Source organism: Notechis scutatus, chromosome 3 (assembly GCF_049901735.1).
Source record: "Notechis scutatus isolate UNSWTSFEM ecotype Mainland chromosome 3, rNotScu1.2, whole genome shotgun sequence".
NCBI lineage: Eukaryota > Metazoa > Chordata > Lepidosauria > Squamata > Elapidae > Notechis > Notechis scutatus.
Window position 1 is genome coordinate 190222991 of NC_142011.1, and position 1100837 is coordinate 191323827.

A 1100837-nucleotide genomic window follows, 5' to 3' on the forward strand; every position below is an offset into this window, starting at 1 on the left:
CACTTCAATTCTATCAAGAGAAGATGAATGGCTTTGGGTTTTTGCCGCCTCGCAGGGCCTGGCGATGTTTCATTTCTGATTCTGGATGGTATCGCATTGGTCCTATGTTAACCCAAAGCCCAGAAATGAGACAGTGGGATCCAATCAATTCCTGCAAGATTATAGGGTGTGTTACCTTGCACTTCTTTTCCCAACCTCATCCAACTTGGGACTGCTCAGGTCTCTTTTGGGAAAAGCTCTGACTTGGCTAAGTCCTCCCACTTTGAAGTTGCAGGTTCACATTACTTCATATATGAATTGGTATCAAACTGGTGTTCCACCTAGACTGACAATTCTTGCTTGAGGAACAGATGGCAGTCATGGCTAGAGGGCCTTTACCCAGAGTCATTGTATGCACTAATTATTCATTTTCTGGAGCAGGAAGTTCAGAGTCAATCACTCTTTGGTCATTTTCCCCTTGGATTATAGCAATGCACTGTAAATGGGACTATCCTTGATGGTCATCCAACTGATCCAGTATGCAGCAGTACAAGCAGAGTTGGTGCTTCTAGGTTCACTCGTGTCAGAATTCTGTTTTATGAGCTGATTTCACCTCAAGGTTCCTTCTAGGTGTAGTTCAAGGTGCTGGTTGTCACCTTTAAAGCCTTACATGGAAGGAGCCACATTGTTTGTAAAACTGCCTCTCCTGGGAATATCTGCCAGATCCACAGCTCAGTAGGCATGCTTTAGTTCCTTTGTTGTCACTTTATTGAGACCTCAGAAGCATGCTATTTTTCTACAACTTCTACCTTGTTGAACACCATTTCCCCAATGATCTTACAGGCTCAATCCTTTTTGCTTTCTGAAAGGTCATAAAGGACTTTCTGTCCAGCACCAGGACACAAATGGAATGTGTGGGATTGACTGTTGGGAGGGTAACTAAGGCACCAGGTTTGTTTTATGTTTTTAATGGGATTTATGATTTTATTGTTACTGTGGGTCTCTCAGAGCTTTGCTTTAAGATGCATGGGCTTATTTTTTTAAAAAAAAATAGATTAATTAATGGCATCACAATTGAAAATATCAGTGATAAATGGAAACAAAAGGAGAGTTACCTAGAAACCAAACCCTTTGAACAACAATTATTTTCTTAAATCTGAATAATACAGAACTCAAAGCAGTCTTCAGATAGTTGAAAGACTGTCACATAAACGTGAACATGAACAGAAATGTCTGAATGCCATCTTATTTGGTCTCGAAGACACCAACAAATCAGACGACATCACCAAAGTTTGCAATATCATAAGGAACTCAAATACAACAAACATCTCTCCTGAAGATATCATTGAAATAACCAAAGATGGCTCTGTTCCTATCACCACTTGCACCACTTGGGTGCAAATACAATGACGGCTCTGTAGCCCCAAGATTTTGTAGAGTTGTATGCAAAAATGAGTCTAGCAAATGCATATTAATTCATACAATAAAGGCCATTGTAAAAACCAATCCCAACCACAAAAACTTCACTCAAGGCCAGACTTATCCATGCTGCAAAGAATCCGCTCCTGTAAACTCTGCGCAGAACTCAAAAACCATCTAGACAATGGAGAAAAGGACCTGTACATTGACTACAGAGCTGATTGCATCAAAAGAAAGTCACACAACCCACAACTCCGCATCCAACCCCACCCCATCCAATCCAACATCACTCAAAACTAGGCATGCACTCCCCTAACTACCTCTATTCCAACCACAACTGGCCTTAAATGCAAGCTACTCAATGCAAGAAACCTTGTAAATAAAATACCTGAATTTCTCCTCTTACTAAATACAGCTAAATTCGACATTATATTTGTCTGTGAAACATGGCTCAATGCATCTCTCCCTGACTCCATTACCACAGTAATAGACTATCATATTTACTGATCAGATCGTGAAATCCATAGAGGAGGTGGTGTTGCTATCTTCTATAAAAAGTCCCTACATCTAAAAAACATCCAAGTTACCCAGGAGCTTGCTATTCCTGAGACCATCATCTATGAACTGTCCTTAAATATCACATTTCAGTTCTTACTATGTTACAGAGCCCCTGATTATGACATCGAATATGCAAACAAGCTAAATACATTAGTTTGTAAACAACAAACTAAAAGACTCCAGGTCCATCCCACCCCTGATAGGACCTAATGGTAAAGACTGCAACAACAACACTATTAAAGCCAACATCTTTAACACATTCTTTGGCTCAGTATTTGTAAACAGCAATGGATCATGCCCAGTATTTCCTAGTTGAACCACAGACAACTACAATGATCTAATACATATCACTTTTACAGAAGACATTGTTGAAAAAGCACAACGCAATCTAAAACCATCTCTATCTATTGGACCGGATGGAATATGTGCCTACTTCTTAAAAAAGCTATCCAGTGCCATAGCCGAACCTCTAAGCGTAATCTTTGAAAAATCTTTCAGGACCAGCTCCTTGCCAAAACTATGGTCACAAGCCACGGTCATCCCCATCTTCAAAAAGGGAGACCCCAGCCTAGTTGAAAATTACAGGCCAATCTCTTTATGTTGCATCACCTGTAAAGTCATGGAATCAATTATTAACCAATCCATCATTCTCCACTTAGAAACGAACAACCTATTCTCTAATAAACAATTTGGTTTCAGGAAAAAACTATCATGTAATCTGCAACTCTTACACTGCAAAAACATATGGACTACACAACTCGATCAGGGCTAAGCAATAGACACAATCTACATAGACTTCTGTAAAGCCTTTGATTCAGTGGTACATGACAAACTACTCCTAAAGCTAAAATATTACAGTATCTCTGGACACCTGCATAGCTGGATAGAAGCATTCCTGTCAAACAGACAACAAATGGTCAAAATTGGGAGCGTCCTATCAAATTCTGTACCTGTCAACAGTGGTGTCCCCCAAGGCAGTGTTCTAGGACCAACTCTTTTCATACTCTACATAAATGACCTCTGTAATCATATCAAGAGCAACTGCATTCTCTTCACTGATGATATAAAGCTATTCAACACCACAGACAATACTGCTACCCTTCAAAAAGACCTTGACTATGTATCAGAATGGTAGAACAAATGGTAGCTTCAAATCTCAACAAATAAATGCTCTGTCTTACATATTGGCAAAAAAAATCAGAAAATAAAATACAAGCTGAATAGTCAAGACCTTGTTGATGATCCAAACTCTGTCAAGGATCTTGGAGTACTCATCTCTAATGATCTAAGTGCTAGAGGCCACTGTAACTACATAGCCAAAAAGGCGTTAAGAGTTGTTAACTTAATCTTACATAGCTTTTTCTCTGGTAATATTACACTAATAACTAGAGTGTACAAAACATTTGCTGGACCAATACTCGAATACAGCTCAACAGTCTGGAACCCACATTATGTATCTGATATTAACACAGTTGAGAAAGTCCAGAAATATTTCACAAGAAGAGTTCTCCACTCCTCTACTCGTTGCAGAATACCTTATGCCACCAGACTTGAAATTCTAAACCTAGAAAACCTTGAACTACGCCGCCTTCGGTCCGATCTAAGTATAGTATATAAAATCATACATTGCAATGTCCTACCAGTCAATGAATACTTCAACTTCAACCATAACAACACAAGAGCAAACAATAGATACAAACTCTAGGTTAAGTGCACCAAACTTGATTGCAGGAAATACGCCTTCAGCAACAGAGTGGTCTATGTCTGGAATACTCTACCTGACTCTGTGGTTTTTTCCCCAAACCCCCAAAACTTTAACCTTAGACTGTCTAGTATTGACCTCACCCCTTTCCTAAGAGATGTGTAGGGAGCGTGCATAAGCGCACCAATGTGCCTACCGTACCTGTCCTATTGTTTCTTTTATTTTTTATTTTTCTTATATGTATCCATGTATTCATAATTATGTTTTTACTTATACCTATTATCTTGTAAGCAATTGACAAAAATAAATAAATAAAATAAATTAAAAAAAAAAAAAGGAAATATATTTATTTTGAGTTGCTTTAGAGGAAAGGACCAGAACCAATGGATTGAATGTACAAGGAAATAGGTTCAGAAAGAACTTCCTGGCTCTATGCGCTGTCATCCAATGAAACAACCTACAAAGTAAGTCCTCCTTTACTTGCAGACTTCAACTACTTTAGCAGGTGGATAGTCATGAATCATAGATGCTTTACTGAATACTAGTGAACACAGAACCCGATGATAGATCATATGACTTCTAACATACTTATCTATTCCATTATTTCACAAACTTAACTTGAAATACTGAGAAAAAAAATTGCTATCTCACTCCAAGTCCTACCATAAACCTAAATTCTACACACACTAGCACTACACTAGCAGCCTGTGATTTGCATACTCTTCTGAACTATTCCTGAAGATAGAGACTAGTAAAAAAATATGATACTTTCACCCTTGTTTCTTTTCTGTTAGCTCACCAGAGGCGGCAGCAAGGCTGTCAACCTAGACAACCTAGAGGTTTTTTTTTCTAATAGGACCTGAATCTCAGTAGCTAAGACTCTGGATGAAGCAAAACTGCATTTTCTTTCAAGAAACAATTGTTTGGCAGTGGAATGGTTCATTTTGGCTGAGTTTGGTTGTTTGCTTGCAAATGTTTTATTTCCCAACTAAGTACTATCATTAGTGCTAGGGAATATGGTGTTTTCTTGCTGTTTATATAGAATGTTGGTCAGTGTGATTTTCTCCCTGGAAGTTCCTTGATTAAGGTATTGTTTTCTGCTTGATTGTTTGCCTGGTGTTAATCTCTGCTTATCTAAGTGTTGGCTGCTGGAGACAATGTGTTCTGGTCTTTTTTGTTTTCTTCTTAGCTTTTTTACTGTCTCTTTGTATAAATGTGGTTTATTTCTCTATGTGTCCATTGATGGCTGATCTGTTTGAATGCAAGGCTTCCAGGAATTCCCTAGCATTTTTCAATATAGGTTCATCTAGGATGCTCACAATTTCCCGGCCAAAAACTCTCCTGGCAGTACTTACGACTTCAATGGAAAAGGAAATAAAACAGTACAAATCTGTGTTACTGCGGATTTCGTGGAAACATAGTAATCTAGAGCTGCCTTCAAACTAGCACAGAGTCTTCATCAAAATTCTCTCATTTGTTCCGGAAAAAAATGCTTTCTGGACTGCTGCTACAATCAGACAATTAAAATCTCCGCCTCCCACCACTCCCACCCAAAAAATCAAACCAAAAAAACAGCCCTGCTTCCTTATCATTCTGAATAGTAAGCAAATGGAAAGTTTGAAAACTATTCAAGTATTTTTTTCTAAACATGGGCTGGCTATCATTCACTACATAGTGGGAAATCAATTTATGAAAATACTCCCCACTGATTTTTTTTTAAAAATGTGCTTGCATACAGACATTCCTGGACCAAAAGAAGAATAGCATTTATCCTTTTTAGCTATCTTCTGCTACCATGTGATGTTTACTTATTTGTGAAATATTCACCTTGCAAAAGCATAATGATTAATACCGATATGTTTTCAAAAAATGAGCAACAAGCATGAATTACATTCCTGCATTTTTGATACCTGCTTTTAGAAATTCAAGAACCTGTCCACCATCAAAACGGGAAACCCTGGATCCTTATTAACATTTGGATGAATTGTACATGGAATTGCTTATTTTATTATTGTACTTTGCAACTGCCTGGAGTTGCAAAGTGTGTGTGTGTGTGTGTGTATGTATATGTATGTATATATAATGTAATATATTTTCCAACTATAGAAGATCATTTAATAGTAGGTTTTCCTCTCTGAGAGGAAATCAGAGAGGAAACCTAGTTTAAAAAATATAGTTATTATAAATAGTCACATAGCTGTTGGCTTGTTTTAATTAAGTTCATAATAAATTTAAATTTTAAATTTATGGCATGGAGCTTTATGACTTATGGGATGTAGAAGTGGCATATTCAATAGCATCAGTGGAGGGATTTGGATTAGAATCAACACATGGGAGAATGAATATCACCATAACGAGATGGTACACACAATATAGCGCATGCAACTACATCTTAGTTGCATATGTTGCTGATATATGAAGATGTTTTGCAAAAAAGTCTTATTCCATGGATAGCTAAAGGCAGAACAACAACACAAACAAATTCACTGTAACTTACTTGTTAATTGTTGCCTTTGAACTTAGGATAGACACAAAGAGAATTTATAGAATTATTTTTTAAAAAAATCCCCTCAAAAATCATCTTCCTTTTCAAATCCTCTTATAACATAAATTTTACTGCCAAGGCAAAGACTAAAAAAACCAATAACTGATTTTCCATTTGCTAAGAAAATGGCAGCCCTGGATAAGAATTAAAAGCCATCCCCAGCTCTAAAGCAAGATATTTCTTGCTCAAAGCAACAAGATTCATGGTTTGTATAGTCTGATTCAATGACGAGCAAAATGCCCAAGAAGTTAATCATCCATTTACCTACAGGATTCATGACAGTGATTTCCATCATCACTGCCATCAGTGATGAGGGAAACACTTTCATGTGACACATTTGCAATGTTTATGGCAACAGTGGCCATATTTATCCTTCAACATCCCTACTTGGTTGTTTGGTATAGGATAAATATGCCATGACAGTACACTATTATTTCAACAAGGTCATGGAATATCTTTCTGAAAAGACTTCTTGTTTTTCATTTCTTTTTTATATGTTTGCCTTGGTAGAGTGATGTGAGGAGGCAAGACATTTTTCTTCCCTCCCCCCACTTCTTGGTGGGCCATATGGAAACAGAACTGTACCTGTCACAGGTTGTCAGATGTATTGAATGTACAATGAAGTAATTCTCCAGAGAAGACACTGCAGGGGCACAGTGCTTTCTTTGAGGACGTTTTCATTAAAGTATAACAAGATCCCTGGCAGACATTCTCCCCATGGTAATTATATTCCAATAGATGTGATGGCTTTCCAGGATAGCAAGCAATGCTCCGAGACTTCTCATTGATGCCAACTTGGCATTTGCTGCTTGATGATATTAAAATATTTCCAGAACTTGGTTGAAATGTACACTTAATCCATTCTGGCAATGTTCCTTTTACATGCCGGTAGCATAGTGATTATCTTATTGGACTGGGACTTAGGACACTCAAGGCATTTTATTTTCTGAGTGACTTTGAGTAGGCACCCTAAAGAATTTCACAAGGTTGTTCTATGCTCAGTGGAATTTAAAAGATACAGACTTCAAGAGCCAGTGTACGTATGATCAGGCACAATGATGCATTTTTAGTCAGTCATGTTGGGCCATTTGTAGAAAGGGCTTTCACAGTCAATGAGGGAAGGAAGGGGAAGAATTTGGGGGCAGGACAGGGGAGTCTGGTGTACCAAATTATATGTACATAATTTTTCCTCCAACATACAGGTCTTAAGATCTTTTCTCTCTGGATCCTAATCTTAATTGTTCAGTTGATTTAGAATCCCACGTTTTCTCTGCAGACTGTTCTTGTTTTTTAAAGAGAGTGTCTTTCATTTTCCAGGCCATGATTAGCAGGTCCTCAATTTAACAAATGAAGGTATTGGTGCTTCCGGTTTGTCGGCCGCGAGCGGCAGGGATTTGCGAAGCTGCGCGATCCCTGCGCGCTAGCCGTTTTTGGGGCTCCGACCCACACGGGTACGGAGCTAGGCTGCCCTGCAGGGGCAGCTGAAGGTAGGGGGATCCGGAGAAGGGACTGGGGTGTTGCAGACCCCCTCCCTGGCCGGCAGAACCCCTTTTCCCAGGACGGTGCAGCGGCGGTCCGTAATGGCCGCCACAAAGAAGCTGGCAGCCGGGTAAGAATGCGCAGGAGGAAGTGGAGAAAGTGATTGAGAGGAGAAAGTTTTTCTTGGCTCCTAGGACTCTAAGACATATTTAATAAAATTCCTGAAAAGTATGACTTTCTGAATAATACCTGCCAGAAGAGGAAAAAAGCGGCTGTTTGAAGGTGCTGAAAGGATAGCTTTCCCTCTTTTCCTACGGAATAAATAACTGGATATTAAGAAACCTATTTTTTAGGTGGAAATTGGTTTTAAGCGATGAGTGGGAAGAGAGAGGATTAAAAAGAAAATATTTGTATGCTAAGACTTTGTTGGAGCAGATGCCTTAAGGATTTGAAGACTAGAACATATTGTAATAAGATTTTAAACAGATTTGGACTTTCTTTCTCTTTGATTGATATTACCCCAGAAGGAGAAAGTGAGAACTCTGCCTTAGTTTGGACTGATTGATAACTTTGGGACTGTTTTATCTTTTTTATTTTCTTTTGAATATTCTGGTTGTTGTAAGAAGAAAGAAGGAGAAAAGAAAAGAAAAGATTTATAATGGCTCTTTCTGTTGAGGAACTAAGAAAAGAATATGAACAAGCAAAAAAAAAATGGTAAAGATGGTGTGGAAGAAGCTTTCCTTTTCTTAGAAATGGCGCTTACTAATTATCAACAAACATTACAACAGATGAAGACAGCAGAGGAACAAGAAAGAAAGGAAGGAGCCATCTTTAATGAATCTCAGAATTTGATCCAGAAAGAAGGAAGAGAGAAAGAAAAGAAAAGAAGAGAAAAGAAGAAAACTAAAGGATTTAAGGACTTAAGATCTAAAAAAACATTTAAGAAAGGGAAAAATAAAGTGCAAAACCAATATGATGATAGTAAACAAAGGGGAAAAGGAATACGACAGAGAAGGGAAGCCGGTAAGGCAGAGGCTAGAAGAAGGGGGGTAGAAAGGTTTGTTGGGAGAAGAAAGAAAGGGAAAAGGTGGAGAAAAGCTACAATGTTTTGAAATTAAATGGAAAAAAGGAATTTTTATGGATAATGGATAAAGTATAATTTTTTTTTTTTTAAAAAAGATTTTGCAAGGTACATAAGATGAGATGGTAGTATTGCAATGGTTTAAGAGTTGATAAGAGATTAAAATGTTAAAATGTTTAAAAATGATTGGCTTTAAAACTTAATAATAGGAGAGGTTTAGAATATTGTTTTAATTAAAGAGTTTAATAAAATTATGGTATTGATGTTATTATAAAATTTTTATTATAGTATTTTTTTTTTTTATATTTGGATTTATTGTCTAATTATGCACTTAATTGTGTTGGATGTATTAGTTAGATAGAATGTACCAAGCAAAATCTGATTGGGGTTAGATATTATTTTAAAGATTAATTTGATTAACTTAGGGGAGATAGAAAGGCATCATACTCTGATTAATGATTTCAGGAGAAACTGATTTTCTTTTTTTCATAAGGAATGAGACAAAGGGATGATAAAAATGGACAAAAGATACAAATATAATGATTCAAACTAAGATGATTAATTAAGGTAGAATTAAGAAGTGTGAAATATGTGGAGAAGTTAATATAGAAGGCTTAGAATGGTAAATAAAATAAGTAATGATATGTAAGATGAGCATGAATATAATTGAAGTCCATGAAGAGAGAGACACCTGGGTCCAAGTTACTTTCCAAAAAGATTTTTTTATGTTTTGTGTGTTGTGTGTATATGTCTTTTTGGGGGAGAATTAGTAAAAACTTGTAGAAATATAGAATGAGAATAATGGTAACTAAGTCAGAAAGAAACAGATGAAATAATAATAATGATATTGAATAAGAGTAAAGAGAAGTAAAGAGAAATTGAATAAGAGGTTTTGGTATGTTATATGGAAATGGTTTAAAACAGAATCATAATTTATCTGACTTGTTAAATTTACAATGGAAAAAGGTTTAAACATGTAATGAATAATGATAATTTGTGTGTTTTAAAAATTAATAAAACTTGTTTAAAAAAAAAACAAATGAAGGTATTTATGCTTACAAATAAAGGTATTTATGGTTAGATCTATTATGGTCTACAGAAATGACAATTCATATACTAAAAAAACATTTCAGCACAAACTCTGTTCCGTGTGTATTTTTATGCAATACCTCAACACAAGAGTTAAACAGCAGGGTTTTATTGTGAGGTCATGATGCTTATGTTATTGTTTTGGAATTGTCATGGTTCAGAACTGAAACTGAAATGTTTATGTGTGGGTTGGTGTCACTCTCCTAGCTTAGTGCTCCTACCCTGTGGTGGGCTGCTGCCTGGTTGGACCGGTTCGGGGGAAACCAGAAGCTGTGATCACTGGCTGGGCCACCCATCCGCACCTGTGCTATCCTTTCCATTTATAACTAACTTTCTGGCTCGTTCCCTCCACCCATTCTGCCCAGCTGAGTTCTGCGCCATTCCTGCTGTATTTACCAGAGTTGCCTGAGTTGATTAGTTCTGCTTCACTCCCAAAGGGGCCTGTGTGAGCGAAGCGAGAGCGTGCTCACAACCAGAAAACTGGATGTTAATGTAAGTGTAGCCCACCTCTGTTCCTACCACCACTTGGACCTCATTGGCCTTTAGTTTCTCCATACTCTTAAGTTCTGCCTACAAACCATTATATTTGTCTAGCTTCTTATATTCCTTTTTCCTGATCTTGCTGTCACTTGGCACCACCAGGTCTATCACTACAGCTGTCTTCTGGTCCTTGTCTACTACCATGTTGTCTGGTTGATTGGATAGTACCTACCTGCCTGTCTGGATCAGGAAAAACTATTGTATCTTAGTTGTTTTATTTTTTATGATTTTCTGTGGTATCTCCCATCTTGGCTTGGGAGCAACTGGGGCTGGATCCGTCCTGCAGAGTGCTTAGATCTGGCCCATGCGGCTGCCCTGGAAATATTGAAGGACCAGCCCGAGGGGCTTCTGCCAGTGTGTGCAGCCCTCTGAGCTCCATTTTCACTAGCAAAGGTTTGCAGGAGGTTGTCACAGCCAAAAATGGAGCCTGTTTTTGCTGGTAGAGCACTCAGGCATCCACAGTTGCCCCCGACATGAGTGACATCATGCTGGCCAGGCCCAACCTTCCATGCCCAACCCAGCCCCCCAAAATCAAACACAACCCTGCTGCAGCCCTCAATGAAATTGAGTTTAACACCCCTGATCTAGACCATACACATTGCAGATGTTTCTCTACCCAATGCTAACTACTTTCAGTATTTGCTGTTCATGCCTGCATCTTATACCCCACCACTATGTGTTGAACTCTCTCTGAGGCCTCTGCATAGTTTCACCTTGGGTCTTGTTTAGTAGTTTTGTATTTCTATGGCAAAATACATATACATACTCAGGCATACATACCAACATATATGCAGACAGATGAATAGCATTAGGTGAAGCATTTGGAAAATATGTTTTAAGTTTAGAATAGAATAGAATAGAATAGAATAGAATAGAATAGAATAGAATAGAATAGAATAGAATAGAATAGAATAGAATTCCTTATTGGCCAAGTGTGATTGGACACACAAGGAATTTGTCTTGGTGCAAATTCACTTTATTTAGAAGTGAAACACAAACTTTAATATTTTAATAAGCAGTAGAATGTCTTACACTATCAAAAGCTTAGGTTGCCCAATTCTTGGTTTGACAAGTTTTATCAATGAGTTGCCCTTTTATATATTTTTTCAGCATAAGAGCTTAGATTAACTCTTCTATAACTCTTCTATAAAATACAGAAAAAGTAAATGTTCTCACATAAAATTGAGAGTTTTGAGCATAAAATGAGCAGCCCAAACTCTATAAAGCAATTCTCATTTCCCTCCCACCCTGAATATAATATCCCCCTGAGTGCAATTAAAAAATCCATGCCAACATGCCACATTTTTATCTCAGGTCAGATATTATCCTGAGGCACATAAATCCTGAATTCACATATTGACAAATTGGCTTTGGGCCAGTTTACAAGAGCAAAAAGGCTCAGATGCATTAAGAACTTGGCAAACACTTTTGGTAGTGCAGAAAATATATGTCTTTACTCAGATCATTTACAGGAAAGGTCCAATCCAAACCTGAGAATAAATGCACCTATGTTGATGCTTTTTTCTTAAAGGTATTTCTTCTTTCTTTCTTTCCTTCCTTCCTTCCTTTCTTCCTTCCTTCCTCCCTCCCTCCCTCCCTCCCTCCCCTCCTCCCTCCCTCCTCCTTTCTTTCTTTCTTTCTTTCTTTCTTTCTTTCTTTCTTTCTTTCTTTCTTTCTTTCTTTCCTTCCTTCCTTCCTTCCTTCCTTCCTTCCTTCCTTCCTTCCTTCCTTCTTTCCTTCCTTCCTTCTTTCCTTCCTTCCTTCCCTTCCCTCCCTCCCTTGAAAAGAGATTGAAAAAAAGACCTGAAAGCATGAATAGAAGAGATGATGCCACCAGACTGTCAATTATTTGGAAGCCTGCACTCACAAACAAAAAAATCTCCACACCACAAGCCAGGCAAACACCTGGGCACAAAAGGATCCCCCCTGATACCTCCAGCTCAAACACACCCCAATCAGGTACCCAGATGAAACCTAGCTTCCTAATCAAGGATAGCTGTCCATTTACTCAGAGCTAAGCCCACTAAAAGCCTCCAATACAGGAAACACAATGTTGCCAGCCAATCAAGACAAAAAAAAGCCACAAAACAGACAGAAGATATTAGAAACACCAATCAAGCAGAACACAGCAAACTCCAAGACCAATAAACACAGACCAAGACTCCCAACCAACCAGGATGAAGAAAAAAACCATTCTGGCACAGCAGTAGGCTAGCCCCAAATTTAAAACTGAAACGGCTGTGAAAGTCTGACTCACAGATGAACACAGTACAGAAGCCTGATGATGGCATAGGATTTTCTCATGCAAACTAATTTCCATCAGCAACACAACTCTTTCAATATAACAATAAAAGATTATTTTTTTGGTAGGCTTGAGAAAAAAGGAATTGGAACAACAACAACAGCAACCAGAGATCCAATATTGAAATATATTGATTATGGAAAAGATCTTGCAAAGTCATCCCAACAGTTATTGGCTCATTAGGTGGATAAACAATTTTTTTAACCAAAAAACCATAAATATTTTGACTATATCAATTGTAAATGTTGATACCACTTATTATATCTTACGATATTACTCCTAGCAGCAACTGATTCCAGTAAAATATTTGATTCTTTTCATTTGCTCTTTGTATTGTATTAGAAATACCCTGTGGTAAGATAGGTGGTCAATACATTTTATGAATGAATGAATGAATGAATGAATGAATGAATGAATGAATGAATGAATGAATTCATTCATTCATTCATTCATTCATTCATCCATCCATTCATTCATTCATTCATTCATTCATTTATGGATTAAAAAAAATAAAATGATAACAATGTGGACAAAAATTCCAAATCCAGTCTGAATATCTGGATGACTATGACAACGAACCATAATCTCAGCCATGGTGTACCCAGACAGAATCTGCAAAAACCATTTCTAAAACTCTGAAGGTTTCAGTTTTGGAAAAAGCTGAGAAATGCAAAGAGAAGACAATGTAACTAATACAGGTAGTCCTGAACTTACAACATTTTGTTTAGTGAGAGTTTGAAGTTAGAATGGCACTGAAAAAAGTGACTTATGATCATTGTTTACACTTACAACCATTGCAGTATCCCCATGGTCATGTGTTCTAATTTAGAAGATTGGCAATAGATTCATAATTATGACTGTTGAGGAAAACCAGGATCAGGTGATCCCTTTTTGTGACCTTCTGACAAGCAAAGCCAAAGGGGAAGCCAGATTCACTTAACAATTGTGTTATTAACTTAACAAGTGCAGTGATTCACTTAGCAACTGGGGCAAAATTCACTTAACAAATGTCTCACTTAGCAAGAGAAAATTTGGGGTCAATTGTGGTTGTAAGTCGAGGATTTTTTGTAGTACCTTTAAAGAATTGCTTTTTAAAATGTTTTGATTAAAAAAAATAGAAAACTCTCTGAAGTTATATTCAAGTTAGCTTAGGAAACTCCAAAGATATCTGGGGTGGAGGGAAGGGAGAGAGGATAAATCTCACCTTTTCCCCATGCAGATCGTGCTATATAGGCATGAAGAAATTCAAGAGAAAGAAGCGTAACCGTGGAGTCCTTGTGCTCTGTTGATTGAACTTGATTGTTTACTTGCAAACATTTCATTACTCAACTCAGTAATATCAGCACTAGTGAATGTGGGGTTTGCTTCCCACTTATATACAGTAACTTGCCCTGCTAATGTCAGTATGTAGTTTTCTCCTTGGTAGTTCATTGATTCAGGTATTGTTTTCTGCTTGTTTGTTGGTGTTAATCCCTACTTATCTGCTGGAAAGAATGTGGTCTTTTTGTTTCCCTTTTTTATTGCTTCTTTTTAATGGTGTGTAAATATAGTTTATTTTCATCTGCCTACTGATGGCTGAATATCAGCTTCCAAGAATTTCCTAGGGTTGTTGAATTGAGCTTGGTCTAGAAAAAGGGACACAATGACTCAGTGGCTAAGACCCTGACCTTATCAATCAGGAAGGTTTCAGTTCAGCAGTTTGAATCCCTAGCACTGCATAATGGAGTGAGCTCCCGTTACTTGTCCCAGCTTCTGCCAACCTAGCAGTTCGAAAACATGTAAAAATGCAAGTAGAAAAATAGGGAGCACTTTGGTGGGAAGGTAACAGCGTTCTGTGCGCCTTTGGCATTTAGTCATGCGGCCACATGACCATGGAGATGTCTTCAGACTGCGCTGGTTCTTCGGCTTTGTAACAGAGATGAGCACCGCCCCCTAGAGCCGGAAACGACTAGCACGTATATGCAAGGGGAATCTTTACCTTTAGAAAATGTAACTTCTTTTTTGTATTCAAATGCTGAATCTCCTAATCTTTCTTCTGTTCTTCATAGGAAGGAATAGTAGCAGATCTTGATAGGAAAACAGCTATTAGAGACAGGAGTCAATGTCAGATATATACTGCTGATCATTTTCCTCTAGTTTGTACTTTAATTTGAGTTAAGATTTAAACAGGTAGTTCTGCTGTGCTGTTCTTGGAGAAGTGTTATTTTTAGCACATACTTCACCAAGTTCAAAGCAATCTTAACTGTTCATCTCAAAAGACCCATAACTTTAAAACAATTATTAAAATCATCCTCTTTTGTACAATTCAAAGGAACGCATGTTTGCTTCAGTGCATATCCATCATTTTCCTTCTGTTAACTATTTTCTTTTTCCAGTCTTATTTTATAGGTAGCTGAAACCTGAGTTGCTATTATTTTTAAATAGATGGGACTATCTTCAAATTTTTTTTGTTATCTAGACTAAGCTTCAAATAACCAGTTAGCAACTGCTCAGATAAAACAATATTTCAATCCTGAGGTCTGTTTGTAAGTCAACACACATATCTAGTCATTCACTCCTATCTGTAATTCTTTTTATGTCATGTCTTACCATGAGCAGTTTCTATCAGGCACCTCAAACTGACATTATTGATGTCACATAGAGCTTTAGTCCAAATATTAAACCAGTCACACACACACACACACAAATACCAAAATGCTTCTCACAACCAAGGATTTGTTTATTGTTTTCTAAGAGAATTTAGGGATAATTCTGGTTGCTTACAATGCTGAATGACTAATGTATGGCACTATCTGTCTAATTAGGGTTCCAGATCTGAAGTTTCATACTCTGATTCATTTCAGTCAATTCAGAGATAGTGTGGTCTAACTTACCTTCTTGTAGTTTATAACAGAAAACAGAGAAATTAGTGGGTTCTGTTTGTTTATTTTTCAGATGATAGAATGACTGTTCTATGACAGTTGGAGTTTTATTCAATATTAAAATGTGCAAAGGACAACCGAGTGGAAGGAGATTGAGCTATCCTTAACTAGAATACTTTTGCTCAGATGCAGAGGAAAAGGGTTTGTTTCATTGATAGTGAAGTATTGTTAGCCACAAATCCAATTGCATTCTCTATATGGAATGGGTAGGAATGCCATCTATATCACAGTTCATAAAAATATCTAAAGCTATCACTGAAATCTTAGTATAAGTCTATCCATCAATTTCAGTTTTTTCTGTTTTTTCCTTGATGGAACATTTGATTCTTGCAACAAACAAAAATAGATCAGAAGACATATTTGGGGTAACAAATTTCTTTAAATGTTTTGTGACTTGTGGTTTACTTCATCAGTTGAATGAAATGACTAAATGATGCATCTGAGGAAGGGAAGTATAGATCACAGAAGTTTATGGCCTTTAACACAATATGTTAGTCTGAAAAAGTGCTACTGTATTTCTTTTATTTTTGGGCTGCCACAGATAAATATGGCTTTGCTTGTGTGTGTGTGTGTGAGAGAGAGAGAGAGGGGGGGGGGAGTTTGGTTTTCCTTTAATATTTCTTTATTGGACTTATTTGACTCTAACATACAATTTAAGGAGACTATGTACAGGCCATTGAAGAAATAGCTTCAGGGAAAAAGAATGCAATAAACAAACAAATAAACAATAATTTAAATGTATAAAAGGGCTTATAACATGGCATTTTAATCCATGTTGATAATTATGTAATGACTCTATGGCAAGAGAAGGCAATCTGCCCACTTTTAACAATTTGGTACGTAATGAAGTGAAAGAAATGTTTAACATTTCTGATGAGAAAGGGATGAATTTCTCCACTGTACAAAGTAGAATGTGGGTAAGAAAATGACTTTGAATGGGAAGGGAGAAAAAATAAAAACTGTTTGTTACACAAGATTTAATCTTCACTGTTTGCAAGAAAAAATTCAAAACAGGTCATTCTGAATGGAGAGAGACCTAATAATGTGCTTATTACCTTTTTTTTAAAAAAAGGAATTCTAATTATAACCTTGATTATGCTGCAGTTAATAAAGTCCGAATCACTAAATTGATCTAATGATTTGTGCTCTCTTTGAGTGTCAATACCATCTAATGAAAGCACAAGGATTAATTAACTTTGGAAGATAGAAGCAAATTTATCAGAATCATTAGGAAGCTTGAACAATAACAACAAAAGAATAAAATGGGAAAATTGCTTTTTTTATTACTTCATAAAATACGCACAGCTTCTATTACAGAGTAAAAAAAAAATCTGAAACCCCATACTGCTGGCTTAATCAACATGTGTCTTATGTGAAAACATTTAAGATTTTTTTTAAACTCCTCAATTCAATGACCCTTAGTCTTCCTATGAGTTTTCAAAACAAAGTAATAGCTCTTTCCAAAGTTTTGTTCTATATAAAAATATTTATTCATACTTGATAACAGATAGCCAGGCAAGTGCAAGAAGTCCCAAACCAGGACAGAGTTCAAAAGTGCTACAAGTTTATTTCATACTATCTATACATGAGATCTGAACAAATTAGTGTCAGATAAGAGTCAAAGCTAAGCTTAAATTTCTTAAGGGGTGTAGAGACCCAAAACTGATATTGCATTTGACCCTGTCCTTCAACCTATCCATCTTCTACACCACACTTACACACATCCTGAGTGACATCAAACTTCAGCATTTGGAGTCATCACAAAACCAAGGAAGAAAGTACAACCAATTGTGGGAAGAAAGAAGAATCTGGTGAACAAAAGAAAAATACATAACAACTGAATGTGGTTTGCTTAGAACAAACCAAGAAGACAAAAATGTACCAAAATCTGAGATAAGATAATAGACTTTATGATTTTTATAACAATATCCAATCTGTTCATTAATTTTAAAACCATTTTTCTTCCCCACTGCTTCCAATATCAGTTTAATATGATACAAAGTAGCAATCACCAAATTTCTTTTTGTAAAAATAAGAAAATTACTAAGAAAGTAAGAAACTGATCATATAGTTTTAAGTGTTTTGAAGTACCATTATCAGCCATCTGATATCTGGCATTAGATTATGGACTTCATTAAATAAAAAGCTCTCTAGGCTCAGGTATATATCACAAAGTATTTCAAGCTAAAGCTGCTTTTTAAAAAGACAACTGAACTTTCTTTGTTTTTCCTTGAAGATGTTTCACTTCTCATCCTAGAATCTTCTTCAGTTCAGAACTGAAGGAGCTTCTTGGATGAGAAGCAAAACATCTTCAAGGAAAAACAAAGTCCAGTTGCCTTTTGAAAAGGCACTTTTAGGGCAGTGGTGGGATTCAAATTTTTTTACTACTGGTTCTGTGGGCGTGGCTTGATGGGTGTGGCAGGGGAAGGATACTATAAAATATCCAGTCAGAGGTTCTCTGAAGTACTCAAAATTTCCACTACCAATTCTCCAGAACTGGTCAGAACCTGCTGAATACCACCTCTGCTTTAGGGTAACTATGATCACTGGACGACTGAGAATCTCCATAGACGTTACAAGCCAATGGTATGAAAGTTAAAAAAAAATGAGATGTAGGAATTAAAAAAAGCTTTCTTATAACTCTAAGTTGTACAACCCAGATATGCTCTAGCACCATCATCATACATCTTTTAACATTTGATGGGTGACTAATAAATTTTACAAATAAATAAAGAAAACATATTTCTTCCCATAAATTAGGAACATAGTTTTTACATTTTTAAATCTGATTCATAATTTTAGGAGGATATTTAATATGATGCTTATCTGGATAGAACAGTACAAAAGTATTCATGTTTCACTTGAGTGCACAGATATAATACAGGTAGTGCTTCTTTAGCGACTATTTAATTTAGTGACCATTAACAATAGTGATGAAAAAGTAACATTATGAACAGTTTTTGCATTTACAATTTTTACAGACCTGTAAAGCAAAGTAAAGCTGAAGTAAAATCATAAAATCATGATGCTTCCCTAAGCAATTGCTTTGCATAATGGCCAAGTTGCTTGTTCCAACTCTGGTCATTAAACCAGGATTACCTGCATGTCTTTCTCTCTGGCATCATTGTTACTGTTGTTCATTACTAAAAATAGGACAATAAATATATGAATTACCATTGAAAATCAGTATGTATGTATTTTAGCATGAATAGTCTAGCTACAGTAACAATTCTGTTGGACTGAAGAAAACTGACTGGTCCAAGGGCACCCAGCTGGTTCCCATGTATAAGGTGGAACTAGAACTGAAGCTAGCCTGGTGCTTTAACTACTAGATCAAACTTTACTCTCTTTCTTTCTTTCTTTCTTTCTTTCTTTCTTTCTTTCTTTCTTTCTTTCTTTCTTTCTTTCTTTCTTTCATTTCAAAACTGAAAGCGCTGCATTGTACAGTTAGAGGCCAGCTTCAAAATATCTTCTTCCTGTTCATTGCTGATTTAATTTAAAATGGAGAAATAATCCTATTGTGGGGAGAAATATCCATGTAGTTTAGGTCCAACCTGGAAGAAAGACACTAGAAAAACAGAGGTTGATTGGAAAGAAGGCTTAATGATGAATAGAATCACCAAGCACATAGTTCTAGTGCAGCTGACAAAAAGGAGTTGAGAGTGTAAGGGTTTTTATATCTTCTCTGGGCTTTACACTTGAGCTTCCTTTCTTCTTTTGGCGGTTGTCAGATTCCTATGGGGTCATGTAGGGGTTATTTAGGGATCATAGCTGGCTCTATAGGACAAAGAGGAAATGCAAATACTAGGTTTTTGAGCTCTCAGGTTTGGTTGAAGTATGGACTTCTCTGAGGTTAATGCAATTCCTATTATGGCTTAAATGGTTCTGTTTTGGCTCTTGGGCAGGGGCATTTGCTTATGAATTGAAACTTGTTTTCTTTCAATAAGCTCTTTATCTCTTAAGTGCTGACATCTGATATGGGCTATTAAGAAAAGGTGGGGGCTGCTTTCTGCCTCTAAAAACATTTATCATTTAGGGAAATATAGTATTCTGCCTTTTAAATATTCCTCAAAATATTTCAGTCTTCTAGGAGGAGGGGTAGATGCTGATTTTCTGCACTATAATTTCTTATCACATCAAACAACCTCAGATGCTCATGTTAAATGAGCTTTCTCAGTTTATAATCTCAACTTGTTTTGGCTATTCTATCCAGAATGGGTGACTTATTTAAGTTGCATCTGGTAGCACATTTATACAGCAGAATTTGTTTTTTGCTCAGTGGAAAGATACTGCCAGGCTTGGTCTCTTGTTTTCTTCCTCTCTCCCCTGTGTAGAAAAAGAGAGTTCCCGGTTTTGCCTTTGATAGAGGAGCATCCAGACAAGATGGAACTTTTCCTGGAATAGGAAAATGCTTGTTCCTTTGAAAAATGCACAGGCTGCCTAACTTTCCATGTAGCTATGGTACATCTGATTTAAGGCAAATGTACCCTTTGTTTTATGGACTGTGTCATTTCTATTGTCTCGTAGTACTATTGTTTGTCATGGATTGTTTACAAGCTGACTGCCTGGAGAATACACACTCATGTCACATAGGTTTAAAGAACCCGAAGTGGTACTTCTGCTCCAATATATATCCCCAAGAGGGTGGAACAAGTGACCATCCGATCTATCTTTTTCTCCCTCTGGCTGTTGTAGATCCTTTGTTTTCAGATATCAGATAAAATGCCTATTCCTTATTTGTACTCTGTCCAGGCTTCCAGTTACTGTCATGAAAATAAGTGAGTTTAAGATGGTTGATAAAATTCTCTGTGTCAGGGCAGGGGAAAAAAGGAGATAATCTGATTTTACTTTAAAGAACCCTTGAATATTCCTCAGGTTTTCTTTTTCCTCTTTGAACATACTCTAATATATTCACTGTGTTAATCTGAAAGAAAAAATTCCCAAATAATTTAACTTTTAGGCCAGAGGTATGTTTCATATTGGCTGTAAATACTGATAATAGATTATTTTGACTTTAAAGAATAGGCTTTTGGGGAAAGGATTGTGTTAAATACAAGGTTAAGATCTGTACCATCAACAATGGTAGAAATGTTTATTATTAACTGTAATAGTAGCAGCAGTAATAGGAGAGAAGGAATCATGGAGTAGGGAAAACAGCAGAATCCTTTTGACTCCTTTGCCTTTTTAGGAATAACAGAGTTGGAAGAGACCTTGAAGCAGAGGTGATATTCAGCAGGTTCTGACCAGTTCTGGAGAACCGGTAGCAGAAATTTTGAGTAGTTCAGAATACCACCTCTGACTGGCCCCTCCCCCATCTATTGTCTGCCTCCTGAGTCCCAGCTGATCGGCTGGGTCTTCTTTTGTTGCCCTGCACAGGAGAACGGAGCTGGAAAGCAGGTTAGTGGGGTGGGCTAGAAATGGAGATTTTACAGTATCCTTTCCCTACCATGCCCACCAAGCCACACCCACCAAGCCACACCACACCCTTTAAGCCACACCACGCCTACCAAGCCACACCCACAGAACTGGTAGTGAAAATTTTTGAATCCCACCACTGCCTTGGAGGTCTTCTAGTTTAACTACCCACTCGAGCAGGAGACCCTATTTCATTCCAGACAAATAGCTTCCAAATTGTTCTTAAAAATCTCCAGTGATGGAACACATAAACTTCTGAAGATAGGCAGTTTCACTGGTTAATTGTGCTCACTGTTAGGAAATTTATCCTTAGTTCTTGGTTGCTTCTCTCTTTGATTAGTTTCCACTCATAATATCTTGTTTCACTGTTTGGTGCTTTGGAAAATAGTTGACCCCCTCTTATTTTCAAACTACCAGAAGGCAAGACAAGAAACAATGGATAATCTAGATTTAGTCAAAATCTGCCTCACCTAGTGGGATGTCAAACTCAAGGCTCAGGTGCTCGATCTGGCCCATCGGATGCTTAGATCTGGCCCGTGGGACTGCCCTAGAAACAGCCATCTGGTCCACAGTGCCTCTGCCTGCAAAAATGGACTTTGGGAGGGCCTCATACGGCCCTCCCAAGTTCCATTTTCAGCTGCAATAGCTTCCTGCTACCCTCTGCCAGTGAAAATGGAGCTCTGGGGGGCACCTCCAAGCTCTGTTTTTATTGGCAGAAGGCGAAAGGAGGCCATCATGGCTGAAAACAGAGTCAGTAGCCCATTTTTGCTGGCAGAGCACTTGGGCCACCACAGATGCTCCTGACACAAGTAACATGAAGCTGGCCATGCCCACCGCAGCCCCCAAGATCAAACACAACCCTGATGTGGCCCTCAATGGAATCTACACCCCCTGACCTAGAGCAACCAGATCATTTTGAAGATAGAAATGTATTTGCATGAAATTAATGAATGGTATATATACCGGGTTCTCAGCAAGCTGAACCACCCTGAGTAGAAGCAGAACTAGAGCTTATGTACCTTGGGCTTGTTACATTGCCAACATAAGAAAAAGGAAAAATTGACAATTACATCATAGCAGTAGAATCCAAGCGGCGGATCCGCGTAAAAGCAAGGCTCGTTCTTGCAAGGGATCCGCTGTAAATCCAAGTTAGAATTTTCTGTCCCGAAGTTGGTTGGGGAGACGACGGGCAGTGAGGGAGGGAAAAATTCGGAGGAGACACCGCTGCCGCTACCACTGCTACCGCTTCGCTCTGGAGAGAGAAGGAGGAAAGCCCGAGGAGCGCCAGAAGGAGGAAAGCCCGAGGAGCGCCGGCCGGGTGAATCGCTCCCTGAGCGAGAACGCTCCAAACGTGGCTTTTTCCCCAACTTTGAGAGTTTTCCCCTCAACTGCTGAGTGAGAACACTGTGTTACAACTTCCTGTTTACAGAGTAATAGCGATCTGCTATTCAAAAAGCGATAAATTCCTCTCATCAGCTGCTAGTAAAACAATCAACCCATTCCTTGCAGACTCCTAATACTACCTCATTACCTCAAAACTTACAACTTTTCTACCTCATCACCCATATCAACGATTAGATAATCAATTTCTATAAAATATTTTATTAATGGTTTTATTAATTTATTGTTTTTAATTGATTAGTGTGATTAGAGTGTTTAGTGCAAACAGTGTGATTACTGACTAGATTAAAATATCAAAATTCATGTAATTTAATTGAATAGCAAAATCATTGATTTAGTGAATTTAAATGAACAGTGTGATTAATAATTAGTGTAATTAATTGATTAGTGATTAGAGTAATTAATTGATCAGGCTGATTGTTGCTCAGGAATATTATCTGACTTGAGAGATTACTACAATTGATTGTTTGATATTGTTTGATGTAATATTGGCTATATAGATTACCCAAAATTGTTCCTTTAATTAATTCAATCAACGTACTATTTTACCAATCCTACCATGCCAAAAAGTAAATCCTACGTCAAACCACAACCTAAAGAGAAGATAATCCCCACCAATGAACCACAAGACTCCTGCACATGCCTTAAATGCTACAAAAATCTAAAGGATAATAAATACTCCATCATATGTTCTCTGTGTAAAAAATACACTCATCATGACTGCTTGGGATTACCTGAGCAAATGATTAAATACCTAGAATCATCCAATGAGTATCCATATTTCTGCAAATCATGCATACCCAAACTGGATCTGTCTGAAAGAGATGATACCATCGAAACCATTGAAACATCCCCAATCATCGAAACCATTAAAACATCCCTCAACACCATAGTAGCATCCCTGGACGCCGTAAAAGAAAGAATAACCAACCTTGAAAAAAAAGACACAACGCAAAAACCTGAACATCAAATAGCTACAAACCACATCTCCACCCATCAACCACAATCCAATCCAAAACCCAATCCACAAATAAACACAACCCAGACAAATATTGATATCCCAATCCTCATCAGAGAAGCTGTTGAGCGTGAGCAGAAACGTCCAAATGCCATCTTATTTGGACTAGAAGACATCAATGTCAATGATGACATCACAACTGTCCGAAACATCATCAGAGATTATCAAGCATCAACCATCTCCGCTGATGAAATACTTGACATTTCCCGCATCGACCGAGAGCTCAAAAATAGAGACGGCTCTGTGCCCACGCTTGTGCAGGGTCATTTGCAAAAACGAATCAAGCAACGTAAATTCATTTATACTATAAACTCACTTGCCAAAACCAACACCAACCACAAGAACCTCCGTTGCCGCCTGACCTAACCATACAGCAACGTGCCCGCTCCCGTGTACTCCGCATCGAACTCAAAAACCGTCTAGACAATGGAGAGAAGGACCTGTACATTGACTACCATGCTGACTGTATCAAAAGTAAGCCACGCAACCCAATTCTCAACTTTTACCCTCAACCACAACCCTACCTCAACCCATCCACCATCACCCAAGACTAGGCACGCGCCCCAACTACCTCAATTCTAACTACTGCCGGACTTAAATGCAAACTACTCAATACAAGAAGCCTCGTGAATAAAATACCTGAATTTCTCATCCTCCTTAATACGGCTAACTTCGACATTATATTTGTCTGTGAAACATGGCTCAATGCATCTCTCCCCGACTCCATTACCACAGTAAGAGACTATCATGTTTACCGATCAGATCGTGAAAATCATCGAGGAGGTGGTGTTGCTATATTCTATAAAAATCCTTACATCTAAAAATATCCAAGTTACCCAGGAGCTTGCCCTTCCTGAAACCATCATCCTTAAATATCACAATTCGATTCTTACTATGTTACAGAGCACCTGATTATGACATCGAACATGTAAACAAGCTAAATACATTACTAACATGGGCTACATCCTGCCCATACCCTTTTATCTTTCTTGGAGATTTCAATCTACCTCATATCGACTGGACCCTAAATAATTGTACAACTGAAATCATACACACAACCTTCTACAATGCTATTACAAATCTGGGACTGGAACAACTAGTAACCAACAACACTAGACTAAACAACTGCCTCGATCTCATCTTCTGCAATAGTTTGAATTTAATTTACGGAATACAAACTAAAGAACCCTTTTCCAGCAATGACCACAATATGATTGACTTTTGTCTCAACATACGTCCACACAAAAAATCACCTCAATGATGTAATCCCCAATTATAACTTCAAAAAAGGCAACTATGATCTTATAGACAATGACCTCTCATCCCTTGATTGGCAATCTCTATTCTCTGGATGCAATACCGTTGAAGACCATTACAACATATTCTTACTTGAAATCAAAAGAGTCATCATACTATATGTTCCAACAACAACTCCCAAAACAAAACAAAAAAGAAGATTACCCATATCAATAAGGAAACGTCAATCCAAAAGAGATCACTCTGGCGGAAAAACAAATCTGGTCACGTTGCCAATTTCAAAAACCGATACAAAAACTTATGCCACCAGATAAAGACCGAATGCACCAATTATCACATTAAACAAGAAGAAAACCTTCTAAGCACCAATTCCACCCGTGCTTTTTACAATTTTGTAAACAACAAACTAAAAGACTCAAGGTCCATCCCTCCCTTGATAGGACCTGATGGTAAAGACTGCAACGACGACACCATTAAAGCCAACATCTTTAACACATTCTTCGGCTCAGTATTTGTAAACAGCAATGGATCTTGCCCAGTATTTCCTAACCGTACCACAGATAACAACAATGACCTAATACATATCGATTTCACAGAAGACAATGTTGAAAAATCACTACACAATCTAAAACCATCTCTATCTATTGGACCGGATGGAATATGTGCCTACTTCTTAAGAAAGCTATCCACTGCCATAGCCAAACCTGTAAGCATAATCTTTGAAAAATCTTTCAGGACCAGCTCCTTGCCTAACCTATGGTCACAAGCCACAGTCATCCCCATCTTCAAAAAGGGAGACCCAAGCCTAGTTGAAAATTACAGCCCAATCTCCTTATGCTGCGTCACCTGCAAAGTCATGGAATCAATTATTAACTAATCCATCATCCTCCACTTAGAGACAAACAACCTACTCTCCAATAAACAATTTGGTTTCAGAGAAAAACTATCCTGTAATCTGCAACTCTTACACTGCAAAAACATATGGACGACACAACTCGACCAGGGCAAAGCAATAGACGCAATCTACATAGACTTCTGTAAAGCCTTTGATTCAGTGGTACACGACAAACTACTCCTAAAAATAAAATCCTATGGTATATCTGGACAACTGAATAACTGGATAGAAGCATTCCTATCAAACAGACAACAAATGGTCAAAATCGGGAGAGTCCTATCAAATCCAGTACCTGTCAATAGTGGTGTCCCTCAGGGCAGTGTTCTAGGACCAACTCTCTTCATACTCTACATAAACGACCTCTGTGATCATATTAAGAGCAATTGCGTTCTCTTCGCTGATGATGTAAAGCTGTTCAATACTACAGACAATACTGCTACCCTACAAAAAGATCTTGACTATGTATCCGAATGGTCAAACAAATGGCAACTTCAAATCTCAACAAATAAATGCTCTGTCTTACATATTGGCAAAAAAAATCAGAAAATAAAATACAAGCTGAATAGTCAAGACCTTGTTGATGACCCAAGCTCTGTAAAGGACCTTGGAATACTCACCTCTAATGATCTGAGTGCTAGAGCCCACTGCAACTACATAGCCAAAAAGGCATTAAGAGTTGTTAACCTAACCCTACGTAGCTTTTTCTCTGGCAATATCACACTACTAACCAGAGCATACAAAACATTTGCTAGACCAATACTCGAATACAGTTCATCAGTCTGGAACCCTCATTACGTATTTGATATTAGCACAATTGAGAAAGTCCAGAAATATTTCACAAGAAGAGTTCTCCACTCTTCTACTCGTTGTAGAATACCTTATGCCACCAGACTTGAAATTCTAGAACTAGAAAACCTTGAATTACGCCGTCTTCGGTCTGACTTAAGCATGGTATATAAAATCATACCTGTCAATGAATACTTCAGCTTCAACCATAACAACACAAGAGCACACAATAGATACAAACTCAAAGTAAACCGCACCAAACTTGATTGCAGGAAATACGACTTCAGCAATAGAGTAGTCAATGTCTGGAATACTCTACCCGACTCTGTAGTCTCTTCCCCAAACCCCAAAAACTTTAACCTTAGACTGTCTACCATTGACCTCACCCCTTTCCTAAGAGGTCTGTAGGGGGCGTGCATACGCGCACCAACGTGCCTACCGTCCCTGTCCTATTGTTTCTCTATTCTTTTATTTTTCTTATATGTACCCATCTCATGTATTCACAACTATGTATACACTTATACTTATTATCTTGTAAACAATTGACAAATCAAATAAATAAATAAAATAAATAAATAAATAAATAAATATCTTTGATAAACCATCCAATAGAAAATTATTATTTCTTATCTCTGTCTATTAGGTTCATATGTTAGCCATACTATCTTTGAGATATGGTCAGGGAATATAAATAATTTGGTATACTGGACCCATAAGATCCTAGCTATGTCTTCTCCCCATCTCTCACTCATGGTCAATAATGTTTTCTTGCCAGGACACTTTAAGCAGTTCCTATATTGAGGTGGGATGGGATGTCTCATAGGTTTGGTAGTGAATGCAGCACATGTATAGAGGGGGAACCTTTAGCCACCACAATGTTGTCCTTTATAAAAACAAGAAAAAATAAAACTATATTTTCTTGCTCTAAATAAAGATGATGAAAACCCATTACTCACTTTCCTCCTGAAACTGTTAATAATCAGATCACTAATGAACAGTGGTGGGATTTAAAAAAAATTACTACCAGTTCTGTGCTTGGTGGCAGGGATTGGTTTCTACCAGTTTGGTCCGGTTCTATAGAACTGATTGTTACCATTCCCGGTAGTTTGGAGAACCAGTAAATCAGGTTCTGGCTAGCCCCACCCCTTTCTGCCCGCTTCTCTGCTGCCTGCCCATCAATCCTTATCATGCATGCATGACATTGCATGCATACGCAACACTGCTGTTTGCAGCCTGCTCTTGCACATCCACCAGGCCAGCCATTGCTGCCTGCCTTTTGTTGCAGCCCTGCCTTTACTGATCTCCCTGGGTGAGTGAGGCTCTGCAAGCCCCGGTCGCCTTCCCCTCACTTGCCTTTTGCTGTCACCACTGGTCGCCTTCCCCCCACTTGCCTTTTGCTGCCACTGCGGTCACCTTCTTCCCCCCACTTGCCTTCCACCAAGGAACAAGTGGAGAAGCTTGTATAGGATCTGGCCAGGTCAGCGGCTGTTTTCTCACCTGCTGCTACACAGCAGAAAGCTTCCAAGTCCTTCCTCTCCCATTAGAAATGGCTGCCTGGCAAGCAGAGAAGCAATCCAGGTTGAATCCTACTTCTTTCTGCTTGCCCGGGAGCCGTTTCTGATGTGGGGGGGATTCAGAAGCTTTCTGCTGTTTGGGGAAACTTTTGTTCTCCCAAAAACAGCAGCAGTTGATAGAATAGAAGCAGCCGCTAACCTGGCTTGAGCCCCCATATGGTCCCTCCTGCTGCTGTTGATGGGAGGCAAGAGTTTCCCAGTATAACAGAAAGCTTCCAAATCACCCCTCCCATTAGAAACAGCTGTCGGGCAAGCAGAGAAGCAAGCCAGGTTGAATCCTGCTTCTCTCTGCTTGCCCGGGAGCCATTTCAGAAGGTGGGGATTCAGAGGCTTTCTGCTGTGCTGGGAAATGTTTGTTCTCTGAAAAACAGCAGCAGGAAAGAACATGTGGAGAGATTTGTGTCAGCAAGGCACCCCTTGATTGAGTCCAGGACAGCTGATGGTGGCTGCGGGGAGCAGAGCCTGGAAGCCCCAATGCACTATGTGTGTGGCCACATGGATGGCAGGGCAGGATGGACACGGACTGGTCTCGGAAGCACCGATGCCACCAGAATCACCATTGCCATGTCGCTGCTGCTTCAACCCCCACCCCTGCAGGTATGGTGAGCGTGAGCTTCGGTACGGGTGACCGACCACCTCAACTGCTGCTCCCACTGACTGTTTTCTGTGCCAAGAGTGTAGGAGAGAGAGAGAGAGAGAGAGAGAGAGAGAGAGAGAGAGAGAGAGAGAGAGAGAGCAGCCCTCTTGGTACGGAAAAAAAGTCAAGTGTCTCTCCATATTCCTCTTGCCACGAGTAGCACCTTTAAATTTAGCACGCTTCACTAATGAGGAGGAGGGGACAAGGCTGCTCATAGAGAAAGCAATATGGGGAGAGGAGATGCACAACTTTTCTCTGTGCTGAGCTGCTCTTCCCAGTGACTCCAGACTGTTTTGTCCAGCTAAGATTAGATCAGGGGTCCCCAAACTTGCTGGCTGGAGAATTGTGGGAGTTGAAGTCCACAAGTCTTAAAGTTGCCAAGTTTAGACTAGATTATCAAGGAAGAGAATAACATGCAGCAGATGCCTAGCAAAATTTAGTAATACTGCAGATTGGTTGTTTTCATTGAAATCAGGTGCAAGATAGTGATTGTAGGTAAATTATTGGACAGTTTAGTTTGGTATTTATTTTAGTAGGCTGGTTTTAGAAAGCTAAACAGGAACAGACCTGGTAAGTACTTGGCTGGAAGCCAACACAAAATAGGGTGTGGGGAGGAATGGGGTTGGGGAGGAAAGAAGGAAGATAGGATAAGATAACTTTTATTGTCATTTTTTTACTGTAAGTACACTGGCACACATTAAAAGTGAAATATATATATATACATATCCATACACATAGGTAACACACATATATACATGCTACATACACACACACAAATAATTGCCCATTTTGAATACATAGTGGAAAGGAAGAAAAAATATTGGATACATATACACAAATGTGTGTGAAAAAACTGCAAAGAAATAGGATTATAAAAAACAGCTTCCAATCTTAGCAGTTGTAGATGAGAGAGAGAAAGAAAAATGAGAAAAAGAGAGAGGGAGAAAGAGAAAGAGAGATGAGGAAGAAATAGAAAGAGATGAGAGAGAGAGATGAGAAAGAGGGAGAAAGAAAGAAAGAAAGAAAGAAAGAAAGAAAGAAAGAAAGAAAGAAAGAAAGAAAGAAAGAAAGAAAGAAAGAAAGAAAGAAAGAAAGAAAGAAAGAAAGAAAGAAAGAGACAGAGATACCTGTTTAAAAGAAAATAGAAAGATGGCTCTTTGAGTGTGTAAGGTTGCAGACCCCTGGGTTAGGCAAACACCATGGTTATTAAGTGAACCTTGTGGTCATTAAGCAAACACTGGTTGTTAAACAAGTCCATTTTCCCCAATGGGCATTTTTAACCAGAAACCAGAAGGAATTGTTGGAAACTAGCAAAAAAAACATAGAAAACCTCAGTCACAAGACTGTGTGGGATGTTGTAACTGGTTATAAGTGTGTGTGTGTGTGTGTATGTAAGGCTGTCAAAACACCAAAAACAGGTCAAGTAGCTCTGGAGAGGTCAGTTGTAAATTAGAACACTTGCTAAGCAACTGGCCATTAAGCAAGGACCACCTTTATTTGGTTTGCCAGTCACATGGCCACCTAGCTATGCCTACCCTAGTCACATGGCCACCTAGCTACACCCACCCCAGTCACATGACCACCTAGCTATGCCCAGTCAGTCACATGACCACCAAGCCACACCCACAAATTAGGCCACACACAGAGAAACAGTTGTTAAGAAATTTGAATCCCACCCCTGTTTGGTGGGCATGGTGTGGCTGGGTGGGCATGGCAGGGGAAGGATACCACAAAATCCCATTTCCTCCCCACCCACTAACCTGCTTTCCAGCTCTGTTCTCCTATTCAGGGCAACAAAAGAAGACCCAGCCCATCAGCTGGGACTTGGGAGAATAGATGGGGATGTGGCCAGTCAGAGGTGATATTTGCCGGTTCTCCGAACTACTCAAAATTTCTGCTACCGGTTCTCCAGAACTGGTCAGAACCTGCTGAATACCACCTCTGCCTATGAACAATTTAAGTAGTTTCCCCCTCATCTCAATTTAATCAGTGAATCCTGTCATACCAAGCATGTTCTTTAGAACTATACCCATCTGACAAGAGAAACACAGTATGTTCACAACTACAGTTATGCTGTTTATAATGGTGTGGCTGTATACTTTGGTATTGCAAAGCTGTAATTCCAAGCAATTGTCCTGAAGTCATGCCTTGCTGACATTTTTTGTGGGATATTTATCGATAATATGTAGACAAAGTTTGAAGAGAGGACAAGAGATAAACACTTTGTCACTCTTCATCAATGTCACATTTCTAGATTATTGCTTCATTCTTGGTGTTGCTGCCTCCTATATTATTGTTGAAGGATACAATAGCACTGCAATATAATCTCTCCCAAAGCTATATTTTAGACTCATTGGCATAAATTCTATACAGATGATTGGAATCAGTGGTGGGATTCAAATTTTTTTTACTACTGGTTCTGTGGGTGTGGCTTGGTGGGCGTGGCAGGGGAAGGATACTGTAAAATCTCCAGTCAGAGGTGGCATTTGCCGGTTCTATGAACTACTCAAAATTTCCGCTACAGAACTGGTCAGAACCTGCTGAATACGCCCTCTAATTGGAATCATTCTGCAAATTCATTTTATAAAGATGATTGTAGTTATTATAAGGGCTACTGCAGTGAAGCTTAATGATTGCAGCTACGAGTAAAAGTATCATGCTTTTTTTTTTTTTTTTAAGACAAAGCCATTTAATGGAACCAAAACAAATCGCCAGTGTTGATTGTCTTAAAGTCAAGAAACATCTCTTTTTCTCACACATAGCTTTTTCCAGTAATGAAGGTTTCTAAAGCTATGCGTGTGTCAAATATTAAATCTCTGAGTTACATTTCATGCAAGACCTCTCAACTATTTTGATTCCTGACCATATTTATAATAATATCTGGCCTCCTAAATTCAAATGGACATGCAGTACATGTTTTTGATGTTCACCAGACACAGTGAAACTCTTTTTTTATCAAGAGTTCCAACAGCACATCCAGAAAAAAGAAAAGGCAGGATTGATGTAGTACAGGGGTGATGTCGTCATGGACCATGGGCCATGTCACATGATGTATTAGGACCCCCCCTCCTTTGCTAAACCCGGGCAGGCGGAGCCACTACATGAGAGTTTGACACCCCTGGTGTAGTAGTTAAAGACACCAGGACAGAAATTGGGAAATTGTAACTTCTGGTCCCATTTTAGGCATGAAACCAGCTGAGAAAACTTGAGCCATTCATTGCTTGGGCCCATCATTCTCAACTCTCAGAAGAAACAATGGCAAATCACTTCTAAAAATATTACCATAGAAGCTGCAGGAACCTGGGAGGCAGTTGCAGGAGTCAACACTGACACAAATGGGAGAGGGAAAGGGAGAAGGAGAGAGGGAGAGCAGATAGATTTTCTCCATGATGGCTAGTTCCTAATCTGGTCTTTCAGATTTTCCAACAGTTCATCTTTATTGCTTTGGCTCAAAATTCATACATTTTCAGGTATCAACATTTTAGTTGATGTTTAATTATCTCAATTTTAGGATTGCATTTGTGTGGAAGTTTAGTGATCTCATATTTTTGGACTTTAAAAAAAATAACTTAAACTTTTAATTTAATGGTCCCATGATCATTAACTGGGAAGGGTCCTCATATACCATGTTACACTCAGTCATCATGTTATAAATTTCTGGCTTCCGCAGTGGTTCTTAGTAGCTTTTGAGTAATACAGAAAAAGAATGAGCAGTATTGTTTTTATAAAGATTTAAGAAATTAACAATTAATTATAAGTATGCTAGATGCTATTATATCAAAACTAAAATGGTTGAGTCCACAGAGAAATTTCAATAGCATGGGAATGGCATCTAATTTTTTTTCTTCCATTCAATCATGTCCAATTCTCAGACACTGTCTGGACAAGTCCCTGCAGTTGTTTTGGCAAGGTTTTTCATAAGTGGTTTGCCATTTCCTCCTTCCTAGAGTTGAGAGTGTGTGACTGGCCCAAGGTCACCCAGCTAGCTTTCTGCCAAAGGCAGAACTAGAACTCATGCTCTTCAAATTTCTACCCTGATCCTTAACTATTGTGCCTAACTGACAAAATTACTTCAATGTAAATCATGGTTTCTGTTTGAAGGCCATTGCCACAACCAAAGTATTTTCTCCAAGTTCTAGTTAAGGACAAAGCTCACTTCTAAATTTCATGTATCTTGGAATCACCACCTGTATGTCCTAATAAGAATGTTTGTTTTTTTTGCCAATGTGCAAAGAAGCAATCATACCCCACCTCATGTGCACAAATGGGAACAGTGGAAGTAGTGTTCAGTATTTAGTATGTGGAATAGATACCAACAATTGTCCAGTGTATTTAGACTATTTTCCCTTTATGTTTTTGCAAATGACGGGTCAACTTTCCAGATAATTTCTTTGTAGATTATTTTTTTAGCAGCAAGAATCCTAAATTTGTGCATACTGCTTGCCTAAGAACGAGACTTACATAGGATTATTTCTCTCCCTTCATTCCCATTTCAATATTCCTTGGATATCCACATGCATTATCTCAGTGTAATTTTTTCACTCTCTATGTTAGGGAGCATCCTGAAGCTTGTGCACTAGCACTTTCATTTACTGAAGCATAAAACACCTAGATTCATAAAAAGACTCCTCAGCTTCTTCTACTTGGCCTTCCAAGTCTTTTAAAAAATACTTCAAACTTTGTGAGTCCTTTGGGAACTTAGTAGCAAATAAAAATGAGATGACACTATATGATTATTGCCATAGTGGTTGGGAGGAAGAAGAAACTCATGCTTTGAGGGTTGTTGTTTTTTTGTTTTGTTTTTTTAAAAAAACATTTTAAGGCCAGAATTTGATTGCAAAAGGTTCACAGCAGCCAGTTTAGAAAGCCCATCACGACAGAAGAACAGAATGCAAGAAAGAACACATAACTAGATAAATTCAAGCTAGTAGGCCATCTGGCCCCATGCACAGCTGGTCTTATTTTCTTGCTGCTTCCCATTTAATTCTCTGTGGGAGTGAAGTTTGGATCAATATTTTGAAAAGGTGAAAATTACAAAAGGATTCCATTTAGCAGAACACCTTTAAAAGGGCAGTTAGGGTTTGTTGAGGTTTATGCTGTGAGGTTAAGCCCTGCATTACACAAGTACAGTTAAGAAGGAAGAAAGCAAAAGAAAACATTTGTGTTTTTTCTTCTTCGTTCTTTCATACTGTTCAAGATCAAGGTACTTCTACATAGCAGTAAGCAATGTGAGATTTTTTACACAGCAGTGTTCTTCGGACTGGAGTTCTTCAGGCTTCATTTGCTAGACTTCCCAGCCAATATAGTTACAGATAAGTTACTTCTGTATAATTCATACTTGCAATCCTTTGAAGATGCTGAAATGCCCAGGTGAGGTGAGAATCCTGAAAGGTGAATTCCAACAGCTCCAGGAGGCATCCTGAGGAAGGTAGCTTGGTAGCCCAGCTGAAGAAAGTTGAAGTTTTATATCCAGTTTTATAACTTCTTGTTGTCCAGTACTAAAATCACCTTTATTTGCAAAGGATTAGATATCTTCTTGCACTTTGCCTTGTTTCTTTTGAAAACTCTATCTTTTGACTTGAGCCAGGAGTAATGAATGAAAATCTAGAGTATAACAGAATTAGTAGTTCCTGCTTTACATTTACAAACTATTTTAAAAAAATATCTTCCTTGCCAGAGTTTGGACAGTGGGGAGTTTACATTTCTTCATAGGCTTTTAAGGCTGTAATCCTACAATAGTTACCTGAAAATGAATTTCACAGAATAGATTTGAATGTGTATTTGAATAAACAGGCAACAACATAGGGTCTTAAGGGCTTCTGTCAGGTACTAGATTTTATTGTGAATTAAATAAATTTATTTACAGATAGAGAACAAATGCCAGTGGGTATTTTTATTTATTTATGCACTTAAGAATTCTCTTATTTGTATCAGGTGATTTGTATTTTGAAACAAGGCAAAAAACAAACAATTTCAAGCATTGTCTAGAGGTCCATGAGGTTTCACTTGGATGAGAAAAAGAAAGCATAGATAATACTAGCTTAAATTGACAGGATGCACCACACTTCTTTATTCCCTTTTCTTCTGTAAATCATCTCCCTTCAACTCATTCTGTCAATATTTATTTTGTGGTTTGATTCTCATTTATTTTATATAACAAAACCACCTTAACTTCTTCCATACTGGTCACTCCCATTTCTGTTTAATACATATTTATTCAGCAACTGTTCATTCTTGAGTCTATCTCTTCTTGTTTCTCTGGAACAATAATGTGACAATTCCATGAAAAAGCACTGCCTTACAGCCTTCCTGAATGTTGGTGAGAAAAGGGCTATTCTTAATCTCATGGTGCAAATTATTTCAAAACAAGGAAGACTTCTGGTCTTCCAGGCCTGAAATATTGTAGAAATATTATAGAAATATTTCAGGACTGTAGAAATAATAATATACCAGGATTAGATTTGATGGATATGATTTATTACAGTAACTTAAAACAACATCTCCTTTTTATGATCCTGTAATCCCTTAATTCAGAGTAGAGTCAGGGCAACTGGATGGAGCTGAGTTTTTACTGGCCAGATGCCCTTCCTGACACCACACAGAGTTTGCAGGAGATTTTTTTTTGTAACCTAGAAGTGAAACATCTGCCAATATCTAGGATTGAACTCTCAGCCTTCCAAATGGGAGGTGAGCATCTTCACCACTAGGACACCATGCCACTCAAACTTAAAATAATATATCAGGATAAAATGTCCAGATGGCTATACAGTATAAAATAAAAACACTCATTAATGTAAGTAAAAAAAAGAAAAAAGAGAGGAACATTATTATAAATTACAAAATTGTATAGCATGTAAATTTCAATTAGTATGTAAACTCTAATTAAGATGCCAATAGCTATGACACAAAATACAACTAATTTCCTGGAATCTTTACTAAACTGATGACTTTATAAAACTGTGTGCCCTGTGACAGAAGTTTGGAAAAAATGTTTAGAAGTGATGAAATTGAAATAGCAGTGGGGTGTGACATAGAAGCTCTGACACCTAGGAAGTCAAGATCTTGAATTCTTGGTTTTAACTTTATCCCAAGCCCTTTCCAGGTCTGGCATGTATAGAATACACATGTAAGCAAATAAATAAATACATAAACAGTAAATCTGCAGTAAGCCTGATTAGATGAACTTTGGTATTTCTATGTAAAAGTGTGTATGTCCAGGAGCATGACCTGTGCCACAGACTGTGCTCCCAAAATTTGCTGGAACCATTATTTTAATTGACTTATTCTTCAGTGGGCTTTGGCAAAGATAGTGCCAGTTCTATTTGAAAGAGAGCATTGAAGTATGAGATTCAGAATGTAGATCTCAGCAATTTAGATTCTATTGATTCTTGTACAGGAACATTCTTGTATACATTACATTGTGCACAGTATAAGATAAAACTTTGCCTTAAATTATTTAATTGGAGCAAACATCTTAAAATCTATAAATGCAGCATAGTAAGAATCTCACAGCATATTTGGTTGATAGATGCTGCAAGTAATGCATTGATTCACTATCAAAAAGCCTGATTGGAAGTCTGCTTGTTCCATTGGTTAGAATTTTCACTTGGATCATCTAGTTATCAAGCTTTAAAGAGATAAACCACATATAAATTATTATCCTGAGCAAGATGATGAAATAATAGTTACCTGAGTTGATCTTATCCCCTTTCTTACATATTTTAATTATTATTGAGTTTGTTACTCCAATATTTGGAGGACTGAAGGGAGGTTTCAGTATGGGTAAATAAAGGGGTCAAAACAGAAGTTCATAATTTACTGTAATTCTGGTGGAGTTGCATGCACTAATACAATATATCCAAGGACTTTGCTTGCCATTTTTTAACTGATGAATTAAATACATCATTTCCAAATTCCTAAATGGGAAACCAATCTTGTACAGAATTAACAAGAAAGTAGTGTCGATTCCTGTCTATGGTTGGTATGTAAAATAAAAGTTTCTGGGGGCATTAACACTATGTTCCACTGTTGAAGAAGCAGAGGAAACAAAGCTCCAGAACAAAGATGGATGTTGGCAGGGTCCTTGGGTATGAAGGCCATCAGTAGGAACACCTTGAATTGGTTGCCTGCTGCCTTAATCACTAGACCAAACTGGGTCTCCAAAGAATATTTTCTGTCTATTTGTTATTAGCAATAGATGTTGAAATGTATAGATTAGAAAGAACTTGATTGTTTATCTGATGTTTTTTTCCTGCTTATGTTGGGTTAGTTGCTGGAGGTACCATGCTGTTTACTGGACTTTGGGTTACATCTTTTAAATGGCATTAGGATGGAGTTTGTCTTTATTTAACATATAGCCAGAAGTCAAAGAAGGAAGCAAACATCCCAGAGCATATCATCCCTTGCAACCAACACCCAGATAAGCTGAAAGCTGGAAAAATTAGGGAAGGAACCACACTCCAATCAAGGAATATTGAAAAAGAAAATATAGCCCCAATTAAAGCAGACTGGGCAAGTTACTATGCTCAGCAAAACCCATTCTCCCATATATTGATGTTCCCTAGCCTGGTAACAAAATATATTCAGGAAAATAAACTCAGAAAATACCAAGAATTTGAGGCACTGCAGTGTTAAGGGAGGAATAGTGAGACTCTTGTACTGTCTGTCTCTTAAGAGATCTTCTTAAGGAGAATCTTATTTTAGGGGAGAAGAAAGAACGAGGTCATTTTGTTGGCATAAGTTTGATATCAGATATATTAATTTAAATGAGCAAAATATCATTAAGAATGCACACTGTATTATTGGCCAGAAACAAAATTAATTCAACCATCTCCAGCTCATTGTAGATTTGCAATGTCTGGCTATTCTGAGTTTAAATGTGCTGATTTTCTCCCATTTGGGAATTAGCAAAGAGAATTTTCAGGTGAATTCCAGCAAGATAAAAGTGAAAAGCTTCTTAGTTAGAAAGTTTAGTGAAGTTTTTGTTTTTTTAAAAAAAATAAGGAAACAGGACTCAGCAAGAGGTACTACTAGCACAATAGTAATGGCAGCCAGGCCATTATGGAAAGAAATAGAAAAGAAAGAATCAGAGGCTTTATAAATACATTGATTTGGAATCAGCTACCTACTGGTAGCCAGTGCAGGTCCTATAAGATTAGTTTAATTTTTCTGAACTAAATGTTATCGAGCAAGTAGCTCCATTTTTTTTAGTAGGTTAAGCTTCTGAATTATTTTCATCAGTAGTCTCTTGTAAAGCAAATTGCAGTAATCAAGCTCTTAGATGGAAAAGTTACTTTTGCTAGTCCTTCCAAATCCAAGAGTGTTTTCATCATGCATGAGTAATCATTTTCCCTGTCAAACACAATTGTCTTGCACTTTGTGATCATATTTATTGATTCATCTTACAATCAACCACCTGAAAACTATTCTGGATCTCATCCAACAACAGCATTTTATATCCTATTTCAGACTTTCTTATTTCTTTCTTTCTCTTCCGTGTTCATTTTTTTCAAGCAGAAGAGGTAGAGAAACAACAGGGTCAGCTCTGGTTATAACTTGGAAGAACATCAGGAAATTATAGCCTGTCTGTCTAAATAAACAAAAATAAAGAAAATGATAAAGCACTTTTTTGTAATTGCCAAAAAGCATGAACATGCCAGGACTTCCAGAGGAGGAATGGCAGACTGAAGACATCTCTGAAAAATGGAACCAATGCCTATGGCAAAGAATGAAGAGCTGGTGAGTTGACTGGTTCTTTGGAACTTCTGGAAAAGGAAAGGATTGGAGATTGCCCACATATAGCTGTTCCTCACAAAAAGACTACAGGATAGTGGTGTCCCACAAGTTTGAACGCTGCTAGATGATGGGAATAGCCATCTTGCTCACAATAGGCTACTAAAGGATATTAAAGTTGCTAATTTCAAATATTGAAACATTTACAGTAAGATTTTGCTATTTATTATAAATAGCTTCTGATGGAAAATAGATCTTGTTTTGGTTTTTTTTCAAGACATAACAAAGATTAATAATTTCATGATTTTAATAATTGGAAACATTAGGAGGAACTAAAGATTTTAGGTACAGAAAAAAATACTAACCTAAAATGATGGAAAACATTATATCAATGAACACACAAAGGATACTTTTGAAGAATGGAGTCAGAATATGGTAACCATAGTATCAACAATATCAATCATGATATCTGCTTTTATGGATAGATGTTATTAGAGTAATAGCTAATGTTCAACAAATTTTATCTGACAAGATAGAAGTGGTATCAAAACTTAATTTACAACTATCAGGTAAAGAGAATAATTTAGAAAATGATGTTTCACTGGCTTTACAAAAGAAATTGACTGGGGTTTTAAAATTTAAAAGGGAAATACAAAACACAAACTTTGTGAGTGACAACTTTGTCAACTTTTTCATATTAGATTTACAAAGGAGGCTTGTTAAAGCCTTGAAGAACTCTGTAAGAAGGAACAAAGTAGAAATGAAATTAAATATCTAAGGGATTCCCACAAGGAAGAGTGGGTCAATTTATTCTTCAAAGCACCTGAAGCCAAGACAAGAATGGATGGAAACTAATCAAGGAAAGAAGCAACCTAAAACTAAAGAAGACATTTCCTGACAATGAGAATAATTAATCAGTGGAACAACTGGCCTCCAGCCGTAGGCACTCCAACACTGGATGTTTTTAAGAAAAGATTGGACAACCATTTATCTGAAATGGTATAGGGTTTCCTGCCAGAGCAGTGGTTTGGACTGGAAGACTTCCACCGTCCCTTCCAAATCATTATAGTTGTTGTTGTTACTAAGTATGAAATTGTTAATGAAAAGACTATGAAGTTGATTTATTTGATCAAGGTTACAAGAATATATGTTGTTACTTCTGGCAATTCTTTATGAATTTTGCTGACACCAGTAATGAAATATGATGTTTTATAGATTTGTTTATAGAGATGATGAGGGATATAGGATGAAGAGATGATTGTTTGTAACTTAGAGGAGGTGAAGAGTCATTAAATTTGTTTGTACTATTGTGATGAAGGTTAGAAGTTACTTTATATATTTCTTTTTTTACTATTGTATTCTTGCTTTTATCTTTTTTCCTTCTTCCTTTTGTCTTACATTCTTAGTTCTTTTTATTATTTTCTTTTTCTTTCTTTTATATTTTGCATTTATTATATTTAATATATCTCATTATCTCAAGTTACACTCAGTTCGAGTAAGATTTTACTATCTTTATATCTGTTAAAAGCTAATAAAAGCATATAGCCTACAGACAAAACCAGCTCATACCAGCCAATTTGTCCTTTATTAAATTCTAATTGTTTATATATGAATAGGCACAGACTAATTTTTGTATCACATTCATAAGAAAATACATCTACCAGAGGTAATATTACTTTGATTTAGTTTGTTTACCTTTTACCATGTTAGATAGACATTATCAAAGATGCCCTTAACCTTCTCTTATCTTTAACTTGATGCTGTAATCGTTTCATCATTTACAATGCAGCTGAATGATACTCAGAGCCTAAAAACTGCTCAACAAATTATTGTAGGCAAATGTACTATTTCTTATTACAATGTTAAGTTAGTAATATATATAATTATACAATTAATTTATATAAGCCAATCATATTATAAATTATAGAAAGTATCATCTGGCATCTGTAATCCCTAACGTATGTATGACATGTGTATAATTGGAGCTTTACTTGGTGTCTGAATCTTTGGAAAAAAATATCCCAAGAAATAAAAGTCTCTATTTGTAGATGTAAATATTTAAACTATGCACACATACACACACAGAATCATTAAAAATTCAAGTGAGTTTCTAAGCAAACACATAACCCCCCCCAAAAAAATCAATTTTACTTCAAGATTGATAAAGGGATTTAGAAGAATTTCTATGTTAATACATTTAAGGTATTTCAAGAAGATGAATTACTGGCATTAACTTTTTTTATGGAAAAGACAGTCTCTTGGATTTTTGTGGTTGTTATATTATGATGGGGCTGAATAATTTCCCTGATTTCTAGCCTTATCACTGTCTCATATTTTCTCCTTTTTCATTATCAAATCACTAGTTTTGCTTACACGTAATGCATTAATTTCAATATAGCATTGTTATTTTCTTCTACTCCCCTTCCTTACTTTTCTGATAAATAAACAACAACAGCAACAAAAAAACACCAGCCTGATTTATCTGTACCTGGTCATGCAGTTATAATGAATTATTCCTCTTCCAGATATGTATGCAGCCTACAGTGTATAATCAGAATGGAATACTATATCTATATTTACTTTCAACAACTTACTAAGAATTAGATAAATACAGTAGTTCGTTATGTGGGCTGGCAGTTTCTCTCAGCATCCTTTCTCTCTTCAGACTCCCTTGAACATCATCTGTGTTCTCATCTGTTTCATTCTTCAGTTATCTTTGGACCTCTACTTCAAGAGTCTTGCCTGAGGCTCTCCTGCAGCCAACAAGCCTTCAACCTCCAATACAGTCTAGAATTATTTTTGGTTTACCATCCATTTCCTTTGACCTCATCCTCTACCTCTCTTTTAAGTCTTCAGCTTTTTTTTCTCCTTCTTGTGAGGATCGCTGCGTTCTCTACTGTCAGTGAGAAAATGTGTTATCTCTTGTTTCAGCTTCTACCAAGTAAAATAGTGTATACATTTGCTAAGTATGTGACAAGATCACCAACAGCCCTGGGCTTGACATGCTGACACTGTCATTATTAGAAACCAACTAGTGTGCTTTTTTTTTTTTTTTAAGTGTATTGGAAGGAGAAGAACTTGTCATGGTTATACTTGACAAAAAGGTATATCAGATAATTGTGATTTTTATAGCTATGCTAACCAGAGTAGTCCTAAAAATAATGAATGTGCCGCAGTGGTGTGGATTTCAATTGAGAATAACTTTTTATAAATTATATTTTGACATGTTTGCTCAGGCTAAACTTTTTTTCTGTGAAAGAAAAAAGAGAAGAAGCTCAGCAGGATACAACAAAGTAGTAAGCAGAGGTAACTTTTATCCTGTATCTACCTTAAAAAAATGTTGACCAAAACTCAAAAAGAGCAAAGTACCTTTTTCTCTCCTATTTCACTACTTTCTTTCAGGGTTCATTTTTATGCTTTTTCTACAAAATCTTTTAAGATAAAGAAATACATTAATAAAAAAAAAAGACGAGGTTTGTATATTAATCCGTTAGATCATATTTTGGAGCACTAAAAGAAACAGAAAGAAACATTTTTGAAAAAAGGTAATTAAATTTCTTGTTTCACTCTGTCAACTGTCCAACTTGTGAACCCAAAGTACAGAAACACTCTCAGAAGCTTTGAATTCCCCAACATAAAACTTTATTGGATATACCATCTTGATACTGAAGAGCAAAAACTACCTCTGATTTTCCCACACAAAAGCTTGCTTAGTTAAACAATAGCTTCCCTTTCTCCCCATCCCTGGCTGATCACATTGTCCAATGATGAAATGTTCTTTTGTGATGGGAACAGTCTGTCTCTTTCTAAAGCACCTGCAATGGTAACCTTGATGGTTGTCAGGCTCTGACGGTCCATGTACACATTCTCAGCATTCTATTTCACCCTTCTTCCCCCCACCAATTCATTGGAAAGTTGAAAAGCATTAAGGTTTGAAAGAAGCAAGGTGGTTCAATTTTGACACACTCATTCTATGCATATAAAGGTAAAGGTTTCCCCTGTTCAGTCCATATATTCTGTTTATTTTTTTCTCTGAAGTATTTTGATTATTTTTTTTAAAGTGCAACCCTCAGCCAAAACAGGACTAAATTAGTAGCGCACAGATAAGCACATAAGACCTCAGAAACCATCGCCATCTTCTAACCATCTCAAAATGTTACTTTGATGTTCATTCTATTTTACTGACAAGCATCTCTGTTGCCACTTAAAAAAAAAACTTTTAAAAAGTTAATCAGAAGTTTATGAAACACATTTCTGTCAGGAATTGTCTTCTGTGTACTATACTATTATTTCAAAATCGTTGATCACTTATGCTCAAATGGAAACCACTGGGGAACTTTCTTTCTCTCTGTGAAGATTGCAGAGAAAATAACTTTTTACTTGTCTATCGAGAGGGAAGTGCAGACTGCACAGATGAAATTATAGGCTTACATAGAGAAGGAAAATTTAAAGAACTGAGGCATCTACAGCAATGTAAGCATAAGAGGAAAAAAGAAACAGCTAGCAATCTAAATTTCATGATTAAAAAAAGATTTGGGGAACTGTTGCCATTTAAAAAAATGGCACTAAAAGCCTCCAATACAGGTACACAATGTTGCCAGTCAATCAAGACAATAAAAGCCACAAAACAGACAGAAGATATTAGAAACACCAATCAAGCAGAACACAGCAAACTCCAAGACCAATAAACACAGACCAAGACTCCCAACCAATCAGGATGAAGAAAAAACCATTCTGGCACAGCAGTAGGCTAGCCCCAAATTTAAAACTGAAACAACTGTAAAAGTCTGACTCACAGACGAACTCAATACAGAAGCCTGATGATGGCAGATGAGATTCTGCCGAAACGTTGCTACAACTTGAAAAGCATAACTATAATGATGTGGGAAAATACCTGAACAAAGCTGAATACCATACATACATACATACATACATACATACATACATACATACATACATACATATTCAAATCAAATCTCTCTCTCTCTCTCTCTCTCTCTCTCTCTCTCTCTGTGTGTGTGTGTGTGTGTGTGTGTGTTAAAGCCTACAAACTTGAAATTTGGGACCTATGTTCCTCTTGGCTTCTGGGTGCTCACTAAGAAATGAATTTTTGAAATGACTATCAGAGCATTAGTATTTTGTATATTATTATTAACATGTTCTGATGCTAAGGAGTTCTACTCCCCCTCCCCACCTGAAAAGAAATATGTTCCAAATGTAAAACACAAGCAGAGGAGGGGAGTTTCAGTTTCAGTTTTAATTTCATAGCACCAAGCAGCTGTAGTACAAAACAATTGAGCTAAGTCACTCCCAGGCTCCTTGCTGTCTCCTTCTTGCTCACACAGGAAATACTGTTTCAATTTCCAAACAGCCCTCAACTCTCTCACACACTGACAGGATGCTAGCCAGATGAATACCGATGGATGCTGGTAGGCAGAGGCACAATTTTTTCCCCCTCATTTTTCTCCCCAAATACTAAGCCCAACCCCATAGTTTCGTAGAGAAGTACATATCGAGTTAGTTTTAAAATATGATTATAAGTGATAATTCAGTACTTTGTTTGGCTTCTAGTATGGAGAGAACATTATTATAAAGATTTTTTTTAACCAGATAAATTAATCCATAGAGCAATTGGAGGTCCCCATTTTCTATAACAGCAATCTTCAATTCATTTCTACTTTCTTCTTATTTTTTTCTAGTATATATTGTTAACTTGACTCTTGCAGTAAAAGGTAAAAAATAATTGAAAAGAATTCAATTTTTAAAATTAACTTGCAACATATCTTTCTAAAGAGGGGAAAAAGATTGACACTTTTAAGATAGGATTTATTACATTTTGGGAGATTGATCCAATTAAGCTCTAATAAATCCTTTCTCAAAAAATAAATCCTCCTGCTTGTCATTAATTTGTGCCATCAAATAGTTGGTGGATTTTTTTTTTGGCAAAATGAAATGTCTATTAAGTACTGAAATAAACAATCATTAAACAATGATAATCCCAGTCTAATTTTTAAAAGGGCAGTTATTTTACAATTTATCATGCCTAAACCATGATGGGAAAAAGAATCTCTTTCAATAGAAACAATTTAACAGGAGAATTATGAGAAACAATTTTAATCAAGACTCTATTGATGACAGGGATTTCTCTGAGTTACTCCATCTCATTAAAAAATGTATTAGAATAAATTAAAATTAAAACAATTAAAATAAATGCTTGAAAATTCATGTCAGTGGTATTCACAACTTTCTATGGTCTGCATAGCTTTGTATACATTTTTCACAAGTCCATCAATATCAACAGCAAAAAGCTGAGATGGAGCAGTGGTTGGAATGCAATATTACAGGCTAACTCTGCCTACAGCCAAGAGTTCGATCCTGACCAGCACTAGGTAGCCTTCCATCCTTCTGAGGTCAGTAAAATCAGGATGCAGATTGTTGGGGGCAATATGCTGACATTATATACCTCTCAGTGAGTGCTACAAAGCAGAGGTCCCCAACTCCTGATCCTCAGCTCAGTGTCAGGCCACAGCCCATTGGGAACCAGGCTGTGGAAGTGGTGAGTGAGTGCACACATGCAAAGCTGCATTTGTGAAAGTGGTACATACACATGAAACCATCCCCTCATCCCCCCACCACTGCCATATGCACCATTCCACTGAGCTGGAAAAGTTGGGGACAGCTGCTGTAAAGCACTATGAAGCAGTATATAAGTCTAAGAGCTATTGCTATATTGATCGTTAATGAAGCACAAGATTTATATTGTACCTATGGAATAAAGATCCTTTAAAGATCATGGAATGACTTAAATATTTGTAATTAACTACACACTACCGTCACCACAAAATATTTTTTAAAAAGATATAGGTATAGAACAACATTAATTGCAAAAGGCAGCTTCACTTGGAACAGTTTACATCCTGTGGCAATACCTTTAACCATCAAAGAACAACATCTGCTTATCCCAGGTTCTTGGGAAGGTAGATAAATATAGGTAGATAAATAAAGATCTGCCTGACTGTGCAACCAATGATCATCATCATTGCAACAGCAGCAGCAATTTTGCAGCTAAGTAACCATCTCTTTTGCTTGTGGGATTTGCTTATGATTGTTATTCCTTAAATGGATTATTTTTAGATACAATATACACAGCACATTGTATGTTTGAAATGGAATTATGAATTTGAACCTTGTATTTACAACTATGCCTATTTAATTTAAAATCCAGAATTTCTCAGAAATGATTGTTGAGGATGAAGAGAAATGATAAATTGATAAAGTCTCAGATCTCAGATCTTCATCTGGCAGTTTAAATCCATCCTGTTAAATAATGCATTAATGTTGGTGGCATTTCTACTTAATCATAATGAGCTCAGATTATGTAAGAATTTTTAATAGGGTACTTTTCATTTTAGCATTGAATAATTGCACAATTAATAACTTCTTCTGGTGGTATTTGAAGATCATTTCTAAAGCAAGTCACTGGGGAAAGTTAAAACATTTCCACTGATAGTGTTGATGATTGAAAGCACACTCATGCTTTCCATTGTGTTTGGAAAGCTCTTTAAAACAATTCTTCAGAATATAATCATTTATGGAAAGGTTAGAAATGAGATATCAGTAGAGGTCTTTCCATTTCATTGTTCATCCTCTTAAGATCTATATAGACAGAAGTTTAAATATGTGACTGTCACCAAGGATAGTAGCACCAAGATCAGCAGAATATTTTGTTTGAAAATTGGCAGCAAGCCCACCATCAACCTTTGGAGAAACCATTTTGTAATACTGTATATTTAAGGTATGCAGTTACCCAGTCCTATAGTTCTTTCACTAAGCAACATTTTGAGGAGTCCTTCCATGTGATGCCTATACACAAAGGTCTAGGTGAGTTGAACAGGGTGGGAAGTATTGTAAAAGTAGTCTACATGTGGAATTTTCTTCCCTCTCAAAAAGCTGGTCTTCTTGGTCTTCTCCTGGCAGTAAAACATCCATTTTGTCTTACAATTCTGCATTCTGTTGTGAGTATATATAATTCCCTAAAATCAGATTTCTCCATTCTCCAGTTCCAAATTGGCAAGGTAGACCAGGAACAATCAGCAAGATACTAGATCTACTGAAGTCAAAAACCTGACTCACCATAGTAGCTCAATAAGGAGTTCATAAAGTCTAAATCTATTTTTTTTTTAAAAAAAGCAAAAGTTTTCTCTGCCCAGTCATGTCCAACTTTAGGAGGTGGTGCTCATCTCCATTTCGTAGTCAAGGGAGCCATTGTTGTCATGTGGTCATGTGACTGGCATGACTATATGCAGAGGCACATGGAATGCTATTATCTTCCTGTTGTGACTGGAAGGGTTGAGCCTGCTGTGAGTTTTGAATCTGATGCATCTGAAGACGGAAGGTTTGGGCCTGCTGTGAGTTTGGAGTCTGATGTATCAGAGGACACAGATGTGAGCCAGGAGGATGAGAGAGTGTTGGAGGCACGGTCATCTCCGGAGCCTTCCACTTCGTTCATACCTCAGGTGTCAGCAGCTGATTCACAGAATGAGGCAGAGGCTTCGAGTGATGACAAGACTGACGGATGTTGGCTTGATTCTAGGACTAGAAGAAGATTGAAACATCAATCACAATCTGAAAGGAGACGTCAAGCCAGAGATTAATTAGAGAGACTGACACGCCCCTCCAGGGGATATAAGGAGGCGTGCTGGCTCTTAATCTTTGTTTGAAGCAAAGTGTCTTTTGATCTGGAGAATACATCTGACTCTTTTGGCTGCAGCGTCTTGATTTATAGTTAGCTTGGACTTGCCAGACAGATTCCAGGAAGACTGCCAAGGACTGTGTAAACAGAAGCAGTTAACTCTGCCCTGTCTGTGTTTGCCTGTTTGAGCAGTTGAACTTTGGAACTTTGGATTCTCACCTGTGGATACCATCAAAGTGGTACCTATTTGTCTACTCACATTTGCATGATTTCAAACTACTTAAATTGGAAAAATCTGGGACAGGAAAGGATGCTCACTCCATCATGATGTACTAGGACTCAAACTATCAACCTTCCAGTTGACAAGCCCAGCATCTTAACCAATAGGCCACCACCCTCTTTAATTCCATATAGTCTGAAGCAAATATATTGAAAATTACTGGTGGAATTAGATTTCTATTTCCCGCTGAGATTTATGCTTTCTAATACAGACCAATTGAAGGAGGGAGTTTAGGAGGCACTCTTCCATCTTTGCTGTTCAGGAAAACCAGATGTAGCTGGGAAGGTGTTAAAAATATCACCAAAAATATCACCAATTTTACCTAGGCTATTGCTGTATAACCCTGTTAAAAAGATTATAGCTAAGCTAGTTGCCAGGTTTCTCAAAGATATTCTGGCTAGGTAATTCTAGGTATTCTAAACAATAAGCTATAAAATGAAGTTGTCATCTATGTTTCAGCGAAGGAGCAGTTGCATTTAAAATTAATTTATCAATAGATCTACTCAAGATTACTTTGAGATAGCACTGGGCAAAATTAAAAGAAAAATGTAACTTAATTGCATATTAAATTAATTAATTAATTACAATGTGTATGTACTGCCTTAATCTATATGACTTTGCTGCAGCATAACCATCCTGGAAGAGACAGATTTGGTTTAAGGAATTGCCAGTAGAGATTACACGAGCAACCCTAAATGATCCAAAACAACTTTTTCAACTTAGATTCAAAACTCTATTCTGTTCTAATGTAAATCTGTCATCTCTAGCAGTGATTAAGCATCACTAACAAATTGGTCTGTACTTTATAGTCAATCTGATCGTATAACTCTGAAAAAAAACACCAGAATCTTAAAACTAATCTATACATTATCCTTAATTAGGTAGTAAATTAGATTGCATGTTATTTTTTGGGGGGACTGTATGCATTAGAATATGGAGTGGAATGACATTTTTTTAGGTTGTTCTTTACTTAATTAGCATACGGTTACAGGTGGGTCTTATTGAATGAATATAATTCCCTGTAATTGATAATGATCCAGACATTTTTTTAATGAAAGTGTTGATAAATGATAACAGTTCTTATTCTAACCAGGCTGGACTTTTCAGATATCTTGTCTATTGTGGCTCATGACTTATAGGTATGTTATGAAGTCACAATTAATGAAAACACAGATGCCCGTCAGGTGCAACAAACTCACATCAAGTTCAAATTGGTTTATTACAGGCAATGACTAGCTTAATTTAGTTACAGGCTGAAGCAGTCTCATTTCTGATTAGTGCAAAAGTGCATTTTAACAACCCATTCTCATTCAATTTAATGAATGAGAAATTGCTTTTGAAATTCTTTTAAAGGAGAAGAGAGTTTCCCAGAATTTCTTACATTCTAACACTAATTTAGTTACAAGGTGGCCAAGATGTGACTATAAACGTTCTATCCTTAATTATACAATTATTTCTCCAATGATTTGCATTTGCTCCTGTTGTCACTCTTGTTATATCCCAAGAAAAGCTACCAGAAAAGTCTACAACTGGAGAAATTTAAAACATTATCTACATTCAGAATAAGAGAGTTGGAAAGCACCTTGTAGGTCTTCTAGTCCCATTCCTTGCACAAGCAGGAGACCCAATACCATTTCAGACAAGTGGCTGTCCAGTCTCTTCTTAAAAGCCTCTAGAGATGGAGCTCCCATAACTTCTGAAGGCAAGTCATTCCACTGGAGGGAGAGGAAGAAGAAGAAAATGGTTCACTTCTCATCCAAGAAGCTTCATCAGTTTTGATGGTGGGAGGATAGAAGGATGGGTACTGACAGTTCGGGGGGGAGATAGGTTTTGATAGGATAGGAGAAAATGGAAACATCGTATCTCTTTGCAATCAACTGGTCATTAGCACTGTCTCTGAGAGCTGTTGAGGCCAAAGCACCTTTGAGACAACCGTGAGAATCTCCACAGACAGATAGTAGCTATCATTTAATAGTATTAATGCAAGCTTTTTAGTAGTGGCAAATGTTCCAAAGAGAACTGCACATCATGGTTTGGTATATTAACATATCATACTACAGTACATCATCACATGGTTTGATGGTTTTAGCTCAGCCTACTATATGAACCCAGCAATTATGATTTGTACAGTATGGTTGATAGTGTAATACAATATATAAACTCATATAATTGTAATTTTGATCATAAACCTTGAATAAACAAAACATGACTTAGCACATTGGTCAAATCAGGCCAGCTATGCTATAAGACAAAGATTAATTGATACCAAGAAAAATCCAGGTTAAGTAATGCCTTTATTAACATGAACTAACATGGAATGGAAAAGTCTTCTGAATTCTCCAGAACTCTTTATCAAACAGGATGCTACAAAAAAGAGCCTATTAGAATCAGATCACCTATAAATACAAATAAACAACCAACCAAATAGTTATCAGGAAATAGGAAAAAGCAAGAATATTTAAAAATTGGCCATGAAGTTTATAGCTCAGACAAAACAAACTGAATATATTTGTTGTTGGTTGATAAAATCAGTGTTAGGTTTCTCTCACAATCAAGAAAAAAAAAATATCTGCCTTGCCCAGCTCTGAAACTATAAACCCATTAGCCTCCAGTCTATTTTCACTACCAGCAAATCCACACAGGCTTCTGCCTTAATAGAGTTAATATAGTTCATGGACATAAATGGCTGGCCAGCTGTGGTAGATTTATTTAGTAGGCATGGTCTTAGGCAAGGAGCTCTTTTTATAATTAATTACTTAATACATATGTTTTCTAAGTTGTGCATCATTAATATTGGGAGGGGAAACCCACTAATTGCATCTATGGTCTTAATAAGAGTATCTGGAGATAAATGTGTGTTAGAAAGGGAGCACAAAACATTGTGTTAATTAGCTTCATTATGGAATCATTGCTTTAGCATTGTTAATTAATTTGCCTAATTGGAAAAGTGAAGTCATTGTTATTAGAGCAGCACCACTCATTCAGTTGAAGGGCTTGTGTGGGTGTAGGTGCTGCAACCTCCTTCAGCAAGCAAGTCGTAATTTCAGTAGAATATGAAGGAATATAAAATAAGACAGTAAGATTAAAGAGTGAAGGAAAAGCAATATCTCATCAATAGAGGTAATTTAAATGAGCATCCTGAGAGTAAGCCAAAAATAAACAAGTCTTTGAGGTGAGCTAGAAAACTTTTAAATAAGAACTTCTTCTGAATCATCATCTTTTAATGACCCCATAATCCCTTGTGGGGTTGAGTCTCACAGTGGTGGGATTCAATTTTTTTTTTACTACCAGTTCTGTGGGCATGGTTTGGTGGGCGTGGCAGGGGAAGGATACTGTAAAATCTCCAGTCAGAGGTGGTATTTGCCAGTTCTTTGAACTACTCAAAATTTCCGCTACCGGTTCTCCAGAACTGGTCAGAACCTGCTGAATGGAATACCACCTCTGTGGTCTGGGCAACTGAATGGAGCTAGCAGAGTGTTTTAATGGCTGGATGCTCTTCCTGTCACCAATGTGGAGTTTTGTTCAGCAGATATATTCTTAGGGTGCCCAGAGAGAGAAATATCTGCCTCTACAGAGGATTGAACTCATAGCTTCCTGATCATGAGGTGAGAGCTCCACCTCTAGGCCACTGCACCACTCTGAGGAACTTCTTCTGAATCGGGAGTGTTTTCTAAGCATGTCACAGGATTTTTATCACAAATTTCTTCCCTGACATGCATGTGCATGTCAAAATACTTGTAGAAAAAGGATGGAGCTTGCACTATAACAGGTTTTGTTATTTGTTCTCTCTTTTTCCTCTGCTATGGAAGCCCATGCTTCAAAAAGAAGATGCAAGATCAGGATCACAAAGTGGTCTGTCTTGGAACAAAAATTAGAACTAGTGATTTGAGACTGTAAATATTTGGATGGCTAAGAAATGGCATAAGTGATTATTTACTTCAGAGCAATTTTGTGTTATAAGGTACATGTCACCATACAGACTTTTAGCATGTGCAAAATAGATGTTGCATCAATAAAAATAAAGACATCTACAGACATGATGTATATACACAGAAAAAATCCATATACTACTAAAACTCTTGTTGTCTTTAATTGCTGAAATAGGGCATCAACTTGATGTATGATCTATGTTGCTCATCCATGTGCCCTTCCTGACCCTCATGGCATTTCTGGTGCAAATCCACAAACTCTTACCAACCCACATAGCACCTGTTGTACACCTCCAGATAACTTATTGACTTTCATACCTACACATCCCCTTGGAGGTAGGTAGGTAGGTAGGTAGGTAGGTAGGAAGGAAGGAAGGAAGGAAGGAAGGAAGGAAGGAAGGAAGGAAGGAAGGAAGGATTTCTAAAATTCCCTGCCAATTCCCCACAAGTAAACACAATGGGAAGCTGGCAGGTAGACAGTTGTCACTTCCACTCCCACTGACTTTTGCCCTCCCATGGTCATTTTCTTTTTATGTTTAGGTGAGAAAATGATTATCTGACAGGGCTCAGGTTGTCTAATGGTTAGATAAATACATAGCCATAGCCATAGAGATGCTTATCATTCAAATTGATATCTACTCTGGGTAACACCTCCAGTCTACCTATCTCCATGCATTCTATGTTAATTTATATTTAGTTAGTATTATTTTGTTCCTTGAATTTGAAGAGATATCCTACATATAAACTAAGAAATTATTAAATCTCCCAGATATAGTATGATTTAGTTCTATTGCATATCTGGGCAAACATACAGATAACAGACAGACAGACAGTCAGACAGACAGACGGATGGACAGACGGACGGACGGATAGATAGGGAGACAGGCAGGCAGGCAGGCAGATGCCCATCTATCTATTCTTTTATGGAGTATGCAAAAGACAGAAAGAGATAGCAGGCTAGATGGCAAGGGAGCATATCTAAGATTAGTTTCCATAAAAACACTGTTCATTTTATATTTCTATTACTTTCCATCTTCATGAACTATCTTTTTATTGTTCTTACTACAGTGATACAGAGATATAAACTAATATCTCTAATATGGATGCCTAATAAATAATTAAATACTGTTATTTCAATTATGTCTTAATGGAGACTATTAGGAATATGTTCTAATTTACATTATAAGATTATTTATAACTCCGTATTTCTACATGTTCACTATAACAGCAGATCAGGTGCATTCTATCAGTTCTGAATCCTGAAATGATTCTTTTGCAAAAGAATGTTATTTTATATTTGATTAAAATCATTTAGAAAATTGAAATATTAAATATAGTTACAAATACTTCTATATGAGATGGAATCCAGGTATTATTAAAGTTCCATTGTAATCCGATGGAAATATTGCCATATCACAAACCTGATGAATGGTCCACTTTGAATAAAGCAATATTTTCTTAATCATGGTAGTATTGAACACTCAGAAGCCCTGAAATATTTGATTTTCTCTTCTATTTCAGAACCGTCAATACTACCATAATTAAATATATATATATACTTAAGCCAAATGGAGATGCTTTGCCAAATGTTTGCTCTGTGGTTTTTTTTATTAAGTTAAAGTATATGCATAGTTGGGGATCACTGCATTAGTAATTGAAACTAAGGCAAACAATAGGATGCTATCCAACCTGGATATTGTATGAGAAATACAGCCAGCTGTAGCTGGAATAAGGGTTCGTCTATCTGTACTGTTGGAAGCAATAAACATACATAAATATTAGATTGCTTTGGTTGGGTTAGGTCAAGAGAAGAAGAGAGAATGAGAGGCAGATTTTCCCAGTATGAGCTGTTTTTGATTCCATGGACAGTTGAACAGCAAGAAACTACTGAAAATTTGCTACTGAATTTTTTTTTTTTTTTTTTAGCTAACTTGCAAAGTGAAAAAAAAGAGCATTGAATATCCCATCTGGAACTGTTAGTAAATGCATGTCCAAAAAGAACAGTGAACACAAGCTTTTGAGTTATAATTGATAACCGAACAAAAAAGACAGAATATTTCAGGAAGGCATTTCAACATGGTTTGAGCTCTTCAAAATACCTTGCAGATGGCATAAAATCTAGTGCAAATTGTAAGGGGTTTATGCTTCTTGGCATTTAGGAAATCAAAGCAACAATGAATTTAAGAAAAACCTATTTTGGCTTCTGCCACATCTTCGTCCATTTTCTGTCCATACATTTCTATTCTGGAAATCATCCTTGCTTCGAGGAAGTCATATACTACATTAAGAATCGCTCCGTCATACATTAACTTTGTTGTGTTTTTTTTCCACTTCACTCATTTCATTCTTCCTTCAAATATTTGTTTTGCAATTAAAACTTTATTCATTCTCTTCAAATCTTCCCAAGCATTTTTCATACTTGTCATTTATTTTTGCTTTTGGTCCATGCTCATTCAGCGTTTATTCATGGACTGTCTTAAGTACTCCAATTCCTGTCTGTTCAACTTAGTTTGGTGTTCTTGGCATACTCATTTCTCATTTCCATAACACAAAGTGAGCAGAAACATTCTCTTGCTGCAATTTTGCCTCTCTCTCTCTCCCTCTCCCTCCCTCTCTCCCTCCCTCCCTCTCTCCCTCCCTCCCTCTCTCCCTCCCTCCCTCTGACAAACATTTCTTTGCAATACACCATATATTATCACAAGCATTATACTAGTATTTGCATCTTACAATTTTTCCATTCATTTTCCCATCATTAGTAAACACTCTCCTAATACAACAGTTGACTTACAACAGTTTGTTTAGTAACCATTCAAGGTTACAATGGCAATGAAAAAAGTGACTTATGACCATTTTTCACACTTATGACCAGCATCCCCATTGCAGCATCCCCATCCCATGGTCATGTGAACAAAATTTGGATGATTGGCAAGTAACTCATATTTATGATGGTTGCAATGTTCTGGGGTCATGTAATCCCTTTTTATAACCTCAGACAAGTAAATAATACCTTATGCAGAATACCTTAAGCCACCAGACTCGAAATTCTAGACCTAGAAAACTTAGAATTATGCCGCCTTTGGTCCAATCTAAGTATAGTATATAAAATCATACATTGCAACATCCTACCTGTCAATGAATACTTCAGCTTCTGTCAATGAATACTTCAGCTTCAACCATAACAAAAAAAGAGCAAACAATAGATACAAACTCAAGGTTAATCACACCAAACTTGATTGCAGGAAATACGACTTCAGCAACAGAGTGGTCAATGTCTGGAATACTCTACCTGTGGTTTCTTCCCCAAACCCCAAAAACTTTAACCTTAGTCTGTCTACTATAGACCTCACCCCTTTCCTAAGAGGTCTGTAGAGGGCGTGCATGAGCGCACCAATGTGCCTACAGTCCCTGTCCTATTGTTTCTTTTATTTTTTCTTTTATTTTTCTTATTGTATCCATGTATTCATAGCTATGTTTTTACTTATACCTATTATCTTGTAAGCAATTGTCTAAATAAATAAATAAATAAATAAATAAATACATACATACATACATACATACATACATACATACATAAAGTCAATGGGGAAGCCAAATTCACTTAACCATGTTACTTATTAAACAGCTGCAGTAATTCACTTAACAAGTGTGGTAAGAAAGCTGTAAAATGGGGCAAAACTGACTTAACAACTGTCATACAGAGAACTCACTTGTACAATCTTTTACTTTAACTTGAGTTTTTTTTGTTAAACATATTTTTTACTTTATAAAACATAATTTTATAAAAATAAAAACAATACAAATATTAGACAGGACACAAAGAAAATAAGGAAGAATAGTGAGTAAGTAAAAAAGAAAATAGAAAATAGAAAACAGAAACAAGAAAAGAAAAAGACTGTAAGAAGAAGCTTCCAATTCTTTTGACAGTAGTTATAAATGCATGTATATTTTACCCTCTCTCTCTAAGGTTATTTCATAATTTTCTTCTTTGCATAGGTTACCATTTCTAATCTTCAAACCTATAAATCATTTTTCTTTTTCCAGTAAAAAGTCCATAAGTGGTTTCTAGTCACTGACATTGATTCTGCTTTATTTCTGTTCTTTCTTTTTTTTTTTTTTTTGCCATTCATATAAAGAAAATGATTTGTTCCACATTTAAAGCATTCTATTACCTTTTTATCCTTCACCAGTTTAGTCCTTGTATACCACCCAGAGTCATTACCACGAGATAGGCCACTATATAAATCATATAAGAAAATAAGTGATTAAATAAATAATATGCAGCCGGCTTAATCATGTTTTAGATTTATATTCATTTTTTGTATTTTCTTCTTATTCCATCAGATCCCCTAATGCTATTCCTACATGTACATATACATGTATAAGTATAAGTATGTGGAACTCATATTTAGTTCTTCTCTTATGTAACAAGTAGCTATCACCAAATTGATGGATGCTCATTTTAATACACACAATCTAGATGACACCATTTCACAATTTCTGACACAATTTTCAGCCTTTTGATTCATAATTAAACTGTCAACTTCAGTTCCCTGAATATATTAATCAACTCCAATCTACAATGTCAGATCAACTGTGTTCAAATATACTATGTTCTTTTTCCATTTCATTTGTTAATTCATGTCTTTATCCATATTATATACTGTCTCAAAGTTCACCATATACCATGAATATGAGACCAGAATTTTAGTTGCTAAGTGATCTGGTTGTTAAGGGAGTCCTCTTGCTACATTTTCCATGTAACTCCAAACCTTCATTAAATAAATGGTCATAAATCAAGGATTCATCACCTTTTAATGACCCCCATAATCCCTCGTGGAGTGGAGTCTGGGCAAAAACTGAGTATTTATTGGCCAGATGCTTTTCCTGTAACCAATGAGGAGTTATATTCAGCAGATATACTCTCAACGTACCCAGAGAGAGAAATATCTGTCTCTACTTATGATTGAACTCACAGCCTCCTGATTGTGGGGTAAGAGCTCCACCTCCAGGTCACCACACCACGATTAAGGATTAACTTACTTAAAAAAAATACAGCAAAGATAAGATAGAAGTTAAAAGGAGATGATTTGTTGCTACTGACAGAAATGTTAGACAATGAGGAGCAGTGGATGGATTTAGAATTGGGGCTCTCTGGACACTCATAGAAACAGAAAACAAAACTCAGAAACTAACTTAGAAAGCTCAAAGTAAGCCATGGAGCAGATGCAAGATACACATATATGAAGAGAAAAGAGTGCAGGAGGAAAAACCAGGAAAAGAACGATGTAAAAAGGAGAGAATAAATTAGTAATAAACAAGAAGTATAAGGCAAAGAAATGTATCTTTTATGTAGGCTGAGAGCATGTGCACCAAAACAAATTCCTTGTGTGTCCAATCACACTTGGCCAATTAAAAAGTGTGTGTGTGTGTGTGTGTGTGTGTGTGTGTGTGTGTGTGTGTGTGTGTGTGTAATGGTTGAAGAAACAGCAGCAGGCTTGTTCAAAGTCAGATGAAACTTGGGGAGATATAGCAGCTTGCTTCTGTGTCACCCGCTATACAACTTAGAGATTCTAATGTATTATTATATTTTTCAGTCATTTCCTGAACATAAAATTTATCAATTACTTTCCTTGATTTGACCTCTGTTTACCGTTATGTGCCACAATGACAAATGATAGAATTGGAATGCTGCTAAGAGGTGTGTGTGTGTGTGTATGTGTATGCGTGCATGCTTTCCCTATTGCTGATATACTGATTAAAACAGAGTTAGCATATCTGAAGGAAATGTTGGTGAAATGTTGGAAATGTTGCTTTATGGAGCAGGCTGTCCTAAAAAAAGAGGTTGGCCCCAAGGACGGGATCCGACCGGTATAACTACCGGTTCTGCTGTTCTGCATCGTACGTGCATGCACGAGTTCCATGAGTGCAATTTACGACCTGCTGAGCTGCCTGGACAGCTGAGCAGCGCTGCATGCGGGTGCGCAGTGGTTGAAAAAGCCCTTTTTTCTTGCTTTTTCAACCACAGCTATGCTGCAGAAAGCAGCTGTGGTTGAAAAAGCAGGAAATAAAGGACAGGGAAGAGCCCGGGCGGGCAGGTGGGCCAAAACAGCAGCAGACACAGAACCGGTTCTGTGTCTGCTGCTCTTCAGAGCTAAAGGTTCTGTAGAGCTGGACAGAACTGGTAGAATCCCACCCCTGGTTGGCCCCATATCCTGAAATCTGATTTTTTTTTCCAGAGGGGAAGGTGAGACATCTATTTGATTGGGGATTTTTTATTATATTTTTGGTTTATGATTTTGGGATTTTATAAATACAGCATTTAGTTCCCACCATGGAAATGTAATTTAAATGCTTGTATTACTTGTAATTATTGTAAACTACTAAGAGTCTTGCGACTGCAGCAGACATAAATATGATAAATACTTTTAGCTTAATTATTAAACTAAACACAGTGTCATTATTTCAAATGTTGTTTAATAAGTTTGGTCTTTTATCAAGTTAACAATTGCATTTCTATTAAAAGCTTTATATGAATTCTGGCTTTGATGGTCCCTAGACCAGCGGATTAGCAAAGCCCTGAAATATAAGGAACCTGGGTGATCCAAATAAATGGCATTCCATCTGCATTCTAACCACTATGCCACAACAGCTCTGAAGGAGTGCTCATGGAAAAAATGAGGGGTAAAAATTAATAATTGAAATAATAATTTAGCCCTTCCAGTAAATAAAAGCTGAGATATAGCTTCCTAAGCTTCTACATTCATAAAGGTCATAGGCATGAATTCTATCTATCTATCTATCTATCTATCTATCTATCTATCTATCTATCTATCTATCTATTTACGTCTGTCAACTTTCTTAACTCCTCAACTGAACCCTGGGCTTTGACCCAATGCATCACTTCCTGTTCTGAGCTTTCCAAGATCCTTAGAATGCTATGCTCCACCAAAGCCCAAAAGCAGTTCTACTCAGAGTATAATCCTTGTCCTAATTATTTTATGATCCTCAACTAGATCAGAGACCACACTGAAGCCTTTCAGAGGATGTATATTACCCTCTGGTCTAACAAAAAAAAAAAGAAGAAGAAGAAGAAGGAACAGAGAATATATCCTGCTCTAGTCACTAATTTTACAATCTTAAATGCTACCTGTGACATTTAAACACTATAACCCTTATGGCAATCTTGTTTCATAAGAGCTAGACATGTTTCCCTCTGTGTCAGACTCTACAGTTGTAATCATCAGAGGTTTTTCATTCATTCTCTTTTGTGATTTGGCTCTTTCCAGAGGCACTGGGCCGAGCCATTGACTCTGAATTATTTTTGCAAAATATAATTTATTCCCAAATATGGTACTTTTTAAATTACTGTCTTAATTGTTTGTACTGTTGTTTTAACCCTTGTAGCTTTCCACAGACTATACAAGTAGACAGCCATAGAAAATGAATGAATGAATGAATGAATGAACAAACGAATAAACAAACCATATGCGTTACTTGGAAACTGCAGAAAAGCATATTCCAGCTAGGCAAGAACCCACAGGAGATGGAAATATTTAAGCAGATAGATTGCCAAAATTCAGTAATACAGTGCTTTGTATTGCATGAAACCTCTCTTTTTGAACAAAGGGCTTAGCACCTAAACACATTCATGGACCATGTCACATGGAGACCAGATTCCAATCTCGACTTATGTTCCTAAGAATGATGTGTTGAAGATTATTCAGTTTGCATCAGCATGAGAATGGCAGCTGTTGTATTAAGCTAGGAATAACTAAGCAAAAGTGTTAATTAGTCTAATAACCTGAGTTTCTAACAGCTGCTGTTGATTACTCAAGAACAGTAGCTGAAATAAGTATTAGTCCCACCCCATGATATAGCTTCATCTCATTCCAGTATTAGCTTACATTTATTAAATGGAAAGCCAACTTATTTATGCCAGTTAGTTATTCCTCATAAATAAAGTTGTTTTATAAAGTGTTTATTAGAATCATGGGTAAAAATATCTTTCACTTACAAAGTAAATTAACTGTGAAAGTGCATAAGCTTTAATTTAAAATAATTTATGCTCAATATAAGCCTTGTAATTTTCAGGGAAAAGTAATTTTATTTTTTTCTCTTTTGAAGGTATTTATTTGCATAGCTTCTGCTGGAATAGAAGTTGGTCCTAAATTTGAGAGCAAATTCCCACACATAATCTCCCCAAAAGGAAACTTTTAGCATTTATTGGATTAATTTTCATCCATCTTGTTGCCAAACCTTCTACAAGCAGGTTTTATACATCTCAAGGTTCATATATCCAAAAGGAAGGAAAACATGCCACATCTAGTTGCTGAATTTTCACACTTTTTACTTTTAGAAAAATAATTAGAGTAGAAAAAAAATTGCATAGACCTATGAAGATATGAGTACAGAAAAAGTTTTAAACAACACCAAGTTTACTGATCTAAAAGGGGATGAATTTCCTAGTGCAGAGAGGGTTATTTAAGCTAAAGTTGTCTTTCTTATATAACAGGTCTCCTTAACACAACATTATATAAATAATCCAATTCTAACCCCATATCCTACCTCTACCTGATTCACTATAATTGCATAGAATTACACTGCATAGAAACTCCATGTCAGGGGTGCAACTTCAATTCCCAGAATTCCCCAACTAGCATGGTTGGCTGCAGAATTCTGGAAGTTGAAGTCCACAAGTCTTAAATTGCCAAGGTTGGACAACCCTGGCATAGAGTTTCTATGCTCTGTGCCAACATAATTAAAATGAATCAGATAGAGGTAGGCAACCTCTTGCATGTAAATTATTCTATTATTCTCTTCATGCTTTCCTTTTCTTATGCTAGACCTCCAGTCTGTGTCTATCAGCTTCTATTTCTGTTGGATTTTCAAGTCTTAATTCACCACTAACCATAATCATTGGGTAATTTCCTACCCAATATAACACCAACTCCTCTCTCCCTAGTTTCCAAACCACCAATCTTTGCTTCTAAATTCTTTCCACAAAGCTTTGCACCTCTTTTGCAACTTACTGAAGACCTCATGAGAAGCACAACTGCTTTGTTATAAGTATGTGTGAATATTATTTAATGAAGTAGCTTTGGAGTTTAGTATAATCCTAAAACTTACAAATTGCAAATCAAAGGGGGAAAAGCAGTATCTAGAAAAAAATCTTTTAGTGTTTTAATGCATAAATGCTTTTTGTTGATGTTGTTAATTCAAGCTAAACATTCACTTGCTATAGCCTTGGGAATTATAAATCTACTAATATCAATCTGTGAACTAATTTAAGGTGTTGGCTGTTCACAAATTAAACAAGAGAAGCAGACAACTAGTAGTTAAATCTGCAAGCAAATGTGTTAGCTCAAGTATAACATTTCATTTTCACAATATTTGGAAGTTTCAGTTCATTTGCTTCCTCTTTGACTTCCAGTATGGTGAAATTTTTCTTGTGCTGAAAATTGCATATTGACTATCAATTTAAGAAACCCTACCTTCAGAAAAGTAAGGAAAATGCATTAAATTAGCTTGGCGGAGTTCAGTGATAATTAGTATAGTTTAAGAGTGTGATATGCAAATTAGCAATGTTTCAAGAAATTAATTGTAAATGAACAGATTATTTTTGTTAAAAAAAAACCCAGAACCATGGGATAAACTACAAATGAAAAACAAAATATAAGTGAAGCACTTTAGTAAGAATCTTTAATATCTGACTTGACAAAATAGCAGAGTTTATTAAGATAATTTGATGGTGCTTCTTTTTTACAGGGTAATAATAACCATACTGCAAACAAATAATCTCCAAGGCCAAAAGTATATATCAACCAAATATATAATTATTAGGAGTTAGGAAAGCCTCAGATGGCTATTATACTGTAATCATACTAATTGTGTATTATTGAAATACACAAACTATAATTGACATTGGAATAACAATGGCTGTAAGAATAATAAAAAGGCAGTTTTTTTGTTTTGGAATAGGCGACCGGAATTGTAACATAAAAATTTAGGAAGTGTTCTATGCATACTGAAAATTGCATACATACTTGTGCCATCCCTTTATGGGTAAGAAATATAATCAAAAGAAAGATCATAAAATAAGACTCTTCTCATTACCTTGGCAGTAGTGTCAGTGTATACTGTAAATATATTTCAAAAATGCAAATGAAAAGGAAAATATGGCTAAATCTGGTGTACACCAACTGTTTTTTTCAATATTACTGTATCTTGCAAACCATTCTTATTTCCAGCACATCCATGTATTACTTCACATGTAACCTTTTCTTCCTTAAACTCCTAACCTCTCTCTTTTTGAAGATCCCTACAAATATATCCAACAATAGCTTTCTTGGCTTCCATGTGTTATCAACCCCTTAATTCTTCATATGTTTATTTTGCTATACTTATTCACTATATCTATCCAGCAACAACTTCATCAATCTTTACCCATCCTGTCATTTCATTTGCTGTTTGAACATATATTTACTTTGCTATTTAATCCTCATTCCTTCTTTCTATTCATCCAACCCATTCAAAATACCTATTTCATTTTTGTCACTCAAATTCATTTTGTACTTGTTTATTCTTGGCCTCCTCATATTGTTTAGCACACACGTTTCCTAAATTTCTATCGTATTTAGTGCTTCTGCTTATATACCAAAGTCTCATTCTACAGAGCAAAGAGATCAGAAATTTGTCATACACAGCCATTTTCAGGTCCATCAATATTCAGTGTTTGTGAAATACCATGCCAGTACTTTTATAATGGCATATTGAAAAATGCATCTTACCAGGATTCAAGCTGCACTAATTGTCATTACATATTTCCATCTTAAATGTTTTCAATCCAGATATTTCCTATTGGATCTGTATGCCTTCTCTGGGGGGGCTAATATTGAGAGCCTCTATTTTTATCAGCACTAGATTATCCCATTGCAATTGTTCAGGCATTTGGCTACCAAACTATAAGTAAGTTTTCTTTTTATTATTATGTTTAAATAAAATTCTTAAATTGCAAGGGGTGAGGGCTTTTTTCTTCTCATCTCCTCAAAAGGAGACAAGGCTATTGCTGTGTGGACAAATGGTGCTGTTGTAACCAAAACCTGACTTAACTCAATCAAATTACTTTTAAGGTGTAACATAAATTTATTAAACATGTGAACACCTATAGTGTATACTGAGTTTCCATTGGCAGCTTGCTGAGAAGCTCTGAGTAAAACCAGAATCACAATTTACGTACATTTGGCCTTGTACATTACAAAGACAAGACAAGGAAGAATGCAGAAAACTGTAAATTATAGCATAATATTGGTCCTTTTTTTTATAAACAACATCTGGGTGACCTTCTTATGATATATCCCTTCTTACTATGACAGCATGTTATATTATCTTTGAGATATAGTCAGTGATTATATATGTAGGTCTAGGTATGTTCGGGTCTTTTCCCGTCTAAGATTAAGAGTATCTTGGCGATGTTTCAGTGAGGTCCCACTCGCCATCCTCAGGCTGGTGCTTTCGGCTTTGTGCCAGTGCAAGCAGTGTGTGATCGGAGCTGCCATCTCTCTATAAATACTGGTGGGGGGTGGGGGGGCTGGTGTGCTGGGCTGGTTGGCTGCACTGCTGCCTCTTGATTGGTTGATGGAGTTGATGTTGGTATAATGGGCTGTGTGATGGCCTTGTGAGTTTTGTTGGGGAGATATCCTGGAACTTGTGCTGTAATCTCCTGGGTCGTTTGTTTTGTAGTGATCTTTTTTCCATTAGCCTCTCATGTTTTAATGGCTTGGGTAATGGGTTGTGTGATGGGCTTGCGAGTTCTTTTGTTGTGGTATCCTGGGTCCTGCATTGTAATCTCCTGGGTTGTTTGTGTTTTGATCTCTTTTCCATTAGCCTCCTGTGTAATAACGGCTTGGGTAATGGGTTGTGTGATGACCTTGTGAGACTTATTGCTGTGGTATCCTTGGTCTTGTGCTGTGATATCCTGGGTCATTTGCTGTGTTGCAACTTCTTGAGTTCTTGTGGTGTAATTTCCTGAGTTTTCTGATATCCTGAGGATATCACATCAGAAAGTACCCGCAAAAACTTAAGAAAACTCATATATATATATATTCTTAAGTTTTTGCAGGTATTTATATGTATGGTATTCAGTTTTGTTCGGGTATTTTCCCACGTCATTATAGGTGTGCTTTTAAAGTTGTAGCAACGTTTTGGCAGAATCTCATTTGCCATCATCAGGCTTCTGTATAGTGTTCGTCTGTGAGTCAGACTTTCACAGCCGTTTCTGATTTAAATTTGGTGCAAGCCTACTGCTGTGCCAGAATGGTTTTTTCTTCATCCTGATTGGTTAGGAATCTTGGTCTGTGTTTATTGGTCTTGGAGTTTGCTGTGTTCTGCTTGATTGGTGGTTCTAATATCTTCTGTCTGTTTTGTAGCTTTTTTTTTTTTTTTGTCTTGATTGGCCGGAAACATTGTGTTCCAGTATTGGAGGCTTTTAGTGCGGCTTGGCTCCGAATAAACAGACGGCTATCCTTTATTAGGAAGCTAGGTTTCATCTGGGTGCCTGGTTGGGATGTGTTTCAGCTGGAGGTATCGGGGGGGGGGTCTGTTTGTGCCCAGGTGTTTGCCTGGCTTGTGGTGTGGAGATTTGTTTGTTTGTGAGTGCAGGCTTCCAGATAATTGACAGTCTGGTGGAGTCATCTCTTCTATTCATGCTTTCAGGTCTTTTTTCAATCTCTATGGCTTCTCTGATAATTCTGTAGCTGGGGTTTTCTACAGTGGCTAGGGTTTTGGTGCCATTGAAGTCGATGCTATGACTTATGACATAAAGACTGAACTATGCACCCTGACTAAAGTACTGACAGCCAACAGCTTCCACAAAAGCAAAATCACAGGCCTGATCCACAAAAACACACTAAGACACAATAGAGACCTAGAAGATGAACAGACCTATGGAACAGCTGTTCTGCCCTATATAAGAGGTACTACAGACAAAATCAGTAAGATACCACACAGGCATCACATCAAGACTGCCTTCAAAACAGACAGAAAAATAGCAGCCATCCTAAGAAACACCAAAGTTAAAATTGACCTGGAAAACCAAGGCATATATGAAGTCCCCTGTGCATCATGCCCTGCCACATATATCGGACAGACCAATAGAAGAATAAGTACCTGCCTGGATGAACACAAAAATGCAGTTAAAAAGCTGGAACAAACTTCCTCACTAGTCCAACACATGAAAGCTACAGGTCATAGCATCAACTTCAATGGCACCAAAACCCTAGCCACTATAGAAAACCCCAGCTATAGAATTATCAGAGAAGCCATAGAGATTGAAAAAATGACCTAAAAGCATGAATAGAAGACTCCACCAGACTGTCAATTATCTGGAAGCCTGCACTCACAAACAAAAAAATCTCCACACCACAAGCCAAGCAAACAGCTGGGCACAAACAGACTCCCCCCCCCCCCGATACCTCCAGCCCAAACACACCCTACCAGCCACCCAGATGAAACCTAGCTTCCTAATAAATGATAGCCGGCCATTCACCCGAAGCCAAGTCGCACTGAAAGCCCCCAATACACGAAACACAATGTTGCCAGCTAATCAAGACAAAAAAAAATGCTACAAAACAGACAGAAGATATTAGAAACACCAATCAAGCAGAACACAGCAAACTCAAATAAACACAGACCGAGACTCCCAACCAATCAGGATGAAGAAAAAACCATTGTAATAAAGCACAAGGGTAGCACCAAATTTAAAAAGAAATGGCTGTGAAAGCCTGACACACGATGAAGACGAACCCTATATACGAGCCTGATGAGGGCAGATGAGATTCTGCTGTAACGTCACTACAACTTTAAAAGCACAACTATAAAGATGTGGAAAAATACCCAAACAAAGCTGAATACCATACATATAAATACCCGTGAAAACTTAAGAAAACATATATAAACAAGAAGTCATACATATTATATTTTTATGACTTTTTGGGCCACTGGTTCCTGTTTGATTCCTCTCCCTGTCACCACTCTGGGTTAATTCAGCTTACTTTTATTACAACACAATATTTTATTACAAGGGCAATTTAAGCATATGGGGATGGTCCTTTTACCACTACAATACAAAATTATTATGGTTAGGAGGTCATCATCATCATCTCATCTGCCTAGTTTCCACTGAATAAATTGTACATAAGTTTGTAACGGTATTGTCTTTTTCACTAGTCAGTGTTGAGAAGGCCAAAGCATTCCCATCTTCTTCTTGGAAGATGAATGCTGAATGCTAGAAGAAGGAAAGTACAACATAAGCTACAACAAGAAACTGTGCCACACAGCTAGATAAGAATGATGGTTTTGAATGTCTTCTTTCTTCGCTGGCCAATTTAACATCCTGTCTTGCAAGTTGATCTCTATGCTCAGCAACTCAGACATTTGTCTGGCCTCTAAAGACATTTTGCACAGATATAACCATCTTTTAGGAATTTTTTTTTTAAATTTAAAAATGCCTTTGGATTAGAGAATTATTATATGTGTCTGCTCTATGGTTCTGTATTATTTGTTTTATTATATTTTAACTTTTGGTATGACAACACGTAGCTGGTTTTGTGTGATCCTGAAAGCTATGTAGTTTTCTATATTTTTGTGTTCAGATGGCTTTGTCATATTTGTGGCGTTATGCTTTTTAGAAACATTGGGCCGATATAATAGTAGCAAAATCTAAGTATTAAAAAAAAAAATTCTGTTAAGAAGATTTCACAAATTGCAGCCAAACTGCAAAATGAGTGCTTTCTTTATAATAGCACCACATATATTTTTTATTCTATCTCTACCACATGTTGAAGTATTTCTTCACAGTTCTTCCAAACTGAAAATCTATTAGAATGAACACAAGATGTCACTGGGGAGTTTGTTTGAAAGTTGCAAGTTTCTTAATCAAAGCAGGGCATTAGAATAAATTAGATAGATTTCATTTACCCAAGTATCAACTTAATAACTGAAAACTCTGAACAAGAAGGTGCCTTTCAGTTCCCAGCCCCACGCGGTTCATTAGGTGGAATTATAACATAAATACCAAATGTTCTGAAGGATCTTAGAGAAAGTAAAGTGTACAATCAAATCAGATAGCGAATTAATAATGGAGAGATGAAAGGGACTGGCCATCAGAGCACAATTTATGGGAAAGTGTTCAATTAATGTTTAATATAACACAAATATACTGATATGCTTAAGTAATGTTAAGGAATTTTTCAACTTTCATATACTATCATTTTATCATCTATGGAGATTTTTAGTCACCCAGGTCATGGTTTTCCCAAATGTTCTTTTTCAAGAGGCAGTTGGACTTTCTGGTTTTTCTTTGAAGACGTTTCACTTCTCATCCAAGAAACATCCAAAACCAGATAGTCCAGTTGCCTCTTGAAAAAGAACCTTTGGGACTGTCATTTAATCATTCGATGGTAACTTTCTTCCTCCTTTTTTCTCCAACATATAATATTAAAACCCATGAACCAAACTGAATAGTCTACAATGGTGTCATTGAAGTTAATTGGACAATTTGTTACCAAAGGCAGGTAGTTCTCAACTTATTCATTTAGTGACTATTTGAAGTTACAATGTCATTGAAAAAAGTGACTTATGACCATTTTTCACACTCACACCCTTTCAGAATCCCCATGGTCACATGATCAAAATTCAGACACTCAGCAACTGGATTGTATTTATGATGGTTGCAAGTGTCCTGGGATCATGTGATCACATTTTGCAACCTTCTGACAAACAAAGTGAGTGAGGAAGTAAACAACTATATTACTACCTTAACAACTGCAGTGGTTCGTATAACAACTGTGGCAAGAAAGCAACAGAAATTTTAAGCTCAATTGAGGTTAAATTTGTGGACTACCTGTAAAAACTGAAAAACCATACATGCTGCTTATAAATTATGAATCTGCAATCATATTGGGACTGCAATAATAGCTAGTCCCAAGGCACTTCACAATCTGGGATGAATGATAATAAGATACTCGTATATCTATTCTAGATAAGACGGGTATTTACTCTATCCATTCATTTTATTCCAACAAATATGATGAAGAAGTGTAACATAGTTAACAACCACAGCTTATTTATATGTTCAAGATCATACCTCTGTTTATGCCACACTATCTGCCAACCTAGACAACTTTTCTTTCTTGCCAACATTGTATGCATGGTCTATGATTAAAATAAACAATTAAATAAACCTATAAACAAATATTAGAGTCATCTTTTATCTAGATTGATAAATGACTGTGGAAAGGAACAGGAACATATTATAACAAATAAAAAAAATGATGCTGAAGACAATTAATAAGACAATTAGTAATTGTCTCTTATAGTATGAAGTTAGCCAAGCATCTCCAAGTCCCTCCCCCAAAAAATCTTACTGCTGAGTACTTGCTAAGAAAAGTACTTGCTAAGTACTTGCACTGCCAAGAAAAGATCCTGATGTCCATCCTTTTTCAATAACAACCCAATATGTTTTACTCCTAGGTTCAGGGTTGGGCTTCAAAAATTTTAGCAATGTGTTCTCTGCCCTATTGCTGGGTGGGTCTGGGTGTGGCCATGGTGTGCATGGCCAATCCAGCCTCCTGTACCATGGGGGGGCATTTTTGCCTTCCCTGTGCTCCAGAGGCTTTCCTCGAGCTTCCAGGAGGACGAAAACAGCCTCCATGGGCTCCAGAGGCTCTCTGGAATCTGGAAACAGGCCCATTTCTAGCCTTTCTGAACTTCCAGGAGGCCTGTTTTTCACCCTCCCTGAGCCCTCAAGAGCACCCTACACTTACCAGCATCCAAAACAGACCATGTGGGGACTCCTGGGAGGGGCAAGGCGGGGTTGGCACGGCCAGCCAGGAGTGGGATTTGGGGGTTCTCCAAACTGCATAGAATCTTAGCTAGGGACTTCCCTGAACCCCTGAGAACACCCAGCAGCCCACCCCTGCCCAGGTTTGGACGTTTTTTTAGTCAATGTCATTTTCAAACTGGTTTCAACAGGAAAATAGTCAGAATTAATAGACAAACATTTTCATGGCTCTTAAAGTTGCATGTGCAGAACTGATTCATAATAAAACTTTATAGATAGTATGTTGTGCATGCAATACGTCTTGTATTGCAAACATGTTAATTCCAACAAAGTCTGGCCAAATGCAAACTTGTACTTGATTTATTTACCTTTTGTATTCCAGGTGTTCCAAATTTCTGTGCATCTGGCCATTCAACCTATAAACCTGCTTTGGTAAGCTAAAAGAGAATTATGGCTCAATATGCCAATATAAATTACACAAGTGAATTAAACTTTGCATAAAATGTTCTAGGGTGAAAATTCAACACTTTAGTCAATATGCCACAAGAGTTTAGAATACCTTACCTAAATGATAGGTCTTAGGCTTAACTATAAATGTTGAATATTTACAAAATGTGTGAATAGTTTAACAATACAAGATAAAACTGTCTTCCATTATAAAAAAGCTCTAATACGGTAATCCATTTGTTCAGTTCTCTTCAGCAAGACAATCCAACTTTATTGAATAAAAAATAAACAAACAAAACTAAAGACAATGAACCATTATAAATAGATGCAATCATGCTTAGTGTACTAGAGCTAAGAAAAAGAATTACTTGTTTTCCTGCCCCATGCTGCTGAATGCTTCCAAAGAGTTTGGGACTGGCAGTTAAACACTACAACGGTTTCCATGCAAATTAGTTTATTGGATTCATTAGGTATCATCAGATCATAACTTGCAGTCATGTAGAAATTCTTCCAATGTCCAAACTTTGCCTTTAGTAGTGTGAAAAGGTGAACTCTATCTCATGGTGTAAGAGCAAAAGAAACCTCCTGCCGATGCTGGGGTCCAGACAAGAATGCCAAAACACTCCCCCTGCCCAACCAGAGATTAACCCAGTGGCCAATCAGGAGTACAGATGTGACCACATGACATGAACTACATTTCCCATGAAGCATTCCCTTAAGGGGGAGCTCTCATTCCAAAACTAAGCATCCACTCCAGCCAGCACACTTGTCTTGCAGAGCTAATAGGTTCAGGCAACCCAATGTTTTCAAAGTTTAAAGATCATGTCTTCCAAATCTTGCTCCTGTTAGGGAAATGGTATATTTAGTGTTAGAGGCTAAATGCTGAAACTAAGAATTTAAAATGTGATGGCAGGAGAAAATTGACATAAGAAGCACAAGTTATTTTTTTCTCCGGTAAAGTTGTTATGCAATTTTTGTGTGTGTGTGATGAGCAAGTTCATATTTTATTGGAAGTTAAGCAAAAACAAAATAACAACAGAATCCTGTTAGTCATAAATACTCTCCCATCTGAATCACAAGAAATTGAAAAGCTAGTTTTCTTAGGTTTTCACGTATGTACTCTTTTACGCCAATGAAATAGCTCAGTTATTACTGTATGTTGTAATCTATATTTTCTCCCAGCTAAATAATACAAGGAAATAACTTAAAATACATTTATTGACTCCAGGATAGAACACGGTTTACAAATTACCTGCAATTCTAATAGCCTGGAAACAAGTAAACTCATGGTCAATTTTCGATACTGAAAGGGCACTTTACTTCTTTCCTTTCATGTCTTGCTGTGATGAAAAACCAGCTTTAAAAGTGAAAGTTTATAAAGTTTAGTGAAGTATATTAGAGGAAAAAGCACACTGATGAAGTTAGGGTATATTATATATGCTTACAGTTTTGTTATACTCTTTATAATCCATTGATGGGAAATAATCATTTGTTTTCTAAATTATGCACACTGATCTGTTGCTTTCAAGTTTGAATGATCTGGAGAAAAAAAATCTTTAATGGATTGCAGTTGAAAACATTTTCAAAATTTTGGCTGGTCTGAGATAAGACCTCACAGAAGCACATGCATAATATTTCTTTAATGCTTCTATTGTGCTTTCAAAGTTATTTAAACAATTTCATTATGATCTATCTAGCCCTATCTGGCTGAGATCTGAGACATCTTTTTCCCATATATAATTCCAATGAATTGATCTGTGATATCTTTTCTCATATGTAATTCCAATTAATTAAGACAAACTATAACAATATTTGATAATATGATTCCATTATTTGTATGGGGAAACCAAAAAGTCTTCTTACTCATAGGGAGCTATGATTATATATCAGAATGGATTCTATTAGGCTAATTCTGTGGAGATTTTTAGGCAATTGAACAAGGCACACCCACATACACACAGAGATAGGTGCTATTCAGTGTAAAGGCATTAACTTCTATATGATATATTTTCCCCAGTTATTTTAATTTTACCATAATACTAACTGTGTTTTGTGAAATCTTTAAAAATGATTGTTTTAATTACTTTCAGAAAATCATCCAAAAAGGAAACAAAGAACAGCTAAATCAGGGATTGCCACAAAGAAGAGGTAGTCAAGCTATTCTCCAAAGCACCTGAGGGCAGGACAAGAAGCAATGGATGGAAACTAATCAAGGAGAGAAGCAACCTTGAACTAAGAAGAAATTTCCTGACAGTTAGAACATTTAATCAGTGGAACAACTTCCTCCAGAAGTTGTGAATTCTCCGACACTGGAAGATTTTAAGAAGAGATTGGACTACCTTTTGTCTGAAATGGTATAAGATTCCTCTCTAAGCAGGGGGTTGAACTAGACGACTTCTAAGGTCCCTTCCAACTCTGTTATTCTAATTCTAATAATTCTAATTCTAAATTATAGCAATGTGCACATGACTGATTCATTAGCAGAACTGTATTCATTTAAGCCCTTTTTAAAATAGCTGACATATTGCTTACTGTAATCTTTGAATTACAGAGAATGAAGGAGCTTCATTTAAGAACCTGTTACTACTTTAGCAACTGCAGTGATTCACTTAACAACTGTGGTAAGAGAGGTCATAAAAATGGGGCAAAACTTACTTAATGAATGTCTCACTTAGCAACATAAATTTTGAGTTCAATTGTGGTCGTAAGTCAATGACTACCTGTTTTTGTGTGTTTGAAATATTTCTCATGCATGGCATCAAAGTGTGAAATGTTGAAGGTAATTGTTATATGCAGTTGGTAAACAATAGAAATCTTTTTTTGTATTTTAGGATTATAAAAGAAAAAGTGAAAGATCTTTCTCTAAAATTATAATACTGAGATATGGAGAACACGCTCAGAAGTCACAGAATAGTGCAACAATGCCAGGGACAAAACTTATAATTAGGAAGCAAGTTAATGGAATAAGGACAATAGGTTCACAGTATGTCAATGTCTGAAATTTCTAAAATAAGATTTGAATGGTAATTGAGAATCATTGTAGGAATTATTAGCAGAACAAGTCTGGACTGGTATTAAAGAAATTATTTCCTGTCCTGTGAACAATTTGATTGCAGAAAGCATTTAACATTTTCCATGGTGCTTTTACTGCATTTCCCCTCCTTCTTTAAATTATTGAATGGGTAAGTAATTCATTTTGATTCATTTATAATTGCTGAGAAGCTAACATTGCATTATTTACAGAGGATAAATCTCCATAATGTCCAATGGTCATTAAAAGAAAGACATCAATTTAATAAAATTGACTTGTATCATTATCAGTGTTCCTGGAATTATCTTTAACTTGAGGTAACCATTCAGACTAGTTTGCAGATTAGAAAATACTATCCTAAATGATTTATATCTGAGAAGATTGAGGGAATCTTTCAACTCAACTTATCTATTTCTATTTTTAAATCTATTTTCAGAGTGCTGTCTGAGAGAAGACAAGTTATATATAAATGAATTTACAGAAATTTGTTACACATTCAAAACAAGAAAAGTTAAAAAAATCTTCAAACAATAATTAATTACAATTTAGTAACTAATCAACAATGGTTCTCTTGTCCAATATAAAATGAAACAGTTAAAGGGTCATATTGAAGTCAAATGAAGACATAAGCTAAGGAAGTTCACCTGTTTCAGTCATGTTATTAAGAAGCTGATAGGATAACAGCTTTGCTTGCTGAGAGTTAATAATACGGTATATATGAGTTCACTATATAGAACACTGGTGCAAACACAGATGCATTAAGAACAAGAGCCACCTGTTCAGTTATTTTAGAAAGAGTGGAATAATGAAACCATCACTTACCATCTATTTATTCAGGTGATTGGCTGCTGCCTTTGACATTCACAAAGATACCTTCCCTTTGTCCTTGAGTTATACTACTATATATTTCTATTTAAGTTAAACTGATAATTTCTAAATGTATCTCTAAAGACTTTGGCATATACAAATTTGTTGCATAGCCCTTCTCTCCTTTTGTTCTGTTATTTTTTTCTGTGCAATATATCCTATTTTTGATGAAGCATAAATAATTACATACACAGCAACAAAATATTTCCGTGACAAAGAGAAATAATACCAAGAATAAAATGATTAGAGATGGAACGGACTTCCATTGTTGTAGAAATCAAGTCTGATTGGAAGAACAGGTACACAGTGGATTTTAAGGGATTTTGTTTATTTAAATGACAAAGATTTTTGTTGTATCTGAGGGGGACGGGAGAGATAGATAGATAGATAGATAGATAGATAGATAGATAGATAGATAGATAGGCAGGTAAGCATAGATAGATGGATGGATGGATGGATAGATAGATGGATGGATAGATAGATAGATGGATAGATAGATAGATAGATAGATAGATAGATAGATAGATAGATAGACAGACAGACAGACAGACAGACAGACAGACAGACAGACAGACAGACAGATAGACAGACAGACAGACAGATGAGAGAGGGGAGGAAGATACCTGTAGGTAGGTAGATAAGTACCGTGTTTCTCCAACAATACGCCCCCCCCCATAGGAAGACCCAGCATGTTTTCTAGGCATAAAATGAAATTAAGCACCTCACCCCAAATTTAGGCCTAGTTTAAAACATGCAAAATTGTGGGAGGGAAGGCAGGGGGGAACTTGCCATTAGGAGTGCCCCATGGGCAGCTACGCCTCACCATCAGCCTCTCCAAACACCATGGTGGAACACGGAGGGCTCCTTACCCCTCCCTTACCAGGTCAGCAGGAGGGCAGCGTCGGCGTGGATGTCTGGCAGCGTTTCAGCCACTTCTCAGCCCTCCGTAGCTTCCACGGTTCCCCCCTGTGCTGGCGCCTCTCTCGCCAGCGCTGTCTCCAACAACAGCATCTGAGTCGCTCCCGCTTTTCCCCCATCCCCATAACAACAGGAAAAAAAAACAGAGCCTCAGGCTCTGCAAGTTTGCAAAAATCCCGGTGCGCAGCCCGTTCCTGCATTCCAAGTGCCCAGGCTGAGCTGCAGCTGTCCCTCTCTCGCCAGCGCCATCTCCAATAACAGCGGCAGCAGCGGCAGGAACCATGGAAGTTATGGAGGCAGCTCCCCCACCCAAGAAGGCTGGAGCACCAAGGGTAGCAGCAGCAGAGACGCTCACTCGGCTCTTCTCACTCCCACCCAGCCACTCAGGATTAAACCAAAATTCAGCATGCGGCACTCCCAGGTACCTCAAAATCTTTTTTTTCCTGTTGTTACGGGGACAGAGGAAAAGTGGGAGCGATTCAGACGCTGTTGTTGGAGATGGCGCTGGTACGCGGGGGGGGGGGTTAATTCACCCCCGAAAAGATGTCCTAGCCATTTTTTCGGGGCTCAAAAAAAAATAAGGTCTGGCCTTATTTTGTGAGAAACACGGTAGGTAGGTAGGTAGGCAGGCAGATAATATCATACTTTTTATGGATTAAAGGACTTGCCTTTATAAAGATAGTAACATTGACATACAAACTCACACAAACCCTAATTTCCATAAGATTTATGCAAAGTGATCCTAATTCACAGTGTCCTATTTCCATTGCAGACCGAATAATTTTATTTACAGTTATTACTAACAGATAAGATATTCCTATTAAGGCTACAACTTATGCAAAAATCTCATTTTCATCCTGGAGAAGAGTTCAATGAGGAGAAACAGTTGCTCCATCTCAAAAAGAAAATCAGAACACTGATTCTGCATTGATCTGGGTGGTCTTAAAAGGGGCAGAGTGAAGGTTTAAACAAGCTTTTCAGGTATCTATTTCTTCACCTAGCCTGACCTAACACCATTGAAGAATCTAGTATTATCTCATTTCACTTTGGATGGGTAAGCCCAGAGAGCTTTTATTTGGAGGAAGGGAGAAGAGGAAGAAATGGGTCAAAGGAGTTGTGAAAGAAAAAATATAAGAATTACATTGACAACAAACAAATTAATACAGTAGTTGGATGTGACACAGCCATCTCTGCATGGTGAACTTCTTAGCGTATATAAACTGAAAAGAAACTTTTAAAAACTTGTTTAATAAATAGATTCAAAGGACTTTTAAAATATTGTTTAATCCAGAAAAAAAGGTTGAAAATTTCTAGTGTTGCTAGCCAAATTTATAACATAGTTCCAAGTTTAGTTGGTAATCTTTATTTTATTTTATTTTTTTACAAGGACTGCCTTGTGGGGGCTTAAGACAGAATTACTGCATCATGCACAGATATATCAATTTTTTTAATAGAATGCAGCAGATGAAAGGGAAAGGAAAGGCTGTAGCATACTTTAGCTATATGTGCAAACAAGCACTAAAATATGCGGCATCAGGTTGTCCCTGTAAAAATGACAAATGAAAGTTGAAAGAATAACTGTGAACATAACTGTCCTACATTCTCTTGGGCTTCCTAAAAAGGAAATATGGAAAATGGTTTATGCATATGAGAAAGACCTTTAACAAGACTTAAGACATGAATCACTAGAGATTAAAATTTATTTTTCATTGATTATTTTAACAGGCTGCCTATTCCAGAGACTATTTCAACAATGGTTTCTTCTAAAAGGAGTACATCACAAAACATAATGTTGATGAACAACCATGTTTAAGAGCCTGGACAATAAATCCAAAGTCACTCTCATTTCCTTCTCAAATCTGATAGATCAGAATTTAGTATACTATGTTATCTGTCATGTATACTGACATCATTGGTTTGAGAATCTAGATACTTTGTCAAGACTTTATCCATGTGGTATAGATGAACAATTAAATCCTTTCATGTGCTGAAATATGAATAAATATGAGCTAGCAATGTGTGGCAGCAGCCAAAGTCAATGCAATCCTAGGTTGCATTAACAGAGGGATAGAATCAAGCTCATGTGAAGTTCTATTACTGCTTTACAAAGCCCTAGTAAGACTACACTTCTCACCACATTATAAAAAAAGATGTTGAGATTCTAGAAAGAAAAGAGAAACAAAAATGATTAGGAGATGGAGGCTAAAACATGTGAAAAATGGTTGCAGGAATTGGGTGTGTTTAGTCTAGTGAAAAGAAGGACTGGGGGTGTGTGTGTGAGACATGATAACAGAGTTCCAATATTTGAGGGGCTGCTACAAAGAAGAGGAGGGGTCAACCTATTTTCCAAAGCACCAGAAGGCAAGACAAGAAACAATGGATAAAAACCAACCAAAGAGAGAAGCAAGCTAGAACTAAGGAGAAATTTCCTAACATTGACAACAATTAATCAGTGGGGTGGGATGGCCTTCAGAAGCTTGGTTGCTCGATCACTGGAGGCTTTTAAGAAGGAGAGTGGACTGCCACTTGTCTGAAAGGTAGAGGAAATCCTGCTGCAGTGGGGAAATTGGACTAGACTAGAGGACCTCTGAGGTCCCTTCCAACTCTGTTATTTTGTTCTGTTTATTGAAATGTAGAAGCTGGACTCTCAGGAGGGAGGGGATACATTCCAGGGGAATAAGAGACAACTTAGTTCAGATAGTTTGTATCAGAGAAGATTATGTCTTGGTGTGGGACAATAAAGAACTCTGCTTGGCAGAATCACTATGTGTCTTCCTTGATTTTTGAGCCGGACAAGTGAAGCTCTCTACTATCTGCATCTGACATATATTCTGTGAACTATTACGGAAGGGCTATCTTCACCCTCTTTCATTCACACAAAATATCTGGATTGAGCTGCCTTTTATTCTCTGAAATGCATCCCCTTCCTCCTGGGAATCTAAGCCTTCCATTACATTTCATTACAGGTATACAGTATATTTCATTTTATCTGTGTAATGTTGAAAGATAGGACTGAGATATGAATGAGCCATGGTGGTGCAGTGGTTAGAGTGCAGTACTGCAGACTACTTCTGCTGACAGCCATCTGCCTGCAATTTGGCAGATCGGATCTCACCAGGCTCAAGGTTGACTCAGCCTTCCATCCTTCCAAGATGGGTAAAATGAGGACACGAATTGTTGGGGGCAATATGCTGACTCTGTAAACCACTTAGAGAGGGCTGTAAAGTACTGTAAAGCAGTATATAAGTCTAAGTGCTATTGCTATGACTGCCCTGTTTGTGGCAGAATCAGAGGCTTGGTGATGTAGCTCATCCACATAAATATTTTGATAACAGGAAAGCTCACTGTCATGTTTACTTGGGATTTCAGAAAAAATCCAGAATAATGAGTCAAGAAATGCCTGAAAATTTAAGTGGATAGTCAGTTCAGTGATACCTTTTGTAACAGTTCAGACAGAAGTAAAAGAGAACGATTGTTTTCATGTAATGTAGCTCATGTTTCTTTCTTAATACCTTAATATTCAATCTTTATCCAGACTGACTCAGTCTTCAGTGACATATGTACATGACATCTGTACAGTGTATGCTTTGATGTCAAGAATGTCAAGGATGACATTAACAATATTATTATACTTGGATTATGAGTTTTCAGCATATGGACCAACAATGTGCTGAAATTGGTCTTCCAATATTTCAAAAGTTTTCTTCTGCAAAAGAACTTTATATTTTAATACTTCACTGTCAGGGCAGTTTTGGCTTTCCAATGACATTTTTTGGTTGTGTTTCCGAGCTTAGCCTGTTGTGGTGAAGTTACCAAGATTTCTTTTTTGTGGTTGTTACTTTTCTACTCACATCTCCATCGCTTTGCATCTCCTGATCTGCACACACATCCTGACCCAAAAAAGCTCTATGTTTTTGTCATAATTCCTTCACTTGGGATTTAATTAAAGGAAGGCAGAGTGGTGGCACAGCACTGAAGAGAGTTGTGCAGTGAAACACACTCACATCTATCTCTCAAACACTTCCAGGTAAATGAAAGAACTGTAACTTCTCTTGCAAATGTCAAAGGTATCCTTTCCTTAAAAAAATCAGAAGCAATTTTTCTTCTCATCTTAGTGAATGAGAATTCTGGCACTGTAGATGGTCTTACAATTTTTTGTTTCTTTTACAAGGAGTACAAACTTTGAATTTCAAACTAGCTAGCCAAAAAATGACTATTTTTCCCTTAATAGTCTACACATATGGTCTATAGTATTCTAGTCTGGAAAAAACTCTGGGCAGGTTACAGTATAGTACAATAATTTAAATACAGTCTCATAAAAAACAAAACAATTGGAAAACAGTAAACTCAGATGAATCCAAAACTTACCTACCTACCTACCTACCTACCTACCAATCTTGCTTTTCTTCTTTCCTTCTCTTTCTTATTGAGACACTGTGAAGGCTGGTCTTTATTTAAGGAAGCAATGCATAGAACTGAAGATTAGCACAAGGTATTCCTAATTAGCAAATGCCTCATTTAGTGACCAATCACAGTTACAGTGGTAATGAAAAAATAATTTTACAATTAATTATTCACTGCTACCATTTTCCCCTTAGAACAAGAGATCCCCAGAATCAAAATGGGACAATTTGCTGCAGCCAATTTGCCGCAACCAGGTCACCATGTCCTACTCACCACAGGACAACTTGACATGGCCAATTCACCACAGGACAACTTTCTATGGGACAATTCAACAATTCAATTTAATTATTTTAAATAATTAAAAATGTATTTTGATTTTTGTTATTCACTTTTCATTTTGTCACTTTGGCACCCTTTCTTTAGTGCTTCTAGTCCAGGGGTCTCCAACCTTAGCAACTTTAAGACTTGTGGACTTCAACTCCCAGAATTCCTTTGGCTGAGGAATTCTGGGAGTTGAAGTCCACAAATCTTAAAGTTGCTAAGGTTGGAGACCCCTGTTCTAGTCCACTATTTCTTCAGCATTAGCGTAAGTCTTGTCCTGTGGTGAGTTGTCCTACAATGAGTTGACTGTGGTGAGTTGGCTGTGGAGAATTGTCATAGACCCAATTTATGCATGCTAAAATTCTTTTTATTATAAGGTTACAGTAACAGAAACTTATATATAAGTATTATTTATATATAAATGTTAGTATAACTCTCAGGAGGACTGGAATCTGGACGTAAAAATGCAAAGATTCTGTTACTGCAACCTTATAATAAAAGGAGTTTTGGTATGCATCATTTTTGGTTTCAAAATCTAACTATACCACCATCACTCTTCAAGAGAACTAGGGGAGATGCTTTCTCAAAGTACATTTCCATTTCAGACTCAAGTTTCTTTTGCCTGCCTATTGTCTTTGTTGCTCTCCTCCTCTTCCTCAAGGTTATTGCTACTGCCCATCACTGGTAATTAGAAACTTATTTCAGCACTGAAAAGAAATAGGGAACAAATGCAGCTTTCACAGCAATAGTACAAAACAGGCAAACTGAGTGGTACCAAGTACTGTGTGGCAATTTAGGCCAGTTGAAACTTCTGATAGTCTTCAAGGGCAAGCCTTTGTACAACACATTGCAATAGTCCAACTGGGAAAGAACCATCAGCAAGGCATTCTGTTACATTTGAACTTTTTGAGGCTAATCAAACATGTGTAATATATTTGGTCATGTCTGTAAACAAGTTTGCAAAAACAGCACCAGATATGGAGCGAGGGATTCATTTTCATGTAAAAACGGAATGAACCTGCAATGATAAAATCAAAATGTGGCAATAAATAAAACATTGGGAGAAATAGAGAGAGAGAGCTGAACCCAGGAAAAATATAGAAGTGTAGAGGAAGAGATAAAACACAGGAACAACCAGAGGTATCACTTAGTGGAGAGAATTGTCACATGGAATTGTACAGGGAAACAAACAATCAGGACCAGATGAGATATGGATCAACAGCTTTCAAAGAAGATAAGAACTTTGAAAGTTCATGTAATAGTCAATGAAAGTCTAAACTGATGCAGAAAAGAATTCTGAATGCCTATGTTTCCATTGAATGTGTTTAAATATAAAAGGTAAAGGTTCCCCTAGCACACATGTGCTAGTTCTTTCTGGCTCTAAGGGGTGGTGCTCATCTCCATTACAAAGCAAAGAGTAAGCATTGTCCGAGGATATCTCCATGGTCATCGGGCCAGCATGACTAAACGCCGAAGGTGCAGGGAATGCTGGTCCCAAAGTGGTCCCTATTTTTCTGCTTGCATTTTTACATGCTTTCAAACTGCTAGGATAGCAGAAGCTGGGACAAGTAATGGGAGCTCACTCTGTTACACAGCCCTAGGGATTCAAACTGCCAAACTGCGACCTTTCTGATTGACAAGCTCAGCGTCTAACCACTGAACCACTGTGTCCCTCTGGTGTATAAATATAACCACTAATAAATTATCGCCCTATTTTTGAACCAAGATTATGTACTATGAACCCCCACCTGCTCTTTTCTATCCCCTATTAGGTTAGATAAATTACAACAGCAGATGTGGCTCATTAGGGGATTTGAAAAAAAAGGAAAGAAGGAAATAACTGAAGTCCTAGACATCGTATGAATGTTATTTGCTTGTTTCCTAAAGGACAACATGTTTTCCTTTATTGCATAAAATATTAATGGTAACCATTAACCCTCTTTCATTTCAAGCAACAAGAACAGATACTGAGGGCCAGAGTGCACTATTGGGATTAGAATAGATTATAAAGTAAACAAGTGGAAAAAATACATGGTCATTTAGATGAGCCAAAATATCTGACTGGAAGCAGGTGTGAACTGGAAATACATTCTGCAATTTCTTAATGTTCACCTAAGACACATTTCTTATTTGTGACTAAACCCTTACGCAAGGTAAAGTAATCGAATTCCCCATTCCATATGATAAACTTTGGATGATAAGAATCTGAAATCATATCTTCCATATTTAATTGGTTTCTGACAGCAATTGATCATCATAACTTATTTATATTCCTATTTCACATTTTTCCTTTGAAACATTCATGTAATCATGTAATAGAAAGCAATTCTAAATTCCTGGTACAGTTCAGAATTTGGAACGATAGAAAGGCAATATTTTCTTCAAGCTCCTTCTGATGACTTGCGCATAGCATCATCTTTGACAAAAATAGAAAAGAGTTTGCCATGACATTCCTTTATATCTAGCCCAGGGGTGTCAAACTTGATTTCATTGAGGGTTTTGTTTGACTTTTGGGAGTGGGGGTGTTGGCATGGCCAAGGAGGCCTGTTGTAGCCCAAATGCCCTGCCAGGAAAAGGGGCTCCTGAGCTTTGTTTTCGACTGCAACAGCCTCCTGCAACCCTCTGCCAGCGAAAATAGAGATCAGGAGGGCTGTGCACTCCTGATCTCCATTTTCACCAGCAGAGGAACCACAGGCCTGTCCTTTGCTGCTTCCAGGGTGGCCCTGAAGGCCAGATCTAAGCACCCCGCATGTCAGATCTGGCCCGCAGGCCTTGAGTGACACCCTGATCTAGCCTATAGCCTACTTTTATTGAAATTCAGCTAGACCTGGCCCAACTTAACTTCCAAAACAAAAAATTGCTAAAAGCTGACAATCCTGAAATAAGGATTCTCAATAGAATAAGTAAACAGCAATAGTACTTATATATTGCTCCATGATTCTTTACAGCATTCTCTGAATTTTTTTATTTTTTTTTACAAATGTTAGCACACTGTCTCCAATAATCTGGGCCCTCATTTATTAATGCTGAAGGATGGAAAATGTTGAGATAGTCAGTATTGGACACCAGGCTATGGACAGAGTTAGCCTGCAGTACTGCATTCTAACCACTGCGCCACCATGTCTCAACTCTAAGTAGTGTTAAAACATAAATTATTTATTTATCCAAGACTTATTCTAACCTTTAACAAATAACATAATAACTAAAGTGTATATATAGAGGGCCTTTTATTGGTACAAATTATAGAAAGAAATATGTTGGCAAGATAGTGATGACTTCTAGAAATCAGGGATAATATTTTAGTGCTAGACATATTCCATAACCGCCATATCCAGTTCAAAGGTTTGTATACAAAATCCATTTTACACATATAGTAAAGCCATAGAACTCTGAAAATCATCTCTGAAACCTGAGGAACTATTCACATTCTTTGATTACACACACACACACACACAGAGAGAGAGAGAGAGACAGACACACACACACACACATATACTGTACACACACATATTTCGATAAGGTTCCTCTCTCTGAGATGATGAGCTACTTTTTACTGAAATTCAATTCCTTTGTGGAGAAAAAGAAATAGGAACATAAAGGTGACAATGGTAAAAGCACTGATGGATTTTTTTTTCCCAGCTTAGTTTTTAAGAAAAAGAGCAGATGGTAACTTCTTCAGAGACAGTGTTCATTCCTTGAGGGGGAAATGAAATGTTGCAACATTTTACCATTGCACTGGAGCAGATAATTAGGCAATCAAAACTATTAAAGGCTGACAAAGTACAAGAATTCAATGAACTTTTCTTTGCTTCATTGTGGTAGCAGCTGTGACAATTCAGGTACAGGGAGAAAACATAAGGCACAGCAGATTTTAATGATTCTGAATATTTCTATTTAGAGCATGGTGGTCAACCATAGACTTCATTTCTCTGTGATGGGAGAACTTGTTTTATTATGTGAAGCATGAATATCAGCAGAAAATAAGTTCCACTGAATTCAGAATGTGTGATCCTATAACAGCTATAAGTTACGTTCACACATGGTTTCTCAAGAGATTATCAGTTTTACTTCAAGATTGAGGAATCAACAATGAGGCAAAGGAATGTAAACAAAGCAAAAACTTGCCTGTAAGGTTTGCTTTGAAATAGATTGTCAAACTGGCGGCCCGCAGGCTAGATGTGTCACACTCAGGCCACACCCACCCATGAAGGGGGAAAAAAAACATTGCATTATGATGGCAACGTGATGTGGCAAGTTTGACATCCATGAAACAGAAGAATCATCTTACATCAGTCCAAGTTAAAGAGAGCTGAGGCAAGGTTGTGTTCCACTTCAAAGGTCAGAGGTTCAAGGGTAAAATCAATATGAATGTCACACCTAAGTCAAATATTGTTTCCAACACTGAGAGCCCAACTCCGAGATGCTTCTTAAATAAGGCTGCAGCAAGTTGTCAATATTCAGTAGATTTATTATAGGGCTGTCAAACTCACAACGTCATGGTGGTGTCATGTGACATATCAGTACTTTTTCCCCTTCGCTAAACCGGGCATGGGCGTGGCCAGCGCATAACCCATCCAGGCCGCAGGTCGGAAGTTTGACGGCCCTGGTTTATCCCTTAGTTTAACAAGGAGTCTAATAGACATTTGCTGTTCTGCTCTCATCAATACTGCAGAAACAAGGAAGATTTACATCATCTCAACTGACTTTTCCAGCTGCTGAGGTGGTGCTGTATTTGAGCAACCTAATGTAGTTCCTGGCTTTGTCTCTCCTAAGCCTAACATTCCACAGGCTCAGATAAAACAGCTTCCTCAAGGTCAGATTCAGAAATTGGGTCCTGAGTCTGTCCTCAGATATATATTCTAGGTATATGGAATTGTAGCTTACATTTATTTCTCATATCAACAACAGTTTCCAAATCAGTAATTTCAGGCTGATGACAATAGGGGGGGGGGGGGGGGGGGGGGGGGGGGGGGGGGGGGGGGGGGGGGGGGGAGATTCAGTATGCAAGAAATTTAATGAACAGATTAGGAATCAGATTTCCCATGACAAAATATGTAAAAACACATTAACTTTAATTTACATATAAATTCAGGGTGACTCATATGTGAATTGGTTACAACAATTTATTAATTACTTTAAAACATTCACACACTTCATATAGTGCTAAAGATCTATTAGGTATGTCTGAGATTCTGTGACACATGTGAAGCACATAGTATCTCTTATTTAGCAAAAAAAAAAAAAGCTTGCAGACTACTTGCAGATAAAAATTTCTCCTGAACAAAATTGTTATGTTCTTCATTACACAAAGTTCTTCTTAGATGCTAAATAGTTGGCATTTTAGAATTGTATAAATCTTCTATTGAGAAAGGAAAATATTAGTTGAATTAATCTTCTTCTGTTCTGTTTCTTGAAAGAGCAGGACAGCCATTAGGAAGTTCCTAATTAATATTTTACTCAGATACAGATTAAAATTTTCTATATTCAACAATTATTTTTCCTGCATCACAGCAAGAAATCCAGCCATTTTGCACTGATGTATATGTATACGTAGGCATCTGGATAAAATGTGTTTAAAATTCACTGAGAAAATCAACACATGCTTACTCCAATTTAAAAGAAAGTTATATTGAAAGTACAGAAAGAAAATTCTTTGAATGTAGAAAGCATTGGATTTTAAGAAAGCATGACTTTAAGAAGGAAAATGACTGTATCAAATTTAAAATGTCACCTTCATGTTATATTGGTCATACAAAAAGAGTATGTGGTTAGGAATATTATTGTCAAATTAGCTTATTAAATTTCCACTTTCTTTTTTACTCTCCTTTTAAATTACTACTAATGAAATAAAAAAGATAGTTGTCTGTTGTGCTCTGAATAATTTTTAAAATGTATGCCACTATAAAGGGAAATTATGTTCAACAAAATTACATAAGAGATGTAATGGATGTAGAAATAGCACCAAAAAGACACACAGTGTATATGGAAAAGGAAGTAGAAAATCATACAATAGTTTGTATATTTTAACAAAAGTCAAGTAGTTTTAGGCATCATAGAAAATGATATATAATTAAAATGGTTCATAGAATTGATGTATATTTAAAAACTGTGTGTGCAACACCATTTCTTTAGCCACAAATACCAATGAAAATGAATCTAGGGTTAGGGTTAGGTCTATTTCGAATCAATGCCAAAAATGAATGCTAGGGATGGATTTGTAGAAATTTTATAAGGAAAATAACAGTTACAGCTTTTGGTTCGGAATTGATCATAACCCACAGCAAATTATATGGGAAAATTCCATTGCCGAATATGAATCAAGGGATAGGATTAGGATAAGGATTGGGATTACCTGGAATCATGACCAAAAATGAATGTTAGTGATGGATTCTTAGCGGTTTTCTAAGCAAAGTAACACTTACAGTTTTTGGTTCAGAACTGAGTATGAACCATAGTGAATTACATGGAAAAACCCCATTCTAAATGAATATAGGGTTAGGGTTAGGGTGCGGGTTGGGTTTAGGTTTAGAATTATGGTCAAAAATGAATGTAAGGAATGGATGTTTAAATGTTTTCTAAGGAAAGGAACAGTTACAGTTTTTGTTTCAGAGTTGATTGTAATCCTCTGTAAATTACATGGGAAAATCCCATTGCCAATTAAAATGAATCTAGTGTTAGGGTTAGTTCTACTTGGAATCACGGCCAAAAACTAGTGTTAGGGATGGATTATTAGATGTTTTCTAAGGAAAGTAACAGTTAAAGCTTTTTGCTTGAAGATGAGTATGAACCACAGTGAATTACATGGGACAATCTAAATGAATCTAGGGTTAGGGTTAGGATTGGGTTAGATCTACTAGGAATCATGGGTGAATCTAAGATTTATTTTAAACCCTGGATCACAGATGCATATTTAAATTCATGGATTGCTGTGAATTGCAGTGAACAGTGGATACACACTACTTTGTTTTCTGTGATAAAATTATTTTTCTTGCTATGATAGATCTGTGAAAATTTTCTGTTATCAAATTTCTGAATGAGGATTGTAATTTTAGATATTCAAAATTTATTTATTTGGCTAATGTGAAATCTAAGAGCTTGCAAGTCCTCTTCCATTGTTGTTGATTTATTTATAATCCTAGATCAAATGCACATGATAAAAAGGAGGAGGAGGAGGAGGAGAGGAGGAAGAGGAGGAGGAGGAGGAGGAAAAAGTAATATTCTACATTAGCTACATTAATAAATCAAGACAACATTAACATTAATACTTCTATTTGAATGTATTTAACAAATCTCCATGTGCAGAAGTATCATTAAAACAGTGCATTTCACTATAATAGTTATGATTTTTCTGGTGGTAGATGGATTATATAATAATCTTATCATTATATCTAAATTAGAATGGGGAATCAGAGTGGATAGTTAATATAATAGGACCACATGTGGTATCTTTATTTCTTTCTTTATGTTAATATATGACTATATTTCCTTTCTAAAAATGGAAGGGATAAGCTTCTGGATTGGCTAAGAAGAAAACATCTTGATTCAATGTGCAAGCAACAGTTAATAGCTGGCAGCTGTAAAGATTGTTATTAACCCATCCCCATAAAATGGAAGGGATTCTTCTCAAGTCTTGTGGACATTATATTTCCAACATTGTTGGATATCAGCTTTATTCTGCTCAAAAACTACAGCAATCAAAAATTATCCTGAGACCCAGCTTGGCTGAAAATCATTTTCATTTTTGGTCTTCTGGAATAAATCATTCAGAAAGGATAGGCTCTGAACTTTTCATTTTTCAGATTATTTCAGTTTGGATTGCATTTTGAAAGAAGCAGCAGATAAACTCTAGGGAAAATGTAAAAAAATCCTGCCTTAGAAAAATAATACATACAAATATTTATGTGATTTCTTTTTCCCATCCTAAAGCAGGATAGAACTTTAATTATTGATAGTGAAGATAATGAAAGCACATAAAAGTACTGGAAGGTAAGATGCAAAATGTAGCAAAAATATATATAAAGGGCATAATCAATTATTGTGTCATCTTCCATATGATCTTGAAAGTTTGGGTCTTTTCCTGGCATTGTAAGAGACCATCTCTAGTGCTTAGAATAATGATATATTGGATTCAGCATTGGATATGTTATAGGCTTTTGTTTTATTTTTGTATTTTCCCTTTTATTCTTTAATCCTATATTGGCTGAAAAGCATCAGAATTTGAGAACTGGCCATCCACCCATTAAAATTTGATAAATAGAAAAATGCCTAATAATGTTGATGTCTCAGCAAGCCACAGCATCTGGCCAACCTTCTCTGACCTCCTAAGCTAAGCAGGATCAAGTGTGATTAATACTTGCATAGGAAATCTCCAGGAAATATTCAAGACTGTAGGCTATGCTAGAAGTTGAAACAACCTTTAAGAACAGGGTGTCAAACTCGCACCATCATGGTGTTGTCACATAACATATTGCAACTTTTCCCCCTTCATTAAACCAGGTGTGGGCGTGGCCAGCGCGTGACACATCCATCCCGCAGGTCGTGAGAGGAAAGCATGGCAAGCTATCTCTCAGCTGTTGTCAGTAAAACTACCGTATTTGCCGGCGTATAAGACGACTTTTTTGCCCTGAAAAAGATGCCTCCAATTGGGGGTCGTCTTATATGCCGGGTCGTCTTATCGCCGGCAAATAGTAATTGGGAAGCACTGCGGCTGCCCGCGGCTGAGGCACTTTTGCGCACCGTGGAAGCGAATCCCGTGAAGCCGAAAGAGCAGCCAGCCTTCTCCCAGCTCCCAAGGAAGCGAGGCTCGCACCGCCCGAGCTCCGCTGAGGTATCCGGCTGGGGCTGTCAGGAGTTGTTACCGCTGGCGCGGCTCGCGCGCTCCAGTCCCGCGTTGCCTCGGGAAGGAAAGGCAAAAGCGCGGCTCTTCCTTTTGCCTTTCCCTTCCCGAGGCAACGTGGGACTGGAGCCGCGCCAGCGGTAACAACTCCTGACAGCCCCAGCCGGATACCTCAGCGGAGCCCGGGCGGTGCGAGCCTCGTTTCCTTGGGAGCTGGGAGAAGGCTGGCTGCTCCTTTCAGCTTCACGGGATTCGTTTCCACGAAGACAAAAGTGCCTCAAAAAAAAAAAAAAGTGCAAAAGTGGAAGGCGTGCGGAAGAGGGGCGAGTATATAACAAACTATATTTTGAGTGGAAATGTTGGGGGTCGTCTTATACGCCGGGTCGTCTTATACGCCGGCATATACGGTACATGAATGTAGTCATAAAGTCATCAAATGTCAAGTTCAGCATGAAGGAACTTTAACTTTTTAATATGGTTGACAACTATTTTGGATTTTTAAACAAAAACATGTATGTATGTTTAAAGATATAAATAACTCTCATGTTCTAAAATACCTTCGAGAGGATATATAAAACTAATGTGAAGTGGAAACAATTTGCATTTTGCTATTTGGCCAGCATATGAAGCATATTCACGTTCTTTTACAAATTGATGATTGTATATGACATTTTATCCCCTTAGTGCCTTTAATCTTTTATTTTATTTCCTGACATTTTAAAATAACCGAATTGCTAATTATGAGCTTCACTTCCTAGAAGCTAGATTTCATTATATTATAGAATAAATTTCAGAAATTGCACACAATATTTCAGAGGAAAATTATAGAAATAAAAGCTATCCTGTTGACTTTGTCTGTTAATGTGAGAAATATAGCTTGGATAATAATAATTAGGAGCAACAGAGATAAATTATTTTTTTCACACTTTGGCATGCATATTACTTACCACACATTGTTTAATGATGAACCTTTTCAGTTTACAATGTAGTCCTTATTTTTCATTCTCTCCTGTCAGTTTTCAATTACATTCCTCTAATTAAGGTTACAAAAGTAAATTTGAAGTTGAAGATATCAAGGGAAACATCTTTATTAAATCAAATTATATAAGATGCATCACTATCCTTATAAAGTCTAGAATGCATGTCAGATATTTCCTTTTGTCTTGAACATTGGCCTACTTGAAGAAGAATATGTTTTATAAAATCATAATCTCAGAATTAATATCAAAAGTATATAATTAACATGGCTCATAAGTCAGAATTTAACACTTGAGACAGTGAAAGTTTAGGAATTGATTACAGTGATTCAATGAGGTTTATAAAAAGAATAATGTTCTTAATAACATTTGCAGTTATCTTACTAGCCATTTTAAAACCATCTTATGACTCCATGCTTCCTCAAATCTATAGGTCTCTCAGCCTGCAAAATGACTTCAGTTGAAGCCATACTTACTTCTACTTCATTTCTTGGTTGCTATTCAAGGGGAGAGGGAGAGTATGAGGGGGACTCACAAATGTGGTGCCTTAGCCAGTTAGCCATAACATATACCTGTCAGCATGAAAACCAAGGTCATGTCAATGCACACCTGTTGGAGTTTAGCGGGAACCTACATTTGGACTGATTGGCCCATGTGACCTGAGAGACAAAGCGGGGTGGGGAGGTCTCATTCTTTTAACTATCCCTAAGTGTGGGAATAATTTAGAGCTAGCTTCACCTTTCTAAGTAATGAATGGATAAGTAATGAATGGATGAATGGATGAATGGATGAATGAATGAATGAATGAATGAATTCTTTATTGGCCAAGTGTAATTAGACACACAAGGAATTTATCTTGGTGCATGTGCTCTCAGTGTACATGAAAAGAAAAGATACATTCATCAAGAATCATAAGGTACAACACTTAATGTTAGTCATGGGGTACAGATAGGCAATCAAATCATACTAGGAAACAGTAAATATAAATCATAAGGATACAAGCAACAAAGTTACAGTCATACAGTCACAAGTGGGAGGGGATGGGTGATAGGAGTGCTGAGAAGATTTATAGTAATAGTAATGCAGACTTAGTAAATAGTTGGACAGTGTTGAGGGAATTAGTTGTTTAGCAGAGTGATGGCATTCAGGGAAAAAAAACTATTATTGTGTCTAGTTGTTCTGGTGTGCAGTGCTTTATAGCGTTGTTTTGAGGGTAGGAGTTGAAAAAGTTTAAGTCCAGGATGTGAGGGGTCTGTAAATATTTTCAGAGCCCTCTTTTTGACTTGTGCAGTATACAGGTGCCGATATGATGAACTCAATAAAGGATCTCTTGAACCTGAACAAAGTGTCAGAGTCCTGACTTCCCGGAGTTCATTACTTGGAACGACAACAAGATCAGCGCAGTGTTTCTCAGTCTGGGCAGCTTGAAGCTGCAAAGGTTGAGAAACATTGTTGTAGATCACAGGTGTCAAACTTGCTGCGTTACGTTGCCGTCACATGACGTTTCACAATAGTTTTCCCATTTGCGGAGCTGGCATGGGCATGGACTGCATGTAAAACATCTGGCCTGCAGGCCACCAGATTGACAATCCTGCTATAGATAATTGGCCCTTTAAAAAGGAATGATTCTTATTCTGATTTTCTGAAAATGGTGGGGGGGGATGTACTAGCTGACAGATGCAAGCCTAATTTTAGGGAATGTATCTGTATGAAATTTATCTGAATGTAAGAAAGTATCCATCATAAACAGATATAAGAGAACCTACGCACAGGAGAAAACCCAAGTTAACTCTTAAAATTGCACTGGCCCTTATCTGCACTAAGTATTTAAATCTGAATAGACACAGTATTCCTACAACCACTGCTATTGACTTTAGTAATTCTAAACTATTTTTTATAGCTACAATTTCCTAAAATGCAGTTTCCAGTCATCATTGTCTCTGTGGGAACCTGACAGAAATAGTTGAAAGAGGTGAATCTTACAAGAGAAAAGAATATGAAAGAGAGAGGTACTGGAATTCAATGACTGCCATATATTCATTTCAAAAGTAGAATAGGCTTCTTCTCTTTTTTCTCTAAGAGCATGGTGAGAATCAAAAAATAGAAATTTTAAATAGGATATTGTTATTTGTTTTTTATGCATTTATTCAAGCTGCCCATCTCAGTCAATGACTCTGAGAGGCTTATAATTAATTGTAATACAATTATTACAAAACAATACACCCAAAGAGTTCTAATGAGGTTTATTTCTCAAAAGATTATTAAAGGGGTTCCAATTACATTAGTTACATTCTTCACAAGAGTATGCATAACCAAATAAACCAATTCACCATGTGGCAACATCTAGCTCAGGGGTGTCAAATTTGCCTTGTCACAGTGTCATTATGTGACGTACTGCGACTTTTTCCCCTTTGCTAAACCAAACATGGGTGTGGCCAGCACATGATGCATCCAGACTATGGGCCACAAATTTGACAGCCCTGATCTAGCTGATTTTGAGTCAGTCCCACTAGCATTCGGATGAGAGTCAACCGTGAAAGTCACAGGTTAAAGTGGAAAATCACTTCCTTGAAAAAAAAAACCAAAAAACAGAAAATCTCTTCCTTATTCTTGCAAAAAATAAAAATAAAATGCATGGATGGATGGATGTGTCCATGTAAGTTACCAAGAGACAAGCTCAATGGCAACATTAATTTAAAATCAAGCAACTGGGATCCCTTCTTCTAGAGCTGAGATGGGGAACCATGGCCTCATTATGACTTGTGGACTTCAACTCCCAGAATTGCTGAGCCAGGTGGCTCAGCAATTCTGAGAGTTGAAATCCAGCAATTAATTAGAACCCCTTTAATAATCTTTTGAGAAATAAAGCTCATTAGAAAGTTGATGTCCACAAATCAAAAAAGGACCATTGTTCCCTACCCCCATAGAGCTTTCTGGAATCAAATAATCAGATGATAATTCTATCTTTTGGCAAGCAAAGTTTATGAATTTAAGGTAACTGGTGACATGGTATTAAGACATATCAAGATGAATGCCAATGCAATTAGTGTTTGAGAAGTTTAAAGTTACAGTTTGAGCTCAAATCTGCATGAAATCTATTTGCATGGTACCCTGCTTTGTCAAGAGGCAGCAACTTTGAAGCCCATGACAGGATAAGTGAATAGAAATGTATATTTGTCAACTTGAGTTGCGCCAAAAATAGTTGGCATGGGCTACTTTTAATTAGGAGTATGAAATAATCTTGATAGTGGTATAATTAAAAGTGTGATATTTTATGAAACACCATGTCTTTCATCCACTTTTTTCCTTGAGACATTATTCTGCCTCACACTGAGAAATCCAAAGGAGATCTAAGAAAAAAAATATGCCATATCTATTGCAGAGAAAGACATAGAAATGAAAAAAAAAGGAGAGAATGGAAATGGATAATGAAATAGGTACTCTTAGTCTGATAAACTTGTGTTTTTTTCATTCTCTCTTCTTTCCCACTTATTTCAAATTTGCAAGACTATATACACCCTTCACTGAAATAATTGGGACATCTACATCTCACCAGGGTGTTGTTGCCATCTTTTTTGTATTACATAATCAGAAATCTATTCTGTTTTCTGTCATACAGAATTAGAATGTAAACAGTAGAAAATATTCAGATGCATGTGCAACCTGAAATAGGTTTCAGTGATATGTATGTTGACTTTTCACAACTAGAAAAGGAATATAAAATGAACATAAAGTCATTCTAAACCGTCAGGCCTGTCGTATAAATTTCTAGCATTTAGTGTTTTCCCATCAGTTGTTTTCACAGCTACAATCTTCCCAAAGAACAGCTTTTCTATATTGTAAAGGAGGAATAATTAGAAAATAATCTGAAGTTGAACAAATATTGTAAATTTCCCCAGTTAGTGATCCAAATAATGTGTGGCTAAACTCTTCTGATTGTTACAAAGAATATTTAAGAATATATCTAACAGCTGGCAAAAATGAACATTTGAAAGAATTGTATAAAATGTACAATAGACACATTTGACTCAGCCTATATATAAAATGATTACACATGCATACATAAATACACAACTACACATAGTCTAACTTCATCATTTTTATTTGGTTGTTTTGTTTTAGTTTTCACACTCATGTCCATGGGAGTGAATAAGAAGCAGACAAATTTGTGTCATTTCTTCCTTTACTTTTTTTTACTACTATTAAGAAGCCTTTTCCAATATTAAAGAATTTTCATAACATTCAACTACAGCTATTTTCTGTAACATAAATGCTTTATTCTGTGTATTGGCTTCTGAGTAAGAGAGAAAATATCTTGGTCTTCTCCTGTACAGATTTCAGCCATGTTGCCTCCCACCAGAGGTGAAATGCTACTGGTTCAGCCCAGTTCAAGTGAACCGGTAGTAAAAAATGCTATTGGTTTGAGAGAACTAGTAGTAAAAAAATGCTACCGATTCAGCTGAATCAGTATTTCCAATGATCAGCAGGGTGACAATCAGCTGTGCGGCATGATTTAAATTAGCTGGAAAGCAGGAAATCATGAGATTTCTTGCTTTCTAGTTAATCTAAATGGTACGGCACAGCTGATTCCCCCCTTCACTTTTGTACTTACCTTGGAAGGCTTCAAAAATGCTTCTTTTTTCAGCAGCCAGGAGGCTTCCCTGAGGCCCACTAGGCCAAGAACGGGTTCGGGGGGCGGGGGGTGCTGTGAAAGAAAAAAAGAAAAAAAAGACTTTTTAACACCCCCGGTCACATGACCACCTGGACCCGCCCACCTAGCCATGCCCACCTAGCCATGCTCATAGAACTGGTAGTAAAAAAAAATAAAATTGAATCCCAGACTTCCGGTTTGAAGGGCTTCGGCGACAGACAAAAATCCGTGATCGTGCGCGGTTTCTGTCTGGGCTCGCCTCTGGAGCGCCCCAAGCCGGCTGGTTTCAGGGCTAAGCCACCCTGTAGAGGTGGTGAAGAGGGGGGAGACCACCAGCAGGGTCGAGGAGAGCCGCATCTCTCCTCCTCAGCTGGCCATTACTCCCTTTCCCGAAGGCGGTTGCAGCAGTGGTCAGAAATGGCCACCACAAAGAAGAACTCGACCGGAAAAGAATGTGCAGGAGGAAGATAAGAAGTGAAAGTTTTGGCTGACCAGGTTAAATTGTAAAAGCAACAACCAAGGTACCCTGGAATTTAAACTTACAAAAAATAGCATCGTTCCCAAAGAAGAGTCGGAAGCAGCGAAGGAGAGTGAAAAGGGAAATATTTGGCTTTTTTTTTCTTCTCTCTCCTTCCCTATACTGACAACTAAGAGACTTAAATAAGAAATTGGAAAAATCTGCTTTGACATCAATAGGCACTTAAGCTGAAAATAAAACAAAATGCCAAAGGGATAATAAAGATTTCTGGACATTAAAAACTTTCTTTTTCATAAGCAGGAAGGGAGAGAAGAAGAATAAGGATCTGGAAGAGGGCGGAGACTGCCTGGAATTAAAAAGAATCTAAAGTAAAACTTCAACAAGACTTCTAAAAGATACATTTTAACTGAAACTTTGCAACTAAATAGTAACCCCAGGAAGAGAAAGTGAAAAAAAAGAAACAGCTTGCGTGTATTTGGATTATTTGGTGATCTTTGGATTTTTGGTTATTATATTTGAATGACTAAAATCAATCGGGTGGTTGTTTAAAAATTTATACAATGGCACCACTTCTGGATGAATTGAAAATGGAACTTAAACAGTACAAAGAAGATGCACAAGAAGTGAAGGGTTCTTTTGGCTTCGTTTTTCAATTCTTAGAAATGGAGATTTGGAACTATGAGAAACAACAAGAAACATCTGCAAAACAAGAAGACTGGGACAAAGAACAAGTAATTTTATGTGGGGAAGAAAAAGGAAAGGGGGGAAAGAGAATGGAGAATTTAAGACTTAAAAAAACAACCAAAGAAAAGAAAAATAATTTGAAAAATAAGTATAATACTGGAAAGCAACAGAAAAGGGGAATACAGAAGAGAGAAATAGAGGTAGAGAGCCAAGGGGGTAAAAAGGGGAGAGAGAAGAAGAGAGGGAAGAAGGAAAGGAAAAGAAGTTACAAAGGACCGGAGCAAGATATAGAGAAACAGGACCTATTTAGAGATAATGGGTGAAAATCTAACTGAAAAAGGGATTCTGTAAAGGTACATAAGATTGTATTGTTATATTAGTAATAGAAATAACTTTAGAAAATTGGAAACAACGTATGATTAAAATGAGGGATAAAATAGTTAGTGTAATTTAGTGAAATGTTTGTGAATAAAATAAGTGAAATAAAATAAATGAGAAAATTGAATTAGGAAGGAAAGGGAACATTTTAATTAGCTAATGTTTTATAAAATATAAGTGAAGTGGGGGGGAATTAACTATGGAAAGCTTATAATTGTTCCCATAGAAGTATGATATTTAATTGAAAAGTAATGTTAAAGATGTTATGACTTTAATGAATATTAATATTAATGATAGAATTGACTTGGAATGGAATGTTGTTTTAATTATAAACATTTATATTTTTTTTTCTTTTTTTAAGAATACAGTGTGTATTTTAAGAATGTACCAAGCAGAATCCGAATGGAAGTTATGTATTATATTGAATGTTATAACTTTAGGGAAAAGATATAAAGGCGTCATACTCCAATCAGTAACTACAAGAAAAATTTTGTTTAATGAGAAAAGATAATAGATAATTGAAACAGGACAGACAAAAAATATAAATACAATGATTTGAATTGAGATGAGATAATTAAAATAAAATTGAGAAAATTAAAAGAGGGGAGAAGCTATGCAGAAAATGTAAAATAGTAATAAGATATGGAATAGAGTATAAAAATGAGCATGAACCTGAATTTGTGTCTGTACAAAGAAATGTAACCCGGGATTATGCTGCTTTCAAAAAAGATGTTTTATTTGTATTTTTTTTCTCTTTGTGAAAACTCAAATAAAACTTACAAAAAAAAATTGAATCCCACCACTGCCTCTCGCTCTTCTTCATAAAGCCCCTCTACCTATTCCAGAATCTGATCATCTTCACTGTCCTTCTCTGAACTAGTTTCTATTAAATCCTTCTGCAGTGTAGTGCACAGAACCATATTCTCGTTGTTATCTGTCTCTGAACCATGGTAACATTTCCCAATATTTGTAGATTAAAATTTTAAGCATGTTTAAATTGTGATATGAAAGATGGTGCCAAACAAGTGGAGATGATATTCATTCTTGTTTCGTGTAACAACTTGGAATGGTGAAAGAAAAGATACAGAGATATAAGTCTTCTCTGCTCTGCTTTCATTTAAATCATAAGTTGTTTTCAGAATGCTTATAAAAGAATTATTGATATATTGAAAGTGTATGTGTCAACCATAAAGAAAAAAGTTATTTCTTGATAAATCTATTAGAATATGTACCCAAAAAAAGATCTGGCTGGGCCATTATTCATTACCATTAAAATAGATAGACTGGCATCAAGATGCTTTCTGGAATGAAATGTTAGACTTAAGCAGTGATATGTCAAGTTAACATAAGCTGAGGCCTAGCGGGAATCCAGGAATCAAATTTTGAGTAGATGGAATGAATTGCTTCTCTTCAACATTGATTGACAATAACCTTTAAAAAATGTTTCCCTATCTTCAAAACCCTAAGGAAAAAATAAGTTAAAGAAAAATATCTTCTTTCTAATATCCTAGTTATATAATATGGATAGGAATTTTTAAAAATGTTTAAAACAAAGACAATCAACTTGATCCAAAACCTGAAATCAACAATTGACCAAGACAATAAAAACATCACAATCTCTTCAGAATACTTGGTCAAAAGATGAAAGGAAAAATTCCAAGAAATCTGAGGAAAAAGCAGAGTGAACACTATAGTCATAAAATATACAGGTATACTTATCACAAAGCATAGACAGATTGCATTAACCTTTGAGACATAACACTTTGCAAGCTGATGGCTTTTTAGATATTCAGTTTTGTTCCCAAGACAGATCTATTTACTTAATGACAGTTTCTGTGGAAAACACTGGAACTGAAATGCTTCAAATGCTTTAAATGAGCATGGCAACCACAAATAACCATTGATAGCATTGGTAAATTATTCATAAATAAACAATGTCTTCACTTTTCTAGAAATTCCAGAAGGAGGATCAGCCCTGAAGCAAAGTATATTGTATCCCTAAGATGGCAAATATTAAATTGAAGAAGGTTAGCATTAAGGGTTTCAACCAATTAAACTAATAGCTCTGCCATTATAAGAGTACCCTCCATGAATATATTTCTATGTGTCACAAAAGCTGGTCTATTGCCTTCAAGTGCAGTAGAAGACATCATAGTCCTTTCCATTTTGAAATAGAAGTTCTATTCTTCAACTACCCTTCCATGTTTCTTGATGTTAAGAATAGGAATAGAGGTCTGTAAAATTATAATATTCAAAACCTATTATTTGCTATATAGTAGTTCACTATTCACCAACAAAAGAAGCCACTAGCCAGAAGGGCAGAAGCAGGTAACAAGAATAACTGGTGAAAAATTGGATTACTAAAGTATATTGACATAATAAGAAACTCAGGCTGTCATGGAAAGTTGAATGGTCCAGATGGAAGCATGTTACTTAACCAAAGCCATTTTTACAGTGATGCAAATTCATTCCATCATACTATACTGAGAAGCATTAAAATGATGGATAGAGCTAAGGAAGTTTTTAATTTCCAGGTAAATTTGAGGTAGAAACTCCTCATTTCAGGTATGTCTCTCAATTTTAACTAACATGGTGAAAAAGGGAGGTATGGATGATTACACAGAAGAAAAATATAACACCAATGGGATGAATTATTTTGTGATTAACGTGTCTGCATGATTTTGTGAAAACCAGGGAAGCTGCAAAATACTAAGTACAGAATATAATGTTTTGCTAATTGTAACAAATTGCACAGATAAGTAAACTGTAAATTAAGATTTACATGAAGGAAGAAAAAATTAGTCACTATTAAAAGGAAGGGGAGGGAAAGAAGTAATCTACAGAAAATGAGAATTCTAAGACTGGAGTGTCATGTCAAGCAGCTCATCCAGGAAAAACATAGATGGCCAGACTGTTTGGTGCCTACTGTTTTCCAATTCCACATAAGGTAAAAAGATGCATTCCTGGCACAGAATATGAAAGGCAGGTATTTCCACCTTACCAACCCAGTAATTGCATGAAACCAACCTGACAAATTAATTACTTAAGATGTGCATCTGTTCCTGTTAACTAGATAATAAATCATATATTGACTAAACAATGATGGTGGAATATTGAAAAAAAAATCTTCAGCAGCCTTCATTTCTACTTTGGCTGCTGGAGGAAATATGTAAACATCTCTCTGTAATCAAACTTTGCTTTAAAAAAAAATCAAAGCCACATAGAAACAACAACCTCGTGGGTAATCTTCACTGCCTTCTCCCACCAGGTGATCCCTCTCACTAGGTTTCTCTAGAGGTTTATTAGAGAAATCATCTTGTCTTTAAACAAACACTGTGGACCTTTTCACATCCCTCCTTCTTTCTCCTTTTGCCCTTACTTCTGAGATGCAGCTATATACTGTATATCCCACAATGAAGCCTCCATCTTAATGCCTGCCTGCCTTTGACGCAGGAGACATTGAATCAAAGTTATCTAGTAGGAAACCTACTGTATTTTAAATAAATGAGTCCTATGTTGGGATAAATGCATATAGGTTGCAAGTGTATGGATAAATATAACAAAAGATGGACTTATTTATACAAACTACAGTAGGTTAACAAAAAAGGCATGATAGTCACATATATGTATTATAAAATAATTCCCTTTTCACTGTTATAGGTAGTCTGTCCTTCCTCAATCCCAAGTCCTCTATCAGAGGCCTTGTAATTTAAGGGTTCTGTGACATTCCTAACTGGGAATAGGAGGGTTTGAAGAGTTTGAGGAGTCTTAGATCTTCCTATCACTACACTCTTCTGGATAGTTACATTGTTCCTGGGATCACTTGAATAATGTTTGCATTAGATAATTGTTGTTGTTAGTTGTGAAGTCATGTCCGACCCAGCGTAACCCCATGGACAATGTTCCTCCAGGCCTTCCTGTCCTCTACCATATTCTGGAATCCATTTAAGCTCACACTGACTGCTTCAGTGACTCTATCCAGCCACCTCATTCTCTGCCGTCCCTTTCTTCTATTGCCCTCAACCGTTCCCAGCATTAGGCTCTTCTCCATTGAGTCCTTCCTTCTCATTAGGTGGCCAAAGTATGTGAGTTTCATCTTCAGGATCTGGCCTTCTAAAGAGCAGTCAGGGTTGATCTCCTTTAGGACTGACTGGTTTGATTGTCTTGCAGTCCAAGGGACTCTCAGGAATATTCTCCAGCACCATAGTTCAAAGGTTTCAATTCTTTAGCACTCAGCCTTTCTTTCTTTCTTTTTTAAATTTTTATTTAAAAAATTTACATTAATAAACAACACATAAAACAACAACACATATAAAAACAACATATTTACAGTCTTTGTGGTGATGTGACATCAACATTTCCATTTAAGTTGGCATATACATATTTACATTATTTTTTATTTCTACAGTCTAACCAATTGTACCATTTTTCCCATACAGTATAGCATTCCATGTTTTCTCTATCTTGTGAGTCTAATGTGAGTTTGACCATTTCTGCACAATCCATTATTTTCTTTATTATCATGCTATCTGTGGGGATACTTTCCAATTTCCAACTTTGTGCATGTTATTCTTGCCTCTGTTAGTACATGTATTATAATATATTTAATTTCTTTCTTAAATACCCCTCTGAGTTTCCCTAAAAGAAACATTTCAGGCCTAAGTTCAATTTGTGGACCAGTAATTTCTTGCAACCATTTCCTTATTTTATTACAATATTTTTTTTGCTTTAGGGCAGGACCACCACATGTGAAAGAAGGTACCTTGCTTATTTTTACATTTCCAACATTCCGGGTTTATGTTAAGGTGTATTTAGCCAGTCTTGCTGCTGCTAGATGCCAATGGTAAAACATTTTATAAAGGTTTTCTTTATAGGCAGCAGCCATTGTTAATTTATAGTTTGTGTTCTACAGTTTTTCCCATTCCTCTAATTGTATGTTATGACCAAACATATTGTTGTTTATTATTGTAACAACATATACTTGATACCTTTTTTCAGTTGTATTTTTTCAACTTATTTTTAAATATGTCATGTTTTTTTCAATACAGGTAGTCCTTGACTTATGACCACCATTGAGGCCAAAACTTCTGTTGCTAAGTGAGACACTTGTTAAGTAAGTCTTGCCCCATTTTATGACCTTTCCTGCCACAGTGTTAAGTGAATCACTGCAGCTGTTAAGTTAGTAACACAGTTGTAAAGTGAATCTGGCTTCCCCACTGATTTTGCTTGTCAGAAGGTCAAAAAATAGAATAGAATAGAATAGAATAGAATACCTTTATTGTCAATGCATTCTACAAATACAATGAAATTTGAAAGCTACTCCAGCACAGTGTCCCAAACACCACATCACAATCACACTACAGAGTATTTAAAAATTAAAATAATTAAAATAATAATTAAAAACCTAGTCTAAAACCTATCTAAAACATATAGTAAGTTATATAGTTTAAAAATGCCACTATATACATAGGGCTAAATCACATATGCATTGTTTGATTCAAGACAATTATTGCCTTGGAAAAGAAGGTGATTGCATGACCCCGGGACACTACAATTGTCATAAATATGAGGCACTTGCTAAGCATCTGAATTTTAGTCACAGGACCCTACAGTAGGCATGCTGCAATGGTTGTAAGTGTGAAAATCGGTTATAAGTTCCTTTTTTCAGTGCTGTTGTAACTAAATGAACTGTTGTAAGTTGAGGACTCCTGTGTTATGCCTCCATTTTGTTCTTTTTGAATTCTTTTCTCTTTTTCTGTTACTATTTTAAAAGCAATAAAAGTATTTTTTAACCTTCTGGTAAGAAGGTACAACCTCCTTTGGAACAGGGGTCTCCAAAGCTGGCTGAGGAACTCTGGGTGTTGAAGTCCACGAGTCTTAAAGTTGCCAAGGTTGGAGACCCCTGCTCTGGAACATTGAGATTTAAATAGAGGAGGGGACTGTGATGGGTTAGTTACCTGCAGAGCTCCCATTGGCTCACTGCACGGTCACTTGTCTTCAGAAGATGGAGAGGAAATCATCTTGATCCTGGCACAAGGAGGGCGGGCCTAGACTCAGCCAAAGTCTCTTAGAAATGGTGTGGAGAAAGAAGCGACTAAGCAAAGCCACACATAAATAGCTGATTGTCCTCTCTTAATGTGAGAATGCAATTCCCTTTTGTAACCATAGCAGTTTAAATACATTGCTTTACTCCCCATCTTTCAATGGGCTCTTTATGATGTCGGCTCAGTATTTGTAAACAGCAATGGATCATGCCCAGTATTTCCTAGCCGTACCACAGATAACAACAATGATCTAATACATATCGATTTCACAGAAGACAATGTTGAAAAATCACTACGCAATCTAAAACCATCTCTATCTATTGGACCGGATGGAATATGTGCCTACTTCTTAAGAAAGCTATCCACTGCCATAGCCAAACCTCTAAGCATAATCTTTGAAAAATCTTTCAGGACCAGCTCCTTTCCTAACCTATGGTCACAAGCCACAGTCATCCCCATCTTCAAAAAGGGAGACCCAAGCCTAGTTGAAAATTACAGGCCAATCTCCTTATGCTGTGTCACCTGTAAAGTCATGGAATCAATTATTAACCAATCCATCATCCTCCACTTAGAGACAAACAACCTACTCTCCAATAAACAATTTGGTTTCAGAAAAAACTATCCTGTAATCTGCAACGCTTACACTGCAAAAACATATGGACGACACAACTCGACCAGGGCAAAGCAATAGACGCAATCTACATAGACTTCTGTAAAGCCTTTGATTCAGTGGTACATGACAAACTACTCCTAAAAATAAAATCCTATGGTATCTCTGGACAACTGAATAACTGGATAGAAGCATTCCTGTCAAACAGACAACAAATGGTCAAAATCGGGAGCGTCCTATCAAATCCAGTACCTGTCAATAGTGGTGTCCCCCAGGGCAGTGTTCTAGGACCAACTCTCTTCATACTCTACATTAACGACCTCTGTGATCATATTAAGAGCAATTGCGTTCTCTTCACTGATGATGTAAAGCTGTTCAATACCACAGACAATACTGCTACCCTACAAAAAGATCTTGACTATGTATCTGAATGGTCAAACAAATGGCAACTTCAAATCTCAACAAATAAATGCTCTGTCTTACATATTGGCAAAAAAAATCAGAAAATAAAATACAAGCTGAATAGTCAAGATCTTGTTGATGACCCAAGCTCTGTAAAGGACCTTGGAATACTCACCTCTAATGATCTAAGTGCTAGAGCCCACTGCAACTACATAGACAAAAAGGCATTAAGAGTTGTTAACCTAATCCTACGTAGCTTTTTCTCTGGTAATATCACACTACTAACCAGAGCATACAAAATATTTGCTAGACCAATACTCGAATACAGTTCATCAGTCTGGAACCCTCATTACATATCTGATATTAGCACAATTGAGAAAGTCCAGAAATATTTCACAAGAAGAGTTCTCCACTCTTCTACTCGTTGTAGAATAACTTATGCCACCAGACTTGAAATTCTAGAACTAGAAAACCTTGAATTACGCCGTCTTGGTCTGACTTAAGCATGGTATATAAAATCATACATTGCAATGTCCTACCTGTCAATGAATACTTCAGCTTCAACCATAACAACACAAGAGCACACAATAGATACAAACTCAAAGTAAACCGCACCAAACTTGATTGCAGGAAATACGACTTCAGCAATAGAGTGGTCAATGTCTGGAATACTCTACCCGACTCTGTAGTCTCTTCCCCAAACCCCAAAAACTTTAACCTTAGACTGTCTACTATTGACCTCACCCCTTTCCTAAGAGGTCTGTAGGGGGCGTGCATAAGCGCACCAACGTGCCTACCGTCCCTGTCCTATTGTTTCTCTTATTCTTTTATTTTTCTTATATGTACCCATTTCATGTATTCACAACTATGTATACACTTATACTTATTATCTTGTAAACAATTGGCAAATCAAATAAATAAATAAAAATAAAAAAAATAAATACCTTGAAGATAAAGAGTTTTTGGCTGTTGACCTTACTGACATTTCTGCCCTGGGAGCTGTTGTTTTTCAGCTTTATCTCCGCAGATTCATACACGGGCTAAAGCAAATAGCACCTATTAAGCTATTGCTAGTTTAGTGAGTAGACTCTAGAGTTTCAAAGAATCATATTTTTGCTTTGAGCATCTCTCTGTGTATAAACTTGCAAAAAATGCTGTGCTTCAGCAGCCTTGTATTTTTGCTTTGCAGCATTCCTAGTGGGAGGTTTCACACATATAAATTAAAACAAAACTAGGTGGTAACTGGTTGGCCTAGTTATTACCTTTGGGAAAGGAAATGTTTGTAAAATACAATACTTTTTGGACTGTGTTCTGTAAAGAAACCATCTTCTTAAAATGGAGTTATGATGATATCCACAGAGACATGGTTCTTTTATGCAGAAAAAAGTGCCCGTAAGATATCTGCATGGAGAAGAATATGGTATGAAACTGAACATTTCTTGATGTATAACTTATGCACAGTCATTTGACATTTGCTTGGAATAAAAATGATCTTCGCAATATGGGTTTCAAGAAAAAAAGAACACGTTAGAAAAAATAGCAGATGGTAAAAAAAGATGGCTCATTACATTAAATGTATATAATTTAGCTGTTAGAAACTAGAAGCCTTATTTAAGGAAGGTGGTTTATTCCATTTTCTTTGTGGTTAATGCTATTTGATGATGGCACTTACCAAACAGCAGAACATAAAGGGAATGAACAGGTGAAATTACAGATATGTCAACTAAATCAAGATGGTAGGTAAGGGCCCTTGATTGATTGATTGATTGATTGATTATCAATTTTGCATCCCTTTTCCATGGATGTTTCTAGAAATAAGTCTCTAGAGTTTAGCTGTCCATAAAGATCAATAAATGATTTGTTAGCTTATTTTAGTAGAAAACCAGTTTCATTTGTACCAAACAACAGTGTTTTGAAAATATTATGTATGAAGTAATATTATGGTATATATAATAAAATATTTTCAATGTTCTATTAGATATATATACAAGAGAGCCAGATTGGTATAATGGTTAATACATCAGGCTAGAATCCAGGATATTATGAGTTCTAGTCTGGATTTAGGCACAAATCCTGCAGGGTGACCTTGTGCTTCTCTCTTTCTTTCTCTCTCTCCTAGCTATAGGAAATGGCAATCCACTATCAAAATCTCACCAAGAAAAATGGTGAGATGGCCCAGGCAGTTGTCAATAGTCAAAATAGACTCAAAGACACAAAAACAACAAATATGTGCTTGCACACACACACACACACACACACACACACACAGAGAGAGAGAGAGAGAGACAGAGACAGAGACAGAGACACACACAGAGAGAGACAGACACACACACACACACACAGAGAGAGAGAGAGAGAGACAGAGACAGAGACAGAGAGACAGAGACAGAGACAGAGACAGGCAGGCAGGCAGGCAGACATATGGCTTAAAAGTCCAGAAGCATATTTTATCCTTATTATGTCTGCTTATGATCTATATATTGAATTAAAACTCTTTTTCCATTTAATGAAACATTGGTTGAAAGGAGAAAGAGTCTGTTTTGTAACTTTTTTTTATAGTTCCAAAGGTCTTTTCTCCCAACAATTCTAATCTCTAAATGTTTTACCATTAGAAATATTACAGTTTTAATTGATCCATTGGTGCAATAAGAAAGAGCTAATTAAGTGAAGTAAAATGAACAATTGCATATCATTTTCCTGGAGATAATAGTTTGCTACTGCTTTCTTCTTGGATTTCTTTTTTAACTTCACAGTGCAAACTTCACCCTTGGAGTTCCTACTAGTCATCTATCTGAGCCCTATTCAGATCCAAAACTGATTGATTTTGCTTTCTTTCAGTCAACTAAGGTTGCTTAGATGCTGCTACCTATTTTAAGCAAGAAACAGTTTTCTCTTAGATTTGTGAATAGACCAGGGGTGGGATTCTACCGGTTCGCACCTATTCGCTAGAACCAGTTGTTAACATTCTAAGCAGTACAGAAAACCAGTTGTTAGAAGAAATTACTGGCCTAATCCTGTAAGGAAGGCAGAAAGGAAACATTCTGGTGTTGCTTACAGAAACTGCCTCTCCGTTAACCCTTATTACATTCTTGGCAGGACTAGACTTCCTGTCTCAGGAACGTCTCTGGAGTTTTTTTTCCTTCCTTTGCTGGTACATTGGTTGTGTGGAGTGACCATTCAAAGTTACAATAGCACTGAAAAAAAGTGACTTATGACCATTTTTCACACTTACAACTATTGCAGCATCCCCACAGTCATGAGAGGCCAGGTGAGGAGATGCGTGCCCAGTGGTGGGTTTTTACTGGTTCTGTCCACCTCTGTAGAACCGGTTGCTCCGAAGAGCAGCAGACATAGAACTGGTTCTATGTCTGCTGCTGTTGTGGCCCACCCCACCCCCCGCCTGGTGACCTTTATTTCCTACTTTTTCAACTGCAGCTGCTTTGCACGACATAGCTGCAGTTGAAAAAGCAGGAAAAAAAGGCTTTTCCAACCACTGCGCACTTGCACGCAGCGCTGCTCAGCTATCCGGGCAGCTCAGCAGGTTGTAAATTGCACTCATGTGACTTACGCATGCGCATACGATGCTAATAGACAGAACCGGTAGTTATACCAGTCAGATCCCACCCCTGTGTGTGCCTCGATGTGAGTGATATTGAGTTGGCCACACTCAACCAATAACATGATCACCAAGCCACGTCCACTCAGTCACATGACCACCAAGCCACGCCCACCAACTAAGAACCGGTTGTTAAAAAATTTGAATCCCACCCTTGGAATAGACCAATGGTTGGGCAAGAAAGACGTATTTAGTGCTGAACAAGAATGATAAAGAAACACCAAAACAATCATCCAAATAAACAAGGAATCAAACACCTTACAAAAAAGTAGATCAGACTATCTATTTCCCTGGTAGTTTTTATGAGATCCCTCCTCATCAAGAGAAACTAAGACTTCTTCAAGAGCTACAGTACTCTGGAGTATTTAAGTTTATCTTGAGTGAGTAAATGACGAAGTTCTGTTATGGAGCATTTTAAAATATTTTAGAAACAATAGAAAAATTTGTCTGGACAATGAGATACCTCTCCAAATGCTTTTATAATACCCTACCTGTGCAACTAACTTTTATTTATTCTAAAAACTTCCCATATTTGTTTTGTTTCAATTTCCATATAACTGGAAACTGCTCAACAAAATGAAGTTTTTTGGGGAAATAGAAAAAGAAGTACAGGAAATACATGTCTGACTTGCATCAGTATGTAAAGAAGACTTGCATCAGTACGTGAAAGAAATAACAAGTTTGGGGGAAGTTATTTTAGCAATGACAACATAACATTAAAAAGGATCATCATCTAATTTTCTGTTTGAGGGCTCATATTATCCACATCCAGTTATCCTTAGCCTGATGCTCTCCTAAATATACAGTATTTCAAATCCAAATATTGCTGGCCAGCTTGGGGGGAGGGGCTTTAACCATGCTAGAAAAGAACATTAAGACTTATAGTCTTTCTACATTTTGAGAATATTAGTGGGTCCCCAGCAGATATCATCAAGCAAAATTAATTTCAACAAATCTTGTATATTAAAAATAGAAAAGAAATATGTTTTGAAATTTCATATAAATTTACCCATAGGTTATATAACCTACAAAATTATTACATGCAAGATCAAATTCATAATAGCTGTAATCCTGACTGGAGGGATAAAAAAAAAATATCCTATGTTAGAAGGTGGCAGAGCAAAATCTGTCATGGCAGTAATATTACATCATATTACTAAAATATGATATTATTAAAATCATATACTTCTTCTGAAGTATCCTTCTAAACCTGTGCTACTAACTTAACTCTTACTTGTTCCCAGTGACAGACAATTGGTTAATTTGGGGTCTGGTAAATCTGTAAAGCAATCTTACTGACAAATAAATTGTCTATGAGTAGATGAGTCTAACTGGGTTGCATTAGTTTCAGCAGGTAAACACAAAGTGGACCTTCAAGAATTAGAGAGTCAGTTTGGTGCAGTGTTAAAGCATCACTCTAGAAACTAAGAGATGTGAGTTCTAGTCCCATCTCATGCCAACTGAGCAGTCATTCTCTCTCATTTCTAAAACATTGCCAAGAAAATCGAAAGGATTTATTAGGCTATCACTAGGAGTCAACACTGACTTGAAACCTCTATACATGTATAATATATAGTTCAAGAATTAACCACAGCAATTTGTATATTTTATCTCTTTCAAATCCCAATTAAATATTTGATTTCAATACAGGTATAAGTGACTACATTGGATGACTGCCCAAATGTTACAATTTAGTTTAATTGTTGGCTAATTTTTAATTTTTAGTATAATGATCAGGCCATGTCCCCAAAGATTAGATTCAGGTAGAGAGGAAAAGTTCTATAAGTTTCTATAAGAAATAGTTAAATTTTAAAAAAAGTTATCAAAAACATTAATCTTTGCGGCTTGGTGACCCAGCTTGTGGGGGGAGGGGAATCAACCTGTGTGAGTGGTGGGCTGGCACATGCACATGCCTATGTTGCTCAACTCACATGAGTGATAGGTTGGCATGTGCACGCAGCTTGACTAACACAAATGGAGGGCTGCTCAATTGCAAGTCAAATGTCAGCTTTGGAAGCCATATTAGCCCCAGAAACTTCCATGCTGCCACATTCTTGAGCGTGGGAAGTTGGGAGAGGGGATTTCATGAAGTGTATGTGGTTAGAAATAATAGCATTCTTCTTTAAAGTTAAGGTCATGTTATTCCTGCACCTGGCTGAGGAGTAGTAGAGGGGATGTCTCAAGCTGGAATGGAAGGTGATTGGGCATGTGATGGAATGATGGGTGCAGGGGGTTGATTTGTACTTTTTTACTTATTGGAGGAAAACCTGGAACTGTGATAACCCGGGGCATGGCACAAAGGCAACACAGTCACATAAGAAGAGTCCCTTTAATACCTTCAACTTTGCCCCCAATGTCCAGTTATCTTTGGCTGGAGAAAAAACTCTATCAAAAACAGTCTTTAAGTGGAGGAAATTCAGTCCAAAAACAAAATACATATAAACTGTAAATAAAAATCCATGCAAACCACGCTGCAGCAATTAACTGGACAGGGCAGGATAAGGAATTGCAGACTTCAAAGGCCAACAAAATACACACAGTTGGGAAGACGCCAGGAACCCAAATAAGCCTCGACCATAAAAGATAACTCACTATTTGCTTCCCACGAGTTGCTGTGTGCAACTTCCCTTTTTAAACACTGTGTTCCCAGCTACAGCTAATAAAGGGAATCAGGGCTCTTTCCTCCCCCATAAGCCACGCAACTCACATTGCTCCCTTCTCCATTCCTCCCTGTATGCCCTAGGATGAAGAAGGGGTGGGCCTGGATCTTCATCTGAATTCCCTTTGCCTTGCTCTACCTCTCCCCTGCTCTGCCCAGCCGGACTTTGCCCTTCCCCAGTTTCTTCCACAGCCACCGGAGCCACACTCCCACTCCCTGTCAGCTGCTCAGCCTCCCCTTCGGAATCAGATTCTGACAGGGACATGACAGGAACTTTCAAAATCTGGTTTTCCCAGATGTGCCAGTATAACTACTCTAATAAAAGGAAACTTTGAAAAAGTGCCTGTCTCAGAGTTTTTAATTGGTGTTGGGTTTTTCTGGAATGCTGACACTAAACTGTGCATGCATGGACATGCACACTGAGCCCCCACTCAAACAAGTTGAGCTGTGCATGTTGTGTGTGCATCAGCCCATGACCCAGTTGTGAATAGGCCATGAATCGGAGGTTGAGGAATCCTGATCTAAAAATTCTTTATTTATATTTCAGGATTTTTGACTTTTGGCCTTTCAATAATATGTTAAATTATATTGCTAGGATATAAGGCTGTACAAATTGAATACATACATACATACATACATACATACATGCATACATACATACATACATACATGTATACATACATAAAATTTTAAGTACCCTAGTATTGCTGTTGCTCTTGTATATTGCATCATTTATATAACATTTTAATGTATGTTCTGTATGAATTAGTTGTAACTTGCCATTAAAACTTTTTGAATTTTATTGGAAATTGTTTCAAAAAAATAATAATGGGAAGCAGGGTTAATATGTGTTAAATGAGCACCAACCTCAGTTTGACTATAATTGATAGCAAGTTTTGAGGATGCTGTTTGACTAAGAATGATAACATTCTATACAGTTCACCCTTGGTGTGAAAAATAAGAATCATGTCATCAATATTAAGGAGAAAGAGCTCTTTCACACATAATTTTGCTGGGAAAAAAGTACTGTAGTTACCATTCATATACAAAGCAATGCCATTTGGAATTATATTAACAAGAAAAGGAACAAATTATGGCTTTTTTTGAAAAGTGAAATGCTAGGATAGGATGCATCTTTAACTTAACATGAAAACATTTACAATAAACTTTTCAGAATTTGGCAATACCATTTACAGCTTTATAAAAGCCCTATGCCCTACAATTAAGATAGGAAGTCATATCTTCTTCTTCCTAGTGTATTCCCACAAATGCAGACTCCACTTTTCGGATCATTGAGCACCACTTTGCATGGTCAGATGCATCTCCAGGAAGCAGACCTGTGGCTTGCATATCTTTGTTGATGGTGCTTTCCATTTCTGTTTTGGATGCCTGCAAGGTCACCAGCCATTGACTTCTAGTTGTTAGGCAGTCTTGGCAATGGTGGGAGGTGCTGCTCTCTGGGCATGTCCATATCAGTGGAACTAGCCTTCTCTCATCTTCTCTATAATTGGTGCCACACCAAAATTCTGTTGAATGGTGTCATTTGTGAAGTGGTCAAGAAGGGAGATGCCCAATATCCAACACAGCATTCAAATTTCCATGGCATGGAGATAGTTTTCGGTCTCTGTTGTTTCTGCCCAGCATTCAGTGGCAAACAGATGGGATGGTTATCTTGTAAATCTTAGATTTAAGACAGGTTGGCATTCGTCTGTCACATAGCACACCAGTGAGTTCTCGCCAATGCATCCAGGCTGCATTCACCCTTGCTCGCACCTCACCATTGATGTTGCCATTGCCTTGAAGATGGGATCCCAGATACTGAAAAATGTCCACCTTCTTTAGGTTTTCTCCATTGATTTTAAGTGTTCCAGGGGTGGTAACAAACTCTAAGTATTCGGTTTTCTAAGATAGGTAATCATATACATTTGCTAAATAAATAAGTACATATAATGCTTTGTTTTTTAAAGATTGTTCATTCCTTTTTTGTGCTACAAGGAAAAGGCACTGCTGCACAAAATATATTCCAATGAAATACTGGATTCAGAAGGTGCATCCAGCAGCTGGTTGTTTCTGATCATTCAGACACTGAGAAATCTGGTCTTGGGAACAGTGGCCTTGAAAGCCCTCTGTCTCCACCAGTCTCGGAAGGAGAAATTCAAATTACCCTATGATCCCTTTACTGGATCAGACTGTACTCTTAAACAATATTAAGTATTTTGTGAAATATTCCTGGTTTTGCTTCTCTGGAAATAATTTCAAGGTTAGAAATATGATCCACCAATGTTCCAATACTGTTGTGTTTCAGAAGCATTATCAGAATTCTCAGTGGAGGTAATAACTGTCTTTATTGTGGCTTTGTACATTTTATTATTGCAATAAAATATAATCCAAGTGTCCTAGCGCCTGAAGTTCAGTGAACTATTATATTTTTCCTTTTGTCTTTAGATTTCTAAAGTTTTCCTTCTTTGCTCGCTCAGTTAACATTTTTCATCTATTCCTCTTCTGTGAATTGGGCTCATCTCTTTATGTTTGTTTCTTGGAATCAAAAGTTCTGTCCATCTGCTTTTTCTGTTGTCTTCATTCTCTTTTTTTCCTTTCTGAGCTATTGCCTTGAGTTTCATCCACCAAAATTTTCTTTCTCATTTCTTTCTTGTCAGTTATTATGTGCTCCCTTTTTAGATACCCTCTTCTACATGTCCATAGAACCTTTGATGAAAAGACAAATGTGCAAGAAGTATAACAAAAACAAGCTGTCCCAAAATGGAGGATGTTAAGTGTCTTTGAAGTACAGAAAAAAGCAACAAAGATAATAGGAGACTGGAAGATAAAACATAGGAAGAAGGGTAGCAGGAATTGGGTATGTCTAGTTTAATGGGGGGAAGCATTGGGGATAATATGTTAGAAATATTCCAATATCTAAGTCCACCACAAAGAAGAGAGGGTCAACCTGTTTTCCAAAGCACCTGAAAGCAGAACAAGAAGCAATGGGTGAAAACTAATCAAGGAGAGAAATAACATAGAACTAAGGATTTCCTGACAGCTAGAACAATTAATCAATGGAGCAAATTCCCTCCAGAAGTTCTAGGTGCTCCAATATAGTGGTTTTTAAAGAAGATATGGGAGAACCATTTGACTGAAATGGTATAAGATTTCCTGCTTGAGCAGGAGATTAGACTAGAAGACCTCCAAAGTCACTCCCAACTCTGAAATTCTGTAATTCTAATAAAATAGGTGATACTACCATGGCAACTGGCCTTTATTGGTTATGAGAACCAAGACATTTCAAGATTGTTCTTAGGATTATATCTTTCCCTCTCTCTTTTCATCTCTCCCCTTTTCAATGAAAAAAAAATGAGAGGAGAAGTGGATGATTGTGATATCTTAAAAACATTTTACCAGTGGTGGGATTCAAATATTTTTACCACCGGTTTGGTGGACGTGGCTTGGTGGATGTGCTTTGTGTGCGTGCACACACTTTGTGTGCACGTGTGTGCCAAACTCACACTTTGTGCAGACACAGAGGCATTTGTGCAGGTGCAGAGACATTCTAACTCACCTCCTGCAAGCCTGCACGATCCCGGTCACTTCACCAGCTGCCGCACAGCACTCTTCTGTGCCGCGCAAAGCAGCTGTGCTTCAAATTCAGAGGATAAAGGTGAGTATGGTAGCCCAGGTTGGCAGGTGGGCCCAACAGAACCAGTTTGGTCTCTGCTGCTCATTGCTGCTACCGGCTCTGCAGAACCAGGATGAACCAGTAGAATAGCACCACTGCATTTTATCCCATGTTGGCTTTGCTGGTCTTTAGCAATAATAGAAGGGTGCTTTCTACTTTGATAAAGTAACTGTTCAGTGACATCTGCATCAAAAAAAAGTCAAGATGTAAACTCTATATGAGAGACCAAAGCTCCATCCCTTTTTCTATTATCATACCTGTAATTGACTTCACTTGAATTGCTGTTTTCTTCATGAACTCCCCTGCAATTTGACCAAAAACAAAGGTAAATGTTCCCAAACAAAGAGTTTGGGAAAAATAGTTAATTTTGTCACTTTTGGATAGTCTAATGGTGATTAAATTAAAATAAATGACCAACTCTTTCACTACATAAGAAATTAAACAAAAATGGTTGATATTTTTCAAAATAACTCACAGTGAGATATTTCTTAGAGTGTGAAAGTATTTCACGGTGGAAGATTTGAAGGATTAATATTGGAATTTCTACATAGTATAGAAGCAATAACTGGTGGAATAAGAGAAGAGTCAGTGCAGAAGATACCTGGTTCTTAGCACCAATTATTAGGTTATTTGCAATATGTAAATAACAGTTAATTTTACCCCTCTGCAAATCACACTTGGAGAGCCAGTTTGGTGTACTGGTTAAGATAGTGGGCTAAAAACCAGAAGACCATGCATTCATGTCCTTGTTTAGGCACATAAACAGCTGGGCTTACGTGACCTTGGGCCAGTCACTTTCTCCCAGCCCTAGGAAGGAAGCAATGGAAAATAACTTCTGAAAAACCTTGCCAAGAAAACTGCAGGGACTTTTCCAGGCAGATTGCCAGAACTGGACAAAATTTAATGGAAGGAAAAAACAAACAAAATCAAGCTGATCTCAATATAGGATTTATATGGACTAAATCATATTTGCAAACCTCCATAGATGTTAGGAGTGCTATATAAAAATAACAGTGGTAAGTATGCTTCCAATGGTATATGCATATCTATCTATTCTTTCTGCATAAAACCTCACTGAGCATCTTGTGAAGTAAATTACGACTTGTTTGTCACAAATGGCAATCCATCAGGGACATGGTGAACTAGTTGTTTTATGCCTTAGATCCAGCAATACAAGGCTTTTATTAACTAGTGTGTCATCCTACAAATTCAGTGAGCAGCATCGGAAGATTCACCAACAGCATCTTATGGAAGTTTGCTACCTATTTTTCCTATTGCATCCTTCCTGTGATATGTCTTCCCTTTTCAAGTATTATATTCCCTTGTTTCACTAGTACCTACTTTCTGAATTATCTTCTCTAAAGTTCATCTGTAACATCAGGGCTGATATCACATCCCTCACCACCACCACAAACCTCCAAGCTTCCCTTGAGCTACTTTTGATGATGTATTTTGATGTCAGTCCAGCGAGGAGGCAGTCACAGACTGAAACTTTCACTTGCTTTAGCTTCAGACTATTTTTGTCTTCCCCCATGGTCTCCTGTGACCCTTTTCTTTCCAAAAGGTAAATATGCTTTTTGGGGAAACAGAAACACAGATGTACAAGATTCTCACTGAGTGTTAACATGCATTTTGTCAGATCCTTTGACAATTTAAATTGTATCTTTGAAATAGTTTTATTAGCAGCAGCCACTGGCCTCTTACAGTCAGTAATTGTCTCAACAGCCTCCAGTGACACCACAGACATTATTCTTGTGCACATATTCTCTCCATCCCACCCTTTCCTGTCAATAAATCATTTATGAATAATAGCATCTGTGGATGTCTCTCTCCCCATCTCTGCTGCTAGCCATTCTTCATTGATCAGATCTCTCCTTCTTAAAGTCCTGTTGCAGACCATGATTTAAAATTACTGTCCTGAGAGATCACTCTCTCTCTCTCTCTCTCTCACACACACACACACACAACACACACACTTTTTTGTTGTCAGTTGATCCTATCAGAAAATATATGACTCTTCTTTCTGCACCTTGATTATCTGCTTTCAAGCTTCAGGCCAACCAATTGAAAAGAAAGCTGAGCTGGTATCATGTCTCCTGTTCTTTGCAGTACGCTCCTGATATTCTCTCATCTGTTCAGCTTCACTGACTTTGGCTGCCTGTCCTCTTATGGAGCTCTCAAATCAAGCTCAACAAAGTCATGAGTATAACTGGGTTCCCTTAAAAGCAAAAGAAGACATGTTAAGAAAGCAAAGGAAAAATATTTACTTCATTAACATCACAGTATGATGATGAATAATCATGCCTATATCATCCTAGCAAAACTGAAGGGCTGCTACAGAGAGGAAGGGGTCAAGCTATTTTCTAAAGAACCTGAAGGCCAGACAAGGAATAATGGATGGAAACTGAACAAGGAGAGATTTAACCTGGAAATAAGGAGAAACATTCTGACAGTGAGAACAATCCACCAATGGAACAGCTTGCCTTCGGAAGTTGTGGGAGCTTCATCACTGAAGGCTTTCCAGAAGAGATTGAACTGCCATTTGTCAGAAATTGTTATATGGTCTCCTGCTTCAGCAGGGGGTTGGACTAAATGACCTACAAGGTCCCTTCCAACTCTGTTAATCTGTAAACTGGCTATCTTGTCATTTCTGTACCAGCTTTTGCACTTCAAAGGTTTTCACAGTTGAGATCCACCTGATATAAATACAGATTCTCTTTAACTATTGAGATTCCCTCCTTCGTGTTCTTTGACCTCTGTGAAAGGAAAGATAGCTATCACCAACAGAACACCCCAAGAAGACCCTTGAAACATGGAATTCTTCTCCAGATAAATCTAGTTCTCTCAACACCTATCAGAATTTCTAAGGGATTTTACACTTCTTTTAAATGGCTTGGTTTTTGTATTTTGTGTCTTCTTCTATTCTATTATTAATTTTGGGGTGATATATTGTGACACCTTGCCTAAATCAACATATCCATATCAAAGCAAAACTATGAATGCATTAGATGTGCTTGTTTCTTCTAAGAATCCTTTGCTTTTGTTAGAACTGAAGTCTTAGAGAAATCAGGTTTTTCCCCCCAGTAGTGTTGACAGCCCTTTTAAATTTAACATTCTTTGAAACAAGCCATTCCACAGGAAGAACAGAGTCTCTTGTGTCTTGCCTGAAAGTTCTGAATACTACTTATTTCATTCATGCATGTTCAAAATTGTCTGTTACCTTTGTGGAAATCAGTTAATTATGAACGAACAGAATTTTGGAATAAATTCATCTCACCAGTATTTAAAAAGCCATTGAAAATATCAGTTGCACATATTCCACGATCTACCAGCCAATGTAGTTCTATGAACAAATAATTATTGGAAATAGTGCAGTGGCTGAGCAGTTAAGATGCTGGGTTTCTTGACTAGAAGCTTGGCAGTTGGAGACCTAAGTACCATGTGACAGAATGAACTTCTGTTACTTTCTCCAGCTTGTGCCAACATAGCAGTTCAAAAGTCTGCAAATGCAAGCAGATAAATTGGGAAAGTAACAGAATTCCATGTGCCTGGCATATAGTAATTGTCATTGAACAAAGCTGGCTCTTTAGCTATGAATCAGAGAGGAGCACACCATCTAGAGTCAGACATGGCTGGCAGGGGAAACCTTTACCTTTACTTTAGTAATTGGGAAAATAAAAAGGAAATTGTAAAGTACATAACAGAAAATTAAGTGACATCATGAAATAATGTAATTTAGGATCTGGCTAGGTAGGTAGTGTTAACTGAACCCTGAGGGAAGAAATTAGCAATAGCAATAGCAAAAGCACTTAAACTTATATAATGCTTCATAGTGCTTCATAGCACTCTCTAAGCAGTTTACAGAGACAGCACATTGCCCACACAATCTGGGTCCTCATTTTACCAAGCTTGAAAGAATGGAAGGCTGAGTCAATCTTGAGCTGGTGAGGATCGAACTGCTGGCAGCTGGCAGAATTACCCTGCAGTACTGCATTCTAACCACTGTGCCACCATAGTTGGACCATTCAATATGAAACAATTCTAGGATCAGGATACCTCTGAAGATACTCTCATTATCACCTGAGAGAAACAGGTAGCTACTAGCTTACTAGTGAAGAAATTCCTGAAAATCTGAGACTTAAAAAAACTCCAAACATCTCACATCAGAAAGATGAGTTTTTAAAACTTTTAAGCTAAATGGAAACAATATACAGAATTAGTCCACAGTGAAATGACAGTACTAGTTGTCAGCTGTTTATTGATTGTAACTTAAATACCTGCTATTACCTTTAATATCAGATGATCTGGAAAACTGTCTCTTCCTTTATATATCTGTTGTCAGGGGGGGGGGGGGGGGGGGGGGGGGGGGGGGGGGGGGGTTGGGGGGGGGGGTGGGGGGGGGGGGGGGGGGAGTAGATACCTTGTTGAAGATGTGTCCATTCTCATTTATCTATGGGTCCTTGGTGTCCTCTGAGCTTGGTTGTTTGCTTGTAGATATTTTATTCCTGACTAGATAACATCTTCAGTGCTAGAAAGTAGTGGGATTTGCTCTTTGTTTATATATAGTAGCTTGCTTTGTCAGTTTTCTTATTGAAGGTATTTTTTTTTCTTTCGTAGGTCATTGATTAGACTGTTTGTTGCTTGATTGCTACTCATTTATTGGGTTAGACTGCTCACTTATCCAGTACTAAAGATAGAACTTTCTCTTGGCTCATTCATAGGCTGCAGAATGTACTTTCTTTGCTTGATTCTTTGGTCAGAGTTATAATTATTAACCTTTTCTAGGTTTATTTTCAATTTATATTTTAACTTAATGGATTTCCCCACCCACCATGTTGCTGGTTCTTGATTTGTCCATTCTCATTTATCTATGGGGTCCTTGGTGTTCTCTGAGCTTGGTTGTTTGCTTGAACATATTTTATTCCTGACTCGATAACTTCTTTAAATGAATCAAATAACGATCCAGGTAGATGAATAAATCTTTCAAAATTACCATTGTTCCATAGTAAAATCTCCTCAGATGTTCTAGGCTGAAAGGCCAAAACAAGTTCCATGCTTAGGGATAAAAAAGATATGAGGGACTCAGAATTAGGGTTTATGTGTTTTAATGGAAATACTTCATCACTGATGGAAAATTCCATCTCTATATGGTGTGTAAAGGCAGAACTATGTAAAGCATATGTAAATGACCCTCCAAAACTGTTGTGCAGTGCAGCATAATAGCCATGTCTTGAAGTTTCAGTAAAACCACTTCCTGAAGGCCATTGCCTGATCTTTTGAGCATGCATTCACATGTAAAGAAGGCTCTTTGGCCAGGATTGCCTCTTGGACACTTCTAGTAGGGTTGCTACTTCAGGAGTGGTAAATATTTGTTACATTATTAGCAAAAATAAGCTAATAATGAGCTAAAGAGCTCTTCAAAGTACGCTTGAATCTATATAGTGCAATATGCAAATTTATAATAAAATCATATTTTCTCTGCCTCTCTTGACCAAATAGAAACTCACAAGATACCATGTAATCTAATTATTGTCCCAGCACTGTGAAATGTGGGTTTAATGAAATAATTTAAGACAGGTGCTTTTTCCTTTGGAAATCCTTAGGAGTCTCTTTACTGATATTGGTTGGATGGATGGATTTTATGTCATTAAAGACAATAAAACTTGCAGCCCATGAGAAGATCGAAGGGGATTTATTTTTATTTTTTTTTGGGGGGGGGAGGACTTGACTATGCATTTTTTTTCTTTATTACTTCTCCCTTTCTTCCTGTGCTGCCTCTGAATGATTAATTCCATGAGATTTGTGCCAAGCACATAAAACAGAAAAATAAAAACAAGTAAAAAAAAAGGTAGGCTGGGAAAAAGCCACTACCAAAACAAATGCAACAAACTCAGGACCATTTTTTATCTGAAAATCTAAGAATTATTTCATTCTATAGCTGGAGAGAGAGAGAGAGAGAACAATACCTGCTGTCTCGGCTAGGCACAAATATTGCTTTCAAAGAGAGCTGCAGCAAATGAAAAGTTGACAAGTCTCAGCTCTTTCCCACCCACCAATATGCACATTGTCCAAGCAGTTCATGTTGTTGTATTTCTTCATTAGCTTTGAAGTTGTAGGAGAAGGAGTGGCAGAATCTGGGGACAGAGTTAAAAGAGGGATCAGTCTAGAATTCCTATGTAGCCACAAACAAACTAAGTCTAACCCCCCCACACTTGAATCCCACTAACCCTTATCAACCTCCAAGCAAGTGCTGATCATTAGTTGAGAAAATTCCTGTGCAGGTTTTTAACAATAAACCAGTTTAATTGGACCTTCACATATGAACTTGTTTGTTCCCACCTGACAGGCAGTCTGACAATATTAAATAAGAGTACGATACCACTTTGTAACTTTTAATTCTTTAATTAGATTAGATTAGATTAGATCAGTGGTTCTCAAACTTTTTCAGTCCACCGCCCCCTTGGTGCAATAAACTCATCCTCAGTGCCCCCCACCCAGGGGTGGGATTCAAATTTCTGTGGGCATGGCCTAATTTGAGGGTGTGGCTTGCTGGCCTGTGACTGGGTGGGCATGGATTGCTGGTCACGTGACTGGCTGGCGTGGCTTGCTGGCTGGGCATAGCTTTCTGGTCACATGACCGGGTTGATGTGATTTGGTGGGCATGTGACTGGGTGGGCATGGCCAGGTGCCCCTCTTCCCCTTCTCCAGCCCCCTGCAGCTGCCCCTCTGCCCCTTCTGCAGTCCCCTGCAGCTGCCCCTCTGCCCCTTCTTCAGTCCCCTGCAGCTGCCCCTCTGCTCCTTCTCCAGCCCCCTTTGGCATCCAATTTTGCAATGCCAACCTCCCCGGGGCAGCGATGCAGCCGACCTCACCCTCTTTGCTTCAACCCAAGGTCCAGTTCCATCTGGCCAAGCAAGGGGAGGTACTCTTCACATGCTCAGAGACTCCCAACTTCAGTGAAGCATTTCACCCATCTTTATGCTCCGCCCGGGAGGAGGAAGGTGTGCGGAAGCAGCCCAGACCAGTGGAGGCAGAGGGAACGATCGCTTGGAAACTAAGCAAGCAAGCAAGCAAGTGCAGGGCTCAGTCGGAAGAACTGGGATGCAGAGGGAGGCTAGGTTCTAGGTCCAGGACAGCCACGTAGAGCCAAACCGAACCGAGCCATGCGCCTTGGAGAGCCGCAGCGGTACCCACCCGCATCCTGCATACAAGCCCGGCTGGCTGGAGAGGCGGAGGCCGGGCGGGTGCTGCATGCTCCCTTATTCTCCTCCAGGGAAGGGGGCCCTAACACAGGACCACCCACCCCTTCCACTGCCTGCCTTGGGAGGGTTTTGCTTTCGGACCTTCTGGCATGCCTCTGCTGCTTCCACCAGGGAGGGCAGCCTGCAAGCTAAGGTGCCATCTTTCCACCACCTCCCACCTCTCCCCCCTCCCGGCTTGGCAAGACTCACCACACGCGGGTTCCGCATTCAAGGTGCCGACTACGGAGCAATGAAACAGTCAATGGGCTGCGTGGCCAGCAGTCAGTGAGCCTACGGGGCCGGCACCTCGAACATCCCCCTGCCACCTCTTAGTGCCCCCTGCTGGCCCCCTTGCCTCTTACTGCACCCCTAAGGCATCCCACTGCCCTCCAGGGGTGGTACTGCCCACTTTGGGAACCACTGGATTAGATTAACAGAGTTGGAAAGGACCTTGTAGGTCATCTAGTCCAACCCCCCGCCCAAGCAGGAGACCCTTCACTCGTGATGGCGAACCTATGGCACGTGTGCCACAGGTGGCATGCAGAGCCATTTGTACCGGCACTCGAGCTCCAGGCAAACTTACCTCACTGCACATGTGCAGGCCTCACAGCTGATTTTTGGTAGGTTTGAGTCATTTTTTGGCCTCCCAAAGGCTTGAGGAAGGCTTCTGCAGGCTTTGCAGGCCGAAAACTAGCCCTGTTTCGTCACTTCCAGTTTTTCCGAAAACACCGGAAGTGATGAAACAGGGTTAGTTTTTGGCCTGCAAAGACTGCAGAAGCTTTCCTCAAGCCTTTGGGAGGCCAAAAACCGCCTCAAACCTGCCAAAAATCAGTGTGAGATGCAGTGCAGGTAAGGAGGCAGTGGTGGGTGGGTGGGGATTGCATGCACTTGTGTAGGGGGCGTGGGGGGACGCGCATTGCCTTCTGGGTGCTGGCACACGAGCGCGAGTGTACAAGCATGCACACAATTTTTGGCACAGGAGCCCAAAAAGGTTAGCCACCACTGCCCTACCCCATTTCTGACAAATGCCAGCCCAATCTCTTCTTTAAAGTCTCAAGTGATGAAGCTTCCACAACTTAACACATATTATTATTTTTCTACCTTTGTTTATTTGCATGTCTTGGCTCCTCCCCCATTTCTTGAGTTGTAAAGTTTGCTAGGTTTTGCCCATCTTCTATTGCCCTTTCATATCTATAATGAGCCTCTGTGAGAAGTGTTTCATCAGCACAATCACATATCATATAATTCAGCTATATGTCTGACCTTCTAGATGAGAGATGATATCAAGATCTTGTTCCAGTGCCTAGAGTGTGCTGGGGTCTGGCTAATGAGGACAGGGTTAAACAACAACAAGAGTAGCTGTGAGTTCCTGCTTGGGGGAATAACAGTTTTATTTTCAGCTCTGTGGGATAGGATAGGCTTCCCGACTTTTTGGTTATATACTTTTGGTGACATATTCAGATGAGAGCAATAGTTAAAAAAAGGAAAAAAAAGCAAAACAGAGAAGAGGAAAACCTGTGAAGAAAAGACTGATACCAGTCAACAGTTGATGCTTGGACTGGCCACATGGCATGTCTCATGGTATGCCCACATTGGCACTACAACTCTGGCAAATTTGGACACTTTGTGGCATAGGGACAGTCTATATAAAATGTTGCCACAAGTTCAGGCTTTTGACACCTAGTTCAAAATGTGAATGGCAGAAGAAAAAGTTAAAATTAGCTGATCCATGTTCCCAAAGGTAATTAGCAAAAGAGGTCACTATGCTTATTGCTCAAAATATATCAAAGTAACCCCTCCCAAGTTCATTGAAAAACAAACAAACAAGAACTCTCAACTAATTGAATTTCAAAGCAACTTCTTTTCATGTAGGACTTTTAATTTTCCCAGCAGAAGTCCTGATAATGTAGTTGTTAAGAGTGTTTGCACAATAAAGGAAATTAATAGTTTAATTTCAAGGGAATATGTAGGGCTAATTATTTAAATATGGGAATAGATTGGAAATCAAATGAAAATAGTTGTTTGTGAATCAACCTGACATCTGTTTAATTGCTGCATTAAAGTTTTGTTTTTATTAAGTCTAAGGAATATAAAATTAAATCAAAAGTCTACCTGGAGATTTATAAAGGAATACATTGTCAATATAAGAAAATAAATAAAAGAAAATTAGTATGTTTCTGAGGTTATGAGCTATGGTGTAAACATTGATCATAGATAGATAGATAGATAGACAGACAGATAGAGAGAGAGAGAGAGACAGAGACAGAGAGACAGACAGACAGACAGACAGACAGAGACACACAGAGAGAGAGTCACAGAGAGACAGAGACAGAGAGACAGAGACAGAGACAGAGAGACACAGAGAGAGAGACGGAGAGAGACAGAGACAGAGACAGAGAGAGACAGAGAGACAGAGACAGAGAGAGGGAGAGGGAGAGGGAGAGAGAGGAAAATAAAATGTCCAAACTAGAACAAAGAAGGCATAAGTAATAATTATGCATTTGCTTCTATAGTTTGAAATGTATAATCAATTGCATTATCTATTTAGCAATATTAGAAAGATATTATTCAATAGCAAGTATACTATAAAATAATACTAAAATCTCATATTACTAATGCTTCAAAATACAAGGCTTCCTTCACACTAAAATATTCTTTAACTCTTCAACAATTTCCCATGTGCAATTCTGAGATACTTTTCTAGGATCTCAAAATTCACAGAATTCACATTTGTTGATGTTGTTTATATTGCATTTTATGTTTATATTGTATTTTGTCAGCTGATCTTTCCTTGAACATTTAAAAGAATCCAGAGCTTGTTTGTGCACAGAGCCACTTTACAAAATATCTCTTTTAAAAATCTATTTTTCTTTTTCTTTTCAATCTTTACCTGAACTTGGGGGGGAGAGAAGAGATTGCTGCTTTTCAGAAATCTATTTTTCAAGTTCCTTTTTCAGATTTGTGCAGAAACTTAAAAAGTCAGGTTATTTTGATAAATAACAAAAGGATGCTGTGCTTGCATTTCCATGAGTTTAAAAACATTTCCTCTTAACCAATTTTGAAGCATGGATAACTCTGGCCTTAAATTCTAGAAAGTTCTTTTATTTTCTACAAAATGCATCGGCAGGAAGTAGACTAAGAGAACTATGAATTATTTGTATTTTCTTTATAGAATTTTTGCTTAAACTTGGAAGTGAGCTCATACAAAAGGTATCTGGCAGTCACAGTTTTCCATAGGAAATAAATCAGTGTGCTATATGCTTCTTATATAGAAAGTAGGCAAAAATAAGACCTATGATAGGAATAGACATTATAGAATAGTGTTTTAAGGCTAGGCAATCTTTACATATTATTGAAACTTTATTTAAACTCTTGTTAACTTGAGATTTGTGGAAGAAATTCATGATCTATTGGTCCAGTTCTGCAAATAATAGATTTGGGAATGGCTGGGTGAACCAACCATTGAGTGCTATGAAGGCTTCAGTAAAATAGTGAACTCACAGAGAGATCATGTTTTAAAAAATGCAGCATCTTTTCTTTTTCTCATTTAAAAGGTACAAATGCTGTAGATGAGTTTTGTATCACAATTACATTTATTCCCAGCCTTTCTTGGGGCATTTTGTGCTTACAGTTGCCCACTGAAACCAGACATTTTGACACCAAATTTCAGAGACACAATACTGAGATGCTTCATGACTTACAAATGAAGTTGCTTGTCTCTGGTATTTGTGTGTGTGTGTGTGTGTGTGTGTGTGTGTGTGTGTGTGTGTGTGTGTTCAAGTCAGTCCCTATAGTTTTCTTGGAAGATTTTGAAATGGGTTGCCATTTCCTTCTTCCTGGGGCTGAGAGAGAGTGACTGGCCCAATATCACCTAGTTGTCTGTGTGCCTTAAAACTCAACTAGAATTCAGAGTTTTCCAGTTTCTAGTCTGATGCTTTAACTTCTACACCAAACTGATTCTCACATCTTTAACATACACAGCTCAATTTCTGGAAGTCTTAATATTTGACCTTAAACAGTACCCTGCAGAACTCAAGCAATCTCCAATAAAATCATCAGAAGATCTTACATTTTCTAGTTTTATGTTGGCCCCACTTCTACCTCTTGTATAGCCATTGCATGGGGGATTTCATTTCATTCTTGGCCTTCAGCACATTGTAGAAGTAATTCAGTTTAGTACCAAATCATTTCAGCTAGGTTCTGATAAATTACAATGTACTCAAAATAGTACTGGGGGGGAAATATGAGAATGACATTGTAAAAGGGAAAAAAAATGAAACAAGCAAATCAGGATTTCAAGGGGTAAATCATCAAGGCATCAGCTTGAAAACTTTTTATTCCAAACTAACTATCATACTAATAAAAGGCAATATTTTTTTCAAAATTGAAAAACCGTGGTTTTAGAAAATGTCTTTTCTCCACTACCCCTTAAAGAAGTTAGTTTCTTAAGTATGTAAGGAGGATGTATCAAATGTTTTAGGGATATCTGAATCACTGTGCCTAATGTACATGTCTAATAAACTCTGCCAAGTTTTAGGAAAAAAATATGGCATCAAATTTTGGTCAAAGAGTTATTTAGACAGCAATAAAACAAATTCCATATTTGCTTTATTGGTGGGTTGGATTAATAACAAAAACTTCTTCTTTGGATCCAGGGCATACTCAGAGAGCAGTAAAACTTCAGAGCCTCTATTTGTTTGAATTAAGTAGTAGGTCTCAAAATTATGATCTCAGACTAATGCCTCAGTATCACACAGCATGTTTATAAAGTTATTTACAAATCTTAATTTTTGGCAAAGAAAAAAACCCTAAATCTAACATTTCTAGAAATCCAAAGCCTGCTTTAATTTTTTTATTAGGAAATTGTGGCTTATTTTTCACAACAATTGAACAGCTTGTTAATTGCCCAAATAAAGTACATATATAAATGTGACTGCTTTGGAATTTTTATTTCTTAGAAATTAACTCATGGAGATCTCTACATTTGTAGTCTTCAGATGTGCAACTTGTAGAGAAAAAGGAGTCAGGACTCACTGTTTATGTCTGCTGCAAGTTTAACTTTCACTTGTCATTTTTTAGCCCCTCATACAACATCCAGATACCAGTACAGTAGAAGGGGAAATTGTTTTATAGCTACTTACCTTGGTCATCTGAGAAACATGCAATGGCAACAACAATGATGCAAATAATATAGATTTGATTATACTGAACTTGGCAATGCAGTTCTACAAATGTTGAGTTGGGTGATAAATATATTGTGTTCAATAAAACTTATTTCCAGTAACGATAGCATCAGACTACAGTCCTTGTACCTCTAGTTTACCCCTGCCTATACTTGGAGTATTTTTCTCAAATCCCTATACTAGCTGGGATTTCTTATTAATGTGCATCCAAAAATGAGATCATGTGCTCAAGTTTCAGAAGTCAGTCAAGATTGGCAAGATGTTATGTTCCACTGGGGCTGATTTTTTAAAATAAAATAGAGCCTTACTTGAATGAAGTCCAGTTCTTCAGGAGTACATGGTCACAATCATATATTGTAAGGTGGGGCAACAATAGGGAAGTTGTTTGATAGTTGCAAAGGTGCTTTTTCTAGAGCCAACTGGACTTTCTTTGTTTTTCCTTGAAGACATTTCACTTCTCATCCAAAAGCTTTTTCTTCAAACTTCTGAAGAAGAATGGAAAAAAAAAAAAAAAAAAGGCCAGCTTCAAGAAAAAGTTTCTTGGATGAGAAGTGAAACATCTTCAAGGAAAAACAAAGGAACTTCAGTTGCCTCTTGAAAAAGCATTTTTGAGACAACCATGACCTGGATGACTGAGAATCTCCATAAGACAAATTGTTTATCACTTCCTTCTTCAGGATATTTTTTTCTCAATTTTTCAAGCGTGGGATTCTATCACGTGCAAGAAACCAGAAACAGGAGTAGCATTCAAAGCAGTAAAGGTTTATTTCCTGCTACCTCTAAAGAACGTAGGTTTCTTATGGGAACAGAAGAACTCTAAGCTCTATAAAGGTCACCTTATAGATGAGATGAGAGGCATAAAAAAATGTAATAAATAAAAATAAATAAATAAAACTGATGACACATTTAAGTTGGCTTTCAATCTCCACCTGCTCATCTCCTACAGATTTCCAGGCAAACTCCATTATAGAAACTAATCAAGACCACTTCTACTTAGTATGTGGATCAGCCAAATCAGCGAGTTTTTGCCATCAAATTGAATACATAGTGAACAAGTGCTTTTTGAGAACACATAGCTTCAGCTTGAAATCTTATACAAACTTCTTGTTGAAAGAATAAAGGGCGAATTTATTGTTTTGGGATTCTGGGATTAAGAGGAATGGAAAAAGATTAAGACAATAATTATTCAATAGAAAGAAGAGTAAGGCATGGTTACATGTTTTTCCCCCATTTATTATGTCCTTACTATTTATCTTCTTTCTATCTCTTCTTTGTTGGTCTTGGGTAATTTTATTACACTGAAAAAAACTATAATAAAAAAGCTTTGATTTAAAAATGAAATTTATTTAAAAGCCTTCAGCTTTTATTTGAAAAGAGAGAAATTCTTAGGACTTTCTGAACACAAGAAGAATATTGTGAAAATGCAAAGAAAGAAATCAATGGACCTTGTACAAGTTTATCAATCACAAATTGTATTTTCTAGTTTGTAAGAAAACATAGCAGATAGTTCCTATCTTTCATCCATGTAATTATTTGTCATTTTATTTCTACTGATATCCAACTGTTTCGGTTCTGTACTCTAACAGTGGAAGAAGAATCATTCTTGGGTATTTTTCAGGAGCAATGCTTTTTACACATTTTTTTTATTACTAAAGGCAAAAATTAAATCTTTGACCAAAACTATCACTTATTTTCCTTGCGTTTCACAGGATGTTGTGCATCAACTCTAAGAGTAGTCATAGAGAGCCAACTCACACAAATAAATTTGTATCCAGTTCAGTTTTGATCTTTATTTACACTTTCAAACATTTCTGCTGATTTTCTCTTTAGTTTAGAGAGTTGGCTTCCTGATCATTATGTTTCAAGTACATTCATTGATGAAAGACAGCAGGGCGTACCCTTTTCCATTTAGGTTCCACAAACCATGACTGCTGCTTTTGACTGCTATGTTAAAATTTACTTCTGTGTTTCTTTAGACTTCATTCTCATGCAGCATGATGGGAAAGAAACTGTTTTTAAAAAAATAAAAAAAGATTAAATCTCAAAAATGAAATATGAAAATGACATGGTCAAGGAGATTGTTTGTGACAACTCAGAGTTGCATTGTTCAAATATTTCTCCAGTATGTGTGACATTTCTTGATTTTCCACGTTTCAATGTATTTAGTGAAGATAAAAATAAATTAACAAACTCCTCCCATGAAGAATGACAGCCAGGAGAACTTCAAAGAAATGAAACAATGGATAGCTTTTGTATCTTTCAAAAGTAGAGGAATCTTTGTAGCTTTGTAGCTTTCAAAAGTAGCTTTGTATTTTTGTATATTTCAAAAGTAGCTTTGTATTTTTGTATCTTTCAAAAATAGGGGAACCTCACAAAATCAGTGGAACAGCATGCCTTTAGGAGTCATTGATGCTTCATCACTGGAGGTCTATGGAGATTCTCAGTCATCCAGATCATGCTTGTCCCAAAGCTGTTTTTTCAAGAGACAACTGGACTTTCTAGTTTTGCTTTGAAGATGTTTTGCTTCTCATCCAAGAAGCTTCTTCAGCTCTGTTCAGTTCATCACTGGAGGTTTCTAAGAACAGCCTGGACAACCACTGGTCTGAAATGGTATAGAGTCTCCTGCTTGAGCAGAGTGTTGGACTAGAAGACCTCCAAGGTCCCTTCCAGCTCTATTCTAAATCTCATAAAAATAAAATTATTGATAATAAAAGTGGCAAGGAAATAAAACAATCAGATGCTATGAGGGTGGACACTGAGACACAAGAACAGCACAGAATTACAGATTTGGAAGGCTCAAAAAGATGCTCCATCCGTTTGAATGCCCTATGCAATATAGACATCTAGCTTTCCCAACAGATGAATGTCCAACTTCTGTTTGAATGACTCTTATGAATAAGATTCATCATATTTTTATGAAATAAAACATTTCATAATTCTATTCAATTCTAAATTTTTATATCCTGTTTAATCTTTGCATTTCTGGAATTTAAATTCATTATATGCCCTACATTTTGAATAATAAAGAAGAAGACATAGAAAAAGTATTGATTTTTTTGTTGTTGTTACTGTAGACCAGTGGGATCAAACTTGTAGCCCATGGGCTGGATGCATCACATGCTGGTCATTCCCCCCTCCTGGTTTAGCAAAGGGGGAAAAGTTTCAATACACGACAATGTGTCATTGTGAATTTGACATCCCTGCTGTAGACTAATACAGCTCTTCTATAATGTTTACAAATTCACTTTTAGGCACCCCACATTTAGACACACTTGCCATGCATCCTATAGAAGCCTTGTTAAGATCTTTAATAGTGTCAGTAATACAAACATAACATCAACACTTTATCAGACCACAAGCACATGCTTTTGTTACTAGTACATGTTCTGAAGCTGGTCTGTTTTATATGGATGTCTCTACTTCTTTTTTTAGAGGTTTAATTGTTTTTACAATGTCACTGTCAACTTCTTCTAAAATGCAACTTAATTTTCTCACTTGGATAATTGTTCACGTTACTTCTTGATTTGAAAACTTAATAGAAAAACATCTTCCTGTTCTAAATATTGTTTTTCTTTTACTTGGACCATTATGGAACTGGAATGTATCCTATATTTCAGGTAAATACTAGAAATGTGACAGAATCCTCCCATCTGCTAGGCACACATTCATTGGCTTTAGTTTCATAAATAAAATAATATCCCACTAGAGCAGTGAATCTGTTGTCACAAGATTTTTCTGTAAACAAATGCTTTGGCATCTTGCTGAGTGATAATATTGAGGTATTATCCCTTTATAAACATTATATTCCTGTAAGAGCCTATACTTAATAAAAACCATTTTACATGTACTGGTCCCTCAAAAAGCAGAACCATTTCATTGCTGGGAAGATAATCCAGTAGGTGATTTAGGTAGCCTAATATATTTCATAACACTTCTTCCTATTGCCAGCCCAAAATCAGTGGAATTTAATTTAATTCTGTGCTAGATTAGAATAGAATCATAGGGACAGATGGTACCTTGGATGTCTTCTAGTCCAACTCTCACTACAGGAGTGATATCAGGAGTCCTTATACCATTCCAGACAAATGGTTATCCATCTTTTCATGAAAACCTCAACCGATGAAGCACCCACATTTCTGGGAGGCAAACAGTCCCATTGATTAATTGTTCTCACTGTCAGGAGTGAGAACTAATTTCTACTTAGTTCCAGGTTGGATCTCTCTTTGACAAACTTCTACTCAGTGCTTTGGAATATAAGTCAACCCACTCTTCCATGTGAAAGCCCCTCTGTTTGATTTGTATGTGGGTCTCAGGTTTGGTCACACAACCAAATCTTCATGACCATATGAATGGCAAAAGGGTTGGGGGTCAACATAATTGCTGAATAGATAATGTATCAGAGGGCAGGAATGACAGCAGAGAAAGCATGCCTCTTATTATCTGCCAGTTGATAGTCCTTGGCTATGGGATCCATAGCATGCCCAGCCTACCAAACCAAATTGGACAAGTAGAAATAACTGAGAGAAGACAATCCCTCAGGTAACCTGGTCCCAAGCCATGAAGGACTTTACACCTAGAAAACACATTCATATACAAAGGAATGTAATCTTATGGGACTCATGAAGGCAGCCTTTTTTGTTGTGGTATCCCACTCTTTGGAATATTATTAGACTTTACATTGGTTCTATTCTTGCTAGCCTTTAGGAAGGGTCTGATGATGTGGTTGTGCCTCTGTGCTTGGCTGGTGAACCTCAGCAGAAACTGTCCATGAATAGGACAGTGGGAAGTCAAAAGATGGATCATGAGTCTTCCTAATTTTAAAGGTGCTGCAACCTTTGATAATATTAAAGAGCCTTTCCCCAAAAATTTATCTAGATGCCCTGTAAGAAAACAGCACAGATCTTCTGGAGTCTAGACTATATACACAACAATCACCCCATTCATTCCTTGCCCATAATAGTTGTGTAAAGGGATTTAAAGCAATACTTTGAATTCATGCCTTTAAGTTGCACTCCTAGCATCTCTTTAAAAAGCTTTGTGTTTGTTGTTTTACTTTATGCTTTACATTATGCATGCACTTAGTTTTGAGCTGTTTAAGAATTCTCCAATGGTTTCTCCTTTGCATGTTTGTAAAGTTGGACAACAGATTTTCTGTTTGTCCTTGAGACTTTTGTTTTCTTCAATAAGTTTTTGTTTGAATTTTAAAAGTTATAAACTGTTGAATCTTTGCAGTGCTTAATCATTTTATCTTCCCAGAAGTAATATTCCCACTGAGTTCTCTTCAGTCTTGCAAAGTTATTTCTTAAATAAATAATTTGATCCCCAAAATATACTTTTCCTGGAAAACTGCATTAGTCAGTATAAAGCTTTTCTTCACAATGCACAACTTTTCTTCACAATTTATAACAATGTTCACTATTGGAGAAACATATATGCTTTTCTTGTCCCCCTTTTCAAAGACTGTGCTAGGTTCCATTATTTTCAGAATAATCCAGTTAAGAAATCTTTAGGATTTTATGGAAGCAATTTCTTTATTCCTAGAGTTAGAAAATCCATCTAACATTGTACACATTTAGTGTTATGCTTGGAAGGCAAGACCACTAGTTTTATGCCTTTGTTTTGGTGCAAGTTCAAATATTTATTTTATTTTTATTTATTTATTTTGATTTGACAATCACTTACAAGATAATAGGTATAAGTATATACATAGTTATGAATACATGAAATGAGTACATATAAGAAAAATAAAAGAAACAATAGGACAGGAACGATAGGCACGTTGGTGCGCTTATGCACGCCCCCTACAGACCTCTTAGGAAAGGGGTGAGGTCAATAGTAGACAGTCTAAGGTTAAAGTTTTTGGGGTTTGGGGAAGAAACCACAGAGTCGGGTAGAGTATTCCAGACATTGACCACTCTGTTTCTGAAGTCGTATTTCCTACAATCAAGTTTGGTGCGGTTAACCTTGAGTTTGTATCTATTGTGTGCTCTTGTGTTGTTATGGTTGAAGCTGGAGTATTCATTGCAATGTATAATTTTATATACTATACTTAGATCGGACTGAAGGCGGCATAGTTTTCTAGGTCTAGAATTTCAAGTCTGGTATTCTACAAGGAGTAGAGGAGTGGAGAACTCTTCTTGTGAAATATTTCTGGACTTTCTCAACTGTGCTAATATCAGATACGTAATGTGGGTTCCAGACTGATGAGATGTATTCGAGTATTGGTCTAGCAATTGTTTTGCATGCTCTAGTTAGTAGTGTGATATTACCAGATTAGGTTAACAACTCTTAATGCCTTTTTGGCTATGTAGTTACAGTGGGCTCTAGCACTTAGATCATTAGAGATGAGTATTCCAAGATCCTTTATAGAGCTTGGACCCTCAACAAGGTCTTGACTATTCAGCTTGTATTTTATTTTCTGATTTTTTTTTGCCAATATGTAAGACAGAGCATTTATTTGTTGAGATTTGAAATTGCCATTTGTTTGACCATTCTGATATATAGTCAAGATCTTTTTGAAGGGTAGCAGTATTGTATGTGGTATTGAAAAGCTTTACACCATCAGCAAAGAGAATGCAGTTGCTCTTAATATGATCACAGAGGTCATTTATGTAGAGTATGAAGAGAATTGGTCCTAGAACACTGCCTTGGGGGACACCACTATTGACAGGCACAGAATTTGATAGGACACTCTCAATTTTGACCATTTGTTGTCTGTTTGACAGGAATGCTTCTATCCAGTTATACAGTTGTCCAGAGATACCATAAGATTTTAGTTTTAGGAGTATTTGTCGTGTACCGTTGAATCATCATCATACATTGAATACAATTGAATTGAATTGTACATTGTATATTGAATCATTGTACATCTTGGCCTTTTCTAGAGTTTTAAAACAATCTATCCAGTTTTGCAAATGATCCCACTTTACCCTATTATATGTAATGTATCATCAATGAAATTTTGTAAAACTGGATTCTGGATTTTTGTGTATACAGTTGCTTGAAGTTAAATCCCTCAGATCCCTGCAGGTGATCCAACATAGAGAGTTATCCTTTCAAGCTTTTCTGCTTTTCAACTCATCATACCTACCAATAAATTCACCATGAATATTTCAACTGATATCCACATTGTCCATCACCTGAATGTTACACCCTGGAATCTCCTATTATAGTTCATTCATTGACTGTCAGACAAAACCAGAAGCATATGTGCTTATCATACCCCTAGCATTCTACTAGATTAGTATAGAATAAATGACTGACTGACTGACTGACTGACTGACTGACTGACTGACTGAATGAATGAATGAATGAATGAATGAATGAATTATTGGCCAAGTATGATTAGACACACAAGGAATTTGTCTTGGTGCATATGCTTTCAGTGTACATAAAAATGATTTGTCAAGAATCATAAAGTACAACACTTAATATAGTCATGGGGTACAGATAGGCAATCAAATCATACTAGGAAACAGTCAACATAAATCGTAAGGATACAAGCAACAAGGTGACAGTCATACAGTCACAAGTGGGAGGGAATGGATGATAAGGATTGATGAGAAGATTAATAGTAATAGTAATAGTAATATAATAGTAATATTAATAGTAAGTTGGACAATGTTGAGGGAATTATTTGTTTAGCAGAGTGATGGCATTCAGGAAAAAAATGTTCTTGTGTCTTGTTGTTCTGGGGTGTAGTGCTCTATAGCAGGGGTCCCCAACCACTGGGCCGCAGACCGGTACCGGTCCGTGGATCACTTTGTACCGGGCTGCAAAGAAAATAAAATAAAAAAATGGCGGCTTTCTTCACGTTTGGTGAATGCTGCTGGGATCAGGGATCAAGGACACAAATGAAAGAAGGGGAGGGAGGAAGCAACCAAAGCCTGTCCTGCTCTCTGGCTCAGCGGCTTTGTTTTCCTCCCGCCTCGTTCCTCTCTCAGTCGCTCTCTTGCTCCTCCACCAGCCCAGGAAGAAACTGCTTCAAAGAAGCTGGCAGGGTGGCTTTTTCTGTCAGCGCAGCTCCTCCGAAGCGCCCATTCACCCCCACCCCGCCGCCCGCACGCGGTTCAATCCAGTGCTCCGTTCTGCCTGCCTGCCTGCCTGCCTTCGTTTCTGGTTGTTTGGGAGCAGCTTCGGCTGAGAATAATAACTATTCGCCTCTTTTTATCAGCCGAAGCTGCTCCCAAACAACCAGAAACGAAGGCAGGCAGGCAGAACGAAGCACTGGATTGAACCGCGCGCGGGCGGTGGGGTGGGGGTGAACGGGCACTTCGGAGGAGCTGCGGCAACAGGAAAAGCCACGCTGCCGGCTTCTTTGAAGCAGTGTCTTCCTGGGCTGTTGGAGGAGCGAGAGAGCAACTGAGAGAGGAACGAGGCAGACAACTGAGGGAGGGAGGGAGACACCTGAGGGATGGGGCTGAGGAAGGCAGGGCCGAGAGCCGTGGGCCGCCGCCGCCCAGCACTCAGTTTTGAAGGCGCTCCTCAGCCCGGCACAGTTCCTGAATCTGCAGTTGAAACCCTCCGTTTTAAATGTCCCAATAGAAGAGAATATCTGTCGCTCAGGGTTGCAATGAGGAGGTATTGGCGCTCCCTGAACTTGGTGGTTTGCTGGCAGACGTTTTATTACCCAACTAGGTAACAACATCAGATGTTACCTAGTCAGGTAATGAAACATCTGCAAGCAAACCACCAAACTCGGACTCCCCCCCCCCGGTCCTTGAAAAAGTGTTTCTGCTTGAAACTGGTCCCTGGTACAAAAAAGGTTGGGGACCACTGCTCTATAACATTTTTTTGAGGGTAGGAGTTGAAACAGTTTATGTCCAGGATGTGAGGGGTCTGTAGAGACTAGATATGTACAAGAAAGGCTTCATGACATGTAATCTTTGCTGGTGGAAGTGAATGAGATTTATTGCAACACATATCCACACACATTCAATAAGAAAGAGTTCACCTTATGTAGTTTCAAGGGAATATCCAGAAAACAGGAAGTCTCTGCTGTCATGTATATTTTATTTATTACATCTGCTCAAGCATTTTATGCTATCACCCACACACTTGTTTTCACTGGTTCTCCTACAAGATCCTTCCAACTGAAACCTACACATCTTGTTCTTTTATCATTTGCAAGCAATATTCCGCCAGAATTCCAATATGCATGACCTTAACTGTCCTTTAGTTGACCTGTAATATTGCTGGGTCAGACATGAGTTGCTACATTACACTTAATTGTTAATTTTCTTATCTCTGGTTGCCGTCCTCTGATTCTCATTTTATACCATAATTAATTTCCTTATCTCTGAAAGCTTGTTCCTGCAGTCTTGTCTGGCCTTATATTTTGGTCACTCTGCCCTGCAACATGGCCTAATATTTCAATTACATCCTGAGTTTTAAAATATCGAATTCAAGGGTCTTGTGATGAGCTGGGGCATGGCACAAAGGCAACACAGTCAGAGAATAAAAATGAGTTCCTTTATTAGCTCCAACTTTATTAGCTCCAACTCATATCAAATGACCTAAACGCCAGAGCTCACTGTAACAGCATTGCCAAAAAGGCATTAAGAGTTGTAAATCTAATCTTACGAAGCTTCTCCTCTGGAAATATCAAATTGCTAACAAGAGCATACAAAACTTTTGCCAGACCAATACTCGAATACAGTTAATCAGTATGGAATTCGCACTGCACATGAGACATTAATACAATCAAGCAAGTCCAGAAGTATTTCACGAGAAGAATACTACATTCCTCTGCTCATAACAGAATACCCTATATCACCAGGCTTGAGATTTTGGGTTTGGACAACCTTGAACTACGCCACCTATGGTTAGACTTAAGCGTAGCACACAAAATTATCTGCTACAATGTCCTATCAGTCAATGACTACTTCAGCTTCAACCACAACAATACAAGAGCACACAACAGATACAAACTCAATGTAAACCACTTCAAACTTGATTGCAGAAAGTACTACTTCAGCAACAGAGTGGTCAATGACTGGAATGCACTACCTGACTCTGTTGTTACATTGTTTAACCCCCACTCCTTTAACCTCAAACTAACCACTATTGACCTCACCCCATTCCTAAGAGGTCTGTAAGGGGTAGGCATAAGTGCACCATCGTGCCTACCGTCCCTGTCCTATTATCCCCATTTATTTGCACCTATTTCCTGTATTCTTATTCATGTTTATACTTATATCTATTATCTTGTAAGCAATTGATAATAAATAAATAAATAAATAAATAAATAAATAAATAAATAAATAAATAAATAAATAATAAACTTTGCCCCCAATGACCCGGTTACCTTCCGGGCTGGAGAAAAACTCTCCCACAAACCTGTACCAGCCTTTAGCTGCAGATAGTCCAGTCCAAATGTTGTAAACTAAAAATGTTAAACTATAAATCCACCAAGACAAAAATTAAGGTAATTAAATTTGGCAGAGCAAGATACAGGGTTCCAGAAGTGAAGTAACAAGGCAGTAAATCAAACCAGTTGGGAGGATGCCAGGAACTCAGATAACTGCAGCCAAACACAAGATAAACTCAATGTTTGTTCCCGACAAACACTCCTCCCAACTGGTTCTCTTTTAAACTCCCTCCCCAGGTGTGCCTTGTGAGGGAAATCAGGACCCTTTCCTCCCTCATAAGCCATGCAACCCACATTGCTCTCTTCTCCATTCTTCCCTGTGTGCCCTGGGATGAAGAGGGGGGGTGGGCCTTGGTCTTCATCTGAACACCCTCTCCCTTGTTCTACCTCTACCGTGCTCTGCCCAGCCTGACTTTGCCCTTCCCCAGTTTCCTCCTCAGCCAATGGAACCACTCTCCCATTCCCTGATGGCCGTTCATCTTCCTCCTCAGATTCAGACTCCGATGGGGGCATGATAGGTCTAAATTAAAGTCTTCACATTGCCCTTCTTTTTAAAACTGTTCTAACAATACCACCACCCCTTTCCATTCTTGTGTATTTTTGTGACATGTATCTAAGGAAGCATCCATTTAATAAGCTATATGCTGCCCCCCCCCCAATAAAACAGCAAGTTGATTCTTCAGTATCACAATTACAGTTCATGTTGGCTGTGAAAGAGAGGCATCAAGAAATCCATTGCTGAAAAAAAAAGGACTGGAATCATGACCAGTGATACACACCCCTTTAAGAACTCTTTGGACCTTCTGAGTGTGACTACAGATAGTCTTCGACAAACAATCATTTGTTTAATGATTGTTCAAAGTTACAACAGCACTGAAAAAAAGTCCCTTATGACTGATTCTTTCACCTTCAGCCATTAAACAGTGGTCATGTGATCAAAATGTGTTGCTTAGCAAATGGAATGTATTCATAATGGTTGCAGTGTCCCATGATCACATTATCAGCATTTGCAACAGTCCCAGGGGAATTCCAGCAGCAAAGCCAATGGGGAAAGAGTGGTTTTGCTTAGTAACCATGCCATGTGCTTAATGATCACGGCAAAAATGGTCATAAAATTGGGTTTGATTCACTTAATCACATTGTTTAGTGACAAAAGTTCTTGACTACCTGTTTGCATATAAGAAGAGTGACCATTGGAAAACCTGAAAGACTATGTTGGGGATACTTCATCAATTGCAATAGCAGTTAGACTTATATACAGTGCCTTACAGCACTTTCTAAGTGGTTTACAGATTCAACATATTGCTCCCAACAATCTGGGTCCTTATTTTACCGGACTATGTGAGTGGTGCTGGCTGGTGCTGACTTGTTCGAGAGTTGGCCAGGCTGCACATGCATATGTGCACAGCTGGACTTGCATAAGTTGAGCTCCTTGTGCATGTGAATGCACACTGGTCTGCTGCTTTTGTAAGTTAGTTAGTTTACTTTATTGTCATTGCACCTCATACAACAAAATTAAATGCCATATTCAGTGTACATCATACATAAGAAAACTATAAAAATAAAACAAAAACACACAGTTGAACTGTGTGCATGCACATGCACATGCATGCCAATCTGTCACTTGTCACTTCAGTTACAAATAGGCCATGGACCAGTAGTGGACTGTGGCTCAGAGGGTGTGGGTCCCTGCTTTAGCAATAGCAATAACACTAAGACTTATATACTACGTTACAGGACTTTACAGCACCATCTAAGCAGTTTACAGAGTCAGCATATTGCCCCCAACAATCTGGGTCCTCATTTTACTGACCACAGAAGGATGGAAGGCTGAATCAACCTTGAGCCTGGTGAGATTCGATCTGCCAAACTGCAGGCAGTCAGCAGCCAGCAGAATTAGTCTGCAATACTGCAGTCTAACACCTGTGCCACCATGATTTTTAAACCATCTATCCTCAATTATAATTGAGGCCACCTTTTCCACCATTTTATTCCATTAGAATCAGAGGCGGTATTCAGTATGTTCTGACAAGTTCTGGAGAACTGGTAGCGGAAATTTTGAGTAGTTTGGAGAACCAGCAAATACCACCTCTGACTGGCCAAATCCCCATCGATTCTCTGCCTCCTGAGTCCCAGCTGATCAGCTGAGTCTTCTTTTGTTGCCCTGCACAGGAGAATGGAGCTGAAAAGCAGGTTAGTGGGGTGGGGAGGGAACGGGGATTTTGCAGTAACATTCCCCTGCCATGCCCACCAAGCTACGCCCACTAAGCCATGCCCACTAAGTCACACCCACACAACCGGTAGTAAAAATATTTGAATCCCACCACTGCTTAGAATGCTCTGATACTGAAACAAACTAAGACACCACCATGTTTTGGGAATAAAGGCAACTTAGTAAGTGACCATCCTGATCGAGTCTTTTAAGTTAAGAACTTTTCAAGTTGTTTATTAGATGGAGCTTTGAGTATCTGGCTTTTGATAGCTAGTAAAGGGTCTTTTTTTGTTGTTGCTTTTTCTGATGGCCTTGTTGACACATTGTACTGTATCACATGTGCTTTCCCTTTGTACCATGTCTCTATTGATCAGATTACAGCTTAAAGGAATTTAGCTGGGAAAGAAAGTTAAAAGAAAGAACAAAGCAGACTGGGAAATAATTCTTCCTAAAAGCATATCAGCTTATTTCTAAACCTCTTATACTTCAAGCTTTTTAGTAAACTTATTTTTATTTTTTAAAAAGTATTTACTTCTCACATTTTTACACAGTTTACAATGGTTTAAATTTAACAAAAGTTTATTTACATAAAAATGTGCTTTACCCCTTCCAGTTTGAGTTCCTTCAGCGACAGACAGAAATCTGCGATCGTGCGCGGTTTTGGTCTGGGCTTGCCTCTGGAGTGCCCCGAGCCGGCTGGTTTCGGGGCTAAGCCACCCCATATAGGTGGTGAAAAGGGGGGAGACTGCCAGCAGGGTTGAGGAGAGCCGCATCTCTCCTCCTCAGCTGGCCATTACTCCCTTTCCCGAAGGCGGTTTCAGCAGTGGTCAGAAATGGCCACCTCAAAGAAGAACTCAACCAGAAAAGAATGTGGATTCTTGGTTATTGCATTTGAATGTCTAAAATTAATCGGGTGGTTGTTTAAAAATGTATACAATGGCACCACTTCTGGATGAATTGAAATGGAACTTAAAAAGTACAAAGAAGACGCACAAGAAGGGAAGGGTTCTTTTGGCTTCATTTTTCAATTCTTAGAAATGGAGATTTGGAACTATGAGAAACAACAAGAAACATCTGCAAAACAAAAAGACTGGGACAAAGAAGAAGCCATCTTTAATGAACAAGTAATTCTATGTGGGGAAGAAAAAGGAGAGGGGGGAAAGAGAATGGAGAATTTAAGACTTAAAAAAACAACCAAAGAAAAGAAAAATAATTTGAAAAATAAGTATAATACTGGAAAGCAACAGAAGAGGGGAATACAGAAGAGAGAAATAGAGGTAGAGAGACAAGGGGGTAAAAAGGGGAGAGAGAAGAAGAGAGGGAAGAAGGAAAGGAAAAGAAGTTACAAAGGACCAGAACAAGATATAGAGAAACAGGACCTATTTAGAGATAATGGGTGAAAAGCTAACTGAAAAAGGGATTCTGTAAAGGTACATAAGATTGTATTGTTATATTAGTAATAGAAATAACTTTAGAAAATTGGAATCAACGTATGATTAAAATGAGGGATAAAATAGTTAGTGTAATTTAGTGAAATGTTTGTTAATAAAATAAGTGAAGTAAAATAAATGAGAAAATTGAATTTGGAAGGGACGGGAACATTTTAATTAGTTAATGTTTTATAAAATATAAGTGAAGGGGGGGAATTAATTATGGAAAGCTTATAATTGTTCCCATAGAAGTATGATATTTAATTGAAAAGTAATGTTAAAGAAGTTAAGATTTTAATGAATATTAACATTAATTATAGAATTGAATTGGAATGGAATGTGTTGTTTTAATTACATATATTTATATATATTTTTCTTTTTTTAAGAATATAGTGTGTATTTTAAGAATGTACCAAGCAGAATCCAAATGGAAGTTATGTATTATATTGAATGTTATAACTTTAGGGTATATATTGAAGCCTAAATAAGAGTTAAATGGATAAACTTAAAAGATATAAAGGCGTCGTACTCCAATCAGTAACTACAGGAGAAACTTTGTTTAATGAGAAAAGATAATAGATAATTGAAACAGGACAGACAAAAAATATAAATATAATGATTTGAATTGAGACAAGATAATTAAAATAAAATTGAGAAAATTAAAAGAGGGGAGAAGTTATGCAGAAAATGTAAAACAGTAATAAGATATGGAATAGAACATAAAAATGAGCATGAAATTGAATTTGTGTCTGTACGAAGAAATGTAACCTGGGATTACACTACCTTCAAAAAAGATGTTTTATTTGTATTTTTTTGTGAAAACTCAAATAAAATTTACAAAAAAAAATTTGCTTTACAACGAGAACAAATTATAAACAGTGGTAATAAAACAATGTAAAATAGCAACCTCAATTGTGGAAAATGTTTGTATTTCATATATTCCTAATTCTGTATTCCTGAGTGTTGAGATAATGGATCAAGAAAAGAAATCAATTGCATTTTTTTTACTTTTTAAGCAATGCTTCTTATACTAGCCCAACACACTGTTGTTCCAGAACACGTTATTTTCAAAATCTTATTCAAAATTGAAGCAAGGCATTTGGTTTCTCCTGTTCTTCCCAGGTTGGAGAAGTATATCAAGCCTTCAGAAAAGGATATATTTGTATAACTTTGGAGAAAAATGTAGCTTGATCGGGATTAATAATATAAATTATGGTTATAAATTAAAATATAAATTCTCCCTCTCTTTCTCTCATCTACATATCTATTTATGTCTATCTGTGTTTCTGCAACATAATTTAATATTTCTGGGAATGGCAATTTCAGAACATTGGTAGAAAATTCATTCTGATTAAAGCAAAACTATTTAGATAAATCTGCTTCTATTTCCTGATTTTGGCATGAAAGTCCACACACATTTTCTAACATTGTTTCTATACCAATTACTAATATCTTTTTGTTATTTGTCAAATAAATATTTTTATTCTTCTGAGACTATTTTCCCTTTAGAACTGGACTAACCTACTGTAAATGTGAAAGAGGTAGCACTACAAACTGTGCAGAGCAGCCCATTGAGTAAATTATTTCCTATCCTGACATACCACTATGTTTTTCTCTTTCTGATATTTATTGAAGATTAACAGAAATGTAAAGAATTTATATTCCAAGGTAGAAGTAGATTTCCATGGAAAATCTAGGAAAGTGATTGAAATTGAATTAGCCTTTGGAAGTCAAGCACTCTAAGCATTTTTAAATCCAAAAAACTTAGGGTTCTCATACAATGTTCTTTCTATTGTGTGATTTGTAGATACTGCATGTTAACCTATGAGAGAATAACTCCAGGGAAGTTGCAGTTTTGCAAACATCCACCAGATAGAGCTAATATGATTCTATCACAATTAAAATAGCCACAGTTATATAAATAAAAGTATTCTGGTTTTTGGGCTTAAGTAAGCATAAAGTTACTTATTTTTTCTCAACTAGCTAATAGTGCCCAATTTTTCTCCATTCAGGTGTACAACATATTGTACAGCATTCTTAATCATAAACCAACTGTGCTGATTTATTATAAGGAACATCAATACTCATGTTGTTGGAGGTTTTTTAAAAAAACAAATCTACAAGGTAATAATTTTGTTAGTCTATCTGAAATATCATAATCATTAAATCTATATGTTCTCTAAAACTTTCATCAGACTTTATGTAATACACACACACACACACACACACACACACACACACAGATGAACACACAGACGAACTCAATACAGAAGACTGATGATGGCAGATGAGATTCTGCCGAAATGTTGGTACAACTTTAAAAGCACAACTATAATGACATGGGAAAATACCCGAATAAAGCTGAATGAATACCATACCTGTAAGTACAAAACAGAAAACAAATATGTATGTAAAACTTAAGAAAACAAATATATGTATGTATGTATGTATATATGTATGTATGTATGTATGTATATATGTATATATATATATGTATGTATATATGTATGTATATGTATATGTATATGTATATGTATATGTATATATGTGTGTATGTATGTGTGTATAAATATATATATATATGGTTATTCGGCTTTTCTCCCATGTAAGATTGGAAGTATCTTGCCGACGTTTTGATGAAGTCTCATTTGTCATCTTTAAGCTTGTGTCTTCGGCTTTGTGCTTCTCGGAGTAATGTGAGCTTGCAGTTGCTTCTTCCTTTTAACTGCTAGTGGGGGTGTGACTTGATTGGGTGGGGGCTTGGCTGTGTTCTGATTGGCTGGGGGTGTGTTCTGTTCAGGTGGGGGCTTGGTTGTGCTCAGGTTAGTCTTAGTTGCCGGGGGGATTTGAGCTGGTGAGATGTGGTCCTGTTGTTTGGCTTCGCGTTCGTGGTTGTGCCACATTTTCATGGTGGGCATCCGTTTGCTTCATGTATGGGTCAGAGGGGTTTGAAGCGGGTAGTGATGCAGCTGCGGTACGGCTTCTGGTCCGTGGTCGTGTCTCATCATGTGTGTGGGTGTGAGTCTGCTTTCTACGTGGAAGTGTGGTGGTAGCATCTTGTGTGGCTCTCGTGGGTGTGGGTCTGGTGTCATTCTTCATGTTAGGTACTCATTTGTTAATGAGGGCGGGTTTCCAAATGGCTGGTAGGCGGGAGGTATCATCTCGTTTATTCATGCTGTGTGGGCGTTTTTCTATCTCTATGGCTTTTCTGATTATTCTGTTGTTGAAGTGTTCAGTTTTGGCGATAGTTCTGGTATTTTTAAAGTCAATCTCATGTCCTGTGGCTTTGAGGTGTTGGACCAGGGAAGAGGTTGGTTCTTCTTTTTTGATTGAGTTCTTGTGTTCTTCAATGCGTGCACTTATTCTTCTGTTGGTTTGTCCGATGTATGTGGTGGGACAGGCAGTGCAAAGGATTTTGTATACTCCTTGGTTTTCTAACTCGATTCTGTCTTTAGGGTTTCTTAGGATGGTGGATATTTTTCTGTTTGAGCAGAATGCTGTCTTAATGTTGTGTTTTTGGAGGATCTTGCTGATTTTGTCTGTAGTGCCTTTTATATATGGGAGGAGGGCTTTGCTGTTCTCTTGTTCTCTGTCTTGGATTTTGGTTGGAGTTTCTTTTTGGATTAGGTGGGTAATCTTCTTTCTTTGGAATCCATTGGCTGTTAGTACATTGCTCAGAGTGTGTAGTTCAGTTTTTAGGTGTTGTTCGTCGGCTAAGCATTTTGTTCTGGAGATGAGTGTCTCAGCTACAGAATTGATCTGTGCTGGGTGGTGGTGTGAGAGTGCGTGTAGATAGCAGTTTGTATGTGTTTTCTTCTGGTAGATGGTGTGTCCTAGGGAGCCATTGGATTTTTTATATACTAAGACATCTAGGAAGGGAAGTTGATTGTTCGCTTCTGTTTCCATGATGAATTGTATTTTGTGGTGTAGGCTGTTGAGGTGTGTGAGGAAGTTGTTCAGTTTTTCTTTCCCATGTGGCCAGATTATGAAGGTGTCATCTACATATCTGAGCCAGAGTTTGGGTTTGTGATCATATTTTTCTAGAGCTTGTGTTTCAAAGTGTTCCGTGTAGAGGTTTGTGATGACAGGTGAGAGGGGTGATCCCATGGGTGCTCCTTCTATTTGTTTGTATTTTTGTCCATTGTAGGTGAAATATGTATTGGATAGGCAGTGGTTGGTGAGATCTAGGATGTGCTTGGGGAAGTTGTATTTGTTTTGGATGGCTGTCAAGGCTTCTTTTATAGGCACTTGAGTGAAGAGGGATATGACATCGTAGCTCACTAGTAGGTCGCTGGGCTGTAAGTTTTGTTTCTTTATGATCTCAATGAACTGGAATGAGTTTCTTACATGTGAGTTGATGGATTCTGCATAGGGCTGTAGTTGTTTGGTGATAAATTTGACTAGGTTTTGTAGAGGTGAGCCTATGGAGCTGACTATTGGTCTAAGTGGAGTTCCTTCTTTGTGTATCTTGGGGAGACCATAAAGCTTCGGGCATCTGGATGATTTCTCTCTGGGTATGATTCTTTGCTGGATTTCTTCACTGATGGGGGAGGCTTTTATTTTGGATCTGGTGGTTTTTTTCTAGGTAGGTGGTGGGGTTTGTATTTAGGGGTTTGTATGTGGGGTCTAGGAGTAGGTTGTTTAACTTGGTTTGGTAGTCAGATGTGTTCATAACCACTGTCGTGTTGCCCTTGTCTGCTGGTAGGATTATTATGCTGGTATCTTCTTTCAGGTTAAGTAGTGCAGTTTGTTCTTCTTTGGATAAGTTGCTTTTGGGTGGTTTGCTGGTGCAGAGGATGTTTGTGATTTTGAGTCTGATTCTGTTAGCATCATCAGGGTTGGTTTTGGTCAGGCTGGTTTCAACTCCGCATATAATGGTTTCTGTGGGGATGTGTTTGGGAGCGACAGCAAAGTTGAATCCTTTCGAAAGGACATTGGTTTCGGCTTTGGTGAGGATCTTGTCTGAGATGTTGTGCACTATTTGTTTCATGTGTGGTTGTGAGGGGGGAGGAGTTTGTTTCTGGCGTTGTTGTAGTTTTCCGAGTTTGTTGGTGGGTGTGTCGGTCTTGAATGTGGTTTGTGTTTCGGTTCTCCAGACAGCGAGTTGTTTGGATTTGTCCCAAAGTGCGGGGTGAATCTTGTTGCTCAGTTTGAGGTGAAGTGTGAGGAGATCTTTGTTGATTTGGTCTAGGAGGAATTTTTGTGTGTGAAGATCATTTCTAATTAGGGCCAATTCTGTTCTTTTTAGGATGCGTTTGGTGGCTGCTGTGTTGGCGTGGAATTTCAATTGGAAGCTTATGGGGATTAAATTTTGATCTCAGCAGTTGCGTAGGAATGCGAGGTCACATAAAATGGAAGCTCTTTATCTCTTAACCAAAGATCCATATACAAATACCCATGAAAACCTCAGAAAACATTTGGGGTCTTGATTTGAAATTATACTTTTCATCCTGCTATTTGAACTGGATGAAAGTATGGTGTTGCTGTGAAACTGAAGGTTTTTGGAGTTAGAAAGACATGGCTTATAATTTGGCTGGCATGATCCATGGTTTAGTAACTGTAAAAATAATGTAGATTTAAAAAAAAAAAAATTCTGTCAGACAGGCCATACTGAAAATATGGAACAAATATAAGTCTAGGTTGTGCCCAAAAATATCTTTATGGCTGTCAGCGCAGGAAACAATTTATAGGAGAGAAATGATTATTAAGCATAAATGGTTAGATGGTTGACTTACTTTAATATATTAGAATTTTATCAAGGAGAATGTAGACAAGGGAAGAAATGTTGGTCATGGACCTTCAATGGTTATCATTCATACAATTATTAGAAAGATTTAAAGCAGATAAGACTTTTTGGTTATGAACAATGTAAATTGAATTTGAACTGGAAATGTACAAATGATGAATATGTTATTCCTAAAGTATATCCACTTTTATTAAAATATAAAACAGAATAATAAGTGAAAGAATTTATGATATAATGGGACTAAAACTTTGCTTATAAATTGCAAATGGTTGGTGTGGAGAAAAATATGGTTGAAAGGATTTAAATTTAAACCATGTTATAGTGCTAAAGATAATTTTTATAATGATGTGTAACTGATACATATCATAGGAAAAATTGTCTAGCATGTATAAATATTTTCCAAAGCTATGCCGGCTATCAGCAAATTGGGATATTTCATTATGCTTGTTTGATGTGTTAAAAAGTAAGATCCTCATCTGCAATATTGTTTTTCAGCCTTTCTATAGAACTATAGAAAAATAAATTATTTTAATGTTGCTACCATGTGTTGTAAAAGGCATATTTCAGGTTGCTGAAATTTATTTTTCAGTATATGTATGCTGTATAATAGTGTATTGTTGGGGGGCATTAGGTATCTAATTTCTTTTCTCATATTATTCAAATATCAAAAAGAACATCATCAAAAGTAAGCAAGCTGTTCTTGTGTCCCAATATTCAAAACTGTAATATCTGATTAGGAATACAAGTGCTAACATTTGTCAAACAAAACAAACTGCAGTGTAATTCTCTTGATCGTTCAAGAGCCTAGCAATTGCTTACACATAAAATTTAACTTTAAAAAAGAACTTCTATTTCAGAGCAATTTTATACAAAAAAATCAAGTAAAAAATCTGATCTTAAATGTCTATGGAGATTCTTAATTATCTAGGTCATGGTAGTCCCAAAGGTGCTTTTCTAAGAGGCAACTGGATATTTTTTGTTTTTTTCTTGAAAACATTTTGCTTCTCATCCAAGAAGTTCTCTGAAGAACCTTCTTCAATGAGAAGTGAAATGTCTTCATGGAAAAAGAAAGTCAAGTTGCCTCTGTAAAAAACACCTTTGGATATCTGATCTTAAAATTCACTATGATTTGCATTAATCTAGTGAAGCTTAAATGGCTTCAGTATGCTAATGTATCAGCATGAGCAATAAGTGTCACATGAAAATAAATTAAATGTATAAATATATATACTGTTTTTTAAAACAAAGACATGGTGTCAGCCAGATTTAGAACTGACGTAATAGTTTAAGTAGTTTAACTACTATTGATTTCAATAGGCTAAGGTTAGACAATCAGTGGTGATGAAAAAATGCATTTAATTGTTATTTTTGCCACAATCAAGTGTCATAGTGGTTGAAGTCATCATATACAATGAGGGAAGGGCATGACATATGGAGAAGGTTATGATTTTCTTTTCTTTTCTAGACTGAAGATCCTTTCTTCCTTCAATTATGTTATGACTATTTAAAGCTTTGTAAAGTAGGAAACTCCTATAGAATTATACATGTCATTTTGTCTTTAGAGTTTTATTATTTTTGGTTTTGTTGTTATGTTTATGTTTCTGATTGGTGAACATTTTATCTATGAACACTACAAAAAGTCATATGATTGAGGTGGTATAAAAAATCTGAGGGAGAGAGACATAGAATGGAGAGAGAGAGAGAGAGAGAGAGAGAGAGAGAGAGAGAGAGAGAGAGAGAGAGAGAGAATACAAATCCAGGATGGGATTCTGCCAGTTCGGACTGGTTTGGACGAACCCGTTGCTCTGAAGTTCTCTGCAACGATCATATGGGCCCAATCACCTGCCCCTGAGCAGTACTGATCAGCATAGAAGAATGGATTGCCATTCTTCAGCTGTGTTACTCCCCTGAAGTAACATAGCAGGTAAGAACTTTTGCATTATGCTGACACATGCACAGTGTGCATTAGGAGCGAATGCACATGATCACCAAACTGGTTGTTATACTGGCAGCATCCCACCCCTGAACAAATCCATACAAAAGAAGACCAAATCTGCAATTGTTGATATATATTATTATGCATTTTAGACTGGACTTGAAATTCTAGTTTCCTTCTTGGTGAAGGAAACATATAAATTGTTCTATCGCCAGAACAAAGTAGACTCGAGACCGGAGTTGAGTTCAGCTCTTTATTCAATTGTCAGTAACTTCAACTAAACTCGAGCCGCGGCAGCCTCTTTTATAGCGGCTGCTCGTGGCTCGCAACCAATGGCATCATTTTAAACCTCCCGCCATTTGGGCGGCCAATTGTAAACTACCAATCGTTAGGCTGTATTGATTGTCCAATCGGAACGTAGTATTACGAGTATGCAAATGTCTATATACAATATAAATAATATAAACAAAAGACTTTGGTGACTATTTTGATGTCACGAAGACTAAGGAATTCTGGACTCTATTTTCATTGCAAAACCTAAATGGCAGAAGCAGCTATTCTTCAATTTATCTTCTGAAATCCATTCCAAGCATTTATTTCTTGCTGCAGTAGTGAAACCCTGCTTGGGAATAAAATACTGCAGTTTCAAGCAATGATTCCCTCAATGTAGATGGTGACTTCCATGTCTCCAAAACATAGAAGAAAAATCTTTTTCTTTACATTCCTTTTCAAAATGGTAGGATGGTATTCAAGCTCTGTATAAGCCTGAACTAGCTTTCTCTTCTTCCCTCTCACATACATTTGTGAGGAAAGAGGAATGGTTTATTTATTTATTTGTAAGTGGACACATAGGAGAAGATCTGATGCTCTCATTTAATGATCATTTTGCAGACAAAAAGTGGAAACAGACTAGGCTGATTATCTAGTAGGGCTGCCCTCAGAGAGAAAATGTCAAGAAGAATTTCCAGTTTTTTTTTGCAACCTGCAGGGATATAAAAGAAGCTTGAGAAAAGCTACATTAAGACAAGAAATATCCCTTTCTTTGTTTCCTCCTGACTTTGAAGAAAGAAATCGGACATTTTAAAAATGATATCCAGATTTTAGTCTAAAGAAAAAGAATTCACTTTTCCTACTACATACACATTTCTAAATTTTAGTGACCATTTTTAGTTCTGTGAAAACATTTTATTTTATAACCTTGCTGTGTACTTAAAATATTTAATGCTTACTTGCAAGTTTATTGCATAGATCGATTGATCAATCAATAATTAATTATTAAAATAAATGGGTTTTTTTCCTTGCCCTAAACAAAAGCCCAATAACATATTTTTATTCACCCATATTTATGTTATCATTTTAGAGGCTATGATACTGAAAAAGATACTCCTTTCTTAAAGTATTTTATTTAAAAACAAACCAAAACAGAGCTAAGTTTGACGAAGGTCATAAGGACAGAAAATGCTTCCTTTCCCCTCACTTATTTTCTTATTTTCCTTATAAAGTATGTTTTTTTTTATGCATGTGCATTTTTGTTAGTCTTGAGACTACATTTGAAAGACAGAAAATATGTAGGTTTGCAAATAATAAATTACATCTTTTCTTGGCAGATAAATTAGAGAAAAAAAACATTTCTGAGAATTTCCCTGGGGAAGAACTATTTTCTAATCTTTTCTCAGAGTTCAGCATTGACAAGAACCAAAGCTGGAAATTTCTACCTGCATGCCCCACTTTTATCTCATATGCCTTTGCATATATTATTCTTTTATTCCATTTGAAAGTCTGAATTGTGTTCATGGATGAAACTGTAAAAACCATAAGGCACAATATGAATAAATAAACCATACTGATATCAATGGATGTTAAGAAACAATTAACTTTTTCTTTCTTATGTCAATTTGGTGAAAGTACTGTGCAATGATTAAAATAGTTTTTTCTTTATTAAACATTTATTTAAAGGGTCCTTGCTGCTCTTTGAGCTTGGTTGTTTTCTTGCAGATGTTTCATAACCCAAACTAATGAACATCATCAATGCTAGTGATGATAATCAATGCTAGCACAAGAACTGATGAATTTGCCTGGTTTGGGTAATGAAAAGTCTGCAAGAAAACAAATAAGATCATAGAGCATTAGGGACCCCTCATTTCAACCCCACAAATTCTACAAATACTCTCCTTTATGGCAACATATATTTATTAAATTTATATGCTGACCATCTATTGTCACATGAGTCATTCAGTGTTTCTCAGTTGGATATGGTCCATTGCATGTTTTGCCATCCAAACAAAATAGATATAACTATCAGAAGTGTACATTTATCTGATGTTGGATGTGGAAGTCCTGAAATCATCTACAATAGGTAGCAAAATATAAACATATATAGGCTAATCCATCAAAGAAGTTCAGAACTTCTTATTTGTATCTTACAAGGACAAATCTGCTTATACAGTGGAACCATCGGACTATTTTTCTAATGTGTTTAGGATCTAGAACATCGGCAGCAAAGACTCTTTGGTTGTCTTCATCAAAATATATAACCTGAACTGCTTAACCGTCATTATCCCTTCTTCTATCTGAAGGCTGCCTCAATTTTATTCTATTTGGAAAGCCTGTTTCTAAACTAGTCTCCCAGTCACAAGTGTTGCCAGCCTCTTAATGATCTAATACTTTCCATTTCCTACCATCCTATTATCATATTGCAAGGTCAACACCCACTACAAATTTAATATCTTTGTCATCCAGGTCTTCCATAAATGCTCTTACACTTTTTTTTTCTTCCCTCAATTGTTGCTGTGCCAATATGGCAAGCTCATTCATTATAACCTTTAAAGATACCATTTTTGTGCCCAGACAGGTCTTAAAAAAACAATACTTTTTTTTTGCATACCAAGACTTGCCAGCATAGCAAGTCAGAAGGTGATTTATATAGGCCGTAGGTAACAAGATAAAGCTTTACACTATTGCTTTATGCTCAGGTGTGTGTTACTCCCATTGTACACTGTCATTTTATTTTGTACTTGTTTATAATGTCATGTTTTTCAAGTTAGATAAGATTTTTCATTAAATTCAGCTTATACATTGTTCCAAATGGTTGTAATTCTATTGCACTGAACATATAATGTACATTTCTGGTGGGTAAGGTACATTTTGATGGATGGCAAAGTCTGCAAAGAGCTGTATTCTATCTGAAAATATTGAACAAATTTTCCTTTTTTTTTTTTTTTGATCTGGGGTGTTGTTTAGGTGTGTCTTTTTTTTTTTTTTTTAAAGCTTTTTTGTAGCCAACATTTTAAAGCAACTGCTATTAAGTCAGATTCTGGGGCTTTAAAAAAAATAAAAATTAAATTGTCCACTTCTACCATATACATAAAAGTATTTGGATGTCATTATTTCCTAAAGAAAATGTACCCTTAGGATTTGCTCAGTTCCTTGTGACTTTATGGCATATTCATAAAATATGGCATATATCTTTTTCTTAGCAAAAATATGTGGTTTGCTATTGTTCTTAGATGTTTTTGGATTCAACAATTTGGTTTAAACCTTTGAATACTTTAGAGGTATCTTATCCAAGTCCTAAATAGTTGTAATCCCACTTTGTTTCTGAACATCACTTAGTCAAGTACTACCACTTGATGAGATTGTTGCTTATTAAATGAACTTAAAATATGACATTTGAAACAAGGATTTTTTATGATAATACCCTTAGGTTTAAAAGGCTTCATAGTTACAGACTCTCATGTCTGAAAGCTCTAGTTGATCAAAAATTTGAGATTCAACCCTCCCCTCCCCTCCAAATATCAAGTAGCTTCTGAATTATGTCATTCTGTAAGATTAATAAAAGGTCCAAGACCATGATCCACTCTACAACTTCTATTAATACTGCATTTTTAGGCATGCATATTCAGCAGTACATCTCAATACGTTTGGCAAACCATATTCCACTAAAAATATATGTACTGTAGTTGTATTCTATTCTCTGCATAGATTTATATCAAAACAAATTCATTAAATTAAATTAAAATGTTTCTTTGATGAACACTGCCTTTATAATATGCAAAGTATTTAAAATGTTTTATGAATTGATGCTATAAGAGTATCTTTGGACAGGTATTTGGTAGAGATGAGGAGAAGAGGAGGGGGGTTCATGGTGGCAGTAGCACAGATGCAGAAAGACTGAATATTTGAGACAGATGACATTGTTTAAATCCAAATTCCAACCATCAGAGCACAAAGGAAAAAGGATAGACTTATGCAATAGCAGTGAGGTTGGAAAATCCTCTATTTCTATAATTTTTCCCACTTCAGTGCCAGAAAAAAAGACCATTGGAAGAATATAAGATGGACAGTGAAAAAGATGCACTGAAGCTGTATACAAAGAAGGCTTACTGAGTACTGGAAAAATGAAACTGGGATAAAAGAAAGGCTGAATGATATAAATGGTGTCCCAAAATCACCTGTAGCACCACATGAACACCATCAACATTGACAAAATCACTTTTGATCCATTGGAGAAGTCATTTTTACTTTGGAACAGCTTACATCTTGCAACAATACTTTAATATCTTTAAACAACATTTTGTCTATTCCAGTGGATAAAATATTTAAATCCAGTCTAAACTTCTGAATAACTGTGCAACCAATCATAGTAATAGTAATTGCTATTATCTATCACAAATAGTGTTGTAGTGGAAGCTCTCATGGAATATTACCCCAAAAAAACCCATCACTTTTAAAGATTTAAAAAAATCTGACAGATCTCTTACAAATATAACAGACTGCTGAACAGAGTTCCCAAGAAGCATTAAACATTCAGTAGCTTAGATTGCATAGTTAAATCAAAAGATGTCATAAATCAGATATTGACTTCTTATTTGCCATTAAGTGAGTGGCTACTCTTAGTGACCACATAGCTATTTCTCATGACTCCTCTCTTTCTCTGTTTCTCTCCGTCAACACACCTTCACCTTGATATAATCAAATCAAACTAATGTAGATTTCTAACTAAAACTCTTTATCTATTCCTTGGAAGTAAACTGATTTATAAACAAAAGGTTTCTCTTTGCTTTTCTGAATTTCTCATGTTCTTCTAGTATTACAACTTTTATTGGAACCTCCGGTACAATAATATCTTACTTCTTTTTCTTCTAGCTGTAATATGTCACTTCTTGATTCTCTCCTTCCTGTCTGAGAACTTGCAACCATTTTTTCCAATATATATGTATATGTATATGTATATGTATATGTATATGTATATGTATATGTATATGTATATGTATATGTATATATATATATATATATATATATATATATATATATATATATATATATATATATATATATATATGTGTGTGTGTGTGTGTGTGTGTGTGTGTGTGTGTGTGTGTGTGTGTATGTATATATATATGTATGTATGTGGATCTTTGTTATTCGGGTTTCCCACGTAAATTGGAAGTATCGGAGCGCGTTTGATGAGTCTCATTCATCATCTTCAGGCTCTGTCTTCAGCTCTGTGCTTCTCAGAGTGAAGACAGAAGCACAGCACAGAGCTGAAGACAGAAGCCTGAAGATGATGAATGAGACTTCATCGAAACGTTGCCTAGATACTTCCAATTTTACGTGGGAGAAAACCCGAATAACCAAAGATCCACATACAAATACCCACGAGAACCTCAGAAAACAAATATGTATGTATGTATATATATGTATATGTATGTATATATGTATATGTATATGTATGTATATATGTATATGTATATGTATGTATGTGTGTGTGTGTGTGTGTGTATGTGTGTGTGTGTGTATATATTTCACCTGAATAGGGAAGGGTTAAAAAAATACTTTTTGCTACATGTTAGAGTTTATGTCTGAGAGGATGTTTATGGTTTGTTTTTTGTATTTACTTCAGACACCGTCTGTCTATCATTTTGAGTAGTTGACTGTGAATGTCAGACTTGAAGCATCTCAGAAACAGTTTTTAAAATATAGAACTTCTCTATCCCTGGATACCAGAATCTGAACTTCATAGATACTTCAGCCATTTTTGAAAGGATTATATATTCAGTTACAGCCTTCTTTCTGATGTTTCAATGGAGACAGAGTATGCTATGTGAATATTTTTGTAATCAAACATGTTATTTATTTTACTCATGGAACCCTAAAATGGTAAGAAGTAGAGCAGATTAATAACTTAGGAATGCATGCTTGCCACCTTTAATTACAAGGCATTGCTAAATTAGTGAAAGCTAGAAGCCATTTTAGCACACAGGACTAGTTGAACAGTGGGTGGATTCAGATTCCTTATGTTGAATGCAGCTTGATTTCCAAGTCAAATGTGCCTATGTGATGGATCTGTGTGGCACTTTATCCATTCTAGTAATAGAAAATATATTAAACTTAACAGTATCATATACTTAGGAGCAATAGACTCAGTATAGTCAACAGCTGAGTGTTTCTGGCAAGAAAAAAAATGCCCTGCTATCAGCAAATCCATACAACATTTGTGGCTATTTTCTTGGCTTTATAAACCTGTGCCCATCTTTTTCTTAATAAGGTTGGCTGTGTCCAGAAGTTTTAATGTGGCCTGGAAAATATTTTCTAGTATCTATAAGGTTTGAGCACCTGCCTTCATAACTCCTGAGAACTTACCTCAAATACATAATCAAGGATTAAAAAAGTATTCTAGAAAGTATTCAAAGTGTGCACATAAAGAATATATTAAAACTAGTTGCAGTGTCAGTATGTATGTGGATCAAGTATCATTTACTAAACATTATCTCGTAGGATAATCTCAGATAAAACCACTGAGGAATTTATGTTAAATATATGGAAATTAAAGTAGGAGATCAAATGTGAAACTTCTTTGCCTACGGATACCTGTAATTATGCAAAACAGCACAGTGGTTATCTGTCATAGCATGATCCCAGCCTTCATTCTCATCTCTCTCTACACATATACACAAACATCTTTGTTGTGATTAAAAAGGCTAATTAATTTTATAATTAAGGGATTCAAAACTTCTAACATAGTTAATAATTTTCAATGAAATGTAAAAAAGAAACAAAGAAATAAAAAGGTGTTTCTTAAATCTTCCACGAACAGATTATTCTATAAATTTGTTGATTTTCTTAATAGCATCTTCCCAATGTTTCTGGCTTATCTTATTTTGTGTGTTTTCTTCACTTTAATATTAAAACACAGTTTATTTTAATGAGTCTAACCCAAGCAGATTATGATTCAGAATGTTTATACACAATTTGGTTTTGGAAGCAGCACTGACATAAGCAGTCTAAAAATAAAATCAGAAAGGACCAAACCAATCACTGGACATATTTGCTACAGAATTAAAAAATATTGTAACATGTAATCAAAATCATAAACATATGCTGGAAAATTGTTTTAACAGAAAAAATTAACTCCTCCCAAATCGATGTCACAAAGAGTTTTACCTGATTTAAAAATATTAACTATGCACAATTAATATAATTAATTGCATGTAATTAAAAGTACACTGCTCAAAAAAATAAAGGGAACACAAAAATAAGACATCCTAGGCCTGAATGAATGAAATATTCTTATTAAATACTTTGTCCATTACATAGTTGAATGTGCTGACAACAAAATCACACAAAAATTATCAATGGAAATCAAATTTAGCAACCCATGGAGGTCTGGATTTGGAGTTACACTCAAAATTAAAGTGGAAAAAAACACTACAGGCTGATCCAACTTTGATATAATGTCCATCTTGAATTCCTTTCCCTTCTACAGACTCTCCTGACTACCAGAGATTAGAACTGTGACCCTGATGAGCAAACAAGCATTTACCATTCTCCCCAACTGAAGATACATCTTCAGTAAATGAGACTGTTTGCTGACATTTTTGCACAATTGTTGTAGCCACACAGTGCCAGCTACTTTCTTGCATGAATAAATGTGATACTCACAGGACTTCTGTTCTCTATCAGTTCTTGTAATGCCATATTCTGCTGTCTGCTTGAACAAATCTTTCTGTGATTTTCCCCCAAAGTACCCTTATCATTTTGTAATATAGGTCATTCCCTCATTGGTGATTTATATGAACTCTGAACATCCTTCAGAAATTGTTGTGCTGATTTAGCAAAAAATAAGAAGAGGCTTTGTATCAGCTCAATGTTGCTGTAAAGACATTTTAAGAGACAAAGACCACATAGGCCAAGAGATTAACTGAATCAACTGATCAGCTGGAAAACCCTGTAGAGATTCTTTTTTTGGAATGGAGCTGCAGAAAATATATTAAGTTTTTGTCTTTTTTCTTTTCTTTCCAGAAGACCTTCCTAGAAGATATTTCTCTCTCCCTTTCTCTCTCTCTCTTTGTGTATGTGTGTGTGTTTGTGTGTGTTTCTTTTAAAGAGGAAGTGGATGGCATTGTAGAACTAGAGAGAAAATATTCCAGTAACAGTAAGCACAATTTGATAGAACATTGTGGATGTCTCATTAAATGGAAATAGGTAGATGACATATCCATTAATAAAGAAGCTGCTATATATAAAAAAATCAATTTCCCATTCGACAGGACACTAGTTAAGTTATTTCCTATCAGATTCTCAAGTATAACTGGCTTTTGTCTATCACACCAATCTTTTTTTTTTTCCTGAGCAACAAAGTATAATAAAAATGAAACTATGGGACTGCATTGTTTCCACTTTTATTTTCTACCAAGCTGATGTTGTATTCTAGAGAACAACATCTTCCCACTTATTTATGTCTTTTAATTCATCCCACTTAAACCTCCCTATAAATCATTTTATCAACATCTTCTCTGTGATTTAGCCTCAGGCTTCATGTTTGGTGGTACACGTAGTGTTCAGTTCTCTTCTCTTTTTTATATAATCCAGCAAACATTTTGAAGATCAACTTTAAATGGAGACTAGGACACAGGGAAATAAAGTTTAATTATGTTTAAAATTTTGAAACTGATAAGGAAAGATTTAAAATTCCAATTTGTGATGATCTAGATCTAAATTAAACTATGCCTTATCTAGAGTAAATAAGTGAAGAAGGAGGCTTAACACTAATACATCTGAAAAGCAATCAATCTGAATCTTACTTGGAATTATTTTTCAACCGGGGCATGGATCAGGCAGTCTTTTTATATTGAAGAATTATTTTGAGTGTTTCTCCTTTCTAAAATAGGAAATAGGGCTATCCTGTGTTGACTAGGGTTTCTCTGATCTATCTCTCGTTCTTTAAGTAATCATTTTATTTCAATATATAGGTCTCTCTTTGTGTTACAATCAAACTCAAACTGGTTTAGTACTATAAATCTAAAGTTTATTAGAAAAATGAGATCTTATAAACATATGTCCCTCCTTTAAAAATATCTTATTTGAGATAGTGCAATGCTTACATTCAAGCAAGTCTGGATGTTCCACTCATGCAGAATATGATACCTCGTTTTGGGGACCAGACTGTAAGAAATTGGGCTATGTAAAAAAAAAATGATATGACAATGATTTGATGAAATATCTGAATTCATTCTCTTTCTAAACATCCATCATTTCTAAGCATCAAATAGACTCAAAACCTTCTGAAATAACCTGGAGAAACTTAAGTTCCAACATAGGCCATAAAGTAGTAATTATTCATATCACGGCTAGAGAAAGTATGTAAAGTTGAATATTCTCAGCATTCAGCAATTCTCAGTTAATATTTTTAGTTAAATATGTTAAATCTCACTCCTATGATTTATTTCTAGCTAAATAAAATATAAATCACCTGGCAGACAATAAGTTATCCACATTGGCCATAAATATATAGAGAGACAGAAAATGGATAGAGAATGGACAAGAATATTTTCATTATTTTTGACAGATTAAGAGTTTGGACACTGTGCAATTCCTAAGCACTTTTGAGAGAATACATATTACAATTTTGTGTAAAACAAATAGCCAGTGGAACCTAAACACTTTTTCTTTGCCAGGAGCAACAGATTGAACACATTGGACACTTTTCTCTATTTTGGAACTGCAGGTTATAGTTTTATTTGGGAGTAGTTATAGACAAATATTTTCAATAAAGTATAAGTGCATTTATAGCTCAGGGTGGAAATGAGGGGGTCCTTTTTTGCTCTTTGAGCTTGGATGTTTTCTTGCAGACATTTCATCACTAAAACTAGGTAACAAACTATAGGCTGGTAGGTGTGACCATTCCCACCACCACTGTAAGCCACTACAATATAAACTGAGAGCAAATGTTACTCCTTACTAGCATTGATAATTATTTAGTTTGATACTAAACCATCTGCAAGAAAACAACCAAGCTCAGAGAGCACCAAGGATGCAATTATATTTTCCATTCAAAAAACTCACTTTAGAGAGATGGGCAATTTGGATGTCTATTTAGAGCTTTGAATACTTGTTCTAATAGTCATTGTAACCTATAAATACATTTAACATATACTATGGGCAGACATTCATACATAAACATAATTTTTGTCATATTTTCTTTTTTATGTTTACAAATTAATACTATCAATTGTGCTATGGAAGATATACTGGACCATTAGAAGAATTATAAAGAACTCTATGGACTGATTGAAAAAGCATATGTTTTATAACAAATATATTTTTCATAAGCATACAGTACTATATCTTTTATTTTCCAAAAACCTCTTAATAGAATAATGTGCCAGTTTATGCATAACACGGAGGAAATGAGAAATGCATCTGTCAAAATATGGAAGGCAACAGTAATTTCCTTCCTGCTGATTTACTTGCAGAAAATGTTATTAGCTGTTCCAAACAGCATACTGTATGGATGGTACTAAAGTCCAAATAAACAGATAATTTATCTCAAAACTCTGGAAAGATTTCCAGAGTTTCCTGATATATTATATTCATAACAAGGACACTCAGACAAAATTAATATAATCATAAATATCTGCCTTAACTATATAGAGGTGTTAAACCATAAAACATTGCTGTCTATGTGATACTATACCCAGGAATGATCATAGAATAGCAAAATAAGAAATCTTTGATAGATCCCTTGAGAATCAAATCCTGGTGTAGCACGATTACACTACTTTTTTTCCCCCAGTAAATCAGGCTGGGAAGTTAATGTTCAAAACTTACAGTTCAAACCCATTAAGCCAGAGTAATATGACTCAAGATTTACCATTTGGTCTAATTAGACCTTTTAATATTTCAAAGATAAAAAATTGAAACCATCTATATGCTTCTAAGGTTTACATTTTCACATTATGCATTGTTGCTTAAACATTATAGATAGATGTCCAAGGATTTCTTCTTCTATAGAATACAATCAGACATGTTTTATTAACTTGCGCTAAACTATACATTATTTCAAAATATACTCAATGTCATTGTATACATCAGCATGTCTCTGTAAGACTGACTAAACTGTGAGGGATGCCTCAATGTCTAAAATAATTTTGGTTTTTAAACATAACTTTGATCTAATTTGAATTGGAAACTTTTCTAGAATTAAAATTTCATATCTGGAATTTGGTTTCTAAGAATTGGAATGATGCTAATGACTTAGTATCAGGGATGGGATTTTAGCGGTTCGGACTAGTTCAGGTAAACCGGTAATTCCAGTGAGCACCCACCCACCCCTGCTCTTTCCTGTGCTTTCCTGTTTTTTAGCACAGCAGATATATATTTTTTAGTTTAAAGCTCAATTGAGATATATGGATTCTATTTAGAAAATAGATGTGAAGAATTCATGGAATGGAGTTGGGATGGCTGAATGGAACTGAGCATTTGGTAGTTGGATGCCTTTCCTAATGCCTATGTGGAGCTCACAGCAGATATTTAATATTTGCACGCTGACAGTTGTGTGTGTGTGTGTGCACAAAAATCTTTATGTATAAATAAAATCCAGTAAAATTGTAAGCTGCTCAGAGTCACTGAGTTGGGCAGCTATGGAAATAAAATAAAATCAATCAAAATGATGAACAAATTAAAAAGTAAAATCGCTTCAACAAAAGACCTTTTGAATCTAATTTATGTTTTTTTTAAAAAAGAACTACAGATATCAGAACACTTGTATTAGTAAAAACTATTATATGAAGGTAAACTTTGTTCTGTAAAATGTGTGGTTATTTTTAAAATGATTTTATCATTTTGTACAACCATCAAGTAAAAATAGCTCCATATTTACTGTTAGCTATGATCATCCCCAAATGGGTAACAATTGTTTTTATCCTACTTCATGCTTCAACCTCCTAAGGGAATCCATTTGTCTGATTCTGTTATCACGTTAATATAAATGTTGGGGATGGATTAGATGGATTAGCTAAATAGCTATATAGAGATCCATAGGTTAGATAGGCAGTGATATATAGTTGATTAATAAATTAGGTAAATATTCCTGCTCTGGAGCTCTGGACAATTAAATTGGAACTAAAGAATCTGAAAGAAACAAGTTCAATTTATCTGCTCCACTTCAAAGACATGAAAAACCTGATTGGAATTATTGAACTTTACCTTGAGATCAGGGATATGTGATAGTTTTACAAAAGAAATAATTAATTTGAAGTTCTGCTACAAAGATGTTTAATCTTCCAAAACAAAACCAATTCTCTTATTTTTTTAAAAATAGCCAAAAGCAAAGCAAAGAAAGAAAAAACTATCCGAACTTGATTCATTTGAATAAAGCTAATAGGTTTTCTTCCTAGTTATTCTTTTAAAAATGACCTGTCCTGAGAAACAATCCACCATTTCTGTCTGTATGATTATGTTCATACATTATAAACCTTACCACTACAAATGTTTTGATTTTACCTTTTATATTTATTATCTTTATGTGATTGAATATTGATTTATATTGTTTTATATATTTTATTATGTATTTGGCACTTTGTGATTGTAGATACTTCAAGAAGCTCTGGTATAAGAAACAGAATACAAAAATAAATATATTATAATACAATAACATTCCTTTACTTAGACTTCTTTAGCACTTTGAATTACTGAATGGAATTTTACATTATATCTGCCCATATTTTATAAAGGAAGGACATAAAACAAAAATTGGATTATACTTCATTAATAAATTCATTAATAAATATTGCAGTCATGATCCTTCTTTATCTCTAGGACAATGATCATTGGCAATTATTTGTTATGCTATTTTTCCTATGTACATACTTGCATATATTGCTCATTTTTTAATGTTTGATTGCATCACATATTTAAAGCAGATACTTATGCCAGATCAATTATATTCAGGATTATAAAAATAATGTGGGTGGCTGCCAACCTTGAAAAATTGATAATTTCAAGTTCATGTATTATTTACAAGGTTTGGCTACTTTTCCAAAAATTTATTGGAAGCAATTTGAAGTATTTTATTATCAACAGAATGATGATAGAATAATGCTGTAGATTTTGGAGACATTTCTGTAAGGGTTAGAAAAGAAAAAGCACCAGATATTATGGGAAGGGTGAGACATCAGACAGCAGTACTGTTGAGACTAACTATCTTTAGAACTCCTAAAGGTGCTTTTTCAAAGAAAAACAACTGGACTTTCTTTGTTTTTGCTTGAAGGTGTCTAGCTTCTCATCCAAGAAGCTTCTTCAGAACAGATTCTACAACTCACCAGCAGAACCTATTCCATGCAACGGTAGCTTCAGTCTTTGTCTTCCAAGGAAGCAGGTTCTGTTCTGAAATAGACAAAAAAAAAAAAAAATGTGTCAGCTCCTGAAGAATGGATCCCTGTGAAAACAATTGTTGGGCTTGTGGGAAGCTGTCCACCCGCTTCCTAGAAGAATGAAATATGTTGGTAAATATTAAAAAGGCAGAATATTATATTTACCCAAAGGGACAAATGTAAAAATACGTTCTTAAAGACAGAAAGCAGTTTCAGTCTTTCTTACTAGCCCTCCCTCCCCAGCATATATGTTGTGCCCATGAAGAAATATTAGGCCAGCCTATCTACAAAACAAAAAACAAAAAACAACTTCAGCTCCATCATGATGGGATTAAGAACAGTACATGTTCCTTCAGGACATAATAGGATCAACCCACTGCCATTTAGCAGAAGATACAGAGCTCACTACTTTGCATTATCTCCTAAGGGCATTTCAGACATTGCACAAATTCCCTAGCAGCAACTCTGAAACTTATAAAAATCCATATACTCATCAAACCAATTGGTCAGCTGCACCAGAACCACAAACCCTGGTGGTTCTATTCATCAATAAATGGACCTTCTTTCCGATCAGCCTCCAGATTCTATGTTATTTCCAGCATCTTTCTCCCAGCTTGGAACTGAACCAAGTGGATTTTTCTTCCAACAGGCTTGTAAATGTTGAACCACAATCCTTAGTATTCCTTTCATTGGCCATATTTACTACAGAGACTGAGAGTTTTAATTCAGTAACATTTGGGATGCACAGGATGGCTTCCTTGGAATAGACAACATAGAACCAGGAGGGTAAATAATTTGACCTAGTATTTCTCAACCCTGGCAACTTTAAGGTGGACATCAATTCCCAGAATTCTCCACCCAGCATGAAATGATCTCTCTCTCTCCCGCTCTTCCCCCTCTCTCTCCCTCTCCCTCTCTGTATATAATATATGTAACTTAAATTTCTTTGCAAAATGTCTTTAAAACCCAGTTCTATTTGTGGGCAGAGAAATTGGAGGAACCATCTCATGAAAATTCTCCAGATGCAAGGGAAAGATAACTTATCCAACCATTTTTAAAGCAGGACATACTGTTAGAGTAACAAAGCACAAAATGTGTCCCACTGATTTTTCCCCTTATCTTTCTCTAGCAACAACTGTGTTAGCCAGCATTTTTTTTTTTTTACCCTCTGTGATATTTTGAATAAAACATTTTAAGGGGCTGTTTTGAACCTTCTAAAAAATATATGGAAGAGAGAAGAAATTGCAAAGTGGTTTCCTATCTCTAAAGTAAAGATTCCTCAAGTCCAGCTTGACTCTTGGTCATTTCATGTTGTTTTCTTAGTAAGATAAAAAAAAATGGTTTGGTGTGCTTTCCTCTAAAACTTAAAAAACAAAAATTCAAGCTATGGCATTTCCTGGTGGCTATCCAAATATTTAAAATATTTTATGAAACGAGCTAAGGTTGGCTTGCTATGGCCATCTGGATTATGTTATTTATTTGTTCAATTTATATAGCCACATGTCTCACATCTAGTTCTTCCTCCTTCCTTTGATCACACCATCAAAACCAAGAGACAATATTTCCAAGTTTTAGTGCTTTTTTAATGTTGGGAGGAAAATAGATCCTTCAGACCACATAAATGTTAATGCATATAAAATTTCCCTAAAATAAATCAAAGTATACCCTTATTCTTCATGTCTGCGATGAACTGTGGCACTCAACTGGAAAATGCATTTGATCCCACATGCATCTGCTGAGACCACAGAAATTTGCCCACTAAATCCTACAATGCTCAATCAACAGAACTTATGTAAGACTACTGTCAGATATATTAATACATGTTAGTTGATTTGAATATTTACACTAGCTGAACTTAATGCTCATTTTCTTACTGTTCTTTGACACAATTGCAATCTTGTTTATAATAAATAATAGCTTTAAAATATCTAGTGACACTTTTTAACCACATTTGGCACACTGGAGAACTGATGATATAAACTTCAAGATTTGTCCTTCTACTGAATATAATGACTAAATACAAACATTTGATATGAATTATATAGCACTATTTCCAGCCAACAATGCAATGTTGGATTCTTATCAATGTTTCCAAAATAAATAAAAATACTTAATGGAAATATCAGACACACTTAGTTTTTTTTTTAAATCATCATCATCATCTATCTGTAGGATATAAGTGATAAACAGTTTTTAAAGATGTAAAGCTTTCCTATATTGTCCAGATTGTCAATGTGATCTTTTTAACTAGTAGTAGCTAGCCACATTTCTTCAGCTGTATTTCTAGCTTCAGGCAGAAACTAGCCATGGTTTTGCTACCTGGAACCAATTTATCATCATTTGTATCTGCTTATGACTGGGTAAAGCCATTTGCTTTAAATATTAAAGTACCATATCTTCTTAAAGGCTCAGGAAAATAATCTGGGAAAATTGCCATGTTTTCAGAGCATACATATTGCAAGTAAATGCAGCATTATTAAGAAAGCCATTTTAAATATATCCTGTAGAGTATATAACTATAAAACAGGTTTTCTTTTTCCTAGTCAGAAGTATACACGTAGACTGAAATAAATGTTATAGTAAATAAAAGGATGGCTCCAAATGTGTGCTCAGTGCTATCCCACCTAAAATCAAGAATTTGCCCATTAGCTTTCCCCCACTGATCAGTTACTCTGAAAAGCGGTTCTAAACAGTGAGTAGTAACAGAGTGTGGAATTGATCTACATTGAAAAATTCTAACGTTTGTTATTAAATTTGATGGAAATTTTGCTTTAGATATTTTTCAAAGTGGAGACAACTTCAGAGAAATTCTGCCAAACATGAACTGAGTTTGAATTAAATTATAATGATTAAAGTGCAGTATTTGTGCAACTAATTGGGTTATTATTTATCTATTATTTATAAAATGTATTGGCAGCTCACCTTACTACAGAATAACTCTTAGTTGGATAATGCATTAAATGTATGTGTGTGTTTGTGTGTGGTGGTCTGCAGATATTTTCACTTTCATACTTCAATGATATTCCAAGAGAAGAAATCACGAGGAAACTTTCCTTTGTTGTTGTTTCTCCGTGAAAACAATTGTTACTAAAAAAGAAGTATATATACTTCCCTTTAGAAATTGCTGAAAACTTTCTCCTTCCTGTAGAGAAATCACTGACTCAATTTCCCCACCTCAGATGTTAGATTTTTTTAAAAAAGGTCATTTCTGCCTGATTCTAATTAATAATACAGTAAGCCAAGCCTGTTGTTTAATGAAGACCAGACTTTTCTTTTCTTTTTTGTTAGGGAAATTATAAAAGTTATCTGTGGACACAAGAGACCTCACAGAACTGTTAAGATTTCATTTAAGCTGAAATGAGATGAAAGTCAGGGGAGAAAGGGACACAACTGGAATAAAATGCAATAACCTGCAAATGTGAGAATAGAACAAAGCTACAATTTGATCAGGATAAAACACAAGCTGAGTCAATGTTCTCAAAATGAAGGAAGAAAATATATTAACAGGAAGAAAAAAAGGTACTTTGGAAATATGAGGAAGGGAAGGGGAGGTGAAGGGAGGACAGAAGGAAGGAGGAAAAGAATGAGGGAGGGAGGGAGGGAGGGGGAAAGAAGGAAGGATTTTCTTGTTTCTTAAATCAATAGGATGAATTAGCTTAATAGACAAGTAGATAGTATTTTAACCTTTAAAAGGAAGTATCAAGGGTCAGAACATCAACATCAGAGCTGATGCATCAATACTGCATAAAAACGATCTAGAAAATGCAAAGAACCACATTTTGGTGTGTATAATAGTTTTCAGCAGTTATTGTGTACAATCAGAGTGATCCATAGCTTTTTTTTTTTTTTTAATTTTCAGCTCATTAGTCCCAGCAAGAAAAAATGTATACATTCTGGATAATTTTTCTGCAATCATGTAGCTTCTTCGATGTTTCATCTAATACAAGGAAAAATATACTACAGTATTCACGAGCCAGTTTAAATCTAACCACATGCAATGCAGCATGGTGGCTGAGTGGTTAAGATGCTGGGCTTGTCGTCTGGAAAGCCAGCAGCACAGGTTCGAGACCTGAGCTCCATGTGATGGGTGAGCTCCCATCCTTTTTCCAGCTCCTTCCAATCTAGCAGTTCAAAAAGCATACAAATGCAAGTAGATAAATAAGAACCACTTTAGTGGGAAGGGATCAGCACTCCACACTGTCATGCTGGTCAACTAACCATGGAAATGTCTTCAGACAACTCTGACTCAATGGCCTTCTGGTCTGTGGTCGTGTCTCATTTTCTGTGTGGGTGTGAGTCTGCTTTTTACGTGGAAGTGTGGTGGTGACCAGAAGCCTCACTGCAGCTGCATCACTACCCACTTCAAACCCCTCCGAGCCATACATGAAGCGAACTGACCCCCACCATGAAGATGCAGCATGACCACGAACTCAAAGCCAACAGCAAGATCACAGCTCACCAGCTCAAATCCCCCAGTAACTAAGACCAACCTGAGCACAACCAAGCCCCCACCTGAACAGAACACACCTCCAGCCAATCAGAACATGGCCAACCCCCCAACCAATCAGAACACAGCCAAGCCCCCAACCAATGAGAACACCTCTTCCCTGGTCCAACACCTCAAAGCCACAGGACATGAGATTGACTTTAAAAATACCAGAACTATCGCCAAAACCGAACACTTCAACAACAGAATAATCAGAGAAGCCATAGAGATAGAAAAACGCCCACACAGCATGAATAAAAGAGATGACACCTCCCGCTTACCAGCCATTTGGAAACCCGCCCTCATGAACAGACGAGTACCTAACATGATGAATGACACCAGACCCACACCCACGAGGGCCACACAAGATGCCACCACCACACTTCCACGTAAAAAGCAGACTCACACCCACACAGAAGATGAGACACGACCACAGACCAGAAGCCGCACTGCAGCTGCATCACTACCCACTTCAAACCCCTCTGAGCCATACATGAAGCGAACTGATCCCCACCATGAAGATGCAGCACGACCACGAACTCGAAGCCAAACAGCAAGATCACAGCTCACCAGCTCAAATCCCCCAGTAACTAAGACCAACCTGAGCACAACCAAGCCCCCACCTGAACAGAACACACCTCCAGCCAATCAGAACATGGCCAACCCCCAACCAATCAGAACACAGCCAAACCCCAACCAATGAGAACACACCCCCACCCAATCAGAACACAGCCAAGCCCCCACCCAATCAAGTCACACCCCCACTAGCAGTTAAAAGGAAGAAGCAGCTGCAAGCTCACATCACTCTGAGAAGCACAGAGCTGAAGACAGAAGCCTGAAGATGATGAATGAGACTTCATCGAAACGTTGCCTAGATACTTCCAATCTCATCTGCCATCATCAGTCTTCTGTATTGCGTTCATCTGTGAGTCAGACTTTTACAGTTGTTTCAGTTTCAAATTTGGGGCTAGCCTACTGCTGTGCCAGAATGGTTTTTTCTTCATCGTTATTGGTTGGGAGTCTTGGTCTGTGTTTATTGGTCTTGGAGTTTGCTGTGTTCTGCTTGATTGGTGTTTCTAATATCTTCTGTCTGTTTTGTGGCTTTTTTGTATCTTGATTGGCTGGCAACATTGTGTTCCTGTATTGGAGGCTTTTAGTGCAGCTTGGCTCTGAGTAAATGGACGGCTATCATTTGTTAGGAAGCTAGGTTTCATCTGGGTGCCTGGTTGGGGTGTGTTTGAGCTGGAGGTATCATGGGGGATCTGTTTGTGCCCAGGTGTTTGCCTGGCTTGTGGTGTGGAGATTTTTTTGTCTGTGAGTGCAGGCTTCCAAATAATTGACAGTCTGATGGAATCATCTCTTCTATTCATGCTTTCAGGTCTTTTTTTTTTTTTTTTTTTCAATCTCTATGGCTTCTCTGATGATTCTGTGGCTGGGGTTTTCTATAGTGGCTAGGGTTTTGGTGCCATTGAAGTTGATGCTATGACCTGTGGCTTTCATGTGTTGGACTAGTGAGGAAGTGTGTTCCAGCTTTTTAACTGCATTTTGTGTTCATCCAGGTGGGTACTTATTCTTCTATTGATCTGTCCAATGTATGTGGCCGGGCATGATGCACAGGGGACTTCATATATGCCTTGGTTTTCCAGGTCAATTTTATCTTTGTGGTTTCTAAGGATGGCTGCTATTTTTCTGTCTGTACTGAAGGCAGTCTTGATGTGATGCCTGTGTAGTATCTTACTGTCAATTATTTGGAAGCCTGCACTCACAAACAAATATATATATAACGTAAGATTGTATGTGCTTCTTAGAGTGATATGAGCTTTCAGCTGCTTCTTCCTTTTAACTGCTAGTGGGGGTGTGACTTGATTGGGTGGGGGCTTGGCTCTGTTCTGATTGGGTGGGAGTGTGTTCTCACATCACTCTAAGAAGCACAGAGCGGAAGACACAAGCCTGAAGATGATGAATGAGACTTCATCGAAACATTGCCTAGATACTTCCAATCTTACGCGGGAGAAAACCCGAATAACCAAAGATCCATATATATATATATATATATATATATATATATATATATATATATATATATATATATATATATATATATATATATATACACATACACACACACACACACATATACATATACATATATACATATATACATATATACATATATACATATATACATATATGTCTCTGAGCAGTAATTTTATATTGTTTCACTGCTGAAAAACAAGAAAGAAATGTGTGCAATTATATTAACCAGTATTTAATGAAACATTTGGGGATCCAAATGCATACAGCGAAATTGTCAAAATATTTAAACAATGGTTCAAAGGCTCACATAATTACCTTATCCATTTGCAAATATTCTCCCATAAAGCAGGGAAGATACTACCTAATCAAACAGAAATAACAACAAAGCATTCCTGCCAAGAGCAAACTGAGTCAGTTCAGACAAGGAACTGCAAAACATAATGATACGAGAAAGAGTTTTTATGGATAAAGATAGCATTCATCCAGTTTTTATGGCATGATTAGGAGTCACATTTTTTTTTACTTATTGGAAAAAGAATATCGCAGAAAAAGTAATAAGTCTTGAAAAGTCATTTAAAACACTATATTACCATTTGAATATACAGACTTTTTATTTTGTTTTGCTGAGCCATAGTAATGGCAATGTTAAACTTTCAGAAACATTGGTTAAAATTCCCATTTCGTTTCATTTATCTTTCTTGAAATACCTGACTACACTGGGTCATTAAACTATATTTTTACGTAATGGAAAACGTCTCCATGACATTTTAAAATCTGACTCACAAAAGCATATTGAAGAATAGCTAAACATCACTTTTTAAAGCAAGGTTGTAATGTTACTGGTTTCCCAATTTTTAACTTTTGTGAATAAAGAAGGAATATCCTTTACAAAACAAGAAAGAGGGTTAAACTGGGAAATAATAAGAAGTGGGCATTGATTTTGAGTCATATCCTGTCCAACCTAGACATGCAAATACTAACCAGAGATTAGTCATCAGGTGATGACTTGATTTATCCTTAATTAAAAATAACTATAAAAGTACATTACTCTCACATCATCTGCCTTTTGATGCATCAAAAAAAAAAAAAAGATTCTTTTTGCAGCAGAAGCAGTGTGCTTAATGCCATGAGTTTTATATCATGAATTTCCAATTCTTGGCAGGAAAATGCATATCTGGATCCTAGAAATTATACTTCCATTCCTCCAAACATTCCTATGTTTTGTCTTATCTGTGTTATTCACTGTTCCCACCCAGAGTGTTTCAGGAGTTGAAGTTGGAGAATTCAAAAACATCAAGATAACATCAGGCATGTGATGGAAACACTGCATGTGACATGCATAAAAAATGGTGCAGGGAATAGAAAACTGCCTCAGGCAGAAAATTAAGATGGTGGTGCAGATAAATTGGGCCCCCAGATGTTGCTGATTTACTATTCTCTTGCTTGCCATTTTCCTATTTGAATCATAGAAGTATTTGGAAGGCCACATACTATATCTGAAAGTCAGAAGGAGTCTGGTAATACCCCTTTCCATTATTAAACTTTATTAAAAGGCATTTGATTTCATAAACTGCAGCTCCCTTCATCAGATAGATGTCTACTTTCTGTTCTGTTATGTTCTGTCCTGGAAATCAGTAGCATTAAAGATTCTGAGAGAGTTAAAAGTGCCTAGGTCTACTGGTCTTCTCAGTCTGTAACTTATCCTCAACCCTTGGAATTTAGAAAGGTAAAGAAGCACATATATAAATCAAGGAATCCTGACTAGGTAGGTTTCCTGCAGCTCACTTATTTCATTTCCTAAAACTATGCTGGAACCCCTGTATGAATTAAAAGCCAGTATTGTGGCAAAGAAAAGCAGTTGCATTTTTCAATTACCTTTATTCAACTCTATTGTATTGTTCCACCTTTTGTAAAAGGATAATATATGACATTCATTTGGTACTGATGCTCAGGTATAAAACATGCCCTCTTATGTCATTCTCTCACTGGCAGTTTGCAGTTTTCCTGGATTTCTACATTTCAGTAGTGGTCTGAAGAAAGTTGATTAACTGGTCATTTTTCCTATACAATATCATTCTGGAAGGGTTTTTGGATCAAAAAATGCAGGTAGAGAGGCTGCCAAGTTGTGTAATAGATGGTGGTGGTGCTAAGACAGAGATACACAGCCTCCTTGTCACCATAAAGCATCAAGGAAAATTTTAAGACACAGCAAAATGAATTTCTGTTTCTTTCTGACAGAGATGCACATAAACAAGCAACAGGAGCCTTTGTAGGAGAAGATACTTTTCAAAATAATAATAATGAGCAGACAGCAACAGACAGCAAATGTCATATCTTACAAGAAGGTAGAGAAACAGTGAACCACCTAGTTAGCTGCTGCAAGACGTTCTCACTAACTGACTACAAAGTAAAATGATGATGCTTTGGAATATCTGCAAGAAATACCATTTGCCTGCAAGCAAGGACTGGTAAAACCATAAAATAAATAAAGTCCTAGAAAACAAAGAAGTCAATGGCCTCTGGGACTTCAAGCACATGCCACATAACACCACACATTTAACAACTGTTGATAAGAAAGAAAAAAAGTGCTGTAGTACCTGGAAACAGCACGATAATAGAAAGAAGTAGGAAAAATTACTTCGTGCAAAGACCTGCAAATAGAAGTGGAATAACTGTAGCAAAAGACAGCAAAGATATTACCAATAGTACTAGGTGTCTTGGGTGCAATCCCAAAACATCTGAAGCACTAGCATTCACCTTGACAAAATCACCATCAGTCAATTGCAAAATGCAGCTTTACTCAGAGTAGCTTATATCTTGCAAACAATATGTTTAACTCCATCAAACAAGCACACCTGCCTATCCCAGGTCTTTGGGGAGGGCTCAATAGGTACGTAAAAATGCCAAATTCAGTCTAAACAACCAGCTGACTGTGTGATCAACAACAACAACAACAACAACAACAACAATAATAATAATAATAGATTTGTCATACTACTATGAAAAATGTACATTTTGTTGCTTCCTTGCAACCCTTATTATATAAAAATGACTACCTTGGTTTTTTCTGGGTGAAATTATCTATCTATCTATCTATCTATCTATCTATCTATCTATCTATCTATCTATCTATCTAGACAGTATTTTCCCCGATGCCATCACTCTGCTAAACACATAATTCCCACAGCATTGTCTATGCCTAAGGATAACTAACCATGTAGCAGGACTGAATTACTATTATCCTTCTTATCTTTCCTATTCCCTATTCCCACTGGTATCTTATAACTATCACTTTGTTAGTTGCATGTTATGATTTAAGATTATATCCTATGATTTATGATTTCTCATTCTATTGCTTGTATGTACGCTGAGAGCTTATACACTGAGAGCTTATACACTGAGAGCTTATGCATCTGAGACAAATTAGTGTGTCCAAAATATTCTATTCTATTCTATTCTATTCTATTCTATTCTATTCTATTCTATTCTATTCTATTCTATTCTATTCCATTCCATTCCATTCCATTCTATTCTATTTAAATTGTTATATAATGTGTACCATATTTACCAGACTATAGAGTGCATCGGAATATATGCCGCACCCACAAAATTTTCAAAGAAAAAAATATTTTTACATATATTAGCTGCACCAGACTATAAGCCGCAGATATATACATTGTGAAATGAGATATTTACACAGAAAGAGGAGAATGCTCTTCGCATGCGGCCAATTTTTGTGAATGATTTCTCGCCGCCGGTCATCCAAGCCTCCCACTCACCTCGGAGGGCCGCTTTAAATGCACAATTCACACTGATGTCGAGTGGCTGCAAAAACTTAGTTGTACCTCCAGGAACCACAGCTGGAATTGAATTTGTTCTCTTGATGGCTGCTTTCACAGAATCTGTTATATGGGCCCTCATACTGTCCAAAACAAGCAATGATTTTTTCCGGTGAAAAAATCCTCCCAGGTGCTTACTGTAGCACTCCGTCAGCCATTCAGTCATTAGGCTTTCTATCATCCATCCTTTTTTTGTTAACTTTAACGGCTATGTCTTTCGGGAGTTTTTCTTTTGGCATAGTCATCCGCTTAAAAATCACCATCAGTGGAAGCTTCTGTCCAGATGCGGTGCAGCTCAAAACACACGTGAAATGCATTCTCTCGTGGCCAGTTGTTTTCACCATAATGGATGACGCTCCTGTCTTGTTAACAGTTCTAGTTAGAGGCAGGTCAAACGTTAAAGGTACTTCATCCATATTTATGATGTCACCTGGTCTGATGGAATTCTCAGCTAGTTTTGTTTCAATAAATTTGTGGAAGTTGCAACTTCTTCCTCGTAGTCGAGAGTTTCTGACAGACAGTCATCTGTGCCCTGATGGACAGATCTTTTCATCTCATAAATCTAAAACACCATGATGGTCCACCTTTAAAATCTTCAATACCCATTTTGCTAGCAATTGTTTTAGCTTTCAGTCGGATCTACACGGTGGATATACCTCGGCCGTCTGCTTTCTGTGTGTTCACCCAGTCCTCAAGAACATTTTCAAGTTTAGGCCATCTGCTTTTATGACCTCTGAAAGCCTTTGTTGTCCTTTGGCATTGAATCAGTTCTTCATGCTGCCGTCTCCAACATCTCACCATTGATTCATTAATGCCAAGCTTACGTGCAGCAGCTCTATTTCCTTCCTGGATAGTCATATCGATTGCTTTCAACTTAAAAGCTGCATCATATGCTTTTCTTCATGTACTTTCCATGATGAGGGTGTGAAAAATATTTTGCATTCGTGCGTGTTGTGCTGCTTGCGTTGAGTGCCGACGCAAACTACCGGTAGCATCTTCTTCTTTGCATTGACCTCTTGTGTCTGTCATGTTTTTGCGCCCCCTGATGGTAGTTAGCGAAGAAAAATCTATAGATAAGCTGCATTGTTGTACAAGCCGCAGGGTTCAAAGCGTGAGAAAAAAGTAGCAGCTTATAGTCCGGTAAATACGATATGTTACACATTTTATTTCAGACTTCATGGTGGCATATAGAATTATTTCTCCTTTTGTATTTACTTACAACAAACCAGTGATGTAGGTTGGGCTGAGGAGAGGGGATGGTTCAAATTCAGCCTTTAACTGATTTGGAATGTGGTACCTATTCGAAGGAATTTACAGAGAAAGAAGATTTTGCCACCATTACACCAACAATTTCCTAGGCTTTCTGCTGACTGCTAGATATTTATTCCTGAACACTAAACTTATCTCCACTCCTTTCAGGTGACTGCCTTGTATATCTTTCCTCTGGGAACCATGTTGTGAAAAAGATACAGTGAGATTACAGCTTCTGAATTAATCAAAGTGAGTGACCACTCTTTTGGGAATGGAACAGAAATATATATTATTAAAGGCAAAAACAACCACCACTGTTTGGCACCAAAATGTTTCTTTGTTCAGTCATGAGAGACTTATTTTTATAAAGCTGATGGGAAACCATGTGTGGCCCTGAAGATGCTGTGGTTGAAACATTTGTTTCTGTCATCTCTTGCTGGCAAAAGAAAATAAACTGGTAGTAAAAGATTCCAATAGAAGAGAATGTATGTAGTTCATTGTTAAATTGTGGAGTCCTGGGTGCTCCCTAAATTGGTTATTTGCTTGCAGATGTTTCATTACCTGACTGGGTAACATCATCAGGTGTTAGAACTGCTGCCTATTTATATATAGTAGCTTGTGATATAAACAATACAATGTATATAATGTAAGGATCACAACAGCCTCTATGTAGGACAGGACAGGCAGGCAGAAGACTAACAAAGCTCATCCATGAACACCAACAAGTCATCAGAAGGCACAGTGAAAATCCTTAATCTCATAACATATGGAAAGACCGAGTTGAGTTTCCTAATTTCAGATTTTATCCTAAAGCAGATTAAGTCCAAAATGCTAGGCAGCACCAGAAGCCTGGCATTCAGACAAATCAACCATCAATTGACACAGAGAGATAAGTCACATGTATGCTGTATTCAAAAGAGAACATACAAAAGCTAAGAAGGAAACAAATAGACCAGAACACATCTTCTTCAGCAACCAACACCCAGACAAACAATAAAGAAGAAAATAATGGCCCAATCAAGGAACTACTATGGAGAAAACCATAGCCTTATTAACTCATCATCCCCAACAAACTGGCAGGCCAGCTACTGTATTTAAATAAGAATAAACCCCACACTCACTAGTACTGATGATGTAACCTAACTAGCTTCAAGCAAATAACCAAGCTCAGAGAACATTCCATACTAAAGGATTACTAGGTAATTCTAAAAGGTTTAGAATTTGAGGAAGTGACCTGTCCTTCACACAATCAGTGGTGTGTTTTGGAGAAGATTATAGCAGAACAGAATTTTTTGAAAAATTCATTGAATCAGCCTTCCTTAGACAGAAAAGTCCAATGAGCAATGGTTCAGATACATCGTCTACAGAATAGCTTTGGGAAGCATGATGCTGTTAGCGAAGATTAGAGAGAAGGAAAGTTCCAGTGAACTGTTAAAAAAAAATTGGGGAAGAATACTAATAAATATGACAAAAATTGGAAAAGCAAAGCTCTCCCTCTTTTAAAGTATTTATTACTCCTGATAAATTATTAGGAGTGAAAGACATGAACAAAGTCATATCTGTTTATGAGAAACAAATATTGTATATTCATTGTATTACTGACATCTTGCAGAAGATGTCAGTAAGAAAAATATACCCTCCAAAATATATATTTTAAAAATACATTAAAAAACACAGAAAAGGCAAAGCAAACATCCTTTAAAAAAAATCTCAGATTGGATCAAACAAGCTTTATATTGTGGCAAACAGGAAGATGGGAGAAAATCTAAAACTGACCAATCTGCAATCCTTATAGGGAAATTAAAAGTAAAATATCAGTTTCTTCTGGAAGAGGTTCATTTCTTTCTTTTTATCTTTATCTAGATGGATTTCATTCTATTGACTTGTTTTTATCTTTCGGATTTTTCAGATTATGCTGCATTGTAATGCAATACTATTGATTAGGTGCCACCAAATCAGTGCTCACTCAAAAAAATAAAAGACATAGTTTTTCTCCCTGAAAAAATGCAATGTCTGTGTGTGTGTGTGTGTGTGTGTGTGTGTGTGTGTTTTATGAAACTGTTGAAAAGATACGACTGGAATGCAGTAGCAAATTGTTCTATGACTTGGGAATGGCAAAACATTTCAATCTAAAATTCTCTTAAAAGCAGCTGGTTATCCTTACAAAAAGTATTCTCCATCAATGTATGTTTTATTGTTTGGAACAAAGGAACTCCACCCCCATTGCAGCCAATGTGTTATCAGTCAAGCTCCATTGTTTCCATAAGAATCTTTTAAAAAAATGAGTTCGATCAGATGAAGGCCTTTCTAAATATACATTTTGTTCCCACCTTGGCAGAAGAGATGCCTGTAGGAAGCTGTTTTTCAGTGCAGGGAGAATATGTTTTTTCTCTGTTCAAACAGATGCTTTCCCCATTTTATGCATGATAACACGATTGCACGCATGTATCTGATAAAGAGCCATCCCAGGTGATGCAGAATGGAAGAACAAAGGGCTCTACAAGCTTCCAAAGGAGTGCCTCCATTTGTTGAATATCTGAGCAAAGGACCCTTTCACCTTACCTCCTTCCTCAGCGTGGCCTGTCCCCTGCTGTCATTTTGTTGCCCTTGCAAGATAGTTCTATCCAGGTGAGACCCAGGAAGTAATCTCCCAAGAAGCAGATAACCTGCAGTCCACTGACCTTGATAAAGCATTATCCATCACAACACACACACACACACACACACACACACACACAGAGAGAGAGAGAGAGAGAGAGAGAGAGAGAGAGACCAAAGCTTGGTTCTTATGTTACTGTTTACATCAGTACAATTTACAACAAATTTACATCAGTACAATTTAGATTTATATGTATTTAAATGAGAAATTGCAGTTGCATCCTTTCCCTTCCCATTCACTTTCTCTTTCTCTTCCTCTTTCTCCTCCCCTTTTCCTTCCTTCCTCCCTCCCTCCCTTCCTCCCTTTCTTCCAATATATTTTCTGAAGTGTGGTTTGAACAATAAGCTTCATGCTTCATATTTGAAAGAGCAAACATAGGCATCTAAACCTCAGAACCAATGGATTCAAGATATAAGTTACTTGGCTGTGCCATTTTATTCTGGCATATATGTCATATCCAATGGCATTGCTTCTACACTTATCAGCCTTTGGGTATTCTCAAGCTTTGGTAACAATTGCTAATCTCAATTTTAATTTATTTTTCATTATTTTCCATTTTTAGTTTCATCCTTAGAAGCTCTGTTGAAATACAGAAGCTATTTCCAACTATTTGGATTAAACATGGATGAAATCTTGATAAACTGAAGTTCCAGTGATGTCAATACATCTATGTTAGGCTAATCTAACAAATTACATGGACCATTTGATATAAAGTTGCAATCCATCTTGTATCTGTTATAGATATTTTTCTTTTGCTCATTGTTATTTTTAATATTATTGGTAAAATATCAGCAGAAGAAGCATTTGATGCATTCTAATCAGTGGTGCCAACAGGATAGGATCAAAAAAATCAACAAGGCATCACAATATTTTGATCCAAGGACCATGTATTTTTATGTATGCCCTGTGACTGTGTGAAATTAAATTGTACCACCATGACCATCGATTTGACTTTTTAACCATGCCCTATGGACACCTCTGATTCTTATTATAAATCTGCTTTGATCTGGCCTCCATTCTTGAAATCCTTTAAAAATGTTTTTCCTCTAGTACAGGGGTGTCAAACTCACAGCCCGTGGGCTGGATATGTCACACTGGACACCCCTACCCCCGGTTTAGCAAAGGGGAAAAATTGCAATACATCATATGACAACAACATGACACATGAATTTGACACCTCTGCTCTAGTAGTTTAGAAACAAATAGTTTGTCTACATGTTTAGAAAATCATCCTACTCCTATTCTTCTGCTCTTGCTCCTCATCCTCCTCTTCCTCTTGGTTGAAACAAATCCAAATGCAACTGGGAAATTCTTAGTTTCCGAGAACATGTACCTTTTTAATGCTTCAAATAACAGTGTGTTAAAGAACAAGACATTCTAAAAGCTGTTTGGTGATTTATCTCAAGATGGTGATAGAAAATCTTGGCAGGATAAATGACTGGCCTCTGGGAGATTAAACGTAAATGCCTTTCAGGTATAAAAGTCAATCATTCAACTGAGTGAGAATACTGACACTGAGAATAAACCTCTCTGAATTGCTGGCCAAGGGAGATTACCTCAGCAATTCAAACAACACCCCTGATGAACCTGAAAGACAAAAATAGTGGAGTACTGTAGGAACTTGTAAGATAGCGGTGTCAACTCATCAGAAAAAGGGCCTGAAGCACTTATTTATCAGTGTGGTGGATACCTCAAGGAAAAGGATAGACAGGACCACTACCTGACAGATTCATGGAGAGATATTCATAATATGTACCACCCAAGTTTGATTTTTTTTCTGCTGTGCAGGAAAATATATTGAGACTGGTTCTTTCTTTCTCCAATATTGAGAACACATGGAATGGCCAATCCATATTCAGTCTTTCTCATATGGATGGAAGCTTTGATAAGAACCAATGAAGGAAGGATTCCTTTGGTAGCGACAGACTGCTTATGGAACTATCCGAAGTAACAAATTCCAGATTTTTATTTCTTTATTCTTTCTAGATTCCAATGTAGGTTTTTTTAATGAACTTTTAATCCTTTAATTCAGGATAGAATTAGGTAGAATCAGGGTGACTGAATGGAGCTGAGCATTTAATGGCTGGATTTTCTTCCTGATGCCTTCATGCAGTTTGCAGCAAATATTTTCCCTTTGCTCCCTGAGGCCTTCTTTTTTACTCCACCCAATTCCTGCAATAATATCAATATTATTATTCCCTACTGGGAGGTATCGCAAATTCTTAAATAAGCAATTTTATTTTTTTCCAACACTTTGAATAGAAATATTTTTTGCAGGATGTTGAATATCCTTTACATTTCCCTGCTCCAGTCTTCTAAATGTCAATTCCCAGAATTCTCAGCAATGGCTATGCTAACTGAAGATAATATCTGTAGCTCAGGGTTTAACTATGGCGTCCTTGGTGTTCTTTGAGCTTGGTTGTTTTCTTACAGACATTTCATTACCAAATTGGGTAATATCATTACTTACAATAAAATGTAAGATAGCAAGAAAACAAGACTTCTTGAAGCTGAAATCCATACTGTGAGAAGGCAGTTCATTTGGGTAAAGTTTGGGGAGGAAAATTTTAAACTGACATGTCCAACTAGCATTTTTCACAGATCTGGGACTCATGTTAAAATTCCATACCATAATAAACAATGGAACAATTGGGACATCCTGGACCACAGCAGATTAGATTATACAATAGATTAGATGAGATGAGATTCCAATTGCAAAAGGAATGTGTTCTTGATGCAATCTCAGAGAACATATATTTAACAAAATCCTTCTTAACATAGAGCTAATATTCAACAAAAAGTCATTTTTATAATCATTTTTTCTTTTCCATTCTAAAGTGCTGGCCATATGCCTTAGAATCTCTTCCTTTAAAAAGTTGTATCCTCACTAATGCTTATGGATTGGATTAGCAAAAAAGCAATATGTAATTTTTTCAGAGAAAATTGCAAGAGAATCATTAAAATTTATGACTTCTGGATGATAAAGACATTTCACTGACCAATTTGAAGTTACTTACCTTGGCTTCTTTAGATGGCTCATGTCCATTCACAGTCATGTTCTTTAAGAATCTAGACATATTTTTTTCCTCAAGCAGCAGCTATGAAGAGTTCTTCTGAATGAATTCCCGTTTTTGTCAGAGATATTATAAAATAACAGCAAATCAAAGCATAATTTGATTTTAATTTTAGGCATAGATTTCCAAATTGCTATTAATTTCCTAAGTGTTACTTCTAATTGAGAGTTAGTATAGTTTATAGTAAAACTTTTGTGGGTGTGTATACAGACATATGCATATATGTACATACAGATATATAGACAATATAGATGATTTATGATAGATAGATAGATAGATAGATAGATAGATAGATAGATAGATAGATAGATAGATATGATATAGATATAGATAGAGTGGTATATGTGCTTCTTATTGGCAATATATTTGTGAGAAACTACATGAACGTTTCCCATCTGTTACCTAGTTGCCTAAAAGTCCCCATACATATCCCAGAAATAAAATATATTGGTCTTCCAGATGTGTTGGATTACATTTACAAATAATCCTAATTAACGTGCTTGAGAATATTACTACCAAATGATGGAAAGCTATAGTCCAACACCTCAATATCAGTTTAAAGGCTGAATAAGGTACTTCTAAAAGCTCAAGTTCTGGAAGGATGAACTCTGGCTGCTGAAGGCCAAATAATGCAGAGGTTGGGAAGTAAGGAAATACATTTTGCAGATTGGAGTGATAAGTCATGTTATAAAAGAAGCTTATACAAAATCACATGAGCTCAGAACTTGCTAAAAATTCCTCCTTATTTTTACTGTTGCATTATCAACCAGTCAGTGCAGAAAGAGTCGTTTTGTGAATTATTTAGAAGAATAAAATTAACTCACTAGCTATACAATAGTACTCACTGCTGCTTCAAAAAGATAATTATGTTTTGATGCAATATTATTCTGATACAGGCTTTGGGACAAGCAACTGAACTCTTCAATGCTAAATAAGGGATATCTTTTTTTAGTCTATTTACCCAGCACTTCATCATTAAAGTGACATTATGCAGGCAGGCAATATTTCTCCCATAGAACTTTATGGAGTGAAGAGCTTTTGGAACTTTATGGCACTTTGTGAAGCAAATACTGAGGTCCAAGTGTCATTATTGCTGCAGACACATTAACAAAATATCTTTTTTTTTTTTTTTTGAGGGACAACTGGTGTAAGTCACAATCATCTCAAAATAATAATGCATGCAGCTTTGCATCATCATACAAATGATAAAAAGTATGTCCTAGTGATAGAAGGATGCAATTTGCAAAATGCAGGGTCATTTGATTACATCTGACCCTCTCCATAGACCCTCCCACCAATTCAAATTCTCATGTATCTCTAAGTTACTATCCTATTTTTGCCATCCTTAAACAATCAGTAAATACTGAGTAATTTTCCACAACAAGCTTTATAAAAGCTGTGCTTCTTCCTAATTTTTAAAATAACAAATCTTTAAAAACTCAGGAGATTAGATTTGGAGTAAGTGGTTATTATACATGTCCCTAATTTCCCAGCTATTCTTAATTTTAAGTTCAATGTTTATTTCTTGATCCAGTCTCCCAACCCCTGGAGAAATCAGACACTCAGAACATCTACTGATGATAGAAAAGTGGCTCAATTAGCATTTTTCTGTTATGTCCAATTTAGTTTATGTCCCTAAATCTATATTCCAATCAGAACATTGACTAAAATTCAGAGTTTTGCAATACATCTTTGGACTGTTTCACAAAAATGTGTATTGTAGAAAATATAATTGATTAGTGTGATCTATTATCAAAGAAACATTTTTATAAGCCATGCATTTTTTGGCAAGCACATATAGAATTATATAAAATCGGGGGAAAAATCTATCAATGATCCACAAACTAGAAGGAAGAAGGAAGGAAGAGGAGAGGGAGGTGGGAAGAGGAAGGAGGAGGAGGAAAAGAAAAGAAGAAAGAAAAAAAGAAAGAAAGAAAGAAAGAAAGAAAGAAAGAAAGAAAGAAAGAAAGAAAGAAAGAAAGAAAGAAAGGAAGGAAGGAAGGAAGGAAGGAAGGAAGGAAGGAAGGAAGGAAGGAAGGAAGGAAGGAAGGAAGAAAGAAAGAAAGAAAGAAAGAAAGAAAGAAAGAATTTGATACTATACTCATCAGTATATGCCATGCAGAAATGCTTTAAATTTATTCCTAGAATTTAGTCCCTTTTCATTTTAATCCACAGATCTCAGTTCTCCTTTTCCATTCATTCTATTTGGTAGAGCTGTGCAAATTTCTGAAGGGGTCCTTCAGCTTGATGAAGATTTATGTGAAGTAACCCTTCCTAGAAGCTTTGGTACACCCCATGTCACTTCTAAACAGTGGAGTGAACACATCTGTTTGCTGAAGGAAATAGCTTTCTGTGGATTCACAGCAGCTCATTTTCCACAGAGGAAAGCATAAAAAAAGGATGCTTTCCATTACAAGGGAGCTTCAATGAATGAAGCATGTAGCTTATCTAGTCAAATTACACTTGCCTCATGCTGCTATTCCATCTGATGGAATCATCATCTGTTGCCACAAGCAGAGGGTATACACAGAAAATTCACTACAGAAAAGATAGACTTCCCATGACTCATTATGACTGGGAATAAAGTATATGGAAGAAACCATAGCAGCTAATACTTTTTGGGATTTAAAGATATTGATCAACACTCTGATCTGAAGTCTAGAAAGTCACATGGCTTCATACCAGGGGTGTCAAACTCACGTCACCAAACTCACGTCACCATGATGTATCGTGACTTTCTTTGACTTCGCTAAACCGGATGTGGGCATGGCCAGTTGCATCTGGCCCACAGGCTGTGACTTTGATACCCTTGCTTTATACTATCAAGAAGTTTATGATTTGCTTTTAAAATGGGGAATTAAAAACTCATACACAAAGTAAAACTATCATAATCTATAATAATACTTAATCACCATCATGCAATATTATCTCTGTATTTTAAAATATTTACTTTGTTTTAACATTTCTTTGAAAATGTTACTCATTTCATTATAGTTATTATAGCATTTTTATGCTTAATATTTATACAGAAACATTTCTATTTTAATTAGAACTGCAGTTTATTTTAGTGCTTTGTAATTTATGGGTTTTTTAGAAAAGCAGAATATATAAATTTCATCATCATCATCAATGTTTCTTATCTGCAATCTTTGGATATTTTATTTTATTTCTGCAGCAAGTACTTCTGCCTCTTCCTTATCCTTTTCTTCTCTCCTTCTTTTACATAGTGATAAAATACAATTCTTTATTAGGAAAAGGCAGAAGCAGTAAATCGATTTCTGCCAGATCACAAAATCTTAAATAGTAAGGCGGCTGATAAATGGGACAATCTGCATTTATTGTAGGAACAGGACTTGCAGTACAAAATTAATGTTCATACCTGAGAGAAATATTTCCCATGAATTAATGATATTTCAAATTTCCTTTACTGTTTAAGTTGCTCATTGGAAAAAAAATATACGTCTCTAAAGGCCAGTTTTAAATTTGGAATTTTGTCACCCACAATATGTGAGAAATGAGTACACATTCCTCTTTGAGCTCAAAAAAATGTCATTTTTAGACCTGTTCTGCGAAGTGCCCCCTTGAAATTTAATCTCCTAATCTTTCTCTCTCAGTCTAAGTCTAGACAATAAACATAGTGCAAAAGTCCTCTTAGACTGCATCTTAAAGCTGGAATGAATTAATATAGTCTCCAAGACAGTCTACAACTCAAACCTACTTACATACAGGGTTAAGGGATTTTAGGCTACTGAATAGGCGAACTTGCCATTGTTAACTCACTGCAGCCAACTTACCATGGCCAATTTGCTGCAGGAAAACTTGCCACAGGACAATTACATATATTCAAAGGTTAAATTAGTTTCAACTGTGTCCAGAAATAATAAAATAAAGGAAATCAATCTAGAAGTACAAGAATTACAATAATTTTAACAAAAATATGGTCATCAATAATAAAAGTAACTAAATGAAATGATTAATACAGCACTGAATTGTCCTGTGGCGAATTGTTCCACAGTGAGTTGGCCATGACAATTTGTCCCATGGTGAATTGGGGGGTAATATTTACATAGAGGTGCACATTTACATAGAGGTGCATGTTCCATAACAGAATGCATTTTTGTAAATTAATAAATGTATGAACTCTTCCTTTACCACCCTTTAGATAGCTAAAACCAATAGACTTGGGCTGCAAAATAGAATAGAATAGAATAGAATAGAATAGAATAGAATAGAATAGAATAGAATAGAATGAAAGGGGAGTGAAGGGAAGGGAAAGGAACAGGAGTAAAGGGGAGGGGAGGGGAGAGAAGAGAAAAGAGAAGAGAAGGGAAGGGAAGGGAATTCTTTATTGGTCAGGTGTGGTTGGACAGACAAGGAATTTGTCTACTCATGATGATAGCATAGAGTTGGTGCTTTATTAGATGTTTTTGTTGCTATTTGTCTTCCAGAATTTGCAACTCGGATTTACAAATAATGCTTTCTGCTTTCTGAAACATGCATCAATTCAGATCCTCCAAGATCAAAATTGACTGTACTGTATATAATAAGAAGCTAGATAAAATTCTTGACTCTGGGATCTGCCCAGAATTTAAAAAGAAAAACAGTAAAGCTGGATTTAGATTAGTCGAGTTCAGATTTAGACTTTGTTAAATCCACATGCAGTTAAACTAAAAAAAAAAAAAAAAAGAGGTTCTCTGTAACAACTGGCTTGGGGTTGTTGCTTTGTTGTTATAGATATTGCTCTTGCTTTGTTCTTTTGTTGTAATCTGATCAATGGTTTACATTGTGGTTTCTAGCTCACTTTTATCAACTCTCTGTCTTTGCCATAAAGAAGCAACTTGCAAGCAAAACTGTAAAATGGAAGGATTATGGTTTTCTTCAGGGAGACCTTGAATGATATTAAGCCTCTGATTCATTTTTTTGTATCCCACCTTTATTATTTTATAATAACTCAAGGCAGTGAATATACCTAACACACTTTTTTTCTTCCCCACAACAACAACCCTGTAAAGGTGGCTTGGGTTGAGAGAGGGTAACTGGCCCAAAGTCACTCAGCTGACCTTCATGGCTAAAGTGGGACTTAACTCATGATCTTTCACTTTTTAGCCTGGTGCCTTAACTGCTAGACCGTACTTGCTCTCTGTTTAATTGGATTAAGCAGCAAAACAGCATTTTGTTTTTGTTTTTAATGTTCTATTTTATTGTCTCATTGAATACACACAAATAATAGCATTGCTCAGTTGGGTATCTAGGTTCCAAATTAGTTCAGTCTGAGTGAAATGTAAGTGTTCTCCACTAATATAAGAAATGTTGACAGTTTTATCTGCAAGTGTTATGCAATTTTTCCTCTAAGAACACAGTGCTACTTTTTCAAGATGACTTAGAATTAATTTCCTCCCACATTGGAAGATGTTGCTTTAGATCAGATATTTGCAGGAAAATGGTCTAGCAATCTGCAGTTTCTGCTATGCCATTTGGCTCAGCAATTTGGTAGAAGGGACTTCATCAGGTTGGCTGCCTCTTCAGGAATCACATTCCACATAAGATGTCCATATATTAGATAGCAATAAAAATATCTGTCAGAAACCAATAGCTAATCAAAGATAACTGTGACACCCTATTAATATAAAGCTTCATTAGCTTCATAATGCATCTTGCAAACTTAGGGTAACCTCAAATAAGTTGGTTAGTCTTTGTATGGGCGACCATAAAAAAATACCAGGGTTATATCTTGGACATTTTAAATTGCAAAAACCAAGAACAAAAATATAATAGCCTATAAGAAAGCAATGTCAAATCACTTGTGCATTGTTGCCAAAAAAAATTACACAGACTTGTCTAGGAAGTCACTCGGAATCAAGCTTAACCTGAAGCATCTCTAATCCTCTATTTCACAGAGATAAAGGTAGAGCAAGTGTTTTTAGAGAGACCAATTACAACAAAATCTCAGTTGCCAGACAATTGAATAATGTGATGACAATGAGCATGCTGGCAGAGTTTAAAATGTTCAGCTATAAGAAAATTGCACTGAAACTTTGAGACATTGAAAACAGAGCTCCATTGTTGGTTTCCTCTTAAATTATCTTGTATAATGCAAATCACAAGAGTTGAGGATGGGAGATTCTTATGATATTAACGCTTCCATTCCCTCAGAACAAACTTTTCAGTCTAAGTCTCCAGGGCCAATTCACTTTTCAGAAGTCAAGATTGTATATCAGCTCAAAGGTATTGTCAAGAGGTACCAGGTGCTTTAAAGAATATCTCTGTGAAATAGAGGATTAGAAGACTGTCATAGAGAGCTTGATAAATGGGTACTTTGCCAATAAGTCAAGTCACCTTGAAAGGGCTTGAAAGATACAAAGCAGGAAAGAATACGTGGAGCATGAGGGCTCAAAGGGGAAGGTGAAAATCTGGTTTTACTATAACAGGAGAAATGAATATTTCTAAAAATGCTATTTAGATTATATTTATTATAGTTTATCCAGTGTTTCTCAACCTGAACAAATTTAAGGTGTATGGATTTTAACTCCAAAAATTCCTTTGCCAGCATATTGGCTGGAAAATTTTGGGAAGTCCACATACTTAAAAAATTGCCAAGGTTGAGAAACAATGGTTTACGCCCTAGTCTGAAACTGAAGAACCATACATTGCTTTTCTTCTCCAATAATTCTGAGTGACAGCTATCAAAGTCAGCCAAAAAAAAAAGGTGATGAGTAACTGAGTAAGAGCTACCAGAAACACTCATGACTCCAGAGAAGTGCAGATACAGAAAGTAAGACAATGTCTCAGCCAGTCCTTGAGTATTGAAGATTTGTCTTTAAATGAATCCAAACTCCAGCTCCTCTTTAGGACAATGATGGTTTATTCAAAATATCAGCAAACAACAAATACTCTAATCAGGCAAGAATGGCTAAAAGCCAGGGAAGGTAAGTGTTGGGGTTGAGTTTGCTCACTTTCCTTTTACTATCATTATCATGAGGCACATCCCACCACACCCAGGCCTATACGCAGTTCTAGATCTGACCACACCTAACCTATTATTTATAAATTCTACTAACCCTATAACATGTCTACATCCCTAACCTATTCCGACCCTCACTAACTGATCCCCACCTGATGCCACCTTCACCATGTCTTAACTCAATGCTTAATTACCACCTATATGTGCCCCAACTTCCTCTAATAATATGCATCACATCAATACATGAAAAAAGCCATTTCCAGCCCTTCAGTTGTTTCAGAATCCATCCTTTATCCCACAGTTGCTTCAGAATCCATCCTGCAGCTCACAGCTCTGCTGAGTCGTTCTAAAGCAACCTTCAACATCATCTGCTAGCACACAATACAGATCCGTCAGCAGAGCTAAGGTGATATTCTCTTGCTGCAAGGTGTGTTAGGAGCTGACGGCTCAGTAGCTAACTCAGAGCCCGACACAATGATTAGCAAAGAAGGCTATAATGCTCCAAGTTCTAGAAACAACCTTTCACAGAAGGATTGAAAAAAGCAACAGCAATGTCTTAATAGGGTTGGCATGGTATACTTCTTATCATTCAGCCTATCCTGGTGTTCTCTTTACTAGTGTTGGAAGAAATATCCTTCTGGGTTCAGTTCCAAGTGGGGAAAAAGACAGTGGAGGCTGTTAGGAAAGATGGTTTAATGGTGGACAGTAGGACCACATGGCTTGAAGCTCCAAAGAAGGATGATCACATGCTCCAAGGTGAAGGAAAAGAAAAGGAATGATATGCTAAGAGTGCTGAGAGTTTTATAACCTTTGTTGGGATTTGAATTGAAGCTTATATTCTGATTGTTTGTCAGACTCCCATGGGGCCATGCAGGGGCAACTCTGTAGGCTTTCCTGAGTTCCAGACTTGGTTGAGCTTTGCTGGATGATGCACTGAAACGGGCTTTTGGCAATTGCTATAACTTTACCTGGAGATCTTTGTTATGTAAAGTATTCTGGCCCAGGCCTTAATGGCCCACCCATTAACAAAGGTGGGAGTGAGTTTCTGCTTCTGAGGTGAGTTTCTGCTCTTGAGTTTCTACTCTTTGTAGGGGAAACATTCTGCCTTTTTAATATTTCCTAGGATATTTCAATTTTCTAGGAGAGATGTGGATGCTAACTTCCTACAGTAGTTACCCTATGATTATTACTCTAATACAGGGGTGTCAAACTCGATTTCATTGAGGACCATATCAGGGTTGTGTTTGACCTTGAGAGGCCAGGTGGATAAGGCCAGGGTGGACATGGCCAGGGTGGGTGTGGCCAGCTCAATGTCACTCATTGAGACCGTTTTTGGCTGTGATGGCCCTTCCAGCCTCCATTTTGGGCCACGACAACCTCCTGCAACCCTCTATCATGTGGTCTCCCCAAGCTCCATTTTCATTGGCAGAGGGTTGCAGGAGGCCATCGTGGCCCAAAACAGAGCCCAGGAGGGCTGCGTGTAGCCCTCCCAAGATCCTTTTTGCTGGCAGACACACCACAAGCCAGTCCTCCACTGTTTTCAGGGTGGGCCATGGGCCAGATAGAAGCACCCCATGGGCCAGATCTGGCCTCTGGGCCTTGAGTTTGACACTCCTGCTCTGATAGAATTCTTACAGTAGACCAGGGGTCTTCAAACTTGACAGCTTTAATTCCTCTTCCAGTCATGTTAGCTCAGGAATTATGGGAGTTGAAGTCCACAAGTCTTAAACTTGCCAAGTTTGAAGAACCTTGAAGTAGACATTCTTTTACCAAATTGTGAAGTACAAGGGGGGGAAAAGGCATTGACTTCTGACTGTTTTAGCAGAGTACAAGATAAAAACAATCCAGCCTCACCTTTTTGCTTTTATACATTAATATATAACTAGCCATTTATATAACAACAAATCTATTTGATCGACAAAATCAAAGTTTCATGAATTGGCAATTTATGATGATTACAGTGTCCTAGGGTCATGTGATCACATTTTCTGATCTTCTGACAATCAAAGTTAATGGGGAAGCCAGATTCACTTAACAATCATATAACTCTTACCCTAACTCTGATTTAACAAATGCAGTGATTAAATTAACAGTTGTGGCAAGAATGGTCATAAAATGGGGCAAAATTCACTTAATAACTGTCTCACTCAGCAAGAGACATTCTGGGCTGGTAAATCAAGGATTTCCAATTTAGATACATTGAGACATGGGGCTCAAAAATGGGACTATAGCTACATACATTGATAGCAGTGACGTGCCTTTTAATCAGTTAATTAAACAATAAAAACCAAAAGATGACTATGCTAAAACAACATCAAAATAATTAAAGACTAAAACAGCAACAGCAGAAGCCATATTTAAATAACACTCATGAGTTCCTTCAAAAGTAGGCTGAAACCTATGTCTTACGCTTCTTTTGAAAAACCAGCAAGGCAACCAATGAATTTCCTATTTACAACTTCTAAAAATATTTGCTATAATGATTCATCTTATGACAAGACATTGTCAACTCCAGTTGTTGATTACTTTTTGACAAAGTTTCCATGATGGCACTCAACTCAGGATGTGATCTTCAACAGAAAAAATATTATTTAAGAGGTGGACCTAGGACACATAAGGCTGTAAGCATTAACTAAATCTTTTTTAGCAGTCTGAAATATTATTAGCAAGCATTTCTCTTCAATGTGTAGTATTTTTCTTATAGCCAAATGCTTTCTTCAAAAGGCTGCCAAATTTACAAATTTACTCTTTTTTTTCACTCTTCTCTTCTTCCCATGTACAGTGCCATGTCTATTAACAGTGCTAAATAAAACTTCTTTGGCCATAACTCTAACCCTGTGAAGACAGCATGGCTGGTATACTGAGCAAAACAGAAAGTTGGCCTTTTAAGCAATAACTCCAGGAGTAATATGACCCTATTCAGCGTAGATCATCTAAAGTCCGGCCTTGTGACAATTTACTTCCCTGACAGTTTTCTATTTCCCCTTTCTTAATTACCACATTTCTCACTGGGATATTTTGTACTGGTCTTCTCAGGTCGGATTTTTTGTGTGTGTGAATTGGTGGCATTTATTTTCCCTCCAAAAGACTGGAATTAATCTAGTCTAGTTCATTACCCTCATACTTACTCCAGTTGTAATATTGCTTGTCTGGCAAGACAGTTACTTCCTTTCCTTCTAAGTCATTAGTTAGTTTACTATTGTGCTCAAAAACAAAACAAAACAAAATGAGATTGTATTCTATAACTGACACCATATGCTCAGTCCTAATTGGAATATTTGAGTAGTCTAGATATTTGTTCTGCTTGTATTAGCATCTTAATGTGGCCATGGAGTCGAATGGGTAACTTTCCATTCTGCATATTTTTAGCATCTGAGTGCCTCTTTTTCCATGTAATTTGTTGGAGTGAAAGTAGAAATAGAAACCTGATTTTGGCTCTCTGCACCAAACCAATTACATTCTAGAAGCAGTTGCATTTTATATGCTGAACATGCTTAAAAATAAAATAAATAAGGACAGTCTTGATCTAGCCAAACATTTTCAACTCTCTACCGGCATTTGATTGGCTTAGAAAATAGTCCTTTTATGCCAAATCTAATTGAACCCTGAACACTAATTTATTTCAATGTCTGAAAGTTAAGTTCCCATCAAGAGAAATGGGACTTAATAAAGTACTTCTTTGGGCAAGAATTTGCTTGTTGCAGGGGTTGCCCTATGTGGTGTTTTAATGTTTCCTGTCATACGCCTTAGAAAAATTAGATGGAAACCAATGTAGTTATGTGTGGTTTCAAAAGCTTTATCTCCCATCTTTTAATTGTTTGCTTGTATATTGATTGATTTAACCATGCATTTTATTATTGAGACATATATATTTGTTTGCATAGACTTTGGAATGTGTACATGCCATTCAACAGAACAAGTATATTTCCTTTTCATTCTAAATTGTTTTCCTTGTAATTGTTGTTCCCTCCCCATACTGTTTTTCCTCAACAGTGAAATAAACAAACAAACAAACGAACAAGTGAGCTGTAAATCTGTGTGACAAATGGTGTAGCGAGCTCTAATCCCTTTCCTTCTATTTCACTTGTCATCTAATCTCCTGCACCGGCTAAAACAGCAACATAAACTCATGTTTTATATAGGTAGGGTAGCCATGCCTATGTTAATGACTGAATAAATTGTCACTCTGAAATATTTGACATGATGCTCATTTGCAATTTTTCAAATAATCCAATCAGCCATTGGAAAAAGACAAGGCTGCACTATAATGCTCATCCAAATCTCTACTTTTAAGGGGCTTTCAGGAATGACATAACTCTTTATAATTCTCTGTCAAAACATATTTTCAGTGAGGGGAATATAGCTTGGTTGACATGCCACACACTGCAGTCCATGTCAGAGTCATATGTATTCCCTTACAATTCTGTGATTACTTTAAGGAGACAATTGACTTGTATGGTTGCAAGCACTGTGCCTCTGTGAAGTTAATTTTGTATGGAACTTTTTCTAATAAATATTTTGGTTTTGAAAAGGTGTCCTGGGAATTCCATTTTCAGTGGTATTCTCAGGAGACTTTTTCTAAACCAAAATGTTTATTAGAAAAATTTCCATACAAAACTAAGTTCCCAAAGGAAAGGAGCATGCAATTATACAATAGTTGTTAATTTAATCTTGCGTAGCTTTTTCTCTGGTAATATTGCACAACTAGAACATACAAAACATTTGCTAGACCAATTCTCGAATACAGCTCATCTGTCTGGAACCCACATTGCATATCGGACATTGATATAATTGAGAGAATCCAGAGATATTTCACGAGAAGAGTTCTCCACTCTTCTGCTCACAACAGAATACCTTATACCACCAGACTTGAAATTTTGGGTTTAGACAACTTAGAACTATGCCGCCTTTGGTCTGACCTAAGCATAGTACTTAAAATTATCTGCTATGATGTCCTATCTGTCAATGACTACTTCAGCTTCAACCACAATACATGAGCACACAATAGATACAAACTTAAGGTTAACTGCTCCAAACTCAATTGCAGAAAATATGACTTCAGCAACAGAGTTATCAATGCCTGGAATGCACTACCTGACTCTGTGATCTCTTCCCAAACCCCCAAAACTTTAACCTTAGACTGTCTACTGTTGACCTCACCCCATTCCTAAGAGGTCTGTAAGGGGCATGCATAAGAGCACCAATGTACCTACCATCCCTGTCCTAATGCCTTCTTTTATTCATACCCATTTAATGTACTCATCTGTACCCATTTCATGTACTCATAATCATGTTCCTAATTATATCTATTATCTAAAACATGCTTGACAAAACAAACAAATAAAAAACAATAAAAGTAAATAAAAAATAAATAAATTTGAATACTCAAGAAAAGAAAACAAACTGATGGGTCATCGAAAAGGTCAATCCAAAGTTCCACTCAAAGCACAAATGATCATCCTCAAATTATCCTACTTCTAACACACATTTTCAGATCTAGCAATCTGAAAAGGCTCTAATGCCGGGAAAGGTGGAAGGAAAAAGAAGAGGATACCAGCAGCAAGGTTGATGGACAAGTCATTCACAATGGGGATGACTGCATTATTGGAAGACTTGAAAGAACAAGTAAGGAATAGTTTGTCATGCAGAAGACCTATACATGAAGTTGATCAGAATTAAAATAACTTCATGGCAGATAATCAACACACTCTCTCTCTCTCTCTCTCCCTCTCTCCCTCTCTCCCTCTCTCCCTCTCTCCCTCTCTCTCTCTGTATATGTGTGTATTTGTACTATTGTTGTGAGCTGCAGTTGACTTTGTCAGATGTATAGACTGACTAGACTCATGACAGATTTAAATTGGGATGACATAAAGGAAAAAAAGACACGCTGGTTAGGCAGATTCAAGTTAAACATGGGATAAATTGATGATGATGAAAAAACATGATGATGGTGATTGACAAATGAATGATGGTGCTGTAGTGGTCATGGATACAATTTTTTTTAATCTGTTTTCTTCTCAGTGTATATATAAAAAAGAAATCAGATATTAGTGGACCTTTTCTTTATGCTATCTATTCACAAAAAAAACCATTTTGGTAGGGTACACCATATGTGATGGAAACATTTCACATTAGGACTTTCATATAAATGTTTCCAGCTAAAATGTTGCCATCATATCCATAAGGTAGGAACAAATTATCAGATATATAATGTTTAGTAAATATATATTTCTACAGCATGTTGATTTGAAATATAAAGTATTTTCAACTGATAATTTACTGTGAAATTGTGATTTTCAGGGAGCTTGGGGAAAGACCAAGATTTCTTCATAAAAAGGAATATTGGCAGTATCCTGGTGACTAGCCACATCATTTGCCAATAAAGGATCAACTGCCTATGATTTTCTGAGGATCACATATTCATTGATTGTGTGAAGGGTTCTACATATATACCTAATATATAAGATATTGTTGTGTAACGGGATCCACTAAGGACTATAACTTATACGTAAGAATATTTTGCATATTAATTGTACAAAAAGTGATTTGGTATGGATTTGTTCCCTGAGCAAATGAGATGATGAACCTATTTCAATATAGGTTCCTCAATTGTGGGACAATCTTCATTTTGCTACATCTTGCAATACATGTCTAAATCAATTTGTGTAAAGCTTAATGGGTCACAAATTTTCTGGGATACTATAAATCATACAAACGGGATGCAATTCAAAAAACTGTTGTGTTAAATTGGAAGGCAAAGGACAGGACAGATAGTTATCTACAGGATTTTTTTAAAAATGTGCTTAAGTTGGGTTTGAACCATTGGGACTTCTATGGACACATCTACGCAGTTTTCTTGGAAAGTGCATGGAAGTAGATTCCCATAGTTTTCTTCTGGGATGTTTATTTCTCAATGTAAATTGTAGCAGTAGGATTTCCTGGTGGCTCCCATTGCAGATCTATTTAACTTCCAAGCCCAAACAATTATTTCTTCTATACATATGAATGAATATAGATATATATGGCTGTGAAAGCCTGACTCACAGACAAACACAATACACAAGCCTGATGATGGCAGATGAGATTCTGCTGAAACGTCACTACAACTTTAAAAGCACAACTATAATGACGTGGGAAAATACCCGAACAGAGCTGAATACTGTATGTGTGTGTGTGTGTGTGTATGTGTGTGTGTGTGTGTGAATATGTAAATGTATATGTATATAAAACAAACTATTCTAAAAATACAAGTCAGACAATGGGAGGAAGTAACAACAAGAGATAAACCTCTCTTTTAATTTTTTTAAAATATTGAGCAAACAGATGCAATTTTCATTGATATGTTCCTCGTATATTTTCCTTGTCGTCCAGAAGCTTCTAACTCTCTCATTTCCATCACATGTAACGTGAAACCGATGTAATGACAACGTTCTGAAAATAGAAAGTAAAATGATTCGTCAGTTTAACTTTTCAAGTTATTTTTCCAAAGAGCTGAAAAAAAGACCCTTGTGTCTATTACAGAGCAACCTCTACACAAATTGTTAATGCACAATTCATTGAACCATTTGTTTACTTGCATCTGTTTGGCATTCTTACCAAGTCCCTGTCTGGTAAACTAATGAATTCAGAGTGTTTTAATTTTCTCCAGTTACTCATTCCATTTCATGGAAAGAGATATATTTATCATTATTAATTTAATCAATGTCATTTATATGTCTTTTTATTGCAATGTAAATATTCATTATGTATTTAGGAGATTTTGGAGGGTAGCATTTTTTTAAAAAAATGCTAAAAGCAAGATTCCAGTTCTTTTCTTAGTAACTAATCCAGCAGTCTATTCATAATTTCTAAAACATTGGCTCAAAAATGTTTTTCAGTTGTTATCCGTATTCACTTGATAAATTACCTTTGCCTTCTTACACATATTCAATGTGTAATCAATGACCACAGATGTGTCGGTGTTTTGGAGTATACATTCGGTGCAGTACACTTTCATGATATGGCATAATGCTGTGTTCTAAGGAGACAGACACCCTTCACAAGAATTTTTTTTTCATTATGGAAACCTAGTCATTTGGGAAATTTACTCATCCCCAAGATTTTAGTAGATGTTCAGTATTGTAGGTTGATGGACCCACCCACCCCCCCGTGTGTTTGCATGGACTTGCCAAATCTCTAAGTATTGTGACATAGTCATTGCACAGGCACAAAAAATCAGTTTGGATGAAATAACATTAAGTTTATTAAACCATGAAGGATAGGGGAGGCTAAGACTGAGCTGGCTTATCCTTAAAATCCTTTAGTAACAGTCCAAGCAAGCATGGCTTGTAATCATCTAAACCAGCTGAAAATCTTGTAACTTTGCAGCACAGTCCTTCTTGAGGCCAGTAATCAATTGAACTATAAAAGCATTCTTACATGCAGTTTCTACAGCAGTCAGGGGTGAATGGATTCCTTCTATTTCAGTCAGTATTTATTCCATCAATTCACTCTGCCCCATGTTCCATTCTGCACCAGATATGTCTGTAATTAATTTTGGAATCAGTACATACAAAATTTGTCACAGCTTTTGCTTAGCTTTGTTCATTTTCTCTCTCACACTCTGTCTTTCTCTCTCACACTCTCCCTCCCTCCCCTCTCTAACTTCTGTACAATGTATTGATTCTGTATTGATGCACCTCAGTGCTTTTTTGCCTTAATACAGCATTGTATATGTATTGTATATGTCAGTATTTGATATTGAAATTTGATAAATCTATACCATCCATATCTATCTATCTATCTATCTATCTATCTATCTATCTATCTATCTATCTATCTATCTATCTATCCATCCATCTATCCATCTATCCATCTATCCATCCATCTATCTGATTCTGAAGCCTATTATATTAAACATTGAGATATATTAACTGCATATAATTTATATGAATTGTCTAATCAAAGGTGAGAAATTGAACATTTGCCATGCACATACACACACAGGGGGAGTGGGGCAAATGCACTAACAAATAATTTAAAATGATATTTCAATCTAAGGATTATCTCATCCTGAGGATCAATGAAGGATATTCCAATAATTTATTTATTGGGCTTGTCCTAGAAAGATAAACCTATGACCGTTTCTTTTCAATTTTTAATGTAACTATTATCATTCCAAGACAAAAATATATATAAATGTTATAATTTTCCTTAGGGAATATAACCACTAAATGTAAAAAGGCAGAGATGTCATTGGCACATACTATAGATCTGGGGAGATATATCATTTACAACATTCATAACGCTTCCTGAACTTTGAAGCAAGTGTTATGGCCTCTGAATTTTTCATCAGTTTGGCCTCAAATCTGAGCTACAGTACAAAATTACTCTGCAACCTCTCTGCCATCAGTTCAGCCTCCAAAACCTTTCCCACATGCTCTCCTTGTTCTCTTTGTAATCCATCTGTGTTAAATCCCCATGGGATAAAAAAAAAAAAAACCTGTAAGTGTAGTCACAAATCTTTAACTACTGTTACCAGGCACAGAAAATTCTGCCCAGGAAAAGAACATCTACAGCTTTTTGGCAATGTTTCAAAGATACCCCTGAATATAGGAATATTTTATTATATTTCTAAACATAGGAAAGATAGGAATAATTTGAAAAGCTCCTAGAAACCACAGCAATCTTTAAATCTTATTTCCAGAAAATGACATCTCAAGTTGTGTCTCCAGCCCTTGCACAGCCTTTACAGGCCTCAATTTATCCCAGTTAGAGAGCAAACTATATATTCTGTGCCACTCATTTTGTTCACGTAGCTCCTGGAAAAAAAGGACTAGGAATTCATTTCTTGGACAGATGGAATAACATTCTCTATAGCTTCTATCCATATATTTATTTATTTATGGAGATCTAAAAGGAACAGAACTCCTCATCAATTGTAGACAGTTTCAGAATCTGAAAATTATTTTGAGAATTTGTAGACTATGAACCAAGGGCATCATATCCTACATTAGGGGTTTGTTTTTGTTTTGGTGTTAAAGTCAGTATATATATCTGGGTTTGGTAAGAGAAAAGCTACTAATACCCTCATTTATTCTTAGTGCGTGTACACAGAATTACTCCATGCAATAAAACAGTGAAATGCTATCTTTTTAAAAGGATAAAGCAAGGTATGATTTCATCCCAGCCTGCCATCCATTAAAGGATAATGAATAAGAATTGCATTGCTGTTTATGCAATGTGCATTTGTTAGAGGCATTGGGAAACAGCTTTGTCAAAAGTCATTGAAAAAGGACAACCATAGTAGCATGGAACAGTGCCACTTAGCCATCATAGAATCATCCTCATATCACTGTTCTAATTGTGCTTGCTTTGAAATCAGCGCCATGCTGTTCAATGGGACTTATTCCCATGTAAACCATTTTGAGCTGGAGAGGCCAGTTCATCTTTTCATCAGACAGAAAATGCAAAATTGGATGCCAATCTCGGAAATATATATATTCCCCCAACAGCATCTGGTTCCTTGGCAATCAATTCCAGCAGTTGCTCTGACTTTTTCCAAGTGCCCCTGGCTCTCAGATCATTTATTCTGATGGTTTGTCTCTACTACTGACTGCTCCTGCTTAACCCCCTTTTGTTCCTATCGTCTTGTTCAGAGTCAGCTTGTGTTGTATTGATCAAATATTTGTAGCATGGAGAGAGCCTGCAGAAAACTTTATTTCAGAGTTTCTAGACTCACCTTTCCACTTTCCTTTAATGGAAATAAAAATCAGACATGAATGCTGCAGGTGATACATGAAATCAGTCATACTCAAAGCCCTTGTAAAAAATACAGCGGATGTTTAACAGAGCAGGAAAAGCAGGCAGTTCGTAGCTTCTGCAATACTTTCCAACCCTTTAACCAGCAGTGGACATATATCTGTATGAATGTGACATATGACAAGGAAGCAGAGTAATAACATAATGACAGAGTTGGAAAGGACCTTGTAGGTCATCTAGTCCAGTCTCCCACCCAAGCAGGAGACCCTACACCATTTCTGACAGATAGCAATCCAGTCTCTTCTTGAAAGCTTCCAGAGATGAAGCTCCCACAGTTTCTGAAGGCAAGCTGTTCTATTCATTGTTAGTAGACTTATATCGGTGAAGGAGGTGGGATGTGCCAAGTCCACAGTTACATTTGCTGCTGTCAGGCTAACAAACCAATCTTTTCTCCTCTTTGTTTGGTTTTTAATCTGGTTTTTCCTCCATGCCAAAGCTTGTCCTGTCATCTGCTGTTAGGTCTTGGAAAGTGAATCCTACTGGCCAACAGATTGTTCTAACATTCTGTTGGGCTGGAAAAAATAAAAATGACAAGTAGGTAATCTTCACATTGTCTTTACTTCTTGACACCCCATTGACTAGTGTTGCAATTGGAGGTGGTAATGTATTTATTCTTTAAAAGTAAGATGGATAACATATGTTGCTCAGAGCAGAGCTCATACTCTCATAAGAAGAAGTCCTACGTTCAGCACATCCACCCAAAGAAAGAAGTACAAACATCTTTATTTTGAACTCTTCCTGGGAATCTTTAGCTGAAAGCATTTAAAGGGAAAATAAAGCAGTCAGCACTTGGCTGTCCCTCCTTGCAAGCCTTAATTCATGCCAAAAAGAAACCTAATTTTCTTATTTCTATTTCTAGCTAAAATCAGTTAAGGGCAGCTTACTGCAATTGGTATCTTTCCTTATAGTTCCTTGCTTTTCCTTTGACAATACATTTCATTAAATAATAAAATTCATTAAATAAATAAAAATACATTACCATTTCATTCAAATATAATTATGTTGCTATTTTTGAAGAGTCTCTGAGTTTCTGAATCCCAAGGCTTTTCTCATTAAACAAATTTTCCCTTGTAGTTACTAATTGGAGTATGCAACCTTTATATCTTTTAATTTTCTCTATTCAACTCTTATTTAAACTTCAATTTATGCCTTTAAAATTATAACATTCAATACAGTACATAACTGTATTTTCCCATGTCATTATAGTTGTGCTTTTAAAGTTGTAGCGACGTTTTGGCAGAATCTCATCTGCCATCATCAGGCTTGTGTATTGTTTTAAATTTGGTGCTAGCCACATACATAGGACAAACCAACAGAAGGATAAGTACCCGCCTTGAAGAACACAAGAATGCAATAAAAAAGCTGGAATACACTTCCTCACTAGTCCAACATATGAAAGCCACAGGTCATAGCATCGACTTCAGTGGCACCAAAACCCTAGCTACTATAGAAAACCCCGGCCACAAAATCATCAGAGAAGCCATAGAAATTGATAAAAGACCTAATAGTATGAATAGAAGAGATGACTCCACCAGACTATCAATTATCTGGAAGCCTGCACTCACAAACAAAAAAAATATATACCACAATCCAGGCAAGCACCTGGACACAAACAACCCCCCCCCCAATACCTCCAGCCCAAACACACCCCAGCCAGCTACCCAAATAAAACCTAGCTTCCTAATAAATAATTATCAGCCATTCACAAAAAACCAAGCTGCACTAAGAAACCCCAATGCACAAAACACAATGTTGCCAACCAATCAAGAACACAGCAACTCGAAGACCAATAAAAACAGACCTAGACTCCCAGCCAATCAAGATGAGGAAAAACCATTCAAATAAAGCAGAAAGCCCACACCAAATTCAAACCAAAAATGGCTGCTAAGCCTGACACACAAGATTAAAAATAACCCAATGCACAAGCCTGAGGATGGCAGATGAGATTCTGCCGAAACGTCCCTATAATAAAAGCACAAATATTAACATGTGGGAAAATACCCATTTCTATTTCTAATATAACAATACTATCTTATGTACCTTTGCAGAATCCCTTTTTCAATTAAATTTTCACCAATTATCTCTAAATTGGCTTATACTTTCAATCCTTATACATTTTCCCTGTTTCTCTATATCTTGTTTCTGTCTTTTATAACTTCTTTTCTTTTCCTTCTTCCCCCTCTTCTTCTCCCTCCCCTTTTTGTCCCTTTGTCTCTCTACTTCTAATTCTCTCTTCTGTAATCCTCTCTTCTGTTGCTTCCTAATATTGTAATTATTTTTCAAACTATTCTCTTTTTTGGTTGTTTTTTCACATCTTAAACTTTTCACTCTCTTTCCCCCCTTTCCTTCCCCCCCACATAAAGTTACTTGATCATTAAAGATGGCTTCTTCTTTGTCCTGACCTTCTTGTTCTACAAGCATTTCTTGTTGTTTCTCATAGTTCCAGATCTCCATTTCTAAAAGTTGAAATACGCAGCCATAAGAACCTCTTCCTTCTTGTGCATCTTCTTTCTGTTTTTTAAGTTCCATTTTCAGTTCTTCTAAAAGTGATGCTATTTTAAACACTTTTAAACAACCACCCGATTGATTTTAGTCATTTAAATCCAATAGCCAACAATCCAAAACTCACCAAGTAATCCAAATAATCCGAAGCTGTTTCTTCTTGCTTCTTTTTTCCACTTTCTCTTCCTGGGGTTCTATTAATTTGTTACAAAGTTTCAGTTAGAATGTATCTTTTAGGAATCTTGTTAAGGTTTCACTATAAGTTCCTTTTAGTTCCAGGCAGTCTCCTCCATTTTTCCAGATCCCGCCCTTTTATTCTTTCCTTTTCTCTCCTTTCCTGCTTTTAAAGGTTTTTGAGTATCCAAAGGGTTCACAAATAGTTTAATGTCTGATCTAAAACAGATGTTTAGCTTACATTTGCAAAAGGATTGTAGCTTCAAAAGAATTTGGAAAAGTCTACTTCTAATAGATATGTGAAAGTTGCAGTTCAAACTGATCAAACTCCATTTTCTCCCAAGTAGGTTATTGTTGGATTATGTATTACATCTTGTAAGTTTTTGTCTTTTAAATCTCTGGAAGTTTGGCTTGTTCCCCCAGGCAAAGGAAAAGAAAAAGAAGGAATCCCTTGCTGTGTGCTCTAATTGGTATCAACCACCAATTGGGACAAATTTCTGTTTCTGATGCCACCTGTAACTCAGTGGGTTGCTAACCTGAAAACCAATACACTTAATACAACACCTTAGTTAGGGGTGGCTGTCACCTATTACCTACCTTAAATCCTGAAATGAGATCCATATATATTGGATTACTCAATACATTCATTCAAGTTGACTAAGCTTATTTCTTTAGGCTATGAAAGGCTTCTTTTATGAAAAGATCTTATTTTCCAATCAAGAGCAAAACTGGAATGTGTTAAACAGATAAATCAATGCCCCAGAAAAGACTTATTCAAAAACATAGAAATTGCTGAATTTTGAAGGTCAGTGGGTGCTCTAGGCACTGGAGTTCAAAGGATATTGGGGAACATTTTTAAGAAGCTCAGTTCTTAAAGAATAATTTCTCTCTAGAGAAAGTTGTATAAACAAAATGGGCCAATGAGTTGGTTTAACAGAAGTCAGCATCTACTCTTCCAAGGGGGTAATGGTTTGCCAGAATTTCTTTGCATTTTTGACATAATACAAAAATTTATTTTATAAACCTTTGAAGTCATATTCATTCAGATTCAAATTAGGATTATTAATGATAAATTTAGATAACAAATCCCAATATAGAAATCATATTATTACTTCTTTTAACCACAAAACGGATTCCTAATTCTATAGAGAATTATCAGGGTATCACATTTTACAGTAAAGTGTGTTCATACTTAGGAATTGTATCCTTTATCAAGGGAAAAATACAGAGAATCTAAACAGTTGATGGATTTAACAGAAGGGTTTGTTTCCAAACTTAGATAGTTTCACTACAAACCTATTCAATTATCCTGGACATTTATGAGTCCACAATTCAATTAAACAAACTACATTGTTTTGATTAATTGTTTATTTGCCATCAAATCAATGTTGACTGTTAGTAACCATATACAATAGATAGACTTCTCCAGAAGAATTTGAACTTGCTCTTGCCCCAAACATGTACCCATCACTACTGTAATATTTTTTGTTGAGAAGGTAGTTGGCTTAGAGCAGGGGTATCAAACACAAGGCCCACAGGCTGCATCTACCCCACAATTTGGTCAGATCTGGCCCACAGGGCTGGAAAATGTAAGGTGCTGGTCTGCATCACTTTGGCTCGGTCTACCCAATGCAAAGAAGAAACATCGGGTCAGCATAGCCTTGGCTCGGTCTACCGAGTACAAAGAGGAAACATGCCAGCAGTTTGGAGAGTGGCGTCATGATGGCCATGCCCACCCAGTCAGACATACCTACTGAGTGGCATCAAGCTGGCCATGCCCACCCAGTCAGCCCCATCCACCCAGTCGGCCACTCCCAGTGAGTGGCATCAAGCTGGCCAACACCCACCCAGTCAGCCACACCAGCCCAGCCCCACCAAGGTCATCCACAGTCCTGATGCAGCCCTCAATGAAATTGAGTTTGACACCCCTGGCTTACAGTTTCAGTTGGACACGGAGGAGAAAGATTAACTGAACCATTTCCCATTGGGATTCAGATGGGAGCATAGTGCTGAGATAGCTTCGGTTAATGAACTCTGAACATGTCAAGATTAAGTGATGCTTCCCTACTGCTCTCCTTGATGTATTTGGGACCTTCAACATCATCGATGATAATATCCCTCTTCAACCAGTTGAAAAGACTGGGAGCGGGACACATTATTTTGTGGTGGTTCTTCCTCCTCCAAGGCTAGGTCCGGTTGGTGCTGTTGGGAGAAGAGTGGCCAAGCCCTAGGAACCTGATTTGTAAGATGCTTCTGAGCTATAACCTTTTCCCCACTTTTTCAATACCTACATAAATTCACTGAGAGAAGTCATCTGTTGTTATGCATCATTAGTACACTAATGATATCCAACTGTATGTCTCTGATCCTGAATGTCAAAGTGGAAGTGTTTAGGTTCCATACCAGTGTTTGGATACTGTAAAAAGAACATCTTCTGCTCAACCTTGCCAAAGTGAGTGAGTTCTAAGTTCTTGGGTATTGGGGAACTGGTGTATATTCATCTTTGGTTCTATCTGGGCTGGTACTATCCTGTTCAGAATCTGGAGTCTCCTAGACTTATAGCTCCTGTTTAAAAAGATGCAGACAGCTGCGGCCAGGGTGCATGTTGTGTACCAATTGCACCCATTCCTAGTCTAGGAAAACTTGTTCAATCCTTAGCCATTTCCCAGTTTGAATATTGCAACATGTTCAGTTAGTACCGAGGGCAAGTATAAAGGCATTACCTTACACTCATATGACATCACTACTCTGAGTTACTTTGGTTTCCAGTAGGTTTCCATGTATAAATCAAGGTGCTGGTCATCATCTTAAAATGGCATAGGATGTGGTTTACAAATTTATTTATTTATGAATTAAATTTGTGTGGGTGCTCATCTCACAAAATGATATTCTGGGTGGCATACAACAATGTAATAAAATAGCCCATGTATTTTAAAAAAGTATTTATAAAATTATAAGAAACAATAAAAAACACATATTATGAAACAAAACATGCCAACAAGAGAAAATAAGAAAAACTAACTTCTATAATGTAGCAATGGGTTACTTGCTGGACCACTTTTTCTAGGCACATCTGATCTCTTCACATAAAAGGTCATAATACAGGTTTCCTATTTTAAACTTTGCCATCCCATGAGAGCTAGGAATCATTCCTTTTCAGTGCCTACCCCTGTACTATAGAATGAAATCCTCTGCCCCAATATATGACAGGATTTTAACTGTACTTTATTTTAGAAAAACTGTTAAAATTGTCCATGGAGATAGTCATCCAGATCATGTTGTCCCAAAGGTCCTTTTTCACATGGCAATTGGACTTTCTTTGTTTTTGGTTGAAAACATTTTGTTCTCATCCAAACGGCTTTCTCAGAACAAAGAAAATCTAGTTGCCTTTTGGAAAAAAGCACATTTAGGATCGTTAAAACCTGGCTTTTTCTTTAGGAATTTGGAACTAGGTGACTGGAGTTCCTGTTTTGGTTGTTTAATTATCACATTTGATCACCATTTTTATACTGGATGCCTTTTTGATATTGTGTGGTCATTTGTTTATTGTTTGCCTTTGTCATATACCATCCAAAGTCACATTGTTTGAATTGGGTGGCCCTTGATATCCATTAAGCAAATAGAGTTTATTAAGTTAAATAATTTTACAGGCTGCCTAGCTGCCAATGTCTTTGGGTGGCTTACAGTTAAAAACAAAAAAACAAAAAGATGAAAAAAGAAAAGAAAAGAAAAAGAAATATAAATCTTGTCGCACTAATGGGACTAGGTCTTTGAATAATGTGTCAAAATATGATACTTTGGGCTGGTAATTTGTACTTCAAATAAGAAGACTGCATTGATTTGTTCTATGATCCATTTGTTTGTTTTCTCCTGGTCTTCTCAAGAGTCTTCTCCAACACCAAAGTTCGGAAGCGTCAATCTCTCTTCTGCTTCTTCAAAGTTCTAGTTGTTTTCTGTGCTTCTTGGCATTTCTTGACTAGAATTTGACAATCGCTTGTACTTTCAGCTATCAAAATAGTGTCACCCACAAAATGCAAGTTATTGATGCTTCCACCTCCAATTTAAAACTACACTGATCCACCCAGCACACACATTAAATAGAGAGTATACTGCCTTGGCTTACACTTCAGAGACACTGCTGCTCGATCAATGGATTTGCTTGGTTTAAATAGGTAGCAGGGATGAGCACACCTTCAGTGAGCCTGATGAGAATATATGTTGTCAGTATACACTTCTAGTTTTTCTTTCCTCATCCCTCCTTGGAGCATTCTTTCCAGAATAGCAGGACAGGGGATGGGCTGGAACAGGGGTGCACAACCCTCGGTCTGTGGACTGGTACAGTCAGTGGTCTGAAGGAAATTGAGCAATGAAAGTAATAGGTGAGTGTGCAAAGCTCTAGTTTGCATGTGCAAATCCATCTCCCCCTCCCACCACTGCCGCTCTTGCCAGTCCATAAAGCCAGGATAGGAGTATGTATTATAACGCTGAATTAGATTTCTTTTAACCAATCAAGCACGTTGTTATGCAAAATGAAAAGGAACACCAAGATGGCAGGTATTAAATCCCTAATCACATGAGGCTGACCAGAAAGAAAATATAAGCCTAGATTATTTAGTTTATCATTCCACGTTCTTTATTAAAACTAAGCTCAGAATTGGAACAAGACACTTACCTGTTTATTAGCAGGTAAGAATGGGACTTTCTGCTTGGGGGAAGGAGAAATTGGTATTAAAAAAAGGCAGGATGGTTGAATTGCTATCCGTTTTGCACATCTATTAAATTGTATCCACACTGGAAGAGACAAAGTATCAAGGTTGAACCACTTTTGAAATGTTTAGATCTTATTACTATTCAACTTGCCAAAGAACTGGGGAGAGAGAAAGGGAGAAAGAATGCAAATGCGCCAGAGATGGATTGTGAGAGCCAAGAACCCATCAAGGCCACTGATGCAGGTGTCTGACAGAAAAGTGAACCGTTCTCAAAACAAAAGGACGATTTATAATTGGACAATGTGACCAGCTAAGGGTGAGAAGAAAAATAAGATATTGTTTAACCATATATGCATTTCCCGGGGAAAAACAGAGTTGGTTTTGATGCTTTAGTACCGAAATGGTGTCTCCAATAAAGTTTTGCTTTTGGGATTTCAAAGTTCCTGAGAGTGTCTACTTTTCTTGGGTTTGCTAATTAGACTGTGGACACAAGGTTTCAATTGCGTAATTGTAACTAGCTTCTTCACTCTTTTGGCTCCCCAACCGTGAGAATATAAAACATCAGATTATTGCCATTGAATGTTAGATATCTGTGTTTTCAGATCAAAAATAATATTTACCTATTCTGGATCAGAAATGAAGGGGCTGTGAACATTGATTTTAACTATAATAACACCACCACTCTATTTTATAACATAACTTAGAAGGAAAAGTACTTTCCACTTAGAAGGAAAAGTCTTTTTTCTACTCAGATTGTGGTGGATAATTTGAATGTTAAAATATTTATTGAAAATGCAAGGGCTTAATGAAAAATATATCAAATGGCACTGTGTTAACTTGATGTATAATAAATAAACAGCAGTGTTATCACAATTAGATTTTTCCCCCTTTCATGCCTTGCAGCATGTGTTAATATTCATTGTTATATATATTTATTTTCTACTGAATATTTGTACTGCAAACCACCAATCTTCTGAAAGGCAACACAACCAATTTTGACATTATTTTAAGTGAACTACTTACAGGGTAAGTAGTGCTACAAAACTTATCTTTATTTAATTTGAAGCAATACTGAGTGTGGAATAACAGTAAGAAACTTTTTTGGAACTTATATCATTAATAAGCTGATTCAATAACTAACATGGCTACAATGCTACTTTGGTATTTAATGGTTCTGTTCCTATTAAAGTTAATAATTAAACTCTCTTTGCGTTTAATGGAATAAATTGTTTCTTTTGGAAATCACATGGAACAGTGAATGATTTATTTTATTGACTTTGTATTATTTAGTTATGTACTCATACATTCATTCATTTTACAAGTTACAATTCACAGCATAGAATATCTTTATGGATGTTCTAGTACACAGGTGTCAAACTGGCAACATCACATTGCCATCACATGTTGTTTCACAACTTTTTTTCCCTTTCTGGAGCTGGGATGGGTGTGGCCTGCATGTGACACATCCAGCCCATGAACCACTCCTGTTCTAGTATATACTGTAGATACTGGGCCAATCAATCCACCATTCACACCTTCTTCCCAAGCTGAAGCAGACACACCAATACACACAGACACACCAACACACACAGACATACACATGTTAATGAAAGGAAAAGATAGATGAACAAAAGAAAAGGAAGAAAAACAAAAGAATTTTACAAGAATTCTTAAGTTTCTGGCTTCCTCTTTTTTTACACATCTACTAATTTGAAATGTTTATAAGTATAAATCAAATTGTAGGCTACTAACTCACCCAGGCTGCACAATGTATTGTATATATAGGAACCATTCTTGCTTAAATTTAGTTAAAGTTCTAAATTAGATATTGCTGGAAATGGGTGTCTCTTGCAAAGCTGAGCAACATGTATTACTATTGTAAGCATACATCCCATTAAATTATGGTGTTATTAATTTTCCTGATATTACAAATGTGGTTTCCTTTCAATTGCAATTCAAAAAATTCTGCATTGTATTATGTATGTCTTTTGAGTACTTTGGGTTTATTTATTAACATGTCCAACCCATGTGATAAAATGTTTCATGGCATTTCCAACATCTATTACTCTATGATTACTCTGTCTTAATATTATTGATGATGTTGTATGCCATCCAATACAACATTCTGAACCAATTTTCTTTTAGGTTATAAGGGTGGTAAATCAGAGAGATCTATCCATATTTCTTTCCATTGTTGTGTTGCCACTGTTTCTTTAAAACTTTGTATTCATTTTATCATACAGCTTTTTTGTTTGTTCTGTCTCTGTGTCATGCCTGAATAAAAGTTTGTGTATATACCCTGGATTTTTACCATTGTTCCAATATAGAATTCTGAAACTGAAATGAATGCAAGATTGAGGATCCAGATGAAGATAAATGCCAAAATTATGCTTAAATCTCACCATGACAAAAACACAAACACACTTCCTCCTCCTCCTCCTTGTCCTTGGAATTCCATGCCTTTATTAAACTTTATCTAATAACATTTATCCACCTTTGTATCTTAGCACCATGTTTATGAAGGCCATGGTTCTGTGAGCTCCTTCCAAAATTGCCATTCTGTTAAAATCTGATCAGTTGGGCCAAGGATATTCAAGGGCCTGCCAGACAAACTACAACCCTCTCTGCTTAATTTATATATTTGTCTGAAGTATCTAATAAGGATTACCATTAGAATCTTTTTTGGAATATACATTAATCTTGAAGTAATGTTCCCTTTAATAACATTAATCTTGTACTAGAGACTAAATGGAAATTTTAACAGAATTATGTCTAATAACATTGCACCTATACTTTTATATGTATTTATCTCAGCTTAATATGATGTATTTTGAGAAAGACATAAACCCTGGCATTTTATAAAGACAGTATGAATTGTAAATTCCAGTCTCTTATAGTGGACAATATCTAGTTAATCTCAAAAGCTGTAAATTAACTTTTTCTACTAATGGTATAACCAGAATATGTCATATTATTATACACTTCAGTAAACTTTGGTAATGACATTGCTTAATTACCCAAAATAGTTATAATAATATCATCATGCTGTATATGAAGAATTCAAATTCCCAATATTTCAGCCTTAATATCTTTAGACTGAATAAGCTAAAGTTTCAAGAACCAAACTGAAGATTAAAAAAAAAGATACATCCTTGGCAGATACCATATTATAACTTAATAGTTAGAAAGTCCAATTAATTTGTAATAACACTAACCCCAGGATTAAAGACACAAAATTGAAATTCAGTGAACAGAAGATAGTGGAAACCAATATCTTCTTAGAAAACCCTTCATAAATTTGACCATAAATTTGGGCTTTCAAACATCCAACCAAATTAGCATGGCTGATTTCAATTTTTCAGCTGCAGTAAAGAAAATATCAATTACTGATAGTCTTCAACTTATGACCACAATTGAATTCAAAATATCTGTTGAGACATTTGTTAAGTGAGCTTTGCCCCATTTTAAGACATTTCTTGCTTCAGTTGTTAAGTGAATGGCTGCAGTTGATAAGTTAGTAACCTGGTTGTTAAGTGAATCTGGATTCGCCATTGACTTTGCTTGTCAGAAGGCTGCAGAAAAGATCACAATCCCATGGAATACAGCAACAGTCATAAATTTAAGCCAGTTGCCAAGCATCTGAATTTTGATCACATGATCATTGGGATACTGCAAAGGTTTAACTGTGAAAAATGGTCATAAGTCACTTTTTGCAGTGCTATTGTAACTTTGAATGGTCACTAAATGAACTGTTGTAAATCAAAGATTTCCCTTACTATTCAGGTATTATCAGATGCCTACTTTTTATACATCCAGAATGAAATGGATGAATTACATAAAATATTACTTTGTAGCTTCCTGGCTTGTGTTGTAGAAATTTCAGCATCATACTGAGCCAAGATTATAATTTATACTTTGTCAAAGTTTAATATTGCAATATAAGCTTCACAATATAAGTGATAAAGGAAATATAGTGGAATTAAGTTATTATAGAACTCTAATAACAAGTTGCTTTTAAAAAAAACACCTTTCCCTTTCACACTGTTTTGTCAACTTCTAAACAAAATGGGCTTAGTCTGCTTGTTCTGAGATATACTGTTAATATTTATTAGAGTGCAAAACGTTTCTTGTGATAAAGCCTTGGTTTGACTTGAGTGATTTATTTTCTTTCTTTCTACTCCCTTCTCCCCTCTGAAACAAACAAACAAAAAACCGTCAGAAGAAATTTAGAATAAATCCAAAAACAGCTTTTAGAAATCTAGCCAACTCTGGGAACAGGTGATACATTCCAAGTACATTATACTAAATATTACTGTTTTAAAGTGGTTATGTTATCTTGTACTCTACAAAATATTGAAAAAATCATCCCATAAATTAGATTTTGTCCAATGAGTCCGAAGAACATTTGGTGTGCCCAATAAGAGAGAAACAAGACCAAATGAGAACTAGATTGCAAAACATCTGTCCATCCATCTGATTTGAACGCTTTTAGTTCAATTACTATAAGTTGGCTCATGTTGTATGCCACATAACTGATGTGTTTCTACTGCATGACTTTCCAGTCCTAAGGATTAATCACCCTGAAAATTAGAGCTGTTAACTAAGAGCACAAATTAAAACATTATTGTATTTCAATTATATAAAGGAAAGCCCTCTAGCCACTGCACACAAAATGGTTATGTTTTCATTACTATACCACCTCAAATTTGCTGCTGGTGGAACATTCTGAAAAAGTTAAGGCATCACATAGCAAATTAGAGGTTTGTTCCTTTTTTTTCTCCCAGCATTGATACAGAAGCTGTGAGATCCACAGAGCCAAGAATGACACACAGAACTACTTCTGAGTAGTTAATTTATTGTTGTTCACCTAAAAATAGAATTTTGTCAGACTAAAGCAGATTGTATCTACAATCTGTAACTATAACTACTTTTCAAAGCACTGAAGATTTTTTTTTTATTACTACCTATATACAGGAATTCAGTCCCCAATTACTGGGTCATGGCCTCTTCTTAACTGGGCTGCATGGGCAGTTGGCTGGCACACAACTGGAATTTGACCTCCGTATGAGATGAGCCAGCATGTACCCATGCATGGAACTCAACTTGCATGAGTGTGGCAGGTTGTTGCATAGTCACTGTGCACATCGGAATTCATTCTCTCTCTCTCTCTCTCTCTCTCTCTCTCTCTCTCTCTCTCTCTTCTCTTCTTCTCTCTCCTCTCTCTCCTCTCTCTCTCTCTCTCTCTCTCCACTAAAATAGAGAAAGAGACACAGAGACAAGATAGAAATGAGATAATAGAGACAGATAGATAAATGATAGGTGATGGATAGATACTAGATAGATAGATTGATAGAGAGAGAGAGAGATGGTAGATAGATAGATAGATAGATAGATAGATAGATAGATAGATAGATAGATAGATAGATAGAGATTGAGAGAGATGAGAAAGAGAAAGATTCTGACTTGAATTTGCATAGGATTGTCAAACATCTGTTCTCTTGCTAAAATGCAATCAGTTTATCTAGTGATTCTGTTTATTATCTATCTATCTATCTATCTATCTATCTATCTATCTATCTATCTATCTATCTATCTATCTATCTATCTATCTCCTTTGAATGATCCATGTGTGCAAATAAGGCAGCAACTAAGTATATATCAAAATAAAAGACAAATTGTTGGAGGAGCTGCACAATATTGTCAAAAGGCACAATTGAGGCGGCCTACTATGCCTTGTCTTCATTTCTAAGGATGGCAGTCCTATTATGTTTATATTTGGAAATGTAAAGGAGAAACTCTAATATGTGGCTCAGGTTGACTGCTTAGTGGAATAAAAGTCTCTGGTGCTTTCTGTTCCAGCTGAGAACAGATGTGAAACTTTGAAAATGTTGGAAATCAGCACTTCATTTCACTGAATTATACCATCACCCTGTGTTTTGATACACCATGAAATATTGCTTCCTCTGGTTAAACCCCAGCAAGAGAAGTTCCAATTTCCAAAGGGAAAGAAACTAAATTCATTATAAGCTTTAATGTGATACAGGTTCCAGTTAAACTGCACATTTTGAACAGACAGCTCACTGTTAGGAGGCTCAGGCAGCAAAAAGAAAATCGGTCAATCCACTGGTACTTAAAAAAAATACTTTGTCATGTTGCATCTGTGAATGTTTGTACTCCTCTTCAGGGATTGGGGCTTAATGTTTTCAGAAATGCTTGAATAATTTTCCCATTTTTATTTTAAAGTGGATAGCATTGACTAAGTGACCATTATGGTGACTTTTTTTAAAGTGAATGTTAATTCTACTGCTTAAAACAACAAAAATAAAATTGTTATTGGAGGCTGCTTAGCTTATGATCCAGAAAACTGCTGAGAGTTGAATTGATTGTGGTTGGAAATAATGTAATACATAAGCAAACAGAAAGATGAGTTGGGCAAGAGTGAATATTTTTGTGATGCCTCCAACTCCATACTGTGGGGTGGATTATCTGATGAATCTCTTCTGTTTTTAAATCACTCTTTATTGTAATTGCTGTTTCAGGATCACATTTTGATAATGCCATTTTGTGATACCTTACAATGTTTAGTGTTGAAAAAATACAATATACATGGATCACCTATGCTTATACCAGCAATTAAGATCAATGCTTTACTTTTTTGTTATTATGGTTGATAGAATAATCACGCTAAATTCACATAATGCAATAAAACATTAACCATGGGTTATAAACTACAACAGTTGGTTGACACAACATGTTTTGCCAAAACCTAATGAGCTGTATTATGACTTACCCAAAGCATGAACCATCAAAATTTCACATCACAGAAAAGAAACAGTTTGTTGTTACAGGGTATGTGGCAGGTGATACAAGGCCCTGCAGCTGTATGGACTTTCCTTATTTTAAATGTAGTGCTAATGCAGTGTCTCCCGCAAAGAGTTATTCTGTGGCTAATTTCACTCAAATCTTTTTTTCTAAAGCCCAATTTTCTTTAGCAGTTAAAAGAAAGTAATTAGATTAAGAAAAGTTTCCCTGAACAGGGATTTTGTATCATTTGTTCCATTGTTTCAAGCTAAAACCCACTCCCCACACTGAATTGGTGGTCTTAGTCTGTAACTTGGTAAATTAGGCTAGTCATATGATATGCTAATCCCCCCATGACATAATTAAACGAGTTGTATATACATAGCCCCCTGAACAGAACTGATGCACTTTTTTTTCCTTATCAATAAATTCCTCCACCGTCACTGTGCTTTTTTCAACCCCTCTTTTGGGAATCAGTATTTGTCTTATACTTGATGATAGCCCAAAGGGACATATTTCTGACCAGCAATGCATATAATTGCACTGTCAACTTTCAGCTAGTTATTAATTTTATTTTAAGGAGAGGACTGGAAGAACACTAATGGAATGGAAGAACTGTAATTGGAAGATTCAAACTGACATTCGAAAATGTATTTCTTTTGAAGGGAAAGAGGACAGGGGTAAGATAGAAACATGGATCTCACCTACGCCTCCACTTTATGTAATATCAAGCTTCTTTTGCAGACATTACAGGAAAAAGGAAATACAGAAAGGAATAGCTTATCCAAGTTCAGGTTCACTTGGATATTTTTTTTAACAAAAATGTGTAACTGTTTACATTTTAGGAAGAAGAAGGTGTGAATGTAAAGGTAGCATCTTCCTGCTTCCAGATCTTTCCATTCTGATTAATGACCTTATAAATGAGAAGAGACACCTATTTCCTACCCATAGCATCCACACTTTCTTGATCCTTGCAAAACGATGTAGGAATATTCAAATCACCTGTCCCTTGAGATGAAGCTGATGACCCAGTGAATTTTAGACCTTTTTTTGAGAGGTTTAAAGAAGATCCCTTCCCTTTATCAAAGATCCAAGTAATGCATCCACCAAGAGCAGAACTCCGAGGCAGGTAGATTCCTCAAAGAACATGTTTTTTGGACACACCATATCAGCACAGCTAGTGAAAACCAACTCTAAAAGTTCCCATGATTTTTCCCCTAATGAAAAAAACAAATACTCCCTCCCCAGTTGTCACCGATCACATTGTCCAATGAAGATAGCTGGAAGGCTGCTTGATCACTCCTCTGCCATCTGTTGGGATGACCTTGGTTCCCACAAGAAAACTTTTTTGTTTTGATGGGTAGCTGGTCTATCTTCTCCCCCCTCCCTCCCTTCCCTCTTTCAATGTTCATGGCAACTATGAGGCAGGAGAAAAATGGCATCAGCCAGGTCAGCTTCAGAGTTGATACCCTCCCCTTCCTTTGCCTCAGGGAATATTATTTTTCCCCACTTTCCCACCATATTATCTGAAGACATTGGTGTCCAGAATAATTATTATTAATAAATCAGATCTGTCACTAGTGCCAAAAGTCTGATTCATATTCTGTTCACAATGAGAAATCTGCTAGTCCTTTGAAGGCAAAAGCATCCATATCCAGAATGATGAACAATTTCATTACCCTGCAGACTGGGGTGTGTCATACCCTGATTTGCTTGTGTGGATCATATTTGAATGATCACCCAATAATGGCAGGATATGTATGCATCTTCTAGTGAATCAAGGTGATCTGAAATGGGTTGAGTGTTAGTAGCAGGAAGACCATGAAATGACAAATATGAAAAATGATTTATAAACATCTAGAGATAAGTAAATATGTCAGATTTCCCCCTTACATCTAATGTATACATTCCCAGGTTCTTTCTGGTCCACTTGCAAAGGAATATGTGAACAATACCTTATGTAAGTTGAATAAATGATCACATTTCAGTGGATATCTTCCAATAGGTAGAGTCTGTGTCAAGTGGCTTGAAATGGTGTTTAATTCATAAGGTTTATGATTGTGTGGTGGCTTGACTAGGAAGCTATAAATATAATATGTCGTGCTCATTTGTTAATTTAATATAAGTGGGTCTAATCAGAAAAAAAATCTAACTCAAATTGGAAGTCTTATGTTGAGGATTATAGTATAACCAAGCAGTTCTAAATACCTTAGGAATGTACTAAATACAATGCATTTCTCATTCCTGGCTCATCACTGACTCTTACACTTCATATTCACAGCACTGATTGTCTTCTCATTTCAGTAACTGTAGGTTATTCATTTCTCTTCACAACTAACCTCTATAAATGGAAATGAGAAAAGATAAGTCTGCAAGATCTACCCCCATCCCCCATAATTCTTATTATCCTAATCTGGTGCTCCAGATGTTTTGTGCTAGAGATTTTACAGAGGTGTTTTTTTTTCTTCTGTTGGCTATGATTCTTGATGTTAGTAGAAATATAAATTCAAAATATCTGAAGGACAACAGATAGGCTGTTCTAGCTGTATTCAAATACAGCATGGTTGTCTTCAAAGGAGAACTTCTACCAGCAGAAGCTTTCCCCAAGGTTTTAGAAACCTGATTTTTCAAGATTAAAGACTATTAGTAAGTTATATCACAAAGCCACTTTGGTAGAAAATAATATTCTGATACAAAAGACCTAATTTTGTATAGAGTTTGGCCATTAATCTTTCTTGCCTCAATATACAAATATAAATTTGATGTTGGAGCTGACAGTTCACAAACATTGCATAGCAAATATCAATGGGTAACTTTCTATTACCGCTCTATACAGGCATGATGAATCCTTTAATAAAAAGAGCACCTGCCTTATCCTTTGTTTGTACCCATATTTTATTTGGAATTTATGAATTATGAGAATACTGTGTATATTCATAGTGCAATATGAAAAGGTTATTTTCCTGATGAATTCATTTAAATCTTAGGTATAAATTGTTAATAAGCACTAGTCTATAAATAAGCATATAGAGGTGGACTCTTTAAAATAAATTGGCTTCTTTAAATTTAGTGGATTATAAATATTTTTAATATCTATTTAATATTGATTTCAGCAAAATTGCTAACAGTGTTTTGCTGTGAGGTTTTCTGTAGCCCCTTTTTCAGTGCAGTTTTTTGAAACTATTAGTCATGCTTGGAACAATAGGGAGCTTCATTCCAGCAAAATTTAATTCATGAATGAGAAGATTTTACACGGGAGTAGGCACCAATGATCAGTAAATCAGTAACACTTACCTTTAGGTAGACATGGGACTGTTTTTGTTCAATTAATAGCCTTCAATTCTGTTTTATTAAAAATGACAAGTTGACTTACAACCATGGTCTTTTTTCAAACCACATTTCTGCCACTAAAAATCAATGGCAGCTGCATATATCAATGCATTCATCCTCCATCTATTGAAATATAAGAGAAGGATATTTAATGAATGTTTGTTCACAAAACTAGAGAGAAATACTTGGGGCAGGGAGGTTTCTACAGTATATCACAAAAATATTCACTAGGTTGCCCTATATAACTAACTCATATAGCCTACTTTTTCCTTCCCTTTCCTTTTCCTTTTCTAATCCTTCCCTTCCACCTTTCCTTTTCTTTCCATCAGTCAAGCATGTTGTCTACAATCTTTTAACTACACTTATTCAATTTTATGGGGAGGCAATGTTCTCAAACGTTCCTTTCACACCATTACAAGAACAACATTAGGAAAATATTCTTGATAGACTATGGGATTTTGTACTTGCTAGTTACAAAATGTCCAAGAGTATCCTTCCACTATAGAAATAATGTGTAGCTTTCTTGATTTTCCCAATTGATTGCCTAGGAAGTACATTACTATATTGACTTTTTCCATAGGAAAGGAACCAAGATAGCAGAAACAGGAGGAAGGTGGAGAGATGTATAACTGAAAGATTGTCAGCAGTATCACTTATTCCACAAAACTGAACTAAAACTGAACATCAGTCGAAATTCTGAAGCTTTATTGTTAACTTTGAGGTTTCATGCAGGAATTACATGTTTGTTGGAAGACACAGAGAGCCTCGGTTAACCTACAAAACTTTGTTAATCATAACTCCTTAGCCAGGAAAAGAGAGACACATTTTGATTTGCTCTGCTATATTGTAGGTAGATAAGGTATGAGGACTGGGATAAAAGTTATATGCACAAATTGGGAGTCTTCCCGTCAGACCTGTCCAGCCTACCCTTTGCCAGATGCCTTCCATCATGATGTCAATCTCAGCTGTTCTTTCATTGACTTTTAGATTTCTGGGTCAAATGTGTATGCAGTTAACTTTCTTATCTCTGATGCTTATCTGATTTCAAAGTTGATTTCTTTACTGCCTTAAATATTATTTTGTAGGGACATTTTTTTTTATTCTGCTTCTTTCAACACTTTAGTTCTTGTAATGCTCTGAAAATGACAGAGAAATTGTTATGTCTGGGCATGTGGGCGCAAGAACGGAGACGAGGCATCGAAGAAGTGACTCCAACTCTTTATTAGTGACTTCAGAACAGAGCAAAAGACTTGGGCAGCAGCAGCTCCTTTTATAGAGCTGGCTGCTGTCACAACACCCAATGGTTTGAGTTTGCTGCGCTGGAAGCGTCCAATCAGCGGCAACCCGCTGTCAGCCAATCAGATCAGCCAAAAGCGACCAATCACGATCCGCTATCAGCGGGCCAATCAGAAGTGCAGGTTTACAAACCTGTCGTGGAAAGAAAACTATTAGCATTGCAAGCCAACGAGCTTGCTTAGTTCGGAACACCCCTCCCCCCTAGGTTCCGTCTCAAGGGTGGGGTGATGTATTCTCGCAGGTAGGCAGGTCATCTCACCTGTCTACCCGATCTGCGTTGCTCTACCACTCTTTGCCCGGACTCTGGTTCCGGTGGGCTGTTCGTTGAACTCGGTGGCGATGAGGGTCTGACTTATCCGCTGGGTGACTCGGGGTTGTCATCTCTACTCCCATCAAGGCTGTCATCCGGATTCTCTGGGTTTTCCGCCGCCGCAGTGCTGCTTCGTGGAGAGATGACCATCTGCCCCGGCTCATCTTCGGAAGGTGAATATCCTAGGTTTGGTTATGCTGATTGCTGGGTTTCGAGTACTGGGTCGGATACTAGTTCTTTTCCGGCCCCCTCAATTTCCCTTCCCCCCCAGGTTTGAAGTTCAGGGCTTGTGATGGGGGTAGGTGCCAGTCTGGAGCGTAGTTGGTCGATATGGCGCTTCCACAGTTTCCCATCAGCAGTTTGTAAACGGTAGGAACGGGGCCCCGTAAGTTGAGTTATGGTAGCGGGGACCCACAATGGGTCACCAGAAAAGTTTTTTGCAAAAACTGGGTCGCCTACCTTGAACGTGCGATACTTGCTGCTGGAACCCAGGGGCTTTTCCGGCGTATAGGCAGGGTGTAGGGGGTCAAGGTGTGATCGAAGTTTCCTGCCCATCAGGAGTTCGGCTGGGGTTTTGTTCGTGGTGCTGTTTGGAGTAATATGTTGGAGGAGAAGCATCCTGGTCACCTTGTCATGGATGTTCTCTTGCTCCATCTTGTGTAAGGTTTTCTTTGTGAATTGGACCATTCATTCAGCCCTGCCGTTGGCCGCAGGGTGAGCCGGCGATGTTAAAGCGTGGCGTATTCCCCGGTCTGCTAGGTACTGTTCAAATGCCAAGACAGTGAATTGGGGGCCATTGTCTGAGACCAAGACATCTGGCAACCCGTGTGTAGCAAATAGTCTGTTTAGCTTTTTAATGACTGCCTCTGTGTTGGTGCTCTTCATTTTGTGGACCTCAAGCCAGTTAGAATAGGCATCCACAGTTATGAGAAATGTATGCCCCTTGGTGGGTCCCGCAAAATCGATGTGGATACGTGACCAGGGACCCCGGGGTGCTTCCCATTCTGTCGGTGGTGCTTTTGGTGGAGCGGAGCGAGTTTCCTGGCACTTGTTGCAGGTTGCCACCCAGGTCTCTATTTGTTTATCTATACCTGGCCACCAAGCGTAGCTCCGTGCCAGTGCCTTCATTCGCACGATGCCCGGATGTCCATCATGCAATAGCTTTAGGACCTTATGTTGTAGTCTCTCTGGGATGATGACTCTGTCTCCCCACAGGACACATCCTTTTTGGGAGAACAGTTCTGTCTGCCTGTGTTTGAAAGGCTTAAAGGTGTCGTTGGGTTGGTTGTCAGGCCAACCTCTTTCCACCCAGCTGAGGACTCGTGACAAACAAGGGTCCTTCCTTGTTTCCGAGGAGATGTCTTGTGCAGTCAGCGGTGGTGAAGGAAGTGTCTCGATTTGTAGTGTAGATAAGGTTGGAGCTGGGTCATCTAGGACTTCTGGTAATGGAGAGTGGCTCAAAGCGTCTGCGTGGGGAATGGCTTTTCCCGGTCGGTGTAGCAGTTGGTAATCGTATGCGGCTAGAAACTCTGACCAGCGTGTCATTCTTGGCGATAAGATGTGGGGAGTCGGTTAATTTCCCGCCAAAATGCCAAGTAATGGTTTGTGGTCGGTGATTATAGAAAAGGATCTTCCATATACATACTCATGGAATCGTTTGATCGCAGACACAATAGCGAGAGCCTCTTTATCAAGTTGGCTATAGTTTCTCTCAGTTTTAGATAAAGTTCTTGAAAAAAAGGCAATAGGTGCCTCAGTACCGTTTGGCAGGACGTGGCTCAGGATGGCTCCTACTCCAAACGGTGAGGTGTCACAGGTGACAGTTAAAGGTAAAGTCTCGTTATATTGTATCAATACAGCATCTGATGTTAAAAGGTCTTTTACTTGCTGAAAGGCTCGCTCTTCTCGATGTCCCCAGACCCAGGAAGCCTTCTTGTCCAGGAGTCTATGCAGGGGTTCAGCAACAGTCACCTTCTGGGGTAGAAAGATGTTATAAAAGTTGATGAGTCCCAGGAAGGCTTGGAGATCTGTTTTGTTTTTAGGTCTCGGGGCGTTTTTTATTGCAGCCAATTTTTTTTCGGTAGGGTGAATTCCCTGTTTGTCAAGAAGGTACCCAAGGAATTCAAACCTCTCAGTACACAGTTGACACTTGTCCTTCTTGACCTTCAGGCCAGCATCTTTGAATTTTTGGAGGACCAATCGTAGTCGTTTTTCTAGTAGGCTTCTAGTGGGGGCGGCTATTAGGACATCATCGAAGTATGGTACGACCCCTTTTATGCCTAGTAGCAATCTCTCCATCAGACTTTGGAAGATGCCCGGTGCTACACTCACTCCGAATTGGAGTCTATTACACTTGAATGCACCTCTGTGCATGACTATAGTTTGGGCTTCTGCAGTCTCTGCGTCTACGGGCAACTGCTGGTACGCCTGGGCTAAGTCCAATTTTGCGAATATTTTTCCGCCCCCAAGGGAGTGAAGAAGGTGTTGGACCACAGGCACGGGGTAAGCGCTCTGCTGAAGCGCATGATTTAGGGTGGCCTTGTAATCCCCACAAATTCTCAAAGATCCGTCAGGCTTTATGGGGGTCACAATTGGAGTCTCCCATCGGGCGTGGTCAATCGGTTCCAACACGCCTGGGCTATTAATTTGTCCAATTGTTCATCAATCTTTGGTTTAAGTGCAAAGGGCACTCGATGAGGCTTAAGGCGAATGGGCGCAATATCGGGGCTGAGATTAAACGATATAGGGGACCCCTTGTACTTGCCTAGCTTCTCGGAAAAAACATCCTGGAATTCCTGGATGAGGGCAGCTTCCCAGTCATCGCTTTCGGTGTGATAGATGCCAGCTAGTTCAATCCCTAGCGGCGCGAACCACTGCAAGCCTAACAAGCTGGGCCGATCTCTATCGACGACAGTGAGTGGTAGGGTTGCAGTGCGGTCTTTGAAAGAGACTTGGACGTGGCTGGAACCGGCAACTGGAATTCTGTTTCCTTGGTAGTCTTTTAATATGACTTTCTGAGTGCTGAGGTCCTGGCGACGGATGTCAGGGATCAGCTGTCTGAGGGTTTTCCAGGAGACCATTGATAGGGACGACCCGGAGTCGACTTCCATAACGCATGGTCGATTCTCTATGGTGACCTTCACTCGGATTTTCCTTGCATCAAGGGATGAAGCGTGGCCAATGGTGATGATTTGGTGCGCCTCTTCTCATCTAGTAGAAGTGGCTGGTGTTCGGTTTCTGTAGTAGTGGTGCCATGGGTTGCTTGGGCGATCCCGATTCACTGGTGGGGTGCCTGATGTCTGCCGGAAATTATTTTCTCTTCGGTTTGGGCTGGACCCTCGCTTGCTTCTGCAGGCCTTTGCAATGTGGCTCCTCTTTCCACAGGAACGGCAGAGGGCATCTAGTAATTTGCAGTCTGATCGCGGGTGATTTCCCCCGCATCCGGCACATTGATACGAGGGCTTACGATTCCGCTGGTCTCGCTGATCGCGTTCTGACCTGAGTCTGTTGACCTCCTCTTCCTCACTTTCTGATGAGGATTCGAGGTCTTCATGATGGGTGGTCGTTGTGTGCCTCTCGGAAAGAGGGGTAGTGTCACTGGCAAGTTGGCGGTGCGGTGCGTTCGCTCGGCGCATTCGAGCTGCTGACTTCCTGGTTGCTTCTGTTGCAGTAGCATCGGCGATGACATCTGTGAGGCCGATGTCCCCCTTCGCCATAATCTTGCTCTGGGTCGTGGGGTCTTTTAAACCCAGGACAATTCGATCTCTCATGGATTCTTCGAGGTTTGCGAAGCCACAGAGTCCTCCCAGGTTTCTGAGGTCCGCGATGAAGTCCTCAACACTTTCGCTTTCCTGTTGGTCCCTCTGGTAAAACTCATGTCTTCTTATGAGTGTTGGCACCGCTGGGGCATAATGGGCCCGGAGGATTGGGGCGAGGTTGTCCCAGTCCATTGCCTTGACTTCCGCTGGTTTTGCAAGTGCCTTTGCCATCTTAAAAACGGCGGGACCGCAATAGGTCAGGAATACAGCTCGTTTCTTGCCAGGCGTAGCATCCTTTAGATTGTTGGTCTCCAGGAACATCTGGAACCTATCCATATACGAGTCCCAGTCTTTGTTAGCCGGATTGAATGGAGCGGGTGGTATAGCGCTGCTAGTCATTCTGCCGCTTATTTGTGCAGTCTCAGCCACGTGCTCTGTTAGCGTTTGGTGATCAGTCAGCTCTATCATCTCCGAATCCCACCCTCATCGCCAGTGTTATGTCTGGGCATGTAGGCGCAAGAATGGAGACGAGGCATCAAAGAAGTGACTCCAACTCTTTATTAGTGACTTCAGAACAGAGCAAAAGACTTGGGCAGCAGCAGCTCCTTTTATAGAGCTGGCTGCTGTCACAACACCCAATGGTTTGAGTTTGCCACGCTGGAAGCGTCCAATCAGTGGCGACCCGCTGTTAGCCAATCAGATCAGCCAAAAGCGACCAATCATGATCCGCTATCAGCGGGCCAATCAGAAGTGCAGGTTTACAAACCTGTCGTGGAAAGAAAACTATTAGCATTGCAAGCCAACGAGCTTGCTTAGTTCGGAACAGAAATTTTTCCAGAAAGCCAGGCTTATGAATTTGAACATCAAAAATAAATGCAAATGATACCTATGTTCCAAATTAATCATATTCACTTGGTAACAGAATGTATAAATAAGCAGATATTCCACAGAACTTGGCAAATTTGTTTGTTGAGAAGTAGAATTATGAGTGTACACCGTAGTACATCTAGTACACCATAAAATAATTCAAGTAAGTACTGTAAATATGTAAGCAGTTTAATTCTTTAACAAGTCTAAAGGGTCCTTGATTCAATGCACTCTAGAAGTAACTACTCTAACCATATATAAGTAACCAGTTAGATACACTGTAGAATAAATTAATTCAAATGTAAACTATAATGCTTTATTCAAGGTCTCCATCTCTAAAGAGTGAAATTTTAAGCACTTATAAGGAATAGAAACTAATCAATATGAAATGTCATATTGGTGCAGATAAGTATTAGATCTTGAGTAGATGAATCAGAATAATTTTACAATCATTCAGCATTGTCCCAAACATCATATCTCAAGGAGTAAGATATACTATCCCATTTTATGAGCACCTTTTAAATAAATGAGTCACCATTTTTATTATCTAAGAATTCTTAGAAAGAAAACCAAACTCAAAAAAAAAAAAGCATATGAATTTTCAGCTAGATTAACCTCCTCCTCCTGAAAAATGCCCCCGAATCAGAGAGGTTCAACTTCAGAGTTGGAGATTATATCAACTGGAAACTTCATCTATCAGGAAAACAAAACTGATAGATTCATTTCTTTTGAATCAGGAGGGACACATGGATATTCCCATCTTATGATACATTCAAGGGCACTGAGACATTACTGATTGGAGCCATTACTTACCCTCCCCTTCCTAAATTCCAGCAGGGCATAAAGCAAGCAGCAGGGTTAAATAACAGATGTCACACGAGACATATAGTTAATGCATGCAAAAGCGTATGCCATGCTTTATCATTTTAAAAAGTGGCTCATGGCACAAACCCAAGTGAGTGATGTTGACAACTGTTCTTTCAGATAAAATATGAGCAATAATAATAAAAAAGCTCTTCATTGTTAGCTTGCTCAACAGTTCAGGGTGTATTCCAGGAGGAAGCAGATTGCGCTAATATAGTGGACAAATGTACTATTAGTAACCCTGTCTATAGCTATTCATCATTTTTACCCATCTGCTCAATACTTAGCCATCTGTCTCTCTAACTTCAGGGATCTGAACTACCGAAGTAAGGCAATATATAGCTCCAATGATTGGGAATACCTCAAGGAAGAAGATTTTTTATTTTATTTATTTATTTATTTTGATTTGTCAATCACTTACAAGTTAATAGGTATAAGTATATACATGAAATGGGTACATATAAGAAAAATAAAAGAAACTATAAGACAGGGATGGTAGGCATGTTGGTGCACTTATGCACGCCCCTACAGACCTCTTAGGAAAGGGGTGAGATCAATAGTAGACAGTCTAAGGTTAAAGTTTTTGGGGTTTGGGGAAGAAACCACAGAGTCAGGTAGAATATTCCAAACATTGACCACTTTGTTGCTGAAGTCGTATTTCCTGCAATCAAGTTTGGTGCAATTAACTTTGAGTTTGTATCTATTGTTTGCTCTTGTGTTGTTATGGTTGAAGCTGAAGTATTCATTGACAGGTAAGTCATTGTAATGTATGATTTTATATACCATACTTAGATCAGACTGAAGACGACGTAATTCAAGGTTTTCTAGGTCTAGAATTTCAAGTCTGGTGGCATAAGGTATTCTACAATGAGTAGAGGAGTGGAAAACTCTTCTTGTGAAATATTTCTGGACTTTCTCAACTGTGCTAATATCAGATAAGTAATCTGGATTCCAGACTGATGAGCTGTATTCGAGTATTGGTCTAGCAAATGTTTTGTATGCTCTAGTTAGTAGTGTAATATTACCAGAGAAAAAGCTATGTAGGATTAGGTTAGCAACTCTTAATGCCTTTTTGGCTATGTAGTTACAGTGGGCTCTAGCACTTAGATCATTAGAGATGAGTATTCCAAGGTCCTTTACAGAACTTGGATCATCAACAAGGTCTTGACTATTCAGCTTGTATTTTATTTTCTGATTTTTTTTTTGCCAATATGTAAATCAGAGCATTTATTTGTTGAGATTTGAAGTTGCCATTTGTTTGACCATTCTGATACATAGTCAAGATCTTTTTGAAGAGTAGCAGTATTGTCTGTGATATTGAACAGCTTTACATCATCAGCAAAGAGAACACAGTTGCTCTTAATGTGATCACAGAGGTCATTTATGTAGAGTATGAAGAGGGTTGGTCCTAGAACACTGCCTTGGGTGACACCACTATTGACAGGTACAGAATTTGATAGGACACTCCCAATTTTGACCATTTGTTGTCTGTTTGACAGGAATGCTTCTATCCAGTTATGCAGTTCTCCAGAGATACCATAAGATTTTAGTTTTAGGAGTAGTTTGTTGTGTACCACTGAATCAAAGGCTTTACAAAAGTCTATGTAGATTGCATCTATTGTTTTGCCCTGATCGAGTTGTGTAGTCCATATGTTTTTGCAGTGTAAGTGTTGCAGATTACAGGATAGTTTTTTTCTGAAACCAAACTGTTTATTAAAGAGTAGGTTGTTTGTCTCTAAGTGGAGGATAATGGATTGGTTAATAATTGATTCCATGACTTTACAGGTGACGCAGCATAAGGAGATTGGTCTGTAAGTTTCAACTAGGCTGGGGTCTCCCTTTTTGAAGATGGGGATGACTGTGGCTTGTGACCATAGGTTAAGCAAGGAGCTAGTCTTGAAAGATTTTTCAAAGATTATGATCAGAGGTTCTGCTATGGCAGTGGATAGCTTTTTTAAGAAGTAAGCACATATTCCATCCGGTCCAATAGATAGAGATGGTTTTAGATTGCATAGTACTTTTTCAACATTGTCTTCTGTAAAATCGATATGTATTAGATCATTGTAGTTTTCTGTGGTTCAGCTAGGAAATACTTGGCATGATCCATTGCTGTTTACAAATACTGAGCCAAAGAATGTGTTAAAGATGTTGGCTTTAATAGTGTCGTCGTTGAAGTCTTTACCATTAGGTCCTTTCAGGGGTGGGATGGACCTTGAGTCTTTTAGTTTGTTGTTTACAAAATTGTAAAAAGTGCAGGTGGAATTGGTGCATAGAAGGTTTTCCTCTTGTTTAATGTGATAATTGGTGCATTCAGTCTTTATCTGGTGGCATAAATTTTTGTATCAGCTTTTGAAGTTGGCAACCTGACCAGATTTGTTTTTCCGCCAGAGTGATATCTTTTTGGATTGAAGTTTCCTTATTGTTATGGGTAATCTGGTTGGGTTTTTTTTGGGGGGGGGGGGAGTTGTTATTGGTACATATAGTTTGATGACTCTTTTGACTTCAAGTAAAAATATGTTGTAATGGTCTTCAACAGTATTGCATCCAGTGAATAGAGATTGCCAATCAAGGGATGAGAGATCGTTGTCTATAAGATCATAGTTGCCTTTTTTGACGTTATAATTGGGGATTACGTTATTGTGATGATTTTTGTGTTGGCGTATGTTGAGACAAAAGTCAATCATATTGTGGTCACTGTTGGAAAAGGGTTCTTTAGTTTGCATTCTGTAAATTAAATTCAAACTATTGCAGAAGATGAGATTGAGGCAGTTGTTAAGTCTAGTATTCTTGGTTACTAGTTGTTCCAGTCCCAGATTTGTAACAGCATTGTAGAAGGTTGCATGTATGGGTTCAGTTGTACATTCGTTTAGGGTCCCGTTAATATGAGGTAGATTGAAGTCACCAAAAAAGGTAAAAGCATGTGGGCAGGATGTTGCCTATGTTATTAGTGAATTTAGCTTGTTTACATGTTCAATGTCATAATCAGGTGCTCTGTAACATAGTAGATTACATAGTACATTACAAATAGACTTCTTACTTTTTCATAACAGACTGTGATTTTGAAGGTTGCATGCAAGACACACTTTCTGGCTACTTTCTGTCTTAAAACCCTATTTTAATGACATGAGGTTTCTATCACACTATTAAGAGAGTGACTGAAGTTAAGCACAGTCATATATGCATACACAAATTGCTAAACCAGGCATGGGCATGGCTACAGTGGTGCAATTCAACCAGTGTAACAACCAGCTCAGTGAGCATGTGCTTTGTGCACATGCTTTACATTAACAAAAAAAAACCATTTTCAACTCAATTACTTACCTTCTACTGCAGCCCCTAGGACTAAAACAGCTGAGGTGTTGCAAACCACTCTGCCGCACAAATTAGCTGTGTTAAAAAATCAGGAAATAAAGCACAGGAAAGAGCAAGGGCAGGTGGATGGGGACAAATGTTCACCGGAATTAACAGTTCATTCAAACCAGTCTGAACTGTAGAATCCCACCCCTGCGTGGCCTGCACATGACACATCCAGCCCATGGGCCAGGAGTTTGACAGCCCTGCTCTACAGTATCTGCCATGATTTCTGCAGATGTTCACAGAAAATTATAGTGATTATATCAATCTGGTAATGTGGATAAAAATATGTTTCTAAACATTTCAGATTGGTGCCTTAGAGTTGATGGATGACCAACTTCTCAATTTCTTTCCATGGCTCCTTGATTAGAGATATTTTGTTCTGGAAGAAAGTAGGCTGTATGTGGATATTATTTCAGTCTGGAGAAACTGCTTAACTTTAAAGTTTTCTTAATTGCATGGAAAAAAAATAAAGTGCATGAGAGATCTCTTAAACCTGTTCAAAGAACAGGTGGACCCAATCTTGCTGACAAGATGTGCACCTAAATAACTTTTGGGGAAGACATAATCCTATTACTCAAACTTTCAGTGAAATTATTATGAGTCAATGTTTAAGATGAACAAAAGAACTCACTGTTGGATAACAGACAGATCTTAATTTTAATCTATCTAAATTTGAGATAAGTACAATCCATTATTGGTTGCCAAGTATCACTGAACATAGAAGAAATGTTTTTAAAGTGAAGAGCTGTGGTTTCCAGGGAATGAGATATAGTTTGAATTAAGGTGTGGGAATATATTAGCTTGTCAAGGAAATTGTTTCAGTTACAGCTTTTTAGATTAAATTGCATTTGGTTAGAACATTTTAAGTCTTTACCTGAACATAGCCAAGTTTGATCAGCTTCACAATAAAAGACAATTTTCTATCTTCCTCAATAAAACAACTCTTATGGCACTTAGACATATACAGCTTCACAATGCTTTACAACACTCTTACCCCTAAGTGGTTTACAGAGTCAGCATATTGCCCCCAACAATCTGGGTCCTCATTTTACCAAACTTGGAAGGATGAGTCAACCTTGAGCCAGTGAGGATTGAACACCCAGAAGTCAGCAGAATTAGCCTGCAATACTGCATTCTAATCATGGTGCCCCTACAGCTAACTAGGGTTTAGAAACTGTTGGGCATAATTCTTATGTGCAAGAACATGATTATCAGACTACTTGATGCTTTAACATACTGCTAATCCTATTCACTCATAAAAGTCATAAACTCTGGATTTTTTAAACAGTTTTTCCAACTGTGAAAGCTCTTTATTGGCTGTTGGGTCATTTTTACATGTGGGTTATGTACGTTAGGTAGCAGAGGTGGTGTTCAGCAGGTTCTGACCAGTTCTGGACAACCGGTAGCAGAAATTTTGAGTAATTCAGAGAACTGGCAAATACCACCTCTGACTAGAGATTTTATAGTATCCTTCCCATGCCATGCCCACCAAGCCACGCCCACAGAACCGGTAGTAAAAAAAATTGAATCCACCACTGCTAGGTAGTTTCTTTGCTGAGACAATATCCAGTAAAAGTATGCTTGTACTATCTTGGCTGTTCTAAACATTTAGGCATGAATAATGAATTTTGTCAGGGATCCAATAATATAAAAAGACCACACAAAGTCATTCTAATATCGATACAGTTCACTTGTGGGTAACCCACAATTTCTCTTCTATATGCAGGCTAAACTTTTTATCTGTAATCCAAAATATCTTGGAAAGTGACCATGATTTTTTAAATATGAAAACAAGATGCAAATCTGACTTGTGGTGAGAGGAAATTCCAGAACAGGAAAATATCCACAGAAAATGTGTACCTCAGTAAGCATTTCCTGCAAAGCAGGCTTCAGGTCAGCAGATTCAGATGATGAAGAAAAAAAAAACTTGGAAAAATTTCACAACTGTGCCCACTGTCACTCATTGGCAAGACTTTGTCTCCAATCTGGACATCTTGGATTATACAGACTGCACCAGCCTTGAATCTGTGATCATAAGAACTTGGATGTAGTAGATGGCACAGGTCATCAAAATGGACAACCACTGTATATGCCTCACCAGTTGTTTTATGATGCATTGGAGACCAGAAAGAGATCCATGCAAATGCTACAGAGACACTGTGAAGGAAAATCTACGCCATTGTGACATCCACCCAAGGAAACTAGAAGCTGCATCAGCAGACAAAACCTGTTGGTGAAACCTGTGCTATGATGCCTACATCAGCTTGGAAGACAGGAGCTCCCAAAAATTGGCGGAAAATCATTAGTGGCATCACAGAATAATATCCACAGTTACTGTAATTAGAGACTTTCTTGTGCTAGACTCTGTGCTTTCAGACTGAAACTGCATAACCACTTCTGTGTTCACGGATGAATTGCACAACAACATATCTTCTCTGAACCCAAAGGCCTACCTACAATATATCAACATTGAACAGGTTGTTAACAGCTCAGATGGTCAAATGATCTGACCCACATGCAGCAAAAGAAGTTTGAAATGGAAAACCCTCAAAATTTTTGCTTGCTTTGAAAATGCTATAAAGAAATATATTACTGAAACTTAACTGCATGTTCTACTCCTGGAAGGTTTACAAGGGATAAGATAATTAAAGTCTTCTATTGTAAAGGTTTTTGAACATTTGTGAAACAAGTAAAAATATTCAGTAGGGGCTAATAAAATAGGGCATTTAAGGCTCCTATTGAAAGAAGAATATAATATTTCTCCCTGAGTGTTGTATCAATTATGTAAATCAAGAATAGCACATTTTCAATCATTTTCTCTTGTATAATAAAAATCCCTTATTTCCAATGGAAAGTGCTTACTTGGGGAAAGCTGAGATTTTATTGTGTTCTCCACCATACATATAAGAAAGTTAATTATGTCACATAGTAACAGCCCAGCACTTTCAGGAGCTCTGATGATTCTTTAGTAAGGTAGCTACACTTTTATGTAAAAATTAAAACTATACTAATGAAGACTTCTATGTTGTGGTTCTCTACAGACATGCTTATTTTGTTTTGTATACATTTAGTACAACATATAAGCAACAGAGATACAAATGAAACAATCAGACAATGATAAGTTGATATTATCAACTTTATAATTAACTGGCTATCTTCAAGGAAAGAAAGACAGGATAAACAAACTTATATCTATGAAAATTCCCCAGTTTACTAACTCCAAAATGAGCATTCAGGATTAACTAGACATCCAACTCCTTGGTAAAAACACTACCAGTTGAGGTTTCCCCTAAAGTGATTAAAATTATCTAGTTTGGGGGTACCATTAAAATAGTCCCCAGTATGTTACAATGCACATTATGGTAAATTAAAATAAATTGTTGATAAGCTATCCAGCTCAGGCCTTAGCACAACTGTGTCTTCTCCTGGGATAATAAAGATCAATGACCATGCTATATATATCTAGAGATGTTATCGTGTAGGATTTTGCCTCTCAAAAATTATATTTAACACTTTTGGGGTAAATGCAGGTTAGTTGGTAATAAATACTGGATACATATTTTTTCTGTACTAATGAATCCTTTAGAAATATTGTTTTTTTTCCCTTGCTCCATTTGTATTTTTTTAGCTGTTTGATTTCTAATGCCTGCTTTTTTAAAATCCTTCCATGGTTTCCTTGTTCATTTGAGCAGGATAAGAACTTTGATTCAATACAATAATTTTAACCCTACCAAACAGATAAAGTAATCCAGGGTGTCTGTAGATACAAGTTTTGAAATGTAATTTGCAATTCTTAAAATTATAATTTGGTATTTTACATTGGAAAATTGAGTGTAAAAAGTACATATCTTAAGAAATGACTGTGAAGCAAGAGAAGCAACAGAAAAATCCCCATTGCTAAATTTGTAAACAGTGGGTGGAAAGGGGCAATAAAGTGGCAGATAACAATTTTATTATGCTGAGTTTCACTGATTTTTTTTCTTTTGTCTAGATTATATTTATGTATTTATTACATTTATATGCCACCCATTTCATTATCAATATAAAACATTAAAACAGTAAATACTAACATTAAAATTAATAAAGATTAGGTGGGGAGGGAACCAATATTCACATGGGGTGGAGGTTGTGTTTTCTTTTAATCCACCAATCTCCTGTATGGAGTCCTCCCATCCAGTGGTGGGATTCAAACTTTTTACTACCAGTTCTGTGGGCGTGGCTTAGTGGGCGTGGCAGGGGAAGCATTTTGTAAAATTTCCAGTTAGAGGTGGTATTTGCCGGTTCTCCGAACTACTCAAAACGTCCACTACCAGTTCTTCAGAACTGGTCAGAACCTGCTGAATACCATCGAGACTTTAATATTTAAGATTTTAATAAAAAAGGAACACTTAAAGAATTATATATCTCTAAATTCAGGATAGTGTGCTGAAGGCAAAAACTTGTTCTTTATATTTTTGGGGTCCATTGATTGATTCTCTAAGAGAGACTTTGCCTATTGATTTGGCATCTTAGTTCTGCAGTTGGAGAATTGCATCTCCTTTCTCTGTGCCTGCCAGTCTATATTTTTTTTCTTTTCTTGCCTTCTGTTTCTTCTCTAATATAATATCCTATTCAGATGGTATTCTGTTCTGAGAAGACAACATATAACTGAACCTCAGTCTAGGAGTTAGACTGGAACACTTAATGTGCTCAGTTTATCTCATTCTATATGAACAGACTAGTACTTTGCCAAGACCATTTGGAACTTGTCAGAGTATTCAGAAAAGGACCTTAGAATTCTTCCGCAGCTGAAGCTAGTTTCTTAGTGGCCTGAAGCAGATTTTTCTTTATAGACTCTTTTGGAAAATATGCCCAGAAATTGTCCTGTTAATGGAAAAAGAATTCTTTCCAAACAACCAAAAAGGATCTTAGTGTTCATTCTTTAGTTGTTTAATTTATGCTTCAAAATGTGTAGTTGGAGCCAGGGAAATCAGTTGAAATAAACAGAGGATACTAAGTTTGTTTAAACTCCCAAAGAAAGCATAACATAGAGACTCATTCAATTAGTTTTGAGTAGACATGGAATAGACGCTTCCATCAATTAGTATTTTCTTTTTTTTAAGCACAAATAAACTTTATTTATTTATTTATTTTTGTCAATTGCTTACAAGATAATAGGTATAAGTAAAAACATAGATATGAATACCTGGATACATATAAGAAAAATAAAAAATAAAAGAAACAATAGGACAGGGACGGTAGGCACGTTGGTGCGCTTATGCACGTCCCCTACAGACCTCTTAGGAAAGGGGTGAATTCAATAGTAGACAGTCTAAGGTTCAAGTTTTTGGGGTTTGGGGGAAAAAACCCACAGAGCCAGGTAGAGTATTCCAGACATTGACCACTCTGTTGCTGAAGTCTTATTTCCTGCAATCGAGTTTGGTGCGATTAACCTTGAGTTCGTATCTATTGTTTGCTCTTGTGTTGTTATGGTTGAAGCTGAAGTATTCATTGACAGGTAGGACATTGCAATGTATGATTTTATATACTATACTTAGATCAGACAGAAGGCGGCATAGTTCTAGGTTTTCTAGGTCTAGAATTTCAAGTCTGGTGGCATAAGGCATTCTGCAACAAGTAGAGGAGTGGAGAACTCTTCTTGTGAAATATTTCTGGACTTTCTCAACTGTGTTAACAAGTGAATTCTTTTTTTTCCTGAGATACAGATTATTAGAAGAGCTTTTTTGTAATATTATACAGTATGCATGACTATTTCATTCATATGAACATTATATATTGCATTATAATTGTTGCTTTATGTATACCTTGCATCCATATATTCACTTTTTGTTTATTGATCATGTTCCTTCCACTTGACCAGGCTATTACATGAAATGACTGTAGAGAAAGAAGGAGTCTGCAAAGATCACTGGTTGTTGCCATCAGATTCAGATAAAATTCTCTCATACAGTTTCATCAGCATTACTTTTTGCCAGTGTTACTCTGACTCTTCTCCAGCCTTACTCTGATGTGCAGTGGTGTCAGGTGCATGAAATTTGGTTCCAAATATGCATTGTTTGGAAAATTATTTTTATTACTATTTTCTTTGTGAATAGTCACTACCTGGAGTAGTCACTAAAAGAGAAGTGGGTATAAAGCAAATAATAAACTTTAACACAGTTTGCAGTTGTAAAATTTTAATTCTGGAAATCTGCAAAACGGGGCCTATTATGCAAAGAAGGAGGGAAAGTAAAGGCTGAAAACCTCATGGGGAATGTATTACACTTTTTTTTTGGGGGGGGGATAATCCTTTCTTATGTGCTCATCAGAGTGGTAGCAAATGAGATGCATACTCTTACAGAGTTAGCATTCTCAAGGTTACCTGCTGCCAAAGCAGAAATTAATATGAGAAGATGAAAAAAATCTTGTGAACCCACTTTTCTATTGTTGTCTTTTCTTTCCTTATTATTAAAGCTGTTCCGTTCTTACAAATATTTATGAGGCTTATTCTATAAGGAAGGAAAGAAAAGACAACAATAGAAAACAATATTTCTATTGTTGTCTTTTCTTTCCTTATTATTAAAGCTGTTCCATTCTTACAAATATTTATGAGGCTTATTCTATACCAGTGGTGGGATTCAAAAATTTTCCTACTAGTTCTCTGGGCGTAGCATGTCTTGGTGGGCGTGGCTTGGTGGGTGTGCCAGGAGAAGGATATTGTAAAATCTCCATTCCTACCCCACTCCAGGGGAAGGATACTGTAAATTTTTTATTCCCACTCCACGCCAGGGCAAATCTCCATTCCTCCTCACTCCTGGGGAAGGTTACTGCAAAATCTCCATTCCCTCCCCACCACACTAATCTGCTTTCCAGCTCTGTTCTCCTGCTCAGGGCAACAAAAGAAGACCCAACCAATCATCTGGGACTTGGGAGATAGAGAATAGATGGGGGCAGGGCCAGTCAGAGGTGGTATTTGCCAGTTCTCCAAACTGCTCAAAATTTCCACTACCGGTTCTCCAGAACTGGTCAGAATCTGCTGAATACTACCTCTGTTCTACATGTTAGCAAATGATTTTAACAAGAATAGAAATTGCTTTCCTACCTGACTATTTAAAATAATTTAGAAAGCTGGATTTATGTTCAAAGAAGCAACTTTTTCAGCCTATTTGGTTATTTATTTTCTTTCAAGTTTATGAACAGTTTTTTTTTAAAGAAAATCTTTCAATTGGATATCTTACTTTTACATAGCCAAAAATATAGGTAGATACTAAACCAAGGTATTCAAAGACTATCTGAAGGCGCCAATATTTTTGGTTGAATTGTTTTTAGGCAACATTGCAGTGTACAAGTTCACATGACATGATGGATCAGGAAATAAATGTTTTGAGTTATTGGTTGTCCTTGATCAAAAAGGGAAAAAAAATCTAAATTTTGATACTGTTTAAGACTCATTTTAAAAGTTCTAAACCTATTTGCAATGCAATACAGAATGATGTATTATTATTCATACTTTTCGGGATTCTGTGATAGTGATTTCAGCAGTGTCTACCGTATCTTTATAATTCTGAATCACCAGAATTTTGAAAGTAGCTGGCATACAAATGAATTCAAATATAATCCAATAAAAATATAAGCAATGACTTACTGTCTTAACCCACATCAGTCTGATCTCACAGGGGCCAACTAAGTCCTCAGGGAAAAACAGAAGTCAGCAGATGGCTTATAAAGAGCCATCAAAGCTAATATTGATTCACTTGACTTCCATGCATTGGTCCAACTCTTTATTGAAGTTGGCCAAGCTACTAGACACTATGACGAGAATACATGTTAAAGATCATCTAAAATCAAACCAGTCAAAGAATATAGAATTTGGATGAGATAATACTAAAAATCTCCATGGACCGTTCTCATCCTGGACACTCATATTTCGAACTGTTACCATGAGGGAGGCATTATAGGTGTCTTAAAATGAGGACTAATAGATTGAGAAACAGTTTCTTTTTTAAGGCAGTAACTGTCTTGAATCAAACAGTGCATTTGTGATTTATTATTATTATTATTATTATTATTATTATTATTATTATTATTATTATTATTATTATTATTATTATTATTATTATTATATATATACTCTGTAGTGTGATTGTGATGTGGTGTTTGGGGCACTGTGCTGGAGTAGCTTTCAAATTTCATTGTATTCATAGAATGCAATGGCAATAAAGGTATTCTATTCTATAGAGGCAAATATCTCAGAGACATTTGAGATAACAAATAACAAAGACGTATTAAATCATATAAAACCAAACACATCACTAAAAGCTAAAAATCATAAGACTACATCTGATTTACTTTGGCCATGTCATGCATGCAAATTTATTGGAGAAGGCAATGATGCTAGCAATGGTTAGTGGACAAATAAGAAGGGGCAAAGAACATGCTGGCTTGATAACTTCAAAGAGTTCTCTGTTCATTATCCAAAATATAGAAGTCTAAACCAAACCATAATGATATTATATCAGCAGCAATTAGGAATACAAAACCATTTTTTTACCAATCCTATTGTGATAGATCAAGTACATTCAACAGATATTTCTTTTGTACTATATGCATATGCATATTTACGTTATATATGAATTATATTTTTTTATTTTAAATGATCAGAAAAACTAGGCAGTATAAATAATATTTTCTCCAAATAACAATGATTTTATCTTTATCATCTTATTAGTTTATCATTTTGAAATTTTTACAGACTGACAAATTACTATTTCCAATTCCATTTTTCCTACCACTGGCAAAATTGGTTTGGTTGCTAGGAACTGTAACGTCATCAACAAAAGATCTGTCACAAGTTGTGTTTAAACACCTATAATTCCCAGTTCAGATGAAAGCAGAAAAGCATGAAGTTCCTATGCTTTCATGTATGAAATTATCCATTAATTATCTTCCATGGCATCCCCCCCCCCCCCTTTTTTTTTTTTTTACAACCCTGTAATCTTTTAATTTGGGGTGGAATGGAACTGAGCATTTAGTGGCCAAATGCCTTTCCTGACATCTACACAGAGTTTGTAGCAGATATTTTCTCTTTGTTCCTTAATAGAGAAACATCTGCTGCTGCCTAGGATTGAACTCTCAACCTTCCTAATGGGAGGCTAGTGCCTTCACCACTAGGCCACCACTAGGCCACTCTATTATCTTCCATAGCATTACAAAAACATGAAATTCTTATGATCTTTCATATCATAAAAGATGACAATTTAGATATTCTGTATTATTTAACTTCATTTGAATTAAATCATAAAAGGGTGTAATTGTAGAAAGTATAGATCTAATTTTACAGTTCCCGAATACAGCTTTATTCTACTGCATTCATTTTGCTAAGCTTGAGGAACAGTTTATTGATCTCAATCAATTCAATAATGGATCTTTACTTAGAGCTAGAAGTGAACATATTGTAATTCATGGCAGATAATTTATACTGGATGAAAATATAGTCATTTTATTAATTGCTTCTTTGTATTTAATGATAGAATCTATAATCAGTGTTTACTAACCGGAATATTTTCTATTTTCAGACGTAACTGAAAATCTTTACAGTATTTTTATACTTAGCAAGCAATTCAAACACACATATACAAAATACACAAACACACAATAGCAAGAAAATGCCATGTTCTCCAAAAACTTGGAGGCCAATGAATTTGACTTCACTCCAAGTTCTGCAGCTGTTATGATTCTAAATCTTTTATAAAACACACTTCATATTATAAAAGCAATTATCCATTTTTATTTGTTTACATTGCACTGAAAATTTACATCATACTTTTACAAATCCCCTTTTTTTCATAAAAATAGACTTCTTTACAAAAGTGTATGCATTAATATAAGAGGAGTAGCCAGTTGCAGAAGAAACAAGATTTTAAACAAGGTCACAAATATTAACCATAACAGTAATGAATGAATCATCATTATTGCAATCATTTGAATAAACCAGAATAAATAACAAATTGATGGTATAAAATATAAAAATGGCATTCTTTTAGTAGAAGACAGTATCTGGAAAGATGGGTACGATTTTCAAAAGAAAATGGTTTATAAGAAATTCATTAAACATTATAGAAATCCAAGCAGCAGTTCTTGGTTTAATACAGATTGGAGGATGGAAATGGGAAACTCGTGATCCTTTGGGGGCAATAGGCACTCTCTTATTACATTAATAAAAATTACTTTTTATTCCCATAGAGATGTTCATATCTGAGAAAAGAATATTTCCAGATAATTCACACCAGCTAATGTACAGCATTGATGAGTTCAAAATCATTTCATGCTATCAAAGGAAGACAATGAACTCTGATGTGGACATTACTCAAACCATATTTTGATAATTCAGTTATAAAGCTCCAGTCTGAACTAAAATTGTATTATTTTATATGAGAATGAAACAGGTAGATGGAATCTCAAATCTGACAGAAGAAAGTATGATTTGGAGAAATTGAGTGTATTCATTTCTGTACTGTAATTTATATTGTATACTGCCATGGAACAAGTGTAATTTAAGGTTTAACTCCACAACATAAATTCTAAAGTACATTTGAAAACAAACTTTCCCAAATTAATATGAAGCAGAATTTGTTGAACCTTAAAACAGTTAGGAAAATAACCTCCTGATTGGAATTAAACAGACCCATTCAATTGTAATTGATTGTACTTTGGCTTAACAGGCTTGTGAACTAGATTATAGAGCCTTCATTTAAAATATTTGTGTTGGCAGCACCCTTTGTACCTATAGTGGCATTGCTTTGGCACAAAATTCAGTGCACTTACTGAAACTCATTATTTCTTGGCACACAGCATATAATAGTGACACAAACATTGTAATGCTAAAATTACCTTCTTCCATACAGAATGTATATTATAAAATTGACAAAAAAGTACACATTTGTGTGTAAATCATAGGCTAAATTTAAGAATCAGGCAAATTCACAACAGATTCCTTATACAAAATGATAGAAGTGTTTTTTTTTTTTTTTACCAAGGCAAGGATTGCAGATGCAAGGAAATTAAAAAGGAAATTATTATTATTTCTTAATTAGGGTAAATGACTCCTGAAATCATGTACTTCTCAATAAAGAGAGTGCAATGCTAAGAGATTAAACCCTAATCCAGGAATCTGTGTACACTGTAATATGGGATTGTGGGTTTTCTTCTGTGGGACAAAAAAATTCAGAAGCATATTCCATAAAATGCGTATCATGCTGTTTCCCTGTCTTAGAACAGGAAAGCTCTGGAAATTTTGAGAAATGCATCAAAGGCATTGATGAGCTAAAATCTATATTTTTGTGACTGCAGGTTGGTGGCACCATGATGATCACATCTATCTCCAGCATTTAATGCAGTGTAGAAACAAAACTGATGAAGTGGATGATAGAGTGAGATGGGAAATGTACCATTTAGTCACCTTCATTGTCTAGAAGTGTGATGCTACTCTAATCTGCCATTTGTTCACTTGGAGAGAATTGAATTACTGGGAAAAGGAGGGGCAGTATGAAATTTATATACTTTTGCAATAGATCTTGGCAACCAAGATAATTGCAGTTGTGGCAGTTCTCAAATCTTATTCTATCGCTGACAAATTGATCACTATTGGGACAGATAACACAAAGGAAAAGAAAAGATGCTTGCATGACAAGAACAACAAAGCAGGGGATGAAACTCGTGAATTAAAAGAATCTGAGACCAGACAATTAATTATCCCATTGTGGCTCAGAAATAATGGGTTGTGCTTGCAAGCTTTAGCACGTTAATGATCATGGCATAATCTCAGAAATTCATAGTGAAGAGGAAGAGAGGAGAGGAAAATATTATTAAAGACCAGATATGATGGAATGGTTTTGCCTGTGACTATTAAAGAGATGCCATAGTCTCTTGCTGTCTCCTGTAAATATAACTCTTAATTCCTATCACAGATTAATTTGTTCTTTGAAATCCAGTCCCTCTAGCAGTTTATAAAGCACAGACGTACTGATAGTGGATGCTCCTCCATTATATGCAAATATGTTATTATTTTATTTTATTATTTTTTTTAGAATAATCTTCTTTTTTTAAAAAAGCAAATAAACTGTGAATAAGCACTCATGGAGTGCAGCAGACATTCTGTAAAATACTCCACAGTAACCATGAAGTCAATATATATTTATGAAAAAAAGAAACCCACTCTAGTCTCTGTCTCATCCTCAGGAGAAGGTGATCCAGGAGATCCTGAAAAAATGTGCTTTTCTTTTCTTTTTTCTTTTAAAAACCAGTGAATGATAAGTCCACTATGACTGCATTTCAATCTTCAAACCACTGCAGTCAGGTCATCGCAATGTTATACCATTGTGCAAACTGTGTTCAGGTTTGGATCAAATCGCACAGCCTTCCCTTCGACAGACTTTGTGTTGGTGTCATACATGGGGTTTTCAAATGCAGCTTGTCCATTGTTATTTTCATGTACAGAGCAACCGGTGTACTGTGTTTTCGGTGCAGTTCTGTGGCAAATGGCAGAAAAACAGAAGATTGAATCAAATGATTATTGCAATTATAAATCAGCATATATAAACAGATAATTACTTTCACAATCATCCAGGTCATGGATGTCCCTATTTTGACATAGGCTTCATAAAATTATGAAACAGACTCCTTGACCTGACAACCCCCCCCCCTTTTTTTTTTTTTTTGAGGCTAATGTGAATTCCTATCATTCACATCCAGCAAAGTGCCGACAAACAGTCTTTCAAGGGTGAATTATAACCACAGACCTTATCAGGCTTGGAGAGTTTCCATGCCGATAGCTTACAAGTACAAGGCTGTACAAGAAAATACTTGGCAAGGAGTCTCTGAGAGTCATGAACAAATCTTCACACTAATTAAATGAACTAATTGTTTCCTGAAAACACCACTCCCCTTTCACTCCTCTTTATTCCCTATGGAAGGGGCTATTCACCATCCACCTGTGCCTTTACCCCCGAGTAGACACTTGTTCCTTAACTGTTCCCTTCTCCTGGCAGCTCTGCACATACGCACATCAGAAACAGGCTCCAGCTGTTCTTCTACCCCACTGATCTCTGACTCCAAAGGCAGCTGATAACTGTCAGACGGCCTTGGCCCCATCTCTGCTTCCGATGCAGAACACTTGTCAGAGCCTTCTCCAGACTCCAGGATTGGCCCATGTTCTCCCCAACCTCCTCATTGTCTGAGTCTTCCGCCAGCTCCGCTGGCCACTGGTGGGCCACAACAGTCTCAAAGGAACTTTTTCAAAAGGCAATTGGACTTTGGGGGGGCTTTTTTTCCCCAGTTGAAAATGTTTTGCTTTTCATCCAAGAAGCTTCTTCAGAATTTAGATGAAAAATGGTTAAGCCCTTCTTGTTGACGGACCAGGGACTGTGACTGTCTGCAGCTTCAGTCTGTGCTTTCTCATTGGAGAGCCCCAATCACTGTGAAGCTGCCTCGGAGGGGTGGTGGAGTAAGGGGAAGCTGCCAGCCAGGTTGAGGGGAGCCGCATCCCCCCTCCCTGGGCTAGGTAATTTTTCCCCCTGAAGACGACTGAGCAATGGTCTAAAATGGCCACCCTGAAGAGGAGGACTTAGCTGGACTAAGATTTGTGCAGGAGAGAAGAAAGAGGTGGACATATAAGAACAGGGCAACTTGGTGCAACAATTAATTAAAAAGTACTCCAGGATGGTATTTTAAGCATTTTTATGAAAGAATAAGAAAGCGGCGGATTTTTAAAGGGAAAGGAAAAAAAATATCTTTGACAGCTAAGCAGGGCTTTGAACCAGGATTGGAAGAAGCCGGAACAAGATATCCAAACAAATTTAATTAAAATACATTGCTAACAAATAGGCACAATTTAAAGCTGGACTTAGGAGTTTTCAAAAAGAAGGGGGAAATATTTAAATTGAAGAATTTATTGATTTGGAATACTGAGGTTTGGGAAGCCTGGAACAATAAAATGGTGTGTGTGTGTGTGTGTGTGTGTGTGTGTGTGTGTGTGTGTGAGGACATTGTATAATGGAAAGTGCCACCTGGTGGACAAAAATTTAAGCTAAAAAGTTCCTATTTCTCTATGAATCAGATCTGATACAATGAAAAGGAAATATTGAATCAATATAACAAGTACCTTAAAAAGTGAAAATTGAATTAGAACAAAAGAAAAAATATGGATTGTTGGACTGATTGGTGATTTTGCTATAAAACCAGTTCGGGAATAGTTGTTAACCCAGAAAGTTTGAAGAAGAAAAAAGAAAAAGATTGGTGATTGGTGGATTTTAATGACTATAAGATATGTAACGATGATATCTCTGTGGGATCTAAAAATGGAACTTAAAAATTTGAAAGAACTACTATATGCAAGAGGTGAACCACTTGCCTCTGAGTTAAAAGCTATGGAAATGGCGATTGAAGAATATGAAGAAGAAACCTCAGACAAGGAGGAGTTAGTTCAAGAAGAAGCCATCTTAAATAGACAATCAACACAAAGAACACGACAAAGAAGAGGAAAAAGAAGGGGGGTTAAAAATAGGAGACTTAAAAAAGTGACTAAAATGGGGAATATTTATAAAAACCGGAAAGAAAGAAATAGCATACTTAAACCACTGAGGTGACACCCCAAACTAGTAAAAGGAGAGGGGAAATTTATGTTTTGTTTTATGTGAAAAACTTGTATTAATCTAGACTTTATGAAAAGGATATGCGATGGAATTGCAAATTTGACAAGATAAAAAAGAATTAAAAGGGAATAAGTATGAAGATATGGAAACTATTAGTGATTTAAATGAGAAAAGAGTACTTTGGAAAAGGCAACATTTAAAAGAAATGTTAAGGCTTAAGAAATACATTTAAAATAAATTGAAATGAATTGAGAAGATGTTTAGAATGAGAGTAATATTAATGAATAGCATTAACTTGCCTGTTCCTTTTCTTATATAAAAGTTGAAAGGTAAAATGAGAAAAGAGTAGTTTGGAAAAGGCCACGCTTAAAAGAAATGTTGATGTTTAAAAAATATATTTGAAATAAATTGAAATGAATTGAGAAGATGCTTAGAATGAAAGTAATATCACTTAACAGAATTAATGTGTTTGTTTCTTTTCTTATGTAAAAGTTGAAATGGAGAAGTAATAATAGAATTAAGTAAAAATGGACAAGACAGAATGTTGAATGTAAAAATGAATATATAATTACTGTCATATTTACATGTAAAAGTGGTGACTGTACACTGAAAAGAGCTTTTTTATGTTGTTTTGGAAAAAATGAATAAAACGTGTTTTAAAAAAAAGAATTTGGATGAAAAATGAAGTGTTTTCAAAGAAAGAAAAAACCCAAGAAACTCCAGTTGTGCCTTTTGGAAAAAGCACCTTTGGGACGATTGTAGTAAAATAATTTTATAATTTTGCTTCCAAGGAAATGTGTTTCAAGAAAAAGATGCTTCTTTAGGAGCCTCTAATCATGACTGGAAGATATATTTCAGGAAGACAGAAACAGATTAGATCATCTTTCAGTCACCCTGGCCTACAATGCTCTCCCCCTCTTTTCTAGTTTTAATGTGGCACTTTCCCGTTCAGCTAACACAATCCTTGCAAGACAGACCATCAGAGGTAATTTTAAATAAGTGCCTTACTCCTTTTTGGGTACTTGAGGTTCTGGCAAACATAGCCTCTGTGATCAATGGATTTTACAGCCAACCATTTTTTGACAGCAGAATTGGAGTTCATTCACCGTGCCAGACAATCAACCAGTTTTCCTAACAACTTCATCAGACCTAGCAGCAGATCCCTAAACTACAGGGCTTGGGGAAATGATAAAAGTTGTATGTTTGTGTATGCATGTATAAAGAAGACACCACTTAGTCACCACTACAGATATAGGTAAGCCTATCCATCAGCACTAGTAGAGAATACAAGGAGAGTTTGATTCAGAGGGTTGGAAAAGTGTAGTTTTTGATAAATGTCCATCAGCCTTCTGGAAAACAAGTGGACATGTGTCAAAAATACACCCCTATATAGGGATTAGCTGTCACAGGAGCACATCTTCTGCCAACCATAGATCATTGTCCTGCTTCCCTCCACTTAACCTACCAAGAGAAGTGTGGAAGGTAATGTTTTGCTGTCTTCTGCATCTCTTACCATGGGTGGCAAGAAAATGGGAAGAGAAAGTAGGGGATAATGTCTCCTTTAGTGCCAATTTGGTAATCCCACAATTGCTCCATGGGCTTGGAGAATTGATTGCAGACAATCTGGCACCTAAAGAGGCATTTTCTAGCCACCCTCTCTCCTCTCCTTTTGCAGACAGAATCTCTCCTCTGCCACATAGCAGAATGGAGATGCAAAATGCAGGCAGCAAATTTTTATGCTAGCATACTATCTTGAAAGCTCTCACAAAGGAGAACAACAGTAGAGAACCCTGTGCAGAGGAGACTAAACATACTCCTTGAAAATGTAAGTTAAATCAATTCATGAATTAAATTATTTAACGTTACTCAGAATGTTAATAGATAGATAGATAGACAGATAAGATAGATGATAGATAGATAGATAGATAGATAGATAGATAGATAGATAGATAGATAGATAGATATATATATATATATAGCTTGTTGTATTTATCAGTTATAGTTGTGCTTTAAAGATAGATAGAGCAGAATCTCATCTGCCATCATCAGGCTTCTGTATTGTATTGATGATGGCAGATGAGATATAGATATAGATATAGATATAGATATGATTAGATAAATATAGATATAGATATATAGATATATAGATATATAGAAAACTTAAGAAAATATATATTTATATAAAGATACATATAAAGATACATATAAAGATACACACATATATATACATATATATGAGCCCCTATGGGATCACCACTGTCACCCATCATTGTAAACCTGTTCATGGAAGAATTCGAATCCAGAGCCCTGGCTAACGTCACCCACAAACCCAAACTATGGTTAAGATACATCGATGACACATTTGTTATTTGGCCCCATGGAAAAGAAAACCTAAACAATTTCCTAACATACCTAAACAGCACACACCCCAAAATCAAGTTCACCATGGAAACAGAAACAAACAAACAACTACCATTCCTAGATGTACTAATCTACAAAAAAACAGATGGCACACTAGGACATACCATATACCAGAAGAAAACACACACCAACCGCTACCTTAACGCCCAATCCCACCACCACCCAGCACAGATAAACTCCGTGGCCAAAACACTAATCGCCAGAACCAAATGCTTGGCAGACAAGACACACATAAAGACTGAACTATGAACCCTGACTAAAGTACTGACAGCCAATGGCTTCCACAAAAGCAAAATCACCGGCTTGATCCACAAAAACACACTGAGACATAATGGAGACCTAGAAGATGAACAGACCTATGGTACAGCTGTCCTGCCCTACATAAGAGGTACTACAGACAAAATCAGTAAGATACTACACAGGCATCACATCAAGACTGCCTTCAAAACAGACAGAAAAATAGCAGCCATCCTTAGAAACCCCAAAGATAAAATTGACCTGGAAAACCAAGGCATATATGAAGTCCCCTGTGCATCATGCCCGGCCACATACATTGGACAGACCAATAAAAGAATAAGTACCCGCCTGGATGAACACAAAAATGCAGTCAAAAAGCTGGAACACACTTCCTCACTAGTCCAACACATGAAAGCCACAGGTCATAGCATCAACTTCAATGGCACCAATACCCTAGCCACTATAGAAAACCCCAACCACAGAATTATCAGAGAAGCCATAGAGATTGAAAAAAGACCTGAAAGCATGAATAGAAGAGATGATTCCACCAGACTGTCAATTATTTGGAAGCCTGCACTCACAAACAAAAAAATCTCCACACCACAAGCCAGCCAAACACCTGGGACTCCAAGACCAATAAACACAGACCAAGACTCCCAACCAATCAGGATGAAGAAAAAACCATTCTGGCACAGCAGTAGGCTAGCCCCAAATTTAAAACTGAAACAACTGTAAAAGTCTGACTCACAGACGAACACAATACAGAAAGCCTGATGATGGCAGATGAGATTCTGCCGAAACGTTGCTACAACTTTAAAAGCACAACTATAATAACGTGGAAAAATACCCGAACAAAGCTGAATACCATACATGTAAGTACCCGTGAAAACTTAAGAAAACAAATTTTATATATATATATATATATATATATATATATATATATATATATATATATATATATATATATATATGTATATATATGCTTTTAAAGTTGTAGCAATGTTTCAGCAGAATCTCACACCACAAGCCAGGCAAACACCTGGGCACAAACAGATCCCCCTGATACTTCCAGCTCAAACACATCCCAACCAGGCACCCAGATGAAACCCAGCTTCCTAACTAATGATAGCCATCCATTTACCGAAGCCAAGCTGCACTAAAGGCCTCCAATAAAGCAACACAATGCTGCCAGCCAATCAAGATACAAAAAGAACCAAAAACAGACAGAAGATATTAGAGACACCAATCAAGCAGAACACAGCAAACTCCGAGACCAATAAACACAGACCAAGACTCCCAACCAATCAGGATGAAGAAAAAACCATTCTGGCACAGCAATAGGCTGCCCCAAATTTAAATCTGAAACCACTGTAAAGTCTGACTCACAGACGGACACAATACAGAAGCCTGATGATGGCAGATGAGATTCTGCTGAAACGTTGCTACAACTTTAAAAGCACAACTATAATGACGTGGGAAAATACCCGAACAAAGCTGAAGGCCATACATGTAAGTACCTGAAAACTTAAGAATATATATATATATATATATATATATATATATATATATATATATATATATATATATGTGTGTGTGTGTGTGTGTGTGTGTGTGTGTGTGTGTGTGTGTGTGTGTGTGTGTGTGTGTGTGTCAAAAATGCTGCATCCAGATTATAAAAAATTTTATGGATAAGAATCAACATCAGCAGTCCAATTCTGATACACCAGAAACCAGTTAATAAGGCAGTGTTTGGTAAAAAAATTGTTGCTTACATCTTGCCCAAGTCAAAAAAAATGTAATAGTTATGTGCAGGCATCAACAATAGCAAAGTACTTCTCTGCACTTCCCATATGGTACATCTCAATAAAGCTTCCCAGGCGCGAAGCAAAGTTTCTACTTGATCCCTGATCTGATATGACTAAGCTGAAGAAAAGTCAGACATGGCTAAACTAAAGCTTCAAGAGATTCTGTTTTATATTCTCTGTAAGCTATCACATGCTGACTGGATGACTGTACAGAATGTGTAGTAACAATCCTGATTCTGCCTAGCACAGTCATATAGCTTTGAGGAAGGATTCTTAGCAAGTATATTGATCAAAGCCATACCTGAGATACTGGATTTCAGGAGATTTTCATTATTATTTATTAGTCAAATTTGTATGGCTGTCCATCTCATGGAAAGTGAGTCTGGGCAGCATATAACAATACAATAAAGATTGTTCCAGGTCTATAAAGTATTAAATGATTGCATTTGATGATGTTAGAAAAAACTTGTTAGATAATTCTGAGGTGTTAGAAATGTGTAGATCTCAAATGAAAAGCACAGAATAACTTTGCATTTTATTCATTTTGCTGCAGTGCAAAAAGAACATTATATCAATAGCACTTAGCAGTTGCCTTTAGACTTTACAGCACTCTCTGAGGAGTTTACAATGTCATCATATTAACCCCAATAATCTGGGTCCTCATTTACCAACTTGGAAGGATGGAGACTCAACCTTGAGTTGGTTAGGATCAAATTCTTGGCAGTGGGCAAAGATACCCTGCAGTACTGCATTCTAATAACTAAGCCACCATGGCCTCATTATTTTATATTCTACAGTAGATCTGCACATTTTCATGTGGAAGCTTACATTTATAAACATTAGCCTACCACATTACTCATATCTGATAGGACTCAAATGTTCACAAAAATACACAAGATTTTATATGAACTGGAAGAAGATCGATCAAAGGATCTTGACATTGGTTTAGGTATTTTATGCACAACTATCTCCCAGGTGAGAACAGTAGGATAAATCTTGGACAAAGTCTGTAATGACAGCATAAATTGATAGGAGCTGAATTGCCAATGATGGCTATGCAACAGCTGTCTGTAATAAAACTATTCATGGCACTTATGGCTTATGTAAGATAAATGATACAAGGAATACAATTCACAATACTGTACATGTCAAAAACGAAATATAGGCAATATGTGAAGTACACAGCAAAGCCATTATTACTGCAGTGTTTCAAGGCATCAGGGCATTTGAATATGTTGCTTCTCTCTAAAGGGCAGTAATTTACGACAGTTGCAAAAACTGAAAGTAAAGGTATAATGTGAAACAATGACCTTATCTATGAAGCATCTCTGACAGTTTTGAAAGGAAGTTAATGTAGATGGGATACTTTTCATAAATGACTTTGTTATGAAGAAAGTAATAAGATGTTCAAAGGGTAAATAGTTCAGCTGTGTCATAAGAGTACAGACTGGTCAACACCATTTAGATGTTCTTTTTACTTTTCAAATGTGTTCCCATTAATGGGAAGAGAGACAGTAAACGTTTAGAATGGGCTTTTGTCATCAAGTAGAGGGTTTTCTAGCTGGTTCCTGCAAACCACGTGTTTAAACAATTAAATAAAACTTAAAACTTAACAGTCATAGCAGAGTAAGTGTGCTGGGAAACATTAATTAGAGAACACTCCAACTGCAAAAGGAGAAAACAATATTTCTATTTCCAAACCAACCATTAAAGACATTGGATTTCATTGCCAGTGGAAAATATGGCCTCAGTTGGCATTGGAAAAATGCCCAATGTTCTGCTTCTGTGTTCTGTAGAGAACATTTATTTGAAAACCATTTTGTACTGAGTTTCTTGGGGAAAGAAACAATCAGAACTGAAGGCACAACTATGGCGAAGAGCAATGGCAGTCCATGGATCATGCTGAAGAGAAAAGTGGTGATGATGGCGTCTATAGCTAAACCAACTATTAACACCCTTCTGCATTTACAGAGGGGTTCAATTAAGATCAGGAGAGGTATCAATACCACTCTATAAAGCCTTTGTAAGACCACACCTAGAATACTGCAGCCAGTTTTGGTCGCTACACTATAAAAAGATGTTGAGACTCTAGAAAGTGTGCAGAGAAGAACAACCAAGCTGATTAGGGAGCTGGAGGCTAAAACATACAAAGAACAGTTGTAAGTACGTGGCATGGCTAGTCTAGTGAAGAGAAGGACTAGGGAAGATATAATAGCAGTGTTCCAATGTTTGAGGGACTGCCACAGAGAGGAGGAGGTCAAACTATTTTCCAAAGCACCCGAAGGCCAGACAAGGAATAATAGATGGAAACTGATCAAGGAGAGATTCAACCTAGAAATAAAGATATTTTTTTCTGACAGTGAGAATAATTAATCAATGGAACAGCTTGCCTTCAGAAGTTGTGGGAGCTTTATAACTGGAGGCTTTCAAGAGAGACTGGACTTCCATCTGCCAGAAATGGTGTACAGTCTCCTGCTTGGATGGGTGGGGGGTGGACTTGATGACCTACAAGGTCTCTTCCAACTCTGTTAATCTGTAAAGTAGTGATCGAAGACCTAGGCTCTTTCACCCTTGAAAACAAAGGAAAAAAACTAACTGACCTGAAATTCTATTCTATGCTTCCTGGGAATAATTCTTGTGGCTTTTCAGGAGTCCATTCTCCAAGAACAGCTAATTGGATAATTGGAATTATAAGAAATAGTTGTGAGTCCCTAAAAGAAATATATTCCTCTGTCAGTATGACCTGAACAAGATGAGATTGTTATGCACACACAACTTGGTTAGGGTTGTGACTCAGCCTATTGATGTAGGTTATTATAATCTAGGATGAGTATTGTTTTTTTCATGATTGCTGTCCTAATCACAATTTGCTTTTCACTCAGAACAATTTGAAATATAAGATTTTTTTCCTTATTATTATGTATCATTTTAATCAGTACCTGAAAAGGGAGAGGTACATTATAAATACCTTTTGGGATGTATAAAGTTTCTGTATTCTGCTGAGTTTCCTATATGCAATGTAAATTTTATTTAAATATATATTATTTTTAATGCAAATTGGTAGCTTCCCTAAATGAATCTTTAGAAATATAGGCAGATTTGAGGCTGGATGAACCTAATGGGATTTCATAATTAGGTCCTCCCCACCCCCCCAAAAAATAATACAGTTGGTGGAAAACATGATTACTAAAGTATGTAACCCTAGGCATGAGGTACAAAGGAATGGGAAAATTTCAGAATTTTAATCTCTGATTTGTTTCAGATGATAGTTTTATTAAATCTTTTCCCCCCTCCCTACCCCTATCCCCTCCTATGTGTAATTATATATCACTGTGCATACAAAATAGATGTATATTCCACCTACCTTTGTTTATAAAGGTAAAATCCAAAGCCTGCTAAAATAAGGGCAAAAAAAGGCACGAGAATAGCAATGGCCACAGAACTGCTGTTTGTACCATGTGAATGGTTTAATGAATTTGATCCTTTAGACATATTAAGTCCTGTTAAAACAAAACAATAAAGATAAACATTATTTCTGTTACTACTGTCATAGGAAAATATGTATTCCAAATATTTAAAAATATTTATATACATGTATATTATACAAAAGCACAATTTGTTTATTGTTCTATAATGCACTGGACGCTGCCTTGATTGGACCATGTGACTGCACCACTATTTCCAAATATTTTGCAAACTAAACTAAGTGAATCACCCATATATTTGCAAACAAAACTAAGTGAAACCCATATATTTGAGAGTTCCTGCTCTTTCTAGCTGATAATCAAAATGGGAAGTCAAGTACTTTCAAAAACAAAAACAATTTATGACTGGCTTCAGATAAAAATCATCCTGGTTAAAATGAATCAAAATATTTGGTTTCTTTCCACCCAAGTAGTTTTGCAACAGCACTAGGATTACATCAAGTCATATTTATGCCCAGGGTTATCTAAATTAGGGAAAATTAAGTTATGAAGATAATTATTCATCTGCTTCTATTTGGTGAGGTTCTCCATGCCCAATGCCAGGTGCAGGAAACTGGCTTCAGTGCTTAATTTGTTCCTGGTTCCACACTTATAAGAGCAGGTTCTTTTGCAATCTATTAAAATTGCTCCCAGTTGAACATCTTCCATAGCAAAATATAGTTCTTCTGCAAGAGATGCATCTGTTTGAAATGAACATATACAATTAACATCAGGGTGGTCAGAAAGTCAAACTACTGGCTTTGACTATACAATCAAAGCCATATACTTCTGATATGAAATATGCAATTTGGTTGTGTAATCATCCTCTATACTGACTCTCTTAACCAGGTCCCACAATTATGCCTTGCAGGAAGAAAACAGTCAATTACTAGTTTGTACAAATTAAACACAACTGGCTAGATAAAAACCTTGCCTAAGTTGTGATTAAAGCATCTTTCTTGCATTTCTTTCTGTAAAAATCTTTCTTTCTCTTCCTACAAGGGCAATTAAATGAAGTCCAATCAGTTCATGCCTTCTTTGTCTTTTCAAACTTCTTCACAATTTTACAACTTCACCATTCTATTTCTGTCTTCCACCATGTTGAGTGTCTAACCATTTGTTTATTCATTTACTTACATGGTTCATGCTATCTGATTCCATCTGATGGAATGATGACTAACATTTAAAAATATCATAAAAAGAACTCTTCCAAAAGTGAATATCCACAGCCAGAAAGAAAACAATATCCCAACAACCTTATAAGGAACAAAGGAAAAAATTGTGGGTTATGCATCCAACAAGTTGTTTTGCATTCAAAAAATGCCTGCTTCTTTGGCTAAATGGAAATGCTAGGTCTTAACTGCTTTCACGAAACTCAGAAGGGAATAAGGAGAGAATTTCAAAGCATAGGAATGCCATTTAAAAAGATCCTTTTCCTAGCTCTCATCAGATGACATTCTCAAACAGATGAGAATTTCCCAATCAGATAAGGAAATTGCTTAAATGGGGAGACAAATATTGGTGAATATGATCCACAGCCATTTTTAAGGCTTTAGCAGTCACAACCAACACCTTTAATTGCATGTAGTAATCAACCTGAAACAAATGCCATTCCAAAGCAATAGAGTCACCCAAGTATGCATCCATCACTGTCCAGTCTGCTGTATTTTGTACCAGTTGTACTGCCTAATGCTTGTTAAGAGTGTCCCCATGGCAGTGGTGAGATTCAATTTTTTTTACTACCAGTTCTGTGGGTGTGGCTTGGTGGGTGTGGCAGGGGAAAGATGCTGTAAAATCTCTAGTCAGAGGTGGTATTTGCCGGTTTTCCGAACTACTCAAAATTTCCGCTACTGGTTCTCCAGAACCAGTCAGAACCTGCTGAATACCACCTCTGCCCCATGGGTTACAGTAATCCAGATGGAATGTGACAACAGCAGAGGTGACTATTGAGTAGGACTTTCCAATCCAAATCACTACAGTTAGCAGACAAGTGTATGTAGGCCTTTCAAATCCAGGAACCATTGCAACTAGCGAACAAGCTGTAACTGTACATAGGCCTCTTGACCACAGATATCTGCTCCTAGAGCAGGAACTTTGAATCTAGGAGGAAGCCTAAGTTGCAGATTTCCTCTGAACAGGAGAATTCCATGGCGAAGTCAGTTATGGACCAATCAAGGCAAAAAAAAAAAAAAAGTGAAAACCTATGCAAAAATAAACAATATGGATGCAGATTGTGTTTGCTTTTTAAATCTGTTATAAAGTGGGCTGGGTAACACTTAAAAATGCTCACACAGAAAAGGAGGGAAGATTACTGCCAAGATAACAAATTCTTCTTGGAAGACCATTCAGTTTGTGCTAAATGGGATTCTAATGCCTGAGGAATAAGTACAGTTAGCAATACAAGTGTTCAATTAAGAAGGGAAAAAATGCTACTATACAGAAATCGACTCTAATAATTACAGTTTAATATTTTCTTTTACCCATTTCTCCTGTTTTTTAATATGCTTATGGATGCAGGCAATTATATTTTATTAGTACTTAGGAATTTGGAAGGAAAGGTAAGCAGACATGAACGTAGAGCAAAGCAAATCACATAAATTTCAAAATTCCTCCCAGAGTTCTCCTTAAAAAGACTAATAAAAAAACATTATGTTTGGATGAGCGAAAGCATAAACCTAGACTTTATCATTTATGTTTGTAGGTTCTGAATCAGATACAGTAATTTGGGCTACCACTATAGCATATTAAAATAGTTTTCATTTTTCATCTTTAGAGGAGAAAAATGGCAAACAATTTCACCTGCTTATACCCATTTAGCATCCCATCTGTCTGTCTGTCTGTCTGTCTGTCTGTCTGTCTGTCTATCTATCATGGTTTGCTGGCAGCAGGTGTGGACGGCTGAGGTCTCGGAGACCGAGGACTCAGATGAGGGGTTTGCATGTGATGTAGGGATGAGGCCAGGACCATCAGTGGGTGGAATGCTGCCTTTGGAGATTGTGGAGGATGGCAGTAGTGATGAAGAGGTCCCCGAGGAGCCTGCGCCCAGTGAGTGTGCGCGCAGGGCTGCTTGAAGGAAAGAGCAGCTGTAGCAACAAAAGCGACTCAGGAGTAAGGCTGCAAGGTAATGGCCCCTCCCTTAAGAGATAAAAGCCAGCTGAGAAACTGGAGTTCTTTGCAGGAAGCAAAGAAGTTTTTGCACTCAAACCTGGTGGACGTTGGGGATATCTTGGTTGGTGTTTGGAGGCTCTTTGTGTTTGAAAGTGTTCTTGGCAGCCTTGCACAACCTTGGCAAGGCTCGTTCTTATCAGAGACAATTAGTTTGAAACAGCCTTTTAACCATGAAGGAACAGAATTCATAAAAAATCATTAAAAGGTTTTGCTGTTACCTCTGTTTCGTGTTTGTTTCCTTGGAGCAAGGTTTGGGTCAGAACATTCTATATCTATCTATCTATCTATCTATCTATCTATCTATCTATCTATCTATCTATCTATCTATCTATCTATCTATCTATCTATCTATCTATCTATCTATCTATCTATCTATCTATCTATCTATCTATCTATCTATCTATCTATCTATCTCACAGAAATGGTCTATCCCTTGAGCACAAACTTTCTACAACAATTTAGAAGTGAGTAGATGTCTGCTGTAATGAAATTTTGAATAGCAAAATTGTAATTAAATTACTTAAGTACAGGAATAAATATAATATTTCAACCATATTGCACAATGAACAATGGAAATTGCTGGGAGAGAAGAATCTAAGAAAATTTCCATTGTACATAACTAAGATGAAATAAAATATCATACCTTACTGAATTATACATTTAACTAATATTTGAGACTATTCATAGTTTATAGTCTTAGTGTATCTAAATACCAGATGCTGGAAATCAGCAGAACTTTGGTTAAAAACATAACTGACCATTATCTAATCTAACTAGGTTGCCCATCAAGAGAGTTTGTTGTATTGGCAAGGGGACAAGTAACAAAATGTGCATTTTAACATCATCATACAAACTCAACTGCTTTAGGAACATACTAACCCACTTGGTATTATGACATTACAATGCACATTTCTTATTTTGATGAAATCTTGAGTTGGCCATAGATACCCCTACTGTACCTTTGGTGACAACACAATCCCATTTTCAAAATATTTTGGAGTCTAAACTTAAAATTAATTCAGTACAGTTTGGCTATGGGAAAAAGTCAGATATTTTCATTTTCCAGTCTATGACTGAAATTAGCTTTTCTTGAAACAGTATCAGTGAATTTATCAAAAAAAGTCATTCATAATTCAAATGGAGTCAGTTATTGAGGCAAAGGATGTAGCATCACTCTTCCCAATCTTTAAATATCTCCACATTAAGTAAAATATGCATACATAGATTGCCTTCCAATATTTTATCAGAATCACTAAGTGTATGAAGGCTCCATTGGCTCATCTATGTTTGACTATGTCTAAATTAAAAGCATCAGCTCACCTAATCTTTGAAGTCCAAACTGACCATAATCTTTACCCTGAATAAATCCTTGAAAAACGTAAGTTGCACCATCAGGTTCTGCAGAAACCTATGTAGAATAATAAAAAGAAAGGTATGTAAAATTAATATGCATATGCATATTCATGGTAATAACTTGAAATACATATTACATTCAATCTGGAAAAAAATCACTTTCACCATTCAGTTATATATTTTGTTATTGTTCATGATATTAGATTCCTTTGATCTGGAAGTGATCAGTTGATTATATGTCATCAAGTCATTGTCAATTTTTAACTATCACATTGATAGATTTTCTCCATAATGATTTAGAAGTAGTTGCATTAACTTTTTTTTATTTTAAAAGATACTCAAAAAAATTAAAAACAGTGTAAAAAAAGCAAAGAGGAAAGATAGGGAAATAGTATATGAAGATTTAGAACAGATGTTTTGAAAATACTTGAAGAATATGGAAAAGAAAGAAAGAAAGGAAAAATCCACTATTCTTATTGGTAGTTGAGCCAAGGAATTTTTAAAATCTTTGCTTGTTGTCTTCTCTTACCTGGCCTTAAATGTGCTATAATTTTATTAGTATATAAAACCATGTACAAAGCAATAAGAGAAAAAAATTGTCTGTTTTTATGTTTCACAAAATAGCTAATTGCAACATCTAATAAATAATCTTATGTGTCTGCAGTAGCAAATACTATTTTTAGATGAGTTTGATTCACAACAGCTTTAAAGACAATATGAATGTGATTGTCATTAGTATTTACTTCCCCTGATATTCCTTGGTGTTTCTTTTCTAAGTACTAGCCATTTTTTTAAATCTGGAACAGTCAATCCAGATAGATATTGCCATCTAGACTTTTAAAAATGTTTTAAGTTTCCTGTTTGGTCTTGACCATAAATAAAAATCTAGCTTTGATTTGATTTAAGATGCCCCTCCAGTCAGAAATATATTGTTCTAGCATTGTTCTTCTGTATTAGTTCACCCTTTTGGAAGGTCTTATGGCCTCTACTCTTGCAGCGTTTAGAAAACCTGCAAAGATGAGAATCTCTGTCCCCGGTTATTTGTCATTGAAATTCAGTGCTTCGTTTAGCCCATTTTTTATCACTATTTTTAATTTACTAGCTTTTTTCCTTGTTTTGAAAGCTTTTAAAAGTTTTAAAAGTATTAACAGTTTTAACACTAACTGAAAGCAAACTAATAAATATATTTGTAATTAGGTTACCAATATAAAATTTATCACATTGCACTTTAGTTTATCTTTGCAATATTTCTGCTCTAATCTATTAATATGTATTGCACTATGACATAGTTATACTGTAAATAACAATGCATGTTGATCTTTTGTCAAACACTTAAAGAAATGTAGGGTTTCTATATGATCCATTAAACTGTAATATATTTGCACTTCTATCATGATGTTAGGATTATAATCAATCCAGAAAGTAATAGCACTGTATACTTTGCTAGAGAACCAAAGCACATTTATCAGGATTTCTATTTTGCAAAGTACTAATCACTGATGCAGTACTGCACTGCTTGATGTGGACATAAGTGCTTGAAAGAAAATCTAGACTATTATTCTCATTTTCTAATTGTAATGTTGTGTTACATCTTTCCTTATTAATCAATCTTGCACTGCGTCCTGGTAAGTATAAAGCATGTATACCATGATGTAGAAATGCAACTTAGTGTACCCGTTCTACGTGTATCCGTTCTATGAATATGTAAGGACACGGTTTTCTAATACAAATTTATTGGCAAGAAAGAAAGCAGTCATCCATAATGTTTGCTGTTTTTTTTTTGCCTGCATGCTAGTCTACCTTTGAATCCAATCAATGGCATTTCCCATGACCTTTAAGAATGCCACTAACCTATAATATCAACATTTGTTCTTGTCTTGTCAGCAAGTGCCTGTGTAAGCCTATTTTTCATTTTTAATTCCTAATCAAACTTTCATTTTTTTTAAAAAAATGACTTCTTTCTGGTCTTATGCACGTCATCATTTTTTATTAAGACACATTGGATTTTGCCAGAACTATACTCACAAAGCCATCCATTGCCCATTTGTCCTCTTTCAGATTGTTTGCAGAAGTATGGTATGGTGCTTTAATGAGATATATATGGAGCATTAAACGGGCTTCTTGACTTTTATACAACCCTGTAAAACATAAACATCGTTGATCTGAGTAAATAAAACCAAAGCCATCCTCTTTAGACCATCTTTGCACAAGGAGAGGCACAAGGGTCAAAGATTTATGTCTTTATATTTATATCTTATATATTTATATTTCTTTAGGTAACTAAAAAAAGCATGCCTATTTATTTAATTGCATGTTGTGAATCAACAGTTTAGAAGGTTATTTCAGTAAGCATAACACCTACAAGACCCAATTTAAGATGGTGATTAAGGCATCAGGCAAAACCCAGGAGGCCTGATACCTTGAGCACAAAGCCAACTTGATGACCTTGATCCATCACTTTCCCTAGGAAAGGAGGCATTGGCAAACCACTTCTGAAAAACATTGTTAAGAAAACAGCAAGGATTTGCCCGGGGAATTGTTAAGAATTGGACATGATTGAACAGAATGTAATATCTATATGTCTGCGCTCACGCGCGCGCACACACACACACACACACACACACACAGAGAGAGAGACACACTGTGCACACACAATCTAATAAATTTTCTTCTAACCAGTTATTGCTAATTGCCTGTATCTTAGCTTATATTTGATTTTATTCAAGGAAAGAAAATAAAGGGTCCATGGAAACAAAAACAGAGACTTTTGTTTATGTACACTGTAATAATAATGGTGAAAAAAGATTAAAGACATTATGGTGCTGTGTTAAACCTGGATTATACTTGAATCTGAAAATCTTGGGTACAGGTTCCCACTTATCAATGGAAGCTTACTACCCAAGTTCCCCACATAATATTCATCCATCCATCCATCCATCCATTTTCCCCCCCCCTCTCTCCCTCTCCCTCTCCTCCCCCCCCCCTCTCTAATTCAGGAAGAAATCCAGGATATAAGGAAATAATAAAATAAGATAGTAAAATGACAGGTAGTTCTGAGCTAAAGATAGGTATGCATTGGTGTTTTCATTTACAAAGGGTAATTTCAATTTGGTTCAGGAAAACTGAAAGGGAAAAATTGAAACCCACATGTATACAGATAAACAAAAAATCATGTAAAAGCCCCTTGTTCAATATTCATTGCCAACACATTGATGCTCAGCAAAATACTAAGATTATATTCTAAATCCACTACAGTAAATTTAGGCTACTATTAGACTACTATCTACTATAATAGATTTAGAAAACCAAAAATAGTAGATTTAGAAGACCAAACAACATTCTCAACCTCCATGTTAAAACTATAATTGTTTAAACTATAATTTCTCCACTTTGCAGAGAGGATACCTTGACCAGTATGTTTCAACAGTTCTAATGGATAGTTACTGTACATTTAGAACAAGGCCATGAATCATACTTTACTTGAGAAAAGGATTAGGTGGATCCCTGATGCTTTCACCTTGGAAAAAAACCAGGACTAAGACCAATGAAACCTGTGGGGTGATAAGGGTAGCACAATGGATGGATTTAATTTCAGTAATAGATGTACCACTGGAAAACCTGAAAGACTAAGTTGGGACCAGATGCTCCTGGAAAAAAGGCTATATATCAATTTACTAAGAGTCAACACGAACTTGATGATACATAGTCAATTAACTTGTTTACATATGGTATGTCTGAAGTAAGGTTTATTTAAGGATGTCTTTAAATCATCATAATATCTAATCTGTTTTTATTTGGCTGTTGGTTGTGTTCAAAATGCATTTTCACAAAGGTATGTTGGGAAAAATGTAGTACAACTTTAAATAATTATCCATTTAAAATATGTGATTTATATTTCAACATGTCATCCTAGGAATGTGTATCAATATCTTCTTTATAAATAGGTATGATACTTGTTTAGCTAGTAAATTTGAGTGGTTTCAAACCAACAAAACCCCTGTCCTTAGCTATCCTGGGGATCAATTCAAAGAATGTCTTCCAAGTTTAAGTTTAAGAAACAATTTCTATATCACTGGGGCAACTCTCATTAGATATTAAAATAGCCACTTCCTTTATAAGGTATTTCGTATCTGATCTAGTGCAGTGGTTACAATGCACTATTGGCAAAGAAAGGAGACATCTGATTATAGCTGGATATCTGCTTCTCTTTGGGCAGTTAATTTTGTTGATTCTGAATGGCTCAAGATTGACTCAGCCTTCCATCCTTCTGAGGATTGTTGAGTGCAATGTCAGACCTTACAGCAACATTGCATTTTGATGGTACTTCTCAGTATAGTCCATATCTAAGTTTAACTGCCCAAAGAGAAGCAGATATCCAGCTATAATCAGATGTCTCCTTTCTTTGCCAATGAATTACTCCATTCAGGAAAAGATTGGAAGCTGAAATTAAACTGACAGGTTTTAACAGGATGAATGAATCATCTTCCTTGAAGAATTCCTTGGATTATTCTTTTTGGCAAATTATGATTGAGCACTTGCAGACACTGCAAGGTTCAACAGCAAATTGACTTGCATAAGGAGCCATCCAATGCTGCTTTGAGGCATCCTTCTAATTCAGAAATTACATTTCTGGAAAGTTTCCATTTGGAAAGTAGCAGTTTCCAAGAATCCAGATGTCTGTGCATGGGAAAATCCAAATGTTAGCTGTCAAGTATAGTTGTCATAGTTAAAGGATAGCATACAAATTAGCAACAGTTCACAATTTGTTATGAAAAAAAAATCAAAACCAAACAAACAAAAAGTAGCCGTGCATAATTTACAATTAGAGCCTGACAGTGAAATGGGCAGCATGTAAATTTACTAAGTAAAATTTCTCTGTATTGAGATTCTGTGCATATAGAACAACAATAGATGTTGAATTATTCTTGAAGATTACTTTTTAAAATATTGCTAGAATTCCATTTCCATTAAAATATATAAATGGACATACAAAATAATTTAAATATACATTTAAACTGTATGACTCATTTCTTTTTTTAGATTTTTTAAAGAAGAATTGTTGCATGTGCCTGATCTGAAATCATAAACTCTAACACATGTCTGACAATTTTCTCTACAACATTCACAGGTTTTCCTCCAAAAATATATGCCTCTCTTTTTATAAATAGATCTCCTGTGATTAATCAACCTTCCTGAAAAAAGACTATATTTAACTGTGTGTAATTCTAGATGCTAGCTGTAATGCATTGTTTACCTGTATTGGTGCTTTTTTCTTAATCAAAATATACCTGCGCTCAAAAAGCCTACTGCACCATTTTTTATTTAAAAATGCATCTGCAATGCATTACTTGATTTAAGAAATGTGCTCAGAATAGGTTGATCCCTTCTTCTTCGTGGCAGCCCCTTAGAAATCAGAAGACTGCTATCATGTCACCCTAGTCCTCATTTTCATTAAACTAAACATACCCAACTGCTGCAACCGTTCTTCATAGGTTTTAGCATGCAGTCCCCTAATCATGTTTGTTACTCTTCTCTGCACTCTTTATAGAGTCTCAACAACTTTTTTATATCATGGTGATAAAAAATGGATGCAATATTCCAAGTGAATGGAATAATTTATGAATGTCTGATGAAGAGATCTTTTTCAGTCATGAATCTACCAATAATCAAATTAGTTAATCCGTGTATAATGTCTACTTAGACTATCCTATCCACATATTTCTTAATATTCCAAGAATGTTGGCACATGATTTTCCTTCATAGAAGACATGCTGATTCTTTTTATACAAGGTTTTATAATAATTTTAAATTAGTCATGCTTTCCACCAATGTATTGGGGATTAGTTAATAGTGCAAGAATTAAACTAATTTCCTGGTTCCTGCTGGATTCCTTTAAAAGAAATGTTGCTTCAATGCTCTTTAATTCCATGGTAAGATACCTAATTTTTGCAAATTTATATGATTTTCTTATATCTAATATCTTTCCAATTTGAGTTTTTTTTTAAAAAAAAGTAGGGGACAAAAACATTTAAGTATTCATACACATTTTCAGTTTGTCAAGAAGATATTAAGTTGTTGCAACCATGAAGGTACTTTTATTAGAACAACTATAGTAACAGAATCTTGGGAGTCTGAACATTATTCCTAATTTCTCTCTTTTCTCCCTAATTTCATGAGAGTTGGGGAGTTGGGGGAGAGATAGTTATCCGATCCTTTTTCACACACCACTTTCTTGGTCTGTAGGAGAAACAGGCAGAAGGCTACAAGAATACACCAACTAGTAGTTAGAAAACATGATGAACATTCTTTAATTTCACAACACATTGCAGATTTAATCATCGTGTCAACTGTGAAACTGTAACTATCTAAACCAAGCCAAATCCAAAAATGCTAGTGAATTCCTGAAAGCCTTGCACTCTGAGAAATCAGCCATCAACAGGCACATAGACATAAACAATATTTACATACCATTCAAAAGAAACAATCAGGGAATAAAAAGACAAAACACTTCCCATCAGCAGTCAATACCCAGATGAACAGAGGTTAACACCAAGATTAACCAATCCATCATTCTCCACTTACAAACAAACAACCTACTCTCTAATAAACAATTTGGTTTCAGGAAAAAAACTATCCTGTATTCTGCAACTCTTATACTGCAAAAACATATGGACTACACAACTCAATCAGGGCAAAGCAATAGACGCAATCTACATAGACTTCTGTAAAGCCTTTGATTCAGTGGTACACGACGAACTAAAATCTTACGGTATCTCTGGACACCTGCATAACTGGATAGAAGCATTCCTGTCAAACAGACAACAAATGGTCAAAATTGGGAGCGTCCTATCAAATTCTGTACCTGTCAACAGTGGTGTCCCCCAAGGCACTGTTCTAGGACCAACTCTTTTCATACTCTACATAAATGACCTCTGTGATCATATCAAGAGCAACTGCGTTCTCTTTGCTGATGATGTAAAGCTATTCAACACCACCGACAATACTGCTACCCTTCAAAGAGACCTTGGCTATGTATCAGAATGGTCAAACAAATGGCAAGTTCAAATCTCAACAGATAAATGCTCTGTCCTACATATTGCAAAAAAAATCAGAAAATAAAATACAAGCTGAATAGTCAAGACCTTGTTGATGATCCAAACTCTGTCAAGGATCTTGGAGTACTCATCTCTAATGATCTGCTAGAGCCTATTGTAACTACATAGCCAAAAAGGTGTTAAGAGTTGTTAACCTAATCTTATGTAGCTTTTTCTCTGGTAAAATTACACAAATAACTAGAGCATACAAAACATTTGCTAGACCAATACTCAAATACAGCTCATCAGTCTGGAACCCACATTACGTATCTGATATTAGCACAGTTGAGAAAGTCCAGAAATATTTCACAAGAAGAGTTCTCCACTCCTCTACTCGTTACATAATACCTTATGCCACCAAACTTGAAATTCTAGACCTAGAAAACCTAGAACTATGCCTCCTTCGGTCAAATCTAAATATAGTATATAAAATCATACATTGCAATGTCCTACCTGTCAATGAATACTTCACTTCAATCATAACAACACAAGAACAAACAATAGATACAAATTCCAAGTTAATCAAACCAAACTTGATTGCAGGAAATATGTCTTCAGCAACACAGTGGTCTATGTCTGGAATACTCTATCTGACTCTGTGGTTTCTTCCCCAAACCCCAAAAACTTTAACCTTAGACTGTCTACTATTGAACTCACCCCTTTCCTAAGAGGTCTGTAGGGGGCATGCATAAGCGCACCAACATACCTACCATCCCTGTCCTATTGTTTCTTTTATTTTTTATTTTTCTTATATGTATCCATGTATTCATAACTATGTTTTTACTTATACCTATTATCTTGTAAGCAATTGACAAAAATAAAATAAATAAATAAATAAATAAATTAACATCGGACCAACAATCAAGAAGTAAACTGTATCCCAATTAAGGAACTGTCAAACAAATTAATAGTAAATATTCTAACCAAAGAACCATCAAGATCACTCCCACCAACACTGACAGGGCAAACCACTAGAATATAAACAGAGAGCAAATCCCATTCCCTACTCGCACTGATGATGTTACCTCCAAAAACCAAACCAAACCACCAAGGACCCCTCATTTCTTGTTCTGTTTACTTGATCATTGCCTTAGTAGTGGACTTTCTCTCTATCTTTCAAAGACATCATCATTCACATATTAATGAACTTTTTTTTAAAAAAAAAAATCCACACATACATCAATTACAAAGAGGTTGGTCTTCATTTAATAGGCCTGTGAAATCATATGATGACCAAAATAGATCTATTCTCTTAGGTCACAAAATGTCTGCAGCCTATCAAAGGCTTAACATGCTATTTTGAAACCCCTAGAGCAGGGGTGTCAAACTGGATGTCTTTGAGAGATCAGCATTGGATTTCTCCTCTGCAGGCTGGCTGGGGGGGAGCAGGGAGAGAAAGATGGGATGGACACCTCCTGCAGCACCCTGTCAGCCAAAATGGGGTGCGGGAGACTGTATGTGGCCACCTGTGCCCTGTTTTCAGCCTGGACAGTCTCCGGCAGCACCTTGGCAGTCAAAATGAGACATGGGGGGGTTGCACAGATCCCTGCTCCTATTTTGGTTGACAGGGTCCTGAAGGAGGCCATCCAGGTCAGGGTGCTGAAGGAGGCCACCCAGGTCAAAAATGGGGTACAGGGGGTTGTTGCATCCATTTTTCCTAGCACATCGCAAGATGGTCATTTGCTATTTCCAGGCCGACCCCACGGGCCAGATTTAAGCATTCCATGGGCCAGATCTGGCCCTCAGGCCTTGAGTTTGACATCCCTGCCCTAGAGTTTTCCTATATACTTATTTGTCCAGATATTATGTGTATGGATCATCCATGCATGCATGCGAATATCCATTCACAAACAACTATCCCAAATCTTTGACAACCTGTTTTGATTTTACTTTGTTTAATGTTTTTCACAGAATCATTATCTCTAATGTCCTCTAAAATGTAGTTTGATGCAGGAAATTACAGACCATTAAATACTCAAATATACCAAACTGTGCTTTCTCTTTTACATAAGAATAAAATATTTGAAGTAATTGTTCATCTCAATCTTCTCTAAGTAGTCAAGTGTGGGTTCATATGTCTATTTGTTCAATAACCATTAAATGGTACTACTGTTTGGAATAGAAGATATAATCCTGTGATTAGCATATTTGGCAGTGCAATTCTAAACATGTCAATTCAGAAATAGTCACCCTTGAATAACACCTTTCAACATAAGAATTTCTGCAAATCTAAATTTCATAAGTAATAAGAGCTCCAATGAAACAGAAAATGTCAGTGTGGTTGACATTGATTGGAGGTTGTGGTTATTATTATCCTGAATCAAAAAAGCCTCTTTATTGAACGTTATGCGCCATAATCTATTATGAGAACCTAATGCAGATCTAGATATTTTATTGACTTTCCAGTTCAGTGTTAAAAGAGAGTTGCAGGTCTAATGCTATGCAGCTAGCTTCTATGCATAAGGGAGAAAAAGAAATAAAATGATGAATCTATGCTGCATTCTTAAAGATTTTTATGTCATCTCATGATTCATCTCACAACAGAACAATTGCAAAATACTTGTAGGACTAATATCAACAAACTCTTAATTAAACTATAATTAAAACTGCTACTACCATCAGACAGCTCCAAGCACTTTCCATTTTGTGAAACTGTTTTAGGAGAGACATTTGAATGTGTTGAGTGTTGAGTGTGCTATCACTTTCAGTGTGGGTGTAAAGCACAATCGCTCCATACGAAATCACATGAAGCAGTGAGATTCTACCTGAATAAGTTTGTCTTGAAAATATCCAACACCAAAACTATGAAGTGATGTTACAATGAAATCACTTCCATGAAATGGGTATCAGGCTGTTGGTAGACATGTTAAGAAAATTAAATATAGACAATTATAATTGTTGTTCCTACCTGAAAGCAACAACTCCATATTGCTATTAGTAAGGGTCGCATTCACTCTTCCTGATGATGCATTGAAATGAGTAATGGTCAAAGTCATTGGCTGCTTTTTGCCTTTATAATTGTAGGATCCTTTCCATATGTAATTCTGAGCAAACACATCATCAGGAACTGAAAAATAAAAATAAAGTCTAAATATTAAGGAACATTAAGCATTAGAACTATGATAATACTAGTTAAAATGAGATAAGAACATTAAAAAAAATACTCGAGAAATGTTGAGTAGTAGAATTCTATCCTGGAAATACTTTTTTTCTTGTTAGTTACTTTTCTGAAATTTCACATGTAAGTGCTATGCAGCTATATGTTACAGCTTTGTATCATCAATAATTTAAACATTTCCATACCAATTATTTAATAAAATAAAATTTAAAGAAAAAACATAAATAAAATGCCTCTCCTCTTCAAGACAAGTACAATTTCAGTAATTTATCACCTTCTCTGATATTTCAACAAAAGATCTTCCCATATGTCATCTCTTATCTCTAAATTATAAAGCTTTGCCATTCATTCCTAATCAGCAAAAGACCATTAATAACATACATAGTATAACCTCAATCAAATAAATCAATTTTATATATTTTTTATTTTCAACACAATCACTTATTACTTTTAAAATACAGCAAAAAGAACCCACCCTCTTTTCATTCCATAGCTTATCTTATCTATAAAGAAATCTTTACAGCCTGATCATTTGGTCCTAGTCAAAAAATTTCCATTAAGAGCTACCAGAAATACAACATATATATTTTAACTTTGATCAAAGCAATCAAGTTAGCCTTCCTTTCTCTTTACTTTTAAGACTATTGTTTTTAGTTCTTTTAAGTAGTGTCAAAAATTGATTTCTTAGGAACTGTTTGTTTCTTTTCAGAAACTCCTTCACAACTTTAATATGTCTCTTGAAAATCCAAGATAAGAAAGTTATCCGTCAATCTTCAATTTACTATTTGTATATCCCTTTTACTTGAGACATCAGAAATTTCATTTGTAGATCCATTGTAAGATTCTGTCTGTTTTGTCCAGTAAGATATGTTCTTCTTCTATAACCTTTTTAAAATCCATATTTATAATAGCAAACCATTTGTAGAATATTTTCCAAGTATTGTACCCAAATATCCTTAAATTCTTACAAACTCAGATATCTTTGTTCATTGTGAGACAAATGGGTCTCTCCTCCTTATAAACTTTTGTTGTTTTCATTTCTTTCACTGTCCAAACTTCAACGTCCCCTGTTAATATATTTTCTTCATAATCAACAATTTGTCATGAGAAGGCTTATTACAGTTCTGGCCCCTTAATCTGTTTATAAACTTTCTAAAATAAATGATTTAAGTGACATTTTGTTTTATTCAAACAAAAAATGTTTTAAAATCCTTAGATTTACATGAAAGATTTGTTAAGAAATTCACCCAGTGTAATCAAATATTCCTTTCCAAAGTTTCTCAATATCCAAAGAAGCCATTAACATACAATTTCCAAAAATGATTAAGAAAGGAAATATGAAAAGTGTCTTTTTCAAGGCTCTTAAATGCAGTTTGGGAAAAGCTGATTTTTCCTTGGCTCCCAGGACTCTGCTGTCTTACTGCATTCTTGCGGTGAACCACTGTAGGAAGTGTTTGTGGTCAATTCTGGTCCTCTCCTTACTCCAGAGGAACCAATTTGTTTACCAGATTCTCATTCAGCTATGGTTAGCTCCATTCTCTGTTTGAAAAATATATTATTATACTCTGTCTCCCCACAAACATTCTTGAGTTTATAAACAGAGTGTAATAATCTATTTTATAAACAGAAACATCCCATATACGGCATTTCACAGAAGTAATGAAAAAACAAAGGAAGCCATGTCTGTTATAAATTTAGAGCATTAAATAAATTACATGTCTCAGAATAAATTACATGTCAGGATTCCAGCAGTTGCCCTAATTAAATCATGAGCCTCGAGCCAAGCTTCAAAAACTTCAAACGATTTATTAGGAGCAAACGTGTCGGCATGACCTGTATGAAGCCGATTCTGAGACATGTAATTTACTATCACCTATGACCCTGTTTTCCCCCCACCACTCTGGCTGTATCATAATTCATTTTCTCCAATGAAACACGGTCATAGCTGAGAGTCTTCAGTCAGATTCTCCAATTAGGGATTTTCATGGGCAGAAACTTAGTTTCTGCTTAGTAGCTTAGTTACAATCTTTGCAAGATAAGAATGGAATGCACTTTTGGTTTTAAACTGCTGCACTGCTCCTTCAAATTTCTCTCCCATTCATGGCAACTCTAAAACAGGCATAGAAATGTTTTATGAGTTGACAGTGATAAGGGTTTGTACCCATTCCTTTTTAATTGATATTTTATGTAAGAAGGTATTATGAGCTTGAACCTGTGCCGTTAGATACAATGTCTAATCAATAGTTCGGATAGACCTATTCATACTTCAGGTGACTCAGCTAAGACTGCAGTGAATTCAATCTTCTGTAAAGAGTTTGCCAACATATTCAAATCAAGAGTTGTTCTGATAGGACTAGAAGGCCGCCAAAGTCTCTTCCAACCTGAAGATTCTGACTCAGATGAGAAAACACCTTCCCATGGATATAGACAGCATGTAGCCATTCTATAAATTCTAATCTATGAAAGAAGGATCTTTCTATGGTCTGTCCAGTAGAAGAGGCATAAAACTTTCCTGTTTTATATTTCCAATTGTAGAAAAGACAAACCTTTAAAGAAAAAAAATAAGACCACACAAAATGATCCAAGTTAGACATGAGGCTGACTCCTTAACTGTGACATAACCATCTTTCTTATGCCAACTTCATTTTCTTAAATTGATCTCATACGGGAGAGTCAAAAGATGTCCATTTTCTGGTATTTTTATGACCCTGTAATCCCTTGCATAAGAATGGAGTTGGGGCAACTAAATGGAGCTGAATGTTGACTGGCCAGATGCCCTTCCTATCACCAACGCGGAGTTCACAGCAAATATTTTCTCATCGTACCCAGAGAGAAATATCAGCTGCTACTTAGGATCAAATTCACAGCCTCCTGATTGTGAGGCAAAAGCTCCACCTCTAGGTCACTGCACCACTCAGGCAAAAGATGACCATGCAAAACATTAATATTTACAAGGCATGTACAGTATTCTGCTTGAAGTCCCATCTACTAGATCTTCACCCTATTTAGATGTTCTCGTTTGCTCTAATACATCTGGTTATTTATGAGTCTGTATTTTGAAATTTCAGGCAATGTTAAAATCAACATCAACTTTGCAACTTATGTTCAGGTGGTGAGCGGAATTGTTCATTAAATTCATATATCTACTTAACCTGAATTTTAAGCTCAGGCTGTTTTCCAAGGTGACTCAAGTAAGATTGAATTATTAGTGCTCATGAAGTTGCATCCTTGGAGTACTTAAACTGCGAATTCTTCAAGGTAGTTTTAAAGTGTGAGTTTATTTTTGACATGTCAAATAGAAATATTTCATAAGTGAAGAAAATTATTATTGGCTTCTTTTAATCTCTCATAAGCATTTCTCACATTTTAATGCTAAATCAAAGTATCCCTTTGGAATAAATGAATGCTAATCATCAAACAGAAGTGCAGAATGATGAGCTAAGCTCTATCTAATGCCAAGCATAAATCAATGGCAAAGGTTTCATTCATTTCAATAAACTGGGCTTAGACTTTTAAATCTGAATAGATGCAAATAATCCTACATGTATTTGAATACTGAAATACTAAAAGCATGATCATGTTCCAATAAAATTATGGAATAAGGACAATTAAAAGACATTCTGAGAAAAGCAAGCAATCCTTCATTTTATGTTCCATCGTAATGAGATTACTTCATTTGGCATTTTAGTATGTGCTTATGTTGACTTGAACATTAAAGTTTGTAATGAAATCATGTTTCCTTGTTCAAGCTTATTTATCCTTCTGTGTAACTAGTTAAAGTCTCTTTTACTGAGGCAGTAATAGAATAATAAGGCAATACCTCACAATTTTAATACATGTTTCATAAAATTCAAAGCATATCACGTTTCTTAAATGTAATCTTATATTTATTGATATTAAATTGTAGAACATCATTATTTCTCAGATTAAGATTAAATTTCATGAAATTTCAAAGCAAATTTGTTTATATTAAGAATAATATAATTATGAATGATTTAAGGAAATGTTATAAAGATCTATAGTCCTAATTAGGTCATTATTGTAGCAATGGAAGTATGAATGCATGTTTATTGAACCAGCCAAAGGACTTCCATGAAGCTATAGGCATCATCTCCTTCTACAAAATAAAACAATGCTTGTAGTACTCCAGGGTGTCTTCACTGTTATTGTCCATACAACACTCATCACCTTCCATAATCTAACCGGTACTCATTCCAATTAACCAATGGGCAAATGCAAAAATCTTCATCACCAGACTGTCCCCATCTTTGTCATTACTTGAATTTTTTTTCACTGCAACATTTTTAAGCCAGTTTTTGTGAACAGTTGTGGTACAGAAAATCTTCTCTTTTGTTTAAAAATAACATAAATATAGAGATACCGTGTTAACCAGCTGAGATGCTGGAAAAGCATTAGCAAGGAGCCAGGATGAGACAAGAATTCTTGCCAATATTAAAAATGCAAAACTGTATTTCCAATAGATGCATACAAAATGTTTTATGTTCAAAATATTTCACATTTGGAACACTTGTCTGACTATGGAACAAGTTGTTCTATTCATTTCAGAAGTAATATGAGCTCAGGTTGTAGCTGTTTCAGATTCAAAATATTTCCAGAATAGTTGAAACAACTGGTTTCAAATTTGAAATAATTTGTACATTCGTATTGCCAGCGTTTTCTCTTGCACTGCAGCTGAGACAGAAGATAATCTGCTCAGAGAAAGAGATGGCAAAATGTTTGACCTGAGATAGCAAGGATATGCTACCAGTCCAAGATTATTGCAAATTGGATATGAGAACAAGACTTCAGTAGATTTAGTGGAACTCACTACTGATTCAAGACCTATTCAAGCCATATTTTTGCTGCATAAATATGAAATCAAGAGCAAAGTCATACTGAGATAATTTCTCACTATTGGAGAAATTCAGTAACTCTTCACATAGAATCTATTACATACATCACTAGTACCAAAAGACGCAGGGGATAGAAATACTAGCTACTGCCTTTAATTAGCTTTAGATCAGGAGTCCCCAACCCCTGGGACATGGACTGGCACTGATCCACCGACCACCAGGAACCTGGTCATGAAGTGAAGCCCTATCCATGCCCATGTGAGATCCAGGCAATGTGTGAAATCATGCTCCCCCAGCCAATGGAAAACCCAGCTTCCACAGAACTAGTTCCTGGACTCCAAAAGATTAAGAGCTGCTACTCTACATTACTGAAAATATGGTAAAATAACAGGTTATATCTGTTTTTGGAATGGCAGATAGCCACTTTTGAATTTCAAGATGTGACAAGCCCATATCATGGCATTCTGGTATGGATTTATTTATTTGTATGTTCCCACCTCCTTTTCTGGATCCATGAAAAATTACTGATTTTATCACAGATAAAAAAGAAAGTGAAATGCAGTGAATGAATAAATAATAATAATGCAAGTTCCTTTTGGATGTCATTATTTTTTCTTTCTAAATTTATCATATCAGTTGGAATTATTTTCACATTACAAGTGGTTCTCCATTTATGGCCATGCTTGAGCCTGGAATGTAGGCATTGAGCAAGGTAATCATTAAGAAAGGCTCCATGTGACTACTTCACTCAATGCCTGAAATCCTGGCTCTCTCTGTCACAATTGCTAAGTAATTGTGCAGGCCATCAAGCAGAACACTAGGTAGACCCTTCTCTACATCCCACCAGAGAGAATAATTGTGATAATAATTGTGAGAACAATGGTATTCATTAGGTAAAACTGCACCGGAGGAATGGGCCTCAAATCTGTTGAAAATACTAGTAAAGACTATTCTTCCTGAAGGCTCAGCATGGCTAGTGTTCATTAGCATTTTCCCACCAGAAGGTGGAAGCACTGGTATTTGCTAATGTTTCCCCTCCAGAGGGGCAGAATAGCATTCATTAAAACATCAGTGAAAGCCATCATTCTGAAAAGTTTAGAACATTGGTATTCACTAGCATTTTCACCAGATTTAAGGTTTGTTCCTCCAATACATGTAAGGAATTTCTTCCAGCACTGAGAGAAGGAGGAACACTAGATAACAGGCTTCAAACCCAACATCCCACCAGCCTGCAACTTCCTGCTGGTTTCCCCACTGACTTTCTGGAAAACTAGGAGAGAAGATTGCAAATAATTCACATAATTGAAGGCCCTTGTCAAGTGATTGCAAATGCAAGCACCCGAAATGAGGTCATTTGACTGAGTCTGAAAGTGCTTTATGGGACATAAAAACACTTGCTACAAGGTTGTTGAGCTTGTGAATAGTTAAATGATTTATTGATAAATAGAAGACTATCTGTAGTTCATGAAAATATAATAATTACAATACTTATAATTCTGAATTGCTGATCTGACCTGTTTCATACATTTTTAAATATTTGATGTGCCATTTGGGTGAAAACCAGAAGTGAAGTGAAAACAATGATTATTGATATGCAGAAGTTAGAAACAGATGCATTGTACAAATATAGCTCTTGCATTTTAAAATTACCAAAACCATGTCCTTTGGAAGATTCACATATCTGTTTCAAAAGTGTCTCCAGTTATCTACAATTTGCATTGGTATGTAGACATATTGCATTTCACTGCTGGCATCCTCAATGAAATGGCTATCCCTGCACACTCATGCATACCAGTTGAGAACTGCTTTTCATGAGCTTAGAAAAGGACCCAGCTATTTTAAGAATTTGAAGAAGGGGGCTCCTTTTAGATTCTCACCCTTTTCAAAGCATCATTTTCAACAGATGTTGCCCTAGATGTTTCTGTTGTGATTATTACAGTTATTATGCAGTATGTTTCATCTTTCTGTCCATGGTGTAGTCAGAATGACTAACAACCTAAACTAAATTTCAAGTAATTGAAAATCAATCCATCAATTAAAAAAATAAAGTTATTACTAACAGAGGGTTGATTAAGTGCCTCATTCCCTAATGGTATAATGATGTGGACGATATTCAAATCCCCCCCAAAATGCTTTATTGATTCATATTAGCTAACCTGAAAAAACAAAATATTAACACTAATCTACTGACAGTTACTTCATGTAACTATTAGCAATGCCAGGTACTTGCCCAGAACATTACTTCTGTTGAGTTCCTGTATCTGTTCATTTCTATATTTAGCGCCCAATCTTATTAAATATCAACACTTGGACCAAAATTGCTAGCTAAGTGGTAGACCATTGCATTAGACTTTAAAAGTACATAATTCATCAAATTGAATGATACTGACATTTCCAACTGTACACTGAAATTTATAAGTAATACCAAAACCAACAGTAAATCCTCATTAGAACAAGCAAGAATCATAATCTTGCCAATATTATGTACTTAAAGGTTCCAAGAATTTCACTGAGTAATTTAGGTATATGGATAATAGGTTCAAAAGTCGCTCAACTTTGGCTAGATCATAAATAAAAGGGCTGAAGTTTTCTTGAGTGTGTAGAAAAATCCTAGGATGAAATTGACTTAAGCTTTAGCTGCCAAGAATTGTCCACTATTTTTTTCCCGTACACAAATGAGTTTGAGAATTACAGATTTTTTTAAATGCTTGGCTTTAACAAAGGTAAAGGGGGTATGATAGCATTTTTCAAACACTTGGAAAAATGTCACAAAGAAAGAGGTCAAGAGCTGTTCTACTTTGGAGAGAACAGAACATGAAATAATGGATTTAAATTACAGGAAGAGAGATACCAACTTAATGTCAAAAGGAATGGAACGTTCCCCTAATAAAAACTACCATTTACGAATGAATATTAGAAAGGGTGGGGAAGAAATTAGGAGAAAAATAAAAGCATTATTAAATCAGTTAAATGTATTAACTGATTATGCTTGTTTGAATTGGAAAGCACATTTATGTTCATGGGATTTCCCACTTAGCAACTGCTTCACTTAGTAGCTGTTTCTGGTCCCAACTGTGATTGCTAAACAAGCACTATTTTTTAATTAGTTTTCCATAAAGTTGCTGGGAAAAACATCCCATTATTATACAACTGATACGAAAAACTTATTAAAAATAACTGAAAGGAGACTTTTCAGTACTGTCAAAAATATTAAATATATAGGCTTTCATATTAGATAGTAATACATGATGTGTTCACAAGGTCTTATTTTTAGGTATGACTTCTCATAGCTGTGGGGTCCTTGGTGCTCTGTGGGGTCCTTGGTTATTATTGATGAAATTATGTGGGGGGCCATTTGTTGGAAGATGTTTTGTAGACGATCTGTTTCTTTTTTCTGGTGTTCAAGGTTGCTACAGTGTTTGTGCTCATCTATATTATGTTCTTACATAGCTTCTCTTATGGAAGGTTGGATTGTTGCTTTGGTAATGGAGCACTTGGTTAGTAAGGGTAGTTTTACAATAAATTTGCTGTCGTTGGCAAATTTGCTGGTGTGGATATTCAGGAAGAGTAGTGTGTTGTTTTCTTCCTCCCTAGTATATTTTACTCCTTTGAAGATATTGTTGATAGTTTTGTGTGGGTTCGCCAGCTGGTCCTTTTTTATTATGACAAAGGTCCATAGTTTGGATTACATGCAAGGGAGTGCTAAAGATTCCAGGCATTGTGTTACGGTCTCTACTATTAATCCTCAGTTCAACCGTGAACTACAAATATTCTTTTCTACCGATACCTTTTTATATATATTGAGGAATTTGAACTTTGCAGTTAAATACAGATTGATCAGAATAAATTGTTGCAAATGGTCATTGAAAAAAAAAAGAAAATATATTTTCGAAGAAAATATGATTAAAAGAAATATCAAAACAGAAAATGTGCAAGAAAGTATCAAACTGAAAATGTGTGTATAAACAAGACAGAGAAGAGTTATAAATTGCACAGTTTTAGATGAAATAGCAAGCACAAAAGATTAATTTGCTCATTACTAAGGATGAAAGGAATGGTTATTTTTAGGCTATCCCTAAGAAAAAAATGTAAGGAAACAAAATCTATTAGCAAATTTAACTTAGCTCTCAGAATGCTGTGGTCTGAATGCCTACTCTTTCCAATGTCAAAAGATATGAAACAAAATTAATCCATTAATGAAGTACTCACAAATTATCTGATTATATCTACAGTTGGATGTTTAGCCAATCAGGCATTTCGATGAGGTACAAATGAATATCATAACATGGACATTTATTTATAATCAGATGCATAATGGAAATATACAGACATCAAGATCTTGCCTCATCTCCTACAAATATATAAAAATGCACCTGATAGAAAACTGTGTTCCACAATGCTTAGCTCTCTAAACATGTATAGTAAGACCATGAGTCAGTTCATATAAGTGGGTGAAAATAGTAAAATGTTATTTGAGTTCAGGCTGAAAAAAAGAATCAAATGATCTGTAAGAAGAAAGCAAATATTACATTTACATAAACCATTATGTGAAGCTTCTAAAAACCCAATTTTCACTTTATTTTATTGTGTGTGGGGGGGGTGTTTGTCAGTGAGAGATTATTGTATAAAATACCCCCCCTCCAAAAAAAAAACCCAACAACCCAATTCTGGATTTACCATAATGTTTTAAGAAAAACATTAAAATAGTGTGGCCTCTCTTTTCAGTGGAGCTTGTTATTTTTCCAAAGTACTAGGGTTTTTAAGGCATCTGAGAAGTGAGTTTATAATCCATACAAAGCATTTCTGTTCAGCTCACTAGATTAAAGCAGATTCTGTTTTGGTTAAAACAGAAACCAAATGAATATTTTGCTGGATTATACTGCTGTACAGTATTTGCACATTGGAAAATTATGCAATTATTCCAAAACTGTGTCATTCTTTTTGTGAATTACAGTATATTTCCTATTCTTTTCTCAAGCCAATTTTATCATCAAGGTGCACTAACAACTGAAATACGCTTATTCACTTATTTGGAATTAAACACTATTGGACTTATTGGCATTCATTTATGAATATTCAATATCTTGTGACCATTTATTGCATTAAATGTTGATTGCATTAAAAAAAACTTGTTAGCTACAAAACAAGCAGTCCTTCATTAATAATGGTCATTGGGAGTGGAATTTCCTTTGCAAGTGATGTCAGAAAGTGCACTATCACATTGAAGCATCACTTAGTGATGGAAATCCTGGCATTCCCCAGCTGGTTATAAAGGAAGTCCTTAATGGCTCTCAAGCAATCTGGAAGGCAGGTAGATGTCTGCGGCTAGGCGGAGAGGTGCACAAGGTGGCCAGTGAGATGCAGCACAGGCATGGCGAGGATTGCTGCAGGTTAGGGTAAATATGAACAACTTACTGGAACAATCTGTAAGCTTTCCTTCTAGCTTCCCCATTGACTTTGCATTTGGTAAACCAATGGGAAAGGTTGCAACTAAAGTAAACATGACTGTGAGACACTATAGCTGGCATAAGCATAAGCATACGCTGGATACTAAATGCTCAGATCATAATCATGTGATTCTGGGGATGCTGGGATGGCCAAAACTTCGAGAACTGATCTTATATGCTCCTTGTTCAGCACCATCAAACCCTTGAAGAGTTGCTGAATGAGTGGTCATTAAACAAGGACTATTTATAGTTCTTAGAATAAAAGGTACTCACCATTTAATTTGGGGCTTGGTGTTCCCAAAGCAGGTCTAGGATCTTTTACCAATATTTTGGAACCAGCTGTTGATAAAAGTAAGAACAAATAGATTGCTTAAATTCAGGGCACTCATTCACAATAACATTAAGCCATTGTGATATGGAACCTTTTAACATTTATTAAATACAATATTGGCTAAGATATTCAAAAGACAAAAATCAGTGCAGCTAATGCCACAAAGATATTTTGAAGTTTCATTGTACTGCATATAAAATAATTCAAATTAACAGGATGTACTATAATAATGACCCTACAGAAATGATAACACAATTTTTATGATCATTATGAACTATAATTACATTAGTAGAGTATAAAATAAAAAATTGATTTTTAAAGTGCTACATCTACATTTCCCTTTCTAAATATTTCAATTCTTTTGCAGTTTTCTGTGTATTACTCTTGTTCCCTTTGGGATCTGTTGGTATATTTTAGACTCCTCAGTGTTTCATTTGGCAGAGATACTTTGAACCTGAAGCATTAACTACTTTTAATAAGGTATGTTTTTATTTGTAAATCACCAGAATCATTCAGGTAAGATGGGCAGTGTAGAAATGTGCTAAATAAATAAAAATGAATTATACAACTGTTAATTTAACAAGGCAGACCAGCCAGAAAACAGCACCAAAGGACCTAATTTGACTGTCCAGTAAGGCTACATTAATAGATTTTTTGCAAGTTTGAAAGAACATTTCCTCACCTTTCTGCTTTACAGGATTCAAAAACTGTGGAGGTTACATTCTGAACTGCTCGTCTTACCCACATTTCTGCTGTGGGCTAAGTCACCTTTTATCTGTCCATTCCTTTGGTTGCAGGAATGGATTCCCAAATACCATCACAACAACCCTAAAGTGTTCTTCAGATGTTTTGCATTTGCTAAAATGTGTGAAGCCAAACTGAAGGCACATAAGTCTGAATGCACATTAAGTCTACCTGTAGTGGAAGTAGAATCAATCCTATGAACTCCTATGATCAATCCTATGTGCGGAATTCTAGGCTGCTTTTATGATTATAGTCTATAACTGTCTGGTTTGGTTCTGCAACCCAACAGGGCAGACACAGACTTCAGAGGATAATTAGGACTGCAGAAAAAACAATTATTACCAACCTGCCTTCAATTGAGGACCTGTATACTGCATAAGTCAAAAAGAGGGCTGTGAAAATATTTACAGACCCCTCACATCCCAGACATAAACTGTTTCAACTCCTTCCCTCAAAACGACACTATAGAGCACTGTACACTAGAACAACTAGACACAAGAACAGTTTTTCCCTGAAAGCCATCACTCTGCTAAACAAATAATTCCCTCAACACTGTTCAACTATTACAAAGTCTGCACACTATTACTGTTAATCTTTTCATCGCTCATCATCCCCCCCCACTTGTGACTGTATGACTGTAACTTTGTTGCTTGTATACTTACAATTTTCATTGACTGTTTTCTAGTTTCCTTGATTGCTTATTGTACCCTATGACTATCATTAAGTGTCGTACCTTATGATTCTCAACTCTTGAGGAAGGTATCTTTTCTTTTATGTATACTGAGAGTATTTACACCAAGACAAATTCCTTGTGTGTCCAATCACACTTGGCCAATGAAGTATTCTATTCTATTCTATTCTATTCTATTCTATTCTATTCTATTCTATTCTATTCTATTCTATTCTATTCTATTCTATTCTATTCTATTCTATTCTATTCTATTCTATTCTATTCTATTTGGAAACATTATTTGTAAACTATTTGTTCAAATTGAAAACTGCATGTATCTATAAATGTTATTTCACACAAATGTTTTTGCATAATATCCAATGTGATTTGTTTTTCCAACAATAGAGCCACTTTATTTTGGTCCATGATGACTAGGGGTAGATGGGGAAGAAAATCTGATTAAAGCTTTTAGTCATGTATTTATTTTTCTCTTAATAGAACAGCATATCAGGACCAAAGAATCACACAGATTTGATCCTTCAAGATTAGACGGTGAAGTTTCTATTGGGTCCTAGTCTGGAAGAAATATTTAGATTAGATATACCTCCACGCAGGAGGAGGAGGAGAAGGAAGAGGAAGAGAAGGAGAAGGAGGAGGAAGAAGAGGAGGAGAACTACTGCCAGAAAGTAAGGCAGTTGGTAGGCCCAAGTGTTTAATATGGTTAAAATATTCATTTAAAGATTTAACATGTTTCCAATGCTTCAACAAATCATAATAAATATTAACATTAATATTAATGCATAATAAATTAGTGTTTGTTTCTGAGAATCACATCAGATTATTGTGAGTATGCTTGGAATGTTCATCTATATTCATATAGATTTCTACAGATTTCAGAAAAGAAATGGATATATGCTATTAAAAAAAAACCTTCACAGTTTAAAGGCTGCCACACATATCCTTGCTATGTTTTGGATGGTGATGAGAAATATAAAGTTAATTTTTTTTATTCTTTTATATCACCAGCGAAGTCACTTTTCTGTGAAATCTATTCATCAGCAACAAAAGAAGATAGAGGAACATACTGCTTTTCCCCTCCACTCTCATGACCTTTCCATTTGGAAATAACAGCCTTTTGTGTCTTTTCTGTTGTGTTGGAAATCGAGCAGATTCATATTCCTCTATACTAATATATGAAGAAAAAAAAAGCACCCATTGAGTTTGTCTTCACAACTTCCTCCCAAGTGTCTGTATGCATAACTGAACTGAAATTCTGCAAGCCAGAATTAAACATATCAAACAACCGGGTAGTTGGAAAGGATACTAATGATATTAAAAAGGAGACAAAAAAAGAAAATTATAAAACTCTGATGAGTGGGATATACAGTCTTTCCTATTTCTATGCCAATGTTCTTCGTCTGCCTACTGAGAAAGCTCAGACTGCCCAAGGAGCTGCTGACACAGTTCTACAAAGGAATTATTGCGTCTGTCATTTGTACTACTGTAATTGTCTGGATTGGCACAGCAATCAAACAAGACAGACACAGACTTCAACGATTAGTTAGGACTGCAGAAAAAATAATTGCAATCAGCCTACCTTCCATTGACGACCTGAACACTGCACAAGCCAGAAAGAGGGCTGTGAAAATATCTACATACTCCTCACATCCTGGACATACACTGTTTCAACTTCTTCCCTCAAGACGATGCTATAGGGCATTGCATGCGAAACAAGCAGACACAACACCAATTTCCCCGCATGCTATCACTCTGCTAAATAACTAATTCCCACAATACTGTCTTATGCCCTGGAATGTCAAAATTCCTAGTAGGACTGTATTACCTATTATCCTTTTCATCTTTCCATCTTTCCTATTACCTATTTACTTAGCTTCTTGTGACTATAACTTTCTTGTTTCTATCTGATTATTTGTGTTGATTGTTTTTATTTAGTGTCCTATTATGATTTATATTGGTTGCTTATTTAGCATCCTATGATTATCACTGAGTTTGTGTCTTATGATTTATGATAATTGAATTTTATGATTATAATCATGAGTTATCATTTGTTTCTTGTATGTACACTGAGAGCTTATGCACCAGAGACAAATCCCTTGTGTGTCCAATCATACTTGGCCAATAAACAATTCTATCCTGTCCTATCCCATCCTATCCCATTCCATCACATCCCATTCCAGTTTTCTTCTGGTTTTAGTTGTTCATTGTCCTGAACCCAGCACATTTATTACAAGAGTGGATAGATATTTTTATGTAAATAAAAAAGTAAATCAAATAACTTCATTTATATCAGGTAGGTATCTAAACTCTGCCTTCATTTTGGTAAAGGGTAAAATGAATTTTCCATATCCTTAATATTGGAAGAAAATGTGAATGAAAAGAAACAAAGGAATTGGCAACTTTGAAATATTAATTCTCCCAGGAAGAGGAAAGATATGCAATTAATTACCTTCACAGAAAGGTATCTTCCCTGTCCATGTACCATCAGATCTACAGACTCTGTGTTCTGATCCTCCTGCTAGAAAGAATCCTGGTTGGCATGTATATATCAAGGTATAACCGAGGGATGGAAGATCCATTCCTGCAACATTTGTGTGAGCTGGAGATTCAGGCTGCTTACAGCTGTGAGCTAAAAAAAAAAAAAATCACAATTCATGTTATATATGACACATAATGGCATATCCTTCAACTACAAGTAATGATCATTGCTCAAATTGCTCTGAAATGTGTGAGAAGGTCTTTAATAACTCCACACTTTTATTAACTCCTCAATTTATGTCAAACCATGCCTGGGAGCGATTAAGTACTGTGGTGGCTTTGGCAGTAGAGAAAGTGGATTAGATCCCATATGTTCCCCATATATTTGAATACTAGAGACAATGTGGAAGATGAAGAGCATATTCTTATGTTTTATCACTGCATTTTAACTGGGGAATCTTTGCATCAGTTTTGTCATGAATTACATTGCCTGGACCATAATTGTAAATGTTTATGCTTGATGGTGCTGTATGTGTTCAAACAGAATAAATGGATAATACACCATACACATTTGCTAGATGGCAAGATGAATAATTGAAACATGATAAGCAGAAAAGCATTTTTAGTGGATCAAGCTGAGATGGACAGAGAGCTATTTTAAAATATGATAATATTTCTTCAAAAAACACTGTCTTGCTTGTCTCTATTTTTTAACTGCATTTTAAATTTGTCTTAGTCATCTTTTTTCACTCTTTTTGGGGGCATCGGTCAACTAATTGGGAATTTTGGAGTGAACCTTGAGATGTGAACAGGGTGGTGAAATATGAAATACTATTCAGTGCTTTGAGAAGAGAGATTATTTTTTTTTGGGAGGGGGGGGTGTATGTATGTACAGGTAGTCCTTGACTTACAACCACAACTGAGACCAACATTTCCTTTGCTAAGGAAGGCAATTGTTAAGTGGGTTTTGTCTATTTTGCAACCTTTCTTGCCAGTTGTTAAGTGAATCAGTGTAGTTGTTAAGTTAGTAATACAGTTGTAAAGTTAATCTGACTTCCCCATTTACTTTGCTTCTTAGAAGGAAGCCAAAGGTGATCGTATGACTCTGGGACACAGCAACCATCATAAACACATGTGAGTTGCCAAGTGGCTCAATTTTGATATTGTGATCATGGGGATGCTGCAAAGTGGGAAAAACAACCATAGGTCACTTTTCAGTGCCATTGTAACTTTGAATTGTCACTAAATGAATGGTTGTAATTTGAAAATTACCTGTATTACATTTTTTCTTTATTTTTAGCATTAAAACCTGAGAGACCTCTACCAATATCCTTATTCTCAAAGGCATTCAGAAAGGAAAGAATAATGTCAGAATCCACCCCATAGGGTTTCACTTTAACACTAGTGTCAACCCTGAAGCTGACCTGAATGAGGCCATTTTGAGGCTTCAGGGCTGCCACAACTGGAGCTAAGGGATAGGGAGTGGGGAGTAGAGATAGCTGGTTTTTTTTAGCCAAAACAAAATACTTTTTCTTGGGAACCAAGGACATTCCAGCAAGTGCTTGGAAGGAGGGGACTGAGGTCACCTAGCAACTGGACTGTATCCCGATTGGATCGTGTGACTGATTGTTTTGAGAAAGTGAAAAACTTCTACTTTTAATTAGGTGAAAACTGTGTGAATACTCAGAGCTGGTTTTCATCAGCCTGTGCCATATGACATATTCAATAAACTTATTCTTTGAGGAATCTACCTGCATTGGAGTTTTGTTTGCTGTGGATATGTTACTTGGAACGCTGACATTTTCTGAATGATTTAGAATCTCTGTAGAAAAGTTACTCTATACTAAAGTTAAAATCATTGGTAAAAGAAAAGATGGAACCTTACCAATATAAGCCTCCATCATTCCTCCTTCAAAATCTGGAAAGGTTTAAATTGTGTGTGTTGGGGGGAGATAGCCTTTTTTACAGTGAAACTGCACAATATTTCCCACTCTTTGAAAGATTAAGAATAGATATATTTGATCTGTAAAAAAATATTGATGAATATTTTCAAACAAAGTTAGGTCCTCCTTAATTATCACAAAATGTTTGGGCCCATTTCAGCATTGATGACTTTGAACTGCTTCCAGTGTAAACTGTGTTCTGTATTAAAATTCATTAATTGTAATTGAATCCACATTTGACCTTAAAATATTCCCAATACATGGGAAAAGGGGACTCCAGAAATTCCCAGAGAAGACTCTATGGAGTGATATGAAAATTCAGGTTGAAAGTCTAAGGTCTCTTAAAACTGCTAGATGAATAAGAGTCTTGATGTAATTGTTATATGATGGCAGATGAGATTCTGCTGAAACGTTGCTACAACTTTAAAAGAACAACTACAATGACGTGGGAAAATACCCGAACAAAGCCGAAGGCCATATAGTATTCTTATTTTTTGTTTGGATACTGATTTGAGGCATATGATATGAATCTCAATTTACATCACGATAATATTACTTTTCCATTCCGTATCTGACTCTTCTCCCTGTTCTTGACTTACCAATGCATTCAGGCTGAATCCCACTCCATGTAAGATCAGGAAGGCAGGTTCGAGTTGTAGACCCTTGAAGCAGGTAGCCTTTTCTGCAGTGAAACTGCACAATATTGCCTACCTATCAAAATTTTAAGAATATATCAATTTAATTAGTGATCAACTCAACACAGAAAGATCACAGACACATCAGTCTCTGCATACATAGACTAACCCAGGGGTCAGCAACCCACAGCTCTGGAACCAAATATGGCTTTTTCATCCCTCTGCTGTTGCTCCCGGTCGCTCAAAATACGTGTCACAACTGTCAATGTGCGACACCACAGGCACACAGTTTATTGAGCTTTTTGACCTCTGGTATGCCAACCAAGAAAAGAAAAATTTCAGAAGAAAACAGAATGTTTAATTCAAGTACATATACTAGTTTTGTGACTGCTCAGGAAATAATCGGGTCCGGGAAGGATTTTGTGGCTCCGGGTGTTTTCTTTTCTGTGGGAAACGGGTCCAAATGGCTCTTTGAGTGTTTAAGGTTGCCGATCCCCACACTAACCTAATCAACGTTAGATATTTTTAAACACTAGTTGCTAAAATAGTTTTAGTTTTAGTTACACTAAAAGGTCTATGCACAATCTAGATACAGGATGAGGTAAACCAGCTTTTTCTTAATCACTTGCAAATATATGTTGTCATTAGGATTGCATCAAGCTGTGTTCATTGACATTTTGTTATTGCTTCCTCTTTTACACAGAGTAAGAAAATTCAGGAAAAGTTTATGATAAGGATGAAAAGAAGTCGAGTCTATCATAAGAAATGCACAAATGGCCAATGGATCATCTTTGCTATCTTAATTTTTATCCCACCATAATATTTAAAATGTGCCCAGCTCATTCACATTTTACAGCAGGAGTATCAAACTCGCAATGACATTATGTGATATATCACAACTTTTTCTCCCTTTGTTAAACTGGGGCCATTGTGTGATACATCCGGCTCGCAGGCCACAAGTTTGACACTCCTGTTTTACAAGCATCAACTGATTCCTGATGAGTATATGCAAACACAAAACAGTTATGATGTGGATCATGGTAATGACTATGATAAGGGATCAGTGACTCCTTTCATACAGTAAGTCACTTTATATTGGTGATGTGTCATTCATGTCACTGATGTCATTGCTAAGGAGACAAAACGTCTCTCACAGACACAAATTGACCTCTTCAGGCAGCTGAGAATCATAAATATCTCCTCCATTATATAATTACATTTTGTTCTTGTGTTTTCTTAATGGTTATTGACTTGATTTTATGTAATTTTAAATTTTGCTTATTAATTACAGTTTACTATTTTTATTGCACACTTGGTGAATCATATTATATTACAACCTATGAGTTGCAATAATAAAATGCAACTAAATTGAAATGACCTCTTCAGGCATTTGGACTTAATGATCAACTAGGGCTACACATGAATGAATTCCATGCAATAAATTTACAGCTATGGTAATTTCTTTATTCTTTGAGTTCTTCTCTTATTTTTATTCACAATGCACTTTTTATAGCTACACAAACTCATTTCCCTGTGCTATCAATATTATTCTTTTTGTGAACATTTAATTCACTAGAAAAAAGGTAGCTTTCTCTGCTCTCCTCATCTGCATATCGAGGTTCATATAAAACATGATAAAACTGACCCAAAGGCTACTACAAATATAATGGATCTATTTTTATTTCTAAATTCAGATTGTGCCTGGGAAACTTTCAGAATACATACATACATAAATGCTGAATTGACATTCATGTGAACATGCCATGAAATAAACTACCAAGAAGTAATGTTTAATCGTTTGCATGTATGACAGATTCTCTAAATAAATTCCTTTTATTTCAGTTACATTCTGTGCTACCCAATAATGGTTGCTGGTTCTATAAACAACTTTCATATGTTACCAGCAACATATATATCTCAAGTCTCAGAATTCATTTCAGGAAAACAATCGCCTTCTAAAATTTGCAGATGAAATTGGCAAAAGCCCTTTATTTTGTCTTCACAAAATAAATGCAGCTGTTTTGGAAAAGTTTATGATATAACAAAGCAGTAGACATGTTGGAGAAGACATGAAATGTAATGGTTGCAATTTGATACCATCTTATCTATTATTTATTTGTTTGTTTGTTTGTTTATTTATTTGATTTGTCAATCACTTACAAGATAATAGGTATAAGTATAAACATGAGTAAGAATACAGAAAATAGGTAGAATTAAATGGGGACATTAGACAGGGATGGGAGGCACGATGGTGCACTTATGCATGCTCCTTACAGACCTCTTAGGAATGGGGTGAGGTCAATAGTGGATAGTTTGAGTTTAAAGGAGTGGGAGTTTGAGGATGTAACTACAGAGTCATGTAGTGCATTCCAGGCATTGTTTCTGAAGTTGTACTTTCTGCAATCAAGTTTGGAGCAATTAACATTGAGTTTGTATCTGTTGTGTGCTCTTGTATTGTTGCGGTTGAAGCTGAAGTAGTGATTGGTAGGGCTTTGTAGCAGATAATTTTGTGTACTATGCTTAAGCCTTGAGATCAGATTGAATTTCTTGAGATCAGATTGAAAACAGCTAGTAACCTAGCATGTATATAGATAAAAATAATTTTACTAGTATTAACTATACCACAACAACCTTCAGAATTGGATCACAGATTTTGCCCCCTTCAGGTTGTCTCGAGAGATTCTCATCTCTGAAATTATAATACAGCTTCATTTTATGCTTATGCAAGAAGAAAATCCTGACAGGTACTGGAGAAACCATCTATTTTGTTCAGGGCAATGCTTCTCATTTTCTTACTGCCCTCCTCAAGTTGCAAATGTGACCTTTTGTTCAGGAATAATGTCAATACTGCCTTTAGGGTAAATCTTCTGTGGTGGAATGGAGCAAGCACATGGACATGCTGTTAAAATGTTGATTGGAAAGCAAATCTCATTAAAGATAATCAAAGACTGAATGTAAAAGGATAGCACTTTTTAAAGCCAATAAACTTGGGCAATTTTTATGAATTTGATTCTGGGTGAGGAAATGGCTCAGCAATGACATCAAATAATTCATTTTGAACTATCTCATGAAAATAGTGCTTCAGGAGGCAAAGGAACATAGTGAGCTGGGTCAGCTTTAAGCTAGGCCAGGGCTGTCAAATTTCCAGCCTGCAGGCCGAATGCGTCATGTCCTGGCCACACCCACACCCGGTTTAGCGAAGGGGCAAAAGTCCCGATATGTCATGTGATGATGCTGTGACGTTGTGAGTTTGACACCCCTGAGGTAGGCTATACTTCTAGAAGTTTTGCCTATCACTAGTTATTTCCTCCATTATCTGTCTTTACTTTAGAGACTGGGTCCTTCCTTCCTTCCTTCCTTCCTTCCTTCCTTCCTTCCTTCCTTCCTTCCTTCCTTCCTTCCTTCCTTCCTTCCTTCCTTCCTTCCTTCCTTCCTTCCAAAAACCAATATCCTAATCAAGTAACTAACAAGTAGAAAACCAAACTCATTATTTCAGTTCCTTTGGGCTGAGCATTATTGTCTTCTACATCTTGAAAATGGTGCCAGAAGATTTTTTTTTCATAGACAAAGGAACTGTGCAATTCTATGCATTCTTACTTGGAACTACTGTATGTCACATTATGGTTAAACGGGCTTAGATCCTAGTGTGTTTAGAATCCCAGTCTTTAATTCTAAACCTTTCTTTGAAATCTGTGTGGAATAAATGCCACACACCCCAAAAAAGCTTGACTATATTTTTAAAGCCTCCCAACACATTGCTGCTATATTGCATTCAAGCATTGTTCTCAATGCAAAATAGACCTAGGAAAATTTTTTGTTCCATTTATTCCATATAAATAGCATGGATCAATGAAAATTATACACTATTGTATAAAATCAGTGGTTTTCAGTGGTGATATTAATGGTAATGACTATTTGGATACAGAAAGGATACAATCAAATTCAATAGTTACTGAAGCTTGAGTTATATTTAAGAGAGATAAGGAAGTTATCACACTTCCTTATTCAATAATAATTAGGACTCCTACCTGGTAACCAAAGGTGTTGTTTTGTGATCCATGACGAGGAACCCCAGGATTTTCACAGGCTGTCCGAGTAGGTTCTTTGTAAAATAAAATAAAATAAAATTTACTTTAGTTTAGTTTACTTTATTGTCATTGCACCTCGCACAATGAAATTAAATACCATCTTTAGTGTACATTATAGCTATAAAAATAAAACACAAACACACATCCTTCACATTCTATACAATTGAGTTGAAAACTCAATCTTGAGTTGAAGATGGTAATAGCTCAAAAAATGGGTGCCCAGGATGAGATGGATCTTTAAGAATGTTTTGAACTTTCATAAGGCAGCGGAGAGCTATAAAGCTCTTCCAAAGAGAGGAGAGAGCAACCAATGATCCTCTAGGCAATGGCATTTGTGAAATAAAATAGATTTTTAAAAACGTATTTCCATTTATATCCAAATGCTTCCAAACATTTTTCAGAAGCGTCATCATTTCAATGAGTTTGAATATTGAAACTCATATTTCATAAAGTATTAATGCAAGGTTTAGAATGCTGCTTTGCAAAAAAAAAAAAAAAAGTGAGCCCAAAGGATTCCTGTGTCCTTATCTTTCATATCTTATGCTTATTGGTGAAAATTGTCCCAGTAAATCTATCCAATTCGAAAGAGACAATAGGCCAAATTCTGCATTGATAACTTTCCCTCCCTGCTTGATTGTCCACAAAAAAACAATTTATATAAAAATCTTTTCATAGTATGCAGGGGGCCTATAATCAATAGGATGGATAGCCTATATGAGCCTTGGTGGCATAGTGGTAGAGTGCAGTACTGTAGGCTCCTTCTGCTGAATGTCGGCTGGCTGCAATTTGGTAGTTCAAATCTCACCAAACTCAAGGTTGACTCATCCTTCCATCCTTCCAAGGTGGGTAAAATAAGGACCCAAATTTCTTGGGGCAATATGCTGACTCTGTAAACCACTTAGAGGGGGCTATAAAGCACTATAAAGCGGTAATATAAGTCTAAGTGCTATTGCTATTTCTGCAGTCATGCTTAGAATGAATTCACAATGTGAGGGTTAGGTGAGTCACAAATTACTAGTCATAATCTGATTTCACTGGAGCTCTTTTAAGCATTACCAAATCTGTATTCCATTCTATATGCCGCAATGCATAAGGACCTCTTCCTTGGTAAGATTGCAATTTTGCACTGAAGATACAATTATACATCCTGTTATAAATTATGGAAAAGCAGGCTGCTTAGAAAAACTGCAGGCACCTGTGCTCCTATCTTGGCCTTGTCCCCAGCATCAGCAAGGCAGAGTTGCCAGTAATGCTTCAACCTTGAAACAGGTGTGAGAGAAGACATGTGTTTTGGAAGCTCTGCAACTACCAGCAGAGTAAAGGGAGAGATGTTTTTCTTTCAAAAGGAGTAAATAGCCCAAACAACAGGCACAGCAAAAACAGAAGTGCGTTAAGGAAAAGTAAAAATATAAAAGTACAATGTAGAAAGTTGAAAGTATTCTATATGCTGGCCAGCCAGTACCAGAGTAGAAAAAATATCCAAGAAATTTCAAAGATAGGTGTTAAGGCATAATAGTGTTTTAAGAAGGAAATACTCTGGTTTGCTTAATGACTGGCCATCAAGCAAATGCCCAGTCATTAAGTGAATCTTTTATACCCAATGGTACTTTTTCTTTTGGTCAGAAACAGGAAGTAAAGACTGGAAACCAGAAAAAAAAAAAAACAAGTAAAAAAAAACCCAATACAGCAAGCTATCTATTAGGAAAGATGCCACCATACCTATGCAACGGGGAGATGATCCACTCCATGTACCATCTGCCTGACATATACGAGTGCTGGAACCAACCAACACAAATGGAAGATTACAACTGAAAGAGACTTCTGACTGATAAATAAAGCTTTTTCCTTCCCTTTTGCCTTGAGCAGGTATTCCTGGGTCACCACAAAACTTCGCTGTAGGGGGAAAAACATGTGGAAAATATATTGATATTTCTTTTTAGAGGGAAAGTGTATGTGATAAAAAAACAGAAAGCTTGAAGCCTTTTATATAATCATAAAAAAATTCTGCTCTAAAATAAGTGGAATTGCAGTATGTACACAAATACCTACAGAAAGGATAAATGTAAATCATATTCTTAAGATAGAATGGTCTAAATCTTACTTGTCTTTTTCTGTGTAAATGTCAAAAGTTAATAGTTTAATATACAGAAGGTCCAAAATTATTTTTGTTCATTGTCAACTGTGTTAACAAGGACAGAGACATTCAAGAAAATATTTAAAACATTTCTTAAACAAATATAACACATTTTTTTTTTTTTACTATTTGATTATTGCTTTAATAAGAGAATACTTGCAGGAATTACATCATGCATTGATATTCTCCAGCCTTTTCCTAGCCACTTTCCATTATTGGATGTTAATCAATTCTGTCTGAGTATGTAACCATAGAAACTAGACATCATGGCAATGTATATCAGTTCTCCCCCCACAAACACCAGACCTGGGAAACTGTGCAGATAAAATGCTACTTTTTGTTGTAGAGAATAAGTCATGGGGTCTTTCTTGTCAGCACTACTTACACCTTGCTATTTCTGACAACATCCTAACTGTAAGTACAAAAGAAAATTAATCAGGCATCTGTTTTATGTCACTTAACATTAACTGGGAAGATGGTATTGGATATGACCAGAGTAGCTGAGCAATGAGAAAGAATTATTCCACTCGGAGAATGATAAAACTGAGAAGATAGGCCTGAAACTTGGCTGAAGACATAGTCCAATTCAGGCATATTAGCCCTGATATTGCAGTAATGTAAAAGAGATTACGTTTGATTAGAATATCTGGGGATACAATTATATTTATTTGTTTCATTAAATGTCCTTTCCCAAAGAATACCTCTACAAATCTCACTGCAGTATAAGACACAATGTTGAACCCTTTAGATATAAATAAGAGAAAATTTTGGCCTATTCATTTATTTTATGCATTGATTTACATAGCTACCCATTCCAGTGCTCTTTATATGATAGTGATCAAAGTGGATTTATTTCCCTTGAAGGAACTGCTACCACAATGTAGGAAGCATCTGTGGATATGCTAGTTAAGACCTCTTCCCATAAAACTGAATATGCACTCTTAATCTGAAATGTGCCTTGACAATCTTGTTCATGGTTTTGATATACCACTAATCAATTCTATCTATCTCTCTAAAGGTGTCGCCCTATTACATTTAAAATCATTGATATATAGTAGATTAAAAGAGAAGTATAAAATGTCCTATGAAAATATCCAATGCTCTGTTTTCACAATGGTAAATCAACTGAATGAATCAAGTATGAATGAAATTCAGAATGAGACAAGAGTATTTTAGGATTATCCTAAGGCCCATATGTTATTGTGGTTAGGATATTCGCCTTGGGATGGACAAAGGCCACATGTGAGTTCACTACAGAGCATTGAGAATGTCTTTGAGCCTCTTGCTATTTCTCTCAGCCATGGAGTTCTTCTAATGGAGTCATAGCCTGTGGAGACCAGTATCTACATCATTTAAAGATCCACCTAAAAAGGCAAGCTATTAATGCAATAATTAGATTGCAGTAGAATAATTCTATTCTAAAATATCATTGTTTCTGTGTGAGTCTAATGGCAGATTTTATGGTTTCAATTTAAAGTCTTCCTACTTGTGACAAAGACCAAAATAATGATTTGGGTTGATAACTGGAGAGGGGAGGACAATTCAACAGCATATTCCTTCAATTGTGAATTAGATAAATATTTTTCTCTCTCAACTTTTTCTATTCCATACTTGCTCCCATATTTCAGATGTTATAGCAAACACTTATTTTGTTGAAAAATTGCAGTACATAGCAAGATGAGAAATTATTTGACCACTGAAATATTAATTAATAATTATTATTAGCAACTGTGTCAAAAGAAATCAAAGGGAGTACCAATAAAAATAGTGGCCTTGGGTGCAGTCCCAAAACAACTGGAATATCACTTGACCATTAAGCATTGGCAAATTCGCCATCAGTTAATTGCAAAAAGGCAGTTTTACACATATCAGTTTACATACTACGACAATGCCTCTAATACTATAAAGTATCAACACCTGCCTATCCCAGGTCCTTGGGAAGGAGTCAATTGTAGATAAAAATGCCAAATCCAGTCTGAACATCTGGCTGACTGCAACAAACCATGTATATGTCATCTGACTCCCAGTGAGTCTGATAAGTTTACAAATTGTTAGTAACATTTAAAACAAAAGAATAGAGATGCCAGAGATTAAAAAAAAAAACCCAGACAGCATATAGGGAGAAAAAAGAACAAGAAAACGGGGGATTCAATCATGATAGGCCAATTCAGGATACTTAGATGTATCAGTAGATTGGGACTGTTGGAATCTCAGGAAGAACTACAGAGAAGTTGACTTCTGGGATCTTTCAGGATCCTGGAAGCCAATTTTTTTATAGTTCTGCCTGAGATTCCAACAGCCCCAACCTACTGTTGTTTAATTGAAGGAACCCTCGTGTAATAAAGCCTATGCTATGAAGAGTTTTATAGGTAATGACCAGTACTTTGAATTGCACCTGGAAGCACACTGGAAACAATACAGATCATGAAGCAGAGGTGTTACATGGGCACACTGAGGCAGGACCACCATTGCCTGTGTCACTGCATTCTGAGCCAATTGAAGCTTCCGGGCTGTCTTCAAGGCCAGCCCCATGTAGAGGGCATTGCAGTAGTCAAGCCATTAGGTGATCAAGGCATGAATGATTAGAAAAGTCCTTGTGTTACTCTTGCAGTCTTGGTAATGGGCATGTTTGTGAAAACACAGACTGAAAAATCTTTATATTTGATCAAGTGTAGGAGGAGTGTTTTGGACAGCTTGAGAAATGAATTCAGAGGTCATGTTTTCTGCTTCCTCCATCTTATAATTTCATACTTCAATGTTCTCCTCCTCCTTTATCTGATGAAACAGAGCGTTTCTTTCTGCTCTGCTAATTAATGATTCCATGGCTTCTTCTGTTATTCAGCCACCATAAGCAGATTTTGCTCGCAATTTCAGCTATAAAAAAAATATCAACTGCCAATAAGGTAGAATGAAATATGACCTCCGCTCGCTAACAGATTGTATAAACATTTATTATTGTAATAACTAAAACATGAAAGAGCTTTAAACCTTCAAAAGCTCTAATCTTCTTGCTGTCACAAATCATATCAAACAGGAAGATCTTGTAGCGATTGAAAAAGATTACAAGACTTAGGGAAATGTTCAAGATTTGTGAATCTGTTGAGTAAACAGTTAAACAGATAATCAGAGTTGGAAGGAACCTTGTAGGTCATCTAGTCCAACCCCCCACCCAAGCAGCATTCTGACAAATGGCAGTCCAATCTCTTCTTGAAAGTCTCAAGTGATGGCACTCCCACAACTTCCAAGGGCAAGCTGTTCCAAGCTGTTGGTTGATTGTTCTCACTGTCAGAAAATTTCTCCTTATTTCCAGGTTAAATCTCTCCTTGTTCAGTTTCCATCCATTATTCCTTGTCTGGCCTACAGGTGTTTTAGAAAATAGCTTGACCCCTTCCTCTCTATGGCAGCCCCACAAATATTGGGACACTGCTATCATGTCTCCCCTGGTTTTTCTCTTTACTAAACTAGCCAAGCCCAGTTCCTGTAACTGTTCTTCATATGTTTTAATCTCCAGTCTCCTAATCATCCTGGTTGCTGTTCTCTGTACTTTTTCTAGAGTCTCAACATCTTTTTTATAATGTGGTGACCAAAGTAAAATAAATGGGTTTTAATCCATTAATCAAAATGCAACATTTCTACTTGATATCATATCATTGAAATTTTGAATGAAAAATATTAGTTTTATTCAATTTTTATTTATGATTTTTTTCTTTACTGTGAAACAAGAAGCACCATTCCTCTTCTCTTTGATAATTCAGCCCATTTAATTTATTCTGTTAAAAAATGTAATACTTTTTTTCAACAGCAAAAAGAAAGAAATATTTTAAAAAATGTTCTGTAAAAAGTGAGCATACATTTGTTATTGTAATGAAATCTGCAGCTATGCAAAATCCATCAATGTCACCAATTTTATGCTAATAAAAACTTCTGCATAAATTTAATTTAATATAACACTGGAACAGAAGTCCAATTGTCAGAGAAACAGGCTGGAGTTTCTTCTCTATTCCACACAGACTTAGCCATTACAAATGTCAGCCACAATAAAAATATCCAGGGTTTTGCTTGGTTGAAATATCCATGTTCAGACTAGCTCTTCTTGACATTTTTGCCAAGTTTGACAAACTTGCTTTAGGTATCTCAAGTATTGTATGAGACAAAGTATTCCTTCCTCTAAAATTTCATAAAAAAAACCTAGGGAGATGAGTGTTTTCTTCTTCACTAATTGAGATAAAATATTACTCTAAACCATGTATTTTTTTTCTAGAAGGACCATCTTGAGACTAGAAAAGGTCCCATGGCCATCACTGGAACTTTCTTTTCTGAGAGATCACATGCAGTTGATAAGTTGGTAACATAGTTGTTACCAACTAAGGCTTTCCCATTGTTTTTCCTGGCCAAAAGGTTTGTTTGTTTATTATTTATTTATTTATTTATTTATTTATTATTTATTTATTTAGATTTGTCAATCGCTTACAAGATAATAGGTGCCCCCTACAGACCTCTTAGGAAAGAGGTGAGGTCAATAGTAGACAGTCTAAGGTTAAAGTTTTTGGGGTTTGGGGAAGAAACCACAGAGTCAGGTAGAGTATTCCAGACATTGACCACTCTGTTGCTGAAGTCGTATTTCCTGCATCAAGTTTGGTGCGATTAACCTTGAGTTTGTATCTATTGTATCTATTGTTTGCTCTTGTGTTGTTATGGTTGAAGCTGAAGTATTCATTGACAGGTAAGTCATGAGAATGCTACAAAGGTTGTAAATTTGAAAAATGGTCATAAGTCACTTTTTTCAGTACCGTTATAACTTTGAACGGTCACTAAATATGTTTCATTGTTGAACAACTCTATAGATATTAATATGCTTACAATTCTTAGAATAACAGATTTGGAAGGGACTTTGGAGGTCTTCTAGTGAGTCCAATCCCCTGCTCAGGCAGGAAACTACACTACTTCTGACAAATGGTCATCCAATCTCTTCTTATAAGCTTCTACTATTGGAGCATTTACAAGTTCTGGAGGCAAGTTGTCCCACTGATTAAGCAAATGAAATGAACTGTTATAAGTCATGGACTATCTGCAATTTCAAATATGATCCAGTGTTAAACATTCAGGAAAATAGGGGTGCATCAGCATTTCAAGAAAGTGTTTCAATAGTAACAGTAGTCTCTGCAAAATTCATTTTTTGATTACATTCTCCAGGAAAAGTGGGACTTTCCCCCTCATTTCACTGCAATCTATCACCATCTTTCTCATCCTGGCTATGACTATAATTAAACCTCCCTAAAACATCACTGATTGTTTGATTAATTAATGCTAATAAGATGTCTGTTTTTCATTAGGTTTTTTTTTTGCTTATCAGTTTTAAAAAAGACAACAAGAGTCAATTTAATGTAGTGATCAAGACACAGGGCTAAATACCAGGATTTTAGTTCTTGGCTTAGGTATGAAACCAGTGGGATAACTCTGAGCCAGTCATTCTCCCTTAATCCTAGAAGAAGGCAATGGCAAGCCAGTTCAAAAAAATCTTGCCAAGAAAACTGCAGGCTCTTTTCCAAGTAATTGCCAGGAGTCAATACATACTTGATTGAACAAAATGAACAACTAGGATCCAGTTAGTTGTTGCTGCAGGTGACAACTGATCGATTAAATTGTTTAATTGGAGTTAAGATGTTTAAGGAAAAAAGGACTAGAAAGCAAAGATGAAAGAGATCACAAGCACCTGTGTGGTCACTGCAATTTGTTCCTTGCTTTGTAATGGATATTGCAGTTTTGTTGAATTTATATATGTGGTAAAGAATCCCTGTAGGTTTTACTTCACTTCTTGTAGCAGACTTTGGGTGGCAATGCTCATCTCCATTTCTTTAGGCCATTGAACCCAAGCCAGTAAAAGATATTTCTATGATAATGTCCACAATAACACATGGGCAAACAATAGATACAAACTCAAAGTATCCCACTCCAAACCTTATAGCAGAAAATACAACTTCAGCAACAGAGTAGTCAACACCTGGGACTCACTACCTGACTCTATTGTTACATCCTCAAATCCCCATAACTGTAACCTTAAACTGTCTACCATGGACCTCACTTGATTCCTAAGAGGTCTGTAAGCAGGCGTGCATAAGTGCACCAGCGTGCCTATTGTCCCTGTCCTATTGTTCCCATTTATTCATACTCATTTATTATGTATATACTTATACCCGTTTATACTATGTTTATATGTTATCTTCATACTTATACTTGTTTTCTCATACATGCTTGACAAACTAAATTAAATAAATGATCATGCCCATACGTTATCACACCACAGCACAGAGTGTCCAGTGAAACATGACTTACTGTTACCTTCCCACCGAAGTGGTACCTATTTTTCTACTTGCATGTAGCATGCTTTAGAATATAGGTTGGAGGAGATGAGGCAAGTGATGGGAGCTTATTTTGTCACACGATGTAGGACTCAAACCACCAGAGCATCAGCCTTCTGTGGTGTCTTTTAAGCTACTCAGCCAAAGTGCCCCATTGGGTGTGTAGAGGAAACATTATAATTATTTCTTACATATATTTATAGTTTTTCTTTTGTTACATTTTCTTTTAAGATTGAATGGAAACAATTATCAGCCTGGAATTCAAATATTAAAAAAAAAAATACTTACGTAAGCACTGTGGGACTTCACCACTCCATGTTCCATTCCCAACACAAGTCAAAACAGCAGGAAAGGATAATTCATAGCCAGGTGAACAGACATAACTAATGCTAAATCCCCAGTCAAAATTTATTCCTTCCTGTTTTCCATTAGAAATCTGGGGTGGAGTTGGACAGGTAACAGCTGTAACAACATTTAGAGTCATTAGCATAGCAGCTGCAGCACAAGTCTCCTGTGTCTATACTGACTAAATAACCATATGTGCTAATTCAACTTTTTTTTTTTTAGAAAAAAAGGTTGCTGTATGGTTTTGATTTTTTATTTTTTTTTGCTTTACTGTGCAAATCATTTTTTTTTACTTAAATATTGTTTATTATCACAGCCTTTTGCCATTTTGATGGGCACTTTGATTGACAATTATAGGAGTTGCAGTTACATACATAAGGAAAAAGAAAGTTGGGATATTTATTTCTTTATTTTGAAATACATAACCCAGTAGCTAAAAATAAATCATCACAATTTGGATACTAAGACAGGTTAAGATATAAAAAATTAATAGAAACGTATTTCCTATTTTATAATCTCATTTCAAATGGCATATCCTCATGTCATTCTCCAGAACACTATTTGAATTATGAAAGACATGCTATAGATATTGGAAGGGATGCAATTGGATATAATTCTGACTGTTCAAGAAATAAGGTTGAAGGAACCATTCTAAATCTGGTTTCTACCTATGTGTATTTACATGTTATTCTGTTCCATCCAGTGCATGATTTGTATCAGGGAATCATTCTGAAGTCAAATCAAATCGATGTGAAGCATTATCATATTCAACAGTTCTATTACAGTGGTATTTCAGTACTCATCCTTAATTCATTCTGAGGACCATGATGAGTACTATAAAACATGAGTATCAAACAAACCATGTAATGTATCACTTGCCTCTTTGTTGCAACTTTCTATCTGTCCCTTTTCCTATGTCAGAGATCTTCCCAGCATGGCCAACTTCCTGTCCGTTCTCTGTGGCTGACCCCCACTTCCTTTTGTAGTGACCTTCCCAGCATGGCTGACTTTCTGTCCACCCTCTGTGGCTGACCCCACTTCCTTTTGCAGAATGTCAAATGCCAAGCAAAAATGAATATCAGGACATTTTTCAATCAAAATGCATGAAGTACTAAATTTTATGAGCCAGTTGAGTACTGGGGTACTACTGTAAGCACATATCTCTCTTCAGTGGTGTGTGGGAATCACCTTGGGAAACCCTGGGAAGAGCCACAGCCAGGGGACTGGTTGGATAAGAGGCAGTTTAGCCACAGGAAGAATGTAATAGAAGGATAAATGGAACTTACAAAATTCTATTAACATAATCTTAGTATAAAGTGGAATCCGTTCATCTGGGTGTGCTTTCCGCCTGGACAACTTTACAAGGCCAACATCAACCATGCATGTCTTAAACTACATTTTATGCCCATGACATTTACAGTCCAAGAATCTAGGGAGATTCCCTTATTATGAGACATTTACCATTGCCTCTTAACTAACTGCTCACCTAGTTGTGGCTCTCTCTTTGACTTCCAAGCTCATTTGCCAATGCCATTACCTTTCTCTCTCTCTCTCTCTCTCTCTCTCTCTCTCTCTCTCACACACACACACACACACACACACACACACACACACACACACTTTCTGTATCTCTCTACATCCATCCATCCATTCATCCACCCACCGACCCATCCATATACCCAGATTCAAAGCAGTACCTTTACAAGTTGCCAGAATTCCACTCCATGTAGCATTACTAGTACAAGTACGAATTTTGGAACTGTTGGCTTCCATTGTGTACCCAGGTTGACACATGTAAGTAACATTTTGTCCAACTACATAATCATCTCCATATCTCAATCCATTGGCTGGTATTCCTGGGTCTCCACAACTGATTACTATGAAGGGGGGGAAATTGAAGATGTAATAATATGACAAAAGGTGTTTCCATTTTAGAAGGTGAACAATCTAGAATAATTTTAGAATGTGATATCGATGGCAACTTCTTTCATTTCCACTTTTCTAACTTTGTGAAGCTTGAATTAAGACAAAGATAGTCTTGTAATATAATGGCAGAATTCTGGACAATGATTCACAATGGCAAGTTGCTTCTACTGGGAAACTGCCAGCTAGCCTGGAAGGGGAGTTTAAGCTTATTCCTATTGTGACTGTGCAAGGACTCTAAGGTAAGCCCATTCTTGACTCTCACCTGCTCTTCCAGACTAGCTGGCAGTTTTCCAACAACTGCTACCTAAAAGGTCCTCTCTTATCTGCCAACCATCTTCTGTGTCAAGGTGTTGGGACAATAAAATGAGACCTTATTTTTTTTCCTTCAGCATCCCACCTACTATATGCTGACTTGAAAAGAGAAGGAAATTATATTTAGCAAAAGGCAGAAATTTGTGCAAGTTGTCCATTTTAGAGATTGCTTGAACAGCTTCAGGAGACTGCACCTTATAGTTTGACATCATATCTAAGGCCACAAACATTTAATCTTCCAACCCAAAAAGAACTAATTGAGAAAGGGGGTAAAGGATGCAGCCTTGTCTAATGATTCCAGGATTCTGGCAGTTACTCCAATTAAATCATGAGCCTCGAGCCACACTCCCAAAGCTAAAGAGGATTTATTAGAAGTTAACATTTCGGCATTTGCCTAGGCCTAGCCAACTCTAAGATATATAATTCACTGTCACCCTTGACCCTGCTTTCCCCCCACCCCTCTGGTTCTATCATCCAACGAAACATGTCCATAGCCAAGAGTCATCAATCATGCTCTCCAATTAGATTTTTGCACAGAAGCTTCAGTCTTCTAATCAGTCTTTGAAATAAATATGAATGGAATGTACTTTTAATTCCACACTCCTGCCTGCTCTTTGAAACTTCCCCCACCTTCTTTCTGTTGACAACTATAAAACATGTATACAAAATGTTTTATGAGTTAACAGCAGCCTTGTCTAATGGTTCCAGGAAATCTGAATCTGGTAGACCCAGGGATGGGTGTACTATTTTTGCCCAAATGAACACATGTAGTGTTAGGCAGTGGGGCCAGGAATTGCTTAGGCATATCTACATAATTGTGCATTAACACTGAAGTATAGTTCCTTTCATTAGAAAAGATTCAACCTACACATAAGAAATAATACATAATTACAGCAAAAGGGCAGTAATATTCTTTCCATTTTTTCCCATGAAACTTATTATGTGCCATCAAGACAGGGTTAACTTTCAGTGACTGCATGATACTTATATCTGCCGCCGTAAATCTTCACCCATCATTGCTGTCGTTAGTCACTCAGGTCAGCTATTATATTGAGTGCTGAACATCTCAGAGCCTCAGCAGCACTATTAACACTTGCAGGCTAATGACAGAAAGGACCACTCTTCCCTTCAAAAATGGGAGTCAAGTGGGTTAAGATAAAAACAGAGGGAAGTAGGGACAAAGGGCAAGGAACACTGGAGATGCATCATAAGTTACACAAGAGCAATCTGATGGATGCCTCAAGTCTCCAAGCTGTCTTTGCCTTCTCTGTGTAGAGAAGCTAAGACACCATCATTGGTTTGCATGGAACAATCTTGAATAGTCAAGCTCTGGAAACCTGGTCCTGGGAAAAACAAAAGCTAAATCTGCTCTTTTTCCCCAATCTGACTTTCCCCAAATATAGCAGATGTAGGTGGTGTCCTAAAGATGGTTATAATAGTAGGAACAATGGATACTTGCTTGTACAATTTGGCAAGGAACCAGACCATGTCCCATTGGCAGTGCATTGTCGTACAGAAGGTCCAGACAGAATGTAGCCTTCCATGCAGGAATAAATCACAGAACTAGAGAATGTTGTGCCATCAATTTGAAACACTTTCCCATTAGCTGTTGTTCCAGGGTTACCACACTGAACAGCTTGAACAGTCAGTGTGGAAATGCCAGAATTGGGAAGGAAAACAAACACAGAGAACAATTACTTAATAGCTTAAATAATTGAAGTTGCAACTAACAATCCAATCTACTCATTAAAAAGTAGTTTACATGAAGGAGATAAAAACCGCTTCCTTTTCAGTGGCATAAATCTTGCCCAAATGCCTTGAGTTTTCCTCCCAATTTTTCATATATTCAGCTGAAATGGAGCCTTTCTTTAATTTTTCTTGATTGAAATATGGTTGCAGTTTTCAGAATACCATAAATATTCTGCCATATAAATTTCTACACAGCTTGAATTGAAATGCTGAACTATAGCTCAAAATTTATGGCTTTTCATGAAAATATTCTCAGCTTTTATCTACATTTTTGAAAAGATGAAATAGTTTGCTTTTATCAGCTTAATTTTTTATATCAAATGTTATCACGTTTTCCTGATCATTTGCTGCTTCTGAGCAGGAAAATGAGCATTCTGAAAAGTAAATAAATTATTCAGTACTACAGCTACAGGGCAAAAAGCCATGTACATTTTTGTTGTACACTAGAGTACTAATGGCTACCTATTGAAAATCTTTTTTTTAACATAAATAATCATTTTTTTTACTTTAACAAGCCCACTCATACAATTCAACTGGCAAACATTTAGACAGCAAGTCTCTAATAACATTCAGCATGATCTCACTCTCTTATCTATCGCTTTGTTCATTAAATTATTTTATTTTAAGAATTCTAGCCAATTTGAAAAATTCCAGGTTGAATTGCCCAGTTTCAAAATTCACAATTCTTTTATTTATTTTATTTACTTATCTTTTGTGTTGTAATTCAGTATTTTCAGGCCATTTTGGCATATACATGTGCCTATCTGTATGTATATATGCATATGTGTAAATCTACATCATGTGGGTGAAATAGTTGCACCTGCCTCAGACATCCTGATACAAACAAATGACTGTATCATTTGTGTAGTGAAGTCATGTTGCATTTATCATTTTGAAATCACCGTAGTAGCTCATTATGGATCCTCATCTTCTAGTTAATATAAAATTGAACTGTAATTTAAATGTACACCATAATAATTGATTTTGTGAAAAGAGAATACTCTTATCACTAACCATATTTATAAATCTAGCTAATTTTTGTAAGTAGTACACAGCTATTTAGCACACAAATTTATTTAAAATAAACAAATCTGTATTACTTACTACACACCTGTAAAGTACATGATTATTTCTGCTGGTGGAGTGCTCAATTGTTACTAAAAATGCTAAAACCAAGTTGTTTTATTGTACTCAGATCTTTGTGTCCTATCAAACACTAATTACTGTTCAAATTATTTGCAACAAATGATATTCCCACAGAGAATACAATGATGCCAGATGCTATCAATGTCAATCATACATGAATTTTAGTTTGCATAAAATATGCTCATTTTAAGAGACCAGCCAAGACAATGACAATAGTCTCAAAGGGAATCTTATGGAAAAGTTATGGGGAAAAAATTACAGATAAAACAGCATCATTTTTGTATGCAAGTGCTAGCTATATCTAAATAAAAAGTGTACTATAGCAGAGAAAGTTGCATAAAAATGAAAGCATAAATTGCTTTGCATAAATTATATAAAACACCAATCAAATATATATATATATATATTGAAAAAAATACAGCAATAGAAATAGCACTTAGACTCACAGTGCTTTACAGCCCTCTCTAAGCAGTTTTACAGAGTCAGCATCTTGCCCCCAACAATTTGGGTCCTCATTTTATCCACCTCGAAAGGATGAAAGGTTGAGTCAATCTAGAGTCTGGTGAGATTTGAACTGCCAAATTGCAGTCAGCTGGCAGTCAGCAGAAGTAGCATGCAGTACTGCACTCTAACCACTGTGCCACTGTGACTCATACAACTTCAAATATAGCAATGAAAGGAATTTATTTCCCAGTTGGTAAAAAAAAAATGGAGAAAACTTAGAATGGTCAAAAAATTAGAAAAATTAGGTCATTGTCCTACACTGGAAACTATAAGGACAATACCAAGAACCAACTTCTTCATTATGGCAGAATAGAATGGCCTCTGAAGTTGAAAAATCTATATTAGCATACTTTGTGCTGTGTCATGGACTGGAGGAATTTATTTTATTGTGATTGTGACTAAAACAAAATTCCTTAGTATCCCTAACAATTTTAACTCTGAATTGGGTTCTACCTCTAGGAATGAGTATATAATTTGTGTATAGACATATTCAAATTCAGTTTCTACCATCTCTATGAGAAGTATATCTCCCTGCTTGTCATGACAGGCAATTCTATATTAGGAAAACAAACAATCTGCTTTATTAGAAAGCCACTTCTCCTGTTCCTTAGTTTTTCCTAGGACATACACTCTGTATACTATGTTTAGAAGACCAACAACTAAGCTCAGAGAGCACAAGGATTTCATAGAGTTGTGATCATATTCAAAAAGTAAGGTTGGATTTTTAATTTACTTCAGGATAAATTCCACTACAGATATGTCCCATGGAAAATGCATGAGTACAACTGCTTGCAGTGCTCTAAGTCATGGGTGTCCAATCTTTTGGCTTGCCTAGGCTGCATTAAATAAGCAGGGTCCACACTTAACTTCATTAAACCAAAATGACAAAATGTGCAGAATGATATCACTATATAAACCCTGTCATTCTGAACATGAATCATGATATTGCAAGCAAATACTGAAGGGTAACTTTCATCATCTGGTTTCGTTTTCTTTCTGCAAATACCCATGAGTAGGAAATAGAACAGATAAGTCAGTGAATAGATATGACTGAAATAGCTGTAGAACAACTCATCACAGCCAACTCGCTATGGGACAATTCAACACAGAATAATTCAAGAGAGGGACAAATAAAATTGTAGGTCACTTCAGCCTCAAGGACTTCTAATCTGAGAAGGCTCACACTTAAAATCAGTACAAGGTCTGCTGCAACTCACTTGTCCCTCTCTTGAGTTATGCCTCATTGAATTGTCTTGAGGCTGTAATTAGTTGTCTCATTATGGACTGAAACATTTGGAAGTTTCCTAGGATTTGGTTCCCTCAGAATGTGTGTGTGTGTGTGTGTGTGTGTGTATGGTATTCAGCTTTGTCAGCTTTGTTCGGGTATTTTCCCACATCATTATAGTTGTACTTTTAAAGTTGTAGCAACATTTTGGCAGAATCTCATTTGCCATCATCAGGTTTCTGTATTGTGTTCGTCTGTGAGTCAGACTTTTACAGTTGTTTCAGTTTTAAATTTGGGGCTAGCCTACTGCTGTGCCAGAATGGTTTTTAATTCATCCTGATTGGTTGGGAGTCTTGGTCTGTGTTTATTGGTCTTGGAATTTGCTGTGTTCTGCTTGCACTCACAAACAAAAAAATCTCCACATCACAAGCCAGGCAAACACCTGGGCACAAACAGATCCCCCCTGATACCTCCAGCTCAAACACACCCCAACCAGGCACCCAGATGAAACCTAGCTTCCTAATGAATGATAGCCGTCCATTTACTCGGAGCCAAGCTGCACTAAAAGCCTCCAATACAGGAACACAATGTTGCCAGCCAATCAAGACAAAAAAAAAGCCACAAAACAGACAGAAGATATTAGAAACACCAATCAAGCAGAACACAACAAAATCCAAGACCAATAAACACAGACCAAGACTCCCAACCAATCAGGATGAAGAAAAAACCATTCTGGCACAGCAGTAGGCTAGCCCCAAATTTAAAACTGAAACAACTATAAAAGTCTGACTCACAGACGAACTCAATACAGAAGCCTGATAATGGCAGATGAGATTCTGCCCCAAACGTTGCTACAACTTTAAAAGCACAACTATAATGACGTGGGAAAATACCCGAACAAAGCTGAATACCATACATGTAAATACCAAAAACTTAAGAAAACACACACACACAGAGACACAGACACAGACACAGACAGACAACACACACACACACACACACACACACACACACACACACACAAATATATATATATATATATATATATATATATATATATATATATATATATATATATATATATATATATATATATATATATATATACACACACACACACACACACACACACACACACAAAACTATACATGACTGTGTTAAGGTCATTAGGTTTAATATAAGCAGCTAATAGATTTCAGATATATGATGACTTTATCAGAAGTGGTATTCTGCAGGTTCTGACCAGTTCTGGAGAACCGGTAGCTGAAATTATGAGTAGTTCAAAGAACTGGCAAATACCACCTTCTGACTGGCCCCCATCTATTATCTGCCTACCGAGTCCCAGCTGATTGACTGGGGCTTCTTTTACATAGGAAAATCTTTTACATAGGAAAATCTTTTACATAGGAAAATGGAGCTGGAAAGCAGGTTAGTGGGGTGGGGAGGGAATGGGATTTTGCAGTAACCTTTCCCCAGAAGTATGGTGGGAATGGAGATTTTACCATATCCTTCCTTTGCCACGCCCACCAAGGCATGCCCACAGAACCAGTAGTAAAAATTTTGGAATCCCACCACTGGACTTTATTATAACTTTTTGTTTAATAAAAACTCATGCAGTGCTTTTAAAACCAATACAGTTATGAAAATAATTTACCTTTACATTCTGGTTGCCTTCCTGTCCAACTTCCATTTGCCAAACAAGTTCTTTCCTCTGATCCATGAAGGATGTAACCAAGCTCACAAGAGAACTGTACAATACTTTTAGTTCTAAAATTAGTTTGTTCTCTAGAACCATGGCCTGGGATTCCTGGATCCCCACAAGTTCCTGCTGTGTCACCTGGAAGAAAAAAGATCATTTGGGATAGAATACTTAGAGTTACATTGTATTGGTCCTGCTATAGGAACCTGAAACAAGAGGAATCAATTTATAATCGGTGCAAAAATAAAAGTAGGCTATAAAAAAAAAAAGGGGGGGGGAGGTATCCATTCCAGACTTAACAATTGTACACTGACTTTCTTAATTTGGAACATATAGCACTCAGCTGAGACCATAGAAATTTCAAGTCCCTTATTTAATGTTCTTGAATTATTATTATTTTTTTAAAAAAAACCAGAATAAAATAAAACCAGTGCTTTATTTCTATGGTATTGTTTTTTAAAGAATCTATCGAGCTCAATGTAGAATATGAGTTATAACTAAAGTCAGTAGCTTGTCTAGTTTAAAATCAAATTATATTCAGCGTAAATTACACTGCGGCAAAAATCAGTGTCCAAGTTATTGTAATAAAAATGCAGTTTACCAAGAGTAAAATGTGATATACATTACAAGAAAAATGTGTCATATTATGAATTTATTATAAAGTTGTAGAAGTTTCTCTGGAGCTTCAAGCTTGTAAGTTATTACAAGCATTGTAAAATAAAGTGAAATTGGTTCCTACATTTCCAGTTACATTTGGAATATGAGAAAATATTTCATCTATACATTTATATGTCCTTTAGCAAATAATAATATATAGGCAATCCTTCTAATATTATTTGATTATGTAGAAATAGGGTCCATCATATGCTCTTCTTCTCTCTTATTGTTGTGTGATTAAAGAATAGGATATAATAACAAAGCATGTTAGGAATTATTGAATACATGTTAGTTTTGCCACAAGACAATTATTAAACCTGCTATTTTACTATGGAAGATGTACCTTCTAGGATCACAAATCATAACTTCCATGTGAGAGTTAATCCACAGAAACTGTTTATGCTTTCTTATTTATATCGGTGTACACAAGTCCTTGACTTGTGTGAATATGCCATTTAATACTACTTTTTGTTAAGCTACAGTACAACTTAGATATTATTCAGTTATCTGTTTAACATTAACAGGTGCGTTTGTTTAAAACTCATATATCCACCTCTGCAACTTTCTGATAAATCTACCAAATACAAGGTAAACAGCACACAGACACAGGCACACTCACAAATCTCTACATAGGTGCTGTATGAATTTCAATTCCAGTAAGCTTTTACCAGAACATCCAAATTTTGAGGAAGCTAAACACCAAAACAGTAACTTTAAAGATGTAGCTAATAGATAATACTATAACTTGTGTATACAGCTGAACTTTCCAGAGATCTCTATCAGTTTACAATAATAATTTATACAATTAAAACTATCACAACACATTTGTTTAAGAAAAAGATTAAGACATTCAGCTTCCTTCAAGTTATGTGTTATGGTTCTGATGTGATTCTAATTTTAAACAATATAACAAAGCACAGCTCTGCTTGCTATTTATACTATTAATCAAACTATATATTTCTATTTATTTGAAAGCTGTATTGATACCCTTGTGGAATTTTAGTTCTCTAATATGCCATGAATTAGAGATAGTTTTGAAAAATCTTCTCCAGAAACTATTCTGATATGAGTTCAGCAGAAACAGATATTATATGGATGAAGACTGTTGGTATGCAGCAATTATTTTCCAAATTAAACAAAAACAAATCAAGGAGAAGAAAATGGTGATGCACAAATTACCCATATGAAATGTAACATACTTCCCAGTAATATGCAAAGAGAAAGAATATATAAATTCCTTACCTACTTTTCAATCTTCCTGTTTTATTTACTAATTTTCTTTTAGATTAAATGTTGTTTGAAATCTATCACTTCCCTTTTAGTTTTGCGAATTTATATGTGAATGAGGGCACCTAATATGAAACTTATCTTTGATTACAATTGTTTGTGATTTAAAGGCGGTCTGGTTTTAGAAATCCTGAAAAAGAAACAAGGGCACCCAAAAAGAAAGCTGTATTGGATGGTTTCAAAAGCACATTCACATACTTTAAAAGTGGTACCTGAGCAATGAGGCATTGTTCCACTCCAGTGTCCGTTTAATTGGCATGTCCTGGATGCCTGGCCTATTAATGATCTCCTTCCTGAACAAGAATAATGAACAGTAGATCCAAATGTGTATTTCTCTCCAGAAAGGATCGCATTTGGGGGAATGCCAGGATGACCACAGTCAATCACTACGATACATAAATATTGGAGATAAAAATTATGTTATAATCAGCCAACTAAATTCTCCACTATGCCAGCACACTATCAATATATTTTACCAATACAATATTATGGTGAAGATGATCTTATAGACATGTTTTTCATATAATTCATAGAACAAATTGCTCTTCATTATTACCAATGTATTCACTAACCTATAGCTATTCTTTCTCTCTCACACAGTGTGTATGTGTGTGTGTGTGTGTGTTTGTTTGTTATATTTCAAACCTTTTAAAAATAAACAAAGAAACATGCAGTCTTATCTGAATTTACAGAGAGTATTGCAATAGTTTCTTGTTATATGGTATCCCTTTTTGAGATTATGTTGTGATCATGCACAAAACATTAGATTTTGGTCTTAGGCTTGGACATTAAAAGGTATCTTCTATTCTAACTCTGAAAATAGAGCAGTTAAGAAATTGTAAGGTCAGTTTTAATAAGTCCTAGGAGTCAAGGTATGTGCTTTGTGAGAAATACCAACCTCTAAATTCAGCTTTAAAAAGAACTGTTACAACAATTGTTTTTGAATAAACCTAGAAATGACAAATATCTATGCAACAATCAAGATCAATAGTATTATGGTCTTTAGAAATCAAATCTACCATCATGAAAACAGCTGGCTGATCAGCCAGATCAATTCTTCTTGTAAAGTGCTAATCTGGACAAGAGTTGGTTTTCCAGCTAAGGTCAATTACTTTGGAATAATAATTCATTTTCCACATCCCTCACAAGGTCATCATCCTTTTCATTTTGCAGAGCGAAAGAAAGTCAGTCAACCCTCAAATCTGCTCAGTTGCCACATGATAGCAAAGCAGAGAAGGATGAACAAAGATTACTGGTGACCTTCAGCAAAGTCATCCAAGATGTGAAGGCCATTTTAGCTGCTCCACTAAAGCAAGCAGGCAACTGCTAGGTAGGAAGATGTCAGAAAAATATACTAATTTTAGTGACACGGGGGGGGTGGGGGGGGTGGGGTTCATTTCATACTCCATAGAAGAAAGACAATGGTAAAGCACTCCTTCCTTTTATAGGAAAGGAAAGCAACATGAAGAGGCACTGTAAAGTGATTGATGATATACTGCCAGATGATGGGTCCCTCAGGTCAGATGGTCTTCATCAAGCTACTGAAGAAGAACTGAGGATCTTTTGGAACACTAATAGTGTTTACGATTCAGATAGATTAAAGCCTTTGGGATGTTTAATTATTGATATTGCCAGGTAGAAAAAGCAAATCTGAAGTAGTAAAGACAGGGTTACCTTGGGAAAGTCAAGACATTCTGATAGATGGATGATTGCTTTATAGCTAAATAATAAATGCTGAAAATAATAAATGATATAAAAATGATAAAATAATAATAAATAAATGAACATGGCAAAATTCACCATATGAAAAGATGACTACACATTGACATCTTAGGCATCAGAGAAACTGAGATAATTTCAGTCAGCAAATCATACTATTTACCACTTAGGGCCTAAAAAACAAACAAAAAAGAAATTCTACTGTCTATGGAGATTCTCAATCATCCAAGTCAAGGGTGTCCCAAAAGTGCTTTTTCAAAAGGCAAGTGTACTTTGTTTTTCTTTGAAGATGTTTCGTTTCTCAACTAAAGAAGTTTCTTGAGTTAGAAGCAAAATATTTTTAAGGAAAAACAAACTCCCATTGCCTTTTGGAAAGGCACCTTTGGGAGCAAGGAATGCCTCTGCTTTCATACTCAGTAAGAGCATAGCAAAAAGCTGCCTGGGTACAATGCAATGGGCAATATGAATTGGACCTTGTGGACATATTTTTAATAGAACAATTGTCCAAGTTTATGTACCCGCTACTGATGCAGAAGAAGACAATTCTGATCAATGTTATGATCAAGTTCAATTTGAATTTGATGAAACATGCAAGCCACATACGCTACTTGTGGCTGGAGACTAGCCAAAGCTGGAAAGAATAAGGAGGAAAAAAAGTAGTTAGATTGCATGGACTAGGTACCAAAATGAAGCAGAATATCAACATCTTAATTTCTACCAATCCCATTATTTTTTTTATCAGGAACACAGTTTTCAAACTGAATACTTATATATAATTGGTATTTATATATTATAAATACTTATATTCACGGACCATAGAAGATTAACCAGAGAGAAATCAGATGGACTATATTATTGGTATAAAGTGATAGAGCTCAAAGATAATAGCAAGGATCTGCCTTGCACTAACTGAGGAACACATCATGAATATCTATTTTTGACACTGTAATGTAGCTTTATTGATTTAATTATTTAATTTTTGATTGAAAATATTTTATTGAAAATTATTGAATGTTGCCTAATGAAAGGCAATTAACTGTGGTGAACCAAAATTGAAAAACAAATAAACAGATAACAGATTAACAGAGCTGGAAGGGACTTTGTAGGTAATATAATACAACCCCCTATCCAAGCAGGAGGCCGTACACTATTTCTGACAGATGGCAGTCCAGTCTCTTCTTGAAAGCCTCCAGTGATGAAGCTCCCACAACTTCTGAAGGCAAGCTGTTTCATTGGTTGATTGTTCTCACTGTCAGAAAATTTATCCTTATTTCTAGGTTGTATCTCCCCTTGATCAGTTTTCATCCATTATTCCTTGTCTGGCCTGCTGGTGCCTTGGAAAATAGCTTGACCCCTTCCTCTCTGTGGCAGCCCCTCAAATATTGGAACACTGCTTCCCCTCTTCACTAGACTAGCCATGCCCAATTCCTGTAACCATTCTTCATAGGTTTTAGCCTCTAGTCCCCTAATCATCTTTGTTGCTCTTCTCTGCACTCTTTCCAGAGTCTCAACATCTTTTTTTACAGTGTGGTGACCAAAGCTGGATGCAGTACTCTAGGTGTGGTCTTACTAAGGCTTTATAGAGGGGTATTAGAACCTCACTTGATCTTGATTGTATTTATCTATTAATGCAATTTAGGATTGCATTGGCTTTTTTTGATTGCCGCCGCTCACTGTTGGCTCATATTTAATTGGTTGTCTCAATAGTCTCAAGGCTCCTATCCAATCCAACATCACTCAAAACTAGGCATGCACACCCCTAACTACCTCTATTCCAACCACAACTGGCCTTAAATGCAAGCTACTCAATGCAAGAAGCCTTGTAAATAAAATACCTGAATTTCTCCTCTTAATAAATACGGCAAAATTCGACATTATATTTGTCTGTGAAACATGGCTTAATGCATCTTTCCCTGACTCCATTACCACAGTAAGAGATTATCATGTTTACCAATCAGATCGTGAAATCCATAGAGGAGATGGTGTTGCTATCTTCTATAAAAAGTCCCTACATCTAAAAAACATCCAATTTACCCAGGAGCTTGCTATTCCTGAGACCATCGTCTGTGAACTGTCCTTAAATATCACATTTCAGTTCTTACTATGTTACAGAGCCTCTGATTGTGACATCGAACATGCAAACAAGCTAAATACACTATTAACATGGACACCATCCTGCCCACACACTTTTATCTTTCTTGGTGACTTCAATCTTGGTCAAAATTGGGAGCGTCCTATCAAATTCTGTACCTGTCAACAGTGGTGTCCCCCAAGGCAGTGTTCTAGGACTAACTCTCTTCATACTCTACATAAATGACCTCTTTTGATCATATTAAGAGCAACTGTGTTCTCTTCGCTGATGATGTAAAGCTATTCAACACCACAGACAATACTACTACCCTCCAAAAAGACCTTGACTATGTATCAGAATGGTCAATCAAATGGCAACTTCAAATCTCAACAAATAAATGCTCTGTCTTACATATTGGCAGAAAAAATCAGAAAATAAAATACAGGCTGAATAATCAAGACTTTGTTGATGATCCAAACTTTGTCAAGGACCTTGGAGTACTCATCTCAAATGATCTAAGTGCTAGAGAGCCCACTGTAACTACATAGCCAAAAAGGCATTAAGAGTTGTTAACCTAATCTTACATAGCTTTTTCTCTGGTAATATTACACTATTATTATAATATTACACTAATATTATAGCTAGAGCATACAAAACATTTGCTAGACCAATACTCAAATACAGCTCATCAGTCTGGAACCCACATTACATATCTGATATTAGCCCAGTTGAGAAAGTCCAGAAATATTTCACAAGAAGAATTCTCCACTCCTCTACTCATTGCAGAATACCTTATGCCACCAGACTTGAAATTCTAGACCTAGAAAACCTAGAACTATGCCTCCTTCGGTCTGATTTAAGCATGGTATATAAAATCATACATTGCAATGTCCTACCTGTCAATGAATACTTCAGCTTTAACCATAACAACACAAGAGCACACAATAGATACAAACTCAAGGTTAACTGCACCAAACTTGATTGCAGGAAATACGACTTCAGCAACAAAGTGGTCAATGTCTGGAATACTCTACCTGACTCTGTGGTTTTTTCCCCAAACCCCAAAAACTTTAACCTTAGACTGTCTACTATTGACCTCACCCCTTTCCTAAGAGGTCTGTAGGGGGCGTGCATAAGTGCACCAACGTGCCTATCGTCCCTGTCCTATTGTTTCTTTTATATATTTTTATTTTTCTTATATGTATCGATGTATTCATAACTATGTTTTTACTTATACCTATTGTCTTGTAAGCAATTGATAACTAAAGATAAATACAAAAATAAAAAATAAACATTACTTCAGACATTGACTTACCTTAGAATACAAGTGTTTAGGATTGCTCTTACTGCAAATTTTAGTTATAAGTACCAATATTTTAAAATACTTACTAATACATTCTGGCAGATGTTTATCCCAGTGTCCATTTGGCTGACAGACTAAAATTGAAGAGCCAAATAAAAAATACCCAGGACTGCAGTCATAAAAAACAACCGTTCCATAGGTGAAATTTCCATGTTCTATTTTACTTTCTCTTATAGAATTTCCAGGGATTCCTGGATCCGAACAGTTGACCACTAAACAAGAGCAATAACAGAAATTGACATGACCTGTATATTTCCCATTCACATATCAAAGGCATGTAAAGTTAATATTAATTAATGCTGGCTTATAAATATTGTGTTTTAATGCATATTTTTTTTTGTTTACTAGAAAAACTTGAAAAATATTTGCATTGTATTCTGTATGCATACACTCTATGATGTATGTATCCTATAATGAGTGGTGATATTATGTGAATAAAACTTAATGCCACTCTCTCTGTCTCTGTAACCTTACAGAATTAATACTGAAGCACAGCAGTACTTTTTGATATCCACATGCTTTTTAAAAAACGAGTCATCTTTATTTCCAATTCACATCCAGAGAAAGAAAGACTATTAATGAAAATGCACTGCTTTCTTGTAAGTAAACATACCTATCTTGCTTATAGGTAACCATAGAATTGCATCACCTTCCTATATAATATTTAATAAGCAACACTTTGGGCAAACTTCCTAATGCTAATATGAAAGATTGCAGCACCTGCAAAATATTGCCCTGAATGAAAATTACATTTTATAGTCATTATGTATCTTGTCAAAAATAATTAGGCCACTTATTGAGCATACCTAGTGTTTTTTGTCTGCACAATAGTATATCTTGATAACTCAGCCCAGACGCATTCAATAATTTCTATCAAGCTAACCAGCGGTGCAGCTAAGTAATTTCAAACTCTGAACCTCACAGACTTACGCGTTCTCCGTGGCAGCCATATCCATCACATCAGCTATAAAGCATGCATTAAACATGTTTCTTTTCCCCATCATCATCATTCTATATAGAGAAATCGTTTAAGTAAGGGCAGTTTTTCATTTTTAACTAATTTTCATCACAGCACCATAGGAAATAAATAACTAAATAGTATTGGAGTTTGCTGCTCTGATGATTAAAGCATCTAGAAAAGAAATGTCCTTTAGTGGGAGAAATATACCAGCACTTATCCCAACTTGACTGATTTGAAAAAGTTAAGTGTGATCATGTGTGATTAGAACTTGGATGAGGAATAAAGACTCTCAGAAAATTCCAGAGTTACAGGCAAGGTTAGAAAACGGAAAGAAAAAAGCTAACTACTCAAAGAAAACTTTACAATATACCACAAATGTACATAAACCAGAATATAAATAATAAAATAAAGAACTAAAATTATGAGCAACATATAAAGTTTACATCTAAGAAAAAATAAAAGAAAATAACACAATATATTATATATTATATAACAACAAAACTGTAAGGATTGCTATAATGCTAAATAAAAGGTAAGTAGCAATCCTACACACTTCAATACTGGTTTTTTAAAATTACATTTTACAAATATCCTGAGTGGTTTTCATAGCATGAATGCTGCTCTGCCTCCCCACTCCCCCCCGCCCCACTATTAGGGAGTAAATTAACTTAACTTTTCATATAAGGACCTACTAGCTTGAGGTTATTTAAGAAGTTAACTAGCTTCCACCAGGCAGTTTTGATTAATTTTTATACTAATCAATTTCTTTCTCAGGGTGTTCAAGAACTGGTTTGAAAGAAAATGTGTATAAGCTGTTGATTTTAAAGCAACTCATTTGTTTCAATTTTCCTCTTTTTAAACAAATAAAATTTTCTGGATGTTTCAGCTTTTCAAAAAGAAACTCTAATCAATACACATATTAAGTGATCTTTAAAAAAAATCAAGTTTAAACTATTATAAATTAATGTTCAGTGACCCCCAAATCATTTATCTTTTCCAAGTAATGTGTTAATGTTAATTTATCAGAAGATGCAGAGGGTATTTTTTTAAAAAGGGAACTTTAGGAAAAAAACAAAAAACAGAGAGAACATCTACAGAATTTGTGTAGCTACAAACAAACAAACAAAATCTGTGAAGGAGGGACTTCCGGTTTGAAGGGCTTCGGTGATAGACAGAAATCCGCGATCGTGCGTGGTTTCTGTCTGGGCTCGCCACTGGAGTGCCCAGAGCCGACTGGTTTCGGGGCTAAGCCACCCCGTAGAGGTGGTGAAGAGCGGGGAGACTGCCAGCAGGGTTGAGGAGAGCCACATCTCTCCTCCTCAGCTGGCCATTACTCCCTTTCCCAAAGGCGGTTGCAGCGGTGGTCAGAAATGGCCACCACAAAGGAGAACTCGACCGGAAAAGAATGTGCAGGAGGAAGATAAGAAGTTAAAGTTTTGGCTGACCAGGTTAAATTGTAAAAGCAACAACTAAGGTACCCTGGAATTTAAACTTACAAAAAATAACATCGCTCCCAAAGAAGAGTCGGAAGCAGTGAAGGAAAGTGAAAAGGCTTCATCTGAGAGATTCATAAATAATGTCCCTGATGTTCTCCTGATGATAATACAGGAACAATATGCTGTGATTTTTTTTTCTAATATAGCATATGACCCTGGATTTCCTGATAGTTTTCCAACTACAAGTAGTCCTCAACTTATGAGTAATTGTTTAACAACTTTGTTAAGTATGATAAACCTGCATTTACAGCCATTTGCAGTGCTCCATGGTTACGTGACTGTGTACAATGTTTTTGTTGGCAAACTGCACTTATTTCCATGCTGCTGCAAAAAATTCCTGATACCAAAAATGGTGAGCCACTTAACAAGTTCGTTGAAATGGTGGGATCAATTACAGTCATGAATTGAGGAGTAGCTGTATATATTAATCAAATACAATTGTTTTAATAGTGGATTAAACGGAGAGGAAAATAATTATAGCTCTGGGTTGAAATGAGGGTTTCTTGGTGCTCTCTGAGTTTGGCTGTTTTATTGCAGACATTTCATTATCCAAATTAGGTAACATTATCAGTGCACTATGTTTGGGTAATGAAACCTCTGCAAGAAAGTAAACAAGCTCAGAGAGCACCACAGACCTCCGATGGATCATAGTTAGCATAATGCCCATGTCAGCTGCAGACATTTCTGTAAACAAAAATAATTTGAACAGAAATCTAAGAATAAAAATATTCAAAGTATCATTCCATTTGATGTTGTCTAACTGGATATTAACTGCGTAATGGAGTAAGTTCCCATTACTTGTCCCAGCTTCTGCCAACCTAGCAGTTCGAAAGCATGTATAATGCAAGTAGAAATAGGGACCATTTTAGTGGGAAGGTAACAGCTTTCCATGCTCCTTCGGTGTTTAGTCATGCCGGCCACATAATCACAGAGATATCTTTGGACAGCGCTGGCTCTTCAGCTTTGTAACAATGAGCACCACCCCCTAGAGCCAGAAATTACTAGTATGTGAGGGAAACCTTTACCTTTAACTGTAATATTAATAGCATAATCCCTATCATTAAAATGCTCACCCCTTTCATTAAAAAAAGACTGCCTTTGACATATCTCACCTTTGCATATAGGTGGTGGTTGACTCCACTGCCTGTTTGCCTGACACTGGGCTTTTGTTGGTCCTTGCATAACATAGCCAATATTACAAGAGAATGTCACAACATCATTGAAATTGAAACCATTCCCACTTGTTCGTCCATAAATTGGGCTCCCTGGATGACCGCAACTGACAGCTAATATCAGAAGAAGAAAAAGAGAAGAATATTGTTATAATTAGGTTACATAACCAATATTAATCTCTTATTTTGTGAGATATTTTGTAGACTATAAAGGTGATCCTGCACAGAAAGTAGAAAGTGTTGCATGAAAAAACAATTGTATTGTGAGTGTCCACACTCAAATCTTTACTACTTCCAATTCATTAATGTCCTAACTTGTAAGTGTACCTTACATTTCTGAATACTGAATACTGATAGTAGAAAAGCTAAGACTGACAGAAGAAAGAAGAAGGTGATAACAGAATATTTTGTTGGAGATTCTATTTTTAAAAATTAAATTTGTTTCCTCCATATTGATCTACAGAATAGTTATTAATCCATATATATTTATTTACAGTCTAGAAGTACTCAGAATTATTAATACATTTAAATTAAACCTATCCTTAAGTCAATTTAGAAATATATCTGCTAATGCTGCCTGTTAGAATATATCCTGGAAAAGAAAAGTTGGGTTTTCATTCACAATGTTTGCTTTGTATGTATTAAACTCCACAAGACAATGTTTAATGAATTTAATGATAGGTTGAAGAAAAAGCTCTTGTGATAACCTATTGATATGAATGCTTCAATATTATTGAACCTTTCACATGTTTATTACCTGCTTGTCCTGAACATCAAATTCTAATGACTACATCATTGTGACTACAACATTTATTTTTCATTTTATTTATTTTTCAAGAAATATGTACTGAATTGAATGATACAAGTACCCAACGGTCTATACTAAATTATAGCAATATATAATATGGTATTTTAATAGGATTTCATTATAAAATTAAATATTAATAAATAAAATATGTAAAATAATATCCTATACAATTCTAAATTAAGATAATTTTTTTTGGCTTTCAGTGTAGCACTGCTTTTTCCAAGATACTGTAGATACATACAAATGTGGTGCAATCCTATCCTCTGGCTATGAATTCTTGGCACTTTTGATTTATTATGTGCCATCAAGCCAGTGAACACTCTTAGTAATTGTATGGATAGATTTTCTCCTTGAGTATCTGTCTCCTAGACACTATAGTCCCAACTTATCTGACCAAAAGAATCTAACTGTTTGCTCTTCTTCTAACTTTATCCCTTTCCTCATCTTAGAAAAACCAGGTGTCATAAAGCATGATAACCTTCATTGTGTTACTTACGCACACAGGATGGAAGCTGACCAGACCAGTTGTGATCTTGCTGGCATATCCGTACAGAAGAACCAATGAGCCGAAAGCCAGGACTGCACTGATATACAACAGTGTCTCTATATCCATAATTTTCACCAATCACCTGACCATTAACTATAAGATCTGGAATTCCACAATGACCCGCTAAAATAAAGCACAAAAATGGATGCAACATTAGTTAAAAATGGGGACATCATCTTTCTTCTTCTACCAATGTGATTAATATTATTCTTTTTATTTGCTCTTTGGATAATATATTTCATATTTTACTTTTTCTCCCACGCAGCTCATGCCTTTATTGAATAAATATTGTGAGAGTCAATGAAATGGTTGAAGTGTTAGATTTTAATGCAACTGAGTAACCTTGAACTAAACAGCTACCTGAGAAAAGTCAACTAGATGGCTATTTCTTTACAATCTCTCTGTAGCCTTTTTATCAAAATAGTACAGAACTGGCAAAAAAGGTTATTTTTCCCACAAATAATTCAGATACTGTACCTCAACATCTTCCTTGGTCTCATTAAATGTCCATTAATTCTACCTTGCTGAACCAGTGGTCAATGTTTTAACTAATTCTCCAAAACTGAATTAAGGACAGAAATATATAAAACTCTTTATTAAATTAAATTAAATTAAATTGTTAATTGTTAATTGTCAATTAAATTGTCCCAGGAGTAGTGTGCTTATTCTTCATGTATTTTAACTGTATTCTTAAATGTGTGTGTGTGTTTTTGTGTGTGTGTGTGTGTATGTGTGTGTGTGTGTGTGTGTGTGTAGGATCATCTACCCACCTTTCTACTATCAATTTACCAGCCACTTACACTTAAACGTATTAGAAGTGACCATCAAGAATGCTAACTGTTGTCTCAACTCCTTCACCCACAAACTCAAGTTAATACACATACACTAAAGATAAGACTGCAACATAACACCTATAGATTGAGAAAATCCATTTGCACAGATACACACACCTCAATTCTCTTCATTAGCTAAGTGCTAAAATGCATGATAGCACAGACCTCCTTTAGAAGAAAATGATATATGAATTGTGGAAATAATATAATGCAATTTCCGATATGTGAGAACTCTACTTTACAGTCAATTTCATCTCCAAGGAAACTGTTCTATCCCCCACCTCCAGCTCATTTTCCAGAATAGCTGTCTCATTATTCTGTGAAAAGAGGATGCACAGGGATTTTAACAATGATAATATTCCAGATAATTGGTAACTCTTTACACACATTCCAGAGTGGAATGTTTAATTCCCTTTCTTTCAATAAGTGGGAGCAAATTCCCCAGCCCACCTCAAGTGCTTCAAGTTTTTTCTTGAAGTGTAAGGATGTCTCTTTGACCCTGGCAAGAACATGAGAACTCACCACATGAAAACCCTACTAAAACTTGCATGTATTTTAGTCCCCCTTGTTGTCAACAGTCTTTTGATGATTTTCTTTTCTATTTACATAATTCTTACCCCATTGCAATGCATACCTAAAAATGCTGAATGTGATATATATCATTAAATTTTGAAGAGAAAAAATTGAAGTGAAAGAACTGAAAAGAATTGTAGGTAGAAAAATAATGGCTGATGCATTTTTTTAAGAATTAGAAAATAGATTGTCCCAAAAGGATGAATGGGAAGCATATGTTAGGGAAAGGATATGGAAAATTCTTGGAATAGAGTTAAAAAAATGCAGTATGAAATGCAGTTACAGTAATGGAAAGAATGAAAAAGAATGATTGACAGAACAAATGTGGAAACATGGTTGCGGAAAAATGAATTTAAGAGAATGATGCTGATAAAGAATAAGGTTGAAAGTAATATAATGTATACATAAAGAAAAAAGTTAAGTGCAAAGAATATCACCAGAAAGAGCAAGGGATGCTAAAGATTAAAAGAGCGAGAAAATGAGAACAATTTTTATGTTTGGGGGGTAGATTAAGAAGCTAAACAATGAGATCTCTGCAGAGTTAACTGAATTTTTTAAAGTTATATTATTTGGAAGTAAAGTGAGGAAATGCTGGAGGAGGACTTTAGAGACTGTAAGGAGTTTGTAAAGCACTAAGAATGAGAGATCCCCTTTGGTGTTAAGGTTAAAAACATCAGGCTAGCAACTAGGACAATGTTCTAATCCCATTTTAGCCATAAATCTGGCCATGTAATCTTGAGCCAATCCATCTCTCTTAGCCCAGGAAGGAGGCAATGGTAAATTATTTCCAAAGTTTTGCCAAGAAGGACTTGTCTTAGTAGTTCACAGGAGTGAAAAACTGACTAAAAGGCACAGATTTATGCATTTACCCACATACACAGACACACAGACACACATAGACACCCACCCACACCAAAATGGGGCAGAACAATAAAACTGTAGGTGTTGAAGGTTCAAGAGGAGAACATATAAATATACTTTGTATATACAGTTTTCATATGCCAACAATGGATCTCTGCCTCGGGCATTGGAAGAATAGCATTACTGCTCCTCTATACAGATAGAAAAGACAGAAGAATGAAAAGCAAAACTACAAGGGAATTAGATGGTTAGATGTACTCAGGAAAGTATTGGGCAGAATTCTAATTGATAAGAGTATAACTACTGACAAGGAACAAAGTTTGGAAAATGATAAGTTTATCCCAGACAGATAGCATGGAGACATTTCAGTACTTCAGAAATGTATGAAAAAATATGTTTGTTGACTTAGAGAAAGAGTGTATAACACAGGTAGTCCTTGATTCATTTAAGCAACCATTCAGAGTTACAATGGCACTGAATAACAATCAGTCCTTGCACTTATGATCATCACAGCATTCCCCATGGTCACATGGTATGATTTTACATATTTATGACAGTTACAGTGTTCAGGCTCATGTGATCAACCATTTTCCACATTCCCAGCCATGTTTTGACAAGGAAAGTCGAAGGAAAGCTGGATTAACAACAACACATTTAACAACTTTTACAAAAAAGGTCATAAAATTGGGTATGACTCATTTAATAATTGTCTTGCTTAGCAACAGAAATTCTGGACCCAATTGTGGACCTAAATTGAAGACTACCTGTAATGTAAATAGAATTACAGCATGATTTGCATATGTTGAAGGCTGCTTACTGGATGGTATAAGTGTGGTACATGTTGGAGGTAAAAAAATGTATAAGAATTACTGGAATGCTCAGAACATGGTTTAAAAGACTAATTATATCAAGAATGCTTGCAATCACATTAGATATGAACACAGAACAAAATACAGTGTGGTTTGGAAAATTGGGCTCGGCCATTCTGACAGGAACATTGTTACAGATGTGATTATAGGTACAAGTTTGTATTCAGATGATGTTAGCTGATTTTCTGAGAACCAGAATGACCTACAGTAAAATGTACAATTCAAAGAAGAATATTGATCTGAAAATTAAGGTACCAAAGGCCAAGGTAGTTGAGTTTGACAGGCAAAATGGGTTGAATGATTGCAAGTTACATAAAATTTCACAAAAAACTAGAGCAAACCTATCCATTTGTATACCTTACATGATAGCTTGTTTATAGAAAAAATGGCAAAAGCACTGAATTTTTTTTAAATCTGTATAAATGTTGCAATATGCAATCTTTTGTGAGGAATCAATATTTGTCAGAAGAAGCTCCAACAAGCAGTACCCTAAGAGGATGCTTCGGACCACTTCACTATATGAGAGTGGGGTATGTCAGGAGAAACATCAAATGAAATTGAGTAAAGTAGGCATCAAAGCATCAGGAGTGGATAGATGCTGCATGAATGATGTCTGAACAGCAAATGTGTACAAGCAGTATGCAAACAGTAAGTTGAAGTGATTTGATCATATAGGATGAATAGAGACGGAATTGCAAAACAAATATATGACCTAATAGTGATCGGGTCAAGATGAAGGGACAGAAAAATAAAGTAATATTTGGAGAGAGTTGTTGAAATATTGAATACCTAAAAAAGGCAGAGGTGAAAAGTCTAAAAAAAATAAAAGGGATTGCATGGATTGGTGCATGGGCCTAATAGAAGAAAAAAAAAATAGATTTCAATGATAAATCTGTACTGTATAGGGATTGGATTTGCTGTAAATTATTTCAACTCTGTTTCTTTTTCTTACTTGATGCCTTTAATATCTCTAGCTTACCATTCCTTACTTTTTAATCTGCCTTCTGAATAATGTTGTTCAGCAGAAAGACATTCGGTATATAGAATGGTTCCACTTAGCTTCCCCCTCCCCCAGCAAAAAAAAAGTTTAAACATATAATACTAATACAATAACTATTGTATTTGTTGCTCCATTAGATGCACCTGACCATAAGACACACACACCCCATTTTCGGCCTCCACGTGCCCTATTTTTGGCCTCTCCACATCATGTTTTTGACCTCTGCACGTCCCATTTTTGGCCCTCATGTGCCCCATTTTTGGCCTCCGTCCATCCCTTTTTTGGCCTCTGCACAAAGCCGCAAAATGGAACACACAGAGACAAAAAATGGGGTGCACACAGGATGAAAATGGGACATGCTAGGGTGGGGCCAAAGGGTGGGGGCTGGTGGGTGGGTGGGGCTCCATAAAATGCACAGACATTTCCACCCCTTTTGGCAGACAAAAAAGTGTGTCTTATAAAGTGAAAAATATGGTAAATGTTGCAGGACCCAATCTGCGTTGGTCACTTGGACCAGACATTTTATCTCCCAAGCTTTCGGACTTGTGCTGGAGTCCATCTTCAGGGATCTTCTCTGTAGCTCTCTAACTTTTCTCTTTCTAAATAACTAAATGTATCTACTGTGTTTTGCACCCTGTTTATCTTCCTACATAAAATATATCCTTAGTTGGTAATTAAATATGTCTGTTAAGGGAATAAGGAGGGTAGACTTTAAGATTTATAGAAGTACTGGAATATTCTTTTTACTGGAAAGAAGCATCCATTTGGCCTTGTCTAGTCTGGTAAGCAAAGCAGGGTCAGGACTGAATAGAACTTTTATAGGATGTTTTCCAGACAATATCACAGCAATAAACAAGATTGGGAAGAAAACAGTAACAAACATTTCCATATTATAAAAAATAATAATAAAGGGAAAAAATTACTGATATTTAGTCTTTAACACAATCTAGAAAAGGTAACATTACCTAAGAAGTATAACCATTTTTTCAACTTAAGGTGAATATTTAAAAGGATTAAGATGATTCATATTTTGTTTTCCACAGAAGAGTCAAATAACTGCCAATTAAAACATTTAACTGAAATTAGGGAAGTTGTTTAGGGACTGTCAAGAGTCTTGTGTCCTGTGCAATTTTTAAACTAAAAATTGCCAAGCCATTGTTGTAAAACTGATTTAAAAAACAATGTCCAGTGAAGAAAGTGGTTTCCCCCCTCAAAATATACAGTATAGATAAATAATAATAAATAATAATTTTTAAAAATTGCACACCCTTGATCCAACAGAATTACAGCTTGGTCTCTGGGAGAACCTGTAAATGATAATCATTTTGCTTTAAATGGATGGTGTAGTTAACTTTAATTAATTATAGCATAATCCTCAATTAGGTTCATTCATCTGTCACGTGTTCACAAATCCGAGACTGGCCAGTGAAGTGGAAACAAATGCATTGGGGAAAAAAAGTATTCAAGTCAGAATTTTTATAAGGAAGTTACACGTGATACTAAAATATATCCAATTTGTTTTTGTTTTTTAAAGTATGTGTTTCCTTACCTAAGCATCGTGTTTCAATTCCACTCCATAGTCCAGAAGAGAGACATTCTCTTACCACTGAGCCCACCAGCATGAATCCTAGGTCACAAGTAAAGATAGCAGTCGAGCCATATGTAATCTGAGTTCCAATTTTATTCCCATTTGGAGGTGTAGGAAGTTCTCCACAGGAAATAACTTTGAAAATAAGAAATATACTTATTTGCAATGTATGTTGCATTCACACCATCAGCAAAATGAATTAAAATATTTAAAAAAAAAACAGCAATGACAATAAAAATGTTAAAATCTTTAGGACTAGCTAGGATAAGACCCACATGAAAAAAAATCTTTAATCTGAAGTGTATTTTAAACAGTGTGTAGGTAAAGTGACAGAAAACAATACCGTGCAATGAAATAAAATTGATTCTGCGAATACTGATAGGTCTAAGGCTGATTCTGAAAACTGCAGAGAATAAAACTGGTGAATGTACTTTATTTTGAAGCCATCACATTATTATGTTGGCTTTCTGGAGGTTTCAAGGATCGTCTTGTGTAGTTAAAAGTTTTACTGATACAGTCCATGAGATTTTTCCCAGCAGTAATATCAGGATGAGGATAATAGGCTTATTATCCTCATATGAAAAAAGTCTGCCATATTGAAAAAGGATCCTAAGATTCAGTTTGCTGGTCTTCAAGACTAACACAAGGATGTTGGAAATAAATAACTATTGAATATAAGGATCAATAAGGACCTGGAACTAGTTGAATATGAATGATACTACCAGATGATAATATTTGTAGTTCAGGGTTGAACCAGGGGTGAGATTCAAATTTTTAACAACCGTTTCTGTGGGTGTGGCTTAGGTGGGGGTGTGGCTTGGTGGTCATGTGACTGGGTGGACATGGCTTGGTGGTCATGTTATTGGCTGGGTGTGGCCAACTCAATATCATTCATATCGAGGCACGCATCTCCTCACCTGGCCTCTCATGACTGGGGATGTTGCAACAGTCGTAAGTGTGAAAAATGGTCATAAGTCACTTTTTTCAGTGCCATTGTAACTTTGAATGGTCACTCCACACAAGCAAAGTACCAGCAAAGGAGGGGAAAAAAAACTCCAGAGAAGTTCCTGAGACAGGAAGTCTAGTCCTGCCAAGAATGTAATAAGGGTTAACAGAGAGGCAGTTTCTGTAAGCAACACCAGAATGTTTCCTTCCTGCCTTCCTTACAGGATTAGGCCAGTAATTTCTTCTAACAACTGGTTCTCCGAACTGCTTAGAATGTTAACAACTGGTTCTAGAGAATAGGTGCGAACTGGTAGAATCCCACCCCTGGGTTAAACGGTGAGGTCCTTGGTGCTCTCTGAGCTTGGTTGTTTTCTTGTAGACATTTCACTACCAAACTAGATAACATCATCAGTGTTAGAAGGGGAAGGGGTTTACTCTCTATTGATATACTAGTAGTCAGTGTTGCTGTGAGTGTTTTTGATGGTTCCTTGATTGGGCTGTTGTTTACTGTTAGCTTGTTTGTCTGAGTCGGACATTCCCTGATTGGGGTATTATTTACAGGTAATCTTCAATTTATGACCACAATTGAGCCAAAATTTCTATTGCTAAGTGGAGACAGCTTCTAAGTGAATTTTGCCCCATTTTACAACATTTCTTGCTATAGTTGTTAAGGGAGTCACTGCAGTTGTTAAGTTAATAGCATGATTGCTAAGTGAATCTGGCTTCCCCTTTGACTTTGCTTATCGTAAAAGTCAAAAAGGTGATCATATGAGTCCAGGATGTTGCAATCATCAAAATAAAAGTCAGTTGCCAAGTATCTGGATTTTGATCAGGTGCCATGGGATGCTGCAATGGTTGTAAGGATGAAAAACATTTATAAATCCATTTTTTGGTGCCATGTAACTTTGAAGGGTCATTAAATGAATTGTTATATGTTAAGGACTACCTGTTCTTATTAGTTGTTGGTCTAGTACAGGGGTGTTAAACACAAGGCCTATGGGCTGCATCCAGCTGGCAATGTGGTCAGATCTGGCCCACAGGTCCATCCTGGAAAATGTAAGGGGCTGGCCCGCGTTGCTTCAGCCCAGTCTACCCAATGAGAAGAGAAAACATACCAGCAGTTTGGGGAGTAGTGTCAAGATGGCTATGCCCACCTAGTCAGCCATGCCTGCCCAGCCCCCCCAAGGTCAACCACAGCCCGGATGTGGCCCTCACTGGTCTAGTATTAATCTTGGTGTTAATCTCTACTTAACTGGATGTTGATTGCTGGGGAGGATATGTTTTGAATTTGAAGACAAATAACTAATAGTAGAATACTTACTTTGGCAGTATGGCCTCTCATTTCTCCAGCTCCAAGTTCCATTAGCAAGACATTCAATGGATTCAGGTCCCAACCCATGGTAGCCAGGATCACAGCTAAAAACTACTTTTGTTTTGTACTCATAGTGAGAACCATTCACTATTCGCCACCTTCCATGTTCCAGTGTAAATGAATTAATGCTTGGGCAGGTAACAACTTGAAATGGAAAGGAAAAAAAAGGAATATATTTTGAGAGCTTCAAAGGATCTATCCTTGATATCACTTTCTGTATTAGGACATGAATCTTAATCTTAATTCATAAATTAAACCAAGCAGTACTTGCATAGTAATCTTTAGATTGTAGCTAATCCTTTCTTTCAGCTTAACATTTTTTTTGGCTACAGAGAATGTTTGTTTTATTGCTCAAAATAATTAATTGGTGAACCACATATTAGAGTTTAAACATGCTTGTTTATTTGAACAGGAATATGTTCCTTATATAAACATTTCTGGAATTCAGATGATTATTGTACATCTTGAAGCAGGATATTCATATTTTAAAATGAAAATTTCTTATTTAACTTATGACTTGTAAATTATTAATATCAGCAGAATCACATCACTAGGGTCTATCCATAATTGCTTTTTCTATCAGAAAATGAATATATGTCATAACTAATAAGAGTGCTTTTTCCCTCCTAACAATATCCTTGGCTATAGGATGGAAAACCAGATTGCACAAAAAAGTGACAAAACTTTGCAACTGTAATTATACCTTATTTCTACTATGCTTGTATCTATCTGGATTCTATTCAATACTGAAAATAATAAGAGTACTTCACCATGTTTAAATAATGATCCACTTAAAACTCTAAAAGAAGGTCCATTCCAATAATTCACACAACATATCTTTTCTAGGTGAAAGGCTTTTTCCTCACTATTAATTGCCTTTATGGTGTTGTTCTACATGTGGAGATCTTTACAGTTTCTGGTGCATTTTTATGAAGCAAGTTCTGCAGCAGATGGCTTAAATAGACCTCAAAGGTCCTCTTCTCTCTGTTATATTCAGTTTGATTTTAATTTCCCAATTAGCTATTTTGCTTTTTCTATTTTCTATTCCTCCTTGTCACTATGTCAAATGATGGCATCCAGATATAAAAACAAAGAATGGACAGATGATGTATATGTGTGCATATATGCATGTATCTACGTGTCTGTGCATAGCAAAACCTTCTGCACACTTAGTGAATTTTGTCTATTCCTTTACGAAATAAGCAACATTCTCTTCTTCTGAAAAAACAAATGGAACACTCTTTCAATCATCATTCTCATTCTCATTACCATATGCATAACTTTTGGCAATAATTAAGTTCTGTTTTGTTCATTAAAAGAAAATCGAGCAAGTTTTGACTTGTTTTATTAAAGTTTGGAGCATAAAACATGCATTTTGTATTCAAAGGAAGATTCTATTTTTTCCTGTGATTTTGATAAGTATATAGTATCTCCCTCCAGCATTGTTTATTTATTTCTAGTCTGATCATGATGATTTTGAATGTATAAATTCATTAAATGAATCAATAGATTCATTAAACAAGCATTCTCTAGTAGCTTACAAAAAACAAAAGCAAAAAAACAACACCCTTCTAACCTAATATAAAAAACAATAACATTTGAGAACAATTAGCCTGGAAGAGCTTTTACAATGAAACAATGTAAAATATATAAGATTCATAATTCCCAAATTTTTCCAGCATTGAAAAATTATCAAACAGTTAAAATCTTTGATTTTAGCCACCTTGAAAAAAGACCATCAGTAGGAAGTCTATCTGGTAGGTGCCAAGCAATTTTCTCAAGCACAGTATTGAAATGAGGTCTTCATCTATGTATCCTGTCATTTAGCTTAATTTGGTATTCATGACGGATTCTCAAAGATGTCCAAAGAGTTTTGGACAGAAATATATACTGTGCTTAAACTGTTCAAGAAAACAAGCCTTACTTGATTTTGTGACTATAAAGGTTCCCAGTACTTAAGTTACACAAGGGTGTTTGTTTGTTTTTTTGAACCTCAGTGTGTGGTTAGGAAGATAACATTGAAGCTATGTAGTTTATATGAATTAAAACTGGTATAAGGTGAAACTACACAGAGTTTAGACTACAATAAGTCCGGTTCCATGTCTTCTGATTAACAAGGTTTTTTTTTTAAGGCAAAATATTTTATAAGATGCAGCTGCACATAATGGTTAGCTGGAAAAGATTCTGCCAGCTTTGTGATTTCTCTCTTACAGAGAATGTTTGGGAGGAAAACTTTTTTAAATCCCCAAATTATTATCTGGTACAGATTGTTCTTATCTGATACAGATAGTTCTTATCCCACTGTAACTTCAAAATAACATCCTAGATGACATCGCTAAGGCTCGCTACCTTAGAAGAGTGAGGAAAATTCTCAGGGATGACTCACACCCCGGTCAGCACTTCTTCACTCTCCTACCATCTGCTAGGAGATATAGAAGCACAACCAGCCACACCAACAGACTGAAGAATAGTTTCTACCTGTGGGCTGTCAGACTTCTGAACGGAAAATAACTTCATGTCAACATAGTATGATAGACTTGTGGGCAGTGGTGGGATTCGAATAATTTAACAACCGGTTCTCTGCCATAATGATTTCTTCCGACAACCAGTTCACCAAACTGCTCAGAAAGTTAACAACTGGTTCTCCCAAAGTGGTGCAAACTGGCTGAATCCCACCAGTTTTTTCTTTGAATACAGGTAATCCTTGATTTGTGACCATTATTGCGATCAGAATTTCCATTGCTAAACAAGTTGTTAAGTGAATTGCATCATTTTTTTGCCACAGTTGTTAAGCAAATCACTGCAGTTGTTCAGTGAATCAGGTGGTCATTAAGCAAATCCAGCTTTCCCCATTGCCTTTGCTTGTCAGAAGCCCCCTGGGAAGGTCACAAATGATGATCAGATGATCTCAGGATGCTGTAACCACCTGAGCCTAAATTTGACCATATAATCATAGGGATGCTACAACAAGCAACACTAGTAAGCAGGAGGACTGCTCATAAGTCACTTCTTTCAGTGATGTTGTAGCTTATTTAGCAATCACTAAATAAATAGTTGTAAGTTGAGGACTACCTGTACATACATTCACTTATGTGTATGGGATGTTTCACTCATTACCTACAATCTTTTTAAATCTATAATTATTTGGAAAGTGAAACAGTAGTAATGATCTTTAACTGTTTAACAACAAAGCAAAGAAATCCTTTCTAGGTTATGCTTACCTACACAGCGAGGTGTTTTATTGTGGTTGCTCCATGTGCCATCTGGCTGGCAGGATGCAGTGGTTAGTTCCTTGGACGATAGCCGGTACCCATCATTGCAAAAGTAAGTAACGTATGTACCTACTAAGTAATCTGTAGTTAATATCCCACCATTTAAAGGAGCTTTTGGAATTCCACAGGAGATAGCTGAAACATTAACACAGGCAGGCAAAATGTCATTCAACTACACTGGCAAATTCAATTTCTCTGTATATTATTTCTAATATTCAGAAATAGAACTGTAATTCAAATATGAAAATATGATTTCAGAGTTCTTAAAATGGTTAAAGATGCTTGGAAGGATTAGCAAGTTTGCAGGATCTGACTACACAGGCAAATTTGATTTCTATGTTTATTACCTCTAATATTCAGAAATAGAACTGTAATTCAGATATGAAAACATGACTAAAATGCTTTGCAGGATTGCAGTATCAAAAATAATGTACCATTCAGACTTTTTTTTTAATTTTCACAACCACCTGTCCTTGCAAATGAGTGTCTTCTGTGGTAGAATGTACTCTGGATTCCAGGAATGGGGGTTGTATTCCAGAGGAGCAAGAGACAGCAAAGTTTAGATAGTTTTGTTGGCAGGAAGAGGGTCAAGACATCCTCCCTAAAGGTTCTCAAAGTTTATTTTTAATTATGCAAGTAATCTACTTTAGTTTGGTAATATTTCTTCTATACATGATGAACAATAAAGGAAACTGCTTAGAAGAAACTCAGCATGTATTTCTTAGTTTTTGATGCTTCACATCATCAAACTTCATTTCATTACCCCTTTGCAGTGTCTGAAGCCAGAAAAACTCCCAATCAATACAACAGGATTACAATAAGTTCCAACTACTTAGGATTCAAGTACTTTTATGCCTTTCTGACTCAATTAGATTTTTTTTCCTTTTGGAACGCTTACATTTCAGATTGGAAATTTGCTCTTATAATAAACAATACTCTAAATATTATTTATTTAGTCATCAAAAGGTTGGCTTCTTCTAAATATGACTTGGAATATAACTGCTTTGGGCTTTTGAGCAAAATGGGACCTATCAAAAGAGAAGAACCAACTCAGTGCCAACAAAATCTTCCAGAAGTTTAAAACTCAAGAAAATGCAGACATCAGGATTGAAAAGAATGATTTTTTTTTTCTGAACAGGAAAAGTGGAGCAGGTTCTATAATGATGTTTTAGAAGGACTCTCGTTTCACTCCCATAAAGGCTTCAGGTGATATGTTTAACTGCTTGCTGTTTTTTACTAGCTGGCTGATTTAGCAGCATAGCATCACTGCTGCTCTCTGAGTGATCATTTGGTGAATAACATATTTTTTCCATACTTTTTTTTGCAAATTATTTGCTCTATTTTCTTACTGAGTTAGACTAGCAGAATATGTCTTGATACCATGTTTCATTCAAGTAGTTTATCATAAAGGTTTACAGCATTTCCCTCAAAAATATGATGCCTGGAATAATACAAACTGAAGACCAAGGTCAGCCTATTCAGTTCCCCATCTCTTTTATAGCCTTGAATTTTATACCTGCCAATCAGCATTGATAGAATAATTTGTAACACTGAAAAGAAACAAAAGAGATTATTTGTTCAAGTTTTGAAATGATGCTTATTTGTCGCTGATGCTTGCTTATTTAATAGACATGTTTAAAAGATTTAAATGCATTCTGTACGGAGAAATAATAGATATGTACTTGTGGGTATTTTTTTTTTCTCACTTGCTAGAGATTTTCCTGAGGGTAAAAATAAAACCCCTGTGTCTTTGTATGTGCATATTTCACAACCAAGTCCAATAAAACAAACTAGTTCAATAAAACTAAAATAAAGGGGAACTATTGGTTTGGAAGTCATTAAAAGTACTCTAGAAGCCATAGAGAACCATCATTGGAAGAGTTTATATAAGTATCCATCTGCTTCCAAAAATCTGATGTTTGTAAAAATAGCTGTTGAAAAGGGACACTATATTTTATTATCCCCTTACTCCTATTTTACAACCCTAACTAAGGAATAATTCTCAATTTGTATGATGTGTAGTGTACATGTTTAAATATCATTGCATCAGGGTAAGGGTTAGGCTAAGGACAAATTGGCATTGGCCTAGGATGCCAAAGTCTTGGTGAGGAGTCAATACCACCCGTCCTTCAGAATCATTCTGAAAATTCAAATCTTTACATCAGCAGATGGTAGCACCATCAGCCAAAGCAGACTGTCAACTTCCAAATGACTACAGCTGAAGCCATATTTACTTTTGCTTTGTTTTTTAGTTGTCACTCTTTTGGGGAGGGGGAATAGAAAGAACTGGAATGTGGTGCCTGAGCCTACTAAACAAAACATCCACCAGGTGCAGCGTGTGAACCAAGGTCATAGCAATGAACATCTGCTAAGACCGAGTGGGAAGATCCTGCTAACCTTATTGGTTAACATGACCCAGGACACCTAAGGGGGTGGGTGGGGCGTTTCTATTCTTTTTATTACTCTGAAGCATGGGAATTACTCAGAGCTAACTTCAACTTTCTAAGTGCCGATATGATGTACTCAATAAAAGGTCTTTCAAGCCTGAATGGAGCTTCTGAGTCCTGATTCAATTGCTCAGAACCATGTCACAGACTAGGAATCTCATATATCTATGAGCCACCACTGAGCCATAGCATTCCTCAACCTCTTCTTTATTTTTCCAGCAGTGGGTACTGCTCAGAGGATCAGGACCATCAGTTTGAAACTCCATCCATATTGGTTAGAATGTTGATCTTACTGAATTCACTTAGCTATTCATCAAGTAGTGATTTTCAGGTGGCTAAGATAACATAAAGGGCATCTGATTACTTGTAAGAATGACAAGACTCAACACTCTGACTTTTGTAAATTATCAATCATAATTGTGGTGACAAGACAAATGGAAAGCAAAGACATACTGATTTATGCTGTACTGCTAAAAGGAACATCACATTCTGTTAATCTAAGATTAGAAATAGAAATTGCACTATCAGTGTACATATCTTTCAAAAGACAATCAAAAAGCCCAAAAGGAAATAAAAAGACCAAAACACCTCATCACCAGCAATTAACACCCAAATAATCAGAGATTAACAGTAAGATTTATATGCCTATGTAGATTCTCAGTCATCCAGAGCATGGTTTTCCATATCCATTTACACTACTCAGGTGACCCTGATGACAGATATGGCCTCAATGACTCACTAAAAGTATGCTAATGACCAACTGTCTACAAGGAATATAATTCCTTCCATTCCCCACTATCCAGTCAGAGTTGAATAAGCTTCTTGGATGAGAAGTGAAATGTCTTCAAAGAAAAACCAGAAAGTCCAGTGGCCTCTTAAAAAAAATACCTTTCGGAACAAGATTAATACTAGACAAAAGATAAGAAGTAAACAAAAGCTCAATCAATTAATTACCAACTCAGACAAATAGCTAATCAAGGAACCACCAAGGACACTCCACCAATACTGACAGGCAAGCCACTAGTACTGTATATAAATAGAGCGTGAACCCCACTCCCTTCTAGCACTTACGATGTTACTTAGTTTTGTAATGAAATACCTGCAATAAAACAATCAAACTCAGAGAGCACCAAGCACCCCCCATCATCATTATTATTATTCAGGTTTCAAACAACTTCTTTATATAATGAATGTCCAAGTCAAGAGTTATTTCCCTTTAATTGAATCCCTTTAAGCCCTTTAATAGCTCAAACTTTGTACAAAAACTATGCATGCTTTGAGCATTGTTTGGAAGAGGTATGGTCAAGTATGAGTACAGCATTCCTCTTATAAGCCATAACTTTTTTTTTCTTGACTTCCAAATGAGTTTGTCATAGGATGCTGCTGCATAATAGACATGGTTATTTTTGTATATCAACTAATCAAAGAGACACATTTGTATTCCAGATTACATGGGAATCTAAAAAAAAAAGATACATCTGTTTTAAAAATACATTGCTCTTCCCCTTGTTTCATTCCAACAATTTTTTTTTCTGAAATGTTTTTGAACACTGCATATGCTACTCCCTTTAGATCCAGGAAGACAAAAATAGTAAAAAAAAAAAAAATCCAGTTTCATTTGTGGATTGATTCACATATGTAGACACAGACAAAGGTTTTCACATGATTATTGCTGCTTGAGATTCCAAGAATTAGAATGGAAAAAAAACAACAACCATCCAAACAATCCTACAAATCTAAACTAGTCAGCAGGAACAGAACTAGGGCTGGGCTGCTGGGGGTTTGCAGGGGTTTGGGAGAGCCCCTAGCCCCTAAGATTCTGTGCAGTTTGAAGAACCCCCAAATCCCTTTCATGGCTGGCCCTGCCCACCCTGTCCCGCCACTCCCAGGAGCCCCATGCAGCCCATTTGGGATACAGGTAAGTGCAGAGTGCACACAGACACTTGGGCAGAGTAAAAAATAGACCTCCTGGAAGCTCAGGAAGGCTGGAAATGGGCCTGTTTCCAGCTTCCAGGAAGCCTCTGGAGCCCAGGGAGGCTGTTTTCGCCCTCTTGGAGGCTCAGGGAAAGCCTCCAGAGTTCAGGGAGGGCAAAAATGACCCCCCCCCAATGGCAGGAGGCCAACTAGGCCATGTCCACCATGGCCACACCCACCCAGCAATTGGGCAGAGAACCCTTTGCTAAAATTTTTGAAGCCCACCCCTGAACAGAACTTTATAGGGCCAGGACAGTCTGAGCAGAAAACGTTTTGCATGTAGCTATTTTATTCATGAATTGCCAAATGATAATCAAGTCAAATAGATATACGAGCTCAGCTAAGAAAATCATATTGCCCTTAAGTTCTCAAGTACACAGGTATTTGTAGAGCATTCTGCTACATTTATAAATCCATAAAACTTAAATAATCAACGTAAGAGTTTTAAAATAAACTTGATTTCAGTAAATTTAAATGGTGTCTTCTGTTTGGAACTCTTTAATCTTTTAAGATCTTTTGGATCTCAGAAAATTTCAAATCCTTGAAATCATGCCTCCACCAGTAAATGGTTTGCATAAAATTGGGAAAACATTCTGCTGGCATTTTTCTATGTGCGTATTCACTTGTATATAGTATGTTTAAATTGCAAATGTTAACCGTAAGTGTGTGTTGAGGTAATTCCCCGTTAGGAGAATGAGCGCATACAGGGAGACGTATAGAGAATAGTGTTTGAATAATACACACACAGCACACAGTGAATGGCAATTCTCCAGTTGTTGTATTAACTACATTGTTTAAAACATGGTTACTACACATTATGGCCTCACCCCACGGTGTTTCAGGTAAACCTGAATCAGATAACATAGTTATCTGATTGGAATAAAACATATACTACGCTGATCCTAAAACATCCTAGGTTCTTGATTTATAATTTGAAACTTATGAAGGGCCAATATCAGCTAAATAACTGGCAGCTGTGATTTCACATTATAGTGAACACAATAACAACAACAACAACAACAACAACAACAATAATAATAATAATAATAATAATAATAATAATAATAATAATAATGCAATATAAAATTCATTTTTCAAGTTGATATTTTTCAAGGTGAAAGTCATGCACCAAATATGAACAAAAATAAAACAAATTAAAAAGTTATTGTACGTTGTATATAACCTAGGCTGATAAAAAGATCTTGATATTAATTAATTTTGCAGTGCTTATATTCTGCTTATCTCCAGTATGTGGAGTGCTTATATCCAAATAATAAAACTCATAAAATAATCATAATAATGAAACTCATAAAATACAATTAAGTTAATAATTAAAACAAAAAACGACAACAATGTGATATCCAAGAGTTAAAGCAACCCATGATAGAGCTCAAAATCTCTAAGTGCTACATTTGTTTTTTTAACATTGTTTTTTAACATTTGTTTCATTAACATTGTAAAAATAATTTCTATAGCTGCCCATCTCAATCAATGACTCTGGATCTCTTACAATTAAAAAAATATATTACAATTGGCTTGGTATCATATCCAGGTTTTTAGGACCTTAAGGCTTAGAGGGTTGGGACCATTCTAATGTCCATGGGAGGATGTTCCACATCCTCAGGGCCCTTTCTTCTGCTAAAGATGAATAGAAAAAGCTCATCTTCTACTGCTTGCCAGTCAACCCTCTTTGGCTGACAGAATCTGCAGCATGCCCATTCTGCTAAATTGAGTTAGAGGTGGTATTCAGCAGGTTCTGACCAGTTCTAAAGAACCAGTAGTGGAAATTTTGAGTAGTTCGGAGAACCGGCAAATACCACCTCTGACTGGAGATTTTACAGTATCCTTCCCCTGCCACATTCATCAAGCCACACCTACAGAACTGGTAGTAAAAAAAATTGAATTCCACCACTGGTTAGAGGAGTACCGAGTCTTTAAAAAAAAAGATGATCCCTCTAGGTAATCCATTCCTAAGCCATGTAGGTTAAAAGTCAGAAGTCCTGGCCAGGATCTTAACAAAAAGTAAGTTTGAAATCCTATTGTGAGCATGTCTCATAGGACAGCATTCCATAGTCAAGACTCTGTGATAGGACCCTTTCTTTAATCACCAATTCTCTAATGTCCAATGATGATAAGGCAAAAATATATTTATTAAATTCCAGTGTGAACATTAAATATCATAAGTTCTGATATCAGCTAAGTTAACAATTAGAAATTTTTGGTGCATATGAAGTTCCTATTGATGACAATCAAGTAAAAACAATCAGTGACTACCAGTGTGATTTAAGAATAAGAATTGCTCACTTTGCCTCAGACCATCATTTCTATGTGGTAACCTATTGCCTGAGTAAGTTCCAATGGATGAAGATCTGTGATAAAGACCATAAGACTCCATTTATTTTGGACTTCAGTCATCTTCAATTAGCACCAATGGTGCCAAAATGAAGAAGTGGATATCATGTTGTCATAATTCCCTTTCCATATTTGAATCACAATTTCCATGCAAGTGGATAATGTCAAGTTTTTTTGCCACTTGACTTCCTCATGTGCCTATCTATAGATGCCCAAAAAAACAACTCTTACAATTAACTGTTACTGGAAAGCAACTGGCAAACCATTTATACTTCATCATCTGGAGATATGTGTATTCTTTAACTAGGAGCTATGTGCTATATTAAGGAAAGTAAGCAGGACTGCCCATGAACTAGGATAAAAGGGTTGGTTGGCATTTGTAGAAGTGTACAGGGTTAGCCTGGAAAAAAATATGGGGCAGTAATTAAGCCTCCCCCCACTAAAGAAAGGAGTGAAGAAGATACTAGACTCTGATGAGAATAAGAGGAAAGGAACAAGAAAATCTACCAGGCTTTCAAAATTCTGTTTTTATAGCTAGTCTCCATACAGTAGAGTTCTAGTATTTTATTTTATTTTTTGTAATGTCTGTTTCTTGACCTGGTTTACTTCAAAGGGCCAAACTATGAGAAGGTAAATTTGTAGTGAAAATCTTAACCTTGACAGGCTGGTACAGGTACATCCCATGCATAGTATCCAAGGGGAGATTTTCTACACACAGCAGTGCTTTTTCCAATGAGACGGAATCCTCGGTCACAAGCCCAGCGAACCACGCTGTTCAGCTGCCCTCCTGTCTGGCTTACAATGAAACCATGAGGGGGTGACTCTGGAGTACTGCAGTAAAGAGCTTGAAAAATGGAACAAAAGAAACAATGTGTTAATTTCTTCCTCCTATGGATGTTAATTATTGCACTGTTTAATAGCAGACAGGTGTCTGCAGGAATTATATGTGTGATTGCTTTTTAGCAATGATGCTACAAACAGTGGGAAAATAAAATCACCCTGTTTACCTAACAGAGAAAAAAATAAATCCATTCATCTTGGGTTCATATTACAGGGGATCTTTTCCCTGGCATCATTTCTCTTCTGGGGAAATGGGAATCATGCGGTAATGTATAGAAGGACAGACATGCAAATAGTGAGATCTATATAGTTAAACTAGATTTCCAATCAGCCAACAGGATGTTGCAACTTCCAATGTTCTTATACCCATGGGTAAAAAGATGTTGTAAATATCAGTATTGAAATAAAGCTTATAAATAAGAACCAAAGGAATATTGTCTTTTTCCCCAAGTACCAACATTATGAATTCTCCCCATTTGTAAAGAAAGAAAAGTCACTTACAAGTACAATTTTACTTATACTGTGTTAACTGTCATCTATTTAATTTTTTTCCATTTGAAGATTGTACAAATTTGTAATTGTACTTATTTTTAATGTGAGCTCAAGGTATTTTAATATTGGGAAGAAAGATCAAGAAAGATGACACATATTTCCTGGCTGAATAAGAGGACAGAGAGCCACAAAACATGGAATATGGAAATGACTTGTTAATTTTCTATAAATGTACATCTCTCTTTGTCTCTTTCTCTCTTTCTTTTGTTCACTCCAGTGGAGTTTTGCACAGCAGACTGTCTTTCACATCCATATCTTCTTATAAGGAAGCTGCTGATTAGAAAAATTGCAGGAAAACAGGCTTATAATTTAAAGATCTTTAGGATAATTCAGAAATGAACACTGCTTTACAGAAACCAGCATTCTAGTGATAAATTCTCTTTGTGTATGTTGGGATTCAAGAAATGTAATAAATTACTGTTGCCAACTCATGGGCATTTTGTTCATATGTTAATCTCCAATTTGGAATGGAACCACTATTGTATTTCTCCTAAAAATAACTGCCCAGATCAAACCTTGTAGGAATAGTTGACATTGTTCCATTTTAAAATTGCCACCTAAATCTTGTCTAAAGTGAAATTCAAGGTAAAGGTGTGGGTTCTTCTTGAGTTGAAACCAAAATGTAAAGAAACCTAAACAGAATTACATGCTTCATGGTTGCCTACATTCCTAAACACAAATAAGCAAAAGTTTAAAAGAAAGTACAGTATATTGTTCCAGAAAGAGCTGCCATGATTAAGCTAATGTTGTTACTTTCCTTGAAGGCAGACAAATTATTCTGAGGTCATTTGGTAGTTGGCTACTTTGAACTAGAGAAAATAAGAGAAGGAAGAAAGAAAAAAGAAAGAAAGAAAGAAAGAAAGAAAGAAAGAAAGAAAGAAAGAAAGAAAGAAAGAAAGAAAGGAAGGAAGGAATGAAGGAAGGAAGGAAGGAAGGAAGGAAGGAAGGAAGGAAGGAAAGAAAGAAAGAAAGAAAGAAAGAAAGAAAGAAAGAAAGAAAGAAAGAAAGAAAGAAAGAAAGAAAGAAGAAAGAAAAAAGAAAGAAATAAAACCATCATATCTTCGGATTAGATATTATATTGACAATAGAACTGAACTTTCACTTCATTGGATTTTAAAATAACATCTTCCATATCTTATTTCCCCCTTCTCTATATAGACTTTGTCCAGCTTCCATTTCTCTTCCATACCAATCTGCTAGTTGTTCCCCTTATTGATTCTTTTGAAGTAGAATGAAAAAAAGGGAAAGGCGTGACTTACCTATATATCTCATCCTAAAACCCTTTTTGTTGGTACCATGGTCTGCTGACCATCGGAGAAATACTTCATGGCCAGTGCTTGTTATATTGAGAGAGGAAGTATAATCTCCACTTAAGGAGATTAGCAATGGGCTGTGACTGTTTGGTCCTTGATCCCAGGGAACACATATGAGGAAAAAAGAAAGGCCAAAATTAGAGAAATGTTAAACATTATTCTGGGATATATAATCATTTGAATAATGCAATATATTGCAGCCATCTGTTCATAGCATAAGTGAAAATGTTCATTAATTGCATGTAACAGTCACACTATGTTATTCCTGATATAATGCATAATGTAATATTACTTAATAAAGCAACTATTATACATTCAAAGTTGAATATCATTTAGTTACCATCAAACACCTCAAGTATATCAAATTCTTTTTCAGTCTGGAAGAATTCAAAGTAAATGCTTATATTATAACCCTTTTCTATTGTAATGGTCCAAGCACACATTTGAAGGTTTGGATAACTATCTGGGTAGCCTGGGCTTAGGATTACTCCAGTTGAATCAAGGCGCAATTCATTTGCAGGACACAATACTGCAAGAGAGACAGAGAAAAGAGAAAAGGGGAAAGGAATTGAGCTGTAAACAATACAATAACTGGAAAGATATAGGATATGTGGGGTATTTTAAACTTGGACATCAAACACTTCATCTCAAATAATCAAAACATGGATAAATCTCTGAAAAAAGTAGAGAAAAAACGTGTTCAGATTCTTGTATTTTATATGTTCACATTTGTATATTTTAGATATTCTTTTCTGAAATGATGCCATGATCCAAGTATATCTCATTATGTATCAAATAAACAGAAGCTAAACTCTTCCAAATAATTGTCACTTCAAATAGAACAGGGATGCAGCATTTATTGACTATCAACATCCTTTGTGTAAATTTTGGTGTCTTAAACCTTGTCAGACTTAAGGGACCCTTTTACTCCTTAGTTCAAGGGTTTCAAACTCACGGCATCATGGCGGCATCACATGATGTACTGGGACTTTTTTCCCCTTCGCTAAACTGGATGGGGGCGGGGCCAGCATGTGATGCACCTGGCCCGTGGGCTGTGAGTTTGAGTCCTGCCTTAGTTCTTGCATTTCCCTCCCCTGATAAAATGGTTCCTGGCCTTAGTCACTTTTTGAGTCTGTACTTGACAGATTATGTATCTCTTGAAATGAGAAAAAAAAATTGCATGGTTAAGTAAAATTACATCTTTCAATGAGGGGTCCTTAGTGGTCTTGGAACTTGGTTGTTTTCTTGCAGATGTTTCATTACCCAAACTAGGTAACATCAGTGCTAGCCATCTTTCAATCTCTTAAAGATTTGAAAAAGAAAGGGTTTTCAATATGGATAGGTTAACTACATAAAGGATTTGGTATAGACTATAAATGTAGTATATACCAAATATATATCCTTCTTCTCCTCTTTTTTCATCCTCCAAGAAGGTTGCTCTGTGGCGACACTAGGCTGAAATTTTTAGCGCTTGTAAGGCACAAAATTATTGGAACTGTGCAAAGAGAGAGATATTTCAGGACATTCAGAAAAATACAAAATTAACTCTTGTTTAATCATTAAAACAGGTGTGTGTTTTATCTGTCCCTAGTATCTCTCTAACCCATATGCTGTAAATTTCAAGATATGTAGGTGCTCCTGGTTCTAGACTGATTCTGAGCAGTTCACAGTGTAAGAACTAGATTTTTTTTTTTAAATGAACAGTCTAAATAGAAAATGGTAAACTTGATAACATATCCTTGGACAAACAGGGCTTTATTATCCTCCAGAACATTGTCAAGGTGAGCGCCATTTGGATCTCAGAGGAAAACTAATTCCAGAAGGCAGGCACCACGATACTTAACTAAGCTTCCATAAATTTAATAGAATTTCCTTCCAGCCGAGCAAGCAAGTTGATCATTGATCAACTGAGTGGCTTGCTTGCTCTTTTTGTCTCTCTACTTAGCATATGCTTAGTATGCTTTGTGTCTGAAAATAAATGGAGCTACTTCCAAGTCTGTCTGACCAACAGGCTTTTATTTCTTTTCTCTGGTATTGTTTTCTTTTCTCTTTTTTTAGACATGCCTGCATAATTTGGAGGAAAAGAAAAGGATTCTCTGCCCCAGAAGTTATGTGTTGCTTTGTGAAATGATGTGCTATTCAAATATTTCAGTGGCACAGATTATTTTTATCCTTTGAGAATATAATAATTAAACCTTGCTAAATAAATGGATTAATAATCAATTCTTAGATGATGGGTATTTTTTAAACAAAAGAAGTTAAGAGAATGTGCATATTTTTTCATTAAATGCCTAGGCATTTAATAGCAAAGCTATTCACAACTCAACAGTTTTTTTATAATTAAACATTTGACAATTTGAGCTATATTTCCCTTTAATGCTTAATTGAATGTTAGTCCTAATACAGACTATCACCTGTTTTCTACTATCACCAATATGATAAGTGAAGAAAAAAATACTATGTCAACTCTAGATTGAAAATCTATTAACACCATATGTTTGGTGAAATTAAATTAAATAATACTTGACTCTCTCTCTTTTTCTTTAAGGAATTATTTTTTATATTCTATAATGCTTTTGCTCTTCAATAGAGAAAGATGATGGGGCCAGCAGTTTCTGGGCTAAGGATGGAATAAAGATTTTAAAAAGTCAAATTGATGGTCAAGACTGCATAATTGAAGTCCATTATTGTTACACAGTATATTTTTCTGATGCTGATACATATAGTTGTGACCAATGGTAAAAGGTATCCCACAATGGTAAAAGGTACCACCCAAACCCATGTAAACTGATGATGAAACCTATGAGCTGCTCACCCCCCCCCCCCCAGACAGGAATTGCTTAAATTATCCTTCTAAGGCAACATTCACAACGAGCTGAATTGATCTTGAATGACAACAATGGTAGAAGGATCAGTGAAGCAATTGTTCCTATTCACCAATATACATGTCAAACATACTAGGCTTGGTCTAGTATGAGGGTATAACTATGAAAGTAACATTGATGGGTATATCTTAAAGATTCCACCGTGAACTGTAAACTCCAATCTGTCTGCTTTTTCCTTTTCCTTGTGTGTGCAATATAGTACACCAAAGGTCTACTCTGCTTCTGCTTTTCACGAGGGCTACCCAGCTTTGCTGGTAATCCAGGATACACCATTTACTGATTGCATGCAAATAAAATTATGTTGTCTCTTCAGAGTGATTTGATTGCTTTAGGCAAGCCAGGAACAACAACCCTTTCTTGAATATTTTTTAACCTCTCTACATGTACTTGTGGATGGAAGACTAAAATGAGAACAAAATAACATCTATGCTTTTATTAGGAATTTAGACACTGATTATGACTTATCTTTAATTAAGTTTCTAGATGTAGATTTTATCAATATGTTCGAAAGGTCAATATTTCTAATAAAAGGAGAAGTAATTTCCAGGTTTCAGCAGTTTCAATTAAAAGTATTAAGAATGATGAATACCTACGAGTTCAAGAACCTTAGGTATTGAGTGACAATAGACTAAGTGTATTGTAACATTATCATTTAATAAAAAAATGAAAATTTCTCTGCAACTGTTGTATTTAATAAAATACCGTTAATAAAAAGATGTCAGAAAATGAATGCTTAGGAAATTTCTGATCTGTTCATAGATACCTTACTTCTGACCCTAACCATGACACAGCTTCTCATTTGAGTTTCAAGTTGCTTTTTCTGAAAAATAACCATTGATATATTTTTTTTTAATGAAAACTTTCAAGATCCTTGTTTTTCTACTCATAGCTGGGTTGGGATGGGATAAGATGATAGAACATGAGTAATTATAATCCTTTGGTGGATCATTCATTCATTCAGTCATTTGTTCATTTATTGAACTTATGCATTGCTTATCTTTTTCAAAGAAAAAATACAAATTCTCTCAAGTTTTGGAAAATATCTCCCCCTCCCACAAATGGCTGGTTATTGCTTTGATTTAAATGAGTCAAGTGGCATTTGAAATAAACAAGTTATCAAAGGTATGAATTACCAAAGAAATAGAATTTCATGGAGTGCTGTGAAAAGAAAAAATGACTATATTATTTGTACCATAAAAACTATAGGAGAGCTGTTGCCAGTCTAGAACATTTTAATCTGAATTCCATTTCCTGTTAGTTTGCTTAACTGTGCTATTTTTCTTTAAACCTAGTTCTTCTATTTGTGGATATTCATTATTTATATTTGTTAGATTTACAGCCAGATTTTCATCCTGGAAGTCAAGTTGGTTACTCCCTCCTCCAATTTGAATCCACCACAACTATGAGAAATAAGTTTGGCTGAAAAGTAAGGACTGTCCCAAAGTCATTCAGTAAACATTCATGTCTACATATTAATTTCAACTGTGGATCTTTCTAATCCTAGTCTAACATCTTAGCCACTTGGTCATTCAATTGTTTAGTCACTTCTGACTCTTCATGATTTAATGGACAATTATTCCCCAGGATTGTCTGTCAGCTACTTTGAAGTCTTGTAAGTTTGTGCTTTGACATCAGTAATTATAGCCAGCCATCTCATCTTTTGTCAGCTTCTTTCTTGATTGCCTTTAAATTTTCCAAACAACTCCTTAAAAGCCTCTTCTTCTACAGTATATGTCCAAAATATTTAAGCTTTATCTTTATTATTAGCGCTCCAGTGAACAAATTGATTTTACTGTGTCTGGTATTTAATGATTTGCTCTTTTTGATGTTCAACAATTATCTCCAGAAGCACAGTTTTGAGGCACCAGATTTTCATCATTCACTGTTTCTGATGGTCCGGTTTTAATAGCCATATATTATGATTGAGAAGATCATTGCTGCAATACCACTCTTGTTCTCTTACCCATAGCATATGGTAAGAAAAAGGAAAGGAAATAAGACAATGCACAAAAAACACTTTTGAATAAATCCTTTCAGGAAGGGTTCACATTTACCCTCTAGATATTCCTCAACTTCAAATCAAACTTAGTCAGTATTCCCATTATATACTGTATATGACTCTCTTCTGGTGTTTATCGATGCTAACTAAATATTGCATGCAAGACATCAAAGTAAGCAAATATATACTAAAAGGTTTTTTTTAAAAAGAATTTAAAACCTTGGCAAGAAGGTGGTATGCCATCCATCTGCAATCTCTCTCCTAGGCGACATGTCAGAATCTCATTACCAACTAATGTAAAACCTGGTAGACATTGGTACCTTATTATGTCCCCTGTGTAATAAAAAAAGGAGGAAAAGAGAAAAGATTGTAGTTAAAGAGCAATTAATGAGGACTTTCAGTGTTGACAATAGCATTGATTAACGAAGCATGTTTGCCACCATATATAATGTGAAAATGACCACTAGCACAAATAGGTTCCATTAGACAGAGGAAATGATGTGGCGAATAAGCCTAATTTGTCATTTCATTTTAGCTATGCTATTAGTGTGACTCACACATTTGCATGATTGTGAATTTGTGGAGTTGAAAAGCTTTATATGTTGCAGTTATTTCAGTAATTTAAAAAAAGCATCTAGTTTTCTTATTTCTAGCACTAATTTCAGAAATTATATATCTATAAAAGTCATCAAGTTGGTGTTGACTCTTCGTAACCACATATCAGGGGTGGGATCCGACTGGTGTAACTACCGGTTCGGTGATTTTACGTTTTGCTGCGCGCATGTGTATATCATCATCAGCTAGCTTCCAGAACAGCTGAGCAGCACTGCGTGCGGGTGCGCAACAGTTGAAAAGACATCTTTTTCCTGCTTTTTCAACCGCAGCTGTGTCATTCAAAGCAGGTGGGTGGGCCAAAAGAGCAGCAGAAATAGAACTGGTTCTATGTGTGCTCTCTGTTTGCTGCTCTTCAGAGCAAAAATGTAAAATCACTGAACTGGTAGTTACACCGGTCGGATCCCACCCCTGGCTTCTAGGGAGGATGTTTCACCTATCATTTAATAAAAATCTTGTTTTAATTTTTTGCAGAGCTGTGGTACTTAGCAGTATTTAGCAATATTTATTTGGCCACGGGTGAATGTTTCCCTGTGAAGCCTACTTTAGCGTCAACATCTTTAGGGAGAACACAATCTGAAATAGCTGTACACATAAGCAGCAGAATGATTTCTTAAAGCCTTTACAGCAAGTGAACATCTGATACAACAAGAAAACTGGTTTTAAGGAAGATGCATTTAGCCAGGTAATGGACATCAAATTGCCTCTGGCTGTACATGTCTGTCTCCTCTATCTGCACATTTTGCTGTTTAGGATCACAGCCAAACCCTATTGGTCGGATGAAGAACGCCACAGAGTGCAAAAGGTTTTACAAGAGCAGTAAACTGAAGTATCTCAGAGGGACCATAGAATATAAAGTATGGCTATGGTAAAAATAGAAAAGGGCTCTTTGGATATACCTGGAGTGTCTGGGGAATTTCATAATAGGATGTCTTCTTGCAGTTTTATTACTGATAAAATCAGCCTTGAGTAACTGAAATTACTTCAAGGTGTATGAGCAATTTAAAAATAGAAAATACAGTTTTTTTCCACAAGCCAATTTAAGTGTTAAGTACTTTATTTTGGGAAAGAAAATATGACCCTCCCTCCCTCCCTCCCTCCCTCCACCCACCCACCCATCTATCCATCCATCCATCTATCTAATCTAATCTAATCTAATCTAATCTAATCTAATCTAATCTAATCTAATCTAATCTAGGCATCTTAATATTTACAACTTTACAAAAAAATGAATCCATGTAATTACAGAAGTTCCTATGTTCCTCACTTAGATATATCTATATATAGATATGTCTTTTATTTGCATATATCATAGAAAACCTAAATATAGGAACTGCCAAAGATATGGACATGCATGTTAAATATGATACTTTTTTTGGAATTAAATAGATGTTGTCTATATAAATGTTTACCTATTTCAAATTCATCATCCTCAGTCAGAACTTCAGCATTTGGTATACTCTGTGGAGGCTGACACACTCGAAGTTGATATGCTATGAAAGTAGCAGAAATGTTTCAATTAGTACACTGTTCCAGTTTATATTATAACAATAAGCACATTGGAAGGGAAAAAATTGATACAAGAAATTACAGGAAGTTAGCTTGCATCTAACACCACTTATTAGGTTTAAAAGGTTTTATGGGATTTTAGGGAACATATTTCATAATATTTATGACAAACACCTTTATTGATATTTATTTATTTATTTAATTTATATTGCTGCCTATTCACCAATGGCGACTAAAGGCAGTTTACAGAATATAAAACCACATTTAAAACAATAAAAACTAACAAAAAGAATCAAATAAATTAATATAGTACAATATAACAAAATCACTCCCCAACTCTCAACCCCCTGCCCTGGCAACAGCAGATCACATGAGCCATTTAATGGGCTCCATCCTGCTCTGGGTTCCCCAGGCCCGCTGGCAGAACCATGTATTCAGCACCTTCTGGAAGAGTATTAGAATGGGGGCCGTTCTTATCTCTGGGGATGATGTTTCAGAGAGAGGGAGCCACCATGGAGAAGGTCCTTCTGGGTCCCACCAGGTGTATCTCCCTCGGGGATGGGACCCACAACATTCCCTGCCTCTCCACTCTGATGGGTCAGGTAGATGTGACCGGCAAGAGACGGTCCCTAAGATAACTTGGTCCCAAGCCATGAAGGGCTTTAAAGGTGACAATCAGCACCTTGAATTGCACCTGGAAGCAAATTGGAGAGGTGATACATATGCACACTGGGTCTGCACAAACCATGCAAGCTGTTGCATTTTGCACTGGAGCTTCTGGATGCTCTTCAAGGGCAGCCCCTTGTTGCAATGGTCAAGACAGGAATTGACTAGGGCATGGGTAACTGTGAGTCCAGAAAAGGACATAACTGTTGTACAACCTGCAGTTACACAAAGGCCCTCTTGGCTACAACCGCCACCTGCTCTTTGAGCAGGAGTCATGAGTCCAGGAAAACCCCTAGATTACACACAGGGACTGTTTGGGGTAGTGTCACCCCACCCAAGACCAAAGGTGGGAATTTTCCTGAGCCAACAAACCCCAAACCCAGAGCCACTCAGTCTTGCAAGAGTTTAGTTTTAACCTGTTGCTCCCCATCCAGCCCCCAACAGCCTCCAGGTACTGTGAGAGGAAGGACACGGCATCACTCAACTCAACATGGGCCAAGCCATACAGCTGAGTATCATCAGCATATTGGTGATACCACAGTCCATGGTGATGGATGATATCACCCAGCGGCTTCATATAAATGTTGAACAAGAGCGGAGAGAGTATCAAGCCCTGCCAAACCACTTAAAGCAAGCTTGATCTCTCCCCTCCTATCAACACTGACTGAGAGTGGCCGCAGAAGAATGAAGTGAACCAGGACAGCATAAGGCCTCCCACTCCCATCCCCCAAAGCCACCCCATGAGAATACCATGGTCGATGGCATAGAAAGCCACCGAGAGGTCAAGTAGAGCAAGGATGGATGCACTACCCCCATTTCACTCCTGTCAGAGATCATCCAAAAGTGCGACCAATGCCATTTCTGTCCAAATCCAGGCCTGAATCCTGACTGGTAGGGGTTGAGATAATCTGTTTCATCCAGAAACCTCATCAATCACCTTCTCAACAACATTCCCCCAAAAGGAAAGATTGGAGACAGATCAGAAATTATCCAAGCAGGTGGAATCCAGCGATGGCTTCTTAGGAAGAGGGTGGACCACAGTCTCCTTAAAATGCTGGGGCACTGCCTCCTCTTGTAAGGAAATATTAATCACCACCAGAGTCCACCCACCTGTCATCTCCTGGGAAGCTTTCACAAGCCAGGAGGGAACATGGCTCTAAAACACAGGAGATTGCATGCATACTCCCTAGGATTCTAGGATTTGTTGTATATTTCACATATATTGGTCAAATATGAGATAGATAGCAGTCCTGTTAATTAGATTCAAAACTATTAGTCTGAACAACTCTTTCTACCAAATATGTGCTCCTTAAAGGCTACATGAAACTTGTCCTCTATATTATATTCCATATTATATCATACATTTTTATTTAAATGCCACAGTGTTTTTATAAAAAATACTATATTTTGTAATGAACAAAAGGTGGAATTAGATGACCTTCAAAGTATTGTCTTCCTCTACTTGCTTCTTTCTACTCTTGATGTATGCTATAGAAATCAATCTATCATTATTATGCTTCATTCCACATTCAACCAGACGTTTAGACTGGATTTGGCATTTTTATCTACCTATTGAATCCTTCCCAAGGACCTTGCATTGGAACATGTTGTTTGATGGTGTTAAAGGTATCATCACAGAATGTAAGCTATTCCAAGACACTGTCTTTTGCAATTGACTGATGGGGTCTTTGTCAATGCCAATGGGACATTTTAGATACAAACTTTGCCCTGCTCTGTTATTAGATTCTCATTCTACCTCTTGGCCTTCTTATAAATCCTCATATTTACTATTATGTAATTATTACTGCCAAGCAGAAATCATTTACCAATCCAACTAAGAATATGTCCTATGTGTTTATTATTATTAAAAAAGAAAAGAATACACATGCACACACATCTTTTAGGTGTGCGACACTAACCATGGTAACTAAGGACAAAGAAGCCACTTGTTGTAAAGTCACTGTGGAACTTTATTAGAACCTGATTTGAGGTGCTGTAGACAGATTCCAATGCAGTGTTGCCACTAAATTGACCAATTTGAGGTGAATTTTGCTCAGGTCCATCCCTAGAAGAGAGAGAGAGAGAGAGAGAGAGAGAGAGAGAGAGAGAGAGAGAGAGAGAGAGAGAGAGAGAGAGAGAGAGAGAGAGAGAGAAAAGAAAGAAAGAAAGAAAGAAAGAAAGAAAGAAAGAAAGAAAGAAAGAAAGAAAGAAAGAAAGAAAGAAAGAAAGAAAGAAAAGATTTCACAGTTAAATAAATTTATATTTTCTTTAAGTAAAGATTCAAAGGAAATTGCAAGTGAAATGAAAGCAAGAAAACAAGAAATTCTATCAACTCTATCAATTCTATCAACAATAGATTAAATTCATAGAGAGCATCTGTTTGCCTTTACATTACTTTGCTTTTTCATTACAATGGAACTTGAGATGAAATGTACATAGAAAAGTACAGATGTATAATATAGATGTATAATATGGATATAATATAGATGCAATGTCCTACCTGTCAATGAATACTTCAGCTTCAACCATAACAATACAAGAGCAAACAATAGATACAAACTCAAGGTTAATCGCACCAAACTTGATTGCAGGAAATAAGACTTCAGCAACAGAGTGGTCAATGTCTGGAATACTCTACCTGACTCTGTGGTTTCTTCCCCAAACCCCAAAAACTTTAACTTTAGACTGTCTACTATTGACCTCACCCCTTTCCTAAGAGGTCTGTAGGGGATGTGCATAAGCGCACCAATGTGCCTACCATCCCTGTCCTATTGTTTCTTTTATTTTTTATTTTTCTTATATGTATCCATGTATGCTTAACTATGTTTTTACTTATACCTATTATCTTGTAAGCAATTGACAAAAATAAATAAATAAATAATAAATAAATAATAAATACATCAACAGATGTGCAGAAGTAGTTCCTGGAAAACACACTCAGTTTGTTTGGAATCCAAATAAATAAAACTAATAAAACATCATACAAGGCAAACGGCCTAGGCTGAACACACCGTTATTTACATTTAGCTAAAATAAAGTTCCACTCCAATATTTTTGTTTATACCTATTTTGTGTTAACCCTGATTCGTTAGAATATTTATTTCCTCATTTTGCCCTACCCACTGGGTCTTGAAGTCTCTAGGATGGTAGATATAATATTTTCCCCTTGTTTCAATTATGGGATTTATAGTAGTTTGAATTTTTCATACTCTTTTCCATTATGTAATATGATACATGGTGTTTTACAGACACACACAAACATACACACACACACACACTCATATAGCACATTTTGGAATTAATGAGATTCTTTCTAATATATTTTATAAATGTTTAATATTTTGAAAACTATTTTTATAGAATTGTTACTCTCTTTTATGTTAATTTACATAAAACTTTGTTGTTGTTTTCTGTAATATAAATATATTTCAAATACATGTTTGTTCTGTGTTTATTTAGTAATCATTGTGTAAATATTTGTTTTTCATTTAAAATAAATATTTTGCATTGATTTTAATAAGAAAGATGCACTGCAAAATCTAAAATACAAAATTAGAACCTTCACATTAAGTAACTAAATTTCAGGTGTTAGATGTTATTATTAATTATTTAAAAATAATGATAGATAGATGATTATTAAATTAATAAAAATCATGATAGATGATAGATAGAGATAGATAGATAGATAGATAGATAGATAGATAGATAGATAGATAGATAGATAGATGTCTGGATTATGATTTTATTTTATACATTTGAAATAATGAGACATTTGGCATATTATATTTTAAATTCATTTAGACACCAGAAAAAGAACTTCAATAATTCAACACATTAAATATGTGAGGAATATAGAAATAAATGTGAATTTTGATTAAGAAACAAATGTTTCTCAGTGGTATATCAACCTTAAATGTGTTTTACCACAATTAAGTGAAATTATGTTCAATGATCCTGTATTAATAGGTTTAGTCTTTTGAATATAAATTTACAGAATTCATAATGTAAGTTTTATAAACATGTAATCCCAAAGATACATTTTCAAAGATCTTAACTATAACCCTATCCTAGAGTGAACAATATTAATATTGTACTTATTGTTGACTAATTCAGTGGTTGCCAACCAGTGGGCCAGGAATTACTGGTGGTCCGTGAGAAAATTTTGGTGGTCCTCAGAGAAATGTCACCCCCAAAGCACCCTCCAAAACAATTAATCCAGGCTGCGTGGGAATACAAGGCTGCGCTGCCCACATGGCTTGTGGGAAGACAAGTCTTATGTCACTTTGCAAACAATATGAGATAACTTATCCCACTTGCCCCATGTCCCTGTCCTGGCCACCGGACTGCTTCTTTCCAAGGAAAGCATGCAAGTTTTTCTTTCTCTCCCCCAAACTCAGACAGAAATGAGTTTTTGGGACCCTGCAAGGCTTCCTGCTCCAAGAGGTTGGCCGGCGTGACAAGTCTCACAAAGACTCATTTCTGCTGGAGTTTGGGGGGAAGAGAAAGAAAGACTTCTGCTGCTTCTGCTGCTTTCCTTGTATGAAGCCAAAAGTCTCTCTCTCCCCCTGAGAATGGAGCTGGACGTTATCCTGCGATACCAAATAAAGAATGATCGATTGGTAGGAAAATGGGTGGGAATTTTCCTGCAGACTTTTGGGGGGATTTTCCCAGGGTCTCTGGTCTGCAGGATTTAAAATTATGAGTTTGGTGGTCCCTGAGGTCCAAAAGGCTGGCAACGCCTGGACTAGTTGAGACTACATTCTATGGAATACTTAGCATAGTAAACCAATATTAAAATCATCAAACATCTGAGCTGTTAAAAACAATCAAAACAGTAATTTGCATTTAGTAATTTTACATGTTGCTATGCATGAGTTATTGCATAATAAAAATATTATGGTAATTTTTGCTTACCAAACTGTTATAAAATCATATATTGGTTCTGTTTGAAGAACAGTAAAATTGATATAAATGCCATTTCCTGGTGGTACTCTTACAAGCCAAAAACAGTCTTGAAAATTTGGATATTCATCAGGGTAGCCAGGTGAATATATTGTACCATTCATAGCAGTTATATTTCCTCCGCAAAGAGCTATGAGAAAAGAAGGAAGGAAGGAAGGAAGGAAGGAAGGAAGGAAGGAAGGAAGGAAGGAAGGAAGGAAGGAAGGAAGGAAGGAAGGAAGTTAAGTGTAGCAATTTCATAATATTTATGAATTTTCTAAAAAAAATATAATGGGAAAATATATATTTTATAGCTTTAGTATAAAAAGAGCAAAATTAAATCACAAATGATTCCAAATATAGATAGCCCTGCCAGAAAGCAAATCAAAACTGAAACACATATTATGGATTTTTAGAAACCCTGTTTTTTTAAAGCTACAATTAACTTCATAACTTCATAAAATAATATTAAAAAGTTCACTACACTGAAAAATTTTCAGCAGGAAGAACATCAGAAATTGTTCACCAAGAGAAAGATAGTAAGTATCATCAATCGAAGGCTACAGTTCTAGAACCACTTTGAAGAGTAATTTTTTAAGCCGCACCCTATGCTCAATAAATCCATGTTCTTATAGTTATATATCTTATATATAATTCAAACGTACATTCTCATTATTAAACCATTTTCACATTTGTAATATTCTATCAACCAATATATGTTATTAAATCAAAAAGTGGAAAGAAAAAAACTCTTTGCAAAATGACTAATAATAGCATCAATTTAATTAATTAATTATTTTTTATGCTGTCCATCTGCCTTATCATGTGACTCTGGGCAGCTTATAAGTTATAAGTTCTACAAGTAGAAAAATAATCAAAATATTAAAACATTAAAACTACACATGTTAAGATTTTAAAACCAACTTGAAACCAGATCTAAGAGACAGATAGGATGGGGGTTAGATCTTCTTACCCCCTCCTACATGCAATATAATAAAGTTAGAATTCATAAAGCTACTTCCAATGCCAGTCAGTCAATTTTAGTCAGTCTGACTAAAATTGCTACGGTTTATTTGCAGCAGGAATATTTCCTTGGATATCTTCTGTTGCTCAACAGTCTAACTACTGTGTAGATCCCTATCCTGCTTTCAATCTGTTGTCTATACCTATCTTTTCAAACATTGAATTTAAATTACAATATTTCAGCTTTTAATAGACAGTGCTGTAAAAAATCAAAACCAAACATAAGAACTAAAAAGTGTCTGTCTGTCTGTCTGTCTGTCTGTCTATCTATCTATCATCTATCAATCTATTTATCTATCGAAAACATACCTTCACACCTTGGAAGAGGATGGTTCCAGTTACGACTGATTCCATGAAGGCAAGTAAGGGCTGAATTTCCAATTAAAGTGTATCCAAGAAAACACTCAAATGAAACAGTCTGTCCTACAGTAAAGTCAGTTCCAATAACAAATCCATTTCGGAAGGGACGTGGATCGGGACAACTTTGCAATTGATACGCTGGGAAAAAAATATGTCGGTGTACCACAGACATGAAAGGTATTTATTGACAAATAATTCTTGACAAATTTTAAACACCCCTTTTTCTGTGTGCTTCTCTTACTAACACATGATCACGGTACTCATATAACCATAGGATATTCCTAATTCATTGTTGTTATTGTTATTAATTGCACAGTCAGCCATATGTTCAGACTGGGTTTGACAATTTTGTCTACCTATTTGCAGGGGTCTTCAAACTTGACAGATTTAAGACTTGTGGTGGATTTCAACTCCCAGAATTTCTCCTCCAGTCATGTTAGCTCAGGAATTCTGGGAGTTGAAGTCCACAAGTCTTAAACTTGCCAAGTTTGAAGACCCTTGACCTATTGAGTCCTTACTAAGGACCTGGGATAGGCAAATCTGGATGTTTGATGGTGTTACAGATATCGCCATAGGATGGAATCTTTTTTCAAGTAAAGCTGCCTTCTGCAATTGACTGATGGCAAATTTGTCAATGCCTAGGGTGTTCAAGTGGTGCTCCAGTTACTTTGGGACTGCACGCAAGGTGCCTCTTACTATTGGTGCTACCCTTGCTTGCCTTTGTCATAGTCGTTCTATTTCTACTTTTAGGTCTTTATATTTTGTTATCTTCTCCTGTTCTTTCTTTTTTCTTCTGCTGTCTCCAGCTAGTTCCACATCCACCATCCAGACTTTTTTGTCTTTCTTATCGACAACGTTAAGTCCAGGTTATTATGTGGCAGGTTCCTGTCTGTCTGGATTCTAAAGTCCCAGAGCAATTTCACTTTTTTTCATTTTCTATGACTTTTTCTATTTTATGGTCCCACCAGTTCTTGCTTACAGGCAAATGGTATTTCCTACTGATCTTCCAATGTATCACTGTTGCTACTTTGTCATACCGGTGCTTGTAGTCAGTTTGTGCAATATTCTTGTAGCAGCTTACCAGGTGGTCCAGTTTCTTCAGCTTCTTTGCATAGGCAACACTTACTGTCTGTTGTTGTTGTTATTGTTATTATTGTTAATAATAATAATAATAATAATAATAATAATAATAATAATAATAATAATAATAATAATAATAATAATAATCGCACAGTCAGCCAGATGTTCAGACTGGGTTTGGCATTTCTGTCAATCTATCAAGTCCTTAATATCATAGTAAGATGTCATAGAATTGAAGACATCTTACTCATCTGTGTTTTCAGTTCTGGCTTTGCATTACTGCAATACACTTGATATCTAAAAAAAATTATACCTTTCTCAACAAATGGAGCCAAAGATTTTTAAAAGTTTAAGTTGTGGCAAGTCCAACAATAATGACAAATCAATGTTGTTGTGTGTCCTCCTTGGCACATAACACCTATGCATTGTTTGAAAAGCTCTTTGGGCTTACATATTAATAGTGAATTAAATTTAATGGGAGGCACACGACATGACAACTTATTTATAAACAAATCCTATTTAACCTCATTTACTGAAATCATCCACTTTCATAATATCTTATGAGAACTACTAACTTGTAAGAAAACTGATGAGAAAAAAAAAGCAGGTTTCATAGAAACTGTTCTTTTGAATGGAGAGATTTTTGTTGGACTATTTTAACTGTACCATAGTGTGTGTGTGTGTGTGTATTTGTGATTATATGTTCCCAAACGTAAATAGTGGATCCAATTACCAAGTGAAATAATTAGTAAATAACATTGTCGATCACTTCAAACACAAACAAGACTGTAATCTGTTGGTAATGCTATAATTTGGGATAATGGACTTAATGGTCTATTTTATTCCACTTTATTTTATCCTATGATTCCTTAAATGAAATCACTGTGAACCTAAAACTAAAACAAGCCATTCTTTATATTTCTATAGTTTCTCACCATTTTCAATAATGTGCTTTGCATTGTAACAAAAAAAGAAGTTATAGGTCTTTACACACCTTGATACACAATATGAAATCCTTGTTTGTTCTGAGAGTAATCGCTGTGAAAATATAAGCTAGTTTCATGCGTTGTACTGAAAAGGGAAGAAGGGAGCTGAGTTCCACTGAGTCTACCAATGGCAGTGCTAACATCGGGGGATCCACTTCTAACTTCCAGGTAATCATGGATTGTCTCCGTTGAAAAGTTTACAAATTGCAAGTGCACACCTGAAAATAGTTTTTAAAAAAATGATGAATAAAGTATACTTGCTATGCCTGGTTTTAAATGAGAATCATACTTAGTCGGGCTTCACTTCTTCTAAATCAGTGGTGTTATTCTACCGGTTATGCCCAGTTCAGCTGAGCCGGTAGCGCCAATGACCAGGGACACCAAACTGGTTTTCTCCAATGCTCTGCTGTTGGGCCCACCCACCCGCCTGGGCTCCCATACTAACCTTTTTGTCCTGCTTTTGAAACACAGCTGCTTTGCACTGCAAGCAGATTGCTGTGCAGCAGCTGCTGAAGCGATAGGGAGAGTGCAGGCTTGCAGGAGGTGAGTCAGAAACTGAGTGCACCTATGCAAAGTGCTTGTTTGGCGTGTGTGCACATCTGAATTTTGCGCGCATGCACAAAGTGTGCCCACCAAGACATGCTCACCGAACCGGTGGTAAAAATATTTGAAACACACCACTGTTCTAAATGGTAATAAATTGAATAAGACATACCAAAGCCAACAGGCAGCTTGATAGTCCATGTACAATCCAAACTACTGGGATAATTCCCGGGAAATCCTGGGCTAAGGATCACACCACTGAAGTCTGACATGGAACCACCACATTGTGCTACAAATGAGAAGGGGGAAAAGCTCATTTAAACCATGTTATCTTTTCCTGCCTGTGTAAACTTCAGCTTCCAGAATTCTGAGAGCTTGGCTGGGAATTCTTGGAGTTGAAGTCCACACATTTCAAAATTGCCAAGTTTTAAAACAGTATTTTAAAGAAATACACTGAAAAGAATTGGATTTTTCTGTTAGGCAATTATTTACATTAACACAGTTTATTCAAGTGTCTGAATCTCCAGCTCCTTATTCTTTTGATCCAAATTTATCTACAAACTCTATCTCTTCTGAACAAGAGTTACATAGATAGAAAAGATTAAAGTAGGGTAGGGAGTAGAAAATGAAATAGGATAACAGGGAAAGTAGTTGAAATACTGAACAGAGCATTCCCTACTGTTTATTTTGTTATAGACTCTCTTTGTATTTCATAATGTATCAAGCTTGAGCCACCACAATGTTTTTATTTACCTTTAGAAAAAATGAAACTATTTGAGCATTTTTTTTAACACAATATATTCTGTTTCCATCATGGAACTCCCTCCATCCTTCCATCAAGCCACCATAACACTTCCAAATATATCTCTAATACAGTTGTTTCATATTTTTTTAAAGTTTATATATGAAAGATATACCTAAGCAAATCGGAATAGGATAATTCCATCTTCTCACTGGTCCAGGCATGCAGGTGATATGCGAATGTCCCTATAAAATGACAAAACATTTTTAAATGACCAAATTAACAATTCTGTGCTACCCTTTATTATGCATAACAATAAAATTTCCATCATGAGATGTAAACCTGGGAGCCAAACTGTCTCGGAAGGTCTCATTAGCATGGCCAATTGTGGTCTGGTTTGGCTGCAGCAACATTAGCAAGTCATTGGCACAAAAACCTCCATTGGATGCCTCATATGCTGCCAAATTCTGGCCCTGCTAGCTGATTGCATGGACAATGTTGCTTTACTGAATTTTAACATATATGCCAAATGGCAAAGAACAGAAGCCGGTGATGGTGTGTTGAATATGGCAAGTGTGGCATAATCACGGGGTATAATGGATAATGTTTTCTTATCTATCATATGGGCAAGTGATCAGATGTTCTTCTCTGAATCATGTTGTAAAATATGATTTTCACATTCCAAACTATATTTTCACTTAGGATCTGGAAATAACAATCACACAGTAATTAAAAGAAAACAAAACCATACATGATGATTTACAAGCTCCAACAAGTGTCAGATTTTGGTGAATATGTTGGATATGCTACTGAAGTCTTTAATTTTGTGAGAAAGAGAAATGTTAGATAGATAGATAGATAGATAGATAGATAGATAGATAGATAGATAGATAGATAGATAGATAGATATAGATAGATGACAGACAGACATGGAAGAATATGAAAGAAACCCAATATATATATAAATAAAACAATTTTAGTAGATCTCTAATTTCTTCCTGCACCTATAATCTACACATTGTAGTCATCCATGTTTTTCTCCCCTAAAATGCTACTGATATTTCCAAAGATTCATGGTATTACAACAAGTGGGTGTACCTTAAAACAACTGTGTCTATGTTTGTGTCTTGGGTCCAACCTTATATTTTGAAGGAGTTATAGTAACTTCCAGAAAACTCAATCTTTATCAATTTGTATGTTTTTCCTTTCAAATAATGATTTTATTTTCTGCTAGATTACAGAAATGATAACATCTTAATAATACATCTGAATTTGAAAAAAAAATCTACCTGGAGAGAATATCCTTGGTCACACTGGAAGGAAACGACATCTCCCACCATGTACCTGTCTCCAATCTTAATTCCACTATTTGGGATCTGAGGTTCAGGGCAGGAGTCCAAACCTATAGCTGTGGAAAGTTAAACAACTTAAAAATGACAAAATAAATTTATCCGTTGTTATGCAGATTCTGACATAAAAAGCAGAACATTAACAAAGTTCCCATACTGAGGAAGATTTGAATCAGTAACACAATAATAAATAATTATTTAAAACTGTCTACCTTCTAGAAGCTTCACAAGTCTTAAACATTTGACAGACCACTCTCAGAGTTAGTGGCAACTATAAAACAGAGTTGGCTACACCCAGATCATGCCAACATGTTAATTCCCAATAAATCTGGTTTAGTTTTGGAAGCTTGGCTACTTATGATTTAATTGGAGTAACTGCCGGAATCCTGACAGTTAGCAGAATACAACCAATTGGATTCCTGTCTCTTTCAGAGACTTCCAAAACCCATCAACAAAAGCCAAGTGCATGATACTGCCTTGGAAAAGGGAAAAGCTAAATGTAGAACAATGGACAAAGAAGAGAACTAATTACCATTTGTACGTAAGTATAGTTGAAATATATTACAAATTAGGAGCTTCAAGAGAAAAAGCAGAATTATGACCTTTGAACAGAACAGTATGAAAATAAAGTGCAGGTAATCCTTGACTTATGACCCTTTGTTTAACAACAGTTCAAAGTTACAACATCTTGAAAAAAATGACATGACCTGCACTCCCATTTATGACCATTGTATCACCACCATGATCACAATTCAGGCCCTTGTATTTCAGCTGTACCTCCTAGAAAATTCCTCCTAGAAAGGACAGTTGGTCAAAGGTTGTTCACAGGATAAATAAATCATCCTGGATTTTAAAAATGTATTTTAAAAATTCACATATTACACGGCAAACCTTTCACTGAGCTATATAAACTATTTTTATATTCTCATGTTCTAAGTCCTTTACATTTAAAATACAGTAAGTAAGGATGGAACATTATGTATTAAATATGAAGTGGAACAAAAGAAAGCTTTTCTAAATTCGGAGTCAAATAAAACTAAACAGCCAACAAATAGCCGCAGAAGCTAAAAGCTTTCCAAAATAAATGAGTTTACAACCTTTCCAAAGGCTAGAAGAGAAAAACAGTTTCCCATGTCAACAGAAAGCTGATTCCAATGCTCTGGAGCAACTGTAGTCAAAGTCTGATACTTGGCTGTTAACAGTTTGTCTCATATGAAGCTGAAAGAGATCTGAACATTTCCCCACAACTGGGACTGAGGCTTAAAGGGAAAGCTGGTCTCTTGAGGATCTCCATCTAAGACCACAACTAATATCAGAAACAAAAGAGGAGCACTCTGAGACTCAGAGATAACTTATGTATTGACATTCATTCTAGGCATGGATAATATAGGACAACCAGTTTGGTCTAGTGGTTAAGGTAGCAGACTAGAAACCGGAGGACTGTGAGTTCTACTCCTGCCTTAGCCATTACAGCCAACTGTGTGACCTTGAACCAGTCCCTCTCTCTCAGCTCAGCCCATCTCACATTCCTGCCTCAAAAGAGCCATCAAAAAAATAAGTCAGTCCTATCATTAGGACCAGGAAAGGCATTTGTTCATCTTTCCAACACAGAAAGACGGCTGTGCTTGTCCAGTTGGGAATAAGCTCTATATATCATGCAATCTTTTTTCTCTAATCAATTATATTAATTGTATTGTTCAAGTACAGCATCAAGTCTGTTTTTCAAACTGATGTTGACAATTCATATGTAATTTTTAATAAATAAAGAGAGCATATGCACAGTAGAGAATCCAGTTAATCTTGTTACATTAATTTGTAAACTGTATAAATGTTTCTACACACAAACACACAGATTAAATGGAGGAGGCGAAATATGTTTATTATTTTATAGTTGTCCCCTTCTCTCAAACCTATAGAACAAGATAAACTCGGATTATTAGAATTAATTCTGAAAAAAAATGGATCATTTGATTATTAATTAATGTAATTAATGAGCCATAAAATATAAAATAAAAATGGTTGGAGACAAAAAACCAATCACATACTTTGGGGAAAGAAGCAAAGATTACCATCATGATACGTATCCCATTATAATTTTGCTTCCTGTTTAATTGTCTAAAGGTTCAGGTAGATTCTAGCCTATGAAATTGATAATTTTATAAAATTGATAATTTTATAAAATGATTTCCCTATATTACCATAATACAGATAGCCATTTGTTAATGATCATTTGAAGTTACAATGGCACTGAAAAAAAGTGATTTATGACTGTTTTTCATACTTATGACTGTTGGAGCATCCACCTTTTGATCTAAGTTGAGGACTAGTTGTCATTATCATTTATCTGCAATGGAGGATATGAAAATGAGAAAGAAAATAAAAGATAAGTAGGTCTAACCACAAATGGCCTATTGTAATTCTTCATCAAATCTGGGAGCACATAAATTGACTAATTTTACTGAGTTTTATCAGGAAAGATATTAATACCTTTTATAACTTTAAAAACAACAACAACATCTATTTCCTGGTTCTAATAGCTCTGCTACTGAAAATACCCTTGTTCTGTTGAGATTTTTTGCCTGTGGATATAAAGAAAAAAACTGCTAAAAATGATTGTCAGGTGATATACCATCACAAATAATGGTAAACTCATACATTCTTCACCAAAATTCTTTTCCATTTTGAAAAATATTTCAAAAACAGGTTTTCTTTCAATAAGATGAATAAAAATTTGTATGAGAGACATATAGGAATACTTTTCCTATCTGGCATTGGAAATAAGAATGGGAGACATGAAGAAAGGAACTAAGAAGAAAAAAGAAAAATGGAGGAGGTGGCAAAAAATATAGAGTGGTCTATTATGGGTCATGATTCTGTCCCATCTCTTATATAAAGAGCTGAATAATCCCCAAACACATACAAACTATCCTCCCTTCCCACTAACATACAGAGTAAACTTTATCTACTGTGACTTTTTGGAACCTGAGATGAGTGTTTTGAACTACATGCTATCCCATCCTTTCACTTGACATTAGAAATTATGTTATCTATATCCTCTTCTTTTCATTTCACTTTCATCAACTGTGTGCAGTTTTGACAAAGAGATGAAGCGTGAAGAAATTATGAATTGTGGTTCAACTACTTCCTAATATTGCCAGTTATTCCATGTCACTTAAATCATTGTTGAGTAAGTGAGTAGTTAACAGAGCTAGACAATTGCAAGATATATTCCGTATGAAATGACTGAATCAAATATTGAGATCTATATATAATTGTGACAACTTCCTGATATTTCAAAGTATCATTCCAGCTTTCAAACAACCAATTACTTGAACATTAAAAAAAAAGCCAGCAAGGCAGTAAAATGTAAAATAAAAGAACAGGATTGCATGTCAATGCAGGAAGATGATTTGATAATACGCATCTCTCATAATTCTTACTTAAAAAAAAAAAAAGAATATCTACTTATATTACAAAATGGAACTGTGATTGAAGAATTTGGGGGTTTTCACAGATCAGACAAATGGCCACAACATGCAAGATTATGTGTCTGATTTTGTTTATATCTATAGGATACGCAAGGTCTTCTGTATGAAACAATGAGAAAATAACATACATTCTAGAGAAAAAGGCTTTTGCATTTATACAGGCTTTTTCAGACAAATGATGGTTGTTGTTTTTTTTATTATGGAGAGAAGGACACAGATTTGGTTTCAAATATGCAAGTGACACTATAGGAACCAAGCAAGAGTTGATTAAGCTTATATTTGATGTTACAATTGAATGCTACAATTGCATGTTACAAATTCTGTAACAAAGTTATCTTTTGACAAATAAACATTCAATAATAAGAAAGCAGCACATACAATCTGAAATATGAGAAGTAAAACTTTGGTGATTTATTGCTGTCCTGAATTTTCTTTGTTTCTCTTGCTTGTTGTCTTAGCCATTGTCCTCTCCTCAACAAGATTCAAAAGTACAAAATATAAACCACGAGGCAGATAAATTTAACTAACCCCATGGATATCAAGTTGACTTATGGTCTCAGATGTGATTTAAGCCTTGCATTAGTTCTGGGACAATTTGCCTAAAAATATGTCACCTTAGTCATTCAAAATTGGCAGCCTTTCCTCTCCCTACTTCAAAGGATCAATAGAAACAAGTTAAACCAAATTCCTTTTTTATCCCAGAATGATCCACTTTTTCATGTCTGTCTCTGAAGGTGCTTGATGTTCCACATATATTTTTAATACTTACCTTTTACTTTCCCCTTTTTTACCCTTTCATTTTTGAATACTTCATCAGCTAATATCCTGAATTCTCAATCCTAATGAATACAGACTCTGGGATTCTTTGTAGGGAATAGGATCGTTGTGGTTAAATATTTATCTTTTGTTACTCTATTTGTTTCATAAATTGAACGATTTATATATAACAAAATAATACATAATTAAAGCCAGAATAATTGTATGAAAATTCTCTACCTTGTGAAATTATCATTCCCAGTCTTTCAACAGAACCAACATTTAATTTCTTGAAGCGTAAATGTCTACATTTTCAAAGTCATTCAGTCTATCTAATGGCAATATATATTGCAATTACATTACCTGTGTACTCTAAGTGAAAGCCGGCAGCCGACACACTAATATCTGACTGAAAATTTAAGTACAAATTGTTGGATGTACTATTAAGAAGTGGAGGTATTGTGGTTCCTGGGAAGGAAAAAAGAAGTTTCCAGGTTATTAATCTTCAATTTATTTATTTATTGTCAATTGCTTACAAGATAATAGGTATAAGTACAAAACATAGTTATGAATACATGGATACATATAAGAAAAAAAACAAAAACAAAAACAAAACAATAGGACAGGGACGGTAGGCATGTTGGTACACTTATGCATGCCCCCTACAGACCTCTTAGGAAAGGGGTGAGGTCAATAGTAGAAAGTCTAAGGTTAAAGTTTTTGGGGTTTGGGGAAGAAACCACAGAGTCAGGTAGAGTATTCCAAACATTGACTACTCTGTTGCTGAAGTCGTATTTCCTGCAATCAAGTTTGGTGCGATTAACCTTGAGTTTGTATCTATTGTTGCTCTTGTATTGTTATGGTTGAAGCTGAAGTATTCATTGACAGGTAGGACATTGCAATGTATGATTTTATATACCATACTTAGATTGGACCGAAGGCAGCGTAGTTCTAGGTTTTTTAAGTCTGGTGGCATAAGGTGTTCTGCAACGAGTAGAGGAGTGGAGAACTCTTCTTGTGAAATATTTCTGGACTTTCTCAACTGTGTTAATATCAGATACGTAATGCGGGTTCTGCTATTTCTTTCTACATTTCACAGTTTTATCTATAAATATAAGCAATGTCTCAGTTTACAATTTATATCCATTTCAAAAGAGTGCTTTTAATAGACAGTTTTTGCTCGACTCTGAAGCAACCATAGGATCCAGTCAATCACCTTGGTTCTTGGTGACTGAACTTGGAAAGATTTCATTTCTTTTAAAATTAAGTAAGGTTTAGAAAGTGAGTTTGAAGTAGTAAACTAAAGAACCAAAAAGCATGAGAAAAAAATGAAATTAAAGTACATCTAGTTTATATTATTATATCTTTCAAACTATACCAGCTTCTACCACACCTATGAAAATCTTCTCAAGTCCACCTATCTATGTCTTTTTCAGTCTTTTCATCCTCTTGATACATTTACAGATAGTCCTCGACTTACAATTCATTTAGTGACCATTTAAAGTTACAATGGCACTGAAAAATGTGACGGTTTTCTCCATGATCATGTGATCAAAATTCAAATGCTTGGCAACTGGTTCATATTCATATGACCATTGATATGTCCCAAGGTCATGTGATCACCTTTTGCAACCTCTGACAAGCAAAGTCAATGGAGAAACCAGATTCATTAACAACTGGGTTACTAACTTATCAACTGCATGTGATTCACTTAACAACTATGGCAGGAAATGTCATAGAATGGGGCAAAACTCACTTAATAAATGTCTCACTTAACAACAGAAATTTTGAGTTCAATTGTGATCATAAGAGAAGGACTACCTGTACTATTTTTTTCATAAGTTTGTTTTGCAATTCAATCCTTTGTAATGTAATCCGCATTCATTCTGTAGCTGTGATCAAATCCTCAAATTGTTTCTTTCATATTGACTATTGACTTTTATAAGCAACCTATTTTCATGTACATATATATGTATGCATGTATATAGATATTTTTCACATTTTTAACTGCCAATCTCCCAATGTTTGGCAACCATTTGTTTTCATCTACTCTGCTTGTTTATCACAATAGTTCTTAAATGCCTTGTTCTAACTACACTCAACTTACTTCCACACAAAGGAGAAGCATGCTCTTAACACAGCCATTTCAGTTTCTATATGTATGCCTCACAACAGACTCCTATTACTTACTATCTCTCTACTATTACTCCATTAGTCAGTCTGCCTATTATTGGGTCTTTGCTGTACATTTTAATTATGCCAAGTTCATGAAAACACGTACCCAATTTGCACTGCATGCACAAATTAATTTATATGCACTCAAAAACAAATCACACATGAACTCTGGAGCTGATCTATACTTTACACATATAATTAAAATATATAGCTCCACAAGAAAGGTTAATTAGAGAAATTAATGTTTAAAATAAAAGTCATAGTAAGTTCTGGTAAGGTCCCCTAAGTTAGCTACAATTTCAGTTGTTCCTTTCAGCATTATTCTGGAGTATTAACAAAAAAATCAATGGTATATGGCCAGGGGTGGGATTCAAATTTTTTAACAACCGGTTCTGTGGGCATGGCTTAGTTGGTGGGCCTAGCTTGGTGGTAATGTGACTGGCTGGGAGTGGCCAACTCAACATCACTCACGTCGAGGCACGCATCTCCTCGCCTGGCCTCTCATGACTGTGGGGATGCTGCAACAGTCATAAGTCACTTTTTCCAGTGCCATTGTAACTTTGAATGGTCACTCCACACAAGCAAAGTACCAGCAAAGGAGGGAAAAAAACCCTCAAGAGATGTTCCTGAGACAGGAAGTCTAGTCCTGCCAAGAATGTAATAAGGGTTAACGGAGAGGCAGTTTCTGTAAGCAACACCAGAATGTTTCTTCCTGCCTTCCTTACAGGATTAGGCCAGTAATTTCTTTTAACAACCAGTTCTCTGAAGTGCTTAGAATGTTAACAACCAGTTCTAGTGAATAGGTGTGGGTAGAATCCCATCCCTGTATATGGCTTCCAGGCATAACTGCTGCTACTAACTGTGGTCACTATAAATAGGTACAGAAGTTGGTAGATGGACCAGAAAATTTGGGATCTTTACAGGCAAATTATTATTGTCCTCTAAATTGAGAATCCATTGTTATTGGTGAATACTTTGGTGGGCAAAACTGCAACTTTTTGGTACCACCATTCCCTAACAGTAAAAAATAGTTAAAAGTAAAGAAGAACAATTCAGAAAGAAGCAATGTAATGACAAATATTTTTGCACTGAGGGTTGAAAGGTGAACAAAATAACAATGGATTTTCCATAAGGTGAAAGGGTCTTGGAATATCAAACATGTTTAATTTATAAGCACATTAATTTTTTTTGAAAAACACAGTATTTTTTAAAATATATTTTTGGCATAGCACAGAAGTGTCTAAACTAGCTAAAGAAGTTAATAGTTTCAGCTATTCGTAAGATCTATGAAAAAGTCACGGCCGATCTAGCATGCAAATTACTATTATTTTCTTTTTCTTTTCTTTTCTTCTTCCACCTACATACAGAGTAAATAATGATGCTTAGGAGAAAAACAGGAAGAATCAAAAGCGGAGGAACTGCAAGGTCACGGCTTAATTTGAAGAGAAAGCAAAAGAATAGCGGGATGATTAAATGACTCAAAGTTATATAAAAGCTTTATGTTAAGAAAGTTGTTTGGTAACATATATAACCAACCTTGGCTTTTTATAATAACATTTAACTTCCACTCAGCTTATGTATGTATCACAGCATCCTTCAGACCCGCTTTTTTAAAAAAAAGTTCATTACTAATATAATTCAAACTTCCTTGCGCTCAAAATTTATTACATGAATGTCAGTCAGTATTGTGTCCATTTCCTTTAATATAGAGATTCTGTTGCTGCAGATGGTAATAAAATCAGTTTTAGTACTGTCAAAAATTTATGGTGGTACTAAGTAATGGAACTACCATGAATCAGTGGTTTAACTTGTTCTGTAAAATGGTGCATTTCAACATCTTCATATATTGCATGACTGTGATAAAAGGTATTTTATTCTTGGCATTTATTCCTAGCACACAAGCTGATGTTTTGCCACAAAATAGAATATCAGACAAGAAGTTATTATTTCCATTCACCTGAGTAGCTTCCAAGTCTTGGAGCGTTGTTATCAGCACCATCATAAAAATCTAAAGAGTCCCAGTTATGCTCCGTTGCAAAACTTATCACTTGTACCTATTAAGGACAGAGACATAGGGCAAAATTACAAGACAATATGGAATTGCTCTATTTCATATTATATTGCCAGAAATGATTTATTATTGGAGGGTTCATTCAGGCTTATGGATTTTAACTAAATATTGGATTTCAGCCAATTCCATTTCTAAATATGACCTGATGCACAATAATGATTGTAATCACTGAAACCTGTCTCTCTCATTTCCCCCCCGCACAAACACACGCTACTCAATTCTGAAAATAGCTATGTAATTAGCTATGTATCATTTATTATTATTTTATTTTATTTATTTTATTTGTCAATCGCTTAGAAGATAATAGGTACAAGTATAAACATGAGTAAGAATACAGGAAATAGGTACGAATAAATGGGGACAATAGGACAGGGATATGTATCACTATTACATACTTACTTCTCTGTTAGTGGGATTTGGGCAATAGATTGTTTGCTTGCAAGTTAGACTCTACAATACAGGTAGTCTTTTCTTAATGACTGATTAGGTTACAACTGTTCAAAGTTACAATGGTCACAGAAAGGATACTTTATGATCAGTATAGCATTAACATTTCTCACAGTCATGTAATCACATATCAGACTCAGGCAGGGATTGGTCCAGCCTAATCACACAGATAAAAGGGTTATGCTCGGTACACCATTGGTCAAGGAATTCTGGCTGGCAGTATCCATGAGAAGAACCTATATGTCATGGCTTCCACCCTTTAGAAGAGTGGTTCCCAAACTTTTTTCAGTCCACCACCCCCTTGGTGCTACAAACTCATCCTCAGTGCCCTCCACCCAGAGGTGGGATTCAAATTTCTTAATAACTGGTTATGTGGGTGCAGCCTAATTGATGCGTGTGGCTTGGTGGTCATGTGTCTGGGTGGGTGTGGCCAGGTGGCCATTTGACTGGCAAACCAAATAACAAGTGGTCCTCGCTTAAAGGCCGGTTGCTTAGCAAGTTTTCTAATTTATGACTGATCTCCCCAGAGCTGCTTTACCTGTTTTTGGAGTTTTGACAGCCATGCACGTGCATGCGTGCGCACACACACACACACACTCCCGTCTAACCCTGCTGGAGCAGGTGGTTGGACTAGATATCTCATTCACTTTCTCCTTCCTCTCTCTCTCTCTCTCTCTCTTTCTTTCTTTCTTTCTTTCTTTCTTTCTTTCTTTTTTCTTTCTTTTTCTTTCTCTTTCTTTCTCATGGCCGTGACTTTACCTTCCTCCCATGGCTGGCTGCCAGGGAAGGCAAACCAGGGCTGAGCCATTGTTGTCGTTGGGCTCCCTGCCAGCCCATGTTGCCCTTGTCATGAATGCCTGCAGCTGCCATATGTTTTTTTCAGTGTGGCTGGACTGCAGCCACACAAAGAAAAAAAAAAAAAACCACCACGCGGTTGGAGGCTTTTTGCAACATAAATTACCACCACCGGCTTTGCTTGCTTCACTTCTCCAATGCGCCACTGTGGCCACATTCTAGGCCCCGGGACTGCAGGTCCACCCCATTGAGCCCGCTGCACCAGAGGGACTTGCCCAAGCAAGTCCGAGCGGAGTGCTGCAGCAGTCAATGGGGTTAGCCTGCATGGCTGACGCCTAGAACACAGTGGCGGTGCTGCATTGGAGAAGCAGAGCAAAGCCAGAGGTTGGTAAATTTTGCTGCAAAAAGCCTCCAGACGCCGTGGTTGGGTTTTTTTTTTGGTGCAGCTGGAAAAAAAGACACGCCGTCGGAATGCTTTTTGCAGCAAAAATTACTGACCTTCAGGTTTGCTTGTCCTGCTTCTCCAACGTGCCGCGATGGCCATCAGCGATTGTCGCACATGCATGCGATGTTACGCATGCACAATAAGGACTGACTGGGCAGGGGATGGAAGAGCAGGTGGAGAGGAGTGGGGCCAGCCAGGGACCTGTTTTACTGGTTTTCTGAACTACCAAGAATGGTAATGAACCAGTAGAATCCCTGATTTGCGCCCTGCGAGGGGCCCACCTCCAGCACTCCTCTGCCACCCCCTTGCTTCTTTGCGCTCCCTGCTGCCCTCTTGCCTCTAAGTCATCTTACCCCCCCAGGGGAGGTACCACCCACTTTGAGAATCACTGCTTTAGAACATCATGCTTCTTGAAATGAGACCCACACTGCTTTAGAACATCATGCCCCTTGAAGTGAGACCCACAATGACCTTCTTGGCCTTCCACAGGGGCCCAAAAACTGGGTATACTGATTGTTCGGGGCTCTCATTGGGGGTATTCAAAACTGGAGGTGGTTAATGGATGAAAAGAAGATTCCACCTCCACCCTGTTCTATATTGATACCTTCCTTAGCTATATTTTATCTTGTTGTAAACTAACTAAAGCCTATTTCAAACATTACCTCAGTCTTTTAGAAGTGGAAACAAATTATTTAAAGATAGGAAGATTAACCAGAATTAAAAATTAAATCATCTGATAGGGAGGAATTGGGCATGTTTCGCCATGAGAAGATAAGATCTAGATGGAATATGGCAATGTTCTTCAAATATCTGAAAATTGAACTCACAGAAGAAAGTCAAGGCTTGCTTTCTATCATTTCACAAATAATCGGCTTAAGTTAGTCAGATTCTGAGTAAATTTTAGAAATATCTTCCTAACATCAGAAAACTTATGAAGATAATGATGGATTCCTGTTCAATGAGAATCAAGGAGAATCTAGAGATTTGTCATCTATCAGAATTTCTTCATTCTGGTAGAGACAACTTCCCTTCTCTACATTCCAGTAGAAAAACGTTCCCTGAAGATGTCCAACACAAGTCTGAAAGCTCAGAAGGCTAAATCTGAACTTGACTGACCTAGATTGGATCATGCAAAGTTACTTCCATTTGTATTTCTGCATATGGCTCTTGAGTTTATAATCTTATACATTTTTATGCATATGGCTCTTGAGTTTATAAGTTTATGATTCATATGTTTGGAAATGTAGAAAAATTAAATATTCTATAAACCAATGTTAAAGTACTAAATACAGTTAAAGAGGAGAATGTACCACATCATTGTTATTGCATATTTCCTTTACTTCCATCATCAAGTATAAGACACATGATGCAGGAGGTGACCAGGCTGAACTGAGGGAGGAGTCAAGTACATCATTTTGTAGAAAGTGTAAGCTTTAAATAATTTTTTATACTCATTTGAACTGCCAGAATCTCCTGGTTTCCCCAGCACTTGACACATATCAGTGTAACACGTTCAGTGTGGCCAGTACTGTGTTCACATACCAATGCTCTTAAAATAAGGATGCCTGGTATAATGTGAATTTTAATATAATTAGTTGATAATTAGATAAATGGCTTAAAATACTGAAGATACCACAATGTTTTCACATCATCAGTTAATTAACTTCTCAAAACCAAAATTAAATATGGTTCAAAGGTCTTTGCATGACTGATAAAAAAATACCCCCTTCATCCCTGTTCTAGTTGTTATCATAAATGCTGTTAAGACAAGGTTACAAATTACTAATGCTGTTTGAATTATTGGATTTTTTTTAATAGTGAACCATCTAATTCTCACTATGAGAGAATTCTGAACATGTGTGTATGTGTGTGTGTGTAGCTGCTAATAACTCAAATAATATTCTAAGTTTCTCATCCATTGTATAATCAAATGAGAAAAAGTAACCAGCTGCCTTAAAGCAATACCATATGCTTTGACTACTAGTAGTTTTGCAACAATGACATTCTCAACAAAGTGATTTAATGAGTGATTCATGTCACTTGTTAAAGAGCTGCACATCTTGATTAACTGCTATAAATTAAGATCATTGTTTACATTCTCTATTTATTCAATATTAACAGATTCCATATGCTTTCTCAAGACCATATTCCAAAGCTGTATCATATAGCATGTATTTATGTAGGTATGCATGTCTTGAAGATGTGCAGAGATTTGGATTTGATGGGCAAACTCTGAGTTAGGAACGTGTGTTAATGTGAATGTAGCACCTAACTCAGCTAGATCTCTTTCTATGTAATCACAGTTGCCCTCTGCACACAAACACACACAGAGAGAAACTTGTATAGCAATAACAATAGCACTTAGATTTATATACCGCTTCACAGTGTTTTACGGTCCTCTCTAAACAGTTTACAGAGTCAGCATATTGCCCCCAACAATCTGGGTCCTCATTTTATCCACCTCGGAAGAATAGAAGGCTGAGTCAACATTAAGCCTGAGGGGGTTTGAACTGCCAAATTGCAGGCAGCCAGCAGGTAGCAGAAGTAGTCTGCAGTACTGCACTCTAACCACTGTGCCACCATGGCTCAATATATGCATGCATTTGTAGGCATTACAAATGTCTCTGGGGCACAACAGATTATAAAGTTGACATCACTGTCCCATCTGGCTTTGTCCTTACCATATCTATATAAACAAGAGTTACTTTTTTTGGCTATATCACAGATGGAGAACTTTGGCATGTCATATTTTCTGTAAGCTCTACACAAATCACTTTCTTATCCATTAAGCATATGTATTACTCATAATAGAAGAGAGAGACAGTTAGAGAGATTCTATCAAAATGAATTAAATATCCTTCATTTTGCTGATAAAGAAAAAAAAAACATTTTCAAAATAATTCAGACACAAAGCACTAAAGTGGGATTCAAAAATTGGAAGGAACTGCAAAAATATTCACAAGAGGAAAAAAGGACACAAAATAATATCTTTGTTTATGAGGCCTGCTTAATTTTTAAATCTCTTAATGGTAAAAGCTGTTAACATTTGTACAATTAGAAGTATTTTTACCTGAATCCCAGCTCCCTCTGGCACTGTGATCTTCCACACACAATTCAGATTGTTGTCATATGGCTCAGGATATCCCGGAGATAAAATTGTTCCTTTACGTTTAGTTAAAACACCTCCACAGGGTACTAGAAGCAGATACATTAACTATGGAAATGGTTCATATATCAAAACAGAGATGCAATGTAATAAAAGCTTACATGACTACAGGCATTATCACTCTGAGAAGTTTTACAGTACAATTCTAGAATTCAAGACAGACTTGAGGAAAGAAATAGGAAGCAAATAATCTACTGAAGAAATAAAGCCTTGACACAACAGATTATCTGTTTGAAAAACTGAAAATATATCAAATTACTTCAAAACCTATTTTTTTAATGGAGTAAGATGGATGTATTGCTGTAATTATTTATACATAATTTACTTCATTATGCTGTTGTGGTAGCTGAACAATTAGGCAAAAAATAATAACTGAAAATTTGACCTAATACAATGATGCTTGGATAGATTTATAGTTTCCCCTATTAAAAAATACACCTATTTTTATTTTTTTTTTAAAAAAAATCAGAAGCAACTTTGAGAGCTTCTGGAGAGGATATCAAAGGAATGGGAGGGTCTGTAGGCAACCAGCCCATTCCTATGTCTCATGCATAATCTACATGTCAGGGATAGACAGCATTTGTAAAGAACCACAGAAATGATTTTGAAGAAGGAATGTGGCAGTTAGCAAAATATGATTTAAGCCCAAGAAAAAAGGGGCTAGGCAGACTCCATCTCCAGATTTAATTCTCTTTGTTGTAAGAGGGAGGACTGGAAAATGCTGTTAGGTTTTTAAGGGTGCAGGCCAGGTAAGGAAACATATTGCACTGAAATATTGGGGCTATTGATAGAAATCAAAGGAGTAATGAAATCTTGCCCACATAGGTGATTTAAAGTTACATTCATTACAATTGTCACATTCATTTTTAGGGTATTCTCTGAGGTTCTCTATGCGTCCATTATAGTCCTGAGATTTGAGGTTATGTTCCTTGACACAGAAGATGCGTAGAACATGTGAATGAGTAGCCAAGTAGGAAAGCTGGCCCATAAACCTCAGTCAGAAAAGAATGAGGTAAAAGGATGATCAAGTTACCATAAATATTTATTTGGATTATCTATGCTGGGAAATTCTTGTTCTGGAGATAATATTAGAGGAGATTTTCCATTTCATTCCGAATTCCCCCCCCCAAAAAAAGAAAAAAAAAAGAAATATGCAATAATACATAGTAATTGAATGGGAATTGAGAGTTAGATCCTAGTGAACTCTTGGAAACTTTAGTGAATACCCAGAAACTGAACTTGGGAACACTGTTGTATAGTGTGTTCTGTAGTCCATGCCATAAATGTGATGCTGAAGAACTGCTGCTTGATATGTAGGGCTTTAATTACATAACTCTGAGGCATTTAAATTTTATCACTGATATTAATACAGCTAAATTACCCTTCAGACTTCTTCAAAATAATAATATCCATATATATTCCTTGCATACAACATAAATATGAATTGCATCCAGTACAGATATCTATTGCAATGACAGTAATATTGGACCTAAATAGAAAGAATGCAGTTGGGTCCTGCATTGAAATTTAATGCTAAATATGAATGATACTTTTGGTCAAGCCACTAGACATTCTAATATAATCACATTAGGCTGTCACCTAAATACAGACATTCTGCTAGAATTTTAATAGCTTGAAGAAATGATTGATGAGAAGTTTTATCAGCACTATTAGTAGCCAATATATCATTCTGGCAGAAAAGCATTATTAAGTCCTGTGGCTCATTTCATTAGATACAAATATGAGAACCTGAAGAATATGTAGAAGAAGGAAACTTATCTAAGTAATGAATACAGGAGTTACATTTTGTAGTGCATATAACTGATAAAATCTGTCAAGGACTACATGAATAAACTAAAGGTCAGAGTCACTTAAACAGTTTAAATAATTACTGGTAAAAGCAAGAGCAGACACAATGACTGATAACTGATATCTATAAGGAAACACTGAGGTATTTGCTAGCAAGCCATGGCCATGTGTAGCATTTCAATTACTAAACTCATTGTCTAATTGCATGTTTATGTTAGAAGAGCAGCATATGTGTTCTTCCAACCTGCCCCCCTGCCCAATATGTTACTGCAATATATTTTTACTAGTCTATTTTAACCAGTTGACCAGTTTTATTGGTTTATTTTAATCAATTTAATTAGTTGAGCTGTTGTGTATTCTGCTTAGAGTCAAGTGCAACTGAAGAAGCATATAAGTAAATAAACAAAATAAATAAATAAACAAACAAAATGCAGATATATCGCTGTTCATGAATAAATTAGATTCTTCAACAACCTGAAGAATATGCTGCTTCCTTTCAATTTTGAAGGGTGTGCCTTTCCTCTTAATTATGGCAATTTTAAAAATCTTAAAAGCAGGAGAGCATGGTGTTACAATGTTATAGGGTTTATAACAGGTTCAAATGAACTGGTCATTTTATCTCAAACTATAAAGATAAGTAGAATAAATCCTACATCCCATACTGTAAAAAATAATAGACCCCCTGCAAATAATCAAATTTTGGCTACTCACCAACACATGTAGGAAGGGTATCATTCCACTGCGCCAATGCATTGGGCACTGTGTCGCATCTAATTGCTATTGAACCATATAGTATGTAGCCTGGATTACACTCAAAAAGAACCAATGAACCAACTGCAAATTCATTTCCAATTCTTTTTCCAAATCGTGGTTCAGGCACTGAACTGCACTGTGTTGAACTTGTTCTTGGAACCGCTAGAAACACAGTAGAGATAATATATACTGTTTCATGGCAGAAAATGAGATAATACTAAATATATTTATCACAGTTTAAATAAGAGGCTCAAATGGCTAGAAATGCAACAAAAACTTCCATCCCCATTACATAACAGAATAATTGTATCTAGCTTTTCATAATATGAAAAGTACTGTTTCATTGAATTGATATACAAAGTGAAATTCTTATTTTTGTGACGGGTAGATATTTAAATTGATTAGCTACATTTTTATGAATCTTTGCTCTGGTTGTCATATTGATATTCAGATTTATAAAGGCTAAATGTTGACATGCAATTATTTTAAAGTGTCTGATCCATTTACAAAAAGAGAAACAATGGAAAGCTCTGCTCTTTATATACACTGGATTACCCCCACTTTTTTCTTCATAGATAGGATTGCCTTGTAAATTCAAATAACATGTTTTTAATATTTAATAACAAAGTTAGTTCTAGTGCTCCATATAATATCACTGTCTATATTCAGATATAGAAATATGTATCTGAGCAAAAAGTTAGATTGAATATTAATAGATAAGGTTATAAGTAAAATAGCAAAAAGATGTGGTCATCACTTTTCCCCTTTAGATTTCAACCCTTATGAAAGGATTGCAGAAAAATACAAAAAAGGAAGAGGAAGGAAAAAAAGGAAGGGAAGGAGGAGGGAGGAAGAAAAGGGAAAGAAAGAAAGAAAGAAAGAAAGAAAGAAAGAAAGAAAGAAAGAAAGAAAGAAAGAAAGAAAGAAAGAAAGAAAGAAAGAAAGAAAGAAAGAAAGAGAAGGAAAAAGGGAAAAGGAAGGAAGGGAAAAAACAAAAGGAAGGGGAAGGAAGGGAGGGAGGGAAGAGAAAAAGAGAGAGAGAAAGTAACTTTTTTGCAGCATTCCTACTAACTTGGCATATTTTCTGATTAAAAACAAAAAGATTTTGAGGTTCAGGTTAAATACAAAAACACTTTGGATTAGATCTGTGGGCTACTGCTTAAATATCTGCTACAACATTCAATATAATTCATTCCATTTAGGCCCTGGTGCATTCCAGCACTGACTTTTAGATTTTCTATCATTTATATACTGCTGTATCTTCTTCAAAATGTTAATAATGAAAACATTCAAAATAATCAGACATAGTAATATAACGGTAAATGTTTTTTTTTTTAAAAAAAACAACAACCCCTGAAAGGTCAGTAAAAGGTGAGAAATTAGCAAATCAAATTAATGGAAACATGTTAGAGGTATTTATGCCCCATACCTTGATAGACGAAGTGAAATCCTTTGGCTGTAACAGGTCCGACTGAAGTAAATCGGACAGTTATCTGGTTTTTTGAGCTCAATGGAAGGGATTCTCCTACTCAAGAAAAGAAACACTGCACCTCAGAAACAATTTTCTGTCAAGAATCCTACAATATAATTCGTTGAATATTTCAATGGTTCTTATCCTTCTGTAAGTATCTTGTATAAAATGAAGGGCTTTTTGTTTTGCAATAAGCCTATAAAAACTAATGGCCTTGGCTTATTATTTCATTGTCTACTAGTACATTGTTTCAAGGCAAACTAGAACATCATTCCACCAGAGATTAGAATGGCCACCACTCTAACACTCTGAAGACCTGGTTCTGCCAATGGGCCTGAGGAACACAGAGCGGGATGGAGCCCATTAAATGGCTTCTATGATGTGTTGTCACTGGTTATTTTATTATATATGATTCTCTCTTTTATTATTTTTATTGTTTTTATATGATGGCACTCTGAGAACTGCTATTCACTTTACCGAATATCAGTTTGTTTAGAGTTTTCATCAATACTGAGGGCAGCTTGTGTCCGGCCAAAGCAATCAGATCCACACATGAAGGGTTCAAGCTTACTACTTGATTATACTCTGCTTATAATACATGAGTTTCCCCAGACTGCTTGCCTTCACTTGGGAAGAAAGATATAAGGTTCCATGGAGAATATAATTTAGAATATATTAAGTTTGGGGTGGGGGTAGGGGTTGGGGGTTGGGGTGGGGTTTCAGTCATAGTTCTCTTGAGGCTGCACAATGACTCAAGGTTAATGATCCCTCCTACTTCCCAGCTGATAGTTTCCCAACATCTTGGCACTGGCACAAAAATGAAATTGGTCTGGATTGTGAAATTTAAAATGAAATTAATGTGTAGTGGCATACCTTTTTTTATAAAATTCAGGTGAAATTCTATAATATATTTTCTTTGCATAAACAGTTATGTCAAGTCATGCCAAGTATCTTTCAATTGAAATCTTTGCATGTCATAATTCTATCATTATTATGCATGTAAATCATCATCACTGAGGTGTAAACTACATACACTCTTTTCTGAATGTATAGCCTGTAGGCACATCTCCAGCATTCTTTTAATTAACTACAGCTTTGAGGATATTGCTAGTGGAAGACGAGACTAATGGTCACTGAATTTATCTCATGTTAGATGATAGAAGGAATACATTTATTTTCTTGCATGATGCAGTTCCAACAAGAACTGCATGTTATCTGCAATTAATTAAAAATAAGATAAGATTAATTAAAAATAATCTGATTAATTATGTTAAAAATTATTACCTTTGAGGGGAAAGTGGGTTTTAGATTACAGAGAAAAGGAAGCACTGCAATGTAACTATTTATTGTGCTGTAGCTCTTTTTAAATCTTAAGAAATATTTGAATATTAATGACTACTGCTCTTTTATTGGTTAGAATAGTTACAAAAACATGTTTGAAGCCTGGAAAATAAAGAAAAAACATTAGAAACTCACACTGGATACACCTTATTCCCTAATTATTCTCAAATAATTATTTCCTCACTGTGTGTGTGTGTGTGTGTGTGTGTGTGTGTGTGTGTGTACTGATAATCTAAGGTACGCATCACATTTTTTCTTCTTCTTTCAACTGATATCCCGTAATCCCATAATAGTGTCAATTTAATCTTTTAATTTATGCATTCTTGATTGTTCTTCCATGTTCAAATCCAATTATTCTCAGCAGAACTATCTAGAGTAAAAGTTACTTCAATATATAACTTATTTAGGACAGTTTTGTTATGAGATACCTGAATGTGATCCTGAAAGGGAAGATAATAAGGATGATTGCTGAGTTGGCCCATCATATACTTCAACCACATCATGGAGAGATGTCTGGAAAAATACAAACTGGCCAAAAACCACTAAAAGGTTTTGGGGGAAAAAAGGGAAAGGAAAGGTTGAATGAAATACTGTATTTTTTTTTCAATTTCTGGCCACATATACACTAAAATTATACTGATATATTAAACAATAATAGAATAGGTACAAATGCAGTTATTTTTTTCAGTTATATTTTTCAGTAGGATAAAAGAGGATGAAAAGTAGAATGAGGAATAAGCTGTTACAGATGTATGTTAGGAGGGAAGGTAATTAGGAAGCAACCTTTAGATCCAACATAGCTATCATATGAAATTGAGGAATATTTGGAACACTTTTTGTTTTCATTATGATTAGCAAAGGCCAGATGTGAGCAAAGAATAAGAAAAAATAAATTTGCATAGAAAGAAAACTTATATATTTTTCATTTGAATATCATCATACATATAATTTTGATTACAGTGTTGAAAGTTTAATTAATTTCAGTGTTATTATCTATTTTATTCATTAAACATGAAATTCAGTCAACTGAACATTTAAAAATGTATTATTATTATTGTTGTTGTTATTATTCCTGACTGCTTAATATTCCAAATGAACATGATTAGAATACATTAAGTTAAACAGATAAAAAGAAAAGATGAAGAAACATATGTGAAACATATGTGATACATGGAACAAGGTGTGAGAAGTTTTATATCAAAATATATTTTACTTTTTACACTCTTTCCATCTTCCCTTAAAATATTAACAGAATCTATAATGGTCTGACAATCAGTGTCTCCACTAGATAATTGACAGCCAAGTTGAAACTAAATTAATCAAGTAAAAATAGCAAACGGGAAAATCCCTTTTTCAAACGTCTTCAAACCCCCAAATATGTTACCCAGACGTAATCCACATATCAAAGGATAAGGGCTGGAAACACAAACAGTTAATTAAATTATGTGTTCTAGAGGAATTTCATATTCACAAGAATAAATATACCTACACACATACCCCTTAGAATCAGCACACGACACACAAACAAGCTCCCCCTTTTAAAAAAACAGCTGCTGTACTCCATTTCTCTGCAGCCTGCTCCTAAATACAAATGGTTTTGCTTTTAGGAATAAATATTTCTTCTTTCCTTACAGCTGTCTGGATTTCATTTTTATTTAATCTTGCACAGCCCCAGCTCGAAGTAGAACCCCAAATTATTCTTCTGACAAAGATTAATTAAGAATTACAGTAAGTTGGGATATAATGTTTCTACAATACAGATATGCAATGTCCAAGATATAAAGGTATAAAAGTGAAAAGTTTTAATTATGGAAAACTAGGTAATAAGGAGAGCAAAACTTCTTAAAGCTACTAAAGTTATCTAAAAGTAATTTGAAAGAAAAGTCAATTAATGAAAGAAATATCTATTCTGTTTTCCAAAATGAAGAAGAAAAAAAATTTCCCATTTTATTTTGTTTTGGTCAGATTCCATCTCATTTATTGGTTCCACTTCTGGCCACTGCAAAAATGTTGGAACAGATTCAGTGAATATCAAAGAGAATAATCAGAAAACTAGAAATTAAACTCTATGCAGACATTCAAGGAACTAGAAACAAAGGCAAAGTAATAATACCATAACACTTTTCAAGAACAAGAAGGGATGCAACTTAAAAGAATCACAATTTGTTTTGCATTTAAGAGGATAAGATACAAAATAATGTATCTATTTCACAGGAAAACAGATTCCAATTGAATTGTACAGGAAAAAAAAAGTAGTTAGAAAAGTTTGACAAAGGAATTTATATTAGATTCCTGCCTTGAGCAATGGTTGGACCCAGTTGCAAAAATGGTATCTTGCAACTGGTTGACTTGAAGGGTACGGTATTTATATCAAATCTGGAGCAAAGAGTTATGTTATCTTAGTATTTTTTTCCTGCTGCTTTCCAAACCAGGATAATTATAATACTACTGAGATAGCAATTTTGGGGCCATGCCCTGGATATAATACTGTATCTTCAACTTGGTAACTATGTATAATGTATTCACCTATGAAAGTCTCTGCTTACATGGGACCTATGAAAATACTGCCAACTCTGTTGGAGAAATACAGGCTTCAAATGGGTCAAGAAACCTAATACTTTGCTAAGGCAAAATTCTTTTAAAAAGAAGGTGCAGGAGGAACATAGTTCATTCTGACTCTCTCATCAGTCAACCAAAGTTCTCTGCCCATTGAGAGTAGAGTAAGATTAAATCACCCTGCCATATTTTTCTTTTGCTCTCCAGCTTTGGAGTTGCACTTCCTGCCTTGAACACTGGTGTAGAGGGGTGTGTGTGAATGAGAAACAGATTTGTCCTGGCAAGTTCAGAATACTTTTAGAAGAGGAAACTGAGTTTAACTGATGGACATGGAATGTTATCTCAAAAGCAACAGAAGTGCATCTTTAAACAGATTCAACAAAGCAGGCTAGTTGATTATGTGTGCCTGCATCTGCAGGAATGCACACGATTATACACGATTATATACTCTACAACATTTTTACCTGCTATGTTTTTACAATGGACGGTTTTAATGTTTTTCAATGTTTTTATGTTGTAAGGCACTCAGAGTTGTTGGATACAAGATGGGTAGCAAATAAATTTTATAAAAAATAAGTTTCAATTGTATCACTTTTAAATAACTCTATCAGTTGTAATCAGATTTTATGAATGACTGAATGAATTTCATATGATAATCTTCAAACAGAAGTATTCAAATAGTTCCAAATACAAAATGCTCTTTTAGATGATTCATAGGATCAGGCTTCTAACATTTATTTATTGTTTTACTATTACCTTAAAATCTTTAAACTTTCAGAACTTAGGACTTTGTAACAAACTTTTTAAATAAGTAGGTTATCTTAAAAAACTGGTTCTGGTGAATTTTCTACTCTAAAATGATACATAACTCACAGAACAGTCATCTGTGAATTCTCTTAATTTATAGCTACATGTTCAGATATATAAGTATAGTATAAGTAAGTACATTATATTGTGAAAAACAAAGAATAGATTTCCACAATATAAATTGTTGATTGTTGTAAGCTTCCATGAAACATTTATGAAAAGCAACTGTCCTAATAATAAAACCACATACTTGAAATACATTGAGTTATTTAAATTTCAAATGTTGTTCAAATTTTATGAAGCTGTTAAAGGGAATTATTATAAATGTTAAATTTAACTGAACATTCTGGATACCAATCTGAAGCCTACCATTACTGGAAAAACCTGAGTTTGAAGAATGGTATACAAAACTCATGAACAAATATTTAAAGAAACAAATAAAAAAAACTCATTTGTATGACTTAATTTGGAGTAGAATCAGGGTAACTGAATATCTGCTGCTTCCTAGGATTGATCTCACAACCTTCTGAGGGAAAGGTAAGTGTCTTCACCACTAGGCTACCCCACTGCTCATTTAAGAAATAAATGACATTTAGAGATGTTCTGAATTAACCAAAAAGATCATTAATGGACCATGACAAGAAAATGCAGCAGTGCAAATATTTTCAGATTGCCTCACCAAACATATAAGTCAAGCATTTAGATTTTGGTAATATTCTCATCTTCAGGATCTCATCAGGAGGGAAAGGCTTTTATATTAACATTTTAAAAAGAGAAACATTCTCTGGCAAGCAATGCTGACTAAGAAGAGCATTGGACCCATCACTGACACAAAACATGCATGGGGTACTGAAGAAGTCAGAGTGGGAGATCAGATTTCTTCCTTCTTGCTAAACTGTAACAAAATTATTAAAGGGTATGAACCTAGATTTCTTCCTTGGCTGTCATCAAAATTAAAATTTTCAGAGTAAGTCATTTGTGTTTAGTTCTAATTATAATTTCCTAACAGTCATGGTTGTCCCAAAGGTGCTTTTTAAAGAGGCAACTGGACTGTGTTGTTTTTCTTTGAAAACATTTTACTTTTCATACAAGAAGCTTCTTCAGCTTTGACTGGATGGTGGAGAATGGAAAGATTTGTACTCCTTGAAGACAGCTGGTTATTTGCATTCTTTTAGAGAATAGTCAAGGCCATTTGGAGGATTTTCTGTGTCCTCAGGGACACCTGAGTAGTGCAAATGGACGCGGAGCCTTCTTGGAACTGTTGAAAGGACTGTGTTATAGACTGGAGATAGATGATAGATGACCAAGAATCTCTATCTAACAGACATAGTCAGCCCAAACAAATTCTCCCCTACCACCACTGCACCAATTGCTTTGTTAAATGTAAAAAGAAAAAATAAACAAACGTATATTAAATTAAACAAAGTTGTAATTATCACTCTATACAAGGTTATTTAATTGAAATTAACAGAACTATGCAGGAAGGTAAAAAATCATTTCAGAAAAGTATGTGAGCTTTAAAATTGGCAAAGAGAAAAACCCAGAACTCAGCTATAAAAAATGAATAAATATAAAAGCAAATAATTCATGAAAGAGTTATGGATGTAGAGGAAGAAAAATATCATCTTGCTTTTTTTTTTTTCTTCAAAAGATCGATGGTTTCAATGAAGTTGGAAAGTACTTACAAAGTATTTTAGAATCAAAATAAAACTTTGGAAACTTTAACATCTGAGAGGGAATTTCATTCCTTGGTATTAGTCTTGATAGATGTAATTCATTTTCTGTTTATACTGAAATAGTCCTCAATCTTCACCTGGCAAATGTTGTTATCCCCTTCATCTCATCTAAATGATCCTCATTACTATATCATATATCATTGTGTATAATACAGTAACCCATACAGAAACTATAAAACAATATTGTAAAAACAGGCAAGAAATGATTTATACACTATCAGTTTTCTGGCATGGACATTTCTTCCATTTTTGGCAAGTGGCAAAAATGACTGATTTTGATTCTTACACAAATTGATCTTTAGTTTTTTCTATAATCTGGATAATTATAGAAGCAACTATTTCTTTTTATGACACAGTTCTGGATGTAAGTTTGTTTTAATAATCTCAAGCGGTTCTGGTTAATTTTCCCCAACAAACTTGAAGGAATATAAAGGCTATATCACATTCTTTCATTCATCCTTGTTGTTGGTTATCCTTTGAATACCGAACATATTTCAAGGTTCCAATCTCCACAAACATGGATTGGACCGACCCTGATAGATTTGTTTGTTCATGAACACCTACAGCAACACCATTACTTTAGAACAGATCTATTTTCTTCTGAAAATAAGTGTGTGCAGTAGAAAAACCAATAAAGGATTTATTTATTTTTTGGAGAGGCCCGGAAAAAAAAATACATACCAAATATTCCCAATGCCCATTAATTATTTATATATAGAAAGAAGGAAGAATTATATTTTCTTTCACTTTTTGCCAAAATTATTGAATAATAATAATAATAATAATAATAATAATAATAATAATAATAATAATAATAATAATAATAATAATATACCTTCTATATGCTACATATATAACACTGTATCGTACACCTATTATTGTTAATTATATTGGGTTGTTTGTACAACTATACCTGTCGTTCTCATTTACTGGCCACTAATTCAGTAACCATTGAAATCATTCAGTAACCATTGCAATGGCATTGAACAAGTGGTACTTATGATCAGTGCTCAGATTATTTATTTTATTTAGCACATGTTAGCCAGGGATCACGGAGGTGGCTGGCTGCCTCTGTGAAAGGATATTTTGAGGCAGTGTTATCTTTACCTGCTGGACACCTGAATGCCAGTAGACAATTGGGGGAGGCTCCTTTCTTGTCCCTCTGTGGTTTATTCACTCATGGGAATTGAGCCACCAAGTTGATGACCTCAGCGATGCACAGGCCTAGCATCTTACCATCTGAGCCACCATGGCCCCTAACAGTGCTCAAAATTCAGCTATCACAGCATCCCTGTGGTCACGTGACCATGATTCAGGTGCTTGACAACTGGCTCACACCAGTCATTGGAGAACTGACAGGAAAGGTTGGAAGTAGCTATTTTAAATCCCCCGATCTTCCAACCCACTATCCACTCCCAGCCTTTCTGCACTTGCTCCATATCATGTCATCCACCCTCTAGTCTTCCTATGCTCATGCTGAACTATAGCATTCATCTCTGATGAACCTGTATACCACTATGCTACACCATTCACCCAGCCACCCTTTTGTGCTCATACCACATTGCACCATCCACCACCGAGCCATCTTCTGCTTGTACTCTGCCATGCCATCTCCTTCCTGGACTTCCTATGCAAATATACCTTGGGTTAGCCCTCCAAGGGCCTCCCCCTCTTTCCTGGAGCATACTGCCACCATACATGCTACTTCCAGCTTAATGTCTGACATGTCTTGGAGTTAAGACAGCAACATAGGACTGTGGGAGCCATGGTGTCTTGGTTGTTTTCTTGAAGACTGAACCAGTGTGAGGCCATCTTTGAGGCTTCAGGGTTGCCACAAGGAAGAAAAAGGGACAGGGAGGGGGGGAATAGCCAGATGGGGATTTATAGTCAAAACAAAAAGTTTTTCTGTGGGAATCAAGGGGGATATTCCATCAGGTGGCTGGGGAGAGGAGCAGTGGAGTAACCAAGCAACCAGCCAGCGCTTCTATGGGACAATATGACTGATGACTTGTGGGGAAAGGAGAAACTTTCACTTTTTAATCAGGTGAAAATTGCAGGAACTTTCAGAGTCAGTTTTCAACAGTTGTGCTAATATGATGTATCCAATAAATCGTTCTTTGAGGAATCTACCTGCCTCAGAGTTCTGCTTTCTATGGGTGCATTACTTGGGATGCTGGCATAGACATTTCATTATCCAAACTAGGTAGCATCATCATGGAGCACCAAGGACCCCTCATTTCAACCCTGAGCTAAATATTCTCCTTTATCAGAATTAGGACTATGCTATGACATTGTACTTCATGACCACAATTGTTTAGTGATGGCAATTTCTGTCTTTGAAATAATTTTGCTTATATAAATTCTAAAAAGATTGTTGAACAGCAACAAAAGAAAAAAAAGAAAGAAAATATGTTTCTTCAAGATTCTTTTAAGAAATAAGTAACTGAATTTATGAGGTAAAGTAAAGAAATGATAGAAAATGTAACATTTTCAAAACCCTGTGTGATAATAGCTTACATGAAAATAAGCTATTTTTACAAGTTGTAGGTGTTGAAAAATGTATGTCCATATTTAGTGTGACATTTCAATATTGGGGATTTTTGGTCACACACTTAGAAGATATATCAATATAACACTGAATGTATACCGGTACATGTATGTGTTTATGTGTATTCGTTTCAACAAAAAGAATATATAAAAAGAATTGATGGATCATATAGAGCTATGGGAAGTAAGAATGCATAGATCACACTATAGATAACCACTGTCACCATCAAATCATATAAATTATTATATCATTACAATTTTACATATTTTTTCAATACAACACATGCAAAAAATCATCCACAATGAAACATACACATTTGAATTACATATTTGTGATTCATTATGGACAAACTTCTTTAAGATTTTTTAATACAAATCAATATAATAATACATACCACTGATCCAGTTGCCTATCCCTTCCATTATACCCAACATAAATAACATGTTCTCAAAAATGAAATTCAGTTCTCTCTCTGTCTCTGTCTCCCTTTCTCTCTCCCTCCCTCCCTTTCCCTGCTTCCCTCTCTCATATGTACGAATACAAAAGCTTAAGCAGCTCCTGCATCAATAACCCATATCCATTATTCAGGGAAAAGACAATTATTTGTCACAAAACTAGTAATTTACTTACTTTTTAATGGAAATTTTGGCATTAGCTATTTTAAATTAAGTAATATTTATTAAGTATTAATATGCTCATTAAATTTTCTCCTATTGGATAATGACAACAAAAGTTAGTGTAAGGCTAATAAAGACCAGGTTCTACATATATTTGTATAAAATTGCTGAATTCTACTCTGATTCAGCCCAAAGAGTCAATAAAATCTAACCTACTGAACTTTTTGATCAACTTGAGAATCATGACCTTTTCTTTACTATAGTTCTCTTCTGCATTTCTTTACCACAGTTAAATTTTCCTCAATAAACAACCACAAATCAATAATATTTTTCCTTAGCTGGCTGATATGCACGTAGCTGCAATCCCAAAAGTTAAAGGAGGAAAATGTTCTATTAAACATTCCATTAAAGACAGATATGTCCATAAATATGATAAAGTTACACTATAACTGAGTATCTGCATGCTCACGCACACACAATTTAATGTATACTTCATATTTATTGCCCAAAGCAAAATGAATTATGCTCTGTGATCAAAGAGACTTTCCATTTTTCTTGGGAGTAGCAGAGAAAACATAGCAGGAAACATATCTATTGTATTAGGTTGTATCTTTACAATTTACAGGCACAAAATTTTGTCTAGAACATGGATAGATTATTACCAGACAGAACAGACAGGTGACTCAATGGAAAGACATGGTCACCAGAGACATCTTAAAGGGCCATCAACATTGTCAAATTGGCTGCATAGCTTGTTTTGCTTTGGGCAATAAACATGAAGTACATATTGGTAAATCCCTAATTGATATTCTCATATATGAGATAGTAGTGTCTAGAGATATAGTCTGTCTTCAAAACTAATATCATTTTAAGAAATAAGAAGATAAAAACCTAGCAGACTGGCTAAGAACCCTACAGGGGAATCCACAGGAGTCATAAATGACAATAAAATGAAGGCTATAACTCGATGATTGAAGCCTCCTACCTTTTAATGAATGCCACATGCATCACAATATACGTAAAAGGCCCAGGGCTTTAATTTTCCCATTGAGCCTATCATTTTGATATTGTTGACTGCTCTGTGAATGGCGACCATGTTTTTCCTTCACTATTTCCATTTTTGGACCTGAAATCCCCAAAAAAGGTTTCAAGAAGGAAAAAAATGGAAGTTTTGTTCTATGCTTCTGTTGGGCTATTAATTGGTACAATAACTTAATGTAATGATCGAAGGGTAGATTTACTCTATTTTCTTCACATATATTTCACATGTGTTCAGACCACTATAACAATGGAAACATATGGACATTTCTCTCTCTCTCTCTCTCTCTCTCTGGGTATATGTGTGTGTGTGTGTGTGTGTGTGTGTGTGTGTGTGTGTGTCTCACACACACACACATATTAATCAGACTAACAAACCTTTCTGTCAGGTTGAATTTGAGCTGCAAAATGTACTAAAAATACTAAATTGAAACGCTGATATTTTCTCAAAATTATCTGTGTTCAAAGCAGTCATTATTATTACCATTTTTGAAATGTCAAGTTCCATTAAGCACATATTCTTGGGCAGTCAATTGAAAGCCGGCCATCCTAATGACAATTTTCCCTATCTCAAATAGATCAATCTTCAGTAAAACAAAGAATAATTATTTCAAAGAATAAGTTGTGGTGCCCATTTTAAAAAGTTGATTACTATTTATGCTGTATTCAAGGAGAAAGAGAGAGAGGGGTGGAGGGAAACCGAGATAATTCATAATTCATCCTGAATTATTACTTTTAAAAGTCAACACAATCTGATTTGTGGACACACCTACAAAAAAACTGTAATAGTGAATGAAATACTTCTTGATGTAAAATTTGCTAAACATTCCTCCCATAGGCCTAAGGCTTGAAAGTAATTTTGAAATGGTTTTTACATTAAGCAATCCACATCTAAGAGATGCAGTGTTGACCTTGAATTTAAAGTAAGGAGTGAAAAACTTTGAACAAGTTATTTTTAAAAATGTCATTGCAACATATCTTTGATCTTTTCTTACAAAATAGCACTGTCTCATCCTTTGCATTTTCTTGATGTCAATGTCTGTCACGTGATTTTATTGATGCACAAGACATGTATGAAGTTTTTGATTTAAAAAAATCTACGGCATGAAAAAGGGGTTCAATGTAATTAAGCCCTGCTTATTTTTGCTCTGAAACAAAACTTTTGTTCTACAAAAGTTACTGTTGAAATAGCTAACATGGGATTACCTCATCTTTCCCTTATATATCAAAACTTTGTAAGTAAAGATCCAAAGAACTTCATAATCAAAATAAATATATTACTTATTTGGTTCAATATAATATTTGGTTTGTAAGTGGCAGTATTTGGCGGGCAGTGGGACACAGAGATAGTCCAGTAATAAAAAGTTGAGAAAGCTACTACATCACACATTTAACTGTATCTGGAAATTTATTTCTGTCTCTCCCTAACTCTAACATGGTCTCAAAACATGGTCTCCCTAACATGGTCTCAAAAGTGAAATTCAGTTCTCCCTTCCTATCTATCTATCTATCTATCTATCTATCTATCTATCTATCTATCTATCTAATCAACATCTATATCTACATCAACATCTGCATCATGTACATAACTCTTTATCATATGATCTCCATCTATATCTATCTATCTCTCTAGCTGTCTATTATCTATATCTCTCTATCATCTATATCTACACATATCTATCTGTATAGTGCTGATGCTTATTATAATTGTGAAAATACCCGGACATATTTTTAATAGGACAGATGGGCCTTCATCCAGTATCCAGAGAGTTCAGGTCTCCACCAAGCCGTAAGTAACACAGGTGCATTCAGATTCCATGATAAAAACTCAGTATATTGTGAGTGAAGGTTAAAACTGCATTTGTAATTTATCCTGGAATGAAAAGTCATACAATTGAATTAACTTTGTGCATTTATCTTGTCCTTCCTAGTGGTTGTCTAGCAAGACTGACCACTGTGTCTTCTTCTGTACCACTCTTTATAATTTAGACCACTCCAGTTATACATGCTGGCATTCCAGGTGTCTTGTAATCCCCTGATCAAACCTTTCTCTTCGTCTCTCTCACTCTGTCAGATATAGAAAATTTACATATATATGGGTTCCTGACTTTCCTTTCTCTACGAATACTTTTATTTTGGATGTGGAAGAAACTTGAATGAGGGGAGCACTTTCATTAATATAATTCCTCACCTGCAACGTCTTATGAGCTCCACTGCTGGGAAAACTACTCTTTAATTTCTTCCTCTTGTACATTTGTACGTAGCCATGTAGCATTTTTTCCCAGGCTCAGCAACAATTACAGTGAACTCAGTGAACTACAGAGGCATTTAAAAGCAATGGATCACTGTTCTCCAAAGATTTTCCAACAAACTGCCAGAAAAGAAGCAGGCTGCAGTTAATGAGCTTCATAAAATAATAAAAGGGAGATTGTGCCTTCTCTTCCAGTGCAAGTATGTTCTTTCCCATTGTTAAAGCTAGTACTTACGTTGCTATTTTTAGGCCCTTAAAATAAATGGAACATTTTATGCTGTGCCATGACTGACTGTATCTCATTTTAATTAGATTGTAAGGTCTTTCCTATAGTATGCAAATCAGAGTCTAACTCTGTAGCTCTGACTACTTTTTTTACCACCAATGCAAAAAAATTAATTAATATTAAACATTTAGCGGGCTGGAGAAAAATACGTTTGAATAATAGAAAGGTACAAAGGAAAAGGAAATATGAAATAAAAAATGATAACTATTTTTCTAGAAAAAAAAAAGAATTTGAATTTTATGTGTTTACACTCCAAGACTGATCATTAAAAGTATATCAAATACAGTGGACAATGCAAGCACATAAAAAGAGACGCACATTCTTTCTTACATGTGTGTGTGCATGTGTGTATGTATAAGTCAAGTCTGGTAAAATCAGTAAGGCAAACAGGATATTGGAGAGTCGTAGAATTCACAGATAAAAATGTTTCAACCATCTGGGAGGTTTTGAAAATTGGTTGCAAAAGGAGCAAAGTCATCTCATGGTCATATAAATATGCCCAATTTCTAAGAATATATGGTATAAGGTTCCATTGTGTGTACAGATGTGTTTTTTTTTTTTTAGTAATACATGTTATTAAGGTTTCAGTTGCCATCTCTGAGCATATGCAAGTATGACATTCATAAAGCAGATTGGTATATCTGCCTAGTGCCATCCAAATGCATAACAAGTTGGTTCAGACCAGGGAGAAAAAATGTCTTGTGTGGGCTATGTAGAATGGTTGTTGTTGTTTTAAAAAATCTAGTAATATTGTCACAGGGAGGAAAAATAGCATATAACAAAGATGAGAAATACTAGCTGTGACAATTTGGCAGTCTTGATCCTAAATCCTTTCCTTATCTTCAGCCAAAGTTTCATCAAGACCAGGAATGGATATGGCCAAGAGTAAAAAGACACAATATGCCGAATGATTGATTTATCTGTCTTCTTAAAGACAAAACAAATCTATATAACAGGGTACAGTGTTCTGATGAGTTTCTCCAGATGATTTCTTTTTATCAGAATCTAAGGTGACAAAGACTCAAACAGTTCCCAAAGGAGATGCAGCTTAGTTCTAAGCATATTCAACCATTACGAGTTGAATGAAGGGCACAAACTATATATTTTAAAAATTCTGATTGGTTGCTTTTGAGCCTAGAAGTATCCTTGTAGATACAAAACTGGGTACCATAATGCCTGAGATTCAGAACTATGTCTTCAAATAACTTAATTGATGCTGTAATGGTTGACATGCTTCTTCGATAATTGCAGATAATCACTCTTTGAACTTTTACATTAAGTCACTCACTTGATTTTTCCAACAAGTGGAAATTGAAATTGAACACCTAGATAATTGAAGGTTAATGCACTTTCTTGAAAATACTATAATTTTTGTTTTACAATAATTAATTTAAAGGTATTCCCTGGAATTATAAACAAGGCTTTCACTCATCAGTGCATACCCACATATATTTGTGTTATTAACATATAGAAATAGGTATGAGGTGCCCTAGTCTAATTTAGGCATATCTTTTCTACCACTCTGATAATAATAATCACAAATATTGGGTATAATATGGAAAATTTTCTAGAAAGTTTTAGCATAATTACAAGAAGATAGGGATACAGCTGTAGTAGTAGAAGTCTAGTATGTTTATTTAAAAAAAAAACTTAAGTGCAAAATACCAGGATATACTCCAAAATCAAAAACAAATTAAGCAATCAGGAAGGAAGAAAGGAAGGAAGGAAGGAAGGAAGGAAGGAAGGAAGGAAGGAAGGAAGGAAGGAAGCAAGGAAGGAAGGAAGGAAGGAAGGAAGGAAGGAAGGAAGGAAGGAAGGAAATAAATCCAGAAAACTAGACAAAGAAGAAAGATCTACCTTATATATTAAACTTATAATCACTAGTTTACTAAATATACCATATAATTCATAATATAATTATTTTATAATTATTACATTATAGTATCACCATTTAAATGAATAGTGATGGTCATCACAACTATTTTAAATTAACACTGGAGTTCCTTAGAAAGCAATATTATAATATCAGGGAATTGTATAATACTAGAAAATGAAGATTCAGCAATATAAATTATTATTTTTATATAAAAAAGCAAAAATAATCTGGAAAAATTTCTCCCTAAGATTTTTGTAAAACACATTTTCTTCAATAAGAATAAACACAATTTTCCCAGATGAATCAAATAGTTATTTGAAATACTGTGAATAAGGGAGAAATGCAACACTTTAAGAATATAATTAAAGCATCATATTAGTTTACTATATTTCTGTCATGCTTCATATGGTCTCCTACAAGCTCTGCCCTTTAATCAACTCTCTGTTTATGCTATTACTTTTTTCCAATACAAAGTACATTTTAAAGCAAAACTGACAATGCCAAAGTAACTGTGGAATGACATGGCTTTTAAACTGTCTGAAGATTCCACAATCATTGAACTCTCTCTCTGAGATAATTTGGGTTGACAACATTGTTTGGTTGCATTTGTTTCAGCTGGCAGAACAAATTTTGTCTTTGCATTTTCAGAAGTATTCTAGTCTATCTTGTATGGACCACTGAACAACAAAATTTTAGTGGCCTGTTGTTTTTACCACTACTAATTCCTTTTTTATTTGTTTCAGATCTATCACAGAGTATGGAATATTTTGGATATACAGTATTTCATATATTCAAAAACTTAAGCAAAAGGAGAATTTTGTGGAAAACAATGGCTCTACTGTTATTATTACTAACTTCTTAGAACTGTCCTATTTTCCAGTACTAGGTACTGAAGTAATGGATGTAGAAGACAGCGGGGGGAAATGTCGATTGTGATATTCTTGATTTTAGGGAAAACTGAAGCTTATCACATTTATCAAAGAAATGCTTATCAGATTTTCAAATGATACAAAATATGATATTCTCTAAGACAATAATAAAATTTGAAACAACCTTCATGGGTTTTAGAAATAGGCTTAGAAAAAAATGACAAAGTCGACCATAACCTACTTCTTAGTAAGCTAGAAAAAAAGTGGAATAGATAGCACCACCACTAGATGGACTCGCAACTGGCTGGCAAACTGTACTCAACGAGTAGTCCTTAATGGGTCTAAGTCTACATGGAGGGAAGTAAGCAGTGGGGTACCACAGGGTTCTGTCTTAGGCCCAGTACTCTTCAATATCTTCATTAATGACTTAGATGAGGGAATAGAAGGGGAACTTACCAAATTTGCAGATGATTCTAAGCTGGCAAGAATAGCTAACACCCAAGAAGATAGGCTCAAGATCCAGATGGATCTTGACAGACTAGAACACTGGGGCATATCTAACAAAATGAAATTCAATGTAGAGAAAAGTAAAGTCCTACACTTAGGCAAGAAAAACCAAAAGTACACACATAGTCTGGGTGAAACCAGGCTCAATAGCAGTAACTGTGAGAAGGATCTTGGAGTCTTAGTGGACAACCAGCTAAATATGAGCCAGCAGTGTGCAGCAGCAGCCAACAAGCCAATGCAATCCTAAGTTGTATTAACAGAGGGATACAATCAAGATCAAGGGAAGTACTAATACCACTCTATAAAGCCTTAGTAAGACCACATCTAGAATACTGCATCCAGTTTTGTTCACCACATTATAAAAAAAGATGTTGAGACTCTAGAAAAAGTGCAGAGAAGAGCATCAGGATGATTAGAGGACTGGAGGCTAAAACATACAATGAACGGTTTCAGGAACTGGGCTTGGCTAGTCTGGTAAAGACCAGGGGAGACATGATAGCGTTCTTTCAATATTAGAGGGGCTGCCACAGGGAGGAAGGGGTCAAGCAATTTTCTGAAGCGCCTGTAGACCAGACAAGGAATAATGGATGGAAACTGAACAAGGAGAGATTTAACCTAGAAATAAGGAGAAAGTTTCTGACAGTGACAGTGACACTTTTCATCAACCAATGGAACACCTTGCCCTCAGAAGCCTCAACCTCTCACAGTTTCAATCTCAAACTGTCTACCATGGACCTCACCCCATTCTTAAGAGGTCCTTAAAGGGGGTGTGCATAAGTGCACCAGCGTGCCTACCATCCCTGTCTTACTGTCCCCATTTATCTGTCTTTATTTCCTTTCATTATGTTTATGTTCATACCTATACTTGTTTTCTTGTACATGTTTGATAAAGAAACAAACAAATAAATAAAATAAATAAAGTATGTCGCCAATAAAGTTTTGTTATTAAACAGTTTATTTCTTCTTTGTAACTTAGTCTTGGTAACCCATTGATTGGCTTTAGGATAAACAAGATTCTTGCATCAAAATGGCTGGATTAAAAGGAATAAATGAGTTGTAATATCATGTAACTGTCCACAGCTCAGAGGTTGCATGATGGGAGACTACAGATAGGGCACAATGAGCTTGCTAAATACACGTATTTCTAAATGTACTTGATGAGCAACATTGCAGCAACTTCTGCTTTTTATCTACTTTCATGCAAATAGCTGTATTTCCTGCTTGTGTAACCAAATAAATATATATAAAATATTTTTAACTACCGGTTCTGTGGGCGTGGCTTGGTGGGTATGGCAATAGCTGGTTCTCCAGAACTGGTCAAAATCTGCTGAATGCTACCTCTGATAAAGTCATATATTGGTACATATAGTCTTCTTTTGTACCTTTTATCTTTGTTTGTGTAATGAATTTATTAGTCCCATTTCAGCATCTTTTCCTGGGCATTCTAATTCATTGTACGTTAAATATCTTATGATCAAATTCCTACAGGCACTCTAGCAGTGACAGTTTTTAACTGCTATCATCAGTCTTTGCAATTTGCTTATTAGAAATACTGAGGGTTATAATTAAAGAATTTCACATTAATTTAGATGTTGTAAATAATATTATTACTTTATAATTGTCCATTATTATTATTTTTAAATAAATGGTCTTCTGGGCCATAAATGTATATTGCTTTTGAATTTCCTCACTTTGTCTTCAGGAAATCAGTAAACATACCTCCATTTTACCACAGAACAAGCTTGTAAACTTTTGAGAGCTTACTCATGTGTGTTCCACCATTAAGTACAAATTGTATCTTGTGATCAGAGAGAGAGGGAGATATTAAAATTAAGCAACTGCCATTTAATTTTAATCAGTGAAGGACTTCAGAGTTAAACAATTAGTTATCATTGCACCCTTCTGCAGTATCAGTGGGAGCGTGTCAAAGATGATGAGTCTCCTATGTTTACAAAAAAGATTCTGTCTATGGCATGCTGTGTGCTTTTGTGAATCATTTATCTTCTTGCTTAAGCCCATCACTGTATGAAATATTGAAGTTCTGATTCTGCATGACAGAATAATGAAACACTGAAAACAAGCTCTACTGCAATTTATCTCCCCCCTCCTCAGAAAGTTAGTGGTGAAAATTTGAAAGTGAAATAGCTTTTATTTATACTCCATAAAATATAATCATCCAAATAATTTGATGTCAAGATATGTCACTTCTTCCAGAATATTCAAGAAACAATTATGATGAATAGTTTACCTTTTTACAATGTTGTTAATTTTAACTCTTCTAATAAAGATTGTTCTTTTTTAAAAATTTATATTAACAAATATAAAAATCTGGATAAAAATCCTTAGGTATATTTGGAGTCTGTATGAAATCACATACAGAATATTGATGTATTAGGTATAATTGATTGGTGGATTGATTGATTAGATGCCATCAAATTGGTGTTAAGTCTTAGCAACCAGGCACATTTCTGTACATATAATTCCCTGAAGTTATAAAGATAAACTAGAGAAGTATTAAGTCCCAAGCTGAGTTCTCAACATCTTCTGTTGGGTCCCAGGAGTAAATATACTATTAATACATAGTAATTGTATTTTAATTTTAATCCAATCTGTTTTTATTTTGGACTTTTCCTTTTTGTTGCATTCAAATAGCTAGTCTGACATGTAAAAATTGTACAAAAAGGGGAGGTAGTATGTTAAAAATATGATTTAACATAAATAATATGGATAGCAATTTCATAAAAAAATCTAATAAGGAAATGAAAAACGTAATAAAGATTTTAAAACAACAGGACTATTAAAAAACCCCACAGAATTAAACTGAAGTAACCTAATAAAAGTAACCTTTTGAACACCTAGAGGTAGATCATAATCTTTTTTTTTTTTTTTTTTTGCCTGTTTTTCTGTTTTTGGCATTTTTTTATGTTACGGGGAACATTAAAGGACAAATTGGATATGAAAGACCATAATTTCCCATTTTAAAACTGCTTCCTGCTCCACAAAATTTGTGGTTCCCCACTCACTTTTAGAAGTGATCCTCAATATGCTACCTAAAGCCTAGTGAGCTATAGCTCACTTTCATTTTTAGATAAGACTTGAGGCCAGCTCTTTGTAGGAAGAAATGGAATGAATCAATGCAAATTATATCACCCTGTCATTCTAGATAAAGAATCCTCGCCAATGATGCTCTAAAATTCAATGTTACAGAGAACCTAATAGACAGATCTTCATTCTTCTTACAATTTTGCTGGATCTGTTAGAAGCCACTGTCCTCCTCCTCCTCCTTCTCCTCCTCCTCCTCCCCCATTAGCAGGAAAACTAGCACACTATTTGACAGCATTAATTGCACATTATACCAGACTCATTTTATCTCTAGCATCTTCTATCTGATAGAATTGACACACTTTTTCTGATGCTTGCTAAATACTGCTATATCACCTGCAGATATCAAAAGAGGTTAATTGCATAATGATTTCTGTGAATACAGTACCCTAGCACTCTATTTTCTAAACCATGTAATAAACTGAAATACCAAAATATTAACATTACAGATGGATGTTTGTAAGGCTACTATTTTGGAATTTTAGTTTATTAAATGGTTATTGATCAAAAAAGGGAAATATTTATACTGCTAGTATTTTTATTACACCTTTTATATAAATGTCACTAATAAAATACTAGGAAAATAGTTTATTTATCCACAATGGGTTTTATAGGTTTCTTGTTTATAACTCTATGCTATACATTATTTACTGTATTCACAGCTAAATAAATGCTATGTACTGGTTTTTGATTGCTACTGTCTTTTATTATTCAGTGCAAGCAGTACATTAAAACCATGAAGACATAGCCCATAAAGACATAAATCAAATAGAATAAATTCAATTTTTTGGCTGGATTTTCCTAGTTTTTCCAATTTTAAAGACAAGGTTTGTTTTAAAAGGGAGGATTATTTCAATTCAACGTTTTTATAATTACCTCTAGATCCAGTAGGTCTATTATACTCTGATTTAGTGAAAATATATAAAATGTCTGTGTTTACACAGCTTACTTAACTAGGTTTCTAACTACTCACTTCCTGGAATTATATCATATTGATAACTTGGTGAGAGGTGATTATTATATTGAAATATATTCTGTTACCATGATAAGTCTCTTTCTAGGAGTACCAACAGCATCCATCGGCTTTCCCGATGCCACTGTAGTCAAGTACATAGCTGGTAAATAAACAAGTTTTTAATTGCAAATACAAATAGCCCACAAAGTCACAAAAATTAGTTTCTTTGTTTCTAAGATTCTGCTCATATATATGTATCTCTAAGTTTAAACTCTGAGTTTCTCCCCTCCCACTCCTTTGTGGTAATGGGTTGCACACCAACCTTACCTGGTCTTGGGTCCATTATTTTCTGCCTTGAAAGACCCAACCATCTCATTTTCAGTCTATTAATATACCTACAGGTAAATTGTTCACATAAAACACCCTTAGCTGAGTGAACGTGATGAATGAGAGCTATCCACAGCGAATGCTGTGCAGCAATGCTCTCTTTTCTACTTCAAACTCACTAATGGTTGAGTTTCCAACACTCTTTTTCTTCAGATTCCAAAAAGGAAAATAAATAAGATCACCTTCTGGAGTATGTGGCATATACACTATTCTAAACCAGTAATGTAAATTATACCTACACAAGTGCATGTTGTTTCAATTTCAGTTTACTTTTTTATTGATTAGCCTTTGGGCCACATCAAAGTGCAGAATTCCAGACACAAATTATTACTAAAATTGAATAAAAATAATTTAAAATGGAATTGGATAAAATACAATTTAAAATGAAATTGGAATAAGCACAGTTTAAAATGAAATTGGAATAAAATACAATAATTTAATATATAGATAAATAAAATATGATAAAATTATATTTCAGTATCACCCCTACAATCTACCCCAATCAGTCCCACATATGCCGATCTCAACCAAACCATTTTGCTTAAGTACTGCGTTGTGTTAAATGTTATTTGCAGATTCTGGCTGCACATAAGGTAAGTTGTTTTGATACGGGGATCCCAATAGGTCATTTGTTTGGTATATATACCAAATGAATGCATGTTGTTAGAAATATATATTTGTGTGCATTTGTTTCAAAATATTTTTGGAGGGGTGGGAAACTGGAAAAAAAAAGCTTTCCAAAAGAGCTAATCTTTGCAACAGAACCCTAAAAGGCACTTCTCTATTTAAGATACCAAATCAGTCTTGCAGTGAATATTTCCCCTGCCTCACCCCAGAAAATTCATTAAAATATTGTATGGATGTCAAACTGCAATACTAACTAAATTGGCATGGAATTGGCCTAGTGGAAGCATGAGCTGAAAAGTAGTTTACAGAGGCAATCTCTGCTGATAAAGAGAGACTCACAGACTTAAGGCCAATGTGCTGGAAATGGTTTTATCCATATGAAATCCATAAACAGTGCTGAATTTCTGAGAATTGTGAAGAACAAACTTGCAATGCATTAGCACGGATTTACAGTGGCATACAATAAGCAGTAATTCAGTAAGGACATTGTGTGACAGGATTCACAGAGATGAACAGAGTGATCCAAATTAACAAAATTTGCACAGCCATTAAAAAAAAAAAAGCTTTGGATAGCAGCATTCCAGAGATACTGTCTGAAAAAGACATCTCTAGTTGTGAATATTATGTCACAACTAAAGTAAAGTATATGGATTACTTTCTAAAATCTCTTGCATAAGGTTATGGAAAATGCACACAAGGAGGGAAAATAGTATGAAGGAGAAGAAATTGGAAAATAGAAAAAAAAATCCAAAGGAGAAACAAAAAGAATAAGAAATCAGCTTATCAAACAAAGCATTTGCACTGAATTAAAGTAACTCCATTGTTACATGAAATATGACAAAACTCTGAGAAAGCATCAATATGATCAAAGACAAAAGGGATCAAGAAAATCTCAAGAAATAAAGATAAGTGAGACAGAAGAAAAATGGAAAGAAAAAAAATCAGAAACAGAACTGAACTGAACTGAACTGAAACAGAACAAAACTCTTTATTTTATGTATACCACTTATTTTGAAACAAAATGGATACACATATCTACCACCCCACAAACACTTGCTTCTTTGTATACATAATTTCTATTCTATTTTAATATTTCCAAACAAATTTTGTATCTTTTATTATATGTGAATTTTCCTGCAGAATATTCTATATAAAAACATTTTAACACAATGATATATCATTGCATTCAGATGTTGCTCATACATGAATTTTATTTGATTTTTCGGAAATGCCTTACATCTTTTAAAAAGGTTATCTGAGAGAACATACTGAAAGACAAATCTTGAATTTACTATACAGCTCCATGCCTATAAACTTTACTATACAGCTCCATGCCTATAAACACACCAAGAAGAAGGGAAAATATCAAACATATATTTAAAGCTTCTTTTCTTTGTTAAAACTTCCAGAATGTCAACCTCCAAATTATTACTCAGTCTTTCAACTTGTCCGAACTAACCTGGATTTAGGGGATAGAGCCAATCTTTAGAAACCCAATGTTAGGGACATAGACTTGATTAGAAAATTGAAAAGAAGAAGCAGATAATGATAAAATATGTCAGTATTTCCACCACCAACACTACGTAAAAATTCCATGAAGATGTCACCCAGTGCTGGCATTGACTAAAATGAGACATCATAATGTCCTTAGCAACTGTCACTGTTTTCATACTGATGGGTTCTGATTTGTATTATCAGTGTTGCATATATTGCATGCAAGTAAAAACTAGAGTGCTGCAATCATCCAATTTTTCCCACATTTCAAAGCCAATGATTGTTGTTATAGATATATGGCTTTACTTTGATATAAACTAATTAATCAAATATGTAAGAAGCCATATTTACTAGTAGCAATTTTGTTTAGTGGAGTATACATTAAGCTATTTTGTCATTTACAAAATAACTAATTTTTAGCTTGATGGTTAGAACAACCCACATTGAAAAATTCAACATAGCTCCAATTCTTAGCTATTTGAATTTTCAAAATCCTACTCAATAGCTGTTTGCTTTGTGTTTATAACTGTATGTTGTGAAAATGTATTATTTAAAGTTGGTAGCTATGCATTGGTCACAATCAGCTTTCCGGAACTCCAGAACCTGTGAAGATACCACTGTCTGAGAAAATATCCTTCTTATTAGGAAACTGAAATAATTTGTCTACATAACAAATTGATAGTTGGAATCAAATTTAGGAGTATTATGTTTGAATGAAAGTTTCAGATGTATCATATAGATTTCTCCACAAAATAAGCATAAGGTTAAAGAAAATACATGGGATTTTAACTGCAATATGGATTCAATACAATGCAATACAATACATATAACATTAAAAAACAAAACCTGCTACTTACCAAATTCTTTAGGAACTGAAATCGAGTAAATGCAGTTATGTCCTATGCTATAGTTTTTAGGGTAGTTTGGTGATAAAACCGTTCCTTCAGAACCCATGGAACGTATTCCACAAGGTGCTACAAAGTAAAAGATAATTCATTTCACAATATGATAGGACAAAGCAGTTAATAAATAAGCAAAATTAAACTCTACCTTCAGAAATAATTCAATGGATTAAATCACACATTTCATGTAGTTTTTCTCACTTTCTGAGTAAACAAACAATTTTAATTATTGCAATGCTATTGACAGGTTTGGGAGCTAGAACAAGGAATGATCTTAGAATGGTTTACATTGAATGGTCATTAAACAAATGGTTGAAAGTCAAAGACTACTGTATTGACTTTAAGTGTGGCTATATAGCAGTATTTCTCAATCTTGGGAACTTTCACGTTCATAGAAGTCAATTCCCAGGGTAAGTCTGGGACAAAATAAAAAGAAATCACTATATGAAAATACCAACATAGCTGTCAATGGAAGCAATGATATACCCTAATGCATTAGATATAAATAAGATGATAAAATATAAAGAGCTATTAGATGAAAAAGGGCAACTAAAAACTCAACAACAATTAAAGATTCAAGGAATAGAAATGGTGGTGGCCATATTTCCACATTCAAACACGGTATAAAAAGGATCGGGAATAATTCGGCTTTTATTGAACTCAATAACAATTAGATAAAATTTTACAAAAGACTGGGAAACTGATTAGCAAAGTATATAATTATTTACTAGAATATAAAATGGAAAAAGAAATAGTAAAAGAGAATATGATAATCTGGGCTAAACATTTAGGATATGGTATTGATTTGGAACAATGGGAAAAATTATGGCAGATAAATTATAAACTAATGCTGTCAGTTGCATACAAGGAGAATCTCTATAAAATGTTCTACCACTGGCATCTCCCCCCAGCGAAGTTAGCCAAGATGTTTACAAATATATTGGCAAAATGTTGGAGATGTAATCACATCCAAGGAATATATTCTCATATGTGGTGGACCTTCCCCAAGCACAGAAGTATTGGCTTAAAATTAAAACTTGGTTGGAAGAAATAATGAGACAAAGAATTGAATTAAAACCAGAACTGTTTTTATTAGGTATAATAGTACTTAATGTTATCAGGAACCTCCAATACATCATATTTCATATAGTAACTGCTGCCAGGATCTCATTTGCTCAAAATTGGAAACAGGATACCATTCCCTCCGAGCCAGCAATAATAAGAAAGATCCTCGAATGTGCTGAAATGGACAGGCTAATGTTGATATTAAAAGATAAAGAAGAAATAGAGTATAATAAGATATGGAACCTTTGGTATGAGTGGTTAGGAAGAAGATGCAAAGGCATCAATCGATAGCAAAAATGAGAAAGTAATAATCAATGTTGTATATATCTATATAAATGTGTATATATGTATATAAGTTAGATTAAGAAATAAGAGTATAAGTGAATAGAATGAAGAAGTAATTGATATAGACATAGACTTTATTAACCAGTATGAACACCATTACAGAATTGTTGTAAAAAGTGGAAATTGTTTTTAAAATGTTTAAATGTTGAATAAATAAATAAAAATAAATAAATAAATTTAAAAAGTCAATTCCCAGAATTCCCCAGCCAGCCACATTGGCTGGAGAATTCTGTGAGTTGAAGTCAATGCATCTTAAAACTGCCTTTAAGACTGCACAACATTGCTATACAGAGTGCTCTTTTAAGAAACCCCATCTTTCATACAAGCCTTTCATCACATAATTAAATTTATATCAGAGCCTCAATATCTCTCTGAAGCAGATGTATCCAGTAAATATTACTGTGGTTGAACAAAACAAATAGAAGCATATTTTGCTAAGCAATCATCAGAAGCTGTTTCTCAAAGGATTAGGATGTCTCACAGCTATAGTAGGGCCTCTCTAAGTTATTTGTGCTGTATTTATTTTAAGAAATGTTTTCATAAAAAATATGTCATTCAAAGGAATAGGAGAGGAGGTAGATGCAAATGACAAAAACCCAAGGCACATACATTTGTATTTATATCACATGACAAGTAGTTAAAAAAAAACCTCATTCTTTCAACTTGCTCTTGAGGTATATATTCTGTATCTGGATGCTTTCTGGTAATTGGCCCAAGGTCACCAAACAGGTCATCAAAGAAGAGATAAAGCAGGTCTGTTACTTGCAGTCTTCTGTTTTGTTTTTGTTTTTAATCTATAACCACTACACTAAACTGGTTCATTTCTCGAACAGAAAAAAAATATTTTCTTTATTTAATCATTCAGTTAAGAATAAAAATTATGAGAACACTTATACCAGATTTTCACCCTGGATAAAGCAAGACAGACTGTGTGGAAGAGAAAAAAGCCAAAACACCCAAGTTTTATGAATGAATGAATGAATGAATGAATGAATGAATGAATGAATGAATGAATTTTTCATTGGCCAAGTGTGATTACACACACAAGGAATTTGTCTTGGTGCATATGCTCTCAGTGTACATAAAAAGAAAAGATATATTTGTCAAGAATCATAAGGTACAATACCTAATATAGTCATAGGGTACAAATAGGCAATCAAATCATGGTATTGTGTTGAGTTATTTCAAAGCAACTTTCATGGAAAGTAACAGAATCCAGGTTACTTCTATGAAGTTTTACTTCTAGTAAAGCGATAAAAATTGTAATTAGTATTTTTAATTATTGAAATATTTTGATAATAGATCCATTGTGTTGTTTACATTTTGTTTTTGTTTTTAAATACAAAATTAATGTTAAAAGATCTTGATGAATAAGATCTATTATCTAGATTTTCTCTAACAATTCAACAACTTAGAAACTTCATAAAGTTCTCTAAAGCTCTTTTTAATAATTTTTAATAATTCCTGAAAAACTCACAATTTATATGGTAACTACTTGTTCTTTTGATCACAACAAAGAGTAAAACCATGTTACTATCACTGGAAGAAGTTTTAGGGACCAGAATGAGTGGGCAACTCATGTATCTTTTCAACTCCACAGCTACAAAGTAATTGTTCTGGTGGATTGTCTATCTGTCTGGAGCCAATTCTGTTGCTCTATGGAGATACAGGGTGGAAAGGTGAAAAGGCAAGATAAAGACCAGGAAGTGGTATTACATAATCTAAGGCCTATTTGAGTGCAAATGAATTCCATTCCATGAATTTGAATGAATACACATGGAGTATTTTCCAGCAGTATTTATTTATTCAAATTGTTCCAAGAGAATTTATTTCTATCAAATTTTATAAAGGGCATATATCTAATATATACCAGACTGTAATTCTTTGTTATTTAAAAGTTACAGTGCTCCAACACTAGAAATCAGTGGATTTGAAATTCAGATTGCACAAGACTAAATATTGATTTATTTTCTTCTAATGTCCACTACATATTGAATAAAATGTTGAGAATTTAAATACATAAAACGTTGAGAATTTAAATACATATAAAGTCATGTATGTAAAGTGTACAATGACGAAGAAACTAAGAAAGCATTTTCATAATCATGCATTTTTTAAATGAAGGAAATTTGATATGCAAATTCTATTATATTTTTCAACACAATGTCAAAGCAGTAGTTTGTGTCAAATTACATATGGAATTTGCAATAAAACTGAACAATAATAAAGCTTTAATTACATTATGTAGTGGCTCAGCCTTATATGAAAGTATCAATTTCAAATAAAGTTGAGCTCAGGAATATTTTAGCATAATGCTTATTTTATTTCTAACTGCAGCAGAGAAGTTTAGCTAGCATAGATGGTACAATATTCTATTATGATCCCAAAGTACAAATCTAAGCAAATCATCACCCAGTTAACATTATTCTTGAAAACATTTTGAAATAAATTGCCTTTTAGTTTTTAAATGTATTAAATAAACATATTTGCACATTTGCTAATTCACTCTCACGTTACAGGTGTGCAGGTTATCTTTTATCCCACATTAAAAGATTATTTGCTTTGTATAAATCTAGAAAGGGTGATTTTTGTAGTAGTAGTTGTTGTTCCTCTCTTGTGAGCAGAGGAGTGAACTAAAGAGATATTTTACTCTACGCCAGTAGTCTCTAAAAATTGGCAACTTTAAGTCAGCCATGAGGAATTCTGGGAGTTGAAGTCCACAAATCATAAAGTTATCAAGTTTGGAGAACCCTGCTCTACATTATTCTAGTGCCACAAGCAAACATTTATTCACCCTCATCACACTCTTAACCCATCCATTAAAATCTAAAGGAAGTGCGAGGAAAGGATTTGATGGAATTCACCTTCATTTCCTGGTAGATGCATCGGTTATCCATCTTTCTACCCTTTGGATAATTTTGTATACCAAAAGTTTGCATAAAACACAAATGGTTTAGTTCAGACAAACTGCAAACCAGAGAGGACGAAAGGAGTAAATAGAAACCATTTTTGTAGGCACATTTACCTCATTCATATCTTAATATATACAGTTGTGGTTACTGTTGCAGTTATTATTTGGGAAAAGATAAAGTATAATGGTAAATTAATATAGTCTGTTTTGCATATTAATTATGCTGAAAGAAAAGTCAACTAATTTCACCAGCATTCCTGAAAACAAGCTGTGTTATTTCTTGATTTGGGGGAAAAATCAAAACTATAACAAATAACTTTTTATTTGACTTGGATTGGCAATAACTGTAACTTATATATCCAAATAAATTATATACTTTACAATGAGAATGTATGGCAATAACTGTAACTTATATATCCAGATAAATTATATACTTTACAATGAGAATGTATGGTTTTCTCTTGCATGAACAGTTATTATTCATATTTATAATATTTTCTGCCTAAGAATGCAGGCCATAAGCATATTATTAGCATCAAGAATAAATACTTGTCAGCCACTTCTGAGTAGTAGTCTCTCAGAGATAATTCTTCTTCTTTCCCAAAAATAAATAACAAGTGGTAGGCTTAACTTTTAAAAAAGGAAGAAAAATTCATGGCATTTTTGCTTTTGGACTCAGCAAGAATTGCAAAATGATGTAAATTCTTCTTAGCATGAAATGGGTTTTTCACCACACTGAGCAATAAAGTACTAACTTATAAACAATAAATAATAGTTTCATGAAAGGTAAAACTTATATAGTGTGATTGAAAGTAAGTATACTTGCTGACACTGACAAAGAAATTACATGTTATCTTTTGTCCTGTGTGAAAAATATAATCGGCAAACCTTAATTAAAGGTAAAGGTTCCCCTTGCACATATGTGCTAGTTGTTTCCAGCTCTAAGGAGTGGTGCTCATCTCCGTTACAAAGCTGAAGAGCCAGTGCTGTCCGAAGATGTCTCCGTGGTCATGTGGCTCTCATGACTAAACACTGAAGGCACATAGAGCACTGTTACCTTCCCACCAAAGTAGTCCCTATTTTTCTACATGCATTTTTACATGCTTTCAAACTGCTAGGTTGGCAGAAGCTGGGACAAGTAATGGGAGCTCACTCCATTACATGGTGCTAGGAATTTGAACCGTCCAACTGCCGACCTTTCTGATCAACAAGCTCAGCATCTTAGCCACTGAGCCACCGTGTCCCTTAAACCTTAATTACTTTTTTTTAACAGTTATCATGAAATGTCAAATGATTCAGTATATTTATTTAGTTAATATTTGCATTCATTCATGATAGAATGAGACTATGGACTTCCTTCATGTCACTTTCTTATGAAAAAGGCTTAAAGGACATATACAATATAGTTATTAGCTACAGACAAGTGGACAAAGAGTGCAGAGAAGAGCAACAAAGATAATTAGAGGACTGGAGGCTAAAACATATAAAGAATGGTTGCTGGAATTAGGTATGTTTAGTTTAATGAAAAGAAGGACTAGGGGAGACATGATAGCAGTGTTCTCAGGGGTTGCCACAAAGAAGAGGGAGTCAATCTATTCTCCAAAGCACCTGAGAGCAAGACAAGAACCAATGGATGGAAACTAATCAAGGAGAGCAGGAACCTAGAACTAAGAATAAATTTCATGACAGTTAGAACAATTAATCAGTGCAACAACTTGCTTCCAGAAGTTGTGAATTCTTCAACACTGGAAGTTTTTAAGAATTTTTTAAATCTTAGCCCATACCTTAAATGTATTTTAAACATGAATCTAGTCCAAACAATATGAGTAAGAGAAAATAAAAGGTACTTTTGCAAAGGAGCTTTAAAGCTTTCAATCTAGCTATTTGTTTCCGAAATTAATCACAGCAACTATTAAGATAAATGATTTTAAACTGAGTTTCAGAAAGATTATAAATATACATTATACATATACATTTATAAAAAAAATATGTTTGAATGGATATCAATAGATACAGAGTTGGGAGGTACCTTGTAGGTCATCTAGTCCAACCCCCTGCCCAAGTAGACCTCCTACACCATTTTTGACAGATGGCAGTCCAGTCTCTTCTTAAAAGCCTCCAGTGATGAAGTTCTCACAACTTCTGATGGCAAGCTGTTCCATTGGATGATTGTTCTCACTGTCAGAAAATTTCTCCTTATTTCCAGGTTGAATCTTTCCTTATCGGTTTCCATCCATTATTCCTTGTCTGGCCTTGTCAGGTGCTTTGGAAAATAGCTTGACTCCCCTCCTCTCTGTAGTAACCCCTCAAATATTGGAACAGGTGCTGATAGTAATATTCATGCTTTGCCACTGATTGGTGTTCCAGCTCACTTTATTTCAGAAAATCCAATCATTCTAACTAAACAAAAATGTGTCTGCTAAAAAAGATATAATACCTAACTAAGGTTGTTTCAGAACTTCAATCTTTCTGAGTTCTGATATGCAATGAAATGAAATGGTACATAATGATTTTTTGAGTTCTGATTTATTCATTCATTCATCCATTCATCCATTCATCCATTCATCCATTTATTTATTTATTTATTTATTTATTTATTTATTTATTTATTTATTTATTTATTTATTTATTTATTTATTTATTTATTTATTTATTTATTTATTTATTTATTTATTTATTTATTTATTTATTTATTATTGCTACCTATTTGCCCATGGCAACTCTTACAGAATATAAAACAACATTTTAAACAATAAAACTAATAAAACGAATCAAATAAATTAATATAATAATAAAATCACACCCCCACCCCCGGCGACAGCATATCACACAAGCCATTTAATGGGCTCCAACCTGCTCTGGGTTCCCCAGGCTCACTGGAAGAACCAGGTCTTCAGTGCCTACCAGAAGAGCATTTCAGTGGGGGAATGATGTTCCAGAGAGAGGGAGCCACCAAAGAGAAGGCCCTTCTTCTGGGTCCCACAAGATGTATCTCCCTTGGTGATGCGACCCACAGCATTCCCTGCCTCCTCTTTCTGATGGGTCAGGTAAATGTGATTGGTAAGAGACGGTCCCTCAGATAAGTTGGTCCCAAGCCATGAAGGGCTTTAAAGGTGGCAACCACCACCTTGGATGGCACCTAGTAGCAAATAGGCAGACAAAGCAGCTCCCACAGAAGAGGTAATACATGTGCACACTGGAGTCTGCACAAAACCATGTGGGCCGCTGCCTTTTCCCACCAACTGGAGCTTCTGAATGCTCTTCAAGGGCAGCCCCATGTAGAGTGTGTTGCAATAGTCAAGATGGAAATGATTAGGGATAATGAAATAATTTTAGTAGTTCACATAATCATCGTGGGCAGCATGTTGAAAAAGCCGCTTAGATAGTTGGTGCAATGCAAAATTCATTTCTTCAGTCTTCTCATGTTAGTAAAGTTGTGACAACTGACCACACTAAGTATTATTACTAAAAATTCTCAGATTAAACATAAAATTGTCTGAAGCCTAGTTCCATTGGATGACCAGCTTTACAGTATTTTGTGATGGGATAGCCTGAATTCCAGTGAGAACACTGATATTCATCTAACATCAGTGTTGTTGCTGTTGTTTTTCCAGAGAATATATACACCCCTCTGGGAATATACCCACCCCTCTGTCCCATGTGTGTTCTTGTTATTTGAGGCAGCATTCCAGATGACTGAATGGAAAACAGGAGAAGGATACTTTGATGTTGTATTCATAAGAACCACTCTGGTGCAATACATAACCAGCTTGTGAAAGTAACAAATAAAGGAGAACAGCAATACTTCATGTGAATCCCTATGTAAGTCATACATTTCATCATGCACCCATAAAAGCATCACCATCATGGATGGAGGATGAATGAATGAATGATTGAATAAATGAATGAACAAATGCTAATATCTTACCATGGCAAGTAGGTAAGGCTCTGTTCCATCCAGGTCTTCCATCATCTCCCATGATACAAGTAAGGGTAGAGTATCCTTGAAGAACATAGCCAGCATCACAATAATATGTGACTGTCGATCCCAGTTTATAATCCATTCCGAGTCTTGTACCATTCATGATATTCCCAGGATCAAAGCATGACTCACGTAACTTGGCTTTAATTTGAGCAGAGAGAAAAGACAACGCTACTGTTAGAAAAACTACATTTAATTTGATGTACTGGATTTTTAAAATATGGCATACCCATACGAGACAACCAGCAAAATAATTATAAGCACCATAATTATAAGCACCATTTCTTTTTCAAACTACATGTTATGCCATTAAGTAGTCTAAAATAATCTTTGCAAAGAAAGATGTCAAAAGCCTCTTAGATCTTTATTTCCCTTGTGCTAAACAACTTCCTTTTCTCTCACTACCAATTTTGCTTTAAACATAAAACAAAAACACAAAGTAATCAAAATTCTTATGAAGGATTGAGTGTTTCTTTCATTTTCTTTCCCACCATTTTTTAATGATTTTTAACTGTGGGGCAGTATAAGGTTCAGACTAATGAAAGCAGTGTTGTGGCAGTTTAATGCATGTCTCTTTTCTATCTGTGTTTTGAGGCTACAGACCACACACAAGAACCAGAGTTTACAGCACAATGCTATAACGCTATAACATGCTTTTGTCACAATACCAAAAACAGTGAGGTCCTGAGGATGTCACCACATTATGATGTTTTAAAATCAAAGAGCTTTTCTATAAGTACCATGTTTCCCCAAAAATAAGACTGGTCAAAAGATATATAGGGATTATTTTCCAATTAGTCTTATTTTCAGGGAAATACAGCACTAAACGCACCTGTCTGGCTGACAAACTTAACTGGGGCTTATTTTGGGGGTATCCTGGAAATCACGCTAGTTGGAAGCATCCTGAAAATCACGCTAGTTGGATGGTTGGATCTTATTTTTGGAAAAACAGAGTAGTCCTTGCTTTACAACTAGTTTTTCAAAGATTGTTGGAAATTACAACAAACCACAAAAAGTACTTATAACCTAGTGTTGGAGTTCCAATGGCTGCAACCATATGATCTTATTTTCAATGTATAGGCATTGGCTCACATTTACAGTCATTTGCAGGTTCCTATGGTCATATGACCATATTTTTTGACATATTTTGCTGTTTTCTGCTGTTTACATCTGGTTTCCAGGCAAAAAAAAATGCTGTTTAGGTAAAACAAGTTTGCTTGATAACAACTACATTCACATGTTTATAAAATAGTGCACAGTTAGATGGTTACCTACTTAATGACTGCAATAATTTATGGCCATCATTGCAGCCTCAGTTTGTCATACTGAGGACTCTCTATAATCATTTAACATAAATACCATAAGTAAGTAACATAAGTAAGCAATCATTTCACATGAAATAAGAATTAAATAAGTCACAAATAAGGTAAAGTGAAAAAGGTAAATAAGCAAAATGACTTGATGCTTGACACAATGCAAACAGGAACTGTAAAGTAGTTGCATCAGATTGCGTGTGTCAACATCTATGACCCATGTTAAGAACAGAGTTAAAGTTACTTACCTTTATACTCCAAATGGAACCCAGTAAAACTAACAGATCCATCACTTCGAAAAGCCAGATGCATTGAGTTTGAACTGCTTTCTATTCTCTCTGGCAATTTGCTATCTTGAAAACTTCCAATTAATGGGCTATTGCTGTCTGGCCCATCATAGATGTAGAGAAAGTCATAATTTGGTTCTATGCTGAAGCTGTAAAATTTTAAAAAATAAATATATATGTATATATCACATTAGATAAAAATATTGCTTATCCAATAATTAATGTAGACCACTGGGATTATGGAAATAAGTCTTAAGTATACATAATACCTAGTCTTAAGTATTCACCATTGTTTCTATTTTTTAGTGTAACGATAAGCATGAATTCAAACTATTAGATATAATTACTCTCTTCTAATGGTCAGTGTGCAGCAACCTTATATTTGCTTGGATATCTTAATAAGGAAAGAACTCTCCAGTTGCGCTGAAAGTGCATTAAAAATGCTTGTCAGTTTTTCTTCTTTTATTTATAAATTGGATGCTTATCATTTGCATAATCTTTTGAATACTAGTTGGAAAGAACCAATGAGAACCAGTGTGGTTTAAATTTAGATATGGGAACATCTTGAGAAGTTTTTTTGTCCATCATCTTCAGCTCCTAAAGGAAAGTGGGGATATAGATTGAATAAATAACCACATAACTTCCTTTGAATGTTGGCATAAAAATGTGGGTTTCCTCCTAATAAAATGCATTTGACTGGTTTTTTTTTCTTGTTTCAGAGAAGAAAATTAATATTTAAAGTGTCAGAAAATTAAAATAATTAAATTTTATTTCTTTCTGTATGCATTTCTTGGTGTCTTTTTAAGATCATTTTATTTATCCTCTTTCATAAAATTTGTCATGACATTTTTGTTGGCTCTTTTCTTTCAAAAATATGTCATCCTTTTTATCCTTCGTAGATCCGAAAAGGTACAATGGTTAATAGATTTGCTTTATTTAATCTCCAACTTTGTTTTAGATCCTCAACTATTTTTGAGAATTTGAACAAATAACATTTAATAAGTAAGACAGCATTGTTCACCTAAGCAATGGTAGTATGTAAATATGTGGTTTATAAAATGGACTCTTAATCTGACGATGACATTTCCCTTTAATTTCAAACATTCATCTCTTCCAAAAGCTGTAAACCTATTTTAGTATAGGAACTAAAGATACAGATTGTCTGCATTAAACCTTTATGAGCTGAATTATATAACATCATAAATACTCAGCATAATTCTTATTGCTTCCATCTTATTGACCTGTTCCTGTTCATTCATTGGATACTTAAAGGTGCAATGTTATACAGCAGCATGGCATTCATTTCACTCTATATCATCCTATCTATTTCCAGGTATCATTGTCCACAAGGAACAGGCACCAGCAGCTTCTCATGCCATACAATATGCAACATGGTACAGCTAGTTTTTGACATACAGCCATTGATTTACTGACTGTTCAAAATTACAATGGCACTGAAAAAAGTGGCTTGTAACCCATTTTTCTACACTTACAACTCTTGCAGCCTCCCCATGGTCATGTGATCAAAAGTCACCCCGCTTGGCAATTGGCATTCATTTATAACCGTTGCAATATCCTGGGTTCATGTGATCAAATTGTGTCTGCATTTTCTGCATCAAATGAGGAGAGCACACCTTTCTCCTTCTGTCCTAGTCACTTTTTACAGAGGCACAACTGAGAAACATTTTAACAAATTGCATCATGGTTTGGTTTGGGGACAGCAGTGCCTCTGATAGAAAGTTCATACAGAGAGTGGTAAGGACAGCTGAGAGGATGATAGGAAGCTTACTTCCTGTTATTCAGGATACTGCTTAGATGTACTATGTGATCCCAAATCCACTTTATGGTCTGTTTCTGTTGCTCTCCTCTGGGAGGAGGTTTTGAAGTATTTCTAGCAGTACTACCAGATTCTGTAACAGTTTTGTTCCCTATTTCATCCATCTGATAAACTCACTAGATTCATTTTCTCACCATGTACACATATACATCCGAAGTAGACTGTGTTGTTTCTCTGTGTCTTATAAATATGTGGGTATGTGCATAATTTTGTATGCATGTATGTATGTATTTATTTATTTAGTCATGTTTTTATGTAGTGTATATTGGAGGTGGTGACCCTTTGAGAGCTGTATGCAATGAAATTTCATTTTAATGTATGCTGATTAGTGTACATTCAAAGTGACAATGAAATCTAAGTCTACCTTTTGAACCTTCTGGCAAACCAAGTCAAGGGGGAAGCCAGATTCATTTAACAATTGTGTTAAATGAATCTGGTTGTAAAATAGGGCAAAACTCACTTAGCAACTGAAATGTTGGGCTCAGTTATGATCATACGTGGGGGATTACCTGTATTCAAATTCAATGTATTCCTTCATCTTTATGCAACAACAATTATCAACTACAATTTCTGAAGCATAACATTGGATATTGGAAGGCAGGATTGCACTAAAATTATTATATAAGAGACAGAACCAGAGGCACAAATTCTGTATTCACACCATGGATGCACTTCAGAAGAAAACAAGGGAGAAGATTTCTTAGGAATCTGGGTTATCCAATTCACCCCCAAAAGTAAAAATAGTAAATATGTCTTTTTTCTTTACCAAATCTGTTTTAAAAATAAACCTATTTTACATAAACAACTACTAATTAATATAAAAGAGAAGGATAATGTTACCAACATTCTTAAAAATAAAAACAAAGCAAATAAAACCCCTCTTAAACCTAATCCCATTTATAGTAGTAAGTTAAACCTGTTTTGCCTCCTACAAGAAGGGTAGCACTGACTAAGTGATTGACTTTATTTAATTTATTAATTATACCCACCCACATACCTGGCACCATGCTTCTGTTTAAGGCTATGTTCTTCTTTCAAACTTACCATTGACACTATAATTTCTTAGAAGTGGTGAAAACTATATTCTTTGTGTCAATATTATAGTAAAAGTAAAGGGGACATTAACCTTGATTCTTTACTCTTTAAACTTGCCTAATAGTAAAAAACCTAGAATGCATAGATCCAAAGGGTTGAGCAAAGCCATTGAGGATTGCAAATTCATGTTAAGATTAAATGAAGTCAGTTTCAATGAACTCACCAACTCCCTGATAACTGGTTTTGTAGAGTATTGTTCATAAGATACATTTTTCTATGTGCTATATCTTCATAAACTAAAAAGGCAGATGGAGACCTTCATGTTATAATTAAGGAACTTCCGGAAAACAAATCAGTGCCTATTGCCACTCTTCTAACAGTCTTAGATCTAAATCTTACAATTTCCCCCAAGTCTTCAGCAAAAGAATAAAACAATATATTTACAAGTCGTAGCTCACATACAAAATATCCTAAATTCTCTAAAAAGGCAAGTCATCAAGCATTGGTTTTGGCATCTTATTGGTTTAAAGATTTTCCCAAGATACCTAACATTCTCATAATAGCTGTTCAATTTTATTTTCTTTTTCTTTTTATTGCTTGGCTGTCTTTTATTGATTGGCATAATTCATTCCCTGCACTATTTCTGGGTACATTAATTGTATTGCCTTATTCCTTTAATTGGATATTGCTCAGGGAATTTAAACCAAAGGGCAGACAAGAAATGCAAGCAATGAAATAATGTTTAAGTAAACAAATAAATAAAACAAACACTTTTCCCCAGTTGATCTAGTTGTGTTCTAGACTATTCATTTTTTTTGCCTTGCTATAGATATTTAGTATTGATGGAGTGATAAATATTCATACCAGGATATAAAGAACAGCAGAAAAGCTTTAATTTTGAGGTTTAGATTTATTGCTATTGATTAATTTTCTAGGTTGCCTAGAAATAGTTGACAAATGAACAGGTTAGAAATTAAATACGATGATACGATCATTCTCTAAGTACTGAAGTCAAAAGAGTCTTAATATATAATTCTTAATTTTTTGAGCAAATATCTCAATAGCTGTATCTCATAAGAACTGAAAAAACATTTATGATAATCTTATTAAATGTGTTACTCTGGAAGCTAACAGTGCTTGGATTTGAAAAGCAGATATTTTATCAGGCTTACAAAAACCAAACCAAACAGATGTCTATGGAAATTTTCAGTCATCTAGGTTACGGTTGTTCCTGAGATACTTTTTTAAAAGGCAACTACACTTTCGTTGTTTTTCCTTGAATATATTTTGTGTCTCATCCAAGAAGCTTCTTCAGTTCTGGAGTTCTTGGATGAGAAGCAAAACATCTTCAAGGAAAATCAAAAAAAGTCCAGTTGCCTTTTGAAAAAGCACCTTTGGGAAAACAAAGAAGTCTTGAATGAGTATATTACTGAAATTTTACTAAGCAGATACTTACCTGATAAAAGCTAATGATATTACGTAGTCATTATTAACAGTAATAGTCCAGTCACAGTCTCTGCTATGGGGATAAGGATGTGGGAAATTTGGTGAAAGAATAAAACCCGATGATCCCGTCAGATTGCCTCCACAAGGTGCTGTGAATGAATTAAACAAAGAATGTAAAAAAGGCAATTGCATCCCACAGTACAAAGAATGAACAATAAGCAAAGTAAAAACGAAACAAACATCTTTGGGTTGTACAAAACAAACAAGCTAATTTATTATATTCTTTAGGACCTCTAAATTAAAAGGCATTCTAGTCAAAGAAACAAGAAGAGAGTCACCTCCTAAGGATACATTCAAGTTTTTGAGCTGCACTTCTATTGCCTTAACTTTTATTTGGAAAGTATTACTATGAATAAACCATGGGAATATCGAATCATATAAAGAGAACCAGCATTTAATAATGGATATAAATAAAGACAGGTTAGGAACAAGATGGAAAAAAGTACATTTGATAGCAAACATAAGAATGACATTGCATATTAAGGCTGAGTTTACCACTCACATAATTTTCTTAGATAACTAAAACTCCTAGAAGCTGTAGTTGCAATGAATTTTGAAAACTTGCATATTTTTGTTGTTATACAACATTGGATTTGTATGTTTCTCTTGTTTTTTAATGTCCTTCCCCATATGTTTTATGCTCTACACTTTTCTTACTAGTTGTATGCATAAACAGATCTATGAATGATTCTCATTTGAAATTATTTTGATTTGCTTAGTTTGGCAGTGGATTTGCCAGAGGGGAGCCCATTTATGATAACATGATTTATGCAAATATTTGTTTACTTTTATAATTACAAAAGGAAGACACATTTTATAATCCAATGCTGATAGAGTAGGAGAGGTTAGTATCAAGAGAGAAATCTTTAAGATGAATCATCATCATCACTATTGTTTGTTATTGCCCTAATTCCTTGGTCAACAATACTGAACAAGTTAAATTATTACATATGAAAAAACATCTGCCAGGCTATCTCCCCTCCTTTACATGCATAACCTGAAGCTTAATGTAAAAATACCACCTGAAATAGAATCATTATTAAACACTCTATGTATATAGAGCCAAGATATTACAATGAAATTTTGACTGGACAATGTGCCACACCACCCACATCATCAATAAGGGAAAAATAGTTAAAACTGAATGAATCAAGATGCCTATGGAAAGAGGGTCTGGATGAAAATCATCACTACAAATAGCTGGGTTATCCCTCAAGATGACAAAATCAAGGGCACTGAAGTCAAGAAAAAGGTTAGAAATGAATACATCATGAGAATGAAGAAAAGTTTAAAATCCAAAGTCAGTGGAAGAAATATCTGAAGGATATTGAAGACGAAAATGCATAGAAACTACTGCAACGTGAAAAAATTACTGAATATGGGAGAGACCAAGGTGGTCTACAATAAAGTTAATTAAGATTAGAAGAGGGCTCTGGCGAGGCAGAGTAGACAGCTAGTACACTAAAAAACAAAACAAAACAAAAAACTCTAGCAAGCCAAGCAGATAACAATAAGACCTGGAATGGCTAAAAGCAGGAAAATTGAAGAAAGAGACAGACAGAGAGGCTAACTTTGGCTGCATATGGCCAAGCCTTATGAACAAATGCATACAAAATCAGAACTGAGACGAGAGCAACTGACAGAAAATTCTTCCTTTGCAAAGAAGCTAAAGAAACGATAACCATCCAGCCAGTTACTGCAAGAATATCACACAGACTAGCAATACAATGGAACAATAATGGTTCATAAGGATATCTGTAGAAATTACTGCTTACCTGCAAACAAGAACTTGTGGGATCACAAAATAAACAAAGTAATAAAAAATGAAGAAGCTTTCAATAAGAAAGACAAAAAAAAAGCAGACATAGCAATACCTGGAAACTACTGAATAGAAGATAAAAAAAACTGAAAAAGGTAACAAAATACAAAACACTGCAAATAGAAGTAGAACATATTTGACAAAAGTAGGCAAAGATAGTACCTATAGTAATAGGCTCCTTGCATGCAAACCCAAAACATTGACATTGACAAGATCACCATCACTCAAGTGCAAAATTTCCATTGGTCAATTACAAAAAGCAACACTGTTTAGGTCTACTCAGATGCTACACTGTCACATTATGATGTCCTAAATTGTTGGGAAGAACATGATGCATTTGAAAGCCAACACTAGCTCATGATCTGTGTAAAACTGTGATTTTATATGTTATATGTTATATGTTTAACAATAATAATCATGGATTATAGCATAAACACAGTTAGATATAGCAAAGGTTACAAATGGAGGTTATGATGCCACAATGAAAACTCAGACTTTATATACTTATATACAATATTGTGATCAATGTATGTTAAATGGTGTTTGTATTGTGATGTCAATACACATGTAATATTATGGCAGTGTCATTGTGTTTAGGAACAGATTTCCATACATTCCAGCCTTTGGCAATTACAGTCATTCACACTTATTGAAAAATCTGATTTAAACAAGGTTTAATTCTGAATAGATATGCAAAAGATTACACTCCTAAGTCTAGGTTTCTTTTGCCAGAATAAAATATTTCTGTTTTGGTGTTCAAAGACCTTAAAGACTGCTATTAAAAACATACTGTAACTCTAATGTGATAGAATCGCTCTAACACAAAGTCCATGCAGGAAACTTAACCTTAAAAAGCCAACCATGTTTAAAAAGATTCTATAATATTAGAATATTGGGTTACTAGGTTAATTAGAAACACGTCATAATAAAAATCAGTTAAAGCACTGGGTAATTAACTATTTTGCTACCACAAGTTAAATGTAACACAATGTAGTTATGAAATATTGGGTTACAGGTTTTAGTGGTGATTTTTTCCCCAAGAGACTTCTGGTAAAATGTGGAGGAATGTTCCATGGGATTAGAACAATTTACATTGAGGGTTTCACCAGCAAAAGGCAGGAAAATGCTTGACTTGGACAATTCCTGATCATTCAAGAAATTTATATAAAAAGAAGATTCATCATATTGTGATCCTTTGAATTTTAACAAAAAATAATATTATGGGAGCATAATCATATAAAAAAGCATAAACTAGTGATTTGTGATCAAAAGAAATAACTATATAATATATATAATTAGCATGACAAGTCAACTGCAATTAAATCATCATAATTATAACTCCAATTAAGCCATTTTAAGATTGATGTAAACTCATCAGGCATTTTGTATGAGAAATAGCACAAAATATTGCTTTTATGGATACTTGGAGCAAAATATGAGTTTAGGAAAAGCTAAAACATGCTATGCCATCACAAACTCTGTCTGAACCAAGAGATTCATGATACAGTAGCATCCACAGGAGCTTTCTGTTTTTATCAGGAAGAGGAAAACAACATTCCACACCAAGAGTGCAACATTACAATGCTCATACGAAAGGTTTAGTCATGAACCCACGATGTTGCTATCATATTTTTTGCCTCCAGTTAAATCCTTTTGCAAGTGCCACTATTTTTTGACTCTTTTTATTTTCTTTAACATAAATTGCCTTCCACAGGATTCAGAGGCTTAGAGTGATACATGTTGATTGATTAGAAATGTTTAGCTTTCTAGCAATAGGGTTTAGATTACATATTGCTTCACTGTACTTTACAACCCTCTCTAAGTGGTTTACAGAGTCAGCATATTGCCCCCAACAATCTGGGTCCTCATTTTGGAAGAATGGAAGGCTGAGTCAATCTTGAGCTGGTAAGAATCAAACAGCTGTACCGCTGGCAGCTGGGAGTCAACAGAAGTAGCCTGCAGTACTGCATTCTAACTACTGCGCCACTATGGCTCAATATTTGCATGCAGAGATCTATCAAAGTGTACCTCCAAATTCTGGCTATTGTGAATGATTACTGAACTATATTTTTCTAATGCTCAGCAATGCTACTTAGCAGATTAATTGGCTTATTCTGTAGTTGACAAGAATAAAAAAAAGTCCTTTAGCATCCATTTTAAGTAGGACTCACGAGGCAGGAAATGGCTCATATCCATACTTTTTCAGGTTAATTATTTATTCAAATCTGTCCTTTAACCTTCTACATCTTTCTTACCAACTTTTGGTACCCTTTTAAGTGTGTGAATGGTTTTTAATTTGATTTGTCAATCGCTTACAAGATACAGGTATAAGAATAAATATAGTTTTGAATACATGAGATAGATACTTATAAGAAAAATAAAAGAAACAACAGGACAGGGACGGTAGGCACGATTGGTGCGCTTATGCACATCCCCTACAGGCCGCTTAGGAAGAGGGTGAGGTCAATAGTAGACAGTCTAAGGTTAAAGTTTTTGGGGATTGGGGAAGAAACCACAGAGTCAGGTAGAGTATTCCAAACATTGACCACTCTGTTGCTGAAGTCGTATTTTCTGCAGTCAAGTTTAGTGTGGTTAACCTTGAGTTTGTATCTATTGTGTGCTCTTGTATTGTTATGATTGAAGCTGAAGTATTCATTTGAGTTAGGACATTGCAATGGATGATTTTATATACTATACTTAGATCGGACCGGAGGCGGCGTAGTTCTAGTTTTCTAGGTCTAGAGTTTCAAGTCTGGTGGCATAAGGTATTCTGCAATGAGCAGAGGAGTGGATAACTCTTCTTGTGAAATATTTCTGGATTTTTCAATTGTGTTAATATCAGATACATGACATGGGTTCCAGACTGATGAGCTGTATTCAAGTATAGGTCTTGCAAATGTTTTGTATGCTCTAGGTAGTAGTGTGATATTACCAGAGAAAAAGCTACATAGGATTAGATTAACAACTCTTAATGCCTTTTTGGCTATGTAGTTACAGTGGGTTTTAGCACTTAGATCATTTGAGATGAGTACTCCAAGGTCCTTGACAAAGTTTGGATCCTCAACAAGGTTTTGACTATTCAGCCTGTATTTTATTTTCTGATTTTTTCTGCCAATATGTATGACAGATAATTTATTTGTTGAGATTTGAAGTTGCCACTTGATTGACCATTCTGATACATAGTCAACGTCTTTTTGGAGGGTAGTAGTATTGTCTGTGGTGTTTAATAGCTTTACATCATCAGTGAAGAGAATGCAGTTGCTTTTAATTTGATCACAGAGATCATTTATGTAGAGTCTGAAGAGAGTGGGTCCTAAAACACTGCCTTGGGGGACACCACAGTTGACAGGTACAGAATGTGATAGGACGCCCCCAATTTTGACCATTTGTTGTCTGTTTGACAGGAATGTTTCTATCCAGTTGTGTAGGTGTCCAGAGATACCATAAGATTTTAGTTTTAGTAGTAGTTTGTCGTGTACCACTGAATCAAAGGCTTTACAGAAGTCTATGTAGATTGTGTCTATTGCTTTGCCCTGATCGAGTTGTGTAGTCCATATGTTTTTGCAGTGTAAGAGTTGCAGATTACAGGATAGTTTTTTTCTGAAACCAAATTGTTTATTAGAGAGTAGGTTGTTTGTCTCTAAGTGGAGGCTAATGGAATGGTTAATAATTGATTCCATGACTTTACAGATGACACAGCATAAAGACATTGGTCTGTAATTTTCAACTAGGCTGGGGTCTCCCTTTTTGAAGATGGGGATGACTGTGGCTTGTGATCATAGTTTTGGCAAGGAGCTGGTCCTGAAAGATTTTTCAAAGATTATGCTTAAAGGTTTGGCTATGGCAGTGGATAGCTTTTTAAAGAAGTAAGCACATATTCCGTCTGGTCCAATAGATAGGGATGGTTTTAGATTGCGCAGTGCTTTTTCAACAATGTCTTCTGTAAATTCGATATGTATTAGATCATTGTAGTTGTCTGTGGTTTGACTAGGAAATACTGGGCTTGATCCATTGCTGTTTACAAATACTAAGCCAAAGAATGTGTTAAAGAGGTTTCCTTTGATGGTGTCGTCGTTGCAGTCTTTGCCATTAGGTCCTTTCAGGGGTGGGGTGGACCTTGAGTCTTTTAGTTTGTTGTTTACAAAATTGTACAAAGCACGGGTAGAATTGGTGCATAGAAGGTTTTCCTCTTGTTTAATGTGATAATTAGTGCATTCAGTTTTTATCTGGTGGCATAGATTTTTGTATTGGCTTTTGAAGTTGGCAACGTGACCAGATTTGTTTTTTTGCCAAAGTGATTTCTTTTTGGATTGAAGCTTCCTTATTGTTATGGGTAATCTGTTTTTCCTGGTTTTGGGAGTTGTTATTGGTACATATAGTTTGATGGCTCTTTTGATTTCTAATAAGAATACATTGTAATGGTCTTCAACAGTATTGCATCCAGTGAATAAAAATTGCCAATCAAGGGAAGAGAGATAGTTGATTATAAGATCATAGTTGCCTTTTTTGAAGTTATAATTGGGGATTTTGTCATTATGATGATTTTTGTGTGGACATATGTTGAGACAAAAGTCAATCATTTTGTGGTCACTGTTGGAAAAGGGTTCTTTGTATTCCGTAAATTGAATTCAAACTATTTCAGAAGATGAGATCGAGGCAGTTATTAAGCCTAGTATTATTGGTTACTAGTTGTTCCGGTCCCAGATTTGTTACAGCATTGTAGAAGGTTGCGTGTATGGGTTCAGTTGTACATTCGTTTAGGGTCCAGTTAATATGAGGTAGATTGAAGTCACCAAGAAAGATAAAAGTGCGTGGGCATGATGCTGCCCATGTTCGTAGTGTATTTAGCTTGTTTACATGTTCGATGTCATAATCAGGGGCTCTGTTACATAGTACAAACCGAAATGTGATATTTAAGGTCAGTTCACAGATAATGGTCTCAGGAAGAGAAAGCTCTTGGGTAACTTGGATGTTTTTTAGATGTAAGGACTTTTTATAGAAGATAGCAACACCACCTCCTCTACGGATTTCATGATCAGATCGGTAAACATGATAGTCTCTTACTGAGGTAATGGAGTCAGGGAGAGATGTGTTGAGCCATGTTTCACAGACAAATATGATGTCGAATTTAGCCGTATTTAGTAATTGGGGAAATTCAGGTATTTTATTTACAAGGCTTCTTGCATTGAGTAGCTTGCATTTAAGGCCGGCTGTAGTTTGAATTGAGGTAGTTGGGGGCATGCATGCCTCATCTTGGCTGATTGTGGATTGGTTGAAGAAGGTTTGGATGCTGACTTGTGGGTTGTGTGACTTTCTTTTGATACAGTCTGCATGGTAATCAATGTACAGGTCCTTCTGTCCATTGTCTAGATGATTTTTGAGTTCTGTGCGTAGTATACAGGAGTGGGCATGTTGCTGTAAGGTTAGGTCAGGACAAGATCGGAGGTTTTTATGGTTGGTGTTGTTTTTGGTGAGTGAATTTAAAGTATAAATGAATTTACGTTTGCTTAATTCATTTTTGCAAATGACTCTGCAAAAGCGTGGGGCCACAGAGCCGTCTCTGTTTTTGAGCTCTTGGCCAATGCAAGAAATGTCAAGTATTTCATCAGGGGAAATGGTTAATGCTTGATAGTTACTGGTGATGTTCGACATTGTGACATATTGTTATTGAGGGTCCCCCCCCCCGGCCCCCCAACACCCCGCAGTCTCCGGAACAAGTCTCAACGCGGGTTGCGGGCGCCGCCCTTTTGGTCATTGTTATAAAGATGAGGCGCCCCTCGGTGAGCTTTCGACCAAAGAACGCCCGCGCCGCCACTTTTGCGAAGTGCTTCGTGTCCCGGATGCAGTCTGATGCCGGCGGCGCAAAAGGTAGTGCTCTAGACCAAATGAGATGGCCTTAGGATGCTTTCGTTCGTGCTCACAGCTTCTCTGACGAGGATTGGGATATCATTATTTGTTGGATTTATGATTTTGTGTTGATTAGGTTGCAGTTGTTGGTTTATAGCTATTGGATGTTCAGGTTTTTGTGTTGTTTCTTCTTTTTTTTCAAGGTTAGTTAATGTTTCATTTAAAGTGTCTAGGGATGCTACTATGGTGTCAAGGGATAATAGTCATGTTTCTATAGAGTCAACTCTTTGAAACAGGGCTATATGTTTGTCCAGTTTGGGTTTGCATGGTGGGCATAAAAATGGAAATGCATAATTGGATGTTTCTAGGAATTGAGTCATTTGCTTGGGTAATTCCAGGCAGTCATGATGAGTGTATTTGTTTTGTTTTTATGTACTCTACAATGGTTCCCTGGTGGCCAGGATTTGTATTATTCCAGAAAGTTGATATTGTCTTTACAACCTTGGATGACCAGTTGTTGAACAAGAGTTTACAGCAGTTACTAGGATATTAGAAATGCTACAATTTGAGAACAGAAGAACTTCTGAAGAATTCAGAAGGACCTCTGAATTATTCTGGTGAAAACATATCTGTGGGAAAACCACTAGTGAGCTCCGGAAGCATAGACAAATTAGGCCCTTTTTTTAAACAGTGCAACCAATTTTCTGTTTATTTATTTATTTTAACCACACAAGCATGGCAGTTAAAATGTGAAATGACCTAATTTTCAATCCTCCATTACTGAACTTAATGCTGTTCTTGTTAACTGTGGATATAACTATAAATCTGTCAACTTGAGTACACAAATTTACTCTTATACTAAATATATATATATATATATATATATATATATATATATATATATATATATATATATATATATTGTGTGTGTGTGTGTGTGTGTGGGTATGTATGGTATTCAGCTTTGTTGGGTATTTTCCACATCATTATAGTTGTGCTTTTAAAGTTGTAGCAACGTTTCGGCAGAATCTCATCTGCCATCATCAGGCTTCTGTGTTGTGTTCGTCTGTGAGTCAGACTTTTACAGTTGTTGACTCACAGACGAATACAATACAGAAGCCTGATGATGGCAGATGAGATTCTGCCAAACGCTGCTACAACTTTAAAAGCACAACTATAATGACGGGAAAATACCCGAACAAAGCTGAATACCATACATGTAAGTACCCGAAAACTTAAGAAAAACACACACACACACACACACACACACACACACATCTATCTATCTATCTATCTATCTATCTATCTATCTATCTATCTATCTATCTATCTATCTATTCCAATAAAATTATTTATTATTTACATTTAAAATGATTTTTGCTTTGGCACAAAGTTAATATAATTAATGTCTCAATTTCTGCTGATTTATTTCAGAAAAAAAAATCACAATAAAACAACCTATCTCTGCTTTTGCATCATTTTGACTATCTCTAATGGACTTCACAGTTACATTAAGTTTTCATGTTTATCTCAGAATTTAGTAATGTTTTTAATTAACAATTAAAGACAATGATGCAAATATATCCTAAGAAACTACTCCTGATGCAGATGAGAATCAACTAGGCAGTAAAAGCATCTTAAAGTACTCATACATTTTAATTTTCAGCAATTAAATAATTATATGGATTTCTTCTTGTCTTTTTTAAATTTAGCAAATTAAAGTCTTTGTTCAATGTTGTTAATTAAACACATGCCAAGGTATACATCTGGGTTATTGTATTTTTCCCATCATTGCAGAAAATAAAGCTGTTTAACATTTTGCAACATCCAAAAACATTCTCCAACTAATTAATTCTAATAAAACAAATAATAAAATTCCTAAAAATAACTGTCATAAAATTGTGTTTATGTTATTAGCCAATACTTTTCTATGAATTTTTATTAACACAAACAAATTTAATATAAAAGCTATATATGAAATAGAATTTGGAAAAAAAAATAGAATAAAAAATATTTCAACAAGAATGAGTTTAGATGATAGGTGATAGATAGATAGATAGATAGATAGATAGATAGATAGATAGATAGACAGATAGATACTGTCTTTTCTATAAGGGGACCTGATCATAAAGTGAGGACAATAATTGTCTGCATTTCCCTTATTAGAAAATCGATATCTGTTTCAGATGCTCTGCAGAATTTCTGTACCTATTTCCTGAGCTGTTTAAGGGAGGGGGGCATCAGAAGGCCAAATATGCAGTAGTCATACTCTAATTTTTAGATCTCCTTCTTAATCCTAATGCAAATAAAAAAAAATACAATGACACTATGAAATTATTTAATCAATTTGCTGAAAAACAGTAGGGATGAAGTCTGTCAAAGCAGACTAAACACAGGAAAACCAGGGAGATGGGAAGGCAGAATGCTTTGTTCATTTATTTAAAAAAAAATGTATTTGAACTTTTCATTGTAAAAGGTACAATGCATTAAAGTAATCCAACAGGGCCAGAACATTTTCATTTTGCCCACTATTCATCATAGGTGACTCTTTATCCCACAGAACCCAAAAAATATCCTATTTAGGAGATTAAAAAATGAAAACAATGAAGAACAACTTCATCCAGTATAGGCAACCATAGTAATTGAATTTGTAGGCATCTTATAAATGAAGCTAACTATATTGGGTATTGATTAATTTTTCTTTTAGGAAAGTAGTTTTAAGTGCTGTCCTCCCTTCTTTTCTCTTGTAAAGTATGTTTTTTTTTTTAAAAAAAAATACAGAATATTGTCCTACCCAAACAAAGTGGGCTGTCCTTCCATTTATATTTAACACAAAGCTGCCAACTATTGGCTGCTGACTTTGGGCTTTATGACAATGTAATAAGGATTATTACATGTTTCCAGAGTTCAGAAAAGCAGTTGTGTCTTCTTTAGGTTTCTGCATACCTATACAGACTGGTGGGTTGGGCTGCCAGAAGTACCGATTTTCTACCTGAATGCAGGTTATTCGCTCATCTCCTTGCAACTCATAGCCAGGATCACATTGAAATAGCACCGTGTCCCCAGGTTCTCTTCCATCTCCATTACGGGTTCCATTCATGGGGACGCCTGGATCTCTACACGCCGTGGCCACAGAGCCTAGGGAAAAAAAGAGAAGGGAAAGGAATAAATCAACAAAAGCTTTGATTCACTTTTTTGGGGGGGAGGGGGGTAATTAACACATTCTAGGAATCCTAAATATATTTTTATCCCTGCAAGAAATGATTGTGGCATTATGATTCACATCTATTAAAGAGAGGTTTGTGAAAGTATTGGGAAGAATATTAGAAATAAGCAACTAAAAGATAGGAACTGTGAGTAGATTATCTAATAAAAAAGAAGTTCAATCCAGGATTGCAAAAATCCCAGGAAGATGAGGTTCATAATATTCAAAGAGATAGCAGTTTAATAAATTTGCTAATAAATGAGAGCTTGCAGTATCCAATCTCTTAAAATTCTGTACTTAACTTCAACCCCTGTCATTTAAAAGCCACTGAGACTCTTGCTTCTTTGAGTATGCCTTCTTTATTTTACTCCATTATTCATTTTATCTATCATCTGTTTTAATAATAATGTGTGGGATCAAAGTTGTTTAAGCCATTATCTATTTGTACCACGACATCATCTTGTAAAGGAAGCCAAATGTACCATTGTAAATTACATCATTTGTGCCACTTACAGAATTACATAAATACACAAATGAAAGATTGTGCTTTACATTGTCCTTTGTGGATATCCATGGTATTCCCTTATTTGTTGATATACTTTTTTGAACAGACACATTTCTGAGTAAGAATAGGAGTGCACTGTCAATGTCACTCTTTTCCACAGACCTGGCATTTAATCATATCTGTTTACTACACACGTTATTAAAAAATTAAGGTTGCAGTAGATGAAATGATATAAATGAAATGAATTATGTTGTGCTTTTGAATCTTTTCAAGATTGAGTAGAGGTTGTCACAGATTGCTCATATATTATCATTGGTAAGCATAAAATAATTAAATTCATTAGGTTTATTAGCTATCAGTGGAAAAAGAACACTTTTAGTTATAAAAAAAAAAAACCATTCCAACATCAACAAAAGTGAATACTCCAAAACTGATGTGTGACATTTAACTCCAAATAGAAGTGTTTGACGGTAGCATTTCATTAAATATTTTATAATAATACTGCCAGGAGAAAACTTGACAGATTAACTGAAAAGAAAGCATATAGTATTTAATCAGCATGCTCAACCTTTAGGATCTGCCAATACTAATATAAAATAAGTTTTAGCCTTCAGCCAGTTGTTGGCTTGTTTGTTTGTTTGTTTAACAGTAAATGCCAAAGTGAGCAAACAAACAAATAAACAAAATGTCAAACTCTTATTTCATTGTATATGAGGTTACTTAACACCTCAGAGAAAGGGTCAGTTAAATAACAGTTGTAGCACAAGCCACTAGCAGGCTATTATCAAAACACACTTACCCTTATTGTAAAGAAATATCTATTAATCCTGCACAGCAGAAAGATATGGTTTGTCCCAGTGGTGGGATTCAATTTTTTTTACTACTGGTACTGTGGGCGTGGCTTGGTGGGCGTGGCAGGGGAAGGATACTGTAAAATCAGATGTGGTATTTGCCAGTTCTCCGAACTACTCAAAATTTCCACTCTTGGTTCTCCAGAACTGGTCGGAACTTGCTGAATACCACCTCTGGTTTGTCCTAATGTTGCCTTTACCTGGGTCACTGAATAATGTATATAACATAAGAATTCAGAACTGACAAGATAGGAAAAAGGTCACTTTGTGTCCTTTCCAGAACAAAAATGTGCCTTGAATATTAATAGAATTGAAACTTCCTCAAAGACCACTGAACATCACTCCAATACTCCTAAGAAGGAATTAACTGATTAATTTAGAAGTGAGTATCTTTCTCAGGCATGATTCTAACCCTAAGTTAATACTTAAAAATACAACAAATAAATTTACATATATTATTGAAAGCCGGACTGGGTAGTGGTTAAAGGTACCAGCTTACAAATTGGGAAACCATGAGTTCTAGATCTGTTCTAGGCTTGACCTACTAGGTCCTGGATGGTGAACCTATGGCAGGCGTGCCAGAGGTGACATGCAGAGCCCTCTCTCTGGGCACATGACCTGCTCAGCTCAGCTCTACCACCATGTGCATGTGCACCTCCCGCCGGCCAGCTGGCCTTTGGATATCTGCTGTGCATGCACAGGGGTCGTGCACACATGCACAGGGATCAAGGGGCATGCACAGGGACAGGGGGTCATGCATGCATGTCCGGAGACAGGGCGCATGCATGAGGGGTGTGCGCATTGAATTTTGGGAATGTGCACACGCTTTGGGGACTGAAAAGGTTAGCCATCACTGAACTCGGTGACTCTAAGCCAGTCACTCCCTCTCGGAGACTAGCAACTCATTTAATTTTAATGGCTTCCTTTAAAGATTCTACACATATGTTGTCTATCTGGTTAACCTTGACTGAACCTGAAAAGCTAAACAGGGCTGGATCAAGTTGACATTTTGGATAAAAATCCCAAATCAAGAAATTCCAGGATCACCACCAGAAAACTCTTGAACAATCATACAAAAAAGAAAGACATACAAGGACAGAGAGAGAGAAGTTAATAGAAACCTGCTTTTATATTGTTGGCAAAAACAAAAGAGAACAAATGGCTATATGAGAATGACAAGGAACTGAACTTGAGTTTTAGGAGACTGCCTTCTTAATTATCTGTTAGATTTCATGTGCCATTGCTTGAGCATTCACCTTCACTGTGTCTCCTACATTAAGCATAAATACATACATTTATCAGTTTCTCAGTGTATAACAGAAGTACTGAATCTTGTTTTTATAAGGAATGCACAAGATTATCCCTTGACACCTCATTATTGACCACATGCTGTTTGTTTTGATAAGATGGAGATGATCCTTCTCATTTATTTAGACAGACTCTAGCGGCTAAGACAGACTGGCTTACCCTTTTCAAAAATAACTCATCTGCTGAGTCTTCTTCCCTCCCAGCTGCAAATTTTGATCAACGACTTCACTGAAAAGTTTTCACCAACCGTGGACACATTTTATTTAAATTGGATTTAAGTCATCGTTACTTATTTCTATATTTAGTTATAGCTTTTACTGCCCTTGTTTACCCATTTTTTTTTATTTTTATTGTTTAAAGATAATGTACGTTTATTTGTGAATATATGAAATTTATAAAAAGCGGTGCTACTTGCCCTCTGATGAAAGGCGATCATAATGGAACTCTGACAATTAGAGTTTTTGCCGTTTGGGGGTACAGGTCGGTATCGACATTGACCGTATTGCTAACAAGGGGCTCACCGTTAGTTGATGGTTATAAAGGAACTCATCATGTGACTGACCAGATTTTACACCTTTTTTTTTTGCAATGGTCATTAAGTAAATCAACAAAGTCATTAAGCAAAAGCCACAGTCATTAAGAGAACACATTGTAAATGCCTACTTTCAACAAAAACATTATAAGACATGGGTCATATGACCATGAGGTAATGCAAATTTGTCAAGCTCTGGGAAAATCAGGAGATTTAAGCAGTTCAAATGAGTATAAAGATTTCCTGCAGGTTTAAACTTTCCACAACAATCTGAACTACTAATGGTCAAAGGAAATAAGTGGCTGTTAAGAAGAAATTCAAGGTGGGCTGTACTTTGATCTCTTGTAGCATGCACTCATGACTGGTGATGCATTTGACCCTTCTCTTAGCTTCAGCCTCATCATCTCCTACATCATGCCTGCAAATGCAAGCCAGTTGCCAAGAATTGTGATGTCTCCTGTGGACGATGACTCCTCTACTTCTTCCTCAGAGGACAGCTCAAGGGAGAATGGGATCATTCCTGGCACATCAGGAATTAATGACCCTGAACTCCCAGCAGAACAGGTCTCAGCTGGGGAGAGCTTGCAGGCCAGTGGGGAAGAGGGGGAAGAGCTACACACTGTGGTGAATCCCAAAGTATGAAGGGTATTATTTTATCTTGTAACCTATTATCTTGTAAGCAATTGGCAAAAATAAATAATAAATAAACAAACAAATAAATAAATAAATAAAAAGAGGCGGAGGCCTGCCAAATTGCTCAGGAAAAGGGCCGACCCCTTTTGATGGTCTGTAAAGGGAGCTATTTAGCACAGTAGTCAGAGGGAGGCATTGCTGGAAGCACCATGTGGGAGTCATGGCCAGATGTTTGTTTTTGTTTCTGAGACTGCAGCTTATGAGCTACTTGGGTTTAGTTTAGGTTGCCAGGAGGCTTTGTGTTCATGTTTTGAACCTCTGTTTGATAGACTAATTGGCCATTACCTAGAAGTTTAGTCTGGGGCTTGTTCATGGCTGGCTTTCCTTAGAAACAACCCTCTGAACACCTGTCCTGGGCTGTTCTTATGAATTCTACTTGGAAATGCTGAAACTCTATCTGTCTATCTATCTATCTATCTACCCTGTTTCTCCAACAATACAGCCTCCCCCAATAGGAAGTCCCAGCATGTTTTATAGGCATGAAATGAAATTAAGCCCCTCCCCCCAAATTAAGGCCTATATTAAAACATGCGAAATGGGGGGAATGGTGGGGCTTGCCGTTAGGTAGTACTTTTGTTGCACACCTGGATATGGTGCTGCCTGCGTTGACCCCGATACGAAGTGCCCCACCAACGCCGAGGTCAACATCCAAGCCGTCACTGCCCGCCCACCCAAAGATGCAAGAGGGGGGGAAATAAGTCACCCCCGAAAAGACGGCCTAGCCATTTTTTCAGGGCTCAAAAAAAAATAAGACCCGGCCTTATTATATGAGAAACACAGTATCTATCTATCTATCTATCTATCTATCTATCTATCTATCTATCTATCTATCTATCTATCTATCTATCTATCTATCTATCTATCTATCTATTTTGTCAAGCAACAGGTATAAGTATAAACATAGTTATAGATACATGAAATGGATACATATAGGAAAAATAAAAAAGAAACAATAGGACAGGGACGATAGGCACATTGGTGCGCTGATGCACGCCCCCTACAGACATTTTAGGAAAGGGATGAGGTCAATAGTAGACAGACTAAGGTTAAAGTTTTGGGGTTTTGGGGAAGAAACCACAGAGTCAGGTAGAATATTCCAAACATTGACCACTCTGTTGCTGAAGTCGTATTTCCTACAATCAAGTTTGGTGTGGTTTACCTTGAGTTTGTATCTATTATGTGCTCTTGTATTGTTATGGTTGAAGCTGAAGTATTCATTGACAGGTAGGACATTGCAATGTACAAGTTTATATACTATACTTAGGTGGGACCGAAGGCGGCGTAGTTCTAGTTTTCTAGGTCTAGAATTTCAAGTCTGGTGGCATAAGGTATTCTGCAATGAGTAGAGGAGTGGATAACTCTTCTTGTGAAATATTTCTGGACTTTCTCAACTATGTTAATATCAGATACGTAATGCAGGTTCCAGATTGATGAGCTGTATTCAAGTATTGGTCTAGCAAATGTTTTGTATGCTCTCGTTAGTAGTGTGATATTACCAGAGAAAAAGCTACATAGGATTAGATTAACAACTCTTAATGCCTTTTTGGCTATGTAGTTACAGTGGGCTCTAGCAATTAGATCATTAGAGATGAGAACTCCAATGTCCTTGACAGAGTTTGGATCATCAACAAGGTATTAACTATTCAGCTTGTATTTTATTTTCTGATTCTTTTTGCCAATATGTAAGACAGATAATTTATTTGTTGAGATTTGAAGTTACTATTTGTTTGACCATTCTGATACATAGTCGAGGTCTTTTTGAAGAGTAGCAGTATTGTCTGTGGTGTTTAATAGCTTTACATCATCAGCGAAGAGAAAGCAGTTGCTCTTAATATGATCACAGAGGTCATTTATGTAGAGTATGAAGAGAGTTGGTCCTAGAACACTGCCCTGGGGGACACCACTGTTGACAGGTACAGAATTTGATATCTGACCATTGGACTAGCTGACAAACCTAATTGGAAGGTCCAAATTTCAAGACTAGATGTTGGCTTGTCTTTTGAAACTACCCAGGCAAAGCCTTTATTCCCGAGATTGTTTTGATTTGCCTTATGTTCCTTTCCTTGTTATCTACTTGGTCTTGAGCCAATTGCTGTTCTAATGTAGCAGCTGTGGGTAAGCTGAAACCTGGAACAGAATTGCTGGGGGAAAGACAAAGTAAATCTCTCTCTACACCAACACTGTCGTATATGTGTGGGTGAGTGGGGCAGCACAAGAATTTGAAATTCAGTCATATGACTGTCTGAGTTTAGAACTTTGGAACCAGATCATAAGTATCTTTAGGGAGATCCAATGTAACATTGAATAGTCCCTAATTGAACAGTTGTAAGTCAAGAACTACTTGCATGGAGGTATGTATATAAAATAAAGCATTATTGTATGCATATGTATGTATATATGGCTGCTGTGTTTCAGTGCCCAGTACACTGAGAATATTTTGATGGAAGGTTAGCAGGTACAGTATTAAACATATTCTTACTTTGAAAAATACTCTCAGTACTATCTATTTGAAAACCTCCTCTTTAGCTTTATTTTTCTCTGTAGGTCTGACCTTCCCCTCTGTATTTGCTGTATTTGGGAATGGGAAAGGACTATTATCCTGTAAACACAAATGTTTATTTGACCTGCTTTCTCCCCCTTTCAAATGTCTTTTCTTTCTCAGATATTTCAATTCTTTCTTTATAAGCTACCTTCAGAGAAGGTTTTCTGAAAAGCATAAAGGAAAATACACAGTTTTCATAACAGAAAATACAAATATGCCTTGCACATTTTTTTAGTTAACTGGGGGAGTCCTCCGTTGAATCATCTTCATTATCACCTCTTTGCTTTAAAATTCCACAACTGGTTACATTTAAAGTTATTTCTAAAATGAAAATCCCTTTTATGTAAGCAGGGGGACTCTCTTTCTTGGACTAATAATGGAAATGGGGCCACCATGTTAGAATATACATTGTGGAATATCTCTTGTGGACCACAGTGTTTAGGTCAGGAGCACAAATCCATACAACTGATTAGACAAACTTCCTGAGTTTAAATGCCATGTTTTATTGGGTGTTTGGAACATGATGGCAGAGTGGTTAGAATGCAGTATTGCAGGCTAACTCTGCCCGCTGTTAAGAGTTGAAACCTGACTGGCTCAAGGTTGACTCAGCTTTCCAATTTCCAAGGTTGGTTAAAATGAGGATCCAGATTGTTGGGGGCAATATGCTGACTCTGTAAACCGCTTTGGGATGGCTGTAAAGCACTATGGAGTGGTTTATAAGTCTAAGTGCTATTGCTACTGCTATTGCTATTTAACGTTCCAGTATCTTCTGCAAAGACAGAAAATCAGGCATTTCCGGGTGAGATCACATCCCCAGTTGATTCAACAATTTGTAAACTCTGGGTTATTTTACTCTTTGTCTGCTTTTTACATGAAGCTTTTGTTGTTAATTTATTCTATAGCATCTATACTCTATATTTTTTTCTGATTTACCTTTTATAATCTTTTAAAATTAGACAAAAATTTCTGTAGATTAATGTGAACTTAAAATACAGCTACACATACTTCTTGTTGGAAAATTGAACATAATGACAGCTGTTATTTGCCAAAACATTTCCTTCCTTCCTTCCTTCCTTCCTTCCTTCCTTCCTTCCTTCCTTCCTTCCTTCCTTCCTTCCTTCCTTCCTTCCTTCCTTCCTTCCCTTCTTCTGTTTGCCACAAAGAACTAAACACAAAATGTTTTGTATAGTACCACTGAAATTTTATTTCACTTTTTGGAATTACTCATTTAACATACTGTAGAATAATATTTACTTTGTTTGTAGCTATTTCACATTCATGATTCATCATTCTGTGATGGATAAATCCCAAGGTCTCCTGTACTTCTACCATCTCCAAAATACAATTACAGACTGGGAGGGGGAGTCCCATTTAAGTTCTTTGTATGATGAAATTTTATCCCTTTTCAATTACTGTATTCTAAGAAGTTCTATCTGCCTAATCTCCCAGCACTATCGGTCTCAACAATGATTCCCAACTTTATGCCATTACGAAATTGCATGAATACATTGCTTTATCCACTGCCAGAGTTATTAAAATGAAATATTAAACATTTTTCCCAAGACTAATTCTCAATCGTCTCCCTTGGAAGATTCTACCCGTAGAATTCAGCACCTTTTCCTATTCATGAATTATTTTACTTTTTTTTAATACCTCCAACTCACTTCCCATGTAATATCTGTTAGCCAGCATGATTGAAAATCTCAGCAATCTTGTGAAAAACTCCTTCTTATCTCATTCATATCATCAATTTTACCAGGGCTAATCAGTATTATGAAGAACACGTCTGACTAAACATGGTTAACATTCAATATAGAAATAAAATTGGATGCAGAAATGCAAGACAAACCCACAAAGTTTAAACTAAGTCAGATTATCCATAAAGTATAATTTAAAAAAAAAAATCAAGTCAAGCTATAATAGTTAAAAGCATCACCTGTTTTGTGTGCATTGCTGGTCAAGTACAAAGCTGTAATCTCATGGTTACATTCATCACCCTAACCTTTTGGCAGACATACACAAACACACTTTTTATTAAACTGTTTTTCAGATGATAGTAGTGGAATATATGAGTTTAGAAAGCCGAAGTTCAGAGTTTACTAAATATATATCATATTATTTTCATGCAGATCTGCTAATTCCAATTATACATCTACAGTCATGATGAGATTAGCATTCTGTACTGTTCTGTTTTAATTTCCCATCAATAATACACACACAAACAAGGAAACACATAGGCTCTAAGAAGAATTAAATCTTTAGTCTGATTTATTCTTTGTGTGATCCGTTATTTTGCCATCATTTCCACATGCCTAGATTTCTTGTATCCCACTCTAAAGATTACAAAATGGTAAATGTGAGTAATTTGTTTGGAAGTATCTCCCTCAACTACTGAAGCTGATATTTTGTTAGCTTTGCTGGTGCCAGGAAAAAAACATATTCTCCCAATGAATGATTTGAATCCCAGCAGGAATGTTCAAAAGATGTGATCAGAATATTAAGATGCTAACCACAATGGTGCCTTGAAGTTCTGAAGATGGTGCCATTTTTAGTGCATCACAGAGTTTTCAATCATACCAGCATGACCCCGAATTTGATTTTATCGACCATGTCTTGCAATTACCCTAAATCATAAACTAACAACTGCACTCTCTACAAACATATTGCTGTCAACATCACAAATTAATGATTTGGGTCTAAAAAAGTTACAGGATGAAGAGTGACATATATCAATGTTTAATTATCAACTCAGTAGATGTATGATGAAACTTAGATGCACTTTAATTTTCATGTCATGTATAGGACAACATGTGAAAGCCTGATAATTATAGCAGAAGTTATTGCTGATAACAGTAAGTAATAGCAGTTTGGTTTTCCTTTATACAGAGATTCTACATTTAGTCATGTATCAGTATATCTATTCAACCTGGGTTTTCTGCTAATTTTGCTTCCTTTAAAAGACTTCTAATTATTTTATTGTATTGGCAGCACAAACCTGGAACATGCCTGATTGACACAAAGCTGCTGCACAGTTTGGTTCAAAAGTATCCCAAGCAATATATTTCTTTGTGTCTTTTATGAGATAGGGAAGAAAAATTCAGCAATTTAACTCTTCAAAGAAGTTTGATTGTCAACAATCAAAGCTACTGAATCGTACCAATTTTCAGTTTGGCCACATACTGAGCATTTTGTATTTCCACTGAATCAAATGTTAACTTTAAATAAATTTAATGAAAGAGAAAGAATTAACAAACGGGAGTGAATTAATAAGAAAGATAAAATGAAATTGTGGCAGAGCAGTCTTTTTTCTTTGATATTATGATACTGCATTTGAGTAAGATAAAGAAAACACTTTTTTGAAGTTTCATAAAATACTGTTTTGTTCATTAAAAAGAAATCTGAAAATCTGCAATAAATTAGATCATACGGAACACCAACTAATATATCAACTAACTTTATTTTGAAAGTGTTAATTTTAATATTAATTAATAATATTTTAATTTTAAACTGTTCTATGTTGGCTTGTATGATTTGGGAAATTTGACAAAACCTAATTAACAAAACTTGCATTATTTAATTCATTTTAATTTAAAACATTTACAGACTGCCCCAAGGTGGCCAGTTCTAGATCATGTATATAAACAGGATAATTTTAAATGATTTCTTAAATGAAAAAAAGGAAGCCAATTATATATTAGGGATAGTGTTCTACATAACATAGGGGCTAAAGAGAAAACCTGTCTTCTGGTTCCAGACCTCTTCATTACAGGCACAACCTTAAGGCAGGCTATCTCATAATGTGTCAGTGCACACCATTCTGGAAAGTCCATGGTTTGTCTGGATTTATACCATTGTTATGCTTCCAGATGCAATTCAAGATGCTGGTTATCCTATTTAAAACCCTGTAAATGGCAGAGCCAATCTACTTCTGTGACTGCTTACATCTGAAGATCTCTGCCTGTCTTGCAATATCCTACAAGAGTATATCTCCAGATCCCTTTTATTAAAAGGGCCAATTTGTGGGACTGAGCAGTTGTGCTTTCTCTTTTACAGTGTCTGAACTATGACCTACTTTAGTCCTGAGCCTGCACAGCCCTGATCTTTATGGCCTTTGGAAAGACTGTGTTGACCAAGGATGGAAAGGAAGAGGAAAACCGGACATCCAAACACTATAGAAGGAAATGTTTGCAATATTTTGAAAAATCTAGATTTTTGACTACTCAGAACCACATGTGTATATCAACTTACTTGAAAATTGAATGGCAAATCCAGATTTGCTGATATAGAAGTCTGTGTCAAATTGTATTGTCACTATGTTGAGAGTGCTGTGGATGCCTTCTGGAATAAGAGAGCCACTAATTTCTTTTAACAGCATGTCATTTTCAGGTGGACCATCCCAAACACGTAGGATATCATGTGAGGCTTCAGTATCAAATGCTAAAAATTGGAGACTGTAAAAGAACACCAAATATTAATGTCTAATTCAAATAAATAAATGAAATTTATTACAATTTATTACAGTTACAGTTTAGAAGGGATCATGCAGGGAGAAAGACATTTGGTTGATAATTAAAATATATACATCAAGAAGCCTGCCTCTCAGGTCCTGAACAGCGTTGTTCTCTTTATTGGAGATTCTCCTCCATGGATCTTTATGCCTTGATTTCAAGACTTCTTATGTAGATCTAATATGACTAAACATTTGATGTACATACAATGCATACATCAAAGTTCTGGCACTGAATGGAAATGTCAGATGAGGCTTCTGTACAAGTGTAACAACTTCTGTAGCTGTTAGCACTGCTGGACAAGAAGTCAGAAGGAAGGCAAAGTAAAGCAATGAAGCCATCCATCACATCTTAGAGCTTCCAAACAACCATTAGCCCTTTTTCAACCATCAACCCAGCCCCAACCCTACAACTACAATATTCCATCCAGATTTGGAACAAATATTTGTTCACCCAAATCTGCGGTAAGTCATTTTAGCCCCCCAGATAATGTAGTAGATAAAGCAACTACTATATCCCATCTGCCAAGCACTATTCCAGTAATGCTTATATTGCTGTTTCCCCAAAAATATAACATTAATATAACATCAAATTTTGAATAAAAGGCAACATTTACACTAATAAATGGATTCCAGATGGATTTCTTAGTTATTGTATTCTAAAATATTTTTTTCTTAGTCTATCAATTAAGAGTGTCCTGGAGTACCTGACAATGTTTCCTGGATCTACTTCGATTATCCACATACAACGCAGATTATTATCATACGGAAAAGGATAGCCCGGAGACAAGATTCTTCCTGAAGATTCTCCTTTAAAACGACCTCCACATTCAGCTGATAAAAACAAAGTGGAAAATGGTAATTATTTCTCATAAATATTGATTAGGATCTTTCTGTAGCAGCTAAAACATGTAGAATAGGAGGGGTTTAATTCCAAACCTATGATAACATGATATCTGAGTTAAACAGCAGGTTGTCCTCACTTACTGATTGCCTCACTCAGGAACCATGCAAAGTTACAAATGAAATGAAAAAGGAGGTTCATGATTAATCTTTTAACTTGTAGCTATCCCAGCATCCCTGTGCTTATATTATACACTGCTCAGAAAAATAAAGGGAACACAAAAATAAGACATCCTAGATCTGAATGAATGAAATATTCTTATTAAATACTTTGTTCATTACATAGTTGAATATGCTGACAACAAAATCACACAAAAATTATCAATGGAAATCAAATTTAGCAACCCATGGGGGTCTGGATTTGGAGTTACACTCAAAATTAAAGTGGAAAAAAACACTAGAGGCTGATCCAACTTTGATGTAATGTCCTTAAAATAAGTCAAAATGAGGCTCAGTAGTGTGTGTGGCCTCCACATGCCTGTATGACCTCCCTACAATGCCTGGGCATGCTCCTGATGAGGTGGTGGATGATCTCCTGAGGGATCTCCTCCCACACCAGACTAAAACATCCCCCAACTCCTGGACAGTCTGTGGTGCAACGTGGCATTGGTGGATGGAGTGAGACATGATGTCCCAGATGTGTTCAATTGGATTCAGGTCTGGGGAACGGGTGGGCCAGTCCATAGCATCATCTTGCAGGAACTGCTGACACACTCATCTTGCAGGAACTGCTGACACACTCCAGCCACATGAGGTCTAGCATTGTCTTGCATTAGGAGGACCCCAGTGCCAACCGCACCAGCATATGGTCTCACAAGGGGTCTGAGGATCTCATATTGGTACCTAATGGCAGTCAGGCTATCTCTGGTGAGCACTTGGAGGGCCGTGTGGCCCCCTAAAGAAATGCCACCCCACACCATTACTGACCCACTGTCAAACCGGTCATGCTGGAGGATGTTGCAGGCAGCAGAACATCCTCCACGGCGTCTCCAGACCCTGTCACGTCTGTCACATGTGCTCAGTGTGAACCTGATTTCATCTGTGAAGAGCACAGGGTGCCAGTGGCAAATTTGCCAATCTTGGTGTTCTCTGGCAAATGCCAAACATCCTGCACGGTGTTGGGCTGTAAGCGCAACCCCCACATGTGGACGTCGGGCCCTCATACCACCCTCATGAAGTCTGTTTCTGAACATTTGAGTAGTCACATGCACTTTTGTGGCCCGCTGGAGGTCATTTTGCAGGGCTCTGGCAGTGCTCCTCCTGTCCCTCCTTGCACAAAGGCGGAGGTAGCGGTCCTGATGCTGGGTTGTTGCCTTCCTATGGCCTCCTCCATGTCTCCTGATGTACTGGCCTGTCTCCTAGTAGCGCCTCCATGCTCTGGACACTATGCTGACAGACACAGCAAACCTTCTTGCCACAGCTCACATTGCTGTGCCATCCTGGACGAGCTGCACTACCTGAGCCACTTGTGTGGGTTGTAGACTCCATCTCATGTTACCACTAGAGTGAAAGCACCGCCAGCATTCAAAAGTGACCAAACCATCAGCCAGAAAGCATAGGAACTGAGAAGTAGTCTGTTGTCACCACCTGCAGAACCACTCCTTTATTGGGGATGTCTTGCTAACTGCCTATGTTTTCCACCTGTTGTCTATTCTATTTGCACAACAGCATGTGAAATTGATTGTCAATTAGTGTTGCTACCTAAGTGGACAGTTTGATTTCACAGAAGTGTGATTGACTTGGAGTTACATTGTGTTGTTTAAGTATTCCCTTTATTTTTTTGAGCAGTGTAATTCAGATGCTTAACAACCAGCACACATTTATGATGGTGCCAGTACTCCATGGTCACATGATTGCTACATGTAGCTTTCGCAGATGGGTTCCAAAAAGCAAAATCAATGGGGAAGCTGATAGGAAATTGCCAATTAATGACTTAAGTACCCAATGACCTGTGGGAATTTAATACTGCAGTAGGAGCTGATATTATAAGTTTGGTAATGTTGTAATGTTGCACTTAACAATTGCTTTGTTTAGCCATGGAGTTTCTGTCCAAATTCTGGTTGGTAAGTGAAAACTACTTGTAATATGCAGAGTGTATATTGTTCTCCTCCATTTCCAATATCAATTGGGATCAAAAGAGGAAAAAGAATCTGACTCTTCTAATTATTTATATAATCACTCAATGCCTTTAACTGTTGAAAAAAATAATGAAGAACAAGGTAAATCTTGGATCTTTAAGTGCAACGGGAAAAAAATTAACTTTGAGTTTTGATGATTAGATCTATTTATGATAATAGAAGTACTGTTTGTGAAGGTTCACTCTAGTTCAAATAGTCATTGATTTATAGGTTTTTCTCTGTTTCAAGCAAAGTTAGAATTTCTCTTGTTTTATAGTTTGTTCTTGTTGCTTGTACTCACTATGTTTTAGTTATCCCTTTCCTTTTTTTCTAACTCCTTTTCTTTGCTTTTTTATTTTATACTTTTTAAAAATAAATAAATGTTTGAATAAAAAAGAGGAATGAAGAAAACAAAATTAGTTCATGTTCTAGAACAACAATTTTCAGAATCTCCTCCATACAAATAAGTGTGATGTGATGTGATGTGGTGTGTGTGTGTGTGTGTGTGTAATATGTATGGTTATGATGAAGTTTGTCAGTAAAATCAGGAAAGACTTATTCATAAAGATCAGTTGGGACATGATCAATCAGCATCCTTCCATATAATCTACATCAGAACATTGCTTTGAGAGAACAGAAAAAAAGTTCACCAAATGAAGAACAATAAAAATAAAAGTACTACTTTGCAAAGTTAGTCTAGAGAAAATAAGGACTAGTGGGGACATGATAACAGTATTCCAGTATTTGAAAGGTTGCCACAAAGATGAAGGGGCCAACTTATTTTCCAAAGCACAAGAAGGCAAGACAAGAAACAATGGATGGAGCTAATCAACGAAAGAAGCAACCTGGAATTAAGGAGAAACAATGAGAACAATTAACCAGTGGAACAGCTTGTCATCAGAAGTTCTGGGTGCTTCATCACTGGAGGTTTTTAAGAAGAGACCACACAGTCACTTGTCTGAAATGGTATAAGGTCTCCTGCTTGAGCAGGATATTGGACTGGAAGACTTTGACGGTCCTTTCCAGCTCTATTCTGATTGATTGAAAGTGATAGAGGTATATTTCTAATAACAAGAAACTGATTACCGATACAAGATGGCAAGGGATAATCCCAAGTTCTCCTTTCTCCAGTCATGCATTTTAGAAGACTGCTCCCATGGAGAGTGTAACCAGGATTACATCCATAAATGATAGTGCTGCCAGCAAAATGACCTTGATCACTGATTTTGTATCCAAATTGTGGAACACCTGGATCTTCACAGTGAGAAAGTTCAAAACCTATAAAAAGAAGGAAAGAAAATCAACAGTGTTTCCAACCTAGGATTTTTGTCCTCAAAGCATAGATTGCAATTTAGGGTGTTTAATGCAATGATTTGTTTCTTCGTAGCTATATATGTATGTATGCATGTATGTGTGTATGTGTATGTATGTATGTATGTATGTATGTATGTATGTATGTATGTATGTATGTACCCTGTTTCTCCAACAATACGGCCTCCCCCAATAGGAAGTCCCGGCATGTTTTATAGGCATGAAATGAAATTAAGCCCCTCCCCCAAATTAAGGCCTATATTAAAACATGTGAAATGGGGGGAATGGTGGGAGGAGCTTGCCATTAGGAAGTACTTTTGTTGCACACCCGGATATGGTGCTGTCTGCGTTGACCCCGATACGAAGTGCCCCACCAACGCCAAGGTCAACATCCAAGCCGTCGCCGCCCGCCCAAAGATGCAAGGGGGAATTAAGTCACCCCGAAAAGACGGCCTAGCCATTTTTGGGCTCAAAAAAATAAGACCCAGCCTTATTATATGAGAAACACGGTATGTATGTATCATTTGAGCCTGGTGGCATAGTGGTTAGAATGCCATAGTGCAGACTAACTTTGCCCACAGTCTGGAGTGCAATTCTTAGGGGTTCAAGGTTAATTCAGCTTTCCATCTTCTGAAGGTCAGTAAAATGAGGACCCAGATTGTTGGGAGCAATATGCAAATAATGCTGACATTCTAAACCACCCAGAGAGTGCTGTAAAGCACTATGGGGCAGTATTTAATTTCCTGGGCTAGTGTTTTTGTTACTACTATAATATTTTGAATTGATGATGAAAGGAAGAAAATTTGATTTAAAAAAGTTTAAGAGACTTCTTTATCACCAGTCAGACATTTTGACCATCCATTGGACAAAGTGATAATCCAATGTATTTATTGTTAATAGTCAATATATATTAGCTTGGGCATATATTTGGATGACACATTATGCAACTCTTTTTTAATAATGTCTATTCAATATTATTTCTGATTAATTTGGAGTGCATTGTTTTCATCAAGTTTATAGCACTAGCAATAGTACTTAGACTTATGTACAGCTTCACACTGCTTTACAGCACTCTCTGCATGATTTACAATGTCAGCATATTGCCCCCAAACTATCTGGGTATTCGTTTACTGACCTCAGAGGGATGGAAGGCTGAATCAACCTTGAGCTGGTCAGGATCAAAGTCCTGGCAGTGGGACTTTGTCAGTCTGCAATATTGCATTCTAACTATTGTGCTACCATGGTAAAATAAAGCTCATGATAATTTCTTACTTGATTCTTTATTTTACTTTCTGAAATACTTACTGGTATATACGAGCTGAAACCCTTCATCTGTACCTTCAGCATCTGAATTAAATTCAAGCCAAATATGATTTGAAGTACTGCTCAGCGTTAGTCCTCTTAGAGAAGCTCCAGTAAATGCACCCAGCAAATGCGCTGTATTATCTTTCCCATCATATATCTGAAAAGCAAACTGACTTTAGATAATTTCAATAAGCAGAAAACAGAGAGTAAAACACAAAACTTCCACTGAGATAGATCAGGACTGCTGAATTTACTTAGTTTGATAACACAGAGTATTGTCTCAATTTCCTACTACTTTTTAAAAAATGCCAAATTACTTTAAAAAAAAAATCCATGATAAAGGTAGGACTTCTATTTCAGTACATGATTTGTAAACAACTATTTACATTGAGAGTCAGCATTTTAATGATGGCACTCATTTTCTCTTTTCAAGTCATATTAAAAGAGTCTCTGAAGTTTATTTCTATGAAAACAGTTTACTAATCCATATACTGATATCAAAACAAAGCAAATGACTACAGTGGGACTAGCAAACAAACTAGCTATAAGTCTTTAGGACATTGTAATCTATATGCAAATTAGACATCTAGGCTGCGTAGTTGGCTTTGAAGTACCAATTTATTTATTATCTTAAACAATTTCCACTCCCCTGCAGATATCCTTGGAAAATAAGGGGAACATAAGAAATTCTTAAAAAGATAAGGATTATATTCACTTCATATACTTAACTTGGTTACTAAATTAACCCATTTTAAGGGTTCATCTAAAACACTGAATTATAAACTGCCAGATATTCTGTTCATATAACATACAGAGGAGAAAGAGGGAGGGAGGGAGAGACAGAGAGAGAGGGGGAGGATTTTTACTTTATTAAAACTTACATTATATTATAAATATGTAATTACTAGATGCTGAACTTTAAAAAAATATTAATTTAGCTAAGGCACTAATAACGTTTCCAAATTTCAAGAGATAGTTTACATTTGTGTGTGTCTGTAAAATGATATAGAGCTGATCTTAAGAAGAGGAAGGGAATAAATGAATCATTAAGGTGGGACTTGCAGAAAAGATCATACAGTCTTTAGGAAGAGGGAAGTAGGAGAAAGAAACTCAAAATAACCCCACCTTGATTTTCTTTAGTATGAGATGCGACAGAGATAAACTTAAAGAGGCTTTTGAGATTCTGTTGTTCTACGTAATCACAATGAAGAGAAGTCCTAAAAACCCTGATTATTGACCTATTTCAAGACCTGTTCCAAGACTTACAGCAATCACAAATTGACCCTTGTGTGGTTTCACGTATTTATGATCAAGGCATGCAAGCACAGCAATTACTTATGAAACACAGTACATTAAACAACAACTACTTCTGGACATGAGATTCTATGGGATATATTCCCAGAAAAGCATAGGTTGAATCTCAGCCTTAAAGCAGTTCTTCCTCTAGACTCCAGGGTGGAAGTGCCTAATTAGTCCTTAATTGGTATCCAAATTTAACCCAGGCCAAACTGTCCTTGTCCATCCCCACAGATATATCTTCAATTCTGGTTGCAAGAAGATCAACAGGAGATTATCTCCACTGTACATCTGCTCTTAGGAAGCAGGGTAAGGGGAAGAATAGCTCAGGCACCACTCAGGTTTCAATTAGGAAGGGAAGTGAGACATTTGTTGTATATCTAAAGGTCTTCTTATCTAGACCTCAATAAGCAGTTATAAGAAATCCTCCACTTACAGCTATTTATTTAATGACTGTTCAAAATTACAATAGCACTGAACAAAGTGACTTATGACCATTCTCACATTTATGAACTTTGCAATCTGGGAACCCCCTCTCCCAAAAGAATGAAATATTTTGAGGAATATTTTAAAAAAGCAGAATATTGTGTTTCCCCAAAGGGAAAAATGGAGAAACATGTTTTTAGAGGAAGAAAGCAAACCCCACTTTCCTTAATAGTCCCAGCAGATATTTTTTGCCCATTAAGAAAAATTGGGCCAGCCTATTCAGAAACCAAACTGAGGAGACCACCTTTTAGAAATACAGATTTGGTAATCCATTCAAGATAGGATATTGTGAAACAAAGGCAGAATGGTAGGATTTAGCCCTCACTAAAAATCCAACACAGGGCAAAGCCATTAAGCCACAATAGGAATTGTCCAACACCCTTTCAGAATGGTCCAAACTTCAACTAAACATAGCTCAGACAAACACCTAGGATGACCCCGATAAGAATCTGACAACAGCCAATAGAACACATATTCTTGCACAGGAACAGGAAGCTCAAATATAAAGCTCAAAGAAGGTATAAAAACCCCTCACTCTCAACTCCATTTGGTCAGCTGCACCAGAACCATGTGTTTGGTGGTTCGGTTCATCATTAAACCTCCTTTCCAATCAGACCTACACATTTCCAGTGTTTTTCTCCCAACTTGGAACTGAACCAGATGAATATTTCTTCCCACAGCAGCTTCCTCCCAGTCATATAATAAAAAATATGAGTGTTTGGCAAGTGGCATTTATTTACAATGGTTGTATTTAAGATGGGCTTCTATGATCACCGTTTGCAAACTTCGCAGCTGGTTTCTGACAAGCAGAAGAAATGGGGGGGGGGGCAAGCCAGATTTACTTAATGACTGTTTGGTTCACTTAACAACTGCAATGATTTGCTTAACCAAAAGGGTAGTAAAATTGGGTGCAACTCCCTTAACAACTGCTTTGTTTAACAACAGAAATTCTGGTCCTAATATTGGTGGTAAATCAAGGACCATCTGTATTGCTGAACAACAGAAATGATACAGCTTTTTCCTGAAATCAATATGCATCCAGGACTGTATTTTCCAAATTCAAACCCCTCTCTGGGCTGTTAAATTTTTTATCAAACTGAAATTTTAAATAACTGGTTTGCATGAACTGGACAACAACACCTCTGCTTTAAATCCAGGAGTTAGTGTGCCATAAACTGATGCATTTATTTTACAGAAAAGTATGCAGATATCATCGAATTAACACCTTCATTTTAATATCCCACCTCTACTTTGATCTCAAAACTCAAAGCTAGTTTTAATTCCATTAAATCTTCAGATATCAAACAAAGAAAGCAAATAAAGAAAAGCAAACATGACCACAATACAAATATTTTCGAGGATACCCTATATGGTACTATCCATTCTGTTTTAAACAGTGACCAGTATGATCTTTCACTGAATGATTGATTGATATTTTTATGATAAAAATGCTTATAGCAGCATTCTGGAACAATGAAATATAACTATACCTAGGCACACACCCAAATATGTACATTCAGTTAAAGTTCAGCTCATGCGACTGGGTAAGGTTAGTCAGAAAAAGTTTCATTTCAACAGATTGGAAATGATGGAATAATTCTGTGAAGAGTTTTACTTGGATACTTAATTTGACATTCTTTAGTGCTACATAATGCTTTGCATCTTCCTAGACCAGTGTATCCTCAACTCCAACAGCTTTAAGATTGGTGGACTTCAACTTCCAGAATTCCTCACTGGCTGGAAAATTTTGAATTCCGGGAGTTTAAAGTCCACTCATTTCAAAAGCTGTTCAGGTTGAGAAAAACTGTCCTAGACTCTTAAATCAATTGCACCTTAAATCTAAATCAGAATCATTTGCTTTATTAGTGTTTCATAAAATATAACAGAAAATGTTCTTATAAGTTCTACGAAAACCTTTAACACATATTTCTGAATAGGGATATTACTTTTGTTATTTTAAACTATCAATACACCCAAATTTCCCTAGATAATGTAATCTTTAGAATTACAACCTTAATGTTAATTGTTAGACAAATGTATACTTAAAAAGACAATACATAAAACATTTGGATCCCCAAGTTATCCAGCAGCATACTTCCCTTGAATAAATTCCCTTGAATTAAAAAAAAAATACTATTGGTTCTGTGGGCATGGCTTGGTAGCCGTGGCTTGTTGGGCTTGGCAGGGGTAGGATACTGCAAAATCTCCATTCTGTCCCCATACCTGGGGAAAGGTTACTGCAAAATCCCATTATCTCCCCACCCCACTAACCTGCTTTCCAGCTCTGTTCTCCTCTGCAGAGCAACAAAATAAGACCCAACTGATCAGCTGGGACTCAGGAGGCAGAGAATAGATGCCAGTCAGAGGTGGTATTTGCCAGTTCTCCAAACTACTCAAAATTTATGCTACAGGTTCTCAGAACTAGTCAGAACCTGCTGAATACCATCTCTGCTGCAACCGTTTTAACTGTGAAAAACAGCCATAAAGTTCTTTTTCCAGTGCAATTGTAACTAAACAATTTGTTGTAAGTCAAGGATTACCTGTATCGATTGCTGTTAATATATACAGGTGTACATACAGAGATGCATCTTTATACATCCTGAATCCATGATAAAATATTAATAATAAATCTCATTATTATTTATTGTTTTAGCTATTTAAAATAAAAACAAAGCAAAATGCATTTTATTTTTTCTTGCTGGTTAATTTGAAATAATTTATGATAACCTGATTAATGACACCTATTTTCAGAAATAAATGCATCCCTACCAATATCCAACATACCTTAAGAACATCTGCTTGTGCTAAATGGAATGTTCTGGCAGAAATATTAATTCCCTTCCCTGCTTGCACCTGAATGCTGTATATACATTCATGATTGTTGTCATAGTTGAGGGGATAATTGGGGGATAATAATATTCCTTCATTAGTGGTGGCAGAAGCTCCACATTCAGCTGCAGGTAAAACAGAATTCAGTGTGTAACTCAATAGAAAACAAACATGAAATTGCATTGCAATTTAATAACTGTCCTGCCTGGTCAACGTAAAATTCCTGATAGATATAATTATAAGGAACAAAAAAAAGAGTTCATTTTCAAATTCTTCTTCATCTTCTTCTTTTATATGATGTCTCTTGTGTTTATTTTCCCCTCTATTTATTTTTGTGGACATTTCTGAAAACAGAAATAAAGAAGAAATGGTGATACCTTGGGAGAGATGAACAGAATTGGGTGGGGGAATGTTGATTCAATAGAATTAAGCACAGGGGTGAATGGCAGAAATAATGACAGGTAAGAAAGATTTGTAATTCAAAACTGATAGGGGAAAAAAGAATAAAAAAGAAAGAAAGCAGTTTCACACAGAAACTACGACTTTAGAGAATAACTTAATAAATGAAAGGGGATTAGACTGCAGGAGAAGTGTAATTTATCCTTATGGATTGCACTATAGTTGAAAGAAAGAAGAAGGTAATGAAAATACCTGATTATAATAATGGTATATGTATTAACACAATGAATGACAATGAGAGGTCTGGAAAGCCAGGGATCTAGAATGCCACCTCACTCAAAGTCATCACTAAAATTAATATATTTATTTTGGCCACTCCAGTAAAAAAGTATGTAGGACTGTGAAAATCATTGCATGTATGTATGTATATAACATGGATGCCTCCCTTTCCTAATAATGCTTCTGAAAGCATATTAGACTAAGCAAAACAACTCTCCTTAAAGCATTTTGATTTCATTTCAATATATATATTGAAAATATTATCCCAATATTTGGCCTTTGTTGAGTATTCAACGCATTGTGATAGGAAGTGGAGGATGGTTGCAAAGAATAAGCAGGAAGTCAGCCATGCTGGGAAAGTTACTGCAAAAGGAGTGAGATAGCCACCAAGGACAAACAGGAAGTCAGCCCTGCTGGGAAGGTCACTGACATAGTAAAAGGGACAAGGAGAAAGTTATTCCCAGCAAAAACAATGGGTCATGTAGTAAGTCATGTGGTTTGCTTGGGGCTTGTCCTTTTTAGTACTTGTTGGACTGCCTGAAACCAATTAACATGTACTGAGATACCACTGCACATTCTTCTACCTTTTATATTCATGTAAAGTAGGGAGGTGCCTGTCTCAGCCACTTCTGAATATTATCTATTTGTGAACTAAAAACCTGTTTTACAATTGTTATTTTGGTAACAGAGTTTGCTTATGAAGATATTCCTTCTTATTCTCAGCATCGTCATAGAGACAGCCCTGAAAACAACTGATGATGAGCCTTTCAACTGATGATTAAGTGGTTTGTGGCAAGTTATAGCCACCTTTCCTTATTCTAGGAAGAGAGGGATAGTTTTGCACCTTGAACGGTTGTCTGAACACATGCATGAAACTGTAGATAAAAACAAGTGTTTCTGGCATAACAGATATGCATAGGAATCCCAACAAATTAATTATCTCAACAAGCAGTTTTCTCACAGAGGGGAAAAAAAAACACCCTCCAAACATTAATTTTGTGGGGTAGATTTATTTTTAAATACTAGTGAGAATGTTACATATAGTATATACACAAGGCTTCATGCTTTGTAAAAACTAAGTATAGGAAACATGGCTTGTTATGTCTCCTGCCTAGAGACAATATTTAGAGGAAAAAATATCATTTTATCAGCTGCATTTTCTTATTTGTCAATTGAAATATATTTTGGAATCATTTGTATGAACTGTTTCCAGATTTATTTTCGCACTTCACCCAATCAAATTCTATGAGTGTCTGGATTTTCTATAGCTTTAATCTGTTTCCATATAGTTTCAGCAAGGAAATTCAAATTAAAACTTTTTGCTCAATAGCCATTCTTTAGGGGCTCAGAGAGCTATTAATGTGAGGGTTTTTTCCCCCCTTGAGATCTATATTGCTCTGATAATATAAGAAAGACACAGCTTTTTTTATCCATGTTGAGCATATTTAAAATTGTGAAGGGAAACAGTGAACCAGAACATAAAGGGGATGTTATTATAAGAGACAGATTGGATTTTAGGATTAAAAATGCAACCTACTTTAGACTGTTATAAAGAGAACTAATCAGAAGAAGAAATTAAACCAAGTTTTATAATATTCTTGACAGCCGTGGGTCAAACATGATTTGATTAAAATTACTGAGTACAGAGGCTGGATTAGTGTCGTTATTATTATATGTTACAGGAATCACAAGACCTTCATGGCATGACCTACCACCTTTTTATCAGTTCTTAACCACTATTTAACTCTAATACCCTTCATGTCATTCATTTTGGAAGCAGTAGGTTTCCAGATTTTTTACTTAAACTGATTTGAAGGGTTCTTGGTGGGAAAAAAAAAACTGCAGTGAGAAAGTAAAAAAGTCTCTCCCCCATCAAGACACTTAGAGAGAGACATAAACCCAGAGGCTTTCTTATAGGTCTAAGAAAAATCAAATATTATATGTGGCAATTTAAATTATGTCCAACTGAAAATAATATATTATTTCTAAGGGAGAATAATGGTAAATGAATGACAATAAATACCAACAAAATCTTTTTCTTTTAATTAAATATGGTTGGACACAAGAATGATAACCAAGACTTGATATGTTTCTAAATGTTTTCAGATTGGATTTATTAGATGCTGATTACTGAGTTATTCCATTAGAAGATTGGCAATGCTGTTCCAGACATCTAATGAAAAATTTGGAAACAGGATACTTTTGGCTATGGTCTATTTTTAATTTATTATCCACATTTAAGAAACTGCCTAAGACAATCTAACATCCTGTATACAGTATGTGTGTGTGTGTGTGTGTGTGTGTGTGTGTGTGTGTGTGTGTATGGTATTCGGCTTGGTTCGGGTATTTTCCCACGTCATTGTAGTTGTTCTTTTAAAGTTGTAGCAACGTTTCAGCAGAATCTCATCTGCCATCATCAGGCTTCTGTATTGTTTCCGTCTGTCAGATATATATATATATATATATATATATATATATATATATATATATATATATATATATATATATATATATATTTTCTTAAGTTTTCGCGGGTACTTACATGTATGGCATTCAGCTTTGTTCGGGTATTTTCCCACGTCATTGTAGTAGTGCTTTTAAAGTTGTAGCGACGTTTCAGCAGAATCTCATCTGCCATCATCAGGCTTCTGTATTGTGTTCATCAGGCTTCTGTATTGTGTTCATCAGACGAACACAATACAGAAGCCTGATGATGGCAGATGAGATTCCGCCGAAATGTCACTACAACTTTAAAAGCACAACTATAATGACGTGGGAAAATATCCGAACAAAGCTGAATAAAACACACACACACACACACAAACACACACTGGTATTCAGCTTTGTTCGGGTATTTTCCCACGTCATTATAGTATTTTTTTTATAGATACTTTTTCAAAACTTTACATGTTAAACACATCATTAAGGTAGAATTGATAAAACAGAGGAAACATAGAAACTGTTACATAGAACAGTTGAATATTAAAACTCAAAATTGGACTTCATACTAAACCAGAAATACCTGACAAATCAAAGTGAAAAGATATGAGAAATGTAAACACTGTATTGTACCAAAACTAATAAGGTATGCACCATGCTTAGACATGCTGTATAGTTGCAAGTTTATGGACAATGACTACACATACAAGCAAATGAAAGCAGCTGACCACGTACCCACACACCTGGGCAGAGGTGCACTCCACACTCTTCGGCCACCACCAAGGCAGATGATTTCTGAAGCTCCCTCTAAGCGGTATCCAGAAGAACAGGAGAAAGTAAGAGTATCTCCTACTTCAAAGTTAAATCCAATTCTACTTCCAAATTGAGGTGTGCCGGGGTCCTCACATGGTTCTAGATTGTATTCTAAGATGGAAATAAGAAAGCAAATCAACATCTCATTTAAAAAGTTTCAGCATCTGACAAACAAAGCTCTAACTCAGCCCAAATCATTAAGTGTTGCTATCTTATTGTAGACCACACATGTGTATCTGAAGATCAGTTAGCTTTCAGATACTCCCACCACCATATACATGGTCAAATAAGTATTAGCAATTTCACCATATACATGGTCAAATAAGTATTAGCAATTCAGTTGACATTTATAATCATGTTCATGCATGTTCAACAGAATCTGTGAGAGGCATGTTTATTATTCCAATTGCAGCTATAAATATTTTATAAGTCCAACTTATAAAATTATCCAAAAAAGGTCTTCATTCTGAAAACAAAATCTATTTTCTTACGAGTTTATTTGGAATATTATGTCTTGCAATTGGTCTTGAAATCACTCTGATGTGCTGTGATGTTCCTGTTAAATAACTTACTTTACTGTTATTACAATTTTCTTCAACACCCGTACACCAAACATACTGAGATCTGTGTAATGGAAGTAACATCAAAAGCAATTGCAACATGCATTTTTAAAAGAAAAAAAATACATATCAGAAAAAATGTAATATTTGGATTTTTCCTTCTCACCATGCCCCATCTTTGTGACTCTCTCTGAGGAAACTACTGCATTTCCATCAGCCGTAAAAAAAATTGCTTGTTTTGTTCCCTTACCCGAGAAAGAAATATTAAATCCTTCATAAGATATTGAAAAGTCAGAAATAAAGCGCAATTGAGCCCTGAAATTTCCATAGAGACCAGCGTTGATTGGAGATGGAAGTTCTGAACCAGTCAGGCGTGCTAGTGGTTGAGTGAAGCTGCGGTTCTCTGTGATTAGTAGGTAGTCATGATGATCTTCCAAATGGAAGGTGTGAAAGGTGAATTGCACTCCTATTAGAAAAATAAAATTAGACTCACATAGTTAACATGAAACCAATTATATCACTGATTAAACTCATACATTTCATCCCAACCATGGGCTCAGAAAATTAAACAAGGTTTATTTTACCCTTGCCCTCAGAGTCTTCATCTATTTTGTCTTTCATCTTTACTGAAACTATTTTTTGTTCTATTTGTGAGTATTATTCTGCATTTTGAAGGTATTGAACAATAGAGCTAAAATGACACTATTTTTCATTTACAAACTAAAGGAAAATATTAACATTAAGTGTTTGTCTAAACCAGGGGTATCAAACTAAAGTTGCTTAGATTTGGCCTGTGGGGCTGGCCTGGAAATCGCAAAGAATTGGACCACGTTGCCTCTGCTAGTGAAATTGGGGTGCAGGGGGCTGTGCAAAGCCCCCTGTGCCCCATTTTTGGCCTGGACGGCCTTCTGCAGCACTCTGCTGCCCAAAACGGGGGAACAGGGGGCCACATGAGTGCTGCAGGAGGCATCTGTCTCATCTCGCCCAATTCTGCCTCCCTTGCTCCATCCGGCCAGCGGAGGACAACTACAATACTGATCCAGCCCTCAAAGAAATCCAGTTTGACAACCCTGGTCTAAACTAAAAACTAAACTAAATAGTACATTAAACTAAACTAAACAATATTTTTATTAAAAAATATTGCTATTCTTGACAGTTCAAATGGTAACATTAAGGGTGCATAATATGAAGCATGAATAAATGAAATGTGAATTCATACCTTTTCCATGTGTGACATCCACAGTCCATGTGCAATTCAATGAATTTGGATATAGTTCAGGATAACCAGGAGACAGAATAGTTCCACTGGGTCCTCTAACATCCCCTCCACATAGAGCTGAAGATGTAAGGCAAGAATGTTAGGAGGAGAATATAAGGACATCAACATAGGTAATCATTATAAGTTTACTAAACAACAACTAGAACTTCTAATATCACTACTTAAATGACAGTCTGTAACTGTGACGAACAACTAGAACTTCTAATATCACTACTTAAACGACATTCTGTAACTGGGAGGACCTTAGGGAATCCATACAACAATCCCTAAGTGCAACCAACATTTACACAAAGTGTTCACAAAGGAACACAATTAATTAATTAATTGTTAAAAAGGTTTTGGTAATAAGTATTCTGAATTGCTAATTGCTAATTATTAATTATTAATTATTAATTGCTAATTACTGTGATTGATTTCAAAATGGAAGAATGAAAAAAATAATTCTTTCTTTGTACAAAAAAATATATAGGCTCAATTCAACAGGAACTTGTTGAACTGAATCTATCTATCTATCTATCTATCTATCTATCTATCTATCTATCTATCTATCTATCTATCTATCTATCATCTATCATCTATCTATCTATCTATCTATCTATCATTTATCTGAATATTTTATACATTTTTGAAAGGCTGGGGAAATCAAAGCATGTGCTGAAATATTTCATGTTTTCTACATTTTTTTTACTCTACTCCCAATTATGATAATGATTTTGCAATAATAATTGATACCAGTGGTGGGATTCAAATTTTTTTAATACCGGTTCTGTGGGCATGGCTTGGTGGACATGGCAGGGAAAGGATACTGTAAAATTTCCAATCAGAGGTGGCATTTGCCAGTTCTCTGAACTATTCAACATTTCCGCTACCGGTTCTTCAGAACTGGTCAGAACCTGCTGAACACCACCTCTGATTGATACCTAAATTAAAACTGGCATATTTTAACCTTATATTCTATTATAGATAAGTTTCTCCAGCATCTTTCTGGAATATTCTATATATCCACATGTATCTGAAACAGAAAACTTGCTGATGAAAACAGATAAGGGAAGAAATCAGTTCTGAAAAGGAGTTTGTTTCTTGACTGAGAAATATTATGACATTAAGGTTGTTCTAGAAATTTTATGATCAGCAATAACCATTTGAAACATTGCTCTGCAGCATTTTGCCACTTTATGCTCAACTAACACAGATATAGAAATATGCTGCAAAATTGAGAAATGCACTAAATTTCCTGTGATCAGGAAAGCAGACCTCAATGAAATAAATACACCTCTAACTTTGACATCATTCAGAAGATTGGAGCTCAGAGTTTACAACAATATAGAACAGTTGTAATACAAAAACAGACGAAAAAGAATCACAATATCATATCTAGCAAATATTAAATAAAACTCACATGGGCACAAAAAAGAATGATATATTGATTCAAGGCATGAGTCCCTCGAATCCACAAGGGAACACATAAACTGGGTTGCGATCTGAGATTTTTCTTCCCTCCCCATTAAATTACTATTGTTTTAACATTGAAATTGCTTTGTGTTACAGAACATACATATGCATTGCTTATTCAGGAAACAGATCATCTATACAATACCTTCCAACAAAATGATACTTATATTACTTTATCAAAATGTGCCTGGCCACTAAACTACTACAGCACAATCAACAAAATCTTTGAAAAGGCTAACACTACCATACATCAACAACATCTCAGAAACCACCAGCAACAATTGCAACCACATGGCATTACACAGCACCACAGCAAGTGAACCAACTCTCTGAAACATCCTAAGTAAATCAAAAGGCCCAGCAGCCCCAGAAGAAGAGATAATCAAAAAGCCAAAAAGGAAACAAGGTTCTAACCACTTCCTCAAAACCCAGATGAGCAGAGATTAACACCAAGATTAACACTAGACCAACAGTCAAGAAATAAACAACACAGGTCTACTCAACCTACAACCATTCATTTAGTGACCATTGAAGTTCAACAGCACTGAAAAAGTTACTTACTACAGTTTTTTTTTTCCACATATATGACTCTTGCAGCATCCTCATGGTTACATGATCAAAATTTGAACACTTGGCACCTGGTATGTATTTATGACAGTTGCATGTCCTGAGGTTATGTGATCAACTTTTGATAATTTCTGACGAGCAAAGTCAATGGGGAAAGCCAGTTTCACTTAACAAGCATGTTACTAACTTAACAACTGCAGTCATTCACTTAACAACTGTGCCAAGAAAGGCTGTAAAACGGAGCAAAATTCACTTAACAACTGAATAACTTCCATCTTGCTCTCAGCTATGAGAGACACTTTAAAAAGGACATTAAGCCAGGTCCATTCACTTTCTCCATTTAGAAATCATTTTTGGAAAGATTTATTTGACCATAGCATGGATATTACAGACTTTCAAAACACCAGGTGAATTTTACCTTCTTTCTTCAATGCAAAACTTTTAAATAGAAACCTAAGAGTTGGCAAAATGCAGGAAAAGGAGATTTTGATCTTAAAAAGTTGTATATGGACTAAGAGGCCAGAAGAATTTGGAAGAGTTGTATTTTTGAGGTAAGATTTGGGGGGGAAAGTAATTAAATAATACACCATGGGAAGTCACAGAAATGGGAATCTGTATTAGGAATTGAAATTCTTTGAATGTTACAAATGGACAATTGAGGGGATTTGAGTAACTTTAAAAAATAACAAAGGCAGGATACAAATAAATAATAATAAAAATAAATAAGGAATTAGGCAGTCTCCATTTATGACTTGGGTTTAGCATTCTTTTAAAAGAATACCTGAACTGTTACTTTTAAATAATTCATTTTACTATGGGTTTTAAATACAGGCTAAAAACACACAGTCCAATGAGAGACACTACCTCGATGCTACATACATACAATACATAGACAGTAGATTTAAACTGAGAAAGAAAGATAATTTTAATTATTTTGGGTGCCAGTTTGGTTTTCCTGATTTTTATTATCAGTGAGTTCATTACAGGTTGCATCACTTTCTGCAGTGGGTCTAGCACTTTTTTTTTTTTTAAAGTACCAAATCTTGTCTGCAAATTGCCCAACAAGCTAAAGATCAGAGAAGGGATTAAACAGAAGGAAGCCTCATGACAATGATTTCCGCCCCTCCATATTGTCTTTTTTAAAGTCAGGATGCTGATGATTAAACTTGCAGTTTAATTTGTGGTAAGTTTCTGCATGCCTACACTTGCCCAGCCCCATTCTGTCTCCCATTAAAAAGAGTGATTGGTGGTTGCTCTCCACACTGGAAGGTAATGCTCAATCAGAAAATGAAGCCAGGAATCAACTCATTAGTTTCTTTGAATTACTTTTATATTGTAAGGATAATGACTTATAAGTAGTCTTGTTGCTGAGACCGAATAAGGCTCAGCCATGGAGGCTCATCATATATTTTTTTCTGCTGGTCCAAGGGCTGGCAATTCTGTATGATGCTTTTTGAGGAATAGAAATTGGGTCATTTATAGGTATAGTTTCTTTTTCTCTTTAAATTAAGCCATCCCAATTTCAATCTGAAAAATACAGGATTACAAATTGGGAGCTTTTGTTTGCTTAATGGACAAATCCCATTGTTCTAGAAGGAAAGAAAATCTCATTTACTTAATGAACTGTATAGTTGTTCAACCACTTGAGGAAGACATTTGTCACAATATGTAACATTATTGCACAGTAGAGAATACTCTTCACAGACAGCTGCTTCTTAGTGTTTATTTTTAGGTAGTAAACATGTAGTATGTTGTAGCATAAAGAAATATGTCTACTATAGACATTCTCATTTATCCTCTATGAAGCTTGATCTGTATAGGCTTCAAAATATTCTTACAATGTTCCCCTTCAGTTGGAAAGAACACTGAAGGAATAATGAACACACTCCATTAGCCCACCTTACTACTTCAGGTTCAGTTGTTACAATAGGAAAATAATCTCAGTTGTTCAGAAAACATTAACAAATTACAGTCCTTTGCTGATCCCACTACCAGGAAAAGAATGAACTTGGAGACTTTGATGTGTAGGAATGGGCTGAAATTAGATGACATAGGATTGTTTAGAACCTTTAATTATCTGATTTATAGCTGAGTCCTTAGATCTGTGATGGCGAACTTATGGCATGCATGCCAGAAGTGGCATGCAAGAGGTCGTCTGGAAGAGCCCCACTGTGCATGTGCACATGCTGCCCACCTGACAGCTGATTGTTGGGTATCTGGCGTGGATGTGGGGGGCCGTGGAGGGCGTGGGACACATGCGTGCATGCGCAGAGACGCATGGTGCATGTGGGGAGTCTCACATGCATGCACAGAGATGCATGGCATGCAGGGAAATTGCACTTGCATGTGCGAAATGTGCAGTGTGCATGGGGGTGCACAATTTTTGGCACGGGAGACAAAAAAGGTTAGCCACCACTGCCTTAGATTATCCACTTTTAGGTATGATCTTATTTAGCCTGTAAACCAAAGCAACTTCAGTTAAGTTATGTCATCTGTTTACAGACTCATCATAAGTAGAGACTGTACGTAGGAGTGAAAATAGACACCTTAAACTTTGCAGAAGATTAATGCACATATTTCAGCGTCTTCTTTTTTTTTTTTTTTCATATGCTACTGAAAAATTGCAATTTTCTTTCAAATTGTAAATACGTAGGTATAGATATACTTGGGAGTAAATACCTTTTTTATAAACAGAAGCCTGTGCTTTTAAAACAAATACAAAAAGGTTTTAATACTTAAATACTTTCTAAGTTTGTGGAGTTCTTACCTTGCCTTCAAGATATAGGCTGGGCCAAGAAAACAAAACAATTTGATTGAGTTCTTGCAATAAGGTTTCCTTTTGGTGATAATAAGAATTATATCTGATTCTAAGGCCACTGTGCATGTTTTGGAAACCCTGAAGTTGTAAGATGTATACCATAATATATTAAATCACTCTATTAATTACCCCATCTGCAAGTATGACAGTTATTTGTTCCCACCAAGGAAAATACTACAGTATCATATTAAGAAAATTATTAAAAAATAATGATTCTTATATTGTTTCTTAATAACTGTTTAGAAAGCTGTGTGAACTTGAATTCTAAATATCTTTTTCTCAGCTGGCAAATTAGGTTGCCTACATCACTGATCACAGATATAATTACAAGATTTTTGTCGAGACTCTGTAATGTTCACTAAATGTAGACAGACACCACAAAAAAATAAAGAGTTTATGTAGGAAGAATGACTATTGTTGTCTCAATGAATATAATGAATTTGTCTTTGTTATTAATGTGGGCAAAGTTGACTATTCATACCATCACAAGTTGGAAGTGGATGGCTCCACCAGTGGTTCTTTTCACAAAGCAGAGGCTCCTCATGATTTAGTCTATAGCCTGGGTCGCACCCAAATGACACAGTTGATCCAATGGAAAAATCATGCCCATAACGATGACCATGTACAGGTATACCAGGGTCCAAACAAGAGTAGGTATTAACCATTACACCTGAAGTTTAGGGAAAAAAGAAATACCCAATAAATTACAACATGACAGCATGACGTGACATGACGTGACAGTATTCCAATATCTAAGGGGCTGCCACAAAGAAGAGAAGGTCAATCTATTCTCAAAAGCACTTGAAGGCAGGACAAGAAGCAATGGATGGAAACTAATCAAGGAGAGAAGCAACTTAGAACTAAGGAGAAATTTCCTGAGAGTTAGAACAATTAATCAGTGGAACAACTTTCCTCCAGAAGTTGTGGGTTCCCCAACACTGGAATTTTTAAGACGAGATTGGACAATAATTTGTCTGAAATGGGGTAGGGTTTTCCGATTAACAGGGGGTTGGACTAGAAGACCTCCAAGGTATCTTCCAACTCTGTTATTTTGCTATTCTATTAAATGATACATTTAACTACATAGAGATAGTTTTCAACTTATGAACACAATTAGGACCAGAATTTTTGTTGCTAATCAAGGCAATTGTTAAGCACCCAATTTTATGGACCTTTTTGCTATGGTTATTAAGTTAATCATATGGTCATTAAGAGACTCCCAAGTCCCACATTGACCTTGCTTGAAGGAAGCTGACTGGGAAGGCCACAAATGGCAATTACATGAACCTAGGATGTTTCAATTTTCGTACATGCCAGTTGCTAAGCACCTGAATTTTGATCACATGATTGTAAGGATGCTGTGATGGTAGTAAGTGGTAGCTCAGTTCAGAAGTTACTTTTTCCATCATTGTTGTAACTTACAATGAATAATTGTAAGTCAAGGATTACCAATATATAATACATTTTCAGGAAGATTTTAAAAGGAAGGAATGCATAACAAATAGGAGACATGACTATCAAAGTGTTAGTCTATTCTATGGACTTTGGAAGCCACCAAGAACTAACCTAGAACTTTATAATAATGCCAGCAGTATATCAATATTTTTTTAAGTTAAGAGAAAAAAAAACAGTTTTGACAGTGTGGCAGTATTACCCTCATCTCTCTGAAGTACAGATATTCATAATAATTTTCAACCTTTCCATTCTTTCAGTTCCATGCTTTGAAAGCTTTCATTATTTGGTACTTCCACTGGTCATCAGTGGAGAGAACTGAGGGTTTATTCCCCTACAATCTTGACTGCTATGTTTGAAAAGACAATCAATGTTTTGACCCACCATTCCACTCTAGTAAACTTTTTCCAGGTCTCTTTTTACTTATAGGTTGTAGTTTGTGCATTTACTCTTCTCCATCTCACCTAAACATTGCAGATTCAATCCATTTCTACAACTCAAATATCTGAACTAGCAATGCCTGTGGGAAATGCTGGTAATTTGGATACTGCAGCTGGAGACCTATATCATTACTTGGCTAATATACAGCAAACCAGGAGCTGATCATCCACCTTAGCGGTTACAGGAGTCAGGTTGGCTATGCACAGGGCAAGAAACAATCTTTCATATTTATGATTAGAAAATATATTGGTAATAGGGTCCAAATCTAATTGGTTTGTGTAGGTCTCATAAGCACAGCCTGTGAGCACTGAGGAAAAGATGGTAGCTAAGATCATGAAAGACATTTGTACCAGTATTCATTTTATATAACCAGGGAACAATAATACACATTATGTTTGCCAAAGAATATGAAGAAAAAAATTACTTACTTTCATAGTGGATTTTGAATCCATTATTAGATCGACTATTATCTGTTGTAAACAAGAGATAAATGAAATTGCTGCTACTGAATAAAAATTGAGGGACTTGTGTACCATTGTAAGATCCAAGAAGTGGTGACAAAAGATTTGGTCCATCATGTACTTCAAGAACATCGTAATTGAGTTCTGTCTGGAATCTAAGTTGGAGAAACACACAGAGACATAAAATATAATCAAAGACTGCATGCTCAGAAAATTGTTATACTTACTGTTTGAAAAAAAATGTCCTTCAAAATCATATTCCAAATACATTTTTAAAATACTAATGATGAGCAGTGTATTCCTTTATTTTATCATGTTCTAAAACCATGGCAGATATTACTATAGCATGTCTCAGAAGTCCATATGATTCTGAACATCTTTAAACACATGACTTTTGCCTCTCAACTGTATAATACATCCATTTCCGTTCTATGGTGATAGTGCTCAGTTGCTATATTTACACCCTTTATGTTGTTTTACAAATGAACTGTATAATGAAGGAAGTCATGTGGTGAAACTCGCAAGGGTTCTCCCAATCTAGGAGTTAAGCTTGGAGGAAAAATCCTAGGTGTAGGGGAAATATTGTCAACTGAAATAACTTTTGTGAATTATATTTATAGATCATCCTTTTTCAGGTATTTGTTTGAGGACATCATTTTAATAAATATTTTTCATGTGATTTACTTCAGTTTGGATTTTTTTTTTCAGAATTGAATGTGACCTTGAAAGAATTTAGCTAAAGTTTAAGGATGGTGTCCCAACACTGCTTTCTCAAGAGGCAACTGGATTTTCTTGTATTTCTTTGAAAATGTTTCACTTTTTATCCAAGAAGCTTCTTCAGCTCTGACTGAATGGTGGGGAATGAAAGGATTTATATTCCTTGCAGATGGCTGGTCATTTGCAATAATTTAGAGAGTTTTTGAAGCCACTTATCTCTTTTATCAAGGTCACCTCTTGCCTCTTGGAAAGCAATGTTGGGACAACCATGACCTGGATGACTGAGTACCTCCATTGACATATAAGGTTTTGTTTTGAGACTGCTCAGCTAACTTTAGACTAATTCTTAAAGTTTTCTTAGCAAGATTTTGGAAGTAGTTTGCCCTTGCTTGCTTCCTAGAGTGACTGGCCCATGGTCACCCAGCTGTCTTTATGCCTGAGGCAGAATTAGAATTGATCAATCAATTTCTAGTTTGTTACTTTAACCATCTCTAAGATATGACTAGGGGTAAACTATTTTTAGGAAGACTTGTTAAGCTACTGAAATACATTTCGATATTTGGGTGCTGAATCATTAAGGTTCTATGTTCTCTGAAAAAATCAGCATGGCTGCCTCAAATTCCTGGTAATCCCTGAGCTTCTTGCATGTGCCTACAGTAAACAATGTCTTCTAGGATTGTTGTTGAAATAAACACAATGTACTGCCTCAACACCAAGGATATCTATAAGGTGTGATGAGGGTCAAGAAAAGCAAGATGACAGCCACAAGGAAGCCACAATCAAAGCTTCACCCCCTTTTAATCGCATGGTCAGGGCTGCTATCTTGATATTCCCCCTGATTTAGTAGCATATTCAGAATCACATTTCAGGCCCTTTGCAGTTTATGCCTCAGGGATACCCACATTTTTTGCTAGTCCAAGCAAGCATAATCAAGTAATAATTAGCCACAACTTTACCCATAAGAATCATAACATTCTAATTAAATATAATTAAATTATATGAATTATATATCTGTTGTATCTTTACATTTCCATTTTATCATGATTTAATCTCAGTGAATCACAAGAAATACTATAACATTAATTATTTTGCAAAGCCAAATATCTACAAACCTATGTATAAATATCTAAGTCTGGACAGTTATTACACTGGATTCAGTCAGAATTTGAATCAACTAACTGAACATAATGCTTATCTAACTCTCATTGTTGCATTTACCACTGTTTGTCTTTTAAAGCTTTGTTTAAATTATCTAAGCCTCTTTGACTAACTGAAATGTTATTGGTTTCTGTATCTCCACATAGGTTTGTCCAAATCAAACCATTTCTTTTACCTCATAATCAAATATTTATTGAATAAGCCATAATGCATAATTTTAAAACTAAAAATCCTATGAAATAAATATTAGTTGAAATTACTGAAACAAAATAATATCCAAATAGATAGCATCAATTTACTAAGACAGGATGTTTTGATCTAAGCCATAACACAGTCTCACTGAACATTTATCACTATCGATTTATTCTACATTCTGTGCAAAGATTTTAATATATTTATTTCTTTAAAAAAAATAAATGGTTGCTCATCTACCTGAAGGAATTCTGGGTGGGAAACAAGATTTTTTTTAAAAAAATATTTTAAAACAATAAACCTAAAATAAAAAAAAAAACATATTGTGGTCTGGATAAAACTTGTATCCATTAATCAACCATACCATCCTAGTTTCATGAACAGGTCTTCACTGCTTTCCTGAAGGCCAACTGAATTGAGACCATCCATTTTATGGGGGATGCCTATGGAATAAGGCAGACACCATGACAAAGAAGATACACTTCTGTGGCCTCAGCAGGTGCACAGTTTGCCAAGAGTATGCTCACTCTGCCAAGCCTAGTAGGATGGGCAAAATGCATCAGTTCTCTGTAGGTCTTTAAACCTGATGAATTGAACGCAAAAGCCTATTGGGAATCACCACACAGTAGCCATGTTCCATAGGTGTAATGTTACTGCCTATACTGCTGCACTCTGGAACAGCACAGCTTCTGCATACTCTTCAGGCATATCTCCATGTGGAGTGCATTGCAATGCTCTAATTGGGACCTGGGAGCTCAGTGACTGATGAGGTTAGAACACTGGCTGATGATTAGCAGCCTCATGTTCAAATCCTGTTACTGCCATAGGGCAGGGTGAGCTCCTCTCACATACTTCAGCTCCCACCAACCCAGCAGTTTGAAAACAGGTAGATAAATGGGTACCATTTCGGTGAGCAACTTCACAAGGATAAGAAAGGTATCCCCAACTGGACACCCCCAGGCAATGGTTATGTCACCAGCAAATCCTTTCACCACAGAAGCACTTTGGTGCTTCTGACATGGAAGCATTAGTTTTGGGAACTGACCAAATCATGAGTGACTATGAGCAGCATATCCCAATCTAAGAATGAGCACGACTTGCAGACAAGATGTCTCTATGGAAAGGCTGTTCTAACCACAGTTGCCACCTGCTCTTCGAGAAGAGCTGTCAGCCCAGAAAAACCTCAAGATTGCAGACCAAACCTAACTTAGCTTTTTCCTAAATCACTCAAAGATTATATTGTGAATTTCAAGTACCTTCCAAACTATCTTTAAAAAAAAACACCATAGGTTTATATTGAATTATTACAATATTTTTTTCAATGCAGCTGGTCTTTAATGTGCAATCTGTCCTCTCGAACTTTGTTTACTGAAGCTGAAACTGAATGTCTTGTTTTTACAGAGAATACTTGATGAATTATTAAATTGGGCACGACTGAACAGCAATTTTCTCCTCTCCCCCACACCCACTAAGAAACAAACACCAAAACTAAGAAACAAACACCAAAACTGGAGGGGAAAAACCATTACTAATACTAACTGTTCTGCAAAGACAAGTATTTTCACTATATTGCCTAAGGCAAAATTATGTTTGAAAGAGTAATGCATGTATCTGATTCAGCAAATGATTTCTTGAACATTGATTCAATATATTGTCAAATGCCTAATGCCTCTTCACTAAATGAGATTTCATGATGAAAATCAAGTGTACTTTAGTTATAAAGAAGCATAAACCCAGGTTTAATATTTTTCTTAGATGTAACAACAAAGAAAAAACCCTCAGTATCTAAGCAACTAAGAAAATCCAAAGAACATTAAGCTTACCTGTAATCAGATTTGAAATATACAGTACAATATTATTCTGGGAAATGAATTAATGGTTTCAAGAGCAAGATCCAAGATCATTAGTCTAATGCAGTACTTAACAACATGCTGATTAACTACTTGCATTTAAACTGTAATAATTATGTTTCAATTGTCATGCTAAGATAAAAGTACTAATTTATATTCCCTTTCTAGTTGTTTCCCCTTTTTGTGATAATACATTAACCTGTAACATTTAACAGATCATATCATCACTTTTCCAACTGAAGTAAAAAGGGAAACACGTTCTCTAAAGCTATGGAGTCTTATTCAGGATCAATTGCATGAATTTTCAATTTGAAAGATAGCTTTACAAATGGATGTCAGACCTTCTACAAGCAAATTAATATATCAAATTAGTTTTTATTCACTATGTTTTTTTTTTAATTTGGCTAACCTGGATAATTCAGCCAAATATCTAAAGTGTAAACAAAATAATGAAACAGTCATCTAAGCTAAATTTCAAGAAAGAATGGTGCTGTTTGAGAATTATATCAGCAGGAGAAAATTTGTAGGGTTAACTAATTTATCTTCTCAATTCAGAGAAAGAAAGAAAATATGATGAAGTCAGAACTACCTTTAAACTTTTAAATTATTGCTTATTCATCCTGTATGAATCACTCCATTGTCACATAGGTATCTGAGAACAAACACTGAGGCTACGGAAAGAATAAAAACAAATGTGTGTTGCATTTTGTATACTACTGATATCATTTAAATATACATAATATATCAAATGATATTATTTGGAGGAGGAAACAGATAGTTAAAAAAAATATTCTTTTCCATCAAACTTTGAACTCTGATTATTAGGAGTCACCACAGTTTAGGTGGTTTATTTTTGTTATATTTCCCTTGTAATGTGGTGAGAGTCTTTGAACTATGACAGGCTATAAAATCTATAAAATAAACTAAATTTTCATGTTATTTTGGCAAATTACAATTTCAATGAATTTATTTATTATGGAAAAGCCCCTTGAGAAAATTTCATTTGCAAATGTTGGAGTAAAATATTTCCTTCTTAGACTTCTCAGACTTTAGTATTTAGTATTAAGGTTTTTTTTACATGTTTAAAGGAAATATATCTATTATAAACCAACATTCCCTTCTACAAGAGAAAAGAAGAGCAGGGTGAGGCAATCTGTAATTCCTACAAGGGCCCTCCAATGCTTTTTCTTTCTTTCTTTTTTTAAATATAAGAATAGGAATGTGTTTGGGGAAGCTTCATGTCCTCGCCTCCACATGAGCAAAAGCAGATGTTTGGTTTGTGATAGTTGTGGTGACTAGCTTCCAAACATTAGAGGAGCAAAGTTACAACTCAAACCATTGCCTATGTATTAGGTAGAGAACCATAGGCTTAGAAAAAGTGAAGTTGATAGAAAAAGAAAGGAAAAATAGTGATTAAAATATAGATATTTTAGAAGATTTAGAATATTTATATTTTCTTCTTTTAGTATTTCTGTTCTTTCCCTTTTTTTACATCTTTTTTGAGATACATCTTTCAGAATTAGGAAGAAGAGTTTTGAAGATGACTGAGAAAAGCAACAGCAGCAGCAACTACAACAAAGCAATAATAATTCAAAAACAACTGGAACACCATTTGAACACCATTACCATTGACAAAATCACTACCAGTCATTTGCAAATGGCAGCTTTACTTGGAAAAGTTTACATACATCCTGCAACAATACCTTTAACACCATCAAACAGCAACACTTGTCTACCCTAGGTCCTTGACAAATCCTGTCTAAATATTTGTCAGTCTATACATACACACACACAAAATTATTAAAAATAATTACTACTGTTATGACCTGTTCAAAAATGATACATTTAATATAACCCACAATTTTATAGATTATATCGTATATCATACTAGGTCTTTTTCATCTAGATGAGTAGATTTTTTTTTTCAAACATAGGAAGAGTCATAGTGTATTGTATTTATCTTTTAATGACCCACAAGATACTTATGATAATCTCACAAAAAGTAGATAATCACAATGGTATTTTATTTATATCTTACTGTAAATACCATTGAAATACACAATGCTTTTATTAATGGATGGAATATAAAGCAATTATGACTAATTAGTAACCATCAGGATATTACAGGGTATCAAAGGAAGGCTGTGTCCTGGATCTACACACCCAAGTCATTATTTATTTATTTTTATTTTGGAAATGTATTCACTCATCAAATTTAGAGACCACCGATCATAGTCTCAGAGGGCAGTACACACTTAAAAATGTAAAAACTGTGTAAAAATATTATATTTCAATAAAAGGAAGCTAGTTCCATTGGGAGATCTAGTTTGTAGTTAATATGATGCCTTAGACAAGCAAAACAGTACATAAAAAGTTAAAAAAAATTAAAACTAAATACAAATATTGAAGAAAGAGACAATTTTCTAAACACATATATATGTATCCCTGTCCTGACATTACAAAACCTCTGTAGAAGCCTTTACTATAATCTAATACCCTGTGTAGAAATACATCCTAATTGTGGCACTATCAGTAAAATATGTTACAGAATAGTGGGGATTTCACACAGAATTTTCAGAACCTGTATGTTCCATCACTTTGAGCTAACAAAACAGAAGCAACCTCTCCATCTCCATCAAACCTTTAAGTCATGAAATTAGAATAAATATCCTCTGTCACTGAATCCACTGGATAACAGTGATATACATTCAATGACCCAGACACCTTTACCAGTGTTTACTGAAGTACAAATAAAATAAAACATGATTAATAAAAATTGGCTTCTGTTACAAAATCAATAATAATAAAAGCTTTTAATTAACTCCAGTTTCAACAGACAAGATGTTTTTTACCAGAGCATCTTTAAAAAAATAATAATAGACATTCTTAAGCATTGCATTCTTAGCAGAAAATTCTCTTAAATTTATGTAACCATGTCAATTTGCATCACTGTGTAATGATATAATTGCAGACTATTTGTATAATGAGGTCACAAATCATGAAAAATCACTGTAAACATCCTGATTTGTCTCAACTGTAAGGATGTCATGATAAAAAGAACATACATCAGTGCAAAAGACTTTTGGATTTAATGGACATTCAGAAGCAATGGACACCTCCCTCCTACCCTGCTGGTCCATTAAATCAAGGTTTTTTTTCTGCTGTAATCTCCTGGCCATCAGTTAAAAGTAAAAAAAAAAAACAGAAGGAGGAAAAAAGAAAGCTTTTGTCAAGACCTTTCAAATGTAATTTTGATAGAGTGTCCTGGTTCTGCTTCAATCACCCACTCACAATTCAAGGAGTCTTTATAATAGCCAGGCCAGCCTGGAGAAAGGATGACTCCACTGGGGGCTGCAAAATGTCCACCACATGGAGCTATAAAGAAGAAAACAACAAGTTGTTATTGTCAGCCTAGAACAGTCATCATGTTCAGATTTCTGAAATAAAAGGAAATCACATGACTGGAAAGGAAGGCTGGAAAGAAGGAACTAGTTTATCTTCAGAACTTGAGTTACAGTGAAGTATAAATCAAAGAAAGTCAGCAATAAACTATTGCAGCCATAAACTGGCATTGCAATCCTATATAACAAAATAACGAGTCTCTAGTTCAGATTTTACTACTCTCATCTTTTTTTTGGTGAGATGTCACCTTTTGTGACAAAAGGTGCCAGGTTTTGACCTTCCTCGCCAGCATTGGTCAACTCTGAACAGGATCCGTATGCAACATCGTGTCTGCCAGGACTCGTTGTTTAAGTGGACTCTTGTCTTTACCCCTCAGTGTGACTGTGATGCTCCTTGACAAAATATCCATTCCATTGTGTCCAAATGTCCATCAAGAGCTTACACGGGCCCCTTACACGGGTCTGATTTTTTTCCAATGTAGACCACCCTGTCCTTGAATGGGTGGGGGGACTGGACATTAACATTTGAATCACTATAAATCCATGTACTGCCATACACTAAATAAATAAAAAAACCACCTCTATGAAGGCAGAAAGCCTTAGTGAAGGAGTACAACAAAATTATAAGAAACCCACTTCTTCATGCTGATCTTCCTCATCTATCAATTGGCAGGCTTAAATCCAGGAAGCCCCCTCTGGCACTTGCTCAACAGCTGTCTAACAGCTTTGACATTCACACCAATGGAAAGCCAAATGGGCTGTTGAAAGCCCAGATATAGGCAGTTATATAGTTGACCCTACACAAAAGGTGCCAGGGACCTTCCTCGCCAGCATTGGTCAACTCTGAACAGGATCATACCCAACATGGTGTCTGTCAGGTCTCATTGTTTAAAAGTGGGATCTTGTCTCTACCTTTCAGTGTAACTCTGGTGCTCCTTGACAAAATATCCATCACATTGTGTCCGAATGTCCATTGAGAGCTTACACCGGCCCCATGTCTGATTTTTTTCAACATAGATCACCCTGTCCTTGAATAGTTGGGGGGACTAGACATTAACATTCTCAATTATAAGTCTATGTATGTGCCATATGCTAAATAAATAAATAACCACTCTCATCAACTCACTAATTCAGTTGAAGGCACGGTAGAAATTTTATTCATTTAAAGCATGGCCCTACCACTCAAGGATGTGTGCAACATTTTTTTTAAATTTTTTTTTTTGGTAGAGGTTTCTATGTGATTAAAAGGAAGGAGTTTTTAACTGATTAACTGAGAAACAGGAAGGAGAATGAAATATGGTCCTGTCCTACTGTCACTTCTGTAAGCTTCACATTTTTGTTGGTCTCTGCCTTTTCTCAATCCCTCCTTCCCATGATTGGTTTTTGTTTTGTTTTTGGAGGGGGAGGATTTTCAGTTTCACTTCTGAAGTATATTTTTTATACCCCATCAGAACAAACAAGCTAAACAAGCAATGTGCTTTTATAAATAAGTCATTAAATTACTATTCTACAGTATGGGGATATTGACACTGAGTCCTCTTGTATGGTTATTACAAAGACTATTCAAATTGTTGCCTAAAAGCAATGGCACTCACAACCAGTGAGCCCGATGAAAGTTGTGTTGTGCTTTTGCGATTTCTATGTGGGTCATGATGTCACATTTAAAGTGATCCTGCTTTCATCAAGATGCCCATCCCTAAAAAAATGTTTTGCTCTTAAATATTATCTCAATTTGTCAAAGCGAAATATGCAAGTCAATTATTTTAAATGCTAAAATGTGCTTCATTTGTACGGTACATTTTATAGGCTCCAACCACTTCTAATTCATCTTCCTTCATAAAATTGACAGTTTTCACATATCCTGGGATTCATCATACCCTCACACCTGTCTGAAATGAAACTGAAAAGCATTCATACTTTACAGCAATGGGGCAAGACTTTATCATTCTATCTGAAGCCCTATTTAGTTTCATGAGGCCTGAACATGGATTCCCCTCCTCCTATCATTCCCACCCACACACAGCAAAAAACAGCTAATTTCTCTAAGGGAATGTGAGTGACTCAACAGCAAGTTCTTGTGAAAAAGTTGACAGATGAATGGATTCTGAAATGGCAATAGCTCCTTTATGTATTTACAATATTACATATTAGCATTTTGGGGGGGGAAATAGCAGAGAAATCAATTTGGCTAAAGTACAATTTCTTATGGGGAAATATATTTCCATGAACCAATATCTGTAGAGGTTCTCAGTCATCCAGGTTGCCCCAAAGACGCTTTTCCAAAAGGCAACTGGACTTACTTTCTTTTTTCTTTGAAAACTGAAGAAGCTTATTGGATAAGAAGCAAAACATTTTCAAAGAAGGAAGGAAAGAAAGTCCAGTTGTCTTTTGGAAAAGCACCTTTGAGACATTTCCATGAACAGGCTGGGCAAGATAGTTTGTTGTCAGTATGCTTGAAAGATTATACAATTTAGATTTAAAAATGACCTGACATGATTATGGCTATGTGAACATATCTCTACATGTGAATGAATAAAAATGTAAGATCAAAATTGTCTGCTGCATTTTGTTCTTCACATTGATCAATGATAAGTCATAGTAGCAATTTCCTATTTAAAGTCTCCAAACTGACTTCAGTATTGAAGAGTATGAGAGTAATGTTTGAACAATATTACATTGAGGAGTAGTTGGTGTCTCCTGAATTACTCCGATTCATGTAGATTGTTTTTACCTAATTTACAGTTGCAGCACTAATGTCACTTCCTAATTGTTTACAACTAAGCTTATAAATTTGATGGAAACATTTGCTTATTGCTACTCAGCCTGGCACAGGATGGATGACACAGATTCTATGTTATGGTAGAGTGACTTTACACACACACACACACACACACACACACACACACTTTCTAAAATGTTCATTTCTATACTTTATACCTTCTGCTTATTTTCATTTCTTTTTTAAATGCTAAAATGCTGCAGTACGGAAACTGTTCCAGCCCTTTGGGCATTTGGATTACTCTTTTTTGCACCTTTTCTTTTAATATTGTTGTGAGATGTAATCAGAACTGTATACAATCTTCCAAGAGTGAATGAAACATGAATTCTCTATTATTATTCTTAACATAACATTTTCCCTTCTCCCTTGTGACTAAACATTTTCATTCAACAATCTAAGAATATCATAAAACCTTAAATATTTTTCCTCCTAATATTCATTATGATGATTTTTTGCTATTTTAATTATTGACAATTCAATTGGAAGAATGTTAATAGATTACTCTGATGTTCCATTGGCAAACACTGAAAAATATTGGTGCAATCTTTTTTTAAAAAAAATCATATTCTTTAACTACACATTCTTTAATGAGACATTTGTCAATTTTTTTTTAGATCCAGATAAGATTATTTTTTTATCCCCATTTGTTTACAAGATAAAACTTAACTTTTGCAGAAACTTTTTCTTTAGCAAGACATATATTTCCATATGCCCAATATTTTTTCTTTGTTACAAGACTTTTAACCAATTCATACAAAAAGAACTTTAAATATTAAAATGAAAATGATATATATTTTCCAATCCTCTGAAATAGAGGAATTTGTGGGACATGATAGATGATAGATAGATGATAGATGATAGATGGATGGATGGATAGATATAGATAGATATAGATAGATAGATAGATAGATAGATAGATAGATAGATAGATAGATAGATAGATAGATAGATAGATAGATAGATAGATAGATAGATAGATAGATAGATAGATAGAGTGAAATGATAGATAGATAGATAGATAGATAGATAGATAGATAGATAGATAGATAGATAGATAGATAGATAGATAGATAGATAGATAGAGTTTCCATTTGAATGTTTTAAAACCTTTCAGTTAGATAAAATGAGACCTGTTGCTATATATACCCAAATAAGATAGGATATTATTTTACTTGCATTTAATTGATTAAACATGCTATGATTGTAATTCTGAATGTTGTCAATGTTTAACTGAAGTTTATCTGACGTAGAAATAGCTTTTGCAAGAGTGAGCATTCCTGAAATCCGATCAAAACACAATTGTTCAAATATCATAATCTTAATCACATAAAATTACATTTACTGTTGTATTAAAAATAGTACTTAGTGTAGAAAAATAATTCCTAACATGATAATATGTTATTTGCTTATCAAATAAGAAATGGGGCTTCAGTAGAAATATATTTTGTATATTCCCAGGAAATGAATCTTAACTATAATGACTTCATGTAACTGAAAATATTCTACGGCTAATATGTTTAAAATGTTATAAATAATTATCTAAATCAGTCAGTTGCTATTATCCTTCAAAACAGTAACAAGCCAAAACAAAACGTTGTTGTTACGAGAAAAGAAAAGAAAAGATTTATAATGGCTTCTTCTATCGAGGAACTGAGAAAAGATTATGAGCAAGCAAAACAAAATGGTAAAGCTGGTTTGAAAGAAGCCTTCCTTTTTTTAGAAATGGCGCTTATTAACTATCAACAAACATTGCAACAGATGAAGACAGCAGAAGAAGAACAAAGAGAGGAAGCCATCTTTAATAAATCTCAGAACTCGACCAAGAGGAAGGAAGAGGAAAAAGAAGAGAAATAAAGGACTTAAGATTTAAAAAAACATTTAAGAAAGGGAAAAACAAGGTGCAAAATCAATATAAGGATGGTAAACAAAAGGGAAGAGGAATACGAGAGAAGGGAAGCCAGTAAGGCAGAGGCTAGAAGAAGGGGGCTAGAAAGGTTTGTTGGGGGAAGAAAGAAAGGGAAAAGGTGGAGAAAAGCTACAAAGTTTTGAAATTAAATGAGAAAAAAAAAGAATTTTTTTTAGGGATAAAGGATAAGTATAATTTCTTCAAAGAGATTTTGCAAGGTACATAAGATGATATTGTAGTATTGTATCAGAAATAGAAAATTTAAATGGCTTGAGAGTTGATAAGAGATTAAAATGTTGGAATGTTAATAATGATTGGTTTGAAAATATAATATGAGGGGAGATTTAGAATATTAAACTTTAATTAAAGAGTTTATTGAGATTATGGTATTGATGTTATTATAAAACTTTCATTATAGTATTTTTGTTTTTAATATTTTTAATATTTAAATCTATTGTTTAACTATGTATTTAATTGTTTTAGATGTATTATTCAGTTAGAATGTACCAAGCAAAATCGGATTGGGTATTTTAAAGATTAATTTGATTAATTTAGTGGGGAGATAGAAAGGCATCATACTCTGATTAGTGATTTCAGGAGAAATTTCTTTCTCTTTAAAAGGAATGAGACAAAGGTACAATAGAGAATGGACAAAAGATATAAATATAATGACTCAAATTAAGATGATTAATTAAGATAGAATTAAGAAGAGTGAAATATGTGGAGAAGTTAATATAGAAGACTTAGAATGGTAAATAAAATAAGTAATGATATGTAAGATGAGCATGAATATAATTGAAGTCCATGAAAAGAGAGATACCTGGGTCCAAGTTACTTTCCAAAAGATCTTTTTATGTTTTGTGTGTTGTGTGTATATGTTGTTTTTTTGGGGGAGAATTAATAAAACCTTGTAGAAATTTAGAATGAGAATAATGGTAACTAAGTCAGAAAGAAATAGATGAAATAATAATAATAAAATTGAATAAGAGTAAAGAGAAATAAAGGGAAATTGGATAAGAGGTTTTTGTATGTTTATATGGAAATGGTTTAAAACAGAATTATAGTTTATCTGACTTGTTAAATTTATAATGGAAAAAGGTTTAAACATGTAATGGATAATGATGACTTGTGTGTTTTGAAAATTAATAAAACTTGTTTAAAAAAAAAAAAAAAACGTTGTTGTTACATTAAATTGACCATGATAGGGTATAATACTAAATTAACTGAATGATTGAATACAACATTAATAGAGCACTGCTTTAATTTTAATGCTACATTTCTTTCATAAATAAACTAAGGAATATAAATGGTACCAGCTGATAAATATTTTTTTAAAATTGAAGAAGATAGTTTTATTCAGCTCAGTTATGTAACTGATAATGTTATTACCTGAAACTATGTAGGAAGTTATGGTATTTTGACATGGCTGTGTAAAAATATTTGAGGCTTTTTTTTTATTATTGACCCTGTAATCCCTTAATCTGAGGTATAGTTGGAGCAGCTGAATGGAGCTGAGCATTTACTGGCCAGATGCCCTTCCTGACACCTACACAGAGCTCACAGCAAATATTTTCTCTTTGGGCTTAGAAAGAGAAATATTTGCCACTACCTAGGATTAAATTTACAGTCTCCTGATTGTGAGGCAAGAGCTCCACTTCCAGGCCACCATGTCAGTCAGTGTAAAGATATTTGAGTATTTTAGGAAAAATAGATTTATAGACCTAGATGTTTTATTTACGACAATGAGCAAGCCGTTTCACTTGAGAAATATGGAATCTGAACAAACATATGAAAAAAGACCAGCATGTATTTCGCTTCCTGTACCAAACATTTAATATATGCAATATTTAGTAACTTAGATTATCATCCAAGATAATCATATCAGATGATATTTGCAAATATCATCATCATCATGACAAAAAAGGATTGCTGTGAAATTTACCTATTAGATTACAGATTAAGAACCAATATGCAACATACATTAACTTTAACACAAAAACTATTAAAAAGTTACAAATACCTCCACACTTAGGGATAGGTCCACTCCACATGACTTTACCATCCATCAAAACACAAGTAATTGTTTCAGTTCCTTGAGTTTTAATAAAACCATCTTCACAAATCACAGAGATAGAACTTCCCAGTTGAAAATTATCTCCAAACCGACGTGCATTGATTGGTATACCAGGATCAGGACACTCATTATGTCCAAATGCTTTAAAAAATGAAGAAGATAAGGAAGGAATAGTACAAATATTTAAAATTATCGATTATATTTCAAAGTTCTTTGATCCCAGGTTTTATATATTGAATTTTTTTTTCTTGATCTCTCTATTAATCAATATTGATTCTAACATAGATGCACTATGCTCTATAATATACCAATTTCCCCCCAATTATATTTGTTGCATAAGTTCCGCACTAGTTGATGAATACTTTCAAACATTGTTTTGACAAGTGTTTCCTAATTTCCACATTTTGGCTTTGTTTCTCCTCCACTGAAGAACTGAACTACAAAATTCAAAGGAAAAAAAAAAAGGGGGGGGGGGGAGAACCTGATTTTATATGTTTTAATTCAAGAAGTGCAAATTAGGTTAGTTGATTTTATAATTAAAATTACTTTCATTTTCTTTGTATGTGAGACTGACATTTCAGGTGATAGATGGATAGATAGATAGATAGATAGATAGATAGATAGATAGATAGATAGATAGATAGATAGATAGATAGATAGATAGATAGATAGATAGATAGACAGACAGACAGATGCTGTCCAACACCACATTGGTGTCTGCTTTAATTTGGTAATTATGTGGTAAATTCCATATTCAAAATTTAGATAAGTCCTAAATATGGCAATTGTAAGCAATTGTATTCACATACAAGCAAAGTAAATTGATAATTTTACTATTATTATTAAGTGGATGCAAAATTAAAAACACTAAACCTAAAGGCGTCATTGTAATAGTTTTGTTAACACATAAAGTTTTATATTCCAAAACAATAAATTACCATAAAATTACCCTTTAAGTAGAAACCCCTTCTTCTATTCAAATGAATGAGAAAGAGAGTCAACTGTTGACAAAGTCAAGTGGCTTGAGGGCAATAGCAATTTGTCAAACAGTTCATAATTTAAAAGCAGAACAAGAACTGTGACAATTTCTGATTCAGGTTGTATATTCTTCATCTCTCTCAGGGGAGAAAGAGAAAAGGAGGGAGAGAGAGAGAAAGGAAAAATAATCAATGTAACTCTAAAAAGCTTTTGCAGATGTCATCAGTGTTTGATGATCCACAAATATTTTCACTCACAAGAGTGATTGCTAATAAGCTAACTAGTATGGTTTTAAGAGGAGACTGACGGAGATATTAGGGATGGAATGAGATATAATTATTTATATAAGATAATGCACAAGATCCAATAGTTATTCATCGTACAATTAAAACTCCTGCATCCTTGTTTTTCCAAACAGAAAATTTAATTAAAAACTTGAAAGGTGTCATTCAAGTTTAAGAATAAAGAACTGGTATTAAAAATGAATCTTAAAAGTTCATTGGGAAAGAACACTATCTTAATTTAGGATAACATTTGTCACTCGGCAAAAATTTGGAAACATGTCAGAAACAAAACCTCGAAGTAATTTTATATAACAATCTGCTATGACATCCATCCGAGCTTATTTAAATTTAATGTTCTTCAATTACTCTTTGATAACTTAGTATTAACAGCTCTTGCCACCAGTGTCACTTTTGAAAAGGCACAAACTTATATTGTTATTAATAGCATAAAGTTGTGTATTACTTTACATTAACACAAATCTATACATTGCAATAACATTAGACATCCACTCTCTTTGCCATATTTATAAGGTGTAAGAATGTTAATATAGCTTTTTTTGATACTGTGGCTTGAAAATAAGAAGGAAATAAAGCCAAGCATTCATATCATAGGAACTCTATTTTTGATGCAGTTGTACTATAAGTAGATAGTGCAGGAAAGCAAATTAAAACAATCAAAACTTAACAAGATACACACATTTGATATAGTAGTTTCCAGCTGAAAATAGAAAGGAAGGAAGGAAAGAAGACAGGAAGGAAGGAAGGAAAGAAAGAAAGATAGCAAGAGGGAGGGAGGCAGGGAGAGAAAGGAAGGAAGGAAGGAAGGAAGGAAGGAAGGAAGGAAGGAAGGAAGGAAGGAAGACATCATAATCCTTCAATTAATTAATATGTACTGAATACTAATAGTACTAACAATCTCTCTCTCTCTCTCTCTCTCTCTCTCTCTCTCTCTCTCTCTCTCTCTCTCTCTCTCTCTCCTTCCTCCCTCCCTCCAGGGAAAAATATTAATAAATAAGGCCATGAATATAATTATTAAATACATAATAAACACATTTACTCACTGTTATAGGTGATATTAAATCCTCGGCCTGACATTGAATGATCAGCTTGAAATTCCAAGCGTAAAATGTGGCTGTTACTAGTCAGATGGGATGGCACTTCAGCTCCAGTGAATGTGCCAAGGATTGGAGAATCAGGAGAATCACCGTCTTTAATTGCAAGAAAGTCAAACTGAGATTCCAGGTCAAAATCATTGAAAGAAAGGTGAATGCGACTTCCAGGGTCTGAGATGATTGTCCAGATGCAATTCAAATTATTCCCATATCCTTCTGGGTAGTCAGGAGAAAGAACAGTTCCCATCGGCGCCGTGAAATTAGATAGGCAAGGAACTGTCAAAAGTCAGGAAAGAAATTAGAAAAGAGATAAGAACCCAATTAAAATTGACTTTCTGAGCCCTTTCTCCCAATATTTAGAATAGAATAACAGAGTTGGAAGGGACCTTGGAGGTCTTCTAGTCCAACCCCCTGCTTAGGCAGGAAACCCTGTACCACTTGAGACAAATGGTTATTCAATCTCTTCTTAGAAATTTCCAGTAGTAGAGCATTTACAATTTCTGGAGGCAAGTTGTTCCACTGATTAATTGTTCTAACTATCAGAAAATTTCTCCTTAGTTCTAAGTTGCTTCTCTCCTTGATTAGTTTCCACCCATTGCTTCTTGTCCTGCCCTAAGGAGCTTTGGAGAATAGCTTGACTCCCTCTTCTTTGTGGCAGCCCTTGAGATATTGGAACAGTGCTGTCATGTCTCCTCTGGTCTTCTCTTCACTAGACTAGCCATACCCAGTTCCGGCAACCGTTCATCATATGTTTTAGCCTCCAGTCCCCTAATGATCTTGGTTGCTCTCTGCATAAGATACAGTACAAATACTGAAAGTTTGAAGACCAAATATTGTTTGGTGAGACCATAAAAATGTTTCAAAAAAGATTTTAGTTTAAAATAGTTTTTCAGTAATATATGCATACAGTAAGTTAGAAATTATTGGAATATATTAATTTATACTCACAAATGCATATAGGTATATTTGCTGACCACTGGTTATTCTCTTGACAAACAATAGTTTTTTCTCCAATCAATTCAAATCCAAACTGGCATTCAAACCTCAATACATCATGATTGGAAAACCCATCTCCTTCTCTGATGCCATACAAAGGTGTTCCTGGATCTCCACAACTTTCTTTTTCAATTTCTGTTTTAAAAGACACAAGTTATCAATTAATAAATTAATGATACACATTTGAGGCTATCTTAAGAATATGAATTGAAATGCAAGTATCATAAGATACTGACTGTAGCACTAGCACCTCTTATCTGAAAAGTAGAAAACGGTGCAAATGAACATGCACATCCCATGAAAAAAGAAAGTGCTTTAAGATTTACATTGCCAGAATTATCATGCATGTATAAATTATCTCAATTACTACTGAAATAATTATTTTAGTTCGATCCATGATGGGTTTTCAGATAATTCATCACCTGAAATTATTAGAAGCCCCAAGATGAATTCCTATTTGTAATCAGATCTAATTACTGCATTGGATCCAATGAGCATATCAATATAAATGAAATATGATGTATCTCCAAATTAGCAACTCACATGAGATATTTCTCTTCCTCACACTACATGCTTTACTGAGCAAATTAAAGTGTGTAGTAGATGCTTTACTTTTGTTTTAGGAGAACAAGAAGACAAGAAATTCCAATGGTACAGGAAAAAGCTTTCAAGTGATTGTCCTCAAATCTATGTAAAATCATTATTAAACTAACTAGATCTCTTTATAATATAAGGAGAGGCATTAAAGGGAAATGGAAAGCAGAAAAAAAGATTGATTAGTCTGAAGCATGAGGAAAAAAAACACAGAGAAAGAAAAGAAAGAGAAGAATAAATTCTATTTTATCAATTATATTTCTCCAACAATGGGAAGGATCTACATACAACTATAATCTTATATTTTGTTCAAAATAACCTTGGCCATTTGGACAAAAAGCCACACTTTCTTTTGATATCTCTTCTTCCCACATGTATCCTGATTGCATTTTTGACATTATGATTATGATTCTCCAGTTTAACAACTGCATTTCCATGTATTTCATTCCATATATTAATAGTTGTAAAGCTAGTTGTTCTGCTAAAGGACACATTTATTCAGAGGTAATGTAGAAGTCCATTGAAATCATTAAAAAAAAAAAACACCAACTAGATGGAAACAGAAAGACCATGCTATTTCCAGCAGTCAAGATCAAGATAAGCAGGGATTAACATGAGAGAAACAATCAGAAACAATATTATAGTCAAGGAACAACCAAGAAGGGGAACCCTCCCAATGCAAGTAGAGAAAACTACTGTATATAAACAGGAAGCAAACCCCACACTCTCTAACATTGCTAATGTTACCTAGTCCAATAATAAAATGCCTGCAAGCAAACAAACAAGCTCAAGGAGCATCAAAGACTCCACTGAAGCCACTTTGAATGGGAACAGAATTAAAAGGTGTCAAGACATAATATCATCTCCCCCTCCATCTCCTCCTCCTATTCAGCAAGTTGAAAGAGAAGATACTTGACTGAATCAATTGTCTGAAGATTGCAGGCTGTCTATCCTGCTCTAAGAAAGCCATATGGGAAAATAAGAATAGTAATCAGCTATATTCCATTTATTTTGTTAAAAAGAGATATTAAGTTTCATTTTTTAAAAAAGACATCCTTCTTCCAGCTAGGTTGATAGCATGGGATCTGAGCCCTGGGGATCTGAAATTCATTTGTATAGGGATTTTTTTTTGAGCGGGGAGTAAAATTATTGAAAAATAAATAAGCAAGACAGTGGGATTCAAATTTTTTAAACTACCGATTTTGTGGGCACGGCTTGGTGGGCTTGGTGTGGCTTGCTGGGCATGGCAGGAAAAGGATACTGCAAAATCCCCATTCCCTCCCCACCCCACTAACTTGATTTCCAGCTCCATTCTCCTGTGCAGGGCAACAAAAGAAGACCCAGCCAATCAGCTGGGACTCAGGAGGCAGAGAATAGATGGGGGCAGGGCCAGTCAGAGTGGTATTTAATAACCATCACTGATGTTTGTGTAAGTCACCTAACATAAGAGACTATATTCCATGTGCATTTTCTAAATAAAATAAGCAGAAATGAATCATTCAACAGGTGTGGAGAATTGTGATAATTCAGAACTGAGTTATAGCCAGAGGAGACAAGATTCTTTGTTATTATTGCATTTTTTGTATATATATTCTTGCCAGAAAGAGTGTTGGCTAAATAATGAGGTTGGTTTGAAAACTGGTAACAAGTTGTTGGAAATATAAACTCTCCTGTCAAATTGAAAGACTGAATTAGTCTCCAATAACTTTTAAGTTTGGATCTATGTTGAAATATGGTCCTTATTGCTTCTAATCAACACTTCCTTACCAGTCTCACTTTGGCAACCAATAAGCAGTAACTGAAACCATTCACAAGAGAATTTACAAATTGTTAGCATTGGCTGTGCTGAACCAGCCAATAGCTAGAAATGTTATTTATGAGGCTGCTCAAATTTATAATTTTTAGCTGGGAATCATGGAATTATGATAATATTGGAGCTTCTGAAGGTGAGTCAGGGCCAGGAGATGTAGTTTTATATGAATTCAAAGAAACATTTTAAAATGATTTTTTTCCCCAGTTTTATTGTCTTTTATGTCTCTTAATTATTTTGAAAAGAGCTAAATCTATCAGCTTTCAAGGATCTATTGCAAATAATGGAACTAAAATTAGCTCTACTTTATTTAAAAAGGATAAGCTTGGGGAAAGCTCTTTGAAGGTACAGAAGTAGAAAAAAAGTAGAACATTTCATCTATTTAGGGGGTTCAAAGGTTAGAAGAAAAAAACGTGGAATAGACTCTGTGCATAAGTAATCAAGGTACCGAGAGTTTGGTTCACAGAAGACTGAATATTCTTCTAACATGCTGAATATTTAACGCTTATAAAAAATGTAGTGAATGGATCAATCAAATTGATTCAAGCTTTGGGAAAGGTGCTAAAATGTTATCATTTCTGTTTTGCCTTGGATAAAAAGTGATGGAAAATCTGTATATGAGGCAGCAGCGCTGACCTTCTTATCATGATAGCTCCTCAAAATCTTGGTTTATATCTCTCAATAACCCAAACAAGAATGGTAGACACAATATTTGCTGGACACAAGGAGAGTTATAATGCCTCATATTAGAAAGACATATAGGAGAAGGCTATCAATATGATGTATCACTTTTACATTTTATTTAAAATATGGTGGGAGCAAACAGTTTGATCCTAAAAAGATAACCAGGTTGAGACATGTTAGTACCAGGAGACCCCAGAAAGCCTCTGAGTTGGACACTACAGTTAACAGATAACAGATAATCAAAGTTGGAAGGTCTATCCTGGTTTATATATTTCCAACCCAAATAGCTGTTAAGTGACTTACATTCCTAACACAGAGCATTTATTTGTTGAAATTTGAAGTTGCCATTTGTTTGACCATTCTGATACATACTCACAGTCTTTTTGAAGGGTAGCAGTATTGTCTGTGGTGTTGAATAGCTTTACATCATCATCAAAGAGAATGCAGTTGCTCTTGATATGATCACAGAGGTCATTTATGTAGAGTATGAAAAGAGTTGGTCCTAGAACACTGCCTTGGGGGACACCACTGTTGACAGATACAGAATTTGATAGGACACTCCCAATTTTGATCATTTGTTGTCTGACAGGAATGCTTCTATCCAGTTATGCAGGTGTCCAGAGATACTGTAAGATTTTAGTATTAGGAGTAGTTTGTTGTGTACTACTGAATCAAAGGCTTTACAGAAGTCTATGTAGATTGTGTGTATTGCTTTCCCCTGATCGAGTTGTGTAGTCTATATGTTTTTGCAGTGTAAGAGTTGCAGATTACATGATAGTTTTTTCCTGAAACCAAATTGTTTATTAGAGGGTAGGTTGTTTGTTTCTAAGTGGAGGATGATGGATTGGTTAATAATTGATTCCATGACTTTACAGCTGATGCAGTGTAAAGAGATTGGTCTGTAATTTTCAACCAGGATGGGGTCTCCCTTTTTGAAGATGGAGATGACCATGGCTTGTGACCATAGTTTTGGCAAGGAGCTGGTCCTGAAAGATTTTTCAAAGATTATGCTTAGAGGTTCGGCTGTGGCTGTGGATAGCTTTTTTAAGAAGTAGGCACATATTCCATCCGGTCCAATAGATAGAGATGGTTTTAGATTGCATAGTGCTTTTTCAACAATGTCTTCTGTAAAATCGATATGTATTAGATCATTGTAGTTGTCTGTGGTTTGACTAGGAAATACTGGGCATGATCCATTGCTGTTTACAAATATTGAGCCAAAGAATGTGTTAAAGAGATTGGCTTTAATAGTGTCGTCGTTGCAGTCTTTACCACTAGGTCCTTTCAGGAGTGGGATGGACTTTGAGTCTTTTAGTTTGTTGTTTAAAAAATTGTAGAAAGTGTGGGTGGAATTGGTGCATAGAAGATTTTCTTCTTGTTTAATATGATAATTGGTGCATTCAGTCTTTATCTGGTGACATAAATTTTTGTATCAGCTTTTGAAGTTGGCAATGTGACCAGATTTGTTTTTCCACCAAAGTGATTTCTTTTTGGATTGGAGCTTCCTTATTGTTATGAGTAATTTGTTTTTTCTGGTTTTGGGAATTGTTATTGGTACATATAGTTTGATGATTCTTTTGACTTCAAGTAAAAATATGTTGTAATGGTCTTCAACAGTATTGCATCCAGTGAATAGAAATTGCCAATCAAGAGATGAGAGATCGTTGTTTATAAGATCATAGTTGCCTTTTTTGAAGTTATAATTGGGGATTCCGTCATTGAGAATGATTTTTGTGTGGACATATGTTGAGACAAAAGTCAATGATGTTGTGGTCACTGTTGGAAAACGGTTCTTTAATTTGTATTCTGTAAATTGAATTCAAACTATTGCAGAAGATGAGATCGAGGCAGTTGTTAAGTCTAGTATTGTTGGTTACTAGTTGTTCTAGTCCCAGATTTGTTACTGCATTGTAGAAAGTTGCATGTGTGGGTTCAGTTGTACATTCATTAAGGGTCTAGTTAATGTGAGGTAGATTGAAGTCACCAAGAAAGATAAAAGTGTGTGGGCAGGATGCTGTCCATGTTAGTAGAATATTTAGCTTGTTTGCATGTTCAATGTCATAATCAAGTGCTCTGTAACATAGTAAGAATGGAAATGTGATATTTAAGGACAGTTCACAGACAATGGTCTCAGGAATAGCAAGCTCCTGGGTAACTTCGGTGTTTTTTAGATGTAGGGACTTTTTATAGAAGATAGCAGCACCACCTCCTCTACAGATTTCACAATCTGATTAGTAAATATAATAGTTTATTACTGTGGTAATGGAGTCAGAGAGAAAGAGGAGAAATTCAGATATTTTATTTACAAGGCTTCTTGCATTGAATAGCTTGCATTTAAGGCCAGTTGTGGTTGGAATAGAGGTATTTAGGGGCATGCATGCCTAGTTTTGAGTGATGTTCGATTGGATGGGGTGGGGTGAATTTTGCTGAATGACATGGTCATTCTCACGCAAGGTTCCTGCAGTTTCAACTTCCTCTATCACTTCTTCTCTGTTTGTAAGAATTAAGTCCTGTATGGCTGTCCCTCTAGTTCCATCCTCTACCTTTTGGACAACAAAGTTGTCAGCTAGGTTGGTTAGGAATGTATCTGATTTCTCACTTGGTGCAGAATTAGTTGTCCAATTGATATCAGGATAATTGAAGTCCCCAATTACTATGCATTCTAGGAGGTTTTCATCTTTGGTTTCATGCATTTCTGCAGCAATATAGTGGTACTTTACATATAGTGCAACTCTATCTCCTCTTTTATAGGGTCTGGGTTTTTTGAACAGTTTGTATCCTTCTACCAATATGTTCCAATAATGGGGTTTATCCCACCAAGTTTCTATTATTCCAACTATATCATATCTACCTTTATGTATTCGTAGTTTGAGTTCACCCTGTTTGTTCCCCACACTTTGTATATTTGTATATAGGCAGTTGAGATCTTTATGTCCAATGCTGTGTTTACTGTCTACATAACCTGTGTTGTGCCTGACTGCCAGGGGTGGGTTTCTACCGGTTCTGTCCACCTCTATAGAACTGGTAGCTCTGAAGAGCAGCAGACATAGAACTGGTTCTATGTCTGTTGATGTTTTTGCCCACCCGCCCATCCGGTCTCTTACTTGATCTTTATTTCCTGATTTTTCAACTTCAGCTGCCGAACTAGGCACAGCTGCAGTTAAAAAAGCAGGAAAAGAGGACTGTTTCAAAGGCTGCGTCTCTGCACACAGCATGCTGATGACGATTTAGAGGCACGTGGCTCACAGCGTGCAGGGAAAATCATAAATCCCGAACCGGTAGTTAAACCTGTCGTATCCCACCCCTGCTGACTGCCCATACTTTCTTGCCACCTGTTTGATTAATGCACATGGTATGGCACTCACTATTAAATGTTTGATTTTGCTTGACAGCAAATTTGATAATCTTAGATGCACAAACATCTATGTTACATGCACTGATATCCTTATTAATTTTAGATTGCTGGGGACAGAAATGTTCTGTATCCATTAATTCTCTGTCCCCACTGTTCAGTTTAAATATTTATCCTGAAAATCTATGAATTTAACGCCAAGTAACTCAGTCCCTTTCTTTGATGTATGCAAACCATCTCTTTTGTACAGTTTTTCATTGGACCAGCTGCAGACATCATGACTCATAAAACCAAAGCCTTCCCTTTTACACCACTCCTTTAGCCACACATTAAACTCTGCTACTCACTGGCCTTTCCCTTTTTGTATATTAGTAGAACCTCTGAAAAGATAAGTCTACAGTCCATACTACTAAGTTCATATCCCATGGTCTGGAAGTCTTTCTGCAGACTGTACATCCTCTTGGGACAGATCATTTGTACCAAGATGTATAATAGCATCAACATCACAGTCCTTACTGGCATTCTTGACTATCTTAAGAATACGTCTCTTGTCTCTGCTGGTAGTAGCACCTGGCAGACACCTGACCTCTTTCAAAACCTCCGTATCCTTTCCTAAATTTACATCCCTTTACAATTGAGTCCCCAACCAGAAGGTGGCTTATCTTTTTGGATACCTTTCTCTTCTTGTGTGACTGATGTGTAATACCTGATTCATACATTTCCCTACAATGGGAATGGGGTGGGGGGGGGAAGTAACATGGCTGTCAGCATTCCAGGGAAACAAATTCCAACCTCAAAACTCTGAGACAGGCATTTTCTCAAAGTTCCATTTCATTAAAGTTGTCATACTAGCACATCTGGGAAAACCTGAATCTGAGAGTTCCGGGTTTTCCTCCAATAATTAAAATTAATAAAATTTATCCCCTGCACCCATCACTCCATCACATGGCCCAATTACCATCTGTTCCAATTTGAGACATCCCTTAAACCACTCATCATCCAGGTGCAGGAATAACATGACCTTGACTGTAAAGAACTATGTCTAACTACAAACACTTTACAAAATCCCCCCTCCCAAATTCCCAGGCACAGGAATGTGGCAGCATGGAAGCTTCTGGTGCTAATATGGCTTCCAAAGCTGACAATGGAACTATTTCTATACTGTTGCCACTCAGATGATGTTGATGTATCCCTGCAATCCTCAGAAGCTGAGAATCACTTGAGCAAGGTTTAACTTGAGCTGTCTGAGAAACATCACAAGATTCACAATTGTTCCATTCTGTGAAGAAAAAAAAATCTTAAACATTTCTTCACTATGGAGGACATCCAATCCTTTTACAACTATATGGCTTTGATAGAAATATGGCTCACAAGCCAAACATAGACAATAATTTGAGCTTGCTACTACCAAGAACACATGGGTATCTGCTTTATTTTACCTTAGAGAAAGAAGAAAAAAAAGAAATTCTGAAAGAGTGAGATTGATTTCACTGAAACTTTAAGGAATGTGTGTATGAAAGTAATGAAATGGAAGAACTTTAGATGGCAGCCTAAACAAACAAACAAAAAACAAAATAGCCCTTGAAGGAATTGTTTACACAGTTATTAGAGAGTCTCTCCCTCCCTCCCTCCCCGCCTCCCCTCTCTCTGATATTTACTCTCAGTAGCAAAGTAAAGACATTTAACATTGATAACCAATCCAAGTTAAAAGGCAGCAAAGAGAAGCTGTCAAAAGTCTGTGACCATAGCTGAAGAATTTGTTTCTTTTCTTTCTTTTATAAGTAACATGAATTATAACTAGTCCTCAGGTTATAATAACAATAGGGACTGGAATTTCTGCCATTAAGGGATGTGATTGTAAGGTAATGCTTAGCAATAGCAATACTGGCAGACCTGGTTTCCATTATAATCCCAGGGCATGAAGGTCATTAAATGGGAACAGGTGGAAGTCTCAGGTAATAGTAATAGCACTTAGACTTATGTACCACTTCATAGTGCTTTACAGCCTCTCTAAGTGGTTTACAGAGTCAGTATATTGCTCCCAACAATTAGGGTCCTCATTTTACCCACTTTGGAAGGATGGAAGGCTAAGTCAACCTTCAGTCTGGTGGGATTTGAACTGCCAAATTGCAGGTAGCTGACAGTCAGCAGAAGTAATCTGCAGTACTGCACTCTATCCACTGCCCACCAAGGCTTATAAGGTCAGGAACATAGGGGGAAGTGCAAGTGGGCACCGAGGCAGCAGGCGTGATTTACAGGGACAACATGCAGCCTTCCCTTATAGCTTTCCCATTGAGTTTGCTTGTGAGAATCCAGCAGGGAAGATTGCAAAAGGCAATCATATTGTTGTAGTTCACTGCAATGTTGTGATTGTGAATTGGGCATGCCCAGATTGTAATCATGTGACTGTGGGGATGCTGTGATGACTGCCACTTTTCAAACTAGTCAGAAGTTCCCTTATTCAGTGTAGTTTTGAATGTTTGGTGAATGAGTGGTCATAACCAGAGGTGTGACTGAGTGGTCATAACTGGAGACATGGGAGAGATTATGGGGAATCATTGGAGGGTTTTTTAATGCCTTTCCTGCCAATTTTTTGGCAAGATTTTTCATAAGTATTTTGTTCTTGTGTTCTTTCATGGATGAGATGAAATTAATGCCCCCAAATTAACCAACTAGATTCATGCCAAGTGAGGTCTAGAACTTAACATTAAGACCAAACTGCCTCTCTGAAGTGCCCACAGACAGCTCATAATAATAAAAGCAATTAACTGGACAATCTTCAATATTTATAACCTTTGTTCTAAAATTAAACAATAAAAATGCATGGAATTTATGATAACAAAATAAAATGAAACCATCTGAACCCCTCTATATCCATGTCAATTATATCTTGTTTGATTGATCATAGACAGGTTTAAATTTAATAGGAAAAAATGATTAAAATACAACTTGGAATCTATTGTTAGGTGATTTAAAGAAATTTATGCATAAATTGCAGAAACTCAGAAAGATTCCCAATATGAAATTCTAAAGCAAGTTGAAGATTATATTCATTTCTGAATAACTCACTACATCGAGGAAAGAAAGAAGAAAAAATACAAATCTACCTTCCTGTGAAATGTGAAAAAATAATGAGAAATATTATTTTCCAGGTCCATCACACAACTGCAATTTTTACAATATGTCTTATGGAGCTGTATTTCAAAGAGAAAGTAGATAGATATGTCTGAAAGGGTCCTATTTTTTTTAATTCTTCCTTAATTTGCTACAAAAAATCAGTTTAACCAGCCTTCAATGCTTCATCGTTCTAAACTAATGAGAACATCTGCAGTTATGAATCATATCCATGTCCACCTGAATGTTGTATATTGTATCTGCAACCCACATTCTATATTATATGCAGCAGATATATTTCTGACAACCAATACTGATAAATGCAGTTAATCCCAGATGCAAGCCAGGAATCTGTAAATGTAGTCATTTTTCTAGGATATTATTCCAGCAGGCCTATTTTGGAAAAAAAAAAAAAACCATCTTCTTCTATAAACTGCAATTTGAGCAAATAATTTAGAGCAAAGGCTTGGCTTATTCAGAATACAGTAATGGAATGCATCATTGCATAGTGATTGGAGTAAAAACAAATTTCAGTACAACATCACAAACAGTCCTTTCGCACAAAGTATTAATCATTCTGCCTCCATAAAAAAGGCAGACCAATAGTTGATAACCTACTAATCAAATTCCAGTCTTTGATGAAGCAACGGGATAATATCAAAGAAATCATTAAAAAGAAAAGGACACGAAGTTACCAAAACTACTTCAGAGAGCCTATATAATCCAGTTTGTTTAGGATTTACATACGGTATTCTATAGCAGAACCGATCTGCAACACACTCTTCCATGTGCAATTCAAATTCAGGTTCAAAACTTGACCTTCTGTTGATATGTATTCTGTCTCTCTATTAATGGGCAAAATGTTCTATCCCAGAGATGCAGTATTCCATGAAAATTCAAACCATTCCATTTTTTTCTTCTTATCATATAAATCTATGCTTTAAAAAGTCCAAAGACATTTGGAACTTCAATTTTCCATTCCAGAACATTTATTCATACTGAACTGGTGGACAATCCCAGAATGGCCAGATATATACATTCCAGAGGAACAATTCATAATTCTCTAAAAAGAAGGAGAGAGAGAGAGAGAGAGAGAGAGAGAGAGAGAGAGAGAGAGAGAGAGAGAGAGAGAGAGAGAGAATTCTCCAAAAACAGAGAGGAGGAGGAGGAGGAGGAGGAGGGGAGGGGGAAGGGAAGGGAAACAAACAAACAAACCCTTTGGAGACAAATTATACATGCACACAGAAATCTTTTTCTGCTTATGCTTGCCAGCAATCACACAAATAGAAAGGATGTATACTAAATAAGTCAATGGTAAAATACTAGGTAATTAACGTTAAATATTTAAATTTGTTAATCTATAACAAAGATTTAGTTTTAGTTAGTTTAATTAATTGTGGATCATTAGTTGTTTTCTGCCATTCTGTTTCTGAGTGGTGTCAAAATAATTCAAAATTAATTCAAAATATTAAGCTAAAATTCACCTTTTCCCCCTTGGGTGGTTGGGAACTCATTCTGTATAGGATATTTTAGCAGTGATTTGTAAACAGAATCACAGTAACATTAAGGATCCCATTTAGGTAGCAGTCTTTATGGAAATTATGGCATTTCCTGACATAATTTCATTTCTCTATTTGTCATCACCATAATATATGACATTTGCTTTATTTTGCCTGCTATTTGTAGCAATGCTTCCATCCTTTGCTCAATGTATATTAAATTGTATAGAAATTTTTAAAGAGATAAATGTAAAGTTATTTTGCAGGTGGTAGTCTAATTACAACATGTATATTCTTTTTAGTATTGTATTTAAAATTCAGAGCAGCTCAGCTCAGAAAGACCAGAAAATTATAATATATGTATATCTGTCCTTTTATTACAAACATTTTTTTCTAACAAAAAAAAATATCTGTTTCACTGTTTTGTAACTTCATTAAAAGGCTGTGAGATAAAGTGGAGAGTGACATATTAAAATCTCCTTTGTAGAACATTAATTAAACAATCAATTTTATGAATAATTAAACATGCCCTAGGCATCTATTTACAAAACACATTCACAAATGCCATGGAATATAGACCCAAGTAATATATTAACTAAGAATATATTTCAATAACATAGCTTGATTATATAATGACACCATTGGATATTTCCAATAAAAATAGCATCTGTACATCAGTATTTTCAAAACATTGGCAATTGCATTATTTGAGTTATACATCTGTGCAGTGAAAAGCAACCATGTTACAACGCATGATATTTAGATTATTAAAAAGTCTCAAATCAAATTTAGGCAACGTGTTTGCTCTCTGATGTGATAGTTTCATAAATCTCATTCTGGAAGTGTATTATAAAACATTGTTATTGAGTAAAAATAAATAGCACTAGATATGCATGCTATTAAACTCCTCTATTATTTTGGTACATTCAATCTCATTGCAGTTCTGTATAAATTGGTCCCCTCTGCCTTCTTCCAATCTGTTCTAGGGAATTTCTCAAACAGATGAGATAATATAAGTAATATTACATTGACTGAATTACATATTGACTTTACATAGAAAAGTAAAATTATAAGACAACACCTGATATTACCTGAGAATTATTTTTTAAAAAAATCCCAAGTTTACCAGGTAAGCTTAACAAAAATGGAAATTTAACAAAATCAATCTACTTCCACTAAAGATCTTTGAAAATAATGTTTTCCATGTAGTCATTTGTATAGTGGTAGCATATATTATTTTCTCCTATAAAATTTTGATTTGCTATTTTAACTGTGCAATATCTTTATAATGTATAATGGAACATCTGTATGCAATATCTTAAAGCAGATATTGCTTTTTCTGGAATGACTTGCAGCATAGCTGCATTCTCAGACATGAAGATTGTGAAGTTAGTTGAGTTCAGATAGTTTGGTTGCTAATTTCTGTAATTTCCATATGAAATACATTCTGTTCTGGTTGTTGCTTTTATATTGGTTGGTTTGTACTTTCTAGTATCATGTTAGCCACACAGTGTCATGATTTTCAGTTTGATGACCATATCAACCAATTTAATATTAACAAATAGGAAAAAAAAAACAATTTAGGACTACCAAAACTAACCCAAAGCAATAAAATTGCATCTTGATGATGTCAAAGTAATTAACTCAGTATCAATGCTTAGCAACGACATAGATTTTTTTACTAGAATGATCTGCTTTCAATCTGATCATTCAATCTCCAACAGTGACCCATCCATACTATAACTGAGTCCATTTTGCTGCTGGTTGTCCTCTTCTTCTCTTTATTCCATCTTTTTCAGAATTACTGTCTTTTCTAGAATTACTAATCTGTCTGATGTAGGATAATATGAGCCTGGGCATTTGTGACTCATGTGAAAACTCTAAATTGATCTGTTCTAGAATGCATTTTTTTGTTAGTTTGTTTTCGTGTCTATCCAAAGTATTGTAAGGCAGGGTATCAATCTGGATTTCTTTGAGGGCATTGTAGTTGTCCTCCACAGGGTGGCAGGGTGGGAGCAGGACAGGAAGGATGGCATATGGGACCTGTTTTCAACCTGGATGGCCTCCTGCAGCACCCTGCCAGACAAAATGGGGTAGGGGGTACGCATACCCCTGTGCTGCATTTTGGCTGGCAGAGAGCTGCAGGAGAATGTCCAGGCCAAAAATGGGCTGCATGATCTCCCCATGCCCTGCATGGTCCCCCATGGTCCATTTTCACTAGCAGGGGCACCATGGGCCAGTCCTTTGCTGTTTCCAGGCTGACCTCACCGGTCAGATCTAAGCAGCACATGGGCTGGATCCTTGAGTTTGACACCCCTGTTCTAAGGTATTTGAGAATTATGATAATAATTGGAGCATCTATTTCTCAGAGGACTATATTTCTACCAAATGGGTACCTCTGACACCAGTTTCAAAAGCAAGAACATTATTTAATATGCAGACTCAAAGAATAAAAGGACACTTATAGAAATATGAAATCGATTGAATGTAAAGATTTTTCATAATAAGCTTTAAGCATGTTTATATAAGGATCTAGCAATTTTGCTTTCTACTCCCCAGGAGAAAAGAAAAGTGGACTTGCCAAATTCTAGCTTTCATTACAATAATACAGGAATAGCACAGAAACTCAAATACAAAAAGTATTCTTCTTTTAAAGAATGACTGGAGTAAAGTGTATGTAATGTTCCCTTGATTCAATAAGGAACATGTTTTCAAGTCTGCTTGCTTAGAGCATTGTGTTACTGACAGTTTTGTCATTAGCGAACCTTGTAGCTTTTCCACTCTCTTTCCAGAATACATTTCTACAACCAATTGGAGAGAAATATTAATCAGGTACACTGCATAAGATCAATAACTCACACCGCTATTCAGAAACAAATCCAGAAGGATTCTTTCTCCTCTCTTTTCTATGCAGAAACATATATAATGTAGAAAAGCAAAAGACACTTCCAAGAAAGTTTATAACTCCCCTCCTGAATCATTCTTTAAAAGAAAAAATAAATAAATATTTGATGTATGTCTTTTTGAGTCTGCATAAAAATGCCTTGGACTTTATTCCTTTAAAGACAAAAGAACTGCATATTCATCATCTGAGATACCTAGAATCAAATATTATATTAGCAATTTTAAGCTCCCATTGCTAAAACCTGCAGACAGAAAAGAGAAAAAGAAAGAAAGAAAGAAAGAAAGAAAGAAAGAAAGAAAGAAAGAAAGAAAGAAAGAAAGAAAGAAAGAAAGAAAGAAAGAAAGAAAGAAAGAAACTTTACAGGCAATCACTCACATTGACTTATAACAGTATCCTATTTAAAAAAATGTATGTGTATTCTGTTTAGTTCTGTATTCATAACAAATATTTTAAACAACACAGATTTCCAAAGGAAAGTCAAGATTTGTGTTCCTTTTTTAGTTGAATTTCTAATAGGATTACAGTTACCTTTGTAGTTAACTTTGAAACCAACTGAGCCCACACTTTCATCTGTCTGAAGATGCAGCCACATCTGATTGTTCATGCTAACGATTAAATCCGGCACAAAGCTTCCTGTTAATCTAATCATAAACAAAATAAAAAGTCCATTAGCTGTAAATTGGTTATGAAATAACGCTATTTTAAAAATCAAGCAGAGAAGTTGATTATAGCACTCTAGTCTTTAAAAGCTAGAACTTCATATTAATGGCATACTAGCATTTTTTTTAAAAAAAAAGAACCATCAAAATGGAAACAACAGAGGGTAAGGGAAGAGTGGAGGGAAGGGGAAGAAGGGAGGGAGGGGAGAGGGAAGGGGGAGGGAGAGGGAGAAGGGAAGGGGGAGGGAAAGAGGGAAGAGGAGAGAGGAAAGGGAGAAGGAAAGGGGAAGGGGAAGGAGAAGAGACTAATCAGGATAAATTACTAGCTGAAAATCTTTTTTCTTTTCCATAATTGAGTAACTGCATGACAGCATTTGGTGCTCTCTCTCTCTTTCTTTCTTTCTTTCTTTCTTTCTTTCTTTCTTTCTTTCTTTCTTTCTTTCTTTCTTTCTTTCTTTCTTTCTTTCTTTCTTTCTTTCTGTATCTCTGTCTCTGCCTCTCTCTGTCTCTGCCTCTGCCTCTGTCTCTGCCTCTCTCTCTCTCTCTCTCTCTCACACACACACACACACACATCACAGACTTATTAAGAGAAGCTAACTTATAGGTACCTGCTGACTAACAACTTTACTTAACAGTAAAATATCCTTATGCCACAGCATGCAAGTGTTTTTATTTAAGTCTTGCCATTGACACAGAGTTCAAGAGAAAGCTGTTCAGCTGGCAACATAAGAATAGGTTTTCATGAGAACTATAATCAGAGAATCACAGATTTCCTTTGCCATCACATTATTACAAGAGATTCAAATGGGACTAAAATAGTGAAGGTTGATAAAGACATAAATTATAATATATTCTGATAGGTTTACCTACTCATGCTTGCTTCATACATTAACCATAATAGCATTCAGTTTAGCATGCCTTTTGAACTCAGTCATTGCAGTTTGTATACCATTGTCTAAGAACTAAAGCTATGTGTTTAATTGATATGAAAACACTCTGTTGGACTTTGTAAAAACAATGCTAACTAAACTAAAATTCTACCATGATGCAGTGAAGTGACTTCTGATCTTCATCACACATACAAATTTAGTATTTTTTTTCTCCCATGAAACTATATACAAGTCTCTTTTCTTCTCATAACCTATCCTTTACACATATGTCAATCTATAAATCATTAACATTTCAATCTGAGCATCGGCAAAAAGTCCATAATGGTTTCCAGTATGGGGTAGAAATACACTGCTCAAAAAAATAAAGGGAACACTTAAACAACACAATGTAACTCCAAGTCAATCACACTTCTGTGAAATCAAACTGTCTACTTAGGTAGCAACACTGATTGACAATCAATTTTACATGCTGTTGTGCAAATGGAATAGACAACAGGTGGAAAGCATAGGCAGTTAGCAAGACATCCCCAATAAAGGAGTGGTTCTGCAGGTGGTGACCACAGACCACTTCTCAGTTCCTATGCTTTCTGGCTGATGGTTGGTCACTTTTGAATGCTGGTGGTGCTTTCACTCTAGTGGTAGCATGAGACAGAGTCTACAACCCACACAAGTGGCTCAGGTAGTGCAGTTCATCCAGGATGGCACATCAATGCGAGTTATGGCAAGAAGGTTTGCTGTGTCTGTCAGTGTAGTGTCCAGATCATGGAGGTGCTTCCAGGAGACAGGCTAGTACATCAGGAGATGTGGAGGAGGCCGTAGGAGGGCAACAACCCAGCATCAAGACTGCTACCACTGCCTTTGTGCAAGGAGGGACAGGAGGAACAATGCCAGAGTCCTGCAAAATGACCTCCAATGGACCACAAATGTGCATGTGGCTGCTCAAATGGTCAGAAACAGACTCCATGAGGGCGGTATGAGGGCCCAACGTTCACAGGTGGGGGTTGTGTTTACAGCCCAACACCGTGCAGGACGTTTGGCATTTGCCAGAGAACACCAAGATTGGCAAATTCGCCACTGGCGCCCTATGCTCTTCACAGATGAAAGCAGGTTCACACTGAGCACATGTGACAGACGTGACAGGATCTGGAGATGCCATGGAGAACTTTCTGCTGCCTGCAACATCCTCCAGCATGACCAGTTTGGCAGTGGGTCAGTAATGGTGTGGGGTAGCATTGCTTTGGGGGGCCTCACAGCCCTCCATGTGCTCGCCAGAGGTAGCCTGACTGCCATTAGGTACCGAGATGAGATCCTCAGACCCCTTGTGAGACCATATGCTGGTGCGGTTGGCCCTGGGTTCCTCCTAATGCAAGACAATGCTAGACTTCATTTGGCTGGAGTGTGTCAGCAGTTCCTGCAAGATGAAGGCATTGATGCTATGGACTGGCCCGCCCGTTCCCCAGACATGAATCCAATTGACAGGCATGATATTCCCCTCTGAAAAAAAAATCGGGGCTGGCCAAAAGAGACCCCCCACCGCGCGCCAAGAAATCGCTGCCCAGCTCCCTTTTCCTGCCGCTCAGCGGCCTCCGCTCGCACCGCCCGCCCGGGCTCCGCTCATCCGCCCAGACTCCGCTCGCACCGCCCGCCCGCCCGCCCACCCAGGCTCCGCTCACACTGCCCGCCGCTCGCACCGCCCGCACGCACCACACGCCGCTGCGCCCGCCCGCCGACTCCGGGCTCCGCTCGCACCGCCCGCCCGCCCAGTAACTAAGACCAACCTGAGCACAACCAAGCCCCCGCCTGAACAGAACATACCTCCAGCCAATCAGAACATGGCCAACCCCCAACCAATCAGAACACAGCCAAACCCCAACCAATCAGAACACACCCCCACCCAATCAGAACACAGCCAAGCCCCCACCCAATCAAGTCACACCCCCACTAGCAGTTAAAAGGAAGAAGCAGCTGCAAGCTCACATCACTCTGAGAAGCACAGAGATGAAGACAGAAGCCTGAAGATGATGAATGAGACTTCATCGAAACGTTGCCTAGATACTTCCAATCTTACGCGGGAGAAAACCTGAATAACCAAAGATCCACATACAAATACCCGCGAGAACCTCAGAAAACAAATATTGCACCTCTACGGGGAGGAAACCCACCATCTGACCAGGACTTATGAAAAACTTGAAGTCCAAAGAGCTTCCATTTTATGTGACCTCGCATTCCTATGCAACTGCCGAGATCAAAATTTAATTCCGAACAAGCTTCCAATTGAAATTCCACACCAACACAGCAGCCACCAAACGCATCCTAAAAAGAACAGAATTGGCCCTAATTAGAAATGAACTTCACACAAAAAGATTTCTCCTAGACCAAATCAACAAAGATCTCCTCACACTTCACCTCAGACTCAGCAACAAGATTCACCCCTTACTTTGGGACAAATCCAAACAACTCGCTGTCTGGAGAGCAAAACACAGACCACCCTCAAGACAGACACACACACCAACAAACTCAGAAAACTACAACAACGCCAGAAACCAACTCCTCCCCCCCTCACAGCCACACATGAAACAAACAGTGCACAACATCTCAGACAAGATCCTCACCAAAGCCGAAACCAAGGTCCTTTCAAAAGGATTCAACTTTGCTGTTGCTCCCAAACACATCCCCACAGAAACCATCATATGCGGAGTTGAAACCAGCCTGACCAAAACCAACCCTGATGATGCTAATAGAATCAGACTCGAAATCACCAACATCCTCTGCACTAGCAAACCACCCAAAAGCAACTTATCAAAAGAAGAACAAACTGCACTACGTAACCTGAAAGAAGACACCAGCATAATAATCCTACCAGCAGACAAGGGCAACGCGACAGTGGTTATGAACACATCTGACTACCAAACCAAGTTAACCAACCTACTCCTAGACCCCACATACAAACCCCTAAAGACAGACCCCACCACCTACCTAGAAAAACCACCAGATCCAAAATAAAAGCCTCCCCCATCAGTGAAGAAATCCAGCAAAGAATCATACCCAGAGAGAAATCATCCAGATGCCCTAAGCTTTATGGTCTCCCCAAGATACACAAAGAAGGAACTCCACTTAGACCAATAGTCAGCTCCATAGGCTCACCTCTACAAAACCTAGCCAAATTTCTCGCCAAACAACTACAGCCCTATGCAGAATCCATCAACTCACATGTAAGAAACTCATTCCAGTTCATCAAGATCATAAAGAAACAAAACTTACAACCCAGCGACCTACTAGTTAGCTTCGATGTCATATCCCTCTTCACCCAAGTGCCAATAAAAGAAGCCTTGACAGCCATCCAAAACAAATACAACCCCCCAAGCACATCCTAGATCTGACCAACCACTGTCTATCCAATACATACTTCACCTACAATGGACAAAAATACAAACAAATAGAAGGAGCACCCATGGGATCACCCCTCTCACCTGTCATCGCAAACCTCTACATGGAACACTTTGAAACACAAGCTCTAGAAAAATATGATCACAAACCCAAACTCTGGCTCAGATATGTAGATGACACCTTCATAATCTGGCCACACGGGAAAGAAAAACTGAACAACTTCCTCACACACCTCAACAGCCTACACCCCAAAATACAATTCACCATGGAAACAGAAGCTAACAATCAACTTCCCTTCCTAGATGTCTTGGTATACAAAAAAACCCAATGGCTCCCTAGGACACACCATCTACCAAAAGAAAACACATACAAACCGCTATCTACACGCACTCTCACACCACCACCCAGCACAGATCAATTCCGAGCTGAGACACTCATCTCCAGAACAAAATGCTTAGCTGATGAACAACACCTAAAACCGAACTAAACACTCTCACCTACGTACTAACAGCCAATGGATTCCAAAGAAAGAAGATCACCCACCTAATCCAAAAAGAAACCCCAACCAAAATCCAAGACAGAGAACAAGAGAACGGCAAAGCCCTCCTCCCATATATAAAAAGGCACTACAGACAAAATCAGCAAGATCCTCCAAAAACACAACATTAAAACAGCATTCTGCACAAACAGAAAAATATCCACCATCCTAAGAAACCCTAAAGACAAAATTGAGTTAGAAAACCAAGGAGTATATGAAATCCCTTGCACTGCCTGCCCCACCACATACATTGGACAAACTAACAGAGAATAAGTGCACGCGTTGAAGAACATAAGAACTCAATCAAAAAGAAGAACCAACCTCTTCCCTGGTCCAACACCTCAAAGCCACAGGACATGAGATTGACTTTAAAAATACCAGAACTATCGCCAAAACTGAACACTTCAACAGCAGAATAATCAGAGAAGCCATAGAGATAGAAAAACACCCACACAGCATGAATAAAAGAGATGACACCTCCCGCTTACCAGCCATTTGGAAACCCGCCCTCATGAACAGACGAAGTACCCAACATGATAAATGACACCAGACCCACACCCATGAGGGCCACACAAGATGCCACCACCACACTTCCACGTAAAAAGCAGACTCACACCCACACAGAAGATGAGACACAACCACAGACCAGAAGCCGCACTGCAGCTGCATCACTACCCACTTCAAACTCCCCTGAACCATACATGAAGCGAACTGACCCCACCATGAAGATGTGGCACGACCACAACTCAAGCCAAACGAACACAGACCCAGAACTCAAAGCCATATTAAAACCCAAAATGCTCATCACAGCCACCGCCAGGACATCAAATCAGAAAACCCAAGAAATTACACCTCAAGAACTCAAGAAGTCACAACACCAAATGACCTAGGATATCACAGCACAAGACCAAGGAACACAGCAATAAATCTCCACCTGAACAACCCACAGCTGTTACTACACAGGCTAATCGAAAAGAGATCAAAACACAAACACCCAGGAGATTACAACGCAGACCCAGGATACCACAACAAAAGAACTCACAAGCCCATCACACAACCCATTACCCAAGCCGTTAAAATACAAGAGGCTAACACCCAGGAGATGACGCACTAGATCCAGTTACAACAAAAGGCCATTAGACAGCCCATTATACCAACATCAACTCCATCAACCAATCAAGAGGCTGCAGCACGCCAACCAGCCCAGCACACCATCCCCCACCACAGAGATGGCAGCTCTGGTCACACACTGCTTGCACTGAGCACTGAAGACAGAAGCCTGAAGATGATGAATGGGACTTCATCGAAACTTTGCCTAGATACTTCCAATCTTACGTGGGAGAAAACCCGAATAACCAAAGATATATATAAAAATGCGATTGGAACATGAAATAACTTTGAGACAGTTATGCTCAGCTTGACTACTGCATTTTGAAAAAAAATCAGCAAATTATCTGCACATATTTGTCTACTATAGCTTCTTTATTATAATATAGTGGTAACTTTACTGTGAAGCTAACAATGCTCTGAATAATACTCTGATAAGAAAAAAATGATAGAACATTCATTTGCATTCATAACAAATCAGTGTAATTTCATCAGTCTTGTTAAATGTATATCTTACTTTGAACTGGCTACTACAAAACATTAGCATCTTAAACTAGACTAGACATGCAGAGAAAAATGATTTATATTTATCTAAGGGAGATTGAGAAATTAAAGAGCGGAGAAATCAGTAAGTATGCAAGGTTGAATATTAGAAAATGATAAAACTAAAGCTATATTAGATGAATTTAAAGATTATCATGATATGAAATCAGATTGAAGTTCAATGTCATTTTTTTTGCACTTATGTCAGAATCACTAAGGCACTTCTGGATTGAAAAGATTAGCTGGTGACATCACTGTTGCCTGTGATTGGACACACAAGGAATTTGTCTTGGTGCATATACTCTCAGTGTACATAAAAGAAAAGATACATTTGTCAAGAGTCAGGAATCATAAGGTACAACACTTAATAATAGTCATAGTGTATAATAAGCAACTCAATCATACTAGGAAACAGTCAATATAAATTATAAGGTTACAAGCGACAAGTTACAGTCATACAGTCACAAGTGGGACGGGATGGGTGATAGGAGTGTTGAGAAGATTAATAGTAATAGTAATGCAGACTTTGTAAATAGGTGGAGAGTGTTCAGGGAATTATTTGTTTAGCAGAGTGATGGCATTTGGGAAAAAAATATCACATAACAGCTCCAGAGAAATTGCACTAGCACTGATGATGTTACTTAGTTGGGTAATGAAATGTGTGCAACCAACCTCAGAGAGCACGAAGGACCCCAGAGATTATAATGTTATATTATGTATTTTGTCAACTTAAAATGGAGAAATAATACATGTGTATGCCTGTAAAATATTTTACATTTAAAATGCATTGCTTCTGTGCTCTGTGCTCACATGATCATAATAAAACAAATGATGTTAGGATAAACAGCCAACATAAAGATAATGTGATTTATTTTACCTTTAACATATTTGGTTTGCTATACATTCTCATGTGAATTTGAAATTATATTCATATTTAAAAGCCATGTAAATAGGAGGACTGCTCTTTTTCATTCTTTGGTGAGATTGAACAAACCATTATTTCACCAGGATAGAGATTATGGAGACTTACACTTGAAGCACAGTTCTAGGATCACCTACTTCACCTCCATCTCCAATTGTTAGTGTATCATAGCCAATTTCCAGGTCAAATTCTTCAAAATTAATTTGAATAACCTAGAATGAAAAACAAATGCAAATTTACTTAATATACCTACAAGTTTCTTTTCTTTATCAATCAAACAAATGCTCAGACAGACTCTATAACAGGCTTTATTATATAGCACTAGCAGTAACACTTAGTCTTACATATGACTTCATTGTACTGTACGGTACTCTCTAAGCGGTTTACAGAATCAGCATATTACCCCCAACAATCTGGGTCCTCATTTTACCAACCTAGGAAGGATGGAAGGCTGACTCAACCCCAAGCCCGTCAGAATCAAACTCCAGACTGTGGACAGAGTTAGTCTATAATATTGCATTGTAATCCCTGTACAACCTGGGCTTCTATATTATATAGAAGTTGAGTTCTTTTAAGACTTATTAAATTATATTAATAATCAAAGTTACAGATTTTTTTTTTGTTTTTAACTATATCCCCATTTAATTGTACCCTGATTTATTCATGCAAGTTTACAGGATTTATACAAACCAGTGAAAGATATTCATTATCAAATAATAAAAAGGAAATATAATTTGATACAATACATTATACAAAAGCAATATTGTCTTTTAACATCTGCAAATACTATAATAAATAAATCAATGTTATTTTATTTGTAAAATGTTTCATATAATGGCTTTCATCTGAAGATTAAACTTTCTCTGATATAACTCAGTGTGCATAAAAGAAATGAATCAATTTGTATTTATATCATACACGAGATGGTGTTTAGAGGGTGATTTAAGATTTTCAATAAACACTTGATAAGTCTTGTTGTGCTTTATCTGTGATAGGTACATTAGATTTTATGAACCTTAAATTCCAGATGAAAGAAGTTTCTATACTTGAACAGGCATACTATATTTGAACCCACACCATTCTTACTGTAGATCTTGTCAGGGTTCTAAGTAATACACCCATTGCAAACTGAACTCTGAGGCAGGTTGATTCATCAAAGAACAGTTTTATTATGAGATATCATCATGGTACAGACTGGGAGAAAGCCAACTCTGAATGTTCCTGCACTTTCCACCTCATTAAAAAGTGCAAGTTTCCTGTTTTGCCAAACAATAAATCATATTGTCCAATCTGGGTGCTGGCTGGTTGCCTGGTTACTTTTGTTCTCCTCCTCTGGGCAGCCAATCATTGGAATGTCACTGAGTCATAAGATAACTATATTGTTTTGGCTACAAAACCCCAACTATCTCTACTGCCCCCTGAGCTCCAGGGTATGTCAAGCCTGAAGCCATGTGAAAAGAAATTCCTAGAGAAAAACTACAAGAGAAGAAAATAAAATGGCCACAGTCAGGTCAGCTTCTCTTCTGGCTGGATCTACCCCTCCATTTTTAAGACATTTGTCTGAAGTATTCAGGATCTTCAAATAGTGTTGTCATGATAGCCATAGCCAAAAGTTACCAGGCAGAAGTATAGCTGATACTTCAATTGTCAAACTATACTAACTTGTAGGATGCAATGACATTAATTAACTTTATATTTGTCCCCGTAAATGATTGCACCATGGAAGAAAGTTCCAAATGCTTGTTGATTTAGAGTAATAAATCAATAAACTGAATAGGCTTGAATCACGGAATGTTTTCCTTGAACATGGAGTTGAAGGTTAATTGATGAATAAGAAGGACAATAAATAAGGTATGCCTGGGAATAAATACCATGCTTAGCAAAGGATTCAAACCTAAACCTTATTTTACACACAACAAATTGTTATGCAATGTAGAAGTCACAACACATGGAATTGACAGTGTGCTACCTGTGTTCCCCAAAAATAAGAGCCTGTTTTATTTTTTTGCCACTGAAAAGGTAATTAGATCTTATTTTGGGGGGGGTGAATGTTGTCCACAGACTCACCTCATTTGCTCGCATTGCCCCCAGCCTCCTTTTCGTTGTCATAGGCCTTCAGGAATTTCTTCATCCAGAAAGGCCAGCAAGGATTTCCTGAAGGCCTCTTCAACCCAATAACAGAGCTCCACATCAATCCGGAGCTCTGTTATCAGCTACGAGGCCTTTAGGAAAGGTTTCTGAAGCCAGTAACAGAGTTCTGGATCGATCTGGATTTCTGTTATTGGCTACAGAGGCCTTCAGGAAAGTCTTGCTGACTGCAGAAGAAATGGGCTGAGGTGTGCGAGGCCTTCTATACGACTGTCCAAGGGTAAGTAGTAGGGCAGCTCTACCTCCCCATTCCCACCCTAGCTTAATTTTTACCTGTGTACCCTGGAGTGGGCGGGGATCTTAATTAGGGCTTATTTGGGGGATAAGGCTTATATTGGTCACATGTGTGAAAATCAAGCTAGGACTTACTTTCTGAGGAGGTTGTATTTTTGGGGTAAGATGGTATGTGCATTCTGATAAAAATTGTTCCTAGTCAGAACAATTAAAAAAAACCAATCAATTAGCAAAAGTTGTCTCCTCTTTCAGCCTTCTAGTGTTTGTCTGTCTTGAGATAAGCCAGATATACTAATTTGTGAATGAAATATTCCTGATGGCATAGAACATTTCCAAATCACATTGGGTTTTATTTTTATTTTTCTCAATAATTTCCCATTTAAAAGAAAAGTCCTAGGCAATAGTCATAATACTTTTTAATTTATGTGCCTAGAAGCTTTTTTAAAATATGTTTAAACTAATAATTTTATTTAAATCATGCTGGTTTATGTAATACCTGCCACATAACACCCCTGACTTAACAATTGTCAATTAGAAAGTCAAAAAGTCTGAACAATTGGACACAGTAGTACCTGGAAACAGAAGGTAATTAATATAATAATAAAACAATAATTCTAAGAGAGGATACTGATAAATTTCAACTGATTAGCAAATTAATATTTTTCAATAGGTAATAAATACAATAGAGGCTTCTTTGGGAGGTTCTTTCTTTTTCTCTAGCAAAATACAATACATCCCTGAATAAAGAATATGATCAAAACCTTTTATTTCTGGATTTTAGTACAGGTCAGTTGAACTCATATCAGTGTCAGTTTACATTAGAATTTAATGAAGATATTGTGGTAGTAGGCAACTTCTGCCTTTTCAGATCAACCATCAATACTAAAGGAAAGCAGTGAAGGGATATGTTGCAGACTAGCACTTAGTAGAGCAACCAAGAATATCTTTTTGGTTGCTTCAGTCTGACCTAAGCATAGTACACAAAATTATCTGCTACAATGTACTACCTGTCAATAACTACTTCAGCTTCGATCACAACAATACATGAGCACAAAATAGATACAAACTTAAGGTAAATCACTCCAAACTGCAGAAAATACAACTTCAGCAACAGAGTTGTCAATGCCTAGAATGTACTACCTGACTCTGTGGTTTCTTCCCCAAAGTCCCAAAACTTTAACCTTACACTGTCTACTGTTCATTTCACCCCATTTCTAAGAGGTCTGTAAGGGGCATGCATAAGCACACCAATGTGCCTACCATCCCTGTCCTAATCTCTCCCTTTTATTTGTACCTATTTTATGTAATCATAATTATGTTCTAATTATATTTGTTATCTAATACATGCTAGACAAATAAAAATAATAAATAAATAAATGTATGAATGTCTTGGAAATTGTGTTCAAATACCATGGTATGTTTATATCTACAAAGATCAGAATCATGAAAGCCATCTTGTTCATAGAGAAGCAAAATTTGAAGTTTAAAGAAGCAAGACAGGAAGGATATTGAAATTTCTGTGCTTTTCCACTAGAGAAGACTCCCAAGAATATCATGAACAACCAAGAATGCAAATAACTGCATAAATTGCCCCAGAATTCTTACTTCAGGCACAAATCACCTCACTCAAACTATTCTACTTTGGACACTTTATGCAAATATATAGCTCCCTAGAAAAAGATTCTAATGCTGGGGAAGGTAGGAAGAAGGAGAACAAAAGGATGACCAGCAGCAAGATTGATTGACAGATACAATATAGGCACTATAGGAAAAGTTGGAAGACCAGGTTAGGGACAGGTCATTGTGGATAAAGTCTACTATGTGGCCACATGTGGACAATGAATTGATAGCATTAACAGAGGGATAGAATCAAATCACATAAAGTCTTAATATCACTTTATAAGGCTTTGGTAAGGCCACACTTTAAATATTGAATCTAGTTTTGGTCACCACAACAAAAAATGATGTTGAGTTTCTAAAAAGAATGCAGAAAAGAGCAACAAAAATGATTAGGGAACTCGAGGCTAAAACATATGAAGAATAGGAATGCATAGTTTAATGAAAAGAAGGAATAGGGATGACATGACAGCAATGTTCCAATATCTAAGAGGCTACCACAAAGAAGAGGGGGTCAAACTATTTCCCAAAGCACATGAAGGCAGAACAAGAAGCAATGGATGGAAACTAAATAAGGAGTAAACCCGCCTAGAACTAAAGAGAAATTTCCTGACTATTAGACCCAGTGGTGGGATTCAAAAATTTTTATTACTTGTTCTGTGGGCGTGGCTTGGTGGGTGTGGCTTGGTGGGCATGGCAGGGGAAGAATACTGCAAAATCCCTCCCCACCCCATCAACCTGCTTTCCAGCTCTGTTCTCCTCTGCAGAGCAACAAAATAAGACCCAACTGATCAGCTGGGACTCAGGAGGCAGAGAATAGATGGGGGTGGGGCCAGTCAGAGGTGGTATTTGCCAGTTCTTCAAACGACTCAAAATTTAAGCTACCGGTTCTCCAGAAAAGGTCAGAACCTGCTGAATACCACTTCTGATTAGAACAATTAATCAGTGGAATAGCTTGCCTTCAAATGTTCTGGGAGCTTCATCACTAGAGTTTGTTAAGAAACGATTAGACAGTCATTTGTCTGAAATGGTATAGGACTTCCTACCTAAGCAGGGGATTGGATTAAAAGACCTCCAAGTTCCCTTCCAACTCTGTTACTCTGCACGTAATGATAATAGCAAAAGCACTTAGACTTATACAATGCTTCATAGTGCTTTGCAGCCTTTGGTAAGCAGTTTACAGAGTCAGCATATTGCCCGCAACAATCTGGGTCCTCATTTTATCAACCTCAGAAGTTTGGAAGGCCAAGTCAACCTTGAAGATCAACATTAAGAATCAAACTCCTGGAGACTGCAGTGAGTTAGCCTGCAATATTGCATTTCTAACCACTGTGACACCATGGCTAATAATCACCCCTCATATTCATTAAGCACAAATAAAGAATTATGTTACTGGTTTTTATAAAACACTGTTTCAAGGATATGTCTCAGGACATTCAAGTAACTCCCACAGATAAAGTATTTGCTTTTAAAACTTTCAGGGTGTTTTTTTCCCCCTAGTATGTTTTCCTTAATTTATTTAGAAAAAGAAAGGGTGCCACAAATACTTATTGAGGGAAGAGTTTCAGGCAATATCTCACTATATTTTCATTCATTTTATTCAGTCACATCCCAATTCTATGTAACATAAGCATCCATTGCTAATTTGAAAATAAATAAATAAATAAACAAACAAACAAATAGATAAATAGATAAATAAATAAATAAACAAATAATAAATAAATAAATAAATAAATAAATAAATAAATAAATAAATAAATAAATAAATAAATAAATAAATAAATAAATAAATGGTGAAAGTATCTTTTCATTGAGACTAGTGTCTCAATGTTCAGGACAAATGTGTACTAGGATAGTGGTCATATTTTATGATGTACATGTTGATAATTCCACTACCACCACTACCCACATCTCAACCTCTAAAGCCACATCTCTAAATTCTAACCTGTGCCTGCTGCTCAATTAAATGTCTATATGTATATTATTTTTTATTAAAAACTTTGATTGCAATAGTCAAATCCAATACAAAATAACATTAAAAAAGAATAGAGAAGAGTAAAAAGAGAGAAAGAAAGAAAGAAAGAAAGAAAGAAAGAAAGAAAGAAAGAAAGAAAGAAAGAAAGAAAGAAAGAAAGAAAGAAAGAAAGAAAGAAACAGGAGGAAGAGGGAAGGAAGGAAGGAAGGAAGGAAGGAAGGAAGGAAGGAAGGAAGGAAGGAAGGAAGGAAGGAAGGAAGGAAGGAAGGTTTTTTGTTATTTTTTTTAATCAAGATTATAGCCCGGTCAGAAACAGTATGATCAGTATGATCAGATTATGAGAATGATATGCTTCTGGCTATGAAACTAGATCAAGCTTCTAATAAACAGTTTGAGGCTCATGGAGATAATAACAGACTCCCAGACTGATAGATTTAAGACACCATCTTACAAACAAACAACTTCAGACATTTCCATTATCCATGAAAAGATCTGTCAGTTTTCCAATTCAAAGAGTAGAAGTTAAAAAGAAAATGCAGTAGTTTCCACCCTAATGTACTTTGAGAGATATTGCTGTCAATCCTTTCTTTTGAATATATCTTGCTTTCTGAGAAAATATTTCTCCTTTAGGCACTGGCCAAAATAACCTGAAATCTATGAGCCTCAATTCAGAATCCTCACAAAAGCTATTTTACCTTTGATAAGAATCTTCCATTTAGATTCATCCTCTAATTCAATTTATTGCAGTTATAGGACAGTATTGACAATAAAGAAAATAAAAATTAAGTCAGTTACCATGTATTTGTAAAGCAACCTAACCAACATTTATAAATAAGATCAAGGATACAGTCTATATTGAATTATAATGTAAACCCTAAAGTCATATTAAAAATGAAATATCTAAAATTGCAACAAAGTAAAAATATCTGAAATTATTAATATAATGAAGTAATGATATTTCAAATTCAATGAAATATAGTTACAAAGAATGCAATGAAGGATATTGGTCCATCATGGTTTGAGAGACCTTGTGCTCCTGCACAATTCCATTCTATGTTGCTAAACAGAACATTATTTCTTTATTATTAGATTTCTCCCATCTTTATTGCTTTTAAAATTAACTCAAGCAGCAAGGAAATATTCATTTCTCTTATTTTTCCCACAACAACAGGCTGGTGAATTATATTGAGCTGAGAAGACTGACTGGACCAAAATCACACAGCCAATTTTCAAACCTAAGGAAAGACTAGAACTCATGGCTCCAGTTTCAAACTGGTGTCTTAATCTACAACTTAACTAGGTAAAGAATCACTCAGATAATCTTGTTATCAGGCTAGAAAATTGTATGTTTAAGGACTGACATTTATCAGACTAAAGAGCTGAACCTGAGAGGCAAAGCTAAATTGAGAAAGTAATATGTTATCTTCCTGGCTTTATTGCAGCAAGCTATGCATTTTCAATTATCTAAGCTACTAAGTTTCTAGTTCTCTGAAGTGGACAGGGCAGAATAGTCAATATTCCAATCAATTTGAAAGTGGCTACAGGTCAGTTCAAAGTCTTGTGTTAAATGAAAGTTATTCCGATTATTTTACGCTGCATTTGCTCAGAAGCAATTAAGATGCAGTCTCAATAAGCAGCTATGTACCCTCTTAACAGTTATGTAATTTCATAAAAAAGGCCAAGGAATAAATATCAGAAAACAATATTACTCTTTAAATAAGCACTTTTGCATATAATATAGTTTTCCAAACACAAAGAAATCCATTGCCTTTGCTGTACCAACGCTGAAAATATCAACGACTCTAATGCTTTTCTTATTTAGACTTTCATGGAATAATTTGATGCACTTGTACATTCTCTTAAATGCCTTGCATATATTAACCTTTATACTGTGAACAACATTAAAATAGTTATTAATCTGGGAGGAAAGAAGCAGTGAACAGTTTGTTTATTATTTATTTATTTGCAGAGCTTATAAACTGTTGTAATCTATCAGCTCTGAGCATCTTCAAGCCTATCATGAATTCACTGTGCAGGTTACAACTTTGATATCATTTGTATAATTACACTATGATGTATATCAGAATTCTGCAACTTTTCTGGCATTGTGGATCAGCTGAGGGGAAAGGGGATGATTCTGCATGAATGGCAGGCAAGCCATGAATGCACAGCTCCATTTGCATGAGTGGTGGGTACATGCACCGTCCACTTGTGCAAATGGAGCGCAGGTGCCCACGCTAGTCTGCTGCTCACACAAGTGGGGATCTGTGCACTCTCACTTCTGCAGCCCAGTTCTGAAGGGCTCAGGGCCCAAGTGTGGGTTGCAGCCTGGGGATTGGGGATATGATGTTCAGAAGTGGTATTGAGCAGGTTCTGATCAGTTCTGGAGAATCAGTAGCGGAAATTTTGAGTAGTTTGGAGAACCGGCAAATACCACTTTTGACTGGAGATTTTACAGTATCTTTCCCCTGCCACGTTCACCAAGCCATGCCCACAGAACTGGTAGGAAAAAAAATTGAATCCCACCACTGGTGATGTTCATATGGATTCCATAGATGACCTCTGTGTTGCTAAGTGTAAGAAAACTGTTTCTGTCCATATACAAAACAGCACAGAGAGTTAAACTGCTTGGGTAGAGGGGTGGACCAGAAGAACTCTTCCAACTCTTTTATTTTAAACATAAGAATTTACAACAGGGGGCCATACAATCACTTTTTCTTTAGTACTAAGTCCCAACATTCATATTTCCAAGCAAAGTTACTTCTGGCTTAGTTGTAATACAAGTTAAATTGCACAACATAACTTTTCTATTTGAAAGACTGGGATTTGGTGGAATTTGAGATGGGGGGGGGGGGGTTCCTGCAATTTCTTATGCATTGGATTCATAATTTTCCCCCATTCCCACAACTGCAAACTCTAGAGCTCTGTAGTGCCATGTGCAGTGTACTTTGGCAGATTATTATTATTATTATTGATTTTTATTTGTCAAACAAGAATTACAAATTCAAACAAAGAAAATAAGAAAATAAAAATGTGACAGAGACAAATAGGCATGGCACTGCACTTATGCATGTCTCTTAAATATGAAGTGAGGTCCACAGAAGTGAAGTTTTGAAAATTAATGGCTGAGACAGGTAAGAAGGGTAATGAGATATTCCAGACTTTGACAATTCTATCACAGCAATCAATTTTTTTACGTTGGAGTTTAGAGCAGTTTACATTAAGTTTCAAGCAGTTGTTCACATGCGTTACATTATGATTAAAGCTAAAAAAGTCATTTACAGGAAAAGCATAACTATGTACAATTTTGTATGCAATACCTAAGTTTGACCACAAGCATCACAGTTCTAAACTATCCAAACCAAGAATTTCAAGCCTAGTAGCATAAGATATTCTATTATGAACAGAAGAGTGCAAGACATTTCTTGTAAAAAACTGCTGAAGTTGCTCGATTGCATTGATGTCCAATATACAGTAAGGATTCCAGACAGTTGAATAGTATTCTAGGATTGGCTTAATGTATGCTTTGAAAACTCTAATGAACAATATTTAAAGAAAAAAAGAATTAAATTCACAGCATGTTGTTGTTGTTGTTGTTGTTACAAAGATGAATGTAATGATGTAAGAACAATACTGAGACTCAATTCTCCCTCATTTCTATGCTGGGGTGGCGGTTCAATGCACCTCAATGCAGCAAGCACCGGTTTGGAACATTTATTTTAGAGCAAAGTTTTTCAAACTTGAAACTTTAAGATGTATGAATTTCAACTTGCAGAATTTGGGTTGGGAATTCTGGGAGTTGACACATCTTAAAGTTTTTGCTGCCACAAATAAAGGATAGTGTGCAATTCAGTGCTAGTCTTGATAGAAGTAGAATAGTATGCTAATCTATGACTACAATAATCGTCTGGAAATTATTGTAATGTTGTAGGTTAGAAGCTTCATTGCAGATTTTTGGGAGGATATTGGAAGCCATTATTCTGTCCTCTATATGGCTATATGTTTATATGAAGCAGGCATAACTGCTTTCCCAAGCTGATACTGTCCAGATGTTCTAAGCTATTCCATATGAACCATCAAGCACAAACTCTTGCACAGTGGTACCTCAGTACTCAATTGCTTCAATCTTATCGATTTTGATAAACATTTTGATGCAAAAAAATGTTGTCCCAGTATTCATTGTTTGTTTGGTACTTGATACACTGCAAAAGGAAGTGGGAACAGCCACAGAGGCAGACAGGAAGTCAGCCATGCTGGGAAGATTGCTGCAAAAAAAAGCGGGAGACAACCACAGAGGGTGGACAGGAAGTCAGCCAAGGTGGGCAAGTTACTGACATAAGAAAAGGGACAGATAGGAAGTCCTTCCCAGCCAAAACAAAGGGTCACCTGGTGAGTCACATGGTTTGTTTGATAGTCATCCATTTTAGAAGAGTACTCATTGTGTCTCCCAGAACCAATTAAGGATGAATACTGAAGTACCACTGTAATTTAAACAAATAAAACATAACAATTTGAAAGCTAAGAGAATATGTGTGAAAATCATGAGCCAATATGAGAAATATGACTAAATAAAAGTTAATTTTATACCACCTCAGTTATTTGCTTTCAGTGATATTTCTAGATATGAATAATAACAGGCAAAGGAATTAATGTATGAACTTTTTCATTTTGTTTTCTTTTGTATTAGCACTTGCATGACTGGCAGATCATGAGACTGAACAGTCTTGAAGACTTGAACAGATCATTTATGCATGCAATCATCAGGGATCAGGCCTGGGTCAATAGCATCAAACTAACATTAATATACATATTGCAATGCACTTCTAGCAAAATTAATTACAGCCTTTTGGAATGGGTTGGGAAGGGATGTTTCTAATCAATTGCTGTGCAATATAGATTTTCAATCAGAAATTAGAGAAATGCGATGAATTCCATTCAAACAATGACCTTTGCTCTGCATAGTAGAGAGGCAAAATCCTAAAATTAAAATTACATTGTACATTTGAGGGATCAAGGGTACATTTATGCATCAGGTAAAAAAAAGTTAGATGCAAACATTTGTATATTCTGAAAGCTACAGTCTATGTATTCTGAAAGTTATAGTTTGCCTTCAGAAGTTGTGGGTGCTTCATCACTTGAGGTTTTTAAGAAGAGACTTGACAGCCACTGTCGCTTGTCAGCCACTTGTCTGAAATAGTAGAGGGTCTCTTCTTGAGCAGGAGAGTTGGACTAGAAGACCTACAAGGTCTCTTCCAGATCTATTCTATTCTAATCTATTCCTACTTGTAGCTGACTGTTTTTCCAGTCATGAGCACATCTAGTTAGAGAGGAATGTTCTCTGCTTTACTTGATGAAACAACAATATATTTTGATAACAGCATTGTATATAAATTGGCATACACATTGGACCAAAATACTGTAGATGTAACTGAACAGGAAGAAGGGGTAATAGAAAGATACTGGTAAAACTATGAGAATCCAAACACCCAACTAGATTTTGTGTCATTAGCTGAGCAAACAGCCTAGGACAGGGAAGCAATTTGAAATGAAAATGACTACCCTTGTCAAATTAGAACAATCCCAGCATTAATGTACATGCTTCAACAGAAAAAAAGAATTCCAGGTTCAAAACTGTGAAATTGCTTGGAAACAGTTAGCAGGTAGAGGAGACAAGCTTAAAGATGTGGAGCCAAGACAGAGAAGGCATCAAATCTCCTCTGTCTTCTTCTAGAGCAAGAATAACAAGATGCCTGACAATCAGAAGTGAAGTACAGCATAATCTAATTGTCAGTGTTTGGAGACAGCTACCAGACAGCAAACAACGGCTAGTTATGGCATTGCTTTTAGATGTAGTCTCTGTATTTAGGCTGTTGTAATGGGAAAATTGGTTACTATTGCAGTTTTTCTATATTAAAAAGACAACAGTGGCTAAGTAGGTCATAGATCCATAAGCAAGTTGAATGCTTTGCCTCAATGTATCTTATACAAGTCATTGTGTTTGGAAAGTCCTGGTAAAATCAGGTGAGGAACAGCTACTTTAGAAAAAGATGATTTGATTATTTTCTTTTTCAAGGAAATTTCTCTTGATTTTTATATTTATCATTTTTGCAGATTCCTTTTTCTACAGTATATCTTTATTTAACCCTATTTTTATTGTTCCATGCTCTCTTCTTGGACAAGGAAAAATAATAATAATACAAAGTAATAGAAAACTAAGAATCTAACATGCTTTAGGACTTTAGGGTAATTCAAATAGACAAGCAAGCACTGCCATATGACATCACAGACTTAACAGTTGTGGAAAAGAAAGACAAAAATTCTGGATAGTGGATATCATAGCATCTGGAGACAGCAGATTAGAAGAGAAAACCATAAAGTACAAAAACCTTCAAATAGAAATAGAATGACTGTGGCAAAAGAAAGCAAAGAAACTCCTTGTGTACAATTCCAAAACATCTGGAACACTACTTGACCATGATCAGCATTGGTAAATTCACCATAAATAGCTGCAAATGGCAGCTTTACTTGGAACAGTTTATATCCTGAGACAATACTTTTAATATCATTAAACAACAATTTCTGCCTATTCCAGGCCCTTAAAAAGGACTCAAGGGATGGATTTAAAAATGCCTAATCTAATCTGAATATTTGGCTGACTGTGTGACCAATATTATAACTACACATTCATGGGTATGAAGCTATATCTTTCATTTCCAAACTGTATCTTTTTAAATTTTCCCTTTCCATTATAGAGTCTACTTTTATATAAAACCTGAGAGGGAAAACAGTAGCATTTTTTCCATGCTTCCTAGCTACCTCTTGTGTTCTTCCAAATGTTTAAACCAAATGTTTAAACCATTGGAACAATGCAGATTTAAAGGGATTTGACTGATGTACTTGATCTTTACTCCATTTCACCTGTAATGTCCTCAGAAGGTTTCATATTCAGGACTGTTTTGTATCTCATGATTGTGCTTAGTGCAGGTATGCATGTCAAGGAACAGCATATAGTTGAAAACATAAACTTCCATCTATTAGAATGAATTAAGTTTGAGGTGATAAATATGACTTTTTTCCACCTGCAAGTCATCAAACAATAATTATCCATGTGTGAAGTTGCCCTCTTATTACTCGGCAGCTGAGGCACCATTCAAGCAATGCAGTGTAGATTTACTTAACTTAGATTTTATGGATCTAAAATACAATCATAATTACAAGTATCTCACACTGTGAAAATTAAGGACTTCCTAATACTCAACAGTACTATATCTGATTTTGACTACATTTTTAAAAATATAACTACTTCTGAGGAAAGCAAATGATGGGAAGAAGGAAAAACAATGGGTTATTTGGGCAGAAAAATCTGTATACTTCACTCATTTTTTCAGACTTACTTGCTTATCATCTAGAAATCTGAAAAGTGATTAATGTATCAAGTGATACATTTAGATTACAAGACCCATTTAAAAAGGGATCTTTTTAATTGTTTGTGTTTTTAATAGTGCAAAGCTGCAAGGTTTATGCATCATTCTTTTAGATGCTGTGATATCTCTACAAACTTCAAAGATCACAATTGTGCAGGGAATTATTTTCCCTGTTACAGTCTATGGAAAGGAGAGCTGGATTTCAAAGAAGTAGGATAGAAAGAGCACCAACACTTTGAACTTTAGTGTTGGGAAATTTTCCAGCTCAGTCAATATCATGGACAGCTAAGAAAACAAAACAAAACAAAAATGAATCATCAAACAAATGATCAACGCAGAATTCTCCCTTGAGGCACAAATGGGACAGGGTTGTTATTAACAAATTATGTGAAAAACCTAGATGTCCTAAGAAGAAAAAGTAGAAGGAAAGAGAAAAAGGATGACCCACAAGGTAGGCTGATTCCATTACAGTGATGATCATTATTTTTTGAATATCTGAACAACCAGGCTGGGGACAGATTGTCCAAAAGAAAATCTATAAGGACGACACTGATTTAATGATGCATAATCAACAAAATATGCAATATACTTAAAATTATTTCTCAAATTGAGACACAGATAAACCAACGCATGCTGACTACAAATAGCATTCAATGATTGAAATAGGATTATTAATGCAGAAGGTAGTATTTCAGCACCAAACACACTCAATTACAGATGGAGTCAAATGCATGTGTGTGTGTGAAGGCACTAATAAATACCTAGTAAGAAGTTAACACTGTTTGAACTGAGATCAAAGAGAGTCTTCCTATAGTAATTGCCTGTCAGTTGGGAAAGAATAATCTGCCACTGAATAATAAGAAGAGGAGAGGCTACTAAATGAAAAAGAATGGCCAAATATGCAAATCGACACTGACATATTAACATCTATGTCTGAAACTTAAGACTTGATTGGAAGGTATTATTTCCAGGTGAATTTGTCCCTTTTTGTAATGCCTAAACATCTAATGTGTTTCCATGCATGAGGATGGTTGGCGTACAGTATGTAGATAAAATCAGCTAATTCCTTCATTTGGGAGAAAGGGTGTGTGTGTGTGTGTGTGTGTGTGTGTGTGTGTGTGAGAGAGAGAGAGAGAGAGAGAGAGAGAGAGAGAGAGAGAGAGAGAGAGAGAGAGAGAGAGAGAGAATTCTGACTATTCTTCATTTTTGGTGGGAATCTATTAAATTCAGGACTGTCTTCACATAAATACGGTCATTTATACAAACAAACAAAAGTTGAAAAATCACTTGCATCACTGATTATTGTTAACCCTGGCAAAATCACCATCTACTGCTTGGAACTGTTCAACTGCAAAATAATGAAATAAATTTCGATCAGTGCTGAAGATGGTTTATATTTCACTGATGTTTGGAATATGATAAACAGCCAGGATAGCTCATTCAGCTGTTGTTGGCTTGAAGATTGAACTTCAGAAAATACTTGAGACCAAGGGTCATTTTCAATGGATTTTAACCTTCAAATCTACTCAGATTAGGATCCTGAGGGTCTCTCCCTCCCTCAAGACAGATTTGTGGAATAGCAAGAAACTTGTTTATTTTGAATAGTAGCATGTATCCTTTAAAGGAACATGGTGGCTCAGTGGCTGAGACGCTGAGCTTGTCAATCAGAAAGGTCAGGAGTTCGGCGGTTCAAATCCCTAGCACTGCATAACCGAGTGAGCTCCTGTTACTTGTCCCAGCTTAGCAGGTTGAAAGCATGTAAAAAAACAGGGACCACCTTGGTGGGAAGGTAACAGAGTTCTATGTACCTTCGGCATTTAGTCATGCTGGCCACAGGACCATGGAGATGTCTTCGGACAGCACTGACTCTGGCTTTGTAATGGAGACCACCCCCTAGAGCCGGAAATGACTAGCACGTATGTGCGAAGGGAACCTTTACCTTTTATATATCCTTTGGAATAGTCTTCAGCTCTAAATACAGAAGGCACCTTTGCTATTGATCTTGAGGAAACTCTTGAGAAACAGGGCTTTTTAGGAGGGCCTTTATTTACAGTCTAGTCATTGGGACACTGAACGTAATGTAGGAAGTGATGGTTGGATGAAGTGATAGCTTCAATGTTTTTATTATGCTTGTAAAATTGATTGATTGTAATTTAAAGTTTTTGCTGCTTGATGTAAACTGTTCAGGGACATTTGGAAGCAGTAAGTAAATAAAAAAAAACATAATTGAAGATTTTGCAGAATGTAGCAATGAAGGAAGGAAGGAAGGAAGGAAGGAAGGAAGGAAGGAAGGAAGGAAGGAAGGAAGGAAGGAAGGAAGGAAGGAAGGAAGGAAGAAAGAAGGGGCCTTTTTCTTAAGACAATTTTGCTCCCATTTTCTTTCTTAAAACTCAAAGTCCCGGATGCCCTTCCTGTCACCAATGTGGAGCTTTGTTCAGCAGATATATTCTCATTATGCCCAGAGAGAGAAATATCTGCCGCTACTCAGGATCAAACTCATAGCCTCCTGATTGTAAAATAAGAGCTCCACTAATAGGCCATTGCATCTTTAGCAATCTCCATAGGGTACTGAAAATAATGTAACAACATTTTTTCAGATGTTTTTTTTAATTAATAAGGCAAAGGGGAATAAAAGAAATATCAATAAATGGAGTCAGAAATGCCTTTTAGTGATCACTTAACTGGCCAATTCACTGCATTTGAAGAGATCAAAGAAAGATTGGAGAAGCTCCTTGAATTTTCTTGGACTCGCTACTAGCATCTCAACAGCAAAACTCCAACTGTTTCTTATAATCAAATTTAAGTCTTATTTTACTTTCTACAGAGCTCATACATCAAAATATTTTAAAAAACCTACAGAGCTTTACCGTTATGTGCTACTCCTTCTGTATCATTTGGAACTTTATGACCAAGAAAATTGCATTGTAAATGCTTACAAAATTGCAGCAGATATCTCTGATGTTGAATTTCTGTATATAAAGTTAGACAATTTCTTCCAACCTAGAGGAGACATCCTGACATATTCTATTGTTCCTGGAATGCAACCCCAGAGATAAATAATGGTTCCTGGAGACATTTTAATGGGCATTGTTACCTGCAAATGGAATTAAAGCTGTAGTCTATGTAAGCCTTAATAGTGTTTTATTCCATTACTATCATGCAGGGCTTGTTCCTGAATTACAGTGGTAAATAGGAACAAAACCATGGCTGCCAAAGAATATTAAAGAAAGGAACCATTTTACAAGTTCCTTAAAAAATAGCCATTTTTTTAGTTACAAAGTGGTTAATTGATATTTCATTTTGCCATTCAGATATAAACCAATTTTCATGTACATATCAGAAGTGGTATTCAGCAGGTTCTGACCAGTTCTGGAGAACCAGTAGCGGAAATTTTGAGTACTTCGGAGAACTGGCAAATACCACCTCTGACTGGCTCCACCCCCATCTATTCTTTGCCTCCTGAGTCCCAGCTGAGCGGCTGGGTCTTCTTTTATTGCCCTGCACAGGAGAACGGAGCTGGAAATCAGGTTAGTGAGGTGGTGAGGGATTGGGGATTTTGCAGTATCCTTCCCCTGCCATGCCCACCAAGCCACACCCATAAAAAAAATTGAATCCCACCACTGATACATATCCTCCTTTAAGTGTTCTTTTATTACTTTTACAGCTGTTAATATCTCCTTTAGCTTCCTTGCTGTGAGGATATAGAAATACAGCAATGTAACATTTGTATTGTGGCTGTCACTGATGCACTCCTCTAGAGCTCTGAGCTAAAAGGAGGCTTATCCTCAGAGCAGTAACCGCAGTGTATTTGCTTAACAAGTAAATCAATTGCACTAAACAAATATAAAGCCAATCTCCAAATTTGCTCCTTAAAAAGGAGTTGGGACAAGACAGAACGTTATAGATAGAACTAGTTACACAGTGGCATTGTCCATAAACCCTGAATGAATACATTTTCAACCTCACTAAAAGCAGTGTGAAGCCAACCCATAGTCTCATGTTCATAAAAAAAAAACATTTTTAGATGTGTCAAATAATTCTGGAGGTCCAAAGGACAACAGAGTTCTGAGGCCTATAACCACCTTGGAGGATAGTGAAACATACTCTTTGATGCCTCCTCTTTACTTCACAATCATTAACCTACTCTGATGCGTATCACTTGGAAGATATTGCTTTTCAGCCTTTTATACATTTTTAGTATACTCAAATCTGCTTCCCTCTCCCATGTTCATTTTCTACTCTGCTATTCCACCTTTATTTCATTCCAGACCTGGCTCTGTCAGACAGAAACATCAGCCTGTCCCAGCTCCTTGGGAAGGACTTGACAGGTGGACAAATATACCAAATGCAGTCTAAACATTTGGTTGACTATGTGACAAATCATAATGATTATAAGACGTGGCAAAACAAAGTATTACATGGCTAGAACATAGAAAAAGCAAAAAAAACAACAACAACCAATTGCTAAACCAGTAAAGTTTAAGAAAGAGACAGGGACTAAATTTTGAAGGCAGGAGAAGAAGCAATGGATAGAAACTAATCAAGAGAGTAGCAACCTAGAACTAAGGAAACATTTCCTGAAAGTGAGAACAATTAATCAGTGGAACAACTCGCCTCCAGAAGCTGTGGGTGTTCCAACACTGGAGTTTTTAAAGAAGGAATTTAACAGTCATTTGTCTGAAATGGTATTGGGTTTCCTGTTTGACCAAGGGATTGGACTAGAAGACATCCAAGGTCCCTTCCAACTCTGTTATTCTGGCTGCATATGACCAAAACTAAGACAAATTAATACAAAGCAAAACAGCAAGTACTTTAGATGATTTCCTAAAAGGGTTTTGTCTTCTACCCATTACAATATTAAAGTGAATAATTCATTAAATGCTGTAAGTGAAAAATTGAAGTAGTCTTTTGTTCTAAGACTGAAGCATATTCTTCAGAGTTTTCTTAGATATGATTTCAGTTTCATGTTGGTTGAATGATTTTCAACTAGTGTCGAACATGGCCAGCATACTCATGAAGCACAATCTTTTGCATCAGATTACTGGCCAGGAAAAGCAGAGGATCAAAGCCAAATCATAACTTTCTTTCCTTCCAGCTTTGCATACAAAATAACTGCTTGTCAGTTTTCCTGCACTGATATTGCCAAAACACTGAAATGGGTGTACTCTTCTCTGGACTATCTCTCTCCCAATGCCACCCTCTGAGATCATCAGAGAGGGAGGCCTTTGAGGTAGGAACATTTTTCAGAGTGCTGAGCATATGTGCCATGACCAGGCAACAATTGCAATAAGCCACATCTTCCTCAGGAATTTCCTTGGAGAATTTTTTAATATCAGCACATCATGGACAGCAACCATTTAAGACCACCATTTCTTTCACAATGCCAAATGCCCTCAGAAAGAGGCACTGGGCTTGTCATGGATTCCACATAGCCCCGTTTCCTTTCTGCTTCAGTAGGAAAGCAGCTGACAATGCCCTCATAATGCTTTATTCTGGAAATATCCTTATCCAAATGTTCTAAATTCAGAGCCTTGGTTATTTTATATTGCTGTTCATTGAATTATTTATACTTCAATATCCAACTTCTATTTGTATTCATTTAAAAATGCAATATATTGAAAATGTTACCCTCTTAAACAAAAGAAAGGAAGTTAATGTTATAGTTGATTATTCTCTGCTTTACGATATCTGAAAGACTTATATAAAATAAAGAAAGAGAAAGGGAAAAAAACAGGTGAATTGACTATCGGGATTACAGTATCCCATTATATTGCTATAAAGGACTTCCAAAATCTAAATAAAATGGATTCTTCTTCCTTTAACTTGAAGGTCTACAAGGCATGGTGAATGAAGAGAATAGAGGCAAGCAATTATCCCTTTACAGCAGTGATCCCCAAACTTTATGGCTTGGCAGCCTGGGGAACTGGGCCATGCAAGTGGTAGGTCAGAGCTCATGCATGCAGGCCCCAGTCCACCACTCACTTGGGAACCCCCATATCCTGGATATAAACTGTTCAATTCCTACCCTCAAAATGACACTATAGAGCACTGCACACCAGAACAACTAGACACAGAAACAGTTTTTCCCCCCAAATGCCATCACTTTGCTAAACAAATAATTCCTACAACACTGCCCAACTATTTACTAAGTCTGCATTACTATCACTATTAACCTTCTCATCACTCCTTATCATCCATCCCCTCCCACTTGTGACTGTATGACTGTAACTTTGTTGCTTGTATCCTTACGATTTATGTTGACTGTTCATATGATTTGATTGCCTATTTGTACCCTATGACTATATTAAGCATTGTACCTTATGATTCTTGATGAATGTATCTGAGAGCACATGCACCAAGACAAATTCCTTATGTGTTTAATCACACTTGGCCAATAAAGAATTCAATAAAGAATTCAATAAAGAATTCAATAAAGAATTCAATAAAGAATTCATACATACATACATACATACAGAATGGACATAAGAATGAAGAGGTTAATGTTGAAAAGATAATAAAAGTTGAAGGCAACTGGACTAGGAAGTCAAATAGTACAGAAAACTAATAGACAGAAGCTAACTAAGTTCATGGAAGATTAAAGAGGAATGTAGGCTTCATATTTCAAAGTTTCCTATTAGCTATCAGATAGACAGGGGATTGAAGGAGGAATTGTTTTCCCAAATGGCATTTAATCATTTTTCTAAATAATTTATGCATGATTTGTTTCTGAGTTTTATTTAAAAATGACCATTGGTAATGATTGTCCAGGAATCCATCTTGTAATGTTCAGTGGAGTTGATTAAATCACATTGTTTGACTTGCATTAATACCTTCGGAGACTGGTGAATTGCACTTAAAATAAAATGTACTGTGAGATTCTCTGTATGAGGGACATGGTGGGTTTAATTTGGGGAAAGCACTCTGGAATATATGACCTCAACAGTCATGTTATCCTGAGAAAAGACATAGCTGCTTTTATGACTCAGAGACAGGCACTGCATTTATGTTCCTGTGCATTCTGAAGCACCTCTTCTGACTCAAACCTAGAGCATTTAATTAACTAATGCATGTCTTAGCAAGTGGCAGCACTTGGCTAATTTAGATCTGTCTCATCTTGAAGATAAATAGGCAGTAGTTAATGGAAGACAATCTGAGAATACAAGGTTACAGAAAAAACTGTTGGGAAAACTAGAGCAAACTTATAATGCCAAACTATCTCTGCATTGTTGCTATGGAACTTACTTCTTACATGCATAAAAATTAACAAAATGACATTAAATTAGGGTGTGTCCAAAAACAGTTGAAACTTTATCCCTTAAGAGAAGTCATACAGAGCAATAGAAATAGCAATAGCACTTAGATTTATATACCGCTTCACAGTACTTTACAGCCCTCTCTAAGTGATTTACAGAGTCAGCATATTGTTCCCAACACCACTATTGACAGGTACAGAATTTGATAGGACCCTCCCAATTTTGACAATTTGTTGTCTGGGTCCTCATTTTATCAACCTTGGAAGGATGGAAGGGTAAGTCAATCTTGAGCCTGTTGAGATTCGAACTGCCAAATTGCAGGCAGCTGGCAGGCAGCAGAAATAGCCTGCAGTACTGCACTCTAACCGCTGCGCCACCGTGGCTCACAGAGAGAAGACTTATAACCATAACTGAAGTCAAAATTTCCATTGCTAAATAAGACAGTTGTTAAGTGAGTTGAGCTTAAATCTGCACTCTTTTGCCACAGTTGTTAGGTGAATCACTGAAGTTGTTAAATGAATCATGAGTCGTTAACTAAATCTGGCTTTCCCCATTGGCTATGCTTGCCAAGCTGGCTGGGAAGTTTACAAATGGTGATCACATGACCCTGGGACAGTGAAACTGTTATAAATACATTCCACTAGTCAAGTGCCCGAATTTTGATCATGTGTCCATGGAGATTCTGCAATGGTTATGTTCCATATTAGCAGGCTCGAAACCCTGCGTTCCTATTGGCCCAGACAAGCCGGATCGTGATTGGACGGTTTGTACTTTCCTGATTGGCTCATACAGGGTTTGCCGTGATTGGCTAAAACCAAGCGTGGCAAACTCAAAGAGTTGTCATTGGCTGCCTAGCCGCAGCCAGCTCTATAAGAAGAGCTGCCGCGCGCTAGGGTTTTGTCTCAGAATCTATCTGTAAAATAAAGAGCTGTTGTTCACTACTCGAGCCTCGTCTATTCATGGGACCCACTGACTGAACTTAACACTGGTGACGAGGATGGGATTCTGAGACGCCATAGCCAAAGCAACTGCAGCCGAAGCTACCTGCAAATCAGCAGCCCGAATGCGGCGTTCAAACGGAACCGATCGTCAATCGACTAGCGAGGCAACTACCACACCAGAAAAACTCGCAGCCACCACCCACCATGGCGACGTCGAATCTCCCTCTGACAGCGAAGAAGAAGAAATTCACCGACTTCAGTCAGAACGCAATCAGCGAGACCGGCGATGTCATAAGTCGGGGTGCCAGTGTGCCAGCTGCGGAGGAAATCACCCGTGTTCTGAATGCAAGTTCCTGGACGCTGTTTGCCGACATTGTGAGAAACGGGGGCATATTGCTAAAGTATGCCGCAATAAAAGAAACTTCAGCCCCCAGTGTTGAGGCAACAGCCCGAGAAGACAAGATGGCACCCCCACCAAAAACCGGGACCGCCAAACTGACAGCCAGTGGAGCCGGGACAGCAGAAACAAAAGATTCAACAAGGCACCACGAAGAGAAGAAATGCACCAAACAGTTATCATCGCCCATTCTTCACCAATAGATGCACGGAAAGTACGCATCGAGGTCGGTATCGAAAACCAACCATGCACCATGGAGGTAGATTCTGGCTCCTACCTCTCCATGGTCTCCTGGCGCACCATTAAGCATCTAATACCCAGCATACGCCACCAGGAACTTGGTGACCAGAAATTGATCTTGAGGGACTACCAAGGCAACCGCATCCCAGTGGCTGGCATTGGGCATTTCAAGATCACCTTCAAAAACCACACCAATATTCTACCACTCACAATTGTGGAAAAAGACCGCCCCAGCCTACTCGGATTACAGTGGTTCTCGCCACTAGGAATCAAGATGGCAGGCATCAATAGCACAGACGAAGAAGATTGGGAGGCGATGCTCGTACGAGACTTCCAAGAGGTCTTCGATGACACTTTAGCCAAGTACAAGGGGTCCCCAATCTCCTTCAATCTTACCCCAGACATCGCGCCCATCCGCCTCAAGCGCGCCGAGTGCCATTTGCACTCAAGCCTAAGATAGACGAGCAATTAAATAAGCTCATAGCGCAAGGTGTATTAGAACCTATTGACCATGCCCGTTGGGAGACACCCATTGTCACCTCCATCAAACCAGATGGCTCCCTGAGAATCTGTGGAGACTACAAGGCCACCCTCAACATGCCCTGCAGCAGAGTGCCTACCCTGTGCCAGTAGTCCAGCATCTCCTACACTCACTTGGGGGTGGCAGAATCTTTGCAAAGCTCGACCTGGCACAAGCCTATCAGCAACTGCCAGTCGATGCTGAAACCGCCGAGGCACAAACAATCGTAACACATCGAGGGGCATTTAAATGCAACCAACTCCAATTTGGAGTCAGCATCGCACCTGGGGTTTTCCAAAGCCTAATGGAAAGACTACTGCAGGGAATTAAAGGAGTCGTACCCTATTTCGATGATGTGCTAGTAGCAGCCCCCGATAAGAAACAATTGGAGAAATGGCTTAGAGTGGTCTTACAAAAATTTAAAGATTCCGGCCTCAAAGTAAAAAAGGAGAAGTGCCAGCTATGTACTGAAAGGGTTGAATTCCTGGGGTACCTCCTAGACAAACATGGAATTCACCCTACTGACAAAAAGTTAAAAGCCATCAAGGAAGCCCCCAGACTGAAAAATAAAACGGAACTCCAAGCATTCCTTGGACTCATTAATTTCTATAATGTTTTCCTACCCCAGAAGGCGACTGTCGCGGAACCCTTGCATAGGCTCCTGGATAAAAAGGCATCCTTGATCTGGGGAAGGCGAGAGGAACGCGCTTTCCAACAAATAAAAAACCTTTTAACTTCAGATGCAGTCCTTATTCAATATAATGAAACCCTGCCGCTGACTGTCACTTGCGACGCATCACCCTTTGGTGTTGGGGCAATCCTAAGCCACACCTTGCCGAATGGGAAAGAGGCTCCCATCGCATTTTTCTCCAGAACCCTGTCCAAGCCAGAGAGGAACTACAGCCAGCTGGACAAAGAAGCCCTAGCCATCGTCTCCGCAGTGAAAAGATTCCACGAATACATTTATGGTAGGACATTTTCAATTATTACGGACCACAAACCCCTACTAGGCATTTTGGCCGGCAACAAACCCACTCCAAACATCCTGTCACCTAGGATGACAAGATGGTCTGAATTTCCTGCCGCTTATAATGACCATCTAGCACACCGGCCCGGCAAGACCATCTCGCATGCTGATGCTTTAAGCTGATCCCCCCTACCAGATGTGCAAAATGACCCAGCACCCACCTTATCTATTTTACAAATAGAAACAATACCCACGCCACCATTAACAGCACCAGACATTGCCCGCGAAACAAAAAGCGACAAACGATTGGCGCGAGTCCTCAGCTGGGTGGTGAGGGGTTGGCCGGAAAGCGAAAAAAATGAACTCTTTAAACCATTTAAAAACCGGCAAACTGAACTTTTTTCACAAAGGGGGTGCATTCTTTGGGGAGACCGGGTGGTTATACCAGAAACATTACAAAAAAATGTTCTAGACATGCTGCACGACGGGCACCCGGGCATTGTACGAATGAAAGCCCTGGCCAGAAACTATGCATGGTGGTCAGGCATGGACAAACAAATAGAGACTTGGGTCGCCGGTTGCAGCAGATGCCAAGAAACCCGCTCGGCTCCCCCTGCAGCTCCCCCGCTAGAATGGGAAACCCCCAGAGGCCCCTGGTCGTGAATCCATATTGACTTCGTGGGGCCAACCAAAGGACATACCTTTTTAATCACTGTTGATGCCTACTCAAATTGGCTCAAAGTTAGCAAAATGAAGACAACCACCACAGAAGCCATTATCAAAAAATTAAACAAACTTTTAGCCACGCATGGTCTGCCAGATGTGATAGTATCTGACAATGGACCTCAATTTACTGCATTGGCGTTTGAGCAATACTTGGCAGACCGTGGCATCTGACACGCATTGACATCGCCCGCTCACCCAGCGGCGAACGGGCGGGCTGAACGCATGGTTCAGTTCACAAAGAAAACTATCCAAAAAATCTAACATGGCAACATCCACGAAAAAAATCAACAAAATGCTCCTAATACAACACATCACACCCAACTCCACCACGAACAAATGCCCAGCGGAATTGCTCATGGGCAGAAGACTCCGGTCACCTCTAGACCGTTTGCACCCTACTTACACTCCAGAGAAACCCCCTGGATCTACAAGCTGACACCGAGCCTTCAACGTGGGAGACACCGTTTTCGCTAAAAACTTTACTGGGGACCCACTATGGCTACTGGCAAAGATCACCCAAGTCACCGGCCCCCGCTCCTACCAGCTCCAGACCACCGATGGTAGGAGCTGGAAATGGCACATTGACCAGCTACGATCTAGACTGGCCACTTTTCCCCTCACAGACTCTAACCAAGAAATCAGAGGGGGGAAAAAACCTCAAACTTAGAAAAAGAACCAGTATCTGCGCAAGCAGAACACCCCCACACACACACATTAAATAAAAATCAAACATTAAACCAGCAATACTTACCTACAAACAGGGAACCGAGGCAGACGGGTGCTTCACCTGAAAGTAGCAGCCAGACAAGCTCAACCAGCCCAGAGAATCCAGGCGGGAGCAACAGAGTGGACGACTCGACCAACCTGGATACACCAGGCAGGAGTCTCAGCTATCGGCCCGGCTCACCCTTCCAGGCGGTTCCATCGAGAAGCTTGAGAGCGACGCGGAGCCCGTCCGAACCCGACGACGACCAGAGACATTATGAACTGCGCAAGTCAAGTAGGCAGGTCCGAAGGCCCGCCTACTTACGTGACTACGTTACCCCGCCCCTTGGACGGAACCAAGAGGGGAGGGGTGTTCCATATTAGCAGGCTCGAAACCCTGCGTTCCTATTGGCCCAGACAAGCCGGATCATGATTGGACGGTTTGTACGTTCCTGATTGGCTCATACAGGGTTTGCCACGATTGGCTAAAACCAAGCGCGGCAAACTCAAAGAGTTGTCATTGGCTGCCTAGCCGCGGCCAGCTCTATAAGAGCTGCCGCGCACTAGGGTTTTGTCTCAGAATCTATCTGTAAAATAAAGAGCTGTTGTTCACTACTCGAGCCTCTATTCATGGGACCCACCGACCGAACTTAACAGGTTGTAACTGTGAAAACTGGTCATATGTCACTTTTGTCAGTGCCATTGTAACTTCAAAAGATTGTAAGACTAGGACTACCTGTACTAGTGTTTTACCCAGAGCATGATGTAAAAATAGATGCAAGAAATTTCATGATTGGTTACTATAAAAAGGACTTACTCAGAAGTTGCTGGCATAATTTCATAAATCTTAGCTTTTATTTTATTCGTTTTTACAATAACTTATTCCTGAAATCCCAGGATAATTCTGTGTCTCTTTAATTGGATTTTTACCCTACCTTGCTGGGGAAAAGCTGTGACAGCTGCCAAGAAAACTACATGGCCACATCTACTATGAGTTGAGTTCAATGTAAACCAGACTTAGCTTGACATATAAATACATTCTTTCTATTCAAGAAAATATGAGGCCATTTTAAAATGTCATAAGATATCAAGAACCCTTCAGTGACATCTTAGAAAATATTTTAAAGTCAGTACATTTTTATGGTATAAGGTCACAATACATGGGACTAAAATAGATGAAAGAAAGCATATAGGAATGAAGGAAAATGAATACTAAAGACTTGTAAACTACTGGAAATATTTTCGGTAGTAAAAACTTAACAAATAGTATATTGTCATTTATTGCCTTTATATTCCATATGAATTTGGAAGGTGATTGTGATCAAAAATATTAATACAACACAGATCTTCATATTTCTAAACTTTCACCCCCAGGCTTTTCACTATTCAACTATTTTTGTTTTATTCTACACTATAAAAAGCTATCAGGATTAAGATATTCATATTAAACAAGTAAAGGAAGTATGTTTAAGTTCTGCATGCATAAAATAACTTCACCTGCTTTTTAAAAAAAGTAGCAAGCACCAGGAATAATGTATGCATGCTGTGCTGTTCTTTAAAAACTACAATCATGGGATAATGGGTTGGATCGAGATTTATTCACACTAGGAATTGATCTAACCTAAGTGCCATTTAAGTTTAATTGAGTCTAGATCCACAAGGATTATTTATTTGAGTTCCCCTCCTCAAATGATCTTATGTTTGGTAGTACAGACAGAATAAAAGAATTGATAGTGGTATCAATCTATCTATCAGTGATAGATAGGATATTTAATTTCTAAAAAGTGGAATGAGAATACAAGGCAGAATCTGAAGTTACAGGCAGTCCTCAACATGCAACAATAATTGAGCCTGCCCATTACAATTGTAAGTCATGACAGTCTTAAATCATAAATGACTGACCCAATTCTATGACTTTTGTTTTTGCAGCACTAATTAAATGGACACCACAGATGTTGTGCAGCCATGGTTTGCTATGGGATCAGTTTTGTTAGACATAACTAACTGCTAGTTTTTGGCAAAATAGGCATAAATGCAATCTATGACCAGAAGACACTGTGGATGGCTATAAATGTAGCCATATTGTCAAACATCTGAAGTTCAGTCATGTGACTGCAGGGTGTGCATGACTGTCAGAATTTTCAATTCAGGTTGTAGGTAGCCCTCAGGTAGATCTGTCATAAAAATGAGCAGTTACTAAGCAGCAACTGGTCATAAGTCAAGAACCACCTGTATATTCCTGGTTGATTGACAGGGTTTCTAGGGAAGGTTTTGCTGCATGAAGTTATTTATTATAGGTATATCTACTCAGTGATGGCATCTTTATTCTAGAATAATACTGAAATTATTGGGCAGTCTAGCACTACTATAATGTTTGTAAGCTGCCCAGAGTCATCTCCTGATGAGATGGAATCCTCTGAGGATTTTACTCCTTTGTTGCTAACTATAGGGATGGTGCTCATCTCCATTTCAAGGCCATTGAGCCAGCATTGTCTGAAGATATTTTCACAGTCATGTCACCAGCATGTCATCAAAGAGCATTGTTACTTTCCTACGAAAGTGGTACCTATTTATTTACTCACAAATGCATGCTTTCAAATTGCTAGATTGACAGAAACTGGAATGAGGATGGGAGCTCACCCATCTTGAACCTATAAAATAATGAGGTCAGATTTCTGGCTTTCCAGTGAACAAGTCCAGTGTATTAACCACTAATCCACCATGCCACCCCGGATGAGATGGGTAGCACATATATCCAATAAATAAATAAATAAAATAAATCCCTTTTAGATGTCTGTTGAAGACTTACTATCCAGTTCTTTCTGTAATGAATGGTGAATAAATAGTTTTGCTTTATTTCCACCTCCATTTTATAAAGCTGGAATGTTACATTGCTCTGATTTTCTACATTTATTATTGCATTTTGAAGATATTTATTATAACCCATTTTGAGAAACAATGGTATAAAATGCATTAAACTAATAAACAAATGCTCTGTCCATCTGACACATCTCTGAGGCTATTTTACAGAAAAGTGCCTCTTGAACTTTACAATGTGTGCTGACTTCCCTAATAATTTTATTCCTTACAGCCCTCAGTTGTATGTATCTGACCTTCATGAATTTTCCTTCCCAGCTGAGCATTTACTTTATTTCTTTATTTCTTTGTCAGCTCTTACAAGCTGATATGAAAGTCATAGAAGTCATTGTGGTCATTATCTAAGTATTGACCAGAAGACAATCATCTCTTGAAGTGCTCCTCAGCAGAAGATTTCTTGAGAAATTGGCTTTCATCAAGAACAGGTATCTGAAACACTTGACACACAAATAAAAATAACTGGAAGCAGGGCTTAAAAACAAAATCAATCTTTAGAAACTTTCTATTGTTTTTTTAGAAACTTTCTATTGTTTTTTTTCAAGGAATAGACCTGCAGGCTTGATAGTCTCTTAAATTACCCCCAGTGCTGTTTCTTTTTACAATATGGTATAACAAACAAGCAAACAAATAAAACAGAACTTGAAAAAAATAAGCAATTGTACTCTGGTTAACAATAATACAAGCATAAGAAGTCAGCAGTAATTTGGTGATGATCTCTTGGGATGAAGGATGAGGCAGAGTATCTATATGGAAGGGCCAAAAAAATAAAGTGAGTTTGGTGTAAACCAGAAGACTATGAGCTCTAGTCCTCCTTTAGGCATGGAAATTGGCTGGGTGACTAGGAACCAATCATTCTAATCCGATTATAGGCAGGAAAGCTGGATGGGTATCTTTGAGCCAGTCACTCTCTCTCAGCCCAACCTCCTGACAGCTTGTTGTATGAAAAATAGGAAAAAGAAGGAGTATTATATATCTTTGCTGCCTTAAGTTATTTATAAAATAATGAGGTCAGGATGAAAAATCTAAAATAAAATTAAAAAAAAATAAACCCGCGCCAAAAGAGACAGGGTTTAATCATGCAGTCATAGTTGCTATCTTGACTTTTTTTGAAACAGCCCATGAATGCTCCTGAGACCACTTCAGCTCAGTTATCATTTTATCTATAGCTTGGTAAGAAAGATGCTATTCATTTTAGAGCCAAATTACAATTCAGACTACATATATTTGGTAATCTTTAAAAAAAATCAGTTGTGTATTGTTGAATGAATGAAATTAGTGGTAGAAAAAGAAGATAAACTTATGGGACCAGTGTTAACTTTCTCCCAATACAAATTCTATTTAAGAAAGACAGATGTTTTTTTCCCAGATTACCCACCCACCCCCATTAACTGAATTCTCTCTTCATGTTGAATTCTCTCTTCATGTTTACACTGATTCTCTTAGTTTTCTAGTCAGCTTCCCCACAAAATTCTAATGTTAAAAACTGCATTTATACAAGTCTTTGCAAGATAGTTGCAAAGATGGAGTTATTGTCAGGTACAGTTTGTACTTAATGCATCCTTGATGGAAATATAAATTGATAATAACCTTTTTTGCAATAGAAAAATATCATTTTTGTTATCACTGCAATTTATTGAAATTTATTAATTTTGTTATTTACATTATCTACTCTCAGTTTCAGTGTTTTGCTTAAATTTAAAATAGTTATTGACTGAAAATTTGAGAGTTGCATCCAAGATTTATAGGTGCTTCAGTCATGTTCTGGTCATAATTTCCACTAGTATATGAGGAAGATAGTGATTTGGACTAACCCAACCCTAATGTAAATTTCAAGTTTTCAAAGGAAGAACATATAGTAATTATACATTATATATTTGTATGTAACACAAATGTGGAATGTGCTGTTAGCATAATTACATATAGCATTTAATGGGAACAAAGGGAGAAGATTAGAATAGCCTTACTTCTTCATAAACCTACTCCACATTGTCTTATGATTGATTGAGTGATTGATTTATAAGCCATGATAATAAGTTTTTATTTTAATTCATAAATCACATTTTCTTCCTTCCTACTATCATACTGTGTTCTGTTATATAACTTTCCTAAGTGCAGTCTGGATACAAATACAAATAATATATTTTAACATTTGGGTAATATTATATGAAAATGGAAAGAGAGAGAATATAATATGATCAATTGTGGGTATAATATTTACTCTTGGACCTTCTTCTTCTACAACTGCCACCAGGTGGACAATTTATTTGCAGCAGCTCTTACCTTCAAATTAAAACAGTTCTTCCACTACGTGTTATTCACAGCAATAGCCCAGCAAAGCTGGGGATAGGTTTAAATATTTGGAGTTTAATATCTGATTAGCCTAGAATGCTAACAGCAGCTCACATTTATATTGCAAACTCTCAAGCTTTCCCTAAATCACCTTTTTGTTCATTGTACCCATTTTCATTTTGAAATTAGTCTTTCTTATCTAATTCTGTGCTGTTAATTATCTTTCTTCCCCCTTCTTAATGACTCTGTGTCCTTTTAACCTTTTTTATTTCTCTTTATTTGGTTTAGCCCAATCCTCCAGCAATTTTTAGCAAGGGGGAATTTTAGCAGGAGCAAGAGGAACTTGGATTGGAAAAGTCCAAGAAAGCTAATGTCCATGTTCTGCCAACTGCCTCAGTATCAATTTTCTCAGGACCAGAGAGAAAATATTACCAGATGAATGAGTGAATTCTACTCTATTGTAAGGCTACATTAAAAGAATTGTTGCAAATCTGAAAGCACAAACTCCCACCATCACTTTTAGCTCTGATACTTTAAGCAAATTCTTTTCAGGATTCTTTCTTTGCCTGGTAAGCAGTGACAGGCTCTTTCTTCTATTTGATCAATCTCTAGGCAGCATCTCTTCCTCTTGTCCATCAAGATCATTCCCACATACCCTTACACTTATGAAATTCAGATTCTACTCTATACTTGGCAAAACAATTTGCACTTTAAACTTTCCTAAATTATGTTTTTGACCTTAACTTCGAATAGTTTATTATTGGATTCTCTGTACCAGTTGTCAGGAATCAACCACAAGAAATTATCAGCAGAAATATAGAGGTTATACATGGAAGGTGAACTTTTTGTCTCATACAGGGCCACTCAGAAAAATAAAATGGTCTTATGAACTGGCAGAAGGTAGAGTTTAAGTATTGTCCCTTTACATATCAGCTTAAATATCAGGAGCCCTGGTGGTATAGGAGTTATGATGCAATATTGCAGGTAACTCTGCTCACAGCCTGGAGTTTGGTCCAAACAGGGTCTCAAGTTGAATCAGCCTTCAATCCTTCTGAGGTGGGTAAAATAAGGGCCCAGATTATTGGGGGGCTTTGTATGTATTGTACATTGTAAACTGCCCAGAAAGTGCTGGGGTAGCATATAAGTATATATAAGACTTATTGGTATGTAAGTCTAAATTCTATTTCTATTACTATTAATATCAGCCACAAATTGCTTGGTAATTACCAACTGTTTATAATTGCTGCAATTCTTGAAATACCATATAGGTTTAGTCCCTACATGTGCTGTTCAAATCCCTGGAAATACTTTATCCTAGGTTTTCTATAATATAATTATATACTGTAACTATAATATATTTATATATAGTAGAATGTTATTAGATGTGCAAACTGCCTTTAGAGTATGTGGAGAAACATGAGTCTTTATTGCTGATGCACACTTGATAATTGAGAAAACCAAAGAATATCAAATGAGATCAGTATCTGCTTCATTGATTATAGAAATGACTTTGTGTCAATCAGGCCAAGCTGTGGAAAATACTTCAAAAACTCCATAATTTTTTATTGCCTTGATGAAAAACTTATATATTAGGTCAAAAACTTCCAATACAGACAGAACATAATGAAATAGGCTGGCTCCTGGTTGGCAAAGGACTGAGACAAGGCTTTATATGTTCCTGTTATCTATTCAACCTATACCCCAAATATATATTAAGGGAACCTGGATTGGAAGAAGATATGGTTTTAATGTTGGATGATAGGTGAAAATGCAAAGAATCTCCAAAATCCTAGTAATAAAACTCAAGGAATACAGGACTAAAATTAAATATAAAAAAGATCAAACTAATGTCAACAAATGGAATATTGGCCTTGGAACTGACAATGAAGATATGAAAGCAGAGGATAGTTTCTGCCTTTGAGAATCAATCAACAAGAACAGGCTGCTGAAAAATACACCATAGCCTAGCTTGGAACAACTGTCATGAGAATCTTGGAAACACTGTACAACAATATGAATATATTAAAAATATGTTTTGAAAGTATGTGAAAAGTTATAATAAGGGACTAGCAACAAGGTGAACGGAATTAAAAATAAAAGTCATCCAAATTATTTTGAGATGCAACTGAAGTGATGAAATGCTGGAAGGAATATTTATTTTAGACATTTGCATGGGAATGAGAATGATACGTCTCCAAGAAAAAAAATGAAGCAAAGATGCACATAAGTGCTGAAATAATATAAATGCAAAAATGGTGCTAGGTGTAACTGAAAGACTACATAAACATAAAATGCAGAACATTTGTAAAGAGGATTTATGCTTGGAACGTTGTGTACAGACCAGATAATTAAGAAATGTATGAACCTGATGAATGTCTTCTACATTTGTTGATTTAGAGCAGGGGTGTCAAATGCACATTGTCATGGTGGTGTCACATGACATATCAGGACTTTTCACCCCTTCACTAAACCAGGCTTGGGCATGGCCAGCCCACGTGATGCATCCAGCCCATGGGCTGGGAGTTTGACAACCCTGATTTAGAGAAATAATGTGATGAAATAAGCAGATTTGAATATATAGGTTTTCCATGAGTATGGAATTCATGTTGGTTCCATGAGTATAGAACTCATTCTTCAAGTTGGTTGAAAAATCAGAAAAGAGCAATGTGTGAAGGAAGTAAAGTATGTAAGAAAATAATATGGCTGCTTCATTTCCTTTATTTCTGAGCTTTAACTTTCCTGATGGTTACTCCACAATCTCACTCCTCACTTCAATGGTTTCTTTTCCCTTAAGTTTTGGTTTCCCTTACTGATCACTTTCCCTTAATGTTTCCGTACTTGTACATCTTCAGCTAACTCTTCTTAGCTGGGACATGAAAGGAGCCCTTTGGGTGTCCCCTGCACCACAGTGATATTACTTTCAACCCAAAAATGCCTTGATTGGTGTTTCCAACACAAATGTACCATTGTAGTAGTTAAGTCTTTTTCTACATATGTTAAACAATGGTGAAGTTTTACATGTCTTGAGTGCTTTATACATTGGCTACTGTTGTGGTAGTGTCAGACTCACACTAAGATCAAGCGGTACTGCAGTGAAATATATCCAAGATTTTACTTTAGCATGCCATTTAAATTAAATTAGCATCATAAATTTGGAAAGAGCACAATGTGCAAATTCAAAGCATCTCTGAAAATTTTCTACCTAGAATGTGTTTGACCACACACAGTAAACATAAGCCATGATATCTCCAAGTAAAGGGTTGAACTTGGCATTAAGAAACTGTTCATAATATTCAAATAGATCTTACCTCCATATACTAGAGGCCAACTGTTTCTCAGTTGCTGCTCATAACTTATGGAATCACTTCAGTTTGGAATAAAGGTTCGTACCAGCCCTCTAAATATTTTGGCAAGTGCTTAAAAGAGAACTCTTTTATAGAACATTTTGTGACTTTTGATTTCAGCTATGAAATTTATTTTCTTTCATTATAATCATGGTTATCATTTTTATTCTAAACAGTTTATAATTTTAATTTTAATGATGTTCCCCGTGGATGTTTTAACTGGTTCTATGTTTTATTGGATTGCTGCCAATTGCTGAAAGCCCTGATTGATTTGGCAGGATACAATAAAATAAATATTCAAGTATCCCTTCAGGCACTTGGATGAACACTACTCCTCCCCCCCTCCCGCCAGAAGGCTTAACATACTCAGTTCCTTAAAACTCTCCTCTCAAAAAGTTTCTAGTTTCCTGATCAAGTTTATTGCTTTTAGTTTCAAACTGCCCTAGTCTTGAAAATAATCTCTGTACCTAAGTTTGGATCTCACCAATACAGAAGAAAATGAATTCTTATTGGAAAGTATATTTCTGTTCACTCAGCTAAATATGTATTTATCTTTTCTATAGCCATCTCACTTTAGAGTCTCATACTTAGCTTGTGGCCAACTGCTATTCCAATAACTCTTTTCATGAAAACTTTTACCAAGCTTGGATTACCTTTTCTTTTCCTGATCTTTTTTCCCCAAGAAATGATTTAGCCAGGGAAGCATTTTTGTCTGTTAAATCAATTCTGTAATTTTCAACCTGGTTCTTATTTTGTAACTGTGCACTATTATTTAGAGTAAACTCAGCCTGTTCTACAAATATCTGCAGATCTGATCAGTGTTTTCTTCCTATCTTATCTACAAGATTAATAAAAAGGGGAGGGAAGGAATTAAAATGTAGAAAGAATGAAACCTGTGGCATCCCACTTGAAGTCATTTCAGTTTGATGGGTACTGACTTAGGAGGTCTATTTGATCAATGTTGCAGGAATCCACCAAAAGCATAATTAAATTAGCTTTCTAATCAGAACGTTATGGTTTATTTTTCCAATGCTTGGCAGAAATCAGAACTGAAGGCTACTTCTGCTGACAGCTGATTACCAGCAGTTTCGCAGTTCAAGTCTCACTGGCTTCCATCATTCTGAGGTCTGTAAAATGAAGACCCAGATTTTTGAGGGCAATATGTTGACACTGTTAACTGCTTAATAGAATAGAATAGAATATTTATTGGCTAAATGTGATTGGACACACAAGGAATTTGTCTCGGTGCATATGCTCCCAGTGTAGATAAAAGAAAAGATACATTCGTCAAGTGTCAAGAATCATAAGGTACAACATTTAATAATAGTCATGGAGTAAAATAAGCAATCAAATCATACTAGGAAACAGTCAATAAAAATGGTTAGGATACAAGCAGCAAAGATACAGTCACACAGTCATAAGTGGGAGGAGATGGGTGAAATGAAGGATGGGAGGATTAATAGTAATAGTAATGCAGACTTAGTAAATAGTTTGACAGTGTTGAGGGAATTATTTGTTTAGCAGAGTGATGGCATTCGAGAAAAAACTGTTCTTGTGTCTAGTTGTACTGGTGTGCAGAGCTCTGTAGTGTTGTTTTGAGGGAAGAAGTTGGAACAGTTTATGTCTAGGATGTGAGGGGTCTGTAAATATTTCCACAGCCCTCTTTTTGACTCATGCAGTATACATGTCCTCAATGAAAGGCAGTTGATAGAAATTGTTTTTTTCTGAAGTCCTAATTACTCTCTGAAGTCTGTGTCTGTCTTGTTGGGTTGCAGATCCAAACCAGACAGTTATAGAGGTACAGATGACAGACTCAATTATTCCTCTGTAGAGGGATGTAAAGCACTATGAAGTGGTATATTAGTCTAAGTGCTGTTGCTATTCTCTGAAGGAATTATTTTTGGTTTCTTCTGCTTATTTTACTTTTCCATCCATTGGCATTGTTCATGATTGCATGTATGCATGCATACATACAAAATACATACAATCATTAACAATGTTGATGGATATACAGAATACAGTACATATGCAAGAAGCTAAAAGAACCATACATGACGTATGACGGGTCATTTAGTGACAGTTCAAAGTTATGATGACCCCCCTCCCCCTCCCAAAAAGCTATTTACCACCATCATACATAATACATCCATAATCATGTGACTAGATTTTGGACACTCAGCAACCAGCCTGCTTTTACAGACATTTGTAATGCTCCATGGTCATGTAACCATGATTTATAACGACATTTACTTTCTGTTTCTAACAAAATCCCGCCCATAGTGAACAATGGGTTCACTTAATGACCGCATCATTCACTTAATGACTGCTGCAAAGCAGGTCATAAATCGGGTCCAGTTACATAGTGACCCAGTTTGCAACTTACAACTGTAATTGGAGGATTCATCAATTTCCCCTAAAGTTATCCTATTTTCTAAAAGAAAGAATAAAAAATAAAAAATTCGATTTGCATGAGATTATTTTTCTCAATTTATGATTATTGCTAGAGTTATTGTACTCATGTTGATGACTTTTTATATTAAACTCAAATTTGACTTTGAATAAAAAAATGAGGATACAAAGATTTGTAGCTTTTTCTTAATTAAGCATGAATTTTCAGCATTGTAAGTAATTACTCCATGATCAAAATATCTGCTGATCAGAAAAAAAATCATACAAATCAGGTTAATAGAATAAATGTTACATTGAGTTAAATAAGGTATAAACAGTGTAAAATAAAATAATTAGTTCTGTGATTATTAATTTTTAATTATACTATCAATTGACCTCACTGTTACATTAACTACAATACAACAAAAAGGAATATTTTTTGGTGGGGAAAGAATCTAATTAGAATTCTTTACACAAGCTGAAAATAACAGTCATTCAATACTTATTCAAAAAGTTATTTAAGCCTTTGCCAAAGGTCATAATATAGTAATTTGAATTTATACTAAAATACAAACTAAACCACACTGAAAATTAATGGACAATCGCTTGTGTCTTTATCCTTAATGGAAACACATCTCTTTTTATTAGACTTTGAAACAACTTATTCATTTCATTATTTTTGTTGTTGAGTTAGTGTGATTTGTTTTGTGAAGGTGAAGTGCTAAGACACTGGCCAAGAAATGTAAGTGGCCTAAAAGCACTTCAAGACAGAAGAAGGTTATCTCTAACCTCCTCCACAACTGTTGGCCAAAATGATTTCCCTTTTAAAAATGCCGTGGAAATATATGGATTCAGAAGGAGATATATCAAACTGGTTTTATTAAATAAATGCAGGTCTATATTCCTTGAGTATCTTAGAAACTACAAGTTCAACTTAGGACATCTTGTTTTATTTTATTTTACTTGTTTTATTTTATTATTTTATTTTTTAATCAGTTGGGTCAAAAACAATTGGCGACAGAATAAAAATAATGCAATTTGTATTATATGATTTTCTTGCAAGATAAAGTGAAAGTGTAATTCTATCCATATTTCCTTCCAATGATATTGGTGGACTTACTGATAAGAAATATACACTATTGTAGTGACTATAATGGAGATTATTTCTAAAATAAATATGTTTGTGATAATTATATCTTAGCTATAAAAACTACGCAAGAAATAATGTTTTTGTTCCCTAAAGAATTTCCCAAAGAAGATATTTTGTAGGACATTGTTCATATTTATTTGTCTACAGATACTTCTACTAGATTCATATTTGATCCTGTTTTTCTTCCAGGACTTCGAACTGACAGCACTTTGAGGATTGTTGGACTAAGAAAAAGAGACTACCACTTTACACGTTCCCCATGATAATATATAGTGTTCCTGTTTCAAATATCATATCTGAAAATATGTTTTTCCATGTTAAAATCTATAAGGAATCCTAATGAGCATTATAGTATTTTGAGACAAAAAGTGAACAAATGTTTTAGAAGCAATAAGAGAAAATAAAAAGTAAATAAAGGGAAATAACAGGGCCATAAGCAATAACAACAGATACAAGAGATCAAATGAGATCTCTGACAAGATGGAGCACACAATTGCTGGTTAGGGTGAAAAAAATACAAAATTGCAATAGGCCTATGCCTATGAATGATAATACAATCGCAACTGTTATCTTCACATATTAACTGAAATATCAAAAATGTACCTCTTAATGATACATTTTGAATTTTAAGTTAGCATTAAGATTCATACAGGCTGAAAGCAAGATATCAACTATGATAGCAATAGCAACAGTACTTAGACCTATATACTGCTTCATAGTGCTTTACAGCCCTCTCTAAGGCGCTTACAGAGTCAGCATATTGCCCTCAACAATCTGGGTCCTTGTTTTACCGACCTCGGAAGGATGGAAGGCTGAGTCAACCCTGAACATGGTGAGATTCGAACTGCCAAATTGCAGCCAGCTGGCAGTCAGCAGAAGTAGCATGCAGTAGTGCATTCTAACCACTGCGCGACCGTGGCTCTTATGAGAATGATATGAGAAGCACTTTTATATAAGAATAGTAAATAGATGCTTTGATTAATTTGTTTTCTAATTTGAGAACAATCACTCTCCAGTTCATATTCAATCTTCTTTGTCACTTTTTGACATGAATCTTCTTTCAGACACCTATTTTATGTTTTCTGTTTCCTTTTAAATATATAAATATAGTGCTTTTTCTTGTGTTTTTTTTCTTTTTTTTTCTCATTTCAGCCAACAATAGAAATTGTTACTTCTTGCAATTAAAAAATATCAATACACAGAGAGACAATATTTTTTCTATCCATTTTGTTTATCTATATAATTCTGATTGTATCCCTCAGCCAAATATAGAACAAACATATAGAACATTACAAGAAGATTATTTTATGGAATTATGTCAGAATAAATCTAAAGCAAAGCAAAACATATATATATATTTCTTATGTTTTCGTGGGTATTTATATGTATGGTATTTAGGTTTCTTCGGGTATTTTCCCATGTCTCAATATTTGTGCTTTTATTATAGCAACGTTTCGGCAGAATCTCATCTGCCATCCTCAGGCTTGTGTATTGGGTTCTTTTTAATCTTGTGTGTCAGGCTTAGTAGCCATTTTTTGTTTGAATTTGGTGCTGGGTTTCTGCTTTATTTGAATGGTTTTTTCCTCATCTTGATTGGACAGGACCTAGACTCCTAGCCAATCAAGATGAGGAAAAAACCATTCAAATAAAGCAGAAAGTGAGCACCAAATTCAAACAAAAAATGGCTGCTAAGCCTGACACTCAAGATAAAAAGAACCCAATACACAAGCCTGAGGATGGCAGATGAGATTCTGCCAAACGTCGCTATAATAAAAGCACAAATATTAAGACGTGGAAAATACCCGAAGAAACCTAAATACCATACATACATACATACATACATACATACATACATACAGACAGACACACACACACACACACACACACACATATACATTTGTTTTCTTAAGTTTTCACACACACACACACACATATATACATTTGTTTTCTTAAGTTTTCGATATATATATATATATATATATATATATATATATATATATATATATATATATATATATATATATATATGGAAAATTACTACCTCTAGTGATATGCTAAAGAAGGTGGACTGAAGATAAATCCATAAGAAAGAGTGATATCTTACTATATTTCACCTTGACATGATTATAACAGACTCCACAACAATCCTGCAGAATTCAATAGATGTTCAGCATTTCTCAAACATTTGAACAAGTTGCGGCTTGCATTTGAAGGGACAAAGGTATTTCAAATCATATTTGAGTGTGCTTGTGATATGGATGTTTCTGAGTCTTTAATGTGGATCCTGAATAAGACGATGTTGTGAACACATAGCTTGTAGTTCAAGAGATTTGTCATCCAGTTGTAAGTGATGAGTCTGAGTTAATACAGGAGGCCATAGATTCTAAGATCTTATGGTCTGACCTTGTGAAAGTGCCAAGCCCTAAATCATACTTTATCACATTGTCAGGTTAAAAAGGTCTGAGCAGTGAAGGTTGACCCAGCTCCTTAAGAGGAATGATTATTAACTCCTGTAAGAAGAACATGGATTCTGGGTACTCAAGAGATTTCCTTTTTGAAAGCAATTCTCATCTTCCAGACCTATTTTCCTGTGACACATTGCTTCAGGTACCTCCTTCTCCTTGTCTTCTAATGAGACCTTAGACTTGGCTTTTGGACAGTCATTGGTGAAATGTTCTAGCACCTGACATAAGGAGCGCCTTGAGCTAGTCTCCTGAGCTAGTCTCCTCAAAATTTCTGACGTCAAACTTGCCTGGCTAGCAACTTGCAGAACTTGGCATGATTACAACTTCTTTTTTTAAATCTGATTGAATATGCTTGCTCTTTGAAGAAATGGCAAGCACTAATTGCTGCCTCAGGATTTACAGTACATCCAAAAAAAAAAAAAAAAAGCTCTCAAGCTTGTAATTGCAGATCTTATTGTCTGCATCAATCTCAAGTTTGTCCAGGACAACTTGGCCTTTTTTTTTTTTTTTTTTTTGGTAGCGTCATAAAACCAAGTGCATTCTTTTTTCCCATACATTATCCAGTAGTTGTGGAGGGTAAAAGGGTAATTCTGGGGAAAGATGCAGTTTCTTTAATCAATTGCCAATCAATGTTATATCAGTACTCTGAAGTATCCATTTTTTAACTCCAAAACACTGCACCACTCCAATGCCCACACACATTGTCTCAAATGAACTAATCTTTCTAACTTTCTTTCTGACTTCGTATTGATTTTCTAATTTATCATTTGATACTGTGCTTAAAACGCTCTCACAGGTAAACATACCTTATTTGGATTGATGGCTGTGATAACCCAAACACACTGAGCATTGCTGTCATACTGGAAAGGAAAATTGGGGGATGTGAAAGTGCCACCCGGTCCTTGAAGATTAGATCCACATGTCTTTACTGCAAAAGAAAGAATCGGTGTTATATTCCAAATGAGGTCTTAATTACATTTTTGTTTGCATTCATCTCACATGTCTTAAAATGTTTAATGAGTTGCACAATTGGGCAAGGTGAAATTCAGATACTAATTGTGAAGATCCAATCATGGATTCATCAGGACTTACTCAAACAGTCCCTTATCTATCGAAGAAATGCTTTCACAATAAAACACATTTATTACACTGTCTATAAAAGCAATATCCACACATTTCCCCAACAATATTTTTTTTTTCAAAATATGCTCCTGCCTGAAGTGGATGGGGAGAACGAAAACAAAATATTTTGCATCAGTCAGAATGACTATAGCTGAAAAAAATGCAATATAAGTTTGTAGCAAAACCTTAGTTGGGCCACTTGGCACATTTTGAATAGAAAGAGATTCTAAAAAAAAAAAAAGAGTTATTCATATACTTCTATATATAATCCAAGCACTGCTAATTATAGGATTATGGCTATGTATACTCATGAATTCCAGAAGCTAGAGAAGATGAACAGAACTGAACAGAATAGAATACAATAACAGAGTTGGAAGGGACCTTGGAGGTCTTGTTCAAGCAAGTGACCCTATACCATTTCAGACAGATGGCTGTCCAATCTCTTCTTAAAAACCTCCAGTGATGGAGCACCCACAACTTCTGAAGACAAATTGTTCTCCCTATTAGGAAATTTCTCATTAGTTCTAGGTTGCTTTTCTCCTTGATTAATTTCCATCCATTAATTCGTGGCTTGTTTTCTGGTGCTTTGAAAAATATGTTGACCACCTTGTCTTTGTGGCACTCTACAAATATTGGAACACTGCTATCATGTCACCCCTAGTTCTTTATTTCATTAGACTAGACAAACCCAATTCCTGCAATGTTCTTCACACAGTATGTCTCAGCCTCCAGACTCCTAATCACTTTTGTTGTTCTTTTCTGCACTCTTTCAGAGTCTCTACATCTTTTTTTTTATAATATGGTGATCCTTCTTGCTTATAATTTGTATTCTAAGTAATTGTCTTATTAAGACTTTATAAAACAGTACTGGAACTTCATGTGATCTCAATTCTGTCCCTCTGTTAGTGCAATCTAAGATTGCATTGGCTTTTTTTTGACTGCTGTTACACACTGCTGGTTCATATTTAAGTGATTGTCCACTAATGAGAGAAGTGAGATATTGGAATCAGTAACCTAAATTATCCTTTCTAATTGATTGCATAAACCATCAAGATTCACTTATAAATATATACAGTGATGTCCTTGGTACTCAAACTAAAAGTGAAATAATTTCAGACCTCTCACTGCAATAAATAACTAAAAAGACTGTAATGGCATCCAATTAATGGCTTGAACTTAGGAACATATCCATGTGAGAATGATGCAACTGCTGTAAAAGTAGAAACTTAATCTGGAGAAGACCAAACAAATGGGAAAACCAGACATTGAAACCGGCTAAGTTTTTAATATGTCTTAATTATATGCTTTAAAATTCAAGGAGTCCCTGAGATTTTACTCTGCTAGTCATTGCTGACTATAGGTGGGAGTGCTCATCTCAATTTCACTGCCATTGAGCTAGTGCTGTCGGAAGACATTTCAGTGGTTATGTGGGCAGCATGATGTCATAAAGCTCTGTTACCTTCCCATCAAAGTGGTACCTATTTATCTACTTGTGTTTACATAGTTTCAAACTGCTAGGCTGGCAGGAGTTGGGCTGAAGATGGGAGTTCACCCATTTTGTGGGGTTTGGATCTCGAACCTGGACTGCCAGCTTTTCAGCCAATAAGCCCAGGGTCAGCATTCCAGCAACCCTCCATCCTACCCAATAACTCCAAGATGGACATCTTCTCAAAGGTTGCTTTTTATTTGGGTAGTAACTGGCACAACTAGGGAATCCCGAATCTGAAAGTTCTGGGCTTCCTTACAATAACTACAAACTACAAATCCATCCCCTGCACCCTCATCACATCACATGGCCCAAATCACCATTTGTCCCACTTTCCCAGGCTCAAATATGGCAGTGTGAGAGCATCTGATCTCAAAATGGCTTCCAAAGCTGACACCCAACATCTTAAGCACTGAGCCATTTAACATGCAAGGGATGTGGACTTTTGGTAAACACAGTAAGATTGTCAATAAACTAGTAAGAAAACAGTTAAAATTATATGCAGATAACCCTACTAACTACCATATGTTATTTCTGACATTTTAAAAAAGAAAACTATTCAAAAGTAGCTTACTACTGCCAGAGAACAGAAGGTGTTTTATGTTCATGCTTTGTGCTTAATGGTGCATGTAACTAACACCTTGAAGCCAATAAACTTCTTTAAAGAAAAATATTGAATAGAAACACAGATTTTAGAAATTTCATAGAACACCTTTGAACCATAATTTCATTCCAAATTCTACAGTGGAAACTCAGATATTCTTCTGAAAGATTTTTTTTTTATATGCATATGTGACAGCTGTTTCTATTTATAAAGCATTTAAGATATTTTATGAAGTAATATATTCAAAAGTCATGTCCCATAATCACTTTTGTCACTGCCATCTGCTAGATTATAGAGAAATGGCAGGTTTTAATTAAGGAAAAAATACATTGTATGAGTTCAGAGATTAAGCACCAAAAATATAATAATGAAACTCATGTTAGGGTAAACAGATACAGTTTTATATAAAACCTTAGCATAAATTATTCTGATTCTCTTGCATTAAATCAAATGTTTTAACATTTCTTTTTGTTAAAAAAAAGAGTGCAGAGGGAGTCAAAATACTGAAAGTATAATGGAGCAAAAGTGCAAAGACTCTTGCACAGGTATCGGGTGAGATAGATGAAAGATGGTGTTGATATTTCTAGCTAATTTTAGGGGAAAAATTTTAAGTAGTTATTCTGCAACATAATTAGACTGCATAAAAAACAAAACTACAAATGAGGCCCAGTGTTATGAACCAAAATGTTAGCATTTCCAAATAATTGTATGAAGCTACTTTCCTTCAGCCATTATTTTTTTTATATCTACTAGAGCAACAAAAATGATTAGGGGTCTGGAGGCTAAAACATATAAAGAACAATTGCAGGAATTGGGTATATCTAATGTAGTGGAAAGAAGGACTAGTAATAACATGACAGCAGTGTTCCAATATTTGAGGGGCTGCCACAAAGAAGAGGGAGTCAACCTATTTTCCAAAATACTAGAAGGAGAAGAAGTAATGGAGAAAACCAGCCTAGAACTAAGGAGAAATGTCCTGAAAGTAAGACCAATTAATTAGTAGAATGGCTTGTCTTCAGAAGTTGTTAGTGCCCCATCACTGGAGGTTTTTAAGAAGAGACAACTATTTGTCTGAAATGGAACAGGGTGTCCTACTTGAGCAGGTGGTCGGACTAGAGGATCTCAAATGTCCCTTCCAATTCTATTATTCTGTTCTGTTACTCTTCTTTGATTTTGCAGATTCATTCCTTATATGTTAAGGATAAATGCTCCAGTGGCATACCCTTAAATCCCTTAATAAAAAGCTTATTGAATAACACTTTGTTCTACTTTCAGGACTCCAATTAAACACATGTACACATTTTATAGTTGTCATCTACATTTTTGAAGCACAATAAATGTGAACTTTGATAACAGTTGTCATACACAGATACATTAGTGAAATAGATGGTTTTATTAATTCAGTTGCTTCAATTGCCCCATTGGGCATACCATCTTGATTTTTCTTTGACCATACCCTACAGAAACACCAGAACTAACTAAAAATAAATACAGAATAATTAAAAAGCTCAATATAATTGATTTATTAGATGAATGTGATAATAAGATAAATAAGAAACAGAATCTATCTTGTAAGAAACATCTAATCTTATAACAGAGAGCAGTTTGGTGTAGTGGTTAAGGCATCAGGCTAGAAAGCCAGAGAGCATGAATTCTAGTCCTGTCTTAGGTACAAAGTCAATGTGTCCCTCAGTCACGCTTGGTCCTAGGAAGAAGAAAGCAATGGTAAACAATTTCTGAAATCTTTTCAAGAAAAGTCCAGGGATTTGTTCAAACCATTCCCAGGAATCAAGACTGACTCAATGTTACATGCAAAAAGTCTAGGGATAATCACTTCTTGTTGTTTGGGAAAAAATGCAAACTTGAAGAACATGAGGAGCAATATATCCCCTGAACATGCAGTTCTCTGTACTGTAATTAATTATTCATTTCACATTCTTACAATGAAGGAAAATATTATTTTATAGGCTTTACTCTATAAGCGTCTACATATCATGTTATTGAAACTATAACAAGCAGACATCTTTTAAAAGTTTCTCTGGTAGCTGTTGCATGTAGAAAGCTTCAACCAATATGAATGCAAACCTTCTCTTCCAACTCTGTTATTCTATGCTATGCTATGCTATGCTATGCTATGCTATGCTATGCTGTGCTGTGCTGTGCTGTGCTGTGCTGTGCTGTGCTATTCAAACCTGCTTTAATTCAAGATTACTATTTTTCAAACTTGGCAATGTTAAGATATGTGGACTTCAACTTCCAGAAGTTGCCAGGTTTGAAAAGGCCTAATCTAGAGGATAATAATTTTGGTTCACTGAGTCCAAAAGAATTATCTTCTTATATTTGAAGATTTCAAGTTTCATTACCACAAGCATCACTACATCTAACCTCCTAATTGTAGATAGGAGGGAGTTGGCATTAATATATATTTTTTAATATCCAAAGTCACTGTATTACTTTTTTTTCGTACTTTTATGCCTTTGAACTGAAATGAACTCAAATGATGAATAACCGGGTTTTTGGCTTTTATGGTGAAAATTTGGAACATTAATTCATTTCTGTTGCTACCACTGCACTAATTTTGTTTTTTGTTCTCTTCTTAAGGATGCCCTGTTTGTGGAGAGATCAAGGCAAAAAAAAAAAAAAAAAAGAGGCAGTTTTTATATTTCCAGTGTTCACTTGCCAAATCTGAAGTAATCTCTGGAACTGAATATGTTTTTATACAGCCGAGAGAGGAAACTGCAAGAAGAATCAATAATAATCTGTTAACATTGCTTTCCTCCCCCTTTCGCTTGCAGAAAAGAATAAATCTCTATAAATAGAAGGGATGATTAATTTAACTTGCTATCTTTGGTACTTTATATATCACTAGCACTCTAAAACTTTTGTGGGGAAGAGAACATAATTTTGAATTCCTAAAACTGTGCAAGCTTTTTTTTAAAGATGAATTCCCTCCCCCACTTTTACATCTTTACTTTATAGAATTGGTGAATCCAACCAATTTCTTTGAACAACTTTCAAACTCTGCAGTAAATGAAAATTGAAATTAAATTAAATGTAATACATGTTCTGCACTTGTTATTTTATTTTTGCCCTATGTTTTAATATAGAATATGATATAATTCTGCAATATAGGGTTGATGGATGCTTCTGAAAGTGTTCATACTTTTTCAAGTTATATAGCATCATTTTCCTCTTGTCCTTCTTTTACACACTTTATTGTATGGTTATTGTTGTTTTCCCAGCAATTTGCATCTAGCAATCTAAAAAGGGAGATATTATTATGCAAACTCTCTTTCATCTACACATATCAAGTTTCAGAGTGGAACAGTTACGATCAAATTAATATATTTATCAATAAGTAAAATACCACAGTTTCAGTTTTTTGACAACTAGCACTCTTGGATATTAAAACATATGGGTACAACTTTAAGGAAATTAGAAAAGTAATTGTTCAAGTAAACTAATCAATACCTTAACAGCACAACCAGAAAATATCCTTGTTTCAATTCTGAAACTATAGTTTCTGCTTTTCTAAAAAAACGAAACAATTGTGTATTAGGTTGAATACCAAGGTCCAGTATAAATCAGATGATATAACTATAAATAAATAAGTTTGCACTGGACATTGATCACCCATTTACTTGGAAATGTGTTTCAACAGAGCTAAAGAATAATGTTCTTTTGAAAGTGTGTATAAGTTTATAAAATAAATACATATGCAAAAGTTTTACTAACAAACTTCCGTAATTGAATAAATCAACTTCAAAATAAATCATAATGTTTCTCAAAGGAGAGATAGACTTTAAACTCCATTATTGTGATCTAAGAAAAAGGAGAAACTGAAGCCAAGAAAATTTTAAAAGTGACCTTCATAGTCAATACATTTCTCTCAAGAATCAATGTTCTTCTATTGAGATAGCAAGCTGAAAATAATAAGTAGCACCTGTTTCTCCCAATTACTATTCAATGTAGTTGATTTCTTAAATATAATCTAAAATACTGAACAAATCATTAAGCGTATTTGGTTATTAACTCTTTGATGATCTAATATGGTGGTGAGAATTACTGCCCTGAAAACACTGCAATCTAATTTCTTCAAAAAAAAAAAAAAAAAAGGAATTAATCCATACTTTGTTTCAGCCAGAGGGGGGAAATGCATATCAGTTTCAGTGATTTCAGCAGTTTGCTTCAAAAATGGAGAAATTAATCCACTCTTTTCTGGTACTGTTTGTACTTTTATGGTGCCAGAGCAAGCAAGGAGAAACTTTTGGGGTTCAGGTTAGGTTAAAATGTTGTAGAAGAGAATGCTGAAAACTGTAAATTAGAAAGAGAATATCATGCCATTGAGTGGATATTTGAAACTCTTTTTCTTGCTTTCTTTCTCTCAGAATTGTGATTTGAATTCTTTAGAGTGAATGTTCATATATTTTCCATTTCATAGGTTATTTTGCTATCTGTTTTCAGCAAGCATGATCAAAATAGATTCTGAATGCCACAAAACTTCAAAAACATTGCCCCATTTTTGTAGGTTTGTCTTAAGAGATTTAAGAGTCTTTGACATTTATTGTTTGACTTTTGAAGTCATTTTTCCCCCAATATGGGAAAATTCAACATTATAAAGCCCAGAACAGAACTGGTTTAACCCATCACCATATATGGGTTAAATGAAAACTGCTAATGCTCAAATCTCAGAACTCACCACTTACTTTCCAATAATGAGTAGATAGAGATTAGTTTGAAAGTTGGTATATTCTTTCTCAAGGCTTGTAATAGGAAAAAAAAATTCTTGTAATGTTACTTTCTACTAACAGTCTGCAAAACCTATTGTTAGCAAGATACTTAAAACGTTGGGTCAATCTGTTCTTCAAGTAGAATTAAAATTTTGTATGGCCAAAGGCTTCAGTTACTCTTAGATAAACCAAGTAATACATAACTTTATACACCACTAATCAAATTTCAGTAATGTTCATATATAATAAAAATTGTTCTATTTAGCTTTCCTGGTATTCTCATTCATCTTTGAGAATATATGTATGTATATATTCTCTCTATGAGTACAAATATCATCCTATCATTTTAGTATATCAACCATCTTTGTAAGCATCATTCACTCATACTCCAGAATGCCATATATAATCATTTGTAGAAACAATAAATCAATATCCAGTCCTATAAAAAGTAAAGAGCTCACACAAAACATTCTTACAAAATTAGAACATATGAGACTTAATAGAAGGTTTTTAAAAATATCTGTAATCATGGCCTATAACTGCCAGTTGGGTGCTATGAAAGAAGCAATAATACAGCAGGATGTGTTATCAAATGATAAACTAAAATCAAGCATACAGCTGAAATATTCTGTATTTATAATAAAATAGTGCTTCAGAATATTAACTGCTACCACTCTTTTAAAATTTGTTTTTATATCATTTTAAAAGTAACTGATGAGCACTGTATTATACAGCCATAATTTTTTACTAGAACGGATTTATTGAACATACAAAAACGAATTGTGTTAAGGAACACAGCATGTTTCTAATAAACCTGCAAGGTTTTAACACAGGAAAATAAAATCCTGTTTCTGCATAAATAGAAGTCAATACCATGGAAAATTGTATTTTAAGAACACTATCTTTTTATTAGGAAAAAAAACAGGATATGTTTCACACAAGAACATGCTTCTATTTTTTGTATATGTTCTTGGTGTTGTTATTTGAAAAATATTCTAACAGTTATATTTCTTAGATTTTTTAAAAAAATAGGTAGATAGCTGCTAATTATCATAAGTATTATTGATTTATATACAGTAAGTGAATCAATACAGTATGATTTTTATGTTAAGTTAAATCTTAAAATGAACGTTTAAAGAGGACCATATTATGAAGGTCTCTGCATTGCACAAAATATAAATTTGTGTATGCAGGTTAAACAAAGATTCACTGGTTTTCTTTTAAGATCAATCCTGCTGTTTTTTTTTTAATAAAAGGAAGAAGTTTTTTTATAACAAAATAAGTGGGGTATATTCTCCAGCATACCATAAAAGCAAAAATTTATTTTTTTACTGGAATTTTTAAAAGAATATATATTTCTGAAAAAGTATGTCCAAGAATGTCCATTTAGTCACTGTAAATGTGAACAGCAATAGCATTTAGACTTATATACTGCTTCATAGTACTTTACAGTATTCTCTGAACTCACATGAGTCAGCATATTACCCTCCAAAATCTGGGTCCTTATTTTACCGACCTCAGAAGGTTGGAAGGCTGTGTCAACCTTGAGCTGGTCAGGATCGAACTCCTGGCAGTGGGCAGAGTTAACCTGCAAGATTGCTTTCTAACCACTGCACCACCGCGACTCCCTGATTAAGGTAGGAATGGGAAATAAATCAATGTTTGGAAATGAGATATTATGCATTGACTGTATCCCAACTTTGGAAAGCAGAAGGGATTGAAGTAATTCTAGAATTAAATCTGAAGTTAAACCTTTTTTTTCCACAGCCTCCCTTATAGCTATAGAGTCTCTTCACTAAAGAAGATATGTGATGGTATTTACTTAACTATATGACCTAGCTAAGAAAACCTACTAACCATCTTGCAAAATTCCTTATACCTAGAAGACATGAGCAATACAAATGAAACAAAAATGGAACAAATCCTCTATTTTTGTTTTGTTTGGGCAAAATCAAACCATAATATTTGAAGTTGTGAAGATACTTTGACCACTCAAAAGTACAGAAGGATTTATTTCAACTATAATTTCGTAGGAGTGCTTTCATAAACTGGGATATGTGTCAGAAAATTCAAGATGGTATCCCCTTTCACTTTTAATCATCCTCTCAATGCCCCAGCTTTAAAGATATCCTTCTTATTGCAAGATGAAACAAGTGCAGAAAACTGGCATGAAAGAATACAGATTTTCATATTTTACCTTTGCACACTGGTCTGTGATCACTCCATGCGGCAAAAACTTCTGCTATCCTTTGGCAGGTTATGCTTTTTGCCCCCTGGAGCACATAGTCTTCATCACAAGAAAACTGCACTGTTGACTCCAAGCTAAAATTGAACACAAGCAGATTAATATGTACTATATTTTTCAAAAAATATTTGTAGGTTTTTAATAATCTCTTATTACATTTATTCAATAAGTATTCCCTTTAAGGTACAAGTTAGTTCTGGTTTGTCTTAAAAATAGAATTCTTTATTGGCCAAGTGTGATTGTACACACAAAAATATTGTCTTTGGTGCATATGCACCAAAAGGAAGGCATGTCTAAAAACAAATAAAGGTATGTGAAATTTGTTTCATTTTTTCCCTTTTCTGTAATTATGGTTAGTGTTACATATTCAAATGGATTCATTTCAACATTCTCTTTTTCTGTCATTGTTTAATTTACTTAATGAGAAATTAAAAACATGTTCCTCTTTTAATCTGTATGTTTAGTTTAGTTTATTGTCATTGCACCTCATTCAACAAAATCAAACACCATCTTCAGTGCACATCATGACCATGACCATGAAACTAAACACAAACACACATCCTTCACTCTTCACACATTGAACTGAAAATCCCCAACACCACACCAATACTGCACTATACAGCAGAATTCAAAAGAGCTACTGCCCTGGGATAGAAGCTGTTTTTTGGCCTATTTGTCCTTGTTTTTATTATTCTGTACCATCTGCCAGATAGTACTAGTTCAAAAAAAGGGTTTCCAGGATGAGATGGATCTTTGAGAATGTTTTGAACTTTCTTAAGGCAGCAGGAGCTATAAAGCCCTTCCAAAGAGGGGACAGAGCAACCAATGATCTTCTGGGCAGTGATGTTAACCCTCTGGAGTGCTTTCCTATCTGCCACTGTGCAATTGGCAAACCATACAGAGGTGCAGTATGTTAAAATGCTCTCTATGGTGCAGCGGTAGAAGGTCACCAGCAGTATTTCATTCATTTGTTGTTTTTTGAGAAGTTTCAAGTAGTATAATATCTGCTGGGCCCTTTTGATCAGAACTGCAATGTGAGCACCCCAGGTCAGGTCCTCTTTTATGGTAACACCCAGAAACTTAAAACTGGCCACTTGTTCCACTTGGTCTCCATTGATAAGCAAGGGATGTCTGGTCTATTCCTTCTATAGTTGTCATGCCCCTGGTGGAAACTGACTCTGAGGAAGAGGAGGAACAGCCAACAGGGAGTGGGAGTGTGGCTCCAGAGGTGGTGGAGGAGGCTGGGGAAGAGCAGAGGCCGGATGAGCAATCAGAAGAGGATCCAGGCCCATCCCCTATCCATCCCAGGGCACACAGAGAGGAGACGATCAGGGAAAAGCGAGGTCTACTCAGGAGGAGATTACCACGATCCTCCTCATGGCTTGCAGCTGGGAGCTGTGTATATAAGTTTGTAACTGCATAGTCAGAATTGCTGGAGTCAAAGTTTAGTGTTTCATTTGAAAGAGGTTTATCTTTGTTGGCGTTCTTCCATGGACTCTTCTCAGTTATCTTCCTGGAGTGTATGATTAATTATCTTGGCTTGCTTCGGAACTCTCGTCAATGCGGTTTGTTTTGGTTTCCTTTTGCCTCATTATTTACTTTTGTAACTTTAAACTGTGCCTAATAAAGCAGTGAAGTTAAGTTGAAGGCATTACCAGACTTTAATGTATGTTTTGGGTTTGGGCTTATTTTGAGACACTACAGGTCATCACAATAGTCCACTATAAGCTCCTTGGTCTATTGGTGTTGAGGACCAAGTTATTGTCTCCACACCACAAAAACAACCGCTCCACCTCATCTCGATAGGCAGACTCATCCCCTCTGGAGATGAGTTCCACCACTGTTGCTGTTCATAAACAATTTTATGTTATCTAAAAGTTATCTCATTTTTTAAATGTGAGAACAGATAGATTTATGATGCTCATTCAATTATGGTAACCTTTTAATTAAGTGTACTTAAAGGTCTCATATTAATAAATACAGCTTGTCTGTGACTATAGCATTACTTCATACTGATCTGATGGGACTGTAACACAAGGTGGAAATGTGAAGGTCTCACAGACTGATCTTCCATTAATATCAGACTGATCCATGTGCTGGGTCTTTGCAGATATTTAGAGACACCTCATAAAACAAAACCATGACAAAATGTTTTTGAGCAGTTTCCCGGATAATAACTTACATTGGCTTGTTTACTTCCTGAAATTATAATAATCCTTGTGCTTTGACAGAATGAAATATATATTTAGAATTAACCTGAAAGCGTATTACTATATTACCCTATTTAAAGATATAAATAAGCCACTGATATTGCCATCTTATACTAATCTATACAGGAAGAAGTGCTAATATAAACTAAACTTGCTTCCCAATGTGGATGCCTAAATTAGATGATTTGGAAGAAACAGCCATGAACAAAAATACATAAAATCTGAAAAATTTACACTGTGACAAATTAATTCCTTTGATTAACATTTCTTTCCAGATGAATAAGTTGAGATCTTGTATTTTCAAAAGCTGTTTCAATCTAAAGCTATATTTCTTGATGGAGCTACATATACATGCATGCTACATAACCATTAATGCTAAAATGAATGACCTTCAATTGCTATACCCAATATGGCTAGTCTGACTTACAACCAACCATTTAGTGACAGTTACAATGTTACAGTGGCACTAAAAAAAGTGACTTATGATCAATCCTCACACTTACAACCATCTCAGCTAGTTACATGATCCATTTCAGCATAGTCACATGTAGGCAATTGGCAACAGAATATATTTAAAATGACTGTAGCATCATTGTAAATACAATTGTAAATACAATTGTGACCTTTCAAGTCAACTTTTGACAAGCAAAACCATTGGGAGAAAGTTGGATTTGCTTAAATACTACACGATTTAACACGGCAGTGATTAGCTTAATCACGGTGGTAAAAAAGTTCATAACATTGGGCATAACTCACTTTGTTTAGCAACATAAATTCTGGTCTCAGAATGTGGTAAAAAGTCAAGGACTTCCTGTAGAGCAACATATATTTAAATGCCTGCATAGATGACAACTTAAGTACAACATTCATGATCATGTTCAAATTCATCTTTGGAGTGGAATAAATCAGACTAATTTTAAAGGTAACACTCTAATGCAGGAGTGGGCATCTATGACCCCTTTATGACTTGTGGACTTCAACTTAGAGAATCCCTAAGTCAATTCACCCCATGTGAAGTTTTAGTTAGTAAATATTACCTAAAGTCTGAGCCTATTCGTTTTCCATTCTCAGGTTCTCCAGGATCTGGACACAAATTTGATGCCTGTTTGATCCCTCCTTCATTTACTGAAAAATAAAAACAACATAGACAGCTAGGAATTATTTTAAAATATCAAAGAAAAAAGATGTAGGTTATTGTTGCAGTTTCTCCCTGCTACCTTAATGAGCTAGATTTTTTTTAGTACACAATTTTTACAATGGGAAAGAAAAGCCAAATGCAAGTTTGTCTTTGTTATTTCTTTGAATACCAAAAAGCTAAACTTTGGTCCTAAACTTTAATTTCCATCATTTATTATGAAACAGCTGGTATTATTAGATACCTAATAGCAATAGCATTTAGACTTATGATTTACAGCATAATATTTATTTTTTACTACTGGTTCTGTGGGCGTGGCTTGTGGGCATGGAAGGGGAAGGATACTGTAAAATCTCCATTCCCTCCCCACTCCTGGGGGGAAGGTTATTGTAAAATCCCTTTCCCTCCCCTCCCCACAAACCTGCTTTCCAGCTCCTTTCTCCTGTGCAGGGCAACAAAAGGAGACCTAGTCAATCAGCTGGAACTCAGAAAGCAAATAATAGATGGGGGCAGGGCCAGTCAGAGGTGGTATTTGCCAGTTCTCCTAACCACTCAAAATTTCTGCTACCAGTTCTCTAGAACTGGTCAGAACCTGCTGAATGCCACCTCTGATATTGCCCCAACATTCTGGATCCTCATTTTACTAACTCGGAAGGATGGAAAGCTGAGTCAACCTTGAGCCAATGAGACTCAAACTGCTGAATTGCTGGCAGCCAGTAATCAGCAGAAGTAGCCTGCAGTACTGCATTCTAACTACTGTGCCACCATGGCTAATAGATGATAAAACATTACAAATCTCCTAGATTCTGATATTAGGAATAAAAAATCGGACATATTATTGGTATCCAACTTTATAGGAGTATTAGTTTGCTTCATGTTCAACAATGTGGTTTTCCTTAGGCCAAATGCTGTGCCCAGTGTTCTAAAAGCAATTTTGAGAACAGTTGTTTTATGTCGGATGTTTTCAGTTCTAAATGCTTATATTCTGCCAATGCTATGTTGAAGAAAAACTCTTAACTGGTGGCATAATTTCTGATAATATTCTTATTTTAATATTTACTTTTTATAATGTATTATTATAATGTATAAAATGTTTATCCTTTCTTAATGATTGTTTTTATTATCTCATTGTTTTAGTCAATTGCTATACGCCACTGCCCAGTTTTGCTTTGTGCGAGATGGGCAGCCAGAGAAATGTGATTAATAAATAAATAAAATAATACACAGCCCATTTATTTAAAATAATATTAGCAGGGAACATTTTCTCAAATACACAATTTTTTTATAATACAATTTGGTTTTTTGTAACTTCATGGACAAGTCCATGCATTTGTCTTGGATATAGTACAGGCTGCTTTCCTATTTTCTTCTGAGAAGTTTATTAACTGCCGAGCTCTGGTTTTCTCTGGTTATCTTCCATCCAATTATTAATTGGACTCTCTCTCCCTCTCCCTCCCTCCCTCCCTCCCTCCCTTTCTCCCTCTGTCACTCCCCACTCATTTGGTTTAGATGCCTCATGGCAGTGGGAACTTTTGAAGAACTGCACAACTCATTACACTTCAATGCTACCCAAGAAAGAATGAGGTGGCAAATGGTAAGGGTATCGTTCTGTTCAGATACACATTACTTCCAAGTAATTTCATCATTTTAAGATTATTTCTGCATATGCTGAACAAGGGCTATGAAGTTTTTTTTCTTTGTTTTCTTTGTTTTCTTTTCTTTTCTTTTTTTCTTTCATTTCCTCTTTCTACCAGCCCTGGAACTATTTCACACACACCCGCTCGGCACTTTCAGGGCTGCCACACCGAAGTGAGTCAAGCTTGGAGTTTTTATTCCATTGGGTGTGTTACTTGGAACCCTGACACTTTCCTTTTCGATGATAGATAGATAGATAGATAGATAGATAGATAGATAGATAGATAGATAGATAGATAGATAGATAGATAGACAGAGATATTAGAGATAATCACTGAAAGTCAAAACCATTGTGATTGATAAACAGCATGTATGTATGTATGTGAATATTATATAGATATACACACATACACAATTTATCAATCATAATGATGCCGATTCTCACTTTCTCTCTCTCTCTCTCTCTCTGTCTGTCTGTCTGTCTCTGTCTCTGTCTCTGTCTGTCTCTGTCTCTCTGTCTCTGTCTGTCAGAGAGAGACAGAGAGATAGACAGAGAGAGAGATAATTTATCAATCACAATGGTGTTGATTCTCACTGACTGCATAGATTTTCCCGCCTGGACTGTCTGTTCCCAGGCTGGTTCTTCAGATCCTTCAATGGTGCACTAATGATTAATTAACTTATACTTTACACTTACAAAACACTATGGCTATTTCTCTCTTATTCTGAAATAAAATCAGAGATATCACTATGGAGCAAATCTATTTTATAATTTATAATTCAGTCAATGACAAGAGTAAATTGTGTTTATATCTATATCTATAAAATATTGCTGGGAAAACAAAAAGCTTATGATGTAACTTTTTGATCACATAGGTGACAAGTTACTAGGACCAAATTAAGATCTAACAAATAGTGATCCAATAAGGTATGATATACTGGGAAAAGATAGCATTATACATATGTACTCTCAAATTCCATTGACCAATTGTGCATTTCCCCCTCAATGTCTGAATTATGGATGAGATTCTTAGGGTGTAATGTCTTTGAGCCAAAGAGTCCAAGAGAGAAGGATTGTAATGGTAGCTTAGAAGTTCAAGTATAATGGAGAATGATGATTAACTAAACAGTTAGTATTAAGGTACATGAAGATGAAAGGAAATGATATAAAGCTTTTTGTTTGTTTCCAATTTGGAGTGAGAACATTATGGCTAAGGTTGAGATTACTTTTGATCCAGAAAGATAAATAATATAAACATTTTAACATTATGAATTGTTATTTTGGCTCATCTTTGAAATTGCAGAACCTTTCATTTTGCAAGTCTGACCATAAATGAGAATAAATATCATTTTTGTCCATTTTATCCAATTTGTATTAAATTAGTCTCAGTAATCATTTATTAAGAATTTAAACAAACTTCTACCCTGTTTAGCATTTTATGGTTTAGGATTTCAGCATCGCTGTGCTGTAGGTCTGAGTCTGGGTGTTTCCTTTGAAAATAACTTTGAGAACAGAGAAATTGCAACAGACAAATAAGGAGTATTTTGAATCTTCCCTGCATTACTACAAGAACTGTAGATGATCCCATGCAATTGTACCTTTTTGAAAACAGAATTGGATGGCTTATACCTATACTGTAACAATGTAGTAATAAAATAATATTTTCTATAATTTATCTATTATCTTGCACACACAAACAAACAAATATACTCACCTCCTTACCCCCAAAAATCTAATGTACAATAGGACAAACAGGTGGTGCACAAAACTTTACAATCTTCAGTGTGCTCTTGTTCCATTCTATTCTATTCTATTTTATTCTATTCTGTTCTGTTCTGTTCTATTCTATTATATTCTATTCATCCAACATTTTCAAATCTGGGTTGTATTTAAAAAGTGGAAATTAAACTTCTTAATTTTGGAAAACAAATCCAAAATGCCTGAATATTTTCCCTAACTTTTAAAAACTCAAATATTTCACTTTTTTTTTTATCTGGTATTTATATGCATTTATATATGTTATTTATATCGATTGCTATGTCATACCGACAACATTTCTATACTAATAACTCTATTATCTTTTATATATATCAAAGTATCTATTGTGTTGTAGCACAGAATTATACACATTGTGAAAGTATTGCAGAAATTATTTTTATCATTTATTCAATTACTTTTCATCCTTTGATAATATGTATTCATAGTCTTTGTATTATATACAGTAATTCCATAGATTGACTGCTTGGCTCACTTTTTAAGTATCAATTTTCCAAATAGCTAATATAAAATTGGACAGGCTTGTCTATGAATTGCCAATCTTTACCGCATTTAATTCAGGCACAGTGAAGAATATTGAGGATTATATTTTGCTTGTATTGTTAAATTTATGGATTAACTTTCTTCAATGAAATTTCAGAAACATTCTTAAAATAAAGGCCAATGCTTCCTTTAACATTTAAAATACTAGTTTGGTCTTTTATATTCTTCTAGATTTAAGTTTTAGGCCCTAGAATGTTACTAGAAAGAAAATTGCATGGTTTTTAAGGGCTCATCAATGAGTGGATAATGTCATAATCTAGATAAATGCTGGGGGACTTCACTGTATGTTCTTATTCTCCAGTTGTGGTAGAAGAAAGAAGATATTTTGATATAATACTTTCTGATTTGTGAAACTTTCTGTTTAATATTATTATTACTGGACATTCTTTTGTTAGCCCCAGAAAGAATTAGAATGTACATGCTCCATTTCATGCCTGCTTTGTTTCATTGTTTGCTTCCTTCTAATTTATCCCATTATTGAATGTTTAGAAGCAAATTAAAATGTAAATAACAAAAATGGAAGCATGATGTCCTTTTAGAAATGTTTCTTTTAAGATATTCTCCTTGTCCACAGAGGGCTAGGGAAAATATTTTGCTTCTTGTTGTACTTTATGAAATTGAGATTGTGCAACATAATATGCTCAGCTGATCAAAATCGAGAAAACTGTCACACTTTGGTGATGGGTTAGGTTTCTTTTTCTAGTAAAATAATTTAAAATTAAAGGTAAAGTGACTTCCTCTTCGGCTCCTACATTTGCTCTGAAAATTGATTGCTCCTAATGGAAGAGGAATAATAATAACAACAATGATAAAAATATATTATGTAGATATTATAATGATTGAAAGACAAAACTATTTTTAAAGAATAGGGTAAATATTAAGATCAGAGCACAGACAAAAAAGAAATATTTTTGCTTTCTGATTAACATTTCTGTTTACTCATTTTTTTATATGCATTTGTTTGATAATTTTGTTAATTAAAGGCTTTGGAGAGATAGCCAAAATTTCAAGAGATATATTCCCTGATTTTAATTCATTGATCAAATATATCTTTGAAGTTTTCTTTCTTTTCTTGCTTCTCCTGGTGATTGTTGAAATAGCATAAATATGCAAGCATAGAAATAAGACTCTCTGACTTTATTTCCTGCTCATACATCTGCTGTTCCTTATTACCATTATTTTGGCTATATTCAATTGAATTAATTAGGTTTAAATATGTCCTTGTGTGAAAACTAGTGTTATTGATACTATGTGTCAATATCATTTGCATTTTAATTCCAGTTTTTTTCCCATTGTCTAATTTTGATCCTTTTTATCTTTCCTCCTTCCTTATACTTTTACCTTAATGTTTTTGATCAACAAAAATATGACATTAGTGTGAATGTACAATTAGGATAGACCATTAGTGGATTGCTGAACAGTTTGCAGGAAGAAGGCTTATGCCAATGATATTAATTTGATTTGATACATCTGAAATTTTGAGATAGACTTCCTGTAAATATTTAGAAACTTTTAATATGGAAACTTAGGGCTAACAATAGTTTTTAAACCTTCTTGGAGTTAATGAACCCTTGACATATCTAGTTAAAAATAGAAAACAAATGACTGTTTCATAAGCATTAAACAGAATATCATACATACATCGAAATATTATCCTTTACTAAAAATAAGGTTGTACACTATGTATTACAAAATAATTGTGGCTGCCTATGTTCAATTGGTTGAAAATACAGGTTTCTTGTCTGCATGGTTGCTACATTTTAATCAAGACCCACTTATCCATTAAATACAGTAAGTATTTAGCATTAAGTCAGGAACTGTGATAAGAGTAGTAGTGTAGCAACATCAGAGTTAAACGTTAGTAGCAATGAGAGCAAATGAAAATGTTAGTCACATTAAAAGAACCTTAGTAGCAGCATTATAAGAAATAATATGTAAACTAATCAAACACATTGCATATTAATTTTCCAAGAAAAAAAAAAAGCAGTAGTACATTACCTTCACTTCATGCTTAAAAATGATTCATCCACCTCTTTCAATATAAAAGCAACTGAGTTTCACATTTATTTATCCCCTATTGCATTCTTATGCAAAAAACAGGAGGGAACAGATCTCCTATACTCAGCATAACAAATTCATTTTCCAATATTTTTCTACTTTATTTTTCTTAACTGCATCTTTTTGCTCTCTCTTTCTTTTTCCCTCCTCGCTGTCCCTTTTCTCCAAGTTATCTTATTCTACCTCTCTTTCTCTCTCTCTCCTCTAACTTTTGTGGGTATGGGTGTCTATGCATGTAACTTTGAATCAATGTTGACTCTTAGCAATTGTCTGAACAATTCTTTTGACAAGATCCCTGAAATGGCTTGCCATGGCCTCAACTGCCATTGAGAATGACTAGTCCATGGTGACTCATCTGAATTTGTGCCTAAGATTGGACTAGAAGCCATAATCTCCTGGTTTCTAGCCTGATGCCTTCACCAGTACATTAAACGATCTATATATCATGTGCATCAGTATCAAATGTATCTACCTCTAGATAACAACCTTCTTTGAAAATCAAATTAGTATAAAATACATGAAAGTATAAACTAAAGTTAAGTGTGTCTGAGAAAGCACTTCACCGAATGGGGTTAGCTCATCCACTCACTCCAGTAGAAAGGGCATGCTGTGGACTCATTGGCTAAGTAACTTCAGCTAGCAGGAACCAGGAGAAGAGCCTTTTTCTGCTGTGGCTTTAATCTTCTGGAATATCATGTCCTTCAAAGGTGAGATTTGCCCTCACTCTCTTTGTCTTCCAGAAGGGCCTTAAAACCTGGTTTGGCCGATTAGCTTGGGATCCCAACTGCAGTCCCCCTTGCAGGAGATGGTTAGTAGATGAGAAGAAGATCCCACCTCCATCCCATTGATAAACTGGTTCCTGTTTGACTCAAATTTTGTTAACATATAATGCTCTTCTTTTTTTAATGTTTTAATGTTTTATATTACTCTTCTCATGATGTTGTAAGCCACCCAGAGTCAATAGACAATGGCATGACCAACATATAATTTTAAAAATAACAATAATTTAAAAGGTTAGAAATACTACCTTCATTGGAAATATTAGCACTTTTCATGCATGAACTTGAAAATCTAAGCCCCCCACTTAAGGAATCTTAATCAATATTGATATTTGAATGATGCAATATGTATCTGTTTTATAGTTGGAGTGCAATATTTTGAATTGCATGTATTCTAATGCTGAAGTTTAGGGGGTGGGAAGGTTTTGTGTAAAACAAAACAAGTGGAAGATTAATTCCACTTTGTGAAACTGAATAGGCTTGTGGATGCACAATATTTAATAATATTAAATATTAAATATTAAATACAATATTTAATAACCATTAAATATTATTTTGAAGCTTGTGATAGAAAGTTCTCATTAACTTAAATATGGGATATGAATTCCAATACAATCATTATGTATGGAAATAACCCCCTAAAATTCACAGATAAAACAAAATTCATTCTTTGAGGCAATATATTTTATGCATATAGAGAGTATCTAAATGCTTTGAAAGTAGTTCCACCCTGAAAAATGACTGTAATAATTATACACTTTTACCAATACCTCTGCTCTTTTAAAACTTTTCTGACTTCATATAATGTATAAATGGTATTAATTTCTTAATGTTGTATATTCAGCAGAAGCTAAGTTAAAAATATTGTTCATCTCCATTTCAGATACTCTTATCAAAAATAGGCATGTAGATTTTACTTGCATGTTGTCTCTAAGTAGATCAAAGAATAGAATATGTTAAGAAATTGAAGAGCTGCTCTCCCCTTTTACATCCACCGAGCTCACCATAACAGGAAGGCAGATAGGTTATGGGTCCAATATATTAGGGATATACATCTGATGGGAACATGATAAAGGCGCCTTCGGAGTAGTGGACCCTTCTCTATGGAAAACCATTTTCCCTGAAGTTCCACTGGCCTCCACCATGTTCCTTTTTTCCAAAGGCCCTGAAGATGTGGACTGGAGACCATGAATGGAGACGAAACTGATCAAGTGATTGATTTGATTGTGTTGCTGCTGTTATGTGTAGGATGGAGTTTCATTGGTTTTTATGTTATGGATTTTAATGTTTGAGCTGCTTGGAGTCACCAGTGTTGGACAGCCATATAATCTGTTTAATATATAATACAATTTCCCTCCAGGGAAAGATTAAAAGCAAACAAGGTCAAGGCAGAAGAAGAACATCATGGCTTTAAAATCTAAGGGACTGGTTTGGACAAAACTCAGCAGCACTTTTTCATGCAGCTGTTGATAAAAATAGGATCACCAAGATGATCTCCAATATCCGATGATGGATATGGCACAAGAAGAAGAATATAATACAATAAATTGCTCTGAACAAGCTCTTTTTTAATATTATTGAAATTAAATGTCACAATGCCCAGACTAACTTAGTTGATTCAAGTCACTTCAGACATGGATGGCACTATATGTGATATTTTTAGGATGAAGGCCAATAGATACAGGCATTTTACGGTAGATCAGGAGAGGTCCAAATATATGGTGGGACACGTGGATCAGGATAAGCAATGTTTGAGAAGTCAGCTCAACCTCTGTACCTTCTAAATGTCAGAAGGAGTTATTTGATTTTTAATGACATATTTTTTATTTTATTTGTATTGCCCAAGATCATAAAATTCTGAGGTCAGAATTTGTCACAAAATTATTTGGTACTGTTCCATAATTGAAAAGGGGCTATTCAGAATTTTTCTAGCTGTTTCTTTCCTTTTGAAGAGTGGAAATGGGAGGAAAAGTCTCATAGAAGTTTAACATCACTTGACCCCTTCCTCAAGTGTGAGATTATAAATTGTCATGTGACTACTGACTATCCTATGTGTTTTTCCAAAGCTACTCCCCCCCCCCCCAATAAATAAAATCTTACGGTAAGTGAAGATGTCAACCACTTCACTATGCAGAATCTGATGCAGGTCAATTCAACTGCAACCCCAATTATAGAAGTGTAGGAATCTAAGTCATACCTAATATCCAATAAAATCTGGAGCCAAGTTTTATCCTAACAGAGATGTGTAGCACTTCAAAATGTTTTAGAAAAAGTATGAGCACACAATTAAACATCTATTAGTGATCTCGTAAAACACCATGTCTTTTCCTGAGATTGCCACAGGCCTGAGATTGCCACAGGCCTTTGCAGAAAATGAAGTTCTGCTACTAAAATAATAACTATAAAGTGCCTGGAAAACATACTATATTGAAATAATCTGTTAAACAATAGAACTAGCATTGATGATGTTACCTAGTTTGGGTAATGAAATATCTTGAAGAAAATAACAAAGCTAAGAGAGAGCCAACGACCCCTCATTTCAACCCTGAGCTACAAATATTCTCCTTTATCGGTATTCCAAACCTGGGTTGCAGAAATCTGAAGGACAACCAGGTAATAACACATGTAGAGAAAATTCAAAATTTTGATGTGACCTAGTTTTGTCTGAAGCCCTTATCTAGTAGCAGATGTCTTCTATTCTCCACAAACTCTAGTTTTTGCATAAATGGTAAAATATTACTGTACAATTATACAGATCAATTTCCTTCAGGTTCCAAGATTCAAGAAGACTTAGTCTCTCAGTTCAGTTTTTCTTCTCCAACCGCAAAGTAGTGTACACTATCCATTTATTTTAGGTATCCTTTTCCCTTATCTTCTTTAGAGAGGGAATAACTGAGCTTGTTAGCCTTCTAATACCAACATTTCATGTCATTGTATAATCATTACATCAACCAAAGGGAAACTAAGAAAATACTGGAAAAAAATTGGACTGGATTTTTAAAAAGTTAGAGTTTAATATTTAGGTAGACTGAAAAACCTGGAGAAAAAAAGTCTAAAGTAAGCAGAGCATGCTTCAACATGGGCTTGGAGGTGTATTTTATTCTTTCTAATTTTTCATCATTTATTCTTCAAATCAGACAATGGAACCCATTGGCAACCTTGGGTGGGGGCGAGAGATCATATGACATCCTGTTCAAAATCATTTTTCTATTACTTTCTGCCAGCCCATAAAAATAATTAATAAAGCTTGACATTTCAATCCTTTGTGCATTGCTAAATATTTCTCTGAGAAAAATAATACAAAGCAAACTCTCTACCACTGCAGAATAAATCTGTTTATTATACATAATGAAGATGTTATTTCCTTGTATGCATCAATCAAATTTGAAAGGTTGTCATCCTATATATTAATGGAAAATATGTTTCTTTCAATTCTTTTTATGAAGACATAAAAATAATGCATAGTTACTTATATTAACGTAACTTCCAACAAAAGCAGAAGAGGAAAATAGCAATAGCACTTAGACTTATATACCGCTTCACAGTGCTTTTACAGCCCTCTCTAAGCTGTTTACAGAGTCAGCATCTTACCCCAACAATCTGGGTCCTCATTTTACTGACCTCAGAAGGTTGGAAGGCTGAGTCAACCTTGAACTGATCAGGATTGAACTCTTGGCAATGAACAGTGAGTTAATCTGCAATACTGCATTCTAACCACTGTCTCTTATATATATTTAAATTTATTATAATTCTTAATTTAAACTGGAACATTAACAGTGAAAGAAACATATTCTGATATGCCAATGTTATACAGAGTCACTCTTCACAGCACATCTACACTTTTGCATATTCATCATGCAGACCAGAGCATAAAGATTTCATACACATAAATGCTTAAATATATGTGAAACAGTACAACACACAAACAACAGAGACAGCACAAACTTCACTCTTGCACTAAAAAAGTAACAAAAAGAAGTACACTCACAGATAGAAAACTTGTTGCTGTTGTCTTTCCCTGGAAACAATTTAAATCCTCTAGATTTAAAATCTATGGCCTTTTTCACTAGTTAAGAAAACAAACAAAAACACATATCAGATAAAGCAATCTAAAAAAAAATTCATTTCAATTGACAATTATTTTTAATCATGGAAGTACAAATTAAAAGTAATTTCTTTCCAACAGCACCATGGACCCAAAAGACTTGAAAAGAATATATATTTTTACACAAAAGGCAAATATTTATAAGGTTTCTATACAGTAGCTACAAAGGCATACACAAAGGAGAAACATATATTTTCTTGAAATGAATGTATATTGTGCCTTTTATGCAAAATATTAAAATTAACTTAAATATTTTCCCATGTGCCATAACTGGATTTGGGCAATTTCACTGTGCAGTTATGGAACTTGGAAAACTGAATTTAATTATGGGGCACAATAGACTTGGCAATCCTTTTCTTATTTAATGTGTATTTATTTCCCTTATTAATGGGAACCAACATTTTATCTTATTTTTCCAAGAACTTTACTATGATATTTCAAATCCATTATGGCATTGTAAAACACAAAGTTGATACTTCACCAATCCTTTAGCACAATTTCACATGGACTAAAAATTCTACCCATGTGAGAAGACTTTGAATTATCATCAAATTATTTTCCAACCAAAGTTCAAGAAAATAATCATACTCAATAAGAAAGTATTATATAGACTTGTTTTTCCATCTCATTTAATTATAAAATTTTAAGTAATTTTAAAATGTCTAGGGAAAGAAAATTACAGCATTAAAATAGTATCCACATTTGTGATGAATAGATAACCTTCTACCAATCTATCAATACACAATCAGCCACTATATACAATTCAATCACCAGGATAGTATACTGAGATTTTAACCAAGTGAAAGAGATTGATGATAAAATTAAATAATATTGTTTGGTAAACTACTGTATTATAACTTAATCATAGATTCAAATTAAATATGGAAAATTGAACTTAGAGAGAAAAGCCATCTGATGGCATGGTTACAATGTTTAAAGTTTATAACTAATCAAATAAATGATTTTTAATCTATGAATCACAGTTCTCTGCTTGTAACAACAGTCCCTATTATTGTTCTCCTGTATTGTTATTCTATTACATTGTTACCATAGTCTCATTTTTATAGAGCTATTCATAAACAGAATGACCATTTACAAAAGTGGACTAAGTATATTCATCTTTAGTATAACATCCATTTGATTTCTGCAGCTGGAATTCCTGCTTCTACACAAATATTAAAGATCCAGAAATCTGACATTTTCCATCTATGAATGCTTCAGAAATAATGTTTACTGCCCATCTGTAGCTAGCACATCCTCACAAAGTATTTCTAAATTTATTACTTTGTTTTCATCTCTCAAAGAAGTGCAGTGTTTCATTTTGATATAAAAATATTTTACAGATAGATCAATTCTATATCCTTCAGAAAAGGGGAAAATCATATTTGCCCAACTGTCCTAGAACAAATCCTAGATATATCTTAAATATTGCAGTCCAAGATACTGAGTAACTTTATGGCTATATCACTTCCAGATTTCATCAAAAAACTCACCAAGCAAAATACACAACTCCATCAGAGTTTCCTCACCATTTTCTACCACTAAACCTCCTTTTTATAGCATCTTTTCTGAAAAAAGTACCTAACTATCTTCAATTTTCCATAATTATTTCCCATGTGAGTTTGCCAATAAAGGAAGTGTCTTAAGATGGATTTCTGGGAATTTACATTATATGTATTATGTTACTTAATAATCATGTTGGAAACATGGTTCTTCATTCCATGATTTAAATGATTATAAAAATATACTACTTAGCTACTTGCTTTCAGATCATTTGCTGTACACATTTATGCTGCATTTTGGCCAAATAACAAGATTTTGTGTTCTTTTTTTATTGTTATTATTATATTTTAGAGTACTGTCTGAGATGCAATAGAGAACATAAACTAAAAGGGAGAAAGGAATCAGAATTCATGAAGCAAGTGATAAATGTTTGAATGTGAATAGAAGAGATGGAAGTCGGAAACAAGAGGGTATTTGACTTCAGAAAACCATTTTGTATTCTTCCCATTTTTCTTCTCAACCAACTACCCAAATCATGATCCTTGATCTCCCAAGCATTTAGGATTCCTAGGTAATAATAATAATAATAATAATAATAATAATAATAATAATAATAATAATAATAATAATAATAATAATAATAATCCAAAAAGTGATTTTGTTTTACTGTATTTGCCAAAAGCTGAATGGAATAGAAGACTTCTACAGGTAAAGCAGGAAGAAAAGCATGGCCTTAATGACCATATTAAGAAGAGCCAAGAACGCTTGCTAAGGACGTCAATCAAGGAAAGCTCTTGAAAATAACAAAGATGAAGGCTGAATACAGAAAAGAAATAATTGGAAACAAATTTGTTAATTAGAAGAACAAGCTGCTGCATGGTTAATACTTGATGGATTAAAATAGCTGATTAAAAAACCCACATGGAGTTGGTTAAGATCAGAGTTAAAGAAGCTGAAGTCTTTATTTTAGTGGCTCAAGAACATACTTTGACAACTAATTATATGAAGGCAAAAATCTTACAGTAACTGACAACAGCAAACGCCATCTTTCTAATAAAAAGGATGAAACAATTGATCAGTGGCTGCAGTGAAATTTCACAAACTGACTACAAGCAGTCACAAATGAGTTGCCAAAATTATTAATTGGAAACTTTGCCTGAAGTTTGAATTTGAATGTAGTAAAAACTACTGGAATTGAATAGGGTTTAGAAAATGAGTGGGTTAAGATCTTATGAACTTTATGCAAACAGACAGGTATTTTGTTCATAACATGCCTGATAAAACAGTGATTTAAAAGAGGTAAACCTGGTTCACTGATGTTGCTATTGAGAGTGATTTTAGCATCGAAGAAAAGAAATGGGGAAAATATGAAATATAAGGACTTGCAGATCAAAGTTGAATTATTATTTTTTAAATGTTACACCAATCTTGATTGGAGTCATTGGAGCAAAACCAAAAGGACTTCCTCAAAATCTGGAAATATTGAATTTATCCGATTTGAGCACTCTAATTTTACAAAAAAGCCCCCTGATTGAAACTGCCTATATTCTTAGATGCTATCTTAATAATAAATGCAATGGCATCAGCAGTTAAAGACAATGAGCTTGTCAACTGAAAAATTGGCAGCCTGGGTTCAAGATCCAAGTGCCCTTTGATGGTACAAGCTCCCATTGCCCACCTATCAATTCGAAAGCATGCATCTATTTATCTACTCATATGTGCTTCGATAAGAATGTAACAGTGTTCTATGTGTCTTGGCATATAGCCATGCTGGTCAGATGACTATGGAAAGGGTCTTCAGACAACATTGGTCTCTCGGCTAAGAAATGGAGATGAGAACTGCCTACTAGACTTGGGAACCTTTTCCTTTTCCTTTATCTTAATAATATTTAGGTCCTTTGTTAGTACTTGAATTATTACGTTTTAAGACTGTTGATCTAGCAGTAGATTACTTATACATAATAGTAATAATAATAAACACCATTCAACAACATCTGCTTATCCCAGGTCCTTGGGATAGAATCAATAGGTGGATAAAAATGCCAAATCGAGTCTAAAAGCTGGCTGACTGTGTGATCAATCATAATTTAACAACAACAAGAACAACAACAACAACAACAATAATAATAGAACAACTATAACAAAAGAAAGCATAATAGCACCAATAGTAATAGGCATCTTGAATACAGTCCCAAAACAACTAGAGCACCCGTGAACACCATCAACATTAATTAAATCACCATTAATCAATTGCAAAAGGCACTAAACTTGGAAAAACTTACATCCTGCAATGATACTTTTAATATTATTAAAAAACAACATCTGCCAATCCTTTGGAAAGGACTTGCTATGTGGATAAAAATGCTAAGTGTGATTTTTCTGCATATTTCCAGCAATTCTTATTCTGGTTCCCCACCTTCCCTTCTCTTGTATAATGTTTAGTATTCATCACTCTCATTCAATCAACATTTTCTTGGCTGTTAAAGGATCATTGGCTATTTTGGAGATTTTTAAAATTTATTTGTGGGATTTATTCCATCTGCCCACACTGCTTATTTCTGCTTCTTATACCTGTGCATTACAATTTAGCTAATTAATTATCTGAAATAGAGGAAATGGTAACAGTGTGTTAAAACAACAATAACAATAACAACAACAACAACAACAACAACAAGAAAAGGTTTTAGCTAAAAACTTTTGCAATAAAAGTTGAACAACTCCCCAAACTTTCAAATAACTAATTAAGCATCTGACTTAGGTTGTGATTATAGATTCTATTATTTAGATATAAATCTTTGCAAGATTTCATACTAATTCCAGTATGTTGAATCTGACTACATACAATACAATTATATTTCCTACGGTATATTAAAATCATAGTGACTTTCTTAATAGTTGGTTAGATTGTCTTTCAAGTCCTGATTACAAATATTTCTTCTCTTAATATACAAATGGCACATCTCCAATCAGGTGACATCAAATTATATTATACAACCTAAATAAAATATTTCATTTATCAATAGTGAATGGGTAGGTGGAGTGGAAATGGTGGAATAAACGGATAGTTACATTATAGGATAGTATTTCAAAGCAGAAACAAACAAACATCCAACAAAAATGAACCAAAGAACCTATAAAATAGACACTAGAATTTTGATGTTAAGGGGAAAAAACTTCTGTTTCTTCATTTGTACTGATATTATAATTATTATATTAGAGCTAAAGACAACCATTAAATGTAAGAAAACATTCCCTCTCCTCCTCCCAATCATATGATGAAAAGGAGAAAATGAACAAAACCAATCAAGAGGTAGTCAAAAAATGTCCCAGTTGTTTTAACTTGTATTAATAACACAACGGCTTCATCAGGTGGCATTGATGGGAAGGATGGGACATGGAGTACATTCATTCTAAGCTCACGCAGTAATAATGGGAGAAATATGGTCTTCAAATTACTAGGCTTTTGGCTATGAAGGCTTCATAAATGGGGAAAAAAAACAATGCCTTGAATAGTACTCAAAACTTACTGGAAATTAGTACAACTGGCACAGCAGAGATGTAACATGTACAAAAGCACATCCTGACTTTTCCATTACTTTCAATACCAGCTGGATAATTTTAAGACATCCATGTTTTGTGTTTTGCCACAGTCCATCTGCAAGATGATTAAAGCATGATTGTCTGTGATAAGGATTCTACGACAAGACAAAGTTGGTGTAGATGAATTTGGGTAAAGGTCTTTCTAGTCACAGCTGCTACTGGTTCTTTGAGAAGGAGCTATAAATCTTGAAAGTTGCTTAAATAGTACCTGTCATGCCCCTGTCAAAGTCTGAATCCAAGGAGGAAGACAAACAGCTGGCAGGGAGTGGGAGAGTGGTTCTGTTGGCTGTGAAGGAAACTGGGGAAGGGAGAAGTCCAGCTGGGCAGAGCAGGGAAGAAGTAGAACAAGGGAGAGGGAGTTCAGAGGTAGACCCAGGCCCATGCCCCTTCATCCTAGGGCATGCAGGGAGGAACGTAGAAGAGAGCAACATGGGTTGCGTGGCTTACGGGGGAGGAAAGAGCCCTGATTCCCTTCATTAGCCACAGCTGTGAAGAAAGTTTAAAAGAAATGCATGTTGCGTGCCGCAGCTACTGGGAGCAAACGTGACTTTATCTTGTGTTGACTTTGCTTATCTGTGTTCCTGGAGTCTTCCCAATCATGTTGAGTTTTGCCGTGTGTTCACATCTAGAATTCTTGCTCCTGCCCTGCCAAATTCATCATTTTGCCTTGATTGGACTTATAGTTACAGTTTTTGTTGATCACATTTTGGACTTGATTCTCTGAAGTCAAAGGCTGTTCCTGGGAGAGTTTTTCTCCAGCTAGAGGGTAACCAGGATATTGGGGGCAAAGTTGGAGCTAATAAAGGGACTCTTATTGATTATCTGACTGTATTGCCTTTGTGCCATGCCCCGGGTCATCACAGTAGCCCAATTCTGACTGGGACAATAAACTAATAGCAACAACAATAGCAACACTTCGTCTTATATACTGCCTCAAAGTACTTTACAGCCCTTACAGAGTTTACAGAGTCAGCATATTGCCCCCCAAAGTCTAGGTTCTCATTTTACCAATCTCAGAAGGATGGAAGGTTGAGTCAACTTTCAGCCAGTGAGAATCAAATTCCTGGAAACGAGCAGGGATTTAGCTTGCAATACAACATTCTAACCACTGTGCCACCATGATTCCTACTTCAGAGCAAAAGATGGAAAATACACTGCTCAAAAAAATAAAGGGAACACAAAAATAAGACATCCTAGATCTGAATGAATGAAATATTCTTATTAAATACTTTGTTCATTACATAGTTGAATGTGCTGACAACAAAATCACACAAAAATTATCAATGGAAATCAAATTTAGCATCTCATGGAGGTCTGGATTTGGAGTTACATTCAAAATTAAAGTGGAAAAAAACACTACAGGATGATCCAACTTTGATGTAATGTCCTTAAAACAAGTTAAAATGAGGCTTAGTAGTGTGTGTGGCCTCCACGTGCCTGTATGACCTCCCTACAACACCTGGGCATGCTCCTGGTGAGGTGGCAGATGGTCTCCTGAGGGATCTCCTCCCACACCTGGACTAAAGCACCCCCCAACTCCTGGACAGTCTGTGGTGCAACGTGGCATTGGTGGATGGAGCGAGACATGATGTCCCAGATGTACTCAATTGGATTCAGGTCTGGGGAACAGGCAGGCCAGTCCACAGCATCAATGCCTTCATCTTGCAGGAACTGCTGACACACTCCAGCCACATGAAGTCTAGCATTGTCTTGCATTAAGAGGAACCCAGGGCCAACCGCACCAGCATATGGTCTCACAAGGGGTCTGAGGATCTCATCTCAGTACCTAATGGCAGTCAGGCTACCTCTGGCAAGCACATGGAGGGCTCTGCGGCCCCCTAAAGAAATGCCACCCCACGCTATTACTGACCCACTGCCAAACTGGTCATACTGGAGGATGTTGCAGGCAGCAGAAAGTTCTCCATGGCATCTCCAGACCCTGTCACGTCTGTCACATGTGCTCAGTGTGAACCTGCTATCATCTATGAAGAGCACAGGGCACCAGTGGCGAATTTGCCAATCTTGGGGTTCTCTGGCAAATGCCGAACATCCTGCACGGTGTTGGGCTGTAAGCACAACCCCCACCTATGGATGTTGGGCCCTCATACCACCCTCATGGAGTCTGTTTCTGACCATTTGAGCAGCCACGTGCACATTTGTGGCCCGCTGGAGGTCATTTTGCAGGGCTCTGGTGGTGCTCCTCCTGTCCCTCCTTGCACAAAGGAGGAGGTAGCCTTTTTGATGCTGGGTTGTTGCCCTCCTACGGCCTCTTCCACATTTTCTGATGTACTGGCCTGTCTCCTGGTAGCACCTCCATGCTCTGGACACTATGCTGACAGACACAGCAAACCTTCTTTCCACAACTCACATTGATGTGCCATCCTGGATGAGCTGCACTACCTGAGCCACTTGTGTGGGTTGTAGACTCCCACTACCTGAGCCACTTGTGTGAGTTGTAGACTCCGTCTCACTAGAGTGAAAGCACCGCCAGCATTCAAAAGTGACCAAACCATCATCCAGAAAGCATAGGAACTGAGAAGTGGTCTCTGGTCACCACCTGCAGAACCACTCCTTTATTGGGGATGTCTTGCTAACTGCCTATGCTTTCCACCTGTTGTCTATTCCATTTGCACAACAGCATGTGAAATGGATTGTCAATCGGTGTTGCTACCTAAGTGGACAGTTTGATTTCACAGAAGTGTGATTGACTTGGAGTTACATTGTGTTGTTTAAGTGTTCCCTTTATTTTTTTGAGCAGTGTACAAGGCACTGGAAGAATGATGAAGATTCAACCATTTACATGGAGAAAAAGAGAAAGATCATAATACCTATCTTCCACTCCCAATCCCCATATATAGCCCATAGAATATCATAATTAAAGGTTCCAAAGATAAGGAAATACAGATTCAGGCATCAATTTATGCTGCTGTATTTCTCAGGAATAATAGATCCTTTTCTGTTTTGTAGTGCTTTCCTTCTCTGAACAATGAGTTGATGCTTTACTTAACAATATTTGAACTATGGACTTCAAGTAGTGTTTCTGTGTATGAAAATCTCTCCCCAATCCACTTTTCATTTCATACTCTTGATCTTGAAGTCAACTTGATTCAATTTGTTCTTCTCTCTGCCTTCTTGAGTTGTGGGGAATCAAGCATAAATTGTGACTTGTTTTCATGATGTTGGGGAGTGATCTGAACTTTGAGTTTAAAGTCCTATGCACAAGACTGAAATGCATTTTTGGTGCAGCCATTTTTTCTCTGTCTATCATAATTACAGATGTGTTTTACTATATAGCTGCAAAGAAACAAAATCCAGCAGTCTAGTGTGAATCTTTTCATTATTGTATTAAGTCAAACATGCTCTTTTCCAGTATTGTAGAAGTCAACACCTTTCTAAAATCTTCTTTGCTGATGAAGCTAGATTAGCATTCCTTATGGCTAGAGAAACCTATTCCCCTTCTTGTAGTAAGAGTGACCATTGTTCATTTAATTGAGATGTTTAATATTTGTATCGTATGGTTGAAGCTTCTTTAAGGTTTTTAGCAGAAATAGTATCTGTAGCACCAGTTTATAACATTATAAAGACATTATTATAGAAATATATTGTAAGGCTGACAGCTCAGATACACTACACATTGGTAATAAAAATGTGCATGGGTGATTCTATTTATTGCTTCTGTGTGCAGTCATTTCACCCAACCAACATCAGAGAGCACCAGCAGAAAAATGATACATTATGCTACAAAGCAACCATCTTTGTACAACTAAGTTTACTAAACTATACATTAATATTTTTTGCCTAAGGCTTCGTATAGAAGATATTGTCTCTCGGGGTTAAGTATTTTTCAGTCCAAAGAGTGGAAGACGTTTAAACTATTTCTTGTTTTTCCTGTCAAAATCAAAGGAAGTTAATTCAAAAAACAATTACTTTCAAAATGTAATGTATTAAATGGAAATGAAAAATAAACCTCTGAAAGATGTAGCAGCCAATATTTTTTGTCTCCTATGGATCTTGTTGTGAAAATGCATGTGGTTTTGGAGAGAAATGGTCAGTTTTAAGCAAACTTGTATTCAAGAATACATGTACTCTGTCCTTGGTCCTCCTCAAATGTATTCTTTTTCATCCTGCTTATTTAATATGTATTGTGCAGGCATTGTAAGAAAATAGATTACAAGGTAGAAAGATTTTGCAGTTCATGAATGGATAATGGGCATCCAAAGGACTTTACTGCTTTTGTCAAAATGTTTAAAGTACAATTGTGGTCTTCCAGAGGAAGACTGTTCTTTTTTGTTATATGAGTGCAGTGTCATCATGCACAGACAAAAGGGGAAGGGTCTGCATTGTTATACTACAATGCTGATTTTGTCTATCTATTTCCTTGTTCCCTTCCTTGTGGATGCTGCTGCAGATAGTTCAGCCAAAATAATATTACATGCTAAAAAGAGAAAATAAGAATGGGTTGTATACATTGTGATTTGATAATAAATGGGACTTTCAAAGGCCACATATATAATTATATTCCTAAACTGATAAAATACTATATTTTACAGAGAGAGGGGGAGAGAGAGAGGGAGGGAGGGGAGAGAGAGAGAGAGAGAAAGAGAACACTATCAACTAAGAATAAATTATCAAGGATTCTTGCCTGAATTACTTAGAATGGAATAAAGTTTTTATTAAACAGCAACTCAGTAACATGACATGGTATGAGGAGTCATTTTTGCAGCACTTCTGGAAAAAACAGTATGAGAAGAATGTTAAAATAATAAAATATAATGATTCTTACTTATGGGGGCAGTGTGACTAGAAACTTATGGGGGCAGTGTGACTAGTTCTGCCTAACTTTGAGAATTAACTATATTTACTACTGTCAGTAAACCTATCCATAAATCTAGAATATGATTCCAGGAGAAAAGAAAAACACCATCCAATAATTTGTAACTAGCTTTTCTGTTCAAGGTTTTGATTTGGTTTCATGTTTAAAATCTTGAAGTGTCAGCTTTTTATTGATTCCAGCACCCTTATTTTTCTACTGAATGTATGCCAAATGTCATATGTGTAAAATATATTTCAATCAATATACTAAATTCATATTGTGAAGTTTTGAGGCCTTGTATCCCTTTGAAAAAAAGTTCAGATAATACGCATCTCAAGGCTAGTCCCTTTTTAATAAATAATATCTCTGATTTTGAGCACACCTCAGTCTTCTTCATGTTGAGTTTATGGCAGAACACTAGAGAAACTTCTTTCAGCAAGAAAAGGACCCTTCTCCAGCAGCACTGATTTAAGGAGGTTCCAGCTGGACTACTTTAGGAAATACTGGAATTCTTCAGAATCCACAGGGTCAAGGTACTAGCCTAGAAACCAGGAGACTATGAAATTTAGCACTGCCTTAAGCCTGCCTTAAGTTCTACTTTCACCTTAGGTATGAAGGCTGGCTTGATGTGCTTGGGCCAGTCAACCCAAATTCAACTCTCAACAGACCTCTCAAGGCTGTTGTTATGGAGAAAATAGGACGAAGAGAGAGTATTAGGTATGTTCACTATCTTGAGCTATTTATAAAAATAATACAGGTAGGATAAAAAATGCCTTTTAAAAAATCAATGCCAGGTACTCTTGGCATTTGCTAATGATCTTTCATGCTGGATGTCAGTATGGAATGCTGTGGGAAATCAAGATTGCTGTACTGCAGGCCATTTCTGCTGACTATCAGCTGCCTGCAATTTGGCAGTTCAAATCCCACCAGGTTCATAGATTCACAGATCATAGAGATTCATAGTCATGGAGTTGGAAGGGACCTTGGAGATCTTCTAGTCCAATCCCCTGCTGGAGCAGGAGACCTAGGACAAGGTTGATTCAGTCTTCCATCCTTCTGAGGTGGGTAAAATGAGGATCCAGATTGTTGGGGGGGGGATATGCTGACTATGTTAGAGAGGACTGTAAAGCACTGTGAAGCAGTATATAAGTCTAAGTGCTATTGCTATTAATAGCCAGCACTGGGAAAGGCTTAGTGAAACATTTTCCTGCAATTGTGACCTGAAATATTTTGTCCAAGTTGCTTCATCAAGTTGAAACAAAACACCACTTTACTTCAGCATGTTACTTCAATGGCATTGATCTCTTATCATGTTAATCATGTTATCTCAATGACATTGATCTCTTTGTTAACTGAATCTAAGTTTGTCTGCACATGCCTACTTTATATCTGTTGATTTGTTATCATTGTGGGCTTTAGAGATTAGAACATGATATCTGGGATCCTCAAAGTGATCATGTTATCTATCAATCATTATAGTTAAACGGAAATATGAAGTCTTACATTAAGATCAGCATTAACAAACCCAGGAAAATCTAATGGCCTGTTTCAGTTAGCAAAAGCAGTATTCTGAAGTTAGCAGGTGGCAGTTAGCAAAATATCCTTTTCTGAAATGCAACGTTCAAATAGCCAAACAACAAGGCTTTATAAGAAGTTGAAAGAAGCAAGTACAATAATATTATTTATGCAATACTTTTTAAATACTAATCTTAAATGCCCCTATATACTTACTTACTTACTTACTTGCTTGCTTGCTTACTTGCTTACTTACTTACTTACTTACCTAATGTATGTATGTATGTATGTATGTATGTATGTATGTATGTATTTATGTATGTATTTATTTATTTATTTATTTATTTCAAAGCAGCAACAGGTTGTTGTAAAAACTGTGAAACTAACTTGCTTTGATCTAAAACAAAGGAATAGAAAGTACATTTGCTCATATAGTACACTGTATATTGAATTCAGTATTTTCAACATGGGATATTTATAATGGTTTGCTTTTGGAGATGCAATTGAGAATTGAGCTTCTTTGTCTAATCTTGCAGTTATCAATATTAATATAGTGCAATAGCTGTTTATAAAGGAGAAAAATAATGTTGTCTAGTGGACTATGATCCCTGTACTTGAAATTTACCAAGTTATTAAGAATTGTGAAATATCAAACACAGGGTGGAAGGGAGAAAATATATATTAAAATGGGGAATATATTTGCTGTAATGGTTTGCCAATCAATTTTATTTCCAAATCTTTAAATAATATTTTATTTGACAGAGAGACCAAAAGAAGATTTTTGACAAATCTGGCCATGTTTTCTTAAATTTCCATTTAATGATGGAAATTAGTGATATTTTATTTTTTAAAGAAGTTTCATGTTTATTTATTTTTTCAAGTAACTTAATAATTTGTCAGGGATGTATCTGACAGGGATAGTGATGAAAAGTATCTACAAAGAAGGAAAAGAGATTTTACTCTCCTTCTCTCTCAGGCACTGATGGATCATGGAAATATCTCAAAAGTTTAAGAAAAGGCTTTGTCCAAATAGGAATTAGATTTATCTCAAACCTTCTAAGTTGTCATTGATAGTTGTGAGAAGGCTTAATTGTTAAATAAGCAGATATCAAAAGGACTGGAAAAAAAACCTGGGATTGGGAATGAAATGAAAGGAACTGGATAATTTTTTCAATTTATAGGCAAAATATAGGCAAGCCAATATAGAAAGATATATTCTCTACTTTGGAAAGTGAGTGATAATTAAACTTTTTGAATTCAATGCAAGCTACGGTTGGTCAAATTAAAATGAATACATACCTCTGACCTACACAATTTGAAAGAATATTCCGAAATATCAATATAGTTATAGATCTACCCAACCCATAACAATGCAAACAGAAACTTTGATTTTTTTTCTTTAAAAATTGTCATTTTATTTAGTCCAATTTGTCTCAGCAGTAAATATAATATGGAACTGTTCTTGGGCACTTCTCCAATATCAGGAATATATGAATGCAGAATTGAGCAGTTATGCTAAAAGATTTTATGGATATATGAGGCTTACACTTAAGCTCTTAAGAAACCTTGGGAAAAAAATTACATTATTACTTTGCAGAAGGAACAGGTGCAAACAAGCAGAATTGGGAAGAAAGTGATCTGATTCCTTTGGGTATAGAAAATAATTGAGAAAATAAGAGATGGCTAATAAATATAACATTATTTGCACATATTTGAGTCTAGAAATAAGGGGACTGAAACATGCACATAACTCTTGGTACATTTGATCCTTCACTATAAATAAATACAAAAAGAAAGTAATTAGAAAGCAATAATGAAAAGTTATACCATAAAACCAGACTAATAATAATAATAACAACAACAGACAGACAGACCACAACACACCTGATATCAATATTGCAGAAAATAAAAAAAGTCTACTTCACTGATATTGCAATACCAGGTGATGCACAAATTGAAAAGAAACAACTAGAAAAAAATAATGAAATACCGCAATCTGCAAATTGAAGTTGAATGATAGTGGAGGAAGAAATCAATGGTTGTTATTAAAAGTAATAGGAATCCTTGGAGCAATACCCAAAAGGTTGCCTAAACACATGGAAATTTTGAACTTATCAGACTTGAATATTCTGACTTTGCAAAAAAAAAAAAAAAAAAAAACCCACCTTACTCAGAACTGCCTATATACTCAGACTTTACCTTAACAGCTCTTAGATCTCTGGTTAGGAATTGAACTGTTAAGTTTTTACCAATCCCAGACTGTGAATTGAATTGACAATTTCATTATTATCTCTTTTATTCATTAAACATGAAACTCAGTCAACTGAACATTTAAAAATGTATCACAAATATCATTGGCTGGTGCTGATGGTTGATACAAGTTGCTGTCAGCATCCTAGGTATCAACCAAGTATTATTTTAAAATGTATGATGAGTAGTGCAGTTTTTTTTTTTTTTTTTTTTTTGCAGTTCTGGTATTATTGCAGGAAGCTGCAATTTCTTGATGTATTATATTTATCATTGTTGTTGTTGTTAATCGCACAATCAGCCAGAGGTTCAGACTGTATTTGGGATTTTTGCCTACCTATTGAGTCCTTATCAAGGACCTGGGATAGGTAAATCTGGATGATTGATTGAGTTACAGTTATCATTGCAGTATGGAAGCTGTTTCAAGTAAAGCCACCTTCTGCAAATGACTGATGGCAGATTTATCAATGCCTATGGTGTTCAAGTGGTGCTCCAGTTGTTTTGGAATTGCACCCAAGGCACCTATTAGTATTGGTACTACCCTTGCTGCCTTTGCCACAGTTGTTTCTATTTGTATTTGTAGGTCTTTGTATTTTGTTATCTTCTCCGATTCTTTTTTTTTTCTATTCTGCTGTGTCCAGGCACTGCCACATCCACTATCCAGACTTTTTTGTCTTTCTTATCAACAACTGTTAAGTATGGGGGTGTTGTGTGGCAGGTGCCTGACTGTCTGAATTCTGAAGTCCCAGAGCAATTTAACAACAACAACTACTACTACTACTACTACTACTACTACTACTATTACTACTACTACTACTACTGATGATGATGATGATGATGATGATGACTGAACAAGACCAAGCCTTAAGAATATACAAAGCAAGAATTAAAAAAGACAGCTATAAACAGCAAATGTTATCTCTGAAAGAAGGTGAAGAAACAGTGGACCACCTAGTTAGTTGCTGTAAGAAGATCAAATAGATCAATTGCAAACAATATCATGAAAAAGTAGAATAGTACATTGGAAGATTTGCAAATAATACCATTTGTCTGCAAGCAAAACCTGGTTGGACTGCCAAATAGACAAAATAATAGAAAATGAAGATGCTGAAGTGGCACCTAGGGAGCAATTCCACTTCAACACCATTGGAATTGACAAATTCACATTCAATCAATTGCAAAAGGCAGCTTTATTTGGAGAAGCCTACATCCCATGACAATACCTTTAATATTACAAAAGAGCATCTGCCTATCCTAAGTCCTTGGGAAGGATCAGATAGGTAGATAAAAATGCCAAATCCAGCCTAAATTTCAGGATGACTGTCTGACCAACCATATAATAATGTACATATATCACTATTGCTACACAAATTTCACCACACCGATAATTGAGAGGTATTCTGCAAGAATCCCTTTTCATTAGCAAGGAATTGATGCTTTCTCATTGGTGCACTGAAAGTCTGGAGTGCCCTCCCCATAAATTTTTGTCATCTACTTCTATGATCATTATATTTGTTAGTTTTCTCACTCAAATTGTGCTATTCATGTAATTTCCAACAATAAAATCACAAAGTAAATGTAGAATTTCAAGGCTTTAAAAGAACCATAAAGCCTTAAAATATGTTTATTACAATTTTAACCCTGTTTGAAACCCTATGTACATGCCAGTGAAAAGTAGTTTCCATTTTCAGTATATTTAATTTATTCCTTTTAGTGAATGTGGGCATTTTAAGATTGGACAGCTTTATTTGCTGGTGTTTTATTGTGTCTTTAATTTATCCATTTTTCATAGTGCTTATGGGTATCTTGAGTATTTTTCTAACATATAAGGTTTAAACTCAATTTATCTTGAAAAGTATTTGATGTCTTAGCCCTAAAAGGTAAAGCAGATTAAGAACCAACTCTACAGGAAGACTCAGATTATACTTTATTGAGGTATGCTGCATTAACAAAACCTTGAAATTCTCCCTATTATAGCCCAATAAGTCAGGAAGAACCAGTCTTACTAATACTAACTCCTTTCCAAGACTTAAGAATGCTTTTGTCCTTTTGGTTTCATAATAGTTTCTGAATATTTACTTTAAAGCTATTTCTATTACTTTCTACATGATGAGTCATAGCTATATTTAATTGGTCTATCTTTTAATAGGCAGGAATTAATAAGCAGCATGGGGGTTAGATGTGCATTTAAATTTAGAGATCAATGTGGCACATATCTGGTAAAATGTCCATGTTATTAATAAATTCATTACTGAAAAGTGTATTTTCATAGGCATCTGGTCCAAAGCACAAAAGCAGCAACAACAAAACAGACAGAATACGAGTCAGATTGTCACAATGCACATGGCTTTGATTCTCATCCTCAGATTGGATGGAAATACAGAAGTGATTTTTGCATCGTAAGATCATCATTTAACACCCCTTTCCTAATATGGATAGTTATGAGAATATTTATGAAGTCACAAATTTATGGAATATTAGCATACATTAATGTTAATGACACACAAAATGTATACAATTTGAACCATTTTCATCTTAAGTGAATACTAATGCACTATTAATACTGTTTATTATCTGTATATATACTTCCTTTTTAAACTTATCCAAACAGGTTCCCAAATACCTATTTGCAGCCTTTCTTCACCAAAATTGGTCAGAAAATTTAATAATTTCAGTCAAAGGAAATCAATGCATTTATTCCTGTTGGGAGATGCTCACAACTTAGGGTGTTTCCCAAATTTTATTTAAGCACTTTTCGTTTTTCAAAGAATTCTGGCAAAATGCTGAAATTTAACAACCTATTGAAAGTCAATTTACTGAATATCTATACGTTATTAAACTCATTGTGTTTAGACATTGTCTGTACCCACAAGTTAGCCCAAAGCATGCCTTACACTGAAACTATTTTAGAACCAACAACCTTAAAATCTGCTAACCTAAAGAATGTGTTTAAAAAAAAAATACCCATTGCACTTGTGAAATTGAAATTTTCATGTTCAGGCCAGCTTTATTTGCAAAGTTGCACTAGTCCCTGCAGTTGTGTGGTTGTGATTTTTGACCCTGCCTGCCAGCTTTCCACAAGCAAAATCAATGGGGAAGATAGCAGGAAAACATAATTTGTCCCCACTTCTACTTTTTCCCCTTCATGATCTTTTCATGATCTTTCTATTTACCTTATTAGGTAAGTAAATATTAAATTATTATTGAAATTCATTTGTCACTACATTTTTTTAAGATACATACTTTTCTTAGATTTCATTTTTATTTATTTATTTATAATAGACAAAGAAACAAATAAAATTTATTGGCTGGCCATCTTACAATGGGGTACCTCTGAGCAGCCTACAGCTACATCTTAATTAAAACAAAAATGTTGAAATCAAAGCTTAAAACAAAGTCACATGGGAAGGGGGAGGGTGGAGTGGCAGGGGAGGTAGGACCTGTTATTACTCAATCAACCACCTCCATTACACTGATCCTCCACTGGGCTCCAAGCTGACTGGCACGGCCACATCTTTAGGCGCTTCTCAAAAGACAGGAGAGTTGGGGCCAACCTCACATCGGGAGGCAAGATGTTCCATAGATGATCATTGGACCATCCAACATTGGGGACAAAGGAGTTGCCTCAAACTTTGAGATGGGCAACAAATAGATTTAATAATAAAAAATAAATAATATGATCAGCTTAAAATGTAATATTTATTCTGGTCAAATCAGACTTAGTCTCAAAGGATGATCCAACCCAAGGTCACAGGTTTGTCATGCATTCCATAAACCCCAGAATATATTCTGCTCAGTTCAAATTCATATTCTACTCTTAATATTTCTTTCAGTTCATATTATACTTCTAGGTAAATTGTATCCATCACAATTTACCTAAATCAGATAGGAAGCACAACTAAATATGTTAAATCTATTTGATTGTAAGGCTACATTAACAGAAACTTGCAGTTCTGAAAGTACAAAACTTTCTGCCACAATTTTTAACTGCTTGATCTATTAGGAGAAGGTCCTTTCTGTTTCTTTCTCTGACCATTAAGCAGGACAGGAAACAATTGATGGATATTAATCAAGAAAAGAAGCAACCTGGAATTAGGAAGTTTCTCCTAACAGTGAGAACAATTAACCAGTGGAACAACTTTCCTTCAGAAGTTGTAGGGGTTTCATCACTGGAGGTTTTTAAGAAGAGACTGGACAACCATTTGTCTAATGGCTTGAGCAGGGGGTTGGACTAGAAGATTCTGAAGGTCCCTTCAAACTCTATTCTGATTAATTGTTTGTTTGGAAGCTTCTCCAATTGTTTCTTAGACAGCATCTCTCCCCCTCACTCCCCAAGATCACTCCTACTGTCAAGGCTCCGACATGCATCCCCATTCAAATAATCTCTTTGGTCTTTTTAGTTAGCGCCTACACCTAAGATGGTATTCTATCCTTATATGTGAAACAGAGCTGAACAACCCATAGACTGCATGGACACAACCCCCCAACCCATTTTGTTTTCCTTAATGTGCTAGCTTTTGTAAGGAGATATAACCCAAATATAACTGAATATTGGTGGCATGGTTTCATTCCAAATTTCAGCGGGAAAGAAAAGGTGGAGGTGTACTTGCATTTGTTTTTTTTTAAAAAAGTGGAAAAAAAGTGGAAAAAATATCAGTTTTATTGTATCTGGGGTGGGTGGGAATCACTTGTCACTGCTATACTCCTGGATTCTGCAGCCTTCCTGTCCCACAAAAGTAAACACACTCAAGCACACACACACACAATGATGGCTAATTACCCCTATTATCTTGACATTGTGTTCCCCCATATTTAAATAACATGCCACTTAGATCACAGTTGTGACTATGTTCATATTATTTACATACTGGTGAGGTTAGAAGTTACAAGGTGTTCATGATTTTGTCAATAATCTAATGTAGTCAATAAAGGATTGTACATGATTTAGCCATAGGTTGTGGGGCTATGTCATGATCCAACAAGAAAGAAATGGGTTTGTGAGGAAAGGTGTTCAAGGGAAATTAGGACAAAGAATAGAAATAGCAAAACCAAGATAAGCAGAAGCACAATTTTAAAAAGCAACTTTATAGGCCTTCAGATAAATGAAAAATTTTCCCCAGTTATTTCTTCTGCAATAATATCAGAACTAGAGAAGTTTTGGAACCATTTTAAAATGCTTCACAGACATAATTGCATAGTTTACTAAGGTAGCCTATCTTTAAAAAAATTTCCATTAACATCTAATATTGAAGCCATATAATAATTTCTGATAGTAAAGGTATATAAAAACATATAAATATATGTCATGTAGAAGCAAATCAGCCAATCCATTAGCAGTAAGGCCAGATCAATAATAAAGTAACAGACTATTTTCCTTGTTCTCTTGCCATCTTGAGCTAACCTATGGTACATAAACAAATTTGTATGCAGGGGAAGCAATGAATACATTTTATTTATTTAATAAAATTATAGCAAAATTCCAGAAGTGACATTAAATCTTGGTTTGTTGAAACAAGTTAGAAACAAGTCAAATTCAATCCTGCAGTAAAACCGTGTAACCTATTTGACCAATGTTTTATTATAATTAATATATTTCTTGTCTTGCACATTTATGAATTTAAGTAAGACAAACTATAAGCTAGAAAACTGCAAACTAATGAATGCCTTTCATATTACAGTAATTGACATAACTCTGTGTTTTCAAACTATCCTTATTTGTTGACCAATCTTATATTCCAATATTAAACTTAAGCTACAAAGAAGCAAACACTGTTCCTATTTTTCTTTTTAGTACGTGGAATTGTACCTATTTTCATTTCGCAATTATGAGAATATAAAATGTTCTTAGAGATGATGTCTCCCAGCAAAGTTACATAGTCATATACCAGCTATTTTGAACTGTCTGGCAAAGAGGCTTGCATTTTTGATTACATTTTAATTGGATCCATTTTTATTTTACTAGTGATTGTAAGCTGTTCATTTTTTAAAATGCCACCCTATTTATTTTAATAGTTACTGCAGTTTGATTTTCCATTAAAAACAACTATTAAAATTTCTGTAATGAATAAGTAATAAGTTGAAACAAATATATTTTACATTAATATACTTAGCTACAAACTAAATAACATTTAATTAGTTCCTGTTTTCAATTAGGGCAACTTACAGCTTTAAATAATTTGTTACAATATTGTACAAATATACAGAAGCACACGTGTGTGTACTCATGTGTGGTGTAATGTGCACACATGTGTATGTATATTCTTAGATCACATTGAACTACTTTTTTCAGTTCAGATTTCAGTATTTTACCAAAGCTATTTCAAATGCTAAATTTGGATTGCATGATGCAAAAATATATAATTAGAATAAATAACATTACTGTTTTGAATAAGTTTTTCATTTTGAAACTTCTCATTGATTACCTGTTCTTTGTTTATTTCAGTATGCAATGATTAACACTATAGTTGTAAACTTCCACGGGACAATTTGTTATTTTTGAATTATTGTTATTATTATTCTGATTATGCTTTAATATAAATGTACCGTGTTATGTTGGAACAGGCCATTATTTAATGGAAATGGGGGTTGGTGAGAATCACTTGGAAAGAAGCCATGCAGGAAGTGAATTGATTCTCATGGTTGGGAAAGAAAAAAGAATGAAAACAGGTAATAGTTGCCATACAGATAGAAATGTTCCAGTTGCCCTCACAGTATGAGAGAATGGAATTAATAGGTCTATATTTCCTATTCATGACCAAGATGCATATTAATCTGCATTTGGTTGACTCAGCCTTCCATCCTTCACAGTTCACTAAAATGAGGACCAAGATTGTTGGGGACAATATGAAAATAATATTTGCATAGTAAACTGCCCAGAAAGTGCTGGATAGTGCCAGATAGTCCTCGACTTAGAACAGTTCCTTTAGTCACCATTCAAAGTTACAATGGTACTGAAAAATATGACCATTTTTTCATAGTTATGACCTTTGCAGCATCCCCTTGACTATGGTAGATGCTTGGAACTGGTTCATACTTATGACCATTGCAGTCTTCCAGAGACATGCAATCACTTTTTGCAACCTCCTGATGAAGCAAAGTCAATGGAGAAGCCAGATTTACTTAACAACCAGGTTACTAACTTAACAGTTGCAATGATTCGCTTAACAACTATATCAAAAAAAGTTGTAAAATGAGGTAAAATTCACTTAACAAATGTCTCTGAAATTTGGGACTGAAATTTGGGGCTCAATTGTGGTCATAAGGTGAGGACTACCTGTAAAGCACTTATGGAATATAAGAATATAAGTCTAAATGCTATTGCTAAATGCTATTAATCTTAATTTTCAGGACACAAGTATGTGCCACTTGCTGAATTCTTGGGCTAAACATGGTGAATCAGTCATTTCTAAGCCTTGCATATCCTACACAAATTATAATGCTGATCTTGTCCCCACCCCTTTACTTTCCAACTCTCCTGCCCTCTCATTAGTGGAATCAGGAAAATATATATATATTTGGGAAAATACCCGAACAAAGCTGAATACTATATATATATATATATATATATATATATATATATATATATATATATATATATATATATTTGTTTTCTTAAGTTTTCACGGGTATTTATATGTATGGTATTCAGCTTTGTTTGGGTATTTTCCCACGTCATTATAATTGTGCTTTTAAAGTTGTAGCAACGTTTGGCAGAATCTCATCTGCCATCATCAGGCTTCTGTATAGTGTTCGTCTGGAGACGAAGACTGGAGACGAACACTATACAGAAGCCTGATGATGGCAGATGAGATTCTGCCGAAATGTTGCTTAAACTTTAAAAGCACAACTATAACGACATGGGAAAATACCCGAACAAAGCTGAATACCATACATATATATATATATAAATATATAGTTGGCACCCCTATTGCTGAAGACTAAATGGACACAAGTAAAATAACATCCAATACCTCTATGTGTAACAACTGCAAGCGATTTAGTTCTTTCTATCTGCTCAGCATTTCTTGGCCGTCTTCTGGTAATTTGCGTATTTGCTGATTGAAGGGAGAGCGAGTCCTTGAAAGTGGTGAGCTCCAGATCTGAGTTTCTGAGATTCACGGCTTGCCCTCGCTGCTCTTCGGAAACTCTATGGCTGGTGATAGTAGTAAGACTGGATACAGTAACATCAGCAGATGTGCTAGCAAAGGTATTATCAGCACCGGTAGCCGCAATATGTTCCTTTAACTCACCAGTGAAGTCAGTTTGGGTCAAAGTGGAAGAAGAACCTGTGGGATACACAGTAGCACTAGATGCTAACTTTTTTTTCTTTGGAATTGTGTATATATTGTTTTTTTTAATTTCTCTTGATCAAGTTAATCAAATAAAATTGCCCTGTCTTTACAACATTTACCATAACTTAGCAACTCAGTGGCTGTCAATTTAAAATAAAATCTACCATACTTAGAGAACATATGTGCAATGTATCAACAAACATCATGTACCTACTATACTATCATAGCATAGTAATAGTGTAAGCTAAATGGAAAAGGGGTCAAGAATACACAATGCAGAACTGAGTAGAAGAACTAGGAAATTGTAAATAAGTTGGTTTCTTTCTTTCTTTCTACTGTTCACCAATGAGACTATCTGAGGATGGCATGTTTTATTGGAAGCTGTGCAATAGACAGTGGGAAAAAACATGTGACATATAGAAATCAGAAATAATTCACCACAGTGGCATCATTTCAATAGCATTTAAACTATTACACTGAGATTTTTGCCTGGTGCAATGGTTAAAATGCTGGATTAGAATTGGAGAGAACTGCTAAATCCATCATCAGCTATAGAAGCTCAGTAGTTGACATCAGACTAGCCTTACTTGCTAAGGTTTCTGCATAGGTTTCTTGTTGAGAATAAACAGTGGAGAAATAAGATAAAGGAAATGAAATATAAACATAAGATATTTGAACTGAGCTCATACCCTGGTACATACATGTCCATGACAATAGTACAGAAGTAGTTTTGCACTGCTCTCCCTCAAAAGATGTTTTCTGAGTTGCCTTACTAAATCCACTGCCCTAGTTTTAGTTCTCACCCTGCTTAACTTTTCTAAGAATATCCATGGTCAGCAAAGTGATACCACCTGTCATCAGACACCCACCATGCAATACATTAGCAGAATTGTTCTTACATCTCAAAAATATGTGATAATTTTCATTCTGACAAAGGATATCTAAAAACTATGGGGGGGAAATCTCCATGCAACTACATAGAGTTTATAAGGCATAAGAATGCATCATTGATCCTTTCACTATGAGCTGTGCATGCCTAGAAGTTGTACAAGGGTAATCTGAGGGCTACTTATACATGGACAAATTTTAAAATTTGTATGCAAGGGAGGAGGAAATAGAATCTTAATTGAAATGTTCTTTCCATGAGGGAAAAGCTATTTGCTTGTTTTAAGCTATTGGTTTTAGCTGAGTTCACCTCTGCTTCAAGCTATTAGGTAGAAAAGTAAAAGGAGGCACTTAAATCAAATAGACATTACGTGTATAATATGTATTTAGACAAGGAATAGATCTAAGAAATATCCAACCCTTTTTACAATATTTGAACAATGAAAGTGTGAAAGGGAATATTAAGCTTTAGGAGCTATCAGTGGGAATCTCTCATATCAATATTCTAGCATCACCTTCAGAAGTCATCTTTAACCAAATTAAATTACTATTAGCATCAGTCGCTCATGAAAATAGAACTTTAAGAAGTACAATAGGTTCAGGAAAAAAATGGTGAACCCTGAAAAAGAAAATAGAAATCCTTCTGAAAGTTATCTAAGATATTAATCGTGCCATACAGATTTTAGTCTGTTAAAGTTTGAAAAGTATTGTATGTTATTATTTGAAAGAAGTTTAAGCACTCTTCTTCTATCCATTCTCTTTATCCATATTATGAGAATATTCATACATTTCAGTACCAAACATCTACTAAAAATGTAGATGGAATGTCCGTCCATCTGTCTGTCCATCCATCGTCTCTCATCTCTTATCTCTCAATCTTCTGCTTTGAAACAATAGTTTCCTTTACTTTATTGTTAGCCAATCTAAATTTATTCTCTATTTTAAAAATAAATGTTTGGAGGGGGGGAAATTCACCTTCCTTTCCAATGAACACAGTATGTAGACATTGATAACACTAGCTTTGTTAGCTTCCATTCCGTCTTGCAATAATGAAGGTGTGGTTGGTAACCTACACTTTGATTTCAGATTCTTTGTTTAAGCTTCCTCTGTTTCTGCTTGCCTGATTTGAAACTATAGACAAGCATGACTGAGTCATGTCAAAACTTCAATACATACAAATGACAAAATGACATTCCTGCTATTTGGTCTAGAGATGAGAAAATAAATACATTCCTATACTCAAAATATAACAGCATGGCTTTCCATGAAATCCGATGGTCCAAGATTGCTGGTTACCATATTTCTATATGCTTCTATCTTTCCTTTCCTTTCCTTTCCTTTCCTTTCCTTTCCTTTCCTTTCCTTTCCTTTCCTTTCCTTTCCTTTCCTTTCCTTTCCTTTCCTTTCCTTTCCTTTCCTTTCCCTTCCTTTTCTATCCCTCTCCTCTCTTTCCTCCCCTTTCATTTCCTTTCCTCTATAAATAACATTTTAGAATTTATTCAGAATGTATAATGAATCAACAAGAACACTAGCAATTTTCTTTATGCGTAAATGACAAATTCTGAAATTTTATCAAAAATGCTTACAGAAATACTGTATTTCATATGGTATAAATATCCAGCAGGAATCCAATTTCCCTTTAGCCTTACTCCAATAACCACTGAGCCAAAAAAGTTCCCTTTCTCTGCCAAGCTTCAAATAGTCTGTGTGGAAAAAAGCAAACTTTAAAAAACAATTATTATTATTAAATTATTACTACTAAATTACTATTACTACTTGCTGTAGATAAACAACATACAAAAACTAATCTCCCTAATGATAGTTAAATAATGTAATATATGTAAAGTAATATGTCTATTTCGATTTTTGATTGTTTCATAAAATGTCAAAATTAAACATTTTTTCTCATTAAAAATAATCAGTTTATGCAAAAAATTTTCTAAAAAGATATCTTCAACTTTGCAGCAAGTACACAGTGTTCCACAAAAAGTTTTAAGTATAGTATTTAATAAACCATGATACAATATCTCTTTGATCTGCATTTCCAAAGCTGAATGCAGCTTGTCACTCTGGCACTGCTAAAATGAATGGATGGTCAATGATTTGGCAGGCCATAATTATATAATTGTGTTATTCTTGGTAAAAGATATTTTTCCCCCTTGGAACTATGTAATGTTTATTTCAGGCTGACAACAGTTTAACAGGTTATTTATTTTAGCTGTTATATGACCTTCTTAATGGTAGATACTTCAGATTGTAAAAGTTCATGGTTTTAATCAGTTCAATCAATAAACTATATGCCTTCAGTTACAATTATCATATGCTGTATGACAACAAAATTATGGAAAGGGAAGACAGGAAAGAGAAACAACTAGAAATGTTGATGCATAGCACAATGACAAATTAAAGTAGTAATAGAAAGGGTGGAAGAGAAAACCTAGAACATTTTTTTTTTGAAAAATCACATTCTAATAAAACAAGTGAAGTCACAGTTCCATCAAAATTCTATCATAAGGTCAAAGAGAACTCATCTTCCCTTAAGTTCACAAAGTAAAAAGATAAAGATGTTACAGGGTTTTACAATATCCACAGACTCTTTCTCTCTCTCACACAAAAACACACACCCTTGGAAAGGAGGGGGAAAATTTAAGAATCATGCAGATTCCAACATCTCTTTCACTCACAAAGCAATGACATCTGAACAATGTCAGAGTGCTGTAAAATTAATTAAACCACAATTCCAATTGACCATTCCATTCAGATAACTGGATTCTGATTTAGCAACTGTGCTACTGAAGCCCTTGAAAATGTCTCAAAAACACTTTGCCTTGTTCTAGTCAAAGAAATCAGATTCTTGGAGAACAGCTTTCATGACCTAACTAGTAAAATTATTGTTTCTGTTTGGCTATGTTCATAAAAATATGTGGTGGACACACAATAGGTACTATTTTTGTCTGCTAACAATATGGTTAATATTTGAGTGTCCCTTGGTGGAAGGAAGGAAGGAAGGAAGGAAGGAAGGAAGGAAGGAAGGAAGGAAGGAAGGAAGGAAGGAAGGAAGGAAGGAAGGAAGGAAGGAAGGAAGGAAGGAAGGAAGGAAGGAATAGAAATGGTTATTTATATTATAAAGAATTAAGGTCTTGCACAAGTTTTAGACTTATTATCCACTTTTTGCATTTAGTATGTATCCATAATGTATCAGTTGTGGATACATTATGCATTAAATCTGAAATAAGAGGAATGTTCCAACTATTTCAGGAAAAAGACTAAAAAGGAGGGTAGGAAAATACACTCTCTTTTAAAAATGTGCTGAAGAAACAAGTACTCTACTGTTAAGTTATGTACATAAAATATAACCTATCATCCAGAGACAAAGCATTAAATATGCAAATATGTTGATGACTGAGGAAAAATTTACCCATAAATATTTCAATATATTGAACATGTTTACTTAATACATACAGAGTAGAACATTTTAATGGCTACACAACTGAACATGTTCAACCAGAACATGACTGTGAAAGAAAAAGAAGGTAAGGAACATTCCATGCAACCATTGCAAGAGGATGTTATGCAATAAAATAAAGAGGGACATTTAATAAAACAATGAAGATGCAAGAAGTTGTGTCCCCAATGAAAAATGAGTCAGGATAAGAATGTTGGCTGATCACCAGTGACTTTGAGAGATATTTTGCTACTCCCTAATTAATTTTATCAATTAGTATTTCCCTCTGTTCCTTGAAACAGAACTATATACAGGTTTAAATTAGGATGCAAAAAAGATGTGAAATGTGAAATTTGTGTATCTAGGGCATGGTTTTTTTATTACTTTGTCTCTTAGATGTTAATTTAAACCATGGAGATTCCATGTCTATGCTATTTGCCTAAATTTACTGTTCATTTAAATAGCAACTGTGGAATTAACTGAGATTTTAGGACCACCATATTGTCCTTTTAGGACCAATGATTCTTACAGTGCGAATGTTGACAGGTATCCTTTGAAGGGCCACAATAAAGATATATAACAAGAGCTTTTATCTTTATCTATCTATCTATTTATTTATCTATCTATCATCATTTTTGAAAAAAAACTTAAAAGAGCATAAATAACAATTTTACAATAGCTTTAATAAAAGTATGTTATTTCAGAGAAAGAGAAAAAAACATTGCAAGCTGAAGTTATCTTCACCATTACAGTCTTTGAATTCTCATACAAAGAATAAATGCCACATTACAAAATTTTCATCTTGTCTTCTTTTTGTGACTTTTTTTCTTTTGTCACTGCTGATTAGTGTCTAGGTTCTTTTCCATTTGGGATACATGGAAAAAAATTAAGACATTTGTAATCTGTTGCCAGTTGCTATTTCAGAACATGAAACTTATCACAAAAAGTTCTTGTCTTCCATTCCTTTATGCAATTTCTTGCCTTCATCTAAACCTCTGCTATTCAAGGAATGGAAATAAGTATGGGAATGTATGCATACTTACTGTGCACATCATATTTCTTCCCTTGTTTTTACTGGTAGACTTTCTGCTATCATCATGGTATAAGAATAGTTTTGATTTGGTTGTGTGTTAGAACAACAGATAGGGCAAAAGTTGCCTGCAGCTGTACACTGTCAAATACCAAAGAGGTTGAAAAAAAATGGCATAAATGTCAAGCTAGTCTTACATCCATCAATATTTGCTCCTTCTCCTTTGATATATTATTTTCCTAATTTCTTCCCTATTTCTTGTTGTGTTTTTAAGGGAGAAAGTCTTCATTTACTTCATTAACTGTTCATCTTTCTATCCTGTTAATTTATTAATATTTAACATTCACACATAACTACCTAGATAAGCACCGTTTCTGGCATTGATTCAAAATCATTGCTAAATGCTCTCCTGGGCCTACTTAATATGTGCCATTGTTCTAATACATTCCTTATCCCAACACCTGCTCACCATGAGGTATATCCAGTTAATGATGCAATACATTTATTTATTTATACTTTATATTTCTTAAGCTTCCAACTCCTTCAGAGATAAATACTTCTATTCATTTCCCTTCCACATTTCTTACATTCAATATGGAGATGACTAATTGGTAATATTAATTGGTCATATAACAGAGCAACACTATGTTTGCTGCAATATCTCCTACATAATTCCAACTTCTGCTTTACAACTTGCAGTGAAGGAACATACCACACTACAATGCAATCGATTGATAGCTCTTCACATCGGAAAAGTCCTTCTAATATCTAATCTGAAATTACTTTCCTGCAGTTTCCAGTGAGTGTGTCATTCCTCAGCATGATGCACCCCTTATAGGATATTCCATTCTTTTAGAAGGTAATCACCAAATGCCTATCAGTATCCTTTTTGGTTTCTTGTTTTAAATATCCAACTATTTTCCCCCCCCTGGAAACAAGTTAAAGCCTCAATGAAAGATGCTGTTCTCATCACATGACATTACAGATAGAGATGGTATTCAGCAGGTTCTGACCAGTTCTGGAGAAATGGTAGCGGAAATTTTGAGTACCTGGAGACCTGGCAAATACCACGCCTGACTGGCACTGCCCCCATCTATTCTCTGCCACCCGAGTCCCAGATGATTAGCTGGGTCTTCTTTTGTTGCCCTGCACAGGAGAACGGAACTAGAAATCAGGTTAGAGGGGTGGGGAGGGAATGGGGATTTTGCAGTACCCTTCCCCTGAGACACCCACCAAGCCACGCCACACCCACCAGAACCAGTAGTAAAATAATTTGAATCCCACCACTGATTACAGAGAATCGTGAAGGACAGATACATGAAGAATAAGAAAAATCATCCATTATTATCTTCACAAGAATAAATGCCATATTTTTTTTTTAAAAAAAAAGATATGTTAGTAATAACATTTTTAAAATCCTGAATCACTTTACATAGTACATAATATTCTTTCTGAGGACTCCAGTGTTGTATGAGTTATTGCTGTTTTTGCTGTTCTTGTTGCATTTTGCATGCTCCCAGATCTTGGCTGTTTTCTTGCACATGTTTCATTCCAGACTATGTAATATTATCAGTGTGAGAGACAGTGGGATTTATATGTAATAGTGTGATCTACATACACCCCAGTCTTGGTTGAAGTATGGTTTCTTCATTATTGGTCCCATGATTGGGGTCTTGAGTCTTCCTTTATTAAACAACGGTTTTACTTCCTACTGCTCTAGACACTTGTCTTTTAAATAGTTTAGAGATGGAATAAAATTATATATTATTTTAATTCTCCTCCTCATTCTAAGAATATATTTTATTCATCTGATGTTGATCTTTGAGGTAAATAAATATTTAATAACTGCACCCCTTATTTCAGCTGAAATTGTAAACAATTTCTTCCAGAAAATTGCAAAAGGCTTATCTCCAGAACTTGCATGTGCTCCATCACTTGAGATTTTTAAAAAGGAGATTGGACAACTGTTTGTCTGGAATTGTATTGGTATATGGTCTTCTATTGGATCAGGTGGTTAGACTAGAAGACCTCCAAGGTCCCTTCCACTTCTGTTATTCTGTACTCCAATTTAGAAAGGATGAAAGTGTGTCCTCTGTCTGGTTGATATCTGAACCTTTTACATCTGGCATTTCTGGAGATTAGTAGTGACAAATAACCTCCATGGATCTTTTCAATCAGGAGTACTGAATAGGATCCAATTACAATTGGATAATACTAGAAGCTTCTTCATGGAAATCCCTGATGTCAATTGAAAATGCAGTTAAAGCAGCCTCTTCTCTGGGAATAAGGCTGCATAACCGAGCAGAGAAAGATGAAATATAATCTCAGTATGTGACTTTAATATTCATTGCAAACAAAAAAAGTCATTATATTGCCTAAAGTAATTGAAGCTTTTGGAGACTCGTTTCATAAAAAAGCAGAGCAAGCCAAACCAAAATCCTAACATGCAAATAGGAGCTGTGTAATTACAATTGCGTTCAACAATTTGAAGCAAATGATAACTGACTTCAGGATTCAGTTGTTGGCTATAGCCGGTTTGAGAGGTAGCTGTGCTTGGATTTCACTTTTCTTATACACAGAAAAGCAAGATATTTTCTATGCATAATTGCATCCCAAATAAAAATAGCAGTAAGGAGCCAATAACAAGATTCCCTCCTTTGCACATATAATTGGATTGGGTGAGAGTTTGTAGGTCACAGCATTTCAATATTATTTTATGCGGTAATACAGTCTTTCTTTCTCCTTCACGCAAAGGGTTCAAAAAGGCTATGGATGCTACAGTTCAATATTGCAAGGAAAATAGGTTGGTGCAAAAGCTCCAAAGTCATTCTTCTCCCCAAAAGTTAAAATTCATAGAGGCAGAACCCAAACTGAAGATGTTCACACCTTCTAATACCTGGCAGACATTTTTTTTCACTTCAAGGAAACATTATTATGATATGCTGTCTGAGATGATTATGTGTCCTAGACAGCATCAAGACCTACACATTCAATTAAATGGTTCTATTTTACAAAAGGAGAAGAATTAATACCAGCTGCTTTGAAACAGTTTCAAGCAAAAATCTTACACCAAGTACTTGAATGGAACCCAGATGGGCCCTTATGCTCAGAATAATGTCCTTGAGGTATGGAATGAATTTGTGCATGCAGAATACAGAAAATGCCAGTTACTGATTTAGAGTTTTTCAAAAAGTTATGATGAAGTACAGAATTAGGGATATGCAACCTTTCCAATCAACAGTGTGATGGCACAAATACAGTTTTAATTTAAAACTGCTGTTTATAGTGTGGCCTTTTTGGTTTTCTTAGAGCCTATAATTTTACTACCAGTTCTGTGGGTGTGGCTTGGTGGGTGTGGCTTGATGGGCATGGCAGGGGAAGGTTACTGAAAAATCCCCATTCCCTCCCCACCCCACTAACCTGCTTTCCAGCTCCATTCTCCTGTGCAGGGCAATAAAAGAAGACCCAGCCGATCAGCTGGGACTTGGGAGGCAGAGAATATGTGGGGGCTGGGCCAGTCAGAGGTGGTATTTGCCAGTTCTCCAAAGTACTCAAAATCTCCGCTACTGGTTCTCCAGAACTGGTCAGAACCTGCTGAATACCACCTCTGGCCTATATGTATATTTTAGGTAGTAAATAGGGATATACGAATAACTTGAATTTTTAAGGATGACTGGCATATACAGTGTTTATTTGTCATTTACAGGTGGTTCTTGACTTGTGACTGTAATGGAGCCTCTCCATTATGGTCATAAAGTAGGCCATCCATCTGACTGACTCAGTTTTACCTTTTTTGCAGTTGTTGTTAAACTACCACAACAATCATTAAGTGGGTCAATTGTTTGCTATGGATTGGTTTTGCCGAAAAATGGAAGTAAGTACCAGATTGGCAAAAAATGTCATAAAACACAGCCATGTGACTGTGGGACACTGGAATTGGCCATAAATGCAGGCCAGTTGTTAAGCATCCAAAACCCTAACCCTAATTGTGGGTGGGGGGAAACAATTGGAATTTCAGAACCCAACTACCTCTTGGAGGTCTGTTGTAACTTCAAAAGGTTCCTAAGTGACTACTTGTAAATTGAGGGCTATCTATGAAGTATTTGAATTGCACAATTTGGGGTGTGTGCATGCAAACAAAAAGAAACAAACCAACAAAAGCACAAAAGTAAAGGAAAAAAATAATTGTTCAAATTAATTCAATTTAGCTAAAACTGAAACCAAATGTACAAAAGAGGACCAAAGAAACAAACCTTCTTGAAAACTGGATTTTCTAATAGATGTTGTTTTTATCAGCAAGTACATAAACTATTTATAGAAATAAATAAAAATGCTGCTTGGTAATACTAGAAAGAATTTAAATATACTGAAATTTGTACTGGGGAAAATATAATCAAAAAATGCATCAGATTGTATCTCTGTATGAGGATTTTGAGATTCTTATTCTAAAAGTATAATCACTGGAAAAAAGAAATAAGTCAAGAAACTGTATTGTCAAATCATATTTTGAATGACTTTGGTAATGTCAGTACACTTTCTTAGTCTAATGATACTAGGAAGATATATATTGCCAACAGAAACTATATTTCCAAAAGAGGAAGTTTCTTATAATATTCTCTCTAAGCAGAAAGCAAAATAAAATCAGAAACCAAAATAGTTGGTAAAAAAGATTTTTATTAGGGAGGTTAAAAAATATCCCAAATCTTTCCAAGTCTATGTTACAGTGTATATGTGCTGGTAATACTTAATCATGTCTAGGAAATGCATAGGATTCTATAAATTCTTACTCAAAAGAATACATACTAATCTTATTGAATCTTAATTTCTAGAAAATTTCCATAAGATTAAAACAATAATTTTTCTTTTTACCTAGCAGCAGCAGCAGGCCTGACGATAGATGCAAATCAACAATTAGATATTTCCTTTGTTCTCTTTTGGAGAATGAGATACAAGTTTTCTTGTAGTGGAATTGAGAGCACAAAAATTGACATAACCTACATACCCGTTATCATGGTGCAGTGGTTGAAATGCAATATTTCAGGCTAACTTTGCCCACTGTTAGGAGTTCGAGCCTGACTGGCTCAAGGTTGACTCAGCCTTCCATCCTTTGGAGATCAGTAAAAGAGGACCCAGATTGTTGGGGACAATATACTGATTCTGTAAACCACTTAGAGCAGGGGTGTCAAACTCAAAGCCTATGGACTAGATCCAGCCCATGATGTGGCCAGTTGAGCTGTCCTGGAAACAGTGAAGGACCAGCCCCTGGTGCCTTGACCTGGCCCTGGCCGGTCAAACACTGACCAAAAACTTGGTGATGGTCATTTGGCCTGGAACATGGTCAGCCTTAGAGCCAGTGGGGGACTGCACACCCCCAGCACATGCTGGAGACAATGGATCCCCTCAACCTCCTGGGCTACCACAGATGCACCCTAAGTGAGTGACATTGAGCTGGCCACACCCACCCCAGCCACGCCGAGCCAGTTGACTGTGACCACCCGGCCACACCCACCCTGGACATGCCCACCCGGCCTCCTGAGGTCAACCACAACCCTGATGTGGCCCTCAATGAAATTGAGTTTGACACTCCTGGCTTAGAGACTGCTGTAAAGCACTATGAAGCAATATATAAGTCTAATTGCTATTGCTATCCCAGTCAAATTGTCAGTCTGATTAAAATTGTTTCAATGGTCAAGGTTGCAAACTTTGTATAAATCATTTTATACATGTGTCTTGACATCTCAAAAGTGGATCACTCTCATTTGTCATTTTGATTACTGGTAGTCTTTGACTTAATGATTATTCATTTAATGACTGCTCAAAGTTAAGTTAGCACTGAAAAAAGCCACGGCCTGTCTTTCCACTTATGAACATCACAGAATGCCCATGGTCATATGACCAAATTTTGGACACTTGGCAAGAGGCATGTATTTATGATGGTTTCAGGGTCCCAGGGCCATATGATTGCCATTTGTTCACAGGTGACTTGAAAAAGCAAAATCAATGTAGAAGCTGGATTTGCTTAATGATTTTGACAAAAAAAAAAAAAAAGATTTTAAAACTGGGGACAACTTACTTAATGACTATATCATCGAGCAAGAGAGATGGACTAACTATACTAGTGATAGCAAATCTTTTAGCGACTGAGTACCCAAACAGTAAGCCATAACCCACTTATTTATCGCAAAGTGCCAACATGGCAATTTAACCTGAATACTGAGGTTTCACTACCTAAAATAATGATAAATGAGGAAGAGTTCAGCTAATGCTTCTAAGAAAAAATGTGATAAATGAACTTTTATTCCTTTTCATTTTTTTCTGCTTTTGAAATATTACATTTAGCAACAATAAAAATGGAAAACTTTGTAATATATTTTCATTATTCCCGCCTCCCTCTCTCTTCCCCCCGTCTCTGTTTCTCTCTCTTTCTCTTTCCTTCCCCTTCTCTCTCCTCCCTCTCTCTTTCTCTCTCTCCCTTCCCCCTCTCTTTCTTTCTCTTTCCCTCCCTCTCTCCTTTCCCCTCTCTCTCTTTCCTTCTCTCTCTCTTCCCCCTCTCTGTCTCCCTCTCTCCCTCTCTCTCTTCCCCCTCTCTTTCTCTCTCTCTCTGTCTCTCTGTTTCTCTCTCTCTCTCTATCTTTCCCTTGTCCCTCTCTCTTTCCCCTCTCTGTCTCCCTTCCTCCCTTCCCCCCATCTCCCCCCTGAACTGGTGCAGGGTGGTGGGAATCCCAGGAGCAGTGCACTGATGATCAGCTGGTCAGCGGAGAGCTGAACACCAGCTGGATGGTGGGAGGCAGGGCATCACAACATCGGCAGCTCTTCAGGAAAAGCAACTGACATCCGAGAGGCAGAAGCAAGCCCATGACGACACAGGCCTGCATCATAATGGACTCCAGGAAGAAGGGACCCCATCTCCCCCATTAGTGAGATGGTGAGAAACAGAACAGAGAAACATGATGGAGAAATGTGATGGAGATGGGCTGGGGTGAGGGTGCACGTGCCCACAGAGAAGGCTCTGAGTGCCAACTCTGGCACGTGTGCCATAGGTTCGCCACAATGTACCTATACAGTAGACGGAATCCATGTCCAGGGTGGCTGTCTTTTGGATCAGAACTTTTTGACTTTTGGATAATATGTGGCTGCCATTGTATCAGAAATCAACTAGGGTGATGAAAAATATAGATGTTTATAGAGAGTTAAAAAGGAATATATTTGAACTTAAAACGAAGGCAGAAAAATTGCAAGCAGTTCAGGAGATTAAAAATGGCCAACCTTTTGCCCTCTTCAGATCAGAAATAGGTTTTTTAACAAAATTCATGTAGTAAGAAAGCAAGATGTTTGAGGAAACCATAATCGTGTAAGCTAACCTACTTCCTAGGTATTTTAAGTTTCTGAATTCTTAGCAAAAAGGAACAGGAGGTATACATGAAGCATACGCAAATGTAAAGTTAATAAATAGCTAGGAAGTGTTTGAATTTGACAGTATGATAAACTCTTACTCTGAGTTTAAGCTAAAGTCTCTAGAGCACTTGGATTTAAATAAGCCTCAACTATTTCCCCATTCCATAGTCTAAGACGTCTATATCTAACCAGGACTTCAGAATGACAAAAACGTGTAACATGACATCACAAAACAAACCTGTGCTGATTGTGTCACAATATTGCCTGGTATGAGGTGAGTTTTCATCTTGAAGCATATTTCACTAACTACTCCTCACCGCCTTCTTCTGGACACTAATAAATAATGGGAAGAAAAAAAAAAGTTTTCCCACAACTAATAAACATCAAAATGTACTTTTATTTGCCTCCCATCTCATTTTGAAGAGACTGTGGGCAGCTTACAGCATAATGGTGTAGGGTCTCCTGCTTGGGTGGAAGGGTTGAACTAGATGACCTACAAGGTCCCTTCCAACTCTGTTAATCTGTAATCTGTAAAAAAAATGTATGCTGTCTGGGGAATATTTGGAGTTGAAATCCACACATTTTAAAGTTGCCGAGGCTAAGAAACTCCATATTACAATATGATTAATCTTCATAAACATACCTCATGATATATTAAATGATCACCATGAACATCTTTTTTTCTAAAAAAAAACACATCATAACGATCTGCTGAAGAAGATATTTTCCTGCATGAAAACATCATCCTGCTGAGAAACTGACTGTCCTTTTAACTGGCCGCAGTACATACTGATGACTACAAGCTTGATATGGGATGAAAACAAAGGCACACAGCAAATGTTGTGTTCCATCATGTTCTAATCATTCCACAACATCTGCTACTTCTGCGCGCCTCATTTCATTCTATTTCACAGAACAATTTTCTGCATTATCTAATCTACACCGGGTTTTTTTTCCAATAAATGTGCAAACCTAGGCTAGTTTTCATCTTGAAGCAAATTTCACTAACTTCTCCTCACGCCTTCTTCTGGACACTAAGGCTAGTTGATTTGCAGAACCGTTTCAAACTGGCGTCCTTGAATGGAATGACTTTAATGTTTTCAGTTCTTTCTTCTTTGTTAACACAAAGCTTATATGTGTCTATGTGTCTGCATGTGTGTGCACACTCATGTGTAAACCTTGAGGAGCAGGAGGAAGAGATGCAACTCAAGACAATAGTCTGATAAAAGAAATTTGAATGTGGGGCAGAAGTGTAGTTTGAGAAAGCTAAATGGAGGAAGGGGGAAGCACATGGAGACTTGAACAATTTTGGTACTGTAATCTTATAATTAGTAGCATTAGTAGTCCTAAATATTTCATCCTAGTCTAGTATGCCATGAACACCTACTAATATATTTTGTGTTCTGTATTATTCTGTATTACTCATAAAAAGTACAGCCACTTGACAAACTGTGTGTTTTTTTTCTATTTTTTTTTTTTTCAGAAAAAGTGTGATCAATTCAATAAAACATTTACAACAGTAAAAAAAAAAAAGGAAAACTGATAACATCTACAAGATAAAAACAAAATAATAAAAGCTTCATTTCATTCTCCATAAGCTGAAAAAAAAAGTTCGTTTTAATAAGTGTATGGAAAATTGTCAACGTAAGGGCTAATCTGATTTCCAGAGGGAAGCTTTTTTTTATAATACAGGAGTCCTTACTAAGAAACAGGGTCCCATGGTGTTCACTTTACAAAAATGGGGTCTTCGGTAGCAGTTTCTCCTGGGATGAGAGAATAAGGTGAGTTGAATAAGAATTGGGTTGGAGAAGACCGTTGAAAACCTTCATGCTAAATCATAAAGGCTCTATAGGACAAAATCAATAAAATCAAATGGCATCCAGAAGCTGGCAGGAAGCCAGTGCAAGTCCTGAAGCATGAATACCATATGCTTCTGTCAGTGTGCATCAGCCAATAGTCAGGTTGCTGCATCCTGGACCAACAATAGCTTCCAAAGGGTTTCAAGGCAGTCCCATGGAGGTTTCATTGCAGTAGTCCAAATCAATCTTGATCAGACATGAATCACCCCCATAATGTCCTTTCAGTCCAATTAGTGAAACAAAGGCAGTGACATGACCTCTCTTTCCATCCAGCAGAAGCTGAAGTTCTGGAAGACACCCAAAGATACAGATCTTCTACTAAAAGGGAACTACAGCCCTATCAAGAGAAAATATTGGAGCTGCCAGACCACCTCAATATACAAATAGCTATCTTACTTGTCATCAAGTTTTATTTCAGTCATTGGATGATTAAGTGTATACTTGAAGTACTGTATATTACAACTTTTGAGTTGCCAATATGCATGCACCAAAACAGTGTACAAAACCCTAACCTATCTGTAACAAACTCCACTGCTTTTTTCTTATCTCAATTACCCTCTATCTGAGGTCTTGGAGCTGAGAGGTAGATATTTATCACAGCTTCCCAGTCCTGTCAAAGAGACTACAACAATAAAGGACAAGAAATACTGCCATATCACAATATTAACAGCCCTGCGGATGACTCCTAAATTTGACTTGAACTGTATGCTTTTCCTGACCTCACAGACTTTGTTCTGATTACATGAAAGGCAAAGAGAAATGTTCCTAAAATTGGATTGTATAGCCCCATTTCCTCATGCAAGCATAATGTAAACAAGAAATGCACAGGGATACATTTTTGTTGCAAGGCCTCATGTTTAGGTTTGTCTCCAAAATCTACCAAGCTTCTCTTGTTGAAATAGTTCTGCTTTGCTTATTATCCCTTTCTTAATTGAACTAACACCATGTTTATTCAAAAGGAAGTTGGTTCTATTCTAGGCAGTTAAACCCTTCAATGTCTTTCTAATGACAAACTCACATATAGGATATTTGCATTAAGTCTATGCTAGGGGTCCCCGACCCCAGTCTATGCACCAGCACCAGGCCACGGCATGCCAGAAACCAAGCCACACAAACAAAAAAAGACCCATCTGCAGAATGCAGGCAGCACACGAAACTGCATCCCCTCTGGTCCACAGAAAAATCTCTGTCCACAGAACTGGTCCCTGGTGCCCAAAAGGTTGGGGACCACTGGTTTATGTTATATTTCAGATTTGATTCCAAAAAAATATGGTTCAGAATGCTCAAGAGAGCATGAAAATAACATCAGTCTGAAGCTCTTTAAAGTAACTATGTCTTTTCTCAGGATCCTTTGTCAACAACCTGATCTGTACTGTCATAGGATTACACAGCATCCTAATCTTCATTGCTTCCTCTTTTAGAATGGGTAAAGCAAATTTGTGATATATTTTTTCTCAACATACGCTTGCTTTGTGCAAGCATCCACCAAGACAATATAAAGACAACAACAACCAACAGTTCTAAAAATATGAAACCCCTAAAAGGTTTTTGAAGCTAAAATGATATGTCTTAGCCACCATTTCAAAATTTGAGAATGTGGACAAGTATAGCTCCACAGAAACAATATTTCATTATTTGAAGCAGAATGGATGTATAGCCTGTGAGCTTCTGTTAGCATCCATGGTCTGAAAAAGACATCTCAGATTCTAAATAATAAAGGCAATTAGATGATCTTAAACTGGGGTTGAGCTGCAGCCTATTTGGAACCGGGTCTTGGAAGAGGTAAGCAACAGATGTGGTACTCAGCAGGTTCTGACCAGTTCTGTAAAACCAGTAGCAGAATTTCTGAGTAGTTCGGAATACCACCCACTTCTGAGTGGCCCCGCCCCCTTCTATTCTCTGCCTCCTGAGTCCCAGCTGATCGGCTGGGTCTTCCTTTGTTGCCCTGCACAGGAGAACAGAGCTGGAAAGCAGGTAAGTGGGGTGGGGAGGGAATGAGGATTTTACAGTATCCTTCCCCTGCCATGTCCACCAAGCCATGTCCACAGAAACGGTGGTAAAAAGTTTGAATCCGACCACTGGTAAGCAAGTATGTGCATATTCTTGTGGCCCGTCGGTGGGCTGATGGGTCAGTCCTGGAGGCTGAGGAAGACTTGGATAAGGGCTATGCGTCAGAGGTAGAAATGGGGCCAGGGCAGGCTGGCAGTCATTAGCTGCTTTCAGGCTCGGACAGCAGTGAGGCAGGGGAGCTTTTGGAACCAGTTCCCAGCCTACAGAAGCACAGAGCTGCCAAAAGAAGGAACAATTAAGAACTCAGGGTCGACGTGGGAGTAAGGCCAAAGGTGGATAATGAATGGCCCCTCCCATCAGGATTAAAAGGGGAGAAGGCTTTCGCTCACTCGTTCATTTGTTTGTTCCAGCCTCATTAAGATTTGTCTGTGTAACTCAGCCCTTCCCTGTCAGCACTGCGTGTGGAAATATTTACCGGGCACCTTTCCAGGATAGATATGGTCTGAGCTAATTAGTATACCTTTGCAAGACTGTTTGGCAAGCCGTTGGCTGAATGTGAATGCACTAAATTCACATTAATTTAATAAAAGAGGTTTTGATGGGACTCAGAGTTGGCTTAGTGCTTTTTGGGGAAGCCTAGGACAGAATACATATATTGTGCACAATGCTGTATTTATTGAAGCAGCATGCACACACAAAACCATTCCCTCTTTCACCACTGCCGCTTCTGTCAGTACTCCAAGCTGGAAAAGTTGGAGTCCAATTTTTCAAGTGAGACTGGGAAATAATAGATATAAAATAAACAGGTCTTTCAATAATAATACAATATTGACACATGAGACTGGTTTGTAGTTTACTTTTGTTCATTAGTGTCAAATAGAATATACAGTAAACTTTATTTTATTTTATTTATTTATTTATTTGATTTGTCAATTGCTTACAAGATAATAGGTATAAGTATATACATAGTTATGAATACATGAAATGGGTACATATAAGAAAAATAAAAGAAACAATAGGACAGGGATGGTAGACACATTGGGGCGCTTATGCACGCCCCCTACAGACCTCTTAGGAAAGGGGTGAGGTCAACAGTAGACAGTCTAAGGTTAAAGTTTTTGGGGTTTGGGGAAGAAACTAGAGAGTCAGGTAGAGTATTCCAGACATTGACCACTCTGTTGCTGAAGTCGTATTTACTGCAATCAAGTTAGGTGCGGTTAACCTTGAGTTTGTATCTATTGTGTGCTCTTGTGTTGTTATGGTTGAAGCTGAAGTATTCATTGACAGGTAGAACATTGCAATGTATGATTTTATATACCATACTTAGATCAGACTGAAGACGGCGTAATTCAAGGTTTTCTAAGTCTAGAATTTCAAGTCTGGTGGCATAACGAATTTCTACAACAAGTAGATGAGTGGAAAACTCTTCTTGTGAAATATTTCTGGACTTTCTCAACTGTGCTAATATCAGATACGTTCCAGACTGATGAGTTGTATTCGAGTATTGGTCTAGCAAATGTTTTGTATGCTCTAGTTAGTAGTGTGATATTACCAGAGAAAAAGCTACGTAGGATTAGGTTAACAACTCTTAATGCCTTTTTGGCTATGTAGTTACAGTGGGCTCTAGCACTTAGATCATTAGAGATGAGTATTCCAAGGTCCTTTACAGAGCTTGGATCATCAACAAGATCTTGACTATTCAGCTTGTATTTTATTTTCTGATTTTTTTTGCCAATATGTAAGACAGAGCATTTATTTGTTGAGATTTGAAGTTGCCATTTGTTTGACCATTCTGATACATAGTCAAGATCTTTTTGAAGGGTAGCAGTATTGTCTGTGGTATTGAACAGCTTTACATCATCAGCGAAAAGAACGCAGTTGCTCTTAATATGATCACAGAGGTCATTTATGTAGAGTATGAAGAGAGTTGGTCCTAGAACACTGCCTTGGGGGACACCACTATTGACAGGTACAGAGTTTGATAGGACACTCCCAATTTTGACCATTTGTTGTCTGTTTGACAGGAATGCTTCTATCCAGTTATGCAGTTGTCCAGAGATACCATAAGATTTTAGTTTTAGGAGTAGTTTGTTGTGTACCACTGAATCAAAGGCTTTACAGAAGTCTATGTAGATTGCGTCTATTGCTTTGCCCTGATCAAGTTGTGTAGTCCATATGTTTTTGCAGTGTAAAAGTTGCAGATTACAGGATAGTTTTTTCCTGAAACCAAATTGTTTATTGGAGAGTAGGTTGTTTGTCTCTAAGTGGAGGATAATGGATTGGTTAATAAGTGATTCCATGACTTTACAGGTGACACAGCATAAGGAGATTGGTCTGTAATTTTCAACTAGGCTGGCGTCTCCCTTTTTGAAGATGGGGATGACCGTGGCTTGTGACCATAGGTTAGGCAAGGAGCTAGTCCTGAAAGATTTTTCAAAGATTATGCTTAGAGGTTTGACCATGGCAGTGGATAGCTTTTTAAAGAAATAGGCACATATTCCATCCGGTCCAATAGATAGAGATGGTTTTAAATTGCATAGTGCTTTTTCAACATTGTCTTCTGTAAAATCAATATGTATTAAATCATTGTAGTTGTCTGTGGTTCGGCTAGGAAATACTGGGCATGATCCATTGCTGTTTACAAATACTGAGCCGAAGAATGTGTTAAAGATGTTGGCGTTAATGGTGTCATCATTGAAGTCTTTACCATTAGGTCCTACCAGGGTGGAATGGACCTTGAGTTTTTAGTTTGTTGTTTACAAAATTGTAAAAAGCATGGGTGGAATTGGTGCATAGAAGGTTTTTCTCTTGTTTAATGTGATAATTGGTACATTCAGTCTTTATCTGGTGGCATAAATTTTTGTATCGGCTATTGAAATTGGCAATGTGACCAGATTTGTTTTTCCGCCAGAGTTATCTCTTTTTGGATTGAAGTTTCCTTATTGTTATGGGTAATCTGTTGTTGTTTTTGGGGGGAGTTGTTGTTGGTACATATAGTTTGATGACTCTTTTGACTTCAAGTAAAAATATGTTGTAATGGTCTTCAACAGTATTGCATCCAGTGAATAGAGATTGCCAATCAAGGGATGAGAGATCGTTGTCTATAAGATCATAGTTGCCTTTTTGAAGTTATAATTGGGGATTACATCATTGTGATGATTTTTGTGTGGGCGTATGTTGAGACAAAAGTCAATCATATTGTGGTCACTGCTGGAAAAGGGTTCTTTAGTTTGTATTCCATAAATTAAATTCAAACTATTGCAGAAGATGAGACCGAGGCAGTTGTTTAGTCTAGTGTTGTTGGTTACTAGTTGTTCCAGTCCCAGATTTGTAACAGCATTGTAGAAGGTTGCATGTATGGGTTCATTTTACATTCATTTAGGGTCCAGTCAATATGAGGTAGATTGAAGTCACCAAGAAAGATAAAAGCGTGTGCCCATGTTAGTAGTGTATTTAGCTTGTTTACATGTTCGATGTCATAATCAGGTGCTCTGTAACATAGTAAGAATCGAATTGTGATATTTAAGGATAGTTCACAGATGATGGTCTCAGGAAGAGCAAGCTCCTGGGTAACTTGGATGTCTTTTAGATGTAAGGACTTTTTATAGAAGATAGCAACACCACCTCCTCTACAAATTTAACGATCTGATCGGTAAACATGATAGTCTCTTACTGTGGTAATGGAAACTGTATTTCAAATTAAAGAAAGAAGAGTTTGGAATAAAGTAAGAGACCAAAAAGCATAGATCCAAGGAGTTATCAAGGAAGAGTTGTAGATGTCATTCAAATATTTGTGGGATGGAATGCAGTGAAGATTCCCAGGAGAAAAGAAAATAGATTCTAGAGGAGTACAAAGCAACTTAGTCCAGAGGTTATATGTAAGAAAAAGAGGGTGAAGACAGTCCAAGGGTGGGATTCTACCAGCTCACACCTATTCACTAGAACTGGTTGTTAACATTCTAAGCAGTTCAGAGAACTGGTCGTTAGAAGAAATTACTGGCCTAATCCTGTAAGGAAAGTAGGAAGGAAACATTCTGGTGTTGCTTACAGAAACTGCCTTTCCATGAACTCTTATTACATTCTTGGCAGGACTAGACTTCCTGTGTCAGGAACGTCTCTGGAGTTTTTTTCCCCTTCTTTGCTGGTACTTTGCTTGTAAGGAGTGACCATTCAAAGTTACAATGGCACTGAAAAAAGTGACTTATGACCATTTTTCACACTTACGACTGTTGCAACATCCCCACAGTCATGAGAGGCCAGGCGAAGAGATGTGTGCCTCGATGTGAGTGATATTGAGTTGGCCACACCCAGCCAATAACATGACCACCAAGCCATGTCCACCCAGTCAACCAAGCCACGCCCACCACCTAAGCCACGCCCACAGAACCAGTTGTTAAAAAATTTGAATCCTACCCCTGAGACAGTCCCTCCCTAATTGTTCATAGACTATATTTTAGACACAGATAGTTGAGTCCTCAGCCTGGCAAGATTTTGGCTATGAATGTGAAACAATAAAAACCTTGGAATGACTCCATGTTCATTCTTGGATTTGGATCTAACAGTTCATGATTACTACTTTATTTCATTCTAGCAGAATTTTAATATTTAAAACATTAATTAGCTGAACAAACAACAAACAAAAAGTGCAGAAGAACAATGACTCTTTCTTATTTTACCTACCAATCTTTTGTTCTTCAGAATTAAAACTTGGAGAGAATTTGGGCATTGAAGTGTTTGATGGATGGATGGGTGGATGGATGGATAGATTCATGCCTATTTGGTGGCCAAATTGTTAGTTTGGTTTCTCAAAATGCTTCTTTCTCTGTAAACCTGATGTATTGTTTATAGAATGCCTTAGAGTTTTTTTAAAAAAATATATTCTTGTAGTATCTTCCATTTTTTTTTAGTATCATATAGTGGATGAATTTACTAATATAAAATCATCTCCTACATCTCCTTTATTGCTCTGTAGTCTCCCTTTATGGTGTGTCCATATGGATTTATATGAGGCATGAAAATCCAGGGAAATACTGTATGCACAATTCTAACTGTTCATGACCTACATAAATTGAAGGTACCATTAAAATCCCTTGTTTTCATCCTCCTTTGAAAAAGAAAATGAACACAACTTCTTTTTTATCAAGTTGAAGAAATGATTTTTAGCACAAAACTAGATGCATATGACCTGTAGATTTCAATTTAGTAAACCTAAACTTGTGGGTTGGTCACAAGTACAAGAGAAAAATGGTGACATTCTCTTTTTCCATGCCTGTCAGAATCTCATTTGTATAGAATTCAGCTTTTTTTGTGTGTTATTTCAAATAGTTGAATGTGCTTCCCAAAGAAGCACATTGTGCACTTTGCATCTCTTCAAAAATCTGTATCTTTTCTGCCAGACTCTGAAATGTTCATTTTATGCAATTGTTGTCCTTTATTGTGACTAATTTTTAATTTCTTTCTCTATTATGCCTTTTATTATTCCTGTCAGGTGCAAGAAATCAGGAAGCAAGGCAGTTAAAATGATTTATTGCTTGCTAATAAGCAAGAATGTGAATTACTAACTTCAAAGTAAATTGGTGGTAGATAAGAGTCAATGGAATTCAAAATGGGCTGGACTTAACATCTTTTGTGGGCATGAAGAAAAGACTGATGAAATGTTTGACCCCTCCCTCAGCATGGTCATCTCTACTCTACATACTACAATTCATCACCTATGAGTCCTCAAATTGAATTGAAAGGTGGGATATAAATCAAATAAGTAAATCCACTATTGGTATCTCATCCTATAATGAAGAATTGTAACCAAGATCACAGCTGGTTACCATCACTTCCACAACAATGCAAGGCAATAAATGCATATAACCAGAAGTGCTTAATGGAGTGGTGCAAGAGAACCTCTAGTAATTATGATAATGAATCTTAATTGCAATTAAGTAATTCCTTAATGGCTTAATGGAGTAATATGGATTATTATAATTATTAATATACAAAACTGAAACCTTTTTTACTCATTGTACAGCTCTGGCCACTATTTTTCAACGTATTAGCATATGAATGCCTGTACCACAATGCAGATGGACTTTCAAATAGGCTTCCTATTGATATAGATAATAACATGCTTACTCCATTGTACACACAAATTGTCATTCAATGTTTACTAGCATTCCTTGCTGTAACAAGCTTTAACCATGGCAAAACCTGCTTAAGCTTCCCTGTGGATTGAAATTGATCTCTTAGGTAGCTCAGAAAAATATGAATCTGTTTTCTGCATTAGTTCATTACCTGAGTTTAGCAATGACTTTCAAGAGTTCAAGGAAGCACATTTGACCGTTGATGTTTTGCATATAAGACTGTATATTTTTTTGTTTTGTTACAGAGCTGCCAGTTATGGCAATGATTTGCTTTTAAATACTAGAAGATTTAGATAAGCTCAAATTGGCAATGATAAAGGAAAGAACATTTTTGGAAGACCACATCAGAATTACAAAATTATCACTTCTTTCATTATCTCATTTCCTAAATAATTTTTCTTCCTTTTGATGAAGAATTCATAGATTTACAAAGAGGAAGGGAGGAACTACCATACACTTTAATGGGAAAATTTATATGTTTAATGCTTTTTGTTAATCTCCCGAAGCTCATAATGAAAAGAGCGGTATAAATGTATGAAGGATTTATGCATATGTGTACATATTACATTATTCTATGATTAGCTACATATATTATACATATGCCTATATTCCTAAAGGAAATCAATCCTGACTGTTCTTTGGAATGACATATATTAAAGATGAAACTCAAAGACTTTGGCCACCAAATGAGAAGAGAGGACTCATCGGAAAAAACCCTGATGTTGGGAAAGATTGAAGACAAAATGAGAAGGGGACAATAGACACTGGCATGGCTAGATAGTACCATTGACAAATTTGAACATGAATTTGTACAAACTATGAGAGACAGTGAAGGACAGAAGGACCTGGCATGCTATGGTCCATTGAGTCATGAAGAATTGAGTCATGAAGAGTCAAACATGACTTAGCAACTGAACAACAAATGCCCATATACAACTAGAACATAAAGAAAAGAAGAAGAAACATGTGCATGTATAAACCTATATGAACACCTGTGTGGGGGTATATATATATATATATATATGTGTGTATATATATATATATATATATATGTGTGTGTGTGTGTGTGTGTGTGTGTGTGTGTGTGTGTGTGTGTGACACAGAAATAATGTGAGAGAGAATAATTTATAATCTTAATCTAGATATCTTCCTGGTATGGGATTAGTATTTTGGTGGACGAATAATCATTGTCTACTTTGTGAAGATATAATGAACCCACATGCAATCCTTAGCAATGCAAATTGTTCTCAGCAGAGTGCAAAGCTAAGTTCTCCATTATATTTATCCCATCCCCAAGTCTGGGACAGTTGTAGTCTACAGCAGGGGTCCCCAACCACCGGTCCGCGGACCGGTACCAGTCCGTGGAACAAGTCCTACCGGGCCGCTGGTTTGCTGGGCGTCGCCATCTTTTTTTGATGAAAAAGTGCTTCCGGTGAGGTCACCGGAAGCACTTTTTCATCAAAAAAAGATGGCGGCACCCAGCTAATGCCGGTACCGGGCCGCGCCATAAAAAAGGTTGGGGATACCGGGCCGCGGCATAAGAAAGGTTGGGGATCACTGGTCTACAGGACAGAAGGTGCTGGGTATGGTCCTCCCATGGCAGACATAAATATTTAAAAGAAAAAGAAAAGAAAATACCTTTTTTCCTACAGCTTTGTATGGAGCCTGATTACTTAGCTGTTTGTTTGCAGCTGACATAATGGAATGAATAACAGAGCAGGGCGGAGCCTCTTCCAGACTCTCATGGACCTCGATGTAGGACATGGTTTATTTAGCTGTAATTGGAAAAAAAACCTACCCAAATTAGGCTTATAACTGCCAGGGGAAAGTGGAGGGAAACAACTGATTCTGAGGCAGTATCCCAGATCCAAACCTTTTGTCTTTCTTATCAACAGTGATAAGTATGAGGCATAGTGTGGCAGTTTCTTGTCTGTTGAATTCTATAGCTCCAGAACACTTTGACTCCTTTACTTTTATTACTATCCATTCTTGCTTGTAGGCAAGTAGTTTATCTTGCAAATATTCCAATCAGGGGTGGGATGCAAATATTTTTTTTATATATAAAACAAGTTTTATTGGTTTTAAAGACAAACAAAACATAAGACATCAAAGTATAAAACCTCCTTTCTCAAAAATTACTTATAAGTTTTAACAAGGCAAATAAAGCATTATTTTTAAGGCATAGTTCCACATTATCACATTTCCATTTAAACACGTATATATCTTTTCCAAATTTCTCATTGTTCCTCCCTTCACTTTTATTCAATTATATTTCTTTCTATCAAGGTTTTGTTAATTCTCAATCAAGCATAAACACACAAAATACAAAACATAAAACAAGACATAAAAAATGTCCTTAATTATCATTTATACATGTCTCTCCCTTTAGTTTTATTCTTCCAAGGTTTTATTAATTCACAATCAAAACATAGTTAACTAAAACACAAAACATAAAACATAAAACTTCTTTTGAAAAGTGGCTTAGCCCCGGGTTACATCTTTGTTTACAGACCTAAATCAAGTTCATGCTCACCTTATATACCATTCATATCTTATTAACCATTCTATATTTTCTATATAACTTCTCCCTTCTTTTCACTTTCTTAATTATATTTTATTTATTTCATCTTATTTCAAAATCATTATGTTTGTATCTTTTGTCCGTTCTTTTCCAAGCATCTATTTATCTCTTCTCTTTAGCAAAGAATTTCCCCTGTAATCACTTTTAAGGTATGACACCTTTCCCTAAAGTAACACTTAAAATAATACATAATTTCTATCCTGATTCTGCTTAGTACATTCTACATATTGCATTTTGAAAAAAAAGAATAATAAACTTATAATATAGTTAAGTATATAATTTCCATTCTAATTCTAATTAATAGTATAACTAAGCATTAATCATTTTATACATTCTCTTTGATATTTTATTAAATATTGAAATCTATCATTATAAAACATTTTAATATTTTAATATTTTGTTAAATCTTATAATATTCCAATAGACTATTTCAAATGCAAATACTACAGTACTATCTTATGTACTCTTGCAGAATCTTTCTTAAATTATACACTGTCCTTTATCCTTTATCTCTAAAAAAGATATCTTGTTTCAGACCGTGGCTTTTTTTCCCTTTTTCCCTCCCTTTCTTCTCCAGTCTGATATTTTTGCCCCCCCTCTCCTAACCTCCACCTTTTTAGCTTCCCCTCTCTGTTGTAATTCTCTTTTCAATTGCTTTCTAACATTATACCTTTTTTTCAGCTTATTTTTCTTTTTCTTGGTTGTTTTATTGAATTTTAAATTCTCATTTTTCCTTCCTCTTTTCCTCTTTTCTTTCTTAATCAAACTTTTTTGTCCATTAAAAATGGCTTCCTTTTCTTCTTCTTCTTCTTCTCCTTCTCCTTCTTCCTCAAGTATTTGCTGGTACGTAGAAACTGCCATTTCTAAAAAGTGGAAGACAGCTCCCAATGAATTCTTGCCATTTTGTTCTCTTTCTTTTAATTTTTCATATTCCATTTTTAGTTGATCCACAGATGGTGCCATTGTAGATTTTTAAGAACAACACAGATGTTTTTAATCTTAAAGTAATTTGCAAATGTCAAAGTTATCAAACAATCCAAACAGACAAAAATTATTTCCTCTTCTTCTCTTTGCAACTTTTCCTCCTGGGGCAAAATCCCAAATATATTTTAAAGCCGTATTACAATTAATTGTTGGTCTTATAATCTTCAAAGCGTCTCCTCCAACAAGTTTTTAAAGATATTTTTTTTAGTCCTCTCCTTCCCACTTATAACAAAGAGCTTGTTTTTACCTTAAAGCAGCAGGTTTTTCTGTGCTCATTTGCTTTCTCCGTAAGGAAGGGGAGTGAACTTTCCTTCAGCACTTTCACCGCCCGTAACAAACTTCCTTTGGAAACAAATGTATCAATCCGAAAGTCAGGCTTCCAGGGTGTTTTAAAAGTAACTTAATGTCCCGGTTCAGCCAAGAAAACTTCTCCTTCTGTCTTCCTCCTGCACAGTCTTATCCGGTTGAAGATTCCTTTGTGGCTGCCATTTCTGACAGCCGCTCCACCGCCTCAGGAAAAAGGAGTCTAGCTGGCTGGGGAAAGGGGGTGCGATATCCCCAGACCCCTGCCTGGATCTCCTCTGTCTTCCGCTGCCTCTTCGGGGCAGCAACAACCCCCAAATCCAGTTGGATCGGGGGTACCTCAGCGGCGAGCGCAGCGGGGACCTGCAGAGAAGCGGATTCCTGCCGCCGCCGAAGCCTTGCAACCGGAAGTTGTCGGGATGCAAATATTTTTATTACCGGTTCTGTGGGCATGGCTAGGTAGGAGTGGCTAAGTGGGTGTGGCCATGTGACTGGGTGGGCATGGCTTCTTTTTGTGTAGCACACCCCACCCCTATGCTCCATTTTTTTGCCTCCTGGGGCTCAGGGAAGCCTCCTGGGCGAAGCAGTAAGCGAGGGGGATCCTGGCACAGCTGATCATTGGAACAACTGATCATTGGGAGGAAAAAAAAAGAAATAATAGTTTGGCTGAACCAGTAGAAGTTTGATTACTACTGGTTCGGCTGAAGGGTAGCCTTTTTTACTAATGATTCGTCTGAATCGGGCCGAGCCGGTAGAATACCACCACTGATTCCAATGCATTTTTGTTGCTACTTTATCATGCTGCTGTTTGTAGTCAGTCTGTGTGGTCTGATGCAGCAGCTAAGCAGATGCTTCTTCAGCTTCTTTGCAGAGATGGCAAACAGATGATGTCTGTTGCTGTCTTCAAGTTCTGGCTTTATATGTCTTTGTTCATAAGGCTTGGTCATGTGCAGACAGAATTATTATTGGTCTGGTTTGTGCTATGACTTTTTTATTATGGGTTTGATTTTACTTCCTTTTTGTATTATTTATAAGCTGCTTGGAACCTTCTGCAGTATTGAAATTATCAACTGCAGTAATAAAAGTGTTTGACTCTGTCAGAATGATTGTACAAACTGCCAACTAAGCAAATTTCTACCCCATCCCAGTAACGGCCAATAGTCTTGCCTAATAAAACTCAAGCACTACCAAATAACTCCTTAACCAGTTATTTGTTACAGTTTTTGAATTCTGTTTTCCATTGTGGGTATTGTTGTCATTTCCATACCCCCCCCTTTTTTTTGAAGGGAACTTATAAAAAATAGGCTTTACCTCTCCTGTTTCATTAACAGGTAATAAAAAACTAAGACAAGTGCTTTAATCTTATAATTATACAGTATGGTGAGTTTCGCATTGGTTGATTGCTAAGGATAATTACATTAAGCGTAATCTTAATGCCATATTTTTTCAACATGTATTGATTATAGAGACCTTGATGCTCTCTGAGCTTGTTTGGTTGCAGATGTTTCATTGATAATAATTAATGTTTCATTAATAATTCATTAATAATTAATCACTGCTAGTGAGTATGGCATTTGCTTCCTGTTTGCCCACTAGCTTTGATGATGTTACCTTGTTGGGTAATTAAAGTCTGCAACCAAACAGCCAAGCTCAGAAATCACCAAGAACTCCACAGTTCAACCCTGAGCTACATGTATTCTCTTCTATTGGATACATTGATTATTCAAAAGTTCCATCAATTCCATCAAAGAATGCAAAAATCATACTCATTTTTAAAGGCATGCATTGGAAGTGAACCAGAAGACAGATACAATCATTGCATCTTGTATCTTGTTAGTTTCTTTGGTCCTCATAAAAAATATTGAAAAATATATAATAATTTCAATTTAACTATCTGTATTCTTCCTTACTTTTAAATAGTATAGGGAACATGTTCCCCTGAAATTATAGACATTGGTATTGGGGTTAGATTTATACCATTGATTATAGACCAACATTGAATCAATTACTCTAAGTAAATAACCTGGAATATGAATATTTTCACATTGCAGATGTTATGATTGCTATTGAAATTAGACATCATACAGCTGTTCTATCTTAATATACAATTTATTAATGTCTGTGCTAGACACAGGCATTAAGTGCAACCTGAAAATTGTCATTATTACCAATAACAATTTATCTTCATACAAGTTAGGCTACCATTATCAATCAGAAATAGAGGGCATCTTTGCAGTTCTCTGGTCCTGGAAACTGTATGATGATCTGCTTTTCTTGTCCAATACAGGGCAGGGGAATTGTAGCATTCTTCTTGCAATGGATGCACTAAAAGTAGGAAAATGTGTCCACAAAGACACAATTCCCATAAATTTCATAGTATGCTTTACTCTAATTATAGTAGGAAGGTTGCCCCAGACAGCCGATTTTGAGAATTCTGAGAAACTGAAAAATCACTTTACTTAACTGTAAAATCACCGAAACACAATTGGAAGAATCACCAAGAGCAGGGCTGTCAAACACCCAGCCCGTGGGCCGGATGTGTCATGTGCTGGCCACGCCCACACCCAGTTTAGTAAAGGGGAATAAAGTCCTGATAGAGCACATGATGCTGCCGTGATGTGAGTTTGACACCCCTGACCTAGAGGAATTACCGAGATGAATCTTCAGTGTGAACAGCCCATCCTTACAAAGCTATGTAGTGGAATTTAGTGCCAATTGTATGGTGTAACTAATCAAATACTACTCCAGTCATAGAAATGTAAAGGTAGAGGTTGGAAAGTTGTTCCATTTTAAGACTCACCCTTCCATATCCAATGCAAATAAGAATTGAAGGAAGAGTCAGTGGGTTTGATTTTACCCACTTTAAAAATGAAATATGTTAATAATAAAACCTACATTGGGTTACATTTTTGCAAAGAATACAATTTTAAAAAATTCAAAAGCAATTTTAAAAATAATCTGTCCTTTGGTGACTTCCTAAAGAAATAGCAGCAAATAGAATAAAGTAATGTTCTGTGATGACATACTGTATTTTATAGGATTTTCATCTCTTAAAGGAAACATTACAATGCTTAAACTATGTGTGGATTTGGTTTTCTTGCTTTTTCCCTACCACTACCTCCTTCTAAACAGCTATTGCAATAATGGATTGTCTGTTTGGATGCCATATCTTAACTTTCTGACTAGCCAATAGGTTTTCATACCTCTTTTCCCTTTCTTTTCTTTTAAAGCCTGTTAAAATTCTGGAAAATACTCTAAATAATATTTGTATACTATCTATTTATTTAGGCATAAATTTTGATATACATAACACATGAACCAGTAGTAGACTCTACAAATGCATTTTAGTTCTATAACCAAATGTACTACGCCCATAGTCAGTTTATTTAACCTTATAGATTTATGGATAGATATTTACAGATTAAACACACACACACAGGGACACATACAGTGTGTGTTTGTGTGTGTATGTTTGTATATACAGGAAAAAGTAAATAAATATTATCTGTCTGTCCATCTGTCCATCTCCATCCATCCATCCATCCATCCATCCATCCATCCATCCATTGAGAATAGAAATTATGTCACCTTGTTGCATTGGGTCCTATTGCCTGCAACTGAGTTTCTCATTCATAGCACTAATTTATGGGATGATATTATTGTCCTTTCCTATTGTTTCAATAATTTAAAAGAGTCCATCTTTGTAATCTCAGGGAACATTCTTTGAATTCTGGGAGATATCTTTTTTGGTATAGATAACGGTCTGTCTTTAGATGTTAAAGTAATATAGCAAGAAGAAAAATAGCCTTATCACACACACACAAAAACCTATTGTAAATGAATCATCTCATTCCGATTTTACAGACAATCAGGTCTCAGTATAGAAAGGCAACAATTCATATTTTAGCTCCTTACATTGTATGGCCTTTCATCACCATTATAGACACTATATCCTTGTTTGTGCTTGCCAAGGGAAAACTTAAAATGCTACTTCTTCAACTTGCACACATATTTTTGTTTCCCTTCTTCTACATCTTCATTGTAGTCCAAGCCAACCTGATGTTTGCTGGGAAGCTAAATTCACACTCTCTCTAATTCATAAGACATATTTATTCAATAAGAAGGTAGCAACATTGTGATACAACAGAGAGGCAGGCAGATAGCAAATTTATGAGAAAGCAGAAACCAACAGATGCTTATTATCTTAAGGATAAAAAAGGTAGAGACAGTAAAAAAAATAAAAATAAAATGATTTAAACCAGCAGAATGACCACTATGGCAAGACTTTGAGTTCCCAAGCAAATGTGGATTATTCATAACTCCACTCCCAGCTGGTGAATTAACCTTCATGGTGCAAAGGGAAGAAAGCCAAATATGAAGTCCACCAAAAAAGCTGCAGAGAAGTGGCAATTGAGAGATGCTCTATGAACCACATTTTGTTTCAGAAAATACCCAATACAGCAGAATATGCCTAATATAGTTTATTATAACATTACAGAAATAATAAAGGGAAAAAATCTGGGTTGGAAAAATGCTTGAAATGGCATGCCATTTCAAATGATATTACTGAAATACACTAAGGGGAGATTGAAGATTTAAGATGCCATAATAGACTCACTATTCTTCTTCAGGAAAAAAAATAATACCGTACATACATTAACAAATGTGCTGTAACTAAGTTCACTATTGTTAAATCCTACTTAAACTATCTATTTTAAAATACCCATCTTGTATTATTTTAAATATTTTAGCTCCAGGATGTGATTGCTTTGTAAACTCTGAAATCAATGCTATTTTACTTTTCTCTGATCTCATTTAGTTTTAGGATTATATTTGCTCTTTCATCTGTTTATTTTACATGTTTTTACACAGTTAAAATTACAGTAAGTCATTTTCCTTTTGTTTTATAATATGATTTTATTTTGCTTAAAAATTAATTAACCTCTCCCTCCAACCGAGATAACATGAGAGAATGAATCTAGAAATAAATGTGCAACCTAGAACAATAATTAGTTTATTTTCAGTATCAGAACGCTTCTTCCCATATATGGAAGCATTCCCTAACAAGAGGGACATGAAAGTGAATGAGTAAAGAACAAATTGAATAATAGGTGAAATCAATGGTACAGCTGGCTATGGCTAGGTAAATACAAAATATTTAGCCATGAACTGTGCAAATACAGGAAAGAAGGAACATGTCATACACAACATTAGCCTGGAACATCTAAACTCTAAAGTATTTCAGAAAAGATGAATGCTGTACAAGGATTAATATATAAGTAACAGCAGGGCTATTTGTGAATGTGAAACTCAGTAGCTGATTATATTATGTAATAATAAAAATATTAGTAGTGTTTTATATATAAACGGGTCACTTTATATAGAGAACTTAGGTGATTAATTATTTCTAAAATTATTAATTGGTTTATTTTAAACTTATAGTATATCTACACAATATTTAGAAAACTTGAAATAATAGTTAGAATGCTTGAACTATAATTCAGTGCTTCTTTAATTAGCAGGAAAGATATTTTCATTCAGTAATAACAAATGCTAAAGCAATAATTTAGGTTATTCTACTGATCAATCAGCTAGGACACTACATTAATGACTCTACTAATTAAACTAATTTATGCTAGGAGTTGTGGTTCTGACTATTGTCCCATCCTGAAGTAAAAAAAAATGTCTCCACTGAAATAAAAATATATTCATATTGTATTATATATTATAACTTTATATTGGGGGGGGGAGACTTGCACTCATCAGCTTGTCAACCCATGTGGGGGGGAAGCCCTCAATTCTTTGAGGCAATAAATCAGAAACCTTAAGTACAGATAGTCCTTGACTTACAACCATTTGGTGACAGTTCAAACTTAAAATGGCACTGAAGAAAAGTGACCTAGACCATTTTTCCACACTTACAATAATTACAGCATTCCCCACGGTCACACAATCAAAATTTGGATGCTTGGCAACTGCCATGTATTTACAATGGTTGTGTCAACTTGTAAAGCATTCCTAGTCTGCTCTCGAGTTGCCAGAGAAAGGAAGCTCATGAATTAATTAGGACATCCATCGGAACCCTGACAGGTTGCAGTGTCCTGGGGTCACATGATCTCTTTTACAACCTTCTGACAAGCAAGCTCAATGGGGAACCCAGATTAACTTAACAACCGTGTTACTAACTAAACAACTGCAGTGATTCATTCAACAACTGTAGCAGGAGAGGGCATAAGATTGGGCACAACTGCCTTGCTTAACAACAGAAATTTTGGGTTCAATTTTGGTCGTAAATTGAGGACTATCTTACAATAAAATTTATCATATCCCTGTTTCTGTTAAGCACATCAAGTAATATTGTGCTTTATTTGCTTCATATTAATTCTATAACTCTGTGATGGATCCATTTTTTTTCTGTTTAATTTTACCCCAATATTGCACACCTCAATTACTGCTCGGATGGGTTGTTGAACTATTGCACAGCAGATTCTGAAAACTACAACATTTGAAGGAATTAAGAAAGCAAAGTCCGACTAAGAAGGAATCATTTTGGTGATGTTGGCCACAGTCAAAATATGTACAACATTTAAACATTTTATTTAACAGTTATTTTTTTAAAGTATCTTTGTTCTTTTTCCTGTTTAAGATGTGATGTAACTAAACATATGACTCCTGAATTTTCCCATATAAAATTCTGACACTTTTAAAAACCATTTCACTTTCTATGAGTGCACATTTTCATTTTGCTTTACTTTAATAATAAAATTCTACAGATTTAACAGTAATTCTGAGTTCAGTTGAATTAAGCAGATATACAACTGTCATTTTTAAATGCATTTAGTAGGAGACACAACATGTAATAAATACATAATTTATGTTGGTAACTTTTCCACTTCAATTGCAAATGCTATCAAGGGGCAAATGGAGACATTCACCAATATTTATTGGAACTTGTATTTCTTTGTGGTTTTATTTTGCAGATATCCAACACCATGTGAGAAAAGTTGCTTTTATAGGTAGTTTAAAATTCAAGTTGGTTAGGAGATTCTGCAAAGTACAGTTTGCAGAATCGAAGTACTCAAGGTGACTTATTCTCATATAAAGCTGCAGCTATTCTGAAGTTTGAACAGATATAAAGGCTCAGCTTTATATTACATCAGAAAACAATACCTTTTCCTGGAGTTTATGCTTTAGAAAACCTAAATTATAATTTACCATTTTTTAAAGAAAAAAATAATAGGGTGGGAAACTTAGGGTGGGAGGAAAGCCCTGCTTGATATACAATTAGTACTCCCTGGCGGAACTCAGATTGTTTGAATTCAAGCTAATTCCCATCGAAGCCTAAATAGATTTTCTTTTTAATCCTTTCACATCTGGACAGGCTCTTCTGTATCTGAATCAGGCTATTTCAAATATTTTGATGTGTTTCAAGCTCAGACAAACTGGCAAAATAGTTGTGGCAGCCTTTAAACAAGGTATTTTTTTCTGTTCATGCAAATTTGTTCATATTTAATAGAATATAATAAATTTTAAAAAACTGGTTAGCAAACAAGTAAAAAGTTATTGCGGGCAATGAAATGTATTCTATCCAACAAAAGAACTCTGCTTAATAATGCTGCAATTGTAGGTAGTCCTTGACTTACGACCACAACTTAAACCCAAAATTTCTGTGGTTAAGTGAGACATCGGTTAAATGAGTGTTGCACCATTTTACGACCTTTCTTGCTTCAGCTGTTAAGTGAATTGCTGTAGTTGTTAATTTAGTAATCTGCTTGTTAAATGAATCTGGCTTCCCCAATGACTTTATCAGAAGGTCGTAAAAAGGGATCACATGATCTTGGGACACTGCAACGGTCATAAATGCGAAGCATCTGAATTTTGCTCACATGATCGTGCAAAGGTTGTGACTGTGAAAAATGCTCATGAGTCACTTTTTTTCCATGCAGCTGTAACTTTGAATGATCTGTTGTAAGTCGAGGACTAGCTGTATACAAATAAGTACTGACCATAGCAGGATCACTATGTTTTAAAGTATAGCACAGCATAAACTGCACTGATCCAAATCTCTCTTAAATATGTGGTATTTGCAGGGCAAATAAACCTTAGTATTGAATGCAATTTTGTTCTTTCCATAGAGAATGCCAGTTTCTGCATGTCTGAACATAAGGAAGTTTTCCTCCTTTTTTAATGAGTGGTATATTTGTTTGCACCCCAACACCAACCCCCACTTCCATTCCTAAGTCTGAAAGAAGGAGGAAAAATTGTTTTCATTAAATATACCTTGATAAGGAGCACTAAATCCACGATATCGGTGATTGCTGTCTGTTACAAAATGAAGCCTTAGCCAGTTTTTGTTGCTGATAACTGGAGGTGGGATATTCATTCCAGATAACCTGAATGAGAAAAAGACAAATAAGGCAAACATATTTAACAGGATCAGAAATCCCAAGTTAGTCACCAAGGCCACTAACTCTTTCAAAAGGCTTGTACTCAGAAAAGACTTGTACTCAGAAAAGAAAAGAAAAAAAACAGGAAACTATTGTGCATTATTTTGTATAATTTTGCTCTGTCTAATTTGGAATGGTGATTAAGAATGATAAAACTTTTCTATTCTTTAGGAAATAAGTGTTAAATACAGGACTTATTGCTAAAGAATTGTAAATTTACTCCCAATATTGAGATAAAGCTTTATAAAATTATAATGTGTCATCTTCATCATATTCATTATCCTAGCTCAGAACTTTCAGAATTCATTGGGACACAGAAATAGAGGGACTTTACATAGTAGAGATATGTAATTTGCATTTAAAAGACCGGATAAATTAAAAGTGCATGCATGGATTTGTTTGAGTCTGACTTGAAGGGGGAAAAAAGTCTATTAATAGCTACAAAACATGATGACTATTTAAATATTAGATTTATTTATTAGATTTTCATCCAGATGCTCAAGGCAATATACACAATGCTCCAATTTTGTCTTCACAGAAACAACCCTCCAATAGAAGAGAAAATTTGTAGCTCAGAGTTGGACTGTGGAGTCCTTGGTGTTCTCTGAACTTGATTGTTTGCTTGAAAAGGTAACATCCAGTTAACATTACAACTGATTATGGTTCCAGCTTGGATAATGGAATGTCTAAAAGAAAACAACCAAGCTTACAGAGCACCAGGAACTCCACCAAAAAAAAACCAAAATAAAAACAAGAGACTGAACTAAAATTACTCCCTGAGTTTTCAGGTCCATGGATGGGTTTGAACTTGGTTATATCAGTACACCCCAATGTCTCTCTATATGATTTCCCTCAGATCAGTACCGAGTTGACTATCAAGATCAGTTGCAAGGGACAATAGCAAAAAATAGCACAACAGCCACCATGACACAGCAGTTAGAAAGTTGGACCTGGAGTGTAAGAATTTGAAGTATCTCTAGGGATTCTCAGTTATCCGGGTCATGGTTGTCCCAAAGGTGTTTTTTTCAAGGGGCAACTGGACTTTCTGGTTTTTCTTTGAAGATGTTTTCGCTTCTCATCCAAGAAGCTTCTTAATCTCCAGGAATAGATTTCCAGACGGGGGAAAAATACAGACTACAGGAACCACTGGCATTACTCAGGTGACCCTGAGGACACAGATAAACCTCCAAGTGCTTCAAGGACTCTCTAAAAGGATGCAAATGACCAGCTGTCTGCAAGGAGTATAGATACTTCTATTCCCCACCATCCTGTCAGAGCTGAAGAAGCTTCTTGGATGAGTAGTGAAATGACTTCAAAGAAAAACCAGAAAGTCCAGTTGCCTCTTGAAAAAAGTACATTTGATTCAAGTTCAAATCTATTCTCTGCCATGAAAAAACTTTCTCTTTCTTTCTTTCTTTCTTTCTTTCTTTCTTTCTTTCTTTCTTTCTTTCTTTCTTTCTTTCTTTCTTTCTTTCTTTCTTTCTTTCTTTCTTTCTTTCTTTCTTTCTTTCTTTCTTTCTTTCTTTCTTTCTTTCTCTCTCCCACCCTCCCTCCCTTCATTTATTTATTTATCATATTTCAAGATTTTTCATGTGTCATATAGTAAATATTTGATCACTTTGAAGATGTGGCCCACAGGTAAAAGTATCTAATAATATTTTGGGTGGTCAGGATATATCCATGCACACCCTTTCCTGAATTTCTGAAGAAACAAAAGGATATAATCAAACAAATATATATTTATTTGCATATCTAGATTGTAAGCTTTTGGGAGAAAGGGAAATGGGCTTTTATAAAATCTGAAACTTGGGGGATCTCAGCAATAATTTTCTGAGACACCAAAGTAACTGTAAATCTATGTCATGATGTTGATTGTTTTTTCTAAATAGCCAACTTTTCTTATTATTTCTATAATTCTCAGTTATACAATTTGTATAATTGTTAAGCAAATCACCATGATTATTAAGTGAATCACTTCCCCCCAATGACTTTGCTTGTCAGAAACCAGCTGGGAAGATCACAATAAAATCACATAATCCCAGGATGCAATTGCTGTAAATCACATGCTGATTGTCAAGCACCCAAATTTTGATCACATGAGCATGGAGATGTTTCAATCACATGAGCATGGGGATGTCATAAGTGCAAGGGCCAGGCATAAGCCACTTTTTCCAGTAATGCTGTGACTTCAAAAGGTTGCTAAACAAATTGCTGTTAAATCCATGAGTATCTCTACAGTGGTAGCAAAGTGCAATAGAAAATAATGCCAAAGCATCTTATTGATCCAAAGCCTATTTAATAAATGAAATGCTAAACAGTAGGAAAAGTTTTGCAGATACCTGTCTGCAATAATACCAGAACTAACATTCATCCAATAAATCTACTATTTATCAGGTGTTGACAAAGCAGTAATTCACTGAGCATAATGCACAGCACCATTTTTTTTAAGGATTACTAGCCTCCATGGCTTTAAAATGGTATCAAACCAAATTAAGAAAGATAGCTATGTTAATAGTTAGTAGCTATTAGGTTGCTGTGTTTTCTATCAGACTGCTTCTGAATATTATTGGTGCCTGATGGAGATAGTATTATTAGAATAGAATAGAATAGAATAGAATAGAATAGAATAGAATAGAATAGAATAGAATAGAATAGAATAGAATAGAATAGAATAGAATAGAATAGAATAATAGAGTTGGAAGGGACCTTGGAGGTCTTCCAGTCCAACCCCTCCTTAGGCAGGAAATCCTACACCACTTCAGACAAATAATTGTCCAATCTCTTTTTAAAAACTTCCAGTGTTAGAGCATTCACAACTTCTGGAGGCAAGTTGCTCCACTGATTAATTAACCATTCTAAGTATCAGGAAATTTCTTCTTAGTTCTAGTTTGCTTCTCTCCTTGATTAGTTGTTGGATACATTATCATTGTCTCTCAAACGTTTATTCATATTGCAGAATAAGGCTCCTTAATAATAGCAACAGTGATGTCCCATGGGAAATCAGCTTCTACACTACCCATGCAGAATTTTCCAACAGAAAACAACAATCCCATGGTTTTTTTTAGCAAAATCTGGCAACATGACTTCATGGCCTTGTTATACTCATGGGACCTAATTTGACTTGTTGGCACATGACTCTGGAATGGGAATATCATTTCTCCTTAATTTAGTAAACAAAATTAAAATATTTTCTTTTAAAAAGCAGAGTAGCTTAGAAAATTCTAGATTTTTTTAATATGAAAGAGAAATAAAAATGTTAATAGACATGTGCTCAGGTCTTAGAAGAAGTCCCTATTAATTAACTGTAAATAGTAGACCAAGAATGGGCCAAATGTTGATATTAGAATGCATGTATCTTTATTATTTATATTGTTTTATTTAGTTTCGTAGTATGATTTGATTTCTTATTTAGTATCCTATGATGATCACTGCTTTGTATGTACATTCTTGATGAATGTATTTTTTTCTAATGTACCCTGAGAGTATATGCACCAAAGACAAATTCCTTGTGTGTCCAATCATGCTTGGCCAATAAAGAATTCTATTCTATTCTAAATTTAGGGTCAAAAGGAATAAGTACACAATGAAGCTTCCTATAGAAGAGACACAACTCAAGGAGAATACACAGTTCCTTAAAATTTCTGTAGCTGATGCATGCTGATAATTTGAATGCACAGTACTTATAACATTATGAATGGTTTATTTTACATACAATATTAATTAATCCTTATTAGTTATTAAAGTATTAATCAGGCACATTGAATCATTGGTTTCAGTTGGAAAGGGACATTTTAGCCACTGAGTCCAGCCCTCTCTTCAAAGCATAAATCCAGACTAAAATACTCTACTGGAAGGGTCTTCAAACTTGGCAAGTTTAAGACTTGTGGACTTCAACTCCCAGAATTTCTGAGCTAACATGACTGAAGGAGGAATTCTGGAAGTTGAAGTCCACAAGTCTTAAAGCTCTCAAGTTTGAAGATCCCTGCTCTACTGACATGAGTATCCGCTTGCATGCAATGAGTGGAAGCCTACCTACCTTCTCTCCTGAACAACTGTTTTCACTGTCAAACTGTTCTGATTGTCAAGTTTTCTAAAAGGCATATTACATTATTTTATAGCAATAGATAGAGAATAGAATACAGTGGAGCAGAACAGGGTAGAATAACAGAGTTGGAAAGGACCTTGGAGGTCTTCTAGTCCAACCCCCTGCTCAGGCAGGAAATCCTATATTATTTCAGACAAATAGTTGTCCAATCTTTTCTTTAAAAACTTCCAGTGTTGGAGAATTCACAACTTCTGGAGGCAAGTTGTTCCACTGATTAATTGTCCTAACTGAAAGGAAATTTCTTCTTAGTTCTGAGTTGCTTCTCTCCTTGATTAGTTTCCATCCATTGCTTCTTGTCCTGTCCTCAGGTGCTTTGGACAAGGGTGGAATGCTACTGGTTCTGCCCAGCTCTATAGAACCAGTAGCTCTGAAGAGCAGCAGACACCGAACCGGTTCTGTGTTTGCTGCTGTTTGGGCCACCCGCCTGCCTGGGCTCTTACCTGTCCTTTATTTCCTGCTTTTTCAACCTCAGCTGCTTTGTGCGGCACAGGTGAGGTTGAAAAAGCATGAAAAAAGAGGCTTTCCAAATGCTGCGCACCTGCGCGCAGCGCTTTTCAGCTGTGTGGGTGGTACAGGTAAGGGTTTTATTACACACGTGCGCAGAGTAGTCAAAAAATAGTCACCGAACTGGTAGTAACACTGGTTGAATCCTACCACTGGCTTTGGAGAATATACTAACAGAATATAGCACTCTTTATGACTTGACCTAGCCACCAACAGCATATCCTTAATTCATTTTCATAGTTTACCCCCATATTTCCTATGAACATACTGTGTTAAATAACTCATAAAATTAAATATAAAATTATACAATGGAAATTTTAAAAAGAATTAAATAAAATCAACTGTCAACTACTCATCCCATGTCAAGTAACATGAATTATTATTCTTTTTTATGCCATTATTGGCAGACATTGCCATAATTATTGAAGAAGGCATAATATTTCCATTATTCAAAAGCTTGACTATTTTGTAAGATTTACAAAGACATTTATTTCTTCCAACTGACCTTTTACCCATATTTTTTTTCATATTTTACCCATATTTATTAAATAAGTAATCTTACAGAATATGAAGGCTTTCTTTTAAATAAATGCTTATGTGTGTTGAAATCCTTTCAATCTCTTTGCACTCAAAATTTAAAGCAAAGAAGATATAGAAAAATCTTTGTCTGAAATGTTTCATATATCATATCAAATTTAATCTTTATGTCAGGGTTCCAAGTAATATGCTCATAGCAAACAGAACTTCAAGGCAAGTGGGTTCCTCAAAGAATAGGTTTATTGGACATATCACATTGGCACAGGCTAGTGAAAACCAACTCTAAATGTTTCCACAGTTTTCACCTAATTAAAAGTAAAAGTTTTTCCCCTTCCCAAACAATCAGTCAATCAAGGTGCCAATCTAGTTGCCTAGTAACTTCATTCCTCCTCTTTCTGACCACCTATGGGAATGTCCTTTGTTCCCAGGAGAAAGTATTTTGTTTTGGCTACAAAACCCCAAATATTATCCCCTCCCTATCTCTCCACTTCAGTGTGGCAATGCTGAAGCCTCAAAATGACCTTGGTCAGGTCAGCTTCGGAGTTCACACTTTAATCTTCAAATGACACAGTATAAACATTAAGCAGATAATTTATTTTATACCAAATGAAATATTAGTACACAAAGACTTTCAGTTAACATAGATGGGGTGGAACAGGGGTACAAGCATGGATGGATAGAACAATTTCATTCTTAGTACTCATTTATATTTTAGTCTGCCCATCAGGACACTTTTTTGATGTGATAGCTTTGGTATTAATACAAATTATTCTCATTAAGCACATGATAATATTGGACTAAACACTAACACTTCTGATTTCTATAGTGATTTCTTTGAGATTATTTCAATTGAAGTAATATTGCAAAATGACAGGATTTACAAGGATTTCTGGCGTGAAATATTTGTTTATTCCAATTATATACTTATGTTTTCTTTTCATGTCAATTTATTTTCCAAACAAAATTAAGAAGCTGTTGCTTATTATTATAATACATTTGCAGTACAGCCACAGAAGTATGCCAAATATTCCTTCGAGACACAATGTTACCCTAATTTTTAAAATAAATCTGTATTAATAATTCATATTTCATATAATGTCCAGACTGATGAATAAAATCAGTAAGCAGGCGAAGATACCTAATGTGTTCTCTGTGTACCAATTTTCTCTTGGAATTCTATTAATATTTGAACGTATCAAATAACTTCCACAAGCTCTATGGAATATGGATAAATTCCTACATACGTTTCTCTACATCAGTGGTCACAACATCACTGTGGCATCACGTGACATATCGGAATTTTTTCACTTCACTAAACTGGCTGTGGGCATGGCCAGAGCATGACTGGTCTATATGCCCTGCTCTACATTCATTAATCTGTTCTTTTCACATTGTCTTCACTGAATGCACATTTTAATAGTCATCTAATTCGGGAAATGTTCTGTCAGCCCAAATGATCATAGAAATACAGGACACCATCTTACACCAATATTTTCATTTAGCACACACAATTTAAATGCTATTCGTAAAGTTAAATGATGGCATATTACCTCGCTTACTGGACTATGGGAAAAACTGAGGCAAATCTTTCATACTGAATACATTTAAAATCTGGTCAAGTATGCTTTTGCTGCATAGCAACTCAGCACCTCATAACCTATTGACACAGAGGGGAAGCTGAATAGAGAAGAAGAGTTAGAAATTCTCCTTGTGTTCCCTTTTTATGTCCTCCTCAACCATTTCTCTGTCTTTGAGACTGCTGATCAATTTCTTCTTTCTCCCTGATTTATCTTGGCGTGCAATTTCTTTCACCTCAAGTATTACCTATAACCTTCTCCCTCCCCACAATTCTACAAGCAAGTCTCTTTCTGTTAAATGACCAAAACCTGTTTCACTAGTCTGATTCAGGCTTGCTTCCCATTTTCCAGCAGCATAAAAATCACTTCCTCCAACAATAGGCAGGGAAAAGAAAGGGGGAAAAAATTGTTGGAAGCATATTTGTATTCTGTGCTGCACAGCCAGCTACCCACTGAACTAAATTATGTATGGTTGGTGATCTGATTTATCAGCCTGCCAGTGTAGTTCAGAAGCAATATACCAAAAACACACACACACACACACAAAGAGTGGCACTATTTTAAATAGCAAAACACTATGAAACAATAAACTTCATCTTATAATAGCTGACAAGTCATTCTGTCTTAGATGTATGTGTGTGTGCATATGTATACTTTATGTATTGCACATGTACATGTATATGTATAAGTGTACAATATCTGTGTATGAGTGGATGTTTGTGTGGGTGTGCTTGCACGCGCCAGGCTTTCATTTGTCAAATGCTACCCTTTTATCATTCTGAGCACGGATTCCTCTCCAATTTTCAAACTCAGGCCTCACTTTCATGTCATAAGCATGTATCTAATAGAGATCAATTTTAGGATGAGTTAATCTCTCTAGAGAAAGCTTTATTTAAATCAAATCAGCATTGAATAGCTTAGATTAAATCCAAAACATCTGATCTGCAAATTAATCTATTTAAACATACTCCGGGGAGCAGGGCAGAAAGAAGCCCGAATGTTTTGTGTTCATCCATCTCAGCTTAAATCTTGGAATGAACATATATCTGCTTTTAGTTAACTGAATTATCCAATCCACTCAAAAGTTTCATTTGTTGCTGAGAAGTTCGGACAGCCTTTATTTGATTACACAATTACTGGAAAAGAGGAATGATATATCTCTCTCCTGGTAGATTATTTCCTGATCTAATATGCCTTAATTCTAGAGGGGACATATTTTAAGGCAACTAAAATCTAGGAGTGCACATAAAATAAAACTTGGGAGTTAAGTATTGAAGGGACATTGCTATTTGTCTCATAAAAGAAGAAAAATAATGTAATAGTGAATCAGAACAAGTAGATACTCTCAGGATGCAATCTTATATTGATTTAGTTGGCAGTAAGCTATGCTGACCATCAGTAGTGGTGTTTAAAAACTGAGTACAAATTTTAAATTGTAGTCAGTGCAATTCATTAAACGCTTCATTTGCCTTTAATGAATAAAAAGAATACATATATAATCAGAGTCTAGTGGTAGTCCCTGCCCCCACAAAAAAATCTCCCAAACTGTAGATAGCCACAAATTGAAAAAGGCTTACTTGTATAATATTGTGCTAAAAAATGTTAAAATACATTAATAGCAATGGCACTTAGACATACTTCACTTCACAGTGCTTTACAGCCCTCTCAAAGTGGTTTACAGACCTCAGAAGGATGGACAGCTGAGTCAACCTTGAGCCTGGTGAGATTCGATCTGCCAAATTGCTGGCAGCAGGTTATCAGCAGAAGTAGCCTGCAGTACTATATTCTAACCACTGCGCCACCACGGCTCTTAATTAATAGAACAAAGGTTTCCAAAAGATGGGAAACAATCATTATACATTATTTATTAAGCATTAAATCAGACACCACACATAACATTGCATCAATTCTAGGTGCACTTTAAGAAATTTGAGGTCCAATGGAAAGGTTCAGAAGAAAAATGTGAGGTCACCCTATAATTGGGTCCTTGGTGCTCTCTGAGCTTGGTTGTTTCCTTGCAGACATTTCATTACCTAACTATATTCCATGCTAGAAGTGAGTGGAGTAAGGGAGTGATGTTTGCTCTCTGCAAACCAATTTACTTCTAGCATAGATGATATTACCTACCTAGGTAAGGAAATGTCAGCAATCCCTCTCCCCAAAGAAAACAGCTAAGCTCAGAGCACCAAGGACCCCCCACATTTCAACTCTGAGCTACAAATATTATCTTCTATCTTTCTACAGTGGAATACTAGATCCTGCAACTTTGAAGGAACTTTGGATACACAGTATATAGAGAGGGAAGAGAGATTTCAGGAGACGGAATTGATTCACTGGGCTAAAATGAAGGATTTCAGAACCCCAAAATGGAGCAGCAATGGGATATGCTATCATCTCTGTCTCCACTGAAAAACTTGCTTAATGAAGTGCCAGGTAGGTAGATATAATAAAAAAAATAGTTTGGAGGGGGTCATATATATACTGTAGTTCTGTTTTCAAGTGCTCATTATGGAATGGCACAACTGCTACATTTATAAAAAAAATAAAAATATCAAACATGATTTTCCAGTAAAATGCAAAAAACAACAACAACCCTGAATAATCTAAGAGAGAGAAGAACAGAGTCAAGGTCATCCAGCTAGCTTTGTGCCTAAGACAAGGCTAGAACTCACAGTCTCCTGATTTTTTTAAGCTTTATATGCAGAACATAGAAAAATGATTTTTTTAAAAAATGAATTTGATGAATTTAAGGCAAGTGGTAAGAAAAAAAGATACACATTTTAATGCATTTATTTATTTTATGCTCCCCTTTATTATTTTAATAAATAACCCAGGCAGCAAAATTACACAATATTCTCCTCCTCCTCCTCCTCCTCCTCCTCCTCCTCCTCCTCCTCCTCCTCCTCCTCCTCCTCCTCCTCCTCCTCCTCCTCCTCCTCTTTTTTTACATAATAACAACCCTGTGAGGTGGGTTGGGCTAAGAGAATGTAATTAACCCAAGGTCCCCCAGCTGACTTTAATGCCCAAAGCGGTAATTTATTTCACCCAGAGTCTTTGATATTTATTTTCAACAGTCAATGTCCATGAATCTTTGTTTCCAGGTTCCTTCTATTAGTTCCTTTTCCAATTTTTTTCCAAAATCATCAAGTAATCCCAGGGTAATTTATTCACATATCTTTTTTTTATCTTTGTAGTATTCTAGCATTTCACTTTTCAGGGTTTCTGTATTATTATGATGAAGTTCCTCTTATTTCATGTCAAGTTCCAATTTTAAAAGGACCAAACACTTTTCAAAGAGTCACTGACATTTTTCCTTTACCATTAGGTGGCACTCTCAGTTATGTTCAAGTTCCACTCTTTTCCCCCCCCCCACTTTTTTCCGCTCCTTTTTAAGGCTTTTAATTTTCAATAATTCAAATTCTTAGCTATTATTTCTCTTTAACACATTCAATTCCAGCATTTAATTATGCCTATTTAGTGCCAAAATCCAAATAATTATCCAATTTAATTTCCAAGTCTTTTATAGTCAAATATTTTCTTCTGAATTTTCCACCTCCAAATTAGTGCTTTTCAAAATGCAAAGCCAGTTTCACCAGTTTCCAATTTTCTTCTCTGTCTCTCTGTCCACTGCTTCTACAATCTTTCTTAAAAATTTCTTCATTTCTTAATTCTGGGGTATCTTAATGTCCATGTGTTTCACCTGGTTCACACGCCGCTCACAACTTCTCCGCTCCAGCAGAGTTTTAGTTTCCCGAACTGCCTCCCGTCTTCTTGGTGGCCATTTTAGACCACTGCTACACTCGTCTTCGAGGGGTTTTTCCTTGTCAGGGAGTGGAGATGTGGCTCCCCTCAACCCTCCAGTAGATCCCCCTTTCTTCACCACCCCTCCAGGGTGGTTCCAGTCGCAATTGGGACTCTCCAACAAGAGAGCATGGAGCGAAATCACGTACGATCATGGATTCCACTCCAACATGACAGAAGCACAACCAGAAGTTGTGCAGCTTTGAGTGGTATTGCACTCAAATGTGAGATGTGAGAGAACCTCTTCATTAAATTGGCTTTAGGGATTAGTTAGGATTGATGCTGTAGTTACAGACTCCCTGCTGTGTATGCACATGCACAAACACCCATAGTATTTATTGATTGTAGTATGCCTACCAGAGTCACTTTTTTCTGTAATGGGTGACCAACTTTATGGGGAAAGAAAGAAAGAAAAAAAGAAAGAAAGAAAGAAAGAAAGAAAGAAAGAAAGAAAGGAAGGAAGGAAGGAAGGAAGGAAGGAAGGAAGGAAGGAAGGAAGGAAGGAAGGAAGAAAGAAAGAAAGAAAGAAAGAAAGAAAGAAAGAAAGAAAGAAAGAAAGAGGGAGGGAGGGAGGGAGGAAAGGAAGAAACGAAGGAAAGCAATACATTCCTTTTTATACAGATAGTTGTAACTATTGATGAATTAAGTTACTCCAATTAGACAACTGTTTATGTCCATAGTTTCCTCTTTCCCCCAGATCTTTTCCAGAGGATGGAATCATTGGATATTAAAGCAGAAGGAAGAGGAGACATTGCATGAATGAAGTTAGTTCAAATTTTAACTGTGATTTCACATATTTGCATAATATTTATAGTATACATAAATAAGGATTTTCAAAGGAAATCATTCTGGCTACAGTATAGTGTCTGATACAGGGATGCTTCTTCTATGAATCTGCCATATATTCTATTCTTTGCTATTCATATTTAAAGCATAGATTCAAAGACTAGCATCCTTTTAAAAAGATAAAATATTATCAGAAGGAAAACAGAGAGACACACATACAGAGAGAGAGAAATTGGTTCTGAAATGCTGTTGCTTCTCTCTATATTTTGTTGAAATAAACTGTTACTTACAATGATAAACAGAATATTAATGTATGAAAATTTCTTCTAAGTTATCACAGAACAAAAGAAATGCTAATATTAAATTGGGAATAAATCTCTATTTATGTACACAAATTTATTCCCTTCCTTTTCTCTATTATTCCACGTATTACCAAATATAATTTATGATGACTTAGTTGGAAACATTTCTCTTTTAAGTGCCAAGAAACTCACTTATGGAATATTTATATAAACATAAAATACTGTGATATACTGTCCATATCTACCCATTTACTCAAAATCACTATAATATAATAATATAAATAATACATCTAATATAATAAATGTTATAATATAATGTGATATGATAATATAATATCTTTCCCTCTCTGTTTTTAATCTGTATCTTTAGTTTCCTAAGATTCTTAAATACAGAAGGAGAAGAGGAGAGACAGAAAGAAAATAAGCATAATTGCCAAACAAATGCATTAGCTTCCAGAACCATCAAGAAGTTTCTTTAGGCTCCTTGGTTGATTGATTATGTGTAATCAAGTCAGAATTAACTCTTTGAGATCACAATTTTTTCCACAATAATCTGATCCCAGCCAGATACTCCATGACTTCCAACTGTGCACCCATTGTCATTGTAATTTAGACCATTCATCTTACTACTGTTCATACTTTTCTCCTCTATCCTTTCATCTTTTCTGCAGACTTCTAGGTTTTTGCATGATGTGTCCAAAGTGGTATAATTTGAGCCTGATCATTTGTGACTTGAGTAGATCTCTGGGTTATTTAATGACCCATTGTTTATTTTCTTGGCTGTCTATGGTATTCTTGGACATGTCTTCAACATTCCAAAGCATTAATACTCATTATATCCTGCTTTTCAGTTACACTGAGTGTTACAGAGAAAAGATTTGTAAGTATAGACAGGCCCATCATAACAACTTTCAAAACATGAAGATTAGAACGTTGGGAGAAAATTTAGGATAACAAACACCTTCCTCGGAGGCTGCTAACTTGTTTCCACTTTGATAAATTGATATTATTGTGTGTGCCCATGCCTCCACAGAATATGTTCATTTTATTTTATTTATTTTGATTTGTCAATTGCTTACAAGATAACAGGTATAATTATATACATAGTTATGAATACATGAAATGGGTACATATAAGAAAAATAAAAGAAACAATAGGACAGGGACGGTAGGCACATTGGTGCGCTTATGCATGCCCCCTACAGACCTCTTAGGAAAGGGGTGAGGTCAATAGCAGACAGTCTAAAATTACAGTTTTTGGGGCTTGGGGAAGAAACCACAGTGTCAGGTGGAGTATTCCAGATACTGACCACTCTGTTGCTGAAGTCGTATTTCCTGCAATCAAGTTTGGTGCGGTTAACCTTGAGTTTGTATCTATTGTGTGCTCTTGTATTGTTATGGTTGAAGCTGAAGTATTCATTGACAGGTAGGACATTGCAATGTATGATTTTATATACCATACTTAAATCAGACTGAAGACGGCATAATTCAAGGTTTTCTAGGTCTAGAATGTCAAGTCTGATGGCATAAGGTATTCTACAATGAGTAGAGGAGTGGAGAACTCTTCTTGTGAAATATTTCTGGACTTTCTCAACTGTGCTAATATCAGATATGTAATGTGGGTTCCAGACTGATGAGCTGTATTCGAGTATTGGTCTAGCAAATGTTTTGTATGTTCCAGTTAGTAGTGTGATATTACCAGAGAAAAAGCTACGTAAAATTAGGTTAACAACTCTTAATGCCTTTTTGGCTATGTAGTTACAGTGGGCTCTAGCACTTAGATCATTAGAGATGAGTATTCCAAGGTCCTTTACAGAGCTTGGATCATCAACAAGATCTTGACTATTCAGCTTGTATTTTATTTTCTGATTATTATTTTTTGCCAATATGTAAGACAGAGCATTTATTTGTTGAGATTTGAAGTTGCTATTTGTTTGACCATTCTGATACATAGTCAAGATCTTTTTGAAGGGTAGCAGTATTGTCTGTGGTATTGAACAGCTTTACATCATCAGTGAAAAAAACGCAGTTGCTCTTAATATGATCACAGAGGTCATTTATGTAGAGTATGAAGAGAGTTGGTCCTAGAACACTGCCTTGGGGGACACCACTATTGACAGGTACAGAATTTGATAGGACGCTCCCAATTTTGACCATTTGTTGTCTGTTTGACAGGAATGCTTCTATCCAGTTGTGTAGGTGTCCAGAGATATCGTAAGATTTTAGTTTTAGGAGTAGTTTGTCATGTACCACTGAATCAAAGGCTTTACAGAATTCTAGGTAGATTGCGTCTATTGCTTTGCCCTGATCGAGTTGTGTAGACCATATGTTTTTGCAGTGTAAGAGTTGCAGATTACAAGATAGTTTTTTCCTGAAACCAAATTGTTTATTGGAGAGTAGGTTGTTTGTCTCTAAGTGGAGGATAATGATACAGAATTTGATAGGACACTCCCAAGAAAATATATGTGGCATATATTTTCTCAATGCGCCTGGAAGGGCTGCAAACTTCTCGTACACAGTGTGTGAATTACTTTAGGTAGTCAAAGAAGATGTGTTTGGATTGTTTTTTTTTCCCTTTGACTAGCAAATAACCAAAGATCACAACTTAATTTTACATATCCCCAGAGTTCTAAACTTCTTTGCTACATAATTCAGGATCTGTATTTTCTCATCTTTGAATATTAATAATCACAGCTTTGGCCTTACACTACTCCATATGTATATTTTCTTTTTCCTATGGGCATGCTGTAGATTCAATAGAGTATTAAACATGTTGTTTTACTGTTGCTTGAGTCAGAAGGATATTTTTGTATAGTTCATGTGGATTGACATTAAAAACTTAAATTCCATTAGTGCTAAGGAGTGTTAAAAAGCACAAACAGAATGTCATATTGTCTCTAAACTCTAAAAACATATTTTTACATCTTCACAAATAAATGGGCAGAATTATTTACACTTGAAATAAAATGTAAACTACCTTTAAAACAGCTTTTACTAGCATATCATATTTGACAGCAACAAAACAAATGCAATTAATACATAGTCATTATCTTCTATTGTTTTGTTTTGTTTTTAACTGAAAGGAGCACTTTGGCTACACATATCACTGCAAATTATGCATTCTGTTTTGTGGTTTAGGTACTTGGCGGTTATTTAAAACTTTGCTGCTTTAATTCTTTCTTCCCACGTAGGAATACTGATGAATATTCACTGTTCTCCTGATAGCAGCATGAGCAGAAATGGTGGGACTCTACCAGTTCCCCTACTGGTTCGGTTATTGCACACTTCACACATGTGTGTGCACACACACCTAATGTGTCTGTGCAGCTTTCCAAACACCAGCTAAGGCTCTTCTGCACCAGCTGAGAGGATAAAAAAGTGCAGAGGTAAGTAGGAGGGCTGATCCTGCGCTTTTCTCTTCTTTCTCTCAGCTGATCATTGGAGCTTTTTTTACAACTGGTTTGGCCAAACCGATAGCAATTTTTGCTGCCAGTTTGGCTGAATCAGGCCAAACTGGTAGCATTTCAGCACTGATGAGCAGGCAAGTTCCCAGAGTGGCTTCAGTCCTGAGATTTCAAATTGCTTGACAGATACAAAATAATTACTGTATACATCCTCCTCCTCATCTCAATCCCCACCCAAGCCTTTATAAGGCTAGTCCTTATACAGACAAGCAGCCTCAGGGAACTCATAACAAAGATGTTTTGTGTGGAATTTTGTCTATAGAAAGTGACTGGGGAGACAATGTTGGAAGTTAGGGTGTACAACATTTGTATTCCTGCCTTAGGAATTATAATGCAACATTTGCAAACATATGTCCTTAGTGAAAGGCAAAGTGAAATAGTTTTAGGAGTTTGTGCATTGCAAAGAATCAAGAAAAATGAGAATTTTCTTGGACAAGAGAGCTAAAGTTCTCCAAAAGTACAGAAGAGCATACAGAAAAAAAAAAAACAATGTTCCCTTTAGTGATCCATGTAAGTGATCCATAAAAGTAGAGCAATTAAAGGACATGGTGCCAGCAGAATTTAGGAACCAGAATTGGTCCCCCCCCCTCTCTCTCTCTCTCTCCAAAGACAATTAATAGCTGGCTAAGTGAAACTTGCTACTGACGCTGTAATAGACCTTGAAGAAATCCAAGAAGCATCTTAAGAAAGAACAGCTGTGACATGATGGTAAATGATACCCTGCTGAAGGGAACTGAAGCATCTGTGTGCAGACTCAATAAGACCTTGCAGACTGGCTATGTATTGCCTTTCAGGACTTCATCTCCAGGTAACAAAAAAGAGATTACCAAAACTGACCATAAATTATACTTAGTTCATGTAGAGATTGAATATTATAGCCAGAAGAGAACCTGGAATAAAATCTGAATACTAAAAGGCTTTGGGATAAGGAAGTAAAGGAACTGGGAATATATTTACAGCTTGAATGAAGGATATGGATAAAAATTAAAAGAAGAATGTTTTCAGTTAGATTACCCTGTTAATAACTCAGAATATGAAAAAACAAATAAATGACATTGCTTTTATATAATTCTATACTTTCCTATAGTTAGGAAAGAGCCATGTTGGCTCAGTAGTTAGAATACAGTATTGCAGGCTAATTCTTCTTACTGCCGATTACTGGCAGTTTGAGTTTTACCAGCTCAAGGTTAACTCAGCCTTCCATCCTTCTGAGGGGGTAAAACAAGGATTCAGATTGTTGGGGGCAATATGCTGACTCTATAAACCACTTAAGAGAGGGCTGTAAAGCACTATGAAGTGGTATATAAATCTAAATGCTATTGCTATTGCTAGGAAAAGTATAGCAGGAACAATGCTGGTTACAGTGCAATTAATGACTGAATAGCACCAATTACATAATCTTGTGCTCATCAGTTTTTACTCCAATCACCGATGCAAAATAAATATTATGATAGAGAACCAGAAGAAGTTTGAAATGGACTTAAAGAAGTCATTGACGATAAATGGGAAAAACGACTGCCAAATATGGAGAAATGGAAGAAAACCAACTGGATGTCAGAATAAACCAAAAGATGGACCACAGACTAGTACTTGATGTAGTTATTATGAAAGCCTTAGAAAAGATATTCAGACGCTGTGATGTCTACAAAGATCAAATATCTACAAACATCAAAATAGTGCAAGCAATGGTATTATTTGTAATACTATGGAAGTTAGACAACAACGAAGCAAAGAAGAAAGAATATTCATGTTTTTGAAGGTTTCTAAATGTTGTCACTAACCCAAAAAGTTAACTTAAAATTATTTTGGGATATTTCCATATATTCCCAGTATATAAAGCATTATATGGTGGACTGATTTGAATATTTAGAATACCAGTTTTAATAAAGATATTGCTTGTCATCTGATGAATTCAATTAACATGCAGTTGACTGTCATAGCAGGCTTTATTGATGAAGCAGAATATGATTAGTGGCAATTCAGATATAAAAGTGGCTACTCCCAATTATGACCCTACCACGGTATATTGCAATATTATTATATACAATTATATTCTGTATTGTTAACATCCCATTTGAATTTTCAGCCTAGATTGACAGTAAAATTGTCAGTCTAGGAACAATGACAAAGATGAGGTCAGGATAAATATCAAGCTTTGTTTTACAGTTCTTACACAATCTTTTATCCAAACTACCCAAGAAAGAAAGCTTTTATCATTTAGAAGTCTGCAAATGTCATTAAAAAATTATTTTTATATCGGAATAGAGTAGCTCTTCAAAATGCAATATCATCTACAACAAACTTTTTAATCCAGCATTTAGTTTTAATAGGATTTTAAAATATCAGTTCTATCTAAAGTAAAACAACACATAAGCTTTCATTGACAGAGTATTCTTTTCATATATAAGCAATTAGAAGTTGAATTTCAATACTATTCTAAAGGGATAAAAATATTAACATAATGCATCTAATTAAGAAATCTGAGCTAATTAAATTTTGTAGATCTATTTTTTCCCTAACATATGGTGAGGTGCTTTTGCATAACACAATACATTGATGTCATCCCACAATATGAATGACAATCTTAGGATAGAGTGCTCCTTCAATCTGCAACTTCAAATTAATCATTATTAAATTAACATTTTAATACTGTGTTATAATTTATACAATGTACTTGGGAAACAAAACTGTTTATATCTGTATATATTTACCAATCTCACTTATCTAAACATCTTCCATCCTTAAAAAAATGAAGAAAAAACAACAACACATTTTTCAAGTATAGGATAAAGTCACCAAATTGGTGTACAAAAGACAAATGATGTATATTATTATTTTTTTAATCCCACTAATGACTGGAGTAAATTAGGCTTTTAAAATAATTAGGCTACATATATGTCTAAACAGTGTAATTGTGTGAGGAATCATTGACAAATCTGAATCATTTCACCATGGATAACTGACTCACTTAAGTGGTGATGTGAATAATCTTGTTATAACAGTCATTAAAACTGAAAGTATGCATAGCACCAGGGGTGGGATTCTACCAGTTCACACCTATTCGCTAGAACCGGTTGTTAACATTCTAAGCAGTTCGGAGAACCAGTTGTTAGAAGAAATTACCTGGCCTAATCCTGTAAGGAGGGCAGGAAGTAAACATTCTGGTGTTGCTTACAGAAACTGCCTCTCCGTTAACCCTTATTACATTCTTGGCAGGACTAGACTTCCTGTCTCAGGAACTTCTCAGGAGGTTTTTTTTCCCCCTCCTTTGCTGGTACTTTGCTTGTGTGGAGTGACCATTTAAAGTTACAGTGGCACTGAAAAAAGTGACTTATGACCGTTTTTCACACTTAGGACTGTTGTAGCATCCCCAGTCATGAGAGGCCAGGGAAGGAGATCCGTGCCTCAATGTGAGTGATATTGAGTTGGCCACACCCAGCCAATAGCATGACCACCAAGCCATGTCCACCCAGTCACATGACCACCAAGCCATGCCCACCACCTAAGCCATGCCCACAGAACCGGTTGTTAAAAATTTTGAATCCCACCCCTGCATAGCACCTTGGATCTGAAGATCCCCATTCTTCTCACCTAAACTGTACTGGTCCTCGCTTCCAGTGCAATATTTCCATTAGAAAGAACTCGGTGAAATCGTTACATTTTGAGAAATAAGAAATCTATCTTATCCATGCTTTGCCTAGCCTAATATTACCCAGCTGGTCCTTTCAGAGCAAAGATTTTATCTGTGCAATTGATTTTGTCAAAATGACAAGTAAAGCTAACTAACTCATAGTTTAGTACTAGATACCTAATTTATTCATTTATTTTGTTTTAGCATATGACGTACATAACCAGGCAAATCCACGTTTTTTAAAATATCACAGAGTAGTTCTGGTAACCCAACATTATCAGTTCATTTGGTTAATGCATGCACAATACTAAGATATACCATGGGGGAAAACTAACTTTGCACCTGCCGGCTAGCAGCATATAGGGGATATTAAGTCATCCAGGATTTCTTCTTGTCTTGCATATAGGCAGGTCCAGCACTGGCTCCTGCTTCCACATGAACACTGCTGGCTTTTCCTAAATAAGTGGTACCTAATTATCTAATGGCATTTTATAGGCTTTTGAACTGCTAGGTGGGCAGGTGTCATGCCCCTGTCGGAATCTGATTCCGAGGGAGAGGCTGAGCAGCTGACAGAGTGGGAGTGTGGCTCTGGTGGATGTGGAAGAAACTGGGGAAGGGCAAAGTCTGGCTGGGCAGAGCAGGGGAGAGGTAGAGCAAGGCAGAGGGAATACAGAGGAAGATCCAGGCCCACCCCCTTTCATCCTAGGGCATGCAGGGAGGAACAAAGAAGGGAGCAACATGAGTTACATGGCCTATGGGGGAGGAAAGGGCCCTGATTCTCTTCATTAGCTGCAGCTGGGAACACAGTGTTTAAAAAGGGAGTTTGCGCACAGCAACTCATGGGAAGCAAATTGTGAGTTATCTTTTATGGTTGAAGCTTATCTGGGTTCCTGGCGTCTTCCCAACTGTGTGTGTTTTGTTGGCCTTTGAAGTCTGCAATTCCTTATCCTATCTGTCCAGTTAATTGCTGCAGCATGGTTTGTGTGGATTTTTATTTACAGTTTATATGTACTTTGTTTTCAGACTGAATTTCCTTCATTTGAAGACTGTTCTTGGGGGAGTTTTTTCTCCATCTGAAGATACCTGGACATTGGGGGCAAAGTTGGAGATATTAAAGGGACTTTTCTTACTTATGTGACTGTGTTTCCTTTGTGCCATGCCCTGGGCCACCACAGCAGGAGCTAGGGTCAAATGATAGGAGCTTACTCTGCAATGCGGTGACATGGGCTTGAACTGCCAGAGTACCAACTATCTGTGGCCCAAGAGTGCCAACCATTAAAGCCGATGTCCCACTGCACCCCCTTACTAGATTCCTGATTTTTTTATGAAAACTAAAATGGGTGGTTAACTTGCATATTAATAATTGTGTAGTTCTGATTAGTAACTATTGGTACATTTATATTTCATTAGGTTTTCCATTAGGTAATTAGGATTTTGCAATCTCAGGTAAAATGTGGGTCCTATTGAATGAGACTTCCAAGATTTTGGATTTAGGTTATTATACCATATACATAACAACTGACCAAATAAGATTAAAAAAAAAAAACAAGGCCTACATTCATCAAAAAATTCAATTCATTCATCAACAGTACTTTATAGTTCAAAACTTTACTTCTATTTCACTAGTCAGTCAGTTTCAATTATAACATTGTTCCATATAACATAAATATTTTAATTCTATAATATAAGTATATAATTCTAATATATACTTGCAAATTAATACTGCAGTATGGCCTTATTTAAAAAAATAATAATTAAAAGTCAACTTAGATAGGATTCTTTGAAAAGCAAACTGTACATTTGTGATGCAACCACCATTTGCATCACCAATCATTTACTGTTCTTTTATATTTGGCACATTAGGGATCAATAAATATAGCACAAATAACTGATAACATCAGATTTCATATGAATTGAAAAGTGAAACCAATGACAATCACATCATAATAACTATACATTTATAATGTTTTAGAAAGTAAAAGGAAAAAAAATCAAAACAAGTTTTTTTTTTTATCCCTCTAATATGAAAAAATATAGTAAAAAATACAATAAGAATATATTGTAATGGTAACAACATTATAGCCTGTTATGATCCCTTTAATCAGCAAATAATAATAAAATGTAACTGATTCATATTATACAAAACACAATTGGGGGAATTAGGCACAAATTTGAAATTTGCAAAATTACATAAACCCAATCACTATCAAATTACTTATCAAATTGAAATTGATTCCCCAAATCCTAAGCTAGGTAGACAAGAAACTATTAGCATATCTATGCTGTAAACTACACAAGAGGTGTAGAAAATAACCCTACTACTTTTCTTTGATCATTATTTCATTTTTTTTAAAAAAGGATGTGCATTGTTATCTTGGAGAAGCATTAAAGTATACAAAGTCAATCTAATTAGTAACAATTAAGTATCTTTTAGACCGCAGCTGGAATATTTATCTAGCATATGGCTAGATGTTTCATACAGTATAATTGAGTTGATTAAGCTGATGGTCAGAATCTCAGCTCATTCATAAAACTAAAACTGATCACAGATTTTCAGAACAGTCCAACATTAATAGCACCTTTCACTGAGTAGAACATTCATACTAGACATGGTATAGTAGCTGCTATGAAATCTATCATCTATATCTATCTATCTATCTATCTATCTATCTATCTATCTATCTATCTATCTATCTATCTATCTATCTATCTATCTATCTATCCATACTTACATACATGCACACAGTCTTGCAAATAGTGAAGTAGATAGTCACTTAGTAAGATGTTACAAATAATAATTAAATTATATCACATGCTCACCCACAGAAGTAAAAAAGAAGAAGTAATCTTTTTTTAATGAACTCTAACATAAATGTACAAAAGCATATCCAGTCCAAAAAATATTCATAAAACAGAAGCAAAGTTAAAATGACATTGCTAAACTTCAACAAACAGCTTCAAGTAGGATTCAGTTATCCAATTCCAACTACAGGTAGACCTTGATTAACAATAATTTGTTTGGCAATAATTTGAGGTATTAACAGCATTAAAAAAGTGATTGGTTCTCACACTTATGACTGTCACAGCATCCCCATGGTCATATGATCAAAACTTAGGCACTTGGCAAGCAATGTTTTTACAATGGCTTTAGCATTTCAGGATTATATGATTGCTACTTGTAAACTTCTGGTTTTCCAACAAGCCATGCCAATGGGGGAAGTCAAATTCGCTTAATGACTGCATAGTTCACGTAACAACTGCAGTGATTTGTTTAACAACCATGACATAAAGGTTGTAAAATTGGGCACAACCCACTTATCAATTATCTTGCTTACCAATGGAAATTCTGATTCCAATTATGGCCATAATTTGAGGACTCCTTATATTGTTTTACCTAATCTCACTAAACGTCTTGTTCAGAAAAAATCTATAGGATGTTTACACGAACCCATGGAAAAATCATACACATTTGTGCTATTTTCCAGAAGGAATTTTTTGCCATTTTTAATACGAATGATTTCACTTACCATATTGTGGGTGGTTCAGAACCTTCTATTTCCAGGTAATCATATTTCTCTTCCATATGAAAATCTGTAAAGATGAGTGAGATGGTGTCTCCAGGTTCTGCCACAATTGTCCATGTACAGTCTGCATTATTGTGGTACTCATTTGGAAAATTAGGACTAGAGATGACACCACTGGAACCCCTCATTGTTCCTCCGCATGCATCTTCCGCTATCAAAAACAACAAATGTGAAGTATCCATTAGAAAAAAAAGTATTTGGAAACAGGTCTACTAGTGTACGACAAATATAATTATATAACTTAAGGACTACGGGAAGAAGAGAGTAATATAAACCAGGCTTACTTCATCAAATTTTCTAAGAATCAGCTTTGTTAGCATCTTTTTTTTCCCCACAGCATAATTTTATAATATGCAAAAAAGTGAGAAGCAAGACAAAATGAAACAGGCAATTTATTCCCCTCTCAATTGTTTCTCTTCTCCTTTATTGTCTTAAGAACTGGAGTCTAATGTTGCTCATTCTCCTCTTGCTTCCATTCTATTGTGCCAAATATTTTAGACAGCCATATTTGGGTCTTATAAGAGTGGTGCAGTGACCTAGAGGTGCAGCTCTCGCTTCACAAGCAGGAGGCTGTGAGTTCGATCCTAGATAGCGACAGATATTTCTCTCTCAGGGAACTATGAGTAAATATCAGCTGCAAACCCTGCAGTGCCAACAAAAAGGACATCCAGGCATTGTAAGGCATTCTATTAATCTTGTTTCCAGAGTCAATGTAAAATAAATCCATCTCAATGGGGCAAAAGTAAAAAGTCTAAAAAAATATTAGGCTGAATTGAACACAAGAAATATGGTCTGGTTATCTCTGGCTCATGGAACAATTGTTTTATAGCTGACAGCAAAGATTTCAACTTGTTATTCAGAACACATTAATGAAGTATGGTGATGAATAGATATAGAATCCATCTATTATTTGACAAGGTTAATTCCTACCTAGTTCTTCAACATTTGCATTCAATGTTGGTCACAATGTTACTTTCAGTTGAACTACTTTGGCTCTAATCTTCTAATTTAATTGGTTTGAGATTAACAAATACATGCCAGGCCTATGCTTATCAGTACATTTCCAAGCTTGATTTTATTTAATGAAGCCTCACTGAATTTAATATGCCTTATTCCATATTTTGGCCTTTTACATATTTAGTCAACATGTAATTAAAAGTGAGATAGTGATGTTCCCAATTCTGTATCATCTCCTCCAAATGATAACTATGTTAAACTGAGCAAAAAACACGAGGATACTTGTGTGTTGTGTGGATTGGTTTGAATGCCCAAATACAGGCAACAGGATTTTCCCCCCCTGATTACTATTAGGAAAATTAATAAGAAGAGTGGCCATTTACCTTCCAGATAATCTAATGTTAATATGTAGGACAAGGATATGTCTGTTGTCTATTAATAATCCTGGCATAGCAATTGGCAACTGACAACAAACCCAAACAATCAACAGCTAGTTTAATTTCAGCTATGCAATTATCTGCTGATTCAAATAAAATGGCAGAGAAGGGTTTTCTACTAATTTGTTAAAAGAGATATTGGCTCAGGTATATGTCTTGTCATCAGCCCTACAAGATCTGGCAGATTTGTTATGTAGATTTATAATAGAAGAAGATTTTTAACTAAGCTATGCCCGAAAACTGAAAAACAAAACATTTTGATTGTGATGACCATGTCAGATAATGGAATATCCTTGGGTAAAAATGGGAATTTCAAGACTTTTTATTGTTCTTATGTGAAATCCGTACACAGGACAAAAAACAGACTATTTCTACATCCAGCAAAAAAGTGTTACAAGAAGTATTCGCTCTACTAATTTATTCTATATACTGTATATGCTGAAATCAATATTGAGAGAGACCATATTAGAATCTGTGGCAATGCTTTTCCCTGTGATGCTCTATGGCAGGGGTGTCAAGCTTGATTTCATTGAAGGCCCCATCAGGTTTGTGTTTGACCTTGGAGTGTTGGGGTGAGTGTGGCCAGGGTGGGGATGGCCAGCTTGACGTCACTTGTATTGGGGGTGCCTGTGGTGGCCTAAGCACTCTACCAGCGAAAATGAGCTCCTGACCTCCCTTTCTGGCTGTGACAGCCTCCTGCAATCCTCTGCCAGTGAAAATGGAGTACGCAGTCCTCCCGAGCTTCGTTTTCCCTGGCAGAGGCACCATAGGCTGGTCCCTCAGTGTTTCCAGGGTGGCCATGTGGGCCAGATCTAAGCACCCTATGGGATGGATACAGCCCATGGGCTTTGAGTTTGACACCCCCTGCTCTATGGAAATGAAAGTAGATTTTGAAGAAGCAAACTAGAAAGAATATTGACACTTCTGAACACTGGTGTTGGGAAAAAGTCAAGAAGAGCATTGATACCCAGGGTATCAAACTGATCCTAGAACAAATCAATCCAAATATTTCAGCCAAGATACCCATGACCAGGCTCAAGTGGTTATATTTTGGACCATTATGTGAAGACCCATTTTTCATATTCTTGGAAAAGATGGAAAGAAAAAGAAAAGGATGACCAGCAGAGACATGGATTGACTCAATTACAGTGGTAATGGCTGTAGAAGACTGCCGAGGCCCTGAATTAGTTGAAAAAAATACCTTGTACCTGACATGAAAATATAATAGAGTATAGCAGCAGCATGCAGGTTTCTTTTTAATCCCAAATGTGTCTTTAAAAAGCTTCCATTTTTATCTCAGAACAGTGTCTATCTCATACAACAAAATGCTTTCAAGGATCTAGTCTCCTTTAATTTTTGTGAAAGCGTAATTATGCAAAGAACTTAAAATTCAGCCCTTCAGAATTTGACTTCTCACTATCACTTTTCTCAGAAATTACAACTAGGACTTGACCTATTCTGAATAGACCTTCAGCTACTTCAGCTATTATAGAGATTGCTTAGTAAGATTTTTTTTCCCCCATCTCTCTGTGTTCTGTCAATATTTAGCAGCCAGAATACATTTTCCTCTGAGAGAATTAACAGCAATGCAAATTGAGAATGAAAAGTAGAAAGTATGTTAGAGAGAAAAGACATTTGTTCTATATAGCATAAAATCAAAGCTGATGAAAAGAAATTTTACTCAAAAGTAGGAAGTCATCTAAAATAAGTTATTTTTTTCTTTCTTTCTGAAAAGGCCTACTTCTCATGTTCATCACTTATCTAACCTCATAGTAAACTTTCTGAATATCTCAGAACATAAGGAGATTGATCCTAAATCCAACAGCAATCAGTACAACTCATGTAAACTTACTGAAAACTTTGCTTCTAGCAACAGTACTTTAGTTACATTTTGTATCCGTCTATTTTGCAACTCTTAAGAATTCAAAACAGAATAGAGTAGAGTAGAACAGAGCAGAACAGAACAGGACTTGTCTAGATGAGTGTCCGTACTATATGGCTAACAAAGGCCTGGTCTATTCCTTTTAGGAACAGATATACTTAGTTACTAGCCACAACTGATACAAATACAAAGTCACCACCAACACAACTGATAAATCCACCACTAAAATATCCATGTTCTACAGGTAATATGGAGTCCAAGAAGATTATAAACTACAAACCTAATCCTTGAAAACAATATAATATTACTAGGACATGTGGGAAACCAATGTCCATATCAATAATTTTCAATATACACACCACAATTTTGACAATGTCCATAATTTTTAGAAGAAGGCTATGCTTTTTCAAAACACAACCTTCAGCCTTTTCAAATGATTATTTCTGTACTTTTTCAGTGCATTCTCAGTCCCTTACAGCTCTTTGAAATACAGTTATTTCAAAGTTTTCTTCTTGATTATTAATGCATCTCTGTGTGTTTCTATTGATGTACCATAAAATCATTATTACAATTTATTAATAGGATTTTGCACCTGCAAAAACAAAATTGATATGATTGAATACATGATTGCACCATCTGCATATCAGAGAAAGCACCCTATGAAACTAATGGCCTTCTTCTACATCTCATGTCAAAATTACTTTACTTATAAAATACAGAATGTGGGAATGAACACCAAAGCACTATTAAATGCTCTGGACTGTGCTGATATAAGTGTAAAACCAAAAATTGTTGCAATGCAAAGAAGGAAATAATTATGTGCAATTAAAACTTTCAAATCATCTTTCACTGGCTGTATAAAGCATTAAAGTTTTAATCACTAAGAGCAATTATAATCTGTCATTTGCAGATTATACATATAAACCCAAATTTGAGCAGAGACAAGGTTTTACAATTTTGGTCATTCTAATAATTTGAGTTTAACACTTCAAATAATTACTCTATTACTGAATACATTAAATATTCATATATTCATAACTTGTGTGAGCTTTTCCCATGGTCCAGATTAATGTATTATAGATTTTTTTAAAAAAGTCCTTCTATGCAAGAATAAGCATCCATCACTTCATATACACATTCCTCTTAGTGGGTAAATGTGAACATCTTGAGTTTTTTCATTATAGAATCTCTAAGAACAGACCTTCAATAAATCTTGGTTTATAAATACAAAGATTCATAAGTGTAAATGAATAAATCACAAACACAATCTACACAGCAAATCAGTAGATTGTATAACTGCTCCAGCTTACTTTTGGTTGATTTCAGAGTGTCTGTGTTCTTAATATGGCTGATGAATCTCCCAAGTAAAAAAGAAAATGACTCTATTTCAGAGGTTGGCTGCTGTATATGATTCACCTTCTTCCAGAAAAGCAAAACATGACTTGTGAGAAACTTATTATTATTTTTTTTTTGATACACTCATCTAAGAGCACATAAAACCTTGATAAAATTAGTAAAATCTGATATTTGGTGATCCTCTGGGATTCAGGCGACTTTAATTTTTAAAAGTCTTAAAGGGGTAAAACATGCAGTTTCTTATGGACCAGAACACTAATGCATGCAATGCCATTAATGCAAATGTTAATATACTGTAGAATTCTCATTTCCTGTCATTGATGTACATGCTAATACAACAGTCTCATTTCCATCAACAGTATTTTGAAAAAACTATTTTATATGAAAACATAGAAAAATAATTATATGTGGCTACTTTATGAAACTGGCAAATTTAATGTTGGCAGGAGCTTAGTTGCCTTTGCCATTGACAGATGCAAAAAAAAAAAAATCTGACCTATAAGACAGATATGTTTGTTATTGTTGTTAAGGATGAACATAAGTCTTTGTAAGTGCTTCTTCCTGGATAAGACATTGTTAGTCTGGTCAGAGAAGACCGACTCCAGCAGCCTCAATTTTATACAAAGGTTTCATTTCCCTTAAGATTGAACAGCATGCAGTTGATAAATGGAACAGGCTACAATTAAGCTTTCCCAAACTGGTAAGATAAATGAATTGCCACCATTGATGTATACACTGATTGATTGAGTAAGGCTATCAAGTCAGTGTCAACTCTTTGGGAACACATGGCTAGACTTTTTTTCCCAGTCTATCTATGTCTGGTCCTAGAGAATCAACCTTTAATCTGATTTGAATAATGCAATGACATATATTACAAATGATGATATATACATATATATATTGCCCACCATGAAGATGTGGCATGACCACAAACGCGAAGCTAAACAACAGGATCACAGCTCACCAGTTCAAATCCCCCGGCAACTAAGACTAACCTGAGCACAACCAAGCCCCCACCTGAACAGACGAACACTATACAGAAGCCTGATGATGGCAGATGAGATTCTGCCGAAACGTTGCTACAACTTTAAAAGCACAACTATAATGATGTGGGAAAATACCCGAACAAAGCTGAATACCATACATATAAATACCCGCGAAAACTTAAGAAATACACACACAAACACAAACACAAACACACACACACACACACACACACACACACACACACACACACACACACACACACATATATATATATATATATATATTTTCTTAAGTTTTCATGGTACTTACATGTATGGTATTCGGCTTGGTTCGGTATTTTCCCCACGTCATTGTAGTTGTTCTTTTAAAGTTGTAGCAACGTTTCAGCAGAATCTCATCTGCCATCATCAGGCTTCTGTATTGTGTCCGTCTGTGGGTCAGACTTTTACAGTGGTTTCAGATTTAAATTTGGGGTAGCCTATTGCTGTGCCAGAATGGTTTTTTCTTCATCCTGATTGGTTGGGAGTCTTGGTCTGTGTTTATTGGTCTCGGAGTTTGCTGTGTTCTGCTTGATTGGTGTCTCTAATATCTTCTGTCGGTTTTTTGGCTCTTTTTGTATCTTGATTGGCTGGCAGCATTGTGTTACTTTATTGGAGGCCTTTAGTGCAGCTTGGCTTCGGGTAAATGGACGGCTATCATTAGTTAGGCAGCTAGGTTTCATCTGGGTGCCTGGTTGGGATGTGTTTGAGCTGGAGGTATCAGGGGGGATCTGTTTGTGCCCAGGTGTTTGCCTGGCTTGTGGTGTGGAGATTTTTTTGTTTGTGAGTGCAGGCTTCCAAATGATTGACAGCCTGGTGGAATCATCTCTTCTATTCATGCTTTCTGGTCTTTTTTCAATCTCTATGGCTTCTCTGATGACTCTGTGGCTAGGGTTTTCCATGGTGGCCAGGGTTTTGGTGCCATTGAAGTTGATGCTATGACCTGTGGCTTCCATGTGTTGGACTAGTGAGGAAGTGTGTTCCAGCTTTTTGACTGCATTTTTGTGTTCATCCAGGCGGGTACTTATTCTTCTATTGGTCTGTCCAATGTATGTGGCTGGGCATGATGCACAGGGGACTTCATATATGCCTTGGTTTTCCAGGTCAATTTTATCTTTGGGGTTGCTAAGGATGGCTGCTATTTTTCTGTCTGTTTTGAAGGCAGTCCTGATGTGATGTCTTTGTAGTACCTTACTAATTTTGTCTGTAGTACCTCTTATGTAGGGCAGGACAGCTGTTCCATAGGTCTGTTCATCTTCTGGGTTTCTATTATGTTTCAGTGTGTTTTTGTGGATCAAGCTGGTGATTTTGCTTTTGTGGAAGCCGTTGGCTGTCAGTACTTTAGTCAGGGTGCATAGTTCAGTCTTAATGTGCGTCTTGTCTGCCAGGCGTTTGGTTCTGGTAATTAGTGTTTTAGCCACGGAGTTTATCTGTGCTGGGTGGTGGTGGGATTGGGCGTTGAGGTAGCGGTTAGTGTGTGTTTTCTTCTGGTATACGGTGTGTCCTAGTGTGCCATCTGTTTTTTTGTAGATTAGTACGTCTAGGAATGGTAGTTGTTTGTTTGTTTCCGTTTCCATGGTGAACTTGATTTTGGGGTGTGTGCTGTTTAGGTGTGTTAGGAAATTGTTTAGGTTTTCTTTTCCATGGGGCCAAATCACAAATGTGTCATCGATGTATCTTAACCATAGTTTGGGTTTGTGGGTGGCATTGGCCAGGGCTCTGGATTCGAATTCTTCCATGAACAGGTTTGCAATGACGGGTGACAGTGGTGATCCCATAGGGGCTCCTTCAATTTGTTTGTATCTTTGTCCTTTGTATATGAAATATGTGTTGGTTAAGCAGTGTTCCGTTAGTTCCATGAGGTGTTTAGCTGGTTGGTATTTATTTTTGATGATTTCAAGGGTCTCTTTTATCGGGACTTGAGTGAATAGTGAAACCACGTCGAAACTTACAAGCAGATCTTCTTGCTCCACATGTAGATCTTTGATCATTTCCAAGAAGTGGTATGAGTTTTGTACATGTGAAGCTGCTGTTTCAGCATGGGGCTGTAGCTGTTTTGCTAAGTGTTTAGCTAGGTTTTGTAGTGGTGCTCCTCTGGAGCTGACTATGGGTCTGAGAGGTATGCCTTCTTTGTGTATTTTTGGGAGGCCGTATAGTTTGGGGCATCTGGAAGATTTTTCTCTTGGGATGATCATCTGTTGGATCTCTTTGCTCATGTGGCTGGTTATAATTTTCTTCTTGGTTAATTTTTCCAGATATGTGGTTGAGTCTGTGTTTATGGGTTTGTATGTGGAGTCTTGGAGTAGGTCTGTCAATTTTGTTTCGTAGTCTTTTCTGTCCATTACTACAGTGGCATTCCCTTTGTCTGCTGGGAGGATGATTATGCTGTATTGAATCACCATTTTAAATAAACTTCAAGCTAACTCTGCTCAGTGTCAGGAGTTCGATCCAGACCAATTCAAAATTGACTCAGCTTTCCATCCTTCCAAGTTCAGTAAAATGGGGACACAGATTGTTGGAGGCAATATTCCTGACTCCGTAAAACACTTAGAGGGGGCTGCAATAAAGCACTATAAAATAGTATATGTCTAAGTTTTATAGCTATTGCTATCATATTTGCTTCTTTAACACACAAATTGATTGAACTGTTATAATGATTCCTTGCTGAAAATCAGATTTGGTAATTAATGAGAAAATGTAATTTCTGGCAGTGATTTTAAATGGCACATAGTGAAATCAGAACTAAGCAAAACATTTCTCCAAAATGAAAACAGTTCCCAAAATTACAAATTTTCATTCATAGTAAGCAACTTATCCTTCACATTCTTTCTGTGACAATTACTAATAATAACATTGCGGGAAGCCTTTTCATTAAAAAAAAAATATGGATTCTTTACTATACTGACAATTTAGAAATAATGGAGTGAGTGTAATATGTCATAATTTACAAAGGGAGACATTGAATTGACTTCTTTATTGTCATTGTATGTATATACATAGTATACATACAGTGAAATTCACATAACAGCCAGAGACCAGACTCAACATGCACATACACGACAATCCCCAAACACCTCCCCACCCACCAAAATTTCCCACCTTCTTAAAACACACAAGCATCCACACATCAGACCAAGTAATACTGTCCAACTCACTGATGGTAGTCCTTAAGTTCATTGTTAAGTGCAATTATAGCTCTGGGATAAAAACTATCCAGAAAACCTATGGTCTGAGTTTTAATTGTTCTGTATCTTCTACCAGAAGGCAACAGTTCATAAAGATTGTAAGCAGGATGGGAGGAGTCTCTGAGAATGTTGCACAACTTCCTTAGACAGTGAGATGCAAATATGTCAACCAGGGCTGGTAGCTGGAGCCCAATGATATTCAAATGAGAAACCTCCTTTGCCTGAATGAATGAATGAATGAATGTAGGCAATTATGAGAAATAGAAAAAGATACTTTTTCTATCATCTTTTTCTGTGCTATCTAGAAGAGTAGGCATGGGTCTATTTATGTGTATATGCTTGTATATACACATCTGCATAGGAGTCTGTTCCAGAATCAAACCATGATTTTCATACATTTTATACCGGACATATTTTTAATGTTCTACTTTATTGCTCGAATTGGACATTATTGTTTATCTTGCAATTGGGTTGTTGGATTCTCTTATCTAGGCCAACAGACCCAAAGATGCTTTTTCAAAAACAACTGGGCTTTGTTTCTTCCTTGAAGATGTTTCACTTCTCATCCAAGAAGCTTCTTCTGACTGAACGGTGGAAGATGGAAGGATTTATATTCCTTACAGTTATCTGATTGTTAGCACTCTTTCTGAGAGTTGTTGAGGCACTTGGAGATTTATCTGTGCCCTCGGGGTCACCTGAATGTGAAAATGGGTGTGAAACCTTCTTGGAGAATTTCTGTAGACATCTAGGCCAATAGAGTTAAGAAGGCCTGGATGAATAGGATGATTTGGGTAGAATCCTGGAGTGAAGCAACATATACAGAGAACGTAGCATATATCGGGTCATAATAAGGCTAACATCCATTGGATAAATACTCTGATGGTGACTAGTGATAAATATCTAGTTGTCTGCCTTTCTCTGGGCCTAGCTACATAGACCCAATCTAATTCAGTCTCAGTTTTGTTTCACTGTACTAAAATGGTAGTAGCTTTAGTAAAACAAAATGAGATTCCCCCTCCTTGTCCTTTTCCATTGTTTTCTTCATTGATTACAAAATGTCTATAAAATTTAAAAGGACATTCTCACCCATCCCAATATAGTGCATTTGCTTATTTGAGGGAATGAGTTCTTCTGTTTGGTCTGAATTGTCACACTATTGCATGCTAGATATACATGTACATACATTAATGGAAATATTTGATATTCTGCTTTTAAGAGGCTTAAGGTTTCTTCTAGGTTCAGTTTAGCTGCTAGTAGTTGAATTTTCTATGACGCTTCATATTAAAAAGAAATACTGATAAAGCATGGCTGGAAGAGCTAAGATAGTCAGAGAACTAGTCAGACTACTTAACGGAAGTTCACTGATTCTCATGGACAGAAATGGCCCAGGTAGAAGACAACCAAAGTGGGCTGGAATCATCCATCACATGTTCTTCTAGCAGCAGCAGTTCCTGATTCAACATGCTCTAGTTTGTGGTATTGTGTTTGTCACATTGCCATGTAGTAGAGAAATGCTGCTAGTTGGTCAGCATGACAATATTCTCCATTCTGACTTGAGTTAGTCATGAAAAGTTAAAGGAAAGGGTCAACATGGGTTTTGAGCAAATGACATCAATGTCAGTCACACTTGGCAATGGTTATCCAACAATATATCTCTTACCCAACAACTCACATCCAAAATAATAGTTTGTTCTCCATTATAGATAAAGCTGGATAAGCCTCAACTGATACTTGTGGACACTTAGTTTTTGGAAGTAGTTCCCTTTATTGTTAAAATAAACTTTTCCTTGCTGGATTGCTTTGAACTCCCAATGGAAGAAGACTTAATGTTAATCCCTTAATGTTTTTAGATTTCTGCTTGCTCCCAAAATGTTTCCCCACGAATTGTAACTCAGCTGAGACACTCTATAAGCCAATAATTCATGTAACTTGAGAAAACCATATTGTCATGGATCTTTATCTGTCACCGTGAGAGATGCACACTGGATGAGTGTCCTTAGAAACACCACTAAATAAAGCTCACGTTGAACTTTATGGCTTCTTGGGTTATTATTATTATATAGGTTTTGGTGAGCAAAAATTGTGATAGTACAAGATCACCATCACAATTATTAGAACTTAATCAACATAACAGAATACACGTACCATTTCAATGCCCTTTGTTCTAGTTTTTAGAATGCCTTTGAAGTTGTCAGACTCACCATTTGTATAAAGGGATCTCAACATCAACAAAAGATAATCAGGAGAGTTTGCTTATAATGGACCAAAACCATGGAGCCACCCATTCTTCCTCACATTTTTTAATTAGAATAATTACAGCTAAGTTGAATAAGGTCGAGAGTACAAAAATGATGACAAATAATATATGGCAGTAAAGAGCGGTAACAAAGTGTGTAACTTTTTGATGAAATCTAGTGGTTCTACAGTTTTTTTTCTCAAGAGATTTGTCCTGAATTCCAATTTCCCATGGCAGAATGTCTACAACATTTTATGTATTCTGGTTTGTCTGAACCCAGAACAAATAAATTGATCCAGCCTTGAAATGGTATGACATATGAAGTGGAATTGATTGAGCCTTAGAATGATATGACATATATATATCAAAAATCTTGTTATGACTTGGAAACACATCTTATTTCCCATTTTGGGCATGTCCCTGTAAATTTAAACAGAAAAGAACCATGCTATTATGTCCAACAACTTGCTTCTCTATTGATCTTACCATTTAGGTAGTAAACACCAAACCCATATTATTTTGAACTGACAGATCATTTACATATCCTGCAGTCTGTGTCATAAAAAATTAAAAGAAAGAAAAAAGGAAAAGGAAAAAGAAGAATATCTGTTGGATTTTCATAATCAAGAATTGCTGCATGCAAAATTTTGCATCATGATATTGTCTTGGTTTAAGGTGATAATCCTCTAAATCAATGTTTCTCAACTTTAACATCTCTAAGTTGTTTGAACTCCAATGTCCATAATTCCCCAGCCGGGACTGCAAACATTAAGGAATGGCATTTATCCATAGTTTGTCAAAATCCAATATTAAGTGTTCGGGAAGAAGTGTATGTTCCATGCAGCTAGATTTTTTTTCTATTGTCTCTTCTGGAAAATCTATCTTTGGGACCTGACACTATTGCAGCTCTTCATGCCAGAGTATCAATACAAAAAAACTCTGCAGATGCAACTGAAATATGGAAAATTGGTACTTGGTGTCCTTTTTTTTGCAGTTGTTCCATTTTCCCCACAAGTAAAATAATTTTATAATAATAAATGCAAACTGCACACTACAGAAAACTGCACTGCCCCAGGTTTGCATATCTATTTTAGTACCTTGAAAAATGGATTGAAATGAATTCCCTCTAGATGATATGAAAGGGCTTTAATTGCATGAATCAAAATTGATATTCTCTTCTATGCACAAATGCCATACAAAAGTGGCAATCATCTGTGCACAAATCATCCTGAAAATGTTTGTGAAATTACAGAAGGAAAATTGGAATTCATCTTAAGGTGTGGAATTTATGTTCATTTTCTGTGTATAATGAATATATGTTTAGGATTGGTGCATTATGTGAACCTAACCATGGTATGAATGTAATCAATTGAAGGCTTATTCATAATCCACATTTAAACAATTCATGGTGTATCATTCCTATTAAAATGTGTTAGTCACTTCCTGATGGCTGATCCCTCCCTCCCTTTTAACAAAAAAAAAATCATGGTCACTCTGAAGATGAACAAATGACCTTAAAAAGGGTAAGTCTGCTCAGTCAATAAGTGCGCTTCAGAGAATAACACGTTTCTTTTGATATACAACATATTTTCACAGTTGGTTTTCTGAAGTTCGCTTGTAGAACATATGCTTTATATATCAATGATGCCAAAGTCCATCCACTATAGAACTGGGATTAATTTGGAGTCTTGAGAGATGCTTGCAGATGTCCCTGAGAAGCTAATTAATTGCCAGTGAGGATCTGAAATGTTTTTCTATTCTTACAAAATGCCCATTCTTACAAAATACTGCAATATGGATCCCCCCACTACTATTTTGCTGTCTGAATATAGGTCTATATTTTATGTTCAGAAATAGAAGGTCTGCTCCTAGGAAAAGGGTGCAGAGAATTGCATCCTATATAGGCCATGTAGCAAAGGCCAACATTTGATTTTAGATATTCTACTCTTAAGAATTTGAACTGAGACATGATTTGAACAATTGTGATATTAAAATGCATACCAGGTAGGATTTTCAAGCTCATGAAAATGATCACAGGGTGTACAAAAAACCCTTCAAAAGAAAATCATTATTTTGATTGTCAGCTGAGCTCAAGTATAAGGAATTGCCATTTCCATAGGATATGCAATTGTTCAGCTTTCATTATAAAAACAACAACAACATTAGCATGTTGGCACCTAGACTATTGTTATCAGAGCTTTGGTAGCTCTGATGAATACTATCTTGAAGTCTTTCAGAAGAATGGAACATTCAGAAGCGTCTTCAACATAATGGCAGCCAAAAGATGAAGAGTGGAGAAAGCTAGAAAGATGAACTGACAATCAAGTGCCATATCTTGAATCTAAGTGGCAAATGACTTCATCAAAAGCTGTTGTATCAGAGGCTGGAAAGAGCAGACATATAAACCACATGCCTGTCAATTATTAAAGGATGTGTGAAGTTTCAAATTTCAGATTTCCCTTCCCCAAAGACAGAAGAAAACAACAAAATATTTAGCCTAAGTCAGCTCTGAATCAATGTCTTCTTTCTCCTTCTAACTGAAGTACATATCAGTGGTTTTGTGTCTTCTTTCATGATTCCTTTGTTGTCAATGTTGTTGTTTCTTTGACACAGTTGAAATAGCTTTTAGATTGAATAGGAATTATAATTGTTATAATTATCACTACTAAATAGTGTGTCAGGTTTAAAGGATGGACTGTCTGAATTAATTAATTAATGCTGGAGCATTAATGTTCAATTTGTTCCCTTTTTTAAAGTGACATTAAAGTCACACAAGTTCTTTGACAGTATATTGTGAAACTGTGAAGGTTAATATTTGTCTCTTTTGTTACCTACTGGAAGCAGCTGTGACTTTAATCGCTTCATTTGTCTTCATCTATTGCAAAAAAAATTTTTTTTCTTTGTGAACTAAAAGGTTAACTCAGCACATAAAATCTTTGAAAGCTGCAGAGATAACTATTTTGGCTAAGATGCCAGCTGTTTATCATTAGCATGTCATTATTTAATGTCTGTGATCAAACAGAACAAAGTTTTGACTGTACAAGAATGTATTCTACTCTAAAATCAACTCTGTTATAATTATTTTGTCACTGCCTTCTGATATTACCTTATTTTCATTGTGTCTCACTTACTAGCATGGCTATAAATATTGCTGTCTCTGACTCCTGGCCTTATTTTTGATAATATATTTGAAAGGAAATCCTGTCACAAATGTAATAATAGTAATAATGATGTAATCTCACTGCCATTTGGCTAGCAGAGCTATAAAAATGGATTTCCCCCCTGACTTTTGAACAGCTAACATCAAAAGATATGACTTTAACTTTTATCAGTCATTTGAAAGACCATTAGTGAGGTGTTATAATTGTTAATAGATTTTCTTTCCATTTTTCATATGGCATTGAAGATAACGTGACTTTGGATCTACATGAATTAGAATTTTTCTTCTTATAATTTAGCATGAACAACTAGGGGAATGGATGGAAAGGGATGGGAAGAGAGCGGAAGAGGAAGGGGGAGGGGAGAGAGAGAGAGAAGGGACTGTATCCAATCTGAGTTGGTCATCGGGACTAGAATTCCAAGTTTTCAGACTTGTGCTGAAGCCCATCCTCAGGTAACTTCTTTTTCTGTGGACATAATCTGGAGAGAAAAAAGTTCCCCAAAGATAGGTTCTAGCACGAGTCCAAAAGCATGGAAGATTAAAACTCTGGTTCCAGTGACCAACTCAGATTGGATCCTGCAACATTATCTTGGGATACATATATTTGCCTATATTTGTATATGTGAGAGAGATAGCTATTCCAGATACTCAGTTTGGAAACCTTAGAAAGAAAAGGACAAAATACTATTATTTCTTACAGTGCAAAATATCTTAAATTGGCACAAATTGTACTTGGAGGAACCAGTCCAGTTCTAGAATACCTTAAATTGATACAGATTGCTAGTTGGAACTAACCTCTCCTTTCCCCCACCATTCTATTATTTTTTACTTAATGTATTTACACTCTACACTTCAGCCAATATCTCTTATAGATTAGTGTGAGTTATAGATCAATAAAAAAAATACAGTCCTTCTTGTCTGGATCACCCTGTAAAAAAAGACACAGTAAAAAAAAAATATCATTTGCAGGCTACCTGTGTTGAGATAAGATTCATCCCTTGCCTATAGAACATTTCTGATAGCTTACAAAACAATTCTGTCAGATGACAAGAATCCAAAGCAATACCACTGGGATCAGAACCTTTTTGCTTTGTGGCCAGTTCTCAGGCATCAGGAAATCTTAGGATGATCATCTTTATTTTGCAATAGATCCCATTCAGCATGTGGGAAAGTGAATCAAAACTCACTGGATAGTTGGTCCAAATAGTCTAAACCGATAACATGTTCCTACCATGGAATGTGTGTTACGGGAGTACTTCACTTACAGCCATTCATTTAAGGATTATTTGAATTTATAACGGTGCTGGAAAAAGTGACTTATAACTGGTCATTGCGCTTATGGCCACTATAACATCCAGGGATGGGATTCCACTGGTATAACAACTGGTTGGGTTATCATGCGCTTCGCGCTCGTCGCAGCAAACCAGTTCACTGCCAGCTGATCTTCAGAGCAAGGGGTTCACCTGAACCAGTCCGAATCGGTAGAATCCCACCCCGGTAGCATTCCCCCATTGGTGACAAGCTCAAAATTCAAGTGCTTGGCAATTGACATGTATTTATGACAGTTGCTGCATCTCAGGGGCACATGATTGTCATTCATGACCTTTTGGGTAGGTGTCCAAAAAGCAAAAAAAAACAATGGGAGAAGCCAGGTTTGCTTAACAGCCACCTTCCCATGCCACCAAAGGTGCTTTTTTCAAGAGGCAACTGGACTTTCTGCTTTTTCTTTGACGACATCTTTAAAAAAAAAAAAACAACAACCAGAAAGTCCAGTTGCCTCTTGAAAAAAGCACCTTTGGGACAACCATGACCTGGATGGCTGAGAATCTCTGTAGACAGCCACCTGATTTGCTTAACAACTATGTCAGAAAAGGTTGCAATTTTGGGCATGATTCACTTAATGACCACACCACTTAACAACAGAAGTTCTGGTCCCACTGTGTTCCTCTGTCAACGTCTATCTGTATTAAAGCTATAGCAGGGAAGTTTCAGCCCTTCTCATATTGTGTGGTTCCATTTTTCATCAGCCCCAACTCATTAAAGCCAATGGTGAAGATACCCTTCCACAGAATATTTTACAGAATATTTTTGCTGTCTTTGTTTCTTGCCTATACTGGATTGTTTTCTGGTCTAATTGCTGTTCTTGGTCTAATTTTTTTTCACCCCCTCAAATCACATTAAGTTTAACTCATCCAATGAGAAAAACAGATCTGTGTTTGCTCTCCCCAATTTTCTTTGTACCTTTACTAATCACTTGGAATTAAGGTCAGATCAAGATAGTGGAAATAAAATGCAACCAAACCTAATTTCCTTTTTATTATGTTGATTAGTTATATGCCTGGAAGTCAGTGTTGACTCTTAACAACTACATAAATAGATTTTTCCCATAACTACCTGTTCCTAACTTTACTTTTCAAGTCTTCCAGTGGTGCATTCATCTCTACTGTAACTGAATCCATCCACCTTGTTTAGTTTTCTTGCTTAATGGAAATTTTATTCTCCTGACAACTCCCTGAGCTTCTTCCAAATCATATTTCAATGATTCCTCTCTAGACAAATTTAGAGAGGGAAGCAAAAGACAAATATAATGATTCCACTTTCAGTTCCATTAGCAAAACCTTCAATCAATGGACCAACACTAGATGACTTTTACTCCAGAGCAAAAACTTTCCAAAAAGAGAGATTTGACAGGCGTTATTTACCTTGACAATACTGTTTATGTTCTGAGAAAGAGTGCATGAGAAGATGGAAAGTTAAATGGAACTAAGCTGACATATGGCAAACTAAGGACAAACACTTCTGATGGACCAGATTATTTTGAAAGTCAGCTCCAGATGGACGTGGGCCAAAATGGGAAGTGGCAGCTAACCTTCATGCTGGCTTCTTCTTGTGAAATTAAGATAAATGCTTTGCTTCCCTTGGTGATCAGCCAACTAATGTACATAATCCTGCTGTTATTTCTAATGGAAGGACAGAGGGATATAATTGAACATAATTAGGGAAAATTATCAAATGGTTAGATCTTGCACTACAATGTAGGATTTACTAAAATGGATCAGAATCATGAGGTCAGAAATATTCAAGTACTAAAAAACATTAAAATATTAAAAATGAACTCAAACTAATATGTATAGTTATAGCAACAAAAAGCTCAGAACAGAAAAATTTCAAAAATGAGAGGGGAAAAGGGGCCTGACCTCACAGATTTCAAATTATCTCTTATTATCATCCAATTCTAATGACTGAAATACATTAAAATTCAAACTTGCAAATGTAATTTACACCCTTTTGACCTTGTTAAGCTTAAAGGAATCTATAATCAATTGGAATTCTTTAAAGAAAAGTTGACATTAAAGATTTTTTAAAAATGCATGCTTATCAAATCTAATAGAGTTATTAAGGAATATTCTATCACCAATGGATTAGGAGAAAGAAAATGGATTGTAAGACATACTGTATATGTCTAGATTGTTGATAGAGAACAGAGGATAGATGGATGGACAGACAGATGATAGATAATTTCATACAAGAATAAAAGGTCTTGTTGAGTCAAAAAAGCTTCTATAGGAAATGAATAGTTAATGTTCAATCAAAGGTTATAATTACTGCATTCCACATTCAGTGCCCTAATTCTTAAATATTACTGGAAATATAGTTAAAAAATAATTGGGTAATATCTAACAGCAATATCTAATATCTAGGTGGGCTTTTTTCACACATTGGAAGTTCCCCCTATAATATTTACATACCTCTGAAAGGTTTTCTAGATATGCCTCAAATCTCTTGAGAAATCATGGATATGCCAATTAGATCTTCAGATAAGAGACTGCCAATGTCACCATTGAAGATAATCTATTCTTACATTGGGAGAAAGAAATGATCGAAAATAATCAGTGAATCCCTACATAGCTACAAGCAAACTAAGTCCAACCCCACTTGAGTGTCATTGACTCTAACTCTGAGCAGATGCTGACCATTAGTTGAGCAGATTCCTGTGCATAGGCTTTTAGCAGTATTACAGTTTAATTGAACCTTCACATGGGAAGATTGTGCCTGACAATTATATACATTTCTTGAATAAGAAAAGCAATAAGGAGAATATAGTTTTTTATGGTTGACTAATTTAAACTCATTTTATTATAGTTTTAACATGCCAGTCACATAAAGAGCAAGTAAATAGTCTTTGTGTGTGTGTGTGCACACATACATAGTTTCATGAAAAATAAATTAATCCCCAGATATTAAATAATACATTGCCAGGAAATTATACCTCAATAAAGAAAATGTTTCTCAACTTGCATTGATAGAAACTTGGAAACAAAGTAATTTGGGTAGGATTTTTAAAGATAATTTGTGAGTAAAAAGAAAAAAATTTGAATGCAGATCTTCTTTTGGATTGGTAACATTTGGAAATAACCCAAAGTGTAACAATATTGGTATTTATCAAAAGTTGGACTATGTTCCTTGTACTATATTAAATTCTTGATCAAAACCTGAATCAAAGGCTGATTAAACTCAGCCAGGTAACCTTTTGCATCATTGCCGTCTTATAAATAACCACACAAGACTACAAATCCTTTGAGTTATTTGAAACCTAAGAATTATATTGAAATATAAGAGCTGATGAGAAGCATGATGAATTTCCAGTTGCTGTCATCTATCTAAAACTAGGCAGGATAAGATGCATGGCCAGTGATTCCAGCTTGCAGATCTAGAGGTCAGATATAACCCTCAAAGAAATATCTCCATGGATGAGAATATTAACAATAGGATCTCCTAGTAAGAATACAATTGTCCTTCATTTGCAAACTGGAATGCAACTATTTTAATGAACTTTGACAGATTTCTACTCAGCTTGAAAGAAAAGACTAAAAACTAAATGCAATCATGGGATCAAGTGTTAGCACTAAGGAGACAGTACCTGACTGAAATATCATCATCATCATCTTAGCCATTGTCTATCTACTGCAGGATAAAGGCATCTTCCACATGTTTCCAACCGATACATTTTTTCCCAATTGGGCCCACAATACTTGTTGATACTTATTGTCAATCCATCTTGTTTTATATCTCTTGCATGGATGCTTTTTGTCAAGTGGGATCCAGTCTATGACTGCCTTGGCAGGGGGGAAACATGGACACTAAATAGTGAAGACCTTGTTGAGGATCCAAGCTTTGTCAAGGACCTTGGAGTACTCATCTCTAATGATCTAAGTGCTAGATCCCACTGTAACTACATAGCCAAAAAGGCATTAAGAGTTGTTAATCTAATCCTACGTAGCTTCTTCAATGGTAATATCACACTACTAACTAGAGCATACAAAACATTTGCTAGACCTATACTTGAATACAGCTCATCAGTCTGGAACCCATATCATGTATCTGATATTAACACAATTGAAGAAGTCCAGAAATATTTCACAAGAAGAGTTCTCCACTCCTCTACTCATTGCAGAATACCTTATGCCCCCAGACTTCAAACTCTAGACCTAGAAAACCTAGAACTACGCCACCTCCGGTCCGATCTAAATATAGTATATAAAATCATACATTGCAATGTCCTACCTGCAAATGAATACTTCAGCTTCAATCATAACAGTACAAGAGCACACAATAGATACAAACTCAAGGTTAACAGCACCAAACTTGACTACAGAAAATACGACTTCAACAACAGATGTTGAATATTTGGAATACTCCACCTGACTCTGTGGTTTCTTCCTCAAACCCCAAAAACTTTAACCTTAGACTGTCTACTATTGACCTCACCCCCTTCCTAAGAGGTCTGTAGGGGACGTGCATAAGCGCACCAATGTGCCTACCGTCCCTGTCCTATTGTTTCTTTTATTTTTTATTTTATTTCTTTTATTTTTCTTATTGTATCCATGTATTCATAACTAAGTGCAGGGAAAAAGAGTGGCGCTATCCACCGGGGCTTGCAACAGCACTGCCCCAATAGCCATGTTGGACGCATCCGTCTCCACCACAAAAGGACGATGCGGATCAGGATGCCTCAGGACAGGTTCTGGAATGAAAGCATTCTTGAGGGCCTCAAAAGCCTGTTGCTGCGGGGGGCCCCACTGGAACGGGACCTTCTTTCGAAGGAGCTGGGTTATTGGACCCGTCAGCTTGGCAAAACCTGGGATGAAGGTCTGGTAATAGTTAGCGAACCCCAATAGGCGTTGAACGTCCTTCACGCCACGAGGGGGTTCCCAACTACATAAGGCCTCCACCTTACGTGGGTCCATGGCGATGCCTTTGGGAGAAATGATGTGCCCAAAAAACTCAATGGAAGTCTGGAAGAAGAAACATTTCTCCAGCTTTGCATAAAGTTGGTGCTCCTGAAGGCATTGCAAGACCAGACAAATGTGTTGAAGGTGGCTGTCCCTGGACCCGGAATAGATCAGAATATTGTTCAGGTACATCACCACGAACCGATCTAACATATCCCGAAACACGTCATTCATCAGGTGCTGGAAGACTGCGGGGGCGTTGGTCAACCCAAACGGCATCACAGTGTACTCAAAATGGCTGTATCGGGTGCCAAATGCCGTCTTCCATTGTCCCCCTCTCGCATCCGCACCAGGTTGTAGGCCCTCAAAGATCAAGCTTGGTGAAGATAGTGGCCTCCCGCAACCTCTCCAACAACTCCAGAATGAGTGGCAAGGGGTAGCTATTCCGCAACGTGATGGCGTTTAGCCAGTGGTAATCACAGCACAAGTGTAAGTCTCCCGTCTTCTTCTTGACAAAGAGGACTGGGGCTGAGAGAGGGGACGACAAAGGCCGGATGAACCCTCGGGCCAAGTTTTTGTCCAAAAAGTCCCGTAGTGCGGCCAGGTCAGGCTCGGACATGGAGTACAAATGTCCCTTTGGCAGTGGTACATTGGGCAGAAGGTCCACTGTGCAATCATAGGGCCGATGCGGGGGTAACCGGTCCGCCTCCTTCTCACTGAACATATCCGTGAAGTCCGTCAATTCAGGAGGTATGGAGACGGCAGAGGTGGTGATGTCCTGGCCAGCACAGGTGTGGCAGAAGTGCTCCACGCACTGCAGACTCAGAAAAGAAATGGCGTTCCGCGACCATGCCAGCTGAGGATCATGAATCCTAAGCCAAGCCATGACAAGGACTAATGGGAAATGGAGGTCTGCGGTGACATAAAAGCGGATCGCCTCCTCATGTTCTCCAATGACTAGGCGCAAATGCTGGGTGTTGAATTTAATGGGTCCTGCAATAAGTTCCCGCCCATCAATAGTCTTGACCCTCATTGGAGGTTCTACTGAAACCAAGGGGACATCAAAATGGGCCACAAAGGCCTGGTCCATAAAGTTAGTCGTGGCCCCCAAGTCCACCAGCGCATTTGCTGGATTCCCTTCCAACTGGTTAGCCAAGAAAACCTGAGTGTCCAAAATCAGATGCCAAGGGGGCCCAGAGTCAACCTCTGCTAATTCAGGCGGGTGTTTGATACGTGCCTGGACTAGGGTTTCCCCCCAGGTCGGGCCTGCCTTGTTTCCCAACTGATCATGCCGAGATTCAGGCACAGGCTTGAGTGCCCCACTTCGCTTTAGAGGACAAGAAATAACGAAATCCCCTGCCCCCCCACAATACAAGCACAAACCCCCTTGGTGTCTCCGTGTTCGCTCCTGAGCCATCAGGCAAGGTCTGACCGCTCCTAACTCCATTGGTTCCTCGGCCATGTCCACGACACTTTGGGTGACCCAGGGTGCTGTTAGCACAGGGTGCTGCGGTACAGATGCGGATGGCTGCTCCTGGACGGTGCAATGGTTCTTTTGCCATTGGAGATGTGCGTCGATGCGCAAGCACTGCACCACCAGAGCGTCGAGGGTCGGGGCCGGTTCCACTCGAACTAACTCATCCTGCAGCTCATCTGACAGGCCATCCTGGAAGGCTTCCATTAACGCTGCGTCATTCCAGTTGAGGTCCAGGCATAAAAGCCAAAATTCAGAAATAAATTCTTGCAGGGGCGCTTCCCTTGTCGAAGATCCTTAAGACGCCTGGCTGCTGTCTGCACTTGTATGGGGTCTTCATACATGTGTCGCATGTGTTGCCAAAAACCCAGGTAATCAGTTAATAACAGGCTGTTCTTGAGCAACAAAGGTGTGGCCCATCTGGCGGCCGAGCCAGAAAGGAGGCTTATCACAAACCCCACCCGAGCCTGGACATCTGGGAAATCCTCTGGCCTCGTAGCCATAAATAACTGGCACTGTCCCATGAAAGCCAGGAACCTCTCAGGCTGCCCAGAAAACTTATCTGGCACAGCCACCTGGGCATTTCCGATGAGGAGGGGGAGGAGAAGCTGCATGAGCCTGCAGCAAAGCAAGTTGGGCTGTTAATTGAGCCACTTGCTGTTGTAGAGTTTGATTTTCATCTTGCAGCTGTTGTTGAAACTACTGCTGGTGGTCCATCTTAGGTAAAAATGGTTTAAGACAGGTACGGGACAAAAATGTTCTGTCTCACCTTTCTTCTTTCTCAAAAGATGAAAGAGTACAAACTCACACAAACACAGGCAGGCAAGCTGGCTTGGACTTCACAGAGTTAATTCTTTGGAACTGATAACGTCCTTGGCATTCCAACACGCTCTGCCTGCCAAGTCCGAACTGATAACAAGTAAAAAGCTACTTACAGAAAATTACAAGGCAGACCACAAAAATCATTCACAAAGAAAACCTGAAGTAAGATCAAACTTTGTCCTGTACAAAGTTCCAGCCAACAACACACACACTTTTATCCCCTGTGGGGTGTGGCTCAATGACTCAGCTCACTCTCTGACCCTCCCACGCCTCCTATGTTGCTGCTCACGTTTCTCCCTACGACGCTGCTTAGGATCAAGCCAACATTCTTCCTCTTGATTCCCTGTCAGGGGCTGCTCCGATATGCCTTCCTCGTGATTAATCTCAGGCTGTTCCTCTCGGTTGTCTGATGAAACCTGAGGCATTATCAGGGAGGAAGGCATTGCCAGAGAGGAAGGTCCTGGGGAGGAAGGCATTCCCAGTTCCTCATCATCATCTTCCAAGTCCTCTTCCTCTAACAGCACAGGCTCGGGAATTGGAGCCACAACACACACACACACATATAATTTTTGCCTGTCATATCAAAGCAATAAAATGAAATAAAAATAGTTCCTTTCAATATGCAACAGTTAAACCACATCTCTGAAAGAGGCAACAAGTGGTATAAGCTAGTTGTGACTTTTACCTCTAAATAGAACAACCTTTCAAAAATATAACAGATATTATCTCTGATTATCAAACCTCCTAATTAATATAACCTTTACAGAATGACTATATTATATTTAACCATGACCTTATTTATTAGCCTTTGGTGAATCATTCTCCCCAACCCGCAGTATGTGGCAGTTTTCAATTCCTTCCCCATCTGAAAAGTAGAAGATGATGGGATGAGACTATTGTCAGATTTCATCATTTAAAATGACCCAATCAAAATTAATATGTCAGCGGAGGGGGAAATTAATTTAAAAACTGGTCATGGGCTATGCACACAGTAATTGACACTTCATAACACAATAAATCAAAATTGCCCTATCTCCATTTAAACTTTGCCTGTCTGTACAGATAGTACTCATTTAGTAACCACAATTAAGACTAGCTACTCAGTTGTTATGCAACACAATTGTTAAGTGAAACCACAATTCTGCTGATGCTCTTATTTCAGATTTTTCTTTCCTTACAGACCTGCAAAGGTCATAAATGCAGGAACAGGTTATAAGCTTACTTTTTTGTCATCATCACAACTGCAAATGTTTGTTAAATGAGGCAGTTGTTAAACAAGGACTGTCTTTGAATGCATTTCTCATGAGTCTAGACTGCAATAATTTAAATGGAGATTGGCAATTCTAGAAGATGCTGAACATGTATATCTGTATCAGCATAATATCTGTATTAACTGTAAATGACGTATCACCTATTAATGGTGACTTAACATATGGCTTTGAATATAGACAGTAATAATATACAGTGGTAGCTTATTTGTCATTATGTTCATTATCATTCCCCATCCTGCCCTGTATTTCAGGACAGTAGTACTGAAATACAGATTTACTAGTGGTTTGATAACTAGATTAGTTTAGGAGACTGTAATTAGGCCTAAAACTGTGCATCTAGATCAAATATTCTGGAGTAACTATCTCTGAATCTTGTATGGCAGGAAGTTGTACTGATGTTAAACTGGATTTTATTATATATGGTTTGAATTCGTACCTCATATGTTCAGTTTCTAAAAAGAAAATCCAAGCCATTTTAAATGAATTGGTATATTTTATTAACATTTTATGAAACTGAATTGTCATTGTATGATTTCATTTTTCATTGGTACCAGTGGTGGGATTCAATTTTTTTTTACTACTGGTTCTATGGGCATGGCTTGGTGGGCATGGAAGGGGAAGGATATTGTAAAATCTCCAGTCAGAGGTGGTATTTGCTGGTTCTCTGAACTACTCAAAATTTCCACTAATGGTTCTCCAGAACTGGTCAGAACCTGCTGAATACCACCTCTGATTGGTACATACTTAGTGTTTGGGATTTTAAAATGTAGGGCATAATAGTCTTAGGAGACTATTATTTTACAATAGTTCATTTAGTGACTGTTTGAAGTTACAAAAGCACCGAAAAAAGTGATTTATGACCATTTTCACACTTATGACAATTGCAGCATCCCCATGGTCACATGATGAAAATTTGGATGCTTGACAACTGGTTCATATTTATGATGGTTGCGGTGTTCTGGTGTCATGTGATCAATTTTTTGTGACCTTCTGACAAGCAAAGTCAATGGGGAAGCCAGATACACTTTCCAACCCATTACTAATTTAACAACTGCAATGATTCACTTAAGAAATGGGGCAAGAAAAGTCATAAAATGAGGCAAAACTCACATAACAAATTTATCACTTAGCAATATGAATTTGGGCTCCATTGTGGTCATAAGTCAAGGACTACCTGTATCTGAAACTGATTTACAATTTGAAAAATCTGCAGGAAGAAACACAATTTAAACTCAAGAAAGCACTAGTGATCTGTTTCACTTGTGTATTTATCCCAAGGTAGTGTGATGACCCGGGAAGCAGCACACACATAATAAATTCCCAAATGTAAATAAATTTCCTTTAATGCCTCCAACTTGGCCTCACTGTTCAATTGTTCGCAGTTGGAGATTAAACTCTTTCTAAAATAGTCTCCAAAAGAAAGAAATACAGTCCAAACTCAAAGAACAGATAACGAAGAAATGAAAAACCAAAACAAACCGCACTGAAGGAATTTCCATGACAGACCAGGATAATTAATTACAAACTTCAAGAAGATAACAAGGCACAGTCCATTGGAAGAACGCCAACCAAGATAAACCTCAGCCAGAAATAAAACATGCTTTGCTTCTAACAACACTGTATTTTAAACGTCCCTCCTTTATACTATTTCCCCCAGCTTCAGCCAATGAGAGGGATCATGGCCGCTTTCTCTCCCGTAAGCCACGTTGTTCCCTTCTCCATTCCTTCCTGCATGCTCTAGGATGAAGAGGGGATGGGCCTGGGTCTTCCTCTGGCTGCCCAGCCGGCCTCTGACTTTCCCCAGCCTCTTCCACAACCTCCAGAGCCACACTTCCACTCCCTGTCAGCTGTTCCTCCTGTCCCTCAGAGTCAGTCTCCAACAGGGGCATGACAGGTAGTCAACTTAAAGGCCAGAAAGGGAAAGAATAACATAAGTCACTGATAGTGTCGTCTCTTGACATACCTTTTCTATTGTCTTTGAGACCTAAAACCTAAAAATAATAGCCTAGGAACCTGTCAAGCAGTTGTCAAGGTCATCTCTCTATGATCTGATCCAACAATGGTATCCAGAAATAATTGAATCCAATTGACCTTGTCTGTAAAGGATGATAAAAATTGTTGACAGCAAGCTTAGAATTGTTCCAGCTATGTTCCCATAACATTGCATATGGAACAGATGTCACACAGTATGGAAAATCATTGGTTCATTCTGCACAAACCTAGCTGCATTTACTGCTTTTTAGTGGGACTTCAAATGGATCTGACAAAGGACCCACTCTGTGTTCAATCTGATTCATTGAAAAAGTTCTCCATTCACACTCCAATCCCCTACTTATCTTCTGTTGTTCTCAGTTTTCTCATAAACAGTTTGAGCTCTACTACAGGGAAGAAGAAGGCACTTAAGAATAATAGTACGAACCAACTAAGGGTTTTTTTTTGTCCCACTGATTGACCAGATATTCTACATGATTGCTGACACACACAGCAATTTCCCCAAACTTATTTTTAAAAAGGTCTGTCAAGTATCTGCAATAGACTGTTTGTCCAGGAAGGGTTTATGGCAGCAAATGTTTTTAATCTCTGAATCTTGGATGCTTCAAAGAGGCACAGAATGCTCAAAATGCAACAGACATTTCAGTGTTGGAAAGTACACTGAGATTCAGAACCCCATTCCTCAATGAACAGTATGATAAGCAAAATTGAATGGAAAGCTTCTGTTTGGTCTGTGCAGGAAAGGGGATAAAAAAACTGGAATGTTTCCCAGTAATGTTGCTTTTTCTGCTAATGCCAGAAGACAGTGTAAATGTAGTTCAGGAATAACCCCCATTCTCACATCTGCAATTTGTTCCATATTTCTGGAATGGAACTCATCGCTTCCATGTTAGTCACAACACATGACAAATTAATAATAAGTTTCAGTAAGAAAGCAGAATCCATCAAACTGGACTAGACAGGAACATACCAAATGGATATCTCATAGACTTAAATTAAGGTTTTATGTTTACAGCATTATATTAGGGTTTTAAATGAATTGGTTGGATTGTGCCTACCTTTCCAGAAAGTGCAGTTTCAGAAAAATATTAGGAAAAGAAAAAAGAAAGCTGACTTCTGAAATTTTATGCATCTATGATTCAAGGTTTTGCTTTCTTTACAGACACTTTAATAGGAAGAGGAATTCAGTATCTATAATAAACATGTATATTCAGGTAGTGGAATGCACTGCTGAAGCTGGTAGGCACTCAAGTCGATCCCTTAAAGTTCACAGAAAAGGTTATTTCTGATGATAATTGAATTTAGGACAATTAAATGTTTCCAAAGTTCTGTCATTTAAATCACTAAAACAATGTCCTGAATGTACACACACGTAGCACCCAAATAACCTTCAAGTTGAACATGATCCTTGGAATAAAATTGGGATGATATACACAACTTCACTTCCTTCCAGCACTGACAATGTTACCTAGTTGGATAATGAAACATTTGCAAGAAAACAACTAAGTTCAGAAAGCACCAAAGACTCCATGGTTCAACCTTGAGTTATAAATGTTCTCTTCTATCGAATGGTATAGCATTTTCCATTTTTAGTTGTATAATGATATGGATTATTTACAGTATGTAGATCTGAAACAGAATTTGACTCCTCATGATACTGTTGGGATAAACATGCTTTCTCAGCACTCACTGATGTACTCAGCAGACCAGGGGTGGGATTCTACCGATTCGGCCAAGTTCAGACAAACAGGTTCACTCCATCGATTAGCTGTTGGGCCCATCTGCCGGCCCCGGCTCTAGTCTATGCTTTATATCCTGGTTTTCAAGCTCAGCTGATTCGCACAGCACAACAGATTGCCACGCATCAGCTGTTTAACACAGAGAGATTGCTGGAGAAGATCAGTAGCAAATGCCCTGGGCGCATGCAAAGCAAAGCACACGCTCACTGAACCGGTGTAATATTGTTACATTGGTTGAATTGCACCCCTGCAGCAGACTCACTCCAAAAAGATTTTATTTAAGCCTATTATTGCAATACAAATAGCTACCAGCCGCCTAGCAAACATCTCCACATAATCACAATATTAATATACTATTATTTCGTCTTTTTATGTACAATATTGAAGACAAATTTAAATCAGGTCAGATAGATCCACTTTTTACGCTGTGTGTGGTGCAAAGACCAAAGATTGTCTTCACAAAACATGGAAGATTCAGAACCTGGGGAAAATGAGGAAACCACTTCAGACAGTAAATTTTGGGTGAACCAAAAGAACAGTAATTATTTATTTGGATCATTATTGTAATTTATTAGTTGGACAGTGTGCTGGGATTCTCTCTCTGGATGTCAGAATATTCTTCCTTGCTCCACTATTTGGCTGCAATAGGACCGCAATGTTAAATTTGTCCTCAAAGTCAATTGCTATTGTTAAAACACTCCATGTTTGAAAGCCTCATATAACATCTTTTCTTTTATTGCACATGAATGTAAGCAGGAAATATTAATACAGTAAATTTTCTCTGTGACCAGGCAATGAGAACATTTTTTAGACTCCAGCTTCCTTCCATTAGATCTCCATCAGTGCAAACTCTTACTGTCCCTTTTGTCTTCCCCTTTGTTCAATAAAATCAATTCCCCAGTAAAAAAAGAACACCAAATACTGGGGGAGAAACATTTGTGATTGTACTTCAAAAAAACACTCTGTAGTACTTTGAACTAAACTTTATTTTATACATAGGTCTGTAGCAATTGCTTTCACTGCTTCACTTGGATGCTCTGAAGATGAACTGTTTTTTCTACAAGTTGCCATGCAAAGGGAAATTGGAATTGCACAATAAATTGTTGGCTGTAAGAAGACACTTCAAGGGCAACCACTATTTCACCAGTATTTAAAATAAGATAAATAGACTGCTTGTAGCCAAAGCTTTCTCTATGCATTATTTAAGCTCTATTGTCTTTTCCTAGGAAAACCAATGCAGAACATAATTTCAAAAGCAACAAGAACAACCATAAGACTTAATAGGAAGAGTTACATAATATTTACATACAGTGGCTATGTAACTCAGAATTTCCTAATAAATATTGTTTCTTCCCCAAACCCTCAAAACTTTAACCTTAGACTGTCTACTATTGACCTCACCCTTTCCTAAGAGGTCTGTAGGGGGCATTGCATAAGCGCACCAATGTGCCTACCATCCCTGTCCTATTGTTTCTTTTTATTTTTCTTATATGTATCCATTTCATATATTCATAATTATGTTTATACTTATACCTATTATCTTGTAAGTGATTGACAAATCAAATAAATAACTAAATATTATTCAACTCACTTCCTCTATGAGTTCATATTAGGGTGGGTTTTTCTTTTTAGCATTATACCTCCCAATGGTATGTCTTCTTCTTTCCCCATATTACATCTTCTTTTGCAATTTAGTTTCCAGTTTATATTTTGCGTAATTAATGATCTAGCATATCTATACTAGATCTAATGGTCTAGAAATGGTTATCCATAAAATCTAATGTGTGTCAACTTAGAAATAATTCATTTGCATGTAGTGTGGCTTACTCTCAGCCAAATGTCATCTAACTAAATGCCCCCCAAAAAGTTTCTTTTTTAATTTGTACCTTTTAGAAACCATGACAAATACAGAAGAATTTTATTTCTGAGCTATTGCTAAACAAGATTGTTGCACTGAATCTCCCCAAACGACTTTAAACTACATAGAGAAGAATCATCCAGAAAAACATATTTCAGATTACCTGAATCCAAATCTTTTAGGTAGGCTTAATATTAGAGCTCCTTTTGGAAGATAGTATTCCCTTCCAGAATGGAAAGAACTATCACTTCCTTAAAAATTAGGACTTTGGAAATAACGTATTTAGCTTGATTCACCTTTATATTATTTGTCATCCAGGTTATAAATCAAACATTACAGTCATATCAGCAGCCTCATTTTTAATAAATACCCAGTACCATAAAGCCCACCCTCCTAGTTCTAATACAAAGTTTCACAAATTAAACTTTTAAACATTTAATATCTATCTTTTTATAGTGAATGTCAATTTTTATTGGATGTTCAACTTACCTCTACAGATAGGAACTGGAAAGTCCCAGGATGCTGTATTTACTGAACTGGCTATACAGGTAAGTTGGGGATGACCATCCAATATATAGCCCGTCACGCAATTATATCGAATTTTGTCACCAACATCAAATCGTGTTCCAGATAAAATACCTTTGGATGGAATTCCAGGATTTCCACAAGAACTGCTCTGTAACTCTATGAAAGAAACAAAGAAAAGAATTACAACTAGAGCTCATAGTTTGTGAACTTAACACTGCTGTTTAAAGTGGTCTTATGTACCAGCCAATGCCCAACGAATTATCTCTTTCCCGATATATTGCATACTATTCCTTTCTGTTGTGTTTCCATTAGCTTGCATTCCAAATGTTGCTGCAGTTTGTGTTTCCTTAAAGATCCAAATTTATTTTTATTTATAAAAAAAATAAATTCATTTTTATAAGTATGTATTTCATTATCAGTAACTTTCTAAACTTATAAACCAAATTTTCTCTTTATTTTCAGTATATATTGTATTCAGTATATTTTGTATTCAGCTTTAATAGATGTACACCTTTTTTTTAAAAAAAGTACACATTCTTACATGAAATTGTGACTGGAAAAAGAATTTCTTTGATTTGCCCTCTAGAAACACAACAGTCATCGGAATACTCTGAGAATTACATAGAAAGTTACATATAGTTCTAGTCTAATCTCTGACTCAAGCAGGAAACCCTATATTATTCCTATTACAGCTCTCTGATTTTTCTCCATTAACTCATTAGAAATTCTTGAATTATTAGAATTTTCCCAATTGTTTCTCCTGCCCTGCCTGTTGAGCAAAGCCTGGATCTTAGCTCATTGTCTTACTGATTTACAGTTGCTCTCATAACTTTCCCTTTTAGTTGATTACTATGTTAAGTTAACATCTCTGTTTTAAAGCTTGGAAGAGAGGAAAATTATTCCAGATATGACATCAGATTTGCATGTTCAATAACAAGAGCAATACACATTGCATAATATTTGAATATTTAATCTTATTACCAAGTCTTGCCATTGTGAATGATACTTTTTCCCCTCTTCATGAAAAGCAGTTTTAAATCATAATGAGAACTAGGAATGGTCAATTCTATGGTATGTGGTTATAATAAGGCTGTCCCAAAAATGTGAAAGATGGATCGACATATGAATAAGACAAACTACCATATTAAAATTTACACTTCTCTTTAAAAATAAAATTCATTCTATTCAGTCAAAGATCAAGTTAGTTAAGGCCAGACAAAATGTTATAAATATATTAACTTTGATGTGAAACGGTCTAGAGTATCGAAAAAAATGCACAATGATTAACACAATTCCTAAGTCTGAAGAAAGAGAAAATCATACATAGGTGTTTTTTTTCTTTAAGACCTAAAACTTACATTCGTTTTAAAAACACTTGAAATGGATGTACTTATTGCTTCTCAAGATTCTTTTTTGTGAAAAAAGCATCTTTTCTGAGATTTCTGAATGCAGTTCAAAATGGATTTCCCCCATATTTTATTAATTTACACATGGCCCTTGAGAACATGGAGCTGAATTAGATAGCGCTAAACTGACCCAAGCATACAAAAAAATATCTTGCTTAAGCAACTGCATTTGTTCTTCAAATATGAATTCCCATAACTAATTAGAATGAAGAACATTAACCAGATTTATACTTTTAACCAATTATTTTTCACCTGAGATGCAATTCTAGGCCAGAAGAACAAATAATTAGACCCAATCCATTAATTAAAGCTATTTCCAAAAGACTTTGAACGTACTGTAAATTGCAATTGCATCTAGCAATTGTAGGAATTTATCCCACACAAACAAGCAAGAAATTTAAAGTTCTTCCTTAGACATGTATAGCAATTTTAGAAGCATAGATATAACTCTCCAGAATGAAGGATATTTTTAGGTTCCTACCAGTAAATCAAATATTTTGTTTTAAGTAAATTTGCTAGAAAAAGCTGTCCTTTAGGAAAATCCTCATGGCAGTCCAAATTGTGTATAATGCAAACAAACTCCAAAGTGTTTCCTCATTTTTCAGTCTGGCTGCATTTATTATTTCAATCTACTTGTAAGGTTGATTGAAACAGTTGCCTGTTCTAGCTGAGACTGATTCCCTTTAATTTCAACATGACCAGTTCTTCCCCAAAATTAGTTTAAAATGTCACAATGTATTGCCATAGTATATGTGCAGATCCAAGCAATATGGTCTTTGACAGATGGAAATTTTGTCAATGCAGATTCTCTAAGTGCCATCCAACATTTATATCTCATCCAGAATTATTATTTTCCTTGCGTTCAGAAATTGTGGGCTGCAACGACGACGCTATTAAAGCCAACCTCTTTAACACATTCTTTGGCTCAGTATTTGTAAACAGCAATGGATCATGCCCAGTTATTTCCTCGTTGAACCACAGACAACTACAATGATCTAATACATATTGATTTTCATCACTGGATGCTTTTAAGAAGATACTGGACAGCCACTTGTCTGGAATGGTATTGGGTCTCCTGCTTGAGTAAGGGGTTGGACAGAAAGATGAACAAGGTCACTTCCAACTCTGTTATTTTGATTTTGATTTTGAAATCAAACTTCCTTCAACTATGAAGTAATAAAACTCTAAGAGCAAATTGCTCATAAAATATTTCTAGTAAGCTTTTTCATTTCATATTCCATTCTTGTTCTGCATGGAGAAATCTTTCTAATGTTAATAGGAGTTTTGTGCACTAAAACTTAGAGAAAAATATGCTCTGGAGAGTTCTCCTTACCAGAAATGGGAAATGTTTTGAGAATACTTAATTAACAAAATTCCACTATTTGTAAATATTAATTAAGACCATTTAAATTAAATACTTCTCACAATTCATAATATTTTGATATAAACAACCTATGAAGAGGAACATTTTTACTTGGAGACGTTTTGATTAAAAATCTGACCCAAGTAAATATTTCAGCCCACCGTTCTTCTTTGTATTGTGAATGGAAACTGTATGTGTAGACAGCTGCTTTCTCTTCTTTACATGAAAAATAATTAGTATCAGAAATAAAACAGTACTGAATCTTATCACTAGTTCAAAAGTAGTCCTGTTAGCATAGAAGACAACAAAGTATGCATAATTTACCTAATGGTAAAGACTGCAATGACGACACTATTAAAACCAACCTCTTTAACACATTCTTTGGCTCAGTATTTGTAAACAGCAATGGATCATGCCCAGTTATTTCCTCGTCGAACCACAGACAACTACAATGATCTAATACATATTGATTTTACAGAAGACAATGTTGAAAAAGCACTACACAATCTAAAACCATCTCTATCTATTGGACCAGACAGAATATGTGCCTACTTCTTAAAAAAGCTATCCACTGCAATAGCTCTAAGCATAATCTTTGAAAAATCTTTCAGGACCAGCTCCTTGCCAAAACTATGGTCACAAGCCACAGTCATCCCCATCTTCAAAAAGGGAGACCCCTGCCTAGTTAAAAATTACAGACCAATCTCTTTATGTTGCGTCATTTGTAAAGTCATGGAATCAATTATTAACCAATCCATTATCCTCCACTTAGAGACAAACAACCTACTGTCTAATAAACAATTTGGTTTCAGAAAAAAACTATCTTGCAATCTGCAACTCTTACACTGCAAAAACATATGGACTATACAACTCGATCAGGGCAAAGCAGTAGACGCAATCTACATAGATTTCTGTAAAGCCTTTGATTCAGTGGTACATGACAAACTACTCCTAAAAATAAAATCTTACGGTATCTCTGGACACCTGCATAACTGGATAGAAGCATTCCTGTCAAACAGACAGCAAATGGTCAAAACTGTCCTATCAAATTCTGTACCTGTCAACAATGGTGTACCCCAAGGCAGTGTTCTAGGACCAACTGTTTTCATACTCTACATAAATGACCTCTGTGATTACTTTAAGAGCAATTGTGTTCTCTTCGCTGATGAGGTAAAGCTATTCAACATCACAGACAATACCGCTACCCTTCAAAAAGACCTCGACTATGTATCAGAATGGTCAAACAAATGGCAACTTCAAATTTCAACAAATAAATACTCTGTCTTACATACTGGCAATACTTTATGCCACCAGACTTGAAATTCTAGACCTAGAAAACCTAGAACTATGCTGCCTTTGGTCCGATCTAAGTATAGTATATAAAATTATATATTGCAATGTCCTACCTGTCAATGAATACTTCAGCTTCAACCATAACAATACAAGAGCACACAACAGATACAAACTCAAGGTTAACTGCACCAAACTTGATTGCAGGAAATACGACTTCAGCAACAGAGTGGTCAATGTCTGGAATACTCTATCTGATTCTGTGGTTTCTTCCCCAAACCCCCAAAACTTTAACCTTAGACTTTCTACTATTGACCTCACCCCTTTCCTAAGAGGTCTGTAGGGGGTGTTCATAAGCGCACCAACGTGCCTGCCCTCCCTGTCCTATTGTTTGTTTTATTTTTATTTTTATTATATGTATCCATGTATTCATAACTATGTTTTAACTTATATCTATTATCTTGTAAGCAATTGACAAACCAAAACAAACAAACAAATAAATAAATAAATTTGGAACAACAGTAATCTCTATTTCCTGCTTATAAGACATCTGTGGCTACTGTGAGGGGAGAAAAATTCTAGATAAAAATGAACCTTTGAGCAATCCAGCAGGTGCTGTCCTGATACTTTCATATAAAAAGCTAAAATCATATACTGTAAAAATATGCTTACTTACTAAAATCAGGATACATTGATAGGGGACTAAATTATGAAAAATATTGATCAGAATAACTTTGCTAACCTGTCCATGAATAATAATCAGAAGAAAAAGAAAAACTACACATAGAATTATTTACTGGGTGCTGGTATTCCATAATACATATAGTTTATGCATGTATGGTTGGCTATAATAATTCCCCATTATACCATGTCTCCTCCCCCCACCTCCCAATCTCTAAATAAATAACCAAGATGTCTTTTCAGACAAATATCCTAGGGATTTAGGTATATATCTGTTCATGGATGCTTGTGTGTAATAAAAAAAGAAAGTTTTCTTATAAGTAGCACATTAAAATAATTCCACAGGATCACATTGCTGACATTTTATTTTGGAGAACAGGATTGTAATGGTTATATTGTCCTTCTGTTTGCAAAATGTGTAGCAACTTTATTTATAGAATGAAAATAATGCCTTATGCTCCCTGCTGAAATGCCAGCTTCAGCATTAAAGAAGTTTAAACATCACCCACGCTAACTGTTCAGATTTTTCCTAAAGAACTGAAATTCTTTATAGTAGATTTCCATTGTATAGAGGTACGTAGAGGATGAATTATTTATCTATAACACTGCTCATAGTGCTATACAAATTTATGAAAATAGTTCCCACAAAGTTAACATTCCAGAATTGATATCATATAGTATAATTCAAAAGCATGTCTTTGCCCTATTTTTTTTAATGACCCTGTAATCCCTTACGTTGGGGTGGAATCAGGGTGGCAGAATGGAGGGAGGTGAACATTTACTGGTTGGATGCCCTTTCTGTTGCCTATGCAGAATTTGCGCCCAGAGAGAGAAATATCTGCTGCTAACTAGGATCAAACTCACAACCTCCTGATTGTGAGGTGAAAGCTCCACTCTAGGCCACCACGCTGTTCAGCATTTATTTGTCCTATAGATCTCTGTTTATTTTTCCTTCTCTTTTCTGTTTCCGTATACTTACCTATATACAGATGCTACTAAATCCAAACTCATTTTAAGGACCAAAGTACCCAGTCACCTTAGCAGCCTTTCTCCACTTTTTAGAGGGAATCATTATTTAAATAATGTATGAAAGGATATCCTTCATTGTTGCCATTTAGTATAAGCTATTAAAATTATATTTTCTGTGGCTTTTAATTGAACTTAACTACTGACAATGCTTCTGTTTTAATTATAAAGCCCCTATGTCTCCCTTGTGCATGGTGAAATGTAAGTAACTAGGCGCTGCTCATTTTGTACTGAACTATTCATAGATCACTATCCTATATGAGAAAGACCAGGCATAATCAAATAGGAAAGTTAGTTAGCAGGGAAGAGGGAAATGGATAGACAGGAGATATCTACTGGCAGTACAATCCTAAACATGTTTATTCAGAAATAATAAGTTAGGAGGTTATTCAGTAGTAAAAATCTTCAGAATTGTAATAAATGGTTGTTAAATTTTGTTTATAACAAAGTTTATAACAATCATTATAACTTCTTCCTCAGATAGGAAGATAACATTGAAAGAATAAGCATCATTAGTACATTATTCTGTTCCATACTTTATCTATAATCCGCTAAAGCAAGTAAAATGCAGGGCCATCATTACCTTGAACAAAGTTATTTTCATGTATTGTAGACTTGCATTCTTTAGCCATTCCATGCATCTGGTGAAGTGAACTCATAAAAGTATATGGCTCTATTTAAATTTGTTAGCTGTTAGCAAAAGTGCCATGAGAATCCTGATATTTAGCTACATGCAATAACATAGCTTTCCTCTTACAATCTTTTGTAAGCTAATAGCAAAATATTTTATTTTTATCTGATTGTTGTCCACTGTCCAGAGTCACTGTTGCTGTGATGGGCAACTATATATATATAGGCACACAATATATACATATGGCTTCTGAATGCTCAGATGGACCTCTGATTTGATTGAACTGAAGTCATATATGCTTTTAAAATTTGCCATAAATTGAGTTTTTGGCAGACCAATGAGTACAAAGTAAGACAAAGTCAAGACAAAGTAAGTAATCATCAGAAATGATTATTTACTCATGAACATTTATTACTAATTATCAACTCATTCAGAGCTTAAACTGTGCAATAAAATATAGTTCGCTTATGAAATAAATTGGCCAAGCTTAGATCAAATATCTCATTTATCAACAAAGTTGGCCCAAAACTTAAAATGAGAAACAAGGGATACAATAATAATAGTAATAATGATAAATAGAAAAAGACCAATAGGATTCTATGTGAATCTAAATTAGCCAGCTCCAATTAAAACCTATCTTGAACTCTCTCTCTTGCCCAATAAAGATATACATGTGACAATTTGCATATATGAAAGTCTGTATTTGCATATATGAAAGTCTACATGCACATACATACCCTTCTTTGACAGAGGCACAATCCACAAAAATAGACAGAGAAAAAAATGGATATGGCTGAATCAATAACTTTGAATTAATATATAGTGCAAGGTAAAGTAATCTATTTGCTAGGGCTATTCAAAGCTTTGAAGGATTGCATTCATCTGATGAAGCTTCAGCTCTGCAACCTTCACCTAACTCATTGCCTTGCTCAGTTTTGAACATCATCTCAGCATCTCCTCTAGATTTCTTGGGACAAGAGAAAGATGACAGAAACCATTCCAGGACTGCTTGAAGGTCATTTGCGCTAGAGGGCTCTGGGTTGTGTGAATTTTTCAGTGTGCAGCTTTGACCCACATTGTGGTTAATCCCAAAATTGGTCAGCTTAGAAGCAGTTTAGCCAGTGCTAGGAGAGAGATGTTAGAGAAACCTTCCCTGCAATACTGGGCGAAAGAGGCAGCCCAAATTGCCCTATTGTGACCTGTCACAATTCTGAAGCCTCCTCTATTTCCTCTATTCCTCTATTTCCATCAAACAAATTAAATATTTCTTTCCATGGCATTCACAATTGATTCAGAGATCAATTATGATCTCGGATTCAGAGATTTTTTGTGTATGAAAAAGATACCGCCAGTATCTCTTTCATACACAAAAACATCAGATCAGACACACACACAGGTTCCTTGGTTTTCTTCCAGGAAAAAAAAGAGAGAGCCAATATGAAAAGGAGTGGTGAGGTAAGATAAGAGACAAGAAATAGAAAAGACAAAAAAAATTTCCCTTGTTAGGTACTCTAAAAACCTTTTCAGTTCCTAACAATAAATTTAAGTTGACTCTCCAATTCTCAGGTAATGATTTAGAGAGAAACAAAGGAACTTTCCTTTTGTGTAAATGTGAAGTATCAAAGAACAAGCCAAATTCAGTAACAAACTATTCTGCTTTATATACCAAATGTCCACCATCTATCTCCCTTATTTCCAGTTATATAGAAGGGAATTGACTGAGGATGTTTGAGGTTCTTTCCAAATGTCACTGCATAAACAATACTAACTATTTATGACTCCAGGTCAGTGCTTCTTTTTTAAAAAAAATATTCTAAGAACTAGAGATTTGGAAAATGTTGGTTTGGGATTTTTTAAAAATTTTTAACCTAATTGTTTTAGCAATTGCAATATCACTTAGACTTATATACCACTTCATAGTACCTCTCTAAGTGCTTTACAGAGTCAGCATATCATCCCCAACAATCTGAGTCCAGCTTCTCCCATTGACATGTCTTGTCAGAAACTGACAGGGAAAGTCACAAATAGCAATCACATGACCTTGAGATGTTGCAACACATGAATCTGAATTTTGATCATGTGAACATGGGGATGCTGCAATGGTTGTAAGCAAGGGTGGGATCCGACAGGGTTAACTACTGGTTCGGTGATTTATGCGGTTTGGTGATTTACGATGTGTTTCCCTGCATGCTGCGTGCACGCCTGTAAATCGTCATCAGCACGCTGCGTGCAGAGAAGCAGCCTTTGAAAATGGACTTTTTTTTCCTGCTTTTTAAACTGCAGTTGTGCCTCATGGGGCAGCTGAAGTTTAAAAAGCAGGAAATAAAGGTCAGGTGGGAGCCCAGGCGGGCAGGTGGGCAAAAGCATCAGCAGACATAGAACTGGTTCTATGTCTGCTGCTCTTCAGAGCTACCGGTTCTACAGAGGTGGACAGAACCGGTAGAAACCCACCCCTGGTTGTAAGTGCAAAGAATGCTCATAAGTCCTTTCTGTCAGTGCCACTGTAACTTTGAACAGTCACCAAACAAATAACTGTATGTCAAGGACTACCTGTAAAAAGTTATTTTTATACAAAAAAAATGTCTAATGCTTTCCTTAAACAGACAACAGAAGCTAGCCTTTTGTCTTACTTTCACTTTTCAGAAATATCTCAGGCAGTGTGAGCATTTCAAGTCTTCCCATGAACATTCTTACTACTAAATAAGTTTAGAGATCAGATTAAAAAATCATTAAATATAAGGTTGAGAGGAAGCACATACACTTAACTTTTGAAAGATAATGCATTTAGGATCTACATGATCCTTTCTTATGGATATAATTTATTTTCACTTCATCGTCTGACATAGGACTAAAAGGTGAGAGTTCAAGAATATTGATTATAAAGCAATCTTAGCTTTATCTACCTTCATTGTTAACAAATATTTCCTTCCAAAAAAAAGACTAGTCACATACTGTAAATATAAGAGTAATGTATCTTACAATAATGGATGTAAAAAATATTCAAAAAATGATATATGTACATGCTAATAGAGAAAACATGGAAAATAATGAAGTATAACAGTCAATATATTCATAGCTAATTTACAGCAAAATATCAATTTTTACAAGAGCATAATAAATGTGAGCATAACTGGTGATGTAATAAACCTTTACATGGCTTGTCATTTTCAAGCTATTAAATATAAATATAAAGACCAAACAAGTGAAGTGTATTTAGTTTCAAATACAGAAAAAAAAAAACCAAAGAAATAGTTTAAAATATAAAAAAGAAAGTCTCCATATCAGAAGAAGACTGTACAGATTTATTTTAATAAGGCTCCATTATATGCAAACATCAATTATTGATAATTGTTCAAATTAACTAAACTGAGTCCACAAGTTGACTGTAGTAACGAAGACTTATTCAGAACCAGTATAACTGATAACAGCCCCCAAATTTGCAATGTTCTTGTGACCAGATTAAAAAATTCACCAGATATATAAAATAAGAAACATACTGTATAAATGGCATTAACTAAAATCACTCATCAGATGCAGTTTACATAGAGCTAAGTTTATCTAGAGGAGGAAGCAAAAGAAACCCATATCATATCTTGAGTTGAGGCTATAAATAAAACATTTCATTCCCCAAGCCATACCTCTTCATGTAAGAAGAATAACCTTTGCATGTCATCACTCTTTGTAGCCTTCAGCATAAAACTATAAACTGTATAGCTCTGAGCCATAAGTCTTGGAAGCCACAATGGATCCAGAAAGGTTCTTCAGGTTGTTCCTTGAATATATATATCCCTGTCTTCTGTGATTAACCTACTTTGATTTTTTCCTAGCTGTCACTACAGAGTATTTTCAGGCCAACCCAGAAATAAATTTAAAAAATTGAACTCAGCTCCTAGATAACACAATCACACAGTGATTTGGAAAAATCAAGAAGATGAATATAACTGCTGTATCCCTATAGAAAACATGGTTCTCTTTTTGATATTTTCATAGAACGCAAACATATAATCCAATCTGAAGATGAGAACTAAAAGATGAAATTGATGTGAACAAGAAAATTTAAATTTAGACCTGTCTTCTCCTGGCAAATTCTGTATTTGCCCTGGAGAATCAAACCAAACATTTTTCTCTTTTTTATTAATCCTGTAATTTGTCTTCCTTCTCGGACAGAACAGAGATGTAGATGTTCATTTCAGACATATCCCCCTGTTCTGTCTCGCCTTTCCTCTTTCCCAAAATATGAAAGAGTACAAACTCACAACAAAACACAGGCAGGCAAGCTGGCTTGGACTTCACAGAGTTAATTCTTTGGAACTGATAATATTCTTGGCATTCCCACATGTCCTGCCTGCCAAGTCCGAACTGATAAAGTTTTACTCACAGAAAATCACAAGGCAGTCCACAAAAATAGTCATTCATGAAGAAAATCTGAAGTAAGGTTAAACTTTGTCCTGTACAAAGTTTCAGGAGAAAACACACCCACTTTTATCCCCTGTGAGGTGTGGCTCAATGACTCAGCTCACTCTCTGACCCTCCCATGCCTCCTACATTGCTGCTCATGTTTCTCCCTATGACACTGCTTAGGATCGAGCCAACACTCTTCCTCTTTACTCCCTGTCAGGGGCTGCTCCGATATGCCTTCCTCCCGATTAATCTCAGGCTGTTCCTCTCGGTTGTCTGATGGAACCTGAGGCATTATCAGGGAGGAAGGTCCTGGGGAGGAAGGCATTCCCAGAGAGGAAGGTCCTGGGGAGGAAGGCATTCCCAGTTCCTCCTCCTCATTTTCCAGGTCTTCTTCCTCTGACAGCATAAGCTCGGGAATCAGGGCCACAACATCCCCCTGTATTATATTAATGTGCCTTCCATTTCTTGACTTCTTTCAGCTTTTCCTCCTTTAATTATGTTGAACTCTATTATGACACTATCCTTTTTCTCAAAGTGTCTTAATCCATTGGCCAATTATCTTTGAGGATTGATATTAAATCCAAGATGACTGCTCTTGTCCTTGCTTCTCTAATAAGTTCAATCAGAAATTTGTTGAATTCTCCACCTCTAGCTGGATTGGTTTTCAAGCAGAGATTAGCCTGCCCTATAGAGAACTTAGTGAATTGATTAAGTGACTGTTCACAGTTTCTACTTAAACAAGTACCTAACTGTATATTTTCACAATAGTATTACTTTTGTGAAAGCATTGAAAGAATTTTATACTTTCAGCAAATCTTTCAGGGATTTCATCACGAGCATATGCCATTTTATATATAAACATCTTTGCCTCTCCTTTTTCTACTTTAATTTCATTTTAACCATCAATATCCTTTGAATTCTACATTCAGTTTCGGATTCTAATTGCATCCATAACACTAGTCCAATATTCTGCTCTCCTGTATTAAAATGTCTACATCCTTTTGTTGGTTCTACAGATGTTGGGGATATCATGGTTTATTGTCTCCTTATTACTATGTGTTGATGGTATTTTAGTTGTCTTTTCTGTCTTATATGTTCTTCATTAGCAATCATTTTCCCAGTATGACTGTGTCTCTGTATCACTCTCTCTTGTAAATGCGTTTTACCATACATATGTGAAGTAAAGCCCATCCGTATTTAAAAGTCGCTTATATTGCAGGTATAAGCAAAAATCCGAGAGCCATTTTGGGGCAGTATTTAAAGGCACTGGGCTAGAAACCAGGAAACCATGACTTCAAGTCCTGCCTTTGGCCCAAAGCCAACTGAATGACTTTGAGCCAGTCATTGTTTTTCAGTGCCAATGCAAGTCACTGCAATGCAAGTCACTTCCAAAAAGTGTTGTTAAGAAAACTACATGAAGTTGTCCAGGTAATGATCAGGAGTCAATAATTATTCAGAGTTAGATGGAAGCATAGATATCAGGGGAATGCACAAATCCCAATCTATGTTAATAATTCAGTTACCATAACTTAAATATTAGTGGGAGGTAGAAAGCAGAATCCATAGCTTCTTCATTTCCTACTTAAAGCTTTATTGCTACTTGTAATTCAATTCCCATAGCATCATTTTATAATAAATACTTAAAATAACATTAATAAATAAAATAATCTGTTCCCATTTGGTTAAGCAGGATTTTTTGTTCATATATGTTGTTGTTTGTCCTGAGAAAACTGAACCCTTTGATGTATTGGTCCCTGCGCTTTGTGGTTCATCTTTTTGCTTATTGAAGTATTTTTCATTATATATGGGCTAGAAACCAAGAGACCATGACTTGTAGTCCTGCCTTAGGCAGAAAGCCAGATGTATTGTGTGCTTTGGAAGGTGTTGGAAATTATCTTCCTTGTGGCTTATCTCACATGGTGAATATATTATGTTTGCATTTTTAGGAGAAAAATAAACCTCTGAATTTTCACACGAGTTGGTTTTATAAGTTCTATTTGCTTGGGCTAAGTAAAGATACCAGTAATTAATGCAAACATGAGATTTTTGAATTCTCAGTTTCATAGCCTACAGATAAGCAATCTAATCCTCATTAGCATTGAGCAAATATGGTGCATACTTAACTATGTTTGTAGAAAGAGTACTATGAAACAGTAAACAATGGCTGTAGCAAATATAACCTGCACAATAAATCCAAGCAATGCATCAATAAACTTGAAAAGTTGATTGCATGGGCACTTCTTTTTATGTTGATAGACATTGCTTTTAAGTGTTTATCTTCAAACATTTACCATGAATGCCTCTTAGAGCATAATCATTTCAATTGGTATATTAAAGACTAATCAAGGTGAATCCAGTATTTGTTCTGGGTAAGAAGGTAGCAGTCTCTATTTTTTTTCCTTGTCTTTTTGGCAGATGCTGGAATTCTGGCACAAGCATAAGCACATATTTGTTAATGTGGCAAAAGTGAGTTTTATCACTACTTTGCTTTTAACAGTTCTATTCATCTCCATACAATTCTTTTGTCTGCAAAAATAAGCTGTGAGGTGCCATAATTCTCATTTACAACAGTGTAAAAATTAGGAAGTCTAGCTATTGCATGGAAAAGTTAACCATTTAGTAGGAGAAAATATTTTCAAAGTGGTTCTGAGTTCTTCCATTTGGCTCAGAGGCATCTTCTTAAGCCTAACTTTTCTTCTTGGGTTTCTCCATCAGGGGGAAAAAAAACTTCCTATGGACTGGATCATCACATCAGATAAGAGGAAAAATTAATTTGTGAGAACTAGGTGAAATGCAGAAAGGTAATACAGGTAAGTGTACACGAAAGTAAATTTTCTGAGGAATCCTTGGTACTCTTTGAGCTTTTCTTTCCTTGCAGTTGTTACATTGCCCTACTAGGTAATATCTTCAGTGCTAAGCATTGAAGACTTTACCTACTTGGATAATGAAACATCTGCAAGGAAACAACCAAGTTCAGAATCCATCAAGAATTCCATAGTACCACCCAGAGCTGCAAGATATTTCTAATAAGCTTTCTTCCTTTATTGTTAGTTCACTTTTTCTTTGTGCTACATACAAAGCAAAAAACTTCTTTTTATCCACATACAATGTGGAAGTAGATAGTTAATGCAGGAAAAAATGTTATTCGTGCCTTGCTACCTCATTTAATGTTTCTACTGTACCACAATGAAATGCAGTGAGTAGCTGGGCAAAGATTAATATTTTTCTCCATCTTCTATCCCCCAACCTCAAAAAAGGAGGCGGGAAAAGAAAAAGAAAAGAAAGAAGAGTAGAGAAAAACAGAAAGAGGAAAAGAATTAAAAATAAAGGAATTAAGAGAAAGATACATGGCAGAAAGGCAGAAACACAAAATCATAACATGTAAGACGGAAGGAACTAATTTGAATTGGCAAGCATCCTTTAAACCCTCTACTGACCCTGAATTTCTAGAAATCTTTAGGATCTATTGTTCCTTTCTGTTTATCATCTTGGCTATATAGTAACTAGCTCAACACCTGTGCTTCACTATGAAACTATGTGGTTGGGCTTAGTTTTTTGGGAAGAAAATAAAGGGAAAAAATTCTGCCTGTGCCTAACAGCATCCATCAGTATTCATCTGGCTAATGTCCTGTCAGTGTGTGAGAGAGTTGAGGGCGGTTTGGAAACTGAAATAGTATTTGCTGAACATGAAGGAGACAGCTAGGTATGGCTTAGCTCAACTGTTCTGTACTAAAACTGCTTGGTGCTGTGAAACTAAAACTGAAACTCCTCTCCTCTCTTGTATTTTGCATTTGGAACAGATTTCTTTTCAGGTGGGGAGGGAGGGTAGAACTCCTTAGCATTAGAGTGTGTTAATAATAATATACAAAATACTAATGCTCTGATGGTCATTTCAAAAAATAATTTATTAGTGAGCATCTGGAAGCCAAGAGGAACATATGTGCCAAATTTCAAGTTTGTAGGCTTTACGGTTCTGGAGATTTTGTGATGATGCATGAGTGGTATTTCGCTTTTAATATAGAGAGAGATTGAAGTGCGAAAATACTAGAGTGTTCAAAATCAAAGTAGCCCTGTAAGCTGGATATCAAAACAATAACTAAATTGTAATGCAAACAACTTGGAAACATGAAAAGTAGCTTTTGAAACATCCTTGAATTAACTGAACCAGATCTTTTTTAAAAAAATGCCATCTGGTGGTACATCATATAATCACATATTTTTCATACTTTAGTTCTGTTTTGTTTATCAACCAAATAATATTGAAATTAATGATTATTGTATCTTTGAAAGTCCTTATACTGAGGTGTCTACATGCTAAATTAGATGTGAAAATATACCTCTCCTGCCCTTTCGTTATTAAATGTAGATTTGGATGAAAGAAAATTAAATGATTCTGCAGCACTAGGATTTAATGATTCACAATTAAAATCACCATAAATTGTGTATTTGCCTTTAGAAGATCTTAGTTACTAGTTGGTATTTCTGTAGTGTTATTTTTTCTGATTTTCCAAACTCTATACTTCTATCCAACAAATTCTATTCTATTCTATTATGTTCTGTTATGATCTGTTCTATTCTGTTCTGTTATATAGTATTCCATTCTGTTTGGTACTGTTCCATTCTTCTAATATACATACCAAGAATCTGAATAAGTTTTCTTTAAATATGATGTCTTTTAGAATAAATATTTAAGCACTCTGTTTCTCCATCTAGTAGTATCTGCATGAATATAGTCAGTTTAAACAGTTTTCTGAATAATCATATTTAGGATTGTACCATAATCTAGAAATATAAATCATATTGGCTCCTATTGGATCAAATTCATAATTACTCAGGTTTGAGATGTACTTCATGCTAGCTTAGAATATGATTTTTTCTTCAATTGAATTCTTCCTTGTAATATAAATTGAATATAATTTGCCTTACAGTCATGGTCTATAGATTTTTTTTTAATAAAATGAATGTTAAGGCACTACATTAATAAAATGCAACTATAACTTAGATTTTTGTGGAAAATTAAAAATAAATTTAAACAGTTTAGAAGAACTTTTGGATTGAATTGCTCTGGATCCCATCTGCAAAAGAGTTCCATCTGACAGGAATTTTTTTTTTTCTGCCATGGCATCCACCCTTTGAACATCTTCTCTCCTGAGAGAACCTACTCTTGTTGCCTTCTATAAAGCTCTGAATACATGTTTACTTAAGAAAGCTTGGGATCCCCTGGTTATAGAGACCCTGGACACTGTATGGTTATACTGTATGTAAACATCTTCTCTCTCATTGTCTTACTTTACCTATGTTTTTTTTTTTAATTGAGAGCAATTTGGTGTAGTGGTTAAGGTTCACAGATTGTGAATTCTGTTCTGCCTTAGACAGAAAATCAACTTGATGACCATAGACCAGACCCTTTCTTTCACTCCTAGGAAGAAGGAAATAGCAAACCACTTCTAAAATACTTGCCAAAAAAACTTGTCCAGGCAGACTCTGAGAATTAGACATGATTAAACAGAACAACAAAAAAGATTGTAGTGGGTTTGCAAAATATTACACCAAGATTAATACTAGACCAACAATCAAGCAGTAAACCATGTCCCAATCAAGGAACTACCAACTCAAACAATAAACAACAGCCTAATCAAAAACATTCCCATCAACATTGACAGGGCAAGCCACTAGTATTTAAACAGAGAGCAAAAACCCACTCCCTTTTAGCACTGATGATATTACTTAGTTGAGCAATGCAACATCTGCAAGAAAACAACCAAGCTCAGAGAGTGCCAAGGATCCAAAAATATTTTTTATTGTATGCTGTTCGGAATCACTACAGGTAAGATGGATGGCCATGTAAATTTGGAAATGAATAAATAAAAGGTCTATCACTTCCACATGACCAACCATCACATTGTAAGGTTGCTTCCAGATACCTGAGCTTTGACTTTTTTATATCTGGAAATAATAAAAAAGGGCGAATAGGGAGTGATACCTCCCTCTTATTTGTAAATGCTTTTAAATATCAAACTCATGGTACAATAAAAATCATGAAGCATATTTATAATTACATATTTAACTCATTTAGCCATGAAGATAGCAACAAAAGAGAATGGAACGCAGCATGGATGCAATAACTGAACATTTTTCTTATAAATAAAACTACATGCAAACTTGAGTTCTCCTTCTCTGCTCTGCTTTCAACACATAGGTATTTAATACCTAATTCAGCTGAAGATTTATAAAATAATAATAGGATTATGATTTTTTCAGAAGATGAAATGTTTTGGGGGCAGTTTGTTTTGTTTTGGTTTAATTTAGTTTATAAGAAAAATATGTAATAGGATCATGCCTGTGAAATAACATTTAGGTCTCCGTAAGAATTGTAAAATAGAACAATAAATTAAATCTCAATTATTTGTATCAGAGATCTTAAATTCCAACATGAAATATAAGTTATATATTCCTTGACATTATGGAAATCAATGTATCAGTTTCAATAAACTATAATTTCATTTTCAGAAAAGCAAATTGCTTCAGCAATTTGATTCTCTTTCTAACACAGGTGATATTACCTATATTAAACAGACATATATATTCCTAATTTATTATAACCTACCAGAATTTAAATCAAGTGCATATGTGTGGACTGATATGGTGGGGGGAAAAAGAGTTATTGACTTCAAGTGACAAATACTTGTTCATTGTAATCACAGCTTCACATCTAATAGATCTCAAATAGTATTATCATTAGTAATGCTAATTAGGTTTGCAGAATGGGTATTCACAATTCAAATCACGATCATTCATAGACCTCTTGGATACACGAATGAAATGTACCAATATATTATATTGAGATATTATGACAGACATTTAAAACTAGGCCCAGTTTCAGTGGGTTCCAGCGCATGCAGCTGTTTTGGGTCCAAGGAAGCTTCTCCAGTAAAGAAGATTTATTCAAACTTTCCTTCTAATTTTCCTACTAAATTCATCTCTACATTCTGTCTATCATGAAAGGAGTTGGGGGTTTGACTGATAGTGTGGCAGTTTTCTATTGAGTGAGCAGTTGCGAGCAGTTAGAACTGCTCCTGTCTCTTTCCCTGATTGCAGAAACCTAACCAATTAAGCAATCAAAAACCTGTTTTAAAATCTAGATATGACCTGAAGTTTCAGAAAATATTTTCTTACTCTTACATTAAAGATTTTTCCAAAACAAGAAAGTACTGAGGACTGCAAAAATGTTATGCGTTTGTGTGGGATGGGGAAGAAACAATTCTGAAAATAATCCAGCCTGATTTTTATAAGCATTTGCTTTAAAAAGTCATTTGAATTTTTGATAGAATCAGATGCTATTTTGCAGCTGCCAAGGAAAAGGTTTTTTTTTGTTTTTTTTAAAAAAAACAACTATAAAAAAGGGTTGTTTTTAAACACTTATTTCCCTATTTAATGGCTAAAATACTACTTGTGCTAAATTAGAAAAGATGAAAATTATACATTCTTATATCTAAATGTTATTTAAAAAATGTATAAATAAAGCATTATAATATGCAACAAGCAGACTAAATGACTGAATTATTTGAAAAAGAGAATTGTCCTTCTTCCTAATTTCCTACCTCAATGAGTAGTTGTGTCCAAAATCCAATAATTACATATAAAAGAAGTGTTTTTGTATGTATATGTATGACTATGTATAAGGTACTAAATCTATGAATTGGATCATGCATTAAATTATACATATGATGCGAAATTCTGAACTGGTAAAATCTACTAACTTTCATATGCTGAATGGTATTTTATATGTGGCTAGGTTTTTTGATAGGTTTTTCTAAAAAGAGTTTTCCACCTTTATTCGCCATGGCTGAGGCTGTCTTAAATGGTCTGAGGCAGGGATGTCAAACGTGATTTCATTGAGGGCTGTATCAGGGTTGTGTTTGATCTTGGAGGGCTATGGGGCATGGACATAGTGGGCATGGGCAGCTGGACGTCACTCATGTCAGAGGCACCTGTGGTGGCCAAGTGCTGAAGTAGGACATCCCTGAGACCCTCACTCACTCACTCTCATTATAATCTCCTTCCTTCCTTCCTTCCTTCCTTCCTTCCTTCCTTCCTTCCTTCCTTCCTTCCTTCCTTCCTTCCTTCCTTCCTTCCTTCCTTCCTTTTCTTTTTTCCTTCCCTCTTCATTCTCCTTTCTTCTTCCTTCCCCTCTTTCCTTATTTTTCCTTCTTTGCTCTCTTCCCATCTTTCCTTCTTTTTCTTTGTCTTTCCTCTTTCCCTTTCCTGTCCCATCTTGCATGCTCAAATGCAAAAGGAGAAACATTTCTCCTTTTGCTTTCTTTTTAGTTTGTTTTGATAGCCCTCTGCCAGGGAAAACGGAGCTCAGGAGGGCCATGTGCAGTCCACCTGAGCCCCTTTTTTGCTGGCAGAGGGCTGCAGGCCATTGTGGCCAAAAAAGGGTGTGTGTGGGGTTGCAGCAGCCCCCACTGAGCTCTGTTTTCACTGGCAGAGGCACCATGGGCTGGCCCTTTTCTGTTTCCAGGCTGACCCTGTGAGCCAGATCTAAGCATCCCATGGGCTGGATCAAGCCCACGGACCTTCAGTTTGACACCCCTGATCTGAGGGGTCCTTGATGTTCTCTGAGTTTGGTTTTCTTGCATAAGTCTCATTACCAAACTAGGTAACATCATCAGTGCTAGGGGTTATGCACAGATTATCAGTAAAATGACTAGGATTGATGATGTTACCTCATAGAAGCTCAGAGAGCATCCAAGATCCCGCATTTCAATCTTGAGCTACAAATATTCTCCTTTAAGTGGTCTGAGTTTTCAGTAGATATTCTGCTATGAAGATGGGATCCGCATTAAATGAGTATTCCATCTAAACCTTAAAGTTATATTTTTCATTATATGCATACACATGATTTGGTTTTCATTCTGTCTGTTTGCGTACAGCCACAAACACAGTAGATCTATTATGTTGTCATTTATAAGCTAATGGCTCAGGAGACCATTATGGTCTAAGCCATGAAATTGACTCTTTGATTCGCTTCAGAATTCTGTCTAATGGCCTTGCCCTCTCAGGGTCATACATTATTTGAGCATTTGGTTGTTGGCAACAAAATATATCATACTAAGAATTTAGCGTTTCTGACTAATGAGAAGATATATAACAAATTTTGCCAGCAATCTTGCAGAAGAAAGACAAAAAAATATCTAAAGATTATGGTCAGTTGCCCACACATATATATCTAGTTAGATGAAACATAAACTAGAAAAATAATGATTTTGAGTGTCTAAATTCAGAAGAATATAACAATTGTCCTATAACCTCCCAGATATACTTTGTTTCAGATGTGTTGAAATAGTGCTTAAGGATTAAGATTTGGATGAAATTCAAAGAGAAAATTGCATATACTACTGTATTAAAATGAGAAAACCTCTTTTAGAGCAAGGGGAACTTAATGCAATTCTAGTTAACCCCCCCCCCCCAACACAAGTTCCTCATTATTCACTGTTTTTTGTTCAATTTGTTCAATCATTCAATTATCTTTTATTTATAATCATTTTTGGGGTTTGAACAGGATTATAATTTTTCATAGATATGTTGGAATCTGGGCATATACCTGGCTGATTGTAGAAAATTAAGCAAGGCCACCTTTGATCAGTACCTGGATGGTGGGAGTAACAAGGCTGTAGTTTAGAATAGACCAGGGGTGTCAAAATCAAGACCAGGGGCCAGAGTGCTTAGTTCTGGCCTGCAGGGCCATCCTGGAAATAGCAAAGGCCTGTGGTGCTTTTGCCAGAGAAAACTGAGCTCAGGGAGGCACTGGCAGAGGGTTGCAGGAAGCTGTTGCAGTCAATAATGGGCCCCAGCTCCATTTTTGCTGGCAGAGGGCTGTGGGAGGCTGTCACACCTGAAAACTGAGCTCGGGAGCCATTTTCACTGGCACAGCACTCGAACCACCACATGAGTGATGTCAATCTGGCCATGGCCACCCCATCCCCCCGAGGTCAAACACAACCGTGATGCAGCCCTCAATGAAATCGAGTTTGACACCCCTGGAATAGACACTTAAAATCCATTCCTAAAGAACACAACTACTGTGTTACCAAAAATAAGCCATAAGACAAAACCAATTGAAGGTCAACTATTGCCTGCTTTCAAGGTCAAAAACAGTACAATGCATTCAAAGACAATGTTAGAGAGGAATGTAAATTCCTAAAGAATTAACTGTTAATTATTATTATTACCTTTATTGTCATAGTACAACATGTGTACAATGAGATTGGTTGAGCCTACCTTCGTGCACCCTCCCCCCCAACACAACTCACAGTGAGGACAGAATTCCCTACCCAATGCCAATCTTATTACACTATGTGACCTTGTTGCACAATGCACCGGCCTTGCAAGTCTATCATACTATGTTGACATGAAGTTATTTTCCATTCAGAAGTCTGACAGCCCACTAGAAACTGTTCTTCAGCCTGTTGGTGTGGCTAGCTATGCTTCTATATCTCCTACCCAGTGGTAGGAGAGAAGACGTGCTGACCAGGATGTCAGTGGTCCCTGAGAATTTTCCTCATTCTTCTAAGGCAGACAGCCCTAGCGATGTCATCTAGTAATATCAGGGAACAGCCCACAAAATTTTGTGCTGTGTTCACCACCCTCTGTAGTGTCTTTCTATCAGTGGCTGTCAAGTCAGCATACCACAGCGTAATGCAATATGTGAGGACCAGAGGTGGTATTCAGCAGGTTCTGACCAACCAGTAGTGGAAATTTTGAGTAGTTTGGAGAACCAGCAAATACCACCTCTGGCTGGAGATTTTACAGTATCCTTCCCCTGCCACACCCACCAAGCCACTCCCACAGAACCAGTAATAAAAAAAATCCACCACTGGTGAGGACACTTTCTATTGTGGACCGGTAAAAGGAGGTTAAGTTTTCTTCCAGGTTATTTGGGCTCACTAAATCAAGTATGGAATTAATGGATGTAACCAATTCTCTCAATTGAAATAATAGCATTAAGACATTGTGGTTCAGTAAGTCTAATTTGGAAAAAAAACTTCTGAAATAAGTGTCATAATCATCATTTAAGTGCACCAAGGAAGGCAGTTATAAAATATGATGGAGTTATCTTTTCAAATGTCAAATTTTATATAGATTGGCCTCAAATTGCAATTAAAGATGTATACACACAGATGTTGACAATCTTAAGAATTTTACGTGTCTGTAATTTGAAAAAAAACTGTCTTTGTTATTTTATAGTATTTGTCATATTAAATTAGGGAAAGTGACAACACAATCTGGATTTGCTTCAGACAGATCATTTACAAGACACAATGAGTATAAAATATTCCATAATGATATTTGATGCTCAGCACATTAGTATTACAAGCACCAAGGAGCTTGACAATGTTATGAGAAGTATCAGAAAGGAACATTCTTTGCTGATAAACTCCTTTCCAAAGGCGGTGGGGGGGGGCACCAAAAGCTAAATAATAAAGAAGCACCAATATTGCAGAATTTGCATATTCCAAAGCACAGTGTTGCCTGAAGCTTTTGTTCTCAGCTTCTATTGGTCTCCTGGTGCAGAGAGGATTAACATAATTCAAAGAACAGCATCTTATGTTGCTGTCCTATCACATAAGCTGTAATATGATGCACAAGGAGTTAATTGAGTGGAAGAGCAATTTACACAAGCATAATGGCACAACAGACCAACAGCTGAAATCTTCTGTCTCTTTATTAACTCTTCTAATTAACAATGATTTCCAAGTTCTTATGTGGGTCACATTTATCTGGGATTTTTTTAACTGGTATTTTCAGAGAATAAATATGGTCAGGTGTAAGGAACCAGAACAACTTCACAAATGGGCCAGAGCAGTTTCTTACTGTTGATCCCCCTCCTTGAAGCCTCCTTTCCTTTGGGCAGTGATTCCATCACGACTGGGGTGTTGTGCATGGAAAACCTTTATTTAAAGATAAAGCTGTTCATTGTCTACTAGTAGTCCAGAAAGTTATATCGTAATAAGCGGTTATATTAATTTACCACATTTAATTTGAATGCTTGAGATTGCATGCTGGTATGCTGGCTTTTTTATATATTTCCAAGTTCTTATGTGAGTCACATTTATCAGGGATTTTTTTAATTGGGATTTTCAGACTTTCATATGAAAGCTTTTTAATTTACACACACACACACACAGATATATATATATATATATATATATATATATATATATATATATATATATATATATATATATATATATATATATGGATCTTTGGTTATTCGGGTTTTCTCCACGTAAGATTCAAAGTATCTAGGCAGCGTTTGGCGAGGTCCCACTCGCCATCTTCAGGCTGGTGCTTTCAGCTTAGTGCCAGTGCAAGCAGTGTGTGACCGGAGCTGCCATCTCTCTATATATACAAGTGGTGGGGGATGGTGTGCTGGGCTGGTTGGCTGTGCTGCAGCCTCTTGATTGGTTGATGGAGTTGATGTTGGTATAATGGGCTGTGTAATGGCCTTTTGTTGTAGAGATATCCTGGATCTTGTGCTGTCATCTCCTGGGACGTTAGCCTCTTGTGTTTTAACGGCTTGGGTAATGGGTAATGGTAACTCGAAGCCAAACGAACACAGACCCAGACCCCAAACTCAAAGCCATATTAAAAACCCAAAATGCTACATCACAGCCACCCGCTCAGGACATCACATCAGAAAACTCAAGAAATTACACCTCAAGAACTCAAGAAGTCACAACACAGCAAATGACCCAGGATATCACAGCACAAGACCAAGGATACCACAGCAATAAATCTCACAAGGTCATCACACAACCCATTACCCAAGCTGTTACTACACAGGAGGCTAATCGAAAAGAGATCAAAACACAAACGACCCAGGAGATTACAATGCAAGACCCAGGATACCACAACAAAAGAACTCACAAGCCCATCACACAACCCATTACCCAAGCCGTTAAAACACAAGAGGCTAACGTCCCAGGAGATGACAGCACAAGATCCAGGATATCTCTACAACAAAAGGCCATTACACAGCCCATTATACCAACATCAACTCCATCAACCAATCAAGAGGCTGCAGCACAGCCAACCAGCCCAGCACACCATCCCCTACCACTTGTATATATAGAGAGATGGCAGCTCCGGTCACACACTGCTTGCACTGGCACTAAGCGAAAGCACCAGCCTGAAGATGGCGAGTGGGACCTCGCCGAAACGTTGCCTAGATACTTTGAATCTTACGCGGGAGAAAACCCGAATAACCAAAGATCCACATACAAATACCCGCGAGAACCTCAGAAAACATATATATAGATAGATAGATAGATAGATAGATAGATAGATAGATAGATAGATAGATAGATAGATAGATAGATATAGATATAGATATAGATATAGATATAGATATAGATATAGATATAGATATAGATATAGATATATAGATATATAGATATATATATATATATAGATATAGATATAGATATAGATATAGATATAGATATAGATATATAGATATAGATATAGATATAGATATAGATATAGATATAGATATAGATATAGATATAGATATAGATATAGATATAGATATAGATATAGATATAGATATAGATATGTTCTGTCTCACTTTTCTTCTTTCCCAAAAGATGAAAGAATACAAACTCACACATACACAGGCAGGCAAGCTGGCTTGGACTTCACAGAGTTAATTCTTTGGAACTGATAATATCCTTGGCATTCCAACACCCTCTGCCTGCAAAGTCCGAACTGATAACAAATAAAAATCTACTCACAGAAAATTACAAGGCAGACCACAAAAATAGTCATTCACGAAGAAAATCTGAAGTAAGGTTAAACTTTGTCCCGTACAAAGTTCCAGCCAAAAACACATCCACTTTTATCCCCTGTGGGGTGTGGCTCAATGACTCAGCTCACTCTCTGACCCTCCCACGCCTCCTATGTTGCTGCTCACGTTTCTCCCTACGACGCTGCTTAGGATCAAGCCAACACTCTTCCTCTTTACTCCCTGTCAGGGGCTGCTCCGATATGCCTTACTCGTGATTAATCTCAGGCTGTTCCTCTCGGTTGTCTGATGAAACCTGAGGCATTATCAGGGAGGAAGGCATTGCCAGAGAGGAAGGTCCTGGGGAGGAAGGCATTCCCAGTTCCTCATCATCGTCTTCCAAGTCTTCTTCCTCTAACAGCACAGGCTTGGGAATCGGGGCCACAACACTATCACCCACCGCAGGACCCTTCACCCGAGTCTGACGGTCAGGATGTGGTCGCAAGAAGAAATGGTCATGGAACATCCGTATAATGTCTGGGGTGTGGATCGTGGAAGCAGCCACCCAGGAGAGTTGGATCCAGTTGTACGGGCCATTGGCAATTTACGACATGGAATGAAGTGGGCCATTTTTGTCAACATGTCGACCGCCACCAGCACAGTTGTAAATCCAGAGGACGGCAGTAAATTAGTCAAGAAGTCCATGGAAATCGCTCCCCATGGTCTTTCTGGAGTCGGCAGAGGTTGGAGGAGACCAGGAGGTGAACTGGTGAGCTGTGATCCTGTTGTTTGGCTTCGCGTTCGTGGTCATGCCACATCTTCATTGTGGGCAATATATATATGTATATATCATCATTTGTAATATATATCATTGCATTATTCAAATCAGATTAAAGGTTGATTCTCTAGGACCAGACATAGATAGACTGGGAAAAAAAGTCTAGCCATGTGTTCCCAAAGAGTTGACACTGACTTGATAGCCTTACTCAATCAGTGTATACATCAATGGTGGCAATTCATACCAATGAGAACACACACACACCCAATCAGAACACAGCCAAGCCCCCACCCAATCAAGTCACACCCCCAATAGAAGTTAAAAGGAAGAAGCAGCTGCAAGCTCACATCACTCTGAGAAGCACAGAGCTGAAGACAGAAGCCTGAAGATGATGAATGAGACTTCATCGAAACGTTGCCTAGATACTTCCAATCTTACGGGGGAGAAAACCCGAATAACCAAAGATCCACATACAAATACCCGTGAGAACCTCAGAAAACAAATATTGCACCTCTACGGGGAGGAAACCCACCATCTGACTAGGACTTGTGAAAAACTTGAAGTCCAAAGAGCTTCCATTTTATTTGACCTCGCATTCCTATGCAACTGCCGAGATCAAAATTTAATTCCCACAAGCTTCCAATTGAAATTCCACACCAACACAGCAGCCACCAAACGCATCCTAAAAAGAACAGAATTGGCCCTAATTAGAAATGAACTTCACACAAAAAGATTTCTCCTAGACCAAATCAACAAAGATCTCCTCACACTTCACCTCAGACTCAGCAACAAGATTCACCCCTTACTTTGGGACAAATCCAAACAACTCGCTGTCTGGAGAGCCGAAACACAGACCGCCCTCAAGACAGACACACACACCAACAAACTCAGAAAACTACAACAACGCCAGAAACCAACTCCTCCCCCCTCACAGCCACACATGAAACAAACAGTGCACAACATCTCAGACAAGATCCTCACCGAAGCCGAAACCAAGGTCAACTTTGGATTCAACTTTGCTGTCGCTCCCAAACACATCCCCACAGAAACCATCATATGCGGAGTTGAAACCAGCCTGACCAAAACCAACCCTGATGATGCTAATAGAATCAGACTCGAAATCACCAACATCCTCTGCACTAGTAAACCACCCAAAAGCAACTTATCCAAAGAAGAACAAACTGCACTACGTAACCTGAAAGAAGACACCAGCATAATAATCCTACCAGCAGGCAAGGGCAACGCGACAGTGGTTATGAACACATATGACTACCAAACCAAGTTAACCAACCTACTCCTAGACCCCACATACAAACCCCTAAAGACAGACCCCACCACCAGATCCAAAATAAAAGCCTCCCCCATCAGTGAAGAAATCCAGCAAAGAATCATACCCAGAGAGAAATCATCCAGATGCCCGAAGCTTTATGGTCTCCCCAAGATACACAAAGAAGGAACTCCACTTAGACCAATAGTCAGCTCCATAGGCTCACCTCTACAAAACCTAGCCAAATTTCTCGCCAAACAACTACAGCCCTATGCAGAATCCATCAACTCACATGTAAGAAACTCATTCCAGTTCATCGAGATCATAAAGAAACAAAACTTACAACCCAGCGACCTACTAGTGAGCTTCGATGTCATATCCCTCTTCACCCAAGTGCCAATAAAAGAAGCCTTGACAGATACTGTCAGATAAAACAAATACAACCCCCCCACCAGCACATCCTACATCTGACCAACCACTGTCTATCCAATACATACTTCACCTACAATGGACAAAAATACAAACAAATAGAAGGAGCACCCATGGGATCACCCTCTCACCTGTCATCGCAAACCTCTACATGGAACACTTTGAAACACAAGCTCTAGAAAAATATGATCACAAACCCAAACTCTGGCTCAGATACGTAGATGACACCTTCATAATCTGGCCACACGGGAAAGAAAAACTGAACAACTTCCTCACACACCTCAACAGCCTACACCCCAAAATACAATTCACCATGGAAACAGAAGCTAACAATCAACTTCCCTTCCTAGATGTCTTGGTATACAAAAAACCCAATGGCTCCCTAGGACACACCATCTACCAGAAGAAAACACATACAAACCGCTATCTACATGCACTCTCACACCACCACCCAGCACAGATCAATTCCGTAGCTGAGACACTCATCTCCAGAACAAAATGCTTAGCTGATGAACAACACCTAAAAACTGAACTAAACACTCTCACCAACGTACTAACAGCCAATGGATTCCAAAGAAAGAAGATTACCCACCTAATCCAAAAAGAAACCCCAACCAAAAGGCGCACCAACGTGCCTACCGTCCCTGTCCTATTGTTTCTCTTATTTTTCTTTTATTTTTCTTATATGTACCCATTTCATGTATTCACAACTATGTATACACTTATACTTATTATCTTGTAAACAATTGGCAAATCAAATAAATAAAATAAAAATTAAAAATAAAACAAGAGAACGGCAAAGCCCTCCTCCCATATATAAAAGGCACTACAGACAAAATCAGCAAGATCCTCCAAAAACACATTAAAACAGCATTCTGCACAAACAGAAAAATATCCACCATCCTAAGAAACCCTAAAGACAAAATCGAGTTAGAAAACAAAGGAGTATACGAAATCCCTTGCACCGCCTGCCCCACCACATACATTGGACAAACTAACAGAAGAATAAGTGCACACGTTGAAGAACATAAGAATTCAATCAAAAAAGAAGAACCGACCTCTTCCCTGGTCCAACACCTCAAAGCCACAGGACATGAGATTGACTTTAAAAATACCAGAACTATCGCCAAAACCGAACACTTCAACAACAGAATAATCAGAGAAGCCATAGAGATAGAAAAACGCCCACACAGCATGAATAAAAGAGATGACACCTCCCGCTTACCAGCCATTTGGAAACCCGCCCTCATGAACAGACGAGTACCTAACATGATGAATGACACCAGACCCACACCCACGAGGGCCACACAAGATGCCACCACCACACTTCCACGTAAAAAGCAGACTCACACCCACACAGAAGATGAGACACGACCACAGACCAGAAGCCACACTGCAGCTGCATCACTACCCACTTCAAACTCCTCTGAGCCATACATGAAGCGAACTGGCCCCCACCATGAAGATGCAGCACGACCACGAACTCGAAGCCAAACAGCAAGATCACAGCTCACCAGCTCAAATCCCCCAGTAACTAAGACCAACCTGAGCACAACCAAGCCCCCACCTGAACAGAACACACCTCCAGCCAATCAGAACATGGCCAACCCCCCAACCAATCAGAACACAGCCAAACCCCCAACCAATGAGAACACACCCCCACCCAATCAGAACACAGCCAAGCCCCCACCCAATCAAGTCACACCCCACATATGTATGTATGTATGTATGTATGTATGTGTGTGTGTGTGTATATATATATATACATATAATCTATATATATATATATATACATATAATCAATCTATCTATCTATCTATCTATCTATCTATCTATCTATCTATCTATCTATCTATCTATCTATCTATCTATCTATCTACCTATCTTCTCAATTATCCAGTTCATGGTTATTCCAAAGCTGCTTTTCCAAAAGGCAATTGGTTTTTTTCTTTGAAAATATTTTGCTTCTTATCCTCACTCAGTTAGAACTGAAGAAGTTTCTTGGATGAGGAACAAAACATTTCCAAGAAAATCCTGTTGCCTTTGGGTCACAGTCTTCTGATTTCTATTACTATACCACTACTATACTAAACTGGCTCTCAGTTATAGTTGCATAGAACCATTGTTAACAAGCGAATGAACCATCCCTTGGTGTTCTCTAGTTAGCAATTTAGAACCTTGATAGTAGTACTACAACACAAAATAGAATTTTTAATTTCATAAATTTTATTATGCAATGGTAAATGTCTTGCGTGCAGTGGAAAAAATACTGATATTAAGGTTTACCATACCTAATTCTGTGAGCCATTCCTTAGCCCATTTGCTATTACTGAGTTAAATTTAACTTACGGATATCAAATTTAAAACGATAGAAAAGATCCTTTAATTTTTGTTTGGATGAGAAAGAGAAGAAAATATTGGAAATAAGATCAATAATACTTGGGCAATTTCAGCTGCTACATGAGAATCTCAGATAAGCGGCTTAGCTAGGTTAATGTTTGGCTGAAATATTTAATACAAAATACCTACAATTCTAGTGGAAAGAAGCCAAATGTACAGATTAATAATATTCCCTTCAGCTAGTGCCAATCAGATACGATGCTATGAATGGTAACTTTGCTGTAGGTCTGCTTCATAAAGTGCCATTGATGCTTTTAAAACCTATTAGTAATCTACCCTTACTGAAGATGATCCTTTTTTTAATTTAGTTTCAACTCTTCTGCATCTTCCACACATTCCCAAAGCCAAAGACTTATTTTCAGGAGGAAACGCTGAAGAAATATTTTAATTTCAAGACTTATTCATTACCAAGCAACAGACTCCCCACTATATCTTCAACTGTGATTACAAGACTAATTGCACAATAGCAATGAGATTGATGTGATATCTTCTTTTCTGAAGGCTAGGAAAGAGATTTTGACCTTGCAGTTTTAGTGTCTCAGGAATGAAATAACTATATTCATAGGTTTCATTTCCCTTTAAAAATCAATTGAAAAAGACCATATAAAAATGGATCAAGTGCACTAACAGAAACCTGCAGCAAATAAACTTACTATATTCTATCTCAAACAATACAGAATAGAATAACATAGTTGGAAGAAATCTTGGAGGTCTTCTAGTCCAACCCCCTGCTAAGGCAGGAAACCCTATAGTATTTCAGACAAATGGTTGTCCAATCTCTTCTTCAAAACCTCCAGTGATGGAGTATCCACAACTTCTGGAGGCAAGTTGTCCCACTGATTAATTGTTCTGACTGTCAGGAAATTAGTTCTAGGTAGCTTCTCTCCTTGATTAGTTTCCATCCATTGCTTCTTGTCCTGCCCTCGGGTGCTTTGGAGAATGGGTTGATCCCCTTCTTCTGTGTGGCAACCCCTGAGATATTGGAATACTGCTATCATGTCTCCCCTAGTCCTTTTACATTATTTGTATAACAATTTTTTTTTGTAAAGACCATTATTTGTTTGTACTTGTTGAATCAGTTTAGATGACAATCAAAATCCCGAATATATATTTTTACTCTAATATAACATGTTTATCTGACGAATTGTATTAAGTTGAATGTGTGTGTGTGTGTATGTGTGTGTGTCAAGTTTTATCTAATCATCACTGATTTTATATATTTATTAAAGTAGCATATTTAGGGAAAGTTTAATTTGTAATGTTTTAGCTTTTTCATATTGATACACCCTATTGATAAGTACTGATAGCTAATTAACTGCCTATGGAGATTCTCGGTCATCCAGGTCATGGTTGTCCCAAGGGTGCTTTTTCGAGAGGCAACTGGACTTTCTGTTTTTTCTTTGAAGACATTTTGCTTCAGAGCTGAAGAAGCTTCTTGGATGAGAAGCGAAACGTCTTCAAAGAAAAAAACAGAAAGTCCAGTTGCCTCTTGAAAAAGCACCTTTGGAATAACTAGTAAACTGATCTTAGAAGGTAGTTTGTGTGCCAGTTGGAAAAGCTGTATACAAATAATATTTTTGTTGTATGAAACTTTGTTTTGGGGAAAAAAAAATCAATAAAATTAAAACGTTTGTGCAGTCCGGATAAAACACAACTAGCTTTCAGTTTCAAGACACACCATCTGTTTTCATTCTGAATTTTAACTGGTAGTTTAAACATAGTTCACAGATTTCATTTGTTCTGATATTTTCTAACTGCAAGCTACTAAAATTACAGCTGGCGAACATACGCTGGCACATTTTAATTATATGAATACATTATCTCTGTATGCTTCAGTACTTCATTACATCAGTTATAGATTTTTCTTAATGCTACTGTATAAATGGCAATGCAGATTTCCAAATCATTGTGTATAGCTCATATTTAGTAAATATTTTTTATAGAATTTTCTGGCATGTTGCTAAGATAAATTTGTACAGGATCGTGCCTTCTTATTTTCTATCAGCTTTTAACTCAATGGATATAAGAAACCTCAATAAACTGAGTTTAATCACTGAGACTTTGATGATAGTTCTTACTTCTCCCTTTAAGATTTCATACCTGTGATCTATTAATGAATTCAATCAGACATTAAATGTGATATTTACCCTTCATGGATGAGACTCTTACTGTGGCATTGCTATCAGGAGTTAAAGCTGGAAAAAAATGAAGGTTAGGGAAAAATAACATCTTTAAATGTATCAGCCTAGGCTGGAAGACAGAAATTCATTTGTTAATATTTGGTTTGATTCAAAACATTTTAAAATAAAGTGTGAGAGTTCATTTTGCAAGCAACTATTAATTGTTGTGGTCATCTAGAATTCTGACAGTTTAAGGTAGGAAAAATACTGCAGATCCATTTCAAGGCCTTTGAAGATCAGAGAAAGAATACTATATATTATGTAATTGAATTTTCTTTTTTCTTTAAAATATGTGGATTTTTTTCCCTCTTATCATTTTTCTTTTGCATAATGTGCAAACCTTTCATATTATATTTTTTTTTAAATGTGATGTTGTATTAAATTAATTTGCTCTTAAGTGAAATTAGTTTAAATTGAATTGAATTATTTATTTAATTTATTAATTAAGTTCATTTACTTTTTTATTTTTTATTTTATTTTACTTTTTTTTTTTTTTTTAGGTTCAAGTTAGTGTTTATTCTTGGCAATTGCCTGGACCAGTCTCTGCAGTTTTGTTGGAAAAAAATTCAGAAATGGTTCCTAAGATTGAGAGACAGTGTCATACCCAAGGCTACCTATTCCTTTCAGCCTAAAGTGGGACTAGAACTCACAGTATCTCATTTCTGGCTTGGAACTTTTAATCTCTATATCGAACTTGCTCTTGTTAAATTAACTAGAATTATTATTTCTAGTAAATAATTTTATTTTTGAGAAAGTTAAAAGCAAGGAATGAAATTTATGGCCTATTTTATCTCTAGTGTCCAGCAATCTGAAAGCAACTAGAGGTTTTTTTTGTTGGCTGCTGCTTAGGTAGACCTATCACCTTATTGCACATATGGAAGCACCAAGGTGGTCTGGGTCGAAAACAATAGCCAGTGACATCACTGCGGCCTGGAGGGTGCCCAGTTGGGGATTCATTTCATATCTCCGGTGTCAACTTCAAACTGAACCTGGCTGCAGCCAGCTCTATGTTCCTCAGTTGCCATATAGGAGGAAATGAGTTGGAATGCATTACCACAAAGAGCTTTCTTGTGAGAAGTGAGGTCATCATCATTGGCAACAGATAAGGCTGGGGAAGGAGTACTTGAAGAGCCTGCCAATTAACTTAATTGGTAAACATGACCTGTGACCCTTGGAGTCGGGGTTATTTCCTAGTTTAATTCTACTGAAACCACAAGAAAGATTTAGATTTGGCTTTCCACTGAAGCTATGGCGATGTGATGTACTCATTAACGAAGACCTCTGAGAGGAGCAGAGACTCAAGGTTCTGATCTGCTTGAGTTCATTAGTTGAAGTCTTTACACCCAGCAGGAGATGGAGTGAAGCACAGGACCTCAGCCCACTTTATAGCAGCTTTGGGGTCTCAAACATAGGCTTGCGACCTTCCAACCCAGTGTCCCAACTATGTAAGCCATTGTGCTCCGATTAATCTATTATCCATAAAGTGGATTTAGGGTTGATAAAGACATTTCCAAGGGAAGTCACCTCAAAAAGGGAGAGGGAAATTAAAGATCTCTGTTGCAAAACAGTAAACAGTTGGTATTACTGGACTCCTTTGTAATTAAATGTGAGTTTTGTAAACAGATTTAAAACATGGGGTGAAATTCAAGTACCTAATTTATAATAGTTCCTTGGCTCAATTTTTTTCCTCCCTCCTTTTCAATACTAATGAAATGGAAATCTCTTCAGTGCTGGTTACCTACCTAATTACAATTTTTAAAAGTTCAGTAAGAACAAAGGAACATATTGTCCTATACAAATCAGAGAAGTTTCAGAAAGGATCCTGTGATGTCCTGAAAGCTATTATTATACTTTCAATCTGAACAGTGGTATCTCTACTTCATAGGCACAGCAGACTAAGTTACATAACATGTAATTGGTCTTGAGCTGGAAAAGATAGACCTAAGGGAAACTACTCCAGAACTAATCATATTGGAATAGGCCTGTAAAAAATAAAGTATAATTGATTAAAATTCTAAGTATAGGTGGATTTGTTGCCATGTTTCAGCAGTGTGTACCTTATGGTAATCACCTGTTGGCAGACATAATCACTTTACAAGAAGTTGTCAAGTAGGTGAGTCATTTAGTTTGAGTCATATTATCTCTTCTTGTCATTCTTTCAGGTAGCATGTATGGTGCTTTTTAGAAGGACTTCCAATTTATGATTATTTTTGGCCTTTGTTTCAAGAAGGCTGTATGTCATAAAATATCCAACTGTACTTCAATATTGTTCAACATCACAGCACAGAACAGACACTATGAGTAAGTGCCTTTCTTACTTACTCCGAGTCCTTGTTTCCAGAATGACTGCAATTCGTGACTGGGATTAAAGAAATGAATTTTTTTTTCAGCATTTGCTTTTCTAACCTTAGCTTTGTTAATAAATGCCATGACAAAAACATTCAAATAAGTACTTCCTGTTAATACACATATCTGAGAATTGGCCTTGAGAGAAAGGCTGTGTAACTGAATGCCTATGATACTGGTGATTTCTTTTTTAAAAAAAAAAATGGAATAGCAATAATACAACTCAGATGTATATGGAAGATAACACCGTATATTATCAAAGCACTATTTTTTAAAGTAGCAACAACTATGCAAAAGAAAGTAAAGATAGTAGCAATAGTAACAGATGCCTTGAGTGCAATTCCGAAACATATGCAGCATTACTCTATGTTGATAAAAATCACTATCAGTCAATTGCAAAAGGCAACTTTACTTCAAACAGTTTATATCCTGCAACAATACCCTGAATGTAATCAAACATTTTTATATTTCAGGTTCTTGAGAAGGATTTGATTGCTGGATAAAAATGTTTAAATGTTTAGTTGACTGGCCAATTAACTATTATATATAATATACAAATTGCTAGCATGCTGTCATGCTCTTATTGTAGTTTCTGGTATCATGATGAGCAGCCCCAGTACCTTTAAATTCTGTGAAGGAAATTGGGAAATAGAGTTAATCTTAGGATACTAGGTTTGGTTTCTCCTAACATGGTGCTTTGTGCCAACCAGAAAACTCATTTTGTCTGCCTCAGCTTGAACCTCTAAGTAAGAATGATCCTTAATTACATTTGTTGAGAAAGGTATAGTTTACTAGAAGTCAAGTGAATTACAATAGTGCATAGCCAGAACTGAAGATCAAGTGCCACAATCTCCAAATCTAACGTTTTCCTCCCTTAGTTGCCCCCGATCATTGCCATCACCAACCCCATGTCCAATCAAGTTCAAACATGATGTTTTTAGAACAGGCATTTCAGGCATAGGTTTGGTACGCAACCGCATTCTGTTCCCAGCCAGTTGACTTTGAACCCCATCTCAGAGAATTACAGTGAGCATCCTCTCCTTCCATCCAGCCCCTAGATTTCATGGGTAGCTGAATGGTTGTGAAGCACAAGCGTGAGATGGAAACTGACACATTTTAACACATAACCACAGACCATTGTGACCATAACAGTTTTCCAAAATGTTTAGAACACCCCTATTTTTAGAAATGGACCATTCCAGTTCTGCTGCATACCTGTGAATAGCAATGCAAAAATCCTTATCTGCTATGTTACTTCGGGGGAGTAACACAGCTGAGGAACGGCAATCCACTCTTCTGTGCTGATCAGCTGGGACAATAAAAGTCACTACAATGCAGGGATGGGTGGGTGGGCCCACATAATCATTGGAGTGATCTGATTCGCTCCCAGCTGATCTTTGGAACTAGGGGTTCACCCAAACCAATCCAAAACAGCACAATCCCTGGTTAAAACTATTTGATAAGACTGTTTTGAGTTATGGTTTACAAAATTGTCTATGGCTGTGGACAACTTCAAGTCAATTTAGACTCCTGGTGACTGCCTGGACTAGTCCCTGCCATTTCCTTGGCAACAATTCAGAAGTGGCTTGCCACTGCCTACTTCCTAGGGCTGAGGGAGAGTGACTGGTCCAAAGTCACTCAGCTGGCTTTGTGCCTAAGGCAGGACTGGATTTCACCTACTCTGGGTGGTTACCAGGGATGGGATTCTACCAGTTCGCACCTATTCGCTAGAACCAGTTGTTAACATTCTAAGCAGTTCGGAGAACTGGTTGTTAGAAGAAATTACTGGCCTAATCCTGTAAGGAAGGCAGGAAGGAAACATTCTGGTGTTGCTTACAGAAACTGCCTCTCCGTTAACCCTTATTACATTCTTGGAAGGACTAGACTTCCTGTCTCAGGAACGGCTCTGGAGTTTTTTTCCCCTCCTTTGCTGGTACTTTGCTTGTGTGGAGTGACCATTTAAAGTTGCAATGGCACTGAAAAAAGTGACTTATGATCATTTTTCACACTTACGACTGTTGCAATATCCCCACAGTCATGAGAGGCAAGGTGAGGAGATGCGTGCCTCGATGTGAGTGATATTGAGTTGGCCATGCCCAGCCAATAACATGACCACCAAGCCATGTCCACCCAGTCACATGACCACCAAGCCATGCCCACCACCTAAGCCACACCCACAAAACTAGTTGTTAAAAAATTTGAATCCCATCCCTGGTGTTTACCATGGTGCTTTACCACTACACCAAATTGGTTTTATTTACACACACACTTTTTATTTTATTTTGAGGAACTTGCAAATTGTTGCAAACTGTTTTAATTTTTTAAAACTATTATTCGGCTTTCAAAATATTGGAAAGTTGATTTTGTACATGGGTTTTTACAACTTTTGTCGTGGAGGATGGCACAGGATTCTAAATTTCACTGCTGCGCATCCCCTATTGAAGCTAACTTAGGTGTGTCATCACATTTCTATGTTAAAACAACAATAATGAAAACAGACCAATTTTGTTTTGGACTATCACTGAGCAATGTAGAACAATGCACTGCAAAAATTATTGCTGCAATTCTCAGCTATTAGCTGGGAATCCTAATTATCTTTCTAATTAATATCCCATTCTGTGAAGATTAATGAAGTGAATATTGGAACCTTAAGAGCACTATCAGACAATTTTGCCCTGTGTAGTAATGATTCTAAAGTTCATATTCATCTTGTATTACAGACTTAGCCAGTTCTGAATGCTTGGTTTCACTGCAAATCAAGGGGCATTCTTGCTAAAATCTTACTGTGGTTAAGAAACTGAATTGCTTGCTTGCTTGGCATGTTAAATTTAGTGAGTTAACCTTTTCCAAAACACCTGGACCTTAGGGACCCTAGGAAATTACACAGATCAGAGGCTTTTTCCCCCTGAATTTAGAAATATCTAGTATTTAATGGTTTTCAAGTAGAATTTACAGTGTTGCCACTACTTTTAGGAGACCAGTCTCTAAAGTTTTGAACTCCATGATTAGGATCTTCTATCTGTCTGTCTGTGTATTGAATTTATTTGCAGTCCATCTCATAACGAAATGATTCCAGGTAGCTTACAACATTAAAACATTAAAATCCTAACAAATACATATCTCTAAAACAATAAAAATAAAAATTCCCCATCAAAATAAAAATATAGTTAAAAGATGGGGAGGGAACAGGATGTGTGGGAGAGAAATGGGATTGCCTCTTAATTTATCAACCACTTGCAGTGTGATGCTCCCCTATTGGGTCCCAAGCCATCTGGCAGAACCAAGTCTTCAGACTTCTGCAGAAGGTCCGAAGGTGGATGCCAATCTCACCTCAGGGAATAAGCTGTTCCAAAGGGCAGGAGCTACAGCTTTCTCCTGGACCCCACCAGCCAGATTTCCTTAATCAACAGGGCCCAGAACCTGCCTCCTGTGCCAATGTGGATGGGGCAGGCCAGTCCCAGTGGGATGAGATTGTTCCTCAATTAACCTGGAACCATTCCTTGCAGAGCTTTAAAGATAATAACCTATAGCAATAACCTATAGCTTGAATTGCATCCAGAAGCAGACTGGCACCCAGTGTAGCATATGGATCAGTGGTATAGTACTGACCATCCTAAGGACTCAAAGAACTGCCCAAGCTGCCACATTCCACACCAGTTGAAGCTTCCAAATGTTCTTCAAGAATAGCCCCATGTAGAGTGAAGTAGTCCAGATGTGACATAATACATTTTGGATGAGACCTCTTTCATTCTGGGCTTCAATGACTAAGTGCCTTTCTTTAATAACTTTAATAACTCAATGAAATGAAGAAGATAGAGAGAGTCAAGGAAGAGGCCGCAAGATAGAAGATCTTTATCTATTGCTTGAGTCTCAAGAGGATTCAAATTCATTTGGAAAAAAAATGGATGGAATTAGCCCAGCTGGAAAATAATGGCATTTAAAAAGTAATTAAAGATTAATAACCATGCTCTGACCTCAATTCTCATTTGACCAGCTTCAAACTCAGAATTGTATTAGATGTACATTTGGAGCTTAGAACAGTGCTCTAATGAACTTGGTTTATACAATTTCCATCTGTGTATAATTTGGATATGGGCCTAGCTGGGAGCAGCTGAGCCAGAGGTTTTGGCTGAGAATAATTTGAAAGCTGTAAGGATTCATTCTCCTCTTTTTGAATGGGAGAATCCTAAGATGGCTGAAAAACCTATTTTTGAGCTTGTGCTACCATATTGATGTTGCTTTCTCTGACCCTGAATCTTAGAAGACAGCACCTAAATATTTGAAACCCCTCACGTACTCAATTTCTAATCCTTCTATAATCCAGAAAGGCTCCATTTTATAAGTGAAGAACATTATTTATTCTTAATTTCATCATGTTTTCTCCAGGGGCTCAATATGGAATTTATTCCATTTTCATTTTAGAGTCACTGTGCATTGCTAGCTGGAAAAATAAATTGGATTTCTCTTATCCAAGCAACATGGCTGCCATCTTGGTTCTAATACTTATCTGGTTATATCATGAAGGAATTGTTTTGCAGGAGATAAATAAGGAGAAATAGAGCCCTTCTCAGAACCAAGGCAACAGAAAATGAGAAATAGAATGTTATTGGTAGTCTTTGAGGTTGGTTGCTTTTTTGCAGACATTTCATTATCCAAACTAGGTAACATCATTAGCACTAGCACTGATCACTAGCACTAGTACTGATTATGTTACTTAGTTCAGAGATCCCTCATTTCAATTCTGAGTTACAATATTTTCCCTTCAATTGAATATTCTTCAGCTTATTTTAAGTTATAACTCAATTTCCTTTCTTGGTCATGCTTGGATTGGAAAAGAAAATCATTCTAGCTTCTTGTTGCCACCCTGATAGAACTCTATGTGCTGTCACAATAAAAGGATGCCAAAACTGGAAGCTGGCATGGAAAATGGCCCAATTTACATTGATTTCTCTAGAGTATAATTATCTATTAAATATATCTCTGTAATTTAATCAAATATTAGTGAATCCTGAAACACCAGTGATGAAAAAACACAAAGGCTCATGCCACAACACTCAAATAGGGTCAAGTACAATACTGAACTCAAAGATAATCAGAGAGATGGAAGGAAACCAAAGGTAATAAAACAGCATTTTCCATTGAAAAGAGTGGCAATGTAGAACTTGCAAGGAAATAAATGAGGGAAAAACACATTTCAGGGAACAAGGAGGTTCCCTAGCCCATCACAATTTCAACCATCCAGACTGATATCACATCAGATATTCTAATATTTTGTCCTTTTTATTTATTATTGGCTCCAAGTGAAGCAAACAGTGACTGACCTGAGCGGAAATGCTCATTCATTAAAGAGAGGGGAAAAAAATCATTCCATCGTAAAATAGCCTAAGCAGCACTATAGTATCATCTGAGAGTCTCAGGTTACTATGAAGGAAGTAGAACATAGAACATCATTATAGTTGGAAGGGACCTTGAAGATCTTCTAGTCCTACTCCATGCACAAGCCAGAGACCCTACCATTTCAGACAAATGGCTGTCTAGTCTCTTCTTAAAAGCCTTCAGTGATGGCAAACCCACATCTTTTGAAGGCAAGCTGTTCACTGGTTGATTGTTCTCATTGTCAGGAAATTTCTCCTTAGTTCTAGGTTGGTTCTTTCCTCAGTTAGTTTCCATCTGTTGCTTCTTATCTAGCCTTCTGGTACTTTGGAAAATATGTTGAGCCCCTCTTCTTTGTGGCAGCCTCTCAAATATTGGAACACTGTTATTATGTCACTCATAGGCTTTCTTTTCACTAGACTAGACATACCCAACTGTTCTTCATATGCTTTAGCCTCCACCCTCTAATAAACTTTGCTGCTTTTCTCTGTACTCTTTCCAGAGTATCAACATCATTTGAATATTTTTAATTATACACTATATGTATATCAACCTGTTAGAAACAATGGTCTTTCTTTAGTACTTTTTACAACAATGTTGCATTCCTTGGATTAGTTTCATTGATTTTCACTCTTGGTTGCCTCTAATTGCTATAAATCAGGTTGATCAAACAGCAGAACATGATTATCCCATTCACAGTATGATCTCTGTGTATCTCATATAAGGAAGATGAAGAAACATAAGCACCAAGGGCTAGACTAATGTGGGATAATTAAAAAGAAAAAAGAAAACAGCTGGTTATCACGTAAGCGCATGTAAGTAGTAATACATAGAATTAATATGCTCTTATTGTAGGATCTCAGACTGTGCAGCATCAATTGTATGATTGTAATATAAATTGTTGCCTTTGTTTTCTTTTATTATAATTTGCCCTCCTTTGTCCACCCTTATGGTTCATAAATGACTTGTTTTCCAAAATTGAATGTTGACATAAGCTATTGCAGTTCTAACATACATATTCATAATATATTACTTTACCTTCATAATATACTTTAAATCCATGAGCACTCACTGCAAAGTCACTGGTTAATCGTAATGAAAATACAGATTTTGTGGAGGTCACAGGTGGAGGAAGATGAAATCCTGTTAACCTGAAAGCAAGCAAACAAACAAACCCTGATTATTACTTTAATTTATTATTTTTCACTCAGATAAAGTAAGCTGGACTCTGGGTGAAATAAGTTTGAGGTTATTTTCTCTGTCATGTTGCTTAAGGAATGGCATGCCCACTTCAAAACCCATTAAGATCAATGCATAAGATGAAACTCCACAATACCTTAGGGCACAATTAAGTGATTTCCACCAAAAAGCTGGAATTTATCTGAAAGAGTCAGAGCAGCCAAACAACTAGCGTTAAAAATTAATTTTAGCCAATAACTAACATATAATTTGCACTTGAGATTTATTTGGTATCATTCCAGACTCAGCCTGAAGGATGGAATTTAGGGGAATCTTATGAAACCAAAATATATATCCCTTACAAATCCTGGTTGAATAAGATCTAACAGCTATATTCTCATCGTACTACATATTTGAAACTTATAAGATAATTGTGCTATAGGTTTTGGTCTCAACTACTTTGAGTGCACCTGGCACAGAATTATCTTCTTTCATGCAGAAAACCTTTAAGATGGCAGCTACAGTTTTTTAAATTTATCTTTTTGTGACTGGGTATTCTAAATTTCTAATTCATGGAAAAATAATTTTTTTTTATTTAAAAAAATAAAAACTCAAAGTTAAAAAGCTCCATTGACTTCACCACTGAATCCCACTTCTTTATTTTGCATTAATAAAAAGGTACTGAAGCTGAAGCTCAAATACTTTCACGATCTAATGAAAAGAGAAGACTCTTTGGAAAAGACTCTAGTGGTTGGGAAAGATTGAAGGCTAAAGGAGAAGGGGATGGAAGAGAATGAGATGATCAGATAGCATCATCAACACAATGAACATGAATTTGGGCAAACTCCAGAAGAATGGAGAATGGGGGACCCTGGCATGCTATGATCCATGGGGTCGCAAAGAGTCGGACAATACTTAGTGACTGAACAATAACAAAAATCCCTTGAATGTAGAACCTATCCTAGAATTAGAATATTTTAGAGGTAGGATATCCCACTATTCTAGGGTTCCCTAATAGCACTTAGACTTATATATCACTTCACAGTGCTTTATAGCCCTCTATAAGCAGTTTACAGAGTCAACATATTGCCTCCAACAATTTGGGTCCTCAGAAGGATGACAGGCTGAGTCAACCTTGAACCTAATCCTAATTTGCAAGAAGAAAAGATAGAACATTAACACATTAATAATGCCCAAACAAATATTTACCGTATATGCCGGCGTATAAGACGACCCGGCGTATAAGACGACCCCCCAACATTTCCACTCAAAATATAGTTTGTTATATACTCGCCCCTCTTCCGCACGCCTTCCACTTTTGCACTGTTTTTTTTTTTTTTGAGGCACTTTTGTGCACCATGGAAACGATCCTGTGAAGCCGAAAGGAGCAGCCAGCCTTCTCCCAGCTCCCAAGGAAGCGAGGCTCGCACCGCCCGGGCTCCGCTGAGGTATCGGCTGGGGCTGTCAGGAGTTGTTACCGCTGGCAGCTCCGCGGCCCAGTCCGCGTTGCCTCGGGAAGGGAAAGGCAAAACCAGGAGCTGCGGCGGCGCTTGCAATGGCAGCAGCGGCTCCTGGTTTTGCCTTTCCCTTCCTGAGGCAACGCGGGACTGGAGCCGCGGAGCCACGCCAGCGGTAACAACTCCTGACAGCCCCAGCCGGATACCTCAGTGGAGCTCAGGCGGTGCGAGCCTCGCTTCCTTGGGAGCTGGGAGAAGGCTGGCTGCTCCTTCGGCTTCACGGGATTCGTTTCCACGGTGCGCAAAAGTGCCTCAGCCGCGGGCAGCCGCAGTGCTTCCCAATTACTATTTGCCGGCGTATAAGACGACCCGGCATATAAGACGACCCCCAGTTGGAGGCATGTTTTTCAGGGCAAAAAAATCGTCTTATACGCCGGCAAATACGGTATCTTAACCTAAAATGATATTTTTTTCCTACATGAAAGGTAAAGTGTTGAGAGAAGACTTTTCCTTTCCTTTTGGTACATGCAGCATCAAAAAGGATGCATAAATCAGATCAAGCCCAAAAACACATAATGAAATGAAAATTCAGTCCAATCCTTTACTTGTTTTACCTCTAATGTTGCTAAACTTGCTAATCTAAAGCTATAATGTTCTAATTCAACTAGATCAGGGCTGTCAAATTCCTGGCCCGCGGGCTGGATGTGCCATGTGCTGGCCACTCCCATGCCTGGTTTAGCAAAGGGGAAAAAAGTCCCAACATATCATGTGATACTGTCATGATGATGTGAGTTTGACACCCCTGTAGTAGATAGATCCTGAGAGATTCGAGGGTGCAACTACTCTGAATTCTTTCCCTGTACCTCATCCATTTTGGGAATGTGCAGTCTATTAATCTGGACTTTTCTCTGGAATATATTGTCACCTCCCTGGGAAACTGTGGTGCTGCCAAGACTACTGCTTTTCCAGGTACACATTCAGAGGTGGTATTCAGCCATTCGGACTGGTTCTCGAGTACCAGTAGCGGAAATTTTGAGTAGTTCGAAGACCTGGCAAATATGGTTTGGCTGGCTGGCCCCACCCACCCTCCTCTGCCCTTTCCTGTCCTCTAACCCCCTGTGTTTTAGCTCAGCTGATTTGCACAGCAGAGTGGTTTGCCATGCCTCAGCTGAGGTAAAAAAAAAACAGATCACCTCATTAGCGCTGACACAGCGGGCAGTTTTTGAGTGCTGAGCATGCGTGCAAAGTACACTCTCATAGAACTGGTATGAAAAAATGTGGAAGCCCACCGCTGTACACATTCCATCACACATAGTGAACATTTCCAGTACATCAAATCTGCTTTTCCAAGTTTTTTGAATGTAGTAATCATATATTTTCAGATTGTTCTGTGAAGAATATACATTATAAACAAGGGCCATTCTTCTTATTCACGGCACTCTTCCTCCTTGTACATGGAAAAAATGTACAAGTAAATGAACAGTAGCTTCAAACAAATAATTATGCATACTAGGTATGCATGTTGCAATTTATCGTGAATTTGTCAGGGGGAAAATATTTGTGAAATGTTATTTTGCTTTCCCAAGTGCATTTGAAATAGAGGACAGGAAATAATGGCTACAAGAAAAGCCATCTTGTATTCTCAAAAATATATGACTGTACTACTTTCTATCTCATAAAATTATTCCAGATGATTTGCTTCATGAGTTAAATGTAATAAAAGTTAGATTTCCATCTGTTCTGCATTTTCTCCAATACCCCTGACTTGTTTTAATTTTAGCATTGACTGATGAATAGGTTAATACAGAGCAATGATCATTCTTTGCAACAGCTTCTATTCACACTGGATATAATGGAAATTAAGTAGGCATAATTCAAAATTAAAATAGAAAGAAACGTTGATATTTGGCAATGAGAGACAAAGTTTCCCCTGTGCTAAACAGCAATTTAATGAGTTAAGTATATTGTATTTTTGAGCTACAATTTTAAATTAAAAATGGTTATTTATCTTTCAGGCCTAGAACTCTGTCTTACATATTGCTCTGTCTTACATATTGGCAAAAAAAACCAGAAAATAAAATACAAGCTGAATAGTCAAGATCTTGTTGATGACCCAAGCTCTGTAAAGGACCTTGGAATACTCACCTCTAATGATCTAAGTGCTAGAGCCCACTGCAACTACATAGCCAAAAAGGCATTAAGAGTTGTTAACCTAATCCACGTAGCTTTTTCTCTGGTAATATCACACTACTAACCAGAGCATACAAAACATTTGCTAGACCAATACTCGAATACAGTTCATCAGTCTGGAACCCACATTACGTATCTGATATTAGCACAATTGAGAAAGTCCAGAAATATTTCACAAGAAGAGTTCTCCACTCCTCTACTCGTTGTAGAATACCTTATGCCACCAGACTTGAAATTCTAGAACTAGAAAACCTTGAATTACGCCGTCTTCGGTCTGACTTAAGCATGGTATATAAAATCATACATTGCAATGTCCTACCTGTCAATGAATACTTCAGCTTCAACCATAACAACACAAGAGCACACAATAGATACAAACTCAAAGTTAACCGCACCAAACTTGATTGCAGGAAATACGACTTCAGCAACAGAGTGGTCAATGTGTGGAATACTCTACCTGACTCTGTGGTTTCTTCCTCAAACCCCAAAAACTTTAACCTTAGACTGTCTACTATTGACCTCACCCCTTTCCTAAGAGGTCTGTAGGGGGCGTGCATAAGCGCACCAACGTGCCTACCGTCCCTGTCCTATTGTTTCTCTTATTCTTTTATTTTTCTTATATGTACCCATTTCATGTATTCACAACTATGTATACACTTATACTTATTATCTTGTAAACAATTGGCAAATCAAATAAATAAATAAATAAATAAAATAAAATAAACTTCAGTTGATTTTTTTTTCTTCAGAAGCATTCCCTAAATCTTATCTTATGTATGAGATCAGTATGGTACAATAGTTCTCTTCCTAGGATTGCAGACCAAGATTTAAGTCCACAGAAACTCACTTAAAAACTTTGAGGTAGTAGTTCTTCAGCCAAATTTATTTTATAGGGTTGCTGTGGAATGGGTAATCCCATGTAAATAGAATAGGACTTTAAGAGAATAACAGAACAAAATAACAGAATTAGAAGGGACCTTGGAGGTCTTTAACCTCAACTCCCCTGCTCAAGGAGGAGACCCTACACCATTTCAGACAAATGACTGACAATCTCTTCTTAAAAGCCTCCACTGATGGAGTACTCACAACTTCTGGAGAAAAACCATCCCATTGATTAAATGTTTTTATTTCCAGCAAATTTTCTCCTTGGTTCAGAAAATGGCTCCTTAGTGCTAGGCTAAATCTCTCTTTGTTAAATTTCTAGCTGTTATTTCTTGCCCTGCCTGATATGCTTTGGAGAAAAGGTTGACCCCTCCCCTTCTTTGCCGAAGACCCTCAAATATTTGGAATCCTGCTGTCATGTCATCCCTAGTCCTTCTTTTCATCTGACTAGGCATGCTCAGTTCTTGCAACCTTTCTTCATATGTTTAAGCCTCTAGTTCCTCAATCATCTTTCATGTTATGGTTCACTTATGTTTCACTTGGTGACTAGTGCAAAAATCAAAAATAAATAGAGCAAAGTATATAGATACACCTAGCCAAATTAATAACTATTTTTTTCTAAACTAAAATAAAAATATGGGGGAGGGGGTATTTTTAGCATTGCAATGAATGTGTCTTCTGAATATTTAGATCACTTGTATTCTGTTTGATGAATGGCTGGCTGAAGAATTTTAGGAGTTGAAATCCATACATCATAAAGTTGCCAAGTTTAAGAAAAAGCAGTAAAATCTGCCTGTGCCACTCTGAGTTGGACAACATAATTAAAATAAATAATTCAAAGTAACACCTCTTTTGACAGTGCAAATGAATGAACACAAATGGAAGCAATATATTTATATTCTTCATAATGACACTCCAATATCGTTATGTAGATTTGCATCTTTTGAAATTTTAGATCATCTTTCAAAAGATGATCTTACGGTAACAATAGCTACTTAGACTTATATAGTATACTACTCCATAGTGCTTTACATCACTCTCTGGGTGGTCAGCATATTGCCTCGAATAATCTGGATCCTCATTTTACCAATTTCAGAAGGATGGAAGACTAAGTTAATCTTGAACCCTATCAGGATCGATCTCCAGGCTGTGGGCAGAGTTTGTCTGCAATAATGCAGTTTAATCATTGCTCCACCAGGTAGAACATAATACAGTAATATATTTTAGAGATGATAGTGTGCATATTAGATAGACTAAGATAGTTGATCTTTGGAATTTACTATTTAAGACTATGCAGGATATTATATAGTTCAGTAGTTCCCCACTTTTCTTCACTATGGACCCCTTTAAATATATTTTGTGGTCATGGATCCACAAGATTTAACTCACAATTTAAATCATAGCATTTCTTCAAGTCTTTGTGGACCCCCTGTGAGGACATTACAGCTGCCCCCCCAAGGATCCATGGACCACAGGGTGAGAACCATTTGTATAGTTTGAATGAGTCAATGTTCTATTTTTTACTGTTGAATTGCCTTAATTGGGATTTTTTTTTCAATTTTAGTAGATATTTTCACTTGATTTTATCCCTTCCCTATGAGTTTCTTTCTACATAAGTATATTCGAATACTACTAAGCAAAAAACAAAAAACAAAAAACGTGTTCAGATTCACTACTATCAATACTTCATCCATATAGGAAAACATTCTAGATTAACACAATGTTTATATGTTTACAAAGCTTTAAAATGATAAAAGAAAGTTCTGCCCTTGAAGAAAATTATCCAGCAGGTATGGCAAATAAATCCATGAATAATAAGGTATATAGTTTGGACGGAGATTATTATTTTTAATGAGTGTTTTAGATGGATGTGCATTTAAAGAACAGCTTAACAATTTTCATTCTGAAATGATCCAGCAGCTATCATCCACATTGTGTCCTCTAAATGTGTCTAAACCTGAGAACCTGAAAAATTCGGAATGTATCACTAATTTGGGTATGGCCGAGACTGAGACTAGCTCCTCATTATTATTTTTTGTTATTCGTAACTACAAAATCTATATTAGTTTGGATTATCACATTCATTAATCTTCCAAAAATTCTCTTCCCCCCACCCAGAAAGCATAAAGTTTTTTTCAAAAGTCAAATGCTACTATGATAGATATGCTAAATATAAAGTTTGCCAACAGAAGCTTTACTCATTTTGAGAGCTTCACTAACATGTTGTGCTATCTAAATTCGCTAGAGTCACTATCTAAAGGGTAATTGGAACAGTCATGCAGAGTCAGCATGACACACTGAACTGGTTTGGTGAACATCAAAAAGAAGAGAAATGGGAACCATCAGAAATGCTTCATAAGTTCTCTGCATGTTCCATCATTTTCAAGCATGACAGAAAGCTGGTGGTCTCTTTTAAGGAAAAAAAGCTAATCTTTTTTGCTCAGAAACTTCCAATTTTGTAAAGAGCTCTAAGATAAAATGGGTTAAATTTTCTGATATCACATACAGATGAACCAATGGGGAGGTATGTGGTTAAAGGGTTTGAAATTTAGATTGTGTTATGATCTTAAAGATATATATTTTTTTTAAAAAGGATGATTTGATGTGATATCAGAGAAATTATGCAGAATGTACAAAGGTACTTCAAATGCATATTGTAAATACGAACATAGGAAGGGACATTTTATTATGCATATTGTAAATACGAACATAGGAAGGGACATTTTATTAGGCAGGGTGGGCATGTAAAAAAATAGTAATCATTTTTAAATTCAAATACATACTATGATACAGAAGATTTTAAAGATTTTAAAGATTTTAAAGATATTCAGCAGAAGCCAGGACTTTTGCTTTTAGGATTAATGAATAAATAGGAAAAAAGCCATTGAAGATTATTTCAACATATGAAATATATTTCAGCAAGGTTATTATATGCAGAGAGATGGATTTGACACTATCCACTATGCAGGAATGGTTGGTGAAATTGACATATCTAGCTTATATGGATAAATTAATTTCTTTGATTAGAGAAAAGACACTATCTACATTTTTAAAAGAACTTGTTATTTATGGCTTTGATGACTACACAGAATAGATTATAGAAAGAAAACCATGATGATGTAACTTTAGAGAGAGGGGAGTTTAAATATAACTGCTGTGAAAAATACTGGAAGCTATCTCTTTGTATCTGTTTTCTTTGTTTCTATTTATCTTCACCTTTTTTTATTTTCTTGCACTATTTGCTTTCACTTTTTTTCTTCTTTACTTCATTAGTTTGGAATAGTTTATAACTTCTTGTTTTAAAGTTTCAATAAAAATCACATTCAAAAATAAAAGAAATGTTAAGTTTTGCACCTAGGGAGATTAAAAACACTGTCATAAGAGACAATATAACTGTCACTCCAGATGATTTCTACTCATCCTTCTACTACATTCTTGCAAAATGCATATAAAAACAAGAAGAAATATGTCCACAATCAAAGCAAAAGGAAGTTAACTTATCTCTGTGCCAAATCTTTGAAGGGTTTTTTTTTATAATAAAAAAAGCTGGCTTGATTTGTTCTTTTTTTGTGTGCTATGAATAAGCTTCCATTGTAATGAAGATGTGTTGGAAGCAAGAATGGTTTAGCAGCATAAAAAGATAGAAAGATCTAGTGAACAGTGTTTGTATAAACCAGATTCATTATATAGCTATACAAACCTTCCTTCTCTTATCTCATGTCTTCCATTTCTTTGATGTAATTCTTGTACCTGTTCTGTGCTCTGTATGAGTTACTTGTGCTAAAAAAGGATAGTGTGATGAATATGTCTGTATGTGTATATGCTTTTTTCTGCCAAGTGGCACCTGAAAGACATTCCACTGATTGAATTGAGGATGGAATTGATATTTAAAAATGATTTAACAGATGTCACTGGAATTCTATACAAATCCTTCAGTGAATCATCAAAAGATTCCTGTAGACTCAACAAAGGTTGCCTATAGCTCCTTGAAGATCATAAGCAGGGCCTTCACTTTGATGCTTTATTAATTTATTTGAAAACAATGTTTAGTAATACTGGCAGTTGTGGTTGATTGGATTTGTAAAGCCATTATAACTGAACGATAGCCAACATGTCTTGAGAGCCTGTAGATTAAATAAGTTATTTAAAGTATTCAGCTGAGTTGCTTAATTAGCTATTCAGTATAATCAGAAACAGACCTGTTATCAACCATTATAGATTGGGAACAAAAGTGCTGTCTGTGGCTGCAATTGGTAGCAACTGTCAATTTGTAGAAGATCTGACTATTATGTTATATATTCAACAGTATGCTATGGTGATATTATTCTTAGTGTGATGGGACAATTGACAGGAGAGAAAATGTTTTGCAAAACAAAGCTTTTTCTAATTGACTGAGAAAGTTCAAAACACTTCTTAAAAACAAATCTTCTGTGAGATGCTAACTTAAGTGTTTATTTCTTGATTACAATTATTTTGTCAGGTGCAAATAATCAGATCCAGATGTGAATCATTCAATTAGCTGCTTTACAGTGCAAGCCTGTAAACAAGATTCTTCTTAGACTGACAGCTCACACATGGATAAGATTAGATAAAGGTCAAAAGCATTCAAAGGTGTCAGACTTTACTCTGTTGTGGCAACATGGAGATTCCAGGCTAATTCCCCATTTGACTCCTCCCCTTGGTTCAGACAGTCTCCTTCTAGCATCTTTATATTTAGTTTTGTCCTGCTTTTAGGGTATTAGTGGTACAATGGTTAGAATGCAGTATTGCAGGCTTACTCTGCCCACAGTCTGCTGTTCAATCCTGATGAGCTTAGTGGCACACTGGTTACAATGTACTATTTCAGGCTAACTCTGCCCACAGTCTGGTATTGATCCTGATGGACTCAGCCTTCCATCCTTCCGAGGTTGGTAAAATGCGAATCCAGGATATTAGGGACAATATGATGGCATCGTAAACTGCTCAGAAAGTGCTGTAAAGATTGGTGCTATTCTACCGGTTCAGCCTGATTCTGGAGTACCAGTAGTGCCAAAGATCAACTAAGACTGAACCAGTTCTGTCTGATGAGGTGCTGCCCACCCATACGGGCTCCCATACTGACCTTTATTCCCTGCTTTTGAAGCACAGCTGCTTTGCACAGCATAGCAAATTGTCACGCGTCAGCTATTGAAGCTACAGGGAGAGTTCAGGACTTCACGAGGTGAGTAGGAAAGCCTCTGCCCATGCCCAAAGTGGCCCATGCTCACCAAACCACGTCCACCAAACTGGTGGCAAACTACTTTGAAACCCACCACTGGCTGTAAAGCACTATGGGCAGGCATCAAACTCTAAGTCAGGGGTGTCAAAACCACATTGTCACATTGTCATCATGTGATGTATCATGACTTATTTCTCCTTCGCTAAAATGGAGGTGGGCGTGGCCAGCGCATGACGCATCCAGCCTGTGGGCCGTGAGTTTGACACCCCTGGTCTAAGTGTTATTGCTATTTCTATTAATTCTCCTAAAATATCTTTCAAGCACCCTAAACAATAGTAAATAAAAATAAAAGTAAAAAAAGTTGAAAGACCAACAATCTTCCCATGAGGTTCTTGGTGGCAATGGACAGTGGAGGAATGCTGGTCCTGCAGTTTCCTGAGCAGGTCGCTGCTATTTGCTCAGAGTTTCATCATAGTTCATCGGGTTATATTCTGATTTGCAAAATTCCATAGTGACATAAATTTACATAACCCTAATTACATTAAATTTGTATGGAGGTTTCCTGTATAGTTTTTAACAGAATGGTTTTTTTACATGTAAGAACCGTACAATGTTTGGAAGAAGTTGAAGATATTTTCTTCTTGTGCAGATACTGCCCTTTCATTAAATAGTTTAATTCAAATTCCCTTCCTTGTCAACTTCCAGTACTAACCACCCTATATCACTGTCTTTCAAATATTCCTTGATTGAAAACTCACTATTGTTTTATTTGCCCTAGAATCCTGCTGGGCTGACTGATGAATGAATGTTTTCTTTATGTTTTTAACATAAAGACATTTCAATGGTTGGGTGGAGTAGACATAATCATTTGAACCACTATAAGTCTATAATTTTCCATGCGCTAAGTAATAAACAAATTATTTATGTTAATAATTACATTCAAATGTTCCAGGCAGTTTCAAAGTGAAATTTAGGAAACTTCTAATTTTTTTGCTCCAAAATCTTCTGAAAAGCCCAAGTGATAAATCGTTTTGCAAAAGAAAGCTAATTATAAATGATTAAGCATTTACTGACATTTCATGTATCTACCCTTGCAAAAATCAAATAAGCTAGCCAAAATTCTTCCTCATCAGTCTAATGCTGAACAGTACAGAAAATACATCTTACATCAAGTGGAAATTTTATCTCTCAGTTGGTGCATTAATTCAGGGATGATTCTGTTATGTGATTTCTTCAGGTTTTCTGTTTAGTCCTAAAAAAAAAAAAAAAAACCTCCCAGAAAAATTCTTGTCTATAGCAATAAAATGTTTTGATATCTGTCTGATGATCTACAAAATACTATGTTTTCTCACCAGAACTTATTTTAAACCTTCTAGAATACTTGCCTTAGGGGAAGCCAGATCAAATAATATAATTAGCACACCTGTTTCCATAACATTTTCTGGGACAACATGACTGGTCAGAGAATATTTATATTCCAAGAAAGAAGATTTTAGCATCTACATTTTAGCCGCCAAATTAGTTTCTCTTTATTTTCTCCTCTTCCCACTCTCCCACAGATGGGCATAATTTTACAAATTTGTGTAATATCACCTACCATTTTTATTTAAAAAAAAAAATACTAAAACATTCTTGTAAAAACTTTGCTTTGCTCTGTTTAATTAAACAAAATACATAAAAATAATAAAGTTTTGCAAACATGAAGAAGGGTACCACAAACAACTTAGAATCCATAGATGCAACATGACTATACATGTGTGATATTAAGGGGTGCAAATATGTAACATGTTTGACGACAAGTAACTGATTTCCTAAGCAAAGGGGAGGTTACTTTTATCCTGTCCAATCAATTTTCCTCTTGCATTTTCTTTTCTGTGCAACTATAAAAAGGAATGTAACATGGGTTTCGAGGTTCTCTTTTTTTATAGGGATATCCCACTTTATCAGAGTAACCTAATAAACTGCTTTTAAATGATCTTCTGACTCGGTTGCTTATTGGGAAAATAAACTGAGGCAGAACCTAGGACTAGATTTGGCTATCACTATTCTTCAGTTGCATACTTCAAATGTTCAGCCTTCTTGGAACTCCACACCCATTTGCACCACTCAGGTGACCCTGATAAACCTCCAGGTGGCCTTAATGACTCACTGAAAGAATACAAATGACTAGCTGTCTGCAAGGAGTATAAATCCTTCTATTCCACATGAATGGAAGTCAGAGCTGAAGAAGCTTCTTGGATGAGAAGTGAAATGTTTTCAAAGAAAAACTAGAAAGTCCAGTTGCCTCTTGAAAAAGCACCTTTGGGTCAACCGTGACCTGGATGACTGAGAATCTCCTTAGACAATGGAAAAAAGTGACATCAATCTTTGCATTCATGACCACTTCAACCATCACAGAAGCCCCATGATCACATGATAAAAATTCAGGCACTTGGAAACCTGCACATGTTTATGATGGTTGCAGCATCTCAGGGCTATGTGATCACCAATTGCTACTTTCCTAAATGGCTTCCAACAAGAAAAGTCAATGGAGGAAGTTGAATCCTCTTCACGATCATGTGGTTCACTTAACTGCAGTGATCTGCTTAACAATCATGGCACAAAAGATCATAAAATTGGGCATAACTCACTTAATAATCACTTGGATTTGCAATGGAAATTCTGGTAGGAATTGTGGTCATAAATCAAGGACTATTTCTAAGATGGTATTTTTGATCAGAGATAATGAAAGGCTACTATAATTGTTTCCCTTTCAACATATTTGTGGAAGATAATTTAAAGTTTTTACTAATGATAAACAGGACAATATGTAATTACACAGCAGGTACTTTATACTAGATCTTTTGTCTTAAAATACAGTTCAAATAATAGTTAAATGTACAAATCTCTCAGGGGAGTGAAAGTTAGACTTTGAAAAAGCAAGATCAGAAGCAGTATTGATGTCTTTGAACTCTTCTCTGTTGGAGAAGACTCTGGAGAATATAATGGATAGCCAAGAAAACAAACTAATGGATCATTGAATAAATCAACCTAGACTTCTTACTCAAGAAACCAATGACCAGGTTCAAATTATACCACTTCATGCACATCCCGCAAAGGCTCATCTCTCCAGTGAAGGTCATAATGCTGGGGAAATTGGAAGGAACGAGAAGAAAATAAACAGCAACTAAATGAATTGACTCAGTTAAAAGTCAGTGTATCTGAAAGACCAGGTTAGGTATTGATGATCATGGAGAAATCTATCAATGTGGTCTGTAGGAGACTTGATGGAACAAAAACTCTTTATCAATGAATCTCCCAATAGATTACCTGCTGTCCTATTTTCTACTTTCTAGTCTACATATTTTTCAGACTTCTTCCAATAAAGACATATTGGTCCTCCCACCTGCACTGTTTCTTTGTGATAGATAAGGTGCAAAGAACCAACTACTGTAATATGTAAATGAAGCAGAGGTGGTATTCAGCAGGTTCTGACCAGTTCGGGAAAACCAGTAGCGGAAATTTTGAGTAGTTTGGAGAACTGGCAAATACCACATCAGACTGGAGATTTTACAGTATCCTTCCCCTGCCACGTCCACCAAGCCACGCCTACAGAACCGGTAGTAAAAAAAAATGAATCCCACGACTGAGATTCAATAAAATCATGACAACTGGACCCAAGTTTATTAAAACTGACATGTTTCATTACATATCCAAGTTATTTCATATCCAAGTTACTTCAAAATTTGGAAAGGCAGAGAATCGTTGGAAAGAATCAATTCCTGCCATACAGACTGCAGGGGGTTTCTCCTCAAAATGAAAACTGATATAAAACGAAGATTCAATCATCCAGGCTAAAAATATCTTAAAAGGTTAAATCATAGCAGCTAGAGCAAAGTTTATTACAGTTTATTAAAACTGAGATGTTTCATTACTCATCCAAGTAACTTACTCCAAGAAGTCACAGGAATGAGTAATGAAATGTCTCCATTTTAATAAGCTGTAATAAACTTTGGTCTAGTTGCCATGATTTAACCTTTTAAGATAACTACTATAATGGAAAACAAGTGCCTAAACTCTTTCATCTGATGTTGATATTTCAATATTCATCTGATGTTGAAATTTCAACATTCAATATTTCAATATGCTTGGGTGGGAAAGACAGAAGGACATAAACCACTATTGCAAACCGCTATCTCTTTAGTTGGACATTCTAATTTGATTTAATAGTTTAACAGACAGAAGAGTTTAAGGGATAAAAAAAGATATATTATTTCACCTAATGGAAAGCAGTATCCTCAAGAACCTGTTAGAGAATTTGCTTTTCTTTGGTGTAAGTCAGTAAAGGTTTCCACAAATATGTATGACAACATATGCCATGAACATTTTAAAATTGATAATCCAGAAAGGATCCTTAACAGAGAAGGATTAGGACTGAAGCTAGCATGGATTCTAAAGAACAGAACTAGCTTTCTTGTGAAACCCTATTAAGCCTTTGAATATAGTCATAATAGTAATATTGATAGCATTTAAAAAAACAAATTTCTAACAAAATGTGATAAAATATTATTTTCAACATGCTCATGAATATTCTGAAAGTGTGTGTGTGTGTGTGTGTGTGTGAGAGAGAGAGAGAGAGAGAGACAGACAGAGAGAAACAGAGTGAGACAAAGAGAGAGTAGATAGATAGATAGATGATAGATAGATAGATAGATAGATAGATAGATAGATAGATAGATAGATAGATAGATAGATAGATATTTTTAACTTCTAAAGTCTCTACTTAAGATATATACTGTTGTGGACAAAACTTCGCTCAGTTAAAGCAACCAAATCATTTTAAAGATGCAGCATATTTTTTTCTGGGTGTTATCATAAAAGAGGACCTGACCTGGGGCACTCACATTGCAGCCCTGATCAAAAGGGACCAGCAGAGATTCTGCTACCTCAGATTTTTCAGGAAACAACAACTGAATAAAAAACTGCTGGTGACCTTCTACTACTGCACCATAGAGAGTATTTTAACTTACTGCACCTATGTATGGTTTGCCAATTGCACAGTGGCAGATAGGACAGCACTCCAGATGGTTAACATCATTGCCAGAGGATCATTGGTTGCCCTCTTTCCTCTTTGGAAGAGCTTCCGCTGCCTTAAGAAAGTTCAAAACATTCTAAAGATCCATCTCATCCTGGGCAACCCCCCCCTTTTTTTGTTTAACTATTACCATCTGGCAGATGATACAGGATAATAGAAACAAGGACAAATAGGCTTCAATCCCAGGGCAGTAACTATATTGAATTCCACTGTATAGTGAAATATTAATGCAATATCGGGTTTTCAATTCAATTGTATAGAATGTGAAGGATGTGTGTTTGTGTTTTAATTTTATAGTTACAATGTACACTGAAGGTGGCATTTAATTTCATTGTACAAGGTGCAATGACAAAAAAGTAAATTGAATTAACCAAACTAAACAAAACTGTATTAAGCACATAACAACTACAGAATAAATCAGGATTCAAGAAAAGCACTGGCAAGTTATAGGCAACCTGAAAGCCATCACTCTGCTAAACAAATAATTCCATCAACACTGTTCAACTATTTACAAAGTGTACACTACTATTACTGTTAATTTTCTCACCACTCCTTATCACCCATCCCCTCCCACTTGACTGTTTCCTAGTATGATTTGATTGTTGATTGTATCCTATGACTATCATTAAGTGTTGTACGTTATGATTCTTAATTCTTAATGAATGTACCTTTTCTTTATGTATACTGAGAGTATTTACACCAAGACAAATTCCTTGTGTATCCAATCACACTTGGCCAATAAAGTGTTCTATTCTATTCTATTCTATTCTATTCTATTCTATTCTATTCTATTCTATTCTATTCTATTCTATTCTATTCTAATACAGTTTTGACTTACCATATTTCAAACACAAAGCAAAAGAAAAGCTAGAGACAGTGTAAATTACAGCATGATGTTGGAATACTTTTGATAAACCTACCAGGATGACTTTCTTATTATTTATTCTTTCCTACTAAGTCAGCATGCTAGCGATACTATCTCTGAGATACAGTCAGTAAATAGAAACAATTTAGTTTATTGTGGCACTAGTCACTTTTATTTTTCACTCTGTTGCCACTTAGGGTCAATTCAGCTTGCTGTAAATGTTCTTTTACAATGGCTCTTTTAAGCAGTTCACATGCATGGTGAGGAGGGGACATATCATAGCTTTGTACATCTATATGGGATAGTATATTTTCCACCCCATTACCATGAGCAATGAAAGGCCTGCTTTCTCATTCAAATGAATATAAACCCAGATATCTGAACAGGGAAAACTCCACAGGCCCTTCGGTTCTGGATTTTAAGAAATGCAGGGATTTGTTAAAAGGATAAAATACCTGGATACAAACTGAGCAATGTGATATATGCTATACAGTGCAGTGAGACATGTACATCTGTACATTGGTGAAACAAACAACCACTTCCCAAGTTCATGGCACAATATAGGAGATCAGATCAGTATAAGATTCAGCAGTCCACCTGCATTTGAAAGATGAAGCTCACTCTTTTGAAGGCAGTAATATCTTGGATGGAGAGAATCATTAGTTTGAAAGAGGGGCAAAAGAATCCATCTATGTTAGAATTGAACACCTATCTTCAACAGAGGGGAAGGGCTTAGATACTACCTATCTCCAATCTATACTGCAGCTTTTGCTGCAGTTCCAAGAAGATTCCACAACCAATTGCACCCTGATTCAACTGATCCCGAGGACACAGATAGCAATAGCAATAGCACTTAGACTTATATACCATTTTACAGTGCTTTACAGGTCTCTATAAATGGTTTACAGAGTGAGCATATTTCCCCCAATAATTTGGGTCCTCATTTTACCCACCTCGGAAGGATGGAAATCTAAGTCAACCTTGAGCCTGGTGGGATTTGAACTGCCAAATTGCAGGCAGCTGGCAGGCAGCAGAAGTAGCCTGCAGTACTATACTCTAACCACTGCGCCACCGTGGCTCATAAACCCCAAAGTGGCCTCAACAGCTCTCAGAGAGTGCTAACAACTGCAAGGAAATGTAACCTTCCATTTTCTCTCCCACCATCCTATCAGAAGTTATCTACCATCCAGTCTTAACTGTGAGTATCTATCTTTCCATCTCTCCACCATTAGAAATGATGAAGCTTCTTGAATGTGAAGTGAAATATTTTCTTCTTCTTCCTCAAGCAAAGAAACAGTCCTTTTGAAGGAAAAAAACCCACTTTTGAGACAACTATGAATTGGATCACTGAGAAGCTTTACAGATATTTATCTCATAAAACACTTTTCTATTTTGTTTAATTCTCCAGAAAGCTTTGCCTGCTCAGACTTACCATTTTCACCCTAAGCAAAGTCTCTGTAGGCATAATGTTTCATTCAGTTACTGTGCAAAGTTTTTTTTATTGAGTTAGTGCAGTTAGAGGTTACCAAATTTCATCTTGGAGAAATGATTGATGTTCAGCGCCATAGAACAATATCAGTATTCTACACAGAGGTGTTAATTGCATCTGTAATAGGGTAACTGCACTTAAGAGTCAGTACCAATGAGTTAACTGGAATTCAGTAGGATTCTCCAGTGCAGGTGATGTTGTAGGTGTAAAATGTGTTTTACTGAAAACCAATTGCAGGTAGTATCCTGTGGCTTCTTTAATTCTATTAAGACTTGATAAAATGTTGCTGCGACTATTGGTGTTATATATCATAATCTCCCCCCCCCCTCTTTCTTCATGTTTGTTTCTTTCTTTTTCTTAAATGGTAGAAATTGTTCCTGATTTCCTCAAGCTTTATTTCCAGGTTGCACTGAACTTACAAGGATGAACATTTAATCGCATGTCAAATGAGCATTCTGTTTCCAAACTGGTCTCCAAAGTTATTGGCCCTTAATTAAAATGCACTTTCAACTGGAAGATTAAATTAGAGCAATAGCTTTGAAAGTCCTAAGCTAAAATGATGGGAAACAGTTTTGATTTGTCATGGTAAAAAATGCTTGGAGTGAAACAGTTGACAGCCACATGAAATGATGTAAATAAACTGACAGCCCTTAATGCAGCTGTAATTATAGATTTGGCTGCAAAGATTTGGAAAAGTGAGCATTATGTAGACTGTAGCCAGCTTATGTTCAAACTTCTTGCTAATAATTCAAACGTAAAAAGCTGATAATTAAAGTTAGCTTTATGGGCTTTATTAGCTTTATTTGCAGTTTTAATTATAACTAAAGCACAGAACTTAAGGGATCATGCTTCGGAAATTGTATATTAGTCAAATACAGAGGAAGCCAATGTCATTCTGCATTTAGCTTGTTGATAAACAAACAATATGATCATAGATCAAACATTTGGCAAATTTGGATGTCAGTTGATGTTATTGCTGTTTGAAGACTTTCCTATAGCTCCTTGGGAATAATTATGACCTTTTGTTAATCAATCTGGGGGTTGAGAAGGGAATAATAAGGACAGCTATATAAAGGTAAAGCAAAGAAAACTTGAACTTCTGAAACTATAAATGAAGTATCCTAAATTAGATACTTTAGAAGAAATTAATTCATTCTATTAAGTAGTCTAAATCTCCAACTAATTCTAGGCAAAGCACAATACAATAAAATAATAAATAAATAAAAATGAATAAATGGCAACGTAATTACATATATGTTACTATACTAGGGAAGGAAACATTAAGAAACAAGGAATAACATATAAAAAACCCCTGCTCTGCTGAAAAAGATGGAAAATGTAGGACAGAATGCAATTGCTGGTAAAATCATTGTTTATGAAGGACATATTTCTAATATGATTGGAAAACAAAAGTTGGAGAAAAAGAGTAACATGGAATTGGACACAGAAAAATGCACTGGGCAAATTAAACAGTTTAGGAGATAGGCATGGCTGTAATACAAATAACTGAAGAAACACACCAGGCAAATACAACATTTAGGAATCTGCCAAACAAGAACTTTGACAAAACTTGTGAATGCTGAATTAAAAGTACTGATATAGAGATGAACTCTTACCTTGATGTAATACCTTGGCTCTCTATGATTTGCTTGACTGACTCATGTGTCTGAACCAGAGCAAGAACATTTTAAATAACCTACTTATTAACCTATACCAAGATAACTTACCTTTGGCCTGTCAGTTCTACTAAGCGCTAGTAATCACAAGAGGGCCTAACCTAGTTTGGTTCTGTAGGGACTTTCCAAATGTATATATGAGATAAACTCTGTGCATGACCCATCATCTGATGTAATTGCTCAGAAATATTATGATAAATTTAGGGAATAATTCATAAGATGCCTATAAAAGCTGGGAGGGGAGCTTAGCAGGTGTGTATGTTCTATTGAAATACTATCACAAGACAGTGTTCCTTTCCTGCAGACTAAATGAATTGAAGTTTAAAGGTCTCTCTCTGGTTGTCTCATTTGCCATTATGGAATGAATGAATGAACAAATGAATTAATCCATGACAAACTGCATCTGGTATCACTGTTGCAAACTACCTAAGCTTCAGTGGGCTCAAAAGGTACTAACATATACATCAGTAAAGAAATTGCCTTGTTCCCTGCCAGCACCTGATTAAACAACATAAATGGAAATTCTGCACCTCAAAATCACTGGTTCAACAACATCAGAATTAAATTCATTACATAATAGGAAACAGATGTGAAGTACAGGATTCTTTCAAGTGATAATTTTATAGTAGACCATGAAATACTGGTACCAAGTAAATAAGTTAAATATAGAAAATTAAAAATGATGTGCCAGCTAGATTTATAATAGAAGACTACAGTCAGGATATGAAATCAATGTAAAGAAGAGATTCAGTACATTTAAGTGAAAGAGGACATAAGGTATTGTTGGACAAGATAAGAAACTAAAAACTGTGAAAACTAAAGCAGAAAAAAAGACGAAGAAGAAAATATTGAGTGAGTTTTCCAAATATATTATCTTCATGGAGGATGAAAACCTTGGGTAAAGCAATGACTGACTGGCAAGTTCAATTTTTGAGAAAAAAGGACTAAAATTATATTTCAATTAAGAACATCACAGACAATTAAAAAAAATATCAAGAAGAGAAGCATAAGGTTCTTCATAGGATAGTGAATTCAGTTCAGAAAAAAAAGGAATGTTTACAACTAAAGTAAACCTGCTCAAAAGGAACCAAGGAAAAGATACTATAGAGGTAAAATAAGACTAAAGACTATATTTAAGCATGGCTATAACTAGTTATAATGTTGTAAACATAATATCTACCATGATGCAATAATGTGAATCCCACCCTTATGTTCTTGTGTACTGATGTCTAATAGAAGTACATAAGTCATGATACATGTTTCATCATAAATGACCATAAATATTTTTCATTGCACCCAGGATTATACTAAAAGAAAAATATTGAATCATTAGCAAAGAAAGAATACATTTGGGAATTGACTTTACTAGAAAGAAAGGATGGAAAGAAAAAAAACCTAATTATCAAAGGCAAAAGCAGATATGTATTTGTGATACCAACTGAATGCTTATTAAATTCCAGGATAAAATGAAGAGATATAGGCCAACAACCATGAGAGAGGACAAGAAGCATGTTGTCCTCAGTTCTGTTTAATCTTTACAGCAAGCACCTTATAGGAATGGCTGAATTGGAAAAATGACAGCTGGGATTATAATTGCAGAATGAAGTACGAACAATACAGATGGCAGCATTTTATTAGCATTAATTAAAAAGAAGATTTAGAAAAGTTCATTAGGAAAATAAAGAAAAGGGAAAAGCAAAAATCTGGTTTTCTACTAAATATTAAGAAGGAAAAAGCTAATATTGTCAAGATTCTTAGAGATTTGACAGCTGATGATAAAAAAAATGAAGGGGGGAGATGGTTCTGTTGAGCTCAATTACAGATTAAGTCAATGTGCTGAAAAAGAAGAAGGTAATTCTAACAGGAAGGACATAGCCAACTTAGATAAACTGACAGGGAATGCTATTTCTCTGACAGCAAATCTCAGAATAGTTAAAACAATGGCTTCTGCAGTGACAATGTATAACCATGAAAACTAGATATTGCAGAAGAATGAAAGAAAGAAGACAGACACTTCTGAAATAGGGATTTGGAGATAGTTACTAAGAAAATTATGGACTGGAAAAATAATCAACCAATTAGTCTTGGACCAAATAATGCCGTCATGTAAGCAGTGTGTCAGCGTTCCAAAAAAACTCCCCATATTCATTCATCACTCAGAAACAAAGTTCATCCAAGTAAGAATTTATTAGAGATGTCATATTGGCACATCTGGGAAAACCCGGAAACCCGAATCTGAAAGTTCTGGGTTTTCCCTTTCCCAAGAGAAATTCAAAGTTCCATCCCAGGCACCCATCAGTCCATCACATGGCCCAATCAAACATTGTCCCAACTGGAGCCATTCCTCCAGACACTTGTCTCCAGGTGCAGGGTAACTTGTCTTTGACTTCTAAGGAAGAATGTTGTTGAGTCTAATCTTCTACTCATTAAGAAATCCCCCCTCCCAAATTCCCAGGCACTAAATGTTGCAGCCTCAAAGCTTCCAAGTAAAATATGGCTTCCAGGGCTGACACAGTGGTTTATAGGAAAACAACTAACAGGCAAGTAGAAGGAGAAAACCATGGATAATATAGATAGATGGAATCCATCAAAATCCAAACAGACTTGAACAATGGGCCCTATCCAACAACATGAAATTTAATATGGACAAAAGTAAAATTTTATGGCTAGTTAGGATAGTACTCTTCATAAGTACAGAGTAGGTGAAACCTGGCTCAAAAACAGTAACTGTAATATGTATCTTGGAATCCTTGTGGACAATCATTTAAATATGAGCCAGCAGTGTGCAGCTGCCACCAAAAAAGTTAAATCAATGCTTGGTTGTATAAACAGAGGCATAGAATCAAAATCATGTGAAGTATTACTACCAATTTATAGAAGTCTTAGTAAGTCCACACCTGGAATACTGCATCCAATTTTGGTCACCACATTACAAAAAAAATGTTGAGACTTTGGAAAAAGTGCAAAGAAGAGCAACTAAGATGATTAAAGGCCTGGAGACAAAAACATGAAGAACAGTTGTAGGATAAGAAGGACTAGAGGGTGACATGATAGCAGTATTCCAATATTTGAGGCACTGCCACAAAGAAGAGGGGATCAATATTTTTTTCCAAAGAACCTGAAAGCAAGACAAGAAACAATGGGTGGAAACTAATCAAGGAGAGAAGCAACCTGGAATTAAGGAGAAACTTCCTAACACTGAGGACAATTAATCAGTGGAACAGCTTTCCTTCAGAAGTTGTGGGTGTTTCATCACTGGAGGTTTTTAAGAAAAGACTGGACAGCCACCTGTCTGAAATGGTATAGAGTCTCCTGCTTGAACAAGTCTAGAAGACCTCCAAGGTCCCTTCCAGCTCTATTCTGGTTAAATCAGGGATATCACTTTTCTGAAGATCTCTCAATTTCTTCAGGGAAAAATTAGAAGAGAAGGAATTAGAACATATGATCGCCAACAGTTGGCCTGGACCAGATAACTTTTATGAAAACATCTCTATGATGTTTCGAATAAGTTCTTTCTAGACTTGTTGAGAAGTGCTAGGGATTGAACAGAGCTCTTTCAAGGAAAAGCAATATGTCTTGCCATTGCACCACAGCTATTGTCATGAGTAAAAATTTATTTCACTGGAGCTTTATCCATGGATTATAAACCCAAGAATTTAAGCATTTTGATTTCTACTTATATTAAAAATGAGTACTGAAATATGATTTTGTGTACTGATTTTAATGTGAGTGGTAATATATAACCCAGAACTCATTCTTCCAAAGGGAATTATATAAAGATATATATCTATACATGATATATAAATATAAGTACTATTAATCAGTAGAACAGCTTGCCTCCTGGAGATGTGGGTGCTCCATTGCAGGAAATTTTCAAGAAAAGTTTTGACAACCACTTGTCCAGGATAGTATAAGGACTCCTGCCTTGGGCAGGGAGTTGGACTAGAAGACCTTCAAAATCCCTTCCAGCCTTGTGATTCTATGATTCTAAGACAGACAAGCACGCTTTCCCCCCCAATGATTTATAATAACCTGTATGAGAGAGAATACTTTCAATTAGACAATGGCTAAAATATGGCTGCACCTCTTCCCCCTCAATTCAGGAATTAGAAGTCTAATTCCTAAACTAATCTAGTAGAGTGTTACAGAGTTATAAATATTTTTTTAAAAAAACTACATTAAAATTATTAGTTTTATTTACTGTATAAAACAACACATGTCCACTCAGAAATATGCAGGGGTGGGATTCTACCAGTTCGCACCTATTCGCTAGAACTGGTTGTTAACATTCTAAGCAGTTCAGAGAACCAGTTGTTAGAAGAAATTACTGGCCTAATTCTGTAAGGAAGACAGGAAGGAAACATTCTGGTGTTGCTTACAGAAACTGCCTCTCTGTTAACCCTTATTACATTCTTGACAGGACTAGACTTCCTGTTTCAGGAACTTCTCTGGAGTTATTTTTCCCTCCTTTGTTGGTACTTTGCTTGTGTGGAGTACCATTAAAAGTTACAATGGCACTGAAAAAGGTGACTTATGACCATTTTTCTCACTTATGACTGTTGCAGTATCCCCACAGTCATGAGAGGCCAGGCGAGGAGATGCGTGCCTCGATATGAGTGATATTGAGTTGTATGCCTTATTTTCAGCGGCTGTTTTGTTACTATCCAATGTCCTCCTTTATTCTGCATTCAAATCGATCTTGCCCTTTTGAACTCTGTCAAATCTTTGTTTCACAAAAGATTAAATCCATGGCATATACAAGAAAATGGCATTTACTTTTTTTCTATGACTGAGGTATCTGGCAGGAGAAATGATTACTTAATAAAGTAAGCATTTTAAAAGGTCATGGATTGTGTCCATTTTGACATCTGGTGTCAAAGTATGAATGTATATTTCTGAGTTATTCATATGCAGTGACAGTGAAAACTTTGATTTTATGTCCTTTAATACATTCCTGTTGTTTTTTTTTCCTCTACCTTGCAGATGAATCATTAGCCACATACACACACACTATATCAGGGTTGTCAAACTTATGTTGTCATGGCAGCGTCATGTGACATAGCGGAGGTTTTTTCCCCCTTCACTAAATTGGGCGTGGGCATGGCCAGCATGTGACCTGCTGTAGTGATTAAAGTACCAGCTAGAAGCTGAGAGACTTAAGTTATAGTCTGGCCTTAAGCATAAAGCCTTACAGCCTCAACCCCGCACAGCTTCAACCTCAAACTGTCTACCATGGACCTCACCCTTTTCTTTTTTTTTTAATTTCTTCTTTTTAATTTTAATTATAAGAATACAACACAGTGCAGCCGATCTGGCATTACAATTGTTATACATATATACATTTTACTTCATCATTTATAATCGCCTTATTTGATATATTATTTACTAATTATTCTAATCATCATAGCTACTTCTGTTCCAAACTTGCCTTCTTCTATGTAACCGTTGATAAAATTTATGTTTCATAATATTTAAATTCTTGTTTGTTTTTTAATTCTAGAGTTAACCTATCTGATTCTGTATATGCCATAATTTTTCTTATTAATTCTGTTTCTGGAGGTATGATTTTATTTTTCCAGTATTCTGCATATATTATTCTAGCCGCCGTCAATACATGTACTATTAGATACATTAAATCCTTCCTATATCTTTCTGATATTATTCATAGGAGAAAAATTTCTGGTTCAAATTTTAGAATTCTTTTATTGGCCAAGTGTGATTGGACACACAAGGAATTTGTCTTGGTGCAAATGCTCTCAGTATACATAAAAGAAAAGATACATTCATCAAGAATCATAAGGTTACAGTACTTAATAATAAGCAATCAAATCATACTAGGAAACAGTCCATATAAATCGTAAGGATACAAGTGTCAAAGTTACAGTCATACAGTCACAAGTGGAAGGGGATGGGTGATAAGGAGTGATGAGAAGATTAATAGTAATAGTAGTGCAGACTTTGTAAATAGTTGGACAGTGTTGAGGTAATTATTTGTTTAGCAAAGTGATGGCGTTCAGAGAAAAAAACTGTCCTTGTGTCTAGTTGTTCTGGTGTGCAGTGCTCTATAGCATCTTTTTGAGGGAAGGAGTTGAAACAGTTTATGTCTGGGATGTAAGGGGTCTGTAAATATTTTCACAGCCCTCTTTTTGACTCATGCAGTATACAGGTCCTCTATTGAAGGCAGGTTGGTAGTAATTGTTTTTTCTGTAGTCCTAATTATCCTCTGAAGTCTGTGTCTGTCCCGTTGGGTTGCAGACCCAAACCAGACAGTTATAGAGATAGACTCAATAATTCCTCTGGAGAACTGTATTAGCAGCTCCTTGGGCAGTTTGAGCTTTCTGAGTTGGCGCAGGATGGTCTCTACTGTTGATACTGTGTTGTCTAGTATTGTAAGAGGTGGTAGTATGGGAGGGTTTCTTCTAAAGTCAACCACCATTTCTATGGTTTTGAGTGTGTTCAGTTCCAGATTGTTCCAGTTATATCATGAGGCAAGTTGTACAACCTCCTGTCAGTATGCGGATTCATTGTCTTGAATGAGACCAATCACTGTTGTGTCATCTGCAAACTTCAGTATTTTAATAGATGGACTGTTTGAGATGCAATAATTGGTATATAGGGAGAAGAGAAGTGGAGAAAGCACACAGCCTGGGGGTGGGGGCTGTGTACAGGTATCAGATGTGGAGGTATCAGGTGTGATTCTGCCTAGCTTCACGTGCTGCTTCTTGTGTGTTAGGAAGCTTATGTTCCACTTACAAGTGTGTTCAGGTACTACTAGCTGGTTTAATTTAGTTAGAAGAATGTCTGGAATGATGGTATTGAATGCTGAACTGAAGTCTACAAAGAGGACTCTTGCGCAGGTTTTGGAGATTCAAGGTGTTGTAGGATGTAGTGCAGAGCCATATTAATAGCATCATCTGTCAATCTATTTGCTTGGTATGCAAACTGCATGGGATCTAACAGCAGATTTGTAATGTTTTCAGATGGGATAGCACTAGCCTTTCAAAGATTTTCATAACTACCGATGTTAGAGCAACTGGTCTGTAGTCATTCAGTTCCTTGATGGAGGGCTTCTTTGGCACTGGGATGATAGTAGAGTGCTTGAAGCAAGAAGGAACATAGCACATCTCTAGTGATCTATTGAAAATTCGGGTGAAGATGGGGGCCAAATGGTCAGCACAGACTTTTAAGCAAGAAGGAGTTATCTTGTCTGGCCCTGCTGCTTTTCCTGGCTTTTGTCTGAAATAGATCCTGCACTTCTTTTTCTGTGATCACCAGAGGTTGTGAACCCAATGGCTTGGCTGTTGTTGCTGTGTTTGAGATGTGGGTTGTGGAGATATGGAATATGGAAAATGGAATACTCTCTCCCACCTTTTGTTCCACCCATGTCTGAATCAGTCTCCAATATCTTTTTGCAGCATTGTAAGTCCACCACATGTGAAAAATGTGCCTGATACATCTTTGCACTTCAACAATTTGGAAATATATTTTTGAACATTTTGGAAAGCCTTGTTGATGGAAGATGCCACCTGTAAAACATCTTATAAAGATTTTCTTTGTATGCCATGGCCAACGTTATTTTCTTATTTGTGATCCGAAGTTTTTGCCATTTAGCCAATTCAATATTATAACCAAAATTTTTTGCCCATGCCACCATTGTTTCTTTAACATGTTCTTCCTCAAGTTTGTATTCTAATAAATATCTATATAATATTTTTATTCATTTATCATCAGTCTCTAACAAAAGCTTATCCAGAATTGTTAATTCTTAATGCCCCATGTTTTCCTGTCCTATGTGTAACTTGCTTGTCTTTGTAAATAAGACTCGCCACATTCTTAAAAGGTCCTTAAAGGGGCTTGCATAAGCACACCAGCATGCCTACCGTCCCTGTCTTACTGTCCCCATTTATCTGTATTTACTTCCTTTGTTCATGTTTATGTTCATACCTATACTTGTTATCTTGTACATGTTTGACAAAGAAACAAACAAACAAATGGACAAATAATAAAAATGGGCTGGGTGACTTTGGGTCAGGTACTCTCTCTTATCCAACCCACCTCCCAGAGTTGTTGTTTCAAGAAAAAAATAGGTGGAGGAAGAAGTATTAGGTAGGTTTACCACTTGAGTTATTTATAAAAATAATAAAGGAAGGATTAAAAAAAACCAACCAATAAATATTAATAAGGGATGGATGTGGAAAATGTTATAAACCAAAAGAAAAGTCTCTGAGTTCTTACGACATTTTGTCATCTACTCTTCACCTTTGGAAGCACTATGGATGATCCATCATGTCAAATTGATTGTATTATAATATGTTGAAATGAACTAGATTGAAAGAGCACATCTATATATCTGCTTCTTTTCCATTGATCATGATACAAGGGCCTGAGTATCTTCTGTTTGCATATTCCTTAGACTTAAAAATCAGAATGTGATATATGAACTAATTTATTGTGTAAAATTATTATTTTTTTTCCTGCCAAACTTATTGAATCAATTAGCATATCATTTAAACAATGATCATAGGTCAGACCTGAATAGTGTGCAATTGATCTAAACAAGTAATTACTTGTCAGGCTGCAGTACAATCATTTATATTCTTTTTAAAACATAAATTAAAAAAGAAAAGAAAAGAGCATTCTGCTTTGCAATGATCAATCTTTTATTATATAATGTTCTATCTGTCAACCATGAATGTAATTGATCAATATTGTTTTGATTTTTCTGATATTCCTTTTAGAAATGCGAGCACCGATAGATGCTGTGTTGAATACAATTTGAAAGAATGGCTCATCATTCTAGCCATTCAAAGGAAGTTATGGAAATATGTACAATGAAACAGGAAAAAATATTGTATAAATGTAAAGTGTGCATATACAGAGAATATGACATTGCAATAAACATGGATTATGATTATTAATAGCTGCCATGTTCCTCTCTTATCTGTAATATCTTCTATAACTTAAGTTAAAATGAGAAAGTAAATGTGGACCAATTATAGTCCAAATAGGAAGAGTTTTTTCCTTCATAATGGTTCAGTCCTCCAGCCATCCAGAAACTTTCTCCCCTATTCTAGAATACTATGAAAATAAGGACCATAGTCACTTCAGGGAGATAAAATGTTCTGGAGAAGAGGAATCCTTTTGTAGAATGCCACAATAAACATGCCCCATTTTGTCACAGCTCTGGGATAGGTAGGGATCTACTACTGAAGTCTTCCATGTTCTGAATACATGTGAATGAATATAATCCAGTATGCACAAGTATGTCAGGTACTCTAATTTTATTCTGTCATGTCATTTTTTTAAAGAAACTATTGAGAAATTATTAAACTATTTAGTAAGCCTTCATTCAAACTTTACATAGGATAAAAACCCCTTGGATTGGAATATTAGAATAAAAAAAGAAATGAATTTATTTTGCTCTTAATGGATCTGTCATTTGAACCTATAAACAGGATGTCAACTCTGAAGTGAACCTGGCTGAGGCCATCTTTGAGGCTTCAGGGTTGCCACAAGGCAGAAGAAGGGATAGGGAAGGGGAAAGCAGATAAAGGGGATTTTGTAGTCAAAACAAAAAGTTTCCTGTGGGAACCAAGGACATTCTAACAGGTGGCTGGGGAGAGGAGGAGTGAAGTAACCAAGCAACCAGCCATCACATCTGTTGGACAATGTGACTGATGACTGGGGGAACGGATAAAACTTTCACTTTTTAACTAGGTGAAAACTGCAAAAACTTTCAGAGTTGGCTTTCACCAGTTGTGCCGAGATGAGGTACCCAATAAATTGTTCTATGAGGAATCTATCTGCCTTGGAGTTCTGCTTTCAGTGGGTGTAATACTTGGAACACTGACACAGGAGATATGTCATCACATGATCATAGTGATATTTAAAATAGCTAAGATAATAAAATTCAGAACAATTCATATTATATAGGAAGGTATAAGCATAAAGTCTGCTGACCTAGTAGTTCAAAAGCATGCTAAAGCAAATAGATAAATATATCCCACTTTGGTGGGCTTATTAATGGGGACATGAAAGAAGCTCCCAACTGAACATCCCTGGCAACAGTGATGATACTTTCATCACGGAAGAGCTTTGGTGCTTCTGACATGGAAATAGAGTATTAAATAATGATAACCTTTATTTTATAATAAATTATTGCTATATCATAAATTTTGTTTTCTAGTCCCCTTTGAATTCTTTATCTATTAATAAAAAGAAGTTCCCATTCTAAAGTTTTTCACATGGCTTAATGGAAAATAATAGGAGGGAAATGATGCCAAAGCTGAGGCCGCATGGGTAGATAAGGTTGCATATTCTTGCTGACATCACATGTAATCACTAGAGGCCATTAGAACAATATGAAGCACTGCCAAGCACTGTGAATTTATGAGGTGGATCCATAGGCAAACTGCCAATGGAACAATTCCTGCTGATCCAACTTTAAAGTAAACAGAAGAAAGAGTATGAGATGCTTGTTCAATTGCAGATGTCCACAAAAGGAGGATGAGTTACTATTTCTTTCCCTGAATGAAGATGCAAATTTTAATGTCATTTTGATGAAACAATGTGAAATATTTTCTGGATCCAAAAGGTAAAGAGCAACAGAGCCTCACAAATCTGTAGAATGGGATTGATCCTGCTGAGAAATCCATGAACCGTGTTCCATTCATTTTGTTTGTTTGTTGAAAACAGCTGATGAGTGCTCCAGCTGAGGTAGAACTTTTTACAATTAGATTTCCTTCTGTTTCTTTGTTCCATTTCTGTTCCACTCTTCCCCCAAGAAAAGCCAATTCTATAGCCATAGACAGTTAAAGATGAAACAAAATAAGGGATAGTTGGTTTGGGAGTTATGATCCTAGATAAGAGGATTTGAAGCTTTGAGGTTTTCATAATAGTGTCAAAGATGAAAAACAAAAACATATCAAGAAACAGTGAATCCTAAATAACCTAAGGCAAAGATATCTTGAAGTATTACTTCTACACTCAAAACAATATCTAATTTGGGCTCCACTTCTTCCTCTAATATCTGAATTTCTTGAAACAGTCAGACGATTATTAGGACATATCATTTATAGAACAGAACTTTTGCTGACTTCTAAAGTCCTAATTTCTTATGAATTTTTGCTACTGATACCTTGTTTCCTTTGTTTTATTTGTGGGTGTATGAGGGGAGGGGTGATATGTCATCTTGATCTGGGTGAGGCAAGCCCTACCTAAGCATTAATAATCACTGTACAGGTTCAAGCGATTTCTGAAGTCCACTAAACATTTCTAGAGTCATTTGTGCATACTCTGAGGATGTCCATATAAGACTTTTGCATGTACAGTTTTATATGTGTGGGACTCCATGCAAATCGTTACAATCCTGACTTTTATAAGAGCCAAGAAATGTAAACATGAAGACCTGAAAGGTTCCTTTCTAAAGATATGCTAGGTATGAATTAATCAATAGATACAGTTCACCAATCCAACTATTAAGTTTGATTTATTTCTGACTTCTCAAGACAAAGTAAGAACTTCTGAGAACCCAGTTGTGGAAAAAAAACAGTTTCTGTATTGGGGATTCAAACCTATAAGATAATTTATTCAATGGCTTTCTTGAAGAACAGTTGCATCTGTGGCATAATTTTAGAACCATTGAACCTAAGATAATTCATTAGTGTCAGAAAGTAATGTAGAAAATGCAATCCAGAAGTTTACATAAAGTTGCTACAAGAAAGCTCAAAACTACAGAACTACCATTTACATGATGAAAAACATAGGGAAAGTTCTTTTGAAATGGGTAGGTAAATTAAAAAAAAAAAGATGTTGGAAAACTCATCCCAGACTTGCTGGGTTCATCTTATTGTCTCAGTAGTAGTTTGAATATTGAGTGCTTGTATATTGTTTCCTAACAATATCCAAACAATAGGAAAATGTTTACAACTTGAAATGGTATAATTTGATGGTTTATTGGATGCCAAGATGAAATGGCTTATAGATCTTACTCTACTGGGGAAAGTTTGATTACAAACATGATACAAATAAAGTACTACAGGAGCTGAAAGTGAATCTGCTTAGGAAATCTCTAGATTTATTAGCTCTTCAGCTCAGGACCAGGTTAAGTGTTACACCAGAGACTAAATCTTTTAACTTTCTCAGTACAATGAGTATCATGAAATTTAATATGGTGAGGTTACAAAGTAAAGAAAATTTAAGTACTATAACATATGATTATGTTGCTGTTAAATGAACACAGCTATATCAATATTTAGCCTATGTTTACATGAACTTTTTTTTAAAAAAAAGTTAAAGGTATTCCTCAGCTTATGACCACAATTGAACCCAACATTTATGTTGCCAACTGAGACAGTGGTTAAGTGAGTTTTGCCCCATTTTACAGCTTTTCTTACCAAGTTGTTAAGTGAGTCACTGCAATTGTTAAGTGGGTAACACGGTTGTTAAGTGAATCTGGCTTCCCCATTGACTTTGCTTGTCAGAAGGTCGCAAAAAGGGATCACATGACCCCAGGACATTGCAGTGATCATAAATTTGTGCCAGTTTCCAAGTGTCTAAATTTTGATCACGTGACTGATGGGATGATGTAATGGCCATAAATTTGAAAAACCGTTACTGTTTTCCCTGCCATTGTAACTTTGAACAGACACTAAATGTACTGTAAGTTGTAAGCTGAGGGTTATCTGTACTTTGGACTTGCCTTCATGCATATTAAAATTATAGATAGTGCAAATTATATTAAACAAGCCTCTATGCTTTTGAAATTTGCACAGTGAGACAAAACTGGGAATGTTAGTAGTGTTGAATTACGGCTATCAGGAAAATCCATTTGCCTGAAACCATTAAGAATGGGCACATTCAGCTACCTATTCTATTTATAATAGATTTCAGACACCCATCTTATTCAAATGATAAATGCAAGTAAGATGGATATTTTTTAAATATTTCATCATGTGAATGAAGGCTATTGGAATCTAACCAGTGAGATTAGAACATAAAAATCAAAGAGAAGATCCATAAATACTATTTGGTATTACCATGAGTACATGAAAATGCATAATAGGAAGGAAAAAAGGATCAACTGAGTAGACATCCATTTCCTTGAGAATGTGCATTATTATTATTTTGTTTTATTGTAATTGGTGTTTCTCCTTGATAACCAGAATATTTCATCCTAAAAGATTGGGTTCATCGTAATAACTGGAGCTCTATAAAACATTAATACAGCACGGTTCCATTGAGTCCCACACTTCTCTGATTGAAGCTGGCTTTTTATCCATGCTTTCTTGTCTTTTTTTAACGTAGTGAAACTTATATTTGACAATTCCTCATTTTTTCATAGACTGCAGTTATGAATTTCTAAGGCTTCTGTCTCTTCCAACGAACATAGTCATATTCCCAATGAATACAATGATATTCATTTTCAATGACCAGATTTCAAATAGTTTTCCATCTATTTGAGGCTCTAAAAGTAGTGGCAAATTTTGTAACCACATAGATCTTATTCCTCAAAGAAAGACCAAACCTCACTTAAACTGTTTCTGAAGATTCATGCTAATAAAGCAATACAATAAAAGTTTACTTCCAAGATTGGGAAACTTGTTTTCTATATAAATTCATTCTCTAAGTAAGATATGGTTAATTTTTATGATGGTGGAAAAGATGTTGAGTGTCTAGATTTAGATCCTGTTTCATTTTTCCAGTCTCATAAAACATTGTAAAAATATATTATAACAGAGCATTTGGGAGAAAAAATAATAAAGAAGAACCAAGACAAGCATCTCTATTGGAATATACATTGGCAGCATAGGAATGGAAACTTATTTATTTGATTGATTTATTGATTATTATCCTATCTTTATTATTTTTATACTCAGGGTGCCAAACACACACTATACTCCTTCCTCCTTCTATTTTCCCTGCAACATCAGTTCTGTGAGATTGCTTGGGCTGGGAGACAGTGAGTGGGCCAAAGTCACACAGCTGGCTTACATGCCTAAGGTGGAATTAGCACTCAGAGTGTCCCTGCTTCCAGCAAGGTGCATTAACCACCACAAGATGAAACTAAGACTCCTCAAAATATGGATAGAAAATGCTAATTTAAAAGTGATTGGATTTTTTCCAATCTCTGCACATGGTAGAATTCACACACAAATGTGTGCATATTAAAGAAATATGCACCTAAATATGTATGGATCTTTAGCTAGGTATTGAAAAAAAAAACACTAATGCAAAAACGAGTACAATTTTATTAAAAAATAGAAATGGTGTAAAATTATCTTCTGGTTCCATCTTTAATTCTTTTGTAGCAAAATTCTGATGCTAAAAATTTAATGTATTAACAATGAAATCCCCTACCATCCATGTATACCGGGAAATAATTCCAACTGTGTTCAATATTTCGTGCCCAAGTTAAATAGGTATGGGATTATAGATTCAAGATGACTTACTACTGACCAATCCAAGCTTTATGAAACTCATTTATGGATCAATATATACACAGATCTATGTTGCTAATTATTTTGCTCTTCTCTAATTACATATCATAAAATATTTTCCTTCTTAAACAAATGTTCCAATGAAACGCTACTAACTGCACAAGTGAACGAAAGGAAGGGTACAGAACAAGCTGTAATGAAGTAAGAAAGCCAGCATGGTGTAGTATTAAGGTGCTAGACTCCAACTCAGAAGACAGGTTCTAATCCTCCCTTAGAAACCAACCAGCCAGTCACTCCTCACAGTCTCTTCTGTTCTGTGCCTAGCAAAGTGATAAATACAATTCCTTGTTGCTTCATGTATGGATAGTTTGCTATAAGTTATAGGCAAGCACATTGCAAAGGCAAGCAGATCCTGATAAAGACTTCAATTTACTAATATAAAAGTAGAATGCTATTGTAATTGTATTTGTGAAAGTCATGGCTTTAACAAGTGAACACTGTCATGCACTTTTCACTATATATTCACTGTATATTCACTGTCTCAGGCCTGGAGGCATTGGGAGTCAATTCAGGGGGTCTGAAAGAACCAGTGCTATCATGAATTGGCTTTCTTGCTAATACAATTTTTGTCTGTTTTACGTTTATTAAATTTTTAATTAATACTGTTTTTGATATGTGTATTCTTGCACACCTCTCAGAGCCACATTTGTGAGATGGACATCCATGTCATTTTGATAAATAAATAAAATATTATTGTGTTATATTTAGAATCTGGTGTTTTTGCTAAATACTGCTCAGAGAGGGGAAAAAAATCTATCAGGAAAAGGTCTGTTACAGTCTAGGTTCCAAGAAACTGTCCTTTCAGCTCGGACATAAATTTGCTTTGCGTAATAAAATGGCCTGTTTGGAATGTAATCAACACACTTATAACGAGGAAACTTTCAGAGAGCCTGATAGTTTTTGCAGATGTCACCTTGAGTTAGCGGATGGTGGTAGGAAATGTTTAAATTTATCCTTAACTATAAAATCTCCATCTAATGCAAGGATCCAAGTATAGTAACTGAAATCAAAAAACAGTTGAATTGCAAGGAATGAGGAAGCAGAGCTGAAAGAACCTATTGATTTCCATAATTGCAAAAGACAAAAAATTATCAGAACAGCATCAAGGTAGAAACTTTCATTAACACAGTATCTTGCATTATGTTTTTAATTGTACACCATGTTGTGCCTTTAAGACGTTTTGTAGAGTAAGTCAGAGAAGGAGTGTAAATATATTTTTAAAAGAATGGTTGGGTTTGAATGTTCATTGTATCATGCCACATGGAAATTGATTTAAAAAAAAAAACAGTGAATTTTTCTTATCTTACATACCAGATATTGGTAATGCCTATGTTGAACCATCTTCAAATATGTCACAATAGACCACAGGACCAATTTAATTTCAGTTTACCAATTCAGATGATTCATTTCTGTATTGAAAATGAGTATGTTACCCATTTTTGAAGACATTTGTAACATGTGCTGTTCTTGCAAAAAATAAAAAATCCCCACAACATTCTCATTCATATCTATTGAATTATAAAACTCATATTACAATATAGTTAAGATAATATGAAGAAGAGGAATGTCAGTTGTAACATTCTGGAAAAGACTGTTTTCCATGGTGGTGTTTTCCCCTCCAATAGAGGTTCTTAAATTGTGGTATGTGCTCACTTATTTGAGAAGTGGGAAGAGAACTAAAGCATCAGCAAGGGTTTAAAATGAATCACCTCTAAGGTCTTCACAGATTGATTGATAATGTTTATGTCATGCTGTTCAACTAAATAGGCCTCCAGGAAAGCTTACAAAAACGTTAAACCATTTTGTGCTTTACAGAGAGAGAGAGAGAGAGAGAGAGAGAGAGACAGAGAGACAGAGACAGAGACAGAGAGACCAAGAACAGAGAAAGGTTTAGATGAGAAAAAAATAAGTAAAAAGGTTCAGATATGGGAATATTTGCAGCTCAGGGTTGAACTGTGGGATCTTTGATGCTCTCTGAATTTAGTGGTTTTCTTGCAGAATTTCATTACCAAACATAATCAGTGCAGTGATGGTGTCACCTAGTTTGATAAGGAAACATCTACAAAAACAAACCCACCATGCTCAGAAAGCACCAAGAATCACACTCTAATACCTGTGCAAATTGTATACATTGTATTGTAAATGAAATGTTATAACATCTCTAAATAGTCAGAATAAGGTTAAAAAATAAATAATTACAAATAATAAAAATAATTATTAAAAGTATATAATGATCTCTGTGTTTTCTGGCACTCATTCACAATTAAATAAACACAAACCCTAGCAGCAAGTCTCAATATCTCATGAGGTCACAAAGAGTCACAATTGGCTGAAGGATAAATTTTCAAAAATCAATAAATATAGTTCAAAGCCATTGAGTTGGGCCTGATCCATTATTTCAACCTGTATCAAAAAACAATGCATAATTATTTTAAGGAGAGGCCTTAAAATAATAGAGTGATAGATCTCTAAATACACAATTTGAAGGCATTTATTTTTTTCTTCCTTTTTGTCAGCAGCCAGACTCCATAGCTGTAACTATTGTTTTAATGGTTCTGATCTTTGTTGTTGCAAAAATATCATTATTCTTCATGACCTTCTCTGAATTTGTTATTTTTATAATTGATCTCTTAACTTCTGCAATACACTGTTAATCTTTATTTATTTTTGGGATGAACAAAACAAACTAACTAACACATTCGCTTTACTGTTGCCACTTTAAAAATTCAGCAAACCTGCTGATTGGCATTACTGGTATCTTAATATTTAAGCTGACTTTACTTCCACTTTGTAGTTATTTATGTTAATAATTACCTCTTAAGTGAGGAGTTTTCGTGAAAACATTAAAAAAGCCTTTCATCATCTTATTTTGATTCCAGACAACTTCTCTTCAGTTCTATTTTTTGTAAACAAAGAAGTCACTAAGCAAATATAGGGAACAACATATTTGTTGGAGAGAGAGAGAATATGGAATGATATAAAGGCCTCTTTATATCATTTCATTCTCTCTCTCTCTCTCTCTCTCTCTCTCTCTCTCTCTCTCTCTCTCTCTCTCTCTCTCTCTCTCTTTGAAAATTAGTTGGTATAGTAAAATTGTTGTAAGAACCAGCAATGAAATATGAGGGAGGGAGGGAGGGAGGGAAGGAAGGAAGGAAGGAAAGCGTAAGTACCTGTTGTATGCTATATATGCTATCTTCTTCAAGAAGTGGTACATAGTGTATACATTCTTTGGCCATCCTGTAGTTCAGCAGCCCCCAATATTTGGGTGACAGTGAGTGGTTCTGTGGAGGACAGTTTGCCCGTGGATCAGGGAAAGGTGCAGTTTTGTGCACTGCCTAAATCCCACATGGATTCAGGATGGGGCTTCACTCACTTGCATGACCCAATTCCTGGCAGGCCATAGGCAACATATAATTGACAGCAATCACATTAATATACTTTTTTATTGTTCTCCAATAATTAATTGGAATAGAAATGGTTGAGATGGCTAATGAATATAAAATTATGTTATTATTTCATTTTATGTATAGAAATATTTGAACTGTCATTTCCTTTCTGTCTTGCCATACTGAATTCCCCATGGCTAATATTACACTTCTTCAGAGTTCTCTGCATGTAAGCGGTGGTCAAAGTTGTATTACTATATAAAGACAATCAATGCATCCGTGTTTAGTAGTTCAAAGGTGTGTCAAAAATGCTGAGCACTTAATTTGCTCCTAATCATTTCAGACTGTTTGCTCAGCTGGTCAATTTAGACAGAGAAGGAGTAGTGAAGAGAGAAGTAAATTACTTGGACCCTTATGTGCAATGATTATGTGCTTTTTTGGAAAGACCCCCTGAGGATCTGAAAAACTCAGGAAGCCTCTGTTTATAAAGGGAACATCAGAAAAATCAATGTCTGACAGGAAATGTGTACACAACTGCTTTTCTGACTCTACAGAGTCAGATAACTATTTTCTTTACATTTATAAAAAAAAGTTTTAAAAATACAAATTTAAAGTTAAATTATTAAGATGATTTAAACATCCACATTTAAATTGTGAATGAATTCCCTTACAGTCTGTTTGAGGTTTTGAATTTAAGTTGAATTCAGATGATGTAAATGTATGAAAACATTTGTGTAGATATTGCAGATTGTGGGTAAGTAGGTGGGTAGGCAAACAGGCAGGCAGACAAGCCGGTAGATGATAGACAGACAGACAGACTGACTGACTGACCGACCATGATACAGTTGTGTGAAAGGCACATTTATTTGCATCAAATGCATTATGCCATTAAATACAAGTACGTAAGTCATATCATTTATACAATATCCATGGTAATGGAAAACAGCAGCACCATCAGTAGCATTTTTAACCAAGTACGCTTACAAAACCTGCCATGAAATATGTAAAGGAAATTCTCAAACAACCCAAGGACCAGGTAGATACGTATATACAAGTCTCTTTTAACAAGGAAGAAAACTTTTGATAATATGAAGGGGGGAAATGTGGCACGATACAAAGAAAAATACACTTTGCCTGAAAAGGTGTGTTGTTGAGCAACACAAACTAATAAGCAGTCTGATTTGAGTTTCTATATAGAAAAAAGACGAAAAAGAATTGAAGTTATTGTTGTTTTCCACAATATTGTTGAATGAACAAAAAGTGGTGTGTGTAGATAGTAGATGATAGACAGAGAGACAGTATATAAAAGATCATTGATATAGATGATACATGATATATGACGTAACATAATATTTAATCTGGCATATATTACCTGCAGCTAAAAATACATTCAGTATTTTCTATCTAGATAGCCACTACATCATAGGATAGCCAGATAGAAATACACACATACAGAGAGATATACTGTACACACATAATGTATATATGGAATTAGAATTACAACATTCCATATATGAATATAGAATTTATATATTGAAATAAGGGGCAAATACATACTAATTTTTGTAGTAATTTCTAAACATCAGAAACTAAGCTTTTCAATATGTGATCACATTTAAGAAAAAGAGGTGTCCATTGATTGATCTTCAAACTCTTTGCATATAGATCATACATTTTAATATGATTTTGTCAAGGTATATAGTAGAACACCTATAAGGATAAATGGGATGTGGCAAGTTTCTTATCTTCTAAATGTGCCATTTTTACAAAAGCTCATGCGTTTATGTCAAAGGAGTTGTCAGCCTACAACTGAGTGGGCCACAATATATTTGAGTAAATCTCACTCTGTAATTTGAATTTAGGAAAACAAAAGGGAAAGGAAACCATTGGGACCAATGTGATAGCATTAATTATGAACGTTGCCAGAAAAGATTAATCCAAGGTTTTAATTTGTACCAAGAATGTTTTTTGTAAGACAAAAAGAATATTTACCTTGTCCTGAAATTTGCTGGTTGAGGATGCCCATCATATAATGATAGATAGTCATATTCTTCTTCTAGAGCAAAAGACTGAAATACTATCTGTATTCTATTTCTTTCTTCTGCAATTATGACCCACGTACAGTTTGCACCATTTGGATATCCATATGGAAAGCCTGGACTTTCTATAGTACCATTGAGTCCTTTTAAAGTCCCACCACATGTATAAATAAATCCTGCAAAAAAAGAGAAAGAGTTATAAGCTAGGCATTATTACAAATACCTTATGGTTTAAAACAGGGATGTCAAGGCCCAGGGGCCAGATCCGGCCCATGATGTCCTTAGATCTGGCCCACGGGGCTGCCCTGGAAACAGTGAAGGACTGACCCGTGATACTTCCTCCATCAAAACTGGACTCCCAAGCTCTGTTTTTGGCTGCCACGGCCTCCTGCAACCTCTGATAGTGAAAAAGGAGCCCGGGAGGTGGCCCTCCCTAGCTCCGTTATCACTGGCAGAGGGTTGCAGGAGGCAGCCGAAAATGGATCCCGTTTTCACTGGCAGAGCACTCAGGCCACCACAGGCATCCCTGACACAAGTGATATCGAGCTGGCCATGCCCACCCTGGCCCCCTGAAGTCAAACACAACCCTGATGCAGCCCTCAGTGAAATCAAGTTTGAAACCCCTGATTTAAAATAAATATTTAGTATATTCTGTGAATTTATTCTAAAGGATATATACTATGGGCAGATAGAGGACCTGTCAGCCCTTGTTACCTTAAAATGAAACTTCCAAACATAAACAGGCAGTACGTTCTAATACAGGTTCAAAAAACTCTACCAACTCATTTTTACTTGCAATACCACATATTAACACAAAAAGAAAAAATGTTTCTATTAATCTATTACTACCATAACCATTTGAATAATTTGCTCACCAGGACTGGCATTTCATGGAAGTAGCCTACCAACCAATTTTCCAAATATCTAAATTCCCCATCCCAAAACTGCCAACCCTCTGTACTGAATAGAAAAATATTCTAAAGTTGATTCATAGGGAATTAAACCATGGTGTCATAAATTTTCCCTTTCCCTTTTGAAGCTCAAACTTCTCAAATTTTTGAAGTTCTCCATTCACATTTGAAATGGAAAGTGTGGTCCATGACAATGGCTACCTTTATGTTTTATCAGTCTTCACTTCTGTTGAAGACCATCCCACCCACTTCTCCAACCACAGAGAAACAGGTAGAGCAGAATGTTATGACCCAGTTGTTAAGCAGAATTTCCAACTGAATAATGGAGCTTGTAATACTGGATGAAAATAAGTTTTTTTTGCAACATGCTATTATTAAATAGCAAAGCCCCAAACAGTTGGAGACTGGATTGCCAAAGAGTTTTGCCTTTTTTTTTTGTACACTACAGTAGTTGAGGCAAATACCTCATAGCACTTGAGATGAAGAAAGGATCTTAACATATTTTTTTTGTGATCAATCTTCCACTTTGCAATTAATCCTTACTGCTTTGGTCTATGTCTTCATGTCTAATTTGCAAAACTCTTCTTCTCTGAATCTACCTAGGCATATATAGCACCTTTTGGGCACATTACATGAATAAATTACCAAAGCAGAAATTTCCATTCTCCCTCCCCTTATCTCAAAAAGAACGTGAACAACAATTCACCATACTGAATAACACCACCAAGTGAAAAGAAAAATAACTGAATATATAACGTCTTGTTTTTTAAAAAATATATACCCCCCTTTCCCTTCTGTCAGAGAACAAAAGTATTCTGTTGGCTTGTGTGCTATCTACATAGTAGTCAAGGTCACAGTGTCAAGGTCAGTGGTGGGATTCTACTGGTTCAGACTGGTTTTGGTGAACTGGTAGTTCTGGTGAGCATTTGCCCCCGCCCACACACCCCTGTTTTTTCCTGTGCTTTATTTCCTGGGTTTTTAGCACAGCTGATTTGTGTGGCAGAGTAGTTTGCTGCACCTCAGCTGTTTTACTCACCAGAAGGTAAGTATTAGAGTTGAAAATGGGCTTTTTAAAATGCTGAGCGCATGCACAAAGCACATGCTCACCAAACCAGTTGTTACACTGGTTGAATCACATTGGTTAAGGTGATACACAGAAAGACAAAGAAAACTTTCTTTCTGTTTCTTCTTACTTACAGACTCTTCTACCACTATAACTAAAATCATCAATAGGAATATGTTGGAAAAAGCAGAAAGGATTGGTGCAGGGATATTAAAGGTGGACATGAACACCAGGACAAGAATTAAAACTGGAAATTAATTAGGCTTAGATTTACCACTTAGCCAGTAATCCTTGCTGAACTACAACTTCCTTCCTGGCTACATGGTCAATGACAAATGGAACTTCAAATGTGTTCCTCACAAAAGGAGTATTCAGGCTGTTCCATGTTTTATCTATCCAGCAAGACAAATTCCCATCAAGGCTTTATCAAGAAGTATACAATAGGTGTGTAGTCTCCTTTGTGCCTCTCAAGTGCATAGATCATCTATTTTTGCATAGCTGCAATAAGCAACTATTTTAACTGAACACAACAATAAGCAAATTTCATCCAATGGTTTATTTTGTCAGCACCTCTTCACTTTTGCTTTGCAGTGCGTTATTCAATGTATTGTTGGATTAATGCAAATAGTTTTCCTGTAAACCTTTCTTAAATAAGTTTGGTCCACTTCTGTCAGCTGTTAACAAAATATTTTGGGGGAAGAAGTGTTATTTTCCTTTCTCAGTATCATTCCTTGCCTCATCAACTCTTTTTCTATTTTTAAATCCCATCTGACAAAAACTTCAATTGTTATTTCTTTTTAACTGACTGTTAATTCTGTAGAAGCCACAGGGAGTATGCTTGGGTTGAATATTACTTTTTAGAAGGAAGTTTGAATTGCTAATGAAGAATAATCTTAAATTATGTATAAATGTTTTTTCTCATATCATAAAATAATACAATTTTTGGAATATGTGAAACCCATGTTGATGAAGCATACTCTATTGGTATCCTATTTCTCAAGGTCTTTCAGCTTCAAATCCAGATGACACATTTAGTCATTGGTATAGCTATTGTTTCCATTAGGATTTAGGGGGAGACTTCCCAAAACCTGGACTAAAGGCATATAGCCTGCAAAGTGTCTTCATTCTCCAGAATGGCCATGCAAGTTGTTTTTGAGATTCACAGAAAATTACTTGGTAAATGCAGAAATTGTTTAAGAATAATGTTAACTATTCTAATCAGATTAACAGATTAACAGAGTTGGAAGCAACCTTGTAAATTATCTAGTCCAACCTCCCGTCCAAGCAGGAGACCCTACACCATTTTTGACAAATGGCAATCAAATCTCTTCTTGAAAGCCTCCATTGATGAAGCTCCCACAATTTCTGAAGGCAAGCTATTCCATTGGTTGATTGTTCTCACTGTCAGAAAATTTCTCCTTATTTCTAGGTTGAATCTCTCCTTGATCAGTTTCCATTATTCCTTGTCTGCCCTTCAGGTACCTTGGAAAATAACTTGACCCCTTCTTCCCTGTGGCAGCCCCTCAAATATTGGAACACTGTTATCATGTCTCCTTTGGATCTTCTCTTTGCTAGACTAGCCATGCCAAGTACTTACAACTGTGGTTTGTATGTTTTAGTATCCAGCCCCCTAATCATCCTGGTTGCTCTTCTCTGCACTTTTTCTAGAGTCTCAACATCTTTTTATAGTGTGGTGACCAAAACTGGATACAGTACTCTAGGTGTGGTCTTACTAAGGTTTTATAGAGTGGCACTAATACCTCACTTGATCTTGATTGTATCCCTCTATTAACGCAATTCAGGATTGCATTGGCTTTTTGGCTGCCGCTGCACACTGCTTTAACATGATGTTATTCAAAAGCCTTTTTTCTATTTACTGCAGTTAACATTATTTGATTTAATCTAATTTACTGTGTTATGTTTTACTGTGTAATTCTTCTAGAATTTTGCCTGATTTAATCTGTTATCAATCTCCCTGAGAAAAGATGTGGCATCAATAGTCACTATAAGAAGGAATAAAATAGATGATTCTCCAACAATTCTCAGAAACTGACAAAGTCCATTGCTTCCTTCAGCATTATTAAAACAACAAAGTAGTCTTCTAATCCAAAACTTCAATATCTGGATTGTCAGCTTATTGTCAGTGTCTGACTGTTGCTAATTTTTCTTGAACCAGGTTCATCCTATCAAGGCCACAGAAGAATGTTTTGTGGAAATTCTCTTCAGAAAATCAAAGTGGAAGAAAAAACTCATTTCTACATCCTACCCCAAAGAAAATAAACTTTTGTCCATAGGATGGTGTGATGGCTTAAAACACTGGATTTGTCAGCTGGAAAGATAACAGCCTGGGTTTGAGACCCGAGTGTCATGCAACAGGGAGAGCACCTGTCTTCAACTAGCTCCTGGCCACCTATCAGTTTGAAAGCATGCAAATGGAAGTAGATGAATAGGTATCACTTCTGTGGGCAGGAAACAGCATTCCATGACACATGACCAATGAAACATCTTTGGACAGTGCCAGCTCAATGGCCCTTGAAATGGAGGTGAATGCCAACCCCTCTAATCAGTTACAACCAGGAAAAAAAACAGTTACATCCCTGCAAGGACTCCTTTCCTTTCATTCCTCTTGCAATAGCTAAGGAAGTTACAATGCAAGCTGAAGGAAATGTTATCTCTACTTATTTAGCAGCACTTTAAAGTCTACATCATAGGAAATAGCAAAATTCAGCCTAATTCTGAATTAACCTTATTTTATTTATCAGTACAGAAATCTAATATGGCCAGATTAATGATTCTATCTCAGGGAACAGATTTTGCAAAATAGCTCTAACTGAGCAGAGATAGTATTGCTATGCATGAATTCACATTTAAAAAAAAGAACAGATAAGCAAATCAGTACTCAACTGTAAGGAAAGATCAAGAAAACCCTAGTTGTGTTTCTTTTGGGGAGAATCCAAATGCATTTCCTGAATTTCAATAAAGAGTCAACTTTGATTTAATGTTCTTAAAAGTCCTTAAAACCTTTCCACTGCCTGAATAGGATATTTGGGGGAAAGCTTGTATTAATTGTATTCAGCATCAGTCCAGGTAGCTAAATCTATCTCTGACATGAATTCTGTTAAATATTTAGTTTGCTTCTGTATCTGATGACTAGTGCATTCCTCAGAGTCTACTAACATGCTGGAAAGATACTGGAAAAATAGAAATATCTGAGGTAAATTAATGTCACACATGGGTATTCCTCTTAATTTTTTAACTTTATGTCTCAAAGTCCATTTCCAGGATCATGGATGGATTTAATAATTTTCTGAATAAGGAGAAATCATCAAGCAGAAATACAGGGTATATAATCCTTTTACCCACCTTGCTAGTTTTGAAAGGGCAGGTTGTCTCAACTTTTAATGCAATCCACTGGCAAACAGATTAAAAATACAACAGAATTTAAAAATTCTACCAAAAGCAATCAGAACAGAACAGCCAAGATGAACAATTATTTGCAAATGCATTTGATTTGCATAATGCATTCTGAAAGTAAAATTAGCACTTTCTGTTTTTGGACTAATGCAGCATTAAAGATTTTGCCATTTATTTGCTTTGTACATCTCAGACCTATATGCCAAATGCTTCAGCTCATTTTCCCTTTCATGAAGTTTCACATTATTCATCGATTTCACAGTTATTTTATGAAAATCATTTAATAAATACTACTTTAGCTAATAGCACTATGAATGGTAATAATAGTAATTGACATCATCAAACAAGAACTCTGTCTAACCCAGGTTCTTGAAAAGGACTTGATTGGTAAATAAAAATGCCAACTGGAATCTAAACATCTGGCTGATGGTATGACAAATCATAATAATAAGATAAGATAGATAACCTTCATTGTCATTTACCTGTATACAGAATGGCACACATTAAAATGAAATTCCAATGCCCACTCTCAAAGGAAGGAACTGCACCCAACAAATAATGTCATCATCCCAAGAATAACAAAAATAACAACAGTAGCATCACAAGTTATACAAAAATGATACTTAAACATATATTAATCACAGTCCACTTTGAATGCATAGCAGAAAAAAGAATGTTGAGAGTTAACAAGGTTGATATGGTGCTATAAGGAACAAAGCTGTTACAGAATCCGGTTGTTCTGCTTTGGATACCACAAAGCCTCTTCTCAGAAGGCAACAATGAAAAAAGGGCATGGAAAGGATCTGTAGAGTCCCTTACTATACTACAGACCCTGTAGTGCTTATATGCCATGTCCTGCATAGAAGGATAGAAGGAACTTAGTAATAATAAGAAGCAGAAAATAAGAAATAATCAATGAATGAAAACCTGAAAAAGACACCAAAAATTTGGACAAATTTGTGTCAAGTTTAAGTCCCAATAGGAATGCAATATGGATAAGCAAGTTGAAAGCATGGTGAAAGTTTCCAGTATGGAAGATATAAGGATAACTAAGGTAATGGTATGAAAATAGTCAAAGAATGTCAAAAACAGGACTGTTCCTGGATCAGATAAACTCACTGGATTACGGCTAAAATCACTGAAGAGTGTACACTTGAGATTGGTAGACCAGATGAACAGAGTTTTGAAAGAAAATGAAGAATGACTAACAACTGGAAAGATGTTTCTAATTTAGAAGGACAAGGAATAGGGAAATAAGTCTAGAAACTACTGGGACAAAACTATTTGCCAAAAACATAAAAGCTATGTATGGGTATAATTGCAAATCAAATGTATAGCAATCAGAAAATGTATCATTTACTTCCTGTAGAACAAAAAGGATGCTGTGCTGGTTAGAGTATTGTTTGTCCTTAAATGCATACTTCTTTTCCAATGAAATACAGTGTTATTTCAACTTATTCACCTACTCTCATTCCCCTTTCTCATCATCTAAGAATGACTGATCTTCCATTGGCATAAATTGCTGGCTGCTTTCCTATGGTCATTAATGGAATCTTGCATCATTTCTATATAATCAAAATAAAAAAGTAATGAGAATCAAGAAAAAAAAATCCAATCAGGTGGACAAGACTCTTGAGTATGATGATAGAGGAAGAAAGCCAGTTTGATGATGAAAGAGTGTTCCAAAATTACCTTTGTGATTTGGAAGTAAATATTTAGTCCTGAAGCCAGAAAGACTTTTGTGATAACAAAACAGCAAAGCTAGAGCAGATCAAAGTTCATAAAGTACCCTATTAAATTGCTTCAAAGAGATAAGAAAAAGTGTTACTACAACTACAATGAATAGTTAAATACAACAATAGAACAGAAGAATACAACAATAAGCAAGAATATCCATCGTTACCTACCATATGGAATGATATTTATTAAGATTATTAACTTTATTTTATTGGTATGAAATTCAGATACCTGAATTTGAACTAAGGTTTCACATACACTAAGAACCTTAACCCCTAACTTCCAAGTAACTACTTAAGACCTTGACTCACAATATCTTCAGCTAGCTATTATACCCCACCATCTTATCCTAACTAGACTGTCAGAAGTAAAGTCATAAAAATGAATCATTTATCTTAAAAAAAATAGTGAGAGGAAAATTGGATGACTCATTCCTTTATAGTTATGTAACTGCTTCACTAAACTAAAGCTTGTAAATGTTAATGAGGTTTAGATAGAAATCTAGCCACTTGATACAAAGTCATTTAATATATCTATCCCGTTTTCTTGAAATCTAGCATATGTTCTGGTTACTTGAAATCACCCTGCTGGGGCATGAGATTTTGCAAAATTGTGAGTAACATGAGTAAGTTAAGATAAACTGCATACAACTCAATATAAGTTTTAATTAGTGGCTAATCCATAGCATAGTGGAATTGCAGAATTTTAATAAAGGAATACAATAACACATTGTTTTTAGAGCAAAGATATCTAAATCAGGGGTGTCCAGCCTTGGCAACTTTAAGACTTGTGGACTTCAACTTCCAGTCTTCCTCAGCTATCATGGACATCTGGGGGAATCTGAGAGTTGAAGTCCAAGATTGGACACCTCTGCTTTAGAACATTTGGAGAGAAGGTTAGAATGGCAAGACATTCAGGGGTGCTTGCATGATGGCTACAACTCCCAATGTACCTAGCTAGCAACTGTGTCCTATTCATAGGAACAAAATAGTTTGGATTATGATTCGAATCATAAGGCAGGTAGACAATCTACTTGCTTCCATAGTTTCTTACTGGAATCCAAGAAACCCAGCCATTTGCAGCTGTACAGACTTTCAGGTGGATGCTTGAATAGAGGACCTTAAACAAGAATAGTTTCCGGGTTTCCTGTTTATGTTGGCCAATTTCTCCTGCAATGTTTATGTTTGTGGGGTCAAAAGTCTCACTGAGATTTATAAAGGTACTAAACAGTTTCTTGCCATTGCTTACTTGTTTTGTTATGAAATGGTGTAGAAGAAAATAATGGTCTGAATTTTATAGTAGTAGTCCACGGATGTCAAACTCACTGCATCATGTTACCGTCATATGACGTTTTGTCACATTTTCCCTATTCACAGAGCTGGGGTGAGCCTGGCCTGCCTGTGATGCATCCAGCCCATGGGCCACCAGTTTGACACGCATGTGCTTGTCACTAAATGAAGTAGAGGTATTCCAAGAGCTAATTTGGTCTAGCTGTTAAAGCATTAGGCTAAAAATCAGGAGAACTTGAATTCTAACCTCACATTAGGCACAAAGACAGCTGGGTGATCTCAGGCCAGTCACTTTCTCTGAGCCCTAGGAGGAGGCAATGACAAATCACTTTGCAAAACCTTTCCAAGAAAACTGCAAGGACTACTCCAGGCAGTCTCCAGGAGTCAAAGCAAAAGCAAAAGCAAAAACAAAAAAAACCCCAAAAACATTATCTCAAAGATTGGAAAGGAGGTAGTTCAAACTTATTTAATAAAAAGCTAATTCATCACCTATAGCAAAGTTTTTTTGGGGGGGAAATTGAATATCAGAACTGCCATCTTGAGCTTCCAGTTCAACCTTGCTTTGCAAGATGCCAGCCTGCCATAAATTATGGCAGCGGTGGGGGTGGGGGGACTACTGGAATCACGGGGAAGGAGATAAACCCATTACTCATTGTGCCATCCTGAGACATCAATTCATTGCTTCAAGGCCAGAGCAGTAGTAGTATTGTACCTGTTCAGCCCGGTTCTGGTGTACCAGTAGCACTGAAGATCGGTGGAGACCAAACCAGTTCTCTCGAACACTCTGCTTTTGGGCCCACCCACACGCCCTGGCTCCCATACTGACCTTTATTCCCTGCTTTTGAAGTACAGTTGCTTTGCGCGGCACAGCAGATTGCCGCACATCAGCTGCTGAAGCAACAGGGAGAGTTCAGGATTGCAGGAGGTGAGCCCGAAGGCCTCTGTTTGGCACTCCCACACAAAGTGTGCCCATCAAGCCATGCCCACCGAACCAGTGGTAAACTATTTTGAAATGCACCACTGGGCCAGAGGCAACCTTTCAGCACCCAGCCTGCCTGTGCTAGGTGTGCAAAACAAATCCTTTGATTGTACTTGGACAAATAGACAGATTAAAAGGGTGAGGAACAGGGAAAAGGCAAACTAGGGAACCTTCATGCTCAAACTTTAGTTCTGGCTTTGCAATTCTGTAACCACTTGGTCTTTAGTAAAAGTATACCTTTCACATCTTTCTTTCCCAAGGATTCAAGCCGGGACTATCAAAAATCTTTTAAATGGGTGTTCTAAGGATTTTAACTTGGCCTCCTTTATGAATAAAAAGCAGCTGGTCCAGCTTTTTGCTACATACTCTTCTAATTAAGCAGGGGGTTGGACTAGAAGACCTCCAAGGTCCCTTCCAACTGTTATTCTATTCTATTCTAATTATTCCCACTGCAAAAATCTTTGAGTTGGAGTTGTACAACCTTGTTGATAAAATATAACAAAAGTTAAACATGGGAGAAATTGTAAGCAGAGGTAACCCTTGTAACATTTTTCAAAACAATAACATACTTTAATTTGAGAACTTTGGAAATGTCAAACACTCTGGTTTGACAAAGCAGCTTTCGACATGGCACCATGCCATTCAGCAGTACTTCCCAAAGGCAGTAAATGTTTTTAGAGTTGAATGAAAGGACAAAAGGTTCCTATACGAAATTGTAGTCTGAATTCTACATGCCTTAGAATCTTAAACAAAAGTGAGTAACCTTTGTTACTTCTGAAGCTTTGAAGCAGCCCATTGTGCTTCTTCCTTGTTTGCTACTGACATTTTGTTGGAAAACCAGTTGAACTTATCCTTTAAAAGTTTGTGGCACAGAGAAAAAAAAGTGATACATGAAAAATTGCCTGGATTGTAGCATCTACAATTTATGGATATAAATCATGGATCTTCATCTGGAGAGAAAGGAAGGGAGGGAGGGAGGGAGGGAGGGAGGAAAGAGAGAGAGAGAGAGAGAGAGAGAGAGAGAGAGAGAGAGAGAGAGAGAGAGAGAGAGAGAGAGAGAGAGAGAGAGAGAAAGAAAGAAAGAAAGAAAGAAAGAAAGAAAGAAAGAAAGAAAGAAAGAAAGAAAGAAAGAAAGAATATGTTTTGAGTTAAATTTTATCTTGTTCTTCTTTGAAACGGAACGTCTTAGTATATTTATGTGTTTGTATACAATATACACTAAAGACATTTACACATGCTGACATATATGCATTAGATTTGGGCATATTGATATGAGAATACAAACATTTATCTTGAGTTTAATTCAGTTAAATGTCCTGCAAGGAAAAATACAAGCTATACATCAAATCAAATTAATGAATCAAAAGGTAGAAAAGCATGGGAGATGCAAGGATTTCTCTAGGATTCTTTGCTGCCTCTTAAGAGGATCATACATCTTGCTTTGACATCTCAGCCTTATTCTTCAAAAGTGTCACGCAAAGTTGAATACAGTATTTGGGGCAGCTTTCTTAGATTGGAGAGATACAATGGCTTGTTCTCTACTGCTTATTCCATTTTACTGCTTGATTTGGCACATAATATAACTCTTTTGGTGATAATTTATTTCCACCAAAAGTATATAGTTTTATACAAATACAAGCAAAGCTAGACTTAGGACAGCCCTTTACTTTTTCATTTAATGAAACCATTATTAAAATTTAAACAATTAGATTGATTTATAACTTGATATTTCTTCCAAAGAACACAGTAGGATCAATCTAAGATCACCCAATAATTGCTCATTAGGAATTTGATTTGGACTTTGTCCATGTCCTGAGACAGTTGGATGACTTTTCTTATCAAAATTATCAACAGGGGGTTGGTGGGAGCTGTCCTCAATAATACCTGGAGGACAGGTGGATGACAGAGCTTGCTATATGTTATAGAGCATTAACAAGAGAGCAAGGCATATAACTGCTGTTTTTGAAGTGGCAGCTACCAAGTTTCCCCGAAAATAGGACTTATCCCAAAATAAGCCCTAGCTTGATTTTTTACGTGTGCGCCCAATATAAGCCCTACCCCCCAAAAAACCCTAGTTAAGACCCCATCCACTCCACGATATATGGGGTGGGACAAGGCTCACAGTTAGGGGTAGGATTCAATTTTTTTAACAACCGGTTCTGTGGGCGTGGCTTAATTTTTGGGTGTGGCTTGGTGATCATGTGACTGGATGGGCATGGTTTGGTGGTCATGTGACTGGGTGGGCATGGCCATGTGACTGGCAAACCAAATACAAGTAGTCATTGTTTAATGTCTTAGCAAGTGTTCTAATTTATGACTGACCTTCACAGAGTTACTTGACCTGTTTTTGGAGTTTTGACAGCATGAACTCTCTCTCCCTCTCTCTCTCTCTCTCTCTCTCTTTATTTTTATTTATTTATTTGATTTGTCAATCGCTTACAAGATAATAGATATGAGTACAAACATGAGTAAGAATACAGGAAATAGGTATGGATAAATGGGGACAATAGGACAGGGACCTACACGAGCACTGAGGGTGGTGGCGGCATGGTGGTGGTGGCCTAGGCTGGCCCAGGAGTCAGAATTCAACCAGGGCTTGTGGTGGCAAGAGGAAGGGCAGCGACAGTGGTGTGGCGGTGGTGGCCTAGGCCAGCCCAGGAACTGGGACTCAACTGGGGCTGATGGCAGCAGCAGCATATAGTTAACTGGGACTTGCAGAGCCTCACTCACCTAGGGAGATTAGGTGGTGGAAGGCAGGCAGCGATGGCTGGCTGGTGGCTACTGCTGCTGCTGGAAGTAATGGCAGCAGGTGGAAAATAGTGGGAAGCAATGTAGCGCACTATAAGGAGTGACGGGGCAGGCGGGGGGAGAATGCTGTCGGTGATTGTCACGCATGCATGCGATGTCACACATGTGCAATAAAGACTGACCTGGCAGAGAATGGAGGAATGGGAGGAGAGGGGCGGGGCCCACTAGGGGCCCATTTTACCAGTTCTCCGAACTACCAGGAATTGTAACAACTGGTTCTATAGAACCGGGCTGAACCGGTAGCATCCCATCCCTGCTCACGGGTAAAAAATTAAGCTAAGATGGGGATTGGGGGTTGGAGCCACCCTACTACTTACCTTTGGAGCATTCCAGCCAGGACTTGCACATTTCAACACCTGCCTAGCCTTACCGGCCTACTTCCTCTGTGCCACTTACCACTGCTTTTGCACATCAACCCAAGACTCTGTTTTGCTTGCCTTCAGGAAAGGCCTCTGAAGCTGATAACAGAGCTCTGGATCAATCCGGAGTTCTGTTATTGGCTGCAGAGGACTTTCCTGATGGTGAAATGGGGGCCGGGAGGTACTGCGCTTGTCAATCTGGAGTCCATTTCTCAGCTGCAGAGGCCTCTGACAGTGAAACAGAGGCTGAGGGTGATGTGTGCAATTGGCGGCAAATGGCCTCAGAAGAAATGGGCCAGCAGCAGGCTCCTGCTGGGTGGGGCTGTGCATGCCACTGCCATGAGGTGAGTCAGTGGAAGACATCCCCTGAAAATAAGACCTGGTACCTTTTTTGGTGACAAAAAAACATAAGAGTGGGTCTTATCTTCAGGGAAGCACGGGTACATGCTCTCAGTAATGACTATTTACATCTTTAAAAATTTGTGATTCATAATCCCAACTCTTATAGTATATTTTGGAAGGTTACAATACGGGGTGGGTTTCTATCGGTTCTGTCCACCTCTGTAGAACCGGTAGCTCTGAAGAGCAGCAGACATAGAACCGGTTTTACGTCTGCTGATGTTTTTGCTCTTACCTGATCTTTATTTCCTGATTTTTCAACTTCAGCTGCTGAACGAGGCACAGCTGCAGTTAAAAAAACAAGAAAAGAGGGCTGTTTCAAAGGCTGATTCTCAGCACACAGCGTGCTAATGACGATTTACAGGCACGCGGCTCACAGAGGGCAGGGAAGCTTGTAAATCTCGAACCAGTAGTTAACCCTATCGTATCCCACCCCTGATACAGTATATGGGCATCAGCAAACCCATCTTTTTTTTACAATCTGAAGATTGTCACTTTATGATAAATAGTGGCACTTTATATAATCTGTTTATAATCACCCTTTAAGTATATTTTAGATTATCCTTGCTTATAGAATCTGACACCCCCTTTATTTGTTTAATTATTAATTACATGATTAAATGCTTGCATTTTGTTATTGATGCAGGGATCGAAAATGAAATTCAGATCCAGACTGAATAATTTACAGCGTTTGCAATGTATGCATAGAAATAAATAAAAAGTAAAAGAATACATGGTCCCCAAAGTATGCATTTTCTTTTGTTTTTGTCTACTAATTAATTACTTAGTATAATTTAAATGATGTGACTAATATATGAATGGTGTATTATAAACTAAAACCAGTTCTCAGTGAACCTAGCATTTTTGTGGAAAACAATATTTTTATCATGAGAATATAGGGTATATTGACTATTGAATTATTGCTGTAAAGCATGAATAATTTTTGGAAGGAAATATATAACTCATTGAATTAAAATAAAGTGCTTTGCTGTAATTGGATGTTAAAGAAATAACACAATACTTAATGATGGAGAGGCAAATGTGTGTATAATAAAAGTGTTGTTTACATTATGGATGACTAAACAGAATAGCTTCTGGGATAACTAATAAGTATTTGAATATGTTAATTTATGCCACAGTTCAATAAACAGTTCAATAGAGAATTCAGGGACAGTTTAGTCAATTTCTGAATAGAAAAAAATATTTTTGATTCAGAAGGACAATATCATAGTGAAATTGAGAAGGGTTTATAAGAAATACTTGAGATACTCAATATAATTAATGTACTTCTTGTGTATAAAGCATGTCCACTGGTCAATTTCCCCCATTTTCTTGTATTAGAGCTACCTGCTCTGGTCTACAAACACTTGGATAACTGCTAAATGGAGCAACAGTATAAGAAAAAAAATATCTCTTTGTAGCCCATGTATGCGCGCCTAATTCATGCACTCTCTACTCACATAGAACTGTGTAAACACATATTTAATCACTAGTTACATGCAATGCTTATGTAGAGCATCCAGTATTCACCCAGAAACAACATATTAATAGTGCTGTCTGGCACTATTAAACATTTCACCAACAAACTGAAAAAATTCAGATTTGTAAAACCAAAATTCAAGCCATTGAAACAAATGGGGAAGTACCATCTCATGAATTCAGTAAAAGTCTTTATATGTAACTTTCATTTTTCATTGAAGCATTTGCTTATGAGGGAACACTTTTATTCTTATTTCCCCAACAATGCAGGATAGTTAAAATGTACAAAGTTATAGGTAATAGTGCACATTTTCTGAAATAAATTGTGGCATATCTTATTTGCAATTCCTTATATACTGTACTTTAAGAAACTGTATTTAAAATAAAAAGAACTGCATTTGAATATACTGTGTGTGTGTGTATATATGTGTGTATGAAAATTTCACTCATTTGATCTTGAAACAAACAGAATCAGTAATTAAATTGAGCAAAATCTTCATAAACTGAATTAAAGAAATGTAAAATTAAAATAATTCAAATGAAATGGGTAATTCTGTGCATCCTTAATTTTCTTTTCCAAGTACGTTGTTCCATTTATTGAGAAAAAAGTGTTCTGTAACAGTATTAAAATGAGCAAAATGAGTTCAAAATAAGCAAAACAGTTCAAAATGAGCAAAAGTCAGTATATAAGTATTGTATATTCTGTTCTTCACATTTATTTTATGCAGATCAATTTAGATTGTACTGACATTCACAAACATTAAATTGTTCAAACCTCCCTAACTAAAAATAGAAGATATAGTACTTGAAAAAGTCAGTGAATTATTTCCTAGGACATATTAACTATTAGATGTGTTATCTAATTTAGTAACAAGATTTTCAGTAGAAACTAAAATTGATGAGAACATATACATTAAAAGATTCAGGAATGTTTCATTTGTGAATAAGTAGAAATGTCAAAAAAAATGTATTCTGCCCAACTCTCGGAATAGTTCACAACAATCAAACAAAACATTCCAATAATGTTCCACAGGATTGCGTGTTGAGTCCCTTACTCTATACTCTTTATGTGCATGACTGTATTCCCACTCACATTAGTAATACTATTGCTAAATTTGCAGATGATACAACAGTGGTGGGACTTATCTCCGGGGGAGATGAATCTGTCTACTGAGATGAGGTGGACCGGTTGCTTTCGTGGTGTGGAGACAGCAACTTGGTCGTCAACACCAATAAGACCAAGGAGCTTATAGTGGATTATAGAAGGAACAGATCAGACATCCAGCCCTTGCTTATCAATGGAGACCAAGTGGAACAAGTGGACAGTTTTAAGTTTCTGGGTGTTACCCTAAAAGAGGACCTGACCTGGGCTGCCCACATTGCAGCCCTGGTCAAAAGGGCCCAGCAGAGATTATACTACCTGATGCTTCTCAGAAAACAACAACTGAATGAGAAACTGCTGGTGACCTTCTACTGCTGCACCATAGAGAGCATTTTAACATACTGCACCTCTGTATGGTTCTGGCTGTATGGTGGCAGACAGGAAAGCAGTCCAGAGGGTTAATGTCATTGCCCAGAAGATCATTGGTTGCCCTCTTTCCTCTTTGGAAGAGCTTTATAGCTCCTGCTGCCTTAGAAAGTTCAAAACATTCTCAAAGATCCATCTCATCCTGAGAACCCTTTTTTTGAACTATTACCATCTGGCAGACGGTACAGAATAATAAAAACAAGGACAAATAGGCTGAAAAACATCTTCTATCCCAGGGCAGTAGCTCTTTTGAATTCTGCTGTATAGTGCAGTGTTGGTGTGGTATCGGGGGTTTCTGGTTCAATGTGTGAAGGGTGAAGGATGTGTGTTTGTGTTTATTTTCATGGTCATGGTCATGATGTGCACTGAAAATGGTGTTTGATTTAGTTGTATGAGGTGCAATGACAATAAAGTAAACTAAACTAAACTAATGTAAATAAAATATGATAAACACGATGAAGTGAAGTCTCAATTTCCCTTTCCAAAGCTCTGGGTGTCTAGGTCTTCTATGATCACCATTCTATTTAGGATAAGATGATCTATAAGTAGTATAGAAAACTATGCCGCATATATATTGAGTGCTTAGAAAAATATTGTACAATCCATGATTACACATATGAAAAGAAAATACCTGCATTGCTGGATTACCTCAGGTCAAAGATAAGATTTCCTGCAGAGTTTTACCCAACTAGGGAAATACATTATTCAGGAGTTTAGTTGCCTCAATGACATTAGTTGGAATGGAAAAGAGGGGAACATTACTTTCATAGTAAAGATACTGAAATCCATATTATGCATGAACTTTTCCATTGATTAAATGTATATGAATGTATAGGATAAGGATTTGAATATCATAACCAAAGGCCAAGGACTTGAATAAGTGATTATTTTCAAGTAATAACTAAAGAACTGGACCTCATACTTTACAGCAGGAATGTCCATATTTTACATTCTGGAAAGATTTTGTTCTTCACACAATAGATTTAGCAACTAGACCTGGATTTGACCTGGAAATCTATATATAATAAAGCTTAGTGATACCTGCACTAAGTTTACATGGTCAAATGTTACAGACAAATGTTACAGATATTTAATCTGACATTATTTAAAAGTGATTTTTTTAATGCACTAGATGCATCTGTTGATCTTAGTTTGTTTGATTGCTGAGGACCATTTTAAATTGGCAGCCTCAGTATTGAGAAACTGTAGTAAGTGGACAGCCTTGTTGAGAAATCGAATGGGATTGTCTTAGTGAAGATAAGAACAATTAATCAACTTACTTCTGGAAGTTGATGTTTTCAAGAAGAAACTGTTCAACCATTTATCTATAATGGTATAGGGTGAGTGTTGGCAATCTGCGGCTCCAGAACTGCATGTGGCTCTTTGGCCCTCTGTTGCAGTTCCCTGTCAGATGATTCCACCACTGGCTAGACATGCCTCTCACCCTCTCCTCCCAGTCACTCCTCACATGGCCTGAGAAGGTAAGGGTGACAGCGGCAGATGGAGACTTGCTGCATATTCCAGAGCAGGAGCGAAGCACCCCTCTACTTGCCTCTTCTTCCAGGTCTTGTTGATGCTGAGTGCATCTCGGTTACTCAGGGAGATGCACAACTTTCTCTCCACCCGAGACAGTGGCTGGCCCAACTGCAGCTGATGCCGCTGCTCTTGCTGCCTCCATAGCCTGCTCGCTGCCCTTGAAACACCTTGCACTGCACACTTAAATTTAGTGTGCTTCACAATGGAGCATCCCCTACTTCTCCTGCAGCCCATTACAATGTGGACCATGGGCTGCAGCTCGGGCAGGCCAGTGTCTCTCCAATGCAGAACCAACAGTGTAGGACAAGCGCAGCACCAACAAGAGCTTTGCTCCCACTCTGGAATATGGAGCAAGCCTCCATCTGCCACCATCGTCCTTACCTTCTCAGGCCAGGTGAGGAGTGACTGTGAGGGGAGGATGAGGGGCGGGTCGAACCAATCATCCAACAGGAAGCCACAGCAGGGGGACAAAAGAGCTTTATTTATTTGGGAACCTGAAATGACTCTTGATTTAAATTGTATGGTAAAAAGCACCCAAAGAAGAAGAAAGAACAACATCAGCAAAAAAAGAAACCACCCAACCCTCGCCTGTTTTTGGAAATGGTTCAAGAGGGAAAACATACATGAGAGACAGAGAAAAAGAGAGAGACACAGAGACACAGAGGCAGACAGAAAGAGGGAGAGATAGAGAGAGGGAGAGGGAGAAAGAGAGAGGGGGAGAAAGAGAGAGATGAGACAGAGAGATGAGAGAGATATATATGAGAAGTAGATCAGTTGAGGGATGCAAAAAGATTGAAAGATGATAAGTTCAACTATGTCTTCAAGGAGAAGGAGGTAAGAAGGACTAACATTACTCTTCCACTTCAGTTACCTTCCTCTGCCTACTAACTTTGGAAGGAATCATAACCTTGAGACCTCAAGGAATACATTGCATGGGTTCAATAAATGAAATTAGGTCCTGTCTCTGATATTACACAACACAAAAATAGCTTAATCTCAGTTAACAGTGTAAGTGGCAATGTACCCCAACTTTAACCTTGTCTTTTGTAATCAATTCATCTTCAGGAGATAATGATCAAGATCAAGGAAACCAAATCTTAACTGTCAAGGCACAATATTATGCACACAGGTAGACCTTGACTTATGACCATTATAGAGACCATAATTTCTAGTTGCTAAGCAAGACAGATGTTAAGTGAGTCGTCCTCAATTTTTTTGCTCATTGTGTTGCTTAATGTAGCAATATCCTATAGGTTGCTTTATCCGTTTGTTGAACTCATCTCAGAGTTGCTTCTTGTGGCAATACAAATTTGATTGATTGCTGAGTAAATATTTCATGAAGAAAACTTGATTTTGATGGTCATATAGTCTGAGATTAGGTCAAATAAACCAAAACAAAAGATAAACCAGCAAGCAACAAACAAACAAACAAACACAATATATTTATTCTATGTTCTAACAATTATTTTACCATCCATTCTTACCATAACATTCCTATGCTATTACAACATAGCTTCAAACACTTCCTTTTTTATATACTTTTCCCCAGCCTTCTGGTCGTAAAATTATCCACATGAAATGCATTGTTCAGCTCTGACCTTTTATTTACTCTTAATCATTTCCATTTCATGTAGCCTAAAGATTTTCCGAGGGGTACATTTCAGAGAGATGTTGCATCTTGTCAGGTGGCTACAATCAGATTGCCTTTGGAAGTTTGAAGTTAAATCTGCAGAGAAGCCATAATGCATCTTGGGTGCCTAAGAGTCCTGAAGACATCAGCTGCCTGTCATGTCTTTTCCCTTCATAATATTTACTAGCCTTTGTGTGTTTGAAAGTACTGACATGGAAAGGGCAGAGGAAAACACTCTTAAAAGTGACAGCCTGCTTCTCAAATGCTGAGATGTAGGAGATCCTCTGTCATAGAAAGTCTGGAGGAAGACTCAGTCGGTCAACCAAAACTGTCCTTCATGCACTTGTGACCTGTTTCTGTTTACTCAGAAATAAAGTCTGCTGAAATCCAAGGGATTTACTTTTGAGTAATAGATAGAGAATTGCAATAATAGACTCACTAACCGAAAAAAAGTTCTGCTGTTCCTTTTTAAAATTGATGACATTGGTTTCTTTGCCATACGATCCCAACAACCTTCACATCAACTTCAATGTATTTTGATATCTTAAAGAGCTACCTATATGAGGTCAACAAACCTACATTGATTGTAGCTGAAACTGTAACAGATGGGAATCTGACAACTGGAACAACAATTTGAGAAACATCGGAACAAAATACAATCATTACTTTCTAATGTGCCACAGGATCTGATTAGTTATCTGGGTTGTATTAAAAGGAGATGTTCAGATGATGGCCAAACTGAACTTAAGTTATTCAGTGAATTTCAGAGGTAAATTAATTGAAATGAAATGTTTGCTCCTTGTTGTTTTCTTTCCTCTTCACCCCAAAGAGATGATGAATGCATACTCTTAATTTATAAAATGCATTAACACAACTGGTTTTTGAACTGCAAGATCCCAGTGTCCTTACTTCTATTGTTTCCAACAAAGTATTGGGCAGAAATTATGGAAAGAGGAACAGGACTCTGTCCAGCAGTGAAATTACAGCCCTGATCAAGAATAGAACAGGTTGAAATTTTATACTGTGAGGATAACTGGTAAAAAAAGACCAAGTTTGAAAATGGGATGGATCCATCTGGAGTCTACAGAGAAAAACATTGCACAGAGACCCACAAAAATCACTACAAAAAAAATTGCCTTCCAATCTCTATGCAAGAGACAGTTGAGTCCAAAATCCTACTGATTGTTCCTTTATTCCCACATGAGCTACAGCATTTCATCATCCCTCTGCTTTACAGTGTGCACAAATACACACAGATGTAACACCATAAAAAAGCAGAAACATAAAAATGCAACACATTATTTTCACCCAGAAGAAAATAGAAACCTCCCTTAACTACTGCTGGAAAATGGGATTAGAAAAAATTCCAGAAACCATGTCATCTCAGTTGTTTCAGAAAGCTACAATAAAGCAGACAGCCAAGAATCATGAACTATATATTATTTCCCCCATAATTCTAGTATTTTAAAGGAAATGTGAGAAAAAAATAACAATTTTATCTAAAAACATAATCTTTTTTCCTTAAAATTAACAATATAAATAAAAGACACATTGGCACTAAGTGTGAATTCCTGTGTTTATGTACACATACTTGTGTAGATACACAGGTATTATTGATAAGTAAAATTAAGCTTCTCTCTCTCTCTCTCTCTCTCTCTCTCTCACACACACACACACACACACACACACACACTCACTTGGATATTGCTTCCAAAAATGTCCAGATTGTAACTCACTTCAACTCTGTTAATGTCTTTCAGAATCACTTTCTAAATGTCTATACTCTCATCTTGTCTGCAGATAACTGCTCCAGTAGATGTATGAAAAAGAAATGAGATTAGACTGCCTAGAAATATTATCAATGGCTGCATATTTGTAAATAGCAGGAAAAGAGTTACGCAAAATCAACAAAGATGCTTCTCCTTATGAGAAAATAACCTGGTTGACCGTGAACATTTCTATTAATCTTGAATATGCACTCCCAAGGCTGGAGTGATAACTGGCTGGTATAGGGATGGGATGCATAATTCTCATGCTTGTTTGAGCATTTATTGATCATATATTTATTTATGATGTCTTATTTAGCATCAACATGAAGCCGCTACATGAGATGACCCAACAGTTCAGAAAAAAAGTATAAACAGTATGTTGATGATACCCAGCTTTATAATTCTATTCTATGCCTGGGTGATGCTGTGGAATCATGTCCCAGTGCCTGGAGGCTGTAGCAGACTGGATGGGATGCAATTGGCTTCAATTCAACCCAAGCAAGACTGAGTGGCTTTGTTATTTAAGTCAAAGTTTTTTTTCCCATTTTTTGTCCTCAATGTGATGACAATGCTCCAGATGGATCCAACTGTGCAATCTACAAGCCTTCTTGGAGTCATGGCTCTGATGGAAGAGCAGGTGGAGCTGTGTATAAGAGGGCTTTTGCACATGTTGGGCACCCATTCCTGGACTGAAGGGTTTGCTTAATATTGCTCATGGTCTCATGAACTCCTATCTTGATTGCTGCCATGTGTTCCACATGAACTGTCCTTGAAAAGCATTCAGAAACTTCAACTGTTGCAGAATTCAGCACCATGGGTAGTAAAAAGAGTTAGGTACTTCTTACATAGCATTGCATTGATTACAAATGAAATTCAAGGTGCCAGTTGTCACCGTTAAAGCTCTTAATGGTTTGGAACTAGGATACCAGAAAGACCATCTTCTCTCTGTTTCTATCAAATATAGTTTGGAAGGTTGGGCATGCTACAGGGTCCCATCAATCAAGAATGCCAGCTAGTAGGGTCTAGGTGTCATACCATTTATGTCATTGTGTTGTCCTGCTCAGACACATACACACCAAGGGGTTATGGATCTTTATTGAGGCTTCTAAGCCTGAATAAATATTCCCTAGCAATTCCCTTTACCAGAACCAGCCCACCCCAATGAGTGCAACAGGCTACTCAAAAGAAATCAGCACTAATCCACAACACAAAGACAAGGCAAATCGACTAGGCAAAGGCAAGTCGACTAGGCAAAGGCAAGTCCACAAGGCAAGTCCAGAGTTGAAGAGATATGATCCAAAGTTCAAGGCAAGAATCACAACTGCTGAAGTATACACAACAAGGAAATGTTCATCATTTCATTCCCGCTGTTGAGCTAAATAACTGCTTCCTAGTGCAGCCCATCAAGAGAGGTGAAGCTGCCTCTTTGCAAGTAGTCTGGCTGACCTTCACTGTGCCTGCCTCCTCTCAGTCCTATGTGTTCTCGGATCAGGAGGAGAAGGCAGTTATTCTTCATCTTCACTGGCCAGATGCAGCTGTTTGCTCTCTGCACCCAAAATCTTTAGGCTTCCCATGGTAGCTATGCGTTTCCTGTCTCCAGCTCAGCCAGCTGCTTGTCTGGATGCTCCCCTCTGCTTGACCCCTCCATTCCTGCCTCATAGCCCTCAGTTGCCTCTCCACCTGATGTACCTGGGACCAGATCATCATCTTCTGCGCTAGCATCTGGAGAGATGTCTGCGGAAGCATCAGAGTTGCAGGGGTGGGATTCTACTTTTTTGGACTGGTTTGGGCAAACTGGTAGTTCCTGTGAGCATTTGGCCCTGCCTACCCACCCCTGCTTTTTCCTGTGCTTTATTTCCTTGTTTTAGAGCATAGCTGATTCACGTGGCAGAGCAGTTTGCCACACCTCAGCTGTTTTATTCACAGGGGCTGCAGTAGAAGATAAGTATTAGATCTGAAAATGGGCTTTTTTTAAAATGTGGACTGCGTGTTCACCAAACTGGTTGTTACACCGGTTGAATCACACCACTGCACAGATGTCCTTGAAACATTTTCCCTTCATAGATAAGGATGGCCCCAGCCCTGTTGGCCTTTCATAAGACCTTGAAAATGTAGTTATATGCCCCAGCCTGATATACCAAATGTGTTCAGGACCCCATTTCCTGGTTATGTTAACATCTATGGATTATAATGTCCTTGGCTCCTATATGTATTCAATGTCAACTCATAAAATATTTCTATGGTCTTTTTAGAGTTGCCAATAGAAAGGGAGGGGGGAAAGGGTTTTGAAAGATCAGTGCAGCAGCTTGGAAAGGGAAAGTGCATTCCATAAATAGTTTTTCAAAGATAGTAACTAGATGACTGAAGTTTCTGCCCCGCAAAATTCTAACTGGAGAACATGACTGATGACTCTTGGCTATGGATGTATCTCATTGGAGAATATGAATTATGATACACCCAGGTGGTGGGGGAAAACCATCATCAAGGTGATGATGAATTATGTGTCTCAGAGTCGGCTAACCCAGGCAGTGCTGGAGATGTTAACTCCTAATAAATCCTTTTGAAGTTTTGGAAGTTTGGCTTAAGACTCATGATTTAATTGGGGTAACTGCAGGAATCCTGACATTCAATTCTCTATATTGTACTTATAATTTGATTTTAATTAATTTTATTATTGTGTGCCATCCAAGAATTGCTTGTTTGAGATAGATAGCTATATAAATTGAATGAATAAATAAATAGTAAACTCTTGTATTATCAAGTGCATAATTGAGATTACTAGTAATTTATAAGGGATGTATGAAAGTCTTTATTGAAATCCTAAGCAACAGTTTCTACTTATGTCTGTTCTGCTGATTTCCAATGTATGCCATTAATATTGACATTATTCTTACAATTCATGTCGTTCATTGCTGCATTGGTGATTAGCTGTGGATTTCTCAAAATTATATTTCTCAAATACAAGCACAATGCTAAGAATACAAGAGTCCTGTGCCATGGATTTTAATGGAAGAAAAATGATACAAACTGCCAAAGTGCATTATAGTGTTGCACAGAAGGACAACAGAGAAAGGATTCAGGTAGCAACTCTGATCCTTTGTCTAAAGATTTGCACTTTTTTTTTTCTTTTTTTCCTTTTCTTTTTCTACCATTTTTTTATTGTATAAAATACAAAAAAGAAAAGAAAATAGGAAATTAAGGGAAGGGAAGGGAACAGGAAAAGGGAGTGTGAAATATAAGAGAGAAGAGAAAAAGAAAGAAAAGAGGGCATTGACTTCCAATTCTTTCTAGAACAGTACAAGATAAATACACTCGAATCTCAACTTTTTGCTTTTACATATTAATATATAACTAGCCATTTCTATAACACCAAATCTTTATAATCAACAAAACCAAAGTCAAAGTTTCATTTTTTTTCTTCACAAGCACAAATTCCAGAAGTGATGTCCAAATAAGAACATATTTTCCTCTTTAAATAAAGTATTCAATTTAACCATTCCTGCTTTATCTTCCTTGCTATGGAAATAATATGTATTTCTATTTTCACCTAGTAAACTTTGTGAACTATCACCATTTTTATTTACAAAATTTATTGTAATCTTTTAAATTCTTTGGCCTTACTGAAGGGGGCAGAAAACTTTTTTTCTTTCCTTCTGCCTTTCTTTAAAAATATTTCTTTTTGTAAAAAAAATCTTCAGAAAGAAGATGTATAAAAGAATATGTAGATTAAATGTAGATTAAAATCTAACCCATTTTTTGAAAGGGTACGTTTGACATTGATGCATTTTTAAAAGTCTATTTTAAGAAAGTTGCTTTTGGATTTCATATATTTGAGTAAGTTATGTGCAAATTGTGTGCAAATATATATATATGGAGCATAACAAACTGCACTTTGGAGCAATATGTAAAATAAAAGCACACAGCTTTATGATTCTACAGTTGATTATGTCTTCTAATTGGGAAAGAATGTTGAGCTATAATATTAATGACTTAAGCAAAAGCTGCATAGCAGCAGAGATTGTATTAACTGTGTTTCGATTTCTTTGCTTAATCCTGAACACTATTTTAAGCAGAATTTGGCAGCCTAGCCTACTACTTTATGTCTGGGTGTTATTCAGCAATAACAACACTCAGCTCTGGCTTCACCCAATAAGAAATGATTGTGAATCAGCAGTCTTTTTGCATGCCAATGCCTCTTCCCTTTGCATAGCAGAACACATTCGATTACTGGGAATAATAGATAAGAAACACAGCTGTGTGCAAAGAGATTCATTATGGCTTAAATTGCCAAAGCTATGTAAAAGTAAACAGGACCTAACCAGATGGCAACAAAGGATCTAAACCAGCCATTAATTGCTTATGATAAATGTATATATTTGCTAGCAAATGGAGCTTGTAATCTGCCAACTGAGATCCATAATTCCATGTCACACTGGAAGCTTGTCTCAGAATCTTTGGATTAACCAGAGTTTTGTTTTGTTTGCAAATAAATGAATAATAAGCCCCTTTCTTTCAAGCTACTATTGGAAATTTTTCCAAGAAAAATCCCCCCAAAATTATATTCCATTAATTATATTCCATAATCAATAGTTTTTGTTTCTGGCTGGCTTCATTTGTACTCTGCTACAATGCTGTTTTCAAATATAAATTTAATATTTTGAGTTTCTTGTTCTTGATTGGAATCAATGGTGGGATTCAATTTTTTTTTAACTACCGGTTCTGTGGGTGTAGCTTGATAGGTATGGCAGGGGAGGGATACTGTAAAATCTCCAGTCAGAAGTGGTATTTGCTGGTTCTCCGAACTACTCAAAATTTCTGTTACTGATTCCCCAGAACTGGTCAGAACCTGCTGAATACCACCTCTGATTGGAACAGTATTTTTTTCCAGTCTTTGGTAGTAAGGAGGGAGGGAGGGAGGGAGGGAGGGAGGAAGGAAGGAAGGAAGGAAGGAAGGAAGGAAGGAAGGAAGGAAGCTTTTTAACTCATGATTTCACTGTTTCACAAAACTGGCTTTATCAGACAAGAATTCATCCTGCTTTCACAACTGAATATATCTGCCACTGGGTGGCAATATAAAGCCAATTCCAAGACTTCCATACACCAGACACATTTTTCTATTGTATGCTTTACTCAGTATTGACTTCTCAAACCCATTTAAATGAGACATGGCACTTCATTTGAACGTTTAATTTAAAGAACAACAATGGAATTACTCTTCTTGATACAATTGTATTGTTTGGGCATGGTTAGTTTTCAAAAATGAGCTCATGTTTTTATTTACTTTTAATAAAGAATCAGTGCTTAATAAAGTAATAAATACACATACAGTGTCAGACTGATGCAAGCAATTTTGCTATCCAAATTGAAGTATAATTGTTTTAAAGAATGGTATTGCTTTATATCAACTGCAGTTTTACAGGAACATATGACTAATTATATTTCTATATTTATAGAAATAAATAGGTATGCATGTTAGAAATCAGTGTTTTTAGACTGAAATTTCCAGTTCACAGTGGGGTACGGGAATAAGATAATCACCTTAGTGGAACTTGTTTCCCCAGTTATTAAGGATTAGATTGGCCAGAAAGTATTTAATTTAAATGTATATATCAATTACAATTGTGTGTATGTTGGGGATAAAGCATAAGGAAGGACATAAAGGTAATCCTTGACTTACCACCAGAATTGAGACTGGAACTTCCATCACTAAAATGGTCATTAAGTGAGTCACACTGAATTTGCAATCTTTTTGCCAAGGTTGTTAAGTGAATCTGGCTTTCCCTATTGACTATGCTTGTGAGAAGTCTGCTGGGTCACAAATGGTCACAAAAGGCTATCACATGACCCCAGGTTACTGCAACCAATGCAAATACATGCTGGTCATCAAGCACTAGGATAGGACAAGGTAGGAGAGTTGGAGAGGACCTTGGAAGTCTTCTAGTCCAACCCCCTGCTTAGGCATGAAACCCTATACCATTTCTAACAAATGGTTATCCAGTCTCTTCTTAAAAACTTCCAGTGTTGGAGCATTCACAAGTTCTGAAGGCAAATTGTTCCACTGATTAATTGTTCTAACTGTCAGGAAATTTCTCCTTGGTTCTAGGTTGCTTCTCTCCTTGATTAGTTTCCACCCATTGCTTCTTGTCCTGCCTTCAGGTGCTTTGTAGAATAGCTTGACTCCCTCTTATTTGTGGCAGACCCTGAGATATCTGAACACTGCGATCATGACTCTCCTAGTCCTTCTTTTCATCAAACTAGACAATTCCAGCAATCATTCTTTATATGTTTTAGCCTCTGGTTCCCTAATCATCCCGGTTGCTCTTCTCTGCACTCTTTCTAGAGCCTTAGCATTTTTTTTACATCATGATGACCAAACCTGGATGCAGTATTTCAAGTGAGGTCTTACCAAGGCATTATAAAGTGGTAACTACAGAGATGTTGCAATGGCGATCAGTGAGAGAAGCAGTTGCAAATTCAAATGGTCGTATCTTCAAATAGTCCTCAAAAAAATGGTCTTATGTCAAGGACTACTTCTATGCTACAGAAATAGTTTCTAAGAGCTTCAATGTTTCTTGTTTTATTTTCTTCTCAATATGAAACTGGCATACACTGGAAATGTCATCCTTGGATGGAAGACTTCATACATTTCAAGATAATCTAGACTTAGACAACCTTGAACTACGCCGACTAAGTTTGGACTTAAGCATAGTACATAAAATCATATGTTACAACATCTTACCAGCTAATGAATATTTCAGCTTTAATCACAACAACACAAGAGAACACAACAGATATAAACTAAATGTAAACCACTCCAAACCCGATTGCAGGAAGTACAATTTCAGCAACAGAGTAGTCAATGGCTGGAACTCACTACCTGATTCTGTTGTCATCTGCTCAAACCCCCACTTCTTTACCCTCAAACTAACCTCTATTGACCTCACTCCATTCCTAAGAGGTCTGTAAGGGGCATGCATAAGCGCACAATCGTTCCTACCGTCCCTGTCCTATTGTCCCCAATTATTAGTTCCTATTTCTTGTATTTAAATGTATGTTTATTCTTGTTTCTGTTGTATTGTAAGCTTTTGACATATAAATATAAATAAATAAATAAATAAATAAATAAATAAATAAATAAATAAATAAATAAATAAATCCAGAAGGGCTTTGTTTGCTAGAACTGGGACAGCAGGGAATCCCAGTAAAGATTAACTTTTATTGTTATTCGGAGAGGCTACATTGCTGTACCATCAGCTGCTGAGAGCCTTAGCAATAGCAATAGCACTTAGACTTATATACCGCTTTACAGTGTTTTACAGCCCTCTCTAAGTAGTTACAGAGTCATCATAGTACCCGCAACAATTTGGGTTCTCATTTTAACCACCTTGGAAGGATGGAAGTCTGAGTCCACTTTAAGCCTGGTGAGATTTGAACTGACAAATTCCAGGCAGCCAGCAGTCAGCAGATGTAGCCTGCAGTACTGTAGTCTAACCACTGCGCCACTGAGGCTCACTTAAAAGTAGCAAGAGATCATCATTAAACGCTTGTAATTAAGCCCTCAGACTTAGCTTCATACAGTAGGTACTCATCAAAATAATGACCTGCCCATGAAATTTATAATTCTCAAGTTACTGTTCGAAGTTACAACAGCACTGAAAAAAGTGATTTTATGACAGTTTTTCACACTTATGACTTGTGCAGCCTCCCCATGGTCACATGATCAAAATTCAGACTTTTGGCAACTGATTCAACAAAAGTGTGATCATGTGATCGATCCCCTTTTGCGACATTCGGACAAACAAAGTCAATGGGGAATCCAGATTCACTTAACAACTGTGTTACTAATTTAATGCCTGCAGTGATTCACTTAACAGCTGTGACAAGAAAGAAAATGGGGAAACCTCACTCAACAAATTGCAGCCGTAAGTCAAGGACTACCTGTACTGGCTAAATTGTGGGACTATGCCTCAGAATAATGTTAGAATTAAAAAGTAGGTCCAAAATCGAATTTTAATTAGAAACCGTTCTTGGATTATAGTCCTATACATGTAATTGTGCCAGACCAAAGTTTGAATTTCAGAGCTCATATTTTAACTTGATGTATAATTAATAGAATTGGCCAAATGTATTATTCACTGCTTATACTTTCTTCTGAATTATTTGAACAATGTTAAATAAGTATTTTTTTAGTTTAAAGCTTTCCAGGGATACATGGATTTTGACTAGACGTGAGATAATGAAATATCTCATAATACTATAAGCTTCTAATGATGACATGGAAATATATTAGTTTTATGATAGTTGAGATTTGTTGCTTATCTGCCTGCATCTAGCTAGGTCTGATTTAATATGTAATAAAATAATAATTACAAAAATGGATACTGAATCATGTTAATAGCTATTTTTTTTAATCTTAAAGGTACTGTATAAAGTACCGACCTTTATACAGGAGCCTTATTAGGAAGAACTAAGGAAGCTGATTTCAGCTAATTTCAAAGGAAAGGCTAATTATATTGTGTTTTAAAATATAGTATATAGAGCCAGTTTGGTTTAGTGTAGGGGTGTCAAATTCGTGTCACCATGGCGGCATCATGTAACATATCACAACTTTTATCCCCTTCTCTAAACTGGGCATGGGCATGGGCGTGGCCAGCGCATGATGCATCTGGACCTATGGGGTGCAAGTTTGACAGCCCTGGTCTAGTGGTTAAGGTACCAGGCTAGAAAGCAGGAGACTGTGAATTCAAGTCCCACCTTAGCTATGAAAGTCACTGGGTGGCTTTGGGTCAGTCACTCTCTCTTGCTTCAACTCACCTCACAGGGTTGTTGTTACTGGGAAAATAGGAGGAGGAAAGTGTGTTGGATATGTTCTCACCCTTCGTTTTTTTTGTGAATATAAAGGCAGGATGAAAGTAAAATAAGTAAATAATAAATAAATATTCAGTTCCCAGTGGTATTTGTAATAAACCACAGTGATACCAAAATGATGATGTGCACCTAATGACATAGTCAGATAAATGACTTCATTGCATACTCTTGTGCCCCTGTGTTGGTTGCAAATTCATAAATTATGGCATTACAGTAATGCCCTCATCATATATATGGCATTTATTCCAATATTACGGCACCCCCAGCATCATAGATGTTCACGTAGTGCAAAGGTGTCAAACTCACATTCTCACGGTGGCGTCACATGACGTATGGGGACTTTTTCCCCTCTTTGCTAAACTGGGCATGGGTGGGGCCAGTGTGTGATACATCCTGCCCACAGGGTGGGAGTTTGACAGCCCTGATGTAGTGAGAGCCAGTTTGGTTTAGAGATTAAGACATTCGACTAAAAACCAGGAGATTGTGAGTTCTAGTCCCATCTTAAGTATGAAAGCCAGTTAAATGACCTTAGACCTTAGTTAAGTAACATTCTCTCTCAGCCCAAACCAATATCATAAGGTCGCTATTGTGAGGAAAATAGGAGGAAACAACGGCCTATTATTTCTAAAATAATAAAAGCCAGATAGAAATGTAATAAATAAATAAGATATGCTGATCTTCTGCTGCTTTAACCTGGATCTGGTGAACCTATTTGACTGCAAGTGAAATTCGCCACATTTTTAATTGACAGAATTAAAAACCATTTCATTCTCTTATTTAAAATTTTGGCTTTTCAGGAACTTTTGGCTAGCTTCATAAAGGTGAGCTGAATTTCTTAGAAGAATGTCATATATCCTTAAATAAATATTATTCTCTCACTGTTTGAATGGTAAAAAAATTAAAAAGTATTATCATAAATTATTGGTTTTTGAGTGCCTATAAAGTGTCTATTGAGTGTCTATTGTTACATACATTCATATTCAAAGACTTTAGATGAGATATTTTTTCTGTCCTATTTTTTCTGTCTACAATACTGTCTAGTATTGTGTTTCCCTACAATAATAAATGAAGTAATAAGTAATAAATGAAACAATGAATAAACTCAATAATTTTGTTGGTATTAGATTTGGGTAAGAATAAATATCCTAGTTATTTGTAATGATTATATTTAAACTGTATATCAAATAGAACAAATGAAACAGCTTTCTAAATTTAAAGTATAAAACAAATGCCACAATGACAGACCTTTCCAATGATATAAAACAAATTGGATTAAAAGTACTGAGATTCACTAACTTTTACATTTCTACAGAGACTTTATGGATTACATATATAATTCAGCACTTCCTTAGGCACTTGATAGACATTATAATGTTATCAGAAATGTCTTGATATCATTGTGTTAATGTGACAATTTATGTCATTTCCAGTATAATATAAATTTCATGTATGGATTTGCATCATGAAATACATGACATGCATCATTTGTGCGATGACATGATGATACATGTAACATCACTTCCCATAAACATTTTTTCAATGAAATTACCCCTTCATTGTTCACTAATTCATTATAGGTACAAACCATAGTTTAAGAAATCCAATTAAAAATCTACAATGTCATTGCTCCAATAATTCTTGTGTTGGTATATAGATGAAGAACAGAACAGAAATTAATCCAATGATTCCACCACTGCTATTATTACTTTAATACTGGAAGAAAATGGAGGATAACATTTTTCAGAAAACTCCTTGTCTCATAGAATTTTATGATTAAACTGAAAAAAAATCGTAATTTTCTTTTTTCTTATGTTTCATAATTTCAAGGACTCTGTCTGTGGTAGATGTAGTTCTTGACTTCTGACCACAATGGAGCATGCCCATGACAGTTGTAATTTGTGACTGTTATAAAACAGGTCACTCATATGACCAATTGAATTTTACAATGTTTTTATGGTGGTCACTAAGCAAACACTGAAGTCATTCAGTGAACCGTTTTCTAAATGCCAGTTTGGGACAAAAAATATCATGACCACAGGATGCTGCAAATGGCCATAAATTCTTGCCAGTTGTAGAGTGGTTATGTGGTCACAGGGGTGTAAGTAGCTATCGGAAAGGTGGAACCAGTTAGTGTCACTGGAAGCTCCATTGTAACTTTTAATTATCATCAAATGACTATTCATAAGTTGAAGGCTACATGTAGATTCACTGGTTTAGACAGGTATGGCCTTCAGGTACAAGGCAGTTAAAATAGCAATAGATAAGATTAAATGAAATTGTCATCTCTTTTCTTCTGACAATTTGAAATTCCACAAGAAATGTCTATGAAATCTACGATATAGTCCTTTCAACAGTTCCAAGAAGAACCCATTTGCACTATTCAGGTGACCCTTATGATGCAGATAAACCTCCAGATGGCCTCAACAACTCTCTGAAAGAATGCAAATGACCAACTGTCTGCAAGGAGTATAAATCCTTCCAGTCCCCACCATCCAGGCAGAGCTGAAGAAGCTTCTTGGACGAGAAGCAAACTGTCTTCAAAGAAATCATTCAAACTTCAAACTGTAACAAATTTCGGTCACCATACTACAAAAAAATATGTCGAAACTTCAGAGACTTCAGAGAAAGAGCAACTAAGATGATCAAAGGCCTGGAGACTAAAACATATGAAGAATGGCTGCAGGATTTGGGTTTGACTAGTATAAAGAAAAGAAGACTTAGGTTGACATGATAGCAGTATTCCAGTATTTGAGGGGCTGCCACAAAGAAGAAGGGGTCAAATTATTCTACAGAGCACCAGAGGGCAAGATAAGAAACAACGTTTGGAAACTAATCAAAGAAAGAAGCAACCTGGAATTAAGGAGAAACTTTCTAACGGTGAGGAAAATTATCCAGTGGAACAGTTTGCCATCAGAAATTGTGGGCACTCCATCACTGGATGTTTTTAAGAAGACACTAGACAGTCACTTATCTGAAATGGTATCGGTTCTCCTACTTGAACAGGGGGCTGGACTAGAAGACCTCCAAGGTCCCTTCCAGCTCATTCTGTTCATGTTCAAAAATAAGAAAGTTCAGTTGCCTCTTGTAAAAGCACCTTTGGATCCATATGAAACAGTATTATGAATTCAAGATAAACTCCAGGAAGCACTGCTAATGAATTTGGAGTTTGATGAAAGAGTATATTGTCAAGTCTATATAGAGTTAATAATAATTTAATCCTGTTAAGCCCTATATGAATAAGGCTTATCAGCTTATACAATTTAGCTGACTAATGTTCCAGTCTGATGCAGTATTTGTTTTGAGTGTTACTTTTTAGTAAACATGTTTAAGATTCATCTGTCAATCACATAGCCCATAAGAAAAATTAACTTGATTATTTTCTAAATCTAAAATTATGGCAGTTACTTTACTTTTAAAATAAAAGAAAACTTCAGTTGTGAATGTCATGACTTATTATTTTGCATCACTGTTCTTTTAAAAAAATGGTTTTGTATATAAATTGGCATTTATTTTGATGCTCACATAGGAGAGCAGAAGATCCTGAGCATCCAGGAAAATTTGTCAAAGAGATAATGGGAGGAAGTGGATTTTCCAAATATTAAACAATATGTCAAAGATCTGATCTTTAAAAAGGTCAAGCTTACACCTTTTCGGAACTTAACACTCTCAGTATTCTCATTTAGAGTGAGAAAAAAAAAGAGGTGGAATTCAGTTTGTTTTAAAATGGGAGGAATAATGCAAGATTCACTTAGATTTAAGCAAAGCTACTTGAAACAAGATGAATGGCTGGCTGGCTGGATGGATGGATGGCTGGCTGGCTGGCTGGCTGGCTGGATGGATGGATGGATGGATGGATGGATGGATGGATGGATGGAGCCTTCTGCAAATATACAGTATATTTACAGCTTATTGTAAATAGATATGGGGAGCTTTTCCATGTAGCTGTCTCATGTCAGTGGGATTTGAATAAGATTTGCTGGTTGAGTTTGACCTTCCTGAGAAGTATATTGTCTGTCTATCATAATTTTATTTTAGATCTGCAGTACATAATCTCCCTGCAGTGATAAGCAGGTAACAACTCTGTACAAACATATCAGAAAATAAGTTTACCATCTCTGTTATATGATAGCAAACACATTTAATCCCTCCTGGTCTGTACAGTAGTGTAAGGCTAACAGCAGAAGAGAGCAGCAAATGACCTATAAGCAGTTATTTCTGTGAAGACACATTTGAACATTTCACTGTTCAAACATTCACACAACATAGGGCTGTGATGGTAAACCTATGGCGCGTGTGCAAGAAGTGGCATGCAGAACCATCTCTCTGGGCACACCAGGCATTGCCCATTGCTATTCCAAATTCTGGCATGCTAGCTGGTCTTTGCGTGCACGAGAGTGCCGGAGACTGGAAGAGCTCCCCAGTACGCATACTAGAAACTGGAAGACCATGTGGCCGGCATACATGTGCATGCTGGAAACCAGAAGCTCAGCTTCCCAGTATGTGCATGCGTGCCAGAGAGCTGCTCTTCCGGTTTCCGGCACTCCCACATGCCAGGGAGCTGTTCTTCTGGCTTCCAGCAGTTCCATGCATGCAGGAAGGCACTCCCGTTTCGGCACTTAGTGCTGAAAAGGTTCGCCAACACTGACATAGGGAATATATGCAAAGGCCATTCAATTATGGCAGTGGTCTCCAATTTTCCAGCTCAGCCAACCTGGTGGAGACAGTGATGGCAATGGTGGTAGGGAGAAGGGATAGTTTCATGCGTGTGCATGCACTGCTTTTACAAATGCAGCTTCACTCACTCGCACATACACACACACATCCACCACTTTTGTGGCCTGGTTCTGAATGGGCCATAGACCAGCACTGGGCCATGGACCTGGGATTGGAGAACCCATGATTTAAGACTTTTCAGTCATCACATCTTTTTTACTGTCTCTGTCTGCTGTTGCTCAAAACATATCAGAATTTCTCTTTGATTTCACACATGTCTTTGGGTGGAAGAATCATAGCTATGAATCACTTCTACAATTAGTAGACAGGGGAGAGCTTTTTTTTTTCCAGAAAGATTTGCAATTCCTTGTAAAAATCTGGATGTGTTTCAAGGTTTCTGTTCTATGTTTATCATGTTTGTTTTCCCCCATACAACTTATTGAAGATATAAATTGGGGGTGGAAATGAGTTAATAACAGGAAAAATATAAAGCAAATGTGCAGGGAAGACTTGGGAATAACCAAATGGTCTTGAAGAAATATCTTGAAGTAAAGTCTCACTAACCTAGTGAGTTAGAATGACTATCACAGTCTCAGGCTGCTGAAAAACAGTTCTTATTGGCATTCAAGACAAAAATATTTATGGTGGCGTGACCATATAATGAATTTATCAAAGAACAAATTGGGGTGAATTTATGATGAAATCTGGCTTTGCTATTCTTAAACCAATTAGATGAAAATTAGCTAAATGAGTAGTTATAAATGTACTGCATATATTCTGCTCTTGTTTCTATCCAAGTGTCTTTTTCCTTCCTGGAGAAGAATCTGATGAGTATTGTTCTTTTGTATGGAATAAAAGTGCACCTGTTAACTCTCTCCAGCTTGTTGGTGGTTTCCCTTAGAACATTTCCATAACAAATAGACCCCACTACTCAGCTAAAATGAAGAAATGCAATGAGCATCAAAGATGCTACAGAAATGGCAATGAGCATCAAAGTGATTTGCTGAAAGTAAACAACCTGTGTCTTTTGGGTCATCATTTCAGATATATTTGTTCACCTAAACAGAGGAAAAGAATGACTGCAGGTAGGCAAAAGAGGAATTGGACCTCCAATTTCCTGCCAGCTTCCCCAGTGAGTTTCATTGTGGGAAACTGGCAGGAAATATCAGAAATATTCCTTCCTTCCTTTTTTCCTCCCTCCTATTCATTCCAGATTCCCCTTTATTTTTCTTGTGGTAAGCTTTCAGGGAGGAATTCAGTGGAAGCCAGAAGAAAGTTAAAGGTCCAAGGCCAGCAGGCGGTTGTGTGAGTGACGGGAGTACAGGTGAAGAATTGTACATGAGAGTGTATGAAAGGTGCTGCACAGGTTGGGGAGGGTGTGTGGGTGTGCACAAGCGATGCCATATGGATTAGGTAGGGTATGCAAGTGAAAAGCCTAGATAAGAAGTATGCATTGGGGTGTGCAAGAGGTCCATGTGGGTCATGGAAAGTACTGGGGGATGGTCAGGAAGAGTTATATAATTGTTACCAATCACCATTATATCAATTTTTGCTGAGAAACACCAGTTCTATAAGCTGGCTTGGCAAGTCTTTTCTTTTTTCTTTTCTTTCAGTCCCTCTCTCACGCCCTTTTCCTTCCTTCCTTCCTTCCTTCCTTCCTTCCTTCCTTCCTTCCTTCCTTCCTTCCTTCCTTCCTTCCTTCCTTCCTTCCTTCCTTTGTTCAGTGGCAAGCCATTCATTTATCATTTTTTCTTAGAGATATGTAGAGAATATGTGGGGGGGGGGGGCATTTTCGCCCCTACTAATATTTCTCTTTTTACATAGGTTGTCACATTTGTGTCTTGTGAATCTAGGAATGGTGCTTTGTTATCTTTTCTTCTTAATTAACACCAGCATCACCATTGGGTGATATAATTCTTTATTTAAAAAAGAACGATGCACTTCAGTCTAGCTACAAGCATGATGAATGAACAAAACAAGTATAAGTATCTCTAGTATTTCGAATAGCAACATAAAGGGAAATATAGGTTTAGAATCCATTAGAAAACACAAATGATGCTTTTAGAGAAGAATTAAAGAAACTTTGGAGTGATCAATGCACAAGAGGGGGGGGAAAGCTTTTAATAAGTCTTTTCAGAGACCAAATTCATTCTTGCCACAATAAACATAGAAATAGTGAAAAGAATTATCTGGAAAAGCAAACGTTTACCAAAATCATAATTAATTACGTCTTAACTGAAATAGTCTAGAGAATTACTTAGTTCATCCTAATTATGTCCACCAAAAGATTTCCTAGATGAAAAGGATCTCTTGGTTTACCTTTGCTCACTCTCTGATCTTAGCAACCACAGAAGGTTATATTGAGTCAAGAAATGAACAACTAAGATCAGAAATCCAAGAAGGCTAGTTGCTCCCCATTTTAAACCAAAGGTTGTGCTTCCATCTTAAGGTATGTTGAAGTTCTGTGATTTTATTTGGAATTTCTGAACATTAGTGTTCAGTAATGAAACCAGATGGAGATGGAAATGGGATTTATCCTTTCCACAGAGGGAGGAAATTTAGGAAGTTGTAGCCTCAAGTTTCTCAAGAACACTTGAGAAGGTTCCCTATCAGGTGGATTTATCTATCCGTTTTAGATTTTCCTATTGAAAAATAATTTGTCCTCGAAGTGCATCTAGGTTCGGTCTTCCTAGTCTAAATCTTCTATTTATTGAATAAAAATTATCGTTTTCCTTTTCCCTACAGCTGAATGTCATTGTACAAATAACTCTGTGGTTTGGAAATTTCATCTTTGGAAATCTTGATCTCAGATTATTATTCTGCCTCTGGGTAATGTAGAACAAATGTCTGGTTAGAAGCAGTTACATTCCAAGTTGAGATTTCTTTCTTTTTTTCTTTGTAAAGAGCAAGAAAGTATTGTCCCTGTTAGTCACAATTAAAAATTTATGTGAAAAGACATTGAGGAAACTCTAGTTTGAAAAATGAAAAATGTGTAACTGATTCTCTGCCAAACTTTTATAAAGCTCTGTATAAAGCTGTGCATTTTACTATTGTCTGACAAGACATATTCCCTTTGATATTTCTATTTGAAATAGTAGGCATAATTATGTTATATTATAAACATTCAGTGTGCTCATAATTGGACACATCCTTCTTCATTTTAAATAACAAACTATATCAATTCATAGGCTTATGCTGTACAACAGGAATATAGATTTAACACTGTCCCCAGAGTTTTCCATACTCATGTTCTGCTCAAAACAGTGCCATATATGCCTAAAGAAATGTTTGTTTATAAATCAGAATCCTTTAGGTGAGAAGCAGTGTAGAAATTTGAAAATTCTTAAGGACAATTCAACAATTCCTTGTCTCATATCAGAGGTGGTATTCAGCCAGTTCTAAATGGTTCTGGAGAACTGGTAGTGGAAATTTTGTCAAATACCATCACTGACTGGCCCCCATCAATTCTTTGCCTCCTGAGTCCCAGCTGATCATCTGGGTCTTCTTTTGTTGCCCTGCACAGGAGAATGGAGCTGGAAAGCAGGTTAGTGGGGTGGGAAGGGAATGGGGATTTTACAGTATCCTTCCGCTGCCATGCCCACAAGCCATGCCACACCCACCAAGCCATGCCCACAGAACCAGCAGTAAAAAATTTGAATATATATATATATATTAGAATTAGTGAAGATTCTGTGTAAATCATCCAGTGGGTCTAGTAGTACACTGATTTCAAACCATGGCACAAGGAAAATCTTCTCATCTTCAAAGGAATACAAGTCAAAAGCCCTTGTGATCAGAGATTCTACTCTACCTCAGTCTGCAACTAAAGAAATATTCTGATTATTGCAAGAAGAAACGTCTTTCTAACCTCATCATTCAGCAGACCAAAATCAAATGAAGCATGGCCAAGCTCCAGCCTCTTTGTGACTTCACATATTCTAAGTAGCATGGGAATAGTGCTAGTATCTGTCTATAGGAACCATCCAAATTGTATGTGACCCTGTAATTCACCCTGTGTTCTGACTCACACCCTTTTCCAACAAATCAAACACAATCCAAAAGGAACAGAAACCTTGTAATGCTTTTACAAAATAATTAGCTGTGATAAGCACAAGCCTTGCCAAGCTGTGCAAGCCTTGCCAAAAGATAACAGACAAGAAATAATTTGCAATACAAGAATCTTCAAATACAAACTCAGGATACTGGAATGTCCATGAGGCTGGAATTTCAAAACATCTTGGCTTTCTGCAAAGTACGTTCCTTTCATAGCAGGCTTTTATCTTCTTGAAGGAGGGGCCATTACCTTGCAGCCTTACTCCCAAGTCACCTGTGCTATTGTAACTGCTCTTTCCTATGAGCAATCCTGCACACACGTGCACTTGACACAGGTTCCTCAGGAACTTTTTCATCACTGCTGCCAGCCCCCACAATCTCTGAAGGCTGCAGTCCACTCCCTAATGGTCCTGGTCCCTCATCTGAGTCCTCGCTCTCCTCAGCCGTCCGCAGGTGCTGCCGGCTAATGACAACATCCTGCCACATTTGTCTGCAGTAGCACACAGAAGATAAATTTTGTCTAAAACGTTTTTCTTTTAAAATGTCTACCATATTGAAAAACCTGTAGTATATCTTCCCTTATAAAGCACTTATTTAAAACAACTGGTTCATGTATGGCTTGTAAAAAAGAAGATTGAGGGAAGGAATGGCAGCGGCCTGCTATGATCTATAAACCCGTTCTGTGTTGAAAGTGAGGGGAAAATAATGTGCAATGACCTGCAATATTTTTAAAGGTAATTCAAACTGACTTTTACTAGAAATCTCTTTGATTGTGAAGAAGTGGAACAGTATGAGCTGGAGGTTTTCAAACAGAGCTAGATGGCCAGCTGTTGGAGATGGTTTCGTATAGGGGATAATTTTACTGGGGATGGGGTGAATTAGGTAACATACTATACTTTACTAATCATAACATTATATGTTTCTGTGTTTTATTCAAATGTTTATGCATGCTAACAAACCAATCACACTAATCTATTTGGAAATATATCTGATTTTGGATGGATCAATTACAGTCAATTGACACTGGAAATGGAGACACAGTTACAAGACCCGAAGGGCCTTCTTAATTCATACAGCATTCCAGATATGCATTAGTTGTGATACTAGATATACTGAATCCAAGGTTCCCCCGTTTCTTCAAGAAAGCTCAAAATTTGACCCATAACAATGCAGGCAAGTATGGCTAATTATTCCCACTTGTTTCAATGGGTATAAGCAGAGGTAGTATTCAGCAGATTCTGATCAGTTCTGGAGAACTGGTAGCAGAATTTTGAGTAGTTCGGAGAACCGGAAAATACCACCTCTGACTGCCCCTGCCTCCATCTATTCTCTGCCTCCTGAGTCTCAGCTGATTGGCTGGGTCTTCTTTTGTTGCCCTGCAAAGGAGAACGGAGCTGGAAAGCAGGTTAGTGGGGTGGGGAGGGAATGCAGATTTTGCAGTATCCTCCCCCTACCATGCCTACCACGCCCACCAAGCCATGCCATTCCACATCCACCAAACCATGCCCACAGAACTGGTAGTAAAAAAAAAAAAAATTGAATTCCACCACTGGGTATAAGAGAAGACAGTAAAGAAATGCTCTCCCAGGAAAACCAGACAGGGATCAAGACTAGATGAGCTAATTCTATTTCATCATAAAACTACATCAATAGGATCTTGAAAGTCTGAAGGTTCAGACTTCTCACCAGTACTTTTAACTGTCTTATCAATTAGGACAGATACTTCCTAAGTTTATTTGTCTGTCCATTAAGCCCTTGGAGGGTCCTCCTTCTTTTGTCTAACTCTTTCCTAGACAGCATATCTTCCCCTTGTTCCCCAAATCATTGGTACATTCCATTGGTACATCATGATCTCTTAACTTATTGATCTGGTTGCCATGATAAAGCAAAGTTTTAGAGTGACGAATAACTCACTAGTTAGCTCACATATACCCATGCAAAACTATTGCATTTAGTTCTGTTAATTTCCCATTGAGATTAATGGGAAAACTGAAAGAAGACTGAGGGTTTTCTTGATTTAAATTAACTGAATTCAACTAACTTAGTCTATGTCCATCTCAGAGTTTTGAAATTATTATTTTATAACAAAATAGGGAATCAGAATTTAGATCCTTTAATCCCTCTTGTTGATGGAATCCACTTGTAATTTCCTTGTTCCCAACTATAGATGCAAGCAGAATGTAAGTTTCTTCTGTATTACAGCCTTTAGATATTCCTAGAAGTGTAAGGCTCCATAACTTTCCACTTTACTTGCTTCATTGAAGGGGTTTTGCAAAATAAATTGGAAGCAAGAGCATGATTAGGAAGAGTTTCTGTTCTCTGACTGGGCAGCCATCCCTCCGTAAAAGGCTCAAGTCTTTATTAACCTCCATAATTTTGAAAATATTATTTTCTACCTCAGCTTTCTCCTTCACCCTGAAGTATAATTACAAGGTATAACATGTAGGCTAGAAAGGAGCTGAAATGGAAATGGTTTCAGGAGGCTTCCCCTCAAACCAAACTCAACTCTTGGTAGAGAACAGGTTGTCCCCAAGATATGGTAAATAAATAAATAAAGATAGATAGATAGATAGATAGATAGATACTAACTTTATGTGTGACACACAAAGTTTCACACCATTGCGGCCATTATCTTGATAGCTTTTAATTTTCTCTGCAGACAATCCTACTGGGACAATCCTGAGGTCACATCTACATAGATTTATTTACAGAGATATGAAAAGTATGTAATACTACCATCTTCTTAAGATTTTTTTGCTCAGCTTTTTCTATCTAGCCTGCAGACTTTGTGTTCTCTGGAGGAGATCAGTCCAAATGCTAAACAATCCTGACTCTGTTTAGCTTCAGACTCGTTCAGCCAGGTCAAATTTCTTCAATTATGTATTAAATCTCTTCATAATTCTGCCTTGTGGAACCCCACATAATGCACAGATGCCAAAGGTTTGCAGCTATTAAGCTAGTTTATCGAATTGCTTTGAAACAGGTTGCATTAAAAATGTGAATGCCGCAAAGTATTCAAACATTAAAAGTGGAGTCCTTCCTATCTTTAAAGACATGTTCTGAGCATTTATTAGCACATGCAAAATAAATATGCACTGACACTCATCAGAAAGAAATACTCTCCAGGGATCACTTTCAGAATAATGTCAATTCAGAAATAAAAGTTACTGGAACCACACAATCTCAGAAAGCGTCCCCCCTTTTTCTCTATAAAAACAGGATTTTGTAACATTTTTTTGAAAAAAAAAATCTTTTTATTGTGTATCTGAATATATGAATATCTGAGTTTCTTCAACATGATGCAAAAACAAAGCACTTAATTTAAAAGACAATAAATCATTTCTGAGCTTCTTTATAGTAAGTAAACCATGTTGTTTTTCTCCTTCTGCCTTCCTGCTATTGATTTCAGTGTGAAACGTTTTGCATGCAGCTTTGTAATTGTCTATCTTTTCATATTCCATCTTGAGAAGCATTTTTATCTACCATTCCCTTGGGGGCATCCCTGTAGATTTTATGAAAAAGGAAACCAGTTGATTTTAATGGGAAAGCCAACCTTTTCAAGCAAGTTTAAAGATAGAAATATATGTTAGATTCTGTCCCAGATTCTGTGCACAGTTCTTATCTGCAGTCATTTTGATAGTGTTTAACAACTACTTGACCACTACTTATAAAAAAGGTAAAATAAAATAACATCACCAAAAACCTTTAGAAAGCTGTCAAGGACCAATCACCAGCAAGGTTGATGCTTGGTGCTTGTTCCCTACTTCCTCTTGCTTTGGATTAAAGGAGACATAAAAATGTGAATAAGCATGAGTACAAAAGACTATTTTCTTCTACAATGCCTTTCCACTTGAATTGAGTAAGCACTCACTTTGAAATTCAGACTGAACAAAATCCTTGACTATGCCTAGTGCTGTATTCCTATCTATAGAAAAGTCACCAAGACATGGAAGGTTTTCTGCATAGCAACAGCAGTAGCACTTAGACTTATATACCGCTTCACAGTGTTTTTATAGCCCCCTGCAAGTGGTTTACAGAGTCAGCCTATTGACCCCAACAATTTGGGTCCTCATTTTACTCACCTCGGAAGGATGGAAAGATGAGTGATTGAGCATGTGAGGATCGAACCCCTGGCAGTTGGCAGAATTAGCCTGCAATATTGCATTCTAACTGCTGCGCCACCGTGACATATTTTTCTACTTTCAGCTGTGTTGGAGAACTTCAGCAACACTTGAAACTATAGTCCCAGATCATCTGACAACATCACACTGAGAGAGGCTGGAACCAGCACTGATGCACTACATTTACCATCGGTGCTACATTTGTCTGAACCTCTATGTAAACTGTGGATTTCTTGGTGCTATCTGAACTTCTCTGAACATCGAGGACTTCATGACTCAGTCTGAGCAGGGGTGGGTTTCTACCGGTTCTGTCCACCTCTGTAGAACCGGTAGCTCTGAAGAGCAGCAGACATAGAACCAGTTCTATGTCTGCTGATGTTTTTGCCCACCTTCCCACCAGGGCTCTTACCTGACCTTTATTTCCTGATTTTTTCAACTTCAGCTGCGTGCGAGGCACAGCTGCAGTTAAAAAAGCAAGAAAAAAGGGCTTTTTGAAAGGCTGCTTCTCTGCACACAGCATGCTGATGACGATTTACAAGTGCGCCGGCAGCATGCAGGGAAGCACATTGTAAATCACTGAACCTCGTAAATGACCGAACTGGTAGTTAACCCTGTCGAATCCCACCCCTGAGTCTGAGTATTGTATAATTTCTTTTATTGCTAAAGTACGTTACCTATAACCTGTAATATTTGTTATAGAAATCGGCTATAGATGTCACTCCATTTCTTATAGAAATTTCAGAATTGAATTCTAAAAAGATCAAAAGAGAAAATCCAGGAAATAAATGTTATCACTAGAGAAAATTTGTATGTGACTGGTTTAGATAATTCAAAATTACTTACAGGTAGTCCTCGATTTACCGCCACAATTGAGCCCAAAGTTTCTGTTGTTAAGTGACACACTTGTTAAGTGAGTTTTGCCCCATTTTATGAACTTTCTTGCCATAGTTGTTAAGTGAATCGTTGCAGCAGAAGGTCACAAAATGTGATCATATGACCTTGGGACACAGCAACGGTCATAAGTCATAAGCAAGCATCTGAATTTTGATCACATGTTCCTGGGAATCTACCAAGATCATAACTGAAAAATGGTCATGTCACTTTTTTCAGTGCCCGTAAGTTTAAACGATCACCAAATGAACTATTGTAAGTTGAGGACTATCTTTAGTTGAAAAAGAAAGTGGATGTTGAAATAATGGAAAACTTGGTTTAAGGCTCAAACTTTTTCATGCTTTTTTTTTTTTTTAGAGAAAGTAGTCCAAATATTCCTTATGCAAAAAGCAGCCATATATTTTATTCATTATTTTTTTTTAAAAAAAAGTTACTTTTTTTAAAACGTTAGTTTGTTTGACATTGTCCTGTGTGTACTGTATATATAATTATTATTTTACTTATCAATTTTACTTACACAAAATATTTCCAAATTGTATAAATAATTACGTAAAAATGATTCCTACCAAACCTATAGATTCCTATATTTTGAGTTCATCCAATTTTTTTCCTTGCACATATAATCTATGTTTAATTAGTGTCAAATTTTTAGGCTATGCATATTGAAATTGATCATGGGAAGAAATGACAAGCTCCATCTGCTGGAATTCAGGTATATAGCCAAAGTAAATTTTAATATATACCCTAGCAATCAAATCTCAAAATCCACAAATAATTTTACTACTGTTGCATTAAGTTTGAGTGTAAAGAGAGAAAAAGACTAATAGACTGCATTGGTTGTTGTTGTTTTTTCGACTGGGACAGAATTAGCTTTTGTTTTAAGGCAGATGCATGATTATGGATTATAAGAAGATAAATATATTAAACTATCTGCTGAATGTATCTAAAATTTAGGAAGGTAAAATATTATGCTTGTTGCTTATAAAACTCATTTTAGGGGAGATAATATTATTATAATAAAAAATTGCAGTATCAAAACAATGTCTCCGTATGACGTCTTTTGCCTAGATGTTTGTGAAGTTGGTAGGTAGGAGTAGGGAGACAAAAGGGTGATAGAATTGTTTCTGGAGTATGATATACAAATTAAATATTTGTCTAAGACAGAGTTAGGAAATAATCCATTCAGCCACAAAATTGCTGGTTAGTAATTTGGGTCAGTCTATATCACAGGTTTGAGTTTTTAAAAAAAATGAAATGGCTTGAGGAGAGTACAGTATAATATATTCCATTAATAAAAGTGTGCACACATAAACAGTGATGCTTAGAGTACATCATATTCCCTAACAGACATTTCATTTATATCTCTCCATCTCTTTGTTTATCTATAGATTTCTTTTGAACTTTTGAAATTCATTTCTCCTTGCCATTATTAATAATCCTCCCACTCAGCATATCTGCATTCTGTTCTGAATTGTTTATTTGTGCTCTATTGTAAATAGCATCTAGCATTTTTGAACATAATTGACATATTTATCAGCAATAAGCTTCTAGAATTCTTCTCATGTAGGTGGCAAAATGTGCTGTTCCCCATTTCAGCTGTATAGATTTTCATAATAGCTACTATCTGGCCCACCAGACTGCACAAAAAAGGGAAGTGTGATAGCAACTGAGAAGAGAAATTCTGTGCTTCTTCTCCATTTCTTTGAAGTCATCATTATTTAACTTAATTTGTTCAAATGTAAACTAAACTAGTTCAGAGCAATCTTTTCTGCAGTTCACAGTGAGATTCATCCTTTGAATTCAATCGCTTGCTGTTGCCTAAAGATATTTTTCTACCTGTGTGATACGTGTGTGCACGTGTATGTGTTTGTGCAAATGTGTTCATTTTTCTTTTGAAAGTACTAGCATTGTTCTTTCTATTTATACAGGTTAGGTGGGGGAAAACCCTGGAAGGGAAGGAAAAAAAATATATGTAAGAGTCTTCTCACCATCCCAACCCAATTCCCATTCTATGGACTGGAGTCTTGGCAGCAAATTTGTTTAAAGTGAACAGGATAGAACCTAGAACAATCCTCCATAGAAGCTAGAACCTTGAATCTAGAACACCCAAAACTTATTTTCAAAAGGAAAGTGGACATTCTTGGGTTTTTTTCCTTGAAAACATTTTGCTTCTCATCCAAGAAACTTCTTGAGTTCTTTGATCAGAAGCAAAAATGTTTTCAAGGCAAAAAAAACAAACAAACCAAGAAAGTCCAGTTGCCTTTTGAAAACCACCTTTAAGACAACCATTACCTGGATGATTGAGAATTTTCATAGACGTGGAATACAGAAGAGATTCTGAGTTAAAGCTAGAGCTAAACTAAAAACAAAAAGAGTTCATTGGTATTCTTGGTGATCTCTGCCAGTGTTGGTGGAGATGTGGTTCAACACTGGCAGGGAAAACTACTGCATAAGGGAAAACTACTGTATAAGGGAAAACTACTGTATAAGGGACAAACCCCACACTCATTAGAACTGATGATGTTACCTAGTTGGGCAATAAAACACCTGCAAGCAAACAACCAAGGTAGCTACCTAGTTACCTATCTATTCTCCACAAATAAGTACCTAATACACTTTCATACATTCTCAAATTGTTTTTGGTTTTGGTAGCAGGTCACTCCCATTACTACAGTATCTCGAAAATGTATAATACAATACCTGTAATATAGGACATAAAATAATTTGGGAGGGTATATGGGCGATTCACCAGAGTCCCTAAACTTTCACAAGGTTATTCTTAAAATAAATGAATTGCTATGGCTGGTTCACCAACTATGTGCTTGAGAATCCAATATAGGGTAGACCAGCAGCCCCCAGCAGCAGGGGCTGGTTCCATGGAGAGAGGTTTTTCTGTGGGCCGGAAGGGGAAGGCATAATTTCGTATGCTGCCTGCATACCACAGATGGGGCTTCGCTTGTTTTAGTGGCCTGGTTTCTGTCATGCTGCAGCCCAGTTCTGGTCCATGGATCAAGGGTTGGGGGCCCCTGGTGTACAGACTATGAAATGAAGCTATCATGTAGTGGCTAATAAAGACTAGAGTCATATAGGTTGTCCTCAACATACAACCATACTTGAGCCCAAAATTTCTGTTTCTAAATGAGACAGTTGTTAAGTGTGCCATCCCCCATTTCATGACCTTTCTTCCCCCAATTGTTAAGTGAAGCTTTGAAGTTGTTAAATTAGTAACACAGTTGTTCAGTGAATCTGGATTCCCCATTGACTTTGCTTGTGAGAAGGTCACAAAAGATGATCACATGACTCCAGGATATTGCAACTGTCATAAATATGAACCAGTTACCAAGTGTATGAATTTAGATTATATGACTATGGGGATGCCACAGTGGTCATAAGTCTGAAAACAGTCATAAATCCCTTTTTTTCAGTGCCATTCTAACTTTGAATGGTCATGAAATGAATGGTTGTAAATTGAAGACTAGTTAAATTGCTGTTGAACTACAAAGACACAGATGGATGGAACTTTGTGCAGCAATTGAAGATGTTGAATTGTATGGTTCAGCTGCCAGTCTGTTTCCATATGTTTAAAAGGAAATGGTGGCGAAAGCACCATCTCGCTTATTCACAGTTGCAAAGTTATTTAGGCCTACTTAAATCCTTCAGTATCTCAGTTCTAAGTTTACAGAGGAGAACAAAGGTACCAGTAGCATTCAGGCAACTATTCCTGTTGTAAGATTTTACAGGCAGGTAATTTTGTATTTATAAAATAATATCTCTAAATCCCTAAGGAAAATGAAAGATTTGGAAAAATGTGAAAGATGTACAGAAAGCAGCAGAATGAGGCAAGATATGAGGAAATATTTCTTCATAATTGCTTAATAGCATGTACTACCACAAATTGTGAAGAAGGTTGATGATTTAGTTGGCTTAAAAGGAGGTTTAAAATAAATTTATGGAGATTCGGTCTCTCAATGGTCATTAGTCAGAAATATTTGCAGAACCATTATTAGAGGCTGGCCTCAGGTTTCAGTTTCTTTTGTCCTGAATATTCAGGAATGGGAAAAATTGTAAAGACTTCAGTTAGATTTTCAATTATCACTTTCAAACTCATCATGTTTTATTCCAACCACTGGCACAGTGGTCAAAGAGCAGTATTGCAGGCAAACTCTGCCCACAGCCTGGTGTTCGATCCTGACGGGCTCAAGGTTGACTTCTGAGATCTCCAAAATGAGGACCAGATTGCTGGGGGCAATGTAAATAATATTTACACTGTAAACCACCCTGAAAGTACTGTAAAGTGCTATGGGGCAGTATATAAGCCTAAATTCTATTGCTATGCTTCAAAGTCTCATTCTCTCTCTATCACATGCAAGAAATCTTTGTAAATCTCCATGAAGAAGACTTCTTTCAAACATAAGTACAATATAGGAAGAATGGAATAAAGCAGGGGTGTCAAACTGAAGGCCTGCAGGTGCCCTGGAAAAAGTTCCAGGGGGTGCCCTGGAAAAAGTGAAGGACCATCCCGCTGTGCCTCTGCCAGTGAAAACAGAGCTCAGCAGGGCTGCATCACAGCCGAAAATGGAGCTCGGGAGCCTGCTGGCAAAGTGCTTGAGCTGCCACAGGCACTCCCAAAACAAATGACATCAAGCAGGCCATGCCCATCCTGACACACACACACACCCCAGGTCAAACACAACTCTGATGCTGCCTTCAATGAAATCTAGTTTGACACCCCTGGAATAGAGTAACTATCATATTTCAAAATATGGAATGCTGTGTCCACAATTTCCATTACTGTTCAGAACCATAGATTAAATCTTAAATTGTATTTGCATTACCTATCGCTCCAGAGAATTCATATCTAAAACCTTTATTATTACTTCTACTGGGAGAAGATAGATTATTAATAATGTGCTCAAATAAGAAATCTTGCCTATTATGTCTTCAACTGCAAATGAAACAGCTTAACTAAAAGTGATCTTAAATATTAAGATTGATTTTTTTAAAAAAAAATAGAGAATAGGAGTTAAAGGTTTTCCTGCGTATGGAGCTTCTCAGTCATCCAGGTCATGATTGTCTCAAGGTGCTTTTTTCAAGAGAAGCGAAGTGTTTTCAAGGAAAAACAAAGCCCAGTTGCCTCTTGAAAAGCACCTTGGAATTACTATATTTAAAAAGTAAATGGTTTTTAGAAATAGTTTTGTAACCATAACATGGGTGAGATGAAAGAGAACAAAGAGAAACAATGTCTTGGTGTGTATCTGGTTGTATACACCCATTCCAACAGATTTAAGGTCAGCATTAATCTGTAGTCATTATCATCATTTTATTATGGCATAATCATACGTAATTATTTCTGGCATCTGAAATGCCACACAGGTCATACAGTAATTAGATAGAGTCCACTAAGTATGGCTAACAAAGTAGACATAGCATAGGAGGAATTAGGAGTATGAGGTTGGAAAGAAGAATACAATATATATATATATATATATATATATATATATATATATATATGAAAAACTAGAATAAAAGCTGAGATTGGAGCATCATAAGAAAGGAAAAGACAGGATTTGAGATGCAAACTCATTTAATCAGACCATTCCTATAAGTCAGGGTGTTCTACAGCTACAACCACACATATTACCATTTTCAGGACAAAATGGATTAAGGTACAGAAAGAGATGATACATTTTTCTACCTTCCTTCTTTCATTGTTAACCTGCATTAACTATATTTCCACAACAGAGATGCTACTAAATCCATCCTTTAAATTCCAACACGGGCCTATATTTATATTCTGATTTAAATCTGCCATACATGTAAGCCACAATGGCTTTTCCAGAAGTAATATAGTTTGCTTTTTCTCATGATTGTACTTTTCCATTAAGTTGCCCGACTTTCCATAATCAGTATTTGGGGGAGAAGCAGCTGAAATAAATTATATGTTGAAAAATAAGAGAAAAAAGACTTTAGAGGGAGGAAAATTAAATAGGTTAAGACCTGATTTCTTAAATTTCTTATGCTATTCTGTACATATATCAAAATACATTCTAGTTTCTGAGTGTTATCCTTTTTAATGCAGTTGTACATTTTATGTCTGATACCTAGTATTCTTCTTGATTATATTCCTCTCCTTCCATTTTCTATACAGGCCCTTTTTTCTCTTCAGAATCTCAGAGACCTTTGCATACATATCTGCTGTCCTCTTTAGATTTTTCTCATTTTTCCCTCTTATGCAATTGTCTATGATGTTCCTTGATGACCCAAGCTCTGTAAAGGACCTTGGAATACTCACCTCTAATGATCTAAGTGCTAGAGCCCACTGCAACTACATAGCCAAAAAGGCATTAAGAGTTGTTAACCTAATCCTCCGTAGCTTTTTCTCTGGTAATATCACACTACTAACCAGAGCATACAAAACATTTGCTAGACCAATACTCGAATACAGTTCATCAGTCTGGAACCCACATTACGTATCTGATATTAGCACAATTGAGAAAGTCCAGAAATATTTCACAAGAAGAGTTCTCCACTCCTCTACTCATTGTAGAATCCCTTATGCCACCAGACTTGAAATTCTAGAACTAGAAAACCTTGAATTACACCGTCTTCGGTCTGATTTAAGCATGGTATATAAAATCATACATTGCAATGTCCTACCTGTCAATGAATACTTCAGCTTCAACCATAACAACACAAGAGCACACAATAGATACAAACTCAAAGTTAAACCGCACCAAACTTGATTGCAGGAAATACGACTTCAGCAATAGAGTGGTCAATGTCTGGAATACTCTACCCGACTCTGTAGTTTCTTCCCCAAACCCCAAAAACTTTAACCTTAGACTGTCTACTATTGACCTCACCCCTTTCCTAAGAGGTCTGTAGGGGGCGTGCATAAGCGCACCAACGTGCCTACCGTCCCTGTCCTATTGTTTCTCTCATTCTTCTTTTATTTTTCTTATATGCACCCATTTCATGTATTCACAACTATGTATACACTTATACTTATTATCTTGTAAACAATTGGCAAATCAAATAAATAAAAAAATAAATAAATAAATAAATAAATAGTATCTCATTTGCCATCCCTCTTGGACACTTTCTCTGTAACATTTAGAAGTAATTTGATTAAATTTGCCTGCTCTGTGAAATTTACCAAAATATTTTCTTCTGAAATTCAGTATGGAGGCCCGAATCTCCTCAGTTCCTTCTCTTCTGGATTTTGCAAATTTAAGGATAACATCACTTTCACCTAAAATGCTACTCACCCTTACTTCAATAAATTACCTTCTGTCAGTGAGGGTCAGTGGTGGGATTCAAAAAAATTTACTACCATGGGCATGGCTTGGTGTGTGTGGCAAGAAAAGGATACTGTAAAATCTCCATTCCCACCCCACTCCAGGGGAAGGAATACTGTAAAATCTCCATTCCCTCCCCACCCCACTAACCTGCTTTCCAGCTCCATTCTCCTGTGCAGGGCAGCAAAAGAAGACCCAGCTGATTAGCTGGGACTCAGGAACCAGAGAATTAGATGTGGCCAGGGCCAGTCAGAGGTGATACCTGCCAGATCTCCAAACTACTCAAAATGTCCGCTACCGGTTCTCTAGAACTGGTCAGAATACCACCTCTGGTGAGGGTTCAATTTAAGACAGAACCCCCTCTTCCTTGTTCTTCCCTTTTTGACAAATAGTTGTTCATCAAAGATTGCAAGACTTTAGGATTTCTGACACTTCACAGTTAAACTCCCAACAGATATCATGGTATTTGAAATACCTTGTTATCACCATTTGAATGCATTCACCTTTCTCATTTGCCTTTTCTGATGTCTGTAATAACCTCCCACAAAGGTATCATGTGTGATTCTCTGTCCTTATAGCCCTATTCAAATACCCATAGCGTAACATCTACAGTGTTCTACAGTGAATGAAAAGACCATTGAGGAATCCTGGGCTACTTAATACCAACATAACTGAAAAAAAAAGTCTGTAATTCACTCATGCAAATTTCACCAACATCCTTTTCTCCTTTGAAATGAATATCAAAAGTGAATTCTTTTTCATCATCAGATTGAATGAGAAGTGGTAAAACTAATTCTCTGCACAATCTTAATTTAAAATATCAAGCATGGGACACTGTTGGAGACTCTAAATTTAGTATTAGGGCATCTTTAAAGGAATATTTTAAAAACGTTGCCTTTACAGTGTCAGGTAATACAAGCTCTTAAACCTGATTTAAATATTTAAAGCTCAACTTTCACCACTGTCTAATCCACAGGATAGTATCTCCTCTGTTCACTGACTTGAAAATCTAAGATCAGAAATAACTCATCCAGATCTAATTCCAAATAAAATCACCCACACTGGCAATACCTTCAATGATAAAGTTCAGTGAAGAAGCATATTACGAATTGTATGGTATCAAAACACTTCTTAGCCCATTTGACTTGGTACAGGGAAGAAAAGTGAAAGGGAGAATGAGCGTACAAGATACGACAGCAACATGTTCATAAGGATACCACAAGTAAATAATTTAAAAAGAAGGATATTTTTTTTTAATCTTAGGCCTAAATAACCATGGGGTGTGTATGCAAAAAAAAAAAGGAATTATAGCTTCTCAGACCTAGCTAAGAACTTATTTGCTCTTTTAACAATGATTGATTGCTTTCTCTCCTTGATGATGATTTCAAAGCATTTATTTATGAGGGATCAAAGCTAGTTTTCTTGACAGAGTATTCTTAGAGTATAGATGTAATTACTTGCACAATTGCACATTCTTATAGCTAGCATTCTCCAAAGTGCAATCTTCCAAGCGCTTAATGCAGCTGTAATAAAAGTCTATGCTCCTGTCCTATGCTTAACTGAACATTCAGCAAGCCAACCAAGAATACAAAAACAAAAAACCCCACAGATTTTTACAGAACTTGTCACAATTAAGTGCTCATCAATGTCTACTATCACCATTTATCCCCCTATGATTTGCAGTATACAAACAAGGATTTTAAAAGCTCATTGTAACAGTGTAGTGAAATGGATTCAGTAACAAAGAAAATCTGTGACAATTACACTTTTTTTAGGGCCAAGCAATGCTGCTTGAACATAAACCTGAATGCCATGGTACATTTTTCAAACGAACTGCTACAGAATTCACTGCCATTCTACACGGAGTACAAAGAGCACATTCATCTAAAAGAGGAGTGTCCAAAAAGACTTGTGGATTTCAACTTCCAGAATTCCCCAGTCAGAAATTCTGGAAGTTGAAGTCCACAGATCTTAAAACTGCTAGGGATCTAAACTCATTTAGCTGAAAATAAAACATGTTCATTCTACTTAAGAGTAATTTTTTTAAATCTTTCCGCTCTGTTGAGAGCTGCCTTGCAATTTCTCACTTTTTTTCCCTTCTCACCCAGAAGCTTCTTCTTTCCCTAATTTATTCTTACGGTGTTTGACATTTTCTTTTCCATTTTGGTTGCTGACATTTTGAAGATGGCTTGACCACTATAGAAAGTGGAGAAAGTCCCCAATCCTTTGCTTCGGTTTAGTTTGCTCGGTTCAGTCTGTTTTGAACAATTTAATGGTGCAGGTGTTAAAATGCAGTATTTCAGGCTGAATCTACCCCCTGCCAGGAGTTTGATCCCAACTGGCTGAAGGTTGACTCACCCTTCCATCTTTCTCAGGTTGGTAAACTGAGGACACAGGTTGTTGGGGGCAATAGGCTGACTCTGTATACCACTTAGAGAGGGCTGTAAAGCACTGTGAAGTGGTCTATAAGTCTAAGTGCCATTGATATGGCTATAGCTATTGTTATTGTTATTATATCTCATTTAGTTACTCTATAGCAGAGGTGGTATTCAGCAAGTTCTGACCAGTTCTGGAGAACCGGCAGAAGAAATTTTGAGAAGTTTGGAGAACAGGCAAATACCACCTCTGACTGGAGATTTTACAGTATCCTTCCCCTGCAATACCCATCAAGTTACGCCAACACAACTGGTAGTAAAAAAAAAAATTGAATCCCACCACTGCTATGCAGCCTCCCTGAATCCCCACACTTCCTAATCTGAAAACAACCATCATGGAAGAAATCCTGATTCCTTCCCTTAGAATGAAGTTGAAGCATGGACAGAAGGAAAAGCTGATATGAAACTTGAAGTAAAAAATCCTTGGGAAAAAAAAATCTGCATGATGCTAGCATGACCATTTCAGGAGGTCACTGAACACAACACTCTTATTTTTTTTATCAAAAGGAGAACTGTCCTCCCTAATCAAAAGTGCACTTGGACAATATGGCCTTCAACGCTATGCAAAAATCAGGCTGGTCAGGGTTAAATGTATATCATGATGGAAGGCTATTCCAAAATGTGGGACCTACCACTGAGAAGGCCTGCCGTCTAAGTGACCCTCATGTAGCTTTTGAAGGGGTGAGTTCTTCATTGAATCCTCTCTGGATCTCCTTATGTGTTTGTTTTTATTCATATAGCTGCCCATCTCACCTAAGTGATTATGGGTGGCTCACAACAGTTCAAAAATAACAGGCCAATAGAAACGGGTTAAGACATAAAGACAGATGTTTAAAAACCATCAATAAAACTACGTTTTTTTTAAAAAAAAATCAATAATCACTGGCAAAGTCCACCACTATGTCATATTCAAGACTGCCCTTGTAGAAGTTCTTCGCTGGCAGAATTGTATTTGTTCCTGATATATCCCAGCAAGTATGTAGGACTTCACAGATATTAACCAGCACTTTAAATTGGATCCATAAATCTACTGACAACCAAAGCAGTGGCCTCAAAGCTGGTGCTACTCTGCTTTCATATAAGAACCCTTGCCAAAGACAAAAAGAACATATGTACATCATCCTTATACCAGTTGTACTACAGGTTCACCAGAAATACAATCTTTTGAAGATATCACTATCCTGGTGTGATAAACCTCCTTAGTGAAAAGGCCTCTCAGCTTTAATTTATCATCTTCAGTGTAGCTTAAGAGCTGAATATTTCCCAGTGGCAATCATGGCCTAGGGGAAGCTTACGCATCACAGAGGGTAGATTTCACTATCCGCAGTTGCCAGCCTACTAAATTGCTTTCTGTCATTTTATCTTTCTAAGTCTACCGGGAAGTAACTTATTCATGGAGAACACAACTCTGCTTTTAGCGGTGAAGCATAAATTCCAGTGAAAACAACCCAAGTAACCAAGTGAAAACTACCCAAGAAAATAATGATCCTTAGTTAAAGCCAGTTCTTGATACTACATAAATCAAACAAAACAAATAGTATGATTAGTGTTAAAAAAAGATACCTCATACTTTTAAAATGCAGGTATAATAAATACTTTTGAGTTCTAAAGTGCCATAATTTGTATAACAATTGGGAGAATGGGGTGAGGAGAATTATCTCTCTCTCTCTCTCTCTCTTTGTCCTCTGTCACAGCTATCATCATCAGGGTCCAAAAAATAAAGATGATCTCCAAATGATAGCAGCAAAGTTTTTGAGAGCTGTTTTGTATTGCTTTAGAACTCTGCAACTCTGATACGATAGGCCTATATTTGGGCATCCTAATAATAGTTTAATTAACATAAATAATTTGTCTCATCATTTATTGCTCAACCACTTCACTCAATGCCTGCTTCTGGGGAAAAGGTTACAAGCCCTCAGGTGCAGCTACCTCAAAGCTAAGATCCACTTTCAATTTTCTACATTAAAGAAGCAATGTGCACTCTAAAATGTCATGGACATTAGCACTTTCTATTTTCCTTCAAAAATATCTTTACTCCTTCTGTCCTCACTGTCGTTTTTTTACCTTTTCCAGTCTCATTAAAGATTTTGGAATTGATTTTGTGAAAAGGTGCATTCAGCTACATCTATATTTGACTGCAACTGAAAACCCACACAAAGTAATTGCATGTTAGCATTCAATGTGCCTGAACCAATATTCTATTTATTTTTGCTGCTTTTTTAAAGCTGCAGGTGCCTAATCTTTCAGAGAGTTAGAGGACAACTAAGCACCAATGACATATTTTCTAGTGAATGTTGCTTCTTTCTCCAGAGCATTAATTTGTCAATGTAAGGTCCATGACTGGCATTGTTGATTACATTAGGAACTGAGTAAGTACACATTCATTTCCAAGACCTTGCTAACCAAGGGTAGCTCTATTGCTTTGTGTGTATATATATATGGCATTCAGCTTTGTTCGGGTATTTTCCCACATCATAGTAGTTGTGCTTTTAAAGTTGTAGCAACGTTTGGCAGAATCTCATCTGTCATCATCAGGCTTCTGTATTGTGTTCATCTGTGAGTCAGACTTTTACAGTTGTTTCAGTTTTAAATTTGGGGCTAGCCTACTGCTGTGCCAGAATGGTTTTTTCTTCATCCTGATTGGTTGAAAGTCTTGGTCTGTGTTTATTGGTCTTGGAGTTTGCTGTGTTCTGCTTGATTGGTGTTTCTAATATCTTCTGTCTGCTTTGGCGGCTTTTTTGTGTGTCTTGATTGGCTGGCAACATTCTGTTCCTGTATTGCAGGCTTTTAGTGCAGCTTGGCTCGAGTAAATGGACAGCTATCATTTGTTAGGAAGCTAGATTTCATCTGGGTGCCTGGTTGGGGTGTGTTTGAGCTGGGGTATCAGGGGATCTGTTTGTGCCCAGGTGTTTGCCTGGCTAGTGGTGAGGAAGCCTGCACTCACAAACAAAAAAATCTCCACATGTTAGAAACACCAATCAAGCAGAACATGGCAAACTCCAAGACCAATAAACACAGACCAAGACTCCCAACCAATCAGGATGAAGAAAAACCATTCTGGCACAGGCTAGCCCCAAATTTAAAACTGAAACAACTGACTCACAGACGAACACAATACAGAAGCCTGATGATGGCAGATGAGATTCTGCTGAAACGTTGCTACAACTTTAAAAGCACAACTATAATGACCTGGGAAAATACCCGAACAAAGCTGAATACTATATATATATATATATATATATATATATATATATATATATATATATATATATATATATATATATATATACACACACACACACACACACACACACACACACACACACACACACACACACATATATATATATATATATATATATATATATATATATATATATATATATATATATACATACATACATACATACATACATACATAATTTATATATACACACACAATTTATATATACACACACACACATACACACACACACAAAACCATTGTTGTTGTTTTTTCCCAGAAGGGGTTGGGTATGTGTTTCAGAGTCAAGATTACAGGGAAATACTCAAAATCCTGCAAAATTTACTCTCCTGGTAACAGTTAAGGTTATTATTACCTAAGGGTATTGATAACAGCTTATTTTGTAAATAAATATGCTGCAATAAGCATGAAACTGCTTCTGCTCCATTTGGGAAGATGCCTATGCTATGTTCACACCACACACTAATCCACAAAATACCCAACTATATGTATTGGATGAATCCAGCCCATATGGTTAGTTTCTGAAAACAGAGTTAAGTAAAGCACAGTTAAGTTAAAAGTAAGTGAAATTAATTGTTCTTACTATTCTTTGATTCCATATCTCAAATGCAATTATAATGGTGCTACAGAATCTATTAACATCCGTATAGGTCCTTTGGTTAAAGGAAGATAAAATAGCCCACTAGTCCACTAGGAGTGCAACTCTGATGCTCTATCACAAGGCAAAAAGATATGGACATCCTTGATAAACCATTTTGCTTCAGATTGCTTTCTGTCTACCTATCTATTTATTTGTCTGTCTTTCTATCCATCCATTCATCCATCTATCTATTGCAACCTCTTTTTTTTCTTTGTCATGTACCAGCCTAATTCAAAGAAGCCCTGCAATATATTTGGATTTAGCTCTTCTCATTCTATGTCCTATTATAAGACTGCAACAATGTGGCTCCCCTAAAATGGCTGACATCTCCTGCCATTTTCTTAGATAAATGGCTTTGCTACTGAACCTTGTTCTCAATCCTTTGATCTTGCCACTTTATACTTTCTCTGAGCATCTTGTACTCAGGACTATTTTTTAATTATGTCCTTTCTTGCTCTTTCTGTTCTGGGTTAATTTGAATAATTCTATCCTTGATTTCTTTTCAGCTTGAAATATAGGCACCTACTGCAAACCACGGTAGGAAAAAATGATAGATCTGTTTGAGAACACATACAAACTTTGCCCTTTCATATTTGCAGCTTGACAATGGATGCAAATATGAAAGCCATGTTTTTTGAATGGTAAATGTCTGTGGAGATTCTCAGTAATCTGGGCCATAGTTGTCTCAAATGTGTTTTTTTTTTCCTTTCAAAAGACAACTGGACTGTTTTTTATTTGAGGAAGAAGAGGAAAATATTTTGTTTCTTATCCAAGATGCTTCATCAATTATAATTGGATGATTGGGGGGGGGGGGAGAATAGGTTCTGACAGTATGATGAGGTGGGGATGAAAGAATTGTATTTCTTTGCAATCATCTGGTTGTTAAAACTCTTTCTGAGAGCAATTGAGGCCACTTGGGGGTTTATCTGTGCCCTCAGGGTCACCTGAATCAGAGTGCAAATAGTTGTGAAATCTTCTTGGAACTACTGAAAGGACTATGTTGTCGACAGGAGACAGGTGATATCACATCTCTCCTTCTCTGTTGAGAGAGGGCTGCTCAGTTTTAACATACAGTGGATGGCCACTTTTCCCCTTCTTTCAAACCAATGGTCCTCTCTATCCAGAATGTGGATTTTGCTGACCTCAAAAAAGTGACCCTTTGTCTTACAAATGCAGATAGACTGCTGAATCTTGTCCTGATGGGTTTGTTTTTCCTATGCTATGCCATGTGTTTGTGAAGTGGTTGTTTTGTTTTTCCAATGTACAAATCTTCACATGTCTCACCGCATTGTATTGCATATATCACATTGCTTAGTTTGTATCCATGTTCTATCTTTGGAGTAGACAAGCTTCTGGCTTAGTGTATTTGGAATGGTAACTTAATGATGCACATTTCAACAATTTCCTTACCTCTGACTTGCCTCTCTCTCAGATGCCCGTGACATGAGTACCTATTTTTGGAAGCCTAAGGCAACACAGTAGGGGCCTTCTCTGTAGCATCAGAAGGCTGTATGAGTGCATAGATTCATTTACATTTTCACTTGTCTCAATGCAACTGAGTTGCACCCTACATGGTGCTGCCATTGGGTCCCCAAGCTCCACTATTGCCTCTACACTAAAAGACAAAATGCAACATCCCTTTATCGGGTCCCAAACTCTGTATTTATGATGTAACATGAAACTGGTTCTGCTTCATGGAAACGAGAGTTGAAGACATACTTTCAAGGCTTTACATTAAATAATAATCATAAGCATCTTAAGTAATCATACAGTTTTCATATCATGAATATGTTGCTTAAATCATGGAGATGTGTCAAGTCACTAGTATTACACCATCCTGAGTCACAAAATAAATAAATTTTCCTTTCTCTAGTGAGAGGGACTGGCAAAGGTTCTAACCCTATGGATGTTGGAGTAAGGCTATATGTTTATCAAGTACGACCTTTTCCCATGTAAAAACCAGGTGGAAGTTTAACCACACTGTCACAACCATCATCTTGACCTTCTTTAATATGTGGATCCCCTGCTTTTCCCACATAGAGCAGTAGTTGTCCTTATATGATCTAAAAAGTTAAGCAAAAGATAAGTGGGTATAGATAAAAATATTTAAACATCGTTGTATTGTAGATATAACTTCAACTTCACAGGCTAGAAATGGTGAGACTCAGGTTCACATCGGTCCTCAGCTATGGAAATTCATTGGGTGATATTTGGTTAGAGCTTATTGCTGTAATTAAGATAAAATTAGAGATGGGAAATATGCTTTGAGTTGCTGTAGAAAATGCATAATAACAGCAGCAGAAAACAATATGTACACATAAAGCCTGAGACATATATAGATACACATCTTTGCCATGTAATTGTAAATTGTGAGTTGGGATTATCTATTCTTGTTCTCCAGCACACCATCCCTAAATATTACTGACCCCTCACATGACTTGTAATCCATCTGGTCTCTTTTGGCATTTTTTCCTTCTCTAAAAGTCAGTACAAATTGTTCAAGGACCTCATTTATATTTTCTCTGTTTGGACTAAGTTAGCAATATTCTCAGAAAACTCTTTCCAATGAATATTGATATAAAAGTTCCCAAAATTATATGATTTATGTTCATTTCACATTTTTTCGAGGTGGAAGTAAGAAAAGAGATTGGAAGATAATAGGAAGGCCTTCACTTTTGAATATTTAGCACTAGTATGTAAAGCTATAGTGTATCATGGTAAGAGCTATAGGGATTAAGAACTGAGAAGAATGGTCTCAAGTCCATACTCACTAATGACTTTGGGCTATTTACCTCCATTTCAGTCTGCCATCAGTTCTGTTGCTAGAAAAACAAAATAAGAAACCCTCATGTATGCTGTATTGTGCCTGAAAGCAAAATATGTAAATTCTATGTAACTGTATGTAGGAATGACCTTAACAGTCAGGGCAAAGCGTCACAGTCAAGGGAACAGTCAGATAAAAAGCAACTTAGTCTGCAGTAGAAAGTCTGCAGGGCAAAATGTTCAGAAAAAATCCTCCCTATTTTCTTGGACTGTGAAGATGATGGGAGAGAAATATAATTCCAGACATGCAAGATTCTGTTAATGTGACCTTACAATAAAATACAATTAGATCATCTGGCTAATCTACCTCATAAGGCTGAACCCAACCTTGCAAATATGCAACTAGCAAGTTGTGGTGCACTTTGTTAATTATAAAAAGTTCTTCAATTGTGTTGAGCACATCAAGCAGTGGAAAGTGCTCAGAAAAATGACAATATCTCATTGTCCTCATGAGAAACTTATATACAAGTCAGGGAGCCCCAGAACAGACAGAACATGGCAAAACAGACTGACTACAGGTTGGCAAAGGAGAGCCGCAAGGCTGTATATTCTCCCCATATTTTTAAATATATATACCAAATATATATTAAGGGCAGCCATATTGAAAAAGGATGAGTGTGGTTTTAAAAATGGAAGAAGAAACAATAACAAAGCACTCTATGATGATGATACCAGTCACATAGACAAAAAATGCAAAAAATGCAAAAACAGGAATAAAATTAAATTTTAAAAAGGGGAATAAATTTAATTTAAAAAAAAACAAGCTAATGAAACCACATAAAACAACCAACCTTAGAATTGACAATGAAGTTACTGAAATGGTGAACAGATGCTGCCTTTTAGGATCAACCATCAACAGTATAGAACAAGTAATCAAGAAGTACCTCTCCCGCTAGCATTTGATAGAGCAGCCATTTAGATCTTGAAAAAGATATTCACATGGAGTGATGTGTCTATACCTACAAATATCAGAATTGTGCAAGTCATGGTATTATGTGGCATAATAGAGAGATGGCCGGCATGTACTAAATAAATAAATAATCAGTAACTCTCTTTGGAAATTGAACATTGAGGAAGCAAGATAGGAAGAGCATTGGCACTTTTAAATGTTAGATTGGGAGAAGACTCCTGAGAATACTGTGGAGAATCAAGAAAACAAATTGATGGATCATCAAACAAATCATTCTAGAGTTCTCACTCGAAACACAAATGCCCAGACTCAAATTATCCTCCTTCAGACACAGAATACAAACATATAGTTCTTTGGAAAAGACTCAAATACTGGGAAAGGTGATAAAAAGAGAATGACCAGCAGCAAAGTGGACAGACTTAATGGTAGCAATGAATGCACTGAGTTCTGAAAGAACAAATTAGGGATAGGTTGTCATTTTAAAAAAAAGTATCTTGTTAGGAGATGAAAATCACTTGATAACACATAATCAATGAAATCAAATGTTTCTTCTGACTTAAAGAGGTTAAAATAATTAATATAAAAAGAAATTATGTATTCATTGTAAAACACTGAAATCAAACATCATTCCATGCCAAATACAGATAAAAAGCATTCAAGAAATATTTTACATCAATGTTTGCATATAATTGTAATGTAGGTGAGATGACAGTGGCTTTTAGTTGTAGAATATATGCTTCATTGTAGGAAAGGCTTGGGCAATTTGGTTATATTATGGGCCTACATTGAAAGTGTATCTCCCCAAATGTAATAAAAAGCAGCTGTTGTTAGGCAGAATAACACAATAACAGAGTTGGAAGGGACCTTGGAGGTCTTCTAGTCACAAGCCCTTGCTCAGGCAGAAACCCGATACTATTTCAGACAAAAAATTGTCTTATTTCTTCTTAAAAACGTCCAGTGTTGGAGCATCTACAACTTTTGGAACTAAGTCATTCCACTGATTAATTGTTATCACTGTCAGGAAATTTTTTCTTAGTTCTAGGTTGCTTCTCTCCTGGATTACTTTCCATCCATTGTTTCCTGAAGCACAGAAGATTTAGTCAAACCTATACAGAATAATTTAGTTAACAAATAGTCAGCACTAAATTGGCACTAGATAAGGGTCAAAGGAATTCAAGGGGTGGGCACTGGATTTGGATTGTTTGTGGCAATGTAAGGACTCTAAGCTGATGGAACATTTAACTCCATCCCCAAGGTCTGCCTGCTGTTATCCTACAGAAGCAAGATGTTCCAAGAGTCTATTATAAATAATAAACAATAATAAACAATGCAATTGTTCAACTGATTTTCTTCTCTTGGCGGACTAATACAGTTTCTAATTAGAATGGTTTACTGGCATGCATGTTATTTATTTTTCTTCTTTTCCTTCAATTAAATTATATATTCCTCAACCACTCCCTGTGCAATTGCAATATGATAATTAATAGCACCAATCTTGTACGGATTTGGTAAAGATAACCCAGAATGATTTCCTTTCCAGCCAACCAATATATTTGCAGTTGCAACTAACATAATGAAATAGTAAATCAATGTGCCTTATAAGTATATTGCAGAAGGTTATTTGAGTATTGCCAAGTGATAAATGAATATCATTTGCATTATGGGAGTGCAAAAAACCCAGACACTATCCAATAAATAAACAAGAAATAATGATCCTTGACCAAAGAATGTGAAGTTCATGTTTATTCTAGAGTATAATCCCTATTTTCTATCACGCTAGATTGAAACTGAATGTTAGGAGATAAATAGCACCTTTGCACATCAGATGATGTAGTGGATCACTATGTTACCCAGATTACTAATTAGGTATCCATGAATACACACAAAGCTTTCTGCTCATGGGCAAAAAAGAGACCCAGCAAAATATTCTATGGGGAGAATATTTTTTCCATCAACTCTTCTCTCTTCTGCAATCCTTGCTCTGTTCCTTAGGTCTTCAGAGCAGCTGTTAAGATACAGAAGAAGCTACAGGGTTTTAGCTTCCAGCTAAATAGTTATAACTATTTATCACAACTAGAATACCAATTAAAATGATTGCTGCAGATTCTGCTGGAACCAATTTGGATGTTTTGGGTCAATCACTCTCAGGAACAGAATGATGCTGAACTCAGATTTTACAGATAAGAAATTGTTGCTGCTCAAAGAAATGCTGACATGAAGCAAGAAAAAAACATATGTGGTAGGCGTGTGCATCTGTATGTCCGTTACAGGTTTCCAAAACACACAAACATACTACACTCGTGAAATATACTTCATGCATATATGAAGTATAAAGATAGAAATGACGTGGACATTTCCAGATATACACCCATATGCCAAATTCAAGTAAAATGCACAGTATATCAAAATAAATATAATAAACTAGCCAACATATACAAACAGAGGTAATAAAATCAGTGAAAACACATATTGTAGGTAAAATATTATATGTCCCTTCCTCTTTTCAGTTTCAGTGAGAGAACAGGAGAGGAGGGGAGGGGAGGGGAGGGGAGGGAGGGAGGGTGGAAGGAAGGAAGGAAGGAAGGAAGGAAGGAAGGAAGGAAGGAAGGAAGGAAGGAAGGAAAGAACAAACAAATGAAAGAAAGAAGGAATTCTTTTTCTGGTGGGACACAAATTTTACACATAAAATGATACATGACTTTTCAACATGTTATCTTACAATTTCTTGCTCATTTTACTGATTTTTTCTTTGAAGATGCAACCAAAAAATTGGGAAATACCATAAAATATGAATAGTCTTCATAAGATCACAATGGGCACCCAAAGCTGGATCTGGGAAAATAGCAAACTAAGGGCAAGATGAATCACAGGAATTATAAAAAAAAACAGGAACTTGTGCTAATCTCTATCAAAAATGTCAAATCTTTTATGAAAATAGTATGGGAAAAACTCACTTTAAATGTCATTTTCTGAGCATGGAAATGTACAGCTCCCACATAGGCATAAATAAGTGTACAAAAATGTACCATGCAAAACAGAATTGAGTTATTAGTGTTATATAAAACTCCCAATACCTTTCCTTAGCCCCCCCCTCCCTCCCCCCCAAAAAAATCTGTACAGACTGTTGATTAACAACAATAAAGGCTTCCTTCTAGCTCAAGAGTTTGCAGAGGAGAATTCATAATGGGAACTATGGACCAATTTGCCTAGATCTCCATGGGAAGAGTACAAATTTCCATTGTGCGGCACACTGATTTGCTTTCCAGTTCTAATTTGAAATATGAGTACCTTCTTAACCATATTTTAAAGGTGATGAACCAGTGTCTAACCTGAAACTAAAAAGTAAATTATGATTCTGCAAAGTTCAAAAAATATTCATGGGATGTTCATCTTTAATACAACAGATTATGCAGGATTATGAGAAGAATTGAAGGCTATATTCTATGTTTAGGGGACATTAAAATGACTCAACTACCAGTTAGAGTTGGTGTGTGTGTGTGTATCGAGTTCCAAAATGAACAGAAAAGTCAACAACCTTCTCCAAATAGAACTATCCTTGATGAGATTACCAAGGAAATCTACACTATGCTTTTTTTTTCCTTTGACCCATGCAAATCCAGAAAGCACTACTTTTTGGAACAGCCATTTCTTATCAATTTTCCTTCCATCTTTATAGATGCAGCTCCAGAGCACCTGCCTTCTACTTGATCAGAAAAAGCATAAAGAGATCTCAGTTTGGCGACTTGCTTGCAAGGTTAAATTTCACATCAGCTAAATTTGAAATAAACCTACACAATGCTAAGCAAACTGTTTCCATAAATGGAAGCAATGATGACAACAATAGATATAAATGACACCTGGAACAAATATATATTTGGGTTTCTTTGTTCCTTAGATGAGGTCCCAGAACTTCTGTCAAAGACCTCAGAAAAAGTAGGATAGGAATACCTGGAGCTTCCTATCTATGTTTCATTCTTATTGTATGACCAGAAATTCATTCCATATTTTTCCCAATATGTGCATTATTATGTGCAGTAGTCTGCAGACTTTTTAACAAGTCATTTTTATCCTGATATGATGAATTACTTTATGTTCTTTTTAAACATTACTGTCCAATTTATGTTCCTTTATACACATCACTGTCCAGTTCGAACCCTATGCATACATTTTAATCTGAAATCTGTATCCCAATTTTATATTTGATGCAAAATTTCTAATGAGTATCATGAATTTTCCATGTCGAATTTTAGTGCTGCAGTATTGTTTGGACCTCAGGGCTTCAAAATTACTAGAGATTGAATTCACTAACAATACTAGGCCCTGAATGATAAATCATGGTGATAGATAGATAGATAGATAGATAGATAGATAGATAGATAGATAGATAGATAGGCAGACAGACAGACAGACAGACAGACAGACAGAGATACAGGTGAAACTTGAAAAATTAGAATATCATGCAAAAGTTCATTTATTTCAGTAATGCAACTTAAAAAGTGAAACTAATATATGAGATAGACTCATTACATGCAAAGCAAGATAGTTCAAGCCATGATTTGTCATAATTGAGATGATTATGACTTACAGCTCATGAAAACCCCAAATCCACAATCACAGAAAATTAGAATATTACATGCAATCAATAAAACAAGGATTGTACATAGAACAATATCAGACCTCTGAAAAGTATAAGCATGCATATGTACTCAGTACTTGGTTTGGGCCCCTTTTGCAGCAATTACTGCCTCAATGCGGCATGGCATGGAAGCTATCAGCCTGTGGCACTGCTGAGGTGTTATGGAAGACCAGGATGCTACAATAGCGGCCTTCAGCCCTTCTGCATTGTTCGGTCTCATGTCTCTCATTTTTCTCTTGGCAATGGCCCATATATTCTCTATGGGGTTCAGGTCAGGTGAGTTTGCTCGCCAATCAAGCACAGTAATCCCACAATCATTGAACCAGGTTTTGGTGCTTTTGGCAGTATGGGCAGATGCTAAGTCCTGCTGGAAAATGAAGTCAGCATCCCCATAAAGCTCATCTGCGGAAGGAAGCATGAAGTGATCCAAAATCTCCTGGTAGATGGCTGCGTTGACCCTGGATTTAATGAAGCACAGTGGACCAACACCAGCATATGACATGGTTCCCCAAATCAACACAGACTGTGAAAACTTCACACTGGACTTCAAGCATCTTGCAGTGTATGCCTCTCCATTCTTCATCCAGACTCTGGGTCCTTGGTTTCCAAATGAGATGCAAAAGTTGCTCTCATCAGAAAAGAGGACTTTGCACCACTGAGCAACAGACCAGGTCTGTTTTTCTTTAGCCCAGGTAAGATGCTTCTGACATTGTTTGTTGTTTACAAGTGGCTTGACAAGAGGAATACAACATTTGAAACCCATGTCCAGGATCCGTCTGTGTGTGGTGGCTCTTGATGCACTGACTCCAGCCTCAGTCCACTCCTTGTGAAAGTCCCCAATACTTTTGAATGACCTTTTTCTGACAATCCTCTCCAAGCTGCGATTATCCCTGTTGCTTGTGCACCTTTTTATTCCACACTTTTCCATTCCACATAAATTTCTATTAATGTGCTTTGATACAGCACTTTGGGAACATCCAACTTTGTTTGCAATCACAATATTCTAATTTTCTGAGATTGTGGATTTGGGGTTTTCATGAGCTGTAAGCCATAATCATCTCAATTATGACAAATCACGGCTTGAACTATCTTGCTTTGCATGTAATGAGTCTATCTCATATATTAGTTTCACCTTTTAAGTTGCATTACTGAAATAAATGAACTTTTGCATGATATTCTAATTTTTCAAGTTTCACCTGTAGATAGATAGATAGACAGATAGATAGATAGATAGACAGACAGACAGACAGACAGACAGACAGACAGATAGATAGATAGATAGATAGATAGATATTAAAACCATAATATCTAAATTTAAACAATATGCTAAGACAAAACCAGCCCACTCTATACTATAACAAAGGGCAATATATTAACCCAGCCACTGTATTGGGGAACAATGTTTGTGGATGGATGACTTTATTTGGCTGGAAGGCAATTTTCAATATAATCTAGATGATGTCTGTTTGGAAATATCCAGGGTGGATATTGGAGCCAAGAATGCAAGTGATTCTCTCCAGGAAGATTTGATCAACAAATGCATGATTTCCAAATCTGGTAACCCACATCACACAGGATATACATCTTGGTGCCAATGAAGGAATCAATAGCTAGCAAATTCTCTCTTTTCTCTTCCATTTACAATTCTGGCTAAGAAAGAAGAGTCATCTGCTGTGAGGGAGGGAATGGTCCCTCTGTAACAGTTTGATCTAGGAAATGCATCTGTTTATGTCTCCCTTCTCAGCTGCTCTAGCCAAGATGTCATGGCCGCGCAATAGGATTTAGGCAAATAATAACACTATTTCTGAGACAGAAGCGTGTTGGCACCCAAGAAGAAAGGATTCATGTTTTATTCAGTTACCATGGATGTAAAATGGCCCGATGTACCACATATTTATGGATTTAAGGTTGTTTTGGTTTATTTCAGCTTATACTATAAGATTGAAGATCCTTGTCTTCCTGAACCCTTGGAAGAAAAATCTCTAAAGAAGAAGTCAACCAAGATATTGTGTTAGGTTTCATTATCTTTTCTAGATTAGGTAATTCTGATTACCTGGAAGCTCACTAGGTATTATTCATCTTTTGTTATATCCCAGAGGATCATTGAATGACAATTACAAAGAATTTAGAAGGGGACATTTGGTCATCTCAGCTTTTAGCAATCAACATTGCTACAGAAATCCATGAAGATTTAACAGATAAAACTGGTGACTAACTATTGAACAGTACCATAAGTATTCTTATCTTTCAGTTATATCAGCCCTCCCATACATGTAGTCCTTGATTCAGAATCACAACCGGGCACCAAATTCTAATTGCTAAGTTAAGGTTAAGTGAGTAACACCCAATTTAATGGCCTTTTTGCCACCATTAAATGAATCACTACAATTATTAAGTGAATCCTGCAGTCCTTAAGGATATTTGGCTTCTCCAATGGACTTCACTTATCAAATGCTGATTGGAGAGGTTGCAAATGGTGATCACATGAGATAGTGAATGGGATGTTGCAACCATTGTTAATATGTGCTGGTTGCCAAGCATCTGAATGACATGATAGTGAAGAGCCTGCAATGTTTGCAAGTGTGAAAACCTATAATAAATTGCTTTTTTTCAATGCCACTGCAACTTCAAATTGTCTCTAAATTAATGTTTGTAAGTTGATGACTACCTGTATTCTTCAGAGGAATTGCTATTGGTCTTCCACAGTTGGTAGAGAATTATGAGATGAGACACCCATAAAGAGCAACCTTTTTTGTGCTGATATTTACCATGTGAAATGATTGCACTAAGCTCCCGTTTTAACGATTTACAGGGATTTTTAAAAGTGTTCAGAAGAGGGGTGGGTGGAAACTAATCAAGGAGAGAAGCAACGTAGAACTGAGGAGAAATTTCCTGGCAGAATAATGAAGAATTAAGACTCCAGAAATTGTAGATGCTCTAACACTGGAGGTTTTTAAGAAGAGATTGGACAACCATTTGTCTGAAATGCTATAAGGTTTCCTGCTTGGACTAGACAACCTCCAAGGTCCCTTCCAACCCTGTTATTTTGATATCTTTTTAAGCTGGCCATCCACAATCATTCATTTTTCTCAATGTTGGTCTTTTTAATGCACTGTTTTTATTCTGATTTGACTCTGTCCTTGACCTATTTTGGTTCTGTGTTCTATTCTTGGTTTTTGCATTAATTGCAAATTACTTTTCGATGGGCAAAATAATGTGTTTATATGTGTGCATTGCTGACAACTCCCCCCATTTCAAAGCACACTCCATATTCTTGCTATGTTCAACTTTCTTCTAATCAATTCTCTGCAATGGTCTGCAAATCAGCTTCGTTCAAGTGTATCGCAACTTAATGGAAAATGATGGATTGCTGAAGTAAGATGGATGCTAAGCATGAGCCAGTGCTGAAGATGGCAAATGCTACACATCACTTCACAAAATTGTTGCATATGCAAGTTAACACTATAGGTATTCACATATGAATGATGTCTCCATTTGACTTGCAAAACTGTAAGAAAAGAGAGATGGTGTGATGTAATGGTTAAGGTATTAAACTGTCATCAGGGAGAGTTAGGTTCTAATCTTTGCTTAGCTGTGAAATATCTTCTCCAGTAACTCTGGCCCCAACATTCTTTGTTAACCTAACAAATCTCACATAGTTCTTGTTCTGGGTGAGACTAGAAAAAGGAAGTCTGTATTCTACCTTGAGCTGCTGCCTGAAAACCAAGATGTATATCCAATAAATACATAAACAAAAGTTGCTTAATCTGCTAAATTCCACAACAGCTGTCAGGTGATTCATTTTTTTTACAAAGCAAGAAAAATATTTGATAAATATTGTTATAGTGAGCCCACAATATATGCTAAAAATAATAATAATGAGCATTACTTTATTGTACTATTTGTGGTGGGGTAAAATGTGGATATTCATAAATAATATCTCTATAAACTCTATAAACACCCCAAAATGAACAAAAATAATTTGATCTCTTCAATTACATCAGCATACCATTTAATCTCAGGGCTATTAATGAAGACCAGGCAAAATTACCAAAAACAGATTGTTGAAAATAGTTTAGTGCTAATCTTTTCCCACAGATTTTCTTAAAAACATTTTTACTTGCTTTAATTTAATAATTTAATTTAAAAATAATTTAATTTAAGAAAAGAAAAAAAGAAAAGAAAAAAGAAAGGGAAAGGGAAGGGGAAAGAAAAGAAAAAAGGAAAGGAAAGGAAAAAGGGAACAGATTCTCAAACTTGCAAGATAGCTCACCATTTGGAAAGTTAAATTGGGTTTTGTTCTACAACCTGCCCTCCCTCCATTACCCTCTCTAATTTCTGAGGTGGTAGTTAAAACAAATACAGTTTTCGAAACAAACACCATTTCTTACAACAGCACAGCACCAACACAGATGCTGAAGAAATTGTAAAACACCTTTTAAATAAGAATAGACTGAACAGTTTGGTCTATAAGGGAGATGTTGAATTTGGGAGATAAAGCCTTCCACTTAAAAGGGGAAGAAATTTCCACTGGAAATGGCAAGTTCCCTTTCAAAATTAGAACATTCCCATGGCTTATTCTGAGACATCAAAAAAATAATAATAATTAGTACCAACTTCATAAATACATTTTTTTTCAGTTGGATCAAGATGTATTATCCTACCATCTACACTAAGGTGCACTAAATTGAATTGTCTCTTCTTTTACCAAAATATATCATGGAATTATTCAAGTTCAACAGTGAAAAAAAATGTTACTATGTGGTAATTGTCCATTGTATATCCTCAGTTATTATCTGCTAAAACCTATTGTTATTGTGGAACAGTTCAGTAGTTTAACAGTTTAACTCTCACATAATTTCTATGGGTTTCAATGTCTCTGTGGAAATTTGTAACAGTTGGGAGTTTCAAATATTGCTTAGTTTAAATGTTTGGGAAAACTTATATTAATTCTTTGGAGAAGGGTGTGTGTCAGACACCCAAAGAGTTCAAAATCCCAGTGATTTTATGGGCAAACAAATATTGTAGAAATGAATTTTATTTCAGGAAGTACATACTTTCTTTAAGCTTTATGAGCTTTATTTAGTCAATACCCACAAGTTCTTTCAAAAAGATTGATACGATTTGATGACTTGTTTTGCTTGTTTCATGAAAAGGTCAATGTTTTTCATAAAAACAATTAATTTTGACAACAGATCCAAAAGCAAACTGGAAGAGAACTGAAAAAGACAAAGATTAAAATTGGTGGATGAGAGGAAAACCAATTTTAATATGAGGTTAATCTCTCGTGGTTTTAACAATATTTTATATTATCCCTTTTCACTTACATATCTATTGCTTCTTTCTAGAATCCCAATTCCCACACTTGCAATTTATTCTGTCTGAACAACTGCCCTAGTACAACACCAACCTAAGAAAGGTCAGAATTGTATCTGTGGGGCTAAGCAGTTAGCTCGGCTGAAATCACGTTTTCTTTCAATATTTCTTTTATCCAAAAGGCCATCTCATACTTTCTAAATGTAGCTTTTTTCAGGAAGGAAATATGTTTCCTTCCAAGGACAGCATTAGAAATAAGCATTGTGTCCTTATGTTAACTACAGCTCTACTCAGTGTTGTGGGGGACTCAGAGCTAAGAGTAACAGTAACAGATTTGGAAAATGATATAGTCCAACTGTCTGCTCACACAGGAAACTTATACTATTTCTAACAAATGGCTGTACAGCCTTTTCTTAAAAGCCTCCACAGTGCGGAACCCACAACTTCTGAGGTCATTTGTTTCACTGATTGATTGTTCTCACTGTAATGAAATTTATCCTTAGTTCTAGGTTGCTTCTCTCCTTGATTAGTTTCCATCCATTGTTCCTTGTCTTGCTTTTAGGTATTTTGGTAAATAAGTTGTCCCCCACTTCCTTGGGGCAGTCCTCCAAGTATTGGAAGGCTGCTATCATGCCAACCCTGGTCCTTCTTCTCATTACACTAGGTATACCCAGTTCCTGAATCATTCTTTGAATGTACAGGACTTTCAGGACTTTTTGCCAACATATTATGGTATGGTATTCTGTGAGAAGAAGAAGAGTTGACCTCTGCCTTAAGAAGAAAGATCAATCATTGTCAGAGCTGAGGTTTAGGAAATATATAAAATTAGGGTAGACTTAGTTCTAATTGATTGTTTCTAGATGGTGGGTGGATGTTAGGAGGAGCATCAAGCATAATTAATATGAATATAACTCCTTGAATATGAAAGAGAGAGAAAATAACAGTATAAAAAGGCCTGGGTGGAAGGAAGCTTCAAATCCATGTTATTTGCAAAAGAAAAAGAAAAGAAAGAAAACTTTCCACTGCTGAAACCATCCACGAATCTGAAAAAATGAGAAGACAGTTTCTGATTAGACCTAGCCCATGTGCTTTGGCTGACTATCATGCCATAGTAATAATAATTCAATCCAAAAAGGGTCCCATACAAATGTTTTAACAAGAATCTTGTTTTCTTTTTTTCCTTCTCTCATTTTTGCCAGTTGCTTCCTTTATTTTTCATGTATTTCTTTAAATCAGAAGCAACAACAATAACATTGAAATGTATAAATAATAGAACTCTGTTTTCCCATTCAAATCTCCTATGTGACCGAAATCATATGAGGTTCCTCCATTATCATATTTTGACTCTTTCTACATTGTCTTCCAAGAGAGATAAGCCAAGGCAATGTACTTTCATCTCTACTTGATTGAAAGCCTCCAGGAGATAAGTTGAAATCGTGATTTTTTGTTTTTGTTTTGTTTTTTGTGCGTATTAAGATCACTTGCTTAGTATTCGTCTGCTTAGAAGGTTATTTTGGAAACGTGTAATTTTATGCATAGGTAATAATATTTTTCACTATCCTCCAACCTAGCAGTCCCCAGACATATTGGACGACAACTGTGAGTATCCTTTAGCCAGTGGGTAATGAGAACTGGGGGCTTGTAAGTAGGGCAAATTATTTGAAAATGTTCATGTAGGGTTTTAGCAGTGGCAAATCCATTCTAGGATATTTTATCATTAAAAGACACCATCAAGTAGTATTCAATTTTACGTATTTCTCTTCATTCCAAGTGCAAACCATGATCCCTAATCTTTTCAATTGCTTATTTTTATGTTTATTTTCTCCAAGCTTTATTTTCAGTACTTTCTTAGAGATAATGTTCCATATTTGAGTTTTCCATTAAATTCCCTGCAATTCTCCAACCACTCTTTAATGTCTACCATTTTTAACTGTGGCACAATCTTCTAGTCTTAAAAATATAGATCCAGGAATTGGTAGGATGGATTGATTCCAGGTGCAACCACAAAGCACAAAAGGAGGAATTGAGGAATATGATGAAGCAGAAAAGCAAGAAAAACTGCTCACCATAAAGAAAAAAAATAAAGAAAAAAATAAAATTACAAGGTAACTGTTATAATCAAATCCTGTTAGGTGTCATTAACAATTGCAGAATTTATGTCATGATGGTTACACAACCTTTTCCATCTCAGTTGCTTTCAAATGTGTAATTTACCACCACATAAATTGTAGCTTAGGAGAACTGCTAAGGCACCATACATTTTAATATCCTCTTGATGGCAGACATGTAGTTTTGGTGCTTAGGGTCGAATAAAAATAAAAAGAAGAGTGAAGGATAAAACTAAAAAGGGTGATAAGCTAACCCGATTCATGCGACTTCATCAGTAGAGGGACTATGGAGGTGAACCCCCATGGCTAAATAAGTAATTCATCACTAATCCATCAGCAAAGGATAATGCACAAGAGAACCAATTTATACAATCACTAGAAGGCAGCAATTTGGTCTCCATATTAGTTTATGGAAATGAGGACAGGAAAGAAGTTGTGAGATGGAATAATTAGAATGTCTTGCAAACAGAAAAGATGGCAAGAAGAACAATAAACACCAATAATGCTTCAAGGTCCCATGGTGGCCACTTTAATCTTTTGTGTTTTATAGTGCTGTTGTTGTTAGCCATTAAAAGCCTTGGGGGATTCAGTGGAATACGAAAGGAAGGAAGGAAGGAAGGAAGGAAGGAAGGAAGGAAGGAAGGAAGGAAGGAAGGAAGGAAGGAAGGAAGGAAGGAAAAAAGGGAGGGGGAAGGAAGGAAGGAAGAAAGAAAAGAAAGAAGAAAGGCAGGCAGGCAGGCAGGTTACAAAACTCTAAGATTGCTTGCTTTATGGAATTCTAGTATTCACTTTCACATTTGATTTGCTAACTATTTATTATTATTTTAAAACTAGCCCATAAAAATTGTTGTCTTGAATTCTGCCTCAAATTATCCAAAGCAAAGATTGCTTTCGGCCATTTAGCAAGACAGACAGAATTAGCTGTCTTAAAGGAATATCTGCCTTCCTACTGGGTTGTTTTAATGAGAAATAGTAGTGATTTTTGATTCCTAAACTTGATATCTAAAGACCTAGAAAGTAGAATGTTGAATGAAATGCTTATGTGTGTGTGTGTGTGTGTGTGTGTGTGTGTGTGTTCGGGTCTTTTTCCGTGTAAGATTAAGAGTATCTTGGCGACGTTTCAGCGAGGTCCCACTCGCCATCCTCAGGCTGGTGCTTTCGGCTTCATGCCAGTGCAAGCAGTGTGTGATCGGAGCTGCCATCTCTCTATATATACTAGTGGTGGGGGCTGGTGTGCTAGGCTGGTTGGCTGCTGAATACCAGTTCTGCTGTGAAGTCACCAGCCATTGACTTCTAGTTGGTTGACAGCCTTGGCCACGGTGGAAGGTGCTGCTCTCAGGATGTCCATACCAGTGGAGTCGGCCTTCTCTCATCTTCTCTATAATTGGTGCCACACCAAAATGTTGTCAAATGGTATCATTTGTGATGTGATATCCAACGGAATATTCTCATTTCCATGGCATGGAAATGTTGTTGCTGTCCAGCATTCAGTGCCATACAGTGCAATGGGGCAAATGGTTGTCTTGTAAATCTTAGATTTAGGACGGGTTGGCATTCACCTATCACATAATACACCGGTGAGTTCTCACCAATGCATCCAGGCTGTATTCATCCTTGCTCGCACCTCACCATGCTAAATGACTTTTGACCACAATGGGCCCAGAATTTCTATTACTAGGCAAGTCAGTTATTAAGTGAGCTGTGCTCAATTTTATGACCCTTTGCTGGAAGGTCATTGTGGTTATTAAGTGAATTGCATGATTTTTTTAGTGAATCCAGCTTCCTCCATTGACTATGCTGGACAGAAGCCAGCTGGGAAAATTGTAAATGGCAATCATACGATCCTGAGATATCGTACCTATTGTAAGTACATGTTGGTTGCCAAACACCTAAATTCTGATCATGTGTCCATACATTGAACTGCCATAATGGTTGTAAATTCAAGGACCAGTTGTAAATAATTTTTGGTGCTATTGTAACTTGGAATAGTCTCGAACTGAATGGTTGTAAGTCAGTGACCACCTATATATGGTATTTCAGCATATACTTTTTGAAAAAGGTTACAGGACTGGAGGGTAGTTTTATTTCCTTGCATTGGTTTCTGTTTTATGGATGATTGTTCTGGAATTGCTGTTTTCTTGTAACCCTGTGAAGTTGTGCAGAGCCCCTATAAATCACGTGGCCTGAAAATGTATTCAATAAATAAATTCCAGCATAGGATGGGAAGAAGAGAGACATAAAATATCCAAATCTATCATGCTTGGAGAGATATTGATTTTACACAACAAACTGATTTTGAATACAGATGAGCTGCCTGTGGTTGTAAAAATGTGCCCTTATATTCAGGATAATTCCTTGAAAAGTCATATTATTTCTTGGGGTATATTAAATGGTATATTAAAAACTGTGAAAACAACTATTAGAAATCTGTACTAACTTGCCGACAGCTACAAATACATCACAATCTTTAAAGGAGGAATATTCTTTTGGTACCCAAATAAAAAGGGAAAAATGCAGGTTTACAGAAGGGGCATTTTAGAACTTGATTTCACTTTCCGGAGCTTTAATCTCTCTAAACAAGAAGCTTTTCCCACAATTGTTCTTGCAGCCAAATTGAGTTCCACGCAAATTATACTTGCAAATGTCACTTAATATTTTCTGTCTCCTTAGAGTATACAATTGGCCTTTCAAACTCACTTAACAAAGAACATGAAACTGGGAGTTCAATATTACTAATGGTTAAATAAGAATGTTATGTTTGGCACTTCTGTCAGAATAATTATAAAGTAAACCTGGGTCACCCTTGTTATCATAAACCATCAAAGGAAATTAGCATGGGATTTCAAAACAACCAAAAGAAAGATCTCAGTGGCTTGTGAAAAACAACCAGATTTTCATTGAAAGGAATCTTGACTGATGAACCTTGGACCACTTTAAACACTTAAGTCGTATGTCTAACCTTTTATTAGAAGGACATGCTATTTTATTAGGTTGCAAAAATGGATAGTGAACACAGATTCTAATCTTGGCACAGAAATTCATTTCCATTGCAATAAAAAATATGATTGGGACATGGGTGAAACAAAGGCAGGAAAGCAGGTATCTGGAAGTAGATAAATAAATGTACACATTCCCATATGAAAGGGACAGAACAGTTGTGCCACTATTAGAAACTGTTGATTCTAAAATTGTAGACAGATTTATGCACAACCATTCACTTTTTTCCATATTATGAATTCAAAATGCATTCAATGCCTACCAAACAAAATCCACTATGTGGTGTTAGTTATAGGCCTGGGTAACAAAATTGTCTGGTTTTCCTTTTGAGTTTATTTAGTTCATACCTCCAACATTCAGATCAAACCCTGAACACAATAGTGTGCTGAAACCCACACTTTATGGACTACAATGAACTTTCTCAGGCAACTGATTTTATTATTTATTTAGCGTATGGCAGGCAACTGATATCTCACTATGAGAAAATACGGTTCAACTAGATCAGGGGTGTCAAACTCAAGGCCCACAGGCTGAATCTGGCCTGTGGGGTGCTTAGATCTGGCCTGCTGGGCCACACTGGAAACAATGAAAGACTGGCCTATGGTGCCTCTGCCAGCAAAATGGAGCTCGGGAGGGCCTGTTTGTAACTCTTGAAAAAAATTAAAGAAATTAGAACATGACAAGAAAACCCCCAACAACTCACAACAACACCTGAAACAATTAGTGTACAACGTTTCCAACAGAGAACTCACCAAAACAGAAACAGATGTCCTAACCAAAGGATTCAATTATGCTATAGCACCCCAAAAAATCCCCACAGAATCCATCATATGTGCAGTAGAATCCAGCCTAACTAAATTAAATACAGATGAAGCTGATAAAATAAGACACCAAATTACAACATCCTATGCACAAGCAAACCACCCAAAAGCAACTTGCAGAAAAATGAAATCAAAGCGCTACAAACCCTGAAAAGAGATAGCAGCATAATCATCCTCCCAGCAGATAAAGGGAATGCCACTGTAGTAATGGACAGAAAAGACTACGAAACAAAATTGACAGACCTACTCCAAGACTCCACATACAAACCCATAAACACAGACCCAACCACATATCTGGAAAAATTAACCAAGAAGAAAATTATAACCAGCCACATAAGCAAAGAGATCCAACACACGATCATACCCAGAGAGAAATCTTCCAGATGCCCCAAACTATACGGCCTCCCAAAAATACACAAAGAAGGCATACCTCTCAGACCCATAGTCAGCTCCAGAGGAGCACCACTACAAAACCTAGCTGAACACTTAGCAAAACAGCTACAGCCCCATGCTGAAACAGCAGCTTCACATGTACAAAACTCATACCACATCTTGGAATTGATCAAAGACCTACATGTGGAGCAGGAAGATCTGCTTGTAAGCTTCGACGTGGTTTCACTATTCACTCAAGTCCCGATAAAAGAGACCCTGGAAATCATCAAAAATAAATACCAACCAGCCAAACACCTCATGGAACTAACAGAACACTGCTTAACCAACACATATTTCATATACAAAGGACAAAGATACAAACAAATTGAAGGACCCCTATGGGATCACCACTGTCACCTGTCATTGCAAACCTGTTCATGGAAGAATTCGAATCCAGAGCCCTGGCCAATGCCATCCACAAACCCAAACTATGGTTAAGATACATCGATGACACATTCATGATTTGGCCCCATGGAAAAGAAAACCTAAACAACTTCCTAACACACCTAAACAGCACACACCCCAAAATCAAGCTCACCATGGAAACGGAAACAAACAAACAACTACCATTCCTAGATGTACTAATCTACAAAAAAACAGATGGCACACTAGGACACACCATATACCAGAAGAAAACACACACCAACCGCTACCTCAATGCCCAATCCCACCACCACCCAGCACAGATAAACTCTGTGGCTAAAACACTAATTACTAGAACCAAACGCCTGGCAGACAAAACACACATTAAGACTGAACTATGCACCCTGACCAAAGTACTGACAGCCAACGGCTTCCACAAAAGCAAAATCACCGGCTTGATCCACAAAAACACACTGAGACATAATAGAGACCCAGAAGATGACCAGACCTATGGAACAGCTGTCCTGCCCTACATAAGAGGCATTACAGACAAAATTAGTAAGATACTACACAGACACCACATCAAGACTGCCTTCAAAACAGACAGAAAAATAGCAGCCATCCTCAGAAACCCCAAAGATAAAATTGACCTGGAAAACCAAGGCATATACGAAGTCCCCTGTGCATCATGCCCGGCCACATACATTGGACAGACCAATAGAAGAATAAGCACCCGCCTGGATGAACACAAAAATGCAGTAAAAAAGCTGGAACACACTTCCTCACTAGTCCAACACATGGAAGCCACAGGTCATAGCATCAACTTCAATGGCACCAAAACCCTAGCCACTATAGAAAACCCCAGCCACAGAATCATCAGAGAAGCCACAGAGATTGAAAAAAGACCAGAAAGCATGAACAGAAGAGATGATTCCACCAGACTGTCAATCATTTGGAAGCCTGCACTCACAAACAAAAAAATCTCCACACCACAAGCCAGGCAAACACCTGGGCACAAACAGATCCCCTCTGATACCTCCAGCTCAAACACACCCCAACCAGGCACCCAGATGAAACCTAGCTTCCTAACTAATGATAGCCGTCCATTCACCCGGAGCCAAGCTGCACTAAAGGCCTCCAATAAAGTAACACAATGTTGTCAGCCAATCAAGATACAAAAAGAGCCACAGACAGAAGATATTAGAAACACCAATCAAGCAGAACACAGCAAACTCCAAGACCAATAAACACAGACCAAGACTCTCAACCAATCAGGATGAAGAAAAAACCATTCTGGCACAGCAATAGGCTGCCCCAAATTCAAATCTGAAACCACTGTAAAAGCCTGACTCACAGATGAACACTATACAAGAAGCCTGATGATGGCAGATGAGATTCTGCCGAAACATCGCTACAACTTTAAAAGCACAACTACTATGACGTGGGAAAATACCCGAACAAAGCTGAATGCCATACACACACACACACACACACACACACACATATATATATATATATATATATATATATATATATATATATATATATATATATACATACATATACATACATACATACACATACATACATACACATACACACACACACACACACACACACATACATACATATGTGGATCTTTGGTTATTCGGGTTTTCTCCCGCGTAGAATTGGAAGTATCTAGGCGACATTTCGATGAAGTCTCATTCATCATCTTCAGGCTTGTGTCTTCAGCCTTGTGCTTCTCAGAGTAATGTGAGCTTGCAGCTGCTTCTTCCTTTTAACTGCTAGTGGGGGTGTGACTTGATTGGGTGGGGGCTTGGCTGTGTTCTGATTGGATGGGGTGTGTTCTTATTGGTTGGGGGTTTGGCTGTGTTCTGATTGGTTGGGGGTTGGCTGTGTTCTGATTGGCTGGGGGTGTGTTCTGTTCAGGTGGGGGCTTGGTTGTGCTCAGGTTAGTCTTAGTTGCTGGGGGATTTGAGCTGGGAGCTGTGATCCTGCTGTTTGGCTTCACGTTCGTGGTCGTGCCACATCTCACCAGCTCAAATCCCCCAGCAACTAAGACTAACCTGAGCACAACCAAGCCCCCACCTGAACAGAACACACCCCCAGCCAATCAGAACAAAGCCAACCCCCAACCAATCAGAACACAGCCAAACCCCCAACCAATAAGAACACAGCCAAGTCCCCAACCAATGAATGAGACTTCATCAAACGTCGCCTAGATACTTCCAATTCTAGGGAGAAAACCCGAATAACCAAAGATCCACATACAAATACCTGCGAGAAACCTCAGAAAATATATATATATATATATATATATATATATATATATATATATATATATATATATGTATGTATGTATGTATGTATGTATATGTATATGTATATGTATATGTATATGTATATGTATATGTATATGTATATGTATATGTATATGTATATGTATGTATATGTGTATGTATATGTATATGTGTATATATATATATATGTGTGTATATATATATATATATATATATATATATATATATATATATATATATATATATATATATGTGTGTGTGTGTGTGTGTGTGTATATTTGTTTTCTGAGGTTCTGAGGTTATTTTTATTTTTGCAATGCTGCCATAGAACATTGTTTCCATTTTGACTGGAGAAAAAGACGGAGTATTAATATAGCATAGCTGGCCTAAATGAGTTAGTCCTTAAAAGGATCTTTTTATGACATAAGGAATTTCTCCCCCAGTCAACTAGACCTTTCCTCAAAATGTATTATCTTTATATCAAAAACTATAACAGTTGTAGATGCGATAGTATTGATATAAAGAGAAGTGATTTACTAATATTTGCTTGTTCAGAAGAATAGAAAATAATCAGCAGTCTAATCTGCTGCATTTGAAGAGAGAAAAGATTCCAATTTTGATTGTACGTTGCAAATATTTTTTGGCAGCAAGCCAATGCCACTTCTTCAGTTTCAGCAGCATTTAAAAAAAATAAGAAAAACATGTTTTCATTGCTTTCAACCTGGTTTACAAAGAAAACTCACCAGACTATTCTGCACAAAGCATTGTCTCAAATAGAGAACTTGAGCTCTTAGCTACACAATGCATTTGCAACGTATTGACAAAGTCACTGCTAGGAAACCTAAGTTGTCACTGGTTTTACTATTTAAATCATACTGGCATCTAATCCACAGCCAATAAACTACTTACAAAATGTTTGCAATAATTTTCTCAAATCAGGAAAAAAAAAGTAGTGAACCCACCAGAAAGCTTGTTTTGACATTTTGATCCAAAGCACCTCACCCTGAGCTTGCTGAGTAATGAGCAGATATAGCATTACATAGTTATGTAAACAATACTCAAGTCAGAAGAGAAATTCCAGAATAAAATATGTGATTATAACAGACTTTCTGGTAACAGGAAGAAAACAAAAGCCTAAGGTATCAAAAGGGACAATGAAAGAACAAAGCAAATAGTCTAGTTAAAAGTGGTCTCAAAAACTGTAACAGGCCCTTTTCTAGTTCTCTGAACATACATTTTCTACCTCTCCCCATCTCATAGCACCTCATCTCATCTTATTCACACTCCACAAGCTTTCAAACATGCAGCTGTTCTTTTAACTGACTCCACTTTCCTTTCTTTTTTACTAGTTTTGATGGGTTTTTTTCCCCTCTAGGTTCTGGATTTAGAGTTAAAAAGTGACTGAGCCATGTGATGGATACAGCTGTCCCTTTATGATGTCTGGAAGGTTAAATCCAGGTGTCTGATTTCCATATCAGACTGAATTAAGAGATGCAATAAAATTATATGAAATGTTATGCATATTTTTGTAAACAGTATTTCAGATATTTGGATTTGGTTTGGACCATCTAATTGCAGAGCAATTTGTTCTCGGTTTATTAATGTAATGTATATAATTAAATACAGAGAGAGAGAGAGAGAAAGGACACTTTTCATCTCTAAATTGCAAAAGGCTTGGATCCACACCTTATTATTGGATTGCACCAATATATTATGACATCCTAAGCTGTTGAGAAGAACTTGATGTATTTTAAGGCCAATACCAACTGAAGAACTGAATACCTATATTATTATTTTTATAAATAACTCAAGGTAGCAAATACTTTTCCTCCTTTCCCCACAATAGCTCACAATAGCTGTGAGATGGGTTGAGATGAGAAGAGTGAATGGTCCAAAGTCACCCAGTGAAGCTTCCCTACCTAAGGCAGACTAGAATATACTCCTGAAGTCTCCAGTCATAGAAACTTAATACAAATAAAATGCAGCATGATACGTAAGAAGTAAAGTCACCTACATCTGTAGAACCTGTTTGTTCATTACAAAATTCAACTTTTGAAAGGAAATTGTGTTTCAGTTCCTTAGGAAAATTCACATGAAAATATGAATTAAACTCTCTCTGATTATGGATCACCAAAACTGCATGAGAAAGGATATGTCACAATTATACTAAATTAAGTATCCAGGGAGGAATAAAAACAATATGAACCATGCTTATTTGGTGCATTCAGAGGAGTTTGTGGCCTATTTGAATATTATACATCTATACAATTTGTCCCTTTGCCAATGAAAAGGCTCCAGATTGCAAGGATCCATCCTTGTATGAATTATTGTTAGGCCCCAAACCAAGACACATGCTGATTCTTTTAAAATGAGTTCTACTCATATAGACAAAATCTTGCTAGAATGAAGACTCTATTATTTGCATATGTAATATATTTTATGAACTCATCGTGTGTGAGAGAAATAGGGTGAAGACGGCACCATTGGAGTGGTGCTGTCTTCACCCTATTTCTCTCACATATGATATCTGAGCTGAGTTGCCTCTTACCCCTCTGAAATAGACTGCCTTCTTCATGGAAATCCATTCTTCGCTACATTCCATAACATATGTATTGTCTCTGTGTCATCTTTCAATCATTTAGATGAAGTAGAGAAGGAAAAAATAGCCTTCAAATAAGTGCTATGTGCAACATAATGAAATATGTGGAAAGAAAGAAAATCAATATGAACATTATTAGTACTAAATTACATCTACCAAAAATACTGAGGTTTGCTTATTTCACACTGATAAAATAATCAAATAAAGCTTTAAGACTGTGCATCTTAAAGGACATCCTTCTTTTGCATTTATTTCAATAGACACTACTATCTGAGCCTTAAATTCAAATAGAAGTGAAGCTTACTCATTTTCCCATCATTATTTTTCTGATTTATTGCTTCAAGCTTTATTTCCGTCTATGAGGAATCAAAACAACCCATAGGGAACAATCCGATGTTTCCTTTTGTAAGCAAAATAGGTGTTTTGAAACGAAGTACTTACTTCCTCTTCTCTCTTCATCTTTCTTTATCAATAAGGCATCACACTGTCAATGGCACTGATTGTTTCCTAACTAGATCACTTGTGTTTGAACTAAATTCAAAACCCTCCAAGCAATGACAAGATTGTCTTCAGTTTGTCATGGAGAATACAGTGCTTGGATGTTAAAAAGAAAGACAAAGAGGGAGGAACTAAAATGTTTCTCTGGCCTTTAGTTTCATCAAACTTTTGGGTGGAAAGCTACCAGTTCTGGCCTGAAACAATCTAGATGCCCTATAGGGGGCAGCAACTGATATGAGATGCAGACATCCCTTTGCTGCCAACTAGTGGCTGTTTTGATTTTTGCAGCCCAAAATATAACAATACTATCACTGTCCAGTCTTTTAACTTGGATTCAGAATATTTCAATGAGGTCTAGCATACCAATTCTAATGCTCAAATGCTATTTAACATAAAAAGAAGTGTCTGTCTATGATAAGTGGACTGATTCCCAATATGCAGCTGGTATGAGAGGTCAGAATTGTCAAGCATCTCCTAAGGAATTCTTGCAGTAGCTTCCTATTAATTTGCAGGCTTTGTTGCCTTTGCTGACTATTTTACTGGAATGAGAACATTACCTGACTGCTTAACATATTCTGACCAAGAATGCACCATAATCAAGGTGGCTATACCTATGGCAGCTTCTATGACCTCAACTCTTTTTTCCAGGGCTCTCTTTATCAAAGTGGTTTGTATAATTCATAAATGTGCTCAACAAAACTGTGCTGGATAGCTCTGAAGTAAGTTTAAAAATAAATGATGATACTAACTCATAAGAGTATTCATATATGTGTTGGTAAAACATTGATGGATTCGAATAGCATATTCATCTTGAAATAAAAAGAATATCCTTTTATGAGAATGTTTCCCCCTTAGTCTGCAGGACTACCTGGGCAGGTAGAAGGAGAGGACATGACTTATTCTTATCCTTCCCCAAACTCTAGTTCAAATGGTACCATTATTTCCATACTGATGAAATGACTGAGAATTTCTTTCCTTAAAATTGCGTAGCAAGCCATTTTAGAAGTCTCTGTTGTTGCTTTTCACAGTTTCCCCAAGAAATGTTGCTACTACTGTAATTTACATTCAGTAATAAATAATTCAGCATAAACATTTAAGAGAAAAAGCCTTAAGGTTCTTTTGTTATAGGAAAACTGTTTCAAAGGGTATTCTTTGCCTCTAATTTGCACATTTTCATAATTGAAAATTGTTCAAATAATGCTCATACACTACTTAACTGGATTATAACCATACTTGGTAATACATGTTGGTTATATATACCCTTCACATATTTAAGACTGCTGTCATATTTCATTTCAGTTGGCTCTACCAATATAAATAAGCTAAACATAACCAGAACTTATGGTTTTTCCTCATAGATCTTGATTTTCAGATTCTACACCATCTCCTTCAATCCTCTTTCAATTTGCAATTGTCCTTTTGTATATCTGCCTAATAGTTTTCATGAATGTTTCCACAAAATAAAGCAGAATAACAGGTACAGATGGTATGGGCAAATGTTATGATACTTGCATAAACATCAGTTGAAGGTTATTATTATTAAGGTAACAGTATGCTAACTGGATTGATTAGTTTTGATGCTGTACTAAATAGAAGTCACTTGGGGAATATTATCTTGAAAGCCAGGTAACCAATTATCTAGATAGCTTTCTGTAGCGTTACAGAAAAAAGGCCCTTAATGCTGAATTGTTAAAAAGTATATTATAATGCAGAGTTCTACAGGCAATACCGTTTCCTTACGTCTTGTTGAAATTTAGCTGGCTTGAAACAGAAGTCTTCTAAGCATAACTCCTAAATACACCTGAGTGATTTGCTGAAGTAGCTTAATGGGTGAAACATTTTACAGCTCAGTCTTGAACACATTGCTCTGAAGTAAATCCTGCTTATTGGCAGTGAAATTTACTTCAGGTAGCTGTCCCCGAGTTCTAAAAAATATCCATTGCATTCTCTTTCTTGCATCAAAGGAACAATGTGTGTTTCCCATTTTCTCCTCTTGTCTGACTGAGCAAGATAACTAATCTCACTGCCAAGTAGATGGCAAATTGTACTCTATAAGGCATTTACAGAACTCATAAACCAGCTTCTGAAAGAGCCCGAGATCACACTGGAATTGACTAAATATATTTTAATACCTCATCTCAGTTACATATGTGGGTTATAATAAGCAATAAAAATGTATCAAGCTAGCATTGGGCATCCTCAATGTGTCACTTGGCTCCCCATTAGAACATCGAAACTTGGCCATAATAGGAGGAATAACACTCTCCATTCTCCATGCATTGAGAGATAGAAGAAATCAAGGATGAAAGGATCCAAGTGGCAAGAATAACTTTTATGAAGGTTGTGAAAGTTATCATTACTAAAATATGAAATAGGAACATGAAAGCAGTGAATGTGTAAATCGGTTGCTGAACTTCTTGATTTCTATAAGATGATGATGATGATGATAATGACAAAGATAAATATAGTCTTCCTCTTAACTGACTGCATAGCAGAAGAAAAAAATGATTGTCAGGAAATTCTTTCAGGAATTCAGAAACTCTCACAAATAGGACAATCATTGGAGCTCCGTATTTGATTTATGCTGAAATGGACATAATATTGATTGTGAAAAAATGGATTTTGAGCAAACACTTTGCTTCAAATGGTCTTTGATTCTGTGGGAAGTCTTTGTGCTCCACAGTCACAGCAAATGTTCCCTGTGGACTGAACATGTTCCACATTCATCACAGGCCTAATTTCTAACTGAATTCTATAAATGGGGGAAAAGTTCTTTATAGAAGCAAAAGAATCAAAGCCATGTCTGAAAGAGCACGACAATTTTACATTCTGTTTTATTTGTATAATTCTATGGGCATTCGCAGAGAAATGCTCCATTTATCCTCCAGTATTTAATCATAAAAATGGATTTAAAAATTAATTCTACTCTAGATGCTATTCTAAGAGGGGTTATTAAAGAGTTTGCCCCATTGAATTAGCATATTTATTATTGTGTTGCAAATCCCACTGAAAGCAACATGAACTTTAGTTAATTTGGACTTCCTTTTCCAATTATTTTTAGAAGAATTATGCATATATATATATATTTCTTTTGATTGTGACAAATATGTATTGTTCTCATATTTGTCTCTATTTCTTATGATGTTATACTCCCAATCTTGTACTCAAAGCAATTTACCACTAAAAGACCAAACAGAGAGCCCACTTGCGTAGTGGTTAAGGTGCTGATCTAGAAATCATGAAAGTATGAATTCTAGCCCTGCCTTAGGCATGGAAGATGGCTGAATCTCTCTGCAATCGAGGAAGATGGCTGAATGCTGTTGTGGGGAAAATAAGAACAGGAAGGAGTATTGTGTTTGTTTGCTTCCTGGAGTCATTTATAAAAATAATACAAGTGGGAAAAATAGCTTAAAAATCAATTAAAAAGCATAAACAAAACAAGAACAGAATCAATTGGCCATAACAGTTACCAAGCACCAATGATCCAATTACACTTATTTTCAAAGGTTTTGTTGAAAACCTCTGTCTTAAAGCTTTTCAGAATAGGCCGAAGTAGACTTTAGAACAAAGGTCTTCAAACTTAGCAAATTTAAGACTTGTGGACTACAACTCCCAGAATTCCTGAGCTAACATGACTGGGGAAGGAATTCTGGGAGTTGAAGTCCAGAAGTCTTAAAGCTGTCAAGTTTGAAGATCCCTCTTTAGAAGGAGGCCAGAGAAATATTGTCACTGGGCCTTTCTCTGTTCTTAGCATCTGCAAGTGGAACAAAAATACTGGTTGGTCAATTCTAGTGGGGCTGACAATCCTACAAGTACTAAACTACCTAGTCACATAAAGCTTTAGAGATCAAACCCATCACTTTGAATTGTACATAAAAACCCATTGAAAGCCAACATTGCAACCACAATTGGGTACTATATGATTAATGGGGTTCTTATACTTCAGCACTTACAGAAGCCTTTCTCTGTGATGATGAAAGCATGAGTTACTGAGATATGAGTTACTGTCACCAGGACCTTGCACTCTAGCATATCAACTCTTTTTGATAGGTATACTTCTATTTTAGTGTTAATATGTGGCTTTTATCTATGTTTCAGTTTAGTTGTTACACATTTTTTTGTTTGTAGACATGTAATAGCAGTTCAGCGGATCAAATCCCTAGCACCGCGTAAAGGAAGGAGCTCCCATTACTTGTCCCAGCTTCTGCCAACCTAGCAGTTCGAAAGCATGTAAAAATGCAAGTAGAAAAATAGGGACCACTTTGGTGAGAAGGTAACAGTGTTTCATGCACCTTTGGCATTTAGTTATGATGGTCACATGACCATGGAGACATCTTCAGACAGCGCTGGCTCTTTGGCTTTGTAATGGAGATGAGTACCACACCCTAGAGCCTGAAACGACTAGCTTGTATGTGCAAAGGAAATCTTTACCTTTACCTTAATAGTAAATTGTATTAGGACTACACTTTGAGAAGTGTCTTGCCCCTGTCAGAGTCTGAATCTGAGGAGGAAGACTAACAGCTGACAGGGAGTGGGAGTATGGCTCCTTTGTCTGTGGAAGAGGCTGGGGAAGGGCAAAGTCTGGCTGGGTAGAGCAGGGAAGAGATAGAACAAGGTAGAGGGAGTTCAGAGGAAGACCCAGGCCCACCCCCTCTTCATCCTAGGGCATGCAGGGAGGAACGGAGAAGAGAGCAACATGGGTTGCATAGTTTATGGGGGAGGAAAGGGCCCTGATTACCTTCATTAGCCATACCTGGGAATGAAAGTTCAAAAGAACTAAATGCTGAGTGTGGCAACTGCTGGGAGCAAACGTGACTTTATCCTATGTTGTCGTGGCTTATCTGTGTTTCTGGCATCTTCCCAATTTGTGAGTTTTGCTGTGCCTTCATGTTTGGAATTCTTGCTCCTGCCCTGCCTAACTAATTACTTCAGTTTGGCTTGATTGGATTTATAGTTACAGTTCGTGTTGACCATGTTTTGGACTTAATTATCTGCAGTCAAAGGCTGTTCCTAGGAGAATTTTTATCCAGCCAGAAGGTAACCTGGACACTGGGGGCAAAGTTGGAGCTAACAAATGGATTCTTATTGATTATCTGACTGTGTTGCCTTTGGGCCACACTCTGGGTCATCACAAGAAGATCTAAGAAAGCTGGAGAAAAGTACATCTAGAAAATCCCAAAGGTGCTTTTCAAAAGTAACTGGATTTTCTCAGGTTTTTAGTTGAATAAATTTCACTTCTCATCCAAGAAGCTTCTTCAATTCTGAGAACTGAACTGAGAACTGAAGAAGCTTCTTGAATGTTAAGCAAAATGTTTTCAAGTAAAAAATCAAGAAAGTCCAGTTACCTTTTGAAAAGCGATCATTTGACACAACAATGACTTCAATAACTGAGAATCTCTATAGACATATAGAAGACTTTAGGAAACTTTAGGAAAATAAGCTGTAAGATGGGGAAAAAAATGCTGTCTACTATGTTTACAAAACTGTACAAATTCCATAGTCACAAAATGCTTATTGATAGAAAACAACACAAAACTAGGAAAATTAATTGAGTGGAGTACCTTGAAAAAAATCTGCCATGCTTCAATATTTCAATATACTTCCTATTTGTAGCCGTACAATTTTTAATTAACTTCTATTACTAGCCATTTCCCAAAGAACTCTCATTTTAAGCCCCATTTCCTAAAAATATTAATTGCCATATTTACATTCTCATTCATTACAGTCATTATATCTAATCTTACTGTATATTTCTGAAAAACATAATTTTTCATGGCTCCTTTCCAAAATCCTCCCTTCCAATTTACTACCACTGAAGGAAGCATGACTAATAGTGCAACAGGTTCCCTGAGGAACCTATTTAGAAGTAATGTATTTGTCAGTGCAATAATAATGTGTTCAAGTTCAAAAATACTCATAAAAGAAATTCAGATCTCTTTCATGAGTATGTTTGATCTTGAACACATTTTGCAGAGAAGAGCAATAAGAATGATCAGGGGGCTGGAGGCTGAAACATATGAAGAATGGATACAAGAATTGGGTATGTATAAGTCTAATAAAAAGAAAGATTGGGGTGACATGATAGCACTGTTCCAATATTTGAGGGGCTCCTACAAAGACAAGAGTGTCAAACTATTTTCCAAAATACCAAAAGGTAAGATAAGAAACAATGGATGGAAACTAAGGAGAGAAGCAACCTGGAAATAAGGAGAAATTTCCTAACTGTGAGCGCAATTAACAAATGGAATAGCTTCAGTGGTGGGATTCAAATTTTTTTACTACCGGTTCTGTGGGTGTGGCTTGATGAGCATGGTGTGGCTTGGTGAGCGTGACAGGGGAAGGATACTGTAAAATCTCCATTCCCTTCCCACCCCACTAACCTGCTTTCCAGCTCCATTCTCCTGTGCAGGGCAACAAAAGAAGAACCAGCCAATCAGCTGGGACTCAGGAGGCAGAGAATAGATGGGGGCGGGGCCAGTCAGAGGTGGTGTTTGCCGGTTCTCCAAACTACTCAAAATTTCCACTACTGGTTCTCCAGAACTGGTCAGAACCTGTTGAATACCACCTCTGAATAACTTGCCTTCAGAAGTTGTGGGTGCTCCATCACTGGAGGTTTTCAAAAAGAGACTGAACAATCATTTGTCTGAAATGATACAAGGTCTCCTGCTTGAGCAGAGGGTTGGACTAGAGGACCTCCAAGATCCCTTCCAACTCTGTTCTTCTATATTCTCTGTTCTTCCATGTTCTCTATTCTCTAGATCAGGGGTGGGCAAACTACGGCCCGCGGGCCACATCCGGCTCATTGGTCTTTTTAATCCGGCCCGCCGAAGATTGGTACAGAATTAAGGTTTGATGTGAATGATTGAATGATTGCATTCATTTGATTTTGACTTGTAATGACAGGCATTTCGACACCAGGTGGTGGCCCGTCTGTCAAATTTTAAAAGTCAGGGAGGCCCCCGAGCCAAAAAAGTTTGCCCTCCCCTGCTCTAGATCAATTCAACAGTTCTGCAAGCCCTATACAATAGAGTAAAAATATGCTTCAAAATAGAAGGTGGGTAATATGTTATTTCTGTGTCTTACTGAAGTTAAAAATCGAATCTTACTATTTCCCTCTCTCCTGCAATTCCATCTCTTAACTCTAATCTTATGAGAAATGTCATGGGATAACTTGTAACCAAACAGAGTCAACATGGTCTCCTGTGAAATTAAAGAACTAAGAGGCAACCGCTTCCGTACTCGAAAAAGTGGAATAGCTATTTGATTTAGATTCATTTATTATTTAGAAAATGTCATCTACCCTTTAATGGTTCTCGGTGATTTAGAGAAATATAATAAAAACATCCATAAGGTAGCATTAAAAGCCTAACAGATAGAAAAGACAAACTAAAACAACATCATTTAAATGTCTGCATGAATAAATATACTTTAAGAAAGGCTTTGGTCTGGCTTAAGTCCAAAAGCAATTTCTTCCACAGTTTTTGAATACAGATGCATATTTCTATCAATCTTGTTTTCATCAATCCTCTCATTTTACCATCTGTGAATCCTGTTCTGCTGTCCATCTGTTAACCACATATTCAAATATATTTCTGTGATCACTGTTTTCATGTATTTTGTCCCTAGGGATATTGACTTCATTTAACAGTTTAATGGTTACAATATCCAACCAGGGCTATGGAAAATCAGTAACCTTGGATTAGTCCGACACTTTTTCTCATCCTAAATTATTTTATAAATTAAATAAAATTAATTTATATGTCCTGGATGGATGGATAGATGGAGGGATGGGTGGAAGGAAGGGTGGAGGGTGGCAGGGAAGGAAGGATGGAACTAAGGAGCAGCTCATTTTCAAATTAATTTGGGGTAATATGGATATTACTTCTTTATCAGTATTCAGATGGATAGATGGATAGATAGAATTCTTTATTGGCCAAGTATGATTGGACACACAAGGAATTTGTCTTTGGTGCATATGCTCTTAGTGTACATAAGAAAAAATAAAATACATTCATCAAGAATCATAAGATACACTTAGTGATAGTCATAGGTTACTATAAGCAACTAATATACTATATGCAATATATACCAATACACTATGTATCTATATACAATATACAATACACAAATATACTATTATCCCCTTTGAGTTAGTGTATCACATTTGTAAAGGATTTCTAGGTAAGGAATCCATGGTGATATACAAGCCCTCCTTTGGCATGTACAGAATGGGACAAACACTTTCCTTATTCTGTCAGCTGGGAGCATTTTTGAATGCAAAATACAAGTACAAATCCACAATATGAAAACTGCATGGTTGGATTAGCCAAAGGATTCAACAAAGGCTTCTCTCTTTTTTTTTTTTTACAGATATATGTTATTTTTTTCAACATCCAACACTATTGGATGGGCTCACCCAAGATGGAGATCATCATTCTGATATTTGGCCATACCCAAAGAAGACTTCTTCTTGCATGGGGAAAAAAATCTTCTTCAAAAACTGCAATTGGTGAAATTGGCATTGTCAGAGATAGTGCTGTTGCTTTGTATTCTTTCTTCATTTCGGTTACAGAAATCCTATAGGGAGATTCTCTTTTCTGTTTGCAGTTATATCCAAAATATAAATTAACACACAGGAGTCAACAGGAGTGCTGAAGGAGACAACAGTTGCTTCCATGAATTTCCCAAGCTTTTGGCCGGATGCCCTTCCTGTCACCAATGCAGAGTTCACAGCTGATATTTCCTCATTGTGCCCAGAGAGAGAAATATCTGCCTCTACCTAAGATCAAACTCATAGCCTCCTGATTATGAGGTGAGAGATCCACCTCTAGGTCACTGGACCACTCATGATCTTCACAAATATATTATATATAATTTCAATACATTTGAATGGCACTAACTTGAAAAAGGTTTACTGATATGTTATATTATTCTGCTGATTACTGCTAAGACAGTATCAACAGGATAGAATTTCCCAATAACTTGACTTTATAAAATTGCACATTTTTGTATATTTTTTCTATTAATACAGTAGCAGCCAATAAGATAGCATACTGGAGGGGAAAATGAAGTTCCCTGTAGTATTGCTGTGACAAACTGAATGCCTATTTTAGTGTCAACATATTATTCATTTACTCTTGGATTCCAGGCAAAGTATTAATTCATCTAATTTCACATCAAACTGTACAATAAAAGTGAAATACAAGTATGCTTCATCTTTCTTTCCTTTCTTTTTCCATCTTTCTATTTATTGTATCTATCTATCTACTATATATCATCTATCATTGTGGCAAAACCAGGTTCATCTAAAGCAGCCAAATCACTTTTAAGATACAACATAATTTGATTTCCATGCATACAAGCAACAATACAATATATATTTTAGAAAAGCTTTGATACTTTACTGAGTGGCACTGAGCAAAAAAACCAGGACTTATATACCTTTGGCCTACTATTTTAAAACAAAGAAAGACAAAAAAAGACAGACAAATTCCACCATAATGTTGTAATATTTTACAAAAACTCATTCATATGTCCGTATTATTATTTATTCCTTTCTATTAGGTCATCATGCTACCTATCCTGTCTTTGAGATATGATAGAAACATATTGGGCCATAGGTTCCCGACCAAGTCTTCTGCCTGTCACCACTCAGTAAATTCAGCTTGGTGTGAATGATTATTTACAAGGGCATTTTAAAACATTCTTATATTTGGGCGTGTTGGAAGAAATATCCATCTGGTTTAGTTCCAAGTAGTGAGAAAGACAGTGGAAACATGGAGACTGATTGGAAAGATGGCTTATTGATGGACAGGACCAAATGGGTTTGAGGTCCTGGGCAGCTGACCACGTGGAGAATGAGGATTACTGATACCTTCTCTCAGATTTGAAGTTGAGCTTCCTCTTCCTGTGCAAGAGTGTGTATTCTACTGGCGGTTGTAGGGGTCATGTGCAAATCTAGGAGCTTGTCTGAGATAAGTTTGGTTGAAGCCTGGAGAGTGATGCAATGTCCCCAGGTGATTTTACAATGCAGTGAGCTCTGCTGATAGATAATTCTATTATGTCCTGGAGGGTCGTGTCTTAATCCCATCACCCTGGAGCTGAAGGTGTTTTGTTTTGTAAATAGGATAGCCCAGGCTTTCTTAATGGGCACCAAATATCTGCTGGAGGGAGGGAGCTGGAGCTCTGAGTTTCTGTCTCCCTTAGGATTTTTATTTCTCTTCTAGAGGAATTTTTTTTTTTATCCTGCCTTTTTAATATTCCTCAAAATATTTCATTCTTCTAGGAGAGGCGTGGGTGCTAACTTTCTACAGGTGGCATATACTGATATACTGTATATCCCTGACTATCCTGTCCAAATGTAATTTTTAGACTATCACAATGCTAAACTATGTCTCTGCATGCTACTCAGATACATTTCCCTAGTTAAGGTTTATATGTTGAATTCTCTCATAATAATCATTCAGCAGAATCACAAGCAAGTAATTATAGATCCACCAGCATTTCCATTATAAAATCCACTTAGCGGAGGGGGGGAGGGGAGAGAGTGGGAGTTGTTAGCATTTCTATCATTTCAGAAAAATGTCAGACAGAAAGCTGGCACGCAGATTAGCAGCCAAGATGCAAATTTGTTTACACAAAATATTTAAATTTGTTCAGCTGCTTTTTAATTTACAAACCAGCCAGAAAACTGAAACTTCAAAGATTCTTTCCTTTTATGTGATTCAGCCAAATTCTTCATCAAGGTACAACAATCTGGAAGGGCTTAACAAAAACAAAAACAACAACACCCTGATCTCATTCCTCTATATTTCCATCCTTTTTATTGAGATACAGTTCTACTGAATTTAAGAAAACAAAAGAATGTTACTGAATTGCCTAAAAAGCTTTTACTACCTCTATTTTTGCTTTTGTTTGGGTGATAACAAAAGAATGTTATTCAATTGCCTAAAAAGCTTTTACTACCTCTATTTTTGCTTTTGTTTGGGTGATAATTTATCACACAATGCAGGATAGGTAGGAAAGTAGGTAGATAGATGATAGACAGACAGATAGCTTTTCAATTATTTAAATTTTAACAGGTCAAACTTTTATTTTTGTTGTTGAGGTCCACACAAGATGTTCTGTGGTAAAACAAATTGTATGTAAGTATGGAAAGCTACCATAGAAATATTCACAGCCAACTGTTGCCTCTCTACCAATATATTATAGTCTCAGCTGGACTTGTTGATAAGTCCATACACCACCACAATAATGCCCTGTTTCTCTGTGGAAACAGAGAAATAGGAAGAATTGATCCCCATTTTTTTATAAAGTCAATTTAACTGAAATTTCCTATGAGTCATGGGGTATCTAAAGGAGAATCCCAGGGCCAAATTTCAATATTCCATAATGAAATAACAATCCAAAGAATAGAACTGGTAAGCAGGTAATGGGGTAGCAAATGTAGCCAGAGGAATGTTTATACTAGGAAACTCCAGAAATCCGTGTTCACTATAGATGCACCCTACAGATACTCACTATACCCAATGAGTATCTGTAGTCTGCTTCTCTCCAAATAGGGGAAAGGGAAAGGGGAAAGGGGAAAGAGGAAAGAGAAAAGGAAAGGAAAAGGGAAAGGCTCCTTACTAAAAGCTTGCTTTCTGCTGAGGTGAAAAGGCTTATTCTCAGATCACTGAGCAAGATCCATCAGCACTAGTTAATCTCTCACAAGAACAGAGAATAAGCCTAGAATTTTCTGGAGTGTAAAAGAATTATGTAGATGAAATTCTCCTTTGCAAATATTCATTATTCTGCAAATATTTTCCACCCATCCATGTTTTTATACACATTTAGCATTTTTGAAGGCCAGTAAGTAGATCGATTATTCCTATTAATTAAGTGTGGATATCTCTAACTTAAGTGCCCTTCTACAAATCGCCCTGTCCAAGCACAAGAATCTCCTGTTTTTCAAGTTAGAAAACAAGCACAAATCTTGTCAGGTGATTTGTGTTAAGAAATAGCTATTTACCACATTCAGCTAGTCAATCTGATGAATGAGTAAAGAACTGTCAGTTTATCCCAAACTTTTTCACACTGGTTCATATTGTCCTTAAGCAGTTTTAAAGATTTTGATTATCAAGAGATATGGTGATTAAAATCATCCTAACATCTAGGCCTCCATTCAATCCCTCCCCCCTTCTTCTTTAGCCTTATCCCCTTAGTGTTACTAAACTATTCCCATGTTCATCTGGTATGAAAAAGAAATATAATCCACTAATGTAATTAAGCTTGGAAACATTTTACAGACAAGCCTTAAAGGAGCTTCACATGCCTTACTGACTATAGAACATTTTCATTGCATGCCAAAGTTTTTAATCAAAAACATTGAAAACAGGTTGAAAGCTGGCAACAATTCAACTAATGTTTTGCCAAGAAATGTTTAAAAGTGCAATCTCTCTGTAGCCCTGTATATATTAAACAGAGGTTTAATTATTCTGTTGTCATTGCATTAAATTTGGAAAGACTGCCATCACATGCTTAGTGCATAATATATCAATGCACAATCATTCCTATATGCCAGTTATGGCTGTGTTCACCACATCAGCTGGGTGCCATATTTCATTAAAACTAATGGATTTCTACCACCTATTACTTTGGTATCATTTTCATTATTTCAAAAATAGAGATTCCATCTTGGGATGACTAGATGGGTGTTTTCCAAGCAGGCATGCTTAAAGAAATGTTTTTACACAGTGATATATTTTCCTGAAATAAAAGTTTTAAATATTTCACGTAGCAATATGGACATTCTAAAATGCCTCAGTGATTTGACTGAGAAGCCACTTCTTGGATCTGTTGTCATGTTTAACAAGAGATTGTATCATTCATGAGTTATTTTTTGAGAATTAAAGAAAAACTTCTCTCTGAAAAGTCCACCCAAAACCCAATTTCAAGGGCTTAAGCAGCTGCTGTCCATGGTTCCTAAATGATTACCCTTATCCAGATCAAGAACATCTGAATTAGTTTAGCTTAGTCTTTAACTACATGGAATCATACAATCATACAGTTGAACTACTTAAGGCATTGAATACAACTTGCTGCTCAATACTTTAATCCAGGTTAAAGTATTAGAGAATTGTCAAGATCACACTGGTTGCCATTTGAGATGCTTCACATCATTCCAGTTCATTTCTTTGATACTTTTAGTTGCCCTGAGGGGATTGTATACATGAGTTGCACATATACAAAAAAATTCTTGTGTTTCTATCAGCTGACAAAATTCCAGAAGATCCTTCTGCGTAAGTTCTTTCTACCTATTAGGTAATCGGAGAAATGAAGCAGTTTGTCATTGAGAGTGAAATTATTCTATGTAGCCTCAATAATAGAATTTTGAACAATCTTCATTAAACCATGGTCAAAATTCAACACCCCCTTAAACTGTTGGTATTTTACAGAGCAACATGCTTAGGATTGTTACTTGATTTTGTTTCCCACTAATGAATGCAGATTACATACATATTCAAGTCATGTCCTGCAGATTCAGCATCTTCAGTATAGATTGCCACAGGTCATATAGCCAAATGAGCAATTTCCTTCCTCAGTTCTGGGACCAAATTGATCTGATTTATTCTTTTTCACATTAACTTAATCATTGACTGGATTTAGTCAGAGGGCAGGATTGGCTGAAAGGATCAGTTGCATCAAGATACAGCCTGAAGACTAGATCCTTGCAATTCTCCGAGAATGTCAATTGAAATTTTGGGACGAAGATATTCATTTAAAAACCAACCAGAAAAAACAATGTACTTCTATCAGTGTGCCATTTAAAGAGGAACATTTAATGCCATACCACTTGTAAGTGTACAGTTTTCATGGACAGAAGATTCAGAAATGGACAAAAAAATGAGATAAGGCAAACACTTTTCTTGCAGGAAAAAGTTTTTCATTATAAACCTGATTGATAGCATTTTTAAAAAGACAATGTGTGCTTCCTAAAATAACAAGCAAGTTCCTAATGTAGGCTGCTAGACCACAGGTGGCCAATTATCCATTTTTGAACCTCAAGAAAGTCTCCAAATCTCCTGACCAAAATCCAAACCAGAAAGAAAAAAGTTGTTTTTTCTGTAGTCTTTCCCCTCCCCACCCCTACTTTTCTAGTGTCATTGCCAGCTAAACAATTAACATATTTTTAAAAAATTGGTGCCTGGTCTGAATAAATTTTATCTTACTCTGACCTGATCTGGTCCATGAATGTGAAGGTTGGGTTCCCACCATAAACTAAACAAAATCATGTTTGGCTGATTTGTCGTTAAATTTGCAAATCTGGATAATCAGCTTAATACAGTAGATGAAGATGCAAATAAACATAATTAAATATACTGGGCCAATACAGGCTTATGGAAAGAACTAAAGAACTTAAGGCTTTCCAATTAAAGAATCAAAGATATTTACAATTATTTAAGGTGACAGAATCCTTTTCCCTTCTGCACTTAGAAATGTAAAATCCAGATTTCAAATTGCCACAAATTCAATATGAGCTAAAATGATAATACAGTTCAATTAATTCTATTTTATAGGCAAGTAATGACTAATAGGTGTCACTGAAATAACTGAAATTTGTTCTTGCTTTTCATAAAATGCTACAAATGCTATGTTCAACACCATCAGTTGTATGTTTTTTCATATACATAAGATACAAAGGGTGTTCATGAAGAGGATCCAATGTTTTCTTTCAAATTTTAATATTAAGCACAGCAAAAATAGATCTCTCTAAATGCCAATTCAAAATTCAAAATACTTCTCCATCAGACATTAGGATCAGTTATTTATTTAAGTTAATTGGTATTGTTAAAGAAACCAAAGCAATGTACTAAATAGCACTTAACACTTAGACTTATATACTACTTCATATTGATTTACAACCCTCTCTAAGTGGCTTATTGAGTCAGTATATTGACCCCAATAATCTAGGTCTTCATTTTACCAACTTTGGAAGGATGGAAACCTGATTCAACCTTGAGATGGTGCGGATCGAACTGCTGTCAGTTGGCAGAATTAGCTTGCACTACTGGCCCAAAGATGATTTTCCAAGAGACAACTAGACTTTCTTGTTATTCTTTGGAGATTCTCAGCTATCAAGGTCATGGTTGAAGAATCTCCATAGACATTCAGCTATGCACTTTGGGATGAACACCCTTGAATGATGCAAGAGTATGAACGAATTTCCAAAAAAATTGCAGACTACAGGAACCATTTGCACTTCAGTTTGAGATGCACGCACTACTCGGTGACCCTGAGGACACAGATAAACCCCAAATGGACTCTATAAAAGAATGCAAATGACCAGCTCTCTGCAAGGAACACAAATCCTTCCATTCCCCACCATCCAATCAGAGCTGAAGAAGCTTCTTGGATGAGAAGCGAAACACCTTCAAAGAAAAAACAAGAAAGTCCAGTTGCCTTTTGAAAAAGCACCTTTGGGACAACCATGACCTGGATGACAGAGAATCTCCATAGAAACCTACAGTACTGCTTTCTAACCACGGTGCTACCATGGTTCAGTGAGATGTGTATATTTATTTTTAGATATATATATTTACTACATGTATAGCCTGCAGTGCCTCCAGGAGTTCAATGTGGTTTACATTGTGAATGTCTTTCCAGTTTATTTCTGTAATCTGGATTGGGCCTGAAGTTATTCAATGAGTTTTTATATTATCTTATATATTATATAATATTACATTACATTACATTACATTACACTACACTACACTACACTACACTACATTACTATATTATATTATTATATTATTATATTATATTATATTAATTATATTATATTAATTATATTATATTATATTATATTATATTATATTATATTATATTATATTATATTATATTATATTATATTATATTATATTATATTATATTATATTATATTATATTATATTTATTATATTATTATATTATATTATATTATATTATATTATATTATATTATATTATATTATATTATATTATATTATATTATATTATTATATTATTTATGTAGGAAATTTATATCACTGTCTAACTCACTTGTGGTGACTCCTGGTAGCTTACAGAAATAAAACCCTGATACAAATTCAAATATGCACCCAATTCCTTGAGGACAAATCACTTGATGGGCTCCATATCAACCTCGGATCCCCAGGCTTGCTGGCAATATTTTTATTTATTAATTATAAATGGATTTGAACTTGCATATTCTAATCATTGCGCCTGCAGAAGAAGAAATAGCAGAACCTGGAGACAGAGTTAAAAGAGGGCGCAGCCTAGAATCTCTGTGTAGTAGCAGGTAGTCTAAGTCTAACTCTCCTTGAATTCCATTGACTCTTACCTAACTCCATTCAAGTGTTAACTGTTAGTTGAGAAGATTCTTGTGCATAGGCATTTTAGGAATACATCCTCTTAATTGGACTTTCATGCATGGACCTGCTTTTTCACATCTGAGAGTTTAATGATGATACCACACTAGCTTAGCATTCTATATTGTTTTAATCGCATTTTTTACAACTGATCTTATGTGGAATTTTGGGGTATATGACTGGATTCCAGTATTGTGATGAAATGTGCAACTGAAACAGAAATGTGGGGGGGATTAGCAATAACGTCTCAGATTCTTAGGGAGGATGCAGCACATTCCAGAAAGGGGTTGAGGCCAGCGAATGTACAATCCTGAACTGGATGTTGTAGAGAGGAAAAGGTTCAAGATAGCACACCCTAATACTTCCCAGGTTATATATCTGTTAGGTTATAGTTTTAGTTTGGTAAGATCCTGTCAATTAGGTGTGAGTTAATAAAGATCTGGACTCATTGTGTCATTTCTGGGGGTTGGGCCTGACAAATATAAACAGAAACTTCGATCCAAACTCCATGTTTGAATTTGGCTTTGACTATGCTGAAAATCATTTTTAAGCAATTAGAGACCACCGCTATGATCATTTCCATGGTATTTGAAATAATATTTTTAGCTCCATTTTTAAAAATTCTCCTTTATCCTTTCCGGCTGGTTTATCTACTCTGTAAAGCAATCTTTTTTTTTTGTCCTCTAGATGAGGGACAAAACACCTACATAATTGTGTTTCCTGAGTTTAAAGACATTATTGTGTAAAAAGGAGCATAGCTATAATATGGGCCAATCAGATAGGACACTACAGCCAATACACTTAAGCTGAATTGATATAGTGCAAGAAATGATCAATTTTTAAAAGATGTCATTAGACAGTAAGTAATGCTGTTGCTGAGATATAAGCTGTTGGTTAGTTTTTCTTTATTATACCTTCCTTTCCCCCAGAAATCTTTAAGAGGGAATGATGATGGTTACAATTACAGATTCTTGAATTTTTCCCATAATCTTCACCACATTCCATTATGATGTCTAATATTTATTTAGGTATCATCTTCTATATAAAAACAAAGGAAAAACAGTGGGAAGTCTACAAAATCTGATTCATTAGTTTAATTTATATTGTTTCCATAAAAAAGTTATAAAGCACATGAATGCCAGATTAATGCAATGGCATTCATGATAATTTGAAAAATATATAGTTTTTGCTTGGAGTAGAGACATTTTGAAAGATTTAGTTAAAAGCAACTGCACAGCTCTTCTCTTGAAATAAATTCTTTTATTCTTTGGCAGACAAGAATATCATTTCTGAAAGATGATTTTTATTTCTCTTTTTGTGTTGCCATTCACTTATCTTGCCCTCCTCCTCTTCCTTACTAGTGCTGACATGTCTAATATTCTTTTTAGTCCTCCAACACCCACATTGATTGACATTTTGGAGTAACGGTTCTTCTCACTGTTGTGCTGCTGAAATTGTTGAAGTAGTGCAGTCTTGAAGACAATAAAGAGATCCATAAAATATGCATATGCGGATGTCTATATTTCTGAGGATTGAAATTTCTTCTCCCATGCACGCATAGATAAAATTCTTCAAGTGTCATCTTGTGAAATGTGTTAAACCTGAGATTCCCAGGCTATCCAATGAGGCCAATTGCAAATACAGACTTTGTCACAAGACTGTTGAGTTTCAGCTGTTAAAATCATGTTCTAAGTTTGAATTGGCATTGTTCCAAACCATTGTCATGAAGTTAATGGATGAAGGTTAAGATTGAGATAATCTATAGTCATAATTCACTTCAAAGATCATACAATTTGAAGGGTTAATATTAATATTAAGAAAAAATTGAAATCTTCAGCTTCCAGGCAACATCAGCAATCATATAAATTATTCCAAATATGAAGACCTAGGAAGTAGACTGAAGGAAACATTTATAATCTTTTTCCCTACTTCTGTTTTTAAAACCAAATTTGTGAAACTGAATGAATGTATCTTATACCTTCTTATCTCCAGTGATCTTTTACAAAGAATCCTGTAAACCAGTAGCTGAACATATTTTAGATAACTAATATTACTTGCCTAGAACTACTATTTCTGAATTTAGAGGGAAAAAGTAGAGATCAGTTTTGTTTACAAATCATGCATGTTCTTTTTATTCAGGAAGAACCATTTTCTTGGTGGAGGGGGGAATATGCCCATCATCTTATACAATGTATTCAATTGGTACAGATTTTGCAAAAGTAATACATGAGATAAAACATTGCCCCAACTAACTTGTGTTGTTTCCATTTAAAGGAACATCAAAGTTCGCCTTCAGAGAACATAACTTATTCATCAGTAGATGTTAAGTAAAATTAAACTGACCTTTCTTTTCACCTAATTCTTCCACAATACTGCATAATTCATACAAACCACAAGGTTAACTGCCAGTAATCTCAAATCACAAAATACAATCAAATAAAAACCTTATGATAAAATTTCATCTCAGCTCTCTAGAGTCGTGTTTTTCAACCTTAACAACCTTAAGATCTGTGGGATTCAATTTCCAGAATCAGCACACTTTCCTCCAACCAGCTTGCAGGTTGGACAATTGTGGGATTTGAAGTCCACACATCTTAAATTTGACAAACCCTGCTGTGGTATCCTTAACACCAATATGCCAGTGAGCAATTAGCTTGGCATGTGCAGAATCTTTATCCTTCCTCTTTATATTTTTCATGTATTGACTTTAGGTTATCACACTGACTATTTTCCAACAATGCTGGCTCTAGTTTGATTATCTATGGCCCATCTTTCTTGGGAACATTCTCACAAGGTTGTCGAAATCCCTGTGACCCTCCAGCTTCTTGCATTCCACTTTCATTCACCCCTACCTCTCACCCACCTGTCTGTTCTCCCTTTCTGCCCTTCCTCTCTGCTTTCCTTTAGCTTTTCTTTTTCTTCATCTGTCCATCCTGTTTTTTAAAATGATTTCTAAGTCATTGAAAAGTATCAGGAAAGGCCTCACTTCATTTTCTTACTAGCTAGAACTGCAGCATCTCCCAATGACCGTGCTGGCTGTGTTCAACACAAGACATTCTTCCATAACAAAAGAAGTGTTAACTAATTCTCATTTTCAAACCCAAGGGGAACAGAATGGTACAAAACCAAAGCTACCTACAAACCTTCATTCTAACAATACTTTCCAAAAGATTTCTAAGATTTTAAGAGTCCTTTACCACAGATGCCAGGGTTACAGAGAACTTAACTTCAATAACTTGCTTACCTATTTTATAGAGTGGTCCTGCTTCATCAGACACAAACCTTTTAGTATCAACTCTTCCCTACCATATTTAATTCCAGAAATCCAGTATTTCTTTTACTTGTATTATTTTAGAATAGAAGTTTCCCCTGGAAACCCATAAGCTCATCTCTGACTGTATATTATTTGTGGAAAAAACATTAGAGTTGGACTGAAAACTTCAATCAATTAGGATTCATATGTGGAAACAAACATATTTAGATTAGCAATTTAGAAAATTTTGGCATTTTTCAGGAAGAAACTGGATGCAAATACTCTAGAATTGATTTTAGAATTTTAGAATTAGAAGACGTCTTGGAAATGATCCTCAGAAATAGGAACCTTCTACTACAGCATTCCTTAAAAATAGCAACCTTGTGTATGTTTAAATTCATTCAAGCAAGAAAAGCCCACACAGCAGCATATTTCTAGTAATAGTTCAAGCAATTAGAAAATAAATCTTAATATTTGGCTGACAAGACTTCTCAAGATTCCTACCCACTGTTTACAGTCCTGCCTTCTTCAGCAACATTTTGTCTTCATATATTCAAAGACTGCAATTATGTTCTCTTTCGAGCTTTTCTATCTGAGAAAAACTGATTTAATCTAGTTAAATTGGTTTAATAGTGATTCGCTATATACAAGAGATGATACTTTGAAATATAGATCAGTTTATAGTATCAGAGAATAAGACAACATCAATAGTGAGACAAAATAATTAACCCTGTTAGATGCTTAAACATTTTTTATTCAAATATCCTAGGAGATGTAATATATTTTCTTGGAAACAGTAATTATTTATTACACTTATATGCAGCTTTTCTGCTTAGATAGACATCCAAGGAGAATTACAAAAAATATAAAACTTGATAGTGAGATAAATTGCAATTAAAATCTAAAATCAATAACAATTAAAGGGATGGCGAGTGATGCATTTGTCGTTTTCCTAAATACTGGGAGTTGTTGTTCAATTATTAAGTCATGTCTAACTCTTCATGATTCCATGGACCACAGCATGTCAGGTGCCCTTATTCTCCACTGTCTCCCCAAGTCTTCTCGAGCCCATGCCCACTCCATCAATGACTCTATCTAACCATTTACTTCTCTGCTGTCCCCTTCTCCCTTTTGCCTTCAATCTTTCCCAACATCAGTCTTTTCCAAAGACTTCTCTCTTCTCATTTGGCTTCCAAAGTATTTGAGCTTCAGCTTCAGTATTTCTCCTTCCAAATCAGGGTTGATTTCTTTCACAGATACTGGGAGAGTGAAGGCTAAATCAACTTCACTGGGAGAACATTCTTTAACTTGTGACCCAAGAAGAAGGTCTTCTCGCACAAGCTGGATAGCCAATCTTCTGGCAGTGGGAACATCTTCAGAAGTTTAACCTGCATCCTTTATTTCTAATCTCCTTATACAAATGTTCCACAATGTTTCTTGGGCCTACAAAAGCCAGCTGTCCTAGCGACAGAAGAAAATAGTTTAAATCCAGTTTGTTTCAAAAAAAATGGGGCAGATTAAAAAAATCATCTCTTCTGCCTAAAAGACTGGCTTCAAACCTCTTTCAGGTAGGATGGGATTAAACAAAAAAGTTAAACAAAAATGTTATACAAATGGAACCTTGATTTCAATATAAATAAAACATGCATTTGAATCAAAGCAATCCCTTGAGTTTTTCTTTTTCTCAATGATTTCATTAACTTTTCTATAATCAATCTACTTATTAGAAGTTCCTTCAACCCTGAAGGCCAGTTGTGCCTATCTCCTGTCCAGTTTGTCAAGGGAGGCCTGACACACCTTTACATACTCTCTCATCCATTAAAATCTGGCACTGTCACCAGACTTATTCATTTTTAATCCATTATTCATTGTAAAGCCATCACATACTCTTAAAGCAAGTTTAAATCATTGATTTAAATGAAATAGGTGGTATCCCATTTGCACAAACTTCCTATTGTGCTATTTTTTTTCCATACTACTATTAGTAGTGATGGCACTGTGCTGTTTTCCTATGGCTTGGAGCCCATTGCTTCCAGTTCCCCCACCCCCTGGAAGTGCAAAGTAATTATTCATTTCCAACTCCCTGGGCCATCTTTTGATTCGTACCAGCAATTTCCTTCAGCTTTCATTACTTTCTTGGTTTTATAAAATTTCATTTAATCTACTTCCTACATTTTCTTTGAGGTGGTACAACCTCACAAAAGACTCTTCCTATCTTAACTGTAGTCTAGTGTACTCATTGAAAATCGTATCATAATTTCTCATTACTTTATTTGTACGACTTATTACTACAAATAAAAATAGGAAGTGAATTAACTCCATTATGAGAGGGGGAAAAACTCATTTTGTTTGAAGCAATCTAAAGTGGTACTGGATCTATGATGGTCTTTTCAAACATACAAATAATTTCTGATCCACCAAGGATAATGCAGGCATTTAACCCCCCGCCCTTTCCCCCCCCTATTGAACCAGTTCAGTATCAGTATTTCAGTATTCAGTATTTTCCGTCCCACTTTTCAAGATATTGCAACAATATCTTGGTCCAACAAGTGCTGTACAACCCATCCCTGGTGCAGATGCAGGTGAGGTATCTACATCTTAGAGATTTTGGAATTTGCCTCCATGCAAACTTTGTTTCACTTTTCTAGTCTGTTGGTGTCTCCCTTCTTCCCCCATGTCAGTGTGTGTGTGTGTGTGTGTGTGTGTTATTCAAAGACCTCACGTGGGTAAAGTCACGTGGGTAAAGTATAGCCATATTCAAACCAGCAAGTCACACACTAGGGATTCAGATGGGGGCAGGATGGTGGATGGTTATTAATGAGCATTGCTATTTCCTAATCTGATCAACATACCTATCTGGTTCTCTCCCGCTCTCCTTTTCTCCCTTTTGCTCTCTTTTTTGTCCCCATGTACTCCACACTAACAGCTCTTTCTGACTCTCAACAAATGGTGTTTCGGTCTCTTAGCTGAACCATTTCTCTGAAGAAATTAGGCGAAAGGGTGGTGAAGGAACAGATTGCGTCAATGCCACAAAACCAGGACCAGCTTTCTGTAATTAGAAGGTGCATTAAAATTCCAAGCATGTCCCTTTCTAAGCCAGGACTGGAGGGGGTGGGGGGAAAATGAGGTAAATCCCTTCCTCCCCCCCCCCACCAGCACCAGGAGCCTAACCAACCCTGAATGATCCTGCTCCATCCTTTCCTTCACCCCTCCTGCCATGCAAATGGGGACTGAACCAGCTGCGAAGCAAGACAATCAAGTGTTTCATTAAAAAAGGACCCAGTTCAGTATCGGCTGGGTAGGAAAGACAAGAAGCGAAAATGCCAGCTCCTTTCAAAAGAACAGCCAAAGAATCCAGAGGGAAAGAAGGAATACAAACTCTGATTTCTTCAAACTCCTGGGAGGTTCACCTAAATCCCTTTTGCCACCATGCTCATAGGGAAGATTGGGATGCCATGGCTGAGATAGATAGATAGATAGATAGATAGATAGATAGATAGATAGATAGATAGATAGATAGATAGATAGATAGATAGATAGATAGATAGGTAGGTAGGTAGGTAGATAGGTAGGTAGGTAGGTAGGTAGGTAGATAGATAGATAGATAGATAGATAGATAGATAGATAGATAGATAGATAGATAGATAGATAGATAGATAGATAGATAGATAGATAGAGATTGATTCTGCAATTGGTTTCTTAAAAATAGTCTCTTCTTCCAGCCATGTTCATCTCTTTTTCCTAAGATCTCCCAAATTCAGTATTTCTGGAAAGTATTAAGGAAACAATTTCTCCATTCAGTCAGATTTATGAAATGCCATCTTCCCCATACTTGGCCAAAATGCTCTGATCTCCAAACCTTCCCAAGTGCTTGCCCATTTCTCTTCTTGAGAGATTAGGAGGGGCAGATAAAATTAGCAGAATTGTGGCCATCCCTGGATGATCCAGTCTACAAGAAATGCTTAATTAAACAACAACAACAACAACAAAACAACAACAAAAGAAATACAGAGTCCATTCCATACCACACACACACAGACACACACACACAGACACACACACAGAGACACACTGCTATCCAACCTACAACCCAGACTGCTGAAAATGTTTGTGAGTCTCACTCCCCCAGCCTCCCTAACTTACCAATGGGAAGCTGGTTGGAATTAAAACAATAAGGAGAAACTCCTTCAAGGAAAATGAACAGCATCTGCCAACTGGTGTCTGCGTGTTTTTTTCTACCAAGGTCTACTTGTTTGCCTAAACAAAAATATTGTGTGTGCAGATACATGATAGATAGATAGATAGATAGATAGATAGATAGATAGATAGATAGATAGATAGATAGACAGACAGACAGACAGACAGACAGACAGACAGACAGACAGACAGACAGACAGACAGACAAACAAACAGTGTTTTGTCTTGCTTTTTAGCCCCACTTTCTAAATAGCAACCTCAGGGTTGACTGTGGGGGCGAGGGGGAGGAATGGAAGAGAATGAATCCTCCAACGCTAATTTTGTTGGAATGTCCACACGTTTCAGTGGCGTGCAAGACCCAACTCACGTCTCCGGTTGAGCGTCCTGCAAGAATATTTATTCGGCACAATTTTCAGTCACTGCATTGAACGCCAGCCTTGGCAAGCAAATTGCATTTCCTATCGCGGTTGATTCCCTCTCGCCTGGATTCCCTCTCGCCCCCCCCCCCCTCTCTCCCCCTTTCTTTCATGGGAAGAAAAGAAAAGAAACCTCAATCCCATCTCCCTCCCTCGCTCCCTCTCCACTCCTCTTTCCCCAGTGACCACTGATTTGGCAAAGCCATCCGATTCCGGATTCGCGGAATGAACGAGGTTCGCGGAATAAACGAGGGGAAACCTTGAGAAAGGACAACGCGGCGTCCGCACACCTCGGGCAAAGCCCGAGTCGCCGGCCACCATCCCCACCATCCTCCCAGCGTTCACTTGCAAACCCCCCCTTTTTTTCCTCCTCCCCACCCCTCTCTCTCTCCTCCGGCTTCTTGGGGAGGGGAGGGGGTGTCACATCCCATTGCCCCGCGCCCTTACCTTTCACAGAGGAGAGCATCCAGAAAAAGACGAGGTTCCCCAAGGTAAATCCACTTTTAATCCCCATGATTTTGCCCAAGATGCACAAGTCCGGGCGGCCGCATTTCCCACATCCCCTTTGCCCCAGATCTGCGGCGACGGCGTCGGCTTTCCTTGGCCAGGTAGTGTCTTTGCAGTTGTAGGAAATCCTTTGCATCTTTTCCTCCGAAGCGAACGAGCGGAGCGAACGAGCTTCTCCTTACGCCGTCACCACCCCACCACCCACCCCCGATAGGAAGGAACTGCTGGCTTGCCTGCCTGCCTGCCTGCCTGCCTGCCTTAGCCGTTGCCCCCCAACCCACCCCTTCTTCTTCGCCTTCTTCCTCCTCCTCCTCCTCTCCTCCTTGTTCGCTTCGGTCCAAGGCGCAGTGGAGGAGTTCGCGCGGAGCGGCGTGTGTGTGTGGGGTGTGTGTATGTGTGTGTGTGTATGTGTTGATGGTGCGCGGTCACAGCTCCAAGTGAACGGCGTTTCTGGGATACCACAGCAACCTTGACGAGCAGGACTCAACCATCTCTTCGGCGGGGGCAGCGAGGCTCTCGGCTCAAGCAAGCCGACTCTGCCGCCAAGCCAGACCGAGGCTGCCCCGAACGCCTTGCCACTAGCTTTCTTCGTTCTCTCGAGAGGAATGGTTCTTTATATATATATAAATATATATAAAGAATCACGAAACGAGCTGCGGGAAGCACATCTCAGGAGCGGAGCGCCACGAAATTGACTTAGTGGCGTTTCGAAATTGACTAGCTTCGCGCGCTCTCGCTCTCTCCGTTTGCGGGGGGTCTACTGAGCAAAAGCGGCTTCTCCTCTTTTCCTTCCTCTTTCCTTATTCTTTCGCCACTCTTTGGGAAACCTTGGCGTGTGTGTGTGTGTGTGTGTGATTAGTGTTACTGTTGGGGGGGAGGGGATTTCTATTGGGAATAATTATGATTGGGGGGGCGGGGGGGTTGGGGAGAAGGTTAGGGGGATAAAAAAGCTAGCCTTCCCGTAGGGAAAAATAAAATAAAATAAAAATCCTTAATACCCCAAATCGGATGTCCGCGGGATAGGATTCAGCACCCTCGTCAAGAAACAACCGAGAACCCGTCGAAGCAGGCGTTGCTCCATGCCCCCGCAGGCGGACGGTATAAAAGAAGGAAGAGAGGACGCGGCTGCCCTGGAGCCAGGAACGGTCGCTCAGCGCACAAACGTGCGCGAAGGGCAGCCGGGCCCAAGAGCGCCCGCGCCGGTGACTACCTTGTTCTTCCCCCCCACTTCCCCCTCAATCATGGCTCCCTGTGTTGCCCTCGGACTTGCAGTGTCCTGGATAACGACGGTGGTGCGGTCAAGGTTGATGCTAATACCAGCGACCTGGGGTGGGGGGGGAGAGGGTTGGAGAGGGGCGGGAAACTAGCCAGCTGGGCGAACAGGCGTCGAGTTTGGCGTCCACCCCAAAGCAATACAGACGCCTTCCCTTCCTTCCCGAGTGTTTCCCCTCCCCATCAAAGGCCTCTTCTGGCTTCCTCTCCGAGCCCCTCTACCCCACCCATTTTCCCCCCTCACCTCTCCTAGACATGAGAGCCCAACCGTGGCTCTTAAATTTGACAAGTTGCCCGAAAAGAGGTTGCGGGTTGGGGGAACCCCAACCCGGAGCGATTGTGGGGTGGGTGAGTGGAGAGAAAGAGAGACAGAAGAGCTTTTTGCAACTGAGGCGCGGCGGGGGAGGGAGGGAGGGAGCGGGGAAGAGAGGAGAGGGATGCCCGGCTGGAACCGCAAAGAGGCGCGCTCGACTGGTGGTCCGAAAGGGTTAAGATCGGGCAAGGAAAGAGCTTTTGCGCCATCTACCGCAAGCCAAAGGAGTGGCGGCTTCTTTTTGATATCTGTAAAAGTGGGGGGGGGGGGGACAGCCCCCACCTAAAGAGAAAAGCCGCTTTGGGGTTTCTATCCTCATCCTCAACGCCACTATGGCCGGTGAAGGCCACGTTTTCTCAGCGAAGACATGAGGGATGAAGAGCGTGGGGGCAAAAGGGCGGGAAAGTTAACGCAAGGGGGAGGGGAGGGAGGGTGTGTGTGTGCGCGCCTGTGTGGGGGAGAGAGCAGAGCAGAGGTTTTCCACAGCTGCTCCCGGCGCTCCCTTCCTCCACCTTCACTTGTGAAAAGCGGCGCAAATCTTGGGAGATCGTGTGAAAGAGATGCTGGGCGGCGGGCTGAGCAGAGAGAAGGTGCTAGAGGCGGGTGTGGGGTGGGGTGGCAAACGAGATTCGCTTCCTTGTCTTCCTTGAAGTTGTGAAAGCTCCAACACTGGACGTTTTTTAAGAAGAGATTGGACAACCGTTTGTCTGAAATGGTATATAGCGCTTCTTGCCTAAGCAGGGGGTTGGACTAGAAGACCTCCAAGGTGCTTTCCAACTCGGTTATTCTATTCTATTTTGTAGGACTGGCTCTATTCTTAGGAGTGATCTTCCATCTACTTGTGAGCTCGGCATTTGCCTGTAGGTAATTTAATATCTGTTTTCATTGGATTGATATCCACCTTTAGAAGAGCGTGTTTTTGAGTAGATCTCTGCTTCGACAGGCTAAGTAAAATATCTGGAAGTACAGTCAGAGTTGCAAGTTTTGGTTTTTCATCCAAGACTGAACCATAAGGTAAGGTCTCCATGCAGTTAGGATTGACTCTTGGTAACCATCATCCATGTAGTTTTAGAAGCAATTTGTCATTCCACTCTTTCAGGACATATTTACAATCTCTGTGGTACTCTTCCCATCCAATTTTAACCAAGGCCATCTTGGCTTAACCTTTCTGAATCCAAACAAGATGCTGTTGACTTCCCACGTCCACATCATAACTGCAGAGAAATTTTTTTTTTAAAGGCAACAGAGTTCATGAGTAGGGCATTTGCCTTGCACGCAGATTAATTTTGCCAACTGAATAGCTGATATCGCTATTGAAGCTGTAAAAAAAAAAAATCATGGTTGAAAGTCTAAAAGTCAGTAGCAATAATGCCAACCTGGTTTAATGGAGAACCAGCTGGTTTCCAGGTCTTGGTTGCAACTCCCAGCAGTTCTAGCCAACATAGTTAATAGTGAAGGACAATGAGACATGTAGTTTAGAAAGATATGGCTAAATTGAGTCTGACCCAATGAGTGTCAGTTTCCTGTGTTTTAAAATATATTCCTGAGCTTAGAAAAGTCACTGTTGTATATTTGGAAGGGGGAAGATATTTGTTTTCTTTCTATATTTTTTCCCAAGAGCAGAAGGATAATCTTAGTTTGCTTAACCATGGGTAAACCATAATTAGCTTCACTCACACACCCCACTTAAGCCAAAGAATTTACAAATTAGATACAATAGGCGGGTTCGCCCATTTTATTTTGTTTGTTTCATTTTATCTCCCCGTTGTCATTTTATAAATGTCAAGATGGCAAAGATACTCAATGTTGCTTTCTCCTACTTTCCCCACAACAACAATCCTGTGAGTGAATTAGGCTGAGAGAAAGTACCCCCAAAATCATCCAGCTAATTTTCTTGTTTAAAGTAGGATTAGAACTCCTAGTGTCCTGGTTTCCAGCCTGGTGCCTTGCTGGATCAAACTGATCAAGCAAATGATCTTTATCATTTAGTGCGACGTGGATCTAGCACAGAGGTCCCCAAACTTGGCAACTTTAAGTCTTGTAGACTTCAACTCCAGAATTCCTCAGCCAGCTGGTTGAGGAATTCTAGGAGTTGAGGTCCACAAGTCTTAAAGTTGCCAAGTTTAGAGATCTCTGATCTAGCATATCACTGAAACAAACCTGAAAAGCAAAGTTGTGGTTTGCCTGTTTGGCTGCTTAATTCCCACTGGACATTCCTTAGGATTTTGCATTCTTTAATTGTCTTCCTTGTTTGACTTGGGATTCAGCACCATACAACTTGGCTTGTCCTTTCTATCTCTCTTCATCCAGTTTGCTGGTTTTCTGAAAGCAAAATTATTTGTGCTGCTGGCAGAGTCCTCTGCTGGTAGAAAGTGATCTCAAGCAACAGAAAGAAATTTCAGCCAGAGAAATAATGTGCGCCTCACCCATGTGGTCCTGGATTAGGAGTGTGATCTACACATTTCAAAAAAGTCTTTTTCAATTGTAGGTTCAGCTTGAAGGCTGGGTTCCCACAGCCTACAACCTGAATTACCTTTTCAGGTTAGTCTAACAAATTCTGGGGACCCATTAAATAATTGTAAAGCTGAATCTATTTTTAAAAACGTTCACCAATTTTCTTTATTTTACTTTAATTTAACATCTTCATGTCTGCAGGAATTTATAGGTGAAACATTGCAGAGTTTGAAGATAATCATTTTTTTAAAAAATGTTTTTTTTTAATTGTAAGCCATCAGTAATCATTTAATAAACAAACAATCAAACAAATTCTTTCTGAGGTCTGGGAAGCCAGCCATTCACAGAAGAATTACCTCCTCTGCATGAAGCTATTAAGCAGATGAATATAGGTACCTTTTTTTTTAATCATACAGGAATTCATTTTCTAAAAGTACATAATGAAGAATTTGGGATGTCTATGTCAGGTCCATACATGAAAGTCCAATTAAACTGATTTATTGCTACAAAGCCTATTTACAAGAATCTTCTCAAATAATAGCAACTGCTTAGAGTTAAATAAAGGCCAAGAGAATTCAGGGGGAAGTTGGATTTAAGTTCACTTGTGTCTATGTTATGATTCTAAGCCAGAGGTGGTATTCAGCAGGTTCTGACCAGTTCTGGAGAACCAGTAGCAGAAATTTTGAGTAGTTCAGAGAACTGGCAAATCCCACCTCTGACTGGCCCCACCCCCATTCTCTGCCTCCCGAGTCCCAGCTGATTGGCTGGGTCTTCTTTTGTTGCCCTGCACAGGAGAACGGAGCTGAAAAGCAGGTTAGTGGGGTGGGGAGGGAATGGAATGGAATTTTCCAGTAACCTTCCCCCAGGAGTGGGGTGGGAATGGAGATTTTACAGTATCCTTCCCCTGCCACACCCACCAAGCCACACCACGCCCAAAAGCCACATCCACAGAACCGGTAGTAAAAAAATTTGAATCCCACCACTGTTCTAGACTAATTCCCCTTTTAATTCTGCCCCCAGGTTCTTCAATTCATTCTCCTATGGACTATCTCCAATAGCTCAGCTTTCCTCAACCCAGTAATTTTCAATTTTCACTACGAATCTCAGTATCCTTTGCCAGAACACCCATACATGATTGGAGTTGTAACTTGATATATTTGAAGGTAAATTTTCTGGCTTGACACTGAAAGGAAAGGGGCAGTTTTCTTCCGTAAATGCTTCTATCAAATATAATTTGAATAGGTGTCTCCCACAGTGATGAGAAATGAAGTATGATGGCCACTTCTCCAGGAAAGGATAGTGGATCTAAAATATTTCTTGATTACCTGAAATATCAGAAATAAAGCATCCCAGCCTGGTCCATAATTCATATTTCCATTTCTCCGTTGGAGAAAGCTGACTTTGTTATAAAGAAAGGCTGCCAAAAATAAGGCAGCAGACTACTTTCGCATAATGTCTTTTTTCACTCAAAAGTGTACTTCTTTTAAATCATTGATGCGTATTTGAGAGGGGTGAATATATCAACTTCTGTTTCTCTATGTTGCTTATTTTTATGAATCTGTTGGATTGTTTGCCAAGCTTGAGATTTATGCTTTCAAATGCCCTAAAACTTGTGTGTATTTTGGTACAGCATTTCTGAAACATATGCATTTTGTTTGCAGTGTTACTTAGTATACTTTTATGCAAATAGTGTTTTCTGCTATATTCCATTTATGCCTATTTTCATGAGGTCTTATGCATTTCCATAAGAGATTCCCTCTACTATGCTTTTTTTAAAATGAAAAGTGATAAAATGCACGGCATTTTTAAAAGTGAATTTCAAAGTGTCAGCTTATATTTATCATGTATAGCCTAACATTAAAACATATTACTCCAATTCTATATCTATATCACTGATTTTCAGTAGGTTACTACACCAAAGTCAAGCTACGGATTTTCATGACCTGAAGACAGAATAAAAAAGTTACATTCTCTCCAATATTAAATAGACTATTGCTTCCTTAGACTATATTCCCTATATGAGTCAAAATAAGATGGCAAACAGTTGCTAATTGTTTATTTGATTGCTAATATTCAACTCTACTCCACTGTCCAAAAAAAAAAAAAGATTGGTGTGGGGTAAGTATCTAACAAATGGATGTATAGATATATAAAATATTTTCTGCATTATCTTTATTTTTTATTTATTTTTTATTTATTTTTTATTTATTTTGATTTGTCAATCGCTTACAAGATATCTGGTATAAGTATATACATAATTATGAATACATGAAATGGGTACATATAAGAAAAATAAAAGAAACAATAAGACAGGGACGGTAGGCACGTTGGTGCGCTTATGCACACCCCCTACAGACCTCTTAGGAAAGGGTCAATAGCAGACAGTCTAATGTTAAAGTTTTGGGGGTTTGGGGAAGAAACCACAGAGTCAGGTAGAGTATTCCAGACATTGACCACTCTGTTGCTGAAGTTGTATTTCCTGCAATCAAGTTTGGTGCAGTTAACCTTGAGTTTGTTCATTCATTTTTTATGGGAATCTAATAAATACAGATATACCCACTTACAGTATTTGTTGTTGTTAGTTGCGAAGTCTTGTCCGACCCATCGTGACCCCATAGAAAAACATTCCTCCAGGCCTTCCTGTCCTCTACCATCTTCTGGAGTCCATTTAAGGTCATGCCTACTGCTTCAGTGACTCCATCTAGCCACTTCATTCTCAGACGCACTTATTACAGATACAATTGAGAAAGCTATGGAAAAAATTGTCCACAAACTAAAAGCCCTTTGGTAGGCCATGAATAAAGAATGTATAACTGCTCATAGATCATTGGAATACATAAGTTTAAGAATTGGAGGAACCTGGAAGAAAAAGATATTTGAACTGTATAAACATAACAGTGTAGGATGGAGACACAATGCATGTCTTTGAAAAACTGGACGCTTAGAAAAAGCAAGATAAGGTTTATAGAGATCTTCACATTGTAGATTTGGAATCAGCTATTAAGTTTATTATCCCCTCAGAAAAAAAGCAATCATTTATTGAATAATGACTTTTTTTTTCTTGAGGGGTTGATCAAGACATTATTTGGATTATGCATATGCTCGATTGTGATAAGGTTAAAATGAGCATTAAGATCAGCTGAATGTTCCTTGTATGAAAAGCAAGATCATTTTAAATGATCCAAATAATTTTAGGTTTATTGGGCAGGATCTACAGGGAAGATCTTCTGATTTTCAAAATGGTAACCTGGCAGCATGTGCTTTAATTAATTTGTTATTTGATGAACACAAAACATAAATGGATAATTCTACTAGGCAACCAACCAATAAAATGTGATAAAATGTTGAGTAATTTGATTCTATGATGCACAGGCCTTGATGCGAATTATAAAAGTAGACTCTTTTTATGGAAGGAATTGCTAGTTAGGACTAGCAATATTATGCAATATCAGCCATATTAAAATGCTTTGACACATGCTTTGTGTTTTCATTTTTTCTTTACTTTAATAAAACATATTTATATACAAAGGTTTAGTCATATTCAGACATGCACATTCACATATGTTAGTAAGAAAGATAAGATTATGTGTTGAAGTACATCTTTTGATTTTTTTTTAAATTTGATTTTCAATATATCCAGAAATTTCAATTTATGAGAGTTCTCCAGAATTCCACCTCCATGAAATGTATAAGAGTTGGGGTGTAAATGTGGATTATGTCATGTTTCTAGACTTTTCAGCTGGCATTTAATTGTACCTTAATTGCATTTTAATTGATATTGCTTTACCATTTGAATGACCACTCTGTAGCTACCTAATTTTATTTTGTATCTTGCACTTTTTATTCAAACCATATTTTTAGTGTGTTGTCATTGAGCTTAGCTATTGGGCAGTTTTAAACTGTAAATAAGTAAACAAATTCTTGCAGCATATTTGCTTTTTGGCATGATCAAATATCCTATTGATCCCATGGGTAGAGGTCAAGGATGAAAATGACTTGCCAAGGCCCATTAACTCAATCCCCATGATTAAATACTCTCCGGATTTTGAGTAGAGTGTTGAGATGGGGAATAGACAGCTATTTCAATAATCCAATCATCAGGGTCATGCTTGCTAAAAGATGCTACTGGGAAATGATGATGTGTGATGAGCTCTCCTGATGACTTTGCTGCTTTATTTTGTATACCTGACATCTTTTTCTAATCACTCAAGAGTGAGATGGGCCAGCTCATGCTGGTTGAGTAGTTTGAATGACTCATAAGGCAAAGATATCAATCTGTTGGGTAGAGAACAAGAAACAAGCCTGTTGAATCCTCTAAAGTAGTGGTCGCCAATCAGTGGGCAGGGGACAGCTGGTGGTCTGCGAGAAAATTTTGGTGGTCCACAGAAATGTCACCCCCAAAGCACCCCCCAAAGCAATTAATCCAGGCTGTGCGGGAACATAAGGTTGTGATGCCCACATGGTCCATGGGAACATAAGGCTTGCGTCACTTGTATTGCAAACAACACGTAGTGAAGGGAGGGGGGAAAGGCAGAGGGGCGAACTTGCCCCACTAACCCCACGCACCTTGCCTGGCCACTGGGCTGCTTCGTTCCACTTCTTTCTTCTGCTTTTGGCTGCACACAAGAAAAGCAACAAAAGTTGTTCTTTGTCTCCACCAAACTCTGTCAGAAATGAGTCTTTGGGACCCTGCAAGGCATCCTGCTCCAAGAGGCTGCGTTGGTGTGACAAGTCTCACAAAGACTTATTTCTGGCAGAGTTTGGGGGAGAGAAAGAAAGACTTCTGCTGCTTCTGCTGCTTTCCTTGCATGAAGCCAAAAGTCTCACTCTCCCTTTTCTTCTCCCTCTCTCCCTCTCTCTTTCCCTCTCCTTCTCTCTCTCCCTGAAAATGGAGCTGGAGATGGTATCCTGTGATCCCAAATAAAGAATGATCGAATGATAGGAAAATGGGATGGGGAATTTTCCTGCAGACTTTTTTGGGGATTTTCCCAAAAAGGGTCTCTGGTCTGCAGGATTTAAAATTATGAGTTTAGTGGTCCCCGAGGTCCAAAAGGTTGGTGACCCCTGCTCTAAAAAGGGTCTCCAACCTTAGCAACTTTAAGCCTGGAGGACTTCAACTCCCAGAACTCCCCAGCCAGCTCTGGGGAATTCTGGGAGTTGAAGTCCTCCAGGCTTAAAGTTGCCAAGGTTGGAGACCCCTTCTATAAAGTACTAGTATTGGTCTATCCATTGGCTTTTTGCTAAAGCCTGAAAGCAGAGAGGATACCAATTTACCCGAGAGAAAAGCATCTACAGAAATACAAGTGAAATCAATGGCTTTCATCAGTTTCCAAGTTAGCTATTGTAACTTAGATTAAAATCAGACATAAACTAAGATGTATTCAAATCAAAATCACTTTTGTGGTTCATTAATTCCAGCTTTTCACTACTGAGTTGTCTGTTTGGCTTATTTTCTCACCTCAGGACATTTATTGAAAGCTGAATTCATAGTCATTCTAAGCTAAAAGGCAAAGCCAGCCAATATAGCTATGTTGTGATTCACTGTATAGGGTGAATCTAATCTGAATTGTCAGTAGGGCTTCCTGATCTGGACTGCACACATTTGCATGATCACAAGATGGCAGCAGTTATAGAAATTTCCAGTTCTTTGCTGCCATCTAATGGCCATTTGGATTTTGCAAACCACATCAAGACCAAGTTATGCCACTGTTCCATTTAGCTCAGTATTGTCTCCCTTGATTACCCATAGCAAAACTCTCAATTTTACCAGAAATGCCATTAACGGGAGTCACAGTTTTATGGGAATCTATTTATTGCTTCTGAGGGACAACTTTTCTTTCATTTGTTTTTGCTTCCTAACTCCTGTTCCTGGTTTTTCCTCTTCCATCAACCTAACCATCAAACTTTGGTTTTCCAATTTCTTACGTTTTTGGAAGACTCGCTCATTGAAATAACCTGACTCTACCTTACATACTATCAAATGTGTTTGTGCATTTTTGCAATGTTCCCAGGATTGTAACCCATATGCAAACTTTAATGGAAGACACATTCCTTTGTTAAATGATGTTGTAAATAGATTTGCAGTCAGATTGTTCATGGCCAACATTTACCTTAATTTTTCATGCGATGAGTAATAGTTATCAGCACACCTATATGAGCAAATAATAAGAACATTGATTTGAAATTAGTGTGCCTTCTAAGGAAGTACATAAAATATTTTTTTCTGTTATAATTGCTAATTAACTAGGTTCTATGATTTTCTCCATGCACCTTCTATTTGATTGGAAGCAGGGGTGGGATTCTACAGGTTTGCACCTATTCGCTAGAACCGGTTGTTAACATTCTAAGCAGTTCGGAGAACTGGTTGTTAGAAGAAATTACTGGGCTAATCCTGTAAGGAAGGCAGGAAGGATACATTCTGGTGTTGCTTTCAGAAACTGCCTCTCTGTTAACCCTTATTACATTCTTGGCAGGACTAGACTTCCTGTCGCAGGAATGTCTCTGGAGTTTTTTTTCCCTCCTTTGCTGGTATTTTGCTTGTGTGGAGTTACCATTCAAAGTTACAGTGGCGCTGAAAAAAGTGAGTTATGACCATTTTTCACACTTACGACTATTGCAGCATCCCCACAGCCATGAGGCGAGGAGATGCGTCCCTCGATGTGAGTGATGTTGAGTTGGCCACGCCCAGCCAATCACATGACCACCAAGTCACACCCAACAAGTAAGCCATGCCCACATAACCGGTTGTTAAAAAATTTGAATCCCACCCCTCATTGGAAGCTACTTATCCAAAAGAAATCTGCTGGATCCCTTTATGCTTGGCAACAAACACCAGATTTTTTTTCTGATTGATTCAGTCTTAATATTTCCCATTATCATAATTAGTCATGTCTTTGACACTTTTGTGCTGGAATTTAATGATAAATGCTCCCCATCTGTGAACAGTCACTTAAAAGATGTATAACTCTTAAAGATAGGCTCTGGGCTCTCAAGATTGGTTATACCAGCTTGGGTTTCTAAATCTCTTTTAATGTAGAGGCACTTTCTCAAACTGAAGGTCAAACAAATAGGAGTTAGAAAATGGAACAACCAAAGTTCTTTGGGGATTGACTTGGACTTTTAAGAGGAGGCATTCAGGTCAAGGGGATATATACTCAAAAATCTGAGACCATGACTGAATACCCACCCAATGACTGTTGTGAGCAAAAATCTTTACATTTATAAAAGGGCATGGGTCCTAAAACAAATGCAGACTGTGTTAGGGCTACTAGATTTGGACTGTGCACATCCTTATGAGCACTAGATGTCGGCAAAAAGTTAGAATCTTGGCTCGTTTTGTTGCAGTCTAAAGTTTAGCTGTCCAGTTCTATTAACTCTTAACTAACAAACTTTTATGGTTCACTAGCAGCAGGTACGGACAGTTGAGGTCTCAGAGAGCGAGGACTCAGATGAGGGGCCTGCGTATGATGCAGGGATGGGGCCAGGATTATCAGAGAGTGGAGTGCTGCCTTTGGAGCTTGTGGAGGCTGGCAGCAGGGATGCAGAGGACCCTAAGGAGCCTGTGCCCAGTGTGCGTGCACACAAGGCTGCTCGAAGGAAAGAGCAGCTGCAGCAGCACAGCGACTCCGGAATAAGGCTTCAAGGTGATGGCCCCTCCCTTAAGGGATAAAAGCCAGCCCCCAGAGGTGGTGTTATTTGCAGGAAGCAAAGAAGTTCTTGCACTTCAAGTCTTGTGGAAGTTCAGACTATCCTGGTTTGAGACTTTGGGTTTTGATTATTTCCTTGCAATTTAATCTAGTGTTCTTGGCAGCCATGCACAACCTTGGCAAGGCTTGTTCTTATCTATTTTTAATAGCATTTACTGTGAATGAATGGAATTCACAGAGAAGCATTAAAAAGATTTTGCTTTTATCTCTGGTGTTTGTTTGCTTTGAACGAGGCTTGGGTCAGAACACAAACAGAAACTGGTTATGTTGCCTTTTTAGTTCTCCAAGATACTTACTCTTATTCCCTCCCTCACTTTACTTTATTGTCTTTTTCTCTAGACAATATATACATTTAAAAACAAAACACCAGGCTACATATACTCGCCATTTTTATTTGATAAGAATGTATAAAGGGCCTAGATAAAATTAGGAACTCAAAATGTTGGTTGAAGTTGGCAGGATTTTTTGTTTTGTTTTGTTTTTAATAAAGAATTGTCCTCGTCCTGTCTTCTTCTTCCTTTTCCTCTTCCTCTTCCTCCTTCTCCTTCTCCTTCTTCTTCCTCTTCTTCCTCCTCCTCTTCTTCTTCTTCTTCCTCCTCCTCCTCTTCCTTTTTCTCCTCCTCCTCCTCTTTCTCCTCCTCCTCCTCCTCCTCCTCCTCCCTCCTCTCCTCCTCCTCCTCCTCCTCCTCCTCCTCCTCCTCCTCCTCCTCCTCCTCCTCCTCATGATTTTAAAGTCAATAAGGACTATGAACCACAACCACTCCTCATTTCCTAAACATTAGGGAGAGATATAAAGAAAGATTAGAAATACAATTTTCCAGTTCCAGTAACTACCATGTGAGCCATCTTAATAGAGCTTGAGAAGATAAAACGGGAAGGAAAGCTGCCTTAGACTCTATTGTACACATGCCAGCTAGAATGGAGTGGCCAATAGTTGGCAGAGTATAAACAACTTCATATATATTACCCTGGCAAAGCAAAGCAGATTGCTAGAAAAAGCTGGAAACTTAAGTGTTAAAGAACTATTTGCAAAGGGAAAATAAACCTGAAGCCATGGCCTTGCACACCAAACGCAAATATTCCAACTAAGTTCATTATTTTTGCCTTGACATCAAGAAATTCCATGAATCTTAGGTGAAATGAAGATCACATCTTCATCTATTACTTAAAATTCTATATCTATAAAAGCTAATGCAGCACTGGACATTCTAAAACCCTAGGGATGTATGAGACCCTCTTCTTATTTTTATAGGGGCCCTAGTTTAATTTCAGAACCCTCTCTAAGTAAGCAATTTATGCCTCTGGAACAGGCCTGTCAAACTTCTGGCCCACGGGCCGGATGCAGCACGCGCTGGTCACGCCCACACCCATTTCAGCGAAAGGGGGGGGGGAAGTCTTGATATGTCACATGATGCTGCCGTGATGACATGAGTTTGATACTCCTGCTCTAGAATATATAAATGCATCGTTTCATTTCTCAGCTTGCTGCCATGTGAGAAGGAAAAAGAGAGAAGGAAAAAAAAATAACAGCATCAGGCAGATAAAGAGAAATGGATGCAAAAAAAGGGGAGGAATTGGAATGCCATAAATTTGGTTTTATATCAATTCTTTTATTCCAAGCCATCTTTATTATACAATATTATGTACTTCCCTCTATCCCTACATTTGCAAAAAAGATATGATTACGTGAGAGACAGAAACTTTTTTTGCTAAAAATACAAGCTGAATCTGAGACCATCTGTATGTCAGATAGGATTAAAATTCCTCTCAATGATTAAAAGAAAAAAAAAACAATTTATAATGCTAATATGTAATTTAATATTCAAGATAACAGTTGGAAAAAATTATGCAGTACTTATTTTATTAGCTAAAGTAATTGCTTCTGAGTTATAAAACATAATTTTGACTCCATTCTCATGATATCACTTTCAGGGTTGAGAGTTTTTTCTTCAGTATTCTATTTTTTTTTTCAGTTTTAGACTTTTAAATTCCATTAATAGTGAATGAGAAAAGCATGGGAAGTCTTATCTGATTCATCAGTGTCTTAATAGCAGAGGTGTTATTCAGCAGGCTCTGACCAGTTCTGGAGAACCAGTAGCAGACATTTTGAGTAGTTCAGAGAATTGCCATCTATTCTCTGCCTCCCGAGTCCCAGCTGATAGGCGGGTCTTCTTTTGTTGCCCTGTGCAGGAGAACAGAGCTGGAAAGCAGGTTAGTGGGATGGGGAGGGAATGGGATTTTGCAGTAACCTTCCTCTGAAGTGGTGTGGGAATGGAGATTTTACAATATCCTTCCCCTGCCATACTCATCAAGCCACACCCAACAACCCATGCCCACAAAACTGATAGTAACATTTTTTGAATCCCACACCTGCTTAATAGATACCTGAATTCAAACATGTATTGTTCCTCATGGAACAGTCTGAATATTGGGCCAATTAGAAATGGGGTGGAACATTATTCTTAGCTCGTATTCATATATAAATCTGGTGGTGTACCTCTTTCGTATCATAGATACATTTGAAAAAGAGCTTGCTCTCTATGCCATGATGGAGAAGAGCAACCAAGATGGCCACTACAGAGTTGGGACAGCTGAGGAACATCTAAGCACAGTGTTGGAATGGAGACTGGGAATGGTGTTCAGAGAAGGGTGAGAGAATTCATTTTATTTTTTGCCTACCCCAAAAAGACTATAAGAGAGAAGATTAAAGAACTGAGAGGCGATTTGGAAGAGGGAAGAAGAAATAGGAAATAGAAAGAGCGTAAACTTTTAAAATCTTAAAAGCAATAAATTTGGAAGAACACTAATTCGGAATTGGCGATCGGACAGGATTTGGCATTGGAAGGCATTAATTTGAATGTTGGAAATAATTGTTCTAAAAGAGAAATAATATTTGATTTTTTAAAACAAAATTTGTGAAGCTAATTGAAAGAAACGAAAAAGAGTGGCAGTGAAACTGGACTAAAAGCACCACTTGCTGATGAAAATAAAATCCTGCAGATCCTTTCAAACTAATGATTTAACGAAAAGAAGAAGTTAAAAAGGAATAAAAGAAAGACACTACAGTAAGACCCCTGGAAGCTGAAATATAATTAAAGAGCAAGGAATATAAGAGGACATTACCTTTGGAATTATTGGTGACTTGGATTGATTAACTGGAAAGAAAGATCTGAGAATATTGATATTAAAAAAGAGACACTGGATCAAATCAAATAAAATTAGTGGATACTGGACAATTGGAATAATAAGCAATACAAAGATGAGTGACTTATGTAAAGAAATAAAGATGGACCTTCGAGCCATGAATGAGATATGAAACAGGATGTTGGATTTATTTATTTATTTATTTATTTAGTCAAACAATTATTAGATAACAGGTATAAGTATAAACATGGTTATAAATACATGAAATGGATATGAATAAGAAAAAAGAGAAACAATAGGACAGGGATGGTAGGCACATTTTGGTGCACTTATGTACGACCCCTACAGACCTCTTAGGAAAGGGGTGAGGTCAATAGTAGACAGTCTAATGTTGAAGATTTTGGGGTTTGGGGAAGAAACCACAGAGTCAGGTAGAATATTCGAGACATTAACCACTCTGTTGCTGAAGTCGTATTTCCTGCAATCAAGTTTGGTGCAGTTTATCTTTAGTTTGTATCTATTTTGTGCTCTTGCATTGTTTTGGTTGAAGCTGAAGTATTTATGTACAAAAATACAGAATACATAAAAATTTAGAAATGGTGATGATAGTAGAAGGACAAAGAACAAAGAAGGGGGAGGGGCCAGAAGAGAGAGAAAACAGTGAAATGGAACAAAAAGAATAACAAATAATGCAGGGGGGAAAAGGAAATTGAATTTGAGATGTTTGTGATAGATGTAATAAATAAGGGAAGAAAGACTGAGATTGGAATGCTGATAAATGAAATGGCTAGGAAATTATAGAAAGGAGATCAGAAGTGGATGGGGATAAACTTCAAGAAATGGGAGAAAAAATATCAGAAACTGATTAAGAATAGAGGAAGGACTAAGGGGAAAAGCCAAAACATAATAGAAAATGGTAAGCAAGCAAAGAAATAATGAATTAATATAAAAGAGAGACTTAGAGACAATGGTTAGAAATGGAAAAGAAGGGGACTCAACATGAAGAGGTATTTTAGTGGTAAAATATATAAAATAGATTTTGAGGAGCTTGGACTAAGAACTAGAATAAGAATAATTAAAATAGAACAGACATGAAAATAAGAATTGATAATAGATTTGTTATGTCCCACCTTCTAAAATAAACAGTTAAGGCTGAAAGCAGCAGTCCTTGTAACGAAAGGCAGCAAACAGGAAAATGTTATGTCCCACCTTTTAAAGTAAACAGATAAGGCTGAAAGCAACAGTCCTTGTAAAGAAAGGCAGCAAACAAGAATTTTCACAGATAGCTCCAATAAGTAAAAGTTCCAACAAACTAAATCCAAGACTCAACAAGATTCTTCAAATCAAAATCCTTCACAAAATAATTCCAATAAGTAGAAGTTCCAATGAATTAAATCCAAATCCCAACAAGATATTTCAGATCAAAATCCTCCAAACTGTGCTTTTCAGTTCTCCTTGCAAATAGACACTTTGTTCCGGACAAAGTGCAAAGTCATATCTCTCCTTTATAGAGTAACTAATTAGTCTAATTGCTGGTCTGCTCTCCTACTGTATCCTCGTTGGTTCCTCCTTGTCAGGAGACGTCTTGTCCTGACATCTACCCAGCAATCATCCAAATTATCATCTTCTTCACTTGAAGATATCATTGGTTCCTCATTATCACCCGTTCCCGGCTGACCACCTAATTGAAGGGTGGAGGGTTTGAAGGTTCAAGCCGATCTTGCAAATCAAATGCATTCATCTCCTCCTCATCGTTAGAACTTGCTGATTCATATAAGTCCTCCTCACTGGAGCTGTCATTCAAAAACCTGTAGCAGATGCCGGAATCACAACACTATCCCTCACCGCAGGCCCTTCCCCCGGGTCTGGCGATCCGGATGCGGTTTCGAAGGGAAGCGTGCATGAAAGTCTCGAAGCAGATCCGAAGCATGAAGTGTAGACGCATCCGTCCAGGAACAAACCTCCGAGTCATCTACCCTCCTCCTGACCAAATACTGGAAGCGACCTTTGAGCCAACGGGAATCAGGGCGTCGACCACCGTATCGTCAACAGCAGGCTCCTCAGAAGGCAATGATAACGGACCCGGTTCAGCAGAATCACGTAATCGACAAACAGAAGAATCAGGAATCAAAAGAGATCGATGAAAGACGGGGTGAATACGCATGGATCGTGGCAAAGTGAGGCGGTATGCCACGGGATTAATAACTGCCTCAATCGGAACGGACCAATAAACCGATGATCAAGTTTTCTAATAGGGCGATCGACCTTCAGATGTTTTGTAGATAGCCACACTTTATCACCCACAACTAACGGAGGTGTATCTCGACGGGACCGATCTGCAAACCGCTTATAATCTTCTTTTGCCTTGTTCAATTGTTGTATCAGTGACGGCGAACTGCGTGTAGTTCTTCCAAAAACTCTCGGGTCTCAGGAACCAGGGAATCCATCATAGTTAATGGGAAGAAACGCGGATGATAACCCATATTTGCAAAAATGGCGTGACACGGGTGGAGGTATGCTGCGAGTTGTTAAACGCGAATTCTGCTAACGGGAGGTATTTCACCCAATCGTTTTGTCGCAAATTAACAAAACATCTCAAATATTGAGTAAGAATCCCAATCACCTTCTCCGTCCCGCCATCAGTTTTCGGATGGTGCGCTGACGCTTAAACATACTTTCACTTGCAAAGCCGCCATTAACTGTTTCCAAAATTCTGCCGTAAACTGGACCCCACGATCAGAAACCACTCTATCAGGCAGTCCATGTAGACGGAAGATATGTTGCAAAAATAACTGAGCCGTAGTGCGGGACGATGGTAATTTCCGACAGGAATGAAATGGGCCATTTTAGTCAACATATCCACTACCACAAGCACTGTTGTGAACCCCGATGAAGACGGTAAATGTGTCAGAAAGTCCATAGAGATCGCTCCCCATGGTCTACTTGGAGTCGGCAAGGGTTGCAAAAGTCCAGGAGGTGCACCGGATGCTGCTTTCGCTTGCCTACATTGACGCACAAGAAGCGACGTAAGAAGACACATCATGACGAACTCGAGGCCACCAAAAAGTCCGAGTGACCAAATGCAAGGTCTTGTGTAATCCAAAATGACCAGCGGCTGGGTTATCATGACATTGTGTAATGATGAGAGCCCTCAACGGTCTGGTAGGCACATATAATAAACCCCGATATCAAGCAGATCGTCTTCAAAAGACCATGGAGAAGTTGGGCCAATGTCCTCCCCATCTCTGCGTCCCACGCATCCAAACGTTGCGCCTCTCGTAGTTGGGCCCGTAAATCTACCGGTTCCTGCAGTACGGCTAGAGATTCCGGTGGTAACACTGTCTGTAAAGGAAGAGGATCTTCGGCACAAGTATACTCCGGTTTCGAGATAATGCATCCGTCCTCGGTTCTGACCACTTGGAACGTAAGTAACCGAGAAATTAAATCTGGCAAAAATAACGACCAACGAATCTGCCTTTGATTCAATTTCCTAGCCGTGGTCAAATGTTCCAGGTTCCTATGATCTGTCCGAACCTCCACCTTATGTCGAGCTCCCTCCAAATGATGTCTCCAAGTCTCAAAAGCAACCTTAATAGCTAACAACTCTTTTTCCCAAATGGTATAGTTACGTTCGAGCTGTAAGCTTCCTAGAATAATAAGCGCAAAAGGAAACAAAAGAGCGCCATCCTCCGAAGCTTGTAACAGCACTGCTCCGATAGCGACATTAGAAGCATCTGTCTCGACCACAAATGGGCGATCCGGATCAGGATGCTTCAATATGGGTTCAGTTATAAATGCTTTTTCAAAGTGTCAAAAGCCTGTTGTTGTGAGGCCCCCACACAAATGGAACCTTCTTAAAAAGAAGCTGGGTTATGGGATCCATTATCTTCGCAAAACCTGGAATGAAAGTCCGATAATAGTTGGCAAATCCTAAAAGTCGTTGCATCTTTAACCCGACGAGGAGCTTCCCAACTACACAACGCCTCAACCTTTTTGGGGTCCATAGCAATGCCCACAGGAGAAATAATGTGTCCCAAGAATTCGATGAGCGACTGAAAAAGAAACATTTTCTAATTTAGCATAAAGTTTATGTTCCCGAAGACGCTGAAGCACTTGACGCACCTGCTGAAGATGTTGCTCTTTAGATTTTGAATAAATCAAAATGTCGTCCAAATATATGACAACAAACTTATCCAACATGTCTCGAAAGATATCGTTCATTAAATGTTGAAATACAGCAGGAGCGTTGGTCAAACCAAATGGCATAACGGTGTACTCGAAATGACCATAACGAGTGCAAAAGCCGTCTTCCACTCGTCTCCCTTAGCATCGAACCAAATTGTAAGCTCCACGTAAGTCAAGTTTCGTGAAAATTGTAGCTTCCGTAACCGCTCCAACAATTCGGAGATGAGCGGTAAAGGATAGCTATTTCTCACAGTGATAGCATTTAAGCGTCTATAGTCACAACAAAGGCGAAGTTCTCCCGACTTCTTCTTGACAAAGAGAACGGGTGCTGAAAGAGGGGATGACGAAGGTCGAATAAATCCCGAGCTAGATTTTTATTCAAAAATTCTCGAAGTGCAACTAGTTCAGGCTCAGACAAAGAATACAACCTCCCTTTGGTAATGGGCGTCGGTATCAAATCCACGGGACAGTCGTAAACACGATGTGGTGGTAATTGATCTGCCTCCTGTTCACTGAAAACATCGGGAAATCCGACAGCTCTGAAGGAATCGAGGCAGCAGAAGCGACAATATGTTGGCCTGCGCAGACATGTCTCAGGTGGTCCACACATTGCAGGCTTGGAAAAGAAACAGCGTTCTGCGCCCAAGCCACCAACGGATCGTGTAGACGCAGCCAGGATACTCCGAGCACCAAAGGAAGATGGAGGTTCAGAAGTGATATAAAAACTTATCGCCTCCTCATGATCCCCAATACGCATACGCAGTGGTTGGGTGGCAAGCGAATAGGTCCCGACTTGAGTTCGCGCCCATCTACGGTTTCCACCTGCATGGGGATTCACAGGCACTAAAGGAACTTTGAAATGTTTTACAAAATCATAATCCATAAAGCTAGTCGTAGCCCCTGAATCCACCAGTGCCACGGCAGGATTCCCTCCTTCCGAGATTGCAAGAATATGCGAGTGTCCAAAAGTAAATGTCGAGGAGGGCCAGAATTAACTTCAGCAATTTGAGATGAAAGTGAATACTGTGCCCGACCTAGGGTTTCCCTGAGGTCGGGCCTACCCGTTTCCCGACGGACCAGCAATGGGTTTTGATACAGGTCCACGAGTCCCCTTCCGAGTGCAGGAATTAGCAAAATGTCCCGAACCCCATAATAAAGGCACAAACCTTCCTGAAATCTTCTCGATCGTTCCTGAACTGTTAAGCGAGGGTGGAGTGCGCCTATCTCCATCGGCTCCTCTGCTGGAATTCTGGATTGGAAAACCCTCATAGACGGGTGCGTGAGCGAGGAAATACAGGTGGCTCTGCAACGGTCCGTTTACACCCACGATGTTGTAGGCGAGCTTCAATACGTAAGCATTGAGTAATCAATGTGTCCAAAGTTGAAGCACGCTCTGCATGAATTAGTTCATCCTTGATAATGTCGGACAAACCCTCTTGGAATGCTGCCATGTGAGCTGGTTCATTCCAGGTGGAGTCCATACACAACAAGCGAAATTCTGCAACGTATTCTTGCAATGAGTGTTTACCTTGAATAATATCCCTCAATTTTCTGTCCACAATTTGAGATTTAATTGGATTCTCAAACATAACGTTCATCTGTTGAATAAACCCTGGAAATCGTCCAGTAATGGACTATCTTGTACTAATAAGGGAGTAGCCCATTTGGCAGCCTGCCCGGTTAACAAACTAATAATAAAGCCAATTTTAACTCGATCGGGTTGGAAAATCCTCCGGCCTCACAGAAAAATACAATTGGCACTGACCCAAAAATGTTGAAAACATGTCCGTTTGCCCAGAAAATTTATCTGGCATAGCTATCGGAATTTTTCTCACAGGGGTGCAGGGGGAACTCCAGCTGCAGCTGAAACAGTTTGAGAATTGGCAACGAACGATAATAATTGTGTTACCTGATTTTGAAGGGATACGTTGCTCTGAAGTAATTGATTTATTTGCATCTGTTGCTGCTCCACCAATTGTTGCATTTGAGTTGAATCCATCGTTGCAAAGATGGTCTGTTGGGTCCGAACAAAATGTTATGTCCCACCTTCTAAAATAAACAGTTAAGGCTGAAAGCAGCAGTCCTTGTAACGAAAGGCAGCAAACAGGAAAATGTTATGTCCCACCTTTTAAAGTAAACAGATAAGGCTGAAAGCAACAGTCCTTGTAAAGAAAGGCAGCAAACAAGAATTTTCACAGATAGCTCCAATAAGTAAAAGTTCCAACAAACTAAATCCAAGACTCAACAAGATTCTTCAAATCAAAATCCTTCACAAAATAATTCCAATAAGTAGAAGTTCCAACGAATTAAATCCAAATCCCAACAAGATATTTCAGATCAAAATCCTCCAAACTGTGCTTTTCAGTTCTCCTTGCAAATAGACACTTTGTTCCGGACAAAGTGCAAAGTCATATCTCTCCCTTTATAGAGTAACTAATTAGTCTAATTGCTGGTCTGCTCTCCTACTGTATCCTCGTTGGTTCCTCCTTGTCAGGAGGCGTCTTGTCCTGACATCTACCCAGCAATCATCCAAATTATCATCTTCTTCACCTGAAGATATCATTGGTTCCTCATTATCACCCGTTCCCGGCTGACCACCTAATTGAAGGGTGGAGGAGTTTGAAGGTTCAAGCCGATCTTGCAAATCAAATGCATTCATCTCCTCCTCATCGTTAGAACTTGCTGATTCATATAAGTCCTCCTCACTGGAGCTGTCATTCAAAAAACCTGTAGCAGATGCCGGAATCACAACAAGATTAACCAAGCAAGACAGAAAAATGTTCATGGAAGATAAAAAGTGATTAATATTTAAGATATGAAAAGGAATACTATGTGGAACCCAACAGAGAATAGACATAATCATATAGTAGGATAATATTTTTAATGAATTATATACTTTGTTATTTATATATATAAGGTAGTGAGGTTATAATGTTGATACTATTGGCTACAAGAAAAATGTGTAAAATCAGATGTTAGAAGTAAAGGAATAGACAGAAAACAAAATTATGCAATAGTGGCAAATGTAATATTGGACGTAAATAGGGGATAATATGAATTAAGATGAAATCTTGAATGGTCAATGAATGGTATGAATAGATTAAATTGTAAACATGAAGAGCATAAGAAATTCATGATTAAGGAAGATAGAGATTGATTAGAATGTTTTTAATGAATTACATATTTTGTTATCCACTTATACAAGGTGATAAGGATATATTGTTATATTGTTGGCTAAAGAAATAAGATGGAAAATATATTTGTGCAAAAATGAGAAGGCAGAGAGAAGGAGATATACAGAAAATAAAATATATGTAATAATATTGGAAAGGGGATTTAATAGGGGATAATACAAATTAAGATGAAACTTTGAATGATTAATGAAATGATATGAATAGATTAAACTATAAACATTTTGAATATAAGTATATAATCAAGGAAGATAGATTGATATAAAATAATTTATGAGAATATAAAGAAAATTGGGTAATAGATAATGATGTGATGTTAGAAAGCTGTATCAGTGACTATGGATATGACTGATTTAAAATGTAAAACACCTGGAACCACACTGTGTTCACAAAGATGTATTTAAACAATAAAAAAAATCAAAAGAAAAAGAACTTGGGGTTAAAAAATTAAAATGAGAATTGATTCATCCACAGGGATGTAACAGTTAGGTGGCATCTTGAATTATTTCCAGATGGATAGCTGTAATAGTTCTGTAACAAAAGCAAAAAGTCCCTGGAATCTTGAAAATTAAGTAACTACCAGTTTTACCTTTTTTTTTTTTTTTGCCCTTTTTTAGTTTATTTAAAGTGCATATTTTAAAGAAATGTACATTTGGTATTATGGCCGATTGATTATTTTAATATGAATGGTGTTGATTAATTATAATATCTCATTTATCTTTAGATTAAATTACAATATACAATGAACGGTTGCAGGAACTGGGCTTGGCTAGTCTAGTAAAGAGAAGGACCAGGGGAGACATGATAATGGTCTTCCAATATTTGAGGGGCTGCCACAGGGAGGAAGGGATCAAGCTATTTTCTAAAGCGCCTGAAGGCCAGACAAGGAATAATGGATGGAAACTGAACAAGGAAAGATTTAACCTGGAAATAAGGAGAAACTTTCTGACACTGAGAACAATCAACCAATGGAACAGCTTGCCCTCGGAAGTTGTGAGAGTGCCATCCCTTGAGACTTTCAAGAAGAGATTGGACTGCCATTTGTCAGAAATGGTGTAGGGTTTCCAGCTTGGGCGTGGGGGTTGGACTAGATGACATACAAGATCCCTTCCAACTCTTATTATCTGTTATCTGTTAAATTAGTTCTTAGTCCCTCTACCCAGCCTCCTCCTTCAGGGGTTATTTTGCACAATACTTAAAAATATGTAAAGTAACCATGGTTTTTACTTGGAAAATCTGTACCATAATTATTTTTTGGTAGACCAGATTGTAAAATTTGCTTAAGAAGCATTTTTTTTCCAGTGAATCCAGAAGGGCATGTTGAAAGAAAGGAAACAATTCATTATCATGGCTACTAAATTTTTAAAATCCTCTGATGTGTAGTGAAGATTGAATGTAGCCTTATCCATAGAGATCCTGAGGTAATCTGTTTGTACCAGAACCATGGGATTGTGATTAAAATGTGTTTATAGGCTTCAACACCAACCAGACTATAATTTTTTAAAAAATCTTCCTTTTATTTTTTTTTATTTTTTTTTACATTTCTTGCAATAAAGCCATCATTTTATCAACTCATCTCTTCCTACAACCAGCACTATTTTGAATTGAACTTCATCTGTCCTTCTCTTGTGCCTAGATTCACTGCCTTTAACTAGAGCAGGGGTGTCAAACTTCATTTCATTGAGGGCCGCATCACAGTTGTGTTTGAAACCAGGGGAGCAGGGGGGGTGGCCTGGGCATGGCTAGGGTGGGCATGGCCAATGAAAACAGAGCCCAGGCAGGCCGCACACAGTCTCCCCAAGCTCTGTTTTCTCTGGCAGAGGGCTGCAGGAGGCCATCACAGCCAAAAAAAAATGGCCTTCCTGAGCTCTGTTTTCATTGGCAGATGCACCATAGGCTGATCCTTTGCTATTTCCAGGGTGGCCCTATGGGCCAGATCTAAGCACACCAGATCTGGCTGGTGGGCCTTGAGTTTGACACCCCTGAATTAGAGCTGGCTCTAAATGATATTTATTAATATTACTATGGTTCATTGCACATTCAGCTAGATATTCAAACTTTTTATCCACCTATTGTGTCCTTCCCAAGGACCTGAGATAGACAGATGTCGATACTTTATAATATTAAGACTGATCATCACAGGATGTAAGCTGTTCCAAGTAGAGCTGCCTTTTGCAATTGACTGGTGGTGAATTTTTCAATGCCAATAGTTTTAAAGTGTTATTATTAACAATTTGAGGAGGGGATAGCAGAGGCCAAGATGATTAAATAGTGTCATTAATGCAGTGAACCACCAAATCCAAAATAAAAGCTTCCCCCATCAGTGAAGAGAACCAACAAAGAATATCCCCAGAGAAAAATCATCCAGATGCCCAAAACTCTATGGCCTCCCCAAGATACACAAAGAAGGAACACCACTCAGACCCATAGTCAGCTCCATAGGCTCACCTCTACAGAATCTTGCCAAATTTATCGCCAAACAACTCCAGCCCTACACAGAATCCATCACCTCACACGTACAAAACTCTTTCCACTTCATAGAAACAATAAAGAAACAAAACCTACAACCCGGCGACCTACTCGTGAGCTTTGATGTCATATCCTTCTTCACCCAAGTACCTATTAAAGAAGCCTTGACAGCCATCCAAATCAAATACAACCCCCCTAAGCACATCCTAGATCTGACCAACCACTGCCTAACCAACACATACTTCATCTACAATGGACAAAGATACAAACAGATAGAAGGAGCACCTGTGGGATCAACCCTCTCACCCGTCATCACTAATCTATACATGGAACACTTTGAAACCAATGCTCTAGACAAATCCGAACACAAACCCAAACTCTGGCTTAGATATGTAGATGACACTTTCATAATTTGGCCACACGGGAAAGAAAAACTGGACAACTTCCTCACACACCTCAACAGCCTACACCCCAAAATACAATTCACCAGGGAAACAGAAGCCAAACAACCAACTTCCCTTCCTGGACGTCCTAATTTACAAAAAACCCAATGGCTCCCTAGGACACACCATTCACCGGAAGAAAACACACACCAACTGCTACTTAAACACACAATCCCATCACCACCCTCCACAGATCAACTCCATAGCCAAGACCCTCATCTCCAGAACCAAATGCCTAGCTGACAAAGACCACCTGAGAACAAAACTACACACCCTCACTAACGTATTAATTTCCATCGGATTCCAAAGAAACACAATTACCAACCTAATCCGAAGAGAGATACCCCAAAAAGACCAAGACAATGGTATCACACTCCTCCCCTACATCAAAGGCACCACAGATAAAATCAGAAAAATTCTCCACAAACACAATATCAGGACAGCCTTCAGCACTGACCAAAAAATAGCCAACATTCTAAGAAACCCCAAAGACAAGATCCAGCTAGAAAACCAAGGAGTTTATGAAATACCATGCAACAATTTCCCAGCCACATACATTGGACAAACCAACAGGAGAATAAATGCACGCATCACAGAACACAAGAATGCAGTCAGAAAAGAAGAAAATACTTCCTTCCTTTTCCAGCACCTTAAAGCCACAGGACATGAAATTAATTTTGAGGGAACCAAATTAATCTCCAATACTGAATACTTCAACAAGAGAATAATCAGGGAAGCCATCGAAATAGAGAAACACCCTCATAACATGAATAAACGTGATGATGCCTCCCGCCTACCAGACATCTGGAAACTAGCCCTTATCAACAAATGAGTCCCAGCCACGAAAAACAACACCAGACCCAAAACAACACATGACACCACAACAATTCTCCCTCACCAGACTCAAACCAAAACCCATCCCATAGACGAAAGACAACCACTGTCCAGAAACCAGACCATGGCTGCATCACTAGCTGCCACACAGCCCGACCCCCAAATCAAGCAAACACATGCCATGAACACATATCCAGGCCTCAAACTCTGAGCCAAACCAAAACCCGGAACGTCACATCACAGCCACTGCTCAGGATATCACATCACAGAACTCAGGAGGTTACACCACAAAACCTCAGGATGTTGCAACACAGCCAACGACCCAGGAGATTACAGCACAAGTCCCAGGATGTCACAACAATAGAATTCAGAAGGTCATCACACAGCCCATGACCCAGGTCATTACGACCCAGGAGATTACAGCACAAGATCCAGGATGTCAAAACAATAGAACTCAGAAGGTCATCACACAGCCCATTACCCAGGTCGTTACAACACAGGAGGCTGATAGACATACAGCCAATACCTCAGCCATACATGTTCTTATGAAAAAGCCAGCCAATCTGCAAACATCAACTCCATCAACCAGTCAAGAAATGACAACACAGCCAACCTCCCCACCAGTATATATAGGGAGACGGCAGCTCTGCTCACGCTTTGCTCGCACAAGCACGAAGGCGAAAGCACCAGCCTGAAGATGGCGAGTGGGACCTCATCGAAACATTGCCAAGATGCTCTCAATCTTACATGGGAAAAGACCAGAACACGCCAAGACCCGTATATATATATGTGTATATATGTATAACAATAGTAAATGGAATAATTATTCTATTCAAGTACAGCTCTGCCATTAATATTAATAACAATCTTTTACATTTCTATTTCTTTAACAAACATTACCTAGTAATATCAGTTGTCTTTCACTTTAATCATCTATATTTCATATTTTACTTATTACTGTCTTTAAATAAAAAACAAAACAATAGTTATTAACAGTAGTCAATAAAATTATTATTCTTATTCAAATTCATCTTGTTAACTGATAAAAATTTTCCATGTTTCTTTTCAGTTTTTTTTTAAACATTCTTTTTAAATCATTGAGAGCCTTATTCTCTTTACAAACAAATATTCCATTACACAATGGAATACAAATTTTTACTATCACTTTAATCATCTAAACACATTTTCTAACCCTTTTCTATTTCTAACATAACAATGCTATCCCATGTACCCTTGCAGAATCCTCTCCTTAAGTTAAATTTTAACCATTGTCTCTGTGTCTTTTAAATAGGTTTATACCTTTAATTCTTGTATGCTTTTCCTGTACCTTTATATCTTGTTTCCGTCCTTTGTGGCTTCTTTTCCTTTCCCTCTTCTCTCTCTTCTTCTCCCTCCCCTTTTTATTCCCTTTTCTATCTGATTCTCCTTTCTGTGATCCTCCCTTCTGCTTCTTCCTGATATTATGATTGCTTTTCAAATTACTCTTTTTTTATTCTTGCTTCAATGCTTAAGTTTTTAATGCCCTTTCCCCCTTTCCCTTTTTTACCCCATTTAAAGTTGCTTGGTCATTAAAGATGGCTTCTTCTTTATCCCGCCCTTCTTGTTCTGCCAGCGTTTCTTGTTGTTTTTCATAGTTCAAAATCTCCATTTCTAAAAATTGAAATATGAAGCCAAAAGATCCTCTTCCCTCTTGTGCTTCTTCTTTTTGTTCTTTAAGTCTTATTTTTAACTCTTCAAGGAGTGATGCAATTCTAAAAAAATTTAAACAACCCCCAATTGATTTTATTTTGTTTCATTAGGATCCACCATCCAAAATTCCAGGAATCATCCAATAATCCAAAACTGTTTCTTGCTTCTTTTCTCACTTTCTCTTTCCAGGGGCTTTGTTCTCTTGTAACAAAGTTTCAGCTACAATGTATCTTTTGCAAGCCTTGTTAAAATTCCACTATTGGTTTTTTTTAAAGTTCCAGGTGGTCTCCTCCATTTTCCAGATTCCACCCTCTTGTTTCCTTTTTCCCTCCTCTGCTTTCTTTCTTTTTAAAGAAATTTTTTAAATTATCCAAGAATCTTTATCCCTTTGACACTTTATTTTCAGCTAGAAATAGCCTATTAATGTCAAAGTGGATTAGTATCAATATCTTATTCAAATCTCTTCTTAACGTTCCAAGTCAATGAAAATTGTCAATATGAGAGGAAAAAAAGCCAATTCCATTTCCTTTCCCTTTCTCTTTCACCACTTAAGATCTTTTTTAGGAATAGTATTAGTCTTTAAAATTCAGGTTCCAGGTACCTTAAATAGATATTCTCCATTCAACCCGGTCAATCAAACTTTCTCCTTTAAACTTCCTCCTGCACAATCTTGTCCCGTCAGGTTCTTCTTTGAGGTGGCTATTTCTGACCACTGTTTCAACCGCCTTTGGGAAAGGGAGTAATGGCCAGCTGAGGAGGAGAGATGTGGCTCTCCTCAACCCTGCTGATGGCTCCCCCTTCTTCACCACCTCTATGGCGTGGCTTCAGCTCTGAATCCAGGTGGTTTGGGGCACTCCAGCAGTGAGCATGGATCAAAACCGTGCATGATCACGGATTTCGGTCAATCGCTGAAGAAGCCCGAACCGGAAGTCTACATTGAACAAGAACTTGAGCAAACTCTGGGAGACTATGGAGAATATGGCAGACTGGTGTGCTATGTGTCAAGGTTCCAGAAATTATCCATTCTAATCAGTAACTCCGAGACAACCATAATCTCAAAGTACTTTATTAAAACAGAACTTGGCACGTCTGTGGAATTCTGAAACTAAAGTTTCCTCCCAGACTTCCCACAAAACTCAACCTACACCCACCCCTTTCCTTTCACATTACTGTGAACCAATCACACCGTAAGTTTTATTCTTCTCTGCGCCACACTCTGTAACCTTGAACTATCAAAATAATATATTTTGTCTACTAAGAGCTATTCAATTTACATCACCCCCTCCCACATTTTTCAACTGTGTGGCAGCGATGAATTCCATAGCTGACACTATGGTCCATAACAGACTGGTGTGCTATGGTGCTATGGTCGCAAAGAGTAGGACACAACAATAAGCATTGGACTGAATAGTGAACATTCAAATACCAGATTTATATTCCACAAGGTCAGTACATATACAAAAGGCAGTTTTCCCATCCTGTTGAACTTTTTATTTATTGTATTTCAGTTCTGTAATTTCAGAAGTAACATCATTGATGATCTTGTCATATGATAACAATGAATTGAAATTCCAGACACTAGGAAACACCAGATTGGAGGGAAAAAAATTCAAGGGTTTAGCTAATGTGGTTATAAACAAGGAAACACATTAAAATTTGGAAAATTGATTATTTCATAACTGGCTTCTTCAATACAAGAAATCCAAAAGTTTAATAATGCCCCAAAATTATGGAAATCACAGTCTATTATTTCTGACTAATAATAGGGAATTATTAAGCAGGATTGGAAACAGAATTCTTGTATTTTACAGCTAGGTTGAAAGAAGGGATTTGGATTCAGCAAAAATGTATGTATTTACAAACAATATGCAATATATGTTGATTGGAAGTACTCTTATTACAGTACCACAATTTTTCCCTTTTGTTATTCCTTAATCATAGCCATAAACCTTTCAATCTGTAATATTGTAACCTTGACAGAGATGATAAAAATGGAACTATAACTCAGAATGCACCTGCTGATTATGAAGCACTCCTATTCATTTCAATCAGCATTTTCTGATCAGGAAATCAAAAAACAGGAAGGATTAACAGGGTGAAAATGTAGGTAATCAGCAGGGAGTAAAAGAATGGAATCAATAAAATAAAATTGAATACAGCATTTTATTTATTTTTTACCTTAATCCTGGCTGAAAATACTTTTATTTAAGAAGCTGAATTATGTTATTTTTATTTGTTGCTTGCGAGCAACCCAGATCGAACTGGATTTGATAAAGAAGCTTATAGAAATTTATTTATTTAGCATATGGTGCAGTGGTGGATTCAATTTTTTTTACTACCAGTTCTGTGGGTGTGGCTTGGTGGGCATGGCTTAGTGGGCATGGCTTGGTGGGCATGGCAGGGGAAGGTTCTGCAAAATCCCCATTCCCTCCCCACCCCACTAACCTGCTTTTCAGCTCCATTCTCCTGTGCAGGGCAACAAAAGAAGATCCAGATAATCAGCTAGGACTCGGGAAGCAGAGAAAAATGGGGGTGTGGCCAGTCAGAGGTGGTATTTGCCAGTTCTCCGAACTACTCAAAATTTCTGCTACTGGTTCTCCAGAACTGGTCAGAACCTGCGGAATACCACCTCTGATATGGTGATGTTATAATAGCCAGGGGACTGGCTATTATAATGCTAAGACAGAGTGGTAGGTTTTGGCTGCTTGGCACTTACAGAAATGTTAACAACTGATAAACTATAGCTTCATTGCAGAAAATTTGAGCAACACAGTCACACAAAAGTCCTGATTAGGATAATTACATTAATTACTGCATATCAAAACAATTGTATTGTGTAGTGTTGGTAGTGTTGAAAAAATGTACTCTCTCTCTCTTTCTCTCTCTCTCTCTTTCTCTCTCTCTCTCTTTCACACAGACATATATGAGTGTGATTGTGTGTGTGCTTTTTCAAACTAAATTATATACTTGAGTTGCTGAGCAGATACAAAATAGACCTCCAAATCTTTTGAAGAAAAGCACGATAGAACCGCAATATGCAATTAATTGCTCAGGAAGATCTTCTCCCTTCTATAAATATCTTCTCTGGTTTTCCAGATGTCTTTTCCCTTTCATTAAGGTTCCTTGCATCTTTTCTGAAGCATAGTCAGACATACTTTTGGTCAGGGCCTGATTTCTGTCACTACAGATTTTTGTAACCATTATAAGAATGAAAATGGGATGTAGCTTATTGAATAGTGTAGCTGTACAGATCTCTCTTGCTCTGGCTTTTTAGAGAAAGATTATTCCATTTGGGAGAAAACAGTTCTGTCATGACATCTTAATGGCCTCTGGAGAAAAAAAAGAAAACAGAAAAGAAAGAAAAAAGAAAAGAAAGAAAAAAGAAAGAAAATAATAGTGTCAGAGAAACAATAAGTGGCATGCAAAAGCATTTTCCTCTAAATGATAAATCTGTTATTATTCTGAATTAATCCCCCCACTCTCTCTCTCTCTGTCTCTGTCTTTCTGTCTCTGTCTCTCTCCCTCTCTCCGTCTCTGTCTGTCTGTCTGTCTGTCTGTCTCTCTCTCTCTCTCTCTCACACACACACACACACAGTTTGCAGATAAACTTATGTAGGAGAATACTTTAAGTCCACCATCAAACATCACTTGCAGCCAAATTTTCACTATTTTTTTCTTTCCATGATAGGAATAAAACTGCCTACTTTATGGAGTTGTGGTATAACAGTTACATAAAGTGTATTTATAGCCATTCTTAGCATGTCCATTGTCCTCATGGTAGGCTACTTGATGTAGACTACCTTGTTAAACAATATCCAGATGGAGGCAAGAGATTTTCTTGTCTGGTATGGATTGCATTGTGGTATTCTACGTTCTATTTCCAGTAGAGGTAAATACTCCTATTCTACAAGGGCCAAATGCAACTCCATCTTCATTCTGGCAACTCCTCTAAGTCTTTCTGGATAACAATTGTGGGGGATCTTTGAAGGCCCTTTTTGTATTTTTTAGGCAATGGAAGCAGAAAAATAGTTATAGTTAGCCTCTGTAATGTTAAAGCATCCCTTACAGACACAAGAACCACACTTATCAACCATTCCTGTTTCCTTCTCAGTGCAACACTTAGGTGCAAGATTAAATTATTCTTTGTCAGAATCTTCCCATTCATCCGGTCTGCTATATCTATATTAGGAATTCTATGAATATTCTGAAAGTTATCAGGATTTGGCACTTTGGAAATATTTAGATGTAGGAATTAGAATTCCATTTGTACTAAGAACCACATAATGTGGTACGCAGAACTGTCCCTTCAACTAATTCTCAGACCCTTATTAGTTCACTCGTGCCTATAAAACCTGTGTAACCGCTGAAGTTTTTTTAAAAAATAATTTCAATGACAAATTGACTTTTATTGTTATCCTCTGCATAGGAGGACCATTTCATATCATCAAGAGCTCTAGGTTCCATCTCTGTTTTTTTGGGTCCTAGTCATTGTACCCACAGTAACTGCTAGATGCAAATGTTTTGGCTAAAGTCAAACTGGCTACTGACAATATAAAAGACAAGATTATATTAGAAGCAGATGATTAGGGTTAATTACAACTCTGTCTTCAGCTATGGCATCAGGACAGCCACGTCTCATGAAAGAGATATTGTTAGGAATGATAGTCACCTAACAGTTGGGTTGGCAATATATAAACCAGGATAGTTATTTAATACTGTTGTATCTTTAAGAGAGTGCTGTAATTGTGATTGGCTGAGGTTCCTCCGACGGCCATAAGATAGAGCCAGAAACCTGATTTGTTCTCTTCTTGCATATTCCCTATTGCCTTTGCCTGATCGTCGTTCTGCTGGAATTGCTGTGAGTCTTGCAAACTGTTAGCAAACTCCGTTTACTGAACTTTGTTTATGATACTGGACTTCGTTTTTGAATTATCCCTGGACTGATTGTATTGAATACTACCTGCTTTAACCATGTATGATTTGTACTGTTTGTTGGACTTTGTTTACCCATTTACAAGAAGTAAAACCTACATTTCAGTGTATCTGTATGCTGGTTGTGTGTTATTCCTCATCACTTTCACTACGTTTCCCTGAGTGAACTCATTCTCCTAACGGGGAATACCTCAACAGATATTAATCATTTGAGGCCATGAAACCAGTTGTGAAAGTCATTACATGTTTTTTTAAATAAACTTTATTGAATTCTATTACATTAAAAACATAAAAAATATATAATAACAGCTGTTTGTGGTGCTTATCGTGTAACAATCATTTGTACGATATTTACAAATATTAACTTGTGCATAATTATGTTCTTATTTTATCTATATTCTATATTTAATAATTACTTATCCTTAGTCTGTCTCCAATCTATCCAGTTATACCATTGTTCCCATACCTTATGAAATATTGAAGATTCCTTATTTTTTAAACTCAAAGTTAATTTATCCACTTCAGAACAATTCATAACTTTTTGTATAACCAGTTCCTCTACAGGTGTATATGGCTGTTTCCAACACTGGGCAAAGGCAATTCTGGCAGCAGTCAGTATGTGTAATAATAAGTATTTTGTACTCTTTACATATTTTTTTGAAGATCCCCAATAGGAAGAGTTCTGGTTCTAGGTGTAGTTGTTCATTGGTGATTTCTTGTAGCCAATTTTGAATTTTGAGCCAGTATTTTTGAGCCTCTGGGCAAGACCACCACATATGATAATATGTTCCCTCTTTTTTCTTTTACATTTCCAACATATGAAACTCATTTTAAGGTACATTTTCGCTAATCTCGAAGGGGGTAAGTGCCACCTATAGAACATTTTATATACATTTTATTTGTATGTTACTGATTTTGTTAATTTGTGGTTTCTATTCCATACAGTCTCCCACTCTGATAACTTTATGTTATGACCAATATTTTGACCCCATGTGATCATGCATCCTTTCATTACTTCTTCTTCTAATTCTACTTCTAGGAGATACTTGTAAATTTTGGTAATTTTTTTTATCTGGGCCTAATAAAATTTTGTCTAATTGTTGAGGTTTCAAGTATATTCCATACTCCTTTACATCCTTTTTATATCGACTGAAAGTCATTACATGTTAAGACAGGAGTGGCATGTATCTATGGATGTGTCATGCTGTTTTCCCTCATCTGACAGGAGAAAGGGAAACTGAGTGGTTGCCATTCAGATGTGGAGCTTCTTGTGTATTTTGATGAAACACGTCTAGTCACGTAGCTGGAGCAGATGCTGTTTTGTAATTTAAATGGGTAAATGAGAGCTATTTAAAAACAAGTCATCGTATGATTACTGTGGGGATTGAAGGAAAAACAACATATCTAATTTATAAGGCACAGTGTTTTAACATCTAGGACTTATAAGTATAGGGGATATAATGTAATTATTCAAACACCCACAGCTGATTTTCTATGACTTCTATTTTTTCTCATGAGGATCTTATATAAAGAGAACTAGAGCTAGATCTGTATGTATTTAAGAACAGAATAATCTCAACCTACAGTTCTTGCTGACTGTAGCTATTCATCCATAGATGTAGTCACTGAGTTAACCTGAAGCAATGCTTCTCAATTTTATCAACTTTAACATTTGTGGACTTCAACCCCCAGAATTCATGGCTGGCTGAGGAATTCTGGAAGTTGAAATGCACATTTTTTAATTGAGAAACACTGGTCTAGACATTCTCCTGATTTACAGAGTCTGGTTTCAATCAGAATAGATAACTTGGAGGTCTTGTAGTCCAACCCCTATACCATTTGCCCAGATAACTGTTGCAATTTATTTTAAGGTGGCACTAAGTGTTGTATCTTATGATTCATGATGAACGTATTTATGATACCTATTATCATGATTTATCACTTATATCTTTTATGTACACTGAGAGCTTATGCACCAAAGATACATTCCTTGTGTGTCCAATCACACTTGGCCAATAAAGAATTCTATTCTATTCTATTCTATTCTATTCTATTCTATTCTATTCTATTCTATTCTATTGTCATCATTCAGTGGTGGTGAGGAGCCAATGAATCAATTTCCCTCCCACTTGCAATTTTCCAAATTGCATGTTTCAAGAGAGAGCAATAATGGGTTTGCTGCTATTAAAGATAAATATCAACAATTCAGTTATGAAACCAGAACCAACACTGTAACAAGAATAATCTGAAACAATGCTGTACTATTGAAATCAATGTGATGTTCCACTTTGCATACACCTAAAAGAATAGCTCATATTAACACATATTTAACACTCTCCCCTTGAAAAATATGGAATAGAGGTTTTGCAGAAGTCTTTTTTTTCTTACTGGTTGATTCTATCCTTTTTTCTTTTTTCTGCCTCTCTTCGCTTTCTGGGTTGTTCTCTCTTACATCCTGATTATTTGATCTCTTTGGTTCTTCAAGTCTCAACCTACCCCTGGATGAGTCATAGGTGTTTTTCTTCCTAAAGTGTACCAGCTTCTTCTTCTTTTGTAGGCCAAGATGTTGCCAACTGAAACTCCTTCTCTTCTTGCCTCCTCCATGTTTCCTAATGAAAAGGAACTCCTGTTGAGAAGAAGCTTGCAGGAAGAAAATTATGCTTTCTCCCATCCACCTCTTTGCCCTCCTCACAGGTTACCTTTCTTTCCATCTTGTTTCAGAGTCAGAAAAGAATCTCTTCTCTTTTTAGACTGCCTGTCTTAGATGATACTTCTTCCTTCTCTTCATGCTTCATTCTTTCTGAATTCATAGTTGACTCATTTTCATATGTGTCCTATCACCTAAATTTCATTTTCTGCCATGGTATTTATTCTTTTGGAGGAAGAGCCTTTGACTCATACGTGTCTACCATAAGTGGGTTATTTCTTGTTCTGTGCCCTATCAAAGTAATTTCCTGTGATTCCTCTAATTATAGAGCCTAGGAAGCAAATTTGTACTCTATTTTTTTTAACCTGGCACACTCATTCCAATTTCCATTATAGTTTTGGACTCTTACCCTAACTCCTTCCTAACCTGCCTGGTATTGCCTCCATTAGCACTTTTTTGCCTGTTCTATAAGTAGCATCTTGGAGGATCTCAATTTTTATGTTTTGCTTTTGTTTAAACAACAGCAGCTGCTAATTTTGTATTACAGAGACCTTTTGCAACTGGATTTTAATGCCATTAATGATATCCCAATTCTAACCCAACATCTGGTGGCATATATATATAGTGAAAGGAAATATATTTTTTGTATAATTCCTTTTAAGTTACAGTTTGTTTTTATTACTGAGAAATTAATAGTATTTTTTTTTTAAAAAATAGCATGAGTTAATTAGAGCTGGGATTTTTATTTTCTCCACCATTCGTTCTTTGGAACTGGGAAGGAGAGATTAATCAATAGCTTTTGGAGAGAGAATGGTTTTCAGCAAACCATGTTTTTTCTTGAACAAAATGTGTTACACTACTTCAGAGAGTAGTCTTTTGACTAAATTTCTCAAACAAAATATGGACATAGTACCAAATTGTGATATGTCATAACTCCCAGAGAAATTATTGGGAGGAAAGCATGTTCCATCCATCATGGTCAACAAATTATTCTGATGGAAATACATGACATATATAATTTTAATGAAGATAATTATTTTGGTTTCCTTGACAAGATCTCCAGGAATGGTGTGCCATTAACTTCTTTCTAGGGCTGATAGAAAAGTCACCAAAGGCAGAACAATAATTTGTAGTTTCCTGATTTTTAGCTCTGTGCCTTAATCACTACACCAAATTGTTAGACGATCATAGCAACCATATTTCTTCCTTAAATTGCTGTAGGAATATGTCCTATCATAGGATAATTCTTGGGGTGTATTTGGAGAAGATGTGATCAATACTAATTTTAAACAATTATCCCAAAATACTGAATAGATCATGGTATTCTCAACTATATTGTTCCAAGGTGGAATGACCTTTTAATAAAAATAAATAAATAGGGGCTAGAAAGCTAAAATACTGATGTATTTATCTACAATACAATAGTTTCATATCCCCCCAATAAACAACCAATATTGCTAGGAATGGGGCATCTCTTGGGCTCCAGGGAAAGAGAACAATATTTTTTCAGAAAAGTTCATGTTTCAACAGATTAGAAAGATATATGTTGCTGAATCAAACCATGTCTAATGTTTCTTTCCATGCAAATACCCTGTGGAAAGTTTTTGTGTAGAAGATAAAGAATTATATTTTTATTCTATGGCTCAGAAAGCTGTACAATGGAACACAGAATTTAGAGAGCAATTATTCCTTCAGTTTTAGAGCCAAGATTTGGGATATCATTTCTGTGATCCACTGTGATGAAAAGCCAGTTCAAATTTGGAATATACTAAAAAGTGTGTCTATATTTCCAAAATTTCAACACCAACCTTATTTGGTTTAGTGATTTGTCTTGTGCTATGACAAGATCAGATACTATTGAATTCAGATCAGCAGAAATAGCCTTTCTGCTGATGCACCTATCTCTCTAACATTTGGGCAGCAGCTGGAAATTAAGAAAATTACATGGCTTGAACCACAGGGGAAATTTACTTGTTGGATTCGACCTACTGTTAGAAAATTCTTTCTGTGAGCTGAGCAAAGAAGAAATACTATTCTCAAATGATAAATACTTTAAAGGAATTAGAAAGCATAAATGTATGTATCTAACTGTCTGACAAAGAATGTTGCTTCATGTGGAATCAGTTTCTCAAAGGCATTTTTCAGGGAAAAAGTATTGTATGTTTGGTATAAAAATAAATAAAAATATTGTGAATATTTAGATATATCAATGGTGAGTTTCATTAAGTTACTTTATTTATGAAAGTAGTGATTTGAACTGAATCCACCATGTTCTCACCTCTATCTAGAATTATATACTGATTTAAATAAAGGCAATATAAACCATAAGTTTAAATAAAGTTTCCTATATATTAATTCATGTATTTGTAGTATAGGTATGTTTCTACATGTTTACTACAATCAATGATCATATATTTTGACCTTTAGGATGTAAAATATATACCTTACCATTTAGCAATTACTCTTTCTAATTTTGTTCATATAATAGTCTTGTAGCATATACAAACATAATCTTGATTGGTTCTTTTCTAATTGACTGTTGATTAATCAAGAAAAGTTTTGGTTTCAATCAAATATTGATTTTTAAAATCTTTATATAATTATATGTATATGATTAAAATCTTTATATAATTATATGTATATGAACCTAAATATTTCTTGCTTCTTTATCAGTCTACCAGATATGATAATATTATTCTTCATGCTGTTCACATTTCCATCATAAATTTGAAGTACCTCTAGACTATTTTTCTGGAGTCATAAACCCATGATACATCATTTTATAAAAATTCATTTTTACATTACACCATAATATAACTGTCAATCCTTCTGACTATATCTTTTCCCACTGTTCCAATATGCTATGTCCCAAGTTCTTTATCAAACACTTTCACTTGTTTTTCCATTTCAAATTTCCATAAAAGTTTACATGTTAGTAGATGAATACTGTTCATTTGTACATAGTATCAACCTGCAAAATGACTTCAGCTAAAGCCATTCTTTCTCACACTTATTTCTTCTTTGTTTCTTGGTTGCCATTCATGGAGGGAGAGATGGGGGAGCTTAGGAGTGTGGTGCCTCATCTGCTAATCAAAACATCTAATAGCCAGTGTGAATCAAGGTCATGTCAATGATACCTGTCGGAACTGAGCAGAAACCTGTGGCTGATCCGATTGGCCCATGTGACCTAAAAGACACCAAGGGGGGAGGGGAGAGTATCCTATTCTTTTAACTATCCTTAAGCGTGGGAACTATTTAGAGCTAGCTTCACTTTTCTAATTGCCAACATGATATACTCAAAAAAGAACTTTCTGAACCTAACCCAAGTATCAGAGTCCTGACTTCCCCGAGTTCATTGATCGGAATGATGATACGTAGTTCAGCTTCAATTTCTGTCTGGTCAATTCCAAATTTCCTGTTACTTACCTTAAATCTTTCTCTTAACTGTGCAAACAAAAATTATGGAAAGTAGAGTCAGATTGACTGGATGCAGCTGAGCATTTACTAGGCAGATGCCCTTTCTGATGCCATGTAGAGTTCTCAGCAGATATTTTTTTCTTTGTGCCTGGGAGAGAAATATCTGCGGCTGCCTAGGATTGAACTCTCAATATTCTGAGTGGGAGCTGAGCGTCTTCACCACTGGGCCACCATGCCACTCTTAAATATGATTCTTAAAATCTACCTTAACTTTAACTTTATCATACTATAGAAAACCATGCCGTCCAAATCTCTTATTGTGTTCTTTCAATTCTAAAATTCTTTTAGTTGTCAGCAAAATCCACTCTTTCATTCCAATTGAGCAGCAGACTTCCAGACCTTTTCTTGTCCTGTTGAAAGTCAGTATATTCATCTGGTTTCTACTAACAACATTAGTAGAGTTTTGAAGGGACAATTTTGTATGTCCTTTTTTTTGTACATAGATATTTCCACTACATAGATTGGTGGTGGTTATTCATGTACCTTTACCTGGTTTGTGGTGGTGTTTTGAGTTGAGAATATTGAATGTCATTTCTCATGCTGTGAGAAAGTCCAAATTTGTAGATTACAAGAAGTTTCTTAAAGTAAAATATTTGCAGAGATTGCCATTGAGATATCATTCTCCCATGGGCATTCACTGTATGTGAATATCAATTAAATTAGTTATATAAGGAATTCAAACTTGCCTTATTTAAAGAGCAACTGCATGGATACATAAGGCCTTTTCCAGTGCTGTGTTACATCACACTTCTCTTAAAGCTAAAGAGGGAACTGGTGACAAGGGTATCAGTTATTCAAAGAACAGAAGTTCTACTGCTAAGTTTTAAGACATGATGGAAACTAATCAAGGAGTGAAGCAACATAGAACTAAGGAGAAATTTCTTAATGGTGAGAACAATCAACTAGTGGAATGGCTTGCCTTTGAAGTTGTGGCTGCCCCATCATTGGAGGCTTTCAAGAAGAGTCTGGACAACTCTTTGTCTGAAGTGGTATAGACTCTCCTGTTTGAGCAGGGAGTTGGACTAGATGCTTCCAAGGACCCTTCCAAATCTTTTTTTTTTTAACAAATTTTATTAATTTTTAAAGACATACAAAACATAAACACAGAGAAACACAAAACATAAAAACATAAAAAACCTCTTTTCTGAAAGTTGCTTAGTCCCGAGTTAAAACTCTTGGTACAGACACAAATTCAAATTCATATTCATTTTGCATACCATTCCATATCTTATTAGCATTTTCAATTTTCTATATAGCTTCTCCTCTCTTTTAAATTTTCTTAATTTTTTTTATTTATCTCATCTCAATTCAAATCATAATATTTATTATTCTTTGTCTGTTCTATTTCCAGCTATCCATTTATCTTTCTTCTTTAAAAAAAACTTCTCCTGTACACTAATTGGAGTATGATGCCTTTATCTCTTTCCCCTATATTTATAATACTTAATATAGAATGCATAGCTTACATTGGGATTCTGTCTGGTACATTCTAAAATTATACAATATTATCAATAACAATACAAATCTATTCATTAATATTAATATTCGTTTATATCTTAAACATTTAACACATCACTTTTCAGTTAAATCACATACTTCTATGGGAGCACCTATTTTCCATAATTATCCCCCCACCCCACATCACATATTTTAAATCATTATTTCATTAAAATGTTCCCCCTTCTCCTACTTCAAATCTCTCATTTCACAAAAAAATTCACTAGGATAACATAGTCTGATCATTAATATTAACAATCATTTATATCTTAAGCATTTCACCCATTTCAATTAAATATCATGCCTTTATGGGAACACTTATGCTTTCCAAAATTATTCCCCCCCCCCACATCACATATCTTAAATCATTGTTTCATTGAAGTGCTCCCCTTTTCTTAACAAAAATTTCACTAAATTATACTAAATATTTTATCACATTTTAAATTACATATTATTTCCAATTTTCTAAGGTTATTTCTAAGTACAAATGTAAAAATACAATCTTATGTACCTTTCTAGAATCCCCTTTTCAATAAAATTTACCCATTATCTCTAAAAAAAACTTTTGTTTCTTTGCATCTTGCTCCCCACCATTAAGGCTTCTCATCCCTTCCTTTCTCCCTTGCTTATTCTTCTCCTTGTCCTCTTTAATCCCTTGTCTCTCCACCTCCCTTTTATTCTGCTTTCCTCCTTTCTGTTGTTTTCTAACATAATATCCCCTTTTCACCTTATTCTTCTCTTTTTTGGTTGTTTTTCCAAGTCTTAAAGTCTTCTTTTCCTTTTTCTCTTTCTCCTTTCCTTCCCCGACCAAAGTCACTTGTTCATCAAAAATGGCTTCTTCTTTGTCCCCATCATCCTGTTGCTCATTCAGCTTTACATAAGTACAAACCGCCATTTCTAAAAATTGAAAAAGAGTGCCAAGAACATCCTTCCCTTCTTGGTTTTCTTTTTCATATTTTTGGTATACAAGTTTCAATCCATCCACAAGTGATGCCATTGTGTAGAGAAAAAGTTTTTCCAAATAACCACCCAAGTGCTTTTAATCAGAAATAATTCTCAGAAGTTCCAAAATCACCAAACAATCCAAACAAGCTGTTTCTTTTAAATACTTTCCCCTTCTTCACTTTCTCTTTCTGGGGTTAAAGTTTAGTCACAAAGTTCCTTTTAAAATATATCTTTTAGAAGTCTTATTGATGTTTAGTAACTCTTTAGAATTCTAGGCAATCTTCTCCTTATTTTCAAATTTTGCTCCAATTTTTTCCCCCTCTCCCTTCCCACTCACAGCCAAAAAGATTTTTTTTTTCCTTTAAATGTTCAGAAATCCTTATCCCTTCAGCATTCAATTACCTCCAATGCAGGTTTTCAGATTTCTCTTATGATTCCATCCGCTGTCACGTTAAGAAGGAGAGTGAAACGAAAAAAAAAAAAAAAAAACTTTCCCTTTTAGGATATTCGCCGCTTGTAACTCTCTCTGGAAACAATGTATCCTTAGCAGCCTTCAAGATTCCAGGGCACTCTCTCTTACTTTGTCCTGGTCAGAAACAACTCTCACAACTCTTGCCGCTTTCTTCCTCCTGCATGATCTTGTCCGGTTGCAGGTTTCTTCGTGGCGGCCATTGCTGACCGCCGCTCCTCTGCCTTGGGAAAAGGGGGTTTTGCCGAGTGGGGAGGGGGTCTGCGATACCCCCAAACCCCTATCCGGATCCCCCCTGTCTTCAGCTGCCTCTATGGGGCAGCTATATCCCCCAAATCCGCACGGATCGGGGGAACCTTGGCAGCGAACGCAGCAGGGATCGCGCAGAATCGCGAATCCCTGCCACTGCCGAAACCTTGCAAACCGGAAGCGACCCTTCCAACTCTTTTATTCTATGTTCTAAGTGTTATTTTTAAAATATAATTACTAATTCTGTCAATAGCAGTATTTTCCCAGTATAAATTGTTACTGGTATATATCGGAACAGTATATATTCTGTTAGATCTAAAAACTAGTTGCTTCTTTTCCTCTGAAATCATAAATATTCATATTTTTCCACATAAATAATATATTCCATGACCTGTGGGTACCCTCTTTACACTCCATAGCTTTTCATCAGATATTTTCCCATGTAAATTTGAAAAGTTAACTTTCACTGGAACATCTTAGATAACGGGTCAATGCATGACCCTAATAAATTAAGATGTTAGAAAGATAAAAACATTTTATATTAAATTAAAATTTTACTTGAAAACAGGTTACTATTAAATGTAGATTATGATTTATATCTGAAATTTAAATATATAAGGACATTGGCATGTTTAGGATCATGACAAAAAATAATAAAAGGGATGTGCTCTATGTGAACAGGGGATGAAGATGGGATGTTCTATCTGAAGAAATGAAGATTAAAGAGGGCTCTGCTATCAGTGTTCAAGTCAATAAAAGAGTTCCACTGAGAATGGCCACAGAAACTAGAAGCAGAAATACTGGATATATTCCTGAATGTTGTGGAGAGTTGAACTAAATATTTTTGTGTGTGCCTTCAAACACCATAGTTCTATGATTCTATGAAACCATTCTGACTCGAAACTACAGGTAGTCCTCAACTTACAACAGTTCATTTAGTGATTGTTCAAAGTTACAATGACATTGAGAAAAGTGAGCTATGGCCATTTTTCACACTTACTACCTTTGTAGCAGCCCCATGAACATATGATCAAAATTTATGTATATAGCAGCTGGTTCTTAATTATGATGGTCGCAAAGTCATGTGATCCCATTTTGACAAGCAAAGTCATACACCATCTCACACAATTGACTCATATCTATGATGGTTGCAATGTCCCAGGATCATGTAATCATCTTCTGTAATCTTCTTGACAAGCAAAGTGAATGGGGAAGCCAGATTCACATAACAACCATGGTACTAACTTATCAACTGTAGTGATTCCCTTAACTATTATGGCAAGAAATGCTGTAAAATGGGGCAAAAACTCACTTCACAAATGTCTCACTTAACAACAGAAATTTTGGGCTCCGTTGTGGCTGTAAGTCAAGGACTACCTGTATTTAAATTTCTGGGACTACAATATTCAATCTATGCTCATTCATTCTTTTGTCAAAGCTTAAAAATAACTCTATGCCATAGTTTAACTACCTTTGAAATGGGCTTTCAAAGGTTAAGTTGGGAATGTTCCATGCTTTGGTATGGACATTAACTTACAGAATTCCCCAATGGACAGCAAGGTTACTGCTGAGCATTCTGAGTGCTGAATTCCACAGCTACTACAATGGGGAAGCTATTACAATCAGGATATTTGAATCCAGACAAACAAAGAATGTGCTGCAAGCTGAAATGTTGTACAATTTTACCTCTTACCACAATAATAAAGGTAATGTATTCCTCCTCCACGAAGACTCACCAAGCATTAGGTAATTGCTTCAAAGAAATAGAATTACAGAGTGTGAACTGTTAAAAGGAATAGGTTGCTTTTACAAGTTTTGAACTGAACAATTGCAGTTTCCAAATTAGATTTAGATTGGCACACAGTCTGGGTATGAAGGTTGCTCATCTCTTATTTAGAGATTCGCAATCTAGAAGAAAAACGTTCTGCCCTTGTTGCTGATCCCCAAGAAACTGTTTTGCAGGTCCTGAACTTCCACTGCTTTAGAGTAGAACAATTTAGTAATTTTAATGAGAAGTGACCAAGGCAAATATAACTGTGGTCAAATCCATCTTCTGAAAGAGAAGACACTGAAGGTCACACAGTCATTCAGATGTCAGCTTTGAAAGCCATATTGAGATTCAATGCTCCCACACTGCCACAAGCCTAAGAAAGTGGGAGGGTGGGATTCAATTGAGTATCTCTAAGTAGACAAAATAATTTTTTTTTGTTAGTTCAAGGTCACTGAGTATGGCACAGAATGAAAAATAATCTTACTTTAAGACAGACTGTGATTGGGCCATGTGATATGATAACGGCCAAGGGGGGATGGATTTGTAGTTTGGAATATTGCAAGGAAGCCTGAAAACTGTCAGATTCAGGATTCCACAGATGTGCCAGTTTCTATCCAAATAAAGGTATCTTTGAGATATGTCTGTCTCGGAGTTATTGATTGGAATGGAGGTTTGTTGGAACGCTGACATTAGAAGCCATTTAAGCTTCAGAAATATCTATGAAACTGCCATGTAAAGTTTTATAAAGAATGTTTAACCAGTCTCTTTAACCAGAGCAACCAGTAACTTGACCTGAATTCATTTTCTGCTAGTTACTTTATAGCCAATTAATTTCAATGCCTGGCATGTTTTACTCCAAATTGTTTTCCTGGCATTCTAGAAGATCAAGTGTTGAAGGCCAAAAGACTGAGATCATTATCAATAGAAGTTAAAGTGACATTTGATTTGTTTTCTAACGTTTCTCACTTCCTTACTTTTGCTCCAGGAATATAATGCAGCCTTTAAGGCAGGGGTGTCAAACTCACATTGTCACAGTGGCATCACGTGATATATCAGGACTTTTCCCCCCTGCGCTAAACCAGACGTGGGCATGGCCAGCGCATGATGCATCCAGCCCGTGGGTCAGGAGTTTGACAGCCCTACTTTAAGGGGACATCCAGTTTTTATGTGAAGCATGCATAAACCAGGTTCTATCTTTGCATGAATATACTCATGTATAAATTGGTTTAAAATTCACACTTCTATCAGCAATGTACCCATACGGCAGAGCTATTAGACTTTAATTCCCCTGAAATCTTTATATTTCTAAATTGGTTGATTCTTCATAAAGCAATGGAAATAAATTGATACAATCTTGGCTGAGTGATGTCTATGCTGTTGGCCACCTGTTCCTCTGTTGCAAGGAAAGCTCACAAATGTAACTTAATTTAGGAACATCATACACAGTCACACTTTTTATAAAATCCATCATAATATACCTAAAATCAATGGGAGAACGAAAAGACAAAATTTCCATATCAGGTAGATGTTTTCATGTACCAGATTTATATAAGCTAATTGGTTTCCATTTATAGAAATTAGGCAACAGAATATACTTGTTTTAATTCAAGATCCAATTATATACTTTTTCAGCAATCAAAAGAGAAATAGCAATGCTTGATTTGATCTATCTATGTGGTGGAAACAAGGAGGGTTTGCAAGATTAAAACACTATGGAGAATTATAGTGAACAGTACTATAAATTAGACTTAATTCTGTTTGTGTCTTTTTCTAACTTTACATTTATACTATTATTTTTAGTTAAGGTCAGAAATGTGTATAGTTTTGCTTAGTTCAAAAAGAAATAATGTGATGGAGGGACAGAGATAGAGATAGACAGAGATGATAGAGATACAGAGAGATGATAGATGATAGATAGATGATGATTGGTAGATAGACAGACAGACAGACTTTGATAAAATGTAATATATATGCTTGACATTTAACATACATTTCAAAATCTTATATATTAGGATCATAATTGTTACCTCCATATCACAGATGGCAAGACTGATGCTAATTGTTTCCTATTGCATGTTAATTTCTGCATTTTTTTCACAAGCCACTCTTGTACAATGATTAACAGACATGTATGTATGTATGTATGTATGTATGTATGTATGTATGTATGTATTATTTGATTTGACACCTATCTCATTTCAAAGTGACTCTGGGCAGCTTACAGTATAAAAGCATTAAAACCATCAGAATTAAGTATACCTATTCCAATTAAATGACAAGAAAGTGACTTTAGTTTTCCAGTTGTAGGATACATTCGTTATTCACATTTAATTAGAGAACCCTCTATTGCACTAATCTTTCTAAGTTGCAAGGTAAGAATTAGTTCTATGCTGTTAGACTCCAGACAGAATGTAGGAAGAAATTAGACAAAACTTGCCCTTTTTTCTCTTTGTTTTTCTTTTTCCACTTGCTGACTGTAATGAACTAAATTGTACATTAATGCAAAGAAAAGGAGATACATAGTAAAATTTATAGTGATATATACAGTCTCATCCTTAATATCATATGCTTAATAGTCACTCTTTGCAATCAAAGGTTTGACTAAGTTGTGCCCCTGGCCACAACTTAGTTTTAAAACTGTAATTCAGAAGCTCTGTGTGTTGTTTTTGTCTTTATCCTCTCTAATACTTCAGCAGCACCTCCCCAGTGTTTCAAAAAGATGGTTTGGAGTTTTTAGAACTGCAGTGATGCAGTAGACAAAACACGGGGGTCAGTTTTACATTTCCCACCAATCATGTCAAAATTATGTGTATCATGGCAGATGCCTACCCTATATGAGATCTCTCTATAAGTGGGGATTTTGGCTTTCAGGACTGTCACACACAAGTGACATTTTTAAAGAAAAGCAGAGAGAGGAGGTAAAAGGAGAGAAAAAAAAAACCTCATAAATGACCATGGACAGTTTGTTTTCTTCTGATACTGAAGTGGGAAAGAAATGCCTTTGAAGTCTGCAAAGAAGAAATGTTATTTCTTTAAGTTATGCAAGTGATTCATAGTCCAATTAAAAAAGCTCCCCATGGCTCAAAATCTTCTTATAACTGGATGTTTGGCAATAGCATTAACTTGCATTTTGTGCATCCCTTCAAGCCATATACAGCCAACAAGTAACATATGGTAGCTCACCAAGGCTTCAGTAAACCATCAGAAGTTCAGTGGAAACCTGGCAAGGCAACAGTAGAAGTGATAATCAAACATTGGCTATCACATTACAGGTACAGCTGGCAGCATTTGCTTCTACAAGATGTACACATCCACAAGTGCAGGCAATAAGGTTGAGGGGAAAAAATTCTTAGGTAATATAGTGAGTGAAACATATAGGTGAAAGGGAAGAGTTGTAGTTTCCCCTTTGATAGGGGAAAATACATTTTACAAAAAGAATGTTACATTGAATTCCTACTATACAGCAAACAGAATTAGAGAAACTAAATTATGAGGCCAAAATAGTAATTGCGCGGGGGTGGGGGTGGGGTGGGTCAGAAACAAAAGTCAGTACAATGTAGTATGTTTCAAAGTAATTTAAGAAAGTCAGGAAAGCAAAATCAGAATCTAGCAAACTAATTTTATGAAAGATGATAGGTAGACAGATAGATATTATATCTCTCTCTGTTTTGCATTAGAATATTATCTATATCCATCTATCCATCTATCCATCTATCCATCCGTCTATCTATCTATCTATCTATCTATCTATCTATCTATCTATCCAACCATCAGCCATCCAGCTATCATCCATCCATTAGTTACCAATCAATCAATCAATTAGGTTGAATTGATAATGTGAATAACGGCCCAAAATCAACCTGTAGGGAATATGGGAGGCACAAAAGTTAATAAATTAAATTAAATAAATAAATTTTGAACAAAAAGAAAGCTAAAGGTAAAAAAATTAACTTGATCAAAATTATTGATAAACAAATGACAATTAAATTTATAAAAATTCACCTTTGGTCACATAAACAATAAAATTTGTGATGAATTTTGGAAGGAATCTGGCCATGAGCACTATACCAGATTTCCACATATCTTTCAATGTGTAAATCCCTGGATAGAAATGAATCCAGTACAGAAACACAATATTTCCAATCATCTCCAGTCATGGGACTTAAGTCATTTTTATACGTTTCTTATCTTCACTAGATATTAATAACTATGAATAAGTGCATTTACATTTTACTTTTTGAAGTTTTGATTTTGTTTCATCTACCTAAGATAGTTTTCTTGTTCCAAGACCACACTTCGTAATTTTGAATGCCAAGTCCAATAAGCATTGATCATGCACATGTACAATTCAGCTCATCCACACACAACATGTTTGATCTTAATAAGGGAATACAATTTGTAATGTAGTCAAATATTTATGACCCAGGAAAATTTATACAGCCATTACTGCTTTCAGCTTTTATCACCATTGCTTAGAAATTTTTATCTTATTCTTTTTCTTCCATTTTTTTTATTTCAATCTACATATAACAACAATACATTAACAGTGTGGCATCAATATATCATACATCTCTCATTGCATATATTCATATTAATTCATAATTCTTCAATATTTATTTTCAACCTTAGTCTCTCCAAATGGTAAATATGTAATAGTAAATAGTAAATATGTAACTACATAGCCAAAAAGGCATTTTCTCTAGCAATATTACACTAATAACTAGAGCATACAAAACATTTGCTAGACCAATACTCGAATACAGCTCATCAGTCTGGAACCCACATTACATATCTGATATTAACACAGTTGAGAAAGTCCAGAAATATTTCACAGAAAGAGTTCTCCGCTCCTCTACTCATTGCAGAATACTTTATGCCACCAGACTTGAAATTCTAGACTGAGAAAACCTAGAACTACGCCGCCTTCGGTCCGATCTAAGTATAGTATATAAAGTCATACATTGCAATGTCCTACCTGTCAATGAATACTTCAGCTTCAACCATAACAACACAAGAGCAAACAATAGATACAAACTCAAGGTTAATCGCACCAAACTTGATTGCAGGAAATACGACTTGAGCAACAGAGTGGTCAATGTCTGGAATACTCTACCTGACTCTTTGGTTTCTTCCCCAAACCCCAAAAACTTTAACTTTAGACTGTCTACTATTGACCTCACCCCTTTCCTAAGAGGTCTGTAGGAGGCGTGCATAAGCGCACCAATGTGCCTACCGTCCCTGCCCTATTGTTTCTTTTTTCTTCTTCTTATATGTATCCATGTATTCATAACTATGTTTTTACTTATACCTATTATTTTGTAAGCAATTGACAAAAATAAATAAATAAATATGCCTACCACCATATCAATAAAGCATACCTAGTAATTCCATTATTCAATTTTCTCCGTTTTCATTTTATTTTTAAATAAAAAAATTCTCATTTGGCAAGCAGTGTGGTTCCTGGTTTCACATCTCAATACAAATATGACCATAGTTACCTATTCATTTTGTTTAATTTCATATTGCATCATCCTTATCATTTACTGGATATTATGCTTATATTATCCAATCCCAATTTATGTTCTCATATCTTATTTTACAAAGTTATCTTTATTCAATTCCAAATCCTGTTATATCTCCTTCCATTTTTCTTAGTATATTCTCATATCTTATTTTACAATGTTATCTAAAATTCTCATCTTCTTTCTAGTGTCATTTCTCATATTATTATTTTTCTGTCACATTTGTCATTTTATCAATCCTTATCTGTAAATATAATTGTCCCCTTGTTAGGAATGTAAGTCACCTAACAGTTGAGTTGGAAAATATATAAAACAGGATAGACATTTTGATACTGTCTCTTTAAGGGAATGCTAAAATTGTAATTGGGTATGGTTTCTCAAATGGCCATAAGATGGAGCCAGAAACCTGGGTTGTTTCTGTCCTGTTCTGTTGTTGCTGAGAGCGTGTTCCTACATTTCCCTTTTGACTGTTACTGATCATCGTTATTCTTGGATTTGATGTGAGTCTTTTACTGAACTGCTTTTGATACTGGATTTTGTTTATTGGAATTATCCCTGGACTGAAAACTGACTGCTTTAACAGTGAATGACTTGGACTGTGTTTGGACTTTGCTTAACCGTTTACTGGAAGTAAAAACCTACATTTTACTATACAGTGTATCTGTGTGATGGTTCTGTGTTATTCCTCACCACTCTCACTACGTCTCCCTGTGTGTGCTCATTCTCCTAACGGGGAATTACCTCAACACTTCTCTAGTTAGTAATTCAAACTAACCACCTTTATTCTTCCTTAATAGCAATCTCCCTATCTAGTATAAAGCACAAAAATATATATTTTTCTCAGATTCCACATTATATTTTCTCTATAAATATCTATACATTACAAAATACTATTTTCAATATTTTCTTATACATCACAACATATTACCTTGCAGAATCCCCTTCCTTATCCCTTTTTTTCACCCATTATCTCTCACTCTTTGGACAATGTATCTTCTTGTTTGTTTCATGTTCCTCTTTATTTTCTGGTCCTTTCTCTTAATTCCTTTTTTCCCCATTCTTATTCTCCTCTTTTTCTCATTCCAGTTATTAAACTCTTCTCTCTCCCTCTTTTGATTTTTCTTTTGCACTTCCTTTTTCTGCTTTTTCCCCTCTCTCTTTAACCATTTTCCGAACCATTCTCCCTTTTATCATCCCATCAGACCACAAATTTTTAATTCTAATTCCTTTCCCCCCCTGCTTAAATAATTGTTGTTCGTTTTGTCTCCTAAGTTGGCTTCTTCTTTGTAGAACTCCTCCCCCTCTGGTTTATTGTGTTTTTGTGTATGCTGAGTCACCATTTCTAATTTCTGTAGTACATAATTACACATTTCAAGTTTAATTTTTATCATGTCCCTTGTATCTTCCATATCCGATCTTATGTCTTGTAAGTCCAGTCTTATATCAACAAATAGCTCCTCCATTATATCTTCTCCTTTTTTCTTTTTCTTTCCTCTTCCTTAATAGCTGAAATCCTCATCTTTAAGAGATATATCCAATCTCAGAGTCCAGTATATTATTTCATCCAATATCTTTTGGCTTTATTTTCAACAATTCATACTCTTGAGTGTTTATTCTGGGTCTTCTAATTGGCCCTTTCCCAACTGCTTCCCAAATTACCAGGTGGTTCTATGACAATATTAAAGTTCCTTTTATTTTCTTTTAGGTTCCAAAGTCCAAACTCTCAAAAAGACCAGACACTCTTTTTAAAATGTACTAAAGTTTTCCTGTAACATCAGGTGGTGCTCTTGACTCTTTTTCTCTTTAACTTTCTTTGTTGAATATATTTTTATTAAGTTCACTAATTTCAATCATTAGCTATTATTATTTTTTCTTTTCAACACACTCAATTCCAGCATTTAGTTATGCCCTTTAAGTGCCCACAGTTCAATATATGTCCAGTTTAATTTCTAAACCTTTGTTGTGTTAAAGTATTTTCCTTTAAATTTCCCCTCCAAATTAGTTCAATACAGTAATCCAATCCAAATTTATAAAATCCAATTTCTTTCTCACTTTATCTGGTCACCGCTTCCACACACTTTCCTCCAGAATAACCCTTTAGTTTGATACCGGGGTACTTCAAAAGTGATGTCCTTTGCCTGGTTCACACTCTGCTCGCTCCTTCTCTGCTCCAGCACAAACTTAGTTTCCCAGACTGTTCTTCATCTTTGTGGTGGCCATTTCAGGACCACTGCAGCAACTTGCCTTTGAGAAGGATTTTCCTTTCAGGGATGGGAGTTACAACTCCCCTCGACCCTCCAGGCAATTTCCCTCGTCTTCACCACCTCGCCAGGATGGCTCTGGCTTCGATCGGGACCCTCCAGCAAGTGAGTTCAGGTGAAACTGCGCATGATCGTGGATTCTGCTCCACTCTGATGACAAACAAACCAGAAGTCAGAAATTCTTTATCTTCTTCTTGAAATCTAAAAGTCTTAAAAGACTTTATTATTATAAATTATTGTTAATTTTTTTTTGCATGATTGTCTATGCATTTATTTAGAAGTCAGGGAATACTATCTATTGAGTTTATTCTCAGATACATAGAGTTGTAGCCAGGGATGGGATCCGACTGGTATAACTACCGGTTCTGTTGCTCTGCATCACGTGCGCATGTGCGACTTGCGTGAGTCACGCGAGTACAATTTACGACCTGCTGAGCTGCCCGGACAGCTGAGCAGCGCTGCGTGCAAGTGTGCAGCAGTTGGAAAAGCCCCTTTTTTTCCTGCTTTTTCAACTGCAGCTGTGTTGCACAAAGCAGCTGCAGTTGAAAAAGCAGGAAATAAAGGTCAGGTAAGAGCCCAGGCGGGCGGGCGGGCCAAAAGAGCAGCAGAACCGGTTCTATGCCTGCTGCTCTTCAGAACTACCAGTTCTACAGAGGTGGACAGAACCGGTAGAATCCCACCCTTGGTTGTAGCTTTAAGTGAGTTTATATATTATTTAATCCGCTCTGCTCTAACTTGATGAAGTTCCAAATATATTGGTGCCTCTTACACCTTTGCTTTCACCATTGGCTTCCAAGTGTGAAATCAGATAATTATGATTTAAAAAATAGACCCTAGGTATACCTCTCAAACCATCTGTTTCTCTTTATAACTTATAATAATGCTAAGTGATTCAAAAAGAATATATGCACTGGAATTGATTTTATCTCAATCCTGCAATTAAATCCCAAATTGCAATATTTTTTTGTTGAAACTGAATCAAATGATCCAGTTTTTAAAAGAGTATTATTTTTTAATGGTGAATCAATACTTAAATGTTTTAATGACTTATTCTTAATGCATTCTGGATGAGGTATTTCTTTCTGTCTTGTATTAAACAGTTGGTTATTAAAAAAGGAAATTAAGATGTTGGTTGCAAAAATGTGTGTTTGATATTGATACGTGTTCTTCTCTTGTAGTTTCTCTATTGCAAATTTTCTCTCCTCTATTCTCCACTCGACAGATCCATGAACTGTGCTGTATTAAACACAGTTAAATACTAAGCAAAGTAGTGTTTTCATTTTTCAAACCTACTCTGGCAAGCATTGCCAGAGAGCCCTATAAAGATAAACATAAATAGAGTGTGCAAAGTGCCATTGAGCTGCTCAGCCATCAAGCAGAACAAATGAACGTCAGATATTGGAGGTTTTAGTTCATGCACACTGTGAGTAATTCCAAATAAAATGTAATGCTGAAAAGACTTGTAAACTGTTGACATTGTGATCCTGTGTCTTTACTTTGTAAAAAGTAAAACCATTGTCAATAATTGGGCTTGTTCCCAAGTACAGAAGTACAAAATTACCCCAGAGAGAACTAAGGAGGGCTACCATTAGCCAAAAGAACCTGCACCTCTCCATTGTTCCCTCCCCATTCATTCCTTAAGTGTCATCCCTTCTTCCTTTCCAAACCTATAAGTTTCACTATAACAGCAAAATATGTTACATGAAGGCAGGGATATTAAGGTAGTTGCCATGAACAGTGCATTTTCAATGCCTGACAGAAACTTTTGGGATTTGGGTCTGTGTTCCAGAAAGCTGCCCTAAAGGCTTATCATTATGGTAATTGGCCATATAGACCTCTGCTGAGTGTCCACTAATGTTAGTGTATTATTCTATCAGCTCCTGAGATGAAGGCATCAATGTCTTTCACATGCAGAATAAATCCCATACCAGTACTGCCCATGCCTTTAGTGTTCTGATGAAACAGGAAAGTGTGGAGACAAATAAAAGCAACAAGACACTTTCAACTGCTGTTTATGACTGCAGAACCTAATTTGATTCCTCCCAATGCCTCAGGTATAGGCAGAATATATGGCAATCTCTCTGTCTCTGTCTCTCTGTCTCTCTCTGTGTGTGTGTGTGTCTATATCTCTCCTTCTCTCTCTCTCTCTCTCTCTGTGTGTGTGTGTGTGTGTGTGTGTGTGTCTGTCTGTCTGTCTGTCTGTCTTTCTCTCTGTCTCTCCCTCTATCTCTTTCTCTGACTCTGTCTCTCTCTGTAATCTCTGTCTCTGTCTCTCTTTCCATCAGTAAACAAAAAGCTCCAATCAATGCCAAACTTTCTAATGAGCAATGAAAAGAATGTGAAAGACTTATTTAGTCCAGCTTTGAAGTGCCCTTCCCCCTCTTCCATCTTTCTGTTAAAAACTACAAAGCGAGCATAAGAAAGATTGACTAAAATCTCATGCACCGCAAATCCTAGAGCTTTTGATGTAGTAAGGCTTACTAAGTGCATGAGATCAAACCAAGAATTAAACTATTAATTACCAAACCTTCCCTGGTAATCAAGCTGGCAAGTCAGCCAAATACATCATTTGTATTAGTTTGTTAGTTATGTAATCTCATACCTCCTACTAGGAAGATGTTCTGGACTATCTTAGCTTTAACATTAAAACTCTGGTTTACTAATTGATAGCTTTTCCAGGAAACACCCCTGTTGTAGTCTCATTCAACCCAAGGGTTAAGGAGCTTATAAAGGATCTTCAGCTGATATGATGAGTAATGGTAATAATTGTGTGTTTTGTGGGGTTAGGGCCTTATTTTATTCTATTTCATTCAGCCTATTGCATTTTACAGGTGCAAATGGAAATAAAATTACTTACTGTATGTTACCACATATAAAATTAGGATGTGGCTTGTGAAAGCAATTTATATTACTTTTATAGGAAATTTATGAATATATAGGACAAAGGAATTCTTAAAGAAATCAAAGTGTGTTTTTCATCAGCTTAGCAACAAAGCTGGCTAAATAAGTGTTTTTAAGAGAAATATATCAGACATCATATGTTTTTTCTCCTTAGCTGAGTAGTCCACACTGGTGAATTGATACAGATGATTGTTGGAGAATACACACTAAAACATTATCAATAAAGATCTAGTGATTTAATTATGTGGCAATTTGAGACTTGCATAGGTTCTAAATTACTAAGAATCAATAAGGACATCAAATAAACACTAAAAACTGAGGATGTTTTCATGAAGAAAGATCAGATCAGTCAAAAATATATCAATTATATAATGAAGCATATACAAAAAGAATATCAATGTACATTGATTACATTTGTTTAAGTTTTACAGTCAAGTGGTTGTTAAATGAATCAACTATGACAAATAATAATGGATACTGTGCAACTGCTCTGTCATGCTACAATCAAATATAAGCTAGTTCTCTGTATATGTTTGTGAGTGGGATGTATTCCAACTGTTACATAATTGATTTATTATATGAGTGAATAATTATAACAATCTTCAGTAATGTTGTATTCTTTTACAATACTGAGTTAGACTGTCTTCATCAATTATGATGATATTTTTCATATGATAGCAGATCCATGCTTTTTCTACACCACAATTATACCTGAGATTCACTGTGTTAACCTATACTATTCAGTATTCTCAAAATTCAAGGATTCTGATTTCTTATTATTAAAACTTCATCAATTGGAAGACAGACTCAATGAATGCCAGAATAAGAAGGCTCATTGAGACTATAAAACCCAACATTTTGATCAGTACAGAAATCCAAATCAAACTATCCATGACAAATGAATATCTAACATTTGCTTCAACATATCTAATTGAGGCATGATCACCATTCCTCCACTCACTGATTCAAAAACAGATATATATATATATTTAAAAAATGGCCACCTCTTGAAAGGAAGCTTATCAACTCTGAAGGGCACTGGCTGGGGCCATTTTGGAGGCTTCAGGATTACCACAATGTGAAGAAAGGATAAGGAGGGGAAACATAGTTAAATGGGGGGATTTTATAGCCAAAACAAAATAGTTTCTGTGGGAACTAAGGACATTCCAACAGGTGGCTGGAGGGATGAAGTAACCAGGCAACCAGCCAGCACCTGGATTGGACAATGTGACTGTTTGGGGAAAGGGGGAAATGTTCACTTTTAATCAGGTGAAAACCATGGGAACTTTTAGAGTTGGTTTTCATAAGCTTGCGCCAATATGATATCTCCAATAAAACTGTTTTTGAGGAACCCCTCTGTCTTGGACTTCTGCTTTCTGTGGAGCTATTACTTGGAATGTTCACAGCTGATGTTCCTTCTACTGAATATGTGATGATTACTTCTTAACATATAAAACAATTCAATCTTATATTTATTATACACTCATTCCTTGAAGTCTGTGAAAGTTTCTTCACTGAAAAAAATTAGAAAGCACACTTGCTTAGGAACATTTATTGTCAGGAGCAAGACACCAGGAGTCAGAATAGAGTTCAAAAGTACGATGAGTTTATTTCATGCTACCTCTACATTAGAATCAGATCTACTAATGGTCAAGAGAAATTGGCACCAGATAGACTTCAAAGAGGAGACTGGACTTAGGTTTCTTGTGAGAGTAGTGTCTCCAAATGATGCATCTGACCCTACCCTTTGGCTCAGTCTGGTCATCTCCTAATTTATTTATTTATTCATTTATTTATTAAATTTATATGCCATCCTTATCACTGTCCAATATTAAACATGAACAAAAAACACATCATTTCTGGTCTGAAGTTCAAAACATCTTTAAAAAGGTCTACAAAAGGGGGCTCTACACAGATTTCTTTATTGTTTTTTGCAAGGATATGTGATTCATTGTCCATGAGAAATTTCACTATGGTCATTAAATCTCTTTAAAGTTCCTGAATTCTTCTCAGATTTTTTTTTTGTGAAGTTCACCTTGAAATATTGATTTATACACCATTCACTGAAAACAATGAATGGTCAAACTGCCCTAAGGAATACCATTAGCCTTATAAGACAGAAAGAAATAGAGTATGAGGGAGTAATTTAGCAAGATTATAGCTATTCTTTGAAGGCTAGAGTTCTTATGAATGTCAACCAAAATAATCATTTCATATAAAAGCAAAACTTCCTGCATTGGGAAAAAAGTTCTGAAATTTTGGGAAACCTTCTCTTCATTTATTCTACATAGATAAAATTTTACATTCACCCCACATTTTTCATTTGGCTGACATTCACTGGCAATTCTAGTCTTCATGAAATTGCTATAAGTTATATATGACTAGTCTTAAAAATCAAATAAACTTCAATCTATTCTTATCTTGCAAGTTACATTGACTCGGTTGTCAGCATCAATCTTCTGGTAATGTCCAAGGGATCATTTTGTTAAAGGTGATTTGAAGACTTCTCAACATGTCATTTTGTTGCCTTCTTAAAATCAGATCAATTTCAAACATAGAGACTGGAATGACAGATTGTATGAATGTTGTATTTAGAATACTTTTTCTGTTCCTTTTCCAAATAAAATGATAAAGTAGCACACATCATTATATGACATTCATATTCTCAAACTCAGCAGAGCAATAGTTTAATTACTATTATTTTATTAATTACTGTAATACATTTTAGATGGTATCAGTGGATAGATAGATAGATAGAGAGAGAGAGATGATAGATAGATAGATAGATAGATAGATAGATAGATAGATAGATAGATAGATAGATAGATAGATAGATAGATAGATAGATAGATAGATAGATAGATAGATAGATAGATAGATAGATAGATGATAGACAGACAGACAGACAGTCCTCAACTTACAACAACAACTGGAGTCAGATTTCCATTGCCAAGCAAGGCAGTTGTTAAGTGAGTTGCACACAATTTTGCAAACTTTTTTTTGCCATGGCTTTTAAGCAAATCACTGAAGTTTTAAAATGAATTACATGTTCATTAAATGAATCCAACTTCCCCCATTGATTTTACTTATCAGAAGTTGATAGGAAGGATGCAAAGGGCAATCCACATGATCCCAGAATGCTGTAACCATTACATATACATGCTGGTTGCCATGCATTCAAATTTTGATTAGATGGCTTTGGATGCTGCAATACTCGTAAGTCACTGGTCATAAGTCACTTTTTCACTGTCATTGCAACTTCAAATCAGTGGTTGCAAGTCAAGAACTTGCTGTCGTTAAGATGTCAGAGTTATTTATTGATAACAAATGCCAATGTTTGGGTTTTTTGAACTTTTATTTTACTTTAACAAAAAAAAAATATTTTAAAGGTAATTATTAAATATTATGTATTTTATGTTACAAAGGCAGCATGGTGGCTCAGCATTTAAGATATTAGGCTTGCTGGCTGGAAATCTGGTAACCAAGTTTCAGACCCGAGCTCCATGCAATGAGGTGAGCTTTCTCCAGCTCCTGCCAACCTATCAGTTCAAAAGCATGCAAATGTGAGTAGATAAATAGGTACCACTTCAGTGGGAAAGTAACAATACTCCACGAAATCATGCTGGCCACAGTGTTGGCTCAATGGCCTTGAAATGGAGATGAGCACTGGCCCCTAGAGTCAGTAATGACTGGCAGAGTAAAATCCACAGGGACTCCTATCTTATTCTATGTTATGCTGACTCTTAAGAGTTATAGGATTAAAGTGCTTAAAGTGTAACAGACATATAAATCTAGGTGTTATCTGTACACTGATAATCCCTTACCCTAAAAGTAAAGGTAAAGGTTCCTCTTGCACATACATGCTAGTTGTTTCTGGCTCTAGTGAGCAATGCTCATCTCCATTACAAAGCCAAAGAGCCAGCACTGTCCTAAGACATCTTTGTGGTCATGTGGCCAGCATGATTAAATGCCGAAGGTGCAGGGAACCTTCCCATCAAAGTGGTCCCTATTTTTCTACTTGCATTTTTACATGCTTTCAAACTGCCAGATTGGCAGAAACTGAGATAAGTAACGGGTGCTCACTCCATTACATGGTGCTAGGGATTCGAACTGCTGCACTGCCTGCCTTTCTGATTGACAAGTTCAGCATCTTAGCCAGTGAGTCACTGCATCCCCACCCTATGCCAGTCTATTTGTGGTTTTTCATAAATGTTAAGTAAAAACAGGAGAAGTTCAAGTCTTGAGGTACCCCACATTGGAACATTCAAGGCAGTGGTGGGATTCAAATTTTTTTACCACTGGTTCTGTGGGCGTGGCTTGGTGGGTGTGGCAGGGGAAGGATACTGTAAAATCTCCAGTCAGAGGTAGTATTTGCCAGTTCTCCGAACTACTTAAAATTTCTCTTACCGGTTCTCCAGAATTGGTCAGAACCAGCTGAATACCACTTCTGATTCAAGGCCTAATGTTCCCCCCTCTTTGATAACCAGCTAGAGCCTCTCACTTAAGAATATACAGTATATTACTTTTTAAATTTTCTTCTTAGGGTAGTAATTGAAGGTTTGGTTAGATTTGGAGGAGTTATTGTTTTCTATTTAATCCTATTTAATAAGTAAATGTTTGTTTAATACTCTAATGAAAATACTTTTAATCCTAACAAAGAAATATAATTCTTTACTTCCTAAGATTCCTGGATATCTTTCTGGAAGACTTAAAGGTGTTTCACTTAGGGGGAAAAAAGGACATATACAAACAATTGATATACATTTTTATTTGGCCAACTAAAGGTAATCCGAGATCTGGAAATGTATTCCAAGATATGACTCATCTTTACAACAAATATGGTTGGATAAAATTAGCTAACCATAAAATGAGCATGGCCAATTTCTTCCTATCATATATGATGTTACATGTTTTTTTTTTTTAAAAAAGGACAGAGATCATGCTTACTGGATGTTTTTAAACATGAATATCTATATGGACCTTTATCTATATAAAGTGCCAGTAATTTACAATTCCTATTGTAAAAAAAATGCAAGTGTAATGTTTTAAAATATTAACAATATTGGGGAAGGTGAGGAAGAGGAACATACTTATGTGATCAGATTACCATATGAATTATCCTATAATGAAGATTTGTGACTCTGCCAGCTTCCTTAAAAAATCATATGCTCTCATCTAAATATGTTTCTACCCAATTAGTGTTAGCACCATGATGAATTGGAATCGGAAGACTGTTTTAATTAAGATTTCTCTTCATAGGTGTGAACTATGTGGATCCCACTATCCCCATCATATTATTAATGATATTATGGCATGATTGACCTTAAAAGAAAAATTTGTACACATCAAAATCTTGTGCTTTTGTTTGTTTATGATCAGCTATTATTTTCCTTTTTGGGGGGAGGGGTAAAATAAATAAATAAGGAAGGAAGGAAGGAAGGAAGGAAGGAAGGAAGGAAGGAAGGAAGGAAAGAAAGAAAGAAAGAAAGAAAGAAAGAAAGAAAGAAAGAAAGAAAGAAAGAAAGAAAGAAAGAAAGAAAGAAAGAAAGAAAGAAAGAAAGAAAGAAAGTTTTATTCAGGGCTAATCTTAGCTGGCAATCCGAAATTGGCCCATGTGTTTTTTCTGCTATATTTGGAAGACAACCTGTGAACATTTCTGAAAGGAAACATATAGATCAGAAGAAATCCTACTTCTGAAAGCTTTGCTGATTTTCTATTGTCACTTTTACTAAGCTTTCCCAGATCAACCTTTTGATTATATCAACAGGTTAGACGAAAGGCTGTATAGGAAGAAGAGAGTCTGAACTTCTAAAGGAGGAAAGAAAATGAAATTTTGTAAAAAGTAAAGGGCTGAAAAGTGTGGCTAAACTGAATTAGGAAAGAATATAAACTTGTCAGGATTGCAGCCTTCAACCCAGCCCTTAAAGAATATTTGATTATGGTTTTGAGCATGTCTGTTTTTAAAAGAACTGTAATTAAAACAGCCCTGATTTTCATTGGAAATAATAGTGGAACAAATCACAATTGATATTTTTCTATATATCATAAATTTATGTTGTAATACAAGAAGGACTGCATTGGATCTCTAAAAACAAAAACAAAACAAAACCCTGTTTATATAAGTGCCAAATTAGCCAGAATGTTTATCATACTTAAAAACATGGTATTTTGCAATGCAACAATGAAGATAAATTGTACATGTGAAGAGATCAAATTCTGCTTTTAAATGACACATAATTGCCATTACAGTGGAAGTGGATTTGATTAGGAGGTATTATATCCATTTATGCTTAATTAGGGCTACAGGAAATAGAGGAACATTATCTGAACTGACCCTTCTTTCTCGATGCTAGCCTGTGTTCCATAAACTAACTCTTATAAGCTTGTATCTAATAGGCAAAGTCTAAATAGCTGCCTGGCATTATCTGTACTGTACAGAAAGATCTGACACAATAATAGCTTAAAAACAGGAAAAGGAAAATATTGTGCAAATTGTGTTCCGTGGCTTAATTTTTGGGTGTCTCCAATGCCAGTCAGGAGCAGATCAAATATTCCTACTAAGAAATTCATAGAGAGCTAATGGATTTCACATTGCAAACTTGATTCGTATCTAAGCTTTTAGATTGGGATTTTTTTGTATTTCAATGTCATCTCTCTAGATTAGTAAAATGTTTCATCTCTAACATTGGTGCCTATCACCCTGGTGTTTCATGCCTCTCAGGCTATTATATTTTCTCAGCAGCATGGGAAGGTGAGTTATTTCTCATTGTACAGGGACCATGAATATTATGCAGTTGTGTTTTTTTCCCCTTTTTTTTTAAATAGCTCTTCAAGGATATAAACCTGAATAATCCTTGTTTTGTGTCACGGATCGATTTTCTCGATGAGTTGGCAAATTCCACCCAGTGCAGAAGGCTTAAATCATCACTATTCTTTGTCATATCTTTTGTTGGTATATTATATTTGTGTTGTTAAGGGGATACAATGTCTGTTATGCAACTAAAGAAGGCTTATTCTTTTCTTCATCTTGATCTTTTATACTCTATTCAAGCATGCACTTCAAAGATCTACTTGGAATTTGAACATACTGTTTCAAGAAACTCTTTCTGTAGCATATATTTTCTTCACAAGGATATAAGCATGTGCCTCTGTGCTGGGTATAGTCTTCCTTCTCTCCCTGCTCCCACTACTGATGTATGATGAGCTGGCTGAGGAACTCTGGGAGTTGAAGTCCACAAGTCTTAAAGTTCCCAAGGTTAGAGACCACTGATGTAAGGAGTTCTTTGTTATTTAGAATGGAGTTCTCCAGGTTATGACAAAGGTTTTCTGGGATCTACAATAGCATGAAACAGAGGTGGAATTCAGCAGGTTCTGACAAGTTCTGAAGAACCGGTAGTGGAAATTTTGAGTAGTTCAGAGAACCGGCAAATACTACCTCTGACTGGAGATTTTACAGTATCCTTCCCCTGCCACTCCCACTAAGCCACTCCCACAGAACCAGTAGTAAAAAAAATTGAATCCTATCTCTGGCATGAAGATAAAATAAAGATTAAACAGAGTTAGAGGCCTAAACAAGGTGAAAGACAGATAGAGGCCCAGATGCCATAAAATACAGGACTTAAGAAAGCACCTCTCATTGTTTTTATTGGGTTAGGGTTAGAGAATAGTTTCTTTGATGAAGCTGTCAGAGGTCAAGTTTTGATCATGATTTATCTGACTTCTGGAAAAATAATGTCATTTCCACCATGTCTATCCTTGCAAATAATCTTAGCTTTCATCATTCTCCCTACACTGCTTTATGCATGAAAGGCACTGGTGCACATTAAGGAAGAACCTGCATCAGAGGTGGTATTCAGCAGGTTCTGACCAGTTCTGGAGAACAGGTAGCAGAAATTTTGAGTAGTTCAGAGAACCAGCAAATACCACCTCTGACTGGAGATTTTACAGTATCCTTCCCCTGCCACGTCCACCAAACCATGCCCACAGAACTGGTAGTAAAACAATTTGAATCCCACCACTGACCTGCATGTTATAAAGACCAAAAGAATAAGGTAGATTGTTTGCAAAGATAAAAAAGGAAATACATCATCATGGGGAAAAAATCTACATAGGAGTCAAAAACAACTTGGTGGCACATAATTAATCATCAGAAAACTATCTTTGAAATAGTGAAGTAAAAAGGATCATGTTTGATGGCTTGGTTTCTTGAAATTTCTTTATTAAAAATAAATAAATGTGGGAACAGGAATTGGAAACTTCTGTAAGGAAACATTTTGGCAATTACCTTGGAAGCTGGGTTTTTTTTTCAACAACTTAGAGGCTTAGGATATTTCAATGGTGAAAATTGAGATGGTGCGCTTTTTTGAGACCTCCCATTCAACTTTTAACCTGATCAAAAGCTAATATGCAGCTATAGTGCAATTTTGGAAAAAGACTTGTGACTCTTTAGCTGATCAAGGGGATAAATTACAGCTGACTAACAGAACATGGCCATTATTGATTCATTGGCCCCCAATCTTTTGGGCACAAGGGACCAGTTCCATGGAGAGATGCTTTTCCGTGAACTGGAGGGGAGATGGTTTTTCATGTTGCCTGGATCTCATGGATGTGGCTTCACTTGTTTGCAGACTGGTTGCTGGAATGCCACGGACTGGTGCCATTTCCCTGGACTATACTACTTTTATGTCAGTATCTAGGTTTAAATCACATGCTTGGCTTTGATTGTTGTGGCCTGTTGGCTGCCAGCAGAGATAGCTGCAGAGTCAGATGAGGACAAAGTGGGGGGAGAGCCTGGGTCAGCTTCAGAGCCTTTGGAAGGCTCTAATAAGGAACAGCATCAGAGACAGAGGCAGAGCTGAGGCCTTCTGTCCTCGCCCAGGTGGGAAAGGCAGCTGTCTTCTGGGCCTGAGCTGAGTGAGGGGGAGGAACAGATGGGGCTCATCCTAGATGGGCATATGCACAGAGAGGAAGGGAGAGGAGAACAAAGGACAGTAGTAAGATAGCTCTCAGGGAGAGGCAGACACAGGTGATAGTCAGCCTCTCCCTGCTGAGAAATAAATAGGAAGGGTTTGGAAGTGGCCCGTTGTCACAGACAACCATTCATTTCTAGTACACAGCAAGCAATTCATATTTTTTGGATAAACCCAGGGACTAATTACGTTTAATTTTTTGTTTATCCCTGTGAATAAAAGATTGTTACTGCTCTTTTATAAAAAGGGGTTTGTTTTACTCACAAGTAAATGTCTTATCACTACTTGTGAAGGCTGGGTCAGAACATTGATATCTCTTCTTTTGTCCTCTTTTCATTAATATTATATATATATATATATATATATATATATATATATATATATATATATATATATATATATATATATATATATATATAATCTTTGGAACCTTACAAGTGCAACATATTTATTTTTTCTTACCATGGTCACTCCTTTAAAAAAATAATCTAAGAAGGCAATTTTTCTCTTAGTTAACAGAGAGGATTTTTTTTTTCATTCACCATTTTATAGAAATGGAAAAATATCTCACAGTCAACATAGAGAGAATAGAATAGAATAGAATAGAATAGAATAGAATAGAATAGAATAGAATAGAATAGAATAGACAGCATTGGAAGGGACATTGAAAAATAAAAGAGGAACATGAGGTAATGAGACATAATTCTTGATTTCTCTGTCCTTGATGCCTGACAAGTAAATGTCTTGTCTGTTGTGGTTCGCCAGCAGCCGGTGCAGATGGAAGCGGAGTCGGACAGTGAAGAAGAAAGGGAACCAATCAGGGAGTCTGGAAAGGACTTGGAGTGAGGGTCCTGCATCTGATGCAGGGATGGGGCCAGGACCATCTGGGAGTGGGGTGCTGGAGTTGGAGCCTTCAGAGTCTGGCAGCAGCGAAGCAGAGGATCCAGGGGAGCCTGTTCCCAGTGTGCATGTGCACAGAGCTGCTAGAAGGCAAGAGCAGCTGAAGCAGAAGGGGAGACTCTGGAGTAAGGCTGGGAGGTGATTGCCCCTCCCATAAGGGATAAAAGTCAGACCAAGATGACAAAACTTTTGCAGGAAGCAAAGTAGTTTGATCACTTCCGAGTCCTCCTTGAAGCTCTGTGTACTTTGGATGTTTTTTTCTTGTACTTCAGGTGGGTTCTGTTACAATTACTTTGGAGACTTCTGTTTTTGGCAGCATTCCCCAGCACTGACAAGCATGGGCTTATCTCGGGGAACTGTTTATAATTAGTTCTGGCTGGAAATGAAAGTAATTCCCAGCATTGCATTAAAAAAGGTTTTGCTTTTCAAACAAGTTTGTGTTTCAGAACATTTGACAAAGCCTGGGTCAGAACATTGTCTCACTTTGATCTTGAGTCTCTTTGATCTAGATTCTTTAACTGAGCAAATTGCCCCTAACTCAGTTTTTTAAAAAAAGTAAACGGATTTTTTGTTTTTAAAAAAGATCTGGCAAAAAAAAGAGTCAACTTATTTAAAATGGTTTAAAAAAACCTATAGAGAAATATAATACTAAGGCTGTGTAGTGCTTCATATTCAAAGCTATGCCTTTGAGTGTGCCCTGGTGTACATACGCAACCTGTAGGCAAAGATGTTGTCGCCTGGTATTCCATTGCAACTGTATAGAACGGCTATCTGATACTGAGAAGTAGATTTAAGGAGATGCCAATCATTGCTACATGATGAACTCCATACAGTCTAAAGTTTCTTTCTCTCCTTCAAATCTGAAACAGTTTACATGGCTATATAGAAGAAAAATGTACTTCCTGATGGGAATCCCAAAGGTGTTTTTTCAAGAGACAACTGGACTTTCTTGGATGAGAAGTGAAACATAACAGATAACAGATAATCAGGGTTGGACTAGATGACCTACAAGGTCCCTTCCAACTCTGATTATCTGTTATCTGTTATGTTTCACTTCTCATCCAAGTTTAATCAGCTTTGACTGGATGGTGGGGAATGGAATAATTTTATTCCTTTGCATTCTTTTAGAGAGTCATTGAGGCCACTTGGAGGTTTATCTGAATAGTGCCTGTGGATCACTCATCCATCTACACAAACTACATGTCAACTAAAAAGATACTCCTTTGGTCTTTTTAGCTGCCAGAAAAAGGGAGGGAGGGGGAAACAAGACATTCTTGAAATACCTAGATAATCACCCCGGCAGCCCAAAGTTGTCGAAGCATAAGAAGGTTATTGGAGAGCATAAGAAGTTTATTGGAGAGCATGATGGATGACTCTTGGAGATGGATGTGTCCCATTGGAGAAGTCACATAAGGGAGTGAGGGGAAAACCAGGGTCAAGGGGGAAATGTAATTCAGTATTGTCTGCATCCAACATGGCCACTCTTAATAAACCAATTTCCTTTTCTCTGAGATGCGGCTAGAGACTTTTGATTTGAATGAGGGTGGATTTGTTGGAGCCCTGACACTACAAGTTCTTTAACATATAATTGTATCTATGGAAAATTCTTTCCACACCTTTGGGAAACTTTAGAAAAACTGGCTTCCTTGGGAGAAGATTAAAAGACAATGTTATTTGAAAATTCCAGTCTGGTTATCAACTATTGAAGCATTTTCCTATCCTATAATATACAAGAAGGAACAAACAGTTAGATATGGGGAAATATTGAATGAAAAGGGTGAACTTAAATCTATGCAAAAACTAGAGGAACAAGGTATAAAGATGAATTGGTTTTCATATGCGCAAATACATTCAAGGTATGATAAAGATTTTAAAACAGAAGGTTTCTATGATAAATTGACTGATCTAGATAAGATTTTGACAGGTACTGATGAAAAGGTGATTAAAAAACTGTATGGATATTTATTTAGAAACTAAACTAGAAGAGGAACAAGTTAAATAAACTATGATTGTTTGGGGGAAGAACTTTGGATATGGGATTGATTTAGAGAAATGGCAAAAACTGTGGTCTCAAAATTATAAAATGACAATGTCAACAGCTTATAAAGAAAATTTGTATAAGATGTTTTACAGGTGGCATTTCCCCCCGACAAGAATAGCAAGAATGTTCAAGAATAAATCCAAAAAATGTTGGAAATGTCATCAGACACCTGGTTCATATTACCATATGTGGTAGACTTGTGCGGACGCTAGAAAATACTGGACTAAAATCCACATGTGGTTGGAAAAAATGACAAAAAAACATATAGATTTGAAACCAGAGATATTTTTATTGGGAATTTTACCTGATATATATAGTAAAGATTTGAAATACCTGATTGTAAATGTATTAACAGCGGCTAGGATTGTATTTGCTAAAAACTGGAAAAATGAGAAAATACCATCGCAGGAGGAAATCATTAAGAAAATATTGGAATGTGCTGAAATGAGTAGATTGACATTTGAAATTAGAGAACAAGAGGATAAACAATTTTATAAAATTTGGGACCTTTTCTATCAATGGTTAGATAATAAAATACAATAATGAAATATGTAGATTTTTAGAAAATAATAAATATATAAAGATGTACTTTTTTATTATATCTACAAAATGTTTTTAGGATAGATTTGGGAGGATAATATGAATTGTTATAAAATAAACTAAGTAAATTATGGTTATCTCATAAAATATGAATGAATAAAACTATAGTCAAATGATTGATTAATAATGATACTAAGGTATTCAATTTTTGATTGATAATATGAGCTATTATGCAATGTAACTGTAACTGAAGACTACGAAATGGATGCACAAAAAAATTTGTAAACCAACCAGCACACTGCTTGTATACCTATGGAAGAAAGTTTGATGTTTTTATGTTTTGTTTGTTTGTGTTTGTTTTTAAAAACCAATAAAATTTACAAAAAAAAAAGAAAAGAAAAAGAAAAACTGGCTTCCTGAATGCACAGAGAAGGCAAAGAAATAATAATATATGCTGAGTCACTCAGAATTGAAAGTGATTAACATAAGTTAGATGATAGAATAAGTTGCTGACAGATAACTTTCTACCTTTCTGGAACAATGCATATTTACTGCAGGTTTTTTAACCATTAAAATTTAAAAGAATAACAGAGTGGGAACGGATCTTGGAGATGTTCTATCCCAACCCCCTGTTCTAACTGTCAAAAATTTTTTTTAGTTCTGGGTTGCTTCTTTCCTTGATTAGTTTCCATCCATCATTTCCTCTCTTGCCTTCTGGTGTTTTGGAAAATAGATTGGCCCCCTCTTGTTTGTGACAGCCACTAAACGCATATAAAAAATCTCACTTGTTTTTATATGAATTTATTCCAAGAACAAATAGCACTGTACAATTCACTGAAAATGTTAACGTGGCTCAAGGTTTATATATTTTTGAAGTCTGTTATTAAAATACACTGTTTAAAATCTGATCATCCTGGAGGACAACATCATACACAGTTTATATTATATGGATCCCCAAGTGTCTCCTAGCAACAAAACTTGTGACTTGTTTGACTAGTACTCTATAGATTTTGTGCTTCATCTGAAATTACAAAGCCTGAAAAAGGTCAATCAAACAGCAACAGTGAGAAGAAAGATCTGGAACAAATGAAAGAAGATTATGACATTTGATTGACTAGGGTGTGAACATGAAATCAAAAGTTGCTTTTTTTTAAACAGAATTTTCAGCTTGCTGGCTTCTGGTTTGAGTTCCTTCGGCGACAGACAGAATTCCGCGATTGTGCATGGTTTCGGTCTGGGCTCACCGCTGGAGCGCCCCGAGCCGGCTGGTTTCGGGGCTAAGCCACCCCGTAGAGGTGGTGAAGAGGGGGGAGACTGCCAGCATGGTTGAGGAGAGCCGCATCTCTCCTCCTCAGCTGGCCATTACTCCCTTTCCCGAAGGCGGTTGCAGCGGTGGTGAGAAATGGCCACCTCAAAGAAGAACTCGACCGGAAAAGAATGTGCAGGAGGAAGATAAGAAGTGAAAGTTTTGGCTGACCGGGTTAAATTGCAAAAGCAACAACTAAGGTACCCTGGAATTTAAACTTACAAAAAAATAACATCGTTCCCAAAGAAGAGTCTAAAGCAGCGAAGTGAAGGGAACAGGGAAAGGTTTGGGTTTTTTTCTTCTCTCCCTTTCCCTATACTGACAACTAAGAGACTTTAAGAAATTGGAAAAACCCGCTTTGACATCAACAGGCAATTAAGCTGAAAATAAAACAAAATGTCAAAGGGATAATAAAGATTTCTGGACACTAAAATTTTTTTCATAAGCAGAAAAGGAGAGAAAAAGAATAAAAGGGCAGGATCTGGAAAGAGGGAGGAGACTGCCTGGAATTAAAAGGAATCTACAGTAAAACTTCAACAAGACTTCTAAAAGATACATTTTAACTGAAACTTTGTAACTAAACAGTAGAACCCCAGGAAGAGAAAGTGAAAAAAAGAGCAAAAAGAAACAGCTTGCGTGTATTTGGATTACTTGGTGATCTTTGGATTCTTGGTTATTGCATTTGAATGACTAAAATTAATCGGGTGGTTGTTTAAAAATTTATACAATGGCACTACTTCTGGATGAATTAAAAATGGAACTTTAAAAGTACAAAGAAGATGCACAAGAAGGGAGAGGTTCTTTTGGCTTCGTTTTTCAATTCTTAGAAATAGAGATTTGGAACTATGAGAAACAACAAGAAACATCTGCAAAACAAGAAGACTGGGACAAAGAAGAAGCCATTTTTAATGAACAAGTAATTCTATGTGGGGAAGAAAAAGGAAAGGGGGGAAAGAGAATGGAGAATTTAAGACTTAAAAAAACAACCAAAGAAAAGAAAAATAATTCGAAAAATAAGTATATATTGGAAAGCAACAGAAGAGGGGAATACAGAAGAGAGAAATAGAGGTAGAGAGACAAGGGGGTAAAAAGGGGAGAGAGAAGAAGAGAGGGAAGAAGGAAAGGAAAAGAAGTTACAAAAGACCGAACTTTATATTATATATTATTTATATATAACTTTAAGGTATATATTGAAGCCTAAATAAGAGTTAAATGGATAAACTTAAAAGATAAAGGTGTCATACTCCAATCAGCAGCTACAGGAGAAACTTTATTTAATGAGAAAAGATAATAGATAATTGAAACAGGACAGACAAAAAGTATAAATATAATGATTTGAATTGAGACGAGATAATTAAAATAAAATTGAGAAAATTAAAAGGGAGAAGCTATGTAGAAAATGTAAAACAGTAATAAGATATGGAATAGAACATAAAAATGAGCATGAAATTGAATTTGTGTCTGTACGAAGAAATGTAACCCAGGATTACGCTACTTTCAAAAAAGATGTTTTATTTATATTATTATTTTTTTTTGTGAAAACTCAAATAAAATTTACAAAAAAAAAAAAAAAAAAAGAATTTTCAGCTTGCTGTTCCAGAACAAGATAGATGGCAATATGAAACAGCAGGTCTACATTTTCATGGAGTGAAAAGAATATTGACAATGAATCTGAGTGAAAAAAAGATATGTTATCCAATGATAACAATTTCAATATTTTAACTGACCTTTGCATACCCATACAATCAACAGAATGAACCAGTTTCTATGAAATCTTTCAGCTGTGGATTTTGGAAGATCAAATAGCTGTTAATGCTATATAAATAAACAAATAAAGGGTCAAGAAAGATAATACATAATCCAATGTACTTTTCCCCCTAGATGTAACTAGATTCTCCCAAAGATGTATATATCCAAAGGTATGGAAAACCTGTAACTCTTAGAAGTATTCCAAAGATACTCTGCACTATGACTGAAGAGGATGTCAGAGGTTGGGGAGGTTGGGGAGGAAACCAAGTTTCAATCAAGTGGATTGAAATACAAGCTCAATATCTTTGAATATATATGTAGGAATACTATAGTTTCTATAGTTTCTCTGCTATGAGGCCTAAGATTAGTGATCTCATGAGTTTTTCTCTGATTTGTTGATATATCTTGATGAATGTATCTTTTCTTTTTATGCACACTGAGAGCATATGCACCAAAACAAATTCCTTGTGTGTCTAATCACACTTAGCCAATAATGAATTCATTCATTCATTCATTCATATTTGTCCATCAAATTAAAAATAGGCAGAGTTAACAGTAGGTAGAGATTGATGAGGTCCATCATTCTGCCTATTTCTATATTAGTGTATTTAGCTATGTTAGCTATATTATGTAAGACTTTTGCCATAGATTATTTTACCAGTTTTTGGTCAATGAACAATGATGTGGCATTGAATGAAACCATAATCTTCTATTCATTTATTTTAGGTTTTTGAGTTTCTGGAGGCACTGTCATTCTTTATGTTAATAGAATATTCACTCCTGCTGTCCAAGCTTTTTTGTTAATTCTTTTGCTTAGTGATATGTTAAGGTGTTTGGTAATGATAAAATTGGACAAAAAGATACATTGGGTTTGTGTATTTTTGGGTGTCCAAAGAACTGTGGAAAGATAGAACTATTGGTTTTCATCTTCTATTCTTCTTTTGTCATTTGACATTTCTTAGTTTGTTGAGGGTTCTCTTGATCAAGTTGTCTGATTTTTGTATTTGGGTTAGTGTTTTACTGGGTTGTTGGATTCCTTATACATGGATAATTCTTTGGCTCCTTGCATACTTTTATGTGGATTTTACATTAATGAAAAAATTGAGGAGTGTGTAATAGACATAGATGAAAAATAATTCTGTCCAGGTTTAGTAGGAGGAAAATAGCTAAACTGTTATTTAGAAGGTAAGCAGATGGCGAATGCAAGCTTTCCTGACCCTAGAGGTTCAGGATTTGCAGACTGAATTGATTTCCTCATATTTTTTTTCAAATGTATGCAAGAGTCCATAAAACAGACAGGCAAATTTATATTTTCCTGTCACTTTAAAATTGATGCTCTGGAAAGAACAAAAGAATCTCTCTAGCTGAAAGTAGAGAACAATGTATGTTTTAAAAATCCAGACCGCTAGGCTTTGTGCCACCTTTCCCTAGACATTTTCTTTTCAAATCACCCATTTTTTTTTCTGACAATAAGGAGATGTGAGAACTGTCCCCCTCCCAAAAAGAACCTGAAAACTAAATTTGGTAACACGGTAGGCCAATTCTGAGACATAAAGGATGGTGTGCAAAGTAATAAATTACAATTATGCTGTGTATGTTTTCTGCTATGGGGAAAAGGGCAAGCTTCTTGGAGAAAGGTGGTGCTTGGTTCAAAAAGTTTAGGATGGAAGACAAAATAGAATTAGCTCAATTCCATTCTATTGCATCTACTTCATTGTGTATCTACTGTAGGTTTTCAATGGATTTCCAGTGTTTCTTTATGCAGCATCTGGTTGACCTTATTTTAATAACTCAGACCTAGTGTCAGAGTTCCAAGTAACACACCATAGCAATCAAAACTCTGCAGCAAGTGGATTCCTCAAAGAATAGATTTATTAGATATGTCATATTGGTACCACCTGATGAAAATCAGCTCTTAATATTCCCAGGGTTTTTACCTAATTAAAAGTAAAAATTCTTTCACTTTCTCCAAACAATCAGTCACATGGTCTAATTAGGATACAATTCAGTCGCTAGATGATTTCAGTCCCTTCCTCCTGGAAACCTGGTGGGGATGTCCTTGATTCCCAAGAGAAAGTATTTTATTTTGATTACAGCACCCCAGCCAGTGGTGGGATTCAATTTTTTTTACTACTGGTTCTGTGAGCATGGCTTGGTGGGCATGGTGTGGCTTGGTGGGTGTGGCTTGGTGGGCATGGTGTGGCTTGGTGGGTGTGGCTTGGTGGGCATGGCAGGGGAAGGATACTGCAAAATCTCCATTCCCACTCCATTCCAGGGGACGGTTACTACAAAATCCCATTCCCTCCCCATCCCACTAGCCTGCTTTCCAGTTCCATTCTCCTGTGCAGAGCAACAAAAGAAGACTCAGCTGATCAGCTGGCACTTGGGAGGCAGAATAGATGGGGGTGGGCCAATCAGAGGTGGTATTTGCCAGTTCTCTGAAGTTGAACTTCTCAAAATTTCCACTACCGTTTCTCCAGAACTGGTCAGAACCTGCTGAATACCACCTCTGACCCCAGCTATCTCTACTTCTCTCTCCCTTTCCCACAGCTCCAATTGTGGCAGCACTGAAGCCTCAAAATGACCACAGCCAGGTCAGCTTCAGGGTTGACACCAAGTTACATAGGATGTGTTGCCCAAATTGAAAGACATCCTAGACAATGACAAATCATTAGATAAAATTTTTGAGTTACAAGAGGAGGTCTTCCATATGTCAACTCCCTGTCCTGTACAGAAAACCTCAGACTATCCCCAAAAAATAGCTGCTCAATCTTTTCTTGAAAATGCCTGGTGATGGAACTCCCACAACTCTAGGTTACATGCTGTTGTTCCACTATTGAACAGCTCTCACAGTCACAAAACTCCTCCATGTTTTAAGTTTAGATCTCCCTCTGCAGAATAAAACCCCAAAAGAAATAGAAGTTCCTAGTTTCCTTTGCAGGAAAAATATGTTTGATTACAAAAAGAAGTATTTTTTTTCTATTATCCAATTTTATAAGTTTATATTTCTTCATTCACATAATATATTATCCTACCGTATGTGTTTCAGTTCAATGCACAAATGTATTGAGCACTTGTTTAAAAAACAAGTGGTCAGTTTTTATATCATACATAATGACAATATATGGGACTGATAAATGCAAATGATTCCTGTTTTCATCTTGATAAGACTATTCTACATAGTTTTTCTTGCAGAAAAAAAACACTATATACACCAAAGTAAAGGATCAAGATGCTTCAAAATATTAAAGATTCTCCTGCAAAAAGACAGGAGAAATATCAACATAAGTATTAATTATTTTAAAGTGCAAGAAGTTTCCTCATTGGCCAATATTTGAAATGGTTTTTAAAACTATCTCTACAACTCTGAATATGTTCTCTGATAATGGATCTATGCTTCTTATTTATTGTTGTTGTTGTTTTGTTTTTTGGCTTCTGAAATTCCTTTTCTATTTGAAAAATAGCAGCATGATGAATGTTTGGCTTAATAAGGAAAGTAAAATTACCCAGAAACAAAGTGTATGTGTGTGTGTGTGTGTGTGTGTGTGTGTTTACTTGTTGAAATATATCCATTCATACATAGCACATCGTTGCCTTCAAGAAATTTCCCACTTTACATTAGAAAAATCATTTTGGTGAGCTGTGGTTCCTAATTTTTCCAGGATGAAAAACAGACAAAAACAAAAAACAAAATAAGAAGGAAGGAAAGAAAAAAAAGATGTCAGGCTTGTTAGCTTGGTAAACAATGATTTATGGTTAAAAGAATAGGATCTAACATTGGGAGAAATTATTCTCCATTGAAAAGAGGCAGAGCATACTTAAGCCTATTACTAAATGTAATTAGAACAGCTTCTATAAAATATTACATTTAAAATATATGGGCTTGCAACAAAGGAATACAAGACCTTTTAGAAAATTATGCTACCCTGTCCTTTTCTCCTTTCCCTTTCAAAACACTGTATAATAATATTGTCTTTCCCCTTTGTTAACCATAATTAATGACATGCAAATGAAACATAATGAATATTGATTTACTGGCATTATCTTCAAACAATTCAAAATGAAACTATATGTGGTTCCAGTAGTGAAATTCCAGAGAGATTAAGTGTACATTTTAATAAGCCAATAATAGAAGAAAAACTTAAATTCTTTAGACATGCATCTTAATTTATTCATTTTATAAATGAAAATTGTATTTATTATGTAGAAACCCCTTTGTCATTATTCTACTTAGCCATTTAGTGCTAAGATTTATGGAAATGAAAATGTAAATAAGGTTTTCAAATGTAGAAAGATTGCATCATAAATAAATCAACCCCTTATTCTATTTGAAGTTCTGAAGTTTTGATTCACTTATTTCCCATGTTATTTTGAAAATAATTGGAATAATAAGTTTAGGATGAAGTAGCTGATGCAAACACTTTTCTCTACAGATGAATAATAAATTCTACTTGTTCCAGTTCATAATATGTTTGGATATAAATTGCATTTGTCTTGGTGGTGGGGTTCTTAAAAGTGTTAGAACAAATCAAAAATGAAATCCAGGAATACAGTACTGTGAGAATGGAGATTGATTTTAGCCCCAGGAACAAATAAATTTGTTTTAGGGGATAGTTATAGAGAAAATGAGGTTTGAAGACTTGGTTTTATAATGGGACTGGTGCTTGGTGTGAGCTCAGAGGTGTGGTATGTATATTTGCTGGTTTTAACAATAGGTACAATAAAATAGAATAGAATTCTTTATTGGCCAAGTGTGATTGGACACACAAGGAATTTGTCTTTGGTGCATAAGCTCTCAGTGTACATAAGAAAAAATAAAATACATTCATCAAGAATCATAAGATACAACACTTAGTGATAGTCATAGGTTACTAAAAAGCAATCAAATTGTACATAGCTGTTAATAAGCAATCAAAACATACCAGGAAACAAACAAAACAATATAAATTGTAAAGATATAAGCAATATGGTCATAGGAAGTAGGAAGAGATGGGTACTAGGAAGGATGAGAAGAATAATAGTAATACAGTCTTAGTAAATAGTTTGACAGTATTGTGGCAATTAGTTGTTTAACAGAGTGATGGTATTTGGGGAAAAAACTGTCCTTGTGCCTAGTTGTCCTGATGTGCAGTGCCTATAGTGTCATTTTGAGGGTAGAAGTTAAAACAATTTATGTCCAGGATGTGAGGGGTCTGTAGAAATTTTCACAGCCCTTTGTTTGACTTGTGCAGTAGACAGGTCCTCAATGAAAGGTGGGTTTTTTCTGCAGTTCTAATTATCCATTGAAATTTGTGTCTGTCTTGTTTGGTTGCAGAGCCAAACCAGAGAGTTATATTCTTCCTGGGCAGATGTGCAAACTGGGATGCCCCTGCCCTTGAACTTTGATCCTGAGGTGCATGTTAAATCAGGAAAGGAAAATTGCCTTCAGATATGTAAATTCTACCTCTACTGTCTCCCTTTATTCTGGAGGATTCCTGCCCCCCCCCATGGAGCCAGTGATGTGCCAAAAGGAGGGAGGGCAGATCAGAGGTTTTTAATTTCTATCAGGTCTATATAAGAGAAGAGGTATATATATATAAGAGGTATATATAAGAGAAGAGGGTTATATATAAGAAGAGGTATATATATAAGAGGTATATATAAGAGAAGAGGGTTAGTAGTAATTCAACATCATCATGCAAATGCTACCACTTACATGCTATCAACACAAGTTGAGAATGAAATATGGAATGGTAGTTTTTGTGTTATGATATTATAGTATGTTTTTATTTTGGTGTAACTCCAGTTTGCAATAGACACTGTTGCTTCTCAACAAGTATGAGTAGCATTCTGCTCTCTTTTTTCTGGATGACAGATCTCACAAAGTGTTATGCCCTTTTCTATTTCACTTTCATTCCTTCCCTGCTTTCTTTAATTACTCCCACATTCACTTGACTCTTCCCAGTTGTGGAATTCCCCCCACTCCCCGTACAAATTGTGCCTTTGGATTGAATATTGTTCTCAGCCCTGAACTAAACTGTTCTCATTAGGCACAGAAATATCATTTCTTGCATTTTTTTTAGAAGGATCATGGGGAAAGAAGAGAGACCAGGCCAACATGAAAACCCTGCAAAGAGAAGGCTGTCAGGCAATTAGAGATGAAATGCTTACAGAAAGGGCACATTAAGAACAACTTGAAGTAACTAACAGGAAGACAACCATGGTGTTAAAATGCTGAAGTTGCATGCCTCTGTTATAATTGAAGGTCATGACTTAGATGTTTTCTACCTTAACTGAGTTAATAAGAATCTTACCTATATAATTATAACTATGTCTGCATAGACTCAGTTTATTATGTTCTCTATCTTCTGAAGGAATTCAGTGTGAGATGGTAGGACAGAGGAAACAACACCTCTTTTAAAAAAAGACTCAGTAAGGAAACCAGATTCAGAAATATTGTTTAATCAAAACAAATGTTTGCTTTATATAACTCCAGCCTGCCATCTTACTCGAAAGTAATATATCACACAACATGGTCCAGAAAGTTGCTGGAACTGCGGAAGACAGGATATGGTTACAATTTACTTGGAAGCATTCAACCCTTAATGTGATATAGTATAGTTCTGGCACCATCTTACTTAGGATCTTTCTGTGATTCTTCACTTCTTTTGACAGCAGTAAAATACAAATATAGCATCATTTCTGAGCTGTACGCATATACAGAGCAATCCTCAACCCACTTTTCTTAATGACAGCTTCTTTGGCAGACCAATCCTGTGTTTCCCAAAAGAACAAATATTGAATTTTCCGGCTGAACTGCAGCTCAGCTCTTTCAAGTGTTTGTTTCACTTCTACTTTCTTTCTTTCTTTTTTAGCATGTAAATTTGGGTCTTCTGAAATCTGTATTTGCTAGTTTTCTAGATTTAAAAAATTTATTCTGCTTAGTTTTAAAAATACTAGCAGGCATTAAACATTACCTCCACATTTTAATCTGGATTTTTTTTTTAATGGATATGGATGGAAATTAAAATAAGTCCTTAACTGGTTAAAAAATCCTTTAAGGGAGATTCCATTCTTTAAATAATGACATTCTGAAATTGTTCATATTTAGGCTGGTCTGCATTTTAAAGGATAGTTGGACAAAGGGATATTTACACCCTATTTCATCTTTAATGAAAGTAATAACCACACTTGGTTTTCATAGTGAGAATTGATGATGAAAAGTATTGGTGAAGTTTCCTGTTACTTTGAAATGGAAAGCCCTAAAATGAGCTAAATACTGTTGGTGAGATAGAATAGGGGAACCAACCTTCAACAATAAGAGATGGGAAGTCCTGGTTCTGCCCATTTGCTTGACTTCAATGTCTCCATTTTCAACTGTATTTCCCTTTATTATTTCCCTAATCACCATCTTCCATGCTTGTAATTTCTTATATTAGGGAGCACAGTGACTCACAAGGTTAGAAGGCTGGGCTCACAATCAGCAGGTTTGTGTTCGAGACCTATTGCTGCCATGGGGAAGGCTGAGCTTCCATCACACTCTCAGCTCCTGCAGACCCAGCACATTGAAAGTGGGCGACTACAAATAGATAAATGAGTATCACTTTAGTGAGTACCTTCATGGGCATATGAAAGAGGCCCCCAACTGGGCATCCTCCAGACAACAGTGATGTCACTAGCAAATCCTTTCACCATGGAAGCACTTCATTGCTTCCAACAGGGAAGTATTAGTATTTCCTATTTTCTGCACGAATAAAAGTAAAATAGGTTATAAAAAGGAATGGTATAATATGCAAGATAATATAATGTAATGATGTACATTATATTATCATCTATTATCATAGATCATACATTATGTCAGAAAGACATAGCTATTTGTTTATTGGTTGAGATACGTATTGAGTAATAATGGTTTCAGCTAATGCTGGCTAGGAATGACCTTCCAAAGTTTTCCACCATGCTTGGGGACAGAGAAACTGTATGGACAATTTCCACATTTTTTTTTTCAGAGGAAGAGAAATGAATGAATGAATGAATGAATGAATTCTTTATTGTCCGTGTGTGATTAGACACACAAGGAGTCTTGACGCATATGCTCTCAGTGTACATTGTACATTGTACTCAGTGTACAGTGACGGCTCTGTGGCCCCACGCCTGTGCAGAGTCATTTGCAAAAATGAATCAAGCAAACGTAAATTCATTTATAATATAAACTCACTCGCCAAAACCAACACCAACCATAAGAACCTCCGTTGCCGCCCTGACCTAACCATACAGCAACGTGCCCGCTCCCGTGTACTCCGCATTGAACTCAAAAACCGTCTAGACAATGGAGAGAAGGACCTGTACATTGACTACCATACTGACTGTATCAAAAGTAAGCCACGCAACCCAATACTCAGCTTTTACCCTCAACCACAACCCTACCTCAACCGATCCACCATCACTCAAGACTAGGCACGCACGCCCCCAACTACCTCAATTCCAACTACTGCCGGCCTTAAATGCAAACTACTCAATGCAAGAAGCCTCGTGAATAAAATACCTGAATTTCTCATCCTCCTAAATATGGCTAACTTCGACATTATATTTGTCTGTGAAACATGGCTCAATGCATCTCTCCCCCAACTCCATTACCACAGTAAGAGACTATCATGTTTACCGATCAGATCGTGAAAATCGTCGAGGAGGTGGTGTTGCTATCTTCTAAAAAAAAATCCTTACATCTAAAAAATATCCAAGTTACCCAGGAGCTTGCTCTTCCTGAGACCATCATCTGTGAACTATCCTTAAATATCACAATTCGATTCTTACTATGTTACAGAGCACCTGATTATGACATCGAACATGTAAACAAGCTAAATACATTACTAACATGGGCTGCATCCTGCCCATACCCTTTTATCTTTCTTGGCGATTTCAATCTACCTCATATTGACTGGACCCTAAATGATTGTACAACTGAAATCATACACACAACCTTCTACAATGCTATTACAAATCTGGGACTGGAACAACTAGTAACCAACAACACTAGACTAAACAACTGCCTCGATCTCATCTTCTGCAATAGTTTGAATTTAATTTACGGAATACAAACTAAAGAACCCTTTTCCAGTAGTGACCACAATATGATTGACTTTTGTCTCAACATACGTCCACACAAAAATCACCACAATGATGTAATCCCCAATTGTAACTTCAAAAAAGGCAACTATGATCTTATACACAACGATCTCTCATCCCTTGATTGGCAATCTCTATTCACTGGATGCAATACTGTTGAAGACCATTACAACATATTTTTACTTGAAGTCAAAAGAGTCATCAAACTATATGTACCAACAACAACTCCCAAAACAAAACAAAAAAGCAGATTACCCATATCAATAAGGAAACTTCAATCCAAAAAGAGATCACTCTGGCGGAAAAACAAATCTCTGTCACGTTGCCAATTTCAAAAACCGATACAAAAATGTATGCCACCAGATAAAGACCGAATGCACCAATTATCACATTAAACAAGAAGAAAACCTTCTAAGCACCAATTCCACCCGTGCTTTTTACAATTTTGTAAACAACAAACTAAAAGACTCAAGGTCCATCCCTCCCTTGATAGGACCTGATGGTAAAGACTGCAACGACGACACCATTAAAGGCAACATCTTTAACACATTCTTCGGCTCAGTATTTGTAAACAGCAATGGATCATGCCCAGTATTTCCTAGCCGTACCACAGATAACAACAATGATCTAATACATATCGATTTCACAGAAGACAATGTTGAAAAAGCACTACGCAATCTAAAACCATCTCTATCTATTGGACCGGATGGAATATGTGCCTACTTCTTAAGAAAGCTATCCACTGTCATAGCCAAACCTCTAAGCATAATCTTTGAAAAATCTTTCAGAACCAGCTCCTTGCCTAACCTATGGTCACAAGCCACAGTCATCCCCATCTTCAAAAAGGGAGACCCAAGCCTAGTTGAAAACTACAGGCCAATCTCCTTATGCTGCGTCACCTGTAAAGTCATGGAATCAATTATTAACCAATCCATCATCCTCCACTTAGAGACAAATAACCTACTCTCCAATAAACAATTTGGTTTCAGAAAAAAACTATCCTGTAATCTGCAACTCTTACACTGCAAAAACATATGGACGACACAACTCGACCAGGGCAAAGCAATAGACGCAATCTACATAGACTTCTGTAAAGCCTTTGATTCAGTGGTACACGACAAACTACTCCTAAAAATAAAATCCTATGGTATCTCTGGACAACTGAATAACTGGATAGAAGCATTCCTGTCAAACAGACAACAAATGGTCAAAATCGGGAGCGTCCTATCAAATCCAGTACCTGTCAATAGTGGTGTTCCCCAAGGCAGTGTTCTAGGACCAACTCTCTTCATACTCTACATAAACGACCTCTGTGATCATATTAAGAGCAATTGCGTTCTCTTCGCTGATGATGTAAAGCTGTTCAATACCACAGACAATACTGCTACCCTACAAAAAGATCTTGACTATGTATCAGAATGGACAAACAAATGGCAACTTCAAATCTCAACAAATAAATGCTCTGTCTTACATATTGGCAAAAAAAATCAGAAAATAAAATACAAGCTGAATAGTCAAGATCTTGTTGATGACCCATGCTCTGTAAAGGACCTTGGAATACTCACCTCTAATGATCTAAGTGCTAGAGCCCACTGCAACTACATAGCCAAAAAGGCATTAAGAGTTGTTAACCTAATCCTACGTAGTTTTTTCTCTGGTTATATCACATTACTAACTAGAGCATACAAAACATTTGCTAGACCAATACTCGAATACAGTTCATCAGTCTGGAACCCACATTACGTATCTGATATTAGCACAATTGAGAAAGTCCAGAAATATTTCACAAGAAGAGTTCTCCACTCCTCTACTCGTTGTAGAATACCTTATGCCACCAGACTTGAAATTCTAGAACTAGAAAACCTTGAATTACGCCGTCTTTGGTCTGACTTAAGCATGGTATATAAAATCATACATTGCAATGTCCTACCTGTCAATGAATACTTCAGCTTCAACCATAACAACACAAGAGCACACAATAGATACAAACTCAAAGTAAACCGCACCAAACTTGATTGCAGGAAATACGACTTCAGCAATAGAGTGGTCAATGTCTAGAATACTCTACCCGACTCTGTAGTTTCTTCCCCAAACCCCAAAAACTTTAACCTTAGACTGTCTACTATTGACCTCACCCCTTTCCTAAGAGGCCTGTAGGGGGCGTGCATAAGCGCACCAACGTGCCTACCGTCCCTGTCCTATTGTTTCTCTTATTCTTTTATTTTTCTTATATGTACCCATTTCATGTATTCACAACTATGTATACATTTATACTTATTATCTTGTAAACAATTGGCAAATCAAATAAATAAATAAATAAATAAATAAATACATAAAAGGAAAACATACATTCATCAAGAATCATAAGGTACAACACTTAATATAGTCATAGGGTACAAATAGGCAATCAAATCATACTAGGAAACAGTCAATTATTCAAAAGCATGACTACCCTTTAGCAAAGTAATCTGAAAATGGCAAACAGGAATAATATTCTCTTTTTTTTTTTTGTGGAATGTCATGATTTAAACAATGGATAATGTTCTCATGAGGTATTTTTTGGGGAATCAGTTGAAGGATGGGAAGTTGCAGGCAGATGGAGAGACAATTGTACAAAAATAGACAGACCCTTCATATGTACCCCCAGTCAGCTCATAACTACTGTAAATGAGTAAACCATTAATCATGGCCCTATCTTTGCCATGGGGGTGGAAGAATAACTGCCTTCCATGTATTATGTACACAATCCTTCACAATTTACCAAAAACAACCCAGTGAAGATGACTTCTAGCCAGGGGTGGGATTTTACCAGTTTGGGTCAGTTCAGGTGAATCGGTAGCTCCAAAGATCAGCTGTGAGTGAACCAATTTGCTCCGATGATCAGCTGTTGGGCCAACCCGCCTGACCCAGCTCTAGTCTGTGCTTTATTTCTGGGTTTTTCAGGTCAGCTGCTTCATGTGGCATATCACCTGTTTTACACAAAGGGCTTGCAGCAGAAGGTGAGTTGCAAACGCTATGCATGCAAAGCACATGCACACGGATGAAGTGTGTCCTCACCAAACCGGCTGTAACAACAGTTGAATCCCACCCCTGCTTCTAGCTAGCACTATGGGAAAAGAGTCCTTCAGCTTTCTTCCTCCACGCTCACCAGAAAAACTTTTTTCAGTCTTTTTCAGTGGCATGATCTTTGCAAGAGAACGCTGTAAGAGAATGCTTGAAACACCATGGTTAATATTATAAAATATATTTACCCCGGTAAAATAAGATACAGAAGTTCAATTTTATTGTTGCTTACAGATTATATTTGATGTTTAAAAATTTGCTATCTTAGAGTATGAGATTGAATGTCTTAATCAGTGTTATTGTTTCAGTGATTATAAATTAATTGCTTTTATAGGTTGTTGTGTTTTTGCAATTTTATTATGTAAAGATTTATAATGACTATCTTTCTTATGCTTCTTTGAATTGCTTGTTTGTTCTGCAATTTGTTAAAAAGTGTGCTATGGATAGTTATTTATTTGTTTATTCTTTCATGGTCACCATGGTTACATTGTTTGCAAAAAATAATAATATTGTAATGGAAAAATAAGGAAAGCAAGGCAGATAAAAATAATAAAAAATTCAGGACTGCGTTTGTTGACTGTATAATATCAGTAATGTATCTTTTGATATAAAATTATGACACATAAAAATATTGATTGTGTTTTAAGACAGGTATAAATAAGAAATACCTCCAGCACAACGTTTCAATATATTCTTATCTAGTGCAGTAGTATCTATTTCAGTGGGTGTTAACAAGCTTCCCCCTTTCTGAGGGATACTTTGAGCAATACACTCTTTTCTCTTTTAAATTTTCTTCCAACTAATATGCAACAGCCAATACACACTAGAGAAGCCAGCATATTTTTAAATCAGCTTTTGTTTTTGCTTTCTCTGTTATTAAAAATAATGTGCTGATATTTATGAATAGATAAATCCCTTCACCACACATTAGTTTGTAGGTGGACTTTCTTGATATATGAACTATAAGATATTCATCTCTTAGTAACATTGAAGATACACATTTGTTAGTAACATTGATGCTAGATAACATTTATTCTCCTTCCCTTCCCTTTCCCTTTCTCCTCCTCCTCCTCCTCCTCCTCCTCCTCCTCCTCCTCCTCTTCCTCCTCCTCCTCCCCACACCCATTCCCACTCCTCCTTCTCCTTTTCCTTTTTTTGGATAGAACTTAGTACAATGATATGAAATATCCATGGTGGGAAATTTTAAGTTTTTATGTTTGGGGAAATTTAGTTTTTAAACACTGTTAAGCATCTAATAGACCTCGTTGTAGATGGATTTCAAAATTCGTCATTAGAGTTATGGTATGTGCTAAGAAATGGGTAGATAGATTCCCTAGGCAAAGATAAAGTTTCTAACAGTTTCTTGAGAACAAGATTTTTTCTTAGTGGTTATGGTAGCACTATTCAGAGAAACTCCCCTATGCCTTCTGCCCAGATTTCACCGGAGTATAGAAAACTTGGGACACTGAAGAATGCTGAAGAAATGTTAGCATAAATGAAAGGACATTGAATCTCACCAGCAAACAGATATCCCTTGACCCCCTCTTTCATTACTCCACCTAGAAGGCTATTATTAAAATTATATTTATCTTAGAAGTAAATCCCATTGATCAAACTGGAATATAAGATTCCAATATACAAAGCAATTTTAGATGAAAATGCAGGTAAAATGGCAAATTCATTACATCTTTCAGGTCCTGAATGTTTCACAGTCAAGCACATATAGATGCCTGATTACTTCTCCCAATTTTTCACTTGGAAGCTCTTTTTTTTTGCTTCTCCTTCTTTTTAGTAATTATTACTCAATTATTACTCAATATAGTTAGCAATGTGGTGGCTCAGAAGTTAAGACACTGGATTTGTTGGCTGGAAAGCCATCAGCCCAGGTTCAAGACCCAAGCACCAGATGATGTGGTGAGTTCCTGTCATTGCCCCAGCTCCCGCCAACCTAGCAGCTCAAAAGCATTCAAATACAAGTAGAAAAATAGTTACTATTTTAGTGATAACAAGGTAACAATGATCTGTGATGTCATGCTGGCCACATGACCTATAGATATATTGAGAAAGCACTGGCTCAATGGCCTTGAAACAGATATAAGCATTGCCTCTGATAGCTGGCAACAACTAGTGGAATACAGTCTGCCAGGACTCCTTTTTATTTTGGAATCAAAATCGAGCTGGAAGGACCTGGAGGTCTTCTAGTCCATCCCCCTGCTCAAGCAGGATATCCTATACCATTTCAGACAAGTGATTGCTGAGTCTCTTCTTAAAACCTCCAGTGATGAAGCACCCACAATGTCTGAAGGTAAGCTGCTCTACTGGTTAACTGTCCTCATTTTTAGGAAGTTTCTCCTTAATTCCAGGTTGCTTCTCTCCTTGATTAGTTTCCATCCATTGTTTCTTGTCCTGCAATCAGATACTTTGGAGAATAAATTGACTTCCTCCTCTTTATGGTAGCCTCTCACCGTTTATTGGTTATCTCATTTGTGAGATGAAGAAACTTTGGGCTATGGTATCTTATTTTGTAGCCTACTACCAGTGAGAAAATAGTAAACTTTAGAGCTTTCCTGGTATAAATGTGATTCCTAGAATGTATGACATCCTTTTATAGCAAAAATCCTTGCTAACTCTTAATGCAATGTCTTCTACAGGATTTTTTAAATTTCCATGGTAAGATTAGCACTACGATTCATAATTTTATTTAAGCAAGTATGATTCAGTTTCAACAGTAGTGCTACACCAAAAATCATCTAGGGCCCAACTTAAGTCTGTTTTATTTTCTGTGGCTGTATTGGACCAAGTCATTCCATATATTATGTACATATTCCAATATGCATTAGATGAGTGAACTATTCCTGATGAGATGGCTGAAATTTCATTTTAAAAAGTAGGGAGAATTTGTAACATCTCTAACCACCCCCCTCCGATCACAAATGTATGTATAACTGAAGTTTAAACTTCTTCTGATCAATTGGATAAATTTACCTACTGCATTTGATGAGCAAATGGTTATATTTTCTCTAATAATGTTTAGGCCATTCCTATGTTAAAAATATAAGATGAATTTGCACTTCCAGAAAACATTCATCATGACTGATAATAACAGACAGATCAATCCATATCCGTTTCTCATACAACATTGTGGTACTCTTAGCTTTTGGCTCCCTAACATATTTAAAATATTTTGTAGCAATTAAGGTAGGTTGCAAAGAAAATGTCAAAGAAATTCAAAGTGGAGAGAGCCTCAGTGGCCCAGCAGTTAGAATGCAGTACTACAGGCTATTTCTGCTGACAGCTGGCTGCCTGCAATTTGGCAGATCGAATCTCTCTGGCTCAAGGTTGACTCAGCCTTCTATCCTTCTGAGGTGGGTAAAACTAGGACCCAAATTATTGGGGGCAATATGCTGACTCTGCAAACCACTTAGAAAGGGCTGTAAAGCACTGTAAAGTGGTCTATAAGTCTAAGTAGTATTGCTATTGCTAAACCCCAATTTCTTTCAGAGGTGATTTCACAAAGTGAGAAAGAAGCTGTCTAAGTCAGGTTTTCATCAAACTTTGAACTGATGTCTTTAAAGAGATGTAACAATATTTCTTTGTCTTGGATACGACACTTTACCCCCCAAAATTTGATGATGTAACCAGGTTGGGATCTGCCTTGATCCTATTGGTCATTTTAACCTTCAGTGGAAATGCCTTTGCCTTTGTGGCCATGGAAAACAGCATTTAATGGCCATTTTGGTATAAGCTACAAGAGAAACCAAATAGCTGGCTTCTGCACATGCAATTACCCATATAATATCTGATAAATTCTTCCCAAAACTCTTGTCAGTTCTTTTGCAAGTTCCTAATATTTATAGATTCAGTGCTCATTTGAGAAAAGTTCTTTCTCTAGTTCTTTTTTTAAAAGGTCATATCTAACTAGACCGATTTGTCAACTATGTGTTGTGATTTCTTTTACCATTATAGATTGTCCAATATCTTCTGCTGATAAGTAGTTTCATGCTACTATCCTTTTTATTGTTTTGTTTTCTGTGAATCCCGTTCTGCCCATTCCATTTCACTTTTGCAAAACTAGGTGTCATAGTGATGATTTTTTATCATTACAAAGAAGTCAGTAGCAACTGCCTCTTCTTCGTAGCCACCCACTGTCTAGTTTGGGATTCTGCTAGCTACAAGATCCTTTATTACTTGCTGTCAGCACTGCCAGTACTTTGCAGCACAATTTGAAGAAAGAGTTGTTTTGCTACTGTTACATCTTCCTTCACTCCATAGTTTTCTCTTCACCTACTACTTGTCAGCTAGTTTATTTCTGAACTTGGGTTTAATAACGGGCATGGAAGAAGAATTATATCACCAGGAACCTTGCATGGATAGCTAATACAACAGTTTTTTAAACCTGAGATGATCCAAAGTTCCCTTTATTGAATCTACCCCCGGTCCACAATAAAGTTGCCTGATACAACTCTTCTATTCAATGCGTCATTGTGTGCACATTTTCCCCACTTAACAAGGAACACACAGTGCATTCAAAATACATGCTATAGAATATGGAGATACTTAAGTACCACTTAATTATTTCTGTTTATATAATCATCTAAATTCTCAAGGATTCAAAAAGAAAACATTCAAGAGAATATAGCAACTATAGCATTAGATAAATAACTCTCAAACTGTGATTTGCAAAATAGTAGTACTAAGTTGTCTAACAGAGCCTTCCCCACCTTTAGTTCCAGTCAGATGGTAGAATAGCCTCCCTACTGTCTCAAACCTGGCTTCTCCATTTTCACTGCCAATAGGGTAGTTCACAAAAATGATTCAGGCATTAAAAATCAGGTGACCAAAGCATGAATATAAGTTAACATGTACTGTGGAACTGATCTCATCCAAGCAACCTTAAAAACAAAAGTGTGAGTAGGAAATATAATAATGAAGATGGGGTTTGCTCTTAACCATCTTAAGCCTCACAGGTTTCGGCTGAAGGATGTTCTTGAACCTTTCATATTTGGAGGCATTTTTATTATGACACAGAGGGCATACAAAAATTTATCTAAATATCCAAGTGAGGGTACAGAATTAGTTAAGGAAGAACATGCATAAATGCAATTTAATTGGGAAGTATTCATTCAAAATATGAGCCCTACAATCTTAAAATAAGAAAAAAAAGTATTTGTTTAAATGATCCTTGCATTTTGCAAATATTTATTTTGCAGGGATTTATAGCAGAAAATGTGAGGAATCAGGTTGAGAAGGAGAGCTGAAAGATACTATGGGGAAGCAGTGCGAATATGTTCAACAGAAATATATCCATCATTTTTCTTAAACAGAACAGTATTCACATATTGGTCAACCTTTTTTTCTTCTATCTTTAGCCAATTTCATTATCCAATACAAAATCTATAAATCAAGGTAAGCCTTTTGAACCGACTATGATAATTATGTAGAAATAATAGTATTTATGATATGCAATGATGTCCTTCATATACATTTTTAACAAGGCGGTACATTTATGAAGGATTCATTGAGATGCAGAATCTCAAGGTTGGAAAGAATATACAGCCAACAGCTGGAATATATCCAGGCAGTGAATTCCCTATAATTCTAGACATTAAACTGTTGAGCAGCTCTGCAAATAAATTGTTTTTTTTTTTTTTTTGTAAGACAGAAATATTGAGAATTTTTCACCTTTAAAAACAGAATTAGAAAACTCTGCTTGGAGTGTCACATTCCTTTCCAAGAAATTCAATTTGTTTTTGAGATTGAATATTAAGCCTGTATGGAAATAGTTTCTATAAAGTAAACTTGGTTAGCTAAAAATATTATTATTCAGTTCTTTCTCTTTGTGGACATTAGTTTACCATGTTTGTCTATCCATAACTGTTTTGATGGAATCCTGAAAGTTCAAGATTGTGTCATCACTTTGATTTTTGTTGGTTTTAAAATTGTGTTCAACTTTACAAAGGATCAGGATCTTCTCTAGTGATTATTAACTTTGCATTAAGTATGCAATCTTCATGAAATCCCTTTGGGGCTGACCTTTTTTCTTACATACACATGGATTAGCTCAAGATAGAATGACCATTAAGGCTCTGCATTCTTTAAAAATGAAAGCAATATGGTATTTCAGAGGATATGAGACATTCATGTAGAACTCTTCCTTTCTTTTCCTTCCCTTCCCTTCCCTTCCCTTTCTTCTTGTGAGGAATGTTACATGAAAAAAATACTGTTATATTTGAAAATGTAACAAACATGAGCTGTTCAACAGGTCTGAAAGAAATAGTTTTTTAAAAAAACTTTGTTAAAAAGCAGTATTGGAAATATAATAATTTTGTAATTTTCAATTTTTCTCAGTGATTTTAGCACAAGGCTGCCTAGAATTGAAAAACGCTGTCAAAATAGATGTTCACTTTTGATAGAAATGATATTTTATACATCATAATTTCCTTGCTCTAAAAAGCAACTTTTCATATTCTATTAAACAGAATCGTGGGATTTTAGTTACTTGTTTAAATCAGGTTTCTGACTTCAGAATAAGTAAACAGGTAATAAAAGAACAAAGGCTGTTTTGCACTGATTCTCAAAAAGTTGTCATGTTCAACAGTTTTTAGTCCCTGAAAAAAATATTTCACACATTGTTCCTGAATTGCAAAATCTATTTTTCTATACTATACTTCTAACTTAAAAGAAAACACGTATTCACACATATATTTCACTTTTTTTTAAAAAAAAAGTGTGGTTGGTGTTTTATTGCTACCTTAATGTTTTAGGGTAATTTGTAGAATTTCTTATTTTAAAAAATTATTAGTTTTTATTTATTGTGTGCTGTTCTGATGCATTCATAGCATAAAAAAATAATAAAAATCTTAATAATGAATGAATAAATAAAATGCCAGCCTTGAAAAATATAAATAAAATATAAATGACTGGTGGAAAGCTATATTACATGTAATAGCTGAAACCTGTCAGAGTTATATGGATATTGATATGTTTATTCTGTTCTGAAAGTTGATTTCAAGAAGAAATTGATTTATTTCTCTAGGGCTTATTTCCTTTACTCTGGTGGCACGCAGAATTTAAGAATTTTTATAACAGAATAGAGCAAAGATATAATTTAAATCTAATGGTTTAATTTCCAATTGATCTCTTTTTATAAAAACAGTGAAGTCTGTTTGAATGACTCTACCACCAGAACAATAACTATTTTATCAAAAGTAATTGATCTCGCTTAAAAAAAACAACAAAGTTATATGTAATTCCATTCTCTACAATTTAGCAAAGCTGATTTCCCAATCTAATTTATCAATATATCTGAAATGTTCCAAAATATTGGCTTATCTCTGTCAATATTCAGTCTTCCTAAGTTTCCAAATCTCTGTGGCATTTTGTTCAGCTATTTAAATGTGAAGGGTACGTAATGAAGAAATTACACAATTTTTAAAGCAATATTGAAGGTAGGGGTCCGATGAAGGCCAATGTGGTGTTTTATGATAGACATCCCTACAACTACTTTAAATTAATAAACAAAATAAAACCAATATCATCTCAAGATCACACAACTTACAAAACTAAAACTTTGTTTACTTACTTACTTACTTATTGCGGGTGCTTCAACACTGAAGGTTTTAAAGAAGAGATTGGACAACATTTGTCTGAAATGATGCAGGATTTCCTGCTTGAGCAGAAGGTTGGACTAGAACAGCGGTCGGCCACCGGTGGGCCATGAGAAAATTTTGGTGGTCCGCAGAGAAAACTCACCCCCAGAGCACCCTCCCCCAAAGCAATTAATCCAGGCTGTGCAGGAATATAAGGCTGCTCCACCCACATGGCCTGCAGAAACTCTCTCCTCCCACTCACTCCTTATGTGGCAAACTTGCCTGCATAATTGCTATTTTTCTTTTTTCCAACTATCAGCTGTTCTGCTGTGCTGGGAGATTTAGATTAGCTAGAAAGAGGAAACAGTTGCATATCTTGCTTTCTAGCTAATCTTTAGATCTTTGGCTCTGCTGTTGAACCTCCTTTAGGACTGAAGGTTCTATTATTCAGTGCAGACTCACAGCAAGCAAATTTTATGTGACAGACTGAGCTAGCTGATTTCAGATAGATAGATCACTGAATGATTCTATGAGCAACTCAATCTGCCTGCCTGCTTTGTCTGATTTTGCGTAAAAGTTGCTCCTTTTTTATAAAAAAAATTCAATATTTACATACATGATGTGTTGTGAGTTAATTTTGTGAGTTTGCTTGCAAGCAAATTTTATGTCAGACTGAGCTAGCCAATGGCAGATAGATAGATCTCTGAATGAATCTGTGATTCTGTGGGCAACTCAATCTGCCTGCCTGCTTTGCCTGATTTTGGGTGAAAGTTGCTCTTTTTTTATATAAAAAAATCAATATTTATATAAATGTTTATAATATTTACATACAAGCCATGCCCAGCCAGTCACATGACCACTAAGCCACACCCACAAATTAGGCCATGTCCACAGAACCAGTTATTGGTCCCTGGGATTTGAAATTATGTGTTTGGTAGTCTCTGAGGTCCAAAAGGTTGGCCACCCCTGGACTAGAAGACCTCCAGGTCCTTTCAGCTCTGTTATGTTATTTTGTTATTCCACTATATTGGCTGTGGTTTTGCAGACACAGATAGCTCTGTGGAGGAAGAAACAGTTAGGCAATTACCATTTTTAAATGCACTTGTCAATAGACAAGAGAATGGAAACCTAGAAATGAGAGTTTATCACAAGGCCACCAACACCCGCACGCATTCTGAATTTCAACAGCATCCATCTACTCTCACAGAAAAAGAGTTGCATCAGAGTACTATATGGCAGGGTGAGAACCCACTGTAGTACCCAGCAAGCTAAACAGCTGAAGAACAGGTAGCTACATGAACAATTCAAGCAGAATGGGTAGTCAGTGGTACCCATTCACCACACTGCAATGAACAATGACACACAGTCAACTTTGCCAGCTACTAAGATTGTTGGAAAAGCAAGCACAAAAACAGCTAGGGAAGTGATTGAAGCCTGAAAACAGGCCTTTCGGCAATCAACAGAAATGCTTATTTACCACCAGACTATCAAGTACTTAAAAGGCAAGGGCTGGGCAGCACAAGCAAAGGCCAGCTAATGATTTAAAAGCCAGCCATCAACACACCCCAATCAACATCCAAAAAGCCACTTACAACAGGCACTATAAATGCCACACACATACTGCTAGAGATAAATTCCCTAAAGATGGGCTCCAGCACAAGTCTGAAAGACCCAGATTGGATCCTGAAACATTATCCTGGGTCATGTTTGTTTATTCATTTGACAGACATCTCTGAACATTCATTATAAATCCTCCCCTGTTGATGCTTGATATTTTGGTCAATGTTCATTGAAGCCACTGTAATGTACAAGATGCCTATGCAAATGCAACTTTGGAATTTCCTATCTTAAATTATACCCATCAATTTTTCCTGTAGTAAGTTGACTTTGACACATTATCATGACCACCATTTGCTGATTTTTCAAGATCTCCACATATCACACTTGTGCTAAAAATATGAATAACAAAGCCATACTGTGAAATCCAAAGCTTTTTATATGCACATTTTCTGCTCTGTTGTCTTCCTGATTTTTGTAAATACGTGGGCTGTATTCTTATTTGCTAGCTGAATATCAGAGGAGATGATAAATCAGTAGAACCTTCAGACCAAAAAGTTGAGTCTAGGATTTTTAATTAGATTCTGCCATATTGACTTTGAAATTGAGTGAGCAATGCAACAAAAATAACTCTAGAGTGCCAACGTCATTGAAGTAGTTGATAAAGAGAGGGGGGAGTTTTGCATTGCAGAGATTTGAACAGAACAGAACGGAATGGAACGGAACAGAACAGAACAGAACAGAACAGAACAGAACAGAACAGAACAGAATAGAATAGAATAGAATAGAATAGAATAGAATAGAATAGAATAGAATAGAATAGAATGTACTTTATTTGCCAAGTATGACTGGACACAGAAGATATTTGTCCTCAGTGCATAAGCTCTCAGTGTACATACAAACAACAAATTGTAGTCATAAGATACCAATAGAAGAAAGAAGTAAAGAGGAGAAGGATAATAATAAGTAAGTAAAATTGTATGGATAAATATGCTTAGAGATAAGACTATACTGTGGTAATTAGGTGTTCAAAAGAGTGATGGCACTCTTTTGAAAGGTGAAAAACTATCTTTGTGTCTAGTTGTTTTGGCATGCAATGCCCTGCAGTGATGTTCTGAGTTGAGTTTCATGCCCTTAAATTAATTAAGTTATGTTCTATCAAGTTTGTCAACTCTCTCTGCCCAAGTTAAAATCAATCTTATAATATTTAACAAAGTACAGTAAGATCATTGAACCAACTACCATTCAGCACTTAATACTTCATGGTATTGATCTGAGCAAAGCCTTGGGAACTTATTCTAAACTTGCATGCAAGTTTCGTACAAAGAAGTGTAAACTGAGCTATATTCACAATATTGATTGATTTTAGCCCATTTTCAAATAAAAGTAATCCTAAAACAGAATACAATAAAACAAATGGCACAAACCATAGAGAAATTCAAAATATTGTGTATTTTTTAAAGGAAAAAACCATTACAAAATTAGAAAAAAATAATACTGTAAGAAAGGTCCAGACTACCAAAACAACAACAGAAAAACAGTGATATGAATTCAGTCTGTGTGAACTGTAATGTCTTTAGTTAACTCCAATATTTTCTGTAGATGGGGAAGGAATTCAACAGCCTTGGTTCCTCTATTAAAAACTCCTTTGCTTAAGTTGTTGCATGGCAAATATTTGATCAATAAGAGACTTTCAAGGGGATGTTTCCAGTCAATTTAACATCTGGGCACTTACATAAATGATGTAACAATCAGATGTTTCTTCTTTCAAATATTGACTTTCTTCAGCTGGAAGTCAGAGGGGAAGTCACAGTGTCTTTGTGTGTGTGTGTGTGTGTGTGTGTGTGTGTGTGCGCGTTTGTGTGTTAATCTCAAAGTATAAGGAAATATTGACTAACAGCGCTGGTGTAAACACAAAGGTACTTTAAGGCAGAAGTTTCTAAAGAATTATTTCTCGCCAGTGCCAAGTTTTTTTTTTATTATTATTATTATTTTGTCAGATTCAGGCAACAAAGAAGAGTAGAACTTCTAGATTCATAGTTCTTTATGCTTGCCTGAAGGACTACATTCTAAAACTTTCAATGCTTAAAATTTTCTCCAGATACTTAGAAATCTGATGTCTCTCTTATGAGTCTAATAACACTCCTCCACCTTTTCTACATCTACATTATGTGCAAAGAACTTTCATTCTAAATTAAATTTTTCCATCTACTGTCTCTAATCCCCCCTTTTTGATCATTAACATGACGTGCAAGAAACCTAAAGTAGAAAACTATGTTGCAAAGACAATACAATGTTGCAAAACGTCACTAATCAAAGTCAATACAATGTTGCAATTTTTCCTAATTTTTTTCCCTTTAAAAAATACACAATTTTTTGAATTTTTGTATGGTTGTGCAGTTTCTTTTATTTATCACTTCTGCCACTCATAAGTAACATCCAGGCTAAAGTAATTAACTTGTGCAAATAATAGCAAACAAGGACAATCCTTTCACAAAACAAGCTTTCCTGAGCACACGGCTGTGGTGCCCAGAGCCAGCCAGACACACATTAAAGGGGAAGATCTGTAAACTTAATAAAAGTCCAACAGAATATTTCCACAGAGCTGCACATCCACCAAATTAAACATTACAAAGGGCACATTCATACACACCTCATAAATATTACTGGCGTTTGTACTTCAATCTGTAGCTATCTTCAAGAGCTGTCTTTACATTTTCAGATATATTTTTCTTCTTCAAGCAGCTGAATCCAGTGCCACTCATGCAAATGTTTTGCTTGGATTGGGACATCAAATTCTTTGGACAGTTATACAGTTTTATTTTTCAGATGGCACAACCCCCTGCACTAACAGGAGATCTTATATCATTATGGACAAATGACTGTCCAATATCTTCTTAAAAACCTCCAGTGATGGAGCACCCACAACTGCTGAAGGCATATGGTTCCACCGGTTGATTGTTATAACTGTCAGGAAATTTCTTCTTAGTTTTGGATTGGTTTTCTCCTTAATTAGTTACCCTCCATTGCTTCTTGTCCTCCTTTTGATGCTTTGATAAATAGCTTGACCCCCTCCTCTCTGTGGCAGCCCCTCAAATATTGGAACACTGCTATTATGTTTCCCCTGGGCCTTCTTTTCACTAGGCTAGAAATGTCCAATTTTTGCAACCATTCTACATATGTTTTAACCTCCAGGCCCCTAAACATTTTTGTTGCTGTTCTCTGTGCTCTTTCCAAAGTCTCAATATATATTTTTATATTGTGGCAATCAAAACTGGTTAAAAATGAAGACTTTGCTTCTTGGATGGGAAGCAAAATGTTTAAAATGTTTATTAAAAAACAACCGCAAGAAAATCCAGTTAGCTTTTAGAAAAAGCACCTTTGGGACAACCATGACTTGGATAATTAAGAATTTCCAAAGACACCATTTGGAAGTTTCAAACTAGTTTTCTGCCTGTAAAAGATGGTGCTGTAAAAGGCTGTTTCATCACAGCCTAAAGTACAAATAACCCTGAACTCTGTCTAACATTAACATTTAATCTGGCCTCCTATTCATTTAAGCCTAACTTCAGGGTGTTGCTGCTACTACACATATGTGAGAATCTATCACTAATAATATTAAACTAATTATATTAAAATGTTGGTTAGGGCAATGCCATTTTATAATGGGCTTTTGTTTCACATATATAAAAAAAAAATTAGACAGTTTGTGCTAGCAGAGTTTCTTTTAAATGACTCCATCAGTCAAGAAATAATACCAATTTCATGGTGCATTGACTTGTCCTTGGGACTGTACAGCTTAAAATTATACTAATTTAGAACATTCAATAACCATTACAGGATCATCATCTGCATCTCCAGTAGCAACCATTTTTGAGAAGCATTGATTTTATCAGCAACTCCTTAAAAGCAGAACAATTCACTAATCCTTGATATTGCTCCTGTGGATCAATAAGCTATTATCTATCCTATCATATATTCAGTTATTGGATCGTTAATACCATCTGCCAATTCTATGGGTCTTTAGCTTTGCTCCATCATGGATTTTTTTCTGTTCTCTCTTCCTTCTTATTTGTATTTGGGATGTACAGTATAACAATCTATATGTATGTATCTGTATCTCTATTGTATCTATATCATCTATAATCTATACCTATCTATAACTATATAGATAGGTATAGATTTATAATCTATATCTATCTATCTATCTATCTATCTATCTATCTATCTATCTATCTATCTATCTCTATTAGAACTTAGAACAACTTTATTGTCACTTTGAATGTACACTAATTGGCATAGATTAAAATGAAATTTCATTGAATGCAGCTCTCAAAGGGTCACCATCTCCAATATACACTACATAAGCATGACAAAATAAATAATAAATAAGTAAATAAATACAAAATTATGCATATACCCACATATATTATATGACACAGAGAAATAACACAATCTAGTCCAGATGTACATGGAGACAAAAACAAAACTTGTGGTAGTCTTGTTACACACACACACACACACACACACACACACACACACTATATCTTTTTGTGCCATGTTCCCAAACAATTCTATTTCCATGTTTACAATCATGGGCAAACTAATCAGTTTCAGAAAAATAAGCTCTTAAAAAATCCATAACTGGCTATGAAATGAGACAAATATTACTGAGAACTTATTTGTTGACAATAAACCCAGAAAACTAAAATGAATATCAGTTTTCTTTTAACAAGGTTTCCCTGCCTGCATCTTCTTAAATATGATTTCACATTCACTGGCTTTGTTCATTAAGCACAGTGCATCAACAGAACTGCTCACCTTTTATTTGTAACATTAGTACAGTAGACTCTTAAAGAGAATGAATTTGCAGCCAACAAAATGCTCTCTTCTTAAAGCTATAATGTTCACCAAATATAGGCTAAATATTTTTTTCTTTGTTTTGAGGAAGAGGAGGAGGAGGAGGAAGAGGAGGAGGAGGAGGAGGAGGAGGAGGAGGAGGAGGAGGAGGAGGAGGAGGAGGAGGAGGAGGAGGAGGAGGAGGAGGAGAAGGAAAGAAGAAGGAGAAGGAGAAGGAGGAGGAGAAGGAGGAGGAGAAGGGAGAAGAGAAGGAGAAGGAGGAGGAGGAGGAGGAGGAGGAGGAGGAGGAGGAGGAGGAGGAGGAGGAGGAGGAGGAGGAGGAGGAGGAGGAGGAGGAGGGGAGGAGGAGGAATACTCTGGGACTTTATAATTCAAACTGACAAACATCTATCACACAACATCTCACACTTAATCATTGTTGATCAGAAAGAAAAAAATATGTCTGGATAGTAGACACTGTATACCCAGAGATAGCAGAAGAGAAAGAATTGGAGAAATGTACAACATATAAAGACCTGAAAATAGAAGTAGAACAACTGTGGCAAAAGAAAGCAAAGATAATGTCAATAGGTGCCTTGGGTGTAATTCACTTGAACACCATTGACATTGACAAAATCACTATCAGTCAGTTGCAAAAGACAGCTTTACTTGGAAAAGCTTACATTCTGTAACAGTACTCCTAATACCATCAGATATCATCATCTGCCTATTCTTGGGAAAGACTCAATAGTTGAACAAAAATGCCAAATCCATCCTAAATATCTGGCTCCCTATACCAATAGCACTCAGACTTACATACTGCTTCACGGTGCTTTACAGCCCTCTCTAAGTGGTTTACAGGATCAGCCCCTAACAATCTGGGTCCTCATTTTACCAACTTTAGAAGGATGAAAGGCTGAGTCAACCCTGAGCCTGGTGAGATTTCAACTGCCAAACTGCAGGCAGCAGAAGTAGCCTGCAATGCTGCACTCTAATCGCTGCACTATCGTGGCTCATACAATCAACCATAATAATAATATATCCGAAGACTATTAGATCTGAGCTGAAAATATTCATTCCTATTTTTTAAAGCATGTGTGTGTTTTTCTATCTTTGTATGGAAGTGAGAAGGTATTTACTTTGACATAAAAAGTCTTTTTTCTTTGTTCTCTATTTTTAAAAGGCAGGGTAAATGTGCCATTTTAGTAAGTGCTAGTGGGTGAGTAGGTAATGATTAGGAAGGAAGGATGGCTACATAGAGAGGAAGATAATTAGAAATAGTCTGATCACTGTTTTATTCCTTCTTGCTTTTATGGGTATAAATAGGCGCACAAAAACATGCAGATATAACTTTCAGCCCAGCATTAACATCATTGCAATATACAGTTAGTCTCAGCTGACTGATTGTAGCACCTATCTTGCATTTTATTTGGATTTTTTTTTTCTAAACAACTCTCATTTAGGTATTTGTTACTATGAAGGCTGTTTTGTTTGTGTTGCTGTAGCATATCACCCACCCAGAGTTCTTTGAGATTGGGTGGGTTATAAGTAAATATATAATAAATACATACATACATACTTCCTTTAGATTATATCTTATCCGGCTAGTGTTAACTCTTAGCGATCACATAGAAAGATTTCCTTCAGGAAATCTGAACTGTTCCCTAACTCCATCTTTCAAGCCTTCTGTGTACTCATTCACTGTAATTGACTTTATCACAGATGTCAAACTTGCAGCATCACATTAGCGTCATGTGACATTTCACGATGTTTTTCCCCTTCGTGGACCTGCACGTGATGCATCTGACCCATGGGCCACCAGTCTGACACCCCTGATCTACCTCATTGCTGTTCATCCTCTTCTTTTTCCTTCTGCCTTTCCAGCATTCTAATCTTCTTCAGAGAGCTAGATTTTTGCATGATTTGTCCACAGAATATTTCCTAAATTACACTAAAATCATTATTTGAGAATGACAGCTTTAATTAATCGCTCATTGTCTCTTACAAAATTATGTACCATAGCATCAATATGATGCTATGTTCTTTGTTCCCTATGCCATCTGTCTAGTAAACTTGCAAGATTTGTTTTTCTCGCCATCTACATGTATACATCTGAACTAGACTGTGTTGTTTCCTTGTGTCATATATTTGGGTATGTATGTATATGCATAATTTTTATTTGTTTATTTATTTGTTATGTAGTGTATATTGGACGTGGTATATCTTTTGAGAGCTGTATGCAATGAATTTTCATTTTAAGGTATGCTGATTGGTGTATATTTAAAGTGACAATAAAGGTATTCTAAGTCTTAATAAGCAAATAATCTCCATTTACAAATCGTAGATTATAGAGATGAAATTCAATTATAGTTGGTTGCACAGTTAGCCAGATGTTTAGGCTGGCTTTGGCTTTGGCTTCTAGCTGTTGATTCCTTCCCAAGGACCTATGGGTAGATGTTGTGGTTTGATGCTGTTAAAGATATTATCCCAGAATGTAAGCTGTTCTGATTAAAGCTGCCTTTTGCAATTGACCGATGATGATTTTGTAAATGCTGGTGGTGTTCAAGTAGTGCTTTAGATGTTTTGGTCATTTTCAATTATTTTCTCAAATTTGTGTTGCCAACCAATTTTTCATTACTGGCACAAGATAATTTTATTGATGTTCAGGGGAATTATGTTGGTGACTATGTTATATTGTTGTTATTGTTATTATTGCATAAAAAAAAATTAAAATAACTAGCACTATCAAATATTTATTAACATCACAGTGGGAGGTTGTTCTTGAAAATGACACTTAGCTTGCTGAATGTGTGGCAACCACATTTAACATACCGTTCAGTGGTGGTATTCAATTTTTTAACTTCCAGTTCTGTGGGTGTGGCTTGGTGGGCACGGCTTGGTGGGTGTGGCAGGGGAAGGATATACTGCAAAATCTCCATTTCTACCCCTCTCCAGGGGAAGGATACTGTTAAATCCCCATTCCCTCCCCAACCCACTAACCTGCTTTCCAGCTCCGTTCTCCTGTGCAGGGCAACAAAAGAAAACCCAGCAATCAGTTGGGACTCGGGAGGCAGTGAATAGATGGGGGTGGGCCAACCAGAGGTGGTATTTACCAGTTCTCTGAACTATTCAAAATTTCTGCTACCGGTTCTCCAAAACCTGAATACCACCTCTGATACCATTCAATTTCCATTATTGTCTCAGCTTCCATTGAGATCCATAGGCAAAAGCATTTGTAGTGCTCTACTACATCTAGTTCTTCTCCAGGTATAAAAAAAAATCTTTCTTTGATGGATTTACTAAACATGACATGGCTCTTTTTCAGGTTTATTTTTAAGCCAAATGGTTCTCCTGCTTTGTGCAACTCTTGTATGTGTCTTTCTAAGAATTACCATTATGATTTTTGTTTTATTTTGGTATTTAACACCACCTAACAAATGAATTCAAGTCATGGTAAAAATGGCTTAATTGTAACAAAATATTACATTATTTAAACAACACACTAAATAAAACAATATACTTAAAATATTGTATCATATAATTAAAAACAGCAACCAGTACAACAATTGCAGTTTAGGAGTTATGTTTCAATAGCAGTTCTCCCCTGCAGTATTCTCACAACTATAATCAATTTAAGTCATTTTTCAAATACAATTCCACCTAGATTGCATTACAGTGGCAGTTCGTCTATTGAAAAACAACCCACACTAAGCAAGTGCTCCATTACCAAAGTAGCAATCCAAACTCCCACAAGAAGATTTGTGTGACAATATTATTCAGTTCAGAATATGAGAAAAATGAAACAGGCAGCCTCTTGTACAACATCTTGCAGCAGAATGGGTATCCACACAACTTTGTCAAAAAGTGCCTGACCACTCAGTCCATTTCAGACAATTGTGTCAGTACAACACAAGCTATGAAAAGGATAATACTGTGATAGATCAAAAACATCTCAGTAGACTATAATAATCACACAGCATCAACACACCACACAAATTAAGTAAACCCCTATATAACATCTTAATTAAACCAAAAGAATCAACAGTCCAAGAAGAAACAACAGGGATCATTTACAACATACAGTGTAAGGACAGTGTAAAGACAGACAGGCAGAAGTAAAATGCATTTGTGGACACCCACCTGGCCATCTGTCAGAAGACACAATGAAAAATCCTTAATGTCAGAACACATGGACAGAGTAAACCTAATTTCAACTGGAAAACTGTGAGCATCCAAATCAAGGTACATCCAAAAATGCTAGAAATTCCAGAAGCTTAGCTTTCAGATAAATTAGCCATGAATAACCATCTAGAGATAAACCACATTTAAACACCATTCAAAAGAGACAATAAAAAAAATCCAAGAAAACAAAAAGAATGAACATCTCCAACAGCGAACATCCAGATAAGCAAGGATTGGTACAAAACAAACAAACAGAAAACAATATCCTAATCAAAGAACAGACAAAGAGAAAAATCATATTCTCGCCAACACTGGCAGGGAGCAAACTCCACACTCAGGAGCCCTTGTTGCTCTCTGAGATTAGTTGTTTTCTTGCAGATGTTTCATTACCCAAACTAGGTAACATCATGATAGCAATATGATGTTATTACTTAGCTTGGATAATGAAATGTCTGCAAGAAAACAACCAAGCTCAGAGAGAACCAAGAATCCCTCATTTCAACCTTGAGTCAGAAATATTCTTCTTTATTAAAACTCCATATGCTAGCACTGATGATGTTATCTAGTAAGATAATGAAACATCTGCAAGCAAGCAACCCAGCTCAGAGAACACCAAAGACTTCATAGTTCATTCTATGTATATTCTGAGCTACATGTATTCTCTTCTGTGATATGTAGTTATATTTTATTATATGCTTAACCCAGCCAGTCAGGATTCTCCAGGGTGAATTACAACATTATTTAAAACATTAAAAAGAAAAGAAAGAGAAAAAAGGTGTGAATTGCTTTTGATAGCGTCGGGGCTTTGAAACCGCAAAAGGTAGAAGCTGGAGAAGGAACTATATAATCAACTTGGATAAGTATACTTTGATTTTATATTGGCACTAATAAAGCTGAACTATAGACTGTTAAAGAGGAAATTTAATATCAACTGGATTTGACCTTTTTCTTGTTGGAAAATTGTGGTTTAAAAAGCTCTGAATAATAGAGAAGAAAAAAGAAAAGAGGAGGTAAAGACTTAGCATAATAAAGAGTGCCATCTCAGTTAAACTCAACTTGTTTTTCTTTTAAAAAAACTCTTGTTTCTTGAAATTGCACGGAAATTGATACAATAAAGCAAGAACTTTGAAAAATTGAAACATTGTAACAAAGAAAGAATTAGGAAGATTCTGCCTTTGGATTAGTTGCTGATTCTGACATGAATTTGGGACTGGATTAGTGGAGACTTAAAAACTTGAGAGGAAGAAAAGTTGACTGTTGGAAATTAACTTTAAAGATACTATTTGGATTAAATTGTGAACCAGAAAGTTGTAAAATGGCAATTTCTCTTTTGGCATTAAAAATGGAACTCAGAAAAATGAAAGAAACACTACAAGAATGAGCTGAATCGTTGGGTTTTGCTTTAAAATTTATTGAAAATGAGACAGCAGAATATGAACAACAAAGACAAAAGGCAGAAGAGGAGGTGGAGCAAATCATAGGAGAGACCATCTTTAGTGATCATCGAGAACCAAGAACTCTTGAAAGAAAGAAGAAAAGAGTTGGAAATAAATACAGGAGATTTAAGAAATTAAATAAAAAGGGGAATATCTGAAAAATTAAAAAAGGGAAAAAGAGTCAGCAGAAATTCAAAGGGCGAAAGGAAGCTATAAATAAGAGAGAGGGATAAAAACTGGAGTGAAAGAACAAAGGAGAAAAGACAGGGGGAAAGAAGGGACAAGAAACAGAATTTGGAAACAAAGAAATATGGGAATTGTAAAAAAAATGGGGAAATCCTTAATTGGACACAGAGATAATGGGTGATTATAATATAGAAAGGGGATTCTGCAAGATATTGAGGGGTAATATAAATAAATTTATAGTTACAAAATAGGGACATATAGACTGACAAGATGGAAAAACAGAATTGTTATTTTTGGGATAATGGAATCTAATGCTCTTCCTCTTTATGTAGAGAGATAATTGTAACAAATAATGGAATAAGTATATTAAATATATTGAAATATTTTTAAGATTGGAATGTTGGCTTTTTTTGGTTTAAATATGAATGGAATAATTAATGGAATATGTGTATTAAATATATGGAAAGAAATGAAATGATATAGGAGGAAAGCTGAAATGGAATTAACTTTAGGGTTTAGGATTGTTTTACTGTTTGAATTAGTAGATTAATATGTCCTTTTTTGTGGGGGGGAATTTAATGAAATTTAAACGGAGAAAAATCACGCAGAATCTGATTTATATATGCTATGTAGTTTTAAAGGGATTATTAAGTTTAATGTTTTAGGTAATAACGTTAAATGTTTTAACGAGATTTAAAAGGGGTGAAAATAAATGAATTTATAACTTAGAGGTGGCACACTTATGTTGAGATTTCAATGGGGAAACCAATTTATAGAAAAAGTGTCTTTTTAAATTAGAATTTAAGATGAAATATACAAATGTGACAGTTAAAAGTACTAAAGTATAATGATTATGAAGTTATCATAAGTGAATTAAATAATGAGATAAATATTTGGAATAATACAATAAAATAGAAAATGTATAAAAGCACTGTTAAGATAAGGAATTGGATATAAAAATTTAATATGTAATCATGGTCATATTTGTATGTATATGTGAAACCTGTAATCATGCTGTTCGCTAAAAAGAGATGTTAAAATATGGAAAACTGAATAAAACTTGTTTAAAAAATAAATAAATAAAACATTAAAAAGACTTTCTAAAAATCTATATTTTAATAAATAGAAAAGAAAAAATACATAATATACTCGATGTAGTGCAATACAATGCAATATGAACATAAAATATTTGAAGTAATGACAAATATGCCTAGAAGAACCACAGTTTAGGCTAGAATAGGGATGTCAAACTTGTATTGTCACATTGTTGTCACATGACTTTTCCCCCCTTCAATAAACTGGGGCGGGTGTGGGGGTTGTCAGCATGTGACACCTCTGGCCCGCAGGCCATGAGTTTGACACCTTTGGGCTAGGGTCTTCTTAAAATGGCTTTACATATGTGAAGGATCACAGTCGAGATGATTCTATCTGTGATGACCCAGAGTGTAACACAAATGTAACAAAATCCAAAACGCCTCCAACTTGGCCCCACTGTTCAATAATTCTCAGTTGGAGAAAAAAACATATTCAAAAATAGTCTTCAAAAGAAAGCAATACAGTCCAAACTTTATGAGCAGATAGAGGTGAAATAAAAAACCAAACCAACAAACTACAATGAAGGAAATTCCACAACGGAACAGGATAACTAATTACCAACTTCAAGGAGATAACAAGGCACAGTCTGGAAGGACACCAACCAAGATAACTTCAGCCCAAAATAAAACACACTTTGCTTCTGGCATCACTGTGTTTTAACTGTCTCTCTTATATACTATTCTCCCCAGCTGCAACCAATCATGACCGCTTCCTCTCTCGTAAGCCAAGTTGTTTCCTTCTCTGTTCCTGCCTGCATGTCTTAGGATGAAGAGGGGATGGGCCTGTTTCTTCCTCTGACTGCCCAGCTGGCTTCTGCCCTCCCCCAGCCTCCTCCACAACCTCCGGAGCCACACCTCCACTCCCTGTCAGCTGTTCCTCCTCTCCCTCAGAGTCCGATTCTAACAAGGGCATGACACTATCTTTTGGAACTATCTTCCTAAGTATGCTTTTTAGAAGGATGCAAAGAATGTCCTATGTGGTGCTGTAGATTAGGAAATTAGAAAAAAAATTCTCAAGAGTCAGCAATGCCAAACCATTTCTCTATTGCTGTCAAGAAAAGTATACTTCCATTCCTTCCCCAAAAGTTGGTTTGGCTTTTGAGAGATTTTATTTTGTAACAGAAGGTTAAGCAGAGCACACTTAACTGTTAGTAACCTATGAACATTACTGCCATTTATAATGGGCTGCTTTAAAGATGAAGAGCATATACGTTTATTAATTAAACTAACAAATTATAGGAGAGCAAAGGAAAAGAATGGATACACTACAAGTAAATAGATACTTTGATAAATTATTTTTACTTCTGTACAGCGCATCTGTCTTGAAGTTTCATTTTATAAAGTGTACCTTCCTTAATTATATGTTTGATGTGACTATCCTGAAAAACTATTTTAATTGAAGTTTGTATCTCATGTAACATTACTCTTTCAGAAGACAAGTAAATGAAGCTAATCAGTGAGCAGATGTAGGTCAGAGTGATGGAGAACAAATGCATAAAGACATGGAACTATCTACTCAACACTGGATATAACTACATTTAAACGTTTGTTGTTGTCATTAAAATATGTTCTTAATTTCACTTGACTTGGCACAAACATTTCCAGCGGTTTTCATATATACATGGAACTTCACCATACCTACTGCAGTTTCTCTCTTCTACTAAATTTTCTCTTTTCTGTGAACTTCTACTAACCTCCTCCCACTCTCTCTTCTATGTCTATTATTACTACATCTCCGATTGCATCGGAACATCAGTTTTCAGCCAAATAGCTGAATTTCTTTCTCCTGACCACCTCCACAAAAAAAATCATGCTTTGTGCAAGGTGTCCATAAAAGCAAATGTATTTGAGAAAAGACTTTGAGGACTCTTTTGATCATCAGTAGAAATAGGTGGTATAACAGACGCATAGGACCTAGTGATGTTATTGTCTCATAACATCTGGCCACATCAGGATGGAATAATTATATCATGAAGGAGTTTTTCTTTTTCTGTTTTTTTCTGACTTATCCACAAAGATAAGTTGCATTGTAGAAAAGTTGCCTATATTTTCTTATTTAACAGAAGATAAAATTAACAGCTAAAGTTTGGCCCACAGCATGAAAAGGCTGGACATTCCTTCACTGTAGTTAAATAGCTCACTAATTCCACAGATTTTTTTTTTAATGAATGGTGAATTACATCCAAAATTTTCTAAATTGTTGTTATTTGCATTTAGGGCTGTGACTTGCAAAGGAAGTCTTTTGGTATGTATGTGTAAAAATCTCACGCTGAGCTAAAGAAATCATGCAACTAAAACAATTGTGATAACAAGGACTATAAACAAAATATTTAGTATTGCAATTGATTGCTCAAGTAATAACATTTCCTAGAACATATTGAAGACTCAAATTTCTCAGAAGACTGCCCCTCTCTCAAACTTACACTCCATACTTTTTAGGGTCAGTAAACCAGAGTTTGAATTTATGCCTTGCCTGGGATAAGAGTCTCTATAAGGGCAGAGGCTGGTGTAAAAAAAAAAAATCAATGTGGTAGATGCAATCACATCTGAATCTTTTTACATGGATACTATGGGAAGGATATATCAACCATTAGGTCAATGGCAAATGGACAACATATTGTCTGGAGAAAACTTTTCTCTGTAAAATCTTTCCAATTAACATCAGAACTTCAATGTGGTACCATGAAAATAATTGCAGCAGTTAAGGAAAGAGATTTTGTTTTTGCCATTTTCTTAACCAGTAGCGAAAATGTGGCCAAACCCACTACTTTTGTGAATGCAAGGTGTTGAAAAATCTACTTGGGTAAATCCTCTATATCAGATAATCAAGTTTTAAATGTCTCATCTGAAGCAACTCAGCAGATTCAAAATGCAAGAGATGGTAATAGCATCTCTAAATTGTGCTTAGTGGGCAATTGGCAGCTGGTGCAGATCTTTCCTTACAGGCATTGTATAATCATTATATTTCACACAGCCCAGCAAACTAATCCATTTTACACCAGTTGCAACTTTCAGATACATTTCAAAAGTAGCCGTGTATGAAGCTGATTTACACATTGACTGTGTACGGCAAGGTAGTTTAAGTTCTATATTAATATATGAGATACAGTCTTTAGAAAGTAGTATACTAATTTTTATTTATTAATTGAATTTATATGTTGTTCACTTCACCATCCAAAACAAATCTGGGTGGCTTACAAATACAATAAAAACCTTAACACTGAAACCTTAAAATAATAAGTATTCACACTCAATATGGAGGCATGTTCTCTCTTAGTCTACCAAGTCACCTCTAGCATAATATGGCTTCATTGGGGCCTCAATACAAATGGCAGAGCAAGTTTTTGAGGCTCATCCAGAAGGTCAAGAGTGTGAGGGTAGATCTCACCTCTGGTGGCAAGATCTCACCTCTGGTGACAGAAAGTCCAGGAGCCATAGCAGAAAATGCTCTTCTCCTAGACTTAACCATTGTGACAAGATGAAGTTCAGTGATGAGAAAAGTAAGGTCCCGCATTTAAGCAGGAAAAAACAAATGCATCATTATATGAGGTATCTGGCTCAACAGTAGTAGTAACTGTGGGAGGAATCTGGGTGTCCTGGTAGATCATTAAGATTAACAGATTAACAGAGTTGGAAGGGACCTTGTAGGTCATCTAGTCCAAACCCCCACCCAAGCAGGAGACCCTACACCATTTCTAACAAATGGCAGTACAATCTCTTCTTGAAAGCTTCCAGTGATGAAGCTCCCACAACTTCCAAAGGCAGGTTGTTCCACTGGATGATTGTTCTCACTGTCAGAAAATTTCTCCTTATTTCTAGATTGAATCTCTTCTTGATCAGTTTCCATCCATTATTCCTGTCTGCCCCTTAGGTGCTTTGGAAAATAGCTTGACCCCTTCCTTTCTGGGGCAGCCTCTCAAATATTGGAACACTGCTATCATGTCTCACCTGGTCTTTCTCTTCATTAGACTAGCCATGCCCAATTCCTCTAACCATTCTTCATATGTTTTAGTCTCCAGTCCCCTAATCATCCTGGTTGCTCTTGCCTGCACTCTTTCTAGCATCTCAGCATCTTTTTTATAGTGTGGTGACCAAAATTGGATGCAGTATTCTACATTTTTTCCTCAGATAGTTAACAGTGTGCAGTTGCAATGTATGGCTGTGAAAAGTGGGCCATAAGAAAGGATAAGCACCAAAGAATTGAGGCCTTTGAACTATAGTGCTGGAGAAGACTCCTGTGAATCCCTTGGACTGTAAGGTGATCAAACCGGTCAGTCCTAGAAGAGATAAATTGTCTGCTCTTTAGAAGGCCAGATCCTGAAGATGAAACTCAAATACTTTAGCCACCTAATGAGAAGGGAGGACTCACTGGAGAAGAGCCTAATGCTGGGAAAGATTGAGGGCAATAGAAGAATGGGACAACAGAGAATGAGGCGACTGGATGGAGTCACTGAAGCAATAGGCATGAGTTTAAATGGACTCAAAAAGGTGGTACAGGACAGGAAGGCCTGGAGGAACATTGTCCATGGGGTCACAATGGGTTGGACATGACTTTGCAACTAACAACAACAAAAATAGCTGCCAAAAAAACCCAATGCAGTTCTAGGCTACATCAACAGAGGGATAGATAGTATTAAGGTAATAGGAAGTGATAGTACAACTGTCATCTTTGGAAGCCATATTCCATGCTGCCACATAGCCTGAGAAAGTGGGAAGGGGTGTTTTCAATTGAGTATTTCTGAGTAGACAAAATAAAATTCTTTTGTTTGTTCAAGTTTATTGAGTGTGGCAGAGGATGGAAAAAGGATCTTACTCTCGGATGGATTGTGATTGGTCCATGTACAGACTGGGTGAAACCAGGCTCAATAGCAGTAACTGTGAGAGGGATCTTGGAGTCTTAGTGGACAACCAGCTAAATATGAGCCAGCAGTGTGCAGCAACAGACAAAAAAGCTCATGCAATCCTAAGTTGTATTAACAGAGGGATACAATCGAGATCAAGGGAGGTACTAATACCATTCTATAAAGCCTTAGTAAGACCACACCTAGAGTACTGCATCCAGTTTTGTTCATCACATTACAAAAAAGATGTTGAGACTCTAGAAAAGGTACAAAGAAGAGCAACTAGGATGATTAGGAGACTGGAGGCTAAAACATACAACGAACAGTTGCAGGAACTGGGCTTGGCTAGTCTAGTAAATAGAAAGACCAGGGGAGACATGATAGCAGTCTTCCAATCTTTGAGGGGCTGCCACAGAGAGGAAGGTGTCAAGCTATTTTCTAAAGTGCCTGTAGGCTAGACAAGGAATAATGGATGGAAACTGAACAAGGAGAGATTTAATCTGGAAATAAGGAGAAACTTTCTGACAGTGAGAACAATCAACCAATGGAACACCTTGCCCTCGGAAGTTGTGGGAGCGCCATCACTTGAGACTTTCAAGGAGAGATTGGACTGCCATTTGTCAGAAATGGTGTAGAGTTTTCCGCTTGGGCGGGAGGTTAGACTAGATGACCTACAAGGTCCCTTCCAACTTTGATTATCTGTTATCTGTTATGTGATGTGATAATGGTCAAAAGGGGATGGATTGTTGTTTGGGACATTGTGGGAAGTCTGGGAAACGTTTGGTTTTGAGATTCCACAGATGTGCCAGGTGCTATTCTAATAAAGGTACTTTCAAGATTATGCTTGCCTTGGAGTTACTGATTGGAATGGAGATTTGCTGGAACGCTGAAAACAACTTTATATTGCATTGGTGAGATCACACTTGGAATATTGCATCCAGTTTTGGTCACCATGATTAAAAAACAATGCTGATGCCCTAGAAAGAACACAGAGAAGAATACCAAAATGATAAGAGGTATAGAGGCTAAATCATATAACAAACGTTTAAGTCAATGGTTAAGGTATGTTTAGCCTAATGAGAAGAAGGCTCAAGGGGTACTTGAGGGGCTGTCACAAGGAAGAGGTTGTTGATTTTATCTCCATAGCAGTTCAGGGCAGGAGAAGAAGCCATGAGTGAAAGTTCATCAAAAGAAGATTCAACCTGTAAATAAGGATGATAAGAATGATTAATCAATGGAACAGAGTTGTGGGTTCAACTCACTCTTTGAAGAAAAGATTGGTCAACTATTTGAGATGGTATAAAAACTCCTGCCTTGGGCAGGGGGTTGGACTAAAAGACCTCCAAGTTCTCTTCCTGCCCTTTGATTCTATGATTCTAGGTGGAAAGAAAATGCAGTTGTATGTGGATCCCTACCTCCCACACCAAATTTAAATTTGGTGAAGCTTCATTGGCATGATTTTTCCAAAAATAATATGAGTCAGTGCTAAAAGGCTATCTGATTCTATCACTGTCTTCTTTATTCCTTTTCTAGGGAGGAACATTAAAACTTCATTAGGAAGTTCACATTGTAAGTCTCACTTTGATCAGTGGGATTGACTAATCCATCCAGATATCAAAAGTATACAGGAATCTAAACATGTATAAACATAGCGCAAGAAGTTATATTCTACACTTTGATAGGCTATATGGTAGTCTTAAAAAAACACAATTGCTTGTATCCTCACGATTTCTATTGACTGTTTCCTAGTATGATTTGATTGCTTATTGTATTATCATTGGGTATTGTACCTTATGATTCTTGACTCTTGATGAATGTATCTTTTCTTTTATGTATACTGAGAGTATTTGCACCAAAGCAAATCTTCCCCCAGGAGTAGGTAGGGAATGGAGATTTTACAGTATCCTTCGCCTGCCATGCCCACCAAGCCACACCCACCAAGCCATGCCACACCCACCAAGCCACACCCACAGAACTGGTACTAAATTTTTTTGAATCCCATCACTGTTTGGAATGGATTATTTAAAACCCTGTAATCTGCATATCCATGACCCATAAAATATACAGGTAATCCTTGACGTACACAAGTTCATGTTGCAATCATTCGAAATTAACAACAGCACCAAAAAATGTCTTATGATCATTGTTTTTATACTTACAACTTTTGCAGCATGTCCATGGTTCAAATTCATACACTTGGGCAACTGACTCATATTTATGATGGTTGCAGTGTCCTGGGGTCATGTAATTCCCTTTTGCAACCTTCTGAGAAGCAAAGTCAATGGGGAACCCAGATTTACTTAACAACCGGGTTACTAACTTAACACCTGCAGGGATTAATTTAATAACCACAGCAAGAAAAGTCATAAAATGGAACAAAACTTGAGAAGAGCAATATGAAATTGAAACAGGACAGACAAAAGTATAAATATAATGATTAGAAAGATATTGAAACTTAGAAAAAATATACTATAATTGAATTTAGAAAGGAATGAAATAATTAAAAGCAAGGTTTAGAAAACTAAGGGAAGGGAAAAATTATTGAGAACATGTTAAAATACTAAGATATGGAATAGAACACAAAGATGAATATGAAATTGAGTTTGTGTCTGTATGGAGAAGTGATAACCCGGGACCATGCTATTCTCAAAAAAAGATATTTTATTCGTATTATGTTCTGTGAGAACAATCAATCAATGGAACACCTTGCCCTCAGAAGTTGTGGGAGCGCCATCACTTGAGACTTTCAAGAAGAGATTGGACTGCCATTTGTCAGAAATGGTGTAGGGTCTCCTGCTTGGGTGGGGGGTTGGACTAGATGACCTACAAGTTCCCTTCCAACTCTGATTATCTGTTATCTGTTACTGCATATTAACCACTGCACCACCACAGGTTAGGGGTACGTTGTAACATAATTTCCAATATGTTTTTATAGTATTCTTTTTGTATTGTATATAGGATCAGGTGTCTTCTACACAAGGAAGAAAACTAGCAACAATTTCAATGCTTTCAAGTGATTGTTACTGCTACTTATTCAACAAAAGGCATTTGTGACATGATTGTCAAATAGTTTCTTTGAGGGCAGCTGATACCAGGAAGAACGAGACAAGGATAAACAGGAAAGATTAGCACCAAAAAAAAAAAAAAAAGATGGAAGACTGGAGTCAACATTGAATCGGTGAAACTCAAACTGCCAAACTGTCGGCAGCCTGCAGCCAGCAAAAGTCACCTACAGTACTGCATTCTAATGATCACTGCACCACAATGGCTCTTATGCATCATACCACCACTTTTTACAACCTCCTTTCATTACAGTCAGACTTGACTTCCTACCATGAAATTGTGAAAGGTCTTAATTATTCTCCTTCCCGATCTTACATCAAAAGTTTGAACAATCTTATAGAAGAGTATAGAATATAGCTGAACTTTAAAAAAAATATAGAGCTGAACTCAATCTGTTAAATCAAGTCTTCTTCTAGCTGAAAACAGATAATGCTTAAAAGGGTATGTTTTCATTGTAGAACTCCAGTAAAGAAAGAAATTCGTTCTAGTTAATGAAGGATTTTTCCAATATAGTAAGGACATTTCAGGTAGGAACAAGGAACAAACAGTTTGGCAAGAAACCAAAAAGCCAACAGCTTATTCAATACCATGAAAAGAGAAGACTGCTTTTTAAAAGAAGATCGTGTTATAGAAATTGATATAGGATTCTTTGCCAACATTCTGCATGGCAAAGAATCTTTTGTCAATAGTAGTTAATTTGAAGAAAAATGCTGTCTACTTTTTCAGGGTAAAAAGCGATTTCTTATGCCAGATTATTTATAGAACATCTTCTTTGATGGAAAAAAGGCAGAAGATTTTAAAGACATGCTGAAGCTTGAATAATGCTTCAATGTTAATGCTCTATAATTGTTTCCCATTCTTTCTATTAGTGATGGGATTTAAAATATTGATCAAAGTCAATGACTAATCGCTCAGCTTAGGCTGTGACAAACTTTAAAAAAATACCATTATCTTAAAAAAAACATAGCAGGAGCTAGCATAGAGATTGCATTTTATTTTTCCCACTGCTCTCCCCCAGTGTGACTACTAGAAACTTGAGATTAAAGGAATTTGACAGGCAATAACTTGGAATATCGGTGTCAAAAGATGTTGCATGGACAGTTGGCCTAGAAAGTTTCATGAATATTTTATGTCATGCAGCATGTAAGTGTTAATGACTGCAAAGTACTCATTACAAAGTGGAAGATAGAAAGAGCTGAATTTCAAGAAATATCTTGGAATTATTTTTTGTTCATTTGCTACGTCCTGTCCAACCTTCATGACCCCCACAGCATACTCTCTTCCAGAGTTTGCTCAAATTCATGTGTCAACTTCAAACTGGTTGCAGCCATCTCTCTGTTCTTCAGTTGCCACACAGAGGGAGAAAGAGGAAAGGAAATTGGAATGCATTACTAGATATAACCAAGAGCTTTCTCATGAGAACCGGGGTCATCTTCACTCCCAGATAAGGTTGGGAAAAGAGTCCCTGAAGAGCCCACCAATTAACTCAATTGGCCAACATGACCTGTGGCACTTCTACTGAAGCCACAGGAAAGATTTAGATTTGGTTTTCCATTGAAGCTGTGCCGATGTGTTAAATGCCCTATTACCTGACTTAACCATTAGTTGATCAGTTGATAGCCAACACCCTAGAAGACAAAGAAGTTCTTGACAGACTTGACTAGTAGATCTTAACCAACAAAATGAAATTCAATGTAGAGAAAAGTAAGGTTTTACATTTAGGTAGGAAAACCAAAGGTACAAGTACAGATTAGGCAAAATCTGACTCAGAAACAGTAACTATAAGAAGAACCTGTAAGTGCTAGTGGACAATCACTGATATATGAACCAGTAGTGTGTAGCAGCCAAAAACATTAATGCAATTGTTGGTATATGGAGATTCTCAGCTATCCAGGTCATGGTTGTCAATCCTTGGTTGTTTAAACAGAGGCATAGAATCAAAATCATGTAAAGTATTAGTACCACTTCATAAAACCTTGGTAAGACCACACCTGGAATATTACATCCAGTTTTGGTCACCACATTACAAAAAATATGTTGATACTTTGAAAAAGTGCAGAGAAAAGCAACTAGGATGATTAAAGGCCTGAAGACTAAAACATATGAAGAATGGTTGCAGGAACTGGGTTCGGCTAGTCTAGAGAAAAGAAGGACTAAGTGTGACATGATAGCAGCATTCCACTATTTGAGGGGCTGCCACAAAGAAGATGGGGTCAATTTATTTTCCAAAGCACCAGAGGGCAGGACAAGAAAAAATGGATGGAAACTAATCAAGGAAAGAAGCAACCTGGAATTAAGGAGAAACTTCCTAACAATGAGAACAATTAATTAGTGGAACTGCTTGCCTTCAGAAGTTGTGGGTGATTCGACACTGGAGGTTTTTAAGAAGAGATTGCCAATGATCATCTCTGAAATGATGTAGGGTCTCCTGCTTGAGCTGGGGGATGGACTAGAAGACCTCCAAGGCTCCTTCCTGATCTATTCTGATTGATTGATTGATTGATTAATCATCATGGCTGTTTATACTTGCTTATTTTTGATTGTGTTTTTTTTAAATATATTTTAATTGGTTTATAATTTTAGCATTATAAGCCTCCCAGAATCTCTTGGTTGAATTGGGCAACTATTAAATAAATTTTAAAAATAACAATCAGAGACTTAGTGGTCAAAGAGCAAAGGAAAGGGCAAGCAATTTCTAAAAACTCCAACAGGGACATAGGTATTCTTCAACAGAGTAGATGCAACTGTTAGATGCAAAACTGTTACATCTTAATCTTTCAGTAAATTGATCTAACTGGCTAACTACATTAGCAAACTGTGTTATGGCATAGGAGCTAATTCCTTAAAGAATACCTTCTTCCCATCTTCTCTGCCCCCCATGTATAATACCCAGCAGATGGGCATCCTGGAAAACATATCATATGATGTGTCTGAGGAAATGTGCTTTTTCTGTCAATGGCATTCCTCTGAATCAGGAGTCAAACTCGATTTTATTGAGGGCCGCATCAGGGTTGTGTGTGATCTCAGGGGATTAGATGGGCATGGCTAGGGTGGGTGCGGCCAGCTCAGTGTCACTTGTGTTGTGACAACCTCCTGCAGCCCTCTGCCAACAAAAACAGAGCATGGTGCATGGTCCCTGACTCCATTTTTGCTGGCAGCAGGCTGCAGGAGGCCATTATGGCCAAAAATGGGGATGGGGGTATGCACAGCCCTCTCGAGCTCCATTTTCATTGGCAGAGACACCGCAGGCCAGATCCACCCTGCGGGCTGGATTCGGCCCACAGTTTGACACCCCTGTTCCAAGTGGTCATATGCTCTTTCTTATGAGTTTTAAACATTTCACTCTTACCCAGCTCTTAGAATAAAGATTTGTTTTCTTTTTCCTTTTGGCTCTTATCCTTTACACCTGGCCTTGTTTTTTTTGCATTGCTTTGTCTTCCTTCTTACTTACCTTCCTCCCTCCCTCCCTTCCCCTTTCACCTTCACCCCTTCTCTTTCTTTTTTTTTTCTATTTCAGAGAATTAAAATTTATACCCAGCCTAATTCCTGAACAAGCTCCATTGCATCAGAAAAATGTATTGTGCTTACAGATGCATTCTGATTTCATTAAAAGGGAAAAAGAAGATTGTAATAATGTTTTTGTTTGTCATACTAGTCAATGGGAAGCACAACTCTTTCTTTCCTTATTACTATAATCGATTTTATATGAAAGGATGACTAACACATCACCAACCAGCAGCTCTACTTTTTGCAAAACTGATGAAATAAATGAGACAAATCATGAGATAAGAGGACTAATAATTATACTTTGAGAAATTTCAGGGCTCAAGTCTGGAGCTTTGCAGGGACAGAGGAAGGATAGAAATATTTCTTTTAATTCATTTCAACCCTATTGCTTCAATCATGTGCACAAGTAAAACTCTTTGAGCACTGATTAATCAAATCTGAAAGCTAATCCAAACTTTAATTTCATGACAGAGAGAGCACTGCGAGGTATGTAGGTGGAGATGTGCTGGAGCTGTTGTTGCTTCCTTCAGTGTGTGCAAGAATTTAATTAATTTTAGGAACTCAGCATGAATGCCTTAAACTGAGACATTTGTCATATTATAATGGAATGTGAACTTTCTTCTCTCCCATATCATATGATGGGGCAATGCTTTTCGTATGCAGTTACAGACAACGAAGACATAGTTTTAGTATTTGAGCTCCTAACCAGCCTAAGGTTTTTGTTTAGCAGTCCACCAGTAAAATCTTAATCCCATACTTGGTAATGCAGAAATACATGGTGAATTTCTTTTGTCTCCAAATGTCTGTTTAACAAGACTTTAATATTCAAACACAGAACCTGGATTCAACAGTCACAGCAAATCTCAGAATTCAGAATGGATGATTAGTAAAGTATATTAGATGCTTTAAAAAAAAGCTGGTTCAGTCAAGCAGAATGGGTATACTCCAGGTTGGTGAGTTAAACAGTGTTATCTTGCAAGATCCAACAAACAATCCTTCTCTCTTGCAGTGCTTGCCCTATGCAATGACATTACCTATTTGTAATATTTATGAAACCATTAAAAACCAGGTTGGTTTCCCCATTGCTTGGGATAGAGGGGTTGCAGGTCTGGTAAGTGGCTCATTGCATTTTCTCTCTGGTCTCTTTGTGCCTTCATACGCAGGTTCCCCCTCCCCCGCTTTTTTATAGGTAAGCCATCCAGAGTTTTAAGCAGTCAGGCAGCCTTTTCATTTGGATAAATAGTTAAATAAAAATATGCACAATTTTATTATGAGGTTACCTATTATGCATAATCAGTTTACAGTATATATTTCGAAGCATCTGTTGGTGCATCTGTGAATTTTCAGAGAGGTTTTCAACATATTTTCATAGATTTTCAACTTATTAAAGGGAATTTCATCTTTAAAGGGAATATAAAGCTGTCCTCCTCCTCTTCTCCAATACTTCCTACTTTCCCTAATGTATCTTTAGAACTGAGTACGAATAACCTTTTGCAATGTTCCATCAAATTTATAGGCTGAAGATCGCACAGACAAGTCCTTTGAATATCTCCAGAGGATAAAGAAATTCTTCATTAATTTCTCAAAGGTAGCTTTCCTTTGAAAGCTACTGGAAAAAAAACAACTCTTTGAGTTTCTTCATGATGTCTTCCTTTGGGTTTTAATTGAAGTGTGGGGTGCCAAGGGGATCATAAGCCCAATGAAGGGGTGATTGTGCAATGAAATATGGGATACTCATATATATCTCTTATGATACAATCAAGTATGCACAATTACATAAATTCTATCCATTATAGTTTATCATATATTATTTTTTTCTTTTAACTATCTTCAATGGAAATAATTTTCATGAAGGTTTTTCTCTCACTCATTTGTTCATTTTTACAGCTATCCTGTGAATGAGAATAAGTTGAAAATTAGGAAAATTTCTGTGAACACACTGGAAATTCTTTGTTCGAAGGAAGTCTGAAAATTTGAAAATTTTAAACCTGGAATGTTTTTCCAGAAAAATTGGAACCGATTTTGCAAGAAATAGTATTGATCCAATTATTTTCCAAGGATAGTGGGAAATTTTTCCAAGGATATTTTCCAAGGATAGTGGGGGGTGGGGGGTGGGGGAGGATAACACTTTTGTAAGAAGTCAATAAAAGTCAATATGGTAGTCATAACCATGAAGAATAGGAAATAAAAAATATTGTGCATTATTGGTATTCCCATTTTTTTACATGTACCTCTATCTATGGCCCCAAAAGTGGGGAGAAATATTCATTTTTTGTTAGGAGGAATAAAAGAGTTATTATTATGTAAATTTTTTATACCTAAATAATAACAACATTGGGTCCTTTTCTTCCTTCCTGACTTCCTGCCTCTTTCTTTTTTTCTTTCTTTCTTTCTTTCTTTCTTTCTTTCTTTCTTTCTTTCTTTCTTTCTTTCTTTCTTTCTTTCTTTCTTTCTTTCTTTCTTTCCTTCCTTCCTTCCTTCCTTCCTTCCTTCCTTCCTTCCTTCCTTCCTTCCTTCCTTCCTTCCACCCCCCATATCTTTCTTTCTCCACAAAGGTTAAGCACAAATTGAATTTTCACAGCCTATATCTGATCAGATTATCCTACAGAATTATTCGGTGCAGTACAGAGGTGGTATTCAGCAGGTTCTCACCAGTTATCAACCGGTATCAGAAATTTTGAGTAGTTCAGAGAACTGGCAAATACCACCTCTGACTGGCCCATCCCCCATCTATTCTCTGCGTCCCTGGTCCCAGCTGATCAGCTGGGTCTTCTTTTGTTGCCCTGCACAGGAGAACAGAGCTGGAAAGCAGGTTAGTGGGATGTGGAGGAAATAGTATTTTGCAATAACCTTCCTCCTGGAGTGGGGTGGGAATGGAGATTTTATAGTATCCTTCCCCACCACACCCACCAAGCCACGCCCACCAGGCCATGCCATGCCCACCAAACCAGGCCCACAGAACCGGTAGTAAAAAAAAATTGAATCCCACCACTGGTACAGTTGAGCAACAAATTTGTTGATTGCTGAATTCCTCTCAGAAAGGGACCCTCGCAAGGGTGAGATAGAGAGAAGCCCTCGCAAGGGCGAAGTTTGGCAAAAGCAGGACCCTATAGCCAGGGTGATTGAGGGACTCTCGCAAGAGTGATTGCAAAGCTAAAAGAAAAAGAACACAAGACGAAGATTTCTTTAGGTGAGACAGCGCATTGCTTGAGGCAGATGGGATTGCCTCATTTGAGCCTAAGACAGATGGAATGTTTAGGCTGGCTAGCTTGCTCTCTACGCTGTGCTCTTTTATTATGCTGAAAAGAGGGGGTGAGGGGGTTTACAGAAAGACAAAGAAGTTACAAAGTTTATCTTTTAGACCAGGCTACAAGTGATACAAATAACGAACTTCTTGGCTGTTATTGATTAATAGTTTTCCGGTAAACATGTCTTTACAGAATACACATCTTATCTGACACAGACCTCTGTGTTAATCTTATCAATTTAGCTTCTTCCTGTCAGTTATTTTCCTGTCAGTTTAGTGAACTTTGCTCTGAGAGGTATACGTGCTTAGCAGGATTTTTCTTATGGAAAAATATTGAGACAGAATCGCACAATTCCTCCTTTTCTTTATTTTTGTGCTCATGATTCTAGGTAGAGTCCTTTCTCCTCCCGAGTAGTCCCACAAGGTGACAACAAACCCTTCAGTTTGTTGGTGCCTTGCAGATCTAACTCATACGAGGAAAAGTCCTCATCCCCCAAATCATGACTTGGCAGAGTTAACAAAACTTCTTTTGGAGAAAAGGAGTTATTAGTGTCTATTTCTTCTTCTGACTCTTGGTCAGAGTACCATTCCAGCAAAGGTTTTTGACAAGGTCTTTTGATTCAATTACAGATGTGAGAAAGCTAACTGTTTTTGAGTATTGTTAACTTCATTGTCAAGTGTATTCAAGCGATCCCTCAGAAATGTAAGTAAACGTCCTATTACACATGGACCAATAGTACATGCAAGAAGCAATAACACAAGAGGACCTATTAAGGCTGACAATAGTGTTGTTAACCAAGGAGAAAAATTAAACATGCCTTGATACCATGACTGACTTTGTTGTCTTTCATTCTCTCTATCCTTCAAACGTTTACGCAATTCAGCCATAGAATCTTTAACAATTCCTGAATGATCTGCATAAAAACAACATTCTTCTTTTATTGCTACACATAATCCCCCTTTGTTTAGAAATAACAAATCTAGACCTCTTCTGTTCTGAAGAGTCACTTCAGCTAGAGATGAGAGAGAAGTTTGAAGAGCAGTAATTGAAGTCTCTATGCGTTTGAGATCTTCATCTATTTGTAAACTTAGAGTTGCTAACTGTTGATGACCAACAGCTAGAGCTGCTACACCTGTGGCTGCACCTGCTGCCCCAAGACCTAATAATACAGATAGTGTTACAGCTGTAATGATTTCTCTTTTCTGATGAAGGGGAAATTGTGGAGGTTCAAGTTCATTGATAAGTTCTGAACCTGGATAAAATGTGATCTTTGGAATTAGTTTTACCTGAATACAAAAGGATCCCTGAGCAATAAGAACATCACCATGAACACATGCAGTTGTTCCTGTGGAGCAAGCCCATATAGAATTATTACCTGGGATGAAGAATTGTCCTTTGAGGCGAGCTGTGATATTGCCATTGGAGGTAGTGTATAGAGGACCATAGCCTCCAATGTTAAGGTTTGATCTCTCTTTTGGTAGATATACATTACAGTGATACCCTGATGAAACCTTCTGACAATATTGAGAATAATTAGCAGGTATGTGTCCTAGGCAACATCCCCTACCTATTATGTCAGTGATAGTAATGGAGGAAGTGTTCCATCTACATTGTGTGTCACTGGTGGAGTTTTTATAGGTTCATTGAAGCTACTGCATCATAGAATGGTGGCAAATCAGATAAGCAAAGCCAACATTGATCAGTTTTGATGAATCATTAAGTGTAGTTGCTAGCAATGTGTAAGAAGAATTGACCAACTGTACTAATGGATTCATCTGAATATTGGGTTTTTGTAGAAAGGTTGATTTCAAATTAGGATTGGGACCAACATCATAATGAGACATAGATATAGAAAGACGAATTGTAAAAATATTCCCTTCATCTCCTTGACCATCCCACTGACGTCCTCCCCAAGTGAACCCAACCATCCATTGTTTTAAAATTTTTCCTTGAAAATCAAGGATAGTCCAGGTGTAAGTTTGAGGTTGATGTTCATTTGTAGAAGATGATTGCATGCTTCGAGGAATGCGATGATAGCCAAATCTTGGAACAGCATGAGATGCAGACTGCTTAGAGATGGAGTTGTCAGCGATGAAGGCAGGATACCCAAAATGGCGAGCTCGAATGAGAGCTGTAGTTTTGCGATGGATGTCATCAGGGATGAGGTATCGTCTTCGCACGACAGGTGGTTTGTAGTGATCAGGAACCCAGGAAGATGAATGATGCAATATGCATTTGGTGACATCACAGGGTGGAAAGCAGCAACGAAGATGCCAGCGTAGTTTATCTCCAGGAAAAGTTTTCTCAGAATTAGCTTGAGATGGCAATGTAAGTAAAACCGAAGATAGTGGAGTAGATGCCACTGAAGAAGTTGAAAGCAATAGAACAGTGTGATTGAAATAAGTGTGATTGTGAAAAATCCTAAGCAAGAATAAGAACCTATCGTAAGTGGAGTAACATGTATAGTTAAAATTATTAAACAAGGAGAATAGTAATAGTAAATAGTTATGTCAGAAGTAGGAGAAAGAAAACTACCATTGTGTTGAAAAACATAATTACATGCAGAAAGAAGATTATCTTTAAAAATAAAAGTAACAGTATCAGTAAGGAAAGCAAAAATAGCATCAGGAGATGCCTTAAATTGAGAAAAGACAGGAAGTATTGATATCAGAAGAAAGATTAGGGTTAGAGTCAGGTTTGCCATGGTAAGGTCTGACACAGCGAGCAGGAACCCAAAGCACTCGATCAGGAAGTTGAACAGCTGCGTAACCTTTTCCCCAGGTGATGAGCTGTGCAGGACCTTTCCACGCAGGATCTGGAAGCTGTCTGAAATAAACAAGAGGACGGAAGAGGGAACTACTGGCTTGGTGAAGTGGCGAGAAGCCGCTGTGGAGGGAGGAGAGCCAGTAAGATTGAGAAAGTTAAGAGTGTACAGACAAACATTTAAGATATTTTGCAACGTTGGGAGGTTTTAAGAGTAAGAGATAAAGGAGAAATAGACATTTTAATAGAAAAACTATGGTATCTGAATATAAGCCTGAAATTGAGAAAGTAAATCACGTCCCCATAGATTGCAATGTAGAGGAAGGATATAGGGTTTAAGATAAGCAGTTAAAGTTGAATGCTCAGTAGAAGCAGAGAGCCAATGAGAGCTGACCTTAGCAGCTTGAGCTCCACCTACACCCTGCACTGAAGAAGCTTCTGTGAGAGACCAAGAAGAGGGCCATTCAGAAGAACGAATAACAGAAACATCTGCACCGGTGTCAATCAGACCTTCAAAAATTCGACCATTGAGTGTAACAGAAAGAGTTGGTTTTGAAGCTTGAACAGGCTGCTGTAATGCAAACAAAGAAAGTGGTTCAAAAAGAGGCAAAATTATAAGTGTTGCCACTACTGTCCCCTTTTTTAAAGTAAAGCAACGATCTCCTATTGCAGCCAATGCAAGATTATTAAGAGCAGAAGAATCATATAAGTAAGGAGCTGCAACCACACCCTCTATTGTAAGAGAAGAATTGGGAATAAGCAAGACAGGTGTGGAAGGAGGTAAAGGTTTGAGAAATGTTGTAGTTAAAGGAAGAGTAAAAACTGCACCAGGATCATCATACACAAGATCCTCTAACAGCACCACAGGAAATGTTGTGACAGGTAATTCAGCCTTTGTAGCAGGGCTAGCTGAAGATCCCTCAATTAGTTTCCGAAGGCTGAGAAGGAGAAGGATTAGAATGACATTGTGAAGCCCAATGATAGCCTTTCCTGCAGCGAGGACAGATAGTTTTTGACTTAGATGAGGAAGGTGGACCTCTGGTTTGGCCACGAAAGGCAGCTCCACCCCTGGCAAAGCGACATTGATTTTTAAAATGTCCTGGCTTGCCACAGTTAAAACAATTGCCATTGCGTGTTACAGCAAAAGCATCAGGAGGAGAAATGGAAACAGAATTAGAATTTGGTAATGAAGAAGTGATTGCAGTAGCAAGCATATCCATTTTATGAGTGGTTGTTCCTACAATTCTACAGAGTTGTAAAAACTCAGCCAAAGTCACTCCTGGCTTATTAGCAACTGGCTGTAGAATTTTTTGACAATCTTGATTTGCATTAGAAAAAGCCAATTTTATAAGTAATTCTTGTTTAGCAACAGAATTATCTATCTGTCTATCTAAGGCTGTTTGAAGCCGACTGATGAATGAAGCATAAGGCTCATCAGGACCTTGCATAATTTTTAAAAATGCTTGAGTGGACTGTGAATCTGAATCATCCACACGCTTTAAAGCATTCATAGCACACATATGAATAATAGCAAAACAACGACGGGAGAATTTTGTTGTTGTACTAAAGTAGAAAATTGACCTTTCCCCATTAAATGATCTTCAGTTACTCCAGCAGGCAAACCCCTCACGAATTTCAGCCTCAATACCTTTTCATATTCAGATTGCCACACAACATATTGCGCTGGAGTCATAAGCATAGAGAAAAGCATTTTCCAATCATATAATAACATAACTGTATTAGCTGTAACCAAAGAATCAAGTATTCCCCTAGTAAAAGGAGAATGCAGTCCATAAGTTGTAACTGCATCTTTAATATTTTTCAAAACTTTAAATTCAATGTTAGTATGAACATTGCCTCCTGCTGCTCCAGGGATGATAGTCATAGGATAAGCAGAAGGATTTTCTGTTTCTAAAGAAAGAGGTGATGACAGAAGATTAGTTATGATTCCTCCCACAGGTTTCATAGGAGAAAATCAGGAAGAGAAGAATGAGAGGAAGGAGGAGGGAAGAAATGTCAGTATAAGGAGGTAAGGAAGAATTTGTATCAAAATGAGCTGCAAGAGGCTTGGAATTTTTTTAATTAGAAGAAGGGGAATCAGAGGAAACAAGAGAAAAAGATTTTTCAGGAAGACTAGAAGATGGATAAACAATTGTTATAGCAGCCATTATTGCTCTCCAAGAGATAAGTATATCCATGGGAGCTCTGGGAATTTCATGTAAATATTTTCCTAATTTTTCCCATTGAGAATGGCTAAGAGTTCCAGCAGATGGATAGGCTGGACAGTGCGCCTCAATATAAATTATAAATTTATTTAAAGATTTCTTCGAAATTGGGTACACAGTTGTACCATTAATTTTCTGAAAGGAATTAGCCTTCTTCACTAGACTATAAAGTTCGTCCCTGTGCCCTGACGAAACTTGAGAAAGTGAGGAGCCCATTACTTACGATTCGTACGAAACCTATGCCAGGTGCGTAGCAATGGGAGTGAAGGAGATGCACCTCTAGACAGAAGTCACACCTTGGAACCTGAAGATCGAAGAGATCCCAGACGAATCAAGGCATCCCGGACAAATCAAGGAATCCCGGACAAATCAAGGAATCCCGGACAAATCAAGGAATCCCGGACGAGCCCCCATTTGTTGCGTTGAGCAACCGGTCTGTTGTTTAGATCTTCAGGTTGATTGCTGAATTCCTCTCAGAAAGGGACCCTCGCAAGGGTGAGATAGAGAGAGCCCTCGCAAGGGCGAAGTTTGGCAAAAGCAGGACCCTATAGCCAGGGTGATTGAGGGACTCTCGCAAGAGTGATTGCAAAGCTAAAAGAAAAAGAACACAAGACGAAGATTTCTTTAGGTGAGACAGCGCATTGCTTGAGGCAGATGGGATTGCCTCATTTGAGCCTAAGACAGATGGAATGTTTAGGCTGGCTAGCTTGCTCTACGCTGTGCTCTTTTATTATGCTGAAAAGAGGGGGTGAGGGGGTTTACAGAAAGACAAAGAAGTTACAAAGTTTATCTTTTAGACCAGGCTACAAGTGATACAAATAACGAACTTCTTGGCTGTTATTGATTAATAGTTTTCCGGTAAACATGTCTTTACAGAATACACATCTTATCTGACACAGACCTCTGTGTTAATCTTATCAATTTAGCTTCTTCCTGTCAGTTATTTTCCTGTCAGTTTAGTGAACTTTGCTCTGAGAGGTATACGTGCTTAGCAGGATTTTTCTTATGGAAAAATATTGAGACAGAATCGCCACAGTTGCTTATGGTATGGAAAAATGCTTTGTATTCTTAGACTATTTTTCTTTGTGTTATTAGCATTATTTACAGAAGCATGTAGGGAGAAAAAATAAAAAGAAGACCAGGGAATCCCTTAAACATATCAACACTTTCAAGTGTTCTTCTCAATATTCCTTGGGTTGACAATTTGCCAGCTCTGGAACAGAATTAATCCATGAGTTTAACAAAGGGCATATTCTCTAGATTTCTTCATAATCCCAGAGATAGCCTTACAATTTCATGCAGCTGCATAATTTATAGAACATTGAGTATAGTGCTAGAAGGTACAATCCTGATTGTCCAAAGAAAGGAAAATGCCTAAAACTGTACTTAATCATACCACGAATACTTTATCTCTTTGTTGATATTTTTGACAGTGATTTTCCTAAATTTTAGATAGGAAGCATCCTCTTACAGCCCTATCAAAATCTGGTGTGATTGAATAAAGATTTCTATTTGCAAAGCAGATGGTTTCTACTGAATTCTCTATCTACTCAAACAATTTTTTTCTTTGTGCAACCCCATAATCAGGGTGCAGTCAGGACAAATGAATGGAGCTGAGTGTTAACTGGCCACAAGTCCTTCCTGATGTCTATGCAGAGTTCACAGCAGATATTTTATGATAGAGAAACATCTTCCTGGGACTGAACTCTCAACCTTCCAAGTGGGAGGTGAGCATATTCACCTCTAGGCCACCATGCCGCTTATCTACTTATCAAACAATATAGGTAAATCTAAAAGGTGAAGTAAATAATTATATGACATATGTTGAATATGTTACAATGTCACACAGAAGAGGAAGAAACACTTTATTGGGATTTGATTCCTGACAGTCTGTCTGCAGGTACCTGTAATCTATGGCCTAAGTCTTGGAGCTGAATCAGCAAAATAAATACACCATGCTTTCTGGTGTTTATCTTGTCACAGCAAATTGAGTATGTCTACAAGTATGTTTGCAAAGTAATGAAATAATATTCTTCTTTCTCTCTTTAAAAAATAGCATTTCCATATGTGAGCATTTATTTTTACTGCATATTTCCTGCTTCTATGTTTTAAACATATTGCAACATCTGCCACTTTTATTTTTAAACTTCAGAGAAGTGTAGATTTTTGATGGATGGTTTTCATCTCTTTTTTCATTGTCAAATGATGCTTAGGTGACAAAAAAAAGTTATATAAAAGGCAGAGCTGCAACTTACAAATGGATCAATGCCCTGTAGTCCATAAGATTAAATACAAAAAAGAGTGACAAATAAGTTACTGAACTCAAGGCAATACAACAATGTCAGGCCTTCTCAACAAAATATATAAACCAGAAGTGATTTCACACTAAAATAAATCACAAAGAAGCAAGAATAAAGCATTTCTGATATTTTCTTTGTTACATTTGTTACATTTTTACAGTTCTGAATCACTTCTCAAATAATGTTTTTTTTTTTATCAAAGTAGGGAAGTTTTATTATTATTGGTTCCATTAATTAGGAAAATACAAAGCTCTGTGAAGTGCTTCATTCTGATGGAGGTTGATGATCTATTGGCCTCTCTTAAGTGCTTGGCTAAAGAAATACCACCCACCTTCTGTTCTTGCTTTTGAACAGTGGAGTGTCATTTTTTTTAAAAAAATGCATGGAGGAAAAAATATTTCTAGAAGTAATATGGTTAGTCAAGGCAGTTTTATTTAAAATATGTTCATCGCCTGTATGTGGGGGGGAAATGGCATAATACATTGGAGCACTTCCATATCATAGCAGCAGATGTTAAAGTCGTTGATGAGCATATTAGAATAGAATAGAATGGAATGGAATGGAATGGAATGGAATGGAATGGAATGGAATGGAGTGGAGTGGAGTGGCGTGGCGTGGCGTGGCGTGGCGTGGCGTGGCGTGGCGTGGCGTGGCGTGGCGTGGCGTGGCGTGGAGTGGAGTGGAGTGGAGTGGAGTGGAAGGGAAGGGAAGGGAAGGGAACAACACAGTTGGAAGGAACCTTGGAGGTTTTCTAGTCCAACTCCCTGGTCAGGCAGGAAACCCTATACCATTTAGACAAAAGGTTGTCCAATCTCTTCTTAAAAACTTCCAGTGTTGGACCATTCACAATTTCTGGAGGCAAGTTGTTCCCTTGATGAATTATTCTAACAGGAAATTTCTCCTTAGTTCTAGGCTGCTTCTCTCCTTGATCAGTTTTGTTAGGAATCTGTCCACCAATTAGTTGGGTTGGCAATATATAAACCAACAATGTATGTTTGTGGCTTGAAGACAAAGTCACTGTGTTGATTTGTACTATATTCCGATTGGTTGGTTGTGTTGCGAATTGCCATAAGAGGGAGCTAGAGATCATGGCTTGCTCTCTCTGACATTCTGTTGCTATCTAAGCTGTGCTTATACTTTGATATCTTTGTTTACTTAAATGACAAAGGCAACTGGTAAGAAGACTTTGTAATTGGATATTCTTTGGACTGTAAAACGTATATGACCTGGACTGTATATTGGATTGTGCTATTTCTTAAAGTAAACTTTAACTCAATTTAATGTATCTGTGTATGGCTGAATAATTATTCATAACTACTCTCATAAACGTTTCCATGTGCATATCCTTGTTACTCAAGGGTTATTCTGTACATATCATAACAACTTTCCATCAATTGCTTCTTGTCCTGACCTCAGGTGCTTTTTGAGAATAATTTGACTCCCTCTTCTTTGTGGCAAACCTGAGATATTTTAATTAATAACAATGGCTCTATAAAAAGATAAAATGTTTTTTTTTAAATTTTATTAATTTTCAATAAACAAACATACACAAACAAAACACAAAACATGAAAACATAAAACATCTTTTTGGAAAGCAGCTTAGTCCCGGGTTACATATTTTTGTACAGACATAAATTCAAATTCATGCTCACTTTTATATACCATTTCATATCTTATTTACCATTCTACATTTTTTATAAAGCTTCTCCCCTCTTTTCACCCTCTTAATTCTGTTTTATTTATTTCATCTCAATTTAAATCATTATACTTATATCCTTTGTCTGTTTTATTTCAGCTGCCTATTATCTTTTCTCATTAACACAAAATTTCTCCTGTAATCACTGATTGGAGTATGACGCCTTTATATCTTTCTCCTGAATTTAACACTTAAAATAATACATAATTTTCATTTGGATTCTGCGTAGTACATTCTAAAGCTTCGTACTGTATTTTAAAATAAGAAAAAATTATAAGTTTATAATATAATTAAAACAATAATCCATAGCAATTAAACTCTATCATTAAAATTAATATTCATTTAAGTCTTAAACATTTTACACATTCCTTTTCAAAGAGGTGTCATGCTTCTATGGACACACTTATAAATTTTGCTTAATTACTTCCTCCCCATTTCACTTATATTTTAAAGTATTATGAAATTAAAATGTTCCCATTACTTCTTAGTGCGATTCTCTCATATTTCATTTCATTTTTTATTCAAAAGAAGAAGAAAATTTCATTAAATTACATTAAATATTTTATCCCATTTTATAATCATATATTGTTCCAATTTTCTAACATTATTTCAAATATAAATACAACAACATAGTATGATGTACTTTTGCAGAATATCTTTTTAAATTATATTTTTACCCATTGTCTCTAAATAAATCCTGCTTCTTTACATCTTGTTTCAAACCTTTGTAACTTCTCTTCCCTTTTTTCCCTCCATGCTTCTCCAGTCTAGCCTTTTTACCCCCTTGTCTCTTGATCTCCACCCTCTTCTGTATTCCTCTTTTCTGTTGCTTTCTGACATTGTATCGACTTTTCACCTTATTTTTTCCCTTTTTGGGTTGTTTTTTTAAATCTTAAATTCTCCATTCTCTTTCCCCCCTCTCCCTTTTCTTCCCCAGATAGAGTTGCTCATTCATTAAAGATGGCTTCTTCTTCATCCCAATCTTCTTGTTCTTGTAGTTTCTCATAAGTAGAAATTGCCATTTCTAAGAAATGAAAAATGGAGCCAAAAGAGCCCTTCCCTTCTTGTTCCTCTTCTTTATACTTTTTAAATTCCATTTTCGACAAGTAATCGACAAGTAATCCCATTGTAGAAATTTTTTTAAACAACTGAAATGTTTTTAGTCTTTCAAATAATAGTTTCCAAAGGTCCCAAAGTCACCAAGCAATCCAAATACACACAGACTGTTTCGTTTAACACTTTTTTCTTTTTACACTTTCTCTTCCTGGGGTTACAATTCAGTTGCAAAGTTCCAATTAAAATGTATCTTTTAGAAGTCTTGTTACAATTTAGCTCTAGTCTTGTAAACTCCAAGCAGCTTCCTCCAGCAAAATCTTAATCTTAATTCTTTTCCTCTCCCTTCCCACTTACAGCAAAAAAAAAATTTTTTTTTCAATGTTCAGAAATCTTTATTGTCCCCTTGGCTTTAATTTTCCAGTTTAATTACCTGCTGATGCCAAAGCGGGTTTTTCCAATTTCTCATTCATCTGCTGTCATTGTAAGGAAGGAGAGTGAGAAAAAAAAAACTTTCCCTTTTCACTTTCATTCGCTGCTTCCAGATCTTCTTTGGGAGCAGTGTATCTTTGATGAAATTTAAATTCCAGGGTATTTTAAATGTTGCTTGTTATCCCAGTCAGCCAAAACTTTCACTTTCTCAGCTTCCTCCTGCACATTCTTTTCCAGATGAGAGCTTCTTTGTGGTGGCCATTTTTGACCGCCGCTCCACCGCTTTTGGAAAAGGGAGTTAAGCCAGCTGAGGAGGGGGGTTGTGATTCCCCCTGACCCCTGCTGGATCTCCCCTATCTTCAGTTAACTCTACAGGGTAACTATAGCCCCGAATCCGGCTGGATCGGGGCACTCCAGCGGCGAGCGCAAGCAGAAACCGCTCACGATCGCAGATTCCTGCCACCGCCGAAGCCCTGCAAACCGGAAGTCCAAAAAGATAAAATGTTTTTCAAGTTAAGTTGATCTCCTGTGAGATCAGAGATGCATGCAGTTTTCTTATATGTAAAAATATTTTACTTCTGACTCTACTCTGCAGTTCTGAGTCTCCTTATAATAAGTCTTCTGAGTCTCCTTGCAATAAACTCAAGGCCCCACCTAGCATTTCTTTGATAAGACCAGTTACTATTAAACAAATGTAAGACCTGGAAACAGACCTGGAAACACACAGCTTCTTAAGGGTATCAGGATTTGATCAAAATACAATGTAACACACTCTTTTCCCCCAAGCATACAATTAGTTTCTATTCTCAATAACTTTTTGAAGTTCTCCTGTTATATGAATTGAAGATGCTTCTTGGATGATAATTGAAATATTTTAAAGACAAAGCAAAAATGTTGCCTTTTGAAAAAGCACCTTTGGTTTCTCTGGGTATAGTTTACAACCAACTCTGTATTCCATTGCACTCTTCTTCTGTTATCCATTTTGTGATCACAGCAACTGCTTGAAATTCTATACTGGAGAATGACTGAGCTTTTTCCTGTATGTGCAAATATTCTATTTCTAGACTGTAAAAATATAGAGTTAAGGAAGAGCTTACAAATGCTGAAGCCAATTTTCTTCTGTGGACCAACTTGGTGAAAACCTTGATCTTCCATCAACTTTGACTCCTATCAGATCACCAATATTTGATAGGCAGGTCCTGTGGTATTTCTTTTTTCCTTTTTGGACATATTTCCAGGATATGTTCTTGTATCTTGGCCTTAAGGCTTCTATCCACCAAGAAAAAAAATCAGCATTGTAAACACTGACCAATTCAACTGGAGATTCCCAACCCAAAATATTTTTATTAAAACCATAGATCTATAATAGATATGTGGTTTTAATAAACAAAACAATAGAGCTGTCTAGTCCATTTTAGCTTTACTTCCTAATGCTCCTCTGGCAATTTAATACTTTATCACTAATAGCAATTTAATAATCTTTCCTTTTCCTGTGCAAATATTTCCCTATGATAAGTTAAACAACACAACACTGCACTACTTTACACTCCTAATATGAACATCTTTTTCCAGCAAACTTGCACAAAGTGTTACATGTGATTGGCTTGCATTCAATCACATCTCATCTTAGACAATAAGATTCCCATGTAAATTACACAGTAGTTTAGAATATTTGTAAAAAAAGAAATATAGTAGAGCTATCATAAAACACATATAGTTTTTGTTTGTTATTAAAATTTCTACAGATTGAGATTTTATTTTATTATTTCAAAGACAAAATGAGAAGCAATCATATTTTATTTGGTCAATGGGGAAAATATCAATAGCTCAGTAGTATATTTATTAGGATTAACCCTAATGGCATCACAGAGTATAAAATATTTGCAGTTCTTCAGAATTATTTTTTGGCAAGATCTTGGGTTTGGGAAGAAACTAGAGAAGTGAAACTGTCTGAATATTAAGCAAATGTTTCAGCTATGAGATCTGCACTTCAAAGCCATTACACACTCAGTGTACAATCTCTATCTCAGGTCTGCTGAAAAATACAATCCTTAAGGTTAGTTTTTATGGTTTTATCTAACTGTAGGCAATTTGCACAAGCAATAACAGTACAATATACACTGCTGCAGAATAATAAAAGGAGGAAACCAACTGAAAGGCCAGATCTGAAGCAAAGGAAAAAGTGGATACATCCACATTTTCTTCCTCACAGATTTTAGATGTGTCAGAAGTTAAGTAGTCCTAGATAATTTTTATGAGTATTTTTTTAAACACAAATCCCCTCCAATCTCAACTCATCAGTATCTGTTTTTGCTTTCCCGTCTAACTCTGATCATTCCTTATGTTCCTCACAGCATATGAGTTTTATATTAATCATGAAACTGTGCACTCTGCTGTATTTATATCATATTCCTTTAAATGGTGTGCTGATTGTCTTTGATTTGTTATAATTCTTAGCATTGATTTTGCTAGATGGGGGTTAAGTTGTAAAGTAATTTTATTAAATAGGATTTTATGGCTATTGATTTGTTTAGATAATCAATGAAGGAGGGAGAGGAAGTTATTAATATGCATCAGAATTTTTCACATTCTTATTTTCTTTGTTCTATTGTTAATCAACTGCTATTTGACTTATGCAAGTACAACAATAGTCCAATTTGGATAAACATCACTCAGCCTGGGTTTCACAGCATATTGTATATGTCAGGTGAAGGACTGCACTTCCAAAATTGCATAAAATGAAGAAATAGGTAAGCCTAGAACAAAAGCAGGATATATATTGCAGTTAATATGCCAGACATTTTCAGCTGGAAAGCTGGAAGCCCAGATTTGAGATCTGAGTGCCATGTATTAGGTGAGATCTTGTCCTTGCCTAGCTCCTGCCAACCTAGCAGTTCGAAAGCATGAAATGCAAGTAGATAAATAAGTATCATTTGGTGGGAAAGTATCAGCACTCTGTGATGTCATGCTGGCCACGTCAGCATGGAAATATCTTTGGGCAGTGCTGGCTCAATGGCCCTTGAAACAAAGATGAAAACCATAACTAGCAGAGTAAAATCCACACCAACTCCTTAATTTATACTAATTGTTATATGTGTGCCTTTCAATTAGTCTTGACTATTGGTGACTGCTTGGACAAGTCCCTACAGTTTTATTGGCAAGGTTTTTCAGAAGTGGTTTGCCTACTTCCTGGGACTAAGAGAACCCAAAGACACTCACTCGGTTTTATACCTAAGGCAGGACTAAAACACACAGGCTTCTGGTTTCTAGTATCTCTTGAGTTTACCTTCAGTGGTGTCTTCCACAGTCCAAATGAGTTCCTGAGGAAAGTTCTTAGTGTCCTGCAATTTTTGTATAGTGCCATGTGTGTGGCATTGAGACATAACTTTCCTGTAATCAGGGCAGATTGTGCTCAAACTCATCTACCTGGATACTAGCTCTATCTATCAGCAACTAGTAGATGAGCCTTTGTGGTTGTTCCAATGCCCTTTTGAGATGTGCTCATGTACATGTAAAGATAGTTTTATAACTTGGCAGGTGTGATACCTGATAGGAAAGAACAACAAATATGATTAGGGAACTGGAGTAAAAAACCTATGAAGAATGGTTGCAGGAGTTGGGCATGTCTAGTATGTCAGGGCATGTCTTAATGAAAAGAAGGACTAGGGAGGTGATATGATAGCAGTATTCCAATATCTAAGGGACTGCAATAAAGAAAAGGGGCTCAACCTATTCTCCAAGGCTCCTGAAGTCAGTGTAAGAAGTAATGGATGGAAATTAATCAAGGAAAGAACAAACCTAGAACTAAGGAGAAATTTTCTGACAGTGAGAACAATTAATTGGTGGACTTGCCTCCAGAAGTTGTGGATGTTCTGGAGGTTTTTAAGAAGAGATTGGATTGGGTGCGGTGGAGGGATTCAAAAGTTTTTACTACCAGTTCTGTGGGGGTGGCTTGGTGGGCGTGGCAGAGAAAGGATATTGTAAAATCTCCATTCCCACCCCACTCCAGGGGGAAGGATACTGCAAAATCTCCATTCCCACCCTACACCAGGGGGGAGTGTGGCGTTCGGAAAAGACTGAGCTGAAGTCTTCACTCCGGGCCATGTTTCCAGCAGGAACACGGACCGTTCCTATTGGCTGATGCTGTTTGACAGCTGGCTATAAAAGGGAGCTGTCAAATGGCATCAGCTGTTGTCCGCCAGCTGGCTGCCTTGTTAGCGTGGCAGCCGCGGCAACCCTTTATTGTTTTAATAAAGTAAAAGCTGAAGTTTGCTCTGAGTTTGCCTCAGGTTATTCCACCGCTCTACAACACTGGTGACGAGGGTGGGATTCCTATAAGAGACAACCGGGCAAAGAATCGCTGAGCGAAGTCACTACAAAAAGAGCCGAAGTCTCTGAATGTCACTTTAAGAGCTACTGTCACTATTTGTGAGCGCGAATTTCAACTTTCTTCGAAAGATACGGCACCTCTGAGTCGAGATGACTTCGAACCCTGCATTCCTGCCTTTCAGACCGATAGCGGAAACATGGGAGTCCTACAGAAACCGATTTGACTGTTTCCTAGATGCCATAGACCTTGTTGACATTTCTGACCATAGGAAAAAGTCCTACTTTTTAAGTTTTTGCGGAGCCACAGTGTTTGACACTGCTACGGCATTATTGGCTCCACGTTCAATTAAGACTGTTCCATGGGAAGAATTGCAGGAAATTCTTTCCAACCACTATTCCCCTAAGCCATCCCAAATTGCCAGGCATCATGCTTTTAGGAGACAGATTCAGGCTGAGGGAGAGCCTATTAGTGGGTACATGGCTGCCCTACGAACAGCTGCCTTGCATTGTGGGTTTAGAGACTATCTGGAAGACATGTTATTAGACCAACTAGTTTGTGGAGTCAGGGATTTAAGGCTACAAAGGCATCTATTGGCTAAAAGGGATTTAACCCTTAAATTAGCAATTGAAGAGTCTCAAGCTGCTGAACTATCTGCACTTTCAGCAGCAGAAATTCAGGGAAATCCAATTAGCCAGGGCAGCTCAGCCATCCATTACGATGAAGCCTCCTCAGAAGAAGGCTATGAAGAGGCTAATGATGTAAATCGCCTCAGGCAGCAAAAAAACAGTCAAGGGGAAAACAGGCCAAACCCCAATCTACCTCCACGGCATCAGCCCATTTGTCTAAGCTGTGGGGGAAACCACATCAGGGCATCCTGCAAGTTCAGGAATGCCATTTGTCTAAAATGCCAAAGGAAGGGTCATTTAGCCAGGATCTGTCAAGCAGGAAAGACTTTTGCCCAAAAGCCTCAGACAATCCAACATTTCCAAAAACAAGTTGAAGACTGTTCTACCTGCTATCAAGCCAAGCTGACTAACAAAGGCTCTAACAAAATTAGTGTTTTTGTTTCTATAGAAGGAAAACCTTGCAGGATGGAGGTTGACACAGGCTCAGCACTGTCCATCATCTCATGGAGCACCTTGAAACAACTACTTCCCAGAATGGCTAAGAAGAAGCTTCACGGCTGCCAGTTAACCCTACGCGACTACCAAGGCAGGACCATCCCAGTCATCGGAAAAGGCAAGTTTTTTGTATAATTTCAAAATTTTAAAGGTCACTTGCCTTTAGTGGTAGTGGATGGTGCCCTCCCTAGCCTGTTGGGGTTAGACTGGTTCCCTGCCCTTGGCCTCCATATAAGCGGAATCCACTCTATTACAAATCCTGAAGTGGACACCTTGTTTAATGACTATGCTGATGTGTTCAGCGAGGGGCTGGGCTGTTATTCAGGAACCCCAATATCTTTCAACTTGGACCGTACCAATCCGTTTAGAGCCTCGAAGGGTACCTTTTGCAATCCGCCCCAAATTAGACATGGAGCTTGACAGATTAATTAAACAAGGTGTATTAGAGCCTGTGGACTTTGCAAAATGGGAAACCCCAATAGTGACACCCCTGAAGAAAGACAGGAGCATAAGAATATGCACGGATTACAAGACGTCATCGAACAAATATTTACAAATCAGCACCTATCCAGTCCCTGTTATCCAGCACCTACTACATTCTTTTGAGCCAGGAACCATTTTCGCTAAATTAGACATGTCACAGGCCTATCAACAGTTCCCTGTTGATGACACAGCCACTGAACTACAAACTATTGTAACGCACAGGGGCGCTTTTAAATGTAGGCGCCTCCAATTTGGCGTAAGTGTAGCCCCAGGAATTTTCCAATCCTTAATGGAAAGACTTCTTCAAGGATTACCGGGCGTAATTCCATATTTTGATGACATTTTAATATCTGCCCCTGACAAGCCTCAGTTACTGCAAAGAGTCAGAGGAGTCCTCAATCATTTCAGACAGCATGGTCTTAAGTTAAAGAAAGGCAAGTGCACTATTGCCACCCCACAGGTAGAATTTTTGGGATACAGAATTGACGCCTCTGGTATGCACCCAATCGAATCCAAAGTAAGGGCTATATTCGAGGCACCCATGCCAACTAACAAAACTGAGCTCCAGGCCTTTTTAGGACTTAACTTTTATGCTTCATTCTTGCCTCACAAAGCTTCCGTTGCAGAGCCTCTGCACAGACTCTTGGACAAGCAATCCCCCTGGCGCTGGGAACCTAGGGAAGCCCATGCCTTCCATACTGTCAAATCATTACTTACATCCAATGCTGTCCTGATACAATTTAATGAACATTTACCTTTAGTTTTAGCAGCAGATGCTTCTCCTTTTCGCATAGGTGCTGTTTTAAGTCATAGACTACCTAATGGTTCTGAGGCACCCATTGCCTTTTTCTCCAGAATTTTTCCCCAGCTGAGCGCAACTACAGCCAAATTGACAAGGAGGCTTTGGCTGCAGTTGCTTCTGTCAAAAAATTCCATGAGTTTCTATATGGACACTATTTCGAGTTGATCATGGATCACAATCCTATGTTGGGCCTTCTGTCTGGCGAAAGACAAACTCCTCAGATTTTGTCTCCAAGAATGACCAGGTGGACCTTATTTCTGGCTGCCTATTCCTATACACTGGTTCATCGACCTGGCAAGAGTCTATGCCACGCTGATGCTCTTAGTCGCTGCCTCCTGCCTGTTCCTGTGGAAGATCCTGCACCAACTAATGCTGTTTTCCAGATCAACGATCTCAAACTCCCCATCACTGCCCTCGATATCGCTGCCTACTCTTCCAGGGACAAGGTAATCGCCCAAGTTCTTGGCTGGGTAGGAAGGGGGTGGCCAGCAATTCCTTATGCCCCCGAATTCCTGCCTTTCAAAATTCACCAGCAAGAACTATCTTCTTTGCAAGGCTGTTTACTTTGGGGAACGAGGGTAGTTATCCCTTCCAAGTTGCAAGACTCAGTTTTAAAGATCCCGCAAGAGGGCCATCCCGGCATTGTCAGGATGAAGGCCCTGGTTCGCAGTTATGTATGGTGGCCAGGCATGGATGCTCAGATTACAAGTTGGGTGAATGCTTGTCAGCCATGCCAAGCTACCAGACCTGCTCCACCCACATCCACTCCAGGCAGGTGGGAAGATTCTGTAGCCCCTTGGACCTGGGTGCATATTGATCTGGCTGGCCCTGTTCACGGGCGTACATTCCTGGTGATGGTTGATTCTTTTTCTAAATGGGTAGAACTGACCTTGATGACCACCACAACTTCAGAAGCTGTCACTAAGGCTCTATCAAGGATATTCGCTACCCATGGCCTCCCTGACACCATCGTGTCTGATAACAGCCCCCAGTTTACTTCCTGTGAGTTTGAGGTCTTCCTAGCCAACCTAGGAATAAGGCACGCACTTACAGCTCCTTTTCATCCTGCCAGTAATGGCCTGGCTGAAAGCGCAGTCAGATCAGTTAAGGAGGCCCTGGCAAGGTTTGGGCCTATAGATTGGCATTCTAGGCTTGCTAAGTACCTCCTGTCCCAGCACACAACACCCTGTGCCACCACTAATAGGTCTTCAGCTGAACTTCTCATGGGTAGACATCTGAGGACCACCCTAGACAGACTCCATCCTCATTATGCCCCAGTCACACCCCTAGGGTCAAAAAGCCAGGCAAGGGAGTTCGCTGAGAATGACCAGGTCTATGCCCGGAACTATGCGGGACACCCTTTGTGGATGCCTGGGCAAATTGTGGCAGTAACTGGTCCTAAGTCTTACAGGGTCCTACTGCAAGATGGGCGCATATGGCGCCGCCATATCGATCAGCTTAGAAGGTGTTGGAGTGCGTCTGCAGATGGCCCTCAAGACGTTCCTGCAACAGAGAAACTGCTGGCACCCAAAGAAACTTCCCTCGGATCCAACAAGAATGCAAGCCTACCTGAACAGCCATCTGTCCCTCGCCCAGAAACACCTGAAGCCGAGACGCCAGCTTCATCGGCACCAGAAGTTGCCCAGCAAGCAGAAAAGTTCCTTCCAGCAACAGCTTCATCAGGACTTAGAAGATCTGGCCGCCTGCGCAAATGCCCGAGTTATCTAAAGGATTACGCATGCTCCGTTCTGGGGGAAAGGAGTGTGGCATTCGGAAAAGACTGAGCTGAAGTCTTCACTCCGGTCTGTGTTTCCATAGGGAACACGGACCGTTCCTATTGGCTGATGCCATTTGACAGCTGGCTATAAAAGGGAGCTGACAAACGGCATCAGCTGTTGTCCGCCAGGTGGCTGCCTTGTTAGTGCGGCAGCCGCGGCAACCCTTTATTGTTTCAATAAAGTAAAAGCTGAAGTTCGCTCCGAGTTTGCCTCAGGTTATTCCGCCGCTCTACAACAGGGAGATTACCACCTGTTCTCTGAACTACTCAAAGTTTCCACTAACGGTTCTCCAGAACTGGTCAAAACCTGCTGAATACCACCTCTGATTGAGTGGCCATATGTCTGACATCGTATAGGGTTTCGTGCTTGATCAGGGGGTTGGACTGGAAGTCCTTTCCAACTCTGTTATTCTGATACACTGTCTACAATATGGAAAGGCAGCTATTTGACTAGTAGTTGGACACTGTTGTTCTCTTGTGAGGGGTCTTACATAATAAGCACTGTCTGTCCTTGTTATTCTGGGTAAGAGATATTAGCAGTTGATTCATCTGTGCTATTGGGATGTTTATATATAGCATCTCTCTGTGTGTGTTCATATACACACCTACCCATGGGGGGAAAGAGAGAAAGAGAGAGAAAGGGAGGCAGGGGGACCCATTTCAATATTTCGATATACAGAGATACCCATTTTCTTTCTTTTCTTTTTTTTTCTTCAAATTAATAACTACTGGTTGATTACTTTTGGAGTCATTGCTAATTACCAACTTAAAGCGTTAGAGAGTTGTTTTGTTCCTTGGGAATTCAGGTTGTGCATCTGTGATCTAGCCTATAAAGTTGTCTTATGTTCTGTGAAACAATATGAAGGTGAACTGTGGAAATTTTTTTAAGATAGGTAGTGCAGCAGATTTGTACAAGAATGATGGTATTTGGTCATATATTACAATGAAACCAGGACTTCTGTCATTGAGTTTATATTAGCAGACAGGAAGTATTGGATACTTTTTCATCTTTTATAACAAGAGATACTTGACTTCTTCAAAATTTCATCTTAAATTATAAAGCTTTTCTTTTTATTCTACACCATCATTTATTTATATTCATTTCAGTCCAATATTCTTGTGTCTTGTAAAGGTTAACTGACTTTGGAGGAGCTTATTTCTGATGACAGAGAAAATTTAAAAATTTATTTGGTCCACTTTGCTGACAATCACACAGAAGAAAGGACAAGACCAGGAAGGATTTAAGGAGATGTGATTCATCTTGAGAAGATAACAAAAGCGGATGTGTGTGCAACTTAAAGAAAAAAAAAAAAATCAATAACACGTTTTTCTCTTTAAAGTTCCATTTCCAGTTAAAGTTTTACTTATACCAGATGGCAAGGAAAGGTACAGATGTTATCACTGAACAGGCAACTATCCAAAACTCAGGAAAAATTAACTGTTCTGAAAAGAATTGCCCATTTTACTTAGCTGTCGAAACCAATTGAACAGGCATCTCATCCAAGCAGTTGAGGATAAATAGTAAACTGATACTGTGTCAAAAGAACAATTCTGCTTTCACCTTGAATTAGTGCAACATGTGACAAAACTGAAATGAAAACCAAAGGATTTTCTTTTCTCTCTCTTTCCTTAGATAACCTTCCATTCAACTGATACACGATAGAGATCCTACAGTCTCATTGTGCAAATGTTCACACAGGATTAGCACAAAGAATCATTTTCTTTCTGTTTACTATCGTTAGGATCAAAATAGCCAGTGGCATGCATTTTAAACCAATGCAGGTGTATTTACTGGATTCTGAAATAGCTATTAGGCCTCCTAGACATAGGCTAGAGCACACAGCACAACTGCAAAAGCCTTATTGCCATCTGTGCAGAACATTTGAGCATCAGTAACCTCTAAAATGAAGATTTGGCAAATGATCATGATTTCATGGCACCAATCAGTTGAAAAGACATATGGCTAGTAATGAGGAATAGAGGTTAGAAAATTAAACAACTGTGTAGAATTGGCATAAAAAGTAATATTGCTCTGATTCCTCTGGATTGTGAAGGTCATATTCATGATGTGCACATTTTTGTCAGGTCCATCGGCTTTCTACTTAACAGTTTATTTATGTATTTAACTAATTAATGTACATTGCTGCCAATCTCACAATCAAGTGACTCTGGGTGGCTTACAGCAAAACTAAAACAATAAATATCTAAAATAATTATTGCTAACAAGTGTTAAAAACATTTAAAAATTACAAAAAAAAAAAAAAAAAAAACCCAGCTGTGAACTGTGAAGACTGTTTACAGATTTTCCATGATATCTCTTTCTGAACAGCTGTTGTATTTGTCTCTTCCTGTCCACTTAAAATCATCCCATTTCTATCACTTTGTTGAGCAATAGTTGTTGCAGATATTTCATTTATTCAAATGAAGCACAATAGTGAAGTGAGCATGCTCTTGGGATCTGAAGAAAAAGTTACTTTTAGAACAATTGATGAAATGGGTAAAAAGCTTCACCAACAAATGTTCCCTCTCTACTGTTAGGAAGACAAGGAAATCATTTATCAGTTTACTACTGCTGTTTATCAATTTCCTCTACTTTTCTGAACTAGTTAAAATTATGTAATATATAATTTCCACAAAAAAATCTGAAGATAGCTTTTCATTGTACAGGGGGTAAGTAATTCATTTTGGAGAACCAAAAAGATGGTTAGAGATGTGTGCAGCATTTTTCTTCTGAGGCCTCTTTTAGCAGTACTGCTGAGTTATTCATCAGATTCAACTCTGTACTATACAATATTCAGAAAGTTTCCAGTTATGTTTTCTACAAACAAGAAGACTAATTGACTTGGGAGACAGACAAGTAAAGTTTTAACCCTTGAGATTAAAATTAGAAGGTTAAAACAACAACAACCCTGAATTCCAACTGAATGGGTGAGATTAGTTGAAGCAGGGCACAAACCTGAGGTAATATCACAAAAACAGACCAAGATTCATAGCATTCAATAGCAATAAAAATAGCACTTAAACTTATATACAGCTTCACAGTGCTTTACAACTCTGTCTAAGTGGTATACAGAGTCAGCATATTGCCCCCAACCATCTAGGTCCTCATTTTACCAACCTCAGAAGGATGGATGCAGAATCAACTTTGAGCCAGTTAGAATCAAACTCTAAGCAGTGAGTCATCTTGCAATACTACAATTATAACCACTGTTGTAACCCCCATGGCTCACATTCAATGCATTTTATGGTATTAACAGTGACAATTCATAAAGTGGCCAACACTATACATTTTTTTAACTGTCATAGAGAGATTTTATAATGGAAGCTACTCTTTGTCAGATCTGTGTATCTGCCATTCTTCAATGGAAGAAGAGGGGGGAGGTTGATACAAGTAATCCTTTTTGATGTAACCTGAATATCTTAATTCTTGTATTGAATTTGTATTTGCTGTTCAGGATTTACAACTGGGTACTGGAGCCCAGATGCCTGAAAACTTGTCTCCTCTTGGAGAGATAGCAAGAGGAGAAGAGACCATAAAAATTCCAGCTCCAAAAGAAACTTCCTAGGAAGCACTTCTCAACTACGTTCCCAAAAAAAGGGGGGAAATTAACATGTTGCTTCTTTGTATAGATGAAATCCACACTGGACTAAGGGGAGGGGTTCTACCAATGGTGGGATTCAATTTTTTTTACTACCGGTGTGGCTTGATGAGCATGGCATGGCTTGCTGGGCGTGGCAGGGGAAGGATACTGTAAAATTTCCATTCCCTCCCCACCCCACTAACCTGCTTTCCAGCTCCATTCTTCTGTGCAGGGCAACAAAAGAAGACCCAGCCAATCAGCTGGGACTCAGGAGGCAGAGAATTGATGGGGCAGGGACAGTTAGCGGTGGTATTTGCCAGTTCTCTGAACTACTCAAAATTTCCAGTACCGGTTCTCCAAACTACTCAAAATTTCTGCTACCAGTTCTCCATAACTGGTCAGAACCTGCTGAATACCACCTCTGGTTCTAACACCCTTTATCTAAGCTACATGCCTAGAGGGATATTAGACCGTGCTTTGAACATCACCTGGATATCTTCCTTTTCAATAAAGAATTCCTTTTGAAATACTCAGTTTTCAAAAGTTAATTCTTATCATCTGAAGGGGAAAGAGTCTGGCCCTTATAGTCTGGATCACAGGATAAACTATTTCCAGCTAGGGGCATCTGGGTTAGATGGTTGGAGGATAAAAGGCTAGGACTGCAGCTGTGACAATGAAAGCAGAATCTTTTTAATATATTTGATCTTTTTTGATATTTGTATGTTATAGTTTCCTACTCTCCCTCTGTGGTGGCCAGCTTGCACTTCTTGTTTTATGCATTTTTTAAAGATAAAGAACCATGACTTCATTGTCTAATTTTATGGGTACAACAACTACATAATATCTGTGACAAAGTCTAAATTGGCTTAATGGACTCACTTTGGTTTAATATTCATGGATTTGGACACATCTGTTATAATAATTTAGGTCTTTCTTTTACAGTGCACTGAATTTAAATGCTCCAGAAATCCAGGGTCAGGCCATCTCTATCTCTATAAGAAAAGAACAAAATAACAGTTGGAAGGAACCTTGGAGATCTTCTAGTTCAATCCCCTGTTCAGGCTGGAAACCCTGCCCAATCTCTTCTTGATGTTGGAGCATCCACAACTCCACAAATGTTGGCGACAAGTCATTCCAACTGATTAATTCTTCTAATTGTCACGAAATTTCTCCTTAGTTAGGCTGATTCTCTCCTTGATTAGTTTCTATCAATTGCTTCTTGTCTGCCTTCATGTGCTTTGGAGAATAGCTTAAGTCCCTCTTCTTTATGGCAACCCCTTACCTATAAGTACATTACAGTACTATCATATCACCCCTAGTCACTCTTTTCATTAAACTAGACATAACACATAGTCAGATCTTTATATATTTTAGCCTCCAGTCCCCTAATCATCTCTATACTCTATACATCTCAACATTGTGATGACCAAAACTGGATGCAGTATTCCAAGTGTGGTCTTATCAAGGCATTATAGAGTGGTATTAATAATTCACGTGATCTTAATTCTGTTCCTCTGTTAATGCAACCCAAGTCTATGTTGGCATTTTGGCAGCTGCAGCAGATCCCTTAGCAAATCACTAAGTGATTGTCCACTATGACTCCAAGATCCCTCTCACAATAACTATTAATAAAGGAGAATGTCTACAGCTCAGGGTTGATATGCAGGGTCCTTCGTGCTCTCTGAATTTACTTGTTTTCTTGCAGTCATTTCATTACTCAAACTAGGTTACTCATTACTGACTAGGTAAGTGCTAGTAAGGAGCACAGTTTGTTGTAAGTTTATATTCTAATGACTTGCCTTGTCAGTGTTAGTGGGGGTGGTCTTAAAGATACTTTGGCAGCTTCGTGATTGGGGTATTGTTTACTTGATTGTTGGTCTGATGTTAACCTTTGAATTAATTTTGTTGATTTGGGTGCTGATTGCTGGCAGAGAGATGCTTGGGTATTTTTATTTCTTTTTGGCTTGGGTGATAGTCTCTTTTGCATAGTCTATAAATGCTGTTAATGTCTATGTGTCTATGTGTCAATCTTCTAGAAATTCTCTGGGGTTTTTGGACTTGGGCTTGGAATTACTACTATTGAGCCAGGTACCACCTATTCTACACTTGTGCATTTGATTTTTCTTGCCTAAATGTAGAACCTATAATTTTAAGTGCATTGTATCCCCACCTCCCCTGAAGATGATCCTGTTCATATAACTAAAATAAGTAAAGTTTAGTTTGACTGAGATAATTCCTAAAATATGAGCACAATCAACAATGTAAAGTAGTGAAATTTTGAGAGTGGAGTGGGGGAATATTTAAAATTGCATAAGTACTCCTAGAAAATCCTGTCCAAAAACTAAAGCACTATAATTGAGAAGCCCTTTTCCAGGTTAATATGCACTTCAGTTCAAATTATTTGGATATCTGTAGTTCAACCAAAGTCAGGAACCCAGGATAACAAATTCAGATGCATGAAAACTCATCTGGGTCACTTATTCAACAGAAGCAGATTTTCAAACTTTTCTTCCCCCATTACATTTAAATTTAGAATTTAGGAGGATATTTCATATGTAAAACCCCTAGCAATTTGTGCTCATTACATTCCTATTCTGAGAGCCTGTGAATCAGCCTACCTTTTAAAAAAAAAGGAAATGAAAAGCAAATGAGTTATAAACGACTTTCAGTGCTATTACTTTCAAGCTTCAAATGAACAATTTGACAATTTTGGTGACAAGAATCTAGAGGTTGACATTCTATTTTATTTTGAAGAAATGCCTAGCTCATTCATTGGTGCCTTGTCTCCCAAATAAGCCTGTTTCAGATATCTTGGACCATGGGTTACATTTTTTTCTCAGCTGTATATTCAGTGTATGTGAGGAACAGGTTGGAGAAATATTTTTATTATTTTATTTTATTAATTTTGTTATCGTATTTATATAACTTCCCATATCACAAAGACATGACTCTGGATAGTGTACAACACAACAACAGTTTAAAACTTAAGATCAATCCTAAAATAAATAAAACAAACAAAAGTAAACAGGAGCTGGCAGAGGTCATCTCAGAACCACTGCACCATATATTTCAAAAATCGTGGAGCACAGAGGAACTACCAGAGAACTGGAAAAGAGCTGATGTGGTTCCCATCTTCAAAAAAGGAAAAAACAAACACGCCCAGGAAACTATAGACCAATCAGCCTAACATCAATACCTGGGAAGATACTGGAAAAAATAATAAAAAAACAGATCTGCCAACATCTAGAAACAAGTAAAGTAATAACTAGCAGTCAGCACGGGTTTGTTAAGAACAGATCATGCCAAACCAATCTTATTTCATTCTTCAACACAGTGACTAAATTAGTAGACCAGCAAAATACTGTGGACAAAATATATTTAGATTTCAGAAAAGCATTCGACAAAGTAGACCACAACCTACTTCTTAGTAAGCTAGAAAAAAGTGGAATAGATAGCACCACCACTAGATGGACTTGCAACTGGCTGGCAAACCGTACTCAATGAGTAGTCCTTAATGGGTCTAAATCTACATGGAGGGAAGTAAGCAGTGGGGTGTCACAAGGTTCCATCTTAGGCCCAGTACTCTTCAATATCTTCATTAACGACTTAGATGAGGGAATAGAAGGGGAACTTACCAAATTTGCAGATGATACTAAGCTGGGAGGAATAGCTAACACCCAAGAAGATAGGCTCAAGATCCAGATGGATCTTGACAGACTAGAACACTGGGCCGTATCTAACAAAATGAAATTCAATGTAGAGAAAAGTAAAGTCCTACACTTAGGCAAGAAAAATCAAAAGTACACATATAGACTGGGTGAAACCAGGCTCAATAGCAGTAACTGTGAGAGGGATCTTAGAGTCCTAGTGGACAACCAGCTAAATATGAGCCAGCAGTGTGCAGCAGCAGCCAAAAAAGCGAATGCAATCCTAAGTTGTATTAACAGAGGGATACAATCAAGATCAAGGGAAGTACTAATACCACTCTATAAAGCCTTAGTAAGACCACACCTAGAGTACTGCATCCAGTTTTGTTTATCACATTATAAAAAAAGATGTTGAGACTCTAGAAAAAGTACATAGAAGAGCAACCAGGATGATTAGGGGACTGGAGGCTAAAACATACAATGAATGATTGAAGGAACTGGGCTTGGCTAGTCTAGTAAAGAGAAGGACCAGGAGAGACATGATAGAGGTATTCCAATATTTGAGGGGCTGCAACAGGGATGAAGGGGTCAAGCTATTTTCTAAAGCACTGTAGGCCAGACAAGGAATAATGGATGGAAACTGAACAAGGAGAAATTTCACCTGAAAATAAGGAGAAACTTTCTGACAGTGAGAACAATCAACCAATGGAACAGCTTGCTCTCGGAAGTTGCAGAGATCAGGTCTTCCATTAGAACGTATATCTTTTTGAAAAATTAAAGAGAGAAATCACTCTTTGCTCACTTTGTTATCACTATTTTACATATACTCTGCAGCTTGCAACCATTTGTTTAGCACTCTTCAAAGTAACAAGGATGCTGAAAAAAAGAGACTTATGACCAATTCTCACACTTACAACCGTCACAGCATCCTTTGGTCATAAGATCAAAATTCAGGCGCTTGGCAACTGGCATGTATTTATAGTGGTTGCAGTATCCCAGGATCATGGGATTGTGATTTGTGACTTTCACTTCTGGCTTTCAACAAGAAAAATCAAGCAATCAGAATAGAGGTGGAAGGGACCTTGGAGGTCTTCTAGTCCAGCCACCTGCTCAAGCAGGAGACCCTGTACCATTTCAGATAAGTGACTGTCCAGTCTCTTCTTAAAAACCTCCAGTGATGAAGGTTAATCAATGGGGGAAGCTACATTCCTTTAATGACCATGTGATTCACTGTGAATCACCTTAACAATTGTGGTGAAAAGACTCATAAAACTCACTTCCCTTTGCTTAGGATTGGAAATTCTGACTCCAATTTTGGTCATAAGTTGAGGACTACCTGTTTTCTGGACCATAAAAATCTGGATTCTATTACATAGCAGAAAAGAGTGATGGGTTTCTGTATCTCTTTTCTGCTTTGAGTTAGCCATCTGGATTTTTGTAACTCAAATATGATAGCCCTGCAATTTCTGCATATCCATCTGTCCTCACAATGGATTTGCAGTTGGTTTGTTTGTTGTTTTTGTTTTGCATGGTTTGTTGTTGAATTCTTTTTAACCCATAATTGCAAACTGAATGTATATTGTACATTTAGGAAATATTTAAGCCTAGATCTCTTTATATTTTAATCATCTGGAGAGAAAAAAAGAACTTGCCTCAGGGCATTTTCATAAATAACTAATCCACAACAGCAGCCATGTTTTGTTATAATTGGAGGTGCCTCCATGATATCTTTACTTGGCCTGTGATGATTTAATAGCATTAACTCATGCCATCAGCCTTTCTCTTCTGTTGCTCCAGCCAAATGCCACCTTGAAAGCTGCTGCTGTATCTAATTTGAAACATGATTAGTTTTGTTCAACAGCTTGTACATTTTGGGGTTCTTAGAAATACTATGTCACTAACAAAACAAATTTGGAAATATCAGCATTGCAATGATTTACAAGTTGCCAATTTTGTAAAAGAACAATCTTTTCACTATTTGTGGTAAACAACAAGAAACCATCATGAAATTATTTATACTGTGTGTGTGTGTGTGTGTGTGTGTGTGTGTGTGTGTGTGTGTGACATAGAGAGAGAGGGAGGGAGAGAGAGAGAGAGAACAAGGCTACAAAAAAGGTGTTATGAATTTCCAAGGGGATCTATCTCAAATGAAGTTTTTAAGCAAAAGTTAAATATACTTCTGAATATAAATGAGGCTGGCAAGTCTATTTTTATACCTGATATTCATAGGAAGACAGCTATTTAATACCTAATACCCAGATTCAAATGCATGCACACTTACATTAATTTTTCTAGGCATTTATTATTCAAATATATATAGATACCTTCTCATACCTACACACAGAGACATATTTGTAAAAGGGCAACAAGCAATACAACAATTAAAACAAGGGAAAACTATAAAAAGTTATTAAAGCTATCATTAATTATGTAGAACACACAGCTTAGGCAATTATATCCAGGAAAACACTCTGTATAACCATTCTATCAGCTCTATCAGACTCCTAGGTCCCTATGCCCATTGACAAAGCCATGGTTTCAATGCCTGGCAAAAGGTCAATCTGATTTGAGGGATGGTATTCTATAAGTGGGTGCCACAGTAGAAAAGTTTCTTTTTCCTGAACCTTATCAGGTCATTCCTTGGCTGATGGGATCTGCAGCATGCTCCTCTTTTTGGACCTGATGAGATGGGCAGATGTAATTGGGACGAGGTGATTCCTCTAGTAACTTCCATACATGTTTCTCAAAAGCCAACTGGATTTTATTGGGTTTTTTTTTTCTTTTCTTGAAAAATGTCACTCCTCATCCAAGAAGCTTATTCGGTTCAGGAAAATGATGATGATTCAGAATCTCCATAGACCTCAAGTAACTCAGCCCCATGCCCTATAGGGCTTTATAGATCACCACCACCACTTTGAATTGAAGCTGAAAGCAAACTGGCAACCAATTTTGGTGAGCATCTTCATTTTTCAGTGAGTATACCTCCTGAAGTCATGATGTTGGACACACATAGAACGTCACGGTGTAGGATCTTAGCATCTTCTGTGGTTGCAAAGGAAGAATGAGATAAAGAAAACTGATAACTATTTTCAAAAAGAAAAAGAAAAGTGAAACAGAGACAGACAGGCTTGGGAAAGAGATATGAGGAGTCCTTAGTATTCTCTGAGCTTGGATCTTAGATCAAAGAGATCTGAGAAACAGAAAGGCATGGAGGAGAAAGGAAAGGAGAGAAAAATGTATGTGCCACCTGAGATACTTCGGAGAGATGGCATATCCAGAGGGCTGGATATGTAAAATAGAGTATGTGTCAGGTTTCCAAGTGATGAAATCACTAATTTAATAGTCTGTCTTCAGCGTCTTCCTGTGTCACTGCTGTCCAATATAGGTGCCAGCTTACTTTAACTAGGCAGCTGGGATGATGACCTTCACACATTGGATGACCCTATTGGGGTCTTGAGGGGTCATTGGTGCTCTGTGAGCTTGGTTATCATCTTGCATTGCCTACTGGGTATTGAAATGTCCGAAAGATAACAACCAAGCTCACAGAGCATCAAGGACCCTTCAACAATGAGCTACAAATATTGTCAAAGGGTATCGCTATACACTCTTGACATATACTCATGACATTCTTCATTCATCCTGCCCTTCCCCACCATCCAGGAGGCATTAGCAGGGACATATATTATTCAAAGTGTATATTATTTATTGATTGATTGATTGGTTTGTTTATTATGAAAATGTCTGCATTTGCTCTTTCCCAAAATTCTGGGCAATATGCAACAATATAGAACAATTAAACATCTCATTGCCTTAGTAAATAGAATTAACCCACATTTCAAATTATCTGATATTTTGCCATGTAGCTTAGGCACAAAAGGACTGTCTAAAAAGAAAAGTGTTCAGCATCTTCTTGAATGCTAAGGAGTGGACTCTAGATGATTTTTTCAGAAATATAAGAGGGCTGTTACATAGTTTAGATGCTACTATAATAAACCCTATTCTTTGATCTGTGTTCACTTCCTGCAAAGACAATACCTTAAGGAGTATTCATAATTTTACCCCAACTCAATTCCCCTTCTTTTCTGGGCAAAAAAAATGAAATTCAATTCAACAGATGGGAGCAAGTAAACTGAACTTGCTAAGCATAACCAACAAACTCAATCTTGATATGATTGATATGACAGATAATGTATTAGTTCCAGATGGGGGCTTCCACGATCAAGGTGTAAGCATTTAAAATTCCTTCCTTGTAGTTGGCAAAAACTTGAGTTCTTAAGATCTTTAATCCTGAATCCAGCTGTTGGGCAATCTCAATAAGTTGTAAATATCAAAGCAGGCCAAGGATGTATTGTTGCCTGAGAAAGAGCATCAATGTCTTCTCTCAAAGCCCATTATGTCTGCATAAATCTTCTTTGTGGGGATTCCATTTGAAGCTGATTCACTCTATCAAAGCCAATCTACACTACAAATCAGTGCAGCACTTTTCTATATCAGACTGCGTGGTTGTGCTGATTTACAGTAAATTAGCTGCATTTCTAACTGTTCTGTGGTCTCCTTTGTAAGCACAGAGTTCATGTGCAGAAGTTACTTCCCTCAAAGTGTAATTTTCAGTTGAAGTGGACCAGTTCTATCTCAAGACTTGGAAAGGTACCTGCTTCCCAAAAACTTTCAAAATGCTAACTGGTGTGGTAGCAATGAAGTCCAACAGCATCCAGTTTAAAACAAGTTCTTTCCATCTCAGCAGAAATGAAACTGCCTAGAAAGAAAGAATCCCTTGATCTGGAAATGTGTTTTCTGAATCTAACCTTGAATATAATCAAGCCTGATATCTTAAGTGGATCTACTTAAGTTAACAAATCCATCCTCCTCCACTTAGAGACAAACAACCTACTCTCTAATAAACAATTTGGTTTCAGAAAAAAACTATCCTGTAATCTGCAACTCTTACACTGCAAAACCATATGGACTACACATCTCGATCAGGGAAAAGCAATAGATGCAATCTACATAGACTTCTGTAAAGCCTTTGATTCAGTGGTACATGACAAACTACTAAAACTAAAATCTTACGGTATCTCTGGACACCTACATAACTGGATAGAAGCATTCCTGTCAAACAGACAACAAATGGTCAAAATTGGGAGCGTCCTATCAAATTCTGTACCTGTCAACGGTGGTGTCCCCCAAGGCAGTGTTCTAGGACCAACTCTTTTCATACTCTACATAAATGACTTCTGTGATCATATTAAGAGCAACTGTGTTCTCTTCGCTGATGATGTAAAGCTATTCAACACCACCTACAATACTGCTACCCTTCAAAAAGACTTTGACTATGTATCAGAATGGTAAAAACAAATGGCAACTTCAGATCTCAACAAATAAATGCTCTATCTTACATATTGGCAAAAAAAAAATCAGAAAATAAAATACAGGCTGAATAGTTAAGACCTTGTTGATGATCCAAACTCTGTCAAGGATCTTGGAGTACTCATCTCTAATGATCTAAGTGCTAGAGCCCACTGTAACTACATAGCCAAAAAGACGTTAAGAATTGTTAATCTAATCTTACATAGCTTTTTCTCTGGTAATATTACACTAATAACTAGAGCATACAAAACATTTGCTAGACCAATACTCGAATACAGCTCATCAGTCTGGAACCCACATTACGTATCTGATATTAACACAGTTGAGAAAGTTCAGAAATATTTCACAAGAAGAGTTATCCACTCTTCTACTCGTTGCAGAATACCTTATGCCACCAGACTTGAAATTCTAGACCTAGAAAACTATGTCGCCTTCAGTCTGATCTAAGTATAGTATATAAAATCATACATTGCAATGTCCTACCTGTCAATGAATACTTCAGCTTCAACCATAACAATACAAGAGCAAACAATAGATACAAACTCAAGGTAAACCGCACTAAACTTGATTGCAGGAAATACGACTTCAGCAACAGAGTGGTCAATGTCTGGAATACTCTACCTGACTCTGTAGTTTCTTCCCCAAACCCCAAAAATTTTAACCTTAGACTTCTACTATTGACCTTTCTACCTTTCTTAAGAGGTCTGTAGGGGGCGTGCATAAGCGCACCAACATGCCTACCATCCCTGTCCTATTGGTTTTTTTTTTCTTATATGTACCTATTTCATGTATTCATAACTATTATCTTGTAAGCAAGTGACAAATCAAATAACTAACTAACTAAATAACTAAATAACTAAATAAATAAATAAATAAATAAATAAATAAATATCTCTCTGGGCCCATAACCAATGTTATGATATGTACAGAATAACCCTTGAATAACAAGGATATGCACATGGAAACGTTTATGAGAGTAGTTATGAATAATTATTCAGCCATACACAGATACATTAAATTGAGTTAAAGTTTACTTTAAGAAAGAGCACAATCCAATATATGGTCCAGGTCATATATGTTTTACAGCCCAAAGAATATCTAATTACAAAGTCTTCTTACCAGTTGCCTTTGTCATTTACAGTAAACAAAGATATCAAAGTATAAGCACAGCTTAGATAGCAACAGAATGTCAGAGATACAGAATGTCAGAGAGAGCAAGCCATGATCTCTAGCTCCCTCTTATGGCAATTCGCAACACAACCAACCAATCAGATTATAGTACAAATCAACACAGTGACTTTGTCTTAAACCCACAAACATACATTGTTGGTTTATATATTGCCAACCCAACTAATTGGTGGACAGATTCCTAACAAAACTGATCAAGGACAGAAGCAGCCTAGAACTAAGGAGAAATTTCCTGTTAGAACAATTCATCAAGGTAACAACTTGCCTCCATCATCATCAGTATAAATCAATTTTGCTGGGGTGTTCTCTTTAATATATAAAACTACTCCTCTTTTCTTACATTGTGTCAAGGAAGTAAATATTTTCCCTAATTTTGGCTGTATCAACAATTGTTCATATTGTTTTTTAATATGTACTCCTTGTAGACAAATTATATCAAATTTTAACTTCTCTAATTTATGAAAGGTTTTCCTTCTTTTAACGGCTGAGTTAAGTCCATTTATATTAATTGTAATCAATTTTTTATCTTCCATGGTTACATTTTGTAGTTAAGTTTAGCAGCTCTCGTAGATCTTAGTTCACATTGTTCTTTGGCTTCCACCTTTCCACCAACTGCACCTTCTTCTTTTTCAGTTGCCATTTGGCAGTCCTCTTGGAATTCAATTAGTGAGATCTCTTTTTCTGCCTCTTCCTCTTTCCCTCCAAAAAATTCTGTATAAAATAATTCCGCTTTCTCAATTGAGTCAATTCTATGTCTCTGTTCTTGCCATGTGAACATTAAGCCTTCTGGAATCAGCCATCTATAGTTCACCTCTTTTTTAAGTAGCATTTTAGTCAGGAATCGGTATTCTCTTCTCATCTCTCCCACTCTTCTGGGTATTTGTTTCAAGACCACAATCTCCTTGTCTTTATATTTCAATGTTTTCTCTTTTGCCACTTGCAATATTTGCGTTTTAATGGCTTTCTTTGTAAATCTAATGTGAACTTCTCTTGGTAAGCTATTTCTCGTCGCATATCTTGTGAAAAATCAATAAACCTCATCTATTCCATCCACCATCTTCTCTTGAGTTATTTCCAAAGCTTCAGCCAGTATTTCTATCATTATCTCAGCTAACTTTTGTCCTTTTTCTTCCTCTACATTTTGGAATCTAAGATAGAATTCTGATCCATCCATCTCCCATCTCAACATACCACTTTTATCTTGTTCAACCACCGTTAATCTATTATCAATATCTCCAATCTTCTTGTCTCTTTGTTTATCTTCTTCAATTTTTTGGAATCTCTCATCATACTTCAACATCATTTGTTGGATGTTCTCCACTTTTTCATCAGTTTTCCCTGTTCTTTGTTCAATGTTCTCTATTCTTTGTTCAATGTTCTCTGTTCTTTGTTCAATGTTCTCTATTCTCTTTTCAATATTCTCGGATCTTGCTTGAATATTTTGAATTCCTTGCATAATCATCTGCAGAGTCACTTTTTCTTGTTCTTTTTCTTGCTTTAACATTGTCTGTATTGAACGTTGTCCTCCAGATGGTGGAGAGGAAGAAGTAGAAGTTGAAGAACCAGGAGGTGTAAATTTCCTACTCATTTTAAGCAATTCAAAATCTTCAGGTTCTTCTAAACCTTAATCCAATTGTGAAGTAACCAATTATAGGTCAAAAATAAAAATAGTAGAAAAAAGAAGCCCAATAATAATGATTTTAAAAAAGGGAGGACAAAATTTCTTCAGGTTCTTGTATACCTTAATCCAATCAATAGTTAGATGAAGAAAAAGGCTTGAAAAAAAAAGAAAAAAAGGAAAAAGAAAAATTCTTCAGGTTCTTCAACACCTTAATCCAATTAAAAGGTCTCAAATAGAAAAGAGTGCATAAGAATAAACCAGAAAGGTAGATAAAAAAAACAAAAATACCAGGAAAGGGGGAAAAAAGGCTATTCCCTTAAAAAAAAACATTAATACTTAAAGGCTTTCCCTTTAAAATAAAAAGCAAATGTAGAGATTGGACTTCCAAAGAAAAAAGGAAAAACAAAGACAAGCTCCAACAAAGCCAAAAATCCAAATAGTTATTACAAAAAAAAAAAAAAAAGATAAAATGAAATACAATAAAGCTGGTGAGGAGGGATAGCACAACTTAGAAAAAGTAAAAAGACCACACTGCACTTTGTTTAATTATCCAAGGCTCTTATTATAGCTCTCTTCTCCAAAAACTTATCACCTTTTTCCCCCTCAGTTTCAACACCAGACTCCAGCTGTTGATGGAAACCCAGAAGAGCACCTGCAATAATACTCTCCCATGCTCTTCCCTCTATCTTATCAAATGACAATGTCCTTGAAAAAGAGTCTCAGTTCTTTCTTTCTCAGCTTTGTCTGGTCACAACGAAATAGAATATTTTCAAGCCTCTAGCTGGCAGTGTTACAAAGTTTCTTTGCTTTCACTTTCCCCCTCCTTTTCCAAGCAAGATATAATAAGAATTAATAAAAAAGAAAGAAAAAGTTGTTTTAAAAAAAGAGATAACCAAAGGGAGCCTCTAGCCTAAAATATTACAAAATCAAAAAGGAGAAAAAAAAATACATGTAAATGAAAAAACCAGTCCAGTTTCAAAATACAAGGTTGCGTATAGAAAATCCAGCAATGAGGAAAAAAAAACATTACTTTGACATTCCTGTTTAAAATTGCCGCTTAATCAGTTCTGTCAAAACTTTTACAGATTCTTTCTTTTCCTTAGGGTGTCCTTTCAGATCTTAGAATAAAGAAAAAGTTCTCACCAAACCGGCACACTCTCTCTTTCTGTTCTCTTCCGTTTCGGAGCTGTCCCAACTTCAGCAGCTTTAATGGCTGCCTCTTTGCTGCTGGCAAGAAGAGCTTCTCCTGGATCTACCAGGGACTTTGCGGTATCCCTGGGATCAACAGGATGCACTCTTCACTTTCACCATCTCTTCGGGATGGTTTAGATCTGATAGGACCGTCCAGGAGCAAAGATATCGGCAGCGATCTCAGACCTCCAAGATAGCATGCCGTATCGTCGTGACACCAGCTCCGCCCTCCCCAAGAATGAATGACCATCTTCAGTGCATCATCTTCGAGGTAAGTCAGCAATACCAGCTACAGCTGTTCAAAAGTCCACCTAGCCACAGTCTCCATTTGGAACATCAGCCATGAATCTAGAATGATCCTCAGACTGTGAGTCTACTGTTGCTGAGGATCTAAATTCCAGAAAGAGTCAAGAATGGCACAATCCTGGACAAGTGGGAATTCTCTAGGATAATTAGAGTACAACGCTAGGAGAAAAATAAATAAATAAATAAATAAATAAATAAATAAATAAATAAATAACCTGTACTGGAGATCATCAGATGAAGAAAATAAAACAGGGACGTTGTTAAGTATAATTTAATCAGAAAAAGATTTTCACAAAGACAATAAACAGGTGCTTGCAGTGTCACTCCTTGCTTTCTTAAAAGCAAGGAAATGATTCTGGAGAAGCTGAACAAATGTGCACCTAATCATAGTGTTCCAAATTTTATAAATCCATTGTTGCTTAGAAGGTCACTTGGAAGACTATTCATTATATACAACTTTCCTGCTATACACAGCTAGTTAAGTTAGCCCTTTTTGCAGAAATTCAGGATCATTAAGTATAAAATGATGATGCAGCATCACTTAGAAATTAGTTTTTTAATGGATACTATCATTGAAAGTTTATATGTGATTAAATATCTGTTTCCCCAGTAGAAAAAAAAAATACTGAGAATCTTTAATCCAAAGATAAAGCAATTATATCATAAATGGAATTAACATCTGTCAACTTTGTAATAACTTCCCCCCTTCTAACAGTGAAGCAAAATAACCCGATTCTATCCTCTTCTATATATATTCATTAGGCTTTTCTTCTTCCATTAATTTTTTGCATAGACAAAGACAATATTCACAAAAGAAAATTGTTTTCCAACATGGCTTATATGTCTTCTGGATATAAACGTGTACAAAGTAGAAAAAGAGGGGGGCACCTCTGGGTAACTGTGGGGATATAAGTATTCATTGCTAGCATCATGACATCACTGTGTAAATGGCATGACTAATCGTTCATTATGACATAATTGAGGATTATACCAGCCATCTATATTACCTGCTGCTTGGTTTCTGACATTCTTCTGTTCCTTCATCCATCAAGGAATGGAAAGTTCCTGCCTGTATTTGAAATGAGATTGCAGCTAGCACACTTCTGACCAAAGTTTCTAATTTGGTAAAATATCTTTCCTAGTTGCTTTGCCATTCATCCTACTTGCATTCTAACAGTTCTGAATGCTAAATGACCACCTGACAAGCCTTGGAGAAATCAGGAGATTGAGGCAGTTCCAATGAGTATAAAGATTTATTGCAAGCTTAAACTCTCTACAAAAATCTGAGCTACTAAGGTCGAGGGAAATGAGTGGCAATACGAAGGCATTCAAGGTGGGCTGGACTTAAATCTCTTGCAGGCATGCAGAGATTCATGACTTATGATCCATTTGACTCCTCCCTCAGGCTCAGCCTGGTCATCTCCTATACCACATCTTGTGTGAACATTTTAAAAAACAGAATTGGGAGCAAAAATCGAATGAGCAGAACACAACAGAATAGAATAGAATAGAATAGAATAGAATAGAATAGAATAGAATAGAATAGAATAGAATAGAATAGAATAGAATAACAGAATTGGAAGGGACCTTGGAGGTCTTCTAGTCCAACTTCCTGCTTAGGCAGGAAACACCACTTCAGACAAATGACTATCCAACATCTTTTTTAAAACTTCCAGTGTTGGAGCATTCACAACTTCTGGAGGCAAGTTGTTCCACTGATTAATTGTTCTAACTGTCAGTAAATTTCTCCTTAGTTCTAAGTTCCTTCTCTCCTTGATTAGTTTCCACCCATTGCTTCTTGTCCTGCCCTCAGGTGCTTTGGAGAATAGCTTGACTCCCTCTTCTTTGTGGCAGCCCCTGAAATATTGGAACACTGCTATCATATCTCCCTAGTCCTTCTTTTCATTAGACTAGACATACTGTCAGAGTTCCAGGGAAAATCAATTCCCGTCAGTAACTCCAAGACACATGTCATGTCAAAGTACTTTTATTAGAATAGCACCTGGCACCTTCTGTGGAATTCCAGAACTAAAGCTTCCCAGCTTCCCCACAAAGTCCCAACCTACAAACCATCCCCTTTTCCCTCAGCACCACATCACATGAACCAATCCCAAAGTAAGTTCTAATTCTTTCTGCGCCACACTCTGTAGCCTTGAACTATCAAAATAATTATATTTTGTCTACTAATTAACATCACCCCCCTCCCACTTTCTCCAACTATGTGACAGCGATGAATTCCATAGCTGACACATACCCAGTTCCTGCAACCATTCTTCATATGTTTTAGCCGCCAGTCCCCTAATCATCTTTGTTGCACTTATCTGCACTCTTTCTAGAGTCTCAACGTCTTTTTTACATAGTGGTGACCAAAATTGAATGCAGTATTCCAAGTATGGCTTTACCAAGGCATTATAAAGTGGTATTAACACTTCACTTGATCTTGATTCTATCTGTCTGTTTATGCAGTCTAGGACTATGTTGGCTTTTTTGGCAGTTGCTGCACACTGCTGGCTCATATTTAAATGGTTGTCTTCTAGGACTCCGAGATCCCTCTCACAGTTACTACTATTTAACAAGGTACCAAATATACTGTACCTGTGCATTTGATTTTTCTTCCCTAAATGTAGAATAACTAATCCAAGTTCTGTTTACCCACATCAATGCACATATCTATGGGATATCAAACTATTTCTGGTTTCCTCTCTTCCATGGCATCTGTAAGTATAAAACCGCAGAAAATTTTCAATGCCATTTCCACACTCTAACATGGTAAGTTCCATAACTATCCATTTAATTCAGGATGGATGAAATATTTATGATCTTGTTAAAAGCAACTGATTTGTTCTTTGTAAGACTGTATGATTTTTATATAAATGGTCAAGCTTCTGAATATTTTGAATTTAGTCTCATTAAGAACATTAAGGCTTGCAAATAAGCAACCTATTTTGAAATGAATGTATACTCATTTGAATGTATCATCATAAAATTTAAAAAAATATGTTTGACCATATGTTTTGAATCTTTATAGTTGTTCTATATTTAATTAAGGAAAGTCTAGATTTCTACGAACAATATAAACAGCAGAATCTCCCTTAAAAATTTCATCACATCTTATGCTAAGCACAGTGGTCTACAAGCATACTCCACACAGTTGTTGATCCACACCTAGTCTCCACATCCATCAGGCATTGGGAAATCAACAGTTAAATCATGAGTATGTGAAAAAAATCAATTATAAGACAATACAAAAAGAAATATGGTAACTCCTTTCTGCCCATATCAGTTGACAATAACAAACACGCTCACTATTCAATTTTGTAATCAATCAACAGTGTTAAGTTAAAATCGACTCTATGATTAATGCTCAGATTCATTTTTCATATTCAGAACTTATTGTGCAGATGTTAGAACTGTCAGTGGAAAGTCTGTATATTAATAATCCCAGAAAATGTAAAGACCTTTGGTTAATGAGTAATTACTGTTAACTTTATCCTCAGTGGTTATTTTTACTCTGTCATATCTGTACATTTTACAATTTGTGCCTGGAACCATAATCTTAGGAATGTGTGTAGCAAAACCACTTGAAGGGCATGCTACATTTCAGCCCCTGTGGTGTTGTGCTCTACAGGAGTTGGTTTTATTGCAGAGTTAGCAGACTGACTGATGAGACTGCCTACAGAGTGGGACAGTGTGAATTTAAGATGCCATGGGCTAGCCAGGACCAGCAAGACAAAGATAATACAGCAGATTGATGAAAGGTTTCTTGCTCTGCTAATGCTTTAGCATACTTAGTCAGAATTAGAATAGATCCATTATAAAGTGATAGCACAAGGATGCCCTAATAATACGGGATCAGTTGGTCTAATCAAGCTTCAATTAGCCTGTTGCCTCTTGGACACTAGGAACAAATCACAGGAGCTGTAAAAGGAACCCAATATTTATTTATTGGCTTTGACAAAGGGTCATAATAGCAAAGTGATAGAGTTAGGGAAATATTCCTGTCATAAGCCCCTATGCTTTCCAGAGCACCATTGTTTTGAACTAACTAAAGTTCACAGAAATTCACAGTCATGGATCTTTCTAGGGAGCAAGGTGGGGGAGGGAGGAGAAGCAAATGGCATGTATTACATGATGTCATTGCATAAATCAGAGGTGGGAAACTACAGCCCCTTTATGATTTGTGAATTTCAACTCCCAGAATTCTTGAACTATACTGGCTCAAGAATTCTGGGAGTTGAACTCCACAGGTTATAAAATGCCATAGTTCTCCACTTCTGGCATAAATGACCCAAAGTAGGTTATTTGTGGCATGATTGCCTGATGTGACTGGATCAAATGGCATATTTATTTGCCTAGTTATATCAGGACATGTGTGATGTCATTATGATCCACTGGACACATGGGCACACACCAGTGGTGGGATTCAATTTTTTTTACTACCGGTTCTGTGGGTGTGGCTTGATGGGCGTGGCAGGGGAAGGATACTGTAAAATCTCCAGTCTGAGGTGGTATTTGCCGATTCTCCGAACTATTCAAAATTTCCACTACTGCTGAATACCACCTCTGGCACACACCCATGGGATGTTCTCCTGAAGACAATGTTGTTTTCTGACTCAATTCTTGATCAGAAAACAACATTGAGGAAGAGATAGGAAATATATGTTGTAGCATCCACTCCTACAGTTATTGTTCTGAATTCAAGGTTACATATTATTATTGCTATGATCTCAAGGCACATAGTCCTTTACAAAAGTACAAAAGAGCTTGCAATTTAGTTTGACCTGGCAGCAAAGAAAGCAGGAAGATGACAGGAGCGTTAACTGGAAAACTACAGTTAGATATGCTGAGCTAAAAGGTGAGCCAGGGAAAGATTCAGCATATCCCGTAATCCCTTTGTTTACCAAGCAATCCAGTTGCTTCTCTGTGATTAGCCTTAAACAAAGAAATTCTTCTATCAGCAATTCATCTTCCTGCCATGCCTCCCTGAGAAATGCATGCACGCCCCCTTTGGCAACTGTAAATGATGTCTGGTCTTCCAAAATTTTGACCAGGACTGTGAAGGCTTGAAATCAACCACTTAAGCCCTAATTTTAATTTAAAAATAAACAAAGTGGCATCTAAAAAAGATGCTGAGGAAGTTACCCCACTGGGACAATTATATGCTTAGTCTGAATTTTTGAAACCAGAGTTCACTTTATTAATTTACTCTATGGTAGAAAAAAAATTGCTCATCCATTACATGCCAGAGATTGGTAAAAAAAAAATAATTCTGAATGACAGACAGGGTCAGAGGAGAAGACAACAGCGTTACCTTCTAAATGGGCAATTTCTGCAAGGTCACGTTAGACATGTTTGTGGAATGATGAAAGGGGAAATAACTCTACATAATAGCTTCCTTCAAGCTGGCATCTCCTAGATATATTTGACTGATACTTTCTGAGAGCTGCAGTTGCTGCATGCATGGAAGCATCACGTTGGAGAAGTTATCACAGACTAGATGCATCAGAAATTGAACATAAATATAGATCTACTTTCTCAATCAAAGCCAGCTATTATTTGGGAGGGAGGGAATCTACATAGCTATGTTTCAACATATCTCATTAATACAGGAAGACAGGTGCTTGTGCAAATATGATTTAATCAATAAAATAAAAATCCAAGCAATTATTACTAACTTCTATATCCTTGCAGGCATAAATGACTTATATAGAACACAACTGAGAAAGGCATATTCATAGTCCATCAAAATCACCTGCAATTACCCAAATGGTGGAGGATATTTCTAAAAATATGATTGCCTGTTCAGAACCAGTCATTACCTTTCTTGTTTCCAGTACTGTGTAGAGCAAATTTCCATAGGTAGATAGGTATGGTTATCAAAATATCCAGCTTTTAATTTTGCTGGTTTAATAGCATGAACATTACATAAAATTCTTCTTCTTCTTCTTCTTCTTCTTCTTCTTCTTCTTCTTCTTCTTCTTCTTCTTCTTCTTCTTCTTCTTCTTCTTCTTCTTCTTCTTCTTCTTCTTCTTCTTCTTCTTCTTCTTCTTCTTCTTCTTCTTCTTCTTCTTCTTCTTCTTCTTCTTCTTCTTCTTCTTCTTCTCCTCCTCCTCCTCCTCCTCCTCCTCCTCCTCCTCCTCCTCCTCCTTCTCATCATCATCATCATCATCATCATCACCTTCCTCCTCCTCACCCCCACCTCCTCCTCCTTCTTCCCATTTTTTTTGCAGGGTGCAAGCTATTTTTCTTGAGTTGTGTAGTGAATTGTGTAGTATCCTCATGCATTATTGCACAATGAAAAAGGCCCTCACCTATCTGGAAATAGAATGCTTTTTTTAACCCACTGCTACCTGACAGAATACAGCCCAGAAAGATTTGCCAGGCCAAAAGCTCAATTTATGATGAGTTTATTTCTGACGGTCATCAGATACAACAATCTGATTCTAGACTTCTGTCTTCATATAAGGGTCATGCATACTCTGAGTGTAAGAATAAACCATTATGAATTATGTAGTACAGAGATCTTCCCTCTAACCTTCAACAACAAAGGTGAATTTGTAATTTATAAATGTATAATTTAGGATACCAATTTGGGGTTTTTGAAGTGATATATTTTCAGATTTATCCATACCAGAGTTTATTGCTCAGTTTTTGTAACATTGGTGGGAGTCAAATAAAGAATAGGACTGGATAATAAAAGTTTGGTGTTTTTCTAAGGAAAAAAAATGATGGCAACAGAACATGTTTGAATAGTGACTAGTGGGAAGGAGCCTAAGATTTATGAAATACACCATATTTTATTTCCTTTTGTTGTGTGTGGTATGGGATAGAGTTCTGTTCTGAAGACCAGATTACAGAAGAAAGTTTTTTTTTAAATTGTCTTCTTTTTAAAGTGAGAAATGACTGCGTAGAATCTAATTATCAAGAAATAACTGTCTTCGGATCTTCTTCTGTAATGGTGGCTCATTGGATCGACCTTCCTGATAAAAGAAAGTTGGTGGCACAATGTTTCAGGACCTACCCTCAATTTCCAATTCACTTTTCCTTTTGCCTCTTCAAAAACCTTTTATAAATACCTACTGAAAACATTCTGCTAACCTAGCTGATGCTGGAGATAAACAGCAAACTCTAATGCACTGAGGTAATTCTCTGGAGGACAGTTCAACATGTCTATAGCAAATAATGGAGTACCAAAAGAATATTCAAAATAGTAGGTTCTCCTTAGCAAATCCTATCCCTAGCTGCCCTAGCTGCCCTTGATTTAAAACAGTGACTCAATAATCACATTCACTTGTCCTGTTATTGCCTGCTTGGATGCCAGAAATTTATAAGGCTTTCAATAAGGGATTAAATACTTACTAGCACACAAGGGCAGAGACAGATTAATAGTTTTACATCTGATCATTTGCTGTGAGGCACTGCAAGCTTCTCAGTAAATAAATTTGTCTCCTGAATTTTACAGCCAATACGTGAGTCTCTAAAGAAATATCATTTTTTTCAATTAGTGCAGTTGGGCACCATTGGTATCACCCAAAGGGTTACAAAGAAAAAGTGAGTTTGACAGAGAATCATTTAAAATGTTTTTCTGCCTGCAAGAGCTGGAATGAAGCAGACACCAACTCTGATATCATGTCTCTGGTTTTGAGATCTTGGATAGCTTATCTCGCACCACTTCATATATTCGACCATCAGAATAATTATATAAAATGAATTGCTTTGATGCTGTTGTAATGACAGTTTGGACAAAAAGCTGATACATGTGTGTATGTGTGTGGGGGAATCAAAAACAAGAAGGTGCAGAGTTTAGAGTACAATGTCTCAGTTGAAATGTAGACCAGTAAAACTGTTTTCTGTATATGGAAAAACAAAGTTATTGTTGTTAGTTTAAAAAAACAGATTTGGACAAGATAGGTGTACTCATGGGAGGAGAAAGATAGTTGCTTATTAGAATCTTGCTAGCAAAGGTAAATTTAAAAAGCAACTGCAAATTTATGTCTATATCAATTGAAAATGATTTTGCATTTAATTTCATTATTGAAACTGATGGGCTTACCCAATCTTTCCGCAAATGCAGTCCTTAAGTCATGTATCTCTCTCTCTCCCTCTCTCTCCCTGTGTGTGAATTAATATCTTCAGGATAGAGATAATAATACATCTTGTTTTCATCCTTTAATGCAGGTGTGACCAATCCATGGTCCCTGGGCCACATACGCAGGGGTGGGAATTTTTTTTTTAACAACCTGTTCTGTAGGTGTGGCTTAGTTGGTGGGTGTGGCTTGGTGGTCATGTGACTGGGTGGGCATGGCCAACTCAATGTCACTCACGTCAAGGGGCACTTCTCCTTGCCTGGCCCTCATGACAGTGGGGATGCTGCAATGGTCGTAAGTGTGAAAAAGGTCATAAATCACTTTTTTCAGTGCCATTGTAACTTTGAATGATCACTAAATGAACTGTTGTAAGTCACCTGTACAAAAATACAAAAAGTTTCTTTGCTTGAAAAAAGCTGCCCTAAATACCAATCATTAGATTAAAAATACCTGCAAGCCGGAGTTACAAATCAGGCAGGGTGCCAGAGCACCTTGAGGAATTAAAATAGTTAAAATGCAGTGGTAACTATCAGCAGCCAACTCTTGCTTATTAAGTGAAACCCTTTAGCAGAGAGGTCATTTAAGCTTTCCAGAAAGAGCACACCCAGGAAAAGCAATCCTTAGATCCATTTGCACCACTTAAAGATACCAGCTGGTCTCACTCACCTCACAAGATATCCTAAGGAAACCATCTAGATTTAATGAAAGGCCACATGCCCCCCAGAAAGGCAGTAAAAATATCAGTACCAAGCTTTCATCCTGCCTCTTGGAAGTGCACCCCAAAAGGACAGTGCCAGATACCACTAAAGCAGTGAAGGACGACTCCCTCCTCAGATAGAAAAAGAAACCATGAAGTAGGAAAAAATTCAAACACAATATGAATAATTAAATCACAACAGTAGCTGCTGCTTGTTAAACCAATTACCAGAACAAATAGACACAGGAACTAGCCAGATTTCTCAAACCAGTTTCTTTTCAGGAACAGAGATTAATCTTTTTCCTTCCAAACAAAGCTGAATAGGGAAAATTATTCCATCAATAAACACAGGATCAAACGTCACCAAGCACAGAATTAAACTTCACCAAAAACCAGTTTTAGACCAAAACTCAGAAAGGGTATGTAAACTCATGTTTGAATGTCAATCTTTCTAGCTAGCCAAGAAGAAGTATTTCCAGGGGAGTATTTCCTCCCAACAGCAGTGTAAAAAGCTTAAAACAACCCTTCCCCTTTAAGAAAGTATCAAGAAACAAAAAAAAACCTCCTTCAAAGACAGTAAGTATAGGCATACTGCCAAGAATGTAATAAGGGTGGAAAAAAACAAAAGGAGATTTTTCCTAACTACCAGTTCTCCGAACTGCTTAGAAAGTTAACAAGGGGTTCCATAGAACCAGTCAGAACTGGTAGAATCCCACCCCTGCACATACAGCCCTAGACATCTAGTAAAGAGGCACCACAACATCATAAACTTTTAACTTTATTATGTGTGTGTGTGTGTGTGTGTGCGTGTGTGTAGCAATTGCAAATTCTCATTTCAGATCTTTATTATTAGTTGTTGGTTTTTTCATTGCAATCTGGCACCCATAATTCAGCAGTTTCAGAAGTCCGATCTTCATATGTGCATTCTCAGGATACTTCAAATTGGAGGACTGCTTCTTGTTAGCAGTCAAGAGTTCACTTAAATGAAAATATTGTCATAAATAAATAAAATGAGATCTATTTAATTTGGCTGAGTGCAAGTATGAGTTCACCCTTGACATTTGCAAAGCATTTGTTTAGTTTATTTGTTTGCTTGTTTATTAAATTTAGTTGCCACCCTTCTTATGGTTTGAGTATGTTTATAATTCAAATGCATGTTTTTCAAAAATATAAAGTCTGGAGAATTATTGAAATATGCACTTTCTTCATTTTTATTATGTACATCAACAGCTGTTTGGTGCCATTTTTAGTATAATCCATTCCCTGCAGAATTAAAAAAAAATGCATCTTGAAAGACCCTACAGTCAATTTGTGGGGAAATTTAATTACATTTGTAGCTTCATCTCCTCCTCTGAAGATGTGTGTTGTGTTATACAGAGGAGTTCTTTTCCTTTGCTAAAATGCTTGCTAAAGCATCTATTCTCCATTCATCTCTGTACATATATAAATAAAAATGCAAACTTTGACTGCAGTCATACAAGTGAACTGATTTCATGGATTAACTCAGTGCTTGCAAAAAATGTAAACAGTCTGGGGGCATTAGTCACAGAGATATTTATGGTTGCAACTGCTTGGCTAATCATAAATCCAAACCTTCCATCTGAGTTGTAGAAAGCCAATAATTCTATAATAATGTTTCAGATAAAACCCAGAGTTGGAATTCTAGCAAACAAGAAGACTCAGTCATGGTAGAAGAGCTTGCAATGTAATGAACTTCTTTAGAACTGGACCTCAGAATGGACAATATGAGGGTCAGGATATGAAACAGCAAGAACATTATAAGGCATCTGTCTGACTTGGCAGGTAGGAAACAAGACCAGATGAGTGAATTCTATTTCATTTTAAGATGATATTAATAGAATCTTGCAAGTCTGAAGATATTTCTGTATTCCTCACATGCCCTTTACAGTCCAAAGAACAAAAGGGGAATCTCTCCTGAATTTCACCCACCCACATTTCTGTTGTGGACTAAGCTGCTTTTATCTGATTCTTCTTTGGCTCTGTCTCTTTGCCTTATTTCCCAAAGTCGTCCCTGCATACCATTACATCTTGAATGTATGGACTAATGCAGAAGGTCCACCAGCAGTTCACCTCCCAATGACCCTGACTTGATGTAATCTACTTATCACAAGACCCATCACAAGATTCACTGATGACTCACAGATGATCCATCAGAACACCTGAAGCCCACACCTGAAGCCCACACCTGAAGCCCTTATGAAAAGAACAGTGACATTGACCTCACCTAAACTCTGCTGAAAGTGTTAGCTAGCCTGGTAATGAAATGTTTAGAAACTAATCCAAATAAGCTCGGAGAATGAACCTTCACCTCATCCTACACCCAAGCTACAGATATTTGCCACTATTACAAAGGTCTTTTTTATCCTAAATCCTAGTTCAAAAGAGCCATCAATATCCAAGGCTCCTTCATTCCCTTCCAGATGTACCACTAGAAGCTGAAAAAATCTATTTATTGAAGTCAAACTCTACAAAACCTTGGCTTCTGTCAGGAGCAAGCAGTCACTTGCAAACTGCCATTTCTTTGTCTTGTAATTTATTTTTATTTATTTTTTCGCTTTCCACTTGCTGACAATGATGTTCCCAAGGGTTAGATAGCCTTGACTATAGTTTGAGGTCTAAATCTGGCAGATCCAGTAGGACTTGAGATGGCAAGACCTAAATCTGTTTCCCCACTGGTACTTGAGCCCAACTCCTCTGCTTCTGAGTTGACAGGTTGTTCAGTTTGCAGATCTTTAGATGAAGATGATATGTCCCAGTGGGCCATGACAGCTGTCTATTTTTCACTCAAGGTCACTTAGTCACAAAACCTTATACAACTTAGAAATGGATATGAGTAAATGGTTCAGAATGTGTATGATCCTAGTTGAATTGGAGTGACAAAAACAGATCAAATGCATGCATATTACCGAGGTTAAAAGAATTAGAGCAGTCAGGAGTGAAGCCTGAACACCAGCTTACTTAATATTTAATTTAAGTGTAGAAATATATCTATTACACACCTTGATTAAAACAGGAATATAAATATGACACAAAGCTGGAAACAGGAAATAAATTATCAGAAAAACAAATAACCAATAAATTCAGTGTACATAAAGTGCTGTTTTTCCATAACATTGAATAGTACAGTATGAGAATAAAGCATTATTCACAAACTTCACTGATATCTTAACTGTAGCTAAACCACTTCTTATTATGACAATATATTTTCTTGAATATTTTAAATATAAAAAGAAAAAAATAGAACTAAATAGAACTAAAACTAAAATACCTCACAAAATGTCCTTTTCAGCAAGTTTCATCATCTTCAACAACCATTCCCCCACTGTGGGTAATGTTGAATCTTTTAATCTTTATGCACACAATAATTTTGCTGTAGTTATTATATACAAATGCAAATTTACATTACTTTTTTCCAACTGTTTCTCCATCAATCCCAAAAGAAAATCTCTGAGTTCGATTGGATAATGATCTTTGAAATCCTCTGAATCAAAGTGTGTATTTTAATGCAATTTTTTCAATTTTTATATGATTAAAAATTTCCTTCTTTTGTAGTTCTACAATTTGAACGCATATTTGAGTGCCTATGTACATTTGAGACAATTTCTCTGGTGACACATACCAAAGCTGCATCATTTTATGTAAATTTCAAAAATTATAATCACATATTTTCTCAATGTATTTTATAACCATATTTAGCTGACTTTAACCTACCTTCTTTCAGTTCTATTTCTGTTTCAAATTTTAATAGACATGTATACATTTAATCTCATGTTCATTTGTACATAATTCCATTCTAAACTTAGCTTTACAATGTTCAAAACCATAAACTCTTTTGTCTACTTCAACTCTTTCTAATAATAGCAGTAGAACTAGTAAATTTGAACCCCCAGTTCTTGTTAAGCTTTTTGCCAAAAGTTTTAAATTCTTTTTTTCTTTTTAGTCCAGAAAGAACATTAACTGACCAAGTGGATTCTCTTATCCTTCTGCTCAGAAAATATTTCTCTAGCTGTACATTAATTACATCCAAATATGTTTAAGAAAGTGAGCCTTGTGTGAACCTTGTGTCCATGTAGCTGCATCATGTCTAATGAGCATGATTAAAAGTCAACCACAAAAATCTCAGTTCCTAGTGTTTCCTAATGAGAAGCAGCTGTGCTGAGTAAAAGTGGACAATCTCTGCTTTTTGGAAAAGAGAATTCCACTCAAAATTTGCTTTCAGGCAGCCAATCTCTGCTGTAATGCCATCCCTGCTCTTTAGGGATATCTTGTCTGCCATAGAGTCTCACCCAGAAGCCATGTCTAATACTTTTTAGAATACAATATTAATTGTAATCAGTTGTAAAATGGGAATATTCCACTTGTTAGTCCCAAAATTCTTGCAGTAACCAATATGATGCTCTTAATTAAATTTATTATATAACTGAGTTGTGGAATTATGCTACACTGAGACATTTTCTAGTACCCCAAATATGTTATCAGTTTTAAAGGCTATCAACATGTCACATCCAAACTAAGAGAAAAGCAAATGTTTTAATTAGGCAAGTTCATTAAGCATTTTAGGCCAGTGAAGTTCTTGTTATAATGAGTCAAAATATTTAAAGAATCTTTAATGATCATTTAAAGGATTAATCACTTTTACTGCTTTTACCAACAACATGTTTTTCATTGGGGAGGACACCAGTGTCCTGTTGCATTTAAAGCAGAGAAAATAATTGAATGTTCACTTAAAGGCGAGTTTGTCAAGTTTTCAAAGAAACATATAAACGATAGGGATGATGATTAGCCAGATATAAAGCCCCAAATATAACCTTTCTGCAAGAAATTCTAAGTTTATCAGACAAAATCTGGGGAATTATCCATTCAATGGAAAGATACTCAATAGTTTATCAATTATAAAGCAATTATCATAGAAATGCCAAAATTTATAAATAAATAATACTTTTGACCACATGAATTTTTCCTCATAAATGCATCACCACTTTCAATCAACTATTTATATCAGTTTCCAATTTTTACTTTGGCCAGCAAATATAATCTTCCTGCAAATTCTCATATAAAATTTTTCAGAATGTTCCAGTTTGAGCAATAACACAAACTGAATGATGTAATTGAATAAGATAATGGTTTACCATATTGTGGTATCACATTCATAAATTTAAAGAGAGAATCAATAACTAGCAGAATATAATCTGCACACAATAACAATTTGTGTTTCAGTCCAGCCATCTTGATACCCAACATTTATTTTGATAGGCTAATTGCACAGCCCAATAGTTTCAATACCAAATTAAATATAGAAAGAGATAAAAGACAACCCTGATGAGTTCCACAAAGCATCTTAATAGGTGAAGGAATGACACCGCTTGTAATAACACTAGCCAGCAATATAGTTCAGTGTTAATCCCTCTGATCCTAAGCAAAAGAAATGGCACCCCAGAGGGCCATTTCTTATTTCCCCTTGCTTAGTTTTCTTTCTTTCTAACCTTGTGCAGCTTTAAACCTGAACAGAAGGGAAATCTGGTATCTTCTCTGATGATAATGAAATCTTTGCACTAAGGCTTGAAATGGAAATGAAAGCTCTTTTTTTTCTCCTCCTTGTTCAATATAACCCTTACTTACGATAGAATCTTTCCAAGCTGTTATGAAAGAGTGAAGTGTTTGGTAAGTTGCCACATGATTCCTGCATTAGAGAAACAGCTGCTTTCATATGAAAAGCACTACACTTAAGTTATCAATATGTGGCATAAGCAGGAAATCAATGTAACTACAAGTGAAACATGTTGGGATCACAAACAAACAAAATTTGCCCTTCACACTTACTCGGAAGGGATTTAAGTTGGTGCTGAATAAGCAGGAGAAGATAGAATATAGAACAGTGTTTCTCATTCTTACCAACTTTAAGACCTGTGGACTTCAGCATGGCTGATTGGGGAATTCTGGGAGTTGAAGTCCGCACATCTTAAAGTTGTTGAGGTCAAGAAACACTGACATAGAACATAGAATATCAGAGTTTGAAGAGACCTTGGAGATTTCCTGCTCAAGGAGACCCTATACCAAGGCTGTCAAACTCCTGGCTTGCGGGCTGGATGTGTCATATTCACCCATACCCAGTTTAACGAAGGGGGAAAAAGTCCCAGTACATCATGTGATGACACTGTGACAATGTGAGTTTGACACCCCTTCCCGTTTACCATTTCAGTCAAGTAGCTCTCCAGTCTCTTCTTAAGGAGAATTGAAACAGACCCTGGAACTGTGGTGAATATTAAAGCAACTGACAACTCAGCTTGTAAATACAGGGACAATAATTTATGAAAGAGATTATAAGAATTATAAGATTCAAATTGCTCCTATCACAATGCCTTCATGCATGTTTGCAGCACACTAATTCTCTGCATTATGTGCTATGTTTCTGCTGTTGCACTTTACAAGTTGTAAAAAAAAGCAGTTGTAATTATCAAGACAATTATGTTTAGACATTTTAGTATTAAGAAAAAGTTAAGTGGAAAAATGTGTGACTAATTAACCACTTTCTCTCCCATTATGCATTATTTGATTGATCTGTATTGTATCCTCATTGATTCTTTATTTTTTAAGCAAAAACAAAAACAAAAACCCAACTCACAGAGAAAAAAGAAACTGAGAAATGAAGCAGTCTAAAGTTAAAAACATGTTGGAAATCAAGTCCTGTGAGAAAAAAATTAAAGGAACACTTTTAGACTGTAGAAGAGATGACTGAGGGGATATATGTTAACAGTCTTCAAACATCTAAAAGCCTACCATTTAAGGGGAAATGTAGACTTGTTCTCTGTCACTGTGGAGGGAGGGACCATAATTGATTGGTTGAAAAACTGTCAACCAGTGGAAGAGGTTATCTCATGAAATAATATATTCCTTTGGTAGTCTACTGACAGTAACTAAATAAAAATATGTAGGAGGTCGTCCACCATGTAGAAGTTGGATTAGAGGACCTCTGAGATCCCTTACAAGTTTATGATTTTAGGATATAAAAATTGCTTTAGCCCCTATGTTATTTTGACTCCCCTTTTCTGCATTTCTTCCAGTTCTATACTATCTATTTTGAGATTTAATGGATAGAATATATAATTTTCTCCTTTAGGGTTGAAATACGCCATTTTAGTTCTTTTCCTAGTGATCCCCTAAGACAATGAAAAGTTTTCATTATGCAATTCGTGAGCATCCCCAAAACAGCAGTGAACAAAACAAACATCATCTTCCTGCTTCTTAAGAGTAGTCTGTGAAAATTTATTCACTGAAAAGCAGACACTAAGTCAAATTTTCCCTCTAGAGTAATATAAATCCTCAAGAATTAAGCTTGCAGAATTACTGATGGACTTTGTAACCATTGTACAAGCTGTACTAAAGATACAAACCTGGGTAAGACACACATTGGTTGAAAAAGTCCAAGATAATTTGCAACTCTCCTGGATTTCTATGGATACCTGCTCTGATGGGATTGAACTGCTGGGAGTTTTATAGGAATGTAGGGTCATATTGCATACATTCCCAGGAAATAAATACATCCCTAGGTAATTCATGCTCATGTACAACATAGAAGCAGGCAAAAATAATAATTATTATGTAGGGAGAAAAATCCTACCCTTGCTTTTGGGAGAGCAAAATTCACTGTGCTTTTAAATCAGTTTTTCATTTTTCTTCCAATTTTTCCTCCAATGTACCATTAATAAACATCTGGACATGGATGGCCTGATGTACTTTGTAATGTTTTTATTTTTCTCATCTTCTTAATTTTATTATTTTTTCTTATATTAAAGGATTTTGGCCCTGCTTCAAATCCTAGGAAATTCTTTCTTTCCTACAAAACAAATATGAAGAGTTTTGGATAAACCATCATCCCTTAATTAGCTGTAAAATATAGTTTTTTTTAAATGCATGCATAAATCCATTCGATTAATATCCATGCATATCCACTCTTTTCACCTGACTCTACTATTATAATCAACACACATACAGTATATGCTTATGTTCATTCAACCCTACAAAGTTTGCCCAATAGGAATTCATCATAGTTGGGATGGCAGGAACTGAAGCTTAACAATACATCTGAGAAATCTTCTACTTTGCAAAGGAGCCCTTTCATCCTTCCCATCAGAATTAGTATCCTTGAGTGAGATCTCTTTTTGTGAAATATCCTTTGGTGAGATCTCTACTGCTTTGAAGTCAGGAACTATGCCTTCAATATTGTATAGCCAACTACATCATTAGTAGTTGATGCTAATTACTTGTTCTGGTAGCATGGTCTACTGATCCACCTAGCTCAAGGATTAGCTGGAATGAACCTAATCCCAGAATGTGGAGCATAGTTGTTCATTTTGTAATATGAGCTGAGTGAAGAAAGTGAGGCCAATGTACTGGCAGCATAATAGTTAAGAATGAAATAGCTGACGGTATATACAATATCTGCAGTTGAAACAATTGTTCATGTGCAAAGTATTGGCTTTTGGCTTTTGTAGTGAAGAGGAACAGCTGACCCATGTATAATATGTGAGTAAATAGAAACTTGATTTTACATCCTGTTGATGATCAAGTGGGCATTTAAAACTGGCACTGATGTTTTTTGCTCATGGGCTTTTGTGGTCCAAAGCTGTGAACATTTATTGCTGCCAAAGACTTACATGTTAGAATAACATTTTTGAAAGGTTTTAGAACTGCATTATAACCATTGACTTTCTCATGTAACAAAATAACAGATTTGTCAGATTTTAGTAACCATAAATAAAGTTGACCCTGGATGCTCTGTATTCACCCTGGCTGTTGCAGTTGAATCCATCTATTTTACTGTTAGCTGTTTTTTTTATTCTTTCCTTTCATCTTTTCCAGCAGTTTATGTCTCCTCAGAAAGCTTGGTTTTTTCATAAGAATTCAGAATATGATATTTGGGCCTGGGTTATTTGTGCCTCAAGTAAGAACTCTAGATTTGTTTTCTTGCTATCCAGAGTATGTTCAAGTATTTTCTCTGACACCAAAGTTCAAAAACATCAATAGTCTTTTTATATTGCTTCTTGTAGGGGGCATGCATAAGCGCACCAACGTGCCTACCGTCCCTGTCCTATTGTTTCTCTTATTCTTCTTTTATTTTTCTTATATGTACCCATTTCATGTATTCACAACTATGCATACACTTATACTTATTATCTTGTAAACAATTGGCAAATAAAATAAATAAAAATAAAATAAAAACTTTATCAACCATAAAATGATATAGGGAAAACCACTGTCTGTAGGATTATAATCTTTGAAGGCATTTGTAACATGCTCTCCTATCAAGTTCTAATCTGCACCTTAATTTTTGATGACTGGCTCTTTTACTTATTCATAGTCAATCCTAAAAACTTCCTTTTTTTAAATAAAAGTTTTATTTGTTTTCACAAAACATACAAATACAAATAAAATATCTTTTTTTGAGAACAGCGTGACCCCGGTTTATCATTTCTCCATACAGACATAAACTCAATACATATTTATCTTATACATTCTAATACATATCTTATAACTATTTTTGCATTTTTTCCAATAGCTTTTCCCTTTCTTTACTTCCTATAGCCTTATTTTAAATTATCTCATTTCTTTCTTAATTCAATTAAATATATTTTTCTAAGTTTTAAAATCTTTCTAATCAATGTTTTTATACTTTCATCTGTCCTGTTTATAATTTCATATTATCTTTTCTCATAAGACAAATTTTCCCCTGTAATTACTAGACTGGAGTGTAACACCTTTGTATCTTTTTTCAAATCTTGTTTAAAAATTTAAGTTACACCTTTACAGTTATAACATTCATTTTTTAGCCTCTATTTTATAACACATATCTATTTTCAATCAAATTCTGCTTGGTACATTCCCTTAAAAATACACACTAAATTCTTAAAAGAAAAAAGTATATATATCTGTGTACATATGTATAACAATAGTAAATGGAATAATTATTCTATTCAAGTACAGCTCTGCCATTAATATTAATAACAATCTTTTACATTTCTAATTTTTTTTAACAAACATTACCTAGTAATATCAGTTGTCTTTCACTTTAATCATCTATATTTCATATTTTACTTATTACTGTCTTTAAATAAAAAACAAAACAATGGTTATTAACAGTAGTCAAATTATTATTCTTATTCAAATTCATCTTGTTAACTGATAAAAAAATTTCATGTTTCTTTTCAGTTTTTTCTAAACATTCTTTTTAAATCATTGAGAGCCTTATTCTCTTTACAAACAAATATTCCATTACACAATGGAATACAAATTTTTTTCTATATCTTCAATCATCTAAACACATTTTCTAACCCTTTTCTATGTCTAATATAACAATGCTATCCCATGCACCCTTGCAGAATCCTCTCCTTAAGTTAAATTTTAACCATTGTCTCTGTGTCTTTTAAATAGGTTTATACTTTTAATTCTTGTATGCTTTTCCTGTTCCTTTATATCTTGTTTCCATCCTTTGTAGCTTCTTTTCCTTTCCCTCTCCCCTCTCTTCTCGTCCCTCCTCTTTTTATTCCCTTTTCTATCTGATTCTCCCTTATGTGATCCTCCCTTCTGCTTCTTCCTGATATTATGATTGCTTTTCAAATTACTCTTATTTTTTGTTGTTGCTTAAATGCTTAAGTTTTTAACTCCCTTTCCCCCCTTTCCCTTTTTTACCCCATTTAAAGTTGCTTGGTCATTAAAGATGGCTTCTTCTTTTATCCCGCTCTTCTTGTTCTGCCAGCGTTTCTTGTTTTTCATAGTTCAAAATCTCCATTTCTAAAAATTGAAATATGAAGCCAAAAGATCCTCTTCCCTCTTGTGCTTCTTCTTTCTGTTCTCTAAGTCTCATTTTAGCTCATCAAGGAGTGATGCCATTTAAAAAAAAATTAAACAACCCCCAATTGATTTTATTTTGTTTCATTAGGATCCACCATCCAAAATTCCAGGAATCATCCAATAATCCAAAACTGTTTCTTGCTTCTTTTCTCACTTTCTCTTTCCAGGGGCTTTGTTCTCTTGTAACAAAGTTTCAGCTACAATGTATCTTTTGCAAGCCTTGTTAAATTCCACTATTGATTTTTTAAAGTTCCAGGTGGTCTCCTCCAGTTTCCAGATTCCACCCTCTTGTTTCCTTCTTCCCTCCTCTGCTTTCTTTCTTTTTTAAGAAAAATTTTAAATTATCCAAGAATCTTTATCCCTTTGACACTTTATTTTCAGGTAGAAATAGCCTATGAATGTCAAAGTGGATTAGTATCAATTTCTTATTCTTAACGTTCCAAGTCAATTAAAACTGTCAATGTGGAAGGGAAAAAAAGCCAATTCCGTTTCGTTTCCCTTTCTCTTTTGCCACTTAAGATCTTTTTTAGGAATAGTATTAGTCTTTAAAATTCAGGTTCCAGGTACCTTAAATAAATGTTCTCCATTCAACCCGGTCAAACTTTCTCCTTTAAACTTTCTCCTACACAATCTTGTCCAGTCGGGTTCTTCTTTGAGGTGGCCATTTCTGACCACCGCTGCAACCTGCTCCCTTTTAGGAAAGGGAGTAATGGCCAGCCGAGGAGGAGAGATGCGGCTCTCCTCAACCCCACTGACAGCTCCCCCTTCTTCACCACCTCTATGGGGTGGCTTCAGCCCCAAATCCAGGCGGCTCGGGGCGCTCCAGCGGTGAGCACAGATCAAAACTACGCATGATCGTGGATTTCGGTCCGTTGCTGAAAAAGCCCGAACCGGAAGACAATCCTAAACACTTCCTTCGAGACTAGTAACTAAGCAAATAGGTTGCTAAAGTTATTTATTCCTTTGTATTGGGTTTTTAACGATCAGTATCATGCAGCTGTTTCTCTCCTTCAGATTCCTTCAGTAAGGCATTATAAATGAATCTTCCTTTTCAATCTAGTTACATTTATCAATACTTTCTGTTAGAGTTTTCAATTATGAAAAGTGTTCTATAAATGTTCATCTTAAATGGACCTATCATTTCATCTCTATTTATGAGAAAAAATAACATTAATCTTTATCCTGTCCCAAACAATTACTTAAATAAAAAGTTTGAATTATATATGTTAACATAAAGTTACCTTCAACTCAAACTGAACTCTTGGTGAATTCATGGATCCATGTAATTTTCTTGGCAACAATTTGAAAAAAGAATTTTCTTAACAAAAAGGGTGTAAAACTCCATCTTAGTTATAAATACAATGAGACATTAATCAATCTGATTGGAAACCTAATGCAAGTGGTATTTCTGTTGTCCCAGTGATGGATAATGAATGTGTAAATATTGTAAATTTAAAGATACATAAATGCCAAAGAAAGGGAAGTTTACATTTTAAGTGTGAACATTATTGGACAGAGTTGAAATGAGAAGATACTGCTCTAGGGTGCAGATGGAAATTTCATGTAAAGTGTTAGCTTGGAGAGAACCTGTAAACATCATCTGTATCTCTCTTTTGGTGTATATTTATATTTGGCCTTAGTTTTAACTAAGTTTTAATGTTTTTATTCTTCCTTGGAGTTTTGTAAATTTGTGTGGAGTACAGGCAGATCCCATGAAGCCAAATTTAATAATTTGGAATAGTGCTCTAATAGCATTGTGGGAGAACCAGTGGAATTAACTCTGAAAAAAGAAAATGATGCCATCGTATTCTTTACCTTTGGTAATAAAATGTTGTATGGTTACCCTGCAATATCACGCTTCTCAATTATATATGTGCCAACCTGCTTTTGGAATATTATTCTCCTTTCCTCTTGGCACTTTGTGACACCTTGCTAAATTACACTTCCTTCATTATTTTCATGGGATAACAGTGCAATTTGAATTTTCTTAAGAACAAATAATAATTCACTTCCTAACAAGTAGAGGAATCTATTGACTCATAAAAAAGCACAAGTAGATTGTAAAAGGAAAGTCTTAGTCTTGAAAGAATCAATGCATATAATGACTATGAGAACTAAGTTAGATTACAAATGGATCATATTTTGTTCACTGCAAAGGACTTTTTAAAAATAGATTCTGCAGTAAATCTATGCAATGATGAAGAAATAAGCAAAGTTGGAGGAGCCTTCTCTGCTAAAAAGCTCTTCAGTTTGTTTATAGTTTGTCTATAGGATATTAAAGGTATAGATTTAGACTCTGATCTGATCCAAATTTATTATTTTTACTTATTCATCACATAGGGCCATCATCTCACCAGATCATTACTCTCAATTGGATCATTGATTCAGTTAAATTGTATGACCTGGATTAATTTGGAAAAGTGATTTGATTATTCAAATCAAATTGCCTTCAAGCTAAATATTCACATGAAATGCACAACATATTTTTGTCTGACAATAGTGTAACGTCACCTTACCTAAACCTTCTTAAGAAAAGGAAGCTTTTAATTATTTTAGCAGAGATTATCTGCATTGGAATCATAAGGTGTTTTTAATTGTTACATACCCAGTCAAAAGTTTAATTTAAAATTTAAAAGTTTACCTCTTTTAATTTGTTAAGTGGGATTTCACTGCCTTCCCTTTCATGATGGATCCTTTCACTGATGTGTGTGTGTGTGTGTGTGTGAGAGAGAGAGAGAGAGAGAGAGAGAGAGAGAGAGAGAGAGAGAGAGAATAATTTGTCACTTTCAGTGATAAAGATATTGTACAAGGCAAAGAAAATGTGATGAATTATAAAACTGCTGTGAAATAAGCAAGATGCCTTCCTGCTTGCCCAATTAGAGAACCTGAAATGCCTATCTTTCACTGATGGAGCATTGTGTGAATTGTGTATACTTTGTGAAGCTTTCCAGTCAACATATCCTGGGATTGTATCTTCCTCTGAACAGGACATTAAGTCATTCTATCAATTGATTTCCTTCAAAGACTAAGAGGAGCAAGGCATATTTAATCAGAACATTGCTTTACTGGATGGAAAGTACCTTTCATTTTCAGAGATTCTTAAAGGAACGACTGAAACATGAAAGTCTAACAATGTCAGTGTAAATAAATAGCATAAATAGAAGTATGACAAGATAAAAGGTATGTTAAGTACACATGGAAGCAACAAAGGGCATTTATTTGAATTGAAAGGAACTGTTCATTGTGCAATTAAAATGTATAGAGATAGGGTGGCTTGGTGCGGGTGGCAGGGGAAGGATATGTAAAATCTCCAGTCAGAGGTGGTATTTGCCAATTCTCCGAACTACTCAAAATTTCCACTACCGGTGCTCCAGAACTGGTCAGAACTTGCTGAATATCACCTTTGATACTATCCATATTATGATATGACATAAAGATGTATTAAAGGTATTGAGATCTGCTCTTCTTTGGTGCTGCTGGAAAATGTCCCTTCTCAAAGGTAGCACTGAACTAAACACTGTGCAATTCCTAGTTAATTGGCTAATTTCTGTTGCAACGCATGGATCATCTGGCTCCAGACTGGTTCACTCTGATGAGATGAGCATGTGGGCCTGCCTGCCTGCCTGCCCCTGCTCTTTCCTGTGCTTTATGTCTTTTTGTTAGAGCACAGCTGATTCGCACGGCAGAGCGATTTGCCGCACCTCAGCTATTTTATTCAGCTGCAGTTGAAGATAAGCATTAGTTGTTTTAAATGCGGAGCACAGGCATAGAGCACATGTTTGGCACGCATGCACACAAAGTGTGTGTGTGCATGCAAAGCGCACGATCACCAAACCGGTTGTTATACCTGCTGAATCGCACCCCTGCTTTTTCACCTTATTTACATTGTGAACTTATTATATTCAGCTCTCAAATGGATGTGCTGGCTCACAGAGTGTGTGATTACCATTATTTGCTTTTAGTTTTTTTTTTTTCCTGAAGTCTTTTCGGTGCTGATGCCCTTTAAAATTTGGCACTCCTAGAACAGTGCCTACTTGGACTTTAGACCTGGTCCCAACTACTTCTCTTGGTTTCATTGATTGATTGCTTTGTTCCTTTCCTCTTTGCATATGCCTCCCACCCAATAGATCTTGACAGTGAAAAGAATATTTTGAAGGGAGTCTACTTTTAACATGCAAAAATGTTGAATGATTACAGAAAGCTGGAGGTAAAAATTATTATGGAAGACACTATTTGGAGACACCCAGCATTTAATTTCAAAGCTTACTCATATAGGAAATATCTCTGCAAATGCAAAGCATATATATATTTAGCATATCCCAGTATTAATGTATTCATTCTTTCCACTTTCAGCAGAATGATAAATTGCAAAAGGCTAAATTGTCACATCTCAGAGAAGAAAGTAAGATTCAACATCAGTTCAAGTAAATCTGGAGATTCACTCAAGATTGAGAAAACACAATGTTCATGGTAAGCAACATCAATATGGTAGACAATGGCTTGCAGCAACTATAACTACAAGCAACTACAACTATAAGACTGATTTTAGGAAATAAATCGATGGGTCTAATGAACTTATCCTGGCCTTCAAAAGCTGTTTTTATCCTGGTGGGGGGGGAGGGGAGTTCTTACATATTTGATAACTTCATACAATTCATATTCTTGTATGAATTTAACCTGTATCAATGGTTAAAACCTTAGATGAATAATAGGCAGGATTATGTAGAGTGGAAAATGAAATTTGCCAATTTACATATTAAGTCCAATTTGGTTGCAACCAAGAATCAAGAAGCTTACCAATTCAGGGACTAAGTAATTTTTGTGACATGACTGGAAACAGATTTTGAATTGAATAAGACATACCATTTTCTGTATTTATCTGTAACAATTCAATTTCTAGCTTTACATTTCTTATTCTCCACCTGTGGAAGGCATACAAGCTGACTTTTCTCCATGTTCCTTAGCATAGATGTAAACAAAGTACAAAGCACCTGATCTCTGTTTCAATCTGAGAAAATTCATTTCCAGTGCCCTGGGAAAGGATTTCTTTCATGCCAAGAACAAACTCACAAGATAAAACAGGCAATGGAGATATGGGATGATGGAAATCTTCAAAATCTTACAGTCTCTTCAATCAATTTTATTTCATTTATGGCTATTCATAAATTTGGCATAGTGATCAAAGGTCTATGAGTTAATCAGGGAGTCAGTCACTCTATCTCAGACCTAGAAAGAAGGCAATTACAAAGCACTTAAAAAAAGTATGGAGAAAACTATGAGAAAATCACATAGGAATATTTTGGTTGTTTGTAAAGACTACCTCAGAGGCTCCTCTTCCTCCTCCTCCTCCTCCTCCTCATTATCATTTTTTCAGCAAATAAAGAGAGGCTATTTGGAACTATTTTAAGAGAGGAAAAAAGACTTGGAAAAATGTTAAGAGAGGAAAAAAAGACTTGGAAAAAAAATGTGGAACTTTGATGTTGATGGTAGCAAGGCTACTCTATGCACAGAGATGGAAGGTCATCTCAATCCCCACAATGGACAAATGGCTGCAAAAATTTATGGAGTTAGCAGAGATGGTTAAACTGACTGCTTTGATCAAAGAAAAAAATACAAATTAACCGCTTATGGACTTTGTGCTTGAGGTGGAAAAAAATAAAACTTTGATTCCAGGTTTATCAATTAGGTAGATTTGTTGTTATAGAAATGGCTAGGGTAAACTATTATGTAAAAGTAAAAAGTTGAGATTTGATGTTAATGTCTTATTCTACTGCACCAAAGGGAGTCGGAAGTCAATGCCTTTTCTTTCTTTCTTTTTTGCCTTTTCTTTCCCTCCCTTTTTCTTTTCCTTTTCCTTTCCCTATCTTTCTGATTATTTACTTGTATTTTCTTTATATGATACATTATGAACTAATAAAAAACCCTTGATAAATGTAAAGGATACATTCTTTGAGGAAGGAGAGTATTTATAGAGTGTCTCAACAAGATTATGGACCTTCTTTGGGAATATCAGCAAAAATCCATATAGCCACTAGATCTGTGATGGCGAACCTATGGCATATTTGCCACAGGTGGCACACAAAGTCATTTGTGTCAGCATGTGAGCCGCAGGCAAACTTACCTCACTGCACATGCACGTGTCTCCCAGATGATTTTTGTATTCTGTAATACCAGAAGTGATGAAATGGGTCTATGTTTTGGCCTGCAAAGGCTGCAGAAGCTGTCCTCAAGCCTCTGGGAGGCCGAAAAGGGCCTCAAATGGGCCAAAAATCAGCTGGGAGGCACAGTGCAGGTAAGGGGGTGGCAGGGGGGATTACGCGCACATGCGCAGGGGTCGTGGGGGGGCGCATTGCCTTCTGGATGCTGGTACATAAGCGTGCATGAGCACGCATACAATTTTTGGCACAGGAGCCCAAAAAGGTTAGCCACCACTGCACTAGATGGTTGAAAAGCGATGGTGAACAGCTTATCTCTTACAATCTAACAGTCAGCAACAGTTTATGATGTCCCTATTGCTGTAACTTTCTGTCCTCTTGACTTTCTGAAGAGGTTTCCTCTGCTTACTTGTCAAAGTTACTAGCATGTTAGTGCTTCACTCTTGTTGTGAAAGAGGTCACTGATGATAGAAGTCAAGATTTAAAGTACTGTCTGAAAAATATTGATTTATGGGTAGATATTTTCCTTAGGGATCAGTCACACAGAAGAAAAGATGAAATATCCCATTATGTTTTTTAAACCACAATATTGAAATGTACAGAAAGTACCAACCCTGATTTATACTCCAATCCTATAAAACTCTGTAAACTCCAACAGTATAAAGAATGCCTTACATCTCTTCAAGGTAATGTTATACATGATTCTGTCAGTTTATGTGCCTATGCATTTTCCTTTCTGTAAATAAAGTCTAAAAGTCCTTCAAGGGATGGATGAGTAAGATAGACTATTCAATCTTTATGCCATATACTTTTGTTCATCATGTTAATTCCTGGGATAAATTTGAACATTTAGAAAATTAGATTGTATCTGTTAATTATTGAAAGACACTTATTTTGTTCCAATTAATCTTATGTTCATCTGATAATATTTTAGATAAAAATAGTTCAAAATATGTAGAGCTTTGTCTTAACCCAGTTACAGAAATAATAATAAATAAAATACTTATTTTATTTATTTATGATGTTTCTATGCTGCCCATGTCTCCCACAAGGCTTACAAATTATAGAAACAAGTAGAAAATAGTTAAAAAGATTAAAACAAACCAATATAAAAATATTATTAAAAACTGCACTTGAAAACCACACCCACAAGAGATAGATGGGATGGAGACGAGATCTTATTCTATCAGCCACCTCCAGAGGTGATCATGTGCCCCAGTATTTTGTATTACAAAATATAACATATAAATAATGAATCTTTAAAAAGATCAAGGAGACAATTGTCCCCCACTTCCTACTTGTAATCTTAAGGGAAATTTTCTGTTAAAGACCCACATACCTATTTTACAGTCGGTTTCTGTTGCTTCCATCTGGCAGAAGGTTTCAAAGTCTTTCTAGCAGGACTATCAGATTCTGTAACAGCTTGGTTTCCTATGCCATCCATATGCCATCTCGCAAGACTGTTTTCTCACCATGTACATGTGTACATGTATACATCTAATGAGAAGGAAGGACTCAGTGGAGAATAGTATAATACTGGGAAAGATTATGGGCAATAGGAGAAGGGGATGATAGATAATGAGGAGGCTGGATGGAGTCACTGAAGCAGACATGAGCTTAAATGGACTCCAGAAGATGTTAGAGGACAGAAAGGCCTGGAGGAATGTTGTCCATGGGGTCATGATGGGTCGGACATGACTCCACAACTAACAACAACAACAACAACAACAACAACAACAACATGTATACATCCAAACTAGACTGTGTCATATAATATATGTGTCTATATGCATAATTTTGTATTTATTTATTTAGTCATGTTTATGTAGAGTACATTGGAGGTGGTGACTGTTTGAGAGCTGTATGCAATGAAATTTCATTTTAATGTATGCTGATTAGTGTACACTCAAAGTGTCAATAAAGTTATTCTAAGTCTAAGTCTATTTTTCCTCACAACTGTTGTTGAATTTTCTGAAAACCAATTTAAAAATATCTGCAAGAACTTGAGATTTATGATTCTGACTTCGGAACTACTTGATACATTAGAATATATCCAAAGGAATAGTTGTATAGATTGCTACAAGCAGTCTAGTGGTGAAGACAAGTAAGCAGAAAGTTGAGAGTTCAATCCTAAGCAACAGCAGATGTTTCTCTCCTAGGGCACAAAGAAAAACTATCTGCTGCTAACTCTGCATAGAGTCAGAAAAGGCATCCAGCCAGTAAATGCTCAGTTCCATCAGTTGGCCTGACTCTTCCCCTAAATTAAGGGATTACCAGGAGTTATATAGATTGCTACATAAAACAGACTCCTGAACTACATTTATTTATGTTATACTACTGCAAACTAAGAGCAAAAATGGATAAGGCAGCATGATCCAATCTCCAGGAAATTTTGGAGGTGCCTTTCAGAATTAGAACTAATATTTCTAAATGTGTAGCTGTGTTAGTATTATTTATTATTATGGTTTATCGGAAAGTCAGCCAGATATTTAGATTGGATTTAGCATTTTTGTTCACCTATCGAGTTCTTCCCAAGGACATGGGTTAGGGAGATATTGTTTTTTGATGGTGTTCAAAGTATCACTGCACAATGTAAGCTGTTGTGAGTGAAGCTGCCTTTACAATTGACTGATGGTGATTTTATTAATGCTGTTCCAACTGTTTTGAGATTGCACGCAAGGGAAGGAAAGAAAAAGGAAAGAAAGAAAGGTTAGAAATATATAATTGACTTCCAACCTTCTTTTTAAGAGGTAATTGTCATCTCATTGTTATATATAAATCCGTTCAGCCCCTCATTCATTCCACATCTTTTAAAGTTTCAAATCTATAAATCATCATTTCATTTCTTATTTCAGTAAAAAGTCCATATACAGTTTCCAGTCTTTCAAAAAAAAAAAATATTTTTTTTCCCCTCCTCTGAACAACAGTCAATTTTTGCCATTTCTGCAAACGCTGACATTTTCACAATCCATTCCTCCAGCTGTGTTAGTCTTTTCTATTTAAAAATGAAGTCAAATAGAGCCTTGTTGAAGTCAAACAGATAAGTACAATGATGAAATGCAGGTGTTAGAATATTAAAATGAGCAAAGACAAAAGTTTCAAATGATGGGTCAATCACATATGGTGATGACATATCCCTGTGCTGCAGTTCAAATTTTAATAATGAACTCTTCTTTGTGTAAGCAGAGATGGAAACGTACAAGTTTCTTTAACAAAATAATTTGAGAGCCTATTTATTTTATCACATTTAGATCTGCTACAAAAAAATTCATTGGTTATTGCAACTTCTAAAAAAAAAGAAAAACCAAAACCTATATCTGTCTATTTTATCTTTTTTCCAAGTAATTTAAAAAAATGATGCATTGTTCAATTCGTGAAATAATGTAATGTGGAAAACAGAGAAAAGTAATATAAGCAGGTAGGTAGGTAGGTAGGTAGGTAGGTAGGTAGGCAGGCAGGCAGGCAGGCAGGCAGGCAGGAAGGAAGGAAGGAAGGAAGGAAGGAAGGAAGGAAGGAAGGAAGGAAGGAAGGAAGGAAGGAAGGAAGGAGGAAATTTGGAAGAAGTCATCCATTCAAAATGTTTTATTACAATATTATTTGAAAAAAGTGGACTAAGAAATGAGACTACTGCTGCTAAAAATATTGTACAATAAAAAGTATGCCTAATCTTTACATTATTTTCTTTTCACTGTTGAATTGTTGAACAGCAATCCTTCTACATTACTCTGAACTTTGAAATGACATTTTTGGCAATACTTAGACCCTCATCTTTGTGGTTCAATCAAATCAGATTGCCATGGAATTTGAAAGCTTGTTAGAATAACCCGACAATTTTACAGGTTGCCAGATGCAGAACATCTGACCCACTTTGAAAATAATGAGAGCATTTTCACTAAATACAGGGCTCTGTAATAACAATTATTTTCATGTCAAATGGCAAAGTTATTTTGAAATATTAGTTCATCCTGAGGTTTGGAAGGGGGGAAATCATTGGCTTCCAAAAGATGAAACAACGGTGCAATGCAAATATGAAATTATTCCACCTACAGTACATATTATTATTTGGAAAGCAAGCATATAGCAGATTTTCAATGAAAGAACAAAGATTAAAAATATAGCCGTTGTATCTGTGTCCTTTAACATGTATTGTGGAATTAATGTTGTACATAGAATCATACTGCATAATCAGATCATAAAATATTAACTGGAGATTAATAGATTAGAGATACTAATTTTCCATGGGAATTTACATTAACCTGTTAACTAATTTTTATTTGTTTAGATACAAAATTTCATAGAATAATAGAGTTGGAAGAGACCTTGGAGGCCTTATAGTTCAATAACCTGTTTGAGCAGGAGATCCTATACCATTTCAGATAAATGGTTGTCCAGCCTCTTTTTTTCAAAGCCCCCAGTGATGGAGAAGAACCCATCATTAGATTTATAACTAATTTATCATTACTTATCTCCATTGTACATTTTATGTCATTTTCTGTGAGATATTTGGCTCCCATATGATTCTGTTCTGACCAGGGGTGGGATTCAATTTTTTTAACAACTGGTTCCATGGGAGAGGCTTAGTTGGTGAGCGTGGTTTGGTGATCATGTGACTGGGTGGGCATGGCTTGGTGGTCATGTTATTGGCTGGGCGTGGCCAACTCAATATCACTCACATCGAGGCACATCTACTCACCTGGCCTCTCATGACTGTGGGGATGCTGCAACAGTCGTAAGTGTGAAAAATGGTCATAAGTCACTTTTTTCAGTGCCATTGTAACTTTGAATGGTCACTCCACATAAGCAAAGTACCAGGAAAGGGGAGGAAAAAAACTCCAGAGAAGTTCCAGAGAGAAGAAGTCTAGTCCTGCCAAGAATGTAATAAGGGTTAATGGAGAGGCAGTTTCTGTAAGCAACACCAGAATGTTTCCTTCCTGCCTTCATTACAGGATTAGTCCAGTAATTTCTTCTAGCAACCGGTTCTCTGAACTGCTTAGAATGTTAACAACCGGTTCTAGCAGATAGAATCCCACCCTGGTCAGAACACTATCATTGTTTAGTTATGTTATTGTTCCTTAATGGAAACCAACCTATTCTGATAAATAATAGAAATATCTAGAATAGAATGGAATGGAATGGAATGGAACAGAACAGAATTCTTTATTGGTCAAGTGTGATTGGACACACAAGGAATTTGTCTCTGGTGCATAACCTTTTAATGTACATATAATGTTACAGCCAGGTGATAATAAATTGAGTGTATTATGAACTTGGCATTAAAATTTTATTTTTCTTATATGTACCCATTTCATGTATTCACAACTATGTATACACTTATACTTATTATCTTGTAAACAATTGGCAAATCAAATAAATAAATAAAATAAATAAATAAAATCCATCAAACATGGCTCTGCTGGATTTCTCACAATCACCAAATAATCCTTTATCTTCATTGACAAAAGGGTTATAATAAGAGATTATTTAGAAGAACAGTTATTCTTTAAGAATAAAAGGTATGTAAAACATTATTTCAGAAAGCTCATTCAATGTCTGGAAATGGTCCGGTATCAAGATGGATCATTACAATCTCCAAGGTACCTTCAGGTACCTTACCTTTCATCCTTCCAAGGTGGGTAAAATGAGTACCCAAAATTGTTGGGGGCAATATGTTGACTCTGTAAACTGCTTAGAGAGGGCTATAAAGCATTGTAAAATGGTATATAAGTCTAAGTGCTATTGCTATGCCTACTCCAAGTGTTCAATAATTGATGTTAGGAACTATCCAAATGAACTTCTTACAAGAAAAGGCAGAAAACTTAGTCTTTAATGTCTTTTCCATATATATATATATATATATATATATATATATATATATATATATATATATACATATATACACACACACACACACACACACACACACATATATGTGTGTGTGTGTGTGTGTGTGTGTGTGTGTGTGTTTTCTTACGTTTTCACGGGTATTTATATGTATGGTATTCAGCTTTGTTCGGGTATTTTCCCACGTCATTATATTTGTGCTTTTAAAGTTGTAGCAACATTTCGGCAGAATCTCATCTGCCATCATCAGGCTTCTGTATAGTGTTCGTCTCCACCAGACTGTCAATTATCTGGAAGCCTGCACTCTCAAACAAAAAAATCTCCACACCACAAGTCAGCCAAACACCTGGGCACAAACAGATCCCCCCTGATACCTCCAGCTCAAACACACCCCAACCAGGCACCCAGATGAAACCTAGCTTCCTAATAAATGATAGCCGTCCATTTACTTGGAGCCAAGCCACACTAAAAGCAGGAAACACAATGTTGCCAGCCAATCAAGACAAAAAAAGCCACAAAACAGACAGAAGATATTAGAAACACCAATCAAGCAGAACACAGCAAACTCCAAGACCAATAAACACAGACCAAGACTATATAAATATATATATATCCTCTTCATGCCAGAGACAGAAACATATAAATATGTTCATTCATACTGGAAGCAATCTAGGAAATGAACATCCACCCAAATCCATTATGTGAGATGCAAGGTGTCTGTTTGCTTATAGAATGTTTAGTTTGTGTGACTAATGAACTGTCCTCCGAAGAGAAGCAATTTAAACTGGAGACTTGACTATGCCAACTGAAAAGGAACTGAGCGTTTTGGAAGAGAAATAAACATTATTGATTTTAAATGGACTAAATACCTCAGCAACTAATGTATGTCAAAAGGAATGCTATTTTCTGGTTGCTCATTTATTTGTTTAATTTATTTATTTACTTAAACTGTTATCTTTAGATATGCAAATGCAAAACCACAAATATTTTATACTGCATGTGTTGTGATAGGGATGGAAGGATGAATGGATGGATGGATGGATGGAGATGAATTATAATGATTGATTATCATAGATAGGAGATGGACAGATAGACAGATGATAGATAGATAGATGGATGGATGGATAGATAGATAGATAGATAGATAGATAGATAGATAGATAGATAGATAGATAGATTCTCTGGTTGTTCATTTATTTGTTTAAACTGTTATCTTTAGATGTGCAAATGGAAAACCACGAATATTTTATATGGAATGTATTGGGATATGAATGGAGGGATGGATGGATGGATGAAAATAGAGACAGAGATAGGTGATAGATGGTAGTTGATAGATAGATAGATAGATAGATAGATAGATAGATAGATAGATAGATAGATAGATAGATAGACAGACAGACAGACAGACAGACAGACAGACAGACAGACAGACAGACAGACAGATAGATATTGATACAGATAGATAGAAGGTGAAATGAATGCATGGATTTAACTATTGATCAATCCATTTCTATCTATCTATCTATCTATCTATCTATCTATCTATCTATCTATCTATCCATCCATCCATCCATCCATCCATCCATCCATCCATCTATCCCAAAACACAATGGTCCCCAATCTTTTGGGCATCAGTACCGGTTTCTCAGCAGACCGGAGAGGGCATGGATTTGTGTTCTGCCTCTATCCCATGGATGGGGATTCACTTGTTTGCATGGCCTGGTTTCTGGCATGCTGGGACCTGGTCATCCACAGATTGGGAGTTGGGGACTCCTGCCATAACACACAGTACAAAATATTTTGGGTAGAAATGTGGAAATATTTACATTTTAATTTAATTTCAAATTGAATTTGATTTTTGATTTTCAGATTTCAGTGAGGCAAATAATAGCCTGTCTACTACCAGACAACTGGGCTCAGAAATTTCAGGAAAAGATAATAAAAGTAGCCTAGAAATCTACCAATATATCTTGGCCTACTGTCTATTTATTTTTCATTCTGTGATAAATGATTGTGGTAATTGTCAACCACATAAATGAAAAATATAGTTTTAATTTAGCGGGGAAATTAACATAAAGATTTTAGTAGAATATCATTTTCATGTTTTTCCCACATTGTATTTCTATGTTTTCTTCTGCATAAAGAAAAAAAAATAAGCTATTGCCATGTTCAGATGAATACTGTATTAAAAGTTCATAATGCAATTCAATCATTTCTTCTTTCTCATTTATTTGATAGGTTAATAGAATTGGTCTTCATATGCATTTTTTTTCTCCAGTAAATACATTTATATCTTTAACATTTTTACTCATGCATTTTTGTAGGTTAAGGCACCAGGCTAGAAGCAAGGTGTCTGTGAGTTCTAATCCTGCCTTAGGCAGGAAAGCCAGTTGGATGTCTTTGGGCCAGTCATTCCCTCTCAGCCCAATTTATCTTACAATGTTGCTACTCTAGAAGCGGAAGGAGGAGGAAACAGTACTGTGTTTGTATTATTGTTATTAAATATTATTGTCATTAAATATTGAGTTATTTATTAAAATTATAAAGGCAGGCTGTAAATAAATATGTAAAATTATTTAATGCGAAATGTGTGGATATTTTTGCATGGACCTTCTGCAAATATACAATGCTGTGTATAGTTTTAGACTAAGAAATATTTGGAGACAAATTAAAGCATTTGGTACTGCAATGGTTTTTGTTTCATACTATTTTTTTTCTAAATAGTAACTTTCAGCTTTTCCAATCTTTTACTTCCCTTAATGTACTGAACCAAATGTTCTCAATATATAAAAGGGTTGGATTAACATTTTTCATATAATGATTAAAACATAATTGAAGTGTTATGAGGATAGATCTGGTCCATGGGTCACTCGAGAGCTGTTTCTATGTCAAGTTATATTTAAAACTTCAATTTATGGTTTTACTTGATCATTTGTTTTAAACCAAGCTCTGCTTTCCATATCTGCTATTCACTAGCTGTGCTATCATTTCAAATTTTTATTTGTTGTCTTTATCTAGGATTTTTTTTAATCTTATAAACCAAAAACAGCATTAGATTATTTATTGGATAGGAATGAAAGATAAGGAAGACAAACAGAACTTGGATGATTACAAAACATTCTTTAGAGCTCAATTTTTCACCCGAATTGCTGTTCCTTCAGAGCTACCATTAAATACATTTTGTTCAGCTGAGTTTTAGTAGAGATTTTCATCAGTTCATTCCTCTGCTAGTGTAGATATTTGAAAAACAACAAGCACTGTTCCAAAATTATTCCTCTGCAGGATTTTGTGACAACAGCAGAATTTGGAGCCTTATTCTTCACTCTTCATATGTGAAGGATCACAAGTTTCTGTCATGGCTCCTGATAAACTAAATCCTTCATGCTTAAATTTTAAAATCTTGTATTTTCCATGCCTTGATGCACAGCTGGTGCATTGAACTACTTGATGAATTAGTTACTTTCAAATGAGCATGACAGATTGTCAAATTATGAAAGGGATTATTTCATTCAAACTTACTTTGATTCAGAGGAGGAATAGAGATGTAGCTGCTAGGGATATACAGATCAATGGACAGCTAAACAAAGCCATGGCTGTTCATAATATTATATATACGGTAAATATCATGTAGATGATATGGATTTTACCACTTTTGTTTTAATAATTGATATTTTAAATCAGTATTAATATACCAGAAGTGATGAAACAGGCCCGTTCTTCAGCCTCCAAAGGATACAAAGGCTTCCCTTGAGCCTTTGGGAGGGCAAAAACAGTCTCCCCCAGGCTCCAGATGTTCCAGAGGCCCTCCAGAGGCTGAAAATGGGCACTTCCAGTATTTCCAGAAGGCCCATTTTTGGGCCTCCTGAGGCTACAGATGCTTCCCTCGAGCCTCTGGGAGGCTGTAAAAGGCCTCAAATGGGCCGAAAATCAGCTGGAAGGCACACGCATGTGCAATGCAGGTAGGTTTTGCTGGGGCTCACATGCCCGCACAAATGGCTTTTCGTGCCACCTGTAATACGCATGCCATAGGTTCACCATCATGGACCTAGACTCTGTCTCTTCGTTTGCACTGAGCCACATCTCATTACATGCTTGACAAAGGGACAGAAGATTTCAGCCAATGGTGCAATCCATGATCTTGTGTTTAATGTGGAGTACAGGCAGTTCTTGATTTACAACAGTTTACTTAGTGACTATTCAAAGTTACAATGGTACTCAAAAAAGTGACACGTGGCCATTTTTCACATTTATGACCATTGTCCCATTCCCACAGTGATGTGATTGGCATTCGGATGCTTGACAACCATGACTGTGTCCTGGGGTCATGTGATCCCTCTTTGCAACTTTGTGACAAGCAAAGTCAGTGAGGAAGCCAGATTCACTTAACATCCATGCTACTATTTTAACAACTGCAGTGATTCACTTAACAACTGTGGCAAGAACATTTTTTAAATGGGGCAAAACTCACTTAACAAATTTTTCACTTAGCAACATAGATTCTGACCTAATTGTGGTCATTAGTCAGGGTCTTCCTGTATGGTTTATACCACTGACACAAAAATATTTACATTTGGGGTAGAAGCCTGGTTTATGGGTTTCCTTGTAATATAGAATTCCACAATGGTGTAGGAGTACCTAAAAAGAGAGTATTTGTGAAACAGATTTTAGTAAATAATTGCTTGTAACATTCTTCATCAGAATCCAAGTTTAAAATACCAAAACAGATATTATAATATAATATTTTATATCGTTTTTATGGTACCCATGGCAGTCTTGCAATTTTTTAGAGAATCAGATTCAAAAATCTTCTTAAACTCACTTATTTAGATCTTTTTCATGGTTTCTGCTACAAGTTGCAAAGTAGTTGGTGGCAGGAGAGTGGATGTCTTTTTTAGAGTGTTTATTCCGGTGTCCTTTCACTTATAGAAAGTGATTTAATTTGTAAACATCTTAGCTTCTAATGTAGAAAATTGATTTCCTCTTTACAATTTCACTTCTGACCTATTCTTTTTAATTTAGTCTGAGCTTTACATCTTTTAATCTTTAGCCCTACATTACAAATAGACTAATAATTCAAAATGCCATTGCTTCCCATGGAGAAATAGAAGCCCTAATTTCTACAACTGTCACAAAATAGAAAGAAAAAAAGTTTATATTACTTAGGTAATTGCATTGGTAGTACTTAGCTATTGACAAATGAATTGATGTCCTCTAGGGTAACCACATTTCTGTGTTTGCAAATAAATTATTTTTACCTTGTAAACTTCATGTTCAAGATTAAGCAATACAAAATATGTTCAGGGGAATGGGGTTGAATGAAATAAGGGGGGAAAGTGAGGATCTCAAAGTATAAAGTTTCAAAGGTGAAATATTACCAGTAAACTGTTAGCAGTGGAGTGAATGATATTTTGAGAAGCAATGTTACATATAAGACACCGCAAGCTGCTTGTCTTTTAATTCAGCATTTTTGTTCGTATGAACCAGTCCAACATCGAAATGAGGGCTTGGCAGAGATTATCTGCTTCTGTTCCTGAACCTAGATTGTTGGTTTGAGAGTGGTTCAGGTCAGTTAAGAAACAACTTGATCTGATTAGAAATTCAGTTCTGGCTTAAGTTTCAGGGGAGAAAAAAAATGGTTCTCTTTTCTGTATGACGGGGAAGCCATTACACGTTGTCAGATTTTGATTTTTGTGACAACAGGAGGCAATTTACAGGAAAGTGAAAAGTTTTATTAGGTGAGGAAGCTTATAAGTTTGTCATTTTTAACCTTTTGTTTTCTCAAATATGATCTACTCTTAAGCTTGTAACTAAAATTAATGAACTCTAATAACATGGGGAACATTGGTGTAAACATTTCAGACTAGTATTCTGGATTTTGGGCAACAGAAAAATATATTTATAAGAAAGGAACCATGATCTTTTTCCTGAATGCAATGGAAGTTATTATAATTCACCAATCATTTTCATAAACTATTAATTCCTTAAATCAGTTCAGGTAGTTAATATACACAAAACTGCTTCAGAGAGCCCTGGTCAACAATCATATAAAATAAATGGCATATCACTTGATTCTTAAGTACTTTCTAATCCTCTCAAGAAACTGTGATTGTGTTCTGACTGCAAAGAGCTGATTGCAGTGATTGGAGAGCAGATTTGTTTATCTCCACTTCCTCCCCCCCCCACCCGCCTCCTCCTCCTTCTAACAAAATAATTGAGTTTGAAGGAACCTTGGAGATCTTCTAGTCTCTGCTCAAGCCAGAGACCCTGCCTATACCATTTATTTATTTATTTATTTTATTTATTTGATTTGCCAATTGTTTACAAGATAATAAGTATAAGTGTATACATAGTTGTGAATACATGAAATGGGTACATATAAGAAAAATAAAAGAATAAGAGAAACAATAGGACAGGGACGGTAGGCACGTTGGTGCGCTTATGCACGCCCCCTACCATGTCAGACAAATGGTTCTCCAATCTGTTCTTAAAAACCTTCAGTAATGAAGCACTTACAACTTTTGAAGGCAAGCCGTTCCATTCATTAATTGTTTTAACTGTCAGGGAGTTTCTTCTTACTTCTAGGTTGAGTCTCTTATAATATTTCACCCATTGCTTCTTGTCCTACCTTCAGATGCTTTGGGGAAAATGATGACCTCATCTTCTTTGTGGCAGCCCCCTATTTGAAGACTGCTATCATGATACTGGTATCCGTCTCTTAATTAGACTAGACATACCAAATCCTTGCAACCATTCTTCATATGTTTTAGTCTCAAGTCCCTTAATCATCTTTGTTGCTTTTTTCTGCACTCTTTCCAGAGTCTCAACATCTTTTTTGTATCATGGTGACCAAAACTGTATGCAAATTTCCAAGTATGGTCTTACCAAGGCATTATAAAGCAGTACTAAAACTTCATTAACCCTTTGTTAATGCAGCCTAGGATTGCATTGGCTTATTTGGCAGCTGTAGCGCACTGCTGGCTCATACAGTGGTTTCCCTAGGACTCTTAAATCCTCCTACAGTTGTACCAGGTACCAACTATTCTACACCTGTGCATTTGTTTTTTGTTTTGTTTTTTGTATTCTTACTTTCTCCCTCCCTCCCTCATGTTTTGCAATGCACTCTATTTAGAATGCATAACTAAATTAATTATGTATTGTAGCAATTACATATAGTTACAGCAGTAATTGAAACTCCTATTTTAACTGTGCTTTAGGGCATATGATGCCATCAAGTCTGAACAATTTTAGGTAAGAAACTGGAGAGGGGGAGTTCAAACAGTTCAGAAATACATTTTGGTCTTGAATGCCATGGCTCTTCATTTTTTAATACGTCATGTTAAAAATTATTTTTTGAATATATGATAAAAGACACATGCACTTCAGCTTGAAGGATTTTATTGTGTGTGTACTAAAATCTAGGCATAAAATATACATTGCCTCATATTACAGTCAGGTTAGTTTCCTTATTTGTGCAGCAGACTGACATATCACAAGTGTAAAATAGTCTAAAAATCTTAGATCTTTTTATACTAGATAATTGGAAAACGCAGATAGGCATCTGGAAGGATAGACAGAAGCATTTGTTTCACTTTAAAATCTGGTCTGAGACCTCCGATGGCAGGGAATAAGCAGCTGTATGTCTTTCCTTTTGGCACAGTTCCTTGAAATTTGCAGGAAAATATAGTTTGTTTAGAATAAGGAAGCAAAGAGCACCAATTACAGTTGCCACCATAAAGTCCTTCTCAAAATTATATATTACACCCACACATATTCAGAGAGAGAAGGAAAAAGTTTAATAAGTAAATAGAATAGTTTATACAGCTTGCAGCCTCCAGCTTAGTTGCAATGTTAGGGACGGGGAGAAGAACCGTTGAGTCCTAGCAGCTTTCTATAAAAGAAAACAAAGAAATAAAGTGATAAAGCACCACTATAAAACCAACAGAAACCGCTTCAAACAGAGTAAGAAATAAAATCCTTCAGTACAGAAATTTAATCTTTATACATGAGCCTCAAAATAATTGTGTTTTGCTCAGAATTCTTAAATGGCTGACGGGATAGAAAAGGAACAAGAGAAAGAGTGGAGGAAGGAGGTAGAAGGAGAAGGAAGGGGTGGAGAGAGAAAGATAAATAATCTCCATCCCCTATTGATTTTTCACAGATGTTTGAAAGAACTGGTCACAGATCACATGCGAATAGATGCTTTCCTCCAATGCATCCAAGTGAGAGAAACATTAGAAGGAACAAATCTGGTTAGCATTAGTCTTTTCCTAGAGGAAAACAAATCCTCTATGAAAACAGCAATAAGCTTCTGGTAGACACAAGATATCTTGACTGGGACTTTTAGAAAAAAAAGGATGGCCAACACAAAATTACAAGGTAGCCCCTATTTATATAGTTAGACAATTTGGTCCTGTAGTTAAGGCACCAGATTAGAAACCAAGAAGATTGTGAGTTTCAGACCTGCCTTAGGTGTGAAAGCCAACTGGTTGATTATGGCCCAGTCATTCATTCTCAACCCAACTCACCTCACAAGGTGGTTATTATACGGAACATAGGAGGAGGAAGGAGTATTAGGTATGCTCAGCACCTTGAGTTATTTATTTTTATTATTTATTTATTTATTATTTGTCAAGCAAGTGTTAGATAACAGGTATAAGTATAAACATGGTTATGAATACATGAAATGGATATGAATAAAAAGAAACAATAGGACAGGGCCGGTAGGCATGTTGGTGCGCTTATGCATACCCCCTACAGACCTCTTAGGAAAGGGGTGAGGTCAATAGTAGACAGTTTAAGATTAAAGTTTTTGGAGTTTGGGGAAAAAAACCACAGAGTCAGGTAGTGCATTCCAGACATTGACTACTCTGTTGCTGAAGTTGTATTTCCTGCAATCAAGTTTGGTGCGGTTTACCTTGAGTTTGTATCTATTGTGTACTCTTGTATTGTTGTGGTTGAAGCTGAAGTATTCATTGACAGGTAGGACATTGCAGTAGATAATTTTATGTACTATCCTTAGATCAGACCAAAGGCAACATAGTTCTAGGTTGTGCAGGTCTAAAATTTCAAGTCTGGTGGCATAAGGTATTCTGCTATGAGTAGAGGAGTGGAGAACTCTTCTCGTGAAATATTTCTGGACTTTCTCAACTGTATTAATATCCGATATGTAATGCAGGTTTATTATATTTCACCTTTATTATAAAAATAATAAAGGTGAAAGGAAAAATAAATAAATAAACATATAAACAAATAAATAAATAATTTGTAGTGTTGGATGCTAATTTGAAAAGAAGGTTATATGATTCAGAGTAAGGCTCAGCATATAAATTAAGTGCTATAGCTATATATCAGTGTTTCTCAATCTTAGCCACTGACTGAAAGCTTTGGGGACTTCAAACCTGATTTCCCCACCTAGAAATCCTGGATCGGGAACTCTGAAAGTTGAAGTCCACAAAGCTGAAAGTGGCCAAGGCTGAGAAATACTGATATATATAACAATAACACTTAGACTATATACTGCTCCACAGTGCTTTCCAGCACTCTCTGAGCAGTTTACAATGTCAGCATATTTCCCCCCACAATCTGGATCCTCATTTTACCAACTCTGAAGCATGTAAGGCTGAGTCAACTTTGAGCAGGTCAAGATCAAACTCCTGGCAGTAGGCAGGGTTAGCCTGTAATACTGCACTTTAACCATTGTGCCTCCATGGCTCCACGGCTCCTATATCCCAAGCTGGCAAGTAAACTCAAAGAAAACTCAAAGAAAAATCAGATTTTCAATATTTCTCACATCCACATCTGATCCACATCTTCCCATATCTTGAAAAGTAGATAAACTACAGGTAGACTTTTTATTACTCTTTCTGGAAAGGTATATCAAGCCCACCTATATTTATTGAAAATGAATTCTGTCTGTGAAAGTACCATCCCAAGTATGCTTATCAATTTCAAAATATATGACAGATGGTGAGCTACATGAAATAGATTAATTTGGTGTCACCTTTCTTAACAAAAACAATTTAAATTTGACCTAATATTAAGTTTAAGGAGATGGGATTTAAAACTGCTAAAGATTTCAAAGGACAAAGCTACTATAAATTTCAGCATAGGTTTATATATTTTTCTATTTGGCAATACATGAGATTTCTACTTATAACTATATTTTCATATATTTTTGCAGAAGATTGCAGTTTATCTACCTAACATTTCTGAATACAAAATTTTCTGCTTGAAATTCAAATATTATTTGCCTTGATCACCTTGTGTCTCATCCAGAGAATACAATATGAAAGCAAATTAAAATCTCCTTGGGAAATTGCATTGAATAAATCTTAATAACTAAGCTATAACAAAGATTCATGAACTGCCTCCAGACTTTAATTTTTTTAAGCAAACCAAGGTTGAGCTCATTGTATGAATTAATTACTGATACCCATATTGTACAAATTATTACAATCATTATAGAAAAATGTAATATAATTTCCTAAGCCATTATCTTCATTGAGTAAATGTAAGACAATGAAGTACCAATCTGTAAGTCTTTATGTCTCAATTAATTTTATAGTTCCTAATATACGTTAGTTTTCTGTGAAATATTTATATTACATATAAAACATATTAATATTTATATTTTAGAAACAATTTCTCTCCTTTTGCAGGGATGTGAAATCTTTCTGTGAATTCATTTAAAAATATATATATATAATCAAAATCTTTTTATTTCCTCTACTGTGTATCCATTTCCCCCAAAATTATTAATAGTCTCCAGGTTAGAGATCCTGCTTTGTATACAATGGCACAAACATGCAAGAAATAGAACTAGGCATTGGTTGTGCATACCAGTCAATTTGAAAATGAAAGACTCAGTTGAGATTAATATTTATGAATCCATCTGGTGCTAACCGAGGCATATGAAAGATTGCAGCATGGAAGAAAGATGAGTAAATGATACAGAGGTAGGGAGGGGGAGGGAGGGAGGGAGAGAGGGAGGGAGGAAGGAAGGAAGGAAGGAAGGACAGATGGAAGGAAGGAAGGAAGGAAGATTTGTGTCTGTAGAATTAAGAACAAAAGAACAAAAATGTATGACTTATGACTTAAAATTGATCCCAAAATTTCTGTTGCTAAGTGAGACATTTGTCAAGGGAGTTTTGTCCTATTTTATGACCTTTCTTGCCGCAGTTGTTAAGGGAATCACTGCAGTTGTTAAGTTAGTATCATGGCTGTTAAGTGAATTGGGCTTCCCCATTGACTTTGCTTGTCAGAAGGTTACAAAATGTGATCACTTGACCCTGGGATACTACAACTCTCATAAGTATGAGTCAATTGCCAAGCATCTGAATTTTGATCACCTGACCAAGGGGATGCTACAATGGCCATAACTGTGAAAAATGGTCATAAGTCACTTTTTCTGTGTTGTGACTTTGAACTGTCACTAAACAAACTGTTGTAAGTCAAGGATTACCTGTAATAGATCTCAATAAGGATGTTGTTTTTCTTAAGTAATAAAGTTGATGAATGCTAGCAAGGAACTAAAAATGTAGATTGAATAATGAATGAAGGGCTATGATGTATCCCACTGTTCTGACCCAACCGGGTTCCCAAAGAACAAACACAGACAAAGGTAGCAACCCCCACCTTTTAAGGTTTTATAACGAATTCTGTTCTGAAGGCTGCTTTCCACTAATTAGCCCCGACAAGAAAGAGCCTTGCCAAGTTGTTTGTCAAGGGTGCCAGAAACCCAGAGATAAGAACTAATTTACAAAATTCTCCAAACAAGAACTAAGATGTCCACCAGTTGAGTTTCAGAGCTTCTTTGCTGTCTGCAAAGAACGTTTTTCCAAACCTGGCTTTTATCCTCTTGAGGGAGGGGCCATTACCTTGCAGCCTTACTCCTGAGTCACCTGTGCTGCTGTAATTGTTCTTTCCTCTGAGTAATCCTTCATGCATGTTCACTTGGCACAGGTTCCTCGGGAACCTCCTCGTCACTGCTGCCAAACCCCACAATCTCTGAAGGCACAAGTCCACTCCCTGATGGTCCTGGCCCCTCATCAGAGTCATCACTCTCCTCAGCCATCTGTACCTGCTGCCTGCTAACCACAACACCCACCAACTATGAACTGGTTGTTAGGGATAACATTGTTTACCCTAACTGGTTTGGGTAAAAAATAATCAATATGGTATCATGGTTTGTTAGTTAAAGTGTGTGTAACTTTAACTGCAAGAATGTAATTAAGGGTGTGGTTGTAAAAGCACTATATAAGAAGCGAGGCAATTGCAGCTCGCTCTCTCTGGCTTACTGATCCCTAATTACTGGATGGATTGATGACTGCGTTCTTGCTGGAACGGGGAGAGAAGAAGGAGTGTTGATTTTTCTCAACGGAGAGAAGATAAAGATTGGACTGGTTTATTGTAAGTGAACTGACATTGGCTATTCAACACCGACTTTGCAAATAGAGTATCCCTGACAAGACTTGACTGAAATTGATATATGACTAATGGACATTTATTTTGACTATGCTATAATTCTTAAATGGAATAAACTATATTTTTGATAGCACAAGCGTATCTGTATTTTTACTGCGTGTTAACTAGAAAACTTATCTCACACATTTACCTGTCTTCCTATCTGACTTCGCTGCACGTTCTGTTTAGTTTGTTTTTCCTTAACACCCGTTGGGGAATCCAAGCTTAACACTGGTTGTATAAACTATAAATTGTATAGGGGGCTTATGAATGGTGATAATGGAAAAGCCATATACCGTATTATTTTGGGGGAAAATATGCAACATTGTGAATAAGTGAATATTTTCTTATATGGTACCAACGGATGGGTGGAACAATATGAGAGAATAAGGAATGTGTTTAGAGACAGAAAAATATAATTATATATAGCAATAACACTTAGACTTATACATTGCTCCATAGTGCTTTACAGCATTCTCTGAGCTATTTACAATGTCAGCATTGCCCCAACAATGTGGGTCCTCATTTTACCAAATTCAGAAGGATGTAAGGCTGAGCAACCTTGAGCAGGTCCATATCAAACTCCTGGCAGTGGGCAGAGTTAGCCTACAATACTGCACTCTAACCACTGTACCTCCATGGCTCATATACTCCCAAGTTTCACCTCTAAGCCAGCAAATAAACTCAAAGAAAAGTGAGATTTGTCTCTCACAGTTCTTTCTATAACTTGAAAAGTAGATAAACTACTGGTAGACTTTTTAATCACTCTTTATGGAAAGGTATAGATATATCAAGCCCACCTGGGATTGTAAATGTTTATTGCAATGCCATATTTTTTTCTTTTATTTTTCCACTCATTTTAAAGCACTTGAGCTGTATTTTTCTATTATGTATAGTATGTCGTTCACACTTGTTTTTTCTTCTTTCTCTGTCATTATTTTAAATGCAATTTAAACTATTAAAAGAGGGAGTGGGAAAAAGGAAAATGTTGAATAGTGAGAATCTGCTTCGAAAAAATGCTGCTTGTTTTGATTATTTGGTACAAGCATAAATATTAATATACATATACAGAAAAGGAAAGAATGCAAACCTCAATGCATGATTGATTCAATTGTTTATTATGAAGGAGTGAAAGAATAAATGTAGGATGCAAAGGTAACATGAAATTCTAAATGTAGGAAAGGACACCATTTTATCGTTTTAAGAGCAGATTCAGGAGGAAAATGAACATAAAAAACCCACAATAGGAAAATGACTTCAGAAACAAAAAGAATAAAAAAAAATACTAGAAGATAGATGAATTTCTCAACAGAAGGAAAATAAAATGAATGTCAGGGAAACGGCATGGGTGTTATTTAGAACAGAGTTCTTAAATTGCAACGATTTATATTAAATGAGTGAATAAATAAATCTTCTTATACCTATTTACATTACAAAATGCTACAAAATGTAGTTACATCAGTGAAGGAAGGAGGAACTACTAGGCTAAGCTGGCTCAGATATGCTAGTGCAGTGGTGGCTAATTTTTTTGGGCTCCCGTGTCGAAAATTGCACACGTGCTTGCTCATGCATGCTCACATGCCAGCACCCAGAAGGCAATGTGTGCGCCCCCCCCATGCCCCCTGCACATGGGTGCGAGACCCCCATCCCATGTGACCTGTGCATGTCTGCGCATGTACCTGCATATCCCGCATACTTCCGCCCCCCGCGCATGCACGCCAGATACCCATCAATCAGCTGTTGGGTGGGTGGCAGGTGCTCATGCACAGTGGGGCTCTTCCGAGCAACCTCTCATGTGCTGGCAGAAGTGGCTCTGCATGCCACTTCTGGTATGTGTGCCATAGGTTGGCCATCACGGTGATAGTGGGAAATAAGAAAGTGATGTTTGATGCAATGATGAGGTGTGACGGGTTGCAGAACAAATGCAGAGTGATTTTGATGGCAATAAAAATAATATTTTAGAAATATGTGATGAGATTAACAAAGAGATTCCATTAAAGCAAATGGAACTGAGAAAAGGAAGACGAAGAAGGGGAGGAAAAAAGAGGAGACTAATCTGGCAAGATCTTTCATGATTAATAGATTTAATTTAAATTTTTCATAAATTGACATTTATTTCATCAGATATATATAGTGCCCAAAGAGTCCCAAAGGTGCTTTTTCAAAAGGCAACTGATCTGAAGCCCCAGAGCTGCATGCAACTCTAAGACACCCTTCCCCATTGCAATGGCTGATAATGTAGAGAATGTGTTTTGACTTTTGTAAAATTAGTCCTATAAAATTAGTCCTGTCTTTTCTCCAAGGGTTCAAGATTACCTACATAGGAAGGTTCTTTTTTTTAAGAAGAGATGATATACTGATATTCTATGTTTATTGTGTCATGGGAACATAAACAGTATAACAGTAGTCTTAACAAACAAAAAATGACTTTCATCCCTTTCTTAAATACCCATCTACTTACCTATTATTCTATCCATCTGCCCATCTGCCATCCATTTATCCAATATTCAACTATTCATCCATACATACATCATCCAAACATATCTGTTCATCCATTCATCCATCTGTTCATCCATCCATCCTTCCATCCCTCTCTCATGTGTGTGTGTGTGTGTGTGTGTGTGTGTGTGGTCACATTTATATTTTTGATACAGGTCCATCATTCTGCAATATTGCCTCTGGGATTGCCATCCTATCTCTTCCATTCAAGCTTATATGTGCTTCCTCCCCCATTTAAAAAAAAAAAGGCTCAATCAGAATTATTCAGAATAAATCAGCTTCCTGCGTAGTAAGCCTCTCTTAGAATTTATTCTGATCCATCCTAAATATTTAAATTGTCAGAAAATTACACTTGTAGATCAACAATTTATGATCCAAGTTTTTTTCTTGTGATTTATTTGCTTTCCTCAAAGACTTTAAAGATTGAAAATGCAAACATCTCATTAAAGATGCAAGATTATATGGTATTCAGCTTTGTTTGGGTATTTTCCCACGTCATGATAGTTGTGCTTTTAAAAATGTAGCAACGTTTCAGCAGAATCTCATCTACCATCATCAGGCTTCTGTATTGTGTTCGTCTGTGAGTCAGACTTTTACAGTTGTTTCAGTTTTTTAAAAACTGAAAAAAAACCTGAAACAACTGTAAAAGTCTGACTCACAGACAAACACAATACAGAAGCCTGATGATGGCAGATGAGATTCTGCCGAAATGTTGCTACAACTTAAAACACAACTACAATGGCGTGGGAAAACAAACAAAGCTGAATACGTACATATAAGTACCCACGAAAACTTAAGAATATATATATATATATGTTTTCTTAGGTTTTCGCGGTACTACATGTATGGCATTCAGCTTTGTTCGGGTATTTTCCCACGTCATTGTAGTTGTGCTTTTAAAGTTGTAGCAACGTTTCGGCAGAATCTCATCTGCCATCATCAGGCTTTTGTATAGTGTTCATATACATACATACATACAGTATATATATGAATATGAGAGAGAGGGGGGGGGAGGGAAGGAGGGAGGGAGGGAGGGAGGGAGAGTGAATGTGTCAGGAACGGTGGAGGGAGGGATTCTGTTCAGTAATATTATATATCTATTGGAAATAAAATCTCCAGCTAAGAATTCCATGCATAATATAGCTTTAACTCAACATGGCATGATAGTCTACAGGAGATGGTATATGCTGAAAATAAAGGCAGCTATTTAAGCTCTGATGAATTCCCAACAGGGAGCCAATTCCATCTCTCAACTGATCTTCTTTGGTGCCAAGACAAAAAAAAATGTTATTTGAAAAAATATATCAGACCTGTAGGCTGAAAGCGAAGGGGTAGGCCGGGGTGTATCTGACACATCCCTTTATTCTTACATGCTGATCGTACTAGTCCACTGTTTAAAAAAACCCAATATTTCATTTTTTAGTGCAAATGTTTTACCGAATGTGTTAACCTCCAGGGAATTAAGTACCCGAAGGCTTTTAAAAGAGCATCAACCAAATTCATGGAGAGTTAGGCTATCAGTGGTTACTTGTCATGACAGATGAATCTTGTGTGTTAGAAATCATGCCTTTGAATAGCCATCATTGGGGCATATTACTGAATATCCTCCTATTGTCTTTGAAGCAATGGTTGACTATTGAAGGAAACAGGGCATTGCAATAAACAGGCCTCTGTGTATTGCATTCATATGGCTACATTCTAAACTTGCAATTTCATAGTTTTCCCAACTGAAAGCAGCACAAATAAATCAATAGCAGCATTTGTGCAACTATTTTTATGGGTCAGATACATAATTGTATATTTTATTTATTTATTTTTCATATTTGTAAACCTACCCATCTTACACAAGATACAGCACATATATATATTTTTAAAAAAACAATCACACTTTAAAATTAACTATAAAAAGACTCAAAAGAGGAGAGGATAATGTCAGGCACAATAAGGGAGCCTGTTCTGACCAAGGCTTATTGAGACACTAACAAACACATTTTAGTTCCAAAACCCCTTTTTCTTTATTTCACAGCCCATTATGAGTCTCAAAAGTTTGTTAATATTCCCATGGAAGTCTGCCAAAGTCCTTCAGGATAAGTCTGATAAGCACACACCTTTATCTTCCATGAAATACTGCCAACTACTAAATTTCCAATTAATTATACAAGATCAAATGGAGCACAAAGTCAGCACAGAGCTTCAGGTTTCAAACCAACCAGTATGAACAAAGTTGCTTCCTGCAAAGTTTCCTGTCCCTTTGCTCCAACTTTATGTCTTTATGGGAGGGCCAATCACCTCCAAGCCTTACTCCCAAATTGCCCCTTTTGTCTTAACTGTTTTTGACTTCTGGCACACACATGCACTGGTAACAGGCTCCCTCTGTTCTACTCTCTCACTGCTGTCAGATTCTGGAGTGTCCGGAGTCAGCACATAGCTCCCAGATGGCCCTTGCCCCATCTCTGTATCAGAAGCAGAACCCTCATCCAAGTCCTTCCCAGACTTCCGGACTGGCCCATGTTTCTCCCCACTGTTTGACTCTGCTGCCAGCTCCACAGGCTGCTGGTGGACCACAACAGAGCCATTGCAAAATCTCCCTGATCCCCTGGGATCCCCAGGGCTGGCAAAATAGTCAGGTCTTGAGGGATGGAGCTAATTCACTTCTAGGGAGAGAAGTTATAGAAGCCTGGCACTCTGACAAATCAGCCATTAATAGACACATAGACATTAACAACATATATAGACTATGCAAAAGAGACAATCAACCAGCCCAAAAGATTTCAGCACCTCTCCACCAGTAATCAATCAAATGGTTATCCAACCTCTTCTTAAAAACTTCCAGTGTTGGAGCATTCACAACTTCTGGAGGCAAGTTGTTCCACTGATTAATTGTGGTAAATGTCAGGAAATGTATTCTTAGTTCAATAATAGACACAGACTTCAGAGAGAAATTAGAATTGCATAAAAAACAATTACTACCAACCTGCCTTCCATTGAGGACCTGTATACTGTACAAGTCAAAAAGAGGGCTGTGAAAATATTTACAGATCCCCTCACACCTTGGACATAAACTGTTTCAACTCCTACCCTCAAAATGAGACTATAGAGCACTACACATCAGAGCAACTAGACAGAACAACAAGAACAGTTTTTTTCCTGAATGTCATCACTCTGCTAAACAAATAATTCCCTCGACACTGTCAAACTATTTACTAAGTCTGCATTACTATTACTATTACTATTAATTCTCGCATCCTTCCTTTCACCCATCTTCTCCCACTTATGACTGTATGACTGTAACCTTGTTGCTAGATTTTTAATGTTTCCTACTATGATTTGATTGCTTAATGTCCCTTATGACTATTATTAAGTGTTCTACCTTATGATTCTTGACTCTTGATGAATGTATCTTTTCTTTTATGTACACTGAGAGCATATGCACCAAGACAAATTCCTTGTGTGTCCAATTATGCTTGGCCAATAAAGAATTCTATCCTTTCCTATCCTATCCTATCCTATCCTATCCTATCCTATCCTATCCTATCCTATCCTATCCTATCCTATCCTATTCTAGGATGCTTCTCTCCTTATTTTTTTTAGTTTTCATCCATTGCTTCTTGTCCTTCTCTCACAAGCTTTGGAGAATATCTTGACTCCCTCTTCTTTGTGGCAACCCCTGAGATATCGGAACAATGCTATCATGTCACCCCTAGTCCTTCTTTTCATTAAACTAGACATACCCAATTCCAGCAACCGTTCTTTATATGTTTTAGCCTCCAGTCCCTAATCATCTTTGTTGCTCTTCTCTGCACTCTTTCTAGAATCTCAACATCTTTTTTTATATTGTGGCAACCAAAACTGGATGCAGTATTCCAAGTGTAGCCTTACCAAGGCATTATAAACTTGTATTAATATTTCACATGATCTTGATTCTATACCTCTGTTTATGCAGTCTAGAACTCTCTTGGCTTATTTTAGCAACTGCAGCACACTGCTGGCTCATATTTAAATGATTGTCCACTAAGACTCCAAGATCCTTCTTGGAGTTACTACTATTGAGTGAGGTACCAACATATACTGTACCTGTGCATTTTGTTTTTCTTGCCTAAATGTAGAACCTTACATTTTTACACTGAATTTCATTTTGTTAGTTAGTGCCCAGTGTCCAAATCTGTCAAGATCCATTGACTTTTTAGGTTTCCGTGCCCAAATTTGGCTGAAAATTACTATTGACTCTGATTTGCTTCTCAATTTAGTAGTTCTGCCTGAGAGATACTGTTGGTTGCCGTGGTCACAAAAGACCTATGGATTATGGAAGGCTCACTGTGGTACCCAATCTGGATGCAGATGTGAGTGACTTGCTATAAAGCAGTTTTAGCTGATGCATATGTATTACACAGTTTCTGCAAAGATGGCATTGACTAAGTACATCAAGCTTGATTTTTTTTAAAAAAGTATTTTGTAATTATACATTGGTGTCTATTTCTGTTTTGCAATGTTTGGCTTCTTTCCTAGAGAATAAGTCTTAGGTGACAACTGCAGCTGCTAGAACACCTGGATGTATATGATAGATTTCATTCATCTATGTATCAGCCAAAAATGAGCAAGGGTGCACTTGAACACATTTTAGCAGAATGAGGGCCAATCTTAACTAGATTTTGGACAAAACAGGCTGATGAAATCGAGACACAAGATAATATCAAAATGATGGTTAATATTTATTAGTTTTTAGACAGATTGGTACATAATTCATGGGGTTGATTTTTTTGCAGAAAGGAATCCATTTCCAAGATGCTACTAGAAGGATGTTATATGAATGTGCATTAGCAATTGTTAATACTCTTTTGAGTTATGCACCATTAAGCCATTAAGAAAACACATTAAATCAAGAAGGACATTTACAGTTTCTTAACATCTCAAGTAATAGAACAATTGCTAAAGGCTGCAAAGGAACTCTATTATGGAAAATAATATGTACAAATGAAATGAATTTTCTTTTTATCTTCTGTCATCAGAACCTATAAATAAATTATATATATGCTCATATATGAAAATATAATATCATCTTCAGAGCATAATGTAGACGAAAACAACCTGACCACGTCTATTTCTTAGATACAAACTCTCAGTCCTTCATGAAGTAGTTTCTAGCTCATATTTTATAATGATCAACATGTACTGGTGTGGTTCAGCATTCTGAGTTGTGATATACAGTATTATGAATTCATTCTTAAAGTATTCAGCAATATTTATGCTGAAGAATATTATTTTGAAGGACAAGAGACATATTTTTTACATTTTTGTCTATTAGTTTTCATTCTTATATCAACCATGCTAGATGTATCCAACACCTTTTATGACAGAAAGGAATTGCTTCTGACATTATTTCAAAGGAGAAGACAACTTTGGTGAAATTTTCATGAACTGAGAGTGAAATTTTGGCATTTATTTAGTGACAATGCAGCCCATGGGATATATCATAAAAATAGGTCTTCCATGCCTATGAGGATTCTCTGTCATCCAGGTCTTGGTTGTCCCAAAGGTGCTTTTTTTCAAGAGGCATCTGGACTTTCTGTTTTTTTTTAAGACATTTCGCTTCTCATCCAAGAAGCTTCTTCAACTCTAAGCCAAAGAAGCTTTTTGGATGAGAAGTGAAATGTCTTCAAAACAAAACCAGAAGGTACAGTTGCCTTTTGAAAAAAGCACCTTTGGATCTGTCGTCCATGGTACAACCATGGAAGACAGCAATATTTTGCTTTCTTTTTGGTTGAATCTCAAGATCCTGCCCTCGAGAAATCATTTGAAAATGTCTCCCTTCCTAGAGAAATTAAGAAATCTCCCACCCATTCACTCTGTCTAGACATTCCGCTGGATAATTTTGAAAGGCTTCTCGTACCAGATTCTAGCGGTAAAGCAATTAGGTTGGCATGTATTACGTTATCTAATTTCTTCAATCTATCCCACATTAGATCTGAAGGAAGAGGATTAGCAAAACAAAAAAAAGTGGCTATGAACATGTACTAGTGCAATTCTTTATCAACCAGAGAGAGTGCTGCCATGTAGCATCTCACTACTATGTTTCTGCATTCAAGTATCAAGCCATTAATTCTAAGCTGCAGAACAGATCGCTGGGTGGCAACTGGATGGCAGCAAAAGGCTGGCATTTGTGGTGCCTTTTTGCCACCTAGTGGTTGTCCGCACCTTTGCATCCCAGATTTAATCACTCTTGATTTAGCATCAATACAAAAAGTTGCCACCCAGAGTTATGATTGCTAAGTAGCATACTGATCCTAGTAACAATATTTCAATTTGAAGAAGGAAAATCTTATTCATTGGGCACTTGACTTCACTGTACTTTAATCTTAAATTATAACACAGAGAGAAACACAGAGAGAGACACAAACACAAATCCAATATAATTTGTAATAAAATGTAAGAATGTTCCTGTTCTGCCTTTGATAAAGCAAATCATGTCTTCCCAAAATATTATATTCATGTATTTCTCCTTACTTTTTTCATTTTTTTGTTTAGTGTACGGTTATGTTCCATTAGCCAGAGACTAATAAAGAGTAATACTTTGGCTGCCTAAGACTGCTAGCCCTGTTTGGTTCATATTTGTGTGCTTTCCAAGGTACACCACAGGGAGCGAACTAGCTCCATATCAGAAAGAAAGATGAATGGCATACTGCATCATCATCTGGAGTCCTCCCACTGAAGCCACCTTGCAAATAGGCATCACAACTGAGAAGGTTCAGTGCCAACAGGATTCTGATTGTCCACACAAAGCACCAGATTGTCTTCTCATCAAAGTGGTACCTATTTATCTACTTGCATATAACATGCTTTTCAATTGTTAGGTGGGCAGAAGCTGAGGCAAATGATATGAGCTCACCCTGCTGCACAGTGCCAGGACTCAAACCACTGGAGCAAAAATAATCTCCAGCATCATTAAGCTACTGAGATACTGAACCTTTTACTTTTTCCATGGTATTTGCTTATTCTCACTAGACATTTTAAATCCCCCTGCTTGTATTTGAGAAAAATACAGAGCTCCTCCAAATCTGCTGGCATTTCTCCTAGACATGAATGATGTCATTTTAGCTTCAGGAAGATAGAGAGCTCTGCATATGGAGATTAGTTCATTAATCAGCAGTTTAACTGTAGTCGTATATGGATAGAATTCTACCAGTCACCAAGTGCTTTCGTAATTATATGGGTTTTATAATGCTGTATCAAGTTCTGTTTATCAGGATTATTTAATTCTTAGTTCTTTCATTAAGTGAATACTTCATTAATTAGGAAAATCACTGAGAAACATTTAGCGGTAGCCAAAATGGACTTAGAATTATATTTGAAGGATTAACACAAAATCTCATTTATTTCCACTAAGAAATTGATATTGGCAGAGAAAACAACACAAATGAGTACAAGAAGGTCACACTATGTTCTTCCTTCTGTCAGCTTATCTTGTTTTCTCAAAGTAGAACACAGCATCTTCTTAAACCTTTCTTGTCAGGTTTATGTCAAACTGCTTAGGAACAAGACTGATGCATGATTCTCTTAAACTTGAATGTGACTCATGCTTAACTATATGAAAGCCACAGTGAAGAATTACTTATCACTGTGCATTGAAATACCGTATGATTGATTTTTGGTAATGATTGATTTTCAGCTTATAATTGAAGAATTACATGAATTGCAACAGTTGTATAATTGGATAATCAGTTTTCTTTGTAAGTGAAAATGTTAATGGGCAATGACATTGGTGAATGGCGCAATCTTTACTCTTTTATTTTAGCAATAGCAAAAATATTAGACTTATATACTGCTTCATAGTCCTTTATAGCCCTTTCTATGCAGTTTAGAGAGTCAGCATATTGCCCCAATAATCTGTATCCTCATTTTACCGACCTCGGAGGGTGGAAGGCTGGGTCAGCCTTGAGTTGGTAAAATCGAATTGCTGGCAGTCAGCAGATTTAGCCTGCAATGCTAAATTCTAACCACTGCACCACCACGGCTCATTTTATTTATTTCAAAATGAATGGCTGCAGAGCCTTCTGAAACAATCAAGTTGACCTGGATATCAGGATAACAACCAAAATCCTTGACCTTTGAATTAGTCCTGTTCTTTTTGTTCAGTTCATGGAATAGCCAATCCTGGCTTGTTTTCAGTCTGGATTTTGAACTGTATGGAAAAAAAGATAAATATCTTCAACCCTACAACCCTACAGTTTTATTCTTGTTTTGATAAAATGTTCTAAAAAGTGTAGACTTATAAATTCAGAGTTGAAAGGGACCACAAGGATCATCTTATTCAAGTCACTTATACTTCTTATTTCTGGTTGTACTTTCTGTGAGAATATATATTGTTCCTGATCATATTCTCAATGGCACCGTTTATGTACATGAACACTGATACATTTGTCTTCCCCAATTTTCTGAACAGCTCAAGTTCCTTCACTCTGTCCAAATATGAAATATCTTTAAGTCCCTGCAAGATCTTTATTATACTCATCTGGACTTGTTCTAACTTCTCAACATCTGTCTGACAATGTGCTGCTCAAAGTATTACATTATTATGAGGAAATTTCATAAGGCAAAATTTTGTATGAAGTTTTCTAACACAAGATCTCCAAATTATGTAGTGCTTTGGTTACAGCACATGTCCCACATTTTCCAAGCTCTCTACATAACCTTAAAGTAGAATGAGAAAGAAGAAGAGAGTAATGCATAATGGAAGGAAGGAAGAGAAGGAATTGAGAAGCAGGAAAGGGTTGAATAAATTAACATCAGTTGCAATAGCACTTAGACTTACACTCATATACTGCTTTATAGTGCCTTGCTAAGTAGTTTACAGAGTCAGCATATTTTCCCCAACAATCTGGGTCATCATTTTACTGCCCGTGGAAGGATGGAAGGCTGTCAACGTTGAGCCAGTGAGAATCAAACTGCTGGCAGTCAACAGAATTAGCTTGCATTCTAACTACTGTGCCACCACAGTTCTTTTTTCTAATGGAAGGAAAATCAAAGATGTATGGATCAAATTAGTATAGATATAAAGATTCTTGCTTGATCTCTCTGTTTACTGCATGTGAATTAAAAATTCATCCTTAACTGACCCACTTGATGTTAGGGCACAGTTCTAAGTAACTTATGCAAAATGGCGTAAAGAAATGAAAAAGTTTTTAATTATTGGAAGAAGATATTTATGACTTATGTATTGATCCACATTTATGTCTGGGTTCAGTCCACACTACACAGGACCCATGACTTATAGTTAGCCTTCTCCTTTTTCATATATTTTTACTGAGACAGAATTTTGTATTAAATATATTTGCCTACTGAGCAATCCACTTTTGCTCAATGAACTTAATGGCTTCTCTCCAGGTACAAGCAGCTAATTGATAACCATTTTCCAGTCTATGAAACCCTTTTTGTGAGTAACCAACAGACAGTATGCCAGAAACATATGAGCATACTGAGATCTTAGTAAGAAGCTGTCACTTTCCCCTTCCCAAATTATCCATGCTGAACTGACTTTAATCACTTATAAATAAAAGGCACAACACAAGCTCTACCTGTCAAGGCAAATTTCTCCTTCACAAATGATGACAGTATATTTTAACTGGCAGAGTAATAAAACAATCCTAGCTGAAGGGAGAGGGAAAAAATCTGAGGGTACTTCCAAATTGTACCAAACAAGGGTATCTGCAGGATATGACTTTAAAAAAAAAGTCCTCAAGATGGAGTCTGTTGTAATTGGACCTTGATGTGACTTTTGTGTGTATTTCTTTTATTTGTTAAATTTATTTGCCACCTATTTCACTACGGGGTTACTCTAGGCAACTTACAATAATGTTGTATAATATTACATTCCAATATAACAATATTATAATGCTTGTATATGTTAAGAGAAGAAATTAGATTTGCAGAAATACCCTTTCTTCTTGGGAAAAGAGAAACTGATGCCATTGGTATAAGATGATAAAGTACATTTATTAGTACATATACCTTGTTCATTATTGTATGCTCTCTCTGATTGGTTTTAATTGGATGAATGTAGAATAGTGCTTTGCTGTGCATTTTTCAGCCAACTGCTTCAGCTACTTCAAAAACAACAAAAACCACCACATACACAAACACACACACACCTCTGTATCCTCTTCTTAAAATTATTTCTATAATTGGGAAACCTGATGAAATCTAGTTACTTGGTAGTACAGCTGATGTATTTTATTTTGAGCTACAGTATGTTTGGTTAGGAATCTAGTAGGTATGGTAAGGGTAGTGATATATGATTGAAAGAAGCCTAATAAATCAATCAGAGTGGTCTTGAGCAAGGTAAAAGGCTTATTGGACCAGGACTGTACAAGTCAGAGTTATTTGAGATTGACATTATGGGTCATGGTATTTGGGAGTGTGGAATTTACCAGGGAAGTGCAGAGATATTGTTGATGATTTACTATGGGGAACAGGGATGAGCACATTCCAGCGGCAATCCAAAAGGTGCTTTTTCAAAAGGCAACTGGACTTTATTTTTTCAAGTCCAGTTGCCTTTTCAAAAAACACTGTTGGGACAATCATGCCTGGATGAGCGAGAATCTCCATAGACATTCTAGTGGAAATGTATTTTGGGGCATCAAAACCATTTATATACTGCTGGCCTGAATACATCATTCATGGGTCCAAGACCTCTTCCTGAACTTTGCTGTTGGGTTGATTTTAAAGTTATCTCAGCTGGTGTAGCCAGGAAATTTCAACATTCACATTTTGGAAGTGGGTTCTAAAAAGGTTCAGGCATTAGCAATAGCAACGGTAATAGCACTTAGACTTATATACAGCTTCATAGTGGCTATAGCTCTCTCTAAGTGATTTACATAGTCAGCATACTGTCACAACAATCTGGGTCATTGATCTCAGAAGGATGGAAAGCTGAATCAATATCGATCATTAATTGCTTTCACAACAATCTGGGTCATTAATTGCTTTCACAACAATATGAGGTTTTCCTAGATAATATCTCCCCTCTCCTCCCCAATACACGCAGGTGAAAATACACTTAACTTCATCTTGGAGTAGTTGAAATGTGATCTAGGTGTGGAAGACATTAGAAAGTCCTGTGTTGTGGTCAGGTCACTTCCTGGTGTTAATGAGTAGTCTTGCTGTTGGATGGACCAATGAAGATGCCTAATGCATCTGCATGGATTCCAAAAGTTTCTGGGGAAGTTTTCTAACAAGCTGACAATAAGGTTCAGATAGCATCTGGTAGATTTCTGAGACTTGAAGGCAATCTGAATGCTTGATGCAATTGCTCCCAATGGTCATTTTCTGTCATATGATTAGAAAGACTCTTTGTCAGCTCTGGATGGGTGTCCCTTCCTTCAAGGAGCAAGTCAATGACCAAGTCCTCCTTGATTCATTCAAAAGGTACTTTGAGGCTACAGCCAAGATACTTCTATTTGGAACAGTGGGCCTTGGCAACAGTGACATGCTCTTACCACCACCAGTGTAGGTTATTGAAATGCACTTTACACCAGACAACTTTGGAAGAGCACTCAGACACCAAAAATAGTACAAAATCATGTGTGTCATTTGTTGGCAAACAAAAATTGCTATGATATGTCAAACCTGTATTGTGGGTGTTACCTTGATTGCAGGTTTCTGGCTGCACTTCAAAGAGCTAGTTTTAATGTATAAAATCCCATATAGGTTAAAAAAAAAAAGATTCATCCAGTATGACAAAATCAGTTAGTTGTCCCATGCATTGAAAGTGACAAGTGACAACATATAATGTTTTTCCATTAGAACCCCTATGTTATGGAACAGCTTCCTTTTTGAGGCTAGGTTAGTGCCCTTCTTGAGGATCTTTAGGAAGTTAGTAAAAACAGAATAGTTCCAAGGGCACTTTAGCATTAATGAATGGCTGTCATCTGTATCTTTCTGTTATTGTCTTATGTTTTCATAATAAAGTTTTGGTTAAATCTTATTTTTATGAATGTAATGCTGCAGGAATCTATGCAAAAATGTATAAACAAGTTAAATAGATTAGGCAAAAATAAATGAATAAATAACTCAGAATAACTTAAGCAATTCTTCTGGCAGTTCCAAAATTTTACATTTTATTATTTCATTATATTTTATTTATTATTTTTATTTTATTTTATTTATTTCTATCCCATTTTTATTATTTTTACAAAAGCTCAAGACAATAAATGTATCCAACACACTTTCCTCCTCCTATTATTCCTCCACTAGTTTAGGGAAGACAAGGACCAGGGGAGACATGATAGGAGTGTTTCAATATTTGAGGGGCTGCCACAGAGAGGAAGGGGGTCAAGCTATTTTCCAAAGCACCTTCCAAAAGCCAGACAAGGAATAATGGATGGAAACTGATCAAGGAAAAATTCAACCTAGAGAAATAAGGAGAAATTATCTGATAGTGAGAACAATCAACCAATGGAACAGCTTGTCTTTGGAAGTTGTGGGAGTTTCATTACTGGAAGCTTTCAAGAAAAGATTGAACTGCCATACGTCAGAAATGATGTACCGTCTCCTGCTGGGCAAAGAGTTGGATTAGATGACCTACAAGGTCCCTCCCAATTCTGTTATTCTGTTCCTTTATTCTGTTATTTTTCCCACAACAACCCCATGGGTGAGTTGAACTGAGGGAGATTGATTGGTTCAAAGTCACCTTAGTTTTCATGGACTAGAATTCATGGTCTCCCACTTTCTAGCACCTTAACTACTAGATCAAACTTCATAGACTTATTCAAACTGAATGTGAATCCTGGTGACTTCACTGATATTTCTCAACAGTACTATAATGTTGTCTTCTGTTGAGTCAGCATTTTTTTTTCCCTGGGAAGATGCAATACATATTTCACAGAGAGAAAAACACAGCTGCATTTTAAAATCCTTTACAATAAACATTTCCTCTTTTTAGGAAGTTTTTTTTTGTTTGCTTCAAATATTTTATAAGTTGTGATGACTGATTCCAAACCACCAAAAGGCCAAATCATGTTATTTATGGTTTGTCGACCTCTTTATAGTAGGTGTATTAATGGGGTTTGTCAATCTGACATCCTCTACAGAGCTAAATGATGATCTAGCCTCAAAAATATTTAATTCCCCTCAAATAGAATGACCTTTAAAATCAGAGGCAATCTATCTTTGTAACTTCCATATGTCGATGAAGAGATCTTTGATCTTAATTCTGACTGTCTGTTAATCTTCTTCATTCTAACAATTCTGCTGGAATCTTCCTTTACAGCTTCCTAAGAGCCAAACAAAATTTTAATTTCCTTAAAAATATCCTGACATTCAATATGCACATTTTTTTTTTAAAAAAAAAGCTTTTTAAAAAAATATTTTTTAAATGTTACAGTATTGCCTAATAGGGAGGAGAAAAAAATATATGAAAAGCAGAATTTATTAATTTCTTTCTGATTTCCAAAATGAATTCATTCTATTTCCTATTTGTATTAAGAAGAAATCCACTTTTGAGGCTACTAAGAATGCTTTACTCTATCATTTTCCTTCTTTGTTTAAGCATGCATTTTAATGGCAAAGACATATTTAACCTACCTCAATATTTCAGTGGTATCTCTTCCCTGTAAAGCAAAACATTCTTTAAAAAAAGAATAGAAACTGTTTATTAACATCTTATAACAGTTTACAACATAAGATGAAATGAGAAGATATGACCTACAAAAAAAATTCATCTTAGTCGTGCCTCTAACTCTGGAACATATTATGGAGACATAATAGCCATCTTCCTTTATGAGTTTTAGAAAACCCTGAATACTGTTTTTGAGTGAGTCTCTGATAACTTTTTGGCCCATTGAAGAAGTTAGTAATTTTTTTTTAAATTCTGTAACTGTTTTTTTTTCTTGATGTCATCAAGGTTGACCACTAAGGGATAAAATTGTAGCTGCATCCCCTGAAGCCCCTGTCTTTTTTAGGTGAAATATAAAAGGAGGCAGGGTTTTCATTATATGTTTACACATTCCACATTGATGGGTTTTTTTTTAATACTTTCCCCAGATGTCACTGTTTGTGTGGTGTGAATGAATGTAGACACAATCTTGGGAATAATAAAGGGATATGCAAACCATGAAGGAGAATTCTCACAGAAAAACAATCAAACTTAGTCCCAAGAAAAAGGAATGTATCAATAAAGGAGAATAGCTCAGGTATTGTAGCTCAGGTTAGAATGAGGGTCCTTGGTATCCTCTGAACTTGGTTGATTTTTTGCAGATGTTTCCTTACCCAAACTAGGTAACATAATCAGTGCACTAGTTTGGAAAATGAAACATCTGCAAGGACACCTCAAAGAGGAAAGTATGAGAAAGAAACTCAGGCTAACACTACCTTAATTTTATTGGATGTGACTGGCAGAAACCGATTCTTTTAAAGATTCTGTGATTCTACACTATAACAATAAAGACCATTCTTGAAATTTCTGCAAGCCTGTTTCTTGACTTGCCTACTTAAAGCAATAGCACTTAGACTTATATACCACTTCATAATGCTTTACAGCCATTTCTAAGTGGTTTTACAGAATTAGCATATTGCCCCAATAATCTGGGTCCTCATTTTACTGACCTCAAGAGGATGGAAGGCTGAGTCAACCTTGAGCTGCTCAGGATGGACCTTCTGGAGTGAGCAATGAGTTAGCCTGCAGCACTGCATTCTAACCACTGTGACACTATGGCTCTAAAGGGGATGACATATGCTAAGTGTGTAGTTGAGATCCTTTTACATTGTCTAGAGTTTTAAGCAGTTTGTTTCTTTATATATTTATTTGCATGATTTACAGGATGCCCCGTGAGGTGCTGACTCTGGAGAGCATACAATTCTTCCTTTGTAAGTCAGGAAAAAAAAATACAAGATACAGTGATACAGCATAATCAATAAACACCTATTATAAGACTTGAGTACCAATCTTTGAAACTTTCAAGGAGGAAATACTTTCATTATTGTGTTAGATGTCTCCCACTCAACAGCAAGAAAAAGTACTCAATAATGGTATTAGACATTAATTCCGTAATACTTCAGTTGTCAGTAAAATGTATGTAAAAGCAATTATATTCACAGACATATTCAAGTAGGACTAGCTAAAAATGACAACCACAACAACAGTAAAATCAAACCCACCCCCAAAAGTAATTGTGTTCACCCATTAAAATTAAAGGAATACCAATAATATATATGGTGAAACATGCATATAACATATAAGACAAGTCCCTTTTTTAAAAAAGTGTTGCTTCCGAAAACATAGTTTGAAAATCATAGTTCTACCACCTAAGCAAAGTGCAATGGTTATCTTTATATACTGCATCCAGAATTTGAAAGATAATAAAATCAAAATAAAGTTTTTTCCCAAGTAAATCAGATTTGAATCTGACTGAGGATTTAGACATTTGATAATTCTGAAACAAATTCTGCAAATATGTCTATCTATCTCCCCAATTAAAAGAATCAATGGGATGAAGAGAGGGGACCCTGTTTCATAATTTCTATGACTGGCTTTAGTAAAGCTCTGTAATTAAAGGGAGAAGGAACACTTATCTCTTAGGGTTATTTTACTGTTCAGCATTTATTACTATTTCTCATTTCCAAGAACAAAGATTGTTATTTTTTTAACTGGAATAAAAAACTGGATGTTCATGTTCAGTCCTAGTTATTATATGAGCCTCATACATCATGCTTGTGTTCTATTGACTTCCTGGGACTTTGGCATCAACTAACAGAGAAATCTGAAACCATTTGTCATTTATCAAAACTTTTATATCTCTTAGCAATTTGCTGCATAAAATGTGTTTGTTTGTTTGTTTGTCATAGCTACCATTACCACCATAGAAGAATGAAGTCTTCAGGATGTCAGAAAAGGATACTAATCTTATAAAATAATAAAGAAGGCTCTCTGGAACTTTTCAACAGCCTATCTTTTGGGAATGGGTTTAGAAGAGTCATCATGTCACGTTGCCCTCCTACTGTGGCATCCTCAGAAATGGAAAGCTTTTCTGTTTCTGTTTTCCATTGACAGTACTTAATGGAATACCTTGAGAGTTCCTTTACTTTCAAGGCATTTCAAGAAGTACAACCTTGGAAATTTGAAGAGACAGTCATCTGCCTCTAAATGGTTTAGAGCTGAATGAGATTTGAAAGCAAAGGGAGAACTGGAAAACCTTCAACTGAGTCATAGAGCTGAATCAGGTATCCAGATTTCTCCTTGGTGAAATGTTCTTCATTCCCACCCTATCCCCACTAAAATCAGAAAATTGATTCCTGTTTTCACAGGGGAATATTTCCATTATATTTTGTTATCACTTCTTACCAAGGAGAATACAAACCTAAAGAAATGAAGCATGATTTCCTGCCTTGGCTTTCATTTTGAATTGCTTGACAATAAAGACGCTTGATAATGAAGATGCTTCCAAGGGGTCATCACAAAGATTCATTATACAAAGGCAGCAGAAGGAAAAACGGACTTGTTTTTACTCTATCATTTTCCACATAAGAAGATTTAAATAATAGTAATACCTAAAGGAAATACCATGGGTGATTGCTATTGCTGCCAAGGCATTCTAAAATAAAGTGGGAAAGTAATGGGAGTGATGAAAGTTCTCCAACTCAAAGTTTGGTTCAATAGCAAAGATCAATAATGCAGTCTTATGTGAATCTCCTCGGATTTAATTAAATGCATTCCCCAGTACAATGATATAATCAAATTCATTTATGATAAATGCAGATCTAGTCTGCTTCCAACCTATTATCTTTTCTTATATTATTTTAGTGTCTTCTTTACTTCCCATTTATTTAAGCAGGCCTTAAATGACTCTGTATAATCTGATTCAGTTTTATCAATTCCTGAGGTCAACTTGAAGAAGGAACATTAGCACAAAGAGAAGATTTAAGTGAATTTTTAGTACAACCAAATACATTCACACTTCAAATAAGCTTCACTGAATCCAAATTGATACAGCTACAGCCTACAGGTTTAAAGACTAAAACTCCATTAATCTACTATACAACATTTTTTATTGTGCCAACAAAGGAGGGGATAATAAGTAGAGTTCCAAATATTTTTTAAAGTATTACTTTTTATAGAAGTGCTGAACCCATATATTTATATTATCTGCAAATCAAGACCACGGTGATGAAATCCAAATGAGAAAATGACCTTTAAAAATTCAACCACCATTCAATAAATTACTGACAACATGTATAGGCTGAGGTAAATTGTTCTCAAAAATTTAAAGTCAGTTTGAAAATATGTGTATTGTGCTCCTGATGACCCATTAGAATTGGATTAATTCAAATTGAAAGTTTTAGCTGGAAGTTTCTATTCCTTTATTTCATATTAATAATAAAACCAGACATATACGGGGACAAAAAAGGAAAGGCTATTATGAAATTTAGAAGCAAACGTACAATTATCTCTTGTCGAAGTATTACTTGGAAATAAATACCCAATACATTGAAATATAAAAGGTTAGACACTCACCATAGCATGAAATATGAGTACAGTAGTTTAATGAATGAATATTTGTAGAAACAAAACAAAAATAGCAGCACATTTTATAAAAACTGAAGGTTGGATAGACCAGGAAAAACCACATATAAGAGAAGGTCAAGAACAAGTGGTTGACTGACATGGATTGAGGTTGACTGACATGGATTGAGCAGTACAAAAGAAATAGATTGAGAGTTTGGCTATATTCACACAATGAATGTGAACTGAATTTCAGAACCAATATATGAATGAAAAGAGTGTGAAAGGAGAAGACTGAGAAAATTGTGTATGGAAAGAATCAGTGACAACTGTACGCCTGCTTTACAAAGGGTATAGGAACCAAACAAACCAATGACATTTTTTTTTCCAGCTACCAAGTAGATTCTCCTTTTCTTGGCTGCTTCCTTTCTCTGCTACATTACTGTTCCATCATATTTTCTGTACCTCCCTATGTATCTTGTCAGTTATTCATGGTGTAAAGATTGCACGTTGTTAGCATACAAAATTTGTATTTACTGCAAGTTTAGTAAATTATGTAGTTATTCATCAACTATTTTAGGACACTTCTGGAATTATAGATCTGTTCACGTGGTTAACTATAAAACCAAATGAAATATAACAGAAATGAAACAACTATCAGAAGCATCCGGTAAAATGATACCTCACACAGGTAATGATGTTACTGTGCATGATGTAAATTATGTAATTATGTTACATCAGACATATTATAATCTTGTGATACAAATTGTTTAGTATTTGTTATTTACACCACTTCCATGTGACATCATGCTGTGTACAATGTCACCTGTTTCAACTTTGGCCCTCAGGATGCCACTACAGGGCATTGCATGCCAAAATAACTAGACACAAAGATAATTCTCCCCTCCCCATGCCATCACCTGCTAAACATCTAATTCCTAAAGCACCGTCTTATGCCTCAAGATATTTACCAATGTAATAAGACTGTATTGCTATTATCTTTCTCATCTTTTTATCTTTCTCATCTTTTTATCGTACTCTTTCCGAATACCTTCTTGTATCTTATGATTTATCATTTGCTTGTATCTTATGACTTGTGATATGCATCAGAGACAAATTCCTTGTGTGTCCAATCACACTTGACCAGTAAAGAATATTCCTACTCCTTTTCCTACCCACTTATGGAATAAAATACCAATAATTACTTAAAACATCATCATGTGCTTATCCTGAATACCTGCAAATGATATATGTGTGGCTGTCTGGATTTGCAGCCCAAATATGGTAGTTCTACCTCTAACAGTTACTGTCATGCTATGCAATAAGAATCTTAGAAATTAGTAGCATGTATTTTGTTGAAATGAGTTGAACCAATTAATTAAGAAAGAGAAAAGCCCAGGGCTCTTGTGCCTGCCACTAGTGATAAAATCTCATGTTCAAATTGTTTCTTTTGCCCAATGACAGATATATTTGCACAGGCAGATTCTGCAGACTTTTATTAATTGACAACTCAGTTACATGAATATTGCACAAATATATCATGTTGAATGCGTTTGAGACAGCTGAAATAGGCAGATGAAACTCTCTCATGGGCAAAAAGGGAATATGAGCCAAAATTGGAATTAAGAAGATGAAATAGTCAACAGAAGAATTGTCCAGAGTCCTTTGATCATTCCAAATATATGAAAGGGAAGATCTTGCAAATGTTAAAAAGAAATTCTTTTTTTTTTCCAAAAAGTTTTTTATTTTGTAATTTGTACGCATCTCTTTATGTAAGCAATGTGGTTCCAGATTATAACACTTATACATAATCGTACTTTAATTTCCACCAATCTTATATAATATCATTTCATATCATTATCCATTTTGCTTATCTTTAAATAAATTTCCATTTTATATTTCAATTCATTAATTCAATATCAATATCATTTCATCCAAATATAGAGTCCCAGTTCTTTATCCCCTATTATTTCTCTTTTTATCTTACCACCTATTTTATTAAATATTACACATCATTCTTGTCCTTAATTTTCACTAAGCCAATTATATAATAAACAATCTAAAAAAGCAAGAATAAAACAAAACCAATACACAGTTTGGAGCTCTGATTTAAATTCTTTGCTTATTTCTTCCATTTCTTTGGTCTATTAAGTTATTCTTTATTTTATTAAAGGTCACATTTTTCTATTATAGTCCTTGTCAAAAGTCTCCCATTTATCTCACAGAAGAAGAGATTCTTCTGTTTTCTTATCACAATCAACTTCCAACAATCCTAAAGTATTGCATTCTTTTATATTTTACTATAATCCCCCCTTCTTTTTAAAAAGCTTCCAAGGATCTTGTTTATGCAATCAATATTTTTCCATAGAAACATAAAAGAAAGAAATCATTAACCCTTTGGTAGTGCTCTATATCACTTTCTTCTTAGAATTCTTTTATTTTAAATCACTTTTCCATAGTACTAATATGAAATTTTATCAGTTCAAAATAACTCCAGCATTTTATCTAATGCCTGATTAATGTCCAATTCTATATGTTGTTCCAAATTTAGTCTCTAATTGTATATAATTCTTTTATTTCAGGTTTTTTTCTTTACCTTATATTTTCCTCTTATTTCTCGTTCGCCACTACCACTCTTCCAAATGAGGGCTCCTTCTTTTGGCTTTTTCGGGGTTTTCAAAAAGAATATTCAAAGTCTTTTATCCAGTTACATGCCGCTTACCACTTTCACTCTCCAGCACAAACTTGTGTCCTGGCAGCTTCCCATCTTCAGGTCAGCCATTAAAGACTGCCGCTTCTCCCTGTCTTCTAGGGGAGTTTACCAAGCCAGGAAGGGGAGATGTGGCTCCCCTCATCCCAGCTGGCAGTCTCCCCCTCTTCCCGTCCCCCCTACGAGGTGGGTCAGATGGATCTGGTCTTTTAAGGACCCCTCCAACAGGGTAAGCATGGATCAAAGCCACATATTATCGTGGTCTCTGATCCGTTGTCAACCAGTATGCCACCAGGAGTCATTAAAAAGAAATTCCTAACAGTTTTTGGTATGACAGTCAAATGGAGACTTCCACAAAATTATATTTTATATCACTCTGCATGAGATTTTAAGAAGGAATGAATTAATTAAGGTTTGCATTAATTTTCTTATGAAATGTTTATAAACAACTTGTACTCAATTTATCCTTTCAAAAAATTTTGTGTACAGCTTTTCTTTATGCACCTATTTTATATGCAGTTTCGGATCTGGGTCCTACATTTACAGACAAGTATAAAATCTAAAGAATAGATGTATAATAATGCATTAACATAGAAACTGTGAATAGATCAGTTCAACTAACCAGCTTAAATGTTGATGAAAAGCAATTGCCATTTCATCTTTTTTATTTTTAGAGGTTATTGATTCTTCATTTTTAATGCATTTTCACTGAAATTCTCATAAAACACCACAGCAAATCACAAATGTATTTTTCTGAAGTTGGATAAAACTCTTGAAAGTTCAGTGAAGAGACGTTTAAATATATCAAGTTATAGCTTTTTAATACAATGTCATAGAATTGTGCTGATAATATATCCCTTCCATTATTGATCACTCTGTTGTTTCTTTGGGATAAAATTAAATTGTTAAATTGTTAAATTGTTGTACTCACCTGAAGTGCACTAACATAAGCTCATAATTTGTATTTCTGTATGGAATACAGAATAAGAGAGTTGGGAGGGACCTTGGAGATCTTCTAGTCCAACCTTCTCTTCAAGCAGGGGACCCTATTCCATTCTGGACATATGACTCTCCAACCTCTTCTTAAAAATCTCTAGAGATGGAACAACCACACTATCTGGAGACACTTTGAAATTAGAACTCCACAATTAGAACTCCTAAAAATTGCGTATTTTATGTTCAAACACTGTTGGTGCACAAATCTCTACTTTCTCTGTAACCTGAAAGAGAGGAGTTAATGTTCATAATCAAAAGCTTTATAGAACTCCCATGCATTATTTAGCAAGTGTATCATTCAGAAGTGTCTCTGCTGACACATGTAATTAGTAGCATTGAAATGTCTTTAGAAGGCTTTGGTGGCATAGCTTGCAAGATGTCCTTTTGCTCCAAGAGGTCACCTAGTCATTTTCTGATAGACATGTAGGATACAGAAACCTATAACATTTAAAATAACCAGGAAGCAATGTGGTAAAGAGTGGGACGCAGGGGCTCAGTGGCTAAGACACTGAGGTTGTCGATCAGAAAGGTTGGCAGTTTGGTGGTTCGAATTCTTAGCACTGCAGAACGGAGTAAGCTCCCATTACTCGTCCCAGCTTCTGACAACCTAACAGCTTGAAAGCATGTAAAAATGCAAGTAGAAAAATAGGGTTCACTTTGGTGGGAAGGTAACAGCGTTCCGTTCACCTTCAGCATTTAGTCACACCGGCTACATGACCACAGAGACATCTTTGGACAGCACTGGCTCTTTGGCTTTGTAATAGAGATGAGCACCACCCCCTAGAGCTGGAAACAACTAGCACATATGTGCAAGGGGAACTTTTACCTTTAATGTGGTAAAGATTACTAATGGAAATGAAGTTGGGGCTGAATCCTCTCAATGAAAATAAAAAAAATATTGATAGATAGATAAAACCTGATAGAACAGTGTTGTTTTTCTCCTGTGCATCAACATAGCAGTTAAGAAGCAAAGTCATTTTCTCTTTGAAAATGTAGCATGTGATAGTCACTAGTAATGATTTCACTGAAGATTGGTTATATATCCAAAAATCGGTATCAAAAATTGTATGGATTGTATCTTGTAAAGCTGGGTCATAATCAATGTTAATAACAGTTGGGAAATGGAGTGAATATAAAATGGCTAGCATTCAAACCAGGCAGTGACCCAGGAAAACCAACAAATGAGTGCTAAGAATGAGCTTCCACCAGGATTTGCAAGAGCCTGGAGCTATAGGTGCAGCAGCAGTAATGACAGTTTTTAGTTATAGCCTTCCAATTCTTTGTCTGATAAGTATACTGGAAGTCCCTAGAAATTTATTGCATATTTCCCCTTGAGTCCTGAGATACTTTTTCTGTAAATCACTTTCAAACAGAATTTATCACTCATTGATCCAAGAAAACAGGTAGCCATAGATATTTTATCCTTCACTGAGAGACTGAAGAGTTCACTGATGATTCCAAGAAAGATTGCTTCCATCTTTATCTTCAGGAACATAGAATAATAGGGTTGGAAGAGAAATTGGAGGTCTTGTAGTCCAAGCCCCTGCTTGAGTAAGGTACTCTACACTATTCTGGATAACCAGCTGTCCAGACTCTTCTTGAAACTCTCCAGAAATGGAGCACTCACAATTTCTGAAGGCCAGCAAATCTCCATTCTAAGGACCACCACATCCATCCTTCCAGTGCTATTTTTTCTCAACTGCTGATGCCTTCTCATCATCCCAAGCTTGCCTAAAAAAATGACAACTCTATGGGAATGACAGCATCCCCCAGTTCATTTTCAAAAAAATTTAGAAGTACAGTCTAGCAATTGCAATAGCACTTAGACTTATTTGTTTGTTTGTTTTTTTGATTGATTGATTTGTCAATCACTTACAAGATACAGGTATAAGAATAAACATAGTTTTGAATACATGAGATGGATACTTATAAGAAAAATAAAAAGAAACAAAAGAAACAATAGGACAGGGACGGTAGGCACGATTGGTGCGCTTATGCATGCCCCCTACAGGACTCTTAGGAAGGGGGTGAGGTCAATAGTAGACAGTCTAAGGTTAAATTTTTTGGGGTTTGGGGAAGAAACCACAGAGTCAGGTAGAGTCATTTATTTGAGATAAATGAGATAAATTAAATTGAGATAAATAACATTTGCTAGACCAATACTCGAATACAGTTCATCAGTCTGGAACCCACACTACGTATCTGATATTAGCACAATTGAGAAAGTCCAGAAATATTTCACAAGAAGAGTTCTCCACTCCTCTACTCGCTGTAGAATACCTTATGCCACCAGACTTGAAATTCTAGAACTAGAAAACCTTGAATTACGCCGTCTTCGGTCTGACTTAAGCATGGTATACAAAATCATACATTGCAATGTCCTACCTGTCAATGAATACTTCAGCTTCAACCATAACAACACAAGAGCACACAATAGATACAAACTCAAAGTAAACCGCACCAAACTTGATTGCAGGAAATACGACTTCAGCAATAGAGTGGTCAATGTCTGGAATACTCTACCCGACTCTGTAGTTTCTTCCCCAAACCCCAAAAACTTTAACCTTAGACTGTCTACTATTGACCTCACCCCTTTCCTAAGAGGTCTGTAGGGGCGTGCATAAGCGCACCAACGTGCCTACCGTCCCTGTCCTATTGTTTCTCTTATTCTTTTATTTTTCTTATATGTAACCATTTCATGTATTCACAACTATGTACATTTATACTTATTATCTTGTAAACAATTGGCAAATCAAATAAATAAAATAAATAAATAAATAGAGTCTTCCAAACATTGACCACTCTGTTGCTGAAGTCGTATTTTCTGAAATCAAGTTTGGTGCGGTTAACCTTGAGTTTGCATCTATTGTGTGCTCCTGTATTGTTATGATTGAAGCTGAAGTATTCATTTGCAGGTAAGACATTGCAATGTATGATTTTATATACTATACTTAGATCGGACTGAAGGTGGCATAATTCAAGATTTTTCTGATTTTTTTTTTGCCAATATGTAAGACAGAGCATTTATTTGTTGAGATTTGAAGTTGCCATTTTGTTTGACCATTCTGATACATAGTCAAGGTCTTTTTGAAGGGTAGAGTATTGTCTGTGGTGTTGAATAGCTTTACATTGTCAGCGAAGAGAACGCAGTTGCTCTTAATATGATCACAGAGGTCCTTTATGTAGATTATGAAGAGAGTTGGTCTTAAAACACTGCCTTGGGGGACACCACTGTTGACAGATACAGAATTTGATAGGACACTCCCAATTTTGACCATTTGTTGTCCCTTTGACAGGAATGCTTCTATTCAGTTATGTAGGTGTCCAGAGATACCATAAGATTTTAGTTTTAGTAGTAGTTTGTTGTGTACTACTGAATCAAAGGCTTTACCGAAGTCTATGTAGGTTGTATCTATTGCTTTGCCCTGGTTGAGTTGTGTAGTCCATATGTTTTTGTAGTGTAAGAGTTGCAGATTACAGGACAATTTTTTTCTGAAACCAAATTGTTTATTAGAGAGTAGGTTGGTTGTTTTATTAGAGAGTAGGTTGTTTGCTTATATACTGTTTCATGTTGCTTTACAGCCCTCTCTAAGTGGTTTTAGAGAGTCAGCATATTGCCATCAAAAACTGGAGTCCTCATTTTACTGACCTCAGAAAGATGGAAGGTTGAGTTAACCTTGAGCTTGGTAAGAATTGAACTTTTGGAGTGAGCAGTACCGCAGTCTAACCACTGTGCCACCACGGCTCATATAATGTGTAGTAACATAACTGCTGGACCAGATCCATGGTCCCCTTGTCCATCACATAGTTTTGTTATCCAACTGACTGGAAAGCCTCCTAACACATCTACACATCAACACATTCCTCTGTTCATGCCCTCCTTTCCCTGACATTCATACCCTTTGCACGAGGTTATGAGTTGCTGACTGGACTCTCCTAAATGGCTTCACCCAAACCTCTCAGCCTGGCTGGCAACACTCATGCAAAGATGATGATGATAAAATGCAGTAGTCCATGAAGTGAAACATGAGAACTTCTCCTTCTCAAGCTTTGGCATTCAGATAATGGTCCCATCGTGTCTACAAACTGCCAATATATTATATATGTTCTCCTTGAAGAGAAAGAATAAATTAAAAAGTCATCTAAATAGACAAAGACAAACTGGGTCATGAAATCCTGGAATATGTCATGAAGAGACAAACAACATCATAGAGTATTTAAAGTGTGGGCGTAGAAGATATGAAAAGCAGTTTTTCCACTTATTACCCTTGTCAATTTGTAGCAGACTAAAAGCCTCCTTAGGTCTAGTTTGGTGAATATGGACATTTTTCAAGGAGTGGTAAGAAGTACAAATCTAGATAATTAATTGACTAATGGTCCTAAAGTAATTCACTTTTTTCTTTCAGAAAGGTCTGGAACTTATTGAAGGAAAGATTAATTTCTATTTTTAGGTTGTTATTATTAGTATTTGAAATTAAGTCTTTCATTGCTTCCATTCTGAAAAGAAGTAGAGTTCTGAAAGGAAGTAGACCAATGAAAATTTTGGTGTAAGAGATAATGTCATACAATATGTCCATAGACCTTCTAACACACAAACACATGGTGGGGGCTTCCCATTATTGTTATGATTCCCGCAGTAGTAGCTGGAACATTGCCCATTGCTTCCTTCCTAGGCTGAAAAAGAGACCCAAACTAAAACTCAGTTTTAGTTTAATTAGGTACAAAACCAGTGGAGTGTCCTTGGGTCAATTACTTGTTCTCTTTCTAGCCTGATTCCTAAACTACTGCACCAAGCTGGTTAGCCATTTTGTAACAGACAAAGATTTATGTGATCAGTACCTCTTCAAGACATTAGCTGCTTCTTCCATCAAAAGCAATAGATAGAAAGAGAGGAATAGTTTGAATCTTCTCTCTGGTTATAAACTGCCTGTGTGGCTTTTGTACCTCCACCTGCAATGTTCCTAAACCTAATTTTGCAGAAGCCTGTTAAATTCATATTGATACAGATGTTATTGGGTGAGATTTCCAAAAAAGGATGGGTAAAAGGTACAAGTCATGTTTACCCAAAAGATCCCGAACCCTTAAGAGAAGATTTTGGGAATAATTTCATGATGATAGAACTTCAGGAAATGGCAGTGTTCCAAAACTCTTGAAATTGTAAACGATTTCCATTTTTATTTGCAAAGCAATCCTAGGTCAAGATTTCACATGGTGAAATTTTTTCTTCCCAAATGTGCCACAGATTGAGTCATTTCTCCTGTTCTCATCTTCAGAAGCTTGAGCATCCAACTCTTATTTTCACCTATTGGGATTTTCTTTTTCACCAGTAGATGTAACATAGATAACAAAAGGATAAATTTATATTATCAAATCTGTGATTTAACAGATTACAGTGGAGAAAGAAAGAAATGACTTGAAGATTAATTTTTCAGTGGCATTCCTATTGTGTATGAAACATGCTTTTGATCTTCCACTCCCATTTGTTCTTAACTTTGCCTCTTATATTAGATTTCACTTTCTTGGGGCAGGATTAATTCAAAACAAATCAAATCAAATTAAGAGAATGAAGGAAGGAACATTTATTTTGGAAGGAAAGCCAAATGATCTATTCATCCTTAAGTCCTTGGCTGATATGAAAGGGAAAATTGGTTATCTGTCATTAAAAAAAGGTATAATCTACAATTGGCAAAGAATATCAGTGTAACAAAGTTTGCAATTGTTCTCTTTAAAGAAATGCCATTCAGTGGTGTTGTTGTTCACCAGATCCAAATTTTGTTTTGTTTTTTCAACTGCTATTCTGTCATTAAAGTCTTCTTGCCATCCTTTAAAAATAAATATTTCCAGAAGTATTGTTTCTTATTCTGCTAAAATGCAAAGAACCAAGTTGAAGCTACAGAGAAATCAGAATGGAACCATGATTAAGAACTTTTTCTAGAGAAATACCAAAGTAACAAAGTAAATCCTTGAAAAGCATTACTAAAATTACTACAACCTTCTCTATCTTCGAAATATATTAGGAACTTTGTCTCCTTTCTATCTCTGCTTCATTACAACTTTAGTTATGTGCATGTTTATCATTAATGAATACATACTTTTACAAATGACATGTTAGGTTGCAAATAATTCACTATACATCTTTTTATGCAAAAAAATAATAAATAATTTATCTATACTGGCTGCTTACAGGAGTTTTTGGAATCATTGCTGCATTTTAATATGCCTTGGAAGTCTACCATTGAATCATAGTTTTAACTACTGATTTTGAAAAATATAAGGGTAGCAGGTTACTGGAGATCTTCTGGATAAATTGTCCTGATACTATCAAACAGAACATCTTGGCTGATCTTCAAAAGCTAAACCGGGTCAAATCTTAATGGTACTTGGATAAGAAATTACTTCCAGAGTTTATACGAGCTTGGGATATCAAAAACTATTATAGAAGAAAGGAATGGCAAAGCATATTTATAATGTTGCTAAGAAAATTACATTACATGAAGGAAACGACCTTATTGTCAGTAATATAATAAAATATAATGTCTTGACAATATTTTACCACATAGTGACTTAGACATGTTTTTTACCAAGCTTAAAGTGGCAGAATATTTCTATATTTTTAACACTGTGGTATCAGCACTGTATGGCTGTATATTACTGGAGAGCAGTTAGGTACTATTGAGTTGAGTATACCTTATAACTATAACATGGGACAAATATTTATCATTATGGCCTACCTCCCATACAAATTCTATCTCTTCCAAGTCTTTTCTTCTAATATACTTGATCATACAATTATCCTCTGTCCTATTGTTCTACGTTTCTCTACAGGTTTTTTTTTGTCCATTACATTACCTGCTTGCTACTAAGGCTGTGCAATGAACTGGATTTCAAGGAGTATATATTGGGAAACTGGCAGGTAGTCTGGAAGGAGGGGTCAAGTAGGGACAGAGCTTGGAGTCCTTGCACAACCACAAACAGCAAGACCTGTTCATGGATTTACCCCAAGATCAATAAAGCCTTATGTGGTCATTCTCAGGGGAAGGCAAGCAGACTAGTGAGATTCTTGTAATATGGGCAGTAGGCAGTAAAGTTTACTAACTTTTGCTATTCGTGAGTGGCTTTGATTGCTTTCTCCTGACATATACATTGCCAAATATATGTTACATTTGTAGTGGGTTCTTAAACAAGTTGTATCTTTTACTGTCCTTGTATACAATAACTAAATAAGATACATTTAATTTAAGGAAATACTAAGAGGTGTATACTCCAGTTTTGACAGGGTGTTAGGAAGTCTTTTTTTTTTTTACACAGTTACAATAATTTTAAAACTGAAGGTGGGTTTACTCACGCATCTCTCAATGATTACTACAGTAATATCTGTGTTCTCTATATTAATATGAGTCAACATGTCTTACTAACAATCAATTCATCTTGATTATTTTGGAATTGTATAGATGGCAGTTTTAGGCTAGTTGAAATGTAGAAGCAAAATGGCTTTGCAGTCTGATATCTTTCTACAAGTTCAGTATAAAAACATTTACATCTAAAAAGGAGATAATTGAAGTAATGACAAATATTAAACTTAAGGGGAAGGAAATTGAGAAAACCTTGGTGTATTTGACTATGATTACCACTGTCAAAATTAATTGTACACATGAAATAGTATGCGTGTTTTTGTAATACATTAAGTTTGAAATTTGAATTTTAGGGAAAGGACATGAATAGTAAAGACCATTTGCTGCTTAGTGAGGGATTTCTTTCCCAGTGACAGCTGAAATTAAATATGCGTTTGATGGCTTCTGCATAAGGTGCTCTCAGGACATCTCACAGCCAAGTAGAAATAGATCAGATTAAATAAGCTGACTTGTTGCTCCCAACCATTTTACACAGTCTTGGCTTGCATACAGACACTCTGGAATAAGTAAAATTAATAATGATAATTTGCACTGCATAATTGTTTGCATAATTTTAGCAGCCTTGTAGGTGAAGAAGTCACTTACAAATACTAATGCAATAAACTTTTGCTGTGACCTGCTGAGAAGAAGTCATAGAAATAGAATATCCGATTTGTTCCAGTAGAGGAAATATGTGCTTAGCATTTGGGAGCTGTAATTCTCTGCAACAAAACAAATGAGAAATTAGAGAATCTAGCAAAAGGACTCTGAATCCAACCATGTGTAGCCCAGCCAAAGTGGCTCTGCTGTATAAAGAGAAAAAGAACCAGACCTTCAATTCCAGAGAGAGGATGCAAAGGGGGGGAAAAGCAATCATTATAATTCATCCACTGCAAAATTTATGGTTCAGTGCAAATAGATGCATCAAGCAAATCCAGATGCTAATTAATAGAGGTACCAAATATCAATAGATTATTTGGTTTGCATTTTGCTACTTTCTTAGTGAAAAGAATGAAGACCTAGAGAAATTCTAAACCCACACACTTTTGGTAATCCAGAAATTTGACAAAAGGATAAAAGATAATATTTGTAGGTCAGGGTTGAACTGTCACATCCTTGATGCTCTTTGAGTGATTTTTTCTTTTTTTGCAAAGGTTTCATTACCCAATTAGGTAACAAACAAGAGGTTGCCTACTTAGGTAATAAAACACCTGCAAGAAACAACCAAGATCAGAAATTTGGCAAAAAAACAACAAACAAATCCTCAATTGCCAGATAATGGCACAGAATATTTACCATTAAAAAAGAAATTTGGGGGAGACAGGATCTTACATCACAGTATATGCCTTATTTGACAGAATGGAGTGGTGTAACAGGGAGGGAATATACAACTCTTTAATAGAAATTGTGAGGGGAAGAGTCAATACTGCTTATCCACTTGAAAAATAGGTTTCCAATAAAGTAGTCTTCGACTTATGACCACGAGTCCACTTTCTTGGCAAAAGGTCATAAACATTGATCACATGACCCCAAGACATTTCAACCATCATAAACATGAATCAGTTGCCAAGCATCTGAATTTTGATCATGTGACCTTGGGGATGCCACAATGATTGTGCATGTGAAAAATGGTCACTTTTTCAATGCCATTGTTAACTTTGAACAATTACTAAACGAACTGTTGTCAGTCAAGAACTAGCTGTACAATCAATGACATAAAATGGTATGGAAGGAAGTCCAACTTGAGAACATTACAATATCTGGTTCTAAGGTTTATGTCTAAATAAACAAACAAACGAATGAATAAGCAATTAAATTGTAGATATCTGGAAAGAATAATGACATAATATTTACAATACTGCAGGAGATAGAGATTCAGAAAAAGAGAATAACAGAGTTGGAAAGGACCTTGGAGATCTTCTAATCCAGCCCACTGTTCAAGCAGGAGAGCCTATAACATTCTAGATAAGTGGCTGTCCAGTTTCTTCTTAAACGTATCCAGTGATGGAGCACCCCATCACTTCTGAAGGCAAGCTGGTTAATTGTTCTGCCAAGAAATGTCTCCTTGGTTCTAGGTTGTTTTCTCCTTAACTAGTTTCTTTAGATACGTATATCACACCATATAACTTATTAAAACAGAGGGTGTGGCTGATTTTGATGAGAGGAAAAAGAATAACTTTGTAATGTCAGATTCTGTTAATTACCTCCAGATAAGAAGCAAGTCCATGAGGTTCAAAGAAGGACTTCATCGTGTGCCTGGAATTCGATGGCAAGAGTTGCAGGGTGAAATGGGTTGTGCTGTAGAATGAATGAATGAATGAATGAATGAATGAATGAATGAATGAATGAATGAATGAAATAAGTCAGAGTTAGACCAGGAAACTGATGGAACTCACCCAAGATATGTGCAGAGGAACAACAAGGCATTCCATCCTGTATAGAATTTCATATATTGCCCATCCTGCAAAAATATAACAATGGCCAAAAAATTAAGCATTAGAAAGGGAAGGCAAGAGTACAGATGGAATGATGGGAGAAAGAACAGGGTGGATATGAACTAGACATAAAAAAAAGTTTTGGGTACTCTTTGAAATGAACAAATATAATAGGTCAAAGTCTCACGGGTCTATATAAGGTGTATACTAACCAAAGCATCATGTGTGAGATTCAACTTAATCCCCATGTGCCTTGTGTCTGGCATCACCCAAAGAGAGATGCAGAAGGTGATTTGGTTGAAATAATCTTACAAGTGGAAGAATTGCCTAATAAGAGGCACAAGCTAATATATCAGTCTGATAAAGAACTGTTTCTTCTGTATCAGCTAAAGCTCAACCCTAGGGAGAAGTCAGAAACATTAGGTCTTAACAAGTATGGATTTCCCAAACTGATTCCTAGCACTAGCAGAGAAGTTGGTCCCCAGATAGAGATCCAATTAGCAGTAAAGGAACTGGGGCACAGAAAGTTGTTTGAGCTGCCCAGCATTATTTGAAGATAATATATATATATACTACTACTACTACTACTACTACTACTACTACTACTACTAATAATAATAATAATAATAATAATAATAATAATAATAATAATAATAATAATAATAATAATTGGAAGCATCATGAAAGCATTAGCAAAGGATGATGGCTACAAATACCTAAGCATATTGGAAGCAGATAATATCTTGAATGGAAAAGTGAAAGAGTCAACACAAAATGAATACATCAGAAGGCTCTGTAAAATATTAAAATCAAAACTCAATACTGGAACCATAATTAAAGCCATTAATACATGGGCAGTTCCAGTGATACACTACCCAGCTGGAATAATCAACTGAACTGTGACTGAACGGGAAAACCTGGACTGGAAAACGTGTAAACTTTCGAATACAGATGGATCATCATTTGGAACACAACACACCAGATATCACAGTTGTCGAAAATCAGAGTGTACAATTTATTGATATTGCTGTACCAGGAGATGCCAGAATCGAAGAAAAAGAACTGGGAAAATCATGAAATATTGTGACCTGGCCATCGAAGCTTCATGGTTATGGATGAAACATGTAACAGTGATACCCATGGTCATCGGGGCACTTGGTACCATGTCCAAGAATTTGACAAAACACATCAAGAAATTACAGCTTCCTGCAATAAAACTAGCAGACCTGCAAAAAACTGTGCTACTCGTAACTTTGTACATTTTAAGAAGATACTTGGTTGATGCTGGCAGCAACCCGTATCAATCATCAGCACCGATCAACGATACTTGTGATACATTTTTAAATGTTCAGTTGACTGCATTTCATGTTTAATGAATAAAAGAGATAATAATAATTAATAACAATAACAATAAATACACTAATACCTAACAATTCTGCCATTTCTTGTAAGAAGCACTCAAGAAAGATGAAAGTATGCTTTTGGCTAACATCAGCATCCATAAAACAAATATTGCTTCAATTTTGCTTGCAATATTGAAATATGTTTATGTGTCTGCTTGTTTTCCTCTTTCAGGACATCATTAAATATCCGGATAGTAATCAGTAAAACAAGAAAAGAAATATAAATATCTTCTGTCTTCGACTGCAACTAGCAAACAAACTTGAAATGTGTTTATCCACTTTCTTTCTCTTTTCTTGTTTTCTGTGTTTAGATTAAATTTCAGCTGATTATATTGACCAGGGCTGAAGTATAATAAAGACTAAAGCTCATTACTTACTTTGTTTACTGCTAAGTTTGTGTCTTTGTGGGATGAAAAGGTTAGATTTCACATCTCCATCTGTGATGTTTCTTCTCCCTTTTCTACCTCAGCTGCTTCTTTTTCTTTTGATTCTTTATGTTGTCCCCTGACCCCGTCAATCAGCTTTCTGGAATACTAAAAGCCCCATAAAATATTTTTAATGGTTCAGATCAAATACACAAAGGTTTGACTCTACCCATCCCTTAGTCCATAATATCTACTTTGGAATGGATGGCTCTCAATTGTTTCTCCTGTGATCTTACTACATAATTGGGCTAAAATAAGAACCAGTAGCCATTATATTTAATAATGACAGTCCTTGCATATCCAGATATAGTAGATTGTTTTATAATTATATATATGAACTATTTTTGCACAATGTTTAAAACAAAACAAGATTCAGCCCTAAAGAAGATGTTGCCCTTTTGTAACATATGTTCATGTCCTTCTAGCTATATCCAGGGTCCCAACTGATGCTAATTGCCTTTTGTCATTATCTGTTCTCTGCCAAATAATTATATGTCACCCGTAGGGTCTCTTGCTAAGCTCTTTCCCTTCTAAGAGACAGAATACCCCATTTCTTTAGCAGATTAAGAAGCTCTCTGGTTTCTTGATTCATAGGTTACTCTTTATGGTAGGATTTCTCAATCTATGTAGCATTTTAAAATCAGGAATGGAGCTTTACAGATTATTCCAAAGACAGCTTTATGAAATTTATATATGATCTAGCTGCAATTTCTGCATTTATCTTACTTCTAATGTCAGTTATGTTGCTTCTTAACATGGAAAATTTGAAACAAAGCTCCAAATCTCTTTCACACTAATACATTTCTAAATTTAATCATCAGAGGGTATGTATCTGTCCTTCTCTGGCTGCACCATTTCCATCACATTGTTATAATATTATGCCACAATATTATACTAAATCCTGTAATAGGTGAAGATTGCTTTGCTGCCTGTTCATTGCTCATAATTTGGATTCCTAATATACATTTTAATAACTTTTCAAAGTTTCAGCTAGCAATCCATTAACTTTCCCCACCTTTTCTACTTCTTCTCTGCCCTTCATTCATCAGTTATATCTTTCCCCTCTGACATTTTAGATCTTTCTGTGCCCTATCTGTAAATCATGGTCTTTCCCTAGTTTTGCTGATATCCCTCTTGAATCATATTTGCCCTGTAAGGATAAATACTTGTATAATAAATTCACTACTGAAGTCTGTTAGTCTTTGTAATCATAGGCAGATGAGGGATGCTGTTTGCATTGTGCACCAACACAATGAAAAAGTCCTTATCTACTATGTTACTTCAGGGGAGTAACACAGCTGAGGAGCGGCAATCCACTTGTCCACACTGATCAGCTGGCACGATAAAGGTCAGTACAGCAGAGGGGCAGGTCGGCCCACATGATTGTCACAGCGAACTGGTTCAGAGACAGCTGATCTTCAGAGCAAGGGGTTCATCTAAATCAATCCGCGCTGGCAGAATTCCTCCCCTGATTGTAAGGATGTAGGGATGAGCTTTGGAGATAAAGTGAAGAGATGCAGCCATGGGAATAGTCAGAAAAGAGACACCTTACCCCATAGCAGGTGGGGAGAAAAAAAATCTCAGAAAGCTCCTTCCTTTCCCAGGCTCTAAAGGTGATGGGGAAATTGTTCTTTCAAACTTGCAAGAGTCTGTTAATGTAACCTCACAGTAAAGTGGAATTAATTCTTCTGGCCCTGTTCCTGTTTGGTCAAAAAGCTGACAGTTTTTCCAGTCTTCTCTGAGCAGCACCTCTGACAATGCTTCATGTTCATTAGAAGCTATCAGAATGTCAGTGGCAATCCTTTAGAAAAGTCACAATCTGTTCAGAAAAAGCAGAGGGGAAGTCCAGTCCTGATGTGACATTTTGTGCCTGCTAGTTGTTGGAACTATTTCTGCAACTGCAGCATATGAAATCAATGAGGCTTTCTTTGAATAAATAGCAAACCTGGATGGATGGGTGGGTGGGTGGGTGGGTGGGTGGAGAGGCAGGCAGGCAGAACAAACTTATAGGGTATACAATATCTATATTTTCTTAATTTTTTAAGAAGTTGTTTACTCCTTAATAAGAATTAATATGGTTAAGAATTAATATGGGTTTACTTCATGAAAAATGTAGATATAGTTATGCTATGAGAATACCTTAAAACATTTGTTGTTGTTGTTAGTTGCGAAGTTGTGTCTGACCCATGTTCCTCCAGGCTTTCCTGTCCTCCTCTGGAGTCCATTTAAGCTCACGCCTACTGCTCCATCCAGCCACCTCATTCTCTGTCTTTCCCTTCTTCTTTTGCCCTTGATCTTTCCCAGCATTAGGCTCTTCTCCAGTGAGTCCTTCCTTCTCATTAGGTGGCCAAAGTATTTGAGTTTCATCCTCAGGATCTGGCCTTCTAAAGAGCAGTCAGGGTTGATCCCCTCTAGGACTGACCAGTTTGATCGCCTTGCAGTCCAAGGGACTTGCAGGAGTCTTCTCCAGTACCCTAGTTCAAAGGCCTCAATTCTTTTGGTGCTCAGCCTTTCTTATGGTCCAACTTTCATAGCCATACATTGCAACTGGGAAAACCATAGCCTTGACTATACCAACTTTTGTTGGCAGGGTGATGTTTCTGCTTTTTAGTATACTGTCTAGATTTGTCACAGCTTTCCTCCCCAGAAGCAAGTGTCTTTTAATTTCCATTCAATAATCACCCATCTGTGGTGATGTTGGAGCATTGGTATTGCCTCTTTAAGACTGAGGATGGGTCACAGAAGTGTTACCTCTTTAAGAGGTGTTCATATGAGGCAGCCATTAGAGGGAATATTTTCTCTTCTTATGTCCGATATCCATTGCAGAGTTCTCCATGTAGAATTAAGAAGATTGACTGCACATCAGATATTTGCCTACCACATATATTACTGCATATGTCTTGTTTATAAACCACTGTTAAATGTCTAAGTCTCTGTGTGCTGTGTTTTGCTCCTGGGTTGTCTCATAATAGTAGTCACACACACACACACACACACACACACACACACACACACACACTGATGGAAAGGGTTGCATATCATTTGTTCTCCCTCCACTGGTGGGTTTCAAGTAAAGCTTCTCCTCTACCTTACCTTTTTCTCAGTTGTTAAAGAAACCTGAAACACTTCCTTAAGTTTGACACTATCTATAAAATGCTTTGTAATATTTAAGTGGAAAACATAGAAAAATGTTTTAAAACCAAACATTTTAAGTCATTACCCAAGGGGAAAATATGTTTATATTAAAATTCTAGGCAATTAGATAATGTTTCATAAAGTTATGTTTTCTAAAATTATTGATTCAGTTCTTCAGGTTATTCCAGTGTTCTTTTTTTAATTTCCATTATGCTCTTTTGGGGCTACATACATTAAAACTAGCTTACATTCCCCTTCAAACATGTCAAACACAAATACACACCATCTGCCTTTGGAACCTCAGTAGAAACTCTGAGAAGCAAATATATATTTCACAATATATAGGACAGAATTGTGAAATATATATTTTTAACTCTTTGGCTAAATAGTAAGATGATAGCCATATATAGTATGTAGTATATTCTTTGTCATCATATATTCTTAAAGTAATTATTCTGTCATAAAATAAATCCTTGTACATTATTTATTTACTTATTTACTTATTTGTTAAATTTATTTATTTTGTTAAATTTTTCCATCTTGCAGTGCAAAAAAAGAACTTAAAAATTACACTATTATCTTTTTGCCCATTATTTATACCCAAGCCCATATCAAGAAGTCTGTCAAGAATAGATGTAGAGCTATAAATTCAAATCTCTCCATGTAGAAGATGAAGAACAAGAACTGACATTATAAACATTTTGTTAAGGTATTGAAATTTAAGAGCTGACCAGTTTTAAAGCTCATGCAATGTAAGGCTGATGCAATGAAGATGAATCAGCATTGGTATTGTCTCTTTAAAACTGAGGATAGATCCACAGAAGTGTTACCTCTTTAAGAGGTGTTTATATAAGGCAGTCATTGGAGGGCATATTCTCTCCTTGTGTCTAGTATCCATTGCAGAGTTCTCCATGTAGAGTTAAATTACTTCTGTCTTGTTCTTAAGAAAACTACTTAGATGAGATCATAAGAAAAACATCAGGAATTAAACTGTATTTGAAGAAAATTAATTGATGGTGCTTTATGTACAACTATATGCAAAGATACAGACAACATGCAGGGTGCATTTTTGAAATTCCTACAGAGTTGTTGTCCACAGGTGGGAGTTATTGTAGTTGCTAATTTCACCATGTTTTATTCCTAACTAAAATTACTTACTTAAAAAAATAAATCAGTAAAACACCCAGCAAATTTTCTAATCCCTACATTCAATTCTATAATTGCTGGCAGGATTCATCCCTTCCTTGAGCTCTAGTTTATGTGAACATTTTGTCCCCTTCACTGAAAAACCCAATTAGCTATAGCTATGGGAAAAAAAGAGGGGGATTTGAATTCTGTTATCTAGATTTCCATCCTGATCCAGAAAGTGAACTGGATCTGAGTACAAGCAGAGAGTGATTGCTTATTTCTGGAACTTTGATTTATACAGATTGCCATTTTGTTACTGCATTTAGATTCAGTGACAAATTGGACTCATGAAGATAATTTTCCATTGTATATGTCAACTACAGGTGAGTAGCTACCCTGTGCAATAAAAGGGAGTTGCTTGGACCAGGCTTTCTTTTGGATCGGGGTTAATCAATTTTATTTAAGTCCAGACAATATAATATATTAGGGTTGAGCTTCATGTTCTGCCTTAAACTCCATTTTTCAAAAAAGAATCAATAGCTGCCAGTCAAAAAAATTATTCTTCTAACCTCAGTGTCCTCTATATGCAAATGAACTTTTAATTTTAATTTTAAAAATGACTTTTAAAGGAAAAAATAGAGGAAACTGACAATAATTTTAAAATTGAGAGAAATAATAGACTTGAGTCATGCCCAGTTCATGTTGTTTGAAATGGAGATACAAAATTTGAGGTCTTGGGTCTATATAAGGTATTTTCACAGACTTACTATGACCCATACCTTTCCTAACTTCTGTGTCCATTGTTCAAAAATATTTTGCTCCATCTGAATTAGTTAAATTTAAGTAGTCTTTTTCTTTAATTGCAATATTTAGTTCTTTCTAGTTCCCCCCCAGTGTTTAGTTTTCAAAGTTCCATCTTATCATTTTTTCCTAAAATAATTCAAAACAAAAACCTTTTCTAACAGGAAGATTATTATAATTAATTCCAAATTCTATCTGTTCTTCATCTGTTTGTTACTTTCTAAAATCAACTTCTGATCACACTTTTGCTGTTTATTAAAAAAGATGTCCTTAACTTTTAAAATTTGCATTAATCTTTCACTGAGAATTGAAGGAAACTCATCCAGTATTTTCAGACTTGTCAATCCATAGGTTTCTAATAGCTGGAAAGGAGTTTACAAGCAATTTCTGAAAGTGATTAGAAAATGAAATATGGAAATCCAGTGTCCTTTTGAAGACACAAACCATGGTTTGAGCAAGAGCTATTCTCTTATCTTCCAGAATTCTAAACCGGCCAAAAAATCCTGCTATTCTGCAATATCCTCATGAGGAGCAACTCTCTGAAACATTTGTAGGTGATCTCAAGTCTTCTCCTTATCCAGAGACGTCTACCTGCAGTTTCCTCATGTCATTGAGGTTGTCAGTTCTGCTTTTGTGGAACCATTTTCAATTTGCTATTTCAACATATCAATTGAAATCTCAGGTGTGTCTCTCATTCTTGCATATTCTTGATTAAATACCAATCATTCACATGTGCCTTTGTGTGTGTGTGTGTGTGTGTGTGAGAGAGAGAGAGAGAGAGAGAGACAGAGACAGAGACAGAGACAGAGACAGAGACAGAGACAGAGAGAGATCTAAGCAGGAATGAATGTTAGCTTCCAAGAATAATATAGTTAAATTGCCTCTATTCTGCAGTGTTAAGATTATCAGAAATAGGTTGGACTTTCAGAGGAGAAATTGAGATATTTAAAATATTAGCTCTGAAATATTTCTAGTTGTTCTGAGATATATTTAGGATGAAAGACCTCTGTGGGCTCGTTAAGGGCATCCATGCTGCTCATATCAGTCTTCCTTTGACAGGACATGTCAGAGAATTGTTAATGACCCTTCAGGCAGAGAGGCTGAATTAATATACTTAGAGACAAGAATACAAATTATTCCATTATGAGAGATAGAGAGATAAAGAGAGACAGAGAGAGATATAGGTGAAATCTATATTTTTTTCATAAATGTACATGTTAACTAACAAGATGAGCCCTTTAATTTTGTTCTCCATTTTCACCAAATACTATGCATTTATCTATCTGGGTTCCAACTGCAGCTGTCACGTCTTCTTTATTTGTTTGCATACATTGTGATGACCATTTCCCTTAATATACATTTTTTAAAAAGTATGGAAAGTGATTATATTTTTCTTAATATAGTCAGAATATACACATTCTCCAATACATATATTTTGTATGCATTTCCTCAGTTACAAAATAATTCTAAAAACATAGAATCTGAGATACATATGCATTGCAGTGTCTCCTGGTTTCACTTTCTCTTTATCTATACATGATAGTCTTCATTTTTCATAAAATTTCATTCTGAATTTTCATAAAGATGCATCCAATTGGTTCAGAAGGGATACATTAGAATAGATACATATCTGTCCATAGTACATTTATGAAAGTAATGATTTCAGGAGCTAATCTCTTTCACTAGATAATTATATTAAAAACAGCTTTTGGGAATCCTCAGGCCCCTGCTCAACTAGATTTTGGGGAAAAATAGGAACCACCTTTCAAGTTACAATTCATGGTTTGTGATATTGTGCTGTCCCAGCCAGTCAATGGTAATTGGATAGTTGCTTAGAAATTATGATCTGTCCCCTTAAGGGAATGCATCATGGGAAATGTAGTTAAAGGTATCCTGGGAAATGTAGTTCATGTCATGTGGCCACATCTGTAATCCTGATTGGTCACTAAATTGACCCTCGAGGGGTTGGGGGAGGTTTCCCTCCTTTCTTGCTTGGACTTATGAACTGATAGCAGCTTTTCTACTGCTACAAGATGGATTAGGAGATAACCATCTTTCACCTGCAAGGCTGATATACAAAGGATTGATCATTATAGAAGAACTTCATCACAAATGTGAGTTATGAAGATACCTGATGTACCAATAAATGTACTTTGTTATGGATGTTTTGTGAAATATATCTATCTGCATCTGCACAGCTACAAATCCACCTCTGTGCATGAGACAGGAAAGATATCATTTGATGAAGTTAGGAGAAACTGAGGAAGGGTGGCCAACACAACAGGTTATATTGGCAACACAACATGCCCTGAATTCTGTTAATTAGTATGTTGTCATCATATGTAGTGCAGGTTCCCAAAAAGGCCATTGTCGAAAGCCTACTTCCCATTGACTACATGGAAATTGCAGAAGAACCTTCATATTATCTTCTGTTTAGACATTGTAGTGTGTAGCTCGATATCTGTTGTGACACTTGCATCACTTGGGATTATGAATATGACAAGCTATAGATCATAGCTGGAGAATCACAATTTCTTTCCTTTTGTAATAGACAGCAATAAAGATATAGCCATACATGTTGATAGCATGAGCTTCCAATTTATCCATTGTGTTATATTTTATCTTCAGGACAGGGAAGAATGTCTGTATTATTTTAATTTTAAAGTTGCTTTCCTGATTAACTTTCCTCTGCCTTTCATTATCAAGGGAGAGAAAAAACTCTTTCCTTTCATAATTTGGTGTGAATATTCAGCATTTTTATTTTAAAGCATGAATATATGTATACATTTAAAATGATCGCTTTTATTGGGTGCATAGTAGCTTGCTTGCTTGCTTGGCAAGAAAGCCTGGTCAGAGTGCATATTTATTTACTCCTTATTTTGATTCCCCACTTGAGGCCAATGTATGAAAAGTTGACTCTTGCTCTTAAACTTTTCCCTGGGACTGGCCCAAGATGTATGAAAAACTACCCCTTCTCCAAGATCATGATCTTTCCTGACAACTAATTTCCTTGGGAAAAATGGAACTGTCAATCTGCAGAAAAAGAGCTCAGGGTAAGAGATACAACTGTTTTTGGAAAAAGGCCATTGTTATTAAATCTGTTCTCTGAAGAAATCAGAGTAATCAGCATGGAAGTATGGGGTCAAATTTTTCAACCCAAACTTCCCACAGATAGCTAATGCCCTTCCTTCTACCGTGTCCTTGATGTTTGGCTGAGAATACTTGAATATGAAAGGGAGGCCCATTAGTGTTATTTTACTATATTTGTTATCCTAACTGAAAATAACCTAGAAAAATAAACTTTGTGCAATGTTTTACTTTTTTATTTAATATTCATTTATATGGCCAGCCATCTTGTAGCACATAACTCTGGGTGGCTAACAACAGTGATAAAAATACAGACAACAAAGCTAATATAAAAAGAAAAGAAAAGAAAAAGAAGAAAACAAATAAAGAAAACCAAGGTGCCTAATTGTGACAACCTGGGGCATGAAAGCAACACAACCAGAGAACAGGTCTAACTCTCCTTTATTGCTCCAACTGTGCCCCCCATTAACTGCAAGTCCTGGAACAAAGCTCTCACATGCACCTTCAGAAGCCTCTGGCTGCGAGTAGTCCAGTAAGCAAGGTTAGCCACACAGCAGCAGTCCAGTAAGTCAGGTTAGCCAAACATAACCAAGGCCAGCGGTCCAAAAAGCCAGGTTAATCAAACAGCAATCAGGACCAGCAGTCTAATAAGCCAGGTTAGCTCAAACAGCAACCAGGGCCATCAGTCCAATAAGCCAGGTTAGCTCAAACAATAACCAGGGTCAGCAGTCTAATAAGCCAGGTTAGCAAAACAGTAACCAGAGCAAGAAGTTCAGTGAAGCAGGCAAACCGGGCAAGCCCCACAGCAACCTCCAGGCTTTGGCAAGTGCGCAAGAGGCTCCACAGATTCAACACTTGTTCCTGACAAATGCCCCTCCCACTGGCACCTCCTTACATCTCAGTCGCCAGAAGTACCTTGTGGAAAGAGACAGGGCACTCTCCCCCCTCGTAGCCGGGCTTAATCTGCATTGATTTCGCATTCTCTTTTCCCTCCTTGTTCTAGGATCAGGAGTGGGTAGTCCTTGTTCTTCTCCTGAGCTCTGTCTCTCCTGCTCCTCTCTCTTTGCAGGCCTTACTAATTCAGATTATGCCTTGCCTGGACTGACTCCCAGTTTCCTCCAAGGTCAATAGAGCTGTCCTCTCAATCTCTGTTGGCTCTTGTTCCAACTCATCTTCCCCCACAGATCGGATGGGGACATGACATTAATATATAACCATACATATTGATCTATTCAATAGCTGGGCTCCAACTTTTAGCAACTATTTGAAGTTACAACGGCACTTTTAAAAAGTGACTTATCACTGGTTCTTACACACACAACCATCATAGTAGCTCTGTGGTCACATGATCAAAATTCAGGTGCTTGGCAACCATCATGTATTAGTGGTGGTTTCAGCATCCTGGGATAATGAAATCACCATTTGCTATCTTCTTTGTTGGCTTCCAATGAGTAAAGTTAACAATTGCAGTGATTCACTTAACAACTGTGGCAAAAAAAGGTCATAAAACCTGGCATGATTTACTTGACATGCTTAGAAATGAAAATTCTGGTCCCAATTGAGGTTGTAGGTTGAGGAGTACCTGTATATACAGATATAAATTTACACACACACACAGACACACACACACTATATGTATCTGTGTGTAAATACACACACATGCACACAGATACACACAGGCCTTTGCAAGTAAAATAGTTTCTATCATAATTATTATGATCTTGACAATCAGTAAAATATCTTCAGTTAAAAATTTATCAGTGTGCCTCTTTGAAAACATCCCACATATCAAAACTGCAATACCCTGAAAGGATTTTGGATTTGATTTAGGGTTTATTGATTATGAGTTATTCTACTAAAGAAACAAATAAAAGTTATTGAATATATTTTTGATAAAAAAAATCCTTAAAAAGCCCTTGATGTTGTTTTGCTATGAGCAAAAGATTTGGATTTTAAACGTGTTGCTATGTTATCAATACCATAAAGGGAAATTTCTGATTTATTTTTTTCCAGATTGGAAGACTCGGCAAGCAGCAAAGCTGCAGATTGTGAAACAGATAATAGTAGCAACAACCATATAATTAATCTCTGCAACAACAAACAACAGAATTTCCACAACAATAAATTCACAGCACTAACAAAGAGGAAATTGTTGAAAATTCATGTCCTGGATATGGGATTGGATTAGGAGTCCTCCAAAGTCCATTCCAACTGTAAATTGAAAAACAATCTTTCTCAAGAGAAGAAAATAACTGAGAAACTGGAAAATATGTTCGAAATTGTCTTCTGAGCTGCTGAACAACCTGTGGCATTCATTGTGATGGTGCATGGAAAATAAGTTCATTCTTGATAATTGAATTGTATTGAATCATGTACAATGATTTATTGTCCCATTTCCAGCACATTGTTATTAAATCCCAAAGGTGGTTTTTCAGGAGGCAACTGGACTTTCTTGATTTTCTTGGAAAACATTTTGCTCCTCATACAAGAAGCTTCTTCAGCTCTGACTGGATGGTGGGGAATGGAAGAGCTGAAGAAGCTTCTTGAATGAGAAGTCTTCAAACAAAAACAAGAAAGTCCAGTTGACTCCTGAAAAACCACCTTTGAGACAACCATGACTTGGATGACTGAGAATCTCCGTAGACATTGTTATTAAATGCTACAAGTGCTCCTAATGATAGAAAACACTTCCATTCCTCTCTTACCTTTGAAACAGAGGTGGTATTCAGCAGGTTCTGACCAGTTCTGGAGAACTACCTCTGACTGGCCCCACCTATTCTCTCTGATCAGCTGGGTCTCCTTTTGTTGCCCTGAACAGGAGAATGGAGCTGGAAAGCAGGTTAGTGGGGTGGGGAGGGAATGGAGATTTTGCAGTATCCTTCCCCTGCCACGCCCACCAAGCCACATTCACCAAGCCATGCCATGCTCACCAAGCCATGCCCACAGAACCAGTAATAAATTTTTTTTGAATCCCACCACTTCTTTGAACATTCTCTCTCTCCACTATTAAGACTGAATGAAGTATTTTCTCTTCAGCCAGCTGGTCTCCATTTGAATTAGTTTTGAAGTTGGCTTTAACTGTTGTATCATTAACTTCTTTTTCATTCTATTTTTAATTTTAAGCTACCCATAAACAGAAAGATAAGAGAAATCACAGACATGAAAAACCAATAATTACTTCTCCACTTAGTAACTACTAATTAACAACTGCAGAAAATATAAAAAAAGTATACACCCTTGTTAAAATGTCAGATTTAAAAATAAATCAGACTCATAGAAGAGAATATCTGTAGTTGAAATGAGGGTCCTCGATGATGTCTGAGCTTGGTTACTTTCTTGCAGACTATTTTATTTATTTATTTATTTTATTTTGTCAAACAATTATAAGATAACAGATATAAGTATAAACATAGTTATGAATACATGAAATGGATACGAATAAGAAGAATAAAGAAACAATAGGACAGGGATGGTAGGCACGTTGGTGCGCTTATGCACGCCCCCTACAGACCTTTTAGGAAAGGGGTGTGGTCAATAGTAGACAGTTTAAGGTTAAAGTTTTTGGGGTTTGGGGAAGAAACCACAGAGTCAGATAGAGTATTCCAGACATTGACCACTCTCTTGCTGAAATATTTCCTGCAATCAAGTTTGGTGTGGTTTACCTTGAGTTTGTATCTATTGTGTGCTCTTGTATTGTTATGATTGAAGCTGAAGTATTCATTGACAGGTAGGACATTGCAATATATAATTTTATGTACGATACTTAGATTGGACCGAAGGCGGTGTAGTTCTAGTTTTCTAGGTCTAGAATTTCAAGTCTGGTGGCATAAGGTATTCTGCAACGAGTAGAGGAGTGGAGACTCTTCTTGTGAAATATTTCTGGACTTTCTCAACTGTGTTAATATCATATACGTAATGCGGGTTCCAGACTGATGAGCTGTATTCAAGTATTGGTCTAGCAAATGTTTTGTATGCTCTAGTTAGTAGTGTGATATTACTGGAGAAAAAGTTATGCAGGATTAGATTAACAACTCTTAATGCCTTTTTGGCTATGTAGTTACAGTGGGCTTTACCACTTAGATCATTAGAGATGAGTACTTCAAGGTCCTTGACAGAGTTTGGATAATCAACAAGGCCTTCACTATTCAGCTTGTATTTTTTGCCAATATGTAAGACAGAGCATTTATTTGTTGAGATTTGAAGTTGCCATTTGTTTGACCATTCTGATACATAGCCGAGGTCCTTTTGAAGGGTAGCAGTATTGTCGGTGCTGTTGAATAGCTTTATATCATCAGTGAAAAGAACGCAGTTAGTCTTAATATGATCACAGAGGTCATTTATGTAGAGTATGAAGAGAGTTGGTCCTAAAACACTGCCTTGGGGGAGACCACTGTTGACAGGTACTAGGTAACATCATCATTGCTAGTAAGGAATGGGGTTTGCTCTTATTTAAATTATAGTGGCTTGCCCTGTGTGGGTAGTCTTGGTGGTTCTTTGGTTAGGCTGTTTACTTTTAGTTTGTTTCGCAATTCCTTGATCAGGGTATTGTTTGCTGCTTGATAGTTGGTGTAATGTTAATATTGGTGTTAATCTCTGCTCATCTGGGTGTTGATTGCTGGTGAGGAGGTGTTCTGGTGTTGATTGCTGGTGTTCTGGTCTTTTTATTCCCCTTTCTGGCTTGTTAATTGTTTCTTTTTAATTGTATATAAATGTTGTTTATGCCTATGTGCCTGTTGATGATTGATTTGTCAGAATGCTAGTTCCAGGAATTCTCTAGCATTTTTGGGCTTGCCTTAATCTAGGATGTTCACAATTTCCCAGTTGACACTATGGTTAAGTCTGTTCATCTTTTGTGAAATTGTGCCTTTAACTGCTACTTGGTGTTCATAGATGTATTCTGCTAGTTTTCTGCCTATTTTTCCTACATGCTGGCTGTTGCAGTCTTTACATTGTACTGTATGTTGTAAATGACTCATTTGTTGTTGTTTTTCTTCTAGGGCTACTAAGTCTTTTGGTTTACTTTTGATGTTTTGAAGAGCTTTAGTTGGTTTGTGTGCTATGCTGGTGCTATATCGTTGTAATAGCCTGTTGGTTGTTTCTGATATGTTTTTGATGTATGGCAGTGTTGTCCTTTTCACATCTTGCTAACCCTAAAAAGTTTTTTTTAATTGAATTGTACATCTTATATGTTATATTAAAAGTGGACGAATTGTGAAGTCATTTATCCTAATCAGGTTTTTTTAAAAAAACCTGGCTTTTTAACAGGGAAGTGTGGACTTTTTATGTATTGTTGGTTTAAATTTGATTGCTGCTACCTCATGCCAGTGGATAAACTAGGAGAGAAACTGCAGGATAATAACATATAAATGGTTTTGTGTGTGTGTGAAATGGACAAAAAGAGGAACCCTGCACATAAAAATAAAGTTGTTCAATGACTCACACATACCTTATATAACAGTCAACAGCAAGTAAAACTGACACTTTGAATTAAGCTTGTATCCTGTATACTTTTTGGACATGTCTATTGTGTTCGGCTTGGTTCGGGTATTTTCCCACGTCATTGTAGTTCTTTTAAAGTTGTAGCAACGTTTCAGCAGAATCTCATCTGCCATCATCAGGCTTCTGTATTGTGTCCGTCTGTGGGTCAGACTTTTACAGTGGTTTCAGATTTAAATTTGGGGCAGCCTATTGCTGTGCCAGAATGGTTTTTTCTTCATCCTGATTGGTTGGGAGTCTTGGTCTGTGTTTATTGGTCTCGGAGTTTGCTGTGTTCTGCTTGATGGGTGTCTCTGATATCTTCTGTCTGTTTTTTGGCTCTTTTTGTATCTTGATTGGCTGGCAGCATTGTGTTACTTTAATGGAGGTCTTTAGTGCAGCTTGGCTTCGGGTAAATGGACGGCTATCATTAGTTAGGAAGCTGGGTTTCATCTGGGTGCCTGGTTGGGGTGTGTTTGAGCTGGAGGTATCAGGGGGGATCTGTTTGTGCCCAGGTGTTTGCCTGGCTTGTGGTGTGGAGATTTTTTTGTTTGTGAGTGCAGGCTTCCAAATGATTGACAGCCTGGTGGAATCATCTCTTCTGTTCATGCTTTCTGGTCTTTTTTCAATCTCTATGGCTTCTCTGATGACTCTGTGGCTAGGGTTTTCCATAGTGGCCAGGGTTTTGGTGCCATTGAAGTTGATGCTATGACCTGTAGCTTCCATGTGTTGGACTAGTGAGGAAGTGTGTTCCAGCTTTTTGACTGCATTTTTGTGTTCATCCAGGCGGGTACTTATTCTTCTATTGGTCTGTCCAATGTATGTGGCCGGGCATGATGCACAGGGGACTTCATATATGCCTTCGTATATGACTTCGTATATATATCAGAGACACCCATCAAGCAGAACACAGCAAACTCTGAGACCAATAAACACAGACCAAGACTCCCAACCAATCAGGATGAAGAAAAAACCATTCTGGCACAGCAATAGGCTGCCCCAAATTTAAATCTGAAACCACTGTAAAAGTCTGACCCACAGACGGACACAATACAGAAGCCTGATGATGGCAGATGAGATTCTGCTGAAACGTTGCTACAACTTTAAAAGAACTACAATGACGTGGGAAAATACCCGAACCAAGCCGAACACCATACATGTAAGTACCGCTGAAAACTTAAGAAAAATATATATATATATATATATATATATATATATATATATATATATATATATATATATATATATATATATATATATATATATATATTTCCAGTCTGTAACATTCCCCACTAGTCTTCCAAACAAATACTAACTTAACACAGCTTTTTGAGATTAACCAATATTGGCTACCACTTGGTTAAATTCAATATTAATTGCTGAATGCCTGAGTACAAAATAAAATATTGAAGAAGGTATCAGCTGAGGTGTTGGTAAATTATGGTAAAAGCCTTCAAGGTGGCAGTACTTGAACACATGAAGCACATGAAGCAAAAGTATTGCAACCTTGTGCTACCACCTTGAAGCTTTTGGTCATACTTATGAAGATCTTCTCACCAGAGCAACAAGCTACAAAAGTTTGTTTTCCTCAAAGATAGCCAGTTCTTTTGGTCTCACAACTATTTTGATTAGTCAACGAATTCATTAACATTCATTTTAATTAACGGTTTTAAAAACCCTTGCTCTTAATGGTTTTTACAATGATATTTGTAGATGTTGTTAGTCTGGAAAAAGTTGTTTTTTTAAAAAAAAAATCTCCCTGCTGCCAGCTTCTTACAAAGTCCTTCTGGAAATCTTCCCAGGGCTGTTTACGAATCTTGAGTTTGTGCCTTAGGTGACCCTCTCATAGATTTTATTATTTCTCTTGCAAAATATTCAAAGGAATTATAGTCTCAGAGGAACATGCTGCCAGAGATGTTTATACCACTGATGATTCAGTGGAATACTTAAATATTCTGCCTTCCTCTATAATAAAGAATGGTCCTCCCAAATTTGTCAGCATTTATATGAATGTGTAGATTTTTTTGCATCCTGTTGAGGAATTGTATGACTTTGAATAAATGAGAAACTATTGAATGACAAATATATAGGCTTAATAGGATCCTCAGCCAAAAAACCACCAGCCTTTCCAGACATTATAGATAGTCCTCAACTTACAATCATTCATTTAGTGACCATTTAAAATTACAGAGGAACTGGAAAAAGTGTTTTATGACTGGTCTTTGCACTTCTGATGGTTGCTGCATCCCCATGATCACATTGAAATGAAAATTTGAGTGCTTGGCAACTGCCATGTATTTATGATGGTTGAAGCATCCTGGGATCACATGATCATCACTTCCCAGCCAGCTTCCAGCAAGTAAAGTCAATGGGAGAAGCAGATTTTCTTAACAACCGCATGTTTCACTTAACCACAGTCATTCACTTAACAACCAATGCAAAAAAGATTGTAAAGTCAGGCACAACATGCTGACCCATGGGAATTTTGGTCCTAATTGTGATTGTCAATTGAGGACTGTCTGTACATCATTGGGGTAATTGTTCTTATTACCAGCAGTGGTAAAATTAATTCTCCTGAATATATTCATCTGTTGTGTAAAGCTTCTACTTTTCTAAGTTAAATCACTGGCATGAGATACAAAATGTTAGGGAAGTTTTACTCAGCTTTTCAGTCCTAGGTTGAGAAGAACATATGTGGACAGCACTGCAGACAGGTAAGTAAGTGCAGGCCAGTGCTGCTCCTGCTGCTTCTGCTACTGCTACTATAAGCCTACAATGACATAAATGGAGAAGAGAAAGCATAAGAGCCTTTTATTTCCAAGAACCCTGTCATTAGGATTAAATATGAAAGTAATAGCAATAGTACTTAGACTTTTTTCCAGTCAGTGCTTTATAGATTATCTGAGCAGTTTACCATGTCAGCATATTATCCTCATCAATCTGTGTCCTCATTTTACCAACCTTGGAAGGTTGGAAGGCCGAATCAACCTTGAGCTGGTGAGGATCGAACTCCAAGCTTTGGGCAGAGTTAGCTTGCAGCACTACATTTCTGTGCTATGCTACCACTCTACTGATAAAACTGTTTTCTGAAAAATTATATTCCTTCTCCAGCTTAACCTGATCAAGATATGCTGACCTTGGGAGGAAATGGGACAGTGTCTCCTTTCAAATATTTCCTTCCAAAACTATTTGAGCATAATTGTGATGCATCATCTCACTTTTTTGCCATCTCCTAGTAGGTGTTATGTGTAAAACTTGGCTCACTTAAAACAACCAAATCACTTTGAAGTACTTTTTAAATATAAATGTTTTAAATGTATTAAACATGAAAGCAACTAACATGTACACTGACCTCCTATCAAAGTATAGCAGCCCTATTCAAAAATGAAACCAGAACTTATATACCTTTGGCCCACAATATTTCCAAGCAAGACAAAAGAAATGGCAGACACAGTGGAAATTACAACATGACTTTCAGTAAATTCATCTGGATGGCCTTCTCAATATTTATCCCTTCCTACTAGGTTAGCATGCTCTGAGATATGGCCAAGGAGTATAGGCACTATATTATATGCCAGGGAGTATATGCATTATACAAAGTGCATTACAAGTGCACTTTGAGCAGTTCACAAGTATGTGAAGTGGGTATTTCTTAAGTTTGGCAGTTGTCTCAGATCACATGTATGTGGGGGATACTGTTTACCAGCACACTATATTGACATATTGCATTGTCTTTTTTTTAAAGATATGGAAATAGGGGAAGAAAGCTACTTTAACCACTGTATTAAATTTATGTTCTACCAACAAAGAAATAAAGGGAGACTAGTATAGATCTAGCTCTCATCAACTATTTAGCTCTCATCAGTTAGCCATACCCTTATGTAATTCCAACCAGGGCTGCTTACATACCAGGTAAATTAACCTTATTAACCTCTAAGCCACAGGTTCTCCTTGCATTGCTGGCTATATCAGGGGAGAGATTAAGTGTTTTTTCTCTGGTAGGACCGGTCTATCAGGGCAACCTAGTCTACCCAATTATGGGATGGAGAATACTGCTTCCATTTACTTTTACTATTCCATTCAGCCCCAAATTTATCCTGTAAGCCAGTGCCGTAGCAGCACTGAATGCTGTTTCAGAAATGCAAGCTAAGAAATTATAGCATTTCTTTCCATCCCATTTCATCTTTATATTCTGGCATACTACATCTTATAGATGGAACTGGACTACTTGCTGTTCATAACTACAGTTTCTTCTTCATCTTCTGGTTAATAGGACCACGTAGGTCCTTCAGCCTCAAGA

At 36.4% G+C, this 1100837-nt stretch overlaps 1 protein-coding gene across 1 annotated transcript; it reads right to left on the reverse strand.

The window, feature by feature from the left end:
* Positions 1–231516: 231516 nt before the first annotated feature.
* On the reverse strand, positions 231517–850128 carry CSMD3 (CUB and Sushi multiple domains 3). The gene is made up of 70 exons (XM_087962106.1): positions 849925–850128; positions 742208–742430; positions 703361–703473; positions 662924–663118; positions 632751–632958; positions 610351–610463; positions 553362–553439; positions 542484–542571; positions 539189–539313; positions 529856–529977; positions 489498–489601; positions 481872–481984; positions 467338–467520; positions 466339–466665; positions 463962–464156; positions 457092–457230; positions 449906–450093; positions 448066–448254; positions 442688–442804; positions 441719–441934; positions 440831–441019; positions 436934–437103; positions 432368–432524; positions 430838–431029; positions 427439–427565; positions 426473–426675; positions 415535–415726; positions 404873–405011; positions 400506–400693; positions 398891–399085; positions 390597–390713; positions 368512–368625; positions 366701–366796; positions 365230–365433; positions 362614–362738; positions 357743–357839; positions 353974–354078; positions 349307–349425; positions 348193–348262; positions 347448–347564; positions 346741–346950; positions 344616–344804; positions 343257–343434; positions 340262–340407; positions 337580–337660; positions 335775–335888; positions 331012–331200; positions 330618–330764; positions 328622–328810; positions 321143–321328; positions 317871–318065; positions 315566–315739; positions 309830–310003; positions 308466–308639; positions 304923–305108; positions 299956–300129; positions 297755–297937; positions 292936–293112; positions 290936–291115; positions 289182–289355; positions 282120–282293; positions 280341–280414; positions 276277–276388; positions 273706–273885; positions 269767–269832; positions 258984–259142; positions 251007–251119; positions 248949–249036; positions 244361–244496; positions 231517–234412 (listed from the first exon to the last, which is right to left on the reverse strand). The coding sequence occupies exons 1-70, from the start codon at positions 850118–850120 to the stop codon at positions 234253–234255; spliced, it is 10830 nt and encodes a 3609-aa protein (XP_087818232.1). The 5' UTR covers positions 850121–850128; the 3' UTR covers positions 231517–234252.
* Positions 850129–1100837: the final 250709 nt, after the last annotated feature.

Excerpts from the sequence above, each read along its gene's own strand:
- CSMD3 (XM_087962106.1), bottom strand. The coding sequence starts at position 850,120 with ATGCAAAGGATTTCCTACAACTGCAAAGACACTACCTGGCCAAGGAAA. Across the intron at positions 405,012-415,534 it reads CAACCCACCAGTCTGTATAG|CACCTTGTGGAGGCAATCTG; the intron begins GTATGCAGAAAC and ends ATTCATTCACAG. Across the intron at positions 390,714-398,890 it reads AGCCTTACCTACTTGCCATG|CACCTTGTGGAATACGTTCC; the intron begins GTAAGATATTAG and ends TTTACTTTGTAG.